The sequence below is a fragment of the Aphidius gifuensis genome, linkage group LG1, assembly GCF_014905175.1.
Source record: "Aphidius gifuensis isolate YNYX2018 linkage group LG1, ASM1490517v1, whole genome shotgun sequence".
Classification (NCBI taxonomy): Eukaryota; Metazoa; Arthropoda; class Insecta; order Hymenoptera; family Braconidae; genus Aphidius; species Aphidius gifuensis.
Window position 1 is genome coordinate 4,029,172 of NC_057788.1, and position 1,153,433 is coordinate 5,182,604.

Sequence of the window (1,153,433 nt, forward strand, 5' to 3'; positions counted from 1 at the left end):
TCAAGTTTATCTATAGAATTTGTTCATGCAGCAGCATCATTATACATCCATAAGTGTGTGAATAATACACTCGTATATATACAGTCAATTGTAAATTTAAAATCGAATAAAATTTAATAAACATTCCAACAAATTTTTAGGAAAGTTAAATACTTGGGATTCTTTTCAGCTTAATTTTATCATCGATTATTAATCGATAGATTCCCACACTGTTCATTCAGTGTCCTTGACACATATATACACTGAGCAACACCACCAAACAGTCCACAACTTTCAACCAAATTTGCGTGGGAAGCCACGGGCAAACTTGAAATATACGACATAAAATAAAAACGCAAAAAAAAAAAAAAATAATTACATATGAAACACATAACAAATGTTTAAAATAAAAAAAAACCCCACTGAGGAAAAGAGAAAAGAATATAGTGGTTTGTCAAAAGAGAATAGAGAAAAGGGCTAAATATAAAAATAAAATAATGTAACATCAAATAAATAGCCAGCGGGGTAAAAGGATAAAGAGTGAAAGGGGAAGAGGAAAGAGGGAAAAGGTTGACGTATGTATATTTGTAAAAACAAAATTTTGATGGCGACAAAGAGTCACAAATTTATTTGTGAGCAATGAAGATAGTGATATAAAAAGAGAAACAAACGAAAAATATTCAATGAAAACATGGTAGTTAAAGTGAGATAGATTTTTGGCTTTGTCGGCGAGTTTGCTAATTAGTTTACTAACTTATCGACTCACTGGTGTATTTACAACCGCTTGCGTTTCGTTTGCGGTCAGTCATATATATTTATGTATATGTATTCGGCATATAGCTATAGAGCAATATATTATAACAAAGACAAAGGAAGAAGTAAAACATTGACACACTGATGGAACACGTCACCATATGGCTGAGGTGTTGCCCACTGATATTGAAAATAAAAACGAAAAAAAAGATTATACGATAAAATAATAAAACAAGGCTAAATTGTTCGATCTGTAAAAATGGAATGTTTGGATCTCTACTTACTGAGACCACATCTGCTTGATCACTACCGATAGTCTCTCCTACCAAAAGACAAATTAATTTCTTGATTATTTTAGCTGATAAAACTTGTTTAAATATTTCATTATTTTTCATTTTTTAAATTCATTTATTGATTGTTTTTTTTTTCCCTTCAAGGATAATTAAATAATAAAAAAATACTTTTTTTTTTTTAATTATTCTTGAAATTATACGGCACAAGTTGATTAATTTAGGGAAAAAAAAGGATTAAGCATCGGTAATATTTGAAAATAAAAATTTAAACTCAATGGGGGAAGTAAAAAGTAGATATACACCTACAGAGTACATAAGCGCGTCGAAGCAAACCAATAAAAAAATAAAAAAAAAACCCTCAGCAAGGGATAATTTTTTAAAGTTATTATCTGCCCGTCTCTTGTTCCCTACCTTCATCTCCCGCCCTCCCCACTCTTTCCTGCATCTGGCCAAGCTCTGATTGGCAATTTCGCGTCTTGAATTTTTATCCAAGCATACGGTGAAAAAAAAACAAAAAAAGTCAAGCATATCTCGCTGGACTGGCAACCCCTTCGTTTCGAAATTATCCACGAGATTAATCAAGGCGTCATTTTTCACGTCCAATTTTGCAATAAAAAATATGAGAATTACAAAAAAAAAATTTATATAAGAATAAGTACAAACTAAATGAAAAAAAAAAAATAATAAAAATACGTTCACTCATGAAAAAGTAAACCTTATTTTCTTAATTGATATATTCTGAATTAATTAATGCTTTGGTATAAAGAGAGAGAGATTGGTAGAGAGGGGTATGAGTGTCGTGCCTCATCTCCACCCTTTCACCGAACCTCCTTAATTAGAGCCAGTCGTAAATTTATTTCTTCTATTCCTTTTACTTCGATCATTAGCCCATACATCTTCTGTTCAACCCTTTATTGGCTTTCTCTCTTTCTCTAAAAACCCCTCTCAATGTCACCGGCTTTTTGCGGACGACCAGCATCTGCTGAAAACTCTTTTCCGTTTTCTCCTTCTCCACTCACTTAAATTACAGTCTTGCCCTCATGAAGATAGTGTATGCTTTTATATATGTATATATAATTTTTTTATTTTACTTTGGGAAAATGGGATTCATTAAATGTTGAAATACAAAAGTTTCTAATCGAGGATGTAGAACGTTAAAAGTACAAAAGGGGACAAATTATCTCGGGGTAAGGGCAGAAAATAAAAAAAATAGTGAGACGCATATTCAACTTGCTGCTTTTTTTTTTTTTTTTTAGAATTGTGGTTTTGCGAGTGCCTGGCTTTGCCTAATGAAATAAATCTGAGGACTGGCCTGGTGATGCAAACCGAAAAGGGTTGAACTTCGATTCTCAAGGGAGGTTATTTTTTTTTTTGTTGCTCGAAAGGACTTCGACGGCTCCTTTAACAAGAGACGAGAATACGAGATCTCATTTTTTTTCATTCTCAAAGCAATAGCTCGAGTAACGGGGTTGGATTATTGTATAAGCAATATCCATGGGGAGTCGTTCTCGTAGTCATAGGCGTTGAGGCGATGTAATTAAAAAATATACGACGATGAAATAATATTGGCTACAAATTGAGTTATGCCCGGGAAATTCCCTTGGCTAATAATTTTTTTATACAAAAATAGTGTTAAATTTTTTTTTCTTTTCATTGATTTCATTCTTTCTTATTTCAACAAAAAACCTTTTCTTTTTTTCTTTTTAAATTTTTCATTTCAATGTACATTAATATGATTAAACCCATGAATAGATAAAATGTAAAATTTTATAATAATAATAATAGTAGTAATGATATCAGGTTTGGCATTCAGAATATTATTTCATTTAATATGTATAGTCACGTCAGTAAAATAGTAGATATGAGAGCACTCGTTTTCGTGAATCACAAAAGACCGCAGAAATGTTATGCAAATACAGACGACAGTAGTGTATATATATATAACATAAAAACTTTTTACCATACCTATACTCAAATTTACAAAATATACACTACGACAAAATTTAAGGAAAATTGAGAAAGCACTGTGGGAATTATATTTTTACCGAAATTAAATCGAAAATTATTTTCAAATTAAAATATAAATCTCGTTTCAATATATGTGTATGGGTTTAAAGTGTGTCTTGGTGTTTGAAGATTGTTGAATTTTGAGGCTGGTGACGATGATGATGATGGTGGTGGTGGTGATGGTGGTGGTGGTTTGTGGTTATTGAAGAGAGGTGAGAGATTGGTGCAAAGGCTAAAGCGAAAACCCGGATAAAGGGATGAAAGAAATAAACGGGTGAGACCAAAGACCATCAGAGAATTCGAACGAATTCCTTGCTCATGCAAATTTCAAGATTCGAAGCTTCCAAAGGATTCCCTATAGTAACAGGACCCCAATAAAAGCAGAGAAAAATATCACCAGGATTTTGGTGCTACTATACTGCAGGAAGTTAATCAGTTGGCAGTCAAGTGGAAGATCATGAGAGAGCTACTAAAACTCTATAACAGTTTTTTTGTTTTATATAAATAAAATTATATTATTCTTAATTGTTTTTTAATTTATTTGAATAATTTATTATGCAAAGAGTAAAATAACTATACAGAAAAAAAAAAAAAAAAATTGAACGTTGATGTTTACAGAGAAAAGAAAAAAAAAGAAAGAGTTAAAAAATAATAATAAAAAATTGAAAAGAAAATTAAAAAAAAAAAAAGGGTTGCTCGTAATTGTAGGTGGTGTCTTCGACCCTTGTGATATATAATATAAATAATATTGGTAAAAAAGGGGGATGTGAATTAAGGGTTGTTGTTGTTCTTGCACCGGCTCCAATTTACGATTCATTTTGTTGAAATTGCTGGCACCATTGGTGTTGCCTTATATCACCATTTTACAGATGTGAATAATTAATTTTAATAATTTTCTTTTGCTTGCTTGTTTATAATACACGATATGCAAGTTGAGGCATCTTGTGTTTTTTTTTTTTTTTTTTTTTATTAGTTCTTTCAATTTATCTTTTCATCACAAATCCACCTTGGCTTTTCTGCAACAGACGTTTGACGTAAGCACCCTCCTCCCCTCCCATATTTTCTTGTATATATTTTTTGATCGTTGATGAAGAAAGAAAAATAAAAATAAATTTTCCAAGATGCAAAATCGCCTGTGGGCTGTACCATCAACCATCCAGTATATTCGATTCACTTTCTTTTGTTGAGTTAAGTTTAAAAATCAATTATAGAAGCTTGACTCAATCAAGTATAAAATTTTTTATATTTCAAAATTACTAAAAATATACTTGAAAAATAAAAAAAAAAACCCACGTATCCGTTTAAATATAAAATTTATTCGTTGAATCAATTTTAGATTTTTATTTTTTTCGAATTTTGAATGTGTAAGATGTTGAATATGTATTACCAGGTATCAATAAAATATATTTATTTGATCTGATAATAATTATAGGCAGATCATTAATCGATGATTTAGTTGGATCGTTTAAAATACGTAGTATCATTTGCATCAGCTAATTGACAGCTCGCTAGAATCAGATACGATCAATGAGAAAAAATAAAAATTGAAAAAATAAAAAAAATACCACCAGCGATACTTGACGGACTCGTCGCATTATAAGAGTAATGACCTGGAACGTGAAGAGAATTTCTGTTTGAATTTTACGATCACTGCTTAACATACGCAGTTTAACTTAATTTTATATTTGAAAAAATAAAATTCATACTTTTTACAACACTCGGATTTACAAGAATACACTAAATGATTTTTAAAAAATATTATCAATTTTTCCTCAATATCAAAATAACTATTTTAAAGTGTTATAAAAACACATGACAAGATAATTAATACTAAAAATATATTTTCAAAATATATATTATACAAATTATTGTTTTAAATTTAATTGTAAATTTGTTGTCTCTGATTCTAAGTAAAGTACCACATTGCAATTTAAATATATGTGTTTATGATCTTGGCAGCTGTTGACTACGCAAAACGTTGCCAATATCGGTTCTCAATTTAATGATCTTCCAAAGCGCTCTACGAGTCGTAAACCTTTCGCCATAATACAATTTTCAGAAAAAGACAAAATAAATATATATTTTTTTACCCTTCAACAATTCCAATAATGACTCTAAAGGAATTTACATTAATTTTACTTCAAACCATAATGATTTAAAGTGAAAAATTTAAGCACAAAAAACACCAACATTATTTATAAAAATAATAATAGCAATATGAATAATAATGATTAATAAATAATAAATAATAATAATATACAAGCATGTAGATGTAAATGTAAATTTATGTATAATCGATTAAAGTAATAATTTATAGGTGTGAAGGTTTTGGTCAAAGTGGTAGCAATATATCAGTGCTTGGGTCAACAATGTGTAAGCAGTCTGTTCATTCTTGGGTTGGTTTCATACCAGGCACCATTTCCAAGTTCACTTCTCTTCAGTGACACTTTTGGAGTTTCTGTTCCTTAGATGTGGTGCATGCTAAGACATATATTATTGCTCCACCTTAGATGCTTTGCTTGTAAATACATATATATATACGATAAATGGGAAGAGATGTTGTATAGAGGGTGTGTAAGGTGCTGTCACTGATCTCGTTGTGTACACCTAACTGTAGAATTTAATTTGTGTATATGTGTGTTTGTGTATTTGAAAACAAGGAGAAATTGCATGGCCGTTTGGTTACCGAAGGTTTCAAAGTTATTGCTCAGGCACTTGAGACCTTATTCACAAACTATACGACACATAAATTTATATCTATAGATATATATCAAAGTTTAACTTTGTACAACAACAGTACATTAGGAAATAGATTAGAAAAAGTAAATTAATTAAATATATTAATTGTTTTTTAATTTTTAAAAATATTTTGATTGTCAATTTGTAGCTTGATGATAATATGAAGAGTGAATGATAGATTATAAATTATAATAAATGTAAAAGTGAATATAAATCTTGTCACCTCTGATACTAATTTTAAAAGTCAAAAATTCAACGAACGCATGTTTTTTCATTTAGTATACCTACATAAATCTATAGCCATCCAACAAACAGCCTATTTCTTCATGTTGGTCCTGCCATGAAAAAAATACTTGAAAAAAATTGAAAAAAAAAAAACAAGCCCACCTTGATAGCTAGTGACCATGGACCAACAATTTGTCCACGTGCGTCGAAATCAAGATTATGACAGAGATTTTATTTAGGCTTGGGATATAAATTTGAAATTTAAGAAAATACCAAGACTAATTTTAATTTTTTTATTTCTCTGTTTCATGCTAAACAAACTAAAGAAAGTTTTGACGGTAAATCAAAGTGATATGCGGGTTCGCCATGAAAACAAAAAATTCTCAGCTAATCTTGAAAATCACAGAGTCAAAAAAATAACTATATATAAAAAAATGTTTTATAGTTGTATTTTAATAAAATGCACTTCACCAAAAGAGCTAGTTTTAATCGTATAAAAATAAAAAAAATGACACATGCTCAAAGATTGAAAAGTTGAAAAGAAAAAAATGAATAAATAAATAACAAAAAATTAAAATAATATACAATGAAAAATGAGCTAGTGATATAAATATTTTTTCTTTTTTTTTTTTGGGACAACATTTGTGTGGTCAAATGTACACTTTAAAAAAAAAAATATATAAATAAATATTTTTAAGAATCGTTATCTGTTTCTATCAAGTCACATTGATCAAAGATGTTGCTATTTAAAAATAAAAACAACAATATTATATATACACACAAATATGTTAATGATCAAAGTGAAAATGAAATAGCAAGAATGAGAACAAATTGCAATTGGATATTCGAATACTGAAGAAGGCTCCAAAAGGTGTACAGTATCAGCGGGTTATTGACGACCTGTTTTAGCAGTGGCGATTCATTGAATGAACCACACCAATAAATAATGTACCACCTTTTTTTTGAATATTCCAGTCGAATGGTCATCCCCATACGTATTTATATAAAAAAAAAATTCGTTAACAAACTACCTATATTAACTTGGTGCAACGTACCAGAATGTATTGAACTTCAATATATATAAATAAATATATATAAACGCATAACCAAGTACAAAATTAAATACCCAACTGTTGTATATACATATACACAATAATGATATTTATGTTTGATACGGTTGAATGTATTTTTATTTTTTAAATAAAAAATAGAAAAGTCCATTGACCATTACACGAGTTAAACATGATCAGGCTGTTCGAGGACAACAAATAAATGGCAATTGCGTATGTATAAATAAATTTTATTTACAACGATGAACTTGCAAAAAAAGTGAGAAAATAATACTCTAGGTATATGACAAGATATTGGAATATAGTTTGTGTGTGTGTGTGTGTATTGCTATCGCATGAGAATATCGAAGATATTAAACCAACGTGACTTCACCCAGGGCATCCATAAATATCTCATTTTATTTTGAATGGAAAAACGAACTAACCAAACGATTCTCAATCCGGTCTTTATATATATATCTGTCTTTCTTGTCTGGTCACCCGCTAGCCACACCAATGCTTTTTTTAAATATTTATATGAAAAAAAATGAAAAAAAATTTATCAGTTAAAAGACGAAGACCAAATTATATAGGTATATATAATATAAGCAACCAACAAACCAACCACCCAGTCTATTTTATATATATCTACCAATACAGTATTAAATTTATATATATATATGTATAAATGACTACCTCCCTGTGTGATCTTGCCTCCGCACTAAATCAGCGTTACTTTATTAAGTATTACCTTTAGTTAACAGATACTTAATCAAAAGGTGCACGCAGTACGCCACTAATTTGACTTTGGCCCCTATAAATATTCAAAATATTCAATGTGTGTATACCTGCTGGTATTTTGAACTAGCATATGGAGATCTCTAAATGTATGGACCTTGTTTATTAATATCAAAATACAATCAATATATTATATATTGAATCAAAAATTATCACACAACAATCTGTCCTTAAAATTAAATTTATACATCGTTTCTCAAATATTTTATTTTTTAATATTCATTATTTAATTTTGTTTATTGATTTTTATTATTATTTTTTTTTTTTTAATGATAAATATTATATTTATTAAATTGAATATTTTTAAATTTCATTTATCAAATTTGGCATAGTTGTTTTTCTGATTCTCTTGGGTTATTTCTTGGATTCTCTTAAATATTTTTAAATTTTTAAAATAGAAAAAATGGTGAATTAAAATAGCTAGAAAATTTGCATGTCGAAGCAAGTATTATTTTGTTGATGGTTTGTGATTTAGTATATAGAAGAGGAGAAGAGGAGAAGTGCAAAGGGCTACAAGTAGCACGCGCATTTACGTTTGCTTTTGGTAAAATATTTGTTAGTAGGTGAAACAACTACGACGAAGGGTAGTTTTCGAAGAGCCTGCAGGGTTTATACCCCTCTACTAATTGATTTGTGTTCGTGCTTCAGCAATCTCCTTTCACCGCATGAAAACGCTTTAGATATATACAATTATTGAGATAGAATATATATACAAAAGGTGTAGGCTTCAAAGATACACTGAGCTAACTAAATACAGTTGTTGCTTTATGTTCTATTCATCAACTGATTTTGACTTTTGTCTTATATATTTTGCTTCCATTTATCTAGGCATTTGGCTAGTTTTAGATGGTCAAAGACTCAAAGGATTCGCGTTGTCTTGTTTTACATATACAATTCAAAGTTTGTTTACTTCAAATTAATAATATACATTGTTGTTTACAAATTAATATTAAAAATTTTATCTTGAAATTATAAAGTTAAACCAATTTTTTTTTCCGTTCAATAATTATACATATAGATGGAGAAAATAAAATTAAAAAAATTATCAAACTGGCTTACTCATGTTTGATTATATTTACCAATGAAAAAAATTTAAAAAAAAAAGTTTTATATATATGTAGAAAAAAAAAAGCTCGCGGGGAAAAAGTTAAAATTTCGATTCCCGTGAGCGTTCGTAATTATATTTGTCGTTAATTCCAAGTGTGCCTTCGGCTTTATCGTTTGAGGTAAAATGTACGTGCGGGTCTTTGTCCATAGTATATGTCCGTACTGCTGTCCACTTTGCTTTCGTACAAAATTTTTCGTACTTACGTAATATCCTGAGCACGAATTTCTATACCCTTCTACACTGTCTACTACGGGACTAATGCAAACAAGCTTGCTCATCGTGAAAATTCATAAATTTCATATATTCATTTATTATATCTTTTTCTAACTCTAGGCCACGTTCAAACGATTCATTTTGTTACTTCTGTTTCATCATTATACATCTCTCTAATAACACTGTATATTAAAGAAAAAAAAAACCTGTCTATTAATTTTTATATTATACAAATTTATTTTATTTGTCCCATTATTTTCAATATCTTTAAAATTAGATAAATAATTAAAAATAATATACCAGTTTTTTTTTTATTTTAATTACAAATAGTCAATTGCCATTTGATAATATATATTTATTGTTTATTTGTTTTACTTAAAATTTAAAAACTTGGTAAAACACAGCAGGAGATTTGAAAATAAATATTTAATTATTATTGATGAAAAAAAAAATTAAAAAAATATTGAAAAATATCATATTCAATGCACATGAATCGTTCGATTTCTTCGATATAATCGTAAATGTTTATTTTATTTATTTATTTTTCTTATTTGGTTGTATGAAAAAAAAAAAAAAAAAACAAATTAACAATAAAAAATAAACAAATAAAGATATGTTTATAAGAGACAAAAACACACCCTGAAATATCATCTTGAATTAAATCGTCTCATTTGCATAAGATACGTAAAATCGTAAACGTAAATTTATGATTATGTGAACGTATAGATTTGAGACTGAACGGGATAACTGCTAATAAAGGCTCATCGTGGCAGCAAATAATGAGGGGATCCCCTGGGTGGCAGAGGCGCCACGATCGCAACAACCCTGAATATTCGCCATAAGCTTTTATTCACATACCAATATATATATATATACAAAATCTATATAAATATATTTACAGTGTATGCTACATTATTACTTTGCATTACGTTGTAAACATTTTTTATTTTTTATTTCATTTCAAATTTCTTATTTCCAAAAAAAGTTTTAATTTGTTTTGAATATTAAAAATATATTTATTCTTTTTTTTTTTTATTAATTTGAAAATGTTAATTTATTAAAAGTCATTGCTTAAAATTAGCTTGATTCAATTTAATATTCATCATTTTTTTTTTTTTTTTTTTTTATATGATCAATGTCTCGAGAGATAAATTATATTTACAATTTGTAGTAACAAATATAAATATTTCTTTATAATATTTGACGATTTAATGCACTTGCCTGGTCATTGGGATCATTAATGTCACTTTTAAATTGCCCACAAATACAATTTAAGTCTTGTGGATAAAAACACACGTAAAAAATGGTGATGGTAAAAATATATTTGAAGTTGGACTTCGATTAAAAAAGGTAAAAAAAATTATTATTTATTTACTTTTTTTCTTTATTTTTTTGGAAACGTTTGTTCTTGTTATAGTCACATTCAAAGATCATTTTGCCAAATCATAAGATATAGACATTATTTTAGTTGAAAAAGAAAATTTCTTTTTTTTTTTTTTTTTTTTTTATTGTTGGAGACTGAATGAACGTTATCATAAATTTCAATAATACTAAAAAATGATACAATTATTATTTATCATTTGATAACACTTAAAAGTCTCAATAGAATTTTTTTTAATATGAAATAAAAAAAAATAAAATCAAATAAAGACATAATGAGAAATGAAAATATATAAAGAAGAAGAAAAAAAAAAAATTGAGAATTTAGTCTTTTGTCATAAGTTTGGCGTCCCTCTGTCCGGTTTTCCTTTCATTTCCTTTGGTGAATTGACGTTGGCCAGATCAAGATAATCGAAGTTCCTTTTTCAACAATTTACGAAGGGTTTCATTTTGTATCTCAGTTGCTATTAACGCAAACAATACCGGAACTGGTCGGCAGGATGTATCCTGTTCTTAACGCCTTGTTCTCTCCCTCACTTACTAAGCTCAATCTTCAATTTCAGCCCTTGGTTGTTGATGTTGTTGTAGTTTGTTTTTTTTTTCCTTCATTCAGACAATCTATCAAGGCACTTTGGTGTTTTTGTAACTGTCAAAACAACTTGCACATCTTCAGTAAATAAACTCATCACCAAAGTGTTAAAAGACACACATTGACACAAAAAAAAAAAAGCTCACAATTGTTTAACAACTAAAAACATATATTATTAATTTCCTCCATTTCATTTTTTTTAATTATTATAGTATCATTTATTGATTTATCATGATATTTTGAATTTTATTTTTTTTTTTGAATTGGGTGGATTTATGTCATATTGAATTATCGAAGGGCGTAGTGTTGGCAATTTATATATATATTTTTTTTCTGATATTTGTCATCAAAGAAGTGGCACCATTAAGAAGAGTGCATCACGACTGAAAGAAAAGATGGGAAAACGATGGTTCGCAGCATGAAAGAGGCATTAGACCGTACTGGCCATTAGCTCGATTTGTTTTTCTTTTTTTTTTTTCATCTTTCCAAAAAAAAAAAAAAGAAATTAATGGCTGATCTATTTTTTTGTCTGTACAGATAGTTTTTCTAAAGAGAGAATTGATACTATCATCAAGTCTTCGATTCATTGAATTGGCCCCCTATACATACATATTTTTTTTTATCTATCAAATACAAAAGTAATTCAAATAAAATATTATTTCCGTCGAGAAAAATATACTCAGCACGAACAATTCACCTCTGTATTATTCTACGATAATAATCTTATATAATTATAATGATAATGATAATAATAATAATAAGTATATGCCAGACTGTGGATTAGGCACCACGTGAGTGGCACGTGACTGGGAGGATGCGGCAATTACAAAGCCCTCTCTTACTCCCGCACTCCTTTCACTCGACCCTTGTGTATTTCCCATTCCAGCACTTTCATTTTCGGCGACGACTGCACTAACCTTCTCTTTCTTTTTCATATATACTATTTTTTATTATTTTTGTTTTTTTTTTATCGTTGTTTCTCTTCGTCGTCATCATCATCATCATCATTTTTTTCTTTGTTTTATGTGTCTTTTTCATCTTTCTCATCTTGGCGTCGCAACAATTAAATTTTGCAAAGTACCAAAACTTTCCTGGAACCTGGGAATTGTGGTGGTCCATCAATTCTCATTGCCAGTATGATCTTCTGAGAATTTTGACTTCTATCAATATGTCTCCATCACTTAATTTAAGTCAATCAATTTAAATACAAAATTTCATAGTCTTGACAATGTGTGTATTATGTATATTAAAATAAAAAATATAATATAGTAATTGTCAAGAACTGACTTGATTGAATAAAATATAATAATTTTCGGCTACAACATAGAAACCTTGGTTCATTATAAATTTCTAATGATAAATACTAAACAAATTGGCGGCATCAAGAGTCGTATACATGGGTATATAAGCAAAACACACATACACGTCTTAAATATATTCGCATAATCTCACATCAACCCCTCTCTTGTAATATCAATAGTAGTAGTGGCAGTAGTAGTAGTATGGTAGTACATACAAACCGGCACTCACGTCGACTATAATTATCTTAAGGTAATCACGACCCACTCTCACACACACATACAAACAAATCATCAAAAGTCCTGCTTACCACAGTCCAGCCACTGTATTCCGCAAAATTAGTATTTCCATTATCTGCTTTGTAAAAAATTGAAAAAAATATATATGTATATACAAAAATACCGCCAGCAATAAGTACCACCTTTTCTTATTTCCATTCATCTTCGTTTCTCGCTTCCACAATTTTTTTTTTTTTTCATTTGACTTTAATTTTAAAAACTGATCGTATATATATATATTTTGCCTCACTCGCCATCTTTTGCTTTGTCTCTTTTTTTTTTCGTCTGCTTCTTCTGTACTAACTTGGACTCATGTTTATTTTTGCAATTTACTCAGGCAAGCACCAAAGGGCCCTGAAACCGAAAAGACCGTCAATTAGATTTGTAAAGAGTTGTGGCAGTTTTGGCTACTGTATAAGTGTTCAACTCGCATTCGACAAGAGCTTATACTAATAATTTTTAAATTTAAAATTTGACTCACAACTAAAGGATCTTCTAAAATACTTGAAAAATAAAAAATCTATAACAATTTTTGGACCACTATGGATCTACACCTGCTCAAATTAATTTATCTGTTATTTTATGTAAAGACACGCCTTTATTTCTTCCTTTTTTTTCGTTTTATTTTTAAATTGTGTATTTTGTTTTTTTTTAAATTTCCTTTTTGTTAACTGTTTGACAAAGATCGCAGGTGCAGATTGAAATTGGCTCGTGTCTGACTGTATCTCCGGAGTATGTTGTACATAATATCAAGAAATATAATGTTGCGTCGTTAAGCAAAAACCAGTATCGATTTTCTTGAGAAGTGTAGAGGTATAAAATGAGCAATTCGACAAAGATCTGCGATTTATTTGTGAGTCGCATTGGAATTTCAATGTTCTGTTCGATTGGTCGATGGGATTAGACGCAGAAAAAAAAATAAAACGATAAAATTCAAAGGACCGGTTTATATGATCCGTGTATTTATTGGAAAGAATCGGATTACAAAACTAACTAATTTTTCTCACTTCAAAGTTCAAACCAAAGTATTTTTTTATTTCCTTTGGAAAATAATAAAAATAATTCATACGCATATACACCAATGTCAGAATAAAAGATGACAAAATTTAAAAAATATATTATATATAAATTTTAAAAAAAAGTTTCATTTTTTTTTTAAATTTTTTAGATGATTTTCTTTTCGTTGGTTTGACGAATTGCGTTAGTCCTGGATATATTCAAAGAAGACATTATATTACAACGCTTTGAAAATATATATATAATAATAATAAAAGAATACGACGACAAGAATGAACAAGGAAAAAAAAAAAGGTCATGAACTTGAAAATAATAAAATATAAATAATATAAAAAATAAAAAATAGTGAGAACTGTTGAGGATATATACATGTTTTTGTCTTTTTGAAAGGTAGTACCTATATACTCGTAATTCATACACAATAAATAATAATGATATTAAGTTTATAATACTAGATATTGTATAGATGCGTGAGATGCAAAAAGACTTGTGTTGGTGCTGGATAAGAGATATTATTGAAAGAGTAAAGATGAAAAATAAAAAATATAAAAAAGACAGAGTATCATGGAAGGACGATGGTTTGAGGTAGATGGTACTAAATCAAGGCCCCGCATGCTTTGGATGGCGTTTAACAAATGAGCCAATGACAACCAGGGCCCCGGCGTTCTACTGATTTCTCTGCAGGAACAAAACGATAATATATTCGAGCGTGCGCATAGTCACATACATACGCGTGGATACGGGACGAATCGGATACAGCAAAGTCTCAAAGAGCCAAAGGAAATAAAGGTGAAGATGAAGAAAAAAAAAATTAAAATCAAAGAAATAAATAAAAAAACAACAACAATAATAATAAGATATGAAAAACCGTATACGCCAATGTGCTTCAACACGTCACCGAGAACTAATACCCAAGCAGCCGCTAATGACGTTCAATAATTTAAAATATCATATTGTATAAATCAACGGTAATCGTTAATTTCTCGGAATGTTAGATCGGTCGGTTCATCATCTTTGCAAGAGAAGCGCGTTCTCACAAGGTATATATCTATATATAATTCTTTTTAATTCTTTTTAAATTTTTTTTTTTTCCTTTTTTTTATACAATACATATATACAATTGCCGCCACACACAGTATTGCATATGTATATATCAAAAGTTTTTAAAACTAGAGAGAGAAAAAGAGGTGCAGGTCATTTGTGTGCCAGAGTTAGATTAATTGGATTAATTAGGGATTACCAAGTTGGCCCATGGGCGAAAACTGTGCGCATGCATTAGTGTCTTCCAATCTTTTCTCCATCTATATATATTTTTATTTTTTTTTTTTCGCCTTTATCTTTCTCTTTAATTTGTTCCTTTTTTTTTTTTTTTTGTTTTATTAATTTAATCTTAAACAATATAAAATTTATATATCTGTCTTTTTTTATTTTATATATTTCGTTGGTTTTTATTTGGTTATTTTTTTTTGAGTCTTTGTCTCACCTTCGATGGCTTCGACAAAATTGAAAATGTGTCTGTTGCATGGCCCAAAGTCATTAGCACTCTAAATTTGACACGGTTTTATTTATTTATTTATTTTTATTTTTTATCTCTTGTTCTGTTGCTTTCATACGTTTAATATGTCTTGTAATTATTTTTAAATCTATCAAAAAAAAAAAAAAAACAGTGGTTGAATAAATAGAAATAAAAAAATTGCGAAACATAGTTATGAAAAGAAACCGTTGTAATTTTTTGATGATATTTGTAATAATAAAAATAAATAATTAATGAAATAAATTAAGGGCATGACAAATAGTTATGGAAATAGTGACATGTAAAACTGGCAAATCGAGCTGAACATGTTTATGTTGTTTACATGAAAATGGCGCTGGCAATTAATAGAATTTTGAGGAAATTGGCTGTTACTGTTTTTGTCATTGCGTTATATGAATATTATCATAAAAAAAAAAAAACAAATAATAATAACACATTTAAACAAGTAAAAGTTGTAACTAAAGTCGTTGAAATTATCTTTTGGAATTTATATACACATACACACACCATACCTATCTATAGAATTCTTTGCTCTGATGTATTTCTGAAGCACTTGGCTACTGTCCACCATTATGCACATGATAATTAGAATGCGTTGGCGCGTGTCTCAATATATCTACGCGTGTGACTCTCAACAGCATACATACAAAATATATACATAACTGCATAAACATGAGTTTATATATGTGTTATATTACTTGTATATATATGATTTTACTTTTTTACTTATTTTTGCTTTGTTTGTTTGTTGAGTGGTAAATATTTTCAACGCTAGTACAAATAAATTTGATTTAAAAAAAAAAAAATAATAAATAATATGCGCGCATGTATATTAGGGGCAGTTCAAGACATTTTTTTTTTTTTTATACAATCGTTTTAAGTTTTGTCAAAGAATTATGTTTCACTGAATCACAATATATTACCCAAATTTTTAAAGTTAATTTTTAAAAAAATTATTCATAACGTGCTTGTCATTCAATTTGACAAATTAAATGATTAAAAAAATAATTATTTACAATAAAGTGATGATTGTTATTTTCTAAAATTAATTTTAATCTAGTTAATATATATTTTTAAATTAAAAAAAAAAAATAATAAGTGCTATTTTCAATGACACTTAAGCGTCCATTGGAAATTTTACTCCAATTCGTCAAAGCACTCGACAATACAGTCTAGATATATATTAAACATTTGAATAAATAAGGTGACTCATCGCCCCCTAGCAATTCAACAGACGTCTGAACATAATCCACCCACGTATACTAAAAAATAAAAAATCATCTCAAACGAATATATAGCCTGTACCGTCGTCCACAGCTACCTACCTATATCAACCTACTCTCGTTTGTGATAATTTTCGATCTAATTGCAATTAAAAGCAATTTTCATGACATTAATATTTCATTGGTTATTTCAACGAAATAAAAATATAAATAAAGCAATCACAAAACAATTATCTATCCACCTACATCACCAGATCCTTTTTCATATAGACAATTCAATTTATCTTATATATACATTATACATTTGATTGTCCATTCTGCTTAAATTTCATTTTAACCCCCTGTAATTATATAGGTATAGATATTTATTTTTTATTGTTTCAAATTTTTATGATGAAATATTAAATTACCAAAAGATATTGTCGAGTGTATATGTATATAAATTTATAGTATATTTTTAATATTTTTAAACTTCGATTACATAAAAAAAAATGACAATGAATAACGAGCTATATTTCTAGATATCTTGTTTCTTTAATAAACGGAAACGTAGTTGGGTAATCCTATTATTATTACTCTTACCTTTTAAAATATATACCATCTTAATGTATTTGATGCTAAAATGAGAAATTGATCGTTGAAACGGAAGGAATATTTAAGAAGGGTATTAAAGCATTTCTTTACATTTATTTCTATCTTGTATATATTGCATATTGTTTTGTTGAGTTTTTATTTTTTATATTCAACTATATTACCCACCCGCGTTGTCTCTTGTAATTCACGAAATGAAAAAAAAAAAATAAAAGCTCAAACGCATTAAGAGTATTATATGCAAAATTATATTTAGTCGATAAATTAAAAATTAAAGAATGCATTTACTAATATTCTCAGACTAGAAAGATGAATATAAATTAATTAATTAATTAAAAAAATAAAATAAAAAACAGTATGACATTGTCGTCAGTAAGTATATACAGTGATACAATAAGGAAGACGCGAGAAACGCATTAACAGGTGCTATGCTCATGGGGTAATAGCATATATATCATTGCCAATGTCCCTCTTTTCTATAACAAACTTCTCCATGAGGAGACATTGCCAAGCTCTTCTTTTCACAAGGGAGTCTTGTTATATATATATATAAATATTTAGCGTGTACATATTTTTCTCTTTTGCGGTTAACCTGCATACGATATCAGCAAGCAGATTATCGCAAAAAGCACCATAGATCACATCAACTTTTGCATCATGGCCATTTGGATATATATAGGTACATTCTCACTTAACACAAACTCAATTTTTTTTTTATTTAAAAAAAAAAATTTAAATGCAGAAACAACGAGAAAGAATCAGTTTTTTAATGATAATAAATCGTTATCGGTATACTTTTGGTTTAATATCATGATAAATAATCGAAAGCTGATTATATTGCAAGTAGACATGTTGAAGTGAGAAAATAAAATTAAATAAAAAAAAATCCATGAGTTGTATGTTTGAGAGGCCAACAAAATTATGTAGTATATATACAAAAAGTTAAAATGTGTGTGTATGTGTGTTGTAGAGTCAACATATTGCAGACATTAATTCGCAGTGGTTTGACACAGCTTGGTTGGAAGGTGATTCGTAATATGCAATACCGAGGGCGACAAAAATAAAAAAAAAAAAAAGTCAAAGATCACTAGTTTATAACGAGAAAATGGTACTCTTTAAATGTATACTCAACGAATATTTATATTTTCATGTTGATGATAATAATATGATGTAAATGATGCGTTAGTTTATTTCTCAAAGTATGATTTTAACATATTTTATATTATTTTTTGACCGATACATTTTGGGTAGCTTGTGTGGTTTTCTTGGTAATTATAAGTATAAACTTAGATATACCAGTAATATAAATAATCATGTCGGTCTTTCGTTTTCATGTCTGTACAACGACAATTTACGAGATCAAGCATATACTAGTAGACATTTAAAACAATTTTGTCATATGAAAACTGGTACACTGGTGCATATATATATGTGAAACAAAAAAATAAAAATAAAAAAAAAAAAGAGAACGTGGATGGAGAACGACTTCCGAGATTGCCCAAGCGAGGTTGTATACCGATCATCGCATCCATGAGAATCTCACAAAGTTCTTTGAGTCGGCAGATCTGACCAAGCAAGAAGACATCATCATGAAAAAAGTATATATAAATATGTTTTTTTTTTTTTTATTATTTTATTTATTTTTAATGTTTTCTTGCACCTTATTCTCACTGTTGCATATAAACACAAATACAAATACACACAATGATACATCAATGACATCAAGCAAGGACACCGAAACGAATTACTACATATATATCGCAGACTTGAAATTAAATTCGAATTCGTAAAAATGATATATACATATCTTTGTTATTGCAATAGAAACAAATTAGTGGTAAAGAGAAAAATCTTTGATTCGTTTTGGTGTGTGTGGTGGTGATGATGGCCCTGGAGCCCTTGATGATGCCAACACTAACGAGCAACATATACGAAGGTCAATTCATCCATTATTAAAGACAACCACTGTACATGTACAATGAAATTGATGCAAGTGTAAATCACATTTAATAATTACAATTAAAGAAAATTTTTTTTTTTTTTTTTCTTCTCAATATTATTATAAATATAAATTTAATTATTAAATAAATATATATGAAAATAAAAATTATAATAATGACAAGACAAATTATTTTAATAAAATTATATTTAAAATTAAAAAAATCAACATATCTGATGACTACCCGTGTTGATACAATGACAAGACATAAAATTTAACAACAACACCTTTTCGATTACACTCAAATAAACATTGAAATGTATATTTTAAAATCTTGTATTGGTGTTTGGTTAAAAAGAGCACAAAAATAAAAGCAAATAAAATGAAAAAAAAAAAATAAAATAAAATAAATATATATATGAGGGTTGGTGATATTACTTGCAAGCACTTAACGCTTAGCGTGTCCTGGACCGGGTTACATAAATAAATGAACGAGTCATAACTTGCACAGCACAAATCTCAAGTGATGAATGGACCAATGAATATGATTTCACTTGCATATATACCGTCTACACACTATTGCCATCATAAAAGCCATAACACTTGGTCTAACATTGGCCAACTTATAATTGTAATAAAATTTTAAACACATATATGTGAACCTTTTCATTTGATCTTGCTATATTTATTTTTAAATAAATAAATATACATGTGTGTGTTACTAAAATTATATTTATATACAATTTTTTTTGATATATTGATTTTGTATATTTTTAAAATATACAATAGAGAAACAAATAAAAAAAAACATTACAGTCTGAAGATATATTTTCTTTGTTATGTGGAATGCTATTATCACACTGTCCATATTATTATTTCAGTGACATACCATCGGTGATGCTCAAGATATATAATGTACACATAGAAATAATATATAATAATACAAATGAATGACGAGAGTCAAAATCATAACAATAAAACAGTTCAACTCGTTGTATTTTGTATGGCTGTTGTAACCACGAGACACGAGTGTTTGTCACATGTATTTACTTGCTGACTGAGACATTTATAATAATTATTTATAATAATAATTAAATTAATTAATCAATTGGTGACACAAAATATAAATTAATTTTTGTTATTACTTATGTAAATTTAGGGATTATTTTTGACATGTTCGATTGTATATTTGATTATTACTTGAGTTGGTATTTTTAAAATTAAATTAGAACTTTGTTATGTTAAAATTTAATGGCAATAAATTTATATATAACAACGTGTTGTACAAGTACAAATGTATGAGATGAAGCTTCATATATAATTTTGTGTGTTTTGTGTCTTGGGATTTGTGATTTATCTGATAACTTTGACCAAGGTTTGTCTTCGATTACCCTTGTGTCACTCTATACACGACGCATTGTATATTTATATACATATATGTGTTTTCTTGGCTAGTACAAATTTATGGTGTACGATTTGTCGGTTGAGTACAAAATTAGAAATAATTTTACCCAGTTTTATTTGACTTTTTGTACTACAATATCCGGTTGCCTTGACTTTGGCATCCAACATTTACAAACATACTCTTACAATAAACACCAATTGCCATTTCATCACTCATCATTTTAATGATTTTTTAAATTTAAAAATCCTTCTTTTTATTTTTTTTTTTCATTTCAAATATATATACTGAGAAATTTAATTCTTTTTTTTTTTTTTTTCATTATGACTTGGTGAAAAAAAAAAAAATTCTGGAATATAAAAAAAAATAAAATATACAAATTATATACACAAAGAAAAAAGAAAAAAATTTCTTCATCATAAAGATTATTGAAATTGATTAAAATTTAAATTAAAATTAATTAATTAATTAAAATAAATAAAAAATAATTACAAAAAAAAAAAAAATATACAAATTTATATTTTATTGCTGAATTATTATTTAATTTTAAATATAATTTTTATTTAGTCATAAAATATTTGCTTGTTTCTCAGTGTATATATATTTGTATATTTATAAATGATGATGATATGTGTTGAGAAATTTATTAAACAAAAGGGGTTTAATAAAAATAAAAAAAATAAATAAATTTACGAATTCGCACCCCGACAAACCCATCATGACCAATATTAATATCTCTAATCATTCAACAGAACCCCTTCGTACCCTTATCAAGGCAACGCCATAGGCGCCACTGAGTTTTGATACGTGTTATTCAGATTTATCCCATTCACTCAGAAAAGCAAAATTTATCCGTAGAACAAACCAAGTACACGCTCTGATAAAATGTTCGTTTCGCAAGGAGGATTAATGCACAGAAAGGCGTGTGCGATGTACAATTTAAAAGGCATAGAGGTAAAAAGAGAGAAAAAAAAAAGAGCTTTAGCTTTTGAGTATGTATGGTGGAATATACATAAGGGAAATAGTGGACGACATAGAGATGAAATTTATTATCTTATATATAAAATATATACGAAAAATAATATACAGACATACATACGACTACCGTACGTTTGTTATAATTTTACTGTAAGGCCATAGAGGTCAGCAATGATTTTATCATACTCGCTTTCCACAATACATATATATATTTTTTTTTTCAATTTTTTCTTTTTTTTTACCACCAGTGTCTAATCAGTAAACAAACAAATAAAAACAATGCATATATGTATTTTTTTTGCCAATGATTCATCTATTCAAAAAAAGAAAAAAAAAATAATATATTATTCCTAGACTTTAATGAATCAAGTGATATAAAATGTTTTATTTAATTTAAAAAAAAAATATATCGTATGATTTTCACATCACGTAGTGTACCTTCTATTTCCCCTGGATAGCTTTCTATATGCAAATATAAAATAGAGTTAAAGGTGGTGGGTATATGTTGGAAATTGTAAGTCGGGGGTTATTTTGGTCCATGTGCCCTTCGTGCGTGACCCCCACACATTTATATACAAATTATAAGTCTATGGTCAGTGTATCAGAATCTAGTCCATACTAGAGTTCATGTTTTCATGTATATATGTGAATAAAACACATGTGGAAGCATAAATACATGAACAACTTGAACACCGTATGACGATAATATATTTTGTCTTTCTTTATTTATCCCTTGAACTTTTAGCTATTATCTATCTTTCTCATTTATAAATGGTAACTTTGATATTTTGCCTTACTCGGATATTCGCTAGTGCTTATCCTCACAGGGGTCAAAAATCAAAGGAACTCATTTTAAATGAAAACTCATAAAAGGAACGTGAAATAATAATTATCATATAGCCTTTTGAATTTTCATTAATAATTAAAAAATTTATATATCCATTAAGATATACATATATATACACTGTAGTCTCTTATGTTTAATATTAAATTAAATTTTTTAAATATTATTGATGTAGAATTGTCAGCTGGATGGATGATGGATATTAAAATGAAAAAAAAATATAAATTAAATTAAAATAAATGCAAAGGGGAAAAATAAAACATAAAATATTGAACAATAAAATGTCTTAAAGATATGGGTGTTCGTGTGTGTGAGGCAGCTGGAGTTTGTTCATATGCACCTGTCACCCTTTCCAACAAACAAAAACAAATGGGCCAACAGGTATAACGCGCACTGGCTTGTCCATCATTTACGTCAATTCTCCCGCGAAAATATAAAAATAATAAATACGCATCAGTTGTTGATATGTATATTTTAAACCGTATATAATATCTTTTTGGTTTTTTAAAAATTCGGTATATTTTGATATGAACAACCACATGCACGCATGAACATTGACGGCTGCGTGCGTAAAATATACCGTTAGATTGACGTTAATTTTATGATCCAACTGCCATTTTCTATTGACTTCCTGTTACCTAATTATTCGCTTCATCCAATTTTTTTATTTATCCTAAGATTTAAATTTTTTATATTTATATAAATACTCAATATTCATTTTTAATAAATTTTAAAATTATTTATAGTTCAATATGACGCTTAACACATTACACAGTATTTTATTTTTTTTATTTTTTTGGATCCATTAAAGTATTATTATTGCTTTTGATGTTTTGATCATTTACGATCAGGAATAATAAAATAATTATAACTCGAGATCGTTAAATATATTTAAGGAGAATTTGTGAATTCAATATACATACATATTATTAACTTGCATATTTTTTCAGTGACGTGTTTGAAGTTCATTCCCTTGTTCTCACGTTTTTTTTTTCTTTTTTTTGCTTTGCTATATATATCTATATAAATAAAGATAATTTTTATATTCTCCATTTATTTCAATTCGATTTTTCATCATTAAAACAGTTTTATTTTTTTTTTTTTTTATATCTTATCTTTTTATATTTATAAAAATTATCATTAGCCAAATGAATTTTCGTGGAAGCGGAAATATAAAAAAAATAAAAGTTGGTCACGTGATACTACTGGTTTTCTTCGAATATTCGCAATCACGAATTTGATTTTGTTGGCGGTGAAATTAATATAGATATATTATATACAATACGGTCTCTAACGAGTCTATATATAAATTCATAGAGTAATATAAAAAATCAGGGTTGAGAAATATATATAATAATATAAAAGACAGATAAATTTAAGATTATGATGAAGAAGAGCAATAAGAAGAGCCAAATAGTAATACAGTATATATTGAGAGGGATGAGAAAAGACACGGGGCATAATACGATAATTCCAATTCAACAGAATTTCAACTCATCAGTGTATCTTTGATTAGAGGCTCAATTCTCTTGATTTGCTTCTAATAAACCCATAAAATCATCTGTATATAATGCTCAAGAAGCTTCTTAGGTGAATCAAAATACGTTTCAAATATTTTCAACATGACAATCTTCGTGATTTTATCATCTACATACAGTAACCAACAGTACACTAACGTATTATCACTTTACTCGCAAATAAAAAAATTAATAAAAAAAAAATTCTTTAATTTTAAAAGAATGAGTATCTAGATATATTTATGTATGTATATACCAAGTAGCAAAAATAAAATTTTAAAAAAAAGGCAGATAAGTATGATAATCTTTTTTTTATTTTTTTTTTCAGTTGGATAAAAATCACTCGTTGGACTTAATAAGCAAAGAAAGTACAAAATCTACCGAAAGAGATGGAAAATTTTCGAGCGGATGATGTGAAAAGTTTTTGGTATAATATCAGCTGCTACTTGGGCAATCTTTGCTTTATATATAGGTTTTTTGAGAGATACCTATAAGCCAGCAACTTGGCCACGGCATTAATTTCAAAAACGATATGTATGTATATAACTTGACTAGATAGATCTTCTTTAGATTTAATTCTTGGACTCTCAAAAAAGTATATATATATCTTTCAAAACTTTTGATATTTCCATGAAGACGTGATTTCTTTTATTTTTGTTCTTTTAAAAATTCTTCAAACTTATTTATGAATAGACATAAAGATAAATAAAAAAAACACCATTAAAATCAATAATGAAAATTAAAAAAATAATTAATATAATTGACATGTGATGGTGTGTGTATAAATAGTTTTGAGATTTGATTCTTGTTTGAAAATTCAAATATAATATATTAATATGAATAGACACGCGTGTTAATTTAACATTCCAAGCACGAAGTAATAGTGTGACACACGCGTGTCTACGTTAGTATATATACACCTTGTAATTACATGTATACACATTGACGATGTCATGTGGCCCAAAAGACACTAAATTAACTTAAAGTGCATATATGAATTTGAGTACTTGTAATATTGCATGTTTATCAACTACTCAACACCACCAATGTGTAATAATAATAAATATATACAAATATAAAACTAAATTAAAAATAAAAAAGACAAATATGTTTCTTGGTTTTAATTAAATAACAGAAAAACATAAATAAATAAAAAAAAATATATATATATATAATTTGTAATTGATGCATTAGGCTATCTCTTTTCTATGGTCGCGTATTTTGTGTGATGCCAGTAAATATGACATCATTAAAGTGAGTTAGACAGACAGTATAAAAAGTGATAAAAAGACATGAATAAAGAAAAAGAGTAGTTCGAGACACTCCAGACAGGATATTGTCGCGGCGCTCATTCGCTAATTGATCCAGTGTGGTGTTTTACTTTACACTATATTTTCAGTGGTTCTCAAATGTCATATTAATTTAAATGTATATCTCTATTTTAAATATTCAAATATAAACAATAAAAAATAATAAAATAATATTGTCAGTGTTAATTTAACTTGTATATTATTTAATTAAATATATTTTTTTTTTTTTTTTTCAAAAGTAGTTTCAAATGAAATTCAAAATATACATATATATTTATCACTGAGCATTCATCTATGTATATTAAAGTAGACAAAGATATTAATTCATAGAGTTCATAATCTATTAGTTACGTTGGTGCTTCCAACAGTTGTATTCATATATATTTTCATTTATAAATGTGTGTATGACGAGTGTATATATGATACACATTATGGCACACTCTATGGATAATAAACATTTAATATACGTACGTGTTATTTAAGTTGTACCGACACCCTCGCATAGTATGTATTATATTAAAAAATAAATAACAAAACATCAGCATCGATGATCTCATATATACGCAACGAGAAGACAAGTCAACTTTTTAAAACTACATCAACACCACCACCACCACCACAACCACCACTTAATTGTTTGTTATCATTACTGTACGCGTGCTATTGAAATTAATTTTAATCCAACTTGGTTGACAATATTATCATGGTATATGTGTGTATAATTTCATTGATGTATATGTTAAAAAAAAAAAAGAAAATAATAAGCGTAAATATGATGTCTGTTAATAAAAGCCAGCTTCCGGCGGGACTGATCAAATTAAACTTCTCATATTTCTTGTCTGGTCTTTAATTCAACATTTTTTTATTTTTTTTTTATAAGTATTCGACAGTTGTTAAATTTTTTTAAATGTTGACTTTTACTAAAGTTCATGAACTTGGTAGTAAAATTATATATGCCATTGTAATATATATATATTATATTATAAGGTCAGTAAACTGTTGAAATAATACATCCGGTTTAGAATATATATATTGTGAATTTTTAAATGATATCTTGAGGGCAATTGTGAATTGCATATCGACAATATCAAAAAATCACTTTAAAAAAATCGCAATTGTTCAGATAATAGATCATTTAACTGGCTATCGAAAGTAGTTTAACGGCTAATCATAAATTTTACGGATTATTGCAAATATTTATTGTGATTATATCTTGTGAAAATTTAGTAAAAACGTTTTTATTTAAATTGGAAAAATCCATTTATGTTGGATATTAATTTGACACGTGTGATACTTCAAACGATTTTATTTTATATCTTGATAGATAAAATTTAGAAAAATATTTTATTATGTTATTTAAAAATTTGAAACTTGAAGTAAATTTAAAACACATTGGTGTGATGAATTCAGCCTTCAGGGAGGCCCATGTGAGAGACCAAGGTGTAAGTGTAATAGATTTATTTTTTTTATTTTTTCTTGTTGGTAATGGCGGCCATCACAAATTACACGGTGCAAGTATATATAATATATTTATCTCGCTTCTTCAAAGTTTGCACTCGACTCTTTAGCTTATCTTTTCTTTCTTTAAAATGTTTTATTTTATTTTTATTTCTCCTTTGAATACCTGGACCTCACATGACTGCCAAGTATTTATTTATTTTTTATTTTTTTTATGTCTTATATTTCTTTTGTTTCTATGCATCAAACAATAGGTATATTATTGATTCTATGAATTTATTTTAATACTATTAAATTAGGAGTCATTACGAATAACATCCGGTATATGAATATTGAGAACTCCATATAAAATATCATGGTGTCGATGTGCCTGACTCGACACGCTCGATTGTTAATTTTTCGATAAGATGAAATTCGCTTGAGGCAAATGGATCGATGATATATAAACCGGAAGATCTTTATCAAAATTATCAAGCAAAATATTAGTGTCAATTTTCACAACGTTATTATCTATTTTATAATTTTATTTTTATATTTTAAATAATTTTTATTAAAATTTTATCAACACAAGATTGACAGGTAGGTAGGTAGGTAGGTCGGTTTTCTTTTCCTTTTTTTTTTTATATTTATTTTTTTTTCATAAAATGATTGACGTTCAAGTTAATGATAAAATATTTTTTATCTAGAAAAAAATTAATAATCAAGAAGATTATTATTTCCTGTCAAATATAAATTTTATATTAAAAAAAATGAATAATCATAATAGCATTTGGTAAGTATATTAAAGACAACGCCCCAATTAGAATAACGCACTGGCTCAACAGGTCATTTATTTATTTATATTTGCCCCTTGAGATACTCAAGAACAATGAGATAAAAATGTTGAAATTTTTTATTTATGATCAATCAGCTTAATTAATAACGCCAATGTATTTTTATGATTATTATTTTAATTATTAATCTTTTTTTCTTTATTTAATTTTAAAATACAAAGAATATAATAAAATGATATATAAAAATAACAAAAAAAAATTAAATAAATTACTCATTTATAAATGTGTATTGAAAAAGATAAACGAATTGCGAATCAAAGTACCGTGCGAAAATTAAAAAAAATCTGATTCAGAAGCCGAGAATGTCGATCGATATATATTTCTTAAAAGAAATCCTTGGGGCACAATGACGTAACCCGATATACAGACAGCCGTGTAAGCAAAAAAAATAAAAAAAAAAAAATATGCGAAGAGGGTGTAAATGCGATCGGTTCGATTCTTGGGATAGCTGGTGATATAGACATGCCATGTGATTGAAGATTTACTCCTCCGCAAAATTCCTCCAAAGAAACAAAAATAAATGAAATAAAATTCATCAAAAAATAAAAATAATATTTGAAATGTATATAAAATACGAAAATAAAAAAAAAAAAAAATCAACATAAAAAGAGTAATGGTTTTTTGTTAAATAAAAAAAACTATTGTGAAGTGACTTTTAGGGCTTGTTTTTGATTGTGCATAGACATAAAGTAATGTAATACCAGTGCACAATGGAGATGATTTTGGTTTAGTTGCCCTGAAGATATACTTGGTTTGCATCATCTCTCACACACACATACGTTTTGCAGCACTGGTATATAATGTTTTATGACCGCGATCAGCCGTAGAAGTATGAAGTGTCGATAGAGCGCGGCAGAAGCGAAGCGGTAAAGATCAAAGTGGGCCCGGGGCTGATGCCTCCACCAGTGTGGTGGTAGCCCGGGACAAACGGGCACCAAAGTTTTATACTCTGTCTTTTTCTTTCATCAGCATCAATTCTTCTTATTTCCTCTATACACATCCTTCAGTCTTTTGCTTCTTTCTACAATTTTTATTTGCCCTTTTTTTTTTTTTTTTTTTTTATCTTTCTCTCATTCGTCACTTCTTTTCTCTATATATATTTTTTTTAATTTTTTGTACATATATAAGTTTGGCACACTGGAGTAATCGGTTCGATCTCATCGGTATTTTCGGACAGATCAATGCTGTCAAGTGTCTGTCTGTCTGCGTGTCTGTGTATATATATTTTCTTTTGAAAATATCATCAAGATGAATGAAAGTTAAAAAAAAAAAAATTGACAATATAGCTGGTGCATGATTTTTGCGCCCCTATCAGTAGCGTTCCTGAACTAATAACTGCCAATTGTCGGCCCGTATCGCTGATCTTAGTAATTGGTGAAATAAATTGAAAAATTAGCAGGATGAGAAGAGAGAAAAACAAAAAAAGGGGGTTAAGTCTACATTGAATTTCTGACTCATACGTATATATGTGAAGTTGAATAAATAAAATAAAATAAAAAAGTAAAAATTGCATTCGTTCGGTGCCAATAATGGTTGGAATGTCGAACGGTCGGCATTTGAAGACGTGGCAATTTCTTTATTTTTATTTATTTATTTTTTTATTTTATTTCTTTGTATTCGGCAAATGTTTTCCCATGGATCAAATAATTAGTCTTTAGTCTCAAGGGCTTTTTCTCACAACACACACAAGTCATTTTGCCTTTATCAATGTTCAAAAAATATATAAAATTTTCAATTAAATTTTTTTTAAATAAGAAACATAATGAAGAAAATTTACAATATACCTATAGAAAAATATAATTTTTTTTTTAAATTGATGATTCAAAAATTAAATGATTATTTACCTTTAGTTGGGCAGAGTTTTTTTTTTTTTGATTTTGAAAGAACAAAGCAGTATCTTTAAAACATTGACACGAGTTGTAGGCCCAGATGAAACATGTATACAAGAGTTGAAAACACACAACGATGACACAGAGTCGCACGTGCTAGCCTCGAGTAGTCGAGCATAAATAATCCAAGACATGGACAAAGATGCCGCCCTTACAACCATTTGTTTAAATTAAAATTATTCTATGTGTCTGTGTATTTTGCACTGGCCATTTCATTATAATTGTCGTGGTGATACGTTTACCCAATAGGGCCTCTACACCCTGTATCCCTTAGTCCCTTCTAGCTGTTGTTTTGTTTATTATTTTTTAACAACAACAACACGCATAAACATATGCACAACTATCATGGTTCAGTCTACCTCTGCAATAAACAAATACTTGATGTTTAATAAGTTTCAGCTTCTACGAATCCCTTCATCAAATCTGATCATCTCTGTCTCTCTTTGCCTGATGTCACATGTCTAAAAGCAAATTTACAAATATAATTATATAGTATGACGTATATTTATTATTTGATTAAATTACACATAAATTATTCAGTATATGAATGACTGATTAATGTCAATTTAAATGACTTAATTATCAGGATTTTAATTAAGAACAAAGTCGAATTTGATTGGCAGGTGTTCGAGTCGTACTATTTCACATGCATTTTGAATTAAATACAAAAGATATCAAGATTCTCAAGAGAATGAAATTGGTGAGAAAACGTTCAATTATCAACGAAATTCGACAGTATCTTCTTCTTCTTATTTTTTATTTTTTTGTCTCTTTCTCTTTCTATTAGTTCACTGGAAATTCTCTCAAACGATCCTTCGAAAGTCGTTAAATTCTTAGGATCTATTTGAGGAACTCTGAAACTCCACTTTGACTCAAACACACTAAAAGCCAGCAATAAAATTGTTGAACAAAAAAATGTATATATATAAAAATAAAAAAAATATGAAAAAGATCGGTATCGACAAAAGGACAGGGTATCAATATATGTATAATTTTCAATATAATATGTATATGTATATTTCTTTGGTATTTCTGGCATGTCAATGATGAATAACAGCTATAAATATTTCAAGTTTGTGTTCTTTGGGTGTTTGTGCGTTGCCAGCTACAGCCTTGGGGGTAAATACATGAGCCACGATGAAAAAAAAATAAAATAAAATGAATATAAAAAAAAAAAGATAAAGACACTGGATGTGTGGGGAAACAAGAGAGACTTTTCATATGCACGAGAACCAATAAGATTCACAAAAAAATATTAAGTTGCATCGAAAAATTTAAAAGAAAAAACCAAGGTCACAGATCATCTTCGTTGGTTCGCATTTTTTGGCTGTTGTCGTTTTTATTTTTTATCTTATATTCATTTATATTATTATTTATTTATATTATTTTTTTTTTTTTTCGTGAATAATCTTTGGGACTTGGGTTTTGGATTTGGTTTCAAGACGCTGACTTATCGTACCGATAAAACCTAACACCCGCCAAAATCTCTCGACTTTATTGGGACGGGTTAAGGGATACCTTCTAATAAATTGGATTAGCGAGGTAGCTGTATGGCGTTTAGTTGCCGCAAGGACAACATCAACAGAAGTATATACCCAAACATACACATATTTAAAAATATATACACATATATATTTTTTCTTACACATGTATATTTAATTTTTATTTTTTTCTTGGGACACAAAATCATCAGATTTTAATTTGAACAACGAGTAACCGTGACACTAGTGTACGATCTTGTTCATGGTAATCTTGGATCTTGTCCACACGACGACAGAAATGTGCGATGAAGCTGAGAGCAACTTGCTGCTGGTGTCCTGTTGATGATAATGAAAAGACCACGAGCGATTAGTGTGATAATTGTTGGACTGTATTTATACGATGGTAGACTGCTTGTTGCCAGCTATCTAATGACCCAACTGTACAAGTATTTTTTTTGTTTTTTTTAAATTTTATTATTATTTTATACTATGTCACATATTACTTTGATGATTCCCACTGAAGCTATACTACTACTGCATACTTAACTGGTGTTTTATTTTTTTTTTATTCAAGATTCCTTAGCTCTCAAGTCCAGATGTCAAATTACACTGCTCATGCCCTTTGAACGTAATGCTCATTTATCTCGATTTATTTATTTTTTTTTTCATGGTCTTTTTGCGATCCATTGATAAGCTCAGATATATTTCCTATAAATATATTTTTAAAAATGTAATAAATATTGATTCAACAAGGATACGTTAAAAATACTTAACATCCGTTAAAAAAAAAAAAGATTAATAGTTAATATATTTTTTTATTTTTTTCTATTGAAACCAATAATCGATCGATAGATCAGTTTGGATTTTATCAAAACTTTTAGTAATTCTTAGCATGCGTGAAAAGACATGTATTATTTTTTTTTATTATTATTTTTTTCTAGCCAAGTCACCTTCAATCGAAGTTGACACGTTTTATTTTTTATGCATTTCGGTCCTTTGTCTCTGATTTTTCGGCGAGATATGAGACTCAAGGTGTAATGGATCGCAACACACGGGCAGTCTGCCAGCTTCGCACGACCTAAAAAAACAAGATGGTGAATTATAAAATCAGTGGACAGAAAAAGACAAAAAGACAAGTAAAAAAATAAAAAATAAATTGTAAAATTATAAGGAAGCAGAGCATAGAGAGAGTTGCTCGTCAACAAGTCACTATAATAATAAATACATGCCTCTTGAATTTTACACAAGTTTTTTTTTCAAAATATAAAAAACAAAAAATTAATATTATATCAAGTATTAAGACAGACGTGTCTTGTACAGACAGTTATCTATTAAATTCTAAGAAATATTCAAAATTCTAAAAGAAAAAACATTCGATTAAAATAAATGTGTGAATGGAAATAGATATATACGCAGTGAAAGGTTTTGGGAATGTAATTTTTCGGAAGTTTTATGGTCGTTTCGAATAAAATGTACGTGATACAAGGATAATAAAAAAATATAAAATAAAATAAATAAATATAAAAGAATATATAAAAATAAAATAACACGATCTTGTTCAATCTGATCTACCGATCGAGACATAACGAAAAAGTCTTCAAACAACTAAAATAAAAATCGGTTTCTTAATTCGTCTTCACTTCTGAATCTTGTTTTCCTTTTTTTTAAAAAATATTATTATTATTTTTATGTCGTTTTGACAATTTTAAAAACGTGTTCGAAATTTCGATTCGTCAAACGAGTAAACGAGTAAAACGATAAAAATGCCTGGTACCCTTATTTAACCTCGCGTCTTTCTATCGTTCTGATTAATCTACAGAATAAACACGTGTATACAATATACAAAACTTGTTCGTGGATCAAGATGCCAACAAATCGTCATAGCCACTATATATCTGTGCTTAATAAAAAACAAAAATAATCATATAAATGGTTTTTTTTTTATTTTAATAAATATATAAATTAATGAATAACGTTTTTTTAATAAATTGGCAATGGTGTTGGTTTTGAATTTTGTTTAAAAATATTTTTTTCTCAATACTAATTATCATTTTTATTACTTGAATGAAAACATTAATAAAAATTTCATGAGATTATTGTGTGTTGGATTATTTAAGACGTAAAATAAATGATAATTAATGAAAAGAAAAAAAAAAGTAAAAATGTGACTCACCAAAGCTCGATCACCAGCGTTTTTGTTTTAACAAAATTATTTATTCTACAGGCCTTTGCCATATCTCTCAAAGCATAACATGTTTATTTTTTTATTTTTTTATTTTTTTTGTATCTTTTCTTTTCCTTATTTTATTATTCCTGCATCCTTTTTTTACCTCTGGATATTATAAGAATACATATGTTTTTTTGATACCTGCAACCAGCTGATGCACGTATTATTATTTATTTTTGTCGTTGACAACTTATTTCCTCTTGAGTATATTTGAAAATTTTCTATAATATATTTATTGAGAATTTACCTTTTATTTTAATGATTATTATATATTTTTATTTTTTGGATTTTATGAGAGGACTAGGTTTAAGCATTAAAATGCTTCTGTATAAATTTGGACAAGGTGGAAAGAGCAGGTGAGAGAAGACGAGGCAATGTGGACTGAGAAAGACAAGCTAAAACCGCACTCTGGTATACCCATAACTAACCTTGGCCAACGAAATTCAATGAGCGCATACAAATTCTTCTAAAACAAAAAAAAAATATATAATTTATTTAAAAACAATAAATAGAAAATAACGTTATTCATATAATTTTTTTTCAATAGATTTTCTTTAAAAAAAAAATTCAATAAACAGTTCAATGAACTTGTAAACTTTTGTCTCTGCACAATGTCTATATTAAATGTTTATATTTTTAGGAAGGCTCTTTATTTACCATTAGAGGTCGACATCATTCAGACACATGATGGAGACAACTCAAGGACCAGTCTCAGTGTCCTCGACTATATACAATGAGTGCCTGACTCAAGTGCCAGTAGACTAGAATATTTATTTTTTTTTTTTCTTAAATGATACCACCAAATAGAAGCAAAACGTTTATTGGATTTTGATTGGAATTTCTAGGCACGATGTTTCTGACAAGAGTATAATAAAAAATAATAAAAAAAATTTAAAGTAATCATTGGATAAAACAACGACATCAAAACCAATCAGCCGCACTGACAGCGGATCTAGCCATGCATTATAATTATAGGTGATCCCTAATCTGCTGAATGAATACAAATTGAAAAATACTATATTGCAAAAAAAAAAATATAAAATATATAATAAGCAAAATAATAAAGTTAAGGAAAAAAAAAAATATAAATAACCAATAATATATTTTAATATGTGTAGAGAGGTAAAATAAGACAATCGCATAGACACACATATACACGATGAAAAAAAAAAAAAAAAAACAGGTAACAGTAGGTATTTATATTTATGTGAAACCACGCGAGGCAAACATACGAGTTATGATATTGTTCGGTTGAATTCTGAGAATCTACATGATCGGTAAGATGGATAAAATTTTCAGTATATTCAAGTGTTTAACTATCATCTTGACTTGTGTCCAGTGGTAAAATTAAATGAATAGTCTGTGAAAAAAATAAATAAATAAAATATATTAAATAAAGAGAAACGAATTTACTAAAAGAGACACTTTTATTGCTTAATTTTGAATGCGGTGATATAATGATTACTCTGACCACTTCATTAACCATTTAAATTTCACCAGAATTATTTTTGATATCTTGACGACATCTGCGGTTCCGGTGTGAAATCCAATTCAGTCATGATGATCTGATGATATTTGATAAAAGAGTTTATTTATTTTATTGCCATTTTTTTTCTCCATATTAATATATATTTCTTTTTTTTTTTTTGATTACAAGAATATCAAAAAGTTCAAGGTAGCAAAATGAAAGAGAAAAAAAAAATATACATACATTTTATATTTTATTTTATTTTATTATAATTTAAAATTCAAGTTGTTTGATTTACTTGAAAGTATATATATTTCATTGCTGATATTATAATGATCAATAAATTATATTAAAATATATTTTAAATTTTGATTTGCAGAATGACCGGATGAAGAATGAAAGATGAAGGAAATAAAATAGATAAAAAAAATAAATAAATCTGTGTGTATATATATTGTAGAGACATGTGTGTTCAATACGATTATTATTCTACAGGTGTACTTGCCTGGTGACTTATGTTAATGCCATAATTATATCATCCTAATCTACCTCGTCGGTGGATACGTGCCCTACGTTTTCTCATCCTATCAAATATCCATCTTGAAAAGTACTATGCGTGTCAGAATGCAGTGTTTTGTGTGTGTATATATATAAACACAACCCCTCTGTCCACTAAATCATCTCGTCAAGATTAATCTTTGTTTCAATGATTATTGTTCTTTTCTACAAAATAAAAATACTTTACCAATTGTTTAAATCCAAAAAAATATAATCATAACATTATTTTTTAATTTTTTTAAATTACCTATGTAGCTATAGCGTTTCTCACATTATAAAATTATTTTATCGTGGTGAGAACAAGCTGTTTACATTACAAAGAATCCAAAAAAAGAAAAAAATTAGATCTTGTGTTGAAAGTTCTCAAGGATGTCGTCTTGAAAAAAAAAAATAAAAAAATATAAATAAATCCAAGAACACCACCACCACCAGCACTTTGACTGAAAAAATAAAAAATATTAAATAAATCATAAACAAAGTTATTCATATATATTTAACTAAAAAAAAAGTACAAAAAAATATTATTCTTTTTATAAAAAAATATATAAAACATTTGTTCCTGGTCTATGTGTGATCATCAGAAAGTTTTGGTTATATTCTATACTCTTTCGTGTTATATAAGAAAATTTATCGCGTCTATGGTTATTATTCAGCGTGACTTTTCTACATGCTGCCTGCAATGTTATGTTAAATATAGGTTAAAGGCTTTTCTTCTTTGCTATGGTGTATAGTTTTTTTGATGCAATGACACCTTTGCAAGAGATCAGACAAAGTAGAAAAAGGAAAATAATAAAAAAACATTGTAAAAGAAGGGCGCTACGCCAGAGGGTTATATTATAAATGTCCAGATCGTCCAGGTATTGAATAAAGGCCACACGAAATCTCCGTTATTCTTTGTTTAACTGGCTATAAATCCCAGAATAATAATATGAAAAGATTGTAAAACATGTTCACTCGTTGACAAAAAACTTTGGTCGAAAGAAAAAAAAAAAATATAATAATCATGATAATGATATTACTACTACCAAGCGAGGTTATTAACTTGGATTTTTTTTTATTTTTTCTTTTTGAAAATATATATTCGAGTGATGGTCGACAATTGATCATTAATAAAAAAAAAAAAAAATATGAAGAGTGAGTCATTGAGAAGAGACGTGCGGTTAATGCGGGTTGTCTATGAATAATATTGAAAATTCGATATTATTTGATACATCATAAATGATATTGATAAATTTAATAGCTTAATAAATATATATCAATTTTGATTATTAAAAATCATAAATTGATTTTATTCACAAACATACGGGTTATTTAATATATTTTTCTATTAACAAAGCTGTAACGCCCTGATGACATCAATAAAATTTAATATTTTATTTTTCATTTGTATATATGTAATCTATATACCCTCGTATTTTTAAATTTAAAAATACACATTATAATAATTTTTTTAAATTATTATTTATCTGTATTTCATAATCTAAAAGTAAAAAATTGTCAATTGAATATAATAAAGTCTTACTTTGAATTAAATATAAATATATATAAAGATGTTTGTATTTTGATGGTAGATTGTGTTAAACTTGTTGAAAATTGATTTAAAAATTGTTTTTCGTTGATTTAATATTGATTGTTAGACCTCCTGATGATTTTTAAATGATAAATGGATGTACTGTCGATACAACAAAAAGCAAAATAATTATCAGAAGCAATAGATGCAACATCACCTTCAAAAATGACTGACATCTCCATAAATTGAGATTGCGGTAGATGAACCTGTCTATCATTCAAATTGTCTGTCAGTCATATTGCAGGATGTCACCGATTTATTATTTTACGAGTATAAAATTTGTGAGTGTATTTCTTGGGTGCGGCTCACAATAAAGTGATGCCTCTTCTTATTTTATTATGTATTATGTACATATATTCATTGGTCTTGAGTTGGTGTATATATACATATATATATATCGAATTGAACCCCGGACCCGTTACGCCCATCAGTCCCAGCAGGTCTAAATCGATAGTTTATTGGATCCCATTAAATTTTCATGGCCATCCGATTCGTTCCAATGGTCTCGTATACCAATCCCAAATCGAACACATTCCAAAATTTCAATCGCGACCTTGTTCTAATTCAAAAATAAAAGAACAAAAAAAATATATAATTTAATTTTAATTTATTTAATCAATGGAAGGAAAAAAAAAAAAAAAAAAAGATACAAAAATTTATATTTTCAAGAAGAAGAGAGATATGAAAAAAATAAAAATTCTTTTCAGTATGTTCATCATGTAATTTATGCAAGAGAAAATGCTTGAAAAATTTATACCCTTTTAAATAAAAAAAAAAAATATATATCCCTGTAGAGAAAGAGATTGTGACAAAAGCCCTCTCGATTTCTCTTTTCCAATTTTTATTTTTTATTTCTTTTATTTCATCGTTGATCGAAAGGTTAAAGTAGGATTCAATCCTCAACAACAACTGTCAGGGATCTTTGCGGTAAAATCCTCTTGGGTAAAAGAGCTGGGTAACCCCTAATTAGAAAACAATGAAAAAAAAAAAGGAGAGCAATTAGGAAAAATGTATGGATATTTAAAGAGGGATGACATCCACTTCTGTGTTCGACATTTACATTTTTTTACAATAGAACAAACAAAGAATTTTTGACCTGATGTTGCGTCGATGCTTATTTTTTTTTATAGTAAAAATGGCAAACAGGTATAGCATACAACCAGTTATAAAAACATATAGCACCAATATATGTTTATATGTGTATATAGATATTGGAACAAACAAAGGTATATAGCTGCATAATAAATACGCGTTCTTTTGAAATTGCGAAGGAAAGGAGAAACATAAAAGGGAATTTCAGGTAGATGACTTTCGCTTGAAAAGAAAAATTACTGGACATATATCACACTCACGACGGGAGTTCTGGGTTCCCAAGTCATTTGGTCGAGTGATATTTATCGGGATTCGATCGCGGAATCAAAAAAATAATACGATGTGGTCTTGATTATTTTGGCATATCAAATAATTCACTTGTTGGATATTATATGTTGTCTTTTTTTTTTCCATAAATTTATTACTGCAAGTTAATTTGTAAATTAATAATTAGTAATATCAATATAGTTTATTATATTAATTATAAAAATAAATTTCGTCGAACGATTGTAAAATATTGTTGTAATTGAAAATACGATATAGATGGAGTTAAGTAGTGTGAGGTAATTCATTGGTAGATCTAGATGTATGAAAATAAAATCTTATGATTATATTATAAATTATATTATTAAGGATAATGCATGGCACACAAGATTTGAGTTGTTGTTTAAGCATGCCAGAGGCATTTCGAGGTGTTCAAATACCGGTTTTTCATATTATTAATATACTTCGATCGTCTTGTCTAATGCTCTTTAATTCATTACGATCCTAAATATATAAAAAAAATAAAAATAAAAACAACAACAACAGCAACCAGTGATATTCACAATCCAAAATAAATGTCAAATGACTATAACTTTCAATCGATAAATCATGCTAATCTGTGTATTTCCATTAAACATTTATTTTGAATAATTTACTTGATATCAAATTGATACACACATGAAAACAAAGATTGATAAATGAAAAAGAAATAAATATAAAAAACATTTAAATTCGAAAGAATGAAAAAGATGACAAAAGAAGATTTGATGAATGAATGGCCAAATGAAAGAATATAAAAAATATTTTTTAAATTATTTTTTATTGGCTGGTTGTACACGTGAGTAAGTAAAGCGACAGTGAGAAATATATATGATATGAAGAAAAAAGGATTCAAAAGAAAAGACAAGTCCCAAAAAAAAAAAAATAAAAATATATATCTCGACTGGTCCATTGTGTATGTGTATTGTATATTTATTTATTTGAATTGAAATTTTTAGGCCTGACCTGGTGCGACATAAAAATTAGTTAAAACGAGACAACGTGGGTCGATCTATCTCACCCTGTGTGTACCATTCAAATTCAAAAGCAGATAGATTTATAAGGAGTAAAGTTTGAATTTATAAGGACACGGTGTTTAATTTATTGACGTTGATATAACACGCGATATTATTTTTTAAGCATAGTTTTATCGATAATAATACAAAAATAGATAATAATATAATTTACAGTCATATAAAATGATATAATAAAAAGATGAAATTATATTGATGAACATATAATTTGAAGCCCATTTAATTTAAAATTAAAACAGAAAAAAAAGCTCATGAACTTATTTAAACTATCCATTATAAATATATTTGATAAAGATTTAATGATGACATCAAAGGAAGCAATGAGGTTTTGAATAGCTAAACTTTGACTCTCGTTGGTGTTGGTGATGGTAAATTTTCCATGAATCACGATGCATCAACCTCTTAAACGAGATATAAAGCTTCCTCCTTCTCTTTATATATTTCTCACTGTTGTAATACAAGCATCAAGAGAATGCCAACACAAGAAGCAATTATTAATTCTTGGCCAATCGATAAACACAAAGAGAGTAAGGCATTTGCACCCTTTATTCCCACACCATATTGTACACTTGAATTTTCTCATTCTTCTTCTTCTTGTTCTTGCTTCTATCACCAAAGTATTCTATTGATATAATACCAATGTATCTTAACGTAAGCTGGTGTACTTGTAATTATTACCTTCAAAATGAAGAAGAAGAAGAAGCCCAACGAAAGTTGGTTGGATAAAAAAGCAAAAGGGATTTTCGAAGAATGAAGTAACCCTCAAAGAACAATAGCACCCTCTAATTATGAATCGACTTATTGGAAAAGAGTCATCAGCACACGGTAAATTTATGAAACTCGTCGATTTACTTCAAGTCTTTTAACTGAAGCCTTTCTATTTTTTTTTTTTCTCTACTTTAATCTTTAAAAGATTATAAATTAACTTTTGACATAATTAATATTTCAATATTAAAAATTAAAAATTATTGAACTTGTTTGTGAATTATTCATTGATATTTTCGAGTTGATAAATTACAGTCAAGTTAAAATACAGCTTGTGTCATTGATCACATGTGTCTTTAAATTTTTAAACAACATCCAAACGCAGATAGTTGAACAATTAATATTAAGAACAAGAGAAGAGTATAAAGCATCTTTAATGCACAACCGAGTAAGTTTATAAGGTATACATATATATAAAGGACAAATCAACATCATATACAGAGTACCAAGTCCGCAAAACGCCTACACTTATGTGGAATAAATACCTATATCTGATTTCGTGGGTGTTAACTCCGCCCTGTAGTATGATGTTGAGCACCGTGATTAATTGTAATTAGTTTATGCACACATACAGATATATAGTGTTTTAGTTTATATAGTTTACAAACCGGATGTTATAGACGAGTTTCTGCACGTTTATAATATATATAAATATATTGAGACGATGATCCTTTCCGGTGGTCCATTCATTTGTGCGTTGATGCTCATGATTCATCATTGTGTCATTTAAAAACTATTGCCTGATTCTCCAATTGCATATACTGAAAGAAAAAAATAAATATATTTAATTATAAATATCAATAATATAAATTTTTTTATATGTTTTATTAATAAAGTAAAAGTGATGCGTATATATAGAAAAAAATAAAAACTGTAAAATAGATTGATATAAAGTATGCGGGTCAATTTATAGTCACTTTGAAAATATACATAAATACACATTAATACCTCTCTTCCTCTTTCTTTTAATTCTCATACTGGTTTATTTTCTTGATGTTGGAGACAGAAACTTTGGCTCAGTGCCATCCAAGATATTCACTCTTTTCTAGCCCGTATCGTTACTCTTACTTTTTTGCCAAAATTCACGACAAAAACAAACAAAATTATGACGAAAAATAAAAATAATAGTTAAACGTTCCGGATAATAAAACTAGATATATATTTTTTTGATTTTTTCATGCTTTGATAAATATAAATATCGATTTTTTAATTGAATTTTCTTTTACCAAGTTTACCAAGTCGGTGTGTAGAAATCATGATTTTTTTTTTGTTATTATAAACAACTGTATATTTGATGATGATGATGATAATAATAATGAAGAGATGATGAAAAATAAGTAGCATTATAATTTTGATTTATATAATAAAATAAAGAATAGAGAAGCCGCGCATCAATTGAAGAAATTCGTTCCACAACAACACGATTGATCTTTCGTCTTCGATGATCGATAATAAACCTTGCAAGGGGCCAATCACCTCGCTGTCTTGTTCAATCGCACATCAACTGCTTGTGTTGTATCATTAAATTAGTCTTGGTCAATCAAAACTACCATTAATAAATTACATCTGTGTTTTTATTCGTGTGTATGTGTGTGCAGAATTTAAAATAAAAATTTTATGTATTGAATCACAAATCGATTTTTTAAGTACAAATAAATAATTCATGAGTCAATGAAAAATTGATGACAATTAAGTTGCAGTATGATTTTTCAGTTCGTATATATAGAATATTTAAAATAAGACAGTTATAATGAGTGACATCGAAAAATATGAGAAATATTGCCAGCGGGAATAATTTACTTTTACATTCTGCAAATGTAATTACAACTAATTAACGATCTCATGAAGTAACATATCGTAAATTGTATAAGACCTTCGTATATACTGACGATTGAGCCAAGAAATTCCACACTTATTTCGATTGTCATATATAAGAAATCAAGATCGGTGCTGCTTGTGGCATGTAGATAAATAAATATTTCAGATGACCAGAAGCAATAACAACAACAGCTGGATACTAAAGAAAAAAAAAATTAATATTTCATAAAATATTCATCAATCATATTCCAATAGTCGATGGCATATCATAACAAACGTGTTTAAAAAAATTATTAAACGTCGAAAAAAATATATTATAATATCAATCGAAGGAGAAAAAAAAATATTTATCAAGACAGGTTTTATCTGAATGATTTTTAACTATTTAAAAATATATTGACTCACTTGTGTGTGGTCAATATTTCACATAAAATATATATAAAATTAAAAAAAAAATATTATACCTTTTTATTTGTGGCTAGTATAAGAAACGATAACTTGACTGCGTCACAATGCAGCAAAAGAATAAAACATTTGAAGATGGAGTATACAAACTGCGCTGAGAGTATAACGTAATGGACGTCATTAGCTTGTGTAGATTATAGGGCGGCAAGCAGTAACGATCACTTCTTGATAGAGGGGGCAAACACAGTGTGTACAAAGTCAAGCAACCAGTCGACTGAATCAAACAAAATTTAATTCTTCATCTCATCTAGGTAGCTAGACATCAATTTTCCATTGTCAATAAATTTATTTCTCAACTTTCTCAAGACTCTTTTTAAATCTGTAAAATTTAAATAATTAATTATTAAATTTCATAAATTATAATACATAAATTATAAAACCAGTAATTGCAATGAAAAAATTAATTGTCAATTTTTTAAATAATGATTGTAATTTTGATTTTGATTAAAGGCTTTTATGTTGTTTCAATTTTTTTGGAATTGGTAAAATTGCTCGAGGGATATATAGCAGCAAAAAAAAAAAAGCAAGAGAGAGAGAAAGATGTGTAAAGAGACATAAAGATTCTCAGGCTATTTAAAAATCGTAAAAGCCAAAAGCTGGAGAATACAGTCATGCACACATACGTCAACTTACATATAGGTTTAGATATATACAAGACACATTTGTACACGAAGAATGTAGTGGTTGAAGAGAGGGGTGCATTTAAAGTAATGGCGTTTCACTGGAGATGCTATAAATTTATCTGCCATAACTTGTTATACGTAGCTCATCTTGTGTATTTATACATGCTTTTGTGGCCACACACAGGGTGCATCCCTTTTCGTCCTGATGTATTTTTTTTTATATTTTTTGTTTACTTGTTGTTGTTGTTTTTTTTTTCTTCTTCTTGTAATGTTAATTTTTCACTAAAATTAATAAAATATATATATACAAGTTAATTATGGTTAACATCAATATGGCCTATACTAATGAAACTCTTGAAAAATTCAAAAGGTTTTTCATTGAAGTCGTTAAATTTGTAACAATCAGAGTATTATACTTTTATTCTTCAATAAAATATATTACGATCTTTTTCTTCATAGATTGTAGGGTTTGAATTTTCATATATATATTTTCTTTGTCTCAATTTGATGCGATGCATTTGTTATGGTTGTGCCATTATTTTACAAATATTATGTGCGATAATAATATACAGCAATAATTTCACGCAAATAATTCGAGTTATGTGATGTTTTTTTTATTTTTCTATTTTATATATTTTTCTCTAGATAATATAAATGATTATATTTTATTTTTTTGTTTTCAGATTGACGTTTGATCTGGAAGAGATCTTGAAGAGCTTAACTTTATAGCAATGTGTGTTGAAAATAGAGAGAAAAAAAAGGAGGGTTGTTGATATCAGTATCGCAACGAGTAGGTTGCCAGGCAGACATAAACCGTTTATCCTATATTATAATTAGTTAAATTCTTCGGGACGTGAAGGTGTCTTTACACGTCACTCAGCCCACTTTGCTTGCAGGCTCATCCTCTCCTTCATTTTCAGTATGCAATTCTCAGTATTTTGCCACTATCTCATCACTCTACTACCAATACTATCATCAACACAAACCAACACGAGGCAATACTGAAAAGCTGGTAACAGCCCAGCCGTTTCTACTTAACTCCTTCGTTGGTTCAAGCTATAAGATATTATATTAAACTATCTGCAAAATTAGTAGAGTTTTGTTTTAAAGTTTTCAACGTCGACAGATCAAGTATTGCCTTATATATTTCTCAACCTTTTGGCCCGGATGTACGCTTTTGAAAATCTGTAACAACGAAAAATGAATGACTTGATATTTTCAAAGTTATATTTTAGTCAACTATTTCAATTATATTTTACTTTAAATTTTCTTGTAATTGAATTATTATTAATATTAATAGTTTTTTTATTTTTTTTATTGAATAAAATTTTTGGAATTTAAAATTAATATTGGTTTTTTTTTTTTGGGATAAACAAGTATAGACAATACTTTTACAACATTATTTGGTTTTCATAATTGCATTTGACACATTAGCCTGATTTTACTTGACTCGTTAGATTTCTTGGGAATATCTTGAGGCTAAAAGTAAGATGGTAAAATTTCAAATGCACATGTCCCTAAAGGGCATATTACGACATTTTCTTATACTTTGGTATACCCTGTTATATACAAGAGATACGATAAAGACACTATCATTATGTCATGAAAATTTCTTAAATCTTTAAAGAAGAATTTAGCAGTGTATGTAATAATTTTACATCAACTTGGGGCCATTTTGCATATCATTTTCATCTACTCTACTTAATTTTATATATTAAAATTAAATATTGAATTTTATGAATTGTTATTCATGCACTAAAACTTTTTAAAAGATTATAAAAAAAAAATTAATATATAATTAAAAATGTCTGTGCGATATGAACAAAAAAAAAAAAAAAATATACTTTTATTTCGACAGGGTTTAATTTTATTTAAAATGGGATGATCTGTAAAAGAGGCTGGTCTCTTTGGTTGGCAGCAATCGTGAATATATATTTATATTTTTTGGCTGAAAAATATGGCTGCATCGATATTGACAAGGGTGCAGAGCGTTCAACTGACATACGTCTTGAATAGTTTAAATAGAGAAGGCAATCAGCAGGAGGTAACTTTAAAAAAAATTATAAAAGATGCTAATCTTAGTGAAAGTTTTGGAAAAGTCTTCACTGTGGTTGATCGATTTTAATTTATACAATTTCTTGCATCACTGAATTATATAGTTTTATGCTAAATCACTTAAATTTCTGAATCATCATCAATATTATATATTATACTCATACAAAATGAAAATTTATTTATCTATATTTACACGCAACATTTGTAAAAATTAAAAATATATATATATTTCAAAAGAAAAATAATAAATAACATAAATTCATCAGGTATATCGATATATATCCTTTTTCCTCTTGTTTATCAAAGTCAAGATGATACATAATGACACGGGAAAATATAAAAAAATACAACAAAAAAAGAAAGGACAAGATGTGAGAAGAATGAAAGAAAGGCTAAAGATGATTCCAATGCTTTCCCCTCAATTTTTATATTCATTTGTGAGGGAGGATATTTTTAAGGGGGACAATAGTACCAGTTTAAGAAAAAAAAAAAAAACTACGAGTGGGGAAAATTTATGAAAGTAATCTTTCCCTGTACCCTGGCACTCTCTTGATCGTCGTGGGAAGCAGATTTCGATTTTTATTGTCATATATATATTATTTTTTTATTCATATATTTTTGTATTTGTATGATGTATGTATATATAATATGTGATCTACCTTTGATCGTAAAAATCAAAAATATTTCAAGCGATAAAAATACGATGCAACAAAATAATATGTATACAAATAATAACAAAAAAATATAAAAAAAAAAAACAAGCTTGTCACCTGTCTGCATATATGCTCAACAGGTAACTCCCTATTGTCGGCGATTTCAATTCACCCCCTAACCCCAAGTGTTCAACTGTACACGCTCGTGCGTATATACACACAGATACACTTGGGGGCTAGGGATCAAAGTACGAAAGAGAGCAAGAGCAAGACCAGCAGCAAGAGCAAAAGAGAAAAAAAAAAAATATAGTTTATAGAGTAACCACAGCAAAGGGGATGAGAATGAAAAGAGAGGGTGGTGTATAAAATCATTATACATCGATTTAATAAAAAAAAAAAATATAGAAAAAAAATCAAAATCAAAGAATAAAAAAATAAAATAATCAGCCAATCAAGATGAACCAATAAATTCTCATCAAAAAACATTGGTAATAATAATGTAATAAAATTTAATCAATTTTTTAATTCTATTTCGCAGAAATTTTTTGAGTCGATCATTGGACCAGTGGTTCTTCTGAAATCGAATGTGTTTGTCTGGCAGGTATTCCAATGAGATAAATATATAAAAATATAAATAAATAAAACAAAAAAAAAAAATCATCAAGATGAAGATGATGATGATGATAATAATAATAAAAAGGTTATAGAAGAAAAAAATAAAAATAAACTTGAGGCCCCTTTCTTTGTCCCGACAGTTTTGTTTCTCATGTTGAAAAAGAAAGAGGCAACTAGTGGCTGCGTTTTAGACGTCAGGGCGTAGCCCGCAGGCCCAATCATTACCGACATTGTCCGTTAATGGATATTTATGAATGCACCAATCAACGTTTAACCACTACCGGGCTTCAATGCAATCAAAATCGATTATTATAAATATATCCAAGTGCAACAACCTTTAAACTTTTTTGCGAATATATTATCTTTTGTCAATGAATTGATTTGACGTAGGTATTTTTTTTTTTGTCGTTTATTTTATTTTATTTTTGTTAAATATAAAAAATAAACATTTGATATGAAATGGTAGATGTGACTTGTGGGGGCACAGTCAACACTCAAGTATCTTTGAAGTGTAGATGAGCTGGGATCAATGAACGTGAATGTTTCATTTCTACAAGAGACCAATCATTTATTTGAGTGTTGAAGGCAAAGCATCAAGGTGATGCTTCTTTTTTCAATGCCAATGGAAAATATTATAATATAAGATATTCTCTTTTCAGTTATAGTCATTATGATGATGATGAGTTAACACAGACAAGTTAAATTTTATCGATGCATTTATGTTCAATGTTCCATTCAAACGACTCTAATACTCTCAAAATTCAATGGTCATTCTTCAATGATGACAATTGTTTGCTTTCATAGTTTAATTTATAATTCAACATTCATATATTTCAGTATTTAATTAATTGATTTATTTTTTTCTTTTCTTTTTCATCTACTCCACTCTAATTTTTTTTAAAATCTTTTTTATTTTTTATATTTTTTTTTTGTTATAATTAATATCTAAAAATTTGTAAATTGTATACCAATTCTTTGAAGTAATTTTTTAAAACGTCAATGTCCAGCAATATTGATCAAAAAAAAAAAAAAGGTATATATATATATTTTGGTTTTGATCTTACCGCACAAAAACACGTTCAAACCTTATCCGTAAAATTCCATATATACAAAGTATATTGTTATATTATTTTATTTTTATTATTTTGAGACATTGAGAGTGCGTTGAAATACAGAAAAAAAAAAAAAAAATAATAAATATATTGAAGACTGTTCAACACCAGCAATTCTTTAGTGATCCCAAGGGAGAAAAGAAAAGAAAACAAAGCAAAGTAAAAAAGAAATAATAATTTAATGAGTGAACAGTTTGCCCTGATGATGTAATACCAACATTTTAAATACAATAAAAATAAATAAAAATATGTAATATACTTTTTTCAGTATATATTTGACGAATGCCGGTGTTTGGTGTAAAGCTGTAATAGCGTACCGGAATATAATACAGCGTGACTTGGTCGCGCGAATCACCACAGCATGCTGGTGCATTGTATGTTTATGATGCCGATTGTATATAGACAAAGAAAAAAAAAAATATCATATTAAGTGTGCGTGTGTGTGTGTGAGGGTAAAAAAAAAAAATATAAATAAATAAATAAACAAAAAGGGCTAAACCAAACTGGTAACACACGTGTCTGTATGTATCGACAGGCACACATTATGGCCTTCAGGCGTTATTCGGTGTGGTCGTCGAAATGGAGGAGGCCCTGAAACGCCAATGCCAATGCAGATCAATTCGTAACCGTGAAGCAAATGAGTGGTAATTTGAGGCAATATTAAAGAATAAATAAAAATCGTATGCCCATAAAGTTATTTTGCCGACAATATACTTCATATATATATGATTTTTTTTTTGTTCGACAATCCATGCAATATCCAACAAAACATAAAAGATAAATAATTAAATTTTAATATTATTATTTTTCGCTTTTTTTAATATATATTTGATTTTATTATTTTTTTGGGAAATTTATTTTTATTAGTTTTGATATTAAAGCAATTGCTCGAGGCTCAGTGATTTTATCATTTGGAAATTTTTAATATTTTTTTGTTGGTCACTGTGTCATTTTAAAAATAATTTCAGTCAACTGATTTGATATATATTTTACCAAATTAAATACTCGTTATAATTACACGTTAAATATACAAATTAAACTTTAATGGATTTTTTTTTTGTAATTTTATTAATCACTTTTAATGTATCGATTTTTTGTTATTTACTTTAATTATTTTTGACTTTTATGACTTGTCAGAAGATTGACGATGTAACTGGATAAAAAAAAAAAAAACAACGGTAGCTGAATGGTATTTCATTTATATAGCGATTTAGCCAATGATCGAGATACATCTCTTGTTGAATCTGATGGAAAGTTTTTTATTCTTTGACCAATCGAAAATATTGTGGTTTTTTGAACATCATCAGGATGATGCACGATGCAAGAATAGTGCGCTTGTCCATTCTGAGATTACTAATGATCAAACGGGTGTGAGCTGCTGCTGCTGTTTGTGGTTGAATACATTTACAGACAAGCCAGTTTTTGAATTAAAATCGTCAGTGAGAAGAAAGTTTGTTCTTTTTTTTTTTTTCTGATATTCTATGATTAATGATGAATTCACACTTGGAATGCACACATTGGATAATTAAGGAGAATATATATTATGGCCACTGTTGTACTTTTCAAAGGTTTTTATAAATCCATCAGATGCGATGTAAAATTAATTCTCTTGATCTATTTTTATTTCTAAAAAATTTAGTTCTTTGGCAAGTGGATTATTTTGCACAGCGTTTGAAAAGAATTTTTCTTTCCGTTTAATTGTTGTTGTTTTTTTAAATAACGAGCACATTGGCGCGCTACGCGCGCCTGTATCTATATCTTCTATAAGGTTCATTGTTCATTGATTTTATAAACACAAGTATTATCATAAAAAAAAAAGAATGAATAAATTGACAAAAAATTTTTTTAATTTATTTATTTACACATAAATCACACATAATTCACACGTAATTTTGAGTCTAATAACATCAAGATTGAATGTTTACTGAAAAAGTTGTGCTACCTTAATATGTCAATTTTAAAAAAAAATATAAAAAATATTTAAAAAAATTTTGTTTTTGAATTAATTCTTCACACATAAAAAACACATAATTCGCACAAAATTTCAAGCCCAATTGCATCGAGATACGATGATTATTGAGAAAGTTGTGCTAGCTTAATATTTGAATTTTTTAAAAAAATATAAAAAATATTTTAAAAAATTTTCTTTCAAATTTATTTCTTCACACATAAAAAACACATAATTTGCACAAAATTTTAAGCCCAATTGCATCAAGATCCGATGATTATTGAGAAAGTTGTGCTAGCTTAATATTTGAATTTAAAAAAAAAATGTAAAAAATAAAAAAAAAATTTTCTTTCAAATTTATTTTTTCACACATAAAAAACACATAATTCGCACAAAATTTTAAGCCCAATTGCATCGAGATCCGATGATTATTAAAAAAGTTGTGCTAGCTTAATATGTCAATTTTTAAAAAAAATATAAAAAATATTTAAAAAAATTTTCTTTCAAATTTATTTCTTCACACATGAAAAACACATAATTCGCACAAAATTTCAAGCCCAATTGCATCAAGATTTATTAATTATTAAAAAAGTTGTGCTAGCTTAATATGTCAATTTTAAAAAAAAACATAAAAAATATCAAAAAAAATTTTGTTTACTCGCTTTTTTTTGTTGTTTTTTCGTTGCTAACGAAATAAATAAAAAAATAATAGAAAAAGGCAAACAGAAAGAAATTTGTATGAGAGTAAGTAAGAAAAAAACAATGACCAATCAAATGTCCGGAAGACCGATGATGTTTGTCCTTTTTATATTAGGATGATGAGATAAGACTTGCAATAATACGTCTGTAAAAATTTCGAATATGATTTGTCAAATCATCGTCATCATGGCAACACTTGGTACGTAAAATTGAAGAAATAAGGGCGCATATATAGATGGGGTTATCAATTATCATTAATTCAAGGATTAAATATACGAACAAACGACAATTTAATAATGTCCAAAGACACAGACGAAATAGTGTCATTTAATTTAGGGTAGTTTTGAATTTAAAGTCGATTATTTATCTGTATAAAATATATTCAAATAATAATATATATATTTATCATATGATGCATATATTATATCAAACAAAAGACACAGTCTTTTGAAGAATAGGTGACGCAAATTTTGCATGTATATATTATTTTAACACACAAGATAAAAATTACCTAGCATAATAATATCTACAATACCCGTTAATTATGCGCGGTATATACCAACAGCATACACCAAATGAGAATTACGACCAATTAATTTTCCACCAATGCTCCATGACTACGATGGACCTAGTCTTTTTTTTTTTTTTTTGGTTTTTTTGGTTTTGGTTTTTAATTGCAGAAACGTCATTCTGTGGTTTTTTTTGTTTTATTTTTTCATAACATAAAACAAGCGCCGGTGGTTGCAAAGTAAGAATGCAAAAGGGCGTTGATTTACCATAATTGATGTCACGGTAATTTTATTATCCTGACTATTTTTTTTTTTTTTTTTTAATTTTTTTTATATATTTTTATATATAATTTATTTATTTGTATTTTTTATATTTAAAAAAAAAAATGTAAAAAAAAATAAATAAATACAATCTGAAGTGTAAAATAAATAATAAATTTTTTTTAGAGAATGGGAAATTATTTATAACAGGGTTGGCAACAATCCATTCAATGTTGTTGATAAGTGTAAAATTTATGGAATTCCTAATCTGTGACAAATTGGAATAGTGAAAAAATAAAAATAAAAAAAATGTATATTGCTCGACACGTAAAATTTAAAGGTGGTAGTACTTTCGACCGCGTGTTTTCAACTATATATATACATAAAATAAAAGAAGGGTAGTTTGGCGAGTAAGACCGTGTATGGAAGCAAAGCGAAGCCATTCTTTCGTAAGAAGCTCACATAAATTGCGACACCCAAGAGTTAAAAGCAGTCTTAAATTACGTCCCGTCGACTCCCTGATGAATTGAGTGCTCCTCACTAGTTTCTTCAACCCCCCACACACCCCTTTTTCTATTTGTTATATACTATTTTCTTACATTTGCAAAAGCTTGCACTTATATACATTTGTATATTCGACAACAATAATATACAAATTATTATTTCTATATACAAGGGTAGAAAAAAAAGAAAAGAAAAAAGAAAATTATATATGATTTATTGAAGCTTTTTTCTCTTGACTTGCAGCGTATATATTTGTCATTTTATTTTTTTCTTTTTAATTAATTATATGAAAAAAAATTATTTTAATTGTATTGCTGTTACGTTTAAGAATTTTCGAGTTATGATAAACATCAAGATACAATGATTTCACGCAAAAATTTGCCATGTCTTTGTGGACGATAAAATTAAATTTTTCGTTGCTCGTTTTAAAAAATGCCGACATCCACCAATCATCGCGAGCATTCAAGCAACTCTGAACACCATATACCAGTGTGACTCGTTATTCAAAAAAATAAAAATATATTCATTTATCCTTTCGTCTTCCAAAAAAATTTTTTATATATACACATGTCCTTTTTGCATCATTATTATATATGCATTTTTATTTTTTGTTATTTTTATTTGTTTTTATTTCAACGAATATCGTTGGGTGTATTTTATATTTCAGAAAAAAAAATCCTATCTGATCTACGGTGTGACTGATTTATATGCATGATGATGCACGCGTGCCAGCACTGCCAACGACATACTGCCATCATATCTGAAGAAATCATCGGTTTTTGTAGTGAAAAAAAAAAATGAAATAAAATATAAAAAAAAGGAAGAAGCGGCTGAGTAGTCTGTTGTTCACCATAAACACCGCAAACATAAATATTAAAAAAAATAAATTGTTAATAAAAATAAATAATAAAAAAAAAATTAAATAACTGGGTTACCTTTACTTTTTATATTCGTACGAGTTACAGAACGTTATTGTTCTTGGAATGATTCCAAATAAAGATTTCAGTCATATAGCCACTGAATTCTGTGTATATGTATACAAGAACCAGAATAATAAAATAATACTCAAGTAACATGTGTGATTGTGTTGCTAAAATTTACAATATCATATTATCACATACATAAACTGTTTATTCATTTATATATATATTTTAAATTCTCATTGGAATGGAGTATAGTGACCTGTTTTAGTGAACATCACAACACAGGGTCAACATAATGTCCATTGGTTTTTTAGTATACGTGACACAACATACACAGTTGAATACAAAAAAGTATATATTTTTCTTTGTCGGCAGAAAAAAAAAATAAATAATATAAAATAAAAATTAAGTGGGAATCGTATTTCTAGTTGATTTGTATATACGAAGAAGTCGATGATGATCATTTTGCCTTTACAACTTCAAAATCAAGATAGTTAACAGAAAAAAAAAAAAAACACCAGTTGCATAAAGTGCAAAATGAGCGACAGAAAAAATAAGATCTTGAAAAAAAAAAAAAGAATCAAAATGATGATGATAATGATGAGAATCATATGAAGACGTTCCACGAAAAAAATAATAATATTTGGAGAGGGAAATGGTCAACTTTAACATGTTTCTATGATAAAATTTTGTTGATGCTTTCTTATTTATTTATATATTTTTTTTCTTATGAATTTGGCATTAGCCATGATTATCATATTTTCGTTGAAAATTCAGATGGTCATAAATTTGATCTCGTTATCTCATTTACGGTCATGGATATAGTGGGTATATAATGGTGAGCATGGCTGGAAGCAAAAAAGTGAAAAAAAAAAGTAAGGTATATATTAAGAAGGGCAAGAAGACGAAGAAGGTATATATGTATCCAAGAAGACACACTGAACGAGTCACATGATGTATGACCCCGTCTTGTCGCCATGGTTTTCTCTGTGTTCGCATCAACTTTATATCGCGAGGCTTTATATCGCGGTAATCAAATCATCCAGCATAAATTTTACTTGGGTAGACCAACTCGTCTGACCATAGTGTGTACGTTAATAAATATATATATGTATATATAAAGACACCACGATATATGCTGCTATATGCTCATTGTACATGTGCACTACTGTATATGTATGATACCTTATGATACCTTGATTCAAACACACCAGTATTACATTGGCATATTGTAGGCAATCAGAATGTGAAGGATAGCTACAAATTTTTATATTATTTATATTTTTTTTTCTCTTGTTATTTTTCATGTTAACATGAAAGTCTCGACACCTACTTGGCAAATCAATCAACCTGTTTTTTATATATATATTTTTGCAATGCATACTGTCCTGTCGAAAATCATTTGATCGGACTTTTTATAACGAAGCATTTGTTATTCAGCAATAAATATCATTCAGTAGACAAAAAAATAAAAATAAATAAATAAAATATACAAGCAACGCGCGCCTAATACAAAATTTTTTTCGAGTCACACCCATGGGCGACACCCATAATATAGGTCCTGGACCCCCTCAATTCAGACCGGAAGTTGATCACCCTTCACTTCTCCTTACCTTATGTTTTGGATGTTCTTGTTGTTTGTTTATTTTTTGATTTTTTTTTCTGTCTTTTATTCAGAACGATATTCGACAATATTCTTGGTGATTCTCGAACGAAAAATAAGAAAAAATATATATGCGCCCACGAGAGTCAACATGTGTGCCCTATTCTCCACTCCTTTTGCATCGCGTTTTTTGATTTTCGTGTACAACGCATCCTTTACTAATGATGCCTACACGTCTGGAGCACAAACACACGAAGACATCGTGGGCGATTTGGTCGGTCTAATACACTGGTTCCCGGTGAGACATAGTCCTTTGCTTGTCAACTAAAAAATAAAACAAATAATATTTTTAAAAAAATTATATAAATGAATACAAAAAAAGAAATATTTTTTTGGGGGAGTATGTATTATTATTTATTATAAATATAAAAAGGAGGTGCGTCAACTTGTATTGGCATGCTGAATAATATATTAATATTTATAACTTATTGTCTCGAATTTTAGTAGAGTATAATCAGTGTACTCATCTGTCTGATGGTAGTTTGGTAAATTTATTTATTTTTCTTTTTCAACACGCCGAATTAATTTTGATTTTGCAAGTACTTATATTTTACGACAATGTTGATAAATAATTAAAGAAACAACGAAAATAATTCAATTTTGAATGCAACAAAGTTCAATAAAAAAAAAAATGTTAATTTCAATATTGTCATCTCATTTTGATGACAATATAAATCACCATGAAAATATTTAATATGTTTAAATACTGATGTGAAGAAAGAAGATGATCATCGATAACGAGATTGTAGTTTGATGGAAGTAAGTTGACACAAACGATTAGTCGAGTCATGCTCGCCCACGTAAGATAAAAGTTCCTCTGCAAGCACTGAAGAATATGTATACGATCTCAAGAGGATCCAGTGTGTTGAGTCTCATGATGGCATAAATTTTGAAAGGAAATAAGAGAGAAAAGCCTTTCGTGACAGTGAATAAACAAAACAGTGACGAAGCAAGCTTCTCTAGATGAATGGAATGATGCCTGATCCGTAGTGTGGACAAGAGAATATGAATGAGAAGAAAATAAAATTTTAAAAAGATACAAGGGAAAGGGGAAAGACGACGACGACGATGATGATGATAATTTTTTTTTTCAAATATTTTTTATTCAAGTGTTGAGACATACACATTGAGGTATAGACACGATAGTGACGGTAGCCGATGTTGTATGGTCATTATCGATGATTACAGTTTGGTTTGAAAATGCAATTAGATGGGCAAAAGATTGGTAAAGATTGGACAAGAGGCGCCTTCAATGTGTTTGCTGTTGATTCTTGAGGCGGGCTTTGGATGATTCGATTCGACTTCTTGGCTATCTTTTTTTTTCTTTTTATTTTATTTATTTATTTTTTTTTTCGTCATTCCTTTAACTTTGTGTAGGTATATATACATAATATCTTTCATATATAGAAACCCTCTCTTTTTGTTATTTATTATTTATTTATTATTTTTTTTTTATTCCATCATCTGTCTCCTGCGGACCAATCGACATTCATTACCGGTAGCGAGTCTAGTAATCATCATAATGATGGATAATGTGAGGTGGATATAATGTCATGGTTGTGTTAGCTAAGTGTTTGACCCTCTTTGATTTTTATTTTGGTATTTTGATTTATGTATGTGTGTAAATATATATTTGTAAGTTTGAATCATCTTGAATAATAATTTTTTTTTTTATGATTTCAATACGTAGCACAATAAACATACCAATGTCGATATTCTTCAAGTGTTAACAAAATTTTCTTTTATAAATATTTTTAAAGAATATCTTGAAATGTCATATGAAAAAATATCAAAAAAAAAAAAAAAGACACATTAAATATATATGATTTTTATCGAAAAATTGATTGTAGACAGAGCTGGGCTTGTGTTCACTTAGCTCAAGAGTAACAGAAATTTCAAGTGGATATCCTGAAGGACCACCAGGATGGTGGCCCACCAGCAATGGATAATATGCAATGATTTTATGTATGCACTTGAACAAACTAAAGAATTAAAGATTCATTCAGTCGTACACTTGAATATCGACGTATCACGATACGCAGAACCACTTGTTCATATCTTTTATTTCTCAACATGTTATAAAAATAAAAAACATAAAAGAAGAAATGAAATTTAAAAGAACAAAAATAATAATAATTCAATCGTTTGATTCATCATCATTTAAGAGAATTTAGATAAAAATTTTATGATTATTATTTTTCAATATTATTAAAATTATGTTTAATCATATATTAATTTATCAACAGCCATTTATAAATATAATAATAGATCGATATATAATGAAACGGAAGTAGAATAATCATTAGCATATAACGGACATTGACAAATATTTTTTTATTTATTTTTTTATTCTTGCGCAAGATCAATTTATCAAGATTCAAATGATTTTTGAATTGTGGGTTTTAGGTATCAAGTGTGAGAAAGGAAACTTACCCGTCAGCTAATAGTGTATATGTGTATTTGAGAGTTTCAAGAAAACCATTAGTTGTCGTCCGACTCTGTGTAAGGGACATTGAGCCTCGGTCCATGCTTCAACATCGTTTGATATATATTCTAATGTTGATGGAAAACCAGTAAAATAGAGCTAACGTCCAGCTTAAAGCCCAGATCTATTAGTGCAACAGTTATAAATGATCATTGCATATGTCTTCTTCTTGAATGTCACGAATATAGTTTAAAGGAAATTGACTACTCATTCTCATTTATTCTTCTTCTCTATTTCTATCATGACAATTTAAGATTTTAGTTAATTAATTGTCAATTTTAATGACAAAAACAATTTTGAAAAATATATATATCAAATAATAAATTATTTAAATAATTAAAAGATTAAATGAACAAAGAAAAAAAAACATAATACACTTACATTTTAAATAAATTTGTTGGTGCAGATTAAACAAAATGAAATTGCTTTTGTAAATTTCAGTAGCAACGAGTGTTGGCCTAATAATGTTTGGTCTTAAAATATGAGAGTATCTTGATGCAGAATCAGTAAATCGACGATTTGACAAACGATGCACACATTTAAAAGGCCCCACGGAGAAAAGACCACCAACAGATGACTCTTATTATTATTATTTTTTTTTTGCTGGTATGGTGTGTGCACACACGCCTTCATGCTTCCTTCTTGGTCAGTCGATGCAATCATTTATTACGTACGTGACTGAGCCATCCTGGCATCCAGCCATTCCTGAATGTTCTGATTATCGTTCCATAATATGCTATCCACCTTGACAGAATATTCTTTTACCACCTGGTCAAAAAAAATCCATATATAAATAACAAATATTTATTATAACATTTTTTTGATTTTTTTTGTTTAATTCAATAATTGATCATTGAAAAAAAAAAGAAAATAAATAAGTTAAATTTTTATAAGTTAAAAAATAAAAGCAATACATGTATGCTCTAGTGGATTCGCTACGAATGCTTGATGAATAATCGATTGGACAGCCTGATCGAGGTATAAGCGTTGTCACGCTGGTTTTAGATGGACTCTTTCTTGATAGGATCATTTGTATCAATCCTATTAGAGTTAGGCGTTTGCATCTGTCTGTAGATTTGAGATCAGTGAAAAATGTTGTATGTCAAAATCATCGCTCAGCTACTGGAGACATTCCATCTGTTGAAATATATGAAACATAAAAAATAAATTAATCAAATGAAATTATTTGAATCGATTAGTTTTTTTTTTTTTTGATTTGTAGTCAAGGCTATGATGAAAATATTAAAATAAAAAGGCGATAAGAATACAGAGCTCATGTATGTTTATAATATGAGCAAAGAAGAAACGAAAAAATAAAATAAAAAAAATTAAAAAGAGAACGCGAGTGAGAGTGGGCAGAAAACGTGTACTATAAGATGAAGGTGAGGAGGACGTTTCGCGTAATGATGGGACATAAATAACCTGGACATTTACGTGCGCATTGATTTAAGAAAACTAATGATTTCACTTTGGTCGACCCGACCGGCAAACTATACGTTTTACCATCATCATCGCACGAGCTCCTCCTCGACCTCCGTGATCCTCCAGTTCTTTATTGACATTTATATTTGCACACAGGTTATTTACATGTCTATGAACAATAATTATTACACAAATATATTCAAGTCATCAAAGTAAAATTTGCAAGATTCTTAAAGACTTCAAAATATTATATATGAGCATCAACAAAAAACCATAAATAAATAAGCAAAAAAAAATCATGCAGATAATAAAAAAAATATCAAATAAAAAATCCAAAAGAAAAAATAAAAGAAATAGTCAAGAAACAAATACATGTATATAGAAAAATAGTTCGGTTAAAGTCAAAGCATAACAAGTTTGTAACTACGTTGATGCAGTTAGCAGATGATTGCTTGTTATTATAAGTCTCTGTAATAATTCGCAAATGAGTTTAGGGCTTGAGCGTACTCAGCAAGTCAAGATATGAGGAGCAGATATATAACATCCGTGGAAACATTGAAGTTGAATGGCGTGCAAACGTGTGCTACCAAGTATAAATTTACTGAGAAAATTTTATATATGTAAAATAAATACATATATCGCATATAATATGTTTATATTTCTTCTTGAGGGTTATCTCAACTGTCCCGGACAATTTTCCTACGAGCATTTGGCTGGCCACGATGTCGCGACTATACTCGACATGTAAAATCCATGAGGGTGTTGAAATACAAATATATATATATGAAGAATCATCATGAAAAGAGTTATATTATCAAATAAGTGGGGAGAGAAAATGAGATGAGTTTACGTATAGCTGCCCAGTCGTTTAGCTGCAATGTCCGATAAGTCTCGGCAAAAGGCTAGAAAGCTCAACGATGAGATGACATTGATGAGGCTTGAGTGTCGAGACTTAAAATCCAGGATCAACTCATACACGTCATTATGTGATATGTGATATCTATTTCAACTATTTTACATTGTTAGTTATATTATTTAAGTATTTTTTCTTTAATATATATTTGAATGAAAAATATAGAACCAAGTGTCTTTCAAAATAATCCATATCGATTTAATGATATAATTTAGTTGATTGTATAATTTATGAAAGAGCAATGGACTTGTATAATTGATCGACATACGGGTAATTATATATTTGATTGTCAGCTAACGAACTTTTGGCTGTTGGCAAGTATATATTGCTTTGGAAAGACATAGAATTTGATATGATAAATCGTTAGCTGATGACTAAGATGGACCATTGCCAGCAAGAGCATCGTTAAACTGATGGACAATAATTAACCACGACACTTTGGTTTTATAATTATTATATATTGTTGTTTAAATTAAAAATTCATTTATAAAAATATTGATAAATATGCGATTAGCACACATGGGTCAATCATTTTTGCTTTTTTTGATTTGCCTCTGTTCTATTTTGAACTGTATAAATCAAAATTATTACAAAGTTATTAGTGTACCAGGAGTAACACTAGTACGTGTTCTTTGTGTCAGTTGTGTGTTAGAGCCATAGGCAATAATTAATCATTTTGCAAAGAGTGAGTGAGAGAAGCACCCACGCTTTGGCTACATGTCGCTAACACGCACAGGAAACCATAGCCATATCAGCAACACTATAACCTTCCTCTAGCTTTCTAGCCACATATATACGAGTGTGTTATGTCAAGCACGTAAGCTATACTTACGCGACATAGAATATTCATATGTATGATAAGAGTATATAGCTCAATGTTGGGTTCCTGCAGAGTATGATGCTAAAGCTATACTTCAACAAAGTGGTCACTTGCTGGTCACTACTAATTGATATGCCATCAGGCATTTTGACAATCACCAACTTCTTGGTTATTATGATGCATTTGGGTCGCATGAAATCATTGATTTAAAATTCCAACCTGTCAGATAAATTTAATTTATATTATTTATTTTTTTTGTTAAATGTATATCAAATGATTATTTAATGAATAAAATTGTTTTACTTACTTGTTATAAATAAATTCTATTTTGTGTGTATCCTTTCATACACAAAATTGTCATCATATATATTTTGAAATATTAAAACCAGGTAAAAAAAAAGTTAAATAAAAATCAGTCATAGATTTAAAATGGAGTGCCTTGTATTTTGTGGCATGCATAAGACAGTTTGTGGTGCAGTTAAATAACGTAGGTGACTGTCGCATGACGAACTGAGAAACAGGTGCTGGTTTGTACTTAAATTTTATTTCATTCTTCGTTTTTCTTTTCATCATCACATTTCATTTATGCATATGTTGCTATAACTAGTGAGTAAACTAAAACAAAAACAAAATTTAAAAAAAAAATTAAAATTAATAAATAAATAAAGAATGTGTATATAAACTACTAAAGCAAGACAAGCATTCATGCGTGAAACCACATCCCGAATAAAGCTGCGTTTCTTCTCTCATATGATGAATCTTCAAATTATTCTTAATTTTTTAACTTTATGTCTTTATGAAGAAAAATCAAAGAGTCACTTTCTTAGAATCTAATTTGATGTGTGTTGATAGTTGTTGTTGATGCTTTTAGCCCTTTTCAAAAATATCTTATTTTTCTTTTTATCTATGTTATATATAAAATAATAATAATAAAATAAATTAATAAATAAATAAAATTTTTGAGATAAAAAAAAAATAAAAATAAATCTCACATGGTAATATCAAAATATTAAAATTAATTTAAAACATTAAATAAAAAACAAAGCAAAAAAATAAAATTATAAATTTTCTCTTTTGATCCTTTCAATGTGCGTTATGCCTCAGTTAATGATTTAGAGGCAAAATTCTGGGCTCTTTGGTCTACCGAGTGTTTTGCCCGCACACTAACATCATGTTTAATATGATTTATTGGGTGGCTATTGCGGTGTAATGAAAAATGACCAAAATAGATTAAATGTCTTGTGTTTGTGTGTGTGTTAAATATATATCTATATATGCAATAATGACTTTGAGACTTTTTTTTTTTTTTTTCTGGTGTGCATATATAGATAAAAGAATGAAAAAAAAAAAAATATTTCATACATATAGATAGTTTGGTGTTTACTGGTTAAAGCCCACCGTCAAAGATTTATACAGCACGTTCGATGCTGTCTACTAAAGCGTGACCAAGGCGTGACCACAAAGTGAAACAACAAATGTCGTGTCGTGTGCACATTATTTATTAAATATTGTATCCTTGGTTATCCTTTTTATTTATTTATTTATTGCTTTTTTCATTTATTTATTTATTTTATCATTTAAGATGGTATGACCTTATGGATATTATTGATCGATACTATATATGCATACTCCTCATCAGGCAGGCATCACGAAATAAATATAATAGTGAAAATTACTGGTATATATGCATCACAAAATTATGGTACCATTATAAAAAATTGACCGTAAAGTGAAACCTCATATTGGTCACCAATTTATAAATCCGGGATCAATAAACTTTGTGATCTGCATCACAATTGCCCGAGGGACTTGATGAAAAATCATAAATCGATTCTTGAGAAGAAGGTATGTTTGCTGTAGAGATCCATATATAATGAATGGTTTCAATCTTCCTTCGATGCATCATATATATATTGTAGGTGGACTCGGTTGATTAGATCGATGCGGAACGAAAGATTGTGGTGTTCGATAATTAAAATATCGAGAATATCTCTTTTGCCTGGGGGTTTTAAACAACGTTGGTGGTGATCTGTACATTATGTCATTTTTAATTTTTATTTAAATTTCTTTCATCATTGCTATTTGTGCATGATAAATATAATAATGATAATAATAAAAAATGGAACAAACCATAGCGGGTGGGCAAATCTCAAGCATAGAAGAGCAACAGCGGCAGCAGCAGCCAAGATGTTGATGCATGTTTATATACATGAGTGTGAGTAACAAAAGCAAATGGTAATCCTTCATGGTTGTATAATATTTGTGTTTTTATTCGCAAGTTGATGTGTGGGGGAATGGCTCTGCACTACTAGTAATTGATTGGTCATACTGGCCATAGCATTATTCCTGAACAAACCTCACCTCAGTATTTTTCAATCTTTGTGTATCTTCTGCTGCAGCATGTGTGACCCTCTCACTTTTTTTTTTCGCCATGAATCGCCTCAAGGAACAGACATATGCATATTACAAATATTACATTTACTAATCTTTTCTCTGCGATTCTCTGGTGAATTCTTAAGATTCCACAGGTATATTGAAATATTATTCCATATAGACAAGATATGAAAGTGAACGGGATTTCAATTTAGATATGTCGAGAAAAGAAATAAATAAAAATATATATGGCTCAACACAGCATCATCGCAAGTAAACGTATATGCATGCATATACATAGATACTATTAAAATTTTAATATGCGACAAAAATATATTGAAATATTTTTAGTATTTTAAATCGATAAAACTTATTATTTTTTTATTTTGTTATTATTTAATTTTAAATATGTATTTGGATTTTTTTTTTTTTTTAAATTTAATTTAAAAACATGGTGCTTGAAATATTCCACCCTTCAATATGTTAATGTTAAAATAAAGCAATAAAAATTAAATTAAGCGAGAAAGCATAGATAATTTTCACCTGGACCAAATTTTATGTATATTATTAAGTTATATTTATTAAAAATAATAAGAAAATATTCAAATTGACTTACTGCAAACGGATGCAACTGGACATATGAAAAAATTCCATATGTACATTACCGATACCAATGGTGTACGATAATTATAGAATAAATAAATTTATGCTGTAGCTCATGTGCATTTATCTACGTCTGCCAAATGGTAGCGAGATACAGTCGTATATCACTGTGTCGAGTTATAGTCACCGTCCGGTAACTCATTGCCACGCTTTACCCCCGAGAGTATATTCTATATACTGTCACACTTTTCTGCTTTTCGTTTGGCTCATATCCACCAAGAGCTCTCTCATGGCTTATGGTCATCGCACTAAATATTCCCAATTTATCCTCAGTCATTCATCGATGATACCCAAGTCAAAACATGACTACAAATTTATACTATAAATTTTTGAAAAACAAAAAAATTAATTTAACATATTAGTTGCAATAATTTATTTAGTTTTTATTTTTTTTTCCTCCTTTTAAATTAATGGCCAAAAAACGAAATAAAATATCAATTAATATTGATTTTAATTTAAACTGTATTTTTTTTTTTTTTTTTTGTATAAATAAATTTGCAGATATAAATTACAGATTATTATATAAGCATGGATTGAATGGAATGGTGGGAGGAAAAATGGGAGGATCAAGTAAAACATTGACGTTGACTGAGGCAAGAATAATTGAATTTTAATTTCATAATTTCAGTGCGGTGTCCTGAGCCAATCTCCCACTTTTCCTCAACGCTTATCCACGAGGGTATCGAGGATTCGTCTGTCTCGAGCAGCTTGCCATTTTCAAACCTTTTCTATATCCCATTTCATTTATTATTTTATATATATAGTTATCTCTTTTTGTCGCACAGTGTCTCGAATCATTCATTTGGAATCTTTTGAATTAAAATCACTGGTCCGGGCACGCGAAACCCGCACCACTCGTATAACTTTGTATCGAGTAAATTTTCTACCCACGGTGCTTAAAATTTATATAAATATATAAATTAGGATATCATGGAATTATATCAGTGATGCAGTTTCATTCAATCTCTTTTAAACAAAATAAATAAATATTATAAATACAAAAAAAAAAAAAAAAAATAGAATGATTATAAACAAAATTTAAAAGAAAAAAAAAAAAAAAACAAAGAGATATAAAATGAAGAATTAGGGAAAGATATTAAGCTCTGTGTTGTTTACTCAGGCAATCACAAACCGAATCAAAATAATCAGTCAGATTGCTGCTGTATATCGTAGATGCGAATAAATTCAAGTTGGCGACGACGACTGGAAAAGGGGTACAGAGAAGGGAGAGAACATCATCAGTCGTAGCCTTGTAATTTTGATCATTTGACCGCGCTTACGATTCCACACTGAACGTGGTTTTGCCGCAGGATTTATTGCCCGGTCACACAGACCGTGGATGCAGAAATAAATAAAAAATATAAATATAAAACGATTAAACAAAAGAACAAAATATATATATAATTGCAGATATGTTATAAATCTTTTGGTTGGCGGACGATGACTGAGTTCTATAAATACAAAATTTAACGCACTCGATCGTTTCGATTCGTGAATTTATACCAAGAAGTAAAAGGTCTTCGCTATGCACTAAAATTTGTTTATTTTTTAATGACTGATACAGAATAGCAAAAATTTTATTTCTCTGATGAACATTAAATTACATGGATGCCTATTATATTGCCTTTTATTTTTTTTTTTTTTCGATTTGAATTATTCGAGAAATCTTTTTTAATGATTTTTCATTTTTTTTTTTTATTTATTTTTCAATTTGCAAGGTCACGTGTGCCATTGAATTTGCCTGAACGTTGGCGCCATATAGCTGTGGTTAAAGAGAATAAAAAAAAAAAAAATTTCATAAGGAAAAAAAAAAAAAGAGAGAGAATATCAAGTCCGACCCACGTTAAAGGGAGTGTGTATTATATAGCTGGTGGTAGATGATTCAACGCGTATCTCGGTAGCTGGTTTCTCTTGCTCTCAAACTTGTGATCTTGAAGTTGGTAGATATATATGTATGTTGTATGGTATACCTGTGTGCTTTAAAGATTTCCAGAGGCCACATTGCGTCGGTCATCAACAAAGACAAACCTCACTCTCTCATGATGTGGCACACCGTAACGTTACGCTCGGCACACAATCATACCACACGAGTAAAGTTGCAATTGGGGTGAAAAGAAGAGAAGAAAGTTAAGAGAGATGAAAATATATATATACAAATAAAAATTGAAAACAAAAAAAAAAAAAAAAAGCAATAGGGAGGTGGAGAAATAAGCGACTGCCAAACAACAAGACGCGAGATTGCGCTGACGGAGCTTGGCGCCATCGCGTGATTACCAATTTTATATTACTAAGACTCAGAGTTGTTTTACGTTTTTTTTTTTTCTCTTTTTTTTATCTTATTTTCCATTTCTGATGTTGAGAATACGATGAGATTATCAAGCTCAAGCAATAATACTTCTCATGACATTTTTTTTATTTATATTTATTTTTTCTTTAAACTTCAATTTGATTATAGTTTTTTTTTTTAAATATTAATTTTGATTTTATTTGAAAAATAAAAAATTTTAAATGAAGCTGGTCCACTGATAAAAAACATCAGGAGGTCTGATTGCAGTAGCAAGAGACTGATTGAATTGAACAGTGAGTAATGGGACATTGAGAATTTAAATGTTCTTCTGTCAGTTTATACATACAGACAATACGTATGCATATGAAATGACGATACAACAAACACTACTCAGAACGACTGGAATATTATATATTATGAGAGAGGCCTTCTGTAAATAAATATATATATATTTATACTGAGGTAGAATCAGATAGTGTGCAGTCATGCCTGGTGATTATATCGCATTATATGAGAATGCAGCTACTGTGTACTCGAGCTTCATATATACCAACAAAAATCGACCACTTTTACAATATACTGTTGCTGTCAAATATTTAAAGTTTATATATTTATATATGCGCTTAAATGTGTATGTATATATATACAAGTGCAGACAATTTCGAATGAATAAATGTTGACCAATTGCCACTCCCAAATCGAAATATAAAATCAAAATGAAATAAAAACAACAACTATTGAGGTTTACCTTTTTTATTTTTCTTTCATATTACCTCCTGCGTTGAAAGACAACATAACAAAAAAAAAAAAAAAAAAATAATTTGATATTTATTATTTTATTTTTTATTGTTATATTGATTTGGACCAATTGGTCATAATCACAGTGGTATTATAAAATAAATAAATAAAATAAAAGTTGTATCAGAGTCAATGGAAATTCAGTGGGACCAGTAATATCGTTACGGGTGGTCCATAAATTCTGTGGCTAAGGTAGATATCTCTCGCCTTGGACGAAAGACAATGTGGTGGACCCACTGGGATCTGATTGATACGCGATACTATCCGGATATCGTAACAGCGAAATATACTTGGTGGTCCCATCAGGTTTCCAACTGTCTTTTTTTTATTTTTTTTATTTTCTTTCGTTTTATTTTTCTTCTTCTTTCTTTTTTGTTATTAAATATAATTTATTATTGATGCATATAGGTCTTGAAGACATGACATGCATACGAGCTTTGAGAGAGAGTATGTATTGTGTTTAATATACGCAATGATATCTCGACGTCTCTGGTGATGATTTATCCAGCAGTAAAATGGCTGACTTGGGTTACCCATCAGCTGAATACATATATATAATTATATATATGTATATACTTGCATATCTCGTGTCTAAACAGAAGCTATTGTTGAATACTTTGCATGCTGTTGGTTATGATGGACATGATCCCACGCAGTATCTCACCATCTCAACGTTCATGGATCACCAGCCAATGACCATGCCATTTTTTATTATCTCAATATATGTAGATTAAATTGCAATTGTAAAACTTGCATTAAAAGCACTAGAAATTATTTTTTAAATTCATTTAACAAAGGAAAAAAAAATACATCAATCGTAATTAGAATTTAGAAAATTTCGAAAATCAAGTCAAAAATATATTTATAAATTTTTTTCATGAGAAAAAAAAACTTGAAATGTATATTGAAAATGTTTTTTTATTTTTTGGAAAGTTAAATCCGGAAATACCAAGGTCTCTGAAGGGTTTAAATATAAATATATAAATTTATTAGTATATGTATACATTGACGTGCGAGTGCAGTGCACTGGTGAAATCTGGATCAAGGTAAAAGGGGATTTTCGGTATAAAATAATTATTATCCATATCAATATATGTATTTATAATATTGTATACGGAAATATTCATTGAAGGCAGATCCACCAGGACACATAATAATATGTGTGCACTTCCCATGGCCTCGTCTTCACATATGATTACATGCTATCGGAGTATTTTCAATACAATATAACTCAGGACGATTCAATTTATTCTTTCATCACACCGTGCCAACTCATTTATACTTCCACCCGCGATAATATTTATATATATTTATACCAAGGGTGTGCCTTCAACGGATGAATGGCTTTATAGTGATCTTACATATATATATTGAGCTATCAATGGGCCCAACGTAATATATATTTTTTATTTTTCATTTTTTATTCATCCCTCTTTCTCTAAACACATTCAAACAACCAAAAGCCCTTTGATCCTCACCGACATTATATTTATAAACACATACTTTTAATATACGAACAAGAGATAACTATATGTTGCTTTTTTATACGACGACTTTAACAGCAACAATTATTTCTTTTTGCATTTGAATTTTCTTGAAAGAAAATTTAATAATGACAATAGATATATGTTAAATATTATTACGACTTTATGTTCTCACGGATTCTTGTATTGAAATATACATTTTTTTTATAAAATTATATTAATAATTGTTTTTTTCTTTTTATACTTTTTGTCTTGATAGATCCATTTGTGGTTTATTTATTTATTTATGAAGAATAGTCACAAAAGACACAACAATAAAGATACTTAATATATATTTTTTTTCTTTTTTATCAAGCCAGTAATTTGTAAGACAGATAATGAAAAAAAATATTTTTTCATTTATTTATAAATATGCCAATATTAAATTTAATAAAAAAAAAAAAACAAATGGAGGGCTTGTTACACGTGTGTGGAAAAATGAGGAAAAAAGACTGTGGTTATTAAATTGAAGAATAAAAAGTGAGAATAATAAAATTACTAAGAATTTGAAATAAAAAAAAGTCAATGTAATAATATAGTCGCATAATTATAATAACGATTGAAATTATTTTTTACAAGTACATGTAATATTGACCGGAAATACTTGAAGAATTATTATATTGAAAAAATTTAAAAATGAATTTAAAAAGCTAAAAGTTCACTCGATGGAAAAAAAATAAAACCACATGGATTTTAAGCAAATCAAATTTTTGATTAAATTATGATAATTAAAATGAATATTTTTTTTGTTTATTCAACTTTGGTGATGATAGAAATGGAGGATGTTAATAAGGATAAAAGTATAATTTTTTTTTTCGAAAAAAAACGACGCTTATAATGGTCGAAGTTATAACTGAGGTAGAAATTGCCTTACCCTGACGTCCCTCGTGAGGTCGTAGGGGAAGGTGGTCGTGTTTGCATTTCGTTATATTCAATTGCGTCTGGAAATAAAGTGAGATGCCATAATATATAAAAAAAAAAAATCAAAAAAACAGGACGGAAGAACAATGCGAGTTATAATGTTTGCTTGGAGTTACTCGACTACAGACTTCTAGAGAATATTTTACTCTAACGGTTGACTCAATTCGCCGCAAACAATTCAAACTGAAATATCTACAAACGTTTATATATATAAATTCAATAGTTTTTTTTTCTTTTTAAATTTTATAATTTAATTTTTCAACAAACTACCATTTAATAATTATTAATTAATTTTCTAATTAAAACAAAATATATCTTTTGAATTAAAATTGATTCTTTTTTCAAATATAAAAATACTAAGAATGAATTATTTAAATATCATTTTTATTTATAGTTTTAAAAAATAAAAATAAATAATTGTTGGAAGAGACAAAGTGTCCTCTAGATGCGTGTGTTGCTTGCATTATTATATGTGTGTATAAAGAAAAGGACAAAGATTGTAAAAAAAAAAAGAGAAAACGAGAAAAAAAATCGAAACAAGTGATGGTATTTATGGTGAATCCAAAAGTTGAAACGAGACTGAATATATGGATAAAGTTCGGTGGTTCGTATATCGGTGGTTGCGGATTTTAATCAAGCAGCGATCTGACAGCGATATCCGATGGAAATAGGCACCGTGTGCGAGATGGTGGCGAGTCACCGCGGGGGATCGACACGTACACCGAGCTGGGACACGATGCCGCTGTTGCGATGGTTTCGCTTAGATATGTACATACCTGTGTTCAGTATGAATACATACAATATAAATACATATCTATATTCCCCTAGCTTATTTTATTCTCATATATAATTATTATTTTTTATTCCATCAATTATTGAAATTTACAATGCTTCAAAATTTAATTCAACACTGTCAATTAATTTTGTTTTGTTTGTTTGAATTTTTTAATTTTAGGGCATATTTTAAATTAATGATAATTATTATTCAACATAAAATATGTCAGAAATATATATCTCGATAAATTAATGTCATCACCTTGGGGATTAAAATTTAATTTCAATTAATCAAAGAGAGTGCAAATAGCTCTCTAATATTATGGGTGTGGACGAGACAGTTTTAACAATATAACCAAATTTTTTTTTTTTTTTCTTTTTTTTAATTGTTTTATGTATATTATATCAATCCATCAAATATATAAATAAAATAATATGTCCTCGAAATGAAATACAAATTAATAAATTATATTTTATGTTTGGGGTTTTGATAACAATGATGAATAATATATTTACAATGAAGAAAAGAAGAAAGAAATTTAAAAAAGAAAAAGAATGAAAGAAAGAAAATATATATTTATACAAGTAAAAATATTTAACAGCTGTCCAAGTGGATAAGTGGCTCTTAACTTTTCGCTGGATAATACAACTGGTCTTTCACCCTTTCTCGCATCAACCAGCACGTTGTTGTGGCAAAAATGTTTGGGATTAAAGAAAGGGAAAATAAGGTTGGATAAGAGGGTGTTTTGGAGGTGTTGATAACCCAACTCGATCCATCATTGCTTTACTTTTTTTTTTGTGTCCATGTCGCACTTTTTTTTCTTTTATTTTATTTCAACCGAAGATGGAAAGTCTCGTTCGCGTGAGTTCACTATTATTACACAACACATGCGATATATTTTAACTATTCTTATTTTTTTAATTTTATTTTCAATCAAGAATTTCAATGATATGTAAATACAAAAATTAAAAAAGAGTAATAATTTTATATATTAATTTTAATGGTTAAATCAACAAAATAGCATGTAGTATATTGTATGGCAAATAAAGCTCACATACGTTTCAATATACATAAAAAAAAAAAAAAATTATGCGAAAAAAAAAAAGACTTGCCGATAGAGGAATAAAGAAAGACGAAAAAAACGAAGAAAAAAAAAAAAACCTTTTTTCGTAATACCGTTGAGCCACGCAACTTTTAATATCGAAGGGTGTTTTCTCACCTTTAGCATAATATTAGAAGCATGGATTTAAATTTAAGGATCGTGGGCGTCACAATGTTTTTCATATTATATATATATATATTTATTGCTTGATATGCTAATGACATTGAATGTCAAATATACTTTTCTCTCAGCTCAATAAAGTGGTTGAATACTTTATTCATTGACTACCATAAGATATGTAATTAAAATAATAAATTGTCATAAAAATATAACTGAAAATTAAAAAAAAAAACTAACCAATAATTATTCATTAGAGAAATAAAAAAAAATACTATTATCAATTATATTACTTGATATTTTTATATACTTTTTATAAAGTAATTAAATAATTTAAATATTAATTTTTATAAATATATAATTATGAATTTTATAAGCTTGAATTATGAGGAAAAAAAAAACATTTAAATTTATGAATATAAAATTGCAATTTATTGAATGTAAGTTGCAAGAATAGTCGAGGGCAAAGCGATAACAGGGGGTCATAAAGTTGACATGTAGATATATATAGAAAGGGGAGGAAGAGGGCAGTTGACCCATAAGAAAAATCGACGTCATAGCCTCCCCATTTACTTCTTGACACACGTTGCGTGCCAGGACCCGGCCAGGGCTAATCTCGAAGTAACTTTATGCCCTGCAATTGCGTACACACACAAGTAAAAATAACATACACACACATACACACTATGACTATTTATAGAAAAAGCTATAAACAACTACCACGTATATCGACTGTTCAAATAAACCTTTTTCATATTAACTTGTACATCTATTGTTACAGTAGCAATACAAGACATCGTTGTACAAAAGATCAAATGAAATAAAAACTTTATCTCATGTGTATAAAAAAAAATACAATATTACTTAAATTTTATTTTTAATTAATTTCTTTTTCTTTTTTCAATTAAAAATATAAATACATATAACAAAAGTTGAGTATATTTATATTTTTTTTTTTCTATTGTTTGATCAATAAAAAGTAAGGAAATGATTAAATTATTTTTATAAATAAATAGAATGAAAAAAAAATATATATCTTTTACAAGAGCTTTGGAATTATTGTTGCAGTATTGAAGAGAGAATAATGGATAAAAGATTTAAAGAAAAATTATAGATACAAGGGATGTAAAAGTAGAAAATTTAATACTATGAATATATAAAGCTTTTACAGTGAAAGGAAATCAGAATTGAATAGTTGATGAATTTTATGAGTAAAAAAGTAAAAAAGTACATGAAAAAAAGAGAAAAAAAGAATAAAGAAAAAATAGTAAAAAATAGTAAAAAAAAAATACATGTGTAAAGAGTTAAGTAAATGTGTATATTTCATGTATAAAATTATAGAAGTACAAGTAGATGGTCATTTTGAACAAGTTGGTAAATTCAAAAACATCTAAAAGGCCAGTTTTCATGTGTGTATATACATAAATGTGAATATATTACATAATAATAAAGTGTGTGCAAGAAAATGCCTTGTGGAGTAATTACAATGTATATAGATGGAGGCACATAGCAAGAGTTTGTTTCTATGTATATACAGTTAAAAGTAAATACAACGAATTTTAAGGGATTTTTGTGTGTATAAATGTGGCATGGTAAAGGGGCTAGTAATTCATCAAAATTTATAAATTTATTTTCCAACAGAATAAGGGAGAAATTAGAGTTGGGGCAAGAGGCAAATCGAGATAACGAGATGTGTGTCGTTGGCTTATAATATTCGTTTAAAATTGGTGGTATATATGGATATGTATATGTAAGTTTTGAAAATTATTGTAACTGTGTAATCGTTGTGAGTGAGAGGGACGAGTTACTGGGCAATGTTGCCATTCTACTAGATGTGAGGGGGAAAATACTGAAGGCATTATCTTTTAATCAAATACATTACTGGAAAATTTATTGTGAACCAGAAAATTAATTAAATGCCAAAGGATAAATTCTCCAGAGACTTTTTAACTCTTTTAAATATCATACTAAAAATTCAATATTCAATATTAAATTTAATTCAAAAATTTATTCATTGTTTTAATATCAAAAAAAAAAAAATAATAATATACAAATTTTTAAGTTCAAAAGATTGATGTGAATTAAAAAAAATTGAGAAAAAAAATTGAAGGTGATTTTGGACTGTCAAGAGTCAAGAAAACAAGCCCAAGTTACATCCATCATTGTTGAATACTGGCAAAGACTGATAGGCCAACCATTATCTTTGAACTCATTACGATCCCCTATTGATAAACCGACAATTACCCCCGAAGCTTTATTCACTGCAATATATTATTTTTAAAATCAATAATTACTAATTTTAAATTCTCTATTTTGTATTTATATTTTTTTTTAAATAAAAAATAAAATTTAATTATGAAAAGGAACAAAGTTTGATTTAATAGAAAAATAATTTAATCTTTTTTAGTTATTTAGTTATAAAATTTAAATTTACAAGTGTCACACAAAAGCTTGCCAGTAGAAATATCGAAGACAAAATTTTAGATATGCCATTCTTAATACATTTAACTAAAGAAATAAAATACAAACACCAATGTGTATGGGTGTATGTGTATGGTCGTATCAGCATACGAGGCTATACAATGATATTACTTGGTAACACGCAAACTGCTTAGCATGCAAATGCATAAAAGCAATAAACTACTCAATACATTGCAGAAAAATTTACTCAACAATCGATTTTGTAAACTGCGCCATCTATATAGCATATAAAATTTAATCAATTTACATTATTTTTAATTTAAATTTTTTAAATATTACCTAGTTATTTCTATATTGAGCCAAGATATCATTCAACTGAAAATTATGTCTTTGTTATTTATAAATTTCTATCGTTAAACTGCCCATAAGACTAAATGACAGGTGGAGAATTATACTTGAACGTTCATTCTTATAAATAATATATATTTTTGAATGCTGAATATAACCGATCAATTTTATAAAAATAATATTTTAATATAAAAATTATTTTTAAAAGTTATTATTTAAAAATACATATCATTGATTTTTTAAATTTAAAGTATCCGTCATCAATAAACTATAACTGTTCAAATGAAAAATTAAAAAAAAAATAATACAAGTGTCTGATTTGTAGTTTTTATTTTTATTTTTTTAATTTGGATTTTTAAATGGCAGTTGTCGACCGGATGTCGATCATTAAATTGTTAGATCTGCATTAGCAGTGGAGCCATAATCTACGCATCGATCTTCAGTGACGCGTCTATAATTGTAAGTCAATCGGTATAGCCTTTTTTAATTTTTTTTTTTTTTTTTCTTCGTTCATCGTATTTGGAAATAAAAAATTATCGTTTTTTTCTACCCGTCAGTTGAGGTTGATTTGAGACGAGATGACTCAGACAATAATACATCAAGTAGTCTGTATAGATTGAAATATTACTCCCTTTAATAATAAATATATATAAAAAAAAATAAAAGAAATTTCTTTTAAAAACATTTTGTATGCAAGAGCTATAGTTTATATGACCTTATTTTTTTTTTTTCAAGTATTTATATCGTTATATTTTGTTAGACACTCGATAGCCAACGCAACGCAATTGATTGATTAAATTAATTAAAGAGCTCATAATAAAAATTGAACATTGATTTTGCTTTGCTTATAGATTATTTATGAAAATTATTATGCCAAAATTGGTACCATTAATTATTTAATTATCGTTACAATTATTTTTTATTTATAATATATATATTTTAAACGTTGATTTACAATATTTTAAAATTTTCATCATCTAAATTTAATGACTGCATTATGACGATTGGCGTGTCAATCTTCATTTGAATGACATCACAGAAAATACAATGAGTCAGAATATGAAGACCGGAATATGAAGTATATTCAAACCAAATTCAACTTCACCCTCTTGCATAACGACTTTGAGCTTGCTAATTAATTATCCCCCAGATTCATCTTACTTTCCATCTTCGATTCTTCCTTTCTCACATTATTATAAATTTTATATACATTTTTTTTTTTCGTTTTATCTTTCTTCATTTAAAAAATTTCTCAACTTACTACGTAGTATATTAACAAATGAATTTTATCATTTTTGCACAAATTAAAAATCATAAAAGTTATATCAAGAAAATTTTTATTTTACGCCCATCATCAATGTCAAAAGTGTACTGATTTTTTTTTTCATCGCATGCGGTGATCAACTGCGGATAACCTGATTACTGTATAATATTTTTTAATAAATAAATTGTAAATTAATTGTCAAAAATGTCAAGATTTCAGACCCTCCTTTTTTTCATTAATACAATATAAATAAATAAAAAAATTAAAATTCTTTTAGGTAAAAATTAAAAGGATAAAACAAAAAAAAAAAAAAAAAAAGCTTAATAAATTTTTTTGTAACGAGGATGCGGTGTCAGTCTGTAATGAAAGATGATTCTTTCGAGACGTTATTAAGGACCAAGGACATGTCTAATTCGGCTACTGTTTCATATCTCATATGTGTGCGTAAAAAAAAAAAGAAAGTATATAATTTTTTAATATGAAAAAAATCATTAATAATAAGTTTGAAAAAAGTGTATATAAAAAAATAAATATATTTAATGACTAATGATTAAGGTAACTTGATAGCACGAAATACAAGTTAAATACAATCACACACACTTGCTGTATAAACAATTGGATCAATAATTAAAGATTATTATCAAAATAGACCTTCTCGTTGTTGGGCGTGTTATATTGTAAACTACATGTTGGTGTATGTATTAATATATTGGTCGCAAGAATTGTAGTTCATTTTGATGTTGTAAATTTAACTCAACAACGCAGTTGTTATATCACGTATATAGTTGGACGCATGCATTAAATGAGAAATCGATTGGAAAATATATAAAAGTTATAATAAAACCAAGGGAATATGGAACACGCGACAATTCACCACCCCATTTACCACCCCCTTTTTTAAAACCGCCTGCTGTTTTTCAAATATATTACATTTACTTGTATTTTTTTTTTTCATTTTTTTTTCTTGCCAGACATATACGTACCGCATAATAAATAATAAATAATGATTAATAATATTTTTATGTTATTTTTATTCATTGTTTTTTTTTATTATTATATTAAACATAAAATTAAATAATTTATTAACCATATTTATTTAAGTTGTGAGAATTCATTTTTTTTTTTTTTAAATTTTAATTACTGACTTTATTTTTATTTTAAAGCAAAAATTCAAATATATATTTACTGATTATAGAAAATAGATTTATTATAGAAATTTTCAAAGACGTGATAGTGCGTGCACGCGATGTCTTTTGCACACATGTGACGTCATAATACTGTACCTTTAACAAACCACATATATATGTAAATCGAAAGGTATATTAAGTATATGCAAAAAGCGACATGCTGTACTTGCTTTTAAATTGCTTGAAAATAAATATATAGCTGTAGTGGAAAAGGTAGTGCATTTAATCGTTAGAATGCTAATTTAAGTTGAGTCATTTTTACTTTTTTTTTTCAGATATATATAAACGCATGTGCAGGGTAAAATCGAACGATTTTGATCAATAAAATTTTTTATGTTTTATACTTTGACCCATTATAAATTGTTTGCTTGTATTTTACACCGCAAAATATTTATATTTATACTTTTATTATTGTTATTTATATATTTATTTTGCGATAATAATAAAATAAGAGTGTTTTTTTTTCTCTTCTTATTTTTTCATGTTGATTATAAACAGAAAATTGAGTAACTGACAGGTGCAAGAGAGTCGGGCAAGTTTTTGATGTATCTTGGTTAAAGTATTGTTATATTGCACGCCTTGGATATAATAAGTCACGTGACATTAATATTTGAAAGAAGTTGGTACGTGAATTGCATTCAGAGTACTTCTACTTTTAGTAATATTCTTATTTCCTTTTTTATACTTCCGTATTTTTTATGCTGTACCTATTCTTTAACTGTATGCAATTTTTTTATTCACATTTATACATATATGCATTACACACAATGAAACTTATCATTCACTAAAAAATAATGTGATTAATGCATTGACGTCTGTTGAAACTAATTGTATGTTATATTTTTTAAATTTATTTGATAAACAATTTTTTTTTCTTTTCATTTTAAGAAATATAAGGAAAATATGAAGAAAATCAACATTGTGTGTTCAAGGATGCATAGAATTTTTCAATAGGCAAAAAATAAAAATAAAAAATAAAACATAAATAATGGAAATAAATTTTCCAACTTTTCCTGAGTGACTGTGATGTGTAGGAAAAAAATGAAAAATAAAAAAAAAAGTATATATTGGAGACTGCGGGAAGATGAAAGAATAAAAGCATTCGTGGATTTCCCAGGTGTGATACTCGGTGGCTGTTACATATAACAACAGACTATAAATAAACACTTTTTCAAGGTATTTTATAAATTTACAAAAAGAAATATAAAACGCGAAATAATTTGTTGGTATTTTAAAGAAATAAAAAAAAATTTATAAAATTTTTTTTCATTGAAATAATCATTAATCATAAGTTTGTAAGTTTTTTTCTTCTAACTGATGCTGAGAATTTATTTTTGTTATTTTTTCTTTGTAATATTTATGATTCGATATTCGATATCAACAAGGAAGACAAAGTTTGGCATGAACGAAAATCCTTGAGACATGTATCAGCCACGATTTACACTTTTCTTCGTGAAAATAAATATTAAACAAAAAAAAAAAACTTGGCTCTTTTGATACGCGTCGCTTACGAAAAGAAAAAAATAATAAAATAAATAAAGTTCAAGTTTTGGTAGAGGGATTTTCAAGAGTTTTACTTGTTTTAAACGATATTTCAAAGAATCAAAGTACCATTGCTTATACCTTCGCGTATAAATAAGGTATTACAGTAATACAACTGATGATGTAAAGAAAAACTTTTTAAAATTAAATTGATGTCATGCATTATAATTTTTGCTACATGTCAACAAAATAAATAAATAATTAAAAGATATAGACAAACTCAATTTTAAACTTAAGTATTTTTCTAATAAAAAACATTTATTCATATTTTATTTTATTTTTATACGAATCATAAAAAAAATAAATAAATATAATCGCATAAGGATACTTTTTTGTTTGTGTTATTCATTTTTATATTTTATAAAAAAATTCAAGAGTATTATTTGAAGCTACACAGTCGATCTGAGTATGCAAAAATATTTGACGATAAAAATTTGAATTTACCTAGACGAAAGATGAGATGGTCCTGCTGCATTAGGTGGTGCTTTTCGTGTTCGACTTTTCCACAGGGATAGAATGAGATAGTTCAATGTTATACATATATATATTTATATACGTAAAAGCAAGCTGATTTATGAGTCAGTCGGTAGAGAAATGCAGCCATCTTTTCGTAGAATTCAAATGCATAATACATGCGAATGGATAGTGGTACAGCATCAGAATGCAAACTTTCCAAGCACATTCGTATATAAAGTTTATAAAAAAATAAACTTTAAAAATCCATACGAATATATGCTTGAAAACTCTTCAAAATATTCTCTAGTTATGTCTGTTTTTTTTTTTTTTTTTTTTCTTTACGTCCCCATTGATAATAAAAAATAATATTATTTTCATATAAAATTATATAAAGAAAAAAATAAAAATAATAATTATAATAAAAGCTGAAAAATTAGCTGAGAATGATTTTTTAAAAATAATCTACTTTAATGTATGTTGGGGGTCGGACAAATCAAAATTATTGTAAAAATTTTATTCATATAATTACCAAAAAATAATGGCAATTTTTATGTATTATAAATTATTATTCTAGGTAATCGTTAATGCATATCAGTTGGTTAAATATAATTTTGTATTTTTTTTTTTTTTTTTGGGACTTGAGATGAAATGATGTAGAAAGATACTGAATGTGTCTGCAAGCAAAGCAAGTTGATGATTTGTAGTGGGGACATCAGGATAATGATTTAAAACACGAAAAACCATGATCGTTCTTGTTCGTTAGTCTCGTACATTTCGATCAGGTTAAATTATAGAGGCTTGATTACCCAGTGCATTCAAGAATCGAGTCTCCCAAGAGAGTCTAAAGAAACGGTTATAAAAGCTCATTGAACTTGACTTCTACGATCAGTCGGCATCATATTAGATGAGACCCGACAACTTCAAGATGCCATATAAAATACAAAAAGTCAATTGATAGGCTCAATTACTTGCTTGAAAGTTTTTTTCTTTTTTTTAAAAAAAACCAACAACAATAATAAACATAATAAATTTTTTTTTAAATAATTGTGTCTCAAAGTTGGAATTTATTTATTTACGAGAAAAATTCACATTTAAAGAAAGAACGAAAAGAAAAAAAAAAAAAAATATGATTGGTAATTGCAATTTTCTTTCAACTGAAGAAATCTCAAGTGAACCAATCATCTTACACAGTTGTTGTGTATTGTGGAATTTTTAAACGTTTATTATTTTACATTAATATGTGAGTGTTTGTGTATGTATTCGTGTTGATGAATATAGATACAAATACATACTTGATAAAGCCAGCAATTATATATATTTATACGTTCCACAGAAGTACAAACGAATCGAGACACCTGATCCATAGATCCAGGTTATTAGACGCGTGCAGCACGGCATTCAGGTTGAACACCTGCCTCACCTGTTGCCGCAAAACATTATCTCTTCACCGGGCACAAACGTTACACACATGAATGCCTACGTTGAGGGCCAGTCATCTTTCACCGATAAATGACTGAAGGCATTTTGCCGACGTCAACTTCTGTCACTGTATAATTCCACTTTTCACCTATTTTTAACTCCCATGAACTTGATACTAAAGTCCTTGATTATTTTTTACAAACATTCATGCTATATATATATATATTTTTTTTTTTAATTCAATAGCACGTTATATTGTATTTATTTTTCATTTTAGAATTTTAATTTTTCATTTTAAATTACTCGTTAACAAAAAAAAAAGAAGGAAAGAATTTTAATTATTGTTATTATGTTTATTTGAATGAAATTGAAAGATCCTATTCTATTCCTCAAGTTTGTTAATGATAATGATAAACAAACTTTTATACGTTTATTATGTCTGTATATAGAATAACCGATAGTACTAGTGAAAACCACTGCTGAAACTTGGGAGCGCCACTTGTCGGCAGCATGAACAAAGTTAGACTTAATTTATCAAAAAAAAAAAAAGAAAAAAACTTATCATCAAAGCCAATTAATTGTGATTGTATTATTTATTATATTTAATAAATAAAAAAAAATATAATATATTTGATATTAAAAGATAAAATCAAGAATTAAAAAAATGAATTATTTATTCAGCTTGTTTCAAATAATGTGTTATTGATGTAGCTGCAGGGCAATATGAGAAAATTTTAAACTTAATGAACAGCTTGAGTTTTATTGTGGGCAATATATGTTGCAAAATGTATATAGTAAAAAAATATATATATATATAAAAAAAAGCCTTTGAGTTCATCGGCCGTTTGTACGCCCTAAGAAACTTATCTCACTGCTCAATCGAACTTTAATTGGTCGATTCGTCATCCCCCGAACGAACTTGATAATCAACATTGAGCAAACGACATATACCGTGGCTTTGAGACTCGTAGGGCAACTCATAGCACACGCAAGTGACTCATGCTTTAAAGCGTATCGCGATACCTAGTTGCTGATGGGGAAACACAAACCCCCAATTATCGATTACACAATTAATCGTTGTTCTGCAAGCGCATTTATTTTTTTTTTTTATACTTTGTATTAAATATTCATCAAAAAAAAAAAAATAATAATAAAATAAATGAATAAACTGAAGATATAAAATTAAATTATTATTTAAAATTTTGATTGTTATTGTCAAAAGGTTGAGACACAAAAAAAAATTAAATAAATATGTGTCTGGGCCGAGTGCCAACTGACTAGACATTAGGAAAATTTAGGCCTCATCATCTTGATGTCAATATAATAGGACGATTCTTCGAATAAACAATTTATATGTAAAAAAAAAAAGTTTAAAAAAAAAACATCATTGATCGTTAAGATCTTTCTACGATGCTCCGCGGGCATCAATTCGTTTCCTTCAACTTTTTTTTTTTTTTTTATTTTTCAGTTTTTTATGATTATATTTTTATTTATTTTTTTTTTATTTGTGAACGTTCTACCTGGCGCAGGGGCTCGTAATAAAGTTACAAAGTTATTTCCAGTTGGTTATCGTAAAAGTTGACTTGGGATAGTATAGGTGTGTATACAGGGAGGGTGTTTGGGGGCTATCTAACGTAGCTCCGGGGGACAATCAGTTAAAGAATGCCATTTTTATATCGTTTCAGAGCCAGCACATAGCGTTGTACAGACTCCGGAGGGTACCACAAAATTTGATGAATCTCAGAACGCGTCTCTACAGAGCAAAACTAACAAAATAAAAATAATATTTAAAAAACGCAAATAAAAAATAATGATAAAATATTATTAAGTTCATCTTAGAATCGCCCTACGTATATATACATAGGTAATAAGTCAGGGTAATTTTTTAAAATTTGATCAACTTAATAAATGACGTTCATCAAAATAGATAAATCAAACAAACGAATGAATTTTTTTATCCAAGAAATATAAAAAAAAAAAAAGAGTTGTGAATTTTGTTGATGATGCAAAACACATACATGGCAACACAAGTATTTTGCTTGTTCACGCTGATTGCAAAATAATTGAACGGTCCAGGTTGCTCGATCGACCTGAATCGTTGGTATCGGCCTTATTGGCCGGAGGTAAATGCAAACGAAAAAAATAAAAATAAATTTAAACAACAAAAACAGATGATAAAAAAAAAAAAAAATTATAAAAAAAAAAACGACAACAAATCAAAATGGATATTCAAGACAGTGAGGTGAATTTTTGTTTCGGTAATGCGTTTTTAAAGACCGTATTTTGGTGGCGGTAGAGAGGAAGAGGATATAAAAAAAAATATTTAAAAAAAAACTAAGAGTGAAAACGTAGATAGAGCGGCATGGGAAGTTAAAACAAAAGCGGCCTTACCTTGATGGATCACCATTGCCGATGATGGCTCCGAACTAATCAATAATATTCTCATATCTCACCGACTATTGCCTAGCCCAAAATAAAAGATGTATCTTTCATTTTTCTCTCTCTTTTTTTTATATTCACAATCCCTTCGAGCAGCAACATCAACGTAGCATCCACTAATGCATCGATATGAATGATTTCCTTTCTTTGCATTAAACAAAATGCCATACTCTGCATCTATAATGACAAGTCATCATTAAAATCGTATTATGAAATTCAGTAAATATATACACTCTATAATAATAACCTCACGGAATATACAGCCTATAAATGTTGAAGATGTAAATTCCATATACCACAGAGTGTTAAAATTGTTACTCTATTATCTGCATTTATTGATAAATGAACATTGTGAAAATGATGCTTGGATACAGCAAAAAATTTTCACCACTTGATTGGTATGAAGATTATATACGCCAGATAAATCTAAAAAAAAAAAAAAAGAGAAATAAATATACAAAAAAAAAAAAGGATTTGAGAGTGATGTTTTTAATGCTATACAGAGTGGTAAATATAACACATGAAGAAAAAAATGATTTGGCATTTGATAGAGCATAAAGAAGAGTGGTAGATGGTGAATGAACGTGTGGAACAAGGTGAAAATTGAAAATGCAGTAGATTATAAAATGCAGCACATATTCCCTCGTTCCAATCAGCACATATTGCTTTTTTTTTTTTTCATATTTATTGCAGACTAGTGTGGAAAATGTTGCAGCATGTATTGGCTTTTTTTTATATTTTCTCTATTCACTCGATTCCACACAATTTTCTCACCCCTTTATATATATCAAGTAATTTCTTCCTTCCCATACCAGTTATCACTTTGGTCTTTACGCTTGGCAATATTGATAAAAGCTTAGCTGCATTGTATGCACATTTACGAATATATATAGTGCCACGTTGGTATAAAATACATACTTATAGATACTCGATATACAAGTCACACCGATGCAAGCTTGTTATATATACATATAGTGAGAAAATGAGAGAAGTTTGTCATGGTATGGGAAAGCCATCAATTTCAATGGGCTTTGAAAACCGAACTACTTGTTGCATCCCCATTTCAAACACGATTTTCCCTCCTCTCAAATATCCCTCCCTGGTTGAACGATTTTCACCCTCCTCTCGATACGCGAACCGATAGCTTTACCCGAGAGGGCGGAAAACGATGGCTATGTACAACTCTCACATCTCGTCCCGGGACCTTTCTGTATACTCTCACCTTCCTTTATATATTTTATACCATATTCTACCATTTCCGATATCTTTCACTTCAAAAAATCACATTTTTCATTTCAATTTAATTTATATTCGTTGTTTTTTTTTTTATTTTTATCTACTTTTACCTACGAGTTTACGATAATAAAAAATTATATTAAAATCATATCATTTTCTTTTTTTTTTTTTAATATCAAGGTAAATATTGAACAAACTTTTTTTAAAACCAAAAGGAAACAGGTGAGTTTACATATGTTTGTCGATGTAAAAAATATTTATTAACTAATTTTTTTATCTTTCGTTTTATATTTTTAAAATAAAATAGATATTATTGGATTATTTTTTTCAGTGAAAAAAATACAAACGTCAATTTCTATATTCAAGTAGCTTGCTAATTTATGAAATATCAACAATTGGAAGAATTGAAAAGACGGAATAAAAAGAATAAATAAAATAAAAAATAAAACAACGATCAGGGATGTCAACCCCTCAAACTCACTTCGAATATTCTTTCAATATCGAGGGGAATCTTTAAGTGACTTGGTCCTCCCGCCACCCCCTCTTAGCAACAGGTTGTAAATCCGTTTTTTAAGGGATCCAAACGCGTTCGGTTTGAGGTCGCGAGGGTAAAAAAAGGGAGAACTCCTTCGGGACGTTTGCATCTTTCTTTATTTTTTTCATCTTTATTTTTCTCTTTCTCTCTTTTTTTTTCAAACCAAGGTAGTATCTTTTTATCTCTCTCTTATTCTTTTGCAATATTTTTTTTTATCTTTTTCTTTGAAAATGTCTAGACACGAACCAGCCGGCCTTTGCACGTTTTCCAATCACGGCATTTTCTTCTCGGTATTTTAACCCGATTTCTTTCAATTTTTTTATTTTTTTTTCCCTTTTTTTTTTTATGCAAAGGGAGAACTGAAGAAATGACACCCCAACACGATCGTGGTAAAGGTAAATCAAGGAAAAAAAAAACCACTTGATGGTAATACTCGAACAAATTACTAAGGCTATATCAATACTGTGATTTTATCATTCATTTTAATAAATTTCAATATAAAAAAAAATAATAAAATTATGAGTTATTTGAACTGCTTGATTTCTCGGTTTTCACAAAATAATTTTGCATGGACAATGACCGTAAAATTATATTAAACGAGCCATGGTTGATTTTGACCGACAAATTACATCGAATAAACAGAAAATAAAATTTAAATCGAGAACTGTATATGTTTGAATGGAAATAAAAAAAAAAAAAAAAAGATCTATAGAAGCACAATATGTAAGCGACCGGATGGGACAATCATTCATTTTATATTAATCACGTTGAAGCAGAAAAAAATATGAGTGGGTGGTGGAGGAAATATTTTTTTTTCCATGTTTTTTTCTACATGTGTATGGATAAAAGAAATCATATATTTATATGAATTGGAGTTTTTATTTTTTATTGCTATGGTAGCTGGTGCATGTCATTAGCTGTACTATGGTATCCTCTTTTATAGGTGCCTCAAAAGAATGAAAAAAAAATAAAAAATCTACCTTCATGGACGATGCTACAGTGGATTGACAGATCCTGTTTATATCAAATTTATTATAATACACATATACATACCCTCTTTTGCCAGGTTGTCATTGTTGTTACAGTCATGCCACTCTTCAGTCATTTTTAAATTCCATTTTTTTAAACTCTCTCTCTCTCTTTCTACGTATATATACATTATATAAATTTCTATAATCCTGCGAATCATTATTTCATTACTTTCTCAACGTCATCATATTTATCATCAAAGTATATTTTTTATTATTCTCTGAATTCTATAGTCTTTCTTGTTTGCCTTGATCTGTTGTCAGAATAATCTTTGCCCTCTGAAGAAAGTCAAATAAAATTAAAAAATTAAAAAATATAATATAATCCTAATGTACATGCCCTTCGTTGGATAAATAAATGATGAAAAAATTACCCGTTTGAGTTTAAACGCCCATTTTGTTGAGTCAAATCTGTGGATGAGTTGTTTGGATCATTTGCTTGAGTCTTTTGGCTCTCATGGTGAACAGAAATGAAAAAAAAAATATAAATATATTTAAAATAAAAAATAAAAATACATGTGTATATGCGAATTGAGGGATCGTTAGTCTACCCTCAAGCTATTGGAAGATTGTACCACCTTCAGCCTTTATTTAGTTTACCTTCATATCCCTCAAAGCATCAACTTTCGTATGAGTTCAGAGGCGGAGCTATACATATTCGTATTTTTTTTTTTTTGTTATTTTATTAATGCTGTACATTTGATAGTGAATTTGTTGAATATTGTTGGTGAAAACCAGTCGTTATCCAGGCAGGTTATTGATTGGACCTCGTTAACGTGTAAACTGTGCTTTTTTTTGTCCAATCAGTGTGAGAAGCTGAATTTCGTGTTCAGTCTACTTTAAGCATTTTACATCTTTGTGTATTTTTTTTTTTATTTTCGCCATTCAAGATTGTTAATGTTCACTTAATGCTTTAACAAAATAATAAATAAATCATCATTTGGCTTTGTTATTTTTTATAAATTCATGAGTTACATTGTCAATACACAACTTTACAATCTAGACCATACCTTTTTTTTTTTTTTTCTTGTCTCTGTGTATTTTGGTGTAGAGAATTACTGGAGAAATCCAAAAAAGTCGTGCGTGTCATCAGAGCGGATGTAATTTTCTTGCTGAACATGGCAATTTTAGAAAAGCAACATCTCAAATGTACTGTTTTTTATTCCTACAGTTTTGTCGTCAAGTTTATGACCTTGGAAAAAGAAAAAAAAATGAATTAATATATATATGATTTATTTGGAATTTTTATTCTCTTTGTTATTTTATAATTTGATGTTTTATTTTATACTTTTGCGTGCAAATATGTGTACAAACCTTTCTTTTGAATTTTTTTTTTTTTAAAACTGCTATTTCATTTATTTAATTTTATTATTTTTTAAAATTTTGTTGGCGTTCTTTTGTCACATTCTTGGTCAGGGCCGCAGGACATCTTTTGACCTCTTCGTGGTTAAGCACATGTTGTAACATTGTGTCCCATAACGGAAGTAATTTTCACGAGACGAATGTCGTTGGTTATCAGGGTGAACTTGAACAGTCAAAGTGGATTCATTTTGGGTATGTAAAGCTTGGACACTCAGGAGCTGATGTAACACTAGGGTCATATCCTGTGTAACTCGCATGAGTAAAATATCTTTTGGTTCGTTCGTTCGTTCATTAAATACGAGGATTAAAGCAATTTTCAAAGAAACACGCCATACGTCTATAAAAAAAAAAACAAAAAAAATGAAACAAGTTAGTTTTTAATACGCTGGAGGCAATGCAATATGCATTATTTTTTGTTTGTCGAATTAAAAAATAAAAATATACACAGTTAACAATATCCTGTTCCTTTTTTTATTTTTTTTTTATTCTACCCAAACTTTAAACTTAAAGTTGTGTTAAATTATTTTTAAAAGCATCCAAGTTTAGCAAACTTTCAATGGATGCAAACATTTATTGTCCCAACTGACAAAAGACACTATGAATCAACAAAAAATTTAAATGTATTATACAGGCTTGTTAATGTATATATAATATATATTTTTTCGATCAATTTTTATTGAAAATAAAATGACTGGCATTTTTTTTAAATACGTGTTGAATCTGGGAGAATAATACTTAAAATTAAAATATCTTTAAAAAAAAACCCAGCAGATATTTTTCATATGCAACAACAATTTTTTCATGACAAATAAAATAAGCAGTCACGTAAATGGCATGATGTTATCCGATTGAAATTTCGTAGATATCATCATGATGATAAATATTTTATTCTTTTTGCTGTAGGACCAATTTAATGAGTCAACATTGAAAAAGAGAAAAAAAATTCTTTGTCATCATAATCTTGGCAAGCATATAAATAAAAAAAAAAAATACATATACATATCTGAGAAAAAGTAACCATAAAAAATTAGAATTAAAAAAAAGAGCCAAGAGTAAAAAAGAATGAAAGAAAATTAAAAAAAAAAAAAATGTTCTCATTTGTACGAGGATGCATACATAACAAATAAAATCCTCGTACATAGTAATTTCATCCGGAATATGAAAGTGAAGTCTACGACAACGAGAACAGTGATGACAACGACAACGATGACATATATATATTTTGTTAAAGTGTATATGTATCTTGGTAAAAGGTTGAGTGCTGGAAGAGCTTGAATGTTGAATAAAGACAGATAAAACAGGTCAGTATATGTTAGTGTAGCATCGTTGAACGTGAGTGAGGGTGAATTAAAAATGTAATCCAATAATAACGCGTCTCTTGTGTCCAAGTATAGCTCATAGCTGTGGAGCATCCCCGGGATGATGTAGCCTAGGTATCTCTATAACCCATGTAGCTAAGGAAAAAAAGGATGGGAAGCTCAACTTTGTTATATCCAGGATAAAAATGGAAAAAAAAGAAAAAAATGATAATATTTATATGTGCATATTAAAAGTGTTGCTTCTTACCACTATCGGTACAAGTTTTTCTTGAGATAGTCTCTCGATGTCCACAAACTTTCATCAGCATTATCATCATCATCATCACTGTGCCTTGAACTTTAACAGAAAAAAATAAATAAATAAATGAGAGTGTTGGGTTGAACAAAAAAAAAAAAAGAAGAACAAGTAGAACAGCCGGATGAGTCGAGTGGAAAAAAAAAAAGAAGAAGAGAGGAAGAAGAGATCTGGTAGTGTAGGAGAAGTGTACCCCAAGTCCATTAGCTGGATCCCTGGATGAGGATGTGTGCGATGAATATACATCCCTTCTTTGGACAGCCACGACTCAATAATGCATCATCCAACGAAGCCACGTATGATCCTGGACACACTCATTTTCAACACAGATACACGTTGCTTATTACCTGGAATGGCTTTGATTTGTAAAGGGATGATGATGAGAGAAAGAGGTAGTTGTATAATAGTAGAAGTGAAAGCATCGTTGTATCTTTACCAAAGAGTCAGCAAACCCCTGGCCGCCAAAGCGCTTCCATTAAACCTGCTGTTGCCGGATAAGCTCAACATCACTCACTCTCTTTCTCTCTATAAATATAAATAAAAATATATATGTATATGTGACATATTTGAGTATATTCATCTACCTATCTATTTGAAAATGTCTACTATGAATATTAAATATACATAGAGCTATGAAAAACGAGAAATAAAATGAAACAAAAAAAAAAATAGTGGTCATTTTCATAACTCAGAAAATATAATCTTTGATAGTCGATCCTCCTCGTCATATATATATATATTTAAATAGTATTTTTGTAACTGAAAGAAAATTGCGATGAGTGGGTGCAACACACACATCCACAATTCTCAGCCTATGCCTGTTACACAACTATTTGATGAATGTTTCAAGCGAGATTTTGATGCATGTGACTTACAATAATCAATTAAATTAATAATAATAATAATTGAATCAATAATAATCAATTAAATTAAAAATAAAACTAATTTAATCAATAATATCAATTAATTTAATAAACAATAATAATCAATTAAATCAATAATATAATTAATTAATTAATATCAATAATCAATTTAATAAACAATAAAAGATCAATTTAATAAATGATAATAATCAATCAATAAATATAATAATCAATTAATTAATAATAATAATTAGATAAATCTATAATAATCAATTTAATAAACAATAATAATCAATTAAATCAATAATAATAATCATATAAATCAAAAATAAAAATTAATTTAATCAATAATATCAATTAATTTAATAAACAATAAAATCAATTTAATAAATAATAATAATCAATCCAATATAATAATTTTAAATCAGTTCAATAAATAATAATAATTAATTTAGTTTATAATAATATTCAATTGAATTGATCATAATAATCAATTTAATTAATAATAATAATAATTAATTTAATTTACAACAATATTTAATTGAATTAATAATTATAATCAATTAATAATAACAATTAATTAAATTAAAATTTAATAATGACATAATCAGTTGAATTCATTATAATGTGGTCTATGACTTGGACCAACGAACATACGTCACACAAACACATACACGACAATAATATCAAGCCAACGTGACTCTTGAATAATGTTATTTCCCCGGTGCTAATCCACCGCCGGAGTGCCTGTACTGGATGTGTAGAAAAATTTTCTACACAGTTCTCTACCACGCCGAGAGTGTATAGAATTTTCGCAGTGTCTAAAACTACGCCGACAGGAGAAGTTCCGGAATATGCCGTTTTCGAGGCTGAACGCATGCATCGAAAATCGAGGTTTCGATACATGAATGGCAAAAAAGCTCTTTCAAGCTGAAATAATATTTGATATAGATGTCTTTATCTAAAATATGCTTAATGATCAGCTCTATTTCTGCTTCAACACAAAATTATTTGATGAAAATAAGCTTGAATATGATATGTAATATATATACATGTATTCAAGTCTTCTTTGAAATATTTCACCAACTTAACCAACCACCTATCAACGCAATTATATGTACGAGCATATAAAACCAGGTATGTATTTTTGCAAATTGTATTTTAGCAATAGCACGAATACACACATATACATTCACACATTTTCAGGACAAAAAGGATTAACAGATAATCCTTTTTTATATGAGGGTAAAGAGACAGAGAGGTAAAGGGTTAAAAAAATAAATAAAAGAATTGTTGAGAGAAAAGTAGAAATACTGAATACTAATCTTCCAATGAGAAATATTCTCGCTACTGAATTATCATTGATGCAACTTGGGAATTCTTGTGCATCATATATACATGAAGATGAAAAAAAAAAAATAAAACATTAGATTGAATTTTTAAATCTGAGATTGGATTTTACTAGATAGAAAAAAATAAAAATATATTCTTTCATCTAATGTTGAAATCCAATTTTTGACCATTCATAAAATAACTATAATTTTATTCGACATAAATTGGCATCTGTTTTATTTTCTAAAAGGCAATACGAAAAATAAAGAAGGAAAAAAAAAAAATTCCCCAGAGTGTCTAGTGGTGAAGCTTTTGTCTTTCATCTTTTTCAATGTGACACATTATCTCATATTCAATCGATATACACCATGCAGTATATAAAAGCAGTTGTATTAGTGTAAATGGTAAAAGATAAAGTGACATGTAGGAAAGACTGGATACATGTACCTCTTGGACACAACACCTCTGGTGTGACTTATAATCACATTTTCTCACCACTCGGCCGACCCAATAGTTACCCATACCACATGCAAGACACAAAGCTTACCCTTCGTTAATGGCCACTGGAAAAGCTTTTAGCTAACCGAAGTTCCTCTCATTCACCCTGTTGTAGTATCATCCAACACACAGCTATTCTCTGTGTCATGTTGTTCTTGTTTTCTGATCTATTCCAACGGTTAATCTGTTGATTATACGAAACCATCCAGCCATTCGTTATTGGAAACGACGTGTCTCTTGCAATATCCAATATACTTATACTTGGACAGATACAATTGGTTTAGCCAATTGTCCATTTAACGTAGAAAACTTTATACCTCGTATATACTTTTTTTTCTAAACACAACAAATACATGTAATTAATTTGATGGAATTTAATTAATTAAGATATTATGTTTAATTAAATTTAATTTAAAAAAAGACCAACAACAACTCAATTCGTCAAAAAATATCCAAAAACCAAGAGACTATATGTATTTGCTTTGTGTTTATACATAAATATAAATTGTAAAAATTTATTTCTTGATAAATTGTTTATTCTTTTCCAGTATATGATTACTATTTTATTTTTAATTTTTATATATCAACCTGAAACAAATGAATTTTAAAGATGATTGTTATCAAAGTCTAGCGGAAGTCACTGTGCGCATCATGTGTTTAGTTTGATGTGGTATATTAAATAAAGTTAAGATTGATCCTCTTTAGGTATATACGCACGCTTGGTTTCGCAGCTAGACCACGCGAAACAATTACCCACAGTCAGATAAAATCGGACAGGATTTAACCTACTATCACTTTAGTTTATTGCGAATTATATTTGTTTTTCGTATCAAAACATTTAACAAACATGTTAAACAACAAGTTTTTTTTCTTTTTATTTAATGTTGTTATTTTATTGCACTAGTATTATAAAAAAAATTGCTGTTAGCCAATGATCTACCGATAGGGACTTGGTTTTCTTATTAGACTTTAGTATTGCACATGTTTTAACCTACATTTTTTTTTTTTTTCTTCTATTTTTAATTTTATTATTACTATAAAGCATCGTTGTCTTTAATTAGCAACAAACAATCACCACATTATATGAAGCAAAGAAAAATACAATAAAAACTGATAAATATAGATAAAAAAAAAAAAACAAAAATAATTGTGTGAATTTATTATTTCTTCATTATTGTTTTTCATAAGAAATCGCGATGCCATCGATCGCCTGATATAATTATATTTTCACATTGAAAAATTTATATCAAATAAAGAAAATAAAAAAAAACATAATGTTATTTATATTGCACATTAAAAATTTAAATTTATCAATAATTCATGAATGCAACTATAACAACTCGTTAAGTTATTGTTGATTTTTTTTTTTTCATAATTCTTCAATGTGATAATTTATTTCATTATGTATTTTTATTTTTTCTTTGATTATTATTATTTATTATGGTTATATACATATGTGTATAGTCGTTTTTCATCCCCGATACATTTAATATGGCAAATAAAATAAAAAAACATATTCAAGCATTTCCATTGTTAATTTCATATATGCATTTGCTCATTATGGAAAAATACGTGGGCAATATTATAAGGCAGTTACACGCACGCGTGCCTTTCGATTGTTGTAAGTTATAATATATTATCATTTTTCGTAGAAGCATCAAGAAGCTCATGTGAAGGAAACAATATATTTATTTATTTATCATTATTTTTATTTTTCTTTTTCAAAACGATGCAAAAGAAAAAAAAGAAAAAAATAAATACTGATCTTAATTAATCAAATTGCGTCATCATATCATTGCGCATGGTTTTTTGTAGTAGATGAGTACAAAGCTCTTACAGTCGTATATAATATATATTTACCAATTAGCATACAATAGCAGTGTGTATATCAGACATGTAGGCATCAGTACATTGCTGGTTCAGTCATCACTCCTCCCACTCGTGATATCAATCACCATCAGGGTCAACCTTTTGCTTCTTTCTCACTTCCGCGAGTGTTCATTAAAATGAAAAATCATCATCACCATCATTATCATTATGGATTAGACCTAGAAAGACAGAAACTATTTTAAACTTTGACTTAATCAGTAATCACTAATTGCTTGACTGGCGTATAATACCCGGACGACTTAACCGATAAGAAAACCTATGCAAATCTTACATCTTTTAAACTTTATACTATTCTCTACCGGATAATTAAAATGTATATTTTTTTTTTTTTCTAATTATTCTTTTAAATTCTCTTCCGCTTTGGGTTTTTTTAAAATTTTTTTATTTTGCAAAATTGTAATAAGCAAAACATTGATAAAAGAAAAAAAAAATAAAATTTAATTTCATTTAGCAATATATAATAATGTGCGAAATGAAAAAATAAAAATATATTTTCATGATAAATCATTTAATCAGTGGATTACGCATGACATTGTCGTTTGGCATGGGGATAAACATCCCTGACGATAAATATTATCATGCTTCGAGTTAACAAACTGAATGTCTCTCCCTAAAGCCAATACACCGTGCATATATATTATTGAAAATAAAAAATAAATAAATATAAAAATAAATAATGTGAATGGAACAAAAAAATTAAAATATAATTATAATTGTCATGCCAGTCATCTAGACAAATCTGATAGAATGTTGAAAGACGAATGAGAAGCTTAATAATGTTCCTCCCTTATACCCTTACTACCTTTAACAAATTTTATTTTTCTCCTGGCTCTCAATATCACCCCTGATTTTCTGTTCTTTACCCATCTTTTGGTACTTTGCATAATTTTTCAAATGCAATCGGCTTCGTGTCGTTGAATTTCTGATTTTCACCGAGTCACGGTTGATTGCCACTGACGCCCAATGGCGAAGAGTATGGCAGACGACAGTGGCACTGGTTATGAATATTCATTTTCCCCTTTCCTTACGACAAAATACTCTCCTGGTTTTTATATGATGGTATACATACAGAGAGAGAAGGAAAGAGTATCAGAGTGTATAGACCAATAGCAAATGAGACGATTGCCAAAGAAAGACAGAGTAAAAATACAATAGGGGTTTTTTTTTTTATAGAAAAAAAGGGTTAAGTCCGTCGTCAGTGTTGCGAGGAGAAAACATCAACGTGGCGACGATAGAATAGAGAAAGCGTTACGTTCGAAAATAAAGCAAGGGGTGAGAAAAGCAATGGCGAAAAAAGATTGATAACGGATATACCAACGAGAGGGAGTAGCAATGAGAAGAGGGAGTTATGGTCTTTGGCTTTTTCACGATGTTTACCCCTCTGGCGAGAATGAGAAAACCGGACGAGGTGATAAGCGTAGGTTTGTTCGAAGTATTTTTTTTTTTTCTCTTTTTGCAAATGATAAAAATTAAAGGGGTTAAAACTCAACGCTCGATCGTCACGTTTTTAATTATTAATGTGCAAGAGGTACCTTGCATATCGATGGTAAGAATAGCTAACCTTTGCATTAATTTTCATTTTTTTTTTTTTTATTTTTGCATATTTAGAAAAAAATAAATAAAATTAATAATAAAAATTTTTGATTTATAAGTCAAATAAATTGAGGGGGGTTACTGTTATTATGATGATTTTTAATTTTATAAAATGTGTAACTCTTGAGCAATTTAATGTTTGCACACGCACACAATGAAAAAGATCAACGAACGGAAAATGACGGGAAATCGGAGAAGGGGATCTTGCGGAAAAATTACACGTTTTTTTTTTTCTTTTTTTTTATATATATTTTTATCGTTAAAACATATCTATTGCATTAATTATATTTAATTATGCCAACGTATGGCTCGAATTGGTTTTTCATATATAATATATAAATTATTTATTCATTATTAAAATGAATATTTTATAAGAAAAAGTGAGGTAGTACATCAGACAATCGGTAATTTTGTTGTATGATTTGACGGTTGATGTGTCTTTTTCTTGAGAAAATTGATGCTTGAGCACCCATTGAATATGTTTTGTAAATAAACATACGGTGTATAATGAACACTTCTTTACATTAGCCCCTTAATTATTGTCCCTCGTATTATATTTTGTTATAAGTGGCTAGTTAAACATCTTGAGGTCATTAAGATGTGTACGATGTTTATTTCTTATAAATATATAAAGTGATTATTGTTTTGATGGGGATAAATACCGGTAGATATATTGTGAAAAAAAGGGCAAAGTACTTTTAATTTGATTCGTTAATTTATATTCTGACAAATCATCAACGGATAAAATTAAAATAAAAATATATATTAAAATGTTATTGGCTTTCTACAATTTACCGCAAATGAATAAATAAATAAATATATCATATGCCAACTGATTTCTAATCTTTTAATGGAAATTGATGATACTAACCAAATATGATGATCATCATCATTTCCTGTCTCATAAAAATATTTAGTTCAATTTTAGTTTTAGAAAACATAAAATAACGTTAAAAAAATCTCTCAGCCGTAACAAATCGTTCGTTATATTAATTTAAAAATGGTTTTATTTATTTATTATTTATTTATTTACATATATGGAAGTACTGTTTATCGGTAAACCAAGATCGTTCAAGTTTATTTTAAACAAAGCCTCATAAATGAAAAAATTGAAAAAAAATAAAATAAAAATTTTTAAATTCTCAATTCATTATTCCATCGTCAATAGATTTATAATTTTTTTTCATTTTATTTTTCAATTTATAATGTAATTTGTGACTTCCTATTTTACACGCATAAATTCAATTTTTCCTTTTTCTTTATTTACTAGTTTCAGAATTGAAAAAAAATAAAAAATAAATTGTAGACAAGATTAAAATACAATGAACTGACACAAGTGTATACAAGTATGTGTCTATGTGTTAACTTGACTTGTAAATAAACTTAATCGGGATAACTAATTACAGATTACATATGTACGTCTTTGGGCATTCGCTCGTGTGTACACATTTGCACGATTGTTCTCATTCTTGAGTAAGACAAACAGTATACATTGGATGGACACCTATATCCTCAATTCTTAACAATTCTATGTGCAACAATAATGTACATAAGTGAGTGAGAAAATAATTGAAATTGAAACGATGTCTTATATGTAAGTTCTCTCGAGTATTCCATATCCGGCCCGATCGTTTCTTACGATAGGTAAATTAATTACAATAAATTTAACGGTAACAAGAGCGTAAATAAAAATATAAAAAATATATATAAAAAAAACAAGACGTTACTTGATGCCTAGAGGCAAATTTTTTAATATAAATTACAAGAGTATCCAGATAGATAAGTAGATAGGAAAAAAAAAAACAAAAATGATGATGTTTTTTCGTGGTAATCGAAAAAAACAAAAATTAAAAAATATATATTTTAAAATATGTCTCTCGTTATGAAAATTACGATGGTAAAAATAAGGGTGAAAGTATAGCTCTTGAGTTTCGCGAGATACTTGGTTGATGTTCGGTTAATAAGGGCCTTCAGGGTATACAAGACAGGAAGACATGCTGCCAGCTAACATCATTCATAAATTTCAAAAAAAAAAAAAGCAGCAAAAAATAACAAAAAATTCCAATGAGATGAAAGAAAAATAATAAAAAAAAGTATTAATTTTTCAGACATTTAGTTATTATAGGAAAGTGCCACTGAAATATTCGTGAATGAGTCAAAGTGAGTCTGCAAAATGTAGATGAAACATAAGGTTCATTGTCGGGGTTAATGAGAACGGTTTTCAAGTCCATATCGTACAATCAAGATGAGCCTGCAAACGTACTCATGTCTACTCATATCGTTGTCGTGTCTTTTACTTTCCTTTCTATTTCACTGAGTCAAGATTATATCATGAGCTTTTCGCGTGTATATATATAAATTTACAATGAATATATAAATACAGAAATATTCATGTCAAAATCATAAAGACAGAATTGAAATAGACAAGTTATAAAATTTATATATACATATATTGCATTGACTTGTGAATAATTCTTTGTATAAAAGCACAAAAAATAAAATGTGCATAGTAAACATCAATTTACGTATAAAAATAGTAATGTAAAAATTTTTTTAATGCAAAGTCAAGAGGAAATTTTTTACGAATACATGCCCTATTCGTAAATTTACGATTTTACCGTGTTTCAAGTGGTTTTCTTTCACAGAGATTCAAAAATGAATTTTAAAAAAAAGCATGAATATGCAGTGAATAATAAATTGTCAAGTTAATTGCTGCTCATCGAAAGTGATATGTCTTTTCATCGTCAGAACATCATCAATTTGAAGTGTATTCGTGGCTTTTGTCTGTCGTTTTAACATCGTAATATATAAATATAATTATATATATGTTTGGTATTTTGCCTTTGTGACCCTTTTTCAAGTGACATTCTCAAAAGGAGTATCATCAATATACATATATTTTGGAACAAGATATCGAAATAATTAAAGGATCGTCGATTACATAGTGGTTACCACAGAATTTACCAATCGATTTATCTATCAGAAAATTCCAGGGATGTAGTGATATGTCGTGGTTTTGAAATTCCAGTGGTTTTGTTGAAAACCAACCCCTTTGATATTTAAACTGGTTATTTGTATATAAACAAACTTTTATACAAAAGGGTAAGTGTGTTGGCAAAATACAAGTAGCCACGGGAAATTAAAAAGACATAATGATAATGATGATATAAGAATATAATATACTACACAAAAGGATCATGATAGACATGGTGTAATAGGTTAAATGTAAACAAAAATGTGCGTTAGTATAGGGTAGCCATATTCACAGTAGACAAACGATGCAAATAAGAGGAAGTGACGAGACAAAAAGTGGGTGATGCACAGAGAAAAGCATCGACCAATAGTGCTTGGAGGCATTTTCAAAACCAAGAGAGCCGACCACTTATCTGTTGGAGCAACATCAGAGAAATTCTTGGTTGGCTGGTTACGTTGGTTATTTAGCTGAAAGTATGCAAGTATGTTGGAAAAAAAAAAAAAATTTCCATCTTTTTTTTTCTAAATGAAATATAAAAATGAAAAATAAAAAAATTGTGCCTTGGGTTATTAAAAACTTGTAAAGAAATTTACTCATGAAAATTGTGTCGACAGCAATTTATTTATAATTAATTTTAATAGAATTAATAAATTAATTAATAATATCAAAGACAGTCACATAAATTACTCAATAAGTTTTAAAGATGAGATTGTTGAAGAAATAAAATAGATGAGATTTAGATTGAAGATAATAGAAATAGTGAATGGATGAAGAAACAACTGTCTCGGGAGCACATCAGTCGACCGTATACATGCGATTCCCTTACGGAGATCAGAATCGTCCAACGACCCATCTAGTTTTGCATGAAGCGGAAGACGAACCAAAGCAATGACGAGACAGAATGTTCCAGTATTTTCTTCATAGTTTTATGGTAAAGAAGACTTGTGACATTTGGTTGAAGGAGTTGAAATGGTTCATAGAGTATGGCTAGAAAAGGGAGGACAGATAAATAAATGAGAAAGAGTAAATTGGGCGCCAGAAAAGGAGGTAGAAAAGAGACAAGATGAGACATAAGGTGGGGTAAAACCAGAAGACATATTTATTTGACATGCGACGCGACGGCACCGGAGTTTCATTAATTGAAGATCGCGGGAATGAGTATATGCCAGACAGCACACCCCAAGATTTCTCTCTTCAATGTATACCATATACCATACACCATACACACCACCATCATCCAAACATCTGACTTTCCTTTTCCGCCACTATGTGTGCATGTCCTCTCACGGAAAATAGCAAATGAGGATTTGCTATTTCTGACATTTGAAGCATTCAAGTACATACGCCGATCTAGGCCAAATGTCCTATCGCATCACACCAACATATCCATCCAACTCCCTCATAATCTCGTGCAATTTTTTTTTTTTTAATTTTATTTTATTTCAATTCACATATTCTCACCACCCAGTCTTGTCTAACACACGACTTTTCTTTGCAACTTTTTATATATCATCACATTTCAACGAAAAGATCCTTTTTTCCCTGGTTACCTTGCTCCTCTTTCTTTTTCTGACGACTTTCCATCGTAACATCCATTCTGGATAAATTTGATGCCTGACAGCTGATGCAAGATCGTTATGCATGGCTTTTTTCTAAAGCTCAAAAGATATCAAAGAAACCATTCTGTAAATATATAAAGCCAGTGCGAATAAAACAAAAAAAAAAAGGAAAATATTTATATATACATAATAAAAAGTCATCATGATGTTGAAGAAAAAAAAAAATTTTAAAATAAAAAAAGAAAAGCACGAAAGATGCAGGTTTTTTTTTTTTTTTTTATTTTTAGTTTTTTCAATTACCAACTGGCAGCTTGTGTCTTTCGATCTTTCGTGAAAAAGATCTATGTAAAAGACAGGTCTTTATCTCTTTCTATCTTTCTTGGATGGATATTTTTTTCATCGTTGGCTTGCACACCTTCTGACTCTTGTACTCTATATTCTCATTTTTCTATTTATTTATTTTATTTTTTATTCTACTGTTTTATCATTCTCCTCTCTCTGAAACTCCACACTGATTTTTTTTTTTTTCTTTATTTTATTTTTCTCATGGGTCTCTTCTCACTTATACAGCTTTCTCTTCATTTATCCAACTTTTTTTTACCCGGGAAGCGAGCAATGGCCTTTGATTAAAGTCCCAGGGTTCGTCGTTGGTGTGCGATATCGGAGATGGCGGAAATTTCATTTACCCCCTCGTAGAGTTATCTAAGAGCAATACCGGGTGGCCTTAATGAAACATTCAGTCGCGAGAATAGCTCAGCAATCTCGAAGGGTTGAGTTGAAAGACGAAGAAGCAATGAACAAGTAGAACAACTAGGATGGGCTTGCAGAGAGGTGAAATACACAGACCAAGCACCGGTACTTCTCTGATTCTTGGCAATGCAATTGCATGTTTAAAGTGGCATTTTACCAGTTATTTCAACGTTCAATTCACCCATCTGCCACCCTCTATTTCTACACCTTCTCATTATCTTCAACATTTGAAAAGTCAAGAATGTAATCGTACCTCTATTTCAACACTATTTTATTCAAGACTTAATTTTTATTATAAATTATTGAATTTCATATTAGCATAAATGTATATATGATATTTTCATTTATTTTTCATAAATTAAAATTTTAAAATTTTCAAGTATTTACTTCTTCTTATTCAGTGCAAGTGACATAGCTTTAACTTATGAACGAATAAATATTTTGATTAAAAATATATCTTCTTTTTCTTTTTCCTCGATATCATCAACTTCTGGTTGAGCAAATGCCAAAGAGGAAGAAAAAATAAAGAAAAAAAAAATCGGTGGTTTTATAAAATTTATCCTGATTATCATTGGACAATCAAGACATCAAAAGCTTTTCCATTACGTCAAAGTGTTTACGTTAAACACTATCGTGTATTTTTAAAAAGCTTTCCCCTTAATGCTATCTCACTCACTCGCCCTTCTCGAACACAAACTGCACTGGTGTTGTCATCATATAGCTAGCGGTAAATATGCATCGTTTGAGGATCATCATTGTGATTACAATATCAGATAAAGCATGCAATTATAATGAACATACAGCATATAAACATTCTACAATATCTACGAAAATAGATTTACATAATTCGAATATCAAGCTTATTTCAAATTACAACCAAGACAACAACAACAACAATAATAATAAATATGCAAAGTAAAAGAAAAAAATTGATTAGCAAAATGACACCAAGATTCATAAAAAATAATGTGAAAAAAAAAACTTTTTTTAAAAAGAGATTGGAGAGAGAATAAATTGTTGGGGGACGAGAGACGCATAAAAATTAATAACGCTTTGGAGAGAGCATATCAGGGTTGGTCTTGGTGTTGGTGTTGATGGAAAAGTAGTCGTTTCATTCGCGTGCAAGAAGTGAAGACAAAATAATGAAAGGCGCGTGCGACAACGACGACAACGACGACGATGGCGCCTTCTTTTATTAATCCATCCTCATTCATTCCCCTCTGTATCAATTCTACTTTTCTCAACAGCTACCCGGCCAAATAAGCATTCCACACTTTCCATTACTCTTGATGCAACTGTCGTGTTGTCATCCACTACATATATACAGCTATTACTAAATTTTGAGCAATGAAGTTTTGTTCGAAAGCTCTGCATCACACATCATGATGTTGATGATGATGATAATGCAGATAGACTCGACAAAAGTCAATGAATATATTCATCATAAGCAAACATATATGTTCGTTCAAAATTCAAAAGTCTGAAGGCGGTGCAACCCTTAGTAACGTTATACAACCGTACAATTAACAATTCTTTTTTTTTTTTTTTTACTTCTTCATTTGTTTCTTGTTTATTTGTTTGTTTACTTAAGAGTGTGAGTGTATATATTTATATGCTTTATTTTTTATTTTTTATTGTTTTTTGTTATTTTTTTTTTTTTTTCAAGAATACATCACCCCATACAAGCTTAAATTCTCGCGCCCATTTCCACCTTCCTATATTCCTACGACAGCTCGAGGACAAAAAACACTGAATCTTCATTCTAGCGTGTGCCAGTATCGTATCTTTCTTTCTCTTATTTCTTCATTCTATTTTTATTTTTTTTTCCCTTCTTGCCAACTGTCTACCCAACATACACAAACAGATATATATATATTTTTTTTTTTGCCCAAAGCAGCTTGCAATTTGCGATCGCAATTTTCAATTTCTACTGACTTTTTCAATTAGACTAAGAGGTGCCAGTGCTTTTACTGTAGTAATATGCTGTTTTGCCTTTAGCTGGATGTGACTGCTTTGAGATTTAATGTGTTAACTATATACACAACTATATTGATAAAAGTAAGACTTGTTGTGTTGAAAAATTGAATTTTTTTTTTCTACAAAATTTCGTTAAGTTTATTTTATAAAATAGAAACTATTTGTTACTGATTACTTGAGACTGATTAAAAAAAATCATCGTTATTATTAAAAAATAGAAATAATATTTTTAAAAAAATTTCAATTTTCTATATTTTATGAAAATGACAAGTTGATAAAAGAAGACAGACATTTCGGATCAATTCGGCACAGAAGCAAACATAGAACAGACTTGTAATAGATGGGTTTGTAATCCATCGAGAGCTTGGGGCATTTGGGAATGAGATATTTTGGTTAGGTGAAAATATTGGTGGAAGGGAAAGAGATATGATGCTTTTGGGCAAATATCGGCAGTCTGCGAATGAAATGGGGCGTCTCACGAAGCAGCACTTCACGTTGGGCCCCAGGGGATAACTGCCGAATCAAATCGAAATTTTGCATTTACCGGTATTGCGACAAGAACTAAACTTCTCACCCCTTTACTTGCTTATGAAACTTGTCCTTGCATTCTCTAGATGTTTCAATTTTCAGTATTAATATATATGTATTTAGATTTATAAATGCAGTATACACAATATCAGAGAATGACTATATATATTTATGTTGAAGCTAGTCTTGATTCAGTCGAATTATTTACTTTTTTTGTGGGATAAAAAAAAACCATAATGCTCTCTGATCCTTGGGCGAAGATAGGGACAGAAGAGAGACAGGAAAGCATTAGCAATATTCCAATATGGCCGCGGGTGAATTCAGCAAAACAATGTCGAAGATTACTATCCGGGATCTAGGATATACTTTAATTTTTTTTTTTTTATATTTTTTAATCATTTTTTATTTTATTTTACTGTTTTTCATTGGAACGAAGCATGGTTTGGGCTATCATTGTTCGACACGATAATATTTGTCACCGAAAATAAGGCTGGGAATGAAAAACAAGTGAAAATAAAAAATATGTAAAGTTTTTAAAAGGAAAAATTCAGCGGTATTATCCATTGAAACGCAGACAATACGTGAGGGGATGAATTCATCTGGCTCGTTTTGCAATTTTAAACTTTTATTCTAGATTTATATTTTTTTTACCTTATTTTCCAATTTTTAAAAAATAATATAAATGATAATAATTCTTATTATAAAATATTTTCATTTAAATATTAATCTTACAAATAGATGAAAATAAAATAACTGATTTGTATTTTTTTGAATGACAAATCTGTCGAATAAAATGACAATATAAAATAATAAAATATTTAAATATACTTTTGTAAATTAAAGTTGAAAGTTTCATATCGATAATCTTAAAAGTTTTGAATTTAGGGTGAAAATGAGAATGTTGTATATACAATGTCTCAAAACTTTTGAATGTTGTCGATACACTTGGCAATTAACTTTGTATTTTGTATTCATAAATAGTAAAGAGAAAATCCTTTCAAAATAATATAGAAAATACTTTGATATAAAATAAAATATGTCGGTATAATGAAAATAAATAAAAAATAAAAAAAATATATTGCTAAGAGTTTGTACTTAGTAAAATGATCTTTGCCATTTTTGAAATGAAGACAAAAGGCAATATCGAAATTATTGTGATTCAGTGATATACAGGTATAGAGTAAATATACTGGGTGAGAATAGAAATGAAAGTTGTTGAGGGACGACAAGTAAAATAGAAGGAGAATGATGCCTTAGGGTGAGCAATCTATATGGAGTGTAAGCATCAGACATTATACTCCGTCGCATGCTTTCGAATGGATTTGAATATTGCGCGGTAGCAATATCGCTTCAGGCTCAAATAGTTACTGCAAATGGCACGTGGTACATTGTGGATGAGGTATTTCAGTTTATGTACCAATCGATTGCAGGGGAAACAAAAAAAACATCTGTCAAAACAAAAGACAAATAACAAAAAAAAACAACAAAAACAAAATGAAAAAATTATTAAAAATATTGCTTTAAAAAACAATCAAATGTTCATCATTGTTTGCATGACCTCAATGACTAATCAAACTAATTACTTAATTTTTGTTTTTTTCAACAAAAATAAATAGAGCCATCAATTATACATATACACCCACATGATGAAATTTATTTGCTCAAAAATTGAGTCAATAAATGGGGAAAAAAAAAAAAAGATATATGTCGTTGAGTTTTATAGATAAATTTATATGTATATACTGTGACACACTCACTTGGCTCATCCTGAATTTACGTTTCATCAATGTGTATACACACTGTGTCTATAATATATGACATACTTGAAAGTCTGACTGAGTGAAGAAGCAACTCGTATAATAGAACTTGGCTTTTGGCTCGGATGAAAGTAGATAAACTAAGAAATGGAGTCATCACTACCCTGATTGAGATGGAATCAGCAAATAAAAGAGTTGTAAATAAGATATAAAAAAAAAAATACAATAAACTGGACGAAAAATGTTTGTGAGAGTGACTGGTCTTGTCTAGCTGAAAGACAAAGTGTTATTTTATTGACAAGTAAGGAGGTTTTTTTTATTTTTTTCTTCCTTTTGTTATGCTTCAATAATACTCATTTATAGCTTATAAATGATTTTAACTCTCCCCCATAAAAATGCATTAGCAAAATATACGACACAAAATGAAGAATAAGTATCCAATGTGTCAAACGTAAATTTTTATTTGATGAAAATTGTTAAAGTTTGTTTGATTTTGTCATGAAAATTTATTGATAAAGTTTTTTTATTCATGACTTTAATCAATTTTCAACACTTAGCATTTATAATAGATAAATATAAAATTGAATTATCAAGATATTTCATTATAGTTATGTTTTTTTAAAGATTCAATGAGTTGCTAATGAAATGTTAATCATAAAAATATTATAAAAAATTTTTTAAATGCTTTAAAAAATTAATATATACATGATTATTTATTTTGTGTTGCATTGACACTGCGTGGCATCGACGTCAATCGTTAAAAAATAGAAAAAAATAACAAAAAAAAAAAAAAAAACGCAGAGGGTAAATGTGAACAATATGGATCGTAAAAATGTTACGAGCACCTTATTGCTTCCAGCGTTCGGTATCTCCGAGAAAAATAAAAATAAATAAAAAAAAAAAAAGCCATGTATCCTGCATGTGGAGTGAGTCTTATAAACAGATTCTGTGTGTTAGTGTTTGAAGAAGTGATAGCGCGTATAGGCAATATACAAAAAGGGCGTGCATTCAAAAGAAAAAAAAAATTCATGAGAATGTATTGTAAATCGAGTTACCGGAAGTTGCGGGAACCGCGGAAACAGTCGACGGCTGTTTTGACGTGTGGGAACTTTTAACAAATAAAAAAACGACCAATGTCTTTGACTTCTCAATTATAAAATAATGCTGAGTAATCGGTATATGATATAAAGAAACAAAAAAAAAATACACAAAGATATCAAATAAATAACTAAAACACCTGATGACTTGTGTAAACACACACCTTGAAATAACCTGTTACTTTGATCAAATATTATAAAACAAAAAAAAAACATAAATAAATAAATAAAAAATTATTAAAGATAAAAATGAAAAGAAAAAGAAAAAAAGGAAATTCTCCATAAAAATATTATCACAAACTGAAATAGATGATTTGAAAAAAAAAAAAAAAAATAAAATCCAGACGGTGCATTTCAAACATTATAAAGCAATGAATATTATCAGTCGGCCCAAGATCAAATAAAATTGTCATATATAAATTCCACTTCAAAATAAAAAAATTTATCTCTATTAAAAAATAAAAAAATAAAAAATATATAGAATTTAGAAATAAAAAAATTTTAATGAAAAATCAAACAATGTTTTTTTTTTTTTTTTCCATTCATCTAGATGTGAATATATAGGTTTTATGATAAAATCAAAAGAAATGCAATTTTAAAAATATAAATATAAACAAAAAGCTAAAAACCACGAAAAAAGAAAAAAAAAGAGATGCATTTACGCTTGGTTGAAGTTGGCCCTGATGCTCGCATCGTTGATGCAAAGAAAAAGAACAATTTCAATTACTTCCGGTGACAGGTTTACGTCGCTTCTATTCCCGAGGATCCACTGTTGACGCGCGAGACTGACCCGAGACCTTTTTACCCATCTCTTTCTCATACAAGCACAAAATTCGAATAGCATAATTCGAATATGAAACACATATAGTTGAAAATATTTAATATATATCACACAAGTGAACACAGGGGAGAAATAGAGGTAGAAATGATGATAACTGAAAAGCGAGTTGTTGGCAGGACAGGGGTAACGTGTCATACGATCCGTGAGTAATTCGCACAAATTCGAGTGAAGCTATACACGAGGTCGAGGCCTGCCGGTTTAACAGAGTGTTATAATCTATTTACGTTAACATAAACCAACGTTTAACGTTGTTGTTACTTTCTATTCCCCTTGCCACTTTTAACCAAACCAAAAACCAACCCACCTGAGCAAGAGGGGTTTAGAAACAATGCTGCAGTAGACAGGGCTCAAGAATGCGTCACCAACATGCGATAATTTCTTGTTTAAATTTTGAAAGAAATCATATATTATTGTTTTTATTTTTCAACATAAAATAGTTGAAGTAATTGTTTTATTTATTTTAATTTAAATCTATATATGCGTAAATGTTATAATTAAATTTGTAAATTTATTTTGTGATGGATTTTTAGTGAATTGTCCATTTAAAAAAATAACATACACCTGTAAATGTGTATGAATGAATGAGTAAGTGAATGAGTAAGTGAATGAATGAATGAGCAAGTGTTGCAGAGAAAAGACACAATTTAGTTTTGTCTCTGTATAAGCGTGTTTGCATTAAATAGTGTATACACTGAGAGAAATTTTAACTAAAAATTACAGACGTATAAGAAAAAATTACAAAGCGAATAGTAAAAACTGCGTTCCTCCGATTATTTGTAAGAATTATTCGTATATTGTACTACAATAAAGTTATGTAATTTGCCATTGACTATATACAACATGAATTACATTGTAGATGACTAAATTGAAACTCACAAGTAAATTTAGCAGACTGAGAATTTACGCACTAATGACATAAAAGTTGGACATGCTAAGTTCGGCATGTAGATTGCAATCAATTGCAAATGTTTACACGCTCAAAACTGAAACTAATTGATAAATGATATGATAAATTGTTTAGAATAAATGATACCTAGCTTCAACAGATAAGGCTGTAGAAATGCTTGAAATTACATGACAGTTCAATCATTTGTTCAATGATCTTTGTGTTATAAACAGAATTTTACAAAGCGATATAGTAAGTCTATGCTAACATATGTACATATATTAGATTAAATTGTTCAGATTTGAACTTATAATAATCGAAAACATGTATGTGCTTTATGAACTCATAACTCATTATCTAAGAGATTAATCGTAATAAAATTGTTTAGAATTGTCAATAATTAACTCAAATGTCTACGCAATAGATAACGATGTACAGAGACTTGAAGTAACATAACAATTTTTGACATTGTGTGACATTTTACTATTGTAGAATATCAGTAATGAAATGCAAAAATTAAGCAGTATAGTAATTTCTATTCAACATGGGTTTTAATTTTTAGTTAAAATTTCTCTCAGTGTATGCAATGACAATACGGGCTAAATGGCCGTCTACCAAAACCTCCAACTAACTGTATGAAATGTCCCTGAAACTTTGGTATACACGATTATCTGGTAGTTTATGTCGTAACAATTATGAGGATGCCACACTAGTGAATATCATATAGAGAGTAAGAGAAAACAAGTAGATAGTTGAGTATAAACAAAAAGGAAGAAGAAGCTTTACTGACTAACTTGTTTGCATCCCTGTTGCAGTTTCAGATCTATTGTCCCTTATGTTACAAATAAATTTTCGTTGTCAAGTATATAATAGATGAGAATATACAACAGTTTGACTCAGCATGTTAGGCCAAACCAGTTGATTTCTATGAGTGAATAAAGTCGTATACATCGTCAACAAATTGTCACAGGCATCAGGTATTTTTTCATTTTCAAAATATGTTAACAAACATTGTATACTCATGTTATAAAGTTTAACCTTTTTAATGTAGTTTACTGCGTTTACTGATAAACTCTTGATATCATTCATAAAATGAATTATTACACTATCAAAGTTTTTGTATATGGAGACGACAGCAGGACAGACTTGACAAATAAAATCTGAATTGCACTTTACTTTTGTTTACTAAAGAATTGTTTTTTTTTTTTTTTCTTTCAAGCTCAGTTAAAAAGGAAATATATAAATATATTTATACACTTGACACTTTTATATCAGTTCTCGAGGTGTACACACAATAAAATGATAAAAAAATATTTTAAAAAATAACAGAAAGGTGTAAAGAAGATAAATTTTGACTTTATTATTTTATTTGATAGTTTTTTTTTTTTTTTTAATTTTTAGTATTTATCTTGTTTTTAAATTCATTTTTTTATTGTTTTAAAAATATTTAAATTATTTTAATTTGTTTAGCTATTATTCTTGTAAATTTGATTGACATATTTATATTATTATCCTTTAAATTTTTAGGTAAACAAATCTTGAAAAACATTTAGCAATCTGGTGAAACTAGGAAAAGATTATTTTTATTTTTTTTTTTTTTGCTATTTTATTTTAAACTCTAGAGCTAAATGAACTGGAGTCCCAGCTGGTCGTATAATTGATTTTCTCAGCTAGATTTTATTTTATTTTTATGAAAAACTTTCAATTAAGAGAAACTAAATTAAAAATTCTATGACCACAGGACAGCAATTTCTGTTATTACTTTGGATAAATTAAAAAAAAATAAAATCAAAAGTACCCTATCAAAGACATCTGAACTTTCTGAATGGAACCAAAAATAAAAAAAATAAAAATCTAATAATCATAAATAATGGTGTAATCTTGAGGCGAATGGGAATGTCCCACTGAAACCGATTGTTGTTAATGGACAGTAATAAGAACCCATTAGTCTGATAAATAGTAATGGATTTTATTGGCGTAAAATCAGAAAATATGAGAAATACCAGAAAAGAATAGTCTGTTCATTGGCCTCAGCAGTAGTAACGAAAAAATAATAATAAAAAAAAACAGCAATATAGTTTGGTTTTCTCGGCTTTTCCAAGTCTCCCTCAACTCTCGTTTTCACCATACGTTTTTTTTTTTTCCTTCTTTCTTTTGACTACAAACGAAAATATGGATCTCGAGTTTATTATATTTGCCGAGGCCATAAGGAGGCTTCTCATCGCTCGTTTCAAATGATATACTGTAACAAACTTATGGGGATTATCCAACATCGTCTCTAACATGGTCAGCTATATAACTTAAATTTGGATCATAATCACATGAACTTCATGTAGTAAAGTTATAAAAATAAATAAAAAAAAAATTAATAAACAAATAAATATAAAGAACAAAAAGAAAAAAAAACAAAAGAGATTACATGTAAATTATTAAAAAATAAACAAATGTGTTTATAAGATTGTGCTTTTACTTCTTATCGGTAAAAATACATAATTCGTTGTCTCGATTGCAGGTAGACTCAGGCTACTTATCAGACCAGTTCCGTTGTATTTGTGAAAAAAGGGTTATAAAATATCCTACTCTTAACTGTCATGGTTAGTATAATATTGTTTTATTTTTTTTTTTCTTCATTTTTTAATATTTAAACACTTTCCCTCTTCACCATAAATAATCAGAGAATTATTCAAAACGCTGCTCATACAAGAGTTTTTAATTTTTTTATCTTTCTTCAAACGTTATAATAAATATACATGCTTTAAACTCGCTGGCAAAGACTTATCTTTTGTTTATTTTATATATTTTTTTTTTATTTTGTTTTATAAAAGATTCTTAATTCGATTGTCTGTTTTAACCAAATGGCTTTTATTTTGTTAACAAATGTGTTGTAACTACCCTTTGTTCTTACACAATTTTGTATATATATGCATGTATTTATACATAAAATTTTAAAGAAAAAAAAACCAATTCAAAATTTACTTGTGTCGGAAAACGAGTTGCCGTTTTAACCCTTTTTACTCGTAAGACATAAATAATAATCGTCGACTAATTTAGCTCATAGCCCCTTGGAACCTAGCATGTAAACCACGCAATTATAATACTACGCCACATTAGAATTTATTTCCAGATACATATGTGGCTTTTACCCATATTCACCCAAAAAAAAAAAAAACACCACCCACTTTGTAACCTTTTTTTTTGAGCTTATTTCTTAATCCACAATATAAATTTTTTTTTTTTTTTCAACTTTATTTATTTTTTTTTCGTTCTATTTTATTTATCTTATTTTATTTTTTTTAAGTGTTTTTATTTTACGACAATTGAAGAGGAAAATGCATGCGACAGACTGACGCTATTGAAAATAACAGAAAAATTTTAGTTGATATAAATTTTTTTAAATACTCGTTGAAATGATTTTTCGAGGGCAATGACTTTAAAGAATTTCGAAAAAAACACATGGCTCTTAAATTCACGTGTCTGTGTTTTCAATAGCAAGACATTTTATACAACTAAAAAAAAAATCTAATGACGATCCAGAATCATCACAAACTCATTGGCGACCCTTCGGTATAATACAGCTGGTCTTATTTCAATATTTTTTATGACTGTCTTGTGTCTATAAAACTCCAGATTTTTTACAGATTGTGAGAAAATATATAGAAAATAGTAATAAAAAAAAAAAAAAAAAAGCAGCTAAAAAGGGGGAAAGAATTTTAAAATATTTGTGATTGACTACAGGCTTTATTTAATTTATTTTTTTCCGTCTTTATAGTTTTATTTTATCTATACACTCTAAACGGATTTCCGTTTGAAATTAATATATTTTTACACTGTCTAAAACAAACAAGATAATTCTTTCTCGATTATATCGTATGTAAGTTTTTATAATAAATCATTTGTCTTTTACTTTTACCCATATTTATATAGGATGTGTGTGAATATATATATGATGTTTTGTGTCGCAAAGCATAGGGTATAGAAATGGGTGAGCTTTCAGCAAATTGTATTCTGTGAACAAGTAATTGGATGCCATCGCGTGAGATTTGCGATATTTCTACTGTATATAATGTGTGGCAATGCGAATAAACGTTAAATCAAATTTGGTCTCACACGCGCTTATTTTCCATATAATGCAGATTTATATATATACATCTATGTGTGGGTATGGCAACTGCGTTTTCACGGCATAGAGTGGCACCTGACAAAGTCATTGGTCTGATAAATTGAATCATTCGCCGTTCAATTGCTTCATGGGGATATAGTGCGGTGAAGCTTCCAATGTATATCCGGCATATTTCTATGAATTTCTGCAACCTAGGCGTAGATACACCATTATTGTTTGTGTATTAATTTATTTACCCCCTTTTCCGTTTTGTTATAACAATTAAATTCAATATATATCTCAAATTTTTCATTCTTTAGCAATTATACATATATCGAAAATTATTTATCTAAATAATAATTAATTTTGCAGTTTCTAATTATTTCAATTTGAGATAAATAATAAATAATAAATTATTAAACTTCCTAATTTTCTTTCAATGAAAAAAAAAATCTATCAACTAATTTTTCATTATTAAATTATAATTTTTTCTTTCTTGTATAATTTTATACCAAATTATATTTATTACGTAAAAATGATGTTATCTATTTGTAAATATAATATTGTGAATATATTAAAAAAAAAAAATAATAAAAATGATTAATAAAAAAAATTAAATATAAAAACAGACAATAATAATTAATTGTCTGAATCAAAAAGGAAGAAAACCAATTGTAAATAAATTTACTTGATATAATGTATAAATTTGATATCAATAGAATTACATATATATGAATGTATAGGAATTGTAGCAGATTGCATTCGATGCAGAGTTTATTGACAGAGTATAAATGCGCATTGGGGTGAATGATGACGAGGCGCCGGGCGTATGACACAATCACATAGTGTGTGATATGTGAAATGGAGCACAGCTAGCTAGTAATTATATGTATCCTACTATTCCAAAGCTTTACACCATGCTCACCAAGTCCATATAGTCCAACAATCCATACCGTACAGTCAACTATATAAATATATGCAATGCATATTGCAATAGTAGTCATCTCGACTGGTTGAATACAACCAATGCTGGACAGATATTAAACAGAGACATTGTCAAACATACAAGAGTTGAATATCCCAACACCAATTGACTATATGATGCACCATATGCATGTGTGTATTGTTGCATATATTAAACTCTATCGAAAAGCCCCTTTCATTGCACTTCGACTGCACTTGGTGCATCAATTAATAACTTTAATATTATTTTCTCAATTTTTTTTTTTTTTTATTATTAATATTGTCAAATATTGTCAATTGTATTTATTCAATTAAATTTTACTTTTTATACTTTTTTTTTTAATAATTAAAATATAAAATATCGGTACAATAATTTTTTCATATTGAATGATGATAATTTGTGAAACACGTGTGTATTTTGCATGTTCCTAAACGATATTCATGGTGCCGGCTGCATGTGCAATGATTTTAACATTGTTTAATATAAATTGGTATATTGTATACAAATCACATGCATTATTGACTGTCATTATGGATATTTATTTATTGTTTAAACAAGGGGTGATTGTTGTATGAAAATCAATGATTCTATTTGAGCAAATAATTGACTGTTTTATTTGTAATAATATATAATAAAAGAAAATCAATGATGAGAGTTTTTCATGACCTGTCTCAAGCGACACATGCTGGATAACTCAAGGATCCAACAGTGTGACAGACAGTGGCCCCTTGACGTCTCAAGTGGCACACAGAGACTTTCCACCCCTCTTGATGTGTTTACACGAGACCAGGTCACTTATAAAACTTTGTTAAGTTTTCTTTAGTGTACATGTATATATATACACCAAAAGACTATGTTTATTCTGTTTATAAAACGAACACGAAACAAGAAAAAAAAAAACGATGGGAATTAATACCCCAATGTTTTTTTATTTTTTAATGACTGCTCCAAACATTATTTAAAATATATACAAAACATTACAGACACAAGAGTCGTAAAATAATATTTTGAATTTTGATGTTTAGTGTTGAGTAATATTTTCTCATCAATGTAGATGATAATTTTAAATTTTTAATCGACCAGAAATAATTTAAATATACAGACAATTGACACAAACACTGAATATAGTTATGCAGAATTTCATAATCAAACATTCAGAATAATGAACATTAATTTAGTCAGTATAAAATAAATTTAAAAAATAAAAATAAAAAAAAAGGTTAAATATTACAATTCACACGCTAATAAAGTGAATACGGCATCGGAAATGACCACGAGAATAATTATACTAGTTTGTATGGTGACGGGATTTTAATGCCCACAGCTGAATATGTTGCATGTATATGAACCAAGTCAATGTATATATAGTAAATGCAAGAGCAACGCGTGATTCCGAGTTTATACAAGGCAATAACGTTATTAGGTGGCTGACATCCGGTATAAATTTTGTCCGGCAGCTAGTAACACCCCCAGCATCACACTACTCGCCTACATAATGCAACCCTCTTGTTCGTTTTAAAATTCTTTTTTTTTTTTTTCCTCCTCCTCCTTTTTTTGGCAATTGTATACAATTTATTTACATATGACACTTGGTGTTTATGAAAAACTTGGTTAAGATTAAAATAATTTAAAGAAAATATTATTTCAATTTTAATTATCAAACAATTATTAAGTTGATGATAAAACCAATGATTTTCATGTTTTTAAAAAATTGAGAATTAAAAAAATAAATTAATTTGTATCAATATTAATAGCCCTAGTTTTTTATCAACATCTTGGGGTATTGACAAACGAAATAAATGTCATTTTAATTTATATAATAGAATAACAAAAACCATGATACTTGTGATTTGTTTTTTTTTTTTTTTTAAGTAAAAAATCATTTCCAATAAATAATAGTAGCTTTTTTTTATTATCACTCACCAGATACTGCTTGAGAAGTTGATGGACCACTTGGTTGATTGAGTAATGATTCATCATTGTATTTACACAACACACATTCATTGGATGTAAAAATTGTCAGCTCAATTTGCAATCGAGCACTAGGAAGCCTAGAAGTTTTCAAAAATTATAAAATAATTAATTAAATAAAGAATAATAAGTACTAATATTACCAGGTTCATTGTTGAGAATAAATGAATGCCAATTTTTTTTTTTCATGTAAACCTGGCAGCAGCATATCTGTAGAAAGGAAAAAAAAACAAAAAATGTAATTAATAACACTAATAAACTTTAAAGACACTTTGCTCAAAATATATCTTCTTCAATAATTATAAAAATTATTTAACAAATAACATAGAAATATTTAATACTCACAATAACAATTAACGAGTTGTTGACAAAAAAAAAAAAAAAATTGGAGCGTCACATAAATGCTCTTTTTTTTTCTATCATTTTTGTATGAAAAAATTGTCAATCAATGATAATAATGGTGTCAATCGACTCCTTGTATAAACCACGACGATTATTGTATTAATTTATAAGTGTTACTTTATTTATTAAATATAAAATAATCAATTAATATGGAGCAATTTTTTTTTACGTCCAACACAAGAATTTGCAACAGCGTTCTCTTTTTTTTTTTTTTTCTCTCTCATGAGTCATGAGAAGATGGCGGTTAACTTTCATGATAGTTTATTTTTTATCCACTACGAGCGCCAAAATTCAAAAAAGACAAAATCTGAATTACCATCGAAATTTGAAAATATATTTGTATAGCCAACGATGTCAACTGGACACGGGTCATCATGATGATTGTTGAATAAAAATGTAAAATATTAAAAATTATGTTGCTGTGATAGCAATATTATTATTGTTGGAATGATTATTATAAGTTTTAATGTAATTCAGATTTTTTCGTTTTTGAATTTTGACGCTCGAGGTGGATAAAAAATAAACCACAACGAAACTCGACCGCCATCTTGTTATGACTCATGAGTGAGAAGAAAAAAAAAAAAAAGAAAAAAAAAATCTGCTCCATATTAATTGATTATTTTATATTTAATAAATAGAATAACACTTATAAATTAATACAATAATTGAAGTGGTTTTTACGACAAATAGATTGACATCATTATTATCATTGATTAACAATTTTTTCTTACAAAAATGATAATTAAAAAAAAAATCATCATGTGACGCTCCAATTGTTTTTTTTTTTTTTGTCAACAACTCGTTAATTGTTATTGTGAGTATTAAATATTTGTGTTTTATTTGTTAAATTATTTAGTTAAGTTTTTTTGAAGTTTATTAGTGTTATTAATTACATTTTTTGTTTTTTTTTACCTTTCTACAGGTATGATGCTAACAGATTTAGAAAGAAAAAAAAAACTGGCATTCATTTATTCTCAACAATGTACCTGGTAATTAATCAAAATATTATTACTTATTATTCTTTATTTAATTAATTATTTTATAATTTTTAAAAATTTCTAGGCTTCCCAGTGCTCGATTGCAAATTGAGCTGACAATTTTTACATCCAATGAATGTGTGTTGTGTAAATACAATGATGAATCATCACTCAATCAACCAAGTGGTCCATCAACTTGTCAAGCAGTATCTGGTGAGTAATAATAAAAAAAAGCTACTATTATTTATTGGAAATGATTTTTTACTTGAAAAAAAAAAAAAAAAAAACAAATCACAAGTATCATGGTTTTTGTTATTCTATTATAAATTAAAATGACATTTATTTCGTTTGTCAATACCCCAAGATGTTGATAAAAAACTAGAGCTATTAATATTGATACAAATTAATTTATTTTTTTTAATTCTCAATTTTTTAAAAACATGAAAATCATTGGTTTTATCATCAACTTAATATTTATTTGACAATTATATATTTTCTTTAAATTATTTTAATTCTCACCAATTTTATCAAACACAAATAAAAATTTTTATCATGAATATTTAATAAAACCTTGAAATAACAAAAACAAAATTAATAATGGAATTCATTGAAATATCCATTAGTATATATATGTGAAAAATGATTCAGTGATGAAAAAAAATTAACGAGATGGAAAATAATTTATATATAACAAAAAAATAAAAATGATGAGGATGATATCACTCGTGTGATCTAAAAAAAAGTCGATCACGTAGTAAAATCACTCGACTTTTTCAATAGATACTTGACAAAAGTGTAATTTTAATGAGCTCGATATTGCTGGCAGTTAAAAAGTCGAGTGATATCATTGAACAAGTGACATGTGATTTTAACGCGAAATTTATTAAATACATCATTAGTCACGTAGAGCAAGTTGGAAGGGAAATGAATCTTCTGGACTTTATCTTTGTTAATTCAAGCATTGAATTATTATTTTTACGAGAACTGATGTCACCCTCGTGGATAAATAAGTAATTTAAAAATAAAAAAAGTACTTGAAATATAAAAACAAGTGAGAGATATGAATTATATATTTGTTTTTAAAATGAAATCAAATTAAAATATCATTATTTATTTTTTATTTAAATCAATGGATAAAAATAAATAATACCATCATTCAATTTAAAAAAATAAAAATACATATGACTATTATTTAATTTTTTTTTTTATTCATTAATCATCAAGTTTAATATTATGACTTTACATGAGTCATCAATGAATTTGCTGAATTTAAACGAGTGTCTTTTTTGGTCAATTAGAATGACATAGAGGCATATAATGTAAATAAATTGTCATTTTCAATGAGGTCAAACGAGTTACAGTTGAAATGTTTCATTGAAATACAAACACACAAAATATTTTAATATGGTAAATTTTCAATTGAATTGACGTTGAATAAATCAAAAGATGGTAAAGTGCGTTGAAAACAGAGAATTTTAGGTGCAATATTTATGGCTATATGCTGCTACTATTCAATGATACACATCGTATATATATATGGTTGGGTTAATAGTCAATATTTCCATCAGAAGCATTGCCTACAACTCAAATTCACGCCCACATGTGTAGTGTTATGCGGTAACCGATGCTTTGTATTTTATGTGTGATATCACTGATGGTACTTTCATGTGATAACAAAATGAACAACAAGAGTGAATGAGATGAAAGTGACAAAAGAGAATGAGAGAATCAACGAGAGTCAAATTGTAAATGTACAGAGTATTTGACAGAATTAGTGAAGACCAGTTGTTGCTATTTATTTGTGCATTACAATTACAATTATATACAGTGTTACTGTAAAACACAGATGAGTGTCAGTAGTCAGTGGCTAATTTGCATTACAAGTACCCGTGGATTATCATCATGATGATGTTATCATTGCTCGCTTATACATTATGGCACTGCTGATGGATCATCAGACATCCGCGAATAACTATTCTACATCTACTAAATATTTCTATCGCGGCTGACGCGTTAATTTACAACTCATTTTGTGGTTGCAACACACTTGAATGAGCTTTCAAATTTCATTTATTGTCACCCTCGAAAAAAATAAAAAAGATTTATTGCTATACTGTCGATAGCATGCATTCATACATCCAACATGTTAACACCAGTGTTTCAACTCATTGTCACAATATTTTAAAAATATATATATCTATATGATATTTTATTTTTCATTTACGAATTTTTTTTTTTTTTTCATTTGGCTTTACTCAAATAGCCTAGCCATCCCTTGACTCTTCAGCACTTTGGTACATAGTATGTGGACCTCGTTCTTCAATGTTTTACTGGCAAGTGACACCAAAAAAATTTTCCCAAAATTTGCTTGTTGAACAGATATTCTAAAATCAAAAAAATCAAAAATATAAATTAGTATTTTTGTCAATAAAAGTTGATGAAATTCTAGATTATATATTAATTAATATAATTTTTAATAATGCGAGACTGATTTGTCTTTAGTTTCATACAAGTGCGCATCAATTTAAAGAGAAAAAAAAAATTTTTACCCGTGGGTTTACGCATCACCATGGTCGACAGTACAAAAAGCCCAAGCATGATCTTACGATTGTGCGATCACAAAGCGCCGACGTGCCATTGAAAATGCTCGCCAAAGTGCACTCTCTTACACTTTAAAGAGAATCGAGTATTAGTGTATAACAAATGTGTGTGTGTGGTTGTTGAACAGACAGCAACATCACACACAAGTCTCGTCAGTTTGTTCCTTCCTTATTCGCCGCAATCAGACGTTTGATGATTCCACGTATGCGGCACGGCAATATTGCAAAAAAATATGAGAAAATAAATACGATCTTAAACATTAAAGACCGTAAATACTGTTACCAGATGCTCAATTCGAGCACGATATTGCTACACAGGACAAATGAGACAAAATTATCTGGAAAAAAAAAATAATAATAAATTTTAATAGTAATTGAAATGAGAAAAATATAGGAAGCGGAACATTTTTTCTCACTGTTTCACTGGACAATTAGATAATAAAAAAAAAATACATAACTGGAAGCATACCAATGGATTGTATGAGTAGAATTTAAGTAACAATTTTAAACTTGAAGAATGAAATAAAATCAATTTAATGAACATTGTTTAAGAGACGAAAATTTCCACCAATCTATATACCTTGCAAATTGCAATGATCACAACTCGTTAAAAAAATTCCAAAGAACCAGATAACAGCAATTTGACAAAAGAAAAAAATAAATAAAAAAATCAATATAACTTTGGCTTTTTGTTGACTCGTCAATAAACTTAAATAAACAATCTTAATATGATTAAATTTTTTTTTGTTCTTCAGCATTTAACACTGCCTAAAAATAAAAATAAAAATAATAATTGAAAATCGAGAGCATACTTGAATTAAGTAATTAACAATTATCGTTGTATTATTAAATTAATTGTTATGTTATTTAACGATTCTCTGTATGGTATGATGGCATATAATAAATAGCCATGTGGGCATCAGTAGATTGTTGCATTTATTGTAGCTGGAATTTAAGGTCAATTGGTAAATTGATCGGCAATTTTCATTCCAAGAATTGAAATCTTTATATCTTTTGCCACTTTTGCAATATGGTATATGTATTTTTAACTTGTAATGTATTAACGGGGTCGTTACCCCAATCCAGCATCACTCATAAAAAGTCAACAATTATCGGCGTCTACTATTGCACTTGTACTATGTCACTTGGAATTGTCAATTTTTTTATTATTTCATCGAAATTGACAAAACATAAAAAGTAGAAAATAAAAAAATAATATACAACTATAAAAAGACACTTGAAAAAAAATAAAATAAAAAACTTTTCAGAGATTATAAAAAAAAAAAAAATGTTGTAAAAGAAAAAAAAGATATATCAAAGTGGTCATTAAAAACATTGGCATCGATGCCAAGATTGAGAGATTTTACGACAGCGAATTGGTTTATATTTCTTTAGTTTATATACGTGTGCCTATAAAAATATGTATGAAAATAATACCACACATACTAGACATATCCAGTATTCAACTTACCTCGTCTCATCATGTATACAGTCAAGTTGACGGAATGAAATGTAGACCGTTCAAGTGGTTGTCGTCTTGTTAAAACTAACTTGCCTCATTGACTCCAATATTTTCTCAAAATGTACATGTACCATTTTTTTCATATATTTTTATTCAAGCTCATCAGGACAAAAATCAACCAAGTGAGGAACACAAACTTCAATAGCCACTCAAAATCATCTTATTACCTGAAAATAGATAAAAAAGAAAAAAAATTTTAATAATATTATTCATATCATTTTAAATATATTGGAATATTATTTATTTATTTTATTTATTTTTCAACAAAGAAATTTATTTTTTAAATGAATATATTTTTAGAAAAACAAAAATATATAAATATGCTCATTAATATATTTTTACAGCAAGAAATTTACCACGCGTATATTTACAAGGGACATTTTCTTATCGTGTATTCTGGGTTATATATGTAAAAATAAATAAAATCGCGGTAAGTTGTGTCGAGGGATCGCGTGGAATAAAACCAGTGGGCGAATACAAACCAACCCCAGAGTATCAATCTACTCGCCACGGTCTTTTTTCTCTTTCCCCTATTCATACACCTTTTTGAATTACCCCCGGGGATGGTTTACCGCATATATGTATACATATAGTTTTTTTTTTTTTTTTTTTAACTGTACAATATAATATCGAGCACTCTGTGCACCGACAAGAGTCCGAAAAACGAAAAAAACATCATATCGGAAAACTCGACTCGACAGAAAGCCGAGGATGGTTTATTTTCTTTATTTTATTTTTCATCTCGATTTCGTAAAGCCACTCTTGTCGAGGTTAAAAAAAAAAAATGAAAAACATTACAATATTGCATGGTGAATTTTTTTTTTTTAAATACAAAGTTCGGCTGATGCGGTGATATATACTAACCCGGAGCGCATTTCTCTGGATTTTCGAAATAAACTTTAAAAACTTCAAGGGACAAAATTTCGATATATCCTGTCGGAAATTTGCATGTGATGGTTAAGAAATAATTTTTAAAATAAAATAAAAAATAAAACATGTATACAAAAGATGATGTATGAAAGAAAATGTATAAAATATTAACATACTGATAAAATTCAAGCGGACATGGCTGACAGTCGGAAGATATGACAAAGTCGCGATTTCGTAATAACACGACGACAGAAATTGCGTAAAGGCAAATATAAAATAGACTGAACAGTTCGTATTGTACAATTGTCTCGGTTTTTCCATTTTCAGGAAATGCCTGCCTTTCATTTCACCGGGGGATTGTATCCCATTGCTCTCCTACTCCTACCATCATCGTTGTCGTTGTCGTCGACGTCGTCGTCCGTAGTTGTATTGCCAGCTTCAACATTTGAATTGCATTACGTATTATTGCTTATTGTTCAGTGCTCGCTTCGTTCGCCTCCTTCAACGCTCTACCACCCTTTTTTCGCGGTATTCTCAATCCACCAACTCTTCCCCCATTAGTTTTCCTACTCTTTTTACCATATCTACCTACCTTTTCATCTTTATTTCTCTTGCATCTTTTACCTCTTTTAGTCCAACACCCTCTCTGCTTTCTCAGTCACCCAACTACAAAGTTATATATTTCTCCAAATGCAACTTTTTGTTTGTTAATTCTTGCTACAAGTTGGTCACAGTCACACGTACAATGAAATTATTTTATTTCATATTCAAATATTTTCATATATACATCTGCATAGATACAAAATAGTTTTATTCAAGTATATATACGATTTATCATTTTGATTTTACATTTAATAAAATATGATGCGAAATTTATATACGTAAAGCATCATGCGGGGGTAACACAAGACAGTCAAGTTGAATCCTTGAAATTCGAAGTGAATGTAACTTTGAAAATTCACAAAGAGCTGAATCCGGGTGGTTAATGATACAAGAAAGATAGACGCATATGTATATCATTGCCAAGATATATATATAAATTCTTATTCCCCTCTAAACATTTACAGATGAAGAATACCATATTCTATTCCTCACCAGACTTTGTTTCTTCTGGTGATATCTACGTCAATCTCAGGTTTCAAGTTTATTACATAAGAATTGGGTGTGTGTGTGTGTTGAATGTATATTTTTGGAAATTATGCGTAAGTACGTATAATAATTTGGTCGGAAATCGGTGAAAATTAATGAAAATACCAACCAACATCTGAGCCGTCATTCATTGAAACCAAACGAGAACCTCATATTGAAGAAAATGATAAAAGATATAGACAAAGAAGGGTTGAAAATATCCATATTCCTTCCAAGTTCATTGTTAGACTGTAGGATTGGCTAATCGTGACAAATACTGATCCAGGATTGCGGAATTATAAACTAATGTCTTCGCGAAAAGTTTCCACAAAATGACTCTCACCATTCCTATCTCCCTCTCTTACCAAGAAGTAAAGTTTTGAAACCCTTTCAAAAACCATCATCTCCCTCTATATCGTACTCTCAAGACGACAAATCGAGGCAATCAAGTGACTGTAATTTTCGTTCTGTGTCGAATGATTTTAAAAGCTTATTGAAATGAAAATGAAAAAGAGGTCATAAAGACGATGAAGCAAGAAAGAAAAAAAAAAAAAAAAAAATTAGACAAGTCTGTGGTATTTTTCTGTGATGTCGACTTTAGCTGAGACAAAAATTAGGGTGAGGAAGAAAAGGACAAAGCAAAAACTTGGAAAGAAAAGGAAATTGGATGATATTTTCTACAACGATCAAATCTTACTGCCAATTGAAAGAGAAAAGTTCGCGGTACATATACCGAGAGAAATCACCAACGGCAAAGAGGTGAGACTATCCAAGCTTGTATAAAGAAAGAGAGAAATAGTGGCTAACACCCCCCGAAGCCAACATTGCCAACTTGGCACACGATATCAACCATGGAATACCACCATCTACAGACTTTTCCTCGGTTCTTTCTCGTTTCCTCTTATTTGTCGGCTGTATATATGTATATAAATGAAAAGTCTAACCTTTCGATAACGAGTTTTTCCGTCTGTGGCAACGAGTCGTTGATATCACTGTGCGAATGAGTGAACAACTAGTGTGTTTGTATACCTGTGTCCATTTTATTTTTATTATTTTGATCTCAAATAAAACGATACCGTTCCATTTGTGGTTTTGCAAGGTGCACGTGTACATGTACCACATAAAATATTATTTTTATTATTATTATTAACATCATTATTATTATCATTATATCTGTATTAAAGTTGACTTCGATAATATACATTTTATTTATTTTTTCATAGAAAAAAAACGATACATAATTTCTTATCAGAAAAAAAAAAAAAGATTACTTATAATCATGAAAATTTCCCCTCTGGCCTTATAATGAGTCTGAAAGCGTCAGCAGCATCTAATGTCAGAAATTATAGCATATTGCCAATAAAATCAGATGGCTCTTGTTTGGGAAAAATCCCAACCCATAACTCGGACAGATATTCTTTTATATATATATATACCGAAAGTCAGTCTAGAAATGAATTTTTGGAGGGTGAAAAAAAAAAAAAAGTTGGCTTATTGTAACAAACGTTCTCTACTTTTTTTTCTTTTCGGTTTCTGGGGGAAGTGTGTTATATAGCGAGACTATTTTTATTTATTTATTTATTTATTTTTCAACCAATAATATTATATCAGTGATCGATAATCCCGGATATCGTAACATCACTCGTCATTTGTGGGACATCATAATCCACGAAAATACAATATATATTCCGTAAATTCATTTTCTTTCTATGATTAATGCCATAAATATCTCTTTGATTGTAATGGCAAGCTGATGACTCAAATCATTTATTATGAAACGAGATAAATAAAAATAGTAACGATATAAAAATGGTAATAAAAGAAAATTGAGTATCTTTTTTTTTTTGTATTGGAATAATAATTTCAAATTAATAATAAAACAATATATAAATATATTGTAATAATATGAAAAATGTAATTGAAAAAAGATACTGAATTTTTTTTTTGTTATTTGTATTACGTGTTATTTATTAAATTTAAAAAAATAAAATTTTCAAAGTGTTATAAGATTGAAAATAACATGAGGTAAAATTTTTTTAAATTCTCAATTTTTTTTTTTTGTCTATTTAGTTATGCTTTCTCGTTGTTTGGCAAAACCTGGCAACTGCATCGCCAATATTCTCTCGTCCAATTCATTCGCATATTCAGTCGGTAGATATCAGCCAAATCCGTCCTCAGAGACTTGATTTCATTTTCTCTGTCTTGTACCCAAGACGACAATAACTTGACTCTGCACTCGAGGGACGATTGGCTCAATGTTTGTTTCTTCAATTGGCATCTAAGATTCTCTCTCAAATTTTATTATTTTCACTTATTTTCCTCATGTTACTAACCCAATCATTTGACTTGGACAATACAATGAATAAAAACACTACAAAATTTCTCAAATTTATTTCAAGAAATTTAATTAGTTGCATAAACAACTAAGCTATATTAAAATTATCTTCAATTATTTATTATTCCATTAAAAATTGTAATGATAAAAAAAAATAAACAGTTATAATAATTGTCAAACTGTCATCAAATAAATTTCACATACACCTAAATAAATTTAACCAGTTGAGTTAATTAAATCAAGCTAATCAAAGTTCCTAGCTAATAGCAGACAACTCATGCGGCATAAATACATAGAGATGAGTCGAGCAAGATGTGAATGACATGTATCTCAGTATCAGAATCTATCGAGAGCACACAGAGCCATCCACTGTTGCTCTAGTGGTTTGGTGTGTGGTGCAGTCAGTCGGTCTCTTTGCATAACCACAATCGACTCCTTGTATCGACAGACTACGCACCATCTTATGTTTAATCCCTTTCTCTTAGTCTTTTCATCATTGGTCCGCATGCCTTTTTTCTTTACGTTTATGCCGCTCAACATATCGCCTCATCACACAAAAACTCTTTCGCACGAGCCGAACCGTACTGGTGGTCGTTTGTAATTTACCGAGAGTAATCAGTCTTTTACACTTGATGAATATTCTTGCAATAAACAACATGACGAAATAAATTCTCGTTAAAAAAAATAAATAATCAAATATAAATGTTAATAAAAAATTATTATATAAAAGCACAATCTTAAGTCATGACTGACTTGGCTTCATGAGGATTTTCTTGGCCATTTAGGTCGTTCAATGTTTATGTTATAATGGAGACATCATTTTTGATCTACAACAACTGTGCCTATAACCCAACTTATAGCTCATAAAAACCTCAAAGATATATATAAGTTTTGTCATTCTTGGTGTAAGATAGCAGCACTGATTTTACTTTATACGCCCACTGTATTCTCTTTCTGTCTACTTATTCATCCCATAAATATATATACAATATTATATACATCTTTGGTTATATGACGCTTTTGTTCTTTGTTTTATATATTTATTGTTGAAAGTATACTAGCTTTCTTTCTTACCATAACGATATGAAAAATAACAGCTATGGATACACAGTCGTATTGGGCGTTAATGTTTCTAAGGGGATTGATGTTCTTTCTTTATGGCTTATTTATTTAATACTGACAAATTTTACCACAGAGTATTCTTCATATTATTTTTCAACGTAGCCATCATCACCGGGAAAAAAATTTTCATGGTTTTTAAATTTATAATATACGACAACAAACAAAAAAACAATATGTTTAAATAATTTTTGTCGTTCTAAAAAAGGTATTATTAACCTTTTAAAAATTAAAATAAGAAATTTTTTTTTTTCCAACAAAGAATTGCAAGTAAAATCAGTTTTATTATATAATATCAAAGTAATAAACCGTTAAGCCATCAATTCTTTGAAGAATTAAATCCTGATATCCGATTTAAGTTAAAAATAGAAAAAAAAAAATCTCAAGTACTTTTTACCTTGCCAATATCGAAGATGTTCTTTTTTTTTTTTGTGTTCATCATCCTTTGACGTCAAACGAGACGAGTTTGATCGTTCATGTTGGAGGATAAAAAAAAATCATAATAATAAAAACAAGAGAGTTAAGAAAGGGGGGAAGAAAAGATATTGCGATTATCCATTTGTTTACCAAAAAAAAAAAAAAAAAAAAAGACTCATAAATAAGGTCCCTTTGAAATGCGTCCCACGAGCCTTATCTTTCTAGTGTCACAGTGTCTTTCTTTCTATATATACAACACGATGAAAAAATAAATAAAAAAATTTAAAAAAAAGTACAACTTTTTATCTCCAATAGGTGAAAATAATATTTATATTTTTATTCATCTAAAATAAAATAGTAATAAATTACATAAAGTAAATTTCAAAAAGACTCAATATTAATGAGTAAACGTATTTAAAGTTGTTAAAACATGTTAAGGGATTAATTGAAAGTTGGAAAATTTCTATCGAAAGTCGATCAGTGTGAACCCTCGTTGATGTTACCAAAACTCATACAAGGTGAAAATAAGCGAGGAAAAACAGAGTTACGATATAGAAATAGAGTAGTTGAGGAAGAATGGGTAGGTAAGTAACGACAAGACCTGAAATGAAAAAGGGAACATTATAGGGGGCGTTACGAAAACCTGATCAAAGACGATGAAGCTTTGAGGAAGAAAATTGGTAAAGAGGGACTCATTCCTAACCAAAGCTTTTCCCTTTTACTATATATATACATATACGATAAGCCAGAGTTGTTTTCTCTCTAACAGAATCTACGATACTCGTTGTGTTATAGGGTGACATCAAAACTAATACTGTTATATCAGGAGTTAGAGGTGTTAGAGGTGTTGGCAAATTATGTCATTTGCTCGATGAAGATGAACGAAAATCGATTATACTATTTGATTAAAAAAATAAAATTCAATTAATATATTAATGGGGAAAAAAAGAATAAAATTAAATTATTCAGTTGTTTGTTTATATTTATTGGGTATAATTTTATTTTTAATCTTAATTCAAGTATAGAATTATATATAATTTCATAAAAGCAAGCAATGAGTTTGGCAGAAATCCCTTGTTACTATGAAAACAGATTCATCATTGTCACCACATGACCACTTTTTGTCCTTGAGAACACTCGATCTTTGCCAACAAATCATCGGCAGCAAATGCAGTAATCAGTGTTCATTAAGTTGATACCAGAAGAGCGTCTGCCCACTGGGATTTTTTTCAATAACTCTTGGTTGGTGGGTAATTGGTAACTGTGCACAAGTTCTTTCAAGGTCTTCGTCTGAGCTTTTTTTTTTCTTTTATATATGTAGCTAAGGAAAACATATACACACGTGCTTTAAACCTGTCTGTCTCTATCGGCTACAATGTCGTATATAACAATATACCGGGGTTGTCCCGTCCTGTCTGCTATAGATAGAGAAACATTAAGTGTCCCCGACGGTTTTCACACAGTAGTAGGTATATCCTAAATGTGCCTATGTGTATATACATACTTCTTGTTAAAACATACACACATACATTGTCTATGTATATTTGAAAAAACTTTGAGGTTATGATATTTGCTCTCCCCATGTTCTCATTTCATGTCTTATACATGAATCCACCAACAAATCGTTAACAAAATGAGGAAAAAAAAAGATTTGAGCATCAACAGCCTAAGAAAACGAATAAAAAAAAAAAAAAAAACTATTTTCTTTTAGTTTGGCAATTGCGTTGAACGTACCAACCAACGAATCAACGAACGAACATTGGATCATAAACGTTTATATTGCGCTCAGTGCGGCTATAGTAATGTCGATATTGGCAAGTTATTGAAGGGATGGTCGGGATTTTACCTTCATCCCTGTGATCGTTACGTTCATACTGAAATCTCTTCAGTGTCGATCGTCCTGGTCGATCCGCTCTAATCCACTAAAGTATATATCACGCACCGTATCGCGCATCATCTTTATATGTGTATTGGTGTATTACAGTCTTGAACAAGTACACATCTATTTTGTGCACAAGTATGTATATCTCTTGTCAACTTTTATATACGTTATACACTTTAATATACCACAACGGGGAGCAAAGTTTAATTGGAAATATTGAAGAAGTCGGGGAGAACTCCATATTGCCGATATAGATTTACGAAAAACAGGTGTAACTAAGTAGCAAGTTAAAAAACTTTTTCGTGGCTCATTTGTTCAATAAAAAAAATTAATCAGTTGGCTGTTATATCTTCACACTGACTGTCATTATTAAAATTTTATACGACAATATTTTAACATAATAAATACAATGATAATATTATGATTTTTTTTTTTGACTATCAAAATATCATCAGATAACAATCATGGCATTTAATATCATAACAAAAATATATGTGAAATAATTAAATTTCAAATACGATAATGTTAATAACGTAATATCATATATAATATCGAGTAATACCTATTATATTTTGTCTTATCATATTTGGCCATTTAGTAGACTGAATTAAATTGAGTTTTATATAAACAAGCCTCTGCATAGCTTCTGATTTTGGCGACACTTGGTCCAGACCCAATCAACTGATATCGCAAGCTTAAGCTCCCCCAAAGAGTCGCAACTTTTCATATGAGAACGGTAGTTCAATGTTGGGTTATTCAGTCTGATCACGAGTTAGTGGTTTCTAGATGGTAAAAGTCTTACTAATACATATATATACTTACACACTAAAACTATAGTCCATTTTGATGCTGGACGAGATGTATTAACCAATATAAGTTTGAGTGAGACAGTTGATGCTGGGTTTCAAGCTGAGTTTATGTCGGTACGTAAGCCGGTTATAGGCGCTGCCAATGTTATTTGATGGCCAAATGCACTTTGCCTTCGCGATACAACCTCCTTACCTCTCCCTCTTTTCTCTCAACTCCCTACACCCTAATATATATATATATATGTCTGATGCGTATCGTCCAGTAGTGTCTTCCGAAAAGCCATCGACGTTATTGACCCAAGAAGAAAATGCTGTCTGAAATGAGCTCATTTTCACCAAATGTATATATATTTTTTTTTATCTTACCGTAAAAATCAATGAAAAATAAGAAGCGAAAAAAAAAGCAATAAAAACAAAAAAAAAAAAAGATGAAGTCTTTACTATCTTTGCCTCCAGGCAAAGTGCAGTCATAGAAGATGGGTATTTTCCACCCTACTTTATTAATACCGTAGCCACAAACTTAATGAATTCTTCAGTTGAGATCAAAAAGAAGAACAAGATTCGGTATGAGAAGGTGAATTGAGGGAGGAAATATATAAAATAGCATTGCTCAGATTGAACACGAATTTATACGCCCAGATTAATAGCCAGTTTAATTTCGCACTGTAGACAATTTAATTTTATCCATCATCAAATGTATAATATTTCTCGATAAAAAGCAGAAATATTTGTGGTTGTGAATCGATTATTCGGGAAAAAAAAAGGCAAATGTTAAATCGGTGGAAAATTGATGAACAAGTCAAAGGTATACTTTTCAGTTTTCTTAAAACATTTGGCGTGGAATTAATCGTTGAAATCTTTGTTCTTTTTTTTTTTAACTTTCGATTTGTTTTATTCCATTTTTATATCTGCAAGTAATAATTAAGGCGCTTTGCGGTGTAAAAGAATAAAGAAAATAATAATAATTCAGTGAGAATCAATTTTCGAAGCTCTTGAAAAATTTTGAGCTATATATTTCACGGTATAAATGATGAGGGGACTCCTCAGGTTCAACCCCCAGTTTACCAGGAAGGGATGTTTATCGTCTTCGCGGCCTCGACTTTTAAACCACTACCACCATGCTTTTTATTTTTAAGCGCTCTCCACTGACGCCGTGCATTTACCATCCATGGATGCCTTTGTTTGGGACATCAAATATTTACTTTTTTCTTCAACATCAAATACCACTAGACTAAAAAGAGTCCAAAGTGAAAAAAAAAAAGAAAACATATATTTACCTTTAATAAATTATGCTCCATCGATTTTATTTTTTATTTTTGCTTTATGCTCATAGTGATTACCTTCATTATTCAAATTTACAAACGAAGCTTTTAAATATATTATAAAAAAATATCGATTAAAGCTGGGGCTAGCTTTTGCCAAAAAATAATCGCATATTATTCAGCTTGTCTCACCTTTTTGTCAACGCTATATATTGCTACAAAAAAAAATAACAACAATGACAACAGGTATTTAATATCCAGTAAAGAATTTCAAAGAAGAGTACAAGCAAAGAAAAAATATAAATAAAATTTTTATTATTAACACAATAGCAAAGTATAAAAAAATAATGAAAAAAAAATTTATGTAAGCAAGTTTTCATTGTAGACAAGTAGTTGCACAATATAAAGCTGCAGTATAGATGACGAGTAGAAATTCTGTGCATAGTTGTTTAGCATATAGTGAAAGGTTGGATAAACGACAAGTTGTTCGCATTCGTAACATAATCTCTATGGTACAAAACGTGTGTACATCTTCACGTAGTTTGTAGTTTGTTGAGAGATATATACACTGAAGTCTGAGCATACTGTCCAGAAGCCGCCGAGGGGATTACACAGTGTTTTTTTTTTTATTTTTCTTTTTCTGAGATATATTTATGTAAAAAAAAAAAGAATACAAAATATTACAAGCAGTAGTTGACGCTTCTATGAGTTCAGAAAAGCAAAGGGAACCACAGAATCTCTGCGACAGAAAGCTAACTTTTTCGTTGAAAAACTTTGTTAAATTTTTGGTCATAAGTCTGTATATGTATATACTAGAATATGTTGGGTGACTGTTAAGTAGATCAAAGGAATGTAACGCGCATAAATGTTCATCCACACATATATAGCACACGTATAAATTTTAGCAGACAGAGAAGAGCCCTAAAGCACCGTATGTCCATCATTTTCTTTGTAAATTTATCCCTGAGAATTATAAAATTAACGTTCGAGGCAAAATATCGTGAATTATTAAAATTGTTTTAAAATTTTCAAAGTAAAGAAAAATAATATATACGAGATATATAAAGAGTGAATAAATTTAACATTATCCATAACGACCATCGTATTTTAAATATATGTGAGGCCCTTTTACCATATACAAGAAAATTTATTTTTATTTTTATTTATTTATTTATTTTTTTATTATATTTTTTTCTTTTTTTTTTTTTTGCAGCCCTTGGTTGTTAAAAAGTCCTTTGAATTTTTATTTTAAATAAAAAAAAAAAATAATATAATTATATTTATATATGTGAGTGTGTGTGTGTGTGTTGTTTAATTTTTTCTAAATTTTTTTTATTTATCGTTTTTTTTTATTTTTGTTTTCTGATTTGTCGTAAAGACGAACGAAGCAACAAATCGTTGTATTTACAGAAGCGAAAATAATGAAAATTTCGAAGTCAACGATATACATATAGGTATATATTTAATACGCACCAGACTCAAACGGTATTATTGTGCCAAGCAGCCGTAGCGCACATGGATTTCTTACGAAATAAATTATATACATATATATTGCACTTTGAAATCCAACAAGCGAATACGTTGGGTTTTCTGTTTGGTACTGTGCGTACCAACACCCGCACATTTACGGCAAAACCGCGAGTTAAACAAAAGCACCGACGGCGAATTAAGTACGATATTTCAACGCTCGACTTAATTGCATTAATTTCATGAGAAAAGCAAGCAAGTTCTCTGGATTTCTCTTGTTTTTTAAAAAAATTAAAATAAAAAATAAAAACGTTTAACATGAAAAAAAAAAAAATTGAATCGTTTTGAATGACAAGCATATGTACTGATGGCTGAATAATGATATAGCTTTACAATTAACAATTCATAAATTTAAATCTATTTTTAGTGAAAAAATACTTTTGATTAATTTTTTTTTTTCTTAAATATTTATCATTTAAATTGGGCTAAATTGTGATGAAGCTTTTTATGATAATTAAGAGAAGAATCGTCTTTAAATTATCAGTCAAAAAATATTTGACCCTAACGATGAAAATCAACATTCTGTTTTCCCTTCTTGTGACTAACTTTGAATGACGACAAAAATTGAGAGAAAAAAAAAGAAATTAATATTACAAGAAAGCAATAAATAAATTATTTGCTGAGTTTGAAAGAAAAAAAAAAACATTTAAGACATTTCGTGACACATATTCACAATGCGATATAAGATAATGAGATATCATAGTAAAATTGCAAAGTGGGAGAGAATTTAAACGAGGGTGAACGAGAATTCTTAATTGTAGTTCACCCGGTACAACTCTACCGGTCGGCCTCGGCATTGTCATACTGAGTAGCGAGCTTTTCTTTATTTCCCCAGTGACTGGATGAGGTTATACATTTTGTTTAATTTTTTTATTTTCATTTTTAGTTTTTATTCTCATTTTCATTCATTTCTTTTTCTTTTTTTTTTACTATGGCAATGCCTTCGTCTTATTAGCAAAGCTAATTGGAAATACAAATGGTTATTCATGGTAAAGAAGGGTACAGGGAGAAAATATAAAAAAATAAAATAAAAAGGGGACAGATATAACATGAGGAGTATATAGAAAGACAAGGGGGTGAACCATTTTTGCGTATTAAGCTTATATTTGCCTTGGATAATTAGGATTTTTTTTCCCGGCCAATTTGGATGAATAATTGATTTCATTTCCTTTCTCGTTTTGCCTCCCACCTAATTTTTTTTATATTTTATTGTATTTTTTTTTTACCTCTTCGAATGACAATCACCCATACCATTTTTTTCTCATTTCACTCAGAAAAAAAATAAGATTCCATTCGGAATTAAATATTCAGGGATGACTGACTTTCGCGGAATGGACCAATGTTGTAATAAAAAATGAAAAAAAAAAAGACCAAGGGAAATGAAATAAAATTTAAAAAAAATAAGAAAAATAAGAATGTCGATAACGAGGGAGTAGAATAAAAAAGTAACATTTTTTTTATTTTAACATTCACATAGTGGTATATAGATATGTACATGTATACCTGGCTTCAGAAGCTCGTCGAGTCTGAATAATCCATTGACATCAAGTACCGGACGTCGAATGAGATCGTCAATCTCGACCGCTCAAGAATGCCCAGGAGGGCTTTGCTGTATTACTTTTTTTTTTTTTTTTTTTTATTCTTTTTTTCATCAGCACTTTTTACAGGCACCGAGAATTAATAATGCACACGTTTAATACGAAGAGAACTCAGACGAGCTTCAATAAAGCAACAAAATATTCCATTTTTTTTTTATTTTTTGGTGAAAAAATAAAATAATAAAAATAAATATTAAAAAAAATATAATAAAAAAATGAAAAAAATTGAGTAAAGAGAACGATAGTCAGATGGATCGCAAATTTGATGCGTCTATTCTGAAAAATATGAGTTTAATAAAGAAGCGAGGTGGTGATGTATGAGGTCTCAGGGGGCAAAAAAAAAAAAAAAAACATATATAACACGGGATCAGCAGGCTTCGATGCCGAGATATTGCATATATGTAATATGTAATAATGCCAGAGGAGGTCATAGACATTGAATTTTTGGCTTTTTTTTTTTTTCAAATAAAAAAAGAATAAATAAACACGTGATACACGGGGCTTCTGTGTTTGAGAAAAATTTGCAATATCGAGGATTCGTGTATCGCCAAGTCTCGAGTGTCATATACTATCCAGCATGAGTTTATTATTTTTTGTGGTACACAAAGTGCAGTCATCTCTTTTACTCTGTTACTTGTGGCAAGCAACTTTTTCGCTAAAATAAACCATGTAAAACAACAACCGAAAATTTATATTTTCACTCAAACAGTACATACATTCACCGATAACACGCGCAACTGTGTCGACGCATATTATTTATTTTTTTTTTTCAAAGTGCTGACTCTTGTTTCGGTTACAACAAGAATATGTGTTCACAACTAACCACAAAAAACCAAAAAAGTTGTTAAAAATTATTTGATAATTTTATTTTTACTGTTTCAACATACACCGCACTGATTTTTATTTTATTTTTTTTAAAACTTGTTATTTATTTTTTTTATATTTTTATTGAGCATAGAAAATAATTGAAATAATTTTATTTTGAATTATTATTAAAACCAATGACACACTCTGTGGTGATATGCTCAGCAATTTCGTAAAAAAATTTATCAAGATAAAGGGGTTGTAAAATTGAACAATACGTGTGGCTATCTACCGATACAACACCCTTGTTTATTTATTTTCCCTCTAGCTTATTTTGTGTATGTGTGTGGTTTTTTTTTTATTCATAGAATGGCAATTTTCGAGGAGAAATTGATGCCATTTGAATATCATCGAGATCGAGTGTTTTAACCAGCAAACATCGTACAAACTTGCTTGATTCAATGTCATCCCTCCTATATAGATACAAAAAAAAAAAAAAAAAAAAACCTATAACGAGCTCTGTGAAAATTTCTTTTTCTCTAGGGTGATTTTCATTTTCGATATGACTTTATAGTATCCCATGCAAACGAGGCATTGGAGAAAAAAAAAAAACAAAACAGGATAAAAAATTGGGCTCAAGAGTTATCTGTATGAAAATAATAAGTTCGTATAAAAATATGTATATGTATGTGAATGCGAAGATATAGAAAGCAGAGAGGGATGCAAAAGAGTGGCTATGGTCCCACATTGAGAGGGGTGAATCCCGTCACATTTTACTATACAAAGACAAGCAACTTTTGAATATTCATTTCGTGTTGCTTCTTGTTTGCTCGAACGCGAATACTCTAGGCAACTATAATACACCATTCACATCAAAATTTATTTATATCAAAAATATAAAATAAAACAACTTGATAAAAAATAAATAAAAGAAATATACTATTTTAAATTTTTCAATTAATTTATATGCATATTATAAGTATTTCTTTTAAATCTATTGAAAATTAATTGAAAAATTAAACTTTATATTTCTTTGTCTTTTTGTATACGATCAAGATGAATAAATATTAATGTATTTTGATATATAAATGAAGTAATTAAGTTATATTCATTTCGTATGCGTTCATCGTAAAAGTAAGAAAAACAGTGAGTGTGATATCATCAGTGTTGGGTGTCAGAAACTGTTAAAAAAAGAGATAATATTATTGAGAAAGATAGATGCAGCTAGGGTCGTCATGGTAACTATGTGAATTAAGTAATCAATGAATTATTATTGACATTGATGTCTTGGTCCTAGCCCCTTGCTATATTTCGCGCCTCTTTTTCCTCCTCCTCCTCCTTCTCCACCTCTTCCTCCCTATCACGTCTGCGATATTTCAAGACTCATAAAGCCTGCCAAAGCATCCCTGATTAATACGACAGCCCTACGCTTCATTGGTTAATTTTCTCAATGTAGATTTTTTTTTTTTTACTTTTTCATCTCTCATAAATAAGGAAAATAAATAAAAAAATAAAAAAGACCTGGAAAAAATATCAAATAAATTATTTATCAAAAAACATCGAGATTGATGAGCCAAGGAAATTCTCCATCATTTTCATTACTGATTATTTTTAAAATAATAAATAAAATAAAAAAAAAAACAATAATGGATCCTTTCAGTCCATCGCTATATACGATTATACATGCAGATGATATAAAGAAAAAAAAATGAAAATAAAAATAAAACAAAGGAATAATAATAAAAAAAAAAAAAAGTCTCGATACGCAACCACGTTTTATTCTTTGTGAAAAAAGAATCGGAAGAGAGTTTGGTGCAGAACGAATTAAAATTTCACAACGACAACTGACAATCGCACATTTATCCTCTCTCTTTCCCGCCCTTTAACTTTTCTCTTTACCTTTAATTTTTTTTTTATATTATTTTTATTTATTTTATAATTTTTTTTTTTTTTTTTATACTGTGAATTCTCGGGCGACCCTCCATTGTCTCTGTCCAGCACCCCAGTGGTCTTCCTCAGTTAGGAAGCGTGCGATAATAAATATAGAAAAAATGAAAAATTATTAAAAACTTCCTTTTTAGCCTTGGTAATCCTTGTCGCGCCCCCCAGAGATGCCGCATTAAAATAACCATCACCCAACTCATACTCATCATCATATCTACCCTACCACTTGTCCACTACCATCAAAAAATGAAAAAAAAAATTATATATATTTTTATTTTATAGTACATCCAGCTCACTGATGCTAAACCTAGCTACTTTTATATACGGAGACCTCGGTATTTGTGTATCCGGACATACGAATTATTTATATGCTAGAAATCTTCATAGTGACGACGACATATTACCCAGCCTCCTTGTTTGTATTAAATCATAATGAACGAGTCGTTACGACGAATTATACCGAAATTTTTTATCTCAGCTCTTAACAGTGTCTGCAAATATTTTACACAATGTGATAAGACAAAAACTTGAATAGTCAATTTGACGTCATGTTCCCAACTAATTTAGCTCTTATTTTTTTAAATTTTCCTAATATAAAAAGGACAAACATCATCGGTCTTCCGAACATTTGATTGGTCATTGTTTTTTTCTCCCTTACTCTCATACAAATTTCTTTGTTTGCCTTTTTCTATTATTTTTTTATTTATTTCGTTAGCAACGAAAAAACAACAAAGAAAAGCGAGTAAACAAAATTTTTTTTGATATTTTTTTTTTTTAAATTGACATATTAAGCTAGCACAACTTTTTTAATAACTATTAGATCTTGATGCAATTGGGCTTGAAATTTTGTGCGAATTATGTGTTTTTTATGTGTGAAGAAATAAATTTGAAAGAAAATTTTTTTTTTAGTTTTTACATTTTTTTAAAAAATTCAAATATTAAGCTAGCACAACTTTCTCAATAATCATCGGATCTTAATGCAATTGGGCTCAAAATTTTGTGCGAATTATGTGTTTTTTATGTGTGAAGAAATAAATTTGAAAGAAAATTTTTTTTTTATTTTTTACATTTTTTTAAAAAATTCAAATATTAAGCTAGCACAACTTTCTCAATAATCATCGGATCTCGATGCAATTGGGCTCAAAATTTTGTGCGAATTATGTGTTTTTTATGTGCGAAAAAATAAATTTGAAAGAAAATTTTTTTAAATATTTTTTATATTTTTTTAAAAAATTCAAATATTAAGCTAGCACAACTTTTTCAATAATCATCGGATCTTAATGCAATTGGGCTCAAAATTTCGTGCGAATTATGTGTTTTTTATGTGTGAAGAAATAATTCAAAAACAAAATTTTTTTAAATATTTTTTATATTTTTTTTTTAAATTGACATATTAAGGTAGCACAACTTTTTCAGTAAACATTCAATCTTGATGTTATTAGACTAAAAATTACGTGTGAATTATGTGTGATTTATGTGTAAATAAATAAATAAATTAAAAAAAATTTTCGTCAATTTATTCTTTTTTTTTTTTTTTTTACGATAATACTTGTGTTTATAAAATCAATGAACAATGAACCTTTTAGAAGGTATAGATACAGTGTGCTCGTATATATAAAAGAAAAGAAAAAAGAACAGTACATAAAATATATAAACTTATTTCTTATAGCTTTTTATTTCTAATTATTGTTGAAGATGATTTGAATTTCAATAAGACAAACTGACGACATTATCAACTGCGATTTTTAAGTAGTTAAATAATTTTTTTTCATTATAAAAAAACTCGACATTTTTTAGAGCTCAATTTTTTCAGACGCACCATAATTAAAGCTCAAAAAATGACATTAATTTTCACTTCTAGAAAAGGGTAAATTAAAAGAATAAAATAAATATAATTAAATAAATTGCAATTTTTTTTCTTTTTTATTACGAGTAAATATAAAATAAAAATATATAAATAATATGAAAAATCCATTTTATTCGAATCTCAGTATATGAAAAATATATGGGGTTAAAATTGAGAATAAAAAAAAAAGAGAGGATTTGTGGAAGTTGAATGAGGAACTGGTCTCAACGTTGTCGTCGTCGTCGTCATCGTCATCGTCGTTGACGTCAGTGGCCGGCTGCTGTATTAGATTTACTTTCTAGGACACTTTAATCAGAATGTACCTATGTAAATTTTTGAATACACATTCTCGTCGCCAGTGATATTTGTATAGGTCAGACAAAGGTATTATCTTGGTGTGGGTTAAACGCGAAGAGTGTTGGAGAAAAATATATATAAATGTGAATTTATATATATACAAAGGAAGGAAAAAGCCCGTGCTGTGCGTTGCGTACTGGGAATTAAAGAATTTGCAATTCTGAATTTTCAGTTTATATGGAAGGTGGTACATAATATATATCTCGACAAATTTTAAATATACATAATCTATATAGACATAATGTATACACACTGTATACTTATTATTATTTCATTTTTTTTTCCCTCGATTCATGTGCACACACATTTTATTCTGTAACTTCAAGATCATTACAATTTTATTTTTCATTTTTTAAATAAAAAAAATGTTGTTAAAATAAAAATATGATATGTATTGGCATAAAAATACTGAAAAAGTATAATTATTAAATTTTAATTGCACAATGTAATATGTTTTTTGTTGTTGCAATTATAATTTTTATTATAATTTTTATTATTATTAAATATAGAGACTCGAGAGATTTGTGTATATGTAAAATATGAGTGAGATAGAGTAAGAGAATTTTAGCAAAAAGAAATAGCCGTAATATATATTTATAATTATAATAAAATTATTTGACAGAGATGTGGCGGTGAGTGGCGAGTCTCTGGTACTCACTAGCCTTGCACATGAGCATTGAAATATTATATCTACCAAAGGGAAAAATAATTAAAATTCAACCCTTGCCTTTTCTTTTTATTTCTTTTTTTTTTTTGCCAGTTGAAAGTACACCTTGTTCTACATGCATATCCATATGAGCCATCATAATTTTTATGTATTTACACGAAAAGCGCAAAGAAAAAGACGTACTATTTTTTATAACAATAATATTAATTTTACGGAGATGAGAATACTAATAAAAGAGGCGAAAATTACAATTTGATATTTCTTTTGTCTGTGAAAAAGTTTCTAATTTATTATGAACATTGATGTGAAGATGTCGACGTGTTATAAGATAAAAAAAAAATATAACATAACGTATCTCAATATTATTTTATTTTTAGATTTATACCTATTATTTGAAATATATTTTTAAAAAATTATAATATGTCTTCAACTAAACTTTAGTGACAAAAATAAATTTTTTTTTTTTAAATTTAATTCTGTCCAATACACAAATGGTATATTGAATTAAAAAATTTTTTTTTGTTCTCTGATACGCTTTTATCGGTTCGACTGTCAAATGAATAATTTTCATCTAGTTATTTCGGTATAAATTACAAGAATATTAAAAAATTCAATATTAATAATTCATTATAATTTCTTTGTAAAGTCTATCAAAGACTTTATTAAAATATCAATTGAAAATAATCGAGTTCTCTGTGGTTACATTACTGTCAAAAGTTAATTTATTTATTTTTTTTTTTTATTTTTAAATTTTAAAAGTTCTTTTGTTCTTTTATTTTCTTCAACTTGTTATAAACTTTTTTAAAGCCCCTAGTACATGAGTAAGCACAGTGTTTTACGCTAATCACCCCGTGTCAAAATAAAAAAAATTAAAAAACTCCAAGTATTGACAAAAAAATATATACCTTACCAAAAGATTATTTTAATAATATTTTTGTTAAATCAAATTATAAAATCTATAAATATATTTTATAAAATATCAAATGTTGAGTTAAAAATAATTAAAATTTTATATAATAAAGCTTTAATTGAAATTAAAATTTGATAATTAATTTATGGTTATATTTTGATTGGCGCTATGGTAATTAAAAGTTTAAAAAGTTAAAAATATATTTGTACAAATGTGTACATGTATAAATTTATACAATCAGCATGCACGAATAAAGATGCTGCAGTAAAATCAATAAGACACAACAGCAACGAAAACAGTAGGAGTAAGACAAGGATTTGCCACTTAAGAAACACAAATAGACGAGCAAAGAGTGCGACACATCGAACGACAGCCGAATAGCTTTGGGGGTGGTGTCTATACATATATATATACAGAGAAAATTCGCGTACATATACTGCTATTATGTTTGTATATATATACATGTTACCATAGATATACATCGCAGTGCAAGTAGAAGTAGTAGGATACGCCGCAAGGCGGTAAGGGAAAATGTTATTCGCCGGGTATTGAGAAACTCCTTTTTTCCCTTTCTATTACTTTGTCAGATAGACATTCTGTCTTGCTTTTTCTCCCTTATATATATTCTACAACAACTACCACCCCATTTATTCTGAGGCTCATTCTATTTTAGAGCGACAAACAAGCAGCAAACGAATGCCAGAAACCTTCTGAAAGACACAACACCACCCCCTTCAAACCTTTCTATATATATCTGACACAAAAACTTTAGAGATTCCCGATTCGCGTCAAATGTCTACGGGAATTTGTCTTCTTTATTGCCTTTTCACCTCAACCAACCCTGAGTTTTATTTAATTGTTTATTTATTTTTATTTATTACTATTATTATTATTAAATTTGTTTTTTATAATTTAATTTTTTTTCATTTTGTTTTATATGATGTATTATATATATATATATTTAAAAAAAATTGCAAAGTTGTTTTCAAGCGAAGGGTTGATCAGTCCTCGAGGCACCTTGTCGACAAAGATGATGAGCAAAGGTATTTTAAAAATAATAATAGTAATAAAAAAGCTCCCCAACTCCGGAGGACTTTGTTTTTTTATTTATTTATGATTTTTTGTTAAACTCTCGTAGAGTATTTAAACTGTATGGCAAAACATTAATGTGACTGCATTGTATCTGTAATACGTCCGTTTGTATTCAGCTTGTCATCGAGTGGAAAGAGAAATGTTGTGGTAAAAACTAAAAATAAAGGGGTGGTTGTGTGCCTGGGGGTGGTATATGGTAATACAGGGTTTATGGGAAACCTGAGGGTTGAACGATACTGAGCCTTGCTATGTGGGTGGTAGTGGTGGGAAGTTGAAAATTGAAAATGAGCATAAAAAGCATGCAAAAATATAGATGAAAAATAAAAAAAAAAAAAAGAAACGGATACGCAAGCAGATTGCCCTGGAATATTCTTTCGGCAAAGGGGCAATTCATTTTCGTATGCTATATCAATTTCTTGCTTCGCCTCTTCCGCAGCTTCATACCATCGAGACGCAAAGGTTTTTAGTATAATATCTATCTCTCTTATCTCGCATACTTTATATTTTATATAGATATAAAATATTAATATTATATTATGATGCTTGATTCTGTTGAATGTATATATATATGCCATTTCAACTGAGAGAGCCCCTCCTCTACTCATTTTTAGTCGCTCTGTCTCTCTTGAGTCGATCTACAGTCTTTTATCCCTTAAAACCGTTAACTCCACTAGACATCAAGGGGAATATGAATTAGCAAACCATCTTCCTGCTTCGATGGAAAATTATTTTATGAAAAACCTGTAAATTTTATATATTTCAAGTACAACTTATTTCTAGATATAGTGTCGATGGGTTTATTAATATTTTATATTTTTTTTATTTTTAATTTTAATATATTGTTTATAAGTAATCTACTTTGAAGCACATGCTCTCGACGTTTGAAAATTTCAAAATTGAAAACAACTAGATCGATCATGTGTTACAAAGTTGTATTGAAACCGACAAGGCATGATAAATCACTGATGTAATTAAATAACTTTGTTCGATCAGACTGGCATGTATATTCTCAAAAGAAAAAAAATCATTGACAAATCTGACTCATTAATAAATAAAAAATTCACTTTAATAAAAATGGAAATAAAATAAAAAATCAAGTAATAAAAATCACAAATCAATTCAATTCTAATTTTCTAAAATTGTTTGAAAATTTATTATAATAATAATTTGTTTCTATTACTATTGTTTTATTTGAAATTCATTGAACTTGAAGATTCGATTGGACCAATTACGAGAAAACAAAGGGCCACTTAAGTCACCAATAAAACAAACAAAATCCACATCTGGTCATCTAATCTTAGAGATAGGGTGATCCTCTGACCAATACTAGAGTCGTTGTCCTCTATAGGTCGTCTCGTCCATACACATAAATATACATGTACATGTGGCTTTGGATTCTATAATTGGTTAGAAATCGCGCTTCAATTTCCAACAGATTATTCCAACGATAGGTTTTTCGCTGATAGAAAGACAGAGAGAGAGAAAAATAAAAAGAGAAAAAGATAGTAGGGATTTTAACTGGTTACGCCAACCGCAAAGCTTCTCCTACATCCCCCTAATAAATACTCAATTCCAATGTGGATTAATAGTGGTTTATTTTCTGGAACACTGGAATTTCTATTATCACGACAGTAATTCACTTTGAGACTGACTTAATCTCTTTTACTTGTGAGCATAATCTCAATTATATGTCACATTTTGATGAGATTGCATTCTTTGAAACACACGCATTATGCAAACAATAATAAATTTACATATAATATATTGACGAAAATAAAAAGAGAAATTATTGTAGTACAATGTATTTGTTTAATATTCTGTAAATAAAAAAAAGTTCAACAGTAGGTAAATTGAGATGAGACAAGGGGGTGCGTAAAGAAGAGTAGCATGCTAATTTATAGCACCCTGGCGCTCCATTACGAATATTTATCCGGCTAGTGGGTTTAATCTAAACTTGGAGAGTCGCTTGCTCGCGTATTTGCGGCCTCAATTTGGCTGAGTTGCCCACTTTGTCTATATATATTCTTAAAAGTCTGTAGAGATCGTACAATTTTTGGTGGGGCTGCTGTAAAGATGTATATTGTCTCAACGACTTATCAAAACAATTTCTCCAACTCTACTAATATTCATACTTTGAATGAAAAAAAAAAAAAAAAAATCTTCTCACTCACTGATTAAATGACTGATTAAAAAATTATATCCACAATGACAGTGTGAGAGTAGAAATCACAATTGACTTTTTTAAAAGTTTTAAAAATTTTTTTTTTCTCTTTGTCAAAAAATATATAAAAAATAAAAACAATAAAAAAAATAAATAATAAAGATAAGAAGAAAATTAGACGTAAGTTCAAGCAAGCAGATAATTTTCAACCCCTCATACAAGACTGTGGCTTGGGTAGGCTCTTATATCCTTATTTTCAGAGGCACCACCCCATTTTCCGATGCTCTTTTGCATATTAACAATATCGTTCCATTCACCGCCACTATTTTTTTCCTTTTTTCTTTCAAGGGATAAAAAATTATAAAGGTTATTTTTTTTTTTTGTTTTTTCTTCAATACTTTTTCCCTCGTCTTATACGGTCTTCGTTTTTACGATACTGCCAATTACACGCCCGTTTGAATTCACTGTTTCTCATGTCAAGTTATAAGGTGGTTCACGAGGAAAAAAAAAATCAAATTGAAATTATATGTATCTATGCATACGTCTTTGATGATTAATTTTTTTTTTTCTTTATTTTTCGTTTACAAAAAAATTTATTAGCTGCAAAGAATTTTCAAACTTTTTAACATGCATAGATAATATAAAAATAAAAATAAAAAAAAAAAGAATTAAAAATTAAATGCAAAGAGTATGAAAAAAAGAAAATAAAAATAATAAAAAATAAAAATTTATACGAGAGGCAAAGGCGTCAATTTTGTTGGTGTGCTCTAATGCAGTGTCGTTGATGTGAATTTATCTCATATGTATATGTGTCTCGCATCTCCATTTCGCGAGGAATATTAACGTTAAATGTGACAAAGTCATATACCTCTCCCGACTATCAAAAAAGATTTTAGACGACGACAATATTACTTTATAATAAATGTTACGCCTAGTTGCACTCATATCAAAATTTTAATATAAAACTTTCAGGCACGCGACACACATCAATTTATATCACACACAACATACTATATAAATAGCAATAATAATAATAATAATAATGAATAAAATAATATTAATAATAATTTATTTTTGAAAAAAAAAAAAAAAAATCAAGGCATTAGTATAGTATCTTGCTGAGCTTGAGGCGCTTGGAGAAAAAAAAAATATATATATATAAATAAATATAAATAAAATAAACTGGCTGTATTTTCATTTAAAGTACACGTTATTTACCATCTCTATTGCTGATGCGAGTGCTCATATATATAAAGCGGTTATGTTGCCGCAGATATAAGTACACAGCTTGGTTCATTAGAGACATTGGAGCTTTTGACGAAAAGGAATATAAGAGAAAGAGCTAAAATGAGAGAGAAAGATAAAAGCAGATGGTTTGACTGTGACCGTTGTTGAAGGATGAAGCCACTACTACTAGCTGGGTGGGTGAATGAGTGGGTGGTTTAGTATATATAGTATAGAAAAGAGGGTGAAAGTTTAGGGAGAAAGGGGGTTTAGAGTAAGGGAAAAGCGGCGCTCAGAGACAGACAAAATCAACAATGAGTAACGAGAACTCCGCGATATTAATCCACTCGACGAGTTTTCAAACTTCCTACAAAGCCACTGTCGGTGTTTCCTATATATGCAACCATCATCGTCGCGCGTATATTCTCTTCAGGGTTAGAGTTGTTATATTTCTACTACATATTTACAATAAGACCATAATCAATATTTTATAAGTGGAATGGGTACTTGCTAATTGCTTCATTAAAATATACAAACTAGTAAATATATAAATTCACAATATATATTTATATTTTATTGTACTTGTCCAATATATAATTTTGATAAAAGTTAATAATTAAAATTTTAATATATTTTATTTTTTTATTTTTAGAATTAATCATAAATATAAAAATTAATTTTTACATTGTTTTAAATACAATGATGCTAAAAATAAATTTTTAAAATGTTATTTTTCTTTATTTATTGCTTGAACATATATAAATTTATATTTAAAAAAAATAAAATTATGATTTATTACTTGTCGAGTAATAATAATTTTATATATTCAAGTTTTAACGATGACGTGATGTGTGAATGATTCACCAACAGATCAAACGATATTTGCAGCAAGTATGTATATATTGAAAGAAAGAGAGAAAGAAATAAAAAAAAAAACAAAGTAAAATAGCAAGTGTAAAAATAAATAAATGAAAGAATATAATAAGCATGTTATGGCGCGTGCCATGACAATCGGTTGTATCCGTTGGGTAAAAATAATCCAGTGATCATGCCAGGTCAATTGGTCATATGAAGACCGATCACACTCAGTCTACTCAAGGCATTGACACTTTTAAAAATGAAAAATTAAATACATCAAGACTCCATTCATCCTTCCTTCACTTTACTCCTCGTCTTGATAATTTTATTATTATTGCTTATTTATTTTTCTTTTTTTATATTATCCAAGAAGAGAATGACAGTTGTTTTGTGAACAAAAATAAAATATTCCACTCGAAAATAACCAACGACCTATTTTATATATGATCATCACGTGATCATCTAATTGAACTCGAACTCTAATAAATCATCGAATTGGTTATATTTAGCATTTAACATGTATCATGCCAACTGGTGCAATTTATTTTGCGTAAATATATATGTCAACATATTTTACTGTTTTATTTTTAATCACTTTAAATGAATGAATATATTTTTGCTATATTTAGTTGTAAAGAAATTTAAATTTTTAATAAATCAGTTGATAAAACATGTGATTATTAATTGCGAACAAAATATAAAAAAAATAATAATAGAATGAAAAATAAAATAGGGATGAAAAGTTGTATAGGGTAATGACGAAGAAAATACCAAGCGCAAATGAGCCAGACACGACGACGGGTTCCTTCGTTTCCCATTCCAAAAGTCTATATTCTATAAGGGCAGTGCATTTTATTTTTTTTATTTTTTCTGAGCTCATAAATTTGCATTAAAATGGTGATTTTTAAAAATATATTTTACCAACCGAGAGTTTATTCGTTAGCCAAATGAGACTTAAAAAAAAAATCTAATAATAAAAAAGAAAATGTTTTAAAAATAAGTTTGTTTTTAAAATAAAGAAGAAAAAAAATTGATTTAAAAAAAAAAATAAGAGATAAGTGAGAAAGAAAAAATAAAAAAGCTTAAGATTCTTTAGATGATCGTCATGAATATGAAATATGTATTTTAATATAAACGTTGTCAATATATGCCTATTGTTTTTTCTCCCTTGTCACCAACATGCTCGTGAAATTTAATGTCAAATATTAAAGTTACCAATATGTACCCGAAATGTGAGCATAAAAATTGTCGAACGTATTAACGCTTCAATAACCAAGTGCCAACGAATACGAAATAGGGTTGCTTTATATATTTTACCCATATATATATAAAATAATAAATGTAATAGTGTGGAATTGTAACGACGAAAAATGCCACTGCATACTATATATTGTTTTTAATAATGTCGTGAAACCAACATGCGATATGTCTTTACGGAGTTGACTCACGACAATTTTGAATTCCAACTCAATGAGCATAACTGCTGTTTCATTTTTGTTTTTTTTTTTTTTTTTTTTTTCAAAATACCTATAAAAAAATATAAATAAAATTAAAACTCACTAGTTCATGTGCAGCAAAAAATATTGTTCTTGTCGTTCTTGTGTGGCTGGGTTTTTTTTTCTTTATTTTACAACAAAAAAAAAAAAAAAGAAAATACAGAGTTAGTCTTTATAGAATAAACATAATTAATTTAGTAGAAAATTGTTGTGTTAAAAGTGTAAAAAAATAATAATATCTCACTAAAAGTTCAATGATTAATTATTTATTTTTCATTGATTGAATTATTAATTTAATAATGCAATAATTTATTCATCCCCAGAATAAACGTTTGAGGAGGGCAGCAATATTATTTGCTGAATTTAATTTCTGACAAGTTTTGATTGTTATTAATTAAACATTATTTTATTATTGAATAAACTAATTGGATTATATTTTTTTTATTTTTAGAAGTTCGAGTGACAACACACAAGCAGGTTCAATAATCTTTGCTATATATACATTACCTGGTGAGTTTTAATTTTATATACATATAGAAAAATAAAAATAGCAGCATTAAAAAAAACTAAATTGAAATTCTATTGATGCTCATTGAATAAAATGATAAATAAGTCGTGGATGTTTAAAAATTTTTAAAGATAAAATTGACAAATGTTTTGATACTAAAAGTAAGAATATTAATTGTCTCAATAAATGAAACGACAAAAGAAAAGTATCAAGAAATAAAATCGAGATGCAAAATAAACGTTGGTTAAAGTACTAAATAGGGAAAAAAAAAAGTAAAAGACGAAGACAACTTTATCTCAATCGAGGCGTGACACGCTGGTCCGTTTCCGTTGTTGTTTCCAGTTTATGCTTCGAGTAACTCTAAAATCCTATCAAGAAAAAGAAATAAAAGTTTTATAAAAGCAAAATAAAAAAAAAAAAATTTAAAAATTAAAACAAAATAAAAAATAAAATTGAGAGATGAACGAAGGGACGTCTAGTGAAATTAAAGTAAGACACTGATAATCATGTTTTTTTTTTGTTTTATTTTTTATCTTGAATATATATAATTAAAACAACGAAGCTTTGAAAAAAAAAAAAAAAAAAAAGTAAATGAGTTCCGAGGGAAGAATTCAACGTTCCTATTTATTTCTAATTATCTTCGATTCTTTAATCCACAACAATTCCCGCATACTTAACGACACTTTTTTTTTATTCTCTTGTTTTTTTTTTATTTACTTTAATTTCAACAAAACGTTAATCGAATAATTAAGCTCTTTGATTGAAGCTTTATTATCCAATCCACGAAGTGAGTTTTTATCGGCTCTCTTAACTCGTTTTATATTTAAAAATTATACAAACCCGAAGAAATAATAAATAAAGAAAGCAAAAGGATTGCTTGATGCATAAAGTATAAACTCAATTTCAATTATACATTTAAAACCCTTTTATTCTTGATTTTTCAATGGTTATTTATTCGTCATTTTTATTATAAAAAAAAAAAAAAAAAACCCAGCTTGTCACCGACAAGCTCAAAGTCGATATGATTATTATTTCTAAAGATACAAAATGAAATAAAAAAAAAAAAAAAAAGCTACACACAGTCTGTGAAATAATTAATGCGGCACTCCGCATCCACGAGTAGACTTTCTGAATATTAAAACGATATTTTCTGATATAGTATTTTTTTTTTTTTTTTGCTTTTTGTTTTTCAATAATTGTGTGATTTAGTAGAAGCGACGTGGCGACGCAGAGAGATTTCCGGTAGATGAAAGAAAGTCGTTGCGTGGAAAAAAAAGGGATGGAGAAAATAAGGGTGGCAAGCCGATCTCAGCATTGATTTTGCAATGTAAAACATTTCAAGATATAAGGCTCAAGAAAATAATAAAAAAAAAAAAAAAAAGAGAAAAATGTAACTGACTAAAAGAAAGATATTGATGGTTACGTGTATTTGATGGCATATTGCTCGCGTCACCCAATGCTTGCCAGATCGTTTTGTGATGTCTTGGTTTTTTCGTTTTTCATTCCACCAAGGCATTTATAATGCCATTGAGGATTTACCAAGACATAAGTTACCCTGTATAAATTCGTGTTTTGCATTCAATATATTTATTTATATAAACCTCACTGGCAGATGTCACATTCAGTTGAACACTATATTTTCTCCAATACAAATTTATCAAATTTCTTAATTTCAAATATAATATTTTACAATTTATAAATTTATTATCATACTATTCAATTTAATCCTAATTATTTTTTATTTTTTAAAATAAATTAATTAAATATTATTTTACAAAAATAAACGAGATATAATATTAATATTTTATTTTAAATATTAAAAAATACGTGATGCTCATTTTGACATGACAATAATTATTTTTATCTCATCTGTAGCGTAATGGCATGTGCCAGAAAATAAAAATACTTCTTTTTGAGAATAAGAAGAAATAAAAAATTGTTAAAATAATAATAATGACTAAAGTAAAAAAAGAAAAAAAAAAAAAAAATACGATTCAAACGAATAGCTCGTCCGCATCCGGCCGGTGACATTTCATTCTCAGCAAGAGCTTGGCTTCAGGGTTCAGAGGGGTAGTGGTGGTGGTACATCAGGAAGAATAAAAAAAAATTGGAATATACGACTATTGTCTTTCTCATTCCATATCTGATTCCCTCATTTTGCTGCTACCATGGCACACCCGTTGAGCGTGCGATTACTTTTTTTTTTATTTTTTTGTTTTCATTTAATTACAGATGTCAAGGGGTTGGCTATTCAGCCTCCCATCTTGTTTTCCTCTTTGCCCTCTGCAAGCACCTCTGTACTCTTGGTACACTGGCCCTTTCTTTTTCTCGACATTCTTCTATTATTCCTTTATTTATTCCAATTATTCACACGACGTGAATTTGTCATTACTCTTGATTTCTTTTATTTTCATTATCCTCTGAAGTTTTTTTTTTTTCTGAGGATACAGCCCGATGGAAAAATAAAATTACCATAAAATTATTCAAACTACTCAATCAAAAATTTGATGGAAAATTATTTAATTCATTTTTTTATTTTTTTTATTTGTTTTATTTAGCCTAGTTTATTTCAATCAATTTTTTGTGTGTCTTTAATCAAGTCACCTTGTCGTTTATTTTTTTATTTTTTTGTCCACGATATGCCTGTAGCATTAACGATGAATAAAAGAGAAAAATAGAAAAAAAAAATCATCAAAAATCTCCCTTTCAGTAAATATACGAATAATAAAGTGACTAAAAGCAAAGGAAGTGAAAGGGTATATAAAGGGCCTCCACAAGAGCTCTAAAAAGAATAAAGGCACAGTCCATTTGGGTATATTGAAAATATTGATTTGTTTTAAGCGATTGAGACGACGATACTACAATGCTCCAATATACTATTTCATTTTTTTAAATGTCTTCTTTGATTAAACTCAAACCACATAAATGCCCTCAATAATATCTCAACCATAATTTCAATAAAACAAAATATGTTATTTATTTTCATCTCTTACCAATCCATCATTCTCTATATAAAAAATTTAAATAATTATTATTATTTATGTCAAGTATGAAAAAGCTTGTTTTTTAATTTTTTTAAATATCAATATTACTTATTTAAAATGAGAGAAAAAAAATATTATACATCGTGTGACTTTTGAGTGTCACAAAAAGCCATCCAGCGTGCTCGTTTACAAATTATTACTTTCAACATCAGTCGTCATATTAGAAGGGAATGAATATTGTCATGAAAAAAGTAAAAAAAAAAAACAATTTTCTGTCTCTGATTATTATGATGATATTTTTATTATTTTTATTATTTTCTATATCTTAAACACACGTTTACAAGAACCAAGAACCGTATGCAAATCATTTATGCTTCTATAGACGTACGGACTCTGTCATATACAAGGCACTCTCATTATATACCATTCGTATCCATAGCTATTAATTTTTCATTACTTAAAAACCGACGCCCTGGAATATGACTATACATGAACGCGCGAAAAATACAGCATCTTTTTTTTTTTTTGATATATATAAATATAACGAAAAAAAATAAAAAAAATGACAAAAAGCAACGAAGCTTGTGATGTCTACCGGCATTGTGGATGAGACTAAGGGAAGGTTTAATTACAATTTCTTTCAAGCCAGCAAAAGAAAAAAATGAGTCATACTAGTGCACTCAGTATGCAACACTCCATTTCCAAAATCTTTGGTCGTCTCTTATATATAAAAATAAAAAAAAACTATATATAAGAAAATTTAAAAAAAAAAGAAAATAATAATTAATAATAATGATGATTAAAAAATATTATCATCTTGACAAATCTTTGTTGCATTGAATTATGTAATGATGCATTGTTAAATATTTTTCACATTTATCAGAATGTCTAGCTTGGCTAATTATCGAATTCTCAAATTATTGTACTGTGCGGTACAATGGTTCCATTTCATTCACTGCAATTAGGATGGAATATTAAAATAAAAATAAAAAAAAAAATGATAATAAAGACGTTGAATATGATTATGAATATTATTATTTATTTTATTCTTTTCATTATTTAATTCAAGAGGTTTTCTCATTTATTTTGACGAATTGCAAGGACGACAACAATTTGTAGAAAACTGGTCAATAGAATACGTTAAGTAAGAAAGGCAAGTTTATAAAAAAAAAAAAAAAAATGAAATAATAAAAAAAAAAAAGATGGAAAATTCTTTTGTTACTTATAAAAGTATAAATCTTTACTTCAAGTCACTTGCAGATGAATACGAGTTGGGTGTTTTTGGTCGTTTGATTTTAACTTTAATTTAACTTCATTGAGAGTTTGTCAATAGCAATATCTTTAATTGCCTGTCGCCAGCATCTTGCAACTAGTTATTTACGTTTTCTAAAAATTTGTTTTATAAAAAATTTTCATTTAAATTTTCAATGGTAATTTTTTTTTTATACATTAACTTGCTTTTAAATCGAATTAAACTTTGGACAATTTTTTTTTTTTTTTTACATAAAATTATTATTATTATTTATTATTGTTAAATATTTTATTATTTTTATTTTTCAACAACACAATTATTATGCCAAATGAGTGCGAAAGTCAAAAGTAAAAGAAAAAAAAATATAAATAAAAATAATTTTTAAAAATAAAAATAAAAAATATACAGTCGACAGAAAAGTTGAAGCGTGTTGCACACTGGTTTTCTGGTTATTTATTTTCGACCATAGTTTTTTTTTTTTTTTTTTTTTATTTTTTACCTTTGCTAACTTAATTTACCACCCGAGGTATTAATTATAAAAAAGTAGTAACTAAATACCTGAGGGGTGTACGTGGCTAGAAACGAGCTGTACCAACTCGATTTTTATTTTTTTTAATTTTCATTACTATTTATACAAAGTAAAAGTTCTGATATGGATTAATGTAGAAAGTGTATCGACACACACACACAAAAATGAAACTTGTTTTTTTAATAATTTTCAATAGAGTTATACACGAACCAAAAATTTTATTTAATAATAATATTGTATATAAACATTTAATTGAATTTTAAAAATAATTATAATTATTATCCAAGGGCTTGTTTAATATTTATTTTTGTTATTTTTATTTTGTTTGTTTGTTGAATAGCTGATTTTAATTGAATGATAATTTTTCAAATACAATTACATGAGCATTTATTTTGATACTTTATCGATGCATTTGTAATTTGTGTATTGATTTTTATTTATTTTTTTACAACCCTCAAAAAGGTCCCAAGTACTGACTGGTACTGATTGTTTGTATTTACTTATGTGTAATGTCGTTACCCAGTGATTCTCAATTGACCTCAAGAAAAAAAATACAATAAATAATTAAAAAAAATACACAACTTGTTATGGAAAAATGTATTTTTAAAATTATCAAAATATAAATAATTTAAATTGGTTTTTTAGTAATTTAATATTGTTTTTAAAATTAGTAATTTTGTTTCAAATAAAATTTTAGGCAACCAAATGACACAAGGCTTGAATAAAATTATTTAGAGAGCCACTGAATTGCATCTGAGTTTGTGTTTATAATAACCTTGCATTATTGATTTTAATATTGCATGATTGGTACAATCAAGTCGCATTGCCCAGTCGTCAATTGACTGCATGCAGCACGCCTTCTCTGTCAACCCCTTTTTTTGCATCTCTCTTAATACCACCCAGCTATATAAATCATATTACGTTTTAATTATAACATAGATGTAAAGACTTTTAACTGATATATTTAATTTTTTTAATTATTATTATCTTTTAATTTTCTTGAATAAATCAATTTTTTTTTTTTTTATTAAAAACTAGATCAAACAGTCACTGCAATTTATCAAACTTTTCTTCAATAAGAAATGTTGATTTTAATTTTTAAAGATATTAAAAAATTTTTAAATTGACTGAGTTTTCATGTCGCTTTGGAAAATAAAAAAATAGTTTTTTTATTTATAAGAAATTAAGTAAAGATTTTTCAAGTTTTATTAGTTTATTAATTTTGCATCTGAAAAAAATTATTAAAAGCGACATGTAAATGATTGATCTACTTGATATGAAAAAAAATCGCGAAAAAAATTATTTAGATTTTTTTTAAAAACTCGTTTACACAATAAAATACATTTTTGTTAAACATAAATTAATATAATTTTTTTTTTTCATTTTACATATGGGCAACACATGGTTTTATTTATATTTTGATTTGAATGATAAATAAATATTAAATATTTAATTTTCAAGGTAGCGAGGGACTCATGTTTCTTCGTTCCAATGGAACTTATCCCTCGTAAAAATTAAAAATTCTATGCTCCTGATTTTGGAGGCAACTTTTTCCATCAAGTTCTTTAATAAACATTCTCCACAATTCACTGTATATTTTTTTCTCATGGCTGTGTAATATGGTAAACTATTTTTTTAAGTCATCCCAGACTTTATTTTTTTTTTTGGTAACAGCATCATTACATTCTTCGTAAGTAATTATTTTTTAAAAAAATAATCATCAACCAACAATAATAACTTATTGTTTTTTTTTTACTTTGTAAATATATATATACTTTTTTTTGTCTATGGTGAATAAATACTTCTAGTCCCAACACTTTACTACCTCAGTGTATATTTTGACTAATGAGTGTATCGCTCTTTTCCTGATGTAAAGCCGATGCGTTACCTCGGTGAGTTGTACTGAATAATATGAGAAAAAACACGTACGATATACATCATAAAAGAGAAAACAGCACGTTTTAGTCGCGACATTTAAAAAGGCCCTTTTGTCCCTTTGTATCGGTACTTAAAAAAAAACAAAATAATAAAAAAAAAAAATACGAAATAGATTTTTCTCTTTATCAAAAACAAAAAAATAAATAAATAATAATAATAATATAGTTTTAAATAAAAAATAAATAATAACAATTTTATTGAAATATAAAATTCAATTGATGATTTTTTTTTTTCCATTGATACAAGAAATTGTATATTTTGTAATATTTAACGCAGTGAAATTTGATAATTAAATCAAGTCATTATTTTAAAATCGAATGAAACAAAGTTACTCGTGATTTAACGGAAGGCGCAGTAAAATATAATTATATAATCCATTGATAAAGTCACGTGGGACATTAGTACAAGAGTTGACTGAGAATTTAGTGTTGAAGTTACATCATGTCATAGTGAATATTCCCCCCTCAAGCTTTTACCCTATTTTCTTTGTATATAAATATATTAAATGTTAACATAAATACATATTTACTTTTACATGCATGTTTTATATATTATATAGAGTAAAGAATATAGGAAAATACATGGTTCTTGTTGAACAAGAGGCATTTCATCAGAAGCGCCTGTCGACTTTTACAGACCACTTAACTCATAAATGAGAGATTATTTAATCGTGTAATCGTGTATGGACCAAAAAGCATTACAATTAACGCTAACCAAATCTACTACGTTACTGACAAACCAACTTCTCATAATTGTAAAATATATATACATTAAAAACACCTTTCAACCTTAAGCCCACCGACTTTCTTCATTTGCTCTTCTACATATATATACAAATTATTATTTTGCATTTGTTGTTTAATAACTCTTTCATGTCTTCAAAGAAGTCTAATGCAATCATCAAAAGTATATTTTAATATTCTCTACTAGAAAAAAATAAAACTTAATTATCTAATTCGTTTAAAAAATTTAAAAAATATTAGAAAAAAAAAAATTGATATTAATTTGAGCGTGATTGAAATGAAATTCAAAGAGGACAGTACTTCAAGTAAATATATAGTTGAATAAAGGTGGTTCTAGTAAAAAGCATATGATTGATCGCTTTATGGCATGCCAGACAATGCAATTTTATTCTATTTGATTCAACGAAGGCAATTGCTGCTTTTTTTTTTTAAATTGTGAAATACACTATAATGATGCTCTAAAAATATACCTATATATATATATTTTTTTTTTTTCTACAAGCAATAATGCAACATGAAATTTATAAGAAAGAAAAAAATATACAGGTGCTAATTGGCAACTAAAAATATTCAAAAAAAAAAAATAAATAAACAACAAACTTATATATCGTAACTTGAAAAATATAATAAAATAAAAAGTTTGAATAAAATGAGGAAGAAAAAAAAAAAAAAAATGTATAAAGTTTAGTTTCAGTCGCATTATTGGCTTCTACATAAATTCACCGTGGGTGATTATGGCGTAACCATTTCATTCCTTTCGAACTTCCTTGAAGGGTAATGGTGGTCTCGTGGTGGTTGCACTGTGGCAGACCAAGATGGTGGTGGTGGTGGGTTGGTAAAAAAAGGGAGAAAAGCTTTATTTTCAAGCAACGCGATAACTTGGTACCACCACCATACACTCTTTCCTTTTTATTATTATTTTATTTTTATTATTGTTTAATATGATTATTATTTTTTATTATTATAATAATTATTATTGTTGTGGTAACATCGACCATGATCACTCAAACTCGTTAAAACTTTTGGCATTACAGACTTCGGCCTGAATTCCTAGTCCGCTTTCGTGCTCATACACCACCTATTTTTTATTTTAATATTTTTTTTTTTATTTTTACTTTTCTTTTAGCTCTTTTCTTTTTTTACATTGCAATTTTTTCTCTCTATCACATTACAAAAACACTACTTTTAGTAACTTAGCATATACCCATATCGCAATACACAATCACAACGTTTCCTTTTTTTTTTTTTTTTTTTTTCACCAACTGGATAAATTGCATTTCCATTTATTCGAATATTTATACACAACCACAATGCAATACTTGACTTTCTTTTAAATTTTTTCAAGTAAATATATATATATGCCTAAAATTACTTTAAAAAAGTCAGTATTTGTACACCTATATTTATAAATTTTTATCATTTTATAATATCAATGCAAGACTTTCGTGTCCTTGAAGAAGAAGAATAAAAAGTTTTTGTATCGCCCTGTCTGACCATCCCCTCTAATTTTGTTGTTTTGTAGCAGCAAAAACGAAAAGAAAAAAAATAAAATTAGGAATAAAAAAGAAAAAAAAAAAAAAAAAACACTATGCTTTCTTCCACTTGATAAAGTATGACCCTGGCGTGCTTCTGGAATTTCTGTGAATGTATCTATAGGAATATAAAATTAATCGTTTTGTATGCCGTTTGTTGGCAGGGCAAAGTGGCGTTAAAGTAGGGGTGATATAAAAATAGGGTTGAAATAAAAGATATAAGAGGCTGAAAGAAAAATAAAGACAGTTATATAGTAAATAAAAAAAATATATATAACAGAGTAAAATAAATGGACAGCTGAACGAGGTGAGGAAATGTATGGAGATTCGGAAGTCATGCGATTCAACTATAAAACTCGGCAAGTTTTGTAGTTGGTTAGTCGTCGTCCAACCGGTATTCTGTTACCCTATACTCTTTATTCGTTGATTCAACTGTTATTTACGACTTGATTTACCTTATCTTGTGAGACCCCTTGGTTCTCGTTATACAAGGATATCTGAGTATCGTCCAAATATATACCCTAGCTAGCTAGCTATATGAAATACATACCTTACGATTTAACGTAATTTTCAAGTATAAGATATATACCCAAGTACTATTCAAATCTTGGCTCTTTGATGATCAATGTCGACTTCAAAGATTCTATCGATATATAACGCTATTCTGAAGTTTCTTGTTGATGAAATGATAAACACACCTGGACGATGTCTTACAATCAACAGTCGAAGCTTCTAATTTAATTTATACAATTGCTGAATGAAAAGCAACATTCGACCGTTCAATGTACACATTGATTTGCCTATGCAAATTACAAATAAATTAAATTATATAAGCTCAGTGATTATATCCAACTGTTCAAAGTATCACAACCAAAATGAATATTAATCAATCAATATAGATTTAAATCAAAGCTAATGAATTTTTATCATCTTTTGTCTCTTAATTTTGTGACAAAAAGATAATTAAGTTATCTATATAAGAAAATATATCTCTATGTATTTTGAAGGATATAAGTTTTACAAGCATATATATATACATACTTTGACTAGACCTCATCTGTTGAAGACAGAATTCCTTTAAGATGTGCAAAGACTGAATTTGTTATCAGTGATTGTACAAGAAACTGGTTGGCTGTGCTTATATCCATCCATATGACAATGCAGTGATATTAATTATGAGATATTATGATAAGATTGTGAACAATGGACCCGTATTGAATTGAAAATTTTAGAAGCAAGTTGTAGTTAGGTAGGAAAATAGGTAGATGGGTGGAAAACTCGAGTACCATGTGGTAAACGATCGAGTAGAAGTGTGTCGTTTAAATCAAAGGGGTTTCCAAAGTGAGTACAAGACCATCTTACATATCCATATAGGCATTGGTTAAAGCCTGTTAAAATCAATGTTCACCACAAAATTATTAGACACACTCACATACATAAACGTGTGTATTAATTTAGTTGACAATCTGTTTGAGACAGCTGTAGAATATCTTGTGTAATGATCAAGACAATCACCAAAGTATGCTCCATTTATTTATCAGAATTTAATTCAATTATATGTATAATTAGTTGAATTTTTTAATTTAAATTATAAATAAATTATTGTAAATTTTGGTAGAATAATTTATCTATTTATGTGTATAAATTTTTATTAATTTAATTTGACAAATACAAGGTGTTAAATGAAATATAAAGGAAAAAAACATCACTCAACTTTGATAGTGTTTTTAATCGAATTTGAAACATACCAAAATATAAACATATAAACATTTTCTCATTGCTTTTAAAGTATATTTGCTATTCGAAGTAAATTGGAGGGTTATATATATTGGTATTTCGTATTTCAGCATGTATGAAGAAGCAACTTACTATCATCTTCAGTGAAAATATATCTAGCTTTTCAGAGTGAATTATCCACATACGTATACAAACGTTGATTACAAATAAACGACACTGACAAACTAACTCCCTCAAACTACAAGCAACCACATTATCATTATACACTTAAAGTTTCTTGTATTTATTTATTTATTTATTGTCAGAGAAATAGATACATTACATCAATGTCAATATTGTTTAAAAATTACTCAATAAATGCAGCTTGACATTTTATAAATTTTCATTAATTCAATTTGACAAATACAAGGTGTTAAATGGAATAAATGAAAAAAAAAAGCCTCAACTCTGATAGTGTTTTAAAACATACCAAAATATAAACATATAAACATTTTCTCATTGCTTTTAAAGTATATTTGCAATTCGAAGTAAATTGGAGTGAGATATTTTAGTATTTCGTATTTCAGCAACTCTGTCTTTACATCAACATGACTGCTTTTATATGGTGTACACCCTGGGATATTCCCTTGATCCGCAATCAGGCGAGAAATGAATATATATTCACTCATCCCTTGATATTCGTTCATTCGTTCATTTTGTCATACTATGTGCTTTATATCTATATTCCTTTGGTCTCTTTACGAAAAGGGTTTTGAAAACTCTTTACTCATGGAAAACTTGGATAGCTAATTAGATAGTGTACTTGTCGAGTCACAGGATTTCTTTAGTACAAACTGTTACGTAATTCAAAGATTTGAAATTTTCAAGATTTATCAGAGAGTAAAAAAGCAAATCAAGTTTTAAGATATTCTTGTGATATTATAAGATTACAAGAGTTTAATGCAATAGGGGCTTTTGATTCTTCATTGAAGATCATGAGAAATAAGACAATATTAAAATTTGACGAAAAAAAAAAAACAATCTGTACAAAGAAATGAAAAACAATAAAAAAATTTGATTGACATTGATAACAGTAAAAGTACACAGCCAATTATATTTATACTAGACTTATTTAATGATAATGATAAACCAAAATTTGAGTAGGATCTTATATATTAAATTGCCTTGTAAAATATATATATTTGCTGATCTTCAATGTCTACAATTATTCGATTGCACAACTACAAACTTGTAAATCAAATGTTGGGGTAGAAATTGACTTGGTTTTGTTTGTTTTCATTCAAGATGCTCAGCATTCTCCAGATCTTGTTCAGTCGATAAAGGGATCGCCAGAATTTAAATTCTCTTATCTACTTGTTGTTTTCATATAACATGGCGCAATCGAAATATATATTTTCCTTTCAGTCAACAATGAAATCGCCGGAATTCCAAAGACGTTTACTTGTACATAAAATCTTTTAAACTCATACCATTTATTTTATTTTTTATTTACGCAAATACAATTCTTTCTTTCTTGTTGAAAGATTTTTTTTTTTATTTATTTTGATCTTCTGAAAATTCAAATTTTCTTTCTGACCACTGTCTTGAATTCCAGAATTTTTCGGACTATTGAAAATACCAATTGGACACATAATGGTCATTCTAAAATAATACATGTCTAAAATGTTTTATTTCTTATTTTTTTTTTCGGTCAAACATATTGGATAAATTTAAATACTATGTAAATAAATTTTAACATTGCATGTGATATTCATGAAATTCATACACGTCATGAAAGTTTAGTGAAAATTTTAATCGTTTAAATTATCCATTATTTAAGTTATTTAAATTATTACCAATTAAAAATTAATACCCACTGTTGTATAGAGTCTTTGAGCAGGATTAATTTTGTCTATAATTACACACAAGGTTTTCAAATTTAAACTTGCGAATTACATGTTGCTAAGTATATTTATTGAAAAAGAAAAAATATGGTTTGCATCACGACAAGTGCATGTAATTTAAAATATTGAATGAATACCGACTCATGTTAGTTATTTAAAAATTATCTGAAAAGCTTTTCATTATCACGTCGGAATATTTTATAAATTTATTTCAATATTGACTTGAAAAAATACTAAATATATATGATATATTTAATATGAATAAGAAGATTAAAAATTTTTAATTCATTAACAAATAACAATTGTTTGATAAAATCCATTGGATATTTTTGAATAATACTCATCTAAGTATGGATAAAAGATTAATTGAAAAACGAAAAAATAAAATTGTTTACATTTGAGGTATTTTGTATTGTCAAGAAACGCGATGATATATGGAAGCATTTGGGTGTGCGAAAAACCGCGAACGAGACGATTGTGGATTTGTGAGAAGATAGGTTTGTTGTAGGAGTTATAAAGAGAAAGAGAGAGAGTTGTATATGCATGTGGTAAATTTGAATTCGGTGGCAGTAAACCAGCACTAAATCTTGTACAATCAAACGTCCATTGTTTGCCTAGGTCTGTCAGTCTGCGTGTCGGTATACCAATTCAAATGTTTCTGTGAATGATGCGCACTCTCTCGTATACAACACCCGTCATACATACAGCAACATCACACAACATCACGCATATATAGGCTAGAGTTACCTATAACTATAGCTACTACCACCCTATGCATGTATATATGTATTATATTCTTGCTTCCTTTTTCCATTTACACAAAAACACTCAACAACAAATATCAAAAGTGAATGTATATATACACTCACGTTCACTGCTACAATCAAATTTTGATTTAACAGGAAACAATGTGGCGTCAGACACTACTTATATACTTGCCAGTTGTTATTGCTGCTGGCATCGTCCAACGTTAATAAATTCGACAGTATTAATATCACTCAGCCTTTTCATCATACCTTGCTTTATATATCCTTCTGAAAAAATTTGTCAGAATATTATAAATTTTTTTTAAATTTATTTTTGTCTACCAAATAAATTAATATCACGCATTTTTTTTTTTTTTTTTTTTTTTGTATTTTATACTGAATGTATTTTTATTTAAAATTTTCAATAATAAAATAACTTCTTATTTTGAATTATAATCACTTTTCTCAAGTCGTTTATAATTATTATGTTTAGTGTATAGTTGCTTTCTGCAGCAGGCATTTTGAATTACATCACCCATTTATATTCAATTTGTTTCCTCTGAAAATTACAATTTCATTTGGTTGAATTGGCAAAGTGAGTAGAGACGAAAGTGTAAATGATGGAAATAGAAAATTTACAAAATATTCTCATAAAGCTCAGCTTTTATTCTCATTAAATTTAGAAAAAAAAAAAAAATATACAATTTGTTATATATTAAAAAATATACAAATAAATGAAATAGTCTTGAGGGAAAAAAAATAATAATGCTGAATTTTTAATAGAAATTTTATATTGATATAGAAAGAAAAAAAAAAAATATATATATGACAGTAATTATATTGATAGATTGGATATTGATGTTGATTGTAGCCTTTGGCATATACGTGTTCAAATAAATTTCTATTGCTGCCAATATAAAAGTTGAAAAAAAAAAAAAATATATAGATGAATAAATTTTATGAAGCAAGGAATGCTGACTGAACTGCACAAATATAAAACCAATAAGCCAGCATGCATTGCTTGTCGACATTGATGCAATAAGTCTGGCAATTTAATGGGTTTAACGAGGCTGAATTAAACTGCCTCACCGTTTCAATCATCGATGTTTTCCACTCTCAAACACATTGCAGATATTACTTTTTCAAATAAAATATTTAACAAAATGAAATAATAAAAGGAAATGCTAAACTTAAAATAACAATATAGATATAAAGATGATATATTTTTATACCTTTGTACATGTGAGCTTTTTTTTTTTTTTTTTGTTTTCAATGTTTTGTATTATAAAGAGTTCACGTACATTGGGTGAATGTATTTTTAGAAATATTGGTCCGATTTACATATTTTACCGTATGTGGAAATAAAAGAGGGTAACAAAAAATTGGTGATGGTTTGGTGGTATTTCTCGAGTTCTTGGTAGAAATAATAGTAAAGTGGTAAAGTTGAATTCACTCGTTGCTTCAGAGATGCTAAATATTAATACCTATACTAGTGTTCCCTTTTAAATATATACACCATCTATTTCATCTTTTTCAGGAACACTTTACTCTGTCGTTCTTTGTTTTTTTAATTCCCATGTTTCTCCTGGCTTTTTAAAAAATAAAAAAAAAGAACGATGAAAAAAAAAGAAAACATAAAAAATAAAATATATATTTGTTTTTTTCTATTTGTCACATACACTTGGGAAGTTGTATTTAATTTTTTTTTTGATCCTCGAAGGAGCATCGACGCGATACCAAGGGAATGGCAATCGACAACCTTTTCGTCATTCACCCAACAAAAAGAAAAAAAAAAAAAGGGGGAATTGCAAAGAACAGAAGACAAAAAAGTGCAAGAAATAAAAAATAAATAAAGAATTGAAAAAGCAAATCGCAACAAGTCAACCCCAAGTGACACAAGACCATGACATCACCATGCAATTCAATTAATAAAATTCATTTGAATGCGTTCATTAATTTTTTATTTCCTTTGCTGTATTTCTTTGGTATTTTTCTCATCGTTGCGTAAGGTACAGGGGCAAAAGGGTTTTTATTTATTTTTTCTAGAAGCGGCACATCATCGTTTAAAAGAAAACTTGAGGCAACCCGTTAAAGTGTATACGTAGAAAAAAAAAAAAAGTATTTCATCTATATAAAAATATAAAAAAAAGATAAAAAAAAAAAAAAAAGGCGAGGGTGCAAATAAGTCGCGCGGGCGGTTTGAAGAACCCGCGCGACGTCGTCAGAGTGGTATAAATAAATATGAAGAAACGAATAAATATTCGACACGAGAGTCAAGTGAGCACGGGGTGAGTAGTTCGGTAACGTCAACGTAGAGGGTTGACACGGGGAAAAAAAAAAAGAAAAATTAAAAAGAAAGAAGAAAAAAAAATTGGCACCGCAAAAGAGAACATTTTAATTAATATTATTCGCTCCTTAAGTAACGATCAAAGTCTCCCAAGTTATTTGCTCACTCAACTCAAAGAAAAAATGAAAAAAAAATAAAACAAGGAAATGAATATATAAAAACTAGAAGAAATAAAAAAATTATAACATGTATATGAAAATAATAAAAAATAATAATTTATAATAATATAAATAATTTATTTTTAATTACAAATTTATTAATTTTTCATGAGGTTATTAAGAAAATGAGATATACTCATGTGTGATTCTCACGAATATTAAATAAATTTATACGAAATGTCTTGTATGAAATATTCTCTAAAAGATATTAGCGACCTTGGTAATGTTGCTTGACGTATGATACATGGTAATGTCAAATATGACGGGCCACTTTACATTTTGTAAGGATAATACCCTCTCTCAAATATACATAAATATTCCTTTTTCATAAACCAAATCATAAAATACAAAAAAAAAAAAATATTTTATATTTATATTGAATGTTATAGAATTGCTCTTGTAATACAGCAAGTAGTAGATCGGATTCTGATCATCGGTGGTGCAGTGGGTAGAGGTGAAATGGCACTGAATGCGATAACTCAAGCTGAAGGGTAAGCCAGAAAAAGAAAAAAAAGAAGAAGCAGAAGAAGAAAAAAAAAAAGGAAGATTGTGGGTTGAGAAGCAGAATGACGAAGCCATGACGCCAACAAAAGTAGTGTGGTGGTATGAAGGTATAGAGGGATGATCGTTTGCCTTTCAGACTGACTGTGATGAGGGGCAACAAGAGTAAAGGAGTGGCTCAACTGATTTTCCACTCGTGGGATATTCAATAAAGCAACAGTGAAAGGAAACACGTACAGTAATAGTATGTATATATATGTACGAATGAAACGAAGAGGTTTATGTTGGTTGCGCGTGCAAAAAGACGAATATTGACAGAATGGCATCTCTTGATGTTGAATTTATATATGCAAATATTCATATTGACTGCTAACGACGTATCATCATTTCTATATGCTTGAAAATATTTATGATGAGTTGATTTTTTCAACCTTAAATAATTTATTTATATATCTAAATTATATAGAAATTTTTTAACCTTTCATTTTATGGATATATATATTTATAATTTTACTTGTTAAAGAGCTCAAAAGTAATATGATAAAATATATAAAATTATCTGATCAGTTTAGTCAATAGTTTTCCATTAAATTACACAATTTCAGTTGAACATCGTTCTTGGAAAATTGTCCTTTTACAATATATACTATCGTTCGTGTATACATTTAAAAGGAAATTTAGAGAGGGAGTTACTTTGAAGAGGATCGATTCTCGTTGAAATACACATAAAACACAAGTAAAAGGATAGAAATTCTATTTCTCATCCACGTCACACAGAAATACCCGAACCAATAGACCCAACTTGCCTTCTTGTAGTAGTAGCAGCAGAATTAATTGAATGGCATACACCAGCTTTAAATCCCAATTTGTCACAATTTTACTTGCTAATTTTATTCTCTAAAAGATAACTATTTAAACTAATTATAATTAAATGATTTTATATTTTTTTTCTTTTATAAATATACATGTATTTTTTTTTTTTCAGAGCAAGTGATTTGGAATTATTTTCGTCAGACACACAAGTAACGACATCGCACTTTGAGAAAAAAAGAAAAAAAAGGAAAAGAGTTTCTGTTTTCGATGCGCACTTTTGGAAGACTTTTTTTCTTTGCATTTTGAGTGATTCATCAAGCACTGAAGATGAAAGATGATGGCATAAAAGCTAGAGTCGAATACCGACTCAAAAAGTGCATGCTTTAAGAGACAATCATCCCTGCGTAAGTATGTGCGAATATGGTCCGTTTATTGCAGTTGGTATTGTTACTATTTATAACTATATATATTTTGTAGTTACTTTTTTTTCTATATAAGCTTTCGCACAACTGTAATACGTAGTCAATAGATAATAACGCGCCTTTCGACTCGTAGCTGTATGAATGGCGACATCCTATTTCGAAGATCAAACAGTAAATCTCTAAAACCTCTGTTTGTTTTTCATCACGCCCTGATATCTTATGCAACCCGTCAGAATTTTTTTTTTTTTTCTCTTTTTACATTCAGAATTTAGGTTAGACTTGGTCTCTGATACAACAAATTGTATACATATACATGACCAGAAAACCTCGTCTTTCCCTATGGACCCTTAAATATCTAACGACTCCAATCTTCAATGTTTTTTAACCCTCAATATTTTTTTTTATTTTTTTGTCAACTCTTTTCGGTAATCATTCATCTTTTCTTTTTATTTTTTTTACTCTCCCTCTTCCAAGCTATTGATAAAGTGAAAAAAGAAAAAAAACATAGTTAATATAAATAAAAATGTATGTATATCTATATAAAAGACTGTAAATTGTTTTCTCATTTTATCGAGTTGAAGAAAAGAGAGATGATCGTTTCCATTTAATCCAACCACCAAAAGAGTCATATATGATTCTCCGCGTTATTCCCATATAGACAAAGTATCTGAAAGCATTATCATCGTGCATAATGCATACACCAATGCGCACACCAACCAACAAGACTCACCTACCTATATTTTTTTTTTTTTTCTCTTCCCCTTTTTTAATCATTCTATCTCTTTTATTACCATTTGAAAATTCTTCGACTATACTAGATTACACCCCTATATTCCATACTCATATATACGTATGTATACATAACAGTACAATGTATACCCAAGTATTTCGTGTTATTTTATTGTGTTGCGACTCAATAGTAGCTGCTTCACGAGTATCTATATATACTGGTACTTCCATTTTCTCTATTATACATATGCCAGCATTCCTTCTCATATACATTGCTGCAAAATGAAACATGTATACTTTTTCTTCTTCTTTTTCTTTTGCAACTACTACTACCACCTCATCTCTTGATAGTATAGTCCACCTTGAATTTACATTGTTATCATTATTATTATTTTTATATCTATGTATATATTTTGTAACATTTAAGCTCAACGTATGTTGGACACAACACATACATTTTCAACTTGATGTTGAGATGGTTTTGAGATACACACTTGCACTGCATGTTCATGCAGATATATATATACACACAACAACTTTCCCCTAACGAGTACTTAACATTAAGTATTCAATGCAAGGGGAATCACGTATTATCACCGACTTCTATTTCTACATGTGAGTATACATATATAAATTTATTTATGCACATACACCAACATCATATGCTTATTTATTGCTGTACTCCTTCTTTTTTTTTTTTTCATATACATCTTCATCTTCATACAACTACCAAAACAATAATACGTATTCTTATATATATATTTTATACAACTTGGAAATTTTTCAACTCGTTAAAGGTTTCGCTTCGTTTTTTTTTTCGTTGTATTTTTTTATTTTCACGTTTTTGTGAAGAAAAAACTTTCGATTGTTATGTGGTGTATCTCAATTCTCCCCTTGGAAAATAAATAAATAAAAAAAAAAAGATGGAAAGCTCGTACGATCGTTTCACGAAAACAATAATTTGTTCTGGGTCATTTGTATCCTTTCTTCTTGCTTCCTGTCGACACATAATCCACTCGTATATGTACTTACTTTTTCCATGTACAAAAAGTTTTATTGCTTTTTTTAGTAGCTTTCTAATAATCATGATACACTGTTTCAGATGTTTTATAGATTTATTGTTGTTAATATTTAAAATAAGTATCTAAATTTAATTTTATTTATTGTAGATAAAACCAGATACAAGACAGAGAAATTTAAAGTAAAAAAAGGAAAATCATAAAGCTAAAAATAAAGAAGGAGTGAGTTAGTGAAAAGCTCTCAGGAAGCATCAAGAATCAAGCTTACCGTAAGTGAAGAATCATGGCAAAGAAATAAGATTGTGGATGGTAAAGTATACAAACAATACTAAGCAATATGTCGAAATAAAAAAGGTAACGCTCACACGAAAATAGTAAAAACAATGCAAGATGTTCAAGCAGTCAAAGTAAAATCAAGAAAAAAAAAATAAAGATAAAATAGAGGGGTGTTTGGTTGTTTTGGCTTTAAGCTTTCTAGCATCACGAAGAATAGCTGTGGAAGCTTGTTTCGCAAACAGTTAGGAAACGAGCTAACACCGAGGATAAAGTGGTATCGGAACGAGACGATCGTCGAACAGATGCCGGGTCATAAAGCAACTATTTTCTATCCCTTTTTTTTTTGCTACTAAATTTTCTTTTTTTGTATGGTAACTGTAACCAAGAATGAGAAGAAAAAAAAAACAAAAGAAAAGTAGGAAAAAAAAACCCTTCCATTGCTATCATTCCCTTCCCGCAAACGTCCAATAGAAAAAAAAAAAAAAAAAAACGAACAAACGAACGTAGCCAACTAGCAGTCTTCTTAATGGGCCAAGACAAACTGCCGCAACATCCCCATACCAAAATTTACCCAGTGTATTTTCGATTTCTCCCTTTTATTTTTTATCTTTTTTTTTTCTTCTGTTTGTGGTAAAAGAATTTCTTCGATACTTGTTTCTTCAATTTCTCTTACACATTTAATTTCTTATCAGTATTGGAATCACTTGTTTTTATCTTTTATTTTATTTTTCCCACTCCATTGTCACACTTGAGAATGACACTGCCAAGAATTCAATTTGTTTTATCGAAAATGTTTGAGCATACAAAATTCATTGTCTCTTTAAATATTTATAAAAATTCACATATACACACAGGGTTGTATATCATTCAATTAAATAAATTGTTCAAACTAATTTGTTTTGCTGGTTTTTATATGAAAAAGAGAATATAGATATGCGCAGTGTACAATATATAAAATTCAACGAGAGACAGGAAAGATCAGACAGGGCTTCTCGACTGGTGTACAGTGGTAAGCTTGGGACAGCTTTACGAAACACACTTTATCTCATCCCTTTTTGGCCACCAAAAGATAACACGCATCCACGGTGGATGGAAATACGGTCTGAATATATGAATAACATTGAAAATGCTAACAACCAAACCTTCACGTATTGAATATCCCTACACGCGCTGTCGACCATTCTCCTTGATTACGGCGAATCTGTAACAACGTTAACGAATCTAAATTCACATAGGTATATAATGCCAGTTGTACAAGCAGAAATTGATCATATACTTGTTAAAAAATAATAATAATAAAAAAATATTTTTCATTTCTAAAAAAAAACCAGCATTTAGATAATTAGAAATAAAAATAAGTTTCAACCTTCAAAATGATCTGTGCATTTGGTCGTATTAAATTTTGCTTCATTAGAGTTTAAAATTTTTTCCATCAGACAGTAGATGGTTAAAATAAATAAAAAAAATAAGTAAATAAAATAAATATATAAATAAAAAAAAAAAAATACAGTACGTAGTTATGCACACCGAGAATTAATAATAACAATAATTGCAGAAACAAATAATACGCCGTCATTTCCTTTTATTTAAAAATGGAAAATTTTCTTTTTTATTTTATATATATTATTTTCATTTGTTTGAATTTTTATATTTTATATTATTTTTTTTATTTCATTATTTTAACTCATTAAAAGAATAAGGGTTCGTCGTTATTATTGCACAAGTGTTAAGTATTATATGACCCGAAGGTTCGATGTATCAGAATTGCAAGTGGCATATATATTTTTTATTTATTATAAATACACAATGAATCTGGCGTGGCATTACCAAACACGAGACAAGTGTCATTGAGAGGTGTCACTTCGTGGAATATTCGTTTGTATTTTCCCGCCACTCGTTATTAACAAAATATACATGTATATATACACCCCTTCCAGTTGCACATATTATTGTGACACGAACCAAAAGCTGAAAACGCACTCGAGTACTCAGAAACACCACAAAATACAAATAATCATACGAGTGTGTGTGTGTGTGTTGCCCTGCGTTATTATATTGCCATATACATCATACCATACCCCACCTCGACAATGTATTTATGCATAAACTAACTGTACATTTTATTTTTTGATTCACATTCGAGATGTATGAATGACTCGCGTCAACGATTCAATCTCTCAACTTAACACCTTCATTATCGTTATAGTACATCCACAATAGAACTTTTATTTATTTTAGTGATTATTATTTTATGCTGGGAATTTAATAAACAAAGAGAAAAAAAAATGCTATAAAAATAATTAATAACTTCTTGACACTCAAGAATCAAAAAATAATACATAAATATTTTTTTTTTTTTAGCTTGTATTTTTTTTAATTAATATAAAAATAATTACTGGGATATTGTAGAAACAAAAAAAAAACAATGTGGTATGGAAAAAAAAATAATAAATAAATAAAAACCTATATATGTGAAAATAATTAAACATAAAAAATAGATGTTTCATTATTTTACTACAGTTGAGTTAAAAAAAAAAAAATAATAAAAAATTACTTGTTATTTTTAAATACGCGTATTAAAAACATTTAAATAATATTAATGAAATATAATAATAAAAACGAAAAATTAATATAAGAGTAGGTGTGGTATATCGTGATTAGAGCAGTGAAGGGAAAGTGAAAATTACCAACGTCGCTTATTTGCCTTGGTCGATGTCGACTAATTGTTATTATAAACTTACCAGCATAGGTTTAATCATAATAGCTTTGGGCTAATTGGATAGATAATTACGGGTAAAGGTAATTACGTACGTATATGCCAACATGACGTATATATGCTTACACAAAATAACTCGGTAGTCGATATATATTGTATTCATGTTAATATACAATATACTTGTTGTGATCAACAAAATTACTATCAATTATCAATTATTTTTTACTTGCCACAATTATATCACTAGTCAGAAATTATTTTAACTTAATTTTAAATTAAAATTCAATTAAAATTTAACATGTTTTATTGCATTTATAATTCAAATTATTGTCAATTTATTTTTGAATCATAATTAAGAGTTTTAAATAGTTAAAAGTCATTTAATATTTTATTCTTTTATATCATCATTATTATTGAAGAATAAAAAAGATAAAATTTATTCAAATTATTATTATTTTTTTTTTTTAGAAAAAGAAATAAAATATATAATTTTTAAATTAGTCGATTAGTTAAACAACTAAATTGTTTACTATAGGAATATTTGTTGGTGGAATATTTGTTGGTACTCCTGCTAATTTTTTTCCTTGAAATCCATCGCCAAAATTTGTTACTGGAAATTGATTGATTTTACCGAAAAAATTGTTAAACATAGTCACGATAAATTGTATGAATCCCTGGATTGGAGTTCCTCGACACATAGCCAATAAGTTGTCAAGCATTTTTTGAATAGCAGGAATAAATTTTGACAAGCCATTCATTAACCCATTAGGTAATGGTCCAAAAAATCTTCTTGTTGATAGATTTTTTAATCTTGTAGAAGATTTTCTTGTGACTGGTGCTTTTGTCGTTGTAATTATGTCTTCATATGATTTATCAAAAGCTTCTTCTTCTTCTTGGTCTTCTTCTTCTTCATCTTTGACCACATCAACATGAGCATCATGTTGATCTTTTGCAACTTTTGCACGTAAGTTACTTAATGCTCTTCTAAAACTCTCTTGCAATATATCCTCATCTGCAGCCTGAAAACAAAATATTCAAATATTAATCAATAATGTCTTTTTTTTTTTTTTTGTAATAAATAAATATATATTGATGAAAAATGAGTAAATAATTTTTTTTGTTTTTTATACGTTTATATTAATAGACGTCAGACTCAGTAAAATAAATATAATGATACACTTCATCCTGGTTAATTTTTAAATGCCACAACAGACAATAGAGTAGAGTTGAATTAACAAAATTTTTTTATATTCTGTACATATATACTCAACAAACAGTCGTCATATATCATGGCAATGCTGGTTAGTAAGCAATCGTTTCGTCCCACCCACCCACACAGTGACCAATTGCTCTTGTTGAATCAAATTTTTATCGTAGATAAAACCACATCGAACACATTCGTCACGGTTATTTACATCAAACATAAATATGTATTTTACCTTTTTTATTAATTAAAAAAAATAAAAATAAATTTAAACTCAAACAATAACTAGTAATTTTATTGGTTATTTTTTAACTGTTGGAAAATTGGTTGAGTAATTTGATCATATAAAAAATAATAATTGTTATTATTTATTGTTTTTTTGATTATACAAATGATGTAGAGAATACACACACATATATTATTTTTATTAACTTTTATCAATGATTAAATAATGTTTAATAAAAATAAAAAAATAAAAAATGATCTATATTTAAATTAAACGATTTAAATTGAATATTTAAAAATTAAATTGCAATAATGCAAATAAAATTTTATATGTATAAATTTAAATTTAACTGTACGTGTATTAACAAGTAAAAGGAAGTCTCGGTTAGTCTCAAGAATCGGCAGGAAGTTTAACAAAACAACTATATGGCCCTTCTGAATATTTTGATTTGATTAAATAATCGAATTCTGCCATCTCAACTTCTTTATAGTTAAATTTCCTTTTTATTTATTTTTTTTTTTTTTTCCATCATCGTTATGTATATAAATATATTTATCCACAGATACATCACACATATAGAGTATGTGAAATTAAATTGAAGAACAAAATTAAAGAGAGAAAAAAAGGATAAAAAACTATTGCTTCTTGGTTTACCCCTACCGTCATTCATCTCTATTCGGTTCTTTCTCTTCATATTCAAATGCCATTGACGCTTCAATGAATAATACTCAATGATAAATTTGTAGGCGTATTCAGGATGGACCACGACAGCATTGAGACCTTGAAATTTAACCGCTTGCTAAACGTGTGCACACATTTGAATACGTTTATAAAAAACAAAACAAAAAAAAAAAATTATTATAAAAAGGTAATATGAAGATGAGAAGGATTTTTAAGGTATACCTGGACGTAGCAGAAGGTAAAGTACTTTTTTTTATATTTATTTGATTTTATTTAATAATTTGGTCATTGAACTCAATTCGAATCAGACCCTTTTTTGTTATTTAATTTTTTTTTATTTATATTATTTTCAGTTTGAAGGGTGAAACGTGAGTTTCATCAATTGCATCAGCTGATCTTTTACCTTTGGACCTCTGCAGGCATTCTATAAACTAAAGGCATGTATTACTAGCTAGAGTCTATGATTTTCACTTTGAAAAGTCCTCCGGGGTATCAATTGAACAAGGATTCATCTGGCAAGATGGAAGTGAATGATTTTGAGGAAAGGAACGAGAAGCCCTTGAAATAGGATTGTCCGCACCATCGGCTAGAAATCCCATCAAGTATCGTACTAACTGGAGAAAATGATGTTGCTTGAAAGAGAGACAGAGTGTGGTGTTATATGATGGTATGTACCAAGCTAGTTATAGTTTATAATAAGGATTCTATCCATCGTATATAACGCGCCCCGTTGGGCCTATCTATTTATTGGGTGAAAATGTCTTCAAGCCAAATCCCCGTGTAATGCGATCGTAGTATACTTGCTATACTGCAATCTTCATGTATGATTTCGATCATGATCAGCAATTGTTTTTCATCACACAGTGTTTTTTTTTTTCAAATTTAAACTAAAAGAGTATTATTTTTTAAATCATTTCTTGGCATAAAATAATTTACATTTACTTCAAATTTAACAACAATGCAAGCAACTGGATTTTAAAACGCCCGAATTAATTTTGAAGCTTTGAGAAGTGGTGGACTTAAACTTGAGGTAGCTATAGTTTGAGGTAAAGCTTGGAGAAATTACTGTACAATTACTAAAGGTTTATCCACATGGAAATTAAAAATGTGACGCAATGAGCCCATAGACGTTTATGTACACGTTTACTAAAAATTCAGTGGTGCAAACACGACACGACTCTACGTTTATTTATTTATTATTTTTTTCTTTTTTTTCTTCATTTTCATTTTACATTTTTCAATTGCAGCCTGTTCATATATACCTTTCATCCCCTTCTTTATATATTCAAACCTATTCTCACTTTTATTTATTTTTTTTCTTCTTCATCCGTAAAGCAATTCTTTCGCGAGGACTTTCAACTAAGAGTTAACGATTTCGTAAAGTGTGATTATATATATATTTATTTTCTGGCTTTGGTCTTTTTATATGCACCAAAAAGAATGACGCTCGAATAGCCACCAAGTTGCATGTAAAAGTGCATCAAAGCAATCCAAAAGTTCAATTTCTTTTCTCCACCCACATACAACCTGCTTGTCCATAATTTTTTATTTTCCTTTTTTTTTCTTTTTTGCTTTGTAAATTATTATTATTTTTCATCATTTAAAATTGATTATGATTTATTTTTAACTTTTTATGAATTTATTATATTTCAATGTATTAAATTGATATTTGATGAGAAATTCATTCGTATTCCAGTCTCTCATTTATTTTTCAATTTTCATAAGTTTGTGAAATATAGAAAAATTTTCCCTGAAGTAAATTTTGGCGTCTCAATTTTTATTGTATTAAATTTTTTTTATCTTTTTATTTTTTGTTAACTCTGTCAAACGTATTAAAAGCCGATCAAAGTTTATAAATAGAGAACTTTAATATTGGCGAAAGATATTTAGTAAAGACGGGGAAATAAAAAAGGGCGTTGCATGAATATAGAGTTGAGGTACACTCTGTGACATTTTTTTTTTTTTTTTTTTCAAGCCCCAAGCAACTTGGGTACGTTGATTATTAAATTTTCCACGAATTGAGCGCACTCGTTCATGTTGTATGGTAAAAATCATCTTGAACAAGGGAGAATAGCAATAAATGGACTGAGAAATTTGAGTCTGTACACTGATCAAGAAGTATCATAAGTGAATTATTCGTTCATCTCAACGTAGACAAGACATCAGAAAGACGATTACAATTTTCCATTTTATCATATACCTTTATTTATATACCATCAATTTGACCATCCCTAAATATTAAAAATGAGAAAGAAAAAAAAAAAAGGAATGAATTAATACAAAGAAGATGATGAAAATAATAATCCGATTGAAATCAAATGAATAATAACTCACTTGTAAAATACAAATTTAAAAACATGAGATGAAAAAAAAAGTGATTGATTGAATTAAATCAAACTCAAGCATTTTTTTAAATCCTTGGTTTCATATAAATGTGGGTACCAATCGACCTTCATAAAAACCGTCATCATCATGTCGTATTTTATTGGTGAAAAGAGGCAATAGATCCAACAAACGATGAGGCTTTATTATGTATACATATCCTCACAATCAAACAAGTATTTTACTATTGCTAGCCTAACTCCCATCATTTGTGCACCTGCAAAAGATCCCTTTATAAAAATAAAAAATATAAAAATAAAAAAAAAGGGTATGCATACCGTATGTAGGAGGCCAATATTTAAATGTGCGCACGACCGATCGGCGCCGTCATGAATCCTATACATACACTCTGGTTTTTATTCAAATTGCCGATCGTTCAAGATACCAACGATCGCGTAACCTCGTATTCCAGCTGGGGGACACACTGTTTGCTGTTCATTGTTAAAGCACGTCCGTTTATATTTTTTTTTTTTTCCATCTATAAAAACCAAACAAATATTATCCTGTACATTTATCTTACGATCAATTCTTCATCTCTAAAAGGCCAAGTTTATTTTTAAATAAAAAAAAAAATCAAATAAATAATAAAATAATATAAATAAGCGAGAAAAGAAAAAAAAATAAAGAAAATATTTATATTCACACGGAATTCTTGCAAATTAAATTTTCAAAATCAATAAAAGAATTTTTTTTTAGTATAAATCTAGATCATGATCTAGATTAATCATCGTGAGAATGAATATTTTATTCAACGAATGATCTATTTATATCTGCAGCTAAAAATATAAATAATACATGATACTCTTTGTATTATTTTAGTACGATGAGACTGGATAAACGAAGACAAATTAGGCTAAGCAATCGAAACCCAAGTTGGTTTGGTCTAAAATTCATTCTAAAGTCTGAAGATGCCTTTAGGAAAAAGCCTTTGGCATTGGACTGTCTCTGTATACCTTAGCTCATAGTATATTTTACAAGTACAATCGTTGGATGAAGATGAAACACACGAACCAAGTGAGTGGCAAGACGTTGGTAGAATGCCTCAGGGATGGGAAATGATGGCACACGCAACCTGAACATACGATAAGATATAAGGTAGATGAAAATAGAGAGAAATTGTCCGTTGGTATTAAGTAAAGGAGTTTATGTATTTGTGTAATATTCCGTTTGTCTTGTCTTCAGAGCATCAAGTAATGTACATAAAACACTAGGATATATATACACACACAAGAGAAATATACTGCTGAGGGACACAGTTGATGGCGGCTTGACTATAGTTTGAGTGGAATTGAGGAAAGGCTGAAGAGTGACGGCATAAGCACAGCTACTTCTCAGAGCCAACTACTACTTTTACTATAACAACTACCAACAACTCCATATAACTATATTGTTATTGTACAATTTGCCAAGACCAAGATGGCTATATGATGAGTGTGAGAAGCACCTTTGGACATCATACCAACATATTTTAACCTTTGATGCTTGCTGAAGTTTTATTGTCCATGTATTTTAAGCTTTGTTTGATTATTAATAATTCTTTTGTTAATTTAATTTTTTTTTTTTGTTATCTTACTGTTTTTAGAATTTTTTTTCATGAAAATATATAATATAGATCGAAGACTACGTGACTAATGTACTGAGGGAAAAGTGAAAAAAAAATTAAAGATAACGAGAATTTTTTAAAATTATATTCGAGGAGATTAATTTGGTGGATTGTCTAAAGTTTTACTGTTGACCAAGATCAAAGCAATGAGAATTACTTGAATCTTCTCTTTATTGTTGTTGTTGTTGTTGATAAAGTATACATCTATATTTATGTTTAATGCAATAACGAAGACGTTTGTTGGATAGCTATGGAATTTTGAGAATCAAGATTCTTGTTAATTCATCTGATGGTAAAATTTATTCTCAAAACTTTATGTATATTTATATATGATTCTAAGAATATAAATGAAAATTATATAATTTTAGTAGTTGCATTATATATATATACATCAATTTTGATTTTGTAGATTTGTATATACAAGCCATACACATCAAACGAAATAAAATAAAATCATAAATGAAGAAGAAGAAGAAGAGTCTGACTTGTGAGTAGTTTCAAGAATTATAAAGATGTGCACTAGTAGATTTCACAGCAGTAGTCTATGACTGTTTGGCTGTCTTGGAAAATTTAAAGACAGAGATAGATTTATTAGATGTGAGTGGGGTTTGTTCTTTACACAAATAAAACAGCACTTAGTAAAGCTCGAGTACTTACCTCTTCACCGCGACAACACAGACAATGGGAATATGACATCTGTCTTGGGCTATGTGTTTTCATCTCTATCTATTATTGTGTGACAGGTAACGACACGATGCGAACTTGTATGTAAATTTGAAGCTTGATATATAAACACGCACAATAAATAATGTCTATGATGATGACAGACAAAATTTCGATTCAAGATTAGTTATTAACATTATATATTCTTGTGATTAAAATTAAATTATCATTATTATTTTTTATTTCATGTAAATTCCATTGGATTAATGTAATTTACAATGAAATACCGATGATGATGATTATGACATGTGATAGACATTTCTATTCGTTCAGTTGATTTTTAAAAAATTGAAAATAAAAAAACAAAAATTAAAATACTATCAAGTCTCGTTGCACTCCGGGGCATCTTCGAGCACGATCAGACAAGAAATGAGAGATAATATTTAAAGAAAAAAAAAAAAAAAAAAAAACATCACATATATATATCTGCCAGGGGCAGATTTAACCTCGACCACCCCGTACAAAAGGGCATGCCTATACTAAAAATGATAAATACAAAAATTAAAAAAAAGTAAAATAAAAATTGGCAATATACAGGGCCTTACTCGCGCCCGCGCAACGCAATATGAAATGCAGCAAAGTTTGGACGTTTTGGCATGCCCCGGACAAGCAGACAATCAACTCATCGAGGCGTGCGGATGCATTTTTATTATATATTATAGACTTGGCCAATGCCTTACAACATATCCGTACGTCACTCACAATGTCAGTCGCTAACGTACCGTCTCGAACGTTATTTTATACATTTTATTTTTTTTATTTTTCATTATACTTGGTTATATACATCTTGAGAAACGATTCTCAAACCGATATTATAAGAATACGCCCTATTTCGATGATGAGAAACACCAAATTATTGAATCTTTGTCACACCTTTTCAAATTAAATTTATTCTTTAAATATATCTATACACAAAAAAAACATACATTATTCTTTTCATTAAAATGAATTTTTTTTTAATTTGTTTTTTATATTATGCAATATTTTATTGTCGATTATATTATTGTCGATGCGGATAAATGAAGAAAAACACCCGGTAATATATTTGAATAAATGTATCGAGCTCCCATGCAAGAATACCCTTGGCTTTTTTTTTTTACCGCCCACTCTTCACTCTTCATCCGGCCCATTCTTTTTTGAATCAGCCCCATACATAATTACCATCTGATAGAGTCCCTGTTCTGATGTCTGACTGTACCATTCGCATATTTTAATTTTTTTTTTTTATTTATTTTATATTTACAACACGTCAGAGGTGTATCGTTTTATGCGATGATTCTCTGAGAGAATTGTAAAGTTGTGTATATAAACACAATTGAGGCCTTGATATTGACCAATCGCTGATGGTCAAATACATGGTCAGAAATTTGCAAGCTAATGCAGATAAAAATGATCGAACCGTCACTATGGCCGGCTATTGATCCATCGGCCATATTGACTATTGATCCAATCTTATTAAATAAATTTAATTGCTTAGAATTTTATTTTGTTTACTATTTAAATTTTTGTTATAAAATAAATCATAATAATTGTAGATATTTATGCAACTGCAACACCTGCCAATATTTTTTTACGATTATATATTCGTTACAACACCTGTTTCCTGCGGGTGTGAGAGTTTGCCAAAGGCTTTCTCCAAAAAAAAAAAATACAAACACAGATAACTCATTGAATCTTTAAAGTAAAAATTTAGCACTATCTTTGAGAAATAAAATTTTCAATGTACATATAAAAAAAAGATAAATAAAAATAGTTACTAACATGCAGGTAGTAAAATTTTAAGACCCTGTTTGATGCAAGAAAGTGTCATGCGTGTAAATTTTTTTTTTTTTTTTTTTTTTTGTCATTGTGACACGTTCTCCCACGCGTAACGTTTGATCGAACCCGTTTTTTCTTTTTCTATTTTCGACTCTTTATATATATATTTTTTTTATCCTACTATATTTATTTTTTTGTTCCTTTCTTTGTCTTTTTTTTTTACCAACGATAAGTATCTTACGTGGTTTATTCTCGAGTACCTTCAGCAGAGAGGGAAAAAAAAATGAAAAATATAATTTTAAATCCACCAAGCGGAAAAGCCCTTTGTACTGTGATTTTCGATTCACTTGACCGATTTTATAGGTCGACGTCGATTTTTTATATCTACTGTTCGATGCAGTGTGATATATGTATATATATGAAATTCATTCACACAGTATTAATCCCGTCATTTCTCATTTTATATAAACGTTTTTAATTTTTTATTTTCATTATTTTATTTATTTAACTATTATTGCTTTTTAAAGGCCTGTAGGCGAATAAAAATATGACGATCTACACGTTGACGGCCGACTAGCTGTTGATTTAAATTGAAAAATAAAATGAAAAATAAAAAAAGTTAATAGAAACGTTGGATCACCTGTCGACTACTCATTTCCACCTCAACAGCAACTTGATATATTTATCTTGATAAAAAATTTCTATTGTCATCGACGTCCAGTTTTCACCCTTTATTATTGCTTCCACAAACTTATATTTATTCATTAACAATTACCACAGATAAAGGGTATTTTTGATCCTATCACAAAACAAGTTTCAACTTAATCATAAAAATATATAACAACAAAAAAAAATACATATAAAATGTTTAAGTGAAATGAATACAAACAAATAAAAATAATATAAAAAAATTTATTCTCAAGAAACAGCTGATGAGGTCGCTGAACTTTTTTAAAATTCATTTGAAAAAAAAAAAAAATAATAATAGTATAATAAATAAATCAAATGTTAAAGTCGATTGAAAGGGATAAAAAGCAAAGTTCTTTCGTCTCTCAGAGATTACGCTAAGATCACGTGCGCGCTGAAGTGAATGTCCAATAATATACATTTTTTTTTTCTTTTTTTAATTTTTTTTTCATACATTTATTTACGTGTTTTATATATTTATTTATTTATTTTTTTTATTATTTTGGAAATCACCCTCGCCAAGTTAAGCCATCCATGAAAGGAATGATCAGGGTGTACAGAGTATAAGGATACTCCAATTCCCGATAGACTCAACTGACGAATCAACACATAGACATGTATACACATTGATCCATTACACGCGCACATAAAAAAATAATATAAAAAAATATAAAAAACAGGTAAGAAAGTTGGGCTGATCTTTGAGGGAGCTCAAATTTCCAAGTCGATTCTTGCGCGAACTAAGAATTGTTGTTCATTGTACAAAAATTTAATTTTTTTTTTTTTTTTTTTTCTTTATTTTTTCACGGTTTTTATTTGTTACAGGCTTTGTCGTCAGTCTTGTCGTGAGAAGTCCTTGGACGACAGTTGATACTTCGATACAGTAGTATACATGGTCACATGCACTATATTTTTTTCATTTTTTTTTTTTTCATCTACGTATGATACAACAAGAGGACAACAAAGAGAATGAAAAAAGAAAAAGTGTATTTGAAAGAATAAATGATTCACACAATATTCATGTGTTGAATATGGGTTACCCTCGTTAGACATGACTATTGGAATTGTATCAAATAAAATAACAATTTATCCTCATTGGCATTTATGGATACACTTGATAATATTAATTTAAAAATTCAAAATTAAATGAATGAATTATAAATCGATCATCAATATTTATTTTTTGAATCTTACTTTATTATTTTAATATTTTATTACTACTGTAATGAGACACGGTAATAATTGTACACTACGCTCAATTGAAATCTTAAAGTTTGAGTTTAAATAATGCCTGAATTAAGCTCATCACTGGTGCTGAGTAATCAAACAATTAAATGTTCTCGTTAGGTTTATCTGGTAGTGTTATGCCGAGTGAATGACGACCAAGCGATTTTCAACAAAATAATGCTTACCCATCGATATTACACATTGCCCTCCAAAGTTCAAAGTCAAATTAAACCTTCTTACTTAATACTTGATCCATCAAATTGACTGTTAAATTAATGTAAACTTGATGAATATAATTTTCATATAATACTGCTAAATTAATAGATGTTAAATAAAAATTAAATTAATAAGTTCATAGAGAGTGATGTCTTCTATACTTGACCCTGTTGTTAATTCGATTTTGTTTTATACTAAAATCTGGACACTGTGAACACACACAAGTACACAGACATAAAATTTAAAAAAAAAATAAAAAACTCACACTGCATCAAGCACTGTTCTTTATGAGGCTGTTAAAGTTTTGAAAAAGTGAGAGAGTGTCGAGGAAAAAGGACCAACGAGTTAAGTATATTCACACAAAATTGAATACTTGATAATATGAATATTCATTATACAGAGAATTTTAATATATATTTTATGATAGTATACCTTTTCTTTGATGCAAAGTCGGTGTACGTACTTTTATATATGTATACTATACATTGAATTAAATACCTCGATTCATTGTTCGATGAATATCATGAGGATTTAAAGGATTCAACGTTCATTTTATATATACATTCAGGTAAATCCACTAAAATTTTAATATTGATTTTATAAATATACTTGTATTATAAGTAAAAATAAATTTTTATTACAATTCACATTTGTATCTTTAACTTGTCAATTTAAGACCATTCAATTTTATAAAATCGTTTTGACAATTAACATAAATTAGACTTTAACTGGACATTTGCCAACATTAAATATTTTTTATTTGTTATTATGAAGAGTTAAAAAAAAAAAAATGAAATTCTTTTTTTCATTCGGATTTTTATATGCCAGTTAGATTTTACGATCAAACCCTAAAAAAAATGACCAAATTATTATGTGTCTTTATAAGCAGGGGGTCCCCCAAAGTTATGTCTTACTCTTGTCCAGCAGTAGAAAAAATATAGACACTCGTTATTTAATTTTATTTTTTTTTATTTTTCTTTCTTTTCAAACTGTAATAATATTTGAGTACTTGAGAGATGATTATTGAATCAGTTGTACAACTAACTAAATTAATAAATAAAAAAAAAACTTTAGCATCAAGTGTAGTTGGCAATATGTCAAGTCAGCTATTATGTCAAGATGTCGAAATACATCAAGTGGCATTGTACAACAATGTTTTTACTATTTATATATGGTAAATAAGGAATCGAGTAAATTTCAAGATTCAGTCTGAATATTTCAAAGATATTGTGTGAGTTTAGAGAGAGCCCCTGTGGTTTATATACACGAGAGAAGATCTGATTGTCAGTTTGACGGGTTCGACTTTGTATATATAGTTGTTACAAAATATACAGTATGCTCTTGATGCATAACTCTGTCTTATGTATACTTCGAAGGCCTGTCTGACTGTTAATTATTATTACCAGCCAATCAAGATAATATTAAATTATAAAATATTATTTATATTTTGAATATATATCAACGAAATGAGAAATCAATACCTATATCAGCCAAGGAGGATTAACATTTTGACAGATTAAATGATTTTTTTTTTTAAATTTATTTTCTTTTTTTATTTGGCCCTTGACAAGTGGAAGGAAGAAGATGAACATTCAAAATGGTGGATAAGGCCTAAATTAACCTCGAGTAGTAGTTCAAGCAGGGCCCTCCAAACAAGATTCAATCTACTTAGTTATTCGTATCATGTTTTATTCTTGCGAAAAACCCGTCCAAATTTAACTCGTCAAAAATTATGTTACTTGCTTTAGTCTTTTTTTTTTATTTTTTATTATTTTTTCGTGTTTTTTTTTTTTTATATTTCTTACTCTTTTCACCTTCCAAAAACACCTCTAGATCGTATCATCACCAAGATTTAAAACGTCGCTTTCTTGCCGATCTGGTAGCACGAATTTTGCTCGTTTGTTCGTGGAATTTACCAACTAATTGGTAACCTAGTCGTCTTTACTGACCGTCGAACGTCATCATGAGCCATATGTGCCACCTGAATCTTTATTTTTTTTAATTTAAAACAAGATTTCTTTTTATTTTATTACTTGTATATATTTATATATTAAACAAAAAAAAAAAAAAAAAGATAAAATTAATATTAACTATACGATAAAAGTAATTTTATATATATTTAAATTTAAAAAGTATTATTTTTTAATTCTTTTGGTGACATTTAGATGAGCCATCTTATATGTTTTTCAAGGAAATTACTCGTGGTTGAATAATTGCCACTATATGATGTAAACTAAAAGAGGTCCTTACAAATATTTTCCTATATGTATATGTATGTCATAGTGTTGGGCTTGAGCATATTCTAAAAGGGATCGAAAATAATACGATGCACCTTTCCACTTTGGTATCACGTGTCTGTTATGGTCTCATGGTGGTTTCTCTCGTCTACGCTACTTAACAAACTTAGCACAACACATACCCCTCTCTTTTTCTTGCAAAATTTTCATCTCCCTTATATCTTCAATCATTCTCATGGTATGTCATCTCTTTCAGTTCTTCTACTATTCGTATGTTTTGCTTTAGCAAGAAAATTTTAACCAAGGAAATTCTTAACACTGTTAAGATATGTTAATTTTGTTTACCTGTAAGCTATTATTAAGGAAAGAGGATATTTTCTAACGTGCTTAGGAGGCTAAATCAGTTTAGTTTTCACGACAAGTAAGTGTGTTTGAAAATGTACATCTTATGGGGATATATAATATTACCAAGTGAAAAGAGAAATATAGTATTAACCAAGCCAAAAGTGCCATCAGAGGATTGACGATACTTAAAGAGCTTTCAAAACATCAGCAATGACAATGACTTTATATATAAACATAGATATACTTTGTTATCATTAAATCCAATCGACCGACAATAATTTTATTACAAAATGTATATTTAATATAAAAATTAAATTATATTAGTTTTTTTTTTCTTTTAATACTTTAAGGATCTCCCTAAATTGTTAAAGCTTTGAAAGACAATTTAAAGTGTTTGCCATCACTAATAACCTGGTCGTGCAAACCTAGCATTATTAACAGGTTTGCAAACATTTTCAGTATTAGTGATCTCACCTAGTCAACTTATAGCCCATATTTTCATTTCTCTTATCCACTTTAAATTTTCGATCTCTTGTACAGATATTTACCTTGTCTATATACAAAGACCTGGAAATTATATCCCTCGTGATTTTATCAAGATAAAGGATTTTACTTGTCTTACAAAATTATACTAAATAACATACATATAGAAATTTTCATTCTGTTGATAAATGAATTTGTAAAATTGAATTTTATGCATATTGTGTGACAAAATAGATCATGATGTATAAATACTTTGATAAAACTGAATAATTTAACATTGACATCATAAAATAAATTTACTAGTTACATTAAAAGCACTTGGATTCCGTAAAATTAAAAATAAATATAAAAGAAAAGTTATTATAATTAATTGAATCTTTTAAATTGAGAAAAGTTAAATAATAATTCACAATGAATTTTGTTAAATGTAAAATGACACAGTCTGACAAATATATAAACGTAGACATAGATTGGCACAATGACAAAGGATGGCAATGGTAATTTGTTTCAAGTCGAACGCATAACATTAATATTCTGGCAGCATTCAAAAAGACTATTTCTCAGTTGTAAAATATATATATTTTTTTTTTACCAAACAACTTTGTCTCTCTCTCTTTTAATATATCTATTTACAAATTATAATATATTTGTGAATTTCCCAACAATAAAAATAATAATAAACGTGTCGGTGTCTTTTGTCTTGCTAATATATTTCCAGGAAATTTGACTGATATACAATTGATAATTTCATATATATGTCTTTATCCATGACACAGATTTAAACAAGTAAACAAACATAAAAATAATAATAAAAATAATAATAATAAATAATATATATACTCAAATGTGTTTATTTTTTTATTTTTAAAAATTCTCTTTTATATATTTAATATTTATATAAATTGAGCTGAACACGTCGCGATGAAATACTAAAATATACTAAATGCGACATCAGAACATTAACATTGGATCGTTACTGGGCTCATGGCTTTTATGTTCAAGCAACAATGCATAAATACATATAACTGATTCTCTCCCTAAGGTTTTTGTTCATTGTATCGTTTTGCATACACCAGTCATCTACTGTCGTATATGATATTCAAGCGTAGGAGTCAACCGGGGTGCAGCTTAACTTGCTGATATTTTTTTTAAAAATATAATATAATGTTAAATAAAAATAAATTTAAAGAAAAATAATAAATATTAAAAATTCAGTTGAAAATAAAAAAAAAAAATATGACTGATAAAAGAGTAAAAGTAATGAGATCATTACTGTGTCGACGAAGATGAATTAAGAGATGAATGGAATGAATAAAAAAATAAAAATAAATAAAGAGGTCATTGGACGTATATAATAATTCTAAATATACAAAATACTTATGAATAGATAGATATAGATTGAAGATAATAAGATAATATCTTCGAGAGCAATCATCGGGTAATATTTTTGGTTGACATGAGTCATGTGCATGTCGAGACATGAGTGGCAAAGTCATATGTCGTAGACACTTTGTCGATGCCAGAAATAATATCAGTATCTTGTCAGTTATATTTATTTAATTTTTGATTTTAAAAGCTATATGTATTACCCGGGGTTAACTGAACCATTCATTTATCAGCTAACAAACTATATTTGTCCTTCTTTATTTATATATATATTTTTTACTTTTTTATTACTATTGCTATTATTATTTTATTATTCTCGTTGTCAACTTGTGTAAAATATTGCATTAAAAATATCAAATACTAAATAAATAAAAAAAAAAACATTTCAAACATAATTTTTATATAGAAAAATAATAAAATAAAATAAATACGAAGAAAATATATATTAAAAAAAAAAAAAATCCTTGTCTTCTTGGCAATTTGTCCGTGATTGTAATGCGATGTCTCACGACCCCCGCGATGTAATCTTCTTGTTGCCAGGAATAGAATATCCGATTCAACTCGAAAATAATAACAATAATAATACTAGGAAAAAAAAAAGATAAATAATTTCAAGACTATTTATTTTTTATCTATCAAATTTAATATATTTTCATTTGTCAAAATTAAAATAAATAGACAGATTTTAATTGCAATCTATTTTAATGTTTTTTTTTTTCATTTTATCGATGTATTTATAAAGAGTATATGAAGAAAACAGCGAGTGGTGTAATATTCTTCCTCATCAATGGATGTCGTTGCCAAAGGCAAAGGCACTTTCCTGACCCCCCAGAGGGCAGCCAAGAGAGGAGAAACAAAAAAATGTAAAATAAAAAAAAAGAGTAATACATACGGGGGTCGGTGATAAACAGTGTCGCTCATTCACAATGGCCGTTGAACACGCATTAAAGCTGGCTAATATGAAGTGTATTAATGGGCTTTTCATTGTCTAACTCATGCATACACGGCTACTGTCATGGGGCCTACTTTTATATCGTCATGGGGGGTCGCAGTGCATCTCTGAATCTTTTCGATATGCATTCTGTCATTTGTTTATTTTATTATTTTTTTTTTTTTCATTCAACTACCAAACATGGATAATAAATGCGTCTATAATACAAATTTAAAAAATGAGAAAATTTTAAATCAATAAATATTTTAATTTTTTAAATTTAAAAAAATAAAATAAGAAAAAGTAAAATTAAAAAAAAAACATTGACTTGATGTCTTTTGAGCAATCTGGACTAGTTCTGCCCACTGTCGACTAAATTATAGCCTCATATAATGTCCAAGCTTTGCAACGCATAAATGATTGCCCGTGTTATGTTAAACATTCTGGGTATACCTATTTTGCATTCACACATACACAAATAAATAAAATACACACATGTAAAAACAAACTATATTTTCATTGTATTATAAAATATATATTTGTATATTCACTTTACAAAGTGTGTAGGTGGATGGTTGGTCAGCCAGACACAGTAAAATTTATTTATCTCGGACAGTCGCGAATGAATACCGCGGATTTTGAATAATTCCATGTCATGATGTACTCAACTGCCCGTCTCTAAATATACATTTTCATATATGTATACAAATTTCCACCTCTTGTTTGTTACATTTACTTGGCCGGAAATTTAAGTCAGTATATGAGCATGTTTCACTATGAGAATGTGTGTTGATGTGGCCCTTGACTAGATTCTCCACAAAATTACACTACAAACTCATGTGTACAGCTTACCCTGATATATAACTTTCTCGCACTTGTCTGGGTGTATCCATATATTGCACTATTTTCATTGAAAATTAACTCAACCGTGGTGAGAATACATAATTGATAAGCAAAGAAGCAATCACCGGTTTTAAATACACATTTTATATATTTTTGTGTCTCTAATTTTATTTTTAATAAATATTAAGAAATATTTATTGCATATGTTTATATTTTGAATTCAAGTTAAAATAAATATTGAAAGATAAAAATTATATACAAGTTGGTAGATTTTTAAATTGTGCATCCGGTCCAGGAAGACTAAAATGACATATTATAGACATCATAATGCCAGAACATTTGTGTGTTTCAATTTATAACTGGATGATATCGCTTGTGAGTCTCGGTTTCATTGGTATTGTTGAATTTTTTTACAGTGTGTTATATACCAACTGACGCCACGATTTTTATATTAAAAAATATTTATAATTCGTTGGTATATATGTATGATATTAGAAGAGGAAAAAAAAAACTGAAGATCAAGTATATAGAGTGTAAGCAAAGAGCAACAATATGGGTGGGGTCGGGCCCTTGGTGCATATTATGCACCTCCTCCTTTGGTGGCCAGCTCCGGGATATTCTTTTGATATCCTGTTAACTAATGCTCCCTATTTGTTACGATTCTCACTGAAGATACATACTATTTTCTCTGATGAATCTCAACCATGCCCAACCTTTCATCTATTTTTTTTTTCTTTCTTTCTTTCGTCAAATTATCATTTTTATCTTTCTTATATTATTATGGTTATTATAATTTATTTGGTTATTTTTTTTTTTTTTTTAATCATGATACTATTCAATTGAATCTCACGAAATTTTATTTATATCTTGGAAGCACTTTCTTTATATGTTTTGTAAAATATCAACGTGTTTATTTTGCGGCTGTATAATTTAATGTTTGTCCATCAAGAAAGCTGTTGCTTCCCTTGTGTTCCAGATGCAAACGACTCTGCAGACAGCTCATAATTTTTGGCAAAAAAAAAAATAAAAAGATAAAAAATAAAAAGATTTCTATATATATAGATATATATTCAGTGGATTATTCCCACGAATGAAAATAATCGCTGAATGTTACGAACGCCTTTTGACTCGCACTGGGCGCTAACAAGCATAACCATTGCCACTTTATTATCGCTAACCAAGATCGGTATACGCGAGCAAGAATAGTGACAAATCATGAAGAACTGGTTATACTATATGTTGCATATATACATGAGTCATATACATAGGTGTTTATATACATAAACATATACAAAGTCAAAAAAAAAATTGTATACAATACACGTGGAATATTTTTTCGGCACAGTCAAAAGAATATAAAAAAATAAAAAATAAATAAACATAGATAGAAATTAACCAAGTGCAATAATATAAATATATTTTTTTTTTATTTATTCGTCGTAGTTGATGAAATTTGTCATGAATTTTTTTAAATTTTTTTATCAATGTTTAAAATTTTTATTTACTAGTTTTTTTTTTTATATTTTTAAAATCTTATCGCATGACAAAAACAGATGTCTTTTACAAGCCTTTGTTTATAGATGACTAGTTTGTGACCTCATCTCATTTATACCTATTCACTGGTTGTAATCACACACAAACAAACCACCAACGATTTATAAATATTTTTCATTTAACTTGAATTCTACAACGCCGCGACAAAAGCCACTGTATATACATATTTTATTTATTATTATTTAAAAATTTTTTTGTCTTGTTAAACACTGAGGAAACAAGTACACTGAATCGAGTGGTGAATATTTTTTTCAGATATAAAATCATAGTATTACAAAGAAATGCCGACGATAGTATATCTGTATCAATTGTATGCACATATAACGACTCCTGAATGTTTATCTAGCGATTAATATTTACATTTTTTTTGTATAAAACATGTGAGGGTTCAGGGTGAGTTCATTGATCAGCCTCTACTTGCAATAATATTTATACAAATAATAAATTCAAGGCTTCATGGTCCATTGGTGTGTGTTTGTGATTTTTTTTTTCCTGTAATTTTATCGTTTTTCAAATGATATTATAATTTTTTTTATTGTTCGATTGCACTGGTGTGTCTATATGCATTATATACAATTTTTGTACTCCATGTTTTGCCGACATGTAAATTGTTATTGTGAAAAATAATATATAGATTTGTATGAAGTACAAGTTTCAAGTCGACAGTTATATAACCACCCCGTTTCTATTAACTTTTTTTCCCCCCCAAAAATTATTTTATTTTTTTGATTGTATATACATTTTATATTATCTTCATTTAAATACGATTATGGATCGTATTGTCTTTTTTATTTTTCTTATAATATGTGTATAAATATATAATATGTTTGTCTGCGCACGCGCTGCTATCGATTTTACATTCAAATGGAGAATCTTTTGTTCTTTTGAACGAGATGCAATTTTTCAAAGAATAATCGGTACTGTTTTTTTATATTTTTCTTGGTTATTTTTTTTTTTTTTATATAGTCCTCATTTGCATGCATTAATTTTAACTTTCTTTTTTTTTTTAAATATATATTTCATTTATATTTTTAAAAAATAATTCAACTTTTTTATGAAGAAAAAATTACCAAGAAAATTTATGACATTGATCAATGATAATAATCTATACAATTAATTTTGTTTCTCATTTTTTTTCAACTTGGATATGATATCTAAAAAATTTAGATCAGATAGAAAATAATGATTAGATTCGTGCTGCAAAGGACAAAAGCAATGGTCCAGTATAAAATCAAATCAAAGATAAAAAAACGATGACATTTCTATACCAAATATATCGTACAAAAGACAACCGCCGCCTTGGCGGTCTTTTGTTATATTAAATATTATTTATGTTCAATGGGCGTACATTAAACATGCATGCTCGCGGGTATTTTTTATTTTTTTATTTCAAATGGTATGTATAAATGAGAGGAAAAGGGATAAAAGAGACCCTTGTGTACGTATTGTCCAGAATAACGCGGTGCACAGTTGCACTTGTAAATCTCCTGGGTCGTCGCGCACGATCATATAAGATACTCAGTACACAAAAAGATGAAAAAAAAAATGCATCCCAATCAGAAAACAATATCGATCCATTGTTTCATATAGACTATAAATATTATCACAAGTATTGGAATGGAATTTTTATTTTTATTTTACTCTGATCATATTTAAATGACATTTTATTTCTTTAATGGTATTATTGTTTTTGTTTCTAATGCCTTATTTTAAAGCTCATAAGTATTTTATACAATCATCAAAACGACAAATAAATATATACTTATAATTGTCGAAAGAGATGGTACAGAGTCTGCCATCTCTTGGATAGCATACGAATTTATCTCGACAGTGGTGCTTCATCCAGATCATTCAAAGCAATTCAAAGCTGTCTGTTTTTTAAAAATATATATATAAAAATACATGTATACATGAATTTGTAGAAATAAAAAATCTCGAAAACAGACTGTGTTTCACAAGCAAATGTCCCTCAAAACAAATCAAACATCGATCTTATCGCGAAATATCTCCCTCGAATATAAATCAAGTTTACGACAAAAAATTGGCTAAAATAAAAAAAAGAAGGCGAAAAAAAACGAGCGATGACGCGAATAAGCTTTTGAAAAGTGTATTGACTATAGTAACATGTATATATGTATTGTAAATGTGTGTTTATATATACAGCCTATCTTATTGATATTAGCATAGAACAGCAGTTTACAAAATCGTTGAGACACAGTAAAGTGCACATTCGGGCACAATAAAGCGATAACAAAAAGCCAATTTTCGATAGATATATATTTTTTTTTTGATTGTTATTTTTTTATACATGTGTTTATTTGGATAAAAAATTATATTCAAAATGATATGTACACTATGTAGTACTGTTTATAAACAATCCATTAAGAATTTAATAATTTTTTTATTCTTTTTTTATAGAAAATCGACAGACACAATGGAAATTGTAGCAAAGTGATGTGTGATGCAAAGAGGATTGGTGATCCATCTATATTATAATCCACATTCGTGCTACAACAGTTGGTAAATGTGAGATAAAATTCATCGTATGAATTTTCACTCTCGTCTCATTTTCTCACCTATCTTTAACAATTGAATCAAATTCAATGAGTATATAAATATCCATACATACAAGTGGCAAGATAAAGCTTGGATTTAATGTACATTTGCAATTATATAGATAAGTTACAATTGAAATAAATGTTGTTATTAATGATTAAATAACGAAAAATATTTTATTAATAATTTTATTTATCAGTTAACATATATCTATTGAAATATTTTCAAAGAATATAATTGAAAATTAATAATCCCTTGTGAATGATGATACATTTGGCATGTTGTTTACAACTTTGAGTGCTAATATATATTCAAAGCGTGAAATTAAAAAGGAATACGAGATGTACCTTTAATCTCTCGTTCTATAAAGAGCCATATAAGAGCCATAGCTGCAGCAATATGCGGGGGATGAACGAATGAAAAAGTAATAAAAATAATTTAGAGAAGAAGAGAGAGAAAAAAAAAAAAGAAAAAGCATTGAGAATTTTACATATTTTGGCAGGCAACACTGGTATATTTTTGAAGGCATCGAAGCCAGAAAGAAAATCGGCTTACCGAGGCGAAAATATACTGATATTTATGAGGGTCGCGACATTCGCGAGGTCTAATCTTTACTGGAGATAATAATTTATCGGTCACACACGGTAACACACACACGTTAATAATATATTTATATAGAAAAAAAAAAAGCATATATTAAACGATGGATTTTCAGGTATATAACCCCATTCATATATTTAAGTATCAATATATTTTGACTGAGCTTGTGACATGTATGTCCAGCATGGATTACTTGAATTTTATAGAATGATTGATTCTCGCAATTACAATGTTTAAATTAAATTTATAAAATTTAAAATATCATTTCAAATTTCATAGGATTTCATAAAAAAAATATAACGACTTGGTGGGTAGTCAGCATGAGCATCAACCAAATGTCGCGATAATCGGGCAAGACAATTCTTTAAATTTTTTTTAATTTCGACAAAAAACTATCGATAGAAAAATATCAAAAATAGAATTTAATTTTTTTACTATTAAATAATGATTGGGCCTATGTAATTGTGGAGGTAAAAGGTCAACTGTCATCAATGATAATAAAAAAAAAAGAAAAAAAAAAAAAATAATTAATTTCTTTCTTGAAATATATGTACAAATAGAAATGAAAAATAAAAAAAAAATATTTTTTTTTTTTTAGAAGTTTGAATAAGAATTTCTCGAGTTTATATGATCCATGTCGAGTGTACTTATTTTTATCTACAAGACAAATGTTTAGACCTTTAACAACAGCACTGTTCTCAATTCCATCTCCCACTCTTTATATTACTTGAGCCAAAAAATCGATATTGATAAGAATCTTTGTAGGCGTGTCAGTTAGTCTGACGTACACTATTTTTTATAATTTTTTTTTTCTTCGTTGTCTTTCTTCTATATAGTTAATGTTTATTTATTTATTTATTTATTTTCTTTTATTTTCGTACTCTTTTTTCAACCGGAAAGCCCATCGCTTGGCCCTTTATCACTCGTCTTTCGCCTAGTGAACCCCCTCGAAGGATCGCGTGTCGCGAAAGATAGCGGGGCCGTTTGTAAAATGTAAAATTCGTAATGCATCGCCACAAAAGTGGAATATAAGCCAAGACATATACAAGAATGGAAAGGATAGCAAAAAAAAAAAATTGCTTTTTTTTATTTTTTCAAAATGATAGAAGTTAAAGGAAGGAGGAAAAAAAGAAATATATATATATGCATGTACAGAATAAAAAAAAAAAAAAAAAGGGCATAACCGTGTACGGTTATGTGTCTCATTTATCAGCACAGATATTATTATAGCACTTGGTCTCGACGCTAGGAGTTTTACATACGTACAGACATTTGTACCTCATGCGATATAATATATAAAAAAAAAAAAAAAACGAAATAACCGCGAAGCACAAAACCTTGAGCTACACAAAACCACCTAAATTACGATCAAAAAATTTATTTTATTTTTTTTGCAGTAAATTTATACGTAAATTGTATAGAATACTTGTTAAATCGAAATACATATATACACATGTATCCTTTTATTACAAATCGAAAAAAAGAAAAAAAACAAGTAAATAGATGAATAAAAAAATGTATGTTCAAAAGAAAATTATAAAAAAAAAAAAAACGAGACAATGAGTCTTTTTATATGTATATATGATGAAAATGAAACTCATTGGACGACGGTATAGAGTATTTGATAGTGCGGTGATTCTCAGGTGGAATATTTTCCTCGAGAGAAAACGAATCCTCTTTTCTCTTTTCCCATACGAGATATAGATAAAAGTACATTTGCAATATATAGCCACAAAAGGGGGTGGTGTATGAATTGTTGGATATATAGAGAAAGGTATCATCCTCTGCATTTCGCATAGATGTATATGAATATAAAAGCAAAGAGTAAAGAGATAGAAAAAGAGACAAAGATAAAAGTAGAAAAGATAGATATATTATGTATTAAAAAATGAGGAATGAGGGTAGGTGCTTTTGGACTCGACAGTCCCACCACGCTCGTCAAACGTTAATACATTTACAGCTCGCGAGTGCTGCTCATCCCGACGACTTTGTAGTACTTTTGGGTTGAGGTAAATATCTATATATATATATTTGTTCGCTTGCTGTCTCTTCTTCAACCAGCCTCCCTTAACCGATATCATATCCCGCCTTATACAACAACTGAGTGTATCACATTTGCGCATGTGAATATAACACGTATATATGAGTAGAAGAAAGATGGCCCCGGGGTCGTTCGTCCCCAGCGGCTAACCCCCTGATATATCGCTTACGTGTCCCGGCGTGCATACGTCGTTTGGGACACATGCCGTTTCTCTCCCCCTTAACCCATCTTCTTACATGTCTTTTTGTCTCATCCTACATATATATATTTTCTTTTTTTTCCTAGCTTTTTTGCACTCTTTTTTTTTTTTTTTTTTTTTGCCAACAACCTATCTTTTCTTTTTTATTTCTCTACTTGGTCTCTTGTCAAATATCTCGAAAATTCACGTTTTACGAATTCACAGCAGCACGAAAATTTTTCTACTGGGATATATTATTGTGGACGAGATAGAATTGACTTGGATCAAAATAAGTCAAGAAAAGAAAAAAATAAAATTTATACATGTACAAAATCACGAAATCGTGATTGCCATACATTTTTTTATGTAATTTAATTCATCAGTCAAAAAATTATTTGTTGTACATGCAAATCATTAATCTACAAAGTTATTTATCAAATTTATAATATAATTTGTTATTTATATTATTTCTATGTGTGATAGGTATATTATATAAACTTAATAAATAAGTATCTTACACATTCAAAGATAAAATTTATAAATCAAATAAAAATAAAATAATAATAAATAAAATGTTAAGATCACAAGTGAATTTTTACATAGGTCATCTGTGTGGCATATCGATAAATTCCATAAAGCCATAAAATGAAAATAGTATATAGTAAAAGTAGCTGGATGATATATTAATATATAGCAGGACAATATGTTTGGATATACATTTCTATCAGAGGATTTGTAAATAATATTATATATTTATTTTTGATTCGTGCGTGCAATTCTGTCAAATGGCTTAGTGGTATAATAATCTGAAATATATATTGGTTCGCTCGAATGTTTGTCTTCATCTCAGTGAAATCAGAGGGATCCATTATAAATTGGTTAAGCGTATAGGTATTTGTTGAAGGACATTAGTCAAAGCCATCGTACGACAAGGTACGTCTTACATGTACGATAGTGCAACTGATATCATTGACCTTGCTTGAGTGTTGATAAAACTTTAAAAAAAAAATATAATTCAATTTGATTTGATTTAATAGTTTCAATAATTTTTCTAAATAAAATTTGGTAGTTATTTTGATTACAATAGAAGCTGGTCATCAATTGAAAACCATCTCTTTTTTTTATATATATATTATTTATATATTTTATTTTTTTGTTCCTTTACCTCCAACGACCTTTTACACCTCGATGTGGTTATATTGTAAATGCACTTATAAATCAGGTTCAGTCGTGGACCACCATAAAGCATTGCTATGTTTCGATGTCCGTGGGCATTCCTCTGGGCGGGTTTGATTCACGCTCACCTTCAGCAGAGTCCTACAATCCTCTTTCTCAAATGTATATATATATAGACTGGCTATATCGCGGGTCAGGCGCGAGGATACTTGTCACGAAACGATAATAGTTTATTTGTCGTTGGTTTTTGCTTTCTCACACCACAAGAGATATGTTCTTCTTATTTTTTTCCTTTGACTCGTTTATTTTTCTTTTTTTTTATTATTTACTTTTCATTGGTTGTTTTTTTTTTTTTCTTTTTCGTCTAACCAGACATATTCGAGTCGTGGGATTGTTTATTATGCGAATTGAACGAGTTGAAGGCGATAAAGAATTTTTTATTTAAACTTTTTTATTCGATATTCTGAACCGTCTTGCCACCCATGTTGATATGTTGTACATGCAGCTGTATATCTTATTTATTAAGTATATATATTTTTGTTTCTTTTATTTTATTTTTTTTCATTACTTGACATATAATAAATTATTGGGTTAGACATACATTTGATAATAAGTGTGAGCATTTGCAAAATTTAATGGATTAAATTCATTATTTTGTTGGTTCGATGACAAACGTAGGTGGTTAACTGGACAATTTTTTATTGAAACGAACAGTGTGTCGAGGGACAAAACTCAGGCGTATCTAAAAAGGTACAACGATACAATCCCAATGGGCACATTTGTATTTTAGTTGGATGAAAATATTACTGTTTTTATAATTAATCGTTGGGTTAAAAATAATTTCTTTTTCTGATCAAGTATATTATTATTATTATGATTTAAATATTTATTTGTTTGAACAACAGCTTGAGTTTAACAATAATTTTAAATGTTGAGAGACTGAACATAAATCAGTCAGTACATTCTGCACATTCTTGTGGTCTAGTAGCGATTAATAGACGAGTTTTCATTTTTATTTTTTTTTTCTTGGTTTAAAAGTTTATTCCACGACGAATTGCGTATTCTTTCTCTCTCATTGTTGGAGTTTAAGTACCAAATAAATATATGTGTTACTTGTGGTGTTGTAACATTCTAGAATCGTTCATGTTTTTCATGGTAATACTCATTACACCTTTAATCTTGCTCGATGAATTAGCATCACATTAATTTTCTTTCTTTTTAAAAAAAAATAAATAAAAAATAGAATAATATATTCCTACCGATATATTTATTTGTTTTATTTATTTTATTTTTTTTATTGAAGGTGTTTTGATTGTGAATTGGTTGATACATATATATGGCTACCCACTCATTGGATAAGTTCATCGTTCGTGTTGCAACTCAATTCAGCAAGTCTTTAATATAAATCATTTGATACAGTAACAAATCAATGTGCCTCCAGCAGTGCGTGATACCACGTGTAGAGTTTAGAAAGAATAAGTACGAATGAAAATATAAAAGTAAAAAAAATATATAAAGAATAAGAAAAGGTCGTTCGATAGCTATCCAAACTCAAAAAAAAATAACACGAATCCCACTTATAACGCATCTTGTACGCACTCTGTGGATGTGGCAACAAACATATATACCCAGCAATGTGTCACTCGATCCCCTCAACTTATATACACACTAGAAAAAACAAAATAAAATATCTTGCAGTTTTATTTTATATAAAAGAATGAGGATCCTCGAAGGAACGTCGAATATGTGCGAGCGACATATTCGATTGGTCGTCTTTATCAGATGTTTATCAGTGAGCATTTTATGACCAACCCCTCTTTTACGTTGAAAAAAAAAATGATAAAACACATAATAATACAAAACAGCAGCATACAAGCGTATCACATGAATCATTTTTCGTTGTTTTTTGCATGTTAAAAAATAAATATAATATTTTAAATCTAGTTTGATCGATGTTATTGTGAATGCCATAGGAGTTGAAACACTATCGAGGGTGATGTTTATAAAAATATATAAAATATATAAATATCGAATGGATGATGGAAAAAGAGATGAACAATAAAATCTATATTTGGTCTTATGTGAAGTGCTCAAAAGAAAAATATATATATAAAAATAAAAAGGTAGAAAAGACGAAGAATTGCTCTCAATGTTATTTACGACTCTTGATTTATCGGATGAAAGAAAACGGCAGCTTAGTCGCGCGTTCGATCCCCATCTACAATATATATATATAAAATTTTTTCCCTCTTTATTTATATATTATTTTTTTTTTCAAATTTTCTGTGTCTCAAACCTGCTGTTTTTCTATTGGTGTATATATAGATACACTCTTGAGACTTTGACAAATGTTGTACATGCTCAAAAAACAAAAAAAAAAAAAAAAAAAGAATAAAAATAAATAAATAAATAAACATAAATGAAACAAAGAGAATTGAATATGAGTTTAGTGGTATATTGCATAATCCAAGGACTCGTCCTTTTGACGTTGAGTGAAAACCACGAGTCGATATAGTACAGTGTCGGTCCTTTGATGGTGCGAAGCGCTAAAATAATTTTGTAACCACACAAAATGATATATGAACGAATGGAAATATCATATATAGAATGTATATAACCATAGTAAAATAAAGTTTAAAATAAAAATTTAGAGTAAGTAAAATTATAAAAAAAAAAGTGTAGAGATGAAAGAGAAGAAGATATAGCTTGGTGGTCGTAAAACTTTTTGTTGGCGGCCGCTAATGTTACCTCTTAACCACGAGCCATAGACTTCATCATAATCAACCAATATTTTATAGGCATCTAGATAATTAACTGTATCTATTAATTTCAAAAAAATATATTTTTTTTTTAATTAATATTTAGAATGTCTCATCATGTTTCAGTGTATTTTATCCTTTCAAGACCAAAAAAATTTATGACTAAAACGTAGCAGGTATATTTAGTCTTATCAAACTTGAGTCTTAATTTTTATGCACTTGAATCTTTCTGTTCATGCAGTATGTAGCTATGAAAATTTAAAATTGTAACTCACTAATGTTACTATATAATAGTCACATGGCTATATGATTAAAACATGTAGGTTTATATTCATGTCTCTTTATTCGTTCATGTACTCGTTGATACTATTATCATTTTCAGAATTCGCAAAACCGTGAACTGAAAGTTAATTATTTTACGAAGACCCTCACTATATATATAAAAAAATAAAATAAAAAAATACAAAACCCTTGGTAACTCTCGTTTCTATTCATTTGATGTAATTTTGATTTAATTTTTCTCGAGTTTTATATTATCCTTTGCCATTTGAATTTATTATTATTGTCATCTCGGTATTTTTATTTTCAAGAAAAAATTAAATATAATAATTTTTACATATTTAAAAAAAAAAAAAAAAAACAATTTTTGATTCATAATTTAATTTGTTTTTTTTTATCTTTTAAGACATATATTAAATTCTTTAATTTTATCTTTAGTCATCTCATCTAATGCATAACTTATGTTGAATGGCACCTTATGGATTGGCATTCTTGTTTTATTTGAGTATGATATTACCGAGTCCATTAGGACGATTATTTCATTTAACGTTCGTCGAATATTTAGACCTTTTTTTTTTTTTTTGTTGCCATTACTTCGATGTGTTTTATTTGATTTTTTTATTTTTATTTGACTCTTAGTTTGGGTTATTTTGTATAAAATATACTGTGTGCGTCATTTGGCAATTTGAAACCTTTGGCGGTCGCGAAACAAGCCATAAAATCTTTGAACTGATATAACCGGTCCAAAGTGTATTTCAGTGGTCAATTTCGAATACTAGATACTACCTTCAACCCTCAAAATACATATATACTACTTTTGTAATTTTGTTCAAGTCGTTGCCGATTTGACCCTCTCAATCTATGCTAGTCTCTTTCACTATTCTATCGTTGTACATATAACTCTTCCATTTGAATTGACCATATAAACCGTTTGACCTGAAAATTATGTCGCTCTTTAGGTTTAGCAATTTAATCATTTCCACATCAAAACACTTGTTGTATAATTTTCAACATCCTCTTTAATTTTATATTATAAGTTAAAATAAAATTATTCTCTAGTTGTATATATCAATCAATCAATTTTTTCAATGTTTAATTTTAATGAAAAAAAAAAAATAAATAAATATAAAACTTTAATGTTTTTAATTTTTGTAATTTTTTTATTTCAACAAAAACGAAGCCAGTTTATCTTACTTAAGTACAACAGCATTGGGGATAAAAGAAAATGAAACGCATTCTCGTGTGTAGAATTTTATTTTCCCCATTTAAGAAATAATAAAAAAAAATAAAAATAGTATCAACATGAAGTAGACTTACGATCGAGCGATTTTGAAAACGATAAAAGTAAGTGGTATAGATTTTCAGTGTATAGAGAGAATATTACAGAAAATACCAAGTTGACCATTCACGAGGGGTTTCAAAGGCGAATTGTTGTTTAGGTAGATGTTGCAATAGTATAAAAGAGGGATGCTGAAGGCGATGGTTAAACGTAAATAGTACAGAACTGACCATTATGAGCGGGGTGTTCAATTAACGGTGGGCAATGTGTACTTTTGGTCATGGTAGAAAACAAGTCAGTTGGGGCATTTAATGATCAACCATACTATCATCTCTACCAACCAGCAATACAAACCAACAAGCACTTTCTTTTTATTATCGTATAACAATACTCTGAGCCAGTATTCTACTAATTGGTATCGAACTATTATTTTCATTCATTAACACGAGCAATAAAACATTCTTTAATAGTCTTTTTTTCGATTTTACTTTTTATTTTTCTATAAATAAAATACAATTATATTCAGACAATTGTAAACCATTAATTTTATTGGAATAATAATAAATAAATATAAAGCTAATAATAAAGTAAAATAAATAATAAAAAATAATTTCAATGATGACAATGAAATATAATCCATCGAAATTCGTATGTAAACGTGTGAGGCGTGTAAAGAGAAAAATATACACCAGAAAAATGTGAAAATTATTGATATTGCCCTGGGTCACATATCATTGTCTCGGGGATATAGACCTCGCTTCTCATACCATCCTTTTTTTTTTTTTTTTTCTTTCTTGGGGTTATTACGTATGAAAACACATACGCCACTCCCTATAGAAAGATGTTCAATATAGATATTACATCTTTTCCATATAGGTATATACATTTTTATACACAGCAGTATATATGACACAGCCTTATAGAAGAAGCAAAAAAAATATATATATAAAATGAAATAAAATAAAATAAACGAGAAGAAGAGAAAAAAAAAAAACTTGACATGTGTGTGTGTGTGTCGACAGAACTGATATATTCTTGCAATATTTTTCGATCATCGCGTGCCGCGGAGATTTATATTTTCGTAAGGGCGTCAAGGAGGATTGCAGAAGATAGAAAGAAAAATGATGAAAAATAAAAAAAAGCCACCTGATCGCAAGTTATTGTACTGACATCACTACAATTTCTAATGTACTTAACTTTATAAATTTATATACAAATTTTTTTTTTAAATATATGTCATTTATTGATATTTATTTTGTATTGTATTATTTTTTTTTTTTGGACTATTTATATCTGATGTAAAGAGCTGTTGTTTGTGATGAATGTTTATGAAATTGTTACAGGTGCAATGGCAAGGAATAAATGTATATATGTATTGTGTGTTGGTCAAGCGAATGAAGGGGAAAATGTTTGCAATCTGTTGACGATATAGTATATAAACCGAAGGACAGTTAAACTGTTTGGAAACTCTCTGGCTATTCAATTAAGTAAAGATCCTAAGGTTCTGAGATGCCAAGGGTCAAACTAATATTGTTGACCACATATTTAACACTAGATAAATTGTCAAGGATCATTGGAGGGTAATCTAATTATTTAATGTTTGATTTTCTAAATTGGTATATATATATTTACTGAATATTAACTTTTTTTATTTTTTTTTATTTTCATTTATTTTTATTACACTATTTTATTTTCTTATCTTATTTTATATTTTAGGAGGGTCTGGAGGTTGAGATTGTGCTGGGTAAATGCGCACCCAGCTTTGTGATATCAATGTCCATTTTTTTTTTTTTTAATTTAACTTTTTTTTTACCTAAATAAATAAGTTGAAAGACGCAACAGATATTTACCTGAATAAAGCACCTGTTTCCTTGGTTAAACTGATCAAATATATTTTTTTATTTTTTTGTTTGTTTGTTAATTTTTATATATTTTTATATTTGTACTTGTATCCGGTGACTCTATAATCACTTCCAAGAATATATTCAACAATTTCTTTTTTATGTATTTTATTTTTCTTTTTCTCAGGTAATTATGAAATGTCAACTAACACAACTTGGTTTATCTTTTTATCAATTTTTCGTTTTGTTTTTTTTTTACTCTACAATCTTATCATTTTCATTTATTAATTTGATATTGTTTATTTTTAGTTATATATAGTATGATGACAATGAATTTATTTAGTAAAATTAAAAATACCGTGAAAGATAAATGATTGTTTGTCAGTTTGTGGAAAATATAGGATGAATATTTATTGTAACCAATGAGTTGTACTTGAACCACAATACTGGATGTGATACAACTGATACAAATTCATGTCAATTCATTGGTAAATTACGAGTCATCGATAAATGCCATTGTGTTTCACCATAATCATAAAACAAACATTTACATTTAATCGTAACGACTGATGTTACCAACTCTATGTACACTTGACTCTATACTATAATGATTAATGACAATAGTATAAAATTTAATCGTATTGTCTCCCTCGAGCAATAATATATACCAACAGCTTGAATTATCAAAATACAAAATGAAAAATAACAAAAACAAAATTGCACATGCATCAGCTGTAGAAACAATAACAATATATTTTATTAATACATGACTGATGACATTCCATTACATATTAAACCTATTGCTGTCATCTTATATCGATCAAAAAATATAAAAATAAAAATCGTTTTATTTTTCTTCATATATATATTGTGAATGAAAAATAAAAAGAAGAAGAATAAAATGATGGAAAATATGAAACATCAGGAGACGATATATCAGTCATGTCACGAATTTGGCCTGCCAACATTTGGCCAATAATACAACAATATTTCACATATAGTTGTGTGGCTGGAAATTCGTCGTGAAAAAAGAAAAATGAATGTATATCTACTTGGTAGACGTGCATACACACTGGCACTTTCTACTCCCAAGCGAAATTCATTTTGACAGATTTCGCTACATTGAATTGATGTTTATACGCTCGCGTTTTGGATGAAAGATAAGCTGAATGTTTGTGTGTTTGTGTGCAAGTCGCAATGTATGTATAAAGAAAAAGAAGGCTTGTGGAGAAAATTTATATTTATATTTATATGTGTGTGGGATAAAGATAGACAAGGTAAAGGGAAAGAGTCACTCAACCCCTGTGGCATTCAGGGCGTTCTCGTCGTCACGCGGTGTCCCGCAAGGCAGACTTTTTCCGCTCGATTCTACGATACATAATGCCAACTGTCCAAGGGATCAAATCCTTATAAAGGACTCATCTCTTTATATATCTATCTATCTATTTATTTATCTTTTTCTTTCACATTGGTGCTTTAGACTGTATAATAATATTGGTCATGTATGTAAAAAAAATGAAAAATAAAATATATTTTACATTTTAACTTGGAATATCGCCATTTGTGAATTTTTATTTTTTTACTTTTTTACTTGCAAAAAGTAAAATCAACAAAGTAAAAAATATTTTTAAAAGTTTAGTTATTTAATTTTTTTTTTTTTTTTAAAGTTTAAAGTTTTCTTGAATTATTCCATAGATTAAGTTTGGATGATGTTCAAGTGAACAAGTTAAGGTCTAACCTGATTAAGACTCACTAGTAAATGTTCACGCAGACGGTGATATTAATTTTCACGAATGCATATCAGTTTGCTGATTGATCTTAAAGTTAGCATCCAAAAGGCAACATAGAGGCTCAACGTTGGCTGTCAGTTCTCTTACTATCTTTTATCTTAATCAAATTGTTCATGATGTACTCTAAAACTTCATCTTGTAAATCATCAAATTTTATTTATATAATAGAGTGTTGAAAATATATTATTTTCACAATTCAAAATTCATCATTTTATTTTTCATTCATTTAAACTGGTCAACGACAATTATTTTAATTATTACATCTGGTACATAGAATGAAAAAAAACCTTTCAGCTAATTGTTTATTCAATAAAGAATTTTTAAATTAAAACTTTAATGTAAATCATTTAATTAAATTAAATTATTTAAATTAAATTTTCAGATAATTTTGATACCGAAACACCATCTCCGAATATGTACATGTATATATAAATATCCTAAAAGAGATAAAACAGATCATGAATGGTTATTGTATGTTGCCTCCTTCTCGTCCTTCGTCTACACATACACCCACACATACTCGAATAACGTGTCGACAGATTAGAAATTTGGTAATAGAACTAGCAAATGATACAGGGAGCTATTTCATCGTGACACACAGCTGAATGAGCTTTCGTCTGGTATTAGAATAGCTCGAAGCGGTTCTATGTATAAATTGAGAATATAGATACACATTTCAAGTTTATAAACTATATGAATATACTATCATATCCAATACTCAATTGGAATACACAAAACTAGTCAAGCAAAAACGTTTATACATAGATTCATTCATATTATAAAATGTCATTGAAATGTGTTTAATTAATATTTTGGTGTTTAGTCTTGCATAGTTGCATTATAATTTATAAATAATAAGTAATATATAAATTTATAAATTGTATATGTATTTTTGTAGTGTGATGAATAATATATCATCAGGATAATTTGATTTTTACGAGAATTTTATTTTTCAATATTATATTTATTTATTTTTTCCAAACTCACCACAGACTTGGTGTATATATAAATTTTTATTTATTTCTTTTATTCCTCCCTCGATTGATATAAAAGAGCCCAGAGTGGCTTGGAAGTCCTCGATTTTTCCGGAATAAAAAATAAAAATAAATAAAAATCAGTAAATCACTCGTGGCCTTTACGTTGGGATGTTCTTCCATGTATACTATATGTATATCTATATCACATACGATAAAGAGATTTGTGTGCTTGTAAAGCTCCAACAAACTTTTCAACCCACCAATGTATTGCGAACGATTGGGCGGGATAAAAGGGATATACTTCCTGAAAGCCCTCGGACATTTTCAATGTATCTTTTCAAAGGGCAATCGTATGTATACCCCGCTGACGCGCCCAACACATTTTGCGGTCACGCTTTTTTTTTTTTTATTTTCTTTTTTACTTTATTTTAAATGTCATACATCTATCTATTTTCTTATGTATGTCAAAAACTTTGACTAAATTTATTTCGTTCTTATTTTAACATCTTGTCAATTTTATATTTCATTGCACTTTATAAAGGAAATTTAAACTCATGAATTTTATCGACTGTAAGACTGCAAAAGATTTGCTTTTCTGATTGGTGAATTTACCACAGATGTAGACAACTTTTGATGCATCAGTGATCAAAGATTATATACGGGGATGTTTTTTTTTTTTTTTATAGATTTATTATTTGATTTATTTTATTTGCATTTATTGAGGTGAATAATTTTTTTCATCAAATTTTGTCTCTAAATAAAAAACAATATTTATATATTATTTTGAAATTTTGTTTTTTTAATCTCAAATTCATGTGCTCTAAATCAAGAAACTAAAATTTTTTTTTCATTTATTTTCAACATTTAAATATTATTTTTCATATTTCAAAATTTTTTTACGAAGAAAAAAAAATGTTATTTCTTTGTTTCTACATTGATATTAATATAAATAACTTTCTTTGAATGTTGAGAGAAATGAGAGCAAAAAAAAAAAAGGTGAGAAATGATTAAAAATTTTATCCAAAAAGCTCACTGTAAAATTTAAAGAGTGAGATACTTGAAAGTCCATCTATCTATCTGGCTGACTATTTCATTTTCACTCTCCTTTTACAGAGTGTATGGAGTGTATCTAGTGATGAGGGGGTATAAATATTTCAAGAGAATACTGATGGATGGCTTTGACACCACGTTAATCCACCTGGTATATCCATTTCGATGAGAACACATACATATATAAAGTAGGATGACTGATATGTATATGTGTATATATTCAGAAAACATAGTTAAGGATGGCTGAATCAGGGGTGAGAGGGTTAATAAAAAAAGGCTAAAATTTTGTGCCTCATGGAAAAGCTATAAAACGAAAGAGGCAAATGAATGAGTAGATGGTTTGGCTCAATGAAAGGAATAGAAGGAACTCGTACAGAAATTCAGTGAAACCTCATATACACACATAGAGTAGGAGCATTCTCTATAGAGGCCATCGAGCAATGTGCCAGCTAGTCGAGACCACGACACGAGACTGGCCACCGACTAATTGGAATTCATTCGTAGCGGTCGAAGCAAGCCTTTCTATAATTGAGACGTGGCTTGACTGAGGCACACAAAATACTACAAAAAAAAAATTCAAATACATCTATATATGAAATGTAATATTAAAAAAAAAAAAATTTTAAAAAACAAAATGAATATCTAGAAAGTATAGAAGAGGATCTCATATAATAGAGGGTTATATTTATTTTATTTTTTTTTCTTTTCTTTCAAAATCCTCTTTACATATTACTGAGTAAAAAAATAAATAAATAAATTTTTATTTTTGATTTTTCAATCGGGGAAAAAAAAAATAATAATTGAAATACAAAGAAATTCTTTTGTCTTAAAAATTTGCTTTTATACAAAGAGTATTTTTTTATTGAAATTATAGAAGCATATTATATAGAAATTAATTAAAGTATTTTTCTTTTTTTGATATAGTAATAATAATTATTTATTATTGTAGATTAATAAAAAGCTGAAAGACAATTGTTAAGTACCGTTAAAAATATTTATTCATTTTTTTCAATTATTTAAAATGTAATATTATTCGTTGAAAAATCCAATGTTCAACCCCCCCGCCCTTTCATCACATCTTTCACCATTCAATCTCTTTGGCGTTTTCGAGGGAAAGAGTACGCGCGGTTGGAATACTTTGAAATATAAAATATGAAAATAAAAAAAAATGAAAAAAATATAGTAGAAGGAGAATGAAACAGGAAAAGAAAGGCAGTAATTGTAAAATTAATTAAAAGACCGAGAAAATAATTAATTTTTCTAATAATTCTTGCAGCGCTGTTATTTTTCCTGGTTTGCTCGCGCGTGCTTTTTTTATTTTTGTTTTATTTTTTCATGTATTAAAGTGTATATATGTGAGTTGGAGAAATAATAAAGTGAGTGAGAGAGGAAAGAAATCCACGTGCCTTCAACGAGAAAACTAAAATAATTTTATAAGGGGCGGTTTGAGAACCACACCTACATTTTGCAAAAACACGCATACTCAAATATATATATGTGATACCACCTTGGACCTTGTCTCTGACCACGAACAACCACAACAAAGAATAACTGAAAATTGTATCCCTTTTAAATACCCTTAAAAACCATATTATATGTGCACTAAAATATTTTATTAAATATATAAAATTTCCAGAATTGTCAATTAGACAAATACAATAACAAAAATGAATAATATAGTTTTTAATTATATGTACTGTTAAATAAATATAGTTTGAAGGATGCAGAGTTTAAGTCAATCAACACAAGTGTGTATACACAGTGCTGCTGTTTTACGTGTTGAATGTAACACACAGTGAACATAGGGTCAGTATGGTTGGATATAGTGCAATAAGCCAAACATATACATATGGTATATTAGTAATAAAACAACTTGAGAAATTAATTTGTAAAGTTTGTTGAGTGTATCTGTCCATGGAAAATATAATTAAATAAATAGTAAGAATAGTAATATATAGTTGTATTTGTAAATGTGTAAAGTTCCAAGTAGAACAAGTCTCATCTGATCTCACCACCTCGTTTCTCTTTATAATCCATCCAACACTATACTGGATATGTGTTTTATTATTGAACAAAATTTACTTGTTTAATTTCAGTGAAAATCAACCCAACCAATTGGTTTATTATAATTTCATTCTGTTTTCATTAGTCTCAGTTAATTTGGCTTCTTGGCTCAGTACATTAACTTGAATAAAACATACATGTTACATATGGAGTAGTCATTTTGACATGAATATTCTCAGCTCATATGTGGACACAAAGATTCATTGTCAAATTTATTTTTAAAAATCATAAAAATTCATGAAAATTATTATTATTATTATTTTTTTTTTTTGAAAAAATAAAAAAGCAGCTTTATCAGCAAATATGTATTCTTGTTTTAACTGGGATTTGTATAACGAGGGTATATGTGTCTGTAAAGAAGAAATTGGATCAGAAAAAGCAGAAGATAAAAATAAAAAAAATTAAAATTAAAACGATAAACGAAGGGGATAGATGTAGAAAACTCGAGTGTATCCAGAGGATCATGTTTGATTGACTGTTTGAACGATTTTTACCTAGGTAGCACTGTTTGTGAATCTCCCTCGTTTGGCTGACATTGATTATCACTTATTGAATTTGTAACACGTTGAAGCAAAAGCAAGGGTAGTTTGTCGGATAGTCATTGGGATTACCTATATGAAGATGAATTAAAATAAATTTTTTTTTTTTACTTTATACATGATTTAAATTTAGTAATTCACTATTGAGATTATTTTTTTTTTTCTCTTAATATATTTATTATACTGAGCTTCTTTGATTTTTATATAATAATATATTTATGATAAACTTGTTTTTCAATTTAAATATTTTTTTTTTTTTGTAAGAGACTTGACGTGAGTCAACTAACGTGAAGGTCTATCTACGATTGGTCTTGATAATTGGCAGACGTACGTTTTTATCTCTAACCCTCGTTATTCACTGCTTTTCCCTTAAAATTTTATATACATTGCTTTTTGTTTTATTCTTCATCTCTGTATGTTTTTTTTTTTCCAATGGTTTTTGTAATTTTTTTTTTCTTTATATATATTCATTTTTATTTTATTTTATTTTCAAGGGTAATTTGGATAACCTTTGGCCAGTGGGCAAAATTTAAATTGCAAATTGCCATATCCGTTGTATCAAAAATATATATATTTCTGATGATTGAGTGTGTATACAGTGTAGGCGTGTGTGCATGTGTGTGTCAGTGGGTGGGTGTTTACGGTTGGTTTAAATTATTGATGAAATTTTAATGTGTAAAGCATAAAAATTATATAAAAACAAATAAACAAGTTGCAAAAGTACAATTGTTATATATGAATCGGTAATATGAATTGTTAAAAAAATATGTATATGCAAACTGCAAAGTTATTTTACACGAGGCTCAAACTCACTTTGGAAATCTCATCGGCCCAAATGGCGCATCAACATCTATTATTAACTGGCTTTCCGGAATATTAACGACACAGTTACCGTATTCCAGAAGCTAAATTAGCAGAGATTATTACGAGTTGGCCTCTCGTTTTGGCATCTCACTTCAATTTTCCGAACCACCCACTGTAGACCAACGACTAGAAATCTACAACCGTCCGGAGAATACGTTTTTCATGAGAATCGTGGAGTGTCATTAATTTTAACATTATTGCATATCGCCAGGGGTAGATTTGTTCATAAAATAAAACCAAGAGATCTTGTTATATACACACGTCTGACTATATCATATTCAGTAGTATTAAAAAAGTTAAGTATGCCCAGTATGTATATATATAAAGTTGAATAAAAAATAATCCACTTTTATAAAATATAATAATTATATTTAAAAATTTTTCATAAAATAATTATTTAAATTTTTTTATTATTAACTCTATTTCTTTTTTGTGAGAAATCTAAATTTTTTTTTTATATTTTAAAACGAAAAAATGATATACAAATAAACACACGTGCCAAAGACATATCGAATCTCGTGAAATTGAGATATGGATATTTTATTCCAACAAGAAGCTAGCCGTCGGCATTGATAGGCCACCAAGTGGTCTTTTATCGAGTCAATGCTGTCCCCAATGTAGTTTTATTGGATATACACATAACACTGCTTGGGGCTAGTATTTTCTTGAATTTTTTTTCCTTTTTTCTTCATCCCCTATATGTATATATACATATATGTGGAATGACATTTATGTTACAAAAGTATGACAACCCCGGAAGACCAATTCAACTATATACAGACGAGCATAGTGAAAAATATGAAAAGTCCACTTTAAAGAACGTTAAATGACCTGGAGGTGTGAGGTTTATAGTGCTTGGGGATATACTCTGACTATTTTATCCATAAAGGTGATGTACGTCGTACGATTTTCAAGATCTAGACAGCCAGATTGGATTGTTGGTGATGGGGATGAGGTAATGGTTACGTCTCATGGGTCCAACAAAATACCAATATATAAACATATACAGTCATATTTTGTCAGGCAAATTGACTAGAGATTTTATACTATGTCTTCAATATTTTTTTTTTTTCTTTTTATGATTCAAAAAACATATTGGTAGATATAAAATAAAAAATTTATTTATCATCTTCAATGATTTCTTATTTATCTAAATTTTTAAATATTTATTTTTCTTGTTGAAAGTATGTACTAAAATTTTCATAACCAACTGAATGAGTGAAAATATCAAAAAAAAAAAAAAAAAAAAAAGTGTGCAGATTTATTTGCTCAGTTTGGACTCAGTGTACTCTCTCAAACAGTGTACTGCCTCGAGAGACCCCTCTTTTTATTCAGCCTCTTTTCCGTCTCCGCCTCCGTTCATGGCTTTATTGACCCTTTATACATCTATTTGTTATGCCATGGTCCTTTGTGCTGCGACGCTGTAGAGCTTTATATTCATATATATATATATTCGTAGTAGTCAACGTATATGCCGTCGCTTTCGTTTCCCCAGGCTATATTTGACCAGTATTATAAAAATCAACCGACCGATTTCCTACGTGAAATATTACCCCCGAGCGCCCCTGAATATTTTATCACTGTCCAACATTCAACCCCCAAATGTTGGAGAAAGAAAAGAGTCCTCCTGGTATACACCATCCTCAACCAACCAACGAACCAGCCACTCTCTCTTTATTTATTTATTTCACTCTTCATACTTTCTTTCTCTTATTTTATTTTCTTTTATTTTTTAAATTTCATTCTTTATCTGTTTTGTTTTTTTTTTTTTTTATTATATATTTTTAAAATAATACAGATATAAACCACGAAAAAAAAAAAAATATTCAAACTTATTTTTTATTATTTATTTCATTTTATATATATTGTCTGTCAGATATATATTTCACAAACTAAATTATAAAAAATCAAATATATATATACAATCTATTATTGTATAATTGTATAATAAATTTAACGAGATAAAAATATTTAATCAAATATGACATTAATTAATTGTTTTATATCTGCATAATAATATTCATATATCAATAATTTTTTTATATAAAAATATAATATATGTATGTCTCTTTCTCTCTTGACATTGGTCAATTTAAACTGTCTACTAAGATGACAAGTATAATTAATTGCTTATGACGATTATAGGTGGATAGGTTATCCGGTATTTCAGGATGACATTGGATCTAATAATCCAGCAGGAATTATAGATGACGACGGTGTGCGTTACAGTATTTGGAGTATAGCCCAGTGTATAGTTTGGTGGTGGTGTCTCAATGGCCCAACACGTAAACACCAATAGTATTTGTCTTTAGTGTGTAAACATTAAATTTCAGCAATGGTTTGTGTGTACTAGAGGAGTGCAACAACTGACGTATTACAATTTGTCTACATACATATAGGTCTACACAAAGAGAGATAAAGATAGAGAGATGACCCTATGTACTATATAGTCAGTTTGGTTCACGTACAATAGCTAACCAGTGCAAGCGTGCATTCCTAATAATGAAGACAGCAATAAATCAAAACTAGAGAATACGTTCGCGGATGTGAACCGAATATCATATGCATAATATCGCGTTATTATCTGTTGCAAGGACTGTTCCCTCTTGTGTTGTTGTATTGTATGCATTCGAATATGCATCAGGCCCTGACAAATATCTATACTATCTTCGCAATATATATATATATATATACATCTATCTATAATATAACAATGTTGTTATGTCCAACACCTGCAAGATTCAATTGTTATAATCATTGACATATTACTACTCCAACTGTCTCTATTTGTTTTCTCATAGATATATATATGTTAATCTTGTTGATGGTGATGCATCTTCAAGACCAACATTTATTTCATTCAAACAAAACACAACAAGACATTTGTTGGGGCTATTGATGCTTGTTATGTGCTTGATGCTGAACCATCGATCGGCTTTAACCTGTCCAACACAATTTGCAATATATAATGATATATCGTATTTCATCTTGTTTAACTTATATGGCTAAATTACAGACCACAGATACTGATCACCGGAACAAATTAATTTATTTATGTTGCACTGCAATGTCTGCAATACACATAATCATGACAAACTCGTCACATCTGATTATTTTTTGTTCCTTGAAATTTGACTTTGTTTATATTATTTTCTTTTTTTCAATGCAACACACTGATGAACATCCAGGCATTTCCGTTGTATTTTGGATTATATTACCAGGGGATTTATTGTGTACAGGATGTAGGCTAAAATTGATGCGCCTTAAAGAAATTCAAGTAAGGTGAATGGTGATTGCATTATTATGATGGGATATCGGTTACTATGCACCTATTATTGCAAAGTTTCTTTTTCAAGATTTATATATAATAAATTGTTTTATTTTTTTTTTTTTTCAAATTATGTCATGCTGGATTATTTTACGACAATTGTAATAACAGTTTTTTTTTTTTTTTCTCTGTATTAATATAATGAATAAATTTCGTATTGTTGCAAAATAATGTTTTTTTTTTTTTTTTGAATAATACAATATCGGTATTGTCTTTCGTGGACTTGTTGAATTATCATCAAGATATTTCCGGTTAAATATTTTATACATTTACTCACAAATGTATGATATTTTTTTATTTTTATTTATAAATTTAATGAGTATATATTGCGAATGTATGCTTATGACAAATTGAGTTAATGCAGACGCATAATTAATTGTGTATAAATGTTGCATATCGATGATTTACTCTTGATTGGTACCTTGCAGGTGGCTGTGTCATCGTCGAAGCCACGATCCAATAACTTTAGCTTGAATTCAATGTGTCGAGTTTACTGTTACCATACGTCACTATCCTTGGGTGCCATTTGGCAATACAGAGCATCTATAATACACAACAACAAAGCCATACGTCCAAGCTGCCATTGACCACTACCGCTATCACCGTTGGGTATCGTTATCAGTACTGTCGTATCGTTTATTCAATCAATTCCACTTAATTAGCTTGTTTATTGATTATCACTATCATCACAACTCTCCAAACATATTTCGTTCTTTAATTTATTAAATATAATTTACATGGGATTTTTTTTTTATATTTATAACCAATCTTTGCATAAATAAATTTGATAGAGGTTAAACAATTTTTTTATTTTTATTTCTATCGATGCTTTTTACGATTATTTTTAGTTTTTTTTTTTTCGTTAAAAGTTTAGCTCCGTTGGTGTATTCAAAGCCAGATGAAGTGATGAAAATGGCTTTTAAATCAATGCATATCGGCGGATTTAGTTGGAAAAAAAAAGAAAAAATACAGAGTGAAGCTTTTGATGGAAAATGGTAAAATACAAAACGAGCAAATCGTGAAAAAAATTGAAAAAAAAATCAAGCACCTCTCTGTATGAGTAGATGAAAATCCGATACAGTATCGACAAAATAGTGAACAAATATATCCACAAATTCGTACAACAAGCTCTACACATTTATGTAAATATTGAAGGTATAGAGAGAGAGAAAGTGAGAGAATAAAAAAAAAAAAAAATAGTAAAATATAAAATAAATGCAAAACGACACATGCAGTGACATCGTCATATCAAATCGAGTGTGTATCGGTGGTGGCATGTACACTCTGCACATGATAATATTCTTTGATAAGCAATTTGTGCATCCTGTGGGTCCCTCAATATGCCAACAAATTTCATACTGCACACTTGCACACACCAGGCAACGTGATTTTATTCCCTTTATCCTATATATCCCTTTCGTGTATTTTTTTCTTTTTTAACTTATTATTATTTTATTTTTTTTCTTTAGCTAGAATTCAGTGGCAAATTGATGGAAACAGATTGAATAAAAAAATAAAATTAAAAAAAAAAAAATCTATATGTGTGAATATCAATTTGTGGGCCATGAAAGGTTGTACTTGATGTATTTTCATTTACCAAGCTTCTACCACCTGTACTAAATACCAGTTGTAACTGCTTTTCTACTCTGTTGTTTTTTAACGCTTAAAACCTATATACTAAAAATTTTTTTTTTATTTTATTCAACACTTTTGCTTTTCCATCTATACTACATCTCACACACCGTAGTGTGTTAAATCGCATTATCCAAACTTTTTTGTCCTCAATGGTTTTTTTTTTATTTTACTATTTTTTATTCACCACGAATTGAAGTGGAATTGTTTGAAAGCAATAATAGACAACACACACATACACGTACAAAATTTTGTATCAACTTTTTTTTAACCTTTCATCTCTTGATACCTTTTATGTATTATTTTAATTTTTTATTTCGAGGCAAAATCGATTGCTTATATAAATAAAGTATAAAAATGTGTGAGGGTCAATATAGCTAGCTATAAAATATACAAAATCAAAATAAATTTCTTTCTATCAATATGATAATTGAGTTTGACATCTCGAGTACTTGTAGCCAAGCAATTACACCCGCCTATCATTTGGTATATTCATTTACGAACCAGTGATTTCACCTCTTTGACTCAAAATACCTATAACCAGATCAAGTGCATATACATATTTGTCAATGGTGTTTGTCTACATGGCTATAATATGACCAACACACATGTATATAAATTGAAAATATCTATAGATAGATTCAACATGTAAATACGAGGATATAATATCGACTAGCTATCATGTATTTGCATGTGTGTGATCATGTAAGCGTGACCAGTGAAATGGACTTTGTTGGACACATGTGGAGTGGCACAACCGAGAGTAAGAGAGGTAGATGAAATGGAACACTCGGAAGTGTGTGTATATATTTGCCAATGAGGGAATGGGTTATAGTGGTGGCGAGGCGCGATGTATTAATTACCAGTATTGATGTCCATTTGTAGTGAATTGATGTGTGGTCAGTGTTGCATCACGCGCAGGGGTCGAAACTGAGTGTGTATAATATTATAAACAATATATACGCATATATACGAATTGAGAAATAGCGATGTAGAGAATTTAGTTTGTATGCATTTATGTGGAAGCACAAGCTGGTTGTGAATTCATGCGTATTTCACCCCAATTTCAAAATCTCTTCGTGTCAAATTCTCTCTCTGACTCGTCTCTTTTACACAAGCTGTATAGTATATAATACCCTGTAAACTGCAACACACATGTGGTACACACGTGTTTTCAACTGTTGTCTGTCTCGTTCAATGTCGATCATACAAATAATATCAACCTATATTATACAACTGGTACCTGCTGTATCTATCCCTATATATATTTATTGTTAATTTTCATGGGTTTCTCATATTCAATTTGTATATCTTGATTCATGCAAAAATCATCAGACTGTATATTAATATTTAATTATTTAATAGTTTAAAAGTTCAAAGCTTTTAAACTTGTAAAAAATAAATAATCAATTATGCTAATAAATTATCCTAATAAAAAATTATTAGCATCATGTAAAAAAATATATATAAAAGCGTTGATGTATTTTTTTATATTTAATGAATATGTTAGAAAGCAAGTCAAATAAATTTTAATAAGAAATTTAAAAAAAAAAAACAATGATAACAATGATGAGGTTGAGATAGTGTATAATAAAGTCTAATGATAATTATAGTACACAAAACAGCATGAATCGTGATTCGTGAGACGATACACCATCAGATATACATTGTATATTTACATGGTTATGTATATATATATGTATATGAGATGAGACATAGATGAGTAGAGTGGAGACAGAGAAATCATGGGTGTTCTAGCTTCCAGGTACAAGAGAACCATATAGAATCGGAGCGTTAAAATTTATTGCTACTGTGGCTATACTCCCCCGGTCTTTAGTCGCTTATTAGCATGTGGTATATCATGGTGAGACTGGACCACCGGGTTTCGCGACAATAATTTGATAGATAGTGGAGGACAGATGGTTCTTGATGGTATTGAGCAAGTGAGTTGAAGACAATTAGAGAAAGGACAACGCTAGACTTTGGTATGAGTAACATAGTCTCATACTCAGCGGTGTTGGTGGTGGTGGATATCTATCTGAGGGTGCAGGGTAGGGTTAAAAGGAAGACAAGGTTTCTGGATAATATGCGTGCTTGTTTCTGCTTATATAATACATATATCCATGTGTGTATGTGTGTGTTTAGTTGACCCATACATGCTTTTGCTGGAGCACGCTTTACCACTGGATATATATTACATTGCGTCGTATGCAAATGATGACGTCATAGAATAACAGTATCAAAAGTTGTTCAGAAATGATAGCCTATCTATTATAGATTGCCATATAGACAAACATATCTTCTACCTTTGTCCATCTACTAAAATTCTCTTGTTTCCTCTATACTGCAGTGTTGCAAACTGCATTCGATGCATTCCAATTATAAACAGTCGTCGCAACAGATTAATTGGATATATCGATTATTTCATTCAATGTTTCAAATAATATTATTGTCATTAATTTACAAGTAAACTATTGTTTGTTGGACTATTTTCAATTTCTTACTTTTATAAAATTTCTCACAGGAACATGTTTTAGTAGAAATTTTTTAAATTTACAAAGTTCAGCGTAGATTCATAAAGTACTTGCTATATCGCACACAGGCATTGGTTCTTGATAGAGGATGTGATGATGACACACTAATCCAGCTGGCTGATATGACAAACATCTCGGTACATCGTGATACATTAACAATAATCTTTTTTATTAAATTGCTAACCGGAGCTGTTGATTGTCCAGGTCTACTCTCTGATGTTAGGTTACGAATATTGGCAACTAAACTAAGAAATGTATCACCATTCTACTCTACAGCTGGACAATGTGTGTCATCAACTATTCCTCCCTTACAAAATATGATCGAACTTACTAATAAGGCGTGTCGTAACACGTCACTGTTTAGTAGAGTTATGTCTTGTGAGCACATTACACCTGGGTTTATACTTGACTGTGTCAAATTGTCTAGACAGTCTTAAATATGGTATTTTGATGTGACCTTGATTTGGGTAGTTTTATAATATTGTTATTTATTTTTAACTTTTTAAGCCATCGTCATTTAGAAATTATCAACAAAAATATATACTATAATATGATTATGATTATTGATTATTGTAAGTAACACTTATATATAATATTTAAGGATTTAATTTGAGAAATTGTAATATATTATGTATTTTGTATTTAAATTGCTTACTGCAATTTTACCCTGGTCCCAATAATGGCCTCCAGCCCTGGGATATTAAATTAATAAATAAATAAATAAATAAATAGCAATTAGAGACAGAGCCAGACTATTCCCTAAAAAATTCACGTCGTGTGCCAAACATTATTTATTGCGAAATAATATAAACCGTACTTTCTTTTTTTTTCAAAATTTTTTTACGAACGCACATTGGTAGATAATTTTTAAAATAAAAAACATTAAAATAATAACTCCTAATATTTAATTGGAAATATAAAAAAAATATCGACGTTCTCAGTGAATTGCGTCAACTGGTTGAAATTCGAGAGGGTCATAGTTAAAAGATCAAAGAGCAAATGAAAAAAGTTATCAAATATCAGCTGAGATATAAAAACGTAGGCTTTTTTTATTCATAGATAAAAATTTCACCCAATCATGCATATACAGAGCTCATATGAAAGAGTTTTTTTTTCTCTAAAATAAAACAAAAAATGAATAAAAAAATACACGCGTAAATACATGTCACAATTTCACTATTTTATAATAAATTTATTATTTATAAATAGAACATTCAACTAAGTTTTTTTTTTTACGATTTGAACTATGGCTTTTTTTTTTTTTTTATCAATTTTAGTTCACCGACCTACTTTTTAATTTGAAAACAAATTTTAGCTTTTAAAAATGAGGTCGCAGTTGGCCTATATAAGCCCAATAGATCGGCTCTCAGCTCATCAGTTAGTTCGGGTATCTTATGTTGTAAACATAGTCGAATCTTTTAAAAATAAATTAATAAAATGAAGAATATTATTTTATTATTGTTGCTTTGTCAGGTTGTTTTTATTTATTCTCAATCAACTGTGAAAAAATTAAAATGTAGAAGAAGGGATTACAATGCAATTCCGGGTTTTGTACTTTGTCATCGCGCGAATAATATAACGTTTGTTGAACGAAAACAGTTAACAAAGAATCTTACAATTTTTAACCAAGAGATTGATTCAATTATTCCAGAAATATTCAATAAATTTTCACCTAAAGTAGTAGCTTTTCGAACCGGCGACAAAAAATCACAGTTTATTCGAGAAGTGACATATTTGAATGATACTAAAAAATTTGATTCTACCGAAGTCTGTATTAATACCCCATGGAGTTCATGGATTGATATAAATACTTCTTTCTCTGAAAAGATCATAAATTTTGATAAAGTCGAATCTTCAATACTGAACGGATCCACACTGGTAAAAGATGGTTTAACGAAAAGCGATTGGTTAAATGGAATATGTAAAATTTTTCCACCAATTAAGGGTATCTTTATAAATGACTACAATAGTACAAAAATAAAATCAAATGCCTTCGTTTCATACAAAGATGTTGACTTTCTACAAATGCAGTTACATGAAGTTGAAAATTTACCTCTAAACATATTTAATTCATTACATAAGTTGAAGACATTAATAATGAGTTGCCCAAAAATAACTTCACTTCCTAAAACAATTTTTAACAATTCTAAATCACTGGAGGTTCTAGGTATTTATATGCGGTTGACAAAACTTGAATTGGGTATTTTCGATGGACTTTTTTCACTTATATCATTAGATTTGACTCAAAATCAATTAGAAACACTACCAGAAAATATTTTTAAAGACCTCCATGGTCTTGAACACTTGGATTTAGGATTTAATTTATTAACTTCTATTAAAGGTAAGATATATTTTTATTTTTTAAAAATATAAAAAAATTTGAAAAATATTTAATTGGTATTATAATAAATAAATAAATTTAATTTTAATTTCAGCTGATACTTTACGACACCTGACGTCTCTTCAAACTTTATCATTAAATGATAATAAAATAAATCGCATTGAAAATAATTCTTTACCGACCGAATCAATCACTACTATAAATTTAAAAAATAACGAGTTGACTTCTGATAGCATTGATTTGTTCAATGGAATAGAAAAACTCGAAGTACTTGATCTGAATGCAAATAATATTTCAAGAATTCTAAATAATGCTTTTGATCGTTTGAAAAATTTACAAGTTCTTGATCTTGGGAACAATAACATTACAGAATTCGAATCTCATGCATTGGCTGGAATATGGAATATCAACTTGACATTACCTGATGCTTATTATACCAACGATGCTACTACGACAACAATCGATACTACCACTTTTGATTATACAACAACTGAAACGACAACAACAATTGACACTACTACCATGGGTGAAGAACAACAAACCACGTTTGCTTCGAGTTTATAAAAAGAAAACTTTAATAATTATCATTGAACGCTAAAAAAAAAAATTAAACATTACATTTATTGTGTAGAAATTAAAAAAATAAATAAATAAAAATTCTATTTTATATTAAAAATATTATAATTGACATTTAAAAAATAAAATGTATCAAGTTTCAATTATTTCTAAGAAAAACTGGATATCAAATTGCATCTGAATTAAACTTGAAGTTATGAATATCAATTTTTCTTTTATTATAATTTTGTTTTGACGACTAATATAAAGAGTAAATATACTATGACTTGTGTGTTATGAAGGCTTTTATTTACTCTTGGGTTCATCAATATGGCCCCTTAGCTCAGTTGGTTAGAGCGTCGTGCTAATAACGCGAAGGTCGAGGGTTCGATCCCCTCAGGAGCCATTTTTTTTTATATTTATTTATAATAAATAATTTTTATAATTTTAGTTAATAATAAATAAAAATAAATAAATCAATAAAAATTTTATTAATGAGCAATGCATATTTGATAATAGAAAGGAAACGTTTTCAGCCTGGAGCTATGACCGTCGAGTGTGTTATTCTAACAAGAAGAATTAGTTGAGAGATAGGAGACTTCAGTTGCATATCCAAAGCAAGGTTTACAAACATTTTGTGATATTCAGTAGATAGAGTAGATTATATTATACGCTTATATAATGCCAATGTAAACCGTATTATTATAATGATGATTCTGGTTGATGATGTTGATGATGGAAATGAGAGAATTATAGAATATGAGTTAAATGCAAAATGCCAGAATGTATACGCTGGAAAATCAGAGACAGATTCAGAGAGTGTGGAGATCTTACCGCAATGACGTGCGGTCGAATCTCGTATTTCCAATGAAATGACGGATTCTGCTAGTGACATTCGATATCACGCTGGTAAATATGGTGCGGCTAAAATGGATGAAATGAAGCGAATGAGATGTGAAGGGGTCTGTCCAACAATGCAGTCACGAATATGTTTGTTGCAATATATATACATATACTCTGCACATTGATATCGTACACGTGCTGACTGAGAAATTGCAAATTATGCACTGATGCCAATCACCCCATCAGATTTCTTTTTGTTAATTTTTAATATATTTATTAATTACGAATTTTCACGTCTTTAGAAAGTGGTATGTATTTCTCTGCGGACATATGAGATATGATAATTAAATTATGAGAGCGAGAGATGTACAGAGAAAGGGATGAATTTAATACATAGAAGACCAATTGAATTATTGAATTGATGTGATTGATTGCATCTAGGCAGGTTGACACACGCATATGCTGAGTCAAAGTCTCTATATTCTATATTGAGGGTACATACATATACATATTTCTGTAACCCATATGACCATCATCGTCATCATCATATTAAACTGCAAATCCAATAGAGTTAGATTCCGAAACACATGAATAGACATATATATGTATAAATACCGGTGAACATTGTCATTTGTCATTGTAACTAATTTGCCATGTTCTGAGATACGATGACGCATCCGACGGACTCATTATTAAGATGCGAATTAGTAACAATTTGCACTGGATTTAGTATATATATTCTTGATCTGTTTATGGCCACAGTTAGATTAGTACCTTCCGATGGTCAACAGTGCACTGACTGACTTCTCTTGTTATTTCAGCCTTATGCTGGATGATATCATGTGTAATATCGTTAATCAATATTATCTGAGAATATAGACAGTTTACTAAAGTCATCCCTTCACATTAAGCATCAATTTGACATTCGTAATGTTCAATTTATGATAAATCATGATTTATTATTAATTCGTCTTTTATTATTTATCAATTAATTAAAATTTATGTAAATATACAGAATAACTAAAGCATTAACTGGCTAGGGCTATTGGCTTGTCTTAGTTTAACTGGACTGTATGTAGCTATATGTGTATATGCATGCTGGAGTGAATGAATTGCTCGAGGGTAGTTGTGTTATAACTGCTGGTTTTTGACTATGGACACAGGTCTAACCATTCTTCACCAGTGGGGTCATACAACACAAGTTCCATATGCAAAGATCACACCGCGTTTCGTTACATTGTGTACAATATAACAGTACAATTTCAAGATAAAGACTTCCAACTCAGTGATATGTATGTGAATAGAGAAAAATAAGTTGAGTGAATAGCGGGGGTCAGACTAAAATGTTCGAGTTGGTTCTCCACTATTTTCCAAAGGTTCCAAGTAGCCAACTTGTTGTACAATACGTTTTCGTATATAACCCAAACCAAATGCATTGTCTACAAGTGAATAGCCTTTGAGTCTTGCAAGATTTATTTCGTATATTTCACTTGCCTCTTTCAATGGACGATAACGCAAACGTCCGGCACTTGTTCATGCCAAGAGGGTTCTTCGAGTATGTATGTCCAGGGGATACTTGACAACGTGGGTCACTCTCATCGGTTGTGTTTTAACGAGTGACGAAATGGAAGTATACGAAAAAATAAAAATAATAATTGAACAGGAAAAAAAATTAAAAAATAAGAAGAAAAAAAATAATGAAAGGTTTTGAACGCAGTGCTATCATAAAACAGAATATTTACTGCTATCTAAATCATTCTAGTTGCTCCATCAATTTTTTTTTTTTTTTTTCCTTCTCTTTTAGTGTATTTTAGAAAAAATTTAAAATTAGCCAACGATATATTTCCTGGTGACCATGCTTCTTTACTATTTTATTTTATTTTTTATTTTTACTACATGTTTTATTTATTTATTTTTCACTCTTCATATATACTGCTCTGTGTTGTCAAGAGAGGATGTAAATTTTATTATGAAAACGCTCGTTTGCCTATGAAAAACGACCTGCTTAAATATTTATAGTCTTTGAAATGACAAAAAATGATTTTTCTTTTTTATCTATTGTTATGATTTTATTTTTTTAATGACAAAAATAAAAGATTAAAAAAAAAATTACTAGAAGAATTATTAATGGAGATTCATGTTGGGTATCGTAAAAGTGGGTGATGTTTTCCCTTTTTGCAAATGGCTAAGGAGAGGTGACGATGGCCATCGTGTTACTGGATTCTTCCCCACGTCGTCGCGTCACATTAAATTCATTAATCGACTGGACCCTCACACGGAGCTTGCAAAAGTCGCCTCGGCGAAAAAGGGTTGTAGAAAAAAAAAATAAATAAATAATAATAATAAAAAGAACAGGGTGTTTGTTGCTGGACGTCGAGGGGCCGAGATTCGATCAGACGTGAAGCGTGAATAAAAAAAAAAAAAAATCTTTCCACCCATCTAGAGCCATCGTCAAAGCTTTCATATATAGCCAATTTTATAATTTTTTATTTCTTCATTTTTTTCCAGCTTTATATACATAACCCTCATCGTAAAATTTATCCACTTTTATTTTTCAGAGAATGAATGTCAATCATCGTTCAGCATATCGAATATGGCTGTATCTATTGAGACGAATAACGAATGGATAAAATGAAAAAAAAGAAAAAGTGAAGTGATTCTCTATATTTGGATTAATAATTTGATATTAAAACACGACCTTTACAATTTTGATTGGTTGTAGAAAATAAAAAGAAAATTATCAATTTTTTTCTTCTTTTTTTTTTTCATTTCCAGCATCGTGGTGGTAAATGCAGAAGAGTAGATTCACTCACTGTATCGACTATCGTATATATATATCGTTTTTTTCTTTTATTCTTTCATATTTTAATTTTCTATATTACTTTTCAACAAGTTGGCTTCATTGAATACCTACTCTGTATAGCGAAATAAAAATTAAATAAATAAATAAAGAAGGATAAAAAAAAAAAAAAAAAAATAAGCAACAAGATAACAAGATGAAAAGAAAAATAAACAACGAGTAAGAAATAAATGAAATTACCCAAGGCCCCCCTTTTCTCTTGGCCAGTGTCTATCGAGCCAAGCAATATCCACTGAATGCAATATCACACCCTTGAGTAATAACGAAAAAAATAAATGAGCTTGTAGCTCACAAATTAAAGATAATTATTTTTTAAAACCCAGGAAACTTTAATCAAAAAAAAAAAAAAAGAAATTAACAAAAAAAAAAGTACAATAGCCATTAGACAGACCCTGGCATAAGATTCTTGTCAATGAAATATTGGAGTAGGTATTTTCTTTTCTTTTACAAATGTTACATTTTGCATCAACGAAAAATACCACCCTTTTTTTTTATGAACCAGTCAACCCTTTAGTTCAACTTTTTTTTATTTTTATTTATTTTACTTGAAATTTTTTTTAAAAAGTTTTTTTTTTCACTCACCCATTGGCCACCACGATGACTCTCTCCCGTTCCAACAGCCAAACAGTCGTGGATGTCCCCGCGGGGATAAACCCTTTTATAGACCTTGTTAATCGCAAGAGAATTCGCAGTGTCCCTTTCCTTTTTTTTTCTGTTGAAAAGTCTCTTTAATGGCTCGTTCTTATTCAACAATAGCATTTTCTTTGTATTTCAGGTTGAATGAAATCGAAGATCGAGATGTTGGCTTAACCCCCTTGGCATACACCCTTTCAAAATGAAAAAAAAAAGATAAATTAAAAAAGAGTAGAAATAAAAAAAAAAAAAAAATACAGTGGGTTGGGGAAAAAAAAAAATCTGATTCTTTTCTTTAGGGCAGTTTTAAACATGGAAACAAGATCGGCCTAGTGTCAAGGAGTAGCTGGAAGTGGGGTTGAAGATGGTTAAAAAATGGAATGAGGAATATTTAAGATCGTCCCATCGACTCCAATACCCAGGCAATTCTTCGCGGTTTTTTTTTTTTTATTTTGTTCTTTTTTTTCTTTGGTTTTTTTTTTACTCGAGAAAACCACCCTTTTCGTGGCATTAGACTTCTTATTTATGGACTTTCATTAAGATAAAGAGACGTTCGCGAGGAGAGGGTTGAACGTCGTCAAACACCGTGGAATTATTTTCACGCGGGAGCCAAGCTTCTTTCACCCCTTTTTTTTTTTTTTCCTTCGACTCTGAAGGGGGAATAGAATAAAAAATGCAAAAAACAAAATAAAAAAGAGTAAAATGGTATATATCATGAAGAAGCTAGCAATAGCTTTATGTATATTTCCTCTGAGCTTTTCTCAACCACTCAAAAAGTTGACTTTAAAATAAAACTGTCGAATAAATTTTGATACCGATCTGTATGGATGGATTCTGCCCTGGGGTATTATCTAAACCCTTTTCTCGTTATTTCTTAGATTATATCAAAACAAAAAAAAAAAAATCGATCGTGATAATGATAAACAACAATAGAATTTTATATTAGTTGGTTATCAGAAAAAAAAAAAAATTGAAAACAAAATAAAAATATATCATTTGTTTCTTAATTATAATTTTGATCTAATAATATAAGGGTTGAAATGCCTATTTTATAAAAGAGGGTTGATAAAGGTAAAACAAAATAAAAGGAAATTAAAATGGAATTGTGTTTTGTATGATAGAAGAAAAGAGACAAAATGATTCTAGATGAGAAAACATTGAATGTTAGAAAATGAAAATATGGCATGAAGGCATTGATGTGTTATATACAAACGTATTGTGGTAAGTGTTGTCATAGAAGTTTCGGAAATACGAATTGAATAGACAAGAGATGGAAAGAAAAAGGGGTTTGGTATAGAGTTGATTGTATGGTATGTGCTCTGGCCACTATGGCTACTCTGTATCTAGAGGAGGTGACATAGAGGAAGGGAGGTTTGCCAGACCCGTCAAGCGTATCTTCGGGCGAACACTGGTCAGCACTACCAATGCTTTTCTAACACCCCTTCTGCCACTCTCTCTTCATTTCTCTTGGTCACTTACAACTACAGAATAGAGAAATAGCGAAGGGGCCGCGAATACATGACCATTGTCCCGTGAACTTTCAAACAACTTTGTGGCAAAGGGTTCCCCACCTACTTAAACTCTACTGTGTTACCTCTCTCGCCTTTTGGCTTTTCTCTATTTTACTATATATTGCAATACATCTCTACACGCACCCTCTTTTCCCCAGATACACAATATCCTTATATAGTCCATTCACTTCTATTTATTCTATTTATATATTTTCTTCACTTTAAAACTATGTACATTTGTAGAGTGTCATTCATTGTTGTGTCTCATTGTTGTCTTGCTTGACTCGAAAAATATCTTGCCCCACATTGAACTTTCATCATGACCAACATCATGCGTTACCAACTTTTCAAATGAAACACTACTATGATAGCAAACTTCATCAGACTCTATTCTCTCTATCAATGACTACATGAAAATGGAAAACACCCTGATGTATATATTTAATTTTTTTTGTTTTATATAATTTAAATAAAAAAAGAAAAAATGATTATATACAAAGTCAAGAAAATAAAATTACGTTGTTCAATAATGTAATATTCAAAAATGTAAATTTTCATCAAGTTTCATTTGGAAGGTAAATCAAGTTCATGTATGGACATGGAATGATGAGTTTTGTCCAAACAGCAAAAGTTTTGTCCAAATTAAATTGGTTCTTGCAAATCACGCCAGTTGGCAGCAGCGAGCAACAAGCAAATTTCAACCAACTTTATACCAATTTAAAAAAAAGACACACTACATATATCCCTTATAATTTTTTGTCAAATAAAAAATCAAATAAAAAAAAAAAGGCAGAGATAAAAAAAGAAAAATAAAAAAATTATACTGACAAAGTGATACATTTATCAAGAAAAAATTAAAGGAAATTTTATTAGGATATTTTGTGGTGATAAAATTTATTGGTGAATAAATAAAATTCATAGGATAACAGTTAAACTTTCATATAAGTCATTCACAGGATAATCAATGGTATTTGTAAGTGTGTATGTCGGTGTGTGGGTGTGTATATAAGAAGAAAGCTCAATGTGAGTTTAAGGTCTTGGCCGGTCGTTTAGTTTTCGAGGGCGAGAAAGGTATATATATGAAAACTCGGACGACAATTTTGGGGTTGATAGTGAGGTAGGGGTATGTAAGACACTGTGACCACTGGATGTGACCCCCATTTATACTCTATTACCACGACATTAGTCGCCAACGACAAGATTTATCAGTTCAAACTCTTGACATAATATTAAAGAAGCATTTATTATTATTATTGACATGCCCAAATGTTTTAAAATAATTATTAATAAAAACTTGAAATAGAGTTATAATTTATACTACTTTCTAAATACAATATGTATTTTAATTTTTAATTTAAACACGGAAAATTATTTTTATGTTTAGTAATAATTTTAAATATCAAGTTTTTTTTTAATTTAGTTAAATAAAAAAAATTTTTTTTTTTTTCAAACTGATATCACTGTGTGTTTGGCCAACCCTTGGTTGTAATTATTAATTACTGTTATCATCAAAAACTCGACGACGTGAAATATTTCTTTTCCTGTGGGCTTTTTTTTTTTTTTTTTATGAATTTTTTTTTATTTAAAAAAAAATATATATATATATTTTATATAGTAGGTTGAACTGAGTTTACCGAATCACACACAACGATGTAAATTACCACCAGCCGAGCGAAACTCTCAGGGCTTTTATCTTCTTTATCTCTCGAGTATTTTAGCGGTTATTTTTTCCGGTGTTCTCATCCCGATGAGACACACAGCCGCCCTGTTTTTATTCTATTCGAAAGACCCCTTGGCCATTTACCCTCCTTCTTGTACCCATTCCAATGCTCCATATACTCAAACTGACTGTTCAGTAAAAAAACGCAGAGATGAAATTAGCTGGTTTAAACGAGAAAATTTTTAATTATTCCTTATCGAAAAGTAATCTGACCGCGTCGCCTCGTTACATCGTGTTTGGTAATGGGAATCTTGAATATTTTTTTCAGGGGTCGTTGTGCTTTCCATTCATCTTTTCAAGCATCTACCTCAAATATTCCAGACGCAAAGAAGAAAAAAAGAAAAAAAAAACCAACAAAAAATCATATATTTCATCTAATTTTTTTCCTTATTTTTTTTTTCCTATAGACAATTGTCTTGTAAGATGCAGGTCACGTTCAATGACATCTAGGCGTCTACATTTTTTACAAAACATATGAAATATTAACCCCAGGCAAAAATATTAAACCCATTGAGACTGTTGGTGTTTTACGAGAATTTAAAAAATAAAAATAATATATAAATATAAAAAAATAAAATAAAATAATAATAAGCATACTCGTGAAATATATAATTCAGACTTTCAGCTTTCATGGTGGGCTTATTAGTTTTTTGTGTATAAATGTATATAGTCAATAAAAAACTTATTAATCCTAGTCTGTATTTCTCCTACTCAACCTGGTTTTTTTTTTATATATAAAACACTTCAAACACAGTGAATCCGCCAAGCCAGTATTATCATCCTCACTCACACGGGGCGAACACCTTCGTGAGGATTTTCAGCATGAGCTGTAGAAAAGCTGGATAAAACTGTCAATATGTATATGGTTGAATTTTGATAGGTATCAATTGAACGCTGCTGATGGTTTTTGTATTAAAAATTTACGATGTATATGCCACACTATATATATCAACCACATCACATTTACGTCGAAGCCACAATAACGTATATACCATAGTTTGCGTGCTACCGCGCGTTATCATATAACGAGCTATGTTATGCCCTATGATCCAATCTTGCACGCCAGATTGCTCGGCACTTTGCCTTATTATCTTTTCCCTTTTATACCCATTATATAATCGATAAACTAATAATTGATTTTTTTTTCAATTTAATATTTTAGGTGAAAATTTTTACACGTATAAAAACATTCATTTTTTCAAAGACAATATTATTAATTTTTGCATATATATTGAATTATTTTTTGTTTGTTATTTTATGTTGTCTATTTTTAAAAGAACCTTTTACTGATGATACTTGACTTTTGCTATTTGAAGGGTTGATTTTCAATTATTATTTTTATTTTTTTTTTTATATTTGTATATGTGTGACTTTTAAAGGTCAACCTATTCATTTATACTTTCTATAAAAATTTTTCGAATTAATATTTATTCAATGAAGCTTGTTAAACTTGGATATATGAAAAAAAAAAAAAATAGAATGAAAAATCAAATAGCTTGATGTTGTAAAATGAAAAAAAAATAAATAAAATCATGAACGAACGAATGAATAAAGACAAAAAAGTGCCGATAGCGTTGAAGCGGTCTCAGACGGATAACTCGTGAAGCGATCCATAGCCATTTAGAAGTTTTAATAACATTACGATATATACATCGCCCCGTTGAATATCTAACCACTGGAAAACGCGAAAAAAAATCGACAGTATGTATATCCCAAGCGCGTCTTCTTTTATCTCTCTCGAAAAAAAACCCGAGGGAAGGAAAAATATTTAAAAAAAAAAAAAGAGAAAAAAAAGCCTAGTAAAAAAAAAAAGAAAAAAAGAAAGGTAAAAGAAAAACGAAGAAGGAAGTTTATAAAAAATTTAAAAGTACGGAAATGTCTCCTATTGCCCGGGGCGATAAATTTCCACTTACATTTTATTTTCGTTTCTTTCGTTACGCCCGAAGGAGAGACGACATTGGAAGATGGTAAGAGAGACTCTGCGGAGACCTTCCAGCAAAATGTCCAAATATACAACATTAAAAATATTCATCTATATATACCGAACTCGATGGCGCATCAGTTACGAGCAATTATTAGATTATACAACTTGAATTATTTCATTCTCTACAAGACCCTGCTTTTTTTCGTTTTATTATAATTTTCATTTCAAAGTAAAACAAATCGTTCTTCGATTTGTAGCTATAAGAAAAAGAAAATACAACAAAATAAAGAAAAGAGAAAAAAAATAAATAAATAAATATATAGCAAAAACCAATTTCAGCGAGTTAATGTGATTTTCTTAGTTCTTAATAGAACGCATCGATTCCCATCGGGTGGCAAATAAGAAAAGTCAAAAATTCCAACACATGCTAGTAGGCTTCAAGTAGAATGAGAGGTTTATATGGTGTGTATATTTTCCGGTCGACGATGCGAGACCTATTTAACGGCCGCGAGAGTCCGGTAATGGGATTCGAACTATACACCCATGGGAACCATCTCGTTTGTTGTCTGTTTTTTTTTTTTCGAAGGTGTATAAACCCCCCCTACGATTTCTTATACATTTCTTATATAAACAAAACATCAACAAAAGATCCATTACCTTTGTCTTATCACCACATTTCACAAGATGAAATAGCTTAAGCTTCGAGCTATGAGATGCCAGGCCAAAATTACATGTCAACATTGTGCAGCTTCGATACATCTAAAAACAATAACAACAATATCATGATTATATTTTGTTTTTCTTTATCACATGGTTGGAGATCTATCTATATAATTAGAAGGTATATATTAAGAGACCTTTTGGCTTTGAGTCTATATATTGCCAGTGTTGTGGCAAGCCTTGCCGAGATTAAGACCAGAAATAGTGGTTTTTAAGAGGATACTATGTACCATGTTGTAGCGTGGTTACATAAGACAAACAAAATCCTATTTGACATTTAAACAATACTGACAAAATATATATTCATCATCTAATAGTCTATTGTTTTATTTTATTTTTTTTTCTGGCAGACGTAGATTTTAACTTTTGTGGTTTGATCTTGGAACCATTGAATAATTAAATTGCTCACAGTCTGATGTAAAAACCATATGTATTTGGCATGATGATAATCACATTTGGAATATATCTGTAAAATAAATAATAAGAAAAATCAAATATTAAATTAATAAGTAGTTTTGGTCAAGAAAATGATTTAATGGTAAATTAGGTAATAATTGGACGTAACAATTTTACTTGTGAAGCAAAAAAAATATGACCTATGCTTGGACATTACCTTAACTTGAATACAATTACATTTTCTAAACGACATTGTAAAGTGTGTTCGATAATGGAAATACAAAAGGTTAAATATTACATATATATATGTATGTGTGTAAGAGAGCACTTTAGTCATGGCCTCCATTATCGAAATAGCAATTAGAATAAATCAAAAGTACCGACTCCTGCAATTGGCGCGCCGATTTCCCAACCCATAGACTTATCATCCGATTTACGTTCGTTTACCATCAGCAACCCAATCCACTCATATTCTCAGACTCTTCTGGTCTGAATATCATCACCCTATTTTCTTTTTTTCATAATATATATATTTTTTTTTCTCTTTACTTTTTTATGATGAAAAACTGGCCAACCATTTTGTCATAATTTTGACATCAACATTAATAAAGTCAATGTAATTACAATTTTCTAACAAAATAATAAAAAAAGAAAAATAATTACATTGGTTTTTTTCTTTTTGCTTTCCTTCTATAATTATTTTAAATTATTTATCGTATTTTTTTTAACGAGTATCGCAATTTCATCGAATAAGCTTTATAACAATCATCACGAGATAGTCGTTTGTTTGAAATTGTTATCGGGGATCATAGAATAACGTGACTATGTCATTGATTGTTGTCACGAGATTCACCGGAGGCACATTTGTAAAATGATAGTGAGTATAGTGCTCTCTTGTGTAGAAAAACAATATAACAAAAATTGAGACTACTGCAATTTAGGTAAGAGGGTCAACAACAAATTGTCTAAATAGAAATATTTTTTCTCATTGAAGAGAAAATAGATATAGCAGTAGATACTCTTAAAATTGACTTTTATTATTCCATTGGCTGGATTACAAAATATATATATAATTAAACAGGAAAATAATAGAAAGATGTCTGTATTATTTCCGTTGGGTATATATAGCCTTGTCGATAAGCCCAAATTGGGTCTTATGGAATATGAATAAGACAAAACAAGGGTCGGCTTTACTCACCCCAACAAGTCAAGTAATTCAAGCGGAAGAAATACTTTGCCTGATGATGAGAGTTGAGGAGAGAATGTAAAAAAGAAACGCAAAGAGAATTAAAAATATATATATATTCATTTATAAATAATAAAATAAAAAAAAAATAAAAAATAATCTAGCCACAAGAATTTGGCACCGTCCGGCTTTTTGGCTGGTTGTTTATCAATTTGAAAAGGCAAAAGACCGGATGTGCCCATTGAAAATCTAGGGTGAAAGAGAACACGAGGAAGGAGAAAGTGAGAAGGCCTTATTCGACTGTGATGTTAAAGTAGAGTGTGGGTTGAAGCACTTGATCTTAGGAAGAAAAGCCAACACTGTGGGTTGCTAAAACTCTCCCTAGGCAACCTTAACCCTCCTCAGACCAACCAACCAACTGACCGACCAAGCTTTTCCTTCAACGATCCTATGGTCAAGACCATCGCGGTTTTATGAGTGCGAGGGAATGGCTCATAGGTCAAACCATACTGTGGAAGTTAATGTTGCCTAATTGACAATGTAAATGTTTTTTTAATATCCTATATTTTTAAATTATTATATTATGATTTTTTTTTTTTTTTTTTTTTTTTTTTTATTCATAAAACAAAGAATAATAATTTCATTATAATTTATTATTTAAAAAAATTATATTTTGATTTATGAGTGCGCATATATTTTTTTATTTTTAATATAGATATTATTTATTTATGAATGATGAGAGTACTCAGTCATTTCTTCCAATTTAAGTGTATAACGAGCTACACCGATAAATTTTTATATTTTTATCTCCCCATGGGCCCATGAATATGCACTAATACTAGTTCTATATTTTGTCGCACACAATTTTCTATTCTTCTTGTACAACGAGAAAACTATCCACAAAAGACCACGGGCATGTAATCCTGCACAATCCAGACATTTTTCACTGTTACTTGGGCACAACCGTGGTAGCAGCAGCGATGGCAGGCAAATAATTAATTTCTCACGAAGCTAACGAGCATTGGCCTCGTTTTTTTTTCTTCTGGTTTTTTTTTTTTTTTTTTACCATGCAAGATTCTATATATAAAACTATTTCAATACTTGCAAAGAAATATGGAAGTCTACAGACAATACGAGCGACAGTCTTTGAAAAAAATTGCGAAAATTTAATTTTATTTTTGTGATTTAAAGAAAAAATAATAAATATATATTTAATTTAATGTAATGAAATAATGAAAAAATAATTACCAAGTATGTTGTGTATGTTTACACCAAGAAATTCCGATCACAGTAAATTCAAGAATAATTTTCATGTCGTAAGTTTGTACGCGGTGAGACGTAAAACCAACACAGTTGGTCGATAGTACATAGTACTGTAGTAGTCAAGTAGTTTGCTAGATCTCGAGGATCATTATTCCCTTCTTGTCCGCCGGTCACTTGGATTTGTGTGGTGTGAACGCGGACTAAACCAGTAAATCCACCCTTTCGCGGTCTTCCAGTGAAGTTAGGTCATAGATCGTACAAACTATCGTACAACAACCTTCCTTCAGTTACTCTCAGCTCCTTCCTTTTACTAATTTCTATCCACAAGGATTTTGTGTATATGTTTGTAAAGCTATATTACCAAGTTTAGTGCCAAGGGAAGCTTTCAGCTTGGATTCACATTGTGCAAATGGACACCCCAATGATGATGCTCCAATTCTTGTACCATTACAAACTATGTTCAATGTCTGGAAAGAGAAATAGATTGGAATTAAAATTTATCTATACAATCTTCTACATTGTTTATTATTTACTTGAATAAATTTTATCTATTTTTAATTTTTAAAATTAAAACATGGTTATTTATGGATTTTTTAAAATATAAATTAATGAAAAAAATAAATGACCAAAGTAAAAATTATTACAATCAAAGTAAATCAATTTTATTAAATTGTTTGTAAAATTAAATCGATAATGTATTGACGTAATTTTAAATTAAAAAATATAAACAAAATTTTAAGTATTTTTAAATTGAAGAAATTTCAAAGTTATGATAAAGATTCTTGATGGTCGACATGCAAAACTATACATAAAACTTTTGAGCAAAAAAATAAATAAAAATAAAATTATATTGTGACTATGGCAATTCAAAGTATGTTGAAAAATATCATAAAAAAAAGGGCGTAAAAATTTTGAATAAAGGGAAAAAAATTTATATGTTTTGCAGTTAAATACTGGGTTATGAATATGTTTGATTGCACAATAACCAAACATAATGTCTTGTATTTTTATGTAAAGCATATTTTTTTTTTTAAACATTTTCTATCCGTAATATGCCTATACCTTACGATTGGCCACGTCACGTTTGACATTTACAGTTGAATTAGCATAACTTAAAATACAATACTCGATCCATAAAATATTTTTCTATGTGTTTTCTTTATCTATATGTATATAGTATGGCTTCCGGCAGTTAAAGCCATTGGCGAGAGGAGTCCATCTATTTGTAGAATACGGAAGTCAGTGTATAGTCCTTTTATACGCTCGATAAGGCACTCGGGGGGGGAATCGATGATACGCCTTCACTATTCTCACATACACATACAAAAATACATGCATAAATAAAAAACGTAATAAATAAAAGTACATTATTTTAGGCAATTTTTAACAATCAGCTAAACCGAGACAAACAAACATCCAGAGCAAAGCAAAGCCATGTACCAATTTTTCTTTAATATCCAAAATAATAATGGAAAAAAAAAAAAAACAAACAATGACAAACATCGTATTAATCCTGATTTTATTTTAAAAATAATATATGAAAAAATACCTGATTCAGGGATTTTGAAAATAGTGGAAAGAGAAAAAAAAAAGAGAAAAAAATACTCTTGATGATGGTAGGGTGGTTTGGGTGATATTTAATGGCGCGTGGCAATATTAAAATGGAATAAAAATGAGCTGTAATTTGTATCTGGCTTGAAAAAAATATAAAATAAAATAAAATGCTACCCAAAGCATCAGTTCTACCCCTCAAACCTCTTTCGTATTTTTGGTGTACAACCAACGTTGCTCACTATTATTGTTATTAATATCAAAGGTCGCGTTGCTCTTAATACCCTGAAAGATTGCCGTATTTCCGTATAAAAAAAAGTAAGAGCATCATGTCGACATTTGAAAAAAAAAAGAATAAGATGATAAAAAACAAAAAAAAAAGCAGCAATATACAATAAAGAAAATAAAAAATGAATAATAAAAATTTTTCTTTAAGCAAAATGTTGTTGTAATATATTTTACGTATATATTTGCCTATACAAAAAAAAAAAAAAAGATAGAGAGAGGGAGCAAAAGAGAGAAGAGAGTTATATAATAAGCAAGCATGATACTTTGTCATGTTCAAGAGCAGATACCTAACGACGTCAAAGATTTAATCGTTTGCAATCAATCCAAGTTAAACTAACTGATTTTGGCAAAGAAAAAAAAAATCAAATAAAAATTTTTAAATTTTAAATTTATTCAATGGGTTTGTATATTACATAAGTGGAGTGTCTCTGCCAATAACACAGCATTAGGTACAATTTCAGCCTCTTTATATATTGCACCGTAAAGTATGTGGGAAAAAATAATAAAAAAAAAAAAAGAACAGGATTCTGCAACTCTTCCACTTGAGAGCACTAAAAGTGCTATTTGAATAGTAGTCACTTGCAACATTATTTCTTTTTTCACGCGTGACTATAAAGAAAAAAAAAAACATTTTTCCTTTTTTGCTCTCGTTTAAATATGATATTGTTGGCAGTAATTTTTATGAACAGTATTGTATACCAATATAATATGTGTCTGATTTTATTGTAACATTTACACTCACATCGTAACATGATTCTTGAAAAAAAATAAAAATAAAAAATATCCCTTTCAACAATTTTTCATCTTTTTATAAAATTTAAAATTATTATTATGAAATAAATTTAATTAAGTATATAATGACTTAATTTAGAAGAAATATTTTTATTTTGTTTATGGTAATTTAGAAATATATTGGAATGAAAATCTCGCGAATTGACTTTCATTAATCCAGCGAACCTTATAACCCAGCCATATCTTTTCCCATTCTCAAGGTTTCTACTTGAAACTCGTAGCATTATCCTCAGTGCCTCTTGGACGGTTATATATTATAAATCGTAATAAACACAACACCATAGACAAAATATATACACAGAATATTATTTGGTGAGCGCTGATTCCCTGCATCCAAAAACCAAGACCTGAATATTTCAGTACGGCCGAAGCATTAAGGCTACCCTTCTTACTTCTAGCAACCTATTAGCCTTTGCCACTGAAACTCCCTTACATTAGTTTTATATATGTATACACCTATTTCAAATAGACTAGAGTAAATTTTACCTCACCGATTTGATCTTGAAATAATTAATAATTACTTGAGAAATCACTAAACCCAAAAGACCAACCACATCGTTTCTTATTTCTGTCATTGCAGTGATTGCAAAACAACATTAATAAACAAAAATAAATTTTAATATTTAAATTTTTAATGTGCAATTTTGTATTTAATTATTTTTAAAAGTTGACAAACATATACATGTATAAATCGATTCAACGAATAGACCAAAATAAAGAGAGTCAAAAATATTAATGTAAGAAGAAGAAGAAGAGAAGTGAGTTTCGAAGGGGTCGTAACTAGTCGAGAAATATCATCGAATAATGAATATTCATGTTGATGAGTCGCGGGACCAGCTACCAAAAGATATATAGAAGGGCAAAAGGCAGGGTAAAGTTGGACAGGCTTTCGGGGGATGTTAACTTACCCAGGATCCCATTGGCAGCCATATTTTGTACTATGTATTTTGAAAGCTACTTCTCATTCCCTTTTTTATTTTACCCATTTAATTTATAAACTCGTACGTTATTGTATATTTTATTTAAATGTCTATAATTTAAAAATTTTTCATCAAGATATATTTTATTTGTAAATTAATTAAAATTATTTTTAAACCAAGCTATTTATTTATTTTTTTTTTTTCAAATAGTTAAATAGTTTTAAGTATATTTGTTTTGTTTGTTTTGATGTTTAACATGTACTTGATTATTATTTTTATTATTATTAATATATATATTTTGTGTTTTTGCTTTTTTTTTTTTCTTTTGAATATTATTGTTTAATTTTCTCAAGCACAAAATTGTCTGATTGTTTTTGTTTAGTTTAATTTTCATTTGCCTTTTTGACTTTTCATATACATGATGATGATAGTAAAAATAAAGGGGATGAAAATAAGTTTGCCAGGTCGACAGATATCAGCGTTAAAGTCATATGAAAATTGCAAGAGTGTGTTAGTCGTACCATTGAGGCACATTATCGCAGTTGGTAAACTTTTGCAAGAGAAGAATAGACATTCGAGAGTGTGTATCTAATTACGTTCTCTACTCGTTGAAAAATATATATATAGAGATAAACATATTACGAAAGAAAAAGGGGAAAAGAGAAGAAGAGGGAAAGGGCTGTGTTGTGAATGTAAAAGACAACCCTTTTCTCTTTCTCAACCCTTACAGAATCGTAAAGCCACATGCAAAGGCATATTAGTATATAGTATATCACAACGATTCTTGGTTGGACACACTGTGAAATTCTATCTGATAATAATGTACAAAATGTGTATACAACGAATATAGCAGATCTCATTTGGCCATATAGTATATTTATTATACTGCATAAATATGAATTTAATTCTCCCCAGAGGGTTATCGAAGTCTACTCAGCTTCCAGATAATTATTTTCAACAAAATGCATCAAGGCATTTGTCGAGAATTTGAGTGTTATTATTTGCTGAAATATATATATAGCATCTATATCATGTATATTTTTTTATTATTATATTTTATTATTTAACAACTGAGGTAGAGCATTTGTGATTTAGCCTTAATATGAACGCAATGGCAAAGCGATAAAATTTTATAGGCTAATACTGTGATGGCAGCGACTCGTTGTTTATTTATTTTTTATTTTTTATTTTTTTTTTTCTTGTCGTGGACCATGATTTTATATAGAAAAATATATGTTTTATGTATGTATGTGAAGTTAGCGCACTTCTCAATTCCCCAGAGGCATAAAGGGGTTTTAGATTTTATTATTTTTTTTATTTTTTTTCACTGCATGAAAAGAAACTACCAGAAAAATAAAAAAAAATTGTCAAATGTGTTTACCAGTTTTTTTTTTTTTTAAATTTAAATTTACAATTTTGAAATTTGATAAACGATATGTATTTATGTATAGAAAAAATTCTTTAAAATAACAAATGCAATATTTAAAATATTTTAACAAGTTTTGTAAAGTAAAAAGTAAATAAATAAAAAAAAAAAATTCGATAAAATAAAGTGAATATAAAAAGTGTGAGTGTGTCTATGGGTTTCTTGATTTTCCAAGCAAAATATAAGCAATACTTTAAGGGTTCAAGTTAAAAATATAAGTGTACATATAAAAATATATAATGTATTCCAAGTCGAGCCATTGCCGATACTAATAAACATATTAATCGTTTGATTATTCCAACGAGGTATTATGGATACGACTAGTTTTATGTGCCTTACGCCTCTGCTGATGTTTATACCCTTGACTTTAACAATCACCCCCCTTTAAATCACCATGAGCCAATCCACTAAACAATATATACACAATTTCAAAGTAATGCCTTGAAAATATATAACGTGATAAATTCTTTTTTCTTTTTTTCTTTTTTTTTTCAATTTTAATATTAAAATATATATATATATATATATAGTTATATTAAGGTATATATTATTAAGATAATAAAAAATGAAATAAATTTAAAAAAAAAAAAAAAACAAGTACATTGTATGAAAAGTTTTCAGTTATATTGAGGGTCCCGGTGGTCAAGAATAATTCACTATCACCAGCGTAAATTTCCAGTTGTAATATTAGTATACAAAAGAAAAAGGATAAAATAAAAAACAAAATAAAATTAGTTGAAAAAAAAAAAAAAAAAAAATGTATAACAGTAGGAAAACGCGAGTCGTTTTAATTATCATTAACAAGACCAGAATATAACTCAAAATTACGCGTTTATACGTAATAATACGTTAGGTCGGTATATGGGGGCAGCCGCGAGCATTATATTCATATACATATAAATATATATATCGTATTTGCGAGTGGATATATAATCTGAACGAGGATAGAAACTGAGGATGTATAAAAGCAAGAATAAAAGGAGATAAAATAGCTAGTAGTATAGCTCAACGGACAGGTGGACACAGAGAGTTGGCAGGAAAACGAACGCGCCGACAACTGCAAAGAGAGAAAGAGAGAGATGGAAAAAATAAAATAAAAAAATAATAATATATATGTATTAAATATAAATCCACTGTGTGCTGACTCGCAAAACACAATATGAGAAAGAGGTGAGATTATGAAAGATGAGATATAAAAAAAGAGATGAAATAAAAATAATAATAATGAAATACAAGAGAGAGAGAGAGAAAAATATATAAATATATATGTCGTGTGTTTGTTGATATGGCAGTAGTAGTGACAACTGTAGTGGGAGGTAAAATTTTGTTGAATTCCCACCTTACCAATTTCATTTATTAACAATTACCTCTCAACTACTCTTTGCATATAAAATCATATAACACAACGAACGCACATCGTTAAAGCCAAATGGAAATATACATACTGCATGTATTTTGTGTCCAGTAAATCCAATGGTCATACTGACAACAAAATATGACAATATATTATTATCACATGAGTTTATGTTTTAGTTGTTCCCACATGACCCATTGACTATACCGGAGCACTGGTAATCGAATTCTATCTCTCTCATTTTACATACATAATAATTAATAAATTATATTACAATGTACAATGATAAAGATGACTTGTTATCATTTGTATATGTATTTATTATTTTTAATTAATTTAAATTTTTAAATTCAACTCAATTTACAATATAAAAAATAAAAACAATATTGAACAAGAAAGAGAGAGCGAGAGAAGAGGGATCTAATGAAATGCCCAGGAATATGTCAAAAATTAAGTTGGGGAGTACTCTCAGTTGTAGCAGTACAGTAGAGCACTTGTCATCTTTGTCATTTTTATTAGAATTATCTTTGTCACTTTTTCAAGTTAATATATATTTACTTCTGGTGAGAAAACTCTTAAAACCCCGCGCGAACCTTCCCTCTAAGCAATCCCTTTTCTCTATTTTGCGTCCATCCAAATATTCTACATATACATGTGTATGCGCAAGTGAATATTTAGCTTGTTTCATCAGTATCAAACTGACTTTTGTCGCACCTTTTTCATGTGTATATATGTATATGTATATAAGCTGTAAAATAGTCTCTATAACTGAGAAAAACAGCCCACCACTTGCTTATTATCTTTATGACTGCGAAGATGAAATTAAACCGGGCATACCCGAAATGTAATAATATTCATTACTATGCTAATGTCACGCGGGAACTTTTCAACTTGGATTATTGCGAAAAGTTGACTCATATTTTTGTTATCTGGTCTAAAGTTTTTTTGCGGCCTTATATATATACATTGAAATCCCCCATCTTTCTTGATTTAAAAATTAAAAAATAAAAAGAAAAATTTTAACACTTTCTCTCTGGCAATAAAATTAATGATTTGTTGATTATTTTGGATTATGACAATTCAAATGAAGAAGGTTATTATATCAAAAAATAAGGGGGAAATTTTAAGCTTATCGTACAAACTTGAGAATGATTATAAAGCCAGGAAGAAAGTCGTAAATTTGTTGAGTCTTTGTCTAGCTTTATTCTGAACGCTGGCCATCTAAAATCTCACTCGTAGAATATCAAAAGATTTATATACATAACAACAAACAGCAAAGAAATGTTTTGTCTTTTGTAACGAAAAATTTAAGCTACTTTATCCTCAACAAGTTCTTCATGACAAAAATTTTAACAGCAAAACTTGAATAAATGTTAATCGAGCATCCAGTGGGAATAACTTCAAAAGAAATTTTTTTTTATTATTTAGCTACAGTATCTCTGATTTGAACTGGATGATTTGGCTGACAAAATTCCTCAAAAGAAATTCACACAATTTTTTTTTTTTTTTTTAATAAAAAAAAACATTGCTTCAAAAACATTTCAAGTCAGAACAACTTGTTCAAACTTTTGAGGTTACGTATAAACTTGTAGATTTTTAAACATTTGGAGACTGATAGAGTGAAAAAATAAAAAAAAAGCGAGAAAAAGAAAGAGAAGATAGAAGGGCAAAGTGAAGAAGCGATGGGGCAGAAGTATTTAATCAAGGGATCAACGCGGTACTCGCCTCTAAATAAACCAGCGTTGAACGATGAGGGTCGGGATTTGTCTACGTGTGAGGTAGATACAAACTCTATCTAGCTTTTACAAAAACACATATATATCTGTAATATTTATACACACGTGCAATATACAAGTGAGAAGAAGAAGAAGAAGAGAAAATTGACTTGCTGGATCATCTGAAAGACGAGGATACATTTTCTCAACCTCAATTTTTTCCTCCAGCACGATATAATTTAATTAATTTGTAAATCAACAAGAAAATGATTGATAAACATTTGATGAATACAATAATTTTTTTTTCTACGAATAATAAAAAATTTCCAAGACAATGAAAAGTAAGATGAGTGTATGAAATGTATGAATGAGATAAGAAATTGTCAATTCGTCAAAATCTCCAGTGTCGGTGGAATGTGTATCAGAGGGTTCGCGTGTCTTAAACGTACACTGGCATCAACATCTGACTCTACCTTATTACAATTAGCTTTCCTAATTCCAATTAGCAAGATTTTCAGTATGTTGGGGTGAGTTTTACCCATGAAAGACGACAGTTGCTACCGGATATTCTCACTTCGTTTGTGTTTAATATAACGCCTCTTTCTCAACGCCTTTCAACAGTTTATACACTGGATAAACATTTGAGAGTCCTATTTTGATGTAATACATGTCATCGTGCGTATGCGATACTTGCTTACAAGTTTAAATTTATTTACTTTCAACATAACTCGTGTGAGGATTAATGTTATTCAATTTATTTTGTTGTAAATAACAAAATATAAAATTTAAAAAAAAAAAAACATTGGTCTACTCGTGGCAGGTCGGTGGGAGAGTTAAAACATCAACCCTTGTACTCGAGAATAAGTTTAGCAAGAAAAACAAGATGCAAAAGGTTGAGAAAAATAAATAAAAAAAATAAAAGAAAAAAAAGGGGTACGGCGATTAATAGCATCCGCACAGCGCTTCAATGATTAATTTCTTTATTTAGAACAATGCTTGGCGCGATCTTCGCCACAACCCTCCCAAGAGTCCCTTTCAACTACCACTTCCCTTGCATCTCTACCCTCCTGGACGAATGACGGATTAAAATTGGAAAAGTTTTTGCGGCTCTTCTATATATATACACGTATATTTTTTATTTTTATATTTTTATTTTATTTTTTTTTTACTCTTGGTTTTTTTTATGTATGGACCTAAAACAACTACCACCACCGTCTCGTTCTATCTCGTGTAATGTAATGCAAGTACGTAATTTGTTTGATTTGTTTCTGAGAGAATATAAAAAACGAAACAAGGAAAAAAAAATTATGATGATAAAAAAATAAAATATGAATAATATTAAAAAAAAAAAAAACAAGTTGAATCGTGTGTGAGAAAAAGGCCTTAAGCACTTTTTGAAATCGATGTACGTGGACGTACGTGGTCGAGACGTAGGCGAGAGAATATATGAAAGAGGTAAACGAAAAATGAAAAAAAAAAAAAGGAAATGAAAATGTAGGAAAAATGGAAAAAATAAAATGAGCTAGGGGACATGGGGGAAGAAGAAAAAGTATATGGGGTTCAAGCCCGCGGGCTGTGCATTTTTAATTCGACTAAAATAATTATACTTTGAAGGAGGGCGAAGCGCTTTGACACGTTGCAAAGGCAGTAGAGTTACAAAAAATAAAATAAAATCATATATGGAATAAAAAATATAAGAGTAATAAAATAAATATAATGAAAATATATAAAAGAACACTCAAAGTTCGTTTATCTAAATCTACATTTACGAAAAAAAAAATTAAAAAAATATCTATTATTTAAAAATATATATAGAAAAATTTCTTGAGGTCCAGAATTTTCATAAAATTGGAAACATTGATCGCTCTGTATTTCTCGAGTCCCAGGGTTTAAAGAAAGACCAAAAATAAAAAAAAAACATAAAAGGTAAAAACATAAAATAATATAAAAAAAAAAAAAAGTTGCGAGGACCACCCGTTACGTGGTATACTACCGTAGCTTAATTAAGATATGTATTTATTTTAATTCCTCTGCGGAGCGTGGAGATGGCCAGAGTCCAGTCTCCCTCTTTCCACGACTGCGGCCAGGATAACACGATTTGCTTACAGCCGTGCTAGCGGCATACCTATGTACATGTATAGAGATGTTTTCAATTCGAGTAAGGAGGGTCCGTACGTGTGCAGAGAAAAGACTGGGTAGGTAGCGTTTTGTCTGTTACAAAACCCGGACTCAGATATACATATATATATTATTTTTTTTTTCTTTTATTTTTATTTTTTTATTACGGACTATTCGTGTGGGCTTTGAGCTTGCGAAAAGACAGAGAGTAAAGGGAAAAAAGACCACTACCCTTACCCAAGAAAAATACGTCTGGTATATCTTCTGAATGCGAAAAAAAAAAATGAAAAACCGAATTCATTTGCTACATATCTTTTGGATTTGACTTTACATATTTTCTTTTATTTTTATTTTTAAAATAAAATTTTATTATATAAAAAAAAAAAAAAGAATAAAAAAATTATACCACAAAGAACGCATATATAAAGATACTTGGCGAAGGTGGATATATATTTTTATATATAGATATAATTAAATTAATGGTCTGACTAACTTTAATAAGTCAAAAAAGTCTGAGAAAATGTGTGTGATTCAGGTGGGTATGTATTATATAGAAGGAGAGTTTGTAGGCAACATCAGTAACAGTAACAACAACCCTTTAACGAAAAATCTGCACCCCAAGCTTTTCATCCCTATAAATTAATAAAGTATTTTGAACTTTATTACAACTTTAATGATAATAATTATTAAATATTATGCACAGTAATGTCAACGCTGGTGGTGGTGATAGTATCTAGCTAAACGAAAAAAAAAAAAAGTCAAAAGTATTAGCTAGTCAAGCTGAGAGAAAGAGAAAAGTAAACGCCACACGAATGAAACGCAGCAAGCTTGTCTAAAGAATTAAAATATGACCGGTCGTATGTTCTCATTGTGGTTTTAACTGTGACACGACTGACGTAACGGCTTTATCACCCACTATCTCTCACCTCCTCTCCTCTTCCCTCCCAAGTTTGTACTCTTATCATTCTTTAGGCTATCCAAAACCAGCTACCCTTTATTTTTATCCCACTCACCCACTGTTCCTCTCAACTTTCCCTACCTACCGTCAGTGCATCTGAGTCTCTAACTTTTAATTAAAATAGATTTCACATGCGTATTACTCGCAATGCTATATATCCCCGACTTTTTACTCCATTTTCATATTATATAGGTAGATTTTTTATTTTTTCATAATTTTTTTTCTTTTACTTTCTCGTTTTTTTTTATTTTTTTTTATTTCGCAAGTCAAAATGATAAAAGCAAGTCTTGCTTAAGTAAGAAAGAGTCTTGCTGCAAGTGCAAAGTGTTAGATGACAATGTTCAGATAGATATAGTTGGATAATTAAAAAATAAACTTTTTAACTTTGTTAATGTAGATGATAGGTATATGGTTATGATGAATATAAAAATAAAAAATTTAAAAAAAATAATATAATGTGTTGACGCATTTTCTAGTAAAGCAGTTAACGAAAAGTTGAAGTGAAAATTCGTGTTTTTGAGATTGGCCTAGAGACTGAAAACAGCACATGTGCATATAGGTAAAAATAATGTTGAAACTATTAAGCAAGTGAGTATTACACGGTACATATAGTTAGCTATACATAGATAGTCATATACAACCACCGACCCAACTGATGCAGAATGAAAAAAAATAAAAAATAAAAAATGAATTTGTAGCCATGCAAAAGCACAAAGCTGATGAGTCGGGGAAAGGATCTAAATGCCTTCGTATCACTCTCGGGACGAGATGAAGGCCGCGAGGTTCCGCTACTAACAGCAATCCGGTAACTAGTATTCATTTACTCAGAGACGAATATCATATATATTCTCTTTTACCTTTTTATCAAGCACCTCCTCGTTCTCTTTCTCCTCAGTTCCCAACGGCCAACAAAATTTTCCGACTTTCTGCCCGCTCGAGATATCGCAACTCAGCTAACGATCCCATGTGAATTACCCTGCATCCAATGCTGTACGTATGCTGCTTTTACGTATTCTTAAAAATAAAAAAAATTAAATAAATAAAATAAAAATGCAATCATATTGCGGCTGAAGCCGTATACTAGAAATTTCCAATTAAATAAATTTGTTCACTTTTACAAAGAGTTCATGTGTGTGATGTCGAGTGTATATGTGTGTGTGTTGATGTTAAAAAAAAAAAAAACTTTATATTGAAAAACAAGGGAGAACTGTATAGTTTTTTTTTTATTATTAATTTAGCAGGATGAAAATTGACTGATGCAGGAAAAATGATTAACTCAAGAAAAATAAATCTTGACATGGCATATAGTGTTGCAGAGATGCAAAATAATAGTGAGTGCAAATTTTGATATTTGTTTAAATTAGTAGGTATGCATTGTTAGTGGTGTCAACCCCTTTTCATAACTCTGTTTTCTGTTTATAACAGTCCTACCCGGACACCGTGACTTTGTTTTTTTTTTTTTGTTTTTTTTTTTCGAGGTATTATACAAGCCTCTGTATACGACACCAATTATGTATTTATGAATTCTTCCACTCGAGATTCCAATTGCCTCATAATGACCAAGTTCCACATGATTGTATGTACATAGAAATTGTCAAGTCAAATTTTAACTGTATATGCAAAATATATTAAGCATACACAACTTGTTAATAAAAATCCCAATTACAATTATAGTAATGATATTAAAAAAAATTAAATAATAATATATTATCATAGAAATTTTAATGAATTTAAATTATTTATTTTTATTTGTTTTGTTTAAAACAATTTGACTCATTTGAATGACGAAAAAGTATAGTTTAAAGTCTTATAAAACTCTGCATAGTGAGTGTATATGATACCTTTGAAAATTAATAGTTATAATGATAATGTAGAGAGTTCTTGGTGAGAGAGACTTTTGGACAAACGTTAAAGCATCATATACAAAATTTTGAAAAGCACCAAAGTATATTTTGTGTAAAAGTCACCGTTGGGATAGATATACACATTGAAGAAACAAAAAGGACAACGATGACGTTAGTATACGTATAATAAGGTGTCGTCTTATCTAATAGGGTCGGTGAGTGCAAGACTCCTTGGAAGAGTGTATCGCCATGTATAATGGTAATTACGCGTTATTAACAAGCCTGAAGAGAAGATGAAAAAGGGGTATATGTATATGCTCAAGTAAAAGACGATGAGCAAGGGCTTTTGGAAATGACTGTAAAGTCTGATGGTTGGCTCTTGTCTAATTAACTGAGTTTACCGCGACACTTGGCCTCAGCACCATGGCATATTTTTCTCATACCATCATGGCCCAGTAATTTAAGATTTTTACACAAGAAACGTTATACTTATACACCTTTTTTTTTGTTATTTTTTTAATTCATGAAAGCTTAAAATTATTTTTTTTTTTTTCATAAAAATAATCTAATTAATTATGAAGATATTAAAGCTAGAATTAAATTTTTTTTATTTTTTTTTTTTGCTTTTGACAAATTAAATTATATTTAATATATGATAATGAGAAACATGTCAAGTGACTTGATAGTGACAACCTATCAATGAACAATTGACAGATAGCTTTTTTTTTTTATCATAATTCTCCCCTTTTTTTTTGTTTTTTAAATTTTTATTTTAAACTAGCCTGACTTTCTTGGTTCGACGAATGCCGATAAATCAGTCCAGTGTTACGAACACTATATATAGTATAATGGAGAAAAAGGGACTGGCTAAAGTTAGGTTGAAGGCGTCCCCCGAGTACTCACTATTCGACCATACCCCATTTCGTACTTTGACTCATTAAATATCCTTGTATCACCCTTATCGAAAAGAAGGGTTCACTAAAGCCCTGTGGCTTCTGTTTCTGTTCTTTGCTGTTATATTCTCATTTCTTCACGTACATATATGCAGATATGTATTTTAAAACATCAATATCACCTATACTTTTATACTGAATTTAATATACATGTAGAATGAAAAACTTTGTTACGCTACCCTGGTCCATACTGCAAGGGTGGGTGAAAAAAAAAAAAGAGGTGGAGAAATATATCGTGTTACTTTGGCCATACAATGGACGACGGATATACATTTATTCTTCAACCCCTATATGAGACAAAATTTGTGTATATGTGTGTGCTTGTGTGCGTGCTACATTCCCTTGTCGAATGAATCAACGTAACATTCAATCGATCATTTCGACAGTAAACAAAAAATAAATATCAAAGCATTAATAAAATTTCGATGATTTTTTTTTTAAAGTTTTCTTTTGAAGCATCAAGAAAAAAAAAAAAAGAAGAGGTATGTGTGCTTGCATCTTTACAGTCTATTGCGTGTACTTTTATATCCCTCATATTTTTTAAATTGAAAATAAAATAAAAAAAATCTGTTATATTTATTTATTTTATTTTTTTTGAGGCAACTTGATACAAGAAAAACGTGCTCGAGTGCGTGTTCAATGAAAATATGTATGAATATTAACACGAAGAATAGCACCCTTATAGAAATATGTTTGGTCGTGTATGCAAATGTCTGATATATACACGCTTGAAAATTGTATTGCATTTGGTTAAAAATTTCATCGTCGTCGTCGTCGTAGAAGACGCAAAATTTTGTAGAGAGGGCTCACACACGAAAGCCAATATTCGAAGTATCTAATATTCCGCAGCACATACATCACCAGACCATAAAGGCAGAAGTGTGTTTGGCACTACATCCCCCCACACTTCTATATGCATAGTGTCGATTGGGGAAGCTTGAAAATTTAACTTCAATGCATGCAAAATTTATATATATATAGTATACACATTATACAATCTCAAAATAACAAACGTCTCTTGGTATATATACCTCAAGCATCAATTCAAATATCAAGGGAAACAAATAATAAAAAAAAAAAATCGAGTATATATTTTTTTTTCATTATCCCACATTTAACTGAGTAGAATTACGTGTCACAATTAATTCAAAAGTCATAAATATATATTAATCTTAAGGTTTAATTTTATAATTTATATAAATACTTAAAGATTGAAACAAGAAACATGAAATAATGAAAAACCAATCCTAAAAGCCTCAAGCTACATCGCTTTTCCGTACAATTGCCTTCTAATTATCAACGTTAACTAATAACTCGTGTTAATTACAGACGATTAAGTATACATTAGACATGCGCAAAATGTAAATAAATATATATATATTTGAAAATAGAAAATGATAGTATGCGAGAATTTGAGATTTCTAACAAAATAAAAATACCAAGGGGTTATAGAATAGGTGAAACTCTATGCGATCAAAGTTTAAATTGAATTCGTTGGCATGGTATACTAGTTTGCAAAACTATATACGCAAAATACATGCAAACCTCCGTATCCGAAGACCATCGACTGGAGAATAGTGCTGTGTTTATGGGACAAGTAACGCTATGGAGATACAGTTGAACTGGCAACGAGCGCACCAAAACATAACACCGAACGTGCACTATAACCCGACTAATACTATATCCTCTCTTCCAAAACATTTTCCTTCATCTATATCTATATATAATATAAATATAAATGCAACTTTTGCAAATAAGAGAAACAAGTAAGCGACTGAACGACATTGTCACGATTGAATATTATATAATGTATAATACAATAATGTCTATACAACTGCAGTTGAGATAAATATTCTTGCCGAAAAAAAAAAAACAAAGTTTATAATCTTTTTAAATTTGTTTGATCGTACGACATTGGATATATCCGCACTTAAATAGATATCAATTAACTAGATCAAGTAGCTTGCAAGAGGGACAAGAGGATATCGTCTAAATATTAGGTAATGCTGCTTCTTGCAAGGTTAAGGCAACACAAGTAAGTTTGGTCGCTTATCAGGAATGTATAGTATGTTGGTCAGGTCGTTAGCAAGTTGTTGAGATTAAATGCCTTCCAGCAAATTAGAAGCCAGCACTAGCATGATTAGACACACACACACAGACAGTTACTATGTTCTATTTTATTAAAAAAAAAAAAAAAAAAGAGAGATGGTGGTTTGGGGGTGAAAAGGGGATTTTAAGTAAAGGGATATCCATCGGGATTGGTAGTGTATTGATCCCCGAGAAAATAGAACATCAAACTTTGTATCAGGGGTATTTTAGTTTATCCCCTAGGAACTACTAAAAAACCAATGTCCTAGCCAAATTCCAAACTTTCTGATACTTGTGGTTTGGCTATACAAATATCTATACATATATTTTATGTTTTTTATTTTATTATTTGAATTGATTTTAGTAAGATGGTATTTGGTAATTTTCTCTACTGACACGTGTTGTTAAAAATAATATAATAAAATAGATGAAAAAGAGCGTAAACAAGTTGCCATATACAATTCAAAAATTTTATATCCAATATTGAGATTGCTCTATTTTGGAATATGCTAATATGATAATACATACAAATGTCCCCATAAACTATAGAATTTTCATAAAGAATATGCAAATGCACTGATATCGAGTACTTTTCAGTCTAAAGAATTCATGTGTATATGTGGGTTGGATTTTGAGGGGTAAGATTGATACTCAACTGTCGGCGGAGACTATATAGATATATATATTTTTTTTTTCTTCAGCCTCACGAATATATTATTCTTTCCAATTTTAGTTTATAAGAGTGCTCAAATGATTTACTGCATTCAGAATATTGTTTTCTTTTTTTTTTTTTTTTCACTAAAAAAAATCTCGTTTTTTATCATTTTATTTGTAATACGACGGTTGGTCTTCAGAGAAAACCAATAAAAATCAGTGCTTTTTTTTTTCATGGTACCTTTATTAGCACTGACGAATGATCGGTTTGGGACTATGCGAAATCTACCATTCGTTCGAAAATAAAAAATAAAATAAATAAACCAGTAAAAAAATAAAACTGATACGATATGGGTATAAACGAAAAAAAATCTTTTCGTAATAGAATAAACTCAGCCCCGGAACGCTCGTAAATGTATTCCCAGGACCGATAGCAATTTTTCTCGGTCAAGGGGGGTCGAATTGGCTAAACCACACGCGTTTTATCTGAAGACAGATAGTGGTAAAAACAACTGGCCTCTTATATATTCTCTAACTCTCCTATTATCCAATTTTATCCCTTCAATTTTTATTTTTTATTATTTTTATACTCAATTATGACAACAAGCCATTTGTTGTAAAGATTTAAAAAATAAAAAAATAATTTTTAAATTACCTGATATAATCAATCTGAAGATATTTCTTTCTTTTTTTCTTCTCGAAAAAAATTAAATTTGATGATTTTATGAAGAAATATGATGACTGATGTAAATCATGAAATTGTAACAGGAAGCAATTGAAGATTTCATATTGTTTGTAGCTTGTGCAAGCCAGTGAAATTTCGAGAAATAGTCTCAAGTGGTTCCACACAGGTATAACAACAATATATTATCGAAGATTGTTTTCTCTCGTCAGGTAGCCACATACGTCATGTGAAATCCCTGGAGTAGTTGAGGCATCCAAAATGCCTCAAGACTGCTTGCCTATAGATCACACATACATTTAGACAAACAACCAAGAAATATTCGTATATATTGTATACATACCAGTATAGCATTACTGTATACAATATTCCAAGGGAGAGAGAGAGAATATTGTAGGGAATCAACTTCCGTCATTGCCCCTGCTATCAAGCTTCTAATGCTCTGACATTTCTCTTCGGTCACCGATCCCAATGTCCCTGTGACCTCTGGTCCCATCTGGCTATATATATAAATTCCACCATGATCCTGTCAATTCTGTGGAAAAATACAATATAAAATTAAAGTCAAACGACCAAATCGAAATATTCCATTTAATTTTTAATCATTTTCCTTTTTTTTTTTTTTTTTATTAATATTATTGACATTTTTTATTGTCAATAAAAAGAAAAAAGTAATTTGAAGAAAAAAAAACTAACTCTCTTGTTAGTATATATTCTTTTCAAAGAAATAATAATTTTAAAATATTTTTTATATAAATAAAATAAAGAAAAAAAAAAATCTAGAAGAGATTTATTTTATTTTTAACGTAATTAATTAATTTATATATATATATTAATTTTAAAAATTTTAAAAATTCAAAGCCGAGATTTCATTTGTGTCTCAAATTAGATAACACACATATTTTTTTTTAAATAGAATATTTTTTTAATTAATATATGAGATAAATTGTTAATGTACCAGTGATTTATATTTCAACAAAATCCGAATCAATTTTTAATCCAATTAAGCTGAATAATAATGAAAATACATGAAGCTATATCTGTCAGTCAAACCACAAAATCGTGGTCTATTTTACTTTAAACTTTTTTATTATCATATTTTTACTCTTGTTTATTTTTTTATTATTCAAGCTTTGGGGACAAATGGAACGTGTGATAATTTATTGGTGTATCAGGAAACTGTGGAATAGATCCATATTCCAATTAAAGTTCATTCTACCGAAACGTTGCATGATGCGTCTGCATAGTGTCCCTTTTCATTTCTATCGTTTGCACCGTACGCTCAAAACTTGACTGCATCATCTATATCTATATACATATCTCTATAAAATATTTTCTTCTCTTTTCTATCTATCCTTTAGCTTGTACAATTTTTTTTTCCTCTTTTTACCCCTCACATCTTTTTTCCAGTAGTTTTTTAGCTATTTTTTATTTTTTTTTCAAGGTTTTTATTTTCGTTTTGCTTTTCAGTCCATTTCACGCTGTAAACTCAAACTTTATAGCAGTATCACCACTGGGAGTTCATATGCGAATTATTGGTGTTCGCCTGGCAAATAAAACCACACTTTTCATGTACATTTTCAATGACAAATACCATCTGTCGTATCTTGAATTGGTACCAAATGATTTTTTAAAACTTATTCACCCATCTATCCTCACTCTCTCTATGTATATATTGCTACTATTGTTATTATATATATATATTTTTTTTTTCACTTCATTTCTTTTTCGTTTAACATTTTTTAATATTCAAAAAAACAAATTTTCCTTTTTTTTTTAAGAAGGCACACCAACGTACAATACTGAAAGCATGCGCGTGCAAAAATGAGACATTACTTCGTTCATCTTGTACGAGTTTTGCTAATGGCGTCGTTATTTTAAAATACCGCGATCATATTTTTCCGTTGCTGTGGGAATGTTGGAGAAAAAAAAAAAAAAACACATTAAAAAAAATAAAAGAAAAAACAAAGATAATTCGAAAGGGGGTGTTTAAGAATATGGCCGGGTGAATCGAACTTAATCTAAGCACCGCTTTGTCCTATACCGAAACACCGGTTGGCCCTTTTACTCCCTTCCTCCCTCCGATCCGCGAAGCTCTTTTCCGCTGGTTCCCTTGAAAAACGATCCCTCGATTCTAAATCATGTAAGGATTACCGGCGCCAGTGAAAAGTAAAAGAGGGCGAAAGGAGCGTTTGTGCTTTGCCTACCATATTTTTTTTTTTTTTTTTGTTCTATTTCATTTTTTTTTTTTTTTTTGTTTTATTCTACATTTAAATTCTTATTCGCAAATAAATGGCAAAAATTTTACGCGCGATAAAGTATAGATTTCCTCCGGGGTCTTGCCTCCCACCAAGAATTTTACTCGAGGCGGTCGAAGCAAATGGCAAAGGATGCGGTCATAAAATCATTGATATGAAAATACCATGTCCCATTCTACAGAAATTCAAACCCCCATAGATTCTTTTTTTTTTTTTTTTTCTTTTCTTTTGGCTGCGGGTTGGCACAATCGCCTGAGCGAGTCCGGATCCCGAGGACACAAGAGACAACGAGTCCTTTTGTTTCTGTGATATACCTACACAATTGTGAATGCTATTTTAACTTGAAAAAAAATTAACGACTCTTTATTCCTTCGTCGATAATTTTAATACTTTTTCTTTTTTTTTTTATATTGAATTTTTGTTTTATTTTTTAAATAAAAAATATATTTTTATTAACTTGAATTTTAATTAAATTTAAATTTTTTATTTCACGTGGATTATACCTTTGAAAATGTATATAGAAGAAGGGTTGTGTGTCTAATCCAATAATTTAATTTCAACCCCCCTTGTAAACGACTGGCATCACGGGATTTGAAGTATTAGCTATTGTGGAATTTGTATGTATATATACCTATTTGTGATTAGTATTCTGCTAGTGATGGTCTGAAGCTCGATTGCGTTCTCAAATATTTAAGATATCTTAAATCAAGTCCTTCTACAAAATTTTAATCATCTATACAGAAATAAAAATTATTTCAGTATTAAAAAAACTATTGGAAGAAAAAAAAAAAATTATTCTTAATACTAATGATAATCTTAATCGTGTTCAAGCTAATAAATAATTTAAAAAATTATCTAGATTTATTGATGCATTGTCGACGAGAAAATAAATTAAAATTTTATATTTTTATTTTTTTCCCGATATCATGGTTCTTTTAAAAATATATATTTTAAATAAAAATTTTATGAAATTATTGTTCCAATATCAACAAAACTAAAATATAATCATCTTGAAAGTTTTACGATTTAATTTCAATTATTTTTATTTTTTTTTTTAATTTTCTAAAACTCAGTACTTTTTCCCAAAAGCCATCATGATATTAAAAAATATTTCAAGTAAAAAATTCATTATTCTATGCTTCTAAAATTATTTCAAAAGTTACAAAATAATTATACAACTATTTTTGTTTTATTATTAAATACACGACGCGTGTTTCAGATATTTAATTGGTCGAAAAAAACTGAAACGAATAATGCAAATAATTTATTTATTTATTTAATGACTCACCAAAAATATTTTTCTTGTTAATTTATCATGATGGGCCAAATGAACTTGTCAGCAAATTATCTGAAAAATAAATCAATTAGTTAGAATTAAATTTGTTATTGATACATTTTTTTATTTCAATTATCATTTTTTTTTTCTTTTTTAATTAAAAAAAGAATAATTATTCATTTAATAACTTACCAAAAAAAAAAAATGAAATGTTGTACATGACAAGACCAGATAAATTCAGCAAATTTAATGAATATTTATAAATGACAGGTAAATGTCTTGTCAGTATTTCTCAGAGTGTTAATATTATTGGCATCTGTATATTGCTTTCTGGGCATTTATAAATCATTCATATTCAGATGTCGACAACATTTCCAAGAGTAGCTACTAGTGATCCGTCTAATTTATAGTTTAACTTATCTAAATGCGTACAGTCTCGCTTCACATAGAGTGTGAGAACATCAAGTAAGAGCTCAATATATATATATGAATAGATTCAGTGAACGAGTTGTTGAGTTTGATGCTATCCAAGAAGACGCTGGTTGTCTAGCCCTTCGGCTATTTAGCATTCCATCTTCGATTTCGTCTTCGAACTTGGATGAGACGACCCCATCTCTGAATTCCGATTCGGTGAATACCAGCTGCCAATTTACATAACACCTCCAAGCAATCTTCCATTCCTTAAACATTTATTTTCTTTAAAATATCTTGATAAAAATACAATGTTATTTATTTGTTTTTATTTATTGCCTTTTTTTTTTTTTCTTTTATAAGTCAATTTTCCGCTTTTAAACTGCTTGATAAAAATATAAAATAAAAAATAAAACCTCCCTGGGCTATATGACAGTGGTCATGATGATAAACACTGAGGGGTTTTTTTTCTTTTCTATTTTTTACGATTGGAATTTACCACAAAAATACTCTCAATTGTCTGAGTTTAAAAAAATAAAAAAAAATGGGAACACGAGTCGAACGTACCACCAGCTTTATCCACGACTTTATACTTTAAATCCAGCCTATAAATATCATGGGTCTTTTGAATCTTTGAGTATATATGCAAGGGGACAGACAGTAGTAGAATTTTGTCTTCCAAAAGATTGGCTCTCTTGTGGTTGAGAATAAACTTATCCGTGGGAATATCGTTCAATTTTTTCCATCGATGTACAGGAGGATCAAGTAGGCTCAACTTGACTGAACACAATAATACTTTTGTCTCAAAATTTAAACTCAATCGTCAATAAAAATAAAAATAAATATAAATAAATCAACAAAAAATATTATTTTTATTTTGTTGATATAAAATTAATAATTTAATTTTAATTAATAATATAAATAAATATTGATATTTAAATTTATATTTATAACTCGAAACACAAGGTAAAAGATAAATCCCTTGTGTTATTTCTTGAGAGGTAGATTTTTGGTTTGTGTTATGCACTCGATATGAAAATAAGGATTTACATATTCATGTGAAAATTTTCTCTTGGCGTGTATACAAAATAAACTACGCCAAAAATATATATACATCGCCGATATAATGAAAGAATATAGATAGAATGAGACATCAACTGGCAAAGAGAAAAAAAATATATATATCATCCTCTCTGGATGATGATAAAGGTAAAAAAAAAAGGCATCAACTTATTGGTATTTTTGTTTGTCATGAAACCGACCAAGTTTGTAATGGGATTTTCGTTGGAAACTCCTTTGGGAAAAATGTCGAGTGACTCGTGATGGTGGTAACGTATAGCATGGTGTATATTTTACTTACCCTGTTTTTATTTTTTTGAATGAAGCAAGCAACGCCATCATCACTATTCCATGTATCACACTATGATACTTGACTAAGTGGATTGTACAGAATATTCGAAGAGGATTTTCCAATCTAAAAAAAATAAAATATATATATATAAATAAATAAAAAATAAGATCAACAATACAAAAGATAAATAAAAAAAAAAGTTAAGAAGAATACGTACTTTGAGTCATGACACGTACAATTTATTTAAACTTTTGTTTTAGTCAGTTCGTCCAATTTGACATGATGGTGCTTTGGACACAAAGAGAGCTAAAATAAAAAGAAAAAAATCAATTCAATGGTATTAATTTTTCATCGAGGAACAAAGGATATACGAGGAAATATTTCGGGCGTATTCAAATTTGTTGGGGTGGCCATTGGTTGTAGTTATGTTAGAATATATTGATTATTGAGGGGATCAAAGGACAGGGGGTCCTGTACCAAGCTTCTACATGTGTAGATGTATTTCAAGTATAAAGGGGAATTATTATGAAAGGGTAGAGATATATTTTTTATCCAGCTAGTTCTTACTGTCCACTTGAAATTATTAAAAAATATTTCTTGCAAATATCAAGTTTGTGTCACTTGTTATATTGCTTGTCATTGGCCATGAAGAATCAAATTGATTTTAACATTATTTTTTTGTCAATTAAAATAATTTTATATGTACATATAAAAATAAACTTACTTTTTTTCTTACATCTATTGTTCATGTCATCAGCAAAAATATTTTTGTTGTTGATGTATCATGATGAGCCAAATGAACATGCCAGCATCTGAAAAATAAATCAATTAATTTCAATTAAATTTGTTGTTGATAATTTTTTTATTTTAATCATTAAATAAAATTTATTTTATTTTTTTTGTAAATATAAAATGATTGGTCATTCAATGACTTGTTGTTGAAGTTTACTTTGAATTGTCTAAATGAGAAAAAACAACAATTTTGTTTCAATTAAATTTGTCATAATTAATTTTTTTTTAATATTTTTTTAAATAAAATTAAACTGCGAGATTATGGTCAATAAAAAAACAAAATAAAATAGACTTGCCTTTTTATTTAGATCTATTGATGATGTCATCATTGAATTTTTTTATTGAATATTTATGTAAAAATTTTTTTTTACACTTGATAGTCAAATCTTCCAGCTTGGAATTATCAAAGCTTTGATAAAATTGTCTGTAAAAATAAAATTTATATCACTTATTTATGCTTGTTAATTATTTAAAAAAATAATATTTATTATTCTAACAATGAATTATTATTATTTACAAAATAAAATAATTAACAATATGTAATTATGAGTCAGCAGCCTCTAAAATATAACAATCATAACCTCACCTTTGTTTGAATTAATTGATTGAATCATCACTGGATTTTTTTTTCATCTCAAAGTTTATATTTATCAACATTAAATTAGAAATTTTTTTCTTTTCAACAATAATTAAACAAAATTTTTAATTGTTAATTTATAACACCAAAAAATATAAAATATTTGAAGCGCGAAATGACCAGGAGAGAGAGAGCACATACGAACTAAAAAGACGCGAGCCATTTTGTGAAGCACACACACTCAAGTGTGCCCCCCACGACCTGCCCCAAAAATATTGATTATCATTTTTTTCATACGCAAAAACTGGTCAAACATGTTTGTATGACGCAGTTGTTTTTTATTTTTTTATTTCGCTCAAGTTTTTATGATGTCATTGGAGTACTTCAAGCAACAAATTATTATTCTTCAGTGTGTGTTATTTTATTTGTTTTAATTTATTAATTGTTATCGTTAATAAAATAAATTTAAATAAATTAAAAATGTTTTTGGATAATTGCGTCGACAAAATTCATTTGGCCTTGAACTACAACATTTTTTTTTTTGCAACTAACGTAAGTAAAGCCACAATTGTCTTTACTTTAATAAAAAAAAATTGTTAGCGATTTTGTTTTATTACATTAGAATGATTATTTATAACAAATTTAATTTTTGTTTTTTCTTATTTGTAGAAACAATTCAAAGGAAAATAAATTATTTTCCTTATCAACAACAATTCATTCATTTTTTGTGAGTTAATAAACTAACAACTTTTTTTTATTTACAAAAAAAAAAAAAATTAATAATTAAAATAAAAAAAAATAAAAGAAATTTAATGAAAATTAATTTATTTATTTTTCAGATAATTTGGAGACAAGCTTATTTGCCCCACCATGATAACCTAACAATTATTGTGTCAACACTTTACACTAAATATTTTCGGTGAGTAAATAAATAAATTTGTATTAACAAAAAAAAAAAAAAAAATATTATCAACAAATTAAATAAAAACATATTTATTTTATCTAGCAATTGGATCTGGAAAATTATCATTTGTTTCTTCATCGACAATCCATCATTTTTGGGTAAGTTGATAAATCAACAATTAAATTTTCATTTAAAAAAAAAAATAAATATAAATATAATAATTTTATTTCACTATACTTTGGTAAAATAATTAACATGATATAAATTTATTATTTTTTATAGAAAATTGAGTCTTCCAAATGATGATTAACTTTTTCATCGACAATTCATCATTTTTCGGTGAGTCAATAAATCAATATTCCTTTATTTCTTCACAGGAAAAATTATAAATATAAAAAAAAGGAAAAAATTGGCCATGTCATTTATTTCGATTAGAGATGAAGCCCGGAAACATTATCAAGCATTAGTGGTAGTAGTTTTCAGCGGTTCATGATTCCGGTAGGCTGAGGAAGACGAAGAAGAAAAGAAAAAAAAAAAAAAACAAATATAAAAAAAATATAAAGAGCTATAGTTGAAAGAAATAAGCAGAGGGTGGTAGTTGTGATAAAGGTGGATAGTCGTTTGAACGAAACGCCGGATGAAAGAGCAAAGTACAATCGATGAAAAGGGTTGAACGTCAAACCCCTTCGTGTTGCGAATCTTCCTCAGCCATAAACTCAAATTCCCCATACTTCTTCTTGGCATACTCGCTTTCGTCGTCGCACATTCTATTTCCCCCAGCTGTAACTCACCGCCACACGTACTGGAAGGTAGCGCCCTTGCCTCGTACACATTTACATAAATTATTGATCTCTATAACACACAAACTTTGTCTCGGCAATGCCATTGCCAACTTGTGTGGTTACCAAAATTTATTTACAATCATTAAAATTTATATATATATTTATTTATTTATAAATAAATTTATATACGTTTTAATATCATTTTTAAAATCAACAAAAGAAAAAAAAAAACAAATCAATATTCATGCGAGATGAATGGTTTTGGATTTAGAATTCATGAGGGATTTATCATGTCGTCAGAAATGTCAGTGTCGAGAAGGTGACTGAGTTGATATACGTCATTAAGCTACGCATTGTTCAATAAAGGCTGATTGTCTTTCGTCGTTTCTCATTTCAAAACCCGCATCTAAAAGACAATTGTTCAATATTACCATTGATCTAAAGTGAGAAGACAATCTAGACCCCCTCTGGGCTCTTTTCATCCACTTGCTTACTTATATATCTCATATATAAAATAATAATCTCTGAATCTCTCTGGCTTTTCACCATTTCATACAGCATCATCAACACATACGTCATATATTAATATATATAAACTCACACCTATGGATTCATCTCATTCACCATTGTCAATATCTCCATTTTAATGATATGGTGACGTTTTACCATTTGGTAGATATAAATAAATGCCATCAAGAATATAAAAATTAAAATTAAAAAATATATAAATGAAAAATTGCATACGCCAGACGGAAATACAAACTCTGCCTTGAGGCACATGAATTTTCTTCATGATTATTGTTGTTTATTTACTTTTTTTTTTTTTCAACATTTTTATCATTTTTTAAATTCATTTTTTTTTGTTCTCTTCATTTTTACTTTTTTGGTTAAATGCAATTTTTTTTTCCTCAATGTAAGTGTAACTTTAAAACGTGCATTGAGTTTCCGTTGTTAAATACACAGAGAGTTTTTTTTTATTTAATAATTGTTTTGTATGTCGACGTGTCTTTCTGTGACTAAAAAACGATAAATATATTATTTTATTTACTATTTATGAATAAGAAAGCAAGTTTTTTTTTTTTTGTTTAATTTATCTGAGCTAAGGGTAAAAAGTGAAATGGATTATTCAGCATATATCAAGTTGCAATAAACATATATATCAACAATATGAAATTGGTCGCGTATTAGTTTGAAACTGTGCTGAGACCGCATGGTAATAATTAACATACATAAATTATCAATCTGAAACATCGGTTAGTGATATATATGTACAAAGCATCAGAAAGCAAAACCGCCCAGTCACCACCTACTCTGTGTGACCCCTTATGGTCACGAGAAACTTACGCGTCTCGTCGAACTATTTGAAGGGTTGTGGCTGTAACCACATTGAACACCATCAGGAGGTGATGGTATAATTCTAAAGTAGAAATTATTATTTTCATATATAAAGCCCAGACTCCAGCAAGAGTATAAAGTGATTGATATGGATATACATATGCATATTGTCTATCTAACTCAAAAATTTATTGTCATACTGCTGACTTTGTGACATGTCTCTTTTTCACCTTTAAAATTTACACTCTTTTCAATTTTTTAAAATAATTTATTTATGACTCTATCAACAGACATGCAAGTATCATATTTTACATTTTTTTTTATCGTAAATTTTATTTTCTTTTTCTTTTTATATCCATATAAAATATATTTTAAAAAAATAGAAAATTTATTTTTAAAAAAATTATAATGAATAGAAAAATTTCATTTAATATTATATAAAAATAATATTAAACACTTGAATTGAAGCATCGACAGAGTTTTTTATTTTTTTTAATTTTGTTGAAATATATATATTTTTTAAATAAAATAATATATATAATATATAAAAAGAAAAAAAAAATAATAAATAAAAAAAAATTTCCTCGGGACAGGAATTATCGGAGCTGCCAGGATTAATGAGATACGAGAAGCCATATCGTGGGGATCCGAGAAAAGCAGCAGATGACCGCGAAAAGGTGGAAAGGGGTTTTACAGTGAGGGAAAAAAAAAAAGGGTCAGACGAAGGGAGAATGGGGAGAAAAATAAAAAAAATAAAGGATGAGGACAGCAGATCTGATCCTCGATATTTGAGCCCGCGGACATGGTGCATGTATATCTAGATATGCTCTCATATACTATAAATATATAAAGTATAAAGATATGATGTGAGTAGATCTATGTGTGTATATGTGATAATATTAAAAAAGTAGAATGAGTCAAGCTATGGTCAGACGAACGCGCGCGCGGCCTTTCTCTTTATCTTTTACCTATCACTGATTCTCTCTTTCTCTTGGTTTGAGAGATTCATCCCTTCTTTTTTCATATACACACACATACAAATATATGCTTTAATTCCTTCGACGGCTTTAATTCTCATATTCGTATTTCGCGTTTTCAAACCATCTCTTGTACAGTCATCCCCTTACCCCTTTTTTCATCCCGTCATCATCTCCTTCCTTTTTGCTTTTCATCGGACAAATCTCACCCTACCTACCACCCTCTTTTTATTTATTTTTTTTAAATATATTTCTTTCATTTTCAACCACCATCTTTTTTTCTACAATTCAAAATTTTTCATACAATAATTTCGTATATAATATTTATTTATTTTTCTTTATTATATTTTTATTTAGTAATAAGTGAGTTTATATTTATTATTAATATTTATATTAATAATAATTTATCGACATCTTGAAATTCGGTATTTTTTTTTTTTAACGCTGATGATAGGGAGTGAGTACCGACAGACACATCATCTCGGTAGACTAGAGTTTATACCGGAAATACGTCGCCAAGAGGGATAAAGATATTCCGGTTTTTGCATGGATTAGTAACAGAGAACCAAGCCCAGTAAAGTCCAGAAAAGGAAAAACGGAAATTCTTCTCTCTTTCTGAGCAGATTTTGCATTTGTTATATAATATATCTATATCTATGTGAAACCACAGTGATGCTTTCTATATCAAAAATATTCTATACTCCTTTTTCATCTGTTCACATGTATAATATAATATGTGTATGTATATTTTGTTGAGCACATGTGAGATGGGAGAAGGGTTTTGAATCACCGAGACGACGTTCATATATAGTTGGAATGAGGTAGAAAAAATATAAGAGGGGTGGTGGGGGAAATACCAGGAAGAAGGGTCGAAAGGATAACGAATATGACGTCAATTTTAAGGCACCAGGGGAAAGCGAAGCAATCAACCAAGCTCCCGGACAACGTCCTCACACTGTTTTATCCCCAAGCTTTGAACTTTCATATATATAAAATAAAAAAATACACTGATGATGATGATAATAATAATAATAAAGTCAAAATGAAATAAAGTAAAAAAAAAAAAAAAATTTATCCTTAAAAAATTCAATAATATATATTGGTAGGGTTTCTATATATTATCATTCAAATAAAAATTGTGATAAATGTCACATAAATTTTCGAAAAAATATAAATATAAAAAACTAAAAGCTTTCATTTAATTTTCAAATGAAAATATATAATAATAATAGAATCATAAAGAATGTAAACGATTGATATAAATAAATAAAAAATATCAAAATTAAAAAAATTAAAATACACAGCATAAAATAATAATCTCCGTGCAATAAAAGCTCAAAGGAATGCAATAGAATCATTAGGAATGTACCATGAATAAATTGAATTATATTCTTCATGCTTTTTTTTTTTTCTTTTATTAGATAAATAAATGACATAAAATAATAAATAGCATTCCAATAATAATAAATTAATTCACCATATGTCATATGAAAATTCATCTCTATGGATCTAGTTGACATAGAGCTAAACAAAATCAACCCCTGCATTTATAAAATATATTATTATTATTTAGCAACAAATACACGTGTAAAAGACATTGGTGTAGGTCACTCACAGTATAATTCATAAGTATAACCGATATGAAAATGCTTGAGTGGTGCATTGACGTTTTATTCGACCCGGATGCCCGGATACGCGTCCATCGTATACGAGCCCATTGTTTCAAACATATTAGTCATTCGACATTCGTATATCGCAAAGTGTTCTCTCTTCCTTTTTCTCCTCATCCCCTTATTTTAACGGCATTCTACTCTCAATGCCCATTTTATATCCACCACCCTTTCTTTCTTTATTATTGTTATTTATTTTTTTTTATTTTTTATCTTTATCTACCTTTCCTCCACTATTACCCCGCAAAAGAGGGTGGTGGTTGACGCCTTTGAGCTTTCTCTAACCCCTTCTCACTGAATATAAACTTTTAGTCTTGGCCACTAGATGACACCATCTTTCAGTCGATTATTTTATATATTTTTTAATTTTTTTATTGGAATTATTTTTATTGTTTAATTATTTATTTATTTATTTAGTTTATTTTTTTATTTTTTTTCATTTTTTGTTTTTTTGACTTTATAAAAAATTTAAATTTATATCAATGTGAATTTATACAAGTTGATTTGACGGTATGTCATTGTGATTATTACTGTCATCATCCCCTTTTATACAACCTTGAAAATGTCCATTTCGTTCAATTTCACACGGGGACTTTGTAAGATCGAGTCACTGGGAATTGAATTTCAAAGTACACATTTACTAGAATCGAAAATTTGCGAATATATATAACCAACGATAGACTGTTTCATGAATTATTCCATTTTACATTTCGTGAAATGTCAGTTTATGTATTATGTAAAAATTTACAAAAGATGCTACAAATTTTAATTTAATATTAAATATATATATTTTATTTATTTATATTCAAGAAAAAAATATGAATTATTCAATAGTCTTATGTTAATAATAAATAATATAAAAATTATATTTATTTTTTTTATATTGTTTATTATTTATTAGGTTCATTATGAATTTGATTAATTCACAAATGTTTGTGCAGTTTAAAAAGAGAGTTCATGTCGATAATAACTGTATCGTGACGTGAATATTGCGATATATTTTAACCAACAAGAATAATTTTTTTTATTTTTAAAAAATTATTTTTTCTTTTTAAATTTATTATATTTCTTCTTCTTTTTTTTTCGAGGGTAACACGTAATTATCGGCCGGATATAAAACACGATTCACCACGTATTTTTTTATATACACGCGAATAATCTTTTTAAAAAAAAAAAAAAAATAGCGACCGTTTATTTGAAATTTTTCTACGTTTGAATGATTCCTTTTTTTTTTTCAAGTCGGAATATGATTTACCGGAAATATCGTTTATTTTATTTGTACATTTTTTCTACTCATTATTATCGATGATAATTTGTTTCGTGATTGCATGTTACATTTGCAAACGTAGACAACGAGAAAGATGATGCTGGTGTTCAATCTTTTTTTTTTTTTTTTTAATTTTTTTATTATTCCCTTTTTACTTGTAAAGAATGAATTGAGAAAATAAGAATAGAATTTATCGAAATACAATGATTATCACGCTATCCATCGATCAACAAAACTTTTTACTAATTTATAAATTGTGTATAGCATCAAATTTACAAGAGAGCCATTTGTTTCTCCTTTCACGTTGCTTATTAATATAGCATGTTGTGGTTTTCCGAGTTATGTTTCTCGGTCTGGACACAATCTTTGGCTGTAACCACATCACCTCGTAATCTATATTATTTTATCACAAAATTCGTCGGCATAAATTTACCCCAATGCCTTCTCTACCCTGGAATCCTTAATAAACTCCAACAAACGTATATGTACATTTGTAAAAAAAAAAAAAAAAAAAGAAACATTGAAATTAAAAATAAACATATTTAAAAGTACAAAAAAAAAAAAAATAATAATAAATATCGCTACTTTTGCGGTACAGTGAATAGGAAAAATAAAATAAAAATACAATAAGTTAAAAAAAGCAATTATCAATGTCGAAACATGCAATCAGCCTTGCAAGAACTTTTCGACTGCACGCAAATAAGCCGTATTACTTTTTTTTTTTTCTTTTTTAATATATATATTGTTTTATTTTTTTTATTTCTCTCGTTATTATTTTCAATATAAACACACACCCGCATCGCTGTTATCAGCCAAGTTTTTCTGGCATATTTATATTCATTCTAGCTATTTAATTACAAATTAAAACAGATAGCTGTATGCTTCATACATATATATTTATTTCAGAAACAAAAATAGAAAAAAGAAAAAATTGCAATTAACCCTTAATTTTATATAAAAAAAAAAAAAAAAATTTCACACAGTTTTTGGTGTATTATTTGTTTAAAATTGACGAGGGGTTAAATTGTATCTTTACACAGTGTTAAGAATATCAATTGTTAGAAATACAAAGAAAACTGATATAGACTTTTTGAAATAATAGTAAGAAAATGAGAAAGTTGAGAATTTTGAAGAGTTACAAAATTGGGGTTTAAGAAAATTTAAAGGAATATAAGAAAATTGAGTTGTGTAAGAAGAAGGAGGGTTGATGTACACAGTTTAATAAAATATATATATATTATTAGAGTTGAAGAATCTTTCTCCCTAGTGAAAACAAAATTCTTAAGAGAATTTAACCGTTTGAATAGCCCGCCAAATCCATTGCAAATGTTTACACAGGATTTTGCCACGATATCAGACTCCTACCTCCTTGGTCTGCTGACTTTTTCATATAAATATAGCTCATCTTATTCCCCAAGGAGTCAATCAACTTGACATTTTTTTTTTTTGTTTATATTTCAAATCCAAACTTGTACAACTACTACAATCCCAAATACTAAAACAATTAATTACTATTATTAAATTATTTAATAAGAGAAAAAAAAAAAACAAAAAATAATCTATTTTGTATATAGATACAGAGTATACAAAGTTACATGAAACTTGGTTTACAAATTGTTGTTTGGTTAAGCAACATAAAGATCACATTCGAGTAGATAGATGGTTAGATATCTATGTCTTAATATATATATTTGGTTTTTGATACAATACAATACAATATGAGTAGAGAGAAAATTGGACATAGGAAATTAAGTTTAAACCGGATACGCGCAACGCCCAAGACCACAACGATCAGTAGTACAAACCGGCAGGCAGTTCGTCTCCGGTTTACAAACGTATGTAAAGCACCAAACCGAAACAACCTTAGACCTCTACCACTTGCAGTAGACAAACTCATATACCTACTACTACATATTTTACAACATCTTCTCACCATTTCTTCTTGTGAAAATACAAGGGAATAGTGTTTGTCTGAATGCTTCTCAAGACAAACAGTGGCGGTGTCTTAACAAGTGGACCAACCTGTGCCCAAGACAAAGGGTAATTGAGGATACGAATTAATACCCATTCTCTTTATCTATTTCTCTTGCTCTTTGTAGTTGATATATTTATTGTATATATACATATACATTCAAAAACAACAACTAAGAAATTTCAAACACATATATAACAACAACAACAACAGCAACAACAGATACTTACATATATAGACATCACAGAATCAGACATCTCAAGCGGATGTATTTTCTCACTGATGCTCTCTATTGGTGTGTGTATGTGTTGTACATATATTTATAACCCATTCTCAGATTCTAGTACTGATGGTTTACTCTGTGTTTTTGATCACAAAATCTTGGTTTTCATTCCTTTGCACATTTTACACACCCTTACCAAAAACCAAATTATATGTATACCATCACTCGACTTTACTTTTCTCTCTTATATACCTCATCTCTTTGCCACATATATATATTATACTCCGGTGGGAAAGCTTGGTGAATATTCGACTATATCGTCTAGGTCATCTTACTAATTAAACAATCAAATACGGGCAACGTCCACCACCAACTGGTCCTATTCACGGACAATTCTCATGGGATATATGGCCAGCATCATTTTACGTTATTTCTCATCCTCTTCTATTTTACTTGTTCAACGAGATGTGAGTGAGTAAGTGAGGATCGATTGATTAACTTTTAGAGAAACTTCGATTAGCTGAGCACGGGTTTGGAGCCCTCAGTGTGGCACTTGGGGCGCATAATATATACCTATATATATATAAAACACAGACGACCCAAAGAAATCATCAAGTTGCGAATTCTCATCAGGGAATTGTGTAAACTTCAGGGTATTCAACTTTTATATCTATAGATTTAGGAACACTCATCATTAGATTTTTTAAAAATCTTTTTGTTTATTTTTTTATTAAATTTATTTTCATTGAAAAATAAAAAAAACAAATAAATATATTGTAATCAACAAATCATTGTTTATATTTCGCGTGACTACATGTAAAATAAACATGATTATAAATAAAGGTATATGATATAAAAATCACAAACTTCATATATACAATTTCAAATAAACTGTTAACTCGTTATTAATAAAATTTGCATATACAAGGGTGCAAAAGTTGAGAAAATAGTGGACACAAATAAAATGCAACATATAATTTACATTTATCATGTTTTTTAATAAAACAAACTGTAAAATATACTACAAAAAAAATAATAATAATTAAATTTATATATAAAATGAAATATAAATAAATTAAAATTATATTCTTTGAATAATTATTCAAAGAAATTTTAATTTTCATTGTTATTTTACTATCTCAAGTTTAATTTTTAACTATCATTTATTTAATGACATTTAAGCAGTGATTTTATAAAATTATTATTTTAAATTAATGGTATTATATATATGCAAGAAGTGCAGTATATTGTCAAGATACATATATGTGTACGAGTAAGCCAGTGTCTGTATATTGTACTTCTGACGATCTGATAAAAGCTTAAGTAATTATTAATCATAGACTGTCCGGTGGTCAGTATAACCATTCTAGTTCTTATCTCTGTGCGATAGTATGATGGCCTAATTTATATATACATATATATGTATATTCACTGCGTGTGCAACTCATCGCCTTTCTACCCCTGCCAGCAATAATTATTCTACTATGCAAATGTTATCTCAATCAATTTACCTTTACCATGTTACATAAAAATTAATTTTATACTTGATCAATTATCAACAATAATTTATCATTGATTTTATTATAATAATAATAATTATTATTGATATTTCATTTGTTTATTCATGAAAAATATACAATGGTTTTTTTTTTTATGTTTAAAGATTTTACTTCAAGCTTGATCTTGTGATTATTATTTTATTATACTTTGTTTGAACATCTGGTCGTTTAGTTGTTTTTTCTTTTTTTAATTTAAAATATAATAATCGAAGACAGACAATAGACTGTATCACTATCGTCAGTCGATCAGAGTGCTAAGCATACAATTTAAAAAATGCAATTATCACGTGACGTGTATCTTGTGTATATTCTTTTATATATTTTTCTATACCCCTTTTTATACATTGAACACATCGTTATTCGCCCCTCTTATATATACGACATGAACTTCGTGTTACATCGAGGGTCAAGTCAATAATTAATATACATCGAGCATCGTTTTATCGTTGCCAGGCAATTATCATCAAAAAATATAAAAATATTATATAAATGCCAGCTTTATCCGACTCTGCAATAGTTTTGTAATAATCGATTAATATTGACCTCGTGAAATTTATTTTATACATTGTTTTTTTCACTCAAACATCTTATTGACATTTTTGAAAATATTTTTTTTATGATAATTTCAATAATTAACAAAAAAAATTAAAACTATACGTAATTAATAATTGATATATAATAAATTTTTTTTATTCAATACTTGACGTCATGAATGATTGATAGGTCCAGTCAAAGGGCAAATAAAATTTTTATCAAACTTATATACAAATATATATGAGATTGTACGTAAAACTTGAAAAAAAATTTTATTATCTACTCATACAAATACTGTAGAATTGATAATAAAAAGAAATACATATACAAATCTTTTAAATATTATATAATTTTTTTGTAATCATTACAATGAAAAAAGAAAACGATGTTAAAGAATAGCGAGTATCTTAAATGTCCTCATTTGAGTTGATACATTTATATTAAGTGGTAAAATAAAATGAATACATCGTAATAAATAATTTATAATGAAGATATATTTAATTTCATTGTTGTTGCTTTGTGAAAGTGTTTTTATTAATTCACTAGCAGCTAAAAAAATATCAAATTGTGATAAATTAACATATCCGGGTTTTAAAATTTGTAATTTATCAAATAAAACAATTTTTATTGAACATACAAAGTCTGTAAATAATCTAACAATATTGAATAACGAGATTGACACAATTGCATCAAAAATATTTACTAAATTTTCACCGGAAAATTTTTATTTTCAATTGTTTGATAGAGGAACAGTGTACATTCGAAACATAAGTCGTTTGAATGGTTCAAATAAATTATTGTTCTACGGTATGTGTATGGATTGGAGATTAACTTTAAATAATTCATTAGCTTATGTAAATCCAGTAGATCTTATTAAAAATAACGATGTGATAATTGATGGAAGTGAAGATCTACTTATGAAAATTAAATCTTCAAAAAATACAAATATGATTGGATCAGTTCTTGTTCAAAACAACTTTAAAAAAATTAATTTGATGAATGGATTATGCAATACTTTACCAAAAATTCAAACACTTACTATACGAAATTATAATTCTACTTCGATAGAACCAATCGATTTTGATTTATACAAAAATATTATTATGATGGAAATTTATTTACACAAAGTAGAGAGTCTACCTTCAAACATATTCAATCAATTTAAACATTTACAAAAATTATTTATCACAAGTCCAAAAGTAACATCACTTCCCAAAGATATTTTTAACAATGTCAAATTGTTGATAGAACTTTCAGCTGATATGTCATTGACGAGTCTTGAATCAGGAATTTTTGATGGACTTTATCATCTCAAAAAATTGACTCTATTTGACAATGAATTGGAATCATTGCCAAATGAAATTTTTAAAGATCTTTATAATCTTGAATTTTTGGAATTAATACACGGTGAAATTTGGTCTCTTGAGGCAAATGGTTTTAGTAATTTAAATAAGCTAAAATACTTGGATTTATCGAGAAATAGACTAACACAATTATCTAAAAATATTTTTAACGGATTAAATGAATTGGAAGACTTGCGTATAAGATGGAATGGATTAAGAACAATTGAGTCAAGTGTATTCAATGGATTACATAAATTAAAATCATTAAAAATTTCCTGTAATCGTTTAGGATCTGTGCCAAGAAGTTTATTTGCTACACTTGATGCTCTTCTTGTGTTGGATCTAAAATCAAACAGATTAACTAACATCAATCCTGGTGTATTTCAAAATTTACATAATCTTGAGGTACTTGATTTAAGCCATAACAGACAAACACATATTGATATAAATTTATTTAGAAATTTAAAAAAACTACGAGTATTAAATCTTGGTTACAATTCATTGACCATTATTGGAGGTATAGTATTTTTTGTTAAATCTTCAAATTTTATATTTAAATCATTAATTTTTTTTCAAATATAAATTAATAATATAATTATTACAATACAGAAAAATCTTTACAACATCTGGAGTATCTGCAAAAGTTGTATTTGAATAACAATGAAATCAGTGTCATTGAATTTAATGCTTTACCAGTTAAATCGGTGAAACATCTTAATTTAAAAAGCAACGAGTTGACACATGATAGCCTTGGAAAAATTAAAGAATTGACAAAACTTGAAACAGTGAATTTACGTTCAAACAAATTTTCAACTCTTCCAGATGGTATATTTCGGAGTTGTAAAAAAATGAAAAATGTTTATATTTAAAATATAAATAATACAGAGAAAATTGAACTTGATTCATTGGATAAAATTAAAATATTCATCTTGATATTTACTTCAGTTAAATTATTTTATAGTTAATTTTATTTATTAATTGTAAATACATGAAAATTTATTTTAAATAATTATTTATTTGGTTTTTTTTTTCTTTTATTATCAAGTGTCTTGTAATTTTTTATTTTTTTTATTTTGAAATGTCTTTGACTGATTTACATTCCATTGGCATTGAAAAAACCCGATGAATTCCAATAACACACTGTGAATATTTTCAATTTTTATTTTTTCTTTTTACTAACAGTAAAATGTGGAATTTGATATTACAATGTTATTCAATCTGGAATTTTTAACCCTCCTTCAGGCATTGAGATGTACCCTTCTTTACGTGCCTTCTTGTCAAGTTATATATGTCTCTTTTTTTTTCGCCAATTCAACTTTGTATGGTCTTCCAATCTCACTGTAAACTCAATGATATTTTTTCATTTTATTATTACCATCCCAATCTCACATTTCTCTGCAAAGTTTAACAGTCTTTTTCCGATTTCTCATCGTGCCAGAATTTTATTAATGAAATAAAAGGAAAAAAGAAAAAGCAAAAAAAAAATGATTTCTCATGTTTTATAAAAAAAAAAAACTTTTATTATAAAAATAAAAAAAATAAAAAACAAATACGACATCTCGAGTTTCGGGCTCAACTTCGACTGGCTTGATTGAAGAAACAATGCCAGTAGATAGGGAGGAAAATGGAAAGGTGGGTGGCAATAACGTGAATGGATGATTCGGGGTTGGAAAATTGCGTACGGTAAATCAAAAGAAGCACCTTAAATTATTGAATGGCATCAAATTAAAAAAAATATGATATAAAGTCAAGAATCTTCGAGACAGACAATCTTTGCGTATACATTTGATCATCCCTCTTTCTAAATATAAAAATATATAAAAAAAATAAATAAACAAATTCTATCAATTTCATGTTTCGAAAAAAGAAAATGGTATTTTACAAATGAAGGGGAAAAAATAAAAAAAAAGATATATTAATTATGCAAACCTCGATTTTCAACTTTTTACAAATTTAAAAATCCCCTACGGTTCTTTGAACTGTTGATCAAATTGTATATGAAAAACTTGTAAATATTAATAATATATATATAATAAAAAAATAATATTATAACGGGTCCATTTTTTATTCAAAATAGCTATATACAAAATTTATTTTTAAAAATTCAATAAACATATAAATAGTAAATAATAAAATAATTTTCAAACAATTATTATTTTTGTTAAAAATAAAAATCTAGAAAATTTATATCACAATTTAAAAAACAAATTAAAGTAAATAAATTCAAGGGAAAAAAAGAAAAAAAAAAAGCAAAACAATATACTATAGATTTGGAGAATAATACAGCTTACAATAACACTTACACCAGTGAAAATGATTACGGACTAAATCGTCGAGTGCAAAACGACAAATAAAATATATAATAGGTGATAAAAAAAAAAATGAAAAAGAAGAAAAATAATCGGAGAATGGCACAAACGTAGAAAAGCATTTTCAGCGTGTTCTATTTGTTTCGTTCGGTCCAATGTCCACATATACATACCAACAAAAATCCTCACACTGCTTTTATTTAATTTCAATGGCACAATGCTTTGGTGGCATAGGATCAGCGAGTACATTAATGCCTCGACGTCCTCGTACACCCAAAAGAGCGGTAAGGGGATAATTTATAGGAAATGGGTTGTTCGACGCTCTCGAGTAATTTAATTAAAATAAATGTTCTCGCGACCCAGAGAGAAAGACAAAATAGGTAGGTTTTATACACTGTGGGTATATACAGTGGCCAGGGGGTGAAAGGGGGGTTAGAAATGTAAAAGAAGAATAGAGAAAATTCTGGGAGACCACACATACGAATAAAATGCAAATTCAGACCCTTTCAACTATCTGTATAAATATCTATAGGAATGAGAGAAAATATAAGTACTTGCCATTTTCACGTACGTTGTCGTATGAGCATAGATAGTGGTCTTTCAAAAATCATATTATAAAGATAAAAAGACAATCCGTCTTTTAAAAAATAATAGAAAGAAAAATAAAAAACACTTAAATTTTTATCCAGACTTTGTTTAAAAGTTGAACTCATCAAATACTATATACTATACATGCTTTCTTTTTGAAAAAAAAGGTAAAAAGCTAAGAAGAAGAAGAATGAAATGAAAATAAATAAAAAAAATAAAATAAAGATGAGGAGGGTGCGATAATACGACTTCCGGCAGTAGCATTAATACTCGCGCGAGTCAACTGAAATATCAGTCGTAAATAATAAAAGTTAGTGGTTTGTTCTTTTGGTGATTGTGATAGTGATGGTGTTGGTGCAATGGAACTTTAAACCGGAAGATAGGTGTCACGACAACGGCAAAAAGAGAGTAAGGCAGTGTATATATATGTACATGAAGAGAGGAGATGATGGGTTGAGGGGATTTGAAAAACCAGGAAAAAAAAATAAAAAAAAAAAACAAGCAAAATGAGAGTGTACAAGTATGGACTGACGACGGAAGGTGAAAAGAGGAGAGAATACGGGAAAAGTGTAGACAAAGACGTGCCATTGTCAACCGGTGTGCCATCGGAACGAGCATCCGCCGCGGGAAACTTTGAATCATTTTTATTGCATAGAGTTATCTTTGTTAGCAACGAAACGAACGTCTAAACGCGAACTCTTTTACCTCAAACCAACTTCCTTCTACCTATTTTAACGTCCAGTCAAATCATACAATTTTCTCTCCCTCTTTCTCTCTCACTTTTTTGGCACACTCCAAAGCGTCAGACATAGCTCATTCTCTTCACTATATATATATACGACATCCACTCATCCTATATATAGGATGATAGTCCAACTCAACTCGTGATAGATAATACGCAAGAGTGTGAGTCAACCAACACCGTTTACACCCCTTTGGTTGCCCAAATGGAATAACTTCTTTAATTTGTAAATTTACCGTTGTCCGGGTAAATCTTTTTCTCTGGTTATCGTGAAAATTCATCCCTAAAAATTCAACCGAGTATACAACTCGGCTATATATATGTATAATATGAGACTGAAAAAGGTAGAGATGTTCAAAATTTATCGGCTCAGGATGCAAGAACATTTTTCTTTTATTTTATTTATTTATATATTATTTTTTTTTCTCTATTTATTCTACTGATAAATTCTTGAATTTTTTTAAATATAGTCTGCATGTGTCCTGCATTTGTTGTTGGTTTTATTGTTCATAAAAAGTCTTATCTAAAATTAAAAATATGCCCCCAACAAATGAAATCTGATGGTCTGCAATGCTGAATTGAAAATTCTTTGGAATTTCATTTTTTTTTTTTAAACTAAATAGAGCCCGAGTGATAATATCACTTAATGAGCTAAGTCCGGTATTGTTGATAATTAAAAAATAATTCCACGCTTGTCATATTTTTATTTTTTTTTTTTACATATTTTCAATGACTTTATCTACTATCCATGTATAAAAGTAAATTGTTTTTTTTTTTTCTTTTCTTTTTATTTTCCTATATAATAACTGAGACACACAAGTTGTTTCTTTGAAAAAGAAAAAAAAAATATGTTGATATTAATCTACCAAGTGTAAAAATTAAAAGAAAAAAAAAAACAATGTTAAAATTTAATTTGAAAATTCTTTGGTAGAGTTAATAAAGTGTAAAATAAAGCTGAGATATATATAATAATATGAGAAATGAAAATAGTCTACGTGCTTGTATTTTGTTAAGAATGAAATCTAGACTTGGTAAAATACGAAATGCGACCACAAAACAATGGACCAATGTTCTTGGGTTTCTTGGGTATATCTAACGATAATTTTCTACTAATCACCTCATCTAGATCTTGCTTGGTTGTAACACTAAATTTGTATATTTATATACGCCCAAAAAGACTATTTCTTAGAACAATAATTTTCATTAAAATGAGAACAAGATAAGTGATAAGAAAGTCGTATTATTCTCACAAAATTTCAAGTAAAACATATTCCCATAAAAAATTAAACAAATCAAACCTCATAATAATAATAATAGCATTTTATATAATTAATATTTGCATCTTGAGCAACAATGCAATTAAAAAGTTAAAAACCATTAATTATTATATTATTTAAAGCAACATAATTATTCAGCATGTATAATTGGATATCGTTAAATATATAGAAAAAAAAAAAACAACCAAAGACCACCCCAATTGTCCTCATTGTCTTGTTATTAATGTTTAAGTATATATGTGTACTAAAATATCAAAACAAGAAGACGACGGAACAAGGAGAATGTATATTTCAAGGGTCTTGAAGCTCAACTTTCAAGTATTATCATGGTAATTTGTTAGAAACAAACATTATATTATTTTACTGTTTGTGGATAAGAAATATATACAAGACGATGAAATTTGTGAAAATTTGTATGGTCTAAGCATGATAAAATTGAGTCTTTAGTTTTCTATATATATCTATATACATATAACCGCTAAATTTGAAAAGGATTTTGAGGATTTGGTGAACCCAAGTTTAAGGCGTTTGATTCAGTGTGTTTTGGACATTGTCCATTGTTTTGAAATTATTTATTGGTCTTGGTATAGTGGCCAAGAAGCAAGCCAAGATGTCTCATTCCTTCAAGGTGGAATATAATTATTATTTATATTGTCTAATGTATGTTCCATACCCCATGGTGCTATATTATTATAAGATTATATTTCACCACCACCACCACCACCATCACTAAGAAAAAAAAAAACTAAAATATCCATTCAATCATTCTTCATGCAAATCCTTAATTTACTTTTTCGTGGATTTTTTATTTTCCTTTTTTTTTCATCTTTATTTATATTCCTCATTTTCTTTTTATTACTGTATTTTTTTTTTTTTTTTTTTTTTCAACGAATATATAAATTGCGAGATATTAAATTGACGTTTGATTATTTTCATTATTTTTATGGTAATATAAAATGGTAGAAAAAGAGAAAAAAAAAATGTCATAAAGTTTGTTATAAGAAATTGCTAAGCTGCCCCTTGGCACTTTGGATCGCAAAGTATTTTACAGTCACCCATTTTTACCACCCATTTAGCCTACCCATGGAGATAATGCGCAATCATTTTAGAATGAAAATTAAAATCAGATGATGAATCCTAACGATGCCGTTTATTATTTTAATTTTCACAGACGCACAAGCAACTTGAGCAATATTGTAGGAATTCAACGAGACCAACGTTTTGACTCATTTATGAATTTATTTATTTATTTTTTTCTTTACTAAATAGTGGTTTGAGACACTAAATTACCTTTCTATTAGCTCTGTAATTACAAAATGCTCCCAGTAATTTTCATTTGTTGCAAGAAAAATAATAAGAATAAATAATTATAATTAAAAATATAAATACAATTATTGCTACATTTTTTTAGTTAAAACTTTATTTATAATTTTCCAAAAAAATTTAAAATCATTACTTCAAATAATTGCTGTAAATGAAAATGAAAAAAAAAAAAAAATTATTATTATAAAAACAACTTTATTTTCTGCATCAAAAAAAATAAATAAATAAATAAAGCAAAAAATGGATAGTATAAGAGGTTTCAACCCAGTCCACGAGTTGATTTCGATTGAATAATTTATGTTTCATTACGGTACATGGGGGATCGTGTTCTGTACTGGGCTTATAAGCATATACATTTAGAAAGGCCATGAGTACACAAGCCAAAAAGAATAAAGAGCACGAAAGCACAAGAAAATAATATAAAAAAAAAAAATTGAGGTATATATAGAGAGTAGTAAATCTGGCCAGAGGCTGGCTTTTCACTCGTCGTTGCTTATTTCCTATATGCATTCAACAAGACTCAAGCTCTGAAAAGAATTTTGTATCGAGGGTATTGAGGGTTTCGATACTGCATGTGAAAGCTCTCCTCTCTAAAACTTCAACAATATTTTTTTATTTTTATTTTTTTCATTTTATTTCTATCCATTTGTCTAAGTTGAAGGTATACATATTTAAATATAAAAAGTTGGCCTGAATTTTGTAATACAAAAGTCACAAGTTGTCACTACAAAATGAAAAAAAAATTTAACAGCTTTCACAGCTCTTTGGTTTTACAGAGTTTAGATGAATATTGAGGAAAGGTGGTCAGGGAGTATTTTTTATAGCACGATAAAAATAAAATATAAAAAAAAAAAAAAATAAAGGCCGGAAAATATATAACCCTTTGAACGCACGTATAGATTCTTATGCAAATTTTATTGATATATCCGATCTTGGTCAAGTGATAGCGCACGAAACATGCACGTTGTGACGTTGTATAATCAACTGATCCCTGTGTAATCGATAAAAATTTTAATTAATGTTTTTGTTGTTATTTTTATATTTTATTTTTAATTTTTCATCAAGCTTTTAAGCACATTATCAATCCTGTACTATTTTACAATTTTTTTTTACAAGAAAAATAACGAAAAGCCTAATCTAAAGCGTTTTAAATGCGTACAGTCGATAATTGAAGGGTAAAAAGCTTTAAAAAAAGAAAACAAATAAAATAATAATAATAATTTAATACTCACTTGACATATTGCATGTGACTGTAGTGTATTTTTTTTTTTAATATATTTATTTTTCATGTAAGATATAATTGTATGATAAATAAAATTTAAAATTATATTACAACAATTATATATCAAATTTTTAAAATAATTGCAACACTGATGTGTAGAAATTATTTTACCGAGAATATATACCTGTTGGTTAGGAAGAGAAAAAAAAAAATAAAAAGTAAAAAAATATAGAAAGATGAGCCATGTTGTAACCGAGGCCCGAGTGACTCTCTCCTCTCTCACCCTTTTGACTCTTGTCTGCCGAGAGAAAGATGAGACCTGGGTGGTGGTATGTGGCTCAGTGCGCTTGTAATATATGTATAATATTTTTAATTGTTGACGTTAAAATGTTATTCCCAGGGCGTTTGCATTTTTTTTTTTTTTTTTAACTCTATCATATGTTGTATACATATGTACTGGTAATTTTTTTTTTTTTTAAATTTTTGTATATATTTAAAACAGAAAGAATACTGCGTAACATCACTGGACACAATTCATATGTGTACTTTGTAAAATATTTTAGACTCTCATTAGTTTTCTTCTGCTTGAAATAAATATATATATTTTTTTTTTTACATATTTAATATCAAAGTGATGAAAATAATTAAAATACAATATTTTTTAATGGACAATTTTACCGAATATTGAAGATCTAATTTCACGTCAATAAATTTAGTTTGTTTTTTAATGATTTAATTATTTTTTATACTCATTTTTCGTTTTTTGTTATTAAATATTTCATAGTTTAATAATGATAAAAGAATAACGTGTTATTTCCAGTATATTAATTTGATCAAGATGATGATGATTCAATGAAATTACAAATAAATAAAAATAAATAAAAAATTAATAAAACGATAATGTGATACAGCGTAGAAGACAATAAAATGTGCTTGCGTGTGAAGCCAGGTGATAATAAACAGGATGATAGCTGATATAGACTTGATATTCAAAAGCGTGAAACTAATCCAGTTAATTCAATTGAGTGAATGGTAACATCAACGTGATAATAAATAAAATTTTAAAGCTATCATGAATAACAATAATCTAAGAATAATAAAAATTTGTTTTTTTTTTTTATTTAATTATTTTTACAGTCTGCAAATTCTTTACAGCTATCATTATAAAGTGAATAAATATACATATTATAAATTGCATTTTTATATTTTCAATAAATCGTGTATATAAAAATTTAAAAAATAATTATTTATACAACGTATATTTCAATAATAATATATTTATAAAAATACCGGAAATATAAAATTTTTTTTATCTACTTTTAAAAATCAAAAACCCATATGTTAATATATTTTTCATTTCATTTTCACCCTAATTAAAAAAAAAAAACTAATAAAATATAAAAAACAATTAATTATAATTTAATTTAATTACTCGACAACATTTGTGGAGGAAAAAAAAATAATAAATAAAAATAAGAAATTAAAAAAGAGCCTAGTTTTGTTGATTCTTCGTGATTTATTGATGCGATGATTATAATGATACCAGTACAATGTCATACAACCCCTATAAGACCTTGAAAAAAATACAATACAAAAAAAAAAAAATTGAGTTATAAAAACAAACATAATATTGTTTTTAATTCCCTGAAATCTTTTTTTTTTTACTATATTTTATTTGAAATAACAAAATATCGTGACGAAGATCAAAAAGGTCGTATAAAGCTCATTCAAGCCATTCAGCTAATTTGTATTTTAAAAAAAAAATATCAACTGATTGTTTTTTCTTTAAAAAAAAAAAAAAAATACAATTTAATAAATGGATAATTAATTTAAATTGATAATCAAAAGTTAATTTTTTTTCTTTCAACTTGATAATAGATAGATAAAATTTATTTACAAATAAAAAAACATGCGTATAAAATGTTTTATAATTGAAAAGAAAGATTGGCCAATTTTGAGGTGGCATACATCTGGTGTATCAAGTATTTCTAGAGCCTGCACAAGTCATTTATAAAAGGCCATTCAACCTTGAAAAGGATAGCTCTTGTATATAAAAGCTCTATGTTGTTATATGGATCGACGAAATTTAGCGAGTAAGACGAATTGACGACAGTGCATGCCAACCAAAATCCGACATGTTCCATACATCAGATGACTTTATTGATGAGATTTATAAATTTAAAAAATCTATCAGTTTACAAAAAATATCTTGAAGAAAAATTATTAATTATTACTGGCTGTGTGCAAACAATATTGCAATAAAAATTATTGGTATATAATACAAGTGATAACGTCCAAGAAAATTTGTTGATAATTAATAGCAAATATATATAAGATGTTATGTGTGAATGAATAAGTGGAGGGTTGTTTGAAGAAAGAGACTATTTCAAGATGAAATAGCAAAGCAAAGGTTGTGTGTGCTGGTTGTTATCCCACGAGAATATTCTTGGTTGAATTAACAGGAACCCCTGATCTTAACTTTATCTCTCTCTTCTTGCTTTCTCATTTTATGCTATCACACTAATAATAAACCCAATTCCCAATGCTGCAATAAGTTACACCCTTTCAACACCACAATGACTTATGACTTGTATCTATATAAGAAAGACGCACCTGATGTTATTTTTAAGCTTCACGTTATTTTCATTTTTTATTTTAAAATCTTGCAAGATCTTGATCAAGCAATTGTATGATTTTCAACCCCATTTAAAAAACATAAAATGTCATTAAGATATTTTTTTTTATTTTTAAATTAATTATTATCAACACAACTGCTGTAAATTATCTTACGTTGTTGTTGTTGTTTTTTATTTTTTATTTTTTTTTGATGTTTGAATATTGCAAAACATTTTGATGTAATAGTTACTCTGCATCGTGTAGATTAGGAAGAAAATGATGGGGGGGTTTACTGGTTGGTAAACAGCAACCAATAAATTAACAATGTAACATTACAGTATGTGTCTCTTAGCTGTAATTAAACGCACAAAATTTAAGCCCTCAGGGACGATCGTTAATGTCGAAATTCCTTAACTTATATATACTTTAAACGAACAACAACTTAAAGTTCAACTTTAAATCCATATGATACACATTTGTTGTTAATTTATTATCATTTTATATTAAATCATCTTGAAATATTAATATTATTTTTTTTACTTTTCTTTTTTAATAACAATTTGCACTATATTTGATTTGATTTTTCATTTTCATTAGTCATTGGCATTTAGTATTTGAATTTTACTTGGCTTGTGTCCAACATAAATTGCTTCCGTGTGCGAACAAACTTTGATAATATATATTCAATTTTAATTAATTATTTAGTTTAATCTGTATAAATTGAACTTTGTAAATTAATGAATTCTATTTTAAATTATATATACGTTTTGTAGTCATTAGTATATTTTTTAATTAAAAATTTCAATCGTTTTATCTTTAAGAATTGTAATCATATGGTAATTATAACAAAAATATAATTATAAAAAATATTAATGACTTTAGAAATACAAAATTACCAAAACAAGATTTCTCTTATAACTCAACTCCAAAATTATACAACAAAATTTTTTTTCAACTGTTAAAATAATTCCATGAAATTTCCAATATAAATTTTAAATATACAATAATTTATTGATGGGTTTTTGGTATTTATATCAACAAAAAAAATGCCCTGGCTTAAATTGAGCTTACTCATTCATGGGGCATCGGCACTGTGGCTTAGTTGGTTAAAGCGCCTGTCTAGTAAACAGGAGATCGGGAGTTCGAATCTCCCCAGGGCCTCATTCCTTGTACAGAATGTTTATTTTTTTTTTATATCAATTTTCAATATATAAATATTTAAAAAAAACTATTTACAATAACATTATAATTTTTTTTTCTTGAAAAATAATTTTTTTTTTATCAAGTTTTAAATTATTCTTATTTTACTTTTTTTTTAAAATTATTTATTCGAATAACCAACAATTTCATTTCTAAATAAACAAAGTGAAATATTTATTACTCAAAATAAAAACCATTTTAAAATAATATTTTTTAGTTAGTATGTGTGTGTATATATGAAACCGGTAAAATGCGACACCGTAAAGTGGCGCCTCCTCACTAATCAGCTGTTCCAGTAAAATTGTTGTGTGTGAGAGCAAGTGAGCCAAGTGACTGCTTGTGTGTTGACTGTTGTTGCTTCATTACATATAAACAATAAATAAAAACAAGTGTTAAAAATGTTGTCTTGTACTGATCCACTTCGTCTCAATGACAATAAATTATTTAAAAAACTTAAAAATGCATTACCAAACAGTGTTAAAGATACTCAAAATATTCTGGAAATACGTGAAGACATTTTGTATGTTTGGAATCCCAAAAAATACTGCATATTTACATTGAATCTTGGAGCTGTCAGAAGTAATCCCAGTGGAGCTGTTCCATTTCAAGTAAGTTTAAAAAATTAATTATTAATTTTTGCTATTATTTTATTTTATCATTTAGTTAAAAAAAATAATGTACATGACATTCCCGCGTTGTCGATCGAGCTTTACCTAACCTTACCTCAGTGCTTGTCAATACCATTGCTGTTGATTTTTTTTTTTTTTTTAATTCGCCACAAGCATGCGCAGATACTAAACAATATTTAAGCGCAATTATTTTAAAATGATAATTAATATCAAATGATGATAAATTATAAATTTTTAATTTTCTTCAAGACTTGGTCTAATTTTATTTCAAAACATTAAATTATCTTGTTATTAGCTCTATAATTACAAGATGCTTTTTGTAATTTCTTCATTATTTTAAAGCAGTGCAAAATACATTAAATATTAACAATAGCAAGTTTCACTTTGCCTGCAACATGAGCAAATGAAATATTTTATTTCCATTTTTTTAAAAACTTTCATAGGATGCACATATAAATGAATATCTTCCGTCTCGTGACTTGTAAAATATATATATAAAAAAAAGGGTTCCACTTACAGCCACGACGTTAATTAGGATAGGTGAAGGGTATTATTTTTATCCGCAGACTCGTGTATAATTAAAATCTCGAGTAGGTAAATATATCCGAGTGTGCATACACTTTTTATTTATTTATATTATTCTATTATTTTATTACACATTTATATTATCCAAGACCACTAGTTGGTTAATATTATTATCCTTGTTTTATTTTTTTTAATTTTATTTCTTTGCATGGATATCCATAAGTAAAGTAGTAAATATATTCCCAGTGTAGTCCAGAAACTGGCATCGTGTGTTCTGCATTTCTTGATGATCCTTATAAAAAATTAGTTGGGCCCACAGTTATTTTATTCAACTTAATTTGAATTTTATAATTACTCTGGTTTTTTGTTATCATATATTTACAAAAATAAAATCATAAAACCACTTAAATAAAATAATATTATACACACAAAAAAAACACTTGTATAAAGTACATTACTGAATTAAGGTTTAGTAATTTTTTTTTTTTTCTTTTTCACATTTATGTTATTACAATGACAAGATGAGACTCGTAACCCTATCTTTATCCACGAAAGAATCATTTTATATACTGTACATTTTTGATGGAAAATAAAAAGCAGTATTTTAAAAAAAAAAATCGCAGATGGTAAACGAAGAACTAGTATATTTTTTTAAAACTTTATATATCTTAATAATGTTAATTAACGAATTTTCTTTTTTTTTTTTTTCTCTTTATCATTGTCTTTCTTTATCCAGAACAATTTTTTTTATTTCTCAATTTTCAACCTACTCAATTTTATTCGCTACTTTTCAATTAAATTCAACGAAAATTTAACATCTCTATCAAGATTTAAAAGCAAGGGTCTCTCTTGTCATGTATATATATATTTTCAAAGTTTTTAAGGGTGTCGTAATTACCGTGTATTTTTCATGGTTAAAACTAAGCTCATACTCTCTTTTTTATTTCGATGCTGATTGATACTTTGCATTCACATCTCGATGTCATTTTTTTTTTTTTCGTCCCCTGTCTTCTCAGTAACTGAGATATAAGCTGTCGTCGTTCTCGCGGCACTGCCGGGGGATGAGGTGCTGAAGAAAAAGTGTATGAAAAAAAAAAAAAAAAAAAGACATGCTCGATGAGTTTAAAACGAGTGGGGTGAGAGATAAAAATAAAATGAAAAAAAAAAAAAAAAGAACCCCTTATAAACTCTAGCCCCATTTCACTCAAGGTTCATCTTTAATTTCTGCCAGTTTTTTTTTCATTCATTTTTATTCAACACTCTTTTAAGATTCAACATCTTCTGCATCCTTGTGAATCTTACTTACACCTTGTAATATCGGTCTTTCTTTATTTCCAAGCTTCATGTACCAATCATATATATATATACTGTGAGTCCAGTGAGTCGTATACTTCAACTTGGAATACTGCTGGCTCATTTCTTCAGTTGTCTTACGGCGATTAACCAGTGCCAAGGTACGGAAGCACCCAGGCTATGACTAACCCCCTTGGATGAAAATTTCTCCCCTTTTTTTTTCTTTCTTTCTATCTCATCCACCTCTTGAGAATAAAAATAAAACTCTTTTCTTATCCTTGGTCCTTGTCTCTTGATATCCTTAGGTTTTTTCTTTATTCAAGATTTTTTTTTTAAGCACCATTAGAAACAGGAATTGCCACTTCACTTGACTACTGTGGCAATGTATACATTGCTATTCTTGTAGGCCATGTCTTACCAAAAATAAATCACTGTTTTAACATTTTTAAAAAAATAAAAAAATTATTATTTTATCTATTATAATATTAACTGAAAAAAAATTTTTTAAATATATTATATCAAGTCACTTTCTTTATATAACAAGTTTTAAATGTAAAAAAAATTAATTCACATAACTTTATCTAAATTTAAAATTCATGTAATTTGTTAAAATATTATTTTCATTTGACTTTTTTTTTTTTTTGAAACATTTTTATTCTTATTTTTTATGGAAAATCAGATAAACCTTTATTTTCTTGAATGCAGAAAAATACGTGAAAAAATAAAAAATAAAAGAGAATTATATCAAAGTTATTTAAAAAAATAAAATAACAACGAAAAACGGTTCTTTTGCAATTAGACTTTTTAATTTTTATTAGCAGTACGCCACGGAATTCGCCTAAGCGTATGCATAATGCTATGAATATTTTTGTCGTAACTCTGCCAACTTGTCTCCTAAGGAATTAACCCTTAAATTAGCAGTTAGCTTCCAGTCTGAGACGTGGTAGAGTCGTTGCGTCTCGGTAAATTAGAAGCACTTTTGTAGCTTTGCCTTTTTTCTTTTCAAGTTGTCCACCACCACCATCTCTTTTGTTTTCTTTATTCTATTTATATGAAAATAAAAAATAACAAAATTACCCTCACACCCTGACTGTATTTTTCAGGTCAGTTATAAAATTGTCTTCCCCAAGAATCAAAAACTTTTCTTACCAATTTGACAGACCTTCATCAGCTTGAGCTCCAGCAAAATAACAACTACATCTTTTTCCTCTCTATTAATTATTTGTTATATTTTTTATTTATTTATTTTATGTCACAATCAATTATCTAAAACTTGAACTGACAAACTTATCTTGATGATATTTTACATTTTGCATTTTATTAAAGTTATTTTAAAATTTATCATGAAAATATCGAAAATTTCTGTTGATAATGCAGAAACGGCATGCAAGAGACTTCAATGCCGCCAACGAAATAAATGCCCGGATATTATTTTGTTAATTTTTTTCAATGCCATTTCTTAACAAAAACTAATTAATAAAATATATATATTTTTTTTTTAAATTAAAATTATGTTAAAGATTTTTAAAATATCATTAGAGTTGATGGTTTATTCAATTTTGTTCAATAAATATAAATTCTTGCAAAAACTTATTAGATTTGTGATTGCTCAGCTTTTACCTTCTGGGCCTCGATTTATTTAAGCTGGTTACCTAAGTACGCATACTAAATATGATAATATTGCAACGAAAAGTAAAATGAAAAATAAAAAAATACGTCAGTGGCATTTAGCTACCCTAATTTGAAAATCGTGACTCGTTTGTGAACGCAACTTTAAACATATTTTAAAATGTACCCTCACTATTTTTAAGCACCCCTTTTTTTTCTCAACAATGCACACACACACACACACACTTTGTTTTTCGTGTCGTCTTTTAAACGGTAAATTGCTACATGGTATAAATACAACGCACTGGACGACGACATTCGCGAGACGTGACGTGCCAAAAAGAAAAAAAAAAGAAAATATACATCGTCTCAAAATTGTTAACATTAGGCATTCTTTTATTTAATTTACTTTATTCTTATTCTCTACCTTAAATTAAAAAATTTCGAAATAGTATAACCAAAGTACCTGGACAAAAATTTTTAATTAAATAAAAATCTTGTATAAATTTTATTTTTTATTATAGTCAATGGCTTTGAAATGTCAGCCATAAAATTCACTACAAGAAAAAAACAAAGTAATAATAATAATAATTAATTAATTAGTTTTTAAAAATTCTAGAAAAAATAATAATAATTCAAATAATAATAGTGGTTTTATAAAATTTAATTAAAATTATGAAATTCATCTGCGTTGACCAGAATGCATTCTCAATTCTTCGAGACGTGTAACTGGACAATTGTGCAAAAAAGTAGAAGGGTTGCTGAGATATTCAAAGCTCGCGACTAAGCAATTTAGTGTATATGTGTATGTGTATATTTTCATGAATATACATTATTCAATCTTATACAGAGTCAGTAAAAATACAAATGCACACACATGTGAATTGTATATGCTGTACCCCAGGAACATTACAAGTGAGAGAAAATAATCAAAAAAAAAAAATACATATAGCTATTGCAATGATGATGCCGGTCGTTGAAAAAGGAGTGTGGAGGTCGGACGGACCGGCGCGATGGACTTGGTGGGTGGTACTTGTTCGAATACAGCGCAAGGTGCCACAATATTTACTATTTTACATGGCCAACCCTATCCCCCAATGTCTACTTCAGGTATATTAGCCATCGTGAGACAGTTGTCCCCCCAACTCGAGCTAATTCATCCCCTGAAAAAAAAATTTGTCATCAGATAAATGGCCAACAAATTCAGCTTTGTAGTTTTAATTGAAATTTATAATATTAATCACTAATCAAATAATCAATCAATCAATCAATCGATAATTAATATTAGCTAAAAAATTTTGTTCTATCAAATATTTTTTTTTGAATCAATTAAAAAAGAAAAAAGAAATTATCTATGGTACATATTTTTGTTTTTTTTTTTTTTTTTGTTTTTTGCGTCATTGTTGGTTGTACCAAAAGGGGGTGGCTGATGCTCGTAATGATTTTGTTTCAAGGGCGTGTTTAATTATGAATCCACATCCATTCGAAGCTCCACCTACCCCCCAAAGCAAACCACCACCAGGATGGGGTAGTGGCATCGTTCGGAGGCGCGGTCTTACTTTTCTAGGTGTATATAGGTGCAGTATTTATATGATTACCATGAATACTTAGGCCAAAAATATATATATCATATTTACGTCTGTAATTGCACTGATGTATTGTATTGTTCTTGTCTCTTGATTCAAATTGTTATTATTTTTTTTCAACTATTTTATATGCAAGCTTGGTGATGACTGTAAATACTTGTAGTATGAAAAAATAATTTGTACACTGTCAAAGCCTACACATTTCATATTATGAATTTTCTTGTACTCATATATTTATGTATCTTTTACCTTGAGTTATTTTACTGAAGGGGGGTAGACGAAAGTAAAAAAGCTATGTCTCGATTCATCATAAATAAATTGTCGGTGAAGATGCACTCCCCTTTGAAAATAATCTTTATATACAACAAAGAAAATCTGTATCTCAGATCAACAGACCGTAAGAATTGCCATGGCATCAACCAAACTCAACCAGAGTTAAACTCTCTGCCTCCATTATATTTACGTCTCAAGACTATTTTTTTTTTTTCTGCGGAATAAATAATAATAACAAATAAAAGTAAAAAAAAAAAAAACTTTTAAAAAATGCACGATAAAGTGTTTTTCAAGTACTTTATTTTGCTTGTTGCGATGAACGAAAGGACAGGTCGAGTCGAAAATCGTAGTCTAAATTTTATTTTTTATTTTTAAATGAAAACAACCAGAGAAAGAGTGAATTTAAAAATGAATAAAATAAATAAATGGTAAATAAAGTAAGTAAAAGAAGCATTTGCTAGTTGAAAAAGCACAATTTACAGTATAAAAAAAATGAATGCCAGAATGAGTTGGTTGTCACCCTACTTAACCTCAAACAAACACTTGGCTACTAAGACATCTACCAAGGCAATTTTGAAGAAGTGAAGCTGTTGATTTCCTCGTTGACTACCACAAAATAGTCGCATCACTCGTCATAGTCACACTTGGCTTGTCAGTGACAGTATTTATCTCTCATTTTGTTTCATTTTTTCTTTATATTTTTCTTGTTTTATTTCTTTATCTGGTGTATATAAAATATATCACGCATACATACAACTTTTATACATATCTTTTATGAAAATTATATACACCTTCAAATGAAAAGCTTGGAACGTGCGCGCCCCTAACATCATTGGACGCCCGCAGAATATGTCCATGATGGAAAAGCTGAGATATACTAGCTCTCTTTTGAGGGTAACCGAGATTTAAATTCAAATTAGTTTATCCAACCATATGGCCTCTGTCTGTCTTCTTCATCTACTTTATGTTTTAGTGCATATATTAATAAATACATATCAGCGTAAAAAAAAAAAAAATTATATTATATATAATAACATAATAACCATCTTTCTTTCCTTTATGATTATCAAAGAAAAATAATAACTATTCAGAGAGACACCTTATATATTATAAAAGAAAAAAAAAAACAAAAATTATACATAAAGACAGCGATCAAAGCAAGCCTTTCTTTTTATATAAATATATATAAATATGTCTTTGATAAAATCTACAAAAGACATTCATGAGGATTTTAATTAGCTGGGTCGTTTTGTTAGCTTTTGTTTCCACACGAAAAACCTGCAATCAATAAATCAACAGTGTGCATCTGTTCCAGACACAAACTTTAACAGAACATCAACCGTGTCACCCCAGGGTTTAGATTAAGGGACATTGTCCTTTTTTTTTTTTTTTTTTTTCTCATATTTATTTTTATTTTTTATATTTTATATTTATTTTATATTTTTCCTGTTTCTTTATTTTATGTACCTTATCCTTGCGTATACTCTTTCTCTCAACACACAGTGTGGCACTTCAAGTTCCGGCATCAGCAATCACCCCCGGGCAATTTTTGAGAGTAAAGCATAACGCGTCTGGTGTGTCCAGCATATACATACCAAAAAGTATATGCTTGAAAAGACTTTGAATGAAAAAGACCAAACGAACAACTACCACCAAAACCACCACGTACCTAAATATATATTATTGTAGATGATGATGATGATTATTATTATGATGGCTATATATAAAAAAGAGAGTGGGTATTATTAAAGGAAAATGAGTGCGTTCATTCCAACGAAGCGTGGCCCTGCGTGTACTGGTCATCCCGGTAGCTGGCGACACAATTAAAATAGCTATGCTTATAACAGTTAAGAGTATGAGGTTGTTGGAAGTGGATGAGTGCTGCTATTGCTTGTAAAAGAAGAAGAAGAAGGTATATACTATACACAATACACATGTATGTGACCGACGTTGAAACCCGCGGGCAGAGAGAACCGGGAAGAGGTAGAAAAAGCGGCTTCAAGGGAGGAAAAGAGGGTGCTTGTAAGTTCTTTCCGCTTGGCTGCAGGCAGAAAGGGAATTATTTTAATTGCGAACAGCCTCGCTTGGCTAACCCCCGCACTCTATGTCTCCATCGTGTGTGTACCCCTTCTCTCTTTTTCTATTTCTCTTCATCTAATATGTATACCCATCAAGCAGCAGCAGCAGAAGCAGCATCATCCTATATCCACTAACTCTTTTTCTCTTTCTTTTTTTACTTTATTCATTTATTTATTTCTTTCTTTCTTTCTCTGATTATGCTATATAGAATTGCAATAGCACCTACTACTGCTACTACTACCCCTTTTTCTCATCTCTTGTCGACAACCAACCCTTCGTTGGTCTCATGGTCTTGTCCAACTGAAAACCCCTCACATGCATGAACCAACCGTGGTTGTTGGCACTCGTTGCGGTTGCCAGCCCTCTTTCCTCGCATCGCTGCTTAACGGTCCGCTTCTGATTTTCCATTGTAAAATGTTTAAAATCATGGACATGAAGGATGCCATCAACCATCTCACTCTCTCATTTTCTCTTCAATAAAATATATTTTTTATTATTATTTTATTTTATTTTTTTCCTTATTTTCATGATGCTGAGTGATGTGAATATACACTCATACATTATGCCCTTGAGCAATCTTAAATTTGATAAACTTGAATTTTCGCTCGTTTGTCCCACTTGGGACTGACCAAGCAATTACACGAATAAGTGTTAGACAATAAGAAACAAGAAAAAAAAAACAAGTCTAACGAGCTGGACAAAATTATTGCACCCGATACAGTCGCAAAGAACCTTTCATGATGTCTCACCCTTCAGGCTTCAAGTATGTCTCATGAACAAATTTTTATTTTGTCAGTGTTTATTCAACCATTGAAAAAAAAAAAAAAACAATAAAACAAAAAGACACACGCCTGGCAATAGATAAGATTTAAGCAGGGATAAGTCTCAATGGTGCATTAAAACTTAATATCTTAGTTGCATCGTTTACATGAATTGTTTTTATTTTTATAACATAAAATATCTTCAAGACATTAACATTTTATTTACAACAATTAATACGAAAAAAAATATTCAAATTTCCATGAATAATTATTTTTATTTTTTGACAATAATAAGAACAATTAAAAAGAAAAAAAAAAAAAAATTAGAAATTCGTCTGGAAATAAAATTGGAAAAGGTAAAAACAGGTTGCACTTTTCAAGTACTCACTTCCTAGTATTCATGTGTTGAAAAGGCCAAGCAAGAAAGGTTTGAAATACATATACATTTGCATTGTTAAAATACAGAGCTGTGGGTAGACGATGACGTTAAAATTACCCGGACGGGAAAATAATTAATAACAATTAATCTCTTGTGTGTGGTTGCATGCAATGAACAAGTATTGTATTATGTGTATATATATGAGGCCCCAAAGGTACCAGTTTTGATGGCATTCTAACTAGGCTGTCTAGTAATTATACCATAGGATTATAAAGGTCGAGAAGACTACTAGTACCACGACAAGAAATAAAAAAAGAGGGCCTTGTGTTATACTCTCGTCAAGAACTCTTTAGTAAAACTGTTCACTTGAAATTTTAAACTGGACCTGATGATGAGTGTGATGGTGATGATGGTACTGGTAGTAACTGGTTATAAACAACATGAATCGCTTTATCCAACTTGCCTTCTATATGCTACTACCATACTTGTTCAACTTGTCAACAATTTCTTTTTACTTTTCGAAACTCCAACTATATTTTTGAGCCCCTATAATCCATCGTCACACTTGTGTGTACTTGCTTTATTTCACTAACAGAAAACAATGCTCAGAGTAGTCTCGATCGGAAATGCAATTTTACACTTCAGTGAATGAATTTTTTTTTTATTTTTTAAAACTGAGTGTTTCATAATTATCGAAATATCTTGATGATTTTTTATTTTTGGTCATGACAAATTTTGAAAAAAAATCAGTATATAATTTAACAATTTATTTTTCATTGAAATTGAATGATAAATTTTTAGCGAAATGAAAAAAAAAATTAAAGACCATTTAAATATCTATCAAGTTGTGAAATGGAAAAATAAAAAATTATAGATTTTGGCATGTTGAGATTTTCCATTATGGAAGATTGGTTTTAGGTATGGTCGTGGTATTAGTTGTTGTTGTTGAGGATTGAAGATAGTGACTGTGAAGGATTGTAACCGATCAACTTTACCCCATCAATAATACACCCTTAGGCGTAAAGCCAGTAGACTTATTTATCCAGATAAATAATAGCAAATAAAAACCCACAGCATAAAAGAGTGAGAAAAAAATAAAATAAAAAAAAAAGCAAGCAGAGAATAAGTGAGCCCAGTAGTAGCTTGAAGCTTGGCTGGTTGGCTGGGGTGATGAGGCCAAGGTAACAAATGTCCGCCACTCGATCTAAATTGAGTTAGAGTTGCCTCTGACCCTCACAGTGGTCCTTTTTTTTTTTTTTTTTGTACAGCAGTATACAACGAAACTTCCACCCCCAAAGGCACTATTGCAAAAGAAGGATACTCTGTTGAGATCCCAAGACAACAGCCATATTGCCAAGCTTTGCTCTTCTTATATATTTTATTTTATTTCATTTTTTTTTTTTTTTTTTATTTTTTTATTTCCATTTATTTATTTTCTTTTACTTTTTCTTTTCGTCTACTCCATCGGAGACTGGATAGATTTTTCTTCGCGGACTTAATCTAAGCTCCAGAATAAAGTGACAACTGAGAAGTCCCGAGTTTTATTTTTTTCTTATCTTCTTTTATTATTTTTTTATTATCTTTATATTTGTTTGTATCTCAAAAAGAATTTTTTTTTTATTTTTGAAGAGTAAGCATACAACTGTACAAGAATTTTTCAAAAACTTTTATAAACAAACTTTTCAACTAAATGTTTTATTCTGCTGTGACGAAGAAGAAAAAAAAAAAGCATATATATTATAATGAAAAAATAATAGCTATTCAAACTTAAACAATCAATTAATTTTTTAATTATTAACTTTACCAACTGTTTTGCTTATTTTTTATTATTAATGGAAAGTGTTGACAGACTTTGTCCCGATGAATTTCCCGATAATACTTTTGTTGATTCATTGAATTAATTGAACCACACCTCTCTATCATCATGAGTGGTTTCAGAATGTCAAAACTGTGTCCACGTGTATTTCAACACAAATAAATAAATACATATATATATGCAACACTAACAAAGCACCTAAGTTGCGTGTTGGATCACATCACATATTTTCTTTTTATTTTTGTATATATGTATTTTGTCGACGAGCCTATTACGTGGTCGTCTTATTTTTTGTTTGGTAGTGGACCCGTTTCGTGACTGAGTCCGGTCCAACATTGATAAATGATACAGTCGATTTTTTCTTATTGTATTCACCCACTTGCAATTTCAGCAAACCTTTAGCTCTATTGGGAATTTTCTATTCTATTAGTTCGATTCCCCATAGATGATTCAATTTAATTAATCAAAATGATGATAAGTATTTCAATGTGAAACATTTTTTATTACCATTAATCATCTTCAAATACATTTAATTAAATACCATAAATATCTGTATAGACTTTTATGAATTTATTGTTTTAATAAATATAAAAATAAAAAATTATTTAAATTCAAGTCACGTAAGGATAATGATAAGTCACCAAATGTTAGCTGAGAGTCCAGCCAATTGAAAAATAAAATAAAATAAATAAAAGGTAGTAGCTAGAAAACACTTGCCAAGACTAATATTAGACTCTTACTTGATACAATTGCATTGGAATTCAGCACGTTAGTTTGTCTGCTAATGATCTACCTCTTCTTTTGCGAAAAATAAAATACATTAAATGAGAAGCATGACATATCAACATAGATACTTTCTAGAAGAAATGACATTGCCGTCGGCAAGTGAATAAAAAGGACAATGTTTTATTCCCAGTCTCACCTTTTGCAACTTGTCTTTCTTCTTCTTCTTCTTTCATGCTTAACCTTTCGTATCAAGCTTTTATTTTATTTTATTTTTTGCCTAACCAACTAACTACTTCTATGTGAAACATTCATTATATCATCATTCCATGTCGCGATCCTGAAATGAATACAACGAGAGTAGAATGGCTTCATCACTCTGGTACTCACTTTATCCAACCTCTTTAGCCAATACTCCCCACAATTAGCTTATCCTATTAAGCTTCTGCCTAGAACCTCTTTCCTTTCTAAATTCATTAGCAAATTCAGCTCAAATTTATCCAATTTTTTTCATTTTCTTTCCAACCATTTTTTACCTTTTCTACTGAATTTTTTTATCATGTAATTTATATATTTTTTTTTGTCCTCATTTATCAGTTATTTGTCTAGTCCAACTTGATCCAAAATAATTTTTCTCTTATTATATCGATGGAAAATCTGACAGTCGATATTTCACAGCATAAAAAAAACACATCAAGGGAATGCCTCGATTTTTATTTTCCCTATACTATATTTTCTTTTTTATCTGTTTTTTTTTTTTATTCTTCTTTTTTTTTTTGCTTTTTGTATAGTTACTCTCATCCTCTGGTGATTTAAACACCCTGGTGGATACTCGTTAATCCATACACACGTAGTGATCGAGTGGTACGTTGGAATAATAATTTCCATGGAAGCTTTTGTTGAATTTTTGTGGAATGAGAACACATCGATAATCAACAGGTGGAATTGGCTTTTAACGATGTGTATACATTTATATATAAAAGACATTCTCAACCCTCTCGATAAGCTCCATCGAATAGCCGATTGAAAAAACAAAAAAGAAATAAACAAATAAAATCAAAAAAAAAAAAAAAAATGAATAAATAAATCCCGTGGTAATAAAAGAGCTTAAAATACATAAATAAATATTTATTATACTGTATACATAAATAAATATTGAAAATATAAATTAATAGAATTTACGAGGGATGAAAATATAAAACAAAAAAATAAATAATAATTAGATGTTTGAATAGGGTATTATTGGTGATTGTTTGATGTCCCCAAATATATATATAAAAAAAAAAGACAATATTTTTATACCTGGTAATTTAGTTTGTGGATGATATATATCATCATAACATAAGGCAACCAGCGGTCAGTTATGTCGCCCTTATCTGATAAAGCATTCCAGTCTCATAGTATGTTAGACTCCCAAAGGAATTCACTATTTTAGCTATACATTTCTCTTGGCTTATGATCCTTTTACCTACATGTATATACATACAAAAGTTTTTCCCTTTTTCTGCACGCCCAGCTCATGATCCACCCCAAAATCAACCACCCAGTGTTTTTTTTTTTTTTTCTTTTTCTCTCAAGATTATCCAACAACACAAACAACACGTACTGAATTCGATAAACACAATCTGACACGTCTATTTATTATTTCGATATTTCAAAAATGTCATATGGGATTTGAACAATCAATAAATATATTTATCATCATGTATATTGATATTTATTTATTATTATTTTTACATTCATATATCAAATTTAGATAGTCTTATTATATTATGCGAGAATAAAGATTATCTTTTATATAAATAATGATAAAAGATATGACGCATATTAAAATGTCAAGATGAGCATTGATCAATATATCAAAAATTTATTTAATAATTAAAATTATATGTAATTTTAATTTTGATAATACAGGTGAGGTTAATTATACAAGTACAAAGTGTCATACTAATTTTAACAGACCAAAGTTGTAATGGTTAAAATTGGAATGAAAGTGTAAACGAGGCAACCAATAATAGTGGTGTATGTGTGGCAATTTATACCTTGCTCGATTCAAACCTATTGACTGACCCTTTTTGGTGGTTGTGCTGCTGTGAATTTTGGTGTATTGGTTGTAGGCGGTAAAGAGGAAGCAAATGCTTGGGTCAAGTAACCCCGATGAAACACCAAATTCCTGCAATGGCCTTCGAACTAACCCCCTTATTTTCTATATATATATTTTATTCACCAACCCCATCGTAATGCAGCAACAGGTGATGATCCTTTCTCGATATCGGACCGTCCGGCCCATTACCATGTCCTCCAATGCTCACTTGCAATATTCGCGACCCCTCAACTCTTGTCGTTTTCACTTTTTTTTATTTATTTTTTTTTTTTTTCATACATATACATTCACCCTTTGTAAATTTTTTTTATTTCTTTTTCTGATTCTCTCTATGAGTTTCCACTTTTCGCAAAGCCATCGTTGATAAAATAAAAAAAAAAACCAATCGAATTACTGGAAGCTTACATTTAATTGTTTTTTAAAACCAGATGAATTTTGTTAAATAATTTCAATTGTCATATGAATATTTAATTTTATTTAAAAAATAGTTTATTTAATTTTTAAATTAAATTATATAAAAATTCATCGATCTTTGTCAAAAACAAAGACTATGAAATGATTTTTTTTTTCTTTCATCTCAATATATATTATATGAAAAAAAAAAAATCAAACAATCTGAATTAAGAATGACTGAGTGAGTGGGTTTATTTGAAACCACCAAGTAAAGAGAAAATGAAATGGCTTCTTTTTTTTCGGTGGGGGATTTATATATTGCACGAGTGAATACATTTTTGAAGCTTTTTTTTTTGTGATTTATCATGAAGAAGAAGATACAGGGTGGATTTTACATTGGGGGTGTGTGTTCGTGTCAATGACGTTTTTCGATGCGTGAGATGAAATTCAATTCAACCATTATCACTGATATATATTTCAATTCATTTTATTATAAATAAAAAAAATATAAATCCTTTTTATTTATTTCTTTATTAAACAATAAAAAAAGGTAAAGAAGAAAATCTATTTGAAAATAAAAAAGTAATCATGCCTTTAGTCATTTTTGTCCAGTTGTACAACAGTATAATAGAGAGAAAAAAAAGAGCGAAATAAAAGGTGGGTGGGTGGTGGACTGGTGGACAAAAATATAGTCAACATTGGCATCAATATACGAGGCACGAAAAATACCGTTGGCAACGAGGATGAGTATGGATATATGGATGTGAGTACGAGGGGGGTCGCGAAGAAAAAAAAAATATATATAAGAACCAAGTGGATTGTGTCGCTTTACTGGAGGGTATCAGACGAGTACCTACCATATATCATGCGTAATGCCGGATCCGATTCTCGTATTATGTTTTCATATATACTCCCTGCTGTGGCTACAAGGTCTGCGTCTCAAAAGATGTCGAAGAAGTATTAAAACTTGATATTTTCAATACACATTTTTTTATTTTTATATTATTATTATTGTTGGAAAATAATATTAATATTATATACTATGTATAGGCAATTGAATTTTTTATCAAGTGTTTTTTTTTTTCATATCAATAGATTAATCCAAACCACAAAGCAATTTGGAAATTTTAATTTCTGCATAATTTATTTTCACTGTCAATTTCGTCCTTGAATATATAAAAAAATATAATGATAATAAATAAGGGCTGAATTTTGAGATAAATTGATGCATCAATTTAAATTATTATCTTGAATAATTTCTGACAATAATATCCAATTTTTATGGACTCAAACGCAATGATATTTTTTTTTTTTTTAACTGACTATGAAATAAAAAATAAAAGTTTAAAAAAAAAAAAGTAAGGGACAAGTTTCTTTTTTTTCTTTTTTATCATTCCATTCGTGAAGAAATACTGTCGCTTATTCCGGTTGATCGCACCTAGGGAGGGAAAAAATATTCCACCCCCTATTCGTCAGCCTGTCGCAATGGTGGAAAGAAGAAGTTTCCGTCGGGAACAAATGGTCCGGGCAATCGTAGGTACGCTGTTGAAATACCGAATCGGATTGTGGCTGTATTATCATATTCACAATTTACTCGGTCATGGCATTTCGAGCGATCTATAGCCTAAACACACGTGGAAAAAGATAACAAATGAAAAAAAATATAAAAATGACTCTAGACACGTTAAGATGGGGCTAAAAATACTACAAATATATATTTTTATTTTTTATTTTCTTTAACTTGCCATGAGCAATATTTCACTGGGTTGTTGAATAACATGCGACTGTGGTGTCAGATATCGTAGTCACAAGCACTGAAGAACGACAAGTGGAAATGAATCAAAACTACTTTGTATATACATTCATATAAATATATATTATACGTGTGTATTTTTATTTATTTTATTTTTTTTTTGTCTTCATTTTTTATTTATTTATCTATATTTTTTCTTTTTACCAAAAAAAAAAAAATGAAAATGTACTCGTAATGTCATGGTGAATGGTTCAGTAGAGTTAGAAAGTTGCTTGATCGTTTTTATAATAAATTGAAGTCATTCGATCTTCTTCCCTGTACTATCACGCTGTTTCAAAACCAACCAGTCCAATAATTTTTGTCATATCCAATGTTCTGATCGTTTATCAACGAATATAGTCACAATATTTCCCATTCCAATTTTCTATATACACAATATATATTGATATGTATATAGAAAACTTTCCATCAAGTTACTTTGTCTTATATTTCAACAATCATTCATATCCCCAAACTATATCATTTGTTTCAACCCCTATACTAACAAAGAAAAAAAAACATTCTTCCACCACAACAATAAGACAATTCAATAAAATATATATATTTCTGCAGCAGGAAAAAAAAATAGTAGACATGTTGGCATGTGCCAGTAGTTTGTGTATCTGTATGTCTTTATTTTTTTAAATTTTTTTACCACAAAATTAAATATATTTAATAGCGACACAGAGTGTATGGTGTAACCACGACCCGTTTAACAAACTTTTGAGATATTTTACAATTAAACCAAAATCCATTAAGGCACACACGGTTGCGTGAGTGTTAACCACAAACACCCAGCCATGTAGAGAAACCTGTGCACCAGGCAAAACAAGAAAAGTCAGAAAATGAAATTCAAACATTTATATAAGTTTTTGGCTTTTCTCTTAAAGTTTATGATACTTGGCATACCAACACATATTTTATTTAAAATATACAAATTAATTATTATTTTATTAATATACAAATATTACATTTTATATAAATTGAATAGCAAAAATATATTTTATTATTTAATCAGGTGTTGAAATATATTTCTTGTGTTGTTTTGTGTGGATGAGATTTACTTTGATAATAAGATTTTCTAGCAGTAGTATAGTAGAAGTAGATGAGAAGAAAAAGCAGTATATAGTTGTGCAATAATATACAATAATATACAATATGATTCAAGTGTAAACGACAGAGAAAATTCAAGTAAAGGGGGTTGAAAAAGAAGAACAAGTGAAACAAGGTGAAAATTGGTGGGTAAAAGTACGCCAAGATATTTTGTACTGCAGTTTTAACTCTTGGTTATATACAATGTACATAGCAGTAGCAGTATACTTGTAGTTATGAAAGAGTAAACCGGATTTTCCAAAATATACTGTGGACTTTTGATATACAATATTTTATATAAATATATATATAGAAATGGGCTGAATGTTGAGATAGAAAGAGTAAAAGGGGATACATCTGAATGTATCCCTAACCATATCTGAGCCACCAAAAGCAACTTTCTACGAAAATATACGATATGCGTATAAAGCTTTCTCTGTGTGTGGTTTACCAAAAACTTACGAGTATATAGCACCAAAATTCAGAACAAGACATCCTCCCCCATTTTTTTTTTATTTTTTCTTAAATTTTATATCTCTCTCTTGCGTATTCGCATTGAATGATTCTCATTCTCACTTATATAAATACAACAGCAACAGCAGCAGCAATAACGTAACCATATAGCAAACATGTACTTGAAAATAGTTGGCTTGTCTTTCTTTATGTCGGTAGAGTGGTTATATAATAAAATGACCAGGGCGTGGATGTGCGGTGGTGGTTATACATGTATACAGAGTAGTGGCTAGCTGGCTGGCTTGAATTGTTGGTGGATGATGGTGGCCAGAAAATTTAAACCAAGTTTAAGAGCAATCCTCCGCGAATAAAAAGCCAAATGCATGGAAGGAAAGGTCTAATTTGTTCTTCATATGTAGCCTTGTGTGATATAGATGAAAAGGGGAAGAAAAAAAAAAAAAAGTGTTAGGGGGTGTAATTAATATTCATAAGCGTCGAGAAAGGTCCCCAGGGGCGGGGTCAACTTACATGTATCTTTTACCGCTGACCTGTACAATAAAATTTCCCTTCACAATCCTTTTTACAATTTATATAAAACGAAAAACCACTTGAATGATCTCTATATACTGTATATATATGCGCATGCATATTATTGTGATGTAGGTGGATATCTTGCCGCATGATAACAATCCTTAAATTAAAATACTAACCACATTTAGTTATATAATAAATTTCATCAAGATATTTTAAATTATATATATATCAAAAAAAAATTAAATTACAATAAAATTTTTATTTAGATAGGGGTGCAAATTTTCCTTTTTTTTTTTTTTTTTTATGAAAAACAAAATAATCGGTATGAAGGTGTGCAAAATGAGGCATCCGCAAAAATTTTAACGTGCACAGACGCGCGACTTAACTTTGGTGCCCCTGAGGCAATAATAAAATGATATAGTGAGGCAAAATATGCATTTAAATTATCGCCCCGCGATAATAATTTGCATGCCGGCACACTGGCACCTACGCCCGAACGCGCGCCTTTTCCCACAACTATATAATACCAAAAACCTTATATCCACCACCACCACAATCATCTCTCTTTCTCTCTCTCTGTGTGTCTCTACACTTCGATGCTACGTTCGCTTAGTTTAGCCCCGTTTAATTTAAATAATACTTCAACTCAGTTGGGCTATATCGTCGCAAGATATACATAAAATCGCCATAACATTGTAAATTATAACTGATACGCGAGGGCTTATATCGCTTGGCGATTATGCCAACTCTTATAAGGCAAAGTGATGCGTTGGGGGTTGAGAGAGACTATTCATATATACATAATCATTTTTTTTTTTTTCTCGATTATTCTTTAGCAGCATCGTTTACACCATTTTTATTATTTATATATAAAAATGAATTCTAAATTAGCAATATTATATTACAAAGAAAAAAAAAATAAAAAAACTATATTTATGAATGGTACATTGAACATTGTTGTAATAAAAGTCATTGGAATATTAAAATGAATTATCCAGTTGACTTATTATTATATTTAAAAGACAATTTCAAGTCACAATGTCGACAGATGATAAAATAATATATAGAAATTGCTGTTGTAAAACGTATTGCCTATATTATTCATATTCATTCATAAATATCTTGCATTGCTAGAATTTTAGTTCAAATATTCAGTTAATATCCATATATGGACAACATATAAATAATCGTTATTATTTTATTAAGCTATAAGAGTCACCAAGTCATAACACGTATAGGGCACATCAGAATATAGTCAAATATTTTAAATTAAATGACAATACGTTGGCCAAGTTCTCATTCAAAGCTAGACATTATTTCACACTTATAAATATAAATATACACGCACACAATTTAACAAACTATGCAGATCTAAGAATTCAAATGGTCGTCATTCTATATAGAGATCATAAAATAGTGGACAATCGTCCTCGTAAAATACTATATTAAAATTCTATATCTTTATATATACGAGTGAATATATAGTCAGTTTTAAAAATAACCCCTAACCAACATCACCATTGCATATCCTATCCAATCCTGTGTCTGTCTATTATACAAAATTCTCACCCTCTTTTTCCATTCTGCACCTTTCAAGCCATGATTTTCCAACATTGGTGGAGCCATTCACAAATATTTTCATGGTTCAGACACATGCATGTATACGTCATAATGACTTATTTTCATTTAAAATAAATATCATCATCAAGACCATATTTACCATCTGTATATTTAATAAACGACAACTCACTTTGTTTAGTAAAATAAAAAAAAATTAATTTTCACTAAAAATATATATAGGTATATGATTATTATCTTTGTTTTAAAATAATTAATAAATTAAAAAAATATATTTATAAATTGACTTGAATTGAGGACATTCATCATGTTGACATGGATTTTCTCTTTATCCTTGAAATTGTTATTTAATTAATTAATTTTATTAGTCACGAATTCAGTGAGTGCTTTGATGATGACACGCCCAAGTCGTAATAATTTTAATTTTAATTTTTTTGATAATATGTATATTAAATTTATCATCAGATATATTTTAAATTTAATAAATAAATAATGTTGATGTTATATAATAAGGAATAACAATATAATATACATGAGAGACATACTGATGATGATTATGATCCTCGAATATCATAAATGTTGTGACTAAAGTATATCAGAATGTAACAAAAGGTCGACAAGATATACACTTTCCAACATCCTTTCATGACCCTTGAAGAAGAACCTCTAGTCGTGGTAGCACTAAGGTGACTCTACATACATGTATATAAGAGACAACTAGGCTGTAATGTGTTATTAATGAACACCAAGAATTTCATTAAAGATTGTTTGTATATCAAAATGTCCACTAAATTATACTCTATAACCCTTTGGGTATATGGCTTTTACATTGTGTCGTGAAACTATTGGCTTTTGATATTCTAAAATGTCATTTAAACAATACAATATACAACAAAACAATAAATTGTCATTCTATAAATACCCCAGAGACATTTGAAAAAAAAAAAATTAATCTATTTTTTCATTATTTTCTTTGAAAAACAATATAATGATATTTTAGTAATTTTTATTATCATTGTTTTCGATTGCGTTATAAATAGTATGGATATCCCCCGGAAATTGCTAGTAAAGTCAGTTATTTTGTGACCTTTAACAGGGACATATATTATTTGTAGGGATAACTTGAGAGAAGAGGGCTCGTGAGAGTAAAATTTTCAGTGAGAAAGAGCTAGGCAATATGTATAGAGAAATTAAACACCAGCAACAGTATATAGTTGCCGCGTGTTCAACGTGGTCGAAAGAGGTAAAGTAGTTTATATCTAGCAAGGGTGTGAGTACGTAGGATACAGTTAATCGTTGGAAAGCTATTAACTTTGTACTGGAATGCCCCATAGCGCCTCATTTTGTTCAATGCAAATTTACGTTCATTTTCATTCCACTAATACCACTTTGTCGACATTTTGGACTGCATCCCAGTTTAAAATTCTGCATACCTGGTGATCGTACCTTTTATTTACGACTCACTGAATTTATTTATTTATTTAATTAAATATATATTTAAATTGTTTAACTATTTTCTTTTTTTTTTTTTTCAACAAAAATATATATACAAAGGATTGTTGTCATTTTAAATGCGGGCCTAGGTTTACAAATAACATAAGAGTATCTTGTTCTAGGGAATCCTTTCGTTAGCCAATTGCACCATGTGATTGTTGTCACTTTTGTTGATAAAACAACTCAACAATGATAACGTATAAAAGCATAGAAATATTAATATAAACAAATGCATGAATGTATCATCAACATTTGCTTTGCATTATTTGTCCAGCATACACTGAAATTTACCATCATAACGTCATACATTATGCTCATCCAACTGTGCAATTACTTGCTCAAGAAATTCATTTAATTTAATCAAAAGGATTCAACAATTAACAAACAAATAGTTTTATTTAAATAAAGTATTTTATTTTTATGAAAATAATTACATTTGGTGATTTATATATTTTTTTTGTGTATATTTTTTTTACCAAGGGAATGATTATTTTTTATAAATATTTTTTCATCTGTTACTTTTCCAAAAGGTACATTTGATAAAGTTGACGATCTTTGTCTGTATCAAAATTTGGAAAAAAATTAATCTTGATAATTTCTTCAAAGCCCTCGTCAATTGTTGGTGGAACAAAATTTTTTCTGTAAGGTTCAACATAGTTGTAGTCAGTTACTACATTTAACAGTCGGAGGCACAGTAGTAGAAGAATCTTGATGAATCTTGTACAACGCCAGACCAACGTGGAATGGGTGTCACTGACAAAATAATTATATTTCTTTTTTTTTTTATTCTTTCATTTTTTAAACTTGTTTTTAAATATATTTTTCATGCATTTTATTTAATTTAGCTACTATTTTTGTTAGAATTTATTAAGCTACTTAAACTGCCACCATTGTGCCACCGACTTAATCCATGTTAAGTAAATTAATTTATTTTTTTTTCTTGATAAAAATGATGTACTTACACGTAAGAATGAATTATCACGTCTTTAACAACTGTGTGCGTTGAATCCGTAAGTTCACGAAACTAGAATAATGAAAAATTTAATTTTTTTACATGTTAAAATTTGTATTGAGTTAATTTGTTTTATTTTTTAATTAATTTACTCTGTTATTGTGTTTTGCATGCTCAGCAGATGTTGTCATTAAAAAACATCTGACTGGAATTTTTTTTTCCTTGGCTACTTCAATGTATCTTTGTCTTGATAAAACATCAGGATTTGTATTGTCAACTACAACACTTTTACCAAGTGACAATGCTTTTTCCATTGCAGCAACACATTTTTGCCAACTTCCAAGTTTATCTCTGTTAATATGTTGATAATCATTCAAGTATCTTGTTGCTACATGAGATTTACCAGTTCCTGGACCTCCAACCATTATAATAACCTTGAAAAAAAATTATTTTAATTGTTATTTTAAATAACTTTTAAATAATTTTAAAATATAGAAAATTTAATTTTATACTTCTTGTTTTTGTGATACTAATTTAGCATTTGGTGGATCACTGATATTAGAATTATCATTTAATGTTTTTGGATCAAATGCTGGCATTTCAAATTTATTTTGTTTTTGACCAAGAAAATGTTCTTCTGGTGTTAAAAATTTTATACCAATATTCATAGCTAAAAGACGATCAGCCAATGAATGATCTTTTTTTTTTTTTGGTGCCCAATCTTTTGGTCTTCCAGCAGCATCACCAACAAAAAATGATTTATCTTTATCAATTAATACTCCATCATTATTCTGAAAATTTATTTAAATATATTTAATATTAATCAACAATTAAAAGAAATAAATAATAAAATATATTTAAATTTTAATTACATGGCTGACAAGTCTGTCCCACATTCCAGTCAATGGTTTACGATAATAATCTCTCGTAGTTGCAATATATACCTTTTAAAATAAATAATATATAAATTAAATTAACATATTATATGAATTATTAATTATGATTAATTTACCTGAATAGGAACACTCAATTTTTTAACAACTCTTTCAATTTTTTCTTTAAATTCTTTTGGTGTAGATTTACCCATTCCAAGTCCTCCTTGATTGGTAAATATAACTATTTTATATTCAAGAGCATGAAGCTTTTTTAATTTTCCTGGTACTTCTGCCATTAATAGTTTCCAATCATTATGATCTGTTGGAAAGACTTTACCAGATTGAGTTGTAATCAAGGTATTGTCCATGTCATAAGCAGCAATTTTAGACCTTGATTGTACTCCAGCTGAAGTGTAAATCATCAAAGCCTGATTATCAATATCTTCCCAGCCTTCTTCATGAATTTTTTCAAAGCTCAAATCCATCATTTCATCGTCAGTTGATTTTTCTTGAGCTTGGCATTGATTTATCTCATCATCATCAGCTGCCTTGGAGGTAGTGGGTTTTGAATCATCAAAATATTCTATTCTTGGTTTCTTTGCGCTGGGAGATTCTTTTAAATAATTATTATCAGCAACATCACCGTCATCATAATCATCACTGTCACTGTCAATGCACGTTCTTTTTTTACTAACAGGTTTTTCTAAACATTTATCAGTTTGTGGTGATGGAGGTGGTTTAAATTCAACATTGTATTTTAATTTACCATACAGTACATCAATAACATCACCATGTTTTGCCATATATTTTTGTCCTTTGACAATCTTGGCACCATTAAAACCACATGCATTTGAGCCAGTTTGTTGTACTGTCACATAGCAGTCATCATAACAGGCACACAAATCAACTGTCAAAAAAATTAATATTATAATTTTTACATAAACAAGTACACAAGTATTATTCATATTTTTAACTGAAAAATTTGTAAACAAATGGGCAGAATATATTTGAGGTTAGATAAGTATTGTCCATGATTAAATTTAACATGACTGACCTTGTTTTCTCGAACATTTTATGTCTGTTATTTTAGTATAAACTGTTCTGCCAACTGATACAACTTCTCCATCAGGTAAATAAATTGATGGATAATCCTTGTCATCACTAAATATATAACAACTTGTAATACTCGTCATTTTTAATCATGTTTATTTTTCTAAATATTTATAAACACACACACAAATAATTTCGACAGATTTCTACATTTCCCACTCGAAAAATTTCTGACTGGAAAAAAGAGGAATAGCAATAGCAGTTGGAGATCTTCTTGAAAAAAAGAAAAAAAAAATTGTAATAATAAATAACTTGACAAGGCTCAAGATGTCTATCTGTCTGGTATTTATTTATTAACTTTTTTTTTTTTTTTTATAATTTTTTTTAGAGTAAAAACAGAGTGAAAATGGTAATGCTAACTCCTCGGGGATGTCTCGGGTTGATGATGGGAGAGACAAACCTGAAATAGATGTATTCACATTATACTTCCTCTGTTCTTTTAATTTCTTCAAAGCTTTACCACCCACCCTCTTGTTCATCCCTTGCCCAACACCACCCGGATTAATAAGGCGTCGACAATGTGATGTCTTTTTTTTTTCTCCTCTGTCAACGTTAAACAGACGTACTACATGAAGAGAGAAACAAAAAAATATATATAAAAGTATAAATAAAAAATGATGATAAAGAAAAAAAATCCACACCAAAGTGAAAGAAGCTGATAAAAAAATGAGACTGAGGGATTAATAAATGTTATGCAACAACATTCAGTCTTTTGGCCCTTTTTAATCCTCATTGGGGTGATGGTGGTGGCAAAAGAGAAAAAAAAAAATATTAAATACACAAAAACACTGACAATATTGATTTAAATATTTAATTATTATTTTTAAAAACAATGTATACAGATGTTACATCATCATTAGATTAATTTTAATGTCAAATTATTTATTTGTTTTTTTTTTTTTGTTTGCAGATACTTCAACCAACTGATCCACCAATTTTTGATATAACAAATTTGTTGATCAATGAAACAGAGGATCAAGCTGTACTCTGGGGAAATTTGGGTATTGTCCTGGTTGATTTACCACGTCGTTGGGGTAAAGACAATGCTTTTCAAGGTGGCAAGGAAATAATTTCTTGCATGTGAGTATTATTATGATATTTTTTTATCTTGTATAATTATTATCGATAATATCTGGCAATTAACAGAATCACCAGAATGACGATGAAACCCTTAATTTTCTTGCTCTTATAGAATTAAAATGAGAAGAGAAAGAGAAATATAAAAATGACAATGAGTAGGATAAAGGATACAGAGACTTTGCATGGTTTAAATTTTCTTATATATATAAAGTTTAAAGTTTGAAACGTAGAGTTGAATACTAACCGCCTCATCAACAACACATGCCACAGTGTGATAGCTTAAGTACCAATTCAATTGAGAAGACTAGTTTTGCTAAAGGCAACTTTGTAAAATTCTTAACTTTAATTCGACCATATCACAATATCACTGTCATAAAATTCTAATAGGTGATTATGGCCTTCAAATAATTACACATTCACTTTGTCACTGATAAAAAGTATTATGATATATATATTTTTTTTACATCCTCTATGAATTTTTGATAGTTGTTAATTTACCTTGTAAATTAACTCGTTGTCTTTTTGGCCAATTTAAATAACAAAGTGTTATATAAAATTTAAGACAATTAAGAAGAAAATCTTGTGAAAAGATTTACGAAAATAAAGTTTGCAAATGTTGATGCCTTTTTGCGTTGAAACTTTTATGTTTATTATTAACTGTTGTTCTTGTAAAAATTTTTGAAAAAAAAAAAAATTTGTCTTGTTGAGTTTGTTGAGTTTATCAAAATACTTGGGTAGACATATAAATAAAAATTTAAATAAAAACAAGTAATTGCTAAGAGTAAAATAAAACAAAGATGTAAAGAAAAAAAAAAAAAAAAGTAAATAAATAAATAAACTGTCAACGTACAGTGAAAAGTATTATATTATTTGAACAAGAAGAAAATTTTGTGAAAATGTGTGCGACCAGTTTGTAAGCAAGTTGTGGTCATTAAAACGAATCTCGAGGATTTAATGTATCATCTCTGAGTACAATAATTTTAAACTCACACTTTTACTTTATTTTTTATTTTGCATCTTTACTAGTTTGTCGTCGTCGTCGTTGTTGTTGTTGTTGTTGTTGTCGTCATCAGAGAGGCCACAATAAGGGTTCATATTTCGAAGCACTTGTTATATATACACACACAAAAGTGAAGACAGTTGGAAGAGAATTGCTACGAAATTTTATGACACACTGGGTTGGGTTATCATGACACTACCAAAGTGTTGACTTCTAAAGTTACATTTTACAACATAATCCTTAATATTCATCAGTGTCATTTGATGAAAGTAGTAACTAAACAAATCCAACTTGACACAGTAAAATGATTGAATGAATTTATTATCTTCTTCTTGATAATAAATAAAATAAAGATAAAACAAATTAAAAATCAGCGAAAAAAAAATAATAAAATAATATATACATATAGATGTTGGTACCTCCACACCAAGATTTCATGGATTAACCAAATGGTAGCAATAATGGCGATTATTCGGATTATGATATCAGACCGCGAAGTGGCTTTCCCTCTCATTCTCTTGGTACACCAACCAACCAACCAACCTACCACTTAACCAAGAGCCACTAACTGCATCCAGAGCGTCGTCCAAATCCTTATTTCAAGACACCGGATTAAAACTATTATCACAAAGTGTGTATGAGGGAGAAAGATGATAGTCAAAATGCTTCGTCTATATCATCATCTCATTATTTCTCCAATCTTTTACCATTTTCTTCCTCGTCTTCTTCTTCTTCTTTTTCTAATGCTGCTTTTTGAAAAAAAAAGCACTAAACTTATTATAATTCTTTGTGTGTTATAACTAGAGAAAATTCAACTTTTTAATGAGTTAAATAAAGACAAATTTGTAATCCAAACGTGCTTGATAATGATGCACTAGTAGTAGATGAGTTAAATGACTATCAACTCGTCAGCAATGCTTCATACAAAAGCTGATTAGTTTTTGGTTGGGGCTGGTCCAGCTCTCAACAGTTATCACACACATATTTATACAATTGTGTTAAACTGACTCATTCACTGGTCCAATGATAACAAAGCTGACGATTAACTTTTATATTAATGAATAGTCACAAAAGCAATTTTCCTTAAATTTAAGTCGTTGAAAATAATTCATATAAATATGTATCTTTATTATATATGTATATTTAGTGGGTTAAATTTTACTCGGTTATATTTTGAGGTGAAAAATAAAATTTAAAAATATAAAATATAAATAAGGATAGACATAGAAACTCACTGTAAAAGGCAACTCCAAGCTAATTATTGTTTTAAGGATTACCGTTATGTGTTTATTATGCGAGTAACGTCTCTATCTTTATCATCCCTTTTCGTTCACAACATTTTATACTGAAACTCAAATTCCAGTATAACAATATTCCAGTATTCTAGAGTGAGATAAACATACATCAACTTGCCTTATTTCTTCTTCTCTTTTTCATCTAAATCCCACCTCGAATTTTGCCTACATTTATGAATAATTTTCAGTCTCTTTTATCCAACTCTCTCCATCCACTCACATTTCACTCTATTTTGCATTTATTTATATATATATAGGTATATCCAAGAAGACAGTCGAAAATTTTCCTGGATTTTTTATAAAAATTAAAAAAATTATTTCAAAAAAACTTTATTATCCACGAAAATCACAAATAACTGTCAGAGAATGAAAAAAAAAAAATAAATAATGAAAATTATTTAATTAAAAAAATCTCATTCATTAAATTAGTCGTATTAATATTGTTTTATTTAATTAAAGTAATATCCAACACGTGGATATTTTTTTTTATTTTTTTTATTTTTCATACTGTCAAAGTTGGTGATAAAAAATTTAAAAAACACGCAAGAGTGATTTGACACATTGATAAAAATTAAAAATAAAATAAAATAAATAATAATGTCGACAAATTTCGATAGTGTCTACAGGGGCAGAGTGTGTTTATGAGAGTTATTTATTACTGTTTTATATCGTCACGTGCGTTTTTAAAATAAAAATAAATAATAATAAAAATAATGACAGAAAAATTAAATAAATCCGATAGAAAATTGTATTCGAATTTTGATATTTTTTAAATAAATATTTGCATTATTTTTTTTTTTATTTTAAATATGGTTGGACCCTCTGATGTGTTTCAACAACGAAAAATTTGTGTTTATTTGAAAATAAAAAAAAATGATTTAACCTAATGGTTGTACATGTGTAATCCCAATATTAAACCAGCTAATCTCTGGTCACCACACAATGCTCGTATGATATTGCACAATGGCAATACGAACTTTTAAACACCCTTCATTTTTTTATTTTTTTTTTATTTATTTTACAACTACCCTTTTCACTTTTGTAATTTTATTATTAATTTCTTCTTTTTTATTTTCATTTTTTTTCTCATCTCTTTTATTATGTCCGAAAAAATATTTACTCATCTTATCAAAAATAATACAACTTATCAGTTATTTATTTGTTTATTTATTTATTTATTTATTTAAATATTTTTTACAGAATTTTAAAAGTTAAACAAATTTTTTTTTATCAGACAAATTTTTAAAATGTCATTTAAAATGAAGAAAAAAAAAAATTTATATTTATAGGGGGTTAAAGAATTTAAATACGCGACACGTGTTCACCCTTTCTAACAAAATAAAACCAGAGTTACAAAAAAATAAAAAAATACATCTGTTGGCTCTTTTAATTGGTGCGCTGTACGTGTCATCATCTTTGTCTCTTGTTTTATAATATCTATAAAATAAAATAATTATACAGGTATATATAAAATTAAAAAAAAAAAAAAAATTAAATACCTGTTAAATATTAATCAAACAATTACTTAATTAAATCAAGCAACGTGTGATGTATGGTGTAGTCATTAAATTGCAACAAGAGTGTCTAAGAATTAACGGTCTTAGTTGAGGTAGACCTGGTGCATGAATTACGACACGAAGACCATCCGGGATATCAACCGGGGTACCTCCTTGCTTTTCGTATATATATTTTGTGCAACATCCCGATTTTATGGGCAAAATCCAACAACCCCAACCCCCCTCTTTCATCATGTCTCTATCTTTATTTTCTTTTAAGGAAAAAAACTTTTTCTTCTTTTGTTATACTTTATAAAATAATTTTTTATCTTTTTCTTTACATTAATGGCAAAAAAAAAAATAATAATGCAGACACAATAAAGTATAGAATTATTTTGAATAATTTCTTGGCTCATTACTGGTATTTTTGATTTTTTTTAAATAGAATATTTTCGCAAGTTTCTTTAGGACATTATCATAATGTCTTTTCTTTGTTATATAATTTAAAATAAAATATATAATAAATAATATTTTTGCAAACTATATTTCAAGTAAAAGTTTGTTGCAAGGACAAAGACATTATAATGTGTTGTTGTTGTTTCGCATAAATATATATTTTAGTCGTGAATTATCACACAAGACTAGCTCATCATGCTCAACTTGATGCTTTAAAAAGTCACATAAAGCACAGATGACGTACGTAACAACACAATTAATCCTATTTACGTGACTGAGAAATTTTAAAATTAAAAATTTATAATTTTTTCATAATTATTATTATATTCTTGATAAAATTTATTTCATTCTTTTATTTCTTTTGTTATTCACCTGGTCCAGCAGGGAGTCAACCAACAAATAACAAAACTTTCAAGAGACAAACGAAAAAAATTAAAAAATATAATTATTAAAAATATTACTTGCCGGGGTTAAATGTTCCATGCGAGCTTGGAATAATTGTCTCAACTTCCGTACTTGCAATTTCTTGCATTTTCTTTTTAAATAATTATTTATAAAAAAAAAAAAAACTTTTTTTTCATATATATTTATACAAATCTTTTTTGTTATTATTATTTTTAGTTTGGAATTTTTTTTTTTCTATACATGAAACTAGTTTAAAAAGCGTAAAAATCCAGTTGACATTAATTCTGATAAATTTTTTTTTAAAAATTGTGAACGAAGAAAAATTTACTCGTTGGTTTTTTTTTTTTTTTTTTTGATGTCATATAGGTACGACGTTGTAACAGCATGTATACGAGATGTATGCGGTTGGAAAAGTGGACAAATAAATCGCCAGAACGCACCCTTTTGTCTGACACTTTTTTGACCGTTTCTCTCGTGGAAAAAAAAAAGAAGCAACGTTGAACAAAAATAATAAAATAAAAAACAAAAGGGGTAGTAGAAAATAAAAATAAATTTAAAAAAAAAAAGAATTTTTTTCGTGTGCGTGCATACATTTTTATCAATTATTAAGAACCCCTTGGCTTGACAACACACTAGCTAACGAATTATGTATTGTCTATGCTACGTAACTTGCATCATATGCATCACATTCATCATCTGACATATCTGAGGACATTAATAACAACTTCAACAGAGTTACAGAATTTAATATACCTCTTGACAACTCTCTATTGTCAAGCGTTCCTATTTATTTATTATTAAATAATAATATGAGGAAAAAATTAATATCAAATTTTCTTTTATTATGTTTTTAATTATAATTAATTTTCTTCATTTAAATATGATTCATCAAGATCAATTTTATTTATTAAATATTGTTGTATATTTTTTAAACATGTCATTTCAATTATTAAAATATTTATTTATTTATTATTTATTATTTTTAGGAATTACAATTTGAATGGATACAATTCAAAAATTGCTACAGCTGAAATTAGAAGAGTCCGTTGGCATCCAGGCTCAGCAAATAATTCACATTTACTTGTATTGACATCTGAAAATACATTTCAGTAAGTAATTATTATTATTTATTTATCAATTAAATTTAATTAATTTATAATTACATATTTAGCCAAATTATTCATATTGTTTTTGCATTGTTTCGCTCAATTCCTCAGGATTATCTAAATCATTCAAGACCAAATAAACAAGTGATGAATCATCAAGTCCCCATATTTTTTTATAATTTACATTTTGATAAATTGGTATTCTTCCATTGATAATATATATCTCACTAATATTAGAATTTAAAAATGCATTTTCTTGTATATTTATAAATTGATTATCCGAAAGATACAGACGATTAATAGTAGCCCCTTCAAAAGCTCCACTTTCAATAATCTTTAGATAATTATTATTTAAATTTAATTCAAAAATATTAAAATTTGCAAATGCTCCAGTTTCAATTTTATTAATTTCATCATTGTATATTTTAATTGTTTGTGTTTTATTTGTAAGACCGCTGAATATATTTTTATCAATTGTATTTAGTTCTGTATTAATTAATGTCAAATTTTCTAGCTGATTTAAATTATTAAATGACATGGGTTCAATGTATTTTAACTTTCTTGCATTTATGATTAACGAACTTATATTATGACGTGAAGAAAATGCATTTTTTTTAATTGATTTAATTTTAGTATAAAATAAACTTAGATGTGAAATATTAAATCCATGCTGAAATGTTTTTTCATCAATTATCGTTGAATCATTATCCTCGATAAATAAATTTTTTAAATTTACAACTCCTGATATTACAGATTCAATAGAAAAATCACGTTTATCACTTATCAATGACAAGGATTCTAAATTTTCAAGCTCTTGAAATAAATTTTTTTTAACTGGAATAAAACCTGATAAAAATTTAATTGTTTTAACTTTTGTTAGTCCACTAAATGACGCTGGAACTATATCTAATATTTCATTTGATAATAATAATTTTAATGTTTTAATTGTCAAATTTTTAAATGCATATGATGCTATTGATGTTATTGATTTATCATCAATTAAAAGTGAATTTTTAATATCCAATTTTGGATCAATAACTTCAACAGATATTAAAATATTTTCTGTTTTACAAATTTTATAATTTTTTATACTCAAATCACAACTATATATTTTAGAATTTACAAAATCAAATGAAATTATTATTGTCTGATAATAGAGCACTAAATATATAATATTTAAATATTTAAACATTTTTAAATTGTATCATTTAACACGTTTAACTTTGACTTTTAATCGACTGATTTTTAAATTTTATTTGTTGTGTTTCAGTCAATTGGTTTTCTTTATTTTTAGTTTACTCAATCTCAATTGTTATCTTATCTTTAAAAAATTAATTATTCAAAACAAATAATAAAAAAAAAATTTACAGATTGTACGAGTGTGAAGTAGGCACAAATCCAAGGCTAATAAAAACACACAAAATTGGACAAATACCATCACGCTCACCTTCAAAAACATTACCAAATATTGAGGCACTTGGTGAAACAGCAGTGGATTTTGATTTTTCAACACCATCATTAAAAAATTGTAGCAATGAAAATAACTATGAATGGAATAAAATTGAATGGCCAATTTTGGTTCTTCGTGGTAATGGAGAAGTCATTGTCATTTATGAAAATATATTTTTCGACAGGTAAATAAATTTATTTTTCATTTAAAAATATATATCAAAAAATATAAATAAAATATTATCATTATTTTTATTATTTTAGTTTAAATACATCAGAGAATAGAAAACCACTAACAATGTATCCACAAACAGATGACAATTATGGTACTGATTCATGTTCAATAATGTGCATACCAACAACACCACCAATTGTCATTATTGCATCTTGTTCAGGTAAAATTTATCACGCAATTTTACTTGGTGATAATAACGATGAATACAATGAAAATAATGACAATAATTCAATGAATAAAACAGAAAATACACTATTTGTATTTGAAATTGTTGAGATTGAATTGGGTCTTTTGTACAATGATAATGACAAAAAATATACTTGTCCAATTAAATTGCATCTTGACAGAGGTAATAAATCACGTTATTTTTGTTTTCACAATGCTGGAATTCACATGATGACTTTACCAGTTGTATCACAACTTGAAAAATTTACAAATTCAAATGACGAAGATACTGATGCAAATTTACCATCATCATTATATCAATCAAGCTCACAATATCTTGTTTGTACAAGAACAAAACATACTAAAATAAATGAAGTTGCACCAATACTTGGTTTTGGATTACTACAACAACCATGCCCAGTATTAATTGCACTTCTTCATACTGGAACAGTTGTTGATTTATCAATTGTTGATCTTGATTATAAACCAACAAATGAAATAACAAGTAGTTCTGTTGATTCAAATAAAATAATACGTCGTGAATCATTTGATAATTATATAAGAGGCTTATTGAAGCATAATTCAGCATCACAGCCAATAACACAGCTTGATGAAAAATCAAAAATGTCTGGTAAAGAATATCTTGAGTTGCTTTATCATGCAACTGATGTATTTCGTAATCAATATTTCGAAAAACACGACAGAGTACGTAAAGATATTGAAAGAAAAGTTGATACATTAAGAAGATTAAAAGAACATCAAACACATGAACTTGAAATATTAATGGAAGCTAAAAAAAAGCTACACAAAAAAGCTGAAGATTTGGCTGATAGATATGAAGATATTAAAAGTAAACAAGAAGAATTTGCTAAACGAGCTGAAGAAGTATTACGTCTTGTTAATTATAAAAAATTATCAAGTATTGAACAAATGGAAGCTTTTGAATTAAAAGAACTTGATAATAAAATACAAGATTTTAAAACTCGTATTTGTCAATTGAAGATCAAAAGCAATCATCAAAATTCTCATATTGAAAATAACAAAATTAAAGAAAAGAAAAATGAATTAATTCTTAATAACAAACAGGAAGAAGCTATCAAAAGCAACATTGGTCAAATGTAAGTAATTTTTATCCGCTTAAATTCGCTAAATTATTATTAAATTTTTTGTTATTATAATTTATTTTTTTTTGTCTTCACAGGGCAAAGGATATTGCTGCAATGATTTCGAAAGTTAAAACACTCGAGAATGATTTAGATATTTAAATCAGTTAATTATTTTTTTTTTTTCTTTTTTTTTTTACCCTAATTGTATTGATTTTTTAAATGAAATTAAAAAAAATAAAATTAATAATTAAAAAAACATTCAGTTATAAAAAGCAAATTTATATCCAGCTAAAAATAGTATTTGTAAATGAAGAAAAGGAAGAAAAATAAATTAAATTCATCATTTCTTATGAAAAGATATCACTTTATGTTTTTTTTTTTTTTTATTGAATAAATTGTATTTATTCGGAAAAACCAACAGTAAATTAATTTATCATCATGATAATTTGACAGTATTGAATAAATTTGCTAATAAAAAAAAATAAGATATTTGAAAATTAAAATTTATTCAATTCAATACTGTTAAATTGACGTGATATCAAATGTATTTTGAGTTTATTTCGTACATTGATTTGATATTATGCAACACTAACACCAGCTGATTGTAAATAAGTTTTTAAATGAGTTGCATTTGGTTCTGGAATTTGTCCAAGAAGTCCTGGAAGTTGTCCTGGTGGAAGTCTACCAAGACCTTGAGCTAAATGAAGACGTACATCACCAATAGCTAAAATAAAATAAATATATAAAAATTAATTATTCATTTATTAAATGACAATTGACATTAAAAGTTTTAATAATCACCTGGAAGTGGATCAACTTTAGTACTTCTTGCACAAGCAAGCTGACTGTATGCTGCTTGATAACCAGCATTATCATCAACATCAGGTATGATTGCATCTTCTGGTAATGCTGTTTCATCACGTGGTAATTCGAAAAATTCTATAACAACAGCCAAAAGTTTTGGATAATAATTATTATAAGGTGAGTCCATCATTTGTTGACAATCAATAAGTAAATTGGACATTCCAACAGCAGCAACTTTTCTCTCCATTTCACCAGATACTTTTTGTAAATCACTTATGATAACACGTTCAAGTACCATACCAAACATTTGTGGTTGTATTTGATCAATAATTGTTACTAATGTTGATGCACCATATTGAATAATATAATATGAAAAAAATACAATTAAACCTTTGACAAATTTTGTTGTTTTACTTGATGATAATCTTTGAAATAATAAAACAAATATTTGTTTCATAAATGGTTCAAGTACATTTGGTGGAAAACATTTAATAATTGCTTGAAGTAATAAAAATCCTTCTTGATCATTGGCTTTTGATGCAATAAGTTTTTGAAATACTCCAAGTAAACCACTTGTTTTATCTTGTTGAATAACTTGATGTGATCCACGACTAATAAATGCTTGTAACAGACGATTTAATGGATGAATATTACCTTGTCTTTCAAATAATACTGGTGATAAAAGACATGGAAATAATGCCATATATGGCTCAGGAACATTTGGTGATGTATGAAGTTCTAGCAGCATTGCAAGTATTTGAAAAACATATGGAATAAATTCTTGTACATCTGATTGTAATATACCTTGAAATATTGGAAATAATACTTGTTCAAATGATGCAACAGCTTCTGGATTTGTTTTACATACAATTTTAATTGATAAACTTAATGTTTCAAATAAATAATGATTAAAGTTTGGTCTTGATGGATTACGTGCAACAATACTAAGTTTATCTGTTAATTTTGTTAATAGAGTACCTAAAAATGGTACAACATTTTCATTTAAAATACCAAAACTTCTCATAATTGCTTTCATAATATAATCATTTTCTTCTGAACCAGGTAATTCAAGTGATGAAAATAATCCATTTAATAAATTTGGTGCAACTGGTAATATTTCTTCACATTTAATATATGGACTATTGTCTGATCCTCTTAGAGCAAATATTTTTTCAATTGCACAAGCAGCATAACTATGAACAACAGCACTTGTTGATGATAAATGTCTAATCATATGTGGTAAACTACCAACAACAATATCTCTTGGTAATACAGATCTAAATGTCATGATGAATTTAATAGCATCAGCTTTTAATACTGGAAATTCATTGACATCTGGTCTAGCAAGTTCTGGTTGTATATTTTGTAATGCAAATTCAGGCAATGGTACAAATTCATTACTTTGTGTAACACCATGTTTTTGTGTTTGTCCTCTACTTGCACTACTTGTTACTAAATAAATAACAGCATCTTTTTTTTTCCAATTACCAGCTGGATTTGCAGCATATTCATTTAATCTTTCATGTACATAAACACCAAATATTTCCATGACTTTAGCACCAAAATATTTTGCCAATACTTTAACAAGATCACAAGCAGCACGACGTCTTGTATCAACATCACTACCTTCAATATCACGTCTAATATATTCCTCTGGATTATCTTCAAATAATTCATTATCAGCTTCACGAAATTCAATATTTGGTGTTATTATATTTGCACAAATATTACGTAATGTTTCTGGTTCAGCAAATAAAGATCTGTATTGTTCTCTATCAGCAATTGTTACAAGAAATTGCAATGAATTTGATACTAATGCATCGTATTTTGGTTGTTGACCAGTTGTATTTAATAAATTCCAAATTGCCTCAAGAAATATTGGTACATATGTTTGAAATTCTTCATTATAATTTTGTGCATATAAAACAATATTATCACAAACTTGTGATTTTAATTGTTCAATAACACCTGGTTCTTCATCATCAGATGTTTTTAATGCTGCAACATCAGCTGTTAATAATACATGAAATTTTGTCATCCAAGTTGTCATGTTATCTTCAAAAAATTCTGGTAAATCTTGACAATTTAATGAGTAAAAAACTTTACTAATTATTGTCAATGAATTATATATTATTTTTAAATGTTCAGCATTTCCTGAATGGGCTTGTGCAAGATCCATTGTAGCTAAAAATAAATCTGTCAATGGTTTGGCAAATTTGTCAAGTACAAATTTTATTTCAGTCCATAAATTTTGTGATTTAAACTCATAACGATAACGTTTAAATAATGAATGGGCAGTATGTAATACTCCATTTATCAAATGGAAATCACCAGTTGTAAATTTTTCCACCATTTGATCCAAAAGATCTGGCCACTTGTTTGGAAAATCATGTTTACCAATTATTGATACTGCATCAGACAATTGTTTTTGAATTGAATCTGGTGAATGAAGCATCAAATTGACAATTAATTTTTTAATTGCATCACGATCCTGAGCATGGATACGATCAACTCCATCTTCATCCTATTTAAATAACAAAATTAAAAATATATCAATACACATTTGACACTTTTAAAGTGTTGTTGTTGTTGTTGTTTATTTAAATCTAGACTTGATAATTGATTCATCAATTAATTTAAATTAATACTCACAACTTTCCAATTACGTTTGATGTAATTCTTAAATGCAACAGCACCAGCAATTCTTATTGTCAAATCAATGTCTTGCTTCTCAACAAGATGTAACAATAATGCAGCATAATTTTGATTAACTTCAATTGATTCCAAAAACTTTTCAGCTATTGATATTGAATATATTTGACATTAGTTTATTTATTTATTTATTTATTTATTTATTTTAGCTATTTATTGATGATATTTATAGGTTAAACTTACCGGGTCTTCTAACATTTACGTCTGGTGACAATGTGTGCTGTAAATATTCACTAAGATTTAATAAATTGGCTCCTTGTAGCTCCATTATTTTATTTTATTGATTAATCAACTGGGTTTAATGATAAACTAATAGTTAATTTATTTTTGTATAAAAAAATATCATTCAAAAAGTTTTTAATAAATATAAAAAAAAGATGCTTGACACAATGAGTTGACCGTTGGATCAATTGGAGTTGCTTTTTTTTTTTTTTTCTCTTTATTTTACCGGCTTTTTTGGAGTTGTTGTCGTTTTTTTTTTTTTTTTTTTTTCTCGAATTGATAATTATATGATCTGATTTTTAACGAACGAATTTTTTTATAAAGGTGCCTTTTTACTGACGTGATCTCAGCTGCAAGTCTACTTTACCAACATTACATTTGAATTTTTGATAGAAGGTTTATTTAGAAATTAGAATTGTTTAGAATTTTCTCAAATTGTCAATAAAAATTAGATAAAAAGATATTATTATTATTTTCCATTTGATGATTTACGTATTTATTTATGTACACTAGATTAATGATTATTTTTTAAAAATTTATTATTAAAAATTTTTTTTAACAGAAAAAAATTTGGAATAAAAAAAAAAAAGTGTGTATACAAGGGATGCAAGGGTTCCCAATCAAAACAAAAACACCAGTTAATTGGTGAATGTGGGTGAATGTGTTTTTACACAAAGAGAATCGTGTAAACACGTGTGTAAAAAAATTAATAACCAAATTAAAAAAAATTAGTTTTTTGTTGTAGTTATTAATAAAAGGAAATTAAATAAAATGTCAAAAATAATAACATTAGATAATCGTGAAAAATATAATAAAATATTTTCTGATACTGTTAATATTTGTCTTGAAACATTAAGTAAAGATCATTGTTATCATGTCAGTAGATTGGGTTGTGGTGAATTAATTTCACCTTTAGTTGCTCGATTGAGTATCAAATTATCAGGATATTTAAAAGAAATTATTAACGAGATTGAAATGGAATCATGTGATCAACCAGTTATTAAAATTGATGAAGATGGAAGCGTTGAATTTAATGATGTCAATGATTTACGTAGACAGCTTAATCCTTTGTTAAATGTAACAATGAAAAAAGGTCAAGCTCAGCAAAATATTGAAGCATCAACAAATGGTAATAATAAACAATGAAAAACATCAGTAAGTCAAGATATTAATTACAAATTTAATTATTTTTTTTAATCTAGTGCACAAAGATCCAAATAATTATGTTGACAACAACAAAGCTGGAGGACAATCTAGATCATCAACAAATAAAATTAATTCAGTAGAGGCAATAAAAAACAAAGACTCGGTTTCAATAGAACTAATAAAAAAAAAGACTTGTCCAAAAGCAATACCATTAAAAAACATCTGTCAAAGTTCAAATACAATTAATGTTGATAAAGGTAATGTTTTTTTTGTTTATCAATTATTATTTTTTTTAATAAAAGTAATTAGTTTTTATATTTTTTTAATGTTTATTACAGCTGATGATAATAAAGTCTTGAAAAGAGTTAGTGTAATCTCTTCAAGTAATGGTGTTAAACATACGCCATTGCATCAACAAAGCTCTTTAAAATGCACCAGTGGACAGTCTGAAATGACTCAAATTATTAACATGTGTAGTTCTGATGATGATGATGATGAAATAACTAAGAAAAGAAATAATAGCATGACAAAAAATCATGGACAATCAGGCAGTGAGTAAAATTTTGATTCAACTCATCATTTAAATTTAGTTTTATGAATTTACAAAATTTAAAGAAAAACATCTTTATTGTTGTACCAAAATTAATTTTAAAAAAATATTTAATTTTTCAGATAAATTTAAAAAATTTAGACCCAATGACAATGATGATAGCACAGTGAAAATTGATGATTCAATAAAAAACAAACTCAAAAAAGCTGCAATATATAATTCAAGCTTAACATACAAAAAATTATTAAAAGCTAAAAAAAAATTAAAAATAAACGGTAATAAAACATCTAAATATTTAATACAGGAAAAAAATAATATTGATAAGATAAATAATTGGGTTTATGCAAGATGTGTTGAATATAAAAATAAAAATTTAAGAATAACTGATGATCGATTGAATCAATTATCATTAAAAGCTGCAGATAAATTTTGGCCAGTTGATGATCGCTTTCGTTTACCAATTTGGAGAAAACAATTTTGCGAAAAATATAATATAACTGGTAAACCATCAGATCGCGTAATAAGCTATTTTTGTAAATGATTTTATTAATTTTTTTGTTCTAGAGAAAAAAATTATTATTTTGAATAAAAAATTGCTTTTTTTTAATAGTATTCATCATTGACAATTAATTAATTACTTAAGTGATAAAATATATTGACAATATTCTGTTGCCATGTTTTGTAATAAAAACTGAATTAATAGTTAATTTATTTTTGTATCAAAAAATATCATTCAAAAAATTTTTAATAAATATATAGATAAAATATAAAAAAAAAAAAAAACATGCTTGACAATGAGTTAACCGTTGAAAGGTGAAGGCAGGTGAAGGTGCATTTTTACTGACGTGATCTCAGCTGCAAGTGCACACATCTCAACAGTCAACACCTGTTGTTATTTGTAACTTGTTAGTGTTCTATTGAGTTTGTGTTCTTCCATGTGTCTCTACAACGTTGTCTAACACAGTCTAGGAAATAAATTTTTATATATTATTTAAACAATTAGTATTAATTACTGTTTATATTGTTTGACAAAACAAAATAAAAAAATGAACGCAATTGTAAAAAATGCATTGCGTGTTGGCACAGCAAATAAGTCAACAAAATATCTGGGATCCATGTGGAACGTGGGTAACTATCGTAAAGACAGTTCTAAATATTCAACTACATCAAATAAATTAAATAATGCTTGTAAATATGAATCTGGAAAATCACAAGTTACTCAAGGTAACAATTAATATTATTTTAATTAATTTTTTAATTCATGAACTTGATCTTTTTCTTGGCTCTGTTTGGCTCTAAAAATATACCATTCGTAGTTAGATATTTAAAAAAAATATCATCAAGTAGGTATTGTATATTTTATATTTAAAAACAATTTTTTAATTTTTATTATTTATTATTTTTATAAAGTTAAAAAAGAATTGTCTAAGCATTGGAATGTCTTAAATGCTGCTGTTAACAAAATACTTTCAACAAATACAGCTGATGCAACACTGACTGAAAGTTTACAAAATGAAACCCTAAAAGTTGGTGACTTTGATGTATCAATAATTAATCGTGGTAAATTTACATTAAAAACACAGAAAAACAACGAAACGTGAGTCAAATTCCAATTAATTATTTTCAACTGTCTTTCAGATAATTAAAATTATTTAATTATCTTATTTATTATGTTTTATTTAGTAAAAAAATTCTCTATATTTATATATTTATTGAACTGTTTATAAAAAAATATACATTATTATTTATTAATATTATTATTTTATAGTTTTATTTTGCCTCCAGCAGTTGTCATTAAGCATGAAGATGAAATGATTAAAAATTTACAGAATGAAACTGCTGCTGGAAAAAAAGAAACATTAACATCAAAAGTTGGCAAATTTAATGTATCACTTGATAATGGCAAACTAATATTAAAAATAGAAGAGAATGATGAAACGTAAGTCGAATATTAATTAATTTTTTTATTGGTAAAAATATTTAATTAATGTATTTGTTATGAATTTTTAATTAAGTAAAAAAAAATTGTCTTATTATTCATAGTTATTAATAAATAATAATAATTTCTTTTTTTCATTTTACAGTTTTACTTTTAATCACAAACTTGAAATTAAAGTTTACAAAAAGTTGACTGACAATAAGTGTTTTAAGAATAAAAAAATTGCTACTGAAGATGAAGCCATAGAAAAAAGCTTAAAACTTCCAGTAAACAGTAATTATGCTGCATCAGTTGATCAAACTAAATTAACATTAAAAACACAAGAATATAATACCATGTAAGTTGAATATTCATTATTATTTTATTTTTATTAATATTGAACTAATTGTTTTTGTTTATTAAAATTATTTAACTATAAGTGTTAATTATTCATTTATATTATTATTATTATTATTATCATGTTACAGTATGCTCGAATGGCTCCAAGAACCTGACTGTAATCTTGTATATTCCAAACAATTGGCTAAAAATGGAATTGGTGGCAATGAAGAAACAAATCGATTTCTTCAAATAATGGGTCATCATCATGTGTTAGTTGAAGGAGGTCGAGTAACTGTAAAACATAAAAAAAGTGATGAAATGTAAGTTAAATATTAATCAATAATTTGAATCAATTTTTTGTTTATTAAAATTACTTAATCAAATGAAAAATATTGAAAATATACATTGATTATTATATTATTTTTATTTTACAGTTTCGTTTTCGATCACACAGTTGACTTCAAGTCTTGCGAAGATCTAGCTAAAAATCTAACAAATAAAATTGCTACTGAAGAAGAATTCGAAAAAATAACATCAACAATTGGTGAATTTGAAGTAGTACTTGAGAGCGGTGAGATAACATTAAAAACACAAGACACGGATGAAACGTAAGTTGATAATTCATCAATAAATTTGAATATTTTTCTTTTATTATTATTTAAATATTTGAAATAATACATGATTTTTAATAATATTATTTTGATTTTACAGTATTGTTTTGAAATGTGCAGTCCACCTGATAGTTGACGTAAATGGTATAGAACCAATTATTAATATTACTCGGTATTTAAAAACTGCCTTTATTAATCATCCACATTAATAATAAACAATAATATAAATTATTGTTTTAAATATTATTTGATTAATATAAACATTTTTACCAATAAATAATTGATAAATTTATGTACATATTTGTAAAAATAACAAAAAGTATATGCAGATGTTTAGAAAAATTAATAATTTATTTTAAAACTACATATATATTATAAGTATTGAATAATAAAGGTTTAATAATAAAAATAAAATCAATGAGTGAAATTTGGAGAGGACAATTTTACAAAAAATATAATATAACTGGTAAACCATCAGATCGCACAATGAGATATTTTCGTAAATAAATTTATTAAATTTTTTGTTCTAAATAAAAAAATTATTATTTAAAATTAAAAATTGCTTTGTTTTTAATAATATTTATCATTGTGAATTTATTAATTAATTTTTCTTAATGTTAATAAATAAATTAAAAATGTTTTTTAATAAATATATAGATAAAATATTAAAAAAAAAGATGCTTGAACAATGAGTTAACCGTTTGGAAGGTGAAGGTGCATTTTTACTGACGTGATCTCAGCTGCAAGTCACTTTATCACACCTACAAGGTAATCTGTTGTTACTTGTTAATGTTCTTTTAATTTTTGTGTTCTCCCATGTGTTTCTACAACGTTGTCTAGCACAGTCTAGAAAATAAAATTTTATATATTATTTAAACAATTAGTGTTAATTACTGTTTATATTGTTTGACAAAACAAAATAAAAAAATGAACGCAATTGTTAAAAATGCATTGCGTGTTAGCACAGCAAATAAGTCAACAAAATATCTGGGATTCATGTGGAACGTGGGTAATTATCGTAATGACAGTTCTAAATATTCAACTACATCAAATAAATTAAATAATGCTTGTAATTATGAATCTGGAAAATCACAAGTTACTCAAGGTAACAATTAATATTATTTTAATTAATTTTTTTATTCATGAAATTTATCTTTTTCTTGGCTTTGTTTGGCTCAAAACATATACCACGTGTGTTTTCCTTGACGTCAAGTATTATTTATTAGATAGCCCACTTTTTGCTTTGTCATTTTATTGTGGATAAATTTAGAAAATATTGCTTTCAATTGATAATTTTTTAAGCTCTTTCATTTTTAATATTCGTAATTATTATTTTTAAAAAAATATCATCAAGTAGGTATTGTACCTATATTTTATATTTGAAATAATATTTTTTCAATTGTTATTATTTGTTATTTTTATAAAGCTGAAAAAGGGTTGTCTAAGTATTGGAAAGTCTTAAATGCTGCTGTTAACAAAACATTTTCAACAAATACAGCTGATGGAACATATTTAGTTGAAAGTTTACAAAATGAAATTCCTTCTAATGATGAAAAAGGATTAGCCCTAAAAGTTGGTAACTTTGATGTATCAGTTAATCGTGGTAAATTTACATTAAAAACCCAGGAAAACGATGAAATGTAAGTCGAATTCCAATTAATTATTTTCAACTATCTTTTGAATAACTAAAATTATTTAATTATCTAATTTATTATGTTTTATTTAGTAAAAAAATTCTCTATTTATTGAACTGTTTATAAAAAAAATATACATTATTAATTAACAGTTATTATTTATTAATATTATTATTTTACAGTTTTATTTTGCCTCTAGCAGTTGCCATTAAACATGAAGATGAATTGATTAAAAATTTACAGAATGAATCTGGTGCTGGAGAAAAAGAAACATTGACATCAAAAGTTGGCAAATTTAATGTATCACTTGATAGTGGCAAATTAATATTAAAAATAGAAGAGAATGATGAAACGTAAGTCGAATATTAATCAATTTTTTTGTTGGTGAAAATATTTAACTAGTGTATTTGTTATGAATTTTTAATTGAGTAAAATTGTCTTATGGTTAGTTTCGATTAATTATTCATAGTTATTAATGAAAATATTTTTTTTTTCTCATTTTACAGTTTTATTTTCAATCACAAAATTGGCATTAAAGTTTACAAAAAATCGACTGACAATTTACAGAATAAAATTGCTACTGAAGATGAAGCCATAGAAAAAAGCTTAAAACTTCCAGTAAACAGTAATTATGTTGCATCAGTTGATCAAACTAAATTAACATTAAAAACACAAGGTTCTGATAAAACGTGAGTTAATATCAATGATTAATATTGAATCAATTGTTTTTTTTCAAACAAAATTATTTAAATATGAGTATTAATTATTTATTTATATTATTATCTTACAGTTTACTTTATAAACCTCATTGTAACTACATATCGTCCGAACAATGGGCTGAAAATGGAGTTGGTGCCAAAGAAAAAACAAATGAACCCCTTCAAATAATTGGTCATCATCATGTGTTAGTTGAAGGAGGTCAAGTAACTGTAAAAACTAAAAAAAGTGATGAAGTGTAAGTTTAATAATAATCGATAATTTTTAATTGACCTTATGAGTGTTTTCACTATTTATTTATATATTTTATAAACTGTTGATGAAAAATATACATCATTGATTATTTTATTTTTATTTTACAGTTTCGTTTTCGATCACACAGTTGATATTGAGTCTTGCAAAGAATTGGCTAAAAATTTAACAAATAAAATTGCTGCTGAAAAAAAAGATGAAAAAATATCATCAAAAATTGGTAAATTTGAAGCAGTACTTGAGAGCGGTGAGACATCATTAAAAACCCAAGATGATGATGAAACGTAAGTTGATGATGAATCAATAATTTTTAGTATTTTTCGTTTATCATTATTTAAATTATTAAAATATCTTTATTATTAATACTCTATTAAATGAAAAATATTGAATTCTATTTATTTTAAGTTTCAATTTATTATTTATATCTCTTTATAAAAAATAATAATATTATTTTAATTTTACAGTATTGTTTTGAAATATGCAGTCCACCTGATAGTTGACATAGATGGTACAGAACCAATCATAAATATTACTCGGTACTTAAGAGCTGCCATTATTAATTATCCGGATGAATAATAAAAATTTTATAATTTAATAAAATATCTATAATAAATTATAAAATATTTATAATAAATTAATATATAATTATAATGAAAAAAATAAGTGTATTAAATATTATTCGATTAATGAAAATTCTTACCTATAAACAATTAATAAATTAATAAAAATAAAAATAAAACTAATAATTTTAAAACGTTTTTTTATTGATTAAAAAAAAATATTGTGTACAATAATATTATGAATAATTTTATTTTTTATCAACAAGAGATTTAGACATATATGGACCATCCAATTCATAGCCAATTTTACGATAATAGTTACGAGTTCCAACACCTGCATAAAAAGAAAATAATAAATAACCAAAATTAATAAATTATTTTCATTTAAATCAAGTTGTACAAAAAAATATTTATAAAAAAACAATTTACCTGATATAACAGCCATTTTAATTGAGCCATGTTCTTCTCTAGCAATACGTTCAGCTTCCTCCATGAGTAACATGCCAAAACCTTGATGTTGAAATTTAGTTGGATCACGTGCATTAACTGGTACAACACTACCATAAACATGAAGTTCACGTACAATTGAACATTTATCTTTAAGTTCACTTTTAAATGTATCAACCGAACATTTTCTTAATCTCAATAATCCAACAAGTATATCTTGTGTTGGATCTTCATATGATAAAAATGTTTCCCATCCATTATTAGCATAATAATCACGTCTTATTAATTCAACTTCATATGGCTGTACTTTATTATGTATTTGTTGTATTCCAACTTCTCTTGTACGTACATCACGACAATCAGTACCAAAATCTTTCATTCTTGCTAATGCAAGTTCACGTAAATTACCATGTTCAACACCAGATGTTACAAGTGGCATTGGTATATCACGTTGTACTCTGTAAACTCTTGTCCATGGTGGTATTAATGATAATATTTTAGCAACTAAATCAATCAATGTACTTGGTGGATAACTTTTATAACGTCCAGTTTTCCATAATTCATAAAGACCAGTACCACGTATAACAAGTGTTGGATATATTTTTAATCCATCAATACGAAATGATGGATTATCAAATAATTCAATAAATTGTTCAATGTCTCTTTCAATATCAACATTTGGCAAATCAGGCATCATATGTGCAATAACTTTAAAACCAGCATCTTTTGAAAAACAAAAACTTTGACATACAGCTTTAACAGTATGTCCACGATTAGTATCACGTGCAACATCTTCATATACTGATTGTAAACCAATTTCTAATCTCGTACAACCATAACGTAACATATCAGATAAATGTTTTTTTAAACAATAATCTGGACGTGTTTCAATTGTAATACCAATACATTTTGTTTTACTACGTTCAGAAAATTTAACAGCTTCATCAACATTATTACTAATATGACCAGACAATGCATCATGTAAATTACGTATAAAATAATCACGATAATCATCTGGCAAGGACATAAATGTACCACCCATTACAATAAATTCAACTTTATCAACACTATGTCCTAATTGTTTAAGTTGATCAACACGATGACGTGTTTGTAATAATGGATCATAACGTGCACGTATTGCACGCATTGATGTTGGCTCAAAGCCAGTATATGATTGTGTTGAATATTCAAAATCTGAATCAGGACCACCTGGACAATATACACATATATTACCAGTCATATTAATATGTGGACAACGATGTGGTTTACACATAACAGCAACAACAGCAATTCCACTTGCTGTTCTTATTGGTTTTGCTTTTAATTTTGGTAATAATTTTACTTTAGCATCTGATGGAACAGCAGCAATAATATCAACAAGACGTGGTGATGAATCTAAACCATATTTTGATGATATACGAGTTTTTAATTTATTTAAATCAACATCACGATTTTGTTTATCAGCAATTAATAATTCTTGTATTATTTCACCAATTGTCATGAGCATTCGTTCCTCTTTACTCTCGACAAATACTAATTGTTGTTGTTGTTGAAAAAAAAAAAACATAGTTAGTATTATTATCATACATTGTTAAACATTAAGCTTATATATTTTATTTAAAAACAATATGCTAAACTTACCTCGTTTTTTTTGAACCATTTTAAGTCCAATATTTAAATTATTTATAATTATTTCAGTGTATTTATTGTAAGATTAATAATTAATATTAACAAATTAATTTATTACAAATTCAACGTGGATAATCAGTAGACAGATAAAACAATTAACCTCAAAATTTTTATGTTTACAAAAATAATAAAAAACATGAAAGCTAGAGGCCACTAGTCTTAAAATCTTTAGTCCACCATATTGACAAGACAAGTGACAACAAAGTAGCCTGATCAACGTATGTAAACACACATAAGTTTATTTATAAATCTAAAATAATGTTGACGTTTAAATTATATTGTGCATCATAATTAAAAAACAAAGTAACAATGCCTAGTTTAATATTAACTTTATTATTTATAAATTTGTACAACTCAATGATTACTTTGACAAGTGGAACAAGTGATTCTCTTCAATGTTATTCAGATTTTTGTCACAATAATAACAACAACAACATTGATAACGTTATCAATATAAATAACAATGAAAAATGTTATTTAACATCAATACAAAGAGGTCAAGATTGTATTGATATAAAATTTCATAAATATGGACATGCTCCACCACCTGGAGTAGCCCTGATTGATTTAAAATTATCAGCATATATTGTCAATCTTCCTCATAAAAAAATAACAGCTTTTAATCTTACTATTAATGATATTAAATTTAAAAGATTATTAACGAGATATCAAAGCCTTGGTGACACAGCATCATCACACTGTCGTGATAGTATATTTCATGGCTTTGATAAATACAATAGAGACAAAAAAAATTTATTTATTTCTTGTCCATTTGCTAATTCATCATTTGAAGATACAGACTACAAACTTGAATATCTTGTTACTTTTAATCATTATAAATACAGCAGGAAACTTGTTTTTAATGTACCAAATCATTCATCAATTGGTAAGTCAATTAAATACTAATAACAACAACAAGAATAATAATTAATTAATTTTTTATTTAAGATGAACACATCAGTAGTGTATTTGAGTACAAACCATTTGTCTATATTGATGTTTCTGATGTATCAACATTGTCATTATTCATACAACCAATGCCAAATAAATATAATATTACAAGCTACAAAATATGGATGATAAAATACAACACCAATACAATAATTGACGTTGTTGATGTTATTTTGAAATACAATAATGATAATGGTGATAATCATTTACAGTATAATTTTACTGTGAGTGAAGGTATTTATCAATTTAAAGTTGCTTCAATGCATCCACAATGTGGTGAATATGGATGTGTCAATAATACACTGCCTGCAATTAGTACGAGTAAGTTAATTAATTAAAAAATCATTATAACAGTATTAATTTGAAATTATAATTGGATATTTCCTCATTTCTTTTTTTTTAGAATATCAAACTAAAAAATTATTCATAATGATTATAAGTTTTGTGTGGATACCACCAGTTTTATTATATGCAATTTATTATTTATACAGTTTTTATAAACAAAGAGGTAATTATTTTATGACTAAATATAAAGATTGCTATTTTACTAAAATTTAATTTTTAATATTTTAGAAATAATGAAGAAATTTAATCAAAATTGTCTCTTGATTTACTCACCAACTCATTCAGCACATGTTAATGTTATGATAAGTTTTGCAAAATATTTAAAAAGTTGTGGAATCAATGCTATGATTGATGTACTTGATATACCAAAAACATCTACTCGAGTAAATATTACAAAGCATTATGTATTATTAATAATTTTGTTTCTTTTATTTTAATATAATAATTATTATAATTTTAGGATCCAGCTATATGGTGTAATGATGCATTTGATAAAGCAAATATTATTTTAATTGCAACATCACCACCACCATCATCTAGTTGTGATAATACCAATTCTGCAAGTACTATTTATCAGAATTTGGATAATCATTTGCTTCGACTTGTGCGAGAAAATTATTCAAAAAATAATAAAAAATACATGAAAATTGTATTTCCATATTGTAGTCAAAATGACATACCTGAAGAGGCTCGTCTTTTTAAAAAATTTACAATACCTGATAATTTAGATAAAATGATAAGATACATTTATCAAAGTAACAAATTAAAGCTATTTGGTAAATCAAGCAAAGATTTAATTGCCAATATAAATATTGCTATGACTGAAATATGCTTTAAAAAATCTACTAGTCAAATAAATAATACTGAAACTTATGGCTTATTTCAAGGACCAGATGATAATTATCAAAAAAATTATCAATCTGGCGATTGTAATTATAAAAAAAATAGTAACAACGATTATTACACAAGTAATGAAACATTAAACTGTCAATTTCCTCAATATTTTTCAACAAAAATTGATGAACTAAATTTACTCGGTGATGATAGTGATAATTATGATGATAACCATTTAAAAATCGAAACAATACAGGGTCATTATGTTGCTTTACCAGACAACAATGATAAATTTCATATTGACCAATTGAATTTATAAATTATAAATATTATTATTATTAGAATAATAATAATTATCTAAATGTACTGGAATTTAATTGATTTGATATTAATAATTTTAATGAGCTGGACTCATTTGAATGGCAATTTCTTTTGATATTATTATTTAATTTTTAACTTTAAAAATTCTTTTCTTTTGTTTAATCATGATTGATATTGTTTATTTTGTTTTTTTTTACTGCGCTTAATTTGTAATAATATTAATAATAGTTAATAAATAATATAAAATTTTAAATTACACATTAAAGTACATTGTATTTAAAAAATTAATTATTCAATTAATTATCACTAGTGTTATCAATTTTATTTAATAGTAATAATAAATCAGCTTGTTCATTGAATTTTTTATTTTTTTCCATATCAATATATGACTGAGATTGATTATTTTCATCATCATCATCATCATTATTACTATCATTAATTGTCATAATTGTTGATTTATTATTTTCATTAGTGCTAATAATGCTTACTCTTCTAACTCCAATTGGTTTTTCATAATAATTATCATTTAAATTACTATTACTATCTAATTGTTCATTAATATAAATTGCAGTCTTATTTTTTATTGACAATTGATTATTTTCTAATGGATTAAATAATGATGATGATGCTTCTTGCCATAAGCCTTGTAGTTTATCTATTTTTTCACATTTTTTAATGCAATCACCAGTTGATTCATCATGATAATTGACTGATTTATTTTGAATATTATTTTGTATGCCACTATCACTTGTTTCATTACTTGAACCTGTAATTATTAATAATAATATTATTATATATTTATTTGTATTTAATTATAAACTTACTAATTGGACTGTCAAGAGCATAAAGTGATGAAAAATATGCTTGATTATCAACAGTTGTTGGATTGAGATCAAGATATTCAATGTCATCTTCTAGCATATGTTCCCATTGACTAATGAGGTGTTTAAATGATGGTCTCATATATGGTTCATCGTGCCAGCACGAAACCATTATTTTATATCTGTTAAATTATTATGAATAATTAATAATTATCTATTTAATATTATTATAATGTTGTAATACTTACAATTGGTGTGAACAATTGTGTGGTTTTTCCATTCGATATCCATTTTTAAGAAGACTATAGAGATTATGTACATCAACACCTGGATATGGTGATGCTCCAAGAGTAACCAATTCCCATAGCAAAACACCAAAACTCCAAACATCAGATTTACTTGTGTATATATGATCTGCAAGTGATTCTGGTGCCATCCATTTTACTGGTACTACATAAATAAATAAATAGTTTAATTATTTAATCAAAAATATATAATAAAATTGAATTATTATTTATTAATAATACCTCTGCCTTTGCTTCTTTTTAAATATGCATCATCCTCATAAATATCACGAGTCAATCCAAAATCTGATATTTTACAAACTTTATCGCTTCCACATTTAGCAAGTAATACATTTCGTGCAGCCAAATCACGATGAACAAGCTAAACAGAAAAGAAATTAATTTAAAAATGAATATATTGCATTGTTATTATAAAAAAAAATCAATACATACTTTGATGTCTGTTAGGTAAGACATTCCCTTGCTTATTTGCCAGGCAAATGATAAAATATCATGTGAATTTATTTTATTATTCAACATGACATCTTGGTATGCTGCTTGATTATCATCAAGCAATATTTTGTGTGACAATACTGATGTCTCTATACCATCAAGATGACGAGTTTGACGTAAATAATTTCTGTAATATAAATTTATAATAATCATCAACAGCCACGTACATTATTTTGTTATATTAAAAATTCCACAAACAGAGGGTCAAGAAATAATTTGCATACATATTATATATTCAACACAATGTTAATAAATTTAATAAAAAAAAAATAGTAATTAAATAAAAATACCTTAGAGAGCCAAATTCCGCAAATTCAATAATAAGATAAACTGGTCCACCTGGCATTGTACACGCCCCAAAAAGTTTAATGACATTTGGATGTTGTACTTGTTTTAACAATTGATATTCAGATAATAAATCAGCAAGTTCTGAATTACTTGCATCTTCTTTTAATGTTTTAACAGCAACAGTTGTTGCACCAGGCCAATCACATATATCAATTGCTTTTGCTTTGAGTACCCTGCCAAATTCTCCTTCACCAAGTACTTGTTCAATTGTCAATTGAGATCTTGGAAATTCCCATTTTGAATCAGGCTAATTAAATAATATAATCATATAAAAAAATTAACATTATAATAATATTAAAGTATCTTAATTAATTAAACATACTGTCAAGTATTTATTTGGTAATAATATATTTATATTTCCATTTATAAATGACTCTAATCCAATAATCCTATGATGATCAGCAGCACCAGTATCATCATCTCTCTCGTTATCATTACGCTCAAGATAATCAAGTGGAAGAATACCAAGTGTATTATTTATATCATCTGTTTGACGTTTAAATTCTCGTCTAGTTTTGCTACTATTTCTATAAAAAATTTAATTATAATTTAATTATAATTTACTCAATGAAAATATTAAAATATTAAATAATTAATTTACCGATATTTCCATGTTACAAAGCTTCCAACAACACACACGGTAAACAAACTCGTACAAACAATACCAATAATACAACTACTTCCACATTCACCACTTGGTATTGCGGAAACTATAAAGAAAATAAATATTAATTGATTTAATTAATTAAATACGTTAAATAAATTAATTATTATTTCGATACAAACCTATGTGTGCATGTTTAATGGGAATCGATTGAAATTCGTTTGAACCTTTATTACGATCGTCTCTCCTGTTTCCTTTGTTGCTATTGTTGTTATTAATAAGATTATTTTTCGATGAATATTTCGAATCAATTATCTCATTACTATTGTCAATTGCATGCAATGAAAGAGGTCCACAACTGCAATAAGCTTCATCATCACAACGGCATATTTCAAATCCATCTTTTAATCCAATTTTATCTTTTTTTAATTGACCAAATGACGGTTCCACTGGATCAACAAATTTATAATTTAATATTTACAATAATTTATATAAATAAAAATAAATAATTAAAATAAATAATACTTGTTGTGCAATCTTGGGGACAAATTCTTGGATCCAATTTTTCTAATTCATCGCAAATTGAATCAGGACAATATTTTAAATTTGGTGAACAAGTTTCATATCTTGATGTTGGTCCTTTTGAAGTTATATTTTTTCCTCTCCATGCACAATTTAGTGTAATATTATTTTTACTAAAAAAAATATACATACTATTAGTATTTATTTAAATATTTTATACTGTTTAATTTAATTTTTTTTTTTTTTAAATAACCTGAATACACCACTGCCAATACCACAACGCGTTTCACATGATTTTTTTGTGACTACATTTGCACAAGTATGCTGTTCAGACACATCCAATGAACAAGTATCATTTGTAGTATTTATAATGTTTATTATAATTTCTGTTGATAAAATTTTCTTTTGATTTGAAAAGCTCCATTGAATTATTAACGGTATTTTATCTGGTGCATTTTGAAGCATTGATGTATTAGCAACATACACAATACCAGTTTTAGTAGTTATTCCAAAAATTTTTGAATTTTGAATATTAAATACTGGATTTAAATGAGAATTTATATCTGGCTGTGTAACTCTATATAACTTTGATGCAAATTTTGATAAATAAATATTATAATTATTAAATAATACAGCTGTTTTTTTAGAAGTCAATGATTTAATTGTTGTCGTTGTTTGGTGATGTTGTGGTCCCACAAATAACAATGTAATATTTACCTTTGAAAAATAAATTAAAATCACGTTAAGGAAATTAATTTTCAATTAAAAATAAAAAGCTATTAGTAAATGGTTCATTATAAAATTCACTTGAAATTGATTAGTACTTAAAGACTTTCAATCGTGAGCAATTATTATCAATGGCTTGTTCAAAATCATTAAATTTAATTTATAAAAAAATAAAAAAATTATAATTGTACTCTTCCTTCATTTATTGGTAATAATAATAATTATGAAAAACTGTTAAAATTGATTTTTAATTACCGTTTTTTCACCTTTTCCGGGAGCGAGAGTTTCATCAGTCGCTTGAAGTATAACTTTGTATGGTGATTTTGGAAGTAATGTTGTCTTTGAATAAATTCCTGTTGATAATTATTTAAATATATAGTTATAATGAATAATTATTTCAGTTGATAATAAACTTACTTGCAAATATTAATGTTGATGGTGGCTCTGTAATGATTGAATGTTCAACAGCCATTGTGCTAAATGTTATGTCCAATGCATCATCAACATCTTCAAGTATTTTAACATTATAAACATTACTTGATGTTGAATCAGCATCTTTTAATATTAATTCATTGTCATCTAGTCTATCTCCAGTTGTAAAATCTTTTAAATGTATTGTTATTGTTGTGTTTGTTTGTGCAATTGGTGGATTATCATCAATATCAAGAATATCAACATTAATATTATTTTGATGAATAAATTGTTGACCAGTTGTTTCATCATAAACAAGACATCTTATTTCTATATCAATATTTGGTCCTGGATATTGTGAATCTCTATCAAGCATTGCATTTGCATAAAATTCACCATTATTTAATATATAAAAATAATCAGTTGCATTTAATAATTCATAATGAGTTACTTTGTAATTTGGACAAAGTGTTTTGTATACATGAGAACCAATATTTCCCAATAAATTTTCATTCTGATTTTCATATATTTTGTATTTAGAATTTTTCCAAAAACATAAATCTCTTGTTAAATCATCACAATTATTATCAATTAAAATTTTTTGAATATTTAATTCCATTGTTGCTGTATTTTTTTTGTCATTAATTTGATTTGCTTGAATGATCAATTTTGTTTCTACAATAAAATTATATTTTAAAAATTGTTTTAGTATATTAAAATTATGATAAAAAATTTATGTTACCATTTTTTGATATATAATTGATAATAATTTCACCGGTATGCTTATCAATAGTCACCAAATCCTCATCACTTGTTGAAACAATTTTATATGTTAAATTTATTGAAACAACAGACGTGTCGTTTAATATTTTTGGAATAAATATTGATAAATTATTCCAATTTTTATTAGCATTATTATTTTTCCAATAAGGAAGTCTTACTGTTAGATCAGATTGTGAAAAATATATACCTATAAAAAATATTATTATAATTATGTATTATTATAAAAATATTATAATGACATTAAATATTCATTAGATTGATTTTCAAGTTGAATGACTGTGTACATGTTGTAGTTAGTCAGTCAGTCAGTAAGTATTAGTTCATTATTTAAGTGCAGATCGATATTTTCAAGGTGGTTTGTTTTAATTACGAGTCGCGTGTTACACGTCATATTCCAAGGTCTTTGACGTTGCAAAATACAACTAATCTAATCTAAAAAAATTTACATAAATATAGCAAGTGGTAGTCTACGATTTGTCTAATTAAAATTAATATATCCTGCTAAAAATATTTTTTTTTTATTTTCACAATTATATCTTACGTTTGCCAAATTTCCTTTTTGATCTATTTAAAATTTTTCTATGAAAAATACGACATTGAATATTTTTTTTTTCCATATAAATTTATTTCAATTTGAAATTTATATTATTTTTTTTGTAATAATTATACACCAAGTCAAGAAAATATATATATATATTATTTCTATTTTTTCTCTTCAACTGGTCCAATTACAAAAAAATGCAGGAAAAAAAAAAAGTAAAGAAATATTATCATCAGGCTTATGTGATTTATTTACGGGCTGAAAAACTTTGAATACTTAAAGACCCTCTGTAATATATGTTATTGTTATTTTTATTATTATATACAAGTGACATTGTATATAGGACTGTCTATCTATTTATAAACAACTACTAAACATTCATTTATCTATTTATAAATATCGTAAATATATTATATATCTATGAATGTACTTTGTCATTCCAACTAATCCTCCTGTTATTTCAAGGCTTTTTTTTTAACACTTTCAAATGAAATAAAAGCTCGGATGATACTATACAGGTGCACTTTTTTTTTTTTTTTTTCTTTTCATTGAATTTGTTAGAAATGAGCTGATGAATCCACCCCATGGACACAACAATAGGCGATTTAAATTCGAAACTACTTGCCCCAACAATCAATCCATACAACTGCAGTCCAGTGAATTTTTTTTTTTTTGTTTTTCTCACATGTACATTCACACATGCATGCTTATCCGATTGTGTAATTTTTACGGTTTTCGGTTTTTTCAATGATAAAGTCAAGACCCTCAATAACACACATGCACATATATAAATTATAGATGGATGGATGACAGAGGGATACATGAATTAAATCAAAAAAATAAAAAAAATTGTCATCACATTGTTTTTTTAATTTACAACATGATGTCGAGTGTAAAATTTTAGAGAAAAAATATTTTATTATTAAACTAAACATGCATTCATTTTGATATATATACGTGTTAATATATATTTAGCTTTAAACTATTTCAAGTTTCATAATATCATGATGATGTATGTTCGTCTGATCAGTGTTTGTAAAAACAAAAAAAAATTTTTTTTATATAGCTATTTGGAATAGGAGGAATAACAGCTAACAGTATCAGATAGCAATAATGTTAGCTTGCATCTAAGTGAAATTTTTTAATTGGTAAACAATACATAAATAGTTGGTAAACATTTGCATGCATGCATGGTTATATTATTGGCAATAAATGACTTAATCAGTTGAGACTTTGTAAACAACGCATCAACTACGGTTTATGTACACGTGTCATATATATATTTAAATGACCAACGGTCAATAAACCAATTTAATTTAATTAATATTCAATATTTATAATATTTAATATTATTTTTTAGCTATTATTATTATTATTATAAAGGATTTAACATTAATTCAAGTAGTACATGTCAATGAGTAGTCAGACATTGCATTGGCTAAGTTTGCTGATTGAGTATTATCCCATATGGCACATTATCACAATGAGTGCAACATCAGTGAGCATACAAATGATAGATTAACACGCAAAAAAGCAATAATACTGACATTTTTATATATTTATTTTTTTCATTTAAAAAAAATATTTAAATAACTGTTTATTGGGTGTATAAATGAATTTACACGCATCTTTATAAAAATATTTTTTGATTTAAATTATACGCAAATATGTAAATATAATAAAATAATAAAAATAATACAAAGAATTACCTGTATAGGGTTATTTTATAACTGATAAAATAATAAATAAATATATACAAATATTAAATCAATTTATCTATTCATGCGATAAAATATAATGTTATCATTTGCTATAAATATTATAATAATAATATTGTGGCTATCTGTAGGTACAATCTGTGAATATATATCATCAGGTTTTTTGGTGATCCTTTGTTTAATTATAATCTTTATTTATTTGTCATTTTGGTTTTTTTTTTAGTTGATAATTTAAAATTGCAGAAACTTAATGGATATAAATTAAAAATGATATATACAACTCACCTGATGCAGATGTTATTGCAAGTGTAAACACAAGGTACATCTGGACTCGTAATTGTATCATTTTATTTATTACTTTATATACAATAGAAAAATTGCAATATATATTTGTTTTGTGTAAATAAATTACGAGTCACTGAACTTTTTATTTTTTTGTTTGTCGATACAAATGCAAATTTTAAATATTATTTATTCATAAAATAATTGAATCGTTGTCGACCTTATTGACGATGCGATCTGATCTTTGAACTATAAATATTCAATTTGACTAATGATGATAACAATGATTATTAAATAATTTAAACAAATATAACAATAAATTAAATAACAAAAATAAAAAAATTATATTCTTCAATTGATAAATAATAAATTAAATATTTTTTTAAAACTGTATAGTATTTTTTTTTTTGCACAATAACAGTTTTTATAAAAAAAAAAAATAAACAATTTTTTAAATTAACTCAAAAATTGAAAACTTGGAATTATTTTTTTCAAATGTTTTTATAAAAAATACAATAATTGAGGGAAAGTTTAATGAAAAAAAAATAATTTAAACAAGCGTATTCCAGTATTATATTGATGTTACTATCTTCAACAACACCAACTACAAACTAAAAAACTTTGAATATCTACTGTATATTCAAGGGGCGAACAATACACTCGTGTGTATCAAACGAATTTTTATTTTTTACGCCTGCGCGTCAATAAAACCATGACTACTTTTTTTTTTATTTTCTCATTTATTAACTTTACATATATATAGACAGATATTCGGCTATATCTACAAGCAGATATTTAATTTAAATAACATTATATTTAATTTTTCGAATAATATAATATTTAAAAAAATTAATTATTTCATTTACACATAAGTATGCCGTATAATCATTACCGTCCTAATTATCTTGATGCAAAAAATTATGAAAAATTAAAAAAAAATTAAAACAGCTTTAATAGCTGACCTGTTTATTTTTAAATACGATTAAAAATGTATCCATCACAATGATTATCCTGATGATGATAAGGGCGCGCGAGACAAATAACTCAAATTGGCATGGTGATAGATTTGATAATGAAAAAAAAATGAAAAAAGAAAAATGAAATAAAAATTTCATATTTAATCCTCTTACATTATTATTTGTTTTATATACATATTAACAGATAGACATTCACACATGTGAGTATGTATATTTGTAGATTGAGAGAAAAACATGTACGCCTAAATAAATATATAAAACTTTTAGGATCCTATCAATATACATAATTAATATTTATGAATCCATATAACAATTATTATGTATATTTAATATTTATAAATTTTTCTATATAAATATAAACCACTTGTCCAACAGATGTTTATTTACTTTATATATATAAATAACTATCAACTAGTATTATAATTATTATTATAGAAAAATTGTAATAATTTATTTTGAAATTAAAAACTTTCTATGATAGATAAATTTTGTATGATAGTTATTGGAGTATCATTTTGCTAATAAATGCAATTTTAATTTATGGACTATGAAAAAAATAATATAAATAATATTAAATTCGATGATAGTAGAAAAACAGCAGCTAAAGTTTTTCAATATAAAATAATATACGGAGGAGTTTGCCCTTTTTTTTTTGTTATATACTTGGTGACTCATCTTGTATATAAGAAATATCTACACACCCCTGTGACAGTCGTCGTCGTCATATTTATTATTACAGTAAGACAATTATGTTGACAATTAAATTTTAATTAACAACAAAATATTAATCTTAAAAATTTCTTTTTTTCTTTTCATTATGTAAATTAATAACGGGTCAAGGATTTTTATCATTTTTTTTTTTTTTTAAATATTATTTTTGATAAATTTAAAATAGAGATACGAAATTTCATGTTGTTATAATGAAAGGGTGTGTCTTTTGATGTAAGCATTTATTATTATTAAAAATTCAATGTTTATTTAGGTTAATTAATATTATAAATAAATAATTTTGTAAACAATATTTATATGTAATTTTAAAATTTTTTTTTATTTGTCATTTATGTATTTCATGTTTATTTTTTTAATTTTTCATTGTCACAATTATATGATGGATTAAAAATAATAATGAGATATTTTATGAAAATGTATATTGATCCTTAAAAAATTTTCAATACACTTGTCATATTTTTATCTCACATCAAAAATGAGCGCCATTTTTAATTTTTTCCCGCGCATTAATATACCGGCTGAGCCACGTGCGAATCTATATTTATAAAAAATTGATAATATCTTCTTCACCTTCCGAGTTTTGATGCTATATTTAATAATATTTTTTTTTTTCACAATTTTTCATCAATATTTTTTTTGCGTGCAGACTGCAGTTATATATATGTAGCATCATATAATAAAGTGTACGAAAAGATCAAGAGAGAAAAAGTTAAAGAGAGAAAGAGAGAAAGGGTTACATTTTATCATCATTATCGTCATTGTAATTTAGAGAGAGAGTTTTATCAAGTACCTTGATTTAATTAAAACAAAACACTACACATTTTCAATCAAACACATAATTTAATTGTTGTTTATGATTATATGATATAATTATAATCAAGTTGTATATGTGGATCCAACAATGTGGATCAGTTTAAAAACCAAGAAAATTATTATTGGCAATAATATTGATATTAAAAATACCTGCGCCCAAGTACCGGCCAACTGGACCGCTTGTCAAAAATGGCTGACCTCTGAATTGTTATTTTCTCTTGAATACAAAATTGAAAAATTATATTAAAAACACAAAACCATCATACCAACACAATCAATAATTAATAAACAATAATAGTTAATAATATTATTAAATAACTTGAAAAATTATTGTTTATTTATTGTTATTAATATAAATTAAAATGCCAAGGATAAAAGCATCACCTAAAAAATGTGTCAAGACATCAAATTCACATCCAGCTGCAAATAGCTGGGTATTTCTTATGAAAGGTAATAAAAAATAATATTTTTTTTTTTATGTAATAAATTGATGTTAATGTAATTAATTGATTGTTTGTTGTTTTGTTTTTAAATAGGTGATGGTCTTGATGGAAATGATGGTGGTAAACCTGATGTTGTTAAATTAAAACATCCAGCTAGTGGACAATCAGCAATGTTTGTATTTAGTACTGGTGATTTGACTGTTCAAGAAGTATTGACATTTGATGAAAATAAACGTTCATGGTTTATTGATGATAATGTTAAATCAGATGGAAAAATGCATTTATCAACACCAATTGATCCAATATTTTTGGTTTTACCATATTTAAGAAATTCACAACATGTTATGCCACTTGAACAAGTATTACGTGATGAGGATTATCCAGAAACAAGTAGACTTGCTAAATGTCAAAATTTAAAATTATCTCTTGTTGCTGATAGAAAAGGTGATGAATCTTATCAAGCATTTAAATATAATGAAGAAAAAACAATGTGTTGGTTACAAAAAAAAGTTGAAAGAGTTGCTGATATACTACGTCAAAAAGGTATACATGTATCACAAGGTGCTGTAAGTGCAAATTATGTTAAAAGCACAAAATATGAACCTGGTACAGATATTGAATATATTAAATATGCTCATGGTATTGTTTCGGAATATTTAACTGATGATTTATCAAAAAAATTGGCACAATATTTAAATATTCCTGATGAAGCTGATAAAAAAAGAAAATTAAATACTAATCCAAAAGATGGACCTGAAGAAAAACGTCAAAAAAAAGAACCAGATGATGAAAATTTATCAAGATCACGTGCACTTGATCTGACTAAACCTGAAAAGGTATTTTATTTTATTTTTCATTATCAATTGTCATTATTATATTTATATATTTTATTTCAGCCACAAAAGCCACCAACTCTAACGAAAAAGGAATTAGCTAGACAAAAAGCTGCTGCTGGTTCCAAGAGTATCACCAACTTTTTCAAAATTAAATGAAAAATTAAAAATATTAAAATAAAGACTGTTTAATCTACATGATTTTGTCTTGATTCAAAGAATCTTTCAACACGTTGATATTTAACTTTCTTAGACTTAATGAAAAAAAAAAAAAAAAAGATTAAATGCAAAGCAAAATTTAAAAAATGGTATTATTCAAAGAACAATCTATGAATTGTTCAATTTTTCTGCTCAATTGCATATTTATCTGCCTGTAATTTTTTTAATTTGCTATAAAAATTTATTATTTTATATGCTTAATAATAATTTTTGTTTTTTATGTAAATAATTGAAATAATTTTATTTATTATTAAGACAAAATAAAAAAAACTAATGTTTACAGTTTTAAGCTAAACTTCAATATGAAAAAGTAAAAAAAAAATAAAAATAAAAAAACATTCTTAATATTTAAATTTACTGTTCGATATGCTGCAGATTATATTATTAAATAAATTTGTCCAGTAATGTCAACCATGTACTGATTAATATGCCATTGTATTTAATTAAGTACTTCATTGAAAAAAAAATAAAAAAAAAAAACAAAAATATCAATTTAAAAATAAACCAATTAATGTGAAAAATACGTAATGTAATTATATTTTGATTAATTATTTATTTATTGAAATTATAATATAAAAGTTATTCAGTATTCATGGAATCCATAAACTCATTATCACGACATTTAGCATTTTGTAATTCTCGTCTAATGTCTGGTGTTATTGTTGGATGAGCTTGTCTCTTTAATAATTCAAGAAGAGCCTCTTTTTGTTCTGTACTAATATCAGATTTGTATCTTTGAACAAATGTCAAAAATGCCTGATGCCACAGAACAGGTAATATTCTTGTTTCTCTTTCAAATTGTAAGAAATGATGAACAACACCATCAACAGCACGATATGGTAATGCATATTTTTTATCAATAAATATTCTTAAAAATATACTATTTGCACCACCATATGGCATTTCAGCAATTTTTAACATTGCTGCTGATGAATGTAACATTGGAATTGAATTTTTAGCAACAACTGAACCAATTATAACAGCTTCTCGTAATGTACAATTACCAGATTCAAGTAAAGGTAATAATATACCTTTCATAAATGCAGCTGGTTTAAATAGTGATTTTTTAAGTGCTTGATAAAGATGAAAATTTAATCTTTTATATTCATCAAGATCATCACGAATACGAGGAAGAAGAACAAGATTATAAAATCTTTGAGCCATTTTTTCTTTTAAATTTGAAGCAAATATTCTTGTTGCTTGATACATTGCTGCTGCTGACCATTTTTCTGGCTGTGTTAAATATAATATTTGTTCCCAATTTCTTAAATTTGGAATTAGTTTAAATGCCTTGGGTAACTTTCCACTTCTGTATTTTGTTAATACTTCACCAACACCCTCGTACATTGCTTGAACACGAGGATCAAGATCAACAATATTCATATCACCTGCTTCAGATTGTTGTGTTACAATGTCAGTTGCTTTTTCTGATATTTTATTATTGATTGCTTCTTTTTTATCAATTGCATTTTTTATCATATCACCAAGGGATAATGTTACTTTTGTCACTGATGGTTTAAACATTTCTAGGGCTCTTTCTTCTTCTGGATCCAATTCAATTTGTTCACAATATTTGTGATCATTTGCATCTGGCATATTATTATCATCATCATCATCATAATTATCATTATCTTCATCATCACTCATTGTTGAATTATCAAGTTTTGTTGTTACAGTTTTTTTTATTGCTCCTTTCGATACATTTTTTCCTACTTGTTCTTCTTCTTCATCTTTCTCTAACTCTTGTTTTTGCTTGCGAGCTTGAGACAATATTTTTAGTGACAAGTCTGCATCAATATACTAAAACGAAATATATAAGATTAAAATATCATCATTATTTAATTTAATTAATAAATATTATTAAAGTATAATAATAAATAAATAAATATAAAATGTTTGTTTCTAACCTCATCATCATCGTCCATGCGTACTTTTGTTTTTTGACGATTTTTATATTTTGCTGTTGAACCATCTTCAATTTGATCGGCTAAAGCAATCTTGGTCATACCACTTTTAGAAACTTTAATTTTTTTAGCTTTACCCATTGTTTTATTTTCACTTTATTTATTTATTTATTAAATAATATTGCTCTCTATATTTTTTCAATGCACTGCCATGCAAACATGAAACACGTTTTAAGGTTCAACTTTAAGCCAGCAGTTTCATGAAATTAATGACAATGTCGCGTACCATGTAAACCCACCTTAAAAAAAAAAAACTACATATATTTTGATTGTTATTTCTTTGTTGCTTTGTTGTGCTTTGTTGAAAAAAAAAAAATCTGTCTTGGAGGAAAACAAACAAATTTTATTGTGTAAAATAAAAACCATATGAGTTGATTAATAGTAATAAATAAATCAACTAGAGGAAAAATTTAATTATCAAATGGGCGTTTCTTTTTTTATCATCATTTATCATTAAAAATATTATTTTTGTTATGACAGTTGTCAGCTGATTTGCATTATTTACATATGTCAAAAAAATAATAATGAAAATTTGTGTAAATTAAAAATAACAAGTTAAGTTAATTATTTAATTTTTACAGATTGTTTAATTATGATTGTTTTTGTTACACATGACATTGGATTTAATATATTATTATCATTAATTTATTTTCAACAAAGCTGACATAAATTAAACAAAGAGTTACTTAATAAATAATTAAATAAATTGCATATTTAGATGAAGTAATTTATAAATAATAAAATGTCAGTTAATAATAAAAACACAATAGCTGGAAGATCATCTTCATCATCATCTAATGGTGTTGGTAGTGGAACAACACTAAATCGTAATACTCAACGATCATCAGTGTTAAAAATAGTATTAAAAGTTGTAATTCTTGGAAATGGAAATGTTGGAAAATCATGTCTAATGAATAGATTTGTATCAAATCATTTTGATGAACAAAGTTTTCATACAATTGGTGTTGAATTTTTAAATAAAGACATTGAAATTAATGGTCAAATTTATCAACTACAAATTTGGGATACAGCTGGTATGTTTTATAAATTATTTAAATTATTTTTTGGATAATTGAAATATGATTATTTTAACTTAGGTCAAGAACGTTTTAAATCATTGAGAACACCTTTTTATCGTGGTTCTGATATTTGTCTATTGACATATGCTGTTAATGATAAAACTAGTTTCAACAATCTTGCATTGTGGAAATCGGAATTTCTTTATTATGCTGATGTACATGATGGATCAATATTTCCTTTTATTATTATTGGAAATAAGGTATTATGTTTTTATTTTTTATTGAGTTGTCATGATTGTTTGGTGAGAAAAAACAATAATGAATAATAAAATAATAATTGTTAGGTTGATGTACCAGAATTGGAGAAACAAATATCAACAGAGGAAGCTCTTGCTTGGTGTGCTAAAAATGGTAATCCACCACTAGTTGAAACATCAGCTAAAAATGCAACAAATGTTGAAGCAGCATTTTGTCAAGCTGTTGAAACTTGGGCTAGACTTGATGCTAAAATGGATCGTCCAATTGTTGAAGATATAGTCAATCTTTCAAAACAACAAACAATTCATCGTACCACTTGTTGTATGCCAACAAATTCTTCTGATAATTAAATTTTTCTTTTATTTTTTTTAAAACCATTATTATTTTACTGCAAGTGATACAAACATTAACATATTTCATGTAAAATTATTATATTTTCTATCTAGATAAATACAAAATATAATTTACAATTAGAAAAAAAATATATTTAATGTAGCTGGGTGATTTGTAATGGACAATCTTGATCGTTAAAAATTATCAAAGTATTTAAAAAGTCTTTATGTGATGAGTAAGACCAAAGTGTGAAAAATTATAATTAATTTCATTAACAAGCCAAGTGATCCATATGTATGAGGCAATTAAACAAATCATTTTATTTTCTTTTTCAATCAACCATTTGGTTTAATTAATATAAATATATTTTTTATTTGTTTGTGTTAATGTGGCACACACATGGACATTAAGAGAATTAATAATAGAATCAAGTTGTTGACTTGATATTACGTTAATAATAATAGTAATAATAGTACAATTATTTAATTAGATAATTTAAAAACAATAATATTTTTAAATTAATGCACAGCTTGTAAAAAATTGTTTAAAATTTAAAAAATTATAGAAACGAAATTGTATTATATCATAAAATCAATTGCAATGTGCCACATATGTTAAAAGCAATACTAACTAATCTAGAACTAGTTAGATTTATTTAAATAGATAGAAAAATACAACGCATCGAGATTTATTTATCTATTAGATATGTTGTCTTCTTGATAAAATGATAATAATAATAGTAAGGTATTAATTTATGAACGTTAAAATGCTCAAAGTATAAAAATAAAAATAAAATTGTGTTGATTAGATTGAATGTCTACTTGATGATGATTTTTATTATAGTTATAAGTATACTTATCTAAATTGCTTGTTATTGTCAATGTCAACGTGTTGATTGGGTGATAGGTTGATAGCTATTTTTCATTTTCCTTATTAGATGAAAAATGATATGAAAAATTATGATTAGTTAAATAAAAAATATCCAGCGAGTCATCGTAATCGTCATGACTAATCACGCGTTTTTCTATTTGAAATAATAACCAATTTAAAGAATAACGCGCAATATTATTTGTCAAATCTTTTCCTGTTTTTATAGTTGATGTAAATTTATTAAAATTATTATGTGGATGGAAATAATAATGAGAAAATAGATAAATGATATTTTGGATATTTTTTTTTTATTATCAATAAGTAATTTTATTGTCAAATTCTGGATATTTATAATGATTTGTTTTGTTAGTTTAATGATAATGATAAATTATTAGCATTATAATCTATAAAATTGTCTACTTATCTACAAATATTATTTGTTTTTTTATCAATTTATTTTAAATATTTAAAAAATCCATGTATATTCACAAAATTAGTTGTACAAATACCTAAAATATAGTATTTTTCTTTTAAGTTGCATTTTAACATTATTTACAATTTTTTTTTTTTTACTTTAAAAATCAATTATTATAAGTTTAGTAATTTTGTAAGATTCAGATCCTCGCATTTAATATATTAAATATCGCACTGGCAAAAAAAATATTTCATGTCACATTGTTTTAAAAATACTGGAGGTAAAATTTTAAACAGGTTCATTTTGTTTTTATTTTTTTTCAAATAAATAACTTGTTGTTATTATTAAAAAAATATATTTTTTAGTGCGTTAGCAACTGAGGCACCATTATGTGAACAACATAGTTTTCTTTAGTTAATAATAACAAAGCATCATCATCATCATTATTATTACTATTATATTTGAATTAAAATTTACCAATTGATCAACTTATCAACAGCTTACGGTAGATTTTTGTTTTTTGTCTAAACCAGCCAGAACAAATAGTAACAGTAATAATAATAATAAAAATTAAACTTTAAAATAATATATTTACGTATTATTGATTATCATCAACCAATTTTTCAGCACAAGTACAATTAAATGATGATGATGATAATGGTGATGCTCAGTGACAGTGTTCAGTAACATCAACAATAACTGATTTTTTCCAGCCAAATAAAAAGTAACCAATTGCACCACCAAGAACAACAGCTAAACCAAGCCAATAATTGAATGTCATAAAGATGAGCATGAGAAAGTACGAAAGGACAATTTGTATTATATGGAGAAGAGTCTGGAAGGTGTGCATCCAAGACAGCATCGTTGGTCTAAACAGAATTGAAGAAAAACAAAATTAATTAAATTGATAAACAAAAAAATTTAAGATGATTTTTTTGACAATAATAAAAATGATTAAAAAGTAACACAGAGAGAAACAAGTAGCAACAGTTAGATGGTAGTTATGCTCTATTGAAACATGCTCTAAAAAGGTAACAGTGCAATGAAGAAAAAAAAAAAAAAATATAAATAAAAAGTTCCCACACATTCCCAGAGCAATTTGTTTAACCATTTTACTCACGGTTGTTTATGGATAACTTCCCCGACCATTCTAAAATATTAAATTTAAATATTTAAATTTTTTAACTTTAATAATATACCCTTTTATTTATAATCATTTAATATATTTAAAAAAAATTGATCTATAAGTAAAATTATATACTCACTGTACAACACGATTATCTTCAGCAACAACATTTTTTTGACGTGGCATTGATACACTTCTGTATTGAAGTGAATTATATGTTTTCCAAAATAAATATTCTCGATAATATTTAAGACCCTCATACAATGCAGCCATAATCATTATGCCAATCATTGATCCAATAAGACCACTGACTGTTGATATTTTCCAACAATCAAATAATATTGTCTCAGTAAAACCTCCATGAAAAGACATCTAAAAAAAGTACCAAGTAACTCTTAATTACATAGAGAAAAGGTGATATAATTTCAATAATAATTATATCATTAAATAATTTAAAATAATTATTTAGAAATTTAATTAGTTGATTATGTGATTTATTATTTTTATTATTTAATAAACTAACCGACATTCCATGCATACCACCACCATGCATACTACCACCATGGCTACCATGGCTAGAGGCAGCAGCATGAACAGTATGATTCATCACCATGTTCATTGCTGATGATACCATTGTTGTTGTATCCATACTGGAACCATGATCATGAGCACTGTGATCATGAGCACTGTGATCATGATGTCCACTATGATCATGGCTCATTCCATCAGATTCATTCATATTCATATTGTGCATGTTGTGCATGTCGTGCATATCATGGTGACTATGATCCATCTGCAAAATTCATATTTATAACAATTATTTATTGTAACGTATTTTTATTTAGCTTTGTAAAATTTATTATTTTGTTTTTTTTTCTCTTTCTTTTATTCAACAGGCTGCCGGACACACGTGAAAGTTTGTCCCTGACTTGACAACACCAATACATTTAAGTTAAGATAGTAGTTGTAAAAAAATAACTTGCTTTAACTTGCTTAATTAGATCCCGTGACTATGATATTATAATAATAATCAGGCAACAAATATTACGTTTTATTTTTTTGTATTCTCGTGTGTTGTTTTCGTTCAAGCAAAAAAATAAAAAAAAAAAATTCAACTGACGAGTAGAGAGATTGAAGATAATTTAAGAAGAAAAAAAATTTAGAAAGGTTCCCTGTTATATGCACAGTTCAATCAATTAAACTATATTGACTATGAAAAAATATTTTTTGTAATTGTATTACAAGTCATGCTGTTTAAAACAAGTTTACAAGTTGACCAACATTTTTTATCTTATTTTTTAAATCGAAATTGTAAATGATTTATATTATTATTTAAACTTGATAAATCACAAATAAAAAGTATGTAATAAAAGACAATAATAGATAATCGATTATAAATTATTGATAACAATAACTTTAAGAAAAGATTAAAATTTTATTTATAAATATTATTATATTTATTTCCAAGAAATAAATAATGCTTTGTTTTTTTTTTTTAATTGAAAGTGTATATTCACAGTGGTGAAAGTGATGCACGTTTTATATTATTAAAATATACATACACATTTAAGAAAAATAAAAAAAGTAAAAGTAATAATAATAAATGAAATCTAAGAATATTTTATGTATAAATATTGTTTGAAATAAAAGTTTACAAAAGACAAGATAATGCTTTATCAGCAAATTCAAAAGGATATTGTGGCAATTAAAAACCAACGTATTTTAACGAGTCAACATTATATTTAAAAATAAAATTGAAATATATATTTTTTTTATTTTTTATAAATTATTATGTTAAATGAAATTAATAATTATGATAAGGATATAATATTATTATATAAGGAAATTGGAATTACCAACACCGTCAACTCATTGGTGGTGGTGACCTCGAAAAAGGAGCAGCATTACATTGGAATTTATTTATTATCATTTAAAATGAAATTCTTGGAATAATTTCATCTACAATAAGAAGGAAAAATAAAAAATAAATATCTTATGAATTTTCTAACTTATGACCCACTAATAAATAATACAATATACTATATTTATATATATTTATTTTTAGTTAAATGATGAGCCAATCAAGGAGTTTGTTTTTTTATTTTCTACCTCATTATTTAGACATCATTTATATCAATTTAGTACGACCAGAACAACCCAAAGAGTCATTGAGATAATTGAAAAAAAATTATTAAAAAAATTGTATTGCAAATTAAATATTTAATGAAAAAAAAAATGATAGTAAATCAGTTAAGTTCAAGGATTAAATAAATCTTGAGCAATTCAATGACTGTGATCAAGTAAAAAGTCAAATATACAATTTTCTTAATAATATATAAAAAATAATTTCAAAGAGTTTTATAAAATTGGGAGAAAAAAATTAAAAAAAAAACTAGTTGATCTTATCAATGTTGACATCAATGTAAATATTTATTCTTTATTTTATCAACAAATAAGCACCGAAAAAATAGATTAAGGCTATTTACTCAAACTCTGCTTTTACAAAAAAATTTTTTTTTTTTTTTTTTATTAATTATTGTATATATTTTTTAGATGATGAATTTTATATTTGACATAAATTTATGTCAAATTGAATATCAGATAATAATCATGTTAAAATAAAACCAGCTGTTTTGTAAAAAAATAAATTAAAAATAAATATGTTTTTTAAATAAATAAATAAATAAAAAAATTAAAGCTAATTGCAGAATTATTTGTAATTTTATTAGGGTGTATTTAATATAGTTTTTATGAAAAACAAATCAACAAATTGTATAACCATAAAGTCACTCTAAAATTACTCCAAAAATTGTGTAAATAGCTTTATGCAAAATAAAAATATATGTCAAAAAATAAAAATATGACAATAAGACAAAAAAAATATTAATTTAGCTCTGTATATTTATTTTAAAAATAATAATAATAATAATAATATAATTAATGATTACCTTTAATGTTATTTACAATTAGTCAATCAACGATTAGTATTTTATTCAAATGATGACACACTAAACAATTATTGCGTAAATATTATTCAAAATTGTTTGAATAATAATAAACTTATAAAATTATCAACAAGTTCAAGTTTAGATATAAATAAACAATATTTATGAAATTACTGTTAACGTTAACGAACAGCGGTAGTGAACTACGACTAGTGACTGTACAACACTGAGCAGTGAGCACAAGTCAATTTAACTGAATTTAACTTTCTACGTACAAAATCTATCAACCACTATCATCAAACTCGTACTCGTTGCAAATATGTACAAAAAAAATATAAAAAATAATACATTTCGTCACGTAATAAAGGACACACCTACATCATAAAAGAGACACACACAACTTAATGATAAATGGCGATTTGATGGCGCCACTTATCGAGTCATCGAGAGTTGAATTTGTTATTATCGACAGTCGATAAAATTACCAACATAAGATGTCACTTTTGAATTTAAATTTTGGTGCGCACATGAATCGACGCCATGTTTGTTTTTCTTGTCATCAACACACACACACGACTAATGACAGCACACAGTTGTTATTGTCATAAATAAATAACATTAGTTGCAATAGTTTGTGATAATTGTGATTATAATTAATATATTTAAATTAAATTAATAAAAGTCATGTCATTTCTACCACTGTGGCCAAGTTTACAGCCAAGATCAACAGATCCATTATGGTTTAATGCAGACAAGCCTTGTGATGATGAAGATGTTGTTGACAAATTAGAGTCATCACATCAAGCATGGGTAAGTTATTTCAATATATCTTTATATTTTAATATAAATAAATAATAGTCACCTATAATAAATAATAATAATTGTAGAAAGATCGTACTCGAGCAGCTGGTTGTGATCAAATTCCAATTGGTAAATCAGCAAGTGATGTAAGTCGATTAAATTATTTAATATAATATTTATTTTGATGATAATATTTGTATAATAAAATAAATAGTTTCGTGGATCTGAAGAAGAAGAGGAGGAAGAAGAGGAAGAAGAAGAAGGTGAAGGTGAAGATGAAGAAGAATCTGACACACATGAAGAAGAGGAAGAAGAGTTTGATGAAATCGACATGGAAGTAAGTTATTCACATCCACAACAACGTACAAGTCCAACTGACAATACTACCACTGATCCAGTGTCCATACGTATGGTCAGTTCTCGTTATTCAGCAGCCCCTTAATTTATTTATTGCTTCAACTACCCTTTGACTATCTTTGTGCTGCGTTTATTCGTTATTTGATTTATTAGTTTGAAATTAATTAATTAAAATTTAAATATATATTTATACTGAGATTAAAAATATCAACTTTGATTTCGAATAAAAACAAAAACTTATTTTAAATAATTTTTCAGTGATTCGAGCTCAAAAAATTGTTGGTAAATTTTCTAGTTTTTAGTCGTCAATTGACTAACTGGCCAGGCTGAGATATTTTTTTTCTCTGAGCTTATGATAATGTTAATGATAATATTAGAAAATTAATAAAATAAAAAAAGCGTTATAAAAAATACAGTCATTATTGCGTTATCATATTACAGTTATTAAAATGGAGTTTTTTTTTTTTTTAATGACTATTAATTATTATACAATATACAAAAAAAAATAAAATAAGATACATATTTTATAATATAATATATTTTATGTATATAAAGTGGTAAAATGGTCGTCGAGTGATTCAACTTGTAGAGCACAATCTGCACTCGGGGTCGATGCTTTAACCACGATCAAGATCCCTTGATCGTGATCTTGCTTTGCGATAATATGAAGTTGACTTTGCACCGTGAGACACCAAATTCAATATCTGAATCCAATAGTGCCATCATTTTTAACACATCACCTAGCCAGCAATTTCTCGTCTTTATTCTACATCTTTTGTACGTCTCAATTTGGTGATTGTAAATATTTTTTGTATTTATTTGCTTTTCAAAGCAACCGTCATCATCATCATCATCATCATTCTCGATACAACTATATATGTATACTCGATAATATAATTTCAAAGATCTATATAGTTTTAATAATAACAACATACACATGCGACCAGTATATGTATGTCTTATGTATATAAGTAATATAAAAGAGCGAGATGGTGATGGTGGTGGTGGCGGCAACGACAACGACGGTACTCTCAGCAAGCGAGCGAGTAAGCAAGCAAACGAGCAAAGTTAAGTAAAGCCAGGTTGGTGCCCCCGCTAGTATACAGGGTGAACGAACCACTACACTCTGGCAAAAGCAAACCCGCACCAAGTACTCTTCCCCCTTCTTATTTTCTTCCATTACATATCTTGCTATAAAACATCGTTCTCCATAAAAAAAATATATATATTTTTTTTTCCAACATTACCGAGACGTAAAAATAATTTTTCAAAACTATATTCTATATGTCATACATTTATCATTAATTAATTTTTTTCAATCAGATTATCAATTAATAAATAATTCATAATTGAGCTGTATGTTATATGACAATGACAAAAAAAAGAGAGAGAGAAAGAGAAACACTCGCTTGGTATTCCTGACCTGTCTCAAAAAAAATCTTACAGCATAGAAGATAATAAATTCAAGTTGAAAGTGTGTGTTGTATATTATGCAATATTATGGCAATAAAGTAGAAGGGGGGTGAAAAATTTCAAGTGCAAGGAAAAAGAAAGAAAATAAAATAAAAAAAAAGTGATAATGAATGAATGAATGAATAAAAATGAGTAAATAAAATAATACATAAAAGAAACGTAGAAAAGAGCGAAAAAAAAAAAAAAGAAAACAAATAAAATAAAATAAAGAAGAATAAAATAAGGGCTAGAAATTTAATTTATTCAAAAATTATTATTATATAAAATTGAAAAATAGTAAAAATAATAATTAAATAGGAGTAAATGTATGTAAATGGTGACGATGAAGTTGTGGTTTGTGTTGGCTAGCAATGACGAGGTATAAAATAATAATAATAAAAATAATGAATAATTGTGGTGGGGGGCAAGTAAAAACGTCGAGGATAAGGCAAAAAACTAATGGTAGTGGGGGGCAATATCTTGATGGCGCCTCTAGCAGTCAGGGGAGGTAAAGAAGAGAGTTTTCAAGAGGTTCAGATTCACGAGTCAAGCACAAGAGTCAGAGTCAAAGTTGAGTAAGAGAGTAATAGAGGTGAAAAGTACGTTGTGGTGAATTTACTCGTGAATAATAATAGTAATAAATGAGTCTGTTGTTGGCAAGACTTGGAATATAGAAAACAAATTATATTAGCATGTGATTGAGGTATAGAAATAATTGATACCAGCTCAAGTTTGAGTCATCAAAATACACTGGTTATTGGTAAAATTTAACACTTGATTTTGCTATTACAATTATCATTATTATCATCATTATTTTGTTTATTTATTTATCATTTATATGAGATTATTTATTGATGATGGTGATATACATTTGTCAAATGAATAATGATTATCAAGGCCCTTAACTGATGTCGTGACCACGTGCCTGTATTATAAACAAACAAACAATATATATAATAAAAACCTGTGATTTTTATAACACGCGAGAAAATTTATAATTATACATATTGTATATATTATCTTGGTATATTTAATCTATTTGAAAAATTAAAAAAATTATTATCACAAGGATATTATTATTAATTTATTTTAAAAAAAAAAAAAACGTTTCAACAATTTAAAATTATTAAAAAATGAATGAAAAAATAGAAAAATTTTATTATTTTTTATAATTATTTTGAGTATTTTTAAATTTATTATAGTGTGTTATTATTGTGATAGGTGCAATTAGGCTGTGAATTGTGATGACAATAATTATTTAACAAAAAAAAAAAATTAATAATCAAATATAATTTTGACAAATCGACAAGTTTATCAGGAATAAAAATATTGCCCATTTGGTAAGTTTGAAAAAAAATTAAAAATATTATTAAAAAGTATATAATATATGAATATATTATCACAGCATGCAAGATACTTAATTATGATTATTATGTGCAAAATAATCAAAAATTGATTTGCATTATTAATAACAATAATAATAGATGTATAAAATATATATATTTGTTGTTGTTGTAGTATATGAGCAAGAGAAAGGCGGGGGCATTTTTAAAAGAGAGTATATATTATTATTCATATATATAGGAAAAGAGAAATTATAAAGTGCCATGATAGTGGTGTTCATATATTTATATACACCTACTTTGCACTTTTAATCTAACTATATCTCACGCTTATATTCCATGCAAACTTAATTGTCTGCATAATTAATCCAAATTTACCACAGTATAAATAAGAGAATCATGCGGGGTTCATTCCCCTCTTCTATCATTCATCATCATCATCATCATCATCGTCATATTTACTACATACGTAAAACATACATACATAAAAACTACAAGTGAACAGAAAAAAATGAAAAATGTTTTTACTAGTTAAATCATTGTCATTACATTTGATCATTTTATTTTTGATATATATTTATCAAAATTTAGATTTATTTTTAGTTTGATTGTATCCATATTTAAAATTTTTTTTTTTTCAAAATGATAAAAAGTTTTTAAAAAATGTTGGCTTAAACTTTAAAGAGGGAAAAAAAAAAAGAGCTGGTAAAGCATTGTTGAGTATTATTGAGCATTCTTGGGTCCATATTCTTGATTCTGTACAAGTTTGTCTGTCTGTATGACTCTTTTTCTCTCTTTTTCATTCTCTCTTGGTGGGTCGAGTGGGTAATGCTCAAATGCTGTAGTGTTTGCGCCGGCCCTGCGGGGTCTCTGACCGCCCGTCCGCGTCTCAACTCCGCGCGCGTTCTTGTCCACACTATATAATATATAATATATATATATATAGCATGCTATAGCTGCTCCTCCTCATCCCTCTTTACCTCTTCTGTTCTCAGGGGCTCTACGTACATCGACACATCAACTCAACGATTGTCCACAATCACACAAATTTTCATATGCGTGTATTAACTATATATACATACGAACAAGTTCGAAATATATACCTTTTTTTTTTTATTCACCTCATCCCCCAATTCAATAAACACAACACGCATTTTATGGAAAAACAAAAAAACCAAATTTGAGCGAGTTGGGTAAAAAAAATATTATTCTCGTTAAAAAAAAAATATCTTTTGAGAAATAATAATAAGGAAATCGAATAAAAAATGAATGCGTATAAATAGACAGGTAGTGTCTATACAACATGGACAATACGTATACAATATTTCATGTAGATAAAAAATATTCTGGATAAGAATATATATATTTTTTTGCAGTAGAGAAGAGACCGTTATGTAAGGGAGGATCAAGTTTTACATGCGTCGTCGTCGCCCGAGTCATCGACTCATGGTGGTGGTGGTGGTAGTCAAATATCACATTATCTGATAACATCATCAAATTTTATTAATCAATTAATTTAACCGTTATTTCAATTTTTTATTAAATATAATTAATTAATCAATTTATTAATTATTTTAAATACAATTTATTTTTAATCACTGCGAGGCTATAAAACTTTTTCCATTGAAAATAATCATAGATAAATTTTACACTTGAAATTATATATTATTATCATTGTTGTTATTTCAAAGCCAAGATTATATTTATTATATATTTTTAATGAAAATTTATTTACAAATAAATAATGAAATTCTTCCAAATAAAATTCGTGCAAAATAATTTTACGTAGTCAGATATATTTTAGAAATAGAATCGTGCTGGTTAGCTACGACACATCAGACATGAGTTCAACATTGCTATATTCATTTAAGTGTGTATATATATAAACGTATTTCGTCGTGTTTAAATATTATATAAGAAGAAAATATAATTTTTTTTTTCATAACAAGAATATATTTTTCTCTTAAATTTACGTTACAGTAACGCTTTTCAAAGTGAATTAAACTAATGATAAATTATATAGAATCGACCTTATTTAAATATATGAATACACAAGTTGATTTCATGAAGAAAAAGTAATGCAAAGACTCGTTGCTCTTCTCTCAATGTATATATGTACATGTAGATCTTTATGTTGTGCAGCAATTGACTCTTTTGATGCTGGTCCGAACTCTGTACAACAGCAACAGCACTATACACCTCCCGGCATCTCTGTATGGTGCATTGACCGCAAACGTTATAACTACATGTGTATATGTATACAATATACATATACCAATAAGAAACTATATATATACATAATATTACAATTATTCTTTTTGAATCTTTTGAAAAAAAAAGAAAACACTAAAATACTTAGTGTAGGTACTTTTAGGGATGATCATAGCAATGTACAAAAAATATGTATGTCAATATGGAAGACCTGTAATGTTATTACTATAGTTTCGTCCCTGATCTTGTGGATTTAATAAATAAATATATATGAATGATTGCATCGCGATGCCAGAGTGCAGTGTGAAAGTCTCTGGCAACTTTCTCCTGCTGGTGGGTTTAACTTGCACCATGGGTCACCAGGCACGGACATTAACCATATAGCCTACACTTAGTCTTGCTTTTTTTTTTCCACAACATACACACACATCTATCTATCTATCTATCACTATCAGTCATATCTACAAGTATATGCATGCAAGACCAAACTAATAAAACATTTATGCTTAAAATTATCTTATAGTATCACGGTACGTATATCTAAATATCAAATGTAAAATACAAATAATATATATTAATAATAAAATTAAACAAGTTGATCTTGAAAGTGTTGATTTAGTCTGATTGTCGTTGGGCAACAAAATATTCAATTTTTGTCCTCGTGCATATATAAATATATATATATCATCATCAACAGCAGCAGCAGCTAAAGTTGAGCAATTCTTTGGTGTGGATAACATTGGCCCAAATAGTGGCCAGTGGCCCCGGTAGCGTCATCGACTAAAAAAATTAACACACTCACAAAAATAAAAGCCATATTCTTTTATTTTTTTTTTATTATAATTTGTTTTTAATATTTTTTTTTTGTTCGACTTGCCAAGTTGATAATGACTTGTTTTTTTTCGTTCACATTAATAGATGATGATGATGATGATGATGGGTAAAGTACAATTCATTGAACGACAAGATAATATATTAAATGATCAAATATTGCATGTGATGATGATGATGGTGGTGGTGGTGCAGATGTTGATTGCATCGGTGACATTATATATATACCGGGACTACCATCCACCCACGTAACTAACGGTCATGCCATTGACTGACACTGGCCCACTATTTGTACCCTCTCCTTTGCATGGGTCAATAAAACTTGACAAACATTTTATATGCTTTTTTAATTTATAAATAAATTCAAGATTGTTTTAAACCTTGGTATTTTATATATTCTTAAATTCAAAATCAAAAGTAAAAGTGAGAGTATGTTTACTATACTGCTCCAATTATATATGCGAGTCTTCGCAACTGAATGATGTTCACATTTGTGTAATAACACTTGAAGACAGCAACTAATTGAATTGTACTTTTTTTGTTCGCAAGATGAGTATTCAAGTTCATTGTACATACGCCCATACAAATATATTAAATATACAGCCACTGTAAATATCAAAAGGGGACTGTTGAAATAACTTGTCACATAAAATACTATATAAAATAATTTAAACAATATATATATGTCACGGTAAATTGTTTTAGACCTTGACTGTGTATAGCTGCAGCACAGGTAGTAATAATAACGATATATTTATATTTGACTGCAATTGCGAGCATTCAAAATCAAATATTAGATGATTCGACAAAAAAAAAAAAAAACCAAGTCTTAAATCCAAGGTCATTGAACACTCATCCACGTATTGTATATATAAATAAATAATATTATTTTATGCTTAAACAAATGAAAGTCACCACATTCACTTATGTATGAAAAAAAAAAATAAAATAAAAGTTAATTCTCTTCAACAAATAACACTCTTTTTTATTTATTTTTTTTTAAATTTTGCTTATATTCTCTTGTCGTTTCCTCGTAATTCTTTGTACTGGGCTTTTGATGTAATAAATTGACCGAAGGACGCTTGCGTAATAAAAATAATAATGATAACAAAAATAAAAAATCATAATATCGTGTATATGCAAAAATTTTTGCACAAAAATTATATCATTTTATGACGACAAAAAATTTATATTTAAAAATTTTATTGTTAGAATTTATTTTATTATATATTTGGGTATACAGAGTGAAAAAAAAAGATGTTTTAGAAAACGGAAGTAATGCAACTTGCACTGCAGATGGTCATCGTTCATTCATTTGGAAAATCACGGAAAAAATTTTATGCATTTATATAGAGATAGGAACTCGCGGGAAAGTCGATTTGACGGTGTATATATATATCCCGTCTGCCACAATGTTACGCAGACTTTATACGTAGTGGAAAATAAAAAATAGAAAAAAAAAAAAAAAAAAATAATAAAAAAAAAAGTACTTGCACTTTCGTTAGAAAGTCGAGAATAATCCGTCATCCGTGTCTTATAATGAGACGTCGTGATATTCCATCAGACTGGAATTTCATTAGTTTTTTTATTCATTTATGTATTTATTTTTTAAACTATCTATATTATTTATAAATTATAAATTATAATATATAATCCGAGTTAATCTTTACAGATTAATATTACTCTATACACCAAAAGTATATGCATATATAAAACAATATTTATGGAATTCACGTTGTAACCTTCAAATATATATATACCACATCGATAAGAAATAAGAATAAATATTTCATTCTATATAAATTATATCTTTATAAATAATCACCTCGTTTGATGCGATTTGAATAATTTTTTACTACCAAATATACTTCTCATTAGTCGAAAAGAAATGTTTTTTTTTTTTATTTTTTCGAATCATTAAAGTAGTTTTTGCTTCCGTTGCAATTTCTATTTATCACTGATTAATATAATCATTCTATGATCAATAAATTAAACCTGAACAATCAAAAAAAAAAGCACATAATATTACTATTTTAATTTTAATTATTGTTGTTTATTTTTACAGCTAAAATTATCAATTCATAACTAAAAAAAAAAAAATATAAAACTTTATATGAATAGAAAAAAAGTTACTTTAATCAATAATTCAAATTTTTATTTTTTCTTTACACTGCAATAAGTAGTTATAGCTTTTTTTTTACAGTAAATTCAATACACATATTCATAAAATATTTATTTATATAAATTTGTTTGTGTTGTAAAAAAAAATACACTTTCAAAGAGTCAGTAAATTTTGGCAAATATCAAATGTATAAAATACTCGTGTGTACATTAAAATTGCACCAAGGTCATCATTGAAAATAATATACAAAAATTATATTCTCCATATATTTGATCTAATCAAATTCAAATAAATATATGCGCAAAATTTTTATGATGAAAAAAAATATGCATGTCATTCAATAACAGAAATAATTTCAAAGACGATCTAGTGATTATACACTACATATTATATACACACGTGGGTTGCATTATTCATTTGAATAGTGCGTATACAGTATTGACTCACACAAACACTTGTTATAAATTATAATCTCAACATGTACAAGTGTTAAAATAATTTTTTTATACATATTATTTTGTCTGTTGTTTAATTTGATATATTCATTCTATTATATTTATTAGTGCACTATACATGTGAAAAATTATTTCATTGTATGTTTCGGTGTGTTTGATAGTATCAATAATTTTATTTTCTATAAATGTATTTGTGTTTTTTATATATGTGTATAAATTTTATACAAGTGAGCTGAACACGCGCTCTCAACTTGGTGGCCGTGGCTATGGCCTTACAAACATTTTCTCTATCCTCCTCACTACTTACTATACTACTGTTTTTTCTACTGTTGTTACCATCATCATTATCATCATCATCATCATCATCATCATCATTACTTATATATATTTCATATTTTATATTTGTATAGGTATATAAAAAATTTGGCAAAACTGAATCTAGCAAGTCACGTGAACTCGTTGATTTTTGGTTGCTTGAATTAAATGATGTTGATGATAATGATGGTGCAAGCTATAAAAAAATTCAAAAAAAAAAAAAAATGAAAATAAAAAAAGAGTGAAACAGAATGGCCGCAGGCGTTGGTTGTTGTGGCTAGAAAAATAGAGAATAAAAGTTGTATGTACAAGTATATATGGATGGATAGATGAGGGTGAGAGGAGGGAAAAAGCTCTGTGATAAATAAAAAAATAAAGAAGGGGCAAGAGGAAGGGTCGGGAGGGGAAAAATAGAGTGTGTGTTGTCGCGCGCGCGAGAGTGTCTAACCTAGGATAGTGGTGTTTAGCGGTGGCTAGGCAAACTGAGAGTTGCGACTGACTCCAGAGCTCAGTGTTACTTCTTATCCCGGTCTGATACAAACTCAATCGCAACTTTTATTTTTTTTTATATTTTATATATAAAAGTTTTTTTTTTTTATTCTTTTATTAATTTCTTATTTTTTTTTTTAAATCCTATTATTGATATTTTGCAATGTCGGTTAATTAATTTTTAATTTTTTAATTTGCAATTTAGTGATTGTGTTTATCATTATTTTTTTTAATTATTATTTTTTTTTCAATGTGAAAATTTGTGCTTTATTCAAGTGGATAATTACGTGTGATATTTTTAATTTTTTACAAAATGAATTTTTATATGTAAAATTTTTTTTATGACTTAAAAATTGAATTTAAAAAAAAAATTAAATTTTCATTGCGGTGATTGTTTTTTATTATATATAATTTTTATTTTTTTTTCTGGTGATATATATACATATATATTTTGCGACACGCAATATATATTTAATATTTTTTTTTTCAACAAGATATTTCTTCCGTTTTTCGCGCTCGTCTTCGTATGACGTAAGCAAGCACCGCCTTCTTGTTGGATTCAAGTGTCGCAATAAGTGTTGTGTCAAATATATACACAAACTGTGTGTTTTTAAAAAACATTATATTGTTTTGATATTTTTTAATTTTTTAATTAATCGTTGATCAACTCCCAGTTGGTATAATGACAAAAAAGATTTTTTAAAAATTATCAGTATCAGTGTTGAGTTGCTGATGTGCACAATTAATTTCATTGTGTTATTTAAAAACTTTTTTTATTAATTATTCAGTTTATCATATAGTACATATACCTGTTGTTGAGTGTGTTGTGAAATTTTTTTTTTCATTTAAAATAATTACAAACTTGTCAATTTATTAGTATAGTAAGCTAATAAATATAATCAACTTTTGGAAAATTTAATTAATCTTCATTTATATATTCAAGAAAATTTTTGATTCTTGGGTAAGTTTGCCAGTACATATTGTAATATATAATACAACTGTTTCCTCTATGATTTTAAAATAAAATATTCATGCCAAGTGCATCGATGGCTATATTATCAAACTCATTTTGACTTGACTCTTTTTTTTTTTTATATTTTCTTTTCTGCAATGAAGGCTAAATGCAAAAATAAAAAAATAAAAAAATTACATACAAGATATTGTTAACATGAACTGATCGAAGTGCACTTTGAGAATTTATTTATGCATTTTTTTCATTTTTTTTTTTTTGTCTTGTCTCATTGAACATATAAACCGTTATTGTTTTTTCTTTATGTCAACGAAAAGTTGCATTATTAATTTGTACAATCACAATGAATCAATTATCTTATCGAAAAATAATAATAATAAATTGATCATACAAAAATTCAATGACCTTGAATAATATAATATTTTTCTATAATAATATTTATGATATTATTCGTGCCCAATACATATTTTTTGATAAATTAAAAAAAAGTTACATAATTTTCAATATCTGTATGATTGGTTTATCCAACGACTAAAAATTGAATAAATTTGTCTGATGGTCTCTAGCCTTGTCCCACCTGCACCTTCTCTCGCAAGTATATTAAACTATACGAGGGCCAAAATGAATTTCTGTTTAGTATATTACATTTATTATGAAAGGACAAAAAAAAAAAAAAAAACGAAAAAAAATAAATAAATTAAATAAACCAAATAAAAAAAAAAAGTAAATTGGGATCCTTGAGTCCGAACGCGTGTGGTAAAAGTAAATGACCTTAAAGCCTGGACAGACGGATGGTGGAAACCTCCTGTGACCTATCCTCTGGATCCCCAGGCCACGCGGGTCTTCGAACCCAAATTGGGACAAGACCTTGACTCGCTGCTCTCTTGTACATAATTTTTTTTGTATATATTATATTGCCAAAGACGCGTATTTTTTTATTAAATAATAAACACGCCGAAAAAAAATCTCAAAGCTGCGGTGGACCATCTATTTTTTTTTTGATACTTGTATTCTATTTAAATTTACTAATTATATAATGTATAGACTATTCAATTGCTCTTGTTATTATTAATTTTGTTACACTTAATATAAGGCAATTAATTGTTTAATTTATGAACATGGCCTTCTTGATTGATGATAACGTTCCGGCCCTCAATTGAATCACAACACAGACTCAATATAATATATTGTGGCTGCAACATCAAGGGCCACATAGACTACCTTGAAATTCATATGATAATATTTTCGATTAGTGTATATTAGAATCAACCTTGATTCGCTTCTTTTTTTCATTTTTTTTCTGTAGAAAATTAACCCGATATATATTTATATAAATATTTATATTCTTTTCCCTTTTTTTTTTTTTTTTCATTCTTGTTTTTTTCGATGGAAAAGAAATAATAATTTACACATATCTGCAGTATATTATATACTTATTGTATATTGCCTACGTTGGATCGATGACGTAATACAAAATCTATCCCAAGAAACAATTTGGTGTTTAAAATCATTGCCGGGAGCTGCTTCTTTATAATTTATAATTTATATTTGGCATGTTTGTCTTGGAGATATATACTCAATATAGTATACATAAATATATTTCTGGCATAATATCGTCGACATCAGATATATTTTTATTTATTTAAACTGCGATGCCACGCAATTGCGGAAGGCTAAAGTTAAACGTTGGAAGGCCACTGCACCAATGTTATTATTTATACAATAATATTATTATTATTTATCTACATTTTTTATTTAATTCATTTAATCCTTTTTTTTTTTTTGTTTAAAGAAATTTTTATGTCGTTTATTTATAATTTAATATTCATAATTATATGCAGCGAGAGTTGTGGCTATTTAATTTCATCGCATCGATGTAAATGTAAAGCAAATTCGGGGCGAGAAAAATATAATTAAATTAATATTTAATTGAATTTTTATATTTTTTGTCAGATACTGTACAATTTAATTGGGTTTTTGTTGAAAATAAATGCAGTCAGAGAAATCGGATCGTGACTTTGTGAGAGTAAGACTTTGGCCTCCTGGATATTTTATACTCTACTTTGACTTTAGATATACCAGTTCTTTCACTTTCTTGATTGTATACGTATACTTGGATTGTCTAGGAATCAAGATGATGATCATTCATATTTTTATAATAAAAAAAAATAAATAAATAAATAATATTTATACAGTTTTATATACATGTTAAACTTAAAAATAAAAAAAAAATACAGATGAATATCGTTGCCTTGCCTGGGGGCTCTATACAAACCAAGGCCCTTTGCCTCTCTCGAAGGTCCCGAGATGACTCAATCTCATTATTATACTAGCTTGATTTTATACTGTTGCCTTTGCCACTATTACCACTATTATATATTTTATATATTTATAATTTAGAGAATCTCCACGTGTCTTTAAAAAATTTTAAATTAACTTTTTATTTTTCATTATTTTGTGATATTTTTAAATTTATATTTTTATTATATTTAAAATAATAATCTAGTCTAATATGACATTGTTGATATAGTAATAATTTTGTGACAATGATAAATTGAGATTGTAGAGATATCGGGATATATTAAAGTCTTTTTACAATACAAGCCAAGTGTCATTAGTAGTCTTCCAAGGTGTTTGTGCTGCCAGTTGTCCCTGACTGCGATTAGTTTGTATCATTCTACACACCAACAAGTAACAACTATACATAGTAGGCATATATTTACCTTTATATAATAACAATAATTAATATTATTATTAATATTATGTATACACTGCAGCCTCAAGGTCAATATACAAATTTTGATAAGATAACAAATAACATAACAACAAGTCATAAACACATATATTTAATATAAAAAAAAAAAAAATACTAAATATTATAAGTATTTATTTAATATTTGTACATATATTTAATACCTAATAGTTTTTTATTTTTTTTTTTAAATATTAAATTTACTTTAAACGCAAACGTATGCAAAAAAAAAAAATTATTGAAAAAAGTTTTTACATGTATTTATAGGTTTGCAGTTTTTGTTAATGAGTTAATGAGTATATGTATGGGTGTTGAACAATCAAATAAAGGTTGTGTGAATCTCCGAGTACATTAACCCCTTGACGTTGTTTAAGCACCTAAGTATAGCGTGGTGTATGTACAGTAGTTGTATAGTAGATTTTACTGATGGTCTACAATCAACTCAAGTCAAGTAAAAGTATTTGAATTTATTTTTTATGAAGGAGGGCTAACACTACTTCTTAAAAATTTCACATACACAGATGTATAAAAAATAAAATAATAAAACTTGGTGTTTTATCAAAAGAGTTAAAAGAAAAAAAAAAAAAAAAAAAGATTCAATGATGGTAAACAATGAATGCTAGAACAAATTTAATTATACATATATATTGGTGTATATTTTTAAATGCAATGATGATGATGATGATGATGTGTGTTTGTGTCTTTTTATTTATGAACTTTCTCCGCGGTAAGCGAAAGTAAGAGGGCTTCGAACCGTGCACCCCTCCTTATCCTCCTCCTTTCCTTTTTTATTATTATTACATTTTTTTTTTTCTTTCTCCCCTCTGGCAAATTGACAGGGGTTAGCTAGAAAGTGGGAGGTAATGTTTAATTCCCCTCCTTTTTTTTTTGCATAAAAATAATAATACTAAGAAATAAATAAATAAATAATATAAAATATACTGCTTTCTCTCCACTGAGGATTTAATATTCTATATAAAATAATAATATTAATGATAACAAAAAAAATAAAAATAAATAATTAACTAAAAAATTAATTATTGCTATAATTACATTTTATTTTTTTGTTGATTATTAAATTATTTTGTAGAATATTATTATAATAGTTATTATTTTTTTTTTTCATTTAATTATTAAACAAGTAATGAAAATATAAAATAACCTTGGAGTTGATGAAGGTTGCGATTTAATAAACAAATTTTATATTATTAAACGCAATATAAATACATATTGAGTAATTACAACAATTTTTAAATATAAAACATAAATAAAACAATTAAATTATTTTGCTTGAAATTTAATAATAAACACTCACTAAAAAGAAATTATTGCATAAAAATAATTTAAAAAGTTAAAAAATTTTTTAGAAACATCAACTTCCTGTTTAAATAATAATAACAATAATAAATTGTTGTTAAATTTTACAGATAAATATTTAAAAATCACATACTTGGGATTATATTAAAAATATGATTGTTTTTTTATTATTTTTTTTTTCCATTGTATACAATATGTAATAACAAACAAAAGAAAAATAAAAAAAAAAAAAAAATTAATTTTTATTATTGTAATATATTAAAAGTCAATTGACTTTAATGATGACAGCAACTTGTTCGCCTCTCAACAAAATCTGTGGCACGTGTCTTTCCAAGGTCTCAGTTTTTTCGTTACACTCTTTCACGATAACCTTCGGTGTGTCCTCCTCGATTGCCTTAAATTTTGCTGCAATACCTAAATAATAATAATTGCTTTTATTTTTAATCAAAACAAAAAAAAAAAAAATATTATTCCACTTCAATAGAAATAAAAAATAATAATAGCATGAGGTCATTGACATTGTCTTGAATTATTATTGAGGAAAAGCGTGCGAATTAAAGTAGAATAGAATTGGCTCTTATACATATTACATATATGTTGAAAAGAGGGAAAAAAAAAAATATAAAAAGCAAAATGTTCGACTGTTGGCACACGTGTATATATATACTTTTCACTATACTAGCTGGAAAAATCGATGAAACACGCAAGTTATAAAAGCATAAAAAAAAAAAAAAGAAAAAAAAATATAAGAGAGGGTAGATGAATGCCTCACTTCAAGGTCGCAAGCACTCGTGGCCACCCCCAAGAGACCTGCCTCGTATCAATGACCCCTCGACCTTATGTACTCCTTCCTTCCTTCCTTCTTATCATTACACAAATTCGCAATGTGCGCCAGTAGGCCAATGAACTTTTCCCTTATACTAATAAATAATAATCCAAGTATTATATTTTTATTTAATTTTTCATTTATCAATAATTTAAATAGAAAAAAAAATCAATACATGAAAAAATCTGTGTTAAAATATTTTATAGAATTTTCGATTTATTTTCTTTATTATATTTAAAGAAATAAGGAAAAGAGGGTGTGATATAACCAGAGACATCTCAAGGGTCGAAGCCTTCTTTGCTCGGAAGTGTTGTTGGAGCAAGGACCGGCCTTGACTATGTATATTATGTACTCATGTACGCGGTTGCGCCACATTCGATAGGAGGTCCACGTGCCCTCACGTTTGCCTCTTTTTATTTATTATTTAATTCATTTTTTTTGCTTCATTTTTTAAACTATATATACCTACTGTAACAAGTAATTTTTTCTATATAATTCTGTTATGCTCTTGTCACTATGTAAAACACTTGTCATAAAGACAAGATTAAATTTAGATTTTTAAATTGTTATTTTAAATTTGGTGATTTAATTTTGAGATAGCAGGTCTGTTAAAAAAATATAAAAATTGAATATTTAGTCCAAGGCTAGTTGGTAATCAAAATGAAAAAAAATAAATATTTTACTATACGAAAATATATATGTATATCAATATTTGAACTAGAGGTTCTTTCTTCTTACTAAATATTATTATAAAATTATTCAAAAAATAATATTACATGGGTAATATATTGCTGATATTCTTTGACAATTAAAGTGAGAAAAAAATTGATTTATAAATTGATTATTACCAAGTGCTGGTGCTTTTCTTTTAATTTTTCTAGTCCACACTTCGGTACAATCTTCCAGTGCCAAGTTCCAATGCTTATCAAATGCAGCAACATAAGCCTCAATATATCCTCTAATTCCCCTCGCATTCCTCGTTAAAACCTTAATTAAAAAAAAGAAAAAAAAAAAATTAATACATAATTATTTTATTAAAACAAATAATCATTATTATTTTATTGTATTTTTTTTTTTTTTCTTTTGATTTGCAATAATTCAAGGATTGTATTTGCAATTACAATTAAATGAGTTTGTATATTATTGTTGTATGTGTGTCTGCATGTCCGGAGATATCAGGGTGATATACCCGGAAGTATTTTATCAATGGTAAATAAAATGTAAATAGTGCTCAACTAGACTATAGTCTGAAGGCTCAACTCAATGTTCCAGCACTGATGATGATTATAATTAAAACGAGTCATTCAAGTCCTCGATACTCAGTACTAATAAGTCGAAGATTAACAAAATCAAATGACAAATTATAAAATAAAATATAATTGAGGGACAAGTACTAATAATATTATCAATAGACGAATTTTTATTATCATATTATATCATGGTAAATATACTTAAAATGTATATTTGTAAATATATTTTGATATTTTGTCATTGCTAGCCAACTGACTGATCATATGATCAGTGTTTTCTATATTATACAGTGATAGTTTAATGGGTCATAACCTCGTCGTCGTCGACAGTATTATAAAGTAGCCTTGAATCACAAGGCCAAGCTGAATGTCACGATTAACTGCTCTCTGGTTTTTTATTTTTTTATTCATTTTTTTTTTTCTCTTTTTAATTCTATTGGTGACGAAAAATTTATAATTATTAATACAATATATAAAAAAGTATTAATTTATTTATTTTATGAATAATATATAAATGGTGCTATTATTATTTTTTATATTTAAAAAAATAAATGAAATTGATTGACATAGACAAAATGAGGAAAAAAGAAAACATTAGATATGTGTAATATTATTTTATGTTGAAGGTCAATCATAAGTGGCTGATGTATGTAGTTTAATACATTGATAATCTTATCGTTTGTTAAAATATTTTACAGATTATATTATTTATTTTTAATTTAACCTATTCAATAAAATAATGGGAAATAGTTAATCACCTGGATGACCTTAGTACTGAAATTATTTTTATATACAAATAAAAAAAATATTCTGACAAGGAAACATATTTCAATTTTCATTATATATTATTTGTGTAAAATAAATAGAGGAAAATAATATATATATATGCTTACAATGCATGCCACATTATAGAAGGTCAGCAGCAATAAAAATTTATATATATTTAAAATTTATTCTTTCGTTTCCGACTTTTTTTTTTTTTTTCATATAGTTGTAAATATTATGTAAAAAAAAAAAAAAATTAGCAATTAAATTTACAATATAGCCAGATATTGATCTTGATATAATTTTTTTTTCAATACATAAAAAATAGTAATTTATTAATAACAATGGAGCCAAAACGAATAAGGATTTTAATAGTAATTAATTTTACTTTGGTCATTTGAATAATTAATTTAGATCTTTTCGCAAAAAAAAAGAAATTAATAGATGATATTATTTATAATAAATATATATAGGCTTAGTCAAAAAAAGAAAAAAAAGCTCAACGTCAAAGACTCGTACGTTTTTCGTTGACGCGAGGTGTTGTCATGACAACGAATGTTGACCTGAAAGCTCCTGGCATTATTTTGTCTCTTTCTTGAATAAAGCGAGCTTTTACACGCGTTTAGAAAATATGTCAGGCGCGTGTACATTTTTTTCGTCTTCCATTTATAAAACTGCCTTGATACGTAATTTTTTAAATATAATATAAATTATTAAAATAATAAACATGCCTTGATTTTGGTTTTCATTTGCATGCAATTGAAAAGCAATTGAAGTGGTCCATCTATATTTTCCATTTTTGCCAAAACATTTCGATTTGAATTTATCCGATGAACTGGTCTTTTACACTCGACAGGTTCTGAAAAATAAAATAATAAATTAATTAGTAATTAACGTAATTATAAAGCTCAACAATTACGTTAATTTTTTTTTGCATTGTTTTTTTTTTTTTTTCTTCAAGGATTTTCACAACTTATTATAATAAAATAAAAAAATATTAAGAATGTATAGCTATACAGTATAAAGTCTAGGAAGTTATTCAAATATCCATAAAAATATATTTTTTTATATTTTTATTTTTGCCAATAATATTTTACAAGTTAAAAAATAAATAATAAAATAAATTCCAAAGTCAAGAAGGTGTGACGCATTTTCACAATATAATATATGCAGTTCTAATATATAGATTGTTTTATATATATTTATGATAAATTATTAATTCCATAAATCGTATCGAATTTAACATTTCATGCGATGATGAATTTTTTAGGGGCGTGAGATTAGTAATATGATGAAGCGTGCCAATTGACTTTCTCCAATAAGTAACTTTCATTTAGCCAAAGTAAATTGAAAGGGGCATATTCTTGTCGTCGTCGTCGTCGTCGACGTTAACGCTGACGTCGACGTCGACAATTTATATCGAGAAAGAGAGAGAATTCTTGTTCAGTTGTCTACAAGTTTACAACCTTCTCTTTTTTTTTTCCTTTCCACAATTTTTTTGCTTTTTTTATCTAATTTTTATTTCACCTTTCTTTACAATTCAACATGTTGTTGTGTATAAAGGTACTTTCACTATCTCCAGATCTGATTCCAAGTGAAAAAAATAATAAAATTTATAAAGCAAATTTTGCACACACTCGCATACAATCTCGCTGTTCATCATTAATAATTTATTTATTTATTTTTTAAACAATAACAATACTTTTTGATTTTTCTTACTATTTTTTATTTTATTTTTAAATTTCTCTTATGAAATTTATAATTTTTTATATATTTTTTTTTATTCACCTTAATATTTTTAAGTGATTGATTTAAAAAAAAACAAATTTGAATTTTTTTAAAACTTGATAAGATGTTATCTTTTGAATGTTTTTGTTGTCGTGGTACCTCAATGTAAATCTACTTCATGTTTATATTTCCACTTTTCTCAAACACACATACATTTTTCAGTGACTTTATATAAAATATAATATATACTGTAGCAAGAAATGCAACTATTCGAGAAAGCTTTAAAATATATATTCGCGCATCTCTTGGGTATATAAAGAAAACCGTTAGTTTTGAGCGTGCAAGTGTGAGAAAGAAAAAAAAAAATAAATAAAAAAGACATATAAAATTTTACTCTATGCATTCCTCTTGCTTTTGCTCTTGCTACTATTATTTTTTATCTAAAAATTTATCAAGTTTAAATATACATAGATGAAAAAAAAAAATAGAATGAATAAATTTTTCAATTTTTTTTTTACATAGATAAATTTTTTTTCTTGATATTTTCAAAATTAAAAATTAAAAAATAAATAATATAATTAATTATTATAAATTAACAAGCCAATGTTATACACCTTGATACTTGATGAAAAAATGAAAGCCTAAAAATAGTATAAAACATAAAAATAATGAGCTGCTAATAAATATGTATGTATACATATTAAACCCGCGGATGATCCCCAGGTTGAGTTGCGCTGAGTTCAACGTCCTCTTGCGGACAGCGCACCCAAGAAAAATGAGCAAGCAAGCAAGCTAGTATAAGCACCAACCATCACCATCATCACCAACACCACCACGACCACCATTACGTCAGTAGATATTTTTCGCATATACATAAGGCTATCTCAGTCACTTGCATTTGCTTATAATGCACTGTAGGTACTGTTACTTTTTCAACGACAAGAGCAACAAGCCCTTGAATGCAATTCTCATTTATTACCTATATTATAATACTATACCTACTTGTTCATGCCTCCAACAAAAACAGCATGAAAAAAAAATCAAAAAATACTATCAAACATTCAAATGATATTACACAATAATCAATAACAAATAAATAAAAATTACTATTTTAATAATAAAATATCAAGACAATTAAATGTAAATTAGAAAATTGTAATAGTAAAAGATGAATTGATATGATACATAGCAAATAGTAAAAATATAAATGAAAAAAAAAAAAAAGTGTAGAAAGAAAAAATAAATGATGAGACTCGCTAAGTCAAATTGGTCGACGATGTGATAGCTATCTGGCGCGTTGAGATAGGTCGCGATCACTACCAGAGAATTTTGTGAATTTAGTTCATGAAGCAGACAAAAAAGAGAGAAAGAAAGAGGATAACGCATTGCGTTAATAATAACAACAACAAGTGCCAATAAAATAGCGGAAATCATGTCTTCAACTTCCGTTCTTGAATATATTACAACTTGAATAAAATTGAAATTGAGGAAAAATAAATTAATATAATAATATTTGATATATGCGAATGAATGAATGAGTGAATGAATAGTACTACATGTATATATTAACAACAAAATCATTGCGTAATAATATATCAACTCAGTTAAACAGTCAATATCGTGAAACACGTGGAAATTAATTATTTTTAAAATTTATTGTTTTTTCACATTATTTATATTATAAATTTATCGATTTGCAAAATTATATATGCAGTGATAAAGTGTATTTTTTTATTTATTTCATATTTATTGTCTTGTTTTAAAATAATCATAAAATGATTTAAACAAAGTATCGAATATGTGCAGCTTGAGGTCGACGCCCGGGCGCAACAAGTGCCCTGTGTTGACTTGTTCACTTTACGTCTCGTATAACGCCCAGTTTTTATAAAAAAAAAAAAATCTTATTTCACCTAAAATAACTACGTTATTATTTGTTGCAAGTTTTTAAAAAAATTTAAACTTCAAAGAAAGATACACCAAATTTATAATGATCATTTTGCGTCCTTAAGATATATTTAATTTTTCACTTAAAAATAATGATGTGTCGTTTTTTTTTTTAATTGACAGAAAAAAAAATATATCTTTATAGAAGATATTATAATGAATGCATGCGAAATCTATCTAATCTATATAACAATGAAATTGATGTTGCATAAAGATATAAAAAAATGTAATTATACATTAAAATAAAATATAATTGAATTTTTTTTTTTTTTTTTTACATAGACAATTACATGTTTATATATAAAACAAGTTGAAAATTTAGTGCAGTAAAAAGAGAGGGGTTGTAGTTGTTATCTTTGTTGGTTTGCTTGCTTGCTTGTTGTCGAGGTCGATGTCCGGATGCAACAAGTGTTGCACTCACCATATTATTATATTCCGATTTGCTATGTATTTCAAGTATTTTCTCATCTTCTTCAACTGTTTGTTGTTCGCAAGTAAAAAGTGAAAATTCAATAGAAGAAAAAAAAATAAATACAAAGTGTACATAATATAAAAACTAATAAGAAATGAAAATAAAAAAAAATAAAATAAAACGTGTAAGACAGAAAAAGAGAGATGACTTTGGCACAGACTTTGGCCGTGTCCGTGTACATAATATAAAAACTGCACTGGGTCAGGGATTTGTGATTTATCGACTGCCTCAAGAGATATACCAATTGATATATATTTTTTTTTACTTTTATTATTATATTTATCACAATACAATCATCATGACATTTAGCTTTCTTTTAATGATAACAGCAAAGCCAATAATAAGCTATCAAAATAATATTACACAATAATTATCAACTAATTTTTAATATTTGTTTTTTTTTTTTCAAATAAAAATTCAAATGTTGTCTTTCTTGTATAATGAATAGTAATGAATATTAATATTTATTTATATACGTGTATATATTTGTGTTTAACCTTGATAAATTATTTATTTATTTATTCATTCATTCAAATTTGCTATGATAACCTTGTGCGTTGCGGAAGAATAAGGTGAACTGCGTGCAAGTGCAACATTGACAAACCGAAAACAATTGATTTTCCATGTACGTTCATTGACGCATATCAGGAGGTCAATTTCCAAATAGTAATATTCAAAAATATTACTACTATCTTGGCTTTTTGGTTCTGTATAAATTATTTAATAAAAGATCGTTTTGAGTAATGTAATCTTTGCGGAATCATTTAAGTTTACCTTGATATTTGTGTCGTAATTCAAGCCAGCTATAATAATATCATCTAGATGATAGTCAATAGCAATTTTATCGTTGATTATATATACATCTATACAAATAGTACACAAGGTCATGATGCCATCAAGTTTAAATCGTCACAAAATAATATATATAGATTTTTTTTTATTTATCAATGCTGTTATTATTAATAAATTCAAAAAAAAAATAAAAAAAAAATTAAACAATGCATTTTCACATAATTATTGTTCTGCAGTAATAATACAATATACTCGGATTGATAAAATGGCATTATTATTTTTTAAATAATATAACAACAATTGAAATTATTTTTTTTTTTAAATTTCAAAATGGCTACTTTAGCGGCATCTGTCGACGCGGGCGAATAATAAAAACACTAGCCTAACCTAGGGCTCGTTAATTTTACAAGATCAAAACACTGTGTGTGTGTGTGTGTTGTGTGTACAATGGACATGCAACATGTGACATTATTTTTAAGTGAATAAATAATTAAATATAAAAATAAATATAATTATTATTAAACTCACGTTGATGAGGCAAAAATCTTCGCGTAGGCACACTCTTGACAGCTGCATCTTTTGAGGTTTTTTTGTTGCTATTATTATTCTGAAAAAATCATGGAGAAATTTATTTTTGTGGTAAATATATATTAGTTATTTTTTAATACGTACTTTATGTAAATTTTCATTTAATACAGAGTCGTATTTATTTATGTTATCATAAATTGGTGCTTCGGGTATTGGAATTTTATATTTTGATGAATATAAGGCTTTTAATGAATCAAATTGTGAATTTGATGCATCAGTACTTTCGTCAGATGAACTGTTGTTTAGGTCAGCCATGATGGAAACTGTCATAAAAAATAATAAAAATAATAATCATTTATCAAAAGCGCGCCAAATATATTAATTGATATACAATTAAAATTAAAAATTTACATTTATTTATTTATTTATTTATTTATTTATTTATAAATACGGGTACCATGATTTTTCTTATCTCATTTATTTATCATCATAATTTGAATTAATAAATTAGAAAAAAAGTGAGAATATGATATATTATAAATAGAGGATATTAACCTCTAGTTTAAAAAGTGAAAAATAAAACTTTCTTTGGCGCAATGTTGGAAGATTACGTAAATTAAAATATAAAAGTAGAAGCTAGTGCATAGAAATCCAGCTACTATTATAAATGAAGCCGAGGTTACGCTCACAGGAAGTGAAACAGCCTGAAAACAGAAAGAAAGTTTTCACTTTAAGTTTTCACTTTCATGAAAATTACTCTTGCAAATTTATAAATAAATAAAAAAACGTGTATAAATTCTCTTTTTCTCTCTCTCTATAATAATAATGTGTTTGATTGCAATTTAAAGTATTAATTTTAAATATATACATGCATCCATCATCATCATCATCATCATCAACAGATTGATACAGAATATCATTATCTCCAGCTGATTAAATGATATAATATTAATATATTTTAATTTTAATTTTTCAGGGCATTATTGAATCAATAAAAACAAGGATTCATCATATTGTACTGTGGTTTTGGATGTTAGCTGTTGCGGGGGTGGCTAAAAAAGCCCCACCGCCAGGTACGGGTCTCGATGCCGGTCCCTGTATCACAAACCCTTACGCTCACCTCCAGTTTGATACCCAAGGAGGAATCAACAATGCCCTTTATAGATGACGAGTTACTTTGGTGTCCTGATAATGATGGAAAAATGGTTGATCTAACACAATGTCTTCAGGTTAGTGCGTTTCATTGAGACAGCATTTTTTATTAATTTAATTTATCTCAAATGAATTCATTAATTGTTTATTATTTTTTTTCTTTTTTTTTCAACTTAAATACATCGATCTATTAGGAAAATGGCACAGGACAATCAGTTGAATTTTCATCAATGGATTTAAGTGCTCTGGTTGGTGCACCATCTGAGACACCACAAAATGTACCTGTTAGAGATGATAATGGTGATATGTCTAGTGTCAATGAAGACACACTTCAATCATTTGATACACTTGACACATTTTTACGAGAATTACAAGCTGATTTGGCTGAAGCAAGTCAACCAACATCAACAACATCAACAACAATTAATAATAATATTTCTTGTCGAAGGCAAATGAGATATAACATTGCTGCTGCAAATCCACTATTAGCAGGTAAATTAAAATTATTACAAGTAATCAAAATAACATCTTAAATATCTAAACTATTTAATTTTTAAAATAGAAAAATTAGCAGCACCATCATCACAAATATCACCATCATCTTTAAATTCTTATTCTGCAAGAGCTGAAATTAAAACAGAAAACATCATGACTGGATCCAGTAAAGGTAGGAAACTTTTTTACCATCAAAATAATCTACATTTACGAGGCTTGATAAAATAGACACCCAATGATAATCAACTTGATTGATAAGCTACCATTTGATTATATATTTAAAAAAATAAAAAAAATAATAATGATTACATATCAATGACCCAAATTGAATAACTAGACAGGTGTTATTGTAGATACTGTATTTACAATTAAACAACTATTGGGTCGACAAACTTGGTATTAATGTGGCTTTTAAAAGTCTGAAAGGAAAAACGGCCAAGGCCTCTTTATACCAGCTATTAACAAATCACAACACAGGCATCCGCGTTTGTACATATAATTGCACTCGTATATCCATTCTCGTAAAAAAATTTATATGTAAAATTATAAAAATCAAATAGGCAGTCACTGTGTGCATTTGTGTTACTGTATTAAAAATAAATACATAAAATTATTAGCTTATTTGTGTTGGTACAGCATATATCCATACAGATATTAAAGATATAAATTCTGTACGCATCGTTCAATCATGCGTGGCCCAATTTTGAAAATTTACAGACTTGCAATATATATATATGTGTATAAAATAAATAATGTCGTAATATATAATTCAGTGTATACGCAATGCATATAAAATTGCGCGTTCATACATCAAGCATGTATTTAGGTATTTTTTTTCATTTTAAAAACTCATTTAATATATGTATATAAATCAAGAGATGGTTTATCAACATATATTTTTTTTATTGTTTCAAGTATATATTAATTCAAAATATAATTGCCAAGTAGTAACGACCTTTTCTAGGCCAATTGCAAGTGTACATATATATTTAATTGTATTTAAATTTATTTTACAAAGCTGATCAAACACGTTCAAGTTTATTCAAATTTAAACTATCACAATGTTTTTTTTTTTGGTATGAAATTTTCTCGGTATTTCATAGAATAAAGCTATATTTTATTTTCTTTTTTTTTTGTAAATATATTTTTGAAAAATCAAAGACACAAAAAATTGTATCACGCAAGGCTCATTATAAACATCTGAGATTTATAAATATTTTATTTGTCTTTGTACAAACGTGTATCACTTTCGCCGTGGCCAAGGTTGCATGACAATCTCACCGGATTCAATTTATACGGACAATCATCAACACCCCTATATCTATATCATCGATTTAGTTATTTTTTCTTTTTAAAAACTTTTTTTTATTTAATTCAATCTACAATTTCAAATACTACTATATAATTATTGTAATTATTATTTTATTTTTATTTTTTCCAATTTTATATTACAAGAAAAGACAAGTCGTTTGATCGTTTTTAATTTTTTTTATTTATCTAAAGTTTAAATTTAATTTGACCTGATCTCATTACACTCATCACGTATACCTTTGTATTTTTATTTATTTTTTTTCTCTTCGATTTTCCACAGTAGGTAGATAATTTGTGAGTAATAATTTAGTTTATGGCTGTCTATCATATTGCATCCAAATACACTTGCCCACATATTATGTATGTATTTTTTTTTTTTTCTATTTATGTTTCTAGTTTACCCTCGTTCCCTTGACCCTCCCTAAACCCATAAATCTTTGGCTCCAAGTTTCGAGGTCTCAGTTGACTCTCGCTGTCTATGTGTACTCGGAAATAGATTTAATTTTGGCCCGATTTTTTACCATCGTCATCTATTAACTAAATTTTTTTTTTATCATCATCTTATAAACAGGTGCATAGAAATTTCAAAAAAATAAATATTTCCTGTTTCTCACAAGACAGTAAAAGTAGTAGAATTTTCATGTGAATTTTTGTCCTCGTATAATATCATTTAAGCAATATATATAATATATTAAAAACTTAATGGCGATGGCAGTAAACCTGCAAACAGAATGTTGACATTTTGTGCAATTGAGGTCAGAGTTTTTATTTTTCCAATTATTTTGTAATCATCTATCTACCTCAGGGCACTTTTGTTTGTAGTTTAATATTTTTTATTCTTTCGTCGATCCATCATAAAACTCCATCTCAATAACAAATAAGATTTTTTTTCATACTTGGCATTTTTAACAAATTGTTTTATCACAAAGTTTGGCTTATATTTAATTAGAATGTTGATTGATGACGCATTTTAACTTGGTCAGTTTTGGCATCATTTACATTATCATTGCTACACGTATTTAAACAACATGTGTTTTTATTTTTTAACTTGTATAACTCTTTTAAAAATCTTAAAACTATTAGTCCAACGGAAAAATATGTCTTAGCTATATTTATCTTTTTTTTTTTTTCAACTCTAACGATTTTTTAATATTATAATTGTTAAGGGCGTCAATGTGTCTCCCACAGTTTCATGCTAGGGTGACAGGTGCAAGTTTTCTCTCATCTTTCTACACCCTAATGTTGTGTATTCAAAGGGTCCACGTGTGTGAGAAGTGAGGAAAAAAAATATATGAAATACCGATTGCATTATACCCAAGAAAACGAGACATGTGCATCACACCCTAGTCTCACTTTTCATCATCTAAAATATCATAAAAATATTATTTCTATTTTTGTATGGTAAAAAAAAAAAAAAACTAAAATATATATTGAAAGCATCAAATTAATAGACCCAAAAAAACCTACTTTCGTTAATATATTTGTATAATTTTAATATATTTTTTAAAATTAGTTTAATGGTTATATTTTTTTTTCTATTTTCAGTTTTTTAAAAAAACTTGTTAAACGAAAATTTAAAATTATTTTATCTTCCACACTTTGTAACACGTATTCAATTAGAATATTAATGATTAAATAAACTCGGCCTATGTTTAAATTGACACAAACAATAACCATTAATCGACAAATAATTTAAAACAAATAGAAATAAAAAATTACTATCAACAAAAATATTAATAATGAATATTATTATTTTTAAATAGAGTTTATTTATAGCTTATTTTATTTATAATATGATATAGTATGTTGTATGGTATATTTTAAATATAATGGTATTTCGCAGAGATGAAATAGATATTATTATTATACATGAACAAAAAGAGACAGTACAGTCACGTCTTGTGTATATATCACGAATCATGTAATTCTTGATTTATCCTTGGACCTCTCTTTTAGCTCATATTATACCGTCAACGACGCTCGTCTCAGGTAAACAATTTTGCAATGTAATCGTGCCTCAATCAGTAATTTCCTTATACACACGTAATATTTATATATATTTATTTATACACATACTCATCACGTATAGCATCTAGCTTCTGTCAATTTTACTTAGAAGTAATGGGGTTAGCCATACGCAGTATTACCTCTTCTTATATATTTATTATTTACACAAGAATAATTTTTCAAGATGACAAACTTAAACGAATAAATTCGCATATACAATACATTCCATTTTGATGTTTAATTATTTTTTTAAATAATAATGTGCATGATTAAATTTCAAGTGACAAAACAATAGATGAATATTGAATTTGCCTTAAATATAGCATACAAGTTTATTAAAATTATATTATATCCGCGTGCTGATGAATGATGATGCTATTAATATTTTTTAAAAAATATATATTCATCTATCGTATAGTGATTTTTTTTTTAAATTTTTGAATTATATTTGTGTTTGAAAATTTCTGTTAATAGAGGAAGGGTGCAAGTACAAGTGGGTGGGTGGGTATAAATGTACTTGTTTAGGTGTTTTTTATTTTGGAGGGAGCTGAAAATATATATGTACGAATGAAAAACGCAACAGTTTACAGTCAAGCTATGTTGTTACGTCAGTGAAAGTGTTATGCCAATGTGGGCCGAGGCTAACCTGTGAGCCCTGTCTCGGTAAGCGAATCAAGTAGCCCGCGCTCACTCACGACTTTGTGACATACACACGTGTATTATGTACATACATATGTATATATTATATGCCAGCTAAAAAAAAATAATAATCAACTCATCAAATTTAACACTCTTAAAACAATAATATATTTAAATTTTTTTTTATTTATACATAAATATTTCTGCATTGCTCTGCATCATTTTTATGTAATTTTTTTCAAAATTTAACTCACAATATTCATATTAATATGAAAAAAATAATAATATTAAATCACGTGTGACACAAATTCTATACGGAACTTGGTTTTTTAAAAATGTGACCACATAAATGACAAAAGTATAATATGAAATATTTTAAACAGGTTGAATATATAAAGTGAAAATTATTATGTCACAATGGCTATATTATAACGACAAGCTATATATAATTATTATGATAAATCTATTATATCAAATGGCTGATGATTTAAAAATAAATTTATATATATTATGGAAATTATAATAATGAAAAAAAAATAAATTCGATATTGTCTGGGTCGCTGATTAGTCTATATATATAAATTGATTATCGATGAAATTCAGTCGCTTTTAATATATATTTATTTAAAATATAATATATATATATATATATGTATTAATTATTCAATATATATTTCAATAGCATATTTATACACTTATTGATCATTGCAGTCTTGTAAATAGTTTATTAACTTTGAATTACCTTTTGGCCCACTTACAATGAATTTATACTGTAACAACGAGACAACCGTCTTAAAATCCTCTTAAAGTTTTATTGAATATTTTAATAATTAAATTTTATTATTCCAGGTTTTTATATTCTCTTAAATTTTCAAGTAAATTATTTTCTTTGCTGTAAAAAATATTCATACAGAGATTTAAAATGAAAGCGACAATTCACAATTGGCAATCCCATTTTAGATATACATATTAGATAGTACGTTATTAAGAGTTTTTGAAACTATTGCACTGAATGATATTTAGACTTGGGCTCAGATTGTTTACCGGTGTATTTTATTGAAATTATTATATCAAGTATATATGTATAGTGCATTAGCATTATGTGTGCACACATGTGGTATGGTGCGACTATAATATGGAGCTTGAAGGCCTTGACACAGTACATTTTTCTCTCGAGTATTTTTATATATGCGATAGCGGAAAATGCAATCTATTTATCACAATTTATCGACTTTTTATTTTTTTATTATTTCCAAAAGTTGTAGTCACTGTTTATACATTGAAAAAAAATACGTACACAATAATTGTTGAGTGATAGAAATAAATAATTATTAAATTTATTAGAAATTGTTATTTTTAGTATTATACAAAAATTTTATCCGTATTTTTTTTCTTTTATTATTTTTTTTATAAATGAGATTTAAATTATTTATTATCTGCTCAATTGGCTGTTTAATAATAGACTTGAAAAAGACATTTTAAATATTTAATTGTCTGGAAAATTTAAAAGGAACCGAGACTCTTTAATTTGATTATTCAGATTTTCATTTTATTTCCATCAAATTTAATCGTTATTTCAATGTAATTTTATTCGGTTTTTTTTTCAAATATATAAAATAATTGTTTCAGTATACGAGTGTGTATGTGAGATTGCAAGTCAATTTATAATTCATTATCCAATATTTTTTTAAATATTTATTTTCACTTAGCATATATATTATCTGAAAAAAAAAAGAAGAGAAATTATTATAATATTAGATAAAATATTATTTCTGCGCATGACAATTGACCGACTAATTTTCACAATTTTCTTGTTATTTTGATTATTTTTTTATTGCTTATAATATCAGTAAAATTGCAGGAGTCAATTTCTCAATATATGGATTTATCGAAAAATCATTAGAGATATTATATACCGAGCATTGTCACCGTACATAACTTGCAATTACAATTATATAATTTATTTATTTTTAAATTGTCTTTTCCAACATCCAATCATTTTGTGTTTATTCCAAAAATAAAATTACATATATGATAATATTTCCTAGTATAATTTGAGCTCACCCAAACATGATAATTCGATTGAAGACAATAACTAGTAAATTCATCGATAATTTTTTTTCTTTCTAATTTTCTCAGTGTACATATCAATATCAACGTAATTTAAATTCAGTAAAAAAAAATTTCGAAATAGCAACGTAAACATATCACCATATATAGCAATTGCAAACTCTGATGTTAAAGCAAGGTTTTTGCTTATTATTGAACCCTCTTCAATAAAAAAAAAAAAGTATCCAGGTAAAAAAGAAATAAAAAAAAAACCAATAAAATAATAACAATATAAAAGGGAAATTGAAAAAAATTTTTATAGTCATTTGGACATTAATTTTTAATTTTTTTCTACTTTAATATTAAAGCTGTTATTTTTTTATTTCAAAGTTACGATAATGCTACTGTTAACTATTGAAAAAATAATAATAAAATAATGAAATATATAGCCATGCATATTGTAAGGCATTATCAACAGTCAACACAACTATTCACCAAACTAGAAAGAAAATTTTCAACAATAGTTAAAAAAAACATTGGTAAAAACAAAAAACATATTTGTAATAACAAAAGTCCTTTTGGCTTTTTTGCTTTTGGCAATATCATTTATTTTTTAGACATCGTTGCTTTATCGTGTCTCGTTTAGTTTTAGAGGTTGTATACATTGCGAAGACTTTGTGCGTGTTTATGTTTGTGTGTGTGTGATGGGCAGGAGAATAGGGGTGTTTGTTTCACCAAGGTCGTCTGGGACGTCCTTATCGATTTGCCAATTTAGTATATATGAAGGAGCCAACTGGCTATATACATACCCTATATATATACATAAGATCCTTCACAGCTATAGCTGGAAATTTTTGCGACTTTTATTTATCCTTACATAAATTTTTTTTTGTTGGCGTTTCTTTTGAAGTTTTGATATCTATATTTGAAAATTAAAAAGAAAAGCACATTCTCACATGATACATGTATATATATAGCTTGAAGGATAAAATTTACCAATGACCAAAGGGTCTATTTGGAACGTGGTAATCTAGTTATTCATTGAGCATGAAAAATTAGCATCCCTCATGAGGATACTGCATGCACATGCATCCATGCACATCAGTTTACATTATACTATAGAAGAGTGAATCTTTTTCCGGAGGCATTAAAGACATCATTCAATTGGAAATAATTTATCTCTTAAAAATATGCGATACATATATTTTTATTTATTTTAAATCATTTTGAAAACTACCCCTTATAACTACTCAAGCACAATTCAACTACTTGACTTGAATTTAAATTATTTATTTTATTAATTTAAATGTTAATTTTGTAATAATATTATTTTACTTTTTAGTGTAAATAAAAAGAATATCGGATAAAATTGATTAACAAATAAAAGAAAAAAAAAGTAAAATGGAAAAAGGTCTGATGGTTGAAATAAATTGGCAAAAGGATATATATACAACGATAGCGCATCGGTGTATGTATAAAAGAATATATATAATAATAAAAAAAAGGCTTTTGGTCTTGGGTTAGATTATTCCGAATTGCGTTGGATATACTGGAGAGGTGACCTCTAAAGTTCAAAACCCTCTTAGCATTTAATATATCCTTTCTGTGCCCTTTAAAAATTTTATATATTTAATCAATGCATAACAAAATATGTTAATAAAAAATTAACAGACATATTATATAATTAAATTATCAATTTGAATATTTTATTTTTTAATTTTATAAATATATTTTATTTTTTTTTTTTGTTGATTGATAACTACGCAATAGTCAAGTTGAGAAAAAATAAAAAAAAATAAAAAAAAATGATAAGAGGAGGGTTAGTGGTATTGTATACACAGTGGGTTGGTTTATTGTGGGTGGTTAGGGAGGAGGGGGGGATAAAAACTGTCTAGACTAACCTCCTCAAGGGGCTGGTCGACATAACTTACACATCTTTATATATGTAACACAAAAATTACCACAAAAACACTGTAGAATAATATCCTTGAAAGTTTGAGAGAAAAAAAAAAAATAAGACAGATACTCGCAGTATTTTAATAGCACAGAGGAAACAAGGGTTATAAAGGGCGCTACTTGTATAATTCTCTATGTACTTTCTATTTTTTTTATTTATTTTTTATTATTTTTATTTGCAAGGATAGTGAAAGTCCTGGTCGTTCGATAACACCAACTACCGCAAGGTCACGGTCATGGCTTTTTTATGTATTTTTTAACCCCACCAATAATTAAAATAATAATTTAATAATGAAATTAAAAATATACATAGCTATTTAGATAAAATAATAATATATTATATATTTTTAAATGAAAAAAATAAATAAATAAACAAAATCTTGAACCTTGACCCCGCAGATGAATTTGGCGGTGGTAGATCGATCGAGTGGCAAAAGCAAGTTAACCCGGCAGTCACCATGACTACAGAAATTGACGATGGTGATTGGTCTTTTTCTTGGTGTTTTACTTGGCACACGCACTTTGCTATCCTCATCCACTTTGCCTTACCTTACCTTACTTTACCTTATCTTCTATACATGTATGCCATATTATTATTATCATTATTTTTCAACGTGAATCCCGGCTGAATATCCCAAATTTTTTTTTTTTTTTCACCCTCTATCAGACAACTTTTCCTCGCCACGCCCTGCATCTTTTTTATTTTTTCTATTATTATTAAAGACTCAAAGTTAAAATTGTTTTGGTCAATCATCAATTACATTTTATATTGCTGCTTTTTTTTTTTCTAAATAATTATTTTTTATCATTTATATAAATAATAAACATGCAGATGTTTGTTTGCATGCGAAATTTATAAATAATATTATTGTTTTTTGGGTAAATAATTAATTTGTTTATTTTAAAATTTTAGTTTATCAATAAAAACAATATGTCAATGTGATTTTTATTTATTTTTTATTGTTATTTAAATTGATTTTATTAAAAAAATATTTTTTTAAAAGTGTACATATATACTGAGTATGATGGACTGGTATTTTTTCAACTCCCTATAACACCCACGATTGTGGGTGTTTATTTATTTTTTTTTCATTCTCAGGGGGTTGAAAAAATACCAGACAGTAAAAAATAATGTAAAATAGAAAATATCAAAATAAATATATACAAGTGACAAGGTTATTGTCAATCTCCAGGGAGGCGGCTTAACCTACCTTAACTGGCGTGAGGGTGAGGGTGAGGGACAAGTCAAAATAGACAGAAAAATAATAATAAATAAATTTTTCCACTAAAACAAATTGATCAATCTTGAAACCATTATTATGAGGTCACCTTTACAATATAATTTATCCATTTTATTTTGATATTTTTGGGGTGTATGTGTGTGTGTGTGTGTGTGAGGCAGGTCAATATTAAATATACACAATAATGACAAATTTGTCAAAAAAAAAAAGCTGGAGATTTAAAAGGCAGACTGATAGTAAAACTGTATGGAGAGACGACGACGACTGATTTTGATGAGATAATATATTTTTATTTTCTCTCTTGAAATTTGCAATGTATATGTGTTACTTAAGTTGGGAAAATTTCAGTCCACTTTTATTCAAGTTCATATACAGTAAAGTTCAAGGACGACCACGCCCTGTCTGGCATAGACGACCATCATCCCTCGATGGCAACAATATATATAAAGAACTCAAATTTTTCTCTCACCCTCAATTTAACTTTCAAACAAAATTCCCTTTTTTTTTTTTTATTTTCTTATTTTTCTCTCACAAAACTCTTTCACCTTTTATGGAAATTTATATATGTATTTTTTCACAAAATAATTTGACACAATTTTGTTATTATTTTTTAAAATAAAGTTTCCATTTGTGGGTTGAATGTGTATATATAGTTAGTTGGCAATGTGTTGTAAGAAATTTTAATGTAGAATGTGAAGAAAAAAAAATATATCTAAAATAATAAAGACTTGCACGCACTTGGTTCCAATCGAAGCAAGGTCGGAGGTCCATTCACTATGTATTTAATTTTTTTGATAAACGTCTTTATATACATGAATGTTTCGCAAAAATAAAATGATAAATTATCAATGAAGAAGATTTACCAATGACAGAGGTCACATTATCAATATATAAATTACATGAGAAAGAAATTGAAACATAGAAAAAAAAAAAAGAAATGGAAGAAGCATTCTATTATTGCGTTAACAAAAAAGTTAACGAAAGCGTTAAAAATGTAGTGAGAGTCGAAAATTATTAGAACATATCTATCCGGCATATTCCAAATAAGTTTATTTTTTTTATTTTTATTATTTACCAAAACGCAAGTCTTAAAATTATATTTGCAAAATCACAAGTATGTTTAATTTTTTTTTCTCTTTCAATATAAAGAAAAAATTTAATTAAATTATTTTTTTATAGTTGTGTTGTATTGCGATAATGAATATATATATCAACAAGGAACCGATAATAATATAGCTCAATAAAAGTCAAACAAAATTATCATTAATAAAAGATATCATTACTTCAATGCCACTGAGTGTTGTGTATATTATTACAAACATTTATTTTTCAATTTTAGTATTTAAAAAAATTAATTTCTCATTATTTTGAAGCTAAAGAAAATGAAAATAAAAATCCAATAACCATTACAAAAGTATCTGAAAATCTTTTGGGCGTAGTGGAAGGATTTTTTGTTGATCCCATAAAAAAAAAAAAGCAGACTAAACAGACTAAAAGAAAGATAATAAAAAATAAAAAAGAGGATAAAATATTTATAGGATGGCGGTGGCGATGTTGTTGTCAATGATGCTGATGATGATAACACAAGGGAAAATGAAAGATAAATAGAAAGAGGGTGATATTTTTTGGTGGAAAAATAAGTCTGACTTGGGGTAGGTTGAATTTTAGGAAGGTCGTGGAAAGGACACACGCCAAGGCAAAATAATTTTGTCATGGGGGGAGGGTGGTAGGTGTAGGTCAGCAACCATCTTCGCAAAATAAACTTGACAATCAATAAAATATATCTATATTGTTTCAAAAACACTACATCACTCTTGTCTATATTAAATTTAGCCTCGAAATTTTGCTTTGAAAAAAGAAAAATATATAAAAAAAATATACAAACATCCCTTGATGGGCTTTTGTACACCAAACACTGTAGGGTAAAGTCACCTTCGAAAAAAAAATATTATATTTATATCAATCAATGAAAATATAATTCAGTTATTTTATGATTGGACTAATTTTATATACGATTTAAACTGAAAGTTTCTTAAAATGATTATTTTGCATATATATTTATGTATTTTTATTGCAGTAAATATTTTGTAATACAGCAAGCTCATGAAATATGAATACTTTGACTTGATTTTAATTTCAAAGAATATATTATCACACTGTCGAAAATTCATTATGACGCATTCTGAAAAAAAATATATAATATATACAAGAGGTCACAAATGTTTTGCTTATTAATACGACCCAGTTTATATTTTATTTATATTTATAAATTTTCATATATTAATAATGATTTAGCCGATTAAATTATACCAGAAAAAAAAAAAAAAAAAAAAAGAATTGCAATTAAAAAAGAAATGTATGTATATTTCAGGAAAAATGAAATTTGGACATCAAGTAAACGAAGCGAGGAATATAGAGAAAATTGTTAGAAAAAAAAAAAAATAGAAAAAAAAAAGAAATGTTAGTGAGGAATCGCTTTCGACGCACAACTGTTGATGAGACGCTGAAAACTCTCGATATTTTCACTGAGTTAGTAATACAAAAAGACGAAAACAAAAAAAAAAATTTAAAAGTAATACCCGCAAGTGTGTGTCTAAATAAATAAACACATATATAAATGTTAATCAAGTTGTATAGATTTTATATAGGAGAGAAAAATAGACAGGTAGTAAGGATGTTTTAGTGTGCAATGTTGACGATGCAAAACCAAGTAAATTGACAGTAGTTTAATGTTCTATAATAGTGTTGGTGAGATAGTAATAAAGAGAAGAGTAGGAAATTCAGGTCGCGCCTTGACACACTTGCACTTAAACCACGTGCATCTGTTGCATTGCGCAGGCGTTCATTATTATATATCGGTGCAGCCGTTGCACTCTGTTTAAAAATTTTCTTTATATATAAAATGTATTGTGGTTGTTTGTATTACTTCTCCCTCTTAAATATTTTTTTTCTTTATATTTATATTTTCTTTAAAAAAATTGTTGTTTTCTTATTTTGGCAAATAAATATTTGCCAACAAATTTAAATTAATAATTAAATATTATTATCTTTTTTTTTTTTTTATTGTTTTTTTGTTTCCTCATATAAATTTGATGACGTAGTTTGTCGGAAATGTATATTATATCCATATTGATTACTATTGTTTTCAATGAGAAAAAAAAATAAAAAGAGACTGTATCTTAGTCGGTCGTTGGCCCAAGCATTTCCTCCTTGACATTTTTTTATATATTAACATTCTTTAATCTTTTTTATATACTTTAATCATTTATTTACTATTTTTAATCTTTCTATTATTGTATTTTTGATTAGTGTTGATTAAATAAAATTCAAAAAAATTAAATACTTCAGTTTGGCAGCCGGAAAATAGAGAGCTATATGATAATATATTTTACTGGTTTTTACAAATCTATACGATGAGGGAAAGGTGATTCGATGTGAATCGAGTGTGTGTGTTTCCTAGCGCATTACGAGTTTATACATTGCAAGGCTAACTTATATATGAAAAATATAATAACAAATTAAAACAGAGAGGGAAATATATATATAAGGAGTCCAATGAATATTGTAGTTTCACTGGCCGCTCTTACTTGTTGGTATTTACTTATTTATTTTTATTTTTTTCGTGCATGCACCATGTGTAAGCAAATCTCACACGCTCATCATGAAGTTTTTCGTCGATACGATTTCCTATTGTTTTCTTTCACTCATCAAGAAAGTTATTTTACTTGGCACTATATTGTATTTTTAACACAACACACATTATATTCATACCAACTATTTTTAAAATACATAATCTACTTTTTTCACAATTTAAAAAAAATATTTAAAAAATTAAATATTGCAATATATTAATAAAATCAATATGTCTAAATTATACTGCACATCGATAGATAGACAATTTGCCAAGTAGGTAAATCGCCTCTTGCAAATCTATGTACACATTTATGTATATATTGTTGTTGTGATTATAATAATCTAGGCCATGGCTAGTGTGTGATCGCGCGCACAATAATTATAAAACATATACAGTGGATATTTATTTAAATATATATATAGAATATAGAATAAACTTTACATATACAGCATTGAGTAATTTAAGAAAAGACACAATTTTACAAATGATGCATCATCATCATCATCATGAAATGCCTACAAAGTTTATTGTCGATGGAGCCCTGGCCCTCCTCTATCAGCGAGTGCAATTATTGCATGTAAATAAAATTCATTTCCACCTGTAGATTATTGCTTACTTTTACAGGTTAATTTAATAATGCATTTATGTTTTTATTGAATTATATAAACATACTTTTATTTTGATATCACGTTATATCTGATTATACTGTATTATTTATTATTTATGTATATCATGTTGTGACAAATGCAAGCTGTAATAAAAATATTGCATTTTCACAAACATTATTATATATATTGTTGTTATTATAACAAGTTATGTATTTTATTTTTATTCTTATGTTTTATATACATATCTATGAGCGTCTTTTTTCTTTCCTCATTTTTTACGCGTTGAAAAATATTGTGAGCGTGACGGGAAGTAAGAAAGGCATTTATTTTCAAGGATGAGAAATGGATAACGAACGACAACAACCACCATCACCAACAACAACTAAATAATAAAAACAAAAATTATATATATATAGATAATAAAAAATGATGATTTACACCGAGTTAGCAATCAATATTTTCTGTAAATTTTCTTGAAACATTCAATAAACAATGATAGATTTATATTGTCTATTTTTGCATTATTAAACATACAGTTTTTATTGTAATTATTTTGACAATTAACGAGCCATGCATGTATTTATTTAAAAAATAAATAAATTATATATAATAAAAGGATCTAAGCAATGACGCTCATTCCAAAGCAGACCGGAATCTGTCCTCGAACGGTCGTCTGCCCCGCCATATACTCATACTACTACTTCTATATGATATATAAAAATAATGATAATAATATCATACTGACGACAATGTCCGAATGCACCTCGTTTTGAAGCCACTATTTACTTTTTTTATTTATTTTTTTTATCATATATTTTTTTACCATTCCATGCACACATTTTTATTGAAAAAAAAAAAAAAAAAACTAAAAAATCTGCAACTACCAATCTTGAACAACAAAATATTATCCCGCCCAGTTTTTTTTTCCCCTCAGCAAAACTTGCAAAACCAATTTTTTCCAAAAAATCAGCTAAACTGTTGAAAAAAAAAAAATAATAATAATAAAATAAATGGATTTGCAACCAATTGAACCTCTCCTCTCTTCAAAAGAATATTATATACATTTTTTTAGCTTATTTTTATGGATTCAAAAAGAAGGAAAAAAAAAAACTTAAAAACCTAAAATTTACAAGAGAAGCTTGTTGTAGTTGTTGGTATTATTATTATCATTATTTTTTCAAGACGGAGCTGATGAAATTTTTCGAATGTGTTTAGTATTTGTTGCAGTATTATAATATGTATTTGGTTTCTTCGGTATATACATGCAAGATAGACATATTCCGTGGCAATATATATATACATGAAGATGAAATAAGGGGGATGGTGCAAGTTAGGCCTTGGGAGAGTTCGGTGCACCTCCCGACTTAACTCTCGTCCATCAGTTTGTCCTGCCCTGCCCTGCCTCTCCACCCTCATTCTATTCCCTCTTCTTATTATTATGCTTCTTCTTCTTCTTCTTCTTCTTTTTCATTTTTTTCATTTTTTTATTTATTTATTTTCAAGCTCAGCTCGCCATGCCGATGCACATGCAATCGTGCTATCGTGCAACTTGACTCAACACACACACACACACGAATATCATCAACATTTATTTACACATTCTCGTCTTGCTATGAATCCCTCACTCACATCAATCATTATTATTATTATTATTATTATATATGTGTACACGTAAATACTTGTTCAAACAAACAAACACAAACACACGTACAATAATATGCATGCAACAAGTTCGTGAGAGTCGTCACACTGGCCCAGTCGTCATTTAACAATTTTTATAAAATATTAAAATATATATCAAATGTTATTATAATAAATGCATGTTATTTGAATTTTTGAAAAAAAAAAAAAATAAATGAGATGAATGTTTTCACATATGAAATAATATATAAATACATATATAAATTTAAAATTAATGAAAAAAAATATATACAACACACGACCAATGCCAAAAGAGATAAAAAATAAGAGAAAAAAAACGATGAAAGTCACACGAAAGACTTGAAACTGATATTAGATATTTCTTGAAATTTATTTTATATATTTTTAAAAATCTCTGATGAATTTGACCTCTCAATATAGACAATATATTTGAATTAAAAGAAAGTTAATATATATATAAATATTAAGAGGTCAATTTGGTCAGTGATAGGTACATATGTAATGTATATTTTTTTGGTGAAAAGAATGGAATGTGTTTGGTAAATGAGTCAAGGGTCAAGTTGATGAATGCAACAAAGGATAAGAGACCGGATGAGACGACGCGCAAACTTGTACAGATATATAATGTATATTATACACACACATTATACTTTGGTGCATGCCAAAGTCGCATTTATATATATATAGACGTATTATTGTTGAAGAGTATAGAGCAAGACCTTGGAAGTAGCGGATCGGGGGAATCTTTCCGGTTCTCGCGGACATATACACTACATAATAATAATAATAAAAATATATATCGTAAAAGCATGGGGGTTTCTTCTTTCATGCCCTTGAAGCTCGACCACTACACTTTGAGCTGATGCGAATTGTGGTATATATAATATGCTATGTAGACGCGATTCTACTGCTGCGAATAATATGCTTTGCTCGCTTAACTTGCTTGGTTGGTTGGCTGGTTGGCTGGCTGGTTGGTTGCTTGCACCATTTCCGACACCTCGCTGTTATATGTATAACGACATAACGATGCGTGCACCAATGGAAAAATTCAACGCGATTGCAGTTGTATATATACACTGTCTTTACATATTATGATGGGAACAAAAATATAAACTACTCCCTTATAATATATTTATATACTCGCATAAATATAGAATAAAATATTTTCTATAAAACTCATTATCCTCCTCACTTTCCGCATTTTTTTTTCTGAGCTACATATATGACGTGTAGTGCAGAAAAATAATTGCTTCATGGCTTCACTTGTCGATGCCGTTCTCGTCATTTTTATTTATTTTTACACCGGAAAGACTCCGGAGATTTCACTGCTTAGGAAAGTAAATTGTTTTGTTCCCGTCAACTTTTAAGACTATTTTTTTTTTAAATATATATTTCTTTGATTTCTTTTATATACACTCTAAATTCGTACATATTGATATGATAATTTTTATTCCAATTTATAAGACAGATACTTGTTGTTTTTATAAATTTATTATCATCTTTAATTAATTGCGGTTAATTAACAATCAAATGGCTCATGTCATTGACTAAAGACACTCGAAATTTGATATGTACAATATTGACAAATGACAAATTAAATAAGTAGTTTAAATTTATATAATTTAAAATAGGCTACAGGTATAGCTAAGGAAAAATGTCGATAGTGATGATTTTCTAGTATTTTTTTTTTTTTTTGTAACGGTGACGAGTTGTATGTGTTTGTGCTATGAGGGAAACGTGTCGAGGAAAAGTGCGCGTTAGTCTCGGCCTGAATCATCGACTAATGCTTTTTCTTCTCTTTCATATTTATTTCAAATTTCTTTCTCGTCGAAAACTGTAAACATATATATAATCATTCTAATCATATGGCTGATGCTGCTACTGCTAGCTTTTTTTTTTAAATTTATATTTAGCAAATTAAATCCCAACAGAAATAAAACCTGTTGTAAAACAATATACAAATTTTCATTAACACATAAAAATTAATATATTATATTGACAATTTATTTATTTAAAACAATGACAAGTAATTGTTTTTCAATTTTCTGAATGACTAAGCGTGTCATCGTGAATTTAATATTATCGAGCACACTTTTTCCTCATCGTGATTTCTCAAAAATTATTATAACAACATTGCATTTCAAAAAAAAAAAAACAATAACAACATCATAGTACGGTTCCGGATTACGACTATGTAATTCCGCATGCGGTTCACAAATAAATTAGAAATCTCCAAGTATTCCTGAATTTAGGCGTTGTCAATTTCACCGCGTAGTGTGCATTTATATTTATTTAATATTTTAAAAATAATAATAAAATAAAATATTGTATTTTTAAATAGTTAAAATATTAAATAAATATTTGATCATTATTTTTTCTTCATGTATATATAAAAATATAAATTTATATATACAGTGAGGAGACTGGATTTGAAATCTCAAAGACATTGGTAATCGTTGAGAAGTGCGTGGCCACGACTGGTGTAGAGCTGGATAAGATTGTGCGGTTTACACCAATATATATATACATATAAAATATAATATAATATTATCTGGCCACCGCCGGATTTCGCTCGTTTTATTTATTTTTTTTTTTTATTATATATATTATTTTTTCTCTTGCATCTCTTGTTCTCTCGATCAATATAAGTTGCTCAGCAAGTCCTTCGAATATTAAGACTTGCACGGATATACACACGCACATGTTTCAGAGCATATCATGTATAAGAAGAAAAGATAGCTGACTGATAAGAGCAAGGGGGGTAGAAGGGGGTCAACGATAACCCGCATACAATTTATACAATTTTTTATATACAAACAAACACCTCTCTCATCTCTCTTTCTTTTTCTCAAGTCACCATCACAAATGCACTGAGAAAACGAGAGTGTGATAATAAAAAGTAAAAAGACAAATTTTATTACTTTTTTTTTATCTTAGCTTAAAATTAATTTTTAGAAAATATATATCATTTAATTATCAGTTGGATTGACTGATAAATTACATCATGGTCAATTACGTGAAAGTAAATTATCAAAATAATTTATTGATCCATTTTTTTTTGTTAATTTTAAAATAATTTTATGACATAAATGAACAAAATTAATAAATAGTCATATTATATTGAGGAAAAAAAGTATCCAGAACAATGATGACGATAACCCCGCATGCCTATATTGACATTGTGATCACACAGTGTGACTCTGATTAAATCAAGTGTATCATTATTTCTATATCTGTAGACTGTATTATAATATTACAGTACGACATATATATATCTTTAACAATGATTATAATTAATAAAACATCTCGACCAATTGGTTGACGCTTAAATTAAATATATACATGTACAATAACGTCATCAATTAGTATATGTATATGTATATAAAATAACACAAGTCTGTAGTCTCGTCGTCTATTTGTAACATGAGTGCGTGCAAGATTAATAATATTATTATAAATGAAAATATATTGCTGAGTAGACACTTGTGCATGTGTTGCGGTAGGCTCGAAGGCGTCACGACGCCTCATCTTTTTTTTCTCTCAATAGATAATTTATTTCTATTAAATATTTAACAGTTTTAAAAATAATATTTTAATAATATATCTAGTCTGATGATCAAATCAATATTTTATCTATATTATCCAAAATAATTATGACTTCAATTCGAGTCAACTGAAAACATAAATAATTAATTATTATTGCAGAATAATTTGTAAATATATATGTACATTGACTTTTGGTTTTGTTGCAAGACAACACGATGATAATGATGTTGATGTTGATGGTGATGAAAATGAGAAAAAAAAAGATATAATTGCGATGGAAAAAAGCAAAGTCAAATAGATTCTTCGAGAAGTTAAAAAATAAATCAACGATCAAGAAGACATACACACTGTAACATTCTCCACTGTAACATCAACCTGGACTTGTCTGTTGTTGTACATATAAAATATAGTAAACAGATATAGATATAGAAACCAACTTTAATATATAATGAGCAATAGTTGTCAGTCAGTATGCCACTAGCAACGACTTGTGTCGTGCCTCTATCTAATTATTACATAATATTTATTGTCTATTTTAACATAAAAAAAAGTACAAAAAATATATTTAAATTTTATATATCATTGCGTTGTGTTATTTAATTGAAATAAAACAAATAAGTAGATTATATACCTATCAAAATAATAATAATAAATTGTGTGAAATAACGATTAAATAAAAATTGATAAAAAATAATTAATAACAATAATAAAAAGTGCAAAAAAGAGATAAATAAAAGAGAGTAAGAGTAGGGGAATTGAGACGAATGGAATTCAGGAAGAATAAGAGGTTGACGAGAAAAAGAAAAGGAAAGGAGAGTAAAGAGGAGAGTGAATTCATCCTCTCAATTTATTTATAATACATATATACATTTGTACATATATACACCAAGTGTAGTTGCAAAGAGGATAGAGGAGGTGGTTTACTATAGCGGATTCAGAGGACGCGACTCAGTCAGTGTGCCACCGGCGCCTTTTCCCCTTCTATATTCTCTTTCTCTCTCTCTTTTCCTCTCTCTCAATTATTTATATATATATTTATAATATTACAATCCAACTTTGTTGCGCCCAACGATCATCATCATCATCATCAGTTTTTTCTTCTTCTTCTATCTCCATAGTTTTGTACATACCCCCTCTTGCTGCTGCCACCCCGCGCAACCAGTTATCGCTGTCGTTGCTCTCTCTCTCTCTTTTTTTTATATACATATATATGAAAAGAGTGGTTTCCTCCCTCCTCGATCACTGGCTGACTACTGCCTGGCTGTTTTACTTGACTACTCGCTCCTCACTCGCTCGCTCGATCCACGGTCCACGCTCTTTAGGACGTAAACACGCGACAGTCGAGGGTAAACCGTCAGCGGTGCCGGACACGTATTCTATTAATTCACACAAATTTATTTCCTTATATATATATTTTCATCAAAAAGCCGGCAAGCTAAATTTTACTATCTATTAAAATTAAAAAATTAAAAATTCGTATTTCAAGCAAGTTGACGTTTTGTGAACATTTTTTTTTTTTAATTTTACTAGAAAAATTTGGATTTACAGTCGAGTGCTTTTTTTTTTTGTTTAATAGTGAAAAAGTTTGTAAAACAATTTAATTTTTTTTTTAGTGAATAACTACAATTACAGTGACAAAAAAAAAAAAAAAAAAAGTTGACAAGTGTTTTATATTTTTCAAATGAAATAAGTGAAAATTTAGATGAAAAAAAATTAAAATATGGCAGTGAAAATTGAAAAATAGTTGGTAGAGGTCGCTAAAGCATACCAATAAATTTATTTTCTTTTTTTTTTTTGTTATAAATATTAAAATTAAATTATTAAGTGAATATTAAATGTTAAATTAATAATTACATACTATAATTAAAGTTGCAATAGTATTTAATAGAAAAATATTATTGTATAAAAATGTTGGAGGATCAACCACTTGATTTGAGTGTTCGCGTTGGTGATTATGCTGAATTATCACGCGAAGACATAATCTCGGAAGAACATAGAAATGAACTTGCTCAATCATCACCACATCATCAACATATTAACAATCACCATCATCATCATCGTCATATAAATAATAAAAATAGTAATAGTAGTAATACCTATAATCATAATCATCATCACCATCAACAAAATGAAAGAGATCCCGATGATTATGGCAATGCAACATCAAGATTACGAGATTTAGTTTCGACATCGTCCCCTGTTGAATATGTACAAGGCGATGATCGTACATGCTCTGAAGATTCTGATGATTCTTGTTCGGACAACAACCACAAAGATGGAACGAGAAATCGTATTCGTCCACCAGGCACAAAACCATACAAGAAAAATCTTATCCGGCGATATCGTGAGTCTTTGTCTACATAAATTCTCCATTTAAAAAAAAACTAGAAAATAATTATTAAATTTACAATTAATTCCATTTCAATTGAGATATTATATTATAAATTTTTAAATATTTAAATATCATACACAGGAAATAAATTTAAACAAATTTAATCAATCATTGTCATTAACAAGAATTATAATAATATTGATACTGAATAAATTGAAAAACCACGTACTCCAGATACACGAGTATATTATTTGACAAAATTACATTTACTTCCCAAAAATTTGGTGATAAATTAAAGTAACTAAATAATTTTTCGACTAATTAATATTATTTAAATTGAATAGATTTTTTTAAATTAATTGAAATTAAATTCTTATCAGGTTGATAATTTATTGTTATATTCTTTTTTTTTTTTCATTATATTGCCTAGTCATATTTGTTTTTAAAAATATACTTTTTTTTTATCAATTGAGTTTTTTTTTTTTTTATTTTTAGTGATAATGACCTACCCAAATAGTTAAAATGTTGTTCCGCTGTTCTATTGGACCTATTGTAACGCTACACATGCATACTTTGTTATCGCCTAGCAAAGTGTCATAAAAGTGTCATTATAATTTTCTATATATATGTGAGTCGACGTGTAAAATTTTTTAATAGTTATCAGTTAATGACCCCTCCATAACGTGTGTGTCTAATAACTACATTGTCTATTTTCAAATATAACTGATAAAATTTTGTTATTTTTTTTATTTTTATTTTTATGATAACAAACTTTTTGTCACGTAGGTCAGGAATATAACAATTAATATTTTGAATATTCTAGTCATGTATTTATTTTTAAAAAAATAAAAAAAATTTCCGGGTTTTTCGTATGATAAAATAATCAAATGAAATTATCGACAGACAGTTTTATCACAAAAATAAAAATTAAAAAAAAATTCTTTTATTGATTAACGATATTACAACTATTTTTGTTATTAATATTATTTAATTGTTTTTTTTTTTTTAATTGAAAATCAATAATATTCTATTGTTGAAACAAAAACAAAAAAAAAGCAATCTACTATTTTTTTTTAGTTATTATTTTAATCTTTGTATTAATTGTTTTGTTGAAAATTAACAAGAAGATTATTTATTTTTTCTAAATTAAATCAAGTTGTGTATTGGTATTCACCCGTTTATATTATTCGGCCAGGTTGGAGGTCGGTTGAAACCTGACTTCTGAATCCAATACTTGGCTTTTTTTTTCCACAAAGTCAATGAGGAAAAACACAGTAAAAAAAAGAGAGAGAGAAAAATGTTAGCTATTGGGAATAAAGAATAAAGTTTTATGTCACTGAAACACCAACCTGTGTCCTGGGTCTTGTAGGGTGAAAGTTTTCTTTGAGGGATTGTTATTTCCAAAAAATTTTCTCTCGTTTTTCATTTTCGACATATATTTCCTCTGATATATATTTATTCTCAATCGTAACTTTCACCTTCTATTTTTATAACATCTTCGGAAGTAGTCTACAATCCATCTACCATCCCTTATTATAAATCTCAACATAAAATTTTTTACTCTTTTTCGTTTTTCTATATTTGCACAATTTTACTTAATTTTTTGACAATTGAAATAAAAAAAATCTATATTTGTCTTTGTGTAATGTAAAAAAATATATAAAATTTAAATTACATTTAAATATTTTATGAGTGTCTGAGTTACGAAATAAAACCCTTTTTTTCTTAAATTTTTTTTTTGACTTCCGGAGGTGACCATAGCCATTATTCCCTGGCTTCTGTTTCATTTTTTTTTTTTTCCTTTTTTTAATCTTTTATTCGTCTTTATATTTTACATCTTCATTTGGTTTTATTCTTTGTCAAGTCCAAGAAAGCAGGTATATCTTCACTATGGTCTTTTTTTTTTTTTAGAGAGAATTAGAAATTTGTATTTATGGGTTTGTGGGGGACCTCAGTACGGTTTCGTCGAATACCCTCTTTTATTCTTCTTTTTTCTTTTCAAGTATTACTATTTTTATTATTTTAGTAGTACTTGTAAATTTATTTATTTATATATATATTCATTAATCTTTCCCTTTATTTATATATATAGATGTAATTTATTTTTAATTCATTTTGTTTTTGTACATATAATTTCAAATTATTCTCAAGACCATGCTGATTGAGTCACTTTTTTTTTAGTCGCTTGTTATTTTATTGTACATATTTAAATTTAAATTTAAGCATATTCAAATAACTAATGGTTCGTAGAATTTTGATGCTCATCGTCCTCATTGTAATTCAGGATATTGGCCCGCCGAACAAGGATAGATTAACTTCCGGTCTGTCTATACAATGTGAAACTTTTAAAAAAATTATTTACAACAAAAACATTCCATTGTATCAAAAAATTATATATTAATTTAATTATTTATCAATTTTATATTTAATGATAAAACTTTCCCAGTTTAATTTTTTATGAGAAGAAAATTATATTGAGCTTTCTGATGTATAAAATAATTTTCAAAATTCAACACGCTCTAAATATTTATTCGTCGTTTATTATGTGATGGTGATGGTATCGAGAGAGAAGGCGCATCGATTAATATATATTTTTTTTTTTTCTTCAATATTTTCTTTTAAATTTCTGCTCGATGTTATTTTCCACACTGATAGTTCCGGAATATAAAAAGGGGTGTCGCGGTCACCACAAATATATAAGGAAGGGGCAAGTGTGTCGCGCAAGTAATAGGAAACTAGGGTAGACTGTCCTTGTGCCTCGTTTTTGCTATGCCATCATTGTGATTATGTATACATGTGTATATATTGTACATAATAATAATGTTGGCACAAATTGTTGAAATATATTTCTTGTCCATATGAATATATTATATAATAATACTCAAAACATATTTATATATATACCAAAATGAATTAATATATATCAAGTGAAATTTAAAAAAGAAAAAAAAATAATATAAATATTCATAATTCATAAATAAATATATTTGACTCTCGGGGTCATCGCCAATCGGCCGATAAAATGAGATCAGTCAAACAGAGCGTTAAAAAAAAATAATACACTTGAAATTAATATAATATTTTATAGATTTCAATAATAATAAAATGGGAAAAAATTCATCATTGCAAGTATTGTATATAAATTTCACACTCAATTATATATATATCTTCAACTGCATGAATTGATAATAAATTTTCTATAAATTATCACAAGAGAATATTGAAAATAACAACAACAACAACAACAACAACAATAATAATATACATACATGTATATATGCTATATAGGAAACGACAACATTGCTGTAATAATATGCGCGCGTACCTTAGTAGTAGTAGTAGTAGTAGAACTAGTAGTAGTACAAGTAGTAGTAGTAGTAGCAGCATATATATAATAGTTGTTGAATGCACCGTGCCAGCCCTGACCTACATAGTAAAACGCGTTGTGGGCTAGGCAAGTGTGTGATGTTGATGATGATAATGATGATGATGATTATGATGATGATGATGATGCTTATGCTAGACTAACCCGATCTATTATAGCAACAAGGTGTGCACATTGCCTACGTGCCACTACTATCATACATACTCATGTACATTATTATTTATTTCATAGATCACATATATACATAGTTATTTTTATTATTTTTATTATTCTTTGTCTATCAACGTGATGTCTTTCAAGATAAGCTAGTTACTTTTATGTATTTATTTTATTCTTGCATCATAGCAACACATATATATTATATTATAATAATCTATATATCTATTTATTTATCTTTTATATACATGCGTATGTATATTAATCAATCCATTTATCTATGTGTGTATATATATTCTTCCGGTTACTCCACTTGTGCTCAATTTCCTTATTTATTCTCTCTTTTTTTTTTTTTTATTTCTATTTCGCCATTTATTTGCTTATAGACTGTTACAATTTTTTTTATTATTTTAAACCGCAATATGTATATACATAAGCCAACCAAAATGATTACGCACATATACATATACGATTTGATTGCTGTTTCACATCGGCCTTGACATGTTTTCGCTTTCCTCTTCTTTTCTTACCACGTCTCAACTCGCGCGTCTTTTTATGTAACAATTGCAAACACAACCAATCCAGTCGAATTATAATATTATGTATATATGTATTCATGAATTTCTAATAAATATATATATATATACTTTTTTTTTTTTTTTTCTGAATCTTATAAATATATTTTTAATTTTCTTCTCTCTTTTTAAACTTTAGAAATATTTTTTGATGTTAAATTGGGCAATGATACGTGGCTAAACTGGTTTTTTATTTATTAATTTTATGTTATAAATATATATGTGTGTATGTTTTATCTGAACAGGTTTATTTCCTTTGTCCTGGAGGATTTTTCCGTGATGAAATAAAAGGAAAAATACATCATTTAAATGATTTATATGTAGCCAAGTATAAAAACGGGGGTAACCTTTTATCAAAAGTATTTTTTTTTTCTTCTTAAATAACATAATATTAATCTTTTAAAATATCAACCGTTTATTTATATATAAATATTTATAATAGATATATATTTTCTTTTTTTTATTTTTTATATGGATAAATTTTTTGTGTTAGAACTGTTAGAAATAAAAATTTCTATGTATACAAAAATGATAGGTAAGCGCAATTTAGTGCGTGAGAAAGTTTTATTTTAATTTCACTTCAATCAATTTTTTTTTTTTTTAATTTTTTTATTATATATATACATTTATCTTTATACTCTTTTTTTTTTTATATATATATATTTCGCTCTTTGTGTTTCGTCTTCGTTACATCTTTTCGCTTTCGCTAGAGGAAGTGGGCGTACGAGGTCACACATGAGCGCTTATGTTTCGAATTCATGCTCAATGTATTTTTCGTTTTTTTTTTTTTTCCTTCTACTTGTACATACGTATGTCTCGTTATTCATTTATTAATATCATCATCGTCATCTCTGTCTTTTTTTATATCTTGATTTTCTTTTTCTCAATTTTTTAAAAATTGTTTTGTTCTGAGTGCTGCTACCGATCGTGTTCTTCTTTACATACTTCTATATACTTGATGATCTGTATGACAATGGTAACCAACCAACCGACGACGACATTACGATGTCTGGGTTGCATTCATTCCAGAAAAATAGGTCAGGGCCAGTAGTCCTATATATACGTTTTGTTGTTGCGGTAAAAGACCGGTAAAAAGGCGAGACAAACGGCATTTCCTCTTTTCTTGCAACAAGTGGAGAAAAAAAAAAAGCAAAGAAAACAGGGAAGTAAAAAAATAAAAAAAATAAAAAGGGAAATGATATTGAAATATATCCAGGAGCGCATGTCGAAGGACCTCCCTGGCTCCTTGAAATAAAAAACCATTGAAATACCACACTCAAAGGCACATCGGTTCCATCGATTTACCCACGCTTTCGAACCCCATTCAAACTGATTGACCTGGTTTCGAAGCATCTTTTACTTTTTTCCCCATATAGTCTTCATTAGGTCGTGTGTTTTTTTTTATTCTTTATTTTCTTTTATCTAATATATTTTTCCGCCTTTTTTTTTTTTTTGCCACTGAGCATTATTTACCCAGTTGGGAGTAGTCTTTTCTTTTCTTTAACTTTTTTATTTTTTTTTTTTGGTCCTAGAATTTCACGATTCATGACAACTATATATATATAACGATGCTATTGTTGTGTAGCTTAAAATAGACAAGCATAAAATGACAATGAATAATATGTTAATATATAAATTTAATAAACTGTATCATGTCGTCAATCGTCATTGTTATAATATCTATTTTGCATTATTTAAAAAAAAAAGAATTAAATAATATGACCGAGTTTTAACTAGAGCATATATTATAGCACAACTTTCAAGACCACTTTCCATTTCATAAACTTGAACAGGTCAAAAATTAAAATTTATATATTTATTTGAAAATAAGAAGAAAAAAAAAAAAAACAACAACATCAACAACTGTTGGTTATGCAAGGTTTTTTTCAGCTCATAAATAAAAATTTTGTTATTTTTTTTTAAATTTATCGGCTGCAAGTATGGTATATGCAAGTACAGAGAGTATAATTTTTTTATGGTTACAGTTTGTGTGTAAATATATATACGTATTATGTGTGTTATGATGTCCGGCGCCAGTAGTTACACTGCCTGCTTGCATCGCCAACACCGCGATGATGGTTGTTTGCGTGATGTCACATAGAAAGAGAGAGTCTCGTTAACCGTTACGCAATGCAATATACCCAAAGCAACAGTAATAATAACAATAATGACAAAAAACAACAACAATAACAACAAAAAAATAAAAAAATACTCGCGTGTGCTCACAGAGAAAGTTGCGTGGTCCGACGAAACGCTGACCTTACATACTGTATTCCAACGAGCTTACCATCCAGCAGTTACGCCTCTCAATTTTTTCATTTTCTCTTCATTTGAATCTTCATATGTAGATTCAATTTTTTTTTTTTTTTTATGTAAAAATCATCAATTAGAAATTTAAATAGCCTTTCATTTTACATAATGATGACATTGATGGTGTTATATATTGCCGGAAGTACATTGAAGAATTGAAAAGAAAAGTAGGCATAATTAAAAAAAAAAAAAAAAAAGATGATTTGATCAATGCGATGTTGGTCAATGCAGCGAATTATTATTTTATGTTTTTTTATTTGTGGTAATTGTGGTGGCGGTGTTGATACCAATTTACTGATGCCCTTCTATGTACTCTCATCATTTCTCAAGTGCGAAATTTCAAGGTCAAGCAAGGTTAACTTTAACTGTTTTGTCGAGTGTGTGTCACCCTTTATCACTGTCGTTGTTATTGGTTTTGCATAACCAATTTAATGCCAATTTCAAAACTTGTTTTTTGTGTCTGTTTCTTCAGCATGTAACGAGTACAAGGCCCTATATACTCTGCTTAAATTTAATGCGTATTTTTCAAATATCATCATTAAACACATCAGCATCATAAACCAATATATTTTATTGAGATAAAAAATTACGTATATATTTTTTTTGAATAACCTCGCTGATGACTCAGTCAGCTTACATATTATTGGGTCAAATGGAGATGGTGCAAACCACCAGCTAAGTTTTAAAATTGATATTCAATTCAAAGAAAAAAAAAAGCTCACAGGGTAAACTGTAATAGAGGACAAAATAAAAGGGGACAACTCTTTGCGAATTTCACCAGGTGCATTTTAAAATATAAAAGAAATATTCAAATTTCATATTTCTGACATAAACGTAGTCATTATTTATATATATGATATTATTGCAACGTTCCAGTTGAAATGTTTTTCACAATAAAAAAAATATCACCAACAACTGACACATCACACAAGTTTCAACATGGTATTTCATATTAAATTTGAAAAAGAAAAAACATTAATAAATAAGTAAATAATATTTTGTACAATATAAAATGCACCCCATCAAAGTTTATTGTCATTGGCTATTATATACATGACCCTAAAAAATTGAAAAGTTTCTTTTTATATAAAAAAGAAAAAAACTAAATATATACCTTTTGCTATGAAATTATCTTTTTTAAATATTAAATGCATCGATCTAATAAAAAATTTAAAACTGCAAAAATGGTAGCTGAGATATTGACAACGCTTTTTTTTTTTCAATTTGAATTTCTTTCCTGGAAATATAATTTAATCATATACATCTCGAATAAATTGGATGAAAAAAAAAAAACTTTATAATTATTGGATTTAAAAATTGATTGAAGCTGTGTGGGATTGATGATATTGAATGTTGCTCTACTAAAGTCTTACAATGACTTGTCATGTCATTGCGTTAATAAAAAATTAGGCTTCCTCCCAGGCCTATCAATTTGCCTTCTCTTCCTGTATATATTAACACTCATTTTACCCAGTCAATTTATAAAGCTCTTTGCAATTACTCAATTCTTCAACAAAATTTACTCACACACAAATAAATATATGCGTATATACGAATGAGCCCCGGTAGATGATCAACATAATCATGGCATTTGATTCAGTTTTAAAAAGCAATTTGTATAGATAATAAATGCCAATAATAAAACCTAAAAAATATACAAAGTTTAAATAATTTTTTCATTTTTGAAAAATTATTTATTTTTTATAATATATTTTTATACTTGTAGACCAGAAAATTTGTCTTAAAGGTAATAAAAAATATTGTAAAAATAAGTTACTGCGTATTTTCTATTCGCCAATAAAATATTTATTTAAAAATAGAATATAGTTATTTAGTTAGTTAGTAAACACTTTGAGAAATTGCTTAATGAACCTGACGGTGATACTAGCCATGCCTGAAAGGAAGGTAGAAACGTTGCAGTGGGTCAAGGAGAGTCTACTGTGGCTTTCACTTCCTCTCAATACACATACCGGTAACAACAACCACCATATTATACATGTTATTGCGCGTGTTTCAACGCCAGGAACTCAATTTTTTTTCTTATCCTCTCTCTCACCCACAGATACACACATACACTGTACACCTTCCTCACAAACATTTCGTAATTCAAAGTGATATTTTACCTATATATATAAAAGATTATATTGATGATTACATGTAATCATTTTCTTGAAAAGAAAAAAATTAAATAAATATATAAAAATACACTTTGTATAATTATTAATGTTTTTATTTTTTAAATTTAATTTCTAATTAATTTTTTTTATTTTTAATGATGATTATAGTTGATACGAGAGAAGTACAATCACATGACACAAATGGTAATAGCAATGGTGTTGGTGGTGTTGGTGGTGAAAGAGGTGAGGGAGGAATAGAAGGAGGTAATGATAAACAATCACTTGGCTTAACAACAATCAAATCAGAACCAGGCAGTACAACTGGAGCAAGATTACTTCATGGAATATTATCACAACATCCACAACAACAACAACAACAGCAGCAACAACAACAACATGCTGGTGGTAATGGTATTGGTGTACAAAATGGTTATGGTAGACCCATGACGAGTCATCCACAACTTGGTCAACCACCATATAGCTTAAATGCAATTGCCACAACAAATACCCCAGGTAAGTAATATCAACAACAACAACAACAACAATTTAAAGTTCAACAGTTTTTTTTAAATTTTCATATTTAAATGCATATATAATGACTGAAATATTTATTAACATAACTTGAACAAGTGACTCTTGCAGAAAATCAAAAAAAAAAAAAAACTACTTGCGTTAACCCCTTTTAAATAATCCATAATATCATACATACAGGTTTTGAGACTGTACACTTTTAATTTGTATATTATGTTCTTTTATTTTTTTTTTTATTATTATTAAATAAAAGTTCTTTTCGAGGTGAATATTTTCTGTTGTTGTTACTGCTACTTGCAGTGACCGTGGGAAGAGTGTGTCAATGTGCATACCAAATGACTGGCTAACCTTCGCCCCTTGCATAAAATTTCATTTAATTGACTGTCCATGCCAAAAACACGTATCAAATCATTCAAGCTCTCGTATTTTTTGCACTGCATCATCTCAACAGTTTTTTTTTTTTTATTTCTATATTATTTTTTACATATTTATCGTTGTCAGTTGAAGAGTGTTATAACTTTTATTATACATATCCTGATGATGATGATAATGATGATGATGATGCTGGTGTATTTCACTTCAGTGGCTCAAATTGCTTAAGAAAAAAAAAAACTGCTTGTGTTGCTTCTCAATTTTCTGCATATATTATGAGACAAGACAGACATGGGACCAGACGTATATAGTCAGAAAAGATCAAAAGATTAAAAAAATTCATGTATATGCAATGTGCATATAATATTTTAAACATGACGACTAAAAATGTTTTACGATTCTTGTATATATTCATTTTGATGTCATTCATTTTAATTTAATTTTTGATTATATTATTTAATTTAATTTTCATCATCATACATAAATTAATAAATGATAAAATGATAATTTAACAATATACAAAATATTAATATAATATTTAATTTAACAGGAAGTGGATCACTGCCAGCAAGTCCAGCTGATAGTGGTGTAAGTGATGTCGAGTCCAGTACGTCCTCGGGTGGTAATGAAGATGCAAATCTTTTGCTCAAAGCAAGACTCAATCCAAACTCATCCCTTCAACCGAGTCTTGCATCACATCATTCTCATTTATCTTCTGGTATTAAAATTTATATTTCATTTAATTTCTATATAAAATAGACTTGATAATTTAATATTAATTAATTGATAAAAAATTTAATTTAGCAATGGGAAGATCAGCTTGTCACAGTCCAGGTGTATATTCATCTTCAACTGGATTTTTGCCATCTTATCATTCACATCAACACCATAATAATTCACATTATCATCAACATCAAAGAGGTAGTTCGCCACATCTTCCACACAATAGTCATGGTGGAATGCAATCATCAATGGGACCACCACCTCATCATCACCAACATCAACACCATCAACACCATCATCAATCCCAAAGTCTACAACACATTCACTATCGTCAGCCAACAACACGTAAGTTTTTATCCATTTACATTGCTATTATTAAATAATGCCATTGAAGATTTTGAATTTTCATTATTACTATCATAGACATACATATTATTTAACATATCATTTGAATTAGAACCTTTAAAATAATATTTAAATTGAAGAAATTTGATGATCAAGAATTTTTAAATTGTCATGATTGGTACTCGTCACTGGTGACCCAGTTATTACTACTCTACTGCAGGCATAAACGTCCCAGATTTATTTCTCACAACTTTTTTATTACATACATAAATATTTTTCACGTACAGTATTATTTACTCTATTTATTTTCATATCAATTTGATTATATTTTTATTATTATTATACAATTTTTCTATATGTAATTACATTGCTCTAAATTTACAGCATGATTATTATTATTTAATTACATGATAATATGATTGTGATAATTATTTTATAAATTAAATAAATTTATTAATTTTTTTATAGTTAAATTATAAAATAAAATAATGTAAAAATCGTGGTTGTGAGTTTATATTATACTCAACATTAAAATGAAGAAATGAAGGTAACAGAAATATATAGCGTTGAGTAAAAGTGTGTGCCGGATTGTATAATCGAACGTGAATAAGCAAAAGTTGCGCCACGTCGATTTAGTAACTCGTAAAAAGAGAGAGAGAGAACTGACTGTCGTCGTGTTCCCATTGCGAATATCAACATTTATTATATTTCAGCTACTGGTTATAATTTTGTCGCAAAATTACACTTAAATAAATACAACTTGACTCATAGATACTCGAGTACTTATCGTCAATATGAATATTTAAAAAAAAAAAAAATATTAATAAACAATTTGTAATCTATAAAAAAAGATAAATTAAATTAAAAATAATTTATATATTCACATTGTATTGCATAAACAATGATATACGGTCCAGGAAGTTGATATATTTTTTTGGATGGTAATTTGGTATATACTTACATACTGATGATGATAATAATAATGATAAATAAATCATGATGATGATTAAACAAGTGGGCGTGTCTTTTTTCGTATCGGTTGAACAACGACCGAGAGAGCAACTCAGTGTCAATGTTGCGAAATTAAAAGCACGATTCGACAGTAGATTTCACTTTTTTCGTTACGTTAGATTTTGATAAATATAATATATAATCGAATATATTAATTCCCTCTTTTTGGCATCACTCGTGTAAATTATAAAATACATTTAAATAAACAACAATAATTTATTTAACATCTAGCTAAAATTTAAAAACAATAAATCTTTTATCTTTAAATTTTTTTATTATTATTTGTTTGATTATTTATTTAATTTTTTTTTTTCATTTTTGATAAAAACTTTACTGATTTGACATTTTAATTAATTAATTGAATATCAGATATTTCTTAATATAGCTAGTCGTATTTATTTATTAATAATAAATTAATAATAAAATACCAATTAATCATCAATCAAATTGTGTCTGTGTTTGTGTGTGTATTGTGGATTGAGGATGTCCTGGTTGCCCTAGATCAAGCACTCTTTAATTCGGAATTTTATTTTTTAAAAATAGCATTTCACAGAGAGAGAGAGTGAGAGAGACTGGCTAAAGTAAAATAATATCATCAGGGCCGGGCAAGAGTTATGCAAACATTGCTCGAGAAAAATATATATATTTTTAAATGTATTTCAATCTTTAGGTATATTCTCTCGATATTATTTTTCACATTTTTTTTTTACTTGTAATTTACATATTATATGTTATTGATAAAAATATATATATAATTATATTTAGATGACAAGTTGCTGTAAATATAAAATTAAATTGCTGTAAAAAAATTAAATAGAGCTCACTCTCTCTTTGTCTGTTTCTTTGTGTGTGTACGTCTCTTTATCTGTACAACTGGTGCAAGTTGTGTGCTAGAACGGGTCTAGGTCTAGGTCGACTGGCGCATACTACTTGTACATGTATATAACATATAGGCGTGGTATTTTCTCTGTCAATTTCTGTGTCTCAATTGTGTTTGCACTTCCTCATTGAGTTTGACTTTTGTCTGCTTTTACAACCGCATCACATTTATTTTTACTTGCATTATTATATGCTTGAATTTATATTGTTGCTTGACCACTAATATTGTTATTATTATAAATATTGTCTGGTCAAAGTTCACACACACATCCTCCTGTGCACAAATATAATATATATGTAAATATTGTTATTTATTAAGTCATTAAATTCAGTGTAATTTTATTTATTTATTTATTTTTTAAATCTGATTAATCAAAGGATAAATTATCAACAGGTTCACTGACTCTCTCCTCAATTCCCTTGTTAATTTTGACTAATTTATTTTGGTGCATATATAAACGCGTTAACAACTCCACTGCAAACCTATTCTCATCTCAATTCCTTGGAATTTTCGTTTTTTTTATTTATTTTTTAAATTCTTTTTTAAATCGAAAATAAGTATAAATAATCAAGTAAATAAATATATAGTAAGTAGTTTAAATTTTCTGTTCTATTTAGTGTAAATTACGATCCTTGGCACGATGAATTTTTTTTTTTCATTTATTTAAATCTCACTGAGACATTTAAAAAAATTCATTTTATTATTTATATAGGATATATAAAATAAAAATACAGCTTGCATTTCAGTGTATACAAAATCTAGACTATTAATATTTAGTCATATATTTTTAAATATATATGCAGACAAACTAAAATAGTATAAAAAATAAAATTAAAAATTTATAAAACCAATTTGTCCAAAAATAAAATGAAAAAAAAAAACTTGTTAAAAATTTATAAACTACTTGTCGTTTTTGTCGTGACAGATATAGTTTGCAAAAAAGTATCATCAACGCATCCTTCCTGGATCTCCTCGAAATTTAACACAAAGTGTCTCTACCAACTTTGTCCAAATACAAATAAAAAAAAATATACACACACACATGATTTTTTTGGTGTAGCATATATAGCTGACGGCTAAAATGCATACGTTGTATTTATGTTAGCATAGTATACTCAAGACATCCGAGTGGTTCTCAACTGACCAATATCCAAATATATAATTCATATCAATTTTTTAAATACAAAAAATAATAACACTAATAATATTCATATAAACATTTAATAAATAATTTGCATTTCAATTAAAAATATCAAATCAGATGAAAAATTTTTAATTATTTTAATAAAATATATATGCCAAATTAAAAAAAGAAAATTAAAATTCACATATATAATATAATTAATATGAAAAAAAAGTGATTGTCTCAGTGTGTTTGTTGGCTGTGTATATAATCACTTGAATTCCATCGAATGCAAGCACACAATGTGCTGAGCTGAGTGTCACTTTTCTCATTCCATTATACGCCTCGAATATATTTTACACAAAAACATATATATATTTATATATACACGCTGCAAATACACGCATGTTTTTTTTTAAAAATTGTATATAGATTGCATTTGGTTTCGCAGGAATTATACAGTATATATTATAGTGAGTAGTGTTGCAGCAGCAACAGCAAGTATATAGAGAACCATCGGCAGTTTAGTTGGGAGGTATAGACGATGACCTTGTCGTCGGCAATTCACCCTGCCAGTCTGTTTCCCCCTTACCTCTTTTTGCCCCTTGCATGAGACGCGTATATGCTCTCCCTTCCGCGACTACTCGATTATATTTTTGCTGTTTCTGTTGGCGATGCTCCTGATGCTGCTGATACTCATGCTGATTCTATAGATGTAATGGTTTTACTCTCTGTCTTTATTGCACTTGTGCATATATATATTCAAAGCAAATATCCACTCACACCCTCGCTGTATTATTATTATCTTATCTTTTTTTTTTTTTTTTTAACAAACACCATTGCCAAGATTCTTTTCCAAGCTATATATATTTCATTGCCAGGCAACCCCTACTACTACTGCTACTATATTATCTACCATATATTATTTTTATTTTTCCTATATGCTTATTCTATGACATTGCTGACTCTTAGTTTCTTCCGTAATCAAATTATACAGCCATATATTTTTTTATTTTTTTATATTTCAACTCGTTAGCCATCTATTTAATTCTTGTTATTTTAATATCATATTGTATATTATATCAAAACGAGAACAAATTTAATAATGAAATAAAAAATTTCGCGACAATCTGCCATGAGTTCAAGGAAAAATATTTGTGTGTATGTGCATATAACTATAAAATTTACAATCCAAAATGATTCATTTCCGGCAGTTTGAAATGTCCTGTATTTATGGGTATATAATAATGAATCGTGTATTTTTGCTTCCTACATAATACATTAATACACAATAATACCACTACTAAAAAATGCATAAACCAATTGTTTGAATTTTTCAACAATTCGTACATATATATTTAGTACAAGGAAAAAAAAAAAGGAGGAAACAAAAAGGGACAAGTTTCATTTTGTCAATTTTGCATTTGCACAATATTATATATATTAATTCAAAGGGTTTATTCTCCACTAGCATATAGGTTGCAAAAGTAATGAAAAAAAAAAACCACGCTGAGAAAAAATAATAAAAAAAAGAGTAAAACACATGAGGCGTCTAAATATATAATGCAACGAGCAAGCATCTTGTATGTATAAAATATCACTTGCAAGTTTGCAATGCGTGCGTCACTTGAACCCCTCTTAAATACAACTGCATCCATCAGAAATAATATATACATAAAAAAAAAAAATACACACACATTTATGTACAAACTAAACTACTGTATTTTATTTTTCTCTTAAACTCTCGTTTAAAGAAAAATAAAAAAGCTCTGCAGATACATATTATATTGTATATATATAGGTATCAAGCGAGAGCAACGATCTTGGTTAAAATGCGTTATCCAAAACTTACAAGTAACATGAATAATTAATTATGCATAAATATAGACAAAAGAAAGTTGCATTGTATATATGTATTAATCATCCGTGTTGATACTCTTGCGTCGTCGCAGCTTATCCTATACACACACACGTATTAAATAACCTAGACCTAGAGTTAGACACAAACCTAGACCTACTGAACTAGCCTAGACTCGCCAATGTGTGTGTGTGTAACATATGTAAACATAGGATTAAACAAATTGCTAAAAGGGTTATCTTTAGTGCATGATGACGCGATGATTATATGCATATATTTAAAATGAAAAAATTAATAATTAACAAAGAAAATAAATTTAAAGGATATGGTGGTTGAATGAGGAAATATAATATAATAATTAAAACGGATCACGCGTTAATAAGTAATCAAAATAAATATTAATACAACTGGACAAAAGCATTCTTTATACATATATTCAAAAACTGTCTTAAAATTATTTTTTACTTGCAACTATGTGGCCTTGATAATATCATGATGATGTTCATTATTAAATTATATAAATTATATATCAACAATCGCACCAGTATGCTGTCAATATTTTATATATATTTTTTTCATTTTTTTTTTTTTTTTTTGAAGATTGTAATGAATGTTAGAGAGCTGCGTTGGTCTCTGCAAATATATCCGGCTGGTAGTACTTTGTAAAGCAAGCATGTGTGTGTATTTGTGGGAGAGAGAAATAGGGGGAGGAAAAGGGGGGCTAAAGATAGCCGTTGGCAGTAGAGTACATGATATATATATATAAAATAAAATAAATTTATAGCTATGGCAATATAATAGGTCGTCTAACGAGGAGGACTTTTTCAACAAACCCTTCAAGAATAAACCAAGAAACAAGCAAGTGTGGATATTGCTGCAGTGAATTTATTTTTACAAGTTATATAGCTGAGAAGGAAAGAGGTATAACATCAGTCAGTTTAACATTTATTTCTTTGCTTCCTTTCAAGCTTCAGTCTACTGTCTATATACTACTACTAAAAAAAACAAACAACGAAAAAAAAAATAATGGGGAAAAGAATTTTGCACGAGACGGAAGAAGCAAAAGAGAAGTATGATGATGCAGCAGCAGAATCATCATCATCATACCTCAAAGAGGCTTCATCCTCTTTTTCATCTCTTTTATTGTTAATATGTATTTGTGAATGTGAATGTGCGATGCATCGAACGACTGACTAGCCACTTGCGAATAATGTGTGATATTAAAATAAAGAGAGAAGGGGTTGTTGTTGATTGTGTGTATATACATAGAAAGAAACAGAATAATAAAATGTGGATAATGCTAAACAAGGATAAAGTAGTTAAGTTAGTCTGTCGGTCAGTGACTGCCTGACTTTCCCGACGCAGCTGAAGGTCAATTCTTCCCCTCTGTTGTTGTCGTCGTCGTCGTCGTCGTTGTTGCTGGTGATGCTGGTGATGCTGGTGATGCTGATATTGCTGCTTCTGGTGCTAGTGCTAATACTGCAGCTTGTTGCTGTTTTTTTGATTGCATATATATAATATTACACCAAGATGAGACTAATACTAGCTCTGCTTCACTCCTCTCTTGCATCTTTTACCCTTATTCATTGCCTCTTGAATATCTTCACATCAGACAATCTTTCTCTCTCTCAATTTCCAACCATCATCTTATTTTTATTCTTAAAAATTTTATACTTGTTATATTATTCCAACACCTCGCTTCAAATGAATTTTGATAATATAACTTTGTGTTTATTAAATTCACACGAATTTCATAAATTATTTCTGTATATCTTTTTGTTTTTTTTTTTTTTTTATAAATAATTAAAACGTGACTATATTCATATGCAAAAAAAAAAAAAAAATATTAATTACGTAAGGCTTACATTGTCCACACTATCGCATCTCCTTGATTTTTATTTAAAAAATTTTATTATTATTTTATATAAAACATATGTAGATTAGATTGAATGACATTTGCAAATTTTTTTTTTTTTTTTTCACAAACATGAATATGTCGAAAAGAAAAAAAAATCATCTAGACATGTAGACATTATACGTGCTATTATAATAATATTTATATCTTAAGGTTAAAAAATTATGAAAATTAAAATTATAACGCATTATATAGATAAAAAATGATGCGTGTACATCAATAACGTGTAAATATTAATTAGCATGTTATCTTGACTGCAGTATAACAACTTCCCATCAGACAATTACCCATTGGTTTCTCCTCTCTCTCTTCCTCTTCCTCTTTATATACATTTATATATATTTCTTCCTTATTCCGACCATTTTAAATCCTCTCACTTTTATTTAATATTATTTTTTCATGTTTTTTAGTTGTTTTTTTTTTATTTAAAAAACCCTCTTGGCTATATATTCCTTCCACATCTTCGTCACGATTGCCATACGACGTCCCTGAAATCCCCACCGAGCTTTTAACTTCCCCTCTCAATAAACCCAGCCTCTCTTTATTTATTTTTTTTCTCCCTTTGAGTATTTCTTCCTTTCCCTCTATCTGTTCCTCTCTCTCTCATTATATACTTGTACTTCCGGTCGCGAAGTAAACGCGAAAATTCTGCAAAATAAAACAAACTTGACTGGTCTTTTTTAGCTCTCTCTTTCTTATTTATTTTTTATTATATATAAGCACCATATACATCCTCATCCCTCGAGCAATTCTTTCTATTCGCAATTTTTATTCAACTTTTTTTTTTTTTATTTTTTTGCCAACTTGAATACCATCGTCAAGGCACACCCTGATACTTTACACATACATTTATATATATTTAACCTTCCATTTCTATCACGTCCTTTCTCTCTGCTTGTATATATATTTTTGTCTAAACTTCCTGCCAGGAAGAGAGAATATATTCAGGAAATCAATCTTGTGATATTTTGTTAAACATATATTTAATCATTCATAAAAATAAATTAATTAAAAAAAGTTGAAAATTATGTATAAATATAATAAATATATACGAGAGTGATAGTGTTGTGTCTATATCTAGAATGGCCTCGACAACTGTTAAAGCCGCGAGCGTTTTACCACGTCAGTGGTATAGGTCAGTAAAGCCAGTTTGTCTGTTAGTCTATCTATTTATCTATTCGTCTATTTATTTATAAAATTCATACAACAATAATTCTAGTCGTTTGACTCATCTATTTATCACACAGCCAATAATCTCATACCAACACAAAATACATTCATATGTATTAATTAATTCTATACACGCAAAGTTAGTAGAAAAATAAAAAAAATTTATTTTTTTTTTTAAACGGAAAAATAACGTTCCTGGGGTTCCGACTTTTGAGTACACTGAACAACAGCGATATACTCTTTATTTTTAGATTAAAAAAAAAAAAAAACTTCCCGTGGGTCGTGTATATGCATAAAATTCATTGGAATTTTTTCGTGAAAATTTTTTTTATATATTTATTTGAATTTTTTTTTTTGATAATTTTATTTTTATTCTTTTAACATATATCAAGTTTTGTGAAATAAATTTCGAATAAAATAGACACGACGCGGTTCCTCGCACCAAATTAAGTCGGAGAATAAAATTGTATTATGCACTAGAAGCTGATGGCGTCACCAATGCAACCTTGGCTCGGGTCAATCCCTCTATCATCATCATCATCATCATCAAGCAATAAAAGCTATACATGTATAGAACAAGGCACTCTTTTTTTTTTTTTTTTTTCATATATACCTACTCTCATCTTTATCTATATTCTTTTTCGTTTTTTTATTCCAGTCACTGTTTTTCCATTTTATTTTTCTCGTTTATTCTCGTATGTTCTTCATATCTTCTTGGTGTTTTACACACACTTTTTGATTTTTATTTTATTTTTTTTCCTTCATACTCGTCACTCATTTCCGTAGTTAACTATATAGTTGCTATATATTTATAGAAAACTTGTTAAATCACGTGAGATAAAGAAATTTATTTTTCGTTTTTTTTTTTAATTTTATTTTATTTCGAATGTATATTGTAATCAGCGTCTGTTTTATATTTTCATATTAATTTATTTATTGTTGATTATGCATATAATGTCTACCTGTAAATGTAGATCTACATATTATATTTTTTTTTTAATTTTTATAATGAAAAAAAAAATGGAATAAGTAACTCAGCGAATTCTTAATCATAATATGTATATAAACTTTATTCTTTTTTAATTATTTCTCAACATGATATTTTGTAAACGAAATTTTTACTTTTTTTTTTATTCTAATATCTGTGCGATAATTTTGTAATCAATGATAAGTATTTTATATATATTTATTCGACTTGTATGAAACTCTATTTCTACTGAGGATTGAAAAAAAGATGAATTTAATTGCTTGATTATTTATTCATGATGAATAAACTTTCATTAAAAATTAGTTTTACATATTGGATAGCTATTGTTTTATCATCACAAATTTAGTCATTAGCTTGTTGTGTAATTCTTGCAAATAATATATTTTATATTTATTAATAATGATAGCAATAAATTAAATAAACAAATGCACAAATGGATAATTCATATGCATTTATTTGCAATAGACAAACAAATAAAAATCATCATTATACAATGTCCCAGATTCCAGTGATATATTAATTGCTCAATGACAAATAATCGTGTATAACAGACATCAAGTGACACTACATTATATCATTTTATTTTAATATATCTTTCACAATATTAATAATAATAATAATTTATGCTGGTCAAATATTTAGATCATTTTAAGTCATTTATTTAATTACTTTTTAAGTCGAACAACATTAGTTATGAACAAAAGTTTGATTATTTAAATTTAAAATAAAAAAAAAACAATATAAAACCGCGTTATTTTACCTACATCTTTAAATGAAACATCTTTTTTTTTTTTCTGAATGACCATGAAAGATATCATGCTCAAAAAAAAATATATAAAAGAGCATGATTGACTTAACTCCAAGTGGTCCTTGTATTACAGCTTCTTCTCATTATATTATTTTTTTTGAGTTACATTATCCAACAAACAATCTATCTGTCTATCAATATGTATATATGTAATACAAGCTAGACAAATTTTAAAAGAACAAAAGCTTTTTAAGAAAAATTAACACTTTAATCATAAATTTCAATAATTTCTTTAATAAAATTAAATTCTTCAAAGGCATTATTTATATTTAATTCAAATAAAAATTTATAAATATATTGTGTATAAAGTTGATAATAATATTTATTTTTTGTTTTTGTTATTTACAGTATCAGAAAGCTACAATAGTTATGTAAATTCCATATACGGCAGCAGTGGCATTGGTAATGGCACCAATAACAATAATAGTAACAATAATAGTAATAATAATAGTAATAATATAAATGGTGGTGGACATTTTGCAGCACCATGTACTCCAAGTCCACCACGAGGACCAGGTAGTGGTGGTGGTGGTGGTAATAGTGGTGGTGTACCAACAAGTGTTATACAAGCAGCAACAAGTTCAGTATCTGATGATTTATATTTACTTGAACTTGGTTATCAGCCACGTATTAAAAAAAGTAAATTAAAAAAAATACGACACAGTGATGGTTCAGCTGGTGTCAAAAGAAAATCACGTGAAGGCTCAACAACATATTTATGGGAATTTTTATTAAAATTATTACAAGATCCAGAATATTGTCCACGTTATATTAAATGGACAAATCGTGAAAGAGGTGTATTTAAACTTGTTGATAGTAAAGCTGTATCAAGATTATGGGGTTTACATAAAAATAAACCAGATATGAATTATGAAACAATGGGACGTGCATTGAGATATTATTATCAACGTGGAATACTTGCTAAAGTTGATGGTCAAAGACTTGTTTATCAATTTGTTGATGTACCAAAAGATATTGTTGAAATTGATTGTACGGGTGCGTGAAACAAGGCCAACAATAATACAACAAATAAATATTTTAAATATCAACAACAAAACATTGATAATACAACACATGTCAAGTTTAAAAAAATAAAACTTGACAGTATGTTGACTCGTTGTGAAAAACTTATATTATTATCATCATCTACGTCGTCGTTGTCATCGTTTTCATCATTGAGCTCTTCTTGCCGCCAATCTGTGACAACTTGGCATGTACCTCAAATTGTGGATTAAATTGTTATCCATTTTTTCATCACCCTCTCTGATGACTCTGTCTTGTTTATTGTATTATTATTATTTTTCATTTTATTATTAGTAAATATTATTGTTTTTTTTTATTATTATTATTTAAAAAGAGAGTCTCTTTCATTTAACAATTCAATCATTTTTTGTTGGAATGAAGATATATTAAATTTTAATTTGAATAATTTTATTTGTTTTCTCTTTTATTATTATTATTATTATTATTATTAATATATATTTCATGAAAATGTACAAAATTTAAAATAAGTTTTTATTGTGAACGTCAAATGTGTTGTACTTTTAAAAAAATTTTTAGAAAAATTTAAAATATATATATATATAATGAAATTTAAAAAAAATTTATTGGCAAATTACTTAATGTTTTTTTTTTTTTTTTTAATAGAGATATAAGCAAAATTGTATATTTGAAAACAAATAAAAATTGATAAATTATTTATTGTAAATTTGGTGATTGTAATAGAAAGGAGAAAAAAAAAAAAAAAGTTTTTGAAATTTAGATGAATATTGTTAAAGAGGAAAAAAATATGAAAAATTATTTATGAATGATGGGCTGTGAAAAGTTTAAAGAGAAAAGCGCTTAAAAGTTCTGCTGAAAGAGCTCAGGGAGGGTTAAAATATTTTTTTAAAATTAAAAAAATAAATAATGGATAAATGTATAAGAGAATTTAACTTGAGGGTTTAATGATGTAAGGTGCTGGCTATTACAACATGAGGTCCAACAACAATGTTATTTAGAAAAGAAAAAAAAAACGAAACAATAAAATAATAGTGTTACTTGTTTTCTAGAAATTATTGAGACAGACATTATCTATATATCTCTGTACATACTTTATAAATAAATGAAAAATAAAAAAACTATAATTTTAGTATATATATATATTAAAAATAATACATAATTATATGTTATTATTTAATAAATGGCGAGTGTTGATGTGTCTCTGTGAGATATTTTATGCCACGTAAATAAATCGATTAATCTATTAAAATTTATATAAATTGATTATAAAAAAAAACGATGGCTGGGTTACGATGATTGTTCTATTTACAGTCATATTTTTATCATAGAATAATAACAATAATTCATACACAATTATTGTAATAATAATTCAAAAAAAAAAAAAATTGTAAACGTACAAGAAAAATTTTTACCAATATTTTATGTAACCAATGCTCAGTTTAATTTTAAATTTACTCAAGCGTTTAAATACGCCCAAAATCACAAAAAAAAAAAAAAAATAAATATATTTAATAAAAATAAAAACGCACACACAAAATGATGAATTAAAATAATAATTATCTTTTTTTTAAAAAAATAATGGAAAAATGTTTCAAGCTGGAACTTAATATTTGAGATGTCCAAAAAAAAATGAAAAACAAAAAAAAATAAATTTGGCTTTTATTTTTAATTATTATCAAGTCAAAATAATAACGATAATGATGATGATGATGATAATGATAACGTCCAAATACATAAACAATAACATTGTGAGCTTGGAGAAAAGAAAATATAAAAAAAAAAAAAATAAAAGTAATGTGTCCCTTAGTAATAATTTTTGTATATAAAAAATTTGCTTCAAAAATGAAAAAAAAATTACCTTGATGGAAACAAATAGATAATTTTTTATATGTAAAAAAAATAAATTATAATTAATATGATAAATATAAGATCTAGCAGTGCTCTCTGAACACTTTTTAGAATTTTACCACAGAAAAAATAAATACAGTAAAATAAAAAATGAAAAAAAATAATAAATCAGTGATCCAGTGTGCTGCCAATAATTCCTGTTGCGATCCTATGCATTTTCAATATAAAATAAGATTAAATAGAAAAAAAAGAAATCATATATAGTTAATAATAAAAAAATGAAAATTTAAAAAAAAAAATATAAAAGAAATAAATAGATAAAAAATACGTAAATAATATTCGGGTCGCCAGGAAATACCATTGATACAAAGCAAATTGCCTTTATGTAATAAAAAAAAAAAAAAAACCATACTTGTTGCCTTTTACAAAAAAATGTTGAAAAAAAAAAAAAATGAATTCCTATCATGAAATTACAGTACTTAAATTTATATCATCACATTTTAATTTCACATTGTCTTTTTAAAATGATAATTTTTTATTTTTATTGAAATAAATTTTAGTAAAAATTATATATAAATTATATTATCTGGAGTTGAATTATTTAAAAATATATATAAATATATTTAAATATATTTAGCCATAAGAGTAAAATAAAAAAATTCGACGAGTACCTATACATATTGCAACTGTGAAAAAATTGATTTTAAAAAATGATTATATTCTGATTATATTAAAATATGGTAATACATTGATCACAAAACACTACATTCAAATAAATATTAATATATAAATAATTAAACCTATTTTTTAGGTGTATACAATGAAAAAAATATAAAATCTGGTTACGTTAAAAGATAATATTTTAAAAAATAAGACTTTATTATAATAAAAGATTTAAAAATAAAAAGAAAGAAAATTTAAAAAAAAAATAAATATTAATTAATTAAATTGTAAATGTGAAAATACGATGGATTGACGTGAGGAACTCTAATGTAACGTTCTGTGATTCGTTGTTTGTAGGTGAAATTTAATAAAAACAATATACTGTATAATAAAAAAAAAAAAAAAAATGAATATTTATTTATTTTTATATTTTTCCTACTTTTATTTTGATTTCTACGACGAAAACATCAACAACAACAAGCAGCAGCCTTTGGAATTTGTCAAATAAATTTTAAATATTTTCACAATTTTCACAAACACAAAGAAGGAAACATCGATTACTTGGTTGTCTTTTATTTTATTTTTTTTTTTCATTTTGTGACAAACGTTAGCAGCAAAATCACAGCACAATTTTCAAGGTAATTTATTTCTTTTTTTTCTAATCTAATTTCTACTTAAATCGATAATTAAAATAATTTTTTTTTCTCCATTTTGATAGTTTTAAAATGGTTGCAATATCAAATATTCAAAGATCCAATAGTGGAAGAAATATAAATTGTATTAATAAAACAAAATCATATTTTAATATATCAAAAGAAAATAATAAAATGAAAAAAAAACCTTCAAAATGGCATAGACGTTCAGTGTCACTCTCTGATTTGGACAAGTGTGAAATAATAAGCAGTTTATTTACAAAATTCCATGGTAATTTATTTATATATTTATTAATTTTTTTGTCATAAAACTCATAAATTATATTAGCTGGCAATTGAAATTTAATTATTTACAGAATTAAATATGGAAAAACGTCAATCATCCGAGGAAATGGATCAACAGAGACAACGAACAATGGCATATGAATATTTGTGTCATCTTGAGCAAGTCAAAAAATGGCTGGAGACTTGTTTCAATGAGACCCTACCACCATCAACTGAACTTGAAGAAAATTTACGTAATGGAGTTTATCTTGCTCGTCTTGCAAATTTGATAAATCCAAATTTGGTACCAGTTAAAAAAATATATGACTTTAATCAAGATAAATATATTAAATATGGATTGCAGTATCGTCATATTGACAATATTAATTATTTCATAAAATTTGTTGAGTCAAAAAATTTACCAAAAAATCATCAACCAGAAACAACAGATATTTATGATAAAAAAAATATGCCACGTTTAATATATTGTATTTATTTATTAAGCAGTGATATGTTTAATAGTGGTGAAACAACTAAAATTGAAAATCTTTGTGGTAAAATTCAATTTAGTGATGATGATATTGATGCTGTTTGTCAAGAAATGAAAAAAAATGGCATTGAATTATTATTAACTGAATTTAGTGGACTTGATTTAACCAACATAAAATTATCTGATGATGATGATGGTGGTGATGGTGATGATAATACATCCAGCAATTTCCAAGAAATTATCAACATAAACAACGACAATAATGATGATAATATTGAGACAAAACCTGTTGATATTATTAATGAAACATTTGATATTTCTTTTATAAATGCTTTGGATAAAATACGACACAATTATTCAGTCAATAATATATATCAAAATGATCAAGAAAGCATTTTGGCTTGACAAGAAAAATAATGAAAATAAAATTGAAAATCTGTTTGATGATAAAACAACAAATTGAAAATAATAAAAATAATGATGATGATGATTATTGTTTATTAAGCCAACAAAAAAATAATACAACATCAATGATAATTGAACAAAAAAAAAAATTTATTAAACTTAAAAAAATAGGAGATTTATTTGATAAAACAATTGATAAATATGACAAAGATATTTATCTGCAAGAAATAAAAACAGATATTATTAAAACAATAAAATTAAATGATAAACTTTTAAATAAATTAGACATAATTGACATAAAAATAACTCAATTAATAAAAAATAAAATAACAATTGATAATTATAATATTAAAAAAAATACTGGACAATATAAAATAAATAATAAATCATTATTTTTAACATATAAAAAAAATGGTATTAAATCATTTACAAAAGAAGGAAAAAAAATTCAAAAATCATATGAATATTTATTTTATGAGCTACAAACAAATCCAGATTATTTAGCAAAATTAATATTTAATTTACCACTAATAAAAGAATATCAATATTTAGAAAATATAATAATGACATTATTTAATTTTGGTTCAAATAATAGAGATGAATATTATTTATTAAAATTGCTAGAACGTTCATTGCAAGAAGAAATAAATATGAAAAATGATGACCAAAACCAATTCAGATTATTCATAAAATTAAAAATTACATTGTTCCAATAAATTATATCATAAAATTAAAAATATAACAAATCAATTATATATCACAATGGAAGAAACAAATCCAGTAAATATATACACCACATGGATTAATGATGAAGAAAAAAAATTTGGTATTAAAAAAAATATACCATGTTCAATTGATCAAATAAATGCTATGAAATATGATTTTGTACGTAAAAAATTATCTCATGGTATAAATAATTTAAAAATTATTGTTAATGAAATATTAGATAAAATTGTATCATCACGTAATTTAATACCATACAGTATACTTTACATGGCATATAAATTAAAAAATATATTAAATTATAAATTTCCAAATGTACCAGATAAACATATATTAATTATCATTGGTAATTATTTATATTATCATTTTTTAAATGCAGCAATTGTATCACCAGATGCATTTAATATTATTCCATTATCAAATGATCATACAATAGCAACAAGTCAAAGAAAAAATCTTGCAAATGTTGCTAAAATATTACAATTTGCTGCAACTAAAAAAAGCTTTGGTGATGAGGCACCACATCTTATGTGTTTAAATTCATTTATAAATAATTGTCATGATAAATTTAAAAAATTTTTTCAATCATGCTGTCAAGTTGAAACACTTGAAAAACATTTTGGAATTAATGAATTTACAGAAGTTACACAAATTCATAAACCACAAATATTTATAACACTTGATGATATATGTAATACACATACATTATTATTAAAATATCAATATGATATTGCACCAAATAAAAATGATAAAATTCATGAATTATTAAATGACATAAATATTGAATTACCAATAAGTATTTCTTCACTTGTTGGATTGACTGATAAATCATGCTGTATTAATACAATAAATAAAATGGCAAGAGAAGAAATTAATCTTAATTTAACAAGTAAATATCATCAAGTTAAATATCAACAAAAAAAACAAGACTATGATAATGATATTGAAAAACTTTTTATCATAACAAAAGAACTTTTAGTTACAATTATTCATTTTTTTAATGATAAAAGTTTTGATGATGCACTTGAAATGATATTTTCAACAGATCAATCATCATTTTCATTGTCATCAACATTATTATCTTCCTCTTCATCATTATCATCACATTCTTTATTATCACCATCATCATTTTTATTATCAATGAGTAAAGCATCAATAAATTCAACATCTTCATCAGCAAGTGAATATGTATCACGTTTAAAAACATATTTACATAGTTTAGAACAAGTTGGCAGAGTAACACGTAATGATGGCTATCAAGATATTATTAATGACATACTAATTGATTATGAAAATAATGAAAAAGCCATTGTAACAACAGATAAGGAAATTGAAAAATTAACAGGATTTTTAAATAAATTAAAAGAAAAGAAAAATTATTATAATCAACAAGTTAAATTATACAGTGAATATTTTGATAAATGTTTGATTAATTTATACAAAGGAAATATGAAAAAATTAAAGACAACAAGGTACATCAAATATACAGGTGAAAAATTAGTTGAAAAAGGTGTTATACTTGATATTGTTGATGCTTCATATGAAGATTGGAAAAATATTACATTTGAATTGAGTCAATCTAATGATGTTGGTGTATTTATATTGAAAGGTCTCATTGAAGTTGATCAAGTTTCTATTGATTTACAAGATTTGTTGGAAATGCAATATGAAGGTTTGTCATTTACAACAATCAACAAAATAATCAAGATTAATATTAATCTTATGTTGGATCTTATTAATCAAAAATTTTATAGCAAACCATTATAATTTATTAATCATGATTCTTCTTCCTCTTTGTTTTTTCTATATAAAATTAATTAATTAATGTAAATAATATAAAAAATAATTATATGACTAATGTTATTAAATTAATAAATATATTTTGATATTTTAATATATAAGTATTTTTTTTTTTATAATTAATAATTATATGATGCATATTTAAAATCAAATTTAAATGTAGTAAAATTTATATTTTTTTAAAACCTAATTGACAATAATTGAAAAAAAAAATAAATGTTTTGTTAATAATTAGAAAATAAATAAATTAATTGGTAATTAAAATAATTTAAGACTTTTATTTTTATTTTAATAGACAATATCATTATAAATATTATATAATATTTATATTGAAATTTTTTTTTTTTTTTTGTTTAATTCTTTCATTTGGCAACTGATACATTTTTTAGCAAAAATTTACGTAACATGGTATCGTTATTATTATTATTAAATTTATTAGGCATAATAACATTGAACATTATTTTTTTTTTAATGCTATTCATTTGACTTTACAAAAATTTTATAAAATATTATACGAACGTAAGAAAATATGAAAAAAAAAAAAAAAAACTGATTTATTGAATTATGTGTAGTTGTGTGATGTTATTATTTATATTTAAAAAAATAATAATTATTTATTAGTTTATAGTCATATAAGACAAGATCAAATAAAGATAATAATAATAATTAATAGTAATCCAAATGTTTGATTATTTTTTCTACATAGAAATAAAACAAAAAAAAAAATTAATTAATTTGCTTTTATACTTAAAAAATAAATGAATCAATTGAATCATCAATTAATTATTTAATTATTATTAATAATTAATATTACTTTAATTATTTAGAGAAATTTTTTTTTATTTATCATTTATTTTTGTAACGTTATAGATTGTAATAAAAAAATGTAGCTCAATATTGTTTGTTTTATTTAAAAAAGGAATGAGCTGCTTGTTGTTTATTTTTTTTATTATCTATTTATTTTTAATTATTTATTATTATTTATTTTATATAACTTATTATTTCAAAGTCTTCATTCCCTTTTTTTTTTGAGTTTATTGAATGGATATGAATGTCCAGTTGTGATGGTAGTAATTATATTACTGTTGTGGTTCTTCTTCAAGTTATAATCATGATGATGATGATGTTGATGATGATGACGATGATAATGATGATAATAATAATAACAAACATCAATTGGCTCGACATACATTAGTAAGAGAGATCAAAATTCATACAAATATTGTCGGTAAAAATTTTTATTGTTTTATTTTGGATTTATGTTTATTTATTATGACGTTATGTGAAATGAGATATGCAGATAATTATTTGCAAATTGAAATTGAGTGGCACTTTGTATTTATTATTATCAAATTAAATTTTTTGTTTTTTTTTTTTTTATTTATCAATTGAAGTTATCGTGATTTTTTTCATCAGACAATTTGTTACGTTTAAGATTTTTATTTGAAACTAACTATTGATCTATTTTTTTTATTTTTTTTTTTTCTTTCTCATTTGATGTTATTTATTTTGATTCAAAAAGATTTTAATATAACAAAATAAAAAAAAAAAAATAAAAATGATCAAGTATTTCCGTTTAAATTGTTATTTTTTTTTTTTTTATTTTTCTCCTAACAACATTCCTCTTGGCTTTTTCTAACGCATCTTGCCACTTTTCGTTTGAATTCTGAATAACTTTCTCTCCACTCTTTCTGCAATTAATAAAATGGCATAATTAATAAAATCATCACAATAATAAAATGACATTATATAATTTTCAAATAAAACTTACGGCGGCATCTACATTGGCAGGACTTTCATCATTAGGATCAGCTAGCATACTTATAACACTTATAAGAATAGTCTCAACTGTATGAACTGGTAACCATCTTTCTGATGCTTTTTCATAACCCCATTTATCATCACCAGGTTCATGCAAGATAGATATGCATACATCACCATTTTTTTCAACTATAATAACAAATTTTCATTAATTAATATCAAATTATTTGATAGAAATATAATTAATAATATACTTACTATTTGGATGCCATATTTCTGTGATGAATTTCATTCTTGGTGGTCTGAGTGGATATTCTTTGGGAAACTGTAAGTGTGCCTTGAAGAATCCTCCTTCACTAAAAATTATACAATGATAATTAATAATTTCATTCATCAATACATGATAAATATTAACCAAAACAAATTCAACTTACTACAATGTATCCGGAGGTCCAATAATAAGCACTTCCCATCGATATATGTCATTGTCATCAATGAGACCTGCTGAAAAACCCTCTACTGGGTTTTTATTTAATTCTACAATTCAATAAAAACATAATTAATTAAACAAAATTAATAACAATCAATTATATAAATTATTATCATTTTTTTTTCAAGGTAAAAATAAATTGGAAAGCTGTCCTCATGTTTTTGGGGTTAGGTTCAATGGTCTGTTGAAATATCTTGGTGAAAAATAAAATTAAAAAAAAATTGGCTGAGTCACAAGGATATTATAAAAATTTCAAGGTTTCTTTCTCTTTGTGTCGAGGCATCAGTGAATAATAATAATATTCACAACGATGATAATAAAATATGAATAGAAATAATTCAAAGAAAAAAAAAAAAAAAAACAAAAATAGACAAGTTGAATAATTTGTCCTAATATTTGTTAATAAATAAATCAGCTGTATGAAATAATTTTTTTTTTGGCTTCTTTGTCAGCATTTTTAAATTTTTTTCTAGATTATTTATGTAGAAATAAAATCAAGACAAGTCATGGCTGATAGATGATTTTTAAAGAAAAATTTTTCATCGAAATAATACAAATGATGGACAAAAAAAAAATTCACGTAAAAATATCTCTAATAATAAATTTATCGTGTATACATAACGTGATATTTGTTGAGATACAAGTGTGAAAGTTGTGTTGGTCATGTAGATATATATACATTTATTGTAAATGGCTACAAAATGCACGCATCCGACACAACCAACTCGATGACATTGTAAAATTTTTAATTAAAAAATGAAAAAAAAAAATAAAGAAGCTGCAAATGATAAACATTTATGTAATAAAAAAATTATAAATAATTGATAAATAATAGAAAGACAAGAGTTGCAGGTTGACGAGGAGAAAATGTTGAAGAAAAAAAAGGGGAAAAGAGAAGCAACTATTGATTTTAGCAGACTGATCGGGGCGTATTATAATTTGGCTAGAATTAATTTTATTTAACAAATTAAAATTATTAAACAAAGTGTATGAAAAACAACAAAAACAAACAAAAAGAAATAGGAAAAACGACGACCAACGAGGCTGAGAAAATGAAAATAAATATTTTTTATATGTTTGACTTGAAATGAATGGTGGATGGATGAATAAAATGATGAATAAAAATTTGATGAAATTAAAAATGTGCCCATCTTGTTGGTTATAATTTGATCCATCACCACACAACCATGGTCTTTCACAATTTTTAAAACACATTTAAAATAATAACAATAATAATAATATTTAATAATAAAAATGATGATGATGATAATAATAATAATTGTGGTTTTTTCTTTTTATTTTTTTTTGGTTTTTTTTTGTAATAAAAAGATTGATATTATACCTGCTAATTGTTTTCTTAGTAGAAGTGCGGACTGTGGCTCTGACATTAATATAAATTTATTATTTAAATAAGACTTAAAATTGAAAAAACAAATCACTTTTTTTACGGTTGACTTGGAAAAATGGCTAAGGTACGTCACAGAAGCTTCGGACAAGCATGCGCTAAGAACTGTAAATTGTAATTGTGTATGTTAACATCTACAGTGTGTCTTTATGCACACATATGTTTTTTTTCTTGACGGTCACGATCACAGCGCACCATCCAAGTACCACTCAAACTTACCAACAATTGATAAAACAGAAATTTTTTTAAAAATAAAAATTCAAACTTAAAAATTGCATTCACTTTTATTTACACAATAATATTAAATTATTTTGATTTTAATATAATAAACATTACAATATATATTCAATTTATTAAATAAAATTAATTATTTATTGTTAAAAAAATTAGAAATTAAAATTAAAATAATTAACATAGAGAAAAGACAATGAGCGCGCCGGCTGGCAAATTAATGTAGCAATAATATAATATAACACGCATGATGATTGGCCAATTGTCATTGAGAGAGGGGATAAAAATAAAAAAAGAGAGAACTTGAAATATGTATATTGAATAAGTGCAAGTGAGTAAGATAATATAATTGTGTACGGTGTACTCTCTGGCGCACTAGAGAGAGAGTTGCCAATCTCAAATATCGAATATATTTAGGGGTGACAAAAGAGAGAGATAGAGAGAAAAAAGAGAAAAAAAAAAATGAGAATCCATGTTGCCGTCGTTATCGTTGTCCGGCTGGTGGAATGACGTCATCGAATGTTGGTGCGAGTGCCGAGTGGTTTTCATGTACACTTGTTTTTTCCATCATTATTAACGTTACAATAATCATGTTTTTATGATAAAATTGTGTCAATTTTTAATTGTTTATACATTTATTTATTTATTAAAATAATAATATTAATAACACCAATAATAATAACAACAACAACAATAACAATAATTGAGTGATACATTTGTTTTGTTTTTTTCATTAAAGCCACATAGATCACACAAAATATTTCATGTCAAATTATAAAATTTGATAATTTATTATTATTATTATATTTTTATTTTATTGTCATTATTTTCAACGTTTATCAAGTGATTTAAATATTGATTTTTCTTTTTTTTTTTTTGTTATTTTTATTTCGGAGTGAAAATATATTTAATGATATTTGTTGTTTTACAAGGAAAACGAATTTCATTGTTTAAATTTTCTGGTTGAAAAAATAAAGAAAAAAAAAGTGGTGAGTTTGATTATTTTAATTGATTATTTGATTAGACAATTGGCATTAGAAAATTAATTTATTGTTTTTATTAAAATTGAGTATTTATCTGACAAAATCAGTAAATAATATTTTTTTTAAAGTTGAAATATCATTTTACAAGGCAAAGACTAACCTTCAAATTAACATCACATAATGTCATTAAAATTTTTAAACATATTGATGTTTTCTTTGGCAATTGATACCTCCTATTTTTCAATGATAAATTAAATTCGTTATCATTTGTATCAAAAAATGCATGAAAAAGAAAAAAAAAAATGAAACTATTGATTATTTACAATTTATTTTGTGACAATCGATAATAGCAATAATAATAATGCTACTTGAATATTTAAAAAAAAAAAAATAATAACTTATTGTTGTCAAAGTAATTTTCATGTAAAAAAATTATTAATTATTGATATTTTGTTATGAAAATTGAATGACATGTTTAATTACACAAAAAAAATAATAATTTTACTTATTTTTTGATATAAATATTTGAATTATCCAACAAATATTTTGATATTATGTCATAGATTTAGGGGGATGCTTGCGCTCAATAAAATAATATATATATCATCTATAGATATCAGTAGATTTATACCATAAAAAAAAAAAAAGTCTCCTCTTTTTTATTTCTCCTTTTTTTCTCAACTATGTTGTGGACAATTTCGACCTCAATTTACGAGGAGCTCAAATCTATTTTATTTATTTATTTCTCTACTTTTCACATAATGTTATCTAAAATCACACAACTAATCTTTATCCTCATTGGTTATTGTTGAATATTTTTTTTTTCTATTTGTCCTCAATTTATTTATCTAAATAAAATTCGAAATCATGTTTTTCTGTAAATTTGTATAAAATACTTATTGATTTTCGTTTTTATTTAAAAAAAAGCACAATAATATATAGGCTTTTATAAAATAATAGGAATGTGTTGTATATCCTAGTTTCCTAGTGCATGTTACATATATATTTATTGTAAAATTAAAAAAAAAAAAAAAAGAGAAGCAATGGTTTGTTCGTTGGTGCGAGGCGTGGCGGAGTATTGATCGCATCTCCCCTTGCCCATTCACTCACTTACTTGCTTACTTACTTGCACTCATCCTGCATATCACCACCCACCACCCACAACAACAACAACAATTACTTTTTACAACAATCAACACTGTATATATTTTCAACTTGGCATATAAATTAAACATTTATTTTACACATCATCTCATGTTTAACAATGTCAATTTATTTATAATATTCCATTACATTTATTTATTTATTTATTTATTTATTTATTTATTTATTTATTTATTTAATAATAATAATAATAGTACACACATTGATGATTGTCATAGCTATTTTTGACTGATAAATATTTAAATAATGAAATTATTAACAAATGAATAAACTTTGATAACAATGATTCCTTGATTTTGTTGTTTTTCTTTTGCAAAACTTTATATTACAAATAATTTTGTATTTAGTTTATAATTAAATTGAATTATTATTATTGTTTTCACATGTCTATTAAAAGTGTGAATGATAAATAATAATATTATATCGACTTATGTCAATTACTTTGTACTTTATTTACTCTTTTTTTTTTGTTTTTTGTTTTTATATATTTACACCCGGTGCAAGTATAAATATTGATTGAATGTGAATGAATTTATTGACGTTGACTTTTAAAACAAAAAAAAAATAAAAAAATAAACAATATTTTTATACTTTTATCAAGGAAAATCACAGGTGTTTATTTATCTATCTGGATGCATTTAAAAATTTTTTTTTTCTATTTATTTATCTATTTGTATGGTGTACAAGATAGATTGATTATTTTTATTGAATACAATGATCATTAAATCATATCTTCATTTATTATTTGAAATTTTTTAACTATTATTTAATAATAAGCGCAAGCGCACAATTTAATACATCATTTATCCTGTATTTATTATTTTTTATTTCTATGTATATATACTATTTTACTATGTTATTATTACTATTATTTAATGTGCAAGTATTTTGTATATGTATTATGTATGTACATAGATAATAGTTGTATATAAGACATCTTTTTTGGACGCCGCGACCGTGGAAAGGTGGTTCATATTATGGATTTTCGGACTGCGACCTTCGTGCGTCACCCACCACCACTATCATCATCACCACTACCATACGTTTTTGTAATATATAAACTCTAGCTTATACTTGGAAAAAATGTATTATTATCTAGCTTATTTTATGATATACATGCATACCAAAATTCCAATTAACAAAACCATAAAAAAATAATCATAAATAGCAATTTAATTCAGTCCTTTTGTCATTCAAATTTTGATGTATAACTTTATACTGTCCATCATCATCAGCATGATAATGATCATCATCATCATGATGCTGAATACTTCTGCAGCACTTGTTACAATTTTCAGTGTCTTTGGCCTTTTTCTTCACCTCGCCATCTTGCTTTATCGATTACATTTGCAAGTCAACATTTTTATTCATTTAGTTTTTTTTAATAAAATTAGTATTCATTGATATTATAGCTTAATCTTGGGGATAGGTAATTTAATAACTTTAAATCTCATTGATAATTATATACACATAAATTTTATATTTTTTTTCAATAAATCAAAAATCCAAATGTACAACTTGAGTATATTTTATAATATAATAACAAATGAAATTTAATTAAAATTTTTAAACAACAATAATAAAAAGTTGATGCATTATTAGTTACTTAGATTGCTTACTATGATTGTTGTATAATATTTTAACAAAAATCAAAGTAAAGTTAAAATATGCATCAAGTAGAAAGTTTGATAAACAGGTAGTCTTGTTGTTGTTGTTGTTGGTGGTGATGGTGATGGTTGATTTTGTGGTTTTCCGTAATAGATATACAATGCAATAATTGACGAATCAATCTAGGCCAAATAGTAGGGTGCGCTGTAAGCTGAAGCATAAGCATAAGGGTAGCTTGAATATGCTGAATATGCTGAATACGGTGAATAAGTATAGGCTGATGTATAGGCAACTGGTGCTGCATATGCTGCTGTTGCAATTGGAGCAGTATAAGCTGCACCAAATAATAAACCACGTTTATCACGTGTATTGCCTGATTGTGGTATTATATTTTTAACTTCTGATGTTTCTTCAAGAGATTCAATCTCTGTTGGTTTGGCCATTGTCAAACTGGCAAGACCAACAAATAGTACTATCACCTGTAATATCCATTAATCAATTTAATATTTTAATTAATTATTATTTATTTTATTTATAACTTACTGCGAAATATTTCATTGTTGATTATTTGTTTTGATAAGTAGTTAAACTTTTATACACTGCACTGATTGCGATTGATACTTTTTGTCTATTAACATCGTCTTATATATACCCATATGATAATTTCATTCCCCATCAACATCATATTGTAATTTTAGTTGGGGGAATTTAGCCTTTGTTTTGTTTTTTTTTAAATTTTATCATTTAAGACATTTGACATTGGTCAGTGCGTGATGAGACTTGAATATAAGTTAATGTATCATCAAGTGAGTGTGACCCAACATAATTTATACAACTTGTTATGTAAAAAATAAATAAATTATTTTCATCACTACCACGTACTGACTACTGAGCATGGTGATCATTGAAAAAAAGAAAAAAAATCTATTATGTAAAAACAATTAGAATGATAGAAATAAAGCTCAATAATTTTAATTTTGTAATACAAGCAATGCTAGGTGATGACAAAAATAAATAAATAAATAAACAATCATGGTTTATTGTTAACAATGTGATACTCTCTTGGGTAACAATAGTACCTTGAACGCATGCCAAATATATTAACTAAATTGTCGTTGTTGTTGTTGTTGTTGTTTTTGCTGTATAATTTCCATAAATTATCATCAATTGCTCTGTGCTTGAGTAGCATTTATAAATCAACAACTTGTTAATGTTGTAATACATATGATAATAACAATAATATCATCTAAATAATATTTAATGTACAGTAAATTTGATTGAATTTAAATGCCTATTTAGCCAACCGCAATTTAATTAAGAACAGGTTATTTAATGATTAAATTGAATATGAGCTACATCATCTTGTCCATCAGTATAACTTGATTTCCTCACTTGGAACCTGTCATTATTATTTTTAGCATATAAATTTATAATTGAATAATATCGTTTTTTACTATTAATATATTTTTATTATCTATTTACAGAATTTAAGTGACGTCTTTCCTTTATTTTCATCTTCAAGTTATCGACAAGTCTAAAATCACAAAACACCATCAATAATGCCTGCCTATTTTTATTTATGGTAAATATAAAAATTGTATAATGTTTTAATTTAATTGTTATAATAATTTTAATTGAAAATTTATAGACAAATTTATATAATACATCATCTTGAAGAGAAAAAAACAAGCAGTCTCATTGGTAGAGGTGAAGGACAACAAGATTTTTGTTGTTTAACAGCTGATAAAGTAAAATAAATTATCAAGCAAAAGGTTATTATTATTAATTTTTATATAATTAAATAAAAATATTAAAAAGAAATTTGTTTGTAAATTATAGACTGGAGTCACAGGTAGATAATCAAGTGCCAGTTAAAATAAGGGCACAAGATAAACAATCACTTAGGCGTATGCCTTATCTTGGTCCTGATATGACAACCCGACTGTCCGCCATGTTTTACACGGTTGAGGTCGGGGACACTAGATTTACAATATTAAAAAGATATCAAAATTTAAAACCAATTGGATCTGGTGCACAGGGAATTGTATGTGCTGCATATGACACAATAACAGCACAAAATGTTGCTATTAAAAAATTATCAAGACCATTTCAAAATGTAACACATGCTAAAAGAGCATACAGAGAATTTAAATTAATGAAACTTGTTAATCATAAAAATGTAAGTTTAATTAAATTAAATTAAATGACAACAAATGTCTAAATTAATATTGATTTAATATTTTAGATAATTGGTTTATTAAATGCATTTACACCACAACGTACATTACATGAATTTCAAGATGTTTATTTGGTTATGGAATTGATGGATGCTAATCTATGTCAAGTCATTCAAATGGATCTTGATCATGAAAGAATGTCATATTTATTATATCAAATGCTTTGTGGTATAAAACATCTTCATTCTGCTGGTATTATTCATCGAGTAAGTCTTTATCATGCTTATTCAAATTAATTTTATAAAAAATAAATAATTTTATTAATAATTTATTTATTTAAAAGGATTTAAAACCAAGTAACATTGTTGTCAAGTCAGATTGTACACTTAAAATACTTGATTTTGGATTGGCAAGAACTGCTGGTACAACATTTATGATGACACCATATGTTGTAACACGTTATTATAGAGCACCAGAAGTTATTCTTGGTATGGGATACAAAGAAAATGTTGATATATGGTCAGTTGGTTGTATTATGGGTGAAATGATACGAGGTGGAGTATTATTTCCTGGTACTGATCACATTGATCAATGGAATAAAATTATTGGTAAGTCATTTTGTTTATTTATTATTATTATTCATTTATTTATTTGATTATTTTATCAATTATAGAACAATTGGGAACACCAGCACAAGAATTTATGCAACGATTGCAACCAACAGTTAGAAATTATGTTGAGAATAGACCTCGTTATCCAGGTTATCCATTTGAAAAACTATTTCCTGATATATTATTTCCAACAGATTCTTCAGAGCACAATAGATTAAAAGGTAAAATATTATTTATTGAATTATTTATTTATTTATTTTTAATTATTGATTATAATTTTAGCGAGTCAAGCGAGAGATTTGTTGTCACGTATGCTAGTCATTGATCCAGAACGACGTATTTCGGTCGATGATGCTTTACTGCACAATTACATAAATGTCTGGTATGATGAGGGTGAAGTAAATGCTGTAAGTATTTTATTTTTTATCAACATAAATACATTGTTGTGTTTTTTTAAATTATTACTAATTTATTTATATTTTCTCCTTAATTAATTTAATACATTAAATAGCCTGCACCAGGACCATATGATCACAGTGTAGATGAACGAGAACACACTGTAGATCAATGGAAAGAACTTATTTATCAAGAAGTTATGGAATATGAAACAAGTCATAATCCAGTTGCATCTACCCAATCATCTGTTGAAACAGTTGCTGGATCGCGGTAGAAATGTTATAATTAATTTAAAAATACACTAAAATCACATACACTAAAAGCCAAAAAAAAAAAAAAAAAAAAGGAAAAGAAATAAATAAATGTCTAACTACATACTTTAAATCTTAATTTTTTTTTTTTCTTTTTCTGTATTATTAAAGAATTATGAATCATGTATTGAGAAAAAAAAAAAAAAAAAAAGAAAAACAACAAAAAAAAGCAGCTGTATTATTTGGACAATCACATTTAATTTCTAAATTAATTATTTAAAGAAATTCATAGATCCCGACTGCCGAAATATAAAAAGTTGCACTGCTTTTAATTGTACCCTTTATTAAATGCTTCTTCTTCTTCTTCAATAATTCTAATATTAATAATAATAATAATCATATAATAATAATAAAATAAAGACGTAATCATTATAACAGATCGTCATGAAAAAATAATATAAAGTTGATACATAAAAGCAACGGTAAAAAAAAAAGAAAAAAAAAGACAAAATTTTTAATAAATAATTAATAAAATACCAGGCCATAAAGTCGGTGGTAAGGCAATATTTTTTTGTTTTTCATTTAATAGTAATAATTAATTCTAAATAATACAAAAAACTCCGATGTAGTTTTGCGTTATAAATAAATAAATAAATAATAAATTTGTACAGATAATAATAATGGCAATTGCATTGATAATAAATGCTTAACATTTTCATATATTTTCTGGTTTATTTTTTTATATTTTTATTTTGTTTTTTTTTTTCGCTAAAAGTCAAGCCTCACGTGTAAATTACAACCCTTGAATCATTAATAGTAATAATAATAAAAAATATAATAATTAATAAACCTAAAAACAATAATAATGATGATAATAATGAAAAAAAAGAAAAAACGATTTGAGATGAAATCATTGTATTTATTATGAGTTAATAAAGTATTAGCAAATGAAAAAAAATTTAAATTAATAAAAACAAAAAGGATTAAAAAATAAAAATAAAAAAAGAGTCAGTTGATAAAATAATTATAGATATACGATTAATAGAAATAATAATAATAATAAAAACAAAGAAGAAGAAAAAAAAATAAATAATTTGTAAAACGTGTTGAGCTATTGTTTTATACATAGCAATGAATAATAATAATTATTATTACTACAGTCCGATCCAAATAATAATCAAGCTTTTGTAATAGTATATATATTATAATAAATTAAGTAATTATTATTATTATATAATTAAATTTGTTATGTATATACATAACACATAAGAATTATCATAATAATAAATGATGTCATGATGATTGATGAGCATGTTGTATGTAAAAAAAAATATTTCATATGAAACAGTGAAGAAAAATAAAAGTTAAAAATAATTACAATTACCGGTTAATACTATAATGACTAATAAATTAATTGAAAATTATTTTTCAATTATTAAAATGAATATAAAAAATACTATAAAAATGGCAATCATTCAATGATATTATCAATATCAAATTGTTTAATAATTATTTCATGCAATTGTTGAGTGATAAAATTTAATTATTATTATTATTAACATGTTGTTATTATTTTTTTTTGTTTTTATTTTTAATTTAAAATAAAAGTCACTAATACAAAGCTGTATATTGGACAGGGTAAATTAATGAAAATCAGTTGAAACTAGATACTGTATCCAAAAAAATAAATATAAATTATTTCCACTTTCGAATTTGCTCCTTTTACTCAGGCTCTAAAAAAGACTTGATCATAAAATAATCCTAAATAATTATTAAATGTAATTATATTATAATTTAAAATTAAAATTAATTAATTATGTCAGTATATTTTTTAAGTAATGAATGAGTAAACTTTTTTTTTTGTTTTCATTATGTTTATATTTTTTTTGAGTATAAATACTGACATGAAAGTTTATAAAGAATGAAATAATTTAAAAAACCCATACTCAATTACACAAACAACATAATAATAATATTATTAATTATAATAATGAATTAATAATAATAAATATTAGTTTGTAATGGTAATTGATTGATATTATTCAGAGAAAAAGAGAGTAGTTGATTTATTTTAGAAATAATAATGACAATTTGATAAAAAAAACATAAATTTGTTGGAGAATTAAGTCAAATGATGATGATTGATGTTGATGATACTGCTTTCGACTGTGAATGAATGAATTGAGTTTGAATTATGATGAAAACTGTGAAATTAGTCAACTGGTAGTTTAAATTGATAATATAATAATAATTATTGTTTTTAATAAATAAAGAAAAAATAATTTGAGTGATATAATTATGTGAATTCAAGAATAATAATAAAAAAAAAAAACTTGAATGATTTAATTATAAATAAAAAATAATTAATTTCATTGCATTTAATGAAAAGTAATTTATTTTGTCAAGTATTTGCTTCTATTTATATTACTATTACTACTATTGCTCTTGGATACTCTATACACACATTTATTTAACAATAATTATTTTACAAATAAATAATTATCATACGCATGCAATAAATTTATTAATTATTATTTTAATTTTCAATATGTTGTTATTAATTATTTCAAATGATTTTTTTTCATTCATCTTCTGTTATATTTTTTTTACCTATTTTTTTTTTTTCATAATAATATTACGTAGATAATATTTTTAAATGTATATTATTTATGTACATAATATGATAATTTAAATTGTAAAAGTGTGTAATTGAAATAGTCAAACGAAAAAAACAGCATGTAGTTTATTTATAAAAAAATTTAGATATGCAAAATGTATAATAATTTAAAACGAATTAATTTATATTATCATTTGGCAAAATAAAAAATCCAAAATATTATTCAATTAGTGTAAATGTGTCTTTTTTTATTTTACTTTTGTGAGTTTATTTAAATATTTTTTTTTTAGTCTAGAAATGTCATGGAAAAAGAGTTTTATCTATAGAAAAAAATTAACTCTTTTTTTTCTAGAGTAAAAGAGTTGCATATCGTTGCCTCTCACAGCCCTTTGCTGTGAGGAGTGAGATAATTAATAAAATATTTTACAATCACAGTACAACATGGAACAGCTGCTTGTCTTTATAAATAAATAAAAATATATTTATATTAATATTTTAATTTTATTTATTATTGTTTTACAATTTTTCACATTCATGTTCGAAAATAATTCCATGCATTCATTCGTTTATTAATTCTGAGCAATTTTTGTATATGTAAATTTATATTTTGAATTGAGATTAATAAACTTTAGCTAGTAATCAATTTAATTATTTACAAAACTTGAAAAATAAAAAAAATATAAAATATAAATAATAATATAGCTATTGTAATCATAATAATGATATTTTTTTAAAATAAAAAATTGATTAATAATTCATTTATAAATTAATAATCATTGAAAAAAAAATTCATTAATAATTAATTTAAATAGTATAAATAAACAATTAAAAAAGTTGAAATTATTTAATGGCAAATTATTTTTTTTTTCTTTCTTTTTTTCATTGTTATAATTATTCTGTAGTATAAATAATAAAATTAAATTTTTGAAAACAATTATTTATTTACTTTCTTAATGATTTTATATAAACATAATGATACTGCCAATTAATAATCTTCATCTGATGATCGTTGATATACTGGTCCAAATTTATTCATGTATTTTCGTACAAAATCTTTGGCCTTGTGTTTAACATTTTCATTACACTGTAATTCATCAACACTTTTACAGTGTTTTAATTCTTTAGCAAGAACAAAATGTGTCAACTGTAAAAATAAATAAATTAATTAATTAATCAAACAATAAAGCTTCATTATTAAAATAGAATTATAGTTATTATTATTATTACCTTTCGTGCTAAAAATTTAAAATCATCTGTATTTGTTATTCGTCCTTGTTTACAATCACTTTGTCGATGAGGATTCAAAAATCTGACAATGACATTAGCCATATTTATTCTAAATGTATCCTTAATTTTTCTTTCAGCTGATAGTTCATTTGATTGTGCAATTGTTTGTAATTTAATAGCAGTATGTCTTGCATGTGATTTTGATTTATTAGCACGTCTATGTTTTTTAACTTTTTCATGTATATTTTCTTTAGATTTACCACGTTGTTCTTTTTGACGACGAAGTTTATCTTTTATACTTTTATATTTTTTATGATCAACACGATCTTCTTCTCTTCTTGGACTTATTATTCTTTCTTGAACAAGTCCAATACGTCTTTTTTTAGACTTTAAATTACAATTTAATAATTTTCTTGTTTTTATTTTTTTAACAATTTTAACTGTTTCTAATATATTATCATCAACAATCATATTAACATCATCATCATCATCACCACCATCACCATTATCATTATCAAGATTATCATTATCATCATTATCAATATTATCATATGATATAATATCATCAGTATTATCATCTGAGGCACTTGATTCATCTTCACTTGATTCTGATGTTGAACTTGAATCATCTGGTTGTACACCAATGTGAATTGGTAATGGTGGTAACCATTGTGGAATTCTTTCTTTAATATGATAATAATATATTCTACCACGTGAATCTTTGGCATGTTTCCATTTAGGTGGAAGATCCAATACAAGAGGTACTTCTTCTTCTATTGATTGTTGTTGTTGTTGATTATTTTCAATTTTTAGTGTTAATGGTGATACTGGTAAATCTGTGATGGTTGATGGTTTATCTAATAATAATTTTGTATTTGCTGAATACGTATTGTGATGATGATGACTAGGTTGTATTGATGTATTATTAATAGCAGCACCATTTGGCCCAGAATTATTATGTAAAGTTATTAAATTATTAGTAAATGATGTTGGATATGTTGTTGGTACTGGTTGATGATTAATATTATCATAAGCTAATAAATTAGTTGAAGCATGCTGCTGCTGCTGTTGCTGTTGCTGTTGCTGCTGTTGTTGCTGTTGTTGTTGGTGATGATGTTGATGATGAGGATTATGATGATGGTGATGATGATGATGGTGATGATGAGGATGAGAATGAGGTGGTATTGATGGTGCATTAATTGGTTGTGTATTTGTTGTCATATAAATTGAATTACATTGTGATGATGATGATTGTGTTTTTGATTGTGATGGTGTTGCTGGTGGTGGTAGTGATGATGGTGATGGTATAATATCACTTGTTTCTTGAACAGATTGTTTTGTTGATGAATGATGATAGGATGATTGCCATTGACCAATTGATGTATTATAATATAATGGATAACCAGTTTGTGGATCAATAGCAGCTGTTGTATGTGGATCAATACCTAATGCAACACAACGTTTTTCATGTTCTTGCCACATATTTTGTTGTTGTTTTCTTAATCTTTCTTCTTCTTCTTCTTTAGCAACTTTAAGTGCAAATAATTGTCTTCTTTCATATTTTGATAAACGTGGTATTGATACAAGATTTCCTCTTTCATCAGAATTACGTTTATCTTTATTATTACGATATAAAACATCTAAATCAGGACTATCACGACCTTTAATACCACTACCAATACCACTAGTACCACCAATACCAATACCACCAATACCAACAACACCAATACCACCACCAATTCCAATACCATTACGTCGTTCACATTTATCACGATCTTTTGGTATTGTTGATATTAGTGTTGTTGATAATGATGTTGGTGTTAATGATGATATATCATCTCGTCTTCCACTGTATCTATCTGTTCTTGTTCTTTCATATGATTCTCTACGTTCTTCTTTTTCAATGTCTTCTCTAATATAACCACTGTCAGCTTCACGTTCATGTTCTTTCATTTGTTCAATTCTTTCTTTTTTTGGTATTCTAAATACTTCTTTTAAATTTGACCATTTATTTAATATACTATTTGCCAAATCAACAATCATTTGGCTTGTATTATCATTATCAATATCAATATTATCATTTATTTTATTATTAGAAACACCGTCATTTGTTGTATTTTTAATTTGATCATCATCAACATCATTTAAATTATCAACTTGCATTTGTATTTCCATATCTGATGGTAATGATGTATCAATTTTATTATCACATTTATTAACATCATTAACATCATCAGATTTTTCTTCAATTTTATTATCATCTTCATTATTATTAATATTATTATTGCTATTACTATTATCATTATTATCATTATTATTAGTAATTTGATTAATTGACCATTTTTGTACAACACCATATACTTTACTATCCATAAGCATTGTTTTATTTGGAACTGGCAGTGTATCTAATGTTTTTAATAATTCCAATTTAAATTGTTGTATTTGTTTTGTATTTGAATCACCAACATCCATCATATAACTCCATATTAATCTTAAACCATGATAATCAAGGAATAATCTACGACATGCTGGCTCACCATTTTGTATAACTTTTAATAAACGATTTCTATGCTCACTTTCACGACTACGTACCATTAAACGACTTAGATTTAATGTATGAGCACGATTTTTTAATCCAATTGCACAAAGTTTATCAATTTCTTCATCTAAATCTGCATCTTCAACAAATGATGTTTTAATTTCTTTCTTTTTTCTTGTTGTTGTTGTTGTTGCTTTCTTTGTTTTTGCTACTGTTGTTGCTGTAGCTGTTGTTTTTGTTTTTCTTTTTGGTTTTGTTGCTGCTGTTACTGCTGCAATTGCTGATGTTAATGTTGATTTTATTGATGATGATGATGATTTTGTAGATGATACAAGTGAAGGTGATGGAGATGGTGATGGTACAGGTGATGGTGAACGTGAAGCTACTGGTGATACTGATGGTGATGATGAAACTGATGATGATGGTGATGATGATTCTGAGCCAGATGATGATGATGATGTTGATGATGATGTTATAATAGTTTTTAAATAATCAGTATGTGCTTTATTATTTTTATTTTTATTTTTTTTATTTTTGCTTTTTTCTTCATCAGGTGTATCACCAATCCAACCACGACAATTTGGTGCATCACAATAACATCTTTGTGCTTCTTTTCCATATCTTTGAAAATGATAATCAAATGTTATTTCTTCACCAGCCGAAATAAAACGACGATTAAAAAATCCAATTCTCAATTCACCATTAACTGTCCATTTTTGTGTTTCTGAATTTGGATCACAACTGTGATTTATAAAACGTGATATATTACCTTTTGTTGTTGCATCAATAATTTGATCTGATTTAAGTGCCATAAAATAATAATGTTTATTTTTATCTTTTGAGTAATCTTTAGCACGTCGACGAAAATCTTTTGGATTTAGTACTTCACCAACATATTCCATGATAAATTCACCAGCTAATATATCATTTGTTGCACGTAAACCAAAACCTTTTTTTTCAGTTCTAAATACTTGACATTTTGAATATTCACATCTTTGAAAACGTTTATTTGTACATCGATCATTAACAACACATCTTGAACCACATTCAATCATCAATAATCTATTTAAGCAATCTTCACCACAACCAAGTTCACCTCTTTCAATATCTTCATCTGTTAAAAAACAATCACAAACCATTCTTTTTGTTTCTTTATTTGTAAATCTTTCAGTTAAATATAAATTTTCTTTTATTCTTTCAAATTGACGAAGTCTTTCTTGCAATTCATAATCGATCTCTTCTTCTTTTATCATTGACAATACTGTTGATGTTTTATCATCATTTGATTTAATATTATGCTGCTGCTGATGATTTTGTTGATCAACAACATTACAATTATTCTCATCAATAATATTATTATCATCATTTTTTATAATTGAATTTTTTGCTGTATCTTCACAAGATGTTATCATAGCTGTATTATTATCAATTGATGTTAATAAAGTACCTGCAGTACCAATACTATTACTATTATCAGATATTATATTGCCAAATGTTGTTGATGATTTATTGTATCCACCAATTGTACTACCACACATTTCTAATTCACTTGATCTTCGCCAACGTGATTTAACTTTAACTGGTTTTGTTGTATCAGATTCATAACCAATTAAACTACTACTACTAGATATTGTTAATGGTGATATTGTTGTTGTTGGTATTATTTGTGTTGATACTATTGTTGATGTTGATGTTGTAGTATTTAATAATGTAGTGTCTAATGATGTCAATTTTTTATTTTCCTTATCAGATTGTATATCAAATTGTACATCTGATAATGATGATGTTGTTGTTGATGTATTGTTATTGTAATAATTATCTTGTGATGTTGATGTTATTATTGTATCTTTTTTTTGATTATTTATAATACTATTATTACTACCACCAGCAATACCACCACTACTACTACTACAACTTGTTATTGTTTCACGTTCTTGCATTGCTTTTGTAACATCAGCAATGGGTTTTGTAACAAGTCCTCGACCACGTGATCTTTGTTTCATTAAACCTTGTGAACGTATTCTACTACTTCTTCTAATACCAGATGAATTTGATCCATTATCTGATCCAGTTGTATCAGTACTACCACTACGATTACGAAATTCACTACATTTTTTATCACAATCATTTTGATTTTGATGATTTTTTAATTCATTTGAATCATCAATTTTATTATTTGATAATGTTATATCATTGCTATTATCACTTGCACTATTATTATTACTACAATATAATAATTTTGTATCATTTTCATTATTTTTATTATCCATCATCATTGTTATTTCACTTTCACGTGATTCTTCATCATTTGTATCTTGTGGATAGTCTGAATATTCAATTGAATTTTCATTTATTTTGGCACAATCTGTTGATATATTATTATCATCACCATCATCTGTTTTTATTTCGACAATTTCATCTGTTGTTGTTTCAACAATAATATCATCATTGTTATAAATTTCTTGAGTTATTATTTTACTAGATGTATCATCCTCCTCATCATCATCATAATTATTATTTGGTAAAGTTTGTATTGTTGAAGAATCATGAACACCTAAATTATCAATAATCATATTGTCATTATCAATTATATTTTTATAATCATTTAAACTACAACTACTACTATTACTACTAACAACTTTTTTATTTTTATCATTATCCTTGATATATTTTTCTGTTATTTGTGATTGACAATTTTCTTCTATTAATTGATTATCAGAATTATCAGCTACAATAATTTCATTATTAATTTTATCAATTAAATTTAATTGAGATTCATTAACAGTATTATTATCACTTTGTTTATTATTTTGTAAATAATCAATTGAATCATGATGATTATCATTGACAGTTAAACATTCAACACCTTCTTCAATAATTTCATAATCATTTGTTGTGACAACATCTTCAGTATTTGTTACCATTGTATCAATTTCATTATCAATTAATATAACAACGTTATTTTCTTGTTTATCATCTTCTACTTCTACTTCTACTTGTTCTTCAAAATGAGATTCATCCATAACAACAACTTGCTCACAACCAATATCATTATCAATATATTGCTCACTTGCTGTATTAATATCATTATTATCATCATCATCATCATTATTAACAACAACAACATTATCAATTTCAACTTCCATTTCTTCACATACCACTGTCTCTTCTGCAACTATTTCTTCTTCAATGACATCATTACCAACGTTGACAATCTCAGCATCATTATTAGTAACAATTTCATCAGAATTATTTAAAATAACATTATCATTTGATATATTTTTTGAATCTGTATTAATTATTTCAGTTGTTTGAATTTCTGTTGGTGTTGTTTCTAAATTATCTACCAATTTATCAATAATTTTTTGACTATCATTATTAGACGAATTTGTTAAATTATCATCAGTTTTAATAATGCTATTTTTATCATTTGATGAAATGATTTTATTTGTATTACGATTACCAGATAACCTGGGTCTTCCACGTTTTCTTGGTACTATTATTGGTACTGCTTCATCAACAACACCAACACTATCAATATTATTTGTTAATACTTGATTTGTATTTTTATTTTTTTCTATATTTTTAGTTGATTTAATATTACCTCCTAGCAATTCACCATTTTGTTTTTTATTATCAATATTCACTTCAATAGATTGTTGTTTTTGTGCAATTTGTCTTCTTGATTTTCTTACTGGCATTGCTAAATTTGTTGAAGCAATATTTGATGATGGTATTGTTGATGTTGATCCACCATCATCACCACCACCACCACTACTGCTATTTAAAATTTCATTTTTTTTTCTACGTCCCATTGTACATTTATCAACAATTTATACACTATTATTTTTATTTTTTTTTATATTGTTAATTTTCTTCCTAAAAAATAAAATAATTATTGTTTATATTTAAAATAAAAATTAAATAGAAACAAAAAAATAATTATTAACAACTCACCTAATAATGATGATTTTATTTTTTTTTTAATGATTAACTTTTTTTCATTTCATCAATTAAATTATTAATAGAATTGCTTGCTCCAAATGTAATAGCTTCCAAAGTTAATTAAAAATGTAATCTAAAATTGTATATATTTATTAATTAAATATTAAACAAATAAAATATGGTTGACTTACACTTGACAACGATTTTAAAATCAGCTTGTCTATGAATTTTTAATAATATTATTTTTATAAATTACAACAAGCAAGATGACGATGATGGTTGCCTTGTTGTTTGTAGATAAAACTATTCAATATATACTTTTTATATGATGTTTGACAGTTAATTTCAAGTATGTTTATTTTATAATTGTTTTTTTTTTTTATTTTTTTTTTCCACCTAGGCAATATATAAATGTTTGTGTTTCAATTTGACTTGATTGACGCACTATCAACGTGTACCAATATTATTGTCGTAAACTATCTACCAATACCATCATATAATTTTTAGTTTAAATTTTTTTTTGTTAAACTAATTTTTTTATCATAAAATATGAATAATTTATCAACACATGCAACAATGATAATTATGCTTGAACAAATTTATTTTTTATTTTTATATAGGTAATAAAAATAGCACCTACATAATTTTTTAGGTTACTAAATGTTTATGCTGATTACACTGATTGTTAATTAGTTTTATGATAAACATACACACCAAAAATTATCATGATTTAATGACAAAATCATCATTATTTTGATATTTGTATACATTATTAAAAAAAATATAGGTATCAGTTACACCTGTAATAATGTTGTTGCACTATTAACAATAAAACTTGATTTAGCTTTAATAATAATTAATGTGATACTGATTTATTAATTTAAAAATTAACTACTTAATATTATGTTGAAAAAAAAATTGTTTATATAAAAAAAAACACTATTATTTAAATGATAAAAATTGAGTAATGGTTTTTTACATGAACAACTGTGTTGTTTCATTACATGCAATACATAGATGATGTGTATTATTTATGTATGTATGTGTTTAGGCGCGTTCAAAAAGTCATATTTGAAATTCAAAATGGCGTCCAAAAAGAATAGAAAAAAAAAATTAATTAAATTAAAAATATTACTGTATTAATTTTGTAGATATAAATAATGGTGACGTCTATCTTAACAAAATATCAAAATATTTATAAAAGTTTCTTAAAATGCAGCATCTAAAAATTCCAGAAAACCGAGTGGATAACTTTGAACGCACCCCATGATGGTGCCTCTAGCTGAGTGAGAGAGAAAAAAAAATTTAAAAAAATATAAAAATTAAATTATAAAATATCAATGAGTAATAAAAAAAAAGAGTTGGAGAAATTTCTAGAAAAAAAAGTTGATGGAATTTTCAGTTGGAGAAATTTCTAAGATCGAAAAATTACTAATAATGAGGTCACTGATTGTCTTGATGAATTTATATCTCTCTCTGAAAATAATTTTCCCAATACAAGAGATTTTTTTGATCCATCAATTGTTGAAAATCCGGCTCTTTATTGTCCTGTGAATTTCAATTATTATTTCCATTTAATTACTGAGAAAAAAATTAATTACATAATGCATTTATATTTTTGGAAAAAAACATTTCTCACGTCACTGATGATCAACCAAATATCTTCACACAATACACAATTATATATTTATTATTATTTATTTATTTTTCTTCTCGATAAATTTTGTACAATATATAATTATTTTATTTGTGTATATAGTCACGATTAATTTCTTTTTTACATGATTTTCAATAAGTGGAATCTATTTATCACGTCCTGTTCCGTCATTCCATTAAAAATTTAAAAAAAAATAAAATACACATTGCTATCAATTGATTTCATATAAAAAATTTCTATATAAGTTGAACAATTTTTTTTTTTTTTTATTTTTAATAATATTAATTCCAAATCTCCTCTTTATGTGCAAGTACCGTCTTGCAAACGGTTATATTTATTATTATTATTATATCTTTTTTTTTTTTTCTTTTTTTAGTTTTTTATCATCTATAATATTTAATATTATATTTTGCATTAATTTGTTATTAATCTTGCACTATTCTCACATTCATACAATTAAAATTTGTTTGTCTCTTTTTTTATTTTCATTCATTACAATTATTATTAGTAAAATTCTACATATTTTTTTTTTCTCCCAACGTTTATTCAATTGAAGACAGCCAATTATTGTTTAAATAATAATAACATGTATAATATTGAGTTTATCTTGGCCATTTTCACGTGACAAAAAAAAAAACAACAGTTAAAAAATATAAGATAATGATAAAAATTAAGAATCCAAGTTATAATCTGTCTGAGAAAAAAAATTAAAATAAAAAATTTGTAAATGATAAAATGACTTAACAAGATAAAATTCAACTGGACAATTATCCATTTAATTAATGCCACAATTTATGACAATCAACGACTAGTCATCCAGCCCATTTAAACGATCCAACAATTATTAATTGTTTTATGAATAATGTTATATAATAATAATAATTCTGTTTGTAAATGAATGAGATAATTAAATACTCGTATCCCGCAGTGATTTAAATTTAATAAACAATTATTTTGTTCTTTTAAATATTTGACAAAATCAAATTAAAACTTATATCAAATAAATAAATCATATTAAATTTTTATAATATATATTTGTTTTTTTTTTATTTATTGTTAGTTATTTTTATGTGGTAAAATAATTTCATTACGATATGCATTTATTCAATAATAAAAAAAAATTATATTTTATTTTCTCATTTATACCAATGAATTAATAATCTTATTTTTATTTGTTTTTTTTTTTTTTTTTCAATTCGCTGATTGTGGCATATAAGAAATTAAAAAAAAAAATTATTTCAATTGTTATTTCAATATTATATATATTTATATATAAAAAAAAAACAAAAAAAAAATCAAAATATATATTTTTATATATATTTGGCCACGTGGAAGCCAGGCGAGAGTCTTTCCGTTAATTTTTAATTTTATTTTTTATTATTTTTTTTTTATGAGCTTGTATTTAAATATAATAATAATAATAATATTATAATAATTTTGTTATTATTTTTCATCTTTTCAAGACAAACGTCAATTCACTAAAATATTATTATTATTATCATTGTTTTCTTTTTATTTTTAATTTATTAATTTTTAAAAAAAATTACGTTCATCTCCAGATAACTGGAAAAATTTTAAATATTTTTTTTCTCTATCTAGCTTTTTTTTTTTTGTTTAAATTTATTATTATTTTTTCTCACTCTGTGGAATATTATTTTGAATATTTGTCTAGATGCAGATGATGATGTTTATGTATTTTTTGTATATTTTTCGTTTTTAATATTGTTTTTTAATTAATATAATAATTATTAATTTTTAGCTGGTTGTTGGTATATCCGTGTGTTGAATATCACGAAATGATGATAATTGTACAATTTGAATAAAACCATTGAGAGCCCTCCTCAAGGTGCGGCGTGATGTAACGAGGCTGACCGCGAGGCCAGGCTCCCAACAGTGCTAGGAAGCACCAATTGAACCACCACCACCAGGACTTGAATTATTTTGTATACCACTTGGTACAACTTGATTGTACGGATGATTACTGTTGCAAAGAACATTATATATATTCTCTACGTTACTTAATTTTTCAAAAAATGGTATTAAATCAAGAAGTTCAGAGTCTGTCATGTCATCAAACCACGAAGCAACAGGAACCTGTTGAAATCAACAAAAATAAACAAATATAAATAACCCCAATATTTCTATAAATTAATTAACTAATTTTTTATCAATAAATCATCAAGGTCAGATAAATATATACATATGATTTTTTTTTATTTAGAAAAATAGATAAAAAGAAGGAAAAAAAAAAAAAAGTAAAGAAAAGAAAATAAATAATAATAAAAGCGGGTTAAAATTACAAGGTAATTTATTTACACTCATCAATACTTTAATTTCAGACTCGATATAGTTGACGCTTTGTTATTTTTTTATTTTTTTTTTTTCTGCATCCCATGTGCATCAAGTATTGATTCTCTATGGTATGACCATGAAGGTGTGATAATGTCAAGGGAAATGTATGTACATATAATATATATACTTTGAAAAATAAAATGCCAATGATAAATTGATAAAATAAAATTTATGCAAGAATTTAATTTGAAAAATTAAATAATAATATAAATTACCGCATTGTCAGGATGAAATATATAACTAGCTGGACTATTGTCAACGATGATTATTTGTTGAAGATCTCTACCAAGTTTATTTAAATCCTTGACATAATTTCCTCTATGAAATACGCAAGATTCTCGGAATAATCTAGCTCGAAATACTCCCCATCTATCAAGAAGATCAGCCACTGGATCAGCATACTAAAAATAATAATAAATAAATGAATGAATAATGAATGATGATGATGATAGTTTAATTAAATTATTTAAAACAAACCTTAGCTAAACTTGCTGTAAATAATACACACTCGTATAATTCACCCATTCGCTGTAAAAACTCATCAACATAAGGCCTCTTTAAAACATATACTTGATGTATTTGACCATCAATTTCAACAGGTACAACAAAATCAGCATTATTTATTGGTTTAAATGAACTGTGAACAAGTGTTTCATCCAAATCAATAACCATACATTTTTTATGCATATCCTGATGTTTAACTGGTGGTAATAAAAAATGAGGTGAACCAGGAGGTGGTGTTGCACGACTGTCAAATTGTAATGAACTTGCTTTTGAACTTTTTGAACTATTACCACCTCGTCCTTTTCCAAGACAACACAACAACGAACGTAATAATCCACGTCCCCTGGGTTTTTTATTACCACTTGATGATTGTCCATTGCTACTAGCTGCTTCATTGTCCTTGGGTAATTGTGCTGTAATTTAATATTTTTAAATATTAAAATAGATATATATTATTAACATCATCTATGCTTGAATAGTGACATTGATATTATTTTTCAAATAATAATAATAATGATACTCCATTCACTTGGTTAAATAAAAATAATAATTAACAAAAAGAAAAAATAGCTACAATGGAATTTATATAATGTCACCACAGTAGCAGCAACAATAAATAAAAATTTAACTAGGATAAAAAATACAGAAATTATATCATACAATGATGAGTTAAATAAGACATGTTATTATTATTATTCAATATAGAGTAAAAAAAATAATCATGAGGGGGTCAACACGCGAGGTGAAACTAGGCGAGGTAAAATACACGATGATTAATCCCCTCTCCAATCAATTTTCAATATCATCATCATCATCATCATCATCATCATCATCAAAAATATTACATATTATAACCGCCAATCTTACTCCTCCCCATAAAAAAAAACTGCTGTAACAGGTGTAGACAGACAGACACACCACTGTGCTCAATTTGATTTTTATTTTTTATATATAAAAATATTCATAAACATAAATGATAATGATAATGATGATGTACCTATAATTTAAAAAAAAAATGAGCATATAAGGATATACCTTTTTCGTTATTGTAATGTCCTAGCTCGTCATCTCTCGAGACTTGGGTGATAATGGACGATGCGTCCATTTAAAACATTTGCTGTTGATCGTTTCTTGTGTCCTATAGTTAATTTCGTTGATGCGTGATACTCCACCACGAGTACTGCTGATACAAGTAAAATAATAAACACCACCACTAACACCGCTTTTACCACCAACAATACCAACAAAAACAAATACTTTTTATTTTTTTTATTTTTCACCACCACCGACACTATGAAAATATCTTTGACAACAATAATCCTTTGCCACACACGCGCTGCAACGACCACCAACAACGACGACGACAATACATTCATCCACACAATGTGACCAATATAAAATAAACATAAATATTAACAACAATAACAACACTACACAACAATAAACACACTTTAATTTGGCGAGTGTGTGTGTGTGTGTGTTAACAAGTATTTATATATTTTTTATAGATAAATTGTCTTAAAATTGATGAACAAATGAAAATGAAAATTAATGTAAATAAGAAACCAAACGCCTATGTATTATTTTATGATTATTATTTATTCGAATGTCTCACTTTGGCTCACTGCCTACTACTTACCAAGAAGTTGTAGTAGTAGTAGTAGTTGTTTCTTATTTTTTTTTAATTTTTTTTGCTCACGTATTTGTATGTGTGTGTGTTATTTTGTATACATATATGAATACTTTTATTAGTGTGTTCAAATGAGTTATGTGAAACCAATGTACTATTACTTATCTCTCCTATTTTTTATTTATTTATTGAATTATTGTTATTATTTATATATTTAAAAAAATTTTTCTATCTACACCGTCTCGCGGAACACCGCGGACACACTGACGACTGTAAGTTTACTCGGGAGAAATCTCGCAACACACACATGCTCATGTTATGTGTCTATATTTAAGCTGAATTTATGTTGGATGTATGTGTTGTGGTGATAGTGGTGATGATGATGATGAAAAGAAAGAGAAAAAAAATATATATAGATAATTTTGTCGCGAGGAGGCAGCACAAACTGGTCAACTGAATTAAACTGAACTGAATCACCAAAAGAAAAAATTAGAAAGAGAGAATGATAAATATTGAAAATAATAGCTGGTGCAAGTGAAATAAATTTTTTGCAAATTTGTTTCCGTTCTACTCTCTCTCTCATCAGTCATCACCCAAAATGGCAGTGTTGTTGCATTTTTTTTACTGAATTTTATGTTCTTTTTTTTAATTTAATGCATAAAATAATGACCAATAGATTGTCTGTCTGGATCAAAGGCGTTCAGAAGAAACAAGGCGCCGATAAAATGAGTAAATTAAAGGCAAAATTTTGGTACATTTTGATGATGATAATGATGATTAGCTGGTACCAATAAGACCATAGAGTTATTTGGATTTTTTCAAGAGACTATCAACCTATTAACATGATAATTAAATAAATCATTTATTGTTGATGTTGATATTTATAAAAAATATTTAAATTTCTTTTGAAACAATGTTGTTATTACAACACTGATTATTTTATTGCACTACTACTACTAGCATTGTTCGGCCTGGATTTCTCATTTCATTCAACTGTACTTTAATGATTATTATTGTTTTTCTATTTTATTTTATTTTATTTTTTTTATTCTTTGGTTTGTAAGTATTTTTAGAATAGAGGCACTCTTTACCGCCACTCAATTATTTTTTATTTTTATATTTAGAAACATGTTTTTAAAAAAAAATATTCTAAAATACTATTTTTCTTTTTTTAGTTTTTCTAATGAATGCAGTGATTGATGAGTTTAATTTGGGTAAAAATATATAAAGATAAGTAGAAAACAATAGATGTATATATATACTTGAGAAAAATATAAATAAAAAAAATGATAAGAATGCGAATATATAAAGTAATGTATGTTATTCCCGGTTAAAAGGTATTTGGTACAGTGTTAAGACTGTTAAGACTGTCAAGTATCAATCCAACATACTTGTACTGCATTTGTATATTTTATATAAAATATTTGTATAAATAATATTGATTATCGTCAATTGGTTTATTTATCTTGACAAACAAAATCTTGCTAGTCGAAACTTGGCTTGTCACGTTTGACAATTTTATTAAATTTTTTTATTTAATAAAAACATGTTAAATGAATTATTAATTTTAAATAACGATTATGCTTGTTTATAAATATTTCAATTATTATTAATTTATTTATTTATACTTTTTAAATTAACATGATGCTTAGAAGCATTTGTTAAAGATATTTTGTAAAAAAAAAAATAACTAGTTGTTTTAAAATGCAAAAAAAAAAAGCTTTTGTCAAATAAAAAAACAATATTCATTTAAAAAAGTAATATTTTTTATTTCATACACATAATTAAGATTATATGAAAAAAATTGATAAATAAAAAAAAAAAATTTATTGGCTTATTGAGCCAAAGCCCAATTAATATATCTCATATATATAAATTTAATTTTTTTGTTGACTGTATATTTGAATAAAAAAATTTTAAATATTAAATTGTTTTTATTTGTTTTTCATCATAACTGTTCGTCGTGTTATTCTTCCACAAAATAGACCAACAATGAAGAATAATCCTACCATTGTCAAGCCAACAATCATAAAAAAACGTCTAGCTGGTGAATGATTAACAGTTGTATAAAGTTCTTGCATTGTATTTGGTAAATGAAGTTTAGCAACATTATTAAACATTTCAATTCTCGTTGACAACATTTTATAACAATCTGGTTGAAGTGGTTTTTTATTGTCATTCATTGAATTTTGTAAACATTTAATATGTCTTCCTGATCCTTGTGGTACATCACTACAATATTTTGCAACATCAATAGCACATGCTTTTTGTAATAATGGATCAACATGAATATCAGCTCGTGTTTCTTCAATGAGATTAGCAACTTCAACTCTACACTCTTCTCTCATTTCTGGATTTTCATTATTTAATTGAATTTTTAAACACTCTTCAACTCTACCTGGATCATTATCATCATCATCATCATCACCATCACTATTATTATTATCACCATTATCAGCAGCAGCAGCAGCAGCACCAGTATGTGAACTACATATTGTTTGTATTTCTTGTCCACACATTGCTACTAATAATGGATTTAAATGGTAATTTAATGCTGCTTGACGTAATAACGTAGTAATTTGTTTTTGACATCTTGATGTTAATTGAGATTCACGAAATTTAATTTTAAGACATCTTATAACTTTACCCTCAAGTTCTTTATCTAATGGCTCAATATTTAATACTTCTTTACAATGATTTGCAATATCTTTTGAGCATGATGATTGTAATGCTGGATTAAATCTGTAATCAGTATTTTGTTCAATCATTCTTTTAATAACAATACTTTTACATTTATCATCAAACATTGTTTCATCTTTATATTTTTTTAAACAATCCAGTGCTTTTATTTTATCATGTTCTTCATCATTATCATGACAATATTGTCTAATCATTGATTTACATGAATTTAATAATAAATAATCAGTTGATGAATCTTGAAATTCTTGTTTTCTAACTTTAAATAAATTTTTATGACACATATCATTTAATTTATTTTTATGTGATGCTAAACATTCAAGTATTTGTGAATTACCAGCTTCAATATTAAAACAATATTTACGTATATCTTGTGAACATGATACTTTTAATATTGGATCAAAATTAATATTTTCTCTTTGTTGATATAATTGTGCACGTAATTGTTGACGACAATTTTTTAATATTCTATGTGATGAATCTTGAATAATATCATTTTGTATAATATTACTAAGACATTCAATGACTTTTGACTTTGTTGTTGCTTTATGACACCAACGATTAGCATATGGTTGACATGCTTCTTTGAATTTATATGTAAAATGATAATTTTTTAATGATATTAATTGAAAATGTTCAATTGCTGCTTTACATTTATATTCAAAACTTGAATCTAATTGATTTTTATGTTCAATAAGACATTCCATCATATCACCATTATCTTTATTATATTTTAATACATTATCACAATGTTTTTCCATAACTTTTTGACATGTTGACATTATTACTGGATTTAATTCAACATGTTCACCTTGATCTTCAGTTAAATTACTAACAGCTTGTTTACATTTATCATTAAGTTCATCAATATTATTTTGTAAACATAATATTTCTTCACCTTTAGCAACTTTATCATAGCAAGATGTTGATAACTCTTTAAAACATGCATCTTCAATTTCTGGTTGTAAATCAACACTTATTGCACGTTGTCTCATAACTCTACGTATTTGTTCATGACATTCTGGTTTTAAGCTTATATTATATTTTTGATAATCAAAATAACGATAAAGACATGGTAATATTAATGGACCACGTTCTGGATCCATTTGTAAACCATCATCAGACCATGATTTTTTAGCATGACAATAATTTATTGCATCTGATTTACATGCTTTATATAATTGTGGATCAAGTTTAAAATCACGAGCAACAAAATATTGTATTTGTAGTAATGCAGTTTCACATGATTCAACCATTTTATCAGTACCAATTTTTTCCATAAGACATAATATAACACGTGCATTACCACCACGTATATTTTTACATGATGTATCAACAACTGATTGACATGATTCATGAAGTACTGGATCAACTCGCCAATCTTCACCAGCATCTGTTTGTTTTACCAAGTCTTCTAATGCACGTTGACATTCAATTGTTATTCTTGATTTAATACGTCTTGATTTTGTATGTTCCATTAAACAATGGATTGTCAAACCACCAACTTCTAAACCTTTACAAAATTTTGGTATATCACGTGCACAACCATCAACAATTTCTGGTGATAATCTATAATCTTCAAGTAGAATTTTACGATGATCAAATATTTCTTTTTGACATTCAACATTTAATTTTGTACCATTTTTAGATGCTGATTCAAGACATAGCAATATTTGTGCAAGACGTATTTCTTTATCATCAGAAACATATCTACGACAATGATATAATTTAATATCTTCTTTACAAGCTTTAACAAGACCTTTACTAACTTTATAATCTGATGCTATTAATTTTTCTCTTCTATCCAATTGATCTTGACATTTTTTAGTCATTAAACGATCTAATTTATATTGCATCAAACATTTGTATCCCTGTCCACTTCCTGGATGTATATTTGAACAAAATCTTATATGATCTTGCATACATTCAATGTATAGTTGTCTATCTAATTTAATATTATCAGCTTGTATTTCTGATATTTTAAATATTCTTTTTTTACATTTTACATCAAGCTCATTAACATTTGCTTGTAGACATGCTAACATTTGTCCTTGTGATATTTCACGATGTGGTTGAATTCTTCCACATTTAAATTTATCAATGTCATCCTGACAATCACTTACCATTGGTGTGTATATTTTAAAATCACCAAATGCAACATACTCCAAACGTTGTATATACTCTGAACACATTTGTTCTTTAACATTTTCACGTTTTTCAATAATACAAGCAAGATAACTACCTGGTTCTTGATTTTTAACTTTACACATTAAATTATCAATTTCATTGCCACAATTTTTTTTTGTTAATCTTTCAACAGTTTCATTGTCAGTTAAATTAATCATGTGTTTCCAAATTTCATGTTGACAGTCATGCTCAATTGTTGATACTTCATTTGGCTTAAAAAAAAAAACAATAAAAAATTTAATTAAATTAATTTTTTATATTTTAATAAAATCAAAAATATAATAATTATTTACCTTGAAAGTTTGTGCACACTCTAAAATAAATAAATCATCATTATTATTATCAATTGGACCACAAAGTCGTTTGATAATTTCTTGACATTTAACATTTTTTATAATATACTTGGCTTGATTATTTTTGTCATTTTCATTTTGGTCATTTGGTATTTCTATGACAACATCACGACGTATTCTTAATTTATCATTATTATTGCTAAAAAGCCACGTAATTTTTGGTGATTCTTTATCATCATTAAGTGTCAGCTGGTTAACATGAGCAAACACACCGGCATCATCAATATTTTCATTTAATAATAATAATTGCAATAAAATAGCAATTAAAATTTTCATTAATAACGTTCTTGAACCAGCCATTTCGTTATGACCACTTTTTAAAATTTAATTATTGTCATTCGAATTGATAAAAGCATAACCAACTATGTTATTACAATTGAACAATTATAATCAGTAATCAACGTCGTCACCATCACCACCACCATTTAATAATCAAAATAAAGGGTGTGTGTGTGTGTGTGTGTGTGTGTTCAATGATTTATTTATTTTTATATTTTTCTGTTTTTCTCCAGTGCACTCCAGTGCTCCAGTGGTGTTCTAGGTTGATCACGTTAGATGGCAGATCGTGGTTCTAATAGTGGGGTATTATTTTTTTTTTTTTTTACAAAAACAATGTTCTTATTGGCGAATGAACAATAACAAATTATTGTTGTTAAATTTTTTTATTATTATTTTATGTTTTTTCTTGAGAATTGAGATAAGTCACATATGTACAGCTATGTAAAGCTAAAATAATGCAAATATTTATTTTTAATTTTTTTTACTGTTAATTATTTAAAGGTATGTTATGTAAAAATAAAATTTATTATACTTTGTTTTTTTTATGATAATAATTATAATTAAAAATTGAGGCGAGACTCTACCGAGTTTCTTGATAATAAAATTTATTTTTATTTTTTCAGATGCTAACAACAGATGCTTTACCTGCAAATCAACAAACAAATATTGTTGATAATAAAACTTTAAATGCAACAATTGACGAAAGTGTATTATTAAAAATTGAAAATGATCTTGAAAATTATGAAAAGCTATCAATATTATTTTTAATGTATGAAGAAGAAAATTATTGTATTGATGAATTAATTGATATGATTGATAAATCAAGGCTTGATGGCATATTATGTAAATTAATTTTAAAAAATATTAAAAATTGGAAGGAAAAATTTTTTGAATCAATAACAATTATTGGTTTAAAAAATATTATTATTAATCTTGGATTATCAATAAATGATCTTGAATCAAGATATTCAGCAAATGTTACCACATTGGTAATTAAAATTCACACAGCAACAAAAATTATGTACAAATTATTTGAGTTATTGAATGAACAACAAAGTCAATTACTTTGTAAATTAATTTACAAAGATATTCCAGTTATTAAATTTAATCAAAATGATATTCTTGAAAGTCATGCTTTTTATTGGCTATCAAAAAAATACATAACTATTTCATCTGGTAGGTAAATGTCCACAAAATAAATTATTTTAGCTAGTAATAATGTATATTATTTTTTATAAATTGATATTTTAAAATATAAATTATATATTTTTTTAGATGGCTCGTGTGATTTATCTAAAATTCATAAACATATGAAAACAATTGGATTATTTGATACTCCAATTTATCATGATATGGAAAAATATGTAAAATCACTTGATAAAAATGTTAATGAAGAACAAAAAATTATCAATAAACAAGAAAAAATAATACAAATTGAAAAAGAAAAAAAAAAAATTATAACAAATGCTTATGTTGTTATTATTAATGAAATTAATTTTCCAACAAATTCAGAGGTAATCTATTAATATCTTATTTAAAATACTAAATATATTTTATTTTATGTTAATTTAATTTTTTTTTTAAGTACGAAACGAGATATGGAAGTAACGTTGATGCCGATGATCTCAGAAAAACCTTTACCGGAATGGGTTACACGGTTGTTCAATACAATGATCAAACCGAAGAAGAAATTTATGATATTTTTGATAATTTGAAAAATGTTGTTAATTCAAGCAATGATTGTATAATTGTTTGTTTATTGAGTCATGGATTTAAAGGTAAATGTAATTACAGTATTTTTAATTGACAAAATTGATAGTAAAAATTATTTTCAGGTGGTTTTTTGTCACATGATGCCAAAGAAATTGACATTGAAACAATTGAAAAAAAAATATGTTGTGATTCATTTGTTGATAAATTAAAAATACTTATTATACAAGCATGTCAAGGAGAAAATACTGGTAAAACAATAAATAATTATTAGTATTTTTAAATGACAGTAAATAAATTTGTATTTTGTAATGAAAATTTAGGTCGTGCAATACCAGGAGCAGATGAAACAACAACAATTGTTACAGATTGTAGAAATACAAGATTTTTAAAAAATCAAAAAACAGAAAGTGTCTCTAAATATACAGAGTTTTTCAAATTTTCAGCGACTATTAATGATTTTGTATCTATGCGTGATACACAACATGGTAAATTAATTTTTTTTCAATGTTAATTTTCAACACAAATCGAAAATCGAAATGTTTTTATTTAGGTATTTTTTTAGGTAGCTGGTTTATAAATGCGATTTGTGAAGTATTACGTAGTCCAAAAGAAAAAGAAATTTCAATTGAAAAATGGACAAGACTAGTTCAGGAAAATGTACAAGAAAAACGTGGCAAATTACCAAATAAAAATTTTGATGCTGCTCAAGTACCCCACTCTGATTATAGACTTAAAAAAAAATATGTTTTTCCACTATGTATTGTTGATAATTCAATTAGGAAAAAAAATTAAAACAAAATTTATTTAATTATGAGCAAAAAAGTTTCATTTTATTGTTCGTTTATGAACACACATTTTTTATAATAACTATTATTTTAATTTTTATTATCAATAATTAAAGTAAGATATTTAATAATAATTGTTAATAAAAAATTTATCAAATATGATAAAGTTTGTTTGATATATTTTAAATTTACTATTATAATTAACCAAAAAAAAAATAATTAATAAACAAGTATTTTTCTTTGGTATTATTACGTTGTATAAATTATGCTACTTTGTTTTTGACTGATAATTTAACTGACAATGAGTACAATTTTGGAAAGTGCTGAATAGAAAGATAAACAATTCCTAAGTAAATTACAACTAATAAAGTAATAAAAAGATCAAATATTGCTGGTTTCACACTGAAATAATAAAGAAATAAATAATTAATTATATAAATTATATTAAAAAAGCAATAAATTAAGATGTTTTTTTTTTTTTTTTACCTGTAAACATTCATTGTTGCCTTGGTGACATCATAAAATACAAATTCAGGATCTCTTTTATCAGATGAATGATATGAAACTTTAACATCATTTAAATAACGTGTCATAACTTCTTCCATTGATTTAACAAGTGGATTATTTTTATCAGCTAACAATGGTACTGATCTTGATTGTGAAGTTAAATAATTCATCCACATTGTTAATGATTCTTTTGATACATCAACTGGTGATGATAATATTTGTGTTGTATTAAGATTATATAAATGTCTTGCTAATGATTCAGCAACGATTTTTGTATTTTTATATAATCTATCAATTTCAGCATCATTAATAACATCAAGAATTGATAATCTTCCTGGATCATCATAAGTTTTTAATGTTGATAATGTTGCAGCTGGTAATCTTCTGATACTATATCTTTCATGTTCCCAAGCAAGACTCTCCTCAGCAAGATTAATTTTTTTATGTACACCTTCAACTTTTGTTGTATTATCAATTGTTTTAGCTACATAATTTAATTCTTTATAAAATAAATTACCAAATGAATTATCTTTTGGTGGTTTTGATACATGAAGATAAATATTATTATATTTTGATACTGCTTCAAGACAAATAACATATGATGCATCTTGTATTATTGAATTATCACTACCATCAAATTGATCCTCAAGCCATTTTTTACTACCATGATAATTTAATTTACCAGCACCAGTTAATACAAATACAATATTATATTTTGGTCTTGATTTACTAATTGAATATAATGATGAAAATATTCTTGCTATTTCCAGCAACATTGATACACCAGAAGCATTACTTTCAGCACCAGATGATAATTCAGTAATTATACTACTACTATCATAATGTGCAACTAATGCAATTGTTGGTAATTTTTCTTCACTACCAGTACCACTTAGTTTACCATGTATTGTTGCTATTTTAATATTATTATTTTGTGATGGAATACCAGAACCAACAACAACTTGATAACCACTTGCTGATATTGTATTCATTAATGATTTAAGTTCAGAGCTTGCTTTTTCTTCACTAATATTACCATTACCAAGATCATCAAGTACTCTTTGAAGATCTGTATTCCAAGGTGAAAAATAAACTGGTATTGATGTTTCATCAGATGACATGGCCATTTCAATTGAATAAATATGCTGAAATTAATCATTTAAATATAATTTAATTAGATCTTGTGTTTTGTTAATTAATTTATTTGCTTACTTGTTGTTCTTCATCTGATAAATTTTGCATATCTTTTGGCAACATGACAATTAAAGCACCAGCTTTGTTTTTAATAACATGAAATAAATCTGGTGTTAAATCAGACATACGTGTTATAACACAATGTCTTGATGTTTTCCAAGTATTTAATGTTTTTGCTTCTAGCTGTATTGCAGCACTTCTGCATCCTTAAAATTTTAATTGAAAAAAACATGATATTATTATTTAAAAAAATTACAAATAATAATATAGGTCATGTTTCAATGACACTTGACAAATAATCATAAGAAAAATAATAAATACCATGAGCAACACCATGAAGATCATATTGATGCATTCGATAAACAGGAATTTCATGAGAAGCAATTACTGGACTAACTGGTGATACAGCAATAAATATTGGTAAAACAATAAGTAAATAATATGGCAAACCCCGCCAAAGTTCAGCAAAATTTTCACACTCTTCAAACCACATTTTTTACTTTGAACAAATTATATTATTCAATGTAATTATTATATTTTTAATTATAACAATTTGGCACTTATTAATTATTCATAAATTTTAAAAATATTAATATATACTTCAATTAGACAGTTGATGAGATGAATTAATCATAAATTTATTTTGTTGGGTTAAGTTGCATGCGGCTTGAGGATGAAAAAAAAAAAGAATAAAAAAAAATATATTACATAAAAAAAAAAAAAATATATACGTGGCAGATAGAAAATGAAAATTTCTATAATACCAACAAAATAACAGCAAAGCAGATGCGGGAAAAAAATTCAATTCAATATAATGAATAAAAAAAAATATATGTATAGGTATATTATATAACTTATGGTATAACATTAAAAAAAAGAAAATTAGTTTAATATGGTTTTTTGTTTTGTTTATTTGATTTATTCATGTCGATTCATATTAAATTTCAAGTTACATCCATTGATTGATAATATGAAATAAAATAATATCATTGATGTAATATTATTTAAATCGTTACCAGAAACATCATTGCTCGAGTTTGATATCTTGGCCGAAACCGTTTTTGAGTTCGCTGATTATCTTGACCGCCTTGATTATCTTGACCATCTTGACTATCTTGACCGTCTTGACCGTCTTGACTGTCTTGTCCGCCTTGTCCGTCTTGTCCGTCTTGTCCGCCTTGACCGTCTTGATTATCTTGACTACCATCTTGAGCTTGTACACCACCACTCTCCAACAACAAGATGAAACCAATGATAAACATTGGCATAATTATCTGAAATGTATAATTAATTGTTTCAAAAAGAAATATTTGAATAAATTATTTATTATCATATTGTTTAGAATTTTTCAATTATTAGCTGTTCATAATCGATTGTTTTTTTTGTTTTATATGTATATATAAATAAATTATTAATTGTTTGGTTGAAAAATTTGAGCTTTCTGTTTAATATTTGATAGAAAAAAAATATAATTAATTAGTTTACCTTGATGAACGCCATTGTATGAATATATTTATATTTCGAAATAAATAACTTCAAACGAAAAAATAATATTGATGTCTATATTCATAATAATTTCTTCCTTTTATACTATTTTTTAAGGTAAAGTTCGTATGATAAAACAATATTTAAAATTGATAATAATATTTCACAACGCAATTGTCGTTTATTTTTCTTTTTTTACTTTTGTTAAATTTTTGAAATATATTTTGTATAATTACGTGGAATATTTCAATTGTTCTTCATTGTATGAGTCATTATCAACATCGAAAATTGCTCGATAAGTGTAGAAAAATAAAACAATTAAAAATGGTATACATGTTATCCTTGAAAAAAAAAAAATTAAACAAAGTAAAATTTTAAATTAAATATTTTTGATGATTGATTAATATATATGTTTTAAATATTTCATCTGTTTAATTTAAAAACTTAAACTAAAACGAAATTTAATTTTTTTTTAAAATTAATTTTCGTATAAAAATATTAAATAATAAATAATGAAAATAATAATCATAATTATTTTTAGAAATTTGAATTTTTAAATACAAAGAAAAACAAAGAGAAATATTTTAACAAACATAATTTGTTAAGGTCGTTTGATAAGTACGTCATATTGATAAAATAATAATTAATTTTGTCACTCGTAAGAACTTTTATTTTTCCAAATAAAAAAAAAAATACACAATAAAATATAAATTGAAATAATTAATTTTTTTTAAATTAATTTTCGTATAAAAATATTAAATAATAAATAATGAAAATAATAATCATAATTATTTTTAGAAATTTGAATTTTTAAATACAATAAAGAAAAAAAAAGAAATATTTTAACAAGTATTATATTTTTTTTACACTATATTTGTTAAGGTCGTTTGATAAGTTCGTCATATTGATAAAACAATAATTAATTTTTTTTGAGTTGATAAAAAAAATAAAAATAATAAAATTGTATAAAAAAATTTAAAAAAAAATATATAGGTAATAATAGTGCATATGTAAATAAAAATTTCTGTAATATACCAACATCGATGCTGATAGATGCGGGAAAAAAAATTAAATTCAATTAAACGAATAAAATATATATTCAATATTAAAAAAAAAAAAATATGTATATAGGTATGCATATAACATTAAAAAAAGAAAATATTGGTTTTTTGTTTTTTTATTTTATTTTATTTATTTCATGTAGATTGAAAATAATAAATTTTAAGTTACATCAATTTTTTGATAATATGAAATAAAATAATATCATTGATGTAATATTATTTATATGCTACCCAATGTCACCTAAAAAATCGTATGGTCCACCTTGATTATCTTGAATATTTATACTATTTTGACGATATTGAGTACTCGGACTGTCTTGACCGTCTTGACCGAATAATCTATCAAATTGGGAATCAGAACCACCAGATCTTTGACTGTGACTACCTCGAGCTTGCACACCACTCTCCCATAACAAAATGAAACCAATGATAAACATTGTCATAATTATCTAAAATGTATAATTAATTGTTTCAATGAGAAATATTTAAATGAGTTATTTATTATCATAAATAAAATAAAAATTTTAAAATATTGTTTAAAATTTTTTAATAAATAATTAGCTGTTTATATAATTGATTGTTTTTTTTTGTTTTTTTTATATATACAAATTATTAATTGTTTTGTTGAAAAATTCGAGTTTTGTGTTTAACTTTGTATAGAAAAATAAAATATAATTAATTAATTTATCTTGATGAACGCCATTATATTATAAATATATTATATTTCAAAATAAATAACTTCAAACGAAAAAATGATGATAATTTTTTGCCTTTTATACTAATTTTGAAGGTAAAGTTTATATGATAAAACAATATTTAAAATTGATAATAATATTTCACAACGCAAATATCGTTGATTTTTTTTTTTTACTTCTGTTCAATTTTTTGCAATGTATTTTGTATAACTACGTGGAATATTTCAATTGTTTTACATTGTATGAGTCATTATCAACATCAAAAATTGCTTGGTGCGATAAGTGTAAAAAAAATAAAAAATGGTATATATATTAAGCTTGAAAAAAAAAAATTGACAAAGTAAAATTTTAAATATTTGATGATTGATAATATTTATAATATTTATGTTTTAAATATTTCATCTGTTCAATTTTTAAAAAATTAAAAAAATATTAAATTTAAATAATGCAAATAATAATCATAGGGCTTTTAGAAAATTGGTTTTTAAATAAGAAAACAAAAAATATTTTAACAATATAATTTTTACACTATTAGACGTTTGATAAGTTCGTCATATTGATAAAAAATAAAATTGGTTATAACAAAAAATGGAAAATTTATAATATGTGTGTTGTATTTGATTACAATAATCATGTAGATTGAATAATAAATTTTAAGCTACATCAATTGATTGATAATATGAAATAAAAAAAAATATATATATATAGTATATAACATTTATATAGAAATATTATTTATATATGTTTTGTTTTCTATTTTATTTATTTCATGTAAATTAAAAATATTAAATTTTAAGTTACATCAATTGATTTATAATATGAAATAAAATAATATGATGAAACTTTCAAAATCGAGACCAGAACCACCAGATTTTTGAGCTTGCACACCGCTCTCCAATAACAAAATAAAACCAATCATAAACATTGACACCATAATTATCTGAAATGTATAATTAATTGTTTTAAAAAGTGATATTTAAATGAATTATTTATTATCATAAATAAAATAAAAATTTTAAAATTGAAATTTTGAATTTTATTGTTTATAATATTTGTTTTTTGTTTATATATATATACAAATTATTTCAATTTTGTTGAATTATTTGCTTGTGTTAATATATAAAAAATATGATGAATTAATTTACCTTGATGAACGCCATTACACAAATATATTATATTTCGCAATAAATAACTTCAAACGAAAAAATGATGATATAATTTCTTGTCTTAAATACTATTTTTGAAGGTAAAGTTCATATGATAAAACAGTATTTAAAATTGATAATAATATATCACAACGCAATTGTCGTTTATTTTTTTTTTACTTTTGTTAAATTTTTTGCAGTATATATTTTCTATAATTACGTATAGATATTTCAATTGTTCTACATTGTATGAGTAGTTATCAACATCGAAAATTGTTCGATAGGATAAGTGTAAAAAAATTAAACATTTAAAAATAGTATAAATGTTATCCTTGAAAAAAAAAATTGAACAAAGTAAAATTTTAAATATTTGATGATTGATTAATATGTATGCTTTAAATATTTCATCTGTTTAATTTAAAAAATTAAACTAGAACGAAAATTAATTTTTTTTTTTAAATTATTTTCGTATAAAAATATTAAATTTGAATAATACAAATAATAATCATAATTATTATTTAGAAATTTATATTTATAAGTACAAAAAAAAAGAGAAATATTTTAACAAATATTATTTTTTTTTCACACTATTTGTTAAGGTCGTTTGATAAGTACGTCATATTGATAAAATAATTAATTTTGTCACGCGTAAGAACTTTTATTTTTCCAAATAAAAAAAACACACATTAATATAGACGGAATGCGGAAAAATAAATTGAACAATATAATTTTTATGTTTTCAAAAAAAAGATGATATATACCGTACTTGTTACTTAAAAACTAAAAATTTATTGATTTCTGAGATCATTTTTCGGTACCAGTATTTACAGAGTATACTTGCCATTTTAATTTTTCAACTAAATATTATTTTATTTCATTTCTTCATTTTTTTATATCCAGCTGCTATATTTTATAGATACATGTTAGATCAATGAAAATACAAGTAAAATTTATATTATAAAGACATCGAGGCTATTAAATAGGATACCTTGCTTAAAAAAAACTGCAGATAGAAATCACGAAAAACGTATATTATTTGTACATTATTATTATTATTATTATTATTATTATTATTATTATTATTATTATTATTTTATTTACGTTTATTTATCGTGGTTTCTATGAGATTTTTGTAATTGCACGGAGAGAATTTCCGCTAGATAATAAAGTTTTAAAAATTACTTGTATTGATGTAGCTTTTGATAGTTTGGAAACTATATAATTTTATTAACTGCGTACAAGATAACAAAATAACGCAAAATATTATCGCTACGTGAAGGCTAAAACAATAAAAAAAACAAATAAAAAAAATTTTAAGTTGATTTTTTTTGCTAAAATTAAATATATATATGAAAAAATGAAATCAAATAAATATTTATATATTTTAATAAAACATAATTTATAGTTGAAAATCTAAAATGGCAAGTACTCTGTATAAATGCTGGTAAATATACCTAGAAATGATCCGAAATATAAATAAATTTTAAGTCTTTAATTTTAATATCTCCAAGTGGGGTGGTCTAATTTTTTTTTTTTTTTTTTTTTTTATTATCTAGCCAATATTTACTTTCACATTCTGAAAATTATTGAAACAAAACTAATAAATTATGTTTTATTAATATTATTTTATTTTTTAATTTATAATTTTTTATCATTTATAAATATATAAGAGAATTGCAATGACGTGGCTTTGTCATGCGTAAGAAATTTTGTTTTTTAAAATAAAAAAAAATACACATTAATATAGACGGAATGCGGAAAAATAAATTAAACAATATAATTTTTATGTTTTTAGAAAAAAGATAATACTGTACCGGCAATATAATATATTGTTATTGTATTACTTTTCAACCGATAAGATTTTTGGTATAAATAGAGGTTTAAAATGTTTTGAAATTCATAATAGAAAACTAAAATTGTCAACAATTTATTATTGACTCAATGGATTATATAATATTAAAGACTGCTGAAAAATGAAAGAATCATTATTCAACATTTTGTTATTGGTGTTTTCATTAAATCAACTTGTTTTTGGTAAGTTATGTCTCTCATCATATATAATTAAAAATTATCAAAATATTGAGGCTATATATATCCGAATTGATCTCTTTTTAATAAACGCCTTTTTTAATTTTGAAATTACCCCCTTCTAGCATTTTTTTTCACCTATTGCCGATATTAAATAAATTAAAAATGATTTAAAACACTTATTACCCAGTTAACTCGAGCGCGTTAAAAAAATTTAGTCAAGATCCAACCTGATCTCTTAATATAATAAATAAATTTATATAATAATAACATTAATAACAAGCAATTATGTATATTTATTTTTTTTTTATTTCATATAGGTGATACTGACAACAATGTTTCTGTTACTTGTCAAACAAAAGCTTGTGTTCATGCTGGTGAGAAAATAAAATATTTATTATTTATTATTTATAACTATATATATATATATTCAAAGTCAATACAGTCAATAAAATAGATTATTTGATTTTCTTTTTAAATATAAAAAATAAAAATAATATATTTCTATATAGCTGCTCGAATAATAAAAATGGTAGATCTAAATGTTGACCCTTGCGATGATTTTTATAAGTTTACCTGTGGAGGCGTTTTGAATTCAGAGGATATCTTTGATGAATTAAATAATAGATTTGATAAAAGTCTTGAATTCATACTTAAACAAAATACTTCAATTAATGAACCTAAATACTTGAAAATAGCCAAGACTTTATATAGAATATGTGAAAATAAAAATTATGCCAGTATTTTGAATCCACTAGAGTCCAATGGGGGCTGGCCTGTCCTCAAAGGATCCCGATGGATGGAAAGCGATTTTGATTTAACAAAAATTAATTTTGATTGTGGATCATTTTGTACCAATACTTTTTTTAAAATAGGCATAAATTGTCCTTTCTTTATCGAAGTGGAACCACTTTCATCTGAATTGAGTGTAGAAGATTATGTTCAAGGTCGTAATAATACAAATGTAGATAATTATTACAATGAAATGATTCAAATTGTAGAAAAAATGGGTGCTGCTAAAAATAATATTAACTACAAAGATGATCTAGATAAAATTTTAGATTTTGAAGTTGAACTAGGTCGTACAAGACTTTTAACAGAACAAAAATTAAATGGAACTCACGATACAGTTGAAATGACATTACATGAATTAACAAATAATTATTCTCTTTTTTTTAATTTACCAATGTCTGACTTTGAACCATCGACAACTGTTCATGTAACCAATTTTAGTTACATGAAAAAATTACAAAGTTTGGTAAATTCAACAGAAACAAAAAGAACTCTAGCTAATTTTATTATGTGGAAATATGTAAGAAATATATTGAACAATGATATAGACAAAAATACACTAAAAAAATGTGTTGATGTTGTTTCATATAGACTACCCCATGCAGTAGGAGCTATTTATGTTCAAAATTATAGTCAGCCTGGAATAATAGAGGTCAGAGATAATATTATTAATATGACTTTAATTATTAAACAAACATTTTTGAAAATGATGAAAAAAGCTGACTGGATTGATGAAGAAACAAAGAATGAAATTACAAAAAAACTTGAATTATCTAAATATGTAATTGGATGTATAAATGAATTAAATAATAATTCAAAAATTGATAAATTTTATGAAAGTTTAGAATTATTTGACTATGAAAGCTTCGATAATGCATGCGAAAAAATACGTCAGTTTACGGATAATACTCGATCAAAAGATAATTGGGATTTTTTTGTAGCAAACATGGGAGAATCCCCTGCACGATTTTTTTCTCCTTTAAATACCATAAGTAAGTTTTTCTTTAATATTAAAACATAATATTTTAAATACATTTTTTCAATTATATATATATAAATATTGATCTATTAAAAATTTGATTGATTTGTTTAAGTTATTTCATATATGATGCTTGACAAATTTTTTTTTGATTCTGTTCGACCAAACTACATGAATTACGGTTCTCTTGGATCTGTAATAGGCCATGAAATAAACCATGGATACGATGATGAGAATAATTTATGGCCAGAATTATCAGCAAATAATTATCGTAATAAGACAAAATGCTTCGTTGAACAATATTCAAATTATACATTCGAAACAGCTGAAATGAAGGCAATTATTTATAATATTTTTATTTTTTATATGTAATATTATCATTTTTAAATTAATTTTTGTTTTTGATTTTTAATTTTTTAGAAAATAAATGAAATAATTGCAGATAATGGTGGAATACGAGCTGCTTACAGAGCTTATAATGAATTATCAAATGATGAAAAACAACTTCCTGGTTTGCCATTCACTCCAAAACAAATGTTTTGGATAAGTTATGCAAGTAAATACTGTGGAAAAACTATACCTAAAACACTTAGAATAGGTGTAAGTGATCATCCAATTAATAAATTTCGAGTAATTGGTACTTCAATGAATTTACCAGAGTTTGCGGAAGATTTTCAGTGTCCATCTGGATCCAAAATGAATCCAGTTAAAAAATGTTCTGTTTGGTAGAAAATATATTAATCTATACATATATAGATAATATTATCACCTTAAATAATCAACATTATTAACTTTTTTTTAGTGAATTTAAATAATCACAAAAAAAATTATTTTTTTTTCTCAAAGATATTATAAAATTTTAATAATTAAAAAAAATTATATAATATTTATACATTTAAATATAATTAATGGTTGTATTGGAAAACGAAAGAAAAATCTAAATTTTTATTCAACTAATAATAATTAATGTAATTTAGAAAATGATGAAACGATGATTAATAATTTATAAGTTTAATTTTTTCTTTGCATAAGAATATTATACTTCGATAATTTGTCAATGTATAGTTATTTTTTAATCATCAATAAAATAATTTCTTGAAATTGGCATTGTACATAATTTTATTTCTTTTTTTTTAACGAATAAAATATTAAATAATAAAAAAAAATATAGGTATTAACATTAAAAAAAAAAAAGAAAACTGGATTAAATATGGTTTTTTGTTTTTTTTAAATTTATTTATTTCATGTACCTAGATTAAAAATATTAAATTTTTTAGTTACACTAGGGCATACCCGCGCTTCGCGCGGTTTTTTCGTAAGTTTTTTTTTAACCAAAAATTATAGTCAAAATAATACTAAAAATAATAATACAGATAATTTGTTCAAGTCGTTAATATTTAAATAAATTGTGAGAATTCAAAGAAAACCCTATTACCTCGTGAATTCAACTACTGATGATAGCTAAATACAGGCAGGGGTGAATAAGAAGTCTCTGGGAGCCTAGGTTTTTTGGTCACTGAATTTTATAGAATGTTGATTTACTTAGAAAACAATAAGAAATAATTAATTTGTAAGCGTCATATGTATTGCTTTAATTTTCTTCCACCCTATACGTATTGCTTTAATTTTTTTCAGCCCCATACGTATTGCTTTAATTTTTTTCAGCCCCATACGTATTGACTATTGCTTTAATTTTTTTTGACCCTTATACGTATTGCTTTAATTTTTTTAGCCCCATACGTATTGCTTTTATTTTTTTTGACCCCATACGTATTGCTTTAATTTTTTTTGACCCCATACGTATTGCTTTAATTTTTTTTGACCCCATACGTATTGCTTTAATTTTTTTTGACCCCATACGTATTGCTTTAATTTTTGGTACATACGTATTGCTTTAATTTTTTTATTTATTACGTATTGCTTGAATTTTCAATTCCATTCGTATTATGAAATTAACTTGAATACTTGTATGCTTAAAAATTTTTTTAGCCCCATGCATTATTTATTTTGAATTTTTTACCTTGTCGAAATTTTTTAGCCCCATACGTATTGCAATATTTTGAATTCCATACGTATTGCTTTAATTTTTTGACCCCATACGTATTGCTTATTTTTGACCCATACGTATTGCTTTAATTTTTTTTGACTCCATACGTATTGCTTTAATTTTTTTTGACCCCATACGTCTTGCTTTAATTTTTTTTGACCCCATACGTATTGCTTGAATTTTTTTTAACCCCATACGTATTGCTTTAATTTTGACAAATATTGAAATATTGCTTTAATTTTGACCCATACATTGCAGATTTTTCAGCCCCATACGTATTGCTTTTATTTTTTTTGACCCCATACGTATTGCTTTAATACGACGCATTGAAAAAAAAAATACGTGGCAGATAGAGTAAATGAAAACTTCTATAATTCCAACAGATCAACATAACAGATGCGGGAATAAAAAAATTCAATTCGAATTAAATATTAAATAATAAAAAAAAAAATATAATATAACATTAAAAAAAAAGAAAATTAGTTTAATATGGTTTTTTGTTTTTATTTTATTTTATTTATTTCATGTAGTCTTCTTACTTAAATCAAAACCAGATCTGACATATTTTTTACTATCTTGACTATTTTTTTTTTTTAATGCTTTTATTTAACGTCCCATCAACATGCAGGGTTATTAGGGACCATATCTTGACTATCTTGATTGTCTTGAGCTTGCACACCGCTCTCCAATAACAAAATGAAACCAATGATAAACATAATAATTATCTGAAATGTTTAATAAATTTTTTCAAAAAAATAATCTATCAAATTCGGAATCAGAACCACCAGATCTTTGACTTTGACTACCTTGAGCTTCCAATAACAAAATGAAACCAATAATAAACATAATAATTATCTGAAATGTTTAATAAATTTTTTCAAAAAAAATATTTAAATAAATTATTTATTATAATTAAAATAAAAATTTTAAAATGTTGGATAAAAAAAAATATAATTAATTAATTTACCTTGATGAACGCCATTGTATGAATATTTATATTTCGAAATAGATAATTTCAAACGAAATAATAATATTGATGTCTATATTCATGATAATTTCTTGCCTTTTATACTATTTTTTAAGGTAAAGTTTATATGATAAAACGATAAAACAATATTTAAAATTGATAATAATATTTCACAACGAAATTGTCGTCTATTTTTTATTTTTTTACTTTTATTAAATTTTTGTAATATATATTTTGTATAATTACGTGGAATATTTTAATTGTTCCATATCCTTGAAAAAAAAATCGAACAAAATTTTAAATTAAATATTTTTGATGATTGATTAATATATACCTATATGTTTTAAATATTTCATTCGTTTAATTTTTTTGTAAATTGAAATAATTAATTTTTTTTAAATTAAATTTCGTATAAAAATATTAAATAATAAATAATGAAAATAATAATCATAATTAATTTAGAAGTTTGAATTTTTAAATACAAAGAAAAACAAAGAGAAATATTTTAACAAACATTATTTGTTAAGGTCGTTTGATAAGTACGTCATATTGATAAAATAATAATTAATTTTCATTAAGTTGTTAGTTGAAAAAAAAAAAAATATATCAATTTAAATAGTTTATTTCATATCGCATATATATATTTAATTTTAGCAATATTTATAAATGATGAAATTCAATAAAATGAGGATGATGATCTCTTGCGTCTACTGTCATCATCATCAGATTCATGTGATTCATCTGAATCATAAATTGCTGGTGTTTCAGTACAACTTGAAGCATCAAGATCACAATCACTAATTATTCCATCATAATTTTGAGCTGATACTTCAATATCTTTTAAAAAAATGATAAAACCAATGAGTACCATTGTCATCAATACTTTCTGTAATTTAAATTAAAATTTTACTCAAAAATAAATTTAATTAATACTCATTTAATTTAAATACAAATTAAAGTTTAATTATTATTATTTGAAATAGCACTTTTAACATGAACAATATTTAAAAAATATAAATTTTCATGATATAATTACCTGAGAAAAATCAGCCATTGTAATTTATTTTTTTTGTATGCACTCGTAAATTAAATTTAAAGATATCTATATTATTTTTAAAATTACATTTCTTTATATAGTTTTCAGCATGAAGGACAATTATTAAGATTAAAAAAAAAATACATACATAATTAACAAGTCTATTTTATATTTTGTTTTTTTTTTTTTTTATATTATTATTTTGTTTTTAATTTTGAAGATCAAATTTTATATATTGATCTATCAATTTTCATAATTATCATTCAAACGATAATTACAAATTGAAGCGATGGAAAAATACGAAAAGAAAAAAAAAAAAGAATTAAAAATATTTCTCCTCATAAAAAATTAAGTAAATCGTATTTACCAAATTTCATTATTAATTAATTAAAATAATTTTTATAATTTATATCTATCTAAAAAAAGAAACTACCTATACAATTTTTAAATAATTTCATATAAGTAATTTTAAATGCCTCAGAAAATATAAATTCAAAAATTTTATTTAAAATAATAATAATTATTGATAATTAATTAACACATACTAATGTAAATGCATGGTGTACATATGTGTGTGTGTATCATATGTTGACACTAACGAAAATCGAAATTAGAGGTCACCCTGTGTTTCACAATGGCCGACAGTTGACATAAGTGTGTTACTATTGTTGCTTATATATATATACAGTGCTCAATAAATAAATAAACAAACAAACTAATAATATAAATTAATGATAATCATTTAGTTATAATATTATCAATAAAAAATAAAATGAATATGTCTGTGGAAAAAAGAAAATATCAATCAGCATTACCAACAAATTGGCCAACAAGAGATCAGCAAGATGCTGCACGTAAAAATCATCAAAATCAACAAAATCAACAAAATCAATTACAATCATCAGCAAAACAAACTGATATTTATTACTACAGGTAAATCATGACATAAGTTTTATCAAAAATTCAATAATTTAAAATTTATTTTAATTGTCAAACAAATTTATATTAAAATAATTGTTTATGTTATGTTGTGTTATTTATTTATCAATTTATTTATTATAGTAGAAGCACGAGAAATGACACAACATTGGTACCACCAATAAGACAAACAGCATCAATATTTAAACAACCAGTAACTATTTACAAAACACAAGATGGAAAAGTTAAAGATAATAAACATGGAAATCAAGATAAACCAAAACAGGTTTGTATTTATTTATAAATTATTATAAATAAATAATTATATTGTTTCTATTATTGTTATTATTTTATTTATAATAATTGAAATAACATTTGTTAAATTGTTTTTAGGAAAATGCTGATAGAACAGATGGAAAATATAGTTCTCAAGACAAACCAAAACAGGTAATGCATTTTTTCTATGTTGTTTTATTCTATCTAAAATATTTAATTAATAGAAATAAAAAAACAATATTATTTTAAATTTTGTATAATTAATTGTTAATATTTTATTGACAGTTATTTTGGGAAAAAAGACTGGAAGGATTAAGAGCATGTGATCCAGATGGTTTTGAATTTGATGCAATGGATTTACCAAAATCACTTAAACCAGTTGGACCATATATTACAGAAGAAACATTATTACAAAGTGTTGCAACAGCATTGCATTTATCAGTTCAACCAGTTACTGGACAAACTGGATCAAAATCATCACTAGAAAAAAATCCAGGTGTTTTTCTTAATCCTGATCAGCCACTTGTACAGGTAAACTTGTAATAAAGCTCAAAAAAATAAACCAATAAGTATAAAAAAACAACAAATACATTTATAATATTATTAATAATAATTGGAATAAAAATTAACAAAATTATTGTTATTCTGAACCAGGCAGTGGCAGTTGGTGATGATGATATTAAACGACAAGAAGATCGTGTTGCAATTGCAAGAAAAAAGCTTCAAGAAGCTCTTAGAGTGCAAATGACTTGAAGAAATTTTTATTATTAATATTTATATTATTATTATTATTATTATTATACTGTATTTATAAATAATTTTTTATAATTTTCTTAATCTTCATTTCTATTTCTTTTTAATCATAATGTAAATTGTAAAATTATTATTTTTTTTTTAAAATAAATGTTTGAATATTGTATGAAAAAAAAATATTATTTGTTTATTTATTAATTATATATTTATAATAATAATATGCACATGTATTATTTATTTATTTATAAATAAATAAATGAATCATTTAATCATTTCAATTAATTGTCATTAGAGGGCGACAGTTTTGATCCAGCATGGGAAAAGGAGAGAGGAAAAAAATATAATATAAAAACATTAGGTTATAAAAAAAAATATAAGTATATGAAATCATTGTAAACAAAATAATTATGATATTTATGATAATAGATTGAACAATTATTATTTGATTATAAAATTTTATATTAATATTTGAGTGTTAATTTAATATGGATGATAGTAATAATTATCAAATTGATGTTTGGAAAGGTGATTGGGGTTTGCCATCAATTGATATACAATGTTTGCAAGTTTTGGTAAATATAAAACAAAATATAATTGTATTTATTTTTTAATTAATAGCTGCTAATTATTTATTTTATAATATTAAATAGGCATATGCTAAATTCAGTGATGTTCCATTGACAATAAGAGAGATAAATAATCCATTTAGAACACCAAGAGGCCTATTACCAGTACTACGATATGATAATAAAAGTCTTGATTCACCAGATGATATTATTCAATTTTTTCGTAAAATGAATTACACATGTGATGATTCATTAACACCAAAACAATGTGCTGATATTGTTTCATATGATCACATGCTAAAAGAATCACTTTATCCAGCAATGCAATACATATGGTAAATTGTTTCTATTATTATTATTAAATATCAATAAATAAACATAATAAATAATCAATATTCAAATGTTTTTTTAATTTATTTTAATAGGTGGATTGATCAAAAAAATTTTACAGAACTTATGAGACCGTGGTATGCAAAAGCAATACCATTTCCATTGAATTTTTATTATCCATCACAGTATGAAAAACAAGCACAAGCAATGATGGAATCATTATATCCAAATGAAGAATCAATGAGTGCTATTGAAACAAATATTTATTCAAAAGCACAAAAATGTATAACGTTATTATCAAATAGACTTGGTGATGACTCGGATTATTTTTTTGGTACAAAACCAACTTATCTTGATGCAATTGTTTATTCATATTTAGCACCATTATTAAAGCTACCATTACCAAATTCATCATTACAAAATCATTTGAAAGCATGTACAAATCTTGTTAAATTTATATCAAAAATATCACAACGTTATTTTGAACAGGATTATCAAAATTATGAAAAAATTAAAGCTAAAGAACAGCCAAAAAATAATTGTGATGATGTTGATATTGAATTTCCACATAAAAGAAGAAATCAATTTATTGCTGGTTTCATTGCAACTTTAGCTATGATTAGTTATGCATTATTTACTGGTATTGTTGAGGTAAAATATTAATAATTTTATATAATTTTTAAAACGATAATTGGCATGAGAAAATTGACCTATTTCAATTCATGAAATTTGGCTATTTTCTCAACTTATGATTTTGTTTAATTTATTGATAATTGATAAAGATTAACAAATGAAATTTAATTTTTGTTAAAGGTAACACCAATAAGAGATGATGATGATACATTGGATGATCATGAAGATTACATGGATGATATAGATGACTGAAATTTATTGTTTTTTTTCTTGTTAAATAAAGAAAAATAAAAAATTACATGTAAATTTGTTGTTGAATTAATTTGTTTATCAGAGTCATTTGATAATTGTATACATTTGAAAAGAAATGATAAATAAATATTTTTTAAAAAAGAATGAAATATTTTTGATTAATTTTTTTTTGTGGTAAATATCTTATAGTTTTTTTTCAACCCTTAAATAGTTGAAACATTTTTTGGCTGTTTTATAACTTATATAATTTTTGGAATGAAATTTATAATAAAATAATTTTAAAAGTTAATGAGAAATTTTAAAAAGCAATTGGTTCTTCAAATTAATTATTGCAATATGTTTTTTATCAATCGTAACTTTGAGAATGCAACGAATGTTCAAAGAAAAATCATTAAAATTATATTAATAGGACGGTTTTTGTTTATTTCCGCTTGCTAATTTTAATAATGTTTATAAAAATTTATTCATTTGAATAATGATAAAAAATATATAACTTGGTGGATAGGATATTGAATAAAAGTCAAAAATTAAATGATTGAATTTTTATTTTTACTTGGAAAATTTTTTTTACATAAATTTTTATAAATTACATTCATAATTAATATGAAAAATTTAATTGTAAAAAAAATTGAACATACTTAGTTATTCCATGATTAACCAAGTGCTTTCATATCCATGCCTGATCCTTTAAGTGTTTTCATAGCATCAACACCGGGATCGGAACCACCTGAAGCAGCTTGAACCTCATTTTCCAACAGCAACATGAAGCCAATGATTACCATGATGGTGACCACAAGTTTCTAAAATGTACAAAAAATATTTTTATAAATTATATAACATTAAAAATTAATATAAATAGATTAATTATTTTTAAAAATTTATTTATAAAATATTTGAATTTTTAATTTAAGGCCCAGTAAAAAAAATAAATAAGATAGTTAACTTACTTTGTTAAAAGCAAACATTGTAGTTTTTGTTTTGAAATATTTGATTTTTACTTTATAAATTCAAACGAAAATTATAACGATGCATAAACTGAAATTTTTTTTGGCTTTTATACAATTCTTGAAGGTGAGATCTATTATAAAACAACGTCACAAATTGATAACAATTATAAAAAACCATTAGTTGACTGAGTAAATTAAATGAAAATAATTTGACATCTATTATAAAACAATTGAACCAATTGATAACAATCACGAAAAACCATTAGTTGATTGAGTAAATTATTTTAAAAAATTTGTAATTATAATAATTAGTGAACTTTTTCAAAATTACCTTGAATAAATTAAGTGTCTAACAATCGTAATTTTAAAAGGAAAATAATTTTTCATTTCTTTATGCATTTAAAAAAATAATAATTTAACGTTAATTAATATAATGGTAATAATTACAATTGCAAGGACTAAATTAATTGTTATTTTAAGTATACGATATCATTTAAATAATCATGATGTTTTTATAAAATTAAATATATTTTTCAATAGGGTGAAAAAAAAATAATTCAACGTTAATTATTATAATGGTAATAATTATAATTTCAAGGACTAAATTAATTTTTATCTTAAGTATATACTGGATCATTCAAATAATTGTGTTGTTTTTATAAAATTAAATATATATTTCTAATGAGGTGAAAAAAAAATAATTAAAATAATTAAAATTGGCCTAAATATTTTTATATTTGTTCATCATTATTTATGTAATTATACACGTGCCAATTTTTTTTAATCAATTGCACAAGGAAAATAAATAATTATTTAAAAAAAAAAAAATATTAAATAATCGATTTTTTCGGTTTTTTATATAAATTTTTTGTATAAATTATTTGGAATAAATAATTATATAATTTAATTTTTCTCATTAATGACTTCTTGGTTTATATCTTGGTGTTGTTCCATTTGTCGCTGATACAATTTCATTTGAAAAACTTTGAAAATTATGAATTGTTGTACCACCAAGAATAACTTTAATATTTGGATTTTGTTTATTTATATTATAAACAGCTAAACTTTCTTCATACGTTGCACCCCCAATAATAAATACAATGACATCTTGAATTCTGTTTAAAAAAAAAATAAAGCTTGTATTAACAATGATAATTAAATGAAAAGAATTAAATAAAATAAAAGTAAATCAATGACCTTGTTTTCATGACCATATTTCCAAGATAAGGATAGCTTTGTGGATTTAATTTACCACGTATAAGATCATCCAAGATTTCAGTTAAAAGTGGATTATGTTGAGTATAAATATTATCAACACCACTCAATCCTTTAAATAATTTTTTAGTTATTTTAGCAACAGCTTCACGATCAAATAAATTACTCTGTCTTGTATTAATTCCACTGTATTGTAATATATTATAAACTAATTTAGTATATTTATCTGGTACATTACGTTTCTTCAACATATCAACAAGATTATCAATTTCATTATTTGTATGTTTTTCATAATGTAATGCATACAACATAACTAATCTTGTTGCATCAATATCACGTACATTTGTATTATTTAATAATTTTTTAATTTTTTGAATTTGATTTGAATGTTCATTTTGACATGATAATTCTTGTTCTGTTTCTGATATTTCTAATAAATTATATTTACCAACTAAATTTGATAATTCACCAACAACTGTAACATGTTTTGATACAGTACCAGACATTTTTTTAAATAACGGATATGCTTCAACAAAATTTTTCATATCAGCAATACTTTCAACTTTTTGATTTTTTTGTGCTTTTTTTTGAAATTCATCCATTAAATTTTTAATTGTTTGTCCAATTTCACCAAAATTTAAATATAAATTATCAGCATAAAATTCATCATGTTCAGCACTTAATACAACTTCTTTTAGCTCTTTTGATATACCATCAATGTGTGATAAATTAACACGATTATTATTAATTGTTAATAATTCATGTACCATTGCTTGATATGTCCATTGATTAAGTAATGGAGTTACTGGATCATCTTTTCTATCAATAATAAGTAATATTGGATCTGTTTCTTGACGAAATTTAAATGAATTTGATTCTTTTGTTAATACTTCACGTATTTTTTCAGCGAATCTTTTAGCCATTTTTGAGGTATTTGAATAACGTATATAAGGACATTTTTTTAATGATAATAAAACAGATATTATGCCTTCACAACTACGATGAAGATGTTCAGGATTCCATGAAAGACCTTGACAATAAAAAAACATCAATTTAAATGTATTTTTTTCTTTAATATTTACATTAGCAACTAACCTTGTGAACAAGCATCAATTCCAAATGAAAATAGATGTGGATTTATTGCTAAATAATCAGCATAAAATTCATGAACTTCACGTACAACTTCTTGCTCATCATTGTCAGCAAGTAGTTTAATATCTGCTTTAGCAATGATATTACTAAAATCTAGAATAATTTTTTTATCAATCAATTGTTCAATTAATCGAAATTATTTCATTGCAAGGCAACTTACAAATATAATAAATTCCAAATTTTGGATTTCTTAATTCATTACAAAGTAATGCAACATTATCTTTGGTTGGTCTTATGAAAACAATGCATTTTAAATGTCTAAGTGCTTCATTTCTTGATGATGCATCAATTCTTTCAAATAAATAAACTTCCTTCATTAATATTTCAGAGTGACTAAAAACCATACTGACAATACTTGTCTAAAATTGTTTAATAAAAAAAAAACAAGCAATTATTATTGTTAAATTAATTGTTTAATATATTTTTATAACCTTGTTTTATTTATTGTTATTTTATATCTTACCGTTTGTTTATCCATCAAAAGTACTTTCATACCTGGACCACTCTCTTCTGTCATTCTTGAAACATAAAGTTTTAATGCACTAATGACATTCATTTTTAATATTAAAATTATAATTTTATCAAATAAAAGCAAGTGTTTATAAAGACCGACAACTGACAGTTGCTGTCAGTGATAAAAAATATCAACAGAATCAAAAAAACATTGAGTAATTGTCATCAATAATAAAATACAAAAATTATTTTTAATACTGAATTATTGATAGGTATATTGCACTATTACTAAAAAATTAAATAATCTAAAATTTGTTATAAAAATCAAGTCTGTCATACAGACATTTTGTATATATAATTATAATAATAATTTAATCAACAACAAAAAAAAATATAAAAAAACACGTCGATATAGAAGAAAACTGTTGATAGAATTTTCTATTTAATTGTAATTTTTATTCAATATAATATGAAACACAAACAAATTATATTATAATGGAATTGACAATAAAATATTATTAAATGATTAAATTTTTTTCAATTAATAAATATATAAAAATAAATAAAAATTAAATCCACAAAGTTATCCTTATCTTGAAAATATGGTCATGAAAACAAGGTCATTGATTTACTTTTGTTTATTGTAATTTTTTTTGTTTAATTATCATTGTTAATACGAGCTTTATTTTTTTTTTAAAACAGAATTCAAGATGTCATTGTATTTATTGCTGGTAGTGCAACGTATGAAGAAAGTTTAGCTGTTTATAATATAAATAAACAAAATCCAAATATTAAAGTTATTCTTGGTGGTACAACAATTCATAATTTTCAAAGTTTTTCAAATGAAATTGTATCAGCGACAAATGGAACAACACCAAGATATAAACCAAGAAGTCATTAATGAGAAAAATTAAATTATATAATTATTTATTCCAAATAATTTATACAAAAAATTTATATAAAAAACCGAAAAAATCGATTATTTAATATTTTTTTTTTTTTTTTTAATAATTATTTATTTATTTTGTGCAATCGATTAGAAAAATTGGCACGTGTATAATTGCATAAATAATGATAAACAAATATAAAAATATTTATGCCAATTTTAATTATTTTAATTATTTTCTTTTTACCTCATTAGAAATATATATTTAATTTTATAAAAACATCACAATTATTTAAATGATCCAGTATACTTATGATAAAAATTAATTTAGTCCTTGAAATTATAATTATTACCTTTATAATAATTAACATTAAATTATTATTTTTTTTTTAATGCATAAAGAAATGAAAAATTATTTTCCTTTTAAAATTATGATTGTTAAATAATTATATTTTAAACACTCAAAATATTCAAGGTAATTTTGAAAAAGTTTACTAATTATTATACTTAAAAATTTTTTAAAATAATTTACTCAATCAACTAATGGTTTTTCATAATTATTATCAATTTGTGACGTTGTTTTATAATAGATCTCACCTTCAAGAATTGTATAAAAGCCAAAAAAAATTTCAGTTTATGCATCGTTATAATTTTCGTTTGAATTTATAATAAAAATCCAGAATTTCAAAATAAAAACTACAATGTTTGCTTTCAACAAAGTAAGTTAACTATCTTATTTTTTTTTTTTACTGAGCGTTAAATTTAAAATTCGAATATTCTAAAAATAAATTTTTAAAAATAATTAATTTATTTATATTAATTTTTAATTTTATTATTTATAAAATAATTTTTTGTAAATTTTAGAATCTTGTGATCACCATCATGGTAATCATTGGCTTCATGTTGCTTTTGGAAAATGAAGTTGAAGCCTTTACATTCCCAAATGATCGTCGTAAAAGACGTTTTGTACCGGCCGGTCTAATTGCTGCTGCTATGGACAGAGCTAGAGGCTAAAATGAAATCACTTGGTTAATAATGGAATTACAATTAAATTTTTCATATTATATTATGAATGTAATTTATAAAAATTTATGTAAAAATAAAAATTCCATCATTTATTTTTCGATTATTATTCAATATCCTATCCACCAAGTTATATATTTTTTATCATTGAATAAATTATTATGAACATAAAAGATCATCCAAGATTTCAGTTAAAAGTGGATTATGTTGAATATAAATATTATCAACACCACTCAAACCTTTAAATAATTTTTTAGTTATTTTAGCAACAGCTTCACGATCAAATAAATTACTCTGTCTTGTATTAATTCCACTGTATTGTAATATATTATAAACTAATTTAGTATATTTATCTGGTACATTACGTTTCTTCAACATATCAACAAGATTATCAATTTTATTATTCGTATGTTTTCCATAATGTAATGCATATAACATGACTAATCTTGTTGCATCAATATCACGTACATTTGTATTATTTTATATAAAAAAAAACATTTAAATAAAATAACACGCCGATATAAAAGAAAACTGTTGATAGAATTTTCTATTTAATTGTAATTTTTATTTAATATAAAACACAAACAAATTATATTATAATGTAATTGACAATAAAATATTATTAAATGATTAAGCCATTTTTCAATAATTAAATATATAAAAATTGTTTAATAATAAATATCAAAACTGTAGCCTTTTAGCAAGTGATCCACCATCAACTGTTTCTAATAATTTACGTTTAAGACTAGGTTTATCTTCTGGCATTTTTCTAATTGATAATGGTAATGGTAATTTTGTTCCAATTGTTGGTGCTGGTTTGTTGCTAAAAAATGTCATTTGAAGTGCTTGATCACACGTACAACGATCTAATGGATTAATATTCAATAACATTGCAATTAAATCTAAAAGATCATCACCAGCAGCTGAAAATATATGTTTAAGTGGTGTTCCTGGAAATGGTTTAAATTGTATAAAATCTGGAAGATCTGATATATTAGGCCAAGTTTCTTCTGTTGGTGTTCCAAGTGTCTAGAAAAAAAATAAAACCATTTAAAACACCTGTTAAATTAAAATCCAAAAATCAAGTTGATAAATAATTAAATACCTGAAATATTCTTGTTAATTGATCAAGATCAGTTTCACCAGGTAAAAATGGTACTCTTAATAATAATTCAGCTAAAATACAACCAATAGCCCACATGTCAACACCAGTACCATATAATCTTGCACCAAATAGCAACTCTGGTGATCTGTACCATCTTGTTACAACTTGATGTGTATTTAATCTATTTGGTGAACCAAAAAATTTTGCTAAACCAAAATCACCAACTTTCAATATTCCACTACTGTTAACCAATAAATTATTTGGCTTTAAATCACGATGTAGAATCCAATTATCATGTAAATATTCAAGACCTTTAAGTGTTTGTATCATATAGGATTTTATATTTGCTGTTGTTAATACAATATTTGTGTCTTTTATTATTACTTCTAAATCAGTATCCATAAAATCAAACACCAATGACACATTTGATTTGTGTCCAAATACATCTGTAATTTATGTAATTGTTATTATTATTTATTCAATTGTTTAATTTTAATTTTAACATACCTAAAAGACCAATTATATTTTCATGATGTAAATCTTGTAAAAGTTTAATTTCTCTTAATGCTGTACGATTAATACCATCTCTTGCTTCAGCACGACTTCCAACTTTAATCTAATTATAAATAAAAAAATTATTAAATAATTTGTTTATTGTATTTTTTTACATTTGACAAACCTTTTTAACAGCAACAATTTGATCAGTTTCAGAGTCTCTTGCTTTGTAAACAGTAGCAAACTGTAATTAAATAATATTTATTATAAATAAATAGTGAAAGGTAGTGTTGATTATTTTAAATTAATAAATAATTAATTAAACTTACCTGTCCTTCTCCAAGAAAATCAATTTTTTCATATCTTAGTTTATCTGTCATTGCTTATGATATGATTTTTCAATTTTTAATTAAACAAAATTAACAATAAATAAATAACAATATTCGGTTGTCAATATAACAACCAAGCTTACAGGTGGAATAATATTCTGTGTGTGTTGTGTGTGTGTGTATGTATAAACTAATTAAAAGTACAAATTAAAAAATATTTAAGTATAGGTATAATTAAATTTTAAAATGAATAAAAATTTGCAAAATTTTTCTAATGCTTTTACTTTTATTATCAATAATTTTTATAAATAAATATAAATATTTATAATTTATTTAATAAATAAAGCTGATAAAATTGTTGTTCTTTTTATCATGTTATTAGTTTAAAAAATAAACCACTAGATGTCTAAGTTTACATGGCAAATGTGCAAATCGACCCGCATAAATTGCACATAAATTGAATTTAATTGTAATCAAAGAGAAGGGATATCATACTCTTCCCCTTATTTGCCTCATATTTTTTTTCTTTTTTGTTATGATACAAGTATGTGCTTTTCCCTGCAAACCACTCTCTTTCTCTCTTTACCCCGCACAAGTTTAAATGAAAAAAAAAAAAACCCTTGGTTTATTATTCGAGGCACCGGTCTTGCGCTCATCATAATCATCATCAGTCGTGGCTTTAGTGTTGCGCAGCACAGTGTGTTTTTTAATATCAATTTTTATATAAATATTCTCCTCTATTTTGATCTCACTTCTCGTGAATACTCGTGAACCATCAACCAGGCGCCAAGGTACATTGAAAAGTTAATTTTTTTATCTCTCTCTCCCATACTCGGGGTCATAAAATTGTACCACAATACTCCAGTCAACTTCATCTCCAGTTGGATCACACTATAGTCATTCCAACTGTTCCAACTCGAGTGATACAAGTCATACAAGTAATACAACTTCATACCTTGCTGACAATTTTTTATATTTTTATTTCGAAATTTTGTCTCTGTCAATAATATTGTCAACAAATATCCTTGTTTTTATTTTTTAATCATACTTTTAAATATCAAATTGTTTTATTTATTTTATTATTTTTTGCAATTATTCTTCTTTGATAATCAATTTGCAAATTAAATAAATTTGAATATTTAATTAATGAATTGGTAGTGATGTTTTTAATAATTTAGTAATAATTTTATGACGAATGTTGTTGTTGCTGTGCGGTTATTTCGCGTTGTCGTTAACAACTGCAATTATATTTATTCACTGAGTATGTACACATAGTTGTCGTTTTGATAACAACTAAAAAAATATTTATATTATTTATAAATAATTGAATTAAGTCATGCTGCTGCTGATGACAGATAAACATCAAAACGTGAGTAATATAATCAATTTTTTTTTATTTTAAATAGTTTAATGTTGTTTTATATTTTATTATCTTTGGAGAAAAATTTTTTTTAATATTTTTTTTATTCATAGTTATTACTTTAAACAATTTAAAGTGATTATTTTTTCTTTTTAAATTTGGGTCGAGGTCAGGGTCTTTTTGTTCGTTCGATGTACCTGCCATCGCAAATTTTTTATATTATTATTTCAATAGTAAAAAAAGAGTAAAATTATTATCGAAAAAAAGTTTTATTATTATTTTTTTTTTTTAAATAAATTTATATATTATACTTATGTTATATTGGAAAATAAATAAAAAAATTTATTTTTATAGAAAATTATATATTTCGAAAGTAATGCTATTTTTTCTTTATCGAAAAATCGAAATTTTTAATATCATTTGTGAATTTTTTCTTTTTGATAAGTAGCTTTTTTTTCATTTTTTTTTTTTATTTAAATATGTATTTAGGTTGTGTAGACCGAGGTTTATAAGAACCTTGTGACATTTTTTCTTTTTTTTTATAAAACACTGTTGTATTATAGTAAAAAAAAAAATTAATTTTCGAATCATTTTATTCGAAAACTTTATTAATATTTATATAAAATTCAAACTAAAATTTATATATTAATATTAGTCGTTGAATTGAGATTAAAAAAAAAAATTCTCACGCAATTTTAAGATAATTTACATGACTATTTTTTTTTTTATAAAAATAAATGTAATATTATCTTGTTTTTGAGGCATTTGTGGTCAATATTTACAGTCTCACAATATAATTTTGATACATCATTGAACGAGCTTTCCCGGATGATAACTTTTTTCAAAAAAATATAAAAAAATAAATTATATATAGGTATATATCCAGAAAGTTTATCTCTCTTTTTCATATATGGAATTTATTTTCATGTTATCATAAATAGAATTAACAGGATATAATTTGTGAAAGCAAGATGACTCTCGCTCAATTTAAAATCAATACATTTTTTTTTTCTTCTCTCTATTCAAGATACACAAGTATACATATACATTTTCATTTCTCATTGTTTTAATTTGTTGTTCGTGTATTTTATCAATTTTATTTTTATATTTATTATTATTATTTTACTTGGGGTAGGACCATCATTGACATGACACGTGCGAATATGCTTCTTGTATCAAGTCTTGGATCGTTCATTTCCATAAAGGGTTTCATAAAAAAAAAAACACCTGGAGAAAAAAAAAAACACAAAAGAGTGTATAGGTTTATTATAAAATAAGAAAAAAAATTCAAGGTGTTCATGCACAGTGCACACATGCAAAAATATTTCATACAAATCTGCAAATACATTGTAAAGTTGCATAAAATTATATCAACCCTTTCTTATCTTTTTTCTTTTAACCCTTTTAATTCACCCCTTTGTAAACTTTGCGTGTCTCAAATGCACATTCTTCTTCTTTTTTACATTTTTACATTAATAATTTATAAGATAATTATTTAAATTACTTTTTTTTATTTTAAAAGCATATTGATTTTGATTTTTTTATTACGACTGTTTTTTTAAATGTTATAATTGATTTTTAATGACATATTAAAATGAAATTTTTGTTAAATATATTAAGCCCTTAAATGTTTAGATTTAAGTTTAATTTTTAAATTTAAAAAAAAAAGAAAAAGTTCTATAAGAAAGTTGGAGGATATATATCGCTTGACTGACTTGATTAATTTTTCCTCAAGGATATTAGAAATTTTATTATTTATTTCTTCAATATCAATGAATCATGTTTTTTTTTTAAATCATCCTTGTTATTATTATTTATTGAAAATTGCTGTGAAGCAGAGAAATCATCAATATAAGTCACTCGAGACATTTATTAAATATATTTTTTTTCTTTTCAAATGCAGTTGTACCTTGAGATGTGACTTTCATAATGAAAAAAAAAATTTAATATATATATTTAAAATGTTATAATTTTCTGATCTTATTGACAATCGATTCGCATTTTTTGTTAGCTATTTGAAAAAATTTATAAGTTCAAATATAAAAATAATATTTAGAAATATTTTTAATGCCAAAAAATAAAAGTAGCATCCGAAATTTTTTATATTTTTTTTTTGCTTTTTCTTTTGTAAAATAATAAATTGAAAATCGATTTAATGTTTTTATCTTTTGATATATTAAATAAATGTATATGCTTTTATCGTGTTAAACCAAATAACCAATGCTTATGACATTGAAATCACTTCATGAAGCGTTAAGTACAAAAAATAAATTCAAAATGACAAGCTCTCACAAAGCCTTCAAAATTTTTTAGTACAGTCTATAAATATATTTTTGCATTGAAGGTAAAGAACCATAAGTGTCATACTTGTTTTAAAACATTTTTTCTATAATAACGATGTAAAAAAAAATAATTCCCGTGAATAAAAAACCCGACAGTTGTAATTTTTTAACAATACATTATTTTACTAAATTTTTTTCCATTAAAAAATTACATAATAAATTCTTTTATACACCTACAATGTATATTAATCATTTAATTCAATTTTATACATCTAATTATAGTCATTTATTTTTATTCAGTCGATAGAAAAAAAAGTATACACGTGCAGAAATAATTTTTTTTTTTTAATTTCCGAATGAATCTTGAGATGAAGGATGACCTTTTAATTTTTTTTTATTTTTATTTTTATACAACACTTTATATTCATACAGGATTCATTTTTCTATTTATTTTTTTATTTTTATATTCTTTAACAAGTGTAAAAAAATATCATGAATTGAACTGAATTGAACGACAAGTAGTTGTAACATATATATTCTTCGCCCACTCGTTATTTTAATTCATAAAAATCAATTTATTATTGTGTCATTGATTTGGATAAGTAGTGGGCGAATATAATTCTTTCATTTGGAAATTGAACCGTGACATTTTTATTATTTATCAGCTTGATTAATTAATATTTGACAGCTTAAATTAAATTTATCGTATTTTTATTTTACAAAAAAAAAACGATGGCTATTTTTTTTTTTTTTTTAATAAATAAAATTGAAAAATTAATATTGCAAGAGTTTTTTTTTTTTAATACATTCAAGTCGCAGTGTAGACGAAAATATATATCGTCAATTTTTTTAATTTTAAAAATTGATGAGTTTTTTTAAATTTAAAATTCTGTTTTTGACGTTTTATTGGAAATTTAGTTTACTATTTTTCGATTAAATGTTTAATTATTTATACATATGTATTCTCTCGTGTATTTTTTACCAAAAAATTGTATATTTACAGTAAATTTCGTTAAAAAAAAAACACAAATAAATAGTTAAACATAAAATGACGTAATGAAAATACGTTTTTATATTTAAAAATTTAATAAAATACTCAAATTATCAATCCTCGAAAATTAAATAATATTTTTTAACAACAATAAAATGTCATTAATGAAAATTAACAATCATATAACTTTTTAAAAAATGTATATTATTACAGTATAAAAATATAAGTTCATCGTTCCTGAACGTTTAACATTCATTAAACATTTTTTTTATTTTCCATTACATCTGATAACCTTCATTAGAAAAATTAAAAAAAAAGTATAAAATAAACTATACTTTTTTATTTTACGGTTCCCTAGACATAAATAAAAAAAAAAAAAAAACAATCTCTATCATTTGAGTTTCTAATTTCACTGATTCTGTTGACAAATGGGAAATAATAAAAATTAAATTATAAAAAAACGGAACTAAATGTATAATTTCCTTGAGCTTCACATGGTTAAACAATAGAAATAAAAAAAAATTTATTCAATTGGTATTTAGATTGTGAATTCATTGTAAAGTATAATTGTTATTAAAAAACAAAACAAATAACTGAAATATTTTATAAATGTACTAGAAAACTATTATCATAATTTCACTTGAAAAAAAAAAAATAGTGTAGCTAGTTAAAGTACTACTTATTTATATGATAAAAATTCATTCGAACAAAATTATTTGTCCTAGTTTTTGATGAAAATCTATCATACATAGGGGGGGTCACTAAAAAATACTTACCCCCTTGGATAATTGTGTTTTTTAAATGTGAAACTTCCGTTTATTATTTTGTCTATGCAAATGCAACATTGTATCGAATAAAGGTATATACATTTTATATTTGTTTCGACAGCTGCTTTTATTCGTTTACCGGAAATTCCACTGTCAGTACGTCACGGTATAATAGATACTAATATATCCACACACACATATTTAATAAATAATAACGACAAATATATATTCATCAAATACACAACATTATTATCAACAACAATAATTTACTATTTATAATTTCAATATAAATTATTAAACTGCAATTTTTTCATTTCGAAAATACATGAATGAATGAAAAATATAATTAACTGGAAATTCAATTTGATTTATAAAATTAACAATACTTTTAAATTAAAAAAAAATTTATTTATTATTTTTTTATGTTTAATAAACGTACTTGTAAAAAATATAAACAAAAAAAAATAATATATTTTCAGGATAACAATTAACCAGCGAATAAATTAGAACAAAAAAAATTCATTCACATGTATAAATTTTTTTTTTTTCATAATTATATTTTCAATGTATAATTACTCGGTCGCACTGAGGGTGAGACTGTTATTTTTTTTTTTACAGTTATTAACACAAGTGTCTAGATCCAACTAGTTATTTATTTAATTTATGATAAAAATAAAAATACGAAACAATGACATAATGATAATTTAGTAAAGATAATAAACATGATATATTTTTTTTACATGTGCCAATATGATGAGCCAACACAATATCATACATTAATAATTTTTTTTTCATCATGATTATCATGATTTTATCATGCTCAGTATGAATATCGGAAGTTGTTTGAGTATACATACAGTATTGGATTATCGGTACATACTTTATCGATATTCCGGTTCCTGATGCTTGACTGATTAAACTCGTTTTTATATACAAATAAAAATATGTTGGTTGTATTCCCTTGGGTGTTCACATCTCCCACGTGGCTTAATATATATTATTTAAAATATAAAAAAAAAAATCAAGCCAGTCTTTAATAATAATAATAAAAATATTTGTTTATTTTCTATTTTGATATATAGAAGAACAACACCTTTTATATATATTTTTTTTTTTTCATATGAGTATGTGCTGCATGTCCGAGTTGAAGGTCTTGAATGTATATTTATTTTTTATTTTCTTGCGTGTGTATATATGTACAAATACATGGTTTATATGGAGACCTCGAACTTGCTTGCCTACTCAGGAAATACCGTTTTATACTTGGAAGATTTTAAACCATCACTAATGGTAAATTGTGATTAAACGTCTGCATAAGGCAATTTACTTGATGATAGCATTGTTTTAATTTTCATTTGACTGACGTTGGTTTTTAAATAATAAAAAATTTTTTTCATTCTAGTTAAATACAAAAAATAATTACTCAAATACAGTGTTACAATTTTACTTGAAAATGTTTTATATATAACTTTTTTTAATTATCTTTAAAAGATAGAATTTATTCATCAGGTTTTATTTGATATTTTTTCAGATGCCACTTGTTGGAAAAGAAAAACGATATACTGGACAACTGGATCAACAAGAAATTATAATAATTTTAAAATAGAATTGAAATAATTTGATGAAAATGATGACTGCGATGGCAAGATTACCATGTAAATCATCAGTATCAAATACTCAACAAAATCAACAACAACAGCTATTATTAGAACAACAATTGGATCAACAATATTTAAGAAAAACAAATAATTTTTTGATCAACGTTAATAGTAACAAAAATTACTGGGACATGCAACCAACAAGAAATACTTCAGCACCACCATCCTACACAAGAAGTCAACATCGAGATCACACTGGTATGTTTTTTAATCTCCCCCTGAATGCATTATATTTTTTTTCTTCATTTCAAATATTTATTTTTTGATAATAAACTTCTTAAACTTCTGGTTCTTTTTTTTTTTCTTATCTAAAATTTTTATCCATCAGATAAAAATAAATTTCGATTCAAAACTTTTTGTTTTTCTTTGTACAATTTTTTATTTTTTTTCTTTCATAAGGCTACTTTCTTTTTTTTTGCAAACAAGTGGACAAACAATTTTCACTTATTACACACAGCTGAAAAATCTTTTGTTGAAAAAAAATAAATTAAATAACAAAGACTTGTTTTCGTTAACTAATTTAACAATTTTATAATTTTTTTTTTATGTTCAATTATGTTTAAGAAAAAAAATAACTCGATATTATTTCTGGATTGTAAACTCTTACAAAAAGCCATAAAATAAGTAATAAAAAAAAAAAAAATTTTAAAACATAAACGAAAGATAAAAGACTTAGTATATTTGAAGAATAAATTTTTTAAAATATTTTTTTTTGATAGTTGTTTTAATAAAACTAGATTAACTTGTGTTTTTTTTTTTTTTTTTGTGTGACAAGACGGAAGTCTAGTAAGCACAGTACCATGAAAATATTCTTGAAAATAATACGATTACTATTTTTTTATTATAAAACACAGTGTGTATGTTGGTGTGTTTCTATTTTAAAAGCTGTTTTGTAATGAGCATGTGGCTGAAAGACGCACGCGTGCAAACAGTATTATATATCAACATAAGGAAAGAACACTTTGTTCAAGTACTTTACTTGTTCTTCATACTGTTACTATTATAATTTGTCTTGTACACATATGCATGGCTATTATCGATAATTCACTTAAACATTTAATGGTAATTTGAGAAAAAATCACGTACAAGACAGCTTGCTAGCGTACATGAAAGATGAGCAAGCCAGAAAAAAAAGGATATAAAATTTCCATGTTTTAATTAAATAGTATCAAATAAAATTTCCAGTATTAAAATCAATCAAATGATAAATAAAAATATATTAAAACTCGCCATTTTAATGGATAATAAATTTTTGTTCAACAGGTAAAAGAAAAAGTGCAGTTGAATTATTACAAGAATCAAAAGCATTTTATGTTAAAAGTGAAATTGTATTGGATAGAAAACAAGAATTAAAAAATAGTGGGCATTTACAAGTTGCACCATCATTAACAACAACAGCAACAACCACAACAACATGTACATCATCAAGATTATTAAGAAAAACAAAAAATCCAATAAAATTATGTGGTGTTGGTGGTGGTGGTGGTGGTGTACAACAATCATGCACATCACCACACTTGATGAATTCTGGTAATGAATGTTGTTGGATTAATTGTCAAGATAGAAATGAATTAATATTAAGTCCACAACGTACACTGCCACCAACACTGCCACCAAAGAGTCCAAGATTAATATCAGTACCTCATAGAAGAACAATATCTGGATCATTAAATAATAATACTGGAAATGATCAATTACAAACAAAATTACGTAGATTATTAAATGCTGATAGTAAAGAAAATGTTTATTTTCCGGATACAAGTGGTTCATTAACTCCAACAAATTTAACAGGAAGAGATGATAATTTTAGATTTCCTCCAAGTGGAATAACTCGAGATGACGAACGTTTAATGGTAATTTAAATATTTAATTTTAATTTATATTATTGTCTTTTTTAATAATTAATAAATAATTTTTATTTTATTTAATAGTCTGGTCATATAACATCACCAATACCACAGCCAGATATTCGTTTTAAATTTGGAAGAAGTAATTCACATTCTCATACATCTGGTAAAAATAATAGAACAACAATTAGTTCACCACCACCAATTGACACAACAATTTGTCATAAATCATTACCAGATTTACATACAAGTGCTAGACGTCGTGCTTCTTTATCACCAAGAGCATCAACAAAACAAACAATACCACCACCACCACCACGTTATTATCAACAAACAAATAATTGTCCAGATTGTGAAACAAGTTCTGATTATTCTGATAAAAGTTTTAAACGTGATTCTGTTTGTTATCGAAGGTATTTAAATATTCAAATTAATTCATGATAATTTTGTTTTTATAATTAATAATTAATTATTTTTTAGTTCAAGAAATATGAGATCATCCTTGGGTTCAGGTGGAGGTGGTGATGCAAGCTCTGTTCTTTCATCTGGTGGACGAACACAAAAATCATCTGGTTCAAGTAAAATAAGTCATGGTGCTACAGCTAGAGATTCAGGTGGATCATCTGGACATTGTACACACCGAAGTGATCCACCACCACGACTTCAAGTAAGTATTTTATTTTTAAAATAATCTAGAGCTTTTAATGACTCTACTAGAAAAAATTCTAATAATAAATATTAAAAAGTATTTGACCTTTCGGGTCATCAAAAAAATGTCGGTGAATATTTCAATAAAGTTTCGATAAACAAAAAGACCGAATTATCATATATCACTAGTTTGCTTATCATATTTATGTAATTAAAAAAAATAAAATAAAATAATTCTTTGAAATGATAAAATTTATGCAATTTAATATTATTATGATTTTGATAAATGAGGTTCAAATAACGATGATTAAATTTTCATTATTCACAATGTGACATACATTTCAAACGAAAAAAACTATAGTGCAGTAGAAACTAGAGACAAGTGTTCTACAATATTCATATTGATTATTTTTTTTTTTTTTGTAAATTTATTTTAGGATTGTTGGAGTCATATTAGACGTGACAGTGGTGCCTCAACTCAGCATTCAACTGAAAAAGATAGATCTAGAAAAGGCAGTGGATATGCTAGTGGTGGTACACCACCATCAGTCTTAAGAAATTTTAGTCCTGATTCTGGTGATAGTAATAGTCAGACTGATTACAGTCCCACACAAAATTCAAGGTATTAAATTGATAATCAATATGTAATAAAATTTTAAATATATAACTATAAATATATTGTTTTTTTAAAAAGTAGACTAACAGATGGCTGGAAAGAAGATCGAAGTCGACCAATTTTACGATCAAAGTCAGATATAAGTGATCGTTATTGGCGTCATGATGTAAATTCAAGAAATAAAAAAAATCCACCAAAACCACCAAGATCATTATCTGATCTTGAAATATTTTTTGATTGTCTTGGTCTTGATAATGATAAATATCAACGTATTACATTACCAACATCAAATTCATCATCACCAGTATTTTTTGATAGTGTTAGTTCAATTGATTCAGCACTTGGTCTTCATCAATGGACTGGAAATAATCAACAATCAAATAGTAATAATTTTAATGTTGCTAATGAAACAACTAGTCAGCGTGTCAACGATCCACCAAGTATCGTAGAAAGAAACGCACGAATTATCAAATGGTTGTGTCAATGTCGAAAAGTACAATTTGAATACAATTAAATTGTTTTTTTTTCCTTCAAATATTATAAATTAAAATTAACATTTCTTTCAGTACTTATTTTGTGCCATTTTATTGAAATTTTAATGAATTTTTTTTTTAACTATTCGTTGTAAAATAAATGACAAAAAAAATTTAATATTATTTTCATTATTTATATCTTGTTAAATATATTTTAATAGATTAAATTTTGTTTTTTTTTTTTAATTTAAACGTTAAATTTATTTATTAAATTAATGCGTCGCCAAATTGTTGAGAAAAAAAAATTAAAGCTAAAAGTTAAAAACCCATTTGTTGAGTGATAAAAATTAATAGTATGTTAATTAAAATTTTATCAGTGATAATTATTAAAAGGATAAATTTTTTTTTTTCTTTAATTCAATAAATTTAAATGTCTGTTTAGGGATTGTTATTATATTTCCGAGTGGTCTTATTTAGTAATTTAAAAAAAAAAAAAAACAAATAGAATACAATAAAAAAAAAAATTACGATGCCTTTGTAAATGAGAAAAATTAATTATTGTTAGTGTCTAGCATGGTTTTTCTCTTGGACAATTAGTACTTAAGATACTTGAAAAAAAATTTTGAAAATAATATCTGCTAGACGATAAAAAAAAAAATTAATTAATTAAATTAAATATTTTGTTGGATAAATTGGTTATAGTTGAAAAATTTTTAAGAAAAAAAATAGAATTTTAAAATGGTTGTTTTGAAATTTGTCTTTAATTAATGATAGAGGAAATTTATTTTAAAAAAATTTATGTTTACACTATGTACACATCAAACCAAAAAAAAAAAAAAGAAAAAACACAAAGCGAATTAATTAATTAAAAATCAAAGAAATATTTGCTTGCTTATTTTAAAGAAAAAAAATAATAAAATGCACGATAATTTAATAAAACAATAATAGCACAAATTCAATTTATATGAAAAATATTTTTTCTATCATATATGAATTTAAGAATTGTGTGTTTTACAAATTATTATATTATGTGTTGAATAATTATTATGGAAAAAAATTATCGACAACGAATAATGGTTGGATATATTTATAAGTTGTTAGATTAAAAAAGAAAAAAACAAATTGAAAATATGCATGTGCTACACTTGAAAGATAATCCAAATATAATTTCTATAGTCTTGTATTTTTCGGTAGTTCAAACATGATAAATTTAAAATAAATAAAAATAAAAAAATATAACTTGATAAAGCTTTTTTTAAACTCCATCTAAATAAAATAATTATCTAAAAAATACACTGACCAAAGATAATGTCGAATAATCAAATAATCAAAAACACTCATTTTATTGATAACAAAAAAAAAAACTAAAAATGTGAATCAATAAACTTTTTTTTACTCAATAAGTTTAATTAAAAATCTTAGTCGAGTCAAGAATAATAAAAACTATTTCTAAAGATTTAAAGAGTAAAGTATTTTTTAATTTTTGAAATTATTCTGTTCTATAAGTTATAAATGAAATAAATAAAAAATTTAAAAATTAAAAATATTATTTAGAAAAAATTTAAAATTAATAAAAATATTTGAAATTTAAATTGAATTTAAAAAAATATAGCATTGATTGACCTACGCTCGTAAAAGCAGGTAAAGTATATAAAAAAAAAATTATTTTTTTTTAAAATTTGTAGCATTATTTTTCTTATTTTCATTACAATATTGACCAAAAAAAAAGTCTATAATAAATTATTATGATTAACAATAAACTGAGCAATAAACAAAACCATAAATTACTTTTTTTTTTTTACTTTTTATTTGTTATAAAAATAATAATATAGATTATTAAGGCACATGCTTCTTATAAAAGTATAAAAAAATGTATAAAATAATAAAATTATAAATGAGCTTGCCAACCACTAAAAATAACAGCTAAATTAGCAGGATTTCTTGCTTGTTGAATAAGTCTATCAACTTGTCCACTGATACTCGTTGCAATACCTTCTTCAGTACCAAGTAATTTTTGTTCCATTCTTAGTAATGATTTTTTAGCTAAATCATTTTCTTTTTTTGTATCTTCATCACTAATATCAGCAACAACATCTCTACGTTGTCCACCACCACCACCTTGCATTTGATTAGCTTTTTGTGGTGATACAGTCCATGTAAAAAGTGGATCATAAAGTAGCACTTGAAGTAATGTATTAATCATTTCTCTACGATCACGTAATACAGTCATTGTTTCTTCACATGTTCTTCTTAATACACCTTCAACACCAGATACACCCATTGCTGCTTCAATATCTCTTGTTAAACGAAATGGTACTGGTTCTGGAATTGGTAATGCTTTACCTTGTTCAAATGCAATACCAAAATCAATATGTACTATTTCAGCAGTATTTTCATCAATTAATATATTACTAACATGACGATCACCAATACCCAATATATAACCAACCATACTTGTTGTTGCAATACTTCTAACATATGCCAAACGACGCTCAAACCATGTTTCTGGTGATGGAAATTTTTCCAAAAAAAAATACTGAAATGCTGGCTTAAAATTTTTACAACAATTTTTATATACTTCTAATTTAACTGAGTTTGGCTCATTACGTGCATCACCAATTTTTTGTCTACATTCAGATGCATCCCAATCTTTTGGATTATATTTTTTATGCAAGCCAATATTATTTTTATCACCAACTAATATTGATGACAATGGTAATGTATTATCACACCATTGTAAAATACCAGATTTTTGTGACAACAACATAACTTTATATGTACGTATATGAAGTTTACGTTTATTTGTATTTTTACTTTTTTTAAATAATGTATTAATAACATTAAATGCTTGTTGCATAACAGCATCTGTTTTAATATCAGAATCAACTTTAACAACTTGATAACGTCGTACACCATCACTACCAATACATATAATTTTTTTAGGTGCATTTATACCACCAAGTGATTCAAATGTATCAATATATTTATCAACACAAATTATATTATTATAATTACCATTTGGATTAACATCAAGTGTCATTGTTGGTACCATACTATTTTCATAACTACGTATTTTATGTATTTTAAATTTCAATGGTATACGTGTTTGACTTTTTTTCGGATCAAATTGATAATATGCAAGTTCAATTAAAGCATTCATTATTTCATTGTATTCATTAATCATTAAATTTATATTTGTTTTTTTAAGATCATTTACAAGTGTTAAAGCACCACGTACACATTTATCTGGTACTTGTGATTTTTTAGCTATTGATGGATCTTGATATAATTTATCTTTATCACGATTACCAAGACATAAAAGTACTGGTAATACATGATGTGGATGTTCTAATGCACAACGTTTTAATAATGAATTAATTTTAATTGTAAAGTTGTTTGATTCTAAACTTATATGTGGTGATAGCTGTGGTAATAGTGATATAAATTTATGTGTACTTATATTATCAATATATTGATCAATTAAATTATTTAAATCTTCATTTTCATGATTTTTAATCCATAATGATATTAATCTAAATATCAAATGATTGTGTTTTTCACATTTAACAAGTGTTATTAAATAATATTCAATTGATAATTGTAAATACATTAATTGTTCTTGTTGTATTTTTTCAAATTCTGCAATGTCATTTGTTTTTTGAATTTGATTTGTACATAATGCACGTCTAATATCTTTATCTTTAATTTTATTATTAACTTGTGGATTATCAGATTCATCTCTTGCAAATAATGCTGTTTTTTGAAGACTTTTAAACATTGGAGTTTTCATAAATTCAGATATTTGTTGATAATGTGTATCGGAAAATATTGCTAATGATGCATATGTATCATATAAATTATCCCAATCATTTGAATTTTTTATTTCCATATTTTTAATAATATCCATTGATTTTTTATAATATTTATTAATAATTTCTTCATGAGTTTCGGATTTTGTTTCAGCAACCCAATCACCATATATTTTTAAACATTGTGCCTTTAAACGAATATTTATGCTTTCATTACATATTAAATTTTTCATTAAATATTTTGCAATATTTTGATCACCACGTCTCCATGATAATAATGCTTCTTGATAATTTAATTTATCTTTAATTTCACTTGATAAATTTTCTTGTCTTCCAAGTAATTCTAATGTTCTTGCAGCAATATGCAAGTATCCTTGTTTTTCACCAATTATTGATAATTCAAGATGTGTATTGAAAAATGCATCTTTAATGTCATTTGATATATCAAGTTTATTTTTAATATTATACATGACAATTCTTTGTGTTAAAATTGGTTCAATATATGTAAAATCATTGATATTACCAAGATCTTGTAAACGAAAATCATTGACAATTGTTTTCCATTCATCAACTGATGATTTACCAAATTCTTGAATTTCTTGTAACATTTTTAATTTTAATAATATTGGATAAACTGTTTGACTACATTCTAAACTTGTATTTTTCAATGAATTAATAACACTTATTCTTGCATTTGTAACAGCATCATCAAGACCAAATAAATCTTTATCATTTAAACATTTTAATGATTGATAATGATAATAATCATAATCATTATTTTTAATAGATTTATTATTATATTCATTTTGTTTAAATATACTCCAATCACTTAATCTCCATGCTGTATTATAAATATAATCATCAATATTATCATTGTCTTTTTTAACAGTTGATATAAATTTATTTAACAAATAATCAAGACCTAAATTTTGTAGTGTATTTGCCATACCACGTGAGTATGTTTGTCCACAGCTTAAATCAACATCTTGTGTTATTAAAACTTTTTCCCATTCTTTAAAATGTATATAATGTTGAATTCTTGATGATTGTTCTTTGAGATATGATGAACCACAACCGTGTATTGAATCTGGATCACCAATTTTAATAAATGCCTCACGTAATATATCTTGTAATAATTTACCTTCTTTTGGTTTTTTTTCACATAAATAATCAATTATTGATTTGGAATCATCATCATCTGGTATATATTTAATTTGATTTTTTAATATTTCAGATGATAATTCAGCATATAATACTGATGTAAAATAAGCTGAACAATATTGTGCTGCTTTTGATATATGTAAATAATTTAATAATGATTGATAATTATTACCAGATTGAATTCGTAAATAATTTACAATATTAAGCATACACTTGACTGATTCATGACTAAAATTATTATTTTTTGTTAATTGACATGTTGATAGTAACATTGTTTGTTCAGCTGTACATGTACTATTATAAAATTCTTCAAAAAATATATTTAATGATGTGCATATGTCGATTGTTAAATTATTATTCAGCTCAATTATTATAAATATTATTCTTGGTATTATTGTCTCACAAATTTCATGACTCAATTTACAAAAATCAATTAATGAATTGGAAAATAAATCTTTAAAACAATTTAATATTTGACATGTTAAATTTTTAATCCATGTGGAATATGATTCATCGTTTTCACCTTTCCAATATTCATTATTTTCATTAAATACTATTTTAAATTTATCAACAAGTATTGTAGGTTTTTTTGATTTTTTTCTATCAATTTTTAATGGTATAAATGGATGAGTATAGCTCAATAGTAATTTTATTTCTTTAACATCACCATATTTCGAAAAATTTTTTGGATGCATTTGACACAATTCATTACCCCAAAATGAATGATAAATATCATAAAGAACAATGGCACTTTTTTCACGATATTCTTGACAATTATCAACCAAATAATGCGATAATATTTTAATAATTTTTAATGTCAATGAAATTAATGTATCAAAATTTTCTTGTACATGTCCTTCTTCAGAATGTAAAATCATTGTTGTTAAATCAACTGGTCCAAGTATACCAAGACACTGTGCTGCTTCAAGTGAAATATTTAAATCACTTGATTCAGTTAATTTAATCAAGTGATAAATTAATCTATGAATTTTACTTGATATACAATCTTCAGCAAATCCACGTATGTTATCAAGATCATTGTACATAATTTTTAATTCATCTCTTCTATTTAATAATTCATTTTTCAAATGTAATATACCTTCAAGACTACAATTGACATTATTTTCATGAAATACATTTAAAAAATGTTGAATTTTATCACTTAAATTTTGATTTTTTCCCTCAATGTCTTTTAATTCATTCCATGTATTATTAATATCATCAAATATTAATTCATTTGGAAATGCATCAAGTTTACGTATTGCATCAGTTAGTAAATCTTTTGATTGGACAATTAAATAATTTAAAATTTTAATAATACCTTTAATGTTATTTTGACGTGCTATTGGAATTAAACTTGATACAATAAAATTTAAAAAATCAGATATTTCATTGTATCTCGATGGTAATGATAGTTGTAGAATTGTTAATAACAATTTACCAGATAATTCAGATATTGGTTTAATATTATCTTGTATTAAATGAATAAGTGTATAAATAATTTCACGTAATGTAAACACTGCAATATTATTAAAATAATCATTTGATATTTCGTCAATTAAAAATTGACAAAAATATGAATAATGATGAAATGATTTTAGCTTATATTCAATCATTTTTTGATTATAAATATTTTTAACAAGTGTTAAAAATACTTGCTGTATTATATTTGGTCTTTCAATAACAAGATATTCAATTAATGATTTTTTTTCAGTTGTTATTTTAGTTAAATAATGAATTGAACGTTCAATAATATCAATTTTATAATTTGGTACAATCATTTGTGGAAATGATATATTTATTGAGTATATATTTTCGAAATGTTTTTCATCATGTAAACGTTGAAATAAATCAATTAATATTTTATCAAATACATCATCAAGTAAATCACCAAATATTTTAACATTTAAAAAATCATTTGTATTATTTTTCAGCTGAATAAATAGCTCTTCAGCATATTTCATTTTTTGTTTATTGCTTTTTAATGACATTGTTGCTAGTAGCCAATTTAGAATTAAATGAAAATTATCTTCAATTACTTTTTCGAAATTTATTGATAAATTATCACAAAGTATACGAATACTTTCGAAATTTAAATCTTCCAATTGTATTAAAACAATTAAACCAGCGTATTTTAAAAAAAATTCATTTTCATTTTGGCATCTTGTTAAGTACCATGGAAATTCCTTAAAATTTAACTCTTTTTCAATCCATGATTCTAGTATATGATAGAGATTGTTTTCAACTAAATTCAACTGTTCTTCTTTATTATTAAATACAGATGATATTATATTTACAAGCATTTTTTTATTTTTTATCTTCAACTGATTCAATGTCATTAGAGTATTTAATGCTCTTGATTGAAATACACCAGATGCATTTATTATACAACCAAGCATTAAAAAAGCACATGAAGTTCTTGATATTTTTTCATCTTTAATTCTATCATCATCAATATTTTCATCAACTTCAAATATTACATCTAGTATATCTAATATTTTATTAAACAAATTTGTTTTTTCATCAATTGTTATTGTATCTGATGAAAATAAATAATGTAACAATGGCAAAGTTTCAATTCTCACAATATTTAATTGACTTGTTAAATAATTTTTCATTAAATTTAATACAATGTATTTTAAAGTTGATGAAGAATATATTTTCATTGTTTTATATATTGTTTTTATAAATGTTATTTGTGTTTTTGTTCCAAGATCATTACGTGTTATAATATTATCAATTTCGTTGAAAATATTTAAAAAGTTATCATCATTATTTTTAGCTGTATTTTTATTTATTTTATCAATGAATGTTGGTAATATTTTTAGTATACCTTCAATTGCAAATACATCATCTTTCCATTGTTTAAATAATTCATTAATGAATATTTCAATTTCTGTGTAAATATTTTCTGGTAAAAATGTATTTTTACATTTCATTATTTCTTTTAATAGACCAAGTGCATTCCATAAATTACCAAATTTATTTGGCTTATAAACTCCAATAATCAATAAATTATTTAAAATTTTAATTTGTCTTGTTGTTATGATATTACTCGTTTCAAAAGTACAAATTTTAATCAACAATTGATGAATTTGTATTGTTATTATTGTATTTTCTGATATTTCTTTTGGATAAATACGAGATTTTTTATCTTTCGATGAACAACAAGCATGCAATTCATAAATATTATCATAAAATTTCATTCCAATATATTGAAATTCACTTGATTCATCAGCTATTTGAAGTCCAGCTGTTAACATTGAAAATAATATTCTCAATATTTCCCCTGGTAATGATGACAATAATTTATCACCAATCAATTCATGATAATTATTATCATAAAGTATAATTAATGATTTTAAAATATTTATAATATTTGAATTTGAACCGTCAAATGAATTTTCATTCAATATTAATTGCCAAAAATTATTAAATGCAACGTCAAATGAATTTATTAATTTTTCAATTTTATCATTAGCACTTTCAATATTTAATTCAATTAAATTTGATGTAAATTTTGCAAATATTGTTAGCTTATATATTGCCAATACTTTATCATCAATTGGATTATTTTTAAAATCAATTAATTTATGTAAAATATCAATAACATAATCCAAATTTTCATCTGTTAATGTTGATAATGATTTTTTATCTTCATCATTAACGGTATTTGTATTTTTTATAAATAAATTTGATGAAAAACATTGTGATAATGCACATTTTTCAATAACACAAACACTTTTTATTTCATTGTCATTTAAATGTGAAAATTCATGATGTTTTTCATACAGTTTATCATCATTTTTATCACTTTTTTTTGTATAAATTTTATGTATCAAACCAATGACAATATCACATATATTATTTATTGTTTGTTTATCAATAATTTCTTTATTACTACCATGTAATATCCATTTTAATATACGTTTTTTATCTGATTCATCAGAGTGATTACTTGTCTCAATATTTTCTGTTATTGTAAAATTTTCAACGAGTATCAATAACGTACGAATACTTGATGGTAACCATCTAATTGAATTTGTAAAATATAAATTAACAAATGCATTTAAATTTTGTACACCTTTAAATTCAATTAAATATTGTAATAATTTATGTGCTTCAATTTCATTTTGATTCATACCAAGTATTTTTAATAGCACATCCCATATTTTATTCCAATATTGACAATTAACTGTGTAATTAATTGATTTATTAAAATATTTATTTTCAATGTTAATGATTATTGAAGAAAGCTGACAAAGACTATTAATCATATCTTCATTTTTAATTGATTCAATAAACATTTCATATATTATTTTTAATAAATTTGGCAGATAATTATCTTTTAACACATGTGGATATTTAACAAACATTGATGTTAATATTTGTACAATTGGTAAACGATATTTAATATCATATTCATAATTTAATAAATCAATTGGTGTTTGAAAATTTAATGATACTCTACGTCTTTTAGCTTTTTGTGACATATCAATATCATTATCAATTTGTGAATCATTATTTATTAATTGTTCAGATAATATTTGTTTAAATATTTCAACACCAAGTGATATAAAACTTGATGATAATAATGAATTTTTTTTTTCTTTTAATATAAAATTACGTATTGTAAATATTATTTTTTTCCAATTATCAATATCATCAGTATAAAAAAATTTATCATCTACTTGTGCACCATTTGGATGATGTAAAATAACAAAATAAAGTAATAGTTTTGTTTTTGATTTTGAGTTATTTGATGATGTTATTAATGACGTTGGAAATGTTTCACTAAATTTACAAAGTGATTGACGACATTCAGTACTTATTTCTTGAAATACAACAACAGCCAATTCATATGCATTGTCTTCAAGTATTTTTGGATAACGTTCAGCTTCATTAAATACAATTTTTAAAAATGGCAATATATTATTAACATGAGCAACAAGATTTGTTTGACGACAACCATATTGTATAATTTTACGTAATACTGATAGTATCATTGGTTTATCTGTTAAATCTTTTTTAATATATAAATTTTTATATATTTTTATGAGCTCTTGCCAGTGTTCTAGGCTCAAATTATTTCTATAAAGACGATTTGCCAATACTGTATTTACAAGTATATCCATATAAAGTGGATAACATAAATCATAAATATCATCACTTAATACTTGAATTATAAATGTCATTAAATCTTCTATTTTAAGATAAACAATTTTTTGGGTACTTGCTAATTTAACTGTTTCACTGATGAACCAACTTAGTTCACCATGAAGTTCCATTGCTATTTTTTTACTTCTTGATGCTGGCTGGCATATATCCTGTCAACAAAAATAAACACCAAAAATTGTATTGCCAATGATAGAAATATAGGAGGTATAATTATTTAATTTTTACTACATACATCAATGAGAATTGTGTGACAATAACTAAGCATTTTATTCCAAGTAATGTCATTTCGATTTTCTGAATTTTTTGTTATTTCATCAACAACAGATTTATTGTCAAATATTCCTCGTAATTCTTGGACTCCTTCCTACATAAAAAAATTAATTAAATATTAGTTTTTATTTATTATTATTAATTAAGATTTATGATTGATAATTTTCAAGGTTATTTTACTTTTTTTTCTGTTATTTTTGTAGATTTAGCTTTGTTTAGACAAAATAATATATGTTGAGAATGATTCGTCATTGTTGTTGTTTTTTATTATTAATAAATTGTCAGTTTTTTTTTTAGTTTTTAAAATTATTTATGAGACACAAAGGAATGTTATTGTTTGTACACCGGTATCACAAAAAATTGGCAATTATTGTCAACATTATTATTCAACACTTGATGAACATTGTCAAAAATACATTGACAATGATGACATTATAAATTTTCAAATAAAACAATTGTTTTTAAACAAATATTTTCTTGTAATATTGTAATCATCACGTTTGATAATAAAAATTAGACAGAGGCACAACAAAAAAGAAAAAAAAAAAAAATTACAATTTTTTTTTTTTGTCTTCTGCGCATATGTTGATTGATCACGTGGTGTTTTTTTTTTTTTTTTTTTTAAAAATGGACAAAAACAAAACAAGATTTAAACGTGCGAAAAAAAATTATGAAAAAATTAATTTTTAATTATAGATTTTATTATAAATATTGTTATTAATATTCAAACTTACTTTTAATAATAATAATAATAATTTATTAATATTAAAATAAAATCAATTGATAATCGTGTCATTAATTATTGATTAATTTAAAAATTTAAAAACCATTTAAAATAATTTTTTTCTTTTTTCATTAAATTTATTTTAAACAATTTAAAAAAATAAATTAGACCTTGAAATCATTTTTTTTTTTTTAAATAATGAGGTCAATCTTGATAAGTATATTTAAACAAATTGTTTGTTTTTAAAAATCCATATTTAAACTTAATTTAAATTGTACAAATAATTTAATCTTTTGAGAGTCAATAATTTTGGCTTCATGCAAAATGACGTCAAATATATTATTCTTGAAAAGTATTTAAAGACAAGGCGATTTTTTGTTCCATCATTATCTGTCTGTATCTTACAAAAATTGTATTTAATACGTACAAATTTGATATGAACAAATTTCTTTTATCACTGTGCATATTTTTAGTAATCATTGTTGTCTCATTTGGACAAAAATTGTGTAAAGTTAATGGTGAAGCAGTAAGTAATTATTTTCATTAATAATTATATAGTATTATTAATCATTTTCCTTTTTTTCTAAATTTTTTATGGATATTTAACTGTTTTATATTTTTATCTTTAGTGTGACAATGAGTCTTCGTGCTGTTCTACCTTTGATTGTCGTGAAGATACCTCAAATCCTTCATCAAAAACTTGTCAAGTTAAATTTCTAAGTGACTGGGGTTAAATATAAAAATAATATAAAAATGTAATTTATATGTACTTGATAGTGTAAAATAAAAAAATTATTCAATATTAAATTTAACAATAAGACTATTTTTAAATTAATCAGAAAAGCTTTTTTTTTTTAAAGATCATTATATAAAAATGAAAAAAAAGTCATTGAACTTTTATGAATATTATTAAATCCATTTTTAAATAAGACCTGTGTGCATACTTTTTTAATTTATAAATTTATATTTACTTTAATAAATTTATCTTTCATAAAAAATGACTAACTAAATCATATGTAAAACATTATATTTAAAAATCAACAATCAAATATCTAAAATGATATTTTTTAAAAAGTTAAAATTATTATAATTATTTCTTTTTTTTTATCAGTGATAGACAAACTTGGAAATAAATAAAAAAATTTATTCTAATACAGCGCATGCTTAACGCACACATGTAGAAAAAAAAAATAATAAATATAAAAAACTATGATGATAAATCTAATGCGTACATATATGTGTTTCCTTCCCCTTTTCTGCCAACAAGACATTTTTTTTGTGTTTAATGTGCTTCACTCGAGTCAGGACAAGCCACGAAATAAATTTTATTCCATTGTATTCAATCCACGTCATTGATTTTGACTGTATCGATTGGCATCAGCTTGTCCTTTCAACAATTCAATTAAAATTAATAATTTGATACATATAATTATTAAAAATAATGACGACTAAAAAAGTTTTTGTTAAATCACCAAAATTAAAATATCATGATGAATATATTGAAGCTGAGTACGAGTATCAAACAAGTAAAGTTGATCCAATTGTTGATGGAGCATCTGAAATAATAGTAAGTTGAATACATTATAAACTATATTATTATTAAAGCTAAATGTAAATAATATATTTATTTTTAAATTAAAGGTAACACCAGAATCAAAAACTCTGTTAATTCGTACAGAAGTAAAAGTACCAAAAGTTGGTTTGATGCTTGTTGGATGGGGTGGTAATAATGGAACAACAATAACAGCAGCATTATTAGCAAATAAAATGAAATTATCATGGGAAACAAAAAATGGAATTAAAAAATCAAATTGGTATGGTTCATTGACACAATCATCAACTGTTTGGCTTGGTATAAATAAAGGTCATGAAATTTATGCTCCAATGTCATCATTATTACCAATGCTTAATCCAGATGATATTATTATTGATGGTTGGGATATATCAAGTTTAAATCTTTCTGATGCTATGAAAAGAGCAATGGTATTGGATATTAATTTACAAAAACAATTAACAACACATATGGAAAAATTAAAACCAAGAAAAAGTATTTATTATCCAGATTTTATTGCTGCAAATCAGGTAAATAAAATATAAATAATATTAATTACTTTTCTTATTTTTCATAATTTTATTTTTTTTTATTTTCAAGGAAACAAGAGCTGATAATTGTTTATCAGGAACAAAGCTGGAACAGCTAAATGCAATTAGAAATGACATATCATCATTTAAAAAAGAAAATAATTTGGATAAAGTAATAATACTTTGGACAGCAAATACTGAAAGATTCAGTGAAATAATACCAGGTGTTAATGATACAGCTGATAATTTATTAAAATCAATAGCTGATAATCATTCAGAAATAAGTCCAAGTACAATATTTTCAGTAGCATCATCACTAGAAGGTTGTACATATATTAATGGTTCACCACAAAATACATTTGTACCAGGTGCATTAGAAATTGCTGATAATAATGGAACATATATTGCTGGTGATGATTTTAAATCTGGTCAAACAAAATTAAAATCAGTACTTGTTGATTTTTTAATATCAGCTGGTATTAAACCAGTATCAATTGTTAGTTATAATCATCTTGGTAATAATGATGGTTATAATTTATCAGCACCAGAACAATTTAAATCAAAAGAAATATCAAAAAGTAATGTTGTTGATGATATGGTTGATTCAAATAATATTCTATATGATGATAATAAAAAACCAGATCATTGTGTTGTTATAAAATATGTGCCATATGTTGGTGATAGTAAAAGAGCCATGGATGAATATACATCTGAATTAATGCTTGGTGGTCATAATACAATTGTTGTTCATAATACATGTGAAGATTCATTATTAGCATCACCAATAATATTAGATTTAGTTATATTGGCTGAATTATCATCAAGAATAACAATTAAAGCTAAAGAAAATAAAGATGGAAAATTTGAAAATTTTCATACTGTATTATCTTTACTATCATATCTTTGTAAAGCACCACTTGTACCATCTGGTGCACCAGTTGTTAATGCACTATCACGTCAACGTTCAGCTATTGAAAATATTCTTCGAGCTTGTATTGCTCTACCACCAATTAACAATATGCTTCTTGAGCATAGAATTAACATTTCATAAACATCATACAATAAATTTTGATAGGTATATATTTTTTTTGCATTTTATATATATATTTTTACACAAAATATTATATTAAATCCATGATGACAATGTGCCAACAAATAAAAAAATATATATTTCTTAAATGTTGAAAATGTTAAATGTATAATTCAGTATTGTAATTTTTTTTTTTTTTTTTTCCACAGCATATAATCCATACTACAAAATGAAAAATTATATTATTATTTATATAAATATATTTTTCATTTTACAAAATTAATATATGTTGTGATTTTTTTGTGAATTTGATATTAATAAATATATTGAGTACTTAAATAAATTACAAGAATTTTCAATTTTCTACTTATTAAAACAACCCCTTGAACAACCAATGATCCATCACTATCAGTATCACGTGATAAAAAAAAATATATTAAAAAAAATGGCGTTGTTATCATTGAAAATAAAAGAAAATTGATAATATCCATGAAAAATTTCAATCTTAAAAGTCAATTAATTAACGATTAAAATAAAATCAAGAAAAAAGTTCAATAAAAAAATAATTCTCGTGAAAATTAGGCCAAGATGTTATTATTATTTTTATTTCTTATCTTGATGCACCACCTTGATGCATCCGTGTTGGTGTGTGTGTGTGTTTGACACATATTGGGGGTGCACCATGTCGTTCTATTATTGTGTAAGTAAATATACATATGCACTCGTGTATTTTTCTATGTACCAGTGCCGGGGGTTCAAAGTCGTCGTCTGATGCTTCGTATATTGTGAAAAAAAAAAAAGAAATAAAAAATAAAAAAAAATATCTTATTGCACTTGGACTCGACAGTGCGACAATCACAGCATCATTTAATAATAATTATAAATAAAATTTAATATACCATTGATATATTAATTAAAAAAAAAAATTAAATATTATTTTTAACAATTAATTAATAATAATTAATAACAAATGTGTGATGTTTTTTAATAGTATTAAAAATTTGAGATATCTTTATTGGTGTGTTGGCCTCCAAGTGTAGTCAATCGTTATATTTTCTAACCTTTTTTGTCACTATCATCATCATCATCATTATCTTCTGTCATAATAGCTAATAATTATTATATTAAATAATACAAGGTTATATTTAATCAAAATAATAAATAGAACAACTACAATTGTTATTAATTTTTTGTTTAAAAATAGTTAAAAGTTGTTGTTGGTGAAAAATTAAGTGACATTTGTTTGTTTTTGATTAATGAGATAATGTCAAAATCATGATATTAAAGTGCATAAAGTCGTAGCAGGTTGTCCTGTGGATTTTCACGAGGATAACATATTTTTTATTTTCCTCATTGTATGGGGATCGACATCGACGAGGAAGGTGCCCGGTGACGCCCAATGGAGCATCCTCAATATCTTAACCATATTTTCAAATAACTCCAAATTTTTACATTAATTTAGCTGTTTTTTTTCTATATAATTTAGAATATTATTTGTTGTTTTTTTTTTTTTTTTGTTTTGTTTTCTTTCTTTTTTGTTTGTTTGTTTGTTTTTTTTTAAATATATTATTTAGTGGTTTTTTTGAATAATAAATAAACAAAGACACTTGTGTTGTTTATTTAAAAAAGTGTAAATAATATTATTTTTATTTATTTGTGTTGTTTGTGTTGATGTTATCATGGCATCTTCGAATATTGGAATACAAATTGGCAATGCCTGGTTTCAAAGAAAAATTAATCTTCGACCACAACATCGAGGTGTACATCTTGTAACTGAAGAAATTCTAAGACAAATACCAGAACTTTGTCAATTTTCAGTTGGTCTTTGTCATGTACAAAGTAAGTTGTTTAATTTTTATTTATTAAATAAACATGTGTTTGTTGTTTGGATGATAAAAAATGTTTTATAATAAATAAATTATACTTTAGTACTTCATACATCAGCGAGTCTAGCTTTGAATGAAAGCTGGGATCCAGATGTTAGAGATGATATGGAAATGATGTTGAATAAAATAATACCTGAAGAAATGCCATATAGACACAGTTGTGAAGGTCCAGATGATATGGTAATATATATTTCTAACATGATAATTGTTATTAAACACCAGTCAAGTTAATAAGATAATTTTTTTTAATTTAATTTTAGCCAGCACATGTTAAAGCTTGTTTTCTTGGTTCTTCCTTGAGTATTCCAATAACAGATGGTAAATTAGCACTAGGTACATGGCAAGGTGTTTGGTTTTGTGAGCATAGAAATAATGCTGGAAGTCGCAAACTTGTGATAACACTTACTGGATGTTTAAGAGATTCAACACGTAGTCCTCTAAGTCCTGTCAGTCCAATAGCATCAACAAGCAGCTAGGAATACTCACACCCCCAACAACGTAATAAACGTTATTTATCTGTAAATCCAATAAGCAAGACAAGCTAACAGCCACATAAATTATACATATATATTATTAAATATATATATATTTATTTATTAAATAATTTCATTCCATGGAAAAAGTAATTGAATATGATATTTATTTTTTATTTATTTCGAAAAATAATTACAAAAAAAAATAAAGATATAAATAGTGAGATATATTTAAATGCAAATATGAAAAAATTAAAATTCAGCAATGTTAAATTAGCTGCTAAATTTATTAATAATAAATCATAAGAAAAATAATAATCGAATTATTTTCGAATAAATTTGTAGAGAAATCATTTTCATGATTTCTCGATAGACATATCTATTTTTTTACTTTTTCGTCTGATTTTTAATTTAATAATTATTTATTTGTTTAATTAATAATAAATAGGTTTTTTTTATTTTTTCAAAATTATATATTACATATATAAAATTAAATTTTCACACTTTTTTCTCTTGACTCTTGATATAAATTAATAATAAAATTTGCATTTTGAAAATTTAAAAAATAAACTACGGCATTCCGGTATTATTATGCGTCCAAAACACCGAATTTAATTAATATTAAATAAATAATTTTATTTGAGATACATTTTTTATATGATATAAAAAAAAAAAGGAAAAAAATAAATTAAGTAAAATCTATTGAGTAAAACACTTGAATATATAATTAATTTAAATTTTAAAATTTTAGTTATTTTAATTTTTTAATTTTCATATGGAATAATACAGGCGAAAAATGTTAAACAGTTGCACAAAAATGTAACTCACTGCTTGTTGTAGGCTAGTAATTTGACGATAAAAAATAAATCAATAATAAAAAAACAATTTTTAAATAAGAAAAAAAAATACCATCATTTAAAAACATGACGTTTCTATTGATTTTTGGGGGTGTAAATAAAGATATTGTTAACTTTAAATTTTTTGCTGTGGTAATAAAATGTTCAAGGGTCCACTCGAGTCACAAAAAAAAAAAATAAAATAAATATTACATAAGACAAAAAAAAATCACAATATTATGAAAGAAATAATTTTTCGACTTTGTAATTAAAGAAAAAGAAAATCATCAAGCTAAATTTCGATGATATTAAATTGACAAATAAAATAAATCTAATGAATTTTTTGTTTTTTAATTTCTAAATTTGATAAACAAACTTGAAAATTATTTTTTTCAATAAAAATTGATCAAGTGACAGAGATATAATGACAAGAAAAATCATGTGTATTTAAACTTCCTCATGTTGTCATTGATAAAAACATCTGTGTTTGTTAAATAATGACAACATTTTTAAATGCTCAAATGACTGTTCAAATTTGCCCTGTTCAAATGTAAGACCCAGCAAACTAACTCAAGCAAAGAATTGATAAAAAAAGAATAAATAAATAAATAATAAAACAAAATGAAATAATAATTATTCTGATAAATAAATAAATAATAAATGACTTTAGGTAAAATAAATAAAATAAATCCACAAGTTGCAGTAAATTAATCTAAGCTTTGACATGAGCTTTAAATCTTATCTAACTTACATATTTTAAAACGAGCAGTCGGTGTTAGCTATTTACGATATTCCTTACATTAAATTAAATTAATCGTCCACTACAATATTCGAAATTAAAAAAGAAATATATTAAAAGCTTTGAAAATTTAAATATGCTGAGAAAAAAAAATAATAAACCAAATATTTATATTATATAATAAAATAATAATTAAAAAAAAAAAAACAAAAACAACTTCATATGTTTAATATTAAAAAATGCGCTCAAATTACGATACAGCTGAAGAAAAATTTATAAAAAATAAAAAAATGTGAATTAAATAAATACGCAGTGCAAGGATTTTTATGGTGCAAATAATAAAATCCTTCTTGTCCAATGACTTATGAAACATAAACTAAAAACTATTTAAAAAAAAAAGCTCGCCGGCACTTTGTTACACACAATACTGACTGTTTCAAAATGAAAAAAAAAAAAGCTAATAATTAAATAGATAAACAGAAATAAACATGGATTTAAATAATAATTGAAAAAAAAAATGCACAAAGGCAATCGTGTCATATGCCCACTAATAATAAATTACTTAATTAAAAATTTAAGCAACCATCGAATTCAGATTATTATGAATTGTTATATTCATATAAAAAAAAAAATATTATTATTATTATTATGATAAATAAAATATTAATTTTATTATAAAAAAAAAAAAAAAGTGTGTGATTGAAATAGTGTGAGAAAGATAAGTGAAATATTGAAAAAAAAATTCTTTTTTTTTGTCATTAAATAAAAAATAATAATAACAAAAAGAAAAAACAATTGTATATTTTAATTTTCATATTTAAAATATATAAAAATCATTAAAATATTAATTTATTTGCTTTATTACACTTGAAATATTTTATTTTTAATTTTTAAAAATTTTTAAAAATTAAAAAAAATTTAATTTACAATTTATTCAATCAATTTAAATTAATCAAGCCATAATTGCGTACAAATAATGTTAAATCACATAATTTTTATCAAAGATAAATGAATAAAAAATAAAAATAAGCAAAAACATTTTTTGTATGCTGGCTTTAGTCGTGCCTCCCAAAAAACATTATGTAAAAAAAAAAAAAACTTCATGAGGATTATATTTTTTCTGCATAAGAGTGTTAGAAAAATGAGGAAAAAAAAATTAATAATAAAATAAAATGTAACTCGTTATTTAAGCATTGTATAAATGTGCAACTTCCACCACACGAGTCTTCAAATCTTTTACATTTTTAATTATCCATGTGTGTCCATAATACAAAAAAAAAAATAAAAAATAATGTCATTTTTTCCTAGGCATTTAGTAAATTGTAAAAATAAAATTAACACGAGAATAATATTTAAAAACAATTTCACAAATAATATCAAATTAATCATGCTTATTTAAAATATATTTTTTTTATTTTTTTGCACAATTTTTCTGTCACGTTTTATAAATTCAAGCATTATTTTAATTAACCAGATAATATTGGATACAAATTGGATTAAAAAATAGATAATGAATTATTGAAAAAATAAAAAAAAATAAAAAATTTTAATACAATCAGGAGATGGAAATGGCCAAGAGTGATCTAAAAAAAAATAAAAAGCCAAGAATAATTTAATTACCAACTTAACTGTAGCAAGAAGTATCAACTTCGAACCAAAAAAAAAATGAAATGAAATTATAATCGGGTGTTTTTTCCCTACTCCCGAGATACTTATATACAAATGAGATAAAAAAAATATGAAATAATAATTATTAAAAAATAAAACTGCCTTTCACTCAAAAAAACCATCCATCGCCTTTGAATTTATTAATTTATAAGTATGCACATGAAATTTTATAACATACTTAACACTGTCAACTTTGTCTAATATTTAAGCATAATTTGAAAATTTTAATTAATTGAATTTTAATTATTGCCAGTGGCAAATTATAATGAAATTTCATTGCTCGCTTTTATTCTAAAAACCATTTGAATTTATAAAAAAAAAAATAAGCACAATGCGTTTGCATTTTTTCTCATAGTTGTGCAAATAATTTTGAAGATGAAATAATAATTGATTTTAATAATATCAGTGTCATTGTCAATCTATAAATAATTTCAAAATTAAATAATACATTTTTATTTTTTGTAATTAATTATTGTGTTTAATATTTTTAAAATTATTATAATTATTCAATTAGAAACACGAATAACTTTTTGTACAATACGTAAATAAAAATATTCTGGATCAGCAAAAAAGTAATAATATAAAGCGATACACTGGCTGTACAATACGTTTAGAATATTTGAAAAATCATATAAAAAAATTTAGTTGAATGAAATTATCATAATCTAAATATCAAGCATATATTCCATGAGTGAAGATGAAATTTAAAAAAATAAAACAAACTGTAGAATTTAATAAGTAGAATATTAATTTTAGGTAAGATATAAAAATTTAAAAAAAAAAATGTAAATAGAGAGATTAAAAAAGTGGTTTAAAAAAAAAAATAATGAACATGATGATATAAAAATTATGAAACGAATTTAGTTGATAATTAAATTATACCAAAAAATGTTCATAACGAATGTTATTAAAAAAGAAATTGTTGACAGACGACAATATAAAAATTTCTAATTTATTTTTTCTCCTAGAACAAAAAAAAAACTAAACAGAAGACCTGTTTTAATATATTTTTGAGTATAAATTTTATAATATTATGCTTCTAATATTCAAACAACATTTAAATATAATTATCCTGAAATTTTTAAAGTTTATTTTCAACTATTTTTATATTTCGAATTTTAGAAATTTGTCTCGACGTGTAGACAAAACTCGGAAGTTTTCGCTTCATGTCATCGAAAAAAAATATTTCTACAAAGAAATTTCATGAAATTATTATTCTATCATTAAAATAACACTGAAATCTAATTATCCTAAAAATTTTAAAATCATATTTCAATTGTTTTTAATTTTTTTCGAATTTTATAAATTTTTTGTTTTCCAGTATTTTGAGCTAGGTTGATGTTTGTTTGAAAATTCTACTTCTCTTTGAAATTAGACCTAAATATAATTATCCTATAATTTATAAAATTAACTTTCAATAAATAATAATTAATTTTTGTATATTTATTTTTCAGAAATATCATAGTAATATACTATTTTTTATTAAAATGCATTTTTACATTTTGCAAATGAGATGACAGTAAGTATTATTTAAAATAACATTTATAATTAATATTAAAATATAATGTTGATAATTTTTTTTTATATTTAAAAAAGTAATTAATATTGAAACTTCATTAAATACGTATTAATTATGTATGATTTATAATTTCATTTGATTTTGGTAAATCAAGTTCTTTGTAATTATCGGGTACAGGATGTGGTCCTGGTTTTTTAAAATCATTAGCTTTTTCTTGTACTTCTTTAAATGATTCTTTGATATTATCCAAAGCAGTACCAAGACCACTTTTTATTTCATTAAATTCATGAGTAACAAGTGACAATCTCCCCAAAAGATAATTTAAATTTTCATCAACTTCAGCCATTCTTTTTGTTATTTCTCCAACCTTTTGTCAGATAAAAAAAAAAAAAAAAAATTAATAAAGTTCACAGTTATATTGAAAACTAATTAATCAAAAAAATTACCTTGTTTTCCATTCCACCCATTGTTGTGGTTGTTCCATTAACATAAACTTCATTTTGTTTATGAAGTTTTTCTAATGCTCTTGCACTTTCAGTCATTTGTTGATACATCACATTTATTTGTCTCCATATCTAAAAATTAATTAACAAATAAAATTAACTTATTATTAGTCTTTTTTATTTTATTATTATCTCTATTATTTATTACCTGATTCATTTCTTGTTCCATTTTACTTGTTAAATTAGCAACAGCACCATTTTGATTGTCCATAATGTCATTTGATATTCCATCAAATCTTGTACTAAGTGTATCATTAATATTAATACCCTGTGTTTTAACTAAATCACCAACTTCCAAGAGAATTTGATGTACTCCATATTCAACTCTTTTTTTAGTATCTAAAACATGATCTGCCATTGATACCATAACTGATTGTCCTTTTTCTAAATCACGAAGTTCTTGATTAACTCGTTCAGCATTATTTGCCAAATCTAGTCTATAATTAAGTTATCAAATTATTTTACAAAATACATTCTATAAAAAATGATTTACATTCAATTTAAATACCTCAATTGACGAATTGAATCTTGTGATTCTTCACGATTTTCTTTGGCTTTATTATCAAGTACATTTGTCTTTTCAATAATAACATCTTCCAGTGCATGTTTAGCTTCATTCAATGCTGTTTTAGTTTCATTATGAAGTGCTTTAACTTCCGATATTCTTAAATAAAAATAAATTAGTAAGTTTAAATATAACCACATGAAAATATATATTTTTTAAAATAACATACAGTGGAATTTTTTGTATACGATCTGAAGTATCTTCAACAATATTTTTAAGTCTTTCAAGTGCTCGTGTTTGTTCTTCAATAGCTAAATTTGGTGAGTCACTTGGTTTATTAATATTATCATGAATTATTTGTGTATTTTTTTTGAGTACTTCAAGTGATGCCTCGATATCAACAATTTTTGATCCAATTGTTTTCATCTAAAATATTATTATTTAAATTAATTTCAATGATAAATAAATTTCGAATATAAATTATTACCTCAGTTGATACAAGATTAATTTTTTCAGTTTCATTATTATTACTTTCTTTAAGTTTTTTTGTAATAACATCAAGTCCAATTTCAAGATGTGAAATTTGACTACCAAGTGATGATTCAGTTTCATTTAATTTTAAAATAATATCAGATGAATAATCAACAACTGGAGGTGCAACTGTTGTTGTAGTTGTTGATTCTTTTGTTTTAATTTCATTTAATTTACGATCCATATCATTAAACCAACCTTCCAAACGACTTGATAATAAATCCACTGTGTTTGATGTTTTTTGTATTTGTATTCTCTCACGTTCATCTTTCTGCAGTATCATATTATTATTAAATTAATATTGTCATCATTTTTAACTTGATAATATACATAGAATAAAAATTAAAATTTCGAAAAAATAAATAAATAAATACCTGAGAAATAAGTTGTTCAACTCCACTAATTTTTTCTTCGAGTTTATTTAAATTTGTCTTAAATCCATCAATTGTTGATACTTTTTTTCCCAATAAACTTAAAGCTTTTTTAAGTTGTTCACCAAGTTGACGTTCTCGTACTTCATGTCGTTCTAATTTTTCTGTATTTTCTCGCATCATGTGTACAAGACTCAGCATTGCATCTTTAATATCTTCATGTCTAGAAAAAATAAAAATAAATATCACCAATTTAAGTAATAATTACTAATCATAATAAAATAAATATAAAATTTTATTTACGTTATTTCTCTTGATTCAATTTGTTGAATATTTAAATCAAATATTTGAAGTAAAAATATTGTAATGATCCACAATTTTATTGCCATTTTTTATATATTTTTTTATTATTTATTATTTTGTAGAACAATAACACATCAACTTTAATTAATCTGTAATAATAATCAAAGCAATAATTAATAACTTGATAGTAGTTAATGTAATTTTATTTTGCACATGTTTGTTATTAAAATAATACTGTAAACTCAATTTTATAAATTAGATCATTATTATCAGTTGTTTATTATTAAAATTAAATAATATATTTAATATGTTTATTTATATTAATTAATATTTTTCATAATTTTACATTTCTTTTTTTTTTTTGGAAGCTAATAAATTTTTTTTATGGATTTATTTTAATTCAATGAGGCAGTTAGCTGAGATAAGACAAGTCCAGGGGTCACTCTTTATATGAACTTTTCATCTTTTTTTTATTCTCAGTAAGTATTTATTATTCCTATCACAATCTTACTATTTTTTAAAAATTCTATCATAATAGATATATTATTATTTTCACAAAAAGAAATACATAAATAATAATTTACTGATGCTAATTAATAAATATGAAAATATCTATTTAAATTATATTTTAAAAAATAAACTATTTTTTTTTTTTTTTTATTATTTAGTCTGATTACTACGAAGAAAAGTAATCATTAATTTTTTTTAATGAATGGTTTGTGTAGCATATTTTTTTTTTTTTTTTTTGTGTAATATTTTAATGGGTTTATTTTTTTACATTGGCATTGCAGAGTCAAGGTCTTTGCCCCTTTGCTTTCCAAGTTCAACGTGCAACAAAAAAAAAATATATAAAAAATATTTTATTAAATAAATGCGTTGATTTATTTTCTGTTTATAATAAAATCTATACAAAATGTATGTAAGTTGATGAACTTTTTTATGATATTAAATGAGACAAATATATCTGTTTTATAGAGATCGAGTGTAGCATAAATATTTAATGATATAGTAGTTAACTGTGTATATTTAGAAATTAAATTCTTATTTTTTTTTTTCGTAGATAAAGATGATGATGATGGCTCAAAAAAATAAGAAAAAATTGTCTTATCCTCGAAACCATGTGGCCTATTCAAGCATATCAAAGAGCCATCTGCTTTTTTTTATTTCTTTTTTTTTTATCAACATATTTATCAAATACTTGTTTCATATATTTTTCTAATATCTATAAATTGTTTAAAATAACTTTCAATATTATTTTTTTGGAAATTATAAGATTTATTGTTTGAATAATATATTTTAATATCTAAGAAAATATTTTTTTCTTATTTTAAATTATTAATATGTCAATTTTAATTTTTTCAATGAAAAAAATCATACTTATCAAACTTTTTATGAGATAATTAATTTTAATGATAAGATACTTTGTTAGTTTTATTTATTTTTTTTTGTTTGATATTATGCCAACTACTATAATAATATTTAAATATACTTGGAATTTATATATCACACAGTTAATTTTAATATTTTTAAGAAATATCGTTAAAATTTTATGAGCTTCTTTGAATTATTTTTTTCTTTCACACTTAAATATAATTTTATTTTAAAACATTTATGTACAAAAAGAAAGCCTAAATTTATTAACTTTTTTAAAAATAAAAAATTATAATATTAAACATTATTTATATCCCCTTTTTTTCGACAAATTAAATTAGAAAAAATAACAAATTAGTTTAAAAAAAAAAAAAACAAATAATAGTTTATTTAAATTTTCATGGTAATTTAAAATAATAAATAAATAATTATTTAATTAAATAATTACAATGATTAATTTAAAAAAAAAAAAGGAAAATAGAAATTATTTAATTTCTCACCAATAATATTTAAAAATCAACTTGATGAATTTTTTAAAAATTTGAGTCGTTGAATCAAAGCTCTGTAGTCTTCGTTGTTTCACCAAGATTTAAGAACTGAACATCTTGATCCAACTCATCCATTAGCTAACACCGTAAATACTCGGAGAATTTTTTTTTAAATCTTTCGCGGATGTATCCCCATTCTCCATCAAAAAAAGAAATTTATTTTTTCCTCCTTACGGATTATTTTCAAATCTCCAAGACAAAAATATATATTTGTCGATAAAAATACATTCTTTTTTATCAACCTCATAAACATCAAAAAAATAAAAATAATAACAATCAAAATAATAACAATAATCATCACGTTAATGATGAAATACCGAATGAAAAAAAATAGTCATAAAATCCACGTGTTTTTATTAATTTTTCAATAATCGAAAAACGTATTAGTTAATTGATCCTCCATTTTCGATTTTTCATAATACAATTAAAATTTATAAAATAAATAATTAGTGAATCATGTCGTTACTTGGTAAGTACCATTATTGTTTATATTTATTTTTTTTTTTATGATAAGAAATAATCGATTCAAGACAATCAACAAAACATGTGTAATTTTATTCAAGCGAATTCAATAAATAATGACAATTGATTATTTTCATTGTTGAAAAAGAAAAAAAAAAACAAAAAGTAATTCGTTGAATAAATTACTAGCTTATTGTTGTTGAATAATTTTTGTGGAATAACACATGTAATTATTTATCCAGTTGACCTCGAAGCAAATTTGAGTCGTAATTTTAAAATAACAATAATAAATTTTATTTTACAACAAACGACAACAAGCAATTTATTAAATCATTTATATTTTATCAATAAAAAAAATTAATACTCTATTGAAATTATTATCACGGTTAATGTTTATAAATAATTAGAAATTTTAATAATAATAATAATTTAATATTTTAGTTTGTATAAAAATCACAAGCGCCACTAGAAATTAATGTTATTTAAGCGGGAAATATTCCACAATTGGCGGGAAATAGTGATGACGTCCTAGACAGTTTTTTTTTTTTTGTTGTAGATTTTTCATGTGGCATTTGTTATAAAACTGGTTTGCATTTTCATCTTGCATCATAGTTGGCTTGACCAAATCTTTTGTTGATAAAAATTAAAAATTAAATTCTAGTTTTATAAATAAAAATAAATTAAAAATTATAAATCTTGATTAAATATATCATTTTTTTATTTACTTAACCTGTCAATTATTTGGTGTGATTTTAATTTATTCATAAACACAAGGTTTGTCAATTTTTATCAAGATTATCTGTTGTTTTGTTGATAAGCATAGCATAAAAGTGTGTAATAAAAATTAATCATATTTTTTTTATGTTAATTGTGATATTTTTAATTTTTCAAGGACAAATATTTATTGTTTTTCTTTTGTTATATGAAGCTTTTGTTAATTTTGTTTATTTAATTTTTTTCAGGAAGATTAACATCAAGGTTTCTGGTCAAAATGTCTCCATGCAAAAATCAAAAACGTCCATTTACTGTGTGTATTGAGGGAAATATTGGAAGTGGAAAAACAACATTTCTCAATAATTTTAAACAATTTAATAATACATTAGTTTTACAAGAGCCTGTTGAACTTTGGAGAAATGTTGAGGGAAATAATTTATTGGTAAGATTAAATTAACAATAATTAATTAAAATTTTTTACTTGTATTATTTTTTGATAAATTAATTAAATGGTTTTTAATTTAATTAGGAATTGATGTACTCAAATCCAGAAAGATATGCATGTCTTTTTCAATCTTATGTTCAATTAACAATGCTTCAATTGCACACAATGAAAACACATTTACCTTACAAAGTCATGGAAAGATCTGTTTACAGTGCAAGATGTTTTATTGAACATATGAAACGTGCAAATACAGTTAAAGATTTTGAAGCAACAGTACTTGAAAAATGGTACGATTGGTGTGTTAACAATGCTGCCATTGAAACTGATCTTATTGGTGAGTTAATTATTATTTTTTATTTACCATTAACATCTATAACATCAGCTCATTATCCACATAATCCACCACAATCAAAAATTTTATTACCTTTAGTAATTTTTTTGTTAAATTAATTCTAGGCTTGTTTTTTTTTTCGTTGTACATTTTATATAAAAAGCAATTTAGTTTTTCATTTTTTGTTTACGTAATATTTATTAATAGTTTCATTACAAATAGATTGTGATTTTTATTATTTTTCAAATACATTGTTGTTATTGTTTTCCTTTTTTAAATTAAATTAGTAGTATTAAAGTTGAAATTAAAAATGAACAATATCATTGAAACATTTTCATCTCATTATTTTTCAATATATTCAATTCATATAAATATATTTTTTAATTTGAAAAATTGTTGATTATTACAGTGTACTTAAGAACAACACCAGAAATTGTTTACAAAAGAATGCGTCAACGTGCACGTAAAGAGGAAGACTGTGTGTCTCTTGAGTATCTCAAACAAATTCATGATATACATGAAGCATGGTTATATCATCGTACATTATTTGACGTACCAGCACCAGTTATTGTACTTGAAGGTGATCAATCAATGCAAGAAATGTTTGTACAATTTGAATCTTGTAAAAATGATATTTTTTCAAGACAACGAGATGTTGAAAGAGACACTAGAATAACATCTGGTCTTAATTCATCTGTAACACCAACTAAAATTCAAGCTGGTGCATCAGATTAATTATCAATTATTATTTTAAAAATAATTAATATTTATAAAAATGGATCAAATTAATTAGCTCATCAAATGAGTTTTATTTTTATTTTTTTTCAAACAATAATTAGATAAATTTTGACGACATGCAATTAATTGTTTGAGAAAATATGGCTATTTTTTAATTTAAAAAAAGAAACAGTAAAATTGATTACTCTTTTTATATTATTAATAATTTCATTGCAATTTATTTTTTTTGTATTGACGTATAGTACACTACACTATTCAATTTGACAATTTTTATTTAATTCTAAAAATCGTCATAACAATTAAACTTGAAAATTTATAATTTTGAAAAATAACCAAAGGTGACAAACAATTATTTATTATTCGGATAAAAAAGTGATATTAATAAGCAAATTAATTTGATTAATATTATTAGTATAATTATATTTTTATAAGTTTAAAATATTATCAATTATAAAATAAAAATAAACATAAATAAATGAAATATATACAAATAAATTACTATTCTTTGGTTATAAAATTTTTTATTTTGTCAATAGAATTTTATTCTATTTACAAATATTCATTTTCATATTATTTTTTTTTTCTTTTCTAGCAATTTATTATAATTATTATTTTAAAATTAGTGTATCTAAATATGTTGAGACTTTAAAAAGATATATTTAGATATAGTTTTTTTTTTTTATAAAAGAAGATTGAATTAATTTTATCTTTTTTTTCTGCAACTTGAATCGAACAAGCGGCGAGACTTTCACGAGATAACTGTCTCGTATCGATAACAAAATTCTCAGTAGACAAGAAAATAAAAATACATATGACGTATAAAACCCATGTGACGTACAAGTTTTGAGTATTTCATTTTTTGAATTTTTCAAGAAGACAATTAAATATCTAAATAATTTATTTTTTTTGATAAAACTTAGGATGAATTTTTTTGCATATCTCTTTTACCTTGCAGACTATTTTTCATTCCATATAAAATATAAATAGCAATACCTTTTAAAAAAAAACAAAACAGTAAAGTTTAAAAAGCCGGTTAATTTTTTTTTCAAATAATTTTATAGTTAAATTGACAATAAATATTTACCCAATGTCATCCAAATGACAAATCTAATCCATGTCATTTTATTCAAGTATACCATGAGCAAAGTATTTACAAAAATACTTAAACATGGTATCAAAGGTACACATGGTACCCTAAAAATAATATCAACCTTAGCAGTTGGTTGTCGGCCAATAATAATTATTAAAATAATTAATAAAATTCCAATAGTTGACAATCCAATGTATCCAATAATTTTACAATAATAATTATCATCTCGATATGAAAAAATAATATTTCTCATGATGGCAAAAATAAAACTAAAAATAGCTAAATAAAAATATAATAATTATTAATTTAAATAATAATATTTTATAATTAATAAAACAAAAAAAAAAAAATTAAATTTCTTACTAAAAATAAAAATTGTCCAGCTGGCAATTTTACATGTGACGTCTGTTGGACTTTTTTGTTTACTCAGATTAAAAAATTGCATCAAGTAATCACGAGTCGTTGGTTTATTTTTATCATCATTTGAATTTAATATTACGACTTTATTATTATCATGATTTTGATATCTCAAAAAAAGTACAGACATTGCGACAATTGAATATGCAAGTAGTGAACCAATTGATGCCATAGAAACAAGTTGTTCCAAGTCAAATATCATTGTCATAATTCCAGTTACAATACCACTTATAATTGTTGCAAAAATTGGTGTTTGAGTATTTTTATTAATACTTGTAAAACATTTAAAAATTAATCCATCATTTGCCATTGCATTGAGTATACGTGATGCTGGAAATAATGCACCAATTAGACTTGGAATCATTGCAACTAAACCACCAATGTTAACAATTATTCCAATTTCCGGCATTTTAACTTGTTTAAATACATGAGGAAATGCTGAATCTGGATTTTGTAAATAATAAGGCCACATTAATGTCAGCACAATTGCAATTGACATGTAAGATATAAATATTATTATCAATGATATTATTATTGCACGTGGTACATTTTTTTTTGGATTTTTTGATTCTTCACTGCATGAAGCAATTGCATCGAAACCAATAAAACCAAAAAATGATTGTGCTGCACCAGATATTATTCCACTTATTTCAAATGGTACAAATCCACCATTTCCAACATTAACATTAATTTCAGTAACCTTGTTTGGAGATATTTGCCAATATTTTATATTAGCTGAAATTATAAAAATTATTTTTACAAACTTATTTATTCATGGGGATAATTTTTCGATTTACCATTAAATGCTCCGGCAATTATAACAATAATTATTGTCGTTAAATTTATAGCTCCAAATATTAAATTTAAATAGTTTGACTCTTTAACTCCAATACAAAGAAACACTGTTAATATTATTACAATTAAAAGTGCAAAAAAATCAGGATATTTTGCAAAATTTTTAAATTCAAATGATACAATTGATTTTTGATATTCGTGGATTGAATTATTTGATAGGGAGTCAATGTATTTACTCAAACCTTTAGCAACACTTGCTGTACCTTTTATAAACATGTAAAAAAATGTTAATGTTATTTTTATTTATGATTGAATAATTATTACCAATTATATATTCAAACACAAGATTCCAGCCAATAATAAAAGCAATAAATTCACCAACTGTTACGTAACTGTCGAAAATAAAAAAAAAACATTGAACAGCATTCGAATTTATCGAAATAGATAAATTAATTTAATTTTCATTACGAATAAATGTAAGCTGATCCTGATTTTGGTACTCGTGATGCAAATTCAGCATAACATATTCCTTAAAAATAAAAAAAATATATTGATATTTTTAAAACAAACAGTCGTCTCATTTTTAAATTTGTCTTTTGATAATTATTTTTTTTTATCACTACATTAAAATGTAGTTAAATATAGCATGATTTTTTTTGAATGTCATTATTCTAATGATGAGATTGAACTATTTTTAAAATGTTTTGATAATAATATTTATGATAAATGTATAATTTAAGTGAAATAAAATTTATAAAAGAAAGAAATTTACCAGAAAGTGCAGATGCAATTGCTGCAATTAAAAATGATATACAAACAGCTGGTCCAGCATGATTTTTTGCAACTTCTGCAGCTAAAATGTAAATACCAAGACCAAGTGTTGCTCCAACACCGAGTGCTGTTAAATCAAATATTCCCATAACACGTGCCATTTGATTTTTTGACTCATCAGTATGATCATCACGTCGTCTTGATATTGATTGCCATAATTTTCGTTTCATTTTCAACTACACAATAATAAATTTTAAATAGTTTTTTTGGTTTTTTTTTTTTTTACATATTTAAATTATCATTAGTTTGAATGAATTTTTTTTATAAATAAAATTACATTTTATTTTGATAGGTAATTGGATAAATGAATAAAAAAACTAGAAAAAAATAAGTAATAGAAATTATTGAGGTCGTGAGATTCTTCCTCGTCAATAACCGACTGATAAATCAAAGAAAATAAAATATAATTTTGAGGCCAAACGCCGCTGGCAATAAATAAAAACAAAATATCTATTTTTTAAGAAGAAATAATTTTTACAGAACAAGAGCTGATTATTTTTTAAAAAAAATATGATTAATATTACTTACTAATTATTTTTTATTTTTAAAATTAATCACATAAATTGTCGAATGATTGTAACGAGGTTTTAAAATAATAAAAAAATAATAACTTTTATTTTGATAACATCTAGAGTACATTAAACTTGTTCACAACCGTTTCATGTTTTTTTTTTTTTTATAATTTGTTTATTGTTTTTTTTAATGACAAAGTGTAGAGTGTGGTTTTAAAGTATTAAAAATAAAATTTAATCTGTCATAATATTTTTTTTTTCAACTCAGCCAGATGAATTGAATTAATTTTTTTTTTTTATTCTATATTTAGTAATAAATATAAATTGAAAGTTGGTGAAATTTATTCTTCACTGATAGTAGGATATTTTTTTAAATAAAAAAACAATTGGTAACAACAATATTTACATAATTTAAAACTTTATTTATTTTTCAATTTTAACAATTTTTAATTTATTAAAAATATATCGCTAATTAAATTAACAATTTATTTTTTTAATTTTAATTCGTCAATTAAAAATAGACAAAAAATCAAATTTGTATATTAATTTTTTTAACATTTCATTTTCACAATAAAAAAAAAATGAGTTTTGCTAATAAATTTATTGATGATATATTTTAAAAAGATTTATATCAATTGTAAATTTAATTGTTGTAAATATAAAAATCTATAATTGACTTAATTTGTTTTTCATGCATAATTATTGTATAAAATTTCTTTCAATTGAATTATTGATAATTGATTTTTAAAATAAAATAATTCAATGAGTAAAACTGTATTATTAAAAATAGAAAAAAAAAAAAAAAAAAACTAGTCACAGCTCTTGGGATTAAATTTTTCAGGCTCAGCTTCAAGTTGCATGCGTTTGTCCCTCTGGCCCTGAACGCTATTTTTAATACCATAGAAAAAGTATATACCTAAACCTAGAAAATAAAAATAAATATATATAAATAAAAATCAAAAAAATTACAATTGAATATTGAAAATTAATAAAATAAATAATAATTATTTATTGATATTTACCTACACACAGCCAGGCCATAAATCTCAACCATGTAGTACTTTCCAAATTAGCCATAAGTAATGCATTTACAAAAATACTTAGACAAGGTAAAAATGGTGCTAAAGGTACTTTAAAATTAATATCAACTTTTGCAACTGGTTGTCTTGACATTGATACAATACACAGTAACATTAAAACTCCAATAAATATTAACAAACTATATCCAATAATTTTATGATCATTCAAAAATGATTTATCATTTGAAAATATCATAAGTGATATTATTCCAAATGTAATACTAAAAAATGTAAATAAATCAATGGCAATACAAGCAATTTGTCCACTAATAAAAGTTGGTTCTTTGATATTTTTAGTATTAAATACTTGACCCAAATAATTACTAAGACAAATTTCATCATTTGAAATTGATGATTCTGTTGATGTAATTGTATCATCACTTCTTTTATCATCATTTGTATCATCATTTTTTTGATATCTCAAAAATAATACTGACATTGCAACAATTGAATATGCTAATAATGTACCAGTTGATGCTAAATCAGCAAGTTGTTCAACATCAAATATCAATGTCATAAATCCAATTAATGTACCAGATACAATTGTTGCAAATAATGGTGTTTGTGTTTTTTTATTAATTATTGAAAATCGTTTGAATAATAATCCATCACTTGCCATTGAATATAATATACGTGGTAATGGAAACATTGCACCAATAAGACTTGTTATAAGTGCACATATACCACCAACATTAACTATTTTACCAATAACTTTAACACCAACTTTTTCAAATGCTGATGGAAATGCTGTTTTAGCATCTACATTGTAATAAGGTACCATTAATGTTAATACAATTGAAACTAATAAATATGCAATTGTTGCAATTATTATTGCAAGTACAATTGATATTGGAATATTTTTTTTTGGATTAATAGCTTCTTCACCACAACTGGCAATTGAATCAAAACCAACTAAACCAAAAAATGCATGTGCAGCACCTTGAACAATACCATCAATTCCAAATGGCATAAAACCACCATTATCTGTTTTTATTTTATTTGTATTATTAGCAGTTTCATTTTTAATAATTATTGTTTCATTGAAATGACTAGATGTTGAATTTGCAGGTAGTTGCCAGTTTTCAGTATCAGCTAAAATTAAAAAACAAAAAAACAATAATTTAATTAGTCATAACAATTTAGTTGAGTTGATTTTCTTTTTTTTTTTTGTATATACCTTGAATAAATCCGACAATTATTATGATGAGTATTGTCCCAACATTTGCTGTTCCACATACGCGATTGAGAGTTGAAGATTCTTTGATACCAATTGAAAGAAATATTGTCAAAACCATGACAACCATAAAGGCAAAAAAATCCACATAATCACCAAAATAATTTGTTTCGGTCCCTGTTAATGATTTCGTCAAGTCATTCAGGTTTAATGCAAAAATTGATCTTAAATAATCGCTCATTTTATGTCCAAACAATGTATCTACATATTGACTAAAACTTCTGGCAACAGCTGCTGTACCTGAAAACAACAATTGAAATTTTAAACCTTTTTATCTTTGTCGATATTTTAATTGCATATTTTTACTAATTGGGTAGATAAATTTTGTGATCGATTCAAGCGAAGTGAAAGTTTTTAAAATTACAATATAAGGGTATTAATTAACTTTCTAAAACCCAAGCTTTTTTTGTCTTGTATATATTTAATTCAAAAATACCAAGTAATAATAAAAATAATTTTTGAAATTTTTTTTAAATTGTTAAACTTACCAATGATATATTCAAAAATTAAATTCCATCCAATAACAAAAGCAATGAATTCACCAACAGTGACATAACTGTAGGCATATGCTGATCCAGATTTTGGTACACGTGATGCAAATTCAGCATAACATATTGCTGTAAAAATAATAAAATAAAAAATAATCATCAATTGAAGAATATAAAAATGATTGATGATAAATTAAAAATAATTTAGAAAATAAATTGGAACAATTGAGTGGTGTGATACAATACAACTTAACAATTTTAAATATCAATATATCTATTTTTTTTTTTTTTTCTAACACATTAATTATTTATTTTTATAATATTCCTCATGACACGAATAGTTTTATGAGTCATTTTAAGCATCAGTAATCATTGAGGAAAAAAAATCAAATAAAATTACTATTGTCATGGATTTTTTTATTTTTTTTTTTTTCGATTGTTATCAGTTGAAAGTAATTAGTAGTGTGTTATCAAAATACAAGACATCAAAGTTGTTCTGACACACGCCTACATGATAAAAACAAGAATATAAATATAAAACTGATAACAATATGAAAAAATATAATCTTATCCAATTTCATTTATATAAATTAAAAAAAAAAGTAATCAAAATTGATAACAATTAAATTCAATTGTCAATTAAAGTAGCTAAATAATTATTATCAATTTTTTTTCTTAAAATATTTAGAACACTTGAATTATGATAAAAATAAAATGTTATATATGAAAAAATTCCTACCAGATAAACCTGATGCAATAGCTGCAATTAAAAATGATATGCATACAGCTGGTCCAGCATATTCTTTGGCAATTTGACCAGCAAGTGTGTAAACACCAAGACCAAGTGTTGCTCCAACTCCAAGCATTGTTAAATCAAGTACTCCCATAACACGTGCCATTTCAGTTTGTCGGTCATCCTTATCCTCAACACGTCGCCTTACCAATGCTCGCCACCATGATGATGAAGCCATTGTATTCTAAGAATAAATAAAACATAAAATAAATAAATACATATGTCTATTAAATATAAATAGAAAAAATTAGTAATATATTTATAAAATAAAAAAATAAAAAAATAGAAGCATAATATTATTTGTCAATTGACTTACTTATTTTTTTTATCACAACAGGTGAATTTTTTGTTGATTAAATATAAATGCCGGTAGTTGTATTCTCGATGAATGTTGTGTTATAACTGTCAGTCACTCAGGTCTTGGTGCTGTGTGTCGTTGTGGACATTGAGTTACGCGAATAACGAATAAGCTGGAACAGCATGGACTGAGAAGCATAAAGCATTCAAACTACATTCGAAATTCTTTTAACATTTATCGAGAGAAGGGGACCATTAGAATTATGTGTGAGGGGATAATGAGAAGGGATTGTAGAAATGTCATTGGTAGAAATAAAATAATATATAAATAATAATCAAACACGAAAAGACTTGCTTGACGTCTGGTCTCTTGTTTAATTTCGGAGAATTAAAAAATTCACACAATAATTATAATTATTAAAAAATTTTTTAGTTTAATTTATAAAATATGATGATTTATTGCTTTTAAATATATTTTTTTATTTTGTATGTTTAAATGCGTAATTAAAAAATATATACAATTTTCGTTTGAATTTTTTACTATTTTGTTTTTCGAATTTTTTTTTTTTTGACAATAGAATTTTTCTACGTTTTAAATAAATAAAAATTTTGAAATTATTTTGTTTTCGCTTTTATCGGGTATTTTGATGAATAAAGCTTTTGGTTTTTCCAATATGATAAGATAGCTATCAGGTATATTTTAAATTAATTTTTGTTATTCATTGGAAAAATAAAAAAATTTATTTATCAAATTTAACAATAATATGAATAAAATAATTTTTTTTTTTTTTTTCTTATTAAATATCTTTGACCTCACAGACAAGATTTTTATAAAAGTATTTTTAATTAAAAATTTACCTGATAATTTTTTTATCAATATTGGAATTAATCTGAGTTTATATTCTATTTAAAAAATTATTTTATTCCAATTTATAAAACATTATGATTTATAACTTTTAAATATATGAATTTTTTTATGTAGTACCTATATTTAAATTTTTATCAAGTATTTTTAAATAAAGTTTTTGGTTTTTCAATATTATAAGACAATTATCAGGTATATTTTAAATTAATTAATAAAATAATATTTACGAAATATCCTTGACCTCACAGACAAGACTTGTCTAGAAGTATTTTTAATTTAAAATTTTACCTGATAATTTTCTTATCAATATTAGAATTAATCTGAGTTTATGTTCTATTTAAAAATTGTTTCATTCCAGTTTATAAAACCTGATGATTTATTGCTTTTAAATATATATATATATTTATGTAGTATATTTAAATGCGTAATGAAAAAATATACAATTTAAGTTTTCATGTTTGTCAATAGTTTTTCTACGTTTTAAAAAAAATAAAAATTTTAAATTACATTGTTTTTTTATCAGGTATTTTGATAAAAAAAGTTTTTAGTTTTTTTTTCAATGTTATAAGACAATCAGGTATATTTTAAAAAAATAATTATTAAAATAATATTTACAATATATCCTTGACCTCACAGACAAAATTTTTCTAAAAGTATTTTTAATTAAAAATTTTACCTGATAATTTTCTTATCAATATCAAAATTAATCCGAGTTTATATTCTATTTAAAATTTATGATGAAAAAAAATATAAAAAATTTTAGTTTTAATTTTATTCTCTTGTATTAAATTATAATTTTATATATATTTTTTCCATTAAAATAAAATAATATATTAATAAATACAAAAATTATCTTAAAATAAAAAATTTATGTTTTAAAGAATTTTTAAAAAAGGATTTAATTTATGCCACACAAATATAAATAGAATGATAATATCTAGCAATTCTCTTGGATATTTCAACACTTTGATTTCAAGTTCAAGTGAGTATAGCAACCTGTTTAAACATATTTCAAAATAATAAATATACATATAAGTATACTATTGGTTTTCGTAAAATAATATCCATTTTAATGTACCCAAACGATTTGTCTACATGAAAAAAAAAAATCTACATTAAAAATTAATACAGATGCCTAGATAAGATAATTAAAAATCGAATAACAAAAATGAAATACGAGTCAAAACAATGACAATTTAATGTCAATAATAAATAATAATAATAATTGAAATATAAAGTGTTCAATATGATATTTATACATTGATTAATACAAGTTTATAAATAAATCAAACAATCAAATTTAAAATAAAGATGATGAGAAAATAAATATAAAAATACTTGATTGATAAAAAAAAAAAAAATTAAATAAAATCATTATACAATGTTTAAAAAAATAAATTGGCAAAAATGAGTGTATAATAAATATATGTAAAATTTAATTCTTAGAAATGTCAAAGCCAATAAATTTTTATGATTATCAATGACTTAAAAAATCTAAATATATATGTATACATAAATATTTATTAAAATAATTTAATTAATCTCATGAAAAAAGAAATAAAAAATATTAGTAAATTATTTTCTTCAATTTAACTCATTTTATTTATTTTTTTCACTTGCTGTTTAAACTTATCAACCTTTTTTTTATTTTCATTTATTATATGTATATACATACAACACACTCACTCCAAACAACAAATAAAAAATATCATAAACAAAAATACCTGAATACAATGGTTTTACCACGTTTGAGGTATTTTACAGTATTTGCTTGTCGCTCATTGATATTATTTTCATTATTAAATTTATACACTAATTTTTTTTTAATATAGTTATAATTTATTATAGATATTTGTTAATATTTTTTTTTTTATTTTTTATTTTTCATCCGGATGATTAATAAAGGCACTTCGTAAATACCCATAAACGTCGATAATTGGTTCTGCACCATCTATGTCAACTATCAGATGGACTGCATATTTGAAAATAAAACTGTAAAATTAAAATTAAATATGTTAAATAATTTAAATAATAATAGAATAAAAATATTAAAATATTGATTAATTATCAACTTACGTTTCATCATTATCTTGTGTTTTTAATGTTGTCTCACCACATTCAAGTACTGCTTCAAATTTACCAACTTTTGATGGTGTTTTTTCATTTTTTTTTTCAGCAGCAATTTCATCTTTTAAATTTTCAATCAAATTTTTGTGAGCTTGAATGTCAATTATGTGACGAAAAACAAAGCTATAATAAAAATAATACAATCAATGGTTTATAATTTTCACTTAATTATATAATTTTAATAAACAAAAAATTGATTCAAAATTATTGATTAATATTCGACTTACACTTCATCATTTTTTTTGGTTTTTATAGTTAGTTGACCTCCTTCAATTAACATATGATGATGACCAATTATTTGAAGGGATTGATTATTTATTTCTTGAGGACCAACTCCATTTTCAATCCATTGTTCTTGAGATATATTATTACATTCAGGTTCATAAAGCATACTGTAAGATAATAATAATAATAATAGTAATATAAACAAATAGTTAACACTCGTAATTAAATAAAATTTTGTTAAATAAAAATAATTGGTTCAATATTAATAATTAATGTTTACTTACGTATCATCAGCATCTTGTGTTTTTAATGTTAATTTAGTTTTGTTAACTGATATATCATAAATACTATTTTTTGGAAGTATTGTGTTTTTTTTTGAAGCTTCATTTTCAATAGTGATTTCATTCTGTAAATTGTCAGATGATTTTTTGTAAACTTCAATGTCAAGTTTGTGATTGAAAATAAAACTGAAATAAAAAAAAAATATTAGTATTTAATTACTAATTACATATAAATAATTTTTCTAATCTCGTAAGACAATTTTTCTTTTACTTAATTAAAAATTCATCACAAATACATCAATTTAATAATTCAAATAATAAAAAAATTGATTTAAAATAATTGATTAATATTCAACTTACGTTTCTCTATTCTCTGTTGTTTTTAATGTTAATTTACCATCATCAAGTGATACATTAAATTTGCCAACTTTTGATGTCAATGTTTCTTTTTTTCTAGCAGCAATTTCGTACTGTAAATTTTCAGTCAATTCATCTGCATGTTTAATGTTAACTGCTGGAGGCAAAATAAAACTGCAAAATAATAATAATAATAATATAAATAAGATAATTAAATAATTTTAATTATTTAAAAGACATCATTAATTGGAATTCGACTTACGTTTTATCGTTTTCCTGTGTTTTTAATGTAAATTTACCACGATTATGTGATAAATCAAAGGTACCAACTTTTAGGGCTAATGCTTTTTCATCATTTTTTAAACTTTCAGCCAATGTTTCAACAGCTGTATTTGTTGATAATATTTTGTTAACAGCAGCATTTGAGTTTTTCCAATACTTAGACAATTCTTTTTTAGCTTTATAAAAATAATAAATAATAACAATTAAAAAAATATTTTTAAATGTAAAATATACAATACCTACTTGATTATATTTTTTTTAAATATTTAATTTTAAAAATAATGAAATAAACAAAAAAATAAAAAATAAATTTAACCACCATAAAAAAACCATGATAGTTGATTTTATTATAGGTTATTTAATGAATAAATTAAAATAATACTTTAATTATTAGTTAAACAAAAATATGGTATGTTTTAAACCAAGAATAAAAGATTGATTTTATGAATAAAAAAATTAATTAAAGTATTTGCTAAAAAAAGAAAATAATTTACTACCTTGTATGTTAGTATCTTGTAATTTTTCAAATTCATAATTACAAATATTATTTGATTTATCCGAATTTTTTGAACTGTCATTACAATAATTATCCATGTGCCACATGGATCGTAAATATTTAGTGGAATTTTTCGCTGTGCCAACAAGACGTAATGCATTTTTTACCATCACATTCATTTTTTGATTTTGTTTTGTCAAACAATATAAACAGTAATTAATAGTATTTATTTAAATAATATATAATAAAATTTATTATTTGCTCAACAATTTCCACGTGCCACGCGAGCATGCACGAGCACAGATGAGAAGAACACAAATGAATACTGAAATCTGAATGCATATATGTACATACCATACATACATATGCATATGCATACATTCAAAGAACATCGAAGAGACCACCATGGTGCACCTCGTTATTTCCTCCAATTTAATACCCTCATTACCCTCATTACTTTAGGTGTTTTTTTTCGAGTTGATTTTTATTTTGTATCAGTTGGTTGAAATGATAGTGTTGATGGATCTTCACCAGAGTCGTTATTGTCATACTGGTAATTTAGTATAAGCTGAACCTTGAATTTTTATAATATAATATTATATTTAAAAAAATTTATAATCTTTGTATCTGACATTGTTAAATGATACTGTGATTTTTAGAATCCTTTGTACAATTCATTCTTTTGGCTCATACAGCATCAATTGATACTTGATAAAATGTTAAACATCTTAAACTGCACATTGATTTATTAAATTGAAATGGATTTTGAAAAAATTCAAATAATATATTTGAATAAATAAGTTCAATATTAAATTAACTTATAGTTAATTTATTTATTGAAATATATTATTTGAAATTTTTTAAAATCGAATTCGATTTGATAGGCAGCTGTACAAGAATACATAATCTTTGATTTAATCAATAATGAAATCAAAAAAGGTTTCAAGAGATATATTGATTATAGGTACGATGTGAAATTTATTTGAAATAAAAAACGTTAAAAGAAGTATAACATCATTTTAGATACTAATTTGGAATTTTTTTTTTAGATGTATAATTTCCTAAATAAAAAAACTCTTTATTTTTTTAAATAAATACAAATGACTAATGACTCAAAATATTATCATTTTATTTATCTATAGAAATTTTTTATAATTTTTTAATTATTGTATAAATTGTTTATCAATGGTTATCAATTTCTTCTCCGAATTTCTCCGCATTATTTCACATTCTCTAATTTACTCCACTGTACTCCGAATTTCTAAGAAAAATCGGAGTAAAGCGAAAAATTATTTATTCTGATTAACTCAGACTTTTTCCAATTTTTGTCCGCATTTTCTTCGACTTTCTTTGATTTTTTCCGAATTAATAGAATTACCAAATCAACAAAATATCAAAAATAATAAAATTTAAAACGAACGATTTCAAGTTGAATAGCCATTTTCATTATCGTGTAAATTCGATACTTTTCGATACTCCATATTGTTTGATATATTCACTCGACTGATTGGTAAACACACGTTTTCACACACGCTTAAAAAAATAAATAAATAAATTGTTATTTATAAATTAAAAAAGGATTATGTATCTATGATTTCAATTAACGACTTTTAATAATTAATTATTAAATAAATAAATAATTTTATATTTAAATAACTGTAATTCAAAATGGCTGTTTTTATATTAAGAAAAGTAAGTTATTTATTTTTGTTATTTAATATCAATCTAACCTACTCAACTAGATTATTTATAATTCATTATTTACAATATAATTAATTAATAAATTTATTACATTTGTTGTTTTTAAAAACATTGAATAAATAATTAAAATTATTTAATTATAATTTTTTACTTGTTGAACATATAAATGACAGTGTATTGTTTATTGGTTTAAGGTTTTAAAAAGTCAACTTGCAAACCAGATGATGACAGTTTCAAGGTATTCACAATTTGCAGATTTATATACACCAGATTATTTGGAAGTTAGTATTTTATCTTTTTTTACTTGTTAATTAAATTAAAATAGTTAGTACTCATATTTTTTTTATTATTTATTTACAGCTTATGAAACCAAAAATACCTCTTTATCCAACAATTAATATCCAAGTTAAAGGATATAATTTTCCAGTGTTGGAACAATTTCAAAAGTTGGTTCATCAGCTAGCTGAAAATATGGATATTGATGTTGAAAACAGGTAGCTTTTTAAAATAATATAAATACTCAAATTATATTATTTAAAAAACCTCAATTAATTAATAAATAAATGTATTTGTAATTTAATTTTTTCAGCTATGCTTTGCCAGGTAAAAGTCTTAAAATAAAAAAATACAAACTAGGAAGCTCAGTTTTAGATGCTGAATATAAACTTGAAATATACGAGAGAAATATACAAATAAGTCATATGTCAACTCCAAAATTACCAATATTAATACGAATGATGGAGGCAGCATTACCAGAAGGTGTCACAATGACTGTTGATGAATGGACATTTGAAAAAGACGAATTACGTTATGTTCCTGATAAAGAATTAATGGATCTTAAAGTAGAACTTGAAGGAATGCAACGTAAAAAATCATAATGATATTTATTTAAATTTAAGTAAAAAATTTTTAAATATAAAATATAAAATTTGTCAATTAAAATGATAAATTATCAGCTAAATAATATGAGTCCTTATTATTAATATTAAAATTATTATTGTCCTGAACCTCATCCTACAAGAGACCAAAATGTACGACTTTTATTTTTGCTGCTTCTTCTGTTTTTATTGGTTCTTTTATCATCGGGTTATTTGGATCTCCAGAATCTTCTAAAATAAAAAAATAATTTTAAAAATATCACCAACTACTTGATTATTAATTAATAGAAAAAAAATTATATATTTTTACTTGATAAAGGTTGAAAGTCCTTTAAATAATCCTCATTTCCCAAACAGAGAGGCAAACTTTCAGCCAATTCTCTTTTGGGATCCATTTGATGAAGTTTTGTTGCTGGACGTTTTTGAATTGGTCGATAAGGTTGTCCCTAAAGAAAATTAAATTTATCTTTTATAATTATTTGCAAATAAAATTATTTAATAGGTAAATAAAATAAAAAACTTACTGTTCCAGGCACTAAAATATGTGTTACAGTATTTGAAAATTTAACTTTTGGTTTTTCTGGTGAATTAATAACAGGCAATGGTGGTACATTTGATCCAGCTTTAAATTCTCTATTGAAATTTTTAAATATTTGATTATCATCATTCTTTAAAAATCTTGAATCAATACTTGATTTAATACGATCACTTGAATATTCTTGACCATTTAAATTATCACAACTTCCAGAATATTGTACACAATCAAGATCATAATTAAATCTATAAGTTTTTTTAGTAATATGATTTTTTTTATCCTGATTTTGTAAAATTGTTGAGACACTTTGTGAATTTTGTAATACACTAGAATAATATTTTTTTTGTTTTTGAAATTTTATAATTGTATCATCAATACAACTTAAACCAGGTGTACTTTTTGATAATTGTATATTTTTTTTTGGTAAATTATTAAGATAATTTTCCAATGATTTTGTCATTGCTGGTGGTGGTGGTGGTACTTCAATAATTCCTTCACGATTTAAATTTTCATCATCAATTTCAATATCACTTGATAAATTATCTAGCAATTTTTTGTCATTTTTAATTATTGTATTATCACCTTCTTCATTGAATGATGTTGATACTAAATTATTGTCTAAATTTATAAAATTATTTGATGATTTTTCATCTATCCCAGCTACATTTGTATCAAATGAATTATTATTTTCATTATTAAGCAATCGTTGTGCATTATTGTCAACATTCATAAATGAATATTCAACTGAATTTGGTATTTCAATTGAATGTGATGAATCAAAGCTCGTTGTTAAAAAATCATTATCATTTGATTTTTGTTCTCGTAATATATCAGTGTCAATTAATTGCTGATCATTGGTAGTTTTTTTAAAAAAATTTTCACGTTTGTAATGATTATTAACACGTAAATTTCTAAATGACGATGATAAATCATCTTTATGGATATTTTTAAATTCATGATTATCATCTTTGAGTTTATAACTATTTGATTTACCAAATGATGATGATGAAAATTTTGTAATTCCACTTGTTAATTTATAATTTGAATCATTAAAATTAGTTGATAATGTATTATCAGAATTTTTACTTGTTGTTTCATCATTAAATGATGTTGAAACAAGATTATTATCATAATTTTTAGTAGCAAGTATTGGTAATGGTGGTATTTGACTTTGTGTTAAAATTTTTTTAAATTTTCTACGACGTGGTGAATCTTCACTTTCACTTTCTTCAGTATATGATTCACTGTCATTTTCACTAATAGAATCAGAACAAAGTGAACATGATGGACGTGAACATGTTGAATGTGTACTTGTGCAACTATTTGATCTACTTAATAACAATTCAGCTTTATCTTTTGCTGCTTTTGCCATTGATATATCATTAACAGATAATGCATAAAAATTAATATCCATAAATAAATCATGATCATTTAAATCAATAGCAAGTCTAAATGCTTTATCAAATAATTTATATCTCATAAGATGATGAAAAAATTTTCTTGTTAAATCACGTATTTCATCAGCATATTCATCTTCAATAATTTGACTTATTGGAGTTATTGGAACATGAAAACTACCAAGTGCATTTTGAATTAATATTTCACGTTCTGTATTTAATGGATATTTAAATAAATAATTTAATATTTGATTTAATGAATACATACATGATCTTGAATTTAAATCCCAATTCATTGATAATAAAATATTTGTTGCACGTTCTGGCTGATGAATATTTAAATATTTATAAATTAATGTATCACCAGATAAATTATTACCCTCAATTATTCTTGTTATACAAATTGGTCCTTTTTCAAATAATAATAATATCAATGAATCATTATTTTTATATTTATCATTATAAGTAATATTTAATTTTTTATTCCAATCAATTTTTAATAATGCTGATTGTGTTTTAAAATATATTGATAAATCATGTATATTTGTTGGTGATGATTCTTCATTGAGCATTTGGCTTTTAACACATGACAATGATATATCATAGTGTTGATATTGACCACGTTCATTACCAATTGTAAATAAATAACCATCATTATGCCATGATCCAATTGTTGCTATAAATGTTGTTTTAATTGTTTTATTTGTTCCTTTTGAATGATCATGAAGTGTTATTGTACCATCAATACAACATAACAATAACATATCTTGATTTGGTGAAAATTTTGAACAACTTGTATGTGTTGGTAGTGGTATTGATACCATTTCAATTCTTTGTAATTTATCTTGTTGTGATACTTCATATGTTTGCCATTCAATCGTAACATCACCCTGAATTCAATAAAAATAATAATTACATTTAGTTTAAATTTAAATTATTATTGTTATTAATTATTTTTACCTTTCTCGATACTTTTTGTTCAATTGAATGAATAACATTATCCTCTTTTGAATTGAAAGTAATACACAATGGATCAAATTCTGTTCTTAAATAACACAAAAGTTCAAATTTCAATCTAGAAAAGAAAAACAAAAACAATCGAATAATTTTAATGATTATTAAATTAATATATAGATATCATGAAAATATAGACTGTTATTGATCATAGCAACCGTGAAATAATAACAAAGATAATATAGTTTTAAAAAATATTATTAAAGAAATAATTAATAGAAGAATTAATAACTACTTAGCCCTACCGATTAATAAATTGGTATTAAGTCAAAATAATTATATCAAAGTGATGTCACAAAATTGGCATGGCCACTGGACTGAAGATACATTTAAGCCAAAAAATTTGTGCAATTGGCAGGTACCAAATTGGCATCCAAAATGGCCAGATAAGCATTGTGTATCAACTAGATTTCAGGTTGATAATTCTGGTAGATTTTTACCAGGTGTTCCATATGATAAAAGTACAGCCAATACTAATTTTAAGGTAATAAATAATTTTTTGTTATTATTACTATTATTTTATATACATATAAATAAATGTGTGTGTTATTTTTTTAAATAATCAGGGAACATGGGATTTGCCAAAAAAAATTGATAGAAAAACAGCTGATGAATTATCAGCACCATCAAGAAAAAAATATCAACAATGGCAAGCACATTTGGCTCGTAATAGTGCAGCATGCAATAATAAAAATTATAATTGGACCAAGATAGTTAAATAAATACCCTCTTAGTCTATACAAGTGTACATTTGCACGATCATGTTCTTTCATTGCTGGACTCCATGGATAAACTTCATTTGTCGTTGATTTCCACCAAATTAATATCTATTTTAAATAATTTAATAATACAGTCAATTAAAAAAATTATTATTATCATTATTTTAATATAAATAATTAATTTTATCAACTAACCAAATCACCACTTTTATTTACACGTATTTTTTTTTCAATTCTACGTCCACATGGTCCAGATAATTCATTAATCATTAATTTTGCTTCTAGTTTATTAATTTTATCAAATAATTGTCTTTTTGGTTTACCAAAATTTACAATTGTTATTTGACTATCAGTATGTGTACAGATCAAGTGATCCTTTGTTATAACAGCTGAAAATAATTTTAGCAATTAATTTAATTTTCATATCAAATAAATATTATTTAAATATTTAATATACCATCTGAAATATGATCAGGTACTTTTCCAATGAGGTATTTATCAAATGACATATTTTCAATGTCAATTGTTGATAAATTTACTTGTATTGTTATGAGTAAACCTGTGTTAAGCATCATTTGAATTGTTGATTGATCATACCATTGGCAAAAGATAATTGTGTAATCTTTCAATTGTTCCTTAATTAAAAATAAACAATTATCAACAAACAATAATGACTTGGCATTTTAAAACTTTATTAAATACTTGATAATGATAAATAAAAAACTAACTTCTAAATATTTAAGACCATCCTTCAATTTATTTCCTTTTTTATTTTGTGGATTATAAATAATGTCTCTTTTTTGACAGTACGAACGTTTTGCCTCGTCATAAATTCCATCAATACGTTTATCATAATATCTAAAAAAATATATATAATATATTATTAAATATTAATTAATTTAGTAATTTTAAAATAACAATTTTTTAAATTACCTAAATGCACTAAAATCAGTGTTTTTTAAATTAATATTATCGTCACAGCTCCAAAATTTTATATCTCCAACGAGAGAAAACATTTTGATAATTTAATTATGATTAAAATTTATAAAATATATATTAACATTGAACTTGCAACCCGGTGATAAATGTCATTATAATTAGTTTTGTTTTATTGACAGTAAACAATAATTGGAGGTTATGTTTGTGCGTAACAGGTGATTCTTGTTGTCGTTGTGGCAAACGTCACTTTTTTTTTTTTAGTATTTACTCCATTTTTTTAATTTATTATTAAGTATTATTTTATTATTTACAATAGTTTTATGGATAAAGTTTAATAATGGAATCAATGGAATTTATATTGATGGAAAATACAAAAGGATATTTAACAAGTAATATTATTTTATTTAATTTATTATTGTTCATCTGTCAAAATTAAGATATTTGTTTTTACAATAAATAACAATAATAATAACGATTGATATTTAATTAAAATTAATGTTTATTGATTAATTTTTTTTACTGGTTTAAGGGTCATTTTATGATAATAATTATTGTTAAAAAAATTATCATTAAATGTTTAAATAGATCATTAATAATTAACAATTATTTGTCCAGGGAATTTAAAAATTTATATGTTGGCTAGAATAATAACATGAAAGTATATTTGTTTTTTAAATTGTGTTTTTGTTTATTGAATTAAATTTATTGCATTAAACAATAGATGGCAATACTTAATTGCATAAATAAAATGAATTTCCAAGAATTTTATTTATCAAACAAACATTATTTTACTCATATATTTTGTTATTTTAATAATAATAATAATTTTTGTTTACAATTTTTAAGTAAAAAAATTAATTTATAAATATTATCTTTTTAATTTTTAAATATGAAATATTTATTTATTATTTTGAATAAATATTATCTCAATAATTACAATATTGAAAATATAATTATAAAATTAAAAATTATATAATGAAAATTATTCCAACTACTTATAACAATATTTTTTTTTTTAAATAAAAAACAAAATACATCTATTTTCAAATTATTTGAGCGAAAAAAAAATTATTTTAAATTTTTTTTCGATATTGTCTTTCTCTTTTTAAAACTCGATAAAATTATGACAATTTTTTTGTTTTATTTATTAACATAATTAAGTATAATTTATAAAAAAAAAAAACAAGAAACAAAAAATTGTTGTAATAGTAAAAATAATATTATCAAATATTGTTTAAAATATTTCTTAATACTTTGGGTAATCTGTGCAATTGCCACCCGCGTGAACGTAAATGTTACATAAACTTTGCTGGGCAATATTTATGTAACAGTCATGTCACATCGAACAACATCGTATTTGGCATATGCAAAATTATTAACACAGCTATAACATAACTATTCTCTTTGTCTTTCTATCATAAATCAAGATAACAACAATGAAAATAAAAAAATAAAAAAATTCAACATATTTATTGTAATAATTTGTACGAATAAATCAATATTTTTTTAAAAAACTTTTTGGCCTTCCACTCTAAATCATTTTTTTTTTATTTGTTATATTTAATATTATTAATGTCATTATTGTCTTAACAGTCATTATTAATACTGATGATTAATCATTTTATTTAAACAATTGAATAAATTTTTTATCTCCTTGAAAAATTGATAAAAAGATGATTTTTATTTGAATTTTAATCATTTTAACATTAACACTTGAAGTAAAATGATTAAAGTTACTAAAATTTTTATTTTAATTCTTGCAATAAATGGTATGTAGATCAAATATTCTAATTTTATTAATATTTATTAATTTAATTATAATTAATTTAAAGGAATATGTGGAAAAGAAAGATCAATTGGTGGTTTTGATATAACTGAAACACCATTTCCTCATCAAGCATCACTAAGAACATTTGGTCATCATATATGTAGTGGAACAATTATTGATAGTAAACATATTTTAACATCAGCAAAATGTCTACTTGGTATATTGGGTGATATTGTTGATGATTTAACTGTTGTTACTGGAACAAATAATCTTGTTGGTGGACAAGGAAATCAGCATTATGTTGATAAAATTTTTATTCATGAAAATTATGATGGTCAATTTAGAGGACCAAATGGAAATAATAATATTGCTATTGTCAGGGTAAGCGAAATTTAAATTAACAAAGAAAATTATTTTATAAAAAATATTTACATTGTGTATTTATATAATTTTTAAAAAATATTTATTTTAGCTTACTGATGATATAACATTTAATAATCATCAAAATTATATTTCACTTCCAAATAATAAACTTTTACCAAACACAATTGCAAAAATAAGTGGATGGAATTTTTTTAATTATCCAGTTGTTGTTGGTAATATGGTACAACAAACAATTCAAATTGAAACAGTAGAAAATAATAATTGTCATAAAAATAATGGACTATCTTGTGCTATTTATAAAGATAAAATCAATGGATGTATAGAGGTAATATAAAAATGAACAAATTAATTAAAATTAATAATAAATAATTTTTTATTAATTTTTTTTTTAGAATGATTATGGAAGTGCACTAGTAAGTGATGGAATTTTAATTGGTTTTACAATCAAAGAGCTTCCATGTGACATAAAATACCCCATTGCTTTTGTTGATGTTTTTCCTTATGTTGATTGGATTAAAAATAAAATTAACAATCCATAGTAATTATTAAATAATAATTTTTAAAAAATTATAAATACATGCATGATTTAATTGTTGATATTCAAATTGTTAATAATTAATATATATATAATTATGTAAATTTATTTTTTAAATTTACATTTTAAAGAAAAAAATTTGTTTGTTTGTTTGAAAGTTGTTTTTTTTTTCTTTTATTTTTGAATTTTATTTTTATTTTTATCTAATCGCTTGATAGAAATTTTTCCTCTTTTTTTTTTTTAAATTATACCATTTTTGTGTTGCGATTAAACCCACATAAGTTGGCATAATAAACTGAGATTTCGTCACAATAATCCGACAATAGAAATGCGCATGAAAAGGTTACGTGTGTTTTTTCTATGCATGCTGTAGTGGTACATACCTATTTTATATACACATTAATATAAATATTACGAGTGCTTTTTTTTTATATTGCAGAAAATTAAAAATTTTGTAAGATATAAATTTTTTAATTTACAAATTTAGATCATTCTAAAATTCACTGTATAATTGTTAATTAAAATATAATCTATTTTAATTTTTATAAATATAAACTGAAAGATGGATTAATTTTATACAAATAAATTGATTTTACATATTTATTTGAAGTAAATTAAATTTAGAAAAATAAATTTTTCTAACAATGATTGTTATAATTATATAAACTTGAATGAAATAGATATTTTCTTTTTGAATAAATACAAATCGAGTTATTTTAGTAATAAATAAACTCTTTTGTTTGTATAAAATTAATAAATAAATTGATCAATTATGACAATTAAAACATTCATAATATTTTAAAGAATAAATTGACCAAGTATTTTAGAATTTATTAAATAGTTTTCAATAGTTGACTGTTGTATGATCACTTTTTGCATGAGCAGTTGACCTTTTAGCTTAATAATGTTACATAAATAATTCCCTTTATTTTAATAAATATTTAGTAATAATAATTTATTATATGTAACAATCTACTATGCATGAAAAGTAGATAACAATAATGCCTTGTCATTTTGATAATCATAAAAGCAACATTGAATTAATTTTTCTATATATTTTTTTTTTTTCATTTTGAAGTAGTACAATAATTTCAAGGTGGCTATGAATGAAAGTGATGTGTTCAACATGACGATCAAGACTGATGGAGAAAGGCGAGAGCATTTATTTATTTTTTCAGTTATTATTTTTATTTTATTTTTTTCTTTCCGTTGGCCATGACCTGTTTACCTGTATGAGTTACGAAATAATTATTTTGTACAGTTCCACTTCAAATTATATTTGAACATTATACACTTTTTATGCTTCATTAATTTTTTTATCTACAAATATTATTATATAATTAATAATATTATGCTTCTAAAGTGTGTTATAATTTATTTCTTTTTTATTTTTTTTTCTCAATAGTAATACAAGCTAATAGTTTATGTAAATATGATTTTTTTTTTATCAATTTATTTTTAATTTATCAATAGTTTCTTTGTCGTATAAGTAATTTTATACTATTATTTTTTTTTACTTTAATTTGTTGGCTAAAAAGGAGTTTTAAATTTTTATTTCGATTTTGAATTAATTAATTAATATTGTTTTTTTTTTTCAATTTAAATTGAGTTTATTTGTCTTTTTAAATTTTCTCAAATGGTTTTAAATAAACACAATGATATTTATGATAAATTATTATTTGAGATAAACGATATTTGTAGGCGTATTATGGATAAAAATGACTGTCCCCCATTGAGCTTACCCACTTGCCTCATTTCCCTTTCGCGTTAATCTACTTTTAGAAAATAAATATACGATCACTGAAATAATATTTCCAGCAATATTACTGTCATCAAAAATAATTCAATTGTACATTATAATAAATAATTTTTTTAAACAATTTTAAACACCAAAACTTATTTATTTTGTATGTTGTGTCTATGAAAAATTATTTATATTTCTTTAAAATATTTTTGTCTATTTTTAATTCTAAAAAAAATTTACAATCAAATATATAATATCTCATTGAAAAATATGTATTTAATATATATATTTTTTTAAATATCAATACTGGAAATAAATTTTAAATTGATAAAATCAAATATCTCAAAATTATCTATTTCTATTTTTTTTTTTTTTACTTCTTTTTCTCAGGTTTACATAATTAGTTATATATATTAATGTAAAATTAAAAATAAAAATGTATGATATTTTTTTGGGATGTAAAAAAAATATATTAATATATATTTTTTATGTTAATACTGGAAATAAATTTTCAATCTTGGTAAAATCAAATATCTTGAGATTCTCTTGCACACGTGTCAAGTGGGTCGAACACGTAATAGACCTTATGTAACCCCTGGGTTGTATTAGCTCGGTTAAGTTCGCGTAACCGAATATATAAAAAGTGTATATGTCGCGTCTTCGAATTTTACACAAGTCTCTCACCAAAAAATTAAATTAAAGAGAGGATAAAAGAGACAATAGAGCAAAAAGCAAAGAAAAAAAAATGAAGTAACATAATTATTTCGACACGTTTGTTTCCCCACTATTTTCCCTTTTTTTTTTATATAAATTACGTTATTCAATAGCTTTATATATACGTAATTACAATATATATTTATTTTAAATATGTATTTATTACAATGGTTTATTGTAAATCACTTAATTTCAATAAATGCGAGGATATACATTGTAAAGTCATTATTTAACTCGCATGGTTTGCATGATTTTATTTCATAAGTTTTATTATAAATATATAATATTAATATGATCAGTAAAATTTATATTAATCACACATACAACAACTTATATATTATATATTTATTTAAATTATGTATATATACTGTATAGTCAGAATGTTTTACAGTCACGTAAGTTCAACTCCCTACTCTTGTTTACACCCACGATTGTTGAACAAATATTTTTTACTAAACCACTGAGGGCGCAGTCAATAGTTGATATTTAAACAATAAAATAACATTTCAATATTAATTTAATAATTATTATTTTATTTTTTTATATAAATTGAAATTATTTTGTATATTAATTTACTTTTTTTTGACAATTTGACATCGATGTTGATCAATTGATTCAATTTACAATTAAAAGAAATTTCCCATAATAATAATTATTATTGTTAATTATTTTATGAAAATAAAAAATTCCAATTTGTAATTATTAATAATAATTAAATTTAGAAAAATTATTTTTATATTAAACAATTTTTTTCACTATTATTTAATTTAATTTTTATATATTTTTCTTTACAGATGAAATTGTCATTAGAAAAATTTTTAATTCATTGGATAGCCGAATATATAGCTAAAAGAAAGCATATTGTTATTATTAAAATTTTTAATATATTTAAATATACAAAAGGAAATTGAAACAAATGTTAAATCTACAGCCGTTTGTTGTCCAAGTTGTGCAAGTACCCCCTTGGGCTTGTTCGTTACGTCGACTTTGGTAAGTAAATATACATTTGTTATTCGTTATAATATTATCTATTCGTATTTATACACAATTTTATATACATGTCTATCTATATATCACACAAAAGATAAATACAGTAAAATCATGACAGATGGTTAAATCTATACAAACCTTCGACATAAATTATTATTTCAGTGTTTCCTTGAATATTTTTTTTTTTTTTTTTTTTTTTATATTAAAAATACACCCAGATCTACATAATTTTTCTAACGAAAAAAAAAAACACAACCTAATATTACATAATTGATTTATAAATAATTTTATTATTTTAAAACAATATATAATTTTTTTTTTTTTATCTCTTTTTATAAAGATAAAATAAGTTTTTTTTTTTTTTAAATACAATAATTTTTTTATGGATTTATTTATTATCATGAAAAAATTAAAATTATATTTTAATGACTATAGAAAATTATGAGAAAATAATTTACATTTTATTTTATAATAAGATGAATTAAAAAATAAATAAAAATTGTGAAATATAAGGTGAAATATTTTGAAACAATTATTAGAATTTAAAATGTTAAATTTATGATTTAATTGAAATTTTTTTTTTCTTTCTCATTTCAAATAGGGTGATATAACTTTATTCATTTATATATTTTTATGTATATTTTACAAGTTAGTATTTGTGTGTCATTTAGCAATCTCGTCTTGGTATATCTCCGGGAATAAAATAACCACGAGATTGCGATACAAAGCTCTGTGTAATTTATTACAATAAAAAAAATATTTATTGACTTGTAACACGGTGTATTAAATATACATATAAACACGTGTAAAAAAAAAGAAATTTATAATTTTTTATTATCTCTTTAACAAGTTTTTTAAAATAGATAAAAGAAATTTACCCCAAAAAAAAAAGAGAAAAGCTCAAAAGCTTTAAAATATAATTGAAAAAAACTTGTATACATTTTTTTTCTTTAAAAATTTTTAAAGAATATATATATAGACCTAAAAAAAATTTTAATTACATTTATACATAGCAGTAGTATTAAATTTCATTTAAAACACAAATTTGGAATTTCACTTGGTTTATTTTTTTGTAATACATGAGCCAATTTGAATAACATGCGACATCGATAATACTTGTAAAATATTGTGACAATTGTATTCAACGACATGTTCGTTACGTGAACAAACGTATAAGTCATTTTATTATATAATTTTTCGGTTTTAAAAGAAGACAAGTACAATTAATACAATTACATAAATAAAATAAATAAAAATATCACATAAAATATAACATCCTAAATGTAGTATTTAAATTAATTTTCTTAAAGATCAATTATGACGGATACGGCGATAAACAAAAAAAAGTATCTTAATTTTTTTGACACTTGTCATCAACAGATTTACATTGTAGCAAAACATTTATACAACAACTCTGGGTCATGGTCTTGATATATATATATTTTATTTTAAATCAACCACGGTATCATCGTCAGTCCATTATATAATTATCACGACATTTAAAAATTTATTTTAAACCAAATTACTTTTTTTTTTTTGTTGATTATTTTTAATTATCAAAATAAAAATTATATCGATAATTTTATTAGGATTATAATTAGCACTAATTAAAGAAGAAAAAAAAAATTAATTGGAGTAAATAGACTGTTACTAATAAATTGTTTTATATAAAATAGAAAAAAAAAAAAATACTCATGCGTGCATAGAAGACTTTGTTTGAAAATTTTAATTTAATTTTTTTTTTTTGTTAAGATAAATAATCCACGTGTGTATATATTAAGGCAGCTTGTGTGTAATTTTGGGTTATGTAATATTAAGTTTAGGCAACGACATATGCCGGCTACTTGCACGTGGTTGATATGTATAATGTATGTGTCGAGTGAGAAGGATAGGTAATGGTTTTATAGACACGTGCTTACACTTACAGACTGTCTCATTTCACTTTTACAAAACAATAATTTTAACCGGAATTTTGAGCCTATACAACTATTTACAAATAAACTATTTTTATTTTTCAATTTTAATTTAAAATATCTTAAAATAAATGAGGTAAAAAAAAAAAATTTTAATATCAAAATTTAATTATTAAAAAAAAAATGTATATTTAAACTATTTTGTTTGGATTTTTTTTACAGGCGTTTTCTAGTTATATCAAGATACAGAGAATTCAAGTTTTTTTAATTTTTTATTTTTAATCTAGAGATAAGAATGATCTCGTGATTCAACTAAACGAATTCATTGCACAATCACTTTTTCTAAGTGAATAATTAGCTCAGATAAAAATGATAAAAATAATTTTTTTATTTTAAATTTAAATTTATTATTCAATGAAAAAAAAAGGTACATTGAAAAATAAATATTTGTTTATTTTTATTGAATTTAATTAAAACATATTTTAAATTATTATATATATATTTGTAATAAAAAAGAAAAAAAACAAAAGTGATTGGAAGTCATTGACCGAATGATTATTGAAACTTAAATTATTGAAAAAAAAAATAATATGTTGTGTATAATTTAGACAAAATGTAATTTATATTTTTCGATATAATTTAATATATTTAAATGCCAAAAAAAAAAAAAAGAAAAAGAGAAAGAAAAAAGCAATTTTGAAATATTTCAAATGGCTAAACGGCGCTTTAATTTTTTTTTTTTCATTTCTGTCATATGGCTCATTAAAATCACATAATATACAAAAGAATTATTTGCAGTTGCAAAGTATTTATATTTAGTACATTTATGACACTCGTAATAATTTTATAACACAAGCCAATCAATAATATTTCTATAATTCAATCCCGACAAAAAGAAAAATTCTATTTAAAAAATTCTCTCCCTTAAAAAAAAAAAAAAAAAAAATTGATAAATAATTATAATTAAAAATTTCTTCATAATGATAAGAAACAATTTATTAAAATTGAATTAATTATTTTTTTTTTCCTTATTTTTTCAGCTTATTCATATATAATTTTTTAAAAAAAATTTATTTAATATTTCAATAACAACAGAATGATAAACGAAAACATGCGCAATAATTATTTTTCTTTATTCCGTATCAAGGTGTTATATAAATCGTGATACGCACACATTTAATGATTGATTATATTGCTAAGAAATAAACAAATTTAATTTACTACCTATATATTTTATCAAGCTTTTTTTTCTATATGCTTATGAATTACGTCTTTATGTAGATATTTGTTAATTTTATATATGTATTTTCTTGTTGATTTATTTATTAAGATTATGCAGTTTTTTTTATTATTGTTTATTTATTTTTTTATATATATTCGGGTGCAGCAAAAGATGCTAATGTGTCTTATGTCCTGCAAGAATTGTCATTTACGTAATTTTTACAAGATACGCCTTATTTCGATGATTAACAATTTGTTTTGCGATCGACAAAGGTGACTCTTTGTATGACACAAATAGCTTATGTAACGTAATATAAATTCACGCTCTTACATATGCGCTTACTAAGATTAAATGCAGAGGTTAAATATTTTTTTTTCATATTTTTTTATCTCCATTATTTTCCAGAATGTCAAAGTCAATGGAAAAAAAAAAAAACAAACAAAATTTATTCGGGCAATTGATTATTTGAGATATTAAATTATGCATATATAATTTTTATTTTTTTTTTGTATATATTTCAAACTGTATGATTATCATATTATTGACAATTTTTTTTCATTTTTTTTTTTTTTTATACAATCGTTTTATTATTGATTTATCATCGATGACATTCGTTGAATTTATTTGTTTTTTTTTCTTCAAATATACTTGCAATGATTGCAATTAAAGAAAAAAAAAAAATGGATGATTTTTTATTTTAATTTATTGGTTTTTAAAGATTCATTTGTTATTGATTAATTTTTGGTATTAATAAAAGTTTATTTTTACACAGTAGTTGCATGTTGTGATGAAAAGCAGAGACAAAGAGATTTCAAAAAAAAAAAAGCTATTTATAAGTGTGATTCTACAAAAAAATATGCAGATAATAGATTTAATTTAAATAATAATAATAATAATAACAAGACCCTACTAAATCGTGGATTATTTAAAAAAAATTAAAAAAACCAATTTTAATATTAAAAATTATAAACTAAAAAAAAAAGTTTATTAAAATTTATGAGTCAAAAAAAAAAAAAAGTAATAATTCAATGACGATGATGATGATGATTTAAATAAATGAGCCAAAATCTATTTTTAATATTAAATTTAGCAATATTTGAAAAATAAAAAATTTATTCTTTTTTATAATTATTGAGTAAACAAATAAAAATAAATAAAATATTAACAATCAAATATTTTATTTCAAAATAAAATGGAATTTATTTATCAATTCTACATGTAATAATTACAATTTTTTTTTTTACTTGTAATCAACCTTTGTTTATTAAAAAATTTTTAAACAAAGAAAAAATTAAATTTAAATAATTTGAAAAAAAACTAAAAAACTAGATACAAAAAATTACTTTAAATATGAAAAAAAAAATATTAATTTTTATTGATTAAAGATTAAACAAATGACATTTTTCATTAGCATAAATAATCATGATTATATAAATAAATAAATAAACAAATAAAAAAAAAAAAACCGTTATGAATCGTCATATTGGTTTTAAAATAAATAAAAAATTTTACAAGGTTTTTCCAGTGATAAGGGTGGGAGTATAGTCAGCCACACAATTTTTTAATAAATATACCCTGATAATTTAGTACAAAATAATACCGTTAATTTATAATGTATTTATTAAAGATAGCGCCACTGTAAAACAAGTATAAAAATTGGTTGTTGGTATCGCCGTTGTTCCCGCTTATGTCGCTTGGTTATTTTCCCCACTGACACTGCTACTCAGCACGCCAGTTTGCCACTGACAGTTCAAGACGTCAGTTGGAAAATATATACACACAACACTTTATTTATAAATATACATATATAATATAAAAAAAAAAAAACCTTACAACAACGCCCACTGAATAACAAACGCCGCGTGGCCGGCCCTGTCAAAACTACTCCAATTGAAAAAAATTAATTTCATTATTAAAAAACAATAAAATTAATTTAATTTTTTACATTTTAACACTAGTGTTTTTGTGCTTTATCGATTTGACATTATGTTTATATAATTTTTTTTTTCGTACCTCCCCATCAACCCCAACAAAACTCAACGCAGTGAATCGTCTATTTTTTTTTTTTTTTTATTTCTAATTATTATTATTTTGTCAGTTATATAAGTGTTAAAAAAATATTTTTATTATTTCTTATATAAAGTGTTTGATTAAAAAAAAATAATGAAAAATGAATTTATTATTAATAAATCAGCTGTTAGTCAATTTAACCAGAAGATAATTTTTATTTTGAAATAAATTTGCCTCTATTGAATCTCATTATTCGTTAAATTAAATTATTTTTTTAAAATATTGTTTAATCTGTTGTTTATAATAAAAAAAAAAAATATGTCGGAAACAAGTGAAGATAATTTTTCAACGTCAAATTATAATATGGAAAGTGTTATTTATGATAAATTAAATATTAAAAAACAATCAAATAATTTAGATATACTTATTGGGTTAGGTAAATGTGGTGGACGTGTTGGTGATTCAATTGATGTATATTCACGTTGTGTAAATGATACATCATTGATACCAGAACGTTTAAAATATCTTGTGACAGCATTACTTGATGATTTATCAAGTTTAACAATAAATAAACGTAATTATGATGTTAAATTTTCATGTCCATCATGTGAAGGTACACTTTATCAGCCAATAACAATATCATGTGGTCATACATACTGTAAAAATTGTTTAGATATGTGTAAATTTTGTTGTTTATGTGGTATTAAAATATGTAATATTGGTGAAATAAATGTATTGATAAAACGACTTGTTGAAAAGTGGTGGCCAAAAGAAGCTGAAGCTAGTAAAGCCAGACATGAAGGTGATGATTTATTAAAAAATGGACATTTTTTACAAGCACTTGAACATTATAATATTGCTGTTAAATTTGGTAAGTTATTGTCATTTAAAATACTCAAATTTTTATTTATTTTTTATAACCACTTGATGAATTTATATAATTGTTATTTTCATGCGCAGTTGAAAATGCAAAAATATTATTTTTTCAACTTTTCATGTCACATCGATTAAAAGCTTTTTGTTTTATTTATTTATTTTAATATATTTAACAAATTTAATTTTCTTTTTATCAATTTAATTGACATCAAACTCTAATACATTTTTATTTAATTCAATTTAATTAATTTAATTGTAAATAAATTTTTTTATTTTTTAATCAAGTGTCATATTTGTTTATCGTAATTTTATTTTCTTTTTATTTATTATCTCCCTTGAATGTGACTTTTTTCTTACTGGCATTTATTAAAATTATATATTTTTTTTTTTTAGTATCACTTACTCATTGAAATAATAATAATAAGAGAAAAATTTTTTTAATGCGGTCGTGGACCTCGTTGCAGTCGACGAGCATTCACAATTTCTTTGTTCAAACTTGGCTCTTTAACATGAATTTTTTTTATTTTTTTGACTTTACATATAACTAAATATAATTTTTTATACTCTAAATTTTTTTATTTCATTGACATCATAAATATATAAAGATAAGAAAAACAACAAATTATTAAATGAAAAAAAAAAAATAGGCAATAAAAATTCTGGAATTTTTTAAAAACCAGTTTTATGATAATTAATTTGTAAAATAATTACAGTTCAATGTACAAAATAATATATTCATAGTTTCATCAACAATTTTATTTTTTATAAAAAATACAAGTTTTTAGTTTGAAAAATAAATAATATATTTATTTTATGGAAAATTGTTTATTTCAAATTTTTAATTTACAAACATCATTTTTTTTCGTTAAAAAAAAATTCAATTTATATATTGTTTATATTCAATTTTTTGAAAATTCAAGGTTATAATATTATGAGTAAATATATAATGTAAAAAATATATTGCATATTATTTTTAATATAATATATTTTAAAATCAATTGCTAAATTTTACTTGAACTAGTTTGACCAGTTGCGAATTTTAATTTTTTAAAACTTTTTTAAGTCTCGATTTTAAAATGGGCTTTCAAGATTGGTTTTTATAAAAAGCAGTCTTTGTTTCGTTGAAATAAAATATGGCATGATGTCCAGATAGAAAATAAAATTTAAAAAAAATAAAAAGGGCCAGTTGCTTGTATTTCTCTCTGGTCGTGGAAGTTCATGGCCAGTGGGTGTTCATGATGTGTTCATTGTATCCCAAAAAAGAAAAAAAAAAAATGAAAAATCTCATAATTAACGAAAAAAAAAAATAAAAAAGTAAAATTTTCAAAAATAAAATAATTGGAATAATTTGAATTATAATTGGATAATTTAAACCACCTGTTGATGTCATAATAAATAGACCAAAATTTGATCTCATACATTTTTTTTGTAAATTAATTTTTTTTTTCTAACATTCAAAATTCATTTGAATTGTCATTTTTATTTTTATATTACCAAGAAAAATGATAAGATAATTTTTCAGTTAAATAGATTATTCAAGACAACAATAACAAGCTTTAATATTTCTTGAAAAAAAAATAAATAGAAAAATATTATCAATAAATAATAATAAATTTTGAATTTTTTTATTTTGTTGAATTTACAGTGTCCAGTTGAGTAACAACTATTAACCTGTTTTTATTAGATTAATTATTAATCAACCAGTTAGTATAACGATCATTTGACATTATCAATATTTCACCATTAATATTATCATTTATTTTCCTTTTTTTTTTTCAGTGATAATAATTATAATAAATAATTTTTACTTAAACTCACCTTATGTACTGTTACATAATATTTCAATGATGACCTTGGTATTAATGATTGAATTAACTTCATTATAAATTTTAATGTTTGTCCACTTTATTCGTTTATACTAATCTGATGTAACCCCTTGAACATTTAAAATTAAAAATAATTATATAACTCTTTTTTTATTTAAGTTATCGATTTTTTTTTTTTTTTCATTTTTTATATTATATTATTTTGTGTAATACCTTTATATTTGAATTATAATTTCATTTAGATTTTATTATTTAAAGATACGAGTGTTCATGAAATAATATTATATAATAATTGTTTTATTAAAATTTATTTTATGTAGAAATAGTTTAAAGACTTTCTTGATTTATATGAATCATCTGCCCTTCACTTGATACAGTCAAATATTATTTAACATATATAATTATATATTTACCAAGACATGTGTGCTATTACCAGGTGTTTTATTTTTATTATTTTTATTATTTCAAAGCTTCTCTTGTTACATAATTATTACGTTACATATTGTGAGATATATGTTGACATTATATATTTTAAATTAATATTAATAATAAAACATGTATCGTTGTTGTATTATTAATAAAATAAAGCCTAGCAATTATTTTTTTATAATTAGCATTTTGTTAGTGACAAATTTTAGGGCATGTCTCTCCCAGCTTTTTATTTTTCATTATCAAATTTATTCTTATAGAAATGAAATCAATCAAAAAAAAGGTATTGATTTTGTCATTTTAATTTGGAGGTTTTTTGTTGTTAAGCCCTTTTATTAGTAAATCAAAAATATAGTCACTTTGAAGGCAAAAAAAAAAGCACAAGTTTAATTTATTAAATTATTATTATTATTTTTATTCAAGTTATTTTTAACAATTATCAAAAATTAATTTAGCGAAAATTTTTTAAAAATATTTATAAATAGTTATATGGACGTATGTCCCATGTTTAAAATAAGTCAATTTTTGCCTGAAAATATAATTAAAATTCAACAATAATTTATCATTAAAATTAAGTGAAAAAAAGTGTAATAAATTAAAATTATAAAGTTTTTTTCGTTAAATTTTTGATAATTAATTAAACTTAATTTAAATGTTGATATTAAAATATTTATTAAACAATAAATTATAGATAATTTGAAAAAAAAAAATAAAGATAAATTAAATAGCATATAAATTTTAAATAACAAAGTACATGTTTGTCTTTTACAATCAAAGTAGAACAATTGTCTTAAAAATTTTCATGTGTATATACTTCAAAGATTTACAAAAGCTCATTCTATGAATATATCTTTTTAAATATTTAAATTAAAATTTTTACTATATGCATTCTTTGAAAGCACAAAATGTCTAGTCTGCATTTTCGTCGTTACGATAAAATTAACTCATTTGATGTTTATACATACTAAAAGTTTTGTTGCATCGTGCGAACATTTATATACACGTAATTGATTTATGTCTTAAACAATAATTATTACAAAATAAATGTAGATAAAATATTTATTTTAAAATATAAAGTGACATTTTATAGAGTGAAATAATAATACAATTGGTTTTTTTATGTGCCATCTGTTTTGTCTTGTCGCTTACTATTTTGTATTATTAGATTTTTATTTCTTATAAGTAATATTGCAGATATTTTTTATTGTAAATGTATTTTATAGTTAATCTTGTCGCTTACTATTTTGTATTATTAGATTTTTTATTGTTCTGTTTTGTCGAAATAGCTTGAAAAGATATTGATTGTTATATAAATATTATTAACATAAAATAATTTTAAAATAAATCTTATGATATCCATCTAACAATACATAAATTGAGTTATATAAATTTATAATAATTATCAAATATTTAATTAATTTTCAAAATTAAAAAATTACATTTAAAGTTTTGAATTTTCTTTTCAATATAATCGTTTAACTTTTTAAAATAATATTCAATTCAACTGGCTGTTATATGGCGGGATTTAATAAAAAGACAAAATGAGATGATCGAAAGATTTCGAATGATTTGCAGAATGGAACGAGAACAACGTGTCACGGCCACGAAAACCGAGGTAGAGGTCGTTGAGGCCTCGTTCAACTCCTTTTTATTTTTCGCTTATTTTATATATTTTTTTTTGTCTTTTTTAATTTAACCTTCATACAGCTCTATATAGTTACATTAAAAATGTCTTAAACTTTTTTTAACATCAAAGATTCAATTGAGGCCAAAAACATAAATACAACAATAAAAAAAAATTTAAATCCAATTTTTTTTCGTTTTTTTTTTAAATGATTAAAAAATATATTTTATTATTTAACGTAGTAATAAATATTTTTATTGTTTATTAAACAATAAAAATTCTTCAATTTATTTTTCCTCAAATTGTGACCTAGTTTTAAATTTTTATAAACAAATTTAAATATATATGTTGATAAATTATTATTATTTTAGATTATCCTTATTTTAAAATTTTTTTATTCTGTTTTATTTATAATTTATTTAGCATTTTTTTTTCGTCTAAAAATGCTTTGAAAAATGTTTTATTTATTTTTATTCATCAGTTTTTTTAACTCAATTTTTCCGCGGTAATTTGTTGAGTAATTATAAATAACAAAGATATTTTGTTGGTGATTTATATTGCCGACGAGATCGAAAATCGTTGGCTTACATGTTGGTCTATAAATTTTACCCATTCTTAATTTATTTTAACAATTAGTTAACCTTTTCGTCTAGACGCCGCAATTTCTTTACTATCGTATATAACTTTATTTCTCTATTTTTATTTTTTACCAAGGTGTTTCTAAATTTTTCCAACACTTTGTTAATTATTATCACGTTAATCATTATCATTATATTTTTTTTCGCTTTATTTCTTAATCAATTTATAAACTAATTTGCGCAATTTCATAACTATAATTATATCAATGCAAAATACTGGTTTTTAATTTTATAAAAATACTTGATCCTTTTACTTTTATCCATATTTGTATATTAATAGTTTATTATTTTTTTATATTTTTTTAATAACATAATATTAAATGATAAAATGCACACAGTATTAAATGACATGTTTTTACATCAGTTTATAAATGTTGTCATGATTAGAAGAAAAAAAAATTGATTTACAAATGATCATGTTAATTATGTAACCAAGTATGTACAACGCTATCATCAATGTCAATTGAATATGAAAAGGAAATTTGCAATGAGAAAAAATAAAAAATAAAAGCTTATAACATTGAAAGCAAATAAAGGGTTAATTAATTATATAAACAAAATAGGTAATTTAAATTTTTTTAAATGTATATTTCACTTGGCGCCATGAAGTATCACATTACTATAGAAATTTTGAGATCAATTTAATTTGTATTTATTTAATTTTTTAATATACTTTGAGTTTTTGCTTCAACGCCTGCTGTTACTCATCATCATATTAGTTTTTCACACAATTGTATAGAGCTTGATGGACAAGTGCCAACTTTTAAGATCATTTACAAAAGTTGGCATTCATCAACTTAAAATGCAACTCTTAAAATTATAAACTATTACTATGTATTTTACGTTTGACATCTTGACACTTTAAATGCAATATTTTGTTGTTCAATTTTGCGATAATTTAATTTTTTTTTTTCTTCATTTCGAAATGATTTAAGTATATTGATTAAAAAAATTATCTAATTAATTATAAACGTCAATTTAAATTTTTATAATAATCATTAATTTATCAATTATTAATAGTACTTTAATAATTTTTTTTTATAATTAGAAATAGGTTTCATTGAAGAGAATAAAAACTATCAATTTTTTTTTTTTTTTATGATAATTAAATAATAAAATAAAAAAAAACAAAAGACAGTCTATTTGTATAGATCGATGAACGTAATAGTTGTGGCAATTACGAAATTATTATACGTAACATTTAACAGGAAAGTAACGATGAAACTTGTATAACGTAAATTCATCCAACAACAACGATTATGTGACAAGTTTTTTCGAAAAAAAAAATATTAAAATATCAAAAAAAAAATGTACAAATAACATATATATTTAATAAATACATATACAAAGCTGATAAATATATTTTATTATTCAAATCGATATTTCTTATCAGTTAAAACAAGAAAAACCCGACGTAAAAAAAAAGTTATATAAAAAACAGGAAACAACAAAAGTGTTAGCGCAAAAAAAAAAATTATAAAACTATTAAGGTTCTTCTGAAATAATTAATAAATAAATTTGAAAAAATTATATAATTATAATATGATAAATATAACGATTAAAATATTTTATTAAAATCAAAATCTTATCGTGCTACTTGAGGCTGATAAGATTGTAGTCACGTGTTACTATTGCTTTTTTTTTTTTGTCTTTTTTACTTACTGTCAAACTCATCGTATGTTATGTAAACTTTGTTGAATTTTGGCAATATGCCATTACATCCAACAATCCGACAAATAAACCAAATGACACTGACTATTTCAACCAACACATTTATTCATAAAATATACTTAAACGTGCTTTGAATTTTATTCTTAGATCAATAATTTCAATTGTAAAAAAAACGAGAAAAAATTTATATAAATTAAAATAAATAACACCGGATGAATACTTTATCAACCGGAAGAATATTAATATCAAGTAAATAAAATAATATAATTTATATCTATTTATAATAATTTATTTAAATCATCAAATAATATATCTATATATGAGTGCAATGACCCTTTTCATTTTATTCTTGGCTTTCATTCAATTTACAATATTTTTCATAATTTTTTCTCTCTTTGTTTTAATTTCAAAGTTTTTTCTCTTTTTTATTTTTGAGTATATCATGACAGGAAACAATAAAAATTAATTTTTTTCTTTTTAGATTTTTATTGTCTTTGTGTGTGGGGGTTTTATTGGGATTTATTTTTATTAATTATTATATATTTTTAATAATAGCAATGACAGAGAAAATATATGTACAAGGGCGGTGAATGTTTGTGATATTAAATTTAAATTGTAGTATATATATAATTGAGATAAAATTGTATAAACGGTTTTGACGTTATGAATCATACTTGATTTGGTTACATAATCGCTATCAAAATTGCTATTTATATAAAGATCTCCTAATTCAATGGACGATATTAATTTGGATGAAAATTCTTGGATCAATGACATGAATTTATTGTTGTTCTATCTTTAAAATAAATAATTAAATAAGCCATATAATCTATAAAAAAAAATGTACAATTAATTATAATATTAAAGGAATCAATGCCCTAAAATACCTATAATTTATTGAATAAATTCAATTGAATAATTATAATATAAAACGTCGAAAAAAAAAAATATAAAAAATAAACAAATAAGTCAAATAAATTCTACCAATGAAAAACGAAAAAATTCGACATTAAATTGATTAATAATTTTGATTATTTATATATTATTTTTAAAATATATTTTATTGATTTAATCAGTACATAATCGAAAATATTATCCCACGTTTTATATTAAAAAAATAAAAATTCATTTAGATTACAATAAATAAATTATTCAAAGTAGAAAAAATTTACTTTTTTTAAAATGTTTTTTTATTGTTTAATAAAAGTGAGATGGAGAATTAAATTTTACCTAGGCTTAGCAACGGTATATACCAAATCTTGTTGCGATCAGTTTGAATTACGTAACTATAGATTTATATAAATGGTTACGTTGACACTAGAGTCTCCGGGGCGCGAGGCACTATCCGCACTATAACCCGCGTTATACAAAGTCGTTGCTCACCCACTCTATTCTCTATTCATTATTATCTAACATTTATTATTTTTTTTTTTTTATCATAAAAAAAAAATATATATATAAATAAATATCAGTATTTACACATTGGTACTTGTATGAATTCACAAATATTAATATATCAAGGTAAAAAACAAAGAACAACTTGTTTTTTCTTATCAGAATAAGTGTTACATATTAAACTTACAAAATTATGATGTAACAAAAAAAAAAAAAGAATAAAGAATCATCAAGAATTCATACTTAATAATGAAAAATAAAAAAAAATAAATTATCCTTAAACTTAATAATTATAACTTTGCAATTTAATTATTTTTACAAAAATATTATTTGAAAATTTGCTATTTTGATTGCTCATAAATAATAAAGTGCAATCTTGAATATTAACCATGACCTAAATTTTATATAGGTATAATCTTTAAGCCAATACATATTTGATTAGTTTGTTTATTTATTTATTTTTTAAAAATAATTTAAATAACACTGATGATTTTTTGAGTTAAAAATTAATAATAAAAATTGTGTATATATACAAAATGATTGTTTCATTTGGCTAATGAAGGGGCCATGATGGTCTCGTTGTATATATCAATTACATAATAAAAAAAAAAAAAATAAAAAAAATAACGTTGTTATGTAAGGATTCGAGGCAAAACGTCGCGACGCATAAAAGCGTGATGTGGTTGCCGGTGGCTAGTAACTGCGTCTCTCATCACTTGGATAAACATTTTGATCTACTTGATGTTGATAGTCTGGACTTGAATATGTATATCTATTTTTTTTTATTAGTCATTTGTTGTTTCTAGCTTTTAAACAACAAAAGAAATAATATTATTTATAAAATAAAAGAGAAATCATAAAAATTCAAAATCAAGATCATATTGTTTATGAAGATCATTTGATTTATAATAATCATTTACAATATATATGACGTTTTTACTTGTGACATAATGAGATGAATAATAAAAAATAAAAATTTATTAATTAATGGTATATACTTGAAGAGGGTGATTTAATGCAGTTTATACTCGATTATAGAGAACGAGAAAGTCAATGGACTCGCAACGTAATGTTATTTATTTATTTTTTAAATTAACAAATTGTGCAATGACACTAAAGATGGGCCAAGTATCTCATCAACTTGAATTAAATTTTCAAATTGCATTCAAGTATTATTCAAATTTAATATTAATTCATTTATTATATTATTTAAAATAAAAAAAAATATTTAATATTCTAAATAATTATTATAAATTTATACTTGGTATTAAATAATTTGTAGTTAATTTATTTTAATTGAATTTTATATTATATATATGCTTGTCGAAAATATATATATGTTGTAAAAAAAAAATTGGATTGAGGTCAAGAGGACGACCGAGAGAATGAAACCGATAAAGAAAGAAGGAAGAACTTGATCGAGTAGAGGTACTTGACCGTGAAATAAATAAAAAAAAAAATATATATATATTCACATAGTACACACTCGCCAACAATGACATTATTCATGATTAAAATTTTATCCATTAAAAAATTAAATCAACAGTAATAAAACAAAAAAGAAAAATATTTATTATTTTTTTTTTAAATGAAATCCTTTTTTTTTTTTTTTTCATATCAGCGACAATATATGTGCTTCCGTTTATATTTTTTTTTACTGATAATAATAAAACAATCTTTCAACAAAAAATAAATATATAAAAATTATTTTTATTTAAATCATTTAACAAACACTTTGTTGCTTGTGTAAATAATCATTAAAAAAAAAAATATATATTTGCACATAAATTTGCGATAAAAAAATTACTGCAGTATTTTTTATTTATCAATGATAATAAACAAATTTTTTTAAATAAAAAAAAATATATTATTTATTGAGATGTGAAAATGAATAATTTTTGATGCAGCTGCAACAACGATGCGCGCTGGATCAGTGAATTATAGACGCGTCAGCAACAAACAGGCCGCGACGTTACGTAAAGGTCGGTCACCCGGCCACGTATAGGTACACACTGCTAATAAACAACATTTATATATATATATTATTTTTTTTTATTATTATTATATATATATTGTATATATAAACTTGGATTATATACTACCGCGTTTCTTGATAGTCACCACACGGCCGTTAACTTTCCGACCATTTCTCGGAGATTCACGAAGGTCGATTTTTTATTATTTTTTTTTTGATGCATTATACTGCATAGCACACATCATGCAGTCCAAAAATGAAAAATAAATAATAAAGCTATAAAAATTTAACACCACTGCAATCCCAACTACACATTTATTATCATTAAAATTTTATGAAAATTTAAAAATAAAAAAAAAATTACTAAAATTATATTTACAGAAATTTTCTTGACATATTTTATAAATTTCTATTTATTTTTAAATAAACTTATATCATCTAAAAGTATAAAAATTAAAAACAATAACAATTTATTTATTTGATTAAAAAAATATGATATATTTGTTGATAAATTTTATGAGCTTTTTTTCGAATTTCTAACTGACTTTGTTGCAATTTTGTTGATTTTTTTTCAACTCAATGAATATTAAAATAATTTAATTTTAATTATCAAATTTAAAATTGATTATGCTATTGGTAAATCTATAGAGATTTATATATTTTTATTAAAAGTTAAAACTATGCGCTAACGCCAATTTAACGCTTCGATAGTATCGACCTCGACATTCACGCGAAAGTACTGACAGTTGTACTAAGAGAGTTCGATGTACTGCAACAGACTCACAAGCTCTCAATATTACATATAATTAATAATAATTTACCTGATGTTAAATAACAACTAAATAGCTAAAAAAAAAAAAAATAAAACTATCAATAAAATCATCAATGTTTTTTGACATTAAAATAAAATTTCGAAATAAAATTTCTATAGAAAATAATTGATAGAAAAAATATTAAATATAATTTTTTTTTTTGCAATATTATTTGATCGATATAGTATGAATGATTATCGATGATAGATTGGCATATATATGTGTATATCTATTACGAAATATATCATTAAAATTTGTAACAGTAATTGGCAGATAAGTGGATAGAAATCTTGTGAAATATCTGGACCCCAAGCGCACGAATAAACTAACAATTTTTTTCATTTTTTAAAAAATCTTATTACGCAAAGTTTAAATAAATATTATGAAATTTTTTCAATAATCATGAGATCCATATTACAATGGATCTACAAAATATCTTGATTTTTTTATTTGCATATTTTTGATTACAAAATAACTGAGTAATAATTAATTGGTATTTTTTTATTTTTTTTTTCTGTTACAGCACCAAATAGTCCACTTCATCTTAGCAATCGTTCACACGCACTACTTTTGCTCAACCGAACACAAGCATCATTGAATGACGCCGATCATGCTGTCAGACTTAGGCCTGATTGGGGAAAGGTAATTAGTAAATAATCAATCATTATTTTATCTTAAATTTATTATTAAGTAATTATGTTTTTTTTTTTTTATTTTTAATTAAAATTAATTAAATAGCTAATTATATAATTTAGTCTATTATGTTTGTTATTTTTTAAATTTGTCAAAATGTATTTTAAAATCCTTTCAGTCTTTTCTAATTTTAAATAATTAATTTTGTTAATTATAAATACTAATTTAAAATTTGAAATTATTCTATTTATATTTGTCATTCAAATTATATACATAGACACATTGTTAATTTATACATTTATTTATAAAAAAAACATAATATAATAATAAAAATAAATGAAACAAATTTGAAAGGGAAAAATAGTTTGGGATATATTTCACCATCGACAATGTTGCATTATCATCAATTGAATTTTGCAATGACTTTTTTTGCAATTTTGCATAGCCGGAAATGTATGAAATAAAATTGACTACATAATATCGTAGTGAATAAAATAATACAGTTATAAATAAAATACTAAATTGAAAATTTTGAATTATCAGGGTCATTATAGACGAGGTGTTGCATTGTCAGCATTGGGAAGACATGAGGAAGCATTTTTTGCACTTTGTACAAGTGTTGCCATTGATAAAAATCCACAAAATATAAGACATGAAATAACCAGGGTAATTATTGTATTAATTATATTGTTAATAAATAAAAATAATTTTAATAATTTATTTTAATTAAAAAGGTATTACATCGTGTATTATCACCGACATATCGGAGACATGGAACAACAACAAAAAGTCCATACAATGTACTTGAGAGCAATGCCCGAACGAGACGTAATCGTCATCAGCATCATCATCATCATCATAATTATGAACACAACAACAGGGACAACAACAATAACAACAACAACAATATATTTAGACCTTTATCAAGTCTAAATAATCGTCATCGTCGAATGGTTCTTAATTCATCAGACTGTGAAGACAATAGCAGTGGTGAAGAAGAATTTACACAGGTAAATATAAATAATTTCAATTATATATATATTTTATAACAATAAATATCATATTTTATTTTTAAATATATATGATAAATCAATAAGTAATTATAATACTTTCTTTTGTTTAAATATATTAATATTAATTTAAAATTAAAGGAAAAAAGTTTTCAAGGCACTGCTACAAGTTTATCGATTTGTTACTTGACCATAATTTTTTTGTTACTATATAGTTTTTTTTTTTTTTTGAAACTAATTATTTTATTATTCATTGCAGGCAATATGTCGAAGGTTACTTACGAATAATATGTCACAAACCAATGTCAAATTACAAACTACCTTCAATAGAGTTTATCAAGAAATTGATAAATTAAAAAGTAAGAAAATAATAATTAATTTAACATAATAATTGATATTTATTTTAATAATTAATTAAATTATTTAAGGAGTTGATGGATTACCAGCTGAAATATTATTACCACCATTATCAAGTGAAGTAAATCTCAATGAATTAGACTGTATATTGTGTTGTCGTTTACTATGGAAACCAGTTACAACACCATGTGGTCATACTTACTGCTGGATGTGTTTGGATCGTTGTTTAGATTATTCATCAGCTTGTCCATTATGTGTTACATCACTTTCAAATGTAAGATATTCATTATTACATAAATAAAATCAACAACATATAGCTATATATATATTTTAAAATATTACAATGGTATACTAATGTGTTTTTTGTTTTCTATTGAAATATTTCAGTATTTAGCTAGTAATCAAAAAACAGTTACTGATTTTATTGATAAAGCATTGATGGCTATTTCACCAACGGAGTATACATCAAGAGCATCAACTTATCGTCTTGAAATAATAAAAGATCTTGGTATATTGGGTAATCAACATATTGCTGTGTTTATATGTACAACAGCATTTCCATATGTTGCTTGTCCATTATTTGTTTTTGAACCAAGATACAGACTCATGGTAAGACGATGTCTTGAAAGTGGTCTTAGACGTTTTGGCATTGCTGCTTGTGTCAATAGAGAAGCTAATAGTAATAAAAGGTAAATTATTTTTCAAAACACAACTCTTACTTTTACAAAAGACAGAAAAATAACGAAATAATTATAAAAATTTTATCAATGAAATATTAAAAACAATAATATTAAACGGTAAAATTATAAAAAATTAATTGTTAATACAAAATTGTTATTATGTTGAACTTATTTAGACTATTTTTTAAAATAAATATATAATTAATAAAATAAAGCATTTACATAACAATGACACTATAATATTCTTAGTAATACTATATTTAATGTTTATTATTGTTGTTTTTTTTAACATTTCATTACTGTTTATTCTTAATTTTATATTTAATTTATTATTTAAATTCATTTTACACCGTTAAATTGTTAAATGTTTTATTGTTAAATAATCTACAGATATTATTTTTTCATATTTAAAATTTATTTATTCGTTTATTTTTGTGTCTTTTAAATTTAAAATTATATACAAATTAATAATTGATAAATATTTTAATACAGATATGCTGAATATGGTACTATATTGGAAATAAAAGATCGTGTTTTAATGAAAGATGGATGTAGTATTCTCAGTACAGTTGGTATACGAAGATTTAGAGTAATTTCTGGTGATGAAAGAGATGGTTATGACACTGCTGAAGTAGAACTTTTACGTGATTCACCAATACAACATGATAATATACAAAATATATGCCAGTTACATGACAAGGTAATTTAATCATATAAAGAAATTTAAAAAAATAAAGAAATTAATATAAATTTAATTATTTAAAGGTATGGTCAAAAGCACAAAAATGGTGGACAACAGTATCAATTAATCAACAATTTGAAATACAACGTGTGTTTGGTAAAATGCCAATACCAGAAGATGATTGGTATAATTTACCAGATGGTCCATCATGGACATGGTGGATACTGGCAATATTACCATTAGGACCACAATTACAAATTGGTATATTAGGAACCAAAAGTATAGAAAAACGTTTAAGAGCTATTGAAAAAACTCTTAATCATATGGAAAAGAGACAAATAACAATTACAACACCACCAGCTGAAGATGATACTTCAACATTAAGTAGTATTTGTCATGATGGTAATGACATTACCAATTCCACTGCTACAGTTGTACAACATTCTTGAGTCTAATAATATTATATATATTTTTTTAAATTATTTTCTATACAACAACTACTACTATTTTATATTTATTATATTATTAATGATTCAGTGATTTTTTTTTTATTTTTTTCATTTCTATTTTTTTTTTCGATGTTGATACCATACATTCGTCAAATCTTTGTATATCAGAGTTATCAGACTGAAAAAAATAGTTAGCTCAATGGTTTTTTAATCAATTCATAACAATTTATTTATGTATTTACACTTTTTTTTTAACTACATCTAATTTTTAATGACATCTAGAAGTTTGTTTTGTCGATATTTAAAGATTTTCTTTTATTTTTTTTTATCTATCATTAGCATATAATCAGGAAAATAAGTTGAGTTTTCCACTGTTTATATAAATAATATATATTTATTTTAGCTAAATTAATTATCAATCGAAACGTCTTTCTCTTTTTTAATTAGAATAGAAATTATGAATGTTTTAAAAATAATAAAAAAAAGTCAAATTTATAATTCATTGATGATAAAGTGTAAATAATCATATAGTCACTGGAATGGTACAAATTTTTTTGAAACATATCTGTTTATGAATTTGATTTTTCCTTTTTTTTTAAATATTTTTCATATCGTTTTTTTTCTACATGATTTTCGATTTGACGTTTCGAAATTAGTACTACTTTTTCTTGCTAATCAATTTACGCAAATCTGTTCTTCCACAATAACATATTTACGTCGTCATTGATATATTAAATCTATTTATTAATATTTATATGTATACACACATGTCTATGTATACAATTTTTAAAAAAATTAAGCTTGAACAATTAATAAATTAATGGGCAATGATTGTTGTGAAAAAAATATATTTAATTTAAAGCTAGGAAAGAGAAAAAAAAAAAAACAATGAAAGTTAAATTAAAGAAAGAAAAATTATTTAATACTAAATTTTAAAATTTCATGTTAGATTATTATTCAATTTGATAAAAATACTTGAATATTTAATTCTCATCTATCGTTGAATTAAAAAAAGAAAAATAATTTGTATAAAATTTTTTAATGGATAGATAGCTTTTTTGTCGTGATAAAAATAAACTTGCCAGACTATCAATTTATTTATTGCCTTTTTTAAAAGTTGCATTAAAAAATTTGTGAAATATAAATTATTTATCTTCAAAAGTATTTAATATCTACAAATAAAAATTCATCAATCAGTAAATTAAGTTGAAATATTTCAATGATATTTTTACGAATATTAAAAAATAAAAACAGTGGACCGAAATAATAAAATATCTATATGTACAAAATAAGATATGTTTGAATGAAATTTTTTTAAAATTTCAATTGATATTATTAAATAAGATTTCGTAAATATCTAGAAATACATATATATTTTTTTCGTCGTAGTAAATTTATTTGTAATTTAAAATTGAAAACAAAAATATATATATTTTAACTGCTTGGCTTTATGGTCAATTGTATTTTAAATTATAAAAAAACAAATTTTAATATTTTTTCTATTATTCAAAATAAAAATAAATAAAATTCCATCATTTTTTTTTTTTTTATAAGACTCCAGTATGTACGAGTAATTAGTATTTATTTTTTCAATAATTTTTGATAAATAAATTCTTCAAGCTATGATTTAAATAAAACAAAAAAAATCATATCATGTTTTGAAAATATAAAAATATATATTTGTGTCTGATTATTTGTTTATTCAAAAATTATTAATAGAAAATAAAAATTAATATTACTCAATTGACTTTGTATTTTTAAAAAATAATAAAAAACTAATTTTTTCGTAATTATATATTGATAATTAAATTTTCATACACAATATGTGTTTAATTAGATTCACAAAATTTCTAAAAAAGCTAAGATTAATGTGATATTACTCTATACTCTTCTATTTCTAATAACAATTAAATTTATACATATATATTTTTGTCTTGTATAATGCCATTTTAAATATCATTTTAAATTTCTTTACATTTTTACTTCAACTATATATATTTATCATCATCTTCTCATATCGAAATTTATTGTAATAAAAAAATTTTGTCAAAACAAAAATTAACATAAAAAGTCTTTATTTTTCTTAACGATTTACTTTTATTTTTATTCAAAAAAAAAACAAAATACAGATGAATTTTTTTTTAAATTTATTTGTTAACCTTGATTAATGTCTAAAAGAAATTTACATTTTGAAAAATATTCAATTGCTCCAGCACCAAGTCGTGATTACTATGGTATTAAAATAATTGACAAAGAAATAAAATTATTTCATTGGCCAATATCTCATGGGCCTAATAAAAATATTTCTGTAAAATCTTGTGATTTTAGTGGATGGAAAAAGGATAAATCATTTCAACAGGAAATTGAAATAATATTTGGTATGAAAATTAAAATATTTAAATTATTTAAAAGATAATATTTAAACTAATTTTTATGTATTTTTTTTGTTCAAGGAATATCTGTTTGTCAATATACAAATGATATTGTTTTTGATAGAAAAACATTGCTAACAATTCCAAATAATTTTTTGAAAAAATTATTAAATTATTTATCTTCTCAGGATATAATTAATTTATTGCTTCTTTCAAAAACAACTTATCAGGTTTTGTTATTAAATTAATTATTAAATGATAATTATTGTTTTATAATTATTTATTTATTTATTTATATAGATTTTTAATAAAGATTTTGTTCCTCAATTGATAAGAAAAAAAATTTTAAAAACAAAAATATCAAATATCAAAGGAAATAAAAATATGTCTGGATGGAAGCAAGTTTTACAAGAAAAACAGGTAATAAATAATGATTTCTAATTAAAAAAATTTAATCAAATTTAATATTAATTGTTTTTTTTTTAAGGATATTGAAATGCAGTCGGAAAAATGTAAAATTACAAGAATTAATGGAACAAAATCAGCTCCTCGTCTTCAACCGAAAAATTCATCAAAATCAATGATAAAACCTCAACTTGATATTAGTAAAATAACATCAGTACAATCATTAAATGACGAAAAGAAAATTGAAAATATAAATGAAATAAAAAAAAAAACTATACCAAATCGTTATTTGAAAAAAGAAATTTCAATTAATAAAATTAATGTAGAATTTAATAATCCAAATGATGATAAATTAAAAAATAATTTACCAGATAATCAATATAAAATGAACAATGATAAAAATGATTGTAAAATTAAAAAAATTGATAAAAAAATTGATTCAAAATTGTTGAGTTCAAAAAAACCATTAACTAAAAATATTTATGGATTAAAAAATAATTATCAATCAATTGATAGCATTGTAAAAAAAACAACTGATGAATTTAAAAATAATTCAACATTTTTCGATGATGAATATGATTGGTTTAATGATTTATCATTATCAAAAACAAATGATCAAAAACAAAAATTTCAACATGATAATATTAAATCAAAAAATATTGATAAATTAATTAATAAAACAACTCCAAGTTTATCAAAATGGCAGTCAATTAAAATGAGAACATTAGCTAACTTCGATGATTATGAAAAAAATATATTAAAAAGTTATCAAGACATTAATGATGATATGAAAAAAAAAATTACTCCCCACAGAAAATGAAGTTGATAATAATTTTAATACTATTATACTTTCAAATAAATAAATATTTACAATAATAAAAAAAAAATAATTAAACATTATTTGTTATAAATATAATATTTAAAAAATTTATTTTCATTGATCCATAATTGAGTTTGCGCTTTGAATAATTACCCAAAGATTCTGCGCAATATAATTGAGAAAAAAAAAATCTCTTCCATCTTTGGTATAATTATGTAAACTTCATTTTAATATACATAAATATATTGACAATGCAATTGAGTATAAGTGCAACAAAAAAACATTAAAACTAGTAACATTTATCTATTTAAAGTTAGTCATTCTGCAACAAATAAAATTATCAAATATAAAAAAAAAAAGATTAAATAATATTCTTCAAGTATGTGTGTTTGTAAAAGTCAGATATATATTAGATACATATGAAAGGGAAAAAAAAAATATAGTTTATAAATTTATTGGAGTATTAGAAATTTACACACACATTGTTTTGCTAGACATGCTGAGTGTACTTACAAATACACATACTCAATGTGTTGAGAAAATCGCGCATGCAAGTTGCAGTTACGAGAAAGTTTTCTATTAATTCTCAAATAGTAGTATTGTATTAACATTTATTTACAATAGAAAAAAAAAAAAATCTACTATTAATTGTGTTGTTTATTAAAAAGACAAAAGTAAATATTATTTTTAAATACTCAAAAAAATTGTTAATGTAATTAATGGATTATTTGTTTGTCAATAATTAATATCAGTAGAAATTTTTATTTTATTTTCATTAAAAATTATTAATAATATTAATTATAATTTGATAAAATAAATGTATTGATTTAAAGATGACAAGTATAGATAATTTTAATGAGTGGCAAATAGAAAAATAGTTGATAAAATATTTTTATTTGAGAATTGGTGGAGAGAAATATTTCGCTGTATTTCTATTGCGCACGCCTTGTATTACGCAGATAATACATCTGTTATTGAGTACTGTGATTGAAGGCTATATTATGGCTAGTTATACTACAATGGAATCCTCAAGACAATCAGAGTGAGTCATTTTTATTTATCACAATAATATAATTATAAATACAAAGCTTGTTTTTTTTTTTGTTTTCATTATTGTTTTCTTAGTAAATTTGTTACTATTTAAAATATATTGTTTTTGTTTATATTTAAATGTTTTAAAACAATAAATTAATATAATTAAAACTCATTGATGAATTATCGTTAAAAATAAAAGCTTTATAATTAATATTATTTTTATTTTTACAGTGAAAATATTGATGATGATAGTGATAACAAGGATGATACAAAAAGGTAAATGTCTTGTTAGTTGTTTCTATAATCTCATAGGAAAATAAACCTTAATTTATATATTTTTTTAAATTATAGAAAATCTCGTAATCTCAGTGAGAAAAAAAGACGAGATCAATTTAACATGTTGCTAAATCAATTGGGAAGTATGATCAACACAAATACAAGAAAAATGGATAAATCATCAATTCTTCAATCAACAATTGTATATATAAAAAATCACAGTGGTAAATAAATATAATATAATCAAAATTGTATAATTAAAAAATTAATTTAATTAAATGTTTTTTTAGCATTAGCAAATGAATCAAAAGTTCATGAAATTCAAGATGATTGGAAACCATCATTTTTATCAAACGAAGAATTTAGCTATCTGATACTTGAGGTAAATTAAAATATAAAAAAAATTAAAAAAAATAAAATATAATATCTATAATTATTTATATTTTTAGGCAGTTGAAGGTTTTATAATAGTATTGTCATCAAATGGAGAAATTAATTATGCATCAGAGAGTGCTGGATCATTGCTTGGCTATCCACCAGGTGATCTTGAAAATTTAACAATATATGAAATAACATATCAAGATGATCAATCAAGCTTATACAATATATTATTAAATCCAACAAATGGATATAATCAAAATATGGAAAATAATAATGATCAAGTATCATTTAAATGTCACATTAAACGTGGTAATTTAGATCCAAATGAAGAAACAATATATGAGTGTGTAAATTTCGTTGGTTTTTTTCGTCAAGATAATGATGTAAATAAAAATTCATCAACAAATGATAATAAAATGTTATTCATTGGTACTGGACGTATTGATAAACCACAATTAATACGTGATATGACAATATTTGATTGTAAAAAATTAGAATTTATTTCACGTCATAGTATGGATTGGAAATTTTTATTTCTTGATCAACGTGCAACACCAATTATTGGCTATTCATTACTCGAAGTACTTGGTACATTAGGCTATGATTATTATCATATTGATGATATTGATAAAATTGCTAATTGTCATAAATTATTATTGGAAAAAGGTGAATGTATATCACCATATTATCGTTTTTTAACAAAAGGACAACAATGGATATGGCTTAAGACAAGATTTTTCATTGTTTATAATCAATGGAATTCAAAACCAGAATTTATCAATAGCACACATTGCGTTATTAATTATTCAGATATTATTAAACAAAAATTAGATAATACTAAATCTCAAAATTTACCTAATGAAACAAATAATAATTCTAATAATATATTATGTAAAAAAATTAATAATAATACTCAAGATAATAAAAATAAAACAAAAATTATTTATCATAATAATAACAATGATTCTGATACATCATTTAGTTCACAACAATCACAACAATCATTATCAACAAATCAAAGTTCAAAAGTATCATCATTAACATCAAAAAAAATATATAATTCACCATCAGAAATTGCTGTGCATCATAGAAATCAACAAAATGATAATGCATCATGTTATTCATTATGTAATGATGAAATACAATTACATGATACAAATAAAAGTTTTATAACACCATCAGTATTAACAAAAAAAAAATTAAATATACAAAATTCAATGATAATTAATCAACAAAATATTGTCATGACAAATACACAAAGTAATATACAAAATGAGTTACAAAAAAAACATGAAGAGTTACAACAATTAATTGTCAATCAACAAGAAGAATTAAGAAGAGTATCTGAACAATTGTCGATTGTTAAATATGGTATTGTTTCGCCACTTATTAATGTTAATGTTAATTACAATAATAATTTATGCCAAATGAGAAATTGTAATGATGATAATGCAAATAATAGTGAAACAATCATACAGGATATATCTGATATTGGTAAATTAAATACATCGACAACAACAACATCATCAATGTCACTTGTACCTGTTGAAACATTTAATCAAATAAATTCAACAGCAATTATATCATCAACTGGTATTGATAGTAATCATCAAATTAATTCTGATGTGTTATTTTCATCTGGAGGAGAACCAACGTTTCTACAACAACAACAACAAGCAATGATTGGCCATGAGCAACATCAATTGCTACATGGGCAACAACAAACTGGAGATATTCATCAACAATCTAGCCATATGATGTCATTTGAAATTTATCAAGAACCAATCATGCTTTATGATCATTCAGTTGATTCATCAATCAATCAACAATAATTAATATTTCAAGCTTTTTTTAGTTTATATATTTATGTGCCATTTAATTTTTTTCTATATGTAGCTTAGTCAAATTAATTAGAGGATTGTTTAAGACAAATGTTTGATATCTAAAATTAGTATTCATATAAATTGTTGTTGTTTTTTTTTTATATGAAAAAAGTGTTTGAAACATTTTAGTAATTTTATCAAATTGTTGTTATATGAATTAATTGTGGATTTTATTTTTATTTTTTGTATAAATCAATATCATCCGAGAGAAGATATATTTTTATTAGCTATTAATTTATAGTCCAATGATTTTTATAGTATCATTAAAATGATAATGAATTAAATTTTTTTGTTATTGGAAAATAATTTTTGCTTTTTATGATGATAATACAGTAAAAAAAAAAATTGATATATTTGTAATTTTAAATTATAAAAATTTAATGTTTTAACTTATTTTTTTACTGAAAAAAAATTTTTTTTTAATTTAAAAAAATTATATATTAATAAATGTATTGTTGGACAATTTAATTACAAAATAATTGAACTAAATTTTCAAAATTTATTACGAAAAAAAAATTAAAAATTAATAACTGTTAATTAAAAATTAAATACAAATATTTTTTTAATAAATCAATTACATATAATTATTCGACATGATTATTATAATAAAAAATAAAAAAAAACATTATAAATGTTATACGTATGTAAATTAATAACAATAATAAACAATGGAAAAAAAAATTTAAACAATAAAATGATTTAATTTTTCAATTTTCTCAGTGCGTCCATTAGTGTTTCCATTTCTTGATTAACATTCATAGCAAGTTCTTCAATTTGATATTTGCTATCAATTATACTGACACTCTGTGTATATGGATCATAACGAACACCAAATTTCCTTGGTATTGTTTGTGAAAATTTACTAGAAAAAAAACAAATACAAAAATGATAATTAATTTTGATCAAAATATACATATTTATCTACAAATAATTATTAAACTTACACCATTTTTTCTTTAGCATCTTCAAAATCTTCAGCAACAAAATAAACTGGCTGATAATCCGTAATTGGATATTTTTGTAATGCTGTCTTTTTTGGTTCAAATGGTTTAAGCTCAGGTTTTCCACTGAGAGAATATTCAAGCTCACCAAATGATGATAATAAACCAGCTCCATAAACCTTTAATTCTCCCTGTTGTCGGCATATTCCAAATTCAACAGTAAACCAAAAGCACTGAAAGAAGATTATTAAAATAAATTAAAATATAAAATCATTCATGTAAATAAAAATAAAATATAACTAACTAACAAGTAAAGATAATAATTTATCAAACACTTTTGAATTTTACATTGATATAAAAATTGAAATAATAAATCAAATGTATACTGATACATTATTTATCAATTTAAAAATAAAAATACATATATTTATAAATGATAAATTAAATAATTAATTGATGATTGTAAAATAAAAATAATTGTATATTTAGAATAATAATATTAATTGATAAATAATGACTTACAGTTGCAAGTTTTTCTATGTATTCATCTGGTGCACCAAGGGATGCGAGGCCAATGACTTGTGAAAATTGTGCAAATGCTGGATCAGCTAGCATTGGTACGTGACCCAATACTTCATGACACACATCAGGTTCAGGCGTGTACAGTGGTTTACTGTGATGTCGAATATATTGGGTACTATGAAATACTCTAAATGCCAAACCAGCTAAAAAGTCACGTGATGATAATAAACCAGCAACTGGTCGTAATGTAAATCCTGTACAATCTATAGAAAAATAAATTAAATTAATTAAATTAATTGAATAAATATTTGAGTATATTATTAAATAAATATAAAAAATACCTTTTAAAAAATTTGATATATCTTCAAGTTGTGGAATATTATCTTCTCTGTATCCACAATTTTCAATTAATAATGGAAAAACATGATTATGCTCACGACAAGCATACTTTGGATAAAGCTCAGTTAATTTTCGAAATATAACACCCCAAGTATTTGTCTCTTCTTGGCTGTAATCAACTCGAGGTATTTCTTGACCACTTGAAATAATAATTTATTATATATTTTTGTCTTAATTTTATTTTAAAAAAAATTAAAGATAACTTACTGTTTATAATTATATGCAATATCAGCGAAATATTTACGTCTTGAACGATAAACTGGGTCAGTAAAACCAGGATGATCTGAATCCAATTCTGAGCCATATGTTAATATTTGATTTGCAAATTTATCAAGATCACGAATTCTACGTGGAAACCAAGGCACTGTGTCAATATTATTTTTGTGATTTCTGTAATTTTAAATACATTTGAACATTGTTATTTTAATAGAAAGCTTTTTATCATTATTATTTATATATTTTTATTTTCACAAGAATTTTCAAAAGAATATATCTATGCTTTTTATTTTTTTTTTATCCAGGATAAAAATTTTAAAATGAAAATACATTTATGATTTCTTACCTTGATATTATGGAAAAATAGTTTGTTTGAACTCGAATTGCTTCAATAGCTCCACCAAGGTTTCCACCAGGTGCACATTCTACCATAAATTCATAACCATTTTGTTGACGTAAAGAACTTCGTGATTCAATGTGCAACAGGTTCACATGATGTTTCTACAATTTTTCATGTTGAATTTAATATATCATTAACTTGAAAATATTTATCAAAAAATGTTTTATCAAAAAAAAAAAAAAAAAAACACAATTACAATAAATTGAAATATTACAAATATTCTTCTTTTAATTTTCCTTATATTATTTTTTTTATTTATCACTAAACAAAAATAAAAATTACATAAGTTTACGAATGATAAAAAAATTTTTGCATCTTCGAAATGAAAAATATCTTTAATAAAAAATATAAAAAACTTACAGCAAAAAGTTGCAAATATTTTCCCAATGCACCAACTTGATCTTCTTCTTTTGGTGAAAATATTAAACAAGTACTTTTTGCAGAATCACGACCTTCTTTTATATAATTTCCACCTTCCATTAATTTTGGCTAAAATGAAAAAACAAAAAATCAAAACTCTATTTCAATTTATTTAAAATGATTATATTTTTTTTTTTATCAAATCTTACATCAACAACAACTTGTGTTGGTGCCATGATAAAAAAAAGCAATAAATAACTTTTGAAATTTAAGTTAAAAATTTATTAAATATATTTTAGTGTTTATCTTGTGATGATTGTCGTTGTATTATTTTTGTTTCTGTGAAAAATCAGCTTTATAAAATGTATAATCCCCACCAAATTATAATTTCTACCTCCCACTATAAATTAATATGATAACTTTTTAATAAAATTCATAATTATTCAGTTTGTTTTGGTGACTGATCAGGTAACTGTCTGTCAAACTGCTTAAACTGTTGAAATAATTTACTATTCATAATAACAAGTAAAAAAAAAAACCAGTCATGCAAGAGTAGATACAATTAAAGTTTTATAAAGCAACAAATATTATCTATTTTTTCTACTTTAATTATTATTATTATCATTCCTTTTTTTTTGTTACAGAAAAAAAAATGAAACGGAATCGAAACATTCTGCAATCGATAAAAACTTTTGCATCATCTTCCAATGGATAATTTCCCCGAAAGCAATTAAACCTTCCTTATTGCCAACATGCGCGTTTAAGGAATTTTTTTTTTTTTTTTATTTAGCTGATGAAATTTTCATTGAATGTTGAGTGATAAAATTAAAGGAAAGAAATTGCTGATTCGAAACGTAAGCTGAGCCACAAATTTCTATACACGTATTTTTCTTAAAAGAAATTTTTTTTTTTTTCATATTTAATAAATTTAAAATATGAAATACTTTTTAATTTTTTAAATTAATCTATTTTTTTTATCAATTTTAATTTATAAAATGAAAAAAAAGAAAGATTATCTTTTTTTTTGCATGAAATGATAATTTATATCAATTTATAAAAATAAATAATAATTATAAAAATAAATGAAATAATCGTTTGATTATTGATATCCGTTTTAATAGTAATTATGTATAATTTATCACAATGAACGTCATTATTGTTGATAAAATTATTAAATTTATAATCATAAATTGAAAAAAAAAAAAAAAAAGATTATGCAATATAATTTTTTATACATGATTTTATAAACAAAAAACATTGCATCACAAAAAAAAAATAAATAAATAAATAATCAAAACATAAAAGAAAAATAAAAAATAAATAAATAAAAATAAACTACGTAATCAATTACGTACACAAAAAATTCAATAAACTCTTGATATAATAAAAAGAAAAAAAAATAAATTTGATTGACTTACTTTGTCTGGAGGTGAACCGTCTAACATTTCATCTTCGTCATCTCGTTTTCTTTGTATCACAGGAATTGGTTGTCCATACATTTCACAAAATTGAAAATAATAAAACTGAATATTTAAATAATTTTATATTGATATTCAACAGCTGCTCATCGACAACTAAGTAACCAAACAATCTATCTACTTATTTTATTTCAATGAATTAATCATTTTTATATAAAAAAAAGCGAATTATCATTTTTAAAAGTGTAAGAAAAAAAAAAAGAAAAAAAACCAGTAAGTACTACGCAATCTCAAGAAAGTCAGTGAAGGGTTATCGTAAATATGAAAAATATATAACAACATGTATAATGTTTAATACAATATTGCAAAATAATTCCAACATTAATTAAATATCCGCATGAATTATTTTTTCAATGAATATGCAAATTTTCTTCATTTAAAAGTACATATTTATATTGTTAAAAAATAAAAATTAACATGAAAATTATACTGGTATATAATTTACAATAAAATTTTGTTAAAAAAATATAAATTATTCATTTTTAATCAATACATATAAATAATATATAAATTTAATATTTAAAAAGTTTATTTATTTTTTTTTCATTTTTATTGTATAAATTTAATGGAGCAAATATTCATTCATAAAAAATAATGAAAATAATAAAATATAAAGTTTTTTTCAAGATTGGGACAATAAGGGTTGAAGGAACAAAGAGACAATAGAAAAAATAAAAATGATATTGTATTGTGTTGTATTGTGTACCTGTTATTTTTATGTAGACACATATATATGTACAGAGATTTGATAGGGGTTGCTGATAGAGGATGGAAAATTTTCAACAGAGCAGGCGCCTTTTGATGAAGCACACTGGTTCCTGGAAACTGGAGAAAAGAAACATCACGATCAGAGCCACGCGAGTGGCCGTAAGATACGTATCAATTATAATTTAGAAATTTTGAATTTAAAAAAAAAAATCATATCAGCAAAAATTAAAATATATCTCCGATAAAAATTTTGAAAAAGTTTTTTTCTTTATTTTTTTTTTGGTGAATTTAAATTGTTTTTCTTGATTTTTTTTTAAATCAGTGTGATAGTGATGGAGTTGAAATATATTGTGTATTTTTTATCACTCGTTATTACAATTGGTAAGTTTTATTTTTTTTTTTTTTTTATGATAATATAAATAATGAATGATTTGAATAATAAATTGTTTCCTTTTATTTTTCTTTGCTTCGCTTGTTTTTCTTTTGTACGTTTATTAAATTTTATCAAGAGTAAGTTTAACAAATAGATATAAAAAAATAAATAAAACAACAAACTGATTACGAAACTGAGTTTTGACTCTACGAAATGTGTCTTGAACTTAAAGAACTACGATGAGAAACTTTAAAATCAAACTAAAACAGCCAAAGTGTATTGAAAGTTTTTGAAAGGTGCTTTGTCAGTTTTGTCTCATAAACCAAAAATAAATAAATAAATAAACAACAGTAGACAAAAAATAAACAAAAATAAACAACAATAGAAAACAAATAATGAAAGAATTTTTTATCAAAGAATTTCATCGTGAATATTGATAAAGCTTTCAAAAAAAAAGGCGTGAAAACAACAGAATAAAAAATATTAAATTTTAAAATTTTGGATAAACTTAAATATGCATCAATCATTAATAAGTAACTTGTAATATTTCTTGTCAAATAAAATTATTCAAACTCAGTTTAAAGTCAAACTGTACAGTACAACTATCAATTAATCAAACATTGCAAAAACTTGAAAATTATTCAGCAAAATTGTCAAGAAATTTTTTGCTGAATTTAACAATATCTTTGGCCATTTAAAAATTGAATATAATAAAAATAAAGAATTCTAAAATAAAAAAAAAAAAACTTATTGAATCTTTAAAAAGAAGAAAATAAAAAAATTTTAATGAATAAATTTTAGTATTGATGAGAAATGTAGTAGGCTCTTGTTGAAGAACAGAAAAAGAAAAAAAAAAAAACAATAATTTAGTTTAGTACAAAAAGCGCAGCGATGCATTGTCAATGTCCGGTATTGAATAGTATTCATCATGACAATGTTGAAATATTGAAAAGTATTGAAAAAATAATATAAACTATTTTTTCATGTATAAAAAAAAATTATTTAACATATTTATAGAATTATTTATTCTCTACACAATAAAACATTTATATACAATTTTTTTTCTATTATTAATAATTTTTTTGTTGTTAATTTTCAAGGCCAATTATTATTAGAATATATAACACAATTGAGTTGGTATTTAAATTGAGCTAATGCAAAAAAAATTAGTCAAATAATTTTATTTTTAAACGCAGGAACAAATTTTGAAAATTATTATGCGATTACGGTTTGTGAAATGTGAAAAGTCAAAATCATTATAAATTCAAAATTCATTCCTGCATTAAAAAATATACATTTTCATTTAATTTTTTTTTGCAACGGTTCAGTTATTATGTCAGCTTAATTTTGTAATATATTTTGATAATCGGCTTTTAAAAATAACAACAAATAATCACCAACAAAATTGAAAACGTTCATTTGTAAAAGTATACACAATTATAAATTTATTTATAATTTCAGAAATTAGTAGTTTGCAATTATTATTTTCAAACATAAATTATCAAAATTTATAAAAAGAATAAATTTATATTTAAACCAACCTATTGCAAAAACAATTAGTCAAAAATTTCTAAATGTAAAGGTTGGATGAAATTGTCAATTTGTAATATAAAAATATCTAAAATGTACAAGACGCTTTCTCCAATATTTGTAGATAAATTTAGTAAAAAATATGTCTATTAACATTATATAATGATATCAATATCAATTCCAGTTGTCATCATCTTTCAGCAAATTCAATCTACAAATAGTCAGATCATCCAGCAAGTGTATTATAATAATATGAAAATTCTTATCACCTAAAATCAGGATACATTTATGTTGCTCATACATATATTTCTACATCAGTTATCGGATATTCAACATAAATATATGTGATATCAATATATACTATATAAAAATATACATATATATTTATATATAAAATTTATTTAATGTTGAAAATACGACATGTTGCTGGCGACAGTTGGATTTTATATATACGAATGTTTGAATGTCCACAAACCAATTTAATGGATTAACCGCAAAACACCGTCATATGCTACAAATACATATATATACTTGAAATTATTTTTCATTTTATATTTCGGTTACAATTTTATAACAAATAAATTATTTAATTTTTTTTTTCAAATATAAATTGATAGAATTTATAAATGTATTTTAATTATTGAAAAGAAAAATTTAATTTAGCAATTTTTTTTTTATTTTATATTCTTTAATTAACAGTTTATTTTAATTAGTAGATTTTTTTTTTTTTTTTTTGATATTGATTGCTTTGAAGTATCTTGAAAAGTGTATTGTTAAAAACAATGAGATATTTTTTTTGAATTTTATTGTCTTTTGAATTTTACAATTAATATTTTTTTTTTTAACAAGAGTTTAGTGGGTGGAAGTATATCAGAATTGATGTTTAAATTGAGTTGATTTTATATGGAGAAATTCAGTCGAACCACAAACAGGATGACGAAGCATGTTATAGAGAAGACGATGGTAATTTCTCGAATTCATTCGGAACAATCATTGCTTGAAGAGCTTGTTCAACAAATCGAGAAAATAGTATATCAGAAATTGAATTTTCAATTCACGCAAATTATATACGTATGTTATTTTTATATTTTTATTTTTTTTGTTAAATAAATTGAAAATAAAATTAAACATCAATAGGAAAAAAATAATAAAAATAATCATAAATAATTTTATATTTCAAATCAATGAATTAATTTTTTTTCAATTAATTTATCAATAACTGTTTAACATATCCAATACTTTCTATAAAAACAAAAAAAAAAAATTATTGAAAGTTTTCAATTTAAATCCCATGAATATATAATAATTATAAAATTATAAAAAACTTTTTTGAATTTATTAAATTTTTAATTTCATACAATTTTAATTGATTAATTTTCATTCATTGATTTTTCGATTTTAAATTTTAAAAGTCTTTATTAACAAATGAAAAAAGGGTTAGAGAAATGAGCATATATTTTACTATTCCACTCTTTTTATCTCTCCTCTCTCTTTTTCTCTGTGTCTCTCTCAATATATATACACCAGATTGGATCTTTGGCCTTCCTCTTTGCAATTAATTTCATTAAAAAGTCAATTCAATTAAACTTTAAATTTGATGATTAAATTTTTTTGTTTTCAATTTTCTCAACGATCTGCATATTTTAATAAGACCATTCATTTTTAATTATAATATTTTTCATTCAATTATTATCAATTGATCTTTAAATAATTAAAAAATTGAAAAAATATTTTATAAAAACCTTTGATTTATTTTTTTTTTATGTGAAATTCAATTTTAAATATAATTTATGTTGACAATTGTCGTTGGTTTATGTTGATTTTATTGTTAACCACATTAACCCGATACCATTTTCATGAAAAGCTCGCGTCATGTAAAGATCTTTATATCTATCTGGAGCTCATTTAACACAGTACAAACCGCAAATACAATTTATCGATTTATTTCAATTTGCTCCATTTTTTTTCTTCATTATTATCACGTTTTTCTTTTACTTTATATATATACTTTTGAGTTTTTATAAAATATCTCACACCTTGGAACACGCGCTGAAGGATTAAACTTTTTTTCACAAAAAATATATAGTCATTCATCCTTGGAGTATATTTTAAAAAAACTGTCATAGCAGAAAGTTTGACCTTAAATAATTTTTTTTTGCATAGAATTTAAATCTTTAGTTTAACTGACGCACATTAAAGGGTTTAAATTTTTTTTTCAAAAAGTTAAATGGGTATTTTAGGCTAGCAATCCTCAAGTAGATACGAAAAAAAAAAAAAAAGAAATTACGATAACAACAAATGTGAATTATTATCCGATAAATATAATTTGAAAATTATATTTTTCATTTCAAATTTTCAAGCAAACACACTAGAGGTTTAAAATTTTTTGGAGATCAACAATGTCCACTTTACTTATTAAATATTTAAATTTCAATTTCAATATTAATTTTTTCTCTTAGCTAATAAATTAATACAACAATTTACATTTAACTAATATAAAATTTTTAATTAATTAATTTTTTATTTTTAACTTATAACTCAATTTGTTTTTTATAAAAAAAAGAAAACATCTTGTTAGTTTGAAATTTTTATTTAACTTATATTTATTTATGATTTCATTGAACATTGAATGTAGAAACTACACAGTACTTTAATTTAATTGCTTTCAAGTTCAAGTGAAATACGTGCAGAAAATCTTTTCATGAGTATAAAAAGCATCTTACAATTTATTATTTGTTGCGTGTAGGAAAAGCTCGTGCTGATGGAAAAGTTCCATTACTGAAGAGGCTATTATTACTCTGTTGTTTTCTAAGACGGATGTTTATTTCATATATACATTGTTGTTGTTGTTGTTGTTGATAAAAAAATAAGAGTTTTGGATAATTGATGATAACCTTTATAAAGTAAATAGACAATAACATAAAAATATAAAATGAGAAGAAATATATATTTTATTTCAACGTATTAATCCAAACTGTAGAAAATATTTTACGTCATATTTGCAAACTAAAACTCACTATTGAGAGAAAAAAAAATAATCTATGGATTTTATTTTATTTATTTTATTTTTAAATATTATTTTTCGAGAAAATATACGACGTTTAACATGTGCATGGTTAAAATGAAAAACAACTTTAAAAAAATTTAAATACATAGAAGCTTGGATTGAACGTTGATTTCCTATAAAAAAAAAAAATGATGATAAAATTGGGATATGCAAAAGCTTTGCCCTCAGCACTTTTTAGTCTTCGAGGTACTCGAAAAGTCACTTTCAACTGGGCTTAAACTATCGCAACGGAACTTTATTTCTCCACTGGTATTAAAAAGGGTTGAGTTGTGAAGAGAAAAAAGGAAAAAAAAATTGCCTCATTAGTAGGATCTTCAAGCAGAGATTACACTAATTTACATTTTCCATTGTATACCGTGATTTTTATTACAACAACTTTTTAAAGTTAATGCTCATAAACGTTAAACATCTTTAATTAAAAACAAAAAAAAAAATTATCTAAACTTTATTATATCCTGTTAATAATATATTATGAAAATTTTTTAATGCATTTTTTAAAGAAAGTACTTGAAAAACATTAAATATTTTTGAACATTTAACTAGGAAAATTTGGAGATATAAATATTTTAAATTTTCACGTTTAAAGTCAAATATTTTGTTGAATTTTGTCGTTAAAAATTCAAGTATATACCTTGAGGGTTGTATTTTATAGAATTTCAATTTTCACATGCTTCAGAAAATTCACAAATTTAAAAACATCAATTTTATTTTTAATATTTATTTATTTTTTATATGACAATTAAATTTTGCTTAAAGATATATTTAAAAAAAAAGAAAATAATAATTAACTTAAAAATATATAAATAAATAAAAGTGGATTAGAAAAACTAATAAAAGTAGATTGAAAAAAGGAAAAATAAAAAACATGTTTAGATAGATTTTATGTAAAATAATACAGACTTGCTGATGTGAAAATTTAAATTCAGCGTATAAACTGTAAAAAGGATTTATAAAATCAGATAAATAAAAATAATTTTTTTTTTTTTTTAGTTGAATAAAATACTGTGTATAATGTTGAAAGTGTAGAAATGATTTTCACACGTTTCATCATCACATTGAACGTGAGCAAGCCTCAGTTGACTCTTGTTCACCAATCGTAAGAGGTTTGAAACTGAAACCAAACTTTGTATATATGCTTGAAAACTTTACAGTGAAAAAAAAAATTAAAAAAAAAAAAAACTAAGTTAAACTTTTTTATACAAAATTGTCGTTGAGTTTGGTGAAAATGTTTTTTTTTTTTACAATTTATTTTTAAATTTTATTTTATTATCTTTCTGTATTTTTTTTTATTTTTATACAAACTACTTGTGATAAAAAATACACATAAAATACTTTATTTTATATTTTAGGTTTTTGTCAAAATAGTGAAAAAAAAAAGGAGGATGTTTTATCTCCTGTATTGACATCACAAATTAACATTAAAGAAAACTGGAATGATTTACATGATCCTGGTACACCCTACGACAGATTTACGTAAATTTATTTTTTAATAAATATTTATATATTATTTTAATTTAAAAATGAAAAGCTTTTTTTTTTTTTAAAATATAATTTATGCATTTTATTATATAAATAAACATTTATTTTTATAGCTGGGATACTGTTTTGTCAAATGAAAGAAAACGACATCAAGAATCATTTAAAAATTCATTCAACAATAATGACAATAAAAAAAGCTCATCAATTGATATTTTACTTGAACAGTTAAATGAATATCCAAAATTAATAAATGACAATATTAAAATACGTACACCAATAAATTCACGTATTAATAAATTAAATAATCATAAACATAAAAAACATTTTAAAAAAAATGAAAAACGACTTAATAAAAATAATAAAGTTAATAATAAAAAAAAAAAAGTTAAACTAAATAATAACACTGTAAATAAGAGAAAAAATTTACCCGAAAGTTTTAATAATTATAATAATGTTAATAACAATAATAATAACAATAGAGTTGAAGAAGAGTTGACGAAAAATTTAGAAAATGAAATATTAAAATCCCATATACAACGTGTATCTGAATTTATTGATATTTCAAATGATGAAATATTTAAAGATTTATCTGATGACTATGATAAATATGTTATTGGTGATGTATCATGTATGAATGGTACATTCAAACCAGCTCCACAAATACAAAATGCTCTGATAAAATATGTAAAGTAAGTATCAAAAATGAAACATATATATATTTTTTTGGGCTCGGCCCTTAACTCCTATAATCAATTATTATTTAAATAGAGCTATCCTTGTAGTTTTTTTTTTTAATTAAGTTTTCTAGAATCTAAGCTAATTCAGATAATAAAATGAGAATTTTTGAAATGGTCAAAGAGGGGTAGGGGGTGGATTTTAATTGTTTTCAATTTTTTTTAACAATGATGGAGTTGAGCTATTCTCGTAATTTTTTTTTTTATTGAGTTTTCTAGGACCTAAGTTAGTTTAGAAAAAAAAATGGAAATTTTTGAAGTGGTCAAAGAGGGTTGGGGGTGGTTTTGAATTTTTTTAAATTTTTTTAACAATGATGGAGTTGAGCTATCCTCGTAATTTTTTTTTATTGAGTTTCTAGTGAGACTTCTAATATTTAGTTTTAAAAAATAATTTTTGTGGTCAAAGAAGTTGTAAAAAAAATAAATTAAAAATTAAATAAAATTAAAAACAATTAAAATCCACTCCTTACCTCGCTTCGACCATTTCAAAAATTCCCATTTTTTTTCCTAAACTAGCTTTGGTTCTAGAAAATTTAATAAAAAAAAAATTACGAGGATAGCTCAGCTCTATCATAGACAAAAAAATTAAAAACAATTAAAAACCACCCCCAACCCCTCTTTGACCATTTCAAAAATTCCTTTTTTTTTTTCTAGATTAGCTTAGGTCCTAGAGAGTTTATTAAAAAAAAAATTACAAGGATAGCTCAACTCTATCATAGTTTAAAAAATTAAAAACAATTAATAATAACAATAAAATTGAAAAATAAAAAAAATAAAATTTTGCATTTACATTAATTTAAAATCATTGTATAATCATTAAAAAATTATAAAATAAAATATTTAAACTCTTATTAATATTAATAGTAATCATAATAATGATAATTGATATTTCAATAATAAAAATAATGATGATAAATAATAATGAAATTAAAAAATTAAAACGAAAAAAAAAATTTGATTATAAATCTTCGGATTTATTTTGAGTAAATGTTTACCTTTATTATTATTATTGATTAAAAATAATATATATTTCAATAATAATAAATTTTTTAATATTACTAATGAAAAATAACAATAAATAATAATTTTTTATTCTTGTTTTCATAAACTTTGTCTTGTAAAAGATCTTCAAATCCAGGCCAAGAATATTTAGAAGCAGACTATGAATGTATTTCGGGTTATTCTATGTCATCAAACAGTAGCAGACTATTGTGTAAAAACCGTGAATGGATAGGCGAGCTTCCATTATGTGATATAAAAAAAATAAAAAATGAAGCATGCTTAGAAATACATTGTGATCAGGCATGTCGTGAAATAAATAATACACCAGAATGTATATGCTACGAAGGTTTTCATTTGGAAGATAATAAATGTATTGGTATGAAAAAAAAAATAAGAAAATAAATATCAAATGATAATAAAAAAATTAAAATAAACTTGTATTCAAAGTATATTTATATTTTTTAGATATAGATGAATGTGAAAAAGCAAATGGTGGATGTCAATACATATGTGTCAATACCATAGGACACTTTCGGTGTGAATGTCCCACAGGAATGAAATATGGAAAAGACAACTTCACATGTATTGGTAAAATATTATCATAAAAAAAATATATATACAATATTTTATATCATGAATAAATAATAATTTTCTTTCAGTAAATTTACAACGTTATTTATTGATTTTGATATTTTCTTTTTTTTTTTTAAATATTAGATATTGACGAGTGTTTTTCAAACAATGGAAAAGGACCATGTCAAGATATTTGTAAAAATTTCGATGGTGGTTACTCTTGTTCATGTGAAAGTGTACCTGGTACTGTACTGACAAGTGACAATCATACCTGTCAAGATGTTGGCCCTTGTTCTGTAGACAATGCTGGATGTTCTCATACATGTCTTGAAACTGATGGAAGAGTTTTTTGCCTTTGTCCAGATGGCTTTGTCTTACAAGATGACTGGAAAACTTGTCAAGGTATTATATTTCTAAAAGAAAATTCATTTTTCCTTTTTTTTTTTATCTAAGCTTTTCAATCAATATTCAATGGAAATAAAAAATAAAAAAATTCAACTAGAACAAGTCCTTTGAAACAACATCATTAGCAAATTTTTTTATTTTTTTTTTTTTTCTATTTATCCTTTAAAAATCAATTAAATATTCCTTTGAGGATATTTTATTTTAAATAGAATCGAAACTTTTCTTTGATGATTTTTTTTTGTTTAAAAAAAACGTTTAACAAGTGAGGATTATGATTTTTTTTTTGTTCTTTTTTGTTAAATAGATGTGGATGAGTGTTCAGTAACTGAATTGCAAACTGAAGATTGTCTGAATGGATGTATAAATACACCGGGTTCATATCATTGTACTGATCCACTTGAATCAAAGGATAAAGCTTCAATTGAATTTCCAGAAAACGATTGTCCTCCTGGCTATAAAAAATCCCCATTTCAAAATTCATGTATTGGTAAGTTTGAAATATCAATTTATCATTTGAAAAATTAATCAATAAATTATAATTATTTTTAAATAGATATTAATGAGTGTGATGATGATAATGGTGGCTGTAATGAAATTTGTGAAAATACAAATGGCAGTTTTTTTTGTGCTTGCAATGGTGATGAAAAAATATTGTCAGCTGATGGTAAATCATGTACAGGTATGAAAAATATATATCTTTTTTAATTAAAATAATAATTTTGTAAATAAAACAATTGTTAAATTGCTCATGTATCCTTTGGCTTAATGAGAATTTGATAGGGTATGAAAATAATTGATTTCGGATAACAGCTTTCAATTCTAAATTACATGATTAATATTCTCTTGAAGCATCCAATATCATTATAGATTAAATTATCTATTATCTATTAAAATATATTTTTTAATAAAAAAGACTATTATTATTATTATTATTATTATTAAAATATTGCAAATAATAATTTAATTTTACAGAGATTAATGAAGTTTTATGTCCTGCATTGAAACAAGTTAAACAAGGTAACCTGGTATGTTCAAAACAGGAAACTTGGAATCCATTGGTGGCACAAAGAGCTATTCATCGACCTGGTACTAAGTGCTATTTGAAATGTCTACCGGGTTATCAACTCCTTGGGGAATACAATCTAATTTGTCACGGTGATGGAAACTGGATTGGTACAAAACTTGGTGAATGTGTTGGTTAGTATTTTATAAAATATTTATATATACAATGTTTAACTATTTTTTAAACAATAAAAATTAAATTATTATTATTTATTTATTTTATAAATAGACAAATTAATTTTTAATATAAATTATAAATAAGTTTTAAAAAATACCTCTAGAAAGTTAGCATACCACAATATAGGCACAAACTAATATTGTTAGACCTAAAATTTTATGCTTTTTTTGTGCTATTTTTGTGTGGAACTTGCGATTTTTGTGCTTTTATATATTTTTTCTATGCAATGTTTTGCCAGCTTAATATTAAGTTAACACAACTTCTTTAATAATTAACTTATTCTAATGAACTATCGATCAAAATTATGTGCTTTTTATGTGTTTTTATTCTACGTTTAAATTAATTTTTTTTTTTTTAAAAATTTTTTTAACAGCAATATTAAGTTGACACAACTTCTTTAATAATTAACTTATTCTAATGAACTATCGATCAAAATTATGTGCTTTTTATGTGTTTTTATTCTACGTGTAAATTAATTTTTTGTTTCAATTACTTTTTATTCAAATAATTTTTTTTTTTTCATAATAATAAAAAAAAAAAATTATTTAAATCAAACGTAATTAAAAAAATAAAATAAATAAATTTAAACGTAAAATGAAAACACATAATTTATAATGGTAAAATTCACTAGGAATAAATGATAAAGAGGTTGTGTTCTTTCAATATTAAACTGTAACATACTAAAAATATATAAAACTATATTAGTTTGTGCCTATTGTAGTGTGCTAATTTTCTAGAGCAAAAAAAAATAGTAAACTGTTGATTAAATATTTTGTAGAATATGAAGAGCCTCATTTGGAATGTCCAAATGACATAACTGTTGAATTGCCACCGGGACAAGATGAGGTATTTGTAAAATTTAATCAGCCAATAACTGATTTAGATTGGTTTCGTAATGTTCGATCAATACCATCATGGGGTAAAAGATTAGAGGCAGTACTTAAAACTGGCTTACATGTTGTTACATTTTATGCAAGAAATTCAATGACAAAAAAACAAACAAGCTGTTTATTAAGAATTATTGTAAAAGGTAATCATAATAATTTATTTTTTAGGAAGAAGATTATATAAATTTATATTGTTAAATTTGATGAAATAGCTGTCTTATAGTTAAAGCAGCTTTTGAGTATATAGGTATATATTTAAACAATGAGAAGCTTTCAACAGCACAGTGGTTTAATTAAATGCAGTTTCTACGTTCGATGGTTGAGGAGAGAAATGAGGAAAATCTATTTGACACGGTCTGCTGATTCTCTAGTGATAATTCAATAGATCTGACCCACGAACTACCACTGTTCTGACTGAGCCAATGTCTACTGCATACCTTTATTATTATTTTATTTTATTTTTATCTTTATTTTACTTTTCTTTCTTGTTTTTGTTTTTTTCTTTAACTTGAAACTTTGAATGAAATATAAAATTGAAAAAAATATATTATACTTTATATTTGTTCCAGATGGTGAATCACCAAAAGTTCGCGATTGTCCGAACAATATTATCGGTAAAAATGGCACATTGATTAATTGGCAAGAACCGATATTCACCGATAATGTCAAAGTAACAAGAATCACCAATAATCAGGTTTGTTAACTATTCATTTTCAATTATATAATTTTATAAAGGTCATTTGTGTTTTACTCGTTCTCTTTTTTATTTTTTTTTTTTTTTTATTATTTTTTGTTTGACGGTATCAAATGAAAATGCAAAAATTAAAAAATAAAATTGACTTCATATCAGTCAATTAGTTGATTCTCCCGGAATTTTTTAATGGGCTAATATTTTTTTTTTACGCGATGATTTTCTACATTCAACAGACCGTAATGCCAGAAAATTTAATAATAATGATTGTATCCAGTGTTTATAAATAAACATTGATTTTTTTTTTTTTTTATTTTAAATTTAGTTAATTAAAATATCAAGTTGAATTTTAATAATAAAACTCGATAAATCTTGAATATAAAATTAAAAAAATTAAAATAGAAAATTATTTTTTCCCTTAAAATTACCTAAATTATATATAGCAATTTCTAAAATTCAAATTTCATATACACAAGTGTTTTTTTAGTATAACAAAAAAATTTTATTAAAAATTTAATAAAACCATTTTTAAAAATTTAATAAAACAAAATTTTTAAAAATTATATTTTACATTTTATATAAATTCTTGTATATTGTAATTTGCATTTTCAAAAGATTAAACTATATTCAAGTCGGATGTATATTCCAGATAATAAGAGGATGAAAAAGAAAAAAAAAAAAAAAACATAAATAAGCAGAGTATGAGATAGGTCTTTGGTCATACAAGATGAGCTAGTATATCCTTTTATCACTATTCAACCTTTTGTCGTAAACTGCTCTCTCAGTGAAATTTGATATATATATATGCACATTTGCACATGCATGCGATGAATGTCCAGGTTGATTGTTGGAACCTAGACTATTTTGGCAAAAGCCATGTGTGGTCTAGCACTTTGCTATGCAAACTATTTTGTACACGTCAATATATACCAACACACATAGATATACATGTATAATGATTAAGTGTTGGTCAACATTGTTACAGAGTTCTGGACGTATTTTTGGCATTGGTCAATGGAAAATTACCTACGAAGCAAGTGACGAAGCTGGTTGGTCAACAGAATGTACATTTGATGTTATTATTCATGAATAATTGAAATAAATATACAACACAATAATTAAATAAATAAATATTAATAACAAAATAAATGAAAAAACAAGTTTAAGATATATCAGTAAAAGCTAATATATATGTAAATTACAAAAGCTCGTGCTTTTTAAATTTTGTTGAAGAAAAAAATATTTAAAAAAAGAATTGAGTAGCTTAATTTATTTTTTTTTATTATTTTTTATTTAATTCTTTAATTACCTGTATTCAATTAAAATAAATTGATCATCAAGCTTTTTTTTCTTTAACTATTTTTTACAGTTTATTTTTCAAGTTAAATTTATTGTGTAATTATTTTTTTTATATTTTATTTTTATCTGTTGTCTGTGTGAGTGCTATTTATCGTTAAAAATTGAAAAAAAAAATAATAATGTTTTTGTTTATTAACAGAGCAATATGTGTCATGAGTATTTAAGAATTTGATTAATTGAAATATTGGTTAATTGGTCAATTAGCTCTGGAGGAGTTAATTAATTTATATGAAAAAAAAAAACGGCTTTAATTAAACTTGGCAATGCGACTGATTTTATTATTCCTTAATTAAATTTAAAATCGATATACAGAATAATATGAATTATTGAAGCATATTTTAAAAGATATTATTGTTTATTGTGATTTAAGAGTGTAAAATTTTGATTTCAAATAATAATAATTGAATGACTGAGTTTAAAATAAGATTGTAATTATAATGATAGATGGATAGCTGATTATTTATAGATAAATTGAATAAATATATCGACTGTGAATTGAATAATAATATCTAAAAAAAATAAAATAAAAGCAATTGGTTAAATAATAAAAAATATATATATACCTGAATAATAATCAAGTCTTTTTATTTATCAAATATTAATTGATTGGGTTGAGATTTAATACTGATTAAAAACAAACCTATCCTTAAATTTTCGAACCTTGAGAATTCTATAGGGGATGAAATAATATTTTGATCAATATTATCTTGTAAAATATTAAATTATCCAGGTGATTTTGATAAAACTGAGCTGATAGGAAAATACCAAATTTCCTGTGTCGGTATAAGGAAAATTAAAACAAAAGCGGAGAATCAAAATAAATTATTAAAATTAAATTTTATAGCTTACAGAGTAATTTCATTTCAATGTTATTTTAAAATCAGAATAATATTTTTACGGAATAATATTTAATTGTTCAGGTATTTTCATGTGATTTAAATTTTTTTAAAAGGTCATTTTCAAGTCAAACTGTGTGACATAAGATTATATAAATTTAAACTTTTAAATGAGTAAGAGTTATGATGGCTTATAATCTGATATACTCAAAATTATAATTTTATAACAAATGAAATTTACAAAAACTTTATTAATATAATAAGATTTATAATTATATATAAAATCTTTTCAACTTAAACCAGTATATATATGTATGTTAACAATTATCCGGTAATATATATATACTACTTTGTGTATTTAAAATATAATGACTCATTGTTGAAATACAAAATAAAAATTAAAAAAAAAAAAATAAAAATAAGCTTATATAATGTGCATAATGTTCCATTAATAAAACGGTAAACTCAGTTATAATGTTCGCTTTGTTCCTGCGACTAATATCCATTTAAAAAGCAACCTTGCCAAGTAAAATCCTTGATATATAAAACCCAGTGTATTTTTGCAAGCTCTATGTTATAAAATTATAAAGAAAAAATAATAAATATATACAACAACAAAAAAGGAGAAAAAAAAAAAATAACAAACTATTGCAAGTGAAATAATTCAAGTACTCTCTTCATTTTCCAGGCTTTTTCTACTTTAATATATATACATATAACAACCATGAGAAAAATCAATATCATCACCCTTAAATTTATCAAAAATAAAAAATAAAAAAAACTTGAAATCGCCACATCTAAATAATTCAAGCTATTTAAAAAAATAAAAAGTAAAACTAGTTGAAGCTTCAATCATAATTAAACGTGTTTATAATTTATTTTTTTTTTATTTCTGGATAATATATATACTTTATAAAAAATAAATGGAAATAAAAAAAAAATACAAGTGATACGGAGGAATATTTTCAAGCCCGAGGCATAAAAGAGGTAAATTCAAAGGATAGTAAAACGAAATGATAATTTGTTTCACGAGTTCTTCCCAAATGGATAAAGATGAACGACAACGATTTAACTCGGTAATTTAAAGATAAGTTGTTTGATGTAGCATAAATTCGTTGAATAAAGATGAAAAAATTATTATATATAAAATTAAGTTGCTACCATTATTTTGACAATTGAAAACGTGATGATAAAAAATAAATTAAAATATTTTAATATACTCATCGATAAATAAATAAATTGCTAAACAAATATTTAACAATTTATTTAAAAAAAAAAAATTATGGAGTATGAAGTTTTATACACTCTGAATATCGTACAAATTAATTTTTCATTTGAATACTCGATTGTTCGTGGGTTAAAAAACAAAAAAAAAAATGGAGTTTATAAATTTTTGATGACAAGCCTAAAAATAATAATAAGAATAAAAAAAAATAATAAATAAATTGTGTGTAATTGATTATTTTTGATGGAGCTTGGTTAACATGAAGCTCAAGATATTAAATATACGTTTTTTAAAATTGTCAATGATAATATTAGAAGCTACGGAATGTTGAGCATTATAGCACCATCAAAATTTGTCCTAACTCTTCAATCAATACCACCATATATATTTGAAAATATTCTTGTACTTGTATTTGTAATTATTCTTTCGTATCCATTAATTTTACGTATCAAGAAATTTTTAGTAAGTACATAGCTCAATCAATATTTATCTTTAATTATTAATAAAAAAAAAATTTTAAAATACATAAAATTATTAAAAATTTAAAAAATTAATAAAAGATAAAATTATAAATTTTAATTATATAAAAAATAATGAAATTATAAATTTAAAATGTTGAAAAAAAATTAAAATAAACTGTTTTTAAAAATTAAAAATAGTTTTTAAATTAAAAATTTTAAAAATGATAATAAAAATTTGAAAAATTTAATAATTTTTTAAAATTAAATTTACAGGAAAATTTGAGTAATAATGATTTGATAATTGCCAATCAACGTAGTAATATACGGAAATATGATAATAATGATTGTCAAATAATTAGACACAAGGCATTCATACCAATTAATTCAAGAATTAGTATCAATCAAATTGACACAATACTGCCTGTCACACAAATTCCAACAACAGTTAATCAAGTTAATTTAAATACATCAGAAAATACAACTGACCTAATTGATTCATCAATAATATTATCAGCTTACAATTATGATTATTATCGTAATAAAATTATTGAAAAAAAATTAAGCAATCAATATGGTAATAAACAAGCACCTGGTAATGTTGTGTTAAATTCACTTCATCTTAATACAATTGATTCAAAAACTGGTATTAAAATTGGTGAAAAATATAACAATGATATATTTGATTTTATTGAAGAGTTACATAATTCAAATAGTCAAATTAAAATTGAATATTATGATCCATTAAAGCATTTTTTGAGAAAAAAAAATTATGATAAATGTATGACTATTGATTGTGCTACTGGAACAAATGAATTTACAAACAATGATATTGATAAAAAAATTGATAATATTAATTCAACTGGACAACAAAAAATAATACAAAAATCCATTGATAAACGTAAACCAATTGATACTAGTGTTGTTGAAAAAAATAATAATATTCATCGTGTTAAATCACCAAGAATATCAAATCGTTCTGAGTTAATTGATAATTCATCAAGACCAAGTAGTGCAGCTAGAGATAAAATACATAATACACCAAATAAATTAATTAAAAATAAAGCTAAATTAAAAAATGAAGTAGTACAAAAAAGACCAACAACACCAGCATCACCAATTTCAAAAGATACTGTTAAAAAAGTTGATAATATTGAAAAAGCTGATAATATAAAATTGAATGAAAAAGTATCATCATCATGCTCATCAAATGTATCGAGTGATGAATTTAATATTAAAAAAAATAATACACCAATTAAGGTAATTGATAAGCGTATTAATTCAAGACCATCATCATCGTCATCTGGACTACCATCAAAAACAATGAAAACATTAAAATCAAAAATTCAATCACGACCAAAAACTAGTGATAATTTCGACTGGGATGTACCAGATGTTACGGGAAAAAATTATTTTCAAATAAATACAACTGGACAAGATAAACAAATAAAATCAAAATTACAAAATTCATTAATAAATGATTCAAAAAAAAATAATAATGATGATTCAATGATTGATGTACCAGTACAAATAAATTCACAAAAATTTATTGATACCAGTCAAAATACTGAAATGAATTTGAATAAAAAAAATGATGATTTATCAAAAAATAAAAGAAAAACATTTAAAAAGAATGATAATATTGATGCACAATTATCATCAAATACATTTGGTGTCAATGAAAATTCATTAAATTTCGAAACATTATTGGAGTGTAATGGAAATAATTTAAAAATAAGTGCTGATAGTATTACTGGCAATGAAAGTGTTTGTACAATTATTGAAAAATATCAAAAAATTGAAGAACCAATTGATAAAAATAATAAAGAAGAAAAAATCATTGAAACATCAAGTTTACATCCAGATGTATCAAAAATAACAACAACTGGATTTATCAGTAAATTACCAGTTTTATCATATTCAACAATATCAAAAGATAAAAAATAAATTACTTTATTGGTTTTTTAAAAATTAGAAAAAATGATATTAAAAATTTGAAAAGGAATTTATAAAATTTAATTTACAGGAAAATTTAAGTAATAATGATTTGATAATAAATTTATAAGGGCTTACTCAAGTTTCATTATGTTTATGATAAATATTAGAATGTTTCGAATTATTTTAATGATATAATGATTTATTCACAAAAAATATACACTTAAAATTGATTTACATAATTGAGTTTGGGGACTTCAATGCTATAATATTTTATTGACCAAATTGATAACTTCATATAATTAATTAGTTTTATCGATTCAAATATATATAAAATAAAAAAAGCGAATTTAAATATCGTTTTTTTTTTTCAAATCATTTTCAAAATATATACATTATAGATATAAAATTTCAAAAAATGGTAAGAATGGTCAAAAATTTCTAAAATACCACAGAGTTGAACGATTGACTTTTTTGTTTCAACCTATGATTTTTATATTTAATCAATGGTTTTTCATGTTATATTTTGAAATCTAAATAGTAAATTTCGAAAGAAGTGCCCAATCAGAAAGCCCACTCACAAGATTTGCGCTTGCCCTCTTATAATCTCGTTGTGAGCACACTGTCTGCCTGGGCACTTGTATCGATAAGTACTATTTTTTTTTCGTTGTTTATATAACAGGCAGATGAATTTCAAAATATGGCGATTCATATTGTTGTATGTCTGGTATAAATGAAACGCGAAAGATCAAATGTTGTTTTCGATTTCTCGATATTTCTGCTGCTTTTTTTACTAATTCAGCAGTCACATTTGTGCCAGAAACGTCCAGCTCGTCCATCTTTGGTGAATTTTCAAGAACTTTCATGACGGAATCATCAGTAATTTTAGTACTGCATGGTAACTGTAAGTTTATCATGTATTCAAGCAATTTGACTGAAGAATCAGTGATGTTATGACTCCCGAAAAACTTAAGAGTTTGTAAATTATTCATCTTTGAAATTGCTACTACACCATCATCGGTTACCCACTCACTTTTTATATGCAATACTTCCAAGTGCTTGAAAGTATTGGCAATAGTATACAATGTCTCATTCGTAGTTCGGCATCCCATCATTATCAATGACGTGATATTCATTAACGGATCTGATTGAAAATAATCGAATGAATTATGTAAAATTTCTAGACCGGCAACTTCCAAACTTTTCAGAGCCTTTAAGTCACGAAGTACCTGCGAACGAAATTATATATATAAATATGTGAAGAATAAAAAGAATACTTTTGATTTTTTTTTTATTTTGTAATAAGTATAAAGTTGTAACTTACATCATTGAGTAGCTTTGTGAAATCAAGGCAGCCTCTTACATCATGAACCCAGTTCGTAAGGCTCAAATGAGTCAATGTATTAGCAACGTTTTTTAATGAATTCATTAAAGCAACAATAGGTGCCAATGGTAAAGCCTTCATTTGAAATATAATTAATAAAATTTTTAGTTTAGATAGACGTGTAAATGTATCACATAAATTTCTATTGTTAATATAAGTGATTCTTAAGCAAAGTTTTACAAGTTTTGGACAAGAATCATTAATAACTGGCACTATGTTATAATGACCATAAGCTGTCAAGTCTAATGTTGTTAAAAAACGACCACATTTACTGAGCACTGACTCTAAAACACTGTACCCTCCATCGATTGTTAGATATTTTGTCAAATCATTTGGAAACTCATCAGGTCGCCGGTGAGTTAATTCAATTTTTTTGACATTAAACCAAGAATCATCAAGGGCTCTTTTCCATTTTTTGCATACTAAAAAATAAAATAAATACAAATATATTAATATTACTATTACCAAATAATTTTTGAATCAAATAAAATTGATATTGTATTTATAATATCATACCCAACGTAAGTTTTGGTCTCTCACATATTGGCACATGCGTGAATATTTGGGCCAGGCAGTCATCATTAACACAGTCAATTATTATATTTTTGGCATAGGAATGATCATAATGTTGTTCGTATATCTAAAAAGAATAAATAATATATATATATTTATAATAACAATAATGCAATATTTAATCTACGAGCATTTTTAGACTGCAATTATTAGATTTTAGACTAACCTTGTTCTCTTTCTCAAATGGACGTGACGAAATCCTAAGTATACCCGAATATTCGTATTTTGGGACTCCGTTGACTAACCTTACTAATTTACGGGTTTTTAAGACTTCATTCATATTTTTCATACATACACCTTTGAGTCTCATTGTAGTTAGTAATTACTATAACCAAGTTTTGGTTTAATTATTTTTAACTCAATTAATAAAAAATATTAAGACTTTTAAGCTCTATGTCACTGTGTCACTGTATGTCATATTGTTGAAATATCCAAATCTGTCATACTGCTCGATCTTTTGCGCATGTCCGAGTTATGAGTCATGAGTTATCAGTTATCAAAAATAAAGTTCAATAAACCTCCGCAAAATGTCAACCAAAAAAAAAAATAAAATAAAAGGGGCATCTTTCATGGAATAATTGAATTTAAATTTAAAATAATTTCGATTTTATATTTTTTTTTTCTAAAACCTAAACGCAAAAAAGAATTGTCTTATAAAATATAATATCTAATTATAAAATGAATTTATAGCAAGCCAAATGATTATGCTAAAACAAATCTTTCAAAAAAATTTTTTTTTTCAATTGTTAGTTTATTCTGACATTGTAAGGTGTATGGACAATTATTACATAATAATTATATATATAATTTATATATATAATGAGACATTTGCCTTAGTGGTAGTTTGTAAATTTCGATTTGTGTTTAACATTTTTTTTTTTTGTTTAGTTATTATTTATTTAGTTTGCATTTAACTCAATATTCTTTCTTCAAATAGACTCTTACACAACATTCTTTCACAAATAATCAATGATCATCGATTTATAATTAATAATTAAATACGTGCGCTCTTGGTTTATAATTATAATCATCAATTAAACATTATTTATTAATTATTTTAATTTTCTTTTTTATTACCCAATATTATGATCATTATTTTTTACCATTTATTATTACAATTACGATATAATAACGCTATATATTTTTTTAATTTTTTTTTATTATTTTTGTATTTTTTTCATGTGTTTATTTAGTAAATGATTTTTTTTATTTTTTTATTTTTATTAATTCATTTGTAATGATAGAAATGTATGGTGGTTATTTTTTTTCAAATTTTATTAAATTATTTTTTGTTTTTTTTTTCATTTACCAATTTATATTTATTAAAATTTATTTTAAAAAAAAAATTTTTAAATACCACATTGTGAGACGTAAGTCATTGTCGGAAACCTCAACTGTTGTAAATTTTTTTTTTTTTTTATTTTCAATTATCCATTGTTTCAAACTATTCAAAGCGAATTTTTTTTTTTTCAGTATTTCAATGGTGTTCAATCACAAATAGAGGAAAAAAAAAAAATAATAAATGACTATTATTTAAGAAAATAAAAAACCCAATAAATATTTATGAAAAAAAATCATAAATTTTCCACCAAGAAAGCACGCCGACAGATGAAATTATAAAAATAAAATAAACTTATTTAATAATTAATCATAAAAAGCAATGTGCGTGTGTGTATGCGTGTAAATTTGTTACATTTTTTTTTATTAATATTTTTTGTCGTTTTTAAATAGATTATATGACTAGAAACACGATATATGTATATGAATTAAATTCAATATTAATTATCATTAATATTGTAATAAAAATAATAATAATAAATTTATAATTTCACATGTTGTTGTTTTTTTTTCCATAAAGAATTACAATTTTACATAATATGGCAACTGCTGTTATGATTAAAATTAATAATACATATTTACTAACAATAAATATACAATGATTTATTCATTTAATTATTTATCAACGTTGCACAATCATAGACAATAATTATTTTAATAAATAAAATGTGAAAAAATTGAGGAAAAATAATTAAATACATTATCTTAATATTTAGCCATTTTAAATTATTTTTTAATTAATAATTTTGAAAAAATTATATGGCTTTTTTAAATAATAATAATTATGATATTATATTTTTAATTAATTATAAAAAGTAGCTATTAATTTTTTTGTGCTGGTTTAATTTTTTTTTTTAATTATTATTACATTATTATTAGCAGATATTTATTAATTTTTTTAATGATTTTTATATTTTTTTTTATATATTTCAGCATGTATAAAATTTATTTACTGCATTAATTGAATGAAAATAATTTTTTTTATAATTATAAAGATGAATTATTTTTATGGCTTTAATCAATGATATTTGACAAATAATTATTTATTTATTTAGACTAGATAGGCATTCTAAGAAGTTCATTAAAAATTCAGAATTATAACATTCATTAGCCGACACTTGATTTGTAATTTTTTTAAATTATTATTTTCATTTAAATTGGGTTCATCGACATTCGGCAGACTTACGACTCAATTTGACGTTGATAAAAAAATTCGAATCCCAATTGAATCGAAATTTTATATATTATTTAATTTTTATTTTCTGACTTTTAAAATTTTGTTTTTTCATGACAATATGATGGTTTTATTTTAATTATAATCTATATAATTTAATCATCATCACACATTCTAATTTTACATGCACTCACATTTTTTTTTTTTTTTAAATTTTACTACAATTATTATTTTTCATGATTTTTCATTTATTTTTATTCTAAATTTAAACTTTATTTTCTCAAGTATACACAGAGACATCACTTATTAAATTACATCATTTAAAAGTAATTTATATATAAGTAATAACGTGGTGATCGGTAGACTCTTACAAATATACTTTTACTTTTCTTGTTTTTTAAATATTTTTTTTTTTTTATATATCTCGAAACAACATTATAAGTATCATTTAATATTTTTTTAAAAACTTTTAGTTGATTTTATTCTATCCATAAACATCATGATTTTTTAATACGCATTTTATATCAATTTTATTTTTTGTCATTTTTAAATTTATTTATTTATTTCGAGTTGATGGAGTAAAAAATTTATCAACGAAATTTTCGAATATGAAAAAACATGAATACTTTATCGTTATGAACATCACACTCGAATGATATTATATTAATTTTTTTTTTTTTTTAAATTTATAATTATACATTTGTCAAGAATCATCAAAAGCCGAAGTCACCGAGTCAAATATTTTGTATTTTCATCATTTTTTTTTATCATACAATTTAATCATTTTATAATTACAAAATGAATAATAATAATAAACAAAAAAATCAATAAATGTATCATATTTTTTTTTACTTTTATATTTGAATAAAATAAATACTTTTTTTTTTTTTTTTTCCATGCTCATTGGCACGTGTTATTTGGTTCCCATCTTTTCACTTTTTTTGTCATTTTCTTATTATTTCAGCTTTCTTGTGTTGATAATGATTTAATTTTAATATTTTTCATTTTTCATTTACTAAGTCTATGGTTGACTATACGAGTTTTAATTTTTTTTCAATCATAATATGGTCCATCAAATATTATTTTTGTTTAGAAAAAAATCAGATGGATATTTATTAACTTTTTGATATCATTACCTAGATTTATCATAATTATTAACTACCTAAAATTTGAATTTTTATTTAATAAAAATGTAACTTTTATTATTAAATTAACTGTGTGTGTTTGTGTTTGTTAAATTTTTATTTTATGTCATTGCATAACAATGATTTATCAAAAAATTATAGTAGTAATAAATAATTTAAACTAGCATATTTGATGATTCAATAATCAAATAAATTATAAATATTATCATTATTGATGAAAAACAAATTTGTACAGTGTCAAATTAGTTTTTCTTTGTGCTTTTTAATTAGCATGAATAATCAGAGGTCCCATTTAATATTTATAGTTTCCTTTTTTTTTCTTTTCATCAACGTGGAAATTTCATGTACATGTTGAATATTGTGAAACATAATTAAATATTGTCAATACATGTGATTATAAAATTAGAATGTAAAGAAATAAGCGTACTTTGTTCTTGTTTCTTTTTTTTTTTTCCTTTTCAAATACATTTTTTTTTTCTTTGTATGATTATTTTGTGCATATGAATTTTACAAATACATTATTTGTTTTTTTTCTTTTTGTATTTAAAAATGTAATTTAATGCATTTTCATGTGCGTAGTGTTATTGTAAATAATTACGTTGTTAAATTTGTATTTTTTTTTTCAAATTTTTAATGTTACTAATTATATGTAAAAGTAAAACAAATAATAAATTTTTCATAGATTGAATAAACAAGTATTTTTTAAATTAAAATAAACATCACAATTTAAATGAAATAAAATTATTGTGTAGAAAAAGTAACTCGGTGTCGGCGTGTTTGTCGAAAAAGATTCTTATTTTTTTTTTCTAATCAGTATAACGCACTTTCACAAAAATGATACGATGATTTTTGAATTTAATCTTGATTTTTTAATAGTTTTTTTTTGTCATTTAAAAACGACTGCAATCCGGCTCGTCACATTTATTCAGACTTGTCTCGTTTCTATTTTTTATGATTTTAAATCAACTTGCGATTGTCCATTTTATAATTATTCATTCGCAATTTATCGATTCATTGCCATTATAATTGTTGAATATTATATTTATATTTTTAAATAATTAAATTTATTTTATTTTCATGCTGAGGTTAATTGATAAACAAGTCAAATGATTTTGTTATGACTCAATGACCTCTAAATATCAACCTGTGAATGAGCCGAGCCGATACGAACTATTGATTTTATTTTTTTTTATTATTATAATTTCTGTATTTATTATTTCAAATTCCTCCTTTTAAATTTTCCATTTGTATAACTTTTTTTTTTTTTTATAAAGATACACAAAGTTTATCCATATTTCTTTCTTTTTTTTTTTTATATATTAAATTTCTTTTCTTATTCGTATTCTTTGCTCGTTAATGATGAACATGAAAATTGTATTTTTAAAAATGTTTTTTTTAAATTTAATATAAACCGCAGCCACGAAGATTATTTGCAATAATAACGTCTGTAACAGCGTCAAACACGAATTGAATATTATTTGTGTCTGTGGCGCAGGTCATATGGCAGTATATTTCTTTTGTTGTTGATTTATTTTTTGCCTCAAATTGTGCCTGAATATATGCTGCAGCTTCACTATACTCTTGTGCACCTAAATAAATAAATTTAAATTACCAAAAATTATTTTTTCATAGTAAAAAAAACAAGACTTTATATATATTTTAATTATTTTAATTGAACAAAACTGAAAGTCCTTATCATTAATGTTTTAGATAAGTTATCAAAGATAACAAAGAAAAAATATTTAAAAATAATTAATACTGTTATTTATTCAACAAAAAATTATCAATAGAAATAAAAATTTAAATACAATAAATTGTTTTTTTTTAAAAAACAAATACTCACCTCCATATTCAGGAAAACATATTGTAAGTGGTGATTTACGAATTTTTTCCTCAAACAAATCTTTTTTATTTAAAAATAAAATAATTGAAGTATCTGTGAACCATTTATTATTGCAAATTGAATCAAATAATTTTAAACTCTCCTGCATTCGGTTCTGTAAAATAAAAATAACAAATAAAAAAAAATCATTAGTCATATTTTAAATTAATTTACAAATATTATTGATATTTAATTCAAATAGTCTTGAATAGGATAAGTCTTTTAGTTAAAAATAAATAGACATTGAATCATCATACGTGACATTTATGTAATGAAAATAAAATTAAAGAAAAAAAGCACAGTGACATTATGACTTGAGTCACCTAACAAACACAAAGAAAGTTAATCTGTTGAATAATTGTAAATTGAATGAAAACTATCGTGTGACTTGTTGTCTATAAATTGATACATTGACATATAAAATATGCGTGTTATAAAATTCAATGAAATACTTCCCACACATACTGACCTGTCTAATTGATCTTATCATTTATTATGTCTCTAGTTTGTAATGTATATTTATAAACGCCTCGCTAATTTGTTCCTAATTTGTTTCATTCAGCATTCCTACTGATTCAACAATATCATCATTCACAACCAGTCTTATTCATATTTTATTTGTCTTTTTTTATTTTATTTTTTCTTTTTAAATTATTCTAGATATTTATAAATAATATGGCAACCAACTAATATTATTTTTAAATGTATAATAAAATTTAAATTTATATACTCAAAATATCTTTGATAATTTTTTTATATAATTTTTATTATACTTGAAAAATATATTAATTAAGTGTTGAAATAATTTATAAAACTAGATTATTATAAATGTGTCTTTTAAAAAAAAAATTAAATAATACATAAAAATATTTAATGACTAATTTTACAAGTGTTAAATTTATAAAATTTTAATTCACAATGACGCATAGTAATTTTCGAGTTATAAAATTGTTTACGCAAAGTCTTTTGAGTTAATATAAAAGAAAGAAAAAATATATATAATAATAGTACATGATGATTGTGTTAATAATAATAAATGAGATAATTTAAATTTTTTAAATTTACCGTGGTTTCATCTTCATGAAGAACTTGATCATATTCTGACATTGCCACACAAAAAATTATTGCCGTTACATCTTCGAAACAATGGATCCATTTTTTACGTTCACTTCTTTGACCACCAACGTCAAATAATCTAAATATTATTTAAATAAATTAATAATAATACTTAGTATTGATAGTTTATTAATAAATAATAATTATTTGACTCACTTGAAATTAAGATTTTTAAATGAAAAATGAACTTCAACAATTCCAGTTGTTTTTACTCGAGTCCTTAAAATATCCTGTTCTGTTGGCTGATAATCTCTAGCTCCTAATCGATCCAAGTCATCAAGGAAACTGTTGGAATAAAATCGAGTCAAGTATTATTTATTACTGTCAAGTGTTTATTTGATTGGGGTAAAATTTTTAGCATTATTTTATAAAATAATCTACTTGCAATCAATACAAGGTAATTATAAATTCTTGCTACTAATTATTCATTGATTTGAATGTATCAAATTAAATTTTCAGAAATAATAAATTTATCATTATTTTAACTCGATGAAATGAATTAATTTACGATAATTCAAATTCAAATCGTCATTAATTTAATGAATACAATAAATTTCCAATTAAATAATGGTTTTATTTTTCTATAGAAATTATTTGTCGAAAAATCAACAGGTCATTGTTAAATTTGCAACAAAAAAATTTATAAATTTTGCATATAATAATTAAATTATCAAATTTTCCAACGCTGATTATAGACATCCTGAATATATTTCAATTAAATTAATTATCCAATTTTTCCATTAATACAATAATCCGTTAAAGAAAGATAAAAATTTATAAAATAATTTCAATAATTTTAATAACATTCTTCATTTTAAATTAAAATATTCAATTAAAAAAAAATATATCCATTATAATAATAATAAAATAAATAGCTAATATAAATAATTAACAATTTTTCTTTGTTAATATTATATAGTAATAAAAATAATTTTGAAAAATTAATGAAAAAAAAATAATAAAATATTTAATAAGTTCCAACCCTTATTATTTCGAATAAAAAATTTTAAATAAATAATCATTATTAAAAATTAAAATTTATATTGTTTTTTTAAATTATTTATAAATAAAAAAATTTAAAAAAAATAGTTAAATTATTGTCGAAAATAGGGGCGCCAGTATCAGCTACTCATTTACCACGTGACACGGGCGTGGCGTGACGTCATTCCCGATCAATACAACATACAGAGAGAAAAATATATAGAGGGAGTAAAAGAGGGAGAATTTTATGTTCTACATTCTGCATATAACTATCCCCTTCTACGAAAAAATACAACCCCCTTTAACCAACCCCAAACCCTTCTCTATATATTCCCAATAGTTATTTCCGCTACCTCATTTTGCCTCACTCGCTCACTTTATATTACCTCTTTTTTTTTTTTCCTCGAGGGGAAAATTTGTGTCGCAAAAGGAGGGTTCTCCGCCCTATACTCTACAGATCAACTAACAACAGAGTCTGCACAGTGTTTCGATAAACTTCATACAACTATTAATTTTTTTTTTTTCATTTTTCAAATATTTTTTACTTTTAGTTTTTGATGATGCAATAGATTGTCTATTGTACTTGAAACTTTTAAATTATTATTAAATATTTTTTTATTATTTTCTAAATGTCTATTGTTCTTTGTTTTTTTTAAAAAAATAACTAATAAATTTTATTCTTAAATAAATAAGATAATGGTAGATGTTTTTTCAGGTGTCTGATCAAATGTTGACTTGTTTCCCTTAACACCTGTGTTTTTTCAAATTAAATTAAAAGCTAATAATTAATTATTTAAACTTACTATTTAGCAGAATCATTTAATTGATATTCATTACTTCTTCCAAAACATTCTTGAACACCATTATCAGACCACAGCCTTTTCATTGCTGCTAATAATTCTTCACTGAATGGTTCAGTATCTTCCATTCGTTGAATGACGTCAAAAACCATTTTAGCATCTGTCTGTAATACATCATTTAAATATTAAATTTACTCAATGTTTTTACTTGTAATCATATCTAATTGATATCAATTTTTTTTTATAATAAATTTTCGTATTTTTAATAAATATTTAACTATATTTAATATATTGTTTTAAAAATTCATTGAAACAATTTTTTTAATCAAATATTAATTAAATTATTATGTTTTTTTTTTTTGTAATGTTAATTTATCTCATTTTGCGATAGATTGAATGACTCGTTGAGTGATTATATGAGACCAAATGAGCTCAACTGAGTGCTTCATTCATGAGATAATTGTTGAAGCATGTCAAACAATATATACAACGCTTTGCAATGTCTCGAATTCTGGGATCAAAAGAATAAATAACACAAAAAAAAAAAAAAAAGAAACAAGTAATTATTATAATAATATAAAAATAAAATATGATTTTTAAATTATTTTAAATTCAACCTCGACCGTGTACTTGCTTTAAAGTTAATTATTTTTTCACCTGTTGCACTTGCGCGCATCAAAACGAGTCATCCAATGGCACGCCCTGTTTGCATCTAACCAACCCTCTCAAGATATTGATAAGAAAATAATTTGATAATATATAAAATGAAAAATAATAGACAATAGTTTATTGTTTCTCTATCAAATATAATATGAATATATTTTTTTAAAATATATTTACCTCTCGTTCATTCATTGAAAAATTAATACCCAAGTTGGGCATTGCTCTGAGAATTGCGACTAGAGATTGTATCGTATTACTGTAAACAACTGGTCTGTACTGTTTAAAATCCTCTGGTGTAAAACCACTCTCGTGAATAATTCTGAAAAATAATATTTAAAATCCATATTAATAATTTTTATTCAAGGAATATTTTATAGCTTAAATTTATTTTCAACTTTCAACATTTATCATCATGTGATATTTAATTTTAAAATTAATTAATTACTATGGGTCATGTTGCTCATAATGTCAGCAAACTTTAATAGCTATTACAAGTTATTTAATAGCAAAAACATGAGCAATATAAAATTGCTAATTGTAATTATCATAAAGTTCAACTTTATAATTACAATATCCATGTAAATATAAATAAACAAATAAAATAATAGAGTTTCGTGGCTGTTGACTAAGTAAATTAATCATGAAAAATAATCTATAAAAATAAAAAACGATTGTATTTAAAATAATGTTTTTAAAAAATAATAAAAAATTCAAGTATTGTCGCGTGTCTGATGAGAGGGCATGCTTCACAGCTGCTCACCTCGAGTAGCTCGTTGGTTCGTTGATTCTGTTGGTTCGTTTTTTCTAGTAACGTGTTAATATCGATCTTTTTGAGTAAAAAAAAAATATATATAAAGTATCAAAGGGGACTACGACGCCGCAACAGTTTGTTAGAAAAACAGCCCTGGCTAAAATACGGGGTCAAAGTACAACGCAGGGTCGTCAAGTTATGAAGGCCAAAATTTCATAAATTTATTTAATAGTTTTTAAATAAAATTCATCAACTTACTTCATCTGTTTAACGATGGTACTTTTTCCAGATTCTCCAGCACCTGTAAAAATATTTTTTTCAAAAATTAGCTATTTTTAAATGTAAATTTTTTTATTTTTTAAATATTATTTTCAATGAATATTCTTTATATGGTTTTTCTTCTTAAATTTTTGTATTTTTTTTTTTTTTGCTTAATTACGTTAATGATATTTTTAAAAGAAACAAAATAAAAATTTATTTATATAAAAAAAGATATAAATAATAAAAAATTTGTGAGTTAAATGGAAAATGTAATGAAAAAAAAATTCAATCATCCAAAGTATATTTATTTAATAATAAATATTAAGCGGATATGACACAGCAGTAGCGGAACTTGCTTTCCTGCTTACCGCAACACAAGTTTTTTTTTTTTTTTTTTTCCCTCTATTAAAAGCTCCTGTCAGTTAAGTAGCCTTCTATAATATCTATCTTGGTTCAGTTGTATATTCAATCTTTATCTTTCACAAAATCAAACACAAGAAAATACATATGAAGAAGAAAAATATACGTAATATCGATTAGGGCTGCAATCACGCCCCAAACAAACAATCAAATCTTATTTATTTTTTTAATATTTGTCTTTTTTCATTTCAAAATTTAATAATCAATTTATTGATAAGAAATTATAGAATTATTTATTTATACAAATAGCTTTAAATTTATGTAAATAATTTTTTTTCACAAATATTTATACCATGGCCTTCGTCAATTAAATTTAAAATAATACAAAATTATTTTTTGACCAATAGTTTGTACTATGACGTAAATCGTTGAAACAATAAATTAAAATTTTCAAGTTATTAAATTTTGTTTAAATAACTAATCGTAAATTACTAATTTTTTTTTTACACAAAAAAAAATGATTATTTAGTATTAATTTGATGAACTATAAATATAGTGTTAAAAAAAAAAATCATTGAGATACGATGCCGTGAAAAAAAATATATGTTCAAAATTATTTATTATTGTTGTGTAAATATATCAATCAAAAAATAGTGATGATTCAAAATTACTGACTTACTGACGAACAAAAAAAAATAATAAAAAAGTTAGTAAATAGTTAGTCTAGATTTATGATGAGCGAAAGGTCATGGAAAAAAAAAAAAAAAAAGAGTACAGCAGTAAAGAAAAAGCAAAAATAAAAATAAGGAAATACATGTGAAGATAGAAAAGAGGAAAAAAATAAATAAGAAAGTTATAAGAATGCATATTTGAAATTCTTGTTGGCTAGCTAAAAACACTGTGCAGATATTTCAAGACCGGAAATACTCGAGTATTTCTTTTGCTGTCAAGTTTAAGATAAAAAAAGAAAAAAAATATTCATCGTGAGAAATATATAATCACACATGGCAACAACATGTGCTCGCAGATATTTTGTTTCAATAATTTATATATATGAAGAACAAATAACCACAGTTAAACACGTATCAAATTATTAAAAAATAAAAAAATAATATTAAAGATATTTTTCTCGTTTTTTAACGAGATTTCTACGTAAATTATTCAGTGAATTTCAACGAAATAAAATTTGGATATAATATATTCATTCAGAGAATAATTGGTAAAATTATTTTCGTGCAAAAAGTTCAAAATAAATGACAATAAATTTAATATAAAAATAAATATTAAGATAATTAAAAAAATTTGAAAAAAAAAAATAAACTTACCAAGTAGTAATAACTTGATATCTTTGGCAGCTTGTATACCATCTTCTTTTAGATTTTTTTCAATTTGTTTACTGCGGGCCAAAGCGGCCCGCTCTTCCGCAGACATGGCACAGCCCATCTTACCACACGTTGCCTTCACAAACGCCACCCCAGGGCCTTAAAATATCCTCACGTTCTACCTTCACCCCTTATCGCGGGTCAAATTAAGACCCGCCACCACCACCGCCACTAACACCACTAACAATACACCACAATATAAACAACCCCGTATTTTTCCACGAATTCTCTCGTTGTTTTTTTTTTTTTTAATTTATATTTTATACATATATATATTATTACCTCTTTGTAATATACACTCGTGCACACTAAACACAAGTTTTATAATACACCAGCAAAAAAAATATATACACGTGATTGATAAGCGTGCGATATGCACGCACACCACTTAATTATCGCCGCCACGATAATTTGTCTGCAACTGCCACCCCTTTTTTTCTTTTCCTTTTATTTTTTTTTTTTTTTACGACAATCTTCCAACGACCTTTAATCTGTAACAAATCGAATTTATAATTTATTATTATTATTTTCATGTCGTCAATGTTTTTAGCTTTGTTGCCAATAGTTACATTTATTTTTTCAACAAAAATAATAACGTGAAAGAATTAAATTATTAAAATTAAAAAAAAAGCACACTTTTTGAATTTAAGCTTTGAGATAATTTTGTTTGATTTTTGAATGAAAAAATGACACTTGAAATTGAAAAATCAATTATTACCTGTTGCAGTGTGTACAAGATTTTTAAAAAAAATTATCATACTTGTTTATTGTAAGTCAGAAAAAATGTATAATAGGCCTTTGATAAAAAAAAATTATATATGCAGCGACAATGAGAACAAGATAATATTTGATGGATAAAATTTGATATAAAAGAATAATAGAAAATTTGTACACAAAAGGATCAAACACAAATATTTACAAGATAAGTATTTCCTGGAGTACGACCTGGGACCGGCTATCGAGCGTACACCACATTTTTTTTTTATATATTTCACTGGATAATATTAAAAATATATGAAAAAGCTTCTTTCATAGCAGATAAATAGAAGAAAAAAAAAAAAAATGGAAGGTGAGATTCAGTGCGCATGAAAGCAAAGGTACAGTAGCGACAGTAAAAAAAAACCAAACGGAGAAATATAATATTTTTAAACTCATAAAAACACAATTTCTAAACAAAAAAAAAATACTCCAATTAAGTCAATTAATTAGTTTCTATCTACTTGATTAAAAAATTGAGAATTTTACTATTTTTTTGCATATATAATATATAAAAAACAGATGAGAATGTTTTTTTTTTTTTTGTCAAAAAAAATATAAAATTGAGGATAAAAGTAACTGGGTGATGATGAAGAAAAAAAAACATGAATAAATAAAATATTTTTTTGTAGATGGCACACTTACATTTAGAGCCACCCCCGGCTTTAATCGTTATACACTTTTAGCCCTTAACTATATATATATACAAGGGTTAAAATTATAAGCCAAAATTTTTGCAATATGATATTTAAAATACCAAAAATATCAACTAATTATTTTCCAATAAAAATATTATCTCTATGTAAAATTTTAGTCTTAAAATTGGAGCTTTTTCATTAAACTTTTATAGTGTCACTCAATAAACATATAATATTTAATTATCCAATCAATCCATATGTCTATTTTCAATATAAAAAAAAACCAATAAATTTAATTCAAATAATAATTAATAATTAATGACATTTTATTATTAGTTTACTTTTTTTGCAATAGAAGTGCTATTTTAATATATTATAACTATTAATTTATTATTCCCGGCACTTGATATTTTATTTCGATTTGATGTTGGTTCTCCGGGTTTTTCTCTCGCGTATTTGATCGATAATTCGAAGGAACCTCCGGACCAGTACACAGCCCCGCAACTTCCCAGTCGACCAACTAGTTGGTTGTGTATCTGTCAGTATCTGTGAGAAGGGAGCAACGAATAAGAGTAATATAGAACCAACGAGGGTTGAGGGGTTACCCCTCTTTATTCATCGTTCTTTCTCATTTTATCATACACGAGTTTTCTTTTTTTTTTTATGTTATTTTTCTCCCTAGTTTGTGTATTATTGCCCAAAGGGAGCAGAAAATAAAAAAAATATATATATCAAAGCTATAATAATAATAAATATTAATCAATTACATTAATAAAATTGTAAATTATAATTAAAAAATAGTAAACAATAGGCTTAAATGACTTTTTATATTCTCACCCTTATAATGACATCCACGAAGAAGAAGAAGAAGAACCAAAAACCACTTTTATATCACCAGCACCATCATCACTTGTATTTTTATTTAATAATTTATAATTAAAAACTAAAAACAAAAAAATAAAATAAACAAAAATTAACTATGCAACATTAATAGTTCTTCGAAGTATTACTATTATTAATTTTTTAAATTTAAATCAATCGAAAATATTTTTTTTTGTGCTCCAAAATATTTGTGGATTTTTTAAAAAATTATTTATAAATTTTCTAATTAATTTACAGGTAATTTATTAATTTTATTTAGTTTAATATATTTATATATATTTTTTTTTTTTCTATAAAAGATAAATATTTTAATACTGGACAAGAAAAATGATACAAATCGACTCGTGAACTTTTGACAGGAGCAAGCTCGACGCAAACTGTAAGAACCCCTGTCGACAACAGCGCCCTCATGTGCCGCCCCACCCATAAGCCTACTGCATAGACCACCAGCAATTTTACTTTTTATTTATATAAATATATATGTGTATATGTTAACACATCTAAAATAATTTATCATAAAGTTTTTATTTTGTAAGTGTATGTATGTTTGATAGCATATGGCTTGGACTGTGTGTCATCGCCGCTTGTCGTCGCTACTGACGATGCCATCGATCCATTTAAATATATATTTTTTCTCTTTCTATTTATTGTCGTTCTTTGTTTAATCATCCCCTTTTAGTTGGCATTACACACGCAAACGCTATAACATTTAATTCATCATATATTTTTTATATCAAAACAGCTTGCAATGTGTACAATCGTTGATAGAACAGACAACTTTTGTTCGAAAGATGATTCAAAAGAAAGCATTATTGACTTAACATTATTTTATTGTTTTAAATTTAAATAGAAATAATTTAAATAGAAGCGATTTATTTGAACAATAACGTAACGAAATTTCGAATCGATTTCGATTTCGATTTCGATCTCGGCTATGATTTCGATTTCGAATAAAAGCTTTTCATCAATTAATTTAAAAGAGGTACATAAAATTAATAACATTACAATAATAATTTCAATATTTTTTTTATTTAATTTTTATTAATAAATTGAATTATAAAAAAAATTTTCTATCTAAGTTTAAAATCGTAAATCATTATTATGATTATGTACAAAATAAATTTGTTGTTTATTTTTAATTAAATTGTAAATTATATAATAATCTAATTAATTTATTGTTATTTAAAAAAAAAAAAAATTATATATTTTAAAGATATTATGGCATTCCTCATATTTAGAATATCTTGATAAACTAAATAAATATTTTGACAATAGCAGGAATTTAAATATTCACATGAAAATTGTTGTAGTATAAATATTAATTTAAAAAATATATATTATTAATATTATTATGACATTTATCTAGCATCACATTGATCTTGTTGATAAAAACAAGTTGTGAGTTATAAATATGAATCATTCCCATTGTGTTAATTGAGTTTTTTTTTGTTTTTGTTTTTTTGGGATAATAAATACGTGATGATTCAATAGACAATAATAGTTATTTGATATAAATCACCTGAGCATCATTTTAAATCATTATGTGTATTATAATGACCAGTCTGTGTGAAAATTAATTTAAAAATATATTTCATCTGTTATCCACCAGGGTACTGCATACTATTATTTTTTTTTTTTCTTTTAAATTAATTTATAAAAAATTGTCTTGATTATTTTATCAATGATAAAATATCTTTTAAAAATGACAATCATTTTAATTTTCTAACTATTTTTAAAACCTGTATAAATAATACTAATTAATTTACATTGTTGAATTTATCATGTGTTTTAGATTTTTCGAATTTTCATCATCTTCATTTGATATATCATTCGATGATTCATCGTCAAATTTATTTTTATTCGATTCATCATTAGCTGTTTCTCTGTAATTGATAAAATATAAATTATTATTTTATTTATACATGTAATAATTTAATTTTAAATATAATTTTACTTACGAGTATTTATTATTTGATGGTAAAAATAATGATTTTGGACAATTTTTAAAATAAGGCCAACATTCACCATGTAATTTACCACGATTTTCAGCTTCAACATATTCATCTAATACACTTGAAAATGGTGATTTACTTGCTCTATAATTAATAAAGATATTTATATTAAAAAAACAATATAGAAATTATTTAAAATTTAAAATTATTTAAATACATACGTGAAAAATAATTTAAGAACTTCTCCAATAAGTCCAAAATTACTAAGTGGATGACTTTGTACTTCACAAATAGCACGTAATAAACATGCTTTACCATCAAGACCAAGTGTACTAATCATATCTTCAGTGGTACCATATAACAATGCACGTTCACCACCATGAAATGCATTTTTAGGTGCTTCATGAGTATCACGTTTTTGTAATCTTCTTTTCATAAATGACGCAACAAAATCAGCAAGCATTATACCAGCTGATCTACCTTCCATTGCACGTCCAAATATTGGTGGTAATGCACCATAAGGATTTTCATTATCAGTCAAACCAAGCATATCAAAATAAACTATAAAAAAATAAGGTAAATTAATTTCATTATTAAAAGTTAAATTTAAATTAATTAAATTTATTCTTACTTGTAAATGGAAGACTTATTGACATATTAGCATGAAATCCATATGGTGGATGTCTTACAAATGGCAAATTAAGAGTTGGTGTTATTGTCATACTTGTACCAGGTGGTAATGCAACTCTTCCATCATTTGTTATCCAAGATAAACGTTTTTGTCGATGATGAGATTTATCATCATTCAATGATTTTGTATCTGATGATGCTGTTGATAGAGTCATCTCAATTGACAACAACACCACCAAAGCAATTACTGATAATATATTTCTTCCTGACATTTTTGAATCTGTAAAAAATTAATAAATTAAATAAAAATAATACAAACTTATTTATCACAATGTATTGTTATTGTTAGTGTATGTATATATTTCAATTTATTTAGCATTTGAATTTTTAAGTTGTTTATTTTAAAGATTGTAATAATAGAAAAAAAATATATCGTCATGTTGTTGTAGTCCAGACCCTGACCATTCATTGGTATCTCACCTAGTTAGCTTGAATTACCAGTTACAGCATATTGGATTTAAACTTGTAACAGTTAAAAGTTGTATAAAGTGTGTTTATTTATCTTATATCTATTTACAAACGAATGTGTTATATGCTACCAAACCAGTACATTCAAAAAGAAAAACATATCAAGTATATAAACGATGAGAAGTAGAAAAAATATAAAAAAAAAAAATGAAAATACTACAGGGCATAAGCTGTAAAACACCAACACGACCTTCAATATCAGACAAGTTTTTATGCATGAGTGAATAAAAACACTACATATAAAATATATTAACATATATAAAATTTAAAAAAAAAAATCTAAATTGAATGAAAACTGTGATTTTAAATGTACTAATGATTTTTCTTTTTTTTTTTTTTTCATTTTGAATAAACAACAAAATCCACTACGTTAATTGCAATTAATCTATGTAATTTATTGATAAATTATTTAACACTAATTACCAAGCTATAAATTTAATATTTAATATTTGAAAATAAAAAAAATTATTTAGAAATTTTATAATACACAATTTGTAATTGAAATTAATGTTTTTTTTTTTTAAGTCAAATAAGGTTTAAAAAAAAAAATGTTAATCTCCATCAGGTAAATAAAATATATTTAAATAATTTTTAGATAATTTAATTTAATTTTTTTTTTCCATGGATTAATGAAAATAGTGTGTATTATAATAATAATTTTTTTTTTTAAATTGATCAATATGTATGATCAATTGAATACATCCCAGCAACGGCACTGATATTTTTCCGATCCGTTACAGTCCGGCGTTTTTCAGAAAATTAGCCATGTGATATAACGTAAGACCGTTAGCTGCACCGACTGGTTATAAACATCATCCTCAGGTACTTTTAAATATTTATACACATATATATATTTATTGTATACATGCATATTATTAATAATGAAAATATCCAAGTGAGAATGATGCAAGTTGACGAGAGTCGCGACACAAATATCATAAAAATCAAATTAAAAAAAAAAAAACATATTTGTCATTGATAGCCTAATTTAATATTTAATATTATAATAAAAAATTTAAACTAAATACCTTTTTTTTTTTTTATAACTTAATAAAAATGAAATTATTTATTTTTTAATTTAATTAAAAATATTAATTGTTTATATTTATTATTTCAATGTGAAAAAATAAAAAAAATCATTTTGAAAATATATTTGTTAATTGTATAAATAAAATTGATATTAATTTTTAATATTACGATGTTGAATCTTTTTTTTTTAACCAACGGTTCCACTGACCTACATTGTTTTATTCATAATCGTTGATAATAACGTTGCTTAATATTTAATTCACTCATATATTAAATGACGAGTGAAAAAAAAAAAAAAAATGTGCATTTTATAATTATTCGGAAAACCAAGAAACCGTTAGATATTGAAATTTTTTTTTTTATTTATTTATATATTTTTATTTGTTGTTTATTGTTGTTTTTTTTATTGAGGACAATTTAATTTTATATTCGATGCATGCAAGTTGACAAAAATTTCAATCAATCGATTCACAATGATGCTTGAATAAAAAAAAAATATAAAATATATATTTATGTGTCAATTGTTGGGAGTGAATATAAATTACATGTCCCATTTTCATTTGTTAAATTTTTTCAAGTTTAGTGACAAGGTCATTGAACGTTATATCAAATGATTATTAATTTTTTAAATTAAAATAAAATTTGAATTTAAATAAATATGTAGATAATTATTATTCTGAATTTATTAGTTTTTTAAAATTTATTTTCGAATGATAAATTTAACTGTTTTCAAAAATTTCATATATTTTGTGTTGATTTTAAAAAATATATATAAAATATAACGGTATTAATCGTGTATATGATTTTTTTTTTCCATTAGTTTTCAATAATTATTCAAATATTTTAAAATATGGGAAAAATTTGAAAAAAAAGCTGCTATAAATTTATGATTTTTTTCCATTTAAAATATAAATAATTTTTTAATTGACATTATTATTTAATTTTATTTGATTATTGACCGACTAACTGACTTTGAAGAAAGGAAAAGTTCCTGGAAATAAAAAAAAAAAAGAAGATGTATATGTAAAAAAAAAAAAAATAATTGAATATTTATAAATTCAAAATATTCTATGAAAAAATTTGTCAGTTATTTTTTAAAATTTTTGAATATATCTATTTTTTTTTTTCCCATTAAGTATTATAATTTACATTTATGGAAAAATGAATGAAAGTTTATCTGTCCATTTAGAGAAATCACTATCAAATACTATGAATGGATTTTAATGATTTTTTTTTTTTAAATCTATAAGACAAATGTAGATAAATTTTATGAATTTCGGATTAAAACGGTACTGTAAATTTCTACATTTCAATATCAAACAAATAAACACATATTTCCGTTGAAATATAAATATAAATTAATTTTTTTATCTCATGGATATATTTGACAAAAAAAAGGGAAAAAATTAAATCAAGATTTAATACAACGATTTTGTTTTTTAAAAAAAAGATAACGTCAAAGAAAAAAATAATAAAGATGAGAAAAAAAAATTTAAATTACAGTGTGGTTTCATCACCGTTGTATATAATTTTGCCAGTTAAAAAATTCAACACGTGTGCTTTACTTTTGTACATTAATTTATTCAAATTGTAAAAAACAAAAATATGAATAAATAATACACTAAATTTTTGACCCAGTGACACTTTTTTTTGACGAAAAAAAAATACATGTATATTATTATGATTGAATTTGAAATACTAAATGATTATTAGATGATAATATCAACATAAAAAAGGATAAATTTTCAAATTCCAATTGAAAAATAAATTTAGAATGAATGAGAAAAAAATGTGGTTTTTTTTTTTTTACTTTGATTCCAGTTTTGGCTTGAACAACTTGAATAATTTTGATCCAGAATGTGCCCAAAGTCAAAGAATAAAAAAAAAATTATAAATGAAATAAAAAAAAAAAAGGTTCATTGAAACGTGTTCTGCAAACTGATTAATTTACTTTTGCCAATACACAATGCGAATATTATCAAGCTATTAAAATAATTAAATTTTTTATTTCTTTCTTCAAAAATTAATTCAAGAATTCACATTAAATAATCAATAAATTCTTCAAAAAATATTCAAAGACAATTCAATTTTCCAGTGAAATAAATAGCTTCAATAAATAATTCATGTGAAAAAATTATATATCAATTATTGTTGAATTAAAAAAAAAAATACCCGTCAAATATTTTAAATAATACAAAAATTTTTACCAAATAAAATATGTTCTTTAAAAAAGAAAAAAAAATAAACAATTAAATTTTATTAGCATTATTATTTATCATACCGTTATCATTAAATAATTGTTTAAATTTAAATGAAATGAATTTTTTAAATTATAATAAAATGTAATAAAATTTAAATTTTTCATCTAATTAAAATTGTGTAAAATAAATTTACTATTAAAATGATTGATGAAAGGTGTTATATATAATTTTTTTTTTCCCTTTTTAAATTGTTAAATTGATATTAAAAAATTTACATCAATATTAAACGACTTAAATATGTTTTTATAATATTTTTTTTCTGTTAAAAATTGATTAGTATTCAAGATGATTGCAATGGCTGTTAATTATTTATAATAATGAATAAATTGATGAAAGATAATATAAAGACACACTCACCTTGATGGAGGATGGCCCGATGAAAAAACAGGGTAAATAAATAAAAAGTGCAGTCTCTATGACGTTATGTGGAGTAATTTTGATGCACGCTGGTTAACCAGGACTATGGCATAATTACTGCCCGCCGGCTCGCACTTCCTCTTTATTATTTGATTTTTTTTAATACTTAGATTGGCCTCAAAGTATTATCAATTTTTTTTATTTTATATATTTATTTTTCATACATGAAACCGCCACTTAAATAACCGAAAAAAAAATATAAAAAATTCTTCTTTATTACTACTTCTTCGTGTTTTTTTTACTCTTCTTTACTCCACCTCAAAATGCACCAGTCTTATTTTTTTAATTTTTTTTTTTTATTAAAATTTGTAATATAAAAAAAATAAATTAAATAATTTTAATTATTATTGTAAATGAGTTTTGTTATTTATTATTTATTTAATGTAATTTTTGATATTTTATGTGATGAATTTATTAAAAAAAGAAATGAAAAAAAAAAATATTACAAGTGGATAAAATTTATAAGATGAACGAGTTACGCGTGGTGGTGTCTTCAAGACTGGACGCATCCTATTCATACAAATACCAGGTTACCTCAGAGGATTGTGACCCCCACCTGTATCACTACTCATCGTTGAAACAGAGTCAAATACGTGTTACATTTAATATACCTTTCTAACGAGCAATACCATTAATTTAATGTCATTTAGTTTAACCACATTTTTGTAATTAAAAACTCCCACATATCCACTTTCAATTAACTAGAGTAAAAAAAAAAAATAGTTTATTTAAAATTATATCAAGAAATTTATATCTACATCAATTTAAAACAGATGCATTTGAGAATTTAGATATACAGGCCAAGGTCGTGTATTAATTTTTCAAAGTTTAATGACCTAAATATGAAATGGGAAAAAAAATATAAAAATATTTAAGATAGGTTCCATCAGCTATATGAAGGGTTCATTTATATATTTTTTTTTTTTTCTAATGAATAATAATTCTTTCCCTCTTTCTTTTTTTTTCTATAATTTTTTCAAACCGTTTTTTTTTCCAATTTTTTATCTCGATCATATAAATCGTTGACTGTATAGATCCCAACCGAGCGGGATAACCGGTATGTGAAAGACCCAAAAAACCTGCTTATCAACTACTTTTCTTCTTTTTTTTTTTTAACAATCTTAAAGAAAAATGGAATTACGTACCCCAGGCAGCAACTTTGTATAGACATGATTTTATAAAATTTGAAATAATTTCTATGGTAATTTTATCGATACATTGACGTGTAGTTGATAATTATTTTAATAAAACAATAAATAATTAATACTGTTTATAAAATTCACAATATACTTTATTGTAATTTTGCAAATCGAATAATAATAATCAATAATTAATTATATTAATATTAATAATAATGCCATTAGCTGTAATATTAACTAAAACTATAGATCTCACAATTTTCATTTTTCAACTTTTTATTTATTAATTATTCTTGCATAAAGTTAATAATAAAATTAGAAAAAAAAAAAAATATTATTATCACACACATTATTTCTATAATCAAATAGAAATATTTAAATACACTTTTAATCAAGGATTATAAAATAATAATAACAAGTTTTGAATATACAGAAAAAAAAAAAAAATTACAGAAAAAAAAATTATTTATAAGTATTGTATTAATAATTAAATCAGCTTTTCTTTTTTTAATCTTAATATTTTCTTTTTTCTTGTATTTTCATATCACTTTTATTATAGGCATATGGTTTTATTTATTTATTTTTTTTTTTTAAATGTTTTTTTTCAAATTTTCTTTAATTATCACTCGTTAATAAATTGTGATTGTATGTTTCACTCGTATGGCACCTGTACATTCAAAAATAAAAAATTTTTTTTTTCATTTTTTTTTTTTTATAATAATAAGCAATGTTTATAATTATTGTCTATTCATACATTTTGGAAATTTAAAACTTGCCATTATCGTATATATTCTAGTAACTAAATAAGTTGTTTTTTTTTAATTTTTTTTTTTTCGTTGAAAGTTGAGCGCATTTTTATCTATGCGTCAAAACGCAATCTCTTACTCATTTGTGTGTTTATTTTTTTTTCTTTTATTTTTATATTTACGATCTGCTTTAAATATACATATTTTTTTTTCCTCCGTCAACTATGACACATTGCTCTCTGGGAACATCTGAATCTTTATTTTAAAGGATGTGATATAAAATACCATGTATAAAATTATTATCTATCGCAGATAAATAGACTCGACTGTTTTATTAATATATATATTATTTTTTAGAAGCATTTTTTTTAAATCTCTCAACGATAAACACTCTATTTTTAATTATTAATATTATAACTATTTTTTTTTAATTTTTGTTTTTATATAAGAAAAAAAGAAAAATTCTTTTCGTAAAAAAAATAGAGTCTAAATTGCATTGATAAATTGATTTTCATTGTTTTTTTATTTAAATTTAATTTTTTTTTTAAATCAAGAGCATTTTTTTCGGTAAATTGCTCGTAATATCCATTTACTTAATTTAATATACTTAAAATATACTGATGATACACATGTAGTCTTAAAATTTTTAACATTTTTTTAAAAATATTAATTACGTTTTTTGAAGTTTGAAAATTTTACATTAATGATTTATGACAGATGGTATATATTTTAATGCAAATTTATTTAATTTAAATTCATTATTATTATTTAAATAATTAATTTATTTAAATTTATAAATTTAAGTGTCCTTAAATATTGGACAATTATTAACAAAGGCACCCTTATTTTAATAATTCATAAAATTGTATTTTTTAATTTTATTTTTCTTTTAGTCTCAATTGTTTTTATTTTTTTTTTTATTAGAAATATATATTTTTCTACCAGGTTAAATTGAGGTAAACAAAATTATTTTATGTACATTTCAGACTGAGAATTAATTTTGTTTTTATTTTAAGAATTTGGAAAATGATATTTCATCTTTTTTTGTTAAATAATAATTATAGGAAATATTATAAAAACATGACTTATTGGAAATAATTGTTTAAGACACTTATTGGATAATGGCAGTGATTACTGGTTTACATTTTAATAACTTCCATTGTATCTTTCTAAAAATTTTTCTTTATCTCAATTTTTCCTGTTTTTGTACAATCTTTATAATTTTTATATATTTTTTTTTGTTTATTAATATTTTGAGCTGTAAATATTAATATTTATCGACTACCAAATAGTTAACAATATCGAAAAATTTAAACTTGGCCAATAAACAATTCAGAGATGATTAAAAAAAAATTATCACTCTTATTTTTTCAAATAAAAAATATTTAAAATAGAAAAAAAAAAATATTTAAATAATGCAATAATTGCAAAAAAAAACCAATTTTTAAATTTTATTTTTTTAATATAATTATTAATCTTTTATTATCAAATATTTTTATATAACTTAAGTAAAAACGGCTTTGAAAATTTTTATGTTTTTTTATTTTTTTAACATTCAGTGTTATCAGGTATCAAGAATTAATTGATATTCATACAACTGTTGAAACAGATAACTACATTTAAAATATAAAAAAAAAAAAAAAAAAATGCTGATTGAATTTCTACAATTCCTTTGGCTTCTGTTCTGTTTTGTTCAGTTATTTATTTATTAAATTTTGCAATAGAATAAAGGAAATATTCCAGCACCTGATAAACTTGATAGTTTTTTTTTTTTTCTCATATTCTTTTTGATAATCAATTTATCGAACATCAAGCGATAAAAAACGCAAACAGTATTAACAAAAAAAAAAAAGGTTTTCTTAATAATAATTTACATTAAACTTAAAATAAAATTAATTTGAATAGTTATTTGTACATTCAGTAATGTTTTTTCTTATTTTTGAATTTTAAATTATTGAAAATCACTTGTTTTCAATAAACAAAAGTAAAAAATAATAATAATGATTTGCAACTGTTATCAGTATGTTTGTGTGTTTATATAAAAAAAAAAAAACACTCAATCCACTCTCTCTCTCATTTTTTCATTTATCATTCAATCTTTAACATGGTGTCAACTGACAAAATTCGCACAAATTAATTATTTTAGTTACTACTATTTAAGTCTTTGGCGTTTGTACCAATCTTTTCATGATAAATCTATATATAAATATTTTTTTTATTTTTTTTTTTTTGTTTTAATAACGTTTAACAGGTTTTTTTTTCAAATCATTTTATAACTTTTGTATGAAAAAAAAAAACAACAAATTAGCAGCAATAAATTAATTATTGAGCTTTTATTTTTAGCTTTAATGTAATTTTGTTTTTAAATATATTTTTAAAAAATTAAAAAAAAACATATATATATATATATATATTATTTATGAAAAAAAAGATACGAGGAAGATGAATTATTTGTTTTGAGCATTGTATCTTGAAGGTGTGTATTTCTCCCTGATCAATCTTCGCGAGATTCACAAGTATTTCGGTGGGATATTATTCGAAAAGAAAAAAAAAATAATTGTAAATTCTATTGAACAAACTAAAACACTATCGTTTGTATATAAATTTTTTTTTTTTTCTTTCCCAACACGAATGGAAAATAATTATAAACAAAAAATATAAAATTTTTTTTTCATCTGTCCTGCATAAAAAATTATTAATAATTAAATTTGATTTTTTTTACTTTTAAAATCAACAAAATGTCTTTCATTTTTTTTTTTTTTAAATAACGCGAAGATGACGTTGAAGAATGTGGAACGAAAAAAAAAAAAATAAATAAATAAATTTAAATATCAATTAATTGAAGGAAAAAAAAAAAAATAATTATTATGAATTAAATGAAAGAACAAGAAAAACAATTATCGTCTACTTACTAAATAACGTTAATGAATAAATTTATAAATCTAATCAATTTGAAATTTTAATAGTTAATTTTCCATGTAGGATTTTAATTAAAACTACAATAATTTCATACACTCAAGTATAAAAACTAATGGGAGAGAAAAAAAAAGAGAAAAAAAAAAAATGCATCATTATTTTCACACACAAAAAACTTATAATTTACTTTCATACATGTTTAAATACTAAAGATTATTCATTCAATCTTATGATACGACGATGATAAAGATTATTAATCAATAAATAATCATCATGAATTAATTTCTAATTGACACATTAAGGCACAATTGTAATACAATAATGATTATTCAATTATTTGCTCAGACATAAACGTGTCAATTAATCATGAGCTCCAATTATAATTGGAAAAATAATATAATAATTGTGATGATTTTTCACAATATTTTTTCATCAATCGTTCAATAATTTTTTTCGCTGATAAAAGCCAATATCTAATTGATACTTTTTATCAGAACTTATGGCAAAAATACAATTTTTTGTTTTTCCTAATCTAAACAACATAAAAAAGAAAAAAAAATTATGATTGTAAATCATGTTTTTGAATTGAACTTTAAAATTGATAAAATAACAAGAAAAAAAAAATTATCATAATATTGCTAATCATGATACAAATGAACTAAAAATTATTATCTAATTTTTGTTTTTTTTTTTGTTTTTTCCTGTTTTATATATAAATTGGTAAAAAAAAAATGAAAAAGAAATAATAATAATAATAAAAAAAAGAATAATGAAAAAAAAAATATTAAATAGTGTTAACAATGACAAGATTCCATCAAGAATTTTCTTTCACGTTCTTCTTTTTCTTGTACAGCAACTGCTGCTTCAACTAACAAACGAAAACTTCTAAAATTTTCATCATCCATATCGTCATAAGACATCCAACTTGTTGTTTTAATTATTATTGTATTTTCATGTTCTATACATGGTGAATAATGTCTTCTTGGTGCATTCCATCTATTATTTTGTTCATCATCAACCATTTCGATACTGCAAAAAATTAAAACAAATAAATTATAAATTAAAATAAAACATTTATATATCATTATTATTAATTAAAAATAAATATCAATATTATTTTGTCAAATTTTTCAGATTAATTTTCAACTCATATCTGATAAACTCAACTCCAGAATTATAATCAACTCAACAGAGGAATTTTTTCAATAATCGTATTCGCCTTATTTTCACATCACAAAATTATTGACAAAAATTTAATAATTTTTTATAAATAAAATAGCTATATTAAAAAAAAAATATATATAATTTTTTTTTTTTTTTCTCAAGTAGCAAGTAGTTGATACAAAATATTTATACGAATGTTTTTTATCACTTGAATTGCGTAATTTTATCTCTTGAAGAATGAAAAAAAAATAAATAAAAAAAAAAAATTTTTTTATCTTTGACGTATGAAGTAAACGGGATCTGAGTGGCAAGATATACACACATATTTATTTCTCAACGAGTATAATCATAAAAGACATTGAAGATGTAAAATAAAAAAAAATATATATGAAATTTATTTAAAAAAAAAAAAACCTAAATAGATAGATAGATGTAAAAAAATAAATAAATCAACTTACTCATGAGGAGATGAATTGTTTGATGTATCATTGCAACTAATGTTACTTGATGAGGAATTTTGTGGCTGTGGAAAGCCTTGAACAATAACAGTTCTTGGCCATGGAGATGGTGCTGGTGGTGGCACTGGTGCTGTTGTTGTTTCTGGTGTTGCTGGTGAAGAAATTGTACGTTCTTCTTCACTGTGTGAACTTTCATAATAATCATTTGGACTATCTTCTTCACTTCTATGATAATAAAAAAATCAATTAATATTATTAATAAATTATATAAAAATGTTATAAAAATAAATAAGCAAAAATTTTTCTTCTATTGACCTAATTTTTTCAATTAAATACATTAACGATTCAATTTATTTTTTTAAAAAAAGTTCACTGAAATAGCAACAAGTTATTTTTTCATTTTAAATATATATATTTATATGATAAAAGTTGTAATTATGATGAGGATGTTGTTAAAAATATACAGGTGTATATTTATTTATTAATATTTTGCCAGGGGCATATGGTAAAAAAAATAAAACTCACCGGTACAATATATTATTTTCTTCATAACCACGTGTACGTCTATTTACTTGTGGTTCAGTGTCAGCAAGTGGATCCCATTTTGGGTTTTCAGTTTTATCAAGTTCAGTTGATGGTGGATTACCACCTGGTACTTTTTTTCCTCTTCTCGAAATTGTATATTTTACTGGATCATTTCCATCACGACGTATTATTTCTGGTAATACACGACGACGTGCATTTATAAACCAGTTGCATACCTTGATAAAAAAAAAGATTAAATAAATAAATAAATGAAATAATAATTATTAAGATAGCAAATTTAAAAATAATAAAATATTTACTTGTAGAGTAGTCAATGTTGCTGCTTTACTGAGTTGCAATTTTTCATTGTCAGTTGGATAAGCATTGTAGCGATGATCAAAGAGCCATTTTTTGAGAATTTTTACAGACTCTTTAGGTAAATTTCCACGACGCCTGCGGATTCCTTCGGAGTTTGGATTCAATTTTTCAGATAGAGATTTTCTACGAGGTTTTCCATCATTTTCAGTGTCAGATCCACTCTCATCTGTACCACTTGAAGATGGAAAATTATCACTAACTGTAACAATAAATAATTTTATAAATATAATTTCCAAGAAATAATAAAATATTATTTTAAGTTTTTTTTAAATATCATATTCATGGGTCGATAAGATTATTTTAAATAATTTAAATAACTATAAATTATTATTTGTTTATATTGTATATATTTTTTTTTCAATTTGACATGTTTGATATGTCTTTGAGAAGTAAAAACATTCTTCAAGTTTATTTTAAAATAAAATTGTTTTTCAACTTGTATATTATGCTTGATAATATTTTATTTATTATTTTAGAAAAAAAAAAAAAAAAACAGGGGATTGTAAAGATATTAAAATATATTAGAATATAAAAGAAAATAACAATTTTTCCGAGAATTTTTCATAAACTTTTCGTGTTTATATATGTTGAATATATATGTGTGAAAGGACCTTCATTGTTATACTATCAATTTCGCCATGGTCTTCGCGATGGGGGAGCCAAACGAAAAGACACACACCTTGAGCTTCTTTTCTATTCTCTTTTCAAATTAATAAATTTTTCACAAACACATAAATGAAAGTGGAAAAATATATTATGCAGGCATGTCAAAGATATTTCTGTTTAAATTCAACAAACAATTGGAAAATTTTTCTATTGGAAAAAAAAAAAGCTGAGGCCCAAAAAAAAAAAAAAAAAAAAAAAAAAACAAATGTCAGACAATATGACTATAAAATTGATTCTAATTTTTAGCTCAATAATTATATTAAAAAAACGAAAAAAATTTCCAACAATATTTTATTATAAAAGTAATAATAATTTTCAGCTCAAAAATTTGAGAAAAAAAAAAAAAATGACCAATTTAATTGTAAAATTACTCCAAAGTTTTCGCTCCAAAAAAAAAAAAAAAAAATATATTGATGCTTCAAAAATATTAAAAATAATTAACTAATTGTTGGAATAAAAAAAAAAAAAAAAATGTGCTCTCAAAATTTACCTTTTTCATCATCATTTTTCAAACTATTTTGTCGCTTACGATTCAAAACTTCGTCAATCTCCTTGAGCGGATCAAGTGGCATCAAACTCATCGAGCGTGTTTTGGTTTTTGTTGTAGACATTTTAGCAATCTTCATGTTTAATATTTATAAATTTTAATATAATTATTGAATATTAACTTTGTAAAATATTTTATCAATCACTGTCACGCGCGAACAATGAGAAAAAAAAAAAAAGATACGTCACTTTAATTTATAAAAAAATTAAAATTAACTTGAATTTAATAGTGAATAAAATAAGTATTATTTATTTAATTAAATAAATAGTTGTAAAAATTAAATATTAACTGAATAAACAACAACTAATTATTTGACAGCAAGCGTGGGTTGATTGTTTGTTTGTGCGTCAATTTTCAAAGGCGAATGACCAACTTGCAAGACGTTTACGAGCTGACTGATGTCAAACCTTTGAAGGACGGAGGTGAAAATGTGTGAAAAAATGGCAAGGATGACAAGCAAAATTATCCATTTTCTAGACTTTTTCTATTGTCCAAAAATCACCATTGGGTATCGACCAATTGAACAAAGTATTTACTGTTAGCTTATCCCCAACCAGCATCTACCAGCCAGTCAAAAATCCTGCATCTTTCCGAAGAAAGCCGAAATCGACATTGAGAAAATGCGAAATGAATTCGGCATTGACGAAAATTTTAAGACAAATTAATTATCATTTATTGAAGAACAATTATTTTTCCATAAAAATAAATAGTACTTGGATTGATTTTTCATTGCGGAGCTCAAGTTAACCATATACAGATTTAAAAAAAGAAAAAAAAAAAAAAAAAATCAGATTTTTTAATGATGCAGGGTGCAGGTTTGGAAAGTTGTTGGGTCAATTTTATATTTTATAACAATCAAAGTGGCAAACCACGGAATTTTCATGTTTTTTTATTTAATTTAAAATTTTGTATTGCAAAAAAAAAAATATTTCCAATTAGAAAATGCCGAATAACTGTTTTTCACAAGGATCGGTCGGTCTTTAGACAAAGCCAACGAGAGGAGAAACTTTTTCACTCCTGCTGAGTCTGTCACTGCTGGTCCATGCTGAAATGTCAGTGAAAAGGAATATGTCATATATTCGTATGCCGGCTATTCAAGTAAATTTTCAGAATCTTAAATCCAAAGACTGTCTCTATACAAAGGGATTAACTGATAAGAAAAAAAATTTTAGTAATATTATAATTTTATATATAAATTAAATATTATCCGAAAAGCTTATTTTGTATAAATATTATAAATAATTTAAAGATAATCTTATTATTATTTATTTTCTCGCACAAATAATAACTTTTTTTTTTTCTCTCATTTTTCTTTATTATAATTTTCAATTTTATATCTTTCATCATGCGGCAATAATAATCTATTAAATTTCTCTCATTAATCGACACTGTATATATGAAAAAATATATGAAAAAAAATCATCATCATCTTATTATATGAGACAAAATTACCATGATGAAATTACATAACGCAAAACAGATGTAACGGCACGTGTGTACCGGATACTTAGATCTGACAAGTCCTGCTTTAAAAGCATCATAAAAATATACAGCGTCAATAAAGAAGTCCAATAAAACTTTCGATCATCGCATATATACATTTTTTTCTTCAACAAATAATTATTATTACCATCATCAGTAATAAATACAATAATAGAAAAAAAAAGCCTATGATAAATTATAAATAATTGTATTCAAGGGGAAAGAATTAAATTTAAAAAAAAAAAAACATTTATTTATGATAATTCATGTCATAATATATTGTGTAAATCAAACTGGCCTCTTTGAATAATTATCTATAATTTTTTTTTGCATTTCATTCATACAATAATCTCAAGTTTCTAATATAAAAAAAAAATAAAAAAACAAAGCAGTCAATAAATCGCACGATAAACATATATAGTAATAAATACAAGCTGCACCGGAACCGGGAGTTCTCGACCTATGACCTCAACGTTGAAACATTGACTCCCGATATCGATCTCGCTATTACGAAATAATCAAAAAAAAAAAAAAAAATTACAACTAAATTTATTTGTTAAATAAAATAATTTTGTTAAAATTGTATTTATGAAAATTTTATTGAATGAAATAACAGCGGTTTGAGTGAATCATGAGTGACAAGTATTTATGTGATTTTTTATTTCATTACAATCATGACGTACATAATGGTGTGTGTATTTTATAGTAGATTACGCAAAGAAAAATAAAATATATAAATATATATTTAAAATTATAATAATAATTAGAGAAAAAAAAAAAAAAGCTGGGGTCTCAGGGCGCGGAATAATAGTTAAAATATTTTTCAACATGGGGCCTTGAATTGCACGTGGAACAGTCTGACGTTTCCTCAAGTCAGACTGGTAGCCCAGAGATCGAGGCCATCGTCGAACGATATCACGGTACCCAAATATCTGACAGATATTTTATTTATTTTATTTTTTTAATTCTCCCACTTTGTAATTTTTCAATGGCTTTTTTTTTTTTTTTTCTTTTATAACGATGCCCCGGCATATCTTGATAAAATATTTAAAAAAAAAATGCCAATTGCTAGAGTTGGCTCATTAGCATCATCACATGATTACAGAAATCATTTTGAAATTTTTTTTTTTTATTTATTTAAATTTATATATTATTTGCACGGTTTGCTTACTCAAGTCACTGGGTGTTCCAACTGGAACACATACGTATAATATAAACTATAAACATTATATTACTTTTGATTATTATTTTTGATTTTTTTTTTTAAATTTAATTATGCCAGGAATTTTTAATCAATGCTATTTATTCATTAATTAGTAGATTAATATTATTAAGAATTGGTTGAATTAAATTTTTTATATTAAAGTGTAATTGTAAATTTTAATAGCGAATATGTAAAACTAATATTGATTGTTATAAATAATAAAAGATTTAAATTTAAAAAAAATTCATATTTAATTGTTAATATATATTTTTATTACAAATAGACATATTGAGGCCAATTTTTTTACTATATATAATTTTATAAATCTTATCAATTGTTAATGTTTATTATGTATAAAATACAATCTTGAGACCTACCAGCTTTGTGATTGAAATAATAAATATGGGCTAGAAAGTGTGTATTAATATAATATGTGTTGATAAGAAAAACTTTATTGAAGTTTGTAAGAAGGACAAGCAATTATTAATATAATAAAAAGGTGGGGGGATTTATATAAAGTAAAATCAAACTATTGAAAATAATTGTTGATTAGATTCCCCCCTTTTTCCTCCTACTTTTATTCTCTTCCTGTTCTTTTGTCTGATTTTTTTTTTTTAATTATTTTTTTGCTGCTATTTTATTGCTATTTAGGTTTTTTTTTTTTCGTTTTTTTTTGATGATTATCTGTATGGCTGCAAGATTTGCTAAGAAAATTATTTTTTTTTTTATTTTTTTTTTGGCAAACTTCCCAAGTGTCATTACACTCAACAACGCGACTTTACCGCGTGGCTATTTTTTGACCAAGTCGAGCCTCTCTGGGCAATTTTCATTTCCTTGAAATCTTCTAAACATTAGTAAGTGATTTTTATTTCTTTTTCCGGGATCATAAAAAAATAAAAAAACAACATATAGTACACAGACATAATGCATAATAAAAATAAAATTATATTCAAAATTAAAAAAGAAAAAAAAAATACATTAAATATGTATATAATGTCTTGCGTTATTTTTTTTATATTTATTTAAAATTCAAATAATATAATAATTTTTTATATGAAATTAAATCATTCAGGGAGGGCAAGAGGTAAAGGGTAAAAGATTAAATTACAAAACGTTTTGAAAGAAAAAAAAAAAAAAAAACGTAGAGTATGAGAAAATTGAGAAATATTTGTGGTAAAAAAAAAAAAAAAACATAAATAAATAATTAAACATTAAAAAAATTTGTCACATGCTTCCGGTGTGTAACGAGAATAATGTCGTTTGGTCTAGTTGACCAAATAGTAGATAAAGTTTATGTAAATGATGAGAATCAAATGGTTGTATATGTTTTGGCTTAAAATAAATTTGGTTGATGTTAGGTCTCTTGTTGTTCCGAATTTAGACGACCGGAGATAAAGAATGTGGAGCCGCAAAGAGACTATGCTAGTTTTGTCTAGTTGTCTTGAAAGAAAAAAATAATGATAATAATCAACAGAGGGAAAGAGAGAGAGGGAGGGAGAGAAAGATTAACAGAAGATGATGAAAATAGAGATAATAAAAATGATTAAATAAAAAAAAAAAAGATGAAAGGGTATATTGATATAGATAAAAATAAAAAAAAAACAACAGAGAGACCTATGTCATCAGCTACCTACCAACTTGAACGAATGACATTCAATATCTACCCCACGCAGCAATATCTTCCCAAAATTCTGTCTCATATATTATACACTATTAGATGATTTTTTTTTTTTTTTTTCATTTTATTTTTTATCCCTGGCAAAATGAAACCACCACATATATATAACGAACAAGTCTCATTCATCATGAGAAACATGTTAATTTGAACAAACTTATTTCTCCTTCTTTTTATTTCTTATCTTTTTTATTATTTTTTTTTTTTTCATGATTGATGAACAGATGGAAAAAGTGTCATGATTTGCCTAAGAAATTTCAACCATATAGCTAATTATACACTCTCAACTATACATAAAATAATCATAATGTCAATTTTTTAATTTCTAATTATATAAAATTTATTATTAATCATATTAAGCTTGTGTATTGGCAAAACAAGTTTTTTTTTTTTTATATTAATTTATAAATCAATCAAATTAGAAATTATATATTTGCTCAATATTATTTTTAAAAATTAATTAATTATTTATTTTATTTTTGTGATATTTTTTCTGTACAATGGATAATGCATGTGGACGTCTAATCGTTATCTGTTCATTTGTCGGAGGTACTCGGTTAATACCGACAAGCGTCGGGACGCCGTTTATATTTTGTACCGAGTCAATGTACTATTTTTTGACGTCGACAACTATGTTGCGCCCTTTTATTGCAACTGGGATAAACCAGTATCATTTGGAAAATTCATACTAATCATTTTATTTAACTGTTTCCTTGCAAAAAAAAAAAAAACTAAAATGTCATTATAAATTTCATAAATTATTTGATAAATTTTAAAATTGAAAGTTTCTAAATTTTTATAAATATTAAATATCTTTTTGATCAATAAAAAATAATAAAAATAAAATAATATTATTTTACTTTTATTATTATTCATAAAGTTTTTATTTTATTTAATTATTTCAAAGAATTATGGAAATTAAGTTGAATTTATTTGATTTAATAGGACAAAAATTTTTGCATATAGACGGCGCCTTCTTTGACGTTATTATATATTACGTAAGGTCCAGTAACCCTGTGTAAATTTAGGCTTAAGCTAAAACGTATATAAGAACCCCGGCCACGTTAAAATTTGTAAAAAAAAAAAAACTAATAAAAAGCAAACGTCATACAGCGAAATTTAACAGTGGCGGGTTAAACGCCATCACTCATATCCGCAAGTGTCACATTACGTCTGACCTAAATTTTCACACATGCATATACAGTACATTTACAATAGACCATCAAAAATCAATACATCAATACGATATTTATTTATTTATATTCATCGAATTTATTGATTTATATTTTTTATATTTTTTTCTCTTTGATAACCCCCCAAGCAGGCAGACACAGTGAAAAATTTGTGTCTTTATCAAAATTATAATAATAATAATTTAAAAATGGATATACATCACCTGACAGCTGTCAGTGTCATTTAATTTATAAAATTGATAATTATATATTTTTAAATATATAATATCAGTATCCAACACTGGTTTTCGATAAAATATAACTAAATGTCTATTTTTTTTTTTATAAAATTAATTATCGATTAGTAACGGTGTTGAAAAAAAAATATATTCAAATTAAAATAGATCGATGAATTATTATTGGTGTTTTAAAAATCGTTAGTGATAATGACTTATTTGTTCAGACTATGTGGTTTTTTTTTTTAGAGTTTGAATCTTATCATTGGTTATACAGTAAATTACCTTTCAAAACAGACGTTATTATTATTAACATGGAACTATTTATAATTTAAAAAAAAAAAAACCAGCAATAAAATTTGGGAGTTTAATGTTTCCATCATTATTTACTAATTGTTTTTTTTTTTTTTTTTTTCGACTGACTAAAGTCCAATTGATTTTTATTGTTATTAATATTTTCTAAATAGATTTTAAATAAATTGCATGAAAAAGCGTTGAGAGGAGGAAAAAACTGTGTGCCTTAATAAATAAAATTACATTTATAAAATGCAATGTATATAGAAGGAAAAATAGAAAATAGTTTGAATTTAAATTGAGAAGATATAACATGGCAAAAGTCGTTGTTGTGACAGTGACGTTAAAGAATGACAGAACAATATCGAGCCTCCAATATTATTAAACACACAAACACACTGTCATAAAACAAGACATATATATTGTATTTAAACGTCAACTATATTTCAAACATGTGATGATGATTACATCTCGGGGATTAAGGCACATGTCTTATCACAAAAAAATAATGATAATTAAACAGCAAAAAATTACAATAATAAATAATAATTAAAACACCATATTTCATAAAAATATACAGTGTAAGCTCAAGAGGAAATTTAAATAATAATTATAAAATAGATAAAAAAATATATTTACAAATGTCAATACCCTCACAATCTTTAAAAATTAAATTTATTTAAAAATCAAAGTTCAAAAAAAGAAAAAAAATAAATAAATATTATCAAATTTAATAAAAATTATTTTAAAAAAATCTATTTCATTGATAATAATTTTCGTACTTTGACACAGTTAATAATTCAAATAACAAATTCAATAATAAAAAATTTTATTTGTAAGATTAACTTTGTGGAAAAATTTTAAAATATTAATATTTAAAAATAAAAAATAAAGAGCTCAAATTTTTTTATGATTAAATGTTTTTAAATTCTCTCAAGATCATTGAATTTTCCCATAAAAAAAAATGTTTTTTTTAATTAATAAATAAAAACACAAATAAATAAAAATAAAAAAAAATTTTATCGTCATACATGATGCTCATAAATGACTGAGAAATTAATTGAACTTAGTTGACTTAATAATCACGTACATATCCATTCGTTGATCATTTATTTCATCCATATATATAAATTCAATCATTTTGTAACTATTAAAGTAAATATTTATATCCGTTTAATGACAACAATAAACTTATTAATTATAAAAAAATATATTGACTATTATTTGTCAAAATTATTATGTAATATTAATTTTAATAAATTATATTTTAAATATGAATTCAATGACGACAACAAAAACAACAACAACATAACTTATTAATAATATAAAAAAATAAAATCAACATTGATTAAATATTTTTATAATTAATACAAATTATAATTTAAATTAAAGAAAAACTATAATAAAGCTAGCTTAATTTAAAAAAATAAAAATTGATGAAGAAAATAATATTAAAGCAAGTAGTTTCATGTTAAATTTTTCGACATCTGTTTGCATATACAAAATTAAATTAAATATTCAAAAACACATTGCATACTAAAGTACAAATGGATGCGTCATATTATATCCTTTAAAAAAAAAAAAAAAAGTCTCTTTATGTTGAATTTATTTAAAACTTGAATATAAAAATGAAAATAAATAACTACACTCATGTGTATTGCATTTATATTTTTATATTTTTTTTTCCATTTTTTTAAGTACATTTTCATGCCTTTATTTCTTTACTTATCATTGTATTTATTATTTATCATTATTGTACGATTAAAAAACACCGATAATAGCTGATTTTTCATATATACCTACATTTTTTAATTCTATTTGTTATCGTTGAATATTATTTTTAACTTGCAAATAGTTTTTAAATGATGTAGCAAAAAAAAATTTGACTTTCCCACGTCATTATTGAGTGTGATTATTACTGTACGGTTAATATACTTTGATAGCATACATGTAACTGGTAACAACTAGATCGTTGGAAGCCAAAGTCATTGGACTTTCTGTTGGCAAATCCGATAAACGTCAATGTGCCATTTAAGGGAAATGTACTGATATTTCAGGTATATATATTTACATATATATACTCAACATCCGTTATGTTTTTTATTTTTTATTTTTTAATTTTTTAAATATCATGTAAATATTTGTAGATCAAATTTTATGCAAACTAGTATCAACTATGAAGAGTAGTTGAGTAGCTGTAAAAAAATAGAATTGAAAATTGAAAAAAACAAAATTAAAATATTATAAAATGATTGTCAATGAGATTCAAAATGTGACATGTTTTTATGAATTCATTTCCGGGATATTAGCTGTTTAAATTCAAGCAATAATACAAGTTTTAAAACAACAGTGGTACATGAGTTATTTAATTTTAGTACTCAGAGCACGATCAACAACAACCAGCCACCATTAAATTCCATTCTCCAACAATAAATATATATACACATTAAAATAACTGCTTTATCGACACAATTTTCTTCTACCTGTCTATCGTGATTATATTTTTATTTAAAGAAATTATTTTGTTTTTATTTTTTGTCTTTTATCAAGACTGCTTGGTAACTGTTGCTTTGTCTAGCTGCTGCTATGAGGCGAATACAATATTATATATATTTATTTCGAAAAAAAAAAAAAAATTCATCAGCAAGATAAAGAACCATAAATTAGGATCGAAATAAAAAAATATATATCGTCTAGTTTTAGTATTTTAGTATTTTCCCAACGTTGGAGAAGTGTCGTATTTCACGAGGGGTTGAGAGAGAAATTTCATTCTTGGAATTTTTTTTTTTTTTTTGTAAAAAATATAATAAATTATGTATAATATGAAAAATGAAAAAGAAATAACCATGACATATTTTTGAAGTATGATTTCTTAATATTATCTGATGTTTAAAATTTTTTAACAATTTTATCGTTATTTTATGTTAAAAGAAAAAAAAAGAAACATGATAAATATTAGAGATAAAAAAATATCGATATTTTGGAGCAAGTGTTTTTTCAGAATTGATAATAGGTCGAAAAATTTCGTTGATTATATTTTTCTATAGTCCATTATTAGGAGATAGAAAATATCGAAAAATAATATATTTTTTTTTGAGAAATAAAATTAACATAGTTATAATTTAAAAAGAAAATAATTTTTCAAGTCTATGAATTTCTGCAAATATAGTAATTATACTTTTGAAAAAAAAAAAAAAAATTAATTACCAAGTATGTATATTTTTTAGCATCATAAATAGGCTAGAAAAATTCATCAATTTTCTACTTAATTATAATGATTTTAAAGGTAATCATTGATAAAAAATATACCACAAAATTTTATATTATTTGAAAAAGAAAAAAAAACGCAGCAGTTTGCATAGCAACAAGAAAAATATTGAAAAAAAAAAAACCAAGATAACACTGATGACTCATAACAATGTTTCAAAAAAAAAAAAAAAAATGTTTTTTCTTGTCGAAACTTGTATTTTCATCACCTTGGGCATATGAAAAATTAATATTCGTAGAAACTATGGCGTCTTAATGCATTTAGGTTTATCCACATGTGCTTTTTTTTTTTGCTTCTGGTATTACCAGTTGTTGTATGGTACATATTGAATAGATTTCCTATGGTGTACTGATGGGAGGTACTTTTCTTTGTGATGTTCGTCGTTTAGCGACTAAAATTATAAATTTCACAGCTTAATCTTACCTAAACGCCCGTAAGATTATCTTTTTTAATTTTCATAAACTTTTTAATTTTTTCTATATTAAGGGATTTGGACGATTTTTTTCGGAATATGAGAAAGAAATGAAATTTATAAAATAGATTTTTGAAATATACTAATACATTTTATGTGATTTTTTGGTAATTGTTTGGAAGCTCGTTTTTTTTTTATTAATTTTTAAAGTTGACAACTTTTAACATTGGCTCTATGGAGAATGCGATTTTTGTCAAAAAAAAATCAATTAAAATACCAATATCTTCAATCGACAATATGACATCATGAAAAAAAAACTATCGGGTTATAAAATGAGACAAAAGAAAACGTATAGAAAAAAAATAAAAGAGGTTTGGAGCATAGTTTTTTTACAATTAATAATAATTTAAGTATGAAAAAATGGATTTTTATGAGGAATTATTGAAAAATCAGTAGAGACCTCTTGCGGATAACTTCTAGAAACACAATATTTCTATGAGTGCATAAAAGACAAAAAACAGAAAAAAAATGTTGGCTCACTCTTCGTTTTAAAAAATCGTCCAAATCCTTTAAAGCTTTTCAAAGAAAATATTCTCTTGACATTTGGTTGTTTCGTTAAATAATGACAGTCAAAAATATTTTCATGTGAATGCGCGTGTACATCCATGTTTTCATCAACAGGAAAGGTTTGGTTATAAAATAGGGCTGGTTATATAGTCACATTTTTACATTCTCTATAATAAAAAAAATAAAATAAATAACCAAGTCATTGACAACCACATGTATAAAGTTAGCATTTTTATTTATTAATTTTCTTATTTTTTCTTTTATGAAAGACACCTGTTATCTACTGTCAATTAATTTTTATTTATCCGTATATTTAAATTTTTTATTTTTAAATATTTAATCAACTTATCTCGTTATTCATTAAGTTCATCTATTTTTTTTTTTTTCAACTTAGTTAAAATTTTGTTGATAAAATTATTTAAAATAAATTAATATTTCCTTTTTTTTTTTTTTTTTATTTTTTATCGTTTAAAAAAAGCCTGATAACATAATTCTTGAAATAATAATATATTTGTAATACTCAAAAATATTAATATATATTTAAAAAAAAAAATCACGTGTAAGATATTTAAAAAGTTTGACATTTGTTATCAGTCAAACGACAAAAGAAAAAAAGTAAAAAATATATTCTAAAATGTCAAATTATGTGTAAACCATATGCCACGTTTAAAAAACAAAAAAAATAAAAAAAAACCCAGATAACAATTTTAAAATTTCATAGTTAAATTATATATATTTTTTAAAAAGTCGATAATGACACAGCACCTCAAAAAGAAAATTAACCTTCATCAAATAAACCAAAGCAAATTAAAAATAATAATAATAAACCGATTGAACCTGTTTTGCACTTTCCGGTTCGATCTTTGGTTGAGGAAACAGCTTGCCAAGAAAATTAATAAATAAATAAAAAAATGGGGGAGAAGGCAATGATAATAAATAAATTAAATAAAACGCTCGCTTTCTCAAGAGCTACATTTGAAATACCTCAGTTGAACGGTACGTTGATGATAAATTCTCGTGTATATATGTATAAAAATTATAATGAAAATGTGTGTTATAGTTGAGCCTACTTATATAAATTTATTATATTTACATGTATATTAATTCAATAGAGTCGAACTTTGAAATAAAATAAAATTAAAAAAATAAAAAACCATCACATACATATTGCCGCTTGTTAAGCACATAAGTATTAAATATAAAAAAATTAAATATGTATATATTTGTGTGCAAAAGGCTAATTTAACCTCGGGCGCGATTAATTAATTATTCATCATCATGATAATAATAATAACAATAATCATCATCATCATCATCGAGGACACAGACCACCATGTCGCGTGTATTTTCGATGGCGATATTTTTGATTTCTTATCGTAAAGGGTTCAAGGGTCACAAAAGAAATTATATATAAAAAAAAAAATTTTAATTAACATCATCATCATCATCATCAATATCAACATCATCATCCCCATCATCACCATCGTCACCATTATAATAAAAAAAAAAAAAAACAGAAAACAGTAAAAGTTTTAAAAAAACGTGCTCAAAATATATAAATTTAGTTTATAAATAAAATAAAGAAGGAAAATAAATTAAAATTATATTAAAATAATTTAAAAATAATATACATAAAGACATAAAGTGAAGGGATATTATAGTTTTGACGTTTTTCTGACTGAGGAAGTGTCACATTTACACGTGTTTGATGTTTATCCGAGGACGATTGAAAGATATAACTTTTAAAGTCATGATAATTGCGATAAATAAAAATTGTCTTATAATAATTATATATATAAAAAATTTTTTTTTTATAATCAACAGTTAATATCATATTATTTATTAGAGATTAAAAATTGTAACTGTGATATCTTACTGAAAATTCACATTACTTCCAAGAAGATATCAAGATTAATAAATGAAATATTTTTTGAAAAATTTCAATTTTTTAATATTAATCATTGAATTTTAAATACTATATTCATTTTTTTTTTTTTTTTTTTTCTATTTAGGTCAAGAATTGAATTATTTATATATATTCATATATCATTTTTAATTGGAGAAGACATAATTTACGTAAATTTCAACAATTACAAAATAAAAAAAAATACAAAATTTACTCCTAATTTATATAAGCGGATTAACAAAACGAAAAAAAAAAATATAATATATGAATTGTAATTTTTTTTTATCTTTTTCTAATATAGAAAACGAGGGTAAGTATGAATTCGTCGCAGTATAACATTTTTTTTTTCTAAAGAGAATTTACACATACAGGTATGGACCGGTTTTCAATAGAGGGTTGTCTGCGTGTTTTTCGCGTGCGGCTTTAGTTTCTCTCGCGAGGAAAAAAAAAAAAAAACGAAGAAGAAGAAATGAAAAAAGATAACAAAAAAAAAAGTATATATAATAATAATAATAATAATAAATAAATAAAAGAATAAAGAAAGAAAGAAGAAAAAAAATCGATCGTCTGGTCGTTTCTTTTTCTACCTCTTCTCTCGCAACGTTGCGTCCTTATTATTATTATATATTATTATTATTATAATATATATATATCGTTCTGATTATTTTATATATTATTCTATACATTAAACCGCAGCAATAGTAGTAATAAAGACTATTCCCCAACAAACTAAACACAGCCTACAAATATGTTAAAAAAAAAATCCAACGAATTTTTCCTTCCCCTTCTTATTATCAGGAATAATGTCTATATGTATGCTAAGACGTATTACTTTTACGTTGTGTTTTATATTCAGTATATAACACACTATATTTATGTATTTTTTATATATATATATATGTGACAGAAAAAAGACAGTAAGCATTGGTAAGCATACATAAAAACCTTCGACTTTGTGCTCAAAAGTTGCGTGGACGGTTATGTGTTTAATAATTGTACAACAACTTATTGGACAGTTGTAAAACATAGGGGCATACTTCATCTTTACATTAAATAGACTTTATTAGCACTTTAGTATATTATTGACCAATGTTGTAATGTTGTAGCTTATCTGTATATTTTTTTAACATACATTTTGACGGTAGTAAAAAAAAATAATGTTAAAAAAAAAATGGAGTAAAAAAGTGATCCTTTTTACACCCGGACTTTGAACGTGTCAAGAATGCCTCGAGAAAAAAAAAAAAAGAACCTACTTTGAGAAGAAAAAAAATATTCATTCTGTCTGCACAAAGTGTGATAAATCAATCTGTAATTTTATTTTGATCTAGCGAATTTTAATCAAAAGATATATGTGTGATAATAAGAGGAGGAATTTTTTTTTTTTTTTTTTTTTTTAAAAGAAATTTAATGCGGGTTATTGTAGATAATTGAAAGGTGGATAAGTTAAAATTTATAAATTTAAAGATGGTAGTAAGTAGGGGTGTATGGTTGTTTGAACGCGCGTGAAAATCACCAATTGAACAAAAACTTTTTCTACTTTAGTGTGACAGCTGCGCTTGTCGAGGTGCGCAATTGAAAGCTTTTTTTTTTTTTTCTTTTCTATACACATGTATATGCGGAAAGTTAAAATAATAATAAGTTGGAGAAGAACGCACCGAGTTTGGCAAGCTGGTACAAGTATGATATTGCCGCACCGACACACTGTTCCTCTCTTCTCTCCTCTCTCGCTGTCTCATTCTCTCTCTCTCTCTTACTGGGTCTTCTCAAACAAAGCCTAAAACTACTGGCCAAGGCGTCTCAACAACAGGGAGCCCCAAATTTTTTTTTTTTTTTTTTTATCTATTACAAATAAAATTGTATTTGAAAATTCAATGAATTGAATAAAAGAAATGAAAAAAAAAAAAACTAGATCACAGTTATACATTTTTTTTTCTCCATTTTTTTTCTATTATTCACCTAGCATTTTAATTTTCCTCTACAAATGTTGAAAATATATATGGGTTTCTTTCTTTGTATGTCATATTGTAAAAATCGATAGATTTTCTTTGTGACAATTTAATTTAAAATTGGAAAATATTTATTTAACAATAATAATGTCAATTAAAATCACATGATTATTATTTTTCAATTGTTCATATTAATTATATAAATTAAATTTTAATATTACAATCATGTTATTTAAATTGGCCTTATTTTTGACAGTTGAACTGTCAAATAAAAAATAAAAGCATGAAATTGTTTACATTTCTCACCAGATAACCGTCAAAACTATCAAATTACATAAAAAAAAAAAAACAAAAACAATAATTAATCAAGGCAATAAAAATAAGGTCATATCTAGAATTAAAACAAAAAAATAATTCCAGTCTAAACAATAATTTTAAAAAGGGGAAAACAAGTGAAAGATTGCATGATTGTCAGAATACACGAACAAAAAAAAAAAAAATAAACAAACAAAATTAAAATATATATAAGAAAAAATTATAAACGCTTGTTATAACAAACGTAAAAATAAAGAGACAAAGAAAAAATAAATAATAAAAGAAGAGTTTGTAGACAAGTTGTGTTCACAACAAAAAACTAGCAAAAGAAAAAAAAAAATGAAAAATGAAAAATAATAATATGAAAAATAAAAAGAAGTGGAACATAATATGTACATATGAAGTTTGTACATACAGGTAAGTAAAAGTAAAAAAAGATTTTTGAATAAGAAGTAGGAACAATGAAGTGTGTATGTGGTACAAGGGTGACAGCTGGAGAATGATAGAGGACGCGCGTTGATTTTGTCAGTACGTTCTTACCTGGCGACAGGACTGTCTGCCTGTATCTAGAGTCTCTGCCGCCGGTGACGGACTGTATATGTTGATTATCCAAATGATGCGAATGATAATGATAAAGATGATGATGTGAATGATGCTGCTTCATACCTGTCCTATCATCCTCTATTCGTTGTTCAACATGAATTGACGCTGGTGGCAACATGATTTCTTCTTTTTTTTTTTATTATTTATTTTTCACAATTTTAATTGTTTATTATTATTGTTAATCAAAAAAAAAACGAAATCACTGTTTGGCCTTCTTTGAAGACCAATGAAAATTAACGTCCGGTTTATTGGCGAAATATCTGTTGGACCCTTCGTCGAAATGAGGAGATCCAGGTAGTCGAAAAACCCAGACACAGTATAAAACCAAAGAATTTTATGTTGAAGATATTTTTCACAAGGTCTATTCCTCTCTTATAAAAGTCTCTGTGTCGGCAAACTGACGGTTAAACACGCCAAAGGTCCAACCGAACGAAAAAAAAAAAAAAAATGTTGAGATAAAAAAAATTATATTTAAAAAAAAAACAAAAAAATGTCTTTTTATTAACACATAACCACGCAAATATAATATTCCGTAATTTTTTTTTTTTTTATATAATTAATAAAATTATTTATTTTATTTCATTAATATTTATTTATTATTTTTTTTTTTTTTGAATATCAAACGTCAAATAAATATGCGCACAAAACACAAACAGTGAGTGTATAAACGCAAACCGGCTGATCTCACGTGTGTATAACACCACTTTCCTGTCACTTTTATTTATTTATATTATTTTTTTTTTTTTTTTAACAATAATGTTTTTTCCCTTCACCCACTTGTATAACTCAATAAAATTTATCATAAAAACAATAATATATTTTATAATAAATAATAATAAACACTATTAAATAATTTAAACGAAAAAAAAAAAAAAAAAAAAAACACAATAAATTATAATTAATTTAGTTTAATATTAATTAATTGTATATTAAATTAATTTTTGACACTTGAATTTACACGTTTTTTTATGATAAATAATACACGATACATTGACATTTGCGTCGTATTCGTTTGTGTTGAATAAAACTGCATTTGACATACGTCAAGTATGGCGGGCGTTGTTTATTTTTTTTTCTTTTCTTTCAGCTTGTATTTCTCAATATGTCAAAAAATAAAAACAACAAAAGTTTTAATTTAAATTGTTAAATAAGTATTATGATAATTTGTTTATAATTATTAACAAAACAATGATAAATTATTAATGATTTATTTATATTTTAATATATAACGGTTTATTAAGCGAATGAAAACTAGCTGAATGCCAGAACGCGACTGAAAGCGAGTAACGCAGTCGTACACACGCCAACGCCGGCTTGACAGCCAGAGAGAAGAAGCACTCGACGACCCGTCCGGGACGCCGGGGAATAAAAATATCCTCCTATTTCACTCTTTTTACCCCTCGTCTGTATCTCGCGAGCTGATTTGTTCCGGCGCTGTTTTATCACCCCACCAACAAGTCAGCCATTGCCAGTTGGCGGGAAAATATATGACAGCTGCCGTAACAACTCGTCTATAATTTTTTGTATATACATACACACAACATCATCAAACTTTTACGCGCATGTATATACTCTTACTTTTTTTTCGCAATTTTTTCGCATTTTGCGTGTGTTGATTTTCAGAGTATTTTTTTTCTTATTAATATGATTTGTTTTTTTTTTTTTTTCATTTTTTTCACCCGCATGCTAAACCACTTTTATCATCTGCTTCATTTTTTTTTTTTATTTTTTTTCTTTTCATTTACCTTCTTGTAAAGTGTCTTTATTTATTTATTTTTTTCTTTTTGCTTGGTGCAGAATTTTCGTCTCCTTATGTATTATTTTATTTATTTTATCATTCGCCTCTACTTGACCGCTTTACCATTAAGACGTGTATACTTACTTAAGTTGCACTTGCTTCAAAATACTTTTGGTGTTTTGCTGCTGTCTGAGAATTGGTGGGGTTAAAGCAGCCGGTTTTCAATTCAAAAATTTCAAGAGCTTATATTGTGGATTATGCGAATGGACCGGATGAAATCGCAATTTTTTCAGAGAACTACTATTAAGTAGATATTATACAGTGTCGTCTTGACAAAGAACAATCAATGACACAACAAAATTTGATTTATATATATTTTGTTTTTTTTCATTACAATGTTTTCAAACCACATACTTTGATGGAAATTTTATTTAAAACTTATTGCGTTTATAATAACTAATTTACAGGTTTATATTTTGTTTGTTATTTTTTTCTTTTCATTAGACATTGAAAACTGGTTGTTTTAATTGCAGAAAATATATAATGATCTATTCAACTGTGGGAATTTGAATTAATTATATATTTTTTATTTTTTTATATTTCAAAAACAGGATGACACGTTGGTTTTTTTTTTTATTTTTCTTTACGTCACATAAACAAATAAATTTATCAATTTTACCTAAACAGATAAAAAAATTATTTGGAAATTTTCTTTTCTTATCAATTTAAAAAAATAAAATGACAAATTAATAATAATAATAATAAAATTACATCAGTGTTTAATAGTTAATGAATAAATAATTATTTTGAGTATTAATAATAAAAAAAAACTATATATAAATTGCATCAGTTTGCACAATATGATGAAAATAATTTTCCTTGAATGCAAGTCAATTATGATATAATGTTTCACATATTTATACCAACACAAGTATAGGTCTGGTATAAATTTATCTGTCTAAACCACGTGGTATGGGTTTTAATTAATGATACCCAAAAAACCAGCCAATTTCACAGATGTCCTGAAATACCATTCTCTCTTAATTCATTCATCAGATAAATGGAATTTGAAATAAAAAAAAAAAAAATAAAAAGCCTATAAAGTCAAACAAACAGCCAAATAAAAAATAAAAAAATTCATAATTTAATATAAAAATGACATTGATAGTTAATTTTTTTTATATGGGAAAAATGGCAAAATGTGCTGATGAAAGATTAAGACAAGTATGAGAGTATATAAAATTTGCTGACGTTTATTAGTGCCAGACAAAACCAGACAAAAGTGTGCCGTGTCAAAATGTAGGTATATGCATATACAGTAAGTTTTGTACGAAACTGTATGCAATTTTATTTGTGAGATGAGGTCCACTGCGGCAACGAGACACGATTCCAAACGATCAATAGACTAGCATAGAAACCGTCTGCAGTGGGTAAAAAAAAAACTAACAAAGCAATGTTTCAAAAGCATACTCCAAAAAAAAAAATACTATATTGAAAAAAGAAAATAGATAAATAATCAATTGTGCTTGAGCTATTGAAAAATGAATTTTAATTTCTCCTTTTTTTATTGTTAATTTATTATTTATTTAAAATTTATTTATATATGCTTAAATATGTAGGCTATTATTGTGTAAACTTCTACATAGACCTGTGTAAACCTGAATAGGTCTTTATGCATTTTTAATGATCTATGCAAGTCTGCATGTATATATTTATTAAAAATGTCAAACAAATTTTAAAAGAAATATAATTAAAAAATTAATTGTTTTATATTTAATATGACAAGTTGCTTTTTTTTTTTTTTTTAAATAAGATTATTATTTATATGCATGTAAATAATAAAATGTTTAAAATTAATAATTGATTTTAGAAATTTTTAATAATAATTAAAAACTAAAATTTACATAAATTTATGAATAATTTTTATTTTTAAATTAATTTGAATTAAAAATAATTTATATTCTTTTTTATTATTTAATTGTATAATTTTTTTATAAATTTTAAAATACAGTAAGAGTTTAAAAATATATTAAAATTACTCCAAAAAAAAATTACAATGATTATTTAAATTTTATAAATTAATTAATAAATAATATTAAACCACAATTAATTTTATCTCAATAAAAATATGCAGTAACTGTTTAACATCTTGAAATTCCGGAAGTTGCATATACAAAAAAAAAATAAAAAATAAAAAACAACGGATATGAAAAAATAAAATAAAACATAAATAAATAAAAAAAAAAAGTAAACTATTAAATAAATTTCATATTTAAAAAATATATAAGGAGGGAGTTAAAAAGGGGGTAATTATAAAAATGACAAAATTAAAAAAAAAAATTAAAGTAATGATAAAAGAATTAATGATGGACATGATAAACTTGATTGTGCAATAAAATTATTATGTAAGAATATTTATTTTAAAGAGTGTTTGAGAATAAGGCATTAATTTTGGTATATATTGTATAGCTGGGAGGAGGACTGAGGAGTAACACAAGAGGAGAAAAACCAATGGTGGAGAATGATGATGATGATGAGGAGGGCAATGTATGTATATATATGCAGATGACAATGATGCAAGTATTACCAGTGATATTGTAATACAACTACAAACTGCACAACAATAATAATACCAAGAAAAAGAAATTTAAAAAAGAAAAAAAGTATATGCACCACAGATCACACATATGAATGCAATTATTTTTTTTATTTATTTTTTTTTGACCCTGCTGATGATGATAATAATAACGATTATTATTATTATGGGGAAAAGTAAAATAAAGACAATATATATGATAAAAAAATAAATAGAAAAAAAGAGTTGTTCGTCTTCGTGTGGCCATCGTCACCACCAGCCAGGGTTTCTTTTTCCACATGCCAAGACTTGTTCACTTTATGTCACACACAATGGATCTATAAACAGTCTCTTCACTCAATTCACATATTTTTATATGTGTTCATATGTGTGGTATATCATGTCTCGGCATGTGATGCATTTTCATGCAAATGTTTTTTTTTTTTTTTATTTTTTCAATTATTCTTTTCTCTTCCTGCTTTTATTTTTTTTAATCAAAAAAATTTTCATTATTATTTGTTTCTTTAATTTTTAATATATATTTATATTCAATATGTCGTGCAGATAATTTTATTTTCTTTTTTATTATTTATAATTTTTTTTTTTTTTTCATAATGAAATTCTAGCATGCATGATTTTATTTTATATACGTTACATTGTCTCTGTTGTTGGTCATTTTTTTTTGGTTTTGCAAGGTATATATTATTTCTCCAATCAATTTCCACACGTATTGGATATACACGTATCATAGTGAAGCCTTTTTTTTAAAAAAAAAAACAAAAGAAGCTACCTGTATTACGCAGAAATCAATAATTTTTCACCGCATGTAAATTTAATACTGACAAGAAAAAATATATAATAATTACAATGTAACAATTTAAATTAACATCAAGTTAAAATTATAAAATATAATTTATTATATATTTAATATGATTTTTTTTTGTCTTTGGATTAATGTAGGTCAAGATATTTTATATATTTTTTAAAATAAATAATTAAACATAAATAACTTTCTTTGTTAAAACAAAATAAAAATATTGTGATTAAATGATGATGATGATAATAATAGTGTTGAAAATGTCGTGAATTGAATAAATGTGGGACGAACGTCTTAACATTGATGTCCTTGTAATGCACAAGCCGTAACGTAAATTACACGCAAACATAATGCACCGAGGGTCAGTTGAATTTATTATATACAAAATAAAAAAACCCGTATATATAAAAATCAAAAAGTAATGAAATAAAAAAATCAAACAGATAAGCAGCGATAAGTGCGTATAATAATTGTACACTTTAAGTGTTGTTGGATATGTATATTATAAAAATATTATTGAGCTGGCATATGCTGAAAAAAATAAGATATTTTTTATGAATGAAATAGTCAACGGAAATTGCTTGTTTTTAAAATTTTGCTACGATATTGTATATGCTACATGGCGAATACAAAATACGTAATTTTAAAAAAATTTGTACAGTATAATTTTTACGATATTTGTATATACGATGGGCGCATTCATATGTGGAATTTTAACGAGACTGTAATATATCAAATAGTTTGGTCCTTGATAATAAGCTGAATCAAGAAATCGAGGTTACAGAGGTCGTAATAACGACATCCGGGACGTAACATCCGACTCTAGGGATTTCATGCGGACAAACAATAACGGTATTAAATGTATGAATGAAAATTATTTCATAATAATAAATGATAAAATTTATATATTAGAAAAATACAAAAAATATATTTAAGAAACAATTATGAAGAAATATATATATGAAATTTAACAATTCAAATGACAAATTAAAATTTTTTTTTTTTTTTTTATTTCTATGATGGACATAATTTTATATTTTTAATCTATTTATTTTTTTTTTCTAATCTGCAACTACTGATTTCAATTATAATCTCAATTTTATTTTTTATCTATTTTTATGTATAGAGAAATTATTTCAACTAGATAATGACAAAAAAAAATAATTATTTCGTTAAAATTTTTATCTAGAATTTAACGCTGCGATTTTTTGAATTTCCGGTGGAAAAAAAAAAAAAAAACATTTCTTTTTTCTAAAATTATAACGGATGATACTATTTTAGTATATATGTGCTTCGTTGGGATCTTATCATAGGTCAGTTTCCATGACCTATACGACTTTGATAAAAAAAAAAAAAATAAGGTTGATCTTTCTGTCCTTTTTCAGATTTTAATCTCGTGGCATGATAAATATATTTTTTTTTTTTCGCTAATTTATGTCATCAAATTTAGGGTGACATTATCAGGTAAATGGTAGTTGAGATAATTTTTTTTTTTTTGTAATTGCTTCATTGGAGTCAAAAGATCGAATATTTTAATTTAAGAAAAAAAAAAAAATTGCTACAATGTCGATATCGTTTTTTAATTTTAAATTTAAATACCAAACGAGAAAAAAAAAAAAAATACATAATTTTGAATTCAACAAACTTTACATTATCAAGTATTTTTATTTATTTATTTTTTTTTATTTATGATAAGCCAAAGTTTAAAAAAAAAAAAAATTAAATAGTAATCAAACACGTATATAAATTACCTTAATTTTTTCTTTGTCAAGTCATTATCAAGTGTCTTTAAAAATAAGCAAAACCAACAAGATTTGCCTAGCGCCACTTGAAAACATTCAAACATATTTACACACATTCAATTTTTTTTTTTTTTAATATACATCAAAGTAACTACAAATTAGCAAAAATATAATAACGATATTATTATTATATTTTAAAATATTTAAAAATATATTTTCAACATATATAAGAGGGTCATTAACCGAGTGTCGTCAACTCGTACACACAATCGTTATCGTTCTTCGACAACTGTGACGACGACGACGATAATTACAACGAAAAACCAACATAATTTTGCAGTTAAATAATCCACAAGTGTAATTAGATTACCGAAATAAAATTAAAAAAAAAACACGTGCAGACATATATCTTGATAAATAAATAAAAAAAAAAAAAAAGTGATCAATCATTGTTGTATTTTGATAATAAAAATAAAATTAATAAAAAAAAAAAAATGTCAAAATACTTAAAACATATGTTATCTGAAGTAAGTACATATCAGTTTAGTGTTGGAGTATACTTGACAATAGAAATTATATAAAAATAAATTGTATAAAATTTTATAACAAAAAAAAAAATAAAAAAATGTATTATCTTATCAGTACATGGGGCCGTTGTTATGATTATATATTCATTTTAATTTAGTACAAGATGAGAAACCAAGTGTCAGTGTATCTTCTCGATAAGATGTTCAAAAGTTGTCTTACACATATGAGAAAATGAGGGGGCATTAATAATAATAATTTTTATACTTTTGTATCCCGGGATATTTGAACAAACTACCGACCATGTCACATCACATTCCATCCATTCAAAATTTAAACATTATTTATATGACGCAATACAAGGAAATATTTATACAATAATAAAATTTCACACAATTAAATTTATCTTTAATTATATCATTTTTTGTAACGAGGAAAAAGATATATATACAAATGATTTTATTTTTGATGGAAATTTTATTGTGTTAATTTTATAAATAGCCTTTTTTTTCATTTTGGAAATTATATTTATAATAATTTTGTGTTAATTTTTAAAATATATATTTATGTTAATATATATTGTAGGTTCGATCTAGCAATGATAAGATTTATTTTTATTTTTTTATAGAAAAAGGTCTTGAAAATTATAATTTTGCGCCAAGACCCTTGTATTTTTTTTCTTTCATTTTTATTTTCTTTTAGAAAAAAAAAAAAAAAGGTTCTCACCTTCAATATATTAGCTATATAGCTAAACCGATCCCAAATGGTCAAAAACAAATTTCTATATCTAGGAAAAATGGCCTTTTTTTTATTTAGCCTTCACGGTTTTGTGTTATCGTTTGGCGGAGACCTATGTTTACGATTTTTTCTTTTTTCGGCACTCGCTTTAACATTAAATATCTTTACCTGTATCCATCATATCAAAAAAAAATTATACATATTATTTTAAAACATAAAAAAATCTACAATTTATATAGATATAATTTTTTCATTTAAACTACTCTAAATTGTTATAAATAATTATCAAAAGTAAATGAGAAAAAAAATTTCCATTGAATTTCTATTTATATTTATAGTTTAAATAGTTGAAAAAAAAATTAAATAAATAAATAGATTGTAATGCAATAAGTAATAAAAAACTTTGTAGTAAAAAAAAAAAATTTCGAAAAAAAGATTAAAAAAGAGGGGGATGATTTTTAGACTGTCTCTAAGTTTAGCATTGAAGCATTTGTTTAAAGACAGTTGTGTCTTGTCGTTGCGTTGTAGTGCACTGGCTTATACCCTATCACCTTTCATTATTTTTTGCATCGTTGGTAACCACGACCTGCATTACAGAGCATAGACACACACACATAGTTGTCTTTGTTACTTAAATAAATATACATATTAACGTTTTAAAATTTTCTTCGTATCGTACTTGTAAAGCTACAGTTGGTGGTACTAAAATAGCTAAAAACTGGCATGTCTTTGCCAATACAACTTTGAATATGTAAGTGAGTCATGTGCATTTGCACTTGTGACTCTCGATTAAGTATACCGTAAATTTTCCTATATATATTTTTTTTTCTACAATCTTCATTGACATAAAAAAATTCTACAATAAATTATAATAAATTAAAATTTTTTTTTTATTATTTCATTCATTAAATATTCTAAATTTAAGTTTATAAAATTTAATTTATATTTTTGTATTAAATTATAAAATAAAGAAAAATAATTTATTTTTAATTTATTATAATTATTTAATTTTTTTAAACTTTAGTTTAATTATCTAAAAATAAAAAGATTTTCATTTTTTTCATTTTTTAGATAATTTATAAATTTAGTTTATATGACTGATAAAGATTGTCATTTTTATAATAAATTTATCAAGTCAATCTGTTGATAAATAGGTCAAGTACACTTGAGTTCATATAGAGAACTAAAAATTATATATATAATTATTTACTGTGTCATTGAAATTTTATCAAACACTAAATTGAATTAACTAAAATTTAAACGCCACGTGTTAATGATAAAATTTTATTTCCGTCAAAAATATTAGCGTATGCGGGGAAATGTCAAATATTATATCTCCAGGATGATGGAAGCTGATGATTTATTAGCAGGAAACAGGGAAAAAAAAAATCACAAAGATAATAAAAAAATAATAAAATAATATATAAAAATCTTTGATAAAAAAAAAAAAGAATAAACAAATTTAATTTTCAACTATATGAAAAAAGTAAATATTTATTTGAGATAAATATATATCTGTACTACTAAATTTACAAAAAAATTGATCTAAAAATTTCGAAAAAAAGCTAAAAAAAAAAAAAGAAATCATTTAAATTGTTTAACTAAAAAAAAATATATATACATTTATATGAATTTAAATAATTAGTACACTAATACTAAATAGTTTGCATAAAATGCAAGTTGATTTTTGTTAAAGCGAGTAATTCGAATGAGTTTGTTGAGTCATTAGATATATAATGTCAAGTGGTTACTCGTCGATATCCTGTAGCAAAAAAAAAAAAAAAGCTAACAAATAAAACCAGGACGAAATATTGAATTAGTTTTAAAGTCTATAGAAGATTTAAATATACCAAAAATATCACAAGCCATAAATAAATTTAAATAGCATCTTGTAAAAAAAATAAATAAATAGATTAAAAAAAAAAAACCTACACACACAAATTCGAAATGCGGAAATGTATTTTAACACAATTTAAAAATAACCCATCTATATAAATCTAAAGAATGTTTAATTTTAATACATTTTAATTTTTTAAATTTTCACATATATAAACAATCATAGTAGAGTATTTTTTTTTTTTTTTTAAATTTTATTTATTCATTTCAGTTGAATTTCAAGGTGGCACAAAAAAATATTTTCTCAATGTGGTTATCATCATGAAGAACACCTCGAGAACAAAGTTTACACAGTGACAAACAAACCCTTGATATGAAATTATATTAATGTGAGAGTTTGTGTATTTTATATGTATTTTTTTTTTTTAAATTCATATACCTTAACTCTCATCTTTACCCAACATGTATATGTTGACTTATTTATAAAAATGATACCAATGTCAGCTGAGACCAAACAAAATCCTTTTGATAGCAAGTCTTTTTTAGTTTATATATTCAAAAAAAAAAAAGAAATAAACTGTTGTATTTAAGTCAATAAAAATGTATTATTAATAAAAGAAATAAATAAATCATATCGAGAAGATATTGATAAAAATTTTTTCCATAGGAAGAAAGAAAGTTTTCAGGGAGTGATAACACACCTGATGATGACACTCTATATTATTTTCAAGTATGACTTTTTAAATAACCAATAAAAATATTCATTTTAATTTTTTAAATAAAGATAAATATATGAATGAAAATTAAGTAATATATATATAGCTTTCCAATTTACTATTGAATTTAAAAATAAAAAAATTTTGTCGAAAAAAAAAAATGAGGATAAAAATAAAATTTAAAATTTTTATATTGGAATTTTTGTGGGAATTCAAAAACCTTGAAAAATATTATCAATATTTGGAAATGATTATTGTTATTATTTATTATTTTGTGTATGAATAATGGATGAGTTTTAGTGTGTGTGTGTTGGGATTAGAAATGGCACCAGAAGTGTCATAGCTGAGAAGATGTAGCTAAACTTAGATGATGCCAAGGCGCCGACTATAGACTAGAAAATATTTGTAAGGTGAACACACATCTTAACAAACACTTGAAGCATTTAACAAACACACATATACACCAATATATATTTATAAAATGATAGAAAATACAAGTCAAAGTATAAAAAATAAAAAGAGTCTCTAGACCACGAGCTATTCAACATTTTCTTTTTCAAGATGTGACAAAACCACATTCACAAATAGATTCATTCTGATGTCTATTGAAATATATATTATGCTAATTCTATTTTCAAATAATTATAAAAAAATTTATCATGAAAATAAATTACATTTTTTTTGTTTATATAAAAGAATATATAAGTTTTTTTTTTTTTTTTATTTTTAAATTAAATTTTTTGTTGTAAAATTAATGATATTCTATTTATTTTATATATATAATTATTATTTTTTAATAAATGATGCAATTGTCAATGTAAAGATGAAATAAAAAAAAAAAAATTAATTAATTAAAATAAAAAAATAAAAAGCGGGACGCCAATCAAAGGTCAGGGCATTCCTGATCGGTCAGAATAAATTTAGACTCGGCCTCCTAGCCATTCGACCAAGAAACAATTCAATTTTATATCAACGACATTTATATCATCAAACAGCTAAACAATTTGAATTCCAGAATCAAATAAAATTTCTATTATTGCAATGTTGAAATTTTTTAAATGAAAAAACAGCTCGTATTTGTTAATTTTAATTTTTAAAAACAAAATAACAGCAATAATGTTACCATGGCAATGACAACATGTAATGACCTGTCATTATAAAACCATTCAAACAAATGTGTTTACATTTTTATTTATTTTTTGAATATTTTTCTTTATTTTTTTATAATAATTTATTTTTAATTAATTTTCTACTTAATAAATTAATGTTTTATTCAACTTACAAAAACAATGTCATATGCTGAATATGGCTCACAAATATTTTTACCAAAAAAATATAAAATTGACAAATTATTTATACGTAATGATGAATTATCACAGGTCAAATCAGGATGTCGATTGAAAATTAATCATTCATTTTGGGATATAAGAGCATGGAGTCAAAATCACGTTGATAATTTTCGTTATTTTCGTGAAGTAACTGGAGTTTCACCAGTTAGTATTATTCAATTAAAATATTTACTATTTCTTAAATTTTTTAAATACTTTTTTAGCCTGGAAAAATTTTGCCAATTGAATTTTTGTTGGATGTGTTGAAGGATTTTTCACCTCAAGAAGAAATTGAACAATTACGATATGAATTGAATAAATACAAGTCATTAAAATTTACACCAGAACAAGAAAAACAATTGATTGCATTGGTAATTTATTTAATTGTTTTGATAATACATTAAATGTTAATTTTTAATTTAAATTTCACAGGGTTTACGACGAGATAAGACTAATTTTTCTGTTTATTATCAAAATAAAAATGAGTCTGATGAAAAAGTACTGGATGTCGTTGATTTTTCAGTTAAAAGTCTACAAACTGAAGAGACTTTTGATTCAAAAATTGATGAGCTATCAGTTGACAGTGATATTTCAATCTCTAATAAATATTCAGATATTAAATTGGATAATTATAATCAAGAGTATGACACTAAAACTGATGATGATACACTGTCCAATGAAGGGCTCATTAGTCAAAATTCTTACTCAAGAACAACGGTATTTTTTAATTTTAAATGACTGAGACTTTGTTTTATATTTATTTATTCGTTATTTTATATAGATCAATGAAAATTATGAAAGTCCATACAGTTGCACAGCTGAACGAAGTGAATTTGAGGATGACAGTTTGTCTGAAAGCGACAGTAAATCGAAAATAACAGTAAGCCAAGGAGATATTTCTCGCAGTTTCGATAGCCGAACTAAAGATACAATCATTAAAAAAGAAGCCAAGTTAATTGCATTTGAAAATAAAATACAGGTAAAAATTAAAGTTTTTTTTTAAATAAATAAATTAAATATTTATTGAGTGAATTTTATTTAAAGGAAAAAAATATTGAACTTGAAGAATTGAAAGAATTTAATATTACACTACAGAATTTAGTAGGAGAACAAGTAATTAAGATGAATGATTTAAAAGAAAAACTAGAGGTATAAAAATTAACATTAAAAATATTATTAATCAATGAGAAAATATTTTAATTAATTTATTTTCTTTTTGGGAAGAGCACAAATGAAAAATTATATCAAATTAATTTACAACATGATAGTCAATTTCGAGAATGGAAAAAAGAGGTAACATTTATATTGAATATTTAAAATAAAAAAATTATTTATATAATTTTTTTTTATATGAAATATAATAGCTATCGAAGGGAACAAATTTAATTGATCAATTAAAAAAAAGACACGATGCAAAATGTCATGATCTTGAAATTAAAATTGAAAAATTACGCAACAATTCAAATGAAGCTGATGAATTAAGATATGAACGAGATACTTTATTGGTAATAATAATAGCTTAAAAAATTTATTTCTTGTATTATATTTACTAATAAAATTGGGCAATTTAATTAGGAACAAATAAATGATACAAATAAATTAGTAGAAGATGCTGGTTTTAATTCTGGAATAAAAGGAATCGAAACATTGATTTATAGTTATTTAAAATCAACGGAAGCTGAAAGACATTTGTCACTTTTATGCACAGATCATGAGAATGAAATATCAAGATTATCTAAAATTATTGAAGATACTTATAAAGACAATGAAAATAAACTGGTAATAAAAAATTAATCATTTAATTTTTTTTATGACGTGCTTTAATTTATCAAAATATTTTAATGTTTTTTTTTTTATTATTTTAAATTATTTAAGACTAAAAAAACAAGACTAATTGATGAACTAAAAGCCGACTTGAAAGAAAATAATGATAAAATAAATAATTACAAAGAAAATATTATTTTATTGAAAAAACAATATCAAGAATTTTATGAAGATTGTCGTTATGAAGATGAATTATCCGACAATGCTTTTGCGACTTATATAAAAAAATCAATTGGAGAAATTAATAAATTTTTAAATGCTCTTGAAGGTAGTGTATTTTTTTTTAAATATATATTGTTTTTGTTAATAATAATTTGTTGAATTTAAAGGTGCCGAAGATGCAAAACAACAGGTGTTTAATAAAATGGAAGAAGATAAAAATTATTACAATAAAAAATTGCAAATACAAGCTAATGAAATTTCTAAATTACGTAAATTAAATGATGAGCTAAATAAAAATGCTATTATCTTTGATAATGTTAAAGAAACAAATAGTAAAATAACAATAAAGTAAGTTTAATTTTTTATTAAATTATAATTGATATATGTTTTATTAATTTGTTGTAATTTTTTTTTTAAAGATTGACCCAATTGCACAATGATTATCAAGAATCAACAAAAGACAATCAAATTTTAATAAACAATTTAAATGAAAAAGAGAAAAAAATATCAGAATTAATATCAGAAAAAGATAAATTATTATTCCGAGTTGATGATTCTGAAGCAATTGTTGTAGAAAAAGATTTAAAAATAAAAATATTACAAAAAGAAAATTTAGATATTAAATTACAACTCGACAAAAATAATGAAAAATTAATAAATATTAGAAAAGAAATGAATTTTCTAAATACTAAAAATGAAAATATAAATAAAATAAAAAAATTAGATGAAGAAATTAATAATTATAAAAAAGATAAACAAAAATTAGAAAATAAAATTATTGATTTACATGAAGAATTAAAAAATTACAAATATTCAAATGATAATTTAGATAAAAAATATTCAAATTTATTAATTGAAAATAAAAATTTATCAAATATAATATCTCGTATTGATGAAAATAAATTACAAAATATTTTAAACACTGATAATTTGCCACAATCAGATGTAATTCATAAACAAATTGAAACATTTATAAAACGTATTGATTCTTCGTCCAACAATGAATCTAAAAATAATTTAAATAAAAAAAATTCAAGAAAAAAATTAAAAGAATATAAAAGTGAATTTAATATTAACAATGACAAAGAAAAAATGATAGAATCATTGAAGAAAGAAAATAATGAATTGAGACAAAAAATAGATGTAAATATTTTTTTTTTTAAACTAATTAGTAACCTTTTCATAAATAATTAATAACAATTAAACATAAAATTTTAGCATGATAAAATTGAGCATGAGGATAAACTTGAAAAATTGGCTGAAACATATCAAATGAAAATTGAAGATTTAAGGGATGATCACAATGTAAGTGTACTACGATTAAAAGCACAATGTGTTCAGTCAGATCAAGATGACAATGACACTCCAAAACCACCACTTTCAATGAGTAATATTATTGGCAATTACGATTATCGTCACTCTTCATCTGTGAAAAAAAATCCAATAATCATGGACAATGAAATTTCATTTACAAATTCTCAAAATCCAGTTGATTTTTTTCCATATACTGATGATTCCAAAGCCGAAAGGTAATTTTTTTTTTTCAATAAAATATTCTCAATTTAATTTTTTAATTATTTGCCAACAGTAATTGATAATGATTTTAATTTTTATAGATACATTTGTGTTTCACGAGATAATCAAGAAGAAGCTCCTGTAAGATTTTTAATTTTAATTTTTAATAATAAATTAACTATTATAATATTGTAATTTTTTTTTAGGTTTTAACCAAGGGAAAAACTTTTATGGCTCATTGTAGCACTATTGAACGATCAAATAATATTTGATCATTTAACAAAGCAGGTTACGTGTTTCTCTAAAATTCAAAGATATATTTATTTTAAAAAAAAAATAATACCAACTACATCTGAGACTTGTTGTTTAAATTAATAATAACATGAGAGATCTTTAATTTTTTTTTTTTTCCATTTTTGATTATTGTGTGAAATAAATTAATATATCCATCGGATCAATTAGCAATGTGTTTATTAACTTACTGGACATAGATCGAGCGAGATCTCAATTGAAACACAAGATCTTTTTGCAGCTGCTGGTAAAAGAGATCTCAAGTAATTTTAATTTCAAACAGACAAAAAAAAAAACACCAATAAACTTTAGATGAATTTACTTTTATTATTGTATCTATTTTATTATTATAATAATTATTTTTTAGAGATAAATTATACATATAAATAAAACATGTAACAAACAATTGTTGAGGTGTATAAAATTTATTTTCAAGTGATGATTATAATTTTAAAAAACAAAAAGAAATTAAACATTGAAATACGTGATAGTGGGTCCATTGTCAGCATTACTAGCAGGAGCAGAAATATTTTCTTTTTTATCTCGTGGAAATCTAAAAGAAATAAATGTATAAAAAAAAATTAAATTTGTATTTTTTGTAAATTTAAATGAAAAGAAAATTAACTAACTTCATATGGGTAACACTGCCATGATGAGTTTTCTTTTTAAGATCAATAACAGAATCATCATAAGCCAGTGAAAAATTTTCAACATTCCAGTGTTTATCCTTGACTAAAGAAGGACATTTATTTTTCATGATCATATCAATACCAAGATACGATACTTTTGTATGACGATCAATAAGCCAATTTAATTCAAAATCTTCTTCATCATCACCAAATGGATTAATCAATTGTTCAGCAACTTTTAATAATCCCATGAAAAATAAAAATTGTAAAACAGTAAAAAGAGATATATATTTATCAAGTTCTGTTTGTAAATGTCCTTTTACAAGTGTTCTACTTGATGCATCAATATATTGTCTGCCAATTAGTGCAATTAAAAAATATCCATAGGTCATCAATGTGACAACTTGCGTGTACAACAATGGAATAGAAATCTAAAAATAAACAAATATTTTTATCAAAAAAAATAAATAATAAAGTGATTTAATAATTTACCCAATCAAAACTCCAGAGGAGATCACACTTTGATCTAAAATAATCAAACTCCTGAAAAATAAATTACAATTATATTTTAATTTAATATTTTTTATCAATATTAAATTTTTTATTAATCATACTTTTGCAATATAAACAACTGCATGAATATCATGAAAACGTTTTTGTTGACAACCCTCTTTGAGAAGTTGCATGAACCATGTGCTGGGTATCCAATAAGTTGTTATGTCAGAATTTGGCACTGACTCATAAACTTCAAGTTCTTCTGTTGTCATGAGACCTGCACATTAATTTAAAGACCTCTGTGTAATTTATGAATTATTTTTTCAAGCTGTTAAAAATTTACAAACCTGCATCAACAAGATGTTGAAGAGTAGGAAATCTTCGCTTAACAGAAGAGCTGATTGATCTCAATACCAATATCAATGATAAATTAACATATCGCATCAATGATCTCAGCATCATTCGATCATGCTCATCATTGCCAGATACATATAATGACAATAGATGTAATATTTTATCTGGCCATGGTATTGTTTGATATTGTGTCCACCATCTGGAGATTATGTAAGTCACATAAAAACCGAGAATGAAACTTAAAGGTATCATTTTTTCAAGCGCCTCACAGTATAATACAATTTTTTCAAATTTTGTCTGATAATAGTCATCAAAAAGATTACGATATACTGCTGATATAACACCATAAAGCACCAGAAATCCAAGTACTTCTTTGTAAATTAATTTGTAAAGTGATCCACGCCATTTAAATAAAAGTCTAGCAAATCCGCCGCTTGTTGAATGAGCAAGATGATATTGATATGACACAGTCATAGTCTATTTGTTTTTTTGTTTTTTTTTTTTTCTAAACAAGAAGAACAATTGTAATTTCAATTTTTACGTGGATCTTTTCACTCTGACTACAAGACAATAACTAAATATGCCACAGCTGTGCTTTTAATTTATTTTTTTATCTGGCAAAGAACAAAGTCCGGGGTTTTTTTGTCGATTAGTTATGTTAATAGGTAGATATTTAATTTACTAATCGATTTTTTAAAATAACAAAATCAGGGAGAGGTGTTGTTGATTGCTTGAGAAAAAAAAATAAAAGTTCAAGCAGCTAGGCAAACTGATAATGATGTATTTTTAAATCATTTTATCAGAGATTATGTATTCAAAAAATAAATATATTATTATATTTTTACAGAAAATAAAACTGGCTGTCGACAAAATTTTATTATTAATATTTTTATATCAATTGAGGATATATTGATAATTTTATGTGAAATTTATATTTAATTATTTAGCTAATAATCAAGCTTTTTCCTTTTTTTTTGGTAAGCCAAGTTAAAAGGGACTCAAAGAATATTGCTCGTACTTGGTCTTCTCATAAAAACAATTTTCAAAATTAAAAAATTAAAAACAAAATAATTAAAAAATTAAAAACACAATAATTAAAAAATATAGACAACTACTTGAAAAATAAAAAAACATAAAAATAAACCACATTATCATATTATTTATTGTTCTGACAGACAAAAAAAAATTAAAAACAATTTACATCTAAACCAGTCAATATTACAATTACAATATTTGTACAATTTCTCGTCAATATTAATATCTGAATAATATTTTTAAAATTAATTTAATTCATCGTTAAAAAAAAATAAAAAGAAAATAATATATTTAAAATGTCAATTGGTCCAACTAATAATTTTTTCTTAAAAAAATGCATTATCAAATAATTATATATTTATCAAACTTATCAATAAATTTATGCAACATAATTTATTATAATTATTATTGCTAAATTTTTTCTCAAAAAATAATTTTATTTAATTTCTATATTATCATTATTTTCATGATTATAATCAAGATATTTATCATCTGTCTGGAAATTATTTTTTTTTTTTTTCTAATGGAAAATTATTAATAGATTTTCTACGCACTTGTGCAGTAGTTTTGTGGAATGTTCGTCTCCAACGCAATACTTTTCTTCTCTTGGCAATGTAATTTGAGCTTTTTCTTTTTGTTAAAATTTTAGATGACAATGAATCATTCATTTCAAATGAATTTTTACAAGTTGTTAAATCATCATTAATTTCTTTTGAAAAAGCAGAATTAACAAAACAATTATCATTATCATTAGCTGATACATCATCATTATCTTCAGTCAACTGTCGAGTTATATTAATATTATAAGGTGATGGATTTTGTATTGACAATGAATGTTGTAGTGAACCATCATTATTTTGCTTTGAATTTTCATATGATAATGTACTCTCTTCCAGGTTCGTTGCACTCGGCCATGGCTGAAGACTAATTCTCGAAAGTCTTGGCATAACTGGTAAAAATCGTTTGCGATTCTGTTCCAATTTTGGCGTTGTCATGTTTATTTTCTTTAACGTACCATTCGACAAATGGCCAGTTTCTCCCTCACAATTTAATTCATCCATCTGTACAATTGTATCAAAATAATCACGTTGAATTTTTTGTGTTGTTGAAGGAGAGCCATGATACTGACTAAAATTAGAAATAATATATATTTAGATTAACCAATCATTATTCAACTTAATATATTAAAAAATTAATTATATATTTACTTTTTTTTATTAATTATAATAGGACTGTCATGTGAACAAGTTGCTGAACTGGCATTTGACATTTTTCTTGTTGGTGTAATAGCACGATTATCATTTTCTTCTTCTTCAATTATTTCTGGTAAAAACATTGTTTGTTTTGCTTCTGGTACACTAAATAATACAATAAATTAATTTAAAAAATAAACTAGAAAATTTAATGATAGATTTTGTTTTACATACGTCATATTAGCAACACTTCCACGATAAGTTTTTCTTTTATAAGTAGCAGCAGCTTCAGTATAAGGAAGTGTAATATCTTCAACATCCCAGTATGAATCTTTAACAAGTGGTGGACAACGACTCATGAGAATATCAACACCGAGATATGATACTTTTGTATGACGATCAATTAACCAATTTAATTCAAAATCTTCTTCATCATCACCAAATGGATTTATCAATTGTTCAGCAACTTTTAGCAATCCCATGAAAAATAAAAATTGTAGTATTGTAAATAGAGGCAAGTATTGATCAAGTTCCATTTGAAAAGGTTTTTCATTTCCCTCGATGAATTGTCTGCCAACCAATGCGACAACAAAAAAACTATATGTTGCAAGTGTTACTACCTGGGTGTACACTAAAGGAATTGATACCTAAATGAAAAAAATTAATTTAATAATAAGAATTAAATATTTTTAATAATTTTCATTGTTTGAATATAATTACCCAATCGTAGCTCCACAAAAGTCCACATTTTGAACGAAACTCGCAAAACTCCTGCGAAGAAAAAAAAAATAAATAAATATATAATTATAATTATATATGGAAATAACAATTAATAAATGACAAACCTCCATAATTATTTTAAGACCTTGATGATCAGGAAGACGTTGACATCTTCTTGCTTCTTTCAAAAGATTTATAAACCAAGTACATGGTATCCAATATGTATTAAATTCCAAACTTGGAACTGACTGGAAAAGTTCGAGCTCAAGTGAGGTCATGAAACCTGCAGATGTGAAAGCAGAAAAATAAATATCAAAACCAAGGTCAAATGTTTTTTAATTTTAAATTAAATCACAGGTATATAAATTATAAATTGACTAATTTTTTTTATTTTTTTAAATGAATAATATATTAATATGATAAACCAACATTAAGATCACAATCTAAACCTTTTTTATTTTCATATATAAATTAAATTTAAAAATTATAAATCAAATATCATACCTGATTCAACAACATGATCAAGAGTTGGAAATCTACGTTTAACAGCTGAACTAATTGATCTCAGTACCAAAATAAGTGATAAATTAAGATAACGCATTAATGATCGTCTCAGCATACGTGCATAATCGTCATTTCCAGTAACATAAAGTGCCACAAGATGCATGACTCTTTAAAAATTAAAAAACATCAATGAATAAGCATATATAAATTGTTAATTAAAAATATTAAACTGTTACGTTATGCTTAATTAAAAATGAAAAATAAAAAAATACTAACAATTCATTATTATCGTTAATAATAAAATTAAAATGAAAATAATAATACTCACTTATCTGGCCATGGTATTGCCATGTATTGTTGCCACCAACGTGCAGCCACGTAAGTGACATAAAAACCGAGAATAAAACTTAGTGGTATCAAGCCAATAAATGTATCACAATAAATAACAATTTTTTCAAATTTTTTTTTATCAGCACTGTTTAAAAAATTACGATATACCGTTGATATTAATGCAAATAATGATAAAAATAATAGTAATTCACGATAAATTAGTTTGTAAAGTGAACCACGCCACATGAATAAAAGTCTTGTAAAACCTCCACTTGTCGAACTTGCAACTTGATACTGATATGATACTGTCATGATTTTTTTTTATATTTAATATCCTTTTAATATTATACACACATTTAATTATCATTTTATGATTATTGTATTTTTATATTTTATTTCTATCTTGTATTTATTTGGAATCACTTGATCTTTTTTATTTTGTCAATCGATATTTCTCCATGATAAACGAGGAAATTACAGTTGTATTGACAATCATCTGGAAAATTAAAATTTTATTATTTTTGTAAATTTTATTTTTGAAATAAATATTTGTTTATTTCAAGCAAACAATGGCAATTTTAAATTTACAAATTCAAGCTTTTAAAATGACTAATTCTAATTAAATTTTTAACTTTAGTGTTAGTCTAGTCAGTGAATATATTTTAAGAACCTTGAAATTTAAAATTAAATTAAAAATTAGAAATGTATATATACTTGAATAATAATTTTTAAATGATATTCCTAAAATAATCGAAGGCTTGAAAAATGTATTCATTTTGGCGCATGAATTTAAGTATTTATTTAATTTAATAATATTAGCCAAAAAAATAATAAATTCAATAATCCTTGAAAAATAAATTCATTAAATTTATATAGTTTTTAAATAATAAAATACAAAAAAAATAGTTGCTTTAATATTTAAAAATGAATTTATAAATTTTTAAATTACTTGTAATATTATTATAATTTTTAAAATGTTTAGCTTTGATAATTTAATGAAAAATTCATGGTGGCATTGTTATTTTCTGTCAGACAATTTGTTTGTTGAATAATGTTGGGCTTGGCAATGATGCAAGTGTGTGGTTTAGTTGTTAATTATAGATTAAACCTAAAATTGACACTGTTAAATGTTTCAAAGATCCGTGAATAAAATTAAATCAATAATAAACTTTAAAAAAATAATCAAATAAGCTTTTTTTTTTAAATAATAAAAATCATCGATTTTCAGCTAGATGGTATTTCGTTAAAAGATTTATATACAAGTATTGAAAATAAACATGAAAAATTATTAAAATATAATACAAAAAAAATATATTTAATAAAAAAAAAAAAAATAAATAAGCATCATCATGAACATCTTGAGTTTATCATAAAAATGTCAGGTTCAAAACAAACTATTTGGCAATGGAATACATCCAAGTTCAATAAACATGCTTAAATTGAAAAGAAAAAAAAATCAAACGTTTGATTTATTAAAAAATTTTAACCAACAAATTATCACAATTCAATAAATCTAAATAAAAAAATTACACTAAACAATTATTAACGATAATATAAATATTTTAGAAACAAATAAAAATTAATTTTTAAAAATTTATAAAATATAGAAAAATTATATTTTCAACATAATCATTTTTTTTTTTTTTTTCTTTAATATTTAAATTTATATTATATAAATATTTAAATTAATTAAAATGAATATTTAACTATTTATTATTTATGATTAAATAAATAAAAAAAATAAAAATTATTCATGATTTAATAGAAAAATCGTTAAATAGATTTTTAAACTTTAGATAAAAAAAAATTCATGTCAAGACTGTAAAAATACTTGACGATAAAAAAAAAATACACCGGAGTTTATAGAAGAAAAAAAATAATAATAATCACAAAAGGTAATAGAGTACAATAAAATAATAATAAATAAATGAAAATAAATAAATAAATAAAAGATTTTTAGTTCACATTGATTTAAAAGTCAAATAAAATTGCAAATAAAACTGAATCCCCATGAATATTATAAAATTAATATTGTTCAATTAATTGTTAATATTTTTCTAATTATTTAACACACACACACACACATACACATACACTGCAGTTTGCAAATGAAGACTGACTGTCTTCATTCATTTTTGCAATCGGTACTCTTGCTATTTTTCAATCTGTATACACTTACCAACCCTTCTCTTTATTTAATTTTTTTTTTTTCAAACAAAACGTCGCTTCAAGACTTTCTCGTTAAATTTTAAACATATCTGTTATTATCCATCCAAAAATCAGTTAAATGGCACGAACCCAATGTCAGAAACATTTATCTCTCAACAAAATAAATAAAAAAAAAATTATACGTACTTAGAAAAAAATCATAATTGTTTTTTCTTTTAGTTTTTTGTTTGAATAATGAAATAATACATAAAATTTTATCTTAACGATAATTACTAACAATTACTAACTTGCTCAAGTCAGAAATTTATTTAACTAATCTTTTAAAATAAAGAAATAGATATTTTTTATTTTAAAAAATTAATCTAGTCTATAAAAAATGTAGATATATAAATAAATTTGAGGCAAATTAAGCCATCAAAATTTTGTAATTTAATGTCAGTTAATTTTTTGAATATAAATTATAATATTTAACTCAAGGTCAATCAATAATTTTAAATTCATTTCAAATTTAAACAAAGAGCCTTCGAAATTACAAAGTACATTTTTTTTTTTTTAATGTTCAATATAATTTATTCTTTTTAATTTTCAATATTTGATGCATCAATTTTCTTGTAATCTCATTATTTTTATGATCATTTTTTTCTATACCATTTGGCATTTAAATACAATTATTACTACTATTATTTTGTAATTTTTTTAAAACATTTTTAACGATGCTGTAATGATGTTGTAACAGTCACAAGATGTGATTAAATGAAACGAAAAAAAAAAAGGTAACAATGTCTAAAAAAAATAAAAAAAAAATTTTCGAGCTCGTAAAAATAAATAAAAATAATAAAATTTATAGCAATGATATTTTTTAAAACCGGTTAATCCTTTTATGTACAAAAATATTGTGAAATAAAAATGAACAATGTTGACATTATTATAAAAAAAAAAAAAATCACAAGCTCGTTAATAATGAACCTTTCAAATTTTTAAATTTAAAAACCACAAAAAAATGATGATAAGCAATTTCGTTTTTACCAAATGCTGATAAATGATCACAACAAACCTAACCTCTATTATTTTTTTAGATTAATTGAACGATAAATAATTAATAAATAATATAAAAATATAAACAAATAATAATCCAATAAATATAATCAAAATTAGAGATACTTTTCATACAATTATAATTAGACAAAGTGATTAAAAAAAATAAACAAGCAAAATGATGTAAAAATGCAAGTGGTTGACTCAAAATGCATCATGTATTTCGTAAGATTTATATTTTTCATTTGTATTTTGCAACAATCTAGTTGTCTATTTCAAGTAACACAAGAGAATGCGTTAATCAGTTATTTTTATCATTAAAAAAAAAAATAAAAATTACATTGTTTTATTATTATTTTTCAGCTCATTAATTAACAAACAAAATATATTATAAAAAAATTTCTTTAAATGATTTAATTATTTTTTTTTTTAAATTAAATATATTAATTTTGTTATTTTATCATTATTAACAATGGATGAAATTTTTTTTCGACTCAACAATCAACTAGATACAATTCAGGTTTGTTTTTATTATATTTATAATTTTATTTAAATAAAAATTACAATATTAATTTTATTTATTTTAGATTGAAGGATCTGCAATTGTACAACAATTATATCACTGGTTACTATCATGTTGTTCTCAAAGTAAACAATTTTTAAATTCAATAAATAATGAATTTAGTAATTATCAATTTAAAGATATTGGTTCAATAATATCACAGTTTGTAAATAAATTAATTGAACAAATTAGCCATCAATACACAAGTATAATAATTAACTCACGAGATATTTATCAACAATTTGGAAGTTATTGTTTAAATGACGGTGAGTAATATAATAAAATAGCAATATACTATTATTTATAATTATTTATTAATTAATATTAATTTAATAGTTACAAGAAGAGACATTGCATACTGCACATTGGGAATGACAATTGGAGGACTTATTGGTTACAGTATTGGTTTTAATTGGAGATCAACTGCCAAACGAATACAATCAATGAAAGCTCTTGTTTGCCAACATTACATTGGCTTTGAGGTAACTATTAATTGCATAATTTTTTTGCGTATTTATTTATTTATTTATTTATTCATCATCAGGGTGTAACACTTGTTGAAGATGCTGAAATTCCAACAATACAAAGACCAAATGAAATATTAATACAAGTCAAAGCAGCATCATTAAATATAATTGATGCAAAAATAACAAATGGTTATTCAAAATTTTATCGAGGATTATTAAATTCTGGGGTTAGTATATCTTAAATATTTTTTAATATTAAATCTTTAAATGATAAATAATTTAAATTTATATTTTTAGTTACAAAAAGAATTACCAGTAACACTTGGACGTGATTGTTCTGGTATTGTCATTGAAATTGGACGTAATGTTGTTAATTTTGATATTGGTGATGAAGTTTATTTGGCAGTACCATCATGGTCATCTGGTACAATGGCTGAATATTTAGTTATTGATAATAGTAAAGTTGCTAAAAAACCAAAAAATCAAACTTTTGAAGCATCAGCTTGTTTGCCATACAATGGATGTATTGCATGGGATGCATTGGCAAATAATGCCAAGATTACAGAGGGTAATGCCAAAGGAAAAAGGTATTTATTTGTTAAGGATTGTTGTTATCTAAATATTATTTCAACAGGTATTTTGTAAACATTATTTATTTACAAAAAGATAAATTTTCATAATCAATGTTTACATAGGATTGGCTTGTCTCTAAGCTTGTCAATTTCTTTTTCTTTTATTTATTTTATTAAACTAATAAATATAATATAATATCTAGACATTAAATCTACAAATAAAATTATTATTTTTTAGATTTTTAATTTATGGTGGATCAACACCAGTTGGATGTTTATTAATTCAATTGATAAAACTTTGGGGTGGTCATGTAACTGCTGTATGTAAATTTGAAGCAACAAAAGTTTTATTAGCACTTGGTGCTCATGTTATAATACCACTTGATGAATGTCATGTTGAAAAAGAACTAGAACTTCATGATACGTATGTTAATTATTATAATAAAATTACACTTTTGTTATTGATGTAATAATAATAATTTATAAAACATTTTTTCTTCAAGGTTTCATACGATTTTTTATACTGGAGATTATGGTGTTGATCAAAGATTATTAAAAAGACATTTACGTCTTGGTGGAAATATTATTTCAACGGTACCAGATAATTTAACATCTGATTCATTTGGATTTATTATTGGAAATATATTTTCTGGATATATTAGATTAAAAATTTTATTTCAAGTAAGAATATAATTTATATATTTTATATTATTTAATTTATGAAATAAGAAGTTTATATTATTTTTTTTTTTTTGCAGTATATATTTGGAATTGATATTTATCATTGGAATGATGGATCAAAAATTAATTCATCAACTTTGGATATTATTCGTCAACTTGTAAATAATAATCAGTTGCAGGGTGTTGTTGGTGCTGCTTTTCGACCGATACATATTGATGAAGCTCTGCATCATGTTGTTAATCCAAACGCAATTGGAAGCACAATTATTAAATTTTGATTATATACAAACGTAAATATAACTTAGCTTTAAATGAAAAAAACAGGGAATGAATATATATGAATTTTAAAAATAAACAGCCGTTCCATCAATCAAATAGGAGGCTTTTAAAATAAAACTTAGGATCCATATTTAATTTATTCAATTTTTTTATATGGCATTTTGATAATTTTGGGTATTAAATTTATAAAATACTTGTGATAAATTGTTGTTTTTTATAAAATTCAATTACCACATTTGCCTTTATTGCATTGTTACTTATTACAAAATGCTCAAATAAAAAAATAAACTAAAGAAAATAAAAAATAAAATATCTTCCAATTATCATCATCTTTTATTTAATTTTATTTAATTTAAATTGTTAATTAAGTTTTAGAAAATTATGTTAATCTATTTTAAAAAATAAATAAAAAAAAATAAACTTTTAAACCTATTTTATTTATATAAATACAATTATCACTTAATAATTAAGATTTAATTTAATGAAAACATTTGAGTTGAGACACTGCTAAATTTTATTTTTCAATTAGTTGATGTTTAATAAAATTTACTTGGCTTTGCCACGAAATTTACCAGATCCAGCACCTCTTCCTCTTTTAGCTGGTCCTTTTTTTTCTTCAGCTTTACGTTTTGTTGATGGTGTTGTTGATAATACTTTGAAAAAACCATCAAGACGACCTTGTGTTGATGTGGTTCTTGCTTTGGCAAGTTTTTTAGCTCCATTACGTATTCTATCTTCATTAAAATTTTTATCACCACAAAGAAATTTAACTAATCCTTCTTCATCAGGTTCAGTCCATTTTAACTAAACAAAAAAATAAAAACATAATTAAAATTTATCAAAACAAATAAATATTTTTAATTTACATCGATATCCTTTGGATCTGCAACATCTGGTTCAATAAACAATGCTCTAGCTTCTTTGTAATTCCAATCTTCTGGTGCTGGATATTTTTTTTGATCAATATTTTCAAGAATTTTCTCCAATGATTTATGAGTTTTAATAAGTTCAATTGCTCGTTTTGGTCCAATTCCTTTGATTGATCCAGTATAATCACAACCAAGTAATATACAAAAATCGATAAACTAAAATTGAAGATATAATTAAAATACAGATATTTATCGATAATAAATAATAATTATTTTTTGTATTAATTACTTCTTCTTTAGTGAGTTCCATGTCTGCTAAAACTTTATCAAGATGAAATTCTTGAACTGGTAATTTTCTTGCTTCACTCATTGTTAAACGACGAAGAAGAACAGTGCTTCCAAATGTCAATGCATCCATATCCTCAGTTGCAGCTGCATAAACTTTACCACCTTTAACAAGAGCTGCACATTGAGCTTCAGCTTCACATGGTGCCTATTTATTTAAAAAAATTATTCAACAATTCAATTCAACAAATACAACTAGATAAATATTTATCAATTTAATTATTGACTTGTTACACACCTCAACATAAGGAATTCCCATTAATTTTAAAAGCTGTTTAGCTTCCTTAACATGTTCTGGTGTTACTTTGACAAGTCGTCTGTTAAATTTATCAATATCTTCAGCATTTCCTAGTTTAAAAGAAAATATTAATTAACACATTTAATCAAATAGTATATAATTATTATCTTTGTATAAATGTATAATTAATTTACCAGCTTCTTCAGCAGCAGCAAGTGCTTTTTGTGCTTCATCTCTTCGTTCAGCACGTTTAGCTAATTCACCACCTTTTAAATTTGGAGGTTTACCATCAAAAACATATACTGGTTTTACACCATTATCAACAAGACGTATTGTTCTGTAGAAAGTTCCCATAAGATGACTGTAAAAATTAATTCAAATTATAATAAAATACATAACAAATAATATATTGATAGTTATTAACCTGGTTGTTTCACCATCAGTTGATGTCAATTGAGCTCCTTCTGATCTGACAGCAATTAAAAATTGATAAAGACACATAGAAGCATCAATAGCAATTTTTCTACCTAAAATAATTTATTAAAATTAATTAAATAGTTTAATAAATATGATATGAATATTTAAAAAATAAAAAGTATTTGTTGATGATGAAAAATAAATAATTTACCAAAATAATTTTTTAATTCACTCTCTTTTATGGCATTTGGAGCCAAATCTGCAATAATTTTTGATAATCCTAAAATTCCCATGATTGATCTATTTTATTTTCATACAAAAATTATGAATACCTATTATTTATTTTTTTTTTATTATAAATAATAGATAAATAATATTTATTTAGAGGGTTAGATTCAAGAAGACAGTAAGAGACACACACACAGTGATCAAGACGGACGCTGTTTTTCCCGCCGATTTATTTTAATAATAAAAAGGTGGCTTTTCATTAATGTCGTTCATGAGTATCATCATTATGGTTACACACAGTTACACTGAGTTACACAGATAGTCACATGTGCATGTTCAATGTCCATGTGTCCATTAACCGGACAGCTCACATGTTTTTTAACATTTTTTTTAAATATAGAAATATAGTGTATAACCTAGAACTCTGAATTTAAATAAACTTGCATTTATTATTATTAATTATTAAAAAATATTATTAATTATTACTCGTAATAATTTGAAAACAAAAAACAAAAATGAGTACTAATTATGACTTAATTAAAACCATTGGTGATGATGAGGAAGTACAAAATTTTTCTGAAACTTCTGATGTAGAAGATGACGTACGTATAAACTATTTTAATATTATTAATTTAAAATTAAAAAACAAAAAAAACTAATAAATAATATTTATAAAAATAAATTTAATTCTTTTATTTAGTATCAACCACGTCAACAAGAAAAAAAAGAACTTAAAGATTTTGATAATGAATTTCATTTTATGGATGATGTTACTGAATATAATCAAGACACGTGGGATGATTTAAAAAAATATGTAAAACGTAAAGCAAGTACAAAATTAGATGATAAAATTAAAAAAAAACGTCGTCTTCTTGAAGATGATACTGAAATTAAAGAAGAAGCTAGTAAAGAAACTGGTATAATATTGCCTGAAGATGAATTATGTAAAGATGCAATTAAAACACGTGAACAAAAAAGTAAAAAGAAAAAAGTTGAAAGTGAAAAACTAGTCTGTGAAGAAATAGTTGATATAAATGATGTTCATTCATTTTATCAAATGAATTTATCAAGACCCTTGTTAAAGGCAATTGCAAAAATGAATTTAATAAAACCAACACCAATTCAAACAGCAACAATACCAGTTGCATTAATGGGTCGTGATATTTGTGGTTGTGCAGCAACAGGTTTGTTGATATTTTATATTTTTTTCAACCTATAAACTGATAGATAATAAATTAATAATAAATAAATAAAAATTAATATTTTAGGTACTGGAAAAACATTAGCCTACTTGTTACCAATCCTCGAACGTTTATTATATCTATCATCAGACGGTCCAGCAATAACAAGAGTATTAGTAGTAGTACCAACACGTGAACTTGCTACACAAGTTTATCAAACTGCAACACAACTTGCACAATTTTGTAATCCAATACAAATTGTTTTATCAGTTGGTGGTCTTGATATCAAAGTTCAAGAAGCAATGCTACGTAAAAATCCAGATATTGTTATTGCAACACCTGGTAGATTGATTGATCATCTTGAAAATACACCAACATTTACAGTAGATTCACTTGAAGTATTGATACTTGATGAAGCTGACAGAATGTTGGATGCGCATTTTGCTGAACAAATGAAATGTATTTTTGGACACAGTGTTAAAAAACGTCAAACATTATTATTTTCAGCAACAATGACTGAAGAAGTTAAAGATCTTGCAGCGGTATCACTTAATAATCCAATTAAAATTTTTGTTGATAGTAATCAAGAAGTGGCTTTTAATTTACGTCAAGAATTTGTACGTATACGTAAAGAACGTGAGGGTGATCGTGAGGCAATTTTAGCAGCATTAATATGTCGTACATTTCATGATCATACAATGGTATTTGTAAAAACAAAAAATCAAGCACATCGATTGCATGTTTTACTTGGTTTATTGGGTATTAAAATTGGTGAATTACATGGTAATTTATCACAACCACAAAGAATGGAAAATTTAAAAAAATTTAAAGATGAAGAAATTGATGTATTAATTGCAACTGATGTTGCTGCTCGTGGTTTAGATATATCTGGTGTTAAAACAGTTATTAATTTTGTAATGCCAGCAACAATGCAACATTACATTCACAGAGTTGGTAGAACAGCTCGTGCTGGTAAAGCTGGTGTATCAGTATCACTTGCTGGTGAAGAAGAACGTTCACTTGTTAAGGATATCATTAAAAAAGCTAAAAATCCAGTTAAAAATCGTATTATACCACCAGAAATCATTGAAAAATATAATAAAAAACTTAAATCACTTGAGCCTGATGTTGAAGCAATATTCCAAGAGCAAAGAGCTGAAAAAGAAATTGCTGCAATGGAAAATAAAGCAAATAAAATGGAAAATATTTTAAAAGGTCAAGAAGAAGAACAAAGAGGATGGTTCCAAACAAAAAAAGAACGAAACGATGAAAAAAAACATTTAAAAAGTTTGAGAATAGCAAAACCATCTCAATCATCTAAATCAAAGGTAGTCAACGATCCTGCCGAAGTTAAAGTCGAAAAATTACTTCAAAAAGCTCAAGCAAGAAATGCTAAGAAGTCGCATAAATTGAAAAAAATACGGGCAGTCGTTGAAACAACTGGAAGACCATCATTTGGTGCCAATAACAGAGGACCCATAAAAAATAAATCATCATTTGCATCAGATTTAACAAACACAAGTGCAAAGGGTGTTAAAAAACTACGTTACGAGTAAGTTGACAGTTTTTTTTTTCATTTAGCAAATAAAAAGAAGATGAAATAAGTTTTTTTAATTAATTTATTTTAATATATATTTATTTTTATTTTTCAGTGCAAATAAAAAACAAAAAGAAAAGTTTGGTGGTAAACATAGTGGTAAACCAGGTAGTAAACCTGGTAGTAGATTTGGTGGTAAACCAGGTGGTAAACCAGGTGGTAAACCTGGTGGTAGACCAGGAGGTAAACCAGGAGGTAAACCAGGAGGTAGACCAGGAGGAAAACCAGGTGGAAAATTTGGAGCTCCACGACAATCTAAAAAACGCTAGTTAAAAAATTACTTTAATCAATTTTTTTGTCTTTAAATAAATTACTTATTTTTAAAAAATTTATATACATTTTTTTTCTTTATCTTCCTCTTCAAAATATTAATAAAAATAACAATAAAAAACAAACTAATAAAATCAAAAACATAATCTATTGTTATTTTTATTATATATATTTTTAGAATAACACCTACATAAATAAATAAATTTCTCCACGAAAATTAACAACTTGAGAGGAAAAAAAATAACATTTCTTTTATGAAGATCAGATGTTTTTTTATTATATAATAATCATTACAGTAATTCGCAATGTAAAATATTAATAATGGTATCATACTACAAAGTCTCTTCATTCATATATTTTTATTTTTAGATTTTTCAATACAATTGATGTCGTATAATCAATCCACGAAAATTACAGTGATACTATTCAATAATATATAGCTTCTATTTATCATCAAAAAAATTATGATTACAATTAGCAAAGATTGAAAAAAACAAAACAAAAAAATTAATCTACGTGTTTATTGATACTTTGTCATCATTAATTATTATATGAAATAAAAAAAAAAATTATTCAATCAACTGTAATTTTCGTGAAGAGACAATACGAGAGTAATTATTTTAATTATTTAATTTATTTAATGTTATCAGTATTTTTATTATAATTATTATTCAATCATTCAAACTTAATTATTTATCAATCACATCCTGGTTTTTTATTTTATATTTATTATCTAGTTATAGTTATCATTATTATATTTTATAGAAAATAAAGATGTAAGACCTAGACCCACGTCAAAGACAAAACAATAATAAACGATAATTAATAATGATGATAATAATTAAAAATGCGTATAAACTTGTTAACCAAGTGACCGTATACATACAAATGATTACATGTATTTATATTTTATATATATATATATATTTTTAATTTTTTTTTTATCATAAGTTTATTATTCTAATCTCGACTTTACTTTCCTACCCATTATTTTATTTTTTTTTATTTATTATAATTCTAATTCATTCATTTAGAAAAGAAAAAACATTTTTACAAACTTATTTCCCTGCTTATTTATCTTACTTTTTTTTTTTTGTTTTTTTTTTTAAATTTTTTTATTGAATAAATGCTTTATTTAAAAGAAAATACAATTTTTCATTCAAAAAAAGCTACGGGTACATCTAAATTAATCTACGTATTATTTATTTATAGTTAAAAAAACTCTAAAAAATAAAATAAACAATGAAATTTTACAATACAAAATTAGGTGTTATACAGAAATATTATTGATATTATATTTATTTTAAAAAATATTTATAATATATAAAAAAGATGAGATAATTTTTTGCAATGATTTGATTTGTTAAAAAAACATTGAATTGTTTTTATGTTATTTTTTCCTGATTGTAGTTATTTTCATATTGAAAAAACGAATAACGTAAACAATGAATTTTAATATGAAAAACTTATGAAAAATTATTAATTTACTTTTTTATTTTGTTAATTTATTTTTTTTTAAGTATTTTAAAATTACGAGAAAGACTTATGTTTTAATAATTGTTGTACATAATGAAAATATTTTGTCTCTTAATTTATTAATCATTCCTTTTTTTTTTTTTTTGTTTTTTTTTTTTAATTTTTATATTAATGATTATTTTTGGATGATTTTATATCGACACAATAATTATCGAAAAGTACAACTAATTCTAATTTTTTTTTTTCTTTTTTTTTATTCATCATGCTCGTTGTTAATAGTGTAATTATTTGTTATTTGATTTATCGTGTTCTCTGAGTCTCTTGGCTGGTGGTTCATCAATCTAATTGAAATAAAAATAATTTAATAAATAATGATATTTACAATAATTTTTTTGTAATTAATATTTATTAATTTACCTCTTCTTCCAAGCCTGGTAATTGGATTCTCGTTTCTGAAGCTTCAGCAGGCTATAAATAAATAAAAAAAATGTTTAAACATTAAAAATATAATTATGATTTATATATTTTTTTCATTTTTAAATTCCAAAAAAACAATGAAAAATTAGTATCTATCTGAAAAACAAAAATTAAAATTATTCCATGCATGTTACCTGTGCATCAATACATTCCATTTCTCCAATATGCAGCTTGAAAATTAAATTGCGAGTATTGACACGGTAAATTATTGTAAATAATAAATTTATAAAAATAAATAATCCAAGTAGGTACTTGACATATTGTGTAAAATAAAATAAAGATAAAAATAAAAAACTTACTCTGGCATCAGTTTCATTTGGTCCAATTCCAATTTCTTTTTGTTTTCCTTTGGGTCCCCTTTTTGGTCTTTCACTCATTGAATTTAAATGCAATCCTTTACCCTTTGGACTTGTCATATTAATTTGTAATTCAGGTGGTAAATAATTAACTGAATTTGTAATTAATTCATCAGTACGTTTAAAGTACATTGTTGGTATACGTGCTTCACTTGGAAATTCTTTCATATCAAAATTAGTTGTTTTAGTATAAATAACATTCATAGCAAGATCACAAACAGCCCATAATTTATAATTTGCTAATGAATTATCTGGTTTAAGTGCATCTTTATGACATTTCATACGATCAATTAAACTTTTATAAAAACCATAACAATAATATTCATTTTTAGTTATTAAAGGTTCAAGAATAAACCATAAACATTGTTGTATTATTTTTAATTGTGATGTATCAAGATGATCAGTAAATGATGGATCATGTGCAAGTATTGGTACAGCAAATACTAACATATAATCTGGTAATATATGTGGTAATTGTCCCATAGCTCTTTCAACAACACCAAGTGATAATGCCTTAACATAATCTCTTCTTCTATTAATATCAGTTTGCATATGTGTACGTAATAATGTTTTTTGTTTTTTATCATTTTCTTTACCAGCTAAAGCATAATAACCCATAAAATCAAGTGGTAAACATTTATTTGGTATACCAGAACCAAGACCACGATGTAATTTATTACTAAATGCTTCTCTAACTTCTTTAACTTCATCAACCATTAATTGTGATAAATTATAAAATTGTTCAGCTGTAAATTGATCACCAACACCTTTTTGTTCACATATTTTTAACATTGAACAACCAGCTTGTAATCTTAACCAGCTCATTTCAGCACGTGTTAATCTTCCTTGTTGTAATAAATCACCTTTATTACCAACAAATGCATTTAACATTCTAAATGTTTTTTGTGCTGATAATACATCTGTTTTTAAACCAAGTAACCAACGTGCCATACATTTTAAACCTTCAATACGACAACGTGTTTCTTCTGGTAATTGTTCTTCATCACACCAATCAGCATCACTTATTGTATTAGCATCTGTTGTTGTTGTTGTTGATGATGCTGATTCACTACTTTCTTTAACTAATAATTCTTTAACAATTTTTCTTGATACCATATTTTTAATTTGTATATGATATTTTTCTGGTAAATTATATGCAATATGACCCAATGTTACAATTGATGTTCTATAATATTCAGATGTTGGTGTTAATGTTAATTTAATTCTTTCAATAATTTCAGGAAATATTGTATCATGTTTATCCGTCATATTAACAAATAAACAACGTATTGCTTGTTTAGCTTGTTTTGGTGTACCAGTTAATGCAAAATTTTGACATATTGGTGCCATTTTATCCATAATATTTGGTGCAACTTCACACAATGGTTTATATTTACCTAAAAATGTAAATATTGATAATACCAATGCACCAACCATTTCATCTTCCATTTCAACAAGTTCAACAAGTTGTTGTAATATATCTTCATGTAAAAAATGTGGTCCAAATACAAATGATAATATAACAAGTAAACGTAAACCTTTTTCACCAGCATTATTTGGATTAAGACCAACTTCTTCAATAACATTACCACCTTTTAAACAATCTTGTACATAACGTATTAATATTCTAATAGCTTCATCATCAATTAATACTGAACTAACACGTTCAAGTAACATTTTAATTGTATTATAATATAAATTTGTCATTATTGGTTGTCCAAGTTTTTTTAATACTTTTGTTATTGTATCAGCACATTCTTTACATGATACATTTGATTGTACTATTCTTTCCATACCATTTAATAATGCTAAATCTTGTTTCATATGATTTGAAAATTTTTGTAAAAATTCCAATACTTTCATTGGATCTGGTAGATAACGTGATATTTGATGTATTTTTGTATTGCATTCACTTGATGATGTATCTTTTGTTTTAACAATTTCAAGCCAATCTTGTACAGAACGTCTAACAGCAAGTTGATGTTTTTGTAATTCAACAAATGCTTTTGATGCATGATCATCAATTGTACCAAGTAAATGATATAATTTTTTCATTCTTTCATCAGCTGATAATTGATATGGTACTAAACATGTATTTAATAATCTTTCAACAAGTAATCTATCTTCCATACCAGTCATATAATAACCATGTAATATTTTATCTTTAATCCATGTTACTGCTTTTTTAGTTGCTTGTGGTACATCAGCATCATTTAAATGTTTTTTATATATCATTGCAAGACCAGCCATAGCTTCTCTACGTATTTTATATTTTTTATCTAATGTTCTTTCTTTAACAAATTCAAGTAAATCCTCATTATCAGATACAACTTCAAAATCACGTTTAGCTGTTGATACTATTGCCATAACAACTTCATATCTAACATTTTCATCAGCATCATGTTGACGTAGCTTTAATGTGTCAGTTATATCTTTACGTAATTCCGGATGATTTAATAAAAAATGCATTGAATATTGTACACATTTTGTACGTATTGATACACTTATATCATTAAATCTTCCTAAAAATGCACGCCATAATTGTGTATGTTGTGTTGCTAAGTTTGAATTTTTTTCTGAAAACATACGTGCTAATAGAGCAACAGCATTTAAACGTTCTGTTTCTAATGATGATTTTAATTTACATTCAAGTTGTGGTAGCACAGATAATAATACACTTGAACAAATATGATTTAATTCATATATTAAATCATATGCTTTTTTACATATTGCTAAACCTTTTTCTTCTTTACCAAGTATCAATACATGATTAAAAAATGCTTGTATATAAGGCTCAAGTGTATCACTACATTTAACAACCAAATCTTTGGCAAGACAATATGCATTTTTTTTTTGTGTTTTATTTGGTTCAACAATATTTATTAATATTATATCAAGTAATTCATTACTAACTGTATCTGATTCAGTTATTAATGGACACAATACATCCAACATAAAACTTTTAACTTTACCAGAATGTTCATCATTAACAATACGAAACATTAATGAAAATAAAGCACAAAAAATTTCTTGACAATCTTCAAGCTCAAAACACATATTAAATGATTTAACATATGCTAAATTTTCAAGTAAATAAAAATATCTTTTAAATGCTGGATCTTTTGGATCACGTAAACCAGCAAGTTGTTTTATTAAAAATAAAAATATTCCTTTAACTTGTTCAGCATCTTTGTATGGTGCTTCTGGTGCATACACACGTAAAACATCAGCAATACAACAAGCAATTAAAAGTTGTACATCTTTACTTTGATGACTTAAAAAATGTTCCTCAGCAAGATGAAGAGCAAGTGGTATATAATGTTGATACATACCTTCATCTTGTCCCATTGCTTGTAGTGTATGTGCAAGTGTCTTTAAATAAAAAAAAAAATATATTAATCAATCATTATTAACAAACAACATAATAATTTTTTTAAGCTTTACTAAAAATAAAATAATAAAATTTATTACCTTGAGTCTACGTATCAACTCATCAGCACCTAGATCTTCACTAACTGATCTACACCCCGCAGGGTATACTATCTCCGACATCTTGTTGACTTTTTTTATCCTCTTTTTGTTACTATTTATATTTGTTTATAATCAATCAATCAATTATTAATAAAATTTAATTATATTACAATTAAATTACAGCTATGTTGTTATTGTTGTTGTTGTTGTTTTAGAATACAGTCCAAATTCTGTAATAATAAAATTAATTAATTAGACAAATAATCTTCAACAATGAAAAAAGTCATGTTCATTTGATTTTCAATATCAGTGTGTGTCAACAGGTTATGTCGATATCAACTAGCACGTACACAAATTACTCAAGGTAAACAATAATTGTACATCAAAATATAATTATATAAAATTAATAATAAAAAAAAAAACAAAAGTTTATACTGTTTAGAAAATAATCAGAGATAAATTTTGATTTTAATTTTTGTTATTGAAGCTAGAAAATTTATTGTTTAATTTACCTGAGAATATGCATAGACACCGTAAACTAATGACACCTTAATTTTTGTCAATGAAAAATAATAATATTAATTTAGTTGTTGTAATACACAATGCACCACAAACGCGTTATTGACCATCAAATACTACTTGAGCACCTTCACTTGTTTTTATTTCTTATTTTCATCATTTATACTGTTATTAAATTACAAATTATTATTAAATCACACAATGTGATGATATTTGGCATTTTAATGTGAACACACTGTATTCAATATTATATTATTATTATTGTTGTTATTATTATTTATTCACTTTTATTATTTTTTTATTTTTTTTATTTAATAATAAATATTTAATACACGCTTTTTTTATGGTGTAAACGGTTAACCGAAGAATAAACGAACGACGCGAAGAATTTTTTTTTTTTTTTTTATTTCTTTTATGAAGGACACTTTGATGAGAAGTTGGCTGCGCATCATTTTGTTTTCACCCACCCCCGCACCCCCGCGTGTGTGTTCGCAAAATTTATAAATATTTGCGAACGCATTTTGTTTATTTTATTTTTTTTTATAAAAAATTATACCTTTTTTTTCATTTATTTATATTAGAACAATGTAATATATGATTTATTAGACTTAAAAATTTTTTATTTGATTATTAAAAAATTTTATTAAGGCTTTTGTACATTGTTATTTTGACCAATGAGATTTTGAAAATTCACGTCACGTGATATGATAAATAATTGAATTTGTTATAATTTTTGCAAATAAATAATGTTTTATTTATTATTAATTGAATAAATGGAGTTCATTTGATGAAATTGTTGTTTATTTTTTTAAATTTAGAAAATCATGATAAAAATTAAGGCCAATTTACAATGATGTCAATTGATGTTAATTGTTTTTACAATTTTTTATAATTTTAATTATTTATAAATTCAATTTTATATCTTAAATAATAATATTTATAAATAAATTTAATTGGAAATTTATTTATTGTTATTAAATATGTTATTATCTATCAATAAAGTTTTTTTTTTTTAAGGTTTCCATTTTGATTAACCGGAAGTGAGAAATGTCAGTGATTCTTCTTTGGCTACTTGGACAATTGTCACAAGTTTTTTTTCCCTTTCTGCATGGATTCTACAGCGTAACAGTATCAACTGGTTCAGCGCTGATCAGATTTCTAAATCAACTCGATTAACTCGACCAGAAATAAAAACTAATCATGGTAATTATAAAATACAATTAAAAACACATATTATCAAATTAAATTTATTCAAAAATATCAATAATTTATTTGTTAAATTGGACTTTAAATTACGGTTTTTTTATATTGAGGTTAGATTTGTTGTACATGTGGTCAATTTTTTTAAGCTCGTATCAATTTTTTTATAAAAAAAAAAAAAATAAAATAATACATTAATTTTATTCTAAAATAAAAACATCATTTTAATTAACATATTGTTGGCTATTTTTTCAGTCAAGCTTAAAGGCAGATAATCCTGAAAAACCAGGACAAGAAGTTGCTCCAATTCACCGCATCAGAATCACCCTAACATCTCGCAATGTTCGTTCACTCGAAAAAGGTAATTATCATCTGTCAATTAAAACCATCCAAAACAATTTACAACAATAATATCATGTATTTAATGCTAAAATTATTTATTTATATTTTTCAGTTTGCACTGAATTGATCAGCGGTGCTAAAAAACAAAAGTTGAAGGTAAAAGGACCAGTCCGTATGCCAACCAAGATTCTCAGAATCACAACACGTAAAACACCTTGTGGTGAAGGTTCAAAAACTTGGGATAGATTCCAAATGAGAATTCACAAACGTGTTATTGATCTTTATTCACCATCAGAGATCGTTAAACAAATTACAAGTATCTCAATTGAACCTGGTGTAGAAGTTGAGGTCACCATTGCCAATGACTAAACAATAATACTGTTAACTGTCTAATAATTGAATTTTTTTTCAATAAAAATACATGATTAAAACATAAAATAAACAGCTTTCTTGTTATTTAATTTATTAATTTAAGTTTAAACTATTTTTTGTTTGGTAATGATTTAAAAATTGACCTTGATGATTGATCTTTAAATAATTATAAAATTAACTTGGATTTTTGATTTTTTTTTTTTTGTGGTTTTATTTGTAAAATTGTGTTGATTCATTAGTCATTACCAAGCACGTATACCTGGATACAGTTAGTTAATATATATATAAAAAAAATGGTATTAATTTTCTTATCAATAATCATCTAATGTTAAGTTTCAAAAAAAAAGTTTTTTTTTATTTTTTTTAATTTTAAATATTTTTAATATTTAATTTTCTCCTTGTGATTCATTGCCGTCTTTATTTTCTTCATCTTCATCACCACTGAATTCGCCCATACCCTCAACTTCTTCTTCATCATCATCACCAGCAACTTCAGCATTTTCCATTTCAGCACGTTCCATTTGTCTGGCCAATTCAGCTTCGTCAGTTGCTGTAACAACTTTTGGCTAAAAACAAAATAAAAATAGTTAATTGTTTAATGGTTTTTCATATAAATAATGTACAATTTATATTATAATATCGAAAAAAATAACTTACAGCCATTTGAATATTGAAAACACCACCAAGTTCAGTGATTTTCTCATCTATAACTTTGATAGCATCATTGAGTGCTTTTAAACCATCACTTTTTTCTGGTGTTGATGTTGTCATAACTGTAATTAATAATGATTAAATATTAAAAAAACAATCCAATAATTATTTATCTTATCAATAATAAGCAAATAATAATACCATAAAGTGGTGGAGCAATCAAATTAATTTTGATTGGCAAATCTTCAGTTGAAAGTGCCAAACCAGCTTTCAATGCTGCTTTGACAGCATCAATGCCTTCATAACCATAACAAGCAACTTCAACATCAGCACGAATTTTAACAGCTTGAGATGTTAATTTACGTTTGATATTGCTAACAAAAACATCTCTAGTACTTTCATCAAGTCCACACTCTGCCAATATTGATGGATCTCTGTTAACACAACAAAAAAATCCCAAACATAATTAAATTAATATTAAAAAAACAAATAAACAATTTTACATAAATAATGAATCAACATACGTAACAGCTTGTTTGAAAAAATCATAAGCTGATGCTTTTTGTTTTTTGTATTTTTCCTCAAAATACCATGCTGTTTTTTGATAAAGTTCTTCCAATTGTTCATCAGTATCATAATGCAAAAGTTCAGCAATATGTCTTAATATTGAATTAACTGCTTTTGCTTTTGCATATCGTTCTGTACATTTTTCAACATCTTCAGCAGAAACTCTACGTTTACTCAAATCAATGTAACCTGTTGATAATTTTTTTCAAATAAATCCACTTGTTGTTTATTGTTTATTAATAAAAAAAAAAAATAAATACCTTTTTCTTTGTCAACACGAATGACAACAACTGGCTCAGTTTTACCTACTCTAATGAGTTTATTGATGGATCTAATACGTCTTCTTGATAATTCAGAAAGCAATATCATACCCTCAATATTATTGTACTCTAATAAATGTACATAAGCACCCATTTCGGCAATACTTCGTACGTTGACCATGACAACATCCTCAACTTCTGGAAACTTTTCCTTGTAATAACGACAACCCAACACCATTTTGTCTGTAATAATTTAATCAAATTATTACAGGTCAAATAGATCTGTAATAATCAAAAATAATTAATAAACAATATTAAATAAATTATTATTGTTATTGAATGAAAGATAGAAAAAAAAAAGCCATCTGTTAAAATTTAAATTTAGTATATTGGAGTAATAAACGAGATTTTAGAGGTTATAATAATAAAATTTAAGTTATCTCTGACAATATAATATATAAACATTACCTGATTAATGATACAAAAATTATAAAAATTTAACTGTATATTTACACTATTTTATACAATATTAATTGGTTTTATAATTTATTTATGTCAATAATCCATGTGGATTTATCACTGAAACTAGCCAGGCAACAGAGATGCTGATGCAATGCTGATGCAACGAAAGACCAACGAAAGACAGCAACAGTGGTTATCAATTATTTTAATTTTTAACAACAGTGTAAAAACATTGAAACAAAAATGAAACTGTATTCTCATTGGTTGATGCAACTGTCATCAATTGACATCTAAAAAATTAATAAAGTTGGCTACACTGAAAATGAAATTCAGCTGACAACTTGAATTTTTATCACCAATGACAAACGTTTTCGTGGTTAACACACTTTATTTGTGTGTTATCAAAGTGTTGATAATAAATGTAATAATAATAACTAAATAATTATTTATTAATTATTCGTCAGGTTATAAATAATAATATATAAAAAAAAATTAATATAATAATTATTAACAAACGTAAATAATGAAAAAAAAAAAATTATAAAATTTATTTTATGACTGATTGAATAAAATAAATATTGACAAAATTGAAAAATTATTTTTAGTCAATAATGATGAATCATGAAGTTAAAAAATTAAATAAAATAATAGATTTGTAAAATAATTATTATAAATAAAAAAAGTTAATAATAATTATAAATTTTCTAAAATGAAAAAAAGTTGAAACGAAAATTTTTTTGTGTAAAAGAGTAATAAGCAAACAAAAAAAGTAAATATTATTTATCTAAACAAAGTGACATTTGTTTATATTTATTTTGTATAATAATAATAATAATATTAAATAATAAAAATGCCATTTGTTACAAGAAATTGTCCACATTTTTGTAATTATGGTGATATTAAAATAATTGAAAGTGTATTTGGACATAAAGAAAAATTTAATAAATGTAGTGATTGTGATAGTGAAGGACCAAATTTATGGTTATGCCTTTATCCAGAATGTCGATGGGTTGGTTGTGCTGAAAATAATTTTGATCATGGTACAATGCACAACAATAAATATCCACAACATTGTGCACATATGAATTTAGCAACAAATAGAATTTGGTGTTACATATGTGAGAAGGAAGTTATTGTAAGACATGTACCATCACCATCAGTATCACCAAGTCAAATATCTGGTGGTAGTTATCAAGGTGATACATCACTCAATATGGATTGTAAAATTGATCCAGATATGCGTTTATGGGTTGACAGGTAAAGAAAATAATTGAAAGAAAAACAACAAATCAAAGTAACAACAATAAATAAACATAAAAATTATGATTAGGTCAAATAGTTGATAGAAAAAAAACACCATTAACATTCCTATTTTATCTTTATTATAAAATGATTTTTTATTTTTGATCCTTGACCTTTGATTTTGTTGGTCAATACAAATAATATTTGTTCAAATTCCAATTGTATAATTTAAAGTTAATTGTCCTTTGAATTTTGTTTTTTTATTTGTAGATTTTATGGTAGCAATGAGACAAGACCAGGTGATTCACCAGATACATCAGATTCTGAAGATTGTACAGATTTTCGTGGTAGACCTCGTGGACTTGTTGGTTTACAAAATATTGGAAATACATGTTATATGAATTCAGCATTACAAGCATTATCAAATGTCGTTCCATTAACACAATTTTTTCTTGATTGTAGTAATTTTGTATTACAAATGGCACGTGAACGTAAACCAGGTTTAAGTTTGAGCTATATGAATCTCGTTAAAGACATGTGGAATCGTAAAACACGCGGATATGTTGTACCAAGTAATATATTATCAAATATACGTGCTGTTAATCCAATGTTTCGTGGTTATCATCAGCATGATACACAAGAATTTTTACGTTGTTTTATGGATCAATTGCATGAAGAATTAAAAGAAAGAATTGATGATGATAAAGACATTTATAAAGATATATTAAAATGTTTAGATGGTCAATCATCAGATGGTGATGATGTTAATAATGGTAATGATGGTGGTGATGATGATGATGATGATGATAACAATGACAATGATAACGCTGATGATGATGATGATGATGATGATAATAATGATACAACACTTAATAATGAGGATAATAATATCAATGATAAAAATGATGATGATGATGATCAAGAATTAAATGATGATGGATCTAGTCAATCAGATGGTGAATATGAAACATGTGATTCTGGTGTCAGTGAACAGAGTTCATTGAGTGATGAAGGTGAACGTGGTACAAAACGTAGATATTCACGTTTATCACAAACAGAAAATAATAGTAATAATAATAATAATAGCAAATTACGTAATAAATTTACAATAAGAACTTCTAAAAAAAATAATATTGATGATAATTATTCAACACAAAGATCTATACAACAACAAGGCTCACCAACAAAACATAATAATATACGTTTAAAAAAACAAAGTAAAACACGTAGTATTATAAGTGATATATTTGATGGTAAATTATTAAGTTCAGTACAATGTTTAATGTGTGATCGTGTATCAATGAGAATGGAAACATTTCAAGATTTATCATTACCAATACCAAGTAGAGATCATGTTGATATGTTACATCAAGGCTCATTAACACCACAAAAAGCTGGTCCATGTTCTGATGTTGTTTATGTTACAAATCAATCTGGTTGGATAACATGGTTTTATCAATGGATGAGATCATGGTTTTGGGGACCAGTTGTTAGTTTACCAGATTGTTTATCAGCATTTTTTAGTGCTGATGAATTAAAAGGTGATAATATGTATAGTTGTGAAAAATGTAATAAATTACGTAATGGTATAAAATATTCAAAAGTACTTGAATTACCAGAAATATTATGTATACATTTAAAAAGATTTCGTCATGAATTAATGTTTAGTTCAAAAATTGCAAATTACGTATCATTTCCATTGGAGGAACTTGATATGAAACCATATTTACATAAAGATTGTATATCAAATGTATCAACATATGATTTAATATCAGTAATTTGTCATCATGGCACTGCTGGTGGTGGTCATTATACATGTTATGCACTTAATACTGATATTAATCAATGGTTTGAATTTGATGATCAATGTGTTACACAAGTTACTGCTGATACTGTTAAGCATTGTGAGGCATATGTATTATTTTATAAAAAATCATCAAATTATATGTTAAAATGTCGTGATAAAACAGTTGAACTTATGGAATTATCATCAAGAGAACCAGAATTAATTTTTTATGTATCAAAACAATGGATTAATAGATTTAATACATTTTCAGAACCTGGTCCAATTGATAATTCTGATTTTTTATGTCCACATGGTGGTGTTAATCCAATGAGATCAAAATCAATTGATAAATTAAGTCGCCCACTTCCACAAGCTGTTTGGGAATATTTGTATAATACATTTGGTGGTGGTCCAGCATGTACACATTTATTTGAATGTCCAATTTGTGAAGATAAATATGAAACATTACAAAAAAGAAGACAACATGAAATGGATGTTTTTCAACGTTTTAATAATACTGATAATCCAACAGCAATTTATGCATTGGCAATGTCATGGTTTAGACAATGGCAAATATTTGTTAAAGGAAAAGATATTCAACCACCAGGTCCAATTGATAATACATCAATTGTTGTTAATGTTAATGGACAAAAAATGTTAAAACCTGGTAAATTATTATTATTTTTATTATTATTTTACTTGTATTTTAAATTTTGGTTTTTTATTTATTATTATTATATTGTTACAGGATCAGATTGTAGTCAAATATCAGAAGAATTTTGGCATTTTCTATTGAGTATTTATGGTGGTGGACCAGAATTAATGCTACAACCATGTCAACGAACATCATCTACCATTCAACCAAATAATATATCATTACATTCCACTTCAGCACCAAATTTAATGGAACCGAGTTTAAAACCAAATCGCATTGAGGCCAAATTAAATCATAAAGTTATTATAACGAAAAGTACTGAAACTATATCACAACAAGACAGTGCGATTGAAAGTATCGCTTCAGATAATGAATCGCTAAAATCACAAAAAGATTCAATTGGATAAAAATAAGCAATAATTATTTTCAAACTTTTTTTTTTTGAAAATCATCTTTCAGTATAAGTATTGATCATTTTTAAGTTTTTAAAAAATAAAATAAAACATAATACACATTTTCATCGTTAAAATTGAGTTTGAAAATAATGAAAAAAAAAAAAAACAAAGTGATTTTTATAAACGTTCCAAAATTATATAAGACTTATAATAATTTTTTTTTTGCAACAAACAAGCATTTTTTTTTTTAAATATCAGACTTATTTTTATTATTTATAGTTTTTTTTTTTTGTTGTTAAATATCAAATCATTCGAAAAAAAAGTATAAAAACATAGGGTCCATTTTTATAAAATTTATGATTTTTATTATTATTTTGTTTATTATTTTTCGTGGTATATATATATTTATTTTTTTCCATAAATTTAATTGTACATTTCAAATATACAACACAACACACACCTTCATGTACAAACGGCCTTTTCGCCCAGATATTCCAAAGTATCCGATAATATGTTCATTTATTTATTTTAATTTTTTTTTTATTTTTTATTCATGAATATATACAATGAAGTATAATATATATAAAATAAAATATAAAACTAAAATAATAAGCCATTGAAAAATATAAATAAATAATAATCTAGCAAATAATAATTTTTATTAATATATTTCTACGAAACTTTATGTTCAATCAATGATTGAAATTGTTGTTTTATTATTCGTTGATTTTTTAATATAAAAAAACTGTGAATATAAATAAATAATAAAAAAAAAAATTACGTTTGATATAAATATGCTTGATGAATAAGAGAAGATTTATAATTTCATTAAATGAAAAAAAATAAATAAACATAGTTCAATTTAAATAGTAAAATTGTCATGAAAGTCTTCATTATTTTTAAAAGAAAATTAATGTCAATAATTAATTGTTCATAAAATGTAACATACCTTTTGATCAACATTAAAATGATTTAATTATTTATTAAAAAGTAATTGTTATTTAAAAATTATAAAAAAAGAGAGAGAGAATTTCAATTTCTATTTTTTTGAAAATATTTTTTTTGAACTACAATTAAAACCCTTTCCACTATTATATTGAATATTGAAGCACACAAAGGCAAATTGTATATCTGTGTGAACAACTTCATGTACGCACTCACAGTTCTTGCATAGCCTTCATTCTTGATGCTTCAAAGTTCAAAGTTCAAGCCTTGTCGTTATTAACGTTACAAAAAATATAAACATAAATATAAACAGTTAAAAAAAAACTTCAACAAAAATGCCGCTTGATAGCATCTAACCGACTGCAAAATAATTTATCTAAAACTTGTTAAAAAAATATAAACCTATGCAAATACCATGGAGTAGATCTTCACCTATAAGACAAATTTCAACACATTGCAGCAAAATAGAAAATAAGGTTAGTCCAAAATAACCCACCCACCCATATAATAATAACAATAATTTGATAAACTGAAAATACTTGAATTAAATGATAATAGTGATTAGAGTAGATTTAAATATAAATACATAAAGTAGATTAGCTAGTCCAACGGACATCAAACTGTAGCTAAAATTTATCCAACTATATAATATTCCCTTTAAATCACACTTTATAATTTAAATTGACGGAATGGGTACCAATAGCCGCGTTCAGTTAAATAATTAATATGTTGATTATTCTTTTTAGATATACGGTTATCATGCTGATCATTCATATGCCAAAGAGGAACTAACAATGGAACGTGTTAATGATGATTGCCTGGCTGAAATATTCATGTATCTTCCAGCATGTGAAAGACCAAAAATTGCATTGGGTATGATAATGATAATTAACATATAAAATAAATTATTTAATAATGACAATTAATTTATTTTTTTAGTGTGTAAACAATGGAAAAGAGTCCTTGATTATTATGCTTGGTTTAATGTCAAAAAAATTAAACTAACTTATTGGAGATATGATGAGTATCAAAATTTTTTAACGAAAAATTATCCAACAACCGATGGACAATTTAGTTTTTTAAAATCGCTTCTTAATAAATGTGGTCGTTATTTAAGAGAATTAGACTTGACAACATATAGCCATTGTAACATAGTACCAGTTGTCAATGAGTCTTGTCCAAATCTCGTAGAACTTCGAATAAGAATTGAATGTATGGACGATGCAATATTCGATAATGCATTTACACATCTTTTGAAACTAAAAGTATTGAAAATTATATTTCAATGTTTTAAAACGCCCGATACATTTATACCTGTTACTTTAATCAATTCATTGTTAAATGTTGCTGATACATTGACTGAACTGAATTTGTCAAATTGGTCTGAATGCATAGAGGGCTATACTAATTTTCCACGTGAAATCACAAGTGTAAGTTAAACTTTATTAAAAAAAAAAAAATATTCCTTTTTATACTTTATATATAGGTACTTATGAATCCTTTGTTTTGCAGGTGGTTTCTAAACTGAAGGCCTTGAAAAAGTTTCAATTTGCTGGTATAAGTAGTCCCAAAAGTTTAATCAATTATTTAGCTTTGACAGAATCTACATTAGAAGTCACTAGTGACGAGTGTAAATATAGTGAAAATAAATTGGATTCCTTAAAAAAATATACTTCGGTCAAGAGCTTATATATTATAAATTCCCAAGTTACTGATGATTTTTTATATAATGTTGCCAATGTCATGGAAAAATTAGAATCACTGCGAATTTATGGTCCTTGGATAACCGATGCTGGTATAGTAGCAATTTCAAAGATGAATTATTTAAGAAATCTTGATTGCTTCGGGTTTAATAACGTCACTGACTCTTCAATTAAATTACTCAAAAATATGGAAGTTGTGATGTTACCATTCAGCAATAAAATTACAAATGAATCAGCCATAAAAGTTCTTGAAAATTCACCAGATTTAGAATATTTTAGCGTTAAGAACACAAGTGTAACTTTTGAATTGGTCGAGAAAGCAGAAAAAATATCAAGCGATCGTAAAAAAAGGTTGGAAGTGGTCATGTCAGGTCCCGATGGTATGCCCGACTTAACCCTTGAATCTGATTATTTAACAGTCGATTGTGAACAAAAAGATGAACAATATAACAAAAATTAGATAATCTTCTATCTAATACTAGATTGATCAAACTTTTTAACAATAAAAAAATAATTATAAAAAAAAAAACAACATATTGAGTTGTTAAGAACATATTTTTATCAACCGGGACACAATTATTTTAAATTATAATTTTTAGCAATTGCTTGCTTTAAAGCTAGAAATTATATCAAATTAAATATGATATTGATTCGATAACAATAAAATATAAATTTCATTTCCATTAAAAAAAAAAATAAATAAATAAATTTGAATTATTTACAAAATTAATTACAGGTGTTACCTCCTGCAAATCTGCAATAGCTGTTCTAATAAGGACAGTAGCTCCCAGCATAGTTTCTGTGTTTACATTAATTCATTATCTACTGCTTGTCCTCAGTATTTTATTAATTCGTTAAAAATCTCATCAGCTTTATATTGTTAATTTACAAAAAATTTTTTACTTGATTTTATGATGACTTGTTAGATTAAATTAATTTATTTAATTTTTCAGATCAATAGTGAATACGTTTAATGAAAAATGAAAAATTAATAACATTTCAACAATATTAATAGGTACTACTCCACAAATGCCACTTGAAAAGAAAAAAATTATTAAGTTCTTTGAAATGTCATATACTTTGAAGACTAAATATAATATTAATGATATTAATAAATATTAAATAAATTAAAAACAAGTAAATAAATTAATACAAAGTTTTATTTAAAAAAATAAGTAACCTATTAATAATTAAAATAAATAAATATATATAGTCTCATGTCTTTTGCAGTCTTCATGACATTTTGACTAGTCTTCATGACAACAAGACAGTGCGATTGAAAGTATCGCTTCAGATAATAAATCGCTAAAATCACCAAAAGATTCAACTGGATAAAAATAAGCAATAATTAAATTATTTTCAAACTTTTTTTTTTTAAATCATTTAAAAAACATTCAGCATAAGTATTGATCATTTTTAAGTTTTAAAAAGTAAAATAAAACATAATACACATTTTTATCGTTAAAATTAAGTTTAAAAATAATTTATTAGAAAAAAAAAAAAACAAAGTGATTTTTATAAACGTTCCAAAATTATATAAGACTTACAATAATTTTTTTTTGCAATAAACAAGAAATTTTTTTTCTAAATATCAGACTTATTTTTATTATTTATTGTTTTTTTTTTTTTTTTGTCAAATATCAAATCGTTAGAAAAAAAATATAAAAACATCGGGTCCATTTTTATAAAATATTTATGATTTTTATTATTATTTTGTTTATTATTTTTCATGGTATTTAAATATATATACATTTTTTTTTTCCATAAATTTAATTGTACAAATTTGTAGTTAACGGCCTTTTCGCCCAGATATTCCAAAGTATCCGATAATATGTTCATTTATTTATTTTAATTTTTTTTTTATAATATATATAAAATAGAATATTAATTAAAATAATGAGCCATTGAAAAATATAAATAAATGATAATCTAGCAAATAATAATTTTTATTAATATATTTCTACGAAACTTTATGTTCAATCAATGATTGAAATTGTTGTTTTATTATTCGTTGATTTTTTAATATAAAAAAACTGGGAATATAAATAAATAATAAAAAAAAAATTACGTTTAATATGAATATGCTTGATGAATAAGAGAAGATTAAAATGAACATAGTTCAATTTAAATAGTAAAATTGTCATGAAAGTCTTCATTATTTTTAAAAGAAAATTAATGTCAATAATTAATTGTTCATAAAATGTAACATACCTTTTGATCAACATTAAAATGATTTAATTATTTATTAAAAAGTAATTGTTATTTAAAAATTATAAAAAAAGAGAGAAAGAATTTCAATTTTTATTTTTTAAAAGTATTTTTTTTGAACTACAATTAAAACCTTACTATTGAATATCGAAGCACACAAAGGCAAATTGTATATCTGTGTGAACAACACAGCATGTACGCACTCACAGTCCTTGTATAGCCTTCATTCTTGGTGCTTCAAAGTTCAAAGTTCAAGCCTTGTTATTATTAACGTTGCAAAAAATATAAACATAAATATAGACAGTTAAAAAAAACCTTCAACAAAAATGCCGCTTGATAGCATCTAGTTAGCTAACCGACTGCAAAATAATTTATCTTAATAAAAAAGTTGGATTTATTTTTTAATATAATATGTATAATACATCGAAATAGAAAAAATATTAAACCAAAACTTACATAGCATATTTTATCAAATATGACTCAGTTCAAAAGATTACGTGAATCAGAGTTGAAAAAAAACTTGGTAAAAAAATATAAACCTAAGCAAATACCATGGAGTAGATCTTCACCAGCTATAAGACAAATTTCAACACATTGCAGCAAAATAGAAAATAAGGTTAGTCCAAAATAACCTACTCACCCATATAATAATAACAATAATTTGATAAACTGAAAACTTGAATTAAATGATTAGAGTAGATTTAAATATAAATAGTCCAACGGACATCAAACTATATATAATATTTCCTTTAAATCACACTTTATATTTCAATTGACGAAATGGGTACCAATAGCCGCGTTCAGTTACCGATGTTTACATTCAATTTTTTTTTTTCATTTAAATAGTTTAAATGAACCATTACACTATTTTGCTACTTACAATTATTCATACCTACTATAATTTTGTTATTTTTGTATACATTTGAGTTTTTTCTCTATTTGATGATAAATTAAACTAATCGAACGTAATTAGTTGATTATTATTAAATTACATTGATTGTTGTAATTTATATGTAAAAAAAAAATAGTAAAATTCTCAAGTCTATAGGTGTGCTTGTATAATTATTAATTATACAAAAAGGCATAGCTAAAACTTACCCAACTATATAAAATGAGCCTAAATTCACTCTAAATCACACTTCATATTTCAATTGACGGAATGAGTACCAATAGCCGCGTTCAGTTAATAATAATTAATATGTTGATTATTCTTTTTAGATATACGGTTATCATGATGATCATAATTCATATGCCAAAGAGGAACTAACAATGGAACGTGTTAATAATGATTGCCTGGCTGAAATATTCATGTATCTTCCAGCATGTGAAAGACCAAAAATTGCATTGGGTATGATAATGATAATTAACATATAAAATAAATTATTTAATAATGACAATTAATTTATTTTTTTAGTGTGTAAACAATGGAAAAGAGTCCTTGATTATTATGCTTGGTTTAATGTCAAAAAAATTAAACTAACTTATTGGAGATATGATGAGTATCAAAATTTTTTAACGAAAAATTATCCAACAACCGATGGACAATTTAGTTTTTTAAAATCGCTTCTTAATAAATGTGGTCGTTATTTAAGAGAATTAGACCAGTTGTCAATGAGTCTTGTCCAAATCTCGTAGAACTTCGAATAAGAATTGAATGTATGGACGATGCAATATTCGATAATGCATTTACACATCTTTTGAAACTAAAAGTATTGAAAATTATATTTCAATGTTTTAAAACGCCCGATACACTTATACCTGTTACTTTAATCAATTCATTGTTAAATGTTGCTGATACATTGACTGAACTGAATTTGTCAAATTGGTCTGAATACATGGAGGGCTGTACTAATTTTCCAGATGAAATCACTAGTGTAAGTTAAATTTTATTAAAAAAACAAAAAAAAGCAAAAATATTCCTTTTTATACTTTATATATAGGTTCTTATGAATCCTTTGTTTTGCAGGTGGTTTCTAAACTGAAGGCCTTGAAAAAGTTTCAATTTGCTGGTATAGGTAGTCCCAAAAGTTTAATCGATTATTTAGCTTTGACAGAATCTACATTAGAAGCCACTAGTGACGAGTGTAAATATAGTGAAAATAAATTGGATTCCTTAAAAAAATATAGTTCGGTCAAGAGCTTATATATTATAAAATCCCGAGTTACTGATGATTTTTTATATAATGTTGCCAATGTCATGGAGAAATTAGAATCACTTCGAATTTATGGTCCTTGGATAACCGATGCTGGTATAGTAGCAATTTCAAAGATGAATTATTTAAGAAATCTTGATTGTTTCGGGTTTAATAACGTCACTGACTCTTCAATTAAATTACTCAAAAATATGGAAATTGTGATGTTACCATTCAGCAATAAAATTACAAATGAATCAACCATAAAAGTTCTTGAAAATTCACCAGATTTAGAATATTTTAGCGTTAAGAACACAGGTGTAAATTTTGGATTGGTCAAAAAAGCAGACAAAATATCAATCAATCGTAAAAAAAAATTGGAAATGGTCGTATCAGGTCCCGATGGTATGTGTGACGTAACCCTAATTGTATCTGAATATTTAACAGTCGATTACAAACAAAGAGATAAACAATTAACAAAAATTAGATAATCTTCTATCTAATACTAGATTGATCAATCTTTTTAACAATATAACAATAATTATAAAAAAATAGCCATTGAAAAATATAAATAAATAATAATCTAGCAAATAATAATTTTTATTAGTATATTTCTACGTAACTTTATGTTCAATCAATGATTGAAATTGTTGTTTTATTATTCGTTGATTTTTTAATATAAAAACTGTGAATATAAATAAATAATAAAAAAAAAATTTACGTTTGATATAAATATGCTTGATGAATAAGAGAAGATTTATAATTTCATTAAATGTGAAAATTAAAATAAATAAACATAGTTCAATTTAAACAGTAAAATTGTCATGAAAGTCTTCATTACTGTATTTTTAAAAGAAAATTAATGTCAATAATTTATTGTTCATAAAATGTAACATACCTTTTGATCAACATTAAAATGATTTAATTATTTATTAAAAAGTAATTGTTATTTAAAAATTATAAAAAAAGAGAGAAAGAGTATAAATTTTCGAAATGAATATTTCGAATGAATATAAGTAATTTGAAAAAGTTAGATCAAATAGTATTGACAGAGGGGAAAAAAAAAAAAAAATGTATTGTCATTTGTGATGCTCCGAATTATTTAGATAAATGTTAAAATTATTTTTGCGCATGATCTTGGCTGGACCACATTGATCGAGGCGTGCGCTCAACAAAAAATTATCGAATAAAAAAAAAATTGGAGAATTAGAAAAAGGGGATGCTGACTCCACTCTCATCCCATCCCCCAAACACCGTGTCTCCATTCAATGTCAAAATTACATGAATTTAAAAAATCTAATTTAATAATTAAAAATTATATTTAATAACGAGTTAATCATGTGGTTAAATAATAAATGTGAAAATTGATAAATAATATTTTTAAATTAACATATAATTATTATTCGCATCAAGTGCCTGAAAAAATAATTTAAATAGTTGAAAATTCATTTGCTGCCAATAAATTAATTCAACGAAATATTAATCAATAAAAACATAAAAAAAATTTAATTTATTATTTCATCAAGTGTGAAAAAAAAAACCAAGTAAGTTTTATTTTGTTTAAAAAATTTAAACAATATATTATTTAAAATTCAAAAAATCAATTAAAATATAATTTTTTTAAAAAAATTAAAATGCTAAAATTTAATTTTTCTTTTTTTAGAAATTTAATTTTATAAAAATAATTATCGAGAATAAAATATTTTTATTGATCGGTTTTAGTAAAATGATAATTTACAAAAAATGAATGAATGAATACTATTAAATTTTCCTTTTTTATTTTAAATTTTAAATGATTAATAATTGTTAATTAATTTAGATTAAATAATGGCGAATTTTGGTGGATATTCAATTCCATCATTCAGTGCAACAGTGAATGTTATGTGGGAAACATTAAAAGCAAAATGGCCAGAAAATAGTCCATGCATTGAATTAATACGTGGAGCTGGTGGTGGAATTAATAACAATGAACAACAAAGACCAGTACCAGGACAATTTCGTTCATTTGGTGAAGGTGGTGATAACACAGAAATGCGAGAAATGAATGGAGAAAAGGCGTTTGGGGGTCAGACGAGCAGTGGAATAGCTGAAGACTCATTTAGCTATCAAAGAAATGGGTAATTATTATAATTAAATTTTAATTAATAATAATATTTTATATTTTAAATAATAATAATAATCAACAGGGATAAAGTAACAAGAGGTGCAAGTATGAGCAGTGGTGGATTTAGTGAATATGATGAGGGTGGTGAATTTGGATCTGGTGTTAAAATAAATGAATGGCAAGCAGCTTGGAATGTCACCAATGCAATTCAAGTAAATTCAATTAATAATATATTTTATTAACTTATTAACTAATTAAATAATAATGATAATTTTTTAGGGAATGTTTATTGTTTCACTGCCATTTGCTGTACTTCGTGGTGGTTATTGGGCAATTGCAGCAATGATTGGTATTGCTCATATTTGCTGTTATACAGGAAAAATTCTTGTTGAATGTCTTTATGAATTAGATATTGCAACTGGTCAACGTATACGTGTACGTGATTCATATGTATCAATTGCTAAAGAATGTTTTGGTCCAAGATGGGGTGCTAGAGCTGTTAATATTGCCCAAATAATTGAATTATTAATGACATGTATATTGTATGTTGTTGTATGTGGTGATTTAATGATTGGTTGTTTTCCAGATGGTATTATTGATACAAGAAGTTGGATGATGTTAATTGGTATATTTTTAATTCCACTTGGTTTTTTAAAAACATTACAATCAGTATCATTATTAAGTTTTTGGTGTACAATGGCACATTTATTTATAAATGCAATAATACTTGGTTATTGTTTGCTAGAAATAAGTGATTGGGGATGGTCAAGAGTTAAATGGACAGTTGATATGAAAACATTTCCAATATCACTTGGTGTTATTGTATTTAGTTATACATCACATATATTTCTTCCAACATTAGAAGGTAATTTAATTGATCGTTCAAAATTTGATTGGATGCTTAATTGGAGTCATATTGTTGCTGCTGCATTTAAAGCACTATTTGGTTGGATATGTTTTATGACATTTCAAAGTGATACACAACAAGTTATTACAAATAATTTACATTCAAATAGTTTTAAAGGTCTTGTTAATTTTTGTCTTGTTATTAAAGCTGTATTATCATATCCATTACCATATTATGCTGCTTGTGAATTATTAGAAAGAGCATTTTTACGTGGTAAACCAAAAACAATATTTCCAACAATTTGGACTGTTGATCATGAATTAAAAGTTTGGGGTCTTGCATGGAGAATTGGTGTTATATTATTTACAATATTAATGGCAATATTTATACCACATTTTAGTATACTTATGGGTTTTATTGGTTCATTTACTGGTACAATGTTGTCATTTATTTGGCCATGTTATTTTCATCTTAAACTCAAAAGAAATTCAATGGAAAGAAGTGAAATAATGTATGATTGTTTTGTTATATTTCTTGGTGTATTATTTGGTGTTATTGGTGTTTATGATTCTGGCACTGCACTTATTGAAGCATTTGAAATTGGTTTACCATTTTAATTATCTACATATTTTTTTCTTTTCATTTTTATTTATTTATACGCGTAATAACGTCATATCAGTGTCTTCCAATTTACGAAATATCATGATATACATATAAGTCTAGCATTAGAAATAATACTGCGTTATTCATTTTTTGAATTATTTTACTCGTAAAAAACAAGTCAACTCAGTGATAAACAAAAAAAATAAATCATTTAAACGATTAAGAAATTTTGGGATTATCTATGAAAACAAAAAATAATATTATTTTGTTCTCAAAATATCTTGACAATAATAGTATTAATAATCATCGATAAATCAATGTCTTCCAATTAATGATTTACAAATGATATAAAATAAATATATATATTAATTATTAATAAATAAAAAAAACCTTATATTATATGGCAATGTCAATGAAAAAGAAAAAAAAAATATGTACAAGAATATATATTAACTATACACTGTTGGCTAGATTTTTGGATTTTATAAGTGTATGTTCTCTGTCAGATAAAAAAACTATTTACCAGATTATTTGTATTGAATGTAATTGATTTTACTTCAATAGTTATATACATATATATATGATGCAATATGTTTAATTAAAAAAACAAAAAGAGTATTGAAAAAAATAATTAAAAAATGAAAATAATCGAATGTCTTCCAAGGTGTCACTTGATGTGACACTGTCTATAGAATCAATTTAGCAATAAGACGTTTTAAAATTAATAAATTAATATGTAGTTATTAAAAATTTATATTAGAAATTTATCTCAATTTGTTTTTTTCATTTGTAATAATGAAGAGAAATGTCTAGATAAAAAGATGTTCATTTTTTGTTGAAATTTAATTTACAAAATTACTAAAATGAAAAATAATTATAATTTTAATTAACGAATTATTCAAAAAACAAAGAAATATGTATTAAAAAAAATTAATTTAATATTGAGTACTGAAAAAAAGAGCAAATGATATTTGCAAAATAAAAAAAAAAATATTGTCTTCCAAACACAATTTTGAGTCTCAAAATTCAAACTGTTGATTAACAGAAAAATTAATAAAGTATAAAACTTTAAAAAATATATGAGACGGTGATAATTTTTTTTTTTCAATAATTTAAAAAAAAAAAAAAGATTATATATGATTTTAAAAAAATAAAATTCAAAAATTTATAACTGATGTATTTTAGAGTTGAAAAAATAAAAAAAATTACCTCGTCAATGTTAAAAATGAATCAACTTAAAAATTTTAAAAAAAATATAGAATTGTAAAACAAATGTAAACAGGCTTCCATATAAAATGAAAAAAAAAAACAAAAAAACAATTATAAAAAATACAATGGAAATTGAATATATTTATTCTTGATGTTAATTAATTTTTAAATTATTTTTTTTTTTCTATAATAAATTTAAAAACTTTCCATATATCAATTTAAATTTTATGGTCATTTTTTAAATTTATGATTTACTTTCACTGATTTCTCAATAAATCAATAAAAATTTTACTTATTAGTTACGCTCTAAATATTTTTTATATAAAAGAATTAACAATTGATTGATTATCTCAGTATTTTGTTGATCATTGACATGAATTTATTGGTAAGTATTTATTTAAATTACATTTACCATCCAAAAAAAAACAAGTCAATTATATTTTTATCATCAGGCTGGAATTATTTTGATACTGGCAATAATTGCTGCTTCATTAACTTTAATTAAATCTGATAATCATGCAAGTCTTGACGAAGGTAAGCTAAACTACCTATTCTTTTAATTAAAAATAAATTTCATTATTATTATTACTATATCAACAGATGTACCAAGAGTCAAAATAAAAGTATTTCGAGAAGAAACAGAAAAAAATAAAGATGGTGAATTATTTACACGATGGGGATATTGGATTTCACAGCCAAATAATTCATAATAGTTTTATGACTATTGTATTTAATTATAACTTATTTGTTTATTTAATTTATATATTAATTTAGTTAATTAAAATTATTTATTTTTAGTAAATATAAATTATCCAAGACCCATTATTTCATTTACTGCTGCTGTAAATGATCTGAAACAAAAAAATAATATTAATTAATAATTTGTCTATTTAATATATAATGAAATTAAAATGTAAGCTTTACTTTGAATTTATTTCATCGCCTGGAATGTAAAATGGATTACACACAGCATTGGCATATGCAACATGAAGTTTACGAAAAATCTGAAAAATTAATTATCATTATAATTTAATTGTTGATAATTATATTTTAATAATATTTTTACCATTCTAACGTCATTATCACGAAATGATGCATTTGATGCTTGCAAAACAACAACAAATTTTACTTTTGTATTTGTTGTATATCCAAATCTAAATTAAAAAAAATAAATTAGCTTTAATATTTATATTGTTACGTAGATGATAATTTATAAGACATACATTTTATGTTCTTCTGTTGAATAAAGAAGTCCCAAAAATAATTCTCTACTATCTGGAGCAACTTTACTGCCATTATTTAATTTTTCTTCAATAATGTCAATAGATGTGTGAACTTTGTAGTGAAATTCTAGAGCAGTTTCTTTTGATGAAGATTTTATGAATTTTGGTGAATTCTGTTAATTAAAAATAAATTTATATTTAATAAAACAATAACAATATAACTTTGTAAATAGATAATTTTTTTAGATATATTTTTTTTTTTTACAAATTAAAATGAAATAAATATTCTTACATCTTTTCCAATTACCGCAATACAAACAGCCATTTTTTTTTTTTACAAAATATTTATTAATAAATGCTTTATTAACAATGTTTAAATTTATTATCAAAATATTTTGTTTATGTTGTTGTTAGAGTGTATCTGCCCACTGTCAAAAAATAGAGGTTATGTTGTTATTTGTATTTTGTTTTATAAATTATTCAATTTGTGTTTCAATTAAAAATAAATTATAATCATTCACACAAAACAATGTTAATATTTTAAAAACTTATTTATTTATTATATTACAATAAAAAATAACAAGTGTTTTATATAATAAACAATATGGTGTCTGTGTTTTCTTTTTTAAATATTTATTTTTTTTAATTTCTGCAATTTCTGAACATCAAGGTAGATGATAAAATATTATTATTATATAATTATTTATTAACAGGCTCATCATAATATCTTCTTTTAATTGTTCTATATTTTTTAAGCATATAAAGTGCTTCAATTTCTTTAATGACAAATTTACCACGTTCAATCATTTCTTCAATTTTAACTGGATCAGTTTCATGTTTATTTTTTGTAAATGAATTTTTTAAATTTTTACGAAAAAAATCATAGCCTTGAGGATAATCTTTTCCCATATATAGCAACTAAAATACATTTATAATAATTAACAATTTTTTTTTCTTTTAATTGTATTAAATTAATTATATTTACCGTTTTGTATAAATCCAAAACTCTGTATCTTTGTGATGACATGATTTTTTTTTTTTTCTTCAATCGATCTTTGTACAACTTGGATCAACACTGAGTCAATTAAATAAATGTTTAAATAAAACTTATAAATTATAGTCAGACAAATAATATATTGGCATTGGTGGGGAAAAATAAATTGTATTTTTTTAAAAGAATCTTTTTATTTATCATGCTGTCAATGTTAATATTTTTAATAATAATAAATTACATAATTTATAACAAAAAAAGCTGGTAAATTTATCTAAATATGAATTATGATTTATCAATGATGAGATAAGGTGATGGTTCAATTGTTTTTCGTGGATCAGGTGCAAAAATATCCCAAACTAAATCAACTTTTAATGTTAATATAATATTGTTTGTTCTGTGTCTTGTTAAACTTGATGCAATTGGTAAAAATATTGTTGGAGATACTTCTGTATTTCCTATATCTAGCAATTCAAGTTCTGGTGAATTTTTTAACACCTTGATAATGCCATCATGAGTAACACAATCACATCCAAAACAATGTAATTTTTTAAGATTTCGAAATTGCCTTATTGATTTATCAGATATATCAACTATATTATTTGTTGATCTATTTAAAATTAATTCTTCAAGTTTATCTAATTTTGTTAATTCAATAATTCCAGTATCACTTACTTTATTACATTGTGCTAAATTTAAATGTTTTAAATTTAAACATTTACGTGATAAATTATATAAAAATAAATCATCAACAATTTTAACTGATCGTAGTTTTAGTGTTTCAAGATTATTTAAATTTAATATCATTGTTAGACAACTAGTTGTCTCAAGTTCACAACGTGATAAACTCAAATAAATTAATTTTTTTTTATTCGAAATTATTTTAATGATATTTTCATCAAGTTTATAACCGTTGATTGTTAATGATTTGAGATTATCAAACTTTTCAAATGTCTGAAAAGAAATATTAATATTATTGCTACAATATTATTGAAAAATTTTTAATTATAAATTTTATTTAAACTTACTGGTACCAGTGTGTTTGATGACTGTTCATTACAATAATCGAAATCACAAATTGAATTTAGTGGTGAACAAAATAAATGTATCTCTTCAATATTTTTACTAAGATATTGTAATTGTTGAAGAAATTCATTTGTAATATGAATTAAATTTTTAACAATTATGCATTTTAAGCATTCCATATTGTAAAATAATTTATCTAATTTTTGAAATTCATATCCATTTAATTTTAAATCTAGCTTTGTTAAATTTGGCCATGATTTATTGAACAAAGGTACTAAATTTTCATCTAAAATATCTCTAATTTTTAAATGTTGTAAATAAATTTTACAACGTGTTAAAATTTTTTTTAAATACAATGATTCAATAAGTTGTTCATTATTTATTGAAAATTTATTTTTATCAAGTGTAAAAATTTTAATATTACTCCAAGACCATTTGGCAGCTTTTTTCCAAGCTAAACAAACTGAAAAAAAATAATAAAAATGAAATGAATTATTTAAAATATTATCTTAATTATAAAATAAATACCTTTTTCTACATTTAATTTATTTTCAATTGATAAATATCTAAATATTTTTGAAAGACAATCTTGATTAAGTGTCATACTGCCAATTGATTCATCAACAATTATTTGATTTTCTAATTTATCAATTGACATTTTTTTAATTTTTCTTTTTGTCTTTTTAATATTATTTTCAGCTCGTCGTTTTGCCATGTTTATTTTTCTGTAAATAATCAACAATAAACTATTATTAATTAATTAAACAACATGGCAATATGAGATAACCTAAATAAATCAAAGAAAATTTTTGCATATGTTATAAAAAAAATATAATGAAATGTTTAAGATAATATTTCAACAGAATAACATAAACTAATAATTAAATTACATTTAGGTATTGTTAAATTATGATTTAATAGTTAATTTAATTATTTAAAAATGTGGCTTATGTTTATTTACTCTGACAGCTGATGATATGTCACAAATGATAAACTGTAATTGGCATTTTAACTAAACCATTATCAACTTTATTTATCCACATGAAACATGATCTTAAAAAAAATAAATAAACAAATAACCCTGTTAATTAATAATAAATTAATAAACAAATAATTATTATTAAATTTAACAATTAATTAAAAAGGAAATTAAAGGAAACAATTAAGGATAAAATTTTATTTTGCAATGATTTTATTGAAGTATTTCAATTATTTTTTTTACAAATACAAATTGATCATGTTAATTAACATATTGATTAATTAAATAATATAAAATACAAATATATTATTCATCATATTCAATATTTAAAAATGGTGATATCCATTGTTTATCATTAAAATCAAATTTATCACGTCTACCAACACGTAATGTTAGGACAATATTATTTTTACGATTATTTGTAATACTTGTAGCACTTATTAGTGTTCTAACAGATATTGATGTTGATCTGACATTTAATTTTTCAAGACATGTTGAATTTCTTAACAATGAAATTATTGAATTATCACCAATCCGATTACAACAACGACAATCAAATTTTTTTAATTTACTAAATTGATTAATTGTTTTACCAGTAAAATCTTTACTTGATATACCACAAACAATTAATTCATCAAGTTTTTCCAATTTTGATAAATCTTTTATTCCAATATCTGTTACTTTTTGACACCATGTTAAATTTAAATATTTTAAATTTTTACATTCACTTGATAATAAACGTAACAAGGCATCATTAACTTGATCGGAAAATTGAAATTCTAGCTTTTCCAAATTAACAAGACGTGTTATCATATGATTACAACGTTCAAATTTCGATAACGATAAATTTAAATTTGTTATTGTTTTTTTTTGTATTATACCTTTCATTATTTTAGCATCAATTGTATAATTATACAGTGTTAAAGCACGAAGACAATTAAATTTTTTCAATGTCTAAAAATTAGAAAATTTATATTAATTTATTTTTTATTTATTCCATTAATAATTAACTTGAAAAACAAAAAAAATAATACTTACATTTTTCCATGTTTCAGCTGATGCTGTACAGCTGTAATCGAAATTAGTTGCTGGTGATTTTGAACAATATAAATGTATTTCTTCCATTGTTGCTGGAAGTAGGTGTAATTCTTGAACAAAATTTTTCGTAAAATAACCAGGTTTTTTAATTTCAAGATGTTTTAAATTTTTCATATTTTCAAAAAATTTTTCAAAATATTTTTCTTCATAATTTATTAAATCCAAATCTAATTTAATTAAATTATGACAATAATCGTGAATAATCATTAATATTCTAGCATCTGGTATATTACCAAGTTTTAAATTTTCCAATGATTTACCACATTGTTTAAGTGCATGATCAACATCATATGTTTTTTTTTCTTCAAGTTCAGTTAATAATATTTTATTATCACAATGTTGTGGACATTTATATGTAAAATCTATACCATGTATATCATTCCAATTATTTTGACATGCATTTTTTTTTTGTGTACAATCTAAAAACATAAATAAATAAATAAATAAATAGAATCAAAATTACATTCAAGATGGTGTTCAACATACTATGATTAAATTTATCAACTAAAAAAGCAAATTTTACATACCACCATGTTTTTCTTGTAATCTATCTTCCATTGTTGAATTCATAAATATTTCTGGAAGACAATCGTCATTAAGTATATCAATATGAGTTTTTAATGTTTCAATTTCCTCAGCAATTTCTTGTATATTATCAGGCAAATAATTAATTTTAATTTTTCGTATTCTTTGTTTACTTGTTGATTGACGTCTCGACATAACTTTCAACGAGTTATTATTTAAATAATCTTATGTATTTTTACATATAATTGTTAACTAAAGAAAAAAAAAAATGTTATAACAATTATTATTATTAATATTGCTCCTTTTTCTCATTTTTTTTTTGTTTAAAAAACCACACGTGTTATCTCTACGTAAACATAACCTTGTGATATTATAAATTTGGAGTATTAATTTAATTTTTTTAAATATTATTATTATTATAAATACCTTGTATAATAAAATGTCAAAATTATGATTATAAATTTTCGATGTATTGTGTTGTAATATAATTAGTTTGAATTTTGTGTGTGGTTGATGATTAATTTATACAGATAAAATAATCGCTCTCTTGTCACTTTGGAGCACTTTGGAGCAAGTTTGGCCAATTTTACAATCAATTATTCTGAGCCAATCAGAGGCGAGTAAATTATCATTATTATTGTGTGGTATAAAAATGAATGAAGACCGGAATTATTTGCTACGTTATCGACTCGTGATATTTTAGAAAATTTAATTGGATAATTTAAAAAAAGGTTCGTAAAAAAAAATTTATTGTAATTGTTTGTAATGATAATAAAAGTTTTATTGATTGACAAATTAATTTAATTTATTATCATATAAAATTTGTATAATTATATGGATTATGTTTTTATTTATAAATTCATTAATTGTTTAATTGATTATAAAATTAATTATTTTATGAATATCTAGCATGATGATAATTTCTCGATAGTTATAAGCTCGCGTTGTACTTTTTTTAATGAGAATAAAATGTATAGTAATTGTGAAAAGAAAAAAAAAAAACTGACACTTGTTAAATAAAAAAAAAAAAATAAAAATAATAACTTTGTAATTTTAAATTAAATTATACTAATGAACACAAAATAATTTTATTTATTATTATTATGATGAATATTTTTATTTATTTATTTATTTATTTATTTTACAATTTATAAAAAAATTTTTTTTATTTTTTAATTTATTTATTTTCAAATATTTTTATTATTATTATTTTTTAACACTAAATAAAAGTAATTAATTAATAATCATAAAATAATAGTTAAACTATGTTATGTGACACTATTATTATGTGTCAAATTTTGTACTTAAAAACACTTATGTTATTTGTAATTTAAAAAATTTCTTCAAATTATTAAAATTTAAAAAGGTCAAGCACAATAACTGTCATGTTTAAATATATTAATTAAAAGAATTTTATTAATTGTTTGAATTCATTTATTTTTAAATATTAATATTATTATTTAACACCACATAAAAGTAATTAGTTAATAATCATAAAATAACAATTAATTTATGTTATATGACACTATCATCAAAATGTCAAATTTTATACTGAAGAACACTTGTGCTTTTTAAATTTTAATACATAATTTGAGAAAATTTTTTTTAAATTACAAATAACATAAGCACAATAACTGTCACGTTTGAATATTTATTTAAAGAATTTATTAATTTTTTAAATCAATTTATTTTTAAATATTATTATTATTATTATTATTTAATGACACGTAAAATGTTAGCTATTGTCACTAATAATAATTAATCTGAGATATGAGTGTTGTAGAACCTGTCAGATGTTATTACAGAAAAATAACTCGTGGACTTGGTGTTTTTTTTTTTCTATAATACTTTTTATTACAAGACTATACTACGATCCGTTCAGTTTGAGGGTTGAATAGTGACTGATGCACGCCTGTGTATTGTCATATGAAAATTTATCGATTTGTTTTATGTGAAAAGTCCACATGGGACATTTTTATATTATTTTCATTTTACCTCTTTTTTTCCCTGAATTTTTTCTTTTTTTATTTCGTATCGTGGAAATAAAAGAGGGAATGAAAATAAACTAAACACGCAAGTATTAAATATTCATACTGTTTTCGCAAAAATTTTACCATCGATGACATTTTTACCTCAAAATAGAAATAAAGTCTTTTTTTTTATTTTATATTTGTTTATATTGTATTGAGTTACTATAGTAACAAAAAATAAAGAAGGGAAAAAATTCATATGATAGCTTTATTCTTACATATGGGGCATTCCAGGTCAAATCACCGAGTCATCGGCCTGACCCCTACCGATTCACTTGGAAATTTTTTTCTAGGTGTATTTTGGACCAAAAAACGAGCTTATTTTTTTTCAATTTTTTTCCACCATTTTTACACCATAAAATAATTTTTTTTAACCTACTATCGAGTATTTTTCAAATTAAAACAGGTTTAAAATTCTGAATTTTTCCCATATCATCTCGAGGTAAAAACAAGTCACCCATAGAATTTTGGAAATGGGCCGAGAATAATTACTAATTTTTTTATAACTGATTAAAAAAATTAGTAATTATTCTCGGCCCTTCCAAATATATATGTGACAATTTTAAATAAAATATGAAAATACTCGATAGTAGGTAAAAAAAAATTATTTTGTGGTGTAAAAATGGTGGAAAAAAATTGAAAAAAATAAGCTCGTTTTTTGGTCCAAAATACACCTAGAAAAAAATTTTCAAGTGAATCGGTAGGGGTCAGGCCGATGACTCGGTGATTTGACCTGGAATGCTCCATATACATACATCTTAACTTCTTCAACTGATAAAGAAAAAAAAAAACGCAACGTTTTGTTAAAGTTAACTTAGCTTTTTCGAGACATACATTTTTTCGTATTTCTTGCTGCTCTTAAGAATTTATCGTTACCTTAAAAAATTAAATAATTCAATTATATCGTTATGTCTTTACATTCAACAATTATAACGGGTTTTCGTGCTTTAGGATTATTATATTTTGATGATAATCCTAACAAAACAACTATTTCAAAACTCTATATATTTTATACATTTATTGCAATTTTAATGGGCGTATTATTAATAATGACAGAATTTATTGCATTAACATTTTCACTTAATGATCCAAATGAATTTGCAAAAGCAACATTTTTGCTCCTTCCAAATATAGTATCTGTTGCAAAATATTTAAATATTATTATTGAAAGAAAAAACATAAAAAAATTAATGTCATATTCAAAGCGTGATCAATTTAAACCACGTAATTCAATTGAATTAAAAATTCTTGAAAATTTTAAAAATCAAATTACGTAAGTTAAATTAAAAATATGTTATTTAATTATATGTACTTAAATATAATTGCATAATTTTAATAAGGATGCTTTTTTGGACTTTTGGAATATTGGTAAATGGATCACTTACTATATTTGTAATATTATCATGTATCAATGATATTCCGAAAAAATTGTATCGTAATAATATATGGCTGCCTGTTTTTTTGACAAAAAATCATTATTATTTTATTACATTTTTTTATCAACATTTAACAACTGCATTTTATGCAAATGTTAATGTCGAATTTGATACATTTTTTGCTGCTTTGATGATGGAAACTCAAGCACATTTGCAAATACTTAAATATCGTTTTAGCAAAATAAATGATAATTATGAAGAAAACATAAATATCACGTCAACAATTAATGAAAAAATTCATCTTGAAAGAAAATATTTAATTGATTGTGTCGAGTATTATTTCAGTATACATGAGTTGAGTTAATTATATTTGTTATTATATAAAATATAAATAATACAGTTTTTTTTTTTTTTTTAGATTCGCACGTTTGGCAAATAAGACATTTCAAAATTCAATATTTTTACAGTTTTTTGTAAGTACATTTGTTGTATGTGTAAGTACCTTTCAACTATTTTATATGGTACCATTATCCGAAGATTTCATAGCATTGATTTCTTTCGTAATGTGTATGCTTGCGGAAATTTTTATATACTGCAATTATGCTGATAACGTTACGTCAGAGGTATATATTTAAAATTATTTTATCAAATTAATCATGATGATTGAAATAAAAAAACATTTTTTCTAGAGTCAAAATATGAGCACCAGTATATTTGATACAAATTGGCATATGTTATCAATTGATAATAAAAAAATATTTTCCATTATAATGATTATTGTCCAAAAACCAAAAATTTATACAAGTCGATATTTCGTTACTCTATCACTCAATGATTTTCTTCGTGTAAGTTCAAATTTCGTAAATAAATATAAATAAATATAAATATTTGTTTTTTTTAAAAAAACTTAATTATAATCGAAAATTGAAAAAAAATGTATCATTTTTTTTTTAAGTTTTATATCAGTACATTCTAAAAATAAATTAAATCAAATAAATGTTAAATTTAATTTATTAAAATACAAAATGGCATATTTTGAATCGACTCAAAATACTAGAGCATTTTAAATTGTTTATATTCTTAAATAATAATACTGATAAAATGTTATCTAAATGTTTAATAAAATTTAGAAAACATAAAATAATACAATAGTACACTAAAGTAATACAAATTGATACGTGGTAGTTTTAGTTCATTTGTTCATGTAATAAATTTAAAAAAATATCTTGTCACTAGTAATACAAATAACTGTTTCCATATCGCGCCCGTGGTTAAGCGAGCTAAGGCACAGGTTTATATTAGATAGGTTTTACGGTCATAGGTTCGGGTCCCGCGTTAGGTAAAAAAAAAAAAGATTGTAGGAAAAAATTATAAAATAAAATTGCAGGAAAAAAATTATAAATTACAAGTTTGTAATTGAAAAATTTTTTTATTTTTTTATTTTCAATCCTATTGAGAATAAATGTTCATAAATAAATACATTGCCTTGAACCGAGACATATTGATCAATTCAAGAATACTTCTAAACATGAACAATATGTCTTGAACCGAGACACTTTGTTCATAACTGAAGCATACTTCTAAAAAACATGAACAGTTTGTCTCGGTCCAAGACACATTTATCCATAATCCAAGAAGCATACTTCTAAAACATGAACAGTTCGTCTCGATCCAAGACACATTTATCCATAATCCAAGAAGTATACTTCTAAACATGAACAATTTGCCTTGACCGAGACACTTTTGTTATAATCCAAGAAGTATACTCTAAAACATGAACAATTTGCCTTGACCGAGACACTTTTGTTCATAATCCAAGAAGTATAATTTCTAAAAACATGAACAATTTGTTTGAACCAAGACGTTTTTCATGATTCAAGAAGTTTTTTATGATTTGGATTAAGAAGTCTTTGTCTCAATCCAAATCAACTTTTTCTTAATCCAAATCCATTTTTTTGCAAGAAGAAAACTTCTATCTGACAGAAGTTTTTTTTTTCAGTGTGATACTAGAAAATTTTAAATATCATATCAAGTAAGTTATATTGAATATTTATTTTAATTATATGCGTATTTTATAACTAAATTATATAACTTGTAAGTTGTATAAAACCTGTATAAAACATATTAAAATATATAATTACATAATTTTAAAAAGGGTGCTCTTTTGGACTTATGGAATATTGGTAATTGGATCACTTTCTATATTAGTAATATCATCATGTATCAATGATGTTCCAAAAAAATTGTATCACTACAATATATGGTTTCCTGTTTTTTTGACACAAAATTATTTTTATTTTATGACATTTTTTTATCAACATTTTACAACTGCATATTATGCTAATGTTAATGTTACATTTGATACATTTATTGCTTCATTGATGATGGAAACTCAAGCACATTTGCAAATACTTAAATATCGTTTTAGCAAAATAAATGATAATTATAATGAAAATATAAATATCACATCAACAATTGAGGAAAAAAATCATTTTGAAAACAAAAATTTAATTGATTGTGTCAAGTATTATTTCAACATATACGAGTTGAGTTGTACTAATGTTTTTTAATATATAAAATGCTAATAATAGTTATTTTATTTTAGATTTGCGCGTTTGGCGAATGAGACATTTCAAAACTCAATATTTTTACAGTTTTTTGTGAGCACACTTGCTGTGTGTGTAAGTACTCTTCAGCTGATTTATATGGTACCATTATCTGAAGAGTTCATAGCATTGGTTTCTTTCATAATGTGTATGCTTGGGGAAATTTTTATATACTGTAATTATGCTGATAATGTTACGTCAGAAGTATGTTTCAAAAATTTATTTAATTAAAAAAAAAAAAAAAATTTTTCAACTCATTACAAATATTAACAAAAAAAAATTATATTCTAGAGTGAAAATATAAGTACAAGTATTTTTAATACAAATTGGCCTATGTTATCAATTGATAATAAAAAAATATTTGCCATCATAATGATGATTGTTCAAAAACCAATAATTTATACAAGTCGATATTTTGTTACTCTATCACTCAATGATTTTCTTCGTGTAAGTTTAAATTTCTTTTATTTTATTTAATGATCATAAGTTTTTTTTTGTTTTTTTTTTCACAGCTTTTAAAATTGTCATATTCATTACTAAGTATTCTTAGAAATTATTGAACTAAAAAAAAATATAAAATGGTACATCTGATTGGAATATTATATGAAATAGTAAAAGGTAATTGGTTCATCAAATTTAACAAGTAATTTATTGTTGAAAAAAAATTTTATGTATATTTAATAAATAAAATTGGAAATATAGATATTTTCAAAAGAATTTATTTTTTTTTAATAATTCAAGTATATATATTTCGAATTTTTATCATAAATAGAATGACGAATAATTATTATTTATGTTGATCATACATACCAACATGTCCACTATGTTTTTTTTTTTTTATATACTATACGATCTGTTAGGTTTGAAAGTTGAGCGATGACTGACGCAGGACTGTGTGTTTTCATATGAAAATTTATCGATTTGTTTTATGTGAAATGTCCAAATGTCATATTTTTATATTATTTTTATTTTACCTCTTTTTTTTCTTTGAATTTCTTCTTTTTTTATTTCGTATCGTAGAAATAAAAGAGGGAATGAAAATAAACTAAACACGCGAGTATTAAATATTCATATGTACATACTGTTTTTGCAAAAATTTTATATCATCGATGACTTTTTTAATTCAAAAATAGAAACTAAAGTCTTCTTTCCCTTTTTTTTTTTGTCAACATTTATTATTCATCAATATTGAACAGTAACAAAAATTGAAAAGAAAAAAAGAAAGAATAAAATTCACATTTTTATTTCAGTTTTTGTATATAGTCTCGTTGGTTGGAAACAAAAAAAAAAATACTATTAACATTGATAATAATTTTTACTTACCATCATTTTGTTTATTCATTATATTTATTATTATTTTAACTTGAAAAAGAAAAGTTACATCCAAGATAAAACAATTGTTGATTTTTTTACTGACTCTGTAAAATTTGCATTAAGTAAAATTATTATGGTTATAAATTCAATAAATATAGCAAGTTTACGTATTTTGGGATTATGGTATTCTGATGATAATGCTGAAAAATCAAAAATCTATATACTTTATACATTATTTTTAATTTCAATTGGAGCATTATTAATAATCACAGAATTTATTGCATTAATATTTTCATTGAGTGATTCAAAAGAATTTGCAAATGCATCATTTATGTTTCTTGCAAATTTGATATCCTGTACAAAAATTTTAAATATGATTATTGAAAGAAAAAGCATCAAAAATTTAATGTTATTTTCAAAGCGGGATCAATTTAAACCACGTGATTCAGTTGAATTGAAGATACTAGAAAATTTTAAACATCAAATAAAGTAAGTTGTATTAAAAATATTTATTTTAATTATATACTTGCAATATACATATATCACATGTTTTACTAATTAAAGAATACTTTATTGTACTTTTGGATTATTGGGAAATACATCGGCGATTTTATTTACAACTGCTTCATGTTTCGATGACATTCCTGAAAAATTGTATCCTTATAAAGCATGGCTGCCTGTTTTTTTGACAAAAAATTATTACTATTTTATTACATTTTTTTATCAACATTTAACAACTGCATATTATGCTAATGTTAATGTTGCATTTGATTCATTTATTGCTGCATTGATGATGGAAACTCAAGCACATTTGCGAATACTTAAATATCGTTTTAGCAAAATAAATGATAATTATAAGGAAAATATAAATATCACGTCAACAATTGAGGAAAAAATTCAGATTGAAAAAAAATATTTAATTGATTGTTTCAAGTATTATTTCAATATACATGAGTTGAGTTAATAATTTTTTTGTTTTTAATATAAAATGATAATTTACAAATAGGTAGTTAGTTTTTTAAAAATTTTTTTATTTCAGATTTGCGCGTTTGACAAATGATACATTTAAAAATCCAATATTTTTTCAATATTTTGTGAGTACTATTGTCATGTGTGTAAGCACTTTTCAATTATTTTATTTAGTACCATTATCTAAAGATTTTATAAAATTAATTTCTTACATAATGTGTATTCTTATGGAAATTTTAATATACTGTAATTATGCTGATAACGTTACATCAGAAGTAAGTTTCTGAAATTCATTTAATTAATCATGAAAAAAATTTTTCTCTCGATACAAATATTAATGAAAAAAAAATATATTTTAGAGTGAAAATATAAGTACTAGTATATTTAATACAAATTGGCCTATGTTATCAATTGATAATAAAAAAATATTTTCCATCATAATGGTTATTGTCCAAAAACCAATAATTTATACAAGTCGATTTTTCGTTACTTTATCACTCAAAGATTTTCTTCGAGTAAGTTAACACGTACAAATTTTGTTTATTTATAATTTAATAAATATAATTTTTTTTCTTTTTTTTTAATTCAAGCTTTTAAAATTGTCTTATTCAATACTAAGTATTTTTTAGAAATAAAAAAAATTAAAAATAAATCAAACAAAAGGACATTCAACTCAAATATCATATAAATATAGTAAAAGATAATCCAACCATTAAATTAATCAAATAAATCATTTAAAAAAAATTTATTTATATATATGTATTTAAATAAATAAAAAAATTAATTATTATCATATTATCATAATTAATTATTTTTTTGAATTGTTATCTAATATTTCAAAGGGTAACATGACAAAATAAATTTCACAAAATAAATCCGGACAAAACAAATTTGGACAAAATAAATCGCGACAAAATAAATTTAAAAAAAATAAATTTAAAAAAAGAAAATTGTTACATGAATGAGGAGGTGATTTTCAGGTCACAAGGAGGAGTTTGGGGGGGGGGGGCGAAGCCTTCCCAACTGCGAAAATATCTACTGATTTATAATTTTAAAAGACAATTTTGATGAATTCTTGATAGATTTTTTAATTTTATTTATTTTTGTATTCAATATTATTTAAATTTATTTTGTCTAGATTTATTTTTTTTTCTTGATTTATTTTTTATTTTAAAAATTTATTATGCATCATATATTATGTCAAATTTATTATGTCGTGTAATCAGTTCAAAGATTATATTTATGAAATTAATCAACTATGTTATTTGATGTGTACAAAATGAAAATTTTAATTAATTTGAATTCATACCTGATGAATTTTTATAGGTATATACTTTTTGAAATTTATCATAAATGAAATTACGAATAATTATAACGAAATTTTAATTTATGTTATTGAATACTTTTTTTATTTTCCTATATTTTGTGATAAATTTATGTAAGTTATCACTATAAGCTTTTTATCTATTGCTTTTCACTTGAACATCAGTACAGTTCGACTGTTCGACATCAACTGCGGCATATTGATTGATTCAACCCCTCTGAAAGCTTTTTCTACTCGATTCTATCTCAATTTTTATTTGTTTTTTATTTTTCAAAACTGCTGGTGTATGGAAATACACGGATATTAATATTTAATGTAAAAAATGACAACCCTTTTCTTCTATTTTTTTTTTTTTTTTTTAGTTTTTTCTGCTATTCCATGAATTTTTTTCCCCTTGGTAAAAACTACTGGAAAATATATATTTATTTTTCTATTTATGTTCCCCTAACTTTTTGCGACATATTGGAAAAAATATTTTTCATTGTAATAAAATAAACTTGGATATTTTTATTCTTGAAATAGTCAACGCATTTTTATTCAACCCTTCACAAGGGTCACTTTTATTCCACTCTGTAAATTGAAATAATATTTTTACGTACAAAAAGACAAGTCAATATGATAACATATCTTTCGGTTAGTATATTGTGGTGTCGTGTTGTAGGTTTATTGTGGTATTGTTCAAATGACAATGTCTACAATTGGAAGAAAAAATTATTTACATTTTACACAGGGCTTATTATTTTCATGGAAATAACAATGTCATTATCAGAATTTATTGCATTATTTGGTTCTTTCAATAATGCTGAAGAATTTTCAAGTGCATCATTTTTATTAGTTTCACATATTTGTGGATGTTTAAAAATGATGAATATTATTTTAAAACGAAATGTCATTTCAAAATTATTATCATCACTAACGGATAATAATTTACAGCCACGTGATGATAATGAGACTAAAATATTATCAATTGATGGTGGAAAAATAAGGCAAGTTGTATAACAAATATTTTTCTATGTGTGAGTATAAAATTAATAATAAATTATCGTATTAATATTGAAGGAAAGTTACGATAATATACAATTTTTTGTTAACTTTTACAATTTTATATTTTATTATATCTTCAATGCTACGAGACATACCAGTTCATCAATTTCCATTTTCCTGTTGGTTACCCTCAATTTTATCAACAGGCAAAGGATATTGGATTGGTTATTTTTATCAAATTATAGCATATTATAATATAGCAAATATTCATATTGCATTTGATATTTTATTGTATGGATTATTGATGATAAATTGTACCCATATAAAACTTTTGAAATATCGTATTTCAAAAATAAATAAATATATCGAAAAAATGAGTTATTTAAAATATAATAATGAAAAACAAATTGAATATTATTATTTAAAAGATTGTCTTCAATTACAAGTTTTATTTATCAGTTGAGTAAATATATTATATTTTTATTATTATTATTTAATAGCTTATTTAATTATAATTTTTATTGAATTTATTTTTAAGATTTGCAAAAACAACAAATGAAACATTTACTTATTTAATATTCATTCAATATTTTGTAAGTTCAATAGCTATATGCTCAAGTGCTTTTCAATTAACATACATTGATTTATTCAGCAAAGAATTTTTATCAATAGCTGCCTATTTAATATGTTTGACAGCGCAAATTTATATTTATTGTATTTGTGGTGAAAATATTTCATATGAGGTATAAAATTTGTAGAATTAAAAATTTTCATGTATGACAATTATACTTATGTTTGTTTAGAGTAACACACTGACATTTAGTCTTTATGATACCCAATGGACATCATTTTCACGAAAGGGAAAAAAAAGTATAAATATAATGATGATGCGTAGCCTCAGACCTATAAAATATACATGCGGATATATTATTACTCTCTCTCTTAGTGCATTTACAAGCGTAAATATATATTTTTTTTATTTTAATATTTAAGAATTTCTGTTTTTTTTTTTTCAATATAGGGGAAAGCGGGGCAAAATGGAACACCCAAAAAAATATTTTGACTCATATTTTTTTTTCATTTTTTCGTCACTCTTCGATTAAAAAAGCCGGAAGAAAATAGATGCAATAAAAAAAAAATTTTTTTTGAAAATTTTTTGAACATTTTTTTTAAGAACAAAGAAAATTATTTTTTATATGTTTTTTTTTGTTCGTCGAGAAAAATGGTGATAAATTAATTTAAAAGCAATTGTTCGTAATTATACATGAAGAGAAATAAAAAAAAATTAATTTATTGTGATTAATATCACATTTTATTAAACAACAATAAATAAATTTATAATAATAATTTTTTTTTTTTAATTTTTAAAAATTATTTATGTTTTTTTTATTAATAAGTGAGAAAAACTAATCGGAAAATACTATTGTCATACATCGATTTATATTTTTTGTGTTCCATTCGTGTTCCATTTTGCCCCGCTTTCCCCTATATTTTAATTCCGGAATTAAACAAAAAAAACAGGGAAGTAAATTATAATCATATACTTAATATATATAATCTAAAATATTTATTGAAATATATTTTTATATTTTTAAATATATGTAAATTAGTTTTACTATCGTTTAAAAATATATAAATTTAATTTACTTACATTTTTCTTTTTACATTTAATTCAAATGAATCTATATCTATACAAAAGTAAAATTATTTTATATTTTTCAAAACAAAAATAAATTATTTTTAAATTTTTTTTGACATTAAAAAAAATTGATGTAATTCAAATTTAATTTATATTTTCAAAATATGAAAATAAATTTATTTTTGTATACATATAAATTACAATATAAATTTATAATAATAATTTTTTTTAAATTAAAATTATTTATATTTTTTTAAAAAACTAATCATTTCATTCATATTTATATTTTAAATATCGTGTTAAATTTATTTTATATTTTACAAATATATTTTTAATATATCTGGAATAAGCATTCATTTTATTTTTTTTTAAATGATCGTCAAGAAATTATAATTTTAGATAACTATTTTAATTTTTTTTTTTTCAAATCTATATATTGAATTTTATCAATAAATTGTATTATTTTTTTTTTAAAAAAAGCTCTTTACATTATATTTTTATGTACTTTTTTATATTTATAAAATTTTATTTTTCAGATTCTTAAAATGTCATATTCTATATTTAATATTCTTCATCAATAATCAATTTATCTAACAGCAAAAATCTTCCGAAAAATATAAAAATTATGCTATAATTAAACTGTAAATATGTCGTTGATTCTTTTTCATAAAGATATAACGTATCGATATTAATAAATAAATGACATTAAAATTAAAACATTTTTATTTTTTTATTATTATTAAATTATCAATTAACATTACAATTATTGTACGAAAAATCCTAATAAATTTTTAATATAAGCACTATAATGAACAACACAGTATAAAGTCATTGGATTACACGACATAATAAATTTGACATAATAAATTCGTCTAAAATAAATCGCGAAAAAATAAATCACGACAAAATAAATTAAAGAAAAATAAATCTATAGACAAAATAAATTCAAATAAATAAACAAAATTAAAAAATAACAAATGAATTGAAATAATTACTGAGTTATTCGTTAGCCGTGAAAAATCAGCAGATATTTTTACAGTTGGGAGGGCTTCCCCCCCCCTCCTTCTTCCCCTTATGACTTGAAAATCACTCCCTCATTCATCATTGTCGAACCAATTCCCTTTTTTTAAATTTGTTTTGTAGCGATTTATTTTATGATGATTTATTTTCTCCAAGTTTGTTTTGTCCGGATTTATTTTGTCGAATTTATTTTTTGTAAAATTTATTTTGTCATGTTACCAAGTCATATAGTATTGCGAGACGAAATAATATCCATATAAATCATTAATTATAATAAAATCCTAATTTATATTTTCAGATACTTTTTTTTAATTTTTTATATATTTTGTGATGATTTTTTATAAGTTTTCACTATCAGCATTCTATTTATTACTTTTCACAAGTATACATCAGTTCAGTTCGACTGTTCGACATCGACTGCGGCATATTGATTGATTCAACCCCTCTGAAAGCTTTTTCCACTCGATTCTATCTCAATTTTTATTTGTTTTTTATTTTTTAAAACTGCCGATGTATGGAAATACACAAACATTAATATTTAATATATAAAAAATGACAACCCTTCCGTCTATTTCTTTTTTCTTTGAATTTTTTATTTTGTATTATTCCATGGAATATTTTTCCCCTTGGTAAAAACTATGTACTAGAAAATATATATTTATTTTTCTATTTACGTTCCCCTAACTTTTTACCACGTATTGGTTAAAATATTATTCATTGTAATAAAATAAACTTGGATATTTTTTTATTCTTAAAATAATACAACGCATTTTTATTAAACCCTTCACAAGGGTCACTTCTTCGTATATAAAAAGACAAGTCAATATGATATCATATCTATCAAGTAGTATATTGTGGTGTCGTGTTGTAGGTTTATTGTGGTATTCAAATGACAATGTCTACAATTGGAAAAAAAAATTATATACATTTTACACAGGGCTTATTATTTTCATGGAAATGACAATGTCATTATCAGAATTTATTGCATTATTTGGTTCTTTTAATGACGCTGAAGAATTTGCAAATGCATCATTTTTATTTGTCACACATATATGTGGTTGTTTTAAAATGATGAATATTATTTTGAAAAGAAATTTTATTTTTAAATTATTATCAACACTCATGAATAATAACTTACAGCCACGTGATGATAATGAGACTAAAATATTATCAATTGATGGTGAAAAAATAAGGCAAGTTGTATTACAAATATTTCTGTATATGTGTAAGTATATTATTAATAATAAATAATAAATTAATATATTGATATTGAAGGAAACTCTCGATAAAGTACAGTATTGCTGTAACTTTTTCGATATTATATCTTATTACAACTTCATTGATACGAGACATACCAATTCATAAATTTCCCTTTACCTGTTGGTTACCCTCAATTTTATCGACAGGCAAAGGATATTGGATTGGTTATATTTATATAATTATAGCATATTATAATATAGTAAATATTCATATTGCTTTTGACATTTTATTGTATGGATTATTGATCATAAATTGTACCCACATAAAACTTTTGAAATATCGTATTTCAACAATAAATAAATATATCGAAAAAATGAGTTATTTAAAATATAATAATAATAAAAATAAAAATAATAATAATAATAATAGAAATCAAATTGAACATTATTATTTAAAAGATTGTACTAAATTACAGATTTTTATTCATCAGTTGAGTAATTGTTGTGTCTAATTATTATACAATTATAATATTATTCAATAATTTATATTTTAGATTTGCTAAATCACTTAATGGAACATTTACTTATTCAATATTCATTCAATATTTTGTAAATTCAATAGCAATATGCTCAAGTGCTTTTCAATTAACATATACTGATACATTAAGCAAGGAATTTGGAAGCTTGATTGTCTATATAATTTGTATGACTTTACAAATTTACCTTTATTGTAGTTTCGGTGAAAATATATCATACGAGGTAAAACTTATATATAATTAAAATTATTCATGTATTTTCATTATAATTATTTTTTTTTTATGATTGTCTTATGAAAATAATACTTGTATTTGTTTAGAGTGACACACTGATATTAAGTCTCTATGATACCCAATGGACATCATTATCAATAAATGGAAAAAAAAGTTTAATCATAATGATGATACACAGTCGAAAACTTATACAATATACATGTGGATATATTGTAACACTTTCGCTTGATGCCTTTACAAGTGTAAATGTATTTTTTTTTTTTTCAAAATTCAATTTCAGAAAAAAAAAAAAACAAACAAAAAAATTATTCTATAAAATTAGATAAAATCTTTTTACATATATATGTATATATATATTTTTTTGTTTTATTTTAATTTATGTAATTTTATTTTTTAGATTCTAAAATTATCATATTCTATATTTAATCTTCTTCATCAATAAATTATTTGACAGCTATGGAAAATTATAAAAAATAGATACGTTGGTTCTCTATGATACGTCAATAATAATATACTCATATAGAAAATTAATAATACCATAATAAAAAATAGTAAAAATTTAAACATTTATATTTTTAGTTAGTCATTTTCAAAGTGTTAATCAGTATAACACAAATTTATAATCGATATAACAATCAATATAACACAAATGTATATCTAATACATGTATATCTGAAATACATTTTTTTATTTTTTTTTGAACTAATAAAGTTATTATCGTCGATAAATTATAGTTTTAGATAAATTAAAGAATTTTTTTTTTTTCAAATCTATCCCAGGTAGGAGTTCTCGGGCTTGAACAACTGTGCCAGGCTTGTGCGAGGGTCGTGTATCGAGCCTGGGGAGCACAGGCTTGACACAAGCTTGTGCCCATTGTTTTCTCCGGCCTTACACGAGCCTCGTTAACACAGGCTTGACACAAGACTGTCCCCGTTATCTTTAACCGGCCTCACACAGGCCTCAATAATTCAAGCCGGTGTCAAGCCTGTTTTTTTTGTTTTCCCCGGCCTCACACGAGCCTCGTTAACACAGGCTTGACACAAGACTGTCCCCGTTGTCTTTAACCGGCCTCACACAGGCCTTAATAATTCAAGCCGGTGTCAAGCCTGTGTTTTTTGTTTTCCCCGGCCTCACACGAGCCTCGTTAACACAGGCTTGACACAAGACTGTCCCCGTTGTCTTTAACCGGCCTCACACAAGCCTCAATAATTCAAGCCGGTGTCAAGCCTGTGTTTTTTGTTTTCCCCGGCCTCACACGAGCCTCGTTAACACAGGCTTGACACAAGACTGTCCCCGTTGTCTTTAACCGGCCTCACACAGGCCTCAATAATTCAAGCCGGTGTCAAGCCTGTGTTTTTTGTTTTCCCCGGCCTCACACGAGCCTCGTTAACACAGGCTTGACACAAGACTGTCCCCGTTGTCTTTAACCGGCCTCACACAGGCCTCAATAACTCAAGCCGGTGTCAAGCGTGTTTTTTTTGTTTTCCCCGGCCTCACACTAGCCTTGTGTCAAGCCCGTTTTACCAAGCCTCACACGAGACTTGACTTGTGCATATATTCAATTAAAAAAAAAAAATTAATTAATTAGATCTATAAATTGTAAATAGACATTTTAAATAAAAATTATTAGGTTTTGACTATCGTGCCAGGCTTTTACAAGGACTGTGTATTGACTCTCGAATAAATTTATTCATATAAAAAATTTTGACTGACTCTTTCATGAATCCCCCGTGGTCGACTTGATAGAGCATTGGAGTTCCACGTGAGAGACCTAGGATCGATCCCCCGTTACGCCGTTTATTTTCGTTCACATAATCATCGTTAATTCAAATTGTATTGCGTAAAAAATAATAATGTCAAATCAATAAATTAATAATAATTGTTTATTTATATTTTTTTATAATTTTTTTTGCAAGCCGGTGTCAAGCCTGGGAACACAAGACTGTGTCAAGCCTGGGAACACAAGACTGTATCGAGCCTGGGAACACAAGCCTGTGTCAAGCCCGATACACTAGTCCGACACCAGCAAATACATCGTGAACATTCCAGACTTGACACAGGCTTGTGTCTCAGGCCCGACACAGGCCCGAGAGCCGGGTAATCAGGCTTGTCCCAGGCTTGTGCCCGTCGTCACTTCCTACCTGGGATATATATTGAATTTTATTAGTAAATTGTATTATTTTTTTTTTTGGAATGCCCTTTATATATTTTTATGTACTTTTTTATATTTATCAAATTTTATTTTTCAGATTCTTGAAATGTCATATATTCTATATTTATTTAATATTCTTCATCAATAATTATAATTTATCTGATAGAAAAAATCTTCCGAAAAACATAAAAATCATGGTAATTGAACTGTGAATATGTCGTTGTTTCTTTTTCATAAAGATATAACATATCGATCTTAATAAATAAATTGTAAGAAAAATTCTAATAAATTTTTAATACAAGCACTATAATGAACAACATACAGTCATTGTAATACAAGACGTAATAATATCCATATAAATCATTATGTATCGCACCACGTATCCAAATATACCACGATAATTTCACAAGGGTTGTAAGGCCTTATGTTTGATACAGGGCTATCAAAGGATGTGGAGGATAGGTTGTAACTTGAAATAATAGGAATAACACTTTAAATAAATCCAAACACTGTGGCTTAAATTCTATTAATATATTCACTTTATTATTTCACTAAAATTATAATTAATTGTATTGTATATTGTATATTGAGTTGACTCTAACAAGTGTTGTCATGGACAGACACTACTATTTTATATTGTAAGTATAAAAAAATCCCGTTGTACGCGAATCAATATTAATTAGAGATGTTACGTAAACGAGTGTTGAAGAGCAACTGATTTCTCAGTTTGTTGAAAATTGTTAAGTCCAAAAAATGGGTGTATACTTAGTTAAAAAATTAGTTTTAATTGGTCAAAAATTAGTTCAAGAGAGGGTAAAAAACTAGGTGTAGGTGGTGGGATTTTCAGACATAAAATTGGGCCTTGTGTGGTCCAAGGGGTGACATAAAAAATACCATGTGTAAACAAAAAATATAGATTTTACGACCGGAAAGTCCGAGACGTTTTCATGAATTTAGTTTATTTTAAAAAGTTATAAATTTACTTTTTTATTGTCGATTTTACGATCATTCTGTGTATCGAAAATACGTTAGTGCAGTTGTATGACAGATGTGAGATTTTCTCTAATTCTTGACAAATAATATTCTAAAAAATATGTTATAATAGTACCAAAGAGAAACTTGAGTTTATGGTTTTATTTGTTACGTGATTTTTACTCAAAAGTCTATGCATGAGTTGACCATGTGTGGGAATATACGAGTTTGTAAAAAGCTATTAAAAGTACATAAATTAAATCGTTGTTTAAAATATTTTAGAAAAAATATAAACCAAATTGTTAGTCATATGTTATTTGAAATTGTATGATCTCGTGATCTAGCCAGAAAAAAACAGAGTAATGTTTAAAACTTATCAACTTATTGTATTTTGTTTAAAAAATAAAAAGAATAAAAATCCGGTCAGTCTGGGACCGACAGACATGTGGTTCGACCCGGAACACATTAATTATAATAAAATCCTTTATAATTTATATATTATTAAATACCTTTTTTATTTCTTTATACATTTTGTGATAAATTTATATAAGTTAACACTATCAGCTTTTTATTTATTGCTTTTCACTTGTACATCAGTACAGTTCGACTGTTTGACATCAACTGCGGCATATTGATTGATTCAACCCCTCTAACAAATTTTTTCCACTCAATTCTATCTCAATTTTTATTTGTTTTTTATTTTTTAAAACTGCTGGTGTATGGAAATACACGAACATTAATATTTCATATAAAAAAATGACAACTCTTTCCCTCTATTTTTTTTTTTTTTTTGAATTTTTTATTTTGCTATTCCATGTATTTTTTTCCCCTTCGTATAAACTACTAGAAAATATATATTTATTTTTCTATTTACGTTCCCCTAACTTTTTACCACATATTGGTAAAAATATTTTTTATTGAAATATATTATTTTTATTCAACCCTTCACAAGGGTCACTTTTATTTCATTCTGTAAATTAAAAAAATATTTTAACGTATATATAAAAAGACAAGTCAATATGATAACATATCTTTCGGTTAGTATATTGTGGTGTCGTATTACGGGTTTATTGTGGTATTCAAATGACTACAATTGGAGGAAAAATTTATATAAATTTTATACTGGGCTTATTATTTTTATGGAAATAACAATGTCATTATCAGAATTTATTGCATTATTTGGTTCTTTCAATAATGCTGAAGAATTTGCAAATGCATCATTTTTATTAGTTTCACATATATGTGGTTGTTTAAAAATGATGAATATTATTTTAAAACGAAACGTTATTTCGAAATTATTATCAACACTAATGGATAATAAGTTGCAGCCACGTGATGATAATGAGACTAAAATATTATCAATTGATGGTAGAAAAATAAGGCAAGTAGAAAAATAATCCTCTATTTGTGAGTATATAACTTATAATAAATTAACATATTAATATTGAAGGAGAGTCACAATGAAGTACAGTTTTTTGGTAACTGTTTCGATTTCATATCTTATTATATCTTCATTGATACGAGACATGGCAGTTCATCAATTTCCGTTTTCCTGTTGGTTACCTTCAATTTTTTCAACAGGTAAAGGATATTGGATTGGTTATTTTTATTTAATCATAGGAAATTTTAACATCACAATTATTCATATTGCTTTTGACATTTTATTGTATGGATTATTGATGATAAATTGTACCCATATAAAACTTTTGAAATATCGTATTTCAAAAACAAATAAATATATCGAAAAAATGAGTTATTTAAAATATCATAATAAAAATAAACCTGAACATTATTATTTTAAAGATTGTACTAAATTACAGATTTTCATTTATCAGTTAAGTAATTGTTTTGTCTTATAATTTTTAAATTATATAATATTATTAAATAACTCATGTTTTAGATTTGCTGAAACAACAAATGAAACATTTACTTATTCAATGTTCATTCAATATTTTGTAAGTTCAGTAGCAATATGCTCAAGTGTTTTTCAATTAACATATATTAATGTATTAAGCAAGGAATTTGTATCATTAATTGCCTATATAATGTGTATGACTACACAAATTTATATCTATTGTATTTGTGGAGAAAATATATCATCTGAGGTAAATTAAATATGATAAAAATTAAAAAAATATTCATGTATTTACGTTATGATTATTTTTATTTTCTGTTAATATGAAAATAATACTTGTTCTTGTTTAGAGTGATACAGTGACATTTAGTCTTTACAATTCTGAATGGACATCATTATCAATAAATGGAAAAAAAAGTTTAATTATAATGATGATACGCAGCCTCAAACCTATAAAATATACATGTGGATATATTATAACACTTTCACTTGACGCTTTTACAAATGTAAATGTATTTTTTTTTTAAAATTCAATTTCAAAACAAAAAAATTATTTCATAAAATTGAAACTCTTTTTATACTTATATATTTATTTGTTTAATTTTAATTTATTAAATTTTATTTTTTAGATTCTAAAATTATCATATTCGATATTTAATATTCTTCATCAATAAATTATACTTTGACAGCTTTAAAAAATTCGAAATAGATTCTTCGTTTTTCATATACTTGTTAAAAATTAATAGCACTAAATAACAAATATTAAAAATTTAAACATTTATATTTTTATTTGATTATTTACAAATTATCGATCAGTATAAACACAAATTGTTCAATATAATTTTGATGGTTCAAAAAAAAAAAAAAAGATTTTTAAGATTAATATCGATTCATAGATTTAACATCGATATATTGCAATCAAATAATTATCAAGGTAAGTATTTGAATTAGTAACAATTTAATTGGTGACATTTAAAACTTGTATAATTATTTATTTAAAATTGTTTTGAATAAATTTGAATTTCAAATTTAATACTATGTCCTCTTTGACTTTTAAATCGAAGAATAGCACTGTTTGTACCAGGGCCTCCTTGTAAAAGTGATGCAAATGCTCCATTGCCATTTGTTTTTTGATCAAGAGCCATAATTTGAGTTATCCTTTCATTACCAGCCAGTGTAAAATTTTTTTCAAGTGTCACTATTTGCAATGTTGATGAAGATTTATAAACATATTCTTGAAGAGTCAAACGATCACCACTTACTCTTGATCCAACAATTAAATTATTTGATTTTTTTGATTCTTTAATATCATTATAATTTTCAATCAAATTATCCCCATTTTTTTCTTGTATTATTGATGAATTGACAATTGCAATAAACACACTTAAAAGTAACACAATTCTTTTAGTCAACATTTTAAAATATTTATGTCCCTTTTTTTTTTTTTTTTATTAATTATTTGCACAAGTGGCGGGTAAATTAAATTGAATTCAACTGACAGACTATGCTATCGATCGAATTAATATATATATCATTTTTTAATTATCAGAATATGACATCAATTTATATCTGATGATAAAATTACTCAACAATATTTTTATACTGATAAATCATGACTCATTATTTATTATTTTTTTTCTCTTATGTTGTTATATTATTTTATCGAAAAAAAAAAATAAATAAACAACGATTATGTTTTTAGAATTCAATCAATTTAAATTGAAAATTATATTTTTTTCTTATCTATACATTGATAATAATTTATAAATACTTACATTTTTTATATAAATTTTATTTAATTAATTGATTTATTAAATGATAGTGAGATATCACTGATTTAATTTATATTTTTTAATTTAAATTCAAAGAACTGTATTTATCGGTTTTTATTTTTTTCATATCGACAACAATTCACGATGTTATCAGCTTGACTGTTGAACTAAGACTGAAGTCTCCCCACCAATTTTACTATCGATCGAAAAAGCTCTACTTGCTATATAAAATGAAATAATTTTTCCCTCAATTTTTCTTTTTCACTATCATTTCATTAATGATAGGGAAGAAAAATATACGAAGAAATAGAAGAGGGTGAATTGCATGTATGGAGTGGTGACAGTAATGAAAAAGAGAAATGACTTTTTAACTATGTTATTAGCATTAAATATTCATCTATATTTGTACTATAGACTGTGGCAATATGACAAAGTTTCTTTTTTCAATAAAAAAGACATTTGTAATAAAAAAAAAAAAGGCATTGTCGTCAAACTATTCTAGACGTGCAATCATATTTTCCAAGATAAAACATTTTTTTTTTCAATTTTTCGAATATTGCATTTGTACTCGCACGCAAGCATTTAATATTCAACTTATATTCCAAGTCACAGAAAAAAAAAAAAAAAAAAAAAAAATTGAAATAGAAATATTCGACAATTTATTTCTTTTCTACCTTTACGAAATAATTTCTCAATTTTTTTTTACTCGGAAATAAAATATTACCTTTGATATTATTTTCAACATAAAATAAGAGAAAAAAAAAACTACTGTCTTAGAAAATAGTCATTTAGAAAAAAATTTTTTTCTACTGACATGGCAGTTCAATTGTTAAACAGTATAGCATTGTTTTACAAGTTGGGTTTATGGTATCCTGATGTTGTTTCTCGGCCAAGTTGGTTTAAAAAAATTTATACAATGTATACTGTATTCATTGCATTAACAGAATTAATTTGGGCATTAACAGAATTTATAATGTTAATTTTATCGGTTAATGATACAAATAAATTTACAAATGTTGCATTTATATTCATTACAAATATAACAGTTAATACAAAAATGATAAACATGATAATAAAACATAAATTGATATTAAAATTAATGTCAATGATAAATAATGATAGATTAAAACCACGTGATATATATGAATCAAATATTATTGATAAAACAACACGCAGCATAAAGTAATTTTAAAAATAAAATTATAATAATTATTATATATTAATGATTGTAATTTTAAATTAATATTATTAATTGAAAAAAAAAAAAAAAACATTTAGGTCACTTTATTTCAAGTATTATTTTTTGGTAAATTTAACGGTAGCAGTAATAACTCTTTCATCATTTGTACGAGACATTCCACAACGTGAATATCCATTTGAATCATGGCTACCAATTTTTTTAAAGAATAATAATTATTATTGGATAACATATTTTCATCAAATAATTGCACATGCTATTGGAGCTAATATTGGAATTGCTTTTGATACATTTTTACCATCAATTATGATTGCAACTTGTAGTCAATATAAAATTTTAAAATATCGTTTTAATATTATGAATAAAAATATTATCAATGAAAAGAAACTACATCATGGAAAATTTACGCAAGATGACATTGGAATGAAATATTTAATCGATTGTATTAAATTGCAAAATACAATTAAAAAGTTTAGTATTATTGAATTTATTTATTTATTTATTTTTAAATCAAAATTAATAAATAATAATGATTATTAAAATTTCAGTTTTATAGCATTAACAAATGACACATTTACTTTTACAATATTTATCCAATATTTTGCAAGCGCACTTGTTTTGTGTGTAAGTACATTTAAATTATTAAATGCCAAACCATTTAGTAGTGAATTTTTTTCAATGGTTATTTATACAACGACCATGTTGATACAAATTTATATATATTGTAATAATGCGTCGAAAGTAACTTATCAGGTAATCAAAGACGAAAAAAAATATATAATATATGTATTATCAATGTACGCTTATTTAAATTATTAACAATAAAAATTTAATATTATCTTTATTTTTCAAGAGTGAAACACTTACTTTGAGTATTTATGATTCTGAATGGACATCATTATCAATTAATGAACGAAAATCATTGATAATAATAATGGCATCAACACTTGCACCACAAGTATACAAAAGTGGTTACATGATTACATTGTCTCTTCGTGCATTTACAAATGTATCTATTATTGTTAATATACATATATATTTTTAAATCACACTAAAAAAATTTTTTTTATTTTAGATTCTTAAAACTTCGTATTCGATATTTAGTATTTTAAAATAAGCATCAAAATTGTTTTAACGTTAATCATCTTCTAATGAATAAAAGAAAGATTTTAATTCTATTGATTTGATGTAATAATGATATAGTCAACATGTAAAAATATATAGATTTTTTTTTTAATAAATATATCTCGTTCTAAATTATATAATTTTTAAATTTTTATTATTTTTATTATTATTATTATTATTATTATTATTGATATAATAATTATTTCAAGATAGAAACAAACGAGTGATTAATTTTTAACCATTTCAAATGTTGTGAAATGCAGTGGACTACACGCAGGTTATACTTAATTTATTTTATTATAATTAAATTACAAATTATCAATGTTTTTATTATACGATTTAATTAGATTATATATTGTTAGCTTGATTTTAACAAGTACCATGTGTCTTGGGTCAGAAAATATTTATAAATTTGTTGAAAACAATGAGAAAAAATTTCCTTGCATGAAAAAACCTCCTTCATTAGATAAACGTAATGAAAAAACAAATTATGTTATTTCAAATCCAAAATTATTATCATCACAAATATTGCCAGATAATAATAAATATGAAAAAAATACAATAAAATCATTTGAAATATTGGATAAACATGAAAATAAACTTAGAAATTACAGAAAAGCAAAAATTGATAAACAAAAATTTAAAAATACAAGCAGACATAGTAAAAATATTATGAGAAGAAAAAGAAGAAAAAAAAGACGAAATAGACAAAGACACAGACGTAAATTAAAAAATTATAATAAAAAAATTTTAAAACATCATTTAACATCACAGGTTGGTAAGTCTATTTAACATAAATTAATGTTTTTTAAAATTTAAATTTATATAATATTTAGAAAAAAATTGTACGTGATAATGAAAAAAATTTAAAGACAATTATAAAAAGAAGTGATTTTGGATGTATTTTAGATAAATCACAATTGTTAATTCCAAATATTCAACCAAGATCTCGTAAAGTTCGAGCAACTGTTAAAAATTCAACATCATTGCTAAAAAAACGTCAAGAATATTATGATAATATAAATAAATTATCAGACTATAATTCAAATTATTTAAATTACGCATCAACAGATACAAATTTAGAAATATCAACTGATGATATGATGCTTCTAGATGATTATAAATTATCTGATAATAAACCAATTGGTGCTTATTCATTCAACAGATATCCTGATAAATATTATTCTTACAATTCAGCATTACAAGATCCACAAATACAGTATCAAAATTATGATAACAATGAGTTAATTAATACTCGTACAATATCATCATTTAAAAATCAAATAACAACACAAACTAGCTTAATAGCTAATCATACAACTGCTAAACAAATTAATCATCAATCAATAAATTTGAAAAAAAATGAATCAGTAATTATCAGAGACAATGAGACATCAGTTCAAACAAAACAAGTAGCAAATGAAATATTAAATGAAATTATTGAACAGCTTGAAGAAATCAAAATCGAAAGAAATTCAAATAACCACAGGGATGGTAAAATTATTAATTGATTAATTATAATTAATTGTATTTATCTATAAAAATTGATTTATTTATTTCAGGTTTACCATGTAAAATAACTGGCTTATGGAAAACAAGTCAAGCTGGTGTTGATTTGATGATTAAAATAACAAATCATACGTTAAATATTACTATTGAAAAATCTCATGATGTTGATGATTCAAATGGACTTAAAATAATAAATAATACATGGAATATTACTGGACATGTTGCATTTAAACGTGGTGCACCATTTTATTTAATTGCCAGTAATAATCATGTCAAATCATTGGCTGCATTTGTTGGTATTAATTTTTAATTTTATATTTAAATTATTATTAATTTATTCATTGATATTATGTGTGATTTTTTTTTTTTTAGGAGCATGTAAAGTTTGTCAAGGTGTTGATACAATTGAAGGTGTCTGGACTGTAACACATGAGCCAAAAAGTTGTCGTGATTTTCAAATTTCAACAAATATTTATAATGATATTTTTTATAAAAAAATAGATAATATTAATAATAAAAATACATCTGGTAAATATAATGAAACATTATATGATACTGAATAAAAAGAATATATTTTTTTATAAAAAAAATTAAAATTGTATATAAAAAATATAAAATGTATCAAAAAAAAATAAATAAAAAACATTTTTTTTATTTTTTTTCAATTTTTTAAAAATGAATAAAGTGTATCAGAATCGACAATTGTTACCTAGAAAAAAAAAATAATATCAATAGCTATTAATAATAATAATAATAATTATTATTTACTTGTAAATTTCCAATTGTAAGTTTTTCATTTGTATTTAAAACTACAAGAGTAATATCATCTGGACCTTGACGCATTACGTGATCTTTAATATTCAAGTAAGCAAATCTATTAAAAAATTTATTTTTTTTATGTCGTTAATTTGTCTATTGATTAATTAAATTTAATTATTAGTTATTAAATAACAAACCCAATTTCCATACAATCTTTTTTATGAATTTCTTCTTCCAATGGTTCACTAATAATTGTAAATTTAATTTTTGGATTTGCATCTCCTGAAAACATTGCTTGAAGTTTATTACGTTGTTCAATATGTGTATCTTCATCAATTGCAAATTCTAAATAACGTAATAATCTTATAAATTATATGTAAAATTATTATTAATTATAATATGTACCTTTTGAATAATTGTAAAATAATTTATCAGTATGATTTTGTGGTTTTGGAAGTGATTTTGTTTCTAGCTCAGGGCCATGATATCCTAAAAATGAATATTCAATGTAAACTTGATGAATTTCTGGATCTTCAAATATTGTACATCGTGGAAAAAAATTCAAATAATTAATTTTCAAAAGAATTGAATCAATGTAACTGTGATTTGTCTATTTAAAAACGAAAATTAATTAATATATTTATTAATTTAAATTGTTGAAATTAAATTATTATAAATGTACTTGCTTCATAACTTGATAATCTATTTCTATATTTTGGCATTTCAGAATCATGAAAAATTGTACTTGTGTCTTGAAAATTATTTTCAATTGATGCAAAACCAGGAAGATTATTTGATTGTCCATGTTTTTCGTTTATTGAATTATTTTTCAACTGAACATTACTATTTGTTGGTGGACTAGTTGATGAATCATTACTATCATTACTATCATTTGATATTTTTTTTGTTAAACTCTCGTTTAACTGTGGATGACTCTCCCCAGCTGGTCCACTTGATGAATCATCACTTGGATCTTTTGAAATTTTACTTTTTCTTACTAAAAGACTTTTTCTCAATGTATAATCACCAGTAGTCCATCTAGCCCAAGATTCTCGATGTTCATCAGCTGATATTTTTTTTTTATTTTCCATATTTATTCTTTGACTAACTGATGATTCTGGCTGATAAGATATTGATGGTCTTTTCGATTCTCTAGGACTTGGATAACTCTCATATAAATCTGATGTTTTTCTTTTACCCAATCTGTGATTACTTGATGATATATTATTAAATTTAACATCAGATAATATTTTTAATTTTTCACTTGACAATGAATTCTCAACTGACAATGATTTATCAATTGACAATGATTTTTTAATTGTTATTAAATTATTATTATCAATATTAGATAATGTATTTTTTTTATTTTCAATATAATTTAATTTAAATTCATTAATTTTATCAATACTACATTTTAATTGAATAGAAAATTGTAATTCACCAAGATTAAAATTTCTATAACATGGTACAGTGCATTTCATTGTTGCAATATAACGTAATTTTTTATTTGGATAATTTAATATATCTTTTATACAAACTTGTGCATTTGCAATTGCACATGGATATCCACCATTTTGGATAATATAAATTTGAAGATAAATTGCATGTTGAATAATTGAATCAATAAAGGTACTTAGTTTTTTTAATTTATAAATATGTGTTGTTTTAAATTTTAAATTTGGATATTTTTTATATGGAATAAATATATTTCCTTGACCACAGTAATCACAGGTTACAAATACAGATTTTTGTGAATTATCATCATTTGTAAAAATTTGATTTATTGCCTGTAATAAGTTAAAATATGTTCATTAATTTTCGAGTTAATTGTTGTAGTCTAAAAGTTAAAAATTAAATAAATATTTACATAAGGAGTGAGTTGTAATGATGTTATACAAAGTTCAACAATTCCTTCATTATCTGTATCAAAACTTGTTAAACTTTCATCTTCAGTTGTTGTATCTTCACTGCAAAATGAAATACTTCCACTTGATTTTGGTGATATCAATTGACAATCAATACTATTTTTTGGTTTACAAGTATTTGTTAATTGCTTTGTAAATATTTTACGTGGAATATTTTGTGGTGAACAGCAACAAGTAAATTCAGTCATTGGATTAACACATGATAAAAACCTGGAAAACAAAAAAAAATAAATATCATTTTATTTAATCATTAATTTATATATTAAATTAAATTTACCGATTATTTTTCATTTCATCCTGTAGATTACTGTCAATTTTTCCATCTAAATCATTATTACATTGATGCTTGCAGATTTTATTTTTATTTGCACGAAATGCAAAACAACAATTTTTATTTTTACTTGTTGTACATGAACAATTTGATGAATGATTATTTAAATTTTCAATTTTATCATATCGAGATGATTTTATAACTGATGAATAACCAGATTCTCCTTCGGATTCACGACTGTAACATGTAATTTATTATATCGTGGAAAGGTAACAAAACAAACATAGTAAAATTATCAATAATTTAAAATTATTATTTTATAAATTAAATTATTAGAATACATAAGATCTTAATATACAATAAAAATTGTTAACTAAATTATATAAATACCCTATTTATTTTTCAGTATAATTGACTAGTTTTTTTTTCTTAATTTACATACTTAAATTATTATTTTTAACTATCTATTTTTTTGGTATTATAATTATTCATTTTCATTTTTTAAATGATATTTAATCCAGAACACATTAAGGCAATATTTTAAATACTAATATAATAATAATTTAAAAATAAATATTATTTTTATATTTTAAAATACATCAAGAATCACCAAATAATAAATTTTCAAGAGCAATTACTTGCCTCTGTCTGTTAATTGTTTTTCCAAAATTATCAGAATTTATATTTTCAATTTGTTTTATGTGTGATGAGTTGTGTGATTCAAGTGGTGTATTTATTTGTACTTCATCCAATAATTTTAACATATCAATATTTGATAAATTACCACTTGTATATTCATGATCACTTGAAGCTGGAATAACACTAGATTTATTTCGTCTTGGTGATTGTCCAATTGATGATTTTCTTTCATTATTAGCTAAAGCATCATCTGATATTTGACGAAATAATTCATTTTTATTATTCCATTCAGTTTGTACAGCAACATTAATTAAATTATTATGAATTTTATTGTTATCATCACAATAACAGCTCATTGATTTTTCATCAAATGATTTTTTTATTTCTGGACTTGTATTTGTCTCTTTATCAACGAGTTTAATTTCCAATTTTAATTCACTTGAACGATCTGTTTTAACCTGCTGATTTTGAACTGACTGTAAATATCAATTCAAGAAAAGAATATATATTAATATTTTTAATTTAAAGCTTAAATAATATAGAAAAATAAACAACTTACTTTTAATTCAATGGTAAGTGTGTCCATATTTTTTTGTAAATCTTGTAATTTTTCAATTAATTCTTCATTGGCAGCTTGTAATGCAGTTATATTTGTTTTTTCATTATTAAATGCTGTTTTTAAATTATTATTATCATTTTTTTGTTCAGATAATTTACGTTTTAAATCAATATTTTCATTATCAACTTGGCTGTATTTTGTACTTAATGATATGAGCTCAGTATTATGTTGTTGTAATATTTTTATTTCACTCATTAGATCACGTATTTGTTCATCTTTTTCACGTAATAATAATTGTGAATCATTTGATTTTATTAGCTGTTCTTCAAGTTCTGATATTCTTTTTTTTTCAACAGATAAACGTACAGTTGCTTCTACTTTACTTCTATAAAAAAATAAAATTATTATAAGTTAAAATTAGTTAGAATTATGCTTAAAAAAATGATCATGAAAAATGTCATCGTACTTTGAAGTTTGATCAAGTAAATTTTTCAATTCTTCTATTTGTGATTGTAGTGTATCATTAATTGCATTTGTTGAATTTAATTTATCTTGTTGTTGTTTCATTTGACGCCATACTTTTATAAATTCAACATTTTCAGCAACTTTTTCTTTTTGATTTCCATTTAAATACAATGACAATTGATTTTCAAGCTCCAAAATTTTGTTAATCATTTCTTCTCTCTCATTTTCCAACTCCTTGAAACATAAAAAAACAAAATACATTAATTAATAAGTTTAATTATTTTTAAACAATTAAAATTTACCTGAATTTTATTGATGTATTTTTGAATATTAATATCATCGATTCGCTCGTGAATGCTATTTGTTGATACACAAGTTTTAAGATGTCCACCATCACTTCGATATGTTCTTAAAATTAAATAAAAAAAAAGCTCTAAATTATTTATCTAATTAATCTCAACAAATTTATATAATTTTAATGATAATTTTTTTTATTTTACGTTGGTCCAGATGATGCACTTCCTTGATGATGTAACCGACGAATTTGTGATGATGATCTTCGTAAAACTCGATGATTTAAAATTTGATTTTTCAATACATTAACTTTATCTTTTAACTAAAACAAAAAAAAAAAGAATAATAATCAAAGTATTGAATTAATTCATAGCACAAATATACCTAATCAATAAATTATCATACTTTAACATTTTCAATTTGTAAATTTTCCATTTTAATTCTGTCATTGTCATTATTTATTCCAGTTGACAAACATGTACGTGGTGTTTTAGCAACTCTCATTAATTTTGTTGATAGCCTTTTAATTTTTTCTTCTTGTGTATTTAAATATTTTTTTAAATCTTGTATTTCATCAAGTAAACGCAAGTGTCTATCCTCCAATTCATAACGATCAAGTTTACAAACAGCATATCGTTCTCTTCGATCAACTGGATAAACTAAAATTCGAAATTTTATTATTCATTAAAATACCTATATATTTAATTAATTTTTTATATTACAAATTACCTAAACTACTTCGACAGGTGTCAATACAAGATCCCTCCTTAACTGGCAACAAATCTCTATGTGGATCATCAGCCATTATTCAAAATTTCATTATCCAATTTTCTGAAAAATACAAAAAATTTTTAATTAATTAATTAAAAACAATCACACATTATTTAAATAAAATATACAAACAATAAAAATATTATAATTTTTAAAAAAATGCCCACTCATGTAAACATTAATAATTTTTTTTTAAAATATTCATTTTGATATTTATTTATAAAAATTAACTCAAATTTAAAATTCAGGTATTATTAAAAAAGATGTGTGTGTGTTTACCGCTAATTCCAGGTAGAAAAAAAATTATTTTTAACATAAAAAAATATAAAAAAAAAAAAAATAACGGGGATAGAGACGAAGCAGCTGGATAAGTGTCGGCACCAGTGGATTATTAAAGTAACCAGTACATCAGGTTCAATCACCATCGTTTCACCGATTGTGTTCACTGTTCGCGCGTGTGCAGTCGGTCAAGTTAATAAAATGGCGGACGATGAATTTGTTGAAATATCAGAACAAGAAAAAGTACGTGTAGTATCAGATTTTATACTTCATTCACCACCTGGTGAATTTAATGAAGTATTTAATGATGTACGTGTTTTATTAAATAATGATAATTTATTAAAAGAAGGTGCATCTGGTGCATTTGCCCAGTACAATAAGGATCAGCTCACGCCTGTCAGGGTACGTTCACATACTCAATTTTCAATTTTCAATATTACTCATTAATTTTATTTTATTTATTATAAATAAACAATATTATAAGTATATTGTTTAAATATTATTAATACAAATTAATTCATTTTAATTTGATAGAAAACAATGATTTATTTATGAATTTTTTATTTTTTTTTTTCTTTTTTTTCTCCTGTAAGATAGAAAAAATATATTTATTATTTGTTAATGTTGAACTGACGTTTGTGTAATTGGAGCAGATCATATACGGTTGTGTTGATGATTTACTGGTTGTTTTAATTTTAATTATTTATTATTTTTCAAAAATTTTTATGATGATAATTTACAAATATTTGCTTGATGATAATTTTGATATTTTCATTTTTTTTTTTTCATTGACAGTAGGTTGGGTGTGTTTTGTTGATTTATTTTTGTTCAACATACATCAGCATTTTGCTGTTTCATCCAACAAAATGAGTCATACCTACGTGGTAGATAACCTAAATAGTTTTATCATTATTTTTTATTTTAAAAATGTATTTTTCATTGAGAGTTACATGAGATTAAATTTTTATGACAAATGGTTATTTAATTTTTATTTTTGATATGTAGGTTGATAGTAGTGATTATCCTACACTCATTACCGAGCACAATGATTTGGGCAATCAGAGATTTTATGATGCACGAAGTAAGCAGAGTTTTAAGTATGATCATTTGAGAAAAGAGGCAACAGATTATGAAGCTCATGAGCCTGATTCAACATCAGAAACATGGAGATCAGCACTTCAAGATGAAATGACAACTTATACACAAGCTCATTATAGACATGGTGTTTGTTCGGTTTTTGGAAAGAGTCAAGGAGGTAAATATCAAATAAAAAAAGAGAAAAATAATTAACAACAACAAAATTTGTTATTTCTTTTTGTAATTGATTTATCAATGATTAATAATAATTATCAATTTTAGGAAACATAACACTGACATCTTGCATAGAAGACCATCAATTTCAACCAAAAAATTTTTGGAATGGTCGTTGGCGTTCAGTATGGAGTGTAAGTTTTAATACAAATATTGGAAATGCTGAATTAAAAGGTAGTTTAAAAGTACAAGTACATTATTATGAAGATGGTAATGTACAATTGGTAAGCAGTAAAGAAGTTAAAGAAAGTTTACCAATAACAAATGAAAAACAAACAGCTAAAGAACTTATTCGTATTATTGAAGAATCAGAAAATGATTATCAAACAGCAATATCTGAAAATTATCAAACAATGTCTGATACAACATTTAAAGCTCTACGAAGACAACTTCCTGTTATGCGAACGAAAATTGACTGGAATAAAATTGTCTCATACAGTATTGGCAAAGAGCTTAAAAGTCAATAGAAAAATAGATTTTTAATTATTATTAATAAGAAAAATAAAAAGTTTAAATTTACATTAGCATTTTTGCTAAATAAAAAAAACAAAAAAATACAAAATAAAACATTAATCAAGTCTGGAGGTGTAATGTGAACAGAAGCAAATGTACGAGAAGATAATTAAAAAAAAAAAAAACAAATTACAAAATAAAAACGATTCAATTAAAATGCATTTATCGTCGATAATAATTTTATATCGACAAATTAATAATAATGCTCAGTATGTAAATGAAAGAAAAAAAAAAATAAATATATATATTACAATTATTGTTGGGTTGATCAGATTGCACAATAACCCAGATCATTTTAGCTAGCACAATGTAAATTTTTATATTCCAATAATGCATTAATTGTAAAAAAAAAAAAAATAATAATACGACTTGTCACTAAACACCTTTGTCTTCTATTTACAATTAAAAAACTGTTAAATAATTACAAATTTGTCTACCATTAAGAATAATTTGTTTATTATCCAAAAAACTTATAAAAAAAAAAAAAAAGGTATATGTTGATTATATAAAAAATAATAATAATTATGGAAAAATTATTTTACGAGTTATTAAAAATATATATATATGTGGCTCATTAATTTTTATTAACTTGTATTATCATTAAACAGTTTATTATTTGTATAAATTGTTTATAATATCAAATATAGTTCATACGTTGCAATTTGATCAAAAATAAAATTATTTAATTGTGAAAATTGAATTATAATTAACAAAAAAAATAATATATTTAATTTTTCATTAAATTGTTGTGCTTATTAATACTTTTTTTGGTGCTATCGCTCACACACACACATTGCACATCCAGACTCAATAAGTAAAATGATAAAGGCGAATAAATAAAACTAAAAAAAAAAAAACAGAGTCAAAATGAATTAATGAAATTAAAGAGAGAAAATAAATTTAGATTTTAGCCTATAGCCTGCTGGAGCCTTAATATGTTCACAATTTATGTTGAGAGTAAAAAAGAAAAATTTGTTTTTTGATTTGTTTTGATTTGTGTAAATACGTTATTGAAAAAAAATGTATGAATGCGATTGAAAATTAATAAATTAATAAATTACACTCTCCCAGCATTACATAAAAAAAAATATCAGTTGAATTATATAAAATATAATAATTCAATAATTTTTGTTACAATATCATTTTATCAACGTATTTTTTCTTTTTTTACAACAACGAAATATATGTTAATACTGTATGTAAATTTAACAAAAAAAAAAAAATAATTAAATATTGATTATACGCGAAAAAAAAATTGTAAAAATAGATTTTTTTAATTGATGTTATTATTTTTACTGCCTGCATTTTATTATCAACAATTATCTTGGTTATCAATAAAGAGAAAATAATTAAAATCGATATTTTTTGTTTTACAAATTTTAAGAATTTAATCATATTGTAGAGTTATTAAATTCACTACAATAAAATTTAATATAAAAAGTCATCGTGTAGAATAAAAATTAAAACTGGATATTTGAAAAATCAATTGGTTAAATTGTGAATTATTGAATGTTACTATTGAGCGAAGAAAGTGATAATGACACTTTGAAATGTTGCAAGGTAATTAAGTGTCAATTCATCTATGTATGTCAAATTTATATATTTTTTTTTTCTTCAAATCTCTATTGAAATATTTGCCTTTAACGAAAAAATCATTACAATTATTGTCTTTGTATTATTTTATATCTAAATAATTAAGTTATACTTTTTTTAAAAAAGTAAAACAAGGCATGACAATAAATTTTTAATTACTTTTTGCATTTAAAAATTAATAAAGAAAAAAAAAAAACCAAGATCATTGCCAAAATTTTAAACATTTCTAATGTATTCTTTGTGTTTTTTTTTTTTTTTAAACTGTTAAATTTATAATTTAATTGACAAATAATTGTAAACAGTATCTGTTGATAATTACCTATAATTAAGTAAAACTGTTTATCTTTTTTTTTTGATAATAAAAATATAAAAAATATTATCTAAAAAATTATTGTTTATTTATTTTAAAATTGTGTAATCAAATTTTCTTTCATAATAGATAAATAAATAAATAAACTAAATTAAAATTTATTGTAAATAAAAATATATCACAAACAAAACAAATAAAAATACCTAAATAAAAAAAAATCTAGTTTGTTTACCTTAGTTTATTTGTCAAAAACTCCACTTTTTTTCTTGTCACATTTCTTGAAACTCAATAATTTATTAAAACAATAAACTTTTAATAAATTTTATAAAAAAAAAAATAATAAATCGCCGAAATAAAAATATATATTAAATTGTCAAAATAAAATTGTTTGTATATAAAATTTTGACATTTACAGACATGTTTGTGTTTATCATAAATTTAGTGGTGACCTTGTTGTGTCAAACAAATAATAACAACAAAAATAATAAAAAACATGGCGGCAAATGACATCAGCGCACCATGTGGCAGGTTTTAGTATTGACCAGTGTGTCACGTGATCAACCACTGTCAAGAAGAGAGAAAGAGAGTTTTTTATTTATTTTTTTTCTCATTGCTCCGCCCAAATATTTGGGGACAATCGACAAATGACGACAATGTTAGCATCATCATGCCGGTCAACGTAGTTTGTGAAATAATATGATAAAATAATTGTATATATTTATTATTTTAATATTGTCATACGTGTTACAGTGTGTTACAGTGTGTAGTTTTATAATAAAAATTTATTAAATAATATTAAAAAAAAAAAACTTTTTGAAAATGTCACTAATGCCGAAGGAATCATCAAAATTAATAGCAAAATCATCTAAAAATGTTTTCATCGAGGAAGAAGGAGTCAAGATATTGGCATGCGAGGTAAGTCAAACTAAAAAAAAAATCAATAATATTCAAAAAAAATTTACAATAAATAAATAATAATATTAACAAAATTAATAATTATTATAAATAATCAATTAAATCTACAAAATAATAAACTGTGTGACCTCCAGATTGTTTGTTATTAATTTTACAAATAACTCAAAATTATTATTTAACAAATACATTTGTTTTTTTTTTTATCATAACAAATAATCGAATCGATAAAACACCACGTTTTATATATCCTCCCTGAGAGCTAGATATGCTTGTTGTTGTTTTTTTTTTGTATTCTATTTTTTACCTACAAATATTAGAAAATCTATTTGTATTTAATTAACAACAATCATTTTAAACAATACATCTTTTTTTTTGTTTTTTTTTTTTCATTGTAAAAGGATATTTTTTGTATTATTATTTTCTGAATATTGCCAAGAACAAGGCAAGTTATAAAAAAACATTTTTTTTGTTTTGACGTCATTTGAAGGTCGCTTAAATAGCCCTTATAAAATCGATATAACTCTATTTAGTTTCATCACTATGTTAATGATAAATAGCATATTGTATAAATAGCATAAATAGAAATACTTGAATGCTAACAACAATAACAATAATAATAATAATAATAACAATGATGATGATGAATCATTATTATTAATTTTAATAATAAAATAAAAATATACAGGTTTTAGAAGGATTGAAAAATGGTACAATATCGATTAACAATTTTTCACAATCAGAACTTCACCCAAATTCAGGAAATAAAAAAGCTGTTGATTGGATATTTGTATTGGATACATTGAACTTTTCATTCTGGCCTAGGGATGGTGATAATAAATGGAATGTCAATGGACATACTGGATATTTTGCTCTATGTGCAGCAATCAAGAGAGCTGTTGATGTAAGTCAAGCTGTTGACTCAACGTCATCACAGTTTAAATAATAATCATCAATAATGTCACATTTACATTTATCTGTTTCTTGACAATCATTAATTTTGCTCTCTAATATTTGGCTATTTATTAATAATGATTGCGAACATTTTGATAATTTTTTACTATCCAAATTACTAATTTTCTTTTTGGTATTTTTCTTGGGAATGCTACAACAATTATTTGATTTTTTTGGATCAAATTTTCTGGCTTTATAACATTCTTGAAATTTACTTTTGTTTTTAATTTTTTCTAAAAATTCATATGATATATTAATTATTTTTAATTATTAAAAATTCATTGGTACTTACTGTTTATATAATTTCTATGTTTATTTATTTTTTTTTTATATTTTTTTATAAATTTTTTTCTATTATTCTGGGCATAATTGATAACTGATTTTTCAATTTCGATTTGAGTTTTTTGATATTTTTCACGCATTTTCCATCTATTATTATTATTTGGATGAAAAAATATTATTTAGATTTTTTATATTAGATTTAGATTAGTATTTTAAAACTAACCTTTGTTCAATTGAGTTATTTTTTTTATTTAATTTCATTTTTACACGTTCATTTAATAATTTTTTACGTGCTTTATCTTTTTTTATTAATTTCAATAAAAGTTCAATTGTTTTTTTTCGTTGTTGTTGTGCAACAAGATTTTTTTTTCTCTGTACATTATCACTATGAATTTTTGATTTTAATGCAATATTTTCAATATATTCTTTTCTTCTAAATTCTAAATTTTTTAATCTTTCAAATTCTTTTTTTTTTTTAATAATTTGACGTTTTTTTATTTCTTTTTCTTTTTCAATTTCGGCGTTTAAAAATTTAGCTTTAAATGCATTTTTTTCATCGCGAATTTTTTGTCTAAAAATAAAATTTACTTGTTATTTTTTCGTTTCATTCACAAAATGATAAAATTAAATTATCTTATACCTTTCAATATCTTTTTGAGCTATTTTATCAGCATAATCAATAATTCTTCTATCATCATCAAGCTGAGCTTTGTGTTTCAATATTTTTTTAACATCATCTTTCTCCAAATTACTCAAATATTTTCTATAATTATTGTACTCTTTAATCGTACATTTAACGTCTAAATTTTTTGTCAAAAAACCATTTTTAATCATGAAATTAATAACCTTATCATTGTCAAAATAACACTCGAGATATCTATCATGCAGGGAATTGTATGGAAATTTTACATCAATCATATATGGATCATTTAAATTAAATTCAATTTTTTTAGAATTTTTAAATAATTGTTTTCCAATTTTTTGTCGTGTAAAATCATTTGCATATGGTGGACTTGGTATTAGTGGTATTTTTTTTTCAAGAGGTAATAATTTCCATTTTGGTAATCCAAATTTTGGCACAGCTTCTTTTGGTTTTGGTACTTTTTTAACAATTTCATCAAGTAACCTAATTAATAATAAATTTGTCATTTTCTCAGAAAATAATAATCAAATATAATCTAACTTACGTTGGTTTATAGAGGCTTCTAAGAATATTATTAAATTCATTATTATTATTTTTACGTTGCATGTTACCCAACTGTAATTTAAACTGCTATCGTCATAAGCTTAACAAATAATATGACATTTAAATGCTAGAAAAAAAAAAAAGACAAAACAAAAAAAAAAAATTGTTTTTTGTTTTTAAATCAATGATGATAAAACAATGCGACAATTCCTTTTTTTATTTTTTTTTTTACGATACTCAGGAAGGAATTCCAATCATTGATCCAAATTATTATGTTAATATAACGTGTGAAGAACTTGGTAAAATATTGAGGCCAGATGAAGGTGCTGGAATAGCTCCATTATTAGAAGAAAGAGTTAAAAGTCTTCAACAAGTTGGAAGAATTTTATTGGATAAATTTAATGGTACATTTGTTGAATGTATTAAAGCATCAAATAAATCAGCTGAAAAATTACTCAAAATTATTGTTAATAATTTTGAATGTTATCGTGATGAAGCTGATTTTTATGGTCATCGAGGTGATTTTTTTTATTTTTGCTATATTTAGTTTTATAATAGTCTTTTAATTTATTTTTATTATAAAAATTACAGTATCATTCTACAAAAGAGCACAAATATTGATAGGTGATATTTGGTCTTGTTACAAGGCAATTGATCTCGGTGAATTTAATGACATTGATGTTATAACAATGTTTGCTGATTATCGTGTGCCACAAGTACTTTTACATTTTGGTGCTATGCGATATAGTAATCCACTTTTAAGTACTCTTCAATCTGGTAAGCTAAATAAAAATTAAAAAATAAAATATAAAGATAAATGCTTATTTAAACACAGAAAAATATTTGATATTATAAATATTTATCTGCTAGTATCAATAACAAGATAAATTGTTATCTCTTTTTGTAAATTTCAATTTAATTAAAAAAAAAAAAAAATTACAGGCACAGAACTGGTTGAAGGATGCTTAGAGGAAATCGAAATTCGTGGTTGTTCAATTGAAGTTGTTGAACGAGTCGTTGACAGAGTCCGAATACTTATCAAACAATATCCTAATTTAAATATCATTCCAAACAGCTGTAATGCCATTATTGTCGATCAATTTTTGTGGGAGTATAGACGTAAAAATTGTGATAAACTTGAAAGTCTTCCATTTCATAAAGTTCGAACAATTTACTATTAATTAAAATTTTATATTTCAACATTTAAAACATTTAAAACATTTTTTTATAAATTAAAATAACTAAATAAAATAAATATGTCAAATAATTTTAAATAATTTTCGTTATAAACTTTTTTTTAATTAAATATATTCAATTATATTTTACTATAATTAATTTTAAAATAATGACAATTAAATAACAAACTTTTACCAAAATTAAACCTCAAATTGTCTTACAAAAAAAAAATCATTATTAACGTTTTTTAAAACACAACGATTAATTTATTTATTTTATTTTTACATAATTAATTTTTTCCATCGTATTGCCATGTAAAAAATACAAAAAAATAAAATAATTTAATTATGTATCATCATTATACACTTATTCCGATGAATATTTCAAAATTAATTTTTTAATTTTTTCATCAAATAAATCTTTTATATATTATTTCTCTTTTTTTTTCAATTTTTTTTTCTTTGGATAATTACTGACACTTTTGTGTCCTTTGGCACACACAATAATTAAAATTTTCTTTAAAATATTAAAATTAATTTTTTGAAATATTAATTTAGCCTTTTAAGTACACTTATAAAATTATTTACGTATTGCTCTGATAATTATTTTGTTAAAATTAAATAATGGCAGTTTTTAATTTACGTTTTTTTTTCTTTTCTGGATGTGTCTGTGTGTGTATTTCTATTATTTAAAATTTACAATTGATACTGATTTTTATTGTTTAATATTTTCCCAAAATTTAATATTATTTTTAAGTTTACCATTTTTAATAAGACACAAATCATCACCACTATCAATTTCACTTGATCCAATGTCATTTGATCCAGTTGGTGATCTACTTTGTTCAATGATTATTGTATTCCATGATTGTGCATCAGGTTTATTTGATATATTTTTTAATCCTTCACGAAATTCACGTGATATTGATCTTGCTGTTAAACTGTGCATTTGTCTTGGTGTTTTGATAATTTGTATATCTGGTGTTGTTGCTCGGATTTTGTTATCACTTGATTTAATCTAAACAAACAACAAAAAATTAAATTAACAAAAAAATATAAAGCCAATTGTTATATCGATTTATATATAAAAAAAATTCGAATTACTCTTGATGCTGGTAGTGGAATTGGTGATGGTGGTTTATTGAATGCTTGTGCAAGTCTTCTAACTGATGGCATTGAATAATTTTTATCAAAAAATGTATCTTCACCACTCAATGATTCAAATGAATATTTTATATTTTTTAACATTGAATATTTTGGTGGTAAATCATCAGTTGATTCTGTTATTGAACTTTGTGAATCTGTATCATAATTATAATGATTTTTTATTGTTTTATTAATATTATCATTATTAATATCATTATCATTATAATTATTAACGACTAGTGGTTTAATATCATCATCTTCACTATCAAATGTTTTATTAATTTTATTACAATTATTATATGAATTACTTTTAACTGATATATTTGGTACTGATATTGCTGTTAACATACCACCAAATTTATTGAATTTCATATTATCATTTAGTGTATCTGTACTTTGTGTCCAATTATAATTATCAAATTTTTTTTTCATATTATTTGTATTATTAATTAAATAACGATTTCTTATTTTACTATCAATATGATTATTTGATTGTGTTCTACGTATACCACAATCGTAACCATATTGCGTTAAATCAAGTTTATTTATAACTCTTTTTTTTTGTTGTTGTTTTTTTTTATTTATAATATCATCATTACTCTTGTATATTTCATTTTCGAAACCATAAGCACGTAAATCAATTCTGCTTATTTTACGTTTATTATTACTATCATCATTGTAGTATAATTTTTTATTATCAAAATTACCTTGATTATTTAATTTTGCATTTATTTCATTTTTATTATTTTTTCTTTCATTATCAATGATATGTTGATTTATAATTTTTGGCTCAATATTATTAGGCTGATTGTCTGGTGATGATGCCTCTGTTGTTTCATAATATTTCTGTAACATAATTAATTTTTTTCTTATTATTATTTGCTGTGTAATATTAATAATAATATTATAACCCAATGTGTTACTTATTTTTTCAATAAATATGATATTAATAAGCCTGCGGCTAGTATTAATAATTAATATAAATTAAATCCTATAAAATTATTCATGAATTATTTATCAGTTAAATATCCTGAAAAAAATAATAAAAATAAAAAGTTTTAAATTATTTATATTTTTTTTGATTATATAAAGCAAATGTGCAATGAGAATTTTAAGTGCGTATTTATGCAATTGTGCTTCAAGACATAAAATTTGTTAGTCAATGTGATTTAATCAGTCTGGTTGCATGTACTTACCCAACACTAATATTGTGTGCGTGTCTCATGCATGTGTGGTAATAATATTGTATAAGGGATCACTAAAAATATTTAACAAATATTATATGATCACAGTGATATATTTATTTAATTATTATTAAATAATTTTCAGTGATAAACTAATTATTTACAAGTTAGAAATATATATATTTTTTTCCATTTCTATCAGCAAGAAATCCAAATAGAGATTGTGAAAGAATTATTATTATTATTATACATTTAACTACTTTATTATTATTTACGTTAAAATAAAAAGAGTAAATATATTTTTAAAAACAGCAAGTTATTTTAATAGATCCATTTAACCATTGAGATTTATTTTAATAATTATAGTATTTAAAATTAATGGCACAAAATTATATTATCTAAAAATAAAAATTAATTATATAAAAATTATTATACGAATAATAAAAAAAAAAAAAAAAGATTCATTTCCTCATAAGTAATATTTCTTTTTTTTTTGGTATTTTTTTTTTTAATTTTCTCAGATCATTTAGACTTGTAAAATTACGTTCAACAATTTTTGGTACCAATGGAGGTTCAAGTCTCAAGCTATCTTCTTCATCATCATCAGATGTATCTAGCTTATTTTTTAGCTTTGATTTATTATTTTTAATTGGTTGTTGTTGTTCTTGTTGTGTTGAACAAGAATAATTTAATAATTTTCTTTCATTATTATTATTGCTATGTTTAATACCTCCAAATGTTTGAAATTTCATTATTGAATAATTACTATCATGATAATTTTTTGAATGATATTTAAAATCATTAAGATTATTATATTTTTTGTTTTTTTTAATACCACCAAATGTATGAAATTTATGAGAATTTAAAATCCAATATTTTTTACCATTTGTATAATAAATATCATCATCAATGCTATCACTGATACTTAGTCTAGATGATGATTCGTTATCATTATTATCACAGTATAATATTTGATTTTGTATATTAAAAAAATCATCATTTGATGCATTACCAGAATCATCATTAGATAATATATCATTTGGTATTTTTAATAAATTATCATTATCTTGATAAATTGGATTGACTGTATATTGTAATTGAGATTCATTATTATAATTATTATCAAAATAATTAATTGTTTTTATAAAATTTGTATGATTTATAATTGAATTATTATTTTGATAATTATTATTTTTATTGATATCATTGTCGTTTGATAAATTCATATGTACAAGAGGATTAATGACAAATTGTGAAGTTGCATTAAGCCCTTGATAAGTTGATCTATTTAAACAACTACGAAGGGATGACTCTTCAAATCTGTCAAGTCCATGACTCACCTGATGCTCGAAATCACTGCTTGTTGAACATGAATTCAATGACAGTGAACTTGCTGGTCTGCTTGAACTTGATGTACCTGGTCTGGTTACTCGTTCTCCAAAATGACATTTTGTTTCATTTATGTAATAGTCTCTTCCAAATCTTGAAATTTAATTAAATTCAGTATTTTTTTATTGCTAAAATTAAATAAATTATTTGTTTTTTACCTCTTTACGTCTGGACGATTTGCACCAAGTACAATTTGCAAAGGAGGACTTGGACTTGATGGTAAATTTGTTGAATTTCTAGATCGAAAAAAAATTATCATGATATATATTTTTTGGTTGATAATTAATTAACAAATAGAAATTTAAATAAAAAAATTACCCAGAAACGTCAGAAGACCTTGCATATTGTCTTTCTAAAAGACGTTTTTGAATATTTTCTGGACTATATGGATTGTTCTGTATTGGAGCAGCATTTTCCCATTTTTTATGTTCACGTTCAGCAATTGTTCCTTTAATTAATATTTTATAAATTAAATAATAAAATTTTCTATATTAAAAATCAAATTGATTCAACAATTTTAAATAGTAAGAGAAAAAAACAAATTGATTAAATTACCTGGTCTTGGTGGAGCTGACAGTTCAAGCTCTTCATCAATGATTATTTTTTCAGTGGCTTGTGACACAGATTGAGTCATTGGTTCGTGGCACATTCTGTATAGCATGAAAATTGAAAATCATAGGTATTAAAAAAAAAAAAAAATAAATAAAACTAAATAACGGATTATCATCGTAAAGTAAAAATTTCTAGAGAGACCATGAAATAACACCATTAAAAAATAAAAAATATATATAAATATTCCGTTATAATTTAAAATAACAAATCATACTTTTTATTTATCATTGATGCATCAATTTGATCAATGATTATTGTTGTATTATCATCTTGATTATTGCTCAATGTGTCCTTGTTATTTTCATCATCTTTATTCGATTTAATTTCATTTTGTAAAAAATTTCTCGTCTGATGAATCAATTCAACATCCAATTTCTTATCAACATTGTCATTTTTATTATCATCATTATCAAAATAATTATAATAAACACTTGCATCATCAACTGACTGATTGTCATCATGAAAAACTGTTAATGATTTATTCTCATTATTATCTGATGACAATGAATAATCATTATTATTTTTAATAATTTTTTTATCTTGATTCTCAATCAATATTTCATTGCTGAAATTTTCGTTGAGTATCTTTTTTTTTGATGCTGGTATATTTTTATTTACATCAACGTCATCATCATCAACTTCATCATCATTATCATCATCTGATTGAGCTGAAAATTCTGATAAATCTGATGTATCATCAGCATCTTTATCACCAATTAATGCACGATAATCAGCACTTGGATTTGGCACAAGCATTGATACTGGCTCTGATTGATTTTGTATTTTTTTCTTTTGAAAAAGCCAATTTTCTTCCCACGATTCAACTGGTGTTATGTGATCAATTGGAGCTGTATCATTTGACTCATCATGACTTTCATCTGATGATTCTTGTGATGCTATTAATTTAATATTAAAAAAAAGAAAACAATTTATATTTCTTTTCTATTTAATATTTTTTTATTTAATAAATTTAACTCACGGTCAATAATATCCATTCCATACTCGGGAAATGGTACTCTTCGAGAATTTCGAAAGTTAAAAATGTTACTCTTGTTGTCACGTGAATCATCATCGTCATCAGGTGTAAATGTCGTTGTGACTTCTTCAATTTTTTCCTCAATCTGTAATTAATATAATTTTAATTTTTTTGCACTAAAAAAATACTTGTTGTTTATTTTTAATGAATTTTTCATGAAGATCGTACGGTTATTGTAAAAAATTGGAAATTTAATGACATTATTAGAGTCTCGATTTGATAATTACGGAAAATAATATATACTTGGACTGTGTCCCTCGATATAATGCTTTGCAAAAAAATATTTATATAAATTTTTTTTATTTTTATACTTGACTGACGATGACTTAGTGCGTTACAAACTGCAGATATTGCAATTTACAAGGTAATTGATGACCTTTGATATTTCATTATTATTATTCATTTTTTTTCATCAGCAAAATATCAGTGAAAATTATTTTATTGTATCAGAATTTATATAAATTTTTGAAATTTTGCATATTCATTAATTTAAATATTAGCTTATTAAATAAATATAAAAAAATTATTCACATAAATTGACTAAATAATCTTGAAAAAAAAAAAATACACGTCATTGATTAAAAAATAAAATACAATGATTACTAAATTTTTTTGATGACTCACAAAATCTACATTACGTGAAGAAACAAAAAAACTAGCTAACAAGAAAATCATACAAGATTTACAATTTGATATACAGTTTTGTTTCCGTGTATTTTTAAATTACATAAAACTTGAATGAAAAAAAAAAAAAATATAAAGATTGACAAAGATTACTGTCTTGTATCTTATAAAAAATAAAAGATAATTATTGTTGTGCATTATGAAGCATAGAAAAAAAAAAATCTAATTTCCATTTGTGTCTCATGTATTCTGGATTGAAGTAAAAAAAAAAATTCGCAATAACAAGGTTTAAAACAAAAAAAAAACCACATACTGGATAATTTTTAATGATTTTTTTAAATCTATAAAAAATAGTTTAATGATAAAAAAAACTATCATATTATCATTGACCGTGTAACACAAGATTGTTAAATATGTAATAAATTAAATAAAGTATTTAGCCTTCACATAAACAGGTATATACAAACACAAACTAAACGCGTGTTAACTCATGCACCGTTTATTCACTGTGATGAGCAACAGATAATTAATTATACTTCACATACTATTATTATTTTTTTCTACATGAATTCTTTCTTACATACTCTACAATGTAATCATAATGAAAAAAAATAAATAAAATAATACATTTAAATTATTACCGTGAGTGACAGTGGATCTTGTCGAATTCGTAAATTTTTTTTTCTCGTACCACTCCATTCGCTGTTGTATTCATCACATGATGTTTCTACAAAATCACTACTACCATCAACTTCATCAGAACAATCTCTAGATTTATCTGCAACAAAAATCATGTTAATTGGAATTATAGTTTTTGATGGTACCATTTCAATCGACATTAGTATTATCAGAAATAATTTTTTTCATTCTTTTTGTTTTAAATTAACAAGAGAGATTTTCCATATGAGTATATTTACTTTTTGAGTATCTTGATTTTCTCTTTTTGTCTTCTTGAACAATACCATTGTCATCAATTCTATCAGTTTGAAATTTTTCAATGACCTAGAAACCATAACATCATGATGATTATCATAACAATGTTAGCGTTTAATTATAAATTCTATAAATTAATTTTTTTTTTTTACTTTATTCAATATTGCTGATGCAAGAAGTTCTTCATAACTTTGTTCATTTATTGGTTCTGTTGATGTTGATGAGGTTGTTGTTGTTGTTGTTGTCTCTTGTGTTTTTGTGCTAACTGATTCACCGAGCCTTGGAAGTTTTCGTGCTTCATCAACAGCACGTTCAACCAATTCTCTGAGTGCAGTATGTGCCATGCTTGGCGTATCTGTATCTTGTTTGTCTGTAATGTTGAAAAAAAAAAAAAATTAAATTGCCCATTAGTATAAATTCAATCACAATAAAAATTATACAACCCATACAAAAATAATCATTTTAAATTGCTTTGAAATATTACTATCCAATTTAACTAAATTTATATTATATTTTTTTTTTTCTATTTTTATTCAATTGATAAAAGTGGTGTGTTTTTATGAAATGAAAAATTTAAAATTCTATTTTGTTATTTATCAAATGAGATTGACTTTTTAAATGGTAATCATATTTTATATGCGGATATAAAATATTGTTAAATATAAATTGCCACTTTTCTTCAGGTTCATTTTAATGTTGACCCGTTATGGTAAAATAAAAAAATCATAAATAAATAAGAAAAAGAAGAAGAAGAAGTTGCAAATTGTCGAGTAAAATGCGTGAATATAATTTCTCCTTGGTGGCCTTGTCGGCCTTTTTCCAAGACGATCAACACAACCGGTGAAATTCCAAGGCTAGTGACCTCGTGAACTCTTTTTATCCCAACAAAATATATACTTAATATATTCAATGGATATTGGAATTTATACAACACATAATTGTCATTTAAATTTTTCATATTATTTTCCAGAAAAAAAAATAGATTCTTTGGCTATTTAATTTGAAAAAAAATATATAAAAAAATATAATTATTTATTTATTTTTCATTGTCATTTTTTTCTTTTTAAATTGGAAATGTTTTAGAAATTATTGATGAGCTTTCTATATATCAATTCCAATATAATGCTGGTCACTCTTTTAACAAATAATAAATTCATTGAATCATTGAATTTCCAGTTGAGTTTTTCTCAAGTGAAATTCCGAGTTTCCGTTTTTAGCTACTACATTGAAACATCACCAAGGAATTTATTTACTTTTTATATTATTTTTTTTTTTTTAAATTTTTCTTTTATTATTTCTACTTTCTAAGTGCCTTGCAATCTTCAATTCTTCATAGATACACATATTATATTGTCGAGTTTTTGTTGAGGCAGGGCTCTTGGTATTTTTCACATTGAATTAATGCTAGATAATTGTTATTTCTTTATGTTTAATTGCAAGTATGACACTCAATGCTTTTCTATTTATATTCAATACGGATGTGACTAGTTTTTTTTTTTTTTTTCTTTATATTATTATTTTTTTTTCCTGAATGAATTTACAAAAAACTTTCTAGCCTTGATCTGTTGGAGATAAAGGTGAAGGTCGATGATAAAAAATAATAAAAAAATACTAAGCTAATATTTCATTTGAAATTTTAAAAAAAAAAATATTAATTTTAATTTTTTTCAACGATTTAATTATCAATTTGATTATGGGTTGAATTAAAATTTTAATCTAGTCCTATCATAAATTATCCGAAAATTTCGATTATCTCTGACAAATATTTTTTCTACTCTAATTGGATGTTTAGATTAATTAATTTTATCATCGTCATTTGTCAGGATAAAATTTCTTTAATTTTTTATCAACAAATAATTCTTCTTGAATAAAAATATCAATGCAATACAAATTTTCATTCAAATTAAATTATATAAAACAGTTAGATGAAGAAAAATAATGTAACAAACGGAATATAAAAACAAAAATAAACAATGTTCATTAAGAATCAGATAAATTAAGCTGAGAAGTTAATTGTATTTTAAGTTGAATATTCTAACTGTGATGGTGTTGGAATTTAACATGCACGTAAATTGTGAGAAATACTTTATATGCATTTATTTTATTATATTATATTATATTATTATTGTTTTTTTAATTACAGTGTATATATTGATTAAAAAGAAATAATAATAAATAAATAAAAGAAATACACTAAATATTATTTAAAAATTAAAAATTTAATTCAAACTGCCAGTTTGTCAATTTAATTCTTAAAATTTTCATTGATCTTTTATTGATTTTTATATTTATTTATTTATATAAAAATTACCATCTTTTTTCGTGAAGAATATATAGATAAAATAGATGACAATCAGACCACCGATAAGCGTCAGCATTTCTTCGATAAATTTTAAAAACATGGAATTAATCACGTGATAAACATTATTCACTAAATAATACTGGTTTTATATTATTGGTATCATTGTTTTTTATTTTTTTTTCTTCAATTTATCATCAACACAATCACACTCACATGGCACTTGAAATTGTCACTTAAAAAATGAAGCTTTAATTAATTTAATAAAATACAATAAATATTTATTTTAAATATATTTAATCGACAGAATATTTCAACATTTATTATAATTTTATTTGTTGAAATATTAATTTCCAGGCTAATAGTTTATAGTCAATTTTTTTAAATGAAAAAATAATTTTAAAAAAATATAAATATTGTTGTTTTATTGTGGTGATAACGTGTATTTAAATAAACTGCGGTTCAATTAGTTATCTCGATGATTATTTCCTCATAAAATTTTATAATTTTTGTTGACTATTTTAATATATCATTAGCAGTGTTGTAATTGAAAAATGTGGTTTAATATATATAATCAAAATAAATATATACTTGGCATTAAATGTTATCTATATTTTTTAATTTTTTATATTGTTGTCTTATCATTGACAACTTACTAGTCTATATAAATTTCATCATCATTTATTTATATAAAAAAAATAATATCTATCATTAATAACTTGAATGTATTTTTAATTTAAAAATTAAATTTCATGAAAAATTGAATTTCAAATTATTTCCGTTACAAGTGAAAGAACGACATAACGGAATTTGGAAAAAAATTTTTAAAAAAATCCGTAACGTTCCCCTTCAATTAGCGTAGCACGTTGAGTTCAAGGTCCTCAAATAATTTTGAATTTACGTGGTTTTTTTTTTTTTTACTCTTTAGATGTTACATAGTCGCTAAATATTTTGCACATCACGCAAGACGACATTGAGTAATGGCAATTTGTGGTTGAACATATTATTCGTATATATTATTTGGCTTCATTCAACATACAATTTAATAAACTTAAAATCAAATTGATAATAAAAAAAGGGTCAATTTTAAATGCAATTAATTACTATTTTAATAATTTAATATCTATATGATTTTTTTTTTTAAATAAACAATTTAAATATGAAAAATAATTTCACTATTATTTCTTATCAAAATTATTATTATTTTTATCTTTTTTCAATTTCATTTTAGTACGTATATATTTCGTCACTTTGTTTTAGAAATAAGTTAATAAAAAAAAATTAAAATTATCGAGTTCAAGGCTCAGTTGTAATATACACGGTTGATTATATTCTCTTGATATTTAAAATTGAAAAAATAAAAAATTCATTTTGTTTCTATTGAACAAATAATAATATAATCCTGTCGCGTTGTTGCCTCATTATTTAAACACAAAAAAAAGCTGATAAACTTCCCATCAATTATTGTAAAAAAAATAAAAAATAACGTAATAAATAATAAAAATAAAAAAATTGTCGATTAAATGAAAAAATAAATTGTCGATTAAATATAAAATAATAAAAAATATTATTATAAAAATATATACTTTTTTTTTTTTATTTTTAATTAAATTTAAAATTATTAATTTAGGTTTATATATTTATTTCACAATAATTTATAACTTCACAAGTGTCAATAATTTAAAGAAAAAAAAAAAATTTTTTATTTTTTGTATTTATCGTTGACGATTGACTGTTCGCGCTTCACGTATTCACAAGTTTGAAGATCCACTGCGCATCTTTGGCTATCAATGCCGTTGGGTGTTTGTTGTTGATCATACCGGCAACAACCCACTCTCCACACAATATTGTGTAAATATTCAAATGGGAGAAGACTAGACTAATCATCAAGAAAACAAGAAAGGTCACGATGTGAATTATTTTTAAAGATAAATTAAAAAAAAAAAAGCTAATAAATTAATTGAGCAAGTTGATGAAGGATAAATAAAATATTTTTTGATATAATATTGCTGTGTCAATAAATTAATTGAATAAATAAATTTGTATAAATATAAAATGCATGTAATCGCAAAGAGTGCAGGGTTTTAACTGAGAGAAAAACCAGGCAAAACTCAGCTCATGATATTGCAAGTAGGGAACAAATATATATGTACCCCACATACGCGCTTCTATATGGATTCATCTTCAAGAGTTCAAGTGGGGAATGTACTTTTGTGTGTGAACCTATATATATATATAATTTTTTTATTTTTTTTTAAATTCTTTGACCCATACATATGAATAATTTACACACATACTGTTGAGAAGCGAATTCTCTCATCGACTTTTTCTTTCATTCTCATTTTTTAAATTTTTTTTCTTTTTTTTTTTTTTGGATGCTGATGGTCCACATTCCTCTTAAATTTGACATCTTTCGTTGGGAAAAAAATTAAAGTTCATATTGATTTTATTTGATGTTATTATTATTTTTTTTCATGACTGGATTATATATAGTGTTAAAATATTTCAAAGTATTTTTTTAAATTGTCTTGATAATTATTTTTTACTATAATAATCAACAGATTTACAGACAGTTGAAATTATTATTTAATCTAAATGAAATAATAATAAATTCAGTTAGAAAAATTGTTCATATATTTGCTAATTATTTCAAATTAAATAGCCAAGAAGATAATTAATTTGTTGTTATAAATATTTTTTAATGAAAATGTTTTGAGACAATATGATAATCTGTTATCAATTTAACCCAATTAAATCTTTATAAATAAATTTAATTTATTATTATCATTTGACTTTAATTATATATTGAAAATTAAAAATAATATTTTATATATTGATTATAGTTTTTTTTTATTTTTCACAGTTTTAATTGTGAATTAAATTTTACTATTTAATTGAACAAAATAAAGTCTAAAATATTTATCAACAAATAAAATATAAATGGAATTTAGATTTTCTATATTTTTCAAATTACAATGGGTAAAAAAAAAATTTTTTTTTTCCTCTATCTGCAGATGAATTTTAGATTTTTTATTATCTTACGTCAATGAATATTTTTTGTGTACATTGCATTTATAAAATAGATAATTTGTATAAAAAAAAATCGCCAGTTTTTTTCCATCTTTTTTATTTGATTAATAAGTTGTTTCTATATTTTTTTTCGACTGAATAAAAAATATGTATATCGAGATATAAAAATAAAAAACAGTCACTCAATAACACCAAGAATTATGTAGAATTTTTATCTTCATTTATATTTGTAATGAATATAAGCAACTAAATAAAAAAAAAAATACAAACGTAAATGAAAAAAACAATTGTTTCAAACTACCCATGATTTCTCTCTCGTGAATATTTTTTTTTTTATCAGTATTTACAAGCAGTTACTAATTCTAGTTCACTACACTTTTTTTTTCTTTTTTTTTTTTGTCGGCAAAGAATCATCAAAGATTTTATAGATCATAATTTTACTGAGAAAATAATATTAACTTCCGTTTACTTGTATAATGAATTTTACACAAGTAATTTTAATATTTTCTACCGTTTTATTTTTCCATTAAAATTACATTATTTCTAGAATAAATTTTAAAATTATTTTCAAATATATTTAAAATGATTATTTCGATTATTTAACAACAAAAGTATTCACGTTCTTTGGTTCAATAAAATTTTGACTTTTAAAATACACTAAAGTTGATAATTTTTAAATGTTTTTATATATTTAAAATAGGATCATATATTCATCTGATTATCTGACAAACTTACATAACGAAATAAAAAAGAATTATATAAATTTTTTTGTTGACTTGTTTGTCAATAAAATTAGTATAAAAAAAAAAATATTTATAAATAATTTTTCAAGCATTTTTTAAATAGTTAATATTATTGATTAAACAGTGATTATTGTTATATTAATCATTTTTTTTTCCAATTAGTAATTTATAAATATTATTATATCTATTCCCAATTGAAAAATATTTTCAAAATTTAACGTGCAATCTTAGAAATAATATTAAATTAAAAAAAAAAAAGGAAAAAAAAAAACTTACATTTCATGCAGAGTTTGAGTGATATAGCCAAATGAGATAATTTTGTAGCCAATTGCAAATTGTATTCTTCGAAAAGCTCATCATCTGTTAATTTTTGTGAGTTAGTAATTGTTAAAATTTAGTATTTTTAGATTGTCTATACCCAAGTATTTGTTAAACATTAAAATCAATGATTTTTGGATAAAATTATTGTTTAATAAATTGTTTTTTAAAATTGTGTTACCATCAGTTTGACTCAATGAGGTGTTAATTTCTGGTGGACAGGTGGCAGTACCTATCGAGGTAGAAAGTTTCAAAAAAATTTTACGTCGATATAAATGTGCGATGACACACATAGATATCTTCCAGCGGGTAAATTAAAATTTTCACAAGTTTTATTACTCCATAAAATATAAAAAACAAATTATTTCATGTAAATTTATCCAAAAACCATCAAGTTAATTTGTTTTTTTACCAATTATTGATAGTAAATATTTAAATATTAATTAAGTTTTTAACTAAATTAAAAAATTATCAGGTTTAAAATAATAAAACTTACATGCTGGATGATTGTAGAGTCGATCAACTGGTGTATTGTCGACATTTCCCACTAAATCCTCGATAAATTTTTCAATAATATATCGCACATTATCCATTGAGTTTGTCTCTTCACAATTTCCATCTGTTGTATTTGAACAATCACTCGCTTCCCGCGTTTCTGCCATTCAAAAAAAAAAACCCACAATGATACTTTATCAAATAAATTAATTTCAAAATACATATTTTTAATTAAAATATAAAAAATATGAGTTGAAAATTTATAAACTATTATTATAATATGTCTCAATCAAAAGTATAAAACTGTCACATAAATTTATCAAGAGCTATTCATTTCGACAAACAATTATTATTTTATCTTTTATAATTAAACTACTCACGTTTTCAATTATAAAAAATTAAAAAAAATTATATACCAATAATTATATTATCACATTTTTTCGAGTTTTAAAAAAAAACAATAAAAATTAGTCACTTTTTATTAAACATCACTTGTAAATTTAATATTACATTATAAATAAATTTTAAAAAAAATGTAATAACAATAATTGTTTACTATATGCGATAAAATGATTAAAAAAATGTTATAGATAAAAAATATCAAGTTAAATAAATAATAGATAAACGGTAAATACGATAGTCTCGTGTATTTTCATTGGTATATGTTAAATACGATTGAGATTTGATAATGAGTATGATAATGTCTGCGATACGATGAAGATACAAATAACGGGGCGATTTAGAGATTGTGTAGTTGGTACTGTGTTACATCTGAGAGATGTGAATGAAAAAAAAAAATATAATAATAATAATAATAAAAGACTGGAGACGACAGTATATAAAACACCAAGTTGTCAGTGTGAGTACTGGAGCATAACTGAGGTTCAACATCAACTTGCACCTACTGGAGGACAATAAAGTCCAAGAGGAAAGGAGGAAGTACTTTTGCAATGAGATAGTCAACACAATTTATATATTTATCCCACTACTATATGTACTAGAAAAAAAATTTAAATAAATATTATCTTGATATTTTAACTGACCATCATCTTATCTACATTAATTATAAATATATTTATTTAATTATTGAATATTTATTTATTTAATTTAACTGGTATTTATTAATGAAAATAGATTATCAATAAATCATTTTAAATGAGTACAAATATTTTGTTGTTTTTTAAATATTTCTATTAAATAATTTTGTTGAATATTTATTTGAAAATTTCTACTGATTGGAAAATTTAAATAATATTAAATTCATTCAAAATTATTTAAATTAATCATTGAATTATAATAATTCCTATTATTAAATTTTATAAAAATTAAATTTTATTTGTTTTTTGATTGATATATTTGATGTTTATTGAATAATATCAATACTATTAGTTTAAAATTGAAAAAAAAAATGATAAATTTATTTAAATAATTATTTATAACAATGCGTAACCTTGATTATTTGAAAAAAAAGTTTATAATTTACTTGTATTATTAGAATTTCATGATTATACAATTAAAATTTTTATGAAAAGGAGTTCCCAGGATAAAGTAATTTGCATAACATGCATGCCAGTCAATCCCGTTATAGCAACATTGAGAGTATCTAATATTAGAATATCCTGAATGCCCCATTATGAAAAAAAAATATAAATATCCAAACAAAAAACAAATACCAACAATAAAAGTGTGCCTAACATTTTTATGTATTTATTAAATCATCAATATATAAAATGAAAAAAAAGAAACAAAAATCAATTGAAAATATTAGAATGTTTTTCTATTATAATTTATTAGAAAAAAAATTGATAAATAAATAATTTTTTTGGCTTATTGTATGGTAAAAATTTGTGTCTATATTTGGAATATAAAATAATTATTATTTATATAGATAATTTTTTGTTTTTTAATGCAATAAACAAGTAGTACTTTCAACCTGTATTTGGTAACTGCACGCTTGATGATATTTTTATTTTTATTTTCTTTTGTGGTTAAAATATATATGACATGTAATTTACAATATCATGAATCATGATTGTAGCTTAAAATGGTAATGTAAATACCCTTAAGCGAATTTATATATATATTTTTATTATTATTTTATTTTATTTATTTTTAAAAAACATATGCACACGTGTCTCTTGTAATTTACGGTTGGTCCATAATGATATAAATAAATAAAATACACATAAAAACAATGGTATATATATTTAAAAATAAAAATATATAAAGCATAGAATATATTTATATAAAATAAAAGTAGAAAATAGGTATTGATAACATCGCGGTGTATAATATGTGCGTGCACAATTTCATCGCGGATATATATGCCAGAGTATAACGGTCTAGGTCGACTATGGACCAAGTGTATAATTTATCATCATGTGGCTAATATTTATAATTAATATTCTCTATTTTTTATTATCTATATAAAATTTTGATATCAATTTTTCTCATATACGTATTCAATTTATCATGAAATATCTATGTAGAAAATATTTTTTCTTATTGAAAAAATCAAAAAACCCACCGTTATTTTTGCGTTTAAAAAAAAATATATATCTTATAATGTTTACTTAAATAATTATTATAAATTAGAAATAAAAAATTACGGATAAAATTTCGAACGAACCTGTGACATTGACTGGTGATTCTTTATTGATTATTTCAATATTATCTTCTTTTTTCTTTAACAATGTTCTGAAAATAAAAAATAAATAAATGGAAAATTGAAATTATTAATTATTTTTCTTATTATTATTAATTTATTTAAATATAAAAATATGTGATTATATTGACCTTTTATAGTTGCAAAAGAGACACAACAAAATATCCTCATTTTCAAATTTTTTTCCACAACTATTTTTACAAAATTTGGCACAGCAGTCATTGCACTCAGCACCTCGATCAATTAAAAATGGTTTCAGACAACAAGCACAACGGCTGTCATCCAAAACCAATGATTTTTTAATTTTTTTTTCACTAGCTGTAATTTTTCTGTAAATAAAAAATTAAATATAAATAAATTATAAACAATATATTTGTTTTTTGTTTTGATTTTTTTGAAATAACAACTCAATAAATTTATACAAAATTCAATTCATCTTTATTTATTCATTTTAAATATACAAAAATAACGAATACAATGAAGAGTATTAAAAATTAAAATACATAATTTATTTATGCATTTAAAAAAAACAACATAAAATTTTATAATTTAAATTTTGTTCGGTAATTTTTATCAGTACATTTTCATTTTTTTTTTCTTTTTTTTTTTCATTATTTCATTATATTTTTAAATGAAATAAAAATAAATTAATAATTAATTTATTAATTAAAGTATATATATCAGATTAAATTAAAAAAAAAAAATTAAATTAATCATCATAGTCAAAAAAAATAGCTGCTGAATGTACTCCAAACCGGCTTTCATCATCATGCTCCATTTCAAATGTGACAACTTTGACAATAACAACTTCAATAGTTATGAGTAAAAAAAAAACCATAAATGTTGCCATATTAAATTTATCATTTTCAATATTTCTGTCACCATCAAGTAAAAGTGTTGACATGAAACTCGTCAAGAACGACATCATATTTAACTATCTTCATAAATTTTAAAGCTTGAAAAAATACAAAAAAAACTATTAAAATTACAATAATTTTTTAATTATTGAATTATTATTATTATTATTTACCAAGTTTATCAAAGAGTGGAATAACTTTCACGTCGGTATGTTGTTACTTAATCCACTGTGCGATTCAATTGCTCTACGTGTTCAGCCTACATAGATTCATAATAGTTACTTGTTCTCTTCCCTTGCATCATCAATAATTACGTCTATAAACACCTTTTATAAAATACAATAAAATAATATCAACACATAAATTTATCACTATTAAAAAAATTTTAAAAAATATAAATTTCTTACTGTTAATTTGTTGCATTTTATTATTTTTTATTCAATAAATATCCAACTCACGTTCTCATGTTTAATTATCAAGCAATAATTGACTTTGAAAATATTTACAATCATCATCAATATAAAATAAAAATTATAAACAAAAAAAAATTACTTCTTTCTAGATTGATCTGTTGATTCGTATATATAAAAAAAAGTTTAAAAATAAAAAAACGTACACAACACTGGTTCAACGATGCACACTTCCGTTCGAAATAAAAAATTTGAATATAAATAAAATAAAATAAAAACTCGTTCACTTTCCGGCACACTCTTCACTGTGTCCAGGATTAATATTATCGATTGATAAAAAAAAAAAAAAAACTACATGTTTTTTAATTTGTTGACATTGATTATCATAATAATAAAATTAAGATTTTTTGTTTGATCAATGGAGGTCCTTTTTTTTTTTGATATTTGAATTTTTGTTTAGTTTATTTTTGAATTTTATCGTTTATGGTTTTAATTTGAATTAATTAATTTTTTTTCGCAATGTTTCGATGACCGATGTTTTGTGTCTGGTCGACGGTTTGAAAGTGACAGTGGTTTACGCGGGTGAGAGGGAAATTAACGGAGGGAGAGAACATTATTGCCTCAATGATGGTAGGAGTTTGACGGTATATAGCGCAGAATATAAAACCGGTCGAGTCTTATGTCATGGGGCCAAGTACCTTGTTTAAGAGGCTCTCTTTGCCACTATTTAACTTTCACTGAATTTAAAACTTTTTTTTTATTTTTGCCTTTTTTTATATTTCAAGGTCTGCAATGATTATACAATAGTTTTTGGGATCACTAGTTCAATTAATTCCGATTGGATAATCCTTGATTTTTTTTAAACAAAAAAAAAACAATGGGTTATAAAATACAATTTTTTATATTAAATAAATATTTATAATTTTATGGTTTGCCTTGAAATATATATTATAAAACAGAGTGTCATAAATATAATTAAGAAATTTTGCATTAAATTTAATTTAAATTATACAAAAAAAAAATTTATAAATTGACAAATGCAATATTTGTTGTGTTGTAATATTAAATTGATTATTAAAAAATTTAAATTATAAAATTTAATATTTTTTTTTTTTTTAATAAACTGAGTTTAATGTGACTAGGGGATTGATATTTTGCAAAAGATTAATAACCAACATCTGCCATTATTTATATTTTAATGTAAAAAAATAATTTATTTATAATAATAGTAAATTATAAAACAAATCAATTTATTGTTTATATTTTAAACTAATCAAAAAAATGATATATTTCCTCATTTCACTGTAAAATTATTTTACTAAATTTTTATTTATAAAAATTGCATAACTTTGGTATTAAATTTTTTATTATATTTTTTTGTCACTTGAATTTATATAAATAAAAAAAAAATTGATAAATCTTTTTGACATTTGCAATATTTAAAAAATCCATTAAAAATATTTACAATAAAAAATTCCACTGAGAAAAATTGAATCTCTTATTAATAATTGTTGAAAAAAAAAATATATTTTGTTGTTTAAATAAATAATTAATTTATAATGGTATTTTCAATGATTTTAGTAAAATTATTTTGACATTTTAAAATTAACTATTTAATATTATTACCCATTTTTGTAATAAAATTGAATATTACTCAACGATACGATGAATTTTTCATCAACTAAACTGGATCTGTTAGACATTTTAAACTGGCACTTGTGTATCTAGCTGTTTGCGGCACTCAAAGTGATAAAAATATGTAAATTGTATGTAAACATGAATTATGTGTTCAACAAAATGAAAAAAAATCAACGAGAGAGAGATAAAAATATTGTCTCTACCTCAATTTAAACATTAAAAATTTGAATACACTTCTATTTTATATCTTTTTTTAACTTTTAATATTTTTTTTTTATTTCACTAATCTACATACTCGTCGACATACAGAAGGCCTCAAGCAATACTAAACAAACCCATATGAAAATTATAATTTTATATATATGAATTGATGCCAACTGGTTGAATGTACGATAACGATTATACCTTTTGTTACTATAATACATAAATTACTTGTATTTTTAAATTTTATATCTTATTATTTTTTTTTTTTTTCTAATTTTAAGTATATATTTTTTAAAAATAAACGCTTGAATAATTTTATCATTAAAAATATAATAATATTTTATTTAATACTTGAATGATTAATACATTTAAATTATTATAGAAAAAAAAATTTACTTTTCTTTTCAGTAGCTTTCAATATATAAAATATTATTTTAAAAATTTTTTTATTTAACGTACCGTTTATCTCGTCTTTTACAAGGAATTGTATGAAAAAAAAAATTTTTTAAATTACGTCCAAGTCCATCTGATTTCATGAATGATAATGAAACTTCACTTTTCACTTTTTAAACAAATTTTAAAATAAAATAATTAATTGAATTATTTATTTAAAATTTCAGACAAGTAATTGTATTTTTTTCAAATTAATTTAATTGCTTTACAAATTAATCAATAAATAGGTTTTTAAATAATGAAATATATTGTTATTTAAATTATTAGATAATATATATTTTAAAATATTTGATAAATTGTTTTTACTTTCGTTGTATTTGACTGTTCATGACACAAGTTAATTTAACAATGAATGCTTAGAGTACATATACAGTTGAAGTTGTATGGTTGATGCGGCACCTATACATATCCGGTCCCCATCATTACTGTCTCATCGAGTGTGGACAATCATTGTTCATTATGGCTTCGATTTTTATAATATATTATTTTGCAATACAAGCTTTACCTTTAAAGAATCCTCATCAAGATACTCATGACGCATTTTAATTCAAAAAAATAAAAAAGTTATTGAACTTTTCAAACAATATATTTATTTAATTTACATTTGACTTCCGGTTTATGAATTTTATTAATAAAATATATGTGTAGGACGTGCTGAGTTGTAATTATTAATTCTTATGTAATATTTTTCTTATTATTTTTAAATAATCACTAATTTATTCGATGCCCACTCAAATTGTTTTGTCTTTATTTATAAATTAATTATTGACACAGTAGTCAATAAAGAAATAAAAATTATATTTTTAAATTATCTTGTTGTTTTTAATAAAAATTATTAATTATTTAATTAAATAATTTGAAAACTTTTATACAGATTATTACGAGAGAAATTATAAATTATTATTACAAAATATTTGTAATTGTTGTTGATTGCTTTGTGTTAATTAATAGACTTGAAAATGATATATGAAAAAATAATTTACACAATGTGTGAATTGAAATGAAAATATTTCTTTTTCATGTCATTGTTTTCCCACTCATTAGCCCACTAGACTTCTGCATCAAGTGAATGATTTTTTTTTAAATTACAGGGAAATTAAATAACAATGCTCACCCACGATCCCATTTTATGGTAAATCTTTGAAAAGGTTTTTTTTATTTTTTAAATTAACATGTTAAAAAATTTTTTTTTTTTTAATTATGAGAAAATTTCAGTGTTCATTAATTTATTAATCGTTGAAGTGGTTTTTTTTTTAACTTTTTTTTGCTAATTACGCAACTGATCAATCAAGGAGTCTAATTAATATTTAATAAAAATTTTGACAATAAAAATAATTTAAATAATATCAATATACCAAAACGAAAAATTTTAAAATATGAAAATTACTAATTAATAAACAAAATTGATTTTCAAAGATAAAAAAAAAGTTTAGAATTATTGTAAATTACATTTATTTTTAATTGTTTGTTTCATTTAAAAAAAATAATATATATAAATTAAAATTAATTTTTAAAGTTAATTTTTATTTGAAAATAAATTACCGTTTTTAATTGAATATTTATAATTAAATTATTTTCTATGCAATTATTGAAGCACTTTTAATTAATAGATAAAAAACGCTACTCATGACTAATAATTGAAATTGAAATTTTTTTTTTTTTCTTTAGATTAAAAATTACTAAGCAAAAAAAAAAAATATAGATTATTTAATTTATCTATTTTTCTACGATATTATGTTTATCTATTTTTTTTTTTTTATTTTCTTATTCAAACTATTATGACTAATAAAAAATGAAAAAAACAAAATTAAATTATTTATACATATTTTTTTTATGAATTTTTATTTTTGTAATATTCATAAAAATATAATTTCAATTTACTTGATAATTTTGTAATGTGTAATTTCATGGTCATCAAGATGTCAAAAGTATTTTATATAAAATTCAAGTAGATTGACGTAACGAGTTCATGGATATTTGTCTTTTTGATTCGTGCGCGCTTCTTTTTATTATCAGTATAAATATATGTGCAAGATTGGATTATATGACCTCGACAAAATAATGACATTGAAAGACAGTTGATAATTTTATTAGTACCTGTATCACTCTGTGATGATTTCAACACACTATATAATAAAAAAAATTAAATAGAACGAGTACATAAAAAAAACAAAATAAAATAAATTATGAAAGAAAAAAAAAAACACATTAATATGTGTATATTAGTAATTAAAAAATATTTTTAAAAAAATATAAATCATTATATTGATTAGATTTATTGATTGAAAATAAGATCATTGAAAACAAGTAAAATGTAAATTAATTGTTGTTTGATAGCCCGAAGTAACAGTAGAAAGTTCGATAAAATTATAGTTTCTTTTTTAAAATAAAAATTGAAAATTGATAATATTAAAATAGGCCATTGTTTTTTTCATTTATTCATTGAGTTTTTAATTTAAATTAATATAAATAACATTATTTTAAAATATGACAACAAAAAAGCTGAATTTAAAATTAAAAACAAGACTTGAAAATAAATTAGGTCAAGGGTTTGTTATCTAAATTGAATTTCAAATGAATGTTCAAGATTGATAAAGAGAAAGTCGATAAATATATAATTTTTTCTCTCAACGTAAAAAATACTCATAATAATACTACAATTGATTAATTGATATTATTTTGTTATTTCAATTGAAAAATAATTTTTTTTTGTAAATAAAAAATTTAATTTACTTACTCTTTTCGATGATTGTTAAAATAATAAAAACAAACTCCTGACACAAGAACAACAAGTAATCCTACACTTGATGGTGCAATTAATTTATTTAAATTTATGTTTGCCATTATTGTTATTATTATTGCTGTTAGAATGACAATAACAGCTCCATAAATTTGAATTGAATACACTGTAAGATAAACAAATAAATATATGAATGAATTTATAAATAGATAAATATAAAAATTAACAAATAAATAATAAATATTTAAAATTGAGGTATGTAAATTAACCACGTGTTTTTTTTTTACGACTGATTTACATCAAACCGTTCGTGCAAAAATCACACTCAAGTATTAGAACGTACTGTTGAGAAAAATTTACGACTAGTCGATTGACTCGACTTTCAGCGGCTCTGTCTTCGGACTTTGATTATTATATCAACAACACAATCAATAATTTTATTCCCGCCAAATAAAAAATTTCTAGCTCAATTATTAATTATTTTTTAATTTACTTTTAAAAATTCTTCTATCCAGCACAACAAACACGACTCAAAAGTCAAAATACAAATAACTAAAAATAATTTTCAGTAGATTCCGTGTTTTTGTCAGTTAAAAAATTATCAGTTGTGATAAAATTCCTATTTTTATAACAAACTTATCAGTGGTTTTTTTTTTTTTTTTTTTTTAAATTTCCAAAGTTTCTATTGATACGTATTTTATTTTTTTTATCATTTAAAATTAATGTGTCGCATTAAATAACAACATAGAATATTATTTTTTTTTTCATTTCATAATAATGTGAAATGTAATATAAAAGCAAAAAAAAATTACAATTATGACAGGCTCTTGACTTTTGATACTCTCTTGATGATGATGATGATGTGTATTTTTTTTATTTAATTTTTTTAAACCCACAAGATGTATTATTATTTAAATAAAAAAAATATGTTAGTTAATTTAAAATTAAACTGAATGCGTGCACATGGATATAAAACAACTGTGTGTTGTACATTACCAGGATGATTAGATTCAACTGATTCAAGTTTGTGATTTTCTTAGAGTGGTGTATATGCAATCAGCACACTTTCGGTTGGCATACTAAATATCATCTGGACATAACTTCCGGGTTCATTGTGTGTGCAATTAAATTCCTCATGTATACAGATAGCTGTGAATAGAAAAATACATAAAATAAAATAAATAACATGTCAAGATGTTGGGTCATGTGTAACTTTAATAAACTAGTCAGACAAAAAAAAAAAAAAATGAATAAAACTTAGTTTAAATTGGAGCTACAGCTTAGATTTAAAAAAAAAACGTATTTAATGTCTCGGGGGTCTCTTTAGAATTGCAGGGAGATTGACATTACTGCGACTTAACTTTTGATACCTGATAACATGGTCTAACAAGATCCAACGAGCTAAAAAAATATATTTTTAACTCCCACAACTTTTTATCAAACAATTATTAATTATTATACTTGAAAATGTATATAATTTTTTTTAACATATTGCTAAATTTATAATACAAATATTTAAATAAATTATTTATCTATATTAAGTTACATTCAATAAGAAAAAAAATGTTTTAATCAGAAAAATATAAATTGTGGTGTAGAAAAAAAAAAATTTAATAAACACCTTCTTTCGCATATACTTGTACTGAAGGTTGGCCCACTTGAGATATTGTATATTGAGTGTTATATACCGCTTTGCTTTCACCTTATCGATATGGCACAATTTAAAATGAAAAAAAAAAAAAAAAACAAAAACAAAAAGATATATGAAATAATGATAATTACAGTTGAATGTATGACGACAATCGAATGATTAAATGCAATTATTTCTATTTTTTCATTTGCGAAATATACATTCAAGATGTTGAAAGATAAATTTATTAGAATTTTTAAAATGTATTTTTTATTTTTCTTAGCAAATTTACAATTTAAAAATATATCTTTTGCTATTTTCATTGAAGATATTTCTTTTTTTTTTATCTGTATAAACTTTTATTTTATGGAGATATTATTATAATTGTTTGAAGGATAATATTTAAATATTTTTGTGTGATTTAATTTGTTCTTGGTAAATTAGAGAATACAGTTGAATACCTTTCATTGCTATAAATAAAAACTTGAATGTTTAATTAGTGGAAACACAGATCTCTGGAGTTCTGCAGTAGATAAAGTAACTATTAAGTCAGACAGCATTTTCGTGTCAGTATAAATTGGATTCATTTATTTGTTAGCATAAATTGATTAATTTTAAAATAAAAAAATTAAAGAAATGAAAATACTGGATAATTAAATTACCATGACCAATTTATTTCGAAAGGTTTTCATGATTCTCAGTGTCCTCAAATAATTAAAATTTTAGAAAGAATCGAAAAATTTCTTTAAACAAAAAAAGACGTCTGGATGTTTCTAGGACAGTTACATATTAATTTCCATAATTTAAATTTACTTTTCTAGCTTACTTTGAATTAATTTAAAAACACATTGAACTGTAAAAAAAAAGTATTCTTTAGCAATGAAATTGATACTTAATAATTTATATTCACTTCAAATGAATTTAAAAAAAAAAATCTAACGAGTATAATTTTTTATCTACAATATTATGAACATAAAAAGTATAATAGAAGAAAAATTGGAAACAGTATGAATATTTAGTCAACTGTGGAAAATTTTATTTGATAGAACAGAAGAAATAAAAAAAAACAGAAAAAATAAAAAGGCATACGCCTGTGGGCGTTATATTTTACAAAGAGTAATATTCCATTTCAATGACCTATAGAATGATGACTTTCTTCCGGATTATATTTAAAATGAGAAAACAAAATAACCATCTAAATTATCCTCAGGGTTAAATTTTTTTCTCCAACTATATATTCACGAGATAAAAAATATTAAAAAGATAAAAACAATAAACTTTATTTAAACATCAAAAGCGCGATATATAAATTTTTTCCTATTTTCTCAAACATAAAATTTAATTAATAGTTCTATTATTTACAAAAAAAAAAAAAAATATATATTTATCAATTGTTTTGAAATTTTTTTTTTCATCTTTATCAAGCTCAAATGCAGTTTTAATAAATCACTAAAGTTGAGCAGTTATTTAAATTGAATATTCACCGACTAATAATTAAACTATTTATTAAATTTTTCATTGAACTTTTTGTTATTAAATAAAACAAGTTATTAAATTTTATATCATAGATATTAACTTCATAGAGAAATAAACTATTGATAAATTTAAAAAGCAATTTAAATTTTAAATATAAAATACCTTTTGGAATAAATTTTTCATATTGAAAAAAAATATTATTTAAATTCTAAAGCGATCTTTTTTATCGATATAAATATGCGAGTCATAATTTTGTTAGATAAAGAAAAAGAGTTAGTCGTGGCTGATAAGGCATAATGTAGCTGCTATATTCTATTTTTGCAAAAACAAAAAAAAATTACATAGAAGTGTTATCTAGTTCCCAAAGAAACGATTGAATTGCTCAATTAATTCATATCGTTAGATAGAAAAATAAAAAAATAACATCAAGTGTTTCTTTTTTTTCATACTGTCTGTTATTATGAGGGAAAAAAACAATTTATCAGTAAGTAATTATTTTATAAACCAACAATAATCCTTAAAAATTAATTCTATTTAAAATTTACATTTTTTATTTACTTGTTTAACTTTGTTATTTACGTTTATAAAATTATCACCTCTTGTCAAATTTTTCATTTACTATTTATTCAAATAATTATACAATCGACCGGTGATAATAATAATAATGGTATACTAAATACTCATCAAGTGTTTTGACCTGTGAAAATTGAATTTACAATAACAAGGTCATTATAAAATTCATGTGACTAAATTTTTTTTGAAAATTATATTTTATATATAATTTATCCAAAATTTTATAATTATTAATTTAAATAAATTATAATAAGACGTAAATTTTCTCACTATTTTATTGATTAAGCTTTTTTAGGTCACAGATATTTGTAGATCCATTTGGCAAACAATAAATTTTTAATATATCATTAATCAATGTTGATTTTTTTTTAATTAACTTTTTAATTTATTTTTAATGTTAAAAATGTATTTATAATTTTTTTTGGTCTTTCTTTTTTTTTAAATTTTATTAATTAAAAATGTTATCAACTTTTTTCTAACTTTTTGTATTTTATTATTTTTTTTTTTAGTCTACCCAGTAAATCATTTATATCTTTTTTATTGGCATTGTAATCTATAGCTTTAAATTTTTTTTACGACTGGAAAATTATTATTTTTAATTTGTTTCATTATTGTGTATCACTTTGTTATCAATTTTATTATTTTCTCTATTTTATTTAAAACATACAATGACGTAATTCGTTGTTGTTTTTTTTTCTCATATTTCTGAAATTTGAACCTTGGATTTCTGACCCACAAATCAAGGCAAAGAGATTTTTTTCTTCTCTTATACTTATCTCAAAGTTGTGTCCTAATTTTGGTGAATTATCAGAAGCACTTCCTGCTTTTCTACCATTATAAAAGTAGAAATAAAAATAAAATAAATGAATCCACAATTTAACGAGAAAGAAAAAAACAAATAGAAAGCACAGAAACAAAATATTTAGTAACTTATATCTTGAGTGTTAAAATTTTTGGGTCATGTTAAGTAATACATATGGAGTTGTTGAAAAATAAAAAAACTGCGGATGTGTGTAAGGTCAAAGGCATTATTTTAAAATGCCCTTCAATCGTACGCATGATACATGACACTGTGCATAATTTAAAATTTAAAATTTAAAATTACTTGGAGGATATTTTATATCATTTGATTTTTTTATACACTGCGCTTGTTCATGATTGCATGGCGCAGAAGCAGATACTGCAACTACGTGTTTTATCAGGGAAAATAAAATAAAAAAAAAGCCACCCAGCTGATTTTTATTCTTTGATATTTGCTGGACTAGCCGACTAGTCAGTTGTCTTCCAAAGTTCCAACTCTATTTGTGCTTGGTGTATAAAACATTGAAAAAAATATTAATAACATAATTTTAGTAAATTTAATATTAATCATCAAATGATATATATTTAAATTTTATTCACTTCATGACCCTAAAAATATTATAAAAGATAAATTTTTTATTTTCAAACTTTGTGTTTATTTAATTTATAAATACTTACTTTGATTTCTGTAGCTCGTTATCTCATAAAAAAGCTTCGTGTCATAATAAATTGTTTGATAAATCCTATTTCATTATATTCAATTGTAAAATAATATTCTATTAAGTAGTAATTTAAATTTATTTTTATTATTTTCGACAATTTATTTAATACAAAAATTAATAAAAATAATATATTTCTACATCATTGGATATTAAATTTGTGAATTTTTTGCCAACTCAGTGATGAGATTAATAATTTTTTTATGTTACTAATGAGATTATGAACTGATAAGAGATAAAACTGACAAAAATAAATATTAAAAATTACTTGTCAAGTAAAATATATTTAATTTGAAATATAAAATTAGTATTCTTGTGTTGTTTTGTTAATATTATCTGTCTTGAATGATTCAAATAATATCCATCTGATCAATAATGCTAAAATGCGGTAAACTTACACGTTGATAAAAAAATATTTCCCAAATAAATCTTGCTTCTCCCACGTGGTAATAATAAAAAAAAAATAATAATTTATATTTATATGCGCATGAGCATCCCCCTACTTTGAAGTCTTGATTTTTATATTTTAAAACAGTCACAACGTGGAATTAAATATCAGAATAAAAACAACCTTAAGACTGGATGAATATCATCGAGTTTATTTTAAAATAATTTAGTGTTTTAATGAGTATTAATTTTATGTGATTATTATCTAAAAGTAATAACGGTGTAAATGTAAAAAATATCTAAATTAATTAGTTGAAAATATTATATATCAAAATTAAAAATGAATAAACAATATAACATGAAATTAAAATTAAATTAAAATTAAAAATTTCCTGTTAGTGATTTATTAATTTATTTTTTTTTTCTCTCACTGAGTTAATATAAACCAGGAAAAAAAATAATAATTATTTTGATTAATAATTGTCTGTGTTGTTCAAGTAAACATTTCAATAATCAAGATTAAAATTATTAACACAATAATGTCATATTTACTGATGTCTAGATAAAAATATATTTTGTCTTGTGAATTTATTATTTGAATGTGTAAAAAAGTGTTGAAATGATAATTTAAAAAAATTATTTAATAAATTTACTAAGTAATTGTTAACCTACTAATTATAGATAATTTAATTTTTATTTTTTAAATATTAAAATTAAGTATTTTTAATAATTTAAAAAAAAAAGTGTGTTACTTTGCTCAGTGAGGAATGATAATTTTATCACAAAACAAGGTAAGTTTATAAATAAATATTTTTCAATTATTTTTAATTTGTTTAAAAATATAAAAAAATTTTTAATTTAAAATAAATGCAGTATTGATGAATCAGTAATATAATTTGCCATTAAAACTTCCGGGTTTTATAGTGTATCTACGTCAATGCTACTTGTAGTGTCTATCAATTCTATTTATGCTGTGAAAATACAAAAATATTAGGTCGATAATAAAAGTCTTTTATACTATTGTTGAGTTCATTGAGTTTACACATACACAACGTATATTCATTTGAGCAACATTTATTATTTTTAAATTACAAAATAAATAACTGAAAAATTATTTTAAGGGTTATATGAAATTAACAAAAAAAAAGTTAGTTGATTTTGATAATTTTTTAAATAAAAAATTCTAAGGTCAAGTTCTAATATGTAAAAATAAAAATATATATATTTTATCAGCTTGAAATATCTGTTTACTGATTAAATCTTAATAAACAAATCGATGAAAAAATTTTTAAAATCAGTCATTCGTCAATAAATAATCTCAATTAAAGTGCCATCGAAATTTCTTCCAGCACAGCAAAAATTAACAAATTTAAATTCATTTTTATTCAAATTGTGTTTACTAAAACCACTTTTTTTTTTTTGCTTAAATATTCAACATTTTATTTAAATGTTTTTGAGATAAAAAAGAAGAAAAAATTTTTAGCTTATAAAATAGATAAATAGGTGGTTTGTATGAAGAAAAAAGACAAGAATTTTTATTTGATATTTTTTAAATATTCAACCTTGAATTAGTGAATAAAATTTATAAGATATATTCACTGTTAGTTGAGACTTTGAGAGAAGAAACCTTGTGACAAGTTGTAGTTGTGGGTAGAAGCTTTCAAGAATTATCGAACGATATTTTTTATTTTATACTTTAGACCCTTAATTAATTTTTTTCTTGTAACTAAATCTATAATTTATTGTTGCATTAAAATGCAACTTTTTGAATAATATCATAAATTTCAAATAAGTAATAAATTTTATTTTTAAAATCAATTAATTATATTGTCATATTTTTTTTGTATTTATTAACTCAATTAATCTTTGATTTATCTGATTTTACAGTTCACTGATAATGTTCAAGAATTTTGGTTTGATATTGAAGACAAAAAACAATTAAGACACTCAACATTCAGCTGATTTTAACATTGATATTTTTTTTTTAAATTAATTCCTACACCTTGATATTTTAAAATGGAGAAAAAAGGATCAATCTACGTTAAAGCGGTCGAATGTGAGACTCAACCAACTCATCAGGTATCAAAAATAAAATTAATTTATAATTTTTAACTACTGATAAATGTTAATAAAATAAAAATATAAAAAACCAATTACCTTGTTATTTGTGTAATGGTATTTTGTTTAAACCAGATAATTTTTAATGATGAAATAAATAAAATTCCAATGTTATTAATATTGTGGATTTATAACTGTCTTGAAAAATAAATTGTTTTCGCAATTTTTAAGATGAAATGTATCTTTTTGTCATATTAAAATATGAAACAATATCTGTCCACTTTGACAAAGTTATATTTTTACAAAAACGCTAGGATATTTTAATGATAAAAAATTTAAAGATAAAAAATACTATTCGTATAATTAATAGAACCGGAATAAAAATATATATAAAAAAATCCAAAGGATAAAAAATACCACGACAATCTTGTTTACAGCAAAAAAACGAATACATTAATTTCTAAAAAATTTTAAATATGTTTATCTATTTATTTTTTAGGTACTACATATGAAGATTTTTTTTTTTTTCATTATTATATTTTTTGGCCAATCTATTTACTATAAAATATTTGATTAATTATAAATATATAAAAAAAAAAAAAAAATTAAAAATTATGAATAATTTAATCTGGAGGAACAATCACAGTAATTTATATTTGTCAAAATAAATTTAAAAATATAAAAATGAAATTTATAAAATCCAATATTTATAGAAAAATTTGAATTAATTTATTTAAATATTATTTATCAACAGGCAGTGGAGACAAAAATATATCCAATGCGATGGGCTGTACTTGCAATATTTGTCTTCTACAGTGCAAGTAACGCAGCACAATGGATACAATACAGTATCATCCCAGATGTAGTCAAAAAACATTATGGTGTTTCTGATTTGACAGTGGACATGACCAGCATGATATACATGATAACCTACATTCCATTTATTTTTCCAGCAAGTTATTTTCTTGACAAATACGTGAGTTGAATAAATCATAATAAATTACATAAAAATAAATATTTAAAATTAAAGCTCTATCAATTTTTAAATAATACATAAATTTGATAAAAAATTTTTATATAATTTAGGGCCTTAGAAATGCAGCACTAGTTGGTGCAATTGGAAATGCCTTGGGATCATGGATCAAAGTATTTTCTGATGCACCTGATAAATTTTGGCTTGGTTTCTTGGGTCATACTGTGGTTGCTGTTAGTCAAACATTTATATTATCAGTACCCTCGAGATTGGCTGCAGTATGGTTTGGACCAGATCAAGTTAGCAGTGCTTGCAGCATTGGAGTATTTGGAAATCAAGTAATTAAATATTTTATAAATATTCCCTTTTTGTACTTTATCAAAATACATATTCAAATTGAATTCTAGAAAGTTAGCACTGCACCACAAAGAGCACTAACTAATGTAGTTAGAACTAAAATTTTATGCTTTTTTTTGTGCTATTTTTGTGTGTAACTCGCGATTTTTGTACTTTTATATATTTTTTTTTATGCAATGTTTTGCCACCTCAATATTAAGTTGACACAACTTCTTTAATAATTAACTGATTCTAATGAACTCTTGATCAAAATTATGTGCTTTTTATGTGTTTTTATTTACGTTTAAATTAATTTTTTATTTCAATTACTTTTTATTTAAATAATTTTTTTTTAACAATGTTGTGCTAGCTTAATATTAAATTAACACAACTTCTTTAATAATTAACTTATTTAAATAAAATTTTGACCAAAATTATGTGCTTTTTATGTGTTTTCATTCTACGTTTGAATTAATTTTTTACTTTTTTTTTTTTAATTATTTGAATAATTTTTTTTTTTTTATTATTAGAAAAAAAAAAAAATTATTTAAATAAAAAGTAATTAAAATAAAAAATTAATTAACACGTAGAATAAAAACACATAAAAAGCACATAATTTTGATCGAGAGTTCATTGCAATAAGTTGATTATTAAAGAAGATGTGTTGACTCAATATTAAGCTAGCACAACATTGTTAGAAGAAAAAAAAAAAAAAAATTATCCAAACAAAAAATATTGAAACAAAAAATTGATTCAAACGTAGAATGAAAACACATAAAAAGCACATAATTTTGATCAAGAGTTCACTGGAATAAGTTGATTATTAAAGAAGTTGTGTTAACTTAATATTAAGCTAGCACAACATTGTTAGAAAAAAATTATTTAAATAAAAAGTAATTGAAATAAAAAATTAATTTAAACGTAGAATAAAAACACATAAAAAGCACATAATTTTGATCAAGAGTTCATTAGAATAAGTTAATTATTAAAGAAGTTGTGTCAACTTAATATTGAGGTGGCAAAACATTGCATAAAAAAAAATATATAAAAGCACAAAAATCGCGAGTTACACACAAAAATAGCACAAAAAAAGCATAAAATTTTAGTTCAAACTACATTAGTTAGTGCCCATTGTGGTGCAGTGCTAACTTTTTAGAGGTTTCAAATTATGTTATGGAAATCAACATATTAAATTTAAATCAAAGCAGAATTTATTATGACAATTTTAATGACACAATATATAAAAAACAATAAACAAAATACACAATGATCATTATGTCAATACATAGTTAAATATTAATAAAATTATTTATACAATTTCAATAAAATATATACAAGTAAATAAATGAGGTAAACTAATTGTTGAATCTCTTGTTATACCGGAAAAGGGTTATGAAATAATATGGGAAATAGTGACCTATCAAAAAGCCACATTTAATTTTAATTTATTGAAATGATAAAAGGGTCGAACCCTATCATTTATATTTTGACTATCATTTATCTACTTGTTAGTTAGATATTACAAATTAAAATGATAAAATGATTCAATTTATTAAAATAGTATAATGTTTAAATAAGTTGTCTACTCGACTATAAAATTTATTGATAATGGAAAATACATTCATTGGTTCAAGGATATTTTATTAATTAATTATATTATTTTTATTACAATTTAAAATTGTACAGGGTCAGCTTGTAATAACTTGATCAAGAAGGGAATTGACGTTCAGTAATTTTTTAAATTAATTGTCCAACTCATTGAGGTGACAAAAAGAGCTTTGATTAGCTTCAAATTTAATTTATTCATCAAGAAAATTATATTCAATGGCTTGATAATAATTAAACTATAATGTAAATTTTAATTTTTCTTGGTCTAGCTTTTATCTATACGTGTTAATAATTTAATTAAAAATGTTAATGAAAATTAAATTTTAATAAATGTAATTATTAACAATTACATTGAGTGTTGAATTAGCTTTTTTTTTACTATTATTGATATTTATTTATTTATTTTATAGCTTGGCGTAGCTATTGGATTTTTATTTCCACCAATGTTGGTACCAGACAGTGATGATCCTGAAGAAGTTAGACAAGGCTTTAAACGCATGTTTTACATTGTTGCTGGTGCTACATCAATTATACTGGCTCTAATAATTTTATGTAAGTAAATAATCAATATAAATCTAGTTAATTTAAATAATTAATAAATATTAATTAACATATTTTTTCCAATAATTTTAGTCTTTAAAAATGAACCACCACTACCACCAAGTCCAGCACAAGCTGTACAACGAGAAGCTGAACATGCTGAAGATTTTTTCCAATCGATCAAGAGACTTTCAACAAATTCTGGATATCAATTGTTACTTTTGAGTTATGGTATTAATGTTGGTATTTTTTATGCCATTAGTACACATCTTGGTAGAATTGTTTCAGCTCATTTTGAGGTAAAAAAATGTCTATTATTATTATTCTTATTTGATCATCAATTGTTTATGTTATTTTTTTTTTAAATAAATTTTTAGCATAGCGGTGAAGATGCTGGTCGTATTGGCTTGACAATTGTTTGTGCTGGTATGATGGGATCAGTTCTTTGTGGAATTGTTCTTGATAAAACACGACGATTCAAGTAAGTCAATGAATTAATTGCTTTTTCTATTAATAAAAGCATATTATCAAAAATTTATTTATCTTTCTTTTTATGAAAATAGAGAAACAACACTTGGTGTTTACATGTGTTCATTGCTTGGAATGATAATATTCACAAGTACAACAAGCACACCAACAATTCTTGTCTATTACATCACTGCTGGTATACTTGGGTAAGTTTTTGTAAAATTAATTACGATGTTTTCTTTAAAATCTAACATAATATCTTTGTTATTTTTAGATTTTTCATGACTGGTTATTTACCAGTTGGTTTTGAATTTGCTGCTGAATTAACATACCCAGAACCTGAGGGAACATCTGCTGGTTTATTAAATGCAGTTACTCAAGTATTTGGTATTTCAATAACAATGCTTTGGGGACGTATATTTGAATGGTCTAATGATTTTTGGGCAAATGTTATACTTTGTTGTATACTTGCTGTTGGTGCTTTTCTAACATCAATAATACCAAATGATTTACGACGACAAAATGCTAAATTTTAAACTAAAATTATTTTATTTTTGACTCTAATACATATCAAGTAGAAGTTTAAATAATTTAAAAATGAACGATAAATAAATTTATAATAATTGTCAAAATTTACATTATAAATTTCAAAAATAATACAACACATATCGGCAAAATATTGAGATTTAGAATGTACAGTGTTAAAATTTAGATGTGATTATGATAAATTTATATAATGTTCTTCTCAATATGTCTGCCAAAAAGTATTCATGATTAGATTGAAGTTTAATACCATGTGTGCCGTATTTATGAGCTGATAAAATATCTTTCTAATTATGTTATTCTTTTCTTCATATATTAACAAGTTCAAATATATTTATCGATTCAAAGAAATTTATATATTAAAATATCACTGGAGAAAAAATAGAGAAAAATTGCTATTTAATTATCATTTAATTTTTATTTATTATTGCATTTGTTTAAAAATTAATAAAAATCCATTTTTAAATACGTAATGTTAGTAATAATTAAAAAATTTTAAAATGAAAATATAAAAATACAATTGAATTTTTTGATGTAAAAATAAAATAGAAAATCAAATTGTTTTATCTCACATTGTTAAATTAATTTTTTTTTTATATATTTTAAATTTATATTATTATAATTTTATTTTTTATTATTATTACTATTATTTTTTGTTGTTATAATGACTATTAATGAGAGATTTTATATTGAGAATTCAGTTGATGCTTGTTTTAAATTATGAGCAAAAATAAGAATATATATTTATTGTAAAAAAAAAATGTTAGTGAGTAATAATTATTGATTATTTGTTGTTAATTGTTAATCAATAAATTAGCCATATAGTCAAATAATAATTGTAACAATTTTAATGTTTTAGATACTCAAATTTTGAGCTTGTATTGTTGACATATCATTTTTTTATTACTATTATTTAGAAAATTTGTGTTTACAAAAGTTTTAAACAAGCACGATGTAGTTAATAATTATTCATCAAATATTCTAGTGACAATAATAACATTCCAATAATTAAATAAACAAAAAAATAACCACAAATTTACATATATAAAAATGTTATACGTATGAAAATAATAGTTGATTGTGAAAATAAAGGAAAAAAAAATATTATATTTCCAAAATCATTGAGCTGTAATTGTCATTTTCTATGTAGAAAAAAAAGCTGGAGTCTCAATATTTGTTTGTAAATATTTTATGTTATTTAATATGTTTTTTTGTTGGTTTTCATAATTTGATTTTTATTTGTCAGTTCAATTTTTTTCGACATGAGTTATTTATTATTTAAATTTCATTAAATCTTGAATTGAGAGGAATTTATTTATAGCTCATAATACGAATTGATAAATGAATATTGTATGAAAGATGAAATATTGCAGACAGTATTGTTGGAATAATCATTGCACAGATTGTAGACTGCACAAAAATATAAAAATATTTATTTGAGATTTTAATCGCTGTTAAAATGAAAATGAGATTATATATTATCGTGTGTTATATCGTTCGACATATCAAAAATTATAATTAAAAAAATTCTTTATGTTTTAAGTGTATATTAAGACAATAGTTTAACTGAATGAAATGTCATGTTTTTAGGCCTACATTATATATTATTTATTAATAAACTTTTGATGAAAATTTTTATTTATCATAAGTCAATAAAACTGCATAAAACATTTATCAATTTGTTTTTTTATTTACAAATAATCAACAATTGATCATTTATATTTACCGATAGGGCTTTAACATTATTCAATTAATTTTTTTTCACTTAAATTTGATTATTTATTTGACAACTATTGACAACTATTTTACGTAGAAATTTAAAATGTAAACTATAACAAGAAAAACTTGTAAAATAAAAACAACAAAGTGACATTATCTTTCATCCATTTAAATACTTTTCATATACATCGTAAACACGTGACTTTTTTTCATACATTTATTTTATTTTTTTTTATATACTTACCATGGTATTATTCCATTTTTTTTCCTCTAAGTTGGCCTTTTTCTGTCACGTATATATCATCATTTCATTTTTTATAATTTATCTTATTTATATTTTTTTTATATTGATTTTAAAATACTGTGACAATTAATAGTATACATAAATGACTTAAAATTAATTTACAGACTTTATAAAATTCATTTCAAGATAAAATTAATTAATTTAAAATAATTTTCTATGAAAATTGGGTACCTCGAGCTACCCAATCACACTGTATAACATTTTATTTTAAACCCTTTATAAAAATGAAAATTTATTATACCTCAAAAACACTTGTTCTTGTTCTTTTTCGTTACCACCCTTTTGGTAAATTACAGGAACTTGCTTTTGAACTTTTTGCTAGTTGGTTTTCTCACTTACCACAAACTATACTCCTGCTGGTTGTCATGAAAACGTGACTAGTATCTAAATCACAGAATCACGTACAAATGTTTAACCACCTTTAGCTTTTACATTTTTTTTTTTTTTTTAACTATATACCTTTTTCTATTTTATTTTTATTTATTCATAAAAATACATGATGTCATATCGTCGAATCCGACAATTTATTCTTCTCAATAAAAAAAAAAATAAATAAAATAAAAAAAAAAAGGACAATCGACTGTATTATATTTTCCTATATTTGTTTTTTTTATTTTTTCTCTCAAAGACATTTACTTTTTATTTTTATACTTTTATATTTATCATTGATTTTATATTCTTCTTTGATTTTTTAAAAAAGTCTTTTATACTTTTAACAATAAATTGGTTTGATGTCTTATGATAGTGCTGTCTATTTCGTGTCACATGCAGTTTTTCATCTTGTAGAAAAAAAGAGTGCTTTTATTGCTCAAAAAATAAATACAGTCATGGAATATAAAAATAATAATATTGATTTTATAAAATTGTAAAGTTTTTTTATAAAAAAATATGGCAATCATTATTCATGTAAGTATTTTATTTATTTATATTTTTTAATTAATAATTTATTAAAAATAATGTAAATTTATTTTAATGTTTTTTCATGGAAATAAAATTGATAATATTTCTTGGTATTTATTGAGGATTTTAATTATTTTAAATATAAATTGCTTCAGTAATATTTTACATAATTAAAAAAGTATAATTTACGTTTTTATTTTTGCCAAATATGACATCACGTTTTAATACTCTAGTTTTCAGAAATATTTAAAATTATAATTCTATAAATTTCACGTAATATTTATACTGAATTGAGTAAATAAATTTTTCTCGGTATTAATTTCCTCAAGATTTTTAACCATAGCAGAGTAAATAAATAAAAATATATTTTTCAAGCTAAGAATTATTAATAATTTCATGAAATTATTTTCCAGCTTATTATCAGTATTATAAAATTATCATTATTAATAACATTTACTGGTTTCTTAACAATATTGGCTGCACTATTTCGTCTATTTGAATTAACATTTATCATTCTCTATCCACTTTGTATCTCAATTTCACGTCAATTTGGAAAACTAATATCTGTGAGTAAAAAATACTTTAATTAACAACAAAAATCTAGTTTTTTTTAAATTACAAAATCATAGAAAAAAAAAATAAATTTAAAAAAAATTGTAAAAACTAATTTTGTCATACTCTTTATAACGATCATGAAAAAATTTAAATCAAAAAATGCTTTAGACGGAAATTCACCTATGTAGATTTCAAAAAGCTTGAAAAAATAAAAAAACAAATGTCACAGCGAGACAGGTAATTACATATTTACCTACTCGTCGTACATGAAGCGTAAATTGGCTTTTCCAAAAAAAATAAAAAATAATAATAACAAAAAAAAAAGTCATCAAAAGCAATTGACATCAAGCTTGTAAAGTAACAAAGTAAACATAAAATGAGTTTTCCAAAAAAAAAAAAATTATTATTTCTAAAATTTTTAAAAATTTGATTTTTTTTTTCAAATAATATAAAATAAAATTATATTTATTGTCACTTAATATTTATATATTTATTTATTTAAAAAAAATATTTTTTTCTATGATTTTAATAAAACTATTTGATAAACAATTTAAAATCCAATATAAATTTTGCATATTAATACATAATAAAGTTTAAAACTCATCTTTGATATAATATTCAGGAATATTTTGTATAAAATAATTTCAATTAAATTATTGAATATTTATAAATGTATTAATGAAAGATTTGAGATTAACATGTGTACTTGAAAAACCTTGTGGTCATTTAATAATCAATTTATGTTGAATTTAGTTTTTCATCGTGAGAACCAGCGAGATGACTTGTAATGTATTGAATACAATATATTCGCTGAGTCAATGTGATTCCTGTGAAACCATAGAAATTATTCCAAGCATATCATATGACACGCATAATTATCATCAACCACAACAACAACAAATTAAAATTGGCACAATTCCACCGAAAGTAACATATGCCAGGACCATTATTGAAGGAGAAAATTTAATTGAATTTATTGAACAATCAACATCACATTAAAATTCAAGAAATAATTATAATTATTACAAAAAAAAATTAATAAACAAATTAATACATGATATAAATTTAAATTGAATAAGTTTTTATTTTTTTATATCTTTGAATGATCTAAATTGAAAACCAAAAATTTAGTGAAATTTGAGATTCTTTTTTCCTTTAACTGTGCGTATTATATTTCTTTTGACAAAATTTTATTTATATAATTTTTTTTTTCATCATCAATTGACGAATAAAAAAGTCAATATTTAATTTTATTAATTTGATATGTATTTTTTATAAATTAAATAAATATAAATTCAACAAACGAGATAATTGTTTTTATTTTGAAACACATGTTTGTATTTTTTCCAGACGATATGTAAATTTTTTTTACATATACTTATATATATTTTTTATGGCCAAAAAAAAAGCACAACTAAACATGTTGACGATAAAACTTTTTTGTCATAAAAGACATCCTGTGACATGATAAAAAAAAAAAAAAATACATTTAGTGGAAAAAAAAAAATTTTGTAATTGTTCCAGTGGATTTTATTGTCAGAGTTACCAGAATTTTCCAGTGACAAAAGCTCAAAATATTTCATCCGTTGTAAGCCATGACAAACCTATCATTCGTCGATTTATTTTGGTCTATTTTAGTTTTGCAGTTTGTAAATGACTTTGTAACAAAGTTTTAAATTTTAGTCAGTTGTCAGGTTCCATGTGATTTGTGAAAAACTTGTGGTACCGAAATTTAAATTAAATTCCAGTTTTAAATAGTAAAAAAAAGTAAATAAATAAAATTACATTTGATAATTTATCAAAAATTTATTTATAATAATTTAATTATTTATCAAATTAATTATATACTAATATACCCTTTTTTTTTAAATGAAAAATAATTTAAAATTAAATGGCGCTATTGTCAATTAACCATTTGTCTTTTTTTTTTTTTTTTTAATCATCAGTGTGAAAATAGGTTTACATAATAAATTGTCATAAATAAATTTTTAGTTTGGTTATCCAACAACAAATATTTCGCTAAAATTAAATTCTAGTTGTGCCATTTTCTTTGAACTTGATATTTAAATTTCATCAACACACAAACAGTAAGTACACACCAAATTGATTCAAATTTATTTTTTTATAAAAAAAAAAAGGAAAAAAAAAGTTTGTTTCATTCCACATCGTTTTTTCTCGTTTGACATAAAAAAAAAAGTCGCAATTTGCCTGTAGCCAGTTGAATGTATATATATAATTTATTTATTTTTATTTTTTTCACAAACAGTAAATGGAAAAGTGTAATTTTCCACCTACCACTTTACTTGATTTTATTATTTTTTAAATGTTTATTCAACATTTACAATTAATGATGTGAATATTTGTTTCATTGATTTGTAAAATTTAAATAAATGATAATATTATTTTTCCTTTTTTATAAAGAAATAAAATAATTAACAATTTATTTTATAATTAATTATAAATAATACATAACAGATGGAAATTATTTTGGCTGATATTGGTGATAAATTACCCTGTCTTCAGTGTCTATTTCAACCGGAATATATTCCTTACCTGACAACAGCTGGTACTGTTTTACTCGGTTGGATGGTTGTATGCTGGTTTTTAAATGTAAGTAAATACTTAACAAAATATAAAAATTAAAAAGTATTATTTAAATGAAAAACTAAATCCTTCTTTTGATGAAAAAATATTACAAACAAGTGCAATTAGCAAATCCTACATCAGCAAAAAAAAAAAACAAAAATAAATAAAATAAAAACGTTGAAATGTTAATTATCATTGTTATTTTTTAAATACAAATTAAATGAGAGATATTAATTTTAATGTGAATTTTTTTTTAAAGCTTCTCTGGACATTTCTTGCTCCGTTGGCGATAAGTATTCTTGGTGTCATAATCATTTGTCCAACTACTGCAAAGTGGTGCCTGAAACAATTAGGTCCAAGTGTTGAGACTGCACTCAAGGACATCGTCGAAAAAATACAGTTATCTTTACCGGAAATTAAATAAACTATAGTCCTTTTACAATTGTATGATATAAATTTTATTTTTTTATAAATAGTTTATTTTATTTTTAATAATAAAAATTGTCATTTTATTTTGATGTTATATTTTATTTATCCCAATGAATATTTAAAATTTAATAATATTATAAAAAGTATTTTATAACTTGTAATATTACAAGATTATTACTGATTTTATATTATAAAATTTTGAATTGAAAAAAAATTAAAAAAGATGATGATAAAAAACTAGTTATAAAATAAAAAATAAATTAAATTTACGTTGGTATATCACACAGGCCTTTGAAAAATAATAACAATTTTGCTAAATTAATTAATTTATCTCAGCATAAATTTTTTTGAGAGTATAAAGAAAATGTGGTTTATTCATTTTTGCTAGCGGCTTGTGTGCTTTAAAGCTGTAATAATGAAAAAAAAAAAATAAAATAATAATTGCAGAAAATTAATTTACTCCTTGTGTAGTTGAAATAATTAATGTTTTTTTTTTTTTCTTTTCTTTTCGTGTATAATGATAATAATAAACAACATGAGCTTTTTTAAATAATAATTACTTTTAATTCTTGTAAAGTTTTATCTCAAGTTTTTTTCCTAATTGAATAATTTACTTTGATATATTTAAAAAAAAAAGATAGACCAAGACAAGATTGTTGTTGACGCAACAACAAAGTGACATTTTAATTGAATTATTTTCTTCTTTTTATTTTTCTTTTGACGTGATAAAATGTACACAGTTAAATAAGTAGTAAAACTTTTTATAAATAAGTCAAGAAAATACACTAAATATCTTTAAAAATTTATTTATTTTTCAAATAATAATGGTAAATGGTAATAATAAATTATTAATAATTTAAATATTATTAATAACATTTCAGATTCAATTTTTATTCATAATAAAAATAATTTATGATAAATTGATACCATGTTAATTGTATCTATCAATCAAAAAACTACTAAAATTTTTGTAAATGAAAATAATATTAAAGTAAAATTTCAGAGGAAATTAATCTGATGATGATAAAGCATGTCTTGTGAGACAGGAAATTTGTATACAAATACTGATCAGATTTCTATCGACAAATAATCCCATAAGTATATATATTTTTTTTTCCTTTTAGAAGTTATTTGAGTTCAGAAAATACAGAAAATCAAATAGAAAAAATATTTTTTATTGACTGAATAAATAACAATTCAAAGATTTACTTTTAGTAAGTCAAGAAAGTTTGTATTTTGTAACTCTATATGACATTTGTTAGTTGAAATAAAAGATATCAAAATTTAACAACTGTAAAAGGAAAAAAAAAAAATATACTCTCTTTGGTTAAATTGATATGAAAATGTTACATTAATATTTTGATTTTGATCAACAGCTCTTGTATGGAAAATAAAATAAAAAAGTTGATAAAGATTTTTTAAGTTTATAAAGAGTTCATTTTAAAATCAATGTTCCAAGTAGAATGTGTAAGAAGTGTGCAAAGCACGTATCGATGCTTTTATAAGGTCCGATAAAAGCTATTTTTTTTCTTGAGCTTTTTTTTCTTATTTTTTTACATTTCCTCTCTTCATCGTCAATGTTAAAATAGTCTGTCTATTGTAACCACATTGTTCAAGTTCTAGTCGTTTTTAAACTTTGATAATAATTCATTTATTCAAGACACGTACATGTAAGTTGTTTTTTTTTTTTTTTTTAAATTTTCTTTAAATTTTTAAACAATGTCCAACAAAAAACGTTATTTGATTATTACGAAACATGGATTGATTCAAAGTTTCTACAACTTGAATTTAATTTAATTTAAAAAAATTAAATTCCCTTTTTTTTTTTTTTCTGTATAAATTTTTTAACTAAAAATTAACCAATTTAAATAATAAAAAAGTACTCTAATAAAATTATTAAATCACAATGAAAAAAAAAATTTATGAAAAGTTTTTAATATTGCTAAAAATAGAGAAAATAAAAATTAAAAAAAAATAAATACAAACTCATAAATTATGCATGTATAAAACTCTATTTTTTTTTTTCTTTTTTCCATATAAATTCATTTATTCTGATAATATTTCATCGATATAAAAAATATACAAGTTAAAAAAAAATATTTTTTCTATATTCTATAATAATAATAATAATTGGATAAAATTAAATTAAAAATGTAAATTTTATTTTTTTTATTTTTGTAATTCATGTATATAACTTATGAACGCAGTCTATGAATTTTATTATTGATGAATTTTTTTTTTTCTATAAATACAGGATGTATAAAAAATTCAAGTGAGCCAATAATCAATGCAGTTCATGTCATGCAGTTCATATATATATATAGCTCTCAATCATATGTCAAATTAAACGGTTATCGATCAGAAAATATTCTTTAACAAAAATAGATATACTATATTGACAATTTGTAATGTCGATATAAACAAGTGTAATACACAAGTGAATATACACAATAGAAAAAATACAAATAAAGTAAAATACACGATGCCTTTGTTTATACATCAATTAATAATTAATTGATAGGTGAATTACACACGCACTTGTAATTTGAACCTTCGTATAAATCAATTATTTATTTATTTTTCTTTTCGTAAATTATAACAGCTCATTTCATCGGATATAATATATCACAGTAAAAAATAATAAAAAGAAATTTATTATTATTATAATTTTTAATTGATAAAATTTAATTTTATATGGTTAATAATAATAAATGACTTTTCAATTAATTAATTAAATATAATTGTATATTATTTTTTAATTATAAAATAGTTTTTTTTTTTTTTGTAGATATTTGTACGTTTGAAGAATTTTGAATACCTTGATTTTAAAGAGCACTTTTAGGACTTGAAAATTACTTGAAAGCATGACATGAGATGGTTTTATAAGTGCTAAAATTATTCTTGAAATTCTGAGAAATTTCTATGATACGTTAATCGAGGAAATATTTGATAAGAACAATCCAGATAAAAAAAAATAATCATATAGATATTTATAAATTTGATTGTATAACTTGATTTTTATAAAAATAAAACTATTGATTTAAATATATTTAAATGTGTAGATATGCTGCTGAGATTTTATGTAAAAAAAATATTCTTCTAGCAATATAACCACCTTCACATTCTATTGAAAAAGATCGTGTCTGAAAGTGACAACTTTGTCCAGTGATTTGACACGTAGCTTATTTATTTTCCATGTGAGCACGCAGTTATTGTCAGGCATTATTGGATAATTAGTATCTGTAAAATATAAAAACACATATTTAAATCATAATTTTTATTTGTCAAAAAAAAATTATAAACTTTTAATTGGATATAAAAATAATTAACAATAACAAATTGAAAAAATAAATAATATACCAAATGATATATCAACAGTAAATATTCACCAATAACATGGGTTATTTTAAATGAAATAATAATAATAATAATAAAATTGTGAAATGAAATGTCAAATAAATTCAGATAGAATACAAACAGGTGAAAAAATATTTATCATTTTTATTGACACATGAAAATAGATACAGAGCAAAAAAAAAATTATGCAGACTGTTCTACCTGTGTTGAATTGAAAAAAAAAAAAACAAATAAATAAATAAATAAAGACAAGAGACAGGAAGGAAAAAATTTGTATGCATAAATGAAAATTTATGGAAACAAAAAAAAACAAAAAATTTCTGTAAAAATATTGTATAAAAAATATCATCCTATTTGAAGTTTACAGTTAATTTATGAGCTTTTTTTTTTTTATCTTTGTATTTTATTTGTTTTATTATTAAAGAGTAGTAACTAGTAATAGTGCAGTAAAATAGTTTATCTGTGGTTTCAAAATGAAAAATAAAATAAAACAATAAATAAAATTACGTTTTTCATCAGTAAAAAATGTATGAAGCACGCAGATGATGAAATATTTCATCAACAATTTAGAAAAGAAAAGTAAAAGCTATAAAAATATTTATAAATACAATTTTATAATAAATAAAAATATTATTGAATTAAAATTATCGAGTTTGTTATTTTTTTTTTGGATTGTTAAATTTTAATCGCAAGAAAAAAAATTATTTCCTGCAACAAGTGTATGAATTTTTACAAGTAATATCTTCAACTTATCATAAAAATTATTTGGCACAAACTTGCTTCAACATGAATACATAAAACTAAAAGTAATAAAATAATGTATATTTTACTTTTTAAATATTTTAAAGTTAAATCTTAACGCTGTTTTGATAATTTTGTTGGAAATGTTAATGTTGACGTCAAGTACTGATGATATTTGTAACCACCAGTATAATCTAACACCTTGAAACTTTGCTAATTTAAAGTACAAATTTTGTCAGTCAATTTGTAAAGTTGTACTTTAAATGTAGCTACGAAAAACAAATATAATTATAATAATTTTTATTAATAAAAATAATTAAAATGCAAAATTCTATATTCAAAGTTAAATAGTGTTTAAATTTTTTTAAGTATTCGGAAAATTAAGATAGAAATTTCGAAGGATACAATATGCGTATGAAATATTTTTATTATTTTGTCATACATAATCGTTGGTACGTGAAACACTTGAGATATTCATATGAAAGATCTTTAAATTTAATCTAACATCTTGCTTCTTTGCAATTTTGTTGAATTAAATATTACTAATATTATACTTGAAAAAATATTAGTCAATTTTAAAAACATGTTAGAAATAAATCCAACATAATTTGTATATCAATTTTAAATTTATTTTATTCATATAATGGCTGAATCATTTTTCATGTATAAAAAAATAAAAATTCAAGTACAACGATATTCAAAAAAATAAATAGATAAATTGTAAAAATAAATAACCAATTTTTTTTCAAATCTCACAAGGATTTTGTATTTCCATATGTTCTCTTTGATTATATTTTTTGTTAGCATATCATTTTACTTTATCGAATAGAAAAAAAAAAAATTTATTCAAATCAATAAAACTATGATTGACCTGAGCTTTTGATCAGTCTTGTAGAATATTCTTAAATATTGAATTTATGGTTATATCGTATATCAGAATTATATCTACCTTGAAATCACGCTCAATGCACTTGGCTTGATATTGTCCAGTGCATATTTCCTTCCGACATTAATCATTGATTCCCTATATTTCCCAGAATATCCTATTACATATACATTAAAAATAATAATCATTTTTTTTTTTTTGCTATTCAATTCGCTTATTACGGAGGTGGGATAGGCACCAAGCGCCCCACCATAGTATTTTTGAAATATAAATATAATTTTCGTATCAATATCATACATATTTTTCATCATTCAAAGAAAAATATAAATAAAAAAAGTACAAAAACAAACTTAAGAATTATATTTTTTTTATTTCGAAAATATTTACTTTGATGAATAAAATTTTTAAATATTTTATAAATATAAATTTAAATAAAAATATTTTCAAATATTTATCCTCCAAAGGATAAAAATTTTCTTTGAAAAAAAATAAAAAGTAAAATAATAAAATAAAAATATTATAACTCAAAATTTTGCCAAATACATTTTTTTATAATTCAATTTATTCAACAACATATAACATGAAAATTGAATCAAACGAAGTAAAAAAAAAAAATAAAAATAAACGTATTGTAAAAATTTTCAATAGAAATGTATACATAAACTATTGTGTAACTTTGAATAGAAATAATTATGTGAGATATCAATATACATATTGAATATTGATATATTATTTTCATGTTAAATTCACATATGTACAATGAGTATATAGTTTATATATATTGTGATAAATATATATCCATGACATCGTCATGTTTCCTAGATGTATTGTTGATAACTAAGATCAAAGCAATACTCTAATGCATTTGTAACATGGTGAATCACAAATGAATTTTCTGGTTAAGCTTGGTTTACTTGTGTCAGAGAGAATTAGCTTGAATATAATCCAATTTATATCTACCAACATTTCCATCTCAGATAACAAAAATTTATATATTTATACTAAAGAAGTATTATTATTTGTTGATCAAAGAAATTTCAATAATTAATTGTTTAATTAATTTTATTTAATTATTCAAAACTGCATGTACTTTTTTATTTATAGATGAAACAAGTGGCACACGAAATGAAAATTATATAGTACTTGAAAAATCATTTTAAGTCGTTTGAAAAATAATTTTTTAATCAATTTTTTAACTAGTTAATTGTTGAAGTCATAAAACAATAATTGTTTATTTTAATCTGGTAGCTGTGTGTATATTTATTTTGATAATTTTTATTTATTCATGTTGAAATATCTCAGAAACAAATTGTGACATAAAATGGGGTTGTTTGAGCCAACTTATGCACATCAAGTGAAATATTATAAGGGTGTCCTTGTATATATATACTTGTATATTTTTTATAACTTAGGCAGAGTGTAGAACGATTCAACAAAAAAGATGAGACCCTCGAGATCGATTACCATTAGCTTTCATGTACCTCAGTAAATGTCCAAGGAAAAACAAAAAAACATAACTCACAATTCATGACAAAAAATAAAAATAAATAAACATTTTGCAGAGAAAAAGAAAAAAAAAAGAATTTGAATTTTATTTATTATAATATAAAAGTGAGCAGAATTTAAAATATATAAAGTTTCTCATTTAGAGGTCAAAAGAAAAACAAACAATTTCAGGCCTCGAATTTTATATACTTTTTTTTTGTTTTTTTCTTTTTTACTGGGTTCATTATTTTATTTTATTTTTAACGAATGAAGTGAGATTGTATGTGAATCTGGCACTGCCAGAGATATAACTGCACATATCAGAGATTATAAAAAAAAAAAGTCCGACAACACTAGTGAAAGTCAGTGGCAGAAGCACACAAATTTGGTCCTATGCCAAAGGAAAAGAGAATAAGAAAAAAAAAAAAAAAAAATGGAAAACGAACATAAAAAAATGTGGATATACTAAAAAAAGTAATATAAATCAACTATATTATAGTTGTGAAAAAGAGCAAACATGATGAGTCGACACACAAAGATATAGGAAGTTGAAAACACGAATTTTCAATTAAAAATATCTCTTGAAATTTTATATCTGTCTCAACCGAAATCGTACAGATTTAAAAAAAAAAAATCAAAGGAAAAATGCATTCATATTAAATGAGCTGACGAGAAAATTTAATGAGACAATAAAATTTTAACTTTTCAATTAAATTTATATCATTTTATTTGTTACTTTTCTATATTTTTGTTGTTTTTAAATTTATATTATGATTTATGATATTGAGTTTATAAATATTTTATTGGCATCCATCATAGCTGGCATTGTGTTAAATTATATTTTCACAAAAATCGAGTAAACTAAACACTGTTTTTTTATAAAATTTCATAAATCTCTTAGCAATCAATCATACAACAGTGACGTGCTTGGTTTGTAAATATTATTTAAACGCAGCATATCAATTTACAAATTTTAAAATGAAATATAAATACTTACTAGTATTTTTGAATATCATGTTTTATTCATTTTTATGTATTAATAAATTTTATTACTATGTTTTTTTTTATTAACTATAAGATAGTTTACTTGAAGAATTTTAAGCTTATGAAAAAAAAATAAAAACCAAGTTTTACTTTTCACAAATTCACTTTCAATAATTGCTTTCAATTGAAAATAATTTTTTTAAAATACGTAATTAAGTTTTAGTAACTACTTTTTTAAAGAACAAGTTGATTAAAATATAATTTACTTTTTTCTTTGAAGAATAACAAAAAAAAAAACTTACCTTTGATGATGAAAAAGTAGAAATGCAGAAAAGTACAAATGAGAAACTGAAAAAACATTCTCCAAAAAAGAAATAAAAAAAGAAAACAAATTGATTTAAATTTAATAAATAGCTATAAGAATAAATCAATAAAAAAACACTGAATAATATATACAACAATACATTTTTTTATTAGATAAATTTGGTCAAACATTGTGTGACAATAAATTCATTGTGTTATAATGATTATAAATATTTTCATTATGAATACTCATACATTAAAACATGATGATTTAACAATTAATTTATTGATTAATTGCAAAAGTATGTCAATAACTCATAAAGCACCAGATTTTACGAGCCTCACTTGTTAATAATTAATCTACAATTATTATACATACTTTGATGACATATATTATCAACGTAAATTATTACAATAATTATTATAAATCAATTAAAATAATTATAATATATAAACAAAAATTTCAATAACAATATTTTGATATATATATATATATATATTTTAACTATTTAATTAATATTTATTTATTTATTATTTATTTATTTATTCGTTTTTTCAGCACTATTTACAATATACACTTGACAATCACTCAAACGGTGCTTGATATGAGCTTGATATTAAATACAAGTTATTTTAATTTTTTTTTTATTTAATAATTAACCCATAACTATCACTGAACTTGTTTTCTTATTATTATTTTATTTTTTTAAATTTATTTTAACGCTATTATGATTACTACCATACAATATACTATTTACAATTAAATTTTTTTTTATTTTATTCAATTTATATAGTATGACTAGTAATATGAGCAATTATCAATAATTATTTTTTAAAAATAATAACCAAAAATTTAATAAACGAGTTTTTTAAAAATGTTTTTTTTTTTTTTTATTATAATATAATATAATGGTTTTGACTATTGACAACTGATTGACTGAATAATTAATTTAATTCAATATTTTTGATGCTGAAAAATTTGTAATTAATAGTATCTGAAATATGCAATGAAATATGATATTTAATTGAAATAATAAAAATTATTATGCCTAATGAGTTTGTGTAAAAAAATAGATAAAGTATTAATTTGAATTTTGATAATGTTAAAAATAATTATCAAAAGTATTTGACCAATTAGTTAATTAATGTAATACAATATGTATCTTGATTACGTGTGTGATTGTTATAACAGTCACGTGGTATTATTTAATTAAATTTGACAATCTCAAAGGGTCGTTTTATTGGGGCTCATATTACCTCCTCATTGTGATCATTTTCTTGGTAGTAAATTTAATACAATAAAAGCTTTTAATTGAAAATAAAAATAATAAAATTGACTAGTTTTTAAAAAAATAAAACAATTTTACAATTAATGTATGTTTAAAATTTTTTAAATTGATATGTTCAATGCACGATGCCAAAATATTATCATCATAATAATATTATACTTATAATTAATAAGATACACTAACAATTACATAAAAAAATTTTATACAAACTAGACACAAAATGTCAATTAATTGTATTTTTTAATTTTAAAAACTTGATGTTTTTTAAATATTATTATTTAGTATATTTTAATATACATTTATCCAAATTTAATTATATTTTTTTTTCAATAAATAAACTAGATTAAATTATTTTTTTTATCATTGAAAAATTTTTAAGGGAATTAAATCAATATTTAATCAGACAGATAAGTTTCATGTAATTTTCAAAGTGCATGCGGCTGCTGTGTATTTTTTTTAAAAAACTTTTTTCTTATTTCAAATTTATCCGAGATATTTTTCAATGGTGTTCAATATTAAAATGTAATTTTTATTAATTTTAAATTAAAGATAAAAAATAAAATAACAAACTTGGACGTATATAAAATTTTAAATTGCAAAAGTTTTGCATAAAATTTTAAACCAAATTGTTTGGCAACAAAATAATTACCTAAAAGAAATAAAATATATTTACAATATTCAGTTAAATATTTTAATATTATTATTATCATGATAAAAAAAAAAAAATGTCATCATTTTTTTTTATTTTTTCATTGCCTATAATTACTATCACTATGTTGTCTTGATAAAGCTCAAAATATGGCAATTTATTATATTCACTTTATCGTAATAAATTCAATTATAATATTATAATAACAAATAAAAATTTTATGCTACATTAATTAGCGTTAAATAATTAACGATCAATTATGTATAAATAATTATCGTAATTAATATTTATTATTCATAAATCATATTTACACTTTACAAAAGCTCAAAAATTTTTTATTTTTTATATTTTTTTTTCAATCTCAATTTGAAACAATTAAAATACATTGATTAAATTTTTAATTGCTAAAAATAATACATTAAAATTTATACATCTAAAACAAAGCTTTACTCGAAAAATTATTTAATTTTTTTATATTAAATCAGTGTATTTAAAAATAAGAAAATAATTAATAAATTATAGGAAGAACTTTTTTCTCTCAAAGATTTCTCTCCTCTCTAAGATTAATAATTAAAAAAAAAATAATTAAGGTGTCATTTAAATTGTAATGAATTTTCAAATTTAATATTTCAGTTTTGTTAATAATAAATGAAATATTTAATATGATATCACAATAAATTAATGAATAATATTTAACATCACGTATGCTTTTTATATTACAGAAAAATTTTTTATAAATACATTAAAAGATCATCAACTCACACACACACACACATATATCCCCATGTTAATTTAATGATTCGGGATAATATTTTGATTTAAATTTATTTTTTTTAAATTGCTATCTACTTGAAGCAAATAAAGATTTATCAACTATCACGAAATTAAAAGGAGAAGAAAATACAACACTAAAGAAAAAAGCAAGAGAAGATAATTAATTACACAGTAACTTCTTCAGAAAATCTGCTGTTGTCATCAAGGTTAATGACAATAGCATGTGTACGAGCATGGCCGGATTTTTTATTATCCTGATCTTGATTTTGATCACTTGACTTATCATCGACTACCACCACATCATAATTATCAGTTTTAACTGAAATAACATTTGTCATTTTATCATCATCATTATCGTCATTATTTGGCTCAAAATTATTATCACATTTTAATGGTTCTTTATTATTTTTATCATCAATATTATCATGTGATTTTTGTGATGATGTTGATGGTAAATCATCACTGTTATCATCATTTAATATTTTAATTGGTTTATTTTTATTTATAAATTTTTTATTTTTTATTTTATTAGAAATATTATTATTGATATTATATTTACTATCAATACAAGATTCATTTTCTCCTTTTACAACCATTTCTAATTCATCAACAATTGTATTTGGTTGATCATTTAATCTCAAACTTGATGATATTGCTTGGATTGTTGATATATTTGGCTCAGTACGATTTGCAGCATCTTGCATTGCTAATATTTTATTTGCCAAATGACGATTACCCTGACGTAAATTTTTTTCTTTTAATAATTCAAGTTGTCCATAAAGTCGACGAAATTCTTCCTAAAAATTTTATTTAAAAAATCGGTTTTTTTTCTCTTTTTTTTTTCTATTGATTTTATAATTTACGATATTATTTGATAAAAAGTCTATGTATTTTATTCTTCGAAAAATTTCATTTCCATATAAATTCAACGATTTTATATATAAATGTAAATATAAAAATTAAATTTGCATTTATTTGAGTTAAAAGAGTTTAAATAAATTTAATTTTTAAATATAAATTGTAATGAAAAAAAGAGTTTCAATTGTTGAGTAATTTATTTGGCCAGTGTATAAATTTTGTTTGTGATAAAGGGTGATTTTCTTACCGTAATACCATCTCCTTCCTCAGTAAAATTAGCCTGTTGCAGAGAAATGGAATTGGTCTGGTTACTGGCAGCCTGTGCACGACACGATTTACCAATAAATTTACCAGTTGTACCTGGAAGCTTTCCAATTGAATCCTCTTTTCCACCACCACGAAATACGACATAAGCCTGTGTACATATTCAAAATTAAACAATAAACATCAAAATATTATTAAGATAAAATAAACATCTAAAATTAATATTATATTTATTTATTATTATTTTTACCTTGCTACCAAATATTAGACAAAGTAACAGAGTTACTGTCAATTGAGTGTGACAAAAAAAAATTATATAAAGTAAATCCGGATTGGCTGGTGATTGAAGAAAAAACCTGTGAAAAAATTTCAATTTTCATTTACTTGAACAAATATTACAGTAGAAAAATATATTAAATAGTGAAATAAAATTTTTTTATAATATTCAATCTCAGTTGATCAAATGCTGTTACAAAATTTTACTATTAACTTAACGAATTTTGAGAATTTAGTAAGACTATTTCAGACACGTAGATCAAAAAGTAAATATATATATATTGTACTATTGAGACACCAAGAAACAGTAGACGTATTTGCCAAGGAAAAGCCAACGGAATTGGTCAAATATGTACAGTTATTTACTGAGTTTGTCAGTGATGACAATTACAAGAGACATTGTCAATTTGTATAAATTACATCATATAAAAACTAATATATTTATGTTAAAATTTAAACAATTAAATATTTTCATAGACACGTAAACTGTGAATATACAGAAGTCAATCAATTTTGATTAAAATTATAATTACTTTTAGTAATTTGTCAACTAAATATGTTGTGGTAAAGTGAATTTAAATTATACAATATATTTATTAAATTAAATTTCATATTATAATTATAGAAAATTAAATTAATATCTATTATGTTATTTTTATTAATAATTAAGTAAATAATAAAATGTTTTTCTTACATGGAAACATTGAGAAATACTGAAAGTAGAAATTCATTATAAATTGCCATTGAGATAAAACGACTTTCGTTAAATTCAGATGGTGCTTTACGTACGACAATACAAAGTCTTATTCCCCATATAAGAAACATAACTTCCACTGCAAAATATAAAAAAAAAAATAACACATATTTATTACAAATAAAAAAAGTTATTTTATAATTAAAAATAATGGTATCATTTTAATGAAATATAAATTTTATATTTAAAAAAAAAAAAAATTAAACCATCAAATTTCACTTTTAAAATTTAAAAATATTAATTTTATATGCTTTTTTTTCAAATATAAATAGTAAATATTTATAAATTATTTTTTCTATCCTTTGTAGATGAAAAATATTCATGTAATAATTTTTTATAGACTTGTGTAAATATTTTTTTAAAATGAATAAAATTAATTTGAATAAATAAAGTAAAATAAATTTTTTAATACATTACGATATGAATTTAAATAAAACTTTTTTAAATAATCATTATTATTATTTCAATTAGAAAAATAATACAGCATATTTAAAATACGAAAAAAAAAAATGTAATCCAGATTTGCCCAACTAGTTTTTATTTCAAAAAAAAAAAATAAATAAATAGCATGGAATTGAAACTCCACATCAAGTTTGAGATTCATTATTTTGTAAGAGGATTTTTTATTTATAATTGACTTTTTTTTTGTTATATTTTAATAATTTTATTTCAAAATTAAAATAATAATAATTAATGTGTAATTATAGAGTCGAATAAATTAAAAAACCATTGATGTGAAATCTAATTTGAATTTTGTTTTTTTTTTGGACAAGCACTTGTTGCTTTTGCACCAGTTATTTTCCAATTTATAAATGTATTTTTATTTTAATGGTTAATACTTTATTTTTGCAATACAAGTGTATGTTATTAAAAACGAACAAGTGTACTTACGAGTTGTAAAGCTATGATCCCACCAATTTGTTTGACACAGATAAGCTTTTAGATCATCAGCAGTACGTCCAACAATTACAACTGGTGGTGCTACAATTGTTCGTATACCAAGAAATACACTGAATATCGTGACTATTATTCCCAGACGTTTTAATAAATTCATGTCTGTTATTTTTACTGCTTTTGCTGATCTCACACGAAATATAACGGATATCCTGTTAAATAAAAATTAAAAAAAATCCATGATACCAATAATATTAAAACTGCAATTATAATTAAATCGATTTATAAATTTTTATAAAATTATAAATAAATATAAAAACAAAAAAATATAAATACATAATTATTTTTTTTTAATTATTAAAATAAATAAAAAATATAAATATATTTTTTACTTTTCATTTTAAAATATTATTTTTATCTGTTTAAAAAAAATAAATATTGCAACTAAGAGAAAATAATGAGAAATATAAAAACAGAAATAATAAAAAATTAGAAAAAAAAATATAAAAATTGAAAATATAAAAGAGGAAAATTTGTGGTAATGGTTTGCGGTCATCGATCTTAGTTGGAGTAAAGTTGTTTTAAGCTGACCTTTTTCTATCAACGATTTTTTAAATATATACTACTCAAATGTATTTGTTCATTATTTATTTATTTCAATCTCTTTTCTTTAATCATGGATAACTTTAATTCACTTTGAGTCAAATGTTTATACAAAAAAAAGAAAAAAATTATATCAAGATTGTAAAATTTAAAATAAAGTTCAAGGCTTTTTTTTTAAATACTCAACTATTTATCATTGTCATCATTATTTGTATTATTGTTACTATATTATTATAAATTTTAAAATTTTTTAAATAATACTTTTCAAGTTGACTTATCAGTTTTTATTTTTTTTTTTGAATTATATTTTTTTAGCGTTAATATTTATTTATAACTTGAATGAATTTTTTTTCTTTTGTTCTCTTTATAAATCAACATTTCGTTTTATTATTATGATTTTTTTTTTTTCGATAACATGCATGGTTCTGATTGATAAAAAAAATATTCACATTGAGTTATTTTATTTTTTTTTTCGAGTCCACTTGTCTTTCAAGAGGTCAGAGAGACACTATTTCAACTGAAAGCTATATTTACTTTTGTCTTGAAAATTTATCTTTTTATATCTCTGTACTCACACCTCATTGCTCAAATTTTTTTCGCATCGTAAAATATCCTTTGTACTGATTTATTTTATTTTTATATTTTTTATGTTTATTGTTATATTTTTTTTCTTCACAATTACTTCTACACAATTCACACAGTACAATGCTAATAATTCAATGAAATTATATTTACTATATAAATATAAAAAAAAAATAAATCAAGATCTTAACTAAAAGAAATAAAAAATTTTAGCTTTTCAGTAATGACGGAGAAATATAAAAATATATATTTCATGTTTTTTCATTATTTTGTATGGATATTAAAAAAAAAAATAATAAAGAAATATCACAAATTTATAAAAATATTTATACATAAATATTTACCTCCATGTTTTTAGCATCAGAGCACCGTATGTAAGAGAAAAACCAATTTCCCGAAGCCATACTCTTATCGTACAGGTCACAACATTTGGACGTGGATACATCACGATAGTCTGAAAAAATTATCAATAATATTATCAAATATATATGTATACTAAATAAACTCCCCAAAGGTATAAAATACATTAATGAAATTGAAAAATATTTTTCAAAAAAAATCGAAATATACATGCATGGATTATTTCTACAAAAAATTTAATATTCAATATGTGTATTTACAATAGTGAATGAAAATGGGATAAACATTAATTCTCTTTCATGAAAAAATAAAAAATATATATTTCATAATAATTATACCAACTTTTATTGAAAAAATTCGATAGAAAAAAAAAAAACCAAACAGCTATGTAATAAATACACGACAATATTTCATAATAAAATTTATGATATATATGATTTTATGATTGAGACTCGTAACTTTGGCAAATATTGTGTGAATAAAATTTTTAATAACCATTATATTTATAATTGAGAAATTTAATTAAGATTTTTTTCAATAAATCGTAATAATTCAGTGGTGTATATTTTTTTTTATTTTTAATATAAAATAATAGAAAATATTAATAGAAAATATGAAATAAGATTGCACATTAATTGTTAAAAATAAAAATATTTTTTCGAATACACAAATGTCATAAACAAGACGGGGTATATTATAATTAACCAAAAGAAAAGAAAAAAAGAGAAAAAAAAATTTTTAAAAACCGCGAAAACCGCAGAATGGTTATATAAACGCCAATAGCTGTTGAAGCTTTTACAATTGTCTATAGCCCACGGGTTTCTCGAGGTTAATCGACCGTATATCGTTACCACATCCAGTGCAATTTCATCGTTGAGAAACATCCTCATGGATTTTAGATTTTACCTGCCAGCACATATCAGCAGCCATGATATGACTAAATTTATCGACACACATATTTAACCACATTGCATATTTTATTATAATTTTTACAAAAATTTTTAATTTATAAACCAAAAACAAAATAATTAAAAATACAATGATAATAAAATTTTATTAAACTCACTGTAGAATAAATAAAAAATGCACCAAGAACAATAACCCTCAGTAAAACTGGACTTGCAGCTTTTACAACCTGTAAATAAAAAAATAGATTTTTTTCAATTAAAAATAAAATATTAAATATTAATTTTTATAATTTAAAAAAAAAATAAATTAAACAAACATTGATTTATATTTTTTATTATTTTTTTATTAAATTTTATACTGCTGAATAATTTTATAAAATTCAGTAGAAATATCACAACTGGGAGGGCTATACATAGTTGACAATATAGTCAAAATTCTCAGAATTAATTGATTTATTTAAATTTTCCATGTCACCACGAATAAAAAATTTATAAAATTAATTGATTCAAAATTATTTAAAATATATATAATCAATTTTTATAATCGAGCGATTAATTTTATCTGTATTCTTTTCTATTTTCCTTCAACAAACATTGACTTTTCACATATGATTTTAAAGCTTCCAGTTAATAATGAATAATTCAAGGCTAATACACGGACAACATGACGCCAACTACGTAAGTTGTATGTTAAACGATGAAATGTTTTGATGTTAGTGACCCTCCTTGTCTGACTCAACGACTATATGCACTACTGAGAATTACCAAGTTTCAATATGCTATATCCAAGTTATAAAGCAACTATTTTATTGACCATAAACCTGACCTCTTCATATAAAATAATGCCTTTTTTTTTCTACCGAGAAATTGTCATGAAATAAAATTTAAAAAAATTATTATTCAATTATGATTGCTTGACTTTTTTTTTTATTACTAGATAACTATTTGAAAAGTTGAAAAAAATACAAAATATTTGATATGATTATTATTCATTAATTATTTATTTTTACAACTACTATAGTCAATATTATATTTGAATGTTTATGTTTATATAAATCATCTGTAATTTGTTAAAGTTATAAAGTTGTTGTTGATATTAAGTTGTGTATTAATTAATTATTAATATCTTCATCAAATTGCGAATGATAAATATATTCAAAATTAAATAAAACTTTATTTCTTGTTAAAGTTTCGAGTTTAAAATTAATCTAAAATTTATATGTCAGCATTATGTGGAATATTATAAATATTTATGTTTAGTCAATATAAATATGTGACAATATTTGTAAGAGGAAATTGAATGACTTTAATGTATCCTAATTCTATTTCAAATAGATGCTTAAATGTTTAATGTTTTTATAAAAATAAAATTTATAAAAAAAAAAAATAAAAAAGGTACTATGGAAATTCTTGAAGAATGTTATTTGTTAATTTTGTAAAGGTGTTGATTTTTGAAGAATTTTTATATTAAAAAAATAAAAAAATATCATTGTATAAATTTTCTCATTTGAATGTTTTATAGTTTTAAATAAACCAGATGCTCAAATGAATCTTTACAAGTCGTTAACACAGTTAAATAAGGGAAGATACCAAAAATATATATAAGACTATTTTATAATAGAAGTTATAAATTTTACGAGAAACAAAGTTATCACATTCAGTGTGATTTACTTTGAGAAAGGTTAACTGGTAATATATTTCTACAAAAGACAAATTGTATCGCGGCCTAGTAATCATAAAAAGAAAAACGAAATTTTATTTGTTAATTTTATACAGTAAGAATTTTAATTTAAATTAAAACATTAATTTCTCTATGAAAAAAATTCCAAACAAATTGTAACAGATAAATTTAAAATTTATATTATAATTTACAAGTAAAATATTTAAAGAGAAAAATTAGATTCATTAAACTCTTGTAATATTGTAGAAAATTTAGTATTAAAAATCACCAGTAAAAATTATTACAGTGCTATTCATTTTTTATTTTATTTTTTATTTTTCTTATTTATTTATAAAATTTGGCAAGTTTGGTGACACCACATATTTACATTGAAAATTAAACACGATTCTATGTTCAGTTAGAATTCATGTCTCAGATATTTGCCAAAGATCGAATAGTTTTCCAAATACCTATTGAATTCCAATTCAAACTCTACAGGACCTGGTACTTTTAGAATTTATTAAACGACTGAAATTAAATGTGGAACAAATACTCCAATATAAATTGAATATCTAAGAATTATACAAACATTGGTATACCAATTTTGAAAATTAAATTAATAATGAAAAATATTAATTTCAATTTTCAATTAAAATAGGAAAAAATTAATATTTAATATTTACTTTAAATTCAAACAAGTTTATATGATTCTCAAGTAATTGTATAAAAATGTATTTAGAAAAATTGAAATATATTTTTTAATTAAAATGAGTTTTTAATATTTCAATATAATTTATTTATAAAAATATCAACGAGATTATTCAGTCGTACTGAATTATGATAAAAAAATATCTCAAAATTCAAAACAAACACAGAAATACATGGAAAAAAAACAAAATATTTTTTATTTATTTTTCATTTGAAAACCTAAGAATTCATAAAAGTACTTTTTATATTTTATTTACTATTGAAATTAAAGAAAATTGTTAATAAACAACAATGAGAATAAAATTCTTAATAATTATTCAAATGATAAATAAAGTTTAAATTATTAAAAGAATTTTAAATTTATAATTAAAGATCATTATTCATTTGTTAACGTATTTTTTTTTCTCTTTTGAGTTTCATTTAAATTGAGTTTTAATCGTGAGGAATTCTGTGTCTTCACTCGAGTGAATGAATTTAAAGTTTTGACATTTATCATATTCATCGAGTGAAAATTATTTATGAAAAAAAAAGTAGTAAAATTGTATGAAAAAGTTGGATAAATCCCAAAAGAATTTGCAAGTATTTAAATGAACTAGTGATCAGAAAAAATTGACGACACACAATCAATACATAAAAAGTTATTTAAAAGTTTAAATTTAAAAACTTGTCAAAAAAACTTTCTTATTTTAAACAAAATAAATTATTAAAAATATTAGAAATAAGAAGATTTGAAAATTTTGTTGTACTATTTATAAAAAGAAAATACTTTTTCAATTTTTTTTTCTTTTGTTCAATTTTATTTATTTTTTTTGAATAACTGTATTTGCTTTAGTATTTTTTTGTATACATATTTTTGTGTAAGCTTTTTTCTTTTGGCACAAGATAATATCGATAAATATTTAATAAATATTTTTCTAATCAGACTAACGATATATGTATAAGAAGAAAATAAAATAGAACTTTTAAAAAGCAAAGTATTTATTTTTCAACAAAAATAAATAAACTTAAATCAATATAATGATTTTATAGTTTTTTTTTTTTATAACTGCATGATTTTAAGTTCAAGGTTTTTATTTTTCTAACTAAATCAACACTTGTGTTTTTAAATTTATAAAATATTAATTTTTTAAAATTTTTATAATGTCTCAAAAAGAATTTTTTAGTTACTTTTTTCTTTATTTAACTAAAATAACAAAGTAAAAATGAGTTACAAAAGATTCAAGAAAATGTTTTAAAAACCTAGTAAACTGTCAAAAAAAAAAAAAAATGAATGGTAGTATTTTAAAGAAAAAAAAAGAAAAAATAATTCAAAGAAAGTGCAAGCTTTTTTTTTTTTTTTTTATCACCTTGAAAGTCTTTGAGTATTTTCAAGCTTTTATTTTCTCGGAATCTCGAAAGAATGAGCTTACGGTAAAATCGTTTTACATTGCTGATGGCATCTCATTGTTTTGAGAACCCTTGTCATTCAGTTTTACTTCGACTTGAACTAATAAGTTCTGTTGGTGACTAACCTTTTTGATTAACACAGTCTCAGATGACTTTTGGTTTAATTTTTTTTTTTTTTTTTATTCAATACTTTTCAACTTAAAATAAAAAAAATACATATATTTTTCTTTCCTCTTGACTTTTAAATTGTTTAATTTATCAATTTTTTATAAAAATAATATTTATATTACATTTATACATACATATTTATTTATATATGTTATATAATGAAATTAAAAAAAAAAAGTTTATCAACTGAGCAACTTTACAAAAAGTTATCATGTGGTTTTTGTGTGGACAAGTAGAAAATTATCCTCATTTAAACAACATGATATTATTTATAAATTTATAACCAGTCCTAATTTGAGCAAGTTAATTTATTTTGTAACTTAAATTTAATATACAAAATACACGTATACGTATCTCAAAAACAAAAAAAAGATAAATGAACAAATAGAAAAAACTGGTAAAACAAATTTATAAATTCACATATGAGTCAGAAAATTGGGTCAAATATTATATAAATAAAAGGGGCTATGTTTATCTTTTTACATAATATTTATATATTTCAACTAATTATCATAATTTATCAAAATTCAAAATTCCAAAAATCATTTTACCTTGCGTTTGGATTTTTTTAATTTTTGAAATAAAATAATAAATTTAATAAAAAAAAACGAGCATCATTTTGAAAATGCAATTTTTATCAATGTCGACAGTTGAAAATCTATTATAAATATCAATCGTCAATGAATTTAAAAAGCAATAGCAAATAAAAAAAAAAAAAAATACAGATTAAAATATTAAAACAATGAATCTTTGTATCTGCCTACTGCATAACTGTTTCATTCTGTATCATCGACTTATAGACGTATTTTTCGCATCAATACTTCTAGATGTGATTGGAAATAAAAAAAAAAGTAAAATAAAAAACAATTTTCAATTTCATGTGACATGGCGTTAACGTATATGTATATAAAAATAAAACTCTCCAATATTTGATGAGAAAAAATGATGCTGTCTATAGAAATAACGAACAATTTTTACGTAAAAAAATAAAAATAATATAAAAATAGAAATAAAAGATGAAAAAAAAAATTTTACTCAATATGTTTTTTATGTTGGTGAACATTTCGATATAAATTTCAAGATAGTGTTTACATGAAATATGTTTCTGAATGTTTTTGGTTTGTTATATATATTACAAAAAATAAAAACATGTATAAAAAAAAAGATGAAACCAAAAAAGGAGAAAGAGGTAAACCACATGAACGAAAAAATAAAAAAAAACAGTAAAAAATGATGTGTTATTTTGAAAAAGTGAAGGTAGTCTGAACATTCGTTTGCTTAAACCCCTGTGGGTGCTGCGTAATCGAAGCTGGGTAATAAATCTTGGGGTAGTTTTACGAACAAAAAAATAAAGAAAAAATATAAAATTTGTAAACGTACAAATATCTTGAGATCTATATATGTATACTCAGCTGAGACTGGCACTTTTGATCCCTTGATTGTATAAAAAAAAAAAAATTACAATAACAATGAAATACGTAAAATTAATTTTTTTCAATTCATATCTTGAGTGAAAGTTTATAATTTTTCTACCGAAAATAAATCAATTTTTATAGTTTTTAAATTTAAAATATAGTAATTTATACATGAATAATAAATTTGAATAATATAATGCTGCAATATAAAATTATATATAATATTTCGTTAATATTTATTAATTTTAAATAATAAATTTATGAAAATTGCCAATTTTACAATTCATTAAACTTTATATTAATTTATTATTATTCATCGATATTCTCATCACATTATCAATCGAAAATTTATAAAATATAACAAGAAATTAAATTGAAAAAAAATCAATTGAAATTTTGATAAAATTAACTTCATTGATCATACTTGATAATGAATTAACAAATAATACAGACTTTGTGATTTATTAGGATATTTCTAAGAACTTCTTGCATACAAATTTATAATAATAATTAATAATTCAAAGATACAAATTCAAGAAAATAATAAATTAAATTAATAATAATTTTTCATTGATAAAAAAACAAAATTCAAATTTAAAAAACAAGACTCTGCAATAAAATTTGAATACTATTTAAAATATTGCAAATGATAAGAAAAAAAAATAATTGAATTTAACTGGTATTTCATATATTTTATAAAAAATTCTTTTATGAATGCAAAGGCTGATGTAAATGGTGATTTATTCACTGAGAAATAAAAAAAAAAAAATTCGATGAAAGCCAATATAATTTAAAAGCACATAACAGTTTAGAGTGTTCTCTATTGTTCATTTATATGCTTTACATGTACATCTATTCAATACAAATGAAAATGAAAAAAATAAAATAATATGTTCAAAAAGGAACAATTCTAATTATTATATATAGAGCCATTCAAATATTTCTCGTGTTACTTTATGAAAAGCCATTTATTAAATTCATGTAATGTTTTTAATTTTAAATTTAAAAATCAAATTTAAAATTCTATGTTACTATTATATAATGACGAGATAATAATTACAGTAATCATGTTATCATTGAATTAAGTTATCAAAACAAAGATGAAAACCCTTACTTGTATACAAATGATATTAAAAATTAACTCATAATTTTTTAATTAAAATTGCAGCTTTAGTATTTTTTTAAAATTTATTTGTTTATTCAAATTTGTCTTTCAATTTAGTTTGTAATTAATGACTGTATTATTTCAACGAGTGAGAATAAAAAGAAAAAAAAAATACAATATGAGTAGAATAAATACTTATTAGTTCAATCAAAAAAATTATTGGATAAAATCAATTTTGTTTTTCTATGAACTAAATCAATTTTTCAATTGGAAAAAAATAATTATATTTATTAAAAAAATATTTTTTCAAATTACTTTTTTATTTCATTATCAATTATAGTAGTTTTTCATTAATTTTATATGAAAAAAAATGATTTTAATTTAAAAATAATTTCATTTATCAATTATACCTGGTAATAAAAAATAAATATATGATACAAAGTTTTATAATTTATATTAGCATATTTCATAAGGCATTTCGCATATCAATGTATTTTAAATTAATAATAATATTTAAAAATATAAATTCAAGAAAGTAAATCTAAAAGTATACGATAAAGTTTTTACTTATTTAATTATTATTTATTTTCGTTCATTTAAATTTTATTCATTACATCAATCAGGTAATAAAATAAAATTCAAAAAAAATAAAAATTTACCACTGAATATTCTTTAAAAAAAAAAAAAAAAAAAAAACTACCTAATACTCCGATGCTTTTTTGAATGGCATTCAAGTATCATCATTAAAAGCATTTATAAAGATTATTTTCAACAAGAGATAAAGCTAGTTTTATAAACTAATATGAATACTCATTTTATTTTTAATAAATAGCAGAATAAAATGAAAATTATACTACATAAACCAAACCAAAAATCATTTCATAAAAACAAAGAAAAATATAACTTATAACTTTGAAATTTCGTTTCAATCCGAGCTTTTAAACTAAGTTGTTTTTAGCAAGTTGAAAATACCCACATAAACTAAAACCAAAAATGATTTTATAGTTTAAATTTAATTTTTTCTTTACTAAATTGTTTTTTTTTTAAGTATTATAAACTAAAAGTATCGTATAATAATTAAATATTGTAGTTGTAATGAGTTTCATAGTGAATTATTAAATACCTTTTTCCTTGATCATATTTTGCGATCGAACTTCCAGGAAATCTAATGTCGTTTAATTTCTTACTTAATATGTTTAGTAAAGTCTCGGGTTGTAGTGAAATAAGCTAACTTAGTTCAAAATAGCTGTCTATATACTGATCAAATGTGAATTTACTGTTGAAATAATTATCATCAAATACTGACACGTGTCATCAAACTTGTCTCAACTGTTTATTTATAAAAAATAAATGAAATTTTATATAAATATATAATTTATTTTTCAAACAAATAAATTACAATTATTTTTCATAAAGAAATGAAAATCAATTATTTTATTTGTAATAAAAATTTCAATATCCTTCATTTCTTTTTTACATTTTTTTTTTATTCAATCTAATTTTTTTATCCTTTTCCTGTAATTTTCTTTCCATGCAATGAGCAACGTAGTTTTCTGTTATTAAAGACTTTCCCTTTGGGCGATGGTTAACCACAAAGGTATTTTTTATTTTTTTATTTTTTACACTTTATATATGGTTTTTTGCACTCTGGGAATTCACAAAGACTATATAGTAAAACCTAAGAGTCACTTAGATTAATCCAACAAAAACCAGATACATTTTACAAAGACGACCTTTTTCATTCATTTTTATAATATTATATTCAACGCAAAAACAAACACGTTATTCCATGAGATAAAGAAAATAAAAATTAAAAATTAATTTTAATTAGTATTGCGCACAACACGTTATAATACTAATGAATAATTTGAAAAATAACTCGACATAACATTTCAAAATATTAACGTGACATTTCATATGAAAAATCAGAAAAAAATTCAAAACCTAATTTTGTTTTTCTTAATAATTCATGAAAATAAATTTATATAAAAATGTTGAAACTCGTTATTTTTAAAATTAAATATTATCAAGAGGAGTATTTTATTTGTACAACATAGTTATGATAAATTCATTAAAACATTTATACAAATATTAATAAAACGAAAATAGTTTTGAAAAAATAAAATAAATATATATGTGTTTATTATAAAACTCACCTTGACGTTGCCAAATTTCCATGTAAAAAGTATAACTGCTGGTAGACATGCAATGATACAGCACTCTAATATGAGTATAGCTGTTCTCATGAGCCAATTGAGGGAAACGACACAGGGTGAACCATCCTCACAAGACTCACAACCTTCAGCACATTGTAGACACTCAAATATTCCATCTAGAGCATATTGGCTGTCTTCTCCCTGTATGTGCAATATTAATATTTAGTATAATATTAGCAAAAAAAATGTAATAAAAATGAAAAGAAAAAAAAAAACCTAACGAAATGAAATTTAAAAAATATTCTTTGTCTTTTATGATTATATTTTTATAAATCATTTTAAAAGAAATAATATAATATTATAATAAAAACGGATAATTGATATTTTTTTTTAAATTTAATTAAAAAATTTTAATGTTAGAGCTTTTTTTTTTCAAATATAAATGAGTTTTTGTAATTTATTTTTTCGTAATATTTTTGAAATTAATATTTGAGTTTGTTATTAAAAATTTTAATGATGTATAAATTATTTTTAAGAATTTTTATAAAACATGACAGTTTAATAATAATTATTTCTGGCTAAAATAGCGTCATTTGGGATTCATAAATTATTAACTTTCACAGCAACTACACCTTCTGGTTATCTGTCTCTATATCTACTATCATATGTTGTGTAAGTGTCACGTACAATCATTTAACATTCTATCATAGTAACAAAAGCTGTCACGTACTACTGAACAAATGTAAAATCATTTTACAAGACTACTCAATTTATAACAAGTACATATATCACATCATTATATGAATATTAACATTGCGTGTTTATAAATTTTAAATAAAACACTCAAACTTATACAGTATTATTTTTTTTTAAATATAAATTAATTTATTAATTATTTCAATTGATTTAATTTTTTTTTCCAAGTAGAAATATTATTCTGTTTATTTTGTAAATGTAAATTATAATAAGATATAATTTTAATTGAAAAAAAATAAAATAAAAACAAAATTATAAAATAATTTTATATTTTGTATATTATATAATAAATTCTGTACTGTTTTTTTTTTTTTTGTAGTTATTATGATGAAAATTTAATTGAAATGGTTATTAGTTAAATTGAAAGTAATTTTCATTTCTTTAGTATAGTACTAAAGAAATTGGTTGTGAGAAGAAATATACACCATACTCATCAATGATCTCTTGGGTAAAATAAAATGAGACAAAGAGAGAGAGAAAAAGTTAGCTTATAGATAAAAAAAAAAAGTGAGTAAGCGAGAAAAATAGAGTGCAGCTGAGTTTGTTGCTCGTTTTATGTAAATGACAAGCTTCCGGGCAGCAAAAAATACTTGAATCTCAAATTACTGATCTCCCTCGAGAACGCGGTATGGTATCACATCCAACCAGCTAAGTACGGCCACTTACTATATATATATATATAATTTACATAGTGTACAAAAAACTTGCAAAAATAATAAATGGAACAAAGAAATTGAAGCAAAAAAAAAAAAACGAATACAAAAAAATTAAATTCGAAATATTAGCCGGAGGTAATTGATATTAAATAATTTATTTTTAAAAAAAAAAGTCTTCTTTATTTGTATAACTGTGTAATATGAAATTTTTAAATATAATTTATATTTTTTTTCATTTAAAATTGTTGTTTTTATTATATTTTAATTTTTTTTTTTGTTATTTAGTAATGTTTTCTCGTCTGAATAATGCACTGTGGTCACTGAGTTTCGATTGTGATTACCATCAATATAGTTGAAATAATGTCCATCCAAGCATCAATCGTAAAACCGCATTAAAATATATATGTGTTTATTGTGATATATGAACTCTATAATGTTTATTTTTACTCGATTGAGAGTAGTTTAAAAATTGTTGAAAATATTATCCTTTCATTGTGTCATTAAATGTCCAAATAAAATTATTTATCTCACGATGTTTATTCCAAAAAAAATATAAATAAAATAAATAAATAAAATTTTTTTAAATAATATATATATAATATATATTTAATGTTTGAATATTGTGCTTATTTAAAATTATCACCAATAAGTAAAATAAATTTTAATAACAAGAAAAAATAAAATAAATTGAATAAATAACAATAATAACAACATCAAAGAAAAAAATATAGAAAACAAAAAAAAAAAGTATATGAAATAGAATGTGCAAGGCAGATTGTCGACAGGTCGAAGAGCAAAACATGATACCATGTAATTTCGTGGTAAATCCCTTGAGACTTTCGCATTAGACGAAATCGCAAAAGTTCAATTTGATCGATACAGATAAAATATATGTACATTGTATATATCATACTAAGAGAAAAAAAAATATAAAGCAGTTGAAAAAGAATAAAAATAAAGTGAAAAAAAAAAAAATCAAACACTTGAAAAAAGTTATAAAATTTTATATTTATGTGATAATAATTGTCAGTTATAAAAATATTAATGATGTACTTTTGGCTGCAGCTGGTTGATGTAGCATTATACATATATTGTGAACTTATAAGTGATAAGATCATTGTGAAAATGAGATATCTAAGATGACAGTAATGGCAGTATAACTGGTTCATGTTGATAAGATCGCTCGAAACTATATGCTCATGAAATCTTACGAGCTTGCAATATGAACTGAGCTAGATATACATATGTACATAGATAAATCTATAACGACGTAAATACATATGTACATATAGTTGTGTATAATCCTAAATATAACCAATCAGTTATCTATTTTGAAACCTATCAAAACACAAAGATGCATTGAAATGCTCAAGGCAGGTTATCAATGTCATAACTGATTTCGTATTTTTGAATATAAATATTACAGCTTTCTCTGCATCCAATCACATTATTATTATATTTTTATTTTTTCAATACACTTGAGATATAATAACAACAAATAAAATGCATACAAATATTTTTTTTAAACGTTGATATTATATTCATTTGAAGTAGCTCATATCAACTTTTTAAACCACTTTTTTTTTTTTTTTTGGCTTTTGGCTTCTCATTATTTTCAATGACGTAGATTTGGCTTTTTCATATTGAATAAAATATATTAAATGAATGCTTGAAAAGAGAAAAATAATAATAATAATACTAATAAAAAAGAGAAAAAATTATTTTAAATGGACCAATAAGAATTTATCTCTATTTTATATTTAAATTTTATTATTTGTATAATAATAGTAATAATTTTTAATAAATATGTTAAATATTAATTTTAATTTTATGTTTAAAAACAATTTAGGCTTACAGATATATTTTTTTTTTTTTGCTAGAAAAGAAACTTTTCTTTTTTATTATTTTTAAAAGTATAATTGTAGTATTTTTTTTGTTTATCTTTACTTTGTATAATTTGTGAAATAATTCGACTGTAAATTTTATAAAGTTTTTAGACCGTATGTTTCTCTTTTCGTAAAGTTGTTGGTATAGAAATAAATTAAACCGACAGAAGGAAAATATATACGTGAGTTAATATTTGTTAATCTGTCTCAAATAACAATATTATTTTTTTTTTTTTTAGCTTTGCATATGTTTTGTATCACGTCAAATTATCATGGACATGTGAAAATTATATGATTGTTGATTTGAATTTTTTATTAATAAAAAATATAAATAAATCTTTAAAAGTTATTACAGTCAGATGAAATTTAAGCACATGTTTATATTATGATCGTCAAAGTCGAATTTTATTTTTTAAACTTTAGTGCATGTTTTTTTTTTTTTTTTTTACTCAAGTTTTTTACGAATTGGTTAAAATAAGTCACGCTCACTTTCGTGATTCTTGAAACTTATATAAAAATATATAAATATATCTGTATAAATTCCATAATCGACTAACAAAAAATAAAAAAAAAAGAAAACAGTTTACCAACAATAAAATGAGATTTTCTTAAACTGAGTATTTTATCGAATAGTATGTACAAACTTTCAAAAACTTTTGTAAATAATATAAGTAATAAACATACAAAAAAAAAAAAAGTTAATAATAAATTTTGTTGAAAATTTTCCAGATGAAAAAAAAATAAATAAATAAAAACCACTAGAATTTTTTTCACGATTTAAATTACAAATAAAACTTGGCAATACTTAGTTACTTGCATATATCAAAAAAACTAAATATTCAATGATGGGATTGAAAATCTAATTAAAACTTTTCAAGAAACATCAAATTGCAAATAATATTTAAATAACTTATTTAAACATTTGAAATGAAAAGTAAGAGTATGCATTTTAATAGAATTTCATTATTTTAAGATCAAAGAACTTATTTTTCTATTTTAAAATAAAAATTGTTTCATTAAAATTTTGTATTGCCACAAATAAATAATAAAAAAAATTGAATTATATATTAATAAATTAATGTACTTATTACTTACAATCATGAGCTTTTCATATTCTTCTTCTATGACCGTTCCATTGTAATATCTCTCGGTTGATTTTGTATCAGGATAATAAAAACCTGAATAAATAAATAAAAAATAAATTTATTAATCAAGAAAAATATATTATTTTAATGAAAATTTAAATTTAAAAAAAAAAATAACCTTTTTGACAGACACATCGATAACTTCCACGTCTAAATCCGAGACCAGGAATAGCGACACACTGAAAAAAAGAAAATAAAAATCAAGTATTATGTCAAGTATATCAACGTCTATATGAAAAATGTTGATTTTTATATGAGAAAAAAAATTAAAAATACATCATCTCGGATGAAAAAAATACTGGCATAAAAAAAAAAAGTAATATGAGTAAAAAGAATGACAGGAAAAAATGAAAAATTATAAAAATAATAATTTTATAAATTTGATATTGCATACAATTATAACCGCCCACTTATTGCCGTCACAAAATAAGCCAAACAATATTAACAAGTATATTTTGTATTCATCTGACATTTCATCATTTCATTGTTTCATGATAAGTGTAGGAAGCAAATGTCACTTGCCACATTATATATCGTGTTGCATATAAATTGCACTTGTAATTTTTTATAACTTTGAAATTAGATTGTAAAATATATACTTTTTTTTTATTTTATAAATGACAAATTAAATGTAATAATATTTAATTATTATTTATTTTTATACTTGAGTATATGTATATTAAATTATATTATCAATTTTTCAATAATAATTTTACTATTTTTAAAAATTTATTGATGTAAATGGAGATTAATTTCACTTCAGTAAATATTGAAAATAAAAAACTAGTTAATCAATAGTTGTAACTCAAATATCAAACATGAAAATAAGAAAAAATAAATATATATATTTTTCTTTATTTGAATACTCTATTCATGATTGAGAGACAATTTTTTTTTTTTTATTGGTTTAAATTTTAATGGTATTACGAGAATTATTTATTTTTATTATTATTATTTTGTTACAAATGAATAAGTTTTATCATTTCTGTTCAAATTTTGTAAACATTTTATGTATATATATTTTTTTTTCATTCTCAAGTTTTAGTTGGGGAAAATGTTGTTAGTGTCGTGGTTACACAAAAAAGTTTTGAATGTTACTACATATATGCTGACCTCTCTTATGAGGTAATATTTCGATAAACTTTTACGATGTCATCACGTGCAAGAAAATGAATGAATAAAATAAAAAATAACCATATAATGTATAAACCATGAAATGTATACACAGTTCTTAAGCTAGCAACATGAATTTATAATTAAACTGCGAAAAGTTGGTTTCAAAAAAAAGGCAACATTGTCTTGAATATTTCATTTTTAATAATTGTTTTTAACTTTGTGTTTATTTATTTTATTAAATCTATAATTTTTGATGAATCGATGAGGATACATATGATTGAAATTAAATAATAAAATAGAAAATAAAGTTATTGATGTTTGTAAAAATATTATTTTTAGAGAGACAACAGATTGATGTTAAATTTTTTTTTTTTTATAATATAATATTTACCTCAGTTGTACGTTTTTTGCACTTGTCGCTTGCAGCAAATATATTAAGCTGTGTTGAACCAGCTGGCAGTGGGCATTGGTCAATATCAACTCTTCGCAAATCTATGTCAATTCCACTAGTACCTCTGAAACATAAAAAATCGACAGAATTGAAAATAAACAAACAGTAAAAAGACAATCTTTTGATGTAAAATGTTTAAAGAATGTTGGTCATTGTTATTTTTACAACAAATAAAAATTGTAAGAAACAGTATACTTGAAGTAGATTGAAAATCAATGACAAAATTCAAGAAAAATAAAATAAAAATAATAATAATAAAAAAATCAAGTTGTCTTAACTGAAAACATTCAATTTATAAATACTTTATATCTGTTTACTTTTAAAACTATTAAGATTAAAAAATAAAAAAATACTTTTTATTGTTAAAATTGAAATGAAAATAACATTCATACTGTTGTAATTATTTGCTTTACAAATTTTATTTAAATAGAATAATTGCTTATTGAAAAACTTGTCTAAAAAATATTAAAAAGACAAATTTTAAAAGCTTTTATATTTGAAGTTTAAAAAATAAAAATATATTGCAATAATTTTTATTGAAAAATATTTTTATAAAAAAGAAAATTTACTATTTATTTATCTAGTGTTGAAAAAAAAAAGTTGGCTATAAAAAATAAACTCAAACACAAGTGAAAATCCATGAGTTTAGTCAGACTCAATATTTACACTTGTTTTCAAGTAATTGATATAAACTTTTATTTATTTCTTGTATTATATTTTTACGAGTTATAGATTTATTAAAAATCAATATACAAAAAAAAAATATTTTTAAATTGTCATATATAAAATTGTGGTGTTAAAATTTACAATTATTATTTTTTATAGGACATTGTGTTTTCTATCAATTAATAATATTGTCATTGAAAAAAAAAATAAAATAAAACTAATAATATTGCCCTTCATTTATTGATTGAAAAAAAATATACTTGTATTATTTATTATTTTACAGTTGAGAACCAACAACTTCAAGATGTTACGAAAATTAAAAAAATTAAAATTGCTATTTATAAAAAATCGTCTAAATTAGGCCACAAAAAAATTGTCTTACAATTATTTATTTTACATATTGTACACTTGTGCTAATATGACCTGATCAATATTCTCAAAAAAAAAAAATAATATCTAAAAATAAAGTGTATATAAACGGCATTGGAAATTTTGTTGAAACAAGATTGAATTTATTTCAAGCTGAATTAGATAAGACTGACGTGAATTTTAACTGGTATCATGAAGAGAACTCGTGCGTGGACTCAAAAAAAAACACACGAGTAATATGTAAAATAAAATTATTTCAATAAGTAAATTCAACTGGATAAATATTACTTATTTTTAATTAAGCAAATAATATATTACGTGAATTTGCTGACTTGTATAAACAATGGCAACAATCTTGAGAAAAAAAATTCTAAATATATGATTTTTTTTTGTTCAAATATTTGTACAAATTTAAGCACTTAATTTAATTAGAATTATTATACCATTGTTGAATATTACTATGAAAAGAAAAAAACTATTTGTTTTTAATCAAAATTTTATTTGTAATAATTTTTTTTTATTCTTTTTTATTTGTCGATAATGGAATACAAATATTGATTTTATAATTTATAACAATTTCAATTATCCTTGAGCTTTTTTCAAGTAAATTCAATTTTATTTCGCATATTATTTCACAATAAAAAAATTAGTATTTACTTGTTAATTTTAGATTTGTTATTAAATATTAATTGATACTTTTTTTATTTATAAAATTATTGTATTTATCAGTTAATAAAAGGAATTACAAAAGTTGAAAATTTCAAAAGAATCCTTGTAATATATTTAATTTATATTGTCACGAAAATTAAGTTAAGAAATGTCTCAGAAATTTATTGAAACAATTAAAATTACCAATTAGTTAAATGTGTATTTCTATCAGAACACACAAATTTTTTATTGAATTTAAATGAACATAATGAACATGCAAATTTTCAGTAGATTTTAATTTGATATTTTATTATTTTTTCTTAAATCTTATGAATTCATAAAACACAATGCAGATGAGATTTAATTTTATTCAGTTGTAAAATTTGTTTTTGCATTTTACTTCTCTCATTTACTACTGCATTCTTATTTTTTCCAGTAATTGTAATTTATATAATTTAATATTAAATAGACAATGTGAAATTCGACATCTGATTCGCTTTTATCACTTGGAGCTGTAATAATTAGAGCATGGCATAAAAGGATAACAAGAAAATATGTTCAAGCCCGGAAGTTTACTAGGAAATGATTCTGATAAGACGAATAAATGAAATATTATATTTCTTGTCTGTATTTTTAACAAAAAGTCAAGTTAACAGAAATAATGTTAAGAAAATAATTATATTTATATTTTATTGTATTTCATTAGAAAAATAAATAAGAATAGTTTTAGAAATATTTTTCGTAAAATCAATAGAAATGTGTTGGGGTAGAGAAGAAAATATACTAGAGTATATATAGCACAACGACGATTGTCACATAAAATTTATAGAAAAGTACAAATCAAGAAAATATAGCGACAAATGTAGACAGCAGTTAAATGATCATGCAGACTCTAAAGATTTTTCACCAGCGTAAAACCACCAACACTTGAACTTTTCAGTACTAAGTAAAGTCAAGCCTCGATACCCTTGTGAAAGTTTAAGTTACTCTGTGACATCTCATTTCAAGTGCAATATATATCTTCGTTGTCTCTCGAGTCACAATTCAATGCCAGTGTGTTGAATTGTTCAAATGTTTTGCATTTTGTTAACAGAATAAACGTTGTTAATATTTTATAAAAAATAGTATATTTTCCTACCTGATAACAAGATTTCATTTCAAAAAATTAATGCGACAAACAATTGACAAAATTGAGTACCCAGTTGTACAGTAAGTAAGCAAATAAATACGGTTTGTAAAATTTTTATATATTGAAGCGATGAACTGCCGAATGGCAAAGATAAATAAAAGATGTAAATGTTGATTGAACTGCGATTAGTCACAAATAATAAGAGAGTTAATGAATTTTTAATTTTAAAAATGATTGAACAGTTTTGACCTAATTTTATTTAATTATTTTAGTCAACGAAAATATTTATTAAAGTTTACTCAGTGTAACCGGTATATAAGATCAGAAACACAGTCATCTTATTCAGTCCAAAATATTAATGGGTTTATAATTTATTGTGATTTTCCAAATTTTGTAGGATGAAGGCATTTAATATTTTTACGATTTTTTTACTATGTGTGATAGGAATTGCATCAGCACAGGTAATGATAAATAACTTTTTCTTAATATGTGCAGAACTATAAATTCAAAAGTAACAGATAACCAAAAAACTATTTTTTTGTATAAATTACAGTTTGATTACACTGTATGGCCACCAAAAAACTTTAATTTCCTGAATTGGAGGCAGAGAATAGTTGCAAAGTATTGTTACAAATATTGCCGCACACCTTCAGCTTGGAAATCACTGAATCTACTTTGTCGACTAAAATGCCCACCACTTCCGACAGAACCGTGGTCAGTAACGGATAAACCTTATGACGTAAATGACGTTACGCCAAGTCCATCGATTGAAAGCATTCCTGAAATTCAATCACCGAGTCTCAGTCCAGATCAACCAGAAGAAGAAAAAATACCAAGCCTAGAAGAACCAGCTGCCCCAGAGGAACCTACTGCACCAGTAGAAGAAACACCAACTCCAGAGGAACCTGCTGCCCCAGAAGAAACACCAGCCCCAGAAGAACCTAGTGCCCCAGCAGAAGAATCTCCGACTCCAGAGGAACCAGCTGCCCCAGCAGAAGAAACACCAGCTCCAGAGGAACCTGCTGCACCAGTAGAAGAACCATCTGCCCCAGCAGAAGAAACACCAGCTTCTGAGGAACCATCTGCACCAGTAGAAGAACCAGCTGCCCCAGAGGAACCTACTGCACCAGTAGAAGAAACACCAACTCCAGAGGAACCATCTGCCCCAGAAGAAACACCAGCCCCAGAGGAACCTAGTGCCCCAGCGGAAGAATCACCAGCCCCAGAGGAACCATCTGCACCAGTAGAAGAACCACAAGCTCCAGAAGAACCTGCTGCACCAGCAGAAGAAACATCAGCTCCAGAGGAACCAGCTGCCCCCGCAGAAGAAACACCAGCTCCAGAGGAACCTGCTGCACCAGTAGAAGAACCATCTGCCCCAGCAGAAGAAACACCAGCCCCAGAGGAACCTGCTGCACCAGTAGAAGAACCACAAGCCCCAGAAGAACCAGTTGCACCAGTAAAAGAATCACCAGCCCCAGAGGAACCTGGTGCCCCAGCAGAAGAAACACCAGCTCCAGAAGAACCTGCTGCACCAGTAGAGGAACCATCTGCACCAGTAGAAGAACCAGCAGCCCCAGCAGAAGAAACACCAGCTCCTGAGGAACCTGCTGCACCAGTAGAAGAACCACAAGCTCCAGAAGAACCTGCTGCACCAGTAGAAGAATCACCAGCCCCAGAGAAACATGGTGCCCCAGCAGGAGAAACACCAGCTCCAGAAGAACCTGCTGCACCAGTAGAAGAACCAGCAGCCCCAGAGGAACCTGCTGCACCAGTAGAAGAAACACCAACTCCAGAGGAACCATCTGCCCCAGAAGAAACACCAGCCCCAGAGGAACCTAGTGCCCCAGCAGAAGAATCTCCGGCTCCAGAGGAACCAGCTGCACCAGTAGAGGAACCATCTGCCCCAGTAGAAGAATCACCAGCCCCAGAGGAACCATCTGCACCAGTAGAAGAACCAGCGGCCCCAGCAGAAGAAACACCAGCTCCTGAGGAACCTGCTGCACCAGTAGAGGAACCACAAGCCCCAGAAGAACCAGTTGCACCAGTAGAAGAATCACCAGCCCCAGAGGAACCTGGCGCCCCAAAGGAACCTGGCGCCCCAGCAGAAGAAACACCAGCTCCAGAAGAACCTGCTGCACCAGTAGAAGAACCGTCTGCCCCAGCAGAAGAAACACCAGCCCCAGAGGAACCTGCTGCACCAGTAGAAGAACCACAAGCCCCAGAAGAACCAGTTGCACCAGTGAAAGAATCACCAGCCCCAGAGGAACCTGGTGCCCCAGCAGAAGAAACACCAGCTCCAGAAGAACCTGCTGCACCAGTAGAGGAACCATCTGCACCAGTAGAAGAACCAGCAGCCCCAGCAGAAGAAACACCAGCTCCTGAGGAACCTGCTGCACCAGTAGAAGAATCACCAGCCCCAGAGGAACATGGTGCCCCAGCAGGAGAAACACCAGCTCCAGAAGAACCTGCTGCACCAGTAGAAGAACCAGCAGCCCCAAAGGAACCTGCTGCACCAGTAGAAGAAACACCAACTCCAGAGGAACCATCTGCCCCAGAAGAAACACCAGCCCCAGAGGAACCTAGTGATCCAGCAGAAGAATCTCCGGCTCCAGAGGAACCGGCTGCACCAGTAGAGGAACCATCTGCCCCAGTAGAAGAATCACCAGCCCCAGAGGAAGCATCTGCACCAGTAGAAGAACCAGTGGCCCCAGCAGAAGAAACACCAGCTCCTGAGGAACCTGCTGCACCAGTAGAAGAACCACAAGCTCCAGAAGAACCTGCTGCACCAGCAGAAGAAACATCAGCTCCAGAGGAACCAGCTGCACCAGTAGAAGAACCACAAGCCCCAGAAGAACCAGTTGCACCAGTAGAAGAATCACCAGCCCCAGAGGAACCTAGTGCCCCAGCAGAAGAATCTCCGGCTCCAGAGGAACCAGCTGCCCCAGCAGAAGAAACACCAGCTCCAGAGGAACCTGCTGCACCAGTAGAGGAACCATCTGCCCCAGTAGAAGAACCAGCGGCCCCAGCAGAAGAAACACCAGCTCCTGAGGAACCTGCTGCACCAGTAGAGGAACCATCTGCCCCAGTAGAAGAATCACCAGCGCCAGAAGAACCTGCTGCACCAGCAGAAGAATCACCAGCTTCAGAGGAACCAGCTGCCCCCGCAGAAGAATCCCCGGCTCCAGAGGAACCAGCTGCCCCAGCAGAAGAAACACCAGCTCCAGAAGAACCTGCTGCACCAGTAGAAGAACCAGCTGCTCCAGCAGAAGAAACACCAACTCCAGAGGAACCTGCTGCACCAGTAGAAGAACCATCTGCCCCACCAGAAGAACTAGTTGCACCAGTAGAAGAATCACCAGCCCCAGAGGAACCTGGTGCCTCAGCAGAAGAAACACCAGCTCCAGAAGAACCTGCTGCACCAGTAGAAGAACCAGCTGTCCTCGCAGATGATACACCAACTCCAGAGGAACCTGCTGCTCCAGCAGAAGAAACACCGACCCCAGAGGAACCATCTGCCCCAGTAGAAGAAACACCAGCCCCAGAGGAACCTGCTGCACCAGTAGAAGAACCACAAGCACCACAAGAACCAGTTGCACCAGTAGAAGAATCACCAGCCCCAGAGGAACCTGGTGCCCCAGCAGAAGAATCACCAGCTCCTGAGGAACCAGCTGCCCCAGCAGAAGAACCCCAAGCCCCAGAAGAGCCGGCAGAAGAATCTTCTGTCCCAGAAGAATCACCGGCCACAGAAGAATAACTCACTCATTTTTTGCAATTTGTTTGACTCATATAAATTTCGTTTGCTCAACTCAAAAAATGCATTCGAACTGCTCAGAAAATCAATTCGTTTTCATACTATAACGCTTGATTCTATCACCAATTGTTGTATAATATTTTTCTATGACCATATTTTTGTGCAAGCACCGATAATTCATAAAAATTATTTTAATAACGTAATCTTAAAAAAAAATTTAGTTCGTAATGAATATCATTACAAATAATTAATAAGCTATGTAAATATATGAATGTTTCTTTTTTTTTTTGCAAATATACAATTACAAAAAATCAAATATTAGGAAAATACTTACTGCAACCTTATTGAAGCTTTATATACATTGTTCAGAACCACTTTTTTGTTATTACTTGTAATAACAAATTAAAAAAACTGGGAATTCATCGATTCACCGACACTATCTCAACCACAAAACTGACTAAAAAATCTTTCTAGCCAAAGATAGTTTTTGATTTAAGTTAAACAATTGAGTTAGTTTCTTACATTGTAAGCGAATCTAATTTAAATACCAACATGAAAACTGTTACCAAGGATATGTAATATTAGCTAAAAAGTATAAGACCTACTTTTATATTCAAACATTTTTTTGTATGATTAAATATAAAAATGTACCTTCGCATAACTCACGATGATTTAATAAGCATTGATATTTATCATTATGATGCAGTTTTAAAAGGTATTAAAAATATCAGCAAAACATAAATAGAAAAATGTTGATATTAGTAACAAATATTTAATAATACGTACTTGAAAAAGTATGTGTCATTGGCGAAACCAAAAAAAGGAACAGTGTAGGTCAACATCCAGATGTTTCCACCACCACAGTCATAGTAAGGTTTTGACCAACGACCATCTTCATATCTCACTGTTAAAATTTCATCATCAATTCTGTCAGTGTGAGTACTTCCATTGCGGGTGTAAGTGTGGTAGCCTGTAAGCAGACAAGAATTGCATTTCATTTTTTTTTTTTATTAAATTCCAGAAATTTCTAGCCAACTGTCAGTGAAAAAGCAATCTTATACAACTCGACAAAAATACACAATATTAACATATGCAACACGTTCAGATATTTCTCATTTATAAAACAATTTTCAAATTTTTTTTTTTTCTTTTATTAGTATTTTTTGTTATTTCATCAAGTTTCTTAAATCAAAAGATAAAAATAAAATTCATCAACTCAGCCATATAGATAAAAATAATCTTGACATAAAAAATATAATTATATAATTTCCAAACAAAAAAATATATTATTATTATTATTCTTACGAATGAAGCCCCATAATTTTAACTTTGATATTTTTAATATAAAAATTTAATTAATTATTTCTTTTATGATAAAAAAAAAAAACGTCTAAAATCTTTCATTAAATAGAAAAAAAGTTATCGACAAGCTTGAACAAAAAAAGAAAAAAGAATAATTTACGAGTTAATTGAAAATTATCTCAATTATAAAAAATATCAAGACAGTATCATTCTAAGTAAAATGACTTCAACAAATTTCCATAAAGTCAAGAGTCCATTTATTATTTCAAAGTGTTACTCAATTATATTGTACTGTATTTATATTATACACGCCATTGATGATTAGACTCTGGCTTTTTAAAAATCTTCATCTTCCATAAAGTGCTTCCTTCCGGCTCAGTGAGTCTTAATCTCATGGTTGCAAATATCCTATCGGTTAAAATAATTCCAGTCTGTACCAGACCGCTATCCTCACTGGGTTTATCTATATATATACTTGTACATTGTATTTTGTACATTTAGCCTCTCTATACGCTTTCAGCGTTGATTCTTATCCTTTTATCTCTCGACAATCTGGATTAAACTAAATAAAGTACTATTTTGTGTTTTGGTTTTAATATTATACGTATGTACATAATGAAATAGCTCAAAATCTGTATTCATTAATTTTAATAAACAACGAAAATTTAAAATATATAATTTAATATTTATAATATTTTATTAAATGTATTATCGAATTTCTCATCGCTATTTCTCTATACTTGACTGATTTAATTAATTCATTTTTTTTTCTTTTTTCAAGTCATAAACATGACAATCACCCAGAAAATTTATGAGATAATTATATACTTATTTAAAAACCATAAAATCATGCCAAAAATAACTAAATATAAAAATTGTAAATTAAGCTATCGCAATTTCTCGAAGCATTGATTTTTTTTTATTTTTTATTTTTTTGCATTTAGTAGTCACATTTTTATACATGAATGCAGAAAAATATATTATGTGGATTTATGTTAAATAATCAGCTTAACTGAATGATAAAATTTTAAATTTTTAACCGAGAAAAAATATAGTTGTAAAGTTCATTATGCTCCAATAGTATGCGGACTTTTTTGAATAATAAAAAAAATGTCCACAAAAACTCTTGATTATTATCTTTTTTTTGCATTTATGTCATCCGGAGTTTAAAAAATAAACTACTATTTAAACTTGTTTAAATAAATATTGTTATAAAATTTAGGGAGAGACAAGCACATGATTAATTCACAGTATGTTTGTTGTCATTACAGTGCACTAGTCATTATCATCAATTAGCATTAGTGTACATTGCAGTATAAGTAACACAAAGCTTATCATGTAATAAACACATTGTCATGATGGCAATAATTATAAATAATTTATTATATAAAAATTATTGATAATTATTAAATAATAATTATTAAAATTAATATTTAATTGTATCTATTTTTTTATATTTTAAATAATTCATAATTTAACTGTTAAATTTTTATAATAAATGGATAGTTTTGTGCATTTTTTTTTCATTTTTTTTTTACATTGGATAAAGTTTTAATAATATTCTTTTTGATTTTTTATTTTTTTTTCTCTTTTCTTGACAGCATTATAAATTTACATAATTTTCCATTTATGAATAATTTTTTTTTATTTTTTAATATAATTTTTTCATTATTAAAAATCATGAAATATTATTGTTAAATAATGGGTTAAAATTATAAATTAAATTTACATTAGATAAGCTTTATTAGTATGAAAAGAAAAAAAATCATTTATCATTTTACAAATAATTTGAATTAATTAAAAAACTGACTTTAGTATGACTTTTTGAAAAATTTTATTTACGTATTGACATTTTGTATATAAATTGAATGAGGTTACATCGTCACTATACAAATTGTAAAATGTATACCACTCTATTTGATAAATTTCAGGTGTAATTTCAATAAAGGACTAGAAGGTCTCATTTACAACTGAACTATTTATTCTAGAAACTCTAGCTTGTGGTGAGTTTTAAGGCACATATTCGTACATAAAATAGAAAGACAGGATGATGCTTCAGCTAACAATGTAACATGGGATTTGATATGGTACTATCTACAGTTTCAATGTACTCTATAAACCTTGCCCTAGGCAAAAAAGCAAGGACGAGAGAGAGAGAGATCTGTATACTATCACATATAGCTGCAAGGGATTTAGGGATTAAAATATATATAAACAGAACAATGTGTTTACGAATCGTGCAAAAAACTGCATTGGTATTTGAGTAGAAAAAAATTTATCCAACTTTCAACTTTAATAAAAAAATAAAAGAAAAAAAATATATATATCATTTATAATACAAAACAAAGTAGATTAATTTATTTTATTTTTTATATTTGTTTTAATTTATTTTATACAGAAAAATTTTAAAATAATAAAATATTAATTTATTCGTTGAAAATTATTTTTAAAAAAACATATATGTCTATGTTTATTTTGAATTTGACTAAGTGCAGAATGAAAAAACTTGGACTATAAATTCGTGTTTTTTTTTTATTATTTATTTTTTTACTTTTTGTATATTTGAAAAGAACGAGTTTAGTTTAAATCGTATTGGAATTTCAATTTACAAAACCAGGATAAGAGATTGCCTTCCAGTCTCGTTGACAGAAACCATTCAGAATGAATAATGTCAAGCCGCAATGCGCCCATAAAACTAACCGCTCAAATACATCATGCAAGTTGAATCTTAGATATCACAAGTTTACATGAGTTTTTATATTTTTATTTTATCTATTAAATAACTACCCTTTATTCATCATTAATCATCAATATTTTAAACTAAATATTTTCAAAATTCATACTATATTTACACTTGAAATACAATTTTTTTTCTTTTCATTTATCAAATGATTAATTGAAAAAAAATATAATTAAATTTTTACAATTTAAATTATAAAAATCAGTCAGGCAAAACAGTTTTTTTTTTTTTAGTTTACTTTGACACAATTGCAAATTATTTTTTCCCGTTTTTTCGTAAAAAATATTCTTGAATTTAAATTAATATATAATTTTAATTTAATGATTAATTTAAATAATTTTTAATGAAAGAAATAAACATAATAATAAAGATACAAATTTAACAATAATAAACTCAAATAGAGTATCAGTATAATTCGACGTTTAGTATATATATAAAGTCAAGACAAAAGTATCAAGAGATGTTCTAACTTTACAGACAAACTTGGCAAATGAAACTTAACTCATGAAACTAATCGTGAATTTTGTAGGCACAAGTATACCTTCAGGCATTGTTACAACTGAACTTTGCTAAAAGCTTAAAATTTTCTTAGTTAACTGACACCAATTTCTTGTATTATCAGTTGAACAAACTATTTCAAAATTTGCATTATATATACAGACGATATTATAAATTCAAACTGACAATTTGGTCAAAAGTGAATGAATTTGCTATGACTTTTGTACAATTCAATTGAAATGAATTTTTGATCTTTTTCAAAGAAATAAAAAGAAAAAAAAAATTAAAATCAATAAATTTATATTGTCTTGAGTAAGTGAATTTGTTCTGGCTTTATTGAAAGCGGAGAATGTTAATAGACTAATACTAACAAAGATGAAACTTTAAATGATATTCACCCTGTCTTGATGTTGCCTTTTGTTGATTAAATTAATCTTGAAAATTATTGAGAGTGCTTCATCGAATATCTGTGAATATTGTGTATTTGTATATTTTACTAAAATATATTTTTTATTTATTATAAATTTGTTTTTCATCAATTTATTTTTTGTTTATTCATTAATAATAAATAAATGAATAAAACCACTGAATTATAATAAAATTAATAAACATAAACAAGTGAAAGTTTACTAAAATATAAAAGAAAATATTTATAAATGTAAATAAGCCAAAAGATTAAGGATTCATCTATCTTACAAAAAAGAATTAATTAAATAAATAATTAAAATAAATAAATTAATCAAAATGAAAATTAAAAGGAATAAATAAATTATTTAAATCGTTTATATAATATATTTTAGTATTTTACAAAAAAAAAAAAAACATCATAAGGGAGTTATTTGAAATTAAATATTTATAATATTGTCTTTTATATATTGTTCAATGAAATTAGTTATGGAATTTACGTGAATTCATTGTCAATTCCGACACAAGAACAATCGTTACACTCGTGTAACATGTTTAAACAATAGAATTATCTATTGTCGTATACTGAATACATCGTAAAATTCATGATTCTCAAATTATACTACGCTACAGATGTGGCGAATTCTACAGATTACAATTTAACACCCAACAAACAAACAAACTTTGAATTTAAATTTTATTATTTTTTATTTATATATATATGCTTTCTTCCAAAATATTAATTATAAAAATACGTGATATAAAAATTTTCTAAACAACAAAAAATGAATATAAAAAAACCATATAAATTACGATGAAAAATTTCAATGTTTTTTTCAACTAAGTATTAATTTTACATAATTATGTTTTTTATTTATATAAATACGTTAAATTAAGAGCAAAAAAAAAATGTAAATATATTTCAATATTTAAAATACAATTAATTTTTTTTTTTTTTTTTAATGCTTTTTAATTCATGATTAAGATCAGCAAATTTTTCTATTTTTTCAAGATTTATTATAATCTTTCTGCGTTGTTTGATATATAAAAATAAAAAAAAAAATTTATATGGCTTTTGTATGGTCACAGTCAGTTGCATGCTCTAGTGATTGAATGATCACTCAAATTAAATGGCAGTCAAGCTTGATTGAATTGATACTTGTGGATCAGCAACTAAACAAGTCATCCGTAAAAATTTGTGAGTTTTCCTATACTTTGATATTAAAGTCTAATCAAATATAAACTTTTCTTATATATACAATTAAAAAACAAAAAAAAAAGGGAGATAGTAGATAAAACCTATCGATTATATTAAACTCATTAATCAATTTACAATTAACTTGGTATATCATGAGATAATCCATTTTGTGTAGCCTAAAAGTTTCGATGCATAAAATCAATGAAATTTTCTAATTTAATCAATCAATTTGAATTTATCTCAAGTTTATTTAATTAATAACAATAAAAAATTAAATAAACAATGAAAAAAATTATTTAATTTTTATTGAAATTTATTTATTTATTTATTCATTCATTTATTTTTCTATTAAATCTATATTTATTTATTTGAAATAGATTTAGAGAAACACTATGAATATTTTAAAATAATTCATGTACTTTAATTATTTGTATTATAATATTGAAGCTTGAATTGCTTTTACAATAATTGTTAGCATGTTTTAATTGCCTCAGTGAATTCTAAATACTCAAAGAATATTGTTTGGATAATAAAAGATAATAATTATATATACAGTCAAAATAATGAAATGATAACATCTGTATGTTATCTCTTTGATTGATATTCCATTGAATAATCAGATGATTTTAAAATTGGAAAATCCTCACTTGGAAATGTAATTGATTCATGAATAAATTATTTAAATCTTATAATCATTTATTTTACTGATTGACAAAACTTTTTAAAAATATTTAAACAATCCATGTATCTGCCGATATAATTATTATAAAATCTTTGAAATATTAAGACTTTAATTTGTCTAAAACTTTTAGTAAATAGAATTTAAATTAATAAAAGTTTTGAGAATAATAATCTAAGTATTATGGTATGCTTTTGACTATTTTAATTATTTAAAAATAAAAGGTATATTATATTTATATTAACCAAATGCTCAGAGCATTTTTAATCGTCTTTGATCTTATTTATAAAACATGGAATATATTAAAAATATAGTCATTTAAATATTATTTTATTTATGGATATTTATATATGCATTTATTTGATTTTAATCTAGTCATTTTTGTCTTAAAAATATTTTCAACACAAATTATTATTTATATTCTTTAATTTATTTTTATTTAAGGAAAAAAAATAACAAACAAAATAAAATCGATGCAAGAAACACTAAGTTACAATACACTGTTCAAATAATGTTCGCAAATCCCTAAATGTTTACAGTTTGTATTCGAAACAATTGAACCATATATTTGTATTTAGATGAAGTATATTTTACGTCAAATATAAGTTTACTTATCGGGAAAAAAAAATAAAAATAAAATATAATAATAAGTGATCCCTTGTGGACCAATGCAATACGCGTGATTCACAGTCAATTGCAAATAAATATATATATGAATAAAGACAGATTTGATATCCTTATATTGTAGTGAATTCAGGTCAGCAAATGTCTGTATAGATAACAAAGGGTTTATTTAAAATTTATGACCAATTCTTGTTTTTACTTGACTGAATTTTATGTATAGAAAATACCAAATCAAGCCAATTGAAATCTATATATACTATTTTTTTTTTATTTTTATTTTTCATTTTTTAAAATCATTCACTATTTATTATTTTTTGAATATATTGACATTAAAACTTAATTTTATATATTGTTTTTAAAAATATGAAAAAAATTGTTTTTTAACAAACTTAAAAAAGTAAAATAATAAGGTTATCTTATTAAAAACGTGATGAGGATTTATAGATAGTATAAATATTAGTTTTTATAAGTTGGTGGTAGAGTTTTTTTTTATTTTCTTGATAATAATCGTGATACAAAAAAGTTGCATTTATCTTAGATAAATTCTATATGCGGTTTATGGAAGAAAATAATATTATCAGATACTCAATTTATTTTTATTCTCAACAATTTCAAATATAATTTTATCGATGAAAAGAACTTATATAATAATTGTTTTTTTTTTTCTGTTAATTTAAAAATAGAATGGAAAATTAAAAAAGAAATATTTAAAAGTCAAGTCTTTTAGTTGCTTTGAAAGAAAATTTCCTGAAATACTTATAAATATCTGAAATAATTTTAATAATTAAAATTCAATCATATCTTCAGACGAAATCTTGCAATTGACTTTTATATAACATTTTTTTTCTTGTAAATTAAATATAAAGTTTTTCATAATTTAATGAAAATTGTATTAATAATTAAAAATGTTAACGTTATTTTTTTTATAAGATAGAAAAAATTATAAAAGTACATTTTCTTGGGTTTAAATTACATTGAGCTGTTTTTTTTTACATATAAATATTGAAGAATAAAAAAAAAGTATAAAATAAAAAGATCCAATCAGTCCAAGTAATACGGCCGTCATTTTTCAGCAAAGATATTAATTTGACATATAAAAATTTTCAAGTATGAGATATTCCCATGAGTGCATTACCAGAAAAATCGTTTATCGCGTGAAAGTTTTTAGAATTGTGACATACGATCAGTCATTGCTTACTTGGTTGTAAAAAAATAAATAAAAAATCATTTCCAACATTAGAACCAATGTGACTGTTTAAATTTTTCCACAGGGATTTTTTTCTATTTTTTTTTTCCCACTTCCCAAGACTACGTGCAAGTATAACAAATGAAAAAGATTTAAAATAATAATTAAAGTTGAAATTATTATCTGGCATCATACATGTGAGCCAACAAAATAAACTTAGCTATTTTATTTTTATCTTTATTATAATTATCACATTTTTACAATTTTTTTTGTCCAAGAAATTGTTAAATAAACCATAAAAATAGTTATTATAACAATCGTAATTATTCTACGGTTTTAAAGTACCATATTATTTTTAATAAAAATAATAATTATTATTAAAATAAAATAGTAGAAAAAAAACGGAATCGAGAATACAAGAAAAATAGTAAAAAATAAATAATAAGAAAATGGAAAAAATGTTAAAAAATATATAGCATGATTCAACGAAAGAAAATCTTTACTTTGAGATTTGCCTTGGTGACATTTTTTTTTATAGTAAGGTCAAATTTATGTTCTTCATCTGCCACTCCTATATACCACCTCAAAGTTACAAATGACATACAATTTTATACAAGGTAACGTGTTTCATCGACTTTAATGTTATGAAATATATTTGCCTTTTGTATAATAATTTGTTTTTTTCCTATTTTTTTTTTTTTTTTTTATAAATCAAAAGTTTAATTTTTTTTTACAAAGTTTATCCTTCTTTAAAAATAAAAAATTGAATAATGAAAATTTTAAAATTGTATTTTATTGATTCAGAAGAATTGGGTAGAATCATTGTGACAGTGAAAACTGCTGAGTTTCAAATGAAAACCAATCCGTGTTGTCCCTTTTCGTTATTTCCCCTATTTTCTGCTTTAGTTTTTTTTTTTTTTTATTCTGTTTCTCATTTTGTTGAATTGGAGGAGGATTACTAAAGTATGAAGCAACAAAATTTTAAATAAAATTTTTAACCAAATAAATTTGACTTTTTTAATTTGAAAAATAAATTAAATAATTAAAATTGAATGACTTTAATTTCTGTTTTTTGCGTCAATGAAATTAATTATTTTTTTCATTAAATCACATATTTTTTTGTAAAACATTAAAGCATCCCTGCAACAAATATATTTTTATTTTTTTGAAATTTTTTACAGCCCAAAAAATCATAAAATTTTACAAAGTCTAAAAATTTCAAATCAGATTAAATGAATGTTATTTTCAGTTCTACATAAATTCAAGTATAAAATGAAAAAAAAAAAAAATAATTTATGTATGTTATAAAACATTAAAAAGACGATTAATAATTTAGAATGAAAAAAAAATTTTAATAATATTTTATTCGCCTTAAAAACGTTAAATTTTTTATTTTTTATTTAAAAATCTTAATTCATTTTATCAATGTGAAATATAAATTTTATATTTTATAATTTTTACTAAAATATCCACTGTGCTATTTTTTATAAATAATTTCAAAAACTTCGAATGAAGAAATAAAAAATTTAAAAAATTTCGAGAAAAGAAATATAAGTTTTTTTAAAAAAATACAACAACGATAAATTTAGTGATCAGACAATGTTTTTTTTGTCTACCATGGAAATCTACTGAAATGTATATTTATTGTACATTTGTGCCAAGTAAAATCCACTAATAAACTTGCTTATTTTTATAAAATCCTTTTTTCATTCGATCAACCCAGTTTTATGATATTATTTTTTCTTATTTTTAAATTTAAGAAACCATTTACAATAGATTTATCTCATCCGGATGATGCACGATGTTAAGCGATTTTAAAACTATTGAAATATACAAGTATATATTTTTGCTTTATATACCTCAACAGAAAAAATATTTGATGGAAAAAAAATTAAGATAAAATGAGCAACGAGATTACAGCACTCCACTGCTCTTCATGTTGACATAATTTATCTTGTAATTAACGACTTCATGTCACTGTTACCTGGCGTGCTATTTTTTTTTTAAATTAATTGTTTTTTTTTTTTTTAAACAATTAATCTCAAAGACAATAGATGTGCATTATTAAAATGAATACAAATGTTCTTTTGAAAGCTTTGAAATATCAATGAATAAAATACAAAACGAACAAAATATATACAATCCATACCGAAATTTGTTCAATTAATTCTGTATTGAAATGTTACATAATTCATATTGATAAAACATCGTTATTTATAAAAAGCTATTCAATCCTAAAAAATAATATATAACTCAAATTTATAATTTACGCATTTTTTCATGTGCTGAAATTTTTTTTCATTTGTTTTCTCATTCACGATATAGATACATAACTTTGAATTTTTATAGAAAAAAAAAAAAAGCAGCAATCAAATGTGAAAGAGAGCATGTGGCAAAAAAAAAAAAAAAAATTTATCATATCCTTGTTGAAATGTCAGCGATGTTTCTCATTTGAGTCACGTTCTGTCAGACTGAAGAAACTTTTTAACAACAAAAAAAGCCCTTGGGACACTAAAATTATATGTTACAAAGAAAAAAAAAAAAAAAATGAATCTTTAGGCAATTGTACATTGGCGTCAAGTATAACTTTGATTTGAGCAATATAAAAGATAAAAAATTAAATGAATTCAACGAGTGAATATATGAAAAAATAAATAAATATAATAAACACATCAAAATAAATCCACGAAAATATAATTTCATTGAAATAAATATACAAAATTAAATTTAAAATAAATTAAGTCAACATGAACGACAAAATCCACCTATTTTCAAATATAATTTTCATAAATGAATGAGCATCAATAAATTATTCAGTCAATTAAAAATTTCTCGCATAAATTAATAAAAAATAAATTACTGGATATTTTTTCAACAACAACAACACTTTTTTTTTGATTTTTTAAATAAATTCTCAAGTCAAGCTGGCATAACGATGACCAATAAGGCATAAATTATAAACCATAGATAATTTTATAATGAATATTTTATTTTTCGTCATTAATATATTAATGAGTTGTTTTTTTTTCTTACCCATGTTTTTTTGGCTTTGATAATATCAAAAATGAATACAAATATTGTTTAATAAAATTTTTGAATTTATAAATATATTTTCTGTTAATTTTTTTCTTGAAAGCTCAAAGATTAAGAAAAATTATTGAACTGTCTCATGAAGCTTATTCATATGGAATAATTTATTTATTTATTTATCTTTTAGATAAGAAAATTTACAAAATTTAACAGAAGGTGTTTTGTCATTCACCAAAAGAATATATTAGATGATGGGATTGACTAGGTCACTGGATGCAAACAGGTTTAATGATTAAGCTTTTTAGTATATATGTCAACTCAAATATTTGAAGTTACAAGCCAGGGATGAGTAGCTTTTTTTTTTTTTTTATATTTCCATATCAGCCGATCACTTTTTTTTAGGATTTTATAAATATAATAAAAACCTGACAGATGCGTTCATCATGATTTTAATATAAAATTAATTTTATTCTTATCTTTGATTATTCAAAGATTAACATACAGCCAGATAAGTATTTTTTTTTTATTTTTATTTGTTCATTTTAAATCGAGTATTGATTATACATGACATATATTTTTTTAATTCCAAGTGTTAGTTATTAATTTCAATGATGGTTATTGACATTTATGCAACATTGCAGTTTTATGGGTTAAAAAGAGATGAGAGAAATAGGAAATTACGATGGTTGCAATTTCCATCAGATTTTCAATTTTAATTCTCGGGATTTCCGATGAATTCATATTCAATTTTTTTCAACTATTATTTTTATTTTATTCTTTCTAATCTACACAACTATCCTTGCAATTTTTTTTCTTTTGTAAATTTAAAAAAAAAATTTTATAATCTTCTCAATATACATATGAGTGTATTAATAAATAAATAATTTTAATTCGAATTTTTTTTTATTTATTTGTTTGTAGTAGTAAAAAGCTTATAAATTTTTTTTAATCTTTGACATACCTACACGGCGGATATACATAAATTTGTTTTTTTTTTTTAATTTCTTTTTTGCTCGATTGTTAGAAATACAAAAAAATATGTAAATTTTTTTTTTTTTTTTTTTTAATAAAAATTTAATAAACTTCACATCAACTATCTGCATATTGATACGCGAAATATTTTTTTTTTAATTTTTTGTTTATCATAAAAAAGCATGGAATTTTTATTTGTTTACTCTGTATTGTACTCGAGTATTGTGTGAAAATTTCCATGTTAAAATTATAGGATTCTCGAAAATTCCATTTTTGAATTTTTTTGTTTTTCTAAAAAATATATATTCAATTTTGAACAATTCAATATCAAATTTTAAATGAATATCCAAACAATTTTCTTTGTTCGATCAAAACAAAACAAGCCAATAATATTAAAAAGTGAGTAAATTTTTGTTCGAAACATATTTAAAAAAAAAAAAAAAAATATTTAATTAAAATAAAAAAACAAATAAAGTTATAACGAGAAAATAAATTGATTCCCGAGGGTAATGATGAGAGCCTCGATGATATTGCAATATAACATGTACTAAAATTACATTTTCTAAATTAATGATAGTACATATCGATGGTCAAAAAGGCTCATGAAACATTTACATTACTAACACTGTATTAACTCAAATAATTTGATAAACAATCAAAAATTTAATTGCGAGTATAATTAAAAAGATATTAATAAAAATTAAAAAAAAATTAAATATAAATTTATACACGTTGATTAATTGATTTATTGAAATTGCAGGAATGAAAAAAATATTTAAAAAAAATTAATTAAATAAAGTGTAGCGTATTTGTAACTTGTACAGTATTTTTTTTTATTTTTGTCAATATTAATTAAATTGAGTGACGTTCAAAATACAAAATTTTTGACGATTTGAAGTCACCCGAAAACATTTAATCGATACATATATAAATGTAGAGAATTAAATCAAATTTGAATAGCACTTCACGGGAATTTGTCAATAATATTTAAATGTACAAATACAAAAAGCTACTGACTGATGACTAAAATTAAAAAATAATATTATTATATCTGTTGGACGTTTTACATTGTCAATGAACAATATATTAAATTTATTCTGTGGAATATTATTACAAATTAATTATACAACTGTGCATAATAAATTTTTAGGTTTTAATAAATTTTTAGTTTGTTATTTGAGAAAAAAAAATTGTATAAAATAAAGGCATAAATTCAAGATAGATAATAAAATTTTTAGATGTATATGCCTGAGCTTTGTAAAAATATAATAACACCTCAAGTATTAACCATATTTTAAATTTTAATTATTTTATAGAATTTTATAGGATAAATATTTTTATTAACGTTTTTATGATCAAAAAATTTATGCTGTATTTAAAATAAAGAAAGATTTTTTTTCAACGTTTTCATTTCGGTATAATAGAAAAATAACTTTGATAAAATTATGTCTTTTTTTTTGTGGAGAAAAAAAAAATTATGTAATAATTAATAAGCAAGATGTTGTTGTTAAAATTTTACGTAATTTTTTTTTTTTTTTCTGTTTTACTATTTTGAATAAAAAGTTATTCGAGAAGCAAGTTTTTTCGATAGAGAAAAAATTTTTTTAAAAAAGTAAAAGAAAAACAAAAAAAAATATGTAAAAAAGTTGAAGGAATTTTAGAGCTTTAGTAGGGAAGAGAATCGACCAACTTTCAAATGAAAAATAGTAGCTTGCTCAAAACTTTTACAGGGCTTGTCAGCATTATTACAGTAATTTCTGACCAAGCAGATAATCATCCAACCAATATATATTTGTAAAACACAAATCACTTAATAAATTGCTTTTAAAATTTTTCTAAATTTGATTTCATTCAATTAAATGACATTTGAAAAAAAGGTCAATTTATAATTGTCAAACGAATTTACATTTACGAAGAATTTTAGCCAATAAAATTCAATTTTTATTTATTGAAATAGGTATATTAAACTCAAAAATTTATCAAAGAATTTTTTTCTCAATAAATATATATTTAGTTAATTATATTATATTTGAGTTAATTATAAAATAATTATTTTCAAATGTATATATTTTTTAATACATGATTTCATTGACAAATTTAACGATAATTATTTCGATTTTTTTTTTTTTTTGGAATCTATCGATAATTCGATTAAAATTGATTATTTTTTTTTTAATTAAAAATTCTTTTGGTGATTAAGATTAACTTTGAATTCGAAAAATATATATATATATTTTTTTAAATATAGTAAAAGTTATTAAACTATTGAAATATATTTTTAATATATAGTTTAGTTTTTTATCAAAAATATGTTAAAAATATTTTCAAATATATTGCAGTTAAAATTGTGAAATTTTGTAAATTTTCATTGATTTTTATTGATTGTTAATTTAATTTTTCATATCAATTGAATATGTGCTTCAAAAAAGCTATTAATATAATTCATAATAATAAATATTCGTTTATTGATTCCTATAATTTGAAAATTCATATTTTTATCGATTTTAAAAATATTGCACTATAATTCAATGTTATTTGCTATTTTTAATTGTCACAATATATTGTCTATTGAAAATTTATTTAAAAAACAATTCAAATAATTATAAAGTTACTTAAACCTTATCAAAGTTAATTTATATCAGTAGTTTATATAAGTTTCCGATTAATTTTATTTACTTTCCTTGAATAAATAAATATAATCTCGACAGTTACTTATCAGTTACGTTTTAATTTATATATATAACTTTTATATACGAAAAAAAAAAAAAAAAAAATGTTAAATGTGTTTCCCGTGTGCACTTACTGCTATTGCCACCAAAAAACTATCCAAATAATTTTTACTTTAAGAAAACTTCCCAATCTCTAAGTGAAAAAACAAAAATAAAAAAAATTATTGTATTTATATATATAAATACAATTTCGTTCCAGTATCAAATTGTGGTTCACTTGAAAAATATCCAACTTAGTTGCCAAATATATTTACCCAAAACAGTATATAACCTCTTCACCTTTCGACCTACTCACAATATATTTTTCAAGAATAATTTTATCTCTTTATCTCAATTAATGATCAAAAATAACTTTGACCTCAGTTTACATGACAAATTCAGTATCACATGACATTTTTATTTTGTGTTTTTATTTTTTTTTTTCAACCGTTGTGTCAATCAAATATATTATACTTGTGGCCAGTGTAGCTCATCTTAAAATATACAAATAAATTTATTTTTAAATTATTTAAATTACTTGATTTATCGATTCAAGTCTAGGTAAAATTTGGATTATTTATTTTTACTATGTCTTTTTGAAAATCAGCTATGATAGAGTTGAGCTATCCTCGTAATTTTTTTTTCATTAAATTGTTGAAGATCTAAACTAATTAAGAAAAAAAATTGGGAATTTTTGAAATGGTTAAAAGAGGGTACAGGGTGGATTTTGTCTGTTTTTATTTTTTTTAACTATGATAGAGTTGAGCTACCTTTGTAATTTTTTTTCCTAAACTAGCTTGAATTTTAGGCAATTTGATAAAAAAAAATTACGAGAATAGCTCAACTCTATCATAGTTAAAAAAAAATAAAAACAACTGAAATCCACCCCCTACCCTCTTTTGACGATTTCAAAAATTCCCATTTTTTTTCCTAAATTAGCTTGGATCCTCAACAATTTAATGAAAAAAAAATTACGAGGATAGCTCAACCTCATCATAGACAAAAAAATTAAAAACCGTTAAAATCCACCCCCTACCCCCTTTTGATCATTTTAAAAATTCCCATTTTTTTCCTTAATTAGCTTAGATCCTAGACGATTGAATAAAGAAAAATTACGAAGATAGATCTATTTTAATAATAATTGATTATAAAAGTTAAGGGCCGGGCCCAAAAAAAACCCTGTGTACTCCTGTACTTTTAATTTCGAGACGCTATAACTTAGACGATACACCAGTTTCAGCGTCATATATTTTATCAAGAATTTATAATGATATATCATTTATTCAATTGAGATATATGTGTCACAGAGCATTGTCTGTTGAATAATTATTACCTCAAAATTATGAAAATTTAATTGAATATTAAAATTCAGTAATATATAATAAATTAAAATGAAAAAAAATTATATATTTACAACAAAGCTACGTGTATTATTAAAATAATGATAATAAAATTCATGAAAAGATAAGCTAAATAGGTTTAATAATGAAAAAAAAAAAATTATTATCATCATAAATATAAGGTCATTAAAAAGTGTTGAAGTGATTTTGCACCCATAAATTTTATAAAATGAAGGCAGCGCATATGCCTCTAATAGCACAAAACAAATTAAGGAAATTGATGGTTAAGCACCACTTGATTTGCATGCAAGCAATGATATTTATTTTTATCGTAAAATTAAAAATATTTAGAAAAAGATAATTGATTGATAAAGCACATGAAATAAATTCAAAAAAAAAAAAAAAATGAATTAAATTTTCAGCTAAGATATTTTTAAACAAATTAATAAATAAATTTAATTATTTTTTAAATAAAAAAATATTTATATAACTTTAAAATAATACTTTGATGTTTAAATTTAAAAATAAATTAGAAAGATGTTTTAAATTTTTTATCTAAAAAAAATTTCTTTGTATTATTTTTATGTGTACTTTTTTTTTTTTTTTATTTATTTTTATTCATTACACTATTTTCTACTTACTCAACCCCTTAAGTTTTTTCCAAGTGCATATGTATGTATTTCATTCGTGAAAAATATATTCACACAGTAAAAAAAAATATTATTTTTAGGTAAATAAAAAAATTAAGAAGATTAACAACAGTATATAAAAAAAACACCTTGTGTGTGAATACTTAATTATATGTATTTCCAGACGTTATTCGTACATTACAAACGAAGGAAGGAGTGTCACTCTTCGTCAGTGAAGAAAGGTTTATAGTCGGACATTTCCGATAAAGTCCAACCCATGCACTGGCATACAAAAGTATATATACTGACAAAAGGTTTCAAGGTAGACTCTATTTAACCCGGATGTACTTGAAATGCCATTTTAAATTGTTATTTTTTTTTTCAACTTTCAACTGTCATTTAAAATGTCAACTAAATAAAGTCATAATTAAGAAAAACTGTCACAAAATTAAAAAATATAAAAAACCCATATAATTAAAAAAGTTGTAAGTCAAAAAAAAATCATCTTGCCATACAAAAATTTTACTACTTACTAAAAAAAATAATTAAAATATTTTTCAGTCATACTTTATTATTAATATTTTTTTTTTTTCTATTAAAATTGTCAAAGAACGTAATAGAATTTTTCTTGACATAATTAAATCCTAATTTTTGTCTAAAATGACTCAAAGGATCTCTATTTTTCGACTTAATTTATTAAAACCGTTATTTAAATTTTCAAAAAATAATTAAATATCAGCTATATACTTGGTGATAAATTTAATATTTTTAGTGAAAAAATTACAAAAGTAAATTTGAATTTTTGGAATACATACCACGACTAAATTGATCATTATTAGCAATAACACGTTCAGCATTTTTTCTAGCAATGAAAAACCATTCACTGCTATTTGTTAAATATTTATATTCAACAGCAAGATCTTTAATAAGTATACCATCTTGTCCTTGTAATCTATGAGCAAATGGACAATAAAGCCAACGATCTCTATATTGCATTTTATCATAACAATTACCAGCAGCAAATATATCTTCATCAAATTCAACCATTGATAATACACCAGCATGTAAAAGATATTCTGATGATAGCATAACTTCTGGTGCATATTTCCATAAACGTGTTAACATATTTGCTCTATTAACAGCAAAATTTGCCTCAAGACGAAATCTTTCTTGTGCATAACGATCAACAACACCTTCACCAAGATTTAAATCAGTACCAGCTGTACAATTTTCACCTAATGATTGTTGATTTTCAATAATACGTAAAAAACGTGTTACAATATCAACTTGTACATTTGATTTATTATCAATTTTTATTCCATTATTATCAACATTTAAATCATTTAAATTATTTGTTTTATTTTTTATATTTTCATTATCATCATTTAATTTATTTATTTCAGCAAAGCTATTATTTTTTTTTTTAATATTTTCATTTATAAATTCATTAAAATGTTTATTATCTTCATGATTATTTGATTGAATTGTTGGTAAAATCATTGATGAATTTCTCATTAAATTTTCAATCATAAAATCTTCAAAGTCAAATAATTTATCTGTTGTTTCATTTGTTAATGTTGGTAAACTTGAATACCAAGATTTATCATCATCATCAATTTCTAGTCTTTCATTGTCTTCATAATTATCATCATTATCATTATTAGATTCATCTTTATCATTAAATTTTATTGCAACTAATTCTTTTGTATTTTTTAATTTACCTAAATGAGATCTTGATCTACTGTGTCTAATTTGTGGTGTATCAGAATTACTTTGTGATTTAACAATTGGTAAAATTTTTAATAAAGAATTTTTTTGATAATTATTTATTGGATTATTTGTTAATGAAAATAAAGTTTTTGAATCATGTGTTAATCGACGATCAATAAAAAATGGACGATATAATTGTTGATGACGAAATATTTCTTTTGAATTTTTTATTTTATTATCATCTGTTGCAAATCCATAAAAACACCACATTAAAATCAACAGAATAATAACATAACATTGACTAGATATAAAATTCATTTTTCTTTCATCAATTAAATTTTTCATCTAAGTCATTAATTTTTATAAATAATTTTTCATTTTGTATTTTTTTTTTTTTCTAAATTATCATTTTTTACTAAATGTTTTTTTATAATTTTTTTTGTGGCAATAATTGCCACAAATTAATTCAAACCACATTTTGATATTTAAACTTGTATAGTTTATTTATACACAAAAAAAAAAAATACTAAAACACAAACACACACACACTTATAATGTCAGTCTTTAAAAGCTCTTTATAAAGTTTTTAGAGAAAAACTACTTTGTACCATGCTTTTACCATCCATAATAAATGTTTAAAAAACTTTCAATTTTATCTGAAATCAATATCTTAAAAAGCAGTGATTTTATATATTTTTTTTTTCATCATTAAATTATAAAATAACAAATTCACAAATCACGATATTTAAATTAACACTGTATGAAAGTTTTTAATTCATCAAAAAAGAAAAAAATTAAATTTTTAAATAAAATTAATATATTTATTTAAAAAAAACATGATTATTAATGAAAATCAAAGAAAAAAAAATTTTTTAAATTGAATTTTAAATGGCTGTAAATATTTTTTCATTGTTTTTCTTTTTTTTAATTATTATTATTTAAGCTGTTAGTTATTATTACATGCGTTATGGGAAAAAAAAAAATGATAATTGGGTAATTGATGATGAAGAGCGTCTCTTGCTAGCTCATACCGTAATCGCACGCGGCAACATACTGACTAAAGTTTTAACATTGGTTTGACAAGACTGACAAGGGATGAAAATTCACCACCCTCTTTGGTATTCGGCGCGAAAGTGATTGAAGAAAGAGCGCATGTCTGTATATTTATTTGGATAAATCGTTGCTCATTTTTATATGCCAAGAAAACGCATTACTTAATTAAGAATTCTTCTATCCAACCGGAATTTAATTCTAACTATCTTTCACTTTTTCTTACAGATATATAAAACATCTTCTCTCTCTCTCTTCCTTGCAAAAGAAAAAAAAAAAAACCCTCAAAAAACAATCAACAAAATATAATTAAAAAAAAAAAAAATTCTCATTTATTTAACTGTCAAGTAAAAAAAAAAAAAAAAAAATTGATGAATGCAAGGAAAACGATTAGTTTTTTTTATTATTTTGAAATGTCTAGTTTTTCAACTAAATGTGAGAGATAATGTAACCATTAAATCAACTAGAAATTTATGGTAATGATTTCGTAAAAAAATTATTGAAAAAATATGATTAAAATAAAATTACATACCTAGCTGACAAATTGCTTCATCAATTAGCTTCAATTAGCTCCAAAAAAAAAAAATGAATAAATTTACTCCAATAAATTGTCACTTTTACTTGACTCACATACTTGATTATCACAATTAAAAATAACAAACAATATTATTATTATAGTTCATTTTTTAACTCATAAAAAAACAAGAAAACGAAGAATTTTTTTAGAATTAAAACATCGTTAATCGCAATTAAATATATATATTAAAATCAAACTGTCCGAAAATTATTAAAATTATTTTAACCACGATATTATAAATACAATTAAACTAGAAATAATAATTATTGGAATAAATATATTATGTAAATAAAAATAACAACAAAAAAAAAATTTCACCAGTAAGTCACTAAAAAGTCAAAGCGTCGTTTTTTTTTTGTTATTAAAACGAGTAAATATATAACTCAATTATTACTTTTTATAATACAAAATAGTTCACTACTTGAATTATCAAATTATACTATTTTTATATTTAATTTACACTAATTATTATAAATAATTAAACCGGAGCAACCGTGCCCCCACGCATGCCACGACCAACTGAATTTTCTTTTGTTTTTTTTTTTTTTTTTTATGATTGGGGGAACGGTAGCACACGACGAAGGCAAGAGAGGTTGAGAGAAAAAGAGATAGAGAGAGAGAAAAAAAACAAAACAAAATACAGATAATTGAAATAATTTCAGTATCAAAATAAATTATAATTATATTGTCATAATTAATATTAATAATAAGACTAATCAATTGAAATATAAATATAACAAAATTACTCATTTTTGTTAATTGCCCCTCTCACTTATCGTCAAAATAATAATAATAATAATAATAACAAATTGATCATAAGCTTGATTTGCTCAGAAAAAAAATATTATTTAAATATTATAAATGCAAATTTTTATATTAAAAAATATAATAATTATTTTAAAATTGATGAAAAAAAAATGATATCGTTGATTTTTTTGTAGAAAAATTATTTTTTTGTAATGAAAAAATTAATTGTAATGAAATATATTTGTATATGATAATTTAATTTGTTATTAAATGTCCAGAGAATAGTATTTATTGAATTTTTAATAAACAAAGTTTAAAATAAATCAACTTTGACAAACAAAAGTTTAAAGTTTTAACTTGTATATATGAAATTTGCTTGTACAATGAACAGTGGTGTCGTTACTTGATTGTAAACCACATTGTCCATGTGAAGCTATGAACCAACAAACTTCTAAATAATTACAAAACTATTGTACATTTGTTGTATTTAAATGTTTGTCAATTTTAATTACAACAGAATGTAATTTCAATTTGATAACAATAGTTATTAGTTTCTAATCAATAATTAATTTATCATTACAAAATATGTAAATGTTATTTTGAATAATAATAATCTCTTAATGAATATTTATCAAATTTAATATTTTATAAATAACATTGATATCAAAATGCTTTTTTAAATTTAAAATAAAAAGTCTCAATTTATAGTAACAGCCAAAATTCAATATGTTTTTTAAGTTGGCTCATTTGTTACAAGCCTAAAGTTGTAACAAAAAAATTATTCAAAATATTTTTATGCTTTGATTAATATTTTAAACAATATAAATTTTAAATAATTGTAACAATATAGAAAACTTTTAAATTAAAAAAACAAAAAACATTGTGCAAAATAGAAAGAAAATAAATAACAAAATTGCTTTTATTTTTAATTTTTCCAATAGCTATGTACTATGTAAATAAAGTGTTGTTATTATTATTATTTTGATAATTTATTTTTTGTAATTAATTAAGTAAATTTTGTGTGTAAGGGTACCTTCATAACCACACTGAGCTTCACTTACAAATTGCCCGCATGTTTAGCTTTTGACCGGCAAATGTTATGTGGTCACTGTGAGCTGAGTAAAATCTACAAACAAAATTTACAGTATCAATATTGCATATGTCAATTAATAATTATTTAAGTGATTATGACATACTCAATATAATAAAGCTCATTATTAAATTTCAGAGTATCATATGTAATATTGATACTGTAAATTTTTTTTGTAAATTATACTCAGTTCACAGTAACTACATAACATTTCAAAGGTTCAACTATTGATCAATCAATATTGTAATTTTTTTTTAATTGAAGAAAATATTTTCAATTGAGTTTATAACAGCGTGATTATATTTTTTCAGCATCATTATTTCAGTAAATATAAAATTTAAACAATGCAACGATAAATTTGATCATAGTCATTATTATTCTCATTAGTATTTGTCTTTACTTATTAGTATTGTTATAAAAATCAAATAGATAAAATTTCATTCCATCAATTACTTATAAAAATCAATTTAAATAATAAAAAAAAATATATATTATATTTATATCGACTCACCAATCATCTTAGCTCGTTATAACAAAATCATTTTCATTTGAATGAACAAAAAAAAAATAAATTTCACATCATTATTTCCATCACTGCACTGACGTTATAAACTACACAATAAAAATATAATTCAACTTGTATTTTTATATAACGCTAAAATTTTAAATTATGTAATTCAAGACTTTTATAATAATATTTTGAATTATATTTTATAAAATGTACAATGTATATGAAAAAAAAAAAAAATTATTTTCCATCATTATGATGAATAAATTAATATTTTTTTCATGGAAAAATAATGTTTTATATTTATAATGAAATAAATAAAAAACTAGTAAATTGTATCAAGTTTAAATTTAGCAATTTATATTTTTTTTTTATTTTTAAATAAAACTTTATTTTATAGAAAATAGTAAATACGAAAGTTTTGTACCAGTTTTACCTGAATCAACATTGTTTAGTTGCAATTTAGCTATTTGAAAGACCATTGTTCCATACAACTCATTGTAGACAATGAACTCATTTTATTATACAAATATTGTCTTTATTTTTTCCATTAAAATTGACATTTATTTCGAAAAAAAAAAAAAAATACTCTTATCTGAAGATTTGATGATTAAAAAATTACATTTGAAAAAATATAAAACAGAAGAATTAACAGCTGATATAAATTTTCAGTAGCAAAAAAGAAAAATAAAAAAAAATTAACTAAAAATTATGAATAATTTACTTCCTGAGTGCTCCAGCTCTTTCCATTTTAAATTTGCTAACTGGCCTTTTTTGCTCAACTTCCTCTTTAATCTGGCTCGGCATTTTTAATTCAGCATGCTCTGTTATATCTTTAACAATCTGTAGAAAGAAAAAAAAACAGAACAAAAAAATCAGTATAAAAAATCATTAATTTATGAATCAGCTGAACAACTCTCTATAAACGTTTTCTCTATTATAAAACATTTTTAAATTGATCGGATTTTGGTATAAATAATTTTGAATAGTGAAAATTCTATTTAATTGTTCATTGAAGATGATTAAAATAAGCCATTTAATAATTCAAACACTTCAATAAGTGAATCAGCTTATTGATGGACAAAAAAAAAAAATACCTCTTGAAAACTGTAGTTGACTACTAATTAGCTGACAAGTCTAAGAAGCTTATTGATAACGAGGCAAAAGTAAAATTCCAAATTCAATAGTACATTGCTTGAAATATAGATTCAAGTTTTCAATAAAATCAGTACTAATTAGTGAATTTGTTCAAGTAGCTTAATAATAAGTATCAGTTATTGATAATAAAAAATTTTTTAAAAAACTGACAATTACTAGAATGCTTTGATTTAAAAAATAAAAAAATAAATATAATATAGTTGATGTACTACCGTAGTGTAAGCTGATACTAATTCTTCTTGTTGATCATCAATTTCTTCTTCAACAGTTGTGATGCTGCTGGCTGATGATGCCAAAGATTGCTGATTAATATTAACATCTAATCTTTTTTTTAATATTGATTTTGGAGTAGGTAAAGATTGAATATCATGAGATGTTGGCGTTTGATTATCGTCAGTATCAGATACAATATTTTCTTCATGATGATATTCAATTGATGTGTCAGCATCTTCAATTTCATCATCAGAATCATCATCTTGTTTTGAACATTCATATATTCTTTGTTCAATAACTGAAATTCTACGTTTTTCATTAACAATATTTATTTTTTCTTCTTCTTCTTCTTCTTCATCTTCATTAGTAAAATATTTTACTTGTGGCTCAGCAAATACAACTTTTTTTTCTCTTACTTCTGTTTTATCATCACTCTTATTTGTATCTATTTAAACATAACAAAATTTTTGTTTAATTATAAATTATAAATATAAAAATTTAAAATCAAGCTTACTTGTTGTTGATAAAGCATGTGCCTCAAAAAAATTAATTGGTTCCATTATTGATTCATCATCAAAAGAATTTGCATTATTTAAAACTTGAAGACGATGATTTATTTTTGATAATTTTTTATGTGGTATTTCATTAATTGCATCTTCAGAATAATCTGATTGATAAGAATCATCATCTGAATCAACTTCAGATTCATCTTCATACCCCTCTAAATATAATTGATGATAATCTGGATATTCATCTTCCAATCTTTCAATAAAATAATTCATTCAATTATTAAACCATATTATTAATCAAAATTTATTAAATATTTTTTATAAATTAATTTATTACCTTTCTAATTCATCTTTTAATTCTTCTTCCAATTCAAGTGCATCAAGACGACTAAATAAATCTTCATCTGATTGATCATCTTCAGTTTTTTTATTTCTCAAATCATTTAATTTTTTTTCACACTCTTTATATTTTGCTACATGTGCAACTGTAAATATAAAATTATATATAGCTAATGTTTAACAATAAATAAATTTACAAAAAAAAAAAGATACGTACTTCTTGATCCTTTTGGTTTGACTTCATCATAACAAGGTTCAAAATAATCTTTCATTTCATCATTACCAAATGACTCGAAATCTTCAGGTACCATTTTTCGCATTTCAAGTAAATCTTTTTCTTTTTTATATTCATTTATCATTTCATCAGCTTCTGTTAAATTAATTAAAATTAAACATTATAATCAATTGCTATCAATGATCAATCAATCATGTTATCAATATTATTTTTAAACATGACTTACTTTTAATTCTACGATTACAAAGTTCAATTGCTTGTGGTGCACTGTATTTAACAAAGTATCCATCACCAAGACAAACCATTATTTCATTTGTATGAACTATTTTTCCTTTCATTAATGCTTTTTTGCCAATTGGAACCATACAATTAACTGATAAATTATTTGGCAATACTTTTAATCCTTCAATTACTTTTACATGACGTTTTTTGTAATCTGTCCATATTTTAGTTTGTTCACTGTTACGTCTAAGACCCTGTAATAAATATATTTAGTTGGAAATATAATCAACAAGTTTTTATTGTAGCTAAGGTAAAAAAAAATTAATACCTCATTCAAGGCCTGATTTAATATTTGTTGTTGATATGCTTGTAATTGTTGATAGTCCATGTTTGTATTTTAAATTTATTATAATTTCAATAGAAAAATGTTATTTATCTTTTCTTTACAATATTATTGCATGCCGGTTTTATAACCTCTTTTATTTTATCAACAGAAACCAACAATACTAAAAAATAAAGCTAATGTTATTCTTTATATTTTTTCTATAATCAAAATAGAAAACACTTTTATTTTTATATTTCAACAAAGTTAATTAACTTTTTTGATTGTTAACTTTTTCTTTTTTAACACTGTTTAACAGTCTTTTTTTTCTGCCTAAAATTAAGAATGATTCATCAAGACATCAATCAAACTGTCATTAATTTATGAGTCTAAATTTCTCAACTAAAATTTATTTGATGCTACTGTTATTTTAATTTTAATTATTTTAAAATGAAAACACTCCAAAATTATAACTACTTTAATGATTTAATTGTTTGTTTATTTATTAATATTTATAAACAATTAATTATTATTTGTTTACTATTATTATTATTATTATATCTGTTCTACCGACACCTCTATTACAGAAAATTAATAGTAAATATGTTCACCACTAGATAACGTTTTTTCAAGATGGCGAAAGTTTAAAAAAAAAATAAAAACTGATTGATTATCAGCAATTTTAATTCATCAGTCAATAATTAATTGTGTTAACTAATTATTAAACAAAAAAATTACCTTTGAATCGTCATTAATTGATTGTTTTTTTTTTTTCAGAGCTAAGCCTCCATTTTTTTTTCTATTCATTAAGATGTCATTACACCGTGTTTTTTTTTCGAAAAATATAAACACACCATTACGCGGGAAAATAATAACCAATAATAACAAGAGAAAGACAGTTGCTTTGTTGTTGTTGCTGTTTGTAATCAACAATAATAAATTTCATCAACAAAATGTCATTGATAACAAGTTATACTCCAAATTATTTTTCAATAAATGATATTTTGGCAACTGAAGAAAGAATATTGTGTACTATTGAAATAACACTACCTCGTTTAGGTACTGTCATTGTTTATTTAATTATATTTTACATTTTATAATACAACTAAAATTACTAATGATTTTTTCTCTTTATTTTATAACAGGATTTTTAGATGTTTCAACAGATGAAGAAGACCTAAAAAAAGGAACAAAATTAGAATTTCCATTTTGGTTGGCACAGACAATGGGCTGCAGAAGAACACCAATTGTCAGTATTGAAATACCAAAATATTACAAAGAAGGTTATAGGTAATAATTGATCATAAAATATAAATAGTATTTTATAAGATTAATTTATAATTATTTAAAATATTACAGAGAAATTTTAGAAGCAGATGCTTGTGCAGTAACACTTAGCAGATGGAATCCATGTTATTATGAATTAGGAATGCTTTTAAATCAATTTACTAATGCTGAAACTGAAAAAATACCAGCAAGTTTAGAAAAGGCAAGTTAATTAATTTTTATTTATTAATCATAGCATAGTATTTATCATAAAAATAGAAATAAAAAATTGACAATTCATCAAATTAACAATGAAAATAATTTCAATAATCATTTCTCAATGATAGTAATTTATGACATTTTAAAAATTACTATTAATGAGAGAAATGAAAAAATAATAAATGTTGTTAATTGTGGAGAATGTAAATATTTAAATAAAATATATAATCAGACTTTTAGATCTCGAATAAGACTTGTGATGGATTGGGCACAAAATCCAGTATCAGATCCAACACTAGGTAGCCAACTTCCAATATTAGAAAGAAATTTATTTACAGCTGGTCGAAAAGCAAGAGTACAATTAATATCTTGGCTAAAAGAAGGTGTTGGTTCCATTGAAACATCTGAAGTTGTTGCTAGTTTTATGAAAAAACGTAAACGTGCTGAATTTGAGGCAAATTAATATTTAAAAAATAAAAAATACCATCAATTAATAGGAAATAATTTTATTGATAATATGTAAACATACATATCCCTTTATTTAATTATACAAACATAAAATTTAATGATAATTAAATAACAAATAAAAATCATATATACAAATAAAAGTAAACAATATATTTATTTATTTTTAAATTATAACAAGCAAATAAATTGGATGTTTTATTTTTTTTTATTTAACTCACAACCCATAATTAAATTTTTTAATATTTAATAATTTGATAATTTTTTTAATTTCACCATAATTTTGATTATTTTATTCATTATTTATTTATTTATTTTTATTAACTTATTTTTTATTATAAATTGAACAATTTTTTTTGATTCTTTTCTTTTTTTTTTTTTAGAAAGTAACATTTTAATTTAAAGATTTATCGAAAATCATTTTTAAAAAATACCTGAGCTTTATTCGACACTTAATAATTCGAGCATTTGTAAATATATTTTAAAAATTTCGAATGTATATTTTCATAATAATTTGTAACAAAAAAAAAATTCAATATGAAAAAAAAAATAACAATTAATCGATACATTATTATCAATATCATTAAAATAATAATATGAGATTATTTTTTTGACAATAATAAATGAATATATAATTAAAAAAAAATAATAATTGTGAAAATATATATTTGAATTTTTTTTTAATCAATGAATAATGAAATCAAAGAAAAAAATATTGCTTTTATATCCGGCCAAGCATGACTTTATTAAAGTATCATTAATATTTATTTAAAGAAGAAAAAATATATGATAATAAATCTTATAAAGTAGTATACACGTTTGTGAACTTGAAACTTTGGAATAAAAAATAAAAAAAAAAAGAACACCAAATTGATAATTAATTTGTCATTTTGTCATGGTGCCACTTAACTAAATTATTGCATTGTGATGGCCTACATATGACAAAAAAATTTCATATATATTTTTTCTTTTTCATTTAATTCATCTAAGACACTTGTGGCTTTTAAATATTTACAACAATTTATATTTATATTTGATAAATCTAGATTTTTTTAAATCATCTGGAATGAAATAACATTTTTATCTACAGTTTTTTTGTATATTTCTAGCAGTAATACATCAACCTGATAATTACCCCTGTTGTTAATTTTTATTGTCAATGTTACGATAAAATAAATTTTAAATATCTCTACTTGTATTTATTTATATTTCATAAATAGAAATAATTTTTTTCTACATGTAATCAAAAGAAAAAAAAATAAAAAAGAAACCCAATATTATTTAATTTTAAATTATCAATTAATAATTTTCAGTATAAAATTTCTAACTCAATATTTATAATTTAATTATAAATTATTTTATCATTTAATATGATGTTATTTAGACTAAAAATTAACTTAACAATTGAGCAATAATTTGAGCATCAAGGTAATAAACTTTAAATGTAGTTTTTTTTTTTTTTTTTTTGTTAATTAATAATATTATTTGTCATAAGATAATTTGTAAATATTATATTTTTTTTATATAAATACATAATAATAATTTTATTTATCAATATTGTATTGAGCGTTTGTTAAAGGCACATTAATTTTTAATTTTATTTTCTCATTAATTTAATTATCTACATCTCAATTAAACTCAATACCATTTTTTAATTTTTGTAAATATATATTTTTTTATTTTGATAAATATATATAAGAAGCTCTTTAGTAACTTAAAAATTATTATTATTTAAATAAATTTTATTGAAACATTGCATATCATCTAGTCAAAATGTTTCTGTTTCTAGACTTGGTTCTTGTTTAAACATACGAAAACCAACAACAGAATTATTATCATCTTGTGATGATAATGATGTTAAATCACGTAATATTAATGGTGGACTACCAGCACCAAGCATATGATCTTGTGGACTTAATGGTCCAGTATTTGCTGGTGTTAATGGACTACTTGGACTTTCATTACTACTTACATAACTCTCTGGTGCATTATTTGATATTGTTATTGGTGTTGTTGTACCATTTAATTCAGCAGTTGCACCACCCAAAAGCATTTCTTGTAGTAAACTATCAATATGTGCAACACCAAATAATCTAACAAATTGTATTTGTTCAATCATTTGCCATGATATTGATTGTAAAGCTGGTAATGTTAATAATATTTCACCAAATCTTCCTCTACTATCATACTGACGATCACTTATATAATCCTCAAGATTTATTTGTATTTGATAACGTAAATTTTTTATTCTTGCTGGTTCACTCAAGCCTTTTGCATCTGATAAATTTATATTTAATATTAATACATTATTATTATTGGATTTTTTAAATTATTTAAAAACTTACTTGGATCAAAAAATACAATAGCTTTTAGACAAGCAAATTCTGTATCATCAATTTGCACCTCATTTAGTGGTTTAACAAGTTCATCCATAACACGTATGCCAACTCTACTGATATCCAAATCTTGATTACGTCCCTCTGTGGAAAATGATATTACTGATAACCACGGTTATACCGTTCAATCATTTATTTTTGACTGAGTTCGATTAAAATTTAATATAATTTTTTTTTTTAAATTTATCATTATATTTATAATTAAAATTTCGAACTCAGTCAACTATCTACACCCCAATGAAATCGTGCAAACCCTCGATTTGTTCAATTTTGAGGGTATGACTTGCTGATGGTACACATAATTTTTTTAGTATTTATTATTTTAATTTTTAAATGAAAATAATATATATCATCGCTAACCCGAATGAATTTTTTATTTTAAATAATAATTTACAACAACCTTTCATGCAAATTGAATATTTTTTAAATAAAATTATTGTTACTTGTTAGTCACAGTTAAGAGTTATTTATTCATAAAAATTTCTCGTAAATTTTAATTTATTCTTTAAATGTTTTTTTGTTTTTTATAATTTCGATATATAATATATTAGTATAGTTGATATTAGATAATTAAATAACGTACCAGGACAACTTTTTGTAATAATGCAATTGTTTCCAAGAAGAAGTACATCATTTAAATGCATACTACGTCTTGCAACACCAAGTAGAAGATGTTCTCCAGCATGTGCTCTTAATAGCGCAACTTGATCATCAAGTGTAAGTTCACTAAATGCTGGTATATATTTTGCCCATTCAACAAGAATTAATAATTGTTGTTTCATACTGTCACAAACATCATTTATATTTGCAATTTGTTTATTGCTAAGATCAGTCTCATTATTCAAGCCACCCAATTGTTGTACCTGTTAAATAATAATCATTTAGTTTCATGACATGTAATAATGTATAAAATTACATTTGTATTTCCTTCCTTAACTTTAATTATATTTATTTATTTAACTTTCTAATATTTGCCAGAGTCTTCATGACAAGTTAAACAGTCTTTAAAATATATATATATATAAAACAACCGGATATTGTAAAATAAGTTGAATGAAATGAAAATAAAAAATAAAATAAAAACCAACCGAAACAGACTAGAATAATCAGATATTGTTGCTGTTTATATAATGAATGTCTGGTATTTTTATATGCAGACATTAACGACCATGAATTTGTTGCATATGAATATTCAAAATAACAAAAAAATGTAAACAAAAAAATGAAAATTAAACTGACCTCTAAGGCTGCCCCAACTTGTCTGCTAAGCATTTCAGCTTGTAATAATGATACAACTGATAAACCACCACCACCACTTGTTTGTTCTTCATAACTTGGTCTTCTACAACTTATTCTATCACGTTCATTTTGTACAGCTTCTTTTTTCATACCAGCTTTAAAACATTTTCTCAATCTGCAGTATCTACATTGATTACGTTTGTCTTTATCCACCACACAATTTCTGCTAAATCTAAATAACAAAAAAATAATTAAAAAAAAACATATTATTAATAATTTATATTATTATTATAACTGTGATGTTTTTTTTTCTTCAAATTTCAATATTTACAAGATGATTAATATTTAATCTTTACCTGTCTCAAATGACATTTTATTCATTTTATTTATTTTAATTTTGATTATTTATTTATTTACAATATTTTTATGGACAAATATTTTTTTTTTAGAAAATTAATTAAATACCTGCATGTGTATAAATGATTTTTTCTAACTGATCGACGAAAAAATCCTTTACAACCATCACAAGAAGCAGCACCATAATGTTTACCAGTTGCACGATCACCACAAATTGCACAGTGTTGTGATAATACACCAACACCAGATCCACCTATGCCAATTACAGAACCACCTGCACCACCAGTACCCATACTCAAATCAGCATCTACAACAAAAAAATAATAATTTTCATAAATAATAAATTCAAATAATTAGCTACTATTTAAATTTACATCATTGCCTTGTGATCGAAATCTCATTTTTATTTTTTCTTAATTTTATTTTAACAAATACTGATACTCATGATGAATCATATTTTTATATACTTTTTTATTTATTTATTTTTCTTCTTCATCATGTTAACACCTACTTTTATTTTATTTTATTTTATAATAGTTATTATTATTATTAAAATATGTGCTAGCTCTTGTTTGGTGATAACGATATCATGCCAAAGCAACATTGATACATTGATGTTTCATTTGAGGAAAGTAAATGAGAAACTACAAAATTAGAGTACATATGTGTATCTTTTATTTATTTAATTTTTCTTTTATGTATTAGTATGTAATAATATACTTGTCTGCTTTGTTTTGCCTAGCAACCACATTAAAGACTGTCGATGATAGCTCTTGGGATTTTTCCAACGATCCATATATTTTTTTATTCATTTATTTCTCTTATAATACACGCAATAATGAGTCAGTGTAATTAAAAAAAATTTTTTATATGAAAAGGGGAATAAATTATGATGCTGCTATGTAAAAATCTTTGTGTTTTTATATATCCATTACGCACTTGTATGTATTTCTTTTTTTTTTTTAAATTATTTTATAAAATCTTTTGTCTTTTCTATATAGAAAAAACAATTTTGTAAAATATATATTTATATATACAAAAGTAATTTTTTTTTTTGATAAGTAATTAATAAAACAAGTTGATAAAATATATAATTTATAAAAATAAACATACAATTGCAATATGTATGTCTGGGTTCTTTGGCCTATACAATAACAGACATACTTTTCAATTAAATTAATCAAGTATATCATTGTTTGTCGTGTAAACGAATCTTTTTAAAAAATATGTTTGCATTTTCAAAGTATATACTATTATTATTTTAAAAAATGTAAATATGTGTAGAAAAAAAGAAAAAAAATGTGGACAATTTTTTTTTCTTCTATGATTGAATATTTTTCGCAATCATAAATGCCATCCAATTGATAATTAGCTTGTTTTTTATTTATTTATTTATATATCATAAATTTGCACTTATTTTCTTGATATTATATTATATAAATTGTATTAAATTCCAATGTTTTTTTATAATTATTTATACAAATTCATAAGAGACATTCACTGAAAATATGTCGAGTATTTTAAAGCCACTTTTTTTATTATTATTTATTACTGTAATTTTTATTTGTTGAATTTTTTATTATCATCAATTGTAATTTATTTCTTCATCAATATAAAGCATATATCTTTAATTTTTGATAACAAAAAAAAAGACAAATATATTTATAAAATTTATATTTGGTTTTAATTATGACAAAATTATGTCAATTCTTTGCATCTTTTATAGTAATTAATTATTGCAAAAATAGACGTGTTTATGTGGTTTATACTTTTGCAATTTTGCACTCATTTTGTCAGCACAATTATTGGCCTCGCGCAATCGAGTGAGCGTCAGTGAATGTTAGACGAAAAAAAATAAAAATAAAAAAATAAATTAGGACGTAGGGCACAAGTTTAATCGATGCTAATTTTTTTTTTATTACTTATAAAAATTATCAAGTGACTTTACAATCGATCACTTCGTTGTATATACAAAATGCATTTAATTTATAATACTTTTTAATGACGATGATCATAATAATTACAGTGTTACACGGAAGACTTTATTCTCATTATCATTTACAAGCTTGATAACAAAAAAAAAAACGATTTATTTTTCAATGTTTTTTTTTGCTATTATTAACATTTTTTTATTTGATACATGAATAATTACCAAGTGAAGAAGAAAAATAATCAATTTAATTTTTTCATTTCATACATCATCATTAAAAAAATTACATATTGATGAATTTTTTTTTTTTTTAATAATCTTTTATCATCAGGTTGATTTTAAGGATAGCCACGAGTTTGAAATAATTTTTTTTAATTTTTTTTTTTAATTTTATCACGATCACGTGGATCGATTGACAAGAAACTTGACAATCAGTCGATTGATTTTTATCATTAAATTAAATACAATTTCATTATAAAAGAAAAATATATATATTTATTAAATTTCTAATAAAACGTGATGATGATATTGTGAAAAAAAAAAATTATTTTTTAATCAAAATTATTGATAAATTTGTATACAAAGTAAATTAAATTTTTTGTTTAAATAAATAATGTTTTTTTTTTTAATTTTTAAATATATATTTTGATGGAATATTTTATAAATAATATTGAAATTTTTTTACAGACGACCTTGTACATATTGAGAACTTGAAAAAAATTTGCGCATTGTTATTGTTCCGGTGCGTTTTATATATATTCGATGATTTGCAAAGCCGGCCGGTTTAAATGATCGATATGACGAATTACACATTTGGACTTTAAACCAGATGAACAACGTCTCGTACACGATCTATACTATATATACTCTGATTACGACAATATTTTAACTGTTAGCTTATTCATAATGACATTGTTATGAAAATTTTCTAGATATATTGGGAAATTTTTATTTGTTTATTGGCCACATGTGCACGACCTGCCTCAATTTTCACATATTCCAGCTCAAAGTCTAATATGCATTTAAATTTATATTAAAATAATATTATAACTCATTAAAATTATTATTTATTATTATTTAACAATTTAATCATTTTATTGTTATTGAAAATAAAAATTTATTGACATTTTATTGCATTAATTTTAATTTATTTTTTATTCAAATTAAATTTATAAAAAATCAGAAATATTTTTCATTTTAATTTTTTGTTATGGATATTGTTTTGAATTTTTTTTTTAGCTACAGGTGAACATGGTATCATCTGATAATTAACATAAATATCGATGGAACCGTATATAGTTATACAAGTGTGACATGACCTCGAGCAAAACGTCAATTTCCAATGATAGAAAAAAAATAAAAAAATAATAAAAAAAAGTTCATACGTCAAGGTGGTACCTATGCCTGATGCATCAATCAAATTATTATGCAAACTCATTACATGATGTCGTATGTAGACATTATTATTTTGTTTTTTTTTTATCATCCATTATTGTAATGTTTTTTTTTTTTTTTTTTATTGAAATACTTTATTTTATTTTGACTATTTCGTGTATATTTTTTAAGATGAATTGTTTTTTTTTATAAATAAATAATAACGTTTTGTCAATGATAATTTCGACAAAATAAATAAAAAATTACATGGTGTTAATATAAATATCTATATGAAAATTTTGCATGTCATATAACGTCAGCAAAAATAATTAATTTATGCATAATATAAAAATTTTACGACTGTATAAAAAAAAAAAAAAAGCAACAAGAATGTAAATTTTTTATTTTAAAATATGTTTTATAATAATACATTGACTATAGATATTTAAATTAAATTTAATAATAAATGTGAAAAATTAAAAACCTGAAAAGAAAAGGAAAAAAAAAAATGGTATTTTTAAAATTTGATATGAGTTTTTCATATGTCATCTTATGTTCAAAATTTACATTGCATATACATAATCTTGCATGTCACATGACTATAAATTATTTATTCTTCTTGGAAATATAAAAAAAAAAAAAAAAAAAATTCACATCACGAAGATACTTGTTAAATTACGTATTCTGAAAATGCATTTGCAAAATAATTCTCAACTATTCTTGTATATATTTTTTGAGTTATACAAATTTTTTTCTTCATAATTTGCAAGATATTGACTTGTTATTATTTAAAAGAAAAAAAAAAATATTTATTTTTATTTAATATATTTTAGTTATGAATATTCGTCAAGTTTAAAAATTGTATAAGTATTTTTTCTGTTATTAAAATTTTGAAACGTGTAAATAAATCTGGTAGACATAATATGTATAACACTTGATAGTCAAGGCTCTCTATTGCGCTGTTTTTTTGATTTTTATTTTTTTAAATTTAAACTGACAGATGATAAATTAAAAATAATAAATAATAGACTCGATTTCCACCACAATTGACATGAATAAAAATTAAAAAACAAAAAGAAACAAAAAAAAAAGAGCAAAAGCTCACTGCATTTTTATTTTTTTTCAATTTATCTTCTAGCCCAGTGAAAATGAATTAACTAAAAAAAATATCTTTACTCGTCAATATATTAATCATTAATCAAATAAAAGTAAAAAAAAAAAAAATTACAAATAGTTTTAATTATTCTATCAACAGTTAAGTAATGATCATAAAAGAGAAATCAAAATGCAATGTATAAAAATTTTTTTTTTTACCATTAAAAAATTCCATATGATTTTTTTCGTTATTCCAATATTTAATGGATAAATAAATTGATGTATTATTTATAAATATTGAAATTAATAATAATGTTTTGATTGACTTCTTCAGCAAGTATTACAACCTAACATTTCCGACAAGTGCGTATTGCCTTTCTCCACTCGTAATATATCAATCGATTTGTAATAATTCGTTTACAAACTTTAAAAAAAAAAAAAAAATATACATAAAAACGCCCACAATTATAGCTCTTTATAAAGTAAAAAAAAAACAACAAAACTTGTGCGCTTCATAGTAACGGAAAATAAGTGAAAATATATTTTCTCTATATATTTATTTAAAAAAGGAAAAAAAAAATGATCAATATGACTATAAAATTTATTTGCATCTTGCTAATTTAGTTGAATATAATTTTTTAAAAAATTTATAAATATATTATTTTTTATATAAATAAAAACCTTGTATTTTCGGCATGCAATAAAATTATTTTAAAACGAGTTTTGCGTCAGCATCACAGTGATTCGTTGACGCGAGAGGTGGCGGTCAAGTGTCAAGACACTCAGGTGTATTATTTATTTTTTTTTTTCATAATTTTTTTTTATTACATTTTTTTCTTTACATTGCAAACATTTAATTGCCTGATACCACTATCCTCTGATAGATTGACAAAGCCACAATATGAAGGAAAAAAAAAAATTAATAATAATTATAAAAAGGGATAAAAAATATTATCGATGTAATATTATTCAAAGTAATTTACGTCATTTAAATTCATTTTAATAATTAGCATGGTGATAGGCTCTGTTTTTCCTGTACTATTTCAAGAGTGCCAATGATTACCATGTATATATAGTTTTTTTAAATAGCACTGAAAGTGTCACGAGAATAAAAATATAAGGCAATGATTTTATTTCGCAATAATAGTATATATCACGAGGTTTTATATATTTTTTTTTTTATTACAGCTCATTAGTGTTTTACCAATTCATTTTGTTGCTTTTGTACGAAAGTTTTTATTAATTTAATTGAACGTTATTTGCACGATAATGATATGTGTCTATATGGCATGACAACTTTTACATAAAAAATAAATAAATAATTCAAGTCAAGATGATGACTGTTTCACGGTATATTCAAAAATAATTAAAAATCTTTTGTTTAATATAAATTTAAAAATACAATATTCTTGGATAAACTTTTGTGTATTTTTTTCTTCTCTTAGTCATAAAAATTTTATAAGAATTTTAAAATAAATAATGATGTTATAAACATAAAACTATTAACACCTTTTTGTTAATTTAAATTAATTTTTTGTACTGAGAAGAAAAGTTTTTTATTATTTTAATTTTTTTTCAAGGAAAAATATGTTTATTATTGGTATAAAAAATGAATTAATTATGAGCATATATATATTTTTTTAAATGTAGTTTAGTATATTTATTTGAACAATTTAGTTTATTTTTTTTTTATTATATTTATTATGATTTTGCGTCGTGGAGATAAATATATTTCAAGTGCTCTTGATGATGCATAATAGTGAGGTGATTTTGCATTGACAATTACACTTGAAGCTATTTATTATTTGAATAGCTATTTTAATCAGATAAATTATCATATTAATATAATTTTTTTTCTTCAATTTTTTCTATCGGGATAATTTTTTTAACATGATAAAGAAAAAAGTTATGACTAATTTGAGTTGAGACTGATTTTTATTATTTTAATTTGATTGAGAAAAAATTGGGAAATAGTTTCACGTAATTTAAATTATAAAAGAGAAAAAAAAAAAATTAACAGCCGAGAAGATTCTGTGTGATGTGTTGTTATACTAAAAATATGTAATCTGTTTTTTTTTTTTTTCTTTTCCTTATAAATTTTATTATGTAAGTTTTAATAATATTTTGTTTATTTTTAATTTCATTTTTATTATGTAATTTATGACACGCGAATTTTTAGTATTTTTAATTTATTATAATATTTATATAAACTTGAGAATTTTTATTAATATAATACGTTAATTGTTGATAAATTTTGTATCAATTTAAAATATTAAAACTTCAATTTTTAAATATATATTTTCTTAATTGTTTAAAATTTTAAATTGGTTAAAATAAATTTATAAAAACTTTACTTCTTATCTTGATGTAGGTCAATAATAATGAATTTAAATTCAATAAATAATATACACAGGTTTCACAATCGTCAAATGACAAGCAATGAAAAATAAAAAAACCTCATTAACACTGTTTAAAAAAATAAACTTAAAATAATCTATCAAGTAAAATTAATCAATTTTATCATATTTTTTTTTTATAAATATATTCCATCAAATAAAAAGATTATAAATCATAAACTCATGATCAATTTCACTTCAACTTTCAAGGTAAATTAAAATTGTTAAAAAATAATAAAAAAAAAAAATGTTAAACATCAGTAAAAATATATATCTGTAAAAAAAAGAATTAAAATTATTTCTACACAGTTGATAATCTTGCTCCAAAATATATGCAATAAATTTCTAAGAAATAAAATAATCTACTTGAATAAAAAAAAATAAAAAATAATGCGAAAAACAATTTGATATTACGAATGAAAAAACATACCTGGCAATCCCATTTATAAAAAAAAAAATATATTTTTAAAATATATTTTTTTGTCTTTTTATCACTTGTTAATCGAGCTATATAAAAAATAGGCCAATTGTTTTATCTATCAAACCCTGGGGCTTTTTTTTTTCAAATAAAAAACAAAAATTCAATCACTAGGTAAAAAATAAATCTTATCTGAACAACATTTGCCTGCCATTTCAAGCATGTTCACACATAACAATAATAAAATTAAATGTCCAACACAAATGTAATGTATTTATCATATTTAAATTTAACACATACACACACTCAAAATTTAAACACACAGTAGCATTATCATCATCAATATATATAATTACTGTTTCTTTATTTTTATATCAATTTTTTTTTAAATTTAATTTTTTTGCTTACTCATTTCTTTAAAGATAATTTTTTAACATTAAATTTAATACTTAATTTATACAGTTGAATTGTTTATAATATTAATTGTCTTTATAAAATTATTCGGTAACAATGAGTTCGTCAATTTGTGTCACGAGATACACGTTGTCGGCGAGTCAACAGTTATGCAAAGTAACTAAAATAACTTGCGTTCGGGGACACACGACTATTTCGCATAATATACTATTTAATTGTATATATATAAATTTATTTTTTCCTCTTTTAAAAAATACTATTTCATTCCAGTTTATCCACTTTTTTATTTAAATATTTATTTTAATATAATTCGTGATCACAGACTGTATTCAAAATTCATTCATTGCCACTTAAAAAATGTCAAAGAATTTGTTTTATTATTTATTTTATTATTATCATTATAGTATTAAAAAATAAAAAGATAATTATTATTTTTATTAGCTTATGTGTATTTGTATAAATTTATGTGTGTTAATGTTTATTGGGGATCAAGATCGTAGACATTGCGCAAACAAAACTGCACAATATATATTTATATTAAAAATAAAATGAGATAGATTAGAAATATATATATATATTGAAGAAGTCATGTAGAAAATAATAAATAATAAATGAAATAATTATTTAAAAAATTATTATTTATTATAAATTTATGTGTGTTATTTTGTTGTTGTTGTTTTTTTTTTTTTGATTTTAGTATTTAATCTACAATAATTTTTTAGATAAATATTTTACTTTTTTTATTGATTTATTTTTTTATTTTTCTATTTTATACCCATGCAATACGCGAGACCGTTTATGACTGGCGAAACAGCTGTAAATTGTACGCATGTTTTTTTGCAAGCACGAGTTTGTAATATTGTTAAAATGGGGACTATTAAGCGTGCGCGTTTTAAATTATTCAAGTGGGAGAGATCAAATTATCTCTATGTGGTTAAATTATTTGAAAATTATTATTTTTTTATGTTGAAAAATAAATAATATTTACATGAACTTTTTCACATGTAAATTGCAATTTTTATTATTAATTATTTATTGTTATTTATGAAAATAAATAAAATATAAAAATAAATTATTGAATTTTGTTTTTATCAATGTATTTGTTGTACTGATTTTTGTTATTGAATATCTAGATAAAATCTTGTACTACATTTGTGGAATATTTTTTCAAGTTGATTATATTTCTTTTTTTTTCTTTGCGATAAATTTATTATCATATTTATCAATTTATCATGATTATAAAAATTTTAAAAAATCCTTTATTTAAAAGTTAATCTGAAGAAATTTAAAAATAAAAGAAAAAAAATTATATTATTTTTTTAAATATAAAAAAATTGTTTTTAAAAATATATATTTGTATAAAAATTGTCGTCTATTTTTGGCTTATCATTAAATGAACTTTTATAATTTTTATTATTCTAAAAAATAATGGGGTTAACCCAAATATATTTAATAATTTTTTTAAAATTAAATACATGATAAGTAAGTTAAAGAAAAAATATATATCGATAAATCGCAAAGTCATGATGGTTGATGGTTATAGAAAAGACGGAAGTCGTAATGTTTGTTATTATTTATTTATTTATTTATTTTTTGATTTTGAAGGGCAGAAAGGTCGACGGATGTTGAATATCTTGATGTTAATTGGCATCGCAGAGGGTCCCAATAAAATTTGCCTTGACAAAATTAAATATAACTAAAAAAATACAGAGCCGGACTGAAAAATCTTGATGAAGTTTTCAAATTGAAATAATTGTTTCCATTTTATCCACTGTATAATTCATTTACATTTTTAAAAATACGTGTACATTAGCTTTGTGTTATTTTTTAGAAACAAAAAAAAATAAATATATAATGTCAATGTTTATGATAGCAGATTATTAATTTATACAATATACACAAAGACGTTGAAGTCATGGACAAATATAGGAGTGCTCAATGTCTTGGATATTCAAAATCTATTATATGCGACAACCCTAAAGACTCAAAAAATTATCAGATATATAAAAATGCATTTTTTGAAAGTAGACTCAATGTCTATGCATATATAATCAATAAGGTCATGCACTTTTAATATATACATGTATATAAATTTTTGTTAGCATACTTCCGTGGATTATAAATTGTTTCAAATGAAAAAAAAAAAGTAATAAATTCATCTTTATCATAAACAAATTATATAATTGATTTAAAATCATAAAATTTTTATTGATTAACTTTGTAATTTAATTTTTTTTTACCGGAAAAACATTACAACTTTTTTTTTCTAGTCTAAAAAAAATTGATGATAATTTAATAAATAAATGAAAAAAAAAATGAATTATCAGTAAAAAAAAAATGTATATTTTTTAATAGAAAAAAATATTAATTATGAATATTGCAAGAATTAAAAAACTGTATTATATTAACCTTGGGATTTACAATAAATAAATAAATAAATAATTGAATAAATAAATGAAAAAAGTTGATAATTTTATATCCAATTAACCATATTTTGAAATAGTTAAAAATGACATGTCTATTAATTAATACTCGGTTTGGTAAATATAAAATCAATCGAAGGTGATGGCTTAAAACAATGTGTAATTTACGTAAATAAATAAATAAATAAATGAGTTGACAATAATAACAAAGCAAATGCATGGTACAGCAAATGAGTCAAATGATAAAACCATATAGCAGTGACTGCCCCTTGAATGTTCTTGTTCCTGTTGACGAACAATGCGACAATCATAAATTGTGATTCATATTTTAACGTAAGCATATATTTATTATATATTTTTTATTTATTTTATATTTTTTATATGCGTCGACATATCATTTTTATATATTTATTTATTTTATTTTTTAACTCTTCAAATGATCCAACCCACACACATGCTGATATGAAACGGATACTTGATTGTAAAAAATATAATTTAAAACGTGAAATAGATAAAAATATTTAGTGTCAATCACGTGCAAACCAAAAAAAAAACAGTTTAATCATTTAAAAAATAATATAAATAAAAATATATTTAAACATTTGTTTTTTTTTAAGAAATGTATATAATTAAAAAACAAAATAAATAATTATCAAAATTTTGTTGTAATATTTTGAAATAAATAATGAGTTTAACCAAAAATATCATAATTTTTCAATACACAATTGCATCAATGATGCAAAACAAGACATTCTCAGCCTTGAATCGAAAAAAAAAAAAAAAATTTAAGTAAATTTAAAAAACCTTAGTATTTTCGAGGACGTTTAAATGTTTTTTTTTTTTTTTTTATTAACTTTTATATTTTAAACTAAACAATAAGCTAGAACCGGTTGTGTGTCTTCCATCATCAGTCAAATTTTTTGGCATTTGTTTAACTTGCTTGCTCATTTTTATTTATCTCCTATTATTTTAATGACTTTTTATATTTTTTTTTATCAATCATAATATACTGGAGTATTTCGGAAGTCAAGAAATATTAATTAATGTAATATTGATGTATAATTTTTTTACTTGAAATGTAATAATAGTCGTCGTAATAATAAGATCAGTCAAGTTGAACAAATTGAGAGATTGATTTGACATGAAAATTATTATTTATGATGACATTATCGATTGCTTACAACGACACGTGCAATATTACTACACAAAAATGAAACCTATTACGCAATTGAAAAATAAAAAAAAAAGGATAGTACAAATGTTTGATGAAGAGTAAAGCTAGCAAAGTGATTCGTAGTATATACCCATAGAATTTTTTTATTTGTTCAAATCTTCAAGTACCACATTTAGAATATAAATATATTTTTAAATTGTTGATTGACATAACATTTACAATGAAGGTCACAGTAAAAAATACAAAAATAAAAAAAATCATTGACTTGTTCGACAATTTATATTAAATTTGCATTTTGTTAATATTTTTTTTTTTTTATATTTTTTTAGACATAATATTTGAGCTAGCTTCACCTTTGTTTACTCATGTGTATTTATTAAAATTAATATTTTATTTTAAGCAACAATTGGTGACAGTAGATTAATTATTGAAAAAAAAAAAAAAATTATTAATTTTTGTTTACGTATAAATTTAAAAATACTTGTTGTTCAATTTATTGAAAAAAAAAAATAATTTCACTTGGGAAAACTTTAGCTAATAATAATAAATATATTATGAAAATTTTCCAACTCACCGAGCATAGTAAATAGTTGATCATCAAAGCGCATTTTGAAAAAAAAAATCCAACCACTGTTGCACCTATTTTTTTTTTGAATATTTTTAGTAAAATAATAAACAGGCTAAAAAAATTAAATTATCAACACTGGGTAAAATTAAGTATATGTTAATAATGTGCAATTATTTTAAGAAAAATTAATTTTGAAAAATGTTAGAATCAAAATTGGAGTATCACTGATTTTTTAAATATAAAAAAATAATTAAAAAATTCACTAGAGTTTATTTTTCCTGTCTGAAAATTAAACCTACGTGGTGAGCTAACACAGTTGATACTAAACCAAGAGGCATGATGAGATTCAGTTTTGAAAGAGGGAAAAGTGTTGATTGTAGTGGGGGACATGTAACACACTGTGTCGATAATCTAATCTCACTTGGCAGACAGCTCATAGCTTCTCCAAAGACAAGAAAGAAATATTTAAAAAAATAAAAAAAAAACGACTGGTCAGAATAATGCTTCAGCATAATTATCATTTTTTGATTTTTCAAATATATCAAAATGAGAGAAAGACAAATATTCATTATCTTTTTTCATTAAACAAGACAAGCAGCCCAAAAAAATAAATAAAAAAATAACAATAAATATCAAACATTCATGTTTAACAAATATTTTTTTTATTTTTTAAAGATCATTTTGTTTACTTGTTTATTCATTGATAAAAATATAAGATTGTCCAATCAATTTTTAGTCATTTTCTTATTTTTATTTATCAAAAAGAAAAAAATAAAAAGAAAATTTTTATTTTAGAAAAAATTGGATAATTTTTTTACTCTACTTACTTATTTATAATGAAAATTCTTAGAAATAAATTCTAATGAATAAGTCAATTTTTTTTCAAACATCCAGTAGTTTTTTAAAATCAAATTTTATAAATAAATAATAATTATTTTTTTTCATTTCTTATTAGTGTATATAATTTTAATAGAGCCTGCTATAATTTACTTTTTTTTTTTTTTTTTTAATCCAATTTATCGCAGATTTTTCACAGCTCATTCATTCGCCACGTGATCATGAATAAAAAAAAAAATAAAAAATTATCGTGTGTACATAAGTGGAACGTACAAAAGACTGTCTCAATAATTATTTTATTTTTATTTTTTTTCGTGTTCATTGATATTCTGAAACAGTTGAGATCTGACAAATAGTTGAATAAAATTATAATTAAATTTTTAGTGAATTAATTTTTTATATTTTAAAATAACATTTAGATAATGAAGAAAAAAATATAGTTTATATAGTTTTATGCGTCATATTTTAAGTAATATTATGCATAAAATAAACTGCTGTTTTTATGATTATTTTGCTACTGTTTTACAGGATTTACGATGATGATTCATATAAATAAAATGATATCACCTTAAAAGAAAATTCATTGTTACAATTAATTATAAATAATAATCGTGTTTAGAATATGAGGACAAATTACCATTTCAAATATATATTCACAATAATTTTTTTAAATAAAATAAAAGACACACACATATATTAATTACAATTACAAGAATTTTTTATTTATTTTTTTCGTGAGCACATGCTTGACTCGTGCCATGGAAGATTACCCTGGGATTCTGATATGACATTATCGACTAATTAATGACAGACGATTTCTTTGAACTTTCGTTGTACGGGAATTGAAATAATGAAAAAAAAAAAACTTCCATTTTAAAAAATTTTTTAATTTAATTTTTGATATGATAGTCTTAATTTAAGACAATTTCTTGACAATGATGAAATAATTATTTTTTAAAAAATTGATAATTTCCTTGTGCGTGACTAGTACAATATTTATACTTTTATTTTTAAATAATAAATAGAAAGTTAATGGTCAAAATAAAGTTAATGCAAAAATGTGGTTATCACTTTTAGTATTCTACAGGATAAAGTACATATATATATGTATGTTTTTTTTATTAACAATGATATCATGTTTTCGAAATTTTTAATGGCAGTTGATAAATATATACATGTAAAATGTAATTAAATAAATAAAACTTGTTAATGATGAGATTTAAAATTTTGATAATAATATTGAACCTATCATCTTGTTGGATTTTAAATGATAATATTTTATATTTCATGATAAGTTATAATAAAAATATATAATTTAAACTATGCTACTATATATATATTTTTTTTTTTTGATTTTATAGTCTTAGAACAACAATTTAAATATCGAAAGCCATTAACTAAAATTCTAAATTGAAAAAAAATGCATTAAAATGACTTGATATAAATTTTTCATCATATTTTTTTGTGGATATTTTATTTTTTGACGTTCATTAATGAACAACTTCATAAAGTGCAAGTTATTTATCTTTTAAAAATCATATTAATACTGGTTTTATTATTTTTTTTTCTATACTAGATAATTTTTTTTAATAAATTTTTTCAACAAAAATTATCAAGTTATTGTATAAAAATTTAAAAACCAAGCAATTTATGTTTATTTTTATTTAAATATTTAAAAAATTTCTCTATAACTATAGGAAAACAAAATTTATAAATTATTCAAGTATTTATTATTATTCGTACGATTAATAATTACAGGATAATTATCATTGAAGGATAACCGGATAATGTTATTAATATTATTGCTCTCAATAACGCACAATAATAATTATCATGTTTAAATAGATTCCTATAGATTTAATGTATAATAACGAAAAACGACTTTCAATTTATAACACATTTATTTAATAAATATTTTTATTAAATTTTTTATTTTTTATAAGATATAAATTAATCATTTATTTATTTTATCAAGAGAAAAATATTATTTATCAATCAAAAAAATATTTTAAAATTTTTATTTATTCTCAATAACAATTCAAAATAATTTTCAATTAATATACGAATATATTTATAAATTATTTGAATTTAGTAGCTAAAAAAGATCATTTTTTATTTCATCAAATTGATATATATTTTTTCTTTTGATATTGGCGAATTTGAGATAATAAATTTCTATTTTTAGAGTGATAATAAAAGTTTATAAAAAGGGGACAAAAATTGATAATTAAACAGCAAATTTTTATATGTATTACATGTTTTTTTTTTTTTATTTTTAAATACTGTTATATTTATCTTTAATTTTTGCTTGTATTTTCGTTGTCAAATACATATTGATCTATCGATAAATTTTTCTTCCGGATATTATATACTTTACATACTATTTATTATCTAAAAAAAAAAAAAAAAACTTACATAACAAATCAATTGAAGAATATATAATTTAAAAAAATAAATAAATTAGAATTTTGTTTATAAGAAATATATAATATTTTTTAAAAATCCGATAAAATATTGGTAGACTATAGGCTATCTAACATCGACCCGTAATGTTTATTTATATTTTTTTAAATGTAAACCGTTATTTATTTAAAATATATAAAATATTTATGATATAATTTTATTTTTTATTTATTACTGGAAAATTTTTTGAACAGAATAAATATCACCACGTGTAGGAAACATGTTTTTTAACCATACTTTTGATATCAATTTTCAAATGAGATGATGGGTTATTAAAATCATGACTAGACAAGAATTTTTAAATGATAAATAGTCGTTATTAAAATCATTACAATGTTGCAAAAAAAAAAAAATTAATATGCCAGGAAAAATCAAGTATTAATGGTAATAAAAAAAATAAAAAATGACAAATGTTTTATTCAATATTATGAATTACAATCGAATAAAAAATAAATATTAGGTATATTTTATTATAGAGAAATTTTAATAATATAATTTTTATTATTAAAAAGTAGATATCATTTTGAGACAATCTTCTTTTTCAAGAACATTCAAATTATCAGAAAGTCAATGGGCATATTTATTTATATTTTTTTTTTTACAATCAGAGCATGTAAGATGAGTACAAGCTGAAAACTTTCAATGTTTATTAATCGTAAAAAAAAAAAAAAACAACAACAACAACATTTTGAGTAACAAATTATATCAAAAGAAATACTTTGTTGTTTTTTCTAAATAGATTAAAAAATTTTTCTCGTTAAATAATTAAAATTTACACTGTATTGAGATTACATATTATGTCATAATGCATATACACGTTTTCATATTCAAACACGACAACCTAAATGCTTATTTAGTTTGAAAAAAATTTAAAAAAAAAATTATTTTAAATTGGACATAATGGCCTTGTTTCTTGCATAAACTAAAAAAAAAAAAAAAAAAAAATTCAGGATATAATACGTCTAGAGCTCAAAGAAAAAAAATAAAAAAATTGAGGAAAAAAAAAATTTACAAATTGAGTTAAAAACAAAAAATAAGAAAAAATAAAAACAAGTAAGCCTGTCACTTAATCAATTATGACAATAATAAGTGAACTACAGTACTCATTTATATTTTACCTGTTTTTTTACTTATAAACAGTTCAGCGTCGGGGTCGTATGGAAACTTAATGACAGACAGACCCAGAGTAGATTATTCATTGTGAATAATAAACAGGTATTGCGAAACACCCCCTCTGCCATCTGCTTACACTGAATTGTTTTACATTTCAATTGAAAATAGTGTATATGAAAAAATGAACGAAAAAAAAAATGTTAAATGATATATAACCAAACGCCAGAGAGTGCACTAAATATAACATGTCACATTTCTCACGATAAAATAATTCAAGAAATAAAAATTCACAGATTAAAATTGCCGGTATATATTTAAGTTGAAAAATATAATAATGTTTTAATTAATTGCACGCTATATTGAAATTATAATTTAATGAGAAACATCCTATAAATAAAATCATAACTTTTAAATAATCGAAAAATTGATTTTTTAATTTTTCAAGTCTAAATTAAAATTACATTTAATTTGGGAGTAAAATATTGACATGTTTTAAAATTATGAAAAAAATTGAACAAAATTTGGAGGAATAATTTCACCGGAAGATATTGCATAAAAAAAAAATATTTTAAATTTTTCAAAAGATTATTTTACCTTTGAAAAATAAAAATAAATAATCATTTTATATAAAGGCAATTTTTTTTTATTTTTGTATATATAGATTCTAGGTCTTCGGGTTATCATTCTAGTTTTAGTATACGCATTTTTTTAAATTTTTTTATAACGCGATAGTGTGTGTATGAATTTATTGACAGTGTAAATATATACAGTAATTATATAATACATCTTGAGAAAGAGAAACAAGGCAATGCTCAAATAGGCGCCATCATATTTTAATATATATTTTCTTTTATTTTATCATTCTTATTATGTAAAATATATTCAAGACATTCTAATGCCACAATTATTTGCACACTTTGACAAATATTAAAATAGAAAAAAAAAAAAAAAAAAAATAGATAAACTTACCAGTGGGTGATGGGGGTGAACTGGAGCATTGGTTTTGAATATTGTCTTTGGTGTTTGACGACTCTTCAACGTCGTTGACCTCCATCATATTTTTTAAGTTGTTTTATCTTTCGTTTCATCACCTATCAAACATTTGGAATAATACATTAAAAAACAATAAAATAAAATAAAAACTCAGTTTTTTTTTTTTTGTTCTAGATATTTAAATATTTATATTTGTTCAATTTTTTTTTTTTTTTTTTCTTTGTTAATTGATAATACATCCAATCATATCATTTGACTGAAATAAACTGTTTTGGATGTTTCACAAGCTTTCTTAGCAAATACCACGATTACTTGACCACTTATACGATTATCAGTTGGTGAACTAATCTTTTAAAGATTAGGAGCATCAACCAAGTTAACAAATAATTATCAAAAATAAAAAACCGTTATTTTTTTCAATAATACAAATATTTTAAGACTAATATATATATCAATTATATTTTTTTTTTCTTTTCTAATTTTTGCAAGCTATTATATAAACCCGATATATCATGATAATGTATATCATTATTATTCTATTAAAAAAATAATCATATTCAAAATGGAAATTTATACATTTTTTTTTTTTCTAATGTTATTATGATTTATTATTTTTAAACATTATATTTATTATATATTTTATTATTATTGTATTATTGTCGAAAAAGATGAGGAATATTTATAACCGGATCAGTCGCAGGTTGCATACCACCAGTTTATTTTTAACTCTCAATGGCAAAAGTTCTTGGGGAATTACAGATAGGCTATATCTATATAATAACCAAAAAACCAAGATTATTAAAAAATAAATTGAAAATAAAAAAAAAAAGCGCATCAAAAGTATCATTGTAATTTTTTAAAAATAAAAATTCAAAAAATTACGTGATTAAACACATAAAAAATTTAACAAAACAATTTAAAAACATAAATTTCCAAATAAAACATTAATCGACTAATTGGAAAAAATGAAAATTATTAACAAGTATATTTTAAAAATAAAAAAAACAATTATTGCGGTTTATTTATTATTATTATTATTATAAACAATGGTAAGCTAGATATCCCTTTACCATCAATAAACAGATGGCGCTCAAGTATAAAAAAAAGTTTTTACAAAAAGTAAATTATTTTTAGCATTTATATTATTGATTATAGCATCGAATTGGATGATGTATTTATCATTGAGTTTAAACTGTTAATTATTGGTGAATTTATTGATAAACAAGTGCATTATTTGCTTGTTATTAATGCAATAATGAAAATGATTGAGTTTTTTAGTACCGAGTGATGGCGCCTTGTTCACATCTGACACCTGTCGCAGCTGATAACTTTTTTTTCGCTGAACTTGTTTGTTTCACCGCAAATCTTATCAAATCATTGTTTTTAATATTTTATTTATTATGATTTATCCACGTGTGTTATTTGTACAAAAATTATTAAACCCATAACAATCACAATGAACAATGAATTTTATGAAAAAAAACAAATAATTGTTGTAATAAATATGATAACACTGCAACTAAATAATATATGTGTGATGACGAAAAGCAATCACACTGAACTGATGATGAGTAGTGTGTAGTATGATGATAGCCTGTTTCGTCGCTAAATAAAATCGCTGAGCAGATACGAAACGCGAACAGTAGTGACGATGATGACGTGCGTGTGTATCTAAGGCGTGTGAGTTGTGGAGTTATGTATATATATAAATATAAATTATATTTATTTATATGTATTAATGTGCGTACATTATGGAGTATGTAATACATCCGATGAATTAATTTCATCCAATCCATTTCCATGTGTCTTAGCTTTATCAATTTGTAAAATTAATTACTAAAGGTACGAAATTAATTATTGAAGATTGATTGATTTTATAGACTGCTAAATGAAAATATGATTTTTTAAACTTTGAATAACAAAAGAAAATATTGTAATTATTTATATGCAAATTGCAGCTTCGATTTACACTTCACCTGTTTCTTCATAATGTTGCAGATCAACCTTGCAGAAAATTTTTATAGATTTCTTGCGTGTTAATGATGGTTGATAGTTGATTGTTAATAATCATATTGATAAAAAAAAAAAAAGAAATAGAAGGGAGATATTGAATCGCTAAATATCATGATGAATAAAAAGAATAAAAAAAAATTAAAGAAGACTGCCTTGAGACAATAAATAATCTTCTTTATGATTCTCGTCTCTGATGAAATCATAATTGTATATTGTTTTTTATCAACAATTTATCACTCAATATATGTTATTGATTTTGTGTTTTTATAAAAAAAATATGCTATTTATTTTTCTTTATTTAAATAAACAAGCTTTAAAATATAATTAAATCGACTCGTTTTTTTTTTTTTACACAAATATTTTAACAATTATTTTCATGAGATTTATTAATTTCAACAGAATATTAACATCTGCTTTTTGTTGCAGGATATAAAAAAAATAATATATACTTAATACAAAAAAATCGTGCAATCAAAAAAAAAAATTAAATTCCAAGTAAGTAGAACAATAAAAAAAATCCCCGTAAAGAATAAAAGCAGTAATTTTATTTTTCACATTTAATTTGAATTGAAAATTTTTACAACAATTAATTATTAAATATATAATATATTTATTGTTTATAATAAATAATTTTCTTAATTTATTTATATACAATTTTAAAAAATTTAATACAGATAGCGCCAAAGTTTTGTAATTAAAAAAAACATGATAAAATAAATTTCTTTTTTATCTGCAGCGGTTTACATTGTAGTTCAATAATTCACCGCATATTTATCGACCGAGTTTTCTAAAAATTAAGATAGAGAGAGACAAAAGAGATTGAGAGAGAGATATGTTTGGATTATTGGCATCTCGATTACAATTTTATAACATTTCTCAATATGACACGTCGAGAAAGACAGTAAAACACGGTGTTCAGTCAAACGTGCGTCGAGTGTTCGAGTGCCTTGTGACATTAAACTCAATATAAATAAACAAATAAAAATCATTCTAAAGTAGTTTAAATAAATAAAACCTTAAAACTCAATATATGCAAGCAAGTATATTATTAACCAAGTTGTGTGTCGGTATTGGCTTGCAATAATAATTGGCGTTTCAGTAAAAAAAAAAAAACAAAATACTCAGTAAAAGACAATATACCAGACGACGATTATTTACAAGTTACATGCTTTTATTTTTTTTTCTTTTTGACATAATACATTAACAAATGTGTAGGCTTAAATAAGTGTTAAAAAAAAAATTTATATTAACTCACATGGACTAGATTTATACAGATGACGCAAAATTGGATTAAAAAACGTCACTGAAATAAAATTAAATTAAAAAACGTAAGTTATCATGTGTATTGTTTTTTATTTAAAAATAAATATCTCACACACTAGAATATATAAATAAAATTTTTATAAAATTGTTATTATTATTTTTTTGGCTAACATATTTGTAGCCTCGAATTTTAGAAAGACACGTCAGTTGTTTTTTCGTTTAGTTTCCTTTATAAAAAAAAAACGTCTTGCGCGTCTACTCACGACATACTTTTAATATATTTCCGCAATTTTTAAAAAGTTATTATTTTATTATTAATAATAATGTTTATTTTATAATTAATGTGGTTTTTTATTTTTGTTTTTTTTTATATTGTTTGTTGATTTTGTCAAGTTTTTAGGTTTGAATTTTTTGCTTTATTTATTTTATTTTTTCAAGTGGGCGTTGACAATCTGTCATTAAATTTTATTAATTTTTATCATGATGATTTTTGTTGGGCATGTTTTATAATATGTGAAACAATGTGTTTATGAATTTACAAGTTATTTTTATTTTTTTCTTGTGTTATTTATAACCACACAATTTGTTCTTCTTCTTTTTTTTTTTTTTCAATTAAAAACAGCTGTTTTGTCATTACTTTTACATTTTTTTAAAAATTTAATTTCTTGGTTAACGTGACTATTTTGTTGGTTTATAGATTTCTATTTTCTTATGTATTTTTAATAAAATCCAGTGAAATTTTTAACCCAATGTTTACCTCATATAAAAAAATAAGGAAATTTTAGCAAAATGGTAATTGAAAATTCTCTAGTGACAGTGAAATTTAAACGATAAATTTTATAAAAATAATACTATGTTGAGAATATAAATTTACCTGTTTTTTATTTTTTACAAATTTTAATTTCATATTATATTGAAGGCTAGAATTTAAGAAGGTGATCGTTATAATCAAACATCAAAGCAAACGGTCAAGAACAAAAATGACGTAATCTTTTTACTCCGTAATACTGTTTTATTTTTTTTTTATTTTGCTGCACTTTAAGTGCAACATTTATTTTTAATTTAAAATGAAAAAACATCTTTTAATTATATTATTAAAATATATTTTTTTTATTAACCCATTTTAGTTTTTTCATATTTAAATTGTTTTTAATTTTTAAATTCAAAAAAACATGCATATTTTTAAATAAAATTTTATCAATTACTTTAACCTGTTTAATAATTAAAAAAAAATTCCAAACATGTTATCATTTTTTTAATGATCAAGGTTTTTGTAAAATATAAAAAAAAGCCCATTTATTTTATTTCAAATATAATTTTTTGATATATAAAAAAAAACAATATGACTCATCGAAATAATGTTTGAAAATGAAAGAAAAAAAAAAACCTTTCAACGTTATAAATTATAACTTATAATGAACCATTTGTTTTTATTGCATTGACATCACTGTTATGATTATCTTAATGATATAATAATGAATAAAAATAAAAAAATACTGCATTCCATCCAAAAAAATTTATAATAAAAAAAGATAATAGATATATTTTTGCGTGAATTTAAAATTGCATTAATAATTATCTGCATTGCAGCATTCGTGTAAAATCATTCAATAAAAACAAAAATTATAGTTTATTAAAAATTTTATTATATTTATTTATAATCAGACTAGTGCAATAAATAATTATTCAAGTTTTATTATTATAAATTTGTGTAAATTAAATATAAAATTAGCATTTTAAACATCAACGTTAATTTGGTTTCGACAAAGTCATTTTATCATCGCTCACTTTGATCATATTAATATGAAAATATTAAAAAAAAATATTTATTTTTATTTGTTCACTTTGATTATAAATTGAAATAAATGAATTGATTATTTAAATAATTTTTATTTCAAGCTGCTATTTTATTCAAGTCAAAATAAAAATTTAAAAAAGTCGTACTTGTAAACTAGTACATCCGGATTGTTAAGTTACAATCCGTATTTATCCAGTCTTAAGCCAGTGAAATCTCGATTGGTCCCACTAGATTTTTTTTAAATAACTAATTGTCTATTTCCTTTGGATAATATTAAAATAGTCTATAAAAATTATTTACGGTCATTGTACTCTGTCTAAAATATATTCCATTTAACTCTTTTTTTTTTTTTTTCATTTTGAATATCCATAAATTTGAATATGTTTTTAATTTATTTTATAGATAAATAATTAACATTGATTAACTATTTTTTTTTTTTTTAAACAATCGTGATAATTGTAAAATAGATTTACAATGTTTATTTAAAAAGTAAATTGTTGTAAATATAAAGATAAATTTTTTTTTTTTATTTATGTTTAAAATTATTTAAAAATTTATTTGCTGTAATAATATTTACATGACGTGGTTCAAAATAATTTATAAAAATTGTCTATATTTTATTTTTCTTTGTTGTAACAATTTAAGTGACTTTTATTGATTTTTTTCTAGCATTATTTATAATTCACTAGTGAGCTTAGTCGTAACACTTTGAAGCTATTTTATTTATTTATTAACTTGTTTATTTAAAATATAATATAAAAATTGATGAATTTTTTAATAATTTTTTTCATTAACAGATATTGTCAGCAATTTTAATTTATCTGTAATGTTTATTTTATTTGTGCTTACATGAGTGTTATTCAGAAATGAAAACATAATTCGATCTTGACATATAGACACAATATATACACGAGTATTTGTCTGTGTACTTGTTATACTATATTTTATTGATTTTGTACGATGTAATTTCACATGATTACTATATTCATTTATGTTTTTTTTTCTCCATTTTATTTTTTATAGCTGTACAATTATTTGTTGAAGAAAAAAAAAAATAACACAAACAAACAATATATGGTTATTTTATTTATGATTTTAATTTATTGATTTCTGATTATTTCAACACTGACCTTGATCAATTATTTTTAATAAAAATTAATATAGATATGAAAATTTATTTTACAGATTTCAAAGTGAGGAGTGTTTTTTTGTTGATTTAAATTTTATTGACATAAAAAATTTAACGAAAATTGAATTAACAATGCCAACGGTTTTTTTGGCACGTGTGCCAGTGCCAAATTTTCGATTGTACACAGCAATTAGTGTTGCAATATTATCATGCTCAGTATACTATGCAGCACAAATTGTTAGAGATCCATCATGGCGTACAAATCACACAAATATTATAATTAAAGATGAAAATTCAACGGATGACAGTGGTACAATTGATTCAAGAACACCTGGAATGCAACTCAGAGAATTATTTTCCTGTATGATTCAAGAGCCAATTTGTTTTTGGGTAATTATTAAAATATAATTAACATTATTGTTGCTTTTTTTTTTTTTACTAATAAACCATTTTAAACTGCAGAGAAAAATTTTGAAAATTCTAATTTAGTGTTAAATTAGTTTTAAATTTAATTGATTTTACATTTTTTAAATTATCGCTGTTAATACCAATTGGTATTTTAAAATGAAAGGATTTATATTACGTAGATGATGAGACGGAATAATTTTTATTTTTTTTTGTAAAATTATGTTCATATATAAAATAAAAAAAATAAAAAACGAGAAGATTTAATTATACAGCCGATTGTTTTAAATTCATTTTTTTTTTTTTGAATAATTTTCTATAATTTGCTGATTATACTGACATCAAATTTGAACTTGCTCATACATTGTGCAAGATTATACTTGGATTGGAATACAATAGTTCAAGGTCATTCATACATTTCATTCACTGAGGATGTGTGATTGAAAATTGATTTAATACATAAACTTTGCTTGTCAAAATAATAATGACGATAACGTTGATGTATGTCTAAATTATTCAAGCTCAAATAATAATAGGAAAAAAAATTTATTTTTAATAAAAATATCAAGTATAATTGTTTGTCGACAAATATTAACTATTTAAAATATATTTATCGATTTATTAACAATATAAAAAATTATATCAGACATAGATTTGATTGTTTTATCAGATGTATAGCCATATTTCATAGTGTAAATAATTTATACAAAAACAGACAGCTTGCATGATCAAATCACGTGAGACATTGTCTCTAAGTAGCCTCTATATCCAGTCAAATAGAAAAAAATATGTCTGATCAATTTTAACAAACATTATGTCAATGGATTCATTAATCATTTGTTAAGTAATTCATGCGGTCTATTGTAATTTTTCTTGGCTCTATGGAAGGCATTTGTCTAGAGCAGATATAATAACACAATAACAAATAAATAAAGACAAATATATTGTTTCAAAATTAAGTATATAATAAATAATATATTAACAAACAATTATATTTAATAGCAATTTAAACCAAATGACGTCAAGTGAATTTTGTTACGAATTTTCTAAAAGACATTTTTCTCCATCGGTTCAGGTCCATCGAAATCACTTGAATAATGTTTTCATATTAGAACAACATTAAAATAAAATTATTCTGTTGCAAAATTTAATTTCAATTATTTATTTATTTATTTTTATCAATTTACTTTGACCTGTTTACGACATCTAGTATAATTCAATTCTAGTCATTTTTATAGAAATTTTTTAATATCTCTAAATTTCGTGGGATTATTATTCTAATAGAAAAATTGTCAATGAATATATTTATTATATACACGCCTGTATTGTGTAGGAAGAAATAAATAAATTATAAGTTTGCGTGTATCAATTTTGTATGTAATTGCACGTTGAAACTTACAATGCACCAACTAATTTTTTATTTCTTACGAATCATCATTTAGCAACACCTACACAGCCCACATTTTTTATACTAGAAACTCAATATACTTCTTCATTTTTATATACGAATAATGAAAAAAAAAAAAAATAAAGAAAGAAATAACACGTCCTCCAATAAGTACCTACATAAAGTATCTTTTTTATTTTTATTTTTTATCATGAGCAAAGTAGTTGAAAAAAGTCTCTTACATTAAATAATAATATCAATAATATCAGATAAAAAAATTAGGAAATAAAAATGACTAAAATACTGAGATGACATCATGACTTTTCATTATCATTAAAAAAAAAAACATTTATCGATATTTTTCATATTTTATTGTCACCAGTATTTTTTTCCTCAAATACAATATCCATTGTGATGAATTATTTAATCAAAGAAAAGATTAAAAATATAATAAAAGTCATGTTTGAATAATGATAAGAACACTTGTTTCATGGAAAAAAAAAAAAAAAAAAACTGGTAACAAGTGGATACATGTTTTTTATATTATAATTTTTACACAGGAAAATTTTTAAACAATAAACAAGTTTTTTATTATTTCGGATAAATTTACAAATAAATTTTTGGAAAAAATAGAAAAAAAAATTTTAATAAATTTTAAAAGATCTTGTTTATAGAAATTGTTTATCCATATATTTGTAAACTTTGACTTTGAGTTATAAAATTATATATTTTAAAAAAAATATTGTTGACAATACGTGATCTCGATGTTTGATAAAAAACTTTTTATATATTTTTGTTTTCAGATAATAAAGATAAAAATATAAATATAATTTATAGACATTGATCTTACTTATCGAATAATTAAATTGATATAAAATACAATATTATCGAATTAAAATACATTAATTTTATTTTAACACAAACTCGTCTATCCTATTTTTAAAAAAATAATTACAAAAGAAGCTTCAAAGAAGAAGAACAAACAAGTTTTAATTAAAATAATTTTATAAACAAATTGATATTGTGATTGATGCTGTTGCATCATCGTATCATTTGAAATAAAACCGCGTGATTTTTTTTTTTTTATTATTACAATGTCTACCTAATAAAATACTAAATTTTATGACTTATTTTATGTTATTTGGCAGCACCAATAATAAACCAAAATAATTTTATTTACGACGTAATTTTAAAAAATAAATTGAAGGTCATTTTTTTTTTTTTTAATATTCATTACTAAATAAATAAAAAATATTCAAAATTTAATATCAAATTAAGCACAAATTTATTTATTTATGATAGAAAATATAATTTATATGATAATTTGTTTTTTTTTTTAAATAAAAAAAAACTTAATTTATTAATTTAATTTTTAAACCGTATTAACCTTGAACAATCTTATAAATCTTGTTGAAATTTTTTTCATTTATTTTTGTATTTAAACAATTTTTTATCACTGAATAATAAATTGGTAGTTAATTGGATGATAAATAAAATAAATAAATAATTTTCAATGTTATTTTTAAGATGTTATTTGTTATTTATTTAACTTTTTTTTATATTTTTTTTCAGCCACTGATGAATATGGCATACTGTGCACTAATACTGCTTGGTAAAACAATTCAAAAACTTGTATTTGGTGAACTTAGAGCATCTGAGAGACAACACTTGAAGGATAAATTTGGAAATTTTATATTTTATAAATTTATATTTGTCTTTGGTGTATTGAATGTGCAATATGCTGATGAGGTTGTGCTTTGGTGGGCATGGTTTACTGCACTTGGTTTTCTTGGTCTTCTGAGTCAGCTCTGCAAGGATAGATTTGTATACGTAAGTATTTATTCATTCTTCATCATTAAATATATAATATATAAACAAATCAAAACAGATAAAATAATACGTCTTTTTTATTTTTTTTTGTTGATAAAGCTTGTGGATAATTAAATGCCTAGTCTTTTCCTGGACACTTGAAAAGTTTATTGTTCGTGTTCTAATTTTCTTGACTTGTTCAAGGACTTTATTTTTTTTATTCAATAAAAATTTTTCATATCATATTGATACACAGACACAGACACATCAATATTATATTACAAGTGACAACTACCCACTCTATTGACTCTTATAACACAAAGCCTCGGTAATATATTTATTAAAAATATTATTATTTTTTATGTATAATAAATTTACTATCAGTATTCGAAGTAAAAATGAAAGGATAAAATAATTTCTAGGTCATTACTGAGATTGAAAAAATTAGCATTTAATTATTTGCATGAGGTGATATACAGGACAATAATTTTGTTTCAAGATAATTCGTTATTTTTTATTTGATAAATGTTTTTTTTTAATTTAATTAATTACCAATAATATCAAGGAGTTTTTTTTTGTTAAATAAATAAAAATTGTATATTTTTTTTTAATTCTAAAATTGACTATTAAAAATTAACTATTGATGTAAATTTTTATAATAATTATGTTAATTTTTTTGGATTATTTATTGCCAATATAATCTATTATTTTTATGACTATTGAAAATTATATAATTTGATTTTATTACTTAGTATATTTGATTAATCATCACTCATGATTCATCAGTCAACTTTAATAATAGAATAAATTTTACTTTCTAATTATTAATATAATTCATGTTTTTTTTTTCTCATGGAAATTTACATTGTATATATTATTAATCGTTATTGATAAAGAAAAAAAAAAAGAAAAAATTTTCATCATCCTTGAATTAACTTCAATGCAGGATCTTGAATTGTACGAGAAGGTAAAAAAAAAAAAAAAACATTTAGATCAAACATGAGCTGAAATTAAAACAAGGTCAAACTGGTTTTTTTTTTTTTTTTTCTTTCAACAATTTCGAGTTATTCAACAACCAGTTTTTTTTTTTCAAACAGCACTTTGAAAAATATATTTAAAAAAGCATGTAAATAAATAAAAATTGATTAAAATTGAACATAAATTTGCTGATAAAAAACTGTACTAATTTTGTTGGAAAAAAATATTTAAAATATTTAACGAAAAATAAATGAATTAATTAAGTAATTCATTTTTAAATGTTAACATTGACGTCGTCACTATTTATAAATTAATATATATTTCGAATAAATTGATAAACCATAGTTGAAAAATAATAATTTATTAAATTTAATATTGCAGTTATCATTTTCACCAACAACACCAGGATGGAGTCACGCACGTCTTTTAGGATTACTTGGAGCAATCCTGGCATTGTCCTCGTTCATGTTACTTTTATCAACTGCAGCAGCCTTCTTTTTTGTGTCCTTCAATACTTTTGCATTCATGGCAGCCGAGGTGAGTTACTAGTAATATATATATTCAAGTGTTCAACCACGTATTGATTGTGTCGGTCACAAGACATGACTGTATTAATTTTTCTTCATCGACTATATGCGTGAAGATAATACCAGATTATTGTGCCAAGGAAATTCTGATGTCACTCTTATCCAACCAATTTTTATTCATCTATTTTATATTTATTTCATTATTTTATTTATATATTTCTATCATCCATCAATTTCTAGGACATTTAAATTTTTGTTTTTTAATATCATAAAATCATTGACTAAGTATATTTTAATTTTTTTAAAATAACAAAATCATTTAAATTTTAATTAAATATTTATTTTTTAGAAGGTAAAAAAAATTTTCTATATTTAGAACTTGTTGAATCATCAACGTTCACTCAGAAAACTTGTACTACTTTGCGTCATTAAATTTTTGAATTTAATATTTATTTAATTCTAAAAAAGTAATTTTATTTTTGTTTAATTAGATACAAAAATACTCCAAGTATTAGCTTTGAATTATAAAAGCTTTGCAGAAATATTATTTATTATTTTGACTAATAACAAAAGAAAAAAAAAAAAAGTAATTTTTATGAATATTCGTTTGATGATTTGAATGAATGTCAAAAAAATATTCATAAATATATTTTTAAATATAATATATTCATTATTCTTGAACGTTTCATTATTATGTTGTTACATCGAGGTGAACACCCCGTCACTGAGGTGACTGACCAGCCTCAAGACCACGGTAATTTAAACAAGTTTACGTAACGGTGAATCTTTTCCGTATTCAATCAAAATTAAATGGTTTTTCTTCTATTATCCCACGATATAAATTCCAATGCTTTTATTAATTATTTAAATATATTGCCAAATTATTTGATCCAGCTGATTTAATAAACAAAAATAAATTACAAAGCTAATTACACAATTGACTAGAATATATATACTCTGACATTTTGATTAATTATAATTATAAATCAGTCACTTTTCAACAACCATAAAAGTTTTCCATTAACTAGTTTATGTCAATTTTTATTTATTTTTATTTTTGTTTTCTGTTTATAAATAGAGTGTATGATGCAATTTTTTTCTGCACTTTTAATAAATAAAAAAATTCAAAATTTTCCGTAATGAATAATCAATAACATTTATTTCAAATTTATACTTGATAAGAATATTTTTTTTTTCATATATTTTGTTCAAGATAAATATGTTCATGATATTTTTTTTTTACATAATTTTATTATCCATGTATAATTATTAATTATTGAGTATTTAAAAAAAATACATTTAAATATTATTATTTAATAAAGTGTTGGAAACGGTGCAAGTTTAAAAATTACTCAACTAAAATTTATATAAATAAATAAATAAAAAAACTATGCCAGTTTTAAAACTGTAAAATGACCTTTGAAGCATAAATAAGTTGATTGGAAAGGTCTGGGTCAACAACCCATGTATGTGTCATTTTAGTAATATGATTTTTTCTATACTATTATACATTTTACTCATAAAAACACCTTTTCATTATTGTGAATATTTTTATCTCCCACTTGATTTTTTAATCAATCAACATACTCGGTTACTCTTCTGTGGTTATTTAGCTACATGATGATTCTAGAAAGTTCTTTAATATTGAAACTGATTTCACAATTTAAACCCGGCAGTTTAAATACAACAAGTCTTTTATCACGAATAACATTTATAAATATTACACATACACATAATAATGACATAATATTCTTTTTCGTTTTCTTTTTTTTTTGTTATTTTAATTTTCTTTTTATTGTTTATTTTGATATGTCAAAATATAAGCTATGGCTCAATATCCTTGTCTTGTTGGCAATAAAAAAATGAATAAATTTAAAAATATATTAGTTTCTTTTTACGAAATATTTTTGATAATAGCTGAAGCCCGTTTGCAATAGAAATTCGAAAAATATCTACTTTTTCTTTGAAGAATTTCTATAAATCCAAAATCCAGAAAATACGGTTTATATTTTTTGTTTTATGTTGATTAAAATTTAAATATTCAGTTGATTCATGACAACTCATGTCATAGTAAAAAAAATCATTGTTATTACAAGAATAAATATTTAATATCATCATTAATTTTATATCTAAATGTCAAATGAATTATTAAATCATGATTACGTACAAGTTGTCTGATTTATTTTGTTATTTTTTTTTTTTTCCAGTGTATTTTATTGGCAGTAAGAACAATTCATGTTATGCTGAGATATGGAATTCATCTTTATGATACAAGATCATCACCACGTTCGTCAGATAAACGAGGACCACTTGCTTATTACACTGAATTAATATGTGAATTAACAATACTTGCTGTTGATTTTTTGCATCATGTTCACATGTTATTGTGGAGCAATATATTACTCAGCATGGCATCACTTGTAATATGTATGCAATTACGTTATTTGTTTCATGAAATACAAAGAAGAATAACAAAACACAGAAATTATTTGGCTGTTTTATGTCACATGGAACAAAAGTATGTATATTTAAAAAAAAAAAAAACTAAAAGTATTTAAGATTGATTAATTATGATAAATTTAATTTTATAGTTATCCAATGGCATCAACAGATGAACTCAATGAAAATTCAGATAATTGTGCAATTTGTTGGGAGAAAATGGAAACAGCTAGAAAATTACCATGCAGTCATCTTTTTCACAATTCATGTCTTCAATCTTGGCTTGAACAAGATACATCCTGTCCAACATGTAGACTTATTTTAAGTATGCAAGCTAATCGTCGTGATAATACTCCTGAATTACGTACTGAATTGCCAGAATCACAAACTTCCGTTGGTAGAAATGATAATCATTTCTTTCATTTTGATGGATCAAGATACGTGTCTTGGTTGCCAAGTTTTTCAGTTGAAGTTACTCATAATCGTTTACGTGGTGATGTATTAACATTGGCACATAGTAATTCACAAATTGATGCAATGGCAAGACACGTAAGTTTATAAAATCAATAAAAAAAATAATACATTAATGATGATAACAATTATTATTTATTACAGGTACAACAATTGTTTCCTCATTATCCAAGAAATGTTGTACTTGAAGATTTACGTATTACAAGATCAGTTGAAATGACTGTTGAAAATATTCTCGATGGAAGATTAATAATTCCACATCATGTTATCAATGAGATTGAAGATGAACCTGCCATTCAAAGTCAATCAGTCAATTCAAATAACATATTAAATACACCAACACCAATGCCATCTAAAACATGGGATTTAAAATTGGATCTACCAGTTGAAAATGACAGGTAAATAATATTTATTTCTTATTTGAATGCATTTAGCTATTAGTTATAATATTATCTGATAATTGAAATTATTTTTTTGATAATTTAATTATAGTGTAGAGGAGCCATTGACAATTGGTAGTCGCTTCTCAAAATCTTCAACTGAACGTGAACAAATTTTACAACGTCGTAGGCAACACATGCTGATGACAGCTCGACGAAAATACGTTGAGAAACAGCGAAAGTCTGAGACTGAGACAAAAATTCCAATAAATATTCATACAATGTCCTAAGTTATTTTATTCATTTTTTAAAATTTAAAATAAATAGATTTAAAGTATGAAAAAATAAATTAAAATAAACTCATAATTATATATATGAAAAAGAGAAGAAATAAAATTCAATGATAATTTTGAATTAAAAGATGGTAAGCTTTTAAATTTATCAATGAATAAAAATTAATAAAATTTATTAAAATTGAATGTGTGTATGTTTGTTAAAAAAAAAAAAACAAATTTCGTTAGTGTCATAATGTTTTTAGTAAATAAATGTTTTTAATGAATATAAATAATTCATATTGAGTGTGAAGAAAAATAAAAAGAGAGGTATCAAGCATATCAGGAACCAAGAGCATCCTGTGTCATCAGTTACACATATTTTTTGAGATTAATAAAGAAAAATAATATTTAAAAAAAAAGTATACATAAAATTTGCCATGATTGTGGTAAAAAAAATAAATCGAGTTGAGGTGGCTGTGTTTATACGCAACGTTATACTTAATAAATTAAAAAAATATGTAAAAAATAATGACAATTACAGTTCTGAGTAAATTGCTGTTTAAAAAAAATTTATCATTGAATAATCTTGAATCTTTAAAATACTTAATTTGTAATATTCACTTTAATATAATCATCTAGATGACACGACAATAACACACCAGCTAGTAATTAATATAATTTATCATAATTATTTTTTTGCTATGTGCCAAGATTGATGATAAATAAAATCACATGAAAAATATTACTACGTATTTTACAGTTTGAAATAAAAATTATAATAATTCAACTCAGCAATTTAACTATTTTATTTTTTATTATTTTCTACACATTTTTAATTGATTTTAATTTTTGCTAAATGAACAAATATAATTTTCATGATTGGTCCATTATGATGTACGAGTCCAAAATAAAATATCAATAATTGTTGATGTTTTGTAATGATAAAAAAATAATGAAATTAATTGTTAAACTATTTTGATATAGACTTAATGAATAATTATGTATTTGAAAATAATCAAGTAATTCAGATTAATCGAATTAATATAATTATTATTAATTAATTAATATACTAGTTTATAATAATAATATAATATTAATCAATTAGAAATATAAATTGACTATTTTGTTGATAAGTTCGAAATTTTGCGCTAGTCTCCAACAAGTTTTTAAACTGTTATGGAATACTGTTATCAAAGATTTATTTTTTATTTTTATCATATTAAAATTAAACGTGTTATTTAATATCAGGCTACTTGTACTTTTATTTATAATATTATAATTTTTAATTATTAAAAAAAAAAAATATGATACAAGTACATGATTAAACAAAAGTCTGATAACTCGTATTGGATTTTTCTTTTTTGTATTTGAAAAAAAAAAGAATAAGATGATTCAAATTGTCCTCGTGAAATTTAAGAATGACAAATGTAATATGATTAATATTGATTTTTAATATTCAATATGTTCTTGTATTAATTAAGGAGTTATTCATTTTTGATCATTATCAAGTATTAATCATATTTTAAAGAAATATAAGTTTTTTTTTTTTAGATTGCTTGTGATATAAACGAAATTTGCACATTGAATTTAAAATTAATATTATGTTACTTTTATCAATAATGTAGAATTAAAAAGTTTTGTCATTTATCGAGTGAATTGGTTTTGTTTTTTTTTGTTTTTTCCAAGTTTCTTGAATGGGAATGTACTGTGTGAAAGTGAAACCAAAATAAAAAAAACAAAAGTGAATTTTTAATTACATAAATTTATTTATTGTTTTAAATGCATTAATATAATTTTTTTTTTTTTTTTTTTTTTTTGTGTTTAGGTTGAAAAAAAAAACATGAATAATGAAATTTTAATTTTTTATGAATAAAAATTTTTCTCAACATGCACTTGTTCACTGGGGTTGTGAGTAAAAGTGGTTTGCAATTTTTTTACGTTGAAAAATAACGTAAATAATTAAATTCTAATATTTAAAAAATTAAATTTTTGATATGATGTTTTTTAAACAAGAATTTAATTTCAATAAATTGGTTTTTAAATTATTTTTATTTAATATTAATTTATCATCAGACTTTTTAAATATTTTGTTTAATTCTTCATATTTTTACAATACAATTATTGTTTTTTCATATAATTATAATATTGTCGGAATGCATCAAGTTGATATTCTACAAATTTTTTTTTCAGTACAATTTATAAATAATGAATCAAGAAAAAAAAAACCAAGGTAAGTTAACTATTGAAAATTTAAAAGACAATTTCATATTTTTAATCAAGAAAAAAAGAAGAATAACAATCATTTTGAATATTTAATTTATTGTATAATTTGTTTCACCATTATATAAAAAATTGAAAAGTATTTTTTAAACAAAACATTAAATAAAATTTTGTATATATTATTAACCAATGAAATTCATGACGACAAGATGAAGAATAATATGAGCAAAAATAAAATCAGCAAATCCACGTTCTGGGCTTATTCCATTGAATTGATTTTTGTTTTGTGGATTAACTTGTAATCGAAGGCAAACTGTAACATAAAAATATAAATAATTAATATTACTCCAAATAATAATACACAAAATTTGTAGGTTAATTTCAGCTGATAAAAAAAGAGCAGTTGAATTAAATAATTTATCATTTAATAATGAGTATAAAAAATGTTTATAATTACCAGCCAAAATAAAACATGATACACATGAAATAAATCCACTGAGAAAACTATTGAAAGGAAAAGTTCCAACCAAGCAACAATAAGCAAATTGAATGACACCGGTCAAAAATATATACAGCAAATAAGCATCAATAATTTTCAGCTTTTTTCCAGTATTTTTAGCATACTCTTGCCAAAATTTTCCAACAACAGCAACCACCGACATTTTTAATATTTAAATAAATATTATTTTCCTAATAATAACACTCAATTTCTTACTATTTTTTTATTTTAATAAATAATAATACGTGTTATTGACGCGTGGCAAATTTATTGTTACGACCTCTTTCACAATAAATCTTAAATATAATAATAATAATATAATACAAAATTAATAATAGTGACGCATGAATGTTATTGTATATGTAGCACAAGTATTGTCACAATAAATTTTCTAAAAAATAATAACAATAATAATAAACAATAATAATAAATTGGAAAATGTAAGCAGCGCCACTAGTGGTAGGAATATTGATTGTTATCTGTCGGCAAAATGAGTATTTAATATTTTCACCACTCGTAGCGCTGTTGATGTTTTTAATTGTTTTAAATTTTTGATGATGACTCTTGTGAAATTATATACTTTCAATTGTAAAATAAATAAATAAAAGTGATGACGTATTGCTCTTAAAGCGGTCATTAAATCATTGAATTTAATTGTTTAATTGAGTTAATTAGTCATTTTTTTATATTAAATTGCTTTGTTAAGTCTCCGTGAATGTATTGAGTGATAAATTTTGAGTCAAAGTTTATTATTTTTGCATAAAAATGCATATTGTTGGTGGCGGTCAGACAAAGAAAAAAAAGCCGGTGAATCATGAACAAAATGGCGGACAGGTACGTTGAATATTATTATTATTTAGTTTGTGTACAAAACAATGATAGAATTATTGTAAATAAAACATAAATAAATCAAAAGACAAGAAAAAAAAAATTAATTACCTATTTGAGGTTTGCTTGATATTCTAGACAAGTGAATAAATTGATCATATTTTACAATAAATAAATATTAAAATATATCAATATCAATAAATTAACATTAAATAACAATAAAATTAACTTGTCGAGGTTCAGTTGATTGACATGTAATAAATAATTCAATATATATTATCCACAATAATTTTAATAAAATATTTTTTTTTTGAATGTTTATAGACTCCAAGAAGAGCAGCCAAAAATTATTTGCAAAATATGGTAAAACAAGTACCAAATGTATTGATGCTAATGGACAAAGAATCGTGGTAAGTAAATTTATTTTTTAATATTAAATTGTTTCTTATTTATTCGACAATTTGTTGGAATAATTTGGTGAAAAAAATTACAGGTATTCGATAGTTCAAAGCTGATCAAACAACTGAATATCAATTAAGCTTTGGCTTGATTAGTATGTCCTAATAATTCATGAAACAATTACTGTTAAAACCAAGATGACAATACAGGGTTGTGTCGAAATACAGTAAGTTTTTACAGTTGTTTTTTTAAGTTAAATAATATTCATCTAAATTGTTGATTGAATTTATCCAACAAAGTTGATTGTTCATTCAATGTTTTAATAATTTCGTTTACTTTTTTTTTGTTACAGTGAATGTAGTGAGATTAAAGTGGCCAAAGTATTTGTGGTGTGCTGATAAAGAGATCACGATGTAAAGAATCATTTTAACAATTAATTGGCTGTTTAGTCATGATGATTAAGAAAAAAGCAAAAGATGCTAATGGTGATGGTGATGCAAGGTATGTTGGTATTAGTTTTTTCTTCAGCAAATGGTTTGGAAATCAATCAAACCATTTGATAATTTTATTATGAAATCCTTTCAATCAGTAAATATTTATGAAAATATGATTGAAGGTATTTCATAGTAAATTTTGATTCAACTAAACCATCAAAAAAAATTAACCACAATAATGGAAAGATCAAAATGAATTGTGTGGATGGTTTTGTTAATAATGCATTGCATTTAAAGAAATACAAAAATAGAAAATTAAAATTCTATTATCTTGCGTTATGATTGAATTATCAAAGCCGATTATTAAACGGTGCGTTGCGTTGATTTAAAGATAAATAATTAAAACGCGTAATTTGATAAATTTATAATTTGTGAAAGAAGAAAAAACTGGAAAATTAATTAAAATGAAAAAATAATGCTGAGGAAAAAACAAGATAAAATATTAAGAACCACAAGATGCTCATAAAAAAATAGTACCAACCCTTGGATCAGACAAATCGACTTATTTATTAAACAAGAAGATAATAATGCAAAGAAGAATTTATGTGATAAGCCTTCATCAACAAAAATATTCGTCACTTTTCAATATTAAAAAAAAATAAGGCCAACGAATGAAAGTACAACCAGATGTTGATGATATGGGACATCCTGTTGACGTAGCTTGTCAACAAAATTTATCGGTGGATCCTGTAAAGTACCCAGCCCACATTATTGTTGTAAATAAATTTTTTTGAAATTGTTTTTATGACACCTGCAACCTGGACTACTTGACAATGATAAATTAACATTACAAATTTACTTATTTACATTATTAAAACGATGAAATGTTTTATAAACTTTGACAAGTTTGTAAATGTTTTTGGCATCAATAGAAATGGTCAGCTGCTTTATGTTAATTATCTTTTGATTTCTCAATAATAATAAATTCTTGAGGATTGAAAATTACTTGTCATCAACAAGTGAAGATGATTGTCTTGCTGGTGATGGCTATCCTCAGAGGATATTTGCTTTATTGAACTTTGGCTTGTTCAAAATGAGCTACAACTGTGTTAGCTGATAAAAATATATATTCTGTTTGAATGAGGTACTCTGTTTGTGTATGACTTTATTTAGCAATTGAATAGACAGTCATCATTTAAAATAGAATTACATTCGTCCATTAATTTTCTTGTTAATTATGAATCATAAAAATAAATTACTTTACAAATAAAACAATCAATCTTGAAATAAAACAAAATAATTTCATAGAAAAAACTCATCAATTTTCTTGTAGCTTTCAACAATGAAATGAAATATCAAACAATAAGAATTTTTCACATTTAGTATAATACAACAGTCACATAAATTCATCAAAGGTTTTTTCTTGTTTTTTTTTTATTTTTTTTCATCGTTAATTTTTGATTGTAGTTTCGTGAACAACTTCCGTTACGTAAACGTGTGTAAATTTCTTTACAAAGAATAAATAATTTTCATTGGTGTATTTAAAAGATGCATATACAGTAGTATGCATGAATTCGGTACCGCAAAATTTGTGAATTATGTTGTATCAGGAAGTCGAGTCTGGCTTGCGAATAAATCGAAAAAATAAAAAACACAAAAAAGCATAATAAAAACGGTATACAGTTGTTTGTCAGGTGAGCAATGAAGAGTACCATTGAGTAGGTTTATAAATAACAATGAAAAAAAAAAAGGAACTAATAATTTTTAATATTTTTTTGATCCAGAGTAAAATTGAACATGAAATATCAACTTTTTCATGGCATTTTTTTTTTGTTCAATGAAAATTAAGTGCACACATCATCGCGTGCGACTATCATCAGAAAATATCAAACACATTTTTAATAATAAATAGAACAATGATCTATATTTAAAAAAAAAGATAATTTTATTTAAATATATTTTTTTTCTTATCTCAATCTTATTTTTCATAAATAATTATTATATTTGCATATAAATTATTATTTTTTTTTATTATTTGTTTAAATTTTATCTATATAATATACCAATACATTTTTTTTTTGCCTCGAAAGTTCTTTAACAATAAAATCGGAAGTGCATTGCGCATTTACGGCGAAACGGTACACTTAACCCGAGTTCGTTGATGTACTGTACATAATTTTTACGGGGTCACAGTAGCGCATCGAAATATTTTACTGATTGACGTAGATATGCTTCAGCGTGTATGTCGTTCCTCTTTGACTCCCTCTTGTCCTTTTTCCCGCTTCTCATTTTTTTTACACTCGAAAACCCTACAACTTGTTGTTTTTTTATTTTATTTTTTTAACGTCCACCAATGTTCTCATCCTTCTATACATTGCCTTCATGTATATATACGAACAACTGATCGTAATCTAATTGCAAAAACACAAAACTTAAAAAATAAAATAAACACATAAAATAAAAAAGTAAAAATCTCGGTGCAATACACATGCAACATTCATAAATTAACTGTAATTATTTTAGTATGCAAACGCTCAACTGTGTTGGCTTATCTGCAATGTTAATTTTGGAAACGTGGATGCTTAAAAGATCCTCGTCAAATTGATCATATTTAAATAGGTGTGGTAAATTTTAATCTATAACTATTTTTTAAAACCGTTATGGTATTATTGATATAAAATCGGCTTTAAATCAATTTTTTTTTAAATTTTTTTGACTTGTCATTTTAGTGAAATCAGTAGTTATTAAATTAACATTGTAAATTAAATTTTTTTTTTTTAAAACGGGTATTTGGATTATATTTAAAAATGAATTAATTTTTTAAATATTTTAATCTTTTAATAATTTATTTTTATATTAATTTCGTAATATTTAATATAAATATTAAAATTTAAGCTTTTCTTATTTATTTTTTTTACTTTTGTTTATAATATTAAAAATAAATTTGCTGCATGAAAATACTTTATGTATTTTTATTTTATTTATTTTTTTGTTGAAAGATAATTAATATTATATCGAGTTGTAAAGAACAAGTTAATGATTTATATAGTTAGCTGGAAAATAATTCACGTTGAAAAATGAACTTTGATAAAACTTTGATATTATTATTTGGAAATATTTGATAAAAGTATGTATATAGTTGACTGAAATTGATCAGTATTAATTATAGATTCCATGCTAAATATTTAATCAGAATGGCATTTGATTAATTAAATTATATCAAAGGCGGTGATATTGATTCAATCATGTCAAAGTGAACTATTTAATTTTGAATCACCACATATTACATCTGAAGCATTTCACAATAAGTGCCACTATTGTTATCATTATTATTTAAAAATAATAAATAATCATTATTATTATTATTTTACTTTTTATATGCAACGTTGAGATAAAAAGAAAAAATAATAATATAAATTTGAATTGAACAAAAAAGTCGATACTTTAGTTTTTTTTTTGCCTCGATGTTTTTTTGGCTTAAAAATAAGGTTTTTTAAAAAAATTACAGAATGAATTATCATAAAAGTTACATGAATAATTTGATAAGATTCTTGTAAATATAAAAATTTTATAATATCACTGATATTTACGCAAAATAAATTTTAAATTGTGTGTTAAACAAACGGAAGTGTCAAGTCTTTTTCAACTCACGTGATGCATGTCTCGACGAAACGACTTGAGTACGCATAAAAACAAAAAAAAAATAAAATAAAAGCAAATAAAAAATAATTAAGATAAAAATAATAAAAAAAAAAAAAAAAAAAAAAATGGGCATGACGAGACGAATGCGTGAAAATTAATGCAAAATTACAGACATATACCGTATCGTCAACAAGCGTGACAATTTTGGCCCCACGTCTCGTTTCGTTGAAATTTTTTTGAATTTTTCACATCCGCGATATTGTTAAGAAAGCAACACTATATATATACAGACAAAATTCATGACATGATGTGCATACAATGAAATTGAACTTGTTTCTGGGAACCAAGTGGGCCCTACCACGAATTTTTTAAAGACCCTTGAATTACCTGCGGAAGTCATTTTAAGGTATTACCTTTAATTATACCACTCCCACTTGCAACAAAATAGTCTCAATTTTATATGTATTTATATGTTTTTATATATATACATATTATTTTGCCCGGATTTCCGATCTTTGCCTGGTAACAAATAAAAACTTGCTTTATAACTTTAAGATATATATCAAATCCAATTGATATTTTAAAATTATTCTCCTATAATGAATTGAAATATTTTATTTTATTTTTTCAATTTCAATATTTATTTATTTAAATTGTTATTATATATAAATATACAATAAAAATTATGAAAGAAATTAAAATCTGCAATGAAACAAGAAAAAAAAACATAAAAATTATTTATGTAAATTATTATTATTATTATTATAAAAATAACTTGATAATTTAAATTTTAATAAATATTTTAGTTTCATTTTATGATTATTTCAATTTTAATCATGACTCAGAAATATTATTATATTTTGATACGTGCGGAAAGAGACGAGTTTGATATCATCACCCTACTCTGTTTTGTATTGTATACCTTTACATACATGCTCTTTCATCAGATGACCTATTTTAATATATATTTTAATACAAGTACAAATATCGCGTGTTGTGACTCATCATCAGGAATTTAACGCTATTTTTTTACGGTATATATAGATGAAGATTAAAAATAAACAATTGACAGAAAATAATCAAAGATTAGGAAAAAAAAATAATAATAATTTTAAAAAAATGATAAAAATAAATATAAACATATAAGAGAGAAAAGAAAATATTTTTTTAAAGATAAAAAAATGAAAGAAAAGAAACGAAATGAAGAAGACCATTAAAATGAGAACCTGAGTCAACCAAGCGCAATTCAAAAGTATATATAACAGAAGTGGAGACACACGAGGGATATATAGTAAAAAAAAAAAATAAAAAAAATATAAAAAATGGTTGGGGTGAAGGGTAGAACACGTTGCTTTCACGCTGAGAACACGCTCGGTCGACCATCCTCGACAAAATCGTATGTAAAGGACGAAGATGGGTCGCCCCGATACATACATAACGCGAATCATTATTTTCCTGCATCTAAAATAGCCTGGCGTTCTTTCAACTCGAGCATTTTTGCAATATATATAAAATACCTTTAAAAAAATTCATGAAAAAAAATAAATTAAATATATTAATTTAATTTTTGTTTTATTGTTCGATTGATTAATTTGTTTTGGTGGGATTAGTAAAATTAAATTTTCTATTGTTAATCGTGATATATAATTGACAATGAAATTGGAATGTGTCAAAGCTTTGAAGAAAATTAATCAATGTTGAGTATGTAGAATCAGTTAAATGGAATTTGATGTTCAAATTTATATTGAGAATATATTGTGTGTTGTATTAAAATACAAGGAGAATGTACAATTGTATCACACTGGTGTAATCCAGTATCTTGATATATTCGAGACATGTGTCTCTGATGATTCGTCAATACTTTGATGCCATACTGAGCAATGTAACAAGGTGTTTTTTTGATTGATTTAATCATCCATTTGTAGAATCATAGTACCTTTAATCATTTATATATTTAAAAAATATAAAAAATATACATCATCTCACCTTGATGCTGCCATCTTGAGATATTTTTTTTTTTCATTTATCATTTCATCAATCAGACATATGTTATTCAATAAATTATTCTCCAGTGTCATCTGTATGTGCATTCACAAAAATAAACTGGAATCAATGACCTTTTATATTCTGTAAATTGTCTAATCGAAATTTCGAAAAAAAACAAATTTAACATTTTCTTTAACTTATTTATCAAATTTTAAAAGCAATGAACATTAGAAAGAAAAATTTTCAAGACAGACCAACAGAAAATGAATAATTTAATCCTTAAAAAAATAGACATATTATTATTATTATTTGTAGAAAAAAAAAACATTATTTACCAAATTGATTTCAAGGCCACAGAAGGCTTTAGAAATGTTTTTTTTTTTTCTATTTTTATTTTCTTTATTATATCTTCAGGATTTTAGAGGATTTTTTTCTGGGTTCAATGTGTGCATTGGCACAGGACACTTGAAATAAAAAAAAAAAATATATATATGATGGAGGTTTGTGAATGAGAAAGAATGAGAAGATGAAAAGAATACGATAGAGGCCATTCACCGGTCCATCTTACCCTTTTGCTTTTTAAAAAATTTTATTTATTTTTCATTTATTCGAGAGATCTTGGAAGCGATTGAGTGAGATAGAAATTGAGAGACACAAATGATTCAGGATTCTGTAAGAATAAAAAGAAAAAAAAAAATGAATAAAAACGAGGGTTGACTTGGTTTCTTTCAGTGCGGTATCACGTGAAAAATGATCTTTAAAAATATTCTGTATATAGCCACGTGAAAAATAGTCGTTTTTTGGGTCCAGTATACATGTGTGTGTGTTTTGCTGGTTGCATTTTGTATATTAAAATAAATTTAAAATATCCAGGACACATAAAACATTCATGCAAGATGAAAAACTCGAGGAAAAAAAAAATACCATCAAAGATATTTGAAGTGTAAAGAATCAACCAAAGACTTATTATTTTCTCGTCAAACTACTATGAAAATAAAAAAAAAAAAATGATTAAATATACCAAAGTGAGAAAATTATATACAAATAAATAAAACAACACCTTCAAAATAACAGAATTTGTTATCATTGATAATATATCATGATTTATTTATGGATTTATTTAATTTTTTTATGCGTTAGTAAAATGTCTAGCCGAGGTCGACTACCCTCTGTCGTTCACCTTTCTATATACATTTACCTCATCCCTTAATTTTTTCGTGTATACCTCACACACAACACCGCACAACCAAAAGGTATAATTCTGAATACATATATATATTTGTGTGTACACATATATCTGGACATATAAAATATTCCCAGTGCACGCGAATTTGCAGTTTTTTCTATTTTTTTTTTATTTTCATTATACATACACTCATCCAAGTTACCTTTTTCATTCTCGTACTCTGGAATTCTTTTCCACGTGCCTGTATACATTGCTAGTTCAAATAAAATTTCTAAACTCGTATCAATGAGCACCCTTTTACATTTTATATATCAATAGAATGAAAAAAAAAATATGTTTTTATCGAATAAATGTTTGAAAAATTTTAAAAATTCAATTTGTATATTGAATGTTTTTTTTTTTTTTTTTTTACATTTAAAATTTTGTTTATTATGAATTTATTAATTAGTTATTGGTTAACAAATATGTTGGGGAGGTTTTTTTTTTTATTGATTTTACAAAAATTCAATGAGTTGCGAGTAGTTTTCTTGTATATTTTTGGGAAAGTTTAAAAATTTTTTTTTTTTCATATTAAAGAAGATGTCTGAGTGTTTTCAGGGTTATATTTAAAAATTCATAATTTTAAATTACTTAATTTCTCAATTATATTGCACTTTAATTATTAGAAATTAAATTTTTATTTTATTTTTTAATTTAAATATAAAAAACTTTTTTTCTAAAAAAAATTTGTTTGATGTCAAAACAAAAAAAAAAAAGAGCTTTTTTACTTTTGCGCTGTTAAAATTTGAATGAGAAAAGATGAATAAAATAAAATACAAAGTAACGAGTTGTTGTTATTGAAAAAAAGTAACAAATTTTTTTTGTTTTTATTATAATTTTTTTTTAAACATTATGAAGGAACACCCAGGAACCACCACACGGTGTCAGATGACCCACGCGCGCGGGCTACACGTTTTGCATTCAGGAACGATAATGCCTGAAGGTTTTTTTTTTATTTTATAATGTTCCTCTTTACAGCTCATGCAACCATCCTTTTTTACTTACCTATCACTTTGCTCGTTGATGTTTCTTGACAAGGATGAAACGTAAAATTCATTAGTACCTTGAATTTACAAATTTTATTTTTTTTAATTTTTATTATTCACGTTGAGTGATAACTATCATGTAAATTATTATTATTATTATTATTATTGCTTTTTTCAAATTAAATTATATAAATTAAATAATCAATAATTTTTATTTCCTATTTTTTATAAATAATAATAATTTTTCAATTTTTAAATATTTTAAAATAGATATTTTTCATTTCATAAATGTATATGTTTTTTCTTTGAAATTTCAATATCAATTTATTTAAAGTTTAATAAAAAAAAAAAATAAAATAATGAAAATCATAAGTATATAATAAAAAAGAAAATAAAATTTGAATTTTTTTTCATTTTAAATTGAATCAAGGTCGTTTTAAGATTTACGAAACTTAAATTATCTTGACTTTTCGATTCAATAATATATCTTGGTATATAACTATATATTTAAGTAAAAAAAAAAAAAAAAAAATTGCACACTCCACATTTAGCTTGTGGAATTTTCTGGAATACTTAATCCAGTAGATTTGCGTTTGAGGTAAAATACGCGGGCGTTTGCAAAACTTTTGTGAATGTATATGGAAAATGGGTTGAGATTTTCCACAGATAAATGCACGAGTATATCTATAGATATATATCTATTTTTTTTTTTTCTTTACATACACACGTACAGTATCATAGGTACTTTGTGAATTTTTCACTCTTTTGCACTTGAATGAGCCATCAAAGAAAATGCGATTCCTAAATTTTATTTTTTTTTATACAGATAAAAAAGAAAATCCAAAATAAAAAAAAATTATTTCTAATCCTGCATGGTGGTTTTTTTAAAAAAAATAAATTACTGTTGATGGAACTGTAAATTCAACGTGAATAGAATTAAAATCTTGTACCCCAAGAAAGTAAAAATAAATGAGGATATTATTTATTTATTTTTTTTATTTCAAGGAAATTGAATTTTTTTTAATAAAAAAATAATAAAATAAAGTAATAATAATAACAACAACAATGATAATATAAAACAACAAAAAAAAAAAAATTTTTTTTTAAATTCCGTGAATGAAATTTTAACGGATGTGGTTTTACTTTAAATTTTTTTTTAAAATTAAATTGTATATGACAATTGGAAAATATCTGATGAGTAGCACGAATATATCTGTATATAATTATTTTTATTTATTTATTTTTTTACACAACACAGTGTTCTTGATATGAATAATAATGTTGACTATTAGTATTTCTCACTATGTACTACTGTGTGTGTATTTTTTTTATTTCAAAAATATTTACCGTTAAAGTTTCACAGGGAGCTAGCAAAAAGACCTTTACTTCAAGATAATATTCATATATAAATTAAAACAATAAATTAATAATAATAAAGTACAAAACAGAAAAGTAAAAAAAAAAAAAAAAAAATAGGTGAGATTTTATGTATACGTTTGGCTTAAAAGTTTAGTGGTATTAAATTGAACAACAATATATGCATGTATGTGATTTGCTTACATACTAATCTGACATGTTTATGGTGTTGTAGATTGTGAACTATAGACCACGTGTTTTGAATAAATACTTGCATTATATTTTGTCGGTAAACTGAAAGGGTTTAAAATTATATTTATTAATACACCCGTTTTAGAATGATGACATAATATTTGCAATCAATTTATCAAAAAAAAATACTATAAATATTTTTATTTATTCAAAAAAATTAAGACAAACTTTATCTAAATAATTTCTAATAAATTAAATTAAAGTTATATACATTGAGTTTGAAATTAAATTATAAATGAATTTAAATGAAAAAAATTAAGGAAATATTCATGTGTCATGTAGATGAGAGTTCAAGGTTGTTGTTTTATTAAAATATATTAAATATAAATATAGGAAATGAGTTGATGACTCATATGAAAGTTCTTAATTTTATTATTCATCGATTGACCTAAATAAACGTATTTATGATAAATTGTGTATATCAATATATGTATATTAAATGTGAAAAACTATATACATGCAAACTATAGTATAAACATGCATAAATAAAATAGAAAAAAGTGCTATATGTTTATTTGTGTGTGTTTGTGTGTAAGATGAATCGACCACAGGCATGCATATGTCCAGGAGTTTGGCAATTGCACACACGCCAACCCCTTCACTGAGTCACTTATAAATATGTGAGTCATTGCACGCCGACAGACACATTTGTAAGTATATTGCTCCTTCAAATCATTATTGTTATGTTGATGAAAATGAGGCCGCAAGCGACGTTGTCGTTGTTGTCAGTAAAATTAAATATAGACATACATTTTAATGACTAATAAATTAAACAATACCTTTTTTTTTTTTTTTTTTTTTTGATGAACCATATATTTATCAGTAAATTATAAACGATAAAACAATTAATAATTATTTAAAATAAAAATTTAACATTGGATTTTTATTGATATTAATTAATTCCTTTCCTAATATATAAAAAGGACAAACATCATCGGTCTTTCGGACATTTGATTGGTCATTGTTTTTTTCTCACTTACTTTCATACAAATTTCTTTCTGTTTGCCTTTTTCTATTATTTTTTTATAGAGTAAACAAAATTTTTTTTGATATTTTTTATATTTTTTTTTTTAAAATTGACATATTAAGCTAGCACAACTTTTTTAATAATCATCGGATCTCGATGCAATTGGGCTTAAAATTTTGTGCGAATTATGTGTTTTTTATGTGTGAAAAAATAAATTTGAAAGAAAATTTTTTTTTTATTTTTTACATTTTTCTAAAAAATTCAAATATTAAGCTAGCACAACTTTCTCAGTAATCATCGGATCTCGATGCAATTGGGCTTGAAATTTTGTGCGAATTATGTGTTTTTTATGTGTGAAGAAATAAATTTGAAAGAAAATTTTTTTAAATATTTTCTATATTTTTTTTAGAAATTGACATATTAAGCTAGCACAACTTTTTTAATAATCATCGGATATCGATGCAATTGGGCTTAAAATTTTGTGCGAATTATGTGTTTTTTATGTGTAAAGAAATAAATTTGAAAGAAAATTTTTTTTTTATTTTTTACATTTTTTTACATTTTTTTAAAAAATTCAAATATTGAGCTAGCACAACTTTTTTAATAATCATCGAATCTCGATGCAATTGGGCTTAAAATTTTGTGCAAATTATGTGTTTTTTATGTGTGAAGAAATAAATTTGAAAGAAAATTTTTTTATTTATTTTTTACATTTTTTTTAAAAATTGACATATTAAGCTAGCACAACTTTTTTAATAATCATCGGATCTTAATGCAATTGGGCTCAAAATTTTGTGCGAATTATGTGTTTTTTATGTGTGAAGAAATAATTCAAAAACAAAATTTTTTTAAATATTTTTTTTTAAAATTGACACATTAAGGTAGCACAACTTTTTCAGTAAACATTCAATCTTGATGTTATTAGACTAAAAATTACGTGTGAATTATGTGTGATTTATGTGTAAATAAATAAATTAAAAAAATTTTTCGTCAATTTATTCATTCTTTTTTTTTTTTTATGATAATACTTGTGTTTATAAAATCAATGAACAATGAACCTTTTAGAAGGTATAGATACAGGCGCGCGTAGCGCGCCAATGTGCTCGTATATATAAAAAGGACAAACATCATCGGTCTTCTGGACATTTGATTGATCATTGTTTTTCTTTCACTTACTCTCATATGAATTTCTTTCTGTTTGCCTCTTTCTATTATTTTTTTATTTATTTCGTTCGTAAAATAATTGAGTCAAAAATGTATTGGTAAATGTAGAAAAAAGTCAATTGAAAAAATAAAAAAAAAATTAGATAAAAAAGTGTATTTGCAAATGAAAAAAATGAATTTTGAATTAAAATTTTATTTTTTTTTATTTTCGCCTTAATAATTTGCGATATGTGCTATCTCGAATCATACCAGCTGTGAGTCATTGCAACTTATGTAATTAATAATTATTTATGAGCAATTCAATCTTAATAAAATTATGTAATTCAATAAAAATTCCGATAATTCTTGATAAATAATTATATGCTGAATCATTAACATATCGTAAAAAATAAAAAATAAAAAATAAATATAAAACTGATGAAATAGTCTGATCGGGGTACCCGCACTTGAATATCATCTTGCCTTAAAAAAATATACATTGATATATTTACCATACACACATATATACCTTTAAAATTAATTTTATAAAAAATACTATACCTGCCCCTTGAATCTCATCATCGTAACGCAAGACGAGATACGGGTATATCTATATAGATGAGAAGCCTTGTCATGCAATCTTAAACATATTTTTTTACGATACCAAACACGACATTTAAAAAATATAAAATTGAAAATACACATACATAAAAAAAAAAAAAACTAGCAGATGGTGCTTTTAAACTCTTTTGATTTTTCGATCATTTACCTAACCCAAATGTAAACATTAAAAAATGAATAAAAAAAACTAATAAAAACTAGAAAATAAAAGATCATTCGTTGAGAAAAAAGTAAAAACGAATAGCGAAAAAAAAAAAAAATTATATTCTTAATTAAATTCCAAGAATCAAGAAGGTCATTTCTTCACCTGTAAAAAATATATTTCAAAAAATAATAAACCAAACTGTCCTATATGAACAGCACCTTGCAAAATATCCTGAGGCATTAAATTGAAAATAAAAAAAACTAAAAATTATTATATTTCAAAAGAAATATAGTGTATTTTTGTAAAATAGAAAAAGCTATTAAATTAATGAATTAAAAATTAAAAAATAACAAAATAGTAAAGGAAAGAAAAAAGGAAATAAAAAATATGGAAGTGGAAGTGGAAGTGATGGCTATTAACATAGACAGTGTTTAGGATGTAACACAAACACACACACATGAGTTTTGTATTAAATCCCGCGCAGGATATGACGTCATTACGCGTGTGGTCTGTCTCATAATCTTGTCAGAAAAAATGTAATGCTATTATATACTTACATATATATATAATAAAAAACAATAACAAAATACTTTTATAAAATTTAAGATGCCTCAAAAAAATATCATTTGTTACGTTATAATACCGTAACATTAATTACTGTCTTAAAAATAAATAAAATTTGGGGTACAAGTGAAAACGCATAAATAAACTCTATACGTATATTTAAAATTTTTTTCAACAGAAGGGTGACGGTCTGGTATTATTGCATTATAATTTAGCCTTATTTAATTTTTTTATTTTTTCATTCCACTTGTTTACTTTATTGTTTTTATTTATCTATTTTTTTTTACATTTAAATTCAAGTTTTCAATCGATTTTGAACAGCATATGGCAAATAAGCATCAGACAAACTTTTATATAAATATAATATTAAGATAGTTTAAAAAAATATGTAATAAATCACGTAACTAAAAAATTAAATATAAAAATAACGTACTTTTCTTGGTATTATTAGGTTTTTATAAAATTTAAAATTTAATAATATTTTAAATTATTTTTATTAACTTTTTTCTTTTTTTTTAATTGAAGCTGATAATTATTTTTTGTTTTAACTACATTTATACCGTTACTTATTGACATGAGAATATATTTATTTATATATATATAGAAAGCTCATAAAAATATATATATATATTTAAAATAATTATGTGTTTAGTGTGTGTGTGTGTTTGTGTGTAATCATCAAAAAGGCACTTGAAGTCTCACACCATTTTCAAAACACTTTAAAGTCGTTGAATCAGTGTTGTAAAATTGTATCTACATCAAGTTGCTTTCATCGTTTACTTCTATATAAGAAAGTAATATTAAGATAAGAAAAAAATAAATATAATCGTGGTGCTTATTGACATTTATGGACCAAGAAAACTGACAGTATTGATCTTCATATATATATTATATTTTTATGATCTCTTGGCTATTATTTATTGTGACAGAATATATTTTTTTTATCATCATATTTATAATGATTTTAAAAAATAATTAACATAAAAATTATATTGCTTTTTTCATAACCAATTAACAAATTATATCAGATTTAATTTTTTTATTTTTTAAACTGATTTCAACAAAGCTATAAATTATATTTATAAAAAAAAAAATCAAGCTGTAGATAAATTAGTTTATAATTTATCTAAAACTAATTTATATAATTATTTAAAGTTAATTTGAATACATAAAAATATTTATTTATTTAAAAATTAGCTAATTATATTTATGAAAATATTAACAAAAAAATTTTTATATATTTATACTTGTTAATTGTTTTAAGAACAAAAATAAAATGAATTTTTTAAATTTAATAATACTAAATATAAAATGTAAAATCAATGAAAATAAATTCGTATAATTAAATATGAGATGGGTTAATGTGATATAAAATTAATTATCGTATATTTGTGGACAATTTTATGTATATTTATATACTAAAAACATACAATTATGGAGTATATATAGATATGGGCAGATGAAAGCATCGCGTCAATCATGTTTTATTGCTTTACTATAATAGCGTGCATATACTGTGTGTCCTATGCAGAGAATTGTTAACAATCTCTATGTATATATACATGAATTGTTTTGTCTTTGTTCCTCTTATTGTCTCGTATTATTCTGCACATCGTATCATAATACAAAAGACCCATATCTACACCCTCTTTGACCCCTCACTTTCTCGCTTATCCTGTTCTTTCTGGGAGACAGGGGACAACTTAATTACCGTCAGGTCGATTACAAATCTCGTATTACATAATTAACAGGTAGCACATTGTATACATGTTTATATATTTCTATTATTTAACAAAGCTTTTTAATTTATAAATTATTATTTTGATTATCAAATTAAATCAAATAAAAATTAAAAGTTAATTGTATATTTTTCGAATAATTTTTAACAATTATTATTTGTACTTGATTTGGAATTTTTTTTTCTCCATTGTAAAGTTATATATATTATTTAAACGTTCATTTATATATAGAAGAATTTAATATGTTTAAAATGAGTCATTACTTTTTTTTTATTGTAAGTTTTATTTTAGTTAATCAATGTTTTAAAAAGTTATAAATAAAAGTATAAAAAGTAGAAATTTTAAACTCAAATGTACACGGAGAAAAATTTTCAGCAAATTTTGCTATGGCGCCATATCATTGAGGGTCTATCTTCTGACTATTCAAATATTTACTATTATGTTAACAAAAAAAAACAATTTTTGTCTTGAAAAATTAAAATGTACCATAGCAATTTATATAATGTTTTTTTTTTGCTATGTTCAGATTAAAAATTACAATGCATAAAGAAATTTTTACGAAGGCCAAATTTAAAAGTTAAAATAATCCAGCCTAAAAATTACATTGTACCATAGCAAAATATATATATATTTTTTGCTGTTATTCATAAAATTTTACGTTGTTGCTGTGGACAAAATTAAAATGATCCTCTGAAAATTTACAATAATGCCATAGTAAAATTTAATTCTCTCAGAAATCCTATAGGTGTCACTGATATATACAAAGCAACATGGTTAAAATTACAATGGGCCATGGACAAAATTAAAATGATCCTCTGAAAATTTACAATGTGCCATAGTAAAAATTTAATTCTCTTAGAAATCCTATAGGTGTCACTGATAAATACAAAGCAACATGGTTAAATTACAATGGGCCATAGCAAAGCAATGACAGACTCAGAAATGTCAACCACCCACTTTTAGCCGACCGCGCAGGCGTGTCTTTGCTTATGTTTAATGAAAAACAAACAAATGTTAGCTTTTGTAAATGTTGTTGTGGCGCAGCGGATAACGCGTAGGCATTCTGTTCGGAAGGTTTGGGGTTCAAATCCTGGTTGAGGTTAATAAATTAAAAAAATAAAATAAAAAACAAACAAATAAATAAATTATATAGATATTGACAATAAAAAAAAAAATTTTTATAATATTTTCAATAAATGGAATAAATTTTGCGTTTGACCATAACAAAAATTACTATGGTACACAAAAAAAATAATACACGCCACGATATTTATATGGCCCATATGAAAATATCATGAAACCGAAAAGATGGCGCAGCTCAGCTATGGGCCATTGTAAGTTATAAATAAAAGTATAAAAAGTAGAAATTTTAAACTCAAATGTACGTATACTTATTATGTATATAAGTTATTTTTGAACGTAAAATGTAAAGATATATATATAATTATCTTATACACCGATATACATTTGCAGAAAGAAAAAAAAAAAATCTGAAAGAATAATTTGATGAATAAAATAAACCGTCAGCAACTCTGTAATACTTTAATCGATAATTTATTTATTATTCATAGTGTCTATATGTAAACTTGATAATATTGAAAAAAAAAAAGATGAATGAATGAATAAATGAATGATTTAAAAATATATATAATTAAACCAATATAATGTTAATTGAAAAAAATATAAAAATATTATATATCAGTTATTGATTTGAAGATATAAATTTTTGTATTTTAAAAATATAACTTTATGGAAACATTTTAATGTTCAATTTTATATAACATTGTTAATTTATTATTTATTTACTTTTTTTTCCAGAAAGAAGCAGCAGTGGAAAATTAGTTAAATACATAATTTTTGAATGGTGAAAGAGGCAGTAGCACGTGATAATTCAAAGTGTTGCACCTGCAGGTTTCTTGGGCATGCTTGGGCAAGAAAACACCTGTTCATTTATACTGTTTAAATCTATCTTTCACCATTCAATGGTGGTTCCATGTATGCAGCATTATTCTGGGGCACAAATGGTGAGTCGAAAATTTTTAAATATTTATCGTAAATATACAGCCCCGTCTTTACAGTCCTCTAAATACAACATACATAAACATGTAAATAAAAAAATCGTATGGTGGCTGTCTAACCGTTAAATTATTCTGCTAAATACATGCAAAAAATTGACGTGTAAAACATGCAATTTTTTATTATTTATTCTTCTTTTTTTTTTGTATAATTAAAGTTTGTAACGAGGTAATTTGTAGAACAAAATATCTCACTAGATAGTATTTTAAAGTTGGTGTATATTAATAATTCTTATCAGCAATTTCTACAACTTACTTGATAACTACAGTGAATTTTCGAAAAAAAAAAAATGAGGAAAATTTTACTCTCAAATTTCGTACCATCTTGAATCTTTTAGCTAGATATTAACTGGAAAAGTTAATTTTACATGTTTTTAGAAAACTTGAAGCTGCAAAAAAAAAACAAACACAAAATATACATAAAATTTATGCGACCTATTTGTCTCTCTCAATGAAGTTGTTTGAGATTAATTTAAAAAAAATAATTCTTTGTTAATTAAAAAACTTCATGAAATTCTTATAACGATCACAAAAAAAAAAGAATTCTTGAAAAATTTTCAAATAAATTAAAATCAACTGGTTCTTTGAAGCGATTATTTCAAGCGGCAATTTGTCGTTTTCCCTAGTCATTTGTCTCCTACCCTTGCTACTATCTGAATTTTAATTTAAATTCTGTCGTTGCGATCTTTTGGACAGATAAAAAATAAATATATAAAAATCCCTTAAAACCAATTGCGTTACTTGGCTATGACAACATAACAATATAAAACAAAAATTTATATATTTTATATATTAAATAAATAATTTACTCAAATATATAGAAAAAAAAATTAAATAAATATTGTAAAAATGAACGAAAAATTGACAATTGAAAATGTTTTTATTTGACAAAAAGCTTGAAAAGTTTTTCCAGACGTTGTTTGAACTCGGACTTATTTTTTTTACACTTGGAATTGAGAAAGACAGTGAGGGATAGAAAAAAAAGCAAAATGAGACATAACCCGGGTGACCCTGGAGCTTCGACATTTCACGTTGTCGAAGTTCAAGTGAGAAAGATAGAGAGTGTAATTCCAAGTGAAAAATGTTAAGACATTAAAGTCGCATATGAAAAAAATAAAGGATCTAAAAAGTTAAAATATATATATATATATAAAAATAGAATATAAAATATAAAGATCAGGCAAATAAATCGTACACATCATCAACGAATATCATCCATCATTTGCGACATGTAGGTATGGGAAAAAGTGGGTTTGTCCATCATTTGCTACTGCCTAAAATGGCTCAATCCAAATTACAATGGTTTTATAAAAAAAACATTTAATCATCAGTTTAAAAAAGTATGTAACAGGGGTTATAATGATGATGAAAAAAAAAAGCTTGACAAGTTTTCATATGCTGGAAAAGAGTCATCAAAGTTCCCTCAAAAGGGGTATAAATGGCTCAATAACTATAAAAAAAAAAAAAAAAAAAAAAAGAGTGATTGCTTAGTTATACTGTCGTTTAAAAAATATTATTTGAAAATATATATGAAAGATTTTAATGTTGATTTGATTGAAACACATTAAACACGTTGCCTCTCAATATTTAATTTCTATTAGATATTATTAGAAAAAGGATTTTTTTTTTAAAGCTAACAGCCGTTCGAATATCTGTTATAAAAAAAATAATATATATAGAAATAAAAGTCGGGGTGAAATTTTAAAACCAGAAAATAATAATAGTTTTTATAAAATTTTTGCTAAACAATACTTTTTTTAACAATGATAACTTTTTGCAAATATGGTACTGAACTTTGGATAAATATATAAAATAAAAATACATGATATTAAATTTTAAAACTTTTAGGATAATTATATTTCGGTGTTGTTTAAATACTAAAAGCATTATTTCATGAAATTTTTGCTTATAAATATTTTTTTAAACGAATATGACCTGAAGCGAAAACTCAGGAGGCATGCAAGTCATGGAAATTATAAAATTAAAAAAAATTAATAAAAATAATTAAAGTATAGTTTTAAAACTTTTAGGATAATAATATTTAGATGTTGTTTAAATTATAGAAGCATAATTTCATAAAATTTTTGCTTAAAAAAATAAAAATAATTGAAATTAAGTTTTAAAATTGTCAGAAATATTGTCGTTAAAATATTAGAAGCCCAATTAGTTTGAGATTCAAAATTCTTAATATATAGATGTATTTATTTATTTTATTTTTTGTAAAAAAATATGGTCACATTAAAAAATACAAAATGGTTTTATCTTTTTCTATCGAATTAAGTTTCCATTTGAATTTTATAAAAAAAGATGAAAAGTGGAAAACCATTCAAACGGTTTCCTTTTCAATTTTCAATTTTTTGATCCCTTCTGGGAGGAGCAGCAAAAAAGGTTGCTCTAAAAAAGAAGGAAAAAAAAAAAAATATACCAGATTTCTATTTTATTTTTTTCTTTCTTTTTTTACGCAATAAAAAATTTGAAGCGATGAAATTTCTATTGTCCCAGATTGGATACCTGAGCTGAAATATTATTGTCGATGTATGATCATTATGCCACCCGCAATGTGTACACACATATATATCTATATATAAATAAAACAACCCAGAGGATTATAGTTTTGTTATGAACTCTGTTATATGTATATTCAAAAAGCTGATCTAAATTCCATGGGAATAAAACTAATTCCATCAAGCCACAAATTGACAAAATTGTTGGTGTAATAATGCCATAATGGTCAACTTGTTTATAAATAAATTAACAAGTTTTAATATAAATATTAAATTTTACAATGATATACAATTGCCATTTGCTACCAACTGTATAATAAAATATATTTTTAATATTTTTATATATATTTTATTATATTTTTTATTTGATTGGCATGCCAGACATGGCAGGTGTATTCTGGTATTTTGCCAAGTTGGATATCCTGTTTATTAGCACTTGAGGCTAAGAAATATATATACATATATCTGACCAAGCTTCAATCGTCCTGGCTAAATCCAGTTCTTTACCAATTGAGATCAGGATTTGAGAAAAAAAAATTAAAAAAAAAACAGTCTTGCCTTTGGGCACCATCATACTCTTTCTCGATCTGGATAATTATTATTAACAAATAAAATAAAAATATATATTCGCAACTTTGTTTTATATTCTATATAAGATTTTATATTTTTCAAAAATTATTTTTATTTTTTAATTATGTATTTGTTTTTTTTTTTTTCAATTTTAAAATTTCATTTTTTTCATTAAATTACATGGTTAATTTAATTTTTATGATTATTCATTAAAAATAATACGGATAATTTTTTTATTAAAAAAAATTTTAACGAAGTAGTCAATATGAAAATTTAGAAACATCAGATACTGTTACCAGGCGTTGCTTTTTATTTAGTTTTTTTTTTTTTCGTTCAACTCGTTCCATGAGTTCAACACCTTGATGCTCCGTCACGAATTTACAGCCAGAATATTATAACTGATGCATCAGCAGAGGTATCAGACAGACGGGTAGATTTTAAACTGTGAAAGTGGGATGTGGTTTTATCGTGAAGAATATTTCAACTCTTCTATATATGTTGTCATTTTATATTTAAATTTAATTTTTTTTTAATTTTACTTATCAATCTTTTGCTTGTGATGATGATCTTAATTCATATATTTTTTTAAATTTCCTCACTTCAAAAACAGACGCAACATTTGAATTTAAAAAAAATATATTTAAATTCAATTGTTAATTATATGTATATAAAAAGAATTATCTTTTACTGACGTGTGTCTAAAAAAAAAATATCTAGAATTATATTTTTTATTTTAAAATAAAAATACAATGTAGAATGAGATTAAATCTTGGGCTATTGTTTGTATGTAATAGACAAGAGATAAAAATATTTTCTTTTTTTTTTGACAAACATTTGATCGATCTTTCATCAAATTAACAAATGTCAATGAAAATATATATCGAAATAATAAATCTTTTGTCGATGTATTCAATGGACCAACGAGACATGTTAGAAAGCATACAAGTTTTTAGTAACTCTTGCAATATGTGAAACTATCTCTTGATACTGTCTGACAATATATATATATTTGTTTTTTTTTTTTTAAATGTATATATATGTATCTGAATGTCGTTGATCTCGTTGTTTTTGGTAAACTTAGGACAACAAAAAGAATGAAAAGGTTACTCTGTTACAAACAGTCTGCTCACCAATCATTGACAAAAAAAAATAATAATAATAAAAAAAGGTCATGACTTGTGGGATAGATTGGATAAAAAAAAAAAAAAAAAGGATGAAAAATTTGTTACAGTGAGTGTTACATTTCGAATGGATTCTATTTTCTACAGAGTCTGGAGTATTGGTCTGGATGAAAAAGTCTTGTTTCACGACCAATACACAGACCATTGTGATGGTCAGTGAAATGAAAGATAAAAAATTAACCCCTGGACTATATTTCTCTTGAAACATATTACAAATAAAAAATCTAATTCAAAAAAAAAATAAATAAATAAATAAAAAAACAACAATAATAGTATTAAAAAAAAAAAAAAAATGAATGACAATTAAAAAAAACAAATTCCTACGTGACAGAAATTAATTTACAAAGTGAAAAATTATTTTTCTTATTGTCATGAAATAATTGTTTTTTTTTTTTTAATTTTGTATTATTAATTTTTACATTCTAATTTGTAAACTTGGTATTTTTTTTCTCATGGGAAATTTTAATTTGGTATTTTTTTCTTCTTTTCAACAAATTGCATTTAATTAATTGCATTATCATGATTTTATTTTTATTAAAATCAAGACTTTTAAAGTAATGATAATTTTTTTTTTCTTATTCAAATTTATTTTTGTGTTGTTTTTTAAATTGACTTTAAAAAAATATAAAATTATTTAAATTCAACGAGTGTTTAAAAGCAACTGAAAACAAGTGTTGAATTTATTTGATATGAAATATATGATATATATAGCTACTGTGTTGTGACTGTGAATATTTTCACAAATCATACTCTCCTCCCTTTTTTTTATTTTACATTTTATTTATAATATATAATAATAAAGCATATAGATATATATATGAACACGAATAAAGATCTTGGATTTTGATCTCTATAAACAACTCACGATTGATATAGGATGATCTAAGACATGTTTTGCTTCGACTATGAACTTGGCTCAATAGAACTGCCCTCTTTTCGTATTGTTCACAGCTACAGAATAAAAAAATAAATAAATAAATTGAGAAAAAAAATAATAATAATATATACCTTGTAAGATTTACAACGACAGCTGGTCGACCTCTACTACTTTTTTTTTTTTTTTTTATTTTTTCTTCTTATTTTTCTTCATCTTCTACTACTTCTTATTTTTTTTTATTTTTTATTTTCTTTCTTTTTCTTCATTTTTTTACTTCAATTTCTTTTCAACGTTATTTTCAGTATCTTCGTTTTACTCATGAACAGTTACAGTCAGTACGCCTTTAAAAGGGCCAATCTATGCAATTTTTTTTTTTTTTTTTTTTATAAATCTAGTCTTGGATTATCCTCGCCTTCAAAAATATACATACATGAACACCTGATCATTTCCAATTTCAATGTAATTTTTACAATTGAACAGATGATAATTTTTGCCTTTTTTTTTTTTTACCCAATTTTAAATTTTATTATAATAATTTTTTTATTTTTAAATTTAAAATTCAATAAACCCAGTATTTTTAAATTTAACTCAATCTATATTATTTTTTTCTTTTGCACAATTCAACAAATGCTAATTTTTTTTTCCCCTAATTTTTAATTTAATTATAATAATTTTTTTTCTTATCTCAAATTTAATAAAATTTTTAAATTACAAAATTCAATACACTTGTCGAAAAAATTATATTATTAATATGAAATTTTGCATAAAATAATATAACAATTAAATGCAAGTTGAATTGTTTAGGGTTTATTTGTGATAGTTGAAGTGTTTAAGGTTGAATAGACATGTCAAAATTTAGACGTATGTCATTTAAAAGCCCCAGGACACAATGTGCATTTAGTATCCATCAAGAAATATAGGGTGAAAACCCTCACTACATATAGATATAGTAAAGAACATTGAAGGTGTCGTGCTTCAAAATATAGCCAAACTGCAATATAGCTATAACAAGTCACGCTATTAATCTTAGCTAGATATCTCAACGTTTATCATGCATAGTCGTGCATCGTATATATAAACACAGATAGTCCTACAGTTTAGAAATTTATTAAACATATATATGTATATGAAAATTTTCATGTATACTGTAACATTATTTTACAAACACCCTCTCTCTGTACTTGGTGTCCACAGGGATATATATCTAATGTGTTTGTACAACTGTTCCCGAGTGAGTATTAAGTCGGTCTTCATCCATCAATTCAAACAAACTTGTTATGTCAATATCCAACAACATTTTATTTAAACAAAAGAATGTATTTTTTTTTTTTTAAATTAAATATAAACAATTTGCTATAAATAATTTATTTTCATCAAATTTTAAATTGATTCTTTCAGTTTTTTTGTATATTAAAATAATTGTAGGGTTTTTTTATTTAATTATATCATTCAAATAATTTAATTTATAAAGAAACACGGTATTTATAAAAAAGTAAAATTAATATCAATAAATTTGATTCATTAAATGATAATTTTTTAAAATACACATTTAATTACAAATTATCTATTGATCGTTTTCTTCGGAAAAATTTGAAAAATATAAAAACTTGAAAATACAATTTATTTATTTTTTACGATAAATAATGCTTGGCTCATGAAATTTTTTTTTTTGAGAATAGCTTGAATCTGTTTCTATTTGCCTGACAAATTTTAGAAATATCTACTGTTAAGGTTTTCATATATGAGAATTTTTATAAAATTAAAAACTCGAAAATAGAATTTAATTGAAAAATAATAATTTATTTATTTTATTGACAAGAGAGTTGTCTTTTTTTTATCATAGGAAGTTCATTATAATATTTTATTATATCAATTAAATTAATTTAATGACAAAATAAGTAAAATTTGTAATTTTATTTTTTACTAATTAAATGAAAAAAAATTAATATGAAAAATAAAAAAAATATAAAATATATAAATGTTATTTAAAACTCGATATAAAATCATCAATCAATTTATTGATTAATGTGTATTTAAAAAAAAAATATTATTGACTTTTTTTTTGAGTTTTTTAAATTCAACATTATTCTTTTTTTTTTTTTTATTTTAATAAACAAGTAGAATTTGATTCATTCATTGAATTCAGTGGATAATGGTTTGAAAGGCGAGTGATGAGTTATCGGATGGGTATTATCGAAAAAATTGAATGATCGATCGTGAGAGAATGAGTGAGTGAACAAGAGAGTGAGAGAGTGAGAGATCCTTTGATGCAATATAACGTCAAGCTAATCTTTGGCCTGTATTTATTATATATGTGTGTGTAAATAATAGTCTCGAAATAAATGTGCATTGGCAACAAGCTTGTGAAAGCATTTACCCCAAAATATATATGTATGTAAACATCTATGAACAGAAAGGTGGATTTTAAATAAATATTCGGTGAAGGGCTCACACACTGATATACACACTGTATTGAATTTCATCGCCCTCGTGTAATCCGCAGGCCAAATGCCCTTCCAGCCACATAAATGATGCCTGAAATTTTACACTCTATATATAACATCTATATTTTCACATATAGATTAAATATTTTTTTGTATCTATATATCTACTCATCAGTAATATCTATATAAAAAAAAACTACTATCTGTTGCAACATTTTTATATTAAAATCAAAATAGGTATATTTTAAATTTAAAAGATACGAATTATTTTGTATTTTTTTATATAAAAATTTGTTCAGTGAATGTGAAATCAATGTAAAAAAATTATTTCAATTACATGCGGATGAACGATGTATAGCTGAAATAATGATGGGTAGTATTTTTAAAAATTTTTTTTGAACATACCAGGTGAATTTAACTGATATAAAAAAATAACTGATGATTAAATTTAAATTTGGTTGGAAATTTATTATATTTTGGTTATATTCATTGAAGATTTTTATAAATATCGAAACTTGTTGAGGAAAAAAATTAATGCTTGTAATTAAAAATGAAAATCAATATAGACAAGTTTTTATATTTCAAATAGTTATTTGATAAAAAGCATTAAAAAGTTTTCAGACGAGATAAAAGAAATAGAATAATTTAAATTAATAAGAGAAAAAAAAAAAAATTAAATATTAAGGACTGTTAAATTACTCGATAAAGTAATTTTCACAATTATTTTAATTTATTTTATGAAACATTTATAAATTAAAAAAAAAAATATTCATACCAAACAAAAGAGTAATTTGTTGGGCGTAATCTATAAATTAGTCATCAATATTTTTTGATAAATAATCTATCAAGTAAAGTATCTGAAATTTCATAAATAAAAATTGAAAAATTAATATTTATGTCACGCAAAGAAATAACATAAAGGGTTATTGATAAATTCCCAACCAATGAGTGAGGAGGGCAAAGTAAAAGAGCGAGAAAGGGTGAAGGTCACAAATTATTCGTAACTTCAATGCGTGCGCACGTGACAATCAATAAACAGATTGAATTATCAGATTAAAATACTAACTTAAAAATAATGTCAAATTAACTTTCACATAAAAATACCTATATATAATTAACATACCAAAATTTAATTAATTTGTTTTTGAAAAAATAAAATTAATTTTAGAAATTCTATAAAACACCTGTGAAAAAAAAAATAAAAAATTTAAAAAATGATAATAGGTAAAATTAAAAATAAATTTTGACTACACTCAATTAAATTTTTAATGTATACATAGCTGCCTTCCGTATAAAATTAAAAATAATCATTCAAGTATATATGAATTTTGTTCAAGACACGATATTCAAAATTGAATTTCGTTTTGGTAAATTTAAAAAAATTTATAAACAATATATAAAACGGATATTATATACAAAATGTACATGATCATGGTTTACCCTTTGTATATAGAGTTAAAAATATTCAACAAATTGTCCAAATTAATCTTGAATCTAAATTCAGTATTATAATATATAATAGGCATCTAATAATGCGCCAAGATAATCGCTAATCATGATCTATACGGGATTTTAGTTGATGAGAAGAGTCACGCAAGTGCCTTAACTCTATGTAGGTAGTTTGTTGTAAATTGAAGGATACTTGTATAGTTGTATATGTAAAGTATGTATATGAGAAACTTGGCAGAGTGGTAAAACAATAGAAGGGTTAAGGGTTCAAGTTGAGTGCCAAGAAATTGGAGAGGGAATGATTTACGAAACTTGAAATTTTGAGGTAATTGAATACTCAAGTAGATTCAAGATTTTTTTGATAGAATTTTCTAGTTTTTTAAAAAAGAACATTTTTTTTTACATACTTGTCAACTAATGGTGTACTTGACAAAAATATTTTATTATATCAAAAATTTTTTCTTCACATTTATAAATAAATATAGTAGATTAATATAATAATTCAAAATGATTTTTTTTTTTTTTTTAATTTTTAACACGTATATTTGGAAAATAAAAAAATATTGTTAATATTTTTTATAAAATTATAATATTTTTTTCTTTTAATATTAACAAATTGATCTAATCAAATTTTGTATACATTTTTATTATTAAATTAACAGGTTTAATCTTATTAGCATTAAAAATAATTATCACATTTTTTTTTTCCATTTTTACAGTTTTATATTTATTTATTTAAAAAATAATATATAAAATTTTACGTTTTAAAAATATTTTTATATATTTTTAATTATTTCAACGGTGAGAAAGTAATTTTTGATAAATTTTGTTAATCACTTGTGTTAACAATTGTTAGAATGTCAAAATTTTCTCAACCACAATATGACAGTAATAAAATGCAAATGTGATGCCAGTAAAATCAGTAAAATCAGCCAAGCAAAACCAGACGTGCCCTTGTTTATGTTAAGTATTAGAAACGACATCGAATTTAAAGTTTGAAACCAAATTGTATGTGTGTGTGCATTATTATGCATCAACTGATTCTATGTCTTTTTTCGATCTCGTATTTCAAGACTAAAAAATATGTTGCCAAAGAAAAAAGAAAAAAAAACTAAATCATTTTGAAAATGCCAAACGGTCCACTCGTCCTTTGTCCTTGAATTTTTTTTTTTTTTTCTTTTTTTGGGTAACTTAAAAGGGAGTGTTCGCCTGGTTGCCCCGTGAGATTTTTCTGGCTCCAATTTCCCGTTTTATTATCGTCGACAAATATATAAGTACTTTTTATTTGTGAGTTTTTTTTTTTCTTTTTATATGTATATAAGTATTTTTTTTTTTTTTTATTTCCTTTTTTTATGGTAGGGCAGTTTTATTCGGAAAATTCTAGTGTCGAATGCACATGTCAATGTTTTGGCATTGAAAGAAATAAAATAAAAAAAAAAAATTATCCACATGTTGCATGTTGATATTTTTTTTTTTATTTTTCTAGAGTTTAAATTTTCCACTGTTCGAATTTGGTCCCTTTTTCTTTTGATTTATTGTGTCACATTCAAAATTCAATTTGCAATAGATTTGCCTCCGAGGATTTACCGGGCTTTTTTTTTTTTTGAAAAAATGTTTCACACTGTTTCGGTAACAACACGCGTGTTTTTTTTTTTTTTTTATTTTCTCTATTTTGAATTTCCCATGTGTTCATCACAAAATTTAATTTTCTTATTTTTTTTTTTTTTTTCTAAAAAGGTCTTTTAATTTATGGGGATACAATTAAAAGTTTAAAATTACATGTCGAACACGTGAGTGTTGTTATTTTACAGAAAAGATATATAAATTTATTTTTACGATCTTGTATTATATTTTTATATATTTTTTTTTCAAATTACTTTTTTGCTGGTTTTTATTGTCAATATTCTCATTTAAACTTTTTAAATTGTTGTTTTAACATTTATTACATTTTAATAAAAATTTCTTCCTCTTTTTTTATGTATATAATAAAATCTGTTTTATTTTTCTTTTATAAAATCTAATAGAATAAAAATATTTTTATTTTCGAAAAAAAAAAAAAAAAATATCAATTTTCGTAAATATAGCTTGAAAGAAAATTTTATCTGATATTTTATCAATGATATAAAAGTTTGTATAAACTTTTGTAAATTTATACTTGAAAGATACTTTTAAAAATAAATTTAAATAATCCGACTTAAAAGATACTTTGGATGTAAATGAAATTCGTTAATTTCTTAAATGTGTGAGAGGGTGGTTTTGGCTCGTGGCAAAAAAAAATATATATAGAAACGACCGACAAAGATATGGCAATATATATTGTCAATAAAACTTACGATGTGTCTTGAATAAGGGTGGCTAAGTTAAAATGAGATCGAGTTGGGCAATGGTCTCGTAAAAATTAGCATGTCATCCTCAGTTAATACTAAAACTTTTTAGATAGATAAAAAATATAGTTAAAAATATAAAAAACATTGAAGAATGTGAGGGGAATATAAATTAGCTATAAAACATCAACCAACATATTTCATTACTCAAGACTTTTATTAATTCATTTTTTTAATTTTATAAATTTTTTTAATTCTTTAAGAAACTTTATGCAATAATATGGCAACAAGAGTTTTTCATATTCTCATATTTATAAAATATAATATTTTTTTTTTTTGTATAATAAAAATACAAAGTGAAAATTACAATAAAGAATTTATAAAACTTTGAGGATTTTTAAATTCTCAAATAATTGGTAGCAAATTTAATTTTACATTTCACCAAGTCAGTAATTAAATTCCAAGTTAGTTTTAGTATTTTTTTGTTTATACATATATCTTTACACATTTACCATTTTAACTTTATTCTTTTATCCCATTATTTACTTATTGTAACTATTTTTTTTAATTTTGTCAGCTTCAATCACATTGGTTAAACAAATTTGAGAAACCCTTTTAATCCATGTGAACAAAAGAATCTCAATTAAGAATTAAATTAATTTTTTTTTTATGGTTTCTCAATATACACCTGTCGAAATATATACCTTAAAATTTTTAAATAAACAATGCTCATTTAATTAAATTATTAATTTGAATATTCCAAAAAAAAAAAAAAAGAAAATAAAAAATTAATAAATTGTTATTAAACATATATTAATATTAATTATAATTACAATTTTTTCATTTTTTTCTCTTCATTTGTATATTATTAATTATTTTAAAGAAAGTATACGTATTTTTTTTTTTGGTGTATTAAAAAAAAGAAATTAATATCCATTAAATTTTTAAAAATTATTTTCATTTTAAATATTTAATAATTTCAACACACACACACACATAATAAAATTATCAGTCAAAATTTTCCATTGCCGACCGGATTTCCTGCGAGAAAGCACAAGACCTTAAATTTTTTTTTTTTTTTTTTTTGATTTTATTTCTAAATTATAAACGCGTGGAAAAAAAATATAATAATAAATTAAGAATAATAATAAAATTAAAAAGTTTTAAATTTTGTTAAAAATTAGAATTTAATTTTTTGTTTTTTCAACTCGTTATTAAATGTGGACTTGTGTTTATGTAACGTATAATAATAAAAATGAGTTAAACTTGAGATGAATTTGAATAATCATAAATTAGTTTGTTGATGATTTAAAAAAAATAAGTTAATAAAATATCGAATGAATATTATAAAAGCACGTATACGTTTATATAGCAGTCGATTATTATTACTTTCGTGTTACCATGTCGTACTTTATACATCCGTTCGAACCGTTATGCATACACGTGGTAGCTGATTTTCGTGTACCACGCGACGACAATATTGTTTTATATAATTAAAAAAAAAAAAGAAAAAAACAATATTTGCCACGAAAATAAAAAAAGTTTTGACCTCGTCAATAATATATTTAAGCACTTGATTGAAATCAGTAATAATAACATCATGAATCAAAATAAAATTGAATAATTTACATGTTGTTAGTGATAAAAAAAATAAATACTATATTTTTATTTTTATAAATGATTAAATCATGAAATGAATTTTTCAAAAATTCAATATTTTTTTCGAAAGAGATCGTGTACATTATAAAAGTACTTGAACAATTTTAAATTGCATAAATTTTTTTTTTAACAGGTCAAATAAAAGTACCTTGTAATTTTTAAAATTTAATTACAATTATCATTTTGATTTTTTAATTTAGATTTTATTAGTTGAAAAATGAAAAAAAAGTTTAACCGTGTCATTTTTTATTACATGAGTAATTGAGAATTTATAAATAGTGTGAATAAATATTTTGATTATGGATAGTGTATGTTAAATTATAACAATTACATATTGTAAATTTAATATATACATGAAGTTGATGTTCAAGGTGTTTTTTAAATTTAAAAAACATTATGGCAAAGAGCCCAAATATGTACTCAATTGATGGGCACGCGTTCTTGCCAACTTCACCAAGCAGGTGAAGTCGACATCTGCTGATGGACAGCTGGACCGATATCGTCATTTTTTTAACGTTATAGCCTTGATCACAACAAACATACATGATAACACATGTATAAGAAAAAAATAATATTTTCAATACCATATCAATAATATTTTTATACAACTTTTATTTAATTTTTTTACACTTTCATTTTTGTCTTTTATATAATTAAAAATATATATTATTTAATTTTAATTATAAATGATGAGCATGCATATCTAATTTTTATGTATGACATAAATTCGATGATTCGATGAAAAAAATGAAAAAAAAAAAATCCAGCGGCTCTTGCTTTAGTATTAAATACTCTAAATTTTGTTTTACAATTTTTTTACTTTCTCGTTCTATTTAAGACAAAAAAAAACAATTATTTGTAATATAGTATATTTTTTAAATTAAATTTATGATTTTTTTTTCATAATAAAAAATAGGTGTATATAAGCAGAACGTGCGACAACCATCACCTGCTTCTTTGGTCTCTTGTTTTGTCTTTTTGACCACATCCTCTTCCTCTAAATTTTATTTTTTATTTTATTTATCATTGCGTTGGTAGTATATTTAATAAAAAGAAATTATGTATTTATACATTGATATGAGTTGATTACATATATGTGTTTGTGTATGTATATATATTTACCAAGATAAAGTGATGAAAACCTGAGATGTTCACGTGGACATTGCGGTAGCGTGAAAAACGTTAAGACCTAATGTCCAATCTTGGCATCACCTTTCATATGGTTCTCACATATAACACGCAAATTCTCAACGAGTTTTGCACCAGTTTGACAACCTTGTATATACATTCAAAACTTTTTTAAATATGTATTTAATTTTTTTTATCCTGATCATTCTAGAAGCCTCTTCCTTGTTGATGTGGAAGTGTGGTTTTTTGGAAGAGTGCTTTTTCGATTCACACTCTAGATAACAATTCCAAAAAAAAATATATACATATTGTTGAATCATTTTTTCTATAATAATTTAAATAAAGAAAAAGTAAAATTAATTTTATAAAAAGAAAATTAATTTTATAGTCAATTTTCGTTGGCTTATTTTTTGCAAAATTTTTTCATTTTTTGATAATGAATAATTACAATTTATAATTTAAATTATTTTCCATTATGAGTAATGAATAATTTCATTCAACAAAATATTGATTTAAGATGGTTTTTTTTTTAAATTTATTTTATTATTCTTCGATTAGAAATTTGAATCCAATTTGTGAGAAATAATAATCTTGTAAGGATCGTCATCATCAGAGAGATAGAACTATGCAATTCAATCTTGAATATTTTATAAAAACCGCTAAGGGCCAAAATGAGTATATATAAGAAAAAATAAAAAATTAAAAAATATAATAATAATTTGTAAATATCGATGTGAAATTTGATACTTTATCAAATTCTATCGAATATCTAAAGAGTTTCCTGTTGATATATACAGCAAGTATTTTACTTGCTCCAAATAAAAGCGCAAAACTTAAAAACTTGCAAAATCTCGTATTTCATGTCTCAAAGGAAGTGGTTCGTCTCATTCCATCAAAGCCTCTTATAAAATATTATGTAACAAACAGATAGTTTTTTATATTTATTTATTTTTTTTTCCATTTAATGACAATATCAATTTGAATTTTTTATTTTTATTTTTTAATATTTATTATATGATAAGAATAAGTATGATCAAATAAGTATTGATAATGATGGCAAATAAATTTTTATCAAAATAAAAAAAATATTAAATTTCTCTTTTAAATTTGATGGATATATATATGATTATTTAATTTTCTTTGAGCTCAACAATTTTGACTAAATTCATAGAATCCATAAATATATTGAAGGACCGAGTCATATGATCGCGTGTGGTTACACTATATTATTCTGTGAAATTCGTGCTAAAATTGTAGTGAATACAGTTACAATCACATCTCAGTTTATTACTAAAAAGAAAAAAAAAAGTAAAAAAGTATTAAAAATAAAATATAAATAGGATAATGATAAATGATATTTAATAATATTGAAAATAGATAGTGGCACAGTTACAAAACTAGACCAAACTGTCTATCATTTACGCTATTTATCCTACTAAACTATCATCATCATCATCATTATCGATATGCACCTACAATTTACGCGTACAATTTCGCCTCCAGCAAAGATAAACTTTACTGAGAATTCAAATCCTGATAACAAATAATAATCATAAAATAATATTTTCAAGTTGCCATTGTTGAAGAAAAAAATAAAAACAAATTCACATGAATTGCCATAACAGTTTGAATATTTTTTTTAATATTCCACAATTTTTTTTTTACATATAAAAAATAAGTATCAAAACAATCGATTATAGTTTTTTATTTATTTTTTCTTTTTAATATTTAAAAAATATCACTCAAAGTATGTCAGTTGATTTTCCATTCTTCATAGCTTCAAATTACAACAATAAAAATATTTTATTTTATCAAAGATCTAGAAATTATTTTTAAAAAAAGACATGATATTATTTTTAAACAAATATGACGTGCCTGTTGACCAGCAACAAGACTACATATATTAATAAAAAAAAAATTAAAAGTTTTCAAATATTATGATGACATCCGGTGTTTAAAAAAAAAAAATATTTCATTTTGGTGAAAAAAAAAATTACCAAATTATATGTCAGGTGTCTATATATAAATTTATATTTTGTCACGGTTTATCGAGGCTTCACGCAAGTATCAAAAAAGAAAAAGAAATTTACAAATAAAAAATATATAATAATAAAAATTAAAAAAAAAAAAAAATATGATGCGTGTCACACGTAAAGAGGAAATGTATATAAAAAAAAAAAATTTTATATACATTAAAAACTAATTGTTATTTTTAATTTTTTTTATATGAAAAAGTTGAGGTCACTTTGATGTTTTTATCAAGGCCAATCGATATATTTGACTCTTCCAATAAATATATTAAAATTTCTTTTAAAATTTATTTATACATATATTTCTGTTTAATTTTTTCGTTAGTATGTATTTGATTAAACATATATATACTTTAAGCAGGACATGTCACTCTCGTTCGTTTCACAGTCACGAATTTTCTGGATCCCTCTGGTGTATGGCATTGGTCCCACTGGGGAATAAATGTTGAGCGAATTTGTTAGTGTAGATAGAGGTATACATACAGTAAGGTCCAATGAAAATTATCCGGATGTGCAGCTGTGACACCAACGGGACTTTGCTATGCTATACACCAAAATGATTTCCCCGGGCGTGCTCAGAATTTTTGCAAACTTACGAGTCATCTAATTTTTGTTATTTTTTTTTTTTCATATATATATTATACATCTAGTTTTATTCCTTGATAAATCCTTGCTCGTATATGTGGTACTCTAAGAATAAATAAAATATAAATAATAGTAATAATAAAATAAAGCTTTTGTGATGATATGATGATGAGTGGTAAAATATGATTGTTGAGGGGTTTGTTTTTTTTTTTATTATTGAAAAATATGAATTTGATATTTTATTTTTTTGACAAATTGAATGTTGGAATATATATGGTTTTTCCTGAGACATGCTGATGACATGAACACATCACCTGGGTGCATAATAAAATATATAGAATGTTAGTGTGAAATTGAGGAGGAAGATTTTTTTTTATTTTTTCCTTCGAATATTTCGAAAGGTATACTGGGCATGAATTTATATAGGATTTATTTGTATATAACCAGGAAAAATTGGACAAATAAAAAAAAAAAAGGACATCCTATTTGCGATTGAAAAAAATGTGTAGTTTTCTATTCGAATTGTACGTTCCGCATCGGCACGCTTTTAAATTTTTCAAAATTTTTTTGAGCTGTAAGTAAATTTAAACGGGAATATTATATATGTGTGTGTGTGCACATACAGTTAAATTGTAAGTGTATTTCCTAGGCCCTTTTTTCGATATTTCAGCTGACAGAAATGTTAAAGAGCTTGACGATTGACATCCGTTTAAATTGCATATATCCGTAAAAAGATTTTTTTTTTTTTTAAATAAAAATTATTTGGCTCGATAGTTTGATACTTAGTGTACACATTAGAATATATATATTAGAAAAATTTAACGATGATATGTGAACCATCAAATTTGACACACTGCTTAAGAAAGATCGATCGTTGACGTTCAATCACAAATTTTTTTTGCACGCTTGTAAAGATGAAAATTATAAATATATTTTTTTTAACAATAATATAAATATATAAATGTCGTTTGTATAATATTAATAAATTTATTTTTTATTTTAAATTTCATGCGGTAAATTAAATTTTATATTTAGTTAAAAATTTTATTATGAATTTTTATTATTATTTTTTTTGTTTATAAAAATTGTATATTTTTATTTAAAAATATATATAACTCAGCAAAAAATAAGTTTTAAAATTATGTCAACATACATACACTTATGTTTTACGAGTATGAGCAAAAACACGAAGAAAACCAATACGCAAAATTTTTGTAAAAGAAAAAAAAAGTTCAGAAAAGTATATACCCGTTGGTTTGTCTGTTCTTTGAGGGATAAAAAGGAAAAAAAAAAAAAAGCTTAATGTTCCGTTGAGAATATAGTATATCAAGCATATATGTATAATGTTTGCTGACGACAAACGTCTGGCAAAAAAGCAACCTCAGAGACTAAGTAAAACTTTGTGAAATACAAAATATTATAAACACTAAAAATAGTGTGTGGTCTACAGAAGGCCTTTTTTAGTTTAAATTTGCTTTTTACAAATCTGTGAATCATCAAAAAACGAAAAACGAAAAAATAATATATATATATAAAATTTTAAAAAAATATAGAAATCAAATAAAAAACATGTTGCGCAATTTTATAAATATATTTTTATGATTTTTTTCTTTGACAAAGAGGGGAAAATTCAAACTGCTAAATACGTTATGATTTTTCCTACGTTGAGTTTTGTATTTCCACCCCATTGATCAACACTCATATCTTTCTCTTTTTTTTTTATATATAATTTTTTTTTTCTCTTTTTACTATTATATTTTATCATAAATTGAAGATTTACTAACAATTCATACTCAACGAATTGGCATTAATAGCTGTATATACACACCGCGAATGTGTTTACTATATTTTTTTTTTTTTACATTTTTTTTTTTGTTGCTTTCTTTCATATTTGCTATATACAGAATTTTCAAGTTATTCATTATCGGATTAAGTCGAGTTATCGACGTCAATTGTGTATGATATATCGATATTTATTATACCCACGCAGAAAGGTGTGACGGTTTTTCGATTTTCCATTGTGGACATTGAACAAAAAAAAAATAGATATATTAGTAATACCCCAATGAGTTTTTCTTTTTTTTTGTCCATCAATAGATATATAAAAAAAAAACACATTTATACGAATTAAAAGGAAATGAAAAAAAATATTTAAACTTGAATTTGTACATTCAAACTTAATGTATTTTTCATTTAATCATGTTAATATATTATTTTCAAGAAAAAAGATAAATTTTTATAAATAAATCTAGAAAAATATCATTCGTTTTTTGAATATACAATTTTAATCTCATTAATAATGTTACTGATTTATTTGTACAAGCTACAACTGCTTTTCTGGGATTAATATTTTACTTATTGATTTGCTGGGCTATCAATTATTTATTATTATTTGATACACCCATTTATAATTTCAACAAAACTTCATAAATCTTGATTGTATTATTTCAAATAATAATATACATTTCTTTTGAAAAATATTATTATTCAGTAAAAGTATATACCTATATTATACTCAAATTAGAAAGATTTTATTGATCAAAGGTGTTTTTGATTTTTTTTTTTTTCAAATTACAAATTATATTGTATAATATCGTTAATTAAAATTGATGACAAAAAAAAGGTGTGTAAATTTGATTTAGTATTATTTACATCACGAATGTCCTAATATAAAAAGGACGAACATCATCGGTCTTCCGGACATTTGATTGGTCATTGTTTTTTTCTCTCACTTACTCCCATACAAATTTCTTTCTGTTTGCCTTTTTCTATTATTTTTTTATTTATTTCGTTAGCAACAAAAAAAAGCGAGTAAACAAAATTTTTTTTGATATTTTTTATATTTTTTTTTTTTAAATTGACATATTAAGCTAGCACAACTTTTTTAATAATCATCGGATCTCGATGCAATTGGGCTTAAAATTTTGTGCGAATTATGTGTTTTTTATGTGTGAAGAAATAAATTTGAAAGAAAATTTTTTTTTTATTTTCTACATTTTTTTTAAAAATTCAAATATTAAGCTAGCACAACTTTCTCAATAATCATTGGATCTCGATGCAATTAGGCTTAAAATTTTGTACGAATTATGTGTTTTTTCTGTGAGAAAAAATAAATTTGAAAGAAAATTTTTTTTTTATTTTTTACATATTTTCCATATTTTTTTAAAAAATTGACATATTAAGCTAGCACAACTTTTTTAATAATCATCGGATCTCGATGCAATTGGGCTTAAAATTTTGTGCGAATTATGTGTTTTTTATGTGTGAAGAAATAAATTTGAAAGAAAATTTTTTTTTTTTTTTTTTAAATTTTTTTTAAAAATTCAAATATTAAGCTAGCACAACTTTCTCAATAATCATCGGATCTCGATGCAATTGGGCTTAAAATTTTGTACGAATTATGTGTTTTTTCTGTGAGAAGAAATAAATTTGAAAGAAAATTTTTTTTTTATTTTCTACATTTTTTTTAAAAATTCAAATATTAAGCTAGCACAACTTTCTCAATAATCATCGGATCTCGATGCAATTGGGCTTAAAATTTTGTGCGAATTATGTGTTTTTTATGTGTGAAGAAATAAATTTGAAAGAAAATTTTTTTTTTTTTTTTTTAAATTTTTTTTTAAAAATTCAAATATTAAGCTAGCACAACTTTCTCAATAATCATCGGATCTCGATGCAATTGGGCTCGAAATTTTGTGCAAATTATGTGTTTTTTATGTGTGAAGAAATAATTCAAAAACAAAATTTTTTAAAATATTTTTTATATTTTTTTTTAAAATTGACATATTAAGGTAGCACAACTTTTTCAGTAAACATTCAATTTCGATGTTATTAGACTAAAAATTACGTGTGAATTATGTGTGATTTATGTGTAAATAAATAAATTAAAAAAATTTTTCGTCTATTTATTCATTCTTTTTTTTTTTATGATAATACTTGTGTTTATAAAATCAATGAACAATGAACCTTTTAGAAGGTATAGATACAGGCGCGCGTAGCGCGCCAATGTGCTCGTATTTAAAAAAAAAACATCTGTACTAATATAATTTGAAAATTTGTTAATGTTACATGATTTTTTATATAAATAATTATCATGAAAATATAATGATTGTTATTAAAATTATGAAAATCATAAAATTATAAAACTATTTACGACCGAGTGAAATATATATATTACACAGCCAAACTATATAATAAAATTCAATTTCCATTAGAGTTAAAGTCATTAAAAAAATTTATTAATATTTAATAATTTCATTTTCATGTACTACGGATAAAAAAAAAAAATAAGGAAATTGTATAATATTATATATTTTCAATGTACTTTGAAAGTTGAGTCAAGAAAAAAAAAAAAAAAAAAAAAGTAAATAATTTCCGTTATATATTAAGAAAAAAAAAAGTGACTGATTATGTAGTGTTGAATTTTAATGACAATTAGCATTGAAAGCTAATTTTAAGTAGCTAAAATTTTTAAAAAAGTAAAGTTAAAAAAGAATAAATTACAAAAAAATATATATATTATATAAAAATAAATGAATAAAATATTTTAAAAAAGTCTGAGTGATAATTAAATAAGGTATATTGAACGGATGTTGATGAAGAAAGAGGCAACGTTGCCATTGAATTTTATTAGTTAGCAACAAAAAAAAAAAAGTGGAAAAAACAAAAAAAAAGTTTATCAATATATAGCTATACATAAGGATCATAAAATGAGGCAAAAGGCAACATGATCCTAACAACTGGGCCTTAAAATTTTTGGCCTCTTGTACAGCTGATATTTTTGCGTGTGTTATCCAACAGATGCCCAAGCACCAATACCCTCAGAAACGTCTCAAGCCCTCTCACAATCTCACCAATAAATATATGCATGCATATACCAAGCATTCACATATACCAATAAAAAAAATTTCAATAAATATACAAGAAAGATCGAGTAAACTCAACAGCAAACAGCTGCTTCATCACCATCACCATCATCATCATCATGATAATCTTTTTTCAGTCGCCCACATAAACCCCCGGGGGATCGGAAGTCCTCTTGAAATACCTCTCTCGTACACATATATATATCGATCGTATCGATCAAGTCTAAGGAAGTGAGGAAACTCTCTTGTGATCCAATTTTTATTTATTTTTTTTTCCATGGAATTTTTATATGCACATACAAAAATATATTTTTTCAAAAGTAAAATAGGACCTTTAAATTTTTTTTTTTTCATATATATATACCAATCATGTATTTCCGGTGGTTATACGATCATGGAATTTGTGTATGTCTTTTGTCCAGGTAATTTTTAGCTTTTATAATTCAACTTATTCATTAATCTCTTCCTCTTCCTTATTTTTTTTTTTTGCTTTCATTTGAAGTACATTTATCGATTGACAGACGTTAACGATTTTTCATATTTTTATTTATTTTTTTTCAATACCACAAGTAGTTTTAATAAATCAAATTTAAAAAGAGAAAATTTAATAAATTGAATGAATTTATTTTTATAAATAAAATAGTAAAAATAAAAAAATAATAATATTTGTTATTAATTATTATATATAAATAGTGTAACAATAGATTGACAAATATTTAACTGACAAAATTAGTACTGCCTTTTTAAACATGTATTTTATTTATTTTACTATTTGACTTTGAAGCATCTTGGGGTCGACATGTACCAAAATAAAAATATTTATATTTACTTGCGAATAGTTTACATATGATAGTGTGGTTTTATTTACTTGCAAAATACTGGTTTTGTGTAGATTGTGTAAGAGACATCGTGATGAAGCATCATTAGGATGAACATATGGTTAATTTAAAAAATAAAATAAAAAAGTACGTGGTTTTTTTTGCATGTGTACTGTCAAATATGCAAGGGATATTACAAGCGCCACACATATGTATGATGAGCAATTCAAAAACATTTGTATATATATATACATATTACGAAATGACTGGGACCGTGTAATTATGGGTTTCAAACGAATGAGGGAGTGCCACACATATAGCATATATGAAAAATATTCCCAGAGGACACATACATGTTTATATATTTTTTTTGCTTCCATATTTTTCATTTGAGATTAATTTTGATAGTGCCATATATTTCACTGATGTTTAATTTAACAAAAAAACATTAATATTACTATTATAATTATTATTTAAATAATAAAAAATATAAATTACAATTTTCTCTATTTAAAAACATGTCATTTACAATTTAGAGAATCTTTTTATAAAACGCAATTACGTATTAGTTTAATTGAAATTTCCAATGAAAAAAATTATTTAAAATTTAATTTATATTATTATTTTTTTATTACATTATTATTTGTTGATGGAATAAATTTTTAAAGGTACCATTTTAAACTCCCCTATTTGATTTCAATGATAAATATATTTATCGGTATTTTACTGGAGAATCTCGGTCAGCTGATAATCATCAAAAATAATGCTCACACACGAAATAAATACATTAAAAAAAAATTTTATTCATTATCTAAAAGTGAGATAAAATAAATAGAATAAAATATATAAATTTATAATTTTATAAGAAAAATAATAAAGGTAAAATTCAAAATTTAAAATGAAATGAAAAAAGAGGGTAAATTTTGAGAAATATGATATTGAATTTAGCTTATATATAAAAGTATTTAAAGATCAAATTTTTTGGTGATAAATATAAATATTTTTTTCACATCATCGTTATGGTTTTGTTGAATGTATATTGCTATTTTTAAAAATTTAACAAAAGTTATTGACAATTGTCTAGTGAATGAGAAAAAAAAAAAAAATAAAAAAAAATGTACTAGTCATTTTGGGGTTGGTAGTTGACAATGATTATAAAGAAATTGAAGACATGTTTATAATTTATGTTTATATATATTTATTGTGCTTTGATTCTCTTGAGGTGAAAATTTTCAAATGGTTGGTTAGTTTATACTTTATAGAGGGGAATGATATAGAAAGAAAATAAAAAGAAATTTACGAAAAAAAGAAAATAAACTGTCGCCATGGGACATTTTGGTTATTTTCGTTGATACAAAATTGGAAAATTTTTATTTGTAATACAAAAACCACAAATTTATTTATTATAAATGTTATTTTGACCTCAAAGAAGACTTTGTTAATATACCCTCGAGCTTTATTTATTTATTTATTTTTGTTGTCTTTTGCACACTTGCATTTTTCAAGTTCTATTGACTAGAATAAAAACAATTTTTATTTTTTTTTCCTTTTTTCAACTTTAGAAAAGCTTTTAAGCATCGTTAAATTTTTGTTTTCAAATCCACCAAGTAAATACTTTTACTCTAAAAAAATTCTCTTCATCAAAATGCATTGTTTTTTTTTTTTTTTTTTGATTAATTGAATAAAGGTCAAACTTTTAGTAAGAAATTTTATAATTTTTTTTATATGTAGTGTTATTACATTTTCATTTTTTTATGTACAAAAGAAAAATGAAAAATAACGAAATAGAAGAATGTATTTAATGTCCTTGAAATATAATAAAGGAGGGTTGATTCACCACCAGGTATTAAAACGAATATGTATACTTGTCACAATCACAAAAAATAATCCAACGTAAATTTAACATTTTTATATGAGAAGACTCACAGCTGTGTTTTTTCACTTCTTTATAAACAGTGTTAAAAAAAAAAAAAAAAAAAAATTCGATTTTTTATATTGTGAATGATCAAGCTTGACAAGGGTGACGTCGCGTGTCTCAGATGATTTCGTTCGTTAGGGAGCAACTAAACGCAAATATTTTTCAACAAGTTTTCAAGTGGCTAGCATGAATTTTCTGTCAATCGATAATAAAAAAAAAAATAAATAAATAAAATACAATAGTCAAGATATCAATCTATATTGTCAACAAAAATTTCAAATATTTTTTTTATATAAATATCAATTATTTATTAATATTTAAAAATGAAATTAAATGTAATATTTTATTGAAATTTAAAAAATATTATAATAAATTAAAAAGATAAAATAAACTATGTAGGTTTTGATGATGTAACGCAAATATGATTGATTTTAAATTGAATAAAAAATTTAAATTATAGATGAAAATATTAAAAAAAAAAAAAAATATTTCATGATGAGTTTTGATTGGGAGGTCGTGGACCTTTCGATGATAAGAGTATCGACATGTGATAAGAACTGCAGTCAAACAAACGAGGTATATATTCAGCTGCAATTTAAAATAATATTTTCTATTATTATATTTTTTTTTTATAATTTCAATTAAACATATGAATAATTTTTTTAATTAAACAAAAATTTCTTAGTATTATAAATGATATATAAATTATTAATATTTTCATTAAATAATAAATTGATAAAAATTATTAATTATGATATTATATAAATTATAATAATATTCTTTTTTAAATTAACAATTATAATTATTCTGGGAAAATTATAATCGTATTAAGATTTTTTTTTTTTGCAAATATGACATGAATTATAGTGAAGGATACTTTGGGTCATTGCAAATGACGACATTAACAATAAATACATATAATTTTTTTTTTTTTTTATTGCCCGAGATTGGATGTATAATGAAATATATTAATATGTTGCATCTCCCAATAATTTAATCAAAAAAATTATCATTTAAATAAAAATGATTAGATTATTTAAGAGGAAAAAAAAATTAAAAGATTTTGAAAAAAAAAAAAAACAAACTGATATTATTTTACCGTATCACAACATATTAAATAATAATAATTTTTATTATTTACGTATTAATACATTAAAAAACTGATTTAATCATCATTTTAGTTTACAAATTGATAACACACACACATCCATACATTAAAAGAAAATTTAAAACGTAATATAACGCACAAATTATTCTTTGTTCATTTGAATTATTTATATTGTTTATAAAATATTTATAATTTTAAATATTCATATATTATTTGATAGCTAAATATTTTTTTAACATTTAATATTCATGTTTCAACTTTGTACTCTTTTTCTTATAACATATATAACGTGATAAAAATTATTCACAACTAGATTATTCAATTGCGTATATATATTATGACTTTGTATAATTAATCATTCAATATGCTTATAAATTATTATCATCACAGATGAAATTAAATTTCATATTCAAAGTTATTATAATAGCGATAATTGGCAAGTTGGTTTATGATATTATTTTTTTTATTTTTTATTTAATTTGACTTGACATCAATATATCAATCAATAGATATATTATTTTACGATCATTTAGATTTTTTTTCTTCTATTGTTATTGAAAAATAAATAAAGAAAATAATAATAATAATAAATGATAAGTCACAATGCCAAAGAGTAAATGATACTGATTGCAAACGTCATGGACAACCGGTGCACCCGCATTTTCCAAAGATTTTATTTCATTTTTTTTTTTTATGTCGTATGAGGGCTGCTGTTGATATGTTCAAGGACAAGGACGACGACAAAATTACGTGCAATACATAAAGTTTAAAATGACAAAACCAAGCAATGCTTGACGACAATGAACAATGTCATTTCTCAATAACTAAACAACACAAAATACGACAAAATCACGTATTGCATTTTCGTATATATCTTGTCAGGATGTAACACGTCATTTATATCATATCACATTATTTTTATTTATTTATTTTTATTTATTGTATTCATTTTATAAGTTATAATATTTATAATTCACGTTTGGCACGTTTTTTATTATTATTTTTTTAGCAAAGATATTTAATTTAATATGTAAGCATATTTTTTATCAGAAATTATAAAAAAAATTTGTTTTTTAATTGTTGCAGATTGATCAATCGAGCTGAATTCATTTTGATCATCATCAACTGCAATAAGGGTGAGTTTGATAATTTTTATCTATTTTTTATTTTCATTTTATGAAACGTATTTTTTTTCAAATTTTAATATATTTTTTTGAATGTGGAGGTTATCTAATTTCTATATTTTTTTTTTGCTTATATTTAATTTTTAATACGTTTAAAATTTTGTGAATTTTTTCAATTCATTTAAACAATTTGTTTGCCATTGAGGCTATCTGGAACGACGTTGAAATTAAAGGTCTGAAGCCGAGAGAATAATAACGCGGTTATTAAATTAATTTTAAAAATGATAATTGACTTAAAAAAAAATAATAATAATTCAGTTAAATAAATTTTAATACAAAGCCTGTGTAGCAGCTACTTTAATAACGGTGTTTAAATATTCTCTGTAATATTTTTGACACAATAGTATAATATAAATTTAAAATACATATACATACATTATGTGATTTTTATACATAAAGTTTACAAAGCCCTCTGTATGTAATATTTTTTAAAATTGCCTGTTCTATATTAATCTATATAAATTATTTTTTTTTTTAAATACAATGTTCACTATCAAATTTGATACAATCATTTTGTTAAACAAAACAACGGGGTTTACTTGCGACTAACGAATAAATTCTTTGTAGTCAAAAAAATGACTCAACAATAATAGCATGATCGATGAAGGAAGAGTATATATATTTTTATTTAATAGATGATCAAAAAAATAATATATAAATAATAATAAAAATAAAATATAAAATTCTAATCCAAAAAGTAGAGTCAATCGCACGCCTTCACTGTAATTTACCACCTTGTTTATAAGAGGATTGACCCAATGCCCCAGAAATCAAAACAACATTACCTCCTTAGTACTGTCTTATACAAACACATGCAAATAAAATATACTATTTAGTATTTATATATATATTTAAATATGAAAAATAAACTCTCAAGAAAATCAATAACAATGAATAATAATAGTATAAAGAAAAAAAAAAAAAAAAGAAAAAAAATTTAACACGGAAGTTGTACATAAAACTACTGTATGCGTAACGAGTGTAAACATGGCATCTTGTTCCACATATGACAAGGATAAAAAATAGATAAAAGCATAGACTTTGTGTGTGTCTAGATTGTATTGGTCACTTGTGTTGAGTGCAAGTGACTAGTGGCGTCGTCTTGTCTAGTCAAACTCACTGTGTCAGTGTGTGACGCAATTTAATTCTAGCATAGAAAATATATACCAATACATATACTTGTATTTATGTGTACATTAAATATACATTATATTATCTATACTATACAATTGCAAATTATTTTTTTTTTACTTACCGTGTTGGCACGCTGTGAACTCGTATAGCGATTTTACAATTTTCACTTTTTTTTTTTTTCATTATTTTTATTTTTTAAATTACAATCAATTGTAATGAAAAAAATAGATAATAATAATCATATATTTCTCATCAATTATCAGTCATTTAAAATGATATTTATATGGTTTATAAATATTGATAAATAGCAATTATTTAATTTGAAAATAAATAAATAAAAAAAGCGTATATAAATTTAATTTTAAATAATTTTTTTTTTTTTATTTCCATTATCTTTGAATGATATTAAATTTGGAAAATTACTAATGGAAAATTATTTTTATTTTTATTATTATTTTGGCAATGAAATATAAAAATAAATAAAATTAATGTATATTTTGTTGTATTTATGCTGTTGATGGTTGTCCTCGAAAATAGAATGATAAATCATCAACCTGAAACATTGACTTTTTCTTACGTCATTGAATTAAGAATAATTATACATCGAGTAATTGAGAATTGAGTACATATATACACTGTATGCATCGTTGTTATTTATTTTATATATATATATTTTTTTTTTACGTGATACAGAGTTGATAAAATCATTTCTTTGAATCAACAGGCACAGTATTATAATACGAGTATCACATAATTGTTTCTCAGTAGTTTAAACATTAGCAAAAAAATAACTCGTTTATTAATAAAGTTAGCATCAAATTAACGCACTATATCGTGTTGTAAATTTCCGGAGAATAAAAAAATAAAATAAATTAAAAAAAAATAATTTAAATCAATTAAAAAATTATGATTAATAATTGACTATTATATTTTTCATTTTTTAAATTTAAAGAAAGCCCTAAATATATAACAAAAAAGAAAGAAAAAAATTATCTTATCTTAATAAATATTTTAGTTCTTAGTATGATCATCAATCAGTTTAAGCGATTAGATATTAATTCGATATTAATATGTTTTTATATATCAAAACTTTTTGAGTATGTGTGTTAGTAAATGCGAGATCATGGTATTATATTGGTTCTACTTGACTCTAGGTTGTATTTTTTTTTTTCTCCTCTTTTTTTTTTATCGTCATATTGACTTGAGAGGAATGCTCATATTGGTTAACAGGTCTATTCTTGTGTGTGGCATATACATTTATAAACCATCAGATGTATGGTTACATGACAATGACGTGATACTCTAGGAGTGTAACATAAAAACGAATGACACGACAATTTGCTCGTCACTGGATGACTAATGATTGGCTATAGACACATTTTTTTTTTTTTTTATAATAAAACATTTAAAGCTTGACTTTTACAGGGTATATTTATATATTGACTGACAAAAAATAATAACCATAATAAAAATACAAATCTATATAGAGAAAAAGAAAAAAATTGTATTATTGAATTCAATTGAGTAGAATATATATAGAAATAAATTGTTATTTGAAAATAAAATTATTATATAACTAGGGGTCACATGGCACACAGTGCAAAACGTGATGGAAAATAGAAAAAAAAAATTAAAAATTGATAATTAAATTTATATTTGTAATTATTGTACATTGTTGATTGATTTTTTTTTTTCCATTTATAATTTAATTCAATTGTCGACTTGATTTTTGGTTAGTTGATAATATTTTTGATAATTAATTATTGAAAAATAACAACAAATATTTAACAATTAAATTGATATGTATTTAGAGTGATTTTTATTGTCCAGTATTGACCTACTCTTAACAATAATTCTCTTTTACTTCCCCTCGATTACAAGGCCAACAATCTTTATTATCGGAACATTAGAACCCAATCATCTGTACTAAAAAAAAAATAAATACGCTCGATATAATATATATATTTCCATGGAGTATTCATTGTTGGACGACCCTCTTTTGTAGCAATTGTAGAAAAGACAAGTGCGGAGGGAATAAAAGCATAAAAATAGAAAAAAAAAAAAATGAATTTTTACGAGGCAAAAATAAAAATAAAAAAAAAACAAAGAGAAAACTATATAGTGAAAATGATCGTAAAGTATTGACGGAGAGTGTGCTGAGTTGAAGTATATTGTTGGGGAGGGAATAATGTAGAAAAGACAATGACTTGGAAATAGAAAAAAAAAAAAAAAAAAAAAAAAAAAACATCACATATAGTACTTACTCCATATATATATAAACTCGTGCATTTTAGCTTTTTATTATTTTTTTTTTTTCTTTTTTTCATTTATGTATTGTACACATGGTTGTACGTAATTGCAAATGTACACAGACATATTATGTGTAAGTGTATTTATTTGTTTGACTGTGTATTTCGTTAATAACAGACAGCTTGTCGCTGCTGCTTGAGTTGAGCTAAAAAAAAAAAAAAAAATAAAATAAAAAACGCAACGATTCAAGCTGATTGTGTAACTGTTTTTCTTCGAGATATTCTTTGAGTACTTACTCGTCAACAGTTTAACAATTGTCGAAGAGTAAAAATATAAATATATATAAATGAAAAAGTAATAATTAAAAAAAAAAATCATTTTGAGAAATAATTAATTTAATTAGGTGTCTATTTTGTTGATTGAAATTTAGATAATATTTCTAATTAAGCAGAAGACAATTTAATTAACTATTTATTTTTTTTCCTTTTTTTTCAAAATATTAATGATCAAGTTGACATTTAAAATTTAGCACGTTATTTGATTTTAATTTAAAAAAAAAATATTTTCTACATGTTAAAATGTTAAATCAAATAGAAATTAAATTATATTGCAGTTTATTAAACAATATAACACTGTAGATATTTTAAAAAAATAGAAAATTAATTGTACATGTGGCTTACTTTATATATAAAAAAAAAAAAATTTATTATCAGCCCTGAGTCAGCCCCAAGTTAATCGGCTATATATATATTAGTTTGTATTTTGCAATTCTTTGTCTTATTTCATCAATTTTTACACCGTAAAATAGCGATTTCATTTGATGAAATCTGCTTGCAACAGCATGAGTAATAAATTAATGTTTAAACATTGAAGAAATAAAATAAAACAATTAAATAATAAAATAAATAATCATGAAAAAAAAAAAAAAAAATGAAATGAATCACTTATAATAATATTATAAAGAAATTAATAATAAAATAATATAAAAAAAAATAAATATGTTGCTTGTACAAAGTGTCACTTTGTATCATTTGCTCTATATATTTTTTTAATCTCAATAATAATAATTTTTTTATTTTATAATGTTTTTTTTTTTATCATTTTATTTACTAAAAATGATAATGTTTATTTTAGACAAATTTGAACAGCTGCAACTCCATGATATTGACGCACGATGAAATCATAGTTTTTTTTTTATTTTTTTTATTTAATTTATATTGTGCGCTCGCGAATTATTTTAATGCGCATATATACTTATTTTGTATGTGTAATTAAAATTATAAAAAATATCCTTGAAATAGTAGGAAAAATTTTAAACGTTTTTAAATATTATATCTATGATGTATCACCAAAAGATAATGTTCATTAGTCAATTTAAAAAATGATTCAAATAAAATTTAAAAAATTCCATTTCAAGTATCATTGAAATAGTTAATTACTATTTAAAAGAAAAAAATTATTCTCGATATGGAAATATGGAATTTTTTATGTTATACTTATTAATTCACTCGTTGTTTGAAATTTCCACTGTTTTTTTTTTTTTCAAAGCAAATAATATATAAATTACTCATCAATAAATTATCCAAACAAATATTCTTGATGGAAAAAAAATATATATAAAATTTTCTTTTCTTTATATATTATGATTTATGTTTCGTTATAAATTTATGAAAATTAAAAAAAAAAATTTTCTTTTACCTTTTAATAATAAATGAATTTCCCACTAAATTTATTTTATATAATTTTCATATTATTGACATTGGAAAAATTGTGATAAAAACTGGTGCAATATTTTATACGTAAATACGTTGACACCAGCATTGACCTGGCGCATGTATTGATACACAATCAGGAGAGGTCACTTGTGACAATTTGCCAAATCGAATAATCTTGAAGAAAAATTAAATATCTGTTTTATTAATATTTATCTATGCAAAATTTATAATACATTTAAATATCAAAGTCCATTATAAAATTATGATCTAATAAAATTTATATTTACGGTCTCAATGTCACGTGCAATAACTACATAAAAAAAAAAAATAAAACAAATTATTTATCAACAAAAAAACTGATAAAATTAAATCAATAAAAATTTTTAATATTAAAATATTTTTAAATGTAGTAAGAAATATTAAAAGCATATTTCTTTATCAGTTGAGTTTATTTTAATCATTTTTCAAATGTTTAATAGAGCCCACATATGACTCACGACGAAAGAATGTTCGAGGTAAAAATGAATGAATATTAATTGGTAATGAAAAAAGGAAAAAAAAAAAAGAAGTTGGTAAATAATTTTTATTTTTAAAAATGTGAGAATTGCACTAGAATGGAGTTATAAATTTATAAATGTCAACAATGAAACATTTACTTATATTTGTGAGGTACTATATATACTCTTAAATACCTTTTTTAAAATTATTATTTATGTTAATTATGACATTTTTAATAGTGCTACGTCCTTGCAGGTGCATCTTTTTTTTTTTCCTTTTTTTTTGGTTAATAAAAAAATTGTATATATTTTTATTTAGCACATGAATTTTTTTGTATTTTTAATAAATACATTATTTACCAAGTTAATAAATATATTAACTACAAATGAATTACATAATAATTTTTAAAAAATAGTAATTTATCTTAATATATTTTTTTTCTTGTTGAAAAAAAAAACAGCAAACTACTTAATTAAATAATTTGTAAATGAGTTGTTTCATTGATGAATATTACATGGAAAAAAAAAAATAAATAATTTGATTTTAATATTTGACTCAATGTTAATTCGTCATTATTAAAAATAAATTAATATATCAATAATAATTACAAGAAAAAAAAATCAATGAATAAAATGAATATATTCAATTCAATATAAAATTGCAAATACATAAACCATTCATAATGTATTTTTTTTTTTTAAATTAGTATATTTATTTTATTTATGAAAAGTCATTTAAAATCCAAAGTAATTCATGACAATAACACGTGATGATGATCAACTAGTTTGTCATATATATAGTTATCACTGTGTGTTTTTTTATTTTATTTTTTCTATATATAAAGTAAAAACAATTGTGTTAAATATGAGAGTATAAGTGTTTTGTGTGTTTTTGTCATGGTAAATACGTTTGGCCATAGTATTACCTGACTCTTCTCTGTTGATGGATACATTTGTGGATGAAATGAGTATGAAGAGAACAAGGGGAAAGCATTAGTGTGGGCAAACCTGTAATTACCTTTATCAAAAACAACTAGTGAGTAGGTGGATTCGAGGAAAGCAATTACATGTAAATGTTGAAGCGTCTCGCATGGTAAACCATCTTTTTTTTTCTCTCTCAACGATTATATACATTTGTGTTTATACATATATATATGCATGTACCATATACATTGCAGTTAATGTATCAAAAAAAAAAAAAAAAAACATTAATGTATACTTAAAGTGCCTAGTTTATTATTTTTCATTTTTTCTTATTTATTTATTTACAATTGTTCTCTCATTTTTCGAGAAACATTTTCTTACTTTCGTCAATTACATTCACTCTGATTTTGTCTATTATAGTATATATACTATTTTTCTTAAACTATAAATTTTATTTTTTTTAATTTTTTTTTTTTTTTTTATAATATACTTGTCGACCTCGTCACTCAGAGCGCTGGTCAGCATCAAGACTTGACGGCCCATTACCGTTATCTTTGACTCTTCTTTCCAGGAACCCAACTTTTTTTTTTTTTTTTTTTTTTTTTTTCTCTCAGTTTTTATCTTTTACTTTTTTTAAATTTTTTTTTCATTATCATTATTTATTTTTTATTTTTTCTTCTTCAATCTAATTTATTTTTCATTTCTATTTTTTGCTTTTTTTTTTTTTATTTCTGTACCATTTCACTTGCACTTTATCATACAAGTGATATAAATTTGTTGATAAATAAAATTCATGTATTTGTGTATTTAAAATAATTATTACAATATTTTATTATACATTTTTCTTTATTTTTAATCAATGTATTTCTATTAATTTATAATCGTTTTTTTTTCGGTTTACTGGGGATAATTATTATTGAGATTTACGATGTTTAAATGTTGATGAGATGAAACAACTTTTTATCGATCCCGGCAATTTCCTCCAATTAATTTGTTACGGTGTGTAAATACTCAATGCCACTTGTCATATATACTTGATAACGTGGCAATAAATTCTGATCATTTGCAATTTGATTTTTTTTTTTTTACTTTTTTTCTATATACACGTGTATATATACAAATGTTCATGTTTTGCTGTCAAGCTGTATACTCGTGTGTGTGTTTGTATATCTTTTTTTTTTTTTTTTTTTTTTGATAAAGTATATGTGTAAATTTGCTATCGGTTAGCGCGCGTGTGCATTTGCGATAAATGAAAATTTAAAAAATGCGATTATGATGCATGTATAAATTTTAAATAAAAAATAATAAAATAAATATATAATTCAAGATTTTTAAAGAAATTAAGTTATAAAATTATTACGTAAAACAAGTGTTATCATTTATGAGCAAAATTTTGATAGGAAAATATTTTATTTGACAAATTCTTTTAGCGTGAGAGTCGTTATGTACGCGCGTATATTTAAAGTACGTATTTTTTTATTTTTATTATAAATACATATAAAATTTATTCTTGAGTATTTACATTTCAATAAAATCCTTAAATCATATCAACACAAGTATATTGCGAATGATAACACAGACAACTCAACAAGCATACCATTTGCATACCTTTTTATATTTTTTTTTCTTAATATTTACTCTTTTTTTTATTTTATTTTTTTTTCAAATTTGTGTATTCAGTGGATGCCTTGGTAATTGGTCATAACGATGATTAATATTTTAAATATTATTATCAATTAAATGCTTGATATATATTTTTAATAAAAAAAAAAAAAATTCCAATTATTTATTACACCGAGCTTTCAAGCTTTCGGTATATAATATTTAAAAATAAATTGAAATAAAAATTTTACAAAAAATTAAATAATTTTTTTGTTATAAATTATTCATTAATTGAATAATTTAATGACTCAATACTGCTCTGATAATTAAAATACTGTATTGATAAACCAATTAACAAAAAATCCAAAATTTTTTTTTTTCATTTTGTCTTATGGTCCATCGAATTTTTCAATTCTGTCAATCCAAAATTTTCCAACGAGACGAAATTTATTTCAATGAATTTTATTCCATGTTTATATACTACTTGTGTATGTGTGTCCATGTGTGTGTGTGTTTATCCTTTATTTTTATTTTTTTTTCAGGAAACTATTTTTTTTTTTTTTTTGTTTTTTCTGCTGCAGATCCAATTAACTTGGGGAAGCCAATTTATGGCGTGTATTTATCCTTTTTTTTTTTTCTCTGTACTTTTTTACTTTTTTTTTTTTAAAGCTTTTTATTTATTTATTTTATTTTTTATTTTTTTTTGCGATCTCGGATTAACGGCACATTGTGCCTGATGGTGATTTATGTCAGCTTGTTTATCCAGGATTTTTCAACGTACCTCTGATAAAATGAAAATGTAAATTAAAAAAAAAAAAAACGAAAATGTTTAGACAAAATAAACATGAAATGTAAAAATTTTTAAATTGAAAAAAAATTGATATTATATATTTATTAATTTTGCAAATGGTTTTATGGTATATATAATCTCAAAAAGTATTTGATAAACTATTTTATAATTTTTTTTTTTCATTCAAGATAATCATTTTCAATGTAATTAACTTAAAAATATAATCTTTTACTGGTAAATTTGCGGTATCAAAGTAAAACTTGAATGAAAAATAAAAAAAATGTAGAAAAAAATTTAATATGATGAATTTTGTGGGATAAGAAATATACCGGCAATATGAAGTCACATTACACATTGTGAACGACAAACATCAGGCAATTAAAACATTCACGTATTGTAAAAATGTGTATGTGAATAGACTGCAATTCATGATGTTGGGTCATTCTCAGAAAAAAGTCTGTTAACTCGCGAATATCGCGCTCGGATTAACCGCTCACAAATATGATAATTATATAATAACTATGTACATATAATTTTAAATTTTATTTATTCTTGTGTATATGTAAATTATAATATCCATTGCCTAAAGGTATTGTAAATTTGTCCAAGTGTCATAGTACATTCAACTTTATTTTCAATACTCTTTTTTTATTCCAAGAAATTCAATAAAACCAATATATTTTTCACCAAAATGGATATATAAATTTTACCAAATAAAATATTATAAAATTTCCTCAATTTCCGTGACTTTTATGTACGCTGTTGCATTGAATGATCGACAAACGTACTTTATGCTTGTCATAAATTGAATTGAGAAAAAATAAATATATATTTATAAAGTGGGAAAGAAAAAATATAATGAAAAAAGAAAAAAAATATACAAATCAATTTTTTATTGACGCCCTCGAGCCTTTACTTGCAATGTATATATATATATATGGAGTTTTATAAAATATCCTTCACTGGGACGATTATTCGTTGCTCACGAAAAGAGCCTTGAAATATTCTATAATTGCCAGTGAATGATTTCATAATTGAATTTACTTGGCGAACGGTCACAGTCGAGGTTTCAACGTTATTTTACGTTAAAAAGACGAAACACGAGCATTTTAATCCAACTTGTTCGCTGCACCACCAATTGTGTGTTGTAATAATTTTGCAATATTATAAATAAATATATATATCTTCGTTTCTACTTGTTTTTTTTTTTATTCTTATTTATTTATTATTATTAATAAAAAAAGAAAATAATTCCGTTTTTTTTTTTTATCTTATGATTATTGTTATATATTTTTTCAATACTTAATATTTTATTGTTATATATTTTCTTATTTTTTTATTATTATTTTATTTTACGTTTCGTCGTTCATTCTTTCGGAACACGCAATTGTTCTGGATCATCTTGTGATGATTGTGGTTTTGAAAAAAAAAGTCAATAGCAATTTAAGGTTTTTTAAGAAAAACGTGGGAATGAAATTTTAAAAGTTGCGACAATGAAATTTTACCACTCGATGACAGAATACTTATTAATTTTCTTTTTACCAAAAAAAAAAAAAATAAATAAAAATTATTTACCGAGAATTACTGGTTTGATTGTAAAATGACAAATAAATATATAAAATGAGATAAAAAAATTGAAAAAGAATAATTAAATAAAGATAGATGGAATATTCAGTTAAATAAATGAAAAAAAATTTATAATAATTTATAAAAAGGACCTAAATAGCCACTTGAATTCTCAGTATTCGCGTTACATTCGCATTCTCAATACGACTCGCGTATCGCGGCAGGAAGTGGTTTGTTTGAACGTGATCATTTGGCCGAGTAAATGGACAAACAATGCCGAGTTATAAAGAAATAGTAAAAAAATCATGGTATATAAAATTTATTGATATATACAATGATGTTCACAGCTTTTACTTGATAAAAATAAAAATAAAAACCTTGAGACAAAATTGTATAATGAGTGGTGGAAGAATTAAAACATGATAAATTCACAGGATGACCTCATTATTCAATTTTTATTTTTATTTTTTAACTTATTTATATTCTTTTCTTGTAATTTCTTAATTATTGCAACCGAAAAAGTTGATTTTTATTACGTGGATATATAGCCAAATGACACGCAAACATTGGTGTGGATTTTATTTAATGTTTTCTTATTTTTTATTCGCTATTTTTTTTTTTTTTTTTCATTTTATAAACTGTAATTATTATTATACCCGAGTAAATTGACTGCGCCTGCAAACGTAAATTTTCAATTATACTATTGAGCTGAAATATTTATTTCCGTATTTTAAAATTTCCAATTTACACATTTAAACAGTTCCAAGAATTACATTAAATATATTCAATCAATTGTTCATTTTGTAATTGTGTTATATTTTTTTTTTTTTATTCTCTGAATTAACAACAATTTTTATTTGAATTTATTGTATAATGTAAATATTTTGTACATTTAAAAATTATTGTTTAACCGTTATGGGATGAAAGAGAAAGTTTGAAAACTTTATCTGGAAAAAAAAAAAAAAATTAAGTAAAATGTGTTTTTCTTGTATTTTTTTTTCTCTGGAAAAAAAAAAAAAAAAACAAACTTTTGTTGAGGAAAAATTTTTAAAATTCGAAATTTTTCTTAGAATAAATACAGCTATTTTGAAGATTACAATGAAGCTGACCCAAGGACTTTCGTTGAACAAATAAAAACTCGAGAAAATCTTGTATAACAGCTGTTATTGTTTTTTTTTAAAAAAAAAAAAAACTCTAGACCACTCGACACCGTGAATAATTGTCAGCTGTCTAGCCAATGGCCCCCTGAGCCTTTTTTTTTTTTCTTTTTTATGTTTTTTTTCTTTTACATCTAAGTTTCTTTTAAAAACATTTTAAATATCAAACCATCAAACCGAAATATTTTTTAACATTAAAACCTTTTTCGCCTAAAATATTTGAGACCCTCATTTGTACATACCTCAATACACAATAAACTTTTTGACCTTGCAAAAAGAAAATTCACTGTAAAAATATATTCAAATGTACTTGAAGAATTTTCATGTCTCGAAGATAAATGGGATTCTTACAGAAGACCGCATAAAGAAAGAAAAAAAAATAATAATAGTAAATAAAAAATGAAATTATCGGAAATGCATCAATCAAATTTAATTTTTTTTTTTCCCTTCCGATAGTTAAACGAACTTTCGTCCAGTTGATAATTGAGAATGAAAATATTATCCGTTACGAAAAAAATAAATAAAAATCAAAAAATTCCCCCACTGTTATAAAAATATTCATCACGTAGTTTTTTTTTTTAATAACAATGAAAAATCTATGTGTATAATGAAAATAGGCAGAGTCACGGGTATATATATTTCTGGACATGTGATTCCCCAATATAACGATTATGACAGTCGATGGGAAAGTCGCGATGTCACGGCCTAACGAGATGACAACAGCAGGGGGTTGATGCAGCGTACAATTTACCCAATTTTTCCACAATATTTCCCGGAGGATTGAAAAAGCACGTGTCCCAGACAAGAAAAAAAAATATATATCTATGCCAATGAAAAGCATTGAATAATAAAAATCATAATGATATAGAAAAAAAAAAATATAAAAAAAAATTCAATGCCTCATTTTTCTTGATTTTATTATAAATTTTTTTTTCATTTTTTTTTTTTTTTTTCGTATGAACCTCAAAGTGACTTCCTCCAGGGTGACTACACACTTGATGTGATTTATTACACTGTCTCTTTTTATTTATATCAAAAAATTTTCATGGTCCCAGTAAATATTTATGGGCATGAGTGAATTTTTGTAATTTTTCATTTTTTACAAAATGACTGTTCTTTATACAGTCTCTAAAATATTAAATCATTGTATTGTAATATTTATATATATATACAAAAAATGATTAGATATATTATTTTTAGTTAAAAGTTTTACAAATTGATAAAAATAATTAATTGTTATTATTATTGTTAATAATATATGTGCTTGAAAATGTAATTTCCAAACCTCAGTAATAATAATTCAGGATGTTAAAGTCCATTTAGTAAACTACCCTTGATTCTGAATTGTATATTTGAAATTTAACGAAGGCCTCTTTCCTGGCATTTTCCATTTCCTGTGTGAATCTCACGGGATCCAGACAACCAAAAACAGCATCAGCAAGAGCAGCCCCTTGTTCCGGTCGAGAACCCCTGGTTCGTGCTACAATACAATGTCAAATAACCAAGCCAAGCACATACCAATAATAATACAAAAAAAATACCAAATACATAGCTGTATAAAAAAAAAGAAAATAAAAATTTAAATGCACGCGTGAGCAAAAAAAAACCAAAAATAAAAAGTTGGTACTATTTTATGTACCCCCCCTGGTGACCACAGGGTTGCTTCTGTATATATAATATATGTATGGGTCTAATGATTGTGTTGGGTGTGTGTATGTGTGTTCTTCTTTATCGTTGAATCGTCTTGTTATAGTTGTTCGTACTTTAAAGGCCGACTGGCACACACCATTGCCTAACGGCTGAAAGGACATTTAAAGTTTAAAGGGACCGATTCATTCGCCGTCTGTCGTCTTGAAATACACGGGCAAAGGGCCACGAAGGGTAAATGCATTCAGCAGCCATGCCAATGCGGTAAAATTGACACAAGACTGAATGGCACGTCGACTATTTCATCGCCTTATTTTTTATTTTTTTTTTATATATATTATTGTCACACCAAACTCCCGGGAATTGAACATAGAAAAGATGTCTTTGCTACTCACAAGCATTCACTGTCGACGCCCACCACTTATATATTATTCAGTTTATATATATATATATATGATTTTTTTTCATATTGTTATATCTGGGTATTTGAAATTTTACTTTAAAGATTCAAGAAAAAAAAAATTCTTTGAAAGATCATGAAAAAAATGAAAATGAAAAAGAAAAAAAATATATATGAAAATGCCAAGCAAGCAACTGGCGGTTCGGATTAAATGGTGAATACAAGAAGACAGGTAAGCGAACCATTGTGGCAGACTTTCTGAGTTTACCTAGTATTTCATTTTTTATTTTTTCATTTTTTTTTTTTTTTTTATATATGTATTATTTCGCGAGAGCATGATTTTGTCGACGGGCTTGGAGGATTTAAAAATACCAAGAGGCTTTCTTGCCTCTAGTTGAAATTTAAAAAACCCTCTTTTTATATATTTTTTTTTTTTTTATGAAACTAAAAAAGTTTAAACTTATTTCAAGTAGCTGAATTGTTGAACAATAATAAAAAATATATACGCAACTTAAAAAAACACATAAATTCATAAATTTTATGTTTGAAAAAAAATAAAAAAAATAAAATTTCTATTCTGAATATAAAAAAATACAAGTAAATTTAATTTTATCAAATTTTTATTTTAAATAAAATTCTTTTTTTTATCATATTGAAATTATTGTAATATGAGCTTTCAGCGTTTGTTTTTTATTTAATTTTTAAATTTTATTTTATCATCATTTAAAATCTAAATGAAAATTATATAAATAAAAAATTTAATTACTTATTATAAATAACCTATGAAATGTTGCAAATGCACATAATTATAATCCTCTTCGATAAAGTTTAACTGCCTCTGGCTGTTTGAGTAAAATTATCAAATTGATTACCAATTATTATTGGATATCGACACATTAATTACACCACGATAAAAATTTTTTATAATTTTCATATTTTCAAATACAGTATTAATTTAATTTTTAATTTTTAAATATTAAAATTATCTCTATTAATATTTTATTAACAAAATTAAAAATATACAAATAGATATAGAATTTTTGTTTTAATTTTTTTTTGCACATTGAATCAATTAAAATACCAAATTATTATTGATAATATATTCAAGATAAATTATTAAAATTTATTTAAAAAATAATTTAGTATTTCAACTGACTGAATAAAAAAAAAAAAAGTAAAATAAGCCAAAAATTATATTGATATTTATTAAACGTAGGATTTAATTATTAATTTGTAATTTTTTTATTTTAATGCCACTACATTCGACGATATGTGATTTCTTGCCTCATACATATACAAGTCATTACAACCTAATTATTTTTGACCTCCAAAACTTATCTATTTTACAATTTTTCATTATACACATCTATCGTTTTTTTTTCTATTATTTTTCCTTTCTTTTTTTATTTCTCCCACTTGGTTCAATGTCAAATTGTGCAAAGAATGATTACAATCAACTATTGCATATACATTTCAAGTCAAGATTGAGTCAATATAATTTATAAAAATAAAAAAAATGAATTTATGTATTTAATAATATAAAAAAAAAAAATAAAATAAATTATTTTAAAATTACTAGTAAAATGAGCGCCTGGAGAGCGTCGATAACAAACCATAGTCATTTGATAATACGTTATATATTTTACAGTATACAGAATAGGTTGTAATCGCTTTGACAGTACGACAATGCCAAACACTCATTAGCGGCATGCACTTTAGTCGAATTGCATCGCGTGTGTATGATTAATCATACTGATTTGTATGATACACACACACACACATAAACTTATATTGAAAATTCATATATTTACTAATACAGCGACCAAGTAATTATGTTTTTTCGAACAAACATGAAACTTTACCAGTCTCTTCGCATCATCATTCATCATTAATTGTACTCCAAGGATTATTATAGTCAAACTATTTTTTTATTTCTATAAAATTGATATATTTTATTCAAATCAATGAAATACATAAATTTAAATTTAAAAAAATGCACAGCTTCATATTTTGATATTGAAATTTTTTTAAAAATTATTGTCTGTATAAAGGGTCAAACCACGGGGTTCACTTTTTTCTTTTTTTTTTTCGTTGTATATATAAATAGAAATTGAAATAAAAAAAAGCAATATCTCGTGTGCAGTATATTTTTTTTGTCACATTTTAATTGAAATATTGATAAAAATGTCAACAAGAGATATGTCAATAAGTAAATTTATCATTTATTTTTATTTATTTGCTTTTTAAATTGATAAAAAAAAGAAAATTCATCAGTTTAAAATATCTTTGATAATAATTATATTCATATATATTGCCTGTAGATATTAATCTGATAAATTTATATATAAGTATAATCCTATTGCTTAATTTATCACGCAACTTTAAATTGTAATATCACGCCATTTGTAAATACTAATTATAAATCAAGAATGTATTAATTTCGACTTTATCATGATGTCAAAGACGACAAAATACACAGTAGCAAAATTATCAGCATTTTGATGTTAAATCAATACTAAATTCACGTCAACTAATTGCCATTTTATTCAAATGTTAATATTTATATTTATATGATAATTAACTTGAGTTCATTAATTGCCATGATCATCTTGTCGGTGTATTATACTGATTAAATCAAAACTCATTAAACTATTCAGTATATTTATATTTTAAAAATCCACTTACAACTATGAATTACTCATTTTTCTTTACATTTATATTACAACATCTTATTGTTCAAGTCTAAAATTAAATTATTAATAATTATAATTACAATATTACATTCTAATTATTTCATTTCGAATTATTAACTTGTCTTTATTTCGATTTTAAAATTTACTTTAAAATTATGTATAGAAAGATCAAGTTGTCTTTTCATTTGTTGAAAAATTGATTAGTAATTTATTTATATTTTTTATATGAAAATTATATTTTTATTTAGTTGAAATAATGAACTGTCGTCTCATTGAAAGTTTCATGACCTTTCCAATATAATTCAAAACGAGATATAAATTATCTGATTGAAATAATCATTTAAATCGTCAAGACCAAAATCCGTTATATGATGTTCAATAATCTGATAATCGTTTATCCAATGATATTGTATAAAAATAAAAATCTCATTTTAAAATCAGATCATATATGCAAGTCAACTTAAATTAATAATTTATATGTAAATATTGATTAAAAAAAAAAAACTCGCGCTATTATACATTGCAAAAAAAAAAAAAAACATTTATTATACCAATTATTATATTGCGGAGACGGCTATAAAAATGTAAATAAAATTTTTAAAAAAATCCAATGGATTTGTGTAAAACCAGTGGCAACTGTCAGTAGATTTAAGTTGATGATTAACGATGCATATATTTTCAGTTTTCTTATCGCTAAAAGTTGCAATAAAATTGGCAACAATCTGGTGGATTTTATCGCACATCATATCGTGAATTTCTGATATCGGTCATTGAATTATTCGTTGCAAAATAAACTCCTTTGAATTAACGTGAAAAATAAATATTCAAGAAAATAATTTAAACAAAAAAAACACAGCTGGTTTAAAAAACCATGCACTATATTTATCTCAAATTATAATTATCATTTTTTTTTAAATTCTTTTTCGACAAATAAATATAACTTGAACGTTATTTAAAAAATCATCAAATAAATAAATAAATATTTTTGATATGCAACACGTTGTTGGTTTACTGATGATGTAAAAAAAAATAAATATACATTTATAAATGTGATTAAAAATAATTTTTTTTTTTCAAATAAAACGAACAAAAACTTCACAGTGAATTTATGTATATTCATTCTTGAGTCGTGGACCGATTAGAAATTCAACTCGCAGGTGTCCTTGAAAAGATAATGAAATTTAGCATGTTGTTTTGCGATATCGTCACATTTTAAAGCATTAATATCATTTTATGCAGCATGAATCCTTATAGGTTTTAGTATCAAGATTGTCTGTTTGAAACTACGCAATTTGCCAATCCATCAAAAGTTATACATACATTTTGCAAATAAATTTAAAAAATATATAATAATAATTATACCTACTATATTTTATGGGTATGTGTATATATTTGTTATCGCAACTAAATCGTTTGCTTATAAGGTATATCAACTCTAATTTCAGTTGGTATAAATTTTTAAAATACATATAATGATAAATAATTAATTTTAACCTGTTTGAAAATAAAAATAAAATTGTACAGCACGATAAATGTAAAATCACGCAAAGTTTTATTTATAAATGTATATAGTCAATATCAGTATTTGAGTATATTTTCAAGTAAACACATCAACAGTAACCATTTAATATTCTTAAGAGTTGCATTTAACATCCGGCAACCGCTCCCAACTATTTTTTATTTTTTTATTTTCTTCTCTTTAATCGTGTCCTCGAGAATCATATGATTAAAATTTTTTTTTTTCATTTACTATTGTCAATAGTGAACATTACTGTGATAAGAATAATTATCAAAATACATTGAACAAAAAAATAAATTGCTAATTAATTTATTTTAATTTGAAATGCATAGTCTCATCAAATTTCACCAAAAATAATTTTATAAACTATTTTTTTATCTATTATTTCGATAGGAAAAAAAAAAAATAATTAATTAATTTTGATATTATGACTGGGGTTACGTAACATCACGTGAATTTTTATTTTAAAAATGATTAAAAATTTTCCACAGTGTCTGATTAAATTTTTTTTTTATTACTAATGATGTTTAAATAAAATAAACTCTTACTCACTGATTTTCTTGATTTTAATATATTAAATGATAATAAAAAAATATACTAAAATAATAAATGATAGTTTATTATAAAAATTATCTAATAATATTTATTTTAAGAAAAAAAAATTAATGACTATATTGATAATGAAATAAAAATACATATTATTTTATATAATAGCTGATGATTGCAAAATTGTGAAATGAAAATAAATAAAATTATAAACAATATAATTATTATTTTTTTTTAACTGGGTAATTTATATGCTCTTTATTTTCACGAATTGAGATAAAATTAAAATTACAATTTCACATTGAGATGTTTTATAATACATATTAGTTTGCACTTTGCCATTTGCATAAATGTTTTATGAAAAATAATAATCATATGTTTTTAAAGATAATAAAAGTAATTAAATGAAATTAAAAAAAAAATTAGACATTAATATTTCAATATTAACTTCCCGTCGTGTTCATATGAAACTGTCATTTTAAATCAAGGGTAAGAAATATTTCTAGGAAAATCAAGTTCGTGGCAAACAGATGATCGAGTGGAAGAGATCAAAAAAGAAATAAAAAAAGAGATAAAAACTAAAAAAAAATATATAGATTAGAGAGAACGTGCGCACATATTTATATTTTTGGAAAAATTCTTGGAAATGAGAGAGAAAAGATAAACTAAAATATAATCAAGAGTTTCTATCGTCATCTCACAGTAAAAATGAAATTTTTTAAAAATATGTTTCGAACAATTTTTGGCAACAATTTCTATTACATGATTTTTTCTTTTTAAATTCAAAAAAAAATATATATCTACACTGAATATTACGTACGTGCCAAAGATCAATTGAAATATTATTGAAAAAAATAATTTGTCAAATGAAAAACCAATTTATTAAAATATCTTTTATAGATAATTAAATTATAAAATTAATTTTTTAAAATTTATTAAGTATACTTGAGTTGGTTTTTTTTCTTTTCGACAAAAAAATTATACAGATAAATCTTGAGATTTTTAATATGCATGATGATCTCCAGTGACTTGCAATAAACTCATATAATTTTTTTTCTTTCAAATTTATATTTTATAACTTTTACGACTACTGTGATTTTGACTTTTATTATCTGACACTTGTGAAATTGAAATAATAATAATAATCCTTTTTGGAGTAAATTAAAAATAATAAAAAAATATATTTAAATCTAGCTGGAAAAATAATAAAATAAAATATTTAATAAAAATAACAACAAAATCAGTGTTTAGGGTGAAAAACGATGAATACGAGTAAAAAAAAAAAAGTATTAAAATGCATGAATTTTTACTGCAAGAAGCAAAGATTTATAGTCAATTTTTCAAACCAAGATACTTGAATTTGTGGTCGTTAAAAAAAAATAGTTTCTTGTGACCATTCACTTGGTGAACCAGAGCAGTGTTATTTTTTTTTTTTATTATTTTTTTATGTGGCCATGCTGGATGATGATTGAGTACATAAAAACTAAATAAATGTGATTTTTTAATTTTACATATATACTTTTTTTTTTCTTCCATGCCACATGTAAATAAATCTTTTGAAAAAAAAAAAAAAATCTATAAAGTTGAATAGAATGCATTGTAAAATTAACATTTGAAAAATATAGTTTGTATATATATTAGAAAAAATTAACTGGTTTTATTTTTTTTTTTATCTCTCAAAACATTTGTAGTTTTCCACAAAAATATTTAATGCTTGTGTGTCTACTTTGGCTTGAAAAATATTTGTTTTATATAGAAGAAAAAATAAAATAAATAAAAATGAACAGCCAAGGTTAATGCCTGGCTAGCTTACAACCGAGTCTGGTTTTTAGTCTAGTATATAATTTTTGAAAACACTTGAAAACTTGGGGCTTGCTTGTTTCACTGATAATAATAAAAATCATCTCAGGTATATATACACTAAATAAACAATTAAAATTGTTTACAAAAAACTTGTTAAACAATCAAATATATTATCTCAATAATTTCATCTATTTTTAAAAATACCTTTATTTGCAATTTATGTATTGTATTATTGTTATTATTATTTTTTTTGCCATAAAGCTATTAAAAATCATCTATAATCCTCTTATACATTTCACTTTTTTTTTTTTTTATTATCATAAAAGTCAATTGTCAAACCAAGGTCATCAAAGATTTACGACTTCTTAAAATAAAAAAAAAAAAAATCTATTCAATTTAACGATGACTAAATTCAATTCAAATAATTTTAAAACGATTTTTATTTTTTTTTTTTTCATTTTCCCATTTTCAATTGAGCAAACTCAATCAAATTACTGTCTCAATTTTGTTTTTTTTTTCTTTTCCCATTACCTTTCTTTACGTGTAAAAAAAAATTGGATAAAATCATCCCTTATATAGATTGTTTTTTCTTTTTTTTTTCCTCTATTTTGCAAAATAAAAAACGATCTCATGTGACCAAAATATTGAAAGCTCGTTTACGTATAATCGAGCCTTGTTGAAATAATAAAACGAAAAAAAAAAATCAACAAAATAATTAATTTTTTAAAATAAAAATTAAACTGCACGCGTTTGACATTAAAGAGGGTGAGCCCCCCTCGCGTAAAATCTTGGCTACTTGATTGAGATCATGTCCAAGTGTGTTAGCTGTACTCGCAAATATATATTTGAAAAAAAAAAAAAATAATAAAATAATAATAATAATTAACACAAGTGCATCGATGGACTGTTGCTTGTCGGTTGATTTGCCAGCATCAACATGACAAGAGGGGGGAAGTGAGGTAAAGTACAAGTATAATTTATATATATAAAAAGAGCTTTCAAGGATTAAGTGAGAAAAAAGATAACGGTTGGTGCTGCTATATTAAACTCTAGCGGTGGTGCTTGCAGTTTATCGGCTGGTTCGATTTAGTTTAATGGTGGGGGTTATATGTAGCTGTGAGCACCGGCTTGCACAGCTGATACGTACAGAGTTAGTGTGTTATAGAAACGACAGTCTCTTTGGTTCTTGAGTCAGTAGCACATGAACGCTCGTTCAATGAGTATCGTTAGTCGCACGCAAGCGGGATTATAAAATGTCACCCCATGAAAAAAGATCGAGCGTGAGAGAATTATAGTTTATTTAAAATAGTGTGATTAAATAAAAAAATTACTTTTATCTTTTTATAAAATTGTTTTCTTCATTAAAACAATAATATTTAAAAAAAAAAAATAATTATATTATTTAACAAATATTGTTTAATTTTGTTTAATATTTTTTTTTTTTAATTTTTTTATAATTATATTTACACAAAGTGTGTAATATTTATTGAAGAAAAAAAGTATATTGTTTATTGAAAAAAAAAAAATTTGTTTTTTTTTTTTTTTTTATGGTGCTTTTTTTTACCTGAAGAAAAATACAAGTTAAAGACACTAGTTTGTCGTCGTTGAAATTAATTAACAAAAAATTATTTTTTAAATTTTATTTGTGACGTCCATTTTGCTCCATTTTAAGTCAACTGGATTAGCTGATTTTAAAGGAGAGAGAAAAAAAGGGGGAATAAATAAAAATATAAAAAAAAAAAAAAAATAGACAACTTATTTGCTGTTAATAAATAAACATATATCTTTGATATAAAACGTTAAAATACCGACAAAGAGTGAAATATATTATTTTATAATAAAAATAAAAAAAACATTGTTGTGTTTTGATAGATTAAAAATAAAAGATATATTAGAGTAAAATAATATATAAAAATTTCTTTTATTTTTAATTCTCTCGAGGGGGCAGTACGTTTGACCGTAAAACCTGCGGCAACAGCGACGCGATTTCTCGTAAGAGGACTAATAATATATATATATCCATTTTGTATTTGTGTGCTCAGTATAAGAAGGAAGACTTTTTTGAAGCCAGTCACGCGCCAGCCACCGACCGGCGAGGATCTTGACGTAAAAAAAAAAAAAACAAACAAAAAAATTTACAAGTCGTGTTACCTCGTGTGGAGTCGCAGGCGAGCTCCCAAGTCTTCCTATACTCTTTTTTTTTTTTTTTTCATCATAAAACAATATAATAATAATAATAACAATATAGCAAATAATATATATTAAATTTGAACATAAAAATTAATAATAATAATCGTTGAATATATAGTTTGTGTTTTTCAATTGGGACAAGTGACTGACCCGTTTGAGTTACGATAAAATTAATCAAGTTGGTTTGTGTTAATTGTGCTTAAATAATAATAATAATAATATTAAATAAATAAAGTGAAGTGAAGATCCAAAAATGGTGCCACAACAGCAAGATAGTCTCTCGGACTCGAGTCCCCTGTTTGGATCCCAACTCGTGGATAAAAATTCAGCAACTCCCTATTCAGATGCAACTCAGGTATTTATTTAATTAATTAAATTTTTTTTTTTTTTGTCTTTTTAAACAACTCTATTAAATGCAACATTTAGTGTCCCTCTTTTTTTTTGTGATATTAATTTTCTTAAAGCCGAACATCTCATTGAATATAAAGTAAATTTTTTGGATAAATTTATTTTTTTTTTTTTTGTTATTAAAACGTGAGTGATAATTGAGTAATTTTTTATTTTTATGTATGATAGTTGATGGATTTTTTTTTTTCTTTTGGTAAATTGATTTATCAAGATTTTTATTATTTTGAATTCATATTTTGAACTTCCGCTGAGGAATATTTTATCCGAGTGCAAATACCAAAAAAATATATCGGGCAAAGTGCCGAGTTTTCATTTCAAGTGTCTTCATCACTCTGGGATCTTTCTAGTTGTATATTTTGTGTGCCAGCATTATAAACCCACCGAAGAAAGAGAAATTGCTTTAGCTATGCATCACATGATGACACAAAATTTTCAAATTTTCTACAAATTCTCAACTCGTATATACTTTTTTTTTTTATTTTTGTTTTTTCACATATTTTGGAAAATTTATTCGTAGAAAATAATATAAGCATTTTCTAGGAATAAATTTTACAACCCTGTGAATGAATTCAACATGAGTTTAATGTCAACAGACTCAAAAATTTAGAAATACAAAAAAACAAAATTAATAAATAAAAAAATATATAAAGATCAAAAATTTTACACCTTTTGAAAAAAACATAAAAATTATCATCACGTATCACATTGTATTTATAATATTTTTTACTCATTTTATATACATGAGATTGTGTCTAAAGTTAAAAATGAATTTGTAAATGAAATAAGTTGAAAATAAAAAATTCTTATTTTTGACAAGTGCAAGCAGTTGCATTTATATTTGATTCAATTTTTTGATATAAAAATATGTCTTGAAAAATATTTATCTTATTCTTTTGAAATTTCCATCTACTACATTTTCAAGTATTTATTTTTTTTATTTTTGTTTGTCATTATCTGTGTATCCTCTTTGAGATGACATGAAAAATAAAAATAAAAATTGTGACAAGCTTGCAGTATAACCATTCCCCTTCAAGTGTGGTGAATAAAAATAATGAAAATAAGAAAAAATTGTCGCGACGAAAAAACTTGAGACCAAAAAAAGTACAAAAAAAAAGGAAAAAAATTGAAAAAGAGTGTAAATAAATGAAAATACGACGTGTGTCGTCGTCGGCGATCCGTTGAATTCCATCAAGTTTACAGGAAACGGGAGCCTGTTTGTATCTCCGGTATATATGTAATGTTAGCATCGTGTCGCTTCGTTAATTTTTCTCTTTTCAATGATAAAAAATATACTCCCTTTTGTAATTCAATGCGACTTTTTTTTCCATAAATTTTCAGTGTCAAATAATATAATTTTTTAATTAAAAAAAAAACTATAAAATTGAATTCGTTGATAAATCTAAAAATATTACATTGACATTTTATTATTTTATTTTATAAACTTGAAATTTACTTTTCAAGTTTTTAATGCTTGATTGACGTCGATTGTAGTTGTTGGCTCAAATCCACAATTCTACAAGTTTTTTAAAAATTTTTTAGAAAAATATTCAAAAAAAACAGAAAGACAACATTCATGTGCAATAAAAATGTTGTAATTTATATTTATTTTTTTAAAAAACTTTTTCACACGATTATTTGTCTAATCAAAAGATATAATTTTATTTTTATTATCCACCAATAATGTGTTTGACACTGACAAATCAATTTCAAACATGATTTTATTTAAATTTCCATTTACCAATGAAAATTGAAAAATCCAAGTTATTTTTTGTAAATCAATAAAAATAATTAGGTCAGTGTATAATAAATTTAACATTTTATAAATTAATAATGATTTCTTTATCAGTAAAAATAAATTCATTACATTTGAAAATAACATAATAATACGAAAAATAAAATGTAGGTCATGAAATAATTTTAAATAATATCATTCAAGTAATTAAATTTAAAAAATCAATAAATATTTTTTTTAGTAATGAATTTACGTAGCACACAATAGCATAAATCAAATATTTTTTATTGATAAATCAAAACGAAAATATATAAAATAATATATTCATGTATTTAGAAATTTATCTAGCAAAATATTTTATATATCACGATCACGTTTAACAGCTTCGTTAATCTGCAGCACCCGTTGCACTCACATATCACATTTAATTTTCGGTTTTGCAAACCGGAACGTTGTTTGTTGTTGTTGTTGTTGTTGCTGCATCCACAATCGGATTGTTTTCTCGGAGTAAATAGGCAGAAGGTAGGTGGATGCAGTTGAAACGATAATGAAAAAATAAAATGGAAAAAAAAAAAATATATAAACTCCACGACATTCGTTGACAGGCAGTTAGCCCTGAAGCCCCCTGGCAAGTTCGATGCTTATCAAACTCCTCTGAATAGCAAACGACACGGTGAGCTTTTTTTTTTTTTTCACTTTATTATTTCTCTTTTTCCTCTTTTGCTTTTATACTCATTTTATTTATCACGAGCATTTACGTTTGTTTTGACTTGAACAAAAAATGTTGTATTGGATTTTTTTTTTTCCTCCTTTGCCTTGGACGAGGTCACCCAGGTAAGGGAAACAAACGTCACTCTTATATATGCGATAGTAAATATTAAAATTAAATACACTATGTGAATGACATTTGCTCTACCTTTTTTTACTTTTTTTTTTTTTCACGGTTAAAAAGAAAAAGTAAATATAAAACGTATTAAATTGTGAAACTGTTCAAGGGCGAGGGATTAATAATCTTGTGCGTTACTTGAGTGCGCCTAGATGCCACACCGCCTGTCATTATTGCGGTTTCTTTGGGTTCGGTACATCCAGATGGGATTACTACTTCTCTTGCTCTCTTTTCACCGCGGCTCTTTTTTATTTAATGCCGACACGTTTCATGTTTTTATAAGTGTATATATATATCCTTTTTTTTTTTTTTAATGCATTTTTATTTTCTTCAAAACTTAAATATTCAAAACATTGAAATACTTTAACACACAAGTTTAACTTTTTAAATAAATCACAATATTATTTATTTTATTTTTTTTTCATTATAAAATATATATCAAGTCAAATGTGTTACTTGTTGAATTTCGTGGTTTTTTTTTTATTTATGTAGTTGATTTAGAGTCGCGTTCGTCTCAGCGAAAAAAAAAAAAAAAGATAAAAGGTTTCGTCCAGACCAGCCAATTATCCTCTTGGATTTTAATGATTGCTTCTCTAATTCTAGAGTTTGCCACGCGGGTCTCAGGTAGTTCCGTGGGTCATGTATTTTTTTCTTTTTTTTTTTTGTTTTATCGCTTGAGGGAAACCAGAGAAGAAAAAGAATGCTTCCATCTTCTTCTCCCTCAGTAACTCCTTTTTTTTTCCTCCCATTTCTGTTTAGTAAGATACAACAAATACATCTCACATTTAACTTGTACATGCTATTTTTTTTAAAGCTTTTTTCCCCATTATTCTGTTGAAGAAAATCCATGTTTTACTTCTAATCGGTTTTAAAATTTGTTTTGAAAATATACATACCAACAAAAAAATAAATTAAGTATGCACTTGTTAAGTTGTAAATACATTGAAAGCTTTAAATCCCTGGAATATTGTGTGTCCAGTCGAGTTGTCGTTGTTGTGATTTTATCTGGATTACTGTGTTCAGTGTACGCGTGATTTCTCCACGATAGCCTGGATTACCATTCAAAAAAAAATAATGGGTCAAACCGGACATAAGAGGGTTAGAGATGTGTACACATACAATTTTATTTAACAAATAACATATTTTATATTCTATTCTTTTTTTCCATTTCCGAAATGCATTGAAAAATATAAAAATTTTTAATGAAAAAACCAACAATCTTTTTGTAAGATCAATCAGTCACATTTGTAATTTATTTATTTATTTTTTTATTATTTATATTTCTATATATATTTTTGTAAAACTGTAAATTCATGGATGCGTAAAATTCATTTCCGCCTGGCAAAATACTGGGCATGTATTTTATCCCGATAAAATGAATTATGAATTATTCATTTTATGTTTGGTACCAAGGTCGAGTAAGAAAAACGAAACTCAATGTTGCACGTACATATATAATTACAAATATATATATGGATATATATTAATAGTTTTTATGTAGGTGGTAGGTGTATATAGTAGATGAGACTTGAGTGAGCATTTTGTTTTATGTGGTAGACTGTTGCGGTTGGGTCAGGACCCCTTGGATGACCGTTGAATAGTTGATTGCTGTAATTAGTACCCTTGAAAAAGTTCAGGGACCCCACTTGGCTGTTGTCGCTCTTTTTTCAAACTTGTGATAGGCCAACAATTACCATCCTCGTCCTATATATGTTTGGAGATTAAATTGAGTATAGTAATTGACATTGGTAAAATTAAAAAGAAAAAAAATATATAAAGTAACATTTAGTTGAGATTAAAAAAAACTCGTTCGTGTCTGTTGCACTTATTTTTTAAGCATCACGCAAGTATTTATTTTATTCATTTTGATTATTTATTTTTTTTTTATTTTTTTAATACACTAGAATTAAAATCAATCAGACACTTTAAAGTTTTAATTTTTTTATCTATCATTACCTGAGATAATTTTCAACTAATACTTGACCTCAAAAAAATTAATTTACCCGAAACAATTTACAGATGCTTGGTAATGAAAAAAAAAAAAAAAACCAACGCGTGGTGACATTTAATATCGTAAAAAAAAAAAATTATAATAAAACATAATATAAAATAATAATAAAAGCAAAGGTTTTTTTTTTTTATTCAAGTGTTGCAAGTGGTGTGTGCTGACCATTGAAACATAAAGTAAAATAATAAGTTGAATAAGAAAAAAAAAATAAAATAAAATAAAACCAACGTCGGCATTGAAGCGTGCCAAAACGATTCTCGCACGACCGTAAAAGTTCATTCAGGCACGAACATGAAGAAGGATTAGTCGAAAAAAAAAAAAATGTATGTGCGAGTAGCAAATATGTATGAAAACGATGAAATGCTTTGGTGAATTTAATATTTGTTGGTATATATTTCAAGTATATAAATTTATGATGAAATATAAAATTTTTAAGATACAAATAAAATAGTTGGATAAAGACAAGAATTAAGAGATGCAAGAGAGAGTGTGAGAGAGGATATCTATTCTCAAGGTAGAATCTGTATAATTTTCGTCTCGGTTCCAATTTCTTTTTCCCGCTGGCTTAATCTTACTGGCCAAATTGGTAGTGGTGGTCTCACTAAACTACTCTTTTATTTTTTATCCTATTTTTTTTTTTTTCCTCTGACCTCTTTTCATTCTGTGTGTGTGTGTGTGTAAGTGGGTTTTTTATTTTTTAAAATTTTATATTTTTTTACTCGTGCATCTCACCACCACACTGATTCCAATTTATATGGGTGCAATCCCCCATCAAATTACCTCGATTGCTTGTCAGCCTTGACAGACCTGATGTAAAAGTACACTCCTAATGGGCTTCATGGTACGCCTTTAAGCTGCTTTAAAAATATTTTTACACTATAAATTGGTAATTTTATTGTTTTATTTTTCTTATTTTTATAATTTTATTATTTAATTTATTTTAAAAAAATTTTATTATTTGCATTTGATCATATAATGATCGATCAATATTGCAGATTTTTATTATCGTTGAATTTTTAATTAACAACATCATCTTCAATCATTTTAAATGCAAAAAATTAATGGTAATAAAGTTTTTTTTTAAAAAAAAGAATAATTAGTGGAAAGTAGTATGTGCAACAAAGTGGGATGACTCATTTTGACCCAACATTGATACAATGTGCATGATACACAGGATTTACGAACCATTAACTGTTGCACTTCCGACACCATCATGGTATCCAATTTAATCTGCACCCATTATGTTTTATTTTTTTTTAATTTTCCATTAACCTCATATATATATTTTACTTTTTAAAAAATATAAAAAGTATTTAAATCGTGTGAAATAATATTTGGAAATAATATAATTGGCTATAAAAATGAATATTATAAATTTTTCATCAAAATGATTTATTAAAAATAATTATAAATTAAAATAAACAACAACAGGTAAAATAATAATATTCAAAAGAAAAAAAAAGTTAATTATTTTTATATAATATACTCGAAGTATAAATTTATTTATTTATTTTTTTGCTCTCATTTGTAAAATGTATTTGCACTTATAATTGTTATTATTCACTCGTGTTATTAAGCCATTAATTGAAAAACCCCATTTCTACCCACTGTACATAACACAAGCCTTCGATTTACGATCAACATTATGCATAATGTTTATCACTTCAAGTTTTATATATTTTTTTTTCATCTCAGTTATTTTTTTATTTAATAGTATTTTTTTTTTTTCTTTTTGTCAGCATTATATATGAATAAAATTCACTGATTTTTTGAGTAATCATGACGTTTATTCATTAATGTTTTTTATTTAATTTTTATACTCATTGTTTATTGGTTTTAAAACATTTATTTTTATTTTATAAGACTTGTATAGTGCTTCCAAGTGTTTGTGTGATATGACAATGTCACTGAGATAATATTGTGAGATTAAAATTCAATGTACATATTATATATAATGCACTCAAGGTTTCGAGATTTATTTATTTCTTATATATTTTTATATAATTTTATTTAACTCTATATATATATTTTATTTTTAGTATATTATGCCGTTATCTGGTATCTATAATTGAGAAGGTATATATGTATTTAGTGCTGATGGAGTTTTTTTTATTCTTGTTTCTCTGTTGATTGTTGGGTAAGGTACTTTAGACCGTCTGTCTGACGTCAAAAATAGCTTTTCAGAGCGATAAGCTGCTCCTACCGGTCCTCCGCACTCATCTATTCAGAAAATAAATAAAAAATATTAAAAAAATAAACAGTAAAACACAATTCTAATACATAATCTTGAGACATTTACTTTTTTATTTATTTATTTTTTTTCTTCACCATTTGCTCGTAAAAAACGATAAAACTTGTTGAGATTATAACTATTAAAAAAAAATTCTTAAAATCTATTAAAAAAATTTTTTTTTTCAACTTAAAAATAATCATAAAAAAAAAAAAATTCATTTTATATAAAATCATTGGTTTTATTTTGATGTTTTTGAGGTTGTTGTTTTGATGATTTATAACAAGATAAAATTTACGATTTGTTATTATTTTCTTCACATTGATGTAATCATACTTTGATGACGTTTTTTTTTTTTTTATATATTTTCTTCTTTTTATGAAAGCAATTATAATGAAATTTTTTTTACTTTATTTATGTTGTATATTTACTACTTGTTCCGTAGAAAAGTTTAATGAGAACTTCCGGTAGCACGTGGTGGTCTGTTAAACACACGTGGTCTTCCTGCAACAGAGACACGTGTGTTTATCTTTATTTTATATTTGAAAAGAGCTTTTTTTTTTCTGCTTCCATTTTTCCTTCTCTCAACGCTGCACTATTTTGTTTTTTCGAATTTCATTGAAATTCATATATGAAGCATCATAGCTGCTTGGAAAATTTTATTTATATTTTTTTTTCGCGAGCATTATTGAAACATGTCAAGAGAGACTTTTCCATCGCTTTCAACTCAGTGAAACCGTATACATACGCTGGAGTGCGCTCGTGCCATTTCACTGTCACTTTTGTAATACCGTTGATCGTTACAAACGCATTACAGCACAATTTTTATCCCCCTCAAGTAATTTTTTATTTTTCATACTTTCATCATAATCGCACACAATAAAAACAAAATAATCATTCGTCAACAATTGAAAATTATAATTTATTTTTTCTTTTATTTAAAATATTTTTATTTAAAGTCAACAAGTATATATGTATACATTTAAATATATATATCTTGAGAGATTGTCGAAATCATATTTCCTTCCGCTCGTAAAAAATAATAATTTACATGTAATCTTCTGAAATATCAAACAAAAAATATATATATACCATAAAAGACTAACACAAATTTGAATTGTAACAACTATTTATGATATAATTGTGCATTAAAAATATGAGTCTTGCAATTTCCTCCCAATTATAAAGCATTGTTAACCAAGAAAATAAATATATCAAGAGAAAATATTTAATTCTTTGAAAAAATACCAATGAAATTATATTTATTTTTTTTTTTGTATAAATTTTATATACCAAGAAACAATAAACCTAATTTTTATTTTTTCCTTATTTAGTTTAATTTATTTTTTATGAAATAATTGTATTAAATTTTTATATTGAATATACATTTTCAAGAATTTATAGTTTAAAATAATAATATTTTAACCGGATGTATATGTTTTTTTTTTTTTTTAAATATTATTTAAATTTGTTGTCTCATATCTGACTACTGATGTCTGTATGTCTTGATTGTAATTTTTATTATCATTATTATTTCGTGTGTGGATTGTGCAGTGTGTCCCACATTGAGTTATCGCACTCGGTCAGGATGTCGTCGTTGGTCAGCCATCGACGATGAATAAGTCAATAAACTTTAATGCATATTCTTCATGAAAAAAATAATAATAATTTATATTTTTTATTTTAAAAAATTTTTGAATTATTATACGTTATTTAAAAAGCTATTATTAAAAACATTTTATATTTTTTTTTTCATTATATATTGATGAGTGTCGTATTATTATTTTAAAAATAAAAAAAAAAAAAAAAAAAAAATTATTCTTGGCAAAGTATAATCGTGTGGAACGAAGACGAGTAAAATCCGTTTTATTTCTTCGATAATTTTTAGGACAACCTGAGGCAATAAGCCACTGCTCGTTCAAGTTTGAAAAAGTTTTGTCGGGATAGGCATCATTCGTTGCATCTCCACCTTTCTATTATTATATAGCTAGAAAAATAAAACTCTTGGTGTATATATAAGACTAGATTTATCCAACGAATCGATTTTTTTTTTTTAAACTATCGACTCCCGTTATACACGTTCACGATCATACAAACATATATACATATAACCCTGATGTTTTTATACCTTTATTTTTTGATCCGTTCATCATCGCTCGAAGGATTTATGCTTGCACCTATCTTTCTACCAATAAATCAATCATTTTTTATTTTTTTTTTTTTATATTTCACCTCCCTTATATTTTTTATATACTCTTCGTACTATTATTTTTATTATTATTATTTTGTTTTTATAAAATACTGTAGAATCGTGATATTGTCTACAATCTTTTATATAAAATAATTTAAATTTATATTTTTTAAAATTGTTTAAAACTGATTTATAAAAGCAGCTGGTTTTCTTTTCTTTTTATAATTTTTAAAATGTGTAAATCTAAAGTTTAAATATAAAATTAAATAAATACATGCAAGAAATACAGTGTTGCAATAATGTGCAAATATAAAAGAGTCAATGATTAATATATATATGTGTATTTTATGTATATTTGAATATGTAAATGTATATGTATACAAATGAAAGCTACTGTCGTTTGAAAAACACCGCAATCATCATCAATGCATTGCTCTCATATACACACTCGACACTAAAATTTTATTTTTATATATAAATATATGATATACACTTGAACTCTTGGTGGCTAATGTGCACGTGTATGTGAATGCATTTAAATACGTGATTTTTAAAAAATAAAAAGTTTAATTTTTTTCTTAATAATGAGGATGCGGATGTTGTGACGTTTGACGACACAAATGCATATCAAATTATGATTATTTCTCTTAATTTTTTTTTCCATTTGGTTTCTATTTTTTGACTTCTTCAAATTTATATACTATTTAATTTTTAATTCATCTATTTAATCCTTGTTCATTAGATTAATTTGATTGACGCCTGTTGGCTTCACGCACTTTGGTAAACTACTACCGCGTGTAATCTTAACCCCCGTGGCTCAGCACGTCCAACAAATTTCAGGACGATCGTTAATCAACTGGGATCTCTGGTTTACAGCTACATATATGCACTGTACATATATGTGTTTGCAAAATCGCGTTCGATCGGCGTGTGCATGGATACCGGTGAAAGGACGCCCAGCCGAATTAATTACTCTGCCAGCGGGTAATTAATAATACGAAGGAGGATAACGTGAATTCACGGTTTATATGTATATGCAGTATCGTTATCCACAGGGAAATATATTTGCAAAGTCCACATACATGTATGAAAATGCAAATGCACAAATACTTTAGCTTCTTTTTCTTTCTTTGCTTTTTTTTTTTTCAAATAAAAAGATATTTTTTTACCAACGGATATTTTAAGCTTACCAGTAATCGAAAATTAATACGTGAACGTGCAATAATTAACACCCAACGAGACTGCACATTCAATGCGAGGATTTCAAAAATAAAAAAAAAAAAAAGAAACTAAGATAAAAATTGAAATTTCATGGCGTATAATATATACATACATAAGAAATAAGTGTGTGTGTGTGTAAAACATATAAATATATAAAAGTGAAATAAATGATCGTGTGGTAGAAATAAAAAAAAAAAAAATAAATAAAAGAAATTGAAATAAATAAAAAAATTACATGAAAAAATTACAGTTTTATACGCGTGTCTGTTGTAAGCCCGCCCACACACATACAGACACATATATTTTTATATACATGAATTGTGTAGCTCAGTGGTTAATTTTTCATAACTTTGTGTGCTAAATGTGCCACAGTGAATTTTGCACTTTCTGAAGTGTGATATTTAGTTACATATATGCTACGTCCAAACAATCGTGATACTTAATCAATTTTATCATTGATTTTTTTGAATTATTTTACTAATTATTTAAGAGTGGGTTTAAAAAATAATTTATTTATTGATGATTAGTTCAAAGAACAAATTAATCAAATATGTAAAAGACATGTTTATATATAAAAATTATTATTAACCGGTTATGAAAATTTGAAATTAGTATTTTATTTTTATTTGGATTTTAAATTTTTATATTTTAGTCACGTGAGTACAATATAACACAACACTATCGTGACACACTGAATCATAAATTGATAAATAAAATAAAAAAAAAATAATGAATAATTTCATTTAAAAATATAGAAAAATTGATAATTAATTTTATTCATATAAAATTTAATTTTCATTTTTAAATAATATACTTTATTCTTTAAATATATTTATTTAATTTTTTAGAATAAATATAGTTATTGAAGTTACCCTCTGTTAATTTGAAAGTCAATAATTATCTTGTGAAATATTGTCTCTATTAGTCATGTTAAATTTGTGTGCAATATGTAAATTATTACTAAAAAAATGAAAAATAAAAAATAAAAATATTAGCTGTCTGTGTGTAGTTTAAAAAATTAATATTAAAATAAATAAAAATGACTAGTTTTTTATATATTTATCATTTGCCAATATAAAGTTTATAAAAGTCGTCGGGTGGGACTATTAAAGTTATACAACATGAATGAGCACATATATAATATATATCGGAAAAATTTATATATTCCTTGACGACGCGAGAATTAGAAACAAGCCATTTGTTCAATTTTCCCACGATCTTATGAGTATTTTATCTTATGAGTGTTATATCTCGCACATGCACACGTTTATATATATCAAATGTGATTTAAATGACATGTAATTTTTGTCTTGATCAGTGCTATAATCAACATTATCTCTGCTCTTTTAATATAAAATTATTTTTTTTTTTTTTCTTATTATTTTTTTTCTAACATGTTGAATTTTCAATCTTAAATATATAATTATTGATTCATAACAAAGTAACCTAAATTGAGCATGAAAAATATTATTTTTGTGCGATAATTTGATGAAAAAAAAAATCCATTTAGCTACTGTCTTTCAAAAAATCACTGTGAGAATTTTAAAAAATATCCATACGATAAGAAAGCTCCTCCGGAGAATGTAAAAAAATAAAAATACAAAAATGAATTTATTGAATGGAAATTTAAGAAGACGAGTTGTGAATTGAGAAGTAGGTAAAAGGAAGAAAAAAAAAAATTAGCATTGAATTGTTTGAAATAAATCAGGTTCATGCTATTACATTCACAATTCATCATTAAAATACTAGGAATAAATTTTTTTGTATATAAAGAATAAATAATTATGTATTTGATAAATAATATTATAGTGTATATGAATTTGTTGTACAAAATGAGAATTAAATTTACACATAGGCAAATAAAATAGAAAGAGAGACAAATAAGTGTTTTTTTTTTTATTTCGTTACGAATTGTTGATGATTGCCCTTCACTATCGTGTCTATCGCTCTTTATTTTTTAACCTACATTTGTGCCTGATCTTTTGTAGCACAGGCTGAACCTCGTCGTCGTCGTCGTTGTTGATCTGAAAGTATAATGCCCTGTTTGCATATGCCGGTATCTAATAAGCAAAACAAATTGTCACGATAGATCAGAATTACGATGCCCTTGTCCGCGCCTATTTCGATAATTGCATAACCACGTCATCATCATCATTATTATAATTTTTTTTTTTTTGTTTCTTTAATCTGCATTTTTATTGATTGTTTTATTTACTATGAAATTATATATACAGTATATGACATACTAAATTAGAATAATATTTATTTCATGAAGTTATTTTTGAAAAAAATTTATCTAAATCAAATTTAAACGTGATAACACAATAGAAAATTTATAAATTCAATTGACCAACTTATAAACAAAATATATATTGCTCCAAAAAAAATTTAAATCATTTAATAACCTTGAGCTAAAAATTATCGTGACACACGAGGCAAATATAGTAAAAAAATAAATTGAATTTTAAATTTAACGATGAAAAAAAAGGGCATTTAAATTTCCAGGAAATAAAAAAAAAATACTATGTCGTAAAAAAAAATACATTTAAAGAAATAAATACTAGGAAATAAAAGTAGCCCTATTACTGGAAAAAAATTTATTGAATGAAAATTTAAAAAACGAAAAATCCACAATTGCCAATGAAAAAACTTGATCAAGATATATTTTAATTAAATTAAATTTTAATAAAATTCATAATAAAAATAAGTAAAGAAGTTTTAAATTTCTTTTTATAAACAAAATTATTTTTCAAGAATTTTGACCTCATATTTAAAGTCATGCTATAAGTTCAGAAAAAAATAATACATAAATTTTATTAAGGCCATAGTGTTCACACAAGACAGTTATTATTTTCCTCACTAATACTTGAAAAAAAATAATTCATTTTTACATAAACAATAATGATATATTCATTTTTTCATACACTAGCCGCCTTGTAATTCAATACAATATTTAAATAACATTTTAAAACAAACAATATCATATTTATTTGATAATAAAAAAGAATGACGTGTTTAGATTTGTAAAATTAAACAAACTTTTAACAAATACAATATGAAAATTAATTTACAAAATATAATACAAAACAATCTTAATATAAAAATTTATAAAAATCATTTTTCTCTTTGTGACATTTTAAATTTGTTGGAGAAAAAAAAATATGTCATAATATTAAATAAAATATTATTGTTCATGTATTTCGCTGTGTTGCTAATGGTATAGTCATGAAACTGGTGTATATATGTTGAGTGAATTTCTTGTCTCGAGGGCAGCATTAAGCGAATTGCTTTGAACCATTCGTTTGTGTGTATATATATTTATATCATTTCTACCAATCCTTAGCTATCGAGAACCACAAAACGGCAAAAAACCAAAAAGTTAAAAAAAAAATTAAATGAAAAAAAACTAACAGAAGAAGAAAAATAAAATTGAGAAAAACGGTTTTGTGTTATGCCTTGCGTTTTCGATTCGGTCACGCTCGATTCGATGCCTGGGTATATATATATTATTGGGTATTCTCCACGGGTTACACAGCGAGTTGGTTGGTATATTTGAAACCACGGATGAAAGTCATTCGCTAGTCGGTCAAGGAAAATACACGGGAAGAGGGAATGTAACAGCAAAAATAAAAAAAAAATCGACCCGCCCACCCTGTGTGGTTATTGAACGAAAAAAAAAAATTTATAAAAAATCATTATAATAAAAAAAATAAACGAGAATATAAAATAAAAAAAAAAAAAAATTCCACCGATAAGAGAGGTGAAGAAGAAAATCGATTCTATATATCCAAAGAGTTTAGATCCCAGGATCTTTCACGAGTTTTGCAGCATGCTAGCAGCTGCATCATTCTTCGACCTCATTTTTCACAAATCTATATATACATATATATTTCATCCATTACTTTTTAATACATAAATTTCTCTTAGCCAATTTAACGCGATCAATTTCAATTGAATTAAAACTAATAATGCAAATTAAAGAAAAAAAAAATAAAAACTACTTGTTGTTATCAATATAAAAAATATCAATTAATATAATTATTTTTAAATGATAATCATGTTTTTTTTTAGAATAGTAAATATATAATTATTTAAAAAAAAATAATAGTTTAGGATTATTCTACTGGTGAGCAGTTGAAAGTGTCACATGGTAAAATTAATAATTATTATATTTTTTTTTTCAAGGTTTTTAAATGTGTAATATTTATTTATAATTACAAATTGTTTTTTATATATATTTATATGATCTATAGATATACGCATTTTAAATTCAATGATTCAAATTGTGACACCTTTCTATTAACTGACGTGTATTTACACATGTTGATTTACTAAACACAGATTATTAGTATGACACGACTCATTGGTAATTGCATTTATCACACATACTGTAATTCTTACTCAACAAGATTTATATACGAAAAAATAAATTAAAAAATCAAATCAATTAATAAGTAAAATATATAAATAAATGGAATATTTATAAAATAATATTATTACAATTCATTTAAGTTATGCTGACGTGTCACGACATTGACATTAGATGTAGAAACTAATTAAAATATGAAAAATTGCGTTGTCGTGTTTTCTTAATCAACTGCAGGAGTGAACTCTTAAGCGATTAATGACTCGATGCATGCAATTCTTTATAAACATGGAAGACAAATGTACACGCGAATTTTAATATGTGAATATGGTAATTTACACACGAAGCTGGATTATATGTGTTTTAAAGTCGCGCAAAAAGAATAATAGCAAAATTCTTTTTTTTTTTTTTTTATTTATATTTCATATGTATATTTTATCGTTGCATATATTCTTGAATTTATTTGCTTGAGTGCTACAGTGCTTTATTTAAAAATCTAATTTTTATTATTTATTTTTTTTCTCTTTTTATATTGTTTATTTTATTTTTTTTTGAATTATTTTTTATGTGCATTTACCGCACACGTTTTAACATTATGTGGATGAAAACGTTGAATAATGATTCGAGGTCGTGAGTATAATTTGAAAATTCAAGGTTTTAAATTAACGAGATTTGTTGATTTTAAATCCGACAACTCGACTTACTACAGATTTTTCAGTTTTGCCAACTCATCCCCTATCTATTTATTCATTTAAATTTTTTTTTTTTTTTTGATCTCTTTATTCTCACTGTAAACTTAATGTAAAACGAGTAAAAAATAATTTGCTAAATGTAAATTTCATTTTTTTTTTTTTTTTAACTTCATTATTATATTATTATTTTTTTTTTTATAAAGAAACGAATTGAAATAACTGCTTTATTAAAGCAGTTAATTAATGTTGAAAAAAAAATTATTTTAATGATCTAAAATTGCACGGGTATCACTTTAAGGATAATTTTTTTTTGTTTTTTTTTTGTTGATCCTGTAATTAAATTAAGCATAAAAAAGAGCTGGTCAAAAGAGCAAAATAAAAATATATAAAAACAAGACAAACGTGACGTTGGAATTGAATGAGATGTCTTTGAGTAACGACGAGCTTGATGAAGATCAATATAATATATATGTGCCAAAAACTTTTTTTTATCTTTCGGAGTCTCTTTTTGATCGGTCAGAAACAAAAGAAGACCAATCACTTTGCTCACATCAACTTCAAGGTTCCTCACGTCGCCAGTTGATTTTAGCAATTCGATTGCTCGATCATAAATAATAATAAAAGTATAAAAGAAGAAAAAAAAAACATAAACAATATGTTGAGTAAGTTTTTTGATAGTCACTTAAATTGCAATGGAAATTGTTTTTTATTTTTTATTTTTTTTTCGTTTACGGTGTCTTGTTTTTTAATTCAAGGTCGAATACATTGAATTATTATTTTTCAAATTTATTATTAATTTTTTGTGATTTAGCTAATCACACTTGATTAGTAAAATTATTATCTTTGAATTTTTCTTATTTCTTTTTTAAATTATAATTTCTATATTTCAAAAAATATTATCTTGTTATATTTATTTATTTTTCAACAAAAGTTTAAAAAATTTTCACCTACTTTGCAAATTCAGATGAAGTGATAAATCATTTTTACTAGTATAAAAGCAATATATGACTTCCTGTGGACTCTGTCGCCTTCGTAATTTCACTGTAATCGCGATTGCTCATTTTACCGTTTCCGGTGTTTGTAGCAGTGCAGCCGACATACACACATAGTAACCATTTACTTTGACATCGATGGAAGCTTTAAAAAAAAAAAAAAAAGTATAAATATAAAGACTTTTAAATAAAAAAAAAATATATTAATGAGAAAAAAAAATAAAAATAAACATACATCAATACATACTCTACACACTGGGCAACTTAAATTCATTCGTGTAACTTTTTTTTTGTTATTTTTTTTTCTTCATTTGAGGCAAATGCATTGGCATATACGCTAAAAGTGGATGGGATAAAAGTCCAATTCCGAAGCTTTCTCACGTTCTCGGTACGAAATGACGATTCCGTGTTCACCAGGGACGTGTGTTGTCCGACTAGGAAGCGACAAAGAAATTCCAAGAGCACTTCAACTTTACTGGCTTCTGTGTGTATCATTCTGTATTATTCACAAACACAATTTTTCACATATACATTGAAGTGGAACCGTGAATGTCATGTTTAATATAACCAAAACTTTTTTACTCATATTTTTTTTTTTTTCATACAATTTTTGGCTTATCTAGCTTTACCTTTTATTTATATTTATTTCCTCCAACATTCACTCTTGCTCATATTTTTTTTCATCTTTTTAAAAAGTTTTTTAAAAAGCACAAAACAAAAAATTAACTAATTTATTTTTACTCAATTTTATATATAATCAACAAGAAAAAAAATAAATAAACCAACTCGTTCAACACCAATTTTCTTGATTAATTTTTTTCATGATTATTATTTTTATTTTTCGTAATCCCTCGTGTACATGTATACACACGCATCATTATGCTGGAATTTTGTTTCGCATGACAGTGACAAATCCGTCACAAACACGAGCACAAAAATACTACATATACAATAAAAAAAAAAAAAAGAAATTAAAAATAAAAAATGTACAAAACTCGTATAATTTTGAGTGATAAATTGTTCGACAGTGTTGACCATATTGGAGTTGGTGATTATTCATTTGGCAATGCATGTATGCATTGATCTTTGGCGAATATAATCACTTGCTTTTAAGTAAAAAAAAAAAGACAAATAATTTTTAAAATAAAAAGCAAAGTAGAAAAAAAACAAAAAAAAATATACAATAATAGTAATGATAATAATAATGAAGGAACGACAAGCCTTTAAAGTATTATTATATATTATTCACCATTAGCCCGCAGCTGACGGAAGTGAAGAGACTAAGGTCGCGTCGAGAGGCAGTCCTGCATCTCAACTCGGTATCGTGGCCTTCAGGCACTGTGTGTATGGTATCTACTACATATTGCCTCAAGAACCACTATATGTATTCACAAATATTTTATATATATACAGCTGACTTCCCCAAGAGTTTTCAAGTCAGCCGAGCTAAGCAAGCAAGCCAATTGTGCGTGTGCACGCTGGACATACGTATCTCCTTTTGTTTTTGTTTATATATTTATTTATTTATTTTATTCACTTATACTATCACACACAGTATGTATTTATATTCTATTTTTATTATACATGAAAATTTTACAATCGAGAAAAATTCCATCCACTACAATATGTATTTTATTTTTATTTTTTTTAAAACTTTTCCAATGACATTTTTCATTTCCGTTTACCTTAAAAATACATTTGACGTAGAGCATGCCAAATATATATATTTGTATTCCAATGAAACAAGGAAAAATCTCACATCGAGGTGAAATAAATAAATAAATATATAAATACAGTATATCTTTTATTATATCTGATTTTAAAAGAGAAAAAAAAAAATTAATTTATTGGTATATACTGCGTGTTTATACTTGATGCAATGATATTAAATATATATTTATGATAAAATTTAATTTGTTTTTTTTTTTTTTTGAATAAATTTCATTGATTTACAACTTTGTTTATTAATTAGAGGATATATTATTGATTGACATAAAGTCCAGCAAGTTATGTATGATGTTGGTACCTCATGATCCTGTCACTTTTCGCATGAGTTACAAAACCCGTTCTCACGAATCAACATGACTCGTTTATCACTACAACTTTAAAAGACAGAGAGAGATAATATAAAAAATAGTATGGTTGATTGTGTCCTCAAGTATATTATACACACAAGAATCAAATACGATCCTGATATGGATACGCACGCTTCACATTGACACACTCAATCAACGAAACTTAATGGACACAATGTGACTTTAGTTTTGACATTATGCCATCATCAACTGTTCAAATATAATAATCATAAATATACATCATATTAATATACACTGCTTATATTTTTATTGAATTTTATTATACATATATGTTGATGGACATATGTAGGCAATACATGCACATAAATAGCCACAAATATTCACAATCCATAAAGTTTAAATAAACTTTTAAATAAATTATTTATTCACAAAATAATTTAAACTTTTTTCTTTTTCAACAATTTAACAATTCAACTGTAACTATAATCACTTTGATAGCTATAATTTTAATCTACCTTGTAGCTTTATAAAAATAACAAGAAAGAAAAAAAAAATAAAGTTAAAAAACTTTTTGCAATACTTTTTTTATAAAAACATAAAAAATAAGACAAAGGTATAGCAATATAAAAAAAAAATAATCTCAACCTATTAAAAGAGGGACAAATAAAATGATAAAATAAGAAAAAAAAAAACCATAAAATTTATTAATTTTTGTAATTGTGGTATGACTCAATTATAATTATTTATTTTTATTTTTTTGATGAGTTTGATAGAAAAATAAATAAAAGAAGCAATGGTGTTTATAAATATTAATGAGCTTAGTATTTATGCCACAATTACAAATATAGTTGAGTCGATGGTGTATTATATATTTAAATAGCAAAAGGGCTAGCAAGTGATTCAAGTCAACGTATGTGGCTCCCTGCATGTTTTCCTAACCTATGTTTATTTACTCATATTTTTTTCTCTCTTTCTCTTGACTTTTATTATCAGTATAAATATACAATTGCTTGTCGTTGACCCAATATACCTTGTCTGTTATTATAATATACATACGTATGTATTTTTATCAATATTAAAATGTAAAATGTATATCCATATATATAAACACTCGACGAGAAAAATATAAAATAGAATTATTATTTTTTTTTCTTCTTACAAATATGAAAAGTTTAAAAAAAAAAAAAAATAAAACCTGTGTGTGAATCGCATAAATTAATGCGTGGGAAATACGCACACGGTCCATTAATGGTAAACAATAATGAAAAATAATAAAATTATTATATTGATGATTTTAAAACCAATTATCTCATTTTTTTTTTTTTTTTTTTAATTTATGTATTCAATATAATTCAGTGAATATAATTTGCTAAAAATTTTAATACAATTTTTGCTTTTTAACAAATAAATTTATTATCTCGAGTAATTATTTAATTTTTTAAAATTAATTTTGTTTAGTGCATTTGCCTTGGCATACATTTTCCGATGTCTTTTTATTTTATTTTTTTTATTTAATCTCTGATCATGCTTTGTATATATATTTTTTCACCATCAAACACTTGGGATCTGGATCGTGTCTCTTCAAGTATATACGCATTGCATGTATATTGAACCAGAAAATAAATAATTGAATAAATAATAATAAGAGATGAAACCGTATATTCCATTTGATCGAGTATTACAGCAAAGTTTTGCGTGCAGATAGTCACTCACTTGAATTTCCTTTCTCTCGACAATCATTTTTATTATTATATATTTTTTTTTTATTCTTGCTTCACAGATTGAAGCGTGACCCCGAAAAATATATAAGCTTGCCCATTTCGTTTCCTATTACATCAGTATAAAATTTCTCCCTGGGGAAAAAAACAAAAAAAAAAAAAAACAACAATAAAAAATTTTACACTTTGGAAAATATAACTACTGTCATTGATGTGTTTGTTGAAAAATAAAATAAATAAAAATAATAATAGCATAAAGAAAATTGGAAAAAAAAAATTATGTAATAATAAAAATTGACAAAGATGATTTAATACGATCACACTTTATTTATTTTTTTTTATTTTATGAAAGCAGTAAAATAACAGATACCGATTGACATCAAAGACTGAGCTGTAACTCGGGTAAAAGTTGATGCAAGTGGTCCTGTCATGATGCATTTACGGATATGAAAAACTAGACAATAATAATCATCAAAAAAAAAAAAACTATAATTCAACTGTTGCGCTTGAATTAAATCCCAAGCACAACATACAATAGCAGATATAAAAAAATTTTTTTTTTCCTCCCTATACCCTTCTTTATTTCTTTCAATTGTTGATGGTTTTATTGGTTTTTTTTTTTTTCAAATCGTAAAAAGAAAAAAGAGTTAGTACATAGCATAGATAGAAACTAACAAAAGAGAAAACTTTTTGATATTAAATTGATTTTGAAAACTGAGTAAACATATTTGCTTGCAGCTTTTCATCATTACAAATTTTATTGCGGTTTTACCTGATGGTGCACATTCTAAATGGTAATAAAAATATATATCAATATATAAATATAAAAAAATGTAGACTATAAAAATATGAAAAGAAAATAAAAAAATAAATTGTAAAGGTTTTTCCTATTATTACTATTTATTTTATTTATATCTATACAGCTGGAAAAAATAAAAATAAAAAAGAATAAAGCAATTTTATTGTGACCTTGGCTTAACGTATAAATGTGTGCCATTCATAGATAAATATGAGGGGGGTTAAATATCACCCTGACAGTTGAAATAGGGTGACAAATAGTTGCATTAAAATTCACAATTTATGTGAATCAAAAAAAAAAAAATACAACTATGAAATTTACACACGCCCAATTGTGTAATCTACGAGTGTTTCCTCATTACCCTCAGGCCTCAGTTGACCACTGTCATTGGTCGCGTTGTCTTTCATCAGTTGATTCAAGTTGCATGTAAAAAAAAAACTAATAATAAAGTAGAAATAAAATGGTAAAAAAAAAAAACATACAACTAACTAAGAAATAAAGCCAAAGGTAGTTGTTGCTACTGAAGAAGAACATCAGTGGGAAACATGAGACCGATCATATTTACACAATGTTATGTTCTTGTATGACGAGTTTTCCATCGAGTAGTCTATGTGGCGTCAAAAGGTGACAAAACTTGTCGTGAGAATCTTGACTCGTTCAAGTCTTCTCAATTGTCTTACCAAGAAACTATATATGTTATACCTGAATCACCTAAAGATAGCTTGTTTTTTTTTAATTTTACATGACAAAAAATAAATAACAAGAATCATAAATTACAAAAAAAATTAACAAACAAAATATAATAATGATAATTATCCTAAGAATTCATCAGCTTGACTTTAATGCTACTGCCGATTTAAAGTTTAGACAGTCCCTTCGAAATTCGCAGACCCCAAAGCGATGACACAAAAGATAAAAAGAGTCTTGATGGCGCGTCGTGAGAACGGGATCTCCAAGTTAAGACAAGAACAACAAAAAAAAGATAAATAAATATATATATATAAATGTTTAATGAAAAATAAAAAAACGTAAACACAAAAGGCCCCTGAAGTCTTCTTTACTGGAACACAAGACTGGAACAGCGCACCAGCAGCCCCGGTAATGTTTAAGTAGTTTTAACAACACGTCGACTCATCAGAGTAAAGTCGCGACGTCAAGTCGCCAACACCATCACATCTAGTTACTGTACATTTATATATATTAAAACAGCATCATCAAGTCCATCAGCTGACTGAAGTTAACTGGCGCCGCGACGCTGGCGCCTCTTTTTACACATCGTGTTGTATTCAGGGTATCAGTGTGATCTTTTTCTAAGAAATCATGTTGCATTAATTGACTTGGGTCATTGATCTTTTTTTTTGTTTTTAATTAAAATATATATATATAAATTATTAAGATAATGATGATAGTAATAAGATTATCCATTTTGATGACAATTATTTCAATTGACATATTTAATTTAACATACAGGTGTTCTCTGAGGTGTTGAAAATAAAATATAAAAACCAGCGCAGTAAAGAGTTAATCAATTTAAATTTTTTAGTAAGAAGAAAGTAATGAAATTTCATATAAAAAATAAGGGTAGTTTTTTTTTATTACTGGGCGAGTATAAAAATTTAATTAACGACCAAATGTTTTTTCTTCATTTGCTACAAGGAACTATTATTTTTCATTATAATTATATTTGATACTTTCACATGGGTCCCCATAAGCCCGCACCTCTGTCCTATTGACCTATATTATCATCAATACAATAATCCTAGAGTACTCATGCAACTTGAATATATACAAACTTGAAAATTTTATTAATTACAGTACTCAAATTTTTAATGAAAATATTATAACTTGTAATAATAATTTGTAAAAATTTTTATTTGTTACAGACAAAGAAAAATAATCCGAATCACATTAAAAGACCAATGAATGCATTCATGGTTTGGTCACAACTTGAACGCAGGAAGATTTGTGAAATTCAACCAGACATGCATAATGCAGAAATAAGTAAACGACTTGGTAGACGTTGGAAGACACTTGATGAAGAAGAAAGAAAGCCATTTATTGAAGAAGCTGAAAGACTACGACAATTACATATGCGTGAATATCCAGATTATAAATATCGTCCAAGAAAAAAAACAACAAAACCAGTAACATCACCAAAAATAAAAGAAATTAAAAAATCAAAAAAATTATCAACCTCATCATCATCCTCATTATCATCATCATTATCATCATCATCATCTTCATCATCATCAACAGCCTCATCACCATTACCATCATTATCATCATTATCAGCATCATCATCACCAACATCAACCTCAACAAGTCCAACGATACCATCAATATCACCATTATCAATTAAATTACGTAATGATGCAAACAACAACAACAACAACAGCAATAATAACAATTATCATCATCAACATCAACAACAACATCATCAACAACAGCAACAACAATCAATTCACACACCTGTTAAAAGGCTTCAAAATCAATTAACAACAAATCCAGTATCAAAGCTCAAAATAAGATTGGCACTTGATAAAAGGCCAATTATGGAATACACACCAGTACCACCAATTGTCACAGCAAAAGTACCAAGTAGTCCATCATGTGATACACCAGATTCACCAGAATCAGCAAGTTATTATGATGATAATTTTTCTGATTGTATTAATAGTATGATAACAACAACAACGACAAATTTACCTGGTACAACAACAACAACAACCACAACAACAACAACAGATTTTATGTTATCACATAAAATAAAAGAAGAATCAATTGATATTGATGATTATCAACCAGATTTTCACAGTGATAATTTATTATCATCATCTGTACAAAATTATAATGATACAATAAATTCATTGACAAGAAATTATAATTGTCCGTCCAATAATAATAATTGTCATATTGATAATTTTATAATGATTAAAGAAGAACCAATTGACAGATTACATCATCAAAATATGAGTGGTATGCTTCCAGGGACCTATCCAGTCAATAATAATAATAATTCAGTGGTCAAAATGGAAGAACCTACAAATCAATGTGCAAATGACGGTGTTGGTGGTGGTGGTAGTCTTGCTGATCTTGATTCACTGACAGATTTATTACAAATTCAACCGTCTGATTTTAAACTTGATCTTGATATGGATACAATAACAACTGGTCTTGATCCATATGAAACAGCAAATTCAAATAGTGATCATTTTCAATTTACCTGTACTCCTGATGTTACTGATATACTTTCTGGTATTGGAGTCAACAATGAATGGGTCAGTTTTTGAAAGACAAGTCAACTTGAAATTTTTTTTGATGAGAGAAGAGGAATTAAAAATAATAATGATAATAATAATAATGATAATAATATTAATATTAATAATGATGATGAGGATGATGATGATGAAAAAAAAAAGCTGATGAAAAAAACAAGTGGTAAAGATCCCAGTTGTTTGATTGTCACTCGTTCAATGAACTATTGTCAGTCAAATTGTAAAAAAAGAAAAAACAAAAAAATGATAATAAAAAAATTAAGAGGATGATTTATTTTTATTTTTTTGATAAAAAATAGCAGCTAACGAGAGTAGACTCTTTCGTAATGCTCGTTTGGAATACTTCCGTTTGGTGATGTTGACTGCCTGATTTGTGGAAAAAAAAAAATCAAATACAGGAAAATGTAATTTGTTCAAGTCTTTCACTGCCTCGTGATATGCCATTTTTCTTTTCATGTGTCTTGAAGAAAAATGCAAAAAGAATATATTCATTCTTTGCGAGCAAAAGTTGATTAATAATCAATTTTTCTTTTTTTTTTTTCCTCTTCACTCAAAAGTTGGTGGTAATTTAAATTTGTGTCGAGTTGTGTGTGTGTGTGTGCGTGTGTGAATAAAAAGGAAAAAAAAAATTAATAATTATTATAAGAGAGAGAGAAAGACAGAGAGTTTTGTCATCCTTGTATGATAGTTATACTTATTTACTTCAATTTCAGAGTATAAATAAACGTTTTTCTTTTTGTATATGTATTGTAGATTATTAGATTTTAAGAGAGCATTTTTTTTTGTACGAGATTTTCGGGTGTATAGTCAACAATGAACATTTATTATGGCTTATACGTTAATAAGGCGACTCCATTTGAATATAACTTTCAAAGTTTGATACTTTTAAAGTTTTTATTTTATTGCGAAAAAAAAAAGAAAAGTAACAAAAAAAGGTGAATATTAAATTAGTTTTTGTTTGTTTTTTTTTTTTATTAATTTTTCTTAATCGCCTTATTTTCGGGTCACATGAATATCATTGATTTGATTTTATTTTGTTGTGTATATCAGTAGAAATATATTCATTAATATATATAAAGAAAAAAAAATTAAAAAAATAAAAAAAAATAAGAAGAAGTTGTAGACACCGCTGAGATAGAAAAAGCAATTCTACGTTTTAAGTACTGATTGGGAGTTGTCATTATGACAATATGTTTACCTTAGTCGTCGTATAAAAAATAAATAAAATATACAAAATTAACAAAGTCGTTAATTACCCAAGCAAAGATAATAATTTGATGAATCAATGAAATAGAAAAATAATAACAATAATAATAATAATAACAACAAAAAATAATAAATTAAAAATTGAACCGGGTGTGACTTTGACGTGATGTTTTTGACGTGACTAGCTTTACGATTTTTTATTTTGTTATTTTTTTCAAGTCAAGCAATGACAGAGTGGTTTGATGAAATATTTAAATTTGAATAATAAATTTAGGTAAAAAAAAAAAAACAATTATTAACGATTGAGATGACAAAAAAATATATAATTTCTCTTATATTATCAACGTGGCAACGTAATAAAAATTAATAATAATATAATAATAATAACGGTAGAATAGGATTGATTAAATAACGGTTATTTTAATTATATAATTATCAATTGCATTAACAAAAAAATTGGCAGTAGTGCAAAGCAAAACTTCAATTAATTGGGCAAATAGAAAAAATAGTTTATTTTAATTGACTACACATTTTTTGTTTTCTTTGTTTCTTCAATAATCAAATTAAAATCATGACTTTTTTTTTTTTTTTTCGATCAAATTTGAATACAATGATTTTTAAATTATTAATGAAAATTGATAGAAAATGAAAATCATAAAGAAAATTAATTAACATTGAATTAATAGTATTTGTATAATTAATTTTTTTAATTTTATTTATTTCATACTGTTTTGTGAAGCTGTTAACAAATATTCATTTTTTTTTTTTTTTTTGTTAAAGTTTTTAATAATTATTAAATCATTGTGTTCTTAGAATTTACGTTAAAAAAAAAGACATTTACAAAAAACACATTGCATAAATATTCGAGTCAAGGAAAATAATAAAAAAATAAATAAAAACCAGACAAAGAAATATGTTTAATAAAAAAAAAAATATATTTAAAAATCTTAATAGTGCCTATCACGCTGGTTTTTCAAATGAAACTTTTGTACAAAATTAAATACAGGGCCAAAAAACAAAGTAACAAAATAATATTAGACATCTATTTACAAAAGAAATGAATTTAAATAAAAATAATAATAATAACAATGAAATAATATAGTGATGATGGTCTAAACTGGCCACTTGATTAACTACAAAATTAAATTGTTTGAATATTCAAATTTGTGCTTGTCTGATTACTCACGCAGTATCTACTTGAGCAGTCAGACAAGCACAACATCTGACTGTTTCTACTCATTTTATTTTCTAATTATGTGGCCAGTTTTAGCTGCATAACACTGACAAAGCGTGTGTTTACTATCGAAATTAAAATTATTAAAAAAAGAAATACAAATATATATTTAATTGGTAATTTTTAATTTGATAATTTTATTTATTTAAATTCAATTATTGGTAGAGCCACAGTGCACAAAAAAAAAAGATTAAATAAAATATTACCTTCATAAAAAAATAAAATAAAACCACTATAATTACAGGCTGTGAATAACTCTGGAACAAAAATAGTTAAAAATATAAAATCAATAACGAAAAAAAAATATTTAAAAAAAAAATAAATAAACTGACAATTGAAAGATAATAAAGACAGATTCAATTGATAAAAGTATAATGTTGATGACAAGATTCAAAGCAATGATATAAATTAAAAAGAAAAAGAAAAATAAATTGTAATAATTAAACTGATAACGCCATTGATTAAAAAATAAAATAATCAACTTTATTATTATTATTGTTATTGTTATTATTATTATTATTATTGAAATAATAAATAAATAGTAATTTTTAAAATTGTGGTATTTGTTGAACACATATCAATTCATTTGAGATTCATTCAAATTAAATTTGTATATTTAATTTATTTTTTTTTGTAATTACAAATTTTTTTAAAAATAATTTCAAAGACAAACACCGTAATCCCCAAAATAAATTAAACAAAATATCAAGTGACTAATTGTGTCGAGAGATATGCCAAATGTGAAATATGAAATTGGCAATTAAATTATAATTTTCAAGTTAAATGTTAAATAAGAAAAATTAGAAAAAATAAAAAAAAAAAAAAAAAAAGGCAATCGTTGTTTTTATGTTGGTTAAAAAACGTTGGTTAAGATTGAATTTTGGTAGTTTGAAATATTAAAAAATATTTGTGTGAGATATTTAGATAAGAAATGAAATTTGCAATTTTTGAAAAATAAGCATTTTAAATGCGTTTTTAAGGTTTGAATTTATTGAGTGAGTTTTCGTAATTATTCGTTGTCGTATTTTTAGGGGATTCGGGTGCCAAAAATATAAAACACGGGTGGGATTTAAAAGAAAAAAAAAATTAAATAGTGTCAAGGGAAGGGTTGTAATTTTTTTTTAAATTTATAAAATTATATTTAAAAATAAAAATATATCGACAAATTATTTATCATTGCGTATTAATAGTAATAATAGAATTAAACGAAAAAAAAATTTGTCTTTCTGTGGCTTACTTGTCTTTGTGGAAATAATTATTTGCCGAAATTAAGTAGAAAAATAATGAAAAAAAAATAAATCTACTTATAGTTTATATGGTATTTGTAAATTAAACAAAATTGCGAAACATTTTTCGATTCAAAATCATAAATCATAGAAAAAAAAACAAAAAAAAAAAAGAAACAATAACAAGATTAAGCAATTTATCACAGCGGTGAGAAATAGTCACAAAAAAAAATAAAAAAATAGTTAAAATAAAAATTGAATTCAATGTTACAATATATACGTTTAAAAAAAAATACAAAAAAGCAAAAAAAAAAAAATAAAAAAATAACTATTAATGAGTTAAAGATGCGAGAAAAGTTGAGAAGTAAAGAAGAAAAAAAAAAGAAGAATTTAATGATAAAATTTTTGCTTTCTTATAACACATTGAAATAAAAATAAAATAAAATAAAATAAAGTTCAACTCAATGTCTCTTTATCTCTCTCTTCTCTTCGTGACTCGCATCATCTATTATTACGAGGATCGTCCAGGGAGCATCTCTGGTCACAAACAATTCACCAACAAGATAAACTTACTTTGACAAAAGTGAGTGAGTTACAAATCAATGCTCAAATACATTAAGGTGATAACGGTGATTTAATTTAATTATATTTTTTTGTTATTTAAATTATTTTCACTATTTAAATTAATTCAACAAAGATGCTTGCTTGATAATCCTCAAATGTGTTAAAATTAGGAATTTTTCAATTATCAAAAAAAAAAAAAAAAAAAAATTTAATGCACAAGCAAACTAATCAACTGTAAAATTTCATCAATCTGTTTGCTCATGTGCTCAGATCTGTGTGTATTTAACTATAAAATCATGAAAAATTATAAAAAAAAAAAAAAATCAGATAAATATGTGTTTAGTACTTTACAAAAAATTATTAGCATTGTATATATGTCCAATTGAAACAAAAAAAAAATCGTGGAAGAAGTCAAAATAAGTTTTTTTTTGTCAATTTTTTATTTTTATTAAATTAACAATTATAAAATTTATTTTAATAAATAAATTATTATCATTAACCACTCTGGAGAATAATTAAGCAATTATGAAAAAAAAAAAAAAAAAAACTGTACCATTGAATTATTGACATCACTTTATTTTGAATACAAATTAGAATTAAAAAATAAAAATAAATAATAATATACAATTGTTGATAATAAGCAGCAGGTGTGCGACGAGGTGTAGGAAAAAAAAAATGTAGAGAATTTTATCAAACTAGTCCAGGCTATATAAAATCAAAATTCACTGTTTAAATTAATTTAACATTATAAAAAAAAAGATTTCAATTTATAATTATTAAATTTATTTATTATTAAAATATGAAATCTATTGTGTCAATATTTGGGGCACTGTTGCAATAACGTTATTTTGTTCCAATTATTATTATTATTATTAATTAATTATAATATTAAACAGTGAATGATGATTTTAAACGGATCGCAATACGAAAACAAATATGTACAGTCAAAACATGTTTTCGTTGTAATAGTCTTATATTAAATACACCAAAGTGCAATATTATTCAACCTGCAAAATTTTATCAACATTTGTTTTATTTATTATTTATTATTATTTAAAATTTATTTTATTTATTTTTTCTCTCCTAATAAAAATCATAAATAAATCATGAAAATTATTGTGTCACCTGTCTGGCAAATGTTGACAGATCAACACACATGAAAAACAAAAATTAAATTCATTTTTTTGCGCTAAGTTGTAATTTGGAGGTAAAATAATAATAATTATAATAATAAAAATGAAATTTAGCAATATTTTTACACATATAAAACTCCCAACAGTAACTTTATTACGAGATGGTTAATCTATCGTTAATTTATACTTTTTTATTATTTAATTTAATTATTATTTTTTATCTCTTGTTTTTTTTTTTTTATTTAGTAAATTTATTATTTTCTGTAATTTAATTTTTTTTTTATATTCTCTCAACTTTCTTGAAATTATTCTCCGTTATTATTATAAATATAATTATCATTATTATTAATATTATTATTTTTAAATAATTTTTTTTTCTTTTTATTATATCATTTTGATATGCCAGTGTTTCGCTGGAAATACGACAGATTTTTATCATAATTTACGCAATGAAAGATGAACAAGCTATTCAATAAATGAAATATATATATATATTAAAGAAAAAAAAAATTTTAAATAATAATAATATTAATAATGATTTATAAAAAAAAATAAATCAACAACAAAAATATGTCTTAAGTTATGAATTCTAGTTTATTAAGTTATAAAATTATAAATAACAAACGAAAATAAATGAGTAAAATAAATAAAGTTGTGCTAATGACTAACTTTAATAAGATGATGATAAAAAACTAAAAAAAATGAAAAAAAAAAAAAAAACCATTGTACATTTGTATTTAGTCCCCTTGTTTATAATACTTATTATCTTGTTATTAAGCCGATTTATATCATTTTTTATCGAAATTATTAAAAAATAATTTGAAAAAATAAATTGTCTGTATTTTGTTTTATTATCATTTAAACATGACCTGGTATAACTCAATCCTTATCTAATTTTAATTTTAAAATTAACTTTAATTTTATTAACATGATTGATATTGTTATTATCATTTTTTTCTTGATATAATTTATTCATATTTAATTTTATGTTAGCTGAAGAAAACCCTCGAAGAAAAAATTACTACAAGAAAAAAAAATAGTCATCACAGCTGTAATAAATCATCGACTTTCTTCAAATTTCGTTCGACACTAAAATATAAAAATTAGTTTTTAGAAAGTCTGACCTTTTTTTTTTTAATTTAGTTTATATTTTATATATGTATTTTTTCGTCTTACAGCAATTTATTGAACTTCAAACTTGAGAACAACGACCCAGCTCTAAAAAAATAAATAAATATTGACGTCCAGTTTTTATCATGAAAAAAAACATTAACATTTCTATAAATATATAAACATAAAATAAATATTAAATAAAAAAAATTATCAATAATAAAAAATAATCAAGCTCAAAGTATATCGTTAAATTTTATCTCTTAAAAATATTAGAATTTTTTTCATTTTTTTTTTATTTTGCGTCTTATTATTTTGATGATTAACATTAAATTGATAAATAAATAAATTGAATAATATAATTTTGTTATTTATTGAGATTATTTTCATGGACATAAGTGCAACTAAATTTCATGATTATTATAGAATTAATGTGTGTATATATATTGCATTTTGATTCACTAAGATTGGTGGCTACGCATGGACGATAATGCGCAATAGCTATTAATAACAAGACTGCAATTTTGCCACAATGCAATAAATATGCAAAATAAAGATACACACATTGACACTAGTATGTGTGTGTATTTTTTTTAACTATTCATGATATTTTTTAACTGCCCAGACTGTGGGAATATGTCAAAAACATTTTTTTTTCTTTTAAAATTTTTTATTCATTTTTTTTTTCTCATCATTGAGATGATACTAATAGTTTTCAACTAAAATATAAATATTCTTATTATATTATATTCCTTAAATAAATAATAATAAATATTTATATATATATTTTTTTTATTTATAATTTATTTTTAAATTTTTCAAACGACAAATGACTTGTTGCTCGACAAGTCAATCTTATACAACATTTGATTAATTATCAACTCAAGGAAATAATTTTCAAAATATTATTCTATAAATTTTTTCAATTAAATTATCAGTCTATCGTCACATTGATTTCAAGGATTTTAAATCAAAATGAGCGTTTAATATTAATTATTATAATATGTCTTTTTGTGTGTGTGTGTATTTCAAAATATCAAATGAATTTTACGCTGGCATTATGTTTCATTCTACCTGATGGATAAATTTTTTAAACAAGAAATAAATAAAAAAATAAATAAGAATCACGTTCTGCATGATTACCCTTGGGACACTGTATCTACCGAGCAGAGTACCAGCTGACTCTTCTTCGTCGAATTGACCAGACTGGTGCTTTAAAATCACTGCCACCGGAAGCCAATAAATTTTCGATTCAATAACCACTTGTCTGACTAAAATGTACTTTTTATACTCAAAAAATTTTCATTGTACAATGTATAATCATAATTTCAATATTATAATCAATGTCATATCTCGATTTTATTTTTAAATCTTTATCACAACTATTTTTATATTTTTTTCTAAATTTTTTATTTTTAATTTTTAAAATCATTTTATTTTTCTAAAAATAAATTATATTTTTTATTTTATTATCAAAACTAAAAACCTTATCTTCAAAATAATCAAGATAATATTTTTTTTTTCTAAATATATATTTAAAAAACAAATTATTTTTCAATTATTCAAAAATGAAAAATTAAAATAAATTAATAATTTGTCTTTTTGATTTATGATAATGATTAATTATAAATTTTAGTCAAGTCTTGAATTGTCCCCGACATTCATCGATCTGAAATTGTTAATTCTCATATTTTTACATTGAATTATATATATGCATTTGCTACTATACTACTGTCAGTATTTATTATACATATATATGTATTTATGTGGCACTATCATACGAGGAATATCGTACGAGGTGAGAATGAATTAACAACAATAATAATACGTGCATTGAAAATATAATAAATTATTCATCAATTTGATAGTAGACAATGTTTAGACGATTTCATTATAAACAAAAATATTGTAAATTCAAAAATTCCCATTATTTTTCAACTTAAAAATACGTATTTATTTATAAATTAATGATTTTTTAATTGACCATTTACTGCAATCTTTTCAATGACAAATATTACTTATGATTTTAATATCTTTGAATTAAATTATTAAAAAACATTTCATCTTATCATCACGTTTATTATTTTCATTGCCAATAATAACACGAATGAATTATATCATCAAAAGATATGCAAAAAAAAAAAAAATAAACCAAGTGTATGTTTTATTTATTTTTGTTATTGTCACGCCCGCCGAATAGAAATGCCGAGGGCTATAAATATTCATGAAAAAAAAAATACGCCACATGTAAGTTGACGAGCACGTTGTACAAATAAATTGATTATTAAAAAATTTTTATCATTTATTATTTTATTTGTCTATAAATTCATCGTAAAAAAAAAAAAAAAAAATTCCATAATTAATAAAGATAGTATCAATGAATTTTAATATTTTATCAAAGTTTGTTTTAAAGAAATTTGATAAAGAAAAAAATAAATATACTGCCAATGAATATAGATAAAAAATATTATCAATATTATTATAATATTCAATATGTGTGTGTGTACGCTAAAGTATATATAAATTTTATTTTTTATTATTTTTTGAAAAAAGAATAATAACAATGCACTGATGCAATGTATATATCAGCTAGTATAAACTATAAAACCAGTTTGTAAAAACCAATCAAAAAGTTAGTTGAAAAATTTTTCAACCCTATTTTCATGAATTTTGAAACGAGTTCATAGTTTAAGGTTTTACAAAGCATTTTTCTTTCTCGGCTATATGTATAAAAAAAAAAAATATATGTATATACTAAAAAATTCTCTGGGGTGCTTTGGTCGAATGAGAGAGTTTTGTTAGATCTCCAGAGACTTTTCTCGTTTCACCTGGACTCTCTCGTTGGGAGGTTGTTCACTTTGCGATCGCGTATCGGTCGGAGTACTTTGCAATGAAATAACCACGTTTGGTTGCTAAAAGAGCATCGACTTATCGTGCAAGAAAGACAAACCGTGAATTCGTATGTAGTTGGCAAACGTTACTTTATATATATATATATATAAAATAAAAAAGATAAAGAAAATAATAAAAGAAAATAAAAAAAGGATTATACATATATCCAATAGACACTGTTGGATTCTCGTTGTTGCGCGAGCAAACGGTCTGCAAATTTTCAATGCACCGGCAATTGTGTAAATAACGCGTCAGTGGGGCGTGTGTAATACAAAGTTTTGCGGTCTCACACACAACGACGCTTTCAGTAGAGTTCAAAAGACTTCCATTTACGATTCTGAACGGTTTTATGCGAATCGCAAATAACCATCAACTACCTATATGTATTTTAAAACCACGGAAAAATTATTTTTCTTTTATATTTCCTCACGGAAGACCATATAAAAATTTTCTTCAATTTTTCCTCTATTTTTCTTTCTATTTTAGTTATTTATTATTCAACCAAAAAAATCTAGCTTATATATTTTAATTACTTATTTTTCATTTTATATTATTATTTTTATTTGAATTGCATTTCGCAAGTTGGACAATAGAGTATGATTATTTTAGGTGTGCAGTATACAAAAAATATACAAGTAGTATAATAATTTTTATTTATAATATTATATTGAGGAATAAAAAAGAAAAAAAAAACTTATGCGCAATAGAAATATTGTACAATATGCATTGCACGCGCAGCCAATCCATATGCGTTGTAATATTTTTTTTTTACATTTTTTATTTTTCTATTTGAATATATATGCATTAGTATATACGACGAAGGATTTGTGTCTATATATCTATTTATAATGTATACGTTTTGTCTACATATATATCACTGACACGAGGCAATTGTTTTGTTTACTTCAATTACTTAGTTTTTTCTTTTTTTTTTTTATTATTATTTTGCGACACTTGTTGACCTACCTGATAGTCAACACAAATTTACTTTATCATGATAATTTATGTTTTATGTTAAAAACATGTACATGTAAATGCATTTTTAAGTTTTAACGAATAAATAAAATAATAATTTAGAAGAATTTCATTGCCAAAAATTAGACAATGTCATGTTAATAAAATTTATGAAATGTATTTTTTATATAGTGCATTAAATTAATGACTGCACGTTAAAATACGATTAAGATATTTGCCAAGTTATATAAATGTATATATTTCAATAGTTTGTTAGTAATAGCTATAATTTTTTTTTATTTTAAATTAAATTTACATACAGGAAATTCATAATAAAATTATTATTTTTTGCTACTTATTTATTTTGATAATTGTTGTTGTATTTTTGTTGCAATTATAATTTGTAATTGTTATAAATAAAGCTAGAAAAATAAACGCACATGGAAAATAAAATATTCTTAAGAGTATATTCAAGTAAAAAATATTGACCAAGTTGCTTGATCGAGGGTTGAAGAGTTGAAGGGTTGAAATATTTAATATAGTGAATTATTTAGTAGTTTCAGTTTTTTGGCATAATTTTAGCAGTAAAATAATCGTTGTCTGTTGTGGCATTGCACCCAACTTGACTGGTAAAAACTGCCAGCAATTGTACGACTGTCTACAAGGTATTCACAGACAACGTGTGGCCAAAGTAACTTACTCAAATATGCGAAATAAAATAACCAAGCCAGAATGTATACAGCTCATCTCGTGTATATTTTTTTTATTCAATTTAATTAATTTAATTAATGTTTATATTATTTTTCCTTTCTTCTCAGCAAAATTATCCACATGAACATTTAATTTTTAAAGCCAGAACGCGTCAATATTTCAAGCATGAAAAATCCTTGATACACTCTGTGAATCTTATGAAAATAAAATTATAAAATAAATAAATAAAAAAGAAATTCACAATCGAAAATAAAGATTATATATCAGATACCAAACGTTTGCATAATTTTTTATGTTTGTATATTTTTTATTTTATTTACAGAAGTTGAAAAAAAAAAAATTTTATAAACAAATTAAATTTACGTTATTTAAATTTTTTTTTTCCTTTTTTTATACTGAAGAAAGAAGTTTATTAATAAAATTAGTTTTATAATGTCTTGCATATGGAATACAAAATTTAAAATTAAATATTTATTTATCTTTATACTTGTGTGTCAATGAACTTTGTAAAATATATCCTAAAAAAACCAACGAAAAATAAAAAATACTAAATAAATGTAAAATTTGTATTTATATTTTCATACTCAAGTATATATATTTTTTTTTGTTATCATAAAATATAAAATTATTATAAAAATAATCGTAATAAGATTGTAAAATAAATTTATTTTCATAAATATTATTAAAGAACATTTGAGAATGTTATTAGGTTATTGACCATATTTTCCATTATTTTTATTTGATAAAATTGATACACCAAAAAAATATATACACAGCTGTAGATAAATCTAGTTATTGTTTTTTTAATAATGTACGACAGTGGTCGATTAATGATTGGAAATAATTTTCCAGACATTTAAAAAGAAAAATAATAATAAATTATACGAATGGAAAATTATTTATATTATAGATGAATAATGAATATTCAAAACAATCAAGTAAAAAAAAAAAAATAAAAAATATAATAAAAATATTTACACACAGTTTATTTTGTGTTTCTTTGTATATTTAATTTATTACATTTGTTTTTTTTTTTTTTATAACCAAGTTGTACACTGAATGGTATATTATAGTAATTAAGTGTTCATGATAACGTATGCAAGTGGTCTGATTAAGGATACGTGTGGCTTATTTATATATATTTATACAGCCAATGTCGATATATCTGGCTCAACGATCGAGAAAGCCAATCCTGTATGCCAATATATATACATCGTCAATTTCGATTAAATATATTTTCATTGCGTGTTCACATTGAATATTTGATCATCTTTAAATAGATATTATACTAAATATTACAAAAAAATTTATATTCTATATTAAAATATAAAATATAATTAATTAAGGAAGAAAATTAAAACATTAATTAGCTAATTGTCTTTAGTATATCATTGATTAAAAAAATAATCATCAGGAACTTGGACAATACATTTTTAACAAGCCATAATGTCATGAAAAATATATTTGTTTATTTATTTTTTTTTATTTTTTTTTTTATTTGCCAGTTGTAATTAAACATTAATGATAATGTAATGCAAATTGTACTCGATTAAGGTTATACACCCTCGGTGGTACACCCATGAGATTGTTTGTTTTTGTTATTGTATATTTTTTTTTTTTTTTGAACTTTTATTTCTTGACCAACAGTTCAAGTTTATCACCCATATCACTATCAACGATCAGGCATTGGTATATACCAATGCAATGTATATAACCATATTTATTTTTTATTTTTTAAATCTCATTTTAAATCTCTTTCAACATTGGTACCTTATTTTTTAACGATTTTTATATGCTGATCATGTGATTAATCACAATTTTCAAGTCAGCAGAAATTTAATTCAATTTTGCTTTCTTTATAATATTTACAATAATCAGATTATTATAAAACTTTTATAGTATTTAAATTTTATTCTAATAATATACATAAAATTAATGTAGCTTAAAAAAAAATACTAATTTATTAAAATCTAATTCAATATAATTTAATCGTATTTTAATTAAAGATAATTAATTTTATTTTATTTTTTGTTAAAAAATATAATAAAAATATTAGTAGATAAAAAAAAGCAGCACATAATTAAAATATTTCCAAGTATTATTTTATTTCGTTAGAAAAAAAAAAAAAATTATTATTTACAGTAGAAAATATGATAAACTTGTTAAAAGTTCAAAGAAAAATTATAGAGATTTTTTTTTTTAGGTAAAGAAATGCACAGGTTTTTATTTATTTTTATTTTCAATAGAATATTTTGAATTTTGCCAAAGTTGTTCATCACTCTTGAATGGATATGAATAAGGTAATTTTTTTTCTAGACAGTTATTTAGAAAGGGTAAAGAGGGTAAAATTAACAATGGTTATAGCCAGCTCACCATCAATCGGATTTGTCGTGGAGTAGTGCATCCAAAATTCAATGAAATTTGAGGCTTTGCAATAACGAAAGAACCCACTGTACAATGAATATATATATACAAGAATTTTGAGTGTCCATTAAAGTACGATTAATAATGCTCGAGTGATTTTGTTTGCTTACAAAGTAAAATGGACCACTGATGAAAATACACAAAATTTTACTATTAAACAACCAACTTTTGTATGTATGGATATATAAATCTGTTTATGTATATGCCCTTCAAAAAGTTTCGCATGTTGAACTTCCATTAAAACCCAGTAAAATTGTATTTTGTGATATTTTTAGTATTCTTATGTCCTTCATTTCATCGGTGGGGGTTCAAGGCTTTTTTTATTATATTTTTTTTATATTTTTCCATCAACATCAGGCTCATTCCACTCTTGACCATGAAAACTTGAAATTTTCATACGAATGAAAAGCAACTGTGATGTTGTTTTTTTTTTTCTCCTACATTTATCTCACATAGTAAAATTTAAAAAAATAAATTTTTCTCCTTTTATATATGAAGAAAAAATTTAATTAAAAATAATATTATATTTACACAGAAAAATACACGACTGCAGCTGAATTTTTATGTACTTTTTTTTCGTTTTTTTTTTAGAAAATATTAAAAGTAGCTATATTTGTAATAATATTATTTTAAAAATAAATTAACATTTCTTTTTAGAATTATTAATATTGACTTGTATTTTTAAATGAAAAAATATTTAAATTAATAGAAAATATAAATTAATAAAAATAAAACTAACTAGGTTATCAAAATAATATTTTTATTTTTAAGTGTTTTTAAAATTATTCATTATTTTTCTTGAGTTTAAAATATTATCTATGTTAATTTTAAATATAAAATACAAATAAATATATCAATATAATCAAGTTAATTTTAAGGAACATTTTACTGTATGTATCTCAGTGACTTATTAACTCACTTAAATATATATTTTCTTTAAATTTGTAGCATTAAATATTTAGCCTTTTTTTATATATTTATTTGCCACTCAACTGAACAACATTAACGAGTTCTGGTGTTTGTACGTGATTACGTATGTGAGTATAAAATAATTTGGACATATATATGTATGTCGAGAAGGCGAATGACTTTACGATCTGAGCAATCGAGCATAAGCCAAGACCAAAGGACACTTATATGTCGTTTTGGAATTTTTAAAATACAAATTAACCCCTGGAATTTGGCAAAAGCCGGTATTTCAATAACAGTGCATCTCCTTCACACCGTATAGGAAATGAAATGAAATGAAAAAAAATATATATAAATTTAAAAAATGAAATAAATAAAATACAAAAAAGCCTGAGTTGTGGATCTTGGTTGTATGTCGTGTATGGGGTCCAACTTGTGGCACTCGGTCGAGGGCCAACGACGATGTATGTGTATAAACTCGAATTATGTGCATCGCAAAGTTTGGTATGTACTTCCTCGCTTTGCAGATGTGATATCACTATGTATATATACAAATAAATAAAAAAGAGAGAGTATATGCATATACATTTGACCACAAGAAAATCATGACCCTGAATTTAAAGATATAAATTTTGTATCTCATTTCTTACAAACCATAACCAATGAAGTTGTTCCTTCATATACATGTTATAATATTTTTTTTAAATATTATAATATATTGATAAAATAATCACAAGTACATAGTATTTATGGAATATGAATAAATTTATGTTAAAATTTTTATAAATATATATATAAATTTGATTTATTATTTTATTCAATATTTTTTTTTAATAAATAAATTTATTTTAGATTTTTTAAATGTTTATTTGAAATTTAATAGAATTTATTATTTGTTTATTTTATTTTTTACAATATTGCATGATTTTTTTTTTTTTTTGTTGATTGATCAATTATAAATCTCATTTACGTAAAACATTAAACTATTTTTATAAAATTTTAATTACTGCCATTTAAAGTAAAATAGATTTATTTTTCATTTTAACAAACAATTTTTTTCTTTATGTAATTGAAAAAATAAATAACAATATTACATCAGACATAAAAAATATTGAAAATTGAAAATAAAAAAAATTATATTATTTGTGATAAATTTTATGTCTAGAATTATAATAATACGTAATTACAATTCTCACTGTTACAATTATATACCTTTCAGTTTCAACACGCACCATAACAACCCTGTCAAACCGATTAAAATTTAAATTCTCAGAAGTTACTTGCCTTGCCATATAAAAGTTTCAATATATACGACAAACAAACAATTCGAAGCATTTTTAAAAATTAATCTATTCATCAAAAATAGATAAAATAAAATTCAAACAATTAAATATTTTTACACAACAAAAGAAATAAAATACAAGATAAAATTAATTTAATATATAATTGCTTCTCAACACAGTTCAACATCTACTTAAAAAAATAAAAAGAAACAAAAAATAAAATCTCAACATATTCGACGAAAATAAGATTTCATCTTTCTCGCAATGAAATTAATTTTAATTGTCTATAAATTATTCATAAAAATAGCTTGAATTATTCTGCTGAATAAAAGATAAAATAATAATAATAATATTAACAACACTATATGATGAAGGACATGAAATTCGTCATGCGTATCGCCATTTCGGGTGTGTATATTAAATTGGCCTTTCGTTTGAGGTGTTAAAATTGCAAATCACGACTTTTCCATATGTTCATTTCATAAAATTAAATATAAAATTTTGCGTAGGACTTGAAAATATAAGCACAGTATAAAAATATAAACTAACATGAAAAATATTTGACGATATAAAAACATTGAGAAAAATTAAAAAAATATAAAAATCATGAAAGCAAGTGCAAAGCCAGAGATATATATTTTAAAATTATATTTTACACAGAGGATGATGATACTGTGTATACATACAATTTACGCCAAAGATAAAATGAAAAATAAAAAATATAAAAATGTATGTGATGAGACCTCCGGTCGTTGAGTAAGGTCAGGCACACACAACTTTAGGCATTTTTATATATAATACAAACAAATAATGTTGATGCTCAAAAAAACACTCGAATTTGATTCAAAACACGAACATTTTACAGATATTTAAGTTTATTTTAAAATTTTTTTTCTTACTTAATTGTATATGGCAATGTATTTTGTGTATATTTTATTTTTACTCAACAAGATTTACGAATATTAATGAAAACTAAAAAGTTATCTTGTCTCAAAGCAATGTCATCATGATTAAATTAACCCATGATATTATTTGCATTTATTTTTTTTATTTTTATATTTTGTTTTCTTGAAAATCTCATTATTTAAATTTAATTATAAAAATAATTATACATATATTTATAATTAATTATATATAAAATTTATTTTGTTTATTTTTTTTTTCATTTTTATTTTAATTCGCGGTTTTGTTTTTAAATTTAAAAATTTTTTATTACTGTTTCTATTTTAACCCGCTTGAGGCGCTCTCCGGGGACAAAAAAAAAACCATTGAATTCATTGTTGTTGTTTTTTTTTTTTTTTTTTTATTTCTGTGGCCACCCATGTCTCGGCCTCTAATATTATGTCGTGACGTCGTGAAAAAAAATTAACTTTTGGAGCATGTTTGTTGTGTTTGTAACTGAAAATTAATTATAAATATAAAATAATTTGATAATTTAGCTAGTTTAAAATACGATTGTGATGTTTGATATAATAAATTCAGTGTATTTGTGAAGTTTGTGTGAAAAACATTAACGACGCCGTCAAATTGTCGACATAAATTATTTTTCTACGAGATTTTTACATATTTATAATTGTTATTTTAATATTAATTAATTAACATACAGTGTTTTAGCTAAAATATATATTAATAGATCAATTTCAAATGATCTAGTGATTGCTAATTTTTTTATTCATCTATTTTCGAATCAGTGTTATGATGCTTGATATTTTTCTCCTCCCCTTTTTTTTTCTAAGAAAAAAAAAAGCATAATTGGCGGCCATTATGTGTGTTTGATGAGAAAATATATTTTATAAAATCATTGCAAATTTTTATTATCTGTTTTTTTTAGTGCTAATTAATTATTGATATGCATATTAATCATTCGATATTTTTAATTCTAAAAATTACGTGTGTGTCAATAAAAAATGATAATTGGAGTAAATTTAATATTTATTTTCTGGAGTTTATCCAGGAAATAATGACGCAATCTTAAACAAGTTTTGGACCTGTTTACAGACAAGGTATGTAATTTAATTTTAATAATATTTTACATTAAATAATTATTATCGGAAAATATTAATTTGTATAATTTTTCGATTAACGGCTATACATACTTCAATCTTTAATAATTATTAGCTAAAAATAATTTTAATAATTTTTTTATTTAAAACAATTGTTAATGAAAAATAAAATTTAAAAAAATTACACGTGTATGTATTTTTTAAAATTTATATATGGTATTTAATTGAATAACTAAATTGCTCAATTTAATAAATGAAGACCATAATAAAATGTTAATAAGTAAAATTAAATAAATTAAAAAAATGTTATTTATAAATTCGATGGAGTTTATTTGCAATTGCTAACGGTTAGGCAAGTAACAAAATAAAATAAAAAATATATTCTCGCATGTAGAAAATTATTCAAATTAGTTTAAAAAAAAAAAAATAAAAAATAATATTAAGATATCGAAATGGGTTTTATGGTTTTAGAAAAAAAATTTTTTCATGGTGTTTATGTATGGCTATTAGGTGTAAAAATAAATCTCGGTATAGCTAAAGATTTACAATTCAGAAAGATTTGAATTTTCAAATGGGACATAGACACGAATCGTCGTTGTTGAGTTGTATTTTTTTTTTTAATTTTTTTTTATTTACTTTTGACATATTGCGCAGGTCAGTTGTTCACTAAACACCCACACTTTCAAGATGTTCAAGACACAAAAGTTACTGTATTTCGCGAGCTTTACAGCTGGTTAATGTTGAGCTTTTTTTTCTCCTTTTTTTTAAATTTATTTTCTTGTATTTTTTTTATAATTCAACAACAGACGTAATGTTGTCAATCCACTGGTGTAAAAAAACAACATACAGACACACTTGAAATTCTAATAAAAAATATAAAAATCAAGTCGAAATAATGACGACAGAATAAAATTTAAAAAAAGGCCAGAAACAATTAATGGCTGTTTAGATAATTTGAAACAAGTTTAACTATTATATATATCTCGCAAAATAAAAATCCGAGTTTCTAATTTTTTAACGGTTTTTAAAATTCTTCTTGTCTTTTTTTTTTTTTTTATTTGCTTGTGTATAGTGTTTATGATTGACTTCAAAAACCACTCGACTTAAAAATGCAAACTAAAAAAAAAAATTATTTATAGGGTGGCATAAAAAGCATTGAGTCAAAAAAAAAAAAATAAATAAAAATATGACAGATGAGATATAAAAAAATTAAAATAAACACGTATTTTGCAATGTCATATTCAACATTTTCATAAAAAATAAATAATGAGATATAAATTTTCGTGTGTGTTTAATGGAAATAAAAATAAATATGGAAAAACTAAAAGCATAATAATAATAATAATAATAAATTTTAAATATACATTAATATATTATTTCTAAATTTTTTTTTCTTAAATTATATTTGATATTAAATGAGTTGTGGTCCATGTCATTACTTTATCGAAAATTTGATAATACAGTCTCTCCTTGCGAGTCATCTGTGTCCCCAATAAATCAATATTTATAAATCAGCCAATTTTTTTTTTCCTTCATTCCGCAAGTATATATAAATATAAAACAAAAAAATAAAAAAAAAATCTCATTTTGCCAAAGTGTGCCTGAGGCTAAAAGCATATCGATTTAGCCGAAAAAAAAAAAAAAAAATAGTCGGCAAGACAAGCAAGTTCATTGAGTAAAAAATATATTAAAAAAATATAAAATAGTTAAATAAATAAAATAATAACACTTGTCAGTGCAACCTCCGTATGACATTCACCACCAAATAATAATTTCAAGACTCTTAACAATAAATAACGACCTTGATTTTTCATTTATTTATTTATTTTATCATGTGTACAAAAAATAATATTATTATTATTTATAAGTTCCTTTTTTTTTTTTCAAAATAATTATCATGATTTTAAAACTGGTCATCGCTTAAGATGGAAATTATTTTGGAGATTGTTTTTCATTGGTAACCTCGAGTTAGTCCCTCTTGTTTTGTTGCGCGCGTTCTGGTCCGGTGAATGATCCTTGTATAAACGGGTCGCACATATACCAATAACTTTGCAATAAATAAATATACATTTAAAAAATTTACACACATATTTTATAAAAAAATATCATCAACTCTCTATACTCGTCTCTCTCACAATCAAACAATCTAAAAAAAAAAAAAAAAATTATTATTTTTTATTTTAAAAAATATTTACGTCAATGGGTGTTTAAAATTTGACGTAAATATTTTTTAACATTTAGTTTATTTTTAAAATAAACGCATTTATTATAAATAAAAAATTTTTTAATTATTTATTTTCTTTTTTTAGTTGAAATAATAAATTATATAATTTAAAAAATTGAATTTCATTGCAGTTTGTATATTTTTTTTTATTTAATTTATTATTGATAGATATTTATGCTTGAACGATATTTAATTATTTACTTGATCTATCAAATTATCATATAAAATATTAAATTATGCATTATCTAATGTGTTACATACACGTAGATTTTATATAGAGTTATGTAATATAATTAGAGGTGATAAATAGCTTGAACATATACGACGGTAATGTGTAACAATATTTATTACAAAAAAAATTATAAATAACTATAATATTTGTCTTAAAATATTTTACATTTTATGATAGATTTTTTTAAAAATCCCACGGATATTTAATTTCCAGTCATGACTTTAAATTTTTTTTTTTTTTTTCATTTTTAACTTTGATTAGTACAGTGTATATTATTAAATTTTTCTTATATATATACAAGTTTGTATATAGATAAATTTATTCATTATATTTATACGTTTATTTATTTATTTAAAATGATTATTAAAGAGTTAAGTAGTATATGTTTTATATATCTTCCTTGTCGACAACGTTTTTTTACTGTACTTGGCAAAATCATCCTTGATAAATAATTTTAATTAAATATATATTTCTAAATTCTAACAAAACTATACATAATTATTTGTTAAATTAAAAAACAAAAAAATTTAATCAAAATAAGTTTAAATAATTTTTAATATGTATTTATAAATTTTATCACTCGAGTTGATAAATTCATCAAATAATAAATAATAAACAATACTTTTTCATAGATAAAAAAAATAACAATAATAGAATATTAATAGAAAACAAATAAATTATAATGAAAAATAAAAAAAAAAATAAATAACGAGGTGTGAAGATAAATTTTTTTTTTTTCTTTTGATAATATTTATTTGCTATTCTTGGATATTACGACTTAATAGTTATTTTTTATAGTTTAGTGTGAGCTATTAAAATTTAAAAGAATAAACTTGTCTTGAAAATATTCTGTGGTCAAGTTTACATAAACAAGAAAATAATTATCTCATTTTTAATTTATTTTTTTAAATATGGAGTAAAATGACGTGATCATTGTTATAATTGTCATGGTCATTATAATGAGCTGTTTGATAAATAGTATGTTTTAAAAAAAAATTGTTAATTTCAAGACGAATAATAAATAATTATTCATATATTTTTACAGAATGAATTTGTTGCTGCTGCATCGCGATGAGTGAATTTTCTCATGTTGAAATTGAGTAAGTACATCTGCATTATATTTATATATATAAATTTATATTTGTTTAATTTTTATTTCTCGCTGATCAGGTATAATTCATTGAACTTGTATATGAATATATTTATATTATTTTAAAAAATACCCGATTACCCTGCAGGCCAACAGGTGTCGAATTTTGAATAATGTTGGCCTCACGGCATTTAACTTCGATAGCATCATCATGTGTTGCTTCGTATTATTATAATATTTATTTTTTCTTTATTTCTTAATTATTATTTTTTATTATATTTTAATAAATAATTTTTAAATTATTATCAGTATCTCTTGACCATCCCATATTATATATCATGGGTAAATGAATTAATTACGCATCGTATATACCACATTCCATTTAATCCGATATGTACGTGAAGGAAATATAAGACAAGCTGAGCATTGCGGTCTTTACGCAAGGTCAGGAATCAACGTGGTTTTAAATCGTGTATATATATAAAATAAAATATTGCGAAAAAAAATAATAGCATACACTTGAACTTGAGTGAATGCCAAAAGAAATAGATTTTATATTTTTCACTAAATAAAACGCCCACGATTATTGACAATTATATATGTCGACTATAGAAGCTTTTTTGCTTTGCTTTTTTTTTTTTTTTTTGAATTTTCATATTTTAATATAACATTTGCTAAAATTTTTTAACAACAATTTGACCTTCCCTCTCTTTGAATACTTGTGCATTTATCACACTGCACCATTTTTCATGACGCATTTAAAATACAAAATAAATAACTAAAAATTGACAATAATATTTATAGTATCAAATTTTTTTTTTTTTTTTTTCATTTTTTATAATTAAAAAAAGATAATATAAAGAAATAAAAAAAAATTTAAATGTCAGTATATTAAATTTAATAATATTACATTGAATTAAATTATTATTATTATTATTTTTTGTTTCTTTTGAATTAAATTACCGGTGAGTTAAAATATCATTGAAACGAATCCATTATATGCCAAAATTTCAACTTTCTCTTTTAACCGCACATTTGAATTTTTAAAATTAATAAATTTTATTATATACCTCGGTGATATAATACAATCATTAAAATATAAATAATTTAAATAAAAATATAATTTAAATTATAATAATTAATGAAGAAAATTTACATAAGAATAACTAAATTCAATATGAAAAAAAAAAAATTTATATTTACGAGTGCGTGTTTGAATTGAATCAATAGTTTTTTATTCTCAAGATGTATATATATCTATATTGTCGACAACCACAGTCGCTGAAAACAAACCTCAAAGTCCCGGTGATTTTGATTTTTGCAAAACTGGCGAGTTGAGACGACTGACAAGTCAAGCGTAAAGTGGAAATGTCGAATTGGTTCTTTGGTCAAAGGGGGCTTGAGGGTATGAGCTAAAGCTACATAAAAATAAATAAGAAAAAGAGTGCAAGTACATATACATATCAAAGTGAATAATGGAAATCATTTGTGACTGCAGTATAAGAGTAAAATTGAAGCTGGCCAGTAGCTGTATACAAAAGTATATATAAAAGTCCGACTGCAAGCTAAAAGCAAATAATCTTCACGATGTCGTCGGCACAGATATATAGTCACATCGAGGGCAATGGTTAGTCCAAGGTCTTGGGTTCAAATCCCTCTTATACTCTCAACGATTCTTGCTGTGGTGCTTCCTCTTGCAAACAACAACCTCCGTTTTCTAGAATATAAATTTTTTATCCTTTTTCTACAGCTCTTTATAATACGCACATATAAAATACACGCACAGTCATTTGATATATATGTCAACTATATACTTTAAACTACCGCCTAGTAAAAAAAAAAAAAAAAACTAAAAATCGACAATAATAATAATCATCTTCGAGCAAAAGAGATGAATAAATAAAAATCATTTGTAAAGATATAATATGAAGGAGAGATTTGTTCATGAGTGAATTTCGACAGTCGACATAACATCAGCAGCAATTTCAACGACGATGTTCCTTTGCGTTATATACACCAAACTGACATTTGCCTGTAAACATTTTCGCCTTGGAAAATATAAGATTTTATGAAAAAAAATACTTTTTTATCCCGAGGACATAAATGCATATATGTATATGCGACACACGTGTGTGGGCTGGATATATACGTCAAGCATTTTTCTTCTTCTTTTCTTTTTTTTTTTGCCAACACTTCTTGGTGTGTGTGTATATCGCGGGGGTTAATGCCACATGAAGGTAAAAATAAAAAACATATTATTATTATTTTTATTTAATGCATAGTAAAATTTCAAGAAGGTTTTAATATATGCTTGCTTTTTTTTTTTGAATCTTTTTATATTTTTGATTTATATTAAGTGTACGATATACATTGGCACTTGATTTATTTTTTGGATCAAATAGTTTTATTGCTTTGATGAATTTTGTCTAACTTATTCATGTGTAGAATATATGTATATATTGAATATTAATAGCCAAGGGCAAGAGTGAATTGAGAAGAGTAGAGGGAAAACGAGTGGAAGTGGAATTTTAAGTTCAGACGGTAACGTGGGCGTCCTCGAGATGGGTTAACGACTCGGAAAAGCGACTATTGGTCTCTCTGGGTCCTTCGCCTTTTTCGTTCTTTCATTCTCTTATTCTTTATTTAATACATGTATTAAAAGAAAAAATTTATATATATATTATATTTATTTGCAAGTGTGTGAAGTTGCTTCCCTGGTGAGTTAAAAGACTCAACGAACTTCGCTCGAGGTGGCTGATCGTACATTTATCTATACTGGACGAATTCAGGGGCACCCGGCTGTTATTTTACGAGACCTTCTAAACCTTTTTTTTTTTTTATTCTCTTTAATCTTTTTATCACGTGAATTTTAATTTTGAAAAATACTGTACGTGGGTGACAGAGGGTTAATGCCACTTGGAAAACTCTTCAAGGCTTTTTTTTTTTCTTTTCGTTCTATATCTATGGAAATTGAAAAGTTGAAAAATTTTGCAATTTTATCTAGTAGTTTTGAGGATAAAATAATAATAATATATTTATTTGATACTTTGATGTATTAAAATTTTAAAAAATTTTTTAATTAATAAAATATAATAAATATAATATTTAAGTTTCAAGACTTTTAAGTATTGTTGGATGAATATATTTTTTATTTTTTTTTTCTTTTGACTTGGAAACTTTGATACATGTCCTTTGAATGCACAAAATAGGGGAGCAATGAAGAATCATTATAGTTTGAGATAACGAGATCCTCCTTGTGCGCGTGATCTTTTTTAACGGCACCCCTCCGCCACGCCTTTTCCGCGTTTTGTAAGCTACCAATTTTTATATTCTTTTTTCCTACAGATACTATTTCTTTCATTTCTTTATATACCATACAGTTTTTTCTTTTAACATCTTCATCGTCAGGTTGGCTTCTCTATATCTCAGGTCATACAAAACATACTCTTTTCCTTTTATTTCATTTAGCATATATACATATCTGTATAAAACTTTTTTTTTTTATGGAAATACATTTGACTTTATATTTTTTTTTGTTTGCCACCCTCTTTTGCGACCTGCTGCAAATGCTCGCTGTACTTTTTATTTTCTTTTTTAATACGAAAAATGACACTGTTTTCTTTTTTATTTCATATATAACTCTGTTGTGTATATACCACACACGAAATAAAAGACATATTTTGAATGTTTTTTGTATGTTTTATTTTTCATTTCTTTTTGGGGAAAAAACAATTTTTCATTTGCCTTTTGCATTTACCGCTAGACGCTCTCTTACTCGCCAAGGCATATTCAAAAAAATATATGATTCGCATTCTTCAGCAGCGATTTATCCTAGTCTAATATTAAAAATATTGTGGCGCCACTGATATTCACTCGTGGTTCAAACGATATATACATTCATCCAACTGCGCAATAAAATATTGTCTTTAATCTTTTTTTTTTTTAACAAATTAAACAAAAATACATATAAAAAATAAATAATCATATTATGATGTACACCAGTTTGAGCATCAATTTAATTACCAAAAGAAAAAAAAAAAAACATTTCATTAGGCACAAAATAATTTCGATAATTAAATTTTTTTGAATTCATTTAATTTTTTTCAACAAACTAAAATCTAACGGACACAATTTTGACACGTTGTTTTATCAATATTATTATTATTATTTAATATTTAAATACATGTAAGTATCAAGTGGACTGGTACAGAGTAAAAAAGGCTAACCGGATTTTCTATATACCCATATATCTTTATATCTGATCTGCATCAATTCATCAACCTCCTGGAGTCTCAAATCACACTCCATTTCGATTCGATGCAGCTTAATGTAAAGATTTAATTTTTTTTTTTATTTTTTATCATCACCTTCTTCATCATCTATTCAAGTATGATGATAGCTTTTGATCTTGTTCATTGGAGCGATTCGTATTAAGCACTCACATATGACTATATATGTGAAGATGTCTATACCAAAACAAAATGAACAAAAAAATATAATAAATAATGAATTAAGTGATTAACATCTGCCTTATTTTATCTGGTGATATTAAATTTATATTTGATTTATCACAATAAATTGAGTTAAACTTATCCACATGGAAGTATGGAATGTTAAAAAATAAAAAAAAAATTTAATATGTATATTAAGTCCATGGACAGGTAACAGTCAATTATTGAGTGTTAATCATTTTTTTTTTTTTTTATTTCTTACAGTCAATGTTTATTTGATTTGAATAAATTTCAAGTTGAGAAATTAATTCTTTATATAATAACTTGGCTGTTGATAATAAATTTGAATTTAAAAAAAAAAAAGAAGAAGAAAATAATAAACAATAAAATTGATTATTAAAAAAATATAATTTATATATTTTGATTCAACGAAAATATAATATAAAATGATTGAGATTAATGATTACATTGTGACGTATAATGTCATGATGTTTTTGATTTTTATCACTGCATCTGAAAATGGTTTTCAAGCCAATATATATTTTTGAACGCCAAAAGTATCCTGGTGTGTTCATGCAAACATAATCCGTACAATAAAAATTCGATTGATTTATCTAACCAATAAAAGTCTATTGAAAACATATGTTTTTTGTATGCTGTTGCCAAAACCGGTTGGTCTGATACGTGACGATGAAGGTAGGCCCAAAAGTATATAATACGCATATCTACATACGGAAAAAAAAAAAAACAAACACATTGTAAAACGTGTAAAAAAAAAATTAAATAATAAAAAATTATATGGAATTGTGCACTTGATTTTAAATTAGCTGTTTGTAAAATTCGTCATTTTTTATTTTTCATCAAAAGACGACAAAAATTTTAAGATGCATTTGTGTGTCATCAACATTGTCAAAAAATTTTTGTTATTTATTTTTTTTGATTGGCTTTAAAAATTTTTATTCGACTTTTTTACTGGGATTTTTTTAAATCTAAATTTCGTTGAAAATATATTACTGTAAATTACACAGATTCGCTTCGAATAACATATTTTTTTTCTCTCAATTTCACAACACAAATGGCCTCTTCACGTGTCACATTTATGCCACTACAGTATTACGGTTATATAAAAGCCCACAGAAATAAAATAATAAAAAAGATGGGAAAAAAAATTTATTAGTCTAATGATGAAATAAAATTATATATAAAAACATAAATTTATTCAATAACACGCGTTTTATCAATGCTTTTTTTATATATTTATTACAAGTTGGAATTATAAACAAAAATGAATTTATTTTATTTTTGCTGTTGTAATATTTAATTATATATTAAAGAAAATTAAATAGAAAAAAAAAGTCATGAAAAAGTGTATTTGTAAATGCAGCAACGAATTTTGAATTTATTATTTTTATTTTTTGCCATTACGGTCTATCATTATGCTGACTCCCTGCATTTCACAGACCGTGGTGGCAGAAAAATAAAAAATAATAAATTCAAAATTCGTTGCTGCGTTTATAAATACACTTTTTCGTCTGATTTTTTTTGCATTGAGTCAGTTTAAATGACAGCTTAATTATGTGATAAGTTTTAATAATCAACTTAAAATATTAACAACAAAAAATTAACAATTAAATTAAAAAAAAAGCAAAAAGAAATTTCAATTTTTTTCATGTCAAATTGTTAATTTGTTGCTGTTATTTTTAATAATTAATTTTTAAAATCCATCATATAAATAAGTGTGCATTTCACTTAACACGTTGTAAAAATAATTTGTTAAATATTTCTAATTTTAAATGTAGGATCTAATTATCAATTTGTATCTTCTTATTTTATTTTATTTTTTTGCCATCACGGTTCAGGATATCTGGCATCTTACCTCATACATCCAAGTGTGTATCGATATATTAATATATTAATTTTAATTTTAATATTCCAATCAAAACCATTAAATCTTTAAACACAAATTAATAGTAATATTAATGTCTGATCAAGTAATTATACGTCCAAAAGCTAATTAACATTTATTATAATTTTTTTCATTTCTCAAACTAAACCGTAAATATTATAACACAATTAAAAAAAAAATAACAAATAACAAAAAATATTCTACCTATATATTATACGTTTTTTTTTTCTCTTTTAATAATAATTTCATCATGTTGATTAATCAGTGACATTAAGTCTCTTAATGACATCAATTAGCCAAGTTTTTATTTTTTTTTATTTTTCAAAAAAATTAATTTGATAAATAATAAATTAATTAATATATTCATGAACTGGTATGGTCACACCCGATTCCCCGATAAATATGAAAATAAAAAAATTTAAAAAAAAAAAAAAAACCATCGCAGGTAAAACATGTAACCTTTACTGGGGGTCCATCGAAGGTGGCGCAATTTGGTAATAATTGAGATAGGTTTATTATATATGTAATAATATATATTTTTTATTTAAAATTTTTATTTTCATATTTCAAGGTTAAGTACAATGTAAATGTGTGTTGGTCGTTTAAAGTTTGCAAAAGATCTTTCAAGAGAGAATAAAAAGATAGATGTATAAATAAATAGATAAGAGATAAAAAATGAAAAGTAGCTGGTCAAAGTGGAGAGTTGAAAATATATAATGTTTAAATGTGTGTGTGTGTGTACAGGACACACAGTGTTGGGGCAACTCTGGGTGTCCTTGGCGGGGGGCAGCGATCTCAACTGGACCCTGATGTTCGCCCACCACACACACACACACATACTGAACTTGTATATTGACTTTTCATCCTCTTTTCTTGGCTCTCTCTTTCTTCCTTACACTTGCCTGGATTCTTAACCCTTTTTATCCTGGCACTCTTGTTCAAAACATCTTCACGATGATTCCACTTTTTATCCTCTCTTCCTATCCCTCCCTCCCTTTTTAATACTATCAATGTATTTATACATAGATGTGCATGTGTATCCCAACAGTGTAATATAAACTCCATTATTTTATATACATATGAACATGTATGTACTCATTCTCGCATATATTTTTTTTCGTACATATATTTACCTGCAAGAAAATAAGTTTCATGTCACGTACCATATACCAATGGTTATTTCAATTTTGTATATTGCTGAAAAATTTAACTCAAAATTTTTATTTAATTTTATTTTTCATATTTTTCGACACTCATGAATTTACAATATACAAACTCAGTTTAAAAATCCCTCTGTTGGTTTCTTTGAAGGCTATTTTTAATATTTCGTAAATTGACTTGCATCAGGGACCTTGTAAGAGAGCAAGATTAAAAAAAATAAATTATATATATATAGAGTGAGAGATAAGAGATAGAGATAGATTTTTATTTTTCCATTTTTTTTCATTATAACTTACTTTTCAGCGACTGAATTTTCATTTTTCCATTTAAATGTTTTTTTTATTAATTTTTCTAATATTTCTATTATTATTTTTAATTTTAATTTTAAATTTTAGTTTTAAAAAACAGGTGTGTCATAAATGGTGTCTTATATATATTCACATATCAAATTAACAGTGAATGAATTTTAAAAAAATATTAGACATTTTTATAAAATTTATACTTTTATATTTATGAAAAATTGTTATTATTATTATTTTTATTTATATAATATTTTATATTCAAAAGTGGGCATTTTGATAGTGACATAAATATGACACACTGATGTTTTTTTCTATGATTAAAAAATCAAAAAAAAATAAAAAAGAGTATTAAAAAAAAAAAGCTTTTTATCTATTACGAAATATTTTTTTGAAAAATATATACTTTACAAAATAAATATTATGAATTTTCAATTTATAGTAACATTATAAATTTATGTATTTAAATATTTTTTGAAATATAAATATATTATTAGTATTATTTAATATTAGAATCATTGAGAGAGAACAGGTGGCTGACACGTCGGCAAGATAACGACAAGCCGGGAGGTGCACGCGCATCAGAGATTAACTATGTATTCTAGATTAACTTGATCTACGCAACGAGTTTTCTTGGTCAATTGAATGTTCAGATATTTTTCTCGTTTTGCTTTATATATATTATGTTTACACTATACATATACATGTACCACATATGTGCAAACACTAAGGCGTCAGGTGGTTATCTCATCTTGTCCTTATTCCTTTTCTTTTATTTTTCATTAAATTATTATTACAATTTCTTCTTTTTTTTCATAATTATTATTACTACTATTTATTAACGTCCACGATCTTGACTGTGAAATTTATACAAGCATCTCATGCGGGTGTGGGTGTGTGTGTATACATTGAGCACGCGTCTTGTGATCATAGTGAATTTAACGATAATAAAAATACAAAAATATATATCTATAAAAAAAAATTAAATAAATATAAAAAGACAAAATAAAAAGTCAAGAGAATAATATAAAGAATAAAGAAAAAAAAAAAATTATATAAATAAATATTGTCAAGTACTTGTTCGATAAGTTCAAACGATCGAGGTGTGAAATAACGAGACCTCACAATGCTTGGTTGTGTTTATACATATAGCAACATTGTATGTGTATTTATATACAAGTATTATATATATAATAATAAACAAACATATATGAGGGTGTGTATATAGGATATGTATTTTACTTCCTTCCTTAATGCTTATCGTGAACACAGAAAAGACGCGACCCGATGTCTGACAGTCTTATCATTCGCGTAACTCGCTACAACTCACAATAAAAATTGACTTTTGTCTATCGGTGAGAAAAACCTCAACCAAGGACAACAGTCACGGCAATTTACTTTGCTACAATTTGATAAGACCCAAGGTTCTTTGAGATACATATAATATAAACCCCAGGTGAATCGGTTTATTTATTTTTTATTTTATTTTTCATTTTATATCCACAAGTTTTATATAGAGAGTTATTTCATTTTATATTTTTTTCATCATCACTTTATTTTGAAAATATATATTTTTTTTTATTCTATATTTATACATATCGAAAAAAAAAAATACATTTCAAAATTTATAAATTATTAATAATAAAATTTTAAATTTGTTGACACAATTATTCTATTTTTATCTGGAATTATTTAGAAAAAAAAATGAACGTATATAATATTAGAAAATTATTAGCTATAAAATTTATTTATGTTTATAAATTGAAAATAGAATTTTTTGAAATGTCAAATATCATTTAACAAGAAATTAAATATTAAATTTTTTTAATAACACAGGTAAAGATGACAGATAATTATCTACATGTAAATTTTTATCAATGTCAAAGTTTTTCTATGCAAATAATTTTTTGAATTTTAAATTTTTTGAATTCATGCCAATTGCCAATATGTTATATTCAAATTTAGTGTTTTAAAATTAGTGGACAAATGAAGAATAGCCACGTGGAATTTTATCAATTTTTTATTGGGATAAGGGCAAAAAAGATTAATAAAAAAGAAAAAAGTATTCCGAATAAAAATTACATAGTAAAATGTATAGCCATCAGCAACCAGTAGACTTTTCACTTACATTATGTACATTAAATATTACAATTACACTTTAATAACGCGACCTCATCGTCATGATCGATTTATCGATTTTGCTTATTATCTTTGTTGCTTTCCTTCTTCTTGTTATTGGTGTTTTTGTTCGTATTTTATTTATCTATAGCATATATAGTTATGACTCAATGTGCATTATCCTATCATCAATATCAATACCGTGTGATTGACCTCAGAAAGCTGAAACAATTTTAAAGAAAATTGATTGAAAATGAAATGTCTGATGATGATGATAATGTGCTTATGATTGGTCGCACTCAAATCTGCAATCTGGTGGTCAGAAAATGAAATTAGAAAATAAGTAAATTGGGCTGTGGGACTTGCTCACTGTAAAAAATTCCACGTTATTTGTTTATAACTTGTTGATAGTAGTCATCAATTTAAATTGGCTTTTTTTTTTTTTTTTTGTTTATTAATTTTTAACTGTTTCTTTTTTTGTGCTATATTTGATGATATCATCTTTGATTAAATGAAACGTATGTTTATTAAATGAAATTATAATAAATTGAGTAGTAAAATTTGTTTAGATAATGACCTTTGTATAGTTGGAAAGATAATATCTGTGAATTTAAAAAATTTAATTTAATTTTGAAAGTTTTTTTTATAATTCATTTATAATTAATTTTTATGTCATGTTTAGGTAATTTTATAAATTAAATTTCATGATTAACAATTTTTTTTATTGTAGTTTTTTTGAAGGCTTAATTATTATTTTTTCATTTTAAAATTTCATATAAAAATAATATGGAATAAAAAAAATTAAAAATTAAAAATTAATTGTTGAAAAAATTTGTGTATTTTTTTTATTTTATCTTTTTAAAAATAAATTTGCTTCAAGTATTTTCATGTGCACTTATCCTAAAACAGGGTATAAAAAAATAAGAAAATTATATTTTTTTTTTCATATAAAGAAGTTCATAAAAATTTAATATTTGACTATGGTCGACAAATTGACGTGAATATAAAAGTCAAGACCATGAACTTTTTATTTATAATATATACCATTTTTATTATTTTTTTCTTTTAAACTGAACTAACCACGAGATTGCTCGTAAAGTGCTGGATAACGACAACGTATAGCTCAGATATTTTTGTGTCGAGGATGCCACTTTAGTTATTTTTTAAAGTCCAAAGGCATATATAAAAAAAAAGTCGTCATTTTTGCCTCATTTTAAACAACACAATACGACAATTAAGGTTCTTACACCAATGCATCCAACTCAAACACAAATCATTTATTTGGACGTCTCAACGAATTAACTGAGTGACCCTCATTTCGAGACAATTTATCAAAGTGCATCACCTTCTGGCAGTTGAAAATAAAAAATTATTATTAATATAAAAAAGAGACACATGTGAAGGTCTTGACTTTTCCATCCATCTATCCAAAAAAATATATATACCAATGGACCAAACTCACGTGTATTTAACCTTCAACAAACGAGAAATAAAATATTAAAAAAAAAAAAATAATAAATTATAACGAATTCATAAAGCAATACACTGACGATAAATTAATGTTAAATCAACTAATGAAAAAACATAGTTTGAATTATATTTTATTCACAAACATACATTATCAAGACATTTAAATTTGTAAATATATATTTTTTTATATATTTATATTCACATATGTCTACAATATTATTTTTAAATAATTTTTTTTTTTTTGCTTCTCTCCTGTGTAACAAACTTATACATGTGAATTGCAGCAGGCTAAAAATTGTCGTTAGGCCAAAAATTCAAAAGTTAACGTCCTGACTCGCTGTTTATCTAAAAATATAACCATTGCAATCGTTATTTTATTTTTGTACTTTTAACTGAACCCTGTCTCCTTGTTCCCTCTCTTTTTTTTTTCATTTCTTCATTTTTCATTTTAACCCTCAGCTGTTGTTTGACTCTAAATGAATCCTATTATTTAATTTTTAAATTTAATTTTTACCAATAATCATTGTCATTATTAGATGGACTTTTAAAATTAATTTTTTTTTTTATTAATATTATTTGAATGACATGATTTTCAGCTGCATTTTGTATATAGATCTAAGTCATTTTATTTATTTTCTTTCATGACAAGAACATTGACCGTATATTTCTTAAAATTTTTTATCTTCTGCAACTAAATTCAACTGTGTTGTCAAAATTTTTGTTTGTTTGTTTTTTATTTTATCATTTTTTATTCACTCACTTTTTCATCTTTTCTTTTTGATTTTTACATTTTTTTGTAATTTTTTTTTTGCTTTTTAAACTCCTACTTTCATCTTGTCGCTTTTATTTCATCTTTATACGACCCCTATATACTTTACACTCGTATCCGTCCCAAGGCACTGCGCCGATTTAAACTTGCAAATAAAGCGCACATTTTTTTGCCCAAGAATAAAAAAAGAATATATACAAAATAAAAAAAAACAAGGATGTTTTAAGTTCAGATTTGAGCTTTGATGTGAGCCTGAAGAAGCAAAAAAAAATTTAAATAAAATAAGCATGTAGATATATTTTTAAGTAGCGTACTTCATTAAATTCAAATTGTAAAGAAAAAAATAGGTCATATATTTTCAAAAAAAAAAAAAAACACAAATACTCAAACAATTTTTATTTCATTTAAAAAAATTACTCATTTTATAAAAATTATCTTTCAGCTTTGAAATAAATTTTTATATTTTATAAATATTTTTATTACTATAAAAATTTCAAAATAAAAAATAATTTCTAATATTATATTTGTCAATATATTCATTGCCCAAAATGACATTGAAATTTAATTTTTTTTTCGTAGTAATAATTGTGTCACAGTATAAAATTATGTCATCATTAGAAAAACCTTCAATTAACATAATTATTGATGATTTTGATAATTGATAAATAATGATGATATATCAGTATTAGTTTTATTAGCAAAAAAATAAAATATAAACAGCTAAACAGCTATTATCTGACATTGATCCATTTTATCCTAGTGCAAGACATTTGTGTCTATCAATAAATCACAATCAGCTGTCGCAACAAACTTGTATTATGCGTTTTAAATATTGCACAATAAAATAACAACATTGCAACATAATATACATTATTTATTTCAAGTTTGATCATGAATTAAAAAGATTTAATAAATATAAAAATTTAAAATAAAAAACTTGTTACTTGCATATATAGATAAAATACTTAAATACCAATTAGAACAAATATACATATATTGTAAATAATTTTTCGTGGCGGTAAAAGCTTTGGTGGTAAAACCATATAACCGAGAAACATGATAGATGTTGTGAATTAATTACTTTTTGCAATCGTTAGTATCGTGCTTGGGTTATCATTATAAATAAAAAATATATACAAAAAATAAATAAATAAATTAAAAGATGAGTCCGACAATTTAAAATCGTTAGGTGAAAATCTCATGTACAAACATTTATTGCAGACAGGCCATTGGCCACTCGACTATTCACCATACGTATATATATTGCCGGACGTTGCGACACACGTTTGGATCGTTAAACGAGTAATTAAACGATAAGAAAAATAAAAATATATATACATCGGTAAATATAAAAAAAATAAATGTTAAATTAAAAATATACAATAATGTTTTTTTTCCTTTTTTTTTTACGCATACAGAGATGAAAATTACTCAAGTGAAAAAAAAAAAAAACATATATTTAAGGTATAAAAGAAAAAAAAAAAAATTAAATAAATTTATCATCAGCTGTTGCACCGGAAGTATTGATATCAATCGATACATTCAGTGCCGGATGTTGCATTGAATTTTTACGATTCTCTTGACTCACATATATATTTTTTTCAAAGAATTATTTAAAATAAAAAAAAAAAAAAAACTAATTATACGATATTTATTTATTTAACTATTTTAAATAAACAAATAGCACATCGACATATAAGTAAATATAATAAAAATAAAATAAAACTGGATAATAAAATATGATTATTCAGATTCTAACTGACGATTGGACAGCGGTTAGTTGGTTACACATATATATATTTATTGTGAATGTAAAATTATTTGATATTTGTCGACATAACTGTATATATTGGTATATTGGTGTTGAAAAATATTCAACATAAAATTGAGTTTAAATTATCTGGGTGAATATACAAGAGAATGAATATATGTATATTGTTTTGTTGATCGAATGATGGCAGAAATATATATCTACTGTTACCTAGATTACAACTTTAGCAATTGATCGAAAATTAATGTAGCGTATCGGGTGCTCTCAGCTAGTAATTCAACATGATATTTCATTTTTTTTTTTGAAGGTATATAATTATTTACAAACACCTTTGTATGTATTTATTCATAATGTATTATTGTAACTACTGTTTAGTGGTTTTATAATAATATTGTGGTTGTTACAATGACAAGATCAGCTGGTTTGATATTCAAACTATTGCAGACAATTTGACATAGCTAATTTGCTCAATACATTCACAATTCAACACAACAATACAATTGTTTTGTGTTTTAATTCTTTTATCATTTTGTCTTTTTATTATTTTTTTATATTCTTTATTTAATTTTTTTTCATAATCACAAATCTTAATCAGCACGTGCTGAGTTTATTGTCTTTGAATTAATTTGCAATTGTTTTTTTTTACATTTGTTATTTTTTATATCACGTTAAATAAAATGTGTGGCATATTAATTATCATCGTGTGTCATCTGACTTGAATAATGCATCATATTTCAATTTTTATCTATTTTAAATTCGTTGAATTTTTTTTTTTTATTAATAAACATTTTTTCTTTTTTACATTTTTATTTTAAAAACCTGTTGTCAAGTGAATTCACTTTTAAAATATTTTTAACTGAGGATTTAAATTATTTATTTGATACTAGTGAATTGAGTTCACTTGGTTTTTTTATTATTGATTTTAAAAAAATAATAATTGAAAAGAAAAAAATAATATTATAAATTTATTTAAATAATATTTTTCTTCAAACTTTAATACTTATATAAAATAGAAAATATAATAAAAATAATTATTAATTAAAATATGCAAATTTAATAAACTAAATTGGAAGCTTTTTTTTTAAACAGTCAATTTAAAAATAAAATAAATATTGAGTTTTAAATGTGTGGCAAAATGAGATTTGATACTCAACTCTTTTCTAATCGAAACGTGGGTGTTGTGTTGCAATATGTTGTCTCCATAAAAAAAATAAAATAAAAAAAGTTCTTTGCCATAGACCCACAACAAGTTTTGAACCTCTTAGTCAGCAAAATCTTGCAACATACTGGTTAAATGTGTCCTGGCTCACGACTTGTGTGTATCTCGTGTGTGCCCGTTGTCCTGCATGAGTGAACTTCTATTTACTAAACTTTATAATAAATATACATATACAATGCTCAACGACTTACATGAGCCAAGAGTGACAGCAGTTCATGATCCAATCAGCTCACCTCCTCCCCTCATCTAATTTTCATCTCAGACAAGATATATATAATTTTTTCATCATAGCCCTAAAAATACACATCATTGGATTAATCAATTATTCACATATAAATTAAATTTCATGTCTCTCATTTAATATCATTCTAATTATAAAAAAAAAAAAAAAAAAATATCAAGTAATTCTACATTGCATATAAATATTTAAATAACTTGCATATAAAAAATTAAAATTCACTTGAATAAATTGACGAGAAATATAATCATCAAAATAATAATATTAAATTTCATAAAATATCATTATTATTATTATTTTAAATATTAAATTAACGCTGATTTTTAATCATCATTGATTGCATGAAATAAATAATTTTTTTATCACCAGTCTATTCTTGTAAAAAATAAAATAAATAATTTACAAATTAGCACGCAATTAACATGATCGAAAATATATATATAATATTAGAGATTTATTATGTTTTAAGCGTGCAGCTCACAGTATCATTCGATATTCATTATAAAATATACAAGTTCATTGTTCGACCTTTTTCCTCGTTAAAACCAGCCGGTATTGTTATCAATATGAAAAAAAAAAAAATAATGAGTTTAAAAAATTAACAATATAAGAGTTAATATCAGGGACTTTTTTTTTTTTATTAAATCTGTTGTACTCATTTTGTTATTATTTTTTTTTTATTCTCGTTAATGCGCATGTTACGGTGCTTGAGCAATACAACTGGTCCAGTGCCACGCAGTCGATTTGCTCGATGCTACCCCTTAACATATTGATTACTAATCTCACGACATGAAATTAATGTAAACATAAATCGATAGTATAATAATTTATAGTAACTTGATAATCAATAACTGTCGCTCATTTTTGAAGAGTATTTTTATAAATAAATATCGCATAAAATGAGTGTAATTTAACATGTATTTAACATGAGTTTGATCATATGTTCATCATTATTAAATAATAAAAAATAAAAACTTCATAAATAATGTCAGTAATTGCAACATTAATTTAAAGACAATATAAATTGTGATAAGTTTAAAAAAAAATAAAAACATTTTATCTTTTATTTCTATATGAATTTATGAGATATTTTAAAACAATAATTTTTTTTTTTTTTCATTTGTCAAATTATTAAGATAAATTTTATATAAAAAAGATAAAAAAAAAAAAAAATACATCTTACTAGCTTTTATATTTATAAATTTAAATTATATATTATATTGATTTATGTATTATTTTATATTTATTTGACAAATTTAATATTTTTAAATATTATTTAAAAATTATTTTTGTCGTTGGTTTATTTACCCCATGATAAAATACAAGAGTGAAAATTAATGTTACTGGTGATTTTTATTCCAATTTTGTTCAAGGTCTGTTGGATTATATTCAAACGTGCAAGAAGTGTAGAATGAGTTGGTTAAATTGGTACTTACATATCTCTTTTTCGTGTTGGCACATTTTTGGCACGTTACCCATCACATCCACATCTGTGTGCACCATCTTTTCAACAGACGTATTTAGTCCAAGACCATCGTATTCCAATAATCGCACAACTAACTACCTCTTTACATTATTTTCCTTTTTCAACTACATTTTTTTTTTTTTATCTTTTTCATTTTTCTTTGCGTCATTTCTCTATCCTTTGCGAAATAAACAACTTGATCGATGGTTGTAGCAGTTTAAAATGAATTTTTTTTTAAACGTGTTTTATCATACAAAATACTATAAGTGCTTAGATTATTTTATATTTAATTTTCTAAAGATATATATAAACGTCGTAATGTTATTTTTTAAAATACATACACAAAAGCTTTTTATGAATAATGCAAAAATGAAAAATTCTTTATTCTTTTATTATCAAAAAAAAAAAAGGAAAATTCTATATTTTATCTAGTTTATTAATATCCTGGTAAATAATATTATTGATTAATTTTTTTTCACCTTCTTAAATCAATTGTTAAATATAATTTTCAAATTAAATATTGATTTTTATGTAAAAATAGGTTATTAAATTTAAATATCAATTTAAATTGATGAGTAATTTTTTTTTTTGATAGTTTAAACATCAAGTTTAATGTTGTTTATAAAATTATTGTTTGGTAAAATTTTTATGGTGTATCAAAAATGACCATAGTCGAGACTATCGAATGACACACGGGAAATGCTAACGAGGAACATCATGTTGGTTACGCACAAGGCGCACATCAACAGCTGTACACATATTTTTTAAAATCCACAAATGCATCACGAACATGACTGAGTTTTGAATTGCGTGTTAACTATTCATTTTATTTCATTCTGATATCAAACAATAGATGATAATATTAATACAAAATGTGTATCCTATCTCGCTACTGTCAATGACATGTGACACATTGATATTTCATATAAAAAAAAAAAATAAATATATCAACAACAAATGGGGGCAACTAATGCACTTTTTAATTTATATATTATATATATTTTTATTTAATCTTTTAAATAATTTTTTATTTCCATTAATGATTAAAATCTTTACCTACTCATCAACACGTTTTTATTTTTATCATAGCACATCTTAATTATTTTTTGAATTTCACATTTTTTTTTTATCTATTATTATTTCAAAATAAATAAAAAATATAATTATCATAATGTAGAATAAATAACAGATATAAAAATAGAAAACGAAAAAACATAAATACAAATTTACTGTAATTTAAATATATTATTTGAAAAATGCATATACAGGATGAACGTAAACATAAAGTAATTGAAGTACGTTATATTGCTCAAGTCAAAATATAAAAAAAAAATATATATATAATATTAATATAATGATAATATTGTTGAGTAAAATTGTTGGTATATATTCAAATAATAAAATATAATTTAAAATAATTATAAACACATTACTGTCAGCATTGCACGAGTGTGTATAATACAACAGTTGAGTCGTTTTTGGATTCGAGCAGTTAGATGCTTATCTCGAATGATTTGTTATGCCATTGTTAATGCCTAATGAGTTGGACTTATTTTTTATTTCATTTCCCAGGACTATATATACATTTAAAATTAACAAAAAATAAATATTTATAATATTAACATTAATAAAAAGAAAAAAAGACAATACTACAATGACTTTATTGTATTGACAGATTTATTTGTCTATTAGTCTAGCAAATGTAGCAATTCAGAGCATTGATTGAATTCTCATAATTATACATTTTTTTAATTGACTATCTATACTTTCATTTTATAAAATAAATATCATTATTATTTTATTGAATATAATGACAAATATATAAATAAAATCAGACTAATATAATTACAGTTGATTTCTTTGGAAATAATTATTTAATTTATTTTTATTTCTATTCAATGAAATGATTATTGTCGCTTTATGATTTTTTTTTTTTTTTCATCAACCATGGCGAGAGAGGATCACCTTCCGGAACTCAAACAATTATGCAAAATTATTCTCGCACGACTATCCGTATAAGTAAATCGTGCTTACCCAAACAACACACACACTAAAAAATAAAAATAATAATAAAATGTAAAAGAAAAAAAGAACAAATAAAAGTTAAAACAATGTGGAAATAAATAAAAAAAAACAAAGTAAAATAAAAATAAACAAAATAAAAAATAATGTTAAAGTAAAAAAAAAAAACTGAAAAGTAATATGTATATAAATAATCTATTTTTGCATTTTGCATTAACGTATTTTACGAATAGCACTGGCCTCACATGTAGTTGTGAATATTTTTCACCCGATGTGGTTTGCGTGATTCCATGTTGCTATCAAGTTGGAATTATTGAAGATACCAAATGCCGACTACCGCCCTACGACTGTAATATACCACTGTATTAACATTCATCGATCGCAGTTGAATATGTACTCCCAACGTATATGTATATACAGTAAAAATAAAAATATTAAAAAAAATTACTTAGTCGTTTGAAATGTGCTATTAATGCCATAGTCTCTATATATATTTTAAACACAACTACAATTTAAAAATAAAAAAAATATAAAAAATTAAAGTAGTCATGCAATAACTATTAATTCATACAGTACAAATAAATAATTATTTATTAAAATAAAAGTACTAAGACATATAATTATTATAAAATCTATATTAATAATTTAACTGAAAATAAAAATTATCAAAAATTATTAAAATTTAAATTTAAAATATATAGTTGGTTTATAAAAAATATAAACAATACATTTGCAAATAAATTATATGATTATTTTAACTCCAGGTATTTTGCTTGACAATTCTTTGATCCTAGAAATTATTTATTATGAAAAAATAAACAATACGTGTCGGAAATTAGTTGATGTGATAAATCTAGAAATGGTAATTGTTTATTTGTCGGTCATTTGTAAGATGAGCATGTGTGTTTGTATTTAGATAACTGTAATTATCTTTCAATTATGTTACCGTTTTACCGTTCTTCACGTATGAGCCAAAGCCCTTTTTAACACACCTTAAATTCACCCAGAAAATTATAAAAATTACTGGTAATTGCAAATTTTATTATAGAAAAAAAAAAATAATAAAAAAACGTTTTTTAATATTTTTTTTTTTAATAAACAAATGCTGTTTTACCGTTTTAACTTGCGAGTCTTTTCTCACACTGAAAAATTTTTTTAAAAAATTACTTGAGATTGCTAATTTTATTATAAACATTGGTTTTAATATTATTTAAAGAAAAATAAATCAATATATTAGCTAGTAAGTATTGTGTGACAAAATATATCATCCACTCCAAAGAGATTACTTAATCTAAAATTTATCTGAAAAAAGTTAAGCACCTGGAGTTAATTAATAGTAATATATTGTTATCATTTATTTATGATAATAAACAAGATTTGATAATTAATTGATTATTTATAACAGAAGCTGTGTAACAGTCAAATTTAATATTTATAATATTAAAAATTATTTGATAATAACACGAAGCGTATATTTATTTTGTCTGATGATTCAGAGGAAAAAAAAAAACTTAAAATAAAAAAAGTAAAATAAAACCACGTTAAAAAGCACCGATTGGAATCTAGACAGACGTAAAGAAAGACTGTAGTTTGCTGGCAAACCGTATAGATTGGTCACTAAAAAAAAAAAAATATATAATTCTACCTGAAGCGGTAGTTTTCTTTGAGGTTTTCAAACTCTTATATTCACATCCCAGTGTGTGTTAATATATATTCTGTGTCGCTGTCTTATTGACGAAACACACAGCCTAAAAAAAAAAAAAAAAACTTTGATCATTCCCACCGAATGAACCTTCAGTGTCCTCGCCAATAAATTATCCCATATTTATTGGCCTTTTATTATTATAATTATTATTGTTACATATTTTTATATTTATTTTTAGTTTTTTCGTAAAGCTTATGTCTTTTTTTTTGATAAATAATATTAAACACTCGTTTGAAATATGTCAATAATGAAAATAGATAAATTAATATACAAATTAACTGAGTTTGTCTGTGAATTAAATCAATTGAAAAAAAAAAATTATGAGAATTTATAATTGATTTGTGCCAATATGATAAATTCTTCAAAAATTTATATTTTTCATAATTTATTTAAATTTATTGTCATTATTAATATGCTGTTGACGGAAATGAATACATATATCAAATATAAAATTGATTTTTATCATATTCTGAGAAAAAAATTAAATTAATGTGAATATTATATTAATCTAATAATTTCATAATTTTAACAGAATAAAAAATACAATACCAATAAATTAATTTCATATATTTATTTATTCATAATTTATTTTTATACTTGGAATTAATTTAAATAAATTTATTGATAATTTATTAATTTATTTAATCAATTGTGATAAAAACAAAAAATCATATATTTATTATTGAATTAAATGAAGAAATGTTTTTCATGTTCACATCAATATTCTATGTACGATATGTAACTCAGTGAAGTGCCAAAAAAAAAAAAAAAGGTGAAAAGGAAAATTCTATTTTAACTTTGACATGAAGAATATATAAATGCAATTGTGCTCTCGAGAGGTGTTTATGTTGAAAAAAAAAAAATAAAAAAAATATGGTTTATTGAGTTACCTCGATCCGCACTTTAACCGTATCATAACTTTTGATTCTATTCGACCAGAGTTGAAGTTCTCTTTGGGCTCAGTGATCAGCCTCAAAGTGCTCTTTACGTTTAAAGTAGAACTAGAAGTATAGTGTACGTGAATTTATCGATAAAAAAAAATTTAGTACTTACAAGACAAGAGGTACAATATAAATATTATTTAATATCAAAACGGTAAAGCTGAAAGATTGCAGAAAATAAAATTACACAAATAGAGATAAATTATTTTGAAGAAAAAAAATAAATAAATAATGATACAGTAAAGAACTAGTGCAAATTAAAAAATACAAAAATTGTATAAAAAAAACGTGAGTTTTTTGAGTTGGTGCATTTTGCTTATTCAAGCTTGTCAGTATTCCGGATGATAATGCTTTAATTACGTACGTGTGATAAGCCAACATGACGCTGTATTCCAAGAAAGTAATGAAAAGTATATTACAGCTTATATATAATTTTGCGACATTTGCCAAGATCTTTCTCAAGATTTTCTTGAAATACTTGTATTTTTAATTATTTAAGAATAACTACCCCTAAAAAGTTTACAAATTCAAGCTGTATATTTTTGTTAAATTAGATTTTTTAATATTGTCTGAACATGTATTTCCGTATCTACTTGGAATGCTTGAATTTATTTAACGACTTCTCATTTAACGTTCATCTAGTGGGTCAAGAGTTTTATTATTTTTATGATTTCTCTTTGAAAAGAAAAAAAAAAAATCATATCTATTAAAATTAGCAAATATATTCCTCTTTTGATGATAAAAAATCAAAAAGAAATTGAGCCAAAGAAAAAGCACAGTAGTTTTTTTTTTTTTTGCAATTATTTATTCATTTTTTTTTGATTAAAAAAATAGTGTTATTATGAAATTATTATGAATAATGTTATTGATTAGATATACTACTGGTATATAGTATATACATAATTTATTTAGATATATGTATGTGGTATTTATTTAAGTTGAATACACCTACGCAAAAATAAGATATCCACTGGATATTTTACGATTGCTGAACTTAGAATCGCATTAGATGAGACTGAACGGTTCTCAAGTATACGAGTATAATAGTTATATATATATTGGAAAGCGCGTCTGAGATCCGATAGAGATTATTTTTCAATTTTTCGCTGTTTAAAGAGTGGGAAGTTTCGTGGGAGGTGGGGTACCCCAAGGTGTCCTACTGATGGTGGCGCCAGACCGTCGCGCGCCAATTCTCGCTGATATAAGCCGGTTTTCATCCATCCTTTTTATTTTATTTATTTATTATTTCATTTTTTTTATTCATATTTATTATTTTTTTATATGAAAAAATATATATATTATATTATTCTATAGAAATTTGCAAATTCTTTATTGATTTTTAAAGATTAAAAAGACAATTAATTTCACAATTATTTATTTTATTTTTTTTTTTCTACGAAGTATATTAATTTGCAAATTTTAATTTTCTTTTTATTTTTTCATTCAAATGGTTTTTGTTTATTTAACAAAATAAAAAATATATTGTTTTAAAAAAAAGCTGATTAATTAATTTTTTATAATCTAAAAAAATTTGCAAATATGTTAATATTGAGCTCAAAATATCAATTATAAATTTGTTTCAAAAAAAATATTAAATTGATTTTGTTAATATCATTATTAATTTTTTTTTTCGAACGTATATAAATATAAATTTTATTGATATCTTTGGGAAGTTTTGTAAGTTAATACACCTTTGTATTTATGGGATAGAAAAAAAAAAGGGAGATCAACATTATCGATATAGCTGATTTGAGTTTATGGCTATCAACCCCCTGAAGTACTTTGATGATAACTCGAAACATGAAGTGTCAGCTTTTGGGAGTGCGACGTCAAGATAAAGAACGTCAAGTAACACAACAGAATAATGCTTTTGATATCTTGGTACATCCAGTCTATATAATTCGGAAATTAACGTGAGAAAATATATATATTTATTTTGTATTTTCACTATAACTTTTATCTATAAAATTATATTATAGCTGAGTTATCGAGTTTTGTTCATTTTTTGTTGATATTTTTCTATCAATTTATTTGACATGTAAACGATAAGATGAATAAAAATTAAAAGAAAATACATAGGTACCTATTATTTAAAAAAAAATTAAAATTATAATTTAATATTAAATTTTCGTAATCGTGAACGATGTCTAAATGATTGTTATTCGATAATATATACCATGCCTCTTGGCTCCAAGATCAGAAATCGGCGAGAAGGGTCTTGCCACATAGCTTGGTATATATAAAAGCGCTTATACAAGATCGTCGTACTCGAGATATATATATAATATAAGCTTACGAGTTGAAAACGATATAATCTCAGGGCGCCATGAGAATCCGCCTACTGTTAAATTGTACTGGATCCTGGTCAGGCTCTGATTTTACTCGATAGTGTCTCATTTATCTCGACAATAAAATGATCAACTATTTGCAATAAAAATTATTCTTGACGCTAAATAATATTTATACGACATTCTAAATCTAATTATGAAAAGTTAGTAGCTTTTTTTTTGCAAAGAAATATGTTTATAAATTTAACAAGCTTAATTTTCACTATGAAAAATTTGAAAAATGAATTTATACAATTTCTAAACAACCAAGAGAAAGAGAATTGAGTAGAAAAAAAATTGATTTGTCGGCAAGTAAAAAGGGAATCAGAGGGGCGGTGATAATCGCAAATATAGACACACATATAACCGTACACTTAAGAAAGGACATAGTAGTTTCTTTTGGACTATGTTTACGATAGACTTGCGCGGCTTGCTTTGAATTGTAATTAGTGCTATTTCCATAGGCGTGCAATTCTCATTGGCATTAAGGTATATAGACATAATGCACAATTAAAACATCTACAGTAGTTGAGAACAAACATTTCGATGCATTTGGAAGTATATCGATGATGCCCGGTCAATACACACACATATACAAAATCACAAATCCACACATTAACAAAAGCAACATTGAAACTTCTCTTGTCGTTTATTCAAGTATTTATTTATGCAAGAAGGGTTACGTTTGACTGAAAAATAAAACAACATAATTATAATATATACACACCACATGAATATATACAGAAATTTTCCCCGTTATTTTCATTGCTGATGATGTATATTAATATATTTTTTATGCACAATATAAATGGAGAAAAAATAAAATAATATATACTAAACTATTAAAATTATAAAAATAAATGTATCATCAAGAAAATATTTATTTATCCAGGAAATATATTAAAACTAATTCAAATCAAAAATATAATTATTTATTTTTTATTTTTTATAAATGTAGAGGTTATTTTACATGTACGCTCACTTGAATTTGAATATCAAATGATAGTCGTAAATTTAAAAAATATCATAGTACTAACAATCATATCGATTGAGTAATTTTTATTCCAATTGATTATAAAATTTATAGGTGAATGTTGAAATAGATGGAATTATTAATTAGCATTGAATTGTCTATGTATGCATTAATACCAGAAATTATGATAATAATAATTGCAAATGAATAATTTAGTTGATTTTGAATATCGATATTTTTGTAATTCAATGATAAATTAATCAACAGATATATAAATTGTTTGTTTTAATTATCATTATGATTTCTTGTGAATTTTATTTTACTTTAATTGTAAATTTCAAAGAATATACGAATTTTTCATTGAATAGGATCTATTGATAGAACGAGATCAAGATGATGAATAGAAAAAATAATAATAAAAATTGAAAAAGTGTCATGATAAAGTTCATGGACGTAATAATTTTTATCATGTGATATTATATAGTGAAAGATAGATTATTATATTAAAGAATAATATATGTAAAAAAATAAATATAAATAAGAAAAAAACAAGTATCGAGCGTGCGTGTTGGGGTCATCGTGGAGCATCTAGGAAATGCGGAATCAATTAACGACAACGATAAAGATATATTGAAATGTTGCAATCAACGTCGTTGATATTGATTAAAATCCATATACCATATGCACTTTGTTGAACTTGATTACTCTAAAGGTCAATATCTTGAAGAATCTTTGAGATTTAATTTTATATAAATTAACAATTTATGTTAAACATAAAATTATTACAAAATTGATAATGAATTTTATAATTATATAATTACGATAATAATCTGTATGCATCATAAATGATGATGATTTTTTTTATTTTTAAATTTTTAAAATCAATAAATAAACGTGACAGTTTAAAGAAATTAATTAATTTATTATTTTTAAATTAATCATTACTCAAAAGTATAAGGAAAAAAAAAAAAATAAACAAACCTTTGATTGTAATTATTTATTTATTTTTTTGCTGCATGTGGTTATCGTCATGTATTTAAAAGTATGTAGCATTATACTTTGTTCATTATTATTCTGTCAATAATGTGTCTGAATTTGAATTGATATAACATTTTCCAGAACACGGAACTTGTCGAATTTAGTTCACGATAGAAGGCAGATCACATACCGAGGTGGCAGATACAGAAACTCACATGTATATATATTTTGTTAAAACATGTAACCCATGACGTATGTGACTACACCGAGTGTTTTAGAGTCTGTTGTTTCATCGAATTATATGCAAGCTTCTGGTAATGGACAGTGGTGTGCCAACGCACATTGGGCATTCCAATTGGGCTTCCTCTTCACTCGTATAACACAGCACAAATGTCACGACTAAAAGCCATTAGCCGTTAAAACTTATCTGTTGGTCCTATACTTGTGTCACGTTCATTCAGGTATCTAAAAAAAAATATAAAAAGTAAATATATTTATATAAAAATAAAAAAAGTATCACTAAATGATAATGAGAATGATAAATGTTTGAAATTGATGCCTAAACAAAGATAACAATAATAAAAAAAAATCAGGATATTTATTTTTTACGTGCTTTGTATTTTATGAGAGCTGGTATATTTTTATTTTCATCTTTTTATTTTCATCCATATGAAACACAGATATGAAATTAAAAGAAAAAAAAAAAAAGGAATAAATAAATAAGCAAGTGGACGTATGGGGAGGTAAAGCAAAGAAAAATATGGAGAGCTATCATATTCACATTTATCTTGTGATTTTTATTCTGTTTCACATTTGGCATATACATGTCACATATGAGTGGATAAAGCCATGACAAATTATATTATGTTGCTTTTACGAAAAAGAAAAATAACAAAAAAAAAATAAAATTTTAAAAAGTAAATTTTCATATAAACTGATAAATTTTTCTTTTACATTTGTATATATTTTTTTTGTTTTATTATAAATTACATTTCAAAAATAATATATATTATTAAATAATAAAATTAATAATAGTAAGTAAAAATAAAAAAAATAAAAAAATGTTAAAATTTAAGAGTTGTTTTGCATGTTGAACATTATTGATTGTCATTTCAATAAGTGTACTGGCGGTGCAATCAAAAACAAATGAACACACGTGTGGAACGTGACCACACAAGCTAATTTTGCAATACACGAAAGAGCGTTATTCGTTTTCACCAATCGACCACCTACCCTCCTCCAGGCAATTTGCGATTGGCGGAGATTACGTGAAACGTCATTAGAGGGTTGCAAGCTCACGTGTATATAGACTACACATATTGTATGTATTTATTATTGTATATATGTATGAGTTACTTTTGCGTGTACTCAGTGTTATCGATTGAGCACGCGCTGTCGACACCCTTATACACAAGGTGCCAAATTTCATATATATACATCCTTTCATGAATTTCATCCCTCGGGTGGTAGCCAAAATTTAACTCCCATTTCCGTCATCAAAAACATCTATTACTTATCAATTATCATTTTTAAAAAATAAAAATATTTCAACGTTTTTCAATTTAAACAATAATAATAATGATAATTTATTTAATTAATTGAATTATTTCATTTAAATATATTTTAATTAAATTATTTGTATTTTTTTGTACTTTTTTTTTATGTTTAAAATAATAAATATTAAAAATGTTATATAATTTTTTTTTTAAATGTCATACATGATATTATTAATTTCATTTATATTATTATACAGTTAAAATTGAAATTTATATATTTAAATATATATCATGAAAATTTATTATCATTTATATAGACCATATAATAATTTAAATTTTAATGACATTTATAGACTTTATTGTCAAATAGATTGATAGCTTTTTGATTTTTTTTTTTTTTTATTATATTTGCATCGTTATTATTATTATTATTTTTTTATTATACTATTTTATTCGTTATCATTATTTCACAGAGACATTAAATACTTGAATTGATATAAAATATATGAAAAAAAATAAAAATAGAGTATTAAAAAAATATATAGAGCTTTTTTTGTCAGGTCATTGCGAGAGAGTAACATTGTTGACATTTTATCGATGAATATAGTAGCAATAGTAAAATATTTTAAAGATAGAATACGAAAATTTTTATCTTGTAAAAGTGATCTCTGTTGGTAATGGCCGATACGTGACGAAGGCAAAGACGAAAATACACAACGCACCCTCAACTGTCACTTTGCATAATATACACATTGCTTCGTCAATTGTGTGGGGGGATGAATAGCTAAAGAATAAAAATAAAAAAACATAATATATATTTATAAAAAGACTATTTATCCGTAAACGAGATCGTGCGTCACACGCAGATATTTGATTCAATATTAATATACAGAAAAAAAAAAGAGAAAAGGTTGCTTTTGATTTGAAGAAAAAAATAAATAAGAGTCTTATAATTTCGTCATAGAGTTTAATATTTTCATTTATTTATTTATTATTTTAATGGTGTAAAAAATAATCCGGGATTTAGTTTATGTGAAGCAAAGTCATGACTTGTTATTTTATTTTATTTTTTTTATATTTATTTTGTTTACAACAGTATTAATATTTATTTTTATTTGATTTTTTTTTTTCAACCTAACATTTGTCATGGGTTCACGATTTATACCGGGTCTTATTATCCTTCGTGTAAATGTGCAACTGCAATAGATCTACCAGATCCGCGTTCTCAAGTAAGTGCGAAAATACGTATACGTAATTGTACGTGCACTTTGGTGTAACGGAAAGTGCCAAGAAGCTGTTTCAATTTAAACTTATGCCACACGAGAATTGAAATTTACCAAGTTTAACTATACTCGTCTCTCCCTTATATTCAAAACCAAAATTAAGATCAACACTGTAATTTTACAACATAACCTATAACTCACAATATTTTATTTTTTTAAATAAAAAAATTTAAAAAAACAAAACAACAAACCTCATATTCAACATAATACCAGACTTTATTCTCTGCTGCATATTCGTTACTTTTACTTTTTTTTATTTTTACTTCCGAAAGAATAGAAAAAAAAAATATATTAGCAGAGTCACGAAATAATTTTTAAATCATCATTGCATTGTGTTTGTGTATTAAAAACTTATGAATATATCATCTGCATGATGTGCTTTGAAAGAAAAGAAAAAAATAAAAAATAGGGGAGAAAAAAAAGTACTTTTAAAAAAAAATCATTTTCATCAGGTAAAATATATATATAATATATGTATAGTTTTTTTATTTGTTATGATTGAAAATACAATGATGACTAGCTAAAAAATATTTCCCCACGAACCATGCACAATTCATTTTTCCAGCTTCATTGTCATGTTATACAGTAAATCACCGAAAAATTATATATAACATTAAAAAGAAAATCGTTTATCCGGGGTGCAAGTTACACACATACATATTATTTTTTATCGTTTTTTTTTATATAACTTGCATAAAAACTAAACCGTGAACCGTTTGAATATCATAAATTCAACGGTTGCAGTGACATTTCCATAATGTTCATCCCTTCCAACAATACACGTGGTTAACGTTTTATTTGACGTCTCTGGTGAGTTCATTGACCTCAGAATGCATTCTCCCGGGGGCTAACAATGACATTTGGATCTTGTACTGCATCAACACCATCATCACATATCTATTTTGCACAAAAGCCGCGCATATATGATTTTTCAATATCACCTGCCCTTTACCTGCTTCTCCGCATACATAGGGGCTCATCTACTAAAACATTATTGCTACTGTTATATCTCTCTTTCGATCGATGGAAAAATTAAAATCAAAAAAATTTTCCCCTCATATACACTTGGACCTTTTAAAAGTTCTCAAGGGTGCATTGAACTCGGTGCGTGTTGCACTATCCGCATAGACGCAACAGTTATCTACAATTTTATTTATTTTTTTTTGATACCGTTCATCAGCTGTCGTGTATTGGCATCATCAATGACCCACATAAACAACAATGAAAAGCATCAATAAAATGCAATCTATCTATCCAAAGAATTAGGGTGAGATCTTTGTATGTCAATTTTCAGAGAAAAAAAAAAAATTGTTCTATGACTCAAGCCCCTTTTCGTGGTTCTTCTATATTTCGCAAAATGTTATGAGTCAAGGGGCCATGGAAAATGAAGAGATATTTTCACTCTATGCCCAATTCACCCCAAAATGACAATGACAATTTTTTTTTTTTTATTTTGCCCTATATTTATTCATTTTTTCTTTTTTCCATTCTTGATATTATTATATATTTTCTATTTTTCTTTTTTTTTTCATTTTTCAGTTGCCTTTTTTTTCGCGGCTTATATTTTTTGTTCTCTTTATATTCTATCACGGTTTTTCTTTATCTTTTTTTTTCTCCATCAACCGTCTCATGGGGATCGAATAGAAAAAAAAAAAAAAAAAAAACCATACAACGTCATAACAAAACATCTTTTTGTCGATGACACTATCAATCAAAATAAAGTCAATGGAAATATGCCTATATAGAGAGACAAAACAGGTTGGAAACACCCTATTTTTAAAAGGTTACATCTTGTCTATTTCAAGTTTCAATTTTAAATTATATAAATTTTTAGGCTTCGAGATTTATATGTTGGTCGTTATCCCTCACTATGTCAACAGGTGAAATAAAATTATTTAGTTAATAGTAAACAGAGGCTCGAAATAATTCTCATTTATTTAACAAAATTATTTTCTCTATTTCTCATCGAATTTTACTTTTATTTATAACACTGTTCAAATATATATTTGTGTCATATTTATTCTTTCATTATTATTTTTTTTGTTATCTTGATATACATCTTCATTATTTATTTTTTTTTCATATACCTTTGATTTTTATCATCAAGATAACAGAAATAATAATAATTTTTTTTATTAATGAGCAACGAGTTTATGTCATGGAAAATCATAGAATATAATTTGTTTGATTTTATTTATTTTTTTGTTGATATTTTTAATGATGCAAATTTTATTATGAAATGTATAAATAAAAGTAAATAACATATTTTATTTATAAATTTATATATATCCTATAGAGAGGGTGTGTATGGAAATTTGTTTTATTATTTTTTGAATGTCATAGATAGTCACTGGTTTATAAGGATGTGTATTTCGTGTTTGCGGAAATGTGGTAGGCAAAAGTGCCCGGAATACGTAATGCTGTTTGGCTAATCCACTTTGTCGGAGTAACTGTGGACGGGGTAAATTCACGGATATTCTCTCTGGCATTTATATTCACATATAATGATATTCTGTTGATTCTCTATTTTCTTTATCATCAACTACTTACTTTGTATTTGTATTTTAATTAAAAAAAAAAATTTATTTATTCATTATTTTTTAGCTACAAGATATTGTGGTTACATTTTTCTTTGATTAAAAATTTTTTTAAATACAAAATTAAATAAAAAAAAAGCTAAGGGAAGTTAAATTTATAATGATGCTTGTTAAAGCTTTTTTATCTTTGACATTTTTACTTTTTAATCGTTAAAAAAAATTATGTATAAATATATTATTTATAGAATCCGTGGAACTGTGAAAAACAACACAGGCTTTTTAGTCTTTCAGTTTTAAATTCATAGAGAATATTAAAATCCAACTGATTTCACAATTTTTTTTTTTCACTATTTAATGTTTCATAATTTTTTATTTTTTAATTTATGAGTTCTATTACAGTTTTCCAAGAACTTGTAAATTTTTCTTTCTCTTTATTATTATGATTTTTTTTTTTCTATATACAAATATACTTTGATGAAAATAATTCATAAACTTCCTAAATTTAATACTTAGTAAATAAAAATATTTTATTTTTCATTTCGTAATTATATGCTGCAACAAAATAAGCAATAATTTTATTTATAAATTATACATCATTGTATATTATCAAAAATAAAAAAAAAATCATAAACAATAAAATTTTATATTATTTTTTAATAATAAAATTAAAAGAAAAGTAAACAACAAATAATATATATATTTATTAAATTAATATGACATTAAGATTTAACAAAAAAAATTTCATTGTTTAATAACGTAAACAATGTATAGTTGAAAATTCATTTTGTATTCTAAACTAAAAACTAAAAAGCTTATGAGTTTTAATTTTATTAAATACCCATGTATTCATATTCATAATGTAAATTTTGCATTAAACATTGTTTTCATTGTGATATTATCCACGAAAAAAAATACTGGTCCATCTAATTAAATTTAATGAAACATCAGCTTGAAACAAGTCTGTCGCCTTCCTATGATATCATTACTTAAAAATATATAAAAAAAAATACATGTCAACTTGTATACATCAATATATACACGCGTATGTACAAATGCAGAACACACATGTTATTTTGTATGACGAATTATTGCGTGTATGTTGTAACGTAACTCATACATTGTAATTTAATAAATTCATGTGTATATACATTCGGGTTCGGCGATCGAGAAGTGAACTCAGATGAACCATGCCTTTGGCCATCGAGAGCACTTTCAAAAAATGAGTACTTTAACGTGTGGGTGAGTATTCCGAGTTGACTCGAGTACTAACGAATCAACTCGAATGACTATATACATATCGGGTGGCTTTCTCGCGGGTCAATGTCGCCACAATAATTACCAATATTTCCATCTCACTTTAATTTACCTTTTTAAACGGTATATTTATTTTCTTATCAAACCCCCCTTCTCTTCTTTATATAGTTATCTATTTGTCATTTTCTTCATTGATATTTTATTTTTTTTTTTCATATTTACATCATCTCTTTTATGAGCCTTTTTTCATCATTTTTATTTATTTTTTTTCCTTATTTATTATCTCATCTTACTCTAACTGCACTTGATGGGTATAATGGTTTATTTTTACCCCGAAGTTTACCCAACCAATCATTGTTTTCTTATTTATTTATTTTACTTTTTTTTTCACCTATCATTTCTCTATTTCGTGGTTCATTTGTTCCCTTTTACCTCAAAGCACAATGATTCGAATAGCATTATATATACCACATTAAATAGAGAAAAAAAAAAAGAAAGATAGAGAAAAAGAGCGTTAAATTATCGTTAAATTCGTCATCTATTTTTCGCGGTTACTACTCAGAATTATATTCTTGAAGTCAATTGCCACAAGGCAAAATAAAAATCATTGAAATATTGAGGGGAAAAATAAATAATAAAAAAAAAATTATTTTCCTGGTAAAATAAAATAAGTATTATATGCAATGAACTTTAACAACAAGCAAGATGTGTGTGTGTGTGTATTGTGCCTGATGAGACTTGGTGTAAAAAGTGCCAGAGGTAAATGGAGGAAAAAGAGGCGGATCAAATAGTGGATAGAGTGAACATCACCGCGGCGTGGTCGGATGAGAAACGAGGCTCACGTCGCGACTGACCATGATTAGGATAAGATCGACGTACTCTAAAGAAGACCATAATGTTTTTTTTTTTTTTATCAACATTTTACCACTTGTTTATTATTTATTTTTTCAAATTATTATTATTATTACATCTACATTTAAAATGTATATTTTTTTATCTTAATTCTATACAAATATTTTTATAGAAAGCTCGCAATTAAGCTTATTTTTAAATATCATATAAAAATTGATTTTTTAAAATATATAATTTTTTAAAAAATAAAAATCTCAACATATGCTATGGTGAATCATAAACATTGTAATAATATATGTATAAGTTTCTAGTTTAATGATACACATGCAATTAGTGTTGATTTTAGAAAATATTTAAAATTATATACAATAAAATATATAATTTTTTTCATATATAATGATGATGATAAAAAAAATTCTAGCATTAAATTATTAAGTATATATAATTTGGTATATATATATAAATAAAAATTTTAAATTTTAAATAACGATTAGTGTTATTTTTTAGAAGCATAGATGATTATTTGATGATTTAAAATTAATCAAATAAAAGGTTGGACAATTTTGTCTATTGTCTGAATAATTTGTGTCAGCAAAGTAAATATATTTAGAGTATGATGACTTGTATATGAAATTATATTTCACCTTGAACATCTTGGTGTCATTGGCTTGTTTTTTTTTTTATCGTATTATATATTTTTTTTTATTTACCTTTCTTCAAGGTATGATGATGATGACTCGACCAGAGTGACTATGGTCAGCAATCTGAAGTACACAATAACCTTCAAGTTACAGACTCATCACTTGAATAGAAGAAAAAGAAAAAAAAAAAAAAAAACTACTATTGTATATTATTGCCCAGGAAGAATATCGTACAATTCTCTTTATGACGCACCAGTTGAATTATTATTATTGAGTACATCAACGCTCGCTCCTACGCTTTTATAACTTATTACAACAATCAGATATGCCCGTTACAATCAAATTACCTGGAATAATTTTTCTCATCATACTCAAGATATATATTATAAACATAGTAATATGTAAAAAGATTAACCTTATACAGACAAAACGCGTGACTCAATAATTACACAGGTGATTTCCTCCATTAAACTCGTGCTGACTCGATAACCCTGAATTCAATCTTTGTGAATTTTTTTTTTTATTGTCAATTGAAATTTTTTTAAATATCATTTGTCGGTGATGATTGTTTTTACTTGTTTTTCTTTTTTTTTTTTTTATTGTAGATATGAAATAAAAAAATAAAATTATAATCGTCATGTTGGTCTATGTGATGTTCTCATCTTTATTTATTTTTTTTTTTTAATCTAAAATATTATCAGCAACGTCATGAATAATTTAATTTATTTTAAACTTGTATCAAGCTATAAAACTTGATGATTTTTTGAATTTGTATTTCTTTCTTTTTATAATCATTCTAGGTCAAGAATTTAAAAAGATAAAAATAAAATTTGAAAAAGAAAAAAACAATTTACACATGACAAATCAACTCTCACTAAATATTTAAACTTGATCAAATAATTTAAAGTTAATATATAAATTCAAAAGCTTCTTTCATAAAATATCAAAGATAACAAACAAGTTGGCCTTGAAATATTTAAAATATTTTTTCTATAATACCAATATGCACACATGATAAAGTGAAAAAAAAATAAAACAAAAATGTAATCTAAGATTATGTTCACTGACATTAAATGAACTTTATATATATATTGCCTTTAGAATTTGTTGTATCTTATCGTTTATATCACAAGTGTCGTATCTCAACCTCTCGAGAAATTTACTCTATGGTCCTGATGCAATTGCCTGAGGTTGCAACTTTTTTTTTTTTTTTTTAAATGTCTTTACAAAATAACCGTTTAAACAGTTTGACGATCATCACCACTTTTAAAATATAAAAAAAATAAAAAAATAAAAATTAAATTATCTACCAGGTGTGTATGTTCCAAGCAAGTAAACGTGTACTATATCTGGTGAGATTTTGATCATGGCATGATCCCGGGCTACGGTCAAAGTGCATCACAGAATTATGGTACGTGTGTCACGTTTCGACAACGGGACATGTCCACGCTTTCTGTACATAATACAAAATATATATATATACCATTTCCTTGTACATATTTTTACAGTCTTGATTTTAACATTATATTCTTATTTTTTTTATTTTATACGCCTTTATATGGTTTATTTATTTATATATATTTTATTATTATTTATTTCAACAAGTACATGCAGTTTTGAGATGTTTATTTATGAGTTCACTCTTCAGGGAAATCATTATGTCAACATTCACACTCAGTAACTCCATGTCATGTTGATGTTAAATTTTACGTAGACAAGTAATTTGTTGTATATTTAAATGTGATACAAAATTTTGTGATGATAAGTCTCGATGACACAATGCAATATTAAATTCATAATAATTATTAAAATTCATTTTATAATTATATTAGTCAATTTATATATTTTTTTTTTTATTTTTGTTTATACAACTTATTGTGAATCATGTTGATTCATTAGTTTAGTCAATTTGTTGAATTGTCACGTTTTGATACCTTATTTATATCACGTATTTTTTATTTTTACTTTTTTCTATACATGTGCTAAAAAGACCTTTAGCGTTTTAATATAATTGTTTATGTTGACGAGTCTTGCATTTTTTGAAGGACATATTATAACTGATATGTATTTCCGGTATGACAAATGTTGTTTTGTACCTGTTTACTTTTTTTTTATTTATTTATTTAATCACTAGTCCATGGGTTACAAAGTAAATCATTTTCTTATCACCACATATATATTATGACGTAGACAATATGTGTCATGATTATATCGTCATTTTTATATACAATCTTGACGTATTATATTCACATAAAGATATGCTGATGACTTTTTATATTGTTTAATATTTAATTATAGCCACTGTAAAATATTTTTGTCCGTGTTTGGATATATAATTTTTTAAATTAAAAAAATTAATTAATTATAAATGAAAGAAACAATTATTTCACCTTGTAATTTTTTTTATTTTTTTATTTTTAATTCAAGGAGTCACATAGTAGTTGCTTAATTTATTTGTATTTTTTTTTTTTTTTTTTTTCATTAAAAAAATTAATCGTCAAACCAATTCAGCGGTTATACACTTGAATGAATTTAAATATGTGATTTTTTTTTTATCGTTTATTATAGAGTATAATTGTGTACACATCATTAAACAAATAAAATTCTAATTTTATTAAATTTAATATTAAAAATAGCTGTCGTTTAATTTATAAATATATTTGTAAAATTTATTTAAAATTAAAGATAAAGAAGAAAAAAAATCAAATCAAATTTAGAGAAATTATTCAAGAAATAATTATAATAATATGAATGCATATATATTTGATTTTAATGTAAGTGAGTGATGCATGAATTAAGATGAAAGGCAAAATATATGATGAGCATCTTAGGGCACACATCAAGATGAAGTTTCAAACATTTTGGACTTTTGCTTGGTTTGAGTCCTCAGGGATCAGTATGATGGGCTATTACCAAACTGCTGAATCAATTTGCATCATCTTCGCACCGTGTGGCTTTGTTATATATGTTGGCTTGCAAAGTTGCGGTATATTGATTGTTGGAAACAACGTTAACAATTTTGTAACCGAATTACCATTTGCCCGGGGACTAACTTTACTTTGAGTAGGGCCTTATGTTTCATACATATATACATCACACATGTGTTACAAGGCTGCACAGCTCAACAAACTTTACGAAAATCAATTATATTTTTATTACTATTATTACTTGAAATAAAACAAAAAATAAATTAATTTACATTTAGGTCAAACATACGTTGAAAAAAAAAAAAAAACAAACAAAAATGTTGATATATTTTTTTTACATTGATTTTTATTTATTGTTAGATTTAAAAAAAAAAAAAAAAAAAAACACGCGAGTTTCGTCACAGAATAAGATTAATTATTTTATTTTATTTTTTTTTTCAAATGTATGGTTTTTAAAATTTTTTTTATTGACAATGAACAAACACATTGTCATTAAAGATAAAATTAAATATCAAAATTTTTAGTATTGATATTTTTACAATGAATATGTTTTGATATTTTATTTTTATTATTTATTCATTGGTTTTTTGACTCATTGAAACACAAGATATAAATCTTTAGATTTAGATTTATTATCTTATTACTTGATATGAGCGTAACGTCTTATTTGGTGATTATAAGAGTGTCCGTTGAAGTCGATAACTGATACAATCAATCAAATTCATGTCAATAGAGTGAGAAAATTCAAGACAGTTATTCAATCACACCCTTCTTTTAATAGTAACATATTCCATCTTCGTCAAGAAATATCGATAAGATCGATTAAATATTTTATACGATTGGTGTACATGTATTTGGAGTTTTGATTGCAATTTATGTCATTATAAATGATTACATAAAATTTGTAATTTTAATATATATAATTACACATGTAATACATTTATTAGAACATTTTTTTTTCAACAAGTACAGTTATTAGAATTGATTTTTAATTATCATTATTGTAGTATCATAAAATATTTTCGAGTTATAGTTAAATATTTATTTAAAAAAAAAAAAAAAATATATACATCTTTACTTTTTAGGTATTAGTTGAGCTTAGATAATATAAAAATAAGAAAATATTTAAAAAAAAAAAATAAATTAACAATAACGCATTGAAAGTCAAGTTTTATTTGAAAATTGCGCAATAAGAAATGCGTGTATTAACATAAAATCACGGCTAATACGTCGTGACCTTATTTCACACTAGATTTTTTTTTTTCATCGACTTTTCTTTAGTCATTTGATTGCTTGATGATTCAAACAAAGACGAGTCAAACGCACTGCGTAGATGCGCGTTTAAAACAAATTTGTTCTTGATCGTGTTCAGATTGGATGAGTCTTAAGTAGAAAATATATAAAAAGGACAAAGAACAGTAGTTGGGAAAATTTCTTCTTTATGTGTAATTTTCTATTTACATATATTTGTAGAGATAGCTCATTCAAAATGATTATGCGGTTGAAAAAAAAAAATAAAATAAAAAATAGCTTACTAAATATATATATTTAAATAGACACGTGTAGCTAGTTTACTATTGGGGATAAATAGAAAAAATATAAGTCGCAATTACAGTCAAGTTTATCACTAATCGGGTGATTAATTTTTAATTATTCTGTTTATCTTTATTCAGGACTTTTTTTTTTTTTTTTTTTATCATTTTATGATGTTTCAAATAAATTATCATTGCAACTTTGTTAATTAATGACACATAATAACAATGACTGATATATATTACACTAATAATCGAAAGTAATACTTAATATTTTAAAATAGAACGCAATTTTTTTTTATTTTTTCAAATCAATTATAAATAACCTGTAATTATAATAGAAAATATATTTAAAAAAATAATTCTTTATCACTTTAATATATGATAAAATTTTATTCATAAATAATTGGTTAATTTCCAGAATCATCAGAGTTTATGACTCATTGTTTTAAAAACATTATAATGAAAACATAAAATTGTTTATGAAATTTTTTTTTAATATAATAATTATATAGATAACAAACTATACTGAAAAAAAAAAAATGAAAAATTGACAAAACTATTATTTAAACATATGGTGATCATTGATCAATATTATCAAATGATAATTATTTTTCATTTGACATTTACCAAATGACAAAATAACACGATAAGAAAATGTGAAATAATAATAAACAATTGGTATATGATATTTTAACACAAAGGCAATAAAAAATGAAAAATAAATTATAAAAATACGAGATATAGAAGAAATATATACAAATGATAAACGTTGAGCATATGTACAGCTATGAAGACAAAGTGAACAGCAATATTGAGAAAATTGTCCATTTAAAGTTTATACAATCATGTTAATTTACGATGTACGTGATCGAGCAGGTGAAATAAACTATATAAAAAGGCACATGTACGATGCTTTCACACCGTTACATACTGAACGAAAAAAGAGAAATAAAAAAAGGCCACTACCCAACTGCCACCAAAAAAATTCTAACGTGCTTCTTGGAAGCTCACATATACATGATGCTCAGAATTTAAATTTTCTCGTGAAAAAAATATATATTAATAATAAAAACTAAAAAAAAAAAAAAAACAAAAAGAAATTTAGATGAAAAAAAAAAAGAGAAAAACAACTAAAACTAACATATTTTATTTTTTTATTTCTAAATATAATTATATATTTGCATATTCATTTGTTTCTTGGAATAAAAAATATAAATAAAATTAAAATAAATGTGAATTTGTGTCACAGTATTATCCCATGCTGTCAAAACACATGGTTTATTTAATCAATTTTTCTCTATTTATGTGATTTTTTTGTTAAAAAAATAAACAAATATAAATTAATAAATAAAAGGTAAATTTTATTTATTTTTTTAACACATTTATAATTGATATTTGTTTTATAAACACTTGGATAAAATATTAATGAACAAAATAAAAATCTATATATATTTATTAGTTGACATTGAAGTGAATAAAATTGATAAAAAAAAAAATAAAATAATACACAATTCTGCAATATGCGAAAAGAAAAACAATAACAAATGTTTGAAATTAATTTGAAAAGTTAAATTGTTTGTAGATATATAAAATGTATGAATTGTGTTACTTGTATTATTAGTTTTTCAGATTATTGTATACCTTTTAACAAGCCTTTGAATTCTAGATGTCTTTAACTCTTTTATTCATTTATGTTTATTTTGTTTTTTTGTTTCATAAAATTTTTTAATACTTTATCCTTCTTTTCGTTGGAGGTAGAATCAGGTACGTGACAAAAATCTAAAACTGCCACGAGTAAAAATAAAAAAAAGGTCGCAGTACTATCCAGTATAATATATTTTTATTTATTTTTTTTTTAAGACTTGCATCGCGAGTTAACGAGATACAGACAAAAATGAACGCATTTTTCTCTGCCTCAGGTAGATTTGATGACGTATGAAAATGAAATAGGTAGACAGAGAATAAATTATACATCATGTATGTATTATATCATCTTCTATTTTAAAGGATTATAGCTTTTTTTTTCTTTCCTTTTTCGGTTAAAATATGCGCTTTTATGATTTTTTTTTTATTTGCAATTTTACCATATTTAAGTATATCTATGCATATATTTTAATATTATTAATAATTTAGCTAAACTTCAGAATAAATAAAAGAGAAAAAAAAAAACTTTGAATCTGAACTTTATGATCCAGACATTGTAGACAACGATTAAGACTACCAAGAAACTCGATTCATGCAAAAGTTCACAAAGATTTAATCGTCCTGACTCGGTCTGGACCTATATACAGCCAGTTTTCCTCATCGCTGAGCAAAGGATCAAAGCAAACTTTATGACCAAAGAAAATGCAGTTGCTTCAGCTAAAGTCTGCTACTGTCAGCACTGTTTTAAAGTAACTTTTATGATTTTTATTTCAAAATACAAAAAAAAAAAAAAAAAATAATAAAAACTTGATTATTAAAATGAGTTTAAAATTTTTTAATATTTCATATACACTTAAGTGTATTTTAAATTAATTTAAAAATAATAAAAATAATCTATTATAATTATAAATAAATTATATTCAAAAAAGAAAAATAACATTCACGTGAAATACACGATAATAAAAGTGATAGCTTTTTATAGAAAGAAAATATGTTTTTTTTTTTTCTAAATTCAACATAAATTTTCATTTTAATATTCATCTCAAGTATGTTAAATATGTACCTCAAGAAATATAATCATATAATCAAAATATCTAGTATTTAAGTACACTTGATGAACATTATTTAAATAATATTATTGATTATTTAAAATAATTTATTAATGAGAATTTATGAAAGTCAATTGTTAAACGCACGTGCAGTTTGTTGGTGTTTTTTTTTTTTCAACTATGATTTTTCTACATATACTTTTATTTAAATATGTATGTCTATTAATGTCACAATGAATCTGTTGGTTAGTTGTGTGTTTGAACGAAGGCCACACGCAGAACGGTGAGTCAGTTGGACAAACAGCTGTTTGTTGTAAAAGAGCATTGAAAGATATCACCGTAGTTGTGACTGTTTCCATAGATAGCAGCTTCCTGGTGACCTCCAAGTGCATAAGCTCTTGTTGCTGTTGTGTTTTACCATTAAAAACAATAAATATATATATTTTTTTTCATACACAAGTACTTGTTTTATTCTCTTGACAATATATATATTTAAAATATTTTTTTCTTTTGATTCTTGACATGGGCATAACACTGATTATTATTTTTTTTTGATTTTTTAAATTTTTACATTGGTTTTTTTTTTTCCCCGTGCGTGTTTGTGACTGAAATTGAATGCTCCATAAATCGAGACCCGAGGTTTGCACGTGTCAGATGATTGCAAAGAGGGTATTTAAAAAAAAAAAAAAAATGGGGGGAATATAGTGCAATGAGATGAGATAAAATTGCAAATATGATACTTGGTTATTTATTTTTTTTTTTAAATATGTTACAATGTAGAATTTTGTCTTCCGGTACACGTGGTTGACCTTACTGCCTAATGTTTGTAGCTAATTCTTGGCAACAAATTGCAAAAATGATGATGGACTTGCTCATTATTCAACACATTGTTTGTACACTTAATATATAACACAATTTAAAAAATTTTTATTTTTTTGGATATACTATTAATAATGTAATGTAATTTTTATTTTTACACGTGTCAACCTTGAATTTAAAAAAAAAAAATGATAAATCATTAAATGTATTTTAATAAAATTATTTATAAATTAAAAACAAAAATTTTTTAATAAATGTTAGTTGATTATTTATGATGCTTAAATTGACAGTAATATTTTTAAAAAATAATTCATTCGTGTACTTTTAAATTTCAAATATATCCAGTGAAATTTTATCTCATAAACTCATTGAATTAATGACTTTCTTACAAGCAGATAAAATCATTATTAAAAAAAATTCATGTATTACATGTAACACAATAATACACAATGATTTAAATGAAAATATTGTGATTAATAATAAATATTAATGTATAAATTTTCATGTATAACATTTGATCAGTGTGAAATTTTATCGTTAGTTTATTTTTTTTTGAAAATAGTATATCGATATAACCGGATTGTGATTTAACTCTTTAATACAAAACAACTTGAATTTCTGCCCACGCAATATTGTGGCTTAATATACCAACGAAAGCGAAAAGTTAACGGGCTATATATCCAACTTTTTAAAGTGATGTTGTGCATGTACTTTTTTTTTTTGCCAGATCCTTTTTTTTTTTTATTATTATTTAAACTCGATTCTCTTTACTGTTGTATTATTTTCCTCTTATTTTACATTATATATCTTTGTGTTTTTTTTTTTTATTTATTCCTTTGATTTTTGTATTTAAATTAACGTTATATTGCCATAAGTACAAACATATCAACGATAACATTTTACATAGAATATAATATACTATTTTGTAAGTATATCTTGAAGGCGCGCTTTGATTTCAAAGTCCATATTTTTTATTTTATATATTCTTTATTTTCTTTTTCCACAATTTTTATTTATTTATTTTTTAAAATCATGATACAAAACAGATGTTGGTGTGTAGTATAATTTTATTTTATGGCTTGATGCAAGAGTCAAGAAGAGACTCGATGCGCATCGTCGGTTTTTACTTCAACAAATATATATATATATACACACCAAAAATAAAAAAAAGATAAACAATATATAAAAATATATATTTGAAAATAAATTAAAAAAAAAAGGAAATTAATTGTCACGTGGTTTAGTCATGTGTCCGAGAGGATATACATGATCATTCCAATTTTCCTGCTGTGTTGAAAATAAATGTATATTGGTTAGCTATATCATACATGTAACACCTGTACTACTAACACTTCATTTTAACTAATAGCAATTTAATGATTAATGAGTACAACGTTGAAATATCGACAATGTTAATACCTTATATACATGTACATCGATTTATAACTATATCACTAAATTATCATAATCTTCACGTGCATTTAGATGTTCTTGAAGTTAATTAAACAATATAATCACTGTCATGATCAAATGTATTACGTCTCAAAGATAATAAATATTAAAAAAAAAAAAATAAATCTTTAATATATATAAGCTCATTCAATCATAATATGCAACTAAAGATTTCTTAGGATTTATTTTCAAAACAATAAACAGATAGTATCATTTTGCATATTTATCATTGTCAGTTTTTTTTCATTTTTTCTTCTTTCAAGTGTCACAGTATTTTTAACTTTTAATTTTAATATATGTACAGCTGAATACGCGTAATCGGATATAATTAAATCATTTTTTTTTATATTAAATTTATCACACAGATTTAATTGCAAATACGTTGTATGAAAATCTTCATTGAATAGAAAAATAATAATAAATTTTCAATTATAAATTTGATACACTTTTCCATGAAAATAATAAATTTTCTATATTTGAGTTATGTCTTTTTTTTTTTATATTGTTTATTATCCCTTGAAATTTTGTGTTGAATGACCCAGATTGACCAGTTGTGGTGAATCTCTTGTATGAATATCACAAAACCGTAAAAATAAAGTCAATTTTACCGAAGGGACCGGGTGTTTCGATTTCTTTTTTACCTGAAACAAGGTCTAGATTTTTATAGACAGACACGGTATACACCCCTGATTCCCGTTACATACTAAAATCCATGTGGTCTCTGTTAAAATTTTTACATATACATGCCGACTAAAGAAATATATAAAAATCATGCGTGTTTAAATTAATTCGTTACGATAGTCAAATATTTTCAATGAAATTTTGTTAAAATTCAGTCAAGAGTCCATAACTAAGTAAAAAAAAAAAAAAAAAAGTCCTTGAAATAAAAGTGGTAATGTATTAAAATAAAAATGTGTCACATAAATTTTGAATTTAACAAATAAAAATTTTCCTTGTGGTAATTATCACTATAGGTGTGCTATTTATACACACAATTATCAAAAGAAAATTTCATAACGTTTTTTTAATTTATTTCATTGATTCACCCCTTGTGAATGCAACAGAAATACTATTTTTTTTTTCAACGTTTTTGGCTTTTTTTTTTTTTTTTCATTTAGACTTTTTCTCATCTCCGTTTCCCCCCTCGATAAAATGAACACACATATACACATAGATATTTTCCCAGTAGGGCTGAAAATCCATGGCGAATCCCGAGTGACGAAATATAATGGCCAATGTGTCGGTTTGGAAAATTTTCCCAAAGGTGTTGATGCTGATGACATATTTGTTGTTTCGACATGTTATCACCTGAATGACAATATGAATAATACGACCAAATTATAATAATTATTATTATTATAAATAAAATGTTTATCATCGTCAACAGCAGTCAATAGATGAGATTAAATTAATAACCCATCATTTTTATATATTGTTTTCTATTTTGATTGATGTGACAGGCTATAATTATATTCATCTGATAATTTTGATTATATCTTGGTGAACCTTTTTTTTATTTTTTTAATTCATTCGATACAGTTATAGGATCAAAAATATACGAAAAAATTGATTAGACATGTTGATATGATTAAAATTCATTGATGGGTTTATTGAGAATTTTTAATTTATAACTGTATAGCTATAATTTTAGGTTATCAAAATGAAAAATATTATTAGTCATTGTTTTTTTTTCTTTTCATTTCTCTTGGTTGAATGTTTTTTTAAAATTTTTTTCATGGAAATAAAAGAGTAGTATGCTCTCTCAGTTAGTGATTCCACGGACGGATGTTGTCAGTTTGATCGAAGGACTTGTTAGTAACGTTTTTGTGATTATAAAATAAGTCAATGCAAGGACATAAAATTATGCTGGAAAATAGTACTTGTTTGAGTTTATACCGAGAATCGTTGATTTTTATTTTTTATATTTTATGAATACTGTACAATTATATTGTACATAGGGATAGCAAAATTAGCCAGAATTCTATTTATCCAATTTTCTTGAAATAATTTATCCTTAACAATTTTTTTATCAATTAAATAAATTATAAAAAAGAAAAATCGATTTTCTTTTTACTTAAATTAATTGAAATAAATTATTTACAATAATAAAATCTTGAATTATAAATTAAAATCCTAATCTTTAAGCTGTTAAAAATCTATAAAACTTTAATGCAAAAAAAAAAGTTAGAAAGTTATAATTTATTTATACTGGAGTAGCTGGGAAAAAGTTTAATAAATAATAATGAAAGAAAAAAATATATATGTAATTATTTAATATGAATTGCTGTCAGTAAAAAAAAAAATTGTTGAGTGTTTTTGATTTTATAATGGTTGTACCACCTGTACTGGATGACAGGTGATCTTTGTTTATGGTCAATATATAAAAATGATAATTTAAAAATTATCATTGCTACATAGTTGGTAATTGCGAGCCAAATAATTAATTAGCAGTATCATACCGCCAACGATGACTACACTAATATATGCAATTTAAAAAAAAAAAATAAATAAATGACTATTAAATGTATACACAAAAAAACACATTGTTTATGTCAAGCAAAAATAGATATAAATTTTTTTTTTTTGCATTTTATTATATTTGTTATTTATTTAAAAAGCTCTATTTAATTTATTTTTATTTTCCATTTTTTTATCGGTTAGTTTAATCGAGTGAAAATGATATTGGATCCATGATAGTCCCTAGTTTAATACTCGTGTATTGGATATTTTTTATTATGAACGTTGTTAAAACTGATAATCACAAAATGTGCAATTCAGTAGTCAAGAGATTCATGTAATTTATACACCACTCAATATGAAAATAAAAATATATTTATGTTTATGATATTACTGTAATGTGTGTGATGATTATAAAAGCTTATGATATTTTTTAAAATTTATTATTAATTAAATTATTATCAATTTTTCAATCGCAAAAAGAGTCATAAATTTTAATTATGACATTTTTATATTTATAAAAAAAAAAGTATTAGAGACAATGTGAAAAAAAAAAAAAAAATATAAAGAATAAAATAAATATATAACTGCGTGACTAAACTTTGTTGAACTTTGCAATACGACGCTATTTTATATATATATGCAATATGGATGAGTCGTTATCTTTGGTTAAGCGGCATTCAAGGCAACACATGGAATTGATTTCTGAAAGTGTCTCTAATTGCTTTATTTCCTTGAAGATCAGAAGCACGTACGCACACGGAAATAATACTTGCACATATTGAGAGAATTGTGGTGTGTATTTCAAGTGCGGCAAATGATCATGAATACTGGGCACGAGTCAAAGACACATTGTACGTATATAGATGACCAGAAACAAGAACTACTTGAAGTATAGTCAACATGACTTATCCAAGGTGTTTCTTGGCACCTTCTAACTTGCTTATATGGCAACTATCAGAATTGCTTGTTTCGATCGTTTGCGGCTTTCAAAGACCATAAATGCGTCCGGCAATGAAAGACACCACAGAACCATATAATCCAACATCACCATCATCAACATCAACCAGTAACAGTCACCATTTACACTCTGAATACTCAAATGCGCAATATGTGATGTTTTTTTTTTTTCTACTTGTATTTATTTTATACTTGGATTATTGGTAAAATCCAACCAAGAATAAACAAAAAAATAAATAAATAAATAAAAATCTCGTTACCATCTTGAGCAGTTATTTTCTTTCATAGTGGCGCTTCTCTTCAATGCACTTTATTCTGTCTACATATCTACAACCTATGTACTTATATATATAAATTTTTTTTTTTTCTTGCTTCTTTTCCTTTAATTTGTTTTTAGCTTTTTCATTTTTCTTTCATCCTTTTTATATCTTTCATCAGCAATACGTGCTTTGCGACTGGATTTGTATGTCGTGATCACGCGACTCTGATTTCGAAAGCAACATTATCCTTCTGGTTATAATACTTATAATAGTGAGGAAGCAAGAAAATGTTTTTGACTCATTCATGTATGCGTATATATTACACAGTGTATGTTTAAGTATTTCTCAGAATTAAATGATATATAAATAATTAAAATAATAAAGTTAAACTTTAGACATTTATATGATCATCATTTGTATTTGTACAGAAGTCTTTGGCAAGTTTGTATCAGTTAATACTTTTCTACAATCATCATATCTATTTTAAATCTCTGGCAAATATACGATAATGTAATATGAACAAATTTAATTTGATACACAAAATACGCAGTTTTATGTTTATACTATACTATATTCTATTTGACATTTTTTTTTTTGTTTCATTTTATTTCACTGATTTTATCATCATCATCATCATCATTATCATTGTAATATCCTTAAAATTATTTCCGTATATAATATTTGAAAATATTTAACTACCATGAATTTATAACAAGAAATTTTATATCCTTTTTTTTTTTTTTAAATATGTCCCGGTTTATAGAATCAAGTTGGGTTATTTTCAAATATGCAAGAATGATCATATTCGAGTGATTCAATAGGTCACTCGTCCGTGAGAATTCTCATCTCGTTTTTATTGGTCTCCAAGGATATGTAAGTCTGAAACCGTAAAATTGATCGATCCAAAAAATATATTGGTAGGTGAACCCGTAATTTTCTTAACCACAAATAAAACCATATGTCTACTAAAGTATATATATATATTGCTAAGGTATCGAATGTCTCTATGCATATATAAATATAGAGACATCTCTCTTGTCCTTGTCATTTATTTTTGCCAACTTTTTTTTTTATCTCAACTTAATACTGTGTTTCAATCTGTGTATGTGGATATGTGTGTGTGTACATGTAAATCATTGCGATGGTAAATTTTATCCATTCTTAAAAATTTTATTTTTTAGTTGGTTTGTCTTACCTTATTGGTCCAATCTGTTTGGCGTATATTCAGCATCGATTATGAGACGACAATAGACCTCCCTGGTTGTTGATATAAACCTCAGCTTGCTTTTTTTTTTCTCCATATTTATATCTCTTTCTTGATTTTGTTGGTCAGTGGCAAAATAAACAGGAGAAGTAAAATCACCTCGTTTTTAATTCAGTGGTTTTATGTTACTATAACACGGTGGTGGCCTTTCTGCAAAATACCTGCAAAAATTATTTGAAATAAATACAAAATGAATTATTTATTATGCTTTAATTTAACTATCTTTGTAAAGATTAATTTTCATATTTTTCATGTTATAAATATTTATTGTTTATATATATTAATTCAGTATTTATAAATTTATTTTTTTTTCGTTTCTGCATATTAAAAATAATAATTTGAATCAAGATTTTGAGGTTAATGTGTATATTGTAACTTTATAATATGAATTATATAGAATTGAAAATTGTTAAGTTGATAAATTATGTAAAGGTCTTCCAGCCCGATGAATGAGACACAATATAATATATATAGCTTCAAGTAGAAATTGAAATCTTTTCACCTAGGGCTTATCAATGTACCCGAACATCAAAGAAGGGAAGAAACCAGAATGGCGTATTAATGCCTTCTCAAGTGTACTTCCGCAGAAACGCTTTCTTTGAATTGTTAACCGTGTGCATTATGTCACCGTCAGCCACGTGGATTGAGAGCTCTCAAATATATATATGATGAGGATTTTTTTTTCTACCCAATTTTTTTCTCTTACTTTGTAATTGTTTTTTTTTTTTTTTCATTTTTTTTTTTTTACTTCATATGATATTTATACAAAAAAAAAAGCAAAGATGAAACATTCATTTGTTTTTTGATATACAAATTAACAAGTAAAAATTCGTTATAAAATATTAATAAAAAAAATTAATTAAATAATAAAAATAATATTCAAAAGTTTACAAAACTATAAAAAATGCAAATCCATTTAAGTCTGGTATTACTTTGAGAATAAAGACCATCAGCAGAATCTCAACGATATGGTGTTTTCATTTTAAATCCCTTTGCGAATTTTCATGCTTAAAACTTTAATTAGTATATAACTATTAAAAAAAAAAATACGTATTTTTTGTATTCCTAATTTTTGCTCGTTTCATTTTTTTTTTTCTTTCTTTTAATTCTATTTCAAATTGTATTCGACTCAGGTTTTGCCACATTCTCTCTATTTCCATTTCATTGTACCCAAACACATTTTACTCTCTAGTGTCTTTTTTTTTTTTTTTTATATTTTTTGTTTTTGGCATTGGAATATACGGTAAATGTAACATTCGGTGAGTTTGTTTGAGCGTGTCGCAAAGCACCGAATGACCTCTTGATTATTCCAAGCTGCTGAACTAAAATGGCTTAGGGTTTGATACAGAGAAAACTTTCAACCCTTTATACACATATATATGTTTAAAATCCTATTGTCCATTTTCCATGAATTTACTTTCAAATATTCAGTTTGTATTTCACGTCTGTAACTAATCCTTTTGTATATTTTTATTTTTAAATATTTTTAAATTAATTGAAAATTAAGTAAGTTGTTAAACAAAATGTTAAGTTAAAAAATTTTTAACTGTACAAGATGTTTATTGATTTATATAATTTTTTTGCATATACATATTTTTCTAAAATTTAATATATATTTTGCTAAATTAAAAAGAAAAAAAACTAATAAAATAAAACTTTCACGGTGGTCGGCGGCACCTTGATAGACTAGTAATTTAAAAATCTTCAATATGAGCCAAATGAATAAATTTGTACCATCAAAACACAGCATGGATTCTTTAATCCTAACCGATATGTAAAATAAAAATTAAATAAAAACAATTTTTTAACGTGCCGACAAAGTTTATATGTAGTGACAAATACAAGATTTTTGTACACGATTTTAATTAACTAAAAACACCATTCTTGGAAAGTTTCAAGGTTATCAAATAAACATGTATTTTTTTGGATTCACAAAAAAGATAGCAAAACTGTTATCCTGAAGATTCTTCATTCGAAACGAAAACAATAAAATCTTTTTAAAAAAATAAACAAGGATATAGATTTAAAAGACAAAACAAATATTTTGATGGTGTCGACGCTAACGGAATTAAATATATATATATATACATTTTTTTTTATTACCCTTTTCTCTTGAGACTTTATCGTATTTAAATTCAAGTGAAAAATATCATGATATAAAATTTAAAAAAGTCTATATATAAAGTTAAATTGTATAGCTATAAAAATCAAGTACCGCAATTCCGCATTGAAACCTTGGCACTCGATCTTCAAGATTGGACAAAATCCATTCGATTACTTTGAGTAATAAAACTTGTTCACTTGGCTTTTATTAGTTATTTTCAAAGTCATATAAGTAATTTATTAAATTAATAATATCATCACCCCAAACTTGATTTATTTATTATTGTTAAATTTTTCAATTCCGACTTTTTTAATATATAAATTATTTATTTTATTTTCTCATATATGTTGCCAATATTGCAAGACGTTTTTACTGCAACTTGATTGAAAATTTATAATTCTATTTTCAAAATAAATTGGATAATTAATCATCAATCTGGTTTTTTTTTTTTTTTAAATACATTAATGTAAAAACGAGCTAAAATAATAACTTGATAAGTTAAATTGATTTTTGTATAATGTTTTTTTTTTTTTTTTTGTTGAAAATATCAAACCATCATCATAATTTCAACAAGATTTTATCAAATACATTTTTTTTTTACTATATTTACGAAGCCTTATATAGATACAGGTTATATGCATTTACTTTTGTGTTACCTGTACGAGATTCATTGGGCATAGTTTTACGATTCAAGGTTCAGTTTCCATATATGTACACCACAAAAGTGCTGTGAAAAATTTAACGATGGGTGAAAAATAAGTGGAAACTGACTCAACCAATACCCAGTTTATCGTTGCGGAAGCTCGTATTTTTTTTTTTTTTTTAAAATAGCAAGAAAAATTTTTTAGAAAAACAGAAAATATTGAGTATTATAGAATACATAAAAATAAAATATAAAATAAACGGATCAGTGATTTTGGCGTCAATACTGTATAACTTGCCAAAAAAATAAAAAAAATAAAAAAATAAACAGTTATATAACGTAAATTATTGTAAAATAATATTAATTTTTTTTTTCTATCTAAATAATAACTATAATAAATTTATAATAAAAATATTATTTAAATGATAATTTTATATTTTATAAGTCGTCATTTAAGATTATCATGAAAATAAAAATTATATATATTTTTCATTTATTTAATTAAAAATAATACTTTGTAATATTTAAGTTAAAATTATTTCGAGATAATCATTTAATAGTTATTTTTTTTTTTTAAATTGATACATACAATTTATTAAATATATAATATACCGATGGCAAGCTATACACAAAGATAATTGATATTAACGTTGAAATAAGATTATATATTTTGCGTTGATAATATACACAGATAAATGATAAGAAAATAAAATTGTATGAGATTCATTACGGAAGTAATATGTTTGTTAAACACATGTCGGTGACTAAGTAAACTTACTCGGTAAATTTTCTTTAGGAGAACTAATAATTACAGCTTGAATTGTAGACAACATCAATTACTTCAAACAAAAAAATAAAAATATAAACTCTTGTGCCTGAAGAATCATTGCTTATATGAGCCGAGCATTTTATATAATTATATATGTATCGTTTCTCTTGAATTAAGGTTAGTAGTTTGTATATATATTTTATTTTTTTTTTATTTTTTTACTTTATTCTATTTATTATTCAAATTTTATCCGTTTGTGAAAGTTTTTTTATTTTTTTTCTGTAATTAAATCAAAGAAAAAAATATGATAAATTTGATAAACGATCTTTATAGCAACATATATTGATGATGTGAATGTGGGATTTGATAATATATTTATTTTCCAACTGGATCCAATAAAAGCTCGCAATATTGACTCTTAAATATATATCTACGCAAAGTTTGTATAAAATATAATCAATACTATGGAAAACTTCATTTTTGATATCATCTTATCGTGATATAAAATGATTTCGTTTGATAGTAATAATTGAATGAGGTAGAAAATTTTTAAACTGCAATATTTCTAATCCAATTTGAACTGTTGAATATTAAAATAAATTTCAAATTTTATTTGTAGATATAATATTTTTGCATATTAATAGATTAACTTGAATATTAAATAAATTTAAGTATTAATTTTAATGCTCGTATGTATAATTTATATAAATTTTTTTGTTTTTTTTTTTTCAATTTTTTCATTATTTTACATCTTGGCTTATCGTTTTTTTTGCCGAATGAAAATATATTTACGTAATTATATTATTTATGATATTGTCTATGTGAAAAGTAGACAATGAAAAATTTTATTTTTCATTCAATTGAATATTCGATACACGTGAATGCAAGTTGAACGATAAAATTCAAACAAAATTCAAATAAATATATATAGATATTTACCAATCTGACATCCAATTCTACCAAAAAAAGTTTCAATCTCCGATCTTGACTCCTCTATACATACATGATTTTTTGTTTTGTTTTTTTTTTTTTTATATTTTTTCTTTTATTCGTTTCTCAGTACGATGTCAGTTTCTTGATATTCCCAGTTGATTTTGTTGAGGGAAAATCAAAAGCATCCCAAATGTAAAGTTGGTCTATATTGAGAATGTCTTTAGAATGACAGGTTCCATTCGTTGTGAAAGAGTTTGTTTTTGTTTAGTTAACCAAACAAAAAGTCATACAAGACATTTGAACACAACTGAACTAGACATATATATTATTTGTAAAATGAAAAGACATGAATCTAAGGGTTTATAGTGTTTACTTTTGTCATTTATTATTTTATTTTTTATTTATCCTTTTTTTTTTTATATTATGAGTCGAAAGAAAAATAAAAAAAAAGCTCTTCTGACTGATTAAAACCAGTTGAAATAATCTAATAATAACTGATTCAAGTCACGATGAAAATAAATCCATGCTCACACCATAAATTAAATTTTATATATAGTCGTTTTTTTTTTATTCATATTTTTTTTATTCTGTTGATTTTTCATCTTGCATATTCTGAATCAAGAGAATGATAATATTCCTAACGAATAATAATTTTTATCTCTAACCTCTTGTTCACGATATTCATTGAGGCTTCCTATTCTCATGCTGGAGGCATAAGAATAATTGGAAACACGAAGCGTGCATCGATCGATGAAGTAAATCACTCTCCGGCAATGTTGGATATAAAAAAAAAAAAAAAAAAAAAACAAGCTAGAGAGAAGAAAAAAAATTTAGAGGCAAGAGATTAAAACAAAAAAAAAAAAGCAGCTACATAATAAAAAAAAGAAAATCGACATTAAATCCACCCACTGTCGTAATGCGTGTGTAGTCGTGAATTATTATTTTCTTTGTCTATTTTTTTATGGCACACCTGAGGACCACTTTAAACAAAATATTCTCATGCACTTATTTTCCGATAAAGCTTAAAATTCACATCACGATTCTATACATGACATCTTCCATATCTACACCATAGCACTATATATGTATAACTTGTGTATGAAATTTTCCATCGTATTCCTGGACGTACATCGAATCCAATCTCAAAAGTCAATTTTATTTTAGTAACGTGACATGTCTTGCAACATGTATTTGACATGAATTTCAGATAATATTTTAGATTCATGTCAAAGAATCAATTATTTATTTATTCATTTATTCGAAAAAAAAAAAAACCAAATAATATTATATTTTATATTAAATTATAATTTTAATAACTCGAATAAACATAATATATATATCAATCGTTAAATAATATTTATATAATTCCCATGGTTTTCTTGATATTCCCCTAACAAATGACAATTACACTCAAAGAGATTACATTTGAGATATTCTCTGTTTCAGCCAACTGGGTATAATCCACCTACCAGAATTGCAATTCAAGGGCGTCAGGTGGTCGACGTTAATCACTCGAAGGAGAAAACGCACAACCCGGTACACATATATATACATATATAGATACATAGTGACATAGTATAATACATACATTTCAGTCAGCAGAGAGAAAACGATGAAGGAGAAACTATCTATCCACTGGGACGTCTAGCTGAACATGTCGTTGATCCATATAGAATCTAGTGAAGGACTTTAGCTGATGTTGTATAGCTATATGTATATAATTTTATACAAATACATGGAATATATATTATATATATACAAGCTGGGTACAACTCGTCCATGCAAATGAGATGAGAGTATTTGGCATCACCCTATATCTCTGGACCCTTTTATACAACTAAAACAAGTTACGTACGATGAGTGGGTGACAAAGATGGGTAATTTAAAATTGGATTTACCAATGTATTAGACAAAAAGAAAATTACAATTAAACAAAGATGAATAAAGTAAAAATAAAGTTGAGGGTTTACTAGTGGACGTTAGAAAGGTTTATGTTGGGTTATTTCATGAAGAGAAACGCGGTTTATGCTTATATGATAGTGGTCGCTACAAGAAGAAAGGGTGACTATATATGCATGCATGTAGTTTGATACTCCTAACCACTGAACACTATATATTGTTGGAATTTAGATATATATATATATATTGTGAGACATTTAATTGAAATACAGAAGCACGTTCCTATGGTCATAGTAACAGCAACTAGACATACTACTACTGATTGATAGTACACGCCTCGCTGCATCAACAATTTCTACATGAGCATTTATGATCAGGACAAAATTTGTGTTTCATTAATACTACTAATTGTAAAATTAAATCAAGTAAATACCAAACATTTTCTATTATTAAAGTTAATTAATTTCAATGTTAATATCTTGTGATCACCAACTCATTAAAATAACAATCAGCACAGTTTTCAAATACAATGATTTATATTGTTTTTGTGTTTGTTGATTGTGATGAACACAATTTTGTTTTTCATTTTAATTACATATATAAATTTTAGATTAAACTGAAATAAATATAAAAATAAAGCAGTTTATTTATTGACAATTTTTGAATTATTGAAAATTGATTGTTTATGAGGCATTATACCCGGATTTCCACTCAATTTAATAATACTAAGTAATCCAGAGGGTGGCCAATTCGATCAAGTAGTATATATATAGTTGAGTGTGATCAAGAGTCGATTGTGGCCTATAAGTTTAGCTAAAATTTTTCCCCCATGTCAACTGTTGAAAAACTGATAAACACACTGAGCGATTTTTCATAATATAGATATATATATTTAATGTGTGTATGCGTGGTGTTGTTATGTGAGTGAAATATATATATTTAGTGTATATTGTTGAATCTCAGTGTACATGTACATAGGCATATGCAGGAATGAGGGCTCCCACGCAATCTCCGCGGCCATGCGTCAAGCTAATCTTTACCTCTCGTATAGAAAGGGTCGCCGCCATATTCCTCGTGGTTTTAATCTAGATATCGTTGTGTTGAAACACAGGGTAAAATTTTTTTTCTACACATATACATATTTGATATATATTTAATTTTTTAAAAATATATATACTTCTTTTTATACAACCCAATGTTTAGCATATCAGTTTGTATATACAATAAAACTTTTTGACGTGATCAGTTTTTTTTTTTTTTTTGAAAGTATATTTTACAGTTGTACTGTGTGTATATGTACAAGTCTGGTTATTGATCTTGTAATCACTGAATTTATATTTGGCATGTTTGAATATGTACATGATAAGATTGATCTACCAGCTGGCCATCAAATAGCTTTTCAATAGACTCTTTGATCCGCGTATATAAAATTGCAACAAAATAATATTACTCAACTCGCGGTAATATTATTTTTAATATTTGAATTTTATATAGCACATACTTTTTTGAAACTAAATGAATATTTAAATTTGTTGATTAATTAGAAAATTACATGTTGAATTTTATAATCAATGTGATTTATTGAATTCAAGTTTACGAATAAGATGAGCCTCGTGCCAAAAGAAACTAACTTATTACAAAACCCTCGCATATCAATGCGCCACAAGACCCATGAATCTACGAATAACTGTTTTCGTACAGTCGATTCATGGTATAAGAACGTGCCTAAAATTTTTATGGCTCATTATATTTTTTTTATATAATACAACCATTCGAGCAATACAAGCTAAGAGGAAAAAATGTAGAAAAATCGAAAAATCCTGAACGTGTGTAACGTGCAATATTTTTTAGGGTGTAAAGGTAAATATATATACACTTGATAATGATATCAAAAAAAGGGATTGATAAATTTTTCAATAGTTTATTTTATTTTTTTTTTCGATTCATTTTTTTTTTTTTTCTCTATTGACTGTTGAATTTATTTATTTTCCATTGAAATTTGTATTTTATATTTTTCAAATATTTATGTGATGGTTAAACCCATAAGTCAATATAATTAAAATTTATTAAACAAATAAAATATATGATTTTTTGCAAATTCATATTAAATATTTATTTTATTATTATTATTTATTTATGAGTGGAAAAAACGAGTATAGTAAAAAATAATAAAATGTATATTTTCAATTTGATTTTAATTAAATATTTTTGTATTTATTTTGTTATTTATAAATAATAATTTATATTGAAATTTAATGGCACAATTTGAGTGAGTCATTTTCACCTTGTTATAAGTTAAAATTGATTATACATTTAATCGAGTCAGTGGGTATATGTGTAGCAACAATTTGAAGTTGATTTTGTAACAACTGGACCACGTTGGTACAGCTTAGAAACTATTACCAAGGTATGTATATAATATACATAAGTATATTACATTGCCATTGGCAGTCAGTATCCGGTGTTCGTCTGCGCATCCCCTTTAACTAATATATTTGAAGCCTGAAGCCGCTTTTGTAATACCCTCCGAATATACACAATATTCCCCAGTTCGCCCTCTTTCAAATCCCTCTTCTTTTCTCCCTCTTGTTTCATCGTTTTTCGTCCTCACTATGCACTTCTTGTCTCCCTTGTCCTAACCCTCGTTAGGCATTCTCTTCATCCTCTCGTTCATGTTATCCACCACCTCTTGTCATCTACCAACACCACTTTACCAAATACAAGCTCGGCTTTTCTCTGTCCCCCTTCTTTATTTTACTCTCCACCACTCACTTTACCCTTCGTTTCAAAAGCTTCAAGTCAGTTTTTAATCACAGAGTAAATGCGTCCCTAGGCTTTACCCCTCTGAAAATTGCGAACTGCTACCATGCTCTCTCTGTTACTCTTTCTATGTCAACCCTAAAAAAAAATTCATCGGCTGTGTGTGTGTGTGTGTGTTGTGCAAAATGAAAAAAAATTGTGATAAAACAAAAAAATAAAAATATGACTTTGTTCTTTCTCATTTGTCGGTGATCCTCAATACTCGAAAAAAAAAAAAAAAATCTATATACCAAAACGTATTGTTTTTTGAAAAATAAATAAAAAAAAAAAGCATTCTTTCATACTTGGTTATTTTCACTACTTTGACATGACCACAGTTTATTTTTATTATTTTCTTTTTTCATTCAAAATAAGCAAATAAATAAAAATACATAAAATCGAAAAATTTACGGGACAAATTGTCGATTTACGTTAATACATATTATGGCTTTTGTGTGATATGAATTCCAAATCATCTCATATACACGCTTTTGAAAAAGTGCGAAATCATTTTTTTTTTTTCCTCTCTGCAGTTGAAAAATAAGTTGAAATAAAAGTATAAAAAAAAAAGTGAAAAACAAGGGTCAAACAGTATATTTTTCAACTTTTTCATTTCACGTTAAAATATTATGCTGAATCATTGGCAATTTACTAAACCCAACAGTACAAGAATAAAAATACAAAATGTAATAACAAAAAGACAAAAAAAAAAAAAAAAGAAATTTACTTTTTCCAATTGCAGTATTACAGAGAAAAAAAAATCTAAAAATAGGGTTTACTTTTTGAGTTATTCCCCAAGCGTGAAAGAGTTCAACTATGATACTTTTTTATTTAACTGTCCCTAACTGGGAAGCAAGTTAAGAGCCAAACTTGACCACACGAAGAAAGCCCAAAAGTGTCAACATATCTCTATATATATTGTTGAACTTAACTCGTAAAATAGTAATAAATGGTCTCCTATATATACCATACCATACACAAGAAGAAGGGTAATTCAAAGTAAATCCAAACTTGAGATTTTTATTTTTAATTTATCACAGATACATGCACATCTCTCCAGTGTGCCATCTGACAAGATTGAAAATAGAATGATAAAATAGCATAGATATACACGAATGTACAAGAATTGAAAGATATCGATAAATCAAGGTTAAAATCAATTGAACAGTGAAAAAAAAAAAAAAGTATACATATAAATGCAGCACATCTTTGGTTTGAATGTCAGTTGAAAATCTCAGTGTGTACCCCGTTCAGTTGTATCGTTTGAAGCGCACCGTGACACGCATAAATTACGATGTAATTACAGTCTACGACGATCACGATCACGGGGGCCTCCGCTTTGGAAATACGACAGACAGATCCGATCTCCTCGCTTCGTGAAGATATATATATGTATACCTTAACCGTAAGAATTGTGATGGCGTTGGGCGCCCCACGTTATTTCTACCAGCGTAACGCCGTCGAGATAACCTTAACCACGATTGCACGAGGCCAGAGTTAAACGCAGTAACCGGAATCATGCCTTGAAATCGACGTTGGGAAGTGTCTTGCAAGAGACCCAGTTTATACTTTGTACCATCTTATACATCGTGCATAAAATGAAACAAATGAAAGGACAACACTCTCGCACATCAATGACACAACTAGCAAAACATATATTGCATAAATAAATAAATAAATAAATAAATAAATAAATGAATAATATTGTGGTGCTACAGGTATTTTGTCTTGTTTCTATTCTTGTACACTACATATATAATTTGCCTATTCGTGATTCGAGGTTGATCTCTTCTGACACGACTTAAACATGGAAAAATTATTTTTTTTTTTTTGTTTTCCTGATTCTTGACTAACGTGATTTATTTTTAGAATATTTTTTATATAAAAATATTATCCATAACAAGTCCATAAGTTGAAGAGACCTTTTGAACCATCAAAAAGTTATTTATTTTTTTTTTCATTTGATGATATTAATAATTATGTAATAATGCCAAGTAGATTATAATAAATAATTTTGTCTGACTAGTATTAAAATATTTTCCTTGACAGCACAAAAACAATAACCCTTAATAATAATAATGAGAATTTAAATTTATAGAAATTATTGAACAAATTCAAAACGGAAATGAATTTAAAATCCTCATGCCTCATGACTTTATGAGTGGAAAATGTATTATCCAAAGTAGATTTTATCAATGAGTTATGGATAATGTATGAATTTAATAGCGCTGACAGGACACATATATGTTTTACCCAATTGAAAAATCATAAAAAAAATATATATATGAAAAAATAAAAAAAGAGCAGTGATAAAGATAAAAAATGACGTTGATTATATGATGAGAATATAGTGATAAAGATGGGAGTGAAGAGGACAAAAAAATGAATAACAAAATATAAAAAAAAAAAAATAATAAAAGCAAGTCAAAGGTGCTTAATACTACTACCCATATTCTATAACAAAAACTCAGCGAACCAAATCTCCGGCACAACCTGACTAACTCCGAGCAAAATCCACCCACCCATACAGCTGACCTGTCCTCTTTGCTGCTCAACTGAGCGCTGCATTTTCTAGATCGGGTGCGATGTTTACTCTAAGGTAAATCGAACGGATGCTCTGGGTCGCTATTACACAGGAAACACGTCAAGGAATCCGCTACTCAAGCTCATCCGGTTTAACAATAGATTAAAACAAAATATTTTTCGAAAATCAATGTGTTATTATTTTTTTAATTTTTCAAATGTTATCAAAAATCAAATTATTATTTCTTTTATTTTTGACATCAATCTAAATTTTTTACTCTGATAATTTCATATTTTCTCCGTGGCTTTATACAAAAATGCAATCAATTTTTGGATATAGTTTTTGAATTATTTTTTCATTCGCTACGTTTGTTACAAAATGTTAGCAATCATGTGCGGTATATTTAAAAAAAAACTCCAACAATTGACTTTTTTTTCGACTTCAATTTCCTATGAATTTGTTTTTTTTTTAAATTTTTATTTCGAATAACTTTTTTTTAGGTTGATATTCAATGTGATTTTTTTTTCTTTGTGAAACACACAATAGACAATATCCCTGTAATGCCAGTATAAAATAAAAAAAAAAAGATGAATGTACAAATTGTTTGAAGAAGGATATATACTCAAATCTTTTGCGTGAAATTTGAGAGGATATAGAATTAGATCGTAATATCGTTTGTTCAACTCACCAGGCGTCATTCAAAGTTTCGCCGTCATTTATACATATATAGTATATACATGTCCTTTCGTGTTTCGCCTCGAGATATTCATCAGTTCGTGTCAAGGGGTTGCTGCTTGGCGTGCAACCCTCGTAGCAAATGGTTCACCTCCCCGCGACATTCTCAAGTATACGCATTTGAGATCTTTCTTTTTCGTCTTTGAATGAGACTTTTGCTCAGGAATCACTGAAAAAAAAAAAACAAATAATAATGATAATATAAAATAAACAAAAAGAAAAATGATAAAACTGTTGAGAGTTTGCCACAGAAGCAAAGATAAATTTTAATAAGGCGCAAAAGGGTTTTTTTTTTTTCTGTCTTCTTTGACTGTATTTAAAATAATAGACTCTTCATATTTTTTATTGTAGCTTTTTTTTTTTTTAAATATACTTTTATGTAAGACAGTAAATTATTATTATCATTGAATCTTATTAAACAAAAGTTTAAATTAAATTTTTATTTTACTGATGATGTTGAATTTATTATCTTATTAATGAGCAACTCATCGTGCTAGAAGTGATGGACTATATCTCAATCATAATGAAAAATTGTACGAAACAAATAATCAATATGAAAAAAAGAAATTAATTAAATGAAAGTAGAAATTTATTATTTTTTTTAATATACAGATGTATAGATATGTCAAGTCAATATCATCGAATAAATTAATTTGTATAAATAAAATGAGCTTGTGTGTATAGTTTCAAATCAAACTGCGAGATGCGGGTCACAAATGATTGAATGCGATTTAATTGCCGACCGATTAAGCATGATGATACATCAACTTGTGTCTTGTATAAATAGTTTGAGGCTTTATTTGATGCACACAATTAGTTCATCCATATATACACACACCAGTGAATTATTCGTTGTGTTAATGAGTTTGTCTCTTGTCTATAGTTAAAATTAAAATTTCATTTTGAAAACGGAAATTATTCTGTTAAAATGATTATAATATCTTGCTGATAATTTTACAAGAATATTAATTGAAAATTTTATAATCAACTGAGAATATTCCCCAAAGAGAAAGGGAGAAAAATAAAAAATTTATACATTTAGGGTTGAAGTTTGTTTTTTTTTCTTTTTATTTCTCAATGGGAATGAGACAAGGTTTTATCAACGGAAATTGGCCGGAACACAAGCAAGATATCACTCCGGTACGATCTTTGGATGGCATTTCTGGTCATAGCTATCTGCAACCGGATTTTATGCTATGCATCTCTTCTTGCCTGGCGTATTATCATCGTAACTCATACACACCCCAATCTTCGCAGTGATTCCTTCGTCATGTTGCCTAACCGTATTATAGAATTTCTCTACCTCGCTCTTCCGTATGTACACAGTAATATACTATTCATTTTGTACACATATATTCAGCACATGTATACATATGCGAAACCCCAAAAACAACAGATGTTGAATTTACTGAAGCACATTTTGATTACGATGACAAAATTCAACATGCTTCGTTTGCATAAAACTTTGACTATTTTTTTTATCACAATTTAATTGAAATATTTTCATAAAATTATTGAGGATTCTTTGATGAAAAAAAAAACTTATTTATTCTCGTCGATAATTATTTATTTCTTCATTTTTTATTACTATCAAACTTTGTGATTAATAATAATGGAAAATAAATAAATATATAAGTAAAGTTTATCACGGTTCATCTTGATGAAGAATAGGTCTATTTTGCTCATGATTATTTGAAACTTGGTAATGAATTAAAGTACAACCAATTGAATAGTTTATGAGAAAACTTGTGCAATACCTTATCGATGATGTTCAACTGTACTCACATTATATAAACTTTATTTTTTTTTTCTTTTGATGTATTGATTTTTACCTTGAGCTTATATATATTTTCAAGTTGAGTTGATAATATATATTTTTTTATTCCGATATCATGAATACTTAGTTTGCCATTTTGGGATTTGGATTATGCAAATTATTTTCTTATCAATATATTCATCGTTTTGAGGATTTACTTTTAATAATAAATACAAAAAAATAAAAATAAATAAAAACTGAAATGTACATTGTACACGGTTGGATTTTAAAAAAACTAAGTAAATTGAAATTATCATTTTTTTTTTATATTAAATATTTAAATAAAAACTACTTATTTCTTAAATTACTTTTTTTTTTTTTTTTTGGTGTAATAATAATTGTACATTATAGTAGAAATAACCACGTGACCCAGTAGAATAATGTTGAAAAATAAAGCTGGAATATAAAATATAATAATCCTGCTAGCTGTTGAGTCCACGCATTTTTATTTTTTCGGGGGTAATATTTTGTAACCCTTTAATCATTTAAATTCTTTTTAAGAGTCAAGGGAAAATATAATGTGGTACCAGTGGAATTTTCTACTAACACTCCTGTGGGAGATGTAGAAATTTAATTACTAACGAAAGTGAGTCGTTAAAAGTTGTCTAATGATAGTCAAGCTGCTGGAGTTTTTGGCTTTTTACTTGTTCCCCCTATTTCTATATGTATTTACTTTTATTTTTTTTAATGTTTAATATTTTTTTATATACGTTTTTACAGTCCTCGTAGTAAATATAAATGTGCAAGTGCTGTTTGGACCATGAAAAATATTCAAATATATTAAATAGAATTTTCTTCATTAAAAAAACAAAATAATAATAACAAAAATAAAATAAAATCTTATCTTTAGTAAAAAAATATTTAGACATTAGAATAATTTGCATTATTTTTTTTTTTTGATGACCAAGTAGGTACGGTACGGTAGTCAACGAGGTGTCATGTAAGCTATAGAACATTCAAGCTTGAACATTGAATCGACAACGCCCTGGGCCTACACAGCTTATATCGTATTGCTTAACCGATCGTGAAGTGTGATATTGCTATGTACCGAGGCAACTTGGCTTGACCGTAAAGCTTTTGTCCAACAGACCATGCTCAACTCTTCAACATGATACAAATCTCTTCGATATTATCCAGCCATAAACCTAACATCAATTTTTTTATTTATTTTTTTTTTTTTTCATACTTTGTATTCATCTTATTTTTTCATTTTTAACTCTACCAATTGCATGATTTTTTACAGTTTAAAATAAAAATAAAATAACGATAAAATATAGTGAAAATTGGTGATGATAACATTACAAAGTATATGCGAAAATTGTAATAGTGTGCTGTTTAGTTGAGAGGGTCAATTTCTTGTATGTCTCGGTTGGTAAATAATAAATATGGCTAGTCTAGAGAGTGAACACGCTCCAGTGGGCCATACCAGACACACCTTTGCCAGAAAATGCAGGTTTGTGCAAAAAAAAAAAAAATAATAAAATAAATTGCTTTATAAATATATAAGTGCTAATATTCACCCCTGGTGGATATAAAACAAAAAATGATTATATTCGAATTTTGATAATTTAAATTCATGCAAATTTACATTCACATTGCAGTATTATTATTATGTTAAAATTACTACTGCCAATAATAAAACAATAGTAAATTATTGTGAGAATTGAAATATATTATGTAAAATTAATTAAACTTTTTGCTTACATTTGTAAAATGACAATTATTTGTGAAATTAAAGTCACCTTGACTTTAGATAGGTTTAATGTTTTTTTTTTTTATTTATTTTTATTACAAAACGAGATGAAAACCACATTTCTTTTGAAATAAATGTTAACATTGGGTGAATATAGTGGGGATGTTGTCCTCCATCCTCATTCTGAGGTCAAAAGGGCATACTCAAGAAATATATATCAAAAGATCGCGTTGATAAAACAGACTGTAAGAGCCTCACGTATTGCAGGTTTGCTGATCTCCGCGAGAGACAATATTTATTTCTTCTTACAATCTCGTTTTTTTTTTTTTTTTATTATTTTTTCCATCATATAGTACGTATCGAACTTTTTGGCAAAAAACCGAACGTTTTTTTTTATTAACGTTTTGTACATTTGATTTATTGTTTGTTTTCTTGGGAACGGTAAAATCGTGTCGATTACACTGATTTGAAAAAATAATGAAAAAAAAAAAATATATATATAAAAATTGTTGTGTATTTTTTCTAACAATTTTTATATTTTTTTTTTTTTTATAAGATTGATTAATATTGGATTGTAAATAATAATTCAATTTTTTAAATAAATTGTTATTCTCAACAATGACGAAAGCGTAAATGATTATTTTTTTTTTTTTATAGTATAAATCTGTATAAGATTTAATAAATAAAAAAATAAAAATAATACAAATCAAAGTTAATAATAAAATGAAAAATTGTTGACAGTTTAATATGTTATAGTTTAGTATTTTGTAGCATATTTTATTATAATAAATAAAAGATGTGCTTTCAGTGTCACTCTATATACGTCAAGGTTGAATATTTCAAGTTCTTTCAGGTAAAAGATATATACTGAAGGGAGTCTTAAACTTTCAAAGAGAATAAAAGTTTTAAAACTTGTGTTACACTGACAATAGGCTTTTACGTGTGTGAGTATGTGTGGATATATTTTACTCTAAGAATTTTAAAATTTTTATCAAACAATAGTCGAAAAAAAAAGCCAATTCAAAAATCTGTCTGTCAAGAACTGTTTTAAATCTTTGTCATTGATTATTACATGAAAAAAAAAATATCATTTATCAATAATATATTAAATAGAATTAATTATCTTTTAATTATATACTTGAAATTTTTTTATCTTTTAGATATTAAATAAAAAAATTACAAGAGCTAAATTTTACTGATAATAGTAGTGTTAAAAATTGAAAAAAAAATTTAACTTTGTTTATTGAGTCAAATGATTAGTACGCAGATAAAAGAAAAAAAAAAAAAAAATTCATATGACTCTTCTGAATAAATGAGATAAGAAAAATGTGTTTAAAGGAAAATTATTTTTCATTTTATGGATTATAGCATAGGTTTTTATCTTTGTCAAAATTTCCCCTAAATTTTCATTATGAATAGGCAATAACATTTGAGTGTCATTGTGGTCTTGTGTCCTCTCACTGACGAGAGATATTATGGACAATACTTGGCAAGGTCTTTTGCCTTGGCATATCGTCATTAATACAAGGTGGCTGAATAAAATCATGCAGTATAGAATAAGGGATACACACAGGAAAACTTTTAGTATAATATGAATTAAGACAAATTGACGCTGTAGAAAGACGCTTAACTTTGAGGAATGCTCATTTCATGCTACTTTCAGACCCCAATATTTCTTTGTGTCAAATGTTGATGAGTCAAGATATTTTTGAGCTGATAATAATAATTATAATTATTATAATCAAATTAAATGGAATTGAAAAATATTAAACTTTATAAAGTATTAAATTGCTCAACTTGTTTTATAAACAAATAATTATTTTTAAAAATTTAAAATAAATAAACAGGCGAAGCGAATAAATGTAAATTTATCATTTTCAAATAATCAAACAATTTCTAATGTTATATAAATAACCGTAAATGAAATAATGAAATCTATATTTCGATAAAAGTATATTGTTTTTTTTTTTTTTAAATAAATTTTCAGTGCAATAACAATACCAGCTGCATTGCCTGAGGATTATCTAGTGCTGAGTAGTAATCATTATACACAGAAGGTATATTGTTGATAGAAAACAAGAAAAAAAAAATAAAAAAAAAAACTGTAGTTAGGGGAGAAAGCTTTCATGTTTTTACCTATTTTTTTTTTATTTATTTTTTTCTTAATATAAGCTTATTTATAGTATCATCCTGGATCCCCTTTCTTTCTCATTTATGATAAAATAACGTATCCCACTGTACATAAACATTTAAACATAAAAAATAATAATAAAAAAAAAACAACAACAACCTAAAATTACAATCTATTTCATTGACCAAAATTTACATTTATCTAATTTAATGAAAACTCCGTAAAATATAGATATATACCTATTCAAAGGGTGAATAATTATTCCGATAAAATTTTGCTTTTAAACCTAATTAAATAGAAAATTAATTTATCTCATAACGAATTGTTTGAACGTTACGGAATAATCTCGATTATTAAAATTTTCATTCAATAAATTAGCTTTATATAATTGTTTTTAAAAGAATTAAAAAATAAAAAAATTGTTCAATTGAATGTAATTTCAATGAAATTGAAAAGCTTGTGATTGAATTTTTCAAAATACCCCCGACCAAATCATTTATCTTTTTTATTTATGATCGAATGAAAAAAAAAAATATAAGAATGAGTTGAAAAAAAAATTTATATACTAAAAATACAAACGATTGTAAATTTTCCAAGAGCAGATGCAAGCATGTATTTATACCCGTTTACTTTTTATTGCGATTACAACTTTTTGTCTCTAAAACAGCTAGGGGGAGTAATACTTTTTTTTCTTTTCTGATATATTTTTCTTTTTTATTTGCTATTCTATATTTTCTTTTTTTTTGAGCAATGCATTATTGCCTATGTACTGGTAGAAGCAAAAATGAATGTAGAAAAAAAGGAGGTTAGAAAAAAAAAAAAAAAAAAAAAAAGAGGGTGGTATGCATCGGTGAATCGGTGGCTCCCTGTTGAATTTATTTGGGGTGTATAAAGTTGGTCTATGAGGATGATGGTAAAAGGGTTCGTTTAGTTGCCTCGAGCAAAAGGGTTTCTATGCCATATGCATTGATATATATATCTTAACATCCTAGAAAACTCGCCCCTCTATTTTCTCTATTGTCAATAAAATTTTCCATTACGATATATAACAACGTTTTATTTATTGTTCAAATTCAAAAAGCAAAGAAACAGCAGTCATACACTTCAACAGTCATGGAATTATTTGCATTTCATGATTATTCTTTTTTGGGTGTTTCAATGAATTGATTTATAAGAATTAAAAAATAATAATAATAATAATAATAATGAAAGGGGGAAAATTGAAAGGAGTGGCAAAATATACAATAGGTGTTTGATTTCATTTACAAAAATGTAAATTATAAATAAATCTATGTTGTTATTATTATTTTTCTTGAAACATCAATCAAATAGATTAGTATTTTTATTGTTGTTATTTTTCTTTACTTAATTTTTTAAATATGAAATTCATTATTGAACATTTGGGGAATGAAAATAATCGATAAATTAAAATTAAAAAATAAAAAAAGATATCATGGGGCTAAGTTTAATAATGATGTGCGTGTTTTAGATATTATTGTATGCGTATACCTTCATTTGTTGACATTACAAGTAAGTGTTTATTTTGCATAAGTTATATTTTGTATATATAATAATGTATATATGTGTATATATAAAAAAGTTACATAAATTCTGCACGCTCCAATGAAAAAGGGATAGAGAATATGAGCACCTTAGGGTGCTTTGATTGCAATACGGGAATTAATTAACGAACATGGGCAAAATCTCGTCACTGAGAAATCTGACGTGACTGCTGTTTGAGCTTCGAGCTTAATGCCCATCGTCTTTATCATGTTTTCATTATTGTTGAAAATGTACTTTGGTACTATCTATACTGCATTAAAATATATAATTAATATTTTGATTCTATCGTCTCGAGTATTATATAAGAAAATTGAAAAACAATTTTCAAATTTTCATTGAAAATGTTATTTTACATTTATCATATGTCATTTGATATTTAATAATTTGTTGAAAAAAAAAATTATGATAAATTGAAAAAAGCTGCGCTACAATTTTAATAACTTTTATACGAAAATTATTTTTATATTTTTAACGAGGATATTTACACCTGTGCAAAAATATCGATTTAATATATATTCACATATATTTTAACAATTTTATACTTTGATTTTTATTTTTTATTTTTCAGTGTATATATTCCATGAATTTCATGCAACTCACAGTGACTGTACTAGACAACTGTTTGGTAATTGGATCCAGCACTGCCGGGATTTCGGAAACACCCAAACTGCAAACATATAGTATACCTGTGGATTTGTTACATATATGTATATTTTTTTTTTATTTTTCTCTCTATAATATGATTTTCTATCATATATTTTTTCACAAATGTATAACGTCAACGGCATCTGCATTCAGCAACATTTTTTTTCCAATTTATACCTCTTTTATTTTTGTGTTTTTTCCGAATGGATATTTTCATTTTATGTACACAAAAGTGTGTTACGAAATTTAAACGAAATTGAGTGAATAAGAGTGTAGACATACAAACTATTGCATCACATGCATACATATATATATGACATTGGTTTATCGAGTTTTATATAAGCATGATTTATAAACAAAGATATTCTCTGTTCAAAATATTCCGTATGGTATTTATTGTCGTATTGGTGATATTTAAAATTTCAAATATTTACTAGTGCTTTTGACCTGAAGACGGCAAGTCTTCAATCTTCATGAATTTGTCGGTCTCAGGATTTTGCACAATGCATGTATTGTATATGAATTTTAAAATTATTTGTAAAATGATTCATGTGATAAATATATTTACAAGCAATCGACTATTTAAAATATTATTAAAACAGCAAAAAAAAAAAATAATTCATTCATTTAATTTATTTATTATCCTTAATTTTCTTTAGGCAAAAAAAATTAAATATCATTAAATTATTTTTAGTTATATTGTATAGTTAATAGGATGACATTGAAACATAGCCATTCACTGATTTAAAAATGAGATGGCACTTTCGTTCTTTTAACACTGCCAAAATATTGCCAAGTGGCTGGGCAAACATAATAGCATTGGACACATGGGTTATGATTAATTATGCGCACGTAATCATTAACGCTACCCTATGGCACTTTGGCCGAGATATATTTCAGCCAACTTAATATATATACATATACACACACAGGAGGACATTTTACATTTTACAATATGCTTCCTCGAAACGATCTAGTTATTAATTATGTTCAAAGCCATTATGCCATTAAGCTTAAACCACAAAATAAAAAAAAAAAAACAGTCTATACGTGATTCTTGGTTATTCAATGTGTCAAAAATTAAATGAAATTTTTAAATATTTAATTTATTAAATTATATTTATCCAATAGTATACGTGTATATAAGTAATAAAATTAATTAATGATTGTGTCATCATGTTATTGGGGCGGGAAGTGGATTACCAAAATTGAAGACAAGTGCTGATTTAAAAATCGACTAATAAAATTAATCATGCAAATAACAGACTACTTTGCACATGTATATTATTATTGTACATAAAAAAATTCAAGTGTATATAGTCTCGCCTCGCGGTAATGTTTAAAGGGTCATAGTATATTATATAATATATACCGCCTGTGATGAATAAAATAAATATCATTACAATAATAAAATCTCAATCGATCACGAATTTTATAATTCCATAATATATCAGTGGTAATTGAGGTAAAAAATATAAATAAATAATTAAATGATATTTTATGCAATAAGTGTATTAATTTTATAATAAATGAATAAAATTGTGAAAGTAAAAAAAAAATGTATTTAATATATGATAAACAAAAAAAAAACCAAGGTTTATTAAAAAGTCAGTGATGATGCCCACCAAGAGAGACATGGTTGGATCTTTACGAAATGGCCACTTAAATTGTCATAACTCCAAAGAGTTCCTGGAAGGAGTATCGAGGCTTTGAAGTGTATTTTTTTTTTTATTTTTTTAATACTGCTGTTGCAAGGATTATATCGTTTATTCTTTTATCTGTAATAATTTTATTTTTTTTATTTTTCTTCGTCTCGTTTTATTTTTTGCTACCGCGGTTTGAAAAAAAAACGGGCTTTATAAATTTATTTTTCGAACGAAATCACAATTTTATGCTTTGTATCCTCACAAAGTTGAAGGTTTTATCTCAATTTGTAAATTTTACAACCATAACATCATAAAAACATAATGTCATTCTTGATTTAAACGAATCCGGATATTCAGTTGATGGCAATTGTTTACTATCTGTGAACTGATAAGAATTTTTTTTTACTACTAGCCGTTATTACACTGGTTTTTATGAATTTTTATTTTTCGATTCAAATGACAATGACAAAAGTTATTTATATTTTTACACAGTAACAAAGTGTTCATCTCAAAGTTAATTTAGCTATTCCATGCATTTATTAATTGGGTGAAATACAAATTCTCAGAATATTAATTTAAATAATTTCATTTAGCTGGAGGACAAATTAAGTAATTCAGTATGGTAAACCATGATCTCTGTCATATAAAATTTAACATCGTCATGTATTAGTTGTGGTGTGAATTGATGATCGATCAATAGAAGCCTTTCACTGTTGAAGTATATGTATTTATTTTTTACAAATTAAATTTATCAATCATTTACTATTCAATGTTATAATAATAATAATAACTTTTGAAATAAATGTTTATTTATTTATTTTTTTTTCATTTTCAAATGTATATAAAAATATAATAATCTATCATATTTCAAGATTTATAACGAGTGAGAGTTGAAGAAAATAAAATGAAAAAAAAAAAAAAAATAAAAGAATTTATCTTGTTGAGTATATATAGGTTATAACAGTCTCCAGGGTTTTCAAAACTATAGCTCTTGTAGTATATCTATGTAATAATTTTTCCAATGATGGTCGAGGGTTGTTGTGCTGAAGAAGATAGGGAGATTCAAAGCGGTCAAAAACAACAATTGCCAAAGGCATTTGGTACGACCTCATCATATTAATGTTTTGCCCACTAATCGACAAAAAACTAGTCGTTGCAGATTTGTCTGGGGTAGTATTAAAAAAGAAAAAAAAAAACACAACTGCAGTGAGTCGGGGGAAAAAAAAAGAAAAAAGTGAGAGATAAAAATAAAATACGAAAAGGTGAAGATGTTGGATGAGATGTGGTACGATTTAAGTACGATAGTCATGGCCTTGCTCCTCTTCACGAACCAGGCCAAAGTTCACGAACAAGTTTCTGATCACTTTGCTTGACTTTAAAAACTCTACTGATACCATTAAGATTAATTGGCTATTTTATTTTTAATACTTGTTTCTAAGGTAGCTTTTTACAATTGACTTTTCTACTTGAGACTAGATTTTCAAGTGATTGTCAACACTTTGTAGGTTAACATTTTTTTTTCTTTTTTTTAATTTTTCAACATTTAATAATTAAAAAATCATTTGATTTAATTGAAAACATCATAATTTTATTATCAATATATTAATCAATGTTAACTTTCCATTAAGACAAATTTATTATTTATATTATTCATATATTGGTTAGCAATAAATAATGCTTGGTCCACATCAGGAATTTTTTAAAAAATATTTGGAGTCTGACTCTATTTGCTCGACGAAATTTAGCAATATCTATTCATGCGTTTTCTTGGTGTAATTTTTTGAAAAATAAAAACGTAAAAAAAGGTATATAAATTTATAAAAAATTCATATTATATCTAAAAAGTAATTTCGTAAATTTTTTAATTAACAGTATAATAAAATTTGAACAAAAAGATTCCAAATAGAAGTAAAAATAATAAAATAAAAATTACGTATGAGTGTATGATATGAAAAACAACAAATTTAAGGTCTTTTAAAAAACTTGACAAATGTATGTATATAGAGTATGTGTTGTATGTATTGAAATGGAGTTTTTTGTCTCACGAAAATTAACTTCGTTATAAGGTACTGGTAGGCTCTTTAATGCTATAGCGCCAGTGACAGCCTACGGCGTTTGTTGTTATGACTGTCTACACGCTTGAAAAACCCGTTAATAGTGCACGGAATGATAATTGGAGTGGTTCATGTTATACAAAATACGTCAGTCTCTATATACAGATCAACTTGAAAATATAAATATATTTAATAAAACAATAAAAAGTAAATAAAAGAAATAATTTTTTGAAAAAAAAAAAGTGTCTGCTATATTTCAATTTTCATTATTTAATTTTATATTTATTTGTATTTAAAAAAGTATATCAAAATTCAATAAAATATCCATCAAATTCTGGAACTCTTGTTCAAATCTTTTGCTCATCCGAACATTCACCTCGATATACAAAAAGCCATTCACCCGAAATAAAAAAGAATAAAAAAAAATATTCCCAAATAACCATCATACAGATTGCTTTCTTATCGAAAACCCCAATAGAAAAAAATAAATAAATAAAAAAAGATTCATCACAAAGAAATAAGTCAGTAATTTTTATCCAGAATGATTCAACAGGCACAAGAGAGAGGGAGAGATAATGCTTCACCGTGATTAATAATAGAAAAAGAGACAAAAAAATAAAAATAAAAATAAATAAATTGCAATCAGATTGCATCAACAATAATGACAAAAAAAATAACAATAATATATAATTTTTAATTATCTTATTTAGATATCAATTATCGTTAAAAATTTAATTTTGATAAATTATAAATTAAAATCAAAATAAATTTAAATTTTTATTTTTACTATCGTATAATTGACCTTGTATAAATTTAATTCGAGACAAGTGGTATCAATGGACTATATAAACGGTACATATACCTATGTGCTAACAAGAGGTTATCGACTCTCAAAAGTCATTTGCCTCAATTCACTACCATCATTATCAACCGCCCACAATGAAAAATAAAAAAAAACAAAATATAATTATTTTATTTTTCAATTAAAAAAAAACATTTCATATTTTCCTTATTTTTTTATTTTTTTTATTAAAATAAACATTGCATACAAAGTTTATTTGTGTTAATTTTGTTATTTAAAAATTTTGCTCTCTTTTCCATTTTCTTTTTTTTTTTTTTTTTTGTATATATGTATTAATATCGTCATATATATTAACAAAGTTTATTTAACCGATCGACATCCTGCTATGACCTGTAATGTTTACTTAAATGATCGGTGCAAACTAACAAATATAACTGGACAATTATCACCCAGTGTGTGTCTAAATAATATACTGGGTGTCAAGTGTGTGTATATATATAATAAAATTGATAAAATAAAAAAATTTTAAAGAAAGAAATATATATAAAGAAAGAATTGAAATTTTTCCAGTCAACACATATTTAGTTGCGGATGTTAAGCGAGGTTGTGGTCATTGCGCCATTGATATTTGCAAATGACACTGACGTTTGCCGTTCATCCAGTTGAAAAAACACCTGCGTAAAGCAAATAATTTATGCCTGTTAAACACGAATACCCATATAAATATTCTTTTATTCTTTTATATATAAATGTATGTGTGTATTGTATCGTGAACTCTATTCATTCTATTTTAAATTGTTTTTTTTTTTTCTTTATCATTTTCTTCTGTTTATATATTGTTTTCATATATATATATATATGTATTTTTTTAATTTTTTCAGCGACTAGAGTCCACTGCCCCGCCTACAGGTCGATTAACTTTAGCTATCTCGTCGTCCAGTGGTTTCTAATGAACGAAAACAGAGTTTAAAATTACGCGAGTTCACGACGGGTGTTTGCCCGATAAAGGTGAAAAGAGAAAGAAAAATGTAAATAAATTAACAAATACAAAAAAAAAATATGTATATATCGTATATATATATGTAAAATGAAAATATAAAATGACTCAAACGTACTTGTAAACTGAATAAATAAAAATTAAAAATACAAAAAAAAAAGAAACATTAATTGTAAATGAGTAATAAAAAAATAAATTAATAAAAAATATAGAAAATAAATAAACAAGTATTGTAATAAAATCAAATGAAAAAGGAAGTGGGATGTATGTATATATATGATCAAGACCATCACTTCATCGTGCTAAATTTCATGACCAGACGTGTTTGTATATAAAAACTCATGTCGGTGAGTCAACCCTGTCCGGGGTTCTACGACCTACAGCGAGGCTTTACATGACTTTCCCCGATAAATATTAACAACCAAGCTTATATTTGCATCATAAGGTATTTTCAATGCTCAGTTATAATGTTGTGCGAGGGGTCATATCACTGCGACATCACGATATAATCAGATATAAATACGCGCTGCTGTTTGATATGATATTGAGATTGCAACGAAAAAAAAAATAATGCTTTAATGACATTCATTGAATTATCGCTTATATGTGTACGTTTTTTTTTTTTTTTTCTTTTTTCTTTTAAATCTTATGTTTATATTACGATCAACAATATTAATGATTAAACAAATATGCATACATGTATCTGTGAATATTAAAATAATTGTAAATTATAAAAAAATGAAAAAAAAAAAAATATGTCAATGTAGTCATTGTATGAATAATATGTTTGTACTTTTGACACATTATTTAATTAACAGAATGAAAATTAAATATGTTAAATGTATAATTAATATTGTAAATAATATAATTATTATAAATTTATGCTGTTTGTCGATGAGCCAGTTATGTTTTGTTTCATATTGTTTTTAAAAAATTTATTTTGTAACTTGTCAAGTATTGAATTAAGTAGATTTGACAAAAATAATTACTGTAATATTTTTATTTTATTTTTAATGGATTTTTAATAAATTATTGAATTTTTTTTTTTATTGAACAAAAATAGGCATAGATTTATTACTCAGTGGATTATAATAAAGCTCGTAATATTTTTAGAGTCAGTAATTTATGTGAAAAAAAAAAAAAAAATTAAATATGAATAATATCAGCTGTATTTTTTGTTTGTTCAATATAATCATATTGAGATTAAATAGTCAGCTGTTGAATTAAACAACAATGAAAATTATGGAAAATAAAATAATATTAGTCAGTCTATTTGTTAAATACAATATTGATCAATGAATTATCATTTTTTTTATTATTTGATTAGTAACGTCATATTATTACAATGGAAAATAAAAAAACAATAAATAAATAAAAGAACAAAGGGCAAATTTTGCAATATACCAAATGAATCCTTCAAGTTTACAAAGATGACTCTTTGCAAACTCAATACAAAAGAAACTCAGTTTTACTTCAGTTTATTATCACTGATTATTCATTTTCTTTGTCCGACAAGGGCAATTAATTATTGCATATGTAACAACGTGAGTAACTGGAACGTTACATTTTTTTTTTAAACGTAATCAAAATTTATGTTTTCCCTTGGAGAAAAAAAAAAAAAATCTATTGTTACAAATTTAGCAAAGCCATTATGTGAGTTCAAGCATTAAAAATATGTCATAATTCATTTGTAAATATCAAGATTTCATAAAACACCTTGAATATTTTAATAATAAATAAATGAAAAATAAAAAAAAAACAACAACAAACATACTGTATAAATATAAAATGTTATCTATTCATCAAAAATATTGTAGCTTATTAATTTTATACATTTTATAAAATGTTAAAAATTTATTGATGAATATATTTTAACGCTTGCAAGAATACAAAACATTTTTAAAATTTTTTTATCTTAATTCTATGAGTTTATAATTAATTCAAAAGAAAAAAATAATAATCCACTATATACCAAGGATTGAAAAATTATTATTTTTTTCATTTTCACTCGTGTTAAATTAATTCGCAGAAAAAAAAATTGAATATTAATGTAATGTATTTTCGAGGCAGCATTAGTGAGCTTTTTTTTTTTAAATAAAAATAATTTCGATTTATATCTGAATGACCAGTTGGTTTGGTTAATTTGTAAATATAAAAAATTTACAAACGTCAGCAATGTTAAAATAATAATTTTATGGAAAAAAAAAAAAACAAGCATTAGTTTGTACGAATAGTACCAGCAAAATCAAGCACATAATAAATGATTAAAATCAGTAAGGTGTGTGCTAAAATACTTAGTGTTTTATTGTATAAAACATGCAATGAATATTACAGATGGTTGATATATTATTATTATATTTTCTTCATCATACTTGATCAATGCACCTCTCAAGGTAATCAAAGTATTTTGTAATTATATTACATATAAATATATTTACCGACATTGGTTGCCCTTGCATTTATATTTGTAAAAGAGATAAACAAATATATAAGAGAGTACCTTTCACACACGCCAACATTTTCTTAATGTTTAAATTTTTTATATTTTTTTTTATTGCGTGCTAATACATGGACGAGGTCATATAATTTTTCTGTTCATGCGGACTTGAAAGCTCTGTCGACAATGTAATATTATATACAAGTATAAATTTAATTGTCTCTGTTGATTTTTTTTCTTTTATTTTTCAACTTGTAATTATGATTATAAACACGAAATATATAAATCACTTATTTTACATAATTTATTTTTGAAATATGTATTTATTTTGATAATATAATTTTCATAATTAATTATGTAGTAAAAATTATATTTTGATTTATTTTTAATTTTAATAATTTAAGAAAAATGAAGCTTTTAAAATTTTAATGTTAATTTGGCTTTTGTTTCTTGTTGTTTTTTATTATGTAACTTTGAAATTTGAATCAATGGAGAATTTTAAATTTTCAACAGAACCAATTTTATTTTTGAGTATGTTATTATATACCCACCTGATTACAATTATCATACACTCGATAATCCTTACCCAGTTTAAAAGAAAATATATTTTTTAACATAATATATTCGTGCTCTAAATTTGTTGATTGATCATTTAAAGTAAAAAAAAATTTAAATTACAACTGACGTATTATTTTATGTATATTATTTTTAGCATAAGGATGTGTGCAACGATTGTAAAAATTGTATAAAGTGTCGGCAGTAAAAAAAATAAAAAGTTGCAAATATAAATTGTAAATAAAAAATAAACTTACGCAAAACAAAAAAAAAAATTTTCTTTTTTTTTAAATATGATTTTACTTGCTCTCATAAATGCACATATATTTATGTTATTCAAGGTCACTGGAGAGTAAAATATTTTTTAAAAAATTACTCCAACTTATAATAAAGAAAATTATTCAAAAAAATTATCAGTGGTATTTTTTTTTTTTTGTTTTCTTTTCTTGTTAAACAAAAAACAAGAAATTCCGTTATCAAAATATTTGTGCACTCAAGGAAGTAAAGTAAGCTGTTGATGAAATCAGAAGAAAAAAAAAAAAAAAAACAAACTTCTCTACCGACTAATTAATCTAAGCTAGATATATTTAATTATTTTCATTGCACGCTAGAGTTTTGATTACTCATAATATCATGTTGTAACTTGAGCATATAATCAACTTTTTTTTTTTCTTTTTTTTTCATATTATTTGCCTTTTAAATACTAATTTTTATTTACTATATGAATTTTTTTCAAACTACAATTTCCTGTATTTTTCAATTTTTAAAATTTCATTCTATTATTTTAGGAATATGTACAAGTTATTCCAAAACTCAGAAAATATTATTATTATTATTATTATTAACCCAAATCTTGAGTTAAATCTTTAGTATACATTGACACGTAACGTGTTAAAGTTGTCTGTATATTATCATCACTCGTTTTTATGTTTTTTTACACAAAAAAACATATAAAGGTATATATATTATTTATTTAAAATTTTTATTTGCATTCTACCCCGTTTGCATACAAATAGAACTTTTCGCTTTTATTTTAAGTAAACTTTGTATTGTATTTCTGAAAATATCAGACATGTTGGTATATTTATAAAGAATATATACGTGAAAAGTTGTCGTCGTAGTCACAGAATACTTCAAAGTATAGTTTTTATTATTAAATGGCTTTATTTTCATGAAAAAGTTGAATCAAGTTATAGTCATACAAAAGTTTTGAGCTGACGCGAATAACATACAATTATATTTTTCAAATTGTATAATTAACTGGATCATTATTTGAATTCTATTGGTACTTTGATGTCAATTATTTGATTCATTTCTAATTTAACGTTACGTGAATAGCCAAAGTCATTTGTAACAGCACTGGTTTATTCTTTGAAGTTTATCAGTGCATTGAATAATTTATTTGGTACGAATCAAATATTAGAGGTAAACTTTGAAACGGAAAAAAAGTTTGCTATTGATTGATTGTTTTTAAAATTATTCAGTTAAACCGAATGATCCTAAAAAAAAAAATAATACATGTGCTAAGTATAAAATTCAAAAAAACAGATAAACTTCAATTATGTTATTCGACCATTGCACTCTGAATAACTTATCGAACCATGCACTAAAAAAAAGCTCAAGTTTTAATATTTAAAATTATAAAACGTTTTATATAACGAAATAATATTCAAAACAATTGCACCGTTTATTTTTTGCATTTTAAAAATTATAAAATATTAATGTTTATTTTTTAGTAAATGAATTCAAGCAATTTTAAGCTTAATTTAGCTATAACCAATTTACTCAACGACAAAAGAAGAAAATAAATAATTTAAAGAATTAATATAGTATATTATAATAGAAAAAAAAAAAAAAAAATCAGTGTCGGCAAATACGTGTCCATTTGGAGTTGGTTAAACACTATAAGTCTGAGTCATGACGGTTTGTCGGACTGGAACGAAAATTAAAAAAAAAATACATTAACCAGGGTAATATTTTCGCATGCGTCATGACAGGTATGTAATTGAAATGAGCTTATATGAAAGAGGAAAAATATATATTTATGACAAAGATGATTATTCAAATTAATATCTATGATTATTTAAAAAATCAACTATTCAATTGAAATAATTTAATAAATTCAATCTAAAATACAACGTTATCTTTATATTTTTTTAAAATAAAAAATTTAAATTTTATAAATAGAAAATAATTTGAAAAAAAAATCTACACACGATTCAAGTTCAATAAAGGTTAATTTATTTAACAGAAAAATCTACCACATTTTCATTTATTTTATATTTAAAAAAAATAGAAAAAAAAAATTAAAAAAATTTAATTATTATTATTTATTTACAATAAAATACATCCCAATAACATCGTAAATAGTTATCGTGTGAATTATCGTCGTGCTTCTTATTGTAATTGTATCCTTATCGTAAAGGATCTTCATCGGATGTTGTTGTATGTATGCCGCTTTTTCTTACACTATTAAACCAACGTAATTACGATGAACAGATTCATTTCAGGTTCATGGCATAATAGGAAATAATCGTATGTGGTGGTCATGCATACTTGTATTATATAAAAACCATAAATAAATTATAAAAAAAATTTTCAAATAATACATGCACTAAAGTAAATAAACAAAATATTTTAAATTAAAAGATAAAATAATTGCAAAACGGACAAGAAATTTTCATAGTAAAAAAATAAAAAATTTTTCCATTTTTTTACTATATTATTAAATTAAAAGTTTTATGACTTGATTAATATATAATTCATCTACATCAAGTGAAAAATATTTTTGTAATTTTCTGTCTGATGAATCATGTATTTTTCTTTTTATTTTTTTTTCTTTTCATATACCTACTAATTAGAGGTTTTTTTTTTTTTTGCAGAAAAAAAATATATTCAACATATAAAAATTTAAAATAAAAGAAAATGTTATATAAGGAAGGTAAGAGAAAATAGAAAAAAAAAAATATATTTTCAGGCAACTCTGTACACGAAGCACATGATGAAGATTACGTAATTACTTGGACACAGGGGTGACTAATAGTCGCAACCGGTAGTCATGTAACTTGGTAACCGTATAGCTACTGTGCTTGCGCGATCATGAAGTAAGTGCATCAGTGTATGTCACGTATATAAATACTACCACGATAACGGTCCTCCTGTTCTGGACCAAAAGGATATACATCAACATTTAATAGCATTAACTACTTTGAGTTATAGTAATAATGTAATTATTTATTTTTTTATTTCAATTTTTATTTTTCACAAATTGCTTATTAAAATATTGCTGTGTCTTCCGGCTTTTAATAATTAAATATATAAATTTATATATTGTTTTATTTGCAAAAAATTCATTGTTGATTATTTTTATCATTATAGATTTTTTTTTTTTTTCATATTGTATTGATAAATTGAAGCTGATTTATTTTAATATTAATTTGATGAAAAATTATATATAATTATGTTTAATTTAAAATTTTTCTAACAATTTATTATTATAGATAAATAGATAATGATAAATAAATATTGTAGTTTATATAAAATCAATAAACAATTGAATTGTTTAAAGTTAATATTAGCTTGATAAATATAATTGCTGTTTAAAAGATAGATGGAAAAATTTGATACTTGTAAAGGCAAACATTGCTTTTTATTTATTTATATAGGTATTATTTTTTTTTTTTTTGTAGTTTGTGAGTGCTTGAAATATATGTGTAATGAATATTTTACTGAAGGTTTACTGATAATCTTGATTTGTAGAAAATTGCAACCAAGTAAAAGTTAGGTTATGTTTATATGTGGAATCGTATAAATGTTAAAAAAGATCGAGCATATGGCGATTGTAAATAAATAAAAAGAAGCAATGATTCGTGAATGTGTGATGTGAAAAAGGTGAAAAAAAAAAAATAAATAAATAAAAAGATAAAGTAAAGCTGGATAAAAAGACCGACGATAGAGGTTAATGCTGTGATCCGGTTCAGGGGGCAGCCTCAATTCTTGTCTCGAAAAACAAGGCCTTTTTGCAAAAATTTTTTTTATTTTTAGCAGACCATTTTAACTATAGCTATATATATATTTTTGTACAAAACGTATACATAATTTGAATTGATAAACAGTTTGAAAATCGTGTGTCTTAACTTGAATAAAACATTGTAATTTTCATGAGTTCATTTTTATGTTCTTTTTCATTATTTATTTATATTATTATTTTTACTTAATGCATGTTTATTTTTTTAAGCAACATTTGTGTATCAAAATAATTCGTAAAATGGTCATTTCAACAATGTAACGGGGTATATAAAAAAAATAAATGAAAATAAATAAAAATCCGAAGAAAACAAACTCACATCTTTTTCTTAATTTAATATGTATACTCTTGAGTTTTTATTTTTTATTTTTTTGAGAGTGAGTGGGAAGAGGATATATATAAACTGTTGGAAAAAGAGGTAAAAGTCGAACGATTGCGGTCGAAGAGCTGGATCGGTATACGAGAGATCTGGACAACATCGAATTGCCAGGGTCGAATGAAATTAATGATTGTGCCAGCAAGATGCTAAAGTTCCTTCATTCATTTATAAAACTTAAGTATTCAATTGAGTATAAAAAAAAAAAAAACGAAAATTAATTTACCTCGAATGAATCCATGCGAAAAAATTCTATTTTTCATCAGGGTAAGTAGATGAAGACAAAGTAGTCAGACAAACAAAAATGAAATAAATAAAATTACCACTCACAGAGTTATTAATACATTAATAATTTAAAAAAAAAAAAAAAATTATAATTCAATACTAAGAATTAAAAATTAAGAAAATTATATAGCTACTATTGACTAGGGTGCATGAGTCATGTTTATATAAATTCAAAAGTGGAAATTATTAGAGCGGGAAGACAGGTCAAATGGTGTCAACTTTAGTATTTAACAACACATATTGTGAATGAGCCAGTGTCTTGACTTGTGTCAAGGGCCTGTGGTCTCATCAACAGTAATGACTTTATGAGACGTGTCAGTCAACCAAATGGTATTTGTCCAATGACAAAGATACGCTCTTGACAAATGCATCACTGTATATTTGTATATATATTGCACCAACGGATGTACAAATATAAAAATAAACAAAAAACTCAACGAAAAAAAAAAGGATACATATAATTTAAATTAAAAAATGATAATCTGTATTTTTATTGCAATCCAATGAAGAAAAAAAAAAAAAATTATCATTTTACAAAAAACATATATACACTTTTATGGTTAAATATAAATTTTTTGCATTGATACATGAGTAAATTATCCAAGCTTATATTACTTGGACGTTGTAAATGTACTGGCACCTGAGGACATTGTGAGTATCGTAGGTAATTGAGCACGTGGGAACCGGATGAGAGCGATTGAAACGATCTAGCATTGGAAGCGAATCAGAACGAGTGGAGAAGACAAGATTTGTTGGATGGTTAGATAGATGGATCGGCGAGAACGCAGTTTTATCCGAGAAACTTTTGCACTTTGGGTCGTGAGGTCAAGCACCGCAATAAAAAAAAATCATTTAATATAATAATAGCAATAATTATTATTTTTTTTTATTTATTCAAGTTAATCTTTAAATAAATTTTATGTATACTAATTAATATATATTTTGATAATAAAAATATTCATAACATGTCAAGTGAAAAAAAAAAAAAAAACTATGTATACAAGAAAATTTTCATATTTAGTAGTTTTTGAATAAGACATAAATAATTCTGTAAATCACATGTATGTATATCTAATTTTTTTTTTTATTTTTTTGAAAATGGATCAGCTGGGATCTTGCCAGATCACTTGCAAAAAATATACACGGTGCATGCTCGTCGTCCTCGAGTATTGTTTTGAAAGAAACGACGACCACGGGGTCGGTACACATGGCCTACCAACCAGATCGCAGGTCTGTGACCTTACGAGCGTTACAATCAAGACTAAAATCTTTATATTATTTATATATATATTTTTTTTTATAGTATTTTTCATACTTTTAATTTTCTTATTTTCTTTTACATTAGTTACACCTCATCCCCTCACTCTTCTCTCTCTCTCTTTCTCGTCGACCCACAGTGAATTGCCCGTATCGTGTACTTGCGATAACACATTATCACTGATCTTTGCTAATTACCGTCAGAGTTTAAATTTTTCTTTTACTTCTTTTTTTACAGCATGTTTTTTTTATTTTTTAAATATTCATGTTTATTATTATTATTTTAAAATCTTAATGTAATTTTATTTTTTTTTTTTCGTTGAAAAAAACATAAATTCTTAATTTACGTTGGTAATAATAAAATGAGTAGGATTTTTTTTTTGAGGTTTTATATTGATGGTAATTATTGATTGTAGACAGGATACAATAATAATATAAAATGAATATTTTAAAATAATCAATTGTAATAATAATTATTGTCACAATCATTTAATCGTTTTTTGAATAATAAACACATGCAGCTCGTTAAATTTGATAAACATTAAGACACCGCAACTTGTGTGTTTGTGTGCATGCATCAGTATGGTAACGCGGCAAGTCGTTAAAATTTACAAACGAATCTTCTCCGGAAACCAGTTACCAACTGCTCAATAATACAGTGAAAAATATGCAGTTTTGCTACCAACTGTTTATTTTCATCTCATCATTTTATTATTTTATTGAATTTTTAAATCACATTATGCTTTCTTTTATTTTATAAATTGCATATTTAAATTTAATATGTAAAATGATAAATTTAAAAATTTAATTGTTCGAAATTATCTATAAACAATTCAATAAAATATATATAGCTGATGAAGCCTTGACGTGAGTCATGTTTTCATGAAATTCATAATATATCACATCCACACACACATGCTCGATATGTCCCGAGCTGTATGACTATAAAACAATTATAATTTATAGACACATAAAAAAAAAAATTGCATCAAGGTAGAGGATAAATTGTATGTTAATTATTACGCATAAAAAAAATGGAAAAATACATTTTGTTCCATCAATGTCAGCCACAAGAATAAACATTGAACAAGCCTTAAATGCAAATTATAAAAATTTAGGTGTTGATAAAATTTAATTTTCATTATGAATTAAATAAAATATTACTAATCAATTTCTGATAATTAACAATGATCATAATTATAAATCTTTTGTTGAAAATTTCAAGGGTACTTCATTGTTTTCCATCAATTTATTTGGTTATTTTTATTTTTCATGTGACCATGAAATTATCAAGGCAATTATCTGCATATATAGTTAATAATTTTAAAGCAACAATTGTGTTAAATTATTCAGGGGTAGTCATCATAATTGATAAACAATAGAAACATAAAAATATAAATGAATAAATTCATAAAATGCAAAAAAAAAAAAAACTAAATAAAAATAATAATTTTAACGCACCCATAATTACTGAGTAATTTACAATTTAGTCATTATGACAATTTAAAGTTGAGTCAATCGTTGCAATGTCAGTGTACATAAACGTGCACTTTGATGTATTTCCGTTTCAACTTATTAAATGAGCCAAATAAAGTATTTTTTTTTTTTCTAATTGTTTTTCATTTAATTTAAAATGTCATGTTACAGTCAAGTATATCAAACAACAAATGATATAATTTTCAAGAAATAACCAACAAATCAACATGAAGAAAATAAAAGCAAAGAGAGTGTGTGTAAAATCGCGCAAAAGATAATGGTACACGGTTAATCAGGGACCGTCACAAAGAGTGCTTCAATTAAGCGCCTCGACAGAGGCAATAATATGGGAACTTCACGCAAGAAAGAGCCCAGCCCATCCTGCTAATGTTAAAAAAAAAAGTAAATAACTAAACATAAAATAGACAAATTAAAAAAATTAAAAGAATAAAAAAAAAAAACACTATACATATACAAGCACAATTTAATAGCATCACATTGAACTGCATGTAATTCACAAGACGATTATTACGTAGCGGCATGATAAATAGAAAAGGAAAGAAATATAAAACAAAAAAAAAAAAAAGAAAAAAACATATCAAAATAAAAAAGAGTAATAATAAAAATAGAAAATACTGACATTTAAACTATACATTATATTTCAAACAGGAGTGGTTCTAAAGTGATGAAGATATTTTGCGTAGTTGCGTATAGTGCTTGTTGATTTATTGATTAATAAAAAATAAATAATAATAATAAAATTATATATCGTCTATTGAATATAAAAAAAAAAAAAAAAAATTTGCATAGATTACAGAGTGAAAAATATATCTGTCAGAAAATGAATTTTAATTATAATCATAAACTGAGTTAGTTTTCATCAACTTAAGGGTTTACTAAGGATATACTACAAAACTTTTTAATGAATGTAATAACCTTCCTACTTGTCATCATCAAGTGATGCATATATTTATATCTACTATATTTTAAAGAGTGAGATATAGCTCTAACAACAGTCCAACAAATTTAGATGAAAAAAAAAATAACAATAAAAAAATTAATATGCTATATAATAGAACAAAAAAAAAAAAAAAAGAAAATAAAAAATCTTCAAGATTACACGCAATTTAAAATTAAGCTGTTATTATTTTTTTTTTTAATGTATATTTAACAGGTGTCTAGAAAATTTTTGTAATCAAATAAAAAATTATTATAGTTTGTTTATTTATTTTTATTTTTCGAGTTATATTTTTTTTTATTCTTTTAAAGTCTATAAGAGTCTAGCTGAATTTTTAAACAGTTTGACCACACTTTGAAGTATAGTAAAATAGCTTCGAGGTAATGTATATTTTATAGATGCATGAACATGGTCGATTATTGTATACGTGTATATCATCTTGAAGCAAGCATGTGGTTATTTTTGAATGATTTTTTAAATGTCTATAGAACAATTGTGTCTTGTAGTACGTGTCGTTCAAAGTTCTCTAAATCATATTTTATGAATATTCGATAGTCATAAATGTCAATGTATTTTACTATTTTTACACTAGCATTTAACACTATGCTATACTACTGTTTAACTGCAAATACTGTGCTATATTTACATTAGAAAATATTTAAAGCAACACAGGTGGAAGAATAAAAAAAAAAAAAATATCATAAAAATTTCTTCACAAAAGTTTCGTCTGTAATATATTATTCGATACTTTTGAATGAATTATTTTGAAGAAAATAATTTTATTATCAAAGACTAGACTCAACATCTCAAGCAATATAATAATAATAATACTAAAAAATTATTTTTTATGATTATACTCTTTTAAATTATCCACCTTCTTTATCAAGAATTTTAGTCTTAAATTTAACACCGAACGATGTTACTGCTCAACACACTCATTTTATTCATATTTTTTTTCTAATTATTACATGAAAAATTTAAGATTTAATAATTAAACTTTTTTAATATTTCAAATATTGTTTTAGTATAACATACAAAAAAAAATGAGCTTATTTTTATGAGAAAAGTCTAGATTGCCTTTAGTTTGTTGGACATTTCTAGGCAATTGTCAGGCAAGGTGTCCATTGTGTAAAAGAAAAATATAAAAAATAAAAGAAGAGAAATAGAAAAGTACCAACGTGCTATCGTGTTGTACGTGAACAGAGTTTGAAAAGAGGGCTTATCAGGTCGTCGTATTTGTGCGTAGCAGATTATTGAATTTATGGACGGTAGAAAAGATTTTAGTGTGCCCCGTCAACTCGTTTGTGCTTCTATCTATCCTTGCCACCCCTATATACACATTCTGGCAGGCCACAGAGATACCGAGAATATATCTAACACACAAATATACACACAGTAGCATTATACAAGTTGAATCTCTCATGGGTCTTTATATGCTTACCATCATCCATTCATCCAGATATACATATATACATCCTAAAATCATTCTCACTATTGCGCATAGTGTCAAGCTTGACTGTTTTAGAGAGAGAATTCAACATATATCTATTTGTACACAGGGCTTATCAAGCGTTACAACAAACATATAAATCGCTAAATTCACTGATATTGCGGATTCTCGATAAGTCCGTATACCTATGTATATTTTACACACAACACTTATATGTTTTTGTGTAAATTGCTATGGTCTCGAGAGGATTTTCTCTATTATTTTCGGCTTATATAACCATCCAAAAAAAAATTTCAACAGTTTATATTCAAATTGTTATTTATTAAAAAACACTCAATCGTTATTTGAGCTTTTTACATTATTGAAAAATAAATTTAATCCTAGAAATATAAAATGATTGACTAAGTATTTAAATTTTTTTATGAATAAAGTTGATTTATAAAAATTCAACTAGATTGATTTTAAAATTTTTTATTTATTTCATGTGTCATATCAAATGCTCGGAGTTCAAGCATGCTTCCATAAAAAATTCCAAAGGATTCGTAAATGCTCAGGCTACCACTCCTCTTGCTCTTCATCTACCTCCTTTCAATATGATTCTATCGAGCGTATAGCGTATCCGATATATTTCCGTTTCCTATATTTTTTTTTTTCTATGTCTCCACTCCTATGGCCACATACCAAAAATATTACCAAACCATCAAAAGTAAAAAAAAAAAATGATAATATATATACATCAGACAAGCATGGATTTCGGAGAAAAAAAAAACAAAAAAAATAAACAACAAAAAATATCAGCAATAATGAAAATATATAGACGAACGAGTGGCTTTTCATGAGAAATTGACGGTTATGGTGACCGAGAGTATCCATTTTCATCATTCACATAAGATTTTGGTTTGGATTTGATAGGTCGAGGGTTCTTTATGTCATACAAAACGACAAGCGAGTATTACTATCATAAGCATCAAATTTATCCTCTTCGAATACTCTATTGATTGTTATTTGATTTCGTTGAATTGGGAAATGCTCATTTTTTTTTTTTTATCAATTGAGTGATAACTGAATATTGATGATTAATAATTCTTATATTAATTTAATTTTTTTTTAAATATAAAGCTGACATAGTGTAGATGAGCTTTTTACACATCACGTTCTTTTCGTGTATATTATGCACAGAGTGTAGGTATTTTTATTTTTTTTGTTAACTTTCAGGTATTGCTTTTTCTTTTTGAAAATACAAGGGAACACCAGTGGGAGCCATTTCTTGTACCTCATTCAAAGTATACACTGAAAACGATTTCAATCCCATTAACCAACGCCAAACTGGCTCAGATAACTTTCCACAAGGAAGATTTTCATGAAAATTCCAGAGTGTATAAGGGAAGAAATACTGAAAAGCTTGGGGTTAAAACGTATATCTGGATTATAGTTGGATTATCTTGTGCGAAAATAAGTAGACAGGGCAGAACACCAAAAAACAAGGTATGTATAAAATTTAAACAAGTAATAATCAGGCAGCCTGAACAACAAAAAGTTTTTGTCTGTATTTTTTTTTTTTTTATATTATTACGAAAAATAAAAAAACAAAAAACTGAGTACGTGAATTTTTTGAATATTTAATAAAACGTGTCTTTAAAATGTAAAACAATCAAAAAGGAATTTATAATAACAAATTGATCGTTTTTTAAATTTTTTTCAATCACTATATGTTTTATATTTTTAATCGATATTATTTTTAGATTTCATTATCAAAAAATATTCATGATGTTCTTCATGGCTTGTTGAAAAAAAAAAAAAAAACAAGAATTTCTTTTGTTTTAATTTCTTTTTGATGAAAGAGGGAGAGATCATCGAATATATATAAATTGAGTAATTATTTCTAGAGCATTCAATTTGCAAAAAGTTAAAATGCATCAAATTGTTTCAACTTTGAGTGTTTCTTTGTCAATTATTTTGGCACTGGTGAGTTATAAACTTTTTTTTTTTTTAAATTCATTAACTTTTTAAATCAAAACATTGTTGACAGGTTGGCAATACAGAAGCAGAAAGCTGGTATTCAGATCCTTTTATAAATATTGATCGTAATTTGAAAAATTTTGAAACAACAAAAAAAACCCTTCTGGATGATATTTATTCGCGAAAAACATCGGAATTGTGTCAATTAAAAGATCAAATGTTTGATGAAACAGAACATGATGATGACTTGATTGTTCAAGAATGGCAAAAAGCATACACACAGATGACTAACTGTTATCAAGAACATCTAGCTTTTCTTTGTAGAACAATTGACGCAGCTAACGAGGTAAAATTTTTTACTTTTAAAAAACAAATGATTTAAAATAACATTTTAACTAATTTTATCAAATTATATATCATTTCAATTTTAGAAACGAGAAGTTGCCCAAACAGCTATACGTGAATTCAGTATTGGTGCATCTCCATACGTCAATGAATATCAGAGATTCGTGAATGATTTAATATACAAGGTTAATGAAAATCAGCGTTTTCAGTCTTTAATGGAAAATTGTGTTGATTTGGCTTATAATGATTTTAGCCAAAGCCAAATAAAGCCATTTGTTTCTGTATGTATTTATCGCAGATGGCACTTGTGTTGATAAATAATTTTCGACAATATTGAAAGAGAAAAATATAATCAACCTTGGTTAACAGACACGAGATAACACACGGCAATGTCATAAGAATAATAGAGTATATAATATATTATAATTATAATTACTATGAATAATTTTACACTCATCCAAGTTTTCTAATAATTTGAAAAATTAATTACTATTAATTTAATGAATAAAATTACTCACATAACGTTGAAGTGGGATGAATAAAAAACAGGATTTTCAACAGCAAATGGACAGCACTCTATTTGACATATTTCTGAAATAAAAAACAAAAATTTTAAATAAAATATAAATTATATCAACATAATTTCAGGAAGGAAAATATATTCAGACATGAAAATTGTTGATAATTTTTTTTTATTATTATTTGTTTGTATATTAAAAAACACGTTTCAATTGTAAAATAAAAATAAAATTATAAAACATAAATATGAGAATTTAATATTAAAACGCAACGTGCTTATCACGCAAATTTGTTTAATATTATTATGACTGTTATGACACGACAGTTGTTATGAAATATTTTGTCACATATTTGAGGTAAAAAAAAAACAATATAATAATCTATACTTCCTGATGAAATTGTTTTTTTTTTTTTTCATATATAAAACACAAGATTAAAATCTATATAAATTCGGAAATAAATAAAAGTCGAACATTCAGTAAGCACCGCAGTTTCTACACGGTTAATTTAAAAAAGTGAAAAAAAGTGTTATTTACAATGAAAACAATCGTTGCTTTGGGCATTTTTTTAGTTTGCTATTCTACAAGCCAGGTAAGTAAATTTTAAATAATAATTTCAATATACTTATTGTTTCAATAAAATCTGCAATATGCATTATGTGAGTTTAATGAAAATGAATTATTTTAGGCATTTGATTGTTGCAATCATTCAAAACCAGAAGATATTGAAAGAAAGTATGATCAACTTTTTGCTATACAAAAAGATTTTACCGAGTTTGTCAATTCAATAGATGAAAGAATATGTGACGACTACTCTAATACCACAAAATTTCTTCAAGATTATTTGATGGACTTCAATAGAAAATATACAAAAGAGCAATGTATCTGCGGTATGTATTATATAATTTATTATTTTCAATAAAGACAGCAATTGATAACATGCATAATAATTTAGTTTATTTATATTAATAATAGGTCAAAATTCGGAAAGCGATATATGCAAATGCATACAAAAAATAAATGATGAGGCTGTTAAAAAATACAAAGACCATATAAAAAATGTCACTTCTTATCGTAATATATATGTTGATGATCTAAACAATAGAACAATAAACAGATTCAATGTAAGTATACGAAAAAATCAAAATTATATATTATGTACTTTATTTTTTTTTTTATTATGGAATTTTTCAGTTGATCCGGAATTTCGAAGATTATTTTGATAATCATTTCTTTATATGTCAATGTTTATTATCTGGCAGTCAATCATCAAAATGCTACGAAGAAACATTAAGCAGAATAGAAAGTGTTGAAGATCTCGAAGAACATATATATAAATCAAAAATTTATTTACTTTCCAAATATAATGATTCATTAGAAAATAACTTCCAAAAAATTAAAAATTCATTTAGGGATTCATTGAAAGCTTTGGAAAGTTCATTTGATAACTGTACGGAACGACCAAGATACCCACAACCAGGAGATTACAACCCAATCACTTCACCTCCAGAAAAGGATCAACCAACAACACATTTTTCAACACACTGTCCAACACATTATCCAAAAGATTGTCCAAAAGATTGTCCAAAAGATTGTGACAATAAGCATGATTGTTCCAGTTGTCAATTTTGTATAAAATTACAGCTTTAATTAATTTTTCGTGACTATTAAAAAATATATTGGTGAAGGATAATAATTTACAGTACTATTATAATTGGCATAATAAAAAGAAAATAAGTATTTTCATTTGAATTAAATAATTTCACTATTTTTATATTCTATATAATAATTTTTTTTAATCAAATTATTTAACAAAAAAATAAATTCAATAAACACTTTATATCGACTAAATATATGATATTTTATTATTTTTTCTTTATAAAAACACTCATCTTGAAAAAATAAAATTATTTGATTATTTTATTTCACATATGTACGAGTATTTGTATTGCCACCACACGTAATAATATTCATATGTTTTCATATATAGTTTCAAGTACTATGTACGATAAAGTTTATACAAGACTAAATATTATAGCAACGATCAAACTAAGGGAGTAATAATACATAGACTAGTAACTGCTTAAAATAATTGTTCCTTTTTCATCGACTCATGTATACACGAGTGTTTTCGGAAGTAAACCCTTAATGAATTGCATTTATGCATTATAATAAATAGTACGTATGTGTTTGTATAATAGAAAAAAAATAAATAATAATATGAAAAGCAAGGGGAAAGTATTAAAGCAAAGGCTTGGCGAGTTAGAGAGAAAAAAAAACAAACATCATATTACTGAATGACGTGAGCTTTCAGGATGTAAGACGTGCTGGTGTACATAAGAAGGAGACTACACACACACAACACCCTCTGGCAGGGTGACTATTTGAAAAAGACCAAAAGACCTGTATACACTATTTTTTTCTTTTTTTTTTTTTCCTCAACATAATACAAAATACTGAATGAGAGAAAAAAAAAATTCTTTTTTTTTTTTTTTATTTATACTAGTTTATTTATTTAGGCTTAAATTTGTCTAAGGTTTTATTGTTATCACTTGGATTTATCCATTGAATTCAAAGCAAAAAATACAATTCAATTTTTCTTGCTTTGTTGATACAATTTTTTTTTTTTTTTTATACTTTATTTAATTTTTTAATAACAACTTTTTTAGTTGTCATTAGAGTTTATTTTAAAATTAGATTTAACAACTTGTTATGTTTAACAGAAAAATATTTGGATAAGAAAAAAAATAATATATTTAATTTACTCAAAAAATATTCAATTTAAAAATGAAAAAATAAATTTAATACTTGGGTTAGTGATATATCTATATATATTTTCAATAGACAGATTTTAAAAAGGCTGACTCGTCTTTAAATATACATCTGAAATGTCTATAAACCGATTGAGACCATTGAAATTGAGTCGTTCAAGTATTTGAGATAGAAAAATAAAAAAAAATTGAAATCCTCTAGAATGTAGTAGCTTTAAAAAAAAATATTAAAATATTTTTATACATGTATATCAATTTGTAAATGGAATATAATTCATTTCAATTTTCAACAAAGCTAACTAATAAAAAAAAAATCATAAAAGCAATGCTAATTATATCAACGTCATAAAAAAAAAAAAAAAAAAAACTAATTACTTGATTGAAAAATTAATATATTTTTTTTTAACGACAAATAAAAATATAAATAAATAGACAATTAAATAATTTTTTGATATAAAAAATTTCATTTTCTGGCTCGTAAATTATAGTAAAATTTAATGACACCCCAATCAGCAAATTCAGCAAGTTTAACGACCGGAGACATAACGCCCGGTTGCATCTTCGACAAGATCATCGAAATTGATGGACGGAAGAGGTCTCTTCCACCTTTCTGCTTTTTGCCCAGAGCGATCGTAAACTCAGAAACGTATAGAATGGACCTTCATGTATAGTTATAGAATACCAGCTATGGAACATATATGTTAACATCCACCAGATAGAGAGAAAAAAGAGGCATAAAAAATAAAAATAAAAATAACAAGAGGAAAGAGAGTCCAAGTTTTTGACGAGCGATCGTCTAACGGTAGTGATCTACAGGGTGGTAGTTCAGGGCCACTTATAAGCGGTTTTCCAACCTTTTACGATGCGACTCTTTTTTTTTTCAAAAATATTTGGTCTGAAAATATTTTTACGCTACATTTAGTATGGCCACTATGAGGGATCAAATAAATAAAATTATATTTTTATATATAAAAAAAAAAAAAAAACAACAAAACAAATGCAATAAAAAGAAAAAAAATTATATCCATTTAATATTATTATTTTAGAATTATTATGAATAATAAAAAATGTAATATAATATATAATAATTTTTGAATATATTTAGTACACGTTGAGGGACGTATTTGCTGAAGGGTTTTTAGCTAATCGATAACGCTGTTCAAGGACACATTTCAAAGAGAGGGTGAACTATCATGCCTGCCCGTTAAACACAGTGAAAAAAAAAATCTCCCTCAACTCCCCCTTATGTGCTCAGCCAAGTGTGTGGAAGCTGGAACAACCTTAATTTAAAGCTGAACACTCGTTTATGATAAAAATAAAAAAATTTCAATTTTTCTATTAAATTTATTATATACGCTAATTATCACTAGACTTTGTATATAAATATTATACAAAATTTTAATTTTATGTAAGATTGTTGTTCATGTTATTCATGATTTACATCAAATATAAAATGTTATCTTAAATGCTTCAAGTAGACTCACGCGATTTATGAAATTTTAAATTATGTATCAAGTGTAAACGTGATTAATGATCAATTAAATGTATTGCATTTCAATAATTAAAACCAGTGGATATCTTTTTTTTTTTTTGTTTTGTAATTTTGAAGTTAAAAAAAAAAAAAAAAAGAATTAATTTAACGTTTTTATTTGTGAAATTCTATAGTATTTTGAGCTTTTTTATTTAAAAAAAAAAATTAAACTTTCATTGATGTCTGATTGAAATAAAAAATTCTCATGAGAATAATTGGCAAATTTAATTTATTTATAATGAATTTTAAAAATTTTAAATTAAAATAAAACAATTGGTCTCATTTTACATTGAAAATATTTTAAATTTTTTTTGCACTCAAATTTTTTATGCTTGAGTCATTTAATAAACATAAAAACAACTAATTATATATTCATTAAAAATTTTGAAATTTTTTTTATTCGATAAATACCGTTATACGTACTTTGAGATATAAAGGGCCTGATAAACCCGAGTGGAAATTTCAGTCCGATTCGGATCCAGGACGGATCCGGTTTACCTGATTACAAATCCGAATCGGATCAGGCTGGCCGGATCCGATTCGGACTGAAAATGTAACGCCGGCTAGGCTCCGAATCGGATCCGGTGAACCGGATCCGGTTACAATAAGGACACCGTGGCTAAATCGGATACCAAATTATGTATCCGAAATTACATTTAAATCGGATCCGATTTTACATCCAAAACGGATCCGATTTTACATCTAAAACGGATCCGATTTTACATCCAAATTGGATCCGATTTTACATCCAAATCGGATCCGATTTTATATTTAAACCGGATCCGAATTTTGTTTTAAAAAAATTTTGATTTAAAAAAAAAAATATATTTGCTTTTTTCAATTATTTTTTTTAACAATCATTATTAACAATATTTTTATCTTAGAAAATTCAACCTAAACTAAACTAAAATTCCGGATTTTGCGGGGATCGATCTCGGGGCTATTCTGTTCAAAGTCGGCAACTCTATCCTATTGACCACGGCGGCGTACGTGGAATCCATAAAATCAAAAGTCCTTTACAAGTGTAGAAAGTTATTTCAAAATTACAATAGAAAAACTTGATATGATTAATACTATATATATGCAACAATGTATTTATTATTATCAAAAAATAAAATGACATTCTGAAATTAATTTTTTTTTTTTTTCAAATACTTCTAAGTTGGATCCGTTTCAAATCAGGGAAACCGGATCCGGCTTACCTTAGCCAAGCCTGACCGAATCCGGAAGTTAACTTTGACAAAAAAAACAAACTTCAATTAAAGTCCGGCAATCTGGATCCGATTCGGATCAGGATAGAGTAAGGAAAACCGGATCCGGTTAGCCTTAGCCAAACCTGACTAAACCCGGAGATAACTTTGAAAAAAAATAAAGTCCGATTAAAGTCCGGCAATCTGGATCCGATTCGGATCAGGAAAGAGTAAGGAAAGCCGGATCCGGTTAGCCTTAGCCAAACCTGACTGAACCCGGAGATAACTTTGAAAAAAAAAATAAGGTCCGATTAAAGTCCGGCAATCTGGATCCGATTCGGATCAGGATAGAGTAAGGAAAACCGGATCCGGTTAGCCTTAGCCAAACCTGACTAAACCCGGAGATAACTTTGAAAAAAAAAATAAAGTCCGATTAAAGTCCGGCAATCTGGATCCGATTCGGATCAGGAAAGAGTGAGGAAAGCCGGATTCGGTTAGCCTTAGTCAAACCTGACTGAACCCGGAGATAACTTTGAAAAAAAAAAAATAAGGTCCGATTAAAGTCCGGCAATCTGGATCCGATTCGGATCAGGAAAGAGTAAGGAAAGCCGGATCCGGTTAGCCTTAGCCATAACGGATCCGAAAAGGGTCAGGAAACCCGGATCCGGATTACCTTAGCCATACTGGATCCGATTCGGATCAGGATCCGGCCAAGCCGGATTCAATTTCCACTCGGGAAAGTGTCTATACATAAGACAAGACATTAAACCAAACACTTTCAACAATCGACACGCTTTACGAGTATCATCATCAAGCGTATCAACTTAAATACTTGAATTGTTTAGCTTTAAAATCCTAATTAATAAAACATTCAAAGCCATCATTAACCTATGAATAATGTATGCGATATATATCAACACACAAATAAATTTTTAAATATATAAATATTAACATACACCTCAGAATAATATATATTTTTTTAAAACAAAAAATACACACAACAACCTCTAAACTCTTATATATAATTAATCAAAATAAATAACCATATACAAAAAGAGTAAAATATTAAAATAAACACCTCAAAGTAATATTTTCAAATGTATTTTTAATTATTTATTTATAATTTATTCATGTTTATTAATGAAAATTAATTTTTCTTTAAAGCTACCGGAAGTTAAATTCAACGTAACAATGATTTATCAACGACAGACAATTTAGTTCTAATAAAAGCTCACAAGTGACAGTAAGGTCACGAGGACCTTTAAAATGTTATATATAGATGATTTCGTGGATTTATATCTGCACACATGTCACTATGTTGTTTTCAGTTTTACAAGTGAACATGCCATTCATGCACATCCGGTTAAAAAAAAAAATTCTCTTTTAAATTAAAAATATTTAATCTATTCAACATTTGATAATTATTGTATCATAAAATCAACCCTAAATACTAAATGATTCTCTTTTTATTTTTAACACTATTACCATATAAATATAGAAGCCAAGAAGAAGAAGAAGAAGAGAGATGATATAATTTCATAATAAAATTCTATAGTTGATGATAAAAATAGCACATGGTTTAACCCACATGGTCAGTGGAGTCTTTTGATTCAACTTGTCGTTTGTCAGTTGATATTTATTCTCTAGGGCAGTTTCACAACTATATCCTACATATTATCATTTTAATTATTTTTTTTTTTTTTATTTTGACCAGTATATCGCGATGAAATTATATACATATACATATTCAGCTTGGTACAGATCCCTTTTCGCCTAATTGCAAAAAAGGGTCTTTCCCCTTTTTTTCCATTTGACTGTGAATATACATGTGGGTTTACAAATACATACAGAGAAAGTATAAGTTTACCACGCGGCTCATTTGATCTCTCATGGGGATTTCTGGATTTCGCATTACGCTGAAGATAGACGCTTTCATCATTTCACTTTACTACTGGTGGATATATATTGCAGATGCTATATACAATAAGGTATAAGTATAAATTTACGTCAACGTGTGTTACCATTGTATATCTTCATATTACTTTGCTATATACACACTTGTAGAAAAGTCACGTTTATATATTATTGTTCTTTTGATTGAATGACAGATACATGTGCATATAAATTTATTCAATGTAGTCATATCAAAATAATAATAATAATAAATAATCATTTGTTTAATCCTACTTGCTTGTAAATTTATAGCTTGAATATTGATTTTTGTTATACTGTCTTTAATAATGAATACTTTGATGGTAGAATCACGTAATCCACAAAGATTTTATTTATTTTTTGTCTCTTGATGAACTTCTTCGATTTAGCAAAGTATTTTACTGAATCTAGTGATTAATTAAATGTCGTTAAATACCTGATATTTTTCTGATGGTTTTCATTTATTTATTTATTTTTATAAATGGTTATCTATAAATCATTTCATTTATCCATTGATTAGTATATGATTATTTTGATTATAAAATTCATGTTCAATGGAAAAAGTAATTTATATACTAAATTTTTTTATAAATGTATGATTATTTTTTGCATATTAAATTTTTGTTGATTTCATGTTTATGGTGTTGACGATATCAATATATACACGATGTACAAAGAACATGACAGACTATGTATACAGTGTATACGTGATATCAGAAAGCTCGTGCTTCGTAGCACACTAAGCTAATCGTTTGGAAAATTTTTAAAATATTGCTTGTCTACATTGGAGTATTTCTCACACCTATATAATATTTTTACCCTATAATTTTGTATTATTTTCAACTACATATAATTGATTTTTTGTTTTTCTTTTTTTTTTTAAATTTGACGTAATGTATATCGAGAGCAGAATTGATGATGAATGATTGTTGATTAATGATTGAGTATTTTTATATCAAGAAGAAAAGAGAAATATTTTTTTGTTAAAATAAATATAAAAAATTGAAAAGTAAAATAACCATTTAATAATTTGAATGAATAGATTTTGTATGATTTTGTTTTTTGTTTTTTTTTTTTTCATCTTTTTAATATTTATTATATAAGAACGAAGTGAAGCAAAAGGTTTAAAGGAAAACTACTGGGGATATGAAGATAATGGGTAATCCTTCAGCCGAGGATTACCTATTAACCTTCGCATCTTCCCACACCTCGTTTTTCTTGAATCTCACAATCCTCCACCTTTGCACTCTTCGCGCCCTCATATCCAAATGGAATTCAAGGCACGTTCAAACATAAAAAATAATAAAAAAAACAAAAAAAAAAAGGAAAAAAGGAAAATAAAATGTAGATAGGTGAAAGGCATGCCTTAACGAGGCACTTAGTGACTCTTAAGGGTGACATTTTGTGAGGTAAATTTTAATCGTTTTTGATGAGAATTTGAAGTCCAATAACGACATCACAAGAAATAAATAAAATATTCATACATTTTCAATGCAAATTGTAAATGCAAAATTTAAAAAATAATTTCATTACAATAAAAATTCAATGTATTGAATTAGTTTTGATTTTCTAAAAAGAAAATAAAAATCGATTGAAAAAAGTAGCAACAACATGAATATAAAGCCAGTGATGGTGATGAACGTTTAATGGTACTTGTTTCGTGATTAAACTGATTAAAATTTTAATCGTATATAAAAAAATTTTGCAAAGATTTATTTTAATTTCTAAAAATAGACAGTTATTTGTAAAAAATAATAAAATATATTTATATCAAAGCAAAATCTTTGAATAAATAATTCAATAAATAAATAAATATATTGTTAATTGAGTTAAAAAATTTATCACAGTTTCTGAAGATAAACGATTACAAGTAGTGATTTGTTTACTTGAAAAAGCTATTTCCCAGGGTTGCCCAGGTGAATTATTAACCTAAAAATCTCGGTAATTCTAAAAGAAAAATAAGGGCCTACTTACATTTTTTTTTTGGATAAATCTAGTGGTAAGATCAGACACATATTTTATCTACGCAAAAGCTAAAATTTGTAACGCAACTTTACCTGCGACATAACCTACTTTTTTTTTTTCTTTATATTTATCTCTCTTTCTATATTCTTGTATATTTCATTTGAACCGCATGTCTTTTCAGCGTCTGTATTTTCTATATACACTTTGCTAATAAATAATGCAAAATGCCACGATGAAGTAGACGGTAAGGACTAACATTTGCCGTGGCTCTTCTGCGACATAATCAGGTAAATAATTCATTGTTTGAACCTTCAGAGACCCTGCCGTATATCTCAAAGCTTCTAGTTCATATCCAGAACAAGCGTGAGAGCCAAGACATTTGGCAATGTCTACAAAACCCAAAATTGACTGAGAGTGATATACAAAAAAAAAAAAAAAATACATGAAAAATAACTTTGAAAGTATATGATATTGCGTTCTAGATCCTTAAAGTTTTTATAATTTCAAACTTTCAATTAACAAAACAAAAACAAAAATTTATAAGTTGAATATTTCGAGTATTTTTTTTTGTTAATATTTTAAAAAAACATTTGACACCTTTATTGCAAAATAGTATTTTATACAGCCAGGAAAAATTAATTTGCTGATTCACCAATTTTTTTTTTTATTTCTATTTTTGAATTCTCACTGTCGTTATTCGTCAGATGTTTCAAATTTTCAATTAAAATAAATAAATTTAATTTTTAAATTGACCGAGTTAATGAAAAAAAAACATTATTAAATTAATTTTTAAATTATAAAAAAAATTGTATCAAGATATCAACTTGACAAACAAGAAAAACACATTTATTTGTTTATTTTTTTTTTAATTTTACAGTCAATGTGCTGAGACACGTTTTTATATTCATTGTTAATTAAAAAACTATCTTTAGTACAATGTTATAAAGCTAAAAAGAAATAAAAAGTTATGTACGTACGAAGGTAAAGTTACAATTTGTTTAATAAGAAAAGAATAAAAAAAAAAAAAAAAAAACGAGAAAAAAGAGGGAAAAAGGGAATTGTTGCATGCCATTAGCATATATCGCAGATCGATTCCAGTCCATTAACAATTCTTTATCAACGTGGGTAGACGAAAATATACGTTTACATAATAAAACGGTTAGATTTATATAAAGATTATTTTAAAAAATTACAATAAAATACAATCTTATCATGACTGTAAATTGGAAATAAAATAATAATAATTAGCCGTTTTTTTTTTTTTGTATTATTTACTAATTGGCATTTTCTCAATCAATATATTTTGTTTGAAAATAAATAATAAATTTTATTATTTTAATTTATTTTTCATGTAAAAATAGTTAAAATAATATTTCCTGACCTTTCCAATTGACTGTCAAATTTATTTATTTATTATCGTTATTTTAAATTTATAAAACATGGTCAAAGAAAGCAATTATGATTGTTTTTAAATCTTTCAATGTCATGTTTATTTTGGCATTAAAAATAATAACGAAAATATAAAGAAAAAAAAGAAAAGAATTTGTTAAAAAATAGAAAATAAAAAAACATCCATCTAAAATAATCACATTGACCTTGATTTTGTCGTTATTCACGTCGCAAATTTTTTTTCTTTCATTTTTTTTCAATTGTATATCTGTGTAAAACTAAACTTTATTGTTTGAGTAAAAATATTTCTATCTGAGCTGTCACGCTTGTATGACAGTTGTGTTTTTCTTGTTTGAATTGTTTTCTCTTGTTTTGTTTTTTTTTTTTCATTTCATCGTCGTGGTTTTTTTTTTTCTTTTTCTTTATTCCATATATTAATATATTTATTTATTTATTACATGTCATGTTTTGTTTTGTGCCAAGCTGGTGAAAAATTTTGAAGAATAAAAAAATCTATATGCAGACACTGTTGATGGGTCTTGATGGTAAAATAAACCTACGCAAACTAGGCTTGGCAAAATCATGTAGATTAGTCTAATATACTTTTCACGAAGGATCATTCATCAACATAGTGCAAAATATGTCATAAAGTGACGGGTGTGTGTTGTATTTAATATCTGGCACATAAAAATTTTCATGTTTTATATTACCTTGAAATATTTTAAAAGTTTAACAAAAAAAAAAAAGAAAACAATATATTTGATAATATTTATATACAATATTTATAAATAAAGTCATCAAATGTATGTATATTAATTTTTTAAAAATATTATCTTTACTTTTGAGGATACATTAATATTAAATTAACATTAAATTTGGCAATTGTTAAATATTCTTGTTGTAAGATATTTATCAAGTTAATAAGTAAGTGAAAATGTATATGAGAAACTTGTAAAGAAGAAGTCATAAATTTATGTCTAGTCGAGTTTTCAAAGTAGTGTATGCGTACATAAATGATGAATATGATAAAATAAGCTGTACCGTATATACATGAAGACTTAAACTTTGTTTAATACAAAATTTATAAAAAATGTACGATAATAATTAATAAAAAATATAAAAAATTGACATCAGTCTGTCAATTTTATAAATACAATTTTTTTTTCTTATTTATACATGTATAGTATATTTGTAATTAAACTGCATGTGCACTGTAGTGTAATACGATAAATTATATGTGTTTCAAAGTTTGATTGGTATTAATTGGCTGAGTTGCTTGACACAAACTCATCGTATTTCTGCTTCATATAACACACAATAGTTCAATGTAAATAATTGTATGCAGTCATGAAATCCCCTTGGAAGTACAGATTATATCAAGGCAAACAAAATAACCATGAAAAACAACTATTAAAATCAATAATTATAATATTGAATTAACTCATGCAATTATTATTTATTAGTTCAAATTTATTGTCAATATATAAATTAATAAAATAAAGTTCATATGAGAAATTACTTTTTTTTTCCATTTGGTATATGAAAAAAAATAATTGGATATCCAATTTTAATGAAAAACTGTCAACATATAAGTTAAAGAAAAGAAATAAATAAAAATAAAAAAAACTTTCATTTTTAATTTAGTATTTTCAGTTGGCATATTGTATTGAAAAAAAGTAAAAATTATTTTCTGAATATAATTATTATGGTAAAAAAAAAAAAAAAACGGTCATTGGCATGAATAAAGTATTTGCCATTAGAAAATGTTAACGGGTGGGCTTTTTCTAGAATAACAAAATTGGCCTATTGCCAGTGAAATTTAACACATTAAATATTTTTATTTGTCTCTAAAAACATGCTCAGTTAAGTGTCTCATCGAAATTAATGTGAATTGTTCTGTTGACTTGAGCTTTTGTATATATTTTTAATTTTATAATTTCATTTTATATATTATCACACAATTAGCTCAATAAAATTTCATCAATAATTCTTGTGAATATTAATTAATATTTTAAAGATAAAATTATATTGATATAATTATATATTTCAAATAATATTGACAATATAAAAATTTATATTTAATTATTTTTAATTTAAATATTCATACGTAATATCAGCAAATATATTTACTTAAATTTAAAAATTTAAATTAAAACCTCTTCAAGTGTCGTAATTTATTTAAAAAATTTCAAATATTTTATGACATTTCACGTATGCTATTATTGTTATTATTTAAATTAGTAAATAAATTCAATGAATTTTAAAACGCATGCTTGAATGGTTGTATAAAAATTATTTTATATATCGATAAAATAAAAAAAATCTACTATACATATATATTCTTTTCACAATTTTCATCTGTATTTTTTTTCATATGCTATTTCTTGTTTTTTAATTTTTATTTTGCAACTACGTTGGATGCTATATTTATTACTCCCCAATGGCAAAAGTAAACATATACGACGTCAAGGTGTGCCTCTTCTTGTTACTAATATTATGCAAAGAGTATCTAAACTACAGGTATTTCCATTTTGCAGGAAGTCAATGCCCGAGTTAAATAAAAATTTAATATTAATATTATATAGAAAAGTTGTTGTTAGTATCAATCAAAGTTGTTGTAATCATAAAATAACTGTCGAATTCTTAAAACATAAGCATATACGAGTTTACATTTTATCATAAATTTTATTTACTATCAAAAGCTGCTGGACCATGAACTCAACAGACAATATTTATCCTTTTTACTTTTTTATTTTCAAAACTTCTTCATCAATGTTTATTCTATCATATATAAATTTTAAAAAAATAATAAACAAATATTTACATTATTATTATTACAATTTTTTTTTATATATTTTTTCATGAAAAATTCAATTTGATATTTTATTATTTTTTAAAAATGTTTTTCATGTTCAATATAAAAAAAAAAAATGATAATTATGAAATGTATATTTATTTTATAAAATGAATTCATTATTGGGAAATAAAATAAATAAAACAAGGACAGTGTTTATTAATTTTTGATGTATTCAAAGTGGTAATTTATATTGATGAAATAATTTAGTAGTTTGTTGAATTTACCTTTTTGTAAATGGCTCAATTAATGTGTGTTTACATACCAACTCAATTAATAGAGTATCACAAAGAAAAAAAAAATCATGAGTAAATATAGTATCCTCAAGTTGAAGAAAAGACAACGGCCTTGAGAATATAAATGACCTTGATAGTTTGAGGCAGGTCATGCTGTTTGAATACTGCACTAAGCGTGTGCCTTGGTAAATGTTAACCGGCTGTATAATTACAGGGCATTTTGTATATATGATACAAAATTGTTGGGGCTTCAGGTCATACTCAATACAGGTATTCTTTAATGTAAACCTGTCTTGATGCATGTATTTTCAGTGCATGCAACATCAGGCAACATTGAAGCAACTTTATGTTTACAGTACACTTCAACTTCACTCAATTTCCAAGTAAATTGCATATACCCAATTTTGAAAGTGCAAATTTTCAAGATGTTGTTTATTATCATATATTCATATACATAATATTTATTTAGCTATGAAGAAATTTTTTACCAATTGCTAAAGTATATTATTTTTATAATTTTTCTATTTTTTTTTTAAATAACATCATGCTATTTCTACTATACAGCTATTTTCACTTTAATTTATATCATGAATTTATTAATAAAATGAAAATAAAAATAAACATTTACATTTGATAAATTTCAAACTGTTATTGGTACTTGGTAATAAAATAATTTTAAAAAAGTAATATGTAAATTAAAATTACATTAAAATAAAAATAAATAATTTTCAATTTTTCTTTGCAGATTTTAAATTTCAAGAAATAATAAACCTTGGATATATATACATATAAGTTATAACAACTGAAAATTCAAAGTATCATTGAAACAAAAAGAAAAAAAAAAAAAAAAAGATACATGAGTTTGCCGAAAATTTTACTTTAACACACAATGTTTCTTTGAAGAGTCGTAAAAGTTAACGACAGCAGAACAATCTGATTTTGTACCTTTTGTCTTGAAGACAATCCTCCAACGCTCTACACTATACCATTTGAATTTTTTTTATTCAAATTTTTTGTTAAATGTACACGACATCTTCGTCCTACACCCATTTCTCATAAAAATGCATCATGAAAGAATAAAAAGAAGTCAGTGAATTGTATATATAAATTTTTTTTTCATTGCCAAAATGAAAAAATGAAAGAAAAAAATAAACACAAGACTTGGAAAATATAACAAATTGACTTTTACATCTTAAGAAAGTGATTTTTTGTTTTTACAAATGAGATGTACCCGAAAAAAGCATGAAAAAATAATAATATATAATTTTTTTGTTTTTGACATTTTAAATTATTATTAATGTTGGTGTTAATTTTTTTTTTTTTCAAGATAATAAATGATTTGATATGAAAATTACGAGACATGTATAAATTTACAAATTTCAATTCAACAACTTGCAAGTTGAACAAAAGTTTCATCTTTTCATCTAGTTTTATAATTTATAGTTGACAAATTTTATTATAAAACATATAACTATTAAATCGTCATATTAACAGTCGTATATATACTTTGAATAGTATGTAATGAGTTTAATAGCTTTTCTTCATATTTCAATTTGAATTTTGACAAATTTGAAATGTCGTAATGTTATATTTTATTTCTTTGAATCGAAACTTTGAGTATTATATATAATTTCAATAGAGAAAATTTTAATGTATTGCATGAATGTTAATTTGTCAAGCATAAATACTGAAAATTACAATTTAACATTCACCATAAAATACTAGTGAAAAAATGAAAATTTAATAACAAGTTTTTTTAATTTATTATGAGATAAATATTTTTAAATGAATGAAAAATAAAAGAAAAACAAAATTGTATGAATACAAGAAATTTTCAACGAAATAATATAGTTCAAAGTAATATTCAAGTACGATTTGGACAAGTTTTTTTTTTTTTCTTTTAAACTAATGAAAAACTTTTATATATTTTAAGTTTAACATTATTTAAATAAATTCAAGTTTGTAGGGCGTTGACGTTATGACGAAGTGAACGAGTCTCTACTACTTTTGCCCTCAGGAAATTATGGTAATTTTACCAGACGTTTTGGGACCATAAAAATAATATGATGGTGTTTTGAAAAAGCTACCGGGTACTTTGCCACTTTGGTCATGCATACATGCTTTTTTGTGTGCATGGATGATTCATTTCTTTTGAGATAAAAAAGAGGTGACGTTACTCAAAATGAATCTTCAAAGGTGAGGCATGTAGGCGTACTCTGGCTTCTCTCATTTAAATATATATATATTTTTATTTATTTCAACTCTGCATCTATTGGCTTTTGATCAATTGTACAAATTTCTTTTCATAAAAAAATTCTTTCATCAAAACCAAGTTAATTTTAATGATTCTGTATAAAAAGAAAGTAAAAATGAAAAATTTTAAAATAAATAAAATGTATATGTTTATATTTTTTACAGAGTTTATTTGTAGCTTATGAGCCACAAAGAGAAAATTATTTTCGTAGCAGAATTTTTTCCTTGTGCGAATATACTGACATGAAAAAAAAAAAAAAATGAATTTTTATTTTGTATTTTTTTGTTTTTGACCCCTAAAAGATGAGCTTCACAAAATGTGTGTTATGTCGTGAGGTTGGGTGGGATTTAAACGTAGGTAACCAATAAAAATTATATTGCCTCCGAGGGTTAACATCAATGAGGAATGGGTAATGTATACCATGGATATAGTCGTCTCTTTCGATGGATTAAATTTTAGAGCTCTAACACTGTAAATGTATTCTATGCGTGATTCTCGAGACTATAAATGTGAATACGGGGGTTTAAATTTTCACTGCGAGGGACAATTTTTGGTAGACGATCGATACAGAGAGATATACTCAAGGTTGAATATAAAGCATTTAAATATTTTACTCAGTAAAATAATTCAAATTAATATATAGATATTTTTATTTTTCAAAATTTGAAAATAACATCAACTTTGTCTCTACTTTGTAATGTAATTTTTTCTTCTCAAGTATATACAGACATTTGTGTGTCAAAAAAGTAATTTAAAATAAATCCCATTTTGAATTAATTAATTTCAAGCTTTGGGCCACGTTTGAAAATTTTAAAATTTATATTATATTAATTATTATTATTATTTGAATAGTCCAAAAAAAAAACCTATAATCTTTTACAATGCTTTTCATTCAGGCAAAATGTGAACGATATTAACTATGCGCTCTGGAAAACTATATTATATTATATTTCAAGATTTTTTTTTTTTTTCTCATTTTTTATTCCATTATCTCAATTCTTTTCAACTTTGTATGAAAATTATAATATGGTTTTGTAAAATCTATCAAACTGTATGTGTATAAAATGAATTAAATTTAAATTTTTTATTATTTTTTTTTTTCATTATTAATATTTTATGAAAACCAGATTTGACGAAGATTAAATAACTGTTTCAACTCGTCTTAAACAGTTTAAAAACAATTTTTTATTTTCTTTTACAGCTTATAGTTATGACTCATAACTCGTGATGAAAATTAAAAATAGTTTTTTATTTTTATTAATCAGAGAAAAGAAAAGGTGTTGAAAAAATACCACAGTGGACCACAAACCGAATGTTCAATGATTCATAACAAAAAAAAAAAGGTTCCAAAAAATAAATAATTAAATAAGTTGAAATAAATAAAATAAAAAAAAATAAAAAATTAACAATGTCAGCATTGTATTGACCGCCAAAAAATTTTTTTACACTTATATATTTTCAGTTTAAAAATAAAATAAAAAACAAACCACAACGACGATTTGGGACAACCATAAAATTATTAAAATATTATTTATGCTCAGTAATGTCGAGTCTGTTTAAGGTCATGTAAATTTATGCTGATACCACATGCAATTTTACTTATTACATAATTTTCATATACAAAATCATAAAACAATTCAATATATTTTGAAAATTATTTTAACATTTTCAATTAGGCATTTATTATATCGAAAAAATAATGTATTTTCAGTTAATTATTATGATGATAATTTACTGATAAGTCTATTTATAATAATTAAATCCTTCAATTTATTTCATTCAATTTATCAAACATTGTTTTTTATTTTTTTGTGTGATTGATTTCATTATAATGTTACTTTAATTTTAAATTACTTTTTGAACCGCATAGACATGCCTGGTAGTTTCAATTGGGATTGAGTTTGTCGATTTATTGAGCGACACAGAATTTAAAGTGCATGTATTGATACATTTTTTTTTAAACGATCCAAAAATCTCATTATCTCTGGGCATTGCAAAATGACACGAAAAACAAATCAACTATACAATATATATATTTCAAACTAACATCGTAAAATTTTCTTAACAATTTTTATAATATTTCATTACGATTATTATTATATTTATCAAGACTTTTTATTTTTTTTCGTAAGGCAATATATGAAAGCATGCACCAAATGTAACTGAGTGCATATTGATTTTTTTTCTACCAAGGTTTACGATTTGACAAGCTGACTAGAAGCATAAAAAAAAAAAAAACTTTTCCTACCTCCCAAATATAAAAAAAATATATAGAAAAATTAAAAAAAAAAAAATTGTTTGACATACACACAATTTTATTTCATTCGCATCGTTATATCGTAACAGGTGCAAAAGCATTTTAAATTGAATTTTTTTCATTTTCATCTAACCAACGAATAAACACTGAATAAATAAATATATATTTTATGCAAGTATGTCATTAAAAAAAAAATTTGAAAATAAGGTATATTATGGAACGAGTTAATTTTAAAAAATTATCCAACATAGGTAGAAGTATTAAGTATATGATTTGCAAATTAGTTATCATTTTTATTGGTTACAAAATGCAAAATTAAATTTTTTTTTTGCAAGTGCGTATGTATTATTAATGTCATGTTGCAGACTTTAACTTACTATCGTCGTAATTTGTGTTTATTTACCGCCCGCGTTTCTCACTAATGACACCTCACTGTGGTCCCATAAAATTTTTTTCCCATCTTCGTTTTTCTTGTGTCTACTTGTTCATGTATATAAAACCAAGGGAGTACCTTCGATATACAGCTTGGAAATTTCTAATGACCGTTATGGTAAAGCTCCGTTATGTACGCATCGTATTTTCTTTTTTTTATTTAATCATGAATAATATTTTATTTTATTATTAGCAAGGAGATCCTGTATTGCCTGAGTTGGCTAATAAAAATTGATAGAAAAAAAAAAAGCAACAATAAAACGCAAAACTCAAATTATCATATAAAAATTTAAAAAAAAATTATGGTATTGTCATTGTGAATGATAAAACAGTTGAAAGTAATATAAAAACAAAATCAAAATATATAAATTTATGTAAAAAAAAAAAAAAAAACAAAAAAGTAAAGAAGAAACTTGAATCTACCCTTGAAAAAAAAAAGAAAAAAAAAAATGACATGTTATAGCGAAGATTCGATACGGGGCGTATAGCTTAACTTTGGCTGAATTGATTTATGTACTATAAAAAAAAAAAAAAAAGCCAGTAATAATAGTGTAGATTAGAGTGTTCGTGTCGTCGGCAGTTAAAAAATACATCATCCACGTAAGCAAGGAAGAGACGCGAAATGTTTTTAGGTACTGGTATTACGTGTGAGTAGAGATGAAAAATAAATATAAGTATATATATTTATTTATTTTTTTCTTGCCCTGTATATATATAAACACTTGGTCCAACGATAATTCCTCGCCTAAGCAATAAAATGCAGATAAAGGGCGGCTCGTTGTTAAGAAGCAATGGCTCGCATGAAAACAAAAATGCGTATGCTATTTTAGAGATAGTATAGCGTGGAAATAAATATATCTAAAGGGCACATATGGAACGTTCAATCAATAAATAAATAAAAAAAAAAAATCTGGTTATGATAAGGTATGAATTGCCATTACTAATCATTCAAATAGCTTTTTTATTGAAACGAGATATACTGACTTTGTAGAAATGTTGAATCGTAAATGTCGTATCAATTCACTGAACCATATATTAAACTGGCTGTTAAATCAACCATCCAAATATTTTTTTTTTTTTTTTTTTTAATAAAATATACAACCAGCATGCATCAAAATTTATAACAAAAGATACATAATATTCGACCTTTATATTTTTTTTTAATAATTTTTCTTTTATAAATGGAACATAGATTTATCGCCTAAAAATACACACATTTATATAAATGTATATGTGTTCATTTTTATATTTGTCATGTCCATCAAAAATACTTTTTTTAAAATAAACTTTAAAGCCGAAAAAAAAATATAAATAAAAAACTTTTGCTGCTTTTGAACTTTTATCACTGTTGCGGTCACCAAGGTGACTTTTTTATTCATATACACTATACAAATTCATATGAATTTTTATTTATTATTTTTATATTTTTTTCGGGGCCCAGACTTGAAAAAAAAAAAAAACGAAAAAAATATAAATACAAGAGCTGCACTAATATACGTTTATATGAAATTTTTTTATTTATTTATTATTCGTTTTTTTTTTTTTTTTTTGAGTCGTATATATTAATTAATTTTATTGATGAATATTAAAAAGAAAAAATTAAATTTGATATTTAACAAAAGTTGAAAAAATATTGATTTTATATTTTATGTAACATTCTGTTACCTCGGTTTCAAATTAAACATTTAAATTACGTAATTAATTTAGTCATACTGTGTACATGCTTCATTAAAAATAATACTTAAACAAATATTATAAGTCTTTAATGTCAACAATGATCACTTGAATATATACATCATAACGTTTATTAATATTTTAATACATCATTGCCATTCAAACGAGGAGCAAGATATTTCGATATTTCATATATTTACGTAACTGTTGAATAAAAAATTGATTGGACTTAAATTTACAACACTTGGGCTTGTAATTGTTTCGAATTGTTTTGGAATTGAAGAAGAAAATCAACAATATACCATGATTCATACAATAATTATATTTTGTCTTCTATTTTTAGGAGTCATTGAAATTCAAGTAAGTTGTATATTTAGTTATCAAATTAATTACGATTAAAGATAGTAAAGAAAATTATTTAATTCAAATTTATAATGGAAATTTTAGGCAAATGAAAACCCTTATAAAATTACAAAGTGTGAAAAAAGAGTTGATGAATTTTTAACACGTGTTGAATCAGTTACAAGATTTATAAATAGTGCTGATTTTGGTGGTTTTTGGAAAACACGATATGATTTATGTAGTTCATCATTGGAAAATATGTCTGCGGATTTAATTGAAAATAAAAAACACTATTATGATCACAACAAAACAATTGAAAATTTACCAAAAGAACAAAGAAATGAATCTCATTTATGTTTGAGTAAAAATCAACTTTTAGTTTTTGAAGAATATCATGCTAGTCATGCAGAAATTGAAAATTGTATATTTAGATTTTACTCTGATATTCATCGTAAAAAACTTGAATTTTTTAAGGATATATTTTGGACAGCACAAACAATAAGAGGTTTAAAACGTAAATGTTCAAAAAATGCAGAAGAAACAATTGAAGATGTTGAAAAATATGGTTCAAGTATTGGAACATATGAAAATAATTTAGCAAATATTAAAAATTTAATAAAAACAAAAGAAGCTGATAAAGATGGTATTGCTAAAGTTGCTGATTGTTGTCAACAATCATATGAAATATTTCATCATACACTTAATTCAACAGTTTATTCATTGTATCATAATTGTACCATAAAAAAAGAGCCAGTAATTGTAAAACCAAAAATAAAAGAACCCATACCTGAAGATCCTAGATGGCAACGTTTACCAAGATGTTATAGATTTGTATTTATTAGATTTTGTTAATTTAATTTATGAAAAATAAATAATATTTAAAATACATAAACAAGTTTAATTAGAAAAAAATTATTTATGAACTTTAAAATATTTTAAATTCAATCTATTGAATTTTTTAAATTCTAGACACTTTGATTAATCTTAAACACAAATTGTTTTATTATTCAAGCATAATCCTTCTTTTTAAATAAAACAGTGATAATATATTTCACCAAGTTCCATTAAACAATGGTCGATCCTGAGTATAGGGATTCAGTAAGAGAGTGAGTGACATTGCAAATCCTTTGTGGCTAGTGAGACTTAGACTAGTGTACTTTACTTTGGGTAAAATTGCCATGCTACTCAGACCTCTGTCGTACTAAAATCAGACAGAATTTCAAAGCTTCATACATCATTCTGAGATTAGAAAGACTAATGATCTTCACTAATGATAACCAATTTCAGTGTGATATTTTACTTGATTTTTAATTAAACTTTTATTTGATAAAAAAATATTTAATTGTTTTAAAACTCTTAAATAAAAATAAACTAATCAATTAATCTTTTCTAAAAGAATTTTTAGAAATTTTAAAAATCAAATTTATATTTTTCATACAAACACAAGAAATATATTTATTTTATTTTTCTACTTGTTGTTCACCCTAACAAATTGTCTTTAATTAAACTTCATAAAAGTATTTACATCTATATATTTATATTATTATTATTATTTTTTTTTTTAATATTTATTTTTATTAATGTATATTGAAATGACAAGGACTAGGGGCTGACACAAAGTTCAATAGTAAATCATCTTGAGGACATTCATAGAACCACCACTGTTCCTTCAGCCCTTGGACTTTTGCTTGCACTTACCCTCTCCTATTGACCCTCGCCCACCCTATTCTTTAAGCCTTGTGGTCACCGAGTACACCAGCCTCAACATAAATCGTAAACATCATCCCCATATACTCAACACAACAAACATTCATCCTCTCTGGTAATGATAACGTTTCTTCACGCATGACTTTATATATATCCTTTTTCATTTTTAGAATTAAAACAAGTTATAAATGCAGACAAGGACAACAAATTAAATTTCCAAAATTTCAGTCAACTACATTTATTATTATATACCCCATGTCGAGATAACAAATTAAATTACATATTTTATATATATGTATTTTCTAATTTTCTAATAATGGAAGACATTATAACCAACTGGTGATTTCACACTTGTGACATATTGCATTTATGAAATTAATATTATTAAGTGTTGAAAAAAACAAATAGAATTGTGAATTTTTATATCGTTAAAAATATATAAAATATAGAAAAAAAATACAAGGCATTTAAAAATTAATTGGCATGTATTTTTTAATTGATTATTAAAGTAAATGATTTATTTTTAAAAAGTTTGTGGACAGTCTGTCGATATATGACTGAAAAAAAAACTTTGGATTTTAATAATGACGAGGTGGTTCACTATTGGACAGTAAAACCGATTAAATTTACATATAAGTCATAAGTTAATATGAATAATTGATATTCTTTGAAACTTTCAATTATATGGAAATAAATATTTTTATACAAGTATACGTATAAGTACATAAAAAAAAAAAGAAAAAAAATAAAATCCACGTAATTTTATTAAAGCAACGATTCATATTTTTAAATTATTAATAAAATTGTGGATTAAAAAAAAATAACAATAATAATAGAATAAAAAAGAAAATAATAATTTTCATTTTAAAATAAAATATTGTGCAATATATTGCGTTGTGAAATTAAAAGGTCGATTCGTACGATATAAAAACAATTAACATTGTGACAAACAGTCATTAAAAAAATTTAAAAAATTAAAAAAATAAAATAAAATACAGATGATTTATTATTTCAATCATTACTCAATCAGTTTATTATGAAAAAAAATTAAAGTACTAACTTTAATGATTTTTATAAAATGAAATTTTTTATTTTTATATTTGTTTTATTTTTTAAATTTTTAAAATTATAAAACTTCGATAATTAATAATAAATAATAATTAAAAAAAATAAAACTATCAAGAACTGGCATTAACTGATGTTTGAACTACAAATCTGTCATACCATAAACACATACTGCTACCAGAAAATATAAAAAGAAAGAAAAAAAAAAAAAAACATATTTAAATTTTATTTAATATTTTTCGTTTGGTCTTTGTATTTATTTTTAGATAATCTATTTTTCTTTTTCATTTTTCAACATTTCCATATATCAAAATGTGATGCTTTACGCAATGTCTCAACAATTGGTAGATAATTTTTTTCATAGGAAAAAAAAAATAAAATAAAACTGGGAAGTGATATTTCTTTATTGCAAATCGAGCATACTTTTAGTTTACCAGATGTTATCTCTTCAGTGTTAAATGAGCATGATGACATCATGAAAATTTATTAATGTCAAAAATTGAAAAAAAAAAAATTCAAATATATTCTTAGATTTTTATTTTTTAATTTATTATTATTAAAATTCTACAAAAAAAAAAAAAAAAAAAAAAAAAAAAAAATAATCACATTTGCAATTGATGATATTAATATTTAATATTTTTTTATGACTTTAAAAAAAATTATTTTTTCCCATTAAGATTTTAATATTTCAATAAAAATTAATTTCGAATTAAAATATATTTTTTTGCAAAACTTGCGTAACAATATAAATGAACCATTTTAATCGTCTTTGTGTTGATTTGAAGCTTGAGAAAGCGAGCATCATTTTGCTTTCTATAAGTATTTGAAAAAATAATAATGTTACTTTTAACTTGTACGTGATGGAGTATAATATATGTGGCAAATAAATTTAAGATAAATAATGAAATAAAATAAAATTGTGATTGCAATTCATCTTGAGATAAATATAACGGATCTCACTTTTTCAATCATTAAATATTATTATTATATAATTTTAATTTTTTATTATTATATTCCGTATATAATAAAAAATAAAATTTAAAAAAAAAAAAAACACAGTCATTATGGTTAAATCGATTTGTCAAAAGCTCCTGTAACATAGACACATTAAATATATTTTAATCTAATTTTATATTAACTCAATTTAATAGGTCATTGAGTGTATATAGAAAGTCACTTCAATTTATTTTACATATAAAATTTAAAATATATAATAAAAATAAATATATATATAAATTTTATTTCAACGTTGTAACATGAGATTTAAATTGCTGAGAAACAATTGCATGTACAATTTGGTTTAAAAACAAGATAGAACGTTGCATCGTCGGCGAACAAGCTCAAAATCCTTTTATGGCTGTTGTATCACCACGACGAATCACTAATCACCAGTTTGCCAGTCCAGTCAATAAGATACTTTTGCGCTTCTATTTTACCCAAGAAGACTATCTTGTTTTATAGCTTTTTTAGCATTATTAAAGTTTGACTTTACGAGCAAGATTAACCTAAAATACCAATGGAAATGTGTATAATATCTTTGGTCTTTAAAAAGACTCACAACTATATATACACAAACTGCATTCATATATAGTATACATATGAATTTTAATTATTAATGTCTCGAATGGTCACTCGTCACGTCAATTAGTCGACAATGTTGTCCTCCCTCATGGCTGAATATTTTTTTTTTTACTTTTTCATATTTGATTTATGATTGAAAAATATTGTTGTTTTTCATTCTCTTCAGGATATTCTTTCTTTTTTTTTTTTTCAATTTTATCTTTTAGCTTAATTTATATTTTCAAATAATTTTTTTATACATCATGTTTTATATATATGAAATAAAAATACTATGATGACAATATAATTATAATAAATATGTAAATAAATATCTCATTGTTCAGATAATTTTAATGATATTTGTAGTGACTGCAAATTTATTTATGATTTATTATGAAGCAATTTGTTATTCAATTAATGTATTAATGTATACACACTGTCAATTCAATATATTATTAATCCTGTTATCCACAAGATTCATCGTGTGAATTTATTGAAATTTAAATATTCAATCAATAAACGCGGTATAATTTAAAAGTTCAAAAAGAAAAAAATATATTATTGATCGTATTATTGGATATAATTAAAATTAATTACTATCTCATTTTTTTTTGTACTTAATAAATATATATTAAAAAATTATAAATTTATATAACAGGTAAAATATTTTATTAAGATATTTTAAAAATATATAAAAAATAAATAACTTCGAGTATAATATCATTTAAAACATATAAATATTTTTATGAATTTAATAAAATATAATGTTGTGTTTTTATTGATAAGATAATGTAAATCGACACTATTAAGAAAAATTATATTTATATGTATACATGTGAGAGTTGATGTACCATTGGTGGACTTTAAACAGTTATGGGAATCAGGTCGTTTGTATATTATTACACAAGCAAGATGGGCGAGGCAAAAATCATTGCTTTGACTTTTTATATATATGTATACATATCTCAAGCTTCATACGAGTGAAAGTGCAAATTTTACTCTTTAAACCATATGTTCATTTCAGCATTTGATATATTATATATATAATATATTTTCAAACAATTATTGATTAGTCCCGGTTGTCTTTGAATTAACGCCTTTAAAGTATCGAACAATTTACATATTTAATTTTTAGATTTAATTAATTATTGCTTAATAAAAAAAAATATTGGTATGTCTATTATTTTATTAATTGAATTATTGAAAAAATAAAATTCAATTTTCATTTGAAAATAAAATTCTTTATAAATTGTGCATTAAAAGTTCAACAAGGTAATGCCACTTTCAGGTTCAAATAGAATGTTTAAAATTTAATACAGAGGCAGTTGCTTCTTGCATAGGGTCATACCAGGTCAATATTCCATGAACATTCTAGACGCTTCTGAGGTACTTGAATTTGTATATATATATATATATATATATATGTATGTATAGCCACAAGACGCATCAAAACTTTCACATGGTTTGATTATTTATTCGTATAGCCAAATCCAATCACACCTTGTGGATAACCATTATTTGATTTCTGATATTGAAGCAAGATGAAAATCAGTGTGATCAATGTTTATACCTTTAGAAAATTAGACTTGGGTATATCGAATGTAACAAGCTTTGTAATACTTGTATATATATATTTATACTTTGGTCCCGTGACACTGAAATTAGGATTACTGTTTGTTGTTTCAAAGTAACATGCGGTATGGAATACTTTATTATACTCTATGTATTTCTTGGTAACTTTGAAAATTGTTTATCAAAGTTTTGATTGTATCACATAACCAAGAAATTTTGGGTGACCAAATAGTTGACTAAAGTTTAAATATTTTAACTATCTTAATCAATATATATGAAATTACTATCATTTTTTTAAGTAATATCAAGTATATTAAATATATGAGATGAAAATTTAATATTATATTTAAATATAATATACGTTTATTATTCATATCATATTACATGACAAATTCGACAGCGATAGAGAGAGAAAAAAAATTTATTTTTAAACAAAATCAAGTCAATCCATATTCATGAAGTTAAATCTCCGAGAAATTTGAGATGACCAGGGTATTTAAACAGTAAATATACATATACTGTAACCATATACATATACTTTACATTGTTTATATACATAAAAAAAGGGAGAGTTATCCATTGGTCACAAAGGGGCGAGTGGGGTAGAAATTCAAAATGTGAAATTCGTGCTTGATCAATATATATATATATGTATATGTATATCCATATATTCACAAAAAGGGTTGTCCATATAGTACCATAGACTATCGTTAAGATTAGCATCACAACCCTCCGAGGTGTGAGATCTCGTTCATTCGACCGATAACGCTGGACAATTTTCGGACCTTCATGTGAAGACCCCCATAGGCTCGTCGACCCTATCTAGCATACAATACCTCTCTAATATATACCATAAAACTCACTTGGCAAGCATGAAGAGCTCTGCTCATTTTTGCTTGAATGCCTCGAAACCATTTCAGAATAATTAGACAATCAGCTTGGATCGACAACGATTCTTTGGGTCATAGAGAAGAACCAAATTGTTGGACATAATATAGAAAAGTTGGAAATAAAAATATATAACCATGTGGACTTGTGAGTTTCGTTTTTTATTATATAAAAGAGAATGGCTACTGTGTAGATATTACCAACATTATATGTATATGTATATATATAAACGGACCATTTACTTTCACGGTCAGATCGATTCAGGCTACTCTCTCTTTCTCTTTCTCTCTCTCTTCCCTTTTATCCCCATGATGACACTAAGGGAGTTGCGTTACAAGCATGGTTATCTTTTGCCTCAATAACCCGCATAAACTTTATCAAGATATACTTGCCCGCACATACAAGGTGTATCCGTTGTGTATACCACATTGAGAAACACGTATTTTAGTCTTATGACTGTGGATTAATTTGAATTAGTTTATTTTCATATATACATCGCATCTTGAAAAGTACGTCAAAGATTAAAGCATAAAAAAAAAAAAGCTATATACATTTACATAAACGAGTTTTATTTGAAAATATATATATTCGATTGTATCATATGTATGTATAGACTTTTGACATACGAGAAAGGGAAAAGATAAAAAAAAAAAATAAAAATAAAAAAAAGGAATAAAATCATTCTTATATAGATTGTAATATATTTTTCGCATAAACCTTCATATACCTTCAGCGAGCAATATCCGGTGCAGTCTCAACGGCCGTGGGAAAAGGGCGTGAAATCTGTTCAAGAGTCTTCCACGCGTTTCTATATAGCATCTTCTCTCGTTTCATATAATGTATTGGTATATATACGCATGTACATATATGGTAAAATATATATATACTTACTGGTATGTACTACCAGCGAACGATTTTACCTAAAGGAACATATTGCCTCAAGATAAATTGGATTATGCTGTGTTATTGAGAGCTCGTAATTTTTCGATGTAAACATGCGCGTGCGTGCACGTAAGAATGACGTGTCTGATCGAAAAAACGTGACATAGTGTCGCGAATAAAGTATTTTAAATTGTTCGTATTAAGACTAGATACTTGGTTGAAAAAAAAACTTTTAAAAATATGCGATAACTTGCTTGACTTGCATATAGTTTTTAAGTAATGTAATTTGATGTATATAAACGCGTAAAATTATATCGACATGACTGCAGAATAACAGTTTTTGAATTTTTTTATTTTTTATTTTACTGTATTTGAATATTTTGATGGATGATGTGAGATGATTGGCCAAGTTAACTGGGCCATTGACGATTAGTTATAGAGCTAGAGGGTGTATACAAAAATAAAAAAAAAAATGAAAAATTAATGGAAAAGGGATAAAGACACGGTACTTTTTAAAAAAATGTTTGTGGGATGTACATGTAGATTACAGGTTGTACTTTGTATATATTTATTCATATGTATATGGTCCACAGTATATATTTGATGAATAAATGACTTTCATTAAAAAATAAAAACATATATAACTAGCAGAAAAATAAAATACAGATGAAGAAGAAAATTAGATTTAAAAAATAAAAAATATAAAATCAGCGCAATGATTGTTTGACAGGGAGTGAGATGGGATTAAAAATGTTCTACATAGTGCATAAAAAAAGGACATGAATATTATCCCTTGGGCCTGAAACAACTTCCTGGATGAGTTCGTGACTCTAATCACCAGATAAATTTAAATTACTAATATTCTTGTACTTATCTTATATTAACGTGCCAACTGATAATACACACAAGTTTACAACGTCTTTTAATCTAATATATATTCATGAAAATATTATTATATTTATATTTTTTCAAAATTAACATTATAATTAAAATTTAGTAATTTACAACAAACAAAAAAACAAAATTCATCTTCTATTTAAATTTGTTATTTGATTTTTAAAAATGTATATATAATCAATGAAAAGTTGTCAAAAGATATGATGATAATTCAGCCCAAGGGATTGTTTCTCAACTCAGTAAAAAAAAATAAATAGATAAAAGTTGAAAAACTTGTGAGTTGAATGATTCGTCCAAGGGTGTTTAACCATGTCCAGTTTGTTGAGTTGGTATATATATATACTTGTGGATGATGTCTTGGTGAATACAGTATACAAACTGGCATATTATATTTCTCTTCCAGCATGGATAAGAGGGAATAGAACGCACATGGGACACACGATCGTAAATCTCAACTCTGGTAAAACTGGTTATACAAAACTGCGCAGGAGGTTATAGCAATCTTAAGTATGAATGCAAACTCTGTGCCAAATGTACACAGAATATCACATAAGCAACTACTGTTTGTATTTATTTATTTTTATTTATTTTATGTATACTGAATCATTATCATCAGTAACATCGGCTATCTAACAAGCCTTTTATCAAATATCTATCTGATTATCTTTAAAAATAATAATAAATGTATATAAAGACAAAATTCAATTTTATTTAAAGAAAAAAATAAAAAAATTTTTGTTCAATTACGAATGAAACATGGTAAGAAAAATTCCAAGATAGTTTGAGATGCGTTGTCATCAGTACCAAAGTTGGAAAAACTTGAGGTCAGTCAATTACCTATACTGTTTTTAAAAATTACATTTGTGTATCTTCTATATATATATGAGAGTTGGAAATCCACAGTAGCAGTTGGTAAATATATGTGTCTCTTTGAGTGAACGCAAACTCGTTGACTCTGAATATATTCTTGTCTTTGTTTTATATAAATTTCATGTTCTGGCAAGATTCTCCATCTTTCTTAAGCTACTTTCTGTCTATGCAATATATATAAGACGTAATAAATTACGTCGAATAGACTGTCCACGTTGTTGATCGTCAATAAAAGCAGTGGCGTGTAATCTATCAATTAGTTAATGTTTTTTTATTTTTATTTTTTTTTATATTTCAAGTTTGCCGATGCACTACTGGGCGCCGTCATTCTCGCCTGACGGCAATGCACCACATTCTTCGAAGGTAAATGTACCTATGGACTTTACCATAGACTTGATCGCCTTATAGGATCGTTTAAAGGCGGCTGGTTTGACTTTGATATTCATGGTCCATGATGGAATGAAGTTAAATAAAAATAATAATAAAAAAAACTTATCAAGTTGACGGTGAAAATATATAGAGATAAATGACGGGTGAATGAGGGATCATTTATAGGATCATTACAGATCTGTGCAGCTCATACAAAATAAAGTATATAGAATATTTTCAAGGGAAGCTTGCTTGGTGGTGTTTATGTATATAGCAATATCTATATGGGTTTGCGTGCAGCTTGTTTTCGCAGAAAGCATTTATGATTTCAACTACAACAGTACTTATCTATCTAATCTACCGTTATATACCTGATGCGTAAACTTTGCACGATAATAATATTAAATAAAAATTATTAAATCAATAACAATCACCGTTGTGCAAAAATAACTTCAAACAAAAAAAATAATTAAATAAATAATCCACATTATTTTATTTGGATATTGTAATATTTAAATTGATAATTGAATTTTTTATTTTGATTTTTATTTTATTAATATTCTATTCGTTAGGTATTTAGTTTTTCGAATGATAATGATAATACAAAACATTGTCGGGGGAATATCATTATGATTAATAAATAAGCTAAACTATGAAGAACTACATAATACTCAAAGTACACAATGATCAGCTTAACTTTGTCTTTTTTGTTCCCTTGACTTTTGCTCAACTTGGTAGATATATTCTATACATTGAGTACCACTATCTTCTTTCATCATCACATCCCTTTGCTATATATTTGAGCACCACCTTGCCCTTTTTGTATATATTTTTCACCAAAACTATGGTCTGTTTTTGTGATTCGTTGTGCACGTGCTGGCAGTGTCTCGTAAATTGTTTCCGAGGACCCTCTTCGCGAAATATAATGTGGTTCAGAGCAACGTAATTACCCTCGGGGATCGTGCGAACATTAACATCAGGCTTGCGCGACTCGTTTTCGATATACCCCTGTTTAAAAAAAAGGGGTTCCTTTTCTTGCCAGAATATAAAGACTGATTTTTTTAAATTTTTTTCAAATGCTGTTATGACCACATGATACCAAAATTCAATTTAAGAAGATATACATACTGATTTTTTTTTTAAACAAATATATTTTTCATTTTTAATTTTTTGAAAACCATGAAAACACACAAATTTTCATTCTTTTTATTTTAATTAAAAATAAACATACTACATTTAACAAAAAAAACCACTCTAATTTTTGTAGGTATATATATATCATGTTATTAGATAAATATAATAACAATAATATAATAAATAAATAGAGGAAAAATACGATGCGTTTAACGAAGCGTTGAGTCTTGTCGTAAAAAAACAAAAACATAGACACTGGATATTGTGCAATAAAATACAAAAAAAAATAAAACTAAAACAAAATAAAAGGTAAAATACAGAGAGAAGCCTTATATATATATGATGTACATATTACGGATGAATTCACACAGTGTATAGGCGAGTTTAACACGTATGTACAATGTCTACAACACTCTGTGGAATAGTGCAAAGTAAGATGTTCAATGTATGATCAACGGATAGCAAGTGTTATTAAACTAAACCAAGTAAGATGTCAAAGTATCAGGACAATATACCACATGTATATCTGTTACAATTCGACGCATATTAAATTATTGATCATTGGACTGAATTTAAAAAATATATTAAAAAACATGTATTGATTTTTATGATTTATATCTGTGTGCAGTATATGCTAGAATAAACTATAAATAAGGGCAATTTATATTATAATGGATAATGAAAAAAAAAAACAACAACAAATAGACGAGAAAAAAAAATTACAAGATCTGTATAAGATTGAAGTTTTGATGGGCTTTGATATGAGTATGAGTATGTAAAAAAAAAAAAAAAATATATATATATAATTTCAAGACTCAATTTCTTAAGAAGAAAATGAAAAAAAAATTTACATATAATTTCCTATGCATAAACAATTTCAATCTCAATAATAACGAAATATAAAAAATTTTTTTATTAAAAATTTTCTATGAGTTGAGATAAATATTTGAAATGTAATATACATAATATTAACTTATAAATTGTAATTTAATAAAAATCAAAAAAAAAAAAAAAATTAGATATCATAACGGTTGATTGGAAAGCTATTAATAAAAAAAAAAAAAAAAAATAGTAATAATGAATTTTCTATATTCTGACATTTCAAGCATCTCATTATATATATTGAATATTACGATATCAAAAAAGATGTATATGGATGATGACTATTCATGAATCGTGTTAAGCTGTAGATGATTCATTTTGAATTAACATGCAAACAAGTTGACCAACATCAATATTATTTGTTGAGTATTGGCACGTGCCACACTCGGTGAAAGTAAATGAAAAATAATCGTATATAAATAAAAATAATATAAAAAAATATTTAACTTGAAATTTCCAGTGGTTTTTATGCTTCCGGTTGTTGATAATTCATTGGTAATAATTTTTAATACAACTTATTTTATAGTTACGATATAAAATATAAAAATTCAAATACAAAAATGACAAATATAAACTTTAAGTGCATGATGACTGAGCTATTTGTTGATAGTATGAAATCCATTGGTCCAGTAGATTTTATACTTGAAAGTACCCAGTAAAAAAGTTTTATTGGCACAATAATAAATACGCGTTTTTTATATTTAAAATAACATTGAACGAGAAAAGATCAACGATAGTATATAATACATTTGTGTATATGTGTGAGGGTCATAATGGTAAAACGCTCGCGTGAACCGGTCTTTACTTAACGGTTAAACCTTTTCTAGGATCAATCATCATTATTTTGTACTCATTCAGCACCTACGCGATCTCTCTTTTTTTATTTATAATATATATATAAAAAGTTTACATTACCTTACGTTCACAGCTGAGTCTGTATATACAATTGCTATTGAAGTTTATCTTCTTAATGTTTTCTTCGTGGTTATTTTGTTTGCGTTACAAGTAGCATTTACGGGACCCAGTAACACGGTGGCCCTGGTTGCTGGTTAGACTGTGACCTGAACGTGTTGATTTTTGTATATGTGATTGGCTCTTTTTTTTTTTTTATTTCAAATGTTTTATTCTCTCGTGATGAAATAATGACTGATATAACAACTGTAAGAAGAAAAATAAATAAATAAAATAATAATGAGTGAGAATATTTGTTGGGAAGAAAAAACAATGGATATATTTATATTCAACGAGAAACCTTTTGCTTAAATATATATAAAATAAAATATCAAGATATTTTCTTGTTTAGAAAAAACATTGACTGTATCTCAACACCATATTTATTGATTTTATCTTATATGTGCAATTGTGTTAACGTATATTATCGGTCAATGACGGACACCAATCTAACCAAGACAATGCTCAAGGGGTGTCATTGATAGATGATCATCATAATTGACTAACTTAACTTATAACAATTCATGTATTTCTACTGTGGGCGTGTATTAATGCGCAATAAATTTTAGATTAAGACTTTATACTTAAAATTTTCTCAAAGTTTCATATATAAATTGATGTATTAAATTTTTTTCAACATTAAATATCATAAAAATATCATATTTATTATTAGTATATATTCTTGGTAGTGATTAACAATAATAATAATAATAATGAATGCAATCATAATCATTACTTTTTAATTTTGTAATATATATAATGATGGTTATATAATAATTTAAAAAATATATATTTCTTTTAAGATACATCTATATGGTACTGAGTATTTTAATGATGTTTTTTATTTTCATATAAATATATAATAATGTATTAGTGCTGAAAGCATTTCTAATCTCCGGGTTCTGACAAAAAAGGAAAGAAAAAAAAAAACCACAAGTTCGTCTTGAAATAAAAAAGAGGGGTTGTTCGAGTAGAACGTATATATACCTCGTGGTATTAACCGTCGACTGACGATCATTAGTCTGTGTCGGAAGTCACTGTCACCATTCTTTTTTTTTTTTTTTTTCTTTATGTCTCATCCCTCGTGAGATTTTTTTCAAAAAAAAAAAAAAATCACTTACTGATTTGGAAAGAAATTTGGGCACTCTCGCGCCCCGGAAACTTTATTTCAGGGTGCAACAAACATTAAAACAAACATTCATCATTTCTCCTTCGGCAAGTTTAACTTTTTTTTCAACGTTTTTACTTTACGATACAAATACTTTTTCAAAAATATACGCAATACATATAGAGATACAAAATTTTTCAAAGGGTCGGCCACCTTCAACCTCGTCACAATTTATCTTAGTCCTTCTTTTATATAACATTTCAATCGTACGAACTCTGTCAGATTTACTTACATCAAAAGTTCTTCTTCATATACATCAGCATACAATACTTGGCAATTTGCTCTTTCTATATATTTTTTTTTTTTTTATTCTTTTCATCCGCTCGATGACAGTTAGATAAATGAATTGAGACACACGCAGTCTGATGTATTGAATTTTCACGAATATAATTTTTTATTTACGCATGGTTATCCATGTCACAGAAAACATAAGACTGTATATATTGATTTTAATTTATTGAGTATATAGAATAGGGAAAAAAAAAGTTTCGTTTTACAAAGAGTAATCCGGAGTAATCTTCTGATGTTTGTCCGGAAGTTTCAGGCGCATTGAAATTATTATAACATCGCTGATGAAAATTTTACTCTGTTAAAAGTAATTATGAATTAATGCTCTGTGAATGTAATCACAATGATAATATAAAAAATCACGTATAGCTAAAGCTTATTCATACTTTAACTTCAACATGTAAAATGTCTATTTCGTATATTTTCTCAATATTCCACTCCGCTTTTCCAATATCGAGGATTTTCGATGTCATACTTTAAGCAAAGTATATCTTTTATACTCAAAAATATATACCAAAAATTATTCCAAATGGATAAAAAAAAAAACCTTTAGCTGGATTTGTGGGAGAAACATTGCTTCATATTTTAAAGATTTTAGGATATATTTTTTCTCATATTTTATTATTGATGTTTATAAAAATACTGAATATATAAAATTTATTTGTATTTGTCGTATTTTTAATCAACATTAATATTTTTTTATATGACATTTTGTGTGAATAAACATAATAAAGTTTATCAATTAATTAACAAACTGAACAAATCACGAGTTGATGACTAAGTAAACTAAACGTGCAGATGGGGTTTACTTATTTTCAACGAGATACCTTTGCTTCTGGTTGAGTCACCTCTAATTAAATATTCCAAGCGGACAATGTTTACTTTGAAACCGTACTATAACATCGTAAATGTATGAGCTGTTAAAAAGTTTAACGATTGAAAAATTCAGTGTAAATTTCATTGAACCAACTGATAACGTGCCTAAATGGTCTGGCTTTTCTCGCAAAACTTGTGTTTATAAAACCAATTCGAAAAAGTATATAAATAAATAAGTAAATTCAAATAGACATTTGAAATCCTAACCCTTCTTGTACAATCAATTCAATAGTTTATTAAAATTTATAAACAACTTTATACTTTCAATGCAAATTACGTATTCATTGGTTTCTTGTTTGGAAAATTGTATTTCCTTATTGACACTTCCAATCATTGCGGAGAATACTTTTCAGTAATTGAAAAAAATAAATAAAATATCATTAATATTTTTTAATAAATAAAATAAAAATCATTTTACCGTTCAAATTAGAACAAGATTAGTTTAATCCAAGTCTCTATGACTTTCTGTCAACGTATCTGTCAAAAACATTTCATCGTTACTTCTGTTTCTTTTTTTGTTCTGGTTGTTGGTGTTTTTTTTTTTCTGAAGGTTTTGTGTTCCATGTTGTTTCGAAGTCAATCTACCCTGAAGCGATAGCATCGGGTGAAGACAGAACATGATTTGAGGGAGGAGATAGAGACAAAAAATAACGGGGGTAGCTTTTCATGAATACACGACTCAATGCTTGGATGATTGATGAGGATTTACTGCTCATTGAGATCACCGAAAAGCTACCCACTAATTTGTTTGTACAGTACACGTTTGTCAAGGGTTTTACATACTGATTTTTTGTTTTGTATTTGTTTATATATATTTTGTCTCTATAATTTTTTTCACGTGTCTCATGGAAATTTTGACAAAGAGCTCTATTCAACTGGATCTAAAAATCAGTGAAACGATGAAGGAGAGCTCAATGTTGACTCAAGTAAATATAGTAACTTGGGGAAACTTTTTGACATGCGGTTTGTATGTTATTTTCATGATGGTATATTGAAGAGAAAAACTATCTCAAAACTATATAATGACACTAAAAAATGTGTTATTATTAAATATTTTCAATCCCTCAAAAATAATCTTGTATATTTTTATTTTATTTTTTTTTTATGATTCTCTCATTGATTTATTAAAGCATCGTCTTCTTTTTTTTCATTTTCGTAACATCCGACATACCGGCACCACTACTAGTCCCAATGGAAATTTAAAATGTTTTTGTTTAATTTATATCAATCTGTCTAGTCAAATCAGTTTATATATGCGTTACTGTATAGAAATAAAAAATAAAAAAAAATATATGTATGTATAAATAAATTTTAAAAACAACGTGAAGATGTGTGGAAAAAAAAAAAATGAATGAAAAAAGATTGAATAAAATGGAAGGGTGTCGAGGAATAGTCGGTAAAAGAAAACACACGAAAAGATATATAAACTAACGGGGTTGTAAATTACAAAATTCAGTGGTTTAATATTTTTATTTTCTATTTTTGTAAACATAAAAATTATAGAAAAAGCGGTAAATTCAAAAAAAAAAAAAAAGACATTGTGGTGACAGGTTGTGATGATTGTTCCGTATATTTTTGTTTGTTAGGGTTTCAATAGCAGATGTGTCACAGTTGGAAAATATATATTTCAAAGAAAAATAATACATCTTTTATTATTTATTTATTTGTTTTTTTTATTTGTACTTAAATTTTTTCAAGAGACTAAATAAAATAAATAAATAATAATTAGGAGTCTTTATATAATTCAGAAAGATTTAAAAAAATTTTCAAACAAAAAATTTAAATAAATTAACCTTATTTGAATTTTGTAATTATTTCAGGCATTTTTATAACTCGATCCGCTTATGCATTATTATTTTTTTTTCTTTCTTTTTGTAGTAAATAAAAGATTAAAAGAATAAAAGAAAAAAAATATATATTTGTGGGTGAAAGATAACGGGCTTTTAATATGCATATGTGTGAATAATATTTCGTTAAAAATTGTGCGACGAGGGATAATATATTTTTGATGGCAATGAATATATACAAAGAGGGTTTTTAAAAAAAAAAAAAATGGATAAAATACAGTATTGGTTATGACTGCATTATGATAAAACCAACAAAATTTTTTCAACATGATGAAATAAAATTCATTTGGATCAAGAAATTTGCATGAGCCAATCTGAGGATAATAAAACATGGGGGAAGACTCGACGTTGAAAAAAGTGGTGAAACAAAAATATTCACGACAAGCAATATGTGTATGAGTATTGCTTCAATGTGCACATAACCACAATTTTATCCCTCGCGAAAATTTCGTTTTTTTTTTTGCCTTTTATTTTGTGATAAGCTTTGTGATATACGTGCATGTATGTTTTCAGAATTATTATTATCATGATAATTATTATACATTTTTTTCTTCGTTCGTAAAATACAAAAAAATAACAAAAACATTTACTAGATGCATATTTATTATATGCATGTTTGTATTCAAACATACTTGCATCACTGATTCTTTTTAAAAAATTTATATATTAAAAAGAAAAAAAAAAATAATCTAGATGGTTTAAAGTCATTTCAGCTTCGTGAAGATAAAGTTTTGATAAGTATATTCAAATATACAACTTGCAAAAAGCATTAGTTAATTAGTTTTGAAAAAATTTCCTCCGGGCTTTAAAAATAAATAAAAAACTTTTACTGAAAAGCAGTTTTGAGCGTATATATATTTTTCTTTTTTTAAAAAAGCAAAACCTCCTACGAATATAAAGAACCCTCCAATTTTTCAAGACATGCACAATTTCCAACAGTGAATTTCTCTTTTTCATTTGCTGTCAGCTAATTATAATCAACCAACATCCTCTTATTTTTGTTTTGTTTTTATTTTTTGTTTTATATATCAAGTGCGGTAGGTAGGTGGGATATTTATGCCACCCGTTAAGGGTAAACCCACGAAAATTATTGAGCGAAAACATTCATGGTTTTTCCGACACAATGTGCACAAACTGCCACAACGATTTTGTATATATAATGCTACTGTATTTTGGTCTATATTTAAATGACAAAGAATTTAACGTGTTTATCTTGCCGCACCCTTTTTTTTTATATATCTTCTTCTCTGTATTTTTGTGTTTTTCCTACTTTAAAGTCGTAACAAGTGGGCAATGGTTACGCCCTTTCGTGTCATAACGAAATCATGGATCTTAGAATAGCTATTCTTGTGAAAATAACCCATTCATAACGATGAGTTTAAATATAAGTTAAAAATATTTACCCAAGTCATGTGTCACTATAAAACATCATTTTTTAAAAAATTTTCCTTATTTATATATTCAAAAAAAAAAACAAAATAAATATATATTTTATAGAAACACATAGCAGGAAAATAGTAAAAATGCCATATTGAATGTCATCCGGTAGATGAAAAATATATAACATATTTTTCAGCAATAAAAATATCTAAATATCTTTTTTTTTGTTTAACATTTACTAATAATTTTTTATGTCAAATGTGTGTCCTATATATACAAACTAAAAATACCAGCCGGAAATATAATTATTAATTAATTCATTGTATAATTATATATTATTTCTTTTAAATATATAAATAATATAAAATCATACAAAGATAAGTTTAAAAATATATATATATTAAAATATAAATATAAAAATATTGGATGAAAGATATAAGTTTAGAAGTAACTTTAAATTGTAGCTTTAAATGCAATAAATCTCGTAATTTTGTAGTATAGCAAGTGTGAATATGTATGCAACACAAGGAAACGAAAAAGAGAAATAAAATGAGACTGATTATTATTTTCCTCAACACCATGGCTATAAATTCGCACAAATCCTCCCTTGATATTGCCAAGTTGTAAGCGTGCACGATTGGCGAAATATAAGTATAGATATATATATATTTATGTCTCATCTCGTTTCTTCAATTCACGCTTCTTGGTAAAATTGTGTCGTATAGAAAAATTAAAGCTATATATATTTTATATTCGAAATAATGTTTTGTAAAGTTGGTGCAAAATATAAATATAGATTCTTTTTTTTGAGTGAGACAAATATGGTCCATCATATTATTGTTTAAAACGCACTTGTTTATATAGATTACACTCTAACACACACATACAAATATATTTATGTGGTCTAAGAGACCACACCTGTGATCAAAGTTATCATATACCAACTGGTACAAAAGGTCTTATCTACAGGAATCCAACAAAAGTAACAGTGGAATTACCAAAATTAAACCAGTCTTCTATTTCTACCTTTCTCTAATTTTGTCTCTCTCAAATGGAAAGCATCACCTCAGTCTTTTAACGGACATATATATATCCAAGTATTTGATACCCTTAATCTACCTTCTTCTTATTTTGTTCTTCTCCCTTCAGTCCACCCCCTTCACGCGCACTTTGGATAAGCGACAACTACTAGTATAGCAAGAGCAAGTAAGTTAATGCCCATTGCACGAAGACCAGATGGGTTTGGGACACGTCAAGGCACCAACGGGTATAGCGCTTGGTTCAATCTTCACAGAACGTGATCTGTTCAACGTCCGTGGCAAGAGACTCTCGTGTAATTTAACTCAATCTCACTCATACAACCTCTATATCTTTCTCACTCTTGGTTATATATATGTATATATATTTCCGCATCAGATCATGCTTCAGTATCGTTGGATACACTATACAGAATATAACATGCTCAACTGAATACCATTTAATTCTGAATTGGACTGTATAACTTGGGAATTGTAACTTTACGACATTTCAAATTATACAATGAAATTGTATTTTTTATTTTATTTATTTCAATGTGATTATTATATTTTAATTAATGTTAAATAATTATTACTGATTACTTTTTAATATCAAAATAAATAAAAACTCATTAAAATATAAAATTGTGAGATTATTATGATTTTATGACTCAACAACTTTATATATAAGTATATAATTTACTAGAAAAATTTAAAATATTATCTTGGATTTGTGAATTTTATTAAAATTATTTTCATTTAGTTTTTTTGTAAAATTAATTTTATACTAAGACTGATAAAGTATAAATAAAAAAAAAATAATAATAATTTTTTCATCAAGGCACGTTATATACTGATGGTATTTTTAAAAGAAATATATATCTATGCCAAATGAAAATCGTCGAGGGAATTCACTCGCTAATTCACCACCATTATATAAAAAAAGGGTTAATATATAATTTTTTTTTTTTTTCAACTGTATAGTTAGTATACTTTTTTTTAACCCTTAAATAACTCTTCATTGGTCCACCCCATCATCATCATATTTTTACAAGCCCCTATTCATTTTTCATGCAATGTTATATTGAATTTTTTTTCTCTTTTTCAGTTTGTATAAGTGCGCGTAATAATTTCTGATTTTTATATGTTAATATTAATACATGATAAAAATTCTTTTTTCGAGATTCATACACTCATTAGTAATGACTCATTAGGATAACGAAGAAAAATATATATTTTCATTTGAGATATTCAACAACGTGCCATACTTCAATACAAGGACTTTTTATTTCTTCGTTTTTAATTATTTTTCATATTTATATATAAACACCCTCGACTTGGCTGTTGACTGGGGATATTTCTCGTCTTTTTTGTAACGCTTTCAATGTCATATATACAGTAATAATGCTTATACGCCTCTTGCAAAGTTTTAAAAGATGAAAAGCTTGTGAAAAAAAATTATAAAAAAAAATATATGCATTTATAAATTGAAGGGTGGAAAAGAAATCCAAAATGCAATACGTATGAGTTTGAAATGATGCTTACTTGACAAATAATGAATATACAAGCAGGTTTTTTTTTCTTTTTTTTTTCAAATTTCAAAATTAAAAATGTTAAGTGATATTAATTGTTAATTAGGGAGTGCCTTGACTATAGTTACCAGGGCTTCAGCACGTATTGCCTTTAGGTATGTATTTTTATAATTTCCAAGTGGAAGTTGAGTATAAATTAATGACGTTACCTTGACTACCTGCCTTGAAATCTTTATTTTATATATCATTCATTTCTACCCATTATCGTATTTTGTTTTTTTATTTCCATTTCAATTTCACATAATAATTATTATGTTTGCATTGTATTATTTTATATTTTTTTTCTTTCGTATTATTTATATTTGAAATTCAATAATCTTGTGTAGTCAACGACTGCATTTTGTATAATGTTCAAGTGGTTCGAAAGTCAAACAAAAGATACTCTTCATTTTAATTAATAATTATTAATTAACGTCTACAATATTTTTGATAATATTATTTTATTATTCGACATTATATAAGGAGATACTGTGAAGCATTCAGTGAGTATATGCAATTAGAGGTTAAAATTATTAAAGCCCTTGGGGTATATACCATTATCATTACATTTTGTAACTAATGACGTGGTTGACCTATATTTCAATATGTCATGTGGTTGTATATTTATATTTACAACTTATATACACTCATGAAACACACAAAATGAGACAAGATATTTGTCATTGAAGTTGCCCTCAGTTAAAAAAAAATAAAAAAAAAAACTATATGCTATCCAGACATCGTATTTTATCATTAATAATCTAGAGTGAGTGAGGGCATTCCAAATTATGACGAAGAGACGCATTTCTCATAAGGTATAAACAATTTTTTTTTCTTGTTGAATATTATTTCCATTATAATTTATAAATACCAAAGGGCTGTAAAATGAAATTATTAAAAAAAAAAGCATTGTAAATTAGGTCACAAGTATAGAAATAACCATGAGGGAGAAAATTAATTCTAGAAAATTAAAATTCTATTTTTTATCTGAGTCGCATTTGTGGGCGTACTGTAAACTAAATTGAATAAATAAAAATAGTTTAAATTAAAAAATAAATAATGATGACAACAATTTTAACTAATTGATAGTCTTGTGTCAACATTAAGAATATTTTTTTTTTTTAATTTTATTCCATTGACTGAAGAATGAACAAAAAAAAGAAAATATGTATATTGAATTTGAATGAGTGTAATGCAGCACGTAACATGCTATCTATATTTTAATCAGTCATAATTAAATGAATATTTCATCTTGTGCTCTAACGCACAAGAGGCATTTTCATGGGGTTTAACCATAACCAAGCAAAGTAGGGGGATAGTATTTTCATGCAAATCCGTGCCAGATTGGAAGACTGACGTGCGTTACAAGAATGACAAGGATAAAAATATATATATATTTACGTTGAGGGAAAAAATGATGTGCCTATAGAGAACTACAGAAAATCATGGAGAGAATATATATATATATTTATACCAAGGGAGAGTCAAGTGTAAAGGGTGCGAGTTTAAAGTTTGAGAGAGTTTAAAGGGCGAGAAGATAGAAAAGTCGTAATTTTAAATATACGCGCAGATGTATGACTTGAAAAAAAAAAATAAATAAATAAAAAAGTAAATCAAATTTAAGCATAGACTTATATGACGAATATTTTATGACCAACGTGATCTTTTTTTATTAATCGAATATCATAAAAAAAATCACAATATGTTGAGCATCGAGTAGAATAATTTTGACGTATATATTTATGAAGAAAAAATATAATAAATGTATATTAAATTTGAAAGAAAAAAAAATTAATTCAATTTTTATGAAATATACTTAAATAATTTTATATTTCTTTAGTTTAATAATTTATGATTATTTACAACTTTGAGTTTGTAAATAATTTGTAAAATTATGACAGCGTGAAATGTAGAACGTTAAAAAGGTGAAAGTTTATAAAGAAACGCCAAACTTTGCCAATTTCACGATGGCCTTTGAACAAAATGTTGGCCAATTTTTTTTTAAAACCCTGTAGATGTATATATATATACAAAGTATCCTTGCATAGTGATGCAAATTTTTAACGGATATTATGCAAAAGAATATAAAAAGAAAAAAAAAATATTGAATAAAATAAAATGAAATAAAGTAAGAATCGTAAAACTCGACATTGACAAATTAACAGTGGTTCATGGGTCAAAAATTTTCAACAATTTTCATTAATTTTATCATAAATTTGTTACACAATATTCCCCTTCAAATGACCAATATTTAATTTAATTTAATATTCATCAATTATGTTGTTAAAAAAAAAAAAAAAAAAAAATGCATAAATAAAAAATCCCAAATGCAATATATTCAATCATAATTATATCTCAAATGAAAATAAAAAAATTACGAGTTAATTTAACTGTAATATTTAAAAAATTACAGTTAAAATAATATACACTAAAGTTACTTTTGCACATTGCATTCTAAAAATAATTTTTAAAATCTTGTAACGAAATCTAAGGTCACGAGTTCGATCCCCTCACGCACTAGGAAAAACATCCAGCTATTTCTAGATTCACGAATTTTGTATCTTTGCCATTAAACTTTTCTTAGCATCATTTGTATTGGTTGAGTACATTCAACTCAACACCCAAAAATTTTTTTAATCTTAATTGTGTAATATTTATCATTGTAAATATATCAACTATAAATAAATGCATTTTTTTTTTTTCTTTCGCTGCTTTCAAAAACGTACATAGATAAATTATAAAAATATAAAACTATATATTTATAATAATTTAATATAAATATTGATTATAAAAATTTATATCATGTAATAAATTAAAATATAATCAATAATTATATATATAAATAAGTGTCGCGTTGTTAAAAATAAGTAGCTATAATAAAACGATGCATCGATGCAAAAGAAAAACAAGCAAGATGGATCACCTTGCTTGTTGTAAAAAAAAAAAAATAAGAAAATTAAATTTATCTATGTATTCTATATAGGTAAAAAGAGGGAGAGACACCACTGGTCTTCCAAGACAGCTTAACGTTTTTCATGCTGTTTTATGCAGGTTTCTTTGCACTGTAAGTTCACTTGACTATCCTCTTATCCCCAGTATTAATTAATTTAATTAAGTCCAATTAGTAGTTAGTCTTTGTCTTATCCATGCTTTTTCTTTTCTTCAAGTTTTACCCTCCTTGATGAGTCGATGATGTTACATGACAACATGACACATTGTATTTTTGAAACCTTTGATATTATAGACCAAAGAAAATAAATTCAAAGGTAAATTTTTATTATTATTATTATTTATTTGACGTTTGATATTTCATCATACAATACTTATTTATTTTTTCTTTCATTTGCTATTTTTAATTGCCAAACAAGAAATACAAAAAACCATTATACGAAAATAAGGAAAAAAAAAACCCTCGCGTTTTCTAATTAAAGCCTGGTTCCTGAATTTAAAATAAATCTGACGTTTTTTTCCTTTTTTTTTTTGAAACTTATTTTAATTCATGTGTAAAGAGTTTTGACTTTTTTTTTGTTTTTTTTTTTCTTGAATATTTTAAATTTATTTTTTCCATATTAATCGTATATATACTTAACATATATTTTTTATTTTTCTTTCTGTTATCGTGTTGAGATGTGTATAGTCAGAAGAAAAAAAAGGAAAAAGAAAAAAAAATTTGTAATAACAGTTTAGCTTTCTTTTGATGTTTTAAAAAATAAAAAAAATTATAAAACATATTTTTATTTTCATTTGTTTCAATCTATTATGCTTATTTAAACATTTTCAGTTGAACAAACTTGTGCATAAAAAATAAAAACAAAATGAAAAAAGAGAACAGTATCTTATTATACCAACTCACCAAGTTTATTAGTAGAATTTGGAATTCAAAAGCTGAATTAAAAGCTTTTTGGCTTGAATGCAACAAAATATATTATTTTGGCAAATACAACAGTTATTTAAGTTTATATTTGTATTATTTATTTTTTAAATTTAAATACTTGTTTTATAATTAAAATTATTTGAGTATTTATCAAAAAATATATTTGCAATTTTGATTTTCGTTTTTTTTTAAATAAAAAAATATAGTTAATACATTCATTGTCTGATGAAAGCAATTATATCATCAGTAGAATACCATGGATATATGACGGTTAAAACTTAAAAGTGTGGTTTTATAATATGCGAGGGTGAATTAAACTTTGTACAAGTTGAATTCAGGAAAACACTCTAATTTCTCTTTCGTCCTTTTACTGGATTACTACGTTAATTTTCTTGCGTATAGTATTAAGAGATAGAAACTGTGGTATAATGAAGGAATATAGGCGCGATCAAGAAGACCTAAGAAACTATAAAAGAGAATTAGAGAGAGAGAGAAAATGAGAAAAACGATGACAACCACGAGTACATAGTCAAAAGTTGGATGGAAAATTCATTTAACTTTAAGCTAATCGCAAATACTTGGTTGAAATGAGCGAACGAGAGAATAGTTACAAACACAATTACACATCATCCATATACGTTTTATATAATCATAACAAAAAATAATAATAATAATAATGATTATAAAAGATATCTAGATGTCTCGTAATAATTATAACCATCACACACGATATGCTAGCATTTAAATTAATTTTCTTTCTACTATTTTTCATCATATTTTAATACAAAAAAAAAAAAGTCATTGTCAATAGTCATTTAATTTTATAAACCTTCAAATAATAAATTCAAAATCTCTTGAAAATTTTTTTTTTCTTTTCAAGAACTTCTTTTATAAAAACGTAGCTAAATTTTGAATATTTTTTTTATTCTTCAACTTGATATACTTCAAAAACAAGACCTCTACTTTTAACGTCCTTAAAATCCTTAAAATAGACCCCACTTGTAAAAGCTCATTTTTTTTTTTTTTTTTCATGTAACTCGACCTATTGTTTAAAAAGCACGTTTGTGGTGGGTCGCATAATTTTTTTTTTTTTTTTTCGACAAACATAAGAGATTTTATTTCCTTGAGTGTATAAAAATAAATATTAAAAAAATCAAAAATTCTTTTTGTTTTTTAAATATGGAAATTTCAAAACTTTTGAGAATATATTGTTTTTTTTTTTTTTTCCAGAGTGAATAATCATTAACAAAAAAAGGTTAATTCATATCAAGAGAAAAAAAAAAATTTTAAATTAGCTATAATTTTATCAACGTATTTCTTTTGAAAAAAAAAATATTTAAAAATGTTAAAAATTACAATATACGTTAAGGGTGAAAAAAAAGAGCCAAAATAATAATAAATCAATAAATAAATAAAAATAAATAAAGGGAAATAAAATAAAAATAGGTAGGGACCGACACATCAATACATTTATCGAAACAAAAAAGGGGAAGCGATCGTGCTTTGATTGGCACGTGGATCGTTTGGTATTTTTAAGAGCACATCCAACTGTTATATCAGTATATCGCGACTATACGTATATTATTCCCATTGGAACCTCCTAGCAGTAATGTTACAAGGCCGTAAAATAAAACTCGACCAAAAAAAAAAAAAGGGAGTGGTAAACGCATCGATGCTTAAAAGCATCATAACGTACAATGGTAAACGGAAGAAAATAAAAAAAAAAAATATAATATATATATACACATTTTTCTGCTTTTACGGTTAAATTTTCTTTCATAGCTGTTTTCATTACATTTACCTCACAACATTATGATACGCTCTGATAAACTATAATATTTTTATAAACACTTTTGTTACTCCCATAAAACCATTTGCCATAAAAATTGTATACTATGCACAACGAGAAACTATCAGTTATTTAATTAATTAACTAATTAAATTACTTAATAAAAAATATATAAATAAATTTGTTAAACAATTCAAGTACACGTCAACCCTAAATATATATTAATTAAATTTATTTTATTAAAATTATTTGAACAGCTCTAGCTGGTCCAAGCTATTTCAATATTTTCATAATTTTACTGGTATAATATTTTATTTCATTAAAATTGTTTTGTTGTTATTATGTCCTTTTTTTTTCTTCATAATTTTATTATGCATATAAAATTATTTATATTTTAATGTTTGACCATAGAGAACTGACGAAAGAGTGTGTGTATATGTTATCCGGAAAATTAAACCATGGTGCAACCACTCATACAGTCCCGCTTTTCATTTCCCTATATTTACTTTTCATCTAGTACTCATGGTTGAAGAGTTTCAAGTTATGCACACCCGAGGAAATATTACAGATTACAAACCACTGGTGGCAGTATAGTGTATCCACGCTTTATTATCTCAGAGTTGTTGAATTTTTTTTTTTTTTTTTATAACGTGAGTAAAAACAGTCTCAGTAGTTTTCATACTATAACATGGAATACCCTCAAGCATTTTCATATTTATTATCACCGTGTCGTCATATTTATACCGATTGATAGTTCAAGACTTTAAGTTAACTCAACAGAAAAATCAACTGTATATTGATTTGATTTTTATTCATTTTTAATGTTAACATATCAATTTTTTTCATTTTTTTTTTTTTTCTATTTACAATTATCTAATTTAATAATTTTAAATTCTACCATGAATTGGCATTTTAATGATTTAAAAATATTTGAAATAATAAATATGGTAAAGTCCTCGAAATAAATGACTCGTTTTGATGCAATTAAACAAAGAAATAAAATAAAAAATAAAAAAGTTGCAATGATTGTAAATACCAATATAATAAAACAAGTCATTAACGATTAAAATTAATGACAATAACTATAAATATCTGTAGATTAATTTTATTGATATTTTTAAAAGATGTAATAAAAAATAATTTATCATTATTTTAAAGTTTTCTTTGTCAATTTATCATTTCTTGTATGGTAAAGTTTTGCGGTATGAAATGAGATAACAAATTTTACTACAAGACTATAATACAACAAAAGTTTTATGATGTACAAACTATGACATGACCTTGTCTAAAAAAATATATAAATAACGACCTTGTACTAAATTTTCATGTGAGTACAAAATTTTGTTGATGTAAGAACTATATAATTTTCTGCAATGAATGTCATGGCCTCAGGTGTTTCATAACATATGTACATGTTATTAAAACTTTTAATGAATCAAATGTGTATTTCAATTTGCAATATAAAAAAAAACAAAATATACTATATTGAATTATCTCTTTTCTTTTCTTTATGAATACTTGAAAATAATTTTTCAATAATAAATTATTGATAATAAAAAAAATTAAGAAAATAAATAAATCAAAGAGTTTACGGTAATAATTTTCAAAGTACTTATAACTGTATAAATAAATTTTTTTTTTTAAAGTCATTCAATGACGTGTAGTTAATAAAAAAAAAAAAAAAAAAAAAAGAAGAAATTGTCTATCAAGTTGTTAATGAAATTTGTGAGTTAATTAATCTTGTGAATAATTTAAAATTGAAAGCACTTTGTGGTTTACATACATTGAACAATTGTTGGAAGTGTTAAATTTTATACCAGTTTTTTTTTCAGGGAATCTTAACCAAACTCGATCTACCATTTATCTTAGCCATAGACATTGCATACTCCCAATGGAACAGTTTCAACTTAACATCGTACATTATCCCTTGCAACACTTCTCTTTATTCATGACCTCAAATTTAAGGTCTTGAATTTAACAAGTACATACTCGGTGAAAAAAAAAAAATATATTGCGTTTTTATAATTAAATTTAATAGTTGATTACTGTTGATATTATATTTTTGTAGTATCAACCGAGCGAACGAGAAAAAAGTTTTGAAAAAAATAAAATTGAAATATAATTATTTGCTTTAACTTTGCAAAATATGAGGATTGTTTTTATGTTCCTGAACCAACGACGAAATAATATAAATAAATTGTTTGATTGATCTTACCTTGTATAAATTGAAAGAACTCTCAGCAAAGCCAACAATTTGTGGCAATTATTACCATGAACAAGAATGGACCTAAATAATACAACAAATTATTTAATATAATGAATTTTAACAATCACTGAGTTAAAATTAACAACTGTAACATGATTATATCAAAATAGCTAAATCAATTAATTGATAATGAATTATCGTTGAATGAATAATCAGTATGAAATTTACTTGATGATTTTTGATCAACAGTTGAAATAAATACTCACTGTATTGCAGCGTGTTGACTTTTGATGCATGATTGATCAGTGATCCACACTGATGCCAATCTCTCTCTGCTTGACACCATCGTCAGCTGAGATTCAGCATTATTATTGTCATCTCATTGTCTGATTGGAAAAATTCATGAGCTGTATTGTTTTTTCGAGATGTATTAGCATTATATCAAATGAAAATAAAATATTTTATTTAAAAAAAATTACTATTTACCACTGATGTTGTTGTTGTTGAATTGAAGCATACGTTGTCCATTGATTTATCAGCATCAAGATCTTGCCATCTAGACATTAAAAATAAATTAATAAATCAACATTTGACCTTGACTTGTTCTCCAAGAACAAAAAAAAAATTATATTGACACAAATGAAAAAAAATAAAACATATAAAATGTGAATTTTAACTTACTTTTTACTCCAAATATTTTGATTACTAAATTGATGTTCATTTTTTGTCATTTTTTTTGCCGTCGATAATACTGACAATATCTATTGTTTTATTCAAAACCAAGTATCAATTATTATTAACAACACTTGTATAAAACTAATTCAACAATTAAAATTGAGCATTTTTATTTTTTTGTATTGAAAATAAACACGTTAAAGTTAAGGCTTAGTAATCAACGGGACGCCTGTTGACACACAAGTCATGATTGTGCAAAATTGAGCAAAATTGTGAGTCATTGCAAATGGCGGCTATAAACTGTGACGACGCAGTAGCAAGGATGTGTGACGACTAATAATGTTGATATATATTTTTCCCGCTAGGTTGAGCTAAACGTTTTTCCTTATTTTTAAATAAATTTATTTTGCAATGATAAAATACATTTATTATTTAATCAAAAAATTTCAAAATGATTAATCATCATATGTATTTTATTAACTAAAAAATAGCAATAAATTTTATAAGAAGGATTGAGAAAAAAAAAATTAATTGCGATTTCATAGTCCTGTTAAATTAGTTAAATAAAAGTTGTTCTTTGTAATAATTAATGTTTTTACTTTTATGATGTAATTCATAAACAATTATTAATGAATAATAATAAATGTCGATAATATTATAATAAATAATAACTATATAAATAAATTTATTTGAAATTAAGGAAGTCCGCTGAGCGCGACCTAGCGGGAAAAATATATATCAACATTATTAGTCGTCACACATCCTTGCTACTGCGTCGTCACAGTTTATAGCCGCCATTTGCAATGACTCACAATTTTGCTCAATTTTGCACAATCATGACTTGTGTGTCAGCAGGCGTCCTGTTGATTACTAAGCCTTAACTTTAACGTGTTTATTTTCAATACAAAAAAATAAAAATGCTCAATTTTAATTGTTGAATTAGTTTTATACAAGTGTTGTTAATAATAATTGATACTTGGTTTTGAATAAAACAATAGATATTGTCAGTATTATCGACGGCAAAAAAAATGACAAAAAATAAACATCAATTTAGTAATCAAAATATTTGGAGTAAAAAGTAAGTTAAAATTCACATTTTATGTTTTATTTTTTTTCATTTGTGTCAATATAGATTTTTTTTTTTTCTTGGAGTATAAGTCAAGGTCAAATGTTGATTTATTAATTTATTTTTAATGTCTAGATGGCAAGATCTGGATGCTGATAAATCAATGGACAACGTATGCTTCAATTCAACAACAACAACATCAGTGGTAAATAGTAATTTTTTTTTAATAAAATATTTTATTTTCATTTGATATAATGCTAATACATCTTGACAAAACAATACAGCTCATGAATTTTTCCAATCAGACAATGAGATGACAATTATAAAGCTGAATATCAGCTGACGATGGTGTCAAGCAGAGAGAGATTGACATCAGTGTGGATCACTGATCAATCATGCATCAAAAGTCAACACACTGCAATACAGTGAGTATTTTTTTCAACCGTTGATCAAAAATCATCAAGTAAATTTCATACTGATTATTCATTCAACGATAATTCATTATCAATTAATTGATTTAGCTATTCTGATATAATCAACTTACAGTTGTTAATTTCAACTCAGTGATTGTTAAAATTCATTAGATTAAATAATTTATTGTATTATTCAGGTCCATTCTTGTTCATGGTAATAATTGCCACAAATTGTTGGCTTTGCTGAGAGTTCTTGCTGAAAGTGTTCACTCTATACAAGGTAAGATTAATCAAACAATTTATTTATATTATTTCGTCGTTGGTTTAGGAACATAAAAACAATTCCCATCTTTCGTCAATTTAAAACAAATAATTATTTTTCAATTTCAAAACTTTTTTCTCTTTTACTCCGTTGGTTATACAAAAATATTAACAACAGTAATCAACTATTTAATTTAATTACGAAAATTCAATATGATTTTTCATGCTGCTCTACCGTGAGTGTTTTAATTTTTTTTAATTTTAAATAAAAATATAATGTAGAATACATTATATATTATCATCGATATGTAATGTCTAACATATTATATCATAATCTTACTATATTTACAACATAATAATCATCATAAATATTTTTTTTAATTCAATCAACCATTTTTTCTTTAAATTTAAACAACTAATGTTTTTTCTTATTCAATCAAATTTTAATCATTTGATGTTTTAAAGCAAGCATTGCAAATTTAAATTATTATTAAATTCAAGAATTGAATGTCAGGTTTCGATTGTCAAACAAAATTAACTCTCGTTTTCTTTTGTTCATTTTAGAATGTAAAGAAAAAGAAAAAAAAAAAATGAACTGTTTATACCCTAATTGTGTATAAACTTTGTAAAACACTTTTTCTTTTTTTTCTTCAACATTTTTTTTTTATTCTAGACATCACTACTTGAAAATAAAATCCATAAACGTTTTTATTTCCTTTGAATTTTTATCCAGGTTTTTTTATTTATTTCTTTTATTTACAAAAAAAAATATATACTTATAATTAGTTTTGTAACTTTCTGTGAATATAAAAATTTTTTTTTTTATAAAAATAAAAAGAAAATATACAAATTGAACGAGTTGGTGATTCAACTCACCAATTAATACGCAAGAGTTGACTTAAAAAAAAAAGCTCATATATAATAATACAAAATAAACTATCAAACAATTTTTCAACCGATTAAAAAGATTAAAAAGAACCGACAAAAATCGATTTACGTTATATTCGGTACTTAAAATGGTAAATGATGCGTACATCAAAACGGTAGACGTAAACACAAGAAAAATTACATGATTGCATTTTCGTGGCTCCATCAGCTCCCATCGGTCTACCAATCAGTAATTGCAAAACCACAACGAGTTTCTGATTAATCCACAGAGAAAAGAAGAAAAAAAAAAATTCACATTTTTTTCTTCCTCATTTTTCTATCCCTAAAATACATAGTTTCATTTACCAGTTCATCTCATTGCCATTGCTTCTTGTGTTCTCATCAAAAAAAAAAAAAAACAAAAAGGAAAAAAAAATAAAAATAAATAAAAAAATTTCATTCCAGTCGATCACAAAGTTTATCAAACTTTCGCTATCGTTATCAGAAGCAAAACCCTCCGGCTATTCTCAGATTTCTCAATATAGCTTGTTCTCTTATATCTTCCTTAACTATCATAATTTCCTCTCGATAGATGTTGCCGAGTTCTAACGATCCACTGTCCACAACTCGTATAGTCTTTGAAGATCGTGTTCTTGATGCGAGTTGTTTTACAAGTATTTTCCATTTTGAGTTTATCCTCTGTGTAAAACAAAATGATATCATTTATAAGAAAACAAATTTATTTTTAATTAAGGATTACAACTTTGATGATTATTATTATCATTTTGCATTAATTAAAAATTCAAGTATATAAATAAACAATATAATTTATTATCTCAACAGTTTGATGTTGACAAAATAAACGTATTGAAAAGAACAAAAATTTTTAATTTAAAAGTTATATATATATATCAGATAAACTTATCTGAGATATTTTTTAATCGAAAAATCAATCTTAGTATATCTTAGCATCAGTTAAGTGACACATAAAGCAATACCGCTTGGTAATAGTCTGTGTGTGTTATCCAAAAATAACAAATAAACTCAACCACACAAACCATTAATGTCTACAAAATACATTGATTTTTCCATCTGTTTCAAGTTTAAAATCACGATTACACCCACACACTCTGCACATATGTGTCTACTGTGTATATATAATAATACTGCAGTACTTAATCTTCTTATTCTATTAATGGAATCACACTATATATCTTGATTGTTTATTTATATTTATTTATATTTTCTTTTTATTCACCGATATCAAAAGGCCAATGTCAATTACGAATAATACACAAGTGAACCGGAAAAATACTCTTTATTTATTTAAAGTCAAAACTAAATGGTAAATGGTATTTAAACTGTCTTGCTAATTCACGAGCCGATTCATCAATGTCGAGGTAATGGTGTACGAGCACCTCTGTTTTCATCTTCGACATTGTGAAAACCACCAAAGAAGAATGAGCCATATGGTACAGTGTTTATATACTCATATACATATACATATATATTACATACTTCAAATTGTAATAAAGCATGCTTTTCGAGTTTCCTTTTCCGTTGCTACTTAATTATTTTTCCTGTAATTATACAAGTAAAACAAAAGTAATGTGAATTTTATTATTTTTTTTTTTTTTAAATAGAAAAAAATTTGTGAAAAATAGAAAAATTAAATTCCATTATTATCATGCAGAAGATAAAAGGAAAATAAAAAAAAAAATAAAATAGAAAATGTGAGATTGAATGAGCGAAAGAATTTAATTTGCGTGCCAAAAAAAATTCGTTGGATTCTGATAGTTTATCGGTGTGTGTCCTTTCATGAATTTTCAACAAGAGCAAAAGAATGTTGATGGTTGAATGTAGGTGTTGGCGTCAATGTGTATATGCTCGTGTATCAGTTGAGACCTATATTTATATATATGTATATAAAGCACGATCGATTTGAAGTAGCACATATAAAATCTCACCCTTGTTTATGGGGTGTCCGCTGCTATCACGCAGCAAGACTCTCCCTTGTAGCCCTTCAGCGCACAGCCTGTCCACCAATATTGAATCGACGATGTAATTGAATTTGCTCTCGTTTCCATGCGCCGATCGAAAAGAGCTTCATGTTAAAAGGATGTGGGTGACGTTCCACGCTCTCTTTGCTCATCTCATCTCATCTCATCTCATTTTTTTTTTTTTATTATTTCTTTTCGTGATTTGTGCTTGATCGAGCGTATGCATACACAATGCAAATTTTTCAGCTTGATGTCATTGGTTCGTTTTTCTATAATCAAAGTATATTTGTTTTTTTTTATTTTTTATAATTTAAATAATTCGGGAAAATTAATTTTTTAGTGAAAATAAATTCATATATGTATACGTGTATTTTTTATTTTTTTGTATGGATTATAATATTCTTAATTGGACTATTTATGACTACTTCTTTTCAAGTACGAAAAACATATCCAGATCACGTTTTTTGTACGAAAGAACAGCATATTCTTTCATGAATGGTCACTAATCCAGCTGAAATTAGCAGTAAATTCAAGCCACTTGAACAAATGGTAGATCTTTATGTAGCTTGTCGTGACTCGCCTTAACAATACATTTTTTTTTTCTTCTTTTTTCATCAGTATATATACACAACGGAATGTAATTTCAGTTGAGTTCAACTTTTATCTATCTATTCAAAAAAATAAAAAAAAAAGCCCCAAAATACCTGCAGATTGTTATCCAAATGAAAAGATATAATTTCGAAATTAGATTCCCGCAGAGACACTTTCTAAATACATGATTATTTTTTATTTTTTATTCTTAACCAAATGGAGTCTTATTATTTTTTCATTATCATTTTGAATATTACTTATTATAATTAGTAAAAATTAAATTTAAAAACATTGCTTAAATAAAAAAAAAGGGTTGTAAAAGGGCTGTAACAAACCCCACTTGTATATATATTTTCAAATACTGCTGGGTAACATGAATGGAAATCATGGTGTCATAACAATTTACAGGACAAAATTAAGGACAACCCTCATAACACACGCACATGTGCTTTGAAAAACTTGATTCAACTGGACCCAGTTACTCCTTATTATTATTATTATATGTCCTCTACAGTGGTCGTTCATTTCTTCTATCCATCTCTTTCTCCCTTTGGTCTATCAAGGACTCGATCAACAGACCATCTGGGTTATAAACTACTATCAATTGGAACAAAATGCCCACTGACGTACTTGTTAACACATAATAACCCCACCATATTGTATTGCAGACCCAGATACACACATAATAGGCGTCAAAGATTTTTTTTTTTTATTTTATTTTATTTTTATGGATCAATGATTTTATCACAAATATATTTTAGGGGAATGTAAAATTGCACCATACACATTTAATGATATTTTACTTTGTTGAAATATCATTTGATATACATGCTCATTGCGATATAAAATAATATGACGATGCATAAAATTATTCATGAGGTCAATTCATTAAATAAGATCATTTACAATCAGTTGAAATAATTTACCAACTGAAAATCACCCTAAAATAGTGGAAATGTGATAGCCGCATGGTCAAAATGTTTGAACAATCATGATAACAAATATCTCATCAGCCAAAGAGAGTTTCTCATTTCATCTCAAATTACCTATCTCTACACATGTTATATATTCCACAAAAAAAAAAGTAAAATAAAATAACCAATAATAAAAATAATAGAAGAAAAAAAAATATAGAAATAACTTTTTATTTCTATTGTTAGCTACAGCTCAATTTCGTTGCAATTTTTTACACAAAAATACAAGCATATTGTGCAGAGTGTATTTATAGTTTTGGTTAGACAGATGGTTTAGATGGTCACACTAAAATACGACATGAGGGTGACAATACATACACACGCTTGACCAGATTTTCACTAAAACCAAATGATTCCAAATGAATATAAATGTGTTGCTTCAAAAAAAAAAATATATATAATAATAAATAAACTGAAATATAATAAGAAAAAAAAAATACAAAATAGATTTTTAAATAAATATCTATCAGAAAAATAAATGTGTATGTATACAAATATATTTGATTGTAAATTGGAAATGAATATAGTTAAAATACATATACAAATGAAATGAAATAGCATGGTTCTTGGTTATATACGCAAGGGTCGGTAATACCCTTGGGATAACTGTTCGAACGTCAGAGCCAACGGTTTAATTAATGAAGTGCAAAGTTTGTTTGGCCCAAGCGACCGTGAATTCATAAAGACGCCAGAGTAATTAGTTCAAGAGTCTTTATATATACCTTCAAGTTGTCTAATTCAAATCTCTTAATCGTTTTGGCTTATGTAAATTTTAACTTGATTATCATAAATGTATTATTTTTTTTTTTTATTGTTACTATGATTATAATTTAATGAACATTGATAGAAAATAGAAAGGAATCTAAATGACGTTATTATCGAAACTTTGTACTATGAATGCCGACTCTGTATTATGTTTGACTTAATGTTGCCGCGATAGACGATAATCACGATACGATACGATAATCCAAATTTTTATCGTGACGATATGGTGAGACGATACGAGAATTTCCTCACGATAATTAAGATAATGCGATAATAGCGTCAAAAATTTGAAATGAGCTATCCTCGTAATTTTTTTTTTATTAAATTGTGTAGGACCCCAGCAAGTCTAGAAAAAAAAATGGGAATTTTTGAAACCGTCAAACGAGGGTAGGAAGTGGATTTTAAGGATTTTAAATTTTTTTGTCAATGATTTTAAGTGTTTTTAATTTTTTTGTCTATGGCAAAGTTGAGCTATCCTTGTTATTTTTTTTTTATTAAATTGTGTAATACCCCAGCAAGTCTAGAAAAAAAAATGGGAATTTTTGAAACCGTCAAAAGAGGGTAGGGAGTGGATTTTAAGGGTTTTTAATTTTTTTGTCGATGGCAGAGTTGAGCTATCCTCGTTATTTTTTTTTTATTGAATTGTGTAGGACCTCAGAAAGTCTAGAAAAAAAAATGGGAATTTTTGAAACCGTCAAAAGAGGGTAGGGAGTGGATTTTAATTTTTTTGTCAATGATTTTAAGTGTTTTTAATTTTTTTTGTCTATGGCAGAGTTGAGCAATCCTTGTTATTTTTTTTTTATTACATTGTGTAATACCCCAGCAAACTTAGAAAAAAAAATGGGAATTTTTGAAACCGTCAAAAGAGGGTAGGGAGTGGATTTTAAGGGTTTTTAATTTTTTTGTCAATGATTTTAAGTGTTTTTAATTTTTTTGTCTATGGCAGAG

The 1,153,433-nt window shown here is 25.1% G+C and overlaps 92 protein-coding genes, 11 long non-coding RNA genes and 2 other non-coding genes across 152 annotated transcripts in view; 56 read left to right on the forward strand and 49 right to left on the reverse strand.

Annotated features, from left to right (window-relative positions):
- Window positions 1-43,878, forward strand: part of LOC122861045 — a 124,190-nt gene extending 80,312 nt beyond the window's left edge. The window contains exons 7-8 of one of the 2 annotated variants that reach the window (XR_006374460.1): window positions 24,084-24,289; window positions 43,333-43,878. This is a non-coding gene — a long non-coding RNA (uncharacterized LOC122861045). Of the gene's footprint in view, window positions 1-24,083; window positions 25,824-43,332 lie in introns of those variants that run through there. The other variant, XR_006374461.1, reaches the window with a different exon arrangement.
- A 123,110-nt stretch (window positions 43,879-166,988) lies between these two features.
- Window positions 166,989-183,610, reverse strand: LOC122861046. 3 transcript variants are annotated; one of them, XM_044165210.1, is made up of 2 exons: window positions 167,991-168,239; window positions 166,989-167,879 (listed from the first exon to the last, which is right to left on the reverse strand). In XM_044165210.1, the coding sequence occupies exons 1-2, from the start codon at window positions 168,042-168,044 to the stop codon at window positions 167,370-167,372; spliced, it is 564 nt and encodes a 187-aa protein (XP_044021145.1). In that variant the 5' UTR covers window positions 168,045-168,239; the 3' UTR covers window positions 166,989-167,369. The 3 variants fall into 3 exon arrangements, with proteins under 3 accessions (XP_044021145.1, XP_044021143.1, XP_044021144.1); XM_044165208.1 differs by lacking the exon at window positions 167,991-168,239 and adding an exon at window positions 183,506-183,610 and having other exon boundaries at window positions 167,356-167,879; XM_044165209.1 differs by lacking the exon at window positions 167,991-168,239 and adding an exon at window positions 171,632-171,791 and having other exon boundaries at window positions 167,356-167,879.
- LOC122861047 lies at window positions 168,658-174,089 on the forward strand. Its single transcript, XR_006374462.1, has 5 exons — window positions 168,658-169,209; window positions 169,325-169,638; window positions 172,173-172,448; window positions 172,536-173,248; window positions 173,366-174,089. It is a non-coding gene; the product is annotated as an uncharacterized LOC122861047 (long non-coding RNA).
- A 31,398-nt stretch (window positions 183,611-215,008) lies between the features above and the next one.
- LOC122847858 (phospholipase A2 inhibitor beta-like) lies at window positions 215,009-215,738 on the forward strand. The gene is made up of 2 exons (XM_044145714.1): window positions 215,009-215,174; window positions 215,269-215,738. The coding sequence occupies exons 1-2, from the start codon at window positions 215,009-215,011 to the stop codon at window positions 215,736-215,738; spliced, it is 636 nt and encodes a 211-aa protein (XP_044001649.1).
- A 323-nt stretch (window positions 215,739-216,061) lies between these two features.
- Trnai-aau lies at window positions 216,062-216,135 on the forward strand. The gene has a single exon. It is a non-coding gene; the product is annotated as a tRNA-Ile (tRNA).
- Window positions 216,136-250,248: 34,113 nt separating this feature from the next.
- LOC122861048 lies at window positions 250,249-251,729 on the reverse strand. Its single transcript, XR_006374463.1, has 3 exons — window positions 251,642-251,729; window positions 251,434-251,547; window positions 250,249-250,342 (listed from the first exon to the last, which is right to left on the reverse strand). It is a non-coding gene; the product is annotated as an uncharacterized LOC122861048 (long non-coding RNA).
- A 12,687-nt stretch (window positions 251,730-264,416) lies between these two features.
- On the forward strand, window positions 264,417-266,379 carry LOC122861049 (toll-like receptor 7). The gene is made up of 2 exons (XM_044165211.1): window positions 264,417-265,876; window positions 265,969-266,379. Exons 1-2 carry the CDS (start codon window positions 264,502-264,504, stop codon window positions 266,226-266,228), a joined length of 1,635 nt encoding a protein of 544 aa, XP_044021146.1. The 5' UTR covers window positions 264,417-264,501; the 3' UTR covers window positions 266,229-266,379.
- Window positions 266,380-276,523: 10,144 nt separating this feature from the next.
- Trnat-agu lies at window positions 276,524-276,597 on the forward strand. The gene has a single exon. It is a non-coding gene; the product is annotated as a tRNA-Thr (tRNA).
- A 342-nt stretch (window positions 276,598-276,939) lies between these two features.
- On the forward strand, window positions 276,940-310,892 carry LOC122861052 (nuclear pore complex protein Nup88). The gene is made up of 6 exons (XM_044165213.1): window positions 276,940-277,244; window positions 301,596-301,765; window positions 307,404-307,526; window positions 308,894-309,157; window positions 309,237-310,490; window positions 310,574-310,892. The coding sequence occupies exons 1-6, from the start codon at window positions 277,035-277,037 to the stop codon at window positions 310,635-310,637; spliced, it is 2,085 nt and encodes a 694-aa protein (XP_044021148.1). The 5' UTR covers window positions 276,940-277,034; the 3' UTR covers window positions 310,638-310,892.
- LOC122861053 (uncharacterized protein F21D5.5) lies at window positions 298,140-300,800 on the reverse strand. Of its 2 annotated transcripts, none has more exons than XM_044165216.1 (7): window positions 300,630-300,800; window positions 299,713-300,482; window positions 299,573-299,644; window positions 299,213-299,491; window positions 298,853-299,134; window positions 298,711-298,772; window positions 298,140-298,387 (listed from the first exon to the last, which is right to left on the reverse strand). In XM_044165216.1, exons 1-7 carry the CDS (start codon window positions 300,766-300,768, stop codon window positions 298,264-298,266), a joined length of 1,728 nt encoding a protein of 575 aa, XP_044021151.1. In that variant the 5' UTR covers window positions 300,769-300,800; the 3' UTR covers window positions 298,140-298,263. The 2 variants fall into 2 exon arrangements, with proteins under 2 accessions (XP_044021151.1, XP_044021149.1); XM_044165214.1 differs by having other exon boundaries at window positions 298,210-298,501.
- LOC122861051 (exportin-2) lies at window positions 310,822-314,477 on the reverse strand. Its single transcript, XM_044165212.1, has 4 exons — window positions 314,178-314,477; window positions 313,935-314,080; window positions 311,280-313,806; window positions 310,822-311,202 (listed from the first exon to the last, which is right to left on the reverse strand). The coding sequence occupies exons 1-4, from the start codon at window positions 314,260-314,262 to the stop codon at window positions 311,057-311,059; spliced, it is 2,904 nt and encodes a 967-aa protein (XP_044021147.1). The 5' UTR covers window positions 314,263-314,477; the 3' UTR covers window positions 310,822-311,056.
- A 510-nt stretch (window positions 314,478-314,987) lies between these two features.
- On the forward strand, window positions 314,988-316,453 carry LOC122847859. The gene is made up of 5 exons (XM_044145715.1): window positions 314,988-315,345; window positions 315,419-315,619; window positions 315,701-315,913; window positions 316,035-316,187; window positions 316,329-316,453. Exons 1-5 carry the CDS (start codon window positions 314,988-314,990, stop codon window positions 316,451-316,453), a joined length of 1,050 nt encoding a protein of 349 aa, XP_044001650.1.
- A 505-nt stretch (window positions 316,454-316,958) lies between these two features.
- LOC122847860 lies at window positions 316,959-318,992 on the forward strand. The gene is made up of 7 exons (XM_044145716.1): window positions 316,959-317,136; window positions 317,323-317,509; window positions 317,681-317,851; window positions 317,997-318,188; window positions 318,319-318,492; window positions 318,607-318,780; window positions 318,884-318,992. The coding sequence occupies exons 1-7, from the start codon at window positions 316,959-316,961 to the stop codon at window positions 318,990-318,992; spliced, it is 1,185 nt and encodes a 394-aa protein (XP_044001651.1).
- Window positions 318,993-319,710: 718 nt separating this feature from the next.
- LOC122847861 lies at window positions 319,711-321,962 on the forward strand. Its single transcript, XM_044145718.1, has 7 exons — window positions 319,711-319,888; window positions 320,210-320,423; window positions 320,600-320,770; window positions 320,924-321,106; window positions 321,208-321,372; window positions 321,497-321,670; window positions 321,851-321,962. Exons 1-7 carry the CDS (start codon window positions 319,711-319,713, stop codon window positions 321,960-321,962), a joined length of 1,197 nt encoding a protein of 398 aa, XP_044001653.1.
- Window positions 321,779-324,201, reverse strand: LOC122861054 (elongator complex protein 3). The gene is made up of 3 exons (XM_044165217.1): window positions 324,035-324,201; window positions 322,376-323,926; window positions 321,779-322,280 (listed from the first exon to the last, which is right to left on the reverse strand). Exons 1-3 carry the CDS (start codon window positions 324,051-324,053, stop codon window positions 322,195-322,197), a joined length of 1,656 nt encoding a protein of 551 aa, XP_044021152.1. The 5' UTR covers window positions 324,054-324,201; the 3' UTR covers window positions 321,779-322,194.
- Window positions 324,202-324,261: 60 nt separating this feature from the next.
- Window positions 324,262-326,799, forward strand: LOC122861056. The gene is made up of 5 exons (XM_044165219.1): window positions 324,262-324,968; window positions 325,031-325,354; window positions 325,437-325,541; window positions 325,607-325,761; window positions 325,839-326,799. The coding sequence occupies exons 1-5, from the start codon at window positions 324,392-324,394 to the stop codon at window positions 326,529-326,531; spliced, it is 1,854 nt and encodes a 617-aa protein (XP_044021154.1). The 5' UTR covers window positions 324,262-324,391; the 3' UTR covers window positions 326,532-326,799.
- LOC122861055 lies at window positions 326,728-334,697 on the reverse strand. The gene is made up of 15 exons (XM_044165218.1): window positions 334,090-334,697; window positions 331,505-331,732; window positions 330,769-331,437; window positions 330,607-330,704; window positions 329,879-330,342; window positions 329,629-329,798; window positions 329,286-329,552; window positions 329,101-329,209; window positions 328,822-329,026; window positions 328,442-328,746; window positions 328,092-328,278; window positions 327,882-328,020; window positions 327,603-327,804; window positions 327,358-327,536; window positions 326,728-327,299 (listed from the first exon to the last, which is right to left on the reverse strand). Exons 1-15 carry the CDS (start codon window positions 334,148-334,150, stop codon window positions 326,830-326,832), a joined length of 3,753 nt encoding a protein of 1,250 aa, XP_044021153.1. The 5' UTR covers window positions 334,151-334,697; the 3' UTR covers window positions 326,728-326,829.
- A 1,706-nt stretch (window positions 334,698-336,403) lies between these two features.
- Window positions 336,404-338,077, forward strand: LOC122861058 (ribonuclease H2 subunit B). Its single transcript, XM_044165221.1, has 3 exons — window positions 336,404-337,055; window positions 337,142-337,884; window positions 337,945-338,077. Exons 1-3 carry the CDS (start codon window positions 336,968-336,970, stop codon window positions 338,038-338,040), a joined length of 927 nt encoding a protein of 308 aa, XP_044021156.1. The 5' UTR covers window positions 336,404-336,967; the 3' UTR covers window positions 338,041-338,077.
- A 546-nt stretch (window positions 338,078-338,623) lies between these two features.
- LOC122861057 (bystin) lies at window positions 338,624-340,346 on the reverse strand. Its single transcript, XM_044165220.1, has 2 exons — window positions 340,008-340,346; window positions 338,624-339,900 (listed from the first exon to the last, which is right to left on the reverse strand). The coding sequence occupies exons 1-2, from the start codon at window positions 340,143-340,145 to the stop codon at window positions 338,680-338,682; spliced, it is 1,359 nt and encodes a 452-aa protein (XP_044021155.1). The 5' UTR covers window positions 340,146-340,346; the 3' UTR covers window positions 338,624-338,679.
- On the forward strand, window positions 340,302-342,041 carry LOC122861059 (ras-related protein Rab-9A-like). Its single transcript, XM_044165222.1, has 3 exons — window positions 340,302-341,098; window positions 341,162-341,343; window positions 341,428-342,041. Exons 1-3 carry the CDS (start codon window positions 340,807-340,809, stop codon window positions 341,689-341,691), a joined length of 738 nt encoding a protein of 245 aa, XP_044021157.1. The 5' UTR covers window positions 340,302-340,806; the 3' UTR covers window positions 341,692-342,041.
- On the reverse strand, window positions 341,679-347,400 carry LOC122861061 (high affinity copper uptake protein 1). Of its 2 annotated transcripts, XM_044165223.1 has the most exons (5): window positions 347,034-347,397; window positions 344,609-344,878; window positions 344,225-344,457; window positions 344,080-344,109; window positions 341,679-343,828 (listed from the first exon to the last, which is right to left on the reverse strand). In XM_044165223.1, the coding sequence occupies exons 2-5, from the start codon at window positions 344,876-344,878 to the stop codon at window positions 343,627-343,629; spliced, it is 735 nt and encodes a 244-aa protein (XP_044021158.1). In that variant the 5' UTR covers window positions 347,034-347,397; the 3' UTR covers window positions 341,679-343,626. The 2 variants fall into 2 exon arrangements, with proteins under 2 accessions (XP_044021158.1, XP_044021159.1); XM_044165224.1 differs by lacking the exon at window positions 344,080-344,109 and having other exon boundaries at window positions 342,834-343,828; window positions 347,034-347,400.
- A 193-nt stretch (window positions 347,401-347,593) lies between these two features.
- LOC122861064 (anaphase-promoting complex subunit 15B-like) lies at window positions 347,594-348,601 on the forward strand. The gene is made up of 3 exons (XM_044165231.1): window positions 347,594-347,840; window positions 347,918-347,977; window positions 348,046-348,601. Exons 1-3 carry the CDS (start codon window positions 347,715-347,717, stop codon window positions 348,271-348,273), a joined length of 414 nt encoding a protein of 137 aa, XP_044021166.1. The 5' UTR covers window positions 347,594-347,714; the 3' UTR covers window positions 348,274-348,601.
- Window positions 348,602-349,923: 1,322 nt separating this feature from the next.
- Window positions 349,924-415,910, forward strand: LOC122861062 (ecdysone-induced protein 74EF). Of its 4 annotated transcripts, XM_044165228.1 has the most exons (10): window positions 349,924-350,400; window positions 350,862-350,980; window positions 371,727-371,979; window positions 372,097-372,394; window positions 372,465-372,569; window positions 402,094-402,438; window positions 403,379-403,546; window positions 403,633-403,896; window positions 413,998-414,051; window positions 414,133-415,910. In XM_044165228.1, the coding sequence occupies exons 3-10, from the start codon at window positions 371,836-371,838 to the stop codon at window positions 414,651-414,653; spliced, it is 1,899 nt and encodes a 632-aa protein (XP_044021163.1). In that variant the 5' UTR covers window positions 349,924-350,400; window positions 350,862-350,980; window positions 371,727-371,835; the 3' UTR covers window positions 414,654-415,910. The 4 variants fall into 4 exon arrangements, with proteins under 4 accessions (XP_044021163.1, XP_044021160.1, XP_044021161.1 ...); XM_044165225.1 differs by having other exon boundaries at window positions 349,927-350,400; window positions 413,998-415,910; XM_044165226.1 differs by lacking the exon at window positions 349,924-350,400 and having other exon boundaries at window positions 350,821-350,980; window positions 413,998-415,910.
- On the reverse strand, window positions 362,692-371,065 carry LOC122861063 (U7 snRNA-associated Sm-like protein LSm11). The gene is made up of 5 exons (XM_044165230.1): window positions 370,895-371,065; window positions 370,751-370,829; window positions 366,018-366,145; window positions 364,120-364,258; window positions 362,692-362,859 (listed from the first exon to the last, which is right to left on the reverse strand). The coding sequence occupies exons 1-5, from the start codon at window positions 371,063-371,065 to the stop codon at window positions 362,711-362,713; spliced, it is 666 nt and encodes a 221-aa protein (XP_044021165.1). The 3' UTR covers window positions 362,692-362,710.
- Window positions 415,911-417,361: 1,451 nt separating the features above from the next.
- LOC122847862 (ras GTPase-activating-like protein IQGAP2) lies at window positions 417,362-418,974 on the forward strand. The gene is made up of 3 exons (XM_044145719.1): window positions 417,362-417,800; window positions 417,881-418,086; window positions 418,172-418,974. The coding sequence occupies exons 2-3, from the start codon at window positions 417,888-417,890 to the stop codon at window positions 418,972-418,974; spliced, it is 1,002 nt and encodes a 333-aa protein (XP_044001654.1). The 5' UTR covers window positions 417,362-417,800; window positions 417,881-417,887.
- Window positions 418,975-422,437: 3,463 nt separating this feature from the next.
- Window positions 422,438-425,279, reverse strand: LOC122861065 (ubiquitin-conjugating enzyme E2 G1). Its single transcript, XM_044165232.1, has 5 exons — window positions 425,091-425,279; window positions 423,693-423,795; window positions 423,517-423,614; window positions 423,269-423,447; window positions 422,438-423,188 (listed from the first exon to the last, which is right to left on the reverse strand). Exons 1-5 carry the CDS (start codon window positions 425,134-425,136, stop codon window positions 423,108-423,110), a joined length of 507 nt encoding a protein of 168 aa, XP_044021167.1. The 5' UTR covers window positions 425,137-425,279; the 3' UTR covers window positions 422,438-423,107.
- A 452-nt stretch (window positions 425,280-425,731) lies between these two features.
- LOC122861066 (stress-activated protein kinase JNK) lies at window positions 425,732-434,951 on the forward strand. Its single transcript, XM_044165233.1, has 9 exons — window positions 425,732-426,373; window positions 430,624-430,721; window positions 430,788-430,911; window positions 430,979-431,318; window positions 431,385-431,582; window positions 431,660-431,924; window positions 431,990-432,148; window positions 432,210-432,334; window positions 432,439-434,951. Exons 4-9 carry the CDS (start codon window positions 431,049-431,051, stop codon window positions 432,595-432,597), a joined length of 1,176 nt encoding a protein of 391 aa, XP_044021168.1. The 5' UTR covers window positions 425,732-426,373; window positions 430,624-430,721; window positions 430,788-430,911; window positions 430,979-431,048; the 3' UTR covers window positions 432,598-434,951.
- Window positions 429,049-429,806, reverse strand: LOC122861067. Its single transcript, XM_044165234.1, has 2 exons — window positions 429,683-429,806; window positions 429,049-429,618 (listed from the first exon to the last, which is right to left on the reverse strand). Exons 1-2 carry the CDS (start codon window positions 429,695-429,697, stop codon window positions 429,322-429,324), a joined length of 312 nt encoding a protein of 103 aa, XP_044021169.1. The 5' UTR covers window positions 429,698-429,806; the 3' UTR covers window positions 429,049-429,321.
- Window positions 434,952-435,584: 633 nt separating the features above from the next.
- Window positions 435,585-442,760, reverse strand: LOC122861068. The gene is made up of 2 exons (XM_044165235.1): window positions 436,419-442,760; window positions 435,585-436,335 (listed from the first exon to the last, which is right to left on the reverse strand). Exons 1-2 carry the CDS (start codon window positions 442,656-442,658, stop codon window positions 436,177-436,179), a joined length of 6,399 nt encoding a protein of 2,132 aa, XP_044021170.1. The 5' UTR covers window positions 442,659-442,760; the 3' UTR covers window positions 435,585-436,176.
- Window positions 442,761-442,913: 153 nt separating this feature from the next.
- Window positions 442,914-443,910, reverse strand: LOC122861071. The gene is made up of 2 exons (XR_006374464.1): window positions 443,094-443,910; window positions 442,914-443,035 (listed from the first exon to the last, which is right to left on the reverse strand). It is a non-coding gene; the product is annotated as an uncharacterized LOC122861071 (long non-coding RNA).
- A 1,534-nt stretch (window positions 443,911-445,444) lies between these two features.
- Window positions 445,445-449,365, reverse strand: LOC122861070 (carboxy-terminal domain RNA polymerase II polypeptide A small phosphatase 1). The gene is made up of 4 exons (XM_044165236.1): window positions 448,451-449,365; window positions 447,389-447,828; window positions 447,127-447,312; window positions 445,445-446,653 (listed from the first exon to the last, which is right to left on the reverse strand). Exons 1-4 carry the CDS (start codon window positions 448,518-448,520, stop codon window positions 446,456-446,458), a joined length of 894 nt encoding a protein of 297 aa, XP_044021171.1. The 5' UTR covers window positions 448,521-449,365; the 3' UTR covers window positions 445,445-446,455.
- A 1,267-nt stretch (window positions 449,366-450,632) lies between these two features.
- LOC122861072 (Golgi apparatus protein 1) lies at window positions 450,633-454,752 on the reverse strand. Its single transcript, XM_044165237.1, has 2 exons — window positions 454,223-454,752; window positions 450,633-454,141 (listed from the first exon to the last, which is right to left on the reverse strand). Exons 1-2 carry the CDS (start codon window positions 454,580-454,582, stop codon window positions 450,980-450,982), a joined length of 3,522 nt encoding a protein of 1,173 aa, XP_044021172.1. The 5' UTR covers window positions 454,583-454,752; the 3' UTR covers window positions 450,633-450,979.
- Window positions 454,753-454,805: 53 nt separating this feature from the next.
- On the forward strand, window positions 454,806-457,236 carry LOC122861074 (caspase-8-like). The gene is made up of 7 exons (XM_044165240.1): window positions 454,806-455,062; window positions 455,185-455,737; window positions 455,837-456,075; window positions 456,147-456,339; window positions 456,397-456,522; window positions 456,595-456,759; window positions 456,837-457,236. Exons 2-7 carry the CDS (start codon window positions 455,185-455,187, stop codon window positions 457,064-457,066), a joined length of 1,506 nt encoding a protein of 501 aa, XP_044021175.1. The 5' UTR covers window positions 454,806-455,062; the 3' UTR covers window positions 457,067-457,236.
- An 86-nt stretch (window positions 457,237-457,322) lies between these two features.
- Window positions 457,323-459,451, reverse strand: LOC122861073 (nicalin). The gene is made up of 4 exons (XM_044165239.1): window positions 459,082-459,451; window positions 458,779-458,966; window positions 457,546-458,711; window positions 457,323-457,461 (listed from the first exon to the last, which is right to left on the reverse strand). The coding sequence occupies exons 1-4, from the start codon at window positions 459,251-459,253 to the stop codon at window positions 457,323-457,325; spliced, it is 1,665 nt and encodes a 554-aa protein (XP_044021174.1). The 5' UTR covers window positions 459,254-459,451.
- Window positions 459,452-459,655: 204 nt separating this feature from the next.
- Window positions 459,656-463,209, reverse strand: LOC122861075 (cruciferin CRU1-like). 2 transcript variants are annotated; one of them, XM_044165241.1, is made up of 2 exons: window positions 460,246-460,315; window positions 459,656-460,034 (listed from the first exon to the last, which is right to left on the reverse strand). In XM_044165241.1, exons 1-2 carry the CDS (start codon window positions 460,258-460,260, stop codon window positions 459,765-459,767), a joined length of 285 nt encoding a protein of 94 aa, XP_044021176.1. In that variant the 5' UTR covers window positions 460,261-460,315; the 3' UTR covers window positions 459,656-459,764. The 2 variants fall into 2 exon arrangements, with proteins under 2 accessions (XP_044021176.1, XP_044021177.1); XM_044165242.1 differs by lacking the exon at window positions 460,246-460,315 and adding an exon at window positions 463,147-463,209 and having other exon boundaries at window positions 459,664-460,034.
- Window positions 463,210-471,599: 8,390 nt separating this feature from the next.
- LOC122861076 (methyl-CpG-binding domain protein 3) lies at window positions 471,600-473,119 on the forward strand. 3 transcript variants are annotated; one of them, XM_044165243.1, is made up of 5 exons: window positions 471,600-471,928; window positions 472,058-472,199; window positions 472,307-472,360; window positions 472,475-472,720; window positions 472,844-473,119. In XM_044165243.1, exons 1-5 carry the CDS (start codon window positions 471,768-471,770, stop codon window positions 472,940-472,942), a joined length of 702 nt encoding a protein of 233 aa, XP_044021178.1. In that variant the 5' UTR covers window positions 471,600-471,767; the 3' UTR covers window positions 472,943-473,119. The 3 variants fall into 3 exon arrangements, with proteins under 3 accessions (XP_044021178.1, XP_044021179.1, XP_044021180.1); XM_044165244.1 differs by having other exon boundaries at window positions 472,061-472,199; XM_044165245.1 differs by lacking the exon at window positions 472,307-472,360.
- A 238-nt stretch (window positions 473,120-473,357) lies between these two features.
- LOC122861077 (metaxin-1) lies at window positions 473,358-474,863 on the forward strand. The gene is made up of 4 exons (XM_044165246.1): window positions 473,358-473,514; window positions 473,593-473,843; window positions 473,934-474,489; window positions 474,652-474,863. The coding sequence occupies exons 1-4, from the start codon at window positions 473,428-473,430 to the stop codon at window positions 474,721-474,723; spliced, it is 966 nt and encodes a 321-aa protein (XP_044021181.1). The 5' UTR covers window positions 473,358-473,427; the 3' UTR covers window positions 474,724-474,863.
- A 1,523-nt stretch (window positions 474,864-476,386) lies between these two features.
- Window positions 476,387-478,902, reverse strand: LOC122861080 (vacuolar protein sorting-associated protein 45). The gene is made up of 5 exons (XM_044165247.1): window positions 478,501-478,902; window positions 478,198-478,396; window positions 477,981-478,130; window positions 476,868-477,915; window positions 476,387-476,785 (listed from the first exon to the last, which is right to left on the reverse strand). Exons 1-5 carry the CDS (start codon window positions 478,591-478,593, stop codon window positions 476,587-476,589), a joined length of 1,689 nt encoding a protein of 562 aa, XP_044021182.1. The 5' UTR covers window positions 478,594-478,902; the 3' UTR covers window positions 476,387-476,586.
- A 2,137-nt stretch (window positions 478,903-481,039) lies between these two features.
- On the reverse strand, window positions 481,040-482,531 carry LOC122861081 (cyclin-dependent kinase 7). The gene is made up of 5 exons (XM_044165248.1): window positions 482,329-482,531; window positions 482,184-482,243; window positions 482,012-482,120; window positions 481,505-481,950; window positions 481,040-481,428 (listed from the first exon to the last, which is right to left on the reverse strand). Exons 1-5 carry the CDS (start codon window positions 482,377-482,379, stop codon window positions 481,081-481,083), a joined length of 1,014 nt encoding a protein of 337 aa, XP_044021183.1. The 5' UTR covers window positions 482,380-482,531; the 3' UTR covers window positions 481,040-481,080.
- Window positions 482,532-482,974: 443 nt separating this feature from the next.
- Window positions 482,975-494,299, forward strand: LOC122861082. 4 transcript variants are annotated; one of them, XM_044165251.1, is made up of 8 exons: window positions 482,975-483,119; window positions 483,507-483,697; window positions 489,260-489,584; window positions 490,650-491,239; window positions 491,318-491,646; window positions 491,714-491,900; window positions 492,319-492,503; window positions 492,579-494,299. In XM_044165251.1, the coding sequence occupies exons 3-8, from the start codon at window positions 489,350-489,352 to the stop codon at window positions 493,009-493,011; spliced, it is 1,959 nt and encodes a 652-aa protein (XP_044021186.1). In that variant the 5' UTR covers window positions 482,975-483,119; window positions 483,507-483,697; window positions 489,260-489,349; the 3' UTR covers window positions 493,012-494,299. The 4 variants fall into 4 exon arrangements, with proteins under 4 accessions (XP_044021186.1, XP_044021184.1, XP_044021187.1 ...); XM_044165249.1 differs by having other exon boundaries at window positions 492,576-493,824; XM_044165252.1 differs by lacking the exon at window positions 483,507-483,697.
- A 519-nt stretch (window positions 494,300-494,818) lies between these two features.
- LOC122861083 (serine-protein kinase ATM) lies at window positions 494,819-503,907 on the reverse strand. The gene is made up of 3 exons (XM_044165253.1): window positions 503,569-503,907; window positions 503,351-503,482; window positions 494,819-503,267 (listed from the first exon to the last, which is right to left on the reverse strand). Exons 1-3 carry the CDS (start codon window positions 503,638-503,640, stop codon window positions 494,859-494,861), a joined length of 8,613 nt encoding a protein of 2,870 aa, XP_044021188.1. The 5' UTR covers window positions 503,641-503,907; the 3' UTR covers window positions 494,819-494,858.
- A 1,451-nt stretch (window positions 503,908-505,358) lies between these two features.
- Window positions 505,359-508,060, forward strand: LOC122861084 (inositol-3-phosphate synthase 1-A). Its single transcript, XM_044165254.1, has 3 exons — window positions 505,359-505,679; window positions 505,754-506,194; window positions 506,265-508,060. The coding sequence occupies exons 1-3, from the start codon at window positions 505,554-505,556 to the stop codon at window positions 507,243-507,245; spliced, it is 1,548 nt and encodes a 515-aa protein (XP_044021189.1). The 5' UTR covers window positions 505,359-505,553; the 3' UTR covers window positions 507,246-508,060.
- LOC122861085 (UPF0047 protein YjbQ) lies at window positions 507,948-511,665 on the forward strand. Its single transcript, XM_044165255.1, has 3 exons — window positions 507,948-509,063; window positions 509,154-509,290; window positions 509,371-511,665. The coding sequence occupies exons 1-3, from the start codon at window positions 508,904-508,906 to the stop codon at window positions 509,584-509,586; spliced, it is 513 nt and encodes a 170-aa protein (XP_044021190.1). The 5' UTR covers window positions 507,948-508,903; the 3' UTR covers window positions 509,587-511,665.
- Window positions 511,666-514,263: 2,598 nt separating this feature from the next.
- Window positions 514,264-518,562, reverse strand: LOC122861086 (centromere-associated protein E). The gene is made up of 9 exons (XM_044165256.1): window positions 518,430-518,562; window positions 516,559-516,707; window positions 516,259-516,478; window positions 515,841-516,155; window positions 515,583-515,779; window positions 515,357-515,512; window positions 514,997-515,285; window positions 514,792-514,920; window positions 514,264-514,712 (listed from the first exon to the last, which is right to left on the reverse strand). Exons 2-9 carry the CDS (start codon window positions 516,642-516,644, stop codon window positions 514,458-514,460), a joined length of 1,647 nt encoding a protein of 548 aa, XP_044021191.1. The 5' UTR covers window positions 516,645-516,707; window positions 518,430-518,562; the 3' UTR covers window positions 514,264-514,457.
- A 221-nt stretch (window positions 518,563-518,783) lies between these two features.
- On the forward strand, window positions 518,784-521,667 carry LOC122861087 (deoxynucleoside kinase). 2 transcript variants are annotated; one of them, XM_044165257.1, is made up of 4 exons: window positions 518,784-518,946; window positions 519,902-520,095; window positions 520,183-520,432; window positions 520,839-521,667. In XM_044165257.1, exons 1-4 carry the CDS (start codon window positions 518,934-518,936, stop codon window positions 521,162-521,164), a joined length of 783 nt encoding a protein of 260 aa, XP_044021192.1. In that variant the 5' UTR covers window positions 518,784-518,933; the 3' UTR covers window positions 521,165-521,667. The 2 variants fall into 2 exon arrangements, with proteins under 2 accessions (XP_044021192.1, XP_044021193.1); XM_044165258.1 differs by lacking the exon at window positions 518,784-518,946 and adding an exon at window positions 519,666-519,713 and having other exon boundaries at window positions 520,839-521,489.
- On the reverse strand, window positions 521,438-524,687 carry LOC122847863 (high affinity cationic amino acid transporter 1-like). The gene is made up of 8 exons (XM_044145720.1): window positions 524,578-524,687; window positions 524,242-524,476; window positions 523,938-523,998; window positions 523,794-523,861; window positions 523,472-523,732; window positions 522,621-523,409; window positions 522,497-522,536; window positions 521,438-521,447 (listed from the first exon to the last, which is right to left on the reverse strand). The coding sequence occupies exons 2-8, from the start codon at window positions 524,468-524,470 to the stop codon at window positions 521,438-521,440; spliced, it is 1,458 nt and encodes a 485-aa protein (XP_044001655.1). The 5' UTR covers window positions 524,471-524,476; window positions 524,578-524,687.
- A 524-nt stretch (window positions 524,688-525,211) lies between these two features.
- Window positions 525,212-528,912, reverse strand: LOC122861089 (high affinity cationic amino acid transporter 1-like). Its single transcript, XM_044165259.1, has 6 exons — window positions 528,723-528,912; window positions 528,353-528,590; window positions 527,614-527,742; window positions 527,069-527,365; window positions 525,835-526,983; window positions 525,212-525,734 (listed from the first exon to the last, which is right to left on the reverse strand). The coding sequence occupies exons 2-6, from the start codon at window positions 528,582-528,584 to the stop codon at window positions 525,622-525,624; spliced, it is 1,920 nt and encodes a 639-aa protein (XP_044021194.1). The 5' UTR covers window positions 528,585-528,590; window positions 528,723-528,912; the 3' UTR covers window positions 525,212-525,621.
- Window positions 528,913-534,852: 5,940 nt separating this feature from the next.
- On the forward strand, window positions 534,853-535,991 carry LOC122861092 (39S ribosomal protein L48, mitochondrial). The gene is made up of 4 exons (XM_044165266.1): window positions 534,853-535,028; window positions 535,232-535,318; window positions 535,398-535,531; window positions 535,627-535,991. The coding sequence occupies exons 1-4, from the start codon at window positions 535,005-535,007 to the stop codon at window positions 535,913-535,915; spliced, it is 534 nt and encodes a 177-aa protein (XP_044021201.1). The 5' UTR covers window positions 534,853-535,004; the 3' UTR covers window positions 535,916-535,991.
- Window positions 535,969-540,617, reverse strand: LOC122861090 (WD repeat-containing and planar cell polarity effector protein fritz). Of its 2 annotated transcripts, none has more exons than XM_044165261.1 (9): window positions 540,514-540,617; window positions 540,309-540,438; window positions 540,038-540,215; window positions 539,776-539,969; window positions 539,588-539,688; window positions 538,808-538,922; window positions 536,440-538,737; window positions 536,226-536,361; window positions 535,969-536,143 (listed from the first exon to the last, which is right to left on the reverse strand). In XM_044165261.1, the coding sequence occupies exons 1-9, from the start codon at window positions 540,594-540,596 to the stop codon at window positions 536,052-536,054; spliced, it is 3,327 nt and encodes a 1,108-aa protein (XP_044021196.1). In that variant the 5' UTR covers window positions 540,597-540,617; the 3' UTR covers window positions 535,969-536,051. The 2 variants fall into 2 exon arrangements, with proteins under 2 accessions (XP_044021196.1, XP_044021195.1); XM_044165260.1 differs by having other exon boundaries at window positions 535,969-536,146.
- Window positions 540,618-540,747: 130 nt separating this feature from the next.
- Window positions 540,748-544,481, forward strand: LOC122861091 (chymotrypsin-1-like). 3 transcript variants are annotated; one of them, XM_044165265.1, is made up of 5 exons: window positions 540,748-540,908; window positions 542,352-542,668; window positions 542,760-542,996; window positions 543,064-543,084; window positions 544,285-544,481. In XM_044165265.1, exons 1-5 carry the CDS (start codon window positions 540,857-540,859, stop codon window positions 544,285-544,287), a joined length of 630 nt encoding a protein of 209 aa, XP_044021200.1. In that variant the 5' UTR covers window positions 540,748-540,856; the 3' UTR covers window positions 544,288-544,481. The 3 variants fall into 3 exon arrangements, with proteins under 3 accessions (XP_044021200.1, XP_044021198.1, XP_044021199.1); XM_044165263.1 differs by lacking the exon at window positions 544,285-544,481 and having other exon boundaries at window positions 543,064-543,245; XM_044165264.1 differs by lacking the exons at window positions 540,748-540,908; window positions 544,285-544,481 and adding an exon at window positions 542,175-542,288 and having other exon boundaries at window positions 543,064-543,245.
- Window positions 544,482-551,380: 6,899 nt separating this feature from the next.
- Window positions 551,381-568,926, forward strand: LOC122861093 (LON peptidase N-terminal domain and RING finger protein 3). Its single transcript, XM_044165267.1, has 9 exons — window positions 551,381-552,670; window positions 563,569-563,687; window positions 564,222-564,344; window positions 564,413-564,688; window positions 564,948-565,047; window positions 565,117-565,319; window positions 565,433-565,734; window positions 566,218-566,425; window positions 566,491-568,926. Exons 1-9 carry the CDS (start codon window positions 552,118-552,120, stop codon window positions 566,854-566,856), a joined length of 2,250 nt encoding a protein of 749 aa, XP_044021202.1. The 5' UTR covers window positions 551,381-552,117; the 3' UTR covers window positions 566,857-568,926.
- A 35-nt stretch (window positions 568,927-568,961) lies between these two features.
- On the forward strand, window positions 568,962-570,530 carry LOC122861097. Its single transcript, XM_044165271.1, has 4 exons — window positions 568,962-569,234; window positions 569,310-569,458; window positions 569,529-569,648; window positions 569,716-570,530. Exons 1-4 carry the CDS (start codon window positions 569,024-569,026, stop codon window positions 570,451-570,453), a joined length of 1,218 nt encoding a protein of 405 aa, XP_044021206.1. The 5' UTR covers window positions 568,962-569,023; the 3' UTR covers window positions 570,454-570,530.
- Window positions 570,531-570,787: 257 nt separating this feature from the next.
- On the forward strand, window positions 570,788-574,709 carry LOC122861094 (circadian locomoter output cycles protein kaput). The gene is made up of 5 exons (XM_044165268.1): window positions 570,788-571,495; window positions 571,720-571,764; window positions 571,840-571,988; window positions 572,055-572,146; window positions 572,214-574,709. The coding sequence occupies exons 1-5, from the start codon at window positions 571,455-571,457 to the stop codon at window positions 573,975-573,977; spliced, it is 2,091 nt and encodes a 696-aa protein (XP_044021203.1). The 5' UTR covers window positions 570,788-571,454; the 3' UTR covers window positions 573,978-574,709.
- LOC122861095 (protein henna) lies at window positions 574,066-578,457 on the reverse strand. 2 transcript variants are annotated; one of them, XM_044165269.1, is made up of 8 exons: window positions 578,285-578,457; window positions 576,867-576,995; window positions 576,453-576,607; window positions 576,098-576,280; window positions 575,833-576,029; window positions 575,492-575,754; window positions 574,973-575,202; window positions 574,066-574,890 (listed from the first exon to the last, which is right to left on the reverse strand). In XM_044165269.1, the coding sequence occupies exons 1-8, from the start codon at window positions 578,363-578,365 to the stop codon at window positions 574,728-574,730; spliced, it is 1,401 nt and encodes a 466-aa protein (XP_044021204.1). In that variant the 5' UTR covers window positions 578,366-578,457; the 3' UTR covers window positions 574,066-574,727. The 2 variants fall into 2 exon arrangements, with proteins under 2 accessions (XP_044021204.1, XP_044021205.1); XM_044165270.1 differs by lacking the exon at window positions 578,285-578,457 and adding an exon at window positions 577,076-577,204.
- Window positions 578,458-578,959: 502 nt separating this feature from the next.
- Window positions 578,960-592,182, forward strand: LOC122861098. 3 transcript variants are annotated; one of them, XM_044165272.1, is made up of 12 exons: window positions 578,960-579,433; window positions 585,372-585,495; window positions 585,615-586,190; window positions 587,360-587,613; window positions 587,685-587,825; window positions 587,955-588,212; window positions 588,520-588,702; window positions 588,769-588,894; window positions 589,188-589,412; window positions 590,234-590,485; window positions 590,912-591,036; window positions 592,019-592,182. In XM_044165272.1, exons 1-12 carry the CDS (start codon window positions 579,385-579,387, stop codon window positions 592,124-592,126), a joined length of 2,421 nt encoding a protein of 806 aa, XP_044021207.1. In that variant the 5' UTR covers window positions 578,960-579,384; the 3' UTR covers window positions 592,127-592,182. The 3 variants fall into 3 exon arrangements, with proteins under 3 accessions (XP_044021207.1, XP_044021210.1, XP_044021208.1); XM_044165275.1 differs by having other exon boundaries at window positions 587,709-587,825; XM_044165273.1 differs by having other exon boundaries at window positions 578,962-579,433; window positions 587,703-587,825.
- A 2,378-nt stretch (window positions 592,183-594,560) lies between these two features.
- Window positions 594,561-597,205, forward strand: LOC122861099 (putative uncharacterized protein DDB_G0282499). The gene is made up of 2 exons (XM_044165276.1): window positions 594,561-594,915; window positions 595,188-597,205. The coding sequence occupies exons 1-2, from the start codon at window positions 594,778-594,780 to the stop codon at window positions 596,856-596,858; spliced, it is 1,809 nt and encodes a 602-aa protein (XP_044021211.1). The 5' UTR covers window positions 594,561-594,777; the 3' UTR covers window positions 596,859-597,205.
- A 92-nt stretch (window positions 597,206-597,297) lies between these two features.
- Window positions 597,298-599,222, reverse strand: LOC122861100 (F-box/LRR-repeat protein 12-like). The gene is made up of 4 exons (XM_044165277.1): window positions 598,970-599,222; window positions 598,747-598,870; window positions 598,171-598,652; window positions 597,298-598,075 (listed from the first exon to the last, which is right to left on the reverse strand). Exons 1-4 carry the CDS (start codon window positions 599,111-599,113, stop codon window positions 597,518-597,520), a joined length of 1,308 nt encoding a protein of 435 aa, XP_044021212.1. The 5' UTR covers window positions 599,114-599,222; the 3' UTR covers window positions 597,298-597,517.
- A 432-nt stretch (window positions 599,223-599,654) lies between these two features.
- On the reverse strand, window positions 599,655-613,496 carry LOC122861101 (guanine nucleotide-binding protein G(o) subunit alpha). Of its 2 annotated transcripts, none has more exons than XM_044165278.1 (9): window positions 612,888-613,496; window positions 610,600-611,147; window positions 608,912-608,954; window positions 608,080-608,221; window positions 607,243-607,403; window positions 605,615-605,743; window positions 605,408-605,537; window positions 604,304-604,457; window positions 599,655-604,049 (listed from the first exon to the last, which is right to left on the reverse strand). In XM_044165278.1, the coding sequence occupies exons 2-9, from the start codon at window positions 610,715-610,717 to the stop codon at window positions 603,862-603,864; spliced, it is 1,065 nt and encodes a 354-aa protein (XP_044021213.1). In that variant the 5' UTR covers window positions 610,718-611,147; window positions 612,888-613,496; the 3' UTR covers window positions 599,655-603,861. The 2 variants fall into 2 exon arrangements, with proteins under 2 accessions (XP_044021213.1, XP_044021214.1); XM_044165279.1 differs by lacking the exon at window positions 612,888-613,496 and adding an exon at window positions 612,058-612,579.
- A 445-nt stretch (window positions 613,497-613,941) lies between these two features.
- Window positions 613,942-620,250, reverse strand: LOC122861102. The gene is made up of 5 exons (XM_044165280.1): window positions 619,690-620,250; window positions 615,516-615,794; window positions 615,106-615,445; window positions 614,891-615,028; window positions 613,942-614,815 (listed from the first exon to the last, which is right to left on the reverse strand). The coding sequence occupies exons 2-5, from the start codon at window positions 615,784-615,786 to the stop codon at window positions 614,695-614,697; spliced, it is 870 nt and encodes a 289-aa protein (XP_044021215.1). The 5' UTR covers window positions 615,787-615,794; window positions 619,690-620,250; the 3' UTR covers window positions 613,942-614,694.
- A 1,199-nt stretch (window positions 620,251-621,449) lies between these two features.
- LOC122861103 (homeobox protein unc-62-like) lies at window positions 621,450-644,696 on the reverse strand. 2 transcript variants are annotated; one of them, XM_044165282.1, is made up of 5 exons: window positions 643,432-644,696; window positions 627,018-627,274; window positions 626,698-626,933; window positions 626,173-626,397; window positions 621,450-625,579 (listed from the first exon to the last, which is right to left on the reverse strand). In XM_044165282.1, the coding sequence occupies exons 1-5, from the start codon at window positions 643,484-643,486 to the stop codon at window positions 625,345-625,347; spliced, it is 1,008 nt and encodes a 335-aa protein (XP_044021217.1). In that variant the 5' UTR covers window positions 643,487-644,696; the 3' UTR covers window positions 621,450-625,344. The 2 variants fall into 2 exon arrangements, with proteins under 2 accessions (XP_044021217.1, XP_044021216.1); XM_044165281.1 differs by having other exon boundaries at window positions 643,306-644,696.
- A 6,041-nt stretch (window positions 644,697-650,737) lies between these two features.
- Window positions 650,738-659,581, forward strand: LOC122861105 (putative leucine-rich repeat-containing protein DDB_G0290503). Of its 2 annotated transcripts, none has more exons than XM_044165284.1 (14): window positions 650,738-650,767; window positions 655,608-655,754; window positions 655,816-656,100; window positions 656,165-656,362; window positions 656,428-656,532; window positions 656,608-656,676; window positions 656,748-656,888; window positions 656,959-657,162; window positions 657,259-657,475; window positions 657,537-657,717; window positions 657,789-658,512; window positions 658,588-658,898; window positions 658,986-659,025; window positions 659,091-659,581. In XM_044165284.1, the coding sequence occupies exons 1-14, from the start codon at window positions 650,756-650,758 to the stop codon at window positions 659,154-659,156; spliced, it is 2,700 nt and encodes an 899-aa protein (XP_044021219.1). In that variant the 5' UTR covers window positions 650,738-650,755; the 3' UTR covers window positions 659,157-659,581. The 2 variants fall into 2 exon arrangements, with proteins under 2 accessions (XP_044021219.1, XP_044021218.1); XM_044165283.1 differs by lacking the exon at window positions 650,738-650,767 and adding an exon at window positions 655,209-655,548.
- A 62-nt stretch (window positions 659,582-659,643) lies between these two features.
- LOC122847864 (bestrophin-3-like) lies at window positions 659,644-661,127 on the reverse strand. Its single transcript, XM_044145721.1, has 5 exons — window positions 660,647-661,127; window positions 660,419-660,576; window positions 660,297-660,347; window positions 659,805-660,235; window positions 659,644-659,728 (listed from the first exon to the last, which is right to left on the reverse strand). The coding sequence occupies exons 1-5, from the start codon at window positions 661,125-661,127 to the stop codon at window positions 659,644-659,646; spliced, it is 1,206 nt and encodes a 401-aa protein (XP_044001656.1).
- A 332-nt stretch (window positions 661,128-661,459) lies between these two features.
- LOC122861106 (bestrophin-4-like) lies at window positions 661,460-666,542 on the reverse strand. The gene is made up of 8 exons (XM_044165285.1): window positions 666,524-666,542; window positions 664,434-664,931; window positions 664,106-664,272; window positions 663,727-663,884; window positions 663,602-663,652; window positions 663,116-663,528; window positions 662,897-663,046; window positions 661,460-662,816 (listed from the first exon to the last, which is right to left on the reverse strand). Exons 2-8 carry the CDS (start codon window positions 664,745-664,747, stop codon window positions 662,192-662,194), a joined length of 1,878 nt encoding a protein of 625 aa, XP_044021220.1. The 5' UTR covers window positions 664,748-664,931; window positions 666,524-666,542; the 3' UTR covers window positions 661,460-662,191.
- Window positions 666,543-667,705: 1,163 nt separating this feature from the next.
- On the forward strand, window positions 667,706-670,695 carry LOC122861107 (reticulon-4-interacting protein 1, mitochondrial-like). Of its 2 annotated transcripts, none has more exons than XM_044165288.1 (9): window positions 667,706-667,864; window positions 668,003-668,159; window positions 668,227-668,467; window positions 668,538-668,683; window positions 668,746-668,895; window positions 668,966-669,255; window positions 669,479-669,664; window positions 669,744-669,921; window positions 669,999-670,695. In XM_044165288.1, the coding sequence occupies exons 2-9, from the start codon at window positions 668,112-668,114 to the stop codon at window positions 670,197-670,199; spliced, it is 1,440 nt and encodes a 479-aa protein (XP_044021223.1). In that variant the 5' UTR covers window positions 667,706-667,864; window positions 668,003-668,111; the 3' UTR covers window positions 670,200-670,695. The 2 variants fall into 2 exon arrangements, with proteins under 2 accessions (XP_044021223.1, XP_044021224.1); XM_044165289.1 differs by having other exon boundaries at window positions 668,149-668,159; window positions 669,999-670,520.
- An 8-nt stretch (window positions 670,696-670,703) lies between these two features.
- Window positions 670,704-672,483, reverse strand: LOC122861108 (flap endonuclease 1). The gene is made up of 7 exons (XM_044165290.1): window positions 672,281-672,483; window positions 672,077-672,179; window positions 671,847-672,013; window positions 671,653-671,762; window positions 671,359-671,562; window positions 671,067-671,285; window positions 670,704-671,004 (listed from the first exon to the last, which is right to left on the reverse strand). The coding sequence occupies exons 1-7, from the start codon at window positions 672,360-672,362 to the stop codon at window positions 670,747-670,749; spliced, it is 1,143 nt and encodes a 380-aa protein (XP_044021225.1). The 5' UTR covers window positions 672,363-672,483; the 3' UTR covers window positions 670,704-670,746.
- Window positions 672,484-672,637: 154 nt separating this feature from the next.
- Window positions 672,638-675,407, forward strand: LOC122861109 (probable ATP-dependent RNA helicase DDX27). Its single transcript, XM_044165291.1, has 4 exons — window positions 672,638-672,899; window positions 672,998-673,481; window positions 673,566-675,030; window positions 675,131-675,407. Exons 1-4 carry the CDS (start codon window positions 672,813-672,815, stop codon window positions 675,342-675,344), a joined length of 2,250 nt encoding a protein of 749 aa, XP_044021226.1. The 5' UTR covers window positions 672,638-672,812; the 3' UTR covers window positions 675,345-675,407.
- A 1,543-nt stretch (window positions 675,408-676,950) lies between these two features.
- Window positions 676,951-682,040, reverse strand: LOC122861110 (sister chromatid cohesion protein PDS5 homolog B). 2 transcript variants are annotated; one of them, XM_044165292.1, is made up of 6 exons: window positions 681,638-682,040; window positions 681,126-681,355; window positions 677,598-681,026; window positions 677,433-677,468; window positions 677,239-677,289; window positions 676,978-677,162 (listed from the first exon to the last, which is right to left on the reverse strand). In XM_044165292.1, exons 2-6 carry the CDS (start codon window positions 681,204-681,206, stop codon window positions 677,106-677,108), a joined length of 3,654 nt encoding a protein of 1,217 aa, XP_044021227.1. In that variant the 5' UTR covers window positions 681,207-681,355; window positions 681,638-682,040; the 3' UTR covers window positions 676,978-677,105. The 2 variants fall into 2 exon arrangements, with proteins under 2 accessions (XP_044021228.1, XP_044021227.1); XM_044165293.1 differs by lacking the exon at window positions 677,433-677,468 and having other exon boundaries at window positions 676,951-677,162.
- Window positions 682,041-682,711: 671 nt separating this feature from the next.
- LOC122861111 (40S ribosomal protein S20) lies at window positions 682,712-683,624 on the forward strand. Its single transcript, XM_044165294.1, has 3 exons — window positions 682,712-682,847; window positions 683,100-683,205; window positions 683,299-683,624. Exons 1-3 carry the CDS (start codon window positions 682,845-682,847, stop codon window positions 683,553-683,555), a joined length of 366 nt encoding a protein of 121 aa, XP_044021229.1. The 5' UTR covers window positions 682,712-682,844; the 3' UTR covers window positions 683,556-683,624.
- A 110-nt stretch (window positions 683,625-683,734) lies between these two features.
- Window positions 683,735-685,675, reverse strand: LOC122861112 (eukaryotic translation initiation factor 2 subunit 1). Of its 2 annotated transcripts, none has more exons than XM_044165296.1 (6): window positions 685,505-685,675; window positions 685,037-685,279; window positions 684,734-684,965; window positions 684,411-684,643; window positions 684,216-684,331; window positions 683,735-684,124 (listed from the first exon to the last, which is right to left on the reverse strand). In XM_044165296.1, the coding sequence occupies exons 2-6, from the start codon at window positions 685,272-685,274 to the stop codon at window positions 683,945-683,947; spliced, it is 999 nt and encodes a 332-aa protein (XP_044021231.1). In that variant the 5' UTR covers window positions 685,275-685,279; window positions 685,505-685,675; the 3' UTR covers window positions 683,735-683,944. The 2 variants fall into 2 exon arrangements, with proteins under 2 accessions (XP_044021231.1, XP_044021230.1); XM_044165295.1 differs by having other exon boundaries at window positions 685,037-685,318; window positions 685,505-685,674.
- A 132-nt stretch (window positions 685,676-685,807) lies between these two features.
- LOC122861114 (ubiquitin carboxyl-terminal hydrolase 20) lies at window positions 685,808-690,066 on the forward strand. Its single transcript, XM_044165297.1, has 3 exons — window positions 685,808-686,755; window positions 687,011-689,193; window positions 689,275-690,066. The coding sequence occupies exons 1-3, from the start codon at window positions 686,349-686,351 to the stop codon at window positions 689,586-689,588; spliced, it is 2,904 nt and encodes a 967-aa protein (XP_044021232.1). The 5' UTR covers window positions 685,808-686,348; the 3' UTR covers window positions 689,589-690,066.
- Window positions 690,067-690,657: 591 nt separating this feature from the next.
- On the forward strand, window positions 690,658-692,684 carry LOC122847865. The gene is made up of 4 exons (XM_044145722.1): window positions 690,658-690,997; window positions 691,268-691,394; window positions 691,461-691,951; window positions 692,034-692,684. The coding sequence occupies exons 1-4, from the start codon at window positions 690,926-690,928 to the stop codon at window positions 692,682-692,684; spliced, it is 1,341 nt and encodes a 446-aa protein (XP_044001657.1). The 5' UTR covers window positions 690,658-690,925.
- Window positions 692,685-695,729: 3,045 nt separating this feature from the next.
- LOC122861115 lies at window positions 695,730-697,646 on the forward strand. Its single transcript, XM_044165298.1, has 3 exons — window positions 695,730-695,780; window positions 695,847-696,306; window positions 696,399-697,646. Exons 2-3 carry the CDS (start codon window positions 696,007-696,009, stop codon window positions 697,053-697,055), a joined length of 957 nt encoding a protein of 318 aa, XP_044021233.1. The 5' UTR covers window positions 695,730-695,780; window positions 695,847-696,006; the 3' UTR covers window positions 697,056-697,646.
- A 743-nt stretch (window positions 697,647-698,389) lies between these two features.
- LOC122861116 (vesicular inhibitory amino acid transporter) lies at window positions 698,390-701,479 on the forward strand. The gene is made up of 3 exons (XM_044165300.1): window positions 698,390-698,681; window positions 698,751-698,880; window positions 698,948-701,479. The coding sequence occupies exons 1-3, from the start codon at window positions 698,392-698,394 to the stop codon at window positions 700,130-700,132; spliced, it is 1,605 nt and encodes a 534-aa protein (XP_044021235.1). The 5' UTR covers window positions 698,390-698,391; the 3' UTR covers window positions 700,133-701,479.
- Window positions 701,480-701,689: 210 nt separating this feature from the next.
- LOC122861121 lies at window positions 701,690-702,042 on the forward strand. Its single transcript, XR_006374465.1, has 3 exons — window positions 701,690-701,712; window positions 701,780-701,861; window positions 701,928-702,042. It is a non-coding gene; the product is annotated as an uncharacterized LOC122861121 (long non-coding RNA).
- A 9-nt stretch (window positions 702,043-702,051) lies between these two features.
- LOC122861119 (trafficking protein particle complex subunit 2-like protein) lies at window positions 702,052-703,083 on the reverse strand. The gene is made up of 5 exons (XM_044165303.1): window positions 702,843-703,083; window positions 702,551-702,723; window positions 702,394-702,481; window positions 702,252-702,331; window positions 702,052-702,178 (listed from the first exon to the last, which is right to left on the reverse strand). The coding sequence occupies exons 1-5, from the start codon at window positions 702,873-702,875 to the stop codon at window positions 702,136-702,138; spliced, it is 417 nt and encodes a 138-aa protein (XP_044021238.1). The 5' UTR covers window positions 702,876-703,083; the 3' UTR covers window positions 702,052-702,135.
- Window positions 703,080-703,648, reverse strand: LOC122861120 (electron transfer flavoprotein regulatory factor 1). Its single transcript, XM_044165304.1, has 2 exons — window positions 703,536-703,648; window positions 703,080-703,468 (listed from the first exon to the last, which is right to left on the reverse strand). Exons 1-2 carry the CDS (start codon window positions 703,575-703,577, stop codon window positions 703,250-703,252), a joined length of 261 nt encoding a protein of 86 aa, XP_044021239.1. The 5' UTR covers window positions 703,578-703,648; the 3' UTR covers window positions 703,080-703,249.
- A 162-nt stretch (window positions 703,649-703,810) lies between these two features.
- LOC122861118 (F-box protein SKP2B-like) lies at window positions 703,811-704,670 on the reverse strand. The gene is made up of 2 exons (XM_044165302.1): window positions 704,570-704,670; window positions 703,811-704,495 (listed from the first exon to the last, which is right to left on the reverse strand). Exon 2 carries the CDS (start codon window positions 704,346-704,348, stop codon window positions 703,827-703,829), a length of 522 nt encoding a protein of 173 aa, XP_044021237.1. The 5' UTR covers window positions 704,349-704,495; window positions 704,570-704,670; the 3' UTR covers window positions 703,811-703,826.
- A 63-nt stretch (window positions 704,671-704,733) lies between these two features.
- On the reverse strand, window positions 704,734-705,282 carry LOC122847866. The gene is made up of 3 exons (XM_044145723.1): window positions 705,096-705,282; window positions 704,843-705,030; window positions 704,734-704,763 (listed from the first exon to the last, which is right to left on the reverse strand). The coding sequence occupies exons 1-3, from the start codon at window positions 705,280-705,282 to the stop codon at window positions 704,734-704,736; spliced, it is 405 nt and encodes a 134-aa protein (XP_044001658.1).
- Window positions 705,283-705,741: 459 nt separating this feature from the next.
- On the reverse strand, window positions 705,742-707,874 carry LOC122861117. The gene is made up of 4 exons (XM_044165301.1): window positions 707,596-707,874; window positions 707,172-707,421; window positions 706,585-707,063; window positions 705,742-706,500 (listed from the first exon to the last, which is right to left on the reverse strand). The coding sequence occupies exons 2-4, from the start codon at window positions 707,362-707,364 to the stop codon at window positions 705,853-705,855; spliced, it is 1,320 nt and encodes a 439-aa protein (XP_044021236.1). The 5' UTR covers window positions 707,365-707,421; window positions 707,596-707,874; the 3' UTR covers window positions 705,742-705,852.
- Window positions 707,875-709,419: 1,545 nt separating this feature from the next.
- On the forward strand, window positions 709,420-713,741 carry LOC122847867 (putative odorant receptor 92a). The gene is made up of 4 exons (XM_044145725.1): window positions 709,420-709,433; window positions 710,994-711,069; window positions 713,473-713,628; window positions 713,694-713,741. The coding sequence occupies exons 1-4, from the start codon at window positions 709,420-709,422 to the stop codon at window positions 713,739-713,741; spliced, it is 294 nt and encodes a 97-aa protein (XP_044001660.1).
- A 7,647-nt stretch (window positions 713,742-721,388) lies between these two features.
- Window positions 721,389-722,827, forward strand: LOC122847868 (the record flags this gene model as incomplete). The annotated part of the gene is made up of 4 exons (XM_044145726.1): window positions 721,389-721,488; window positions 721,922-721,998; window positions 722,487-722,642; window positions 722,798-722,827. Coding segments are annotated over exons 1-4 (363 nt in total), but the record flags the coding sequence as incomplete, so codon positions are not given.
- A 4,007-nt stretch (window positions 722,828-726,834) lies between these two features.
- On the forward strand, window positions 726,835-728,038 carry LOC122847869 (odorant receptor 47a-like; the record flags this gene model as incomplete). The annotated part of the gene is made up of 4 exons (XM_044145727.1): window positions 726,835-726,905; window positions 727,425-727,629; window positions 727,730-727,885; window positions 728,009-728,038. Coding segments are annotated over exons 1-4 (462 nt in total), but the record flags the coding sequence as incomplete, so codon positions are not given.
- Window positions 728,039-728,291: 253 nt separating this feature from the next.
- LOC122861122 (probable salivary secreted peptide) lies at window positions 728,292-728,877 on the reverse strand. Its single transcript, XM_044165305.1, has one exon. It carries the CDS (start codon window positions 728,792-728,794, stop codon window positions 728,375-728,377), a length of 420 nt encoding a protein of 139 aa, XP_044021240.1. The 5' UTR covers window positions 728,795-728,877; the 3' UTR covers window positions 728,292-728,374.
- A 1,373-nt stretch (window positions 728,878-730,250) lies between these two features.
- Window positions 730,251-731,466, forward strand: LOC122847870 (odorant receptor 46a-like). Its single transcript, XM_044145728.1, has 4 exons — window positions 730,251-730,333; window positions 730,898-731,102; window positions 731,203-731,358; window positions 731,425-731,466. The coding sequence occupies exons 1-4, from the start codon at window positions 730,251-730,253 to the stop codon at window positions 731,464-731,466; spliced, it is 486 nt and encodes a 161-aa protein (XP_044001663.1).
- Window positions 731,467-732,146: 680 nt separating this feature from the next.
- Window positions 732,147-733,546, forward strand: LOC122847871. The gene is made up of 4 exons (XM_044145729.1): window positions 732,147-732,252; window positions 732,384-732,968; window positions 733,037-733,279; window positions 733,356-733,546. The coding sequence occupies exons 1-4, from the start codon at window positions 732,147-732,149 to the stop codon at window positions 733,544-733,546; spliced, it is 1,125 nt and encodes a 374-aa protein (XP_044001664.1).
- Window positions 733,547-733,668: 122 nt separating this feature from the next.
- Window positions 733,669-743,114, reverse strand: LOC122861123 (putative uncharacterized protein DDB_G0282133). Of its 2 annotated transcripts, none has more exons than XM_044165306.1 (12): window positions 742,905-743,114; window positions 738,625-738,726; window positions 738,301-738,554; window positions 738,102-738,217; window positions 737,904-738,009; window positions 737,603-737,835; window positions 737,137-737,521; window positions 736,581-737,053; window positions 735,945-736,175; window positions 735,610-735,877; window positions 733,752-735,529; window positions 733,669-733,692 (listed from the first exon to the last, which is right to left on the reverse strand). In XM_044165306.1, the coding sequence occupies exons 2-11, from the start codon at window positions 738,698-738,700 to the stop codon at window positions 734,405-734,407; spliced, it is 3,267 nt and encodes a 1,088-aa protein (XP_044021241.1). In that variant the 5' UTR covers window positions 738,701-738,726; window positions 742,905-743,114; the 3' UTR covers window positions 733,669-733,692; window positions 733,752-734,404. The 2 variants fall into 2 exon arrangements, with proteins under 2 accessions (XP_044021241.1, XP_044021242.1); XM_044165307.1 differs by lacking the exon at window positions 742,905-743,114 and adding an exon at window positions 738,946-738,966.
- On the forward strand, window positions 739,060-741,650 carry LOC122861125 (F-actin-capping protein subunit alpha). Its single transcript, XM_044165308.1, has 3 exons — window positions 739,060-739,347; window positions 739,951-740,200; window positions 740,305-741,650. Exons 1-3 carry the CDS (start codon window positions 739,147-739,149, stop codon window positions 740,721-740,723), a joined length of 870 nt encoding a protein of 289 aa, XP_044021243.1. The 5' UTR covers window positions 739,060-739,146; the 3' UTR covers window positions 740,724-741,650.
- A 114-nt stretch (window positions 743,115-743,228) lies between the features above and the next one.
- LOC122861127 (uncharacterized MFS-type transporter C09D4.1-like) lies at window positions 743,229-783,747 on the forward strand. Of its 3 annotated transcripts, XM_044165321.1 has the most exons (9): window positions 774,426-776,334; window positions 777,431-777,622; window positions 778,356-778,577; window positions 778,688-778,912; window positions 780,929-781,070; window positions 781,152-781,357; window positions 781,436-781,539; window positions 781,622-781,732; window positions 781,801-783,747. In XM_044165321.1, exons 2-9 carry the CDS (start codon window positions 777,560-777,562, stop codon window positions 782,060-782,062), a joined length of 1,335 nt encoding a protein of 444 aa, XP_044021256.1. In that variant the 5' UTR covers window positions 774,426-776,334; window positions 777,431-777,559; the 3' UTR covers window positions 782,063-783,747. The 3 variants fall into 3 exon arrangements, with proteins under 3 accessions (XP_044021255.1, XP_044021257.1, XP_044021256.1); XM_044165320.1 differs by lacking the exons at window positions 774,426-776,334; window positions 777,431-777,622 and adding an exon at window positions 743,229-743,587; XM_044165322.1 differs by lacking the exons at window positions 774,426-776,334; window positions 777,431-777,622; window positions 778,356-778,577; ... (4 more) ...; window positions 781,622-781,732; window positions 781,801-783,747 and adding exons at window positions 743,234-743,587; window positions 744,273-744,488; window positions 746,248-746,524; window positions 746,598-746,783; window positions 746,949-747,244.
- Window positions 747,284-771,096, reverse strand: LOC122861126 (probable serine/threonine-protein kinase DDB_G0282963). Of its 10 annotated transcripts, none has more exons than XM_044165309.1 (17): window positions 770,954-771,086; window positions 769,955-770,123; window positions 763,787-763,984; window positions 763,620-763,687; window positions 760,992-761,150; window positions 760,454-760,537; window positions 754,258-754,475; window positions 754,090-754,174; window positions 753,814-753,950; window positions 752,492-752,633; window positions 751,727-752,408; window positions 751,456-751,550; window positions 751,219-751,348; window positions 751,059-751,136; window positions 750,852-750,993; window positions 748,286-749,173; window positions 747,488-748,199 (listed from the first exon to the last, which is right to left on the reverse strand). In XM_044165309.1, exons 2-17 carry the CDS (start codon window positions 770,059-770,061, stop codon window positions 747,897-747,899), a joined length of 3,516 nt encoding a protein of 1,171 aa, XP_044021244.1. In that variant the 5' UTR covers window positions 770,062-770,123; window positions 770,954-771,086; the 3' UTR covers window positions 747,488-747,896. The 10 variants fall into 10 exon arrangements, with proteins under 10 accessions (XP_044021253.1, XP_044021254.1, XP_044021244.1 ...); XM_044165311.1 differs by lacking the exon at window positions 770,954-771,086 and adding an exon at window positions 770,227-770,259; XM_044165312.1 differs by lacking the exons at window positions 769,955-770,123; window positions 770,954-771,086 and adding an exon at window positions 767,224-767,346.
- Window positions 764,316-765,561, reverse strand: LOC122861129. Its single transcript, XR_006374466.1, has 3 exons — window positions 764,920-765,561; window positions 764,686-764,838; window positions 764,316-764,610 (listed from the first exon to the last, which is right to left on the reverse strand). It is a non-coding gene; the product is annotated as an uncharacterized LOC122861129 (long non-coding RNA).
- A 13,497-nt stretch (window positions 783,748-797,244) lies between the features above and the next one.
- On the reverse strand, window positions 797,245-844,901 carry LOC122847872 (probable G-protein coupled receptor 158; the record flags this gene model as incomplete). The annotated part of the gene is made up of 14 exons (XM_044145730.1): window positions 797,245-799,827; window positions 800,136-800,303; window positions 800,403-800,508; window positions 801,123-801,261; window positions 802,074-802,288; window positions 803,606-803,715; window positions 804,688-804,756; window positions 813,128-813,328; window positions 817,521-817,603; window positions 817,689-817,749; window positions 819,078-819,201; window positions 826,490-826,673; window positions 843,830-844,355; window positions 844,536-844,901. Coding segments are annotated over 14 exons (2,985 nt in total), but the record flags the coding sequence as incomplete, so codon positions are not given.
- Window positions 844,902-849,157: 4,256 nt separating this feature from the next.
- LOC122861130 (unconventional prefoldin RPB5 interactor-like protein) lies at window positions 849,158-851,859 on the reverse strand. The gene is made up of 7 exons (XM_044165323.1): window positions 851,701-851,859; window positions 851,377-851,626; window positions 851,133-851,285; window positions 850,914-851,061; window positions 850,582-850,829; window positions 850,067-850,512; window positions 849,158-849,539 (listed from the first exon to the last, which is right to left on the reverse strand). Exons 1-7 carry the CDS (start codon window positions 851,758-851,760, stop codon window positions 849,417-849,419), a joined length of 1,428 nt encoding a protein of 475 aa, XP_044021258.1. The 5' UTR covers window positions 851,761-851,859; the 3' UTR covers window positions 849,158-849,416.
- A 734-nt stretch (window positions 851,860-852,593) lies between these two features.
- On the forward strand, window positions 852,594-854,075 carry LOC122861132 (DNA replication complex GINS protein PSF3). Its single transcript, XM_044165332.1, has 4 exons — window positions 852,594-852,753; window positions 852,840-852,984; window positions 853,054-853,183; window positions 853,412-854,075. Exons 1-4 carry the CDS (start codon window positions 852,648-852,650, stop codon window positions 853,640-853,642), a joined length of 612 nt encoding a protein of 203 aa, XP_044021267.1. The 5' UTR covers window positions 852,594-852,647; the 3' UTR covers window positions 853,643-854,075.
- LOC122861131 (hepatocyte nuclear factor 4-gamma-like) lies at window positions 853,597-876,438 on the reverse strand. Of its 7 annotated transcripts, none has more exons than XM_044165327.1 (7): window positions 876,116-876,438; window positions 874,811-874,932; window positions 857,745-857,943; window positions 857,280-857,511; window positions 856,624-856,903; window positions 855,990-856,124; window positions 853,597-855,921 (listed from the first exon to the last, which is right to left on the reverse strand). In XM_044165327.1, the coding sequence occupies exons 2-7, from the start codon at window positions 874,896-874,898 to the stop codon at window positions 855,413-855,415; spliced, it is 1,443 nt and encodes a 480-aa protein (XP_044021262.1). In that variant the 5' UTR covers window positions 874,899-874,932; window positions 876,116-876,438; the 3' UTR covers window positions 853,597-855,412. The 7 variants fall into 7 exon arrangements, with proteins under 7 accessions (XP_044021262.1, XP_044021260.1, XP_044021264.1 ...); XM_044165325.1 differs by having other exon boundaries at window positions 855,990-856,142; window positions 876,116-876,415; XM_044165329.1 differs by lacking the exons at window positions 874,811-874,932; window positions 876,116-876,438 and adding an exon at window positions 869,435-869,756.
- A 1,252-nt stretch (window positions 876,439-877,690) lies between these two features.
- On the forward strand, window positions 877,691-890,113 carry LOC122861133 (E3 ubiquitin-protein ligase AMFR-like). Its single transcript, XM_044165333.1, has 8 exons — window positions 877,691-878,175; window positions 881,094-881,427; window positions 884,402-884,659; window positions 885,998-886,153; window positions 888,351-888,661; window positions 888,735-889,131; window positions 889,198-889,451; window positions 889,546-890,113. Exons 2-8 carry the CDS (start codon window positions 881,170-881,172, stop codon window positions 889,721-889,723), a joined length of 1,812 nt encoding a protein of 603 aa, XP_044021268.1. The 5' UTR covers window positions 877,691-878,175; window positions 881,094-881,169; the 3' UTR covers window positions 889,724-890,113.
- A 1,906-nt stretch (window positions 890,114-892,019) lies between these two features.
- On the reverse strand, window positions 892,020-892,701 carry LOC122861135 (dolichyl-diphosphooligosaccharide--protein glycosyltransferase subunit DAD1). Its single transcript, XM_044165334.1, has 2 exons — window positions 892,386-892,701; window positions 892,020-892,241 (listed from the first exon to the last, which is right to left on the reverse strand). Exons 1-2 carry the CDS (start codon window positions 892,588-892,590, stop codon window positions 892,111-892,113), a joined length of 336 nt encoding a protein of 111 aa, XP_044021269.1. The 5' UTR covers window positions 892,591-892,701; the 3' UTR covers window positions 892,020-892,110.
- Window positions 892,702-893,033: 332 nt separating this feature from the next.
- Window positions 893,034-910,732, forward strand: LOC122861136. Of its 2 annotated transcripts, XR_006374468.1 has the most exons (5): window positions 893,034-893,261; window positions 893,580-893,665; window positions 893,749-893,880; window positions 894,007-894,155; window positions 910,533-910,732. It is a non-coding gene; the product is annotated as an uncharacterized LOC122861136 (long non-coding RNA). The 2 variants fall into 2 exon arrangements; XR_006374467.1 differs by lacking the exon at window positions 910,533-910,732 and having other exon boundaries at window positions 894,007-897,523.
- A 48,042-nt stretch (window positions 910,733-958,774) lies between these two features.
- LOC122861137 (transcription factor sem-2-like) lies at window positions 958,775-985,915 on the forward strand. The gene is made up of 2 exons (XM_044165335.1): window positions 958,775-960,221; window positions 983,029-985,915. The coding sequence occupies exons 1-2, from the start codon at window positions 960,120-960,122 to the stop codon at window positions 984,433-984,435; spliced, it is 1,509 nt and encodes a 502-aa protein (XP_044021270.1). The 5' UTR covers window positions 958,775-960,119; the 3' UTR covers window positions 984,436-985,915.
- Window positions 985,916-1,001,838: 15,923 nt separating this feature from the next.
- LOC122861143 lies at window positions 1,001,839-1,060,366 on the forward strand. Its single transcript, XR_006374473.1, has 3 exons — window positions 1,001,839-1,002,069; window positions 1,005,571-1,005,625; window positions 1,059,754-1,060,366. It is a non-coding gene; the product is annotated as an uncharacterized LOC122861143 (long non-coding RNA).
- Window positions 1,020,697-1,022,711, reverse strand: LOC122861142. Its single transcript, XR_006374472.1, has 3 exons — window positions 1,022,454-1,022,711; window positions 1,020,971-1,021,072; window positions 1,020,697-1,020,902 (listed from the first exon to the last, which is right to left on the reverse strand). It is a non-coding gene; the product is annotated as an uncharacterized LOC122861142 (long non-coding RNA).
- On the reverse strand, window positions 1,031,790-1,040,043 carry LOC122861140. 2 transcript variants are annotated; one of them, XR_006374470.1, is made up of 3 exons: window positions 1,039,907-1,040,043; window positions 1,039,561-1,039,838; window positions 1,031,790-1,031,893 (listed from the first exon to the last, which is right to left on the reverse strand). It is a non-coding gene; the product is annotated as an uncharacterized LOC122861140 (long non-coding RNA). The 2 variants fall into 2 exon arrangements; XR_006374469.1 differs by having other exon boundaries at window positions 1,039,561-1,040,043.
- An 18,632-nt stretch (window positions 1,060,367-1,078,998) lies between the features above and the next one.
- Window positions 1,078,999-1,079,697, forward strand: LOC122861141. The gene is made up of 2 exons (XR_006374471.1): window positions 1,078,999-1,079,365; window positions 1,079,496-1,079,697. It is a non-coding gene; the product is annotated as an uncharacterized LOC122861141 (long non-coding RNA).
- Window positions 1,079,698-1,094,281: 14,584 nt separating this feature from the next.
- Window positions 1,094,282-1,095,193, forward strand: LOC122861139. Its single transcript, XM_044165338.1, has 3 exons — window positions 1,094,282-1,094,397; window positions 1,094,462-1,094,737; window positions 1,094,823-1,095,193. The coding sequence occupies exons 1-3, from the start codon at window positions 1,094,344-1,094,346 to the stop codon at window positions 1,095,048-1,095,050; spliced, it is 558 nt and encodes a 185-aa protein (XP_044021273.1). The 5' UTR covers window positions 1,094,282-1,094,343; the 3' UTR covers window positions 1,095,051-1,095,193.
- A 720-nt stretch (window positions 1,095,194-1,095,913) lies between these two features.
- On the forward strand, window positions 1,095,914-1,096,937 carry LOC122861138. The gene is made up of 3 exons (XM_044165337.1): window positions 1,095,914-1,096,144; window positions 1,096,230-1,096,378; window positions 1,096,449-1,096,937. The coding sequence occupies exons 1-3, from the start codon at window positions 1,096,102-1,096,104 to the stop codon at window positions 1,096,902-1,096,904; spliced, it is 648 nt and encodes a 215-aa protein (XP_044021272.1). The 5' UTR covers window positions 1,095,914-1,096,101; the 3' UTR covers window positions 1,096,905-1,096,937.
- An 18,968-nt stretch (window positions 1,096,938-1,115,905) lies between these two features.
- LOC122847873 lies at window positions 1,115,906-1,116,933 on the forward strand. The gene is made up of 2 exons (XM_044145731.1): window positions 1,115,906-1,116,099; window positions 1,116,187-1,116,933. Exons 1-2 carry the CDS (start codon window positions 1,116,043-1,116,045, stop codon window positions 1,116,931-1,116,933), a joined length of 804 nt encoding a protein of 267 aa, XP_044001666.1. The 5' UTR covers window positions 1,115,906-1,116,042.
- The last annotated feature ends 36,500 nt before the right edge of the window (window positions 1,116,934-1,153,433 follow it).

Coding starts and splice junctions, on each gene's coding strand:
- LOC122861046 (XM_044165208.1), bottom strand. CDS start 183,601: ATGGAATTATTCAAAATCCGCGGTATTCATTCGCGACTGTCCGAGATA. Junction 167,880..183,505: donor ACCATCCACCTACACACTTT/GTAAAGTGAATA, acceptor TTTTGTTTTCAG/GCTGCAGATGAGGATATATT.
- LOC122847858 (XM_044145714.1), top strand. CDS start 215,009: ATGCGGTTGACAAAACTTGAATTGGGTATTTTCGATGGACTTTTTTCA. Junction 215,175..215,268: donor TTTATTAACTTCTATTAAAG/GTAAGATATATT, acceptor TTTTAATTTCAG/CTGATACTTTACGACACCTG.
- LOC122861049 (XM_044165211.1), top strand. CDS start 264,502: ATGAAGATATATTTAATTTCATTGTTGTTGCTTTGTGAAAGTGTTTTT. Junction 265,877..265,968: donor TTCATTGACCATTATTGGAG/GTATAGTATTTT, acceptor ATTACAATACAG/AAAAATCTTTACAACATCTG.
- LOC122861052 (XM_044165213.1), top strand. CDS start 277,035: ATGTTGTCTTGTACTGATCCACTTCGTCTCAATGACAATAAATTATTT. Junction 277,245..301,595: donor GTGGAGCTGTTCCATTTCAA/GTAAGTTTAAAA, acceptor TTTTGTTTGCAG/ATACTTCAACCAACTGATCC. Junction 310,491..310,573: donor AAAAGCAACATTGGTCAAAT/GTAAGTAATTTT, acceptor TTGTCTTCACAG/GGCAAAGGATATTGCTGCAA.
- LOC122861053 (XM_044165214.1), bottom strand. CDS start 300,768: ATGACGAGTATTACAAGTTGTTATATATTTAGTGATGACAAGGATTAT. Junction 299,492..299,572: donor GGGACAGACTTGTCAGCCAT/GTAATTAAAATT, acceptor ATAAATTTTCAG/AATAATGATGGAGTATTAAT. Junction 299,135..299,212: donor TAGTATCACAAAAACAAGAA/GTATAAAATTAA, acceptor TTTTTTTTCAAG/GTTATTATAATGGTTGGAGG.
- LOC122861051 (XM_044165212.1), bottom strand. CDS start 314,262: ATGGAGCTACAAGGAGCCAATTTATTAAATCTTAGTGAATATTTACAG. Junction 313,807..313,934: donor TCAAACGTAATTGGAAAGTT/GTGAGTATTAAT, acceptor TTATTTAAATAG/GATGAAGATGGAGTTGATCG. Junction 311,203..311,279: donor TAAAGTTGATCCACTTCCAG/GTGATTATTAAA, acceptor ATTTTATTTTAG/CTATTGGTGATGTACGTCTT.
- LOC122847859 (XM_044145715.1), top strand. CDS start 314,988: ATGTCAAAAATAATAACATTAGATAATCGTGAAAAATATAATAAAATA. Junction 315,346..315,418: donor TATTGAAGCATCAACAAATG/GTAATAATAAAC, acceptor TTTTTAATCTAG/TGCACAAAGATCCAAATAAT. Junction 315,914..316,034: donor AAATCATGGACAATCAGGCA/GTGAGTAAAATT, acceptor TTAATTTTTCAG/ATAAATTTAAAAAATTTAGA.
- LOC122847860 (XM_044145716.1), top strand. CDS start 316,959: ATGAACGCAATTGTAAAAAATGCATTGCGTGTTGGCACAGCAAATAAG. Junction 317,137..317,322: donor AAAATCACAAGTTACTCAAG/GTAACAATTAAT, acceptor ATTTTTATAAAG/TTAAAAAAGAATTGTCTAAG. Junction 317,510..317,680: donor ACACAGAAAAACAACGAAAC/GTGAGTCAAATT, acceptor ATTATTTTATAG/TTTTATTTTGCCTCCAGCAG.
- LOC122847861 (XM_044145718.1), top strand. CDS start 319,711: ATGAACGCAATTGTTAAAAATGCATTGCGTGTTAGCACAGCAAATAAG. Junction 319,889..320,209: donor AAAATCACAAGTTACTCAAG/GTAACAATTAAT, acceptor ATTTTTATAAAG/CTGAAAAAGGGTTGTCTAAG. Junction 320,771..320,923: donor ATAGAAGAGAATGATGAAAC/GTAAGTCGAATA, acceptor CTCATTTTACAG/TTTTATTTTCAATCACAAAA.
- LOC122861054 (XM_044165217.1), bottom strand. Junction 322,281..322,375: donor TAAAATGGCTGTTATATCAG/GTAAATTGTTTT, acceptor CTTTTTATGCAG/GTGTTGGAACTCGTAACTAT.
- LOC122861056 (XM_044165219.1), top strand. CDS start 324,392: ATGCCTAGTTTAATATTAACTTTATTATTTATAAATTTGTACAACTCA. Junction 324,969..325,030: donor ACCAAATCATTCATCAATTG/GTAAGTCAATTA, acceptor TTTTTATTTAAG/ATGAACACATCAGTAGTGTA. Junction 325,355..325,436: donor ACTGCCTGCAATTAGTACGA/GTAAGTTAATTA, acceptor CTTTTTTTTTAG/AATATCAAACTAAAAAATTA.
- LOC122861055 (XM_044165218.1), bottom strand. CDS start 334,150: ATGATACAATTACGAGTCCAGATGTACCTTGTGTTTACACTTGCAATA. Junction 329,799..329,878: donor ATTGGCAGTGGTGTATTCAG/GTTATTTAAAAA, acceptor TATTTTTTTTAG/TAAAAATAATATTACACTAA. Junction 327,805..327,881: donor AAAAAGAAGCAAAGGCAGAG/GTATTATTAATA, acceptor TTATTTATGTAG/TACCAGTAAAATGGATGGCA.
- LOC122861058 (XM_044165221.1), top strand. CDS start 336,968: ATGCCAAGGATAAAAGCATCACCTAAAAAATGTGTCAAGACATCAAAT. Junction 337,056..337,141: donor CTGGGTATTTCTTATGAAAG/GTAATAAAAAAT, acceptor GTTTTTAAATAG/GTGATGGTCTTGATGGAAAT. Junction 337,885..337,944: donor ATCTGACTAAACCTGAAAAG/GTATTTTATTTT, acceptor ATTTTATTTCAG/CCACAAAAGCCACCAACTCT.
- LOC122861057 (XM_044165220.1), bottom strand. CDS start 340,145: ATGGGTAAAGCTAAAAAAATTAAAGTTTCTAAAAGTGGTATGACCAAG. Junction 339,901..340,007: donor GCATGGACGATGATGATGAG/GTTAGAAACAAA, acceptor ATTTCGTTTTAG/TATATTGATGCAGACTTGTC.
- LOC122861059 (XM_044165222.1), top strand. CDS start 340,807: ATGTCAGTTAATAATAAAAACACAATAGCTGGAAGATCATCTTCATCA. Junction 341,099..341,161: donor ACAAATTTGGGATACAGCTG/GTATGTTTTATA, acceptor ATTTTAACTTAG/GTCAAGAACGTTTTAAATCA. Junction 341,344..341,427: donor TTATTATTATTGGAAATAAG/GTATTATGTTTT, acceptor AATAATTGTTAG/GTTGATGTACCAGAATTGGA.
- LOC122861061 (XM_044165223.1), bottom strand. CDS start 344,878: ATGGATCATAGTCACCATGATATGCACGACATGCACAACATGCACAAT. Junction 344,458..344,608: donor GTGGTATGCATGGAATGTCG/GTTAGTTTATTA, acceptor TACTTTTTTTAG/ATGTCTTTTCATGGAGGTTT. Junction 344,110..344,224: donor GAAGATAATCGTGTTGTACA/GTGAGTATATAA, acceptor TTAATATTTTAG/AATGGTCGGGGAAGTTATCC.
- LOC122861064 (XM_044165231.1), top strand. CDS start 347,715: ATGTCATTTCTACCACTGTGGCCAAGTTTACAGCCAAGATCAACAGAT. Junction 347,841..347,917: donor AGTCATCACATCAAGCATGG/GTAAGTTATTTC, acceptor TAATAATTGTAG/AAAGATCGTACTCGAGCAGC. Junction 347,978..348,045: donor TTGGTAAATCAGCAAGTGAT/GTAAGTCGATTA, acceptor TAAAATAAATAG/TTTCGTGGATCTGAAGAAGA.
- LOC122861063 (XM_044165230.1), bottom strand. CDS start 371,065: ATGGCTGACCTAAACAACAGTTCATCTGACGAAAGTACTGATGCATCA. Junction 370,830..370,894: donor TAAATGAAAATTTACATAAA/GTACGTATTAAA, acceptor TGATTTTTTCAG/AATAATAATAGCAACAAAAA. Junction 362,860..364,119: donor AAGAAAAGCACCAGCACTTG/GTAATAATCAAT, acceptor ATTATTATTTAG/GTATTGCAGCAAAATTTAAG.
- LOC122861062 (XM_044165225.1), top strand. CDS start 371,836: ATGCCGGTCCCTGTATCACAAACCCTTACGCTCACCTCCAGTTTGATA. Junction 372,395..372,464: donor TGCAAATCCACTATTAGCAG/GTAAATTAAAAT, acceptor TTTTTAAAATAG/AAAAATTAGCAGCACCATCA. Junction 403,897..413,997: donor CTATCGTCAGCCAACAACAC/GTAAGTTTTTAT, acceptor TGTTATTTACAG/TATCAGAAAGCTACAATAGT.
- LOC122847862 (XM_044145719.1), top strand. CDS start 417,888: ATGGTTGCAATATCAAATATTCAAAGATCCAATAGTGGAAGAAATATA. Junction 418,087..418,171: donor TTTATTTACAAAATTCCATG/GTAATTTATTTA, acceptor AATTATTTACAG/AATTAAATATGGAAAAACGT.
- LOC122861065 (XM_044165232.1), bottom strand. CDS start 425,136: ATGTCAGAGCCACAGTCCGCACTTCTACTAAGAAAACAATTAGCAG. Junction 423,448..423,516: donor AGAAATATGGCATCCAAATA/GTAAGTATATTA, acceptor TTGTTATTATAG/TTGAAAAAAATGGTGATGTA. Junction 423,189..423,268: donor CTGCCAATGTAGATGCCGCC/GTAAGTTTTATT, acceptor TATTAATTGCAG/AAAGAGTGGAGAGAAAGTTA.
- LOC122861066 (XM_044165233.1), top strand. CDS start 431,049: ATGCCTTATCTTGGTCCTGATATGACAACCCGACTGTCCGCCATGTTT. Junction 431,583..431,659: donor CTGCTGGTATTATTCATCGA/GTAAGTCTTTAT, acceptor TTTATTTAAAAG/GATTTAAAACCAAGTAACAT. Junction 432,149..432,209: donor AGAGCACAATAGATTAAAAG/GTAAAATATTAT, acceptor TTATAATTTTAG/CGAGTCAAGCGAGAGATTTG.
- LOC122861068 (XM_044165235.1), bottom strand. CDS start 442,658: ATGCCAGTAAGAAAATCAAGAAGACAAATTGCACAAAAACAACAATCT. Junction 436,336..436,418: donor TTAAATTTTTAGCACGAAAG/GTAATAATAATA, acceptor TTATTTTTACAG/TTGACACATTTTGTTCTTGC.
- LOC122861070 (XM_044165236.1), bottom strand. CDS start 448,520: ATGGACGCATCGTCCATTATCACCCAAGTCTCGAGAGATGACGAGCTA. Junction 447,829..448,450: donor ACATTACAATAACGAAAAAG/GTATATCCTTAT, acceptor ATTAAATTACAG/CACAATTACCCAAGGACAAT. Junction 447,313..447,388: donor TTACAGCAAGTTTAGCTAAG/GTTTGTTTTAAA, acceptor TATTATTTTTAG/TATGCTGATCCAGTGGCTGA.
- LOC122861072 (XM_044165237.1), bottom strand. CDS start 454,582: ATGGCTGGTTCAAGAACGTTATTAATGAAAATTTTAATTGCTATTTTA. Junction 454,142..454,222: donor AGTGTGCACAAACTTTCAAG/GTAAATAATTAT, acceptor TTTTTTTTTAAG/CCAAATGAAGTATCAACAAT.
- LOC122861074 (XM_044165240.1), top strand. CDS start 455,185: ATGCTAACAACAGATGCTTTACCTGCAAATCAACAAACAAATATTGTT. Junction 456,076..456,146: donor ATTTTCCAACAAATTCAGAG/GTAATCTATTAA, acceptor TTTTTTTTTAAG/TACGAAACGAGATATGGAAG. Junction 456,523..456,594: donor ATGTCAAGGAGAAAATACTG/GTAAAACAATAA, acceptor ATGAAAATTTAG/GTCGTGCAATACCAGGAGCA.
- LOC122861073 (XM_044165239.1), bottom strand. CDS start 459,253: ATGTGGTTTGAAGAGTGTGAAAATTTTGCTGAACTTTGGCGGGGTTTG. Junction 458,712..458,778: donor TATCAGATGAAGAACAACAA/GTAAGCAAATAA, acceptor GATTAATTTCAG/CATATTTATTCAATTGAAAT. Junction 457,462..457,545: donor GCAACAATGAATGTTTACAG/GTAAAAAAAAAA, acceptor TTATTATTTCAG/TGTGAAACCAGCAATATTTG.
- LOC122861076 (XM_044165243.1), top strand. CDS start 471,768: ATGAATATGTCTGTGGAAAAAAGAAAATATCAATCAGCATTACCAACA. Junction 472,200..472,306: donor ATCAAGATAAACCAAAACAG/GTTTGTATTTAT, acceptor AATTGTTTTTAG/GAAAATGCTGATAGAACAGA. Junction 472,361..472,474: donor CTCAAGACAAACCAAAACAG/GTAATGCATTTT, acceptor TTTTATTGACAG/TTATTTTGGGAAAAAAGACT.
- LOC122861077 (XM_044165246.1), top strand. CDS start 473,428: ATGGATGATAGTAATAATTATCAAATTGATGTTTGGAAAGGTGATTGG. Junction 473,515..473,592: donor TACAATGTTTGCAAGTTTTG/GTAAATATAAAA, acceptor AATATTAAATAG/GCATATGCTAAATTCAGTGA. Junction 473,844..473,933: donor CCAGCAATGCAATACATATG/GTAAATTGTTTC, acceptor TTATTTTAATAG/GTGGATTGATCAAAAAAATT.
- LOC122861080 (XM_044165247.1), bottom strand. CDS start 478,593: ATGAATGTCATTAGTGCATTAAAACTTTATGTTTCAAGAATGACAGAA. Junction 477,916..477,980: donor AATTGATGCTTGTTCACAAG/GTTAGTTGCTAA, acceptor TTTATTGTCAAG/GTCTTTCATGGAATCCTGAA. Junction 476,786..476,867: donor AATATGGTCATGAAAACAAG/GTCATTGATTTA, acceptor TTTTTTAAACAG/AATTCAAGATGTCATTGTAT.
- LOC122861081 (XM_044165248.1), bottom strand. CDS start 482,379: ATGACAGATAAACTAAGATATGAAAAAATTGATTTTCTTGGAGAAGGA. Junction 481,951..482,011: donor AAATATAATTGGTCTTTTAG/GTATGTTAAAAT, acceptor CATAAATTACAG/ATGTATTTGGACACAAATCA. Junction 481,429..481,504: donor AATTAACAAGAATATTTCAG/GTATTTAATTAT, acceptor TTTTTTTTCTAG/ACACTTGGAACACCAACAGA.
- LOC122861082 (XM_044165249.1), top strand. CDS start 489,350: ATGAAAATGATGACTGCGATGGCAAGATTACCATGTAAATCATCAGTA. Junction 491,647..491,713: donor GATTCTGTTTGTTATCGAAG/GTATTTAAATAT, acceptor ATTATTTTTTAG/TTCAAGAAATATGAGATCAT. Junction 491,901..492,318: donor ATCCACCACCACGACTTCAA/GTAAGTATTTTA, acceptor AATTTATTTTAG/GATTGTTGGAGTCATATTAG.
- LOC122861083 (XM_044165253.1), bottom strand. CDS start 503,640: ATGACGAATCATTCTCAACATATATTATTTTGTCTAAACAAAGCTAAA. Junction 503,483..503,568: donor CAAAAATAACAGAAAAAAAA/GTAAAATAACCT, acceptor TTTTTTATGTAG/GAAGGAGTCCAAGAATTACG. Junction 503,268..503,350: donor GTCACACAATTCTCATTGAT/GTATGTAGTAAA, acceptor TTTTGTTGACAG/GATATATGCCAGCCAGCATC.
- LOC122861084 (XM_044165254.1), top strand. CDS start 505,554: ATGACGACTAAAAAAGTTTTTGTTAAATCACCAAAATTAAAATATCAT. Junction 505,680..505,753: donor ATGGAGCATCTGAAATAATA/GTAAGTTGAATA, acceptor TTTAAATTAAAG/GTAACACCAGAATCAAAAAC. Junction 506,195..506,264: donor ATTTTATTGCTGCAAATCAG/GTAAATAAAATA, acceptor TTTATTTTCAAG/GAAACAAGAGCTGATAATTG.
- LOC122861085 (XM_044165255.1), top strand. CDS start 508,904: ATGGCATCTTCGAATATTGGAATACAAATTGGCAATGCCTGGTTTCAA. Junction 509,064..509,153: donor TGGTCTTTGTCATGTACAAA/GTAAGTTGTTTA, acceptor ATTATACTTTAG/TACTTCATACATCAGCGAGT. Junction 509,291..509,370: donor GTGAAGGTCCAGATGATATG/GTAATATATATT, acceptor ATTTAATTTTAG/CCAGCACATGTTAAAGCTTG.
- LOC122861086 (XM_044165256.1), bottom strand. CDS start 516,644: ATGGCAATAAAATTGTGGATCATTACAATATTTTTACTTCAAATATTT. Junction 516,156..516,258: donor TTGAACAACTTATTTCTCAG/GTATTTATTTAT, acceptor ATGATACTGCAG/AAAGATGAACGTGAGAGAAT. Junction 515,286..515,356: donor GATTCAATTCGTCAATTGAG/GTATTTAAATTG, acceptor ACTTAATTATAG/ACTAGATTTGGCAAATAATG.
- LOC122861087 (XM_044165257.1), top strand. Junction 520,096..520,182: donor TTGAGGGAAATAATTTATTG/GTAAGATTAAAT, acceptor TAATTTAATTAG/GAATTGATGTACTCAAATCC. Junction 520,433..520,838: donor CATTGAAACTGATCTTATTG/GTGAGTTAATTA, acceptor TGATTATTACAG/TGTACTTAAGAACAACACCA.
- LOC122847863 (XM_044145720.1), bottom strand. CDS start 524,470: ATGAAACGAAAATTATGGCAATCAATATCAAGACGACGTGATGATCAT. Junction 523,410..523,471: donor AATTGCCGGAGCATTTAATG/GTAAATCGAAAA, acceptor TTATAATTTCAG/CTAATATAAAATATTGGCAA. Junction 522,537..522,620: donor CTGGACAATTTTTATTTTTA/GTAAGAAATTTA, acceptor ATTTTTATTTAG/CTATTTTTAGTTTTATTTTT.
- LOC122861089 (XM_044165259.1), bottom strand. CDS start 528,584: ATGGCTTCATCATCATGGTGGCGAGCATTGGTAAGGCGACGTGTTGAG. Junction 527,743..528,352: donor TATTGCATCAGGTTTATCTG/GTAGGAATTTTT, acceptor TTATTTTTACAG/CAATATGTTATGCTGAATTT. Junction 527,366..527,613: donor AATTTTTGAATATATCATTG/GTAAGTTTAACA, acceptor TGTTGTTTTCAG/GTACAGCAGCTGTTGCCAGA.
- LOC122861092 (XM_044165266.1), top strand. CDS start 535,005: ATGGCTGTTTTTATATTAAGAAAA. Junction 535,029..535,231: donor CTGTTTTTATATTAAGAAAA/GTAAGTTATTTA, acceptor TATTGGTTTAAG/GTTTTAAAAAGTCAACTTGC. Junction 535,532..535,626: donor GATATTGATGTTGAAAACAG/GTAGCTTTTTAA, acceptor TAATTTTTTCAG/CTATGCTTTGCCAGGTAAAA.
- LOC122861090 (XM_044165260.1), bottom strand. CDS start 540,596: ATGTTTTCTCTCGTTGGAGATATAAAATTTTGGAGCTGTGACGATAAT. Junction 539,970..540,037: donor ACCTGATCATATTTCAGATG/GTATATTAAATA, acceptor AATTATTTTCAG/CTGTTATAACAAAGGATCAC. Junction 538,923..539,587: donor CACTTGTATAGACTAAGAGG/GTATTTATTTAA, acceptor TTTCTTTTCTAG/ATTGAAATTTGAACTTTTGT.
- LOC122861091 (XM_044165263.1), top strand. CDS start 540,857: ATGGAATCAATGGAATTTATATTGATGGAAAATACAAAAGGATATTTA. Junction 540,909..542,351: donor TACAAAAGGATATTTAACAA/GTAATATTATTT, acceptor ATTAATTTAAAG/GAATATGTGGAAAAGAAAGA. Junction 542,997..543,063: donor AAATCAATGGATGTATAGAG/GTAATATAAAAA, acceptor TTTTTTTTTTAG/AATGATTATGGAAGTGCACT.
- LOC122861093 (XM_044165267.1), top strand. CDS start 552,118: ATGTCGGAAACAAGTGAAGATAATTTTTCAACGTCAAATTATAATATG. Junction 552,671..563,568: donor TAATATTGCTGTTAAATTTG/GTAAGTTATTGT, acceptor TTTCTGTTACAG/CACCAAATAGTCCACTTCAT. Junction 565,735..566,217: donor GAAGCTAATAGTAATAAAAG/GTAAATTATTTT, acceptor ATTTTAATACAG/ATATGCTGAATATGGTACTA.
- LOC122861097 (XM_044165271.1), top strand. CDS start 569,024: ATGTCTAAAAGAAATTTACATTTTGAAAAATATTCAATTGCTCCAGCA. Junction 569,459..569,528: donor TTTCAAAAACAACTTATCAG/GTTTTGTTATTA, acceptor TTATTTATATAG/ATTTTTAATAAAGATTTTGT. Junction 569,649..569,715: donor AAGTTTTACAAGAAAAACAG/GTAATAAATAAT, acceptor TTTTTTTTTAAG/GATATTGAAATGCAGTCGGA.
- LOC122861094 (XM_044165268.1), top strand. CDS start 571,455: ATGGCTAGTTATACTACAATGGAATCCTCAAGACAATCAGA. Junction 571,496..571,719: donor GAATCCTCAAGACAATCAGA/GTGAGTCATTTT, acceptor TTATTTTTACAG/TGAAAATATTGATGATGATA. Junction 572,147..572,213: donor TTAGCTATCTGATACTTGAG/GTAAATTAAAAT, acceptor TTATATTTTTAG/GCAGTTGAAGGTTTTATAAT.
- LOC122861095 (XM_044165269.1), bottom strand. CDS start 578,365: ATGTATGGACAACCAATTCCTGTGATACAAAGAAAACGAGATGACGAA. Junction 576,608..576,866: donor AATATTTGCAACTTTTTGCT/GTAAGTTTTTTA, acceptor GAAAAATTGTAG/AAACATCATGTGAACCTGTT. Junction 576,030..576,097: donor ATTGCATATAATTATAAACA/GTAAGTTATCTT, acceptor TATTATTTCAAG/TGGTCAAGAAATACCTCGAG.
- LOC122861098 (XM_044165272.1), top strand. CDS start 579,385: ATGGAGTTGAAATATATTGTGTATTTTTTATCACTCGTTATTACAATT. Junction 587,826..587,954: donor AGACAACTTCACATGTATTG/GTAAAATATTAT, acceptor TTTAAATATTAG/ATATTGACGAGTGTTTTTCA. Junction 589,413..590,233: donor AAAACTTGGTGAATGTGTTG/GTTAGTATTTTA, acceptor AATATTTTGTAG/AATATGAAGAGCCTCATTTG.
- LOC122861099 (XM_044165276.1), top strand. CDS start 594,778: ATGTTGAGCATTATAGCACCATCAAAATTTGTCCTAACTCTTCAATCA. Junction 594,916..595,187: donor TACGTATCAAGAAATTTTTA/GTAAGTACATAG, acceptor TTAAATTTACAG/GAAAATTTGAGTAATAATGA.
- LOC122861100 (XM_044165277.1), bottom strand. CDS start 599,113: ATGAGACTCAAAGGTGTATGTATGAAAAATATGAATGAAGTCTTAAAA. Junction 598,871..598,969: donor CATTTGAGAAAGAGAACAAG/GTTAGTCTAAAA, acceptor TATTCTTTTTAG/ATATACGAACAACATTATGA. Junction 598,076..598,170: donor TCACAAAGCTACTCAATGAT/GTAAGTTACAAC, acceptor TTTCGTTCGCAG/GTACTTCGTGACTTAAAGGC.
- LOC122861101 (XM_044165278.1), bottom strand. CDS start 610,717: ATGGGCTGTGCCATGTCTGCGGAAGAGCGGGCCGCTTTGGCCCGCAGT. Junction 607,404..608,079: donor TTTCAATGAATGAACGAGAG/GTAAATATATTT, acceptor GATGTATTACAG/ACAGATGCTAAAATGGTTTT. Junction 604,050..604,303: donor ATGTTTTCCTGAATATGGAG/GTGAGTATTTGT, acceptor TTATTTATTTAG/GTGCACAAGAGTATAGTGAA.
- LOC122861102 (XM_044165280.1), bottom strand. CDS start 615,786: ATGTCAGGAAGAAATATATTATCAGTAATTGCTTTGGTGGTGTTGTTG. Junction 615,029..615,105: donor GTTCTTAAATTATTTTTCAC/GTATGTATTTAA, acceptor TATTAATTATAG/AGCAAGTAAATCACCATTTT. Junction 614,816..614,890: donor CCATCAAATAATAAATACTC/GTAAGTAAAATT, acceptor TATCAATTACAG/AGAAACAGCTAATGATGAAT.
- LOC122861103 (XM_044165281.1), bottom strand. CDS start 643,486: ATGTTGCCACCAGCGTCAATTCATGTTGAACAACGAATAGAGGATGAT. Junction 626,934..627,017: donor CAACATTGACTACTCTACAA/GTAAATATTTTA, acceptor TTTTTTATCAAG/GTATGCAACTGGTTTATAAA. Junction 625,580..626,172: donor AACAATTCATCTCCTCATGA/GTAAGTTGATTT, acceptor AATTTTTTGCAG/TATCGAAATGGTTGATGATG.
- LOC122861105 (XM_044165283.1), top strand. CDS start 655,345: ATGTCATATGCTGAATATGGCTCACAAATATTTTTACCAAAAAAATAT. Junction 655,755..655,815: donor AAAAACAATTGATTGCATTG/GTAATTTATTTA, acceptor TAAATTTCACAG/GGTTTACGACGAGATAAGAC. Junction 657,163..657,258: donor AAGACAATGAAAATAAACTG/GTAATAAAAAAT, acceptor AAATTATTTAAG/ACTAAAAAAACAAGACTAAT.
- LOC122847864 (XM_044145721.1), bottom strand. CDS start 661,127: ATGACTGTGTCATATCAATATCATCTTGCTCATTCAACAAGCGGCGGA. Junction 660,348..660,418: donor CAGTTGTTTATATTGCAAAA/GTATGATTAATA, acceptor TTTATTTTTCAG/GAGTTTGATTATTTTAGATC. Junction 659,729..659,804: donor GGCAGTGTTACCCATATGAA/GTTAGTTAATTT, acceptor TATTTCTTTTAG/ATTTCCACGAGATAAAAAAG.
- LOC122861106 (XM_044165285.1), bottom strand. CDS start 664,747: ATGACAGTATCATATCAGTATCAAGTTGCAAGTTCGACAAGTGGAGGT. Junction 663,885..664,105: donor TGATCATGTTGTTGAATCAG/GTATGATATTTG, acceptor TCACATCTGCAG/GTTTCATGACCTCACTTGAG. Junction 663,047..663,115: donor GGAAGTGTTGCTAATATGAC/GTATGTAAAACA, acceptor TGTATTATTTAG/TGTACCAGAAGCAAAACAAA.
- LOC122861107 (XM_044165288.1), top strand. CDS start 668,112: ATGGATGAAATTTTTTTTCGACTCAACAATCAACTAGATACAATTCAG. Junction 668,160..668,226: donor ATCAACTAGATACAATTCAG/GTTTGTTTTTAT, acceptor TATTTATTTTAG/ATTGAAGGATCTGCAATTGT. Junction 669,256..669,478: donor GGTAATGCCAAAGGAAAAAG/GTATTTATTTGT, acceptor ATTATTTTTTAG/ATTTTTAATTTATGGTGGAT.
- LOC122861108 (XM_044165290.1), bottom strand. CDS start 672,362: ATGGGAATTTTAGGATTATCAAAAATTATTGCAGATTTGGCTCCAAAT. Junction 672,180..672,280: donor TGAATTAAAAAATTATTTTG/GTAAATTATTTA, acceptor AAATTATTTTAG/GTAGAAAAATTGCTATTGAT. Junction 671,005..671,066: donor CAGATCCAAAGGATATCGAT/GTAAATTAAAAA, acceptor TTTTTTGTTTAG/TTAAAATGGACTGAACCTGA.
- LOC122861109 (XM_044165291.1), top strand. CDS start 672,813: ATGAGTACTAATTATGACTTAATTAAAACCATTGGTGATGATGAGGAA. Junction 672,900..672,997: donor CTTCTGATGTAGAAGATGAC/GTACGTATAAAC, acceptor TCTTTTATTTAG/TATCAACCACGTCAACAAGA. Junction 675,031..675,130: donor GTTAAAAAACTACGTTACGA/GTAAGTTGACAG, acceptor TTTATTTTTCAG/TGCAAATAAAAAACAAAAAG.
- LOC122861110 (XM_044165292.1), bottom strand. CDS start 681,206: ATGTCGGAGATAGTATACCCTGCGGGGTGTAGATCAGTTAGTGAAGAT. Junction 681,027..681,125: donor AGTTGATACGTAGACTCAAG/GTAATAAATTTT, acceptor TTTTATTTAAAG/ACACTTGCACATACACTACA. Junction 677,163..677,238: donor TACCAGGCTTGGAAGAAGAG/GTAAATTAATAA, acceptor TATTTCAATTAG/ATTGATGAACCACCAGCCAA.
- LOC122861111 (XM_044165294.1), top strand. Junction 683,206..683,298: donor TGTTCGTTCACTCGAAAAAG/GTAATTATCATC, acceptor TATATTTTTCAG/TTTGCACTGAATTGATCAGC.
- LOC122861112 (XM_044165296.1), bottom strand. CDS start 685,274: ATGGTGTTGGGTTGTCGTTATTACAAGGAAAAGTTTCCAGAAGTTGAG. Junction 684,644..684,733: donor TTTTTCAAACAAGCTGTTAC/GTATGTTGATTC, acceptor TTGTGTTAACAG/AGATCCATCAATATTGGCAG. Junction 684,332..684,410: donor GATTGCTCCACCACTTTATG/GTATTATTATTT, acceptor TATTAATTACAG/TTATGACAACATCAACACCA.
- LOC122861114 (XM_044165297.1), top strand. CDS start 686,349: ATGCCATTTGTTACAAGAAATTGTCCACATTTTTGTAATTATGGTGAT. Junction 686,756..687,010: donor ATGCGTTTATGGGTTGACAG/GTAAAGAAAATA, acceptor TTTTATTTGTAG/ATTTTATGGTAGCAATGAGA. Junction 689,194..689,274: donor ACAAAAAATGTTAAAACCTG/GTAAATTATTAT, acceptor ATATTGTTACAG/GATCAGATTGTAGTCAAATA.
- LOC122847865 (XM_044145722.1), top strand. CDS start 690,926: ATGCAAATACCATGGAGTAGATCTTCACCTATAAGACAAATTTCAACA. Junction 690,998..691,267: donor GCAGCAAAATAGAAAATAAG/GTTAGTCCAAAA, acceptor TATTCTTTTTAG/ATATACGGTTATCATGCTGA. Junction 691,952..692,033: donor TTCCACGTGAAATCACAAGT/GTAAGTTAAACT, acceptor TTTGTTTTGCAG/GTGGTTTCTAAACTGAAGGC.
- LOC122861115 (XM_044165298.1), top strand. CDS start 696,007: ATGTGGTCGTTATTTAAGAGAATTAGACCAGTTGTCAATGAGTCTTGT. Junction 696,307..696,398: donor TTCCAGATGAAATCACTAGT/GTAAGTTAAATT, acceptor TTTGTTTTGCAG/GTGGTTTCTAAACTGAAGGC.
- LOC122861116 (XM_044165300.1), top strand. CDS start 698,392: ATGGCGAATTTTGGTGGATATTCAATTCCATCATTCAGTGCAACAGTG. Junction 698,682..698,750: donor TTTAGCTATCAAAGAAATGG/GTAATTATTATA, acceptor AATAATCAACAG/GGATAAAGTAACAAGAGGTG. Junction 698,881..698,947: donor ATGTCACCAATGCAATTCAA/GTAAATTCAATT, acceptor ATAATTTTTTAG/GGAATGTTTATTGTTTCACT.
- LOC122861119 (XM_044165303.1), bottom strand. CDS start 702,875: ATGGCTGTTTGTATTGCGGTAATTGGAAAAGAT. Junction 702,724..702,842: donor TTGCGGTAATTGGAAAAGAT/GTAAGAATATTT, acceptor TTTAATTAACAG/AATTCACCAAAATTCATAAA. Junction 702,482..702,550: donor TCAACAGAAGAACATAAAAT/GTATGTCTTATA, acceptor TTTTTAATTTAG/ATTTGGATATACAACAAATA.
- LOC122861120 (XM_044165304.1), bottom strand. CDS start 703,577: ATGTCATCACAAAGATACAGAGTTTTGGATTTATACAAAACG. Junction 703,469..703,535: donor TTTTGGATTTATACAAAACG/GTAAATATAATT, acceptor AATGTATTTTAG/TTGCTATATATGGGAAAAGA.
- LOC122861118 (XM_044165302.1), bottom strand. CDS start 704,348: ATGATATTAAATTTAAATAATCTTGAAACACTAAAACTACGATCAGTT.
- LOC122847866 (XM_044145723.1), bottom strand. CDS start 705,282: ATGGCAAAACGACGAGCTGAAAATAATATTAAAAAGACAAAAAGAAAA. Junction 705,031..705,095: donor TAAATTAAATGTAGAAAAAG/GTATTTATTTTA, acceptor ATTTTTTTTCAG/TTTGTTTAGCTTGGAAAAAA. Junction 704,764..704,842: donor ATATTTTAGATGAAAATTTA/GTACCTTTGTTC, acceptor TTCAAAAATTAG/ATAAATTATTTTACAATATG.
- LOC122861117 (XM_044165301.1), bottom strand. CDS start 707,364: ATGTCGAGACGTCAATCAACAAGTAAACAAAGAATACGAAAAATTAAA. Junction 707,064..707,171: donor ATTACAAGAAAAACATGGTG/GTATGTAAAATT, acceptor TTATGTTTTTAG/ATTGTACACAAAAAAAAAAT. Junction 706,501..706,584: donor CAGCTGAAACATGGAAAAAT/GTAAGTATTATT, acceptor TCTAATTTTTAG/ACATTGAAAAAATTTAATTG.
- LOC122847867 (XM_044145725.1), top strand. Junction 711,070..713,472: donor TAAGTACATTTGTTGTATGT/GTAAGTACCTTT, acceptor ATTATATTCTAG/AGTGAAAATATAAGTACAAG. Junction 713,629..713,693: donor CACTCAATGATTTTCTTCGT/GTAAGTTTAAAT, acceptor TTTTTTTCACAG/CTTTTAAAATTGTCATATTC.
- LOC122861122 (XM_044165305.1), bottom strand. CDS start 728,794: ATGTTGACTAAAAGAATTGTGTTACTTTTAAGTGTGTTTATTGCAATT.
- LOC122847870 (XM_044145728.1), top strand. CDS start 730,251: ATGTCAATGATAAATAATGATAGATTAAAACCACGTGATATATATGAA. Junction 731,103..731,202: donor CGTCGAAAGTAACTTATCAG/GTAATCAAAGAC, acceptor TTATTTTTCAAG/AGTGAAACACTTACTTTGAG. Junction 731,359..731,424: donor CTCTTCGTGCATTTACAAAT/GTATCTATTATT, acceptor TTTTTATTTTAG/ATTCTTAAAACTTCGTATTC.
- LOC122847871 (XM_044145729.1), top strand. CDS start 732,147: ATGAGAAGAAAAAGAAGAAAAAAAAGACGAAATAGACAAAGACACAGA. Junction 732,253..732,383: donor TCATTTAACATCACAGGTTG/GTAAGTCTATTT, acceptor GATGTATTTTAG/ATAAATCACAATTGTTAATT. Junction 733,280..733,355: donor ATCATTGGCTGCATTTGTTG/GTATTAATTTTT, acceptor TTTTTTTTTTAG/GAGCATGTAAAGTTTGTCAA.
- LOC122861123 (XM_044165306.1), bottom strand. CDS start 738,700: ATGGCTGATGATCCACATAGAGATTTGTTGCCAGTTAAGGAGGGATCT. Junction 737,522..737,602: donor TTACTTGATCAAACTTCAAA/GTACGATGACAT, acceptor ATTTTTTTATAG/AAGTAAAGTAGAAGCAACTG. Junction 735,530..735,609: donor CATTACAACTCACTCCTTAT/GTAAATATTTAT, acceptor AACTTATTACAG/GCAATAAATCAAATTTTTAC.
- LOC122861125 (XM_044165308.1), top strand. CDS start 739,147: ATGGCGGACGATGAATTTGTTGAAATATCAGAACAAGAAAAAGTACGT. Junction 739,348..739,950: donor ATCAGCTCACGCCTGTCAGG/GTACGTTCACAT, acceptor TTTGATATGTAG/GTTGATAGTAGTGATTATCC. Junction 740,201..740,304: donor TTTTGGAAAGAGTCAAGGAG/GTAAATATCAAA, acceptor TATCAATTTTAG/GAAACATAACACTGACATCT.
- LOC122861127 (XM_044165320.1), top strand. CDS start 743,492: ATGTCACTAATGCCGAAGGAATCATCAAAATTAATAGCAAAATCATCT. Junction 781,358..781,435: donor TTGTTTCAGCTCATTTTGAG/GTAAAAAAATGT, acceptor ATAAATTTTTAG/CATAGCGGTGAAGATGCTGG. Junction 781,540..781,621: donor GATAAAACACGACGATTCAA/GTAAGTCAATGA, acceptor TTATGAAAATAG/AGAAACAACACTTGGTGTTT.
- LOC122861126 (XM_044165309.1), bottom strand. CDS start 770,061: ATGGCAAACATAAATTTAAATAAATTAATTGCACCATCAAGTGTAGGA. Junction 760,538..760,991: donor ACTCTACAATCATCCAGCAT/GTAAGTTTTATT, acceptor AAAAATTAACAG/ATGATGAGCTTTTCGAAGAA. Junction 754,175..754,257: donor CATCAGCAATATTGAATAAA/GTAAAAAAAAAA, acceptor TATGGTTTCTAG/GTCATTGAAAAATTTCAAAC.
- LOC122861130 (XM_044165323.1), bottom strand. CDS start 851,760: ATGGACTATCAACAATTACAAGCATATCAACAACAAATATTAAATCAG. Junction 851,062..851,132: donor CAAACCAAAAGGATCAAGAA/GTACGTATCTTT, acceptor TTATATTTACAG/TTGCACATGTAGCAAAATAT. Junction 849,540..850,066: donor TAGTATCAGCTTACACTACG/GTAGTACATCAA, acceptor TTCTTTCTACAG/ATTGTTAAAGATATAACAGA.
- LOC122861132 (XM_044165332.1), top strand. CDS start 852,648: ATGTCATTGATAACAAGTTATACTCCAAATTATTTTTCAATAAATGAT. Junction 852,754..852,839: donor AATAACACTACCTCGTTTAG/GTACTGTCATTG, acceptor ATTTTATAACAG/GATTTTTAGATGTTTCAACA. Junction 852,985..853,053: donor TATTACAAAGAAGGTTATAG/GTAATAATTGAT, acceptor AAAATATTACAG/AGAAATTTTAGAAGCAGATG.
- LOC122861131 (XM_044165325.1), bottom strand. CDS start 874,898: ATGATGGAGGTCAACGACGTTGAAGAGTCGTCAAACACCAAAGACAAT. Junction 856,904..857,279: donor AAGTTGGGGCAGCCTTAGAG/GTCAGTTTAATT, acceptor ATTATTTAACAG/GTACAACAATTGGGTGGCTT. Junction 856,143..856,623: donor TATTACAAAAAGTTGTCCTG/GTACGTTATTTA, acceptor CGTGGTTATCAG/TAATATCATTTTCCACAGAG.
- LOC122861133 (XM_044165333.1), top strand. CDS start 881,170: ATGCCAACGGTTTTTTTGGCACGTGTGCCAGTGCCAAATTTTCGATTG. Junction 886,154..888,350: donor TTGCATTCATGGCAGCCGAG/GTGAGTTACTAG, acceptor TTTTTTTTCCAG/TGTATTTTATTGGCAGTAAG. Junction 888,662..888,734: donor TTATGTCACATGGAACAAAA/GTATGTATATTT, acceptor TTAATTTTATAG/TTATCCAATGGCATCAACAG.
- LOC122861135 (XM_044165334.1), bottom strand. CDS start 892,590: ATGTCGGTGGTTGCTGTTGTTGGAAAATTTTGGCAAGAGTATGCTAAA. Junction 892,242..892,385: donor ATCATGTTTTATTTTGGCTG/GTAATTATAAAC, acceptor TTTATGTTACAG/TTTGCCTTCGATTACAAGTT.
- LOC122861137 (XM_044165335.1), top strand. CDS start 960,120: ATGGTGCCACAACAGCAAGATAGTCTCTCGGACTCGAGTCCCCTGTTT. Junction 960,222..983,028: donor CCTATTCAGATGCAACTCAG/GTATTTATTTAA, acceptor TATTTGTTACAG/ACAAAGAAAAATAATCCGAA.
- LOC122861139 (XM_044165338.1), top strand. CDS start 1,094,344: ATGCATCAAATTGTTTCAACTTTGAGTGTTTCTTTGTCAATTATTTTG. Junction 1,094,398..1,094,461: donor TGTCAATTATTTTGGCACTG/GTGAGTTATAAA, acceptor CATTGTTGACAG/GTTGGCAATACAGAAGCAGA. Junction 1,094,738..1,094,822: donor CAATTGACGCAGCTAACGAG/GTAAAATTTTTT, acceptor TTTCAATTTTAG/AAACGAGAAGTTGCCCAAAC.
- LOC122861138 (XM_044165337.1), top strand. CDS start 1,096,102: ATGGACTTCAATAGAAAATATACAAAAGAGCAATGTATCTGCG. Junction 1,096,145..1,096,229: donor AAAAGAGCAATGTATCTGCG/GTATGTATTATA, acceptor TATTAATAATAG/GTCAAAATTCGGAAAGCGAT. Junction 1,096,379..1,096,448: donor GAACAATAAACAGATTCAAT/GTAAGTATACGA, acceptor GGAATTTTTCAG/TTGATCCGGAATTTCGAAGA.
- LOC122847873 (XM_044145731.1), top strand. CDS start 1,116,043: ATGATTCATACAATAATTATATTTTGTCTTCTATTTTTAGGAGTCATT. Junction 1,116,100..1,116,186: donor TAGGAGTCATTGAAATTCAA/GTAAGTTGTATA, acceptor TGGAAATTTTAG/GCAAATGAAAACCCTTATAA.